General features: G+C 44.1%; 1 protein-coding gene across 1 annotated transcript; it reads right to left on the reverse strand.

Moving 5' to 3' along the window:
- Positions 1 to 9,698: 9,698 nt before the first annotated feature.
- On the reverse strand, positions 9,699 to 504,229 carry OPCML (opioid binding protein/cell adhesion molecule like). The gene is made up of 7 exons (XM_055306154.1): positions 504,063 to 504,229; positions 229,436 to 229,668; positions 114,398 to 114,523; positions 25,597 to 25,734; positions 25,062 to 25,182; positions 24,611 to 24,762; positions 9,699 to 9,899 (listed from the first exon to the last, which is right to left on the reverse strand). Exons 1-7 carry the CDS (start codon positions 504,227 to 504,229, stop codon positions 9,799 to 9,801), a joined length of 1,038 nt encoding a protein of 345 aa, XP_055162129.1. The 3' UTR covers positions 9,699 to 9,798.
- Between the last annotated feature and the right edge of the window lie 649,204 nt (positions 504,230 to 1,153,433).

Raw genomic sequence — 1,153,433 nt, forward strand, 5'->3', positions numbered from 1 at the left:
TAAAGAGGAAGGCACAGAAAGGAAATCAGGCATCCCTTGTTGATGATGGGTATGATTAGATGACTCAGGAAAATGCTGATGGTGCTTAAATCCCTCCACCTGGAAGTTCTAAGGATGCTTGAAAACGCGTGTATCAAAAACTGGTTGAGATATCTTCCTCCTCCTAAGTTTTAGAATCATCGAATAGGACCATTTTCTACCCAGTTGGCTAAGTTGGAAACCTGGAATATTCCCCATATTTCACATTCTCCATCACCTTATGTATCTAGTCCTTCTCACCCCCTAAAAATCATGCCAGCTTACCTGCTTTTCAATACTCCTCATGATTTTCCATCTGAATTATTTAAGTTGCCCCTACTATGCATCTTTCTTGCCAGATTGACCAATGTCCATTAATCCACCCTTCTGTCACAGTGATCTTTCCAAATCACAATCCGAACTAGCCACTCTTCTGATGAAATCCTTCTATGTTTCCCTTTCTCTTTTAGGACAAATCCCAACATCTCATTATTTCTTGTAGATTTTTTAAGGATCTCACCCCTGCATACCTATTCCACCTGTTTCCTGCCATTCTGCCTTTGCCCACACCTCTCTTGGGACAATCTACACTTGCAGTCTCTCGGCCTTGCTGTGCTTCTCATGCCTGCATGGGCTCATCTGCATGACTCACTTGTTCCCCTTCCCTCCCCTTTCTTAGCTAATTTCTTCTGCTTCTTCATGATTCACTTCTGAAAGCTTTCCTTCAGCCTTACTGTCTGGTCCTGAGCCCTCTGCTGGGCACCTCTAGCACTTGAACAACACCTACCATAGGATATAGTTTTAAATCCTCCACTGGACTGAGATCTTCTTGAAGATAGACACTGAATCCTCTGGATGTATCCTCAGTACTTGTCAGATATTAGCTACCCAATATACATTTATAGATTGGAATTTAAGTTTTACTCTTTTTGTTTTTTTCAAAATTCCTGTGGGATGTACCAAAAATCTCCCCACTTTCCAGGTTTGCATCCTTAAATAATCTAGACTCAGGGATTTATTTCTCCTCTTTAAACTTCTGTAAATAACATACAAATACATTTATTTTCATTTCTTGAAAGAAGCAAACACAGTTAAAATTATATTTTGTAGAAGCACAGGAAAGTGAAGGCTTGAAGGGCGGCTGAAGGAAGGATAGGAAACTATGTTTATTTTGCAACTAATATGTACTATATACTTTGTTAAATATCCTTACCTATTCACATCCAATAAGGTCATGGTCAGTGTTCGAGGTGGATATTATGACCACTGTTTTAATGACCACTTTACCTTCGTAAGACTGAGGTCCAGAGTGGGTAAGAAATTGGTCCATGGCAACATAACTTGTAACTTGTGATATTAGAGTGTAAAGATAAGTTTCCCCCAAACTATATCACAATATGTCTTCAAAGAGAAAATACGTGATTTGAGCACATGAACTAAACAAAAGAAAATATGTCTTATAGGATATAGCAAGTAATGAAGAGGTAAAAACTGTAAACTTACTTTTGAAATAAGAGATGTTGTTAAGCATTTAAATGCAAATGAGCCAGGTACTCCATCCTAAATCCTCTGAGTTCTAGGCAAGTCTGGCCTAGAGAGGAAACTCAGTTTAGAAGAAACTATTCAGCAAGTTCACACTTCTCTCCACCTCTTATTCTTCAAGTCTCTGCTATGTCCATACTCCCAGTCACTGTTTTTCTTCCCCTTATCAGAAAGTCTCCTGGAGCTCTGAGACCCAATAGAAGGTGTACTCACTAATCCCATGTGGAAATGAAACTTTATATTCTAACCAGAGTTGACATTCTGGGTGGTATGTCTCCCCCTCTGGGACATTTTGTATCAACTTTATTGCCAATTGGGAAGTGTGGCCCTTTGGACATTTATAGTTGAACTCCTTTCATGGTACTCATTCATTTCATCCAACGGATACCATTCACACTGTAAATAAATACTTGAAGGCTGAATATGCCCTGGTCCTGGTACCCCATTTACTTTTGTAGTAATAGTCTGCTCAGCATAACCGCCGCCTATATTAACTGTCTACCTTTCAGCTTTTCATCCTTAGGGGATAAAAGTAGCTTCATAATCATTTCCCAATATTTGCTTCCACTGCACTCATTTTCTCATACCTTTATCATAATACTTGCAATATTATACTGTAATTTTCTTTTTATATAGCTGTTTTCACATCTCAGATGTGAGCTCCTTTAGGGGAGTTCCTCACTAAATGCAACACATGAACAAATGAATAAATGGAAAAAAAATTAAGAAGAAAAAGGATTTCCTACTGATCAAATGAACATGTTCCATGAAGGTAGCATCATTTGTGGTCTGAAGGTTTTGCTTTTCAAAATAGAAAATTAAACATTGATATGTCTGCTCATCTGGTTGTTTCCACTCTGCTCCCAATTCTCCATCATTTTCCTACCATAACACATCCTGATAGGAACAAGTATGCCCATAATAGATTTCCTAAAGCCCTTCTCTCTATATATGTTTTTAATAGGGTGTGTTTTGGGTGAAGATAACAAAAATGTATCCAATCATTTAGCTGCTGTGCTTAAGAATAACTAGATAGAGCCTCCCTTGCAGAATGAAGAGATAACAGCTAAGACTTTCATTACCTTGAAGTGGCTTGGTAAATAGGTATGCCTGCCAAAGGCTAGTTGGAGGATGCTTGGTGGATGGATTGACAGGTAAGGGAAAGATGGATGGTTTAAATAAATAGATGGGAACAGTAATATGAGGGAGGTGCATGAGTATACAGATAGAATAAAGGTTAGATAAATGCGGAAATAATATGTGAATGAAGAGGTGAGTGGTTTGCTGATGGAAGAATAAATTGGTATACAGAAGACTGATGGAGCTGAGTAGCTGGATGGAAAAAAAAAAGACCAATGAATGTCTATGCTAGCAGGAGAGCCAATAGTTGGGTAAATGCTGTGGTATGAACAGAAGCAGGAGACTGTCCATCAGGTGTGGATGGGAAGAGGATGATTAAAAGGAAGAAGAAAACGGGGAGAGGAAAGGGGAGCACTAAATGTATTATGATGATAAGGGGAATCGGAATTTGTTCCCTTAATAAGTCATTAAGTTTATAATGAGTTTGAGGAAATTGAAAACTCTCAATCATTGATACCTTTTCCTTGGTACTTTAATTTTCAAAGAACATGACATAAGATATCAAGTTATCTGTGGTCCATCCTTTGTGGGAGAGACTGAGATTTAAAAGCTTGGGAATGAGCCCTTGTCTACCTGGGAGCCCATTAAGAAATAAGCCTCAGAGATCTCGCTCAGGATCTTGGCCAGAAGAGCTAGCCATGCTGTAAAGTCAACTAAAGAATTCTAATGCACTTTGTGCTGAATTCCAAAACCATAATTAACAATTGGCCTAGGCTTTATTTGGGAGTAGTCTTGTGAAATCTAATAGTTACAAGAGAAACAAAAACTGTCCTGAGAATTTTGAACTAGAACATACCAACAAGTATAAAATCAGAAATGATGCAGATGAAGAATCAAAGAAAAGCAAGGTCAAGTGTCCAGTACAAGATCACATATCTAGTTAATGGTAGAACTAAGAAGGGTTAGCTGATGCATAAAGAGAACTAGCTGAGTTGTAGGAAAGAGATTAATATCCATCCCTTCAGAAAAGCAGGTAGGAATATGATGAAGGTGTTGGTGTTTTCTTGAAAGAGACATCTGTTTCTCAAAAAGCAATCAGAAGAAAGGAGCTTCTTCACCAGGTCTCTTTCTTAGGCTATTTCCCATATGTATACCACAATTAACCTAAGGTGGAGAAACAATCCAATGGCATACACTTTTAAGAATAAATGTACAACATAATCACCATACTTCAGTTCTCATACTTACTCTTGTCAAAGTGTTTCTTAATTCAGTGGATTCAAGCCACAGGAACTGTTAAGGAGTGTCCAAACTGAGCAAAATCTGGTCAATATTTTTCTGAAACTTCTCCTGATTTCATTTTAGCTTAGGTCAATATGAAAGTTAGACTTTGAGGCTGCAGCTACATTTTATATTACTTGTAAATGGCATAGATATTTGATATATAGGTATAATACAGAAAATACCTAGACTGCCTTATACTCATTGTGTATGCATGTGTGTGTGCAAGAGAGACAGAGAGAGAGAGAGAAAGTCAGAGAGAAAGAGAGAGAGAGAGAGAGAGAGAGAGAGAGAGAGAGAGAGAGAGGAGGGAAACTCAGTTTTCTGACTGCATCTATTCCCCAAAGCCTAAAACACACATATGGGAGAAGCATATGGGAAAAGCATTGCTTACTTTTCTCCATTCCTGGATACCCAGTAAGATGTCCTAATAAGCAGCCCCCCAAAAGTTACAAATTTCTTCGAACTTTATTGATACACTGCACAATCACAACCATCTCGTATTCATCCTGAATTAGAAAAGGTTACAACTACAATGTAACATGCACAAAATTCAGGTAGTATATTCACCCTTAATACAATTATTGACAGAAATCAAGTCTTAATTGATTTTTGAAGGAAAAAATAAGAAAGAAAATAAACGAAAAGAACTCTAGAAGTTATACTCTTGTATCATGTGATAATTTTTTAAAGCATTTGAACATAGATTTGTTTTAAGGATAATTGTGAGAATGGGCACACCCATTGTCTGACACAGCTATAACGGCACCATTGATAAGTCATAATTTTTTTTAATCTAGAGGACTCTGAAATTGACAGATACATTTTCGTACACCCACACATTCCTCACAACTGCACTTTACATGTCACAAAAAATTTTGAATGATTAAAAATGCTCCCTTTAACTAACACAAGGGAGCTATTATTACTTATCATTGCTATTATTGATATCCTTATAAATCTGCCAATAATATAGAATGTGGCCCTAGAAGGATAGTAAAGGGTTCACAATCTTTCTTTCTCCACTCAGTGGCGTGGAACAACTATACTCCTTTAAAAGGGCACCATTGAAAGGAACAAAAAAGAAGCTATTTCAAAATACTGGAAATGAGGCTTAGCTGCTTACTTTCAGGATGAAGACAATGGTGCCTAATCAATTCCACTCCACATTCCTTTGGACTCCGAGGATCCCGCACCTGAAGGCTAAATTGCACTGGTTCAGCTCTGTCTTTCTACCCCATCTTTTAATTGCAAATCTATTTCATCCTCCTTTCATTTACTTCTCTTCTCTTAAGTAAGAAATGAGGGAAATGAGACTGGCATTTTTATTTGTTTGCTTTTAGTGATCATTAGGAGTTCTCATCATATGGTATCTTTTGAAAATGTTGCTTTCCTATTTACACACCTGTGAAGTTTTACTGCAACTACTGAAATGTATTTGTCTTAAAATCAAAAGGGAAGCTTTGGATAGAAGAAGAGGTGATTGGTTGTAAGTGTCTAGGAATAGAGCTTGTGTGAAAAACAAAACATTCTCACTGTTGAAGAAAAAAGATTAAAAGGTGAATTTACCAACAAGAAGAATTTTATGCTCCTTCGCCCAACTCAAATAGTTTAAACTTAAAAGAAATTTTGAGAGGGAAGATGGGAGGGGAAGTGGGCTAGTTCCAGGTGACAACTCAGGGTTAAATTGACCCCACCCCACCCCCCATATCCCACCTCATCATGAGTCATTCCTCCCTTCCTTCTACCGATGGGGCTTATGATATCCATACACAACTCCAGAGGGGAAAACATTCCCTTTGGTACCAGAAGTGCCAACCACAACTAGAGCTTTCCATTTACAGCTGCTCCTGATGCAATGGTAGCAATAAGTTTTCTCTGAGATTGACTTCGCACTTTGAGGTTCTCTGCTCTTTTCACATGAGTCCTTCCAACACAAGCAGAACTGGGTAATACCTCCGTGTTAAGATCAAGTTGACTGAATCCATGCAGAAACGGGTCCTTACATTTAGCCTTGGTGGTGGAGTTTCTGGAGTCCCAAAGCACACTTTCCTACCCAGCTTTTGAGAAGAAACTGCCCAACCTGTAGAATGTATCATCTAAGTATGAGGCACAAGTTTCAGGGGACAAAGACCAAAGCCTCTTTTTGATACAAAGTCTTACCTTTCCTTCTCTTCGACCTAGCACAACTGCAGCAGAACAGCCGTGTACCATGCCCTTTGCATAACACATGTGCATGTTTTGACCACTGCTCACCTATATGCCCCCTCTCCCCCCAGTTAAAACAAAAATAAGAAAAACTAAACACACTTGCTTAGACTTGCAGATGACTGTATCAGGCACTTGACATTAAACTACTGAAAAACAAGCTTGGCCAGAGCCTTAACACTAGCACTTTCATTGGCATTACTTTGGTGGAAATACATATTAATTGTGTTTGGGGAAGGGGGAAGTTTTCAGAGTAACTACATTGCTGAATTTCTCTCGCCTAATCTCCTGATAAGTCTTATTTGGTTTCCTTCCCATGTGGAAAACCTATGAAGAGTTGTAGGTTGCTCAGAGTTTTGTTTATCTTCTTTTTTGCCCATTACCCCCATGCCTACCATTGGCACCTTGAAAAAAACTATCCAGGAGGCTTTATCCATCCACCCTTCATATGGGAAGTTGGAAAAGCATGTGTGAGTGTAGATATTGTCTCTAGTAAGCATTTAATATTCTATATGCTTCAAATGTTGGGTAACAGCTACTGTTCTATGGAACCATCCCCACAAAAGTAACCCAAACAACACAGAAGCTGGAGTATATCTAAAGTGACGAAGAGCCATTTTCTTTCCCAGTGCCCAGTTTCCTTGGGTCTTATTTGCTTGGTCTTCTTTATCCCAGCTGAGGATTGACTGTAGGATTTTTTTTTTTCTTTCTGAAACATGGCTGGAATAGGCAATCACCAGAAATGCTTCCTGGTATCCAGTGGAAGGAGGCAGCACAGAGTTCCATGATAACTCTGAGACTCAGCCTCATTATTGTGTTCAAAAGGTTCTGATGATCTTCCCAGTCAAAGAAGGATGGGTCCCCCTTCCTCTAGAACAAGTCTTGGCACGAAGAATATGTATAGCTTGTCCATTTTAAGCACTATGTTCTCCAAGACCATCTACTCCCCAGAGCCTTCACATTTATTTTTACTCCCATGTAACACATTTATTATCAGTAGAACACTCAAATGACACATTTAATTCCCATACAATGTCTGACACCAACCCGACTCCAGGTGCTGAATGTGATGACAGATCTAAAACATTGATGTCCGACCTTTAATTCTGACTTTGCGTCTGCTCGTGATTGTCCCTGGAACTTGGAATCAATACACTGCTTTTGGCACATCATTTATGTTCCCAGAATCTGGCTCCTGGCAGCTCACTAGGAAATGCAGATGTCTGTTTACAGCTGGCAAATGTAATATTAATTCCACTCGCACCAGCTCCAACTATTATCAAAGTGCTGAGCTTTTTGTATGCCAAGACTACCTACCTTTGTATTTATGTATCTATTTATGCATGAATGTATATGTAAGTATATATTCCCCTACTGTGTATGTCATGTTCATGTGCCATTATGGACAAAACAAAGAGGCTATTTATATTGGAGGAAGAAGATCAATTAAGCATTAAGGGAATGGAGCTCTATAAAGCTCATATTTATTATTTTTTAGACTGTGGACCTGAACGTTTTCCAACTGAGGCAGGGCAGGTCTGTGAGATAGTCACCGTTGATACTTCTTTCTCATCCTCTCAGTAGGTCAGTCCTTGTGGCACAGGTAAAGAGGGGCACAACTTTGCATGGGTTTGAATGCCGTTCTTTTGGATTCCAGGCACCCTTGCTGGCTGAGTCCTTCTTGTTCCAAGAGATGATGCAGAAAAGTCCTGTCAGCTCTTATTTGTCTGCTGGATCTGCTTTGAACATGGAACACTGAGGACATTCTTCCCCAAAGCAACTGGAGAAGCAGCCTGTATCAGAGGAAATTGTGTGTCACTTACACGTTCCCCTCCTGTTTGCAGTGTTGTGTTAATCAAGTGCTTGGAAATTAAGTCAGTTGCTCAAGTGCCCTCAGCTCAGAAGAGCTTCCTGAAACAAATACCAGAGTTGTCAACATACCCGCCATGTAATTGGCTTCCATCAGCTTTTTACTGGATAGTTTTCAAACAGATTAAACCAAAACTGGAGCAAGGAGGAGACAATAGCTGAAGTCATTGTACTCAGACGGGTGGACCGCTCTCTTCACACCGCAGGGACAGATGAGTGTTTTCTCTCTATATTCTTGCTACTAAGAAAATCCAGCCATGGAGTAAGTCCCATAGATTTCTGACATACACTTGCCTGAAAGGCTGAGAGAAATATGAAGGTTGCCATCTTGGTCTTTCAAGTGTGAAAGGGAAAAAACCCACAGTATTGATCAAGGTTTTTCTAGGGCTGATCTGCTTCCCAAGAAGATGCTTTTAGAAACAGTCTCTTCTGGGAATAGTTAGTGACTGATCCTTAGATTGCTACTTTGGTCCATCTGTTAATAGCATCTACTTTGGGTGGATAGGATACCACATTCCAAAAAGTCCTTGACATATTGCTTTTCTATGTTGTTAGCCTGTGAGACCATTGGCTTTCATATGAAAGTTGATAAAGTATTTTTGAAGATGCCAATGTCTGCTGAAGGTAGAGTAGAAATGAATACAAAAGGAATAGACATGATATGATTAGAAATTAATATGGTGATGAATTGATGGTGAGTAGTAAGGAAAGAAATAGAAAGAAGCATTAGATAATTACATTGATAGATTGATAAGCAGAGTAAATAGATTGCTACAGAGGAAGATGGGTGGGTGGATAATTGGAGGGAAAGATAAATCAGACAATTGAGTAGATGGATAACCACATGATTACTTCAATAGCTTGATAAACTCTAAATAATCAGCCATCTATGGATCATTTTTTTTTATGACTTAGACAACATTTTTTAAAGAGAAGTACTAAATTCAAACTGCTTCCCCCTTTTTGGTCAAGTGACTTCTTAACGTTCTTTTGAGTTGTGTGTGCATAGCCCCAAACCTCTAACCCTTACAGCTGATGGAGAAAGTGGTTAGGGCAGAGTGGTTAGAGAAGGAGAAAAGAATATACATACATATATATATGTATATATATATATACACATATATGTATATATATGTTTATATACACACATACATATGTATATATGTACATGTATGTGTATGTGTATATATATATAGTATATATATATATATATATATATATATGGATATGGGTATGTTGAGATATCTTCCCAGAAAGAAAGGATGTGAACCCGAATGTAATTAGATAATAATAAGCATGGAGGGAGGGATATGTACATTATAATAAGGAAAATGGCCCAAAGCTTAAAAGACACAGATAATAGGACACTTGGATATAACTCTTGCTGTGCACTACATTATAAGTCAAGTTGTGTCTTCAGGGTGTTTCTCATGAGGCACGTTTTTGCCCAAATGGAGCTTATGGTTTGGTGGGGTTGGGGGGAGTTTGGTAGTGATGATGATGGGAAGAGGAGCAGAAGAAAGGGAAGGGCCAAGGTAGCAGGGACAGATTCCATTTTTGGACACACCAATGAATGATTATCCTACATATGGTAGAATCTTGCCCACCCCTCCTCCCAACCCCACTCATTCAAACTGGAGGAAAAAAAATCAAATAAATCAACCCCCCCCCCAAAAAAAAATCAAGAAGAAGAACAGAAACAAACAAAAAAAAAGCCCAAACTGGTTTGCCCTCCGCAGTGTAGAGTAAAGTCTGTGATATGGAGAAGCAGGCGTTGCTCAGAGGACCTATGATTTCTTATCAAAACTTGATGAAGAAGTGGGCAAAGAGGGTCCCTGATAGCCAGAGACACGCCAGTGCTCTAGAAGCCGAGTTTACACCATCAATGACTGCTCCAGGCCCTGTGTAGGGGAAAGAGAGACAGATCCATTAGCATGCACCCAAAGGGTACCATACTTATTCCCTGACAAGCATAAATATAGACATGCTTCTCTGTGAGCATTCCCCCATCTCCCACTTCCCACAATCGATCCTTCCAAAGCTGGATAAATGGAAAACACCCATTGGGAGTATTTAGAAACCCCAAAAAAGGGCGATTCACTGAAGTACCTTAACCACTATAGCCTGCTCTCAAAGACTGTGGTTTAAAAAACAAAAGGGGTAGAGGGAGGCATTGGCATTTAGTTAGGCCTATGGGCTGAAAAGTTAGGGCAGCAGACAGGGCTAAGTGGTAGTGGCAGGACCTGACTGTCACTTCAGAAGCAGTACCTCTAACTATAGGGATGGTGTCCAGGACAGACAGGGATAGGAGGGGGAAGGCGGGCATAGGGCATGGAGACAGTCCATAGCCAAGAGAAGCATGTAGGGGAAAGAAAGAGGAATGGAAATGTTTTGTGAGCAACAGGATGCTCGGTGTTGGTGTGGCCAACTTCTCATCCTGTGTAGCTGGGGTATTGCGGAGGTTCCCTCGGAAGTAGCTGAGGAAGAATCAATAATTAAACTCCAGAGTTTTAAAGACTATGATTGGGTTTGTCACAGCAGTCAGCAGGGCCTCTCTGAAGGCCACAAAGAAGACTCTGTGTTCTGTCCAAATTGCCACCTAATGGCAATTACCCTTTCTTCTGGCCTCTCTGGCCCTTTTACACACCCTAGTGAGTCACCCACACTCCATTGTTAAACGAGACCATCGAGTCACAAGTGTTGCTCCTTTCTCTTCACCTGCCACCCTTGAGAAGACAAACCATGTGAAGTGAGATGGTTCTAGCCTGTTCTGAGGACCCAGGGCAAATGTATCAGGGTCTACTTCACCTCTGCTTTCCTCCATCACCTTTATTTGCAAGCCATAGAAATTTGGAGTCATAAGCAAGGCCAGTGGGTAGCAAGCAGAGAGTATTCCAGGGAACACGGAATCAAGTATAAGACATTGGGTGAGAAGCCATCAAGAGGCATTCCTGAGATCCAGTGACAAAGAAAAGGAGTTACAGACAAGACGTGCATGCCTCTTTTGCCTTCCTAAGCCAGGAAGGGCTTCCCTGATGTTTTTAGACGCAAATTGGCTTATTGGAAATAAGCATGATTACTTTAAGAAGCATAGTTGGTGCAGGGTCTCCTCAAGACAGAACTGTAGTCATCTGGCTTGCTTGTCAGTGTGATGCTGTGGATCCATGTCCTGCCTAGGAAGGGACTTCCTAGCAAAAGGGATGCAAACGTTTTGCCTGGGGAAGTATAAGCCTCTCGCTTCAGCAATGAGCACATAACTCTTCCAAGTCCAGGAATTTTCACACGGATACCTTTCCTTCCTCTGATTTCCAATGTACACAATTCTTCTACTGACTAAAAATTCACATTTACTTGCTTGCTTGAGAGTCTGGCTCATGCTGCTCTGCATTTTTGTTAGACAGTATTCACAGACAAGGACAGGATCCAGGCACAAGCCCAGTGCTATCATCCTCATGAAGGCTCCATACATATTTATGAAAAGTAGCCTGACTCTGGGGCCTCCATCAGTCAAGACATAGATCTTAAGGAACCATACTGGCCTACAGAATGTACCGAGTTGAAAAATGCCCAAGTTGGAGCTCAAGGTAATTCTCTATATTGTCTTCTTCAAAAGATGAATGATTAAGATTTTTTAATGAGTTTATAAAGAAGTGAACAATGCAGATTTATAAGACATATGTTTCCTTGAAGATATCTATCAAATAGATGATATATAGAAAAAGAGATAAAGAGATCTATCTATAAGTAGATAAAGAGAGAGGATGTATATTAAACTAATCATATGTATGTGTGGGTGGGTGTGTCTTTGTCTACTTCATGATGCTGATATTAATTTAAGAAATAACTGAAGGCCTAATAAGCTCCACTCAAGGGAGAAAGAGATCTTCAGTAGGAATCACTTTATCCCAAGTTCTACCAGTAGATTTAAGCATTTCTGTGGCTGTCATGCTACCAGCACAAGGTTGGATGTAGCTAAAACAAAGCAGAAAAAAAGCAGTATATGAGGAAGGCAAAGCATGAAGGGTGAGGTACAAAGAGAAAAGGAGGAAGAATCATAAAGACAAATGAGGATCTCTGGTGGTGTGTGGCAGTTGCAATAAGATGTTCATTACCAATCAGGCAGAGGGTTTATAGCCACAGTTAAACTTCAGTTGAGTGTTCCAGAGAGTGGAAACTGTGAGGGTGACTTAGCAGACATAAGGGGTGCTCAGCTTGCTTAGGATGATGACGGTGACATGTATTTACATGGTGCTCTCTAGGTGGCAAGCGTGATTCTAAATGCTAAATGCATATTTACTCATTTAATCTCCACGAAGCACTATGAGCTGTGTGTACTACTGGCATCCCCATTTTATAAATGGAGAAACTAAAGAACAAAGCAGTTAAGTGCTTTGCTATGGCGACCCAGCTTATACACCCAGAGCCGGAGTAGAACTGAATCACTGTCTATACAGTCAGCACCCTTGATTGTTACAGCTCTACATCCTTTCTGTGGAAAACGACACTTTGTGCATCTTTTCCAAGGACCACAGCAACACGTAGTGAGAGGAATAACTGCCTAGGCGTCTGGAGACCCAATTTCTTTGTGTGCTTCTGCTGCTCCCTCGCTGACAGGTATCCCCTCTCGGGCCTTAGTTCTCCCATCTACAAAAGGAGAAGAGATTGGGATTGATACCTCGAAGGCTCTTCTCCTATTAGCATTTTGAGTTATTGTATGAATGGAAACCCTACATCTGGTACTAGAAGGGACAGCTGGTGAACAGCCAGATGGCCCTTTCCAGTTGGTACAACTGGGTTTTTGCCCCTTGGCATGTCACCTCCTAAGACAGCAAGTGGGCACCAAACATTCCCAGGTCCTCCAATTTCCTTTTCTGGGGTCACATTTTCTATGCAGCTTCAAGGAGCTTTATTCTTTACAGGTATGAGGAGCCCTGCTTTGTGTATCAGATAACACGGCAATTTAATGCCAAAGTGTCTTTAGTCCATCAATCTATGAGCAATGGCTATGAGCAATCTACAAGCCTGACCAATGAGTTAATGTAATCCAATATAAAAGAGATTAAAATTAGCATTGCTTCCCTCAAATAGATCCTGCCCACATTTGAGATTTGGCAGGTGGGCTAAATTCCAGGACCGCAAAGGACCTATAGGAGGGTTCTTGAACTTTATTGAGAGCAGGAAGGAGAGCTCACATCTGTGAACCACTCTGTAGGTTGGAGGAATGTGAGATGAAAGCCATCAGCTATGAACTGATTTTTTAATTGCATCATTGCAGTAACCCTGATTCTACTGCTAATGAGGAAAATAAAGCACTTAGTTTGGGTCTCTCCCGTAGGGTTTCTGTGTGGTAAGGACACTCACCTGATTAGTCATGTGCTTCTTTGTGCTTTAATATCGATTACCACTGTCCAGCTAATTGGTGTGGTTCCAGAACACTTGGGGCTCATTTTTGGTCCCTTAGGCTGGTAAGAGGCTTTTGCAAATGTTAGCTCAATGAATCTGTTAAGGGAAGGGCATGCTACTGGAGGAACTCAGGAACAGCTGAGCAGGGGTAGTACTAATGCCTGAACACATAGCTTCAGATGTCCAGTTGACTCTGTTTTTCCTATACCTTGGTTTCTTCAGGTAACAACAGCTACATGGACTTCTCCAAGTACTTGGCACACAAGATAATACTAGCTATAATTTCCATAAACATGGTCAGGAATTCAAGTGGTGCCTTCCTCATCATCATCCCCCTACTCTCCCCCCCCTCCCCTTTCCTCCTCCATTTTGGTGGAAATAGGGAGAAAGTTAGTTCTTATATCAAACTTAGAATCCAGAATTTGAAAACATAAGCTGAATCTTCAATTGTGTGTTCTTCTACAGAAAACTAACCCTGAAATGCATCTGGTCAAAGGACAAGAATTTGAAGAAAAGATGGGACCGAATGTCTAAGGAATGGTGTCCTCAAATGAACAAGTAGAGTATGTGTCTTCTATGAACCTTAGGAAAGGTTTTGGAGGCACTTGTACCCCTTGGCTTTATTGTCTTGTTCTTGTAGCCCTAAATGTCCTTTGGGGTAAAGTCACTGACCACCATAAAAGTGTACCAATCCTGGCAACTTTGGAGTCAGACCAGTTTGGGTTTAAATCCTGACTCTGTGGCATGCCAGCTATGTGATCTCGTACTAGGTACTGTCACTTTTCTTACTGAAAATAGAGGTGATAATATTGAGTTCACAGGATAAAGAGGCAGAGTGATTAGTGTAATAGCTGGTACAGTGTAGTTAGGTGATCATGGTAACCATTGCTGTGGAGCTTTCATATCGCCACCTCCACCCCCCACCTCACACTTCTTAGTTGAAGCTAATATTGGCTTATTTCAATTTTTCCCAAATAGTTGAAGTTTTTTTCAGGTGTGGTGAGGTTTTTCTGGTAACAGAATGAGGAGATGAGATCATGAGAAAGGGGGATGCTGAGAGAGGCTGTTGGCCGTGAGGTGAGCTTGGGAAGACACAGAGCATTGAGCAGGGTGATGGGAGACATCCAAAGCTATGCTCCATGCAAGGTCCAAGGGCAAAGGATCAGTCTCACGAGGGTAAGGGACCCCGCACTAGCCTCAAAGCCATCACCATTCACTCAGCGAGTATTGATTGGGAAGCTGCTGTGAGCCAGTCTCTGTTTTCAGAGAGAAAGTCAGTCTCTGCTTTCACAGAGCTTATACTTTAATAAGACCTGGGATATCCTTTCTTCTAGTGTAAATCAGTCAACAAACAATTGAAAGAAGAAGGGAAGGAAGAAAAGGAGAGAGGAAGGAAAGCAAGGAAAGGAAAGGAAAAGGAAGGGAGGAAAAAGTGAGGGAAGGAAGGAAGGAAGGAAGGAAGGAAGGAAGGAAGGAAGGAAGGAAAGTTTTTAAATGCCCCCAGAGTCTAAGAAGAAAGCCGTTTGGAACAAATAACCAGCATCCCTTTCATCTCAAGAACACCCTTCCTATTGGAGTCTTAGGAAAATTAAATTCAATAGAGAGGACTGAATTTGAATTCTGGCTCTGGGACTCACTAGCAGGATGACCTGGGACAAGACCGTCAACTTCTCTGAAACAGTTTCTTTCTTTTTTTTTTTAATTTTAATGTATAAAATGGGGAGGGGTAGTTTCATCCCCCCTTGTACAGTTGCTTTGAGGACTAGTTAAGATGATGTGTAAGATCACTGAGTAGAAGTAAAGGATGAATAAACACGAGGGGAATTAGAGCCAGGACAGTAACTGCTGATCCTTAAAATAGGATCTTTTGTGGGGATCTTGTTTTAAATAAAGAGACCTTGTGGAATACTAGGCTCTCAAGGACATTTGCCAAACACCAGCTGAAAGCAAACTTAGCTATGGCGAGCAAGCAAGTGACCTGGTCACTCCTTAAAAGACCTGATGTGGCTACTAACCACAGGCAAAAGCTTCCTAAGGAAGCAAATATATTTAGGGACCCAACTCTGGGCATTTGCCCCATTTCAGGAATCATTTTTTATGGTTAGCAGTGACTCAGTTCAATTAGAATGGCTGGTACAAATATCAGCTTTAATTAAATATTTGTCAGGGATAAATTGGAAGTGAGAATGTGTATTTTTGCCCTTCCCCCTGATCCAGTCCCTCCTCCACCCTTTCAGTGCTAAGCACTGTTTCCTTCATGCCGGAAGTGGAGCGTCCCTGAGAATAGAAGCTGAAATGATGACGCAAAGCCACAAAACAAACTGTGAATGACAACAACAAAATACCTTGGGGACAGATATGCAGACAAAAAAATACTTTAGTCTTTAGCATTTAGAAAGAAGAGGGAGATGAAGAGATAAATTCCAGAAATGGTAAGTGGCATGAAGGTCAATTGGCATGTGCAGTTCTCGGCCAGGGGGAAGATGTATGGCCAGATGTGAAGCACAGCAGGTTGGGAGAAGGAGACAAAGAAACAAACAAACAAATATAATAAAATCCACTGTGGAGAGACGACTTACGTTGCTAAATTAAATAGACTCAACATCAGATTTTTAAAAAGCAAATTTGATTGAGGGCTTAACCTAAAACCAGCCTGAGGCCCAGCTACCCTGCAAGTAAGAGTATGCCGCGGCATTTGAGGGGTGGCCCATTACCCTCTGCAGAAGTAGGTGTTGAAAACCAAAGTTCCCAAACCTAGCACAGAGCTCCCCGCCAAGTATATTTAGGCTTACGGAAGAGATTCGGAGCTTAAAAATGGCAATGAAGGTACTGAAATGTGTCAGGGCTTTTCCTTTCCATGACTGCCATGAAAATATGGCATGGTTCTTCAGCAACATTTAGAGTGTATCACTGTAATTCTACTAAAATAGCAGGTGGTAGGGTGATCACATTAAAAGAGAAAAGAAAGAAAAAAGCCCACAGGCAAGTTGAACTTGGTGATCGCACAGTGAGATCAATGAGGTATCTGAAGTGTAAGAAGATACAGTTTTGTTCTGAAATTTGGATAGGTTTTTGTAAGTATGAATATGAACTGTGTGACCTTCCTAATGAGGAACCAAAAGGATAATGATGTTCTTGGTGATTAAAAGAGGAGCAAGGAAATCTAATTAGAGGATGCGTGCGTTACACTTGTTGGTGAAACATAAACCTATTTTCAGCAGCGCTGGCTGATGAAGGCGCTTCATTTCCCTTCAAAGCGAACTCTTCCTCCATTGTCTTTAATTACAGTGGAAAACATGGCACTGTGTTGTTTCACAAGGAAGATGAACCCGGCTCTCCAGCGCCAAGACTTGCAGAGAAAGAGGCCAAGAAAGGCAGCCATCTTTGTTTTGTTCTCTCCAGCTCTCCCTGGCTTGTATGTACCACAAAGACAAAAGCTGCAGAAGTTGACATCAGAAGTTAATTCGAAACTGTCAGCTCATCACAAACTTGAAAGAGACAAGACTTTGGTCTATGCCGAACCACAAGCTCTTGTGTGTGTGCTTGTGTGCTGACATCAGCACACCCGAATGCTCAGTGTTAGATTCTAAATGCTTAGGCTAATAGCCAGATGTCAATGATTCAGATAGAGGAGGGTGGGGTGCGCGGGAACGACAAGGAACCTCATCAGGAATGAAATGTGAAATGTCTGCATTTTTTTTTTCTAATATGTTGACATTTTGCAGGTTGGGGAAAATACAAATGATTACGCTGCTGTCATCAGCCAAAAAAGCAATGGTATTTCTCTCTGACTCATTCCCTCCCACCTGGATTTAAATTGTGGATTTGGAAAATAAAAAAAAAAAATCATATACATTATCAGCAGGAAACGGACAAATATGTGCCGCTTTTGATGTCTCTGCAAGAAGAAATCATTTGATGAACGTCTTCATAAGCAGTGAATTGGAATGTCTGATAGAGCATCCCTCAGAAGGAAGACCCAGGGTGGGGGGGAAGGGGACCCTCCATTCCAAATAAGACATATGGAAGCTAGAATGCAAGGGAAAGTGTCAGAGAAATAGAAGTTTGGTTTCACTGTGGGGAGAAGACCACGAGTCCTTTTGAGTGTTTGGATTCTTTTGGTTATTGGAGAGTTTTGCGCTGTGTAACAATTTCCCTGATGCCCCCGATTGACTGGAAATTATATTTATTAATGCAACCAATGTTGCCTGGGCAAAAACCATTGCAAGATACAGAGCTACATCCTCTAAGTGCAGAAACAAATACAAACAAAATATAAGCTACCCTGAAAGCCCACCAGACGAGCACTTCTCCAGTGGGCTCAGAAACACGTTGTGGACAGGGCAACATTGAGTGGAACCTTAAGGGTTAAGTACAGTTTTATAAGACAGAGAAGGGGGTAAAAGCCTCCATCTGTGACCCTACAGACTATGGGGAGACCTAGGATACACGTGGGTTGGCAAGAAACACAAAGTGAAGATCAGAGAGACCCGGATGCAAAACCTGGTGCTGTCACTTCCTTCCAGGCTCCTCTTCTTTGAAGTGGGAATAATAACAGTACTGACCTCAAGTGTCTGGCTGACACTTAATAGCTAGTGGTTTTTCCATTTATTACATCCCATTATTTTACTGTTAACTGCCCACTGACCTGTTTGTACAGGGTTGGGAACTTTGCTCCCCTTTGTAACTCAATCTGAATGGATGGAGGAGGGATGGAAAGACCTGAAGCAGCATGATCAGAGGGTGACACGTGCCATGGCATTGGTGTTCTGGGTCTACCCTGGTGGGTGCACGGAAGGCAGTGGGAGGACCTGAAGGATAAGGGGATGTGGATAAGGGGACTCCTGGCCTCCAGCTCGAAGGGGTGGGCAGAGGAAGTCAGATGAATGGACAGATTCCAGTGAGAGTGCCTAGGCGAGAAGACAAGGTGTGCATTTGAGTGAGAAACATGCTTGAGAAAGAAAGTTAAGGAAGTCAGCACCTGGGTGTGTATCACAGAAGCCGAGAGCAGGTGCTGGGGGCCGGAGGGGGGTCTGGAGCTGAGACTCGGGTGGGTTTAGGAGGGAGACAGAGCATGGCAGACTGAGGTGTGATGGGGCCTGAGGAGGAGGAGATGGGAACATGGACTGTCCCTGTCAGAGGTTTGGAGGACAAAGCTAGAGGAGATGTAGGACGGTTGGCACAAGGCCTCAGGCCCACTCCTCGGGTGGCCCCTGGAGGCAGCTGGGAGAAGGTGTGCGCATTAGGACACCTTAATAAAGGAGTGGGGAAGGCCAGCAGAGATAGGGGGGTGTTGGGGTGGGGTGGGGGACAAAGCTCTGCCTACAGGTACCACGGGGCTGCGCAGTTGGCGGGGGCGCAGGGCGTCAGGCAGCAAAGGGTGGAGCCTGAGAGGAGTTGGCTGGCGCTGCCTGTGGCTGAAGGAAATCCAGTTTGAAGAGCAAAGGCATGGCCATTAGCAAAAGGAAATCTAGATTCTGCCCTTAAGGCTTGCGGGGGCCGTGGGGTAGGCCGAGCCCCAGCCCCTCTGGGGGGCTGGGGCACCGCCTGAGGAAAACCCAGAGCCAGATGTTGCCTTTACTCGCATGTTCTGCCCTCTCCAGTTGCAAGGACAAGGTTCCTACCAGTCGTCCCTCGTCCTGATGCTTAGCTCTTAACGTAACTCCTGTGCGTCGCTCCGATCTCGCAGATAGATGTGAGCAGCCTGTTTTGGGGTGTGCAGCAGCCCTCCCTTCCACGTGGTCTGCGCCCTTCGCCCCTCCCCACCAGTGCCAGGAGCCCAGGCCTGACCTGGCTCACTGGACACCTGGCACTCTGCAGTGCCCGTGTGACCAAGTCCCGAACCTGTGACCCGTGTGCTCTCAGGGCAGGGGCTGGGGCCTGTTGCTCGGGACCCGGTGGGGGCCAAGGGGGTCGGGCCGCCGGGAGCAGGGGGCAGCCTCCCGGAGGCCAGGGCCAGGCCTCTGCAGCACCCAGCCTGGCACACCCCGGGGTGCCCGCCGCCCCTGCCGCCTGCACCGGCTGCTGCCATCAGTTGCCCTTCCCTGTGCTCAGAGCAAGGGGCTTTCCCACAGAAGCAGCATTTTAGTGGCCACCATTTCCAAGGCTACGGGTGACAGTCCTAGAGACCTGTCACCAGCGCTGTCTCTCCACTGCCACTTCCCTCCAGAGCACTCCGCTGGGAGTCAGTCCATCCTGTTCTGTTCTCACATCTCACAAGCAACCAGGGAACAGAGAGCATCTCTTTGTTTGAAGCAGGGTCGGGACCAGAGCACTGTTTTCCTTGCTCCTGCTCTCGCAGAGTTCTGGTGCCTTCCCAGGACCGCGGGGGCCGGGCGCGAAGGCACACGAGCGGTCGCAAGTGACACTCTGAGCTGCACTCTGCCTCCCTGACCTGTGCTGTCGCTGTGGCTTTTGAAGGGGCGGCAACAGGCATGCCGGGAAGAAACACCTCATGTCAGCGCCAACCACTGATTTGTCTCTGCGTGTGGCCTACCCACCTGCGTGTCTCTCCCCGCCCGCCCCATCACACCCTGCCTCAACCTGCCCGCCAGCCCACTGGCTCACAGGCTTTGTCTTATGTGTTCTTTTGAAACTGCTTTCATCCCACTTCCCCTTGTTCTTTGCATGTTGGTAGGAAATAGATAAAGATGTGTTTGTGCAAGAGACCTGTTATGACTGTGTGTTGTGATGGGGTCACAGTGCAGAGTCAAAAGGGTCTCCAAAAACAATTCTATAGTCTTTGAGGGCAAACACCAAGGTATGCCTGAGGACATATGTAGGGGTGGGGGGCGTATAGGGGAAGTATGAGTATATGGGCTGTAAATGTAAAAAAATCATCCTTTAAAAGAATGGGCTCGGATTTCTTTTTTGTTTTTTTTTAAATTATTTTGAGGAACCTTCATGCACTGTTGTTGGGAATGCAAATCGGTGCAGCCACTGTGGAAAACAGCATGAGAGTTCCTCAAAAAAATAAAAAAAAAAAAAAAGAATTACCATATGATCCATTAATTCCATTACTGGGTATTTACCCAGCAAAAATGAAAACACTAATTCAAAAAGATTTATGTGCCCCTATGTTTACTACAGAATGGGTTCAGATTTTAGATGGAAGACAGGAGATGCTGGTGTGGGAAATGGGTCCAAGCAGGCTAATTGTTGACACGGGTATCCATCTGGAAGGACATCCACCAATGTCCATGTTGGGTTGCCAAGTATGGTGAGTTGGATCAAAATAGGAGAAAGAGCTCAGACACTGGAACCATAGTACATAGGTTTAAATCTCAGCTCAAACATGTGTAAGCCACTATGAGTTGAGTAACCTGCCTAATGTCTCAATTTCATCCTCTGTAAAATCGGGATAAATACAGTACTGACTTTCTAGAGTCAGTAAATGAGATAAAACACATAGAACACTTAGTCTAGTGGCTCTGCATGTAGTAAGTGGTTGGTAACACTAGTTAGCCATAATTATGGGAATACTGAGAACTAGAAGGAACACTCATGGTCAGCAGAAAGGGTGGGTCAACTGGACAATGTCATTTTGATCTTGTGTTAACCTATTTCCTGTCAGGCATAGTGTCAGATAATCATAGGACATCTTTTCTAAAATACTTGCACTGATGAAAGAAATAAGGCACTGAGATTGTCTCCCCCAGAGCCATTCAGCCAGTGAGCAGTACAGCCTGGCTTCAGAGAAGCTCTGAGTCTATAGACCCTACTCCATCCTGCCATACTTCATCCCTGGCATCTGAATTCCTGCTGCTGGCAACGCCAACACAACCCTCCGGTCTCTATATACATGTTCAGTCATTCAATAAGATTTTTCTGACCCATACTGTGTGCTGGGTTCTAAGGATCAAACCAGACATGGTCCCTACATTCATGGAGCACACAGGCTTGAAGGGAGGAAAGTCTTTAATCAAACAAACTGCATAATTGCAACTAGCAAGTGGAGCTCTAGGACAAGGACTGTAGCTGTTGGGGACTCTTGTGTCCTCCTCACTGAGAACGGTGCCGGTGCCCTATTTGCAGTAGGTACTGACACGTACTTGCTGAATGAATGCGAGTGAGTGCCCTTGGTAAGAGAGCCTTCAGAACCATCATGTGAGAGGGTGTACAACGGAGGACTGACCTACTCATAGAGGTCAGGGAAGGCTTCCCTCAGGAAGGGATGCTGGAAGGTCAGTGGGTACCAACCAGGTGAAGCAGGCTGGGTGGATTACAGGGATTGGTGGTGCTGCAGTAAAGGGCACAAAAGACTCTGGAAGAAAGGGATGCGCAGTCCAGTCAAGCGACATTCTTGGCAGCCGTACCACGGGAAGCAGTGATAAGACGGGCTGTGTCACAAGTGTGGGCAAGCAGCAGAAGTAACCGTGGTACCTTGCTTTTCTACAACAGTTCCAGTTTGTCATGCCTCCATGGTAAACATTGTCTTAGAGATAATTCACAATGACAGTCAGTAGGCCAGGAAGTATCACCCCAGTTTTAGCTGAGTCAGATGAGGCCCAAAGACTTTGTGTGTTCTCAAAGTCATGCATCTGAACACAGCACCTGTCAGGCTCTCTCTCTGTAAGACCTACACCGTCCTCTCACCAGCCTTCTAAAGAAGGTATCGCTATCCCAATAGCACACATGAGGATGGTAAGGCTCAGCAACATTAAGTGGTTGGCATGTGGCTGGCCGAATTGGGATATGAAGCTATGGCTTCCCTATAGACTGAATTATATCTCCCCACATTCATGTGTTGAAGACCTAACCCCCAATGTGTATTTGGAGATGGGGCCTACAAGGAAGTACTTAAGGTTACATGAGGTTAGGTGGTAGGGCTCTGATTTCATAGCATTAGGGTTCTAATAAGAAGACATGCGAGAAAGCCCTCTCTTTCCCCTCCCCTCTCTGCCATTTCTGTCTGTATCTCTCTATAGACGACACACACTCAGAAGAATGGCCAGGAGAGGACAAAGGGGTCATCTACAAGCCAGGAAGAGAGCCGCCATCAAAAAACAGATGATAGATCTTCCTGGCTAGATCCTGGATTCCTGGCCTCCAGAATTGTGAGGAAACACATTTCTGTTGTTTAAGCCTACCCAACCGACAAGACTTTGTCATGGCACGCCCAGCAGGCTAGCAGTCTTAGTATACCTTTTCTGTTGCTATCTGCTATGACACACCTTTCTTGTTAGTGGTAGGGAGGCACAAGAACCTAGATTACCTGGTTGTCAGTTCAAGATTCCTCTCTTGGCCACATTCAATACCCCGCATGACCCCACTGACAGGGTGATGGCGGAATGAGGGTCAGAGTATCATACTCATCCTAACCTTCCCTCAGTTTTATCAAGACCAAGAGATGGACATTCACAGATCTCAAGGCCTGGGCAGCACTAATGGCCTGTGGTTGTCCTAGATCCAGAGCTATGAAAAGTCACAGAGCTGACTCCAGGTATGGAAAATCCACTTTTTATGTGACTGAGATGGACTACAGGGAAGTAGGGCTGTGAGGCTGCTGCCTCTGGAAGCACAGTTTGGCACCTGCTGCTGCTTCATCTAATGGTACATGCAAGTATGTGAGTGTGCACGTGTGTCCATCACACCCTGTGCACCCAGGATCTGATGGAGGGCCCCATTCTGGGTTTCATTTAGCACCTACTCACGGGTACATGTACTTCAGTGCTACTTAACCTCACTAGTTTTCCTTTTACTTGTTGTTAAAATGGACTTAATATCCTATTTTGTACAGTACTAACATAATGCCTAGAAACCAGTAAATATTTGGGAAAATGGTGGATATTATTACTATTATTATGAATAATGACCCCCAATACTTCTATTTTAAAATGAATTTTGTAGAATTAACTCATTATCCCTTTTTGCCTTGAGCTAAAAGAATAGAACGCCCATACTAGGGTGACTTTCCCAAGGAGACCATCATTTGATAATCCATTTCATTTCTGGGCTGAGTTCCCCTTGGTGCTGCTATGTGCAAAAGTAGGAGAATACTCGTCTATTTTACAGGCCACCAAGTCAAAGTGTATCGATTTTGGGGAAAACCCCTTCCCCAAAATATGTATTGATATGAGTGTGTATGTGAAAGCCATCATATTCTACATGCTTATCACCTAATCTGTGCAAACCAAACCCCCTGAAGTCTATCTACTAAGGACAAATAAGTCGGGGAGGTGGAGCAGGCAAGCCTATCTTTGAAGTAGGCTTAGATTCAAAAGCAAAGGCATTCAGGCAGGCAGAGGAAGGAAGGAACATGCTGTACCCACCTGCCACTGCTGATGAGGGGCTTATTTCTAAGACACACACAGCACAATGCACACACAATGCAGAGAGAAAACAAAAGACATAGATCACACATTTCAGATGGTTGGTGGACAAAGTTTCGTTAATGTCAACGCTGAAAGCTCGTTCAGGGTCTGAGATACACACGGGAAAATGAATACCTTTTCATCCCGCTCACCTCTAACCAAACCTCAGCAAATAGACAAATACATATACACGCAAAATATCACAACGAGCTGGCCCTGGCACATGGTGTGAAGTGTTGCACAAGGACATGGACATAGCAAGGGGGATGGTGGAGGGAGGGGGAGATATGGGCTTCCAAGGGAGCCGGTCAGGGCTCTGGAGACCTCTCCATCCATACGGGAGGGAAAGACCTTCAGAGAAGGGTTTGATGCTCAGCTGTGGGCAGAACAGTTGTCTTGATGAGGACTCAGACTACTGCTCCATCCACTCCAATGAGGGAGAACATGACATGGCAGTCAACTGAGAATCATGATGGCAGGAGTTGAGTCGGTTGAAATCTACAACTATAACCCCCAGAATCACAGAGTCCTCCTAAGAAGGCATCTTAAAATTGTTTCTAGCTTAACCCCACAGACCTTTAGATACTACAGTTGAACTGTTCCATGGTTCTGTGTTCTTTGCGGCAACCACAGTTCAACTTGGTTCAGAATTGGGTTTACTCCTTTTGTAAGGTGCAAACCTTGCCTTTCAATGGACCAGGAGATATCAATCCCTTTGCAAACATCACTGTATCACATGCTTAGGAGAATGATAGGGAGAAGCATTCTGTATCAAAGGGGGGTAGGCTGAGCAGTATGGATGGACACAGGCCAAGCATATCGAGCCTTCCTCCCTCCACAGTCCCGGAGCTCTCCCTCCTGGCTGAGCCCACTGCATCCAGGCTTCCTGCACTCACCATACAGTGTGATGCTGGCGTTGGTATTTCCAAGCTTGTTTGTGGCCACACAAGTATAGTTCCCATAATCCTTTTCTGAAACATTGAAGAAAGTCAGAGTGGATATGCGGCCTTTGTTCTCAATCCTCACGCCGCCCAGGCCGGTGGCTAGCCTGCAATAAGAGAAGGTATTGCTGGTCTGGTTCTACCATTAGCGTGAAATAGTAGACAGAGATCCCTACAACTAATCTCAGATTCTGAAATGAGGTCAATTCATTTTCCCACTCGCCAGCATCCTTGATGTTTGTTTGTTTGTGTGTTTCTAGCTCTAAGAGGGAGACTCTTTTACAAAGGGGACTAATCCATTTTGGTTTTGTCATATCTTTCCCCTTTCCTTTATCATTCCCTTTCCATGTGGGGAATGACCCATCAGCTCTGCATCAGGTATGCTCTATTCCCATTTTCGAGGTACCTGGTATCTTCCTTGAACCACTGGAATTCAGCCATAGGCACTGCAGAAGCTTCACAGCTCAAGATACCCTTTTGACCAACGGACACACCAGTGTTCTTGGCTTTTGAGATATAGGGAGGGTCTGCAGGAGGAAAATGCAGAGTGATTTCATGAAACAGATGAAAGGCACATTGAGTCACCTGCTGTACAAATGGATTTCTTGTGCCACCCCCACCTTCCCAGTAAATAACTGTTTATTTTGGGAAAATAATTTCTGGGTTGAGGATATTGCATTTACTTCAGCATCTTCTCAAGCCTTCTAACCAATTCAAAGCAAACAATCCTCCCCATTAGCTAAAAGCTCTGATGGGCACAGGTAAACTCCAGGGGCAAAATGGCAAATGGGGACAGTCATGGTGCAAAGCAATCTGAGACAGTATTTTCCTGTTGGAAACAATTTGGGGCGATCAGAATATGGCATTGCCATGACCAGCTTGTTCCCTCAGTCCCTATGTTCTCCTTTTCCCTGAAACTTCCTGACAATGGGTCAACTCACAGTTTACAGTGATTTTTACTTTCCGCACATCAGGTGCGGCCACATCATTCAAGGCGCTGCATTCATACTCCCCAGACTGGTCACGTTTGATGTCAGAGATTTCCAGGTATTCATCCTCACTCACAAAACCCTGGCCTTCTGGGAGGAAAGAAAGAGACAGAAACAATCAAGAAACTGTGAAGCCAGGGACGGAACTATAGTCACATCTTGAGCTTGTAGGGGAAGGAATACAAAAAGCTGTAAAAATAGCGTTTGAACATTGAGTCAAAGGGTATAAGATACCATGTTGACCAAATAGTACAGCATTTGGGAAAAGAAATTCTCTGCTTGAGTCTTGGGTCATTGTGTTTTTGTCCAACTCACTTTAACTTTTCAGACCATTTAAAAAGAAAAGGTTTTCATTATGTTTCTGATATTATGAGGATTAACTAAGAGAATACATGTGAAATACCCAGCACATTACGAAACTTTGATATTTTAAAGAGGTTTGTTCTGATTGATAATATAATTTAAAATGTGGGAATAACCTTAGAATATATTAGTATGGGCATCTTAATTTTTTATTATGTAGAAATTCTTTTGCCGGGTGCCTGGGTGGCTCAGCCGGTTAAGCGTCCGGCTCTTGATTTTGGCTCAGGTCATGATCTCAGGGTCACAGGATCCAGCCTCTAGTTGGGAGCCACGCTGGGTGTAGAGCCTGCTTGAGATTATCCCTCCCACTCTGTCCACCTCCTTTGGCTACAGAACATACAAACTACTAACTACTTCTAGGATTAATGTCCATCTAATAGTTTAATACAGAGAGATACAAATTGGTTGGTTTGGTTTCAACATGTCCTGGAAAAGATGAACTGGAGAAAGAATGAATACAGAAGCATTTTATAACTGCTATGCATTAAGTGCTCAATGAATGTTTGCCAACATAAAATGAATGCTGTAGCCCCAAATGATGGATCCATGGTTACTAGAACAGCCTAGAGCCTAGAGCCTGGAGGCCCTATTCCTAGGCACTTGTGAAGCTTGGAATTCATAATCCAAAATATTGTGGGGGGATCCCTGGGTGGCGCAGTGGTTTAGCGTCTGTCTTTGACCCAGGGCGCGATCCTGGAGACCCTGGATCGAGTCCCACGTCGGGCTCCCGGTGCATGGAGCCTGCTTCTCCCTCTGCCTGTGTCTCTGCCTCTCTCTCTCTCTCTCTCTGTGACTATCATAAATTAATAAAAATTAAAAAAAAATAAGTATTAAAGAAAAAACCAAAATATTGTGGGGTCACAAAATGTACATTGTTTGCAAACACCATTATGTGTCTTACAACAACCTGGCCCCTCTGTCTTATCCCTTATCCTCCCACCCCACCCCTGCCACACCGTGTGGGGTTCAGTGCAAAGAGAACAGAGTCTGTGTCTTGAAACCCCAAATGTTTTCAGTTCTGTCAAAGCACCAGGCTCCAGTGAAAACTCAGCCAACACAAAGGCCAGGAAGGACAGTCATTTGCATTTCTTATAGGTCTGCTGCTTAACTTTTTTTTGTGCTCCAGGCTTTAGAGTGAAAATAGTTTTCAGGAGGATAAAAACTCTTTATAGCTTTCCTCACACCCCCATATAGGTATATTGCTCCCGAATGGGTGTTCCATCAATAAGTCTAGGTCCACTATGGATGTGGAACAGTGGGAAGGTGAAAGGTAGGGTGACGGGCAGGGGGTAGGGTGGCAGGAGCTTTAGCATCCTGATTTGGCTCCCAGTCTGAGCCTTGGGGAGTTTCCACCCACCCTGCCCATTTCCTCAGACCACTTGCCTCTCAGCTCCTGTTGCCTTCCTTGCTCCTATCTCCTACCCTAAGTCCCAACCACCCAGGCTCTGCCATCAGTTACCAAGTACATCCCAAGATGTACTTGGGATGGGTTTCCTGTACAATTGTGGGTTTCCTGGAAAAATATTTTTCAAGGGGCCGCTCTCTATATAAACAGTTGGAGTCATCCAATATCAGCACCATTGGGTAGCCCAATCTCATGCAATTACATGAAAGAAATCCTGCACTGCCAGGTGGAGGAATCCTTCGCCACCCTCATAGAACCTGGAACTGTGGACTAGGTCCCAGACCAGCACACAGATGTAAGTTTGGTGATCTTGGGAATCTGGCTGAATTCATATGAAGAATAGCTGAGGGTAGAAGTTGGAAACACACCCTGTGGGGGAAAATGGAGTCCAGGACAGGCCATACCCTCATCTAGAATGGGGGCATCCCTCCTGAATGGGATAGCTCGCCTAGACTGCTACCAGGAACCAGAGGAGGACTTAGAACATACTAAGGAAGGCGCTTCAGAACATGGCACCCCCGGAGCTGGGGCAGGGCCCTATTCACCAGGATCTTGGGGTGGTGATCCTGGGTGCAAGACCTCCACAACAGCAGACATTTAATCTTTCAGCCTGGTTCATATCCTAATTCCTCAAGATTTATTAGAGGAATAGAAACATCTTCTCATCTTTTCTTCCATATTTCTCTTAGACTTAACAGAACCTCACAGTCGAAGGAGATTCTAAGATCACTTGTTTCAGAAAGTCTATAAAGATAAAAATAACCTCAATTATTGAAATGATGTTGGTTAACCAATCTAAGTATTTTTTTTAAGATCTTATTTATTTATTTGAGAGAGAGAGATAGTAGCAGAGATAGTAAGAAAGAGCACAAGCAGCGAGGAGAGGGAGAAGCCAGCTTCCCGATGAGCAGGGAGCCGGATGTAGGGCTTGATCCCAGGACTCCGGGATCACGACCTGAGCCAAAGGCAGACACTTCGCTGACTGAGCCACCCAGGCGCCCCCTGTCTAAGTATTTTTAAGGATTGTTTAACAATGAAATCAAACACACCAAAACAATGTCCCAAGTGTACCTTTTCTGCAATGAGAAAGTGTGACAGGATCAAAATTCTGCCTTCCTCCTACTAAGAGGCCATGATTTTTTCAAAACATGCTAGAGTACATTTGCTGCAAGTAATTAAACCTCACTGCGTTTGGCCAAACAAAAAGCCACCAGCAGGAGGCCTGGCAGGAGCCTCAGGCAGGGTCACCGACCCCCTTTCCTTGGAGAGAATGAGATAGATCCGTATCGTGCTGCACAGTATACACCAGACACGTGTCTTAAGCCCCCGAGAAGGCAGATTTATGGATGCCCGTCAACCTAGAAGTGTTGGCTTTTGCAAGAGGAAGGAATCTCCTCAAAGAAGATGGAGGCCAGAGCGCCTGGACCCTGGGTAATTCTTTGCATTTGTATGAGCGGCCGGGGCCCGGGGCCTTCGTCCAGGAATTACAGGACAACACAGCAGCCCTCTGGAACGTGGGAATGTGTTTTCTGTAATGCTGGTTTTATGGGACAATTACATGACAGCAAAAAAGGGAAGAAGGAAGAGAATGTTCTGTGTAAAATGGGGATCCTTAGGACAATACTACCTCGTTAAGGGAGAAAATGAATTTTGTCAAGTTTGTACTATAAAGTGCCTCTCAGATTTTAATTTGCGTATAAATTCCTCTAGGATCTAAAAAAATACAGATTCTGACCTAGTAGGTCTAGAGCAGGACAGGACCTGGGGCTCTGCATCTCTCACCAGTGCCCAGGGGTCTCCTTGCTGCTGCTCTGAGGCCCACAGGCTGAGCGGGAACACCAGGCCCCACCGCCGGCTGTCCTCAGCTTCTCCTGTCACCGGCTCCTGTTACCTGCATCTGCCAGGTGGCCACCTGGCCAACAAAGCTTACTGAGGCCCCTCGCAGGGATGCTTGGGGCCGCAGCTCCACAGACACCCTCCTTGGAGTGGAGCCTGGGGACAGGTCTGGAGCCTGCGGCCCACGCCTCGCTGAGCGCTAGGTCTTCCTGCAGCACAAGCCTTCTCTGGCTGGTCTTGGCTCAGAAACCGGAGAGGACGTTGGAACTGCTCCCCCAGAACCACTGAAGGTGATGGAGATCTTGGCTGGTCACTGCTTTGGACTTCGGGTGAACACACCCAGGTCGCTAAGTACCTAGGGCCCCAGGAAACAGCGGATCTAATGCCTGCGCTGGTCTCTCCAGCTCCGTCCCCACGTCCCAATCCCACTCCCAGCGGCAGAAAGAGGAGCAGAAGGCGACTAACGGGCCAACCCTGTTCTCGGGCTGCCAGGAAGGCAGAGGACGGAGTGGGCGGGGGAGGGCACGGAGGGCAGCCGGGGAGGGCAGCCCGGGAGGGCACGGAGGGCAGCCAGGGAGGGCACCCAGGGAGGGTGCGGAGGGCAGTCGGGGATGGCACCCAGGGAGGGTGCAGAGGGCAGCTGGGGAGGGCACGGAGGATGCCCGTGGAGGGCAGGGAGGGCAGTTGAGGAGGGCACCTGGGGAGGGCACCCAGGGAGGGTGGGGAGGACAGCCAAGGAGGGTGCAGAGGGCAACCGGGGAGGGCGTGGAGGGCACTGGGGAGGGCGGGGAGGACAGCCCAAGAGGGCGCAGAGGGCCCCCGGGGAGGGCTGCAGGTGCAGCAGGGCGCAGAGGCGGGCGGCGGCCGGGAGCGTGTCCCGGTGCCGCTGGGAAGATTCCGAAGACACGTTCCAAAGGGATTAAAGAAGCCACCCGGGCTGGAGGACCACGCCGGTCTCTTCTCCGACCACACCTGGGAACAGACAGTCCACAGGGCTTCACAGCGTGTCCGCGGCAGTCGTCCCGGTCCCCGAGGCAGCCAATCCCCAGCGCATGGCTGCCACCCTCTGCGTTCAGACGCCCTGAGGCTGCAACTGGCAGCAAAAGGCAGGGGTTCTGAGTCGCTGGCACAAAGGCATTTTTTATTTTTATTTTTTTTATTTTTATTTGTTTATAATAGTCACAGAGAGAGAGAGAGAGGCAGAGACACAGGCAGAGGGAGAAGCAGGCTCCATGCACCGGGAGCCTGACGTGGGATTCGATCCCGGGTCTCCAGGAACGTGCCCTGGGCCAAACGCAGATGCTAAACTGCTGCGCCACCCAGGGATCCCCACAAAAGGCATTTTTTAAAGTGGGGGGGCACTTCTCTCTGCAGACGAGCCCGTGGGAGAAGGTAAGTGCCACTCAGGGCATTAGTGAGGTTAAGATGGACAAGAACCAAAGGGATGTAGAGGCCTCCAGGCCAGGCCCCCGGGTGCAGGCACCCAGTGAGCCTGTGGTCCTGTGGGTCCCGGGTCTGTCTACAGGGATGTGCTCTCACACAGGCTGAGAAGGACAACAGGCCCCCCAGCCAAGAGAGCCGGGTCCACCTGCTTAGACCTGGAGGTGCTGGCTGAAAAGGGGGGGGATTCCTGGTGGGACCTGCGGTGCCACCATCACCTGTTCCAGCGGGGAGAGGTCTGGGGGACAGCGCTGGTGCAGGGACGACAAACTGGACGGGTCCAGGCCTAGGGCGGTCTACACTGCACGGGCCCAGAACAGGGGCACTTTCTAGGCTTCTCTCCCTAAGCTCAGTTTGCAGTTTCTGATTGTATTTCCAGCCCTCTCCTCCAGCGGCGCGGTGGCTCAGGTATTTTAGAGCTGGAGGAAACCCGACCTTTGGGGAAGAAGAGATGGGATAGGAAATCCCAAGTACACTTGGGGTGCCCCCTGCTGTCCCCCTTCTCGCCCCGCCGACCCCTGCGACCTTCCAGCCAGGGGCAGCGCAGCCCCAGTCCTAGGCGCAAGGTGTCCTCCCTTTGCTCCCGCAATTCCTCAGAATGTTACAGCTCGAAGCACGAGGGGCCAACAATTTTAGTCTTCCATTTTTTTGGAGTATTGTCGCTGCCGGAAGAGCCTCCCCCACTCCGGGCAAGATCCCCAGGGGTGACTTCAGAGGGGGGCCTATTCCTGTGCCAGACTGCTCCCGTCATCCAAAGCAACCAGCCTCACAGGGAGGCAAACCCTGCCTGGCTCCTCCCTTTAAAATGATTTAAAAAGTCGCCTTCTGGGTGCCCGACCTCGCTGTCCCTACCCCTCCGCGGTGGAAAGCTGCCACTCTATCCCGGGAAACTGCTCTGTGAGGTTAGATGTCAGCCCCTGTCACAGCTTTTGCCATGAGGCCTGTCAGGAGGCGGCTCATGGTGGCACATGCCTGGGGCAGGTGCCTTGGGGTGAAAGAACAGGAGGAAGATGAGAGCATAGAGGAGGGGGCAGAATTTAAGGAGGCATTGACGCAGAGCAGATGGCTTCATGAAACCACGGCCAGGAGATACTTGCTCTGGTGGGCAAGAAAGGAGGCTACCGGGAGTGTGGAACATGGGGCTCCCCACGGTCCATCTGGCTCTCAGGGTAGGGCTTCTGGAAAAGCAAGAACGGACATTTCCCTGCTGCTCAGTAAGAGGAGCTGCTGTAGATGTTCCCTATTAATGCTGGACTTGGGAAGTGGGAATCCGATGTCCAGGTGATCCCGTGAATGCTTCCGAGCTGTTAGGCCACACCTCGGCTTTTTGATCCATCTTGGATAATAGCTTCTTGCCCACTCACCACCACTAGGCATTCATTCAAGCCCTCAAGGAACTGAGATTTGACTCCTGTGAGAAGTGCTTAGTACCATTCTTCAAAAAAAGGTGTGGGCTGGCTGACATGTTGAGTGTTTGCTGGAAATCCTACCCTAGAAATCTGGAGCAAGACAAGGCCAAGGAAAGGAGCTGTCTGGAGTACGCCCCTCCCAATGGTGTCTGTGCCCTTGAGGCGTGTAGGGCAAGGCAGATGTCAGAAGTGCACGCGGGGATGTATGCTGGGATCCTATCACTCATCCATCTCTCTCCAGGATTCTGGCCAGTAGAACATGATCATATAAAGTGAGCCACAAACAGATCAAAATACCAGCTATACTGCTGTCAGGCTGGTCTACAATCTGGGCTTGGCATCCAAAGCTGACACAGGTTCTTGCCTTTCTCCCTATGAACTAGAGACATCCAGACTTGTGCAATAGGAGGACTTGCCTTGGGTCTGTGCTATGGGCCAAACACTGGACCTGGGAATAAGGGCTATATTGGAATGGAGAGTCCAGGGTACGGAGAGCCCTTTGACCCAAGCCGAGGTGGATCGGGACAATGATGGAGAATCGGGACTGCTGGCTCACTTCTAGGCCATGGCCTTATCCTCATGAAGAGTCCAATGGACACCAGAGCAAATAACCTTACCAATGACCTTAGTCACCCATCACCCACAAAGGAGACAAAGGGAGACTGAGGCAAAAGAGGGGCCTATTCCTTCTAGGGAGTACAGGGGAAGCTGCGCTTTGGAAACCTATAGACTAGGGAGTGGGTCCCTCCCTCCTCCCCAGAGATCTCATGGCATCATTCCCAATTACATACCTCCCAACACAAGAGCCTCCCTCTTTTGAAGAACAGACACATTAGAAACATGCTTGAGTCAATAGAGTCTCAGCACTGGGGACAATTTGGCTCATGTGACCTTGGTCTCGTACTGTTTATGCTCACCTCCTATATGGTAGCGGTCTCACTGTCTGAATTGCAAGTGCACCGAGAAGGGACTACAACTTCTACCTCCTTGGACTCTGTATGCATCTCATGTAGGATGAACATACATCCAATGGCCAAGGGTTCGGAAACCGAATCCCCTCTAAATTCTCCCTCTTTGCTTAATTTTCTTTCTCTCTGCAGGGCCCTTCTCCACCTTCTCTGTCCTCCCTGACCCCGTGACTCTCCTTACAATGCTGTTGGCCGGGCACCTGGGTGTCTCTATTGGTTAAGCATCTGCCTTCAGGTCCAGTCATGATCCCAGAGTCCTGGGATTGAGCCCTGACATCGGGCTCTCTGCTCAGCTCAGTGGGGAGTCTGATTCTTCCTCTGCCTCTGCCCCTTCCCTGCTCAACCTCTCTCTCTTCTCTCCTCTCTCTCTCTCTCAAAATAAATAAAACCTTAAAAAAAAAAAAAAGAATGCTTTGGCAAAAAGCAACTCTGACTCCCCCTCCTTAATTAAACCAGGGAGTGTGGACAGCAGTATATTCCATCCTTGCTTGCTCCCAACTCCCAGATACATCCCTTCGCTGCATTGGAGTTAATGAAAAGTGTGATAAACCCACTGTTTCATTTTCCCTTAATTAATACAAGCAATTGAATTGTGTTAAAGTCATTCTGGTTTGGAGACTGAGCCTATGGGTCAACGTCTCACTTGCTGGTGGTGACATAAGCTCTTTGTCTTGGGCGTCCCTGGCTGTGGCCACCAGGACCCTGCCCAGGGGAGGGCTGGTTTGCCCCTGTCTGGGGCTGCCTTACTGGCTGCCTTCCCTGAGGCTGACAGTAAGTTGGCTAATGACAAGATCAATGTGTGACTGTGAAAGTCAGGTGAGCTTCTAGTGGGGGAAAGAGTACATTAATAATGATCCTGGGAACTGGGGGCTCAAAGGAATTGCCTAGCAGTGGTGAATTCCCTGAGTCTTTGCCATTTTCTGATGGGACTGCTGCAATGACACCAGAAGAGAAGGTTTCATGTGACTCATTCAATAGGACTGGTCAGAAAGATCAATTCTGGTACATGGGCCCTCATTAGCCAAAGACAGGGGATTTGAAGGGTTTCGTCTGGTAGGTGGGGACAGGAGACTCAATGTCAAGAAACTTCTCTGCCATGAGGCTTAGGAGGGAGGGCCTGGAGGTCTTGTCCCAGGTGACACACGGCATCATTCAAGGAGCACTGTAAAAACAGGCTCTCGTGCCCCTGCTTACACTCTGGTTGAGCTAACCCATCTCTGGCATCCTCTAAACACTGCCCAGGGGACTCCAGTGCACAACCAGGGATGACACCCCCTGTCTGTACATTGAGGGCTCCTGTGGCCTTCATTTCCCAGGTGCCAGTTCCACTTTGAGATTCCCAGGCATCCTCTGCCAAGAAGGCATTCAGGGCCTAGCAGTCATGAAGCTCTGTTCATTTCAGAGTATGCTCAGGCCTTCTGTGACTGTCCACTGGCCTCTACGAGAGATACACAGTTGGGATGCCAACAGGTGAGTCAGGGAAAGGGGACCTTGTGGTACTGCAAGATAATGGCCACCAGGCCAGGGCCTGACAGTGTCGATGCCTCTCATCAGCCCACAGTGGATAGCGATGCCCGGATCCACAAAGTGAGAGCAAGGCCAGAGCTGTTTCTCTCCAAAGCACAGTGAAGACACGTAGTTAGTTTAGTCTTCCTCGTGTTCTCTTCTCTGAGATGGGTTCATTAGCTATAAATAAAATCGGGACACGAGAGTTGTATCATCTAGATGATTCTGTTGACCCAGAGAGAGTAGTCCTGAGTGAGCAATACAGAAAGAGCCAGCTACTGGCAAGGATGCGGCACGCAGTCTTTCAACGGGAGTTCCAAGTGCATGCTAGATAAAGAAGAGAGGAGTCGAACGCGCGCACACACACACACACACACACACACACACACACACACAAGGAGATAGACACCATGAGGATGCAGAAGGGAGACAGCTGGAATTTCACATACGGACAGACAAATGGCCGAGGGCAGAATTTTAAATCCATCTGGAGAACAGAGTAGCTGACGTGGTTAAAAAAGTAGCTAACATTTATATTCTAGAAAGTATCCAAATATGAACAGAAATAAACCGTTCAGACCAAAAAGACACGGAGGTTGAAGAAAACAAAATCATGGCTTCTAGAAAGCACAGCTGACACAGAAGAGTCACTGAAAAAAAAATGTTGAGGATATTCAAAGAGTTTTTATTTATTACAGGGTTTCTTCCTTCGCTACTCTCATCTGCATTCTGAACCAACAAGGTTATCTCATCACCAACAACTAAAAAGTGAAGGAATTCTGTGCTTTAGTTGAAATAAGCTACCGCTTTAAAAAATAATAATTAAAAAAAAAGAATCATGGCACTGAATGAGATAATGCTTCTTTCATTTGACTTGACCTTGCTTGCATTGGCCTAAGCAGGAGTGAAATGACCCGTCATCTAGGCCCACGTTCTCAAAGGAAATAGTATTTTGGACATTTGGGCAGACATGCCCCGTGTCACCATGTGGCAATGAGCATCCAACACCAGGAAGTGCTCGAAAACTTGACTTCTTGAGCCCACAGCAAGTTGATTAGTCCGAATCTGTTGTGGACCAAGTGGTGCCCAAACTCTTCAAATTATTTCTAATTACAAAGCAACATCAGACCGCATGCTTTACCCCTTTGGTGCTTTGGTGCTTTGGGGGAAATTATCACTTGGCTTCCAATACCAACTGCACTTGCCTTATTTTCCCTGGGGATTAATGTTTTTAATTAAGCAACACCCAGGGAGTCTTTATTTTTGTATGTAGGGTGACCATATAGTCAAGTCTGACTGGTGCACTCTCAGCAGACACCTGCTTTCCACACCTCATCATTAACGGTCATTTCTGCTCTCAACAGTGTGCTGCTAGCCCAGGGAAAGCCTGGCCATCGGGACCCACCAGGGCTGCTGCTTGCACCTCACTCTGCCTGTGGGGCTATCTCAACACCCACACTTTTAAATACAATGAGAGACAGTGATCTATCCCCCAAAGAGATTGTAGATTCTCAGACGTAGGACTCTGCTAGACGAGGGTCCAGATGGACTCCGTGTGCTCTCTTCTCTCTTTCTGAGCTTGAGGCTCATGAGCTAGCTGCACTTTTCTGGGGGGTTACAGGCTACAGCAGCTGCTTGGAGCCTGAGCCAACTGGAGTGAGGGCATCAACACGGCAGCCTGCAGGATGGAAACCCAGTTGGGGTTCAAGAGATGCTGGCTCAAAGTTCTGGCAGGTCAGAGAGCAGACCAGACCTATAACTTCTGAAATGGTTAGGATGGTCCAGAGCACTCACGGAAGCAGCTGCAAGGCTCTTCAGGCTCCTGGGGAGAGGCCCTTCTGAGGAAGAATATAGCCCTGTGTCTGCAGATGAAACCTTGACGCAGCCTGACTCCTCCTGCTTTCCCTCTTTCTTCCTCTTCTCCTATTCTCTACCTTTCAGCCTCTCCCCAGAGTAGTTCCCAACAGCACAACGGCATGACAATGATGCTAATTATCAGCGTTCATTAATATTTTTGAAATCCTTGTATTTGCTTCCAGGCAAAATACCCACTAAGCCAAGCAGCGTACTTGGCATGCAGGCTGCGGCTGAGACATTCTGCACACTTCACCGAGCTGGAGGGCCTGAGCTCTGAAGCATCACGGGGAGATAGCTCTGCTCACGCGCTCGGCTATAGAGGCCGTTGAAAGGAAGAATTAGGAGCTGTGCACTCAATGGGCAATGTCTCCACCCTTGGGGCCGAGAGCCCTTGATGTGAGGCTGGGTCCCTCGGGAAACTTTCTCGTCAAGGGCCCTCTGTTATCTGCACCTTGTGCTATTCTAAGCAAGTCTGCGTGCCTCTTGTCATCCAACTTGGACTCTTACTAAGTTAATCTCTCACGAAAGACATCTATCTTCCTGGCCTCCCTTCTTAGCCTCATCCTCATAGAAGTCACGATACCCATGGTCTTCTACAACTCTGCCAAGAGCCGGAGTAAGTGGAGAAAAGTACCGAATTAGAGATCAGAAGACCTGGATCTAACCCCAGCTCTGCCACCAACGTGCTATGTGACTTCAAGTAGACGTTTTTAGCACCCCAAGCCTTACCTATTTTTTTCCTGTCAAATAGAAACGTGCACTAGATTATTTCTAAGGTCATTTCTAGTCTTTCATAACTTAGCAATACAGCGTATGACCAGGAATCCAACATAATTCCTTAAGTTCTGGAAATCTAATGACCGTGGTGCTGATGGGCAGAGTTCCAACCCAGAAACTCAGGGTCACTGACCTAGATGGAAACATAAGAAGTTCCCTGCAGTCAGGCACGCACACTGCAGCATTGACCTAGGCCACCCTTAGCTTTATGTAGGGTCTTGACAATGCAGGCACAAGAATAAAGACACCACGCAATTTCAAGGTGGCTCTCATATGTCATTGTGCTGTCGCTGCTCGGTGATGGGGACGAAAGAGGTTTTGACAATTATGAAGGACTGTGTGTGTCTGAGGGTAATGTCTTGTATTAATGGGGGAAATTAATTCTTTCCGTTCTCTTCTAAGAATCCTATTCATGCAGATTTTGACAAGTAGCTGTTCTTGTTTCCCTCCTCTCGATGGGTAGGTTGGAGTAATGTCTTATAGGTATAACTAATCATCCACTTATCTGATTTGTGACCCATCTTCATGGGTCTGAGGGTACACTCCAAATGCAGGAAAATGATGCTTCTCTCTGCTTTCTGTCCTCCCCTGCCTTTGCTAAAAAATATCCCTTCTTAGCTATGAGGCTCACCTCGCTAATCCTTCCCAACCAGAAGACAGACACTGAGACACAAGGAAAGGGGCCTTGATAGTAGTAAAGGCCCAACACTCAGACTTGCAACCCAACTCTCCCCTGCACCCCTCCCCCCATCAGAACTGATCTACAGCTACACTTGAACAGACCCAACAAGATCTGAGGGGCTTTGTGATGGTTACTCTTATGTGTCAACTTGACTGAACAAAGGGATGCCCAGATAGCTGGTAAATATGATTCTGGGGTGTGCCTGTGAAGTGTTTCTAGGAGAGACTAGCATTTGACTCAGTAGAGCGAATAAAGCAGATCGCCCACACTAACATCGGTAGGCATTGTCCCGTCCACTGAGCACCTGAAGGGAACAAAAAGATGGAGGACGGGCAAATTCTCTCTCTTTTCTTGAGCTGGGGTGTCTGTCTTCTCTTGCCCTTGAACACCAGAACTCCTGGTTCTCGGATCTTCAGCTTCTGGCACTTACATCAGTGGGTCCCCCCACGTGCCCCATCTAAAGCCTTTGGCCTCGGGACTGGAATTTACACCATTTGCTCACCTGGTTCTCCAACCTGTAGACTCTGACTGAATTGCCCCACCAGCTTTCCTGATTTTGCAGCTTGCAGATGGCAGAGCATGGGACTTCTTGCCTCCATAACCACTCAAGCCCATTCCTATAATAAATCTTGTCTTATCTGTCTCTCTCTAGATCCTCTTAGTTCTGCTTCTCTGGACAACCCTGGTGAACCCTAAGAAGCCTAGGAGTCTGGACAATCCACTTTGCATCATGCAGCCTCAGTTTCCTTATCTGCACAATGAGGGCACTGGCCCAGTTTATTTCTTAACTCCTTAGCCACTGCTCTTCTCTCGACCTAATTCACGGCAGTCCTTCTGGCCCAGGACATAGGGATGCTGTGCTCTTACCATCAGTCTCTGAATAGGAACCAGCGTTCGAGCAAGGCCTGAAGCCCCTGGGTAGGGGAGTGAGGAGGTGCGAATCCTGTTTCTACCCTTGAAAACCAGGGTTGGCTCTGGTTCTATAAAATGCCACACAGCTCAGCACATTGACGGGGGGACGATGTGGAGGTTCAAGCCAACAGTCTTGTCAGCCTCTGGAATCCCCCTCACCCTCTGCCATGGGCCCTCCTGCCTGCCTTTGTTTCCCTATGCTTAGTGGTCACATATGCCCTTGCAGGCCTCTGTCAATATTGACACAGCGGACCTGGAAAGGGAGAAAAGTTCTGAAAATTCCCAGATTTTTTTCCTATTTGCTCAGACTAGTTTGTCACTTTTGTCTTTGTTACTTTGGGATGCAGGGAGACTCTGCTTTCTTGGCAGACAACGTCAGTCTGGGAGAGGAAAGCGAGGAGGACCAAAGGAGTGACTGAGTTCCAACAAGTCAGGCTTGGATCGAAGGATCCCGGTTGAAAATGCTGAGGTTGGAAGGGGTTGCTGTATTCCATGCCACACAGGGCACATGCCAGAAGCCTGGTCGCTGGGCAGGGGGTGCCTGGGATTTCCAGGACTACCACACAGGGAGAAGAGAACGGGTCAGATGCATAGTGGCCTTGAGCTTCCTCTACTTACATCCAGCTCTAGGGGTTTTTTCAATTATAGAACATGAGCCCCTGCTGCTAAGTTGTGAGATAAGGTAAGTCACAGTATGGTATTTATTTCACGCTGCGTATGATACACATATGGTTATGTGCATAACGGTAGAGAAACAATAAAGAAAGTAAAATACAGAGACGCTGCAATTCTGACACCAGTTCTGTCCTGTGGGTTCTCCCCACACCCCCGACACTGAGTGTCCTTCAATTCTGACACCATCTACCTGGAGATAGCATAAGACCCCGCAGGGAAGGGCTCTGTCCTACAAGACACCCCTTATCCCCCCACACCAGATGCCATCTGCAAAACCAGGTTGTTCTTTGTGCTTCTCACCCACTGGCTGTAGGTCAGAGGTTCCTGTGACTCCTCCTTGGGTCTGACTGATTTGCTCGAAACTCAGGGAAATATTTTACATACTAGATTACCAGTTTATTATGAAAGGATGCAACTCACAAACAGCCAGATGGAAGAGATGCATAGGGCAGTGAATGGGGAAAGGGGCACATCGCCCTCCATGCACTGCAGGGACTCCCTTCTCCCTGAATCTCCACGGCGTCTCTCTGAACTCTGCCCTTATGAGGGTTTCTGGAGGCTTTATTACATGAGTGAGCAAATCGCTGGCCATTGGTGTTTGAACTCAATCCTCAGCCGCTGTCCCCTCCCCAAGGGTGATGGGGTACATTCCAACCTGGCTACCCTGGCAACCGTCCTCCATCCTTAGGTGCTTTCCAAATGTCACATCATTAACATAACAGAAGGTATATTTGCTGTCATCACAGGAAATTCCAAAGATTTTCAAAGCCCTGTGCCAGGAACTGGACAAAGATCAAATATGTATTTCTTATTATAAATCAAAGTCACAGCTATTCATTTTGAGCTCTCCTCATCATTTAGGAAATAGCACGATACTAGGTCACGAGCAGTATCTAACTCTCTGTGTACATTTGAACAAGTCACTTACTTACCCACCCAGGCCTCCTGTTTCTAAATTATTTCCAAAAAGCTTTAGGTCAAACATTCGATCATCAATAGCTGGTTGAAAAATAATGTCTTCCTTCCAATCATTGATTCAAAATGTGTAGTATGCGTGTGTGAGTGAGTGTGTGTAAAGAAAAAAAGAGCAAAGTAATGAATAAATCTCACCTATAACCTCATGAGAAGAGACAAAGACATAAGAAAGCCCAATGAGCCTTGAGCCTAGCAAATCAGAAGGTAATTCATCTTGAGAAGAAAACAAGTGGTATTTACATTATTAAATCACAATTACAAAGCCAATCAGCTGCAGAAGAGAAGAGACCATTTCCATCAATTATTACTGAACTGAACATAATTTTTCAATCACCAGCAGATTGTAAATGGGGGCTACAGCTCATCCAGGAACTCTTCTATCATAGGAGTTATTAATCAGGTATTAACTTTGTCGAATTAGCAAGGACAGCGATGGGATGGTGGGGAAGCGGGATACAGAGAAGACAGGAGGAGGCAGCCACGTTAATTCCTGAGATGGAAGCACAGAGCACTTGAGAAGGAGACCCGTGGTCAGCCGCCCCTGCAGCCAGCGCTCCTGCTGTGTTGAAGAAAACACTTGGCTCCTGTGTTTTCATTCCAAAGAGTCAACACCTGAGCAGGTAAAAAATAAGTGATTCATGCACAATTTATTGCTGTTTAGTTCTCGTGCAGGAGAGCTGTAAGGACTACGGTATGCATGGGACCCAACCACAAGGACGCTCTGGGTTTGGGTTACATGGCCGACACTGACTTTGGGGGGGTCCCTACCTACATCCCTACTATCTGAGTCCTTCAGTGTTGGTGCACAGTGTAGACTACCCATCTCATTAGAACCTCCTGTGCCTTTGTGGAGGATGAGAACGCACATAGGAGACTTTCCTGTGTGCCTCTTTGATATGCTGGGGTTACAGTATGGGTCTCAGTAAAAAGTCCTATCACTCTAGGGGCTTACTAGGTTCTCTGGGCCTCTATTTTCTATCTTCCTCTGCTTAGGCACTTTTAAAAACTCTGGTCTCCTGGATTTCTATGCCATAATGGATAGGCCTTGCCCCGCCCAAAACTACCATGGGTTCAATCCCCCACTTTGCAACACAGCAGGCTGGTAGGCTGGTCTGCTGAAAAACTAATGTGTTTTTGTTCTCAAAGCTATAGAAGGCTAGAAAAAAAATGAACGGGCTTCTCTCTTCCCCATCCCCGAAAGGTGCCAGGCTTCCTGAGCTCTTTATTATGAGCTTCTTACGTCAGAATTGTAAATGACTTTTGTGTCATGAGGTCTAAAGCAGTTGCTAGGCACCCAGAAGATGATTACCATCCAGGCTTTTGTTTTAAAGAACCAGGAAAACAATGAATGTTGGCTCAGGGAGGTGGGAGTAGGCCAGCCAGCTGGGGGGCCAGGTGGGGGTGGGGTGGGGGGGGTGGACAGCCAGGTGGCGGGGTTTATAGAAGTGTCTCCACCAACATGGATCACCTGTTCATTTCCTGTGTGAATGTGCAGTAAGTGACAGCACCTCAAACTGGATGATGTTGAGGATGAACCCAGAAGCTAAGACAGACTTGTCCCCCCTCCTTTCCTCCCTCTGTCCCTCTCTCCCTTTTATTTTATTTTATTTTATTTTATTTTATTTTATTTGTTGTTGTTCCTTTATTCAAGGAATGAACTATTCCTACCACCTAGGACTGAGGATTTCTACTAGTCAGGACTGAAAACTAGAGACGTCAGCATTCTAAAGGTTCTAGAGAGGTTGGTAGTCTCCCCCAACATCATTTGGACTGAATTTCTCACCTGCCAGGCTGACGAGGGCTCAAGAGACTAATTATAAATGTAATAATAATTCTTATAACTGAATTGTATGGGATAGAAATCACATGTGCTATCTCCTTTACCTTTCCACCAAATAACTCTGACTTATCTTTTGGGTCTCCACTTAGATTCAACTCTTTCAGGAAAGGCTGCTGCACGACATATTTCCTTTTCAACCATCTAGAAACACTTGCCCGCCTTCTTTGCCCTGCTTTCTTCTCTGAGTGCCTGATTGGTAAGGGCTACACCGACTGGTTCCCTTGCCATTGGTTTCTGGTTGGGGTGACCACTAGGAAGCCCAGCAGGTGATCAGAGGAAGGAAAGTGAGCTCAAATGTGAATTTTCCAGCAGACTCACTTCCCACAACTGAGTCACCTCACCAAAGAACATGGTTTCTCTTCAGTCAGCCTTCTCCTCATACCTTCCAGCCTTTAATTCAGCAACTGTCTGGCTTCACCCCTTGGCCTGGGGCAAGAACAAACCTGCTGTTGCTAGCCTTGGGTCTGGGTTTTATATATATATATATATATCCTTTCTATACCTTGTAAATAATCCCCTTATTAAATCTGTCTTGCATTCTTCACAATCCAAAGTACCATTTGATTCCTGTGGGGGGCCTTGGTTTTTTGACCCTTACAGTCTTAGATGCCTGTTCTCTAGGCTCCCATGGAACCCGTACTTATTACATTTATCCCTAGAGTGCAGTAACGCTCAGGCTGGTGACTTTACACCACAGAGAACACTGTGCAATGTCTGGAGACCGTACTGGTTGGCAAAGTGGGGGGGTCAGGACAGGGACGCTACTGATACCTAGAAGTTAGAGGTCAAGGTGGATTCCAAAAAAAAACAAACAAACAAACAGGTGGATTCCAAAGACCCCACAAGGCACAGGACAGTTTCCCACAACAAAGAATTGTCTGTTCCCAAATATCAGTGAAATCTGGTTAGCTGTCCAAACCTCCATCTGGATGGAAGCTCAGTGAATGCAAGGACCATTCATGCTGTGCACAGTGGCTTCCCCAAGGGCCTCGTGCCATTCCTGACACATTGCAGGACCTCATGAACAGTGACTGACAAATATTAAAAATCAATTAATTAATGCACTAATGAAACCCAGTTCTTATTTTCTGTCACCTAACTGGTCAATGCTGAGGATAAGACAGATTGACTCACACTCATACATAAACCTAGCAAGAGGGGCACCCGGGTGGCTTGGCAGTTGAGCACCTGCCTTCAGCTCAGGGCGTGATCCCAGAGTCCCGGGATCAAGTCCCACATCAGGGTCCCTGCAGGGAGCCTGCTTCTCCCTCTGCTTGTGTCTCTGCCTCTCTCTCTCTGTGTGTGTCTCTTATGCATAAATAAATAAAATCCTTAAATAATAAATAAATAAATGTAGCAAGAAATAACACAATAAATACATGTGGTGTGAACCCCTCATCAGGATTTAAAGGAAATATCGGGTCCTCTTTAGTTCGAGAGGGTGATGCCAAAAGGTGACAAGACAGCAGGTAGTCTTGAAGCAGGCTCTGACACCCTGCCATTTCAGCAGGCAGACCTGGGCCGTATGCAAGGCAGGGAGATGGCATGAGGAAGGGGACAATTCTGGAGAGTGAACTGCAAGTTATGTTATCACCCTGCTTTTCTGAGGACAACCACTGATGGCTCTTGGTTGGAGGATCCCGGTTCCAGGAGAAAATGCTGCCGTGTTAAATGACCTCAGGGGAATTGTGGTCAGGAGCCAATCACTATTTTCATGTTTTGCTTTCTCATCATACTTTCCCACGTTCAGATGATCAGCAAGAAAAGATGCCCACTATGTGCAAAGCACATGATGGGCAACATAGGTGGGGTTTTTACAGAGGTGGGGGCGGGTGGGGAGGTGGAGTGGGATTTGGAACACCAGGCCTGCGGAGCACCTGGGTGGTGCAGTCCATTGAGCATTCGACTCTTGGTTTCAGCTCAAGTCGTGATCTCAGGGTCGTGGGATGGAGCCCCGCCTCAAGCCCCACCTCAGTCTCTGTACTCAGCCTGGAATCTGCTCAAGAATCTCTCTCCCTCTGCCTCTGCCTCTAGTTCTCTCTCTCTCTCTCCTTCTCTCTCTCTCTCTCTCAAATAAATAAATAAATCTTTAAAAAAATAAAATAAAACACCAGGCCTGGCAAATAGAAATCAGTCAATAAACATCTACTGAATTGAGTCTTCCTGCATACGTCGTTTCATTCCGTTCTGATTTGTGTGGTCTCTAATTTTAGATTCCAAATGACGATAGGCTCACCTTTTACTTCTGTTTCTAGCTTTATACACCCAGCTTCTTCCAGGCCATAACCGGTTCTCAGAAAACGAGGTCTCAGTCAATCAGCATTTGTGCCCAAGAACTCAGAGAGGCCAGCAATAAGCGAAGTCATCTTAAAAGTTTGACTGTGGAAGTCTGATTGGGAAGGGCAAGGACCAATGCTCAGTGAGCCAGAAGGCACCTTTCTGAGGTCAGGCTTCAGTGGGCTAATCTCTAATCAGGAGCCACCAAGCACCTCATCATCCTGCCGGGCGGCCCTTCCACAGTGGGGATGCTCCACTGCCTTCTCCAAGAGCTGCTCATGGTGACAGGCCCTCAGAGTGGCTCTGGGCTGAGGACAGAGAACACATGGGATGGGGGAACCAGCACCCTTTGGCTTTGGGGGTGTGGCATCACCCTTGCCCCACTGGGGTGGAAGGGGCTGCGTGGTTTTGTGTAGCCAGTTCCAGGAGGCCTGCTGTAGAGAGGGGAGAGACACTGCTTCCACATCCAGTCAAGCTCTATGGGAAACAGGATGAACCAGCGCACCAGCACATCACCTGCTTCATGACTGCAGGGACATGCAATATCTGCGCACGGCCAGTGTGCATACCACCTGGCAACAACGTGATTTTCAGGCTAAAAATGTCAATTTATGTTTTTTTTTCCAGTGGGGTTTAATAATCATGCACTGACCCCAGATGGAATAAACATGTCAGGGGCATTGCCAGTATAACATCTGATTCACCCCCTTCCTGGGAGACATTTGTAATTTTATGAACAGAACGTAACACGATTATAATAGAACACATCACGCAAGCTTGGATATAGTACAGGTCAAAACTGTCTCCTAAATCCTAACAGGGACTTTCTGAAATGGCCTGATCTAAATTCCGGAGCCCTAATCCCACCACTGAAAAGGAGTTTCCCTGGGCATGCTCATCTCATTTCAACTTCATTGTGAGTGCCTTAAATTCCACACAGGACCACGTTTACAGCTCTATGTGCCGAATGATCACATGCTCCATCGTACACTCGTGAGGTGGATGCCCGGGAAACGCTGGAAAATAAGCACAGGGTATCCACTGAGCCCAGAGAACTCACGTGCTACAGCCAGGCATCCTCTAACTCAGGACCTCAATGCCCGAGGACAGTCCTTGTTAGCCCCTAGTCTGTCTTCTCACGTCTGGAATTGGCCCTAGAATAACTGACCCACTTTCATGGATAGGACTCAACAGGGCCTTGGGAGGGGAATAGTAGCAGAGATGGCCTGTAATAGCTACCCTCCCTCTCGGCTGGGAAGCAGATTCATTGCTGCCTTCCCTGTCCCAGAGAGACAGAAGCCCAGCCTGGCTGACAGCATATTTCATTCAGCCCCCAAAGGACCCTTCACCCTTCTGGTTGGGGCTCTGATCTTCAGACCCTCAAACATTGGGAGAAGTGAGTAATCTGCAACAAGACCAACACTGGGCTGATTCCTATAAGTAACAACAATTTCTAACAAGGCAGAAACAAATAGAACCTAAAATCCCCTTTGCCAAAGGTTGAATTTTAAAATTTGCCCTCAATCAAGATCCCCTTGAGATGTCATTTAAGAGAGCGAATTATGTCCCTACTCCGCCAGAGGCAGTTATCGTCTGCATCTGTTGACCTGTGTAATTGTGAATGTCACACCTCCCACCTTTAAAAGGGTTGCTGTGTAGACAATACACTATGTGGTAATGCTACATTTAAATCATCCCAAACTCAAAAGTTCTCTCGTGCTTAAATATGTTAAGCCAATCAGGTATCAATCAGCACCATCTCTGTATAATCCCTTCTTTGTCAAATTAATGTACTCCTTCATCCTGTATGTGAAAGATTTCCTACTATACTCACTATAGATCCTGCCCTCATAGAGCTTACACTTCAGTAGGGAAAGAACATACATCAGCTTACATAACAGATCATATATGTTAATGGTTAGTGGCTATGAAACCTGTCTTTTAAGGAGCAGAACCCTTATCTGCCAATGAAATCCCACAGAGGAAATTCAGTGAGTTATAAAAGCTGAGCTGCTCCTTTGGGATGGGAGTGGGGAGTGTGGAGGAACCCAGGACGTAGGCGCAGGGGTCATTTTCAGCCACTTGTACCTTCTCCGTTTCTCCCTCTTTCCTCTAACCTTCACAGAGGCACCTGTGGGTGTTCAGAGAACTCCTAGGCTTGTTATGAACTACAGTTAGTGATAAGCAGGTTCCCGTTGTTACGCCGAGCACAGTGCAATAGGGGAAACAACACGAAACAGATATAATATTAATTAACAGTGAAAGATTTAAGTAGCAAGTCAGAACAAAAGAAAGATGTCCAAGGCTCTCTGAATTAAACAGCCAAGAATTCTGATAACCCTTCAAGGAATTTTAAGGCAAGAGAGGTCACACCAGACCAGAGATTTTAAAATTTAGTTCTAGTCAATTATTTTAGGGTTTATGCATTTTAATTGAAAGAAAATTCCATGTATCTAGTCTAACAGCCTCGTGATGCATCTTGTTCGCTTCCAAGTAGGCTGTTGTCAGGAGCAATAGAAGAGAGCTGAAAAGACTTTAGGTCTTCCCAGTTAGCCCATAACTACATTATTCATCCATTTATTCAGTAAGTGATAAATGATTCTACCCGTGTTTCATGTAGAGGGTGGTGGAGGTGGAAGCCCCACCGACTTCCATCAAAAAGCAACATAATTCACCTAAGTCATCAAGTGTGGAGGACAGAACAAAAGTGAACATGCACAGTGCTTTGAACTTGTCAGGGGAAAGTTATCAAGGAAATTTGTGGTATTATCAGTGTATTGTCCAACATCGTCCAGTTAAAATTATTTGAAGATTTAAACAATACTTTTTATAATACTCTTTACAAGCCCCTGGTTATATAAAAATGTATTAATCATGTTGTTAGACCGACAATGCCTGTGTCAGGCGGTAGGAATATAGACAAATGAGACAATCCTCACTGGAGTCTTAGGGTCATAAAGATGATCGCAACGTGGAGTGTGGTAAGTTCATTGAAGGAGGAGAGGCCAAGGGCCAGGAGAGCAGACAGGAGGAACAGAACCAAACTGGTGTAGAAAGTTCCAGGAGGACCGGAGAGTAAGTGAAAGAGGAATTAGCACAGCCAAGAAGTTCAGAAATGGTGTTTCCAGCAGAACGGCGGCCCTTTTCAAGGTGCAGACATAGGAGGGGGTCCAACCTCTTAGTAAGCACAGGAGCAGAGGTGGGGCCAGATGGGAAGGGGCTTGAATGCCATCTAAGGAATGGGCCCTTCAATCAGGTAACAAGACAATAACAACAGGTGTAAGACACATACCCTGCTCTTAAAAAGCTTATACTCTAGTGGTTGATTAGGGACACACACGCATACTCGCAAATAGAATTAATCACAACACATCATCCCCTCAACGTGTATGCACTGAAAGCCTACTATGTTCCAGGGACTGATTAATGACTGACCATAATGCAGCGAATGATTTAAAATCCCTGTCTTCTAGCGAAGGGACAATTAGTAAATAGTAACCAATAAATAACAAATATACCGTCAGACAGTAATCAGGACTGTGCAGAAAGGCCAAAATAATAATAACAATAACTAAAATGTATCAAGGAATCACTGTCTGGCAAGCACTTGACATGAACTTTCTCATTTTATTTTCTATGGTGAAGGCTATGGTGCGCCCACCCAGCTTCCCTCCTCTGGACTGAAACACTCACTGCCCCAGCTGTAGGACGTCCCATCTGCTGAGTCCCCTCAGGAAATTGGGGTTGTGGGTGGCCCTGGCCAATGTCCCTTTCCTTGGCAGCATGCGTCCAACCACTGACTGCTCCAGAGGATGGGGTCCTGGCCTTGATCAAGGTCTTTTCAGCACCAAGGACTGTATAGGATGTGTCCAGCTTCTGTTACAACTGCTGTTCAGTTCAGCTTCTCCAAGCCACCCGACCTGCTTTCTCATGCCCTAACAGACTTGTTGACCGAACTCCCCATAAAACTCAAATCTCAGTATCAGAGACTGCTTCTTAAGGAAAGTAACCTAAGACACTGCAGTCATTCACAAAAGTCAAGCTCAGGTCGGTTGACCTGGGTCCCACAGTTAGAAAGGAGTGCTCTTAATCTCCACATTTTACTCCTTGCTAGGCAGGATAGACAATCACTGCTATTGTTGCTCAGAGAAGGGTGGTGACACAAGGACAACAGCCAATATAAGGTCACCCAGGACTTCTCTCAGAGAGCACTTATCCAACAAGATCACCGATTCTAAGAAAACATCCTGAACATCTCAAAACATCCATCCTCTCATTCAACAAATATTGAGCACCTCCTTTGTGCCAGGTGCAGTTCTATACATGGGGGTGTGCAGAGACCAGAACACACACACCTCAGAGCTTAGATTCCAGTGAGGAGAACTGGTCAACAAACCAACGTGCCAGCGGTGCACAGGGCATAAACACCGCCGACGGAAGTGGGTGGGCACCTACTGGAATGGAGAGTGGTCAGAGACAACCTCTCTGGTAAGGTAACATTTAAAGGAGACGTACAGGTATTCCCTCCAGGGTAGGTAAAGAATAGACAAGGATGTGGAGGTGGTGGTGGAGACAAAGGTATTTGAGCAGAAAAAAATAAATGACACTCAATCTATGCAGCCAAGAGCATGCACAACCTCTAAAAGAATACCTCCTCCGGAGCCCAGTCAGACCTGACTTACACTAGTATCAGGCAAACATTGCATAAATCTGGTTATGTCCCCTTCCCTGGGCTAACTGTAGCGTAACATATCCTGACCACGACCTAGAAAACGTGGATTCTAATCTAGACTTGCAATTTAATGACACCTCCATTGCTTCTGCAGCAAGTCAACAATGGCGATTCCGCACCAGCTTCCTTCGCATGATCATTGTCAAGCTCTAAGGAGGCAATAGCAGGTAAGGAGTAAGAGTTAATCTATCACCCAAATATACCAGGACCCAAACCTTTTGGTCTCAGGACCCACTGACATGTAGAAATTGATTAGAGACCCCAAGGAATGCGCTTTAGTATTATATTTCACCTGTTGATAGTTACCATATTAGACACTAAATTGAGGCAAAATTTAAAATATTTAATGATTTGCTTTAAAATGACAAGAATAAACTCATTACACTTTAATATCACTAACACATTTCTATGGAAAATAGATACTTTCCAAACTAAACACTTCTTGAGATGGGCTTTTACATTTGAGCAACTATCATCAAGGTCTGCCTTAACAGAAGACAGATTTTTGTATCTGCTTTTGCATTCAATGTGTTGTGATAGGTTGTAGCTGAAGTATGTGAGGAAAATGCCACCTTCCACAGAGATATAGATAGAAGAGACAGTATTTTAGTAGCCTTTTTAGATAATTGCAGATATTCCTTTTTGATATATCCCAAAACTCAACAAGTGGTAGTTTCTTAAGCAGTAATTTCTGTATGAAATCTGAAACCACATTGATAAGTGAACATTTTATACTCTGTTACTTTAAAATCCTCCTGTCTTATCTTTTCCTTTGGATGGCTTTTTTAGCTGTGCATCATTTTGGAACATTATCAGTTATTTAGAAAATCTTCATTCACTGATACATGTAGATCTTCCGAATGTTGACACACTTCATAATACAAAATTAAAAAAGAAAAATCACATCTGTTAATGTCACCACCAATTTTATCAGAAAATCCTTAGGCATTGAGAACCTACCCAGCTCATGATAGCAAATCCATGTTTTCCAAAATGCTAGTTTTAGCTTTAAAGTCCAAATTCTATTTTTGATGATTTTTGATAACAAATGCTGTCAGTTGTTTTCCTCCAAGTGACAGGCTCACATTATTCATTTCAAAACATTTGCCAGATCACCAAAACTAAGTCTGAACAACCACAAGTATCTATGAGTTGTTCTTCCAAGTAAAAATGCTCTTTTTGGGGGGCAGTGGGGGTGGAGGACAAAAGGGCTACTTCAGCTCACAACCCAAATCACCTGACAAGCAATCCCTCTTCTTTGAGAAGCCATCACACTTTGCGCTTTATGCATACATCTATTACATTCCAGGAATATTAAATTTAACAATTTTTGCTGCTTCAGTAAGAACATTCTTAGTTCTAAGTTAAACCTCTTTAAAAAAAAGAAAAAACTCTAAATAGGAATACAGTGAAGAGTAGCAGAATTTGATGGTGCTTAATTGATGAACATTAACATGCCAGCATGTATGCCCACCATTGCCTTTGCACCATTAGAGTAAATATCAACATGCTGGAAAAAGCAAATTATGCCTTAGTAATACTATGAAAGTAGTTTTGACCTCATAGACCCCCAGGAAGGGTCTTGGGGATCAATGAATCACAGGGTAAATAAATCACACTTTGAGAACTGTTGCCAAAATAGAAACTCCGATGCACTGAGGTAGGCAGGGCAGGGACTGTGGGAGGAAGAAATATATTGACTAAAGATAAATGAAATTTCAGCAGCAAAAAATGATGACTGGCATTCTGACGGGAAGGAAGAATAAGGAAAAAACTATAAAAAGTAGATGCATGAACTCAAAAGCATTGCAACTGGGATAAGGTTATCTTAGGAGCAAATAACCAGGCACCTCAATAGCTCTGGGGAGCAGCCTCAAAACTCAGCATTGTTCAGTAAGCACTGTTCACAACAATGACTGTGGGCCATGAAAACAATGTTAAAAAACATTAAACATGCTACGTTTAAGAAGCCAAGGAGATGCAAGAGATCTCTTAGAATTCCTCAAAAATATTTCCAGAGCAATCGCTGAAATTTTAAAAATTGCTTTGAGGTCTTATCAAGATATCTACTGTGTAGACTAGCTCATTTTGGGTGATGGAAAGACAAAGCATCTCCGTAATTAAGGGAACGTCCATGCATGAGGTGGGACTACTTATCTCACTGTATAGTCGGGCAGTAGGGCTGTATGAGATTAACGATGGCCTCATGGATATGGGATAAGCCACAGGAGACAGTGAGTCCCACATGTGAGCCACTGCCACCCCTGCCTCCCACACACTGTGGCATCACCCGTGAAATCAAAGCCTCAGCATCTAAAAATTGGTCCCCACCCAAGGAGGAACCAGGGAAGCTGGGTGTTCAGGAACACTGAACGTGGTTTCTGCCCATCAGTCATCTTGAGCTGGGAGCCCGCGCGGCACTGAAGGAGAGATGATGATTTATAACATCTAAATAATGCAGTCAGGTTTGCTTCCTGGCCAGGAGCTGCTTTGTCAGGGTCCCTGGGAGCAGGTTCCTCTGCCACGAGACGCACAAGAACACAACTTCAATTACCTTGCATCCCAACCTCCCTGCAAGGGAAGAAAGCACAGGCACCCGGCAGCCAGGACAATAGCGCTTCATCGGCCTGGCCCATCTCTTAGGCACACATGCAATTCATGGCCATGAAGTGCCATTTCCACAGAGACAGGGTGACCGGTGACCAGGCCTGGATAATTAGGTTTTGCTGGAAAGCACTGCTCAAGTGCGCAGCTGGAAGTGGTCCCTGAAGGTCACACGGGGAAGGGCCAGGGTAGCAAAGATGGCAAAATTCCTAGACCTCAGGAAAAGCGCGCCAACAGTGTCCACACGACCGCCAACGCTCTTCTCGCCCTCCGCCGCTGCACCGTCTGGTGGGGCAAGTATAGGAAGAGATTAACCGGAGGAGGGGCAGGATGGCGGAAGAGCAGGGTCCCCAAATCGCCTGTCCCCACCAAATTACCTAGATAACCTTCAAACCATCCTGAAAATCTACGAATTCGGCCTGAGATGTAAAGAGAGACCAGCTGGAACGCTACAGTGAGAAGAGTCCGCGCTTCTATCAAGGTAGGAAGACGGGGAAAGAGAAATAAAGGAACAAAAGGCCTCCGAGGGGGAGGGGCCCGCGAGGAGCCGGGCTGAGGCCGGGGCGAGTGTCCCCAGGACAGGAGAGCCCCGTCCCGGAGGAGCAGGAGCTGCACCAACCTTCCGGGCGGGCGGAAAGGGGCTCGCAGGGAGTTGGAGCAGGACCCAGGAGGGCGGGGATGCCCTCGGGCTCCCTGGGACACTAACAGACACCTGCGCCCCGGGAGAGTGCGCCGAGCTCCCTAAGGGCTGCAGCGCGCACGGCGGGACCGGAGCAGCTCGGAGGGGCTCGGGCGGCGGCTCCAGGGAGGGGGCTGTGGGGCGGGAGCGCGAATCCAACAGCGCAGGCCCCGGAGCACAGGGCGCCGGGACACAGCCCAGGATCCGGCCTCCCCCGGGACAGGCAGAGGCCGGGAGGGCCCAGGACAGCAAGGACGCTCCTGCCCCGAGCTGAGCAGATCAGCGGCCCCGCCCCGGAGCCTCCAGGCCCTGCGGACGGAGCGAGAGCCCCGAGCCCCGTAGTTCCTGCGGAGGCTGAATCCAGGCTTCCAGAGTTGCCATAGCAACTGCGGCTGTTCCTCCTGGGACCTCACGGGGTAAACAACCCCCGCTGAGCCCTGCAGCAGGCAGGGGCAGAGCAGCTCCCCCAAGTGCTAACACCTGAAAATCAGCACAGCAGGCCCCTCCCCCAGAAGACCAGCTGGACGGACCAGTTCCAGGGGAAGTCAAGGGACTTAAAGTCTACAGATTCAGAAGATACTCCCCCGTGTTTTTTGTTTTTTTTCTTTTTTCTTTTCTTTTTGATTTCTGATTGCTTCCACCACCACCCCTTTTTTTTCACCTTTCTTTCTTTTTCTTTCTCTTTTTTTCCTTTTCCTTTTCTTTTTCTTTTTTCTCTTTCTCTTTCCTTTCCTTCTCTCTCTTTCTCTCCTTTTCCCAATACAACTTGTTTTTGGCCACTCTGCACTGAGCAAAATGACTAGAAGGAAAACCTCACCTCAAAAGAAAGAATCAGAAACAATCCTCTCTCCCACAGAGTTACAAAATCTGGATTACAATTCAATGTCAGAAAGCCAATTCAGAAGCACTATTATACAGCTACTGGTGGCTCTAGAAAAAGCATTAAGGACTCACGAGACTTCATGACTGCAGAATTTAGATCCAATCAGGCAGAAATTAAAAATCAATTGAATGAGATGCAATCCAAACTAGAAGTGCTAACGACGAGGGTTAACGAGGTGGAAGAACAAGTGAGTGACATAGAAGACAAGTTAATGGCAAAGAGGGAAACTGAGGAAAAAAGAGACAAACAATTAAAGGACCATGAAGCCAGATTAAGGGAAATAAATGACAGCCTAAGGAAGAAAAACCTACGTTTAATTGGGGTTCCCGAGGGCGCCGAAAGGGCCAGAGGGCCAGAATATGTGTTTGAACAAATCCTAGCTGAAAACTTTCCCAATCTGGGAAGGGAAACAGGCATTCAGATCCAGGAAATAGAGAGATCCCCCCCTAAAATCAATAAAAACCGTTCAACACCTCGACATCTAATAGTGAAGCTTGCAAATTCCAAAGATAAAGAGAAGATCCTTAAAGCAGCAAGAGACAAGAAGTCCCTGACTTTCATGGGGAGGAATATTAGGGTAACAGCAGACCTCTCCACAGAGACCTGGCAGGCCAGAAAGGGCTGGCAGGATATATTCAGGGTCCTAAATGAGAAGAACATGCAACCAAGAATACTTTATCCAGCAAGGCTCTCATTCAAAATGGAAGGAGAGATAAAGAGCTTCCAAGACAGGAAGGGACTGAAAGAATATGTGACCTCCAAACCAGCTCTGCAAGAAATTTTAAGGGGGACTCTTAAAATTCCCCTTTAAGAAGAAGTTCAGTGGAACAATCCACAAAAACAAGGACTAAATAGATATCATGATGACACTAAACTCATATCTGTCAATAGTAACTCTGAACGTGAACGGGCTTAATGACCCCATCAAAAGGCACAGGGTTTCAGACTGGATAAAAAAGCAGGACCCATCTATTTGCTGTCTACAAGAGACTCATTTTAGACAGAAGGACACCTACAACCTGAAAATAAAAGGTTGGAGAACCATTTACCATTCAAATGGTTCTCAAAAGAAAGCAGGGGTAGCCATCCTTATATCAGATAAACTAAAATTTACCCCGAAGACAGTAGTGAGAGACGAAGAGGGACACTATATCATACTTAAAGGTTCTATCCAACAAGAGGACTTAACAATCCTCAATATATATGCCCCGAATGTGGGAGCTGCCAAATACTTAAACGAATTATTAACCAAAGTGAAGAAATACTTAGATAATAATACACTTATACTTGGTGACTTCAATCTAGCTCTTTCTACCCTCGATAGGTCTTCTAAGCACAACATCTCCAAAGAAACGAGAGCTTTAAATGATACACTGGACCAGATAGATTTCACAGATATCTACAGAACTTTACATCCAAACTCAACTGAATACACATTCTTCTCAAGTGCACATGGAACTTTCTCCAGAATAGACCACATACTGGGTCACAAATCGGGTCTGAACCAATACCGAAAGATTGGGATCGTCCCCTGCATATTCTCAGACCATAACGCCTTGAAATTAGAACTCAATCACAAGAAGAAGTTTGGAAGGACCTCAAACATGTGGAGGTTAAGGACCATCCTGCTAAAAGATAAAAGGGTCAACCAGGAAATTAAGGAAGAATTAAAAAGATTCATAGGAAACTAATGAGAATGAAGATACAACTGTTCAAAATCTTTGGGATGCAGCAAAAGCAGTCCTGAGGGGGAAATACATCGCAATACAAGCATCCATTCAGAAACTGGAAAGAACTCAAATACAAAAGCTAACCTTACACATAAAGGAGCTAGAGAAGAAGCAGCAAATCGACCCGACGCCCAGCAGAAGAAGAGAGTTAATTAAAATTCGAGCAGAACTCAACGAAATTGAGACCAGAAGAACTGTGGAACAGATCAATAGAACCAGGAGTTGGTTCTTTGAAAGAATTAATAAGATAGATAAACCATTAGCCAACCTTATTAAAAAGAAGAGAGAGAAGACTCAAATTAATAAAATCATGAATGAGAAAGGAGAGATCACTACCAACACCAAGGAAATACAAACAATTTTAAAAACATATTATGAACAGCTCTACGCCAATAAATTAGGCAATCTAGAAGAAATGGACGCATTCCTGGAAAGCCACAAACTACCAAAACTGGAGCAGGAAGAAATAGAAAACCTGAACAGGCCAATAACCAGGGAGGAAATTGAAGAAGTCATCAAAAACCTCCCAAGACACAAGAGTCCAGGGCCAGATGGCTTCCCAGGGGAATTCTATCAAACGTTTAAAGAAGAAATCATACCTATTCTACTAAAGCGGTTTGGAAAGATAGAAAGAGATGGAGTACTTCCAAATTCATTCTATGAGGCCAGCATCACCTTAATTCCAAAACCAGACAAAGACCCCACCAAAAAGGAGAATTACAGACCAATATCCCTGATGAACATGGATGCAAAAATTCTCAACAAGATACTAGCCAATAGGATCCAACAACACATTAAGAAAATTATTCACCATGACCAAGTAGGATTTATCCCCGGGACACAAGGCTGGTTCAACACTCGTAAAACAATCAATGTGATTCATCATATCAACAAGAGAAAAACCAAGAACCATATGATCCTCTCATTAGATGCAGAGAAAGCATTTGACAAAATACAGCATCCATTCCTGATCAAAACTCTTCAGAGTGTAGGGATAGAGGGAACTTTCCTCGACATCTTAAAAGCCATCTACGAAAAGCCCACAGCAAATATCATTCTCAATGGGGAAGCACTGGGAGCCTTTCCCCTAAGATCAGGAACAAGACAGGGATGTCCACTCTCACCACTGCTATTCAGCATAGTATTGGAAGTCCTAGCCTCAGCAATCAGACAACAAAAAGACATTAAAGGCATTCAAATTGGCAAAGAAGAAGTCAAACTCTCCCTCTTCACCGATGACATGATACTCTACATAGAAAACCCAAAAGCCTCCACCCCAAGATTGCTAGAAATCATACAGCAATTTGGTAGCGTGGCAGGATACAAAATCAATGCCCAGAAATCAATGGCATTCCTATACACTAACGATGAGACTGAAGAAAGAGAAATTAAGGAGTCAATCCCATTTACAATTGCACCCAAAAGCATAAGATACCTAGGAATAAACCTAACCAAAGAGGTAAAGGATCTATACCCTAAAAACTATAGAACACTTCTGAAAGAAATTGAGGAAGACACAAAGAGATGGAAAAATATTCCATGCTCATGGATTGGCAGAATTAATATTGTGAAAATGTCAATGTTACCCAGGGCAATTTACACGTTTAATGCAATCCCTATCAAAATACCATGGACTTTCTTCAGAGACTTAGAACAAATTATTTTAAGATTTGTGTGGAATCAGAAAAGACCCCGAATAGCCAGGGGAATTTTAAAAAAGAAAACCATAGCTGGGGGCATCACAATGCCAGATTTCAGGTTGTACTACAAAGCTGTGGTCATCAAGACAGTGTGGTACTGGCACAAAAACAGACACATAGATCAATGGAACAGAATAGAGAACCCAGAAGTGGACCCTGAACTTTATGGTCAACTAATATTCGATAAAGGAGGAAAGACGATCCACTGGAAGAAAGACAGTCTCTTCAATAAATGGTGCTGGGAAAATTGGACATCCACATGCAGAAGAATGAAACTAGACCACTCTCTTGCACCATACACAAAGATAAACTCAAAATGGATGAAAGATCTAAATGTGAGACAAGATTCCATCAAAATCCTAGAGGAGAACACAGGCAACACCCTTTTTGAACTTGGCCATAGTAACTTCTTGCAAGATAGATCCACGAAAGCAAAAGAAACAAAAGTAAAAATGAACTATTGGGACTTCAAGATAAGAAGCTTTTGCACAGCAAAGGATACAGTCAACAAAACTCAAAGACAACCTACAGAATGGGAGAAGATATTTGCAAATAACATATCAGATAAAGGGCTAGTTTCCAAAATCTATAAAGAACTTATTAAACTCAACAGCAAAGAAACAAACAATCCAATCATGAAATGGCAAAGGACATGAAGAGAAATCTCACAGAGGAAGACATGGACATGGCCAACATGCACATGAGAAAATGCTCTGCATCACTTGCCATCAGGGAAATACAAATCAAAACCACAATGAGGTACCACCTCACACCAGTGAGAATGGGGAAAATTAACAAGGCAGGAAACAACAAATGTTGGAGAGGATGCGGAGAAAAGGGAACCCTCTTACACTGTTGGTGGGAATGTGAACTGGTGCAGCCACTCTGGAAAACTGTGTGGAGGTTCCTCAAAGAGTTAAAAATAGACCTGCCCTACGACCCAGCAATTGCACTGTTAGGGATTTACCCCAAAGATTCAGATGCAATGAAACGCCGGGACACCTGCACCCCGATGTTTCTAGCAGCCATGTCCACAATAGCCAAACTGTGGAAGGAGCCTCGGTGCCCATCGAAAGATGAATGGATAAAGAAGATGTGGTTTATGTATACAATGGAATATTCCTCAGCCATTAGAAACGACAAATACCCACCATTTGCTTCAACGTGGATGGAACTGGAGGGTATTATGCTGAGTGAAGTAAGTCAATCGGAGAAGGACAAATAGTGTATGTTCTCATTCATTTGGGGAATATGAATAATAGTGAAAGGGAATATAAGGGAAGGGAGAAGAAATGTGTGGGAAATATCAGAAAGGGAGACAGAACATAAAGACTTCTAACTCTGGGAAACGAACTAGGGGTGGTGGAAGGGGAGGAGGGTGGGGGTGGGGGTGAATGGGTGACGGGCACGGAGGGGGACACTCGATGGGATGAGCACTGGGTGTTATTCTGTATGTTGGTAAATTGAACACCAATAAAAATCAATTTATTAAAAAAAAGAGATTAACCAACTTCCCTCACGCTAATTATCTGGATTAATCGGGTTAAAAAAATAACCACTTGTCCAGATCAATGAAGCAGGAACTTTGAGGCTCTGGCTTGGGTTTTGTGCACCATTGCCTCAACTTTCTCCTTGTAGCTTGTGTGTGACTATACCCTGGGAGCTGTGCTTCAGAGACCTCATTACGTCCTCCGCCCACATCAGGTCACCTCCTTCCCTTCTCATGTTGTCCCCTCACCATGTCTTTCCCCAACACCATCACATGCTTACACAAACACTATTTTCTATCACTGGGCTCAAAGGTAGTATTTGTCACACACTCGCATGAAAGTGTGAAGCTTCCTAATCTCTAACAGCCCTAACAGACTCCCCAGGAAAGGCAGGGCTCTGGCTGTTTGAAGTGTGGCCCCTGACCCGCAGCACGGGCATCCCTGAGAAGCCGGCTGAACCCGCAGTGCTCCAGGCCCCACTCTGAGTGTACCCAACAGCTTCTGGAATTTAAAAAGACCCCAGGTGATTCTTAGGCATCTTACCCTCTAAAGAGCCCTGGTCTTCTGCATCTCAAAATTTGAGAAACTCTGAAGGTCCAGTGGTCTGGGTCCAGGCCCAGGTCATGCTCTGCCACCCTGAGAAGTACCTCTGAGGCCATTCAACCTTTGAGGACATCCATTATCTCATCTGCAAGAGGGCAGGGCTTACAAAGGCTACCGTCTTGTTTATCTAATTTTTATTAAAAAAAAAAACAATTTAAAGACTTTATTTATTCATGAGAGATAGATAGAGAGAGAGAGAGAGAGAGAGAGAGAGAAAGGGAGAGGCAGAGACATAGGCAGAGAGAGAGAGCAGGATCCATCCAGGGAGTCCGATGTGGAACTCAATCCTGGGACTCCAGCATCATGCCCTGAGCCAAAGGTAGACACTCAACTGCTGAGCCACCCAGGTGTCCCTTTATCCAATTTTTAAAGTGGAGCATTGGCTAATTCGTTCAGTTCTTGGGAGCATATTCAATTCATGGCATTTATTATTCAATTATATATTTTTGACATTTTAGCATTGACAAATATTGTAATAAATGAACTCACATTTGGTGTCATGCAAAACATTGCCACTCTGGATTTAATTTTTAAATACAAGTTTGATAATATTACCAATGCCATCAAAGTACAGTTTGTAGTAGACTTGCTAATTCTGACCAGCTGACATTAAAATTTTGAAGTTATTTTTTCTCCAATAAAAATATAACTAATTTCTTGAAAAAAAAATAAGAGGGCAGGGCTTAGATGAGATACTTAGTTCCTAAACTCAGCAGATCAATCATCAGTATCATTAAGTAGATGCCTGAAAATCCAGACTATTGGGCCTTTCTCTCCGGGGAATTCTGATTCCTCAGTTTCTGAAATGCAGATAAGCTTGGGTCCAACTGTTGTACAACTAGGCATATTTTCCAAATTCAAAGAGATCATGGGCCAAATATAGCTGGGCCACATAATAAGAAAGGTCCAAGGGAGCCTTGGGCAAGTTACTTAACTGCTTTGGGTCTCAGTTTCTTCATCTTGAACATGGAAATATCAACTCCCTGGAGACTCAAAGATTAAGTAATTTATACAAATCACTTAGCACATAAACAAAGTGCATTTCATTATTTTCCCAGTCTCTCCCCCTCCTCCCCTTCCAGTTCTCTGACCTCCTACGGTTCTTCTTTTTCTGCATTTCTAACACATCAAGGAGGTTCCTTTTTCAAGCCCTCCCCAGCTGCTGTCCCTTGTTTGGAAAGTTCTTCTGGATGGAGCTTATTTCTTTCCTCAGGCCTCTGCTCAGAAGTGAGACCTTCACGGACTACCCCACATGAAAGCACAAGCCCTCCCTACGGCAGACCCCGGCCCCCTCCCTACAGCAGACCCCGGCCCCCCTCCCCAAGGGAGACCCTGGTCCCCTCCCAGCAGAACCCAGCCCCCTCACTTTGCCTCTGTTTCTTACCAGAGGTCACTATACCATGTGACATTCCATATGTACCTGTTTACCTATTTATTGTCTGACCTCCATGCCCACCCCCACAGCCTCCCCCTCCCCCAGGCCCTAGAGTTTAAGCTCCAGGAGGCCAAGAACTTTGTCTTGTTCACTGCTGTAACTCCAGTGCTCAGAAAGTTATTTTATATTCATTTGTCAAATTAATGAATGAGTATATAGTCCTCTCCATTAAGCAGATACCTCTATTTTCATTAGTCATTTCTTGTTTTGATGGCCCTTGCCATACCTTTTAGCTGGGAAAATAAACAGAGCATTGATGTTTTCTCAGGGCATTCTAAATTAACTCCATATAGAGTAAACTACTCGATTTATTAATGTTAACCATATGATCTGCATTTTTTTCTTTCTTTCCCTTTATGCAATTAATAGATGGGTAGATTCATTGGTAAAAGAACCAAACAATGGAGATGTATGTTGTATAAGATGTAAATTAGTCCCTATTCACACTCTCTCCCTGTTCCTTCCCCAGAGGAAAGCATGGTTCCTAACATTATAATTTTTGTGCATTTACACATATAGAAGGAAGTATACACACATTGATTTTATTTTTATTTCATATAAATGGGATAATAATATTCTTACTCTGCATCTTTTCCAAGACATAGCTTTCTGTGCCTCTATGGTTCTTTCTTATTCTTTTGTATTTTTTAAAATATTTTATTTATCTATTTATTTATTTATTTATTTATTTATTTGAGAGAGACAGAGCATGCGGGTGTACATATGAGCATGAAGGGAGGAGATGCATAGGGGGAGGGAGAAGTAGATCCCATGCTGAGCACAAAGCCCATCCTAAAGCTTGGTCCCATGATCCTGAGACCATGACCTGATCCAAAATCAAGAGTTGGACACATAACCAAGACACTCAGGTGTCCCTCTTCCTTATTATTTTTATTGGATGCATAAAAAGATATACCATAATTTATTTAAATGTTCCCCTCTTCATGGGCATTTAGATTGTTTCTTATTTCTATCAATTAGCTAGGCTGCCATGAACAACCGTCCCTAACTGGCCACGTTATAAGAATTTGTTCAGAGAAGATTCTCAGAAATGCTTAATTAGAATTTGATCAATCTCCCAAATCGGCCTACTTTGAGCTTCCAAATTCTTAACGTCAACTATGGCTGATGAGGACACCCATCCCCTGGTCCTCACCAAAATCAAATGTTACTTGTCTCCTAAGATGTTGCCAATCCCATTGCTTTAAATACTTCCAAGTCATAATTTGTAATGACTTGATTTCTAGTAAAGTAAATCATCTTTTTATATTTATTATTCACTTATTTCATTCTACTATATATTTCCTATATATTTCCTCATTTTTTTCTATCAAGTTGTCTTTTTTCCTTTTATTAGATTTATGAGAATTCTGTATACATTCTGTGTGTGCTTCCTTTTTTTCTTTCTATATTGAGGATAGTTTCTTCCAGATGGCCTTGTATCTTCTCATAACACTGATGAGTCTCTCTTCCATTGTAATATGTTCTAACATTCCAAATCTGTCAACCTTTTTATCACATCTGTAATTAGAGCCTTGCTTAAGTGGTTATTCCCAAACTCAGGTTTTTAAAAATATCCTATATATTTTTCTGGCACCTGGATGGCTCAGTCGATTAAGTGTCTGACTCTTGATTTCTGCTCAGGTTGTGATCTCGGGTCATGAGATAGTGCCCTGTTTGGGTCTCAGCACTCATCACAGGGTCTGCTTGAGATGCTCTCTTTGCACCTCCCCCCTTCATCTACATGCACATGTTCTCTCTTTAAGTGTTTTGCTTACTCCTTTTGAAATTGATTTTGAACTATTCCTAATGCTTCTCTTTTTAATGAAACAGTATCCTTTGCTTTTTACCACTAACATATACATGTCTTTAAAAATGGAAAAAGTAATAACAAGGTTGACTATAGAATAATTTTACATATTTGGGTTACTGCTTCACATTCCTGTCCTTTCCTTTCTTGCAAATTAGGAATGATTTTGACTTGGCCTCATCTATGCACACTAACCTAGAGAGAGAAATTCTGATCTTCTCAAGTATGTTAACTTCCCTTACCACCTAGGCTTTCATTCTCTTCAGACTCAGGAAGAATGCCTCATAGATACAAGACAATAGCAGGGGGAGAGGTCATGGGAGAAAGTCTGAGTAACTCTGCAGGAAAAAAGTCAACTTTTATCAGGCCTGGCCACCTTCTGTTGGAATAAGAAATGGCTTTTAAATGGGATAAATTGCAAGAACCAATTAATGTTTTGAACTGCATCAGCACTGTGGAAACAGTTGGCACCAGCAGCCCAGGATGTTATTTCTTACTAGGTCTCAGTAAACACGTTTAAGGGCTAGTGTGGGAAGGGCCTCCAACAGAGGATCCGTGAAGTTTGCCTAGATGTAGATTAACCCCTTGCCTGCTCAGAGATCATGACCCCAGTAAGCACCCAGGGCTAGCAACTTTGGTCTGTGTCATTAATATGCAGCAGATATGCATTTGGATATTTGGGCCATATTGAACAAAAGAAACTGAGGCAGGTAATTTTAATTATGCATGCACATATGTGTATTTTTATAGAGGCTTATTATAATGCTGTGGCTTCAAATTTGAAACAGGAAGGAAAGGAAAAAGGTCACCTAATATCTTTCCCTTTGTGGAGGGGGAGGGGCCCCACAGAACAACAAAAAGAGCAAAAGATAAGACTATTCTAGGCTGAGAAGTGTAAAACTAAAGGATAATACAATCGAGCTGATGCAGTTTAAAGACTACTCATTACCTGGCCTGAGATACGGTACCCATTGTTGCTAGTGGTTGGAGATTATTTCTCAGCCTGCCGCTGGCTGATAACAGACTCATCCACTGGCCTGAAGGCTTATTGTTCTGCAAGCAGAAATAGTGCCTCAGATAGAAGCAAAGTTGTTCTCAGCCGCAGCCATGTTGCTCTGGCCTTTCCTGTCCATGCAGTGGAATTACAAAGAAAATCAAGAGTTTGTATCACCTGAGAGGTGCTCTGGGACTTTCCCAGCCCTCCTCCCTCACACGTCCATGACCTAATTTGGATCAGGGTAATTCTGAAAATAAAATGCTGAAGTTTTCTTTTCCTTGAGAACAATGTCACATTAGTCAACTTAAAAAGACTTGCTCACAGCACAAATTGTCTGTACAACTCATTTTGCCCCTTAATTATATTCCACCTTGTTTTATTATTTAAAGGTATCATACGAGCTAAGTGTTTATAGATATATAAAATGTTAGAGATGAAGTTTAACACTCCCTTTAATAGGCTGGCACGTGGAAGCCCAGAAAGCCATGGAGACTATGCTCAGCCGAGAATACTGAAGAGGGAAATGAAGCTTCTCCTCCTCCCCCTCAAGGCAACACTGTGAGAAAGGGGTTTCTGGGTCAGGTGGAAAGGGAACCAAATGCTAAAACATGGAGGAGATCATAGCTTCTCTCAAATGTTAATAATGTTCTGTGCACCCAAACTCGGAGTTCACATTCTTCTATCCACTATTCAACCTGCTTCTAAAAGTTGGAGTGCTGACAACCTCAGAACAACAGAGTTAGCTTCAAGGTGCTTGCCAAGAGTGAGTAGACAAATTCTAGGAGTCAAGTAACATTCTCCACTTTCTGACCTCCCAGGTCAGGAGCTTATATTTTTACCTAATCTCATTACTTTTTGGCACAAACAAAGAAGTGCTCCTTCATCTTAGACTAAACTAATCTCTCCGTCTGGCCACCCAATCCATTCTCCCCCTCTTTGCTTGGACCCTGCTCATCCAATCAGCCTTCTTTAGTTTCTTAACTGTTCACTCTCTCTGGCTCTTGAAGAAATCTGTAGAGATGTCCAATACTTTTCCCTCATTAAAAACAAAGCAAAACAAGACAATAACACCCTTAAACTATAAATTCCCCCCTCACCCAAAGTACATACCTCTCTTCTCTCTGTAAGTCAAACCAATCATAAAATAATGTACATTTTATCTCTGTATTCCCCTCCTTCTATTCTTAACCTTTGACTTTATCATTCCATTGCAACTGCCCTAGCCAAGGTGATCCAGTAGTCTACTATGTAAATGCAATTAAGTCTTTCAGACTCTCCCTTCTCTTGACCTCTCCATGGAAAAGTCCAGGACACTAGACTTTTGGACCAGTGGTCCAATGGACTAATTTATTATATTATTATTAATTATTATTATTATTTATTATTATTATTATTATTATTATTATTATTAAAATCCCTTATTTTATATATGCTCTCTTCTCTTGGATTCAACATCATTACTTTTTCTTAATTTTCCTACCTGCTAAAATTCTCATTCCAATCAGTTCTCCTATACAGAACTCCTTTTACTTTTGTCTAACTCTTAGTGTTGGTGACCCCTAAGGCTCTATCCTCAGCCCTTTTGTTTTCTTGCCCCATGAAACCCTCTTGGTGTTTCAGTTATCCCCTACTGTACAAATCAGAATGAGATAACTCATTCTGATTATCAGGCAATTCTACATTTTTCAAATGAGGAGAACTGAAACAGACTTTTTACAATTTTTAGGAATGTAGATGATATAATGAAATGTTTAGGTACTCATATTTAATTATTTAAATTAAATGAATAGGCATGTTTAAAAAGACATATTATTTAAACCAATATACTAATTTAGAAATATTACTTTATTTCTCACATGGTCAATTCAACAATGCCCCATGGATCATGGTATCAGGCTCTTAGGTGTCCCTAGAGAAAGTAATGAGTCATCCAACACAGCTTTCCAAGGCATAGCATATTCATTCCAATATTTGAGCTAGAACACATTTTGACCTTTTGAATCTTCCAATGATGCCATAAATGGAAATTAAACTCTGAACCACTAGTGGACATTTGCATAAAATGTTGGTTGGTTTGTTTTCTTATAAAGTGTATACTTGTGATTCCCACGATGTTGCTTTTTAAAATGATCTCTAAAAATCTGTTTATAATACTACGTAACACTTGTAATTATTAGTTAACAGCTTCAAAAAAATTCTTAAATCATTAGACAACCTCCTAAACATCCCAAAGTAGCATTGATTGAGGTTAATGTGTCTGCCCAAACATTACTTTATTGTTCTACATAAGTAATTAAGAGTGCACTATGGATTATGGAATGTTCTATGTGGACTTTAAGGTAAAACAGCTCTCCCTTTTTCTGGGGACTAATAATAAGGGAAAATCTCACACTGAATTAGGTCATTTATGGTAAATGTGAATGGATCTCAAAACTATATATACCTCCCAGAACTATTCTGCACTACAGAATCATGGGTCTTACTGTATACTGAGCCAGTTACAACTAGACTTCACCCCCAAATTCAGATGTCCAGGATTATGCTCATTACTTTGCCTTCAGTTAACTTGTCATCTATATCTTATTGAAAATAATTACTATCAAAACCAGTTAGAAAGTCAGAATTCTGGAAATTTTTTTAGACTACTACTTTTGTCTTATTGGCATGTGTTCACCAAACAGACTTTTACTGAGCACCTACTCTGCTCTGAGCTCTATCTTAAGTGCTAAGGATACATCAATGAATCAGAGACATAAGACCCATGGTATTGTGATATGTATACTCTAGTAGGGGGAGTTATAAACAAAGAGAAAATGCCAGGACAAAAATGTAGAAGAATGAGAATAAAATATACAATGATGAAAATGTAGCTGATACTGTATAAAAAATGACTAGTTAATCTGATTAAGGGTGCAACTGTAGAAGACATGCTTAACTTTTATGCTAAATGCTCTCACACATGTTAGGATTTTTAACATATAAGTGATTTTATCTGATTTATGGTTTAAAAACATAACTGCTGTATTGAGAAAGTATTATTGGAAAAGGGACAAAAAAGTGGAAGCATGGAGACCAGGGTAGAGAACTTTTTTGTAATTCAGGCAGAAAATGCTAGTGGCTAGGATGAATGTAACAGAATGAATGATGGTGAGACATGGATAGATTTAGGATGTACTGTGGAGATAGGGACACTGGAGCTTCCTATTATATTGGTTATTTGAGATAAAGGAAATAGAAGAATTAAGAAAGACTCCCATTTTTTTTACATATGCAGTGACTAGAGGGATAGTTATGTCATTTGCTGAGGCAGAACAAGTAGGGAGAGATGCAGTTTGGGGTCCCTGGCAAATCAAACATTTCATTTTGAACCTAAATAGATTTAAGATATCTGCTAGATACCCAGCAGAGATGCCCAATAGCAAAAGTAATAGTAATAGTGGTAGTAGGGGCAGCTTATGTTTGAGAACCTTCTAAGTGTGATAATAGATACATACTATGCTTGTCCTAACTACAGAAATGAGAAAACTGAGATTAAATAATTTGTTCATGGTCACCCAATCATCAAGTGGCAGACCTAAGATTGAAACCCAGATTTTCTGGTTCCAAAGTTCATGTTCTTCACCAGTATACTGAACTTTATGAGTTTGGGAATCATCACCATCCTGTTGCTCTTTAAAGTCAGAAGACCAGTTGGGATTATTTATAAAAAGGTATAGATAGAGAAAGAAACTTGGCCCAAGACTTAGATCTCCAATATGCCAACAGTTAGCAATTGAACAGTAAAAGAAGAAACCCATACAGAATGGAAAAAGATCTTCTGGGAAGCTAGAAAGAAATCCATGAGAATTTGAAGGTCCTAAAGTTAAAAAAAGAGTGATTCAAAAAGAAGGTCATGGTCAACTGTTCCAAGTAAAATGAGAACTGGAAAATGATCAATGGATCTGGTAACACATTATTCAATGCTAACCTTGATAAGCATTTCAGCAGCATCATAATGTACTTGAGAAAACAAAGTGGGAGGAGGCCCAGAAAATGAAGCTGGGGGAGAAGGCTTTGATAGCAGGTGCAGCACCTTCTCTATGTAATGTCGAGATGCAAAGAGTCTGCATGTAGAGGTCATTTGGATGGTGAACCCTTTTAGTTGCCTGCTTATTAGCTAGTGTTCTGGTTTTCCTTATGTTTAAATATCTTTGGCTACATAACCCTAAGCTTAGTGGCTTAAAGCAATAATGATCCTTTATTATTACATGGTTTCTATGGGTCAGGGTTTTGAGAGTGTGTTGGTTGAGTGTTTCTGGCTCAGGAGTCTTTCATAAGGTTGCAATCAAATGTAAGTGGGGGCACAGTCATCTGAAGGTTTGCCTGTGGCTGGAAGATCCACTGCAAAGTGGCTCACTCATGTGATGACTGGAAATTGGATACTTTCTATATGAGTCTCTCCAAAGGGCTGCTTAATTGTCCTCATAACAAGAGATCAAGGTAGAAGCTGCAATGCCTTTTATGACTCAGTTTTGAAAAGCATACACCATCCCTACCACTATATCCTATTGGTCACACAACTCAGCCTTATTCAGGATGGGTGATCACAGTAGGGCATGAGTACCAGGATTGTTGGGGCCACCTGGGACCCATCTGATTACCAAGCCTCACTTACCAAACTGCAATTTTATTCAGAATATCCATGTGCTTAGTTGAAAATACTGACCTCATCTAGCTGTCTTGTGCTGGGTAGGTAATATCACTTCACAGGACTTCCGGGAAGGCCTGAGTGCAGATTCAGCTGACATAGGCCTCTTTAGCTTTTGCTTTCACCCATCCCTTCTTCCCATCTAGAACATGGACATGGATGTTCAGAGGAGCAGGACCTGTACAACATGAGGGCAAAACTTATGCGCTAAGGATTGGTCTAGACTGCTTTCCTCTTTCTAGTGAACAAATATTCCATATTTGAGACTCACTTCAAGGATGCCTCTTTCAGGATGTCTTCCTGACCAAACCCCCTGTTATGTGTGTGTGTGTGTGTGTGTGTGTGTGTGTGTGTATGAAATAGTGGTAGTAGGAGCTTAACATATAAGTGATGTGATCTAATTTATGCTTTAAAACATAATTCTGTTTTGATTCCCTCCCTTTTTTGGACTCTTTGCACTTGGACCTGATTCTATCGCAAGATGTGTTAATATATTTTTTTTTAATATTTGTTTGTTTGGAGTTCTATCTTCCTTTACTAGAGTATAAGATCTTTGAAGGCAGGGTGATATCTTAGTTGTCTCTGCACCCCAGGGCCTTGCACCTCATGAGCACTCCAGAAGAATCTATTGAATATAAATAGTTCTAGTTAATACATCTATCTAGTAGATAGCTGAGGGTTAACACAATCCATTCCTGGCAGGCTTATTCATCCCTGTAGCAGCCTACCGAGGGCTCATTATGAAGGACAATGCTCTGTAATGAAGTCTTCTTGCATATCTTTGGTAATAATCATCATAGAGGGAGAAAATGAGCATCTCTCTGTAATATTTATATTTCCTAGCAGCAAAGACATTCTCTTCTGTAATTCTGCTTGTAAAAGCAGCAAGGAAGCCAAGAATATACAAGTTCTCCATGGCAACTGGATCACAGCAGCACACAGCCTGGGCCAGGATTTCAGATAAATGGAGTAAGTGGAGGTGAGCTTCCTGCCACAGGAACCGTGCCTTGCTTTGGGCTTGTGCTGAACCATGTCTCCCTACTGGGACCACAGCCTACAGCCCTGGGACTCCATGCATCGTCACACCACAGGGCATGGAAGGCATGGCCACATGGCATCTGTCTCACTACCTCATTGAGAGCTCAATCTCAGCAAATCAACAGGCCACTGATGCAATCAAATATTCCCACACTCATTTATTATTTTTTTTTAAAGTGCCTCTTACTTTCTGAACGTTAACCCAAGAAGATTTCACCCCAAGCCACCAGGGAGTACTTTTCACATATCCTTAGGCGCTTAGATCATTCCTCTCAACTGCAAGCTAGTGAGCCTGCTCCGTTCACTCAGCTTGGAAGGGGAACCAGATTAAGCATCTGGTTAGAGCGAACAGCTGTTTAATGCACAGCCATGAAAAGCTCACATTCAAATCAGTCAACCCTTCCATCAAGGACAAGAGGTGCCAAACAGCAACCGCCAAATGAATGAATGACCTCTGGCAAAGCCCCTCGCAGGAGCAAGATCCCCAGCCAAAGCAAGGCACACAAAGGGTAAAAATCAGCCGAAGGGCAAGAAAGAGCCCTGGAGCAACTGAGGAGGCAAAGCCCACCTCTTGCAGGCCCTCCCTTAGAGGAAAGCCCCCCTCTGTAAGGGACGCAATCTCGCTGACCCACACAGATTAAAGAGCTGTCCCTAAAGGAACCCTAACTGTGCCAGTAACCGACTTCCCTCCCTATTGGTGCTGCTGGGGAAGACATGCCTGGGACCCCTGTTTTCTGGCACAGCCCAGGATATTGCATTTTGAGAGGAAGGAGTCTCCCAAAGGTGGAGTCGGTGCATCTCCACCATCACTGCAGTCAAGATTCATAATCTAGAACTACATGCAGGAATAACTTTGTAAGGGGCCCGAAAAGCACAAAAGAGGGGGAGATTCAAACTAGCCTCCCTTTTAGGAGACACGGAGAGCACTCTCTGCAACCTAAGGCCAATTCACTAGGAAGAGCCATCAGTGGCCCCCCACACACACACCAGGTGTCCTGTGCAGCTAATTTGTCCCTGGAACCAGCAGCAGGAAGGATGGGAGAGACGGATGACCTCAGGTGAAAGAGAGGAGCCTCTCTTGCTCTCCAGAGGGAAAAAAAGCGGTCTACATTTTCCAGGGGGCAGACCAAATGTGCGGCAGCAATCATATTCATAGAACCGTAATCACAGAGTCAGAAACATTAGAGATGGAAACAGACTGGCTGGGTCAGATAGCCCGCCTTCTGCTTTTGCAGCTTTGCTCCCCAGAGTAAATTCCTTGGCCCAGTATTTATCCTGTTTATAATTTGCAGTGAGAAGGCACCAGAACAGAATGCATTCTGGAACCTGCAGTCAAGGAGAGATCAAATTAAGAGGAACTGGACCTTTACACAGAGTAGAGAGAGAGAAAAAAAAAAAAAAAAAAAACAGGGAAATACAGGAAAGCAACAAGGTCAAACCCCATCCATATCTCAGTGTCCCTATGGCCCGTCCTTGTCAGTCCTTGCTTATCCCAGACCTGCTCAGGAGCAAAATGACCTACATCCTCTGACTTGACCCAGCCCAGCCCCATCCTGTCCCTGATCAAGGCTGACTCTGTACTCAAAGTCTTAGCCCCTGCTAATGGGCAGAACCACAGAATCTTTTGCAGTGACCACCAAATGGCTGGTAACCTCTAGATTCCCTTTCTAAGCTTAGTTCATGGGATGGGTCTTCTGCCTCAATCCTTTATGTATTTATTTTTTTAAATATTTTATTTATTTATTTATTTGAGAGAGAGAGCAGAATGAGAGAGAGAGAGAGAGAGAGAGCACAAGCAGGGGGAAGGGGCAGAGGCAGAGGGAGAAGCAGATCCCCTGCCAACCAGGGAGCTCTATGCTGGGCTCCATCCCAGGACCCTGGGATCATAACCAATTGAGCCACGCATGTGCCCCTCAATCCTTAATTTATGCTCATTACTCACCAGGTCAGGGTTCCACTCTAAACCTCAGGATGTCTTATTGGAACCAGGACGTCTACACAGCTCAGATCTCTCCTCCAAAGTCCTCTACTGTAGCCACTGTGGGTAATGTGAACAGCTATGGCTGCACCTCAACTTCGTGGGCCACCTGGCTAAGAGGAATGTGCTGCCCTGAGTGGACAGTAATTATGGACTTTGGGTCCCAGCACAAATCTGTCTGAGGCCAACGTGGCCTGCTGAGTCTCCTCCCTGATTGTGGTTGGAGGTCCTGCTCCTACTTGCCATATTACTGGCTTATTTCAGCAGCCCTAGACCAGTAGAGCTTTCTACTTTCCCGTCATTCCACCCACTCTTGGGGTCCTTGCATGAGTCACAGTAGAGCCCATGGGATAAGAACTCAGGATGGATTTGGCAGGGAGTCTGTGCAGAAGCTCAGAAGATCTTAGGACTGGCCTTAATCCCAGAGCTATGACGTGTTTGCTTCTCCTGTTTCTCCTATTGCATTCCGCTAAGTAGGTCACTGAGTTTATAGAAACAAAGGTGTTACTTGGAGGGATTTTAAAATTTGTCATATACATGTAGCTCTAAAGCACAAATTAACGTAATCTATTAACCCGTCTCCAGGGCTGAATTGTGTCCTCCGTACCCATCCTTGCCCCAAATTCACATGTTGAGACCCTAAACGCAGTACTTCAGGATATGACTTTATTTGGAGACAAGGCCCAGAATGAGGTGCCTAAGTTAAGATGAGGCCTCCAGAGTGAGCCCTCATCTAATCGGTCTGTTGTCCTTATAGGAGGAGACCAGGACACACGAAGAGACACCGGAAATGTAGGCAAACAGGGAAATGACCAGGTGGAGAGGCAGTAAGAGGGTGGCTATCCACAGACCAGAAGAGAGATCTCAAGGAAAACAACTCTGCTGGCACCTTGACCTTGGACTTCCAGCCTCCAGAAATCTGAGAAAATAAATTTTTGTTGTTAAAGCCACACAGCCTGTGGTATTTTGTCATGGCAGCCTGAGTGCCACCGCTTCAGCCCAGAAAACTTTGCACCGCGCAGTTCTGTTTCATATGCTGTATGGATGCTGAACCCAAGTCAAACCTCTCTGTCTCACACATAGACATGCTACGAGATGGGTGTACAGATCTGCCCAGCCACATACATTCACAATAGACAGACACATGGACAAACAGATCTATGTGGGCAAGTGTCCTAACCTCTCCCCGCTTCCTCTGCAAAATAAGGGTGATAAGAGTAACTACTTCAATGGTTGTTGTGCAGATGTGTAAAGACCTTAAAAATCTCTACAACTATCAGCATAAGCGATACAAATAATATACATGCATATTCATCCTTTTACCTCATACATTATATGTAAACTTCAAATCACAGAACCACACTCTTAAGGCTTAAAGGGACCTGAAAAACTATAGTTTTTCTCTATCTTCTCAGCATTCATCCTCCTTTCAAAAAGTATTCCCCCGTGGATCCTATTTTTTGAAATATTTAGTCTACTGAACAAATTGCATTAGTTTTTCCAACATTTAAAAAAAATAAATGTAGGCATCCTTTTAGTCTGAGTGTTCATTCTGCTTAATTGATATGATTTCAGTTCAAAATAGGTAAATTGACCATCTGTGGACTTTGACAAGCTTTTGAAACACTATAAATAATTCATGGACCCTCATGCTCCCCAAATGGCCCCCTGTGGCCCCATGTTTCCCAGGCTGAAGACCACTGATGGAGTTATCCACTTTGTTTTTCAGTGAGGATGCTGAGGGCCAGAGCGATAGCCCTACCTATGATGGCTCTTGAAGCCAAGTCTCCAGAGAGCACTCTGACTTCTGGCTACAGGACTTTCCCACCCCCCACACCCCAGCCAGCCTGCACTCCTCTGGCAGGCCCAGGTGGTAGCAGGCAGCACAACCAAAGAGGATCCATTCTTCTGCACAGAGCAACAGCAGAGACTCCCTTCCCTCTCAGACTAAAAGAGGTTGTAACACTCAGAGACAAGGACTTCAGGAAGAAATGAGATTAGTCCGGCTGAGCTGGGAGCTGGAGGTTGGTCTTAGGAAGGCCTGTGGGGGCTGGGGATGTTTTTTATGTGGAACACAACTTTGATTCTGGAAAACTAAGAAAGGCCAAGATGTGGCTTATGAGAAGTAGTCAAGGCTGTTATGTGTTATGTTCAGTGCAGGCTTAAGAGAAGGGGGGCTCTCATAACCTCCAACACAGGATATGGAGCAGGGGGTCAAGCCTGAAGCAAAACTCATCTGGAATGAAGAGCACACACTTTTTCTGGAGTATTTTTATTCTCAGAGTGTCTGGTATAGTGGGGGGCATGCAGAAAGACACGGCACACAGACTGGTATATTCGAGCAATCACTCACTTAAGGGAAGAGGATCCTACTTTTTTTTCTTTTAAACTGTGAACTCTCTTAGGATACCTAAAGTAATTCATTTGAAAAAGTTCTGATTGGGGCACCTGGGTGGCTCAATGATTGAGCATCTACTTTTGGCCCAGGGCATAATCCCAGGGTTCAGGGATCGAGTCCTGCATCGGTCTCCCTGCATGGGGCCTGCTTCTCCCTCTGCCTGTGTCTCTGCCTCTCTCTCTCTGTGTGTCTCTCATGAATAAATAAAATCTTCAAAAAGAGAGAGAGAGAGAAAGTTTTCATTTACAAAGGAGAATTCCCTGAAAACATTCCTAAAACACAAATACTGTATCAAATGAAGTTCACATTTATGTCTAAGCAAAAAAATAAAATTGGCTGAGAAATTGGTTTATTCCTTTTTAAATGTATGGAAGACTTTTAAGTAAAACAAAAACAAAAAACACACAAACATCAGAGTGGCAGGTATTTAAAGTTGAGGAAAGTTAGCCAGCTCAAAATCTAGCAACCATACAAAGTACATTCACATGCACACATTCAACCCATAACCTACACCAATGTGAAGGGCAACACGTGTAAAGTAAGAACTGGCTGGGAACACACAGACCTGGAAACAAACACCAACTTCTAAGTCTAAACTCTTCTTTCTCCAATAAACTACATGAGCTTTCTGATTTTCCACTTTTCACCTATAAAATGGATTAACAATACTTCCAACTACAAGCTAAGGAATAATTCAGTGAAAGAATACAAGGGAAAGTACAGAGTACCTGGTCCATAATAAGTGCTCAGTAAGTGTGGAGTGTGGTGATGGTGAGGTGGGGCCTAGATGAGCAGGGGAAAGAAGAGTAGTGGGAGAAAAGTCTAGAGACTGAGAAGCAGGATATCTGAAGATTTCCTTAATATGTGCTTCCCAGAGAGTCATTGGATCAAGGATTTCGTTGGTCCAGTAGAGAATCTAAGAGCAACACTGAGGGAATAACACTCTTAAAGAGAACCCAAACAGAATTATTCATCAATCCTAAATTTATGTGTGGACTGTGGTTGTGCTGAGTCTTCTTTTTTTTTTTTTTTTTTTTTTTTAAATAGTTTTTTTTATTTACTTATGATAGTCACACACAGAGAGAGAGAGAGAGGCAGAGACACAGGCAGAGGGAGAAGCAGGCTCCATGCACCGGGAGCCCGACGTGGGATTCGATCCCGGGTCTCCAGGATCGCGCCCTGGGCCAAAGGCAGGCGCTAAACCGCTGCGCCACCCAGGGATCCCTGTGCTGAGTCTTCTATTCTCAGTTTAACCACACGTTCAACAATAACCACTGACTGTTACCGTATCCTCAGAGTGATACCGGAAGATCTGGGGAAAGCTATTCATTGTGCTAGTGTTGACTCTTCAGTTTCTATGGTTAATTGGTGTTTCTCTTAATACTGATCAGCTGCTTTAAGAGTCCGACTATGGACAGCAGCCACCAGTGGATAAACAAAGTGCTACGCTGAGATAAAGAATATATAATGTGAGCTCAATGTAAGAGTCAGTGATGACCTTAAATAAAAAATAAATGTACTATACTCATCAAGGGACCATATATCAGAAATGGGTCCTTTCACAAGGAGACATGCTCAAGCACAAAGAAACAACATACATGGAACTGGTTCTTGTGATCACTCCTCAGGAGACTCGTCCAAGGTGATCCAAGAGTAAGGATATGGGAATTAACCATGTTCATCCCAAAAGATTAGAACGAGCACTGACCTCTCAGTCATGACAAAGGGATTACTTTGCATTTTCTGTATTTTTCACAGGCAAGTATTCATGTAATTCATGGGCCATTGTGCTGCCAGATATCACACAAAGCAGCTGCATGGGGCATGGGTTTCAATGAGTTTTGTTTCTTTGTTTTCATCGAGTTTTAATTTACAAACAATCAAATACACCGATCTCAAGTGTTTCATTTGATGAGTTTTGACAATCATAAGCACTCATGTAACCACGGCCCTAATCAAGAAATAGAGCATTTTCTTCACCTCATTGAATTCCCTGAAGGCCCTTCCAGTTTCTACTTATCTTGCCACCACCCCCTTTTAGCTGAGGCAAACACTGATTGATCTTTATCCCCGTGAATTACTTCTGACTTTTTGAGAATTTTATATTAATGGAATCAAACATCGTGTAATCTTTTGTATCTGGTTTCTTTTGCTTGCTTATTTATTTATTTATTTATTTATTTATTTATTTATTTATTTATTTATTTTAGCCATGCTGTTATGTAGGAAAGTCAGTTGTTTCTTGCTGTTGCTGACTAGTATTCCATTGATGAATGCAGGATAATTTGTGCATCCATTGTCTTCATGATAGACATTGATGCTGTTTCCACTTATGGAGTTTATAAATAATGTATTCTTTGGTAAGTACTATTGTGGACTTGTTACTCATTTCTCTTGATTTAGTACCTGGGTGTGGAATGAGTCTTACATAGGACAGCATGTAGCTTCCTAAGAAAGTGCCCAATGGTTTTCCAAAGAGTCTGCCCTTTCTCACACCCCTGTGATGAATCTCATGGTCTGAAGGTTTCAGTTACTCTCCATCCTCACCAACATTCCGTATCATCAGTCTTACTTATAGAACCACTGCAGTGTGTGTCAAGGATTCCACCCGTTTTAATACTCATGAAAGCATGGTCCTCGAATTATGCTGCAGTGGAAAAGATGTTCTCATTATCATGCAGTTTCCTCCATGTCCGCAGGGCTGTGGGGATTCCAAGGACCACTTCCTGGACTGAGCCATTACCCACAATGGCTCCTGGACTGTAATAAGAATGTGTCACCAATGTGTTGGTGAATTAAGAGAGCAATGGGGCCTGGGAAATAAAGTTATTTTGTTGTTAAAAAAAAAAAAGCATTCTGGGGCACTTGGGTGGCTTATTCAGTAAAGCCTCTGCCTTCAGCTTGGGTCAGGATCCCCACATCAGGCTCCCTGTTCAGCTGGGAGACTCCTTCTCCCTCTTCTCCTTGCTCATGGTCTCTCTTGCTATCTCTGTCTCAAATAAATAAATCTTTGGGCGAAAAAAAGCATTCTGAATTTTAGTATTCATTTTTAAAACTGCATGTTTATTATGGTCTTGGACAGAATGATTCCATGCCCAAATACGTTTAGGACATGTTAGGTATTTTTTCCTTTTCTTGGCACTTACAAAGCATGTTAGCCCATTTAAACCTCAGCAAATTTCTGCAGTAGTGAGTATATTTACTTTTATTCAAACTATTGTCTTCCAAATTTGTTTAGTTGGGCATCCTTTATCTGTTGATATAGATATAATCTATCAATGTCCTGTCCACAAAATATATTTTGGGAATGGTTAGTATAAACCACTGATGACAAGCTTAAAGTCAGCTTTCTTGGTTTTAGTCTGTTTAGCAAAGGAGTAACCAAGGGGAGCCTGTGAAGCCAATATATAAAACATGTTTGTTTTTCCTTATTTACCACAAGCCCACTGGACAGAGGCCAAGTCTAATTCAAAACTTACTGAATCCCATTGCATATTATTGGTAGTCAGTAAACATTAATTATTAGTGGTAGTTGAATAAGTGATTATGGTAATAATGATCATGATAATGTTGTATTTTCAACTTTGCCATAAACCAAAACATCTGAGAAAAATCTTGAGACAGCCTGTAAAACCCAAACACAGCTGGGCTCTCTTGTCTCCAATGGGGATTTTTCACCCTGAAACAAACAACAGTTGCTACACACAGAAAAACAGGTTGTCTTGGGTCACTAAGAGACTGTTGAGCAGCCCATCATATATTTAGAGACAAATCTAACTGGGGGATTTTCTAAAGTATGCTCATGATGGTCAATATCACAGCTTGCCTCTTTGGCAGTCCCCATGGTATGGGTCCTTCATTGACACAGTCCTCCATGATGGGGTCCTGTCAGACCTGGCACATCATCTGCCATTGTCTCCAGAAGACAGGGCTGTCCTTTCGTTTATTCGTCTGCACCGATAGTCATTCAACAGCATTTCTCCAGCACTGATTATTTATCAGGCCCCAGACCAGGAAGGTGCTGGGCAACTATGAACAAGAGATGTGGCCCCCGTCTCCATAGAGATGACTGTTTGCTACACAGACCACCTCATTCTTTCTCCTCATGATATATTCCTTGATGTATCCCCTTTCCCTTCTTTTTTGCTCATATAAGTTCTACTTCCCCCTGCAAGGCCAAATTTCGAGTTTATTACTTCCAGGAAACATTCCCTGACTGTATTAGCTCATCACATAGACTCATAGAAAAGTTTCTGAGTTGGAAGAGATCTCAGAAATCTTCCAGTTCGATCTTACCATATAACCAAGGACATGCACGATCAGGACCATTAAAGAGTGGGCCTAGGCACATCACCCCTGAATGGCCATGAGTCTCACCTAATACATACTAATACACATCAGTTTTCCAATCTGCATTTTAGTATAACCTTCTCTATTAGACTGCTATGCTTTGAGCACTTCCATACATATAGGTTTGTTTGTTTTACTCTTGTTCTCTCCTCATTGTTTCCAGGATAAAATCTCAGCTTAACTTGATGTGTAGGGGTCTTACAAATTGGCTCAAACTACTTCTTGGGCCTCACCTTCTGCTACATGACTTTCTGAATTTGATGCCCCAGCCACCCTAGAACTTCTCTTCCACGTGCCTTTGCACATTGTCAAGCTTCTCTCTCAAAAGGGAAGCCGAGGGCTTCGGCAATCCAGAAAATGTCTTCCCTTCCTGGGAGGTCTCACTGAAATATTACCCCTTATGTGAAACATCCTTTGATCACCTCCTACCCTAGAGGCAGAGTTAATCAAAGAACTGAGAATCCGCAGTACTTTCTTCTCATCTCTCTTGCAGTACTGTGCAAGAGTACATCCCTGGCTGTACTGTGACCCTTTCCACCAAGTCTGAGAGCACCTTGAGAAGAGGGACCCTGTCCCACTCATCACCATACCTCCTTGAAAGAACTTGTGTTCTGTGCTCTAAGGAAAATACTCTGGTTTTCATCCTATCTCACTGGGACAGCCATTTAGGTTTCTTTTGCTGGATCTACCAATCTCCCCAGCTTTTTGCTCTGCAGCTCACAACTCTGCCATCCCCCATGCTCTGCACCCATTTCTTAGGTGATCTTTATTAACCGGTGTCATGGCTTTAAATATGCTTTATACACAAATGACTTCCAAGCTTGTATCTTCAGCCCTGACCCTTCCCCTGAAATGTAGATTCATATATTCCAATTTTGACCATATTCCAATGTCTAGTAAGGGTCTTAAGTTTATCCTTTATGAACCAAAACCTTGGGTTTTCCCCACAAACCACTCCCTCACAGTTTCTTCTGCTTCAGGGAAAGTCCCCATCACCCAAGTAACTCAAGTCAAAAACCTCAGACACATCCATCCATCTCAGCTCATGCTGTGTTCCCCAAACTATGGTGTTTCCTCACCAGCTTCCTGGCTTCATCTTGTTCCCCTCAGTCTGTTCACCCCAGGCTCTGGAAACGGAGTCTTCTAAAGCAGAAGTCGGATTATGTCCTTCTCCTGCTCAAAACTCACCAAGAGATTCACATCGTGCTCTGAATAAGATCCAAATCCCTCACAAGGCAGAGCACTACATAACCTTCCCTTGGTTTACTCCCACCCCTTCACCTTGTTCACTGTTCTAGGCATAATGGTCTCCTTGCTGTTTGCCAAGCACACTCCTTGTTCATATTCCGCACGCTGTTCCCTTTGCTGGACTTGCTGTCTTCAGGTGCCCCGCTGCCTAGTTCACTGTCCCAGCTCGCTTGCATCTCTGCTCAAGGACCGCTTCCTCTGAGGGGCTTCCCTGACCACAGTATCTAAATTAGAATCCTACCCCTGCACTCCCTTTCTCCTCCCCTGTTCTAATTTTTTTCATGGCATCAATCTCCGCCTGAAACTACATTACATATTTAATTCATTCAATCAATCATTTATTCGATGAATATATGTTAAGCCCTGTTTTGAGTGAGGCATTGTTCTAGTGGCTGGATCTACAACAATGATCAAAACACTAAAGGGCCCTGTGTACAAGGAGCTTCCAATCTGCTAGAGGAAGACAGATCATAATTGACTGAGCAAGCAAATAAGTAATGTGCCAGGGACAGTAGGTGCTGGAAAACAATGATGCAGGGCAAAGGAGATACAGAATGTAGGGATGGATGGATGCTTTTAAAAATATCCAATGGTTTCACTCATACAAGGAATATAATAAATAGTGAAAGGGATTACAAGGGAAAGGAGGGGGAACTGAGTGGGAAAAATCAGAGATGGAGGCCAACCATGAGCAACCCCTAACTCTGGGAAACAAAGGGTAGTGGAGGGGGAGGTGGGCAGGCAGACTGGGTGGCGGGAACTGAGGAGGGCACTTGATGGGATGAGCACTGGATGTGACACTATATGTTGTCAAATCAAAGTTCAATAAAAACAAATGAAAAAAAAGGTAAAAAATAAAATATCCAATGGACAAGCTGGGCCTCATAGATAAAGTGATGACTGAGCAGAGGCAGTGAAGGAAGCAAGTGCAAGCATGAGACAAAGGCACAGCCAGGGAGAAAACCTAACAACCAGGGAAGACAACAAGAGGTCAGTGTTTTCAGGAAGCTCAAGATCAGCTGTGTCTAGAGAAGAGTAGGAGGAGGTGAAGGCAGAGAGTCTACCGCAGCCAGGTCAGGGGGATCTGATGCCCACTGTAAAGATTCTGGCCTTTTCTCCAAGGGGGAAGGGAGACTCTGGAGGGTCTTGCTCGGAAGGATGGCACGATCTAGACCCCCAATGTAGGGGGGCCTAGGAGAGGAAACAAGGGTGACGGTGAGTCAGCTGCTCTGACTGCCGAATGCCAGCCTCCTGGAGAGATGCTAAAGCTTCCACTGTGGTGATGGGCATGAACACAGTGAGGACGTCTCACGTTCTTGATATATTTTGAAGGAAAAATCAGCAGGAATTGTTGAACCACTGGGTGCAGCATGAGAGAGGGAGGAATCGAGGATCGCTCCTGGGTTTGTGGGTTTGTGGGGTTTCCTGTCTGTTTGCTTTTCAGTCTGAAAATCTAGAAAAATTTAGTTGCCTTTTTCTAAGATGGGGAAGAATGAGGGAGGAACAGGTTAAGGACGGGGCCGGAGAGTCAACAGTTTGATTGGAAATGTTAGTTAAGATGCTCAGTTTGACTTTCAAGTGGAAACACCCAGCGGGCCGTCGATGATATGATTCAGCAGGTTGAGGGAGAGAGTCAGACGTCCCCTGCGTATAAATAACATGACACTGGGTCCATGACACTGGGTCTACAGGTCATTTTCTTGTTTGCCTTTTGCTCCACCCTAAGGGCTGGGCCTTGTCTCGTGTGTTCCATCTCTCATTCCCATGTGCCTGGCACACGGTAGGTGCTCAGTAGGTTTTCTGAATGAACCAGTGTGCAACACCCTCCAGGGGGGCAAGTGCCAGGCACACAGGACCCGGGTGCTCAGGCCACTAACTGCCCCATTTGCACACGACGGAGGTCAATGGGCAGATTAGACGGGGCCCAGGGAAGAAGTTGCTTACCTGTTCCTGGGACCAGATTTGAGAAAAAGCAGCCACAAAATGCCACGATTCCTCTTTTTCATTGAGGCGATAGTGAGTCTGATGGTGGATTCCTTGAAACTGGGTGGACAAGAGGTTGGGTCACACTGGCAGTTGCAGCTTAGCTGTAGAGCATGAGGGCGACCGAGCTGCCCCAAGTGGCCCCGGGGAAGGTGGGCTCCGAGGCCAGGCTGGGACCCAGGAAGGCTCCAAACAGGTGCCAGGCCCTCCTCCCACCCAACTGCAGAGATTCTCTGCAGAGAATGGCATTGCCATTTCTACACCGCGTCCCCAGGGCACAAGATGAATATTCTGGGAGCATGTCGCGGCCTTGTCCTGGTCCTAGTCCCCTCTCTCTAGTTTTTCATGCCAACTGCTTTCACCTTCTGCTTCCCTATGTCCCTTTGCAGCTTTTATGTTTTCCTTTCCCTCTCTGCCTTGCAGCTTCCTTTCTGCCCCCTGCTTCCTGGATTCCCGTTTCTTTGTTCAGAAAGCTCCCCCCAAAAAGAGTAAAAGGGGAGAAAAGATGCACATAGCATCCCACTGAGAGAGAACTGAAGAAAAAGGATTGCCAATTTTGAAGAGCCTTTCCCCCTTTTATTGCAATGTTTTGAGCCTGCCGTATCAAATCTTTAGAAGAAACACTAACATTAATAATACATAGTTTGCTTTGTTCAATTCAATCTACCCTGATCCAAAGGACTTGGAATGCAAGGCATCTGAGCTTGTTTATCCCAAGCTTCACAAATAACAGGATGATTGCTCCTACCCTGTTCCTCTACGCTTCTTTTCTCCTCTGTTTTGTTTTCTGGGCGCAAAACAATTTCAGCTGGTTGTGGGAGCACTGGCATCCTGGGCTTGTGCTTCCTGAGAGCAGGGTTCCAGCTGTCGCCAGCTGTGCTCTCTACAGGGCCCTCCTCAGCCAGCTAGGCCGCGGCTGCCTGCCAGGACCCCTGACTTGCCAACCCACTTCCCTTTTGCTTGCCATGGTCACCTTGGACCCTAGGAGGGAGGGATGCCTGTTGCCAGCTTTTTTTTTTTTTTTTTCAAATCCAAGGAGTTGCTCTCAATAATATTTCTACAGATTCAAGAAGGAAGATGCCCCTGGTGTGGGTTTTGCCTTGCGTTCCAGCTGTGAAGCATGCCCACTCCCATGAGCTGCTATTTATAGTCCAACTGTAACAATTATCCCTTTAAAAATAGACATTTTCCCCTTGTTTTCTTTCAGTAGTTGTTCATGGTGTTGGGGATTTTGCAAAAGTATGAAATAAACTTTGTTTCTTTACACAGAGTGAGTTTGAGAGTAAAAACTGATCTTAGCATATTTCTTTTTCTTCTCTTTTTGACAGCAGAAGAAAAACAGGGATTTTTTTTTTTTCCCTCCCAGTCCCATGTTCTTTCTCTTCCTGCCTCTTTCTGGATCGATGTCAGCAAAACCCTAATCACTCTCTAAGAAGCTGGTTCTGCATGAGGATGGGAGACAAAAAGCTCAACAACTCTGGTGCCTTCAGTCAGCAGAAGGGAAGAAAAAAAAAAAAACCCTTTAGTATTTTCATTTTGGAAGATTTCCACGCCTCTTCTGACAAGTAATTTAAATCCGCTGTCGAGGACATGGCCATTTTATGAGAGCGTCCCAACGAATGACCAAATAATCTTGTTTTTTAAAAAAGCATTTGTTGCAGAAACATCCCTTCATCTACCTCCACACAAACACCAGACCAGGACGCGTCCCACGGGGAACAGAACAGGAGGCCCGGAAGGTACTTTCCTTCAAGGAGAAACAAAAGGAAGCTTCTAATTGGCTTACGCTCAATTTCAGACAACCCGTGCTTTGAGCATGGAACTGGGACTCTTTAGGGAACAGATTTCTACCAAAAAGGATTTCTTTCTCTCAACAACTGCGGGCTACTTCCTCCCCCCACCATCTACAGCACTTCTCTCAAAGTCCTACAACATCGTCACGTTTTTTTGGTAATTTATCTAGATACTCAATTTGCATTTAGGTTATTCCAATCCACTCTTATTTCTTCCATTCCTTTCGTTCTGTTCCATTTCTCTCAACACACATGTATTGAGCCTGCACCCAACAGGACTCCATCTCCGACTTTTAGGAGCTCTCAATTAAGTAGGAGTGACAGGGCAATAATAGGGATGTTATTGATAACTATCCTAAGGCAGCGACAACATCAAATAGAATATTAATGTTTTAAAAGAGATGTGCAAACCCTACTCCAGGGAGGAAGAGGAAGAAGCTGAAATAGCTGTGGATATGCTGTGCGAGGACAGGACGGTACATATTTCTGCTCAGAAATCAGACCTATAAAAGTGGATCTTTAATCCACGAGTGCATCCAATTAGAATCTGTTTCTCCACTCCCTCCGGGACAGTGCAGGGTGACTGCAGTCTCACTCACACACTGACACGTCACTCACGTCTGATGTTGAAGGGACGTATGGCCTCCATGGGATGGATACTGTATACAGTGGCTTGAAATAAGTGTGCTAAATGGTCAGTTAAGCAACGTGATCCAGCCTGTGTCTCCTTTTTTCTATCTATCTATCTATCTATCTATCTATCTATCTATTCATTCATTTATTTATTTATTTTCCTATGTCTCCTTTCATTGACTCCTTTCACAGAACTGTATTGACCCTTGCTGTGCCAGGTGCTGTGCCCGGGACAAGAGGTAGTCACGAAGACTCAAGGACAGTCCCCTCTGCCAAGGCATGCACACCTCAGCCCGGTCCTAGACGCAGGAGGCGGCTGTCACACTCCTCGGGGCCTCAATGCTGTGCAAGAGCAGCGAGGCCCTCCTCCTCCTCCTGGTTGTGGGATGGTGTGGACCAACAGACATGAAGGTCCCTGAAGGGTGAGGGTGTATTATAATCAGTCGTGGAAGCATTTCAGAGCTTGTGGTCATAGGCGTCACCTGTAAGATGTATTTTTATTCAGATGAATATTTCTGAGAAGGGTCAGCATTATAATGAATACATGTTTTACATTTTTCTGAAAATTTTCCCCAATGTTTCACGATACTTCTTATTGGAGAAAAAAATTGGCTCCCCCTGAGATCCTTGCCTTTTCCTCTTGAGCTGGGAAGAGAGTGAGCTGAGACACAACCCACTGGCCTACGAACACTCTGATCGGCCCGATGAGGTGTGCTCCCTTATCAACTTGGACCCCGTCGTTCCAAAACCAGACCCTATTCAGGCTCCCGGTGCATGGAACCTGCTTCTCTCTCTGCCTGTGTCTCTGCCTCTCTCTCTTTCTCTGTGACTATCATAAATAAATAAAAAAAAAAAAAAAAAAAAAGAAAGAAAGGGATCCCTGGGTGGCGCAGCGGTTTAGCGCCTGCCTTTGGCCCAGGGCGCGATCCTGGAGACCCCGGATAGAATCCCACGTCAGGCTCCCGGTGCATAGAGCCTGCTTCTCCCTCTGCCTGTGTCTCTGCCTCTCTCTCTCTCTCTGTGACTATAATAAATAAATAAATAAATAAATAAATAAATAAATAAATAAATAAAACAAAACCAGACCCTAGCAGAGTTTCGAATGTCTGAATGAGTCCAGAATCATGAAAACAAAGTCAAGAGAAGGATTGTGGATTTTGTTCCACTCGAGACTTACTAATATATAAAACCAATATTATACTTTCCATAATTCTGAGACTGAGAATAAAATTGTTGCCAAGATACTCTCAGATGGACAGAGAAAATCAAAAGTATTCCCCGTAGGGAAAAGCAAAGCAAAGACCTGGGTAGATTCAGTGGTATCTCCTAGAGCCTCCCAAGACAGTAACGAGCTGTCACTCCCCCAATGATCACTGCGTGCAGGTATCTTACATGCATTGGCTCATCTTAGCCTAACAATGCTGCTGTGCATGGTTTTGCTCAATATGCAACCTCAAATCCCTTCTCACAAATGCTGTTCCAAACAAGCTAACCACTTAATTTCCCAGCTTTTCTTGCCACCAGGCACGGTCACGTGTGCTCAGGGAGGCCTTCCCTTCATGAATAAAATGACAAGTCTCCCCAGGGGAAAATCCCCCTTTCCTTTGTTCCCCTTTCTCTATTTTCTTATCTTGAACGTGGGCATGATATCTGGAAGAGTCGTAGCCATCTTGCAACAACGAGGTAAAAAGCCAGGAAAAGGATGTTTTATGAGCTGCCTCCCTACTCCTGGGACTCTCTACTTTTCTTATGGTAAACAAATAAACCTCTATTTTTTAAGACACTGTCTGGTTGTCTGTTCCTTGCAGCCAAACACATCCATGTGCTCCTTTATTCATACAGGAAATATTTATGGAATGTCTGCTAGTTGCTTGGTGCTGCTCCAGAGCCTAGAGAGTAAGCCCAATAAACAAAATAGACTCTGCTCAACGTCTCAGATCCTCGTGTGGAGCAAACAGACAATATAAAGAACAGACTCAGGGGTGTGTGTGTGTGTACACATGAGATGGAGAAAACAAAGCAGGGAAAAGAGATGGGAAGTGCTGGGGAGGTGAGGGTGAGGTTGCTATTCCACAGAGGTGATCAGACAAGGTCTCACTGATTCAGACCAGAAAGAAATACTGGGGTAAGCCCTGTATATTTTTGGAGGAAGAACTTTGCAAGCAAAGGCGAGTCCCAGTGCACATATCCTGAAGTAGAGCATGCTTAGCAAACCGGAAGGAGCCTTTCTTCATTTTAGGGGAGTAAGGGGGAGTAACAGAAGGTGAGGTCAGGGGGCTAACCAGGACCCAGGGCATTTCCATCGTGAAGCCTTTGGCTTTTACCCTGTCATTCTTTGAAAAGCTACTACAGATATAGGCAAAAACTACATTATTCCAAAATGGGAGGCCAAACATTCTGTTCTTTTCTCTCCCTACACATGTATATGCACAGACACCTGTGTCTGACAGGTCAGTTTCCTTGTACATAGTCAACACATGTGAACAAATCTCTCTGAACATTTTCAAAGTAGGCTGACTAGGACTCCACCTCTCTAATCAAGTGGAAGCTAAAGTATGAAATCAGTGGTTTTAGGAACATAATGTATTGGTCCAAATACACTGTTTTCCTTACAGCTTTTATTTTAACCCTCTAACCTAGATAAAGTTACAAAAAACAAAGGAAAATGTTTTTATTTCAATAACCCCATTGCAAATCAAAAGATAAATATTGGCAGCATTAATGAAACAACGTTTTAAAGTGACATAACGCTGTTTAGAGGTTCAAAGAAAAATAAACTAAGACATTGTGCATGCAGATGTAATGAGATAACTGTAATTCTAGACATCAAGAACAAAGGCCACCAATCAGATTATATTCTTCATCTTGAGACTCACAGCCATAGTCTATATCCATGAGTGTCATATTTTCCATCCCATTTTAAATGGGCTCTAACCATGCATTTATTATATTCAAAGAACCACCAATCATGAAACAAATTTTTGCCATGCAGCTTCAGGTTCACAATTTGTCTATTCAATTTAAAACAGAAGAATTAGACGATTTTTTACCCAGGAGAGTGTCCAACAACAATCTCTGAGGACTCTGGAACCTGTCCAGATTACTTGGCTATATTCATACTACACAAAGGTTTGAATTTTCATTCTTAGTACTTTGGGAGAGAATCTGTATAGGGTCCTGATGTTTTAAAGTGATATGTACCAAGAAGCAATAGATTGCTCTATTGGTTAGGACACCCTGCAGATTTGAAGAGGAATGAAAATTCACATTGTGGGACCATTTGGTTGTTCCAAATCTTAGAAGAAATGAAAGCCAGCAAAGGTGGGTATGTGCTACACAAACAGATTTCAATTCAAATGTGGGTAGATTTTTTATGGAGATATTACTTTGGTCCTTCTGGAGTCATAAACAAAAACCATCTTTTCAGAATTCTGTGATTTGGCTTCCCTTGTGGGTAGTAGCATATCTTGAAACTTAGCCAGGGGCTTAGAGCAAGACAGGTCAGGAAAAAGAAGGACAAGAACCAGGGCCAACCTGGGTGGCTCAGTCACTTAAGCTTCCAACTTTTGATTTCAGTTCAGGGCATGGTCTCAGGGTCATTAGATCAAGCCCTGGGTCAGGCTCTGTGCTGGGCATGGAGTCTGCTTAAAAGTCTCTCTGTCTCCCTCTGCTCCTCCCACCTCCCTAAATAGATAATAGATGATAGATAGATAGATAGATAGATAATAGATAGATAGATAGATAGATAGATAGATAGATAGATAATAGGTAAGATAGATAAGGACAAGAACCAGAACTAGAAAAGACCACTTTGGGCTAAAGGCAATGATGGGACGTTTCCAGGTGTAAGGGGCTGAACGCCAGCTGTAATGTGGTGCAGAAGCAGAAGCAGTATCCAAGCAAAAAGCAGCTGGGCAGTTTGTAAAAGCAGTTAAAGTTCAATTGTGAGGGTGTGCCCACAACAGTCAGCAGGACTAGGTCTGGCTACTCAAGACCATCATCCTGACTAGCCTCGGGGAAGCTGAGATTGAGGGTTTGTCGGGGGCCAAGGACTTGCCTCGGTAGTCTACTGTAGTTACCCTGGCCAAGCCTGGCACATATGATGTCGCCTAGAGCAACTGTCCACCAGTCGTCTATGGGGAGTTGAAACACCTCAAACTGGAAACCATCCATCTTGCACAGGTGATGGGACATTGGGGTGAAGCAGAATTATTTCATGTCTAAAAGCTCCAACCCTGGAGCTTGAATACTTGGGTTGGAATCCTGTGGTGCCACTCACAGCCTGAGTGACCTCGTGCACTTAATCTACCTCTATGTACCTCAGCATCCTTAACTGAAGAACGGGGATACTGGTAGTAACTACACGAGAGGGTTATCTTGAAGATGAAATGGGTTGTTATGCTCAGGGACATGCCGGCACATAGGAAGAGCTCAGCTCCTGCCAGCTTTTAACTTCTGGCAGTTTGTACAAAGGTCTGCTCTGTCTACAGGTGGCAATATTCAAATACTAAGCCAACATTCAAGGACAGTGTTCTAATTTCTGGGAAGCAGAATGGAAATAATAAGGTAGGGTCTTAGGCTCAGGGGAATGAAAAGAACCAAAGCACAGGTTCATTTATTCTATCTTCAGCTTAAAGCCATGTTCGAAGCGACTATGAAGATGAAGGTAATAAGTTGTGAAATGTGAATCTAGAGCTGCTTAATTACCTCATGCATCAAATCAAGATTGAGTCAGGACACTGATGTTAAATTAATGTCTAAATAGGCAAAAACTAAGTTTGGGGAGGAAAATTAAGTTTTTTTTCATTAGGTAGGGCTTGAAAGTCTGTCTCATAATGCCCCCCACGCCTCCTCAATTGATATTGTTCATCTCCTCTAAGAATATGTATTTGCCAGTCTTTCCTGGTTGTTTACTAAATATATAGTCCTCAGGGCTCTCTCCTAGAAGATCAGGTTTGATAGGTCTGGGGTGGAGCCTGAAAAGTATATAATTTTACAAAAGCCTGAGAAATTCCTATGATCGAGCCATTTGGGAAATAGTACACCAGTCGGATAGGTGACCCCTGCAGTTAACCATGGGTCCTGAGGATTGCGTTGTAAACCACCCTCCAACAGAGACCAAAGGATTTTAAAGAAGTTGACCAAGTGTTCCTTTGGTTTTGTTGCCAAGTCCCTTTACAGACTAGATCTGCATGGTATTCTTTATCTAATTGGAATCCCGGTCCTGGTGTCATAATGCTAGGGCCTGTACTTCAATACTATAGTTTCTTCTTTACTTTTCCCTTTGGAATCTCTCATTTGCCAAGTGGTCTTGATTTAAAATCAAATCTCTGGGCTTACCTTACCTTACCTATCTACCCAAGAAGCAAGAGGTGGACAGTCTTGCATGTCAAGAGGCATGACTGTCATGACTAACTATAGTTGAAATGATCACAGTGCCAAAAAGTTGTACTAATTCTGACATGAGCCATGCTTCTTACCATATGCCATTACCAAAAACTTATTTTCTTCACAAATGTTATCATTTTAGAAACAAGTAATCTGCTTGTATGAATAGAGGAAGATAGAGACACATGATTTTAAAGAATGCTTTAACTGGTATGGTATTGGTGTTAAAGGGCAAAAAGAGAGAGGCACATATTTGATTATGTCATGAAGGTACACAACAATTTCAGAGGAATCTGTTTCTGAGCCTGTGTGAATTCTATGGAGGGAAAACAAAAAAAATATGGGATGAGAAATTTGCCTGCACTATTAAATGATCTCATAGATCCTTATGCAGGGGAGAAGACAAATATCCAAGTAAGATCAACAGATTTGCCTTTCTAGTATAATCTCTCCATGGTATAAAATGATAGACACTCTTCATGGAACAGTATAAGTGATTTCCCAAAGGATCCAAAGACCTTTTCCTATATTGCCTTTTGCTAGGCTGATTTTTTTTTAAGATTTTATTTTATTTATTTATTCATGAGAGACGCAGAGAGAGAGAGGCAGAGACACAGGCAGAGGGAGAAGCTGGCTCCCTGCAGGGAGCCCAATACAGGACTCCAGGATCACGACCTGGGCCGAAGGCAGACGGTCAACCGCTGAGCCACCCAGTCATCTTTGATACTGTTCTTCTGACCCCCTAAACTACTTTTGTTCTTCTGAGCCCCTTAACTACAATTGACCCTTAAAAAATGCAGACAGAGATTAGGGGCACTGAGCCCCTGCACAGTCAAAAGTCCCCAAATAACTTGTGCCTCCCCCAGAATGTAACTACTAAGAGCCTACTGTTGACCGGAAGCCTTGATGATAACATAAACAGTCGATGAACACAGGTTGTGTATGTTATATGTATCACATACTGTATTTTCACAATAAAGTAAGCTAGAGAGAACAAAATGTCATTAAGAAAACCATAAGGAAGAGAAAATATATTTACAGTACTATAGTGTACTTACTGAAAAGAAACCTGGGTCCATGTGGGCCATGTGGCTCACAGCCCTGTTGTTCAAGGGTCAAGGATACTTGCCCCTTCATAGCGGTCTCTCCTTCTCCCTTCACTTCAGAGGCCTCGCCACTCTGTGCTCGCCACTCCTCGCTCTTCTGTGCTCCTTTCTTTCTCCTTATATTCTTACCCTTTTGCTTCTTTATGATAAATTTCCACTTTTCACACACTCCTCTCCTCACCTTGCCCTCTTTTTGAGAATCAGTAGCCTCACCCAGCCAGTAGGCATGTGCTTTCCTTCTTCTGATCTTGCCCTCACCTCCCTTCAGAGCTCCCCATTGTCTTCCCCTCACCAGGCCCCTTCCAGCCTGCCCCACCCTCCTCTTGCTTCTCTTAAGCTCCTGCTCTCCTTGGTCCCCTTCTGGGTTGCTTTCCTCAGAGCACACAGGCCTGACAGAATGGGGACACGAATACAGTTGCAATAATGTCAGCAGCTCAGGGGAGAAAAAATGAAAAGGGGAAAAAGAAAAAAAAGTAGAAGGTTTTAATTAGATATCCGTGCCACTGACTCACACTTAATATGCAAATTTTTAGCCCTTCCATTGTTAAGTGAAATGAGAGTTTTATTTAAATGTAAAATGGCTAGGAGATGAGGAAGGGTAATTAAGTAGCTCTGAAATGTAAACTCAATGTTTCACAAAGCCTGTAATAACATATGGAAGCAAAAGGATCCTGCTCTAACACGGGGAGTGGTGAGCCTTGGCTTAATATCTCCCTTGCACGATGATGGTGATGGTGATGATGGTGATGACGGTCATGGTGAGCTGCTGCCCCACTTTTTTTGTGCGTGTGGTGCTCTGGTTCAAAAGTACTTCTCTCCCCTCATCATATCTCCTCCTCAGCAATAGTCCAAGAAATTCAGGGCCAATTGACTATCTCCTTTGTACAGATAAGAATGAGAGGCTCAAAAATTGTAGTGACTTATTCAAGATCTCCTAGGTGGTAAATAGAAGAGTCACCTGGGGCTCTTTCTCCTATTTTTCTCCTATTTTGCACAGCCAGAATTGGGATCTCAGCGCTAATGAAAAAGGTTTGATTACAGTGTGAAGAACCTGAGCTTTAAAAAATAATTTTTGTACCTCCATTTGCTGATGACATTTAATTGTAACTTTGGGGGATAAGCCTAGTGGCAGGAAAATTGCTACCTTACCTCAGAGGTTCTCCTTTGTTCCATTATTAGTGCTCTGAACTGATGCAGTACTTGAAGAACTATAATTCACAGCATCCACTGCAGTAGTAATTACCACTACTTCTATTGCTCGGATGTATTGATCATCTATGTATTGTCAGGCAATGAACATTTTCCTGTCTCCACTATTGCAAATAACACTTTAATTATAAGAATACAATTCTATTAGCAAATAGAATCTAACAATGCATTAAACAAACAAAATGTGTCTGAAATTAATTCCAAGAATATAAAGATGTGCCAGTATTATCAGCGTGAATCATTCTAAAAATCCCAAAAAAAGAGTGAATTAATAGAAATTAAGCATTTATTTATGATCTGTCAATAAGTGAAAATAAAAACTACCACTATACTTAATGGAAAGAACCAGTAGAGGCAATTGTATGAAAGCAGAAGTTAAAACAGGATGCTAGTTATAATTATTAATATCCAACATATTTTAGGGTATTCTAGCCAATGCAATGAGACAGGAAAAGGAATACAAAGAATACATAGAGAAGACAAAAGTCATCTAACTTAAAATTGATATAATTTTCTGCTTCAAGAACCCTAGGATATTTATACTATTTGAAAAATACATTATTATATATATTAATAAAATATATATTAATAAAAATACATTTTTATATATAGTATTATATATATTATATATAATGTATATATCTTTTAAAATAACCTGGTATATAAAAATAAATAAAATAAAATTATCTTCTATGTACCCTTGTTAAGAGCAAGGAAAGATATCTGCTTCAAAACAGTACTGAAGTTTAGGGGAATCTGGGTGGCTGAGTCAGTTAAGTGTTTGTCTTCAGCTCAGGTCATGATTTCAAAGTCCTGGGATTGAGCTGGGATTAAGCTGGGATCAAGCTGGGACTGAGATGGGATCAAACCCATTATTGGGCTTCCTGCTCAGAAAGGAATCTGCTTCTTTCTCTACCCTTCTACCCTCCCCCCAGGTTTGCTTGTTCTATCCCTATCTCAAATAAATAAATAATTGTTTAGTAATTATTTTAATAAATAAAAAAATATTTTTTACATTTTTAATTTAAAAAATTTATTTAAAATAAACTTAAAAAATCAGATTAAAAAAAATCAAAGTAAAAGACCCAAATGCATCTACCCTACCTAATATTTAGAAAAAATAATACTCATATTTTCAAGAAAACTAAGATTGAAGAATAATCTATTTCCTAAACTTAACCAGAACTGATAGTTCTTATAAGGGAAAAGGAATTGGGTTGAGTAAAGACATTTTAAAATCATGACATAACTTATCTTCATGAAACCAAGACTGCAAAGGGGGCAGGAAGGAAGTATACATCCCTAGTACTCTCTTTCTTCTTACAGATAATAAGGCTTTAAACAAGAGAGGACTGAGAAGCCATTAGTAATACAAGAGCTAACTTAAATGAATAGGTGCATTAGTTAGCTATCTATTACTCAATGACAAGTTCCCTTAAAACTTGGCGGTTGAAAATAAATATTTATTGTTTCATACCATTTCTGGAAGTCAGGGATTTGAGAAATACTCAGATGGGTGGTTCTGGCTGAGGGTTTTTCATAAAGGTACAGTCAAGGTATCCCTTGGGGCTACAATCTTCTGAAGGCTTATCTGGATCTGGAGGATTCACCTCCAAGATGGCTCACTCATATGTATATGGCATGTTAGTACTGGTTGTTGGTAGGAGGATTCAGCTTCTCATCTCAAGGCCTCTTTGTGTCCCTTGTGGTAACAGCTGTTTTCTCTCAGAGTGACTTGTTTAAGAACAAGGGCAAGGATATCTTTTATGGCTTTGCCTTAGGGGTGCATGCCATCACTTAGCTGTATGCTTTGGTCACACAGACCAACACTAATTCAATAAGGTAGAGAACTCCACAAGGACAGGATTATGAGGAAGTAGAGAACACTGTGGCATAGAGGAGCCTAACTATTATAATAGATTAATTAAAGAAACACAATGGTCTTGCAATACCAATGCAGCTTCAGACTAGATTAGCAAACAAGCATCCTAAGCCTTAATGTATTCAATATCTTCAACCACAACTCTGTATCAGAAATCTCAGAGGACAAAGAAAAAAGAACCATTTCAATAAAACAGGAGAAGTATAAGAGATTGGAGGCTAGCTAGAGGCTGGTAAATGAACCAGCAGTGCTACATCTCAATATAAATTTCAGGAAGAGAACTAAAAGGGGATTCCAGCATTATATAAAGAGTAGAGAGTAGGGGCAAAGAGGTATCCACTCACCACACAAGTCATACCATGTTTGAAAATATATATTGAGAAAATACTACAGAAAGAGAAAAAAAAAAAAGAAAGGAAAGAAAGAAAGAAAGAAAGAAAGAAAGAAAGAAAGAAAGAAAGAAAAGAAGACGACTCACAAAAACTCCAGGAAAAGGCTGAGTTAAAACATCACTTCCACTGAAGGACAATGTGAATTTACTTAATGCAACTGAATTATGCACTTAAAGAGGGTCAAAATGGTTAAGTGTTATGCTATGTATATTTTATCACATTAAAAATTTGACTTCCAGAACCCTAATAAAAATTTTAAAAGACTATCTGACAACCTCAAAAGAAGCAGGAAAAAGATGGTCTCTCTCTGAAAAAGGCTTAAGGAAGCAAAGCTAGAATAGAATGACGTAGATCTGAGAAGAAAAGGTAACAAGATGAGCTAAAGAGTCCAGTTAAGTAGAAAAAAAAGAGGAAGCAAGGGGTCTGAAATCAATATTACATTTTAAATCTACATCAAAAGTAAAGCTTATTAGATGTGAAGTTTCAAGAAATCAAATCAATATGAAAACCAAAGTTGCAAAACTCTCCCAGCATATGCAGGAAAAAACAAATCAAGGAATTTATTGAGAGAGAAATGACTGATACGAAGGAAGAAGAATGAAGAGCCAACACATGTACAATTAAGATTCCTCAGAAGAAACTACTCAGGGACACCTGGGTGGCTCAGTGATTGAGCATCTGCATTGGCTCAGGGTGTGATCCCAGAGTCTCAGGTTTGAGTCCCTTACCAGCTTCCTGCATGGAGCCTGCTTCTGTCTATGCCTCTGCCTCTCTCTCTATGTCTCTAATGAATAAATAAATAAAATCTTTTAAAAAATGAAGAAACTACTTAGAACCAACAGTCAGTGATTAATAGAGACTCACTTTCTTGTGCTCCAGAAAGGCTGATGGGTGTGTAATGATGCCATCATGACATGCCAGGGGAGAAGGTGGATCATGAGAGACAATCCCACACTTCTGGGAAGAGTTTAAACATAGAGATAAAGAAAGGAGTATCTTCATTCCTTTAAGAAGTAAATGAATGACTTATAAAGTTACAAAAATCAGAAAATCAGGCCTTGCAGTTCTCTGCTTCTTCACTAAATGCCAAATATAAGGGAGGAGTAACTGCAGGAGTTTTGAGGATAAAGATTGTGACCTTTGGATTTTATACTCAGGAAAGATGCCAGTCACATTTGGTGGCAGCAAATAGATCCTTGTAGATGTACACTCCCTGAGGGAATGGGTTATGTATTTCATTTATTACTGTACTTCTAGCACTTACCACAGCTATTGTTGTAAAACATGTTTCCAATAAATATTTATTGCACGAAAGAAGAAATATTTCAAAAATTGGAAAATACAGCATTCACCCATCTTTTTGGTAAACTTCCTGGAAAGTATGCCAAACAACTTAGATATGAAACAAAGGAAAAATCTGATGAAAGACACCTGCAAGGGATTTATGAAAGGCTTAAGTGGTGATTTGACTTAAAAGATGAGGCTCAGGAATTTTTATAAATCTAGCAAGCTCAATGAAAGTACAAATGTCTCAATACATAATCTTGGATTACAAGTTCAAAATGTGATTTTGATAAAGTCCAAGAAACACAAGTGGTAAGGTAGGAATGAGAATGGAGGGGAATCCACTGCAATTTTTGTCTCAAATAAGAGCACATCAAAAAACATTTTACCAGACTTGAGTAATTAGAGTCACACATGTTAAAAATACTTCTGGGAAACTTAAATGTAAGTACCAATATGAATAAACACAATATATTCATTTCAAAACACTATACAGAATAAAAGCAAAGAAAAGGTATTTCAAACAGCACAAGGTATAGAACATGAAGACTGCTAGACAGAACAAAAGCAAAAAACAAAAAGATGACAGGGAACAAACACCTCAGTTTTAATAATACCTACAAGTGGGTTACACTTCTCATTAAAAAGAAATAGGGGCTCAGATTGGATTTAAAAAAAGGAAAAGAAAACAGAATATATTTCTGCTCTGTTTACAAAAGATACACATAATCAGAATAATACAAGTATGATTTTTTTAAAGGATGGGCAAATGTATTTTTAGTACTAACAAAATCAAAGCAGGGAATACAATATTAATGTCAGGTAAAGTTAAATGCAAGACTAAAAACATTAAATGGCAAAAAAAAAAGTCATTTATATTGACAAAGGAAACAATTCATTGTGAATCTTTAATTATTTTTAAATTTTGTTCATGACATAAAGAAAAAGTATTAGAAATGCATGAAAATGCTTTATTAAACTCTGATATTATCTATTTTCAGTTTCATAATGCTTGAGGAAGCAAATGATTCAGAATGGCTATCAATCTGAATAATAATATTATCTTTCTGTGTGCTTATATATATGTATATAATATTTATCTTATACCATATATTGGATCTATGAAGTAGTTTATACCATATAAAGTATGCATAATTAAGTGTGCATGTGTGTATGAATCTTTATATACATATGCCCAATTATATACACATTGCATGTGTATTTATATAATATCTACTATTATGTACTCATATATTAATACAAATATTTATAAGCTTAACAGCTATGAAATGTTTATCAAAACCGATCATGGAAGTTTGTAAAATTAATTCAAGAGGTACAAATATTGTATCAGTAACAATAACATGTTAGAAAATAATGTCAAAGAACAACTTACAAACTAGGCCTGGATCTGAATGAATTTATAGCCAATTTTTATCAAATGACTGAGGAATACAGATTCTTTATTGTATTTAAAATTATCCAGAGTATAAAAAGATGGAAAGTTAACTTATACATTTAGCTATGGTATTAAAAATAATATTTACAGACAAGATTCTTAACTATTTGGTAAACTATAGACATTCCTTTGACTATTAATGTAAAAACAATAAATTAAATATTAACAAATGGAATGTTCTAATGTTATAAATCAATATATCATTATTTACATAAACATTAATTAAAGGAAAAATACATATAATTATTTCCATAACTTGTCAAAAAGATAATTTGATAAAACCTATCCTTTTCTGAACTAAATATTTTTATTGAAATAGAAAGAGTATTCCTTAATACAGTAAGGGCCTCTCTGGAGCCAGCACTATACCTAATAGAAAAGCACTAGAAAATTTCTTTACAAAGATGAAAAAGACACAGATCCTATTAGTCTTTAATATTATCAAATATTGCTTTGAAATACCACCAATACCAATTATACCCAAATTCTTTCTGAAAACAAATTAGGAAGAAACTTTTCCCAACTCATTATATATGGCTATATTATATAAATCAGACAGCTACATCACAGACCAACAGCTCTCATGAACACAGATGCAAAATTCTTAACAAAGTATTGGCAAATTCAATCCAGTAATACAAAAAAATATAGCATATCATGACCACATGAGGTCTATCCCAGAAATGCAAAATTGTTTTGGTATTAAAAAAGTCATTCAGTAGAGGGTCACCTCGGGGGCTTAGTCTGTTAAGTGTCTGCCTTTGCCTCAGGTCATGATCTCAGGGTCCTGGGATGGGCACCCACTCCATCAGGCTTCCTGCTCAGTGGTGAGTCTGCTTCTCCCTTTCTCTCTTCCCCCCTTACTTGGGCTCACTCTCTTTCTCTCTCAAATCAGTATATAAAATCTCTTAAAAAATCATTCAGTATAATTCATTATATGACCATCTCAATAGATGCCAAACAAATGATTTGAAAAAAATGAAACATCCCTTCACATATAATGAAAGCACAACAAAACAAAATCTGATAAAAGTCATTTGTGAAAAATCTACAGATAACATTATACTTAATGGGGGAAAATGAAATGTTTTTCTTCTAATCAGGAACAAGACAAGGATGCCAGGTATCATCATTTTTATTTAATCTTACATTGTTGGAGAATCTAGCTAGTGCAATAAGGTAAGAAAAGGAAATGGTAAGGCATTCCTTACTAAATTATTGGTATCCAAGAAATGAAAATGTCTTTATTCACAGAGGGCATAATCATTTGCATACAAAAATCTTAATCTAAAAAATCTAAATCTTAAATCTAAATCTTAATCTAAAAAAATGTACTAGAATTAATGAATAAACTTAGCAATGCCATAGATGTAAGATCAATATACAAGAGTCAATTGTATTTCTATATATTTTCAATGAGCAATCCAAATTTTAAAAAGACTCTTTACAATAGCATTCAAAAATATGAAATTTTTTGAAACTATATAATGAAAGCTATCAAATATTGTCGAGAAAAATTAAACAAGACATAAATAAATGTAAGAATAACACTTATGGATTGGAAAGTCAATGCTGTTAGGATGTCAATTATTTGCAAATTGATATACAATTTCAACTTATTTCCAATCAAAATCCTAGCAAATTTTTTTTTCTCAGTAAATACTGTCAAACTGATTCTAAAATTATTTGAAAATCCAAAGGGCACAGGCTGGACAATATCTTGAAAAAGAACAAAGTTGTATCTGATTTTAAGACTTTTTTAAAAAGATTTTATTTATTCATAGGAGACACACAGAGAGAGGCAGAGACACAGGCAGAGGGAGAAGCAGACTCCCTGTGGCGAGCCTGATGTGAGACTCAATCCCAGGACTCTGACCTGAGCCAAAGACAGATGCTCAACCACTGAGTCACCAGGTGCTCCTGATTTTAAGACTTAATATAAATCAACAGTGATAAAACAATATGGTGTTGGCATAAAGAGAAAATATACAGTAATAGAAAAAAGTAGAGAGTCTAGAAAGAGACCCATAATAGTCCATTGATTTTTGACAAAGAAACCAAGGAAATTCATTAGGAAAAGAATAGTGTTCTCCACAGATGGTATTGAATTAACTGGACAGTCATGTAGGAAAAAAAAAAAAGTCTAATTTTGGAGACCTGGCTTTCCACCATGCACATAAATGAACTCGTTGACCTTAAAACCAAAACAAAAATAATAAAATAAAATAAAATATAAAACAGAAGCTAAATTTCTGAGACTTCTAGAAAAAAACATAGGATATAATCTTGTAACTTATCATTGCATTCTATTTTTAGATTAAAAATAAAAAGCCAGATCTATATAATAAAATATTGATAAACTGGACTAAAAACTTTGGTTCTTTGAGAGGCACCGTTAAGAAAATGAGAAAGTAAGACATAGGCTAAGAGAATGTATTCTCAGTACGTGACATCAGACTTGTATCTAGAATACTTTAAGAGCTATTACAACACAATAATTAGAAGGTAGTCTAATTAAGAATCATCAAATATTTCAATCAACGATTCACAAGGAGAAGATATACAAATGGCCAAAAAGGACATGACAAGATTCTCAACATCATTAATCATCAGAGAAATGCAGCTTATAACCAGAATGTGGTTTACTCTCTCTACCTATTAGGAGAGGCAGCATGTAAAAGACAGTATCATATGCTGGCCAGTATGTGGAGCAACTGTAATTCTTATGCAACAGTGAAGGGAATGTATGATGGTAAAACCACTTTGGAAAACAGTTTGGCAATCTCTTGCAAAGTTAAGTATAAACTTACTATATGACTCACCAATTCCACCCCTAAGTATTCACCTAAGAGAAGATACATATCCATGAGGAGATCTGTACACAAATATTCATAACAACTTGATTGCAATAGTAAAAAAGTAGAAACAACCAAATGTCCATCAACTGACAAATGAGCAAACAGATACTGGTATATTCCTATAATGGAATACTAGTCAGCAATAAAAAGGAAAGAGCTGCATACAACGTGGATGACACTCGAAAGCTGACTTAACACAGCCAGAAACAAGAGTGCATATTCTAAGATCATATAAATGCTAAATATTTTTCTAGAGTATAAATATATTGTGTATATGGACATGAAACTCCAGAAAATGTCTAGTTTGTAGTATAGAAAACAGATCAGTGTTTGTCTCAAGTTGGGGGATAAGGTTTGAGTCTGAAAATAAGAGGATTTGCAGAATTGATGGTGATGTGCTAATGTGCTATGTCTTAATTAAGGTGGTGGCTTTAGAGATTATAAATTTGTCAAAGCTCACTAATCATGGATGGACCTTGAGGGCATTATGCTAAGTGAAATAAATCAGACAGAGAATGACAAATACCGCCGGATGATCTCCTATATAGGTGGAATCTAAAAAAAAAAAAAAAAAAAAAAAAAAGTTGAACTCATAGAAAAAAAAGATCAGAATTGTGGTTGCCAGAGACAGAGGTTTGGAGGTAGGGGAATTGGGTGAAGGTGGACAAAGGTACAAATTTCCAGCTATAAGACTAATAATAAGCACTAGGAGTATAATGCACAGCATGATGACTGCTCTATGATCTAACCAAAAACTGCTAAAAATCCTAAAACTTCTCATTAGAAAAACTACTTTTGTAGTTTTTTTAGTTAACTAAACTTATTGTGGTGATCATTTCACAACATATGTATGTCAAGTCATTATGGTGTATGGCTTGAATTTACACAGTGTGGTACAAATTTCAATTATATCTTAATAACATTGGAAGGAAAAAAAACACACCTCACCAGTCTACACTTAAAATGGGTGCATTTTTATTTTATGTAAATTATAACCAAACAAAAACTGATTTTATAAAATATCTGCTTTTAACCTTCTATTATTCACTGCTCTACTCAGCAGCCGGCGATTTGCTTTTCATACACTGCCTCAATGTCATCAATTTCATGGGGACAATAAAAAAGGTAAAACAAAGTATAGATCTTTTCTTGGTTCTTAGGTGTAATGTTGATCCAAATAATGAGGAAAGATGCAGAATGAAGAAGCTGAAAATCTACATTTATTGACCTGAGAAATCTGAGAAATTTACTACTGAAAGAAGAGACCAGATAGTTTAGGTAAGAAAGCAGAGATCTGGATCACCTTGTGTTTTCATGGAGTGAAGTGTAGAGAAAAGAGTAGTAAAACACATCATTCAACTATTTTATTACCTGTTGTATAACACATGTTGGGGCCACTTTGAAAGATTTTGGTAAAGATTTAGCTTACATTAGAATGCTTTTATTCCCCTCAATGAATGTGACCAAACTTATGTCCTTATAATGCAACCTCACAGTTGGACCTGCTACAAGCAATCCAACAACTTTATTTGGGTTACAGTAATTTCACTTTATGCTCCGGCAACACTAAACTGCTTATATATGTCCAACGACAGACACCATGCTAGTTCTCACTTCCCGTCTTTCATCGTGCTGTCCCCACTGCTCAGGAAACTCCTCTTCCCTTCCACCCCACTCATACTGTTCTGTTCTCTTTCCTTGGCTAACTCTAATTTTTAAGATTCAGGTTAATAGTCACCTCTTCCAGGAAGCGATCCCTGATTCCCAGATGATCCTCTCTTGGAAGGCACATTTTGAAAGTATTACTAATGCTCCTACCACACTGTGCTATAATTGTGTTACTCTGCCCGTGTCTCACTAGATGTGAGCTCCTTGAGGAAAAGCACAATGCTGTTTACCTTTCTTACCCTGGTGTCAAGCGCAATACCTGACATGTAATAGGCACCCACTAATTCTTTTCTTGGATGGTTGAATGAGGGCATGAATAAATAATTGAAAGAATATTGTTTCCAGCTGCAGTCATTTTAAACAGGCTTCTGTTTCCTCCTCTGTAAAACGCGTACTCCTAATCCCCTTCCGTTTGTATTTATCGTGCTCATGTTATATTATTTTATTTTTTATCATCTTATTTTATCATCTTATTTTATTTATCTATCTATTATCTAATCACTTCAATAACTGCTGGCGGTACATTCTCATTGGTTGAATGTGCGATAGAGGATCATAGTTGCTTTGGTGGATTTAACGTCTGAGTGATAGCTGGTAGTGGGGATGGGGGTCAGGCTGCAGAGTCTATCGTGGGACACATGTCTGCATGCGTATCTGTTCACGGGGGTTTGTTTATTGAGATTAAATTACAGTCATCTATAAGGAGCGGGAAGCGGGGTGAGATGAATGTAAATGCAAGGGGGGGAGAGTCTACTCTGATGTGTTGCGATACACGACTGATGAATATTTGTAAATGATAATGTATCGCGTGTCATGAGTAACACATAAAGGGGGTAGAATCTCTAGTATGATTTACAATATAGAAAGTAAATAGATCAATATTCACATTCTTATTAATATGCACATCTCTAATACGTGTGATGACGAAATCTGGAGTGAGAGGTGTAGGTTCTATAGCTGGACGCTGAGAGATATTGGTAAAGATTAATTGTTAACATGTGTTGAGATATGTTTAGTAAATCAAATGAACATTAAGTTAAGAGAAGGAAGGCGTAGATGTATAAAATTGGATTATGATTTATTTTTAGAAGAAGAATAGATCTTATAGAAAAAGTAATAATAGAATAAAAGTCTTATTAAAATATCAATATTTAGTATAGTTATTAATGGAAAGTGTTTAAATAGTGGAGTTTAATGTATATGTTAGTGTTTATAGAGTTTTGGTAGTCTTAGGTAGGATTTGATGTTAAGATTTGATGAGATTTAATTTGTGTGGGAGTGTTGTGAAGGGCTTGTTTTGATTGTCTATCTATATTGTGGTGTTTATTGGTGTGGGGAGGTGTATGTGATGTTTGTAGGTTCGCGAGTTTATTTAGAATTTTAGTATATATTTGGAGGGGTAATAAGATATATATGATATAGTAGATTGAGATGAGAGGTTTTTTTTTGGGTTTATTTGTTTGTTTATTTGAGAGAGAGATTGAGTGTGAGTTCTATAGTTTTGTTTCTATTATCTTAAGTTTTTATTTAAAGGATAATGTGTGTTGTTAATATGAAGGAATGTGAGTATATTTTAATTGATTGTTTAAATAAAATTAAACGTTAAAAATATAAATGCAATTTGATAATAATAATATATTCAGAAGAAGGGGAACTGGGGAGAGCAAGAGGCCTGCTCGTCGTCCTGAGTCTACTGGGTACTTTATAGACATTTCCGTTAGGAAGTAAAATCATCCAGAGTATCAATAAAAAATAACCCACTTCCAGTGCCCCAGGGGGGTAGGTCTCCCCAGTAAGCCATTCTGGAGTGGAGGGACTTGCTTATGGTATAAGAGAGAAACAAGGGGATGCAGGGGTGAAAGCAAAAAGAAAAGGCAGAAAAAGCTTCTGTGATGGTCTCCTTGACTAATGAGGCTTTGCAGGCCAGCAGGAAGGGCAGAGTGGGGCCCTTGGGCTACGCTTCAGGTGTTCCACGGGAGGTCAGATTCCCTCACCGCCTCACTCAACTCGTGTGCGAGTCAATCACCGCCTCCAGCTGGGAAGCCCAGATTCAAAGTGACAATCAACTACTTTTGCTTAATGAGATCAGTTCCCCTTGATCCTGCTCATGTCCAGTGGAGACTCCCTCTCAGAGGCTGGAATGTGCTCAAGACTTGGAGGGCCCCACTCCAGTCAACATCCACCAAGCGACTGCCTGTTTTCTTCTTTCCCTCCCTCCTCTGAATCTCACATGAAGAGAGGCAGCTACTTAAGCATGGTCACTACCTTTAAACAGGGTGGGGGAGGAAAGAATTTCCAACCACTACCACCGTTTCATACTTAGGTCTCCGCCATGCTGGAGAGAAAACCCAGCACAGTTGGAAGCCTGCGATGGCAGGCACTCTGAGAAAGGAGACAAGAGGAAGCACACCCTGTGACTGCTGGAATGCAATGGTGCCCTTGGGCGTGCTGAGGGTGGTAGTGGCCTCCTGGTGTTGATTGCTGCATAATTCACAGGCAGAGTCCGTGTGTCTGTTTCAGCCTGGTTCCAGCTGATGTGGATGTAGAATCAGTGGCAGCCCACCCAGAGCTCCTTGGTCAACTCCCAGGTTGGTCTCCTCCAACCCATGAGAAAGACTGGCCTAGCGATGCTTGGGTGGCTCAGCCGTTGAGTGTCTGCCTTCGGCTCAGGGCATGATCCCAGGGTCCTGGGATCAAGTCCCACATCAGGCTCCCCGGGGGGAGCCTGCTTCTCCCTCTGCCTGTGTCTCTGCCTCTGTCTCTCGTGAATAAATAAAATCTTTAAAAAATAAAAGAAAGAAAAAGAAAAGACAGTGGCCTTGTAAAGTTCATCGGAGCTGCAGGTAGCCTCATCCTCTCCTTCACATACAAGAGAGACTTTCTCAGACATGGTCTGGCCCCAACCATAGTGCACTGCACGGCAATGTTATGTGTACACATCTCTCCCACACCCCGATCTAGGCTTATAGCTGGGACCGTGCTCTAGTCACCTCCATAATGCACCATCTTACACAAACATGGTGGATTTAATTGGAGCTACTTTGGCTGTTAAGTGATAGAAACCCAACCTACAGTAGCTTGAGCGAGGAAAGGTTATTTGTAGGCACTTTTTCCCTAGAGACATGGAGGTTTTCAGAAGAAGATGTGAATGGCTGTGAAAAAAGAAATATCGAGGACTGAAAGTACACACAGTTGGCCCTACAAGTCCTCTGAATCTACTATCAAGGGTGCTCATCCAGGAGGTAAGGGAGAAACAAACTTCTCTGAGGTTCCATCAACATCTGGCCACATGAAGGAGTTCAGTATCTAAATTAAATACATTATCTCCGGAGGTGGCTGCAGCATGTTAGTGTGCAACCAGGCTGCTTATTATTTTCTATTGAAGCCTACGATTTTTATTCAGCAGCAAGAGTCAGTGCAGACCCACTGCTGAGGCCAATTAGATCTACAGAACTTGTAAAGCTGGTCTCAATTTTATCAGTGTCCGACTGATTTCAATAGCATAATTTGATATAGCAATTGCATAGAGAAGGCTTTACAACAGACGGCAGGCAGCATTGGATGCCTTTCCAATTCTAATTTTACTTTTGAGTTAGTTGGGCTTTTTACTTGCTATGACACATGTTAATATCCATTCTTATATTATAATCTAAAAAGTATTTGGAATAGATGCTATCAAATTCCATTCTCTCTTCCTCCGTAAGGGGAGCGTATTATTACTAACTCCTATCTGGTTTATAGGTGAGGAGATGGAGACAGAGCTTTAGTGGTTTGCCAGATTTACATGGAAAAATGAGTCAATCAGAAATGAAAGGTTTCTAGTTAAATCTGATACACGAACATCTCATTTCTTAGCTCTTTTACTTGCAACTTTCTTTGTATTCTCTAGTGCTCTTCGAATAAAGGCCAACCTTTAAAGGGCTCTGTGTGATCTGGCCCCTAAGTGCCTATTCTCAGGCCATTGTCTCTCCAGCTTTCTACACACTGGTGACACAGTTCCTTTGTTTCTCGAAAAGTCATGCTGCCTCTCACCTCAGGGCATTTGCACATGCTGTTCTGTCCCACCTGGAAAGTTTCCATCTAGCCGGGCCCCAACGCATATGCATTCCTGTCCTAGTTAACTTCCATTCATCTTTACATGTCGGCTCAAGCATCACTGTCTCAGAGGAGATCCAGCCTAGACTAGCTCACACCTCCCTGCTGCCCATTGTCACAGCAGTTACAACACTTTGAACTTACATATTCTTGATGATCTGATTAATGACTATCCCCAACTAGACTATAAGCTTCATAAGAGCTGGAATCACTCTATTTTACACAGCAGTGTAAATGCTATGAGAGCACATGAACATCCTTAATACATCAAATGAATGAATGAACTCATGAACAGAGATAAAAATAGCAACGGCCTTACAAAAGACATCCGACAGCATTTCCAATTCCATTTTTACATTTGAACGAATTGAGCATTCCACTTGGTCTGATGCATGTTAATATCCATTCTTATTTTTATAATCTGAAAAAGCCCGGCGAAGAGGCTAATCATTACTTTGCTGCAAAGCCGAATTTCCTGCTGCCCTATTTCTGATATAGTTTCTCAACTCCATGTGAAGAATGGGAGTCGTATCAAGCACAGTCACATCAAGAACTCACAACATCATGATTGTTTGCTCTAAGGTGAGTTATTTCACCCAAGGAAGAGAATCAACCCTAGGGAATTATTGTCTATTTCCTAGTGAGCGCTTTCCCTCACATGAAGGAAAACAGAGGGACGCCACCCGGGCATTATGATCCGTACTTCCTCGCACTCCAGGGTCAGTCTCTCCACTCTGAAGCCAGAGTCAGAGCCATCAGCTACATCAGCTACACGGCGATGTTGGCTGCCTGCATCTGTCTGCCAGGATAGGTTGTCATGCCCTCCTCTTGCTCACATAAAAGAACTTCAGCCTCCCAAGGAAGAGATTCTCAGGAATTTATGACTCAATCAACTCACCCAAAAGGAGCATAAATGGGATTAGTTTTAATATTGTTAAGTTGCAAAAATACAAGCATATGTGCATGCCAAAGCGAAAATGTACGCAAGCAAAAGGGGAAAACATATGGGTACCCATATGGTGAAAAGCGCATTGCTAGACCTTCATATACTTCTCATTTACAACAAGAACCAAAGTTAGTGAACATAAATTTTCTTTGCAAAAATGTGAGAGGAACAGCTTGTTTGCCCATAACTGTTCCACTGAGCAAGATATGTATAACCTTGATTTCTCATCTCAGACACCTCTTTCTCACACTCTGGGGATTAATTAGGCTCGAAACACGACTTAAGATTAGAAACAAGGATCCTGGCTGCCTTGGAGAGGGACAAAGAAGTAGTAGCATGACTGGATGATACAGAGGGTCAACTAATAGGCAATTTCTATTAGTGGCTGGAACTTGTACCCAGGATGGCTTAGAAGAAAAATGAGGTGGGTAGGTCTCAGCGGGTTGATTTTAATTGAGGCAGAGAAACAACAGGGACTTACAGCAGACATCGGCATGACTGTGGGTTTCATTCGGAGGCTGTGAGTTCCTCAGAACAATACTGAGTGGTAGCCAGAAAGTGCCTACATATAGGAAGGTAGGTGTGGAGTTAGGGAGGGAAATATAAGAGCATGGGTGATGCTCAGAGCTAGTGAGCACTCTGGGGTTCCTGAGAAAATAAGCAAAATTTGATAAAACATATGTTATATCGTATCTGTTCCCACTGCAAGCCATGGGCACCATCTTTGTACAGTCTTTATAAAGAACTCTAGACTTGTTCAACAGGAACTAGCTCCTTTTGTATATCCACCACCATCTTAGTCAGCTGAGAGCCGTTGCCATTACTTCAACCCTTCCGAGCCTTTTAGGTACCTGTGGAATATTCCTGCTGACCTGTATTGACCTGTATGAGAGAGTAGCTGTAAACTTATTTGAAGTGATGCAGGAGACAATATTTTATAAATCATAAATTCCTATATACAGATTCATTTTACTTTTCATTTCTATTGTTTTAATTTTTAATTTTGAAATAATTATTGATTTATAAGAAGTTGTGAAAATAATAGACAGAGGTCCTATGCGCTTGTGACCAGCTTCCCCAGTCATGGCATCTTATGTAAAAAAGTGCTTTATCCAAAGCAGGTTATTGATATGGGGATAATACAGTCAACTACACTATGGAACTTGCTTAGACTTCACCAGGTTTTACAGGCACTCACTGTTATTGTCTTTGAGTATAATTCTATGACATTTCATCATTGCAAAGCTACTCCCTCATGGTGCTCCTTCCCTTCCTTGCCCAAACCTCTGGCAACCACTCATCTGTTGTGTATCTTTATAAGTCTGCCATTTTGAGAATGTTCTAACAGTGGGATCACCAGGATGCAACCTTTTGAGACTGGGTTCTTTCATTTGGTGCAATACCCTTAAGGCCCATCCAAGTTTTTGAATATACTTCGAAGTCATCCCTTTTTATTGCTAAATAAATGCTGTTGCATCCCCATGGTGTGCATGTACCAGTTGAACTATTCACTCACTGAAGGATATTTGGGTTGTTTCTAGGTTTAGCTATGACAAAGAAAACTACAACATTCTGAATTTTTAGGTGGACCTGAGGGACTCTGAATCACCAACAAATGACCCAAGCCTGCCAAGGGATAAAAGGTAGGAATAGGCATAATAACAGGAATGACTATAAACAATAAAAAGGCATAGTAATAAATATGAGCATTTTCCTCTCAGGGCTGCTAGGGCCGTAAATGAGTTGAAATGGCCACATTTTGCAGTCTAGGAGATCAGATAGAGGAAGTAGCTTTCCTAAAGTAACTCAGACTGCTAACTGCTTGGGCCAGACTTAATCTCTGGTCTGTAAGAACCCGAAGTGCATGTTCAGTCTAAGGTAAAACCACCAGCCAAAGGGATCAACATCTACACAGCAGGCTAGTGCTCCTTTTATTTGGAATGTTAAGGACTTGACAATTTCTTCCGAGACATTCTTCTCAGGAATTTCTCACATGAAAACTAAGGGCTGTATTAGAAATAGTCTTGGGCTCATATATTTTGTGACCTCAGCATCCAGGAAAGTGAGAAGATAGAAAAGAGTTGCCCAATGAGGTCAGAACTGTGGGAAATGATTTCGAGAGTATTAGCGCTCTTAGCTTATGTGCAATTCACTCATCTAGGAGACTCCTATATCTGAAATGAAAGCCAGACATGATTTTCCCCAGAACAGCTATCTGCAACATCACTTATCACATTCAGGGAAGCTCGTGCCCTTTCCTCTGAGAACGTTCTCTCCCACCACTATGTTCTTATTTAGGACTAATCAAGTTGGTTATACAGATTCTATGCTCATGACAGATTAGAAGTAAATAATCAGAAGACACGTGGCTGCTGAGAGGCAGGTATGCTGACTTTAGGATGACTGACAATTAATAGTCATTTGGAGAGACAGAAGGAAAAATACAGGAATTATTTAAAACAAAACAGACAAAAGGATTTAAACAATATTTTAGGGCCCTTTTCCTGGTTATCCCTGTCTCCAAATGCTAAGATACAAACAATTGATATGCATGATGTTGATGTTACATTATAAAGATGAGGCCAAATAGCATTCAATGTATTCAAGGAAACAGAGGAGAACATAATACATTTTTAAAATGTTTCCATTAAAAATGACTCAAGTCAATGATAAAGGAGTCAGCTTCGGTTACCTGGAAAATTCACTTCTGTGAAATAACTCATTCACTTGCTCCCTGAGGTATTACTGTATATGAGTAGATTGTAGGAGCAACTCACTCACAGGTGAATAGCTGTCATCTTAAAATCTCCATGGAGAGGAAACAGAAAAGAAGACTTTATTATTTTCCCAGAACATCTGGCCTTTCCAAATATGTCATTGGAAATGGGGCCAGGTGTGCAACACATTCGAGTGGATTACAAAGGCATCGTAAGAGGGAACGACAAGACTCCTCAGAACACAGCAGCCTGTGTTGTCTCCTCTGTCACACCCATCTTTGCAACTTTGGTTTAATCATCAAAGAAACTTTGGTTTCACATTATTCAGGTGCAGCTTAGTTTCCACATTATTCATGGTTTTACATTCACGAGGCTTCCAGTGAGTGCTGGCCCAGTGCCCCTTCTCCTGTCCTTCCGGAGGCGAAAAGAAAGTCATCCTTGGATCCCACCTGTTTTGCAATGTCCTCCAAACACACTGGCCACTTGCCAATCCACTTCGCCTGCCTGTTTTGGGACCTGCCCACTCTTTTGGAGGGAAAATTCTTTGAGGAAACAGCCTGTGATTACAACATTATTTTAATTCCTAAACTGGAGGTCACTCCGTACAGATTTGTACGTGCAGGGAAGCTATTAAACAAGTGCTATATTCTCTAGCAAATCCACATAAGTGTATGTTTTTTTAAAGAACCCATTATCTGCTCCTGAAAATAAATTAAATATAACTTTATATCTGAAGCTGAATAAATACATGGTCAAATGTTCAGTGGTTTGCAAGTCAATTGCAAAACCCCCGAATATATGTTTATACAGCACTTTTTTTTTTTTGAGATGCTCACAATACTTAATAATCGCGATCCGGTAACAATCTCAAGTTTTCCTTAGAGGTGAGGCAGATGTCCTCTGGACAAATCTAGTTTCTGGGAATCCTAGCACATCTGCCAACATTGCAAACGAAACTGGAAGTCAAAAGATCTCCAGCTGGATGTCCAAGTCTGGAGAATGGAAATACTGGGGACACTTTGGACCCACATCTGAGATCTTTGTGCTTTTTTTCAAAAACCTTACTATGCTTTCATAGGAAGAAATGACTTTTGGTTTGTTTAAGTGAAAATGAGTCAAAAATACAGTCACTTCCAAAGGGTTCCCAGGAAAGTGGCAATGATGGGAATATTTACACTATGGAAACTGGCAAATGCCACCAGGGCTCCACTGCCTTCACCACCTCAGCCCCAGTCAATTTTAAACATTTACCAGTATACCGAGACCTAAAACCCTTCCTTCTTCAACCTATGTCATGTCAGTATAGATCATATTCCTGTATATCGAGCTGTTTTACTTTCTCTCTTCATTGCATCTTTACTTTTTATATTTCAGACATTCCGTATTGTTTCTGATCCATGCAGGCTTTCCATTATTATTCTCTAGTGTGATAATGGATTTTTTGGATCATGAGCTTTTACATTTTTCCTATAATTTCTAGGGATTGGTGGCATGTGTTTGGTCCCTTTTTAAACTATAAGCATTACCATTATTCTTAATCTTTAATAATTTGCTCTTTAAAATATTCTATTTCTAAATTAGTTTGTTTATTCATTTCTGTTATATAGATGCTTTAATTTAACCAAGAGATTTCAAACCTCGCATTATTAGTATTTTGGGAACAGAGCTGTCCGATGAGCTAAATAAGTTCTCCAGTGCAATCCTATTGGAATTCAAAGGAAATGTCATTGCGACTTTTATTTCCTATTCTTGCATGCTGAATTAACCAGCAAATTGTTCTAAAAATGCTATTTGATGTTCAAGTTTTATTGGCTGCTCTTCTAAACCTTTAAAACAACTTCCTAGAGCCTCCTCAACTCTAAGTGAGAAGGAATAGCCTTCTAAAAATAAATAATGGTAGTCACTCTGCAGAAGCACATTTTAAACTTGCAAATCTTCCAGGTTCCAAAGCCTTTCAAATTTGGAAAACAATGCTTTGAGTTTAAATGTTTAAATGTCATTGAGAGAGGAGGAGAAAGACAGTGGGGGAACAAAAGACAGCAAAGTGAAGGCCAAAGCTATGAAAAAGCAAAAGGCACTGAAAGTAGATCATAGCCTGAGAGATTTGAAGAGCAGAGGGATCACTTAAATGTAGGATTTTCTGAACTTCTTTGAGGCTGAATTGTGACTATTACGCTATATAAAAGATTGGGAATATGGATGAATTTCCCTTATTTTTAGAGAGAAAACATACCAGTGTACCATTATAAGGAATCACATCAAAACATTTACACAAAGTCAAATTGCCTTTCAAAAGATTTCTAGGCTCAGAGAACTATGCATTTAGGATCAAGTAAATGCATTTTGGGGTTTCAAGCATTTATAAAAAAAAAAATCTGAATTTACCGAATACATAGAAATTGGTCTGATGTCTAGATATAGTTTTCTATATAATATAAATCCAAAATTGCCCCACACTTCAAGCAAAATCCCCATGAGGCTTATGTCTTTGGGAACCTAAGCTACAGCTCTGTTTACCTTAAAGTTGGGCTTTGTGACGTCCCTCATGTCTATTTTAATATTCTTGTTAATTAACATTACTTTTATAATACAGACATTTTGTGTTTCAATAGCTGAGGTCTGTATGCAAAGAGTGTTCAGCAGCTCTGCTAGCATTATCCTTCCTTACAACACGGCTGGGGTTGACGTGTGTATCTCTATTCACATGGAGGACATGAGACAGGGAAAACTGAAATGGTGCTCCTACCAACAAATCCAGTCTCCTACCCCAGGGGAGTATTGCTTATGTAAATGATACTACAAATCAGGGGCAAACTTTCAGTTCATTATTTCCCATATCTCTATGTGTATATTTTTTAAAATTTCACTGAGATTTTCATTTACATACAATAACATGTTCCTGTTTTTACTGTATAGTTTGACATTTTGACCTATGTAAGCGGCAACAAAACCAGCAGCCCACTCAAGGTATAAAACATCTCCATCACCCAAAAACATTCCCTTGGGCCCCTTGGTAGTCACATCTCCCCAAACCCCTACTCCAGGTAACCACTGACTTGATTTTAGTCACTATCAATTAGTTTTGCCTCTTTCGAAAGTTTTGTATAGATGAAATCACGCAGTAGGTATTTTTGTGTCTTGCTTCTTTGGCTCAGCCTGATTTTTGAGAATCATCTGTTTTGTTACATTAGCAATGAGTTGTTCCTTTTACTTGCTGAAAAGTCATTTGTTCTCTGAATATATACACTTTATCTATTTAATTATTGGAAGTTTGAGGTTATTTCTAGTTTCAGGCTACTCTAAATGAAGCTGCTATGAATATTTATGCACAATGTATATTTGTAGACAGACATTTTCATTTATCTTTGGTGAACACCCAGCAGTGGAATTGCTGGGTCACATGTTAAGTGCATGTTTAACTCTAAAACTAAGTGCCAAACTGCTTTTCATAGTGTTTATAGCACTTTAGAGTTCCAGAGTTATGGTGTAACCAGCACTTGATATTGTCAAGTTTTTTTGTTTTGTTTTGTTTTTAAGTTTTGGCCATCTAATAGTTGTGTAGTGGTATTTTATTATGATTGAATTTTCATTTCTATGGTAAATATATTGAGCATATTTTCATGAGCTTATTCATGTGTCTTCTTTTGTGAATTATCTGTTCAAATTTTTCATTCATTTCAAGATACGTTGTTAGAATTGATGGGGAAACACACAGGTCAAGCTGAGGACAAGGCACGCGCTTAGGTAAGCACATTGACAAGTTCTTGAAACAGGCAAAGGGACATTCCTCTACGGACTCAACTGCCTCCATGTTGATATTTTGCTAAGGGCAAAAAGCAATCTTAGCCTGACCCCCAGGATCCTGTAAGTCTACTTTAACATATAAAAATTCCTTTAGAAATTTCCCTTTATCTCTATCCCCCAAGATACGTGTTAGCCATCACCCCCCAAGCACATGGCCCATAGATACACATCTGAAGGGTCTCATGACTCAGGTTTTATTAGAGGGTAATGAGCGACCTTTCCCCAACAATAGCTAGCCCCCTCTAGGTCCTGGAAACCTTGCTTCCAAAATTCCTTAGAGAGGACGCTATCCTCAAACCCCTCCCAACTCCCAGGTATATAATCAGCCACCCCTCACAGGCCGGGGGCAGCAGCTTTTCCTGCCCACGAGTCCTGTCCTAGTGCTTTAATAAAAACCACCATTGTGCACCAAAGACATCTCAAGAATTCTTTCTTGGTGGTCAGCTCCGGACCTCACCTATATTCCAAAACTTCATCAGAATCACGTAGTAAGAATTCTTCATACAGCCCAGATGAAGCCCAAACATAACCCAGACAAAGCCCAAATTCTGTGCCAGATATATGTATGGTAACTGTTTTCTCCCAGTATGTGGCTTCTCTTTTCATTTACACTCAATGGTGTTTTAAATTTTGATGAAACCATTATGAATTGAATTCCACCCCCTAGCTACCCCCCCCAAAAAAAAGATAATCTGAAGTTCTAACCCTAGTGCTGTAGAATGTGACCCTATTTTACTAAGTTTTTACAAGTTTACCAAGATCAGATGAGGTCATTAGTGTAGGCAGTATAGGCAGTAATCCAATATGTTGGTGTCCCTGTAAAAAGGGAAAATTTGACACAAAGGGGGCACACAGGGAGAAGGCCCTGTGAGCACGAAGCAGGAGTCAGGGTGACACATCTAAAAGCTACAAAACACTGAGCCTGCCAGCTGACCACCGGAAGCTAACGGACAGGCACTGGGCAGGTTCTCCCTCCCAGCCCTCGATAGGAACTGGCCCTACCTACACAGCATCCTGGACATATAACCTCCAGAACTATAAGAAACACACTGCTGTTGTTTAAGCCACACCATTTGTAGTACTTTGTTACAGCAACTGTGAGAAAATAATAAAAATCCAAATTTATTCATGTTTTCTTCTTTTATGGTAAGGGCCTTTGATGTGCTAGCAAATCTTTCTCCATCTCAAGGTTACTAAGATGTGTTCCCACGTTTTCCTCTAGATCTAGGTTATTTTTATATCACACACAGGCATACTCCATACATTCTCCTATTTCACTTAAGTTCATGTTTGGATTTTCTAATGCTTGAGGGAACATTTGCTCCTTGTATAATTTATAGAATTTATCATATTTTCTTTTTTCTTACATTTTTTAAAATTTGAATTCAATTTGCCAACGTATAGTATACCACCCAGTGCTCATCCTGTCAAGTGCCCTCCTCAGTGCTCCTCACCCAGTTACCCCCCCACACACACACACACCTATCATAGTTTCTAGTAATGTATAAATATACCAAGTGACTTTGTGCCTTCAAAGTTCAACTTGGAGTAAGTTTTAGTTCCAAAGGTATAAGGCTCACCGTTCTTGTGGTTCCCATCCCACTAAGGCGAAGATGACTATCACTGATATGTAATACCAATCAGTGCTCAGTACAAGATACTCAAGTGTTCTTCTCCTTTTCCATCATCCTTCTGTTCATGAGGACTAGTTATGTGTAGGTCAAATAGGTGTGGCTCTGGGGAAGTGTTCTGAAAGTCCTGAGCAAGGAGATCCTGTTTTTCAAGGCTAAACAGTAACAACCAACATTTACAATAAACAATCTAGCCTTCTATCGCTCTTCTTAAAGAAAAGCCCAGTAACCAACTGGTCTACACATCTCGACCTTGAGAAACTAGTATCTTTGAAGCCATTCTTATGGCACCTCTGTTCTTCCTGGTTTGGAAAACAGAAGTCTTCTAGGGTCATAGGAAGGACTGAGAATATAATTCAGTACATTTTCTCTTTATAAATCCTTTTGTTTGGAAATGGAATCCTCAGTGACTGATGCGTGCAGCCCATCTGCTTTTACATTACGACATTACGAACACAGCGTCGCTTTCTGATTCCCAAAGTTTTGTTGTGCTTTAGAACAAATTCTTCAATAAAATAATAGAATACCTCTAAGCTAAGGTACAGGCACTGGGCAGGTTCTCCCTCCCAGCCTGAACTCTGAAAAATAATTCTGAAAAATTCCCAAAGGTAAAGGCCTTACCCTTGACGGACAGGTGTCTCCATGTCACAGTTGGCTCTGGTCTGCCGATAGCAAGACACAGCAGGGTCACACTGCTCCCCTCATTTACAGTGATGTCTGAGGAGATATTCATGATCTGGGGAGGAACTGGGAGGAAACAAAGGAGAAAAGAAATGCATGAGAATGATTCTTTGCACTCAAAAGGAGGTATTAGCACATAAATATTTGCACAGATGCTTTTATGATAAGTATTATTCTCAATAATAATGTTCAGATGGCTTGATTTGCCAACCATGTGGCCATTAACACTGTGCACAGCTAGTGCTCAACCCCGGTTGTCCTCGGACAATGGCAAAAACCTAAGTACTTCCATCGTTTTGTTTTTCTCTTCTTTTCTTAATTTCTTACCTGAAAGACTATGACTCATTACTCAAGGGACCTCAAAGATCAACTCCCCTCTGCAGTTTTCCCACACTTCTCCCCAAATCCTGAGAAAATAATCACTTTTCTCTCCCACTTTTTTTTTCTGAACTTTCCATGTGGAGGGAACTGAGCGTGTGGTATCACAGCTGATTTTTCATGCCTGTCTTTACCTAGGGTTAGTTGCTTAAAGAAAAGGATGGAGTCACATACATCTCTTATTTCCTCAGTGTCTGGCACAAGGCTGTCAAGGGTCCCTGCTTCATTCCTCTTTGAAAGAAAGATCCAAAGAACGGATGGAACAAATCTGAAAACTACGGGGTGGGGCTGGGGGGGTGAGATCTAAGCTTTTAATGGAGGATTTCAAATACCTACACCTTTCTTCTCTGTTATATTTCACATTCTCTGAAGAAAGGCAAGAGAGGAGGCTCCAAGCCTACGGCTATGCTGATTTATTCAAACTGTCAGTTTAATTATGAATTATTAATTACCCAACAGGTAGAGTACTGGTAGGTTCCAAACCACCCAGAGTTAGTGGCAAAGGAGAATTACGACTGATGCTTGATTCAGACAACTCCGCAGCCCGGAGTTTTATGCTGCTGAGACCTTAGAGGTAAGTCTTTTCAAGGAGAAGCCATAAGTAACATGTAGAACGTTTGACTTCTTAAGGGAATCCACATTAGCAAATAAATAAAAATCACCTCGCTTATAAATCTGCCATATTTTGGATTATTTCTGCATTAGGATTTGGCCTGAAATTTCATTGCACATATTTTACCCAAATACACACTGGGAAAAAAAAATGGTGTGCATTCTAACACTGCATTCTCTTGAGAAAACTGTACTACCTGTTTTTCAGTATTTTCTAGCTTGTTAAAAAATAGTTCTGGGCTTAGAAATGTCAATACTTTTTTCACTTTTATAAAGCAACAACTTCAGTGCACCTTCCACAATATTCTCAGAATAATGCTTGCTTTAGCTAGATGTGTTGGGCCACCTGAAGTTCTTTCTCTAGACCCAGGAGGCTTCCTGGTGCTGGTGTTAAGGTAGACACAGCTCAGGGGACAGGGTTGAAGAGTGAGGTCAGTAGAGGATAATTTAGTACATCCGATGCCCGGAGATGGATCTCCCAACCCAACTCCTGGTTCAGAATCATCAGTTCTGTACATGCCATGTTTCGTCTCATAGTTCAAGGGGTCCTGGATTCATAGATATTGATAAAATTCCACGGATATTTAGCACCTCTTCATTCTCCAGGTGCTCAGTCAGAGTCACCCATTAGGAAGAAGGTTCCTGGAGTGGAATTGCAAAGGTTAATCCAAACAATCTCACAAAGCCCCGGGAAGTGCTACCATCCTGGCACTTCCCGAATGGCCCTGAGTACTTTCTCAAAGGAAGAAAGATAAGTAGAGCATCAAGAGTGTGGATGCCAGTAAGAAAGGAAGCACAGAGAGTGAATTGGGAGAAAGAAAAATTATTTTTCTCAATTGTGATATCCTTACAATTAATATGTACTATCAAGAATGTATATTAATACATAATGCTTGTCTTCAAATTGCTTGCATGTATATTATCTTACGGTTTCTTCACAAATTATGAAATGAATAGAATATTCTCACTATGAAAAATGGAAAAAGAAATGAGGCAAGGGGGAGGGTAAAGTAAATTTCCCCAAAGGACATGGGCAGTAAATGGTGGAATTCTTTCCATTAGGTTAAGCTGCTTCTTTGTTTAACATCTTATCGATGCCCCAAACACAATATTTATATTTGCATATTCTGTTTCCTCTGCTTTGAATGATCTCCCAGGGCATCTTCCCTCACAGCACTTAACCACGATGAACAAAACCACATCGTTCGAGCTGCTTCCCCAGCACGCTGCACAGGAGGGTAGGAGTCCATCTTAGTCATCTTTGTTTCTCCAGGGCATGTTACTGGCAAGCAGCACTTACCGAGGGAGGGTCTCAATGCTTTTCATTTAATTTTAAATCTGACTTGAATTTGGCAATACTACTATGGCCCTCCCCTTGTTAGCATGACAATTTTTTGAAGAAGGTAGCACTCGAAAATGAATAAATGCTTCTACCTATTTTGTCTAAGTGCAGACACTTATCTGTGGCAAAGGAACCTGTTTCTAAGTATCTATGAATCTGTGTCAATCTATGAATCTATATATCTATTTATCTCTCCATTTACCTCCCTATCTACAGCTAGTGTTTATGGGTATATAGGTCAACACAAAAATGCACAGCAATCTTAACCAAAGTATCAAAATTACTCACAGAAAATGACAGGATTCACACAAGTCCAATTAAAGCATTACAAATAGCACAGTGTGTTTTAGTCACATCTGCGGACACTTGGGGCCCCCGGCCCTGCCAAGAGTGCATGCATCAGTTATCACTGATGGTGGCGGTTTGCAACAGGGCCTTCATATGTGTGCACAGATTGTTCAGTGCACAGCTACAAGCACTTCAAATTGTAGTCATTTAAGATAAATAGAATAAAAAATAGTTCAATAGATAGACATGTATATATTGATATAAATAAAATATTGTCTGCCGCTGTATATATGTATATACGTGTATATGTATATATGTTATACATATATATTCAGATAATATTTTATCAGATAACAATCAGAAGAAGGGGCAGATTTCCAAAATATCTCAGGATCCTGGGTTACCATGAGGTATTTACACATTCTCTTTTTACCTTTGGCATGGCCAGCTCCTGCTAAAGATATCAGTATGTCTTGAACCCAGCACATCTTCTCCACTCACACTGTCATTGGAATAGTTGAGAAACTTGCTGTCTCTAGCTTGGAATATTACAAAAGTCTCTTCCTTTCTCTATCTGCCACCATTTTATCATTCAGACCCTATACACTTACCACAATCACTTGTTAAATATTTTTCTTCTGCCTAATATCCCCAATATCTGCCCCTTGCTAAGACTGGAAAGTCCAAACGTCTTTACAAAACCACTCACAGTCTGGCCGTAGCCTAACTACTAGCTCTTTCTCTGATAAGTAGCCCTCACATACTTCTCTGATGCTGCATCATTCTCTCAGCTTTGTGCCTTTACACATACTATTCCTTCTGCTGGGAAAGAACTTTCCCACTTCTGCGCCATATAAACTCCTCATCCTTCAACATCCAACTCAAACACAAGCTCCTTTATGAGGCCTTAGTTGCTCTCTCTTCTGTTCCCAAGGCATTCTTGTTTATGTCTTTATCATACAATTTATCTTTGCAACTGAACTATTCCATGGAAAGAATCTGCTATATTTATCCTTGTATTACTATTATATAAAACAAAACCTGATAGGTAGCAGCATCCCTTTCCCCACTAAATATAATACATGAATGCATATTTTTTAAAAAGATTTTTATTTATTTATTCATGAAAGAGAGAGAGAGAGAGAGAGAGAGAGAGAGAGAGAGAGAGGCAGAGACACAGCCAGAGGGAGAAGCAGGCTCCATGCAGGGAGCCTGATGTGGGACTCGATCCCAGGACCCCAGGATCACGCCCTGTGCCAAAGGCAGGTGCTAAACTGCTGAGACACTCAGAGATCCCCAAATGCATTGGTTTTTAAATTGGGTATCTTATTACCTATCAAGTGTTTTCCATCCTAGAGATCTGACATTGGCCCTTTCATCTCCCTGGAATACCCCACCACCTTAATCTTAAGTGTTTTTTGTTTTTCTTTCTTTCCAGGCTGTTTGGACATTAGCTCCTCAGAGAAGTCTTTGTTAGGACCCTAGTCTTCCCCTCAACCCATCTAATTCAGGTCCTTCTGTTACAACCTCTTATTAACCATAAATTTTCCTAAATGATTCTAATATAGTTTTGTGGGATGCCTGGGTGGCTCAGTGGTTTAGCACCTGCCTTTGACCCAGGGTGTGATCCCGGGGGTCTTGGGATCGAGTCCCATGTCTGGCTCCCTGCAAGGAGCCTGTTTCTCCCTCTGCCTATGTCTCTGCCTCTCTCTCTCTCTCTCTCTGTGTCTCTTATGAATAAATAAATAAAATCTTAAAAATATATAGTTTCGTGCTTTTATATTCATTTGTATGATTATTTGCTTAAAGTCTTTCTGATCCTAAACTATAGGCTTTATAAACCACTATATCCTCCGTACTTAGAACTATGCTTTGCACATAATGGGTGCTTAATAAAATTTTGTGGAATAAATAAATGTTTACTATATATACAGTTGAGCCTTGAACAACACATGTTTGAACTAAATGGGTATATTTATATGCATTTTTTTGCATTTTTTATAGTACAGTACTATCGATGTATTTTCTCTCCTTTGATTTTCTTAGTAACATTTTATTCTCTAGCTTACTTTATTATAACCACACAGTATAAAATACATACAGCATATAAAATATGTGCTATCAATTGTTATGTTATTAGCAAGATTTCTCATCAACAGTAGGATCTTAGCAGTTAAGGTTTTCGAGAGTTGAAAGGTATACATGGATATCCGACTGCATGGGGGGTGGATGCCTCTCCCATGTTCAAGTCCAACAACAATAGCTTGTTATACATATTATTGTGCATTTGTGAGAAAGCAAACTTGAGTTAATTAGGGGTTGAAATGCATGATTCTGGACATATTAACAGCATCTTCCGTAAAGTTGATATAATATTGCTGAAATAACACATGAGAAGGCCATGGACCATAACTTAGGTTTTGAGGTCCGACAGACCTTGGACAATCTCGGCTTGTCTCATCTGAGCCCCCATTTTTTCATCTATGACATGAAGACAATATTTCTCTCTCTAGCTACTTACTAGAATTGAGTGGAAATGTATATAGCACACTTGCACAGTGCCTGGAAATGAGTACTTAATAAATGTTAGTTGCTATTATTCATGTCTATATATTCATTTTTGACATTATCCATGCTATTTAGAATCAGGTAGCTTCATCTGTGCTTAATTACTCATTTTCTAAATCCCAGATCCTTCAGCGTTAAGTCAGGACTTATATACAGACGACGTCCCCCTTGGATAACTGGGGAGATTGCATTATATATGCTTCCAGGGCGAAAAGTAAATATTCAATAAATATGAATTTATTCTTCCTTAGCTGAATAATTGAGCCTAAGCAAATGTGTGCGGCAAATCAGACAGGTTTGTTTAAAGAAATTGCCTGGCTCTTCGTATTTCTTTTCCTTTAGGGGGTGTCTGTTTTTGCTTGTAGAATGAACAGGGTACAGGCTTTAGCGTCATGCATCATTATTTCAAGGGCAGTAATTTCACCCCTTTCAAACCTACCTGTCCCTGTCCCGCCACACTATTTGCTAATTAGGTTTTAAGAGTTTTGTTTACGACTGGATGGCAGTGTTTTTTTTTTTTAAATCTTATAATTTTAAATTGTAGAGGCTAAACTTTCAATCCTATTTTTTCTTTTCTTTTCTTTTCTTTTTTTTTTTTTGTGATAGTCATACAGAGAGAGAGAGTGTGAGTCAGAGAAATAGGCAGAGGGAGAAGCAGGCTCCATGCACCGGGAGCCCGACGTGGGGACTTGATCCCGGGTCTCCAGGATTGCGCCCTGGGCCAAAGGCAGGCGCCAAACCACTGCACCACCCAGGGATCCCCTCAATCCTATTTTTTCAAACTACTTTCCTTACGATTAAAAAAAAAATAGTTAAAGCCATGAAGCTTCAGCTTTCTCTACCATAAAATGGATGTGAAGATACATATCACCCAGGAGTGTGGAGATTAGATTAGAAAGTCTTTTTTTTTTTTTTTAAGATTTTATTTATTTATTTGTTTAAGAGAGGGAGAAGGAGAAAGAGAAAACCAAGCAGACCCCACGTCCAGCAAAGCCCAACATGGAACCTGATTCCATGACCCTGAGATCATGACCTGGGCCAAAACCAACAGTCAGATGCTTAACCATCTGAGCCACCCTAATGCCCCAGATAGACTGTTTCAAAGAGATTTAAATACCTATATTTTGTCCTTCCCCTTATTTCTCCCTTGTCCTCCATTCCTTCCTCCTATTCACCCTCCTTCTCCTTGTTATCCTCAGAGAATAACAAACTATGAAGAGACCATGTGAAAGCTAACATAAATGTGAAATGCTTTCCATTATACTCAAAACTAATTTATAAAAATAATACAGTAAAGCCTTTCAAAGGATCGGTATTTTATCCTTGCAGGGTTAATTTTATTATTTATTTATTTATTTATTTATTTATTTATTTATTTATTTATTTATTTTAACAAGGGAGCTTATTTCATAAACTAGAGATGAGACTAATTTGGGAATTACAGCATGCATGCTAGGCTAGGTCATGTCATATTTTGTATATGGCAGTAGTAGGATACATGCCAAAAGCAAGATATGAAGTGTGGGATAAGTGGATTCTGATCTTAGTTCATTCATAGCTGTATAATCTTTTGTAAATCACTTACCCTCTCTGGTTTAGGGACGTGTGTGTGTGTGTGTGTGTGTGTGTGTGTGTGATGGTGGTGGTGGTAGTGGTGTTTGTTTGTTGTGGTTAGTTTAAATGAAGAAACTTGATTGTGAATTCTCAGGTCTTTTCTGGTTTAAAATTCTGTGAACTGGTGATCTTCCAGCAACATTGCAAGTCCAGGGGGGCTGCTACTGGGAACAAAGTGGTAATAGCGCCAGCGGCAGTAACAAAACCACTGGTGTTTAGTCCTTTGAGCCTGGTATTAATTGCTCTGTATACATTATTTCCTTTAATCCTGAATATATTTCTAGGGAGCACTCTCTATTAAAAATCAGCATTAAAGGTACACATGTACATCAATGGAATGGAATTGAGAGTCCAGAAATATATCCATACTTTTATGGTTAATTGATTTTCAACAAGGTGCCAAGACAATTCAATGAGGAAAGAATAGTCTTTTCAACAAATGGTGCTGGGACAACTGGATATCCACAGGCAAAAGGATGAAGTTGGACTCCTACTTCACATTATACACAAAAAATTAACTCAAAATGGATCAAATACCTCAAAGTCAGAGCTAAAAGATGAAAACACAGGTGTGAATCTTTGTTACCTTGGATCAGACAATAGTTTCTTAGATATGACAGCAAAAGCACAAGCCACAAAAGAAAAAAATAGATAAATTGGACATCATCAAAATAGAAAAAAAGCTTTTAATTTTGTGTTTCAAAGAGTGCTATAGAAAAACTGAAAAAGAAAACTCACAGGAGATAAAGCTTCAGCAAATAATATAGCTGATAAAGGACTAGTATCCAAACTATATAAAAACTTTCACAACTTCACAATAAAAGATATAACCTAATTAAAAAATAGACAAAATATTCGAATAGACAATTCTCCAAAGAGGATATACAAATGGCTAGTATGCACACAAAAAGGTGTTTAGTAACATAAGTTACTATGGAAATGCAAACCAAAACCCCAATGAGGTCCTACTTTGCTTCCACTAGGACAGTTGTAATAATAATGATAAAAAAAGGCAGATACTAATGAAAGTTGGTGAGGACGTGGAGCAATTAGAGCTCCCACACACTGCTTGGGGAATTGTGAAGCGGTGCAGGTGCCTTCAAAACAGTCTGGCAATTCCTCGTCGGGTTAGGGAAAGTGTTACCATGTCTTCCACTCTTAGTTATATCCTGAAGAGGAATGAAAACACATGCCCCACAGCAACTTGTGCACAAGTGTGCATAACAGCATTATTCACAATAGACAAAAATTTGAAAAATGCAAATATTCATCAATAACTGAAAGGAAAAAAATAACTGAAAGGATAAACAAAATGCAATATATCCATACCACGGAGTATTATTCATCTATTAGAAGGAATGAAGTACTGATTCATGCTATTAGAAGGAATGAAGTACTGATTCATGCTACAACATGGGTGAACCTTGAAAACATGCTAAGTGGAAGAAGCCAACACAAAAGGCCACATATTGCATGATTCCCATCTACATAAAATGTTCAGAATAGTCAGATCCATCACGACAGAGAAAGTACATCTAAAAATTGCCCAGCGCTGGGGAGAGGGGGAGATAGGGAGTGACTGCTAATGGGTATAGAGTTTCTTTTTGGAATGACCAAGGTGTTCTAGAATTGGAGAGCAGTGATTGTTGCACAATCTTGTGCATTTATTGAAGATCATCCTGGTAAATAAATTACAACCCCATAAATATGATATTAAAGACAGAGCATTGGGACACCTGGATGGCCTTTGGCTCAGGGTGTGATCTCGGGGTCCTGGGATCGAGTCCATATCAGGCTCTCTGTGGGGAGCCTGCTTCTCTCCCTGCCTATGCCTCTCATGAATAAATAAATAAAATTTAAAAAATTAAAATAGAGTATGGCCTTATCAGCTCTGGAGAAGGAGAACCAGAGCTGTGCAATGAGAAGAGAAGCCAACCCCCTATGTGTGCGTTCTCAGAAAATATCTTTTGCATTTATTGCTAGTTCATTGTGTGATGCTCAATCTGCATCTGCTAATCTCTGCCTCTCGTTTACCTGCCCACTGTCTCCCTTTTCCTTTCTTTTCAAGGCAACAAATGCTAACCTACCCATGTCAGTGGGTCTGGCAACAGTCAAAACACCCCTGTTCATGTACATTCCACATTTTTGCATATGCTGTTCCTCTGCCCCACTTGTCTGCCGGCACAAGCCCTATTCAGACTTGAAAAGTGATTCTGAGATATAATCCCCTCTCCATTATTTCTCCCCATTCCAGAGATAAATGTAAGTGTGCTCCCCAGGGCTACCTGTGCACAATCATGTAACACATTCATTCTAAAACATTTATTTAGTGCCCACTGTATCCTGGCCATTGTCTTCAGGGAGAAGAGTAGACAGGAAGGTCTTTCTCTCATGTGAATTACTAGGTTAGTGTCTACAGGAGAACACTGACAATCAATGTGTGGGTGTACCGATGTGTGGGACATGAGGGTGCAAGGCACTGTGAGAGCCCATAGGAGGGGGTCTGTCCTCATCAGTGAGTTTGTGTGAAGTGTTTGTTCTGGGCAGAGCTGGGCAGAGGGGCCAACATATTTACAGGCTCTGCAGAGACAGAGATTATGGTTCACATGAGTGCCAGTGGCTGTGGTCAAAAGGGTAAAATCACACAGAGAGTGGATGGGCAGAGTCAGACCCCACACCCTACTGGAGGAAATGCTAAGGTTTGGGTCCTTTTTTAAAAAAAAATATTTATTTATTCATGAGAGACACACAGAGAGAGACAGAGACATAGGCAGAGGGAGAAGCAGGCTCCCTGCAGGGAGCCCAATATGGGACTCGATTACGGGACTCCAGGATCATGCCCTGGGCCAAAGGCAGGTGCTAAACCGCTGAGCTACCCAGGGATCCCCCATTTTGGGTCCTTTTTATAAGAGAAAAGGCAGAGGGCAATATAATGTGTAAAGATGATGATGATGATGGTGATGATGCTGATGATGATGTGGTGTATTTGAGGCCTGAGAGGTTTGCATCGCAGATAGGTTGCTGCTAGGTGCAGCGTGGGGAACAGACGGAGCAAAGTAGAAACAGGAGAAGTAGCCAGGATGTTGTTCAGCAGTGAGGAGGTGGCAGCTGGGACAAGCATTCAAGCAGGACTGAGGGGCAGAGAGGGACAGAGGGAAGAGGCACTTAAGAGGTAAGACGAACAAAGCTCAGGGTCGACAGCATATGAGTTCAGTTCAAAGCACTTCTCCTAGTATTCCAGGGTTCCCTCTGTCTCTCTTTCCCACCAGGCCAGGGGATCTGTGTGACCCAGGACTGCTATTTGTTCATCTCAGTATCCCTCAGGCTGCTCGATGCCTGGTATCTAGTAGGCGCTCAGTCTTTAACTGGGAGTGCAAGAGATTTTCCAGATAACACAACCTCTTGGGACCCAGTGGGGCAGCCAGAGAGTAGGGACTAGTCCGATGTGCATGAGGTCACACCCTAATGCTTGGGAAGCAGGAGCAGATCCATGTTTCTCGGTTTTAAAGACCCTGAGTGTGAACTTGGCCTCCCCAGATATCCTATTGTGATGCCATTTTATATTATGCTGGATAAGATTAGACCTGCTGTACTCTGATTGCTTTTCTCTTCTTGGTTCTATTGTGATGAGAGGAATGGTGAGGAATGAGAAGAAATGATTATGAATTACAGAAACATAAACACACACCAGGGACCAGGCGGCATCACAAACCACACAAGCTTTGCTGAGCTCGTTTGTCTCCACAGTGTCGCTTACAGAAATTATTTATAGACTTAGGCACACATCTCCTATTTTTAATTTGCACAATTCAAGCAACTGACCACGATCAGAGGAATTACATGCAGTCAAAGAGTCTTTCTCCTGGTCCCGCTCTTTCTAGGGCATGGAGATGCCCCCCTTCTGGGAGGCTCCTTTGTTCCTTTTGCTCTCCTGACTTGCTGCCCCTTCCTGAGATTTCTCACCACACACACACCACCCTTAGGATCACAGGGTTTAATTTACATCATAAAATTTCCAAGTCAAAAAGAGACTGTAGGGGTCATTTGGCACAACCTCCTCATTTGCAGCGAATAAAACCCTTTGGGTCTAGCCCCAAATCTGTCAAGTATTTGTTGTGAGGTAGAGAGAAGTCCCATGACCCCTTGTAACCCAGGTGTCTCTCATACCAGGGCCCCTTGCAATTGCAGGCGCTGGTTTCAGACCTCTCCCCTTCTTTACTCTCCCTCTTTAACTTTGCCATTGCTTCTTTCACTAATGCAACCTGGGCTCCCCCTCTGTTCATTCATAGCATGACCTTGAACAAGCGCCTAAATATTCCTAAACTCCAATTTTCAAACTGCAAAGCAGGGTAGTGATCATAGGTAACTCATGGGGCCCTGTGAGGAATAAAGGGCAAATGAATAGAAAAGGCTTTTCTCATAGTGCCTGGCGCACGGTAAATGTCAGTATGATGAGCTCTTTAATTCTACTTCTAGAAATTTTTTTTTTGTCAGCAACTCTCATTTTTTTTAATTTCTTTTTTTTTAAAGATTTATTTATTTATTTATGATAGAGAGAGAAAGAGAGGCAGAGACACAGGAGGAGGGAGAAGCAGGATCCATGCCGGGAGCCTGACGTGGGACTCAATCCCGGGACTCCAGGATCCCGCCCTGGGCCAAAGGCAGGTGCTAAACCATTGAGCCACCCAGGGATCCCCTAACTCTCATTTTTTGAGGACTTTGTGTCAGGAGGTACCATACAAATAATTTGTTGCACACCTTTTATTTTATCCTTGTAAAAATCTTATGAGGAAGAGTACTATTTCATATTTTAAGGATAAAGAAACAGAGGCAGAGAGAGGTAAATAAGCAGCCAGAAAAGGGAAAGGCTAAGATGTGTGTATCTGGTTCTGAATGACTTCACAACGCAAGGTCTCAGCCCCTATGCAGAAGCACCCACCATGTCATCCAAGTCAGCCTGATTCCAAGAGTTATGATCTCTGCACCCTCGCCCTTGGGCTTTTTTTGTAGTTAGACACAGTGTGGCAGATAATGGGGCATCCTTGGAGGGCTTGGGGAAGTGGTCCTCACTTGGATTATGTGAAAGGGCAGGTATTACCAAGAACCCCCGCCTCACGGAGTAGGTGGTAAAAGCAAATGAGGTAACACAGGTAATATTCCAAGATTGTCTTGATCACAGCCTCTCCTCATGTCCTGCCTCAAGTTCCTGGACCCCTTTCTGTCTCTGCTGCATCACAGAACACTGCCACAGAAAGACAAGATCACCTGGTATGTGCCGCTGGGATTCACCACCTGGATGCCCTCGTCCCCAGCCTCGGTCCTGTTGTATGTAGGCCCTGCTCTGCTGGGGCAGGTGGGGATAGGGGGATGGCTGGGCTGAGAGTTAGGCCAAACGTGTCCACACTCCGGGTTTCATGACCCCCACCCGCAACCCTGCCATCAACCCCTGTCCTTCTGGATAGCTCCTGTCAGCAGGTACTCTCTGATATTATTTTTATGTGTCCAACTTACCTCCCTGTCCCAAATCTGAAATGTCTTATTTTGAACAGGCCGGGGTGAGGAGAAATGGGTTTCCTCCATGCCTTTCTTCAAACTGCCCTGTAAGCCTTCCTAATACCCAGGCTCCACCCAGGTCTGGAGCACCTCTTGGGAAGGCCACATCTGCCCTCGAGCATGTTCACCCAACCTCTCCAAGCCTGCCCGACTTGCTTCATATTAACAACTGCACCTGGTGGCTCCCGCCCTGCTCGGTGCAGCCCACGCCCCACCACAGAGCTTCCTGATGACAGGGCTGGGCCTCATGATTCAGCCGTGCTCTGTTCCCCTCAATAGCAACCTCAGAGTGTGGGTGGTATCTCAACTGAGCCGGCTGCCCCTTCAGACACGGCATCAGGAATCAACCTCACACTCTCCCCAGTAGTCATCCCACCTGCCAACGGGTCGTTCCCTCTTCTCTTCTCTCCTCCACCTGTTCTGTGCTGCAAAGCGGGGTCATTGCACTCACTGTGCACCCAGCAGGTCTGAGAGAGAACTGAAGAAAGGAATTCCCTGGAATCAGACTCAGAAACTCTTCACCATGGGAAAAAGGTGGCACTTGGGAAAGCATGAAGAAATGGGCACTTGCCTGTAATCTCGTCCAGAGCTGGATGAGCTATGGAAGGAAGAGGGCAGGGAAGATTCAGGTCTCTCTCTTCCATTCAGTAGTTTTATGAAAATGGCAATTCCCTTACTCTCCATGACCTACCATTTCAGTCGTTCATGACATGAGGTGATAAAAGTCTCCTAAAAAGGTTCTAGTTATGAGTAAATGAGTTCATAAAAATAAGTACACTTTAAGACAAATATCGTATGATGTCACACACATGGAATTTAAGAAACAGAACAAATGAGCAAAGGAAAAACAGAAGAAGGAGGAAGGGTGAGAGGAGAGAGAGAGAGAGAGAGAGGAGAGAGAGATAAACCAAGAAACAGACTCTTAACTCCAGAGAACAAACTGGTGGTCACCAGAGGGGAGGTGGTGGTGGGATGGGTGAAACAGGTGATGGGGATGAAGGTGTGCACTTGTCATGATGTGCAAAGGCTGAGGTACGGAAGTGTTGAGTCACTATAGCATATACCTGAAACCAATATAGCACGTATGTTAACTAGCTGGACTCAAAAAAAGAAGAACATGTAAAATAGTACACTTTAAAACCCATAGAATGACATATACCTATAATTCAGCCCCCCCCCCCCAAAGGAAATAAGAGCTACAATCTTGGTTCTCAGGAATTCCATTGGCTCTAAACTTAATGAGTTAGACTGTGCTTTGCAAAACGGGTTGGCTATAGTAAGCACGGTAACGTGATCCATATCACATAGAGGATACACCACGGAAGGTTTCTGTAGGCCGTGGGAACCTTATATACCCCCTTTCTCTTATCCTCCCACATGCTAGATCCACGAAAGACAAGGTTTCTAATCTGAAAGAACATACTAGATTTCTCAGTGTGAGGAAGGCAGCCATGAGGCCCTCAGTATAATTGTCATCTGAGTCTTTCCCCAAATTTTTAAAACCTTTTCTCAATCCCGAATGAATTTGGAGAGTCTGGAAATAACGATTGCATCCACATTTTCTTACACTAGGAAAAGGGGGAGGGGGTCCATGACTGAATATCGCTGATAAAAACATGATAACTGAGTCTCATTACAGCCAAAGACAAGTCTCATATTTTAGCATTTTTATTAAAGCTTTTTAAATTACTGAGTGTCTGGTATATTCAATACCAGCCTAAGTGATTTATATTAGTCTATCCCTAGATACTCCATCTAATAAATAACTTGGCAATCTCCTATCCCATAAATATCCTTGGCCCCAGCAAAAAGCAATTAAAGCACGTTAGAAAAAAAAAAGTGGTTTTCCAGTACTTCAGACTGCAGTGTCATTGGATGCTTCCAATGGAATGATTCACACCATTTACCGAGGGGGTCAGATCTCCTGTGCTCACCACTCACCCACCAGGAATTTACATTCCTGTTCCCTTCGAAAACAAAACACATTGAAAACTACCTTTAAATGTTTAACATGTCATAATGATGCAGGTGTTTTATCACGGAAAATATTATTCCCAGCAACAAGTGTTCTATAGCATCAGAGGCTGAATATATTGTGCAAAGCCTTTTCAGAAAACAGTTGTGCCAAAATGTTTAAAACACATTAACTATTGAGGCAGCTGACTTAAAGGGTATTAGAGGCTCCGATGTCACTAGCCCAGGAAATATTTCAGGTTAATAAGGTTCAACCAGCATGCCAGGTGAAAAGGCATTGATATTTATGATGGTGGCTCCAAGTTCAGTCGGCCACTTTCCCTGAAAAACCTCTTTTCTGGCTTTCCCTGAACCTGCAGGGCTATGTAAAGGGGGGAGATCTGGGTCCTCACTTTCTGCTCATGTAAATCAGCATGCTCTACATTGTGACCAACGCATCAGCACTCAGGTAGGAGAGAAGAAAGTCAAGTGCCCGGGCATTTTCACTGTACTCAGGGAAGCTTGTAGGAAAAATTGCCTCGAGTAGGGAAGGATGGCTCCAGTCCAGGTTTTATAGGGATTCTCCAAATTACAATCCCAATGAGTCCATGGCACACTCACCATAAATTTCAGACTCTTGCAGCCTTTAAATCAGCTTAATTTGATGCACCTTCTAATAATATTTTCAATCCTTTTATTAACATTGTCTATTTTTATGCACTTCACTTCCCAGATAATGGTCACATATGTATGGTCGGGGGAAGGGAGCAATCACCTTCTATAATTTCACAGAAGCCTAATAACACACTATATTCACAAGTCTTCTTGCTCCAGGGCACATCAAGTAATGTCACTATACTTGAACTTGATTATAGGTCTGTGAAGTGGGGAGATTCGGAAAGAAAAATACTTCCCCTCCTCCATTGTTTCATTTATTGTGGAGAAGAATAAGGAGTAACTGAGCCTCATTTCCATAGCCTGGTGTCAGAAGATGTGGGTAACATGGGAAGGGGTTTGATGGAGAACATTTATTTTTGCCTACAGAAACATTCTCCCCTTTCCTTGCAAATGAGACATGTACCAATGTGATACTTAGCTCCCCGGCCCTTTACCAGCTACATAGCCTCCCTTTTTCAAATTATTTAACATGATCTTTTGAAATGTGAGCACATTACATGATCCAAACACCATCATACCTTAAAAAGCATACATGAAAAAGTCGGATGCCCACCTTTATCCCCTGTGTCCATTTATCCTGGCAACTCCTACAACTCATTTGTATTTTCTTCATCCATCCAATGTTTACTTGTAGAAAACAAGCAAATAAGAAGAATCATGTTATCACCCTTCCTGATACAAAAAGTAGCAGAGTATATATACTGCTGTCTCTGTATTTATAAAAATATACTTAATGCATTTGCAGATCTGCACTGAATTCCTTTGGATACATGTATTTTAGTTCATCTAACTGGCATCTTATTCACAGATGTGTGAGTTAGTCTGTTTCCATCTTTCGCTAGTACAATGCTAAAACCTTGTATTTGTGTGTGTGTGCACGCACATGTGCATGCGTTTTAGACGTGGGAAAATGTGTGTATGGAATAGAGACCTAGAAGAGGTGCAGGTTGGAAGTGTAGATGCATCTGTAGTTTTGATGATTGTTGATAGATTTCTTTCCATAGGGATTTTACCATCTTTCACATCCAAGAACAATCTACGAGACTACCTGTTTCCCCAACCATCTTGTCAGCAGCATGTATTACTAAACTTCTGGATTTTTGCCAGTACGATAAATGAGAGATGTTATTTCTGTATGGTTTTGATTTCATCATTTCACATGTGGAAGATGTTTTCTGTGAACTCTCTCCTTGGGTCCTTTGCCTAGGCTTGTTGGGCTTGCCAGTGTCCTTTTTAATAAATCATCTTTCTCTATATGTCAATTAGAGTTAATTTACTGTGTTAGAGCTTGGCCTCAGGAGACAGAGGGCCTGCTCTCTTTCCTGGTGCTACCATTTATTGGTTCTGCGACCCCGGGGAGTTCTTTGACCTATTTGTGCCTCAATATTTTTTTAATCCATAAATAGGCATACAATTAGCACTCAAATGGCACGAGTGTTGCAAGGATTAAATGAGTCCGTGCATATCAAGTAAGAAAGGTGCTGGTCATGTTACTGACACTACTGGGCACAGTTCTACTCATTCCACACGTCCCCAGGTGCTCTGTTCTGCCTCCTGCATCAGGTGCACGGGTTTATGTCCGTGTTGGGCAAAGGAATGGCCGGACATCCTACCTTCCAATTCCACGATGAGAGAGAGATGACTAGGGACCAGAGGCACTTGGTAAGAGGATAATAATTAGTGTGGATAATAACTAGTCTCTGCACACAAACACACCTGTGGACTAGCACCTCTTACAAACGTGGACACAAAAAATAAAGGCCACTTTAGATATACGTCTCCTGAGTAAATACCAGACTTTTATGTGACACAATAAGATGAGGGGGTTAGAAATCACATCTGGCATGTACTTAAGTGAGGCAGTGGGACCCTCATTTTATTTGAACTAACATTAATAAAATTCTTTTTTTTTTCTTCTTTGGAAAATACAAGAGAAGAAATACTACAATTTAACAGGGGAGATGTTATAACTAAGGGCAGAACTTGGTGGGGTGGTAGTACCAGACACACAGACGTTTATTGTGTCCCTAAGTATTCATCTGTCTATCAGACATGGCAAAGGGGTGCAAAAAGTCAGACAGTAGGTAGTCTGTAGGCATCTTATGCAAAGGGAATGGGGCAATCCTATGCCTTGACGTTAGGTATATTAAGATGGTAGGCAGAGGCAATGGCTATGGCCACAGATTCTTAGAAATAGCAGGAGCAGGCAATCTGGCAAAATGAACAGCTAGGTCCCCCACCCAACAGAGAAGACAACAGGCTGTTTCTTCAAGAGAATATAAAAATCTTCAAGCATAATAATGAGGCCTTCAGCAGATTTATTATCGTAGGAAAAAGATCAGTATAATAACAAGTCACCCACCTTTTGGGCAGGCATTTATTTTAATCTTTAAATTAGACATCTCCTAACTTTTTTTCAAGTGGGGGAGTTAAAACCCCCATGAAGAAAGCTTGCTGACCGTGCTATCAGTTCTAAAGGGCCACCGTTAGTGTTTATCCTCCGAACATGGAGAACCCTCCCACACTGTAGATGGTATCGAGCAATATGTATTGATGGAAGGAGGAGGAGGAGACCCGAAGTAGCCCTCAAACGATGGATGATTAATTTCCAATGGATTTCATTTCTCCTGCGGGTGTAAAAATGAGAGCTTAGACCTGGAACCTGCTGTGGTACTTCTCAAGGTGATAAAAACTCATTACAGTTGGAGACATTACTACTGAAAGTGCCAGAAGCAGAAACACAGAGCATTCGGGAGATGCAGAGCAGAGAGTCAGGCTTATAAATAGGCTGCATGTGCGCCCAGTAGACTCCCAACACTTATCCTGCCTTCTGCCTCTAACTCCGACCAGGGCCTTCCAACCGGCCAAGCTGGCCAGAGTGGGTTATAGGGACTGCATGGCGGGAGGTGGGGGGAGTCCAGGAAATAGTGGAATAAAGAGACTGGAAGAGGGAGAAGGTAGGCTTGGAAGGTAGGAGGGCAAAAATAAAAGTATAAAAGTGGGCATTTTCGAGAGTTGGTACCAGCTTAGAATCGGGTACAGAATTCCTGCTCCCATCAACACACACACACACACACACACACACACACACACCTGCCCCCAAAACAAAGGAGAGTGGAAATAATGGGAGGATGACTGTGACAGAGCATGATTAAGGCAGGGGTTTCAGTGGCCCCCTCCCCCAAAGGCATTTCCACTCATCTGCTCACATTTTCCCTGAATTAAACAGCACTTAAAGCTGGAAAAGACAACCAAGTAGTATTAATCGTAACGTATCAAATAACAACATTTACACAACGGCAACCAAATGGACCAGGCAAGAAAGAGACTCTTCTCCAGCCAATTCTCTTACAATATTAAACAACAACAACAACAACAACAACAAAATCAAGAGGTCTCGAGGTATCTCCTGGTTGAAGGGAAATATCTAACTCCTGAAGAAAGAAGTACAGCACTTTAAGACTTGAGTCACATTCAATTAAAAGCTGAAGTTCTTGCACAAGATTTTATCCCTTATCTGTTTCCCAGACTGTATCTCCAGCCACATCAGTTTTCTCTTTATCTTACATTTTCTTTCTCCTTCTTCAGCCTCCCATCATCATATCAGGGCTGGTGTAGCTGGAATACAGACATGTTAAATACATGTTGATTGCCGGTTGCATACAGAGGGACAGTCGCTTCTCTTCTCCCGTGAACTTGACTAATGACCGTCACCTGCAGCGGATCAGATCATGTGAATAGAAACGCGGCTCACGTGCACACAGGAGCTCCTGAACCCCACCTAATCTGTGATATTTGCATCTCTATGTCAGAAAGCACAGAGAAGAAGGCAGAGAGACAGGAGGGTGGCAGCTTTCATCCCGGCTGCCCAGGGAAGGGACTAGTAGGATCCACCTGTGTGGTTTCTGCGTCAGAAATAATTTCTATGAATCAGGTGGGTTGTGTAGAATAACCAGATCCCATAACATATTTGAACAGAAAAATTGTGCCCCTTCTGCCACTTTCTAATTTAATTATAGTTTCCCATTTAGCCTTCGTAGGCGAAGGAAAGTGACTAATGAGACATTTCTTGGGCTAGTCCATTCAGCAGGTTTGGCTCACTTGCCAATCAATAAAGTGGCATTTGAGTTTCCCTGTTTGTTTTTGGAAGAGCCTGTGAGCCATCCTGAGACAGGGCCTTTCTATAGTCCTTTCTCTTGTTAAAATTGGTTAATAGGGGCAGCCCGGGTGGCTCAGTGGTTTAGCGCCACCTTCAGCCCTGGGCATAATCCTGGAGACCCTGGATCGAGTCCTGCGTCGGGCTCCCTGCATGGAACCTGCTTCTCCCTCTGCCTGTATCTCTGCCTCTCCCTCTGTGTCTCTCATGAATAAATAAAATCTTTAAAAAAAATTGGTTGATAGGATACTACATGAGGCCACTTCCCCATTTGTATGAGAGATTTTGCCAATTTACGAGGAAATGGACATGTCCCTCCTTTGTGGACTTGATCTCTCTCTTTCTTCTTATCTCTAGTATCCCCCATATGTACCTGTAAGTTGGCACTAAAAGCAACTTCACTCACTTGATCTATTTTTTCTTCAGAAAACAGAGTAAAAAACAAAACAAAACAAAACAAAACACCCTGAATAGGATAAACAGTGCTATTATTCAACCCATGTGATTACTTCTGAGAGATCCAGAGTTAGACATTAGCATTCTCAAATTTATAAACATTGCACTTGTTCCTTTTGTCTAGAACATATTTCTCTATTTTTTTCTACATACAGAACTTCTACTCATCCAATAAAACCTTTTTTAGGTGTCAATTCCTTTCTCATACCTTCCTGGGCCTCCCCTAACCAAAATGAATTAAACAGTCTATTCTACTCTGTGCTTTCTTCTACTGATGCCCTTCACACAATGAATTCAACTTAAGGTCCTTACCTATTTGAAATCCCCGGAAAATGGGAGACATCTGCTTGCCTCCTCTAATGGATGGTAACCACTCAAGGGCACATTTATAATCCCCAGCACCACACACAGCATCCTCACTTAACGGACACAGAATAATTGTTGATCTGAACTGAATAGAAGATCTAGAATCATACAGAAAATAAAGTTGCTGATTTAACAGCCTTGGTTATTTGCCTTTCCCTGGGGACATCCATTTATTTCTAAATCACTGTGGACAAAAGATTTGAAGTAAGAAGGGGACAGAGTCCTAGAAGCTGATGCAGTGACAAGTGACACCCCACAGGGAAGAATGCAGCAGATTCACCAGTAAAAAGAGATTAAAAAAAAAAAAGTGCGGCCACAGAAGGGCATGCCTGGGTGGCACCTCAGCAAGGCAGAGAAATATAATTAATTTCTGTTTAAACTATGATGATAAGTAAGCAAGATATGGTTAAATTAGAATTAGGGTATTCTAGTTTGGGGCAGAGATGCTCATAGCACACTCTTAACAAAATACCTAAATATATTCTAAAATGTAAAGGAAGTTTTAATACTTAGAAAGGAAAATGCAGTTATCTAGAAGATTCACTCATTTGGAACATCTCATTATCTGATACTGTGGAATGAATAATGCATTCCTGTACATTTTCCCTGGATCCCCCATATTCTCTCCTTTCCAGCCTCTCTGTCGATCTGACTTCACAGATGAAAGTGCCTGAAGCAGAATTGGATCCACTGCGGTTGGTTTTGAATGCAGAATGAGAGGAGAAGAGACAGTAATTTGGAAAGGACCGTCCGCTGCCTTCCTCCACCCTCTCCCGCCATTTTTCCTCCGCGCCACCTTTGCCCAGTGCCCCGGGCTATGAGGAGCTGGCCTGTGGAAAGCAAGCCTGCAAGTGACCCTTGTGGGGATGATCTGCCCTGACGTAGCTTCCTGGGGCTGCAGATGTTAGAGCGAAGGAGAACATGCTGAGACCTGAAATTTATGTTTTTAGATTTAAAGATGAAAGTGTCTCCTCCCCAGCTCCGCTGACAAATATCAGCCAAATCCTGCTCTCCTTCTTTCTGTGTCCAACTGCTTCCACAGCCATCAAACTGTGTTTATAAAGTTTCCCTGGCTTTAATTTGAGCAAAAACTCTAGGCCAAAGCCACACAATCTTTTGTTGGTTCCTGCTTCACCCCAAAGGCAGCAGACCCTGGCATGAGCCTTGCATTCACTCTTCACTCTTCAACATGGAGTCAAACCAAAGTCTCTCGGGCATAGAGTGAGTCCCAAGGCAGAAGCCAAAGAGCCATTTCCAGCAATTTGGCAATGAAGAAGTCGAGAGCCAGCTCACTCTGGTCAACCACGGGCACACCCACGATGGAGAAGAGCAGGAGCTGGTCACACAGCGCTGGCCTGGCCGAGGTTTGCTGAGGACAAGTGGGCTCTCTCACTCAGCACCGCCAGCAGTGCCCTCAGGGGTCTGGGGGTCTCAGCCGGCAGGCCCCGGGTCCCTCTGAGCTTCCTAATTCACCAGAACTTCCAAATATGCGGCCTCAGCTGAGGAGTTTCCCCAGTAAAAAGGAAGACACTGAAGTCTCTTTCCATGTACTTACATTACTAAGTACCAGTTTCTCTTTGATTATAGTTTCCACTAAAAATAAGAAGTAAATAAAAATTAAAAAGTGTAATAAACATGGGGTACAGTATTCTTTTTAGCCTCAAGCTATACAACAGAGAGAGCTCTTGAGTTGGGATCTGCTGTTTTTACCTCTTTGGAAAGTTCTGTGAACTGTTTGGGGTGCACCTCGTAAAAACACTGCTCCTACTGCAGGAACCTCGGGGCCACACTCTGGTGAGTCCATGAATGTCAGCTGATCCCTGGAGGGATGGGAGGATCAATGCACAATTTAGGCCAGCATGACCCATTTGGGAGGGTAGAGAGCCAACACCAGAATGTAAAGAGAAATCACATTTGATAAATCAGCTATACTTTTTTGAGAGAAAAACATCATTTGCTAGTTAGGGGGAACCAGTTAATTTAAATTAATGTACATTTATCTTGTGGGGTGGTTTGATCTCCAGAAAGGCTTGGAAAACTCTGATGGCTGACAAATTCATGAGTCTGAAGAAGAGAGAAGAAGGATCAAGGTACGTAAACTTCTGAAGATAAAACAATGAGCAACCATGCCCCTGCCATCCATTTTGGTCATTGTTAATGAGAATTCTGGGCCCATGGGCACATCAGTCTGAACAAATTGCAGTTTCTATGATCTTCTTCACATCAACCTTGTATATGCCGTGTGTAGGGCCGCATACCAACTCTCGTAAAGTGAAATAAACAAAGATGCGTTCTTTCCAAAGTTCTTTCCATATAAAGAATCTTAAAGGACTCAATAAAAATTTTTCCTTATTCTAATAAAAGCCATAATTATCAATATGAAGGAAACCAGATCATATTCATTCAAAAATGAATTAAGATCATATACAAGAGGGATCCCTGGGTGGCGCAGCGGGTTGGCGCCTGCCTTTGGCCCAGGGCGCGATCCTGGAGACCCGGGACCAAATCCCACGTCGGGCTCCCTGAGTGGAGCCTGCTTCTCCCTCTGCCTGTGTCGCTGCCTCTCTCTCTCTCTCTCTCTCTCTCTGTGTGTGACTATCATGAATAAATAAATAAAATCTTAAAAAAATACAAAACAAAAAAAACTTCTTTATATAAAAAAAAAAGATCATATACAAGAAACACAATTCTGACTTGATCTTTCTCCTGGGATTACAGGAGTATATCTCTAAAGATCTTCAAAAGCATTTAGGACACTGTGGGATTTTCCTTCAATTGATGGAATCATGAAATTTTAGATTTGAAGGAAATATTGAAAATCTCCTAGTGATCCAACCCTCTTATCTTGCAAAGGAGGAACACCCACGGTGCGGAGAGAAAACACATGCCCATCTCAGGTCGTTTGGGCTGCTGTAATGAAATACCACCGAGGAGGTAGCTTATAAACAACAGACACTCATTTCGCACAGTTCTAGAGACTGCAAGTCCAAGATCAGGGTACCAGCATGGCTGGGTAAGGGCTTCCTCTAAGGGCAGACCTCTTGCTGTGTCATCTGTTGGCAAGGGTTGAGGGAGCCCTCTGTGACCTTTTACAAGGCCACTATTCCTATTCATGAGGGCTCCACACTCACAACCTAATTACCACCTGAAAGCCTTACCTCCTAATGCCATCCCCCTTGGAGGTCAGGATTTCAACACAGGAATTTTGGGAGTACACAAACATCCAGATAGAGCATTGGCCAAGGTCACATAAACCCAAGAGCATGTTGAATTCCATGTTATTAAGCAGCCTCTGGCAGCAGAAGCAAAACTTCCTAGGAAAGAAGGAAGTGATGGCTCTGTCGACCTTGCCAGCAAAACAGAGTTGATGGACGTACATCTCCCACTGTACCTTTCTCCATTCATCTGTCCTCCCCTCAGCTGGCCAGGTGCTCCTTGTCATCTTTGTGACAGTACCATGATTATACCTCCATTTCCTTTTCAAAGCTACTCTGGATGTTAGCTCTACCTGCACAAAGTATTGCAGGAAGGAGAAGCATGTTTGCGTCAGGCCCAGATTCTCCTCAGTGCATATTGGACTTTACTTTTCCCTCTAACCTGCCCTCAACTTGGAATTTTACCCACTTGAAACCCCATGAGGAGGAGAGTTCTGACTCCTTCTCACGAAATATATGCTTACTTAGGCCTCGGTACTCCCCAGGCTGGGGTTGAGTTCCTTATTTCTTGCATGAAGTTGATTTTATGGAAAAGAATATTATAAAAAATCCTAATCCTACCCTCCTTGATAAGGTGTCTGGGAAAAATAATGGAGACTAAATAATATTAAACAACACTATTTTTACCTTTTTTATTATCTCTATAGCTGTTTTTATTAAATGTAATATTCAGGGGAAGTGTCAGATTAGATCCATGGTAGCCAAAAAACCATTTAAATTCTGCACAAGAGGCCATGGTTGATAGTGGTGGATTCCAAGGTCTTTTTCCCTCAGTCAAGGAGAGAGAAGTATTGTATCCCATGGAGATAAGCTAAATAAGTATCTATATAAACTAAGCTGAACAAAATCAGGATTTGGGGACTCTGGATCTTCTTTCTTCTTTATTAAACCTGCAGATAAAGAGAAAAGACTCACTATTTCCCTGGGAAACCTGGTCAACAGGATGGTTTCTCTGGCTGCCATGCCCCCGGTTCTGAGGAAGGGGGATGACCATTATGTCTTTTGGTGGGCTGAGCAATTAGGGGAAGGGTCCCCAAAGCCTACTTCAATCCACATCCTATATCAAAAATCCAATTCAAAATTCAACTCTTCAAGAAAACCTTTCTTGGTTAACCTTGCCTAATTCGTGGCTCTCCTTAATTTGTGTCTACATTTAACAAACACTAACTGAGGGCTGTCCTATATCTTAGCACTGTGCCAGGCACCCAGGTAAGAAATGTCATAGATAAGGTTCAATTCCTGCGTTACAGTATTTGTAAGAGGATGATGTGAGAGGCACACAGGGCCTGACACATCGATGTGTAGGTAGCTGTGGAGTCAAGAAAGGCTTCACGGAAGAGCTGACACTGGCTTTTCTTGCAGGTATTTATAGATAACTAGCTTTGATTTATTGTGTAAAATCTCCACCCTTATTTCTCTTCTGATTTTGTCATTGTTGTTCTTTCTCTTGTGTAGAACAAATGAAACAAAAGGAAAACACATAGAGACCAGGGTTATGTAGTCCTACTCTGTGCTGGGCATGACAGTAGATAAAGGAATTTCTGTGAGGAGAGGCGTAGCTCCTGCCTGTCTCCCTTGTCCCTGAGCTGATATTTTTGCTCTTATCTGAGTTCTCTCTTTCTTTCCACATATTTAAACTCTCTTTATCTTTCCATTCCCAGCTTAAATTTCCCTATTGTTCATGAAGCCTTTTGTGACCATTTGCCCCATAATTATTTCTAATTTCTCTGATTTTTTTTAATGGTTGTTAAGCCAGTAACATCAACAGTAAGAACAACCTAAAATTGACCTCTGTGAGATACAAGGATATTTATAGGAATCATCTGGCTCCATCCTCGTAACACCTTTGTGGAATGTATAATCCTGCTTTCACAGATGAGAAACAGCAAATGCAGCTAATGATAAGTAAAAAGCTAACCGTAAGTGATTGTTCTAAATCTCACAGTAGTGGTGTAGCCAGAAGCTAAATTCTTGTCTTCAGATTCCTAATCCATTTTCCCCCATGATCCTGCGTGATTATTGTCTACTTGTTGAGTGTTCCATCTCTTCAACTGGAATCTTGATTTCTGTATGAATGATTGAGGCAAGGACAATCTTCTAGACTCTTGATATTATCCCATCCACACATCCCGGTCGCCCATCACAGACCCCGGCTCATGGTTCAGCCAAGGAGGCGTACAGTTCATACTCCCAACTGTTTGAGAATCACCAATTGAGTTGTAGCCAATGATTCATATAAATGAAGACTTCCATTTGTATTTAAAAGTTTGAGAGGTGGGAGAGAGAGAGAGATGAGAACAAAAAGATAAGGGGAAAGAGAAAGAGAAGAAACAACGCTGGAGAAGAAAGAAGTGAGGGGAAGAGAGAAGCAAGAGGAAAGAGAGAGGGAGGGCGAGAGAAGCCTTCTTGTCTCCCACTGCCAAATCCATCTTAGCCGTTAAAGGAAGCAGGTCTGCAGAAAACCAAGACAAGTGCTACAAGGTTATGGGTAATAATTGATGTTTTTGTGGGGCAAAGGGAAAAGGAGGGGTTGAAGATGAAAGAAGTCAGGAGGGAGATGGAAAAGTTTTCAGGGTCACAGGATACATTTATCAGAAGCTTTTAAAGAAGTGTTTAAGAGCAGCTAAGCTGTTGCTATGGAAATAGGTAAAAGCTAATCCATTATCTGCAACCTCTGGATGCCACCAGCTTGCCGCTGGGGGGCATTCTGCTTTTTATTATTATTTCTTTTTCTTTTTCGCTTCTATTTTTTTCCTCTATCTAAACACATCATGAGAATTATGAGAAACAAATTAATAAAAGCTGAAAGAAAGGGAATTTGACTTCTTCAGAGATTATATTAACACATGAGGGAAACTTCACCCCATGTGTCAACTCGTAAAGCGAGAGGAGATTATTTCGAGAAGATAAGGCGAAAAGAAAACAACAATATATGAACACCTGGAGGGATAAATGTCCTGTTCCTCCTAGAGCCACTCTTGTCCTTGGCTGCACGTCTGAAGTCTGTGCTAAAACCCATAGAAGGCAGCTTCTGTCTTCTGGTTTAAACCCAGACTGTGACCCTTGATTGGAGCCATTTACAGAGGCTTTGAAGCTTCAGGGAAGAAAGCCATTTCACAAGTATGCCTCACTTCACATTAGCCATAGTCTAATTCTGAAGCAAATTTATGTAAAGCTAGTGTCATTTCCCACAAATATACATGTTTAAAGTGTAGGTTGTTTTTTTTTTTTAAGTGTAGGTTTTAATCAGCTGATTTTTATAGGTGCATGGGAAGTGCTAAAGATGTTAATAATACCAATATACTATTATTCCATCAGCTTTCATCCCACACAGGCTTCCTCATCACCATTTCCTGGGTGATACAAATCTCTACTATGATATGGGATCACTGACTCCACCCAGACACCTTTCAGAACTCGGTCATCTTTTTTTCTTTTTGCCTGTAAAGTGGTATCTCTTAGTTATATCAAATTCTTGGTAATTACCAAAAATCAAACCCTAATATTTCTTTCTACTTACAGCAATGCCTAATCATCTATTTGTATCCCTGAAATGTGAGCCCTCCAGACTTCTCAATTGCAACAGCCAGTAGATGACCACATCCAGCAATATTCACTGTCATTTCTCCATTCCTCTTCTTTCCACTACTATAATCTTAACTGGGGCTCTTATCATTTCTTATCTGAACTACTCCAACCACCTCCTCAGTATTTTGTCTGCCTGCCCTCAAGATTCTTCTATTCTATCCTCTAAATTGTTGAGAAAGCACCATATATAAAATGCAAATCTGACCACTAGGCTCTGCTTCTTAAAATCTTTCATGGGCTCCTTCTCTCCTTTCTAAACTCTTTAGGACAATGAGGCTCTTGCCCCTCTAGCCCTTGCCTACATCTACCAATTCATCAACCGCTCTACTCTTGCATGAGCCCTGGGTTCCAGGACAAGATGCTCTGTTACCCCCATGTAGGTAAGAGTTCCTTGGTGGCAGGAGCTATATCCTGTTTGGCTGGGTCTTTTCAGGGATTGGGACGGTGCCTCGGAAAAACAGGCACTCAAGAAATGCTTTTTGATTGCCAGGAGCAAGGATTCATTACCTCACTGTGCTAATGGAAGCCATCACATAGCTTGTGCTCCAATCCACTGTGAAAATTATTCAAGGCTTCACTGTAAAATGAATTCATGTCTTTCTTAATCAGTTCTGTGAATTTAAATTCTGAATCATGAGCTCGCTTAAAAAGAGACATAACTACCAAACACCACATGTAACTCAGTGGCCAATGACAGCATGGGGGAGTAAGGCCACGAGCAGCCAAATACGTGTACCAATGCTAAAATCTGAAACAAATTATGGTTCATTTTGCAGCAGATTTCCCTTTCCAAGTGAAATTACTGGGCTGTAGAGTTACTAGTCTGGTGCCCACATAGCCACATCCCCAGCAATTCTTTGACAGAAAATGGAATTACAGAATGGCTGCACTTGGATTAGACAAAACTGAAGGCTTGTATTGTTAAAGAGAATTCTTGAAGGAGTTCCTAGTAAATTTCCTTCCCCTAGTCATGCATGAAAGAAAAACACTGGCTGGGAAGAGTCAGAGAAGAATGTATTTTGGTTACAATATGGGCTCTTGTTTGAGAACAGATGATTAACACTCCAAAACGAGGGCCACGCAACACAGGTCCCTCAGAATTAAAGAAGTGAAGCACCAGAAATTGATGTTTTCAGGGCAAGGCCTATAATTATTTAGCACTTCTAGAGAAATGATGGATTAAGAAAGTAGGGGCACAGAGATTCTGTGAAGCACTACTTGGAAACTAGGGCTCTCAGAAAAAAAGAAAGGCTAGAGTGAAAAAAAAAAATCAGAGGTAAACCCAAAGAGTGATTTTGTTGGAGTTCAGGTGGCTACAAGAAAGTATCTCTTGACATTTTTGTGACTGAGAGGGAATCTACAGCCCAAACTGACGAACTGTTCTTCCTCACAGTTCCGAGTGACTAAAGGCAAGAGCTGGGCAGATGTGAAAAACAGAACTGGAATTGATGGTAAAAACCAGAACTACTGCCCATATATATCTGATTGATGTATGGATTACTTCCAAGCTTCTCTTGTCTGTTTAATAGCCTGGTGTGCTTAAGGACATAATTAGGGAGAAATAATGAGGGCATGTGAGGAGGGGAAACCATAGTCCATAGAGCAGAAACTTTTGATCTGGATGAGTCCTGGCAGGAAGTTATCCAAGTAGGAGTGGTAGGAGACCTTCTGTTGGGGTTCTCATTTCATCATAGAGCTAATAACTTGACTCAGGCTGAGCAAATTTAAACAAATTGGCTAGCACTGGAACTGGAAACTGGCAAAACACAAATGTCATCCATGGTGGCCTCAGATACTCGAAATGTCTTCATATAGCTCAGTAAGTGGAGACGGAGGTCCCATAACACGTTAATAGGCAAGATTATCCTCTGAACCATGTTCTATGCTATATCCATTTGCTGCTTTTCACTAATACAGGAAATTTTTTCCTCAGTTGGAAACAGCTCTTGTTTCAAATATGACTATTTTTTAATTAACTAAAATAAATGATGACATGCATTGTTATATTAAGGCACAATACTCCTCTGAGATACAAAATTATTACCCCCAGGCTAGAGATGGGGCGTATGCAGACAGTCAGCAGCAAATGTAGGATTCGAAGCTGTGGAGTTTGGCCTCACAACATGTGCTTGTTAGCACTATTAGGCTGTGGGACAACACTATGCCATGATGCTTAAAGAATCTGTGTTAAATTTGTAGCCGTAAATGAGAATGAAGGAAGTGTGTGTGTGTGTGTGTGTGTGTGTGTGTGTGTGTGTGTTGGAGTGGTACCAATCCCAACTTCCACTGCCTCTGGGTTAGTTTTTGGCTCTTTCACATTGACCTTCTCCTAGAAGGAAATTGCTTAAGGGGCAAGGGGTTTTACATTGGGGTGATGGAAATGTCTTGGAACTTTAGTTGACCCTTGAACATTGTGGAGTCAGGGCACTGACCTCCTGCGTAGTCAAAAATCTGTGTATAACTTTTGATCCCCCCTCCCAAAAAAACAAGCTTAACCACTTATAGCTTATTGTTGACCAAAAGCCTGACAAATAACATAAACAGCTGATTAACACAGAGAAAAATATTATTAAGGAAATCATAAAAAAGAGAAGATGCGTTTACAGTACTGTACTGTATTTATTGGAAAAAAATGTGTATAAGTGGACCTGCACAATTCAAACCTGTAGTGTTTAAGAGTCCACTGTAGATAGAGATCTTGGTTATTCAACATTGTGAATGTGCTAAAATGTCATTGAATTGCTCACCTTAAAGTGCTTAGCTTTATGTTATATAAATTTCACTTCAATAATGTATTTTTTAATTCACCCTCTCCAAAGTCTTCCCATGATTAGATTCACTTGATTAAGGGTTTTTACTTTCAATGTCCATTTATCCCTTACAGAGGTAATTTGCAGAAGCCATTTTTACAAGTTTATTTTAAAATACAAAAGCGCTATTGTCAGCTTTTGCATTATGATAAAACTTTACTGATTCGTAGCTTTTAGATAGGTGAAAACTTGTGTGTGTGGGGGAGCAGGTTGGAGATATTTTGTAGATTCACCTCCAAAATTTTGATTGTAACCCAAAATGCTACAGCTTCCAGATAGCAATGCCCTAGGTGAGCAAGTTTAAATGACCACACTGTGGCCAACTACTACCATCTAAAGAGGTAGATTTACAACATCAAATTCTTGAGGAATATCAACTCACTGATTCTTTATATATGAGGAAACTGAGGCCAAGGGATATGAAGGAACCTGGCCAAAATCATATAGAAATTTCATGATGTTCCAGGTTGTTGAAGGCAGGTCTCCTGACTGAGCTCTATCTGAGGCTCTCTTGACCTAACCGTGATGTCATAGTCCTCAGTTGGTAAGAATAAAGTCTCCAAGAGCCCAAATGCTCTTCTTCTCATCCTTCATTCTCTAGTGAAGTAAATCTCTAAGCCACAGCCCTCACTGTCTTGGCACTTGTGAATGGCTGAAGATTGCTGACAGGTTCTTGAAGCACACTGAGAGGCCCAATTATGGAGTCCAGAGTCTGCTTTAGTGTCACCTCATAAAAGTGGGCATATTTTGATGATTCTCACCAGACTGTTCTCTGCATGCAAAGACCCAATCTCTTATTTCTTCTGAATCTCTCTGCAGTTTCTATGCAAAAGGACTTGGTAAATATAATTCACTGACTAACTAGTAGAGGCTGCCATTTCAGAAGCACAGTATAAACTGATTACACTCAGGAAATAATCCCGCCATACCCCTTACCCATGGTTCTCTAATGAGTGTGACAGGCACTTAGAAAGTAGGCTGCCTAAATGCTGTGATGTGAAGGAATTCATTTGCACTCCTCCTAAGGGATTTTTCCCCTGTGCACATGCATTTATACATTATGTATTCCATAGTGTTAAAAAGAAAAAAGAGTGGCAATTCTGGTCTTTGCATCTGTGTTTTATGTTCTGGGTTTTATACGCTATGGTAGCTCAGTAGGTTTCACAGTCCTGGTGACTCGACAAAGCCAGTGAGTGGGGTATAGCAGATAAGCAAGCAAGCAAAGAAACAAACATATAATTCAGAGACAAAAGACCAATCTCTATCCCCAGGTCCTCCACATTTAGTAATAGGGTCCTGGGCACACAACTTAATCTTGTAGAAACTCCTTCTTCATCTGTGAAAAGGAAATAATGACAGCACATCTCACTATGTAATGTTGTGGTGAGATTCCAACAAGATGTATGAGGAAGTGCTCTGAGTGCTGTAGAACTATTTTGTTATTAAGTGATTATAACACACCTCTATAATCTGTGGGGATTTACACCATTAAAAATCAGAAATAGGTAATCTACCACTAAACTTTTTGCTTCAGAGTGACCTCAGTAGGGTACCTTCTTCCTTACTTATCAGTTTCTACCTAAACCTAAGTATCCCTTTTTTCTATGTGGTCAATATTTCTAAAACATACATGCTTAAGGTCTGTTTCTCAACTCTGGCTTGTTTCTCTGATTTATGCCTTAATATCTGCTGTTGACTTTAAGTAATTACCACACATGGACCATGTTCAGGCTACTTATTGCTCTTGAATGTGAACTTAGGAACCATGTACACTTGCTCCTATCCCCAGATTTGACCTTCTCCCAACAGTTAGCCCTCATGTGATTCCACTAACTCTACAGGGGCTCACAAGAGTAAATATCTCCAATGCCCACTCACAAATATCTGTCATGGTTGGGTCCCTGTTCTGGGCTTCACCTCAATCAAAAATCAAGCTCAACAGGGACCACCAGAGAGCAGAATTTGGTGATGCTCCCAACAACCACCTCCATAGTTGTGATTGACATTTCCCAGTTACAACAAGCCATCCCTGCATTTAATTCTCTAGATAAGAGAGAAAATCAAGGTGCCTCCCACTTTTATTACTTTTATTAAATTGCCTGGACATGTTTCACTTCTCTGTTTCTTATCTATATTAACCCCCACAAATTTACAAAGCATGGTGCTCGGCACTGCAGGTGATATGATCTGGTAAGGGAGAAATGCAAAGATAAATGTGAATAATTTGGAGCAATAAACTAAAAAGCTTTTCTTTTTCTTTGTTTAATCCTTTGGTGAAAAACTTGGGTCCAAATTCAGACAATACCATTGTTAATGTATAATTAAGGAAACTAGAGCTGTCTAACGTAGGGTTTGAAATTTGAATTATGTTGTCTTTGTGAGCACAGCACAGACAAGGAAGGCATCTGAACACTTATCTTTTATGACCTCTATTCCCTCGGCATAGCTCTTTTTATAGGTGTTTGGCCCTGAATCACCCCAATAGTACATCAAAAGAGGCAGACAGCTAGAAAATGCTAGTTGTTAATAGACCAATTCACTGGGTTAAAATGTTCGAAATTATTACAGAGATCAAGATACATCTCTTGGAAATGTGTGAATAGTCACAAATGAGTTATTCAATTTACATCAACTATTTTTGTTGAGGGATCATTTTGTTCCAGGCACTGTGATGATGTTGGGTGAAACAATGGTGAGAAAGACAAACCACAAAAAGCTTATGTGCTACTGGACAATGCATCATGCTGCATTATCATTTTCCATTTATTGCTGTGCAAGGTGTTCTTACCAAGTTTGGCAGCAAGTGCTATGGAAGCACAGTGGAGAAAAGCCCAACCAACCTTGGAATGTCAAGGGAAAATGTCCTGGGAATAGAACCATGTTTGAGTCAAATGCAAAAATAAGTAGTCACTAATGGAGTAAAACTGGACTTGTGATGAAGGTATTGGATGGATATAGCATCCCAAGTACAGAGACTAGAATATGCAAAACCCAGAGGAAAAGGAGGGTGTAGTGCCTCTGGTGAGTGTATCAGCTAGGATTTGTTTGGTAGTAAGTGACTACTAGAGAAAGCTTCAGCAAGAGGAGAACATTTCAATGAGGATATAGATGGATATGATAGGTCCCAAGGGCGGAAACAGAATGGCTTCAGGAACGGAGTGGGATCAGGGACAAGGTAAGACCCAGGGAGTTTTCTCTCTTGCCCTTTCTTGCCTCTACTTCTCACCACATCATTCTCCTTCTCTCTAGTGGTAAGAAAAAAAAAAAAACTTTTACTGGGGCACCTAGGTGGCTCAGTGGGCTAAGCATCCGCCTCTTGATTTTGGTTCAGGTCACAGTTGCGGAATCAAGCCCTGCATGGAGCTCCATGATGGGCATGGAGCCTTTTTAAGATTCTCATGTGCACTCTCTCTCTCTCAAAAAAAAAAAAAAAAAAAAAAGTTACCACTTCTCAGCTCACCTGGTGAAAAATTGCCACTGCAAACAGCCACTGAGTTGCCATCACCATCACTGAGAACAACTGAAGTATATTATAGCTCTGATTTCAAATTCTTTGAGAAAAGAGGACATGAGCTTAACCCAGGTCAGGTGGTACCTGCTAAACTAGAATAAACTAGAATAGAGAGATAAGGTCCTGTTGAACAGACATGATTTCCCCATGACAACCTGTCACAGGGTGGGGTGATTGGGGAATGATGTGGAGGGGAGATGATTTTGTCACAAAAGTGGAAAATATTGTGAGGCAGAAAAATAACCAGGTGGATTTCCACTATAGGGAACTACAGGTTGTCATATGTGGTTATGATGTGTATTATGAAGTTTATTATATTACTAGAGGGGATGCCAGGTCATAAAAGCATTACAAATTATGTTTCAAAGAATGGATTTTTTTTTACCCTTGAGGCAATGAGAAACCACTGTGAGGTAGGAGGGAATGTTAGGTAAAGTTTTATTTTATTTGTCTTGGAGTTAGATTCAGAAGTAGGTAGGATCTGGTTTGTCCTTTAGAAAGATCACCCTTGCTGTAGTTCAGAGTATGGACTGGAGGCAATTAAAAAGTCTTGGTCCAGGATGACAGTACTGGCAGGGAGGCTGGTGTTGTATGTTGTTTTTTATTGGTCCTGTATGTGGGATCCACAGCCAGAAGCCTGGGAAAATGGAAGCATAATTAGGAAGTGAAGATGAAGGTAATTCAGCAGCTAACGTAACCCATGGAAATGGAGCCCCTGGCACAGAATAAAGGAGGGTCACTTCCTTTTGAAGTTTCTCCCTTCTCCGTCTCTTCTCTTCTTTCTTTCACTCTGTCTCATGTTTTGATTATTCAAGGGAAAAAAAAACTACTTTTCTATTCAGCACTAAAATGCATTGCATAGGTGCACAAATGCCAAGAGTTATAGATGGATATAAAAACAACAGCATGAATCGAGTAATTTCACTGCCAGGAATTTACCCTAAGGAAATAATCAGTCACATGCACAAAGTTCCTTGTGCAAGGTTGTTTATTGTCATATTATTAACAGAAGGAGAAAAGAAAAAACCCAAACCCTAGAACCAACCTATATTTCCAGCGGTTGGGGATTGGCTAAATGAATCATCTCTATAGCACAGAATACTATACAGCAGTACTGGGTTGAATAGTAGCCCCCAAAATTGATGTCTATCCCAGAACTTTAGTGGATGGCATTTGAAAATAAGAGTCTTTGAAGATTTACTTTTACTGGATTGGGGTGAGTCCTAATCCAGTGACTTGGTGGCCTTATAAAAAGAGGGAAATGTGGACACAGGGACACACTCAAGGAAAGTATGCCATGTGAAGGCAGAGGCAGAGATTGGAGTGATGTAGATATATGCCAAAAGAGACCAAAGATTGCCAGTAACCACTAGAAGCTACAAAGAAGCAAGGCAGGATTCTTCCCTAGACTCTTCAGAAAGAGCATGGTCTAGTCAACGCCTGTATTTCAGACTTCCAGCCTCCATAACTGTCAGAGAATACATTTATTTTGTTTAAACCTTGATGCTGTGTCCTCACACGACAGAAAGGACAGGGGAGCTCTCTGGAGTCACTTTCACAAGGGTATTAGTTACTTGTGAAGGCCCCACCTTCTAATACCAGGACATTGGGAATTAGCCTTCAGCATATGAATTCGGAAGAAAGTAAAAATTCATAATATAGCATGTAGATAAATAGAAAATCTTTAAAATTTCCAGAGAGAACTTAGGGTATGAGCAAAGAAATGACAAGGAGCCAATTTCTTAGCAGCAATGATAGACACCATAAGACAATGATCTATTGCAATCAAAGATTCAGGAAAGGATAACAGTTTACAATTATATATCTAGCTTTAATATCATCTGGGGGGAGTAGATATAATCAGTTGTAAACATTAAAGGAATAAACAAACTCAACACACCTCTGCCATCTACATGGTATTAGCAACGTCTTTATTATCCTCCAAGTTCCAAACTCCAGATCTGCCTGTGCAACTAGCTAATGGATGTCTCCAACTGCATGTTCTACAGACACTATGGACACTGCACATCCCCATAACTGGAAACATTCACACACAAACACATACACAGGTAAAGGGAATGATAGATTTTTACCACCCAGAGACCTTGGTCCTAAAGGATGTATTCAGTGAAGACAGCAAACAAAAATATAATGAACTGAAGTGAAAGAATGGGACTTAAGCAGAGGTGAAAAAAGAAACCAGTAAAATACAGGCAAATCTAATAGTATTTTTTTAAAAAAAGATTTTATTTATTTATTCATGAGACACACACACACACAGAGAAAGAGAGAGAGAGAGAGAGGCAGAGACATAGGTAGAGGGAGAAGCAGGCTCCATGCAGGGAGCCCGACGTGGGACTCGATCCTGGGTCTCCAGGATCACACCCCAGGCTGAAGGCAGGTGATAAACTGCTGAGCCACCCAGGGATCCCAAAATCTAATGGTATTAATGGTATTAATAATTTTAAATTTAAAATGTATGAATCTAAACTCCTAGATAAGGAGTCAGCAAATTATATCTTACAAGCTGAATCTCCCCCCCTTTTTTTGTTTTCATAAATAAAGTTTTATTGAAACACAGCCACACTCATTCCTTTACAAATTGCCTATGTCTCTGATCATGCTATAACAGCAGAGCTGAGTAGTTGCAATAGAAACTACATGGCCTTGAAAACCTCAACTATTTTCTGTTTGGCCCTTTATAAGAAAAGGTTGTGGATCCATGCTCTAGATCCTACTGCTGCAGAAATACTTAGGGGAGATGATAGGAGGTAATATTTTAAAGAGATATGATTGTTTACTGAGGTCCTCATCTTTGGAAGTAGGCATGACATGCTGATTTTCTTTTATTTTTTTAAATTTTATTTATTTATTCAGGAGAGACACAGAGAAAGAGCGAGAGAGAGACAGAGGCAGAGACACAGGCAGAGGAAGAAGCAGGGTCCATGCAGGGAGCCCGACATGGGACTTGATCCCGGGACTCTGGGATCCGGCCCTGGGCTGAAGACGGCGCTAAACCGCTGAGCCACCGGGGCTGCCCAACATGTTGATTTTCTTTAATGTCACTACCAACTACAAATTTAACTCTGCATATATATGAAAATCTTAAAGGTAACCATAAAAAAATAGGAATAAAGTCCATTATGTTTAAACTTGCAAATTCAAAAAAGCTGAGGAATTAAATTTTAAAAACTTTGTGAATTAGTAGAAAGTCAGGAATTTCTACTGACTTCAGGGAAAATAATAGTAAGTAGAAAATAAAACATAATGCATTTCATGGATATCTACTGAAAGGGTTGAGTGAAAGGGGTTGAGCATAAGTGAAGAAGTTGAGGAGGCTGTAATTTTTTAACATCTTTTTCTATAAAATATTGATAGTTTACTTTAGGAAAAGACTACTGTAAACAAAATGTCAACTGCTGTCAATTTTAGGTGTGAAGATTCAAGTTTTTGTTTTAAGGTTACCTTTAATCTTAATTTCTCAGGATAAAACAATGACCTCCAGTAAAGATTGCGGAGCAGCGCGACTGCAGTTCAGCAGAGACCTGCACGCCCACACACTCACACACATACACACAGCAGATCAGAAGCACATATATCAAATGTTAAAAGCAGTACTTCCTTGGCCCTAGAATATCAAACGCAGACACAGCAATGAATATTCTACCAAGAGGGAACAGAAATGCCCAGAAATGGGTCATTGTATTCCCTCTGAAAACTGTTGTGATAAAGTCAAGGAGCAGGACCAGAAATGAGACTGTCCCCACCTCTACCTCTCCAGCCTGGACAGCCCCATGGGTCTTTCAGTGAGAGTTCAGTAAATACCATCTCTGCTAGTCGGGTTGTAATTAATATGTAAGAGGCCATCTTGACTGCTCAGTAACCTATTCTACATGGAAACTATGAGAGCTGTTTCTTTCTCTTAAAAAAAAAAAAGGTTTATTTATTTATTAGAGAGAGAGCGTGCATAAGTTGGGGGGGAAGGGCAGTGAGAGAAGTGGACTCCTTGCTGAGCAGGGGGCCCACACAGGGCTTGATCCCAAGATCCCCGGGATCATGACTTGAGCCGAAGGTAGACTCTTAGCAGACTGAGCCACTGAGGCACCCTGAGTCCTGTTTCTTTTTCATACTTTTTTTCCCTTAAATTTCTGAGTTTAAGGCTTGACCATTTGGTCCCTTTCTTATTAAGGTGTAGGAAGGGGCATCCTTAGGTGCATGTGCTGTGTTCATGGTTATACTGATCCCAGTAGATGGCAGGTGATCAAACAGGTAATGTCCCCTGACAATCCAACAGACTTCTCTGTATGTAGAAGCTGGTATAAAAGACACATTGAGAAGATAAATATGTAACCTAACACTGGTATTTTATCCTGCCTTCTAAATGAGGATTTTACCTATTATCTAAGGTTTTTAAATATAAATATTTTTATGTTTATTTATTCATGAGAGACACAGAGAGAGAGAGAGAGGCAGAGACACAGGCAAAGAGAGAAGCAAGCTCCATGCAAGGAGCCCGATGTGGGACCCGATCCCAGGACCCCCGGGTCACGACCTGAGCCTAAGGCAGATGCTCAACCGCTGAGCCACCCTGATGCCCCCTACTATCTACGTTTTATGCGTCCATGAAAGCCTCTTTAGTTTGAATTTCTGGGCTTTTATAATAAATTACTACTCTGGATTCCACATATAAATGCCCAGCCCACTTAGCTTTTACTGTGATGTCTCGCATGTTTGTTTACAAGTGCAATTAGAGAATCTTATTTTCCAAATTGAGTTTGCTGAGTTAAAAGTATAGTGTTCAACCGATTCTTTGAGTCTGCAAATCACACTCCAAGAGAAAACAACAAAACAAAACAAAAAACCATAAAACAAATCATAGAGCTTGAAAGAAAATAAAAGTGGTAAATTCTACCAGAAGCGGAATGGTATATTACATATCCATCACGAAACAAAAAATTGAAAAACGTGGGGAGGGGGGAGAAAGCAACAAAAACAACTCCTGAATCATTCTTAAGTCCTAAAGGTAACTGGTTTGCATTCGGGGAGCTTCATAACAAAAAGCTTTTGTCCACACTTGTATTCATTTTGAGGTATGACAGTTCCAAAGCCTTGGTAATGTATAAGCCATCCTTGCTGAATGTAACATATTAAACAGTTCACTAGGCTTACAATGGTTCAGAATGTTAAAAATAAAATTGTACCAGTAGCTCTACCCGTCTTTGTGCCAAAGCAATACAGATGATTTTTGAATAAAGAAAACAACAGTGTTCATCTGAGCTTGCTAACAACACCCAATGACACATGCTGCTGTACAATATTCTGACTCTATCTCAAACACCCATTAGGGAGCATTATCATACACAACATTACATATTCAGGAACTGACAACAATTGATGCATGGCTGGGAAAAAACAAGATCGTGAAGTCACACTTGGATTTTACCCTGTGGAAATCACCCTGCAGGCTTCATTCCTGCTCCTGCCTGAATTAACAAGCCCCCACCTCACCACACAAGAAGAAGAAGAAAAAGCAAAATTCTAAGTAACACAGTTATCTACTTATTCCTATAAAGAGAGCAACAAACCAAATCTCCACCCTGACTTCATCTCTGCCTTTTTCTAGAGTAAACAGTAAGGGTTGAACAGGGGCCTATATTAAGCAAGTAAATCTGGTAACGTGAAGTAGAAATCAAGAGTCACGCGTGCCATCAAAGTTTCCAGGTTGCCTATACGTATCTGTCTCCCTTTCTCATCAAGAACTTCTGTGCACTTTCTACTATGTGCTAAGGACAGTGGTTTCTCCTACAAAGAGTGTTTTCCTTACACCCACCCATCAGCTACGAACTGGCCTATTTTCATGACTTGGGTGGGGTCTTGAGGCTACAAGCAGGTTAAAATGTGGTGTGTGTGTGTGTGTGTGTGTGTGTGTGTGTGTGTGTGTAGAGAGAGAGAGAGAGGGAGACAGAGAGAATGAGAGAGATGAGGAGGCTGGGGATGGTGAAATTAGTATTAGATCAGGTTTGATTCCCAGCTGTAGTGGTGATAGATTGTTTATGGGTAAGTGGCATATAACTAGGAGTGTCTGGAAACACCAGTCAAAACCCTTGACCGAATGCCCTTCAGAGGTCAAAGGCTTTGCCTACCCAGGGAGAGTGCATCTTCTTGTCCCCAAAGATCCCCGGGGCCTGAGGAATCCATCTGCACTCATCCCATTAAGAGCTTTGCTCAGCACGGTGGCACATGGGGACGAGCTGTTCTGAGAAAGGCGATCACGCTCTGATAGACGAAGACGCACTGAAGACAGAGTTGAGTCTCCTCAGTCTAATGGGCCCAGCGAGGCAGTAAATTTCACAGCAACTTGACACATTAATATAGAAGTACAGTCTGTTATATCAAAGGGAGATTGTCTCAGTCCTTAAGGGGAAACCAGCAATCCAAAAATGAAAAGTGCTCACTGGTGTCTTGTGAAAAATGTAGTTAACACTGCTAGCCGAAGTGTCGAAGCTCCATGCCTTCCCTGGTTGGAGTCCTTATCAAGGGCAGCCTCCAGCCCCTCCTGGAAACCACACGTCCCACAACATCCGCATCTCCTGGCCCAGGTCCCTCGGAATCGCACTGTCTGTGCAGCCGAGGAGGAGAGTCAGTGTGGAAGCTCTTATTTGGTCCTATGGGATCCTGCGGGCTCTGTCTTTGTGAAGATCTCTTTTCCCCTGTGTCTGTGTCCCACCACGGTTGCTAGAAGCATATTTCTGTATGACTCCACAGAAAACACTTTAATCATGCAAGAATAAGGAGATGGTTTGATACATTAACAAATGTCTGCATGATGAAACGTGATGAATCTACTACGATGATCATTATATGAACCAAATAATACATGGGAAATATTTACATTTAAGGTTCAAGGAAAATGTAGACAATGACGCCATCCGAATAGAGGGAAGACCACAGATTTATAGTGCTCAGGATTGGAAAGCCGTATATGTGCTTGGAATTAGTTCTGTTAGAAGAAAGACATTGTGTAGGATTTTTTTTTTCATTTTGCGAAGTCTTTTAGCATTGTTGTAACATTACATTCTTAAGGCATATACTTTTAATAAACCATAGGCAACAGGAGCTAACTTAATTTATTAACACCTTTTGCCTTTCTTGCTTAGTCATTATCTAACACTAATATTTTTAGCACACACACTTAATTTTATTCCAAAGCTACAGCCCCAGTACAACTGCGAGGGAAGGTGTTTTATTTCCTACACCCACGATTCAGTCACTTTCTCTATTACTTTGTTCACTTCTCAGCATCTTAAGAAATAAACCTGGCCCCGGCTTAATGCAAAGTTAATTAAGCAAGTCAATATGGACTGATCTAGCAGAAGTGCTTGCTCCATAGTGGTCCTTTCCATCATTCTATTTTATTTTGTTTGGGTTTGTTTCAAATAATTTTCTAAAAGGTATGTGGCACAAGGGTAAGGTTTTTTTTTTTTTTTTAAGGTAAGTTTTGATTGAGTGACACTGGTGGGTAGGAGTCTAGGGGTCCAGAGACTAGTCCAGGTAGCTCTGTATGTACTTTGGAAGAGGGTCTGGACTGACAATACATTTAGGGTGACATCATTTTGAGGCCCCAAGGAACAAGTCCTTTATTATAATACAGTTAGAGAAAGGAGACCAAGTATGACTTGCCCAAATTCAGGAAAATGCAATTCCCCATACCAAGAATTATTTATTGCTTCCTATGGTGAAAGAACAATCCCTCCTCTACAAGGTTGTGGAGTTACTTATTTTATTATTTCTGACCATCTATTTCTTCATATCAAAAACAGCCAAGCTTCAACAGAATTAAACAAATCAGCTGGGTTCACTGTATCTTGACCTTTTACCTACACTTGCTTTTAGTCCAGGCAAATGCAAAGGGTCTAGTCAGATCACAAAGACCGTGGGCTGCCCCTCTCCTGTGCTTTGGCTTATGTCTGATTATGTACGGATGACAATTTCCCAGAGGGAGAACTGTACCTCCCCTATTCTTTTCACACACAAGTACCAAAATTTATTTTGAAAAGTAAATTATTTTTGCTGGCCTCTGATGACTAAGCACTGAGGGTAGGGCAGACAAGTGAAGGAGAGGAGGGAGGCTCAGCTCCTATTGCTGTCCCCACCACCCCTTAAACCTGCACATGGGCCTGATGGACCTGAAGAATTCCAGTGATCTCTTATGAATAATCTTAACTACACTGGGAATTGAACTTGGACAGATAATTCCTTTTTCCTTTTGGAGGGGAGACTAGACGCAATGTCTACTAGGGCTACCTCTGATTCAGGTGAGGTCCAGGGCTGCACATGGCACCAAGAGATGCCCTAAAACCCCAGCATATTATCTCAAAGGAAAGGGATACCAGTCACAATTTGGTGCACTAATGGCTGAAAAATTCCAGATTTTCTTGTGCTCATGCTGAGGGCCATCCTATCTTCAACCCTAGCAACCTGACATAGCAGTAAGCAGTCACCCCATAAACTGCAGCTCTCAGTGAAATAGACTGGTCTCAGATTAAATAGGAATAAATCACATATACCTCCGTGCCCAGAGAGAGCTGTCTGGGTGTGAACAAAATGAAAAGAAATGGCATGACAACTACATCTACATATGTGTGTATGTGAGTGTGTGTGTATGTGTGACAGAGAGAGAGAGAGAGAAATTGCATGTAAATCCAGAGAATTCTATCTATAACTGGGAAGGAGAATTCTTATAATTTCTACTATAAAACAGCCTAAAAAGAATGTTCACTCATGAAATGGAAGCTCATACCAATATAATGACATTAAAAAGATTACAGACCTAAGTAAACAAGTTGAAGACCAAACAATATAACCACAGAAAATACACAAGAATTTTCAGGAAATAGAATAAGCAGTGCTAAAAATAAAAATTCTAGCATAGCAGAAAGGTTCCGCTAAGCCCAGTCATACAAACAACAGTGACAGCAAAAATAAATAGATTTTAAAGTAGTTGGAAAAGCAGTAATATATATGGGAGGCAGGCAATGATGATCTATGTAGTAAAGCTGATTTGGAATATTCAAGTAAGCAAATGAAACAGAAGAAATTTTAAAGATAAAACACAAGAAAAATTTCATCAAAATGAAGGAGAACCTGAATCTAAATACTGGAAGATCACTTGGGGTTCCAGAAAATTTTAATATGGAGTAGTCAATATTGAGACATCTATTTCATTTGAGCTAATGAAATTTAAAGATAGAAAAGTAATTATTTAGAGGCACCTATGTGGCTCAGCCAGTCAAGCATCTGGCTTCTGCTCAAGTCATGATCTCAGGGTTCTGGGAGCTAGGCCCGCATCTGGCTCCCTGCTCAGCAGACAGTCTGCTTGTCCCTCTGCCCCTCTCCCTGCTTGCAATCTCTCTCTCTCTCTCTCAAATAAGTAAAAAAAAATTAAATAATATATTTTTAATATTTATATTTTATAAAATAAATATCTATAAACATATAAATATAAAATAAAAATATAATATTTTACAATATTTTAAATAAGATTTTTTTTAAAAAAAGTAATTGCTCAATGAGGCAGCAAAGTAAATTACTATAAAAGGGAAATATTCAAAGTGACCTCAGACTTCTTCCATAGCAATATTCAATGCAAAAGAGAGTGGGGAATGTCTTTAAAGTTTTAAAAGAAAGTATGTTTGATCCAAAATTATTATACTTGGTCTGGTTTTTGTGATTCACCAATAAAGTATCCTGTAAGCACTTTTAGACAGGAAAAAACCTAGGGAATACAATATCTACAAATGCTTATGGGCAGGAGAGATCCCTACATCATAACAAAACTCAGTGAATTAATTAATAAATCAAAATGAATAGCTTGGCAACACAATAAAAAAAAAAACCAGAATGGTAAGGTAGGGTCACTTAAAATACTGTGGGAAATAATGGCTACAAAACAAAATAACTGTTTATATAGCTGAATATAAAAACAATAATTAACAGACATCAAATGATGGAAGGAGGGAAAATGGAAGGAAATGTAAATATGGTAGTGTCCTCACTTTCATTGGAGGAAGTCATTGATAATTACCTAAATATAAAACACATTTCTTTTTTTAAAAAGATTTTATGTATTTATTTGAGAGAGAGAGAAAGCAGATGCCAGGGAAAGGACAGAGGGAGAGGGAGAAGCAGACTCCTCACTGCGCAGGGAGCCCCATGTGGGGCTCGGTCCCAGGGCCCTCAGACCATGACCTAAGCCAAAGCAGATGCTTAACCAACTGAGCCACCCAGGGGCCCCAAAACATATTTCATTTACAAAAAAAGAAACCTAGATAGAGTGAACTTCAACTTCTCAATGATTTTCATAATCATATCTCCTTAACAATAGAGGGATAATTTAAGAACTAATATATTTATTTGAAGGTCAACTATTTCTTCATCGGCACTTAAATGTAGTTTTCTTTCTTTTTTTTTGGATAAATTCAAATGAGAAGTGCAGTAACACTTAAAAATATGGTTTCAATTCTCTAAAGTACAATAATCCATTAATCTATGGAACTAGCTTCTGTTTGTATGCAGATGCTGCTTTCTGTAGACCAGGGATAACTATATGTAATGTGGTTACAGAACTGGGCTCTCTGATAACCGTGGAGATCAGATCCTAAAACAGTGATTAGATGACAGCGTACCCAAGTAAAAGAAGCCAGGTAACAGTGAATAATCATCAAAAGACAAATGGGAATAATGATCATAAGTGACAAGATTTAAGTGGCTACGGGAGGAGGGGGTCCAATTTTCCAAGAGCTATGGAGATGTGAGCTAAAACATGATGTTTCCTAGAGGCGTAAGTAGAGAGGTTTTGCTTTATTTGTACAATCTAAAGAAATGAAGTACTGATGATCAGAAGTCTAAGGATGGCTCTGATAATATAAAGTCACTATCTTTTGCTCAGATTCTGGAACTTAAATCATTTTCAGACTCAGAACACATTGAAGGAAAGAGATCTGGTTTATCAGTGAGAAAGGACCCTGCAAAGTGGTAAGTGATAAGTATGCTCAACAGGAATTCCCTCAGTCCTTCCTAAAGGGACCTAGAGCCATTTGTTCAGACACCCGAGCATTTGGAGGAAAGTGAATTGCTGGACACAGGGTCTGAATTAACAATGGTATTCTGGATCCAAACCACCATTGTGCCTGCCTCTTAGAATGGAGGTTTAGGAGGTACAAATGGTCTCCCCTCTCATGTCCAGCTCTGAGTAGGTGCACTGAGTCCAAAACGCCACACCATCGCCACCTCACATGGCCCAAGTGTATAACAGGATGACCAACTGGTGAGCTCATAGAACCCTCACTTCAGTCCTTTAATCTAGTAAGCGCTACCATAGGAAAGGCCGAGAGAGAATCTCCATTCCTGCACCCAACCCGATTCCATCCAAAATAGCAAGTAAAAAACAAAACTGCATTCCAGGTGCTAATAAGAGAGACTCAGTTTCAGATATTAAAAAAATATATGAGTGTTCCCTGTCACATCCCCATTTACTCCAGAAGACTTCCCCTTACAAAAGCCAGATGGGTCACAGCCGATTACCATGGACTGCCACAGAACTAACCAAGTAGTAATCTCCAGCCCAGCTGCTATGCCAGATGTGGCGTCTTTGCTAGAGCAGATCAAAACAGAATGTGGGGCTTAGTATGCGGCTTGTGATCTAGTGACTGCATATTTCCCTTTTCCTATCAGAAAGGGGAATCTGGGGGCATTTTGTATTATTATTGTGAGATGGGCAAGAGTATGCATTTATGGTTTTCCCCAGGTCTGACATATTGTGAAAGGTCTTGGACCACCTGGATATAATGTAGAGTATCACATTCCCATCCACCACATCAATCACATCATGTTCATTAGAGTAGAGGTGCAAGGAGTGGCAAGTATTTTATAGGTCCTGGTAAGATGCATTTACTCCACAGAGGAGAAATGAGCCCTGAAAAGACTTGGAGGTCTACAACATTGCTGAAATTTTTAGCGACTCAGTAGTCTGGGAGATGCTGGGACATCCTCTAAAAAGTAAAGGGCAAATTGTTGCATTTCATAATTCTCACCATTAGTAAAGAAGCACAAGGTTTGGGAGACCTCTGTAGGTTCTGGAAGCAGCATACTCTGCATGCTAAACTGATTCATACACTGAGTGACATAGAAGGCGTTCTGCTTTGTCTGAGGCTCAGAATAGAGGGTGCTCTGCGGCAAGTTCAGACTGTAGAGCATAGACCATGAGGCCGATGGGTTCTCTGGTATTGGAGCTATCTGACATGAAGTATGACACTGTGAGGCTTATGGCACCCCCTAATAGGAGAATCACCACAAAGACATTTAGAGTTTTAGAAAAGACCATGCCATCTCCAACTCAAAATTATACACCATTCACAAAGCAACTTCATGAATACTATTTGGTCCTGGAAGAGACAGACCATCCACCCATAGGACATCACATGCATGTTGTCAGAGCTGTCCATTGTGATCTGAGTTCTGCAGACACACCAAGTCATAAGTTTGGGTGGACCAACAGCAACCTGTCATAAGACTAGCTAGGCACATCTATAATCAGGTGGCTTAGAGTCATGAGTTGTCCACCCTATTGCAATTGTGCCTTTCCCTTAGCTCACACCAATGGTGCTGAGGAGGTACCAGCTGCAGGAGGAGGAAAAAGGACATGCTTGGTTCATGGATGAATCTGAATATTTGGTCCACTGATGGGGATCCTGCACAATATTGTTTTGAACCAGAGAACCCGCTTTATAACAAAGATGGTGTAGCCATGGGCATAGGACCATGGGAATCCTATCATTCTATCACATTCTGGACTGTCCTGAAGCTCCCTATCTAACAGAATTGTGGATGATGTCTTAAAATTGAAGCTTAAATAGCAGCTTGGTGATCATACCCTCGTATTATCGTAAGAATACCATTGTCTGAGGTTGGTTTATCAAGAGATGGAATACATGGGCACGGAAACCAAGGAGTAGAAGTAGGAGTGACCCTGCTTATCATAACTCCCTGTGAGTCACTTGAAGAACCAGTTCTTCCCATTCTTATAACTTTAGATGTATAGACATGTACAGGTCCTGATTCCTGGAGGTAGTAGGGTGCTTCCATCTGAGAGTGTAAGAGTCCCACTATGGTTGCCACCAGATCATGTTAGGATCTTTATGCCAGGAGATCAGTAAACAAGAAAAGAAGTTACCTCATTGATAATGGGAATTGATTCTGATCACCAGGATTGGTAGGGCTGCTTCTACCCCACAGGGAGACCAAATAGGACTATGTCTGGAGTCAGTGGTCCACTGGGGCATCTCTTAGTGCTCCATGTCCAGTTTCAATGGTAAGTAGACAATAACAGCAGCCACAGCCTAAGAAGGTTATAGAAGCCAGGGTTCAGACCCTTCCCTGAGGCTCTGGGTCATCCCATAAGGCCAAGTGTCTGGACCAGCAAATGTGCTGGCTGAAATGGGAGGAATCTATAATGAGTGTTGGTGAAAGGGAATCATGAGTATCAATTATAGCCTCATATCACTACAGCAGTGCCTATTCAAATCCACCCCTTTAACCCAAGAAACAAGACCACCCCAAAACCTGGAATAGCTGTCCCCAGTAAATGCTATTACTCTAAGCAGCAAGTAGATAACTGCAGCACAAGGGTGGGCAGTTCCCTTCTTTAAGGAGGGTACACCTGTCACTTAGCTACTAGGAGTACCCACTGGGGGAACTCACTGGGGGCAGCTCAGAGCTGAATCTCTCACTGGGAACTGCCATCAGATGTGGCCTCCTGGCCTAAGGCCATGTCCACTCAAGAGGGAGCCTATGGCCAATGGCTAGCTGACTCGGGAAAACAAAAGTCTTACCGCAGACGGATAGAGGCAACCAAAGTGTAGATCAGCTCTCTTTCTGCCCAATCCTGTCTTCACATCTTTATTGATGTATCTCCCCAAAGGACTCTCCAGTTAACCCTCTGCATGCAACTCCATCTCAAAATCTGTTTCCAAGCAGCAGAATCTAAGGTAATCACCCCAGGCCCCCATAGATCTGTAATGCAAAGCTTGATAGACCTTGATAGTGAATATGACCTCCAACAGTAATCAAAGTTTGGTAATAAATGATAGTCTGAAGGGCATGTAGTCCATCCACTTTCCTGGGCCTTATAGGTTTTAAAATCAGCCAAACCAGAATGCATAGAGCCTACTCTTTTATATTCCAAGCTCCAAATCTCCTCTACAGTTTGTATCCCTACCTTGAGAGCACTTTAATAAAGCACACACTTGTATATGCCCTCAGTTTTCATGGAGATGTATAAAAAAAAAAAAAGTGACCGGCTGAACTTCTCTATTATTTTCGCATCCAACAAATATTTATTTACTGTTAGTTTTGTGATCAGCACTAGGCTAGACATTGGCTAATTAATTGTGGTCCTGTTCTCATTGAAAAATTAAGCAAACAAGTGAATGAGTGAGTAGGGGAATGAGTGAGAAATTTCAGATTCCAATAATTGCTACCATGGAAAAAATATTAATAAAAACAGGTTGTTATTTAAACTTTATTTTTCCTTGACCCAGATCTCTTCATCTTTAAAAAAATATCTGATTCATTTTATATCTTTCTCTAAGCTACTCCCAATATTTCTTGGAATTAAGTGGACATAAGTGAATGAATGAATGGGTGATTGGATAGTTCTAAGGCTAAAGCAAAAGTGCTTCTCTCCAGACAATGTCCACACCATATAGCAGGGATGCAAGGGAGATGAATGAGCATGTGAAGCAGACTGTTGAACCTTCTATTGTTTTATTTTGGTAATAACCGTAACAAGAACCACAGCAATCATCATCTGTCAGTACCCAGACAATGAGATAAATGTTTTACATGCATTGTCTCATTTAAACTCAATGGGAATCCCATGAGATAGGTAAAATTCATATTTTACAGTTGAAGAAAACAGCCCAGGAAGCTGACAGCACTGTGGTGGAACCTGTTTCTCCCGACCCCAAAGCTCCGCTCTTTAAGCACGACTCTACAGGAATTAGCTAGATGGCAGCTGTGTGTCTGTCGCGTCCCCTGCACATGCGATCTCAGCACAGACAATAGAGCACTTGAGTGCTGGCCAGGGCCAGGGTGTGGTCACTGTCCAAGACAGCATATTCCTTGTGTGCTCTGCTGGTGGGGTGCCCTTTCCTCCACTCTGGTTTCCTTGGTAATTCATCTGACAGCTTGCTGAACACTAAACACACTTTACAAAAAAAAAAAATTAAGTTTATAAGGCTAAGGTAATTATTTCCATGCTTTCCATAATTCGCTGGGAGAACCAATCTCTCCCAGAAACCTTTAAAAAAACAACCTATTTAAAACCAATTTCCCTTAGATCAGAGATTGCCTGCATTTCTCCTCCCTTCTCTCTCCTCTCCTATTCAGATTTGCACAAAGCAAGATTGTTCAGTAGGAATCCATCTCTTCCTGCTAGTTATCCCTGATCTGAGGTTACATAATCCCCTGTCGGTGGTTCCATAATCATTTCCACAGCAACTCCGAGGGGTGCATTTGGGAAGCAGAGAGGAGTAGCAAGAGGACAGGTGCTTTGGAGAGATGCAGGTCCTCCAGCCAGGCAATGCTCTTAATCCCAAAGTGTGGGAGTCCAGACACGAAATCATTCTCTCTCTCTTTTGAGAAATGTATTTCATATACTCAGTGGTTCTTAAACACTGAAAAATCTGCTTCATTACGTGTAGAGTAGAAGAGGACCCGCACTTTGTACCTTTTATGTTTGACCTTTCCATCAATTTCCTTTAGCAATATTAAGCACCTGATCTTCAAGTTCTAAAAGAGGTTTGATGCATCACATCATGGTCTGATGATCTAATCACAGGATTAGAGAGTTTGCCACTCTGAATTTTAATTTCCCAGGGTGTGGAGAGATTTCCATACCTTCTTGAACCGTTAGTGCATCTCCCTTTGTCTCAGTGTTTTCATCTTTAAAATGGGAACAAGGAGGGTCATGTCTTTATGGATATCAGTGAGGATTAATTACTTTAAATATATAAGATGCTTTCCATAACTGCAAGGTCTTATTTTCTGCATTAACAGGAAAATAAAAGGAAATACCGCTCTTGCATTACCGAGATATGTTGGCACACATACATTTCACCAGAGACACATTTATGTGTTCATGTGTGTATAAAGATAGGAAAAAAGATAGATGGGCAAACAGATTGATATTATATAGTGTGGGATAAAGCTGTGCAGAACTCTGTGGCATAGCAATCAAATGTGATATACTCAGGTGGGGAACAGGCAGCCAGAGGAGATGAACACTTGAAAAAAAAAACAGATTCTGTTTCTAGGCAAGTATCCTTAATAGTAAAAAATGAGAGCATAGAAATACAGAAAATGCGTGTTATATAAACAGAGTTGTTTCCAAATAGAAAGCTATACAAGGACCAATATCAACTCATCAAGCTAAAGTAAGAGCAAAGCCTCACTCTGCTTTGTCTAAGTAAGGGATATGTTCCAAATGCGGCAGGAGCCATAAGCTGCTTTTAATAACGTGCATTTTCTTTGGGCACATTAGCACACATGTGTGGAGGCATCATGAGAGAGAGAAAGCCACCTGGATCAGTGAGTTCTGCACAGTGGGGCCCGGGGGAGGGGAGGCAGCAAGCAATTGCCCAGATGGAGAAAGAACCCAGGCCAGGATGAGCCACAGGCCTGGCTGCACTGGCAGAGAAGACCGATATCCTTTGTGTATGAGACACAACAGAGAGGGGGCTATGGGTCCACCCTGCTGCAACACCTTTTATTGGCCAGGCTCCGGCCTTGCAGAGGCTCTGAGTTACCTGATATGTATAAACTATAGTTTTCCCTCAGTACGTGAGTCACTGCATTCTCAACCTACTGAGCATCTTGAAAGCAAGAGCTCTGCAAGGCTGGCTGGACATCTTGGGACCCTACTCCATGGTCCCCATGATGTGCTTGGCTGACACTTTCTGGCTGCAGCCTGGATTCCCAGACCAGAGGTTACATCCATCACACAGCAGCCTGTGTTCATTGTGTGGCTCTCAAAACAAAGGTGTTGTCCAGAGAGGGCAAAGACCAAGGGAAGACCGACCTAAATCACACATCGTTTATGACAGGCCATTTGACCCCAGACCCGGGAATTCTGATATGCCTGACATATAGCAGGCATACAAAATATCAGCTCATCCATTTACCTAATTGTTACTAATGACCTGCTCTGTTGAAGGTGCTGGGGATCCTGCATAGTATCTCCCCTCAAGGAGATAACCTGCTCATGTTTTTTTTTTTTTTTTTTTTTTTTTTTTCTGGAGAATGAGAGACACACAAGGAGCACATGAATAAATACATTAAAATGACAATAACTTTAGATAGTTATGCGGCAATTAAGAAAAGGGTCTAAAGGAGCAAGATGTATCTGAAATCTAGGTGGGAGAGTCGGGGAACTCCCAACAGCTTGGGTTGGTCAAGGGAAACGTCACTAAGAGTGGACATAGGAGGGAGGTGGTAGGATCTGAGATGCGGTTTAGAGGTACAGTCACAGGACCAACAACTGATTTCGTGTTGGGGGTTGGGGACTTGGGGAAGAGAGTCGAGATGGCTTTTAGGATTAGTTGAACAAAGAATGAATTAATTATTTAACGATTCAAATAACTAATTGATTCACTAATGTTGCTTGTCCTGGAACCATGCAAAATCAATTCTAGGAGAAAGAAAGCTTTATTAGATTAGGGGGGAAAAGATGATGATCACAATAGTTAACATTTTAAGAGGATTTGCCAGTGTTAAACAGTGTGCCAAGCATATAAATATATTGTCTCATCCAATTTTCTCATAACAGTAATGAAGAAAGTTGTATGTCACTCCACTCCGGCAAGCTTAGAGAGGTTAATGAACTTTACTGATGCTACACAAATAGTAAGGGAGAGAGCAAGGCTGGATGTCCCCAACCTGTATTCTTAACAATGACTCTACATTGTCTCCCACCAATATGTCCACCAAGCTGCTGACTGTCCAAATGGTGATACCTGCAAATGCATACTTGGCTGAGATTTAAGATTTTTTTTTTTACCTTTGACACAAAAAGTCATATTAAAAGAGGCAACGCATAGGCCATGAGGGCTCAAATAAATGAGAGTTAAATAATAGACTGAGGTAACATTTTTCACTTACTGATTTGTCAAAAAAAATTTATAATACCATCCCCTCTTGGCATGGACACGCGAATATTGCAACTGTTCTACGATAGTGGTAATTACTCTACTCCTTAAAAAAATTATGCATAAGAGGAAAGGATGAGAAGAATCACAGCAAATAGCAAGAGTTGTATTAGAGTCATGAGATGATTAGATAATGATATTTATGTTTTTAAAAATATATTGAGATGTTTTCAAAATTTAAAAACTGACATTTTATAAGACAGTCATAAAAAACTCTCATATCTATAAACTTCTAATTCAAATAATGTCTCTTTGTCAAGTCATGAGTATCCTACTTCTTTCAAACTTCCAGTAAAGCTAATGGATATAAGAGGTGGAATAGATATCACCTAGCTAGGACCAAGAGAAAAATAATGTAAGCCTCCAAAGGGATTGGCTGATTTGACCCAAGAGATTCTGTTAATTCTGGGTGAACACTGAATTGTGTCACCAACTCCAGAAAAGCTTTAGAAGTCTAAGCTGTTTGAGTCTGGAGAAAATAATGCACATTCTGGTGTCATGAACTAACCATCGTTTCAGAAGCATATCAACATACCTTCCAATGTGGTATTCTCTTTGACAATATTACTTGCACAACCATCACATGGTGGGGGTCATAAAAAGAATTGTCTTTTTTACTATTGTCACCATGTCATCAAAGACACCAAAGACTGGGTCTATTGCCATGGACAAATCTCATTTAAATAAATCTCAGCATAAGAAAAATAGCTCTATGTATTTTTGAACCATTCCACATATGAAACATAGGACCTTTGTACATATGTCAAACACTACAATTAGTGCATCCCTTTTGCAATTATCTGCTTCTTCCCTTCCTGAGTGAAATCCCTGAGAACACGACCCATAGCTTTTACTTTTATCACCTACTACTTAGCTCTGTGTGTGGGTCTTGGAAAGCCAAACATAAATATTTACTGAATGAATGAATGAATGAATGAGTCAATCAATCTAGTCCAATGCACTTATTCTACAGATACAGTCTATGTCCACACTGCTAGTTAATGGCACAGCCAGGACTACATGTAATGTTCTTATCTCTCAGATTTCCCAACCCCTAGTTTATAGCAATTGCTATATCTATCTCAAGATATGTACGCATAATACAAAATTAAATCAAAATCGAAAAAATTTACTTGAAATCACGGGGATAAATGTTGGCCGGCATCGGAAAAATACCATTTTCAACATATATAATCAGAGTTTCGTTTCTTAGTGAACCGAGGGACCGTTGTTGGTGATGGATTCTATTTGCAGCCTGTGCCGTGGTTTGTAGGAGGGTTGGAAAAGAAGACTGCATCAGGAAACGGGAGGAGGAGGTGGGGGAGGAAGGAGAAAAGCATATTGAGAACATGATCCAGGGAGAGGAGGATTTTAAAAAGTAAATTAAAAAATATAGCACGTTGTGCAAGTAATAATATTTCTACAAAAATGGTAGTGAAATGGAATGGGGCCCAGCATCACATAATAAATGTGTCCCCATCCTGCTGCATGAAAATCTGTGGGCAAGTTATTAACAAGCAGATGGTTCTCTCTAACACCTGTCTATATCACAACCCTTTTACTTCTTTTTTTTTTTTTTTTTTTTTTTTGCTGAATTGCAGGTTTCCATTAATGAAAACTCTGAAGATTCTGAAACCCATTTCAGCTCTGAGAGCTGCCTACAGACAAGCAACTACAGCATTTAAAAGGTAAAGGCATTTGGGGGAGATGGGCATGGGCTTATTGCATGGACTCCACAGAATTCTCTGAACCCCACAGAATTTGGATCCATGTATCCAGAGCAAAATTGAAATTTCCTTCCATGACATGTAAAGGTCTTGGAGTGAACCAGCACTAGCACTTAGGATGTGAAGACCTTGAACATCAATGGGACAGACCAGAAGAGTCAGTCATGGAATTGGGGCACTGGCTTGCTTTCTTGGGCTATGCCCACCCTGTGCTCATGCAGTGTCTCCCAGAGAATGACAAAGGTTGGAGCCATGGATAGTATATGCATCATTTGGTTTGGCTGTGAATTGAATACAGCTTTTCCTAATAGATACTTGCCCTCCATTGTCTTTGGCCAGAATTTCAATAAGTAGGCGGTACATTGTCATGATTAAAAGAAGTGGCCTTGGAATCGGTTGCATCTGTTTATGGTCCTGACTCAATCACTTGGCTATGTGACAATGGAGCAGGTGATTCAACCTCCCGAAGACTCGATTTTCATATATGTCACATCAGCATAATAATATTCTGCCTATAGTTTTTGTGCAGATTAAATGAGAAAATAATTAAAAGTGCTTATCCCAGTGCCTAAGACATAGTTAAGTGATCAATAAAGTTTGAGCATTATGATGATGATGATGATGATGATGATGATGATGATGCTTGGATAAAGTATCAATTGCAAAAATGCCTAAGAAACCAGATAGTTTTGAATAGACGAAGGTCTGCCTCTGTCTTTGTCTTTCTTTCCTTGTGTCTCTTTCTTGCTTCTGCTTCTTTGACAAAAACTACCAGTTCCCGTTCTGCGTGTCTATTCTTAAACAACAGCTATTCCATAAAAGCAAGCCATCCCTTAAGAGTAAGGAAGCAATCCGAAGGAGACAAAATGACAAGGAAGCCGAGTGACTTTACATACCCAATCCCTCCTGCAGGCCTCAGGGGGTGGAGCAACTGTCTCTTAGGGTCAAGGTTGTGGGTGTTGGAGAGATGGGTGAGCCAGGGTCCTTTGACAATATACCCAAGGTGGGAAGAAGGTTTCTTGCTTCTGTGACTGGAAGACGTGTCCCCCACATGGACCAGGGCTCCTAAGTCTTGGGGAAACTCTCTCCTTTACTCTTGAGTCCTAAGCACCCTACCCTGTCTTTCCCAAAGTATGTGGCTTCAAAAGCGTAACAAAATGAATCCACGGGAATTGGCTTCCCATTAAAATAAGCCACACTGCAAATGGACTAGATTTCCTCAGAGGAAAGGCAGGCTGTGCCCCGTCCGCCCAGCTAGCAGAGCCACAGCTGGGCACTCGTGCTCACACTGGTGTCCCCAGCCACCCTCCCCACCCCCCGCCCCCGGTATGGCTTGAACTGCCAGTAGCTGATCGCATCCCCTCCCCTCCACACTACCTCTGCTCCTTCTTTCAGATACAGAACCTATGTAGACAGCATTTAGCATTTACTGAGGTGCCATCCTTTTGGCTAAATATAGAACACAAGCAATGTCGACTCCAAGTGTTTGATAATATATAAGATCAAAGAAAGAACCGATATGCCATTTAGTATGTGAAGTCTAACCTGTTATTCCTTCTATTCTTCTAGTAACTTTTCCCCCAGCCACCCTAGGTTTTCAGCAGCTTGATTTAGACTTCTATTACTATTTCTTTTCATAACATGCCATATGCAAAGATATTTAATAACAGAAGCACTTTTTATTGTTGAATACGAATAAAGCTGAAATAAAAGAGGATGACATCGAGGCACTTAAAAGAGACTATATTTAACCTATCTCCAAGGGCTTTCAACATATGGCTCACATACCTCTGTTGGCCCTGTGATGATTCCAGGGCTCCTACAGGCCTCGAATGCTTGGTTCCTTCCTGCTAACAAGCTTCAGTATAGCCCCGAACTTTATCAGAACCAAGACAAAGAGAAGAAAAGATCACATTCCAATCAGGGCTTTGAGCTCCTAAAAGGTTCTTGTGGTTAATATCAACAGTGACTTTTAAAATAAATGATTAAGAGCGAGGGCTGAAGAGCGTGAGGTTTACATAGAACACAGTGACAACAGAGAAGGAAAATGCTGGGAGGCAGACGGCGTATGAGGCAGGGCCTGGCCACCGTGAATCACAGAGTGGATGTCTTCACAGCTGCAGAATTTTTGAGTTTGTATATATAAAATACAACATATTTGGATAAAACATACAAGGATAAAACAAATATGACATGAATATGCTTTATATATAGGCACATGTGTGTTTTATTTAGCATTTTAAGCATAGGCGTTTTAATGTTGCAGCATTTTCTTTTTTCTATTTATTTGTTGTGTGTGTGTGTGTGTGTGTTTTTAATAATATACTCAAGTTTCTACCTGGAATATCATCTTGTCCTTTTACCACTTTCCTTACTTCTCTTTCTTTTTTCAGACCAAACTTAAAGGTCATATCTTCCATGAAGCTTGCCCTGAAGGGTCTCATTCATTCATGGCTTTTCCCATTCTCTCATTCAACAAAGTAGTCATTACACATACACTGGGGACCAGGCGTTGTGCCAGGGGCTTGGGGATACTGGGGTGGAAAAGATCCTATCATCTTCTCTGCCCATGTGGAATGAATGCATAGTCTGACTCCCCTCTTCCCCCAAATCACTGTGTGCCGACCTCTTTTCATAACACCTATCACTTCTTATTGCTATTTTAGGTCTGTGTTTATTCCACCTACTAGACAATCAATTTCTTGATGGGTGGTACAGCTTCTCAAAAATTGTCCCTGCATTCTAATCCTTGCGTGCTACCCAGAACATAGTAGGTCTCAATAAATTAGTTGTAATAGAATAACATTTAAAAAAAAAAAAAGCTGAGGCATGGGAGGCATGTAGAAACTCAATATTTCTGACTATTAAAATAATTTCCTAGCACACCACTCTTATGAACATGAAATTGAATATGCAACTAATAGTCACCATGAAAACAAGTATCAACACATTTTATTTAAGAAAAAAAAAAACTCTTCTCATTTTAGCTCTAAGCAGTGCTTAGAAAATTTCATCAACACATTGTAATATTAATCAAGAATAAGTTGGTACATAATGTTTGGTGTGCCAAAAAATACATTTACACTATAATTTGTTTCTTAGAGAGGCCATGGAGAGAAGTGCAATGAGAACGGTCTGCCACTGAATTTAATACAAATAACTCCCTGATTGATCGACCTTTATAAATTGAAATTTTAGTCATTTAATATTCCTTCTCCCATAGTTTGGTCAATATCTGTGCGCATTTTCTAGTTTATGTTTCTTTTTTATACTAAAGTCAACCTTTTAAAAGATTTTCTTCAATATAACTTGGCTTATATTTAGGAGGTTGTTCTCTCTCCTTTCATTCAGAATCAAGTTTTTTTTTTTTTTTTTTTTTTTTTTTTTTTTTTTTTAGAATCAAGTTTTAAGCAAGGAGGGTTTGCTAATTCTGTGATCGATTTTTATTGCTGGTCAGCAAGATAAAAACCCGAGACAAGCACAAACCAATGGACTCTGACTTAGGACAAAAAAAAAAAAAAAAAAAAAGACAGGCTCACATTTCACTTTTCCAGACAGACTTTTGTGGGTTCCACTTATTTCATTACCAAAGCATTAACTTGAAGAAGCCACCAAATGCCTACACCAAGTTGTATTTAAAGAAGCCTGTAGTCAAAATGCCTGGGTAGCTCAGTGGTCAAGCATCTACCTTCGGCTCAGGTCTTGAGTCCCTGCATGGAGCCTGCTTCTCCCTCTGCCTGTGTCTCTGCCCGTCTCTCTGCATCTCTCATGAATAAATAAATAAAATCTTTAAAAAAAGAGTCTATAGTCCTTTTTTTTTATTTTTATGCTCTAGTCTTGATTTATATGGATTTTTACACAAATGGGATCATTCAATAAGTATTACTTAGCAAATTATCTTTTTATTACTTAACACTATTACTACCTCACCTTATATAGCAGCATATTCACCTGCGCTACCTTTTTCATCTGTTATAAAAGATCCACATTAGTACTGAATCATGACCTATTCAAACATTTCCCTTCAGGTGCACATTTGGGTTATTTTCAGAGATATTTATGATCATCTCAATTGATGGTTTCCAAATTTACAAAACTGAATAACCACTTTTTTTATTTTCAAATGAAATTGTATAGTCAGAGCTAAATTCAGGGAAGGAGTATGTGTAGAGTCTGGGCCCCACGGGCTCAGTTTTGGGGCTCTCCCCAAACAGCTCTGTCCCACGTGCTACTGTGGCAGCCTCCAGGGTACCCTGACCAATCCCTGCTGCTCCCACAACAAGGTTGGGACAAAAACTAACAATTCTCTGTTCTAAGCAATAAAGGTATCTGACCAGTTGGTCCAGAGATCAGTGAAGACACTAATGGGGCAGATGCCTTTAAGCCCCCAACTTGAGATATTTACAAACCCGAAGACTGTGGACGTGACAACGAGGATTCAGGAAGCAGTCTTCACCCATGTGCACGTGTGTGGAAGGACCCAAGGCCAAAGTACATCTTTCCAGCTTGTCCGTGTGGACTTTCCCTCTGTCATTAGTCAAGATGGTGAGTTGCCGTAGTTTATTTGGTATGAGGTGAACTGTAAGAAATTTTTTACTGCAACAGATTTGTCTCCCAAATTATGTTTTCCTTAGGCTAAAAATAAAGTGCATTTTCAACTATGCACAGCAGCTGAAAAGAAGAGCCAGTAACTCTGATATATGATGTATGACAGCAAGGAAACAATGTGGGACCAGATTCATCTTCTGTTAAATGAGTAATAATGGGTAGCTAAATACCTGGGCTATTGTTTCTTACAATGGGGAAATTCCTCCACATTTGAATGTATATCATACTCCACAATTCCCAGTGACTTATGTCATTTTTACACTTAATGGACACTTAGAAAATATCTGTTGAATCAAATAGCTGACTGTAATGAAATTTGGTTTTCAACTGTAGGTAATAGACATGCATGTTGTATATTATATATAATTGCATGTAATGCACACACGTGTTAAAGCAACAGGAGGGAATTAACCAATATTCAGATGGTTGATCAACAGGACGGATGGTAAAATGACCGCTTGAAATAAAAAATTAAAACAAAAAAATCTGTAGCAAGAACGGTCCATGAACCATTCCCCTGTGAGCAGGACTGGGAAATAAATAGTTCCTTCCGCTCTGACCCCCCAGCTCCCTTTTCTGCACCTTTACTCCTCCTGGGTCTCACGGTTCCCTCCCAGCATGCTCTGGGTGGCTCTCATCTGCACCCTGATGCATAAGAGCCCCCTGCTTGGACAATCCATCTAAGGCTTCTTAACAAGACGCCCTCGCCCCATAGTTACATGACCATACATCTCAGATTTTCAGGAACATCCCAATTTTAAAGTAATCAATCTTCCTTTCCCTAGCCATATACTCATTTGTCAAAACCTGTGTCCTGATTAGGAAACATGATCGCTATTTTCATGCTAGAAAGTTATCCCCCCTTCCTTTATTTCTGCTTACCTCTCATCAGATATCATTCATTCCAGAAAGAGGAGCAAAGAATATCTAATGGAATTAAATCTTACCAAGTGGGGAGTAACTTGAGCAAGAATGATAGTTGGTTTTTTTTAGGAGGAGGCATGCTACAAAGCCATTTGTCTCTAATTCCAGAAGATATGTCTTGGGCCATGAAGACTTTTCTACTATCCATTTAACTACACCTTAACTGACCATGAATACAAACCACTCATTATTTTTCCTGTTTCTTGTTTGTTTCCTCATATGCTTTTTCTCCAAATGAGGTGTGGGGAATGAATACCTGTTTACAGGTACATGCGAAAAAAAAAAAAAAAAAAGAAGAAAAAGAAAAGGAAACTACAAAAGACCATGGCATTTTGGTTGCAAACAATAGTTCCATTGTGGTATGTTGCTGTATCAATATTTTTCTATCTTCATTAATGCTCTTAATCATAAATATTCCATGCATTCTCTATTCCCTCCAGGCACTGTGAGTCATGTCTGCTCAGAAAGACACCGTTCTCACAGGCTGCCACTCATAGCCATTGTGAGAGACAGACACTTCAGCATTCACTATGCAAGTGTTTACTGAATTCACAAACACGAGACAGCTTCACAGAAACACACATCTCAGTGGAGCCTTCTGCACAGATGTCAGATTTCCGTAGAAGCCTCCCGGAGGCACACAGATCCCACAATGGACTATTTTTAGGCCTGATAATTAATATTGGAGGAGAAAGGGAGGAGGATGAAAATGTAGCTCCAGCAAAAAAGCAATTACCATCTATACCATATATTCTCACCTACAAGATGTGTTATTTTCAAAGAAATAACAAAGAGAAACCTTCCTCAAACCTATAGATTTTTATGCTACACCTCCCATGAAGTAGACATTTAATTCTTCCCCTTCCAAATTCTAGAAATAGCTTGATCTCATAGGTTAATATATGCAGCAAGTGCTATACCAGTGTGCATTCCACTACTACCAAAAAATATGTTTGTTTCTAAGTCCCAGAAAGCAAGAGTTCGCTTTCCTCACACAAAACAAATAATCATGATCAGTTGTTGTTACCACAGAGCCTCGGCAGTGCCTTCCTGCTTCTTCGCACAGGGTCCCTGATGTCTCAGTTTTGAGACATTTTCCCATCTACTGCAACTTCATGGAAATTGGTCTCGCCTGTGAAGACTTTTGCAGTGTCTGCGGATTCATCAGCATCTATTAAGTAAGGGCACTTCTGTGCCACCCAGTTAAAGCCACTCCATGATGAAATGTGGAACAATTGCCCATTGTCCAGACATTAACACAGAAACACAGTCAAAGAGGTGATAGGAGCCTCACCGTGGCTAGACGACGCTTCTGTACACAAGCGCACCCAGGCCCGGAGCCCATCAGTTAGGGCTGGGCCTGGAGAGGGGGCAGCTGCAACATGGAGAACCACCATTCTGATGTCTTACTTCAATTGTCTTTTTAGTGGGCCCCTCTGTTCTATTTGGGATAATTATCCTTTCCTTCTTCAAGTTCTATGCTCTCCTCACTTCTATGAAATTGGTACAAATGTTAGTTCTTTTCTGACCGCTTTTCCTTTATTTCCATCAAAGCCCCCCCTTTCTCTGGCTGCCACAGAAATGCTGATGTGGGACGAGGACCAGCGCTCTTCTTAAATCTATATGTTCAGTCTCAACTTTGTCAAGATTTACATTTGTGTATTCGCATACCTGCCAGGTATCTCCTCTTGATTTACCAGAAGAATCTCAGGTCCAGGGCCTCCCAATACCTAAATACCTTTCTCTCGAGGCCAATCTTCTGTCGCTGGTGCTACAATGCCCTCAATCACCTGAAATCGGCCTGCACATGTCTCCTGGGCCCTGGCTCTCAGCCACCCCACCCTGTGTATCACCAGTTCAAGCAATTTTGTTTCCAAAAGAAGTCCAGAAACCATACATCCATCTTTATCTCAGCCATCACTCCTGTGGTTCAAACCCTTATCATCAGTCGCCTGGACAACTAGAGCAGCTTCCCAAAGGGCCCCCCGGGTCCCACTTACTCCAAGTCATCCTCTGCCCACCAGAGAGGTCTCTCTAAAACATAATGGGTACTATGTGGCTGTTCAACTGAAAACCTTCCAGTGGTTTCCCATCATCTGAAGGATAAAATCAAACCTCCTGAAATGGTGTGCACCCCCGTCCTTGCTCATCATCGTCGTGACCTCACACACGCAGCCTAGAGACTGTCGTCATCCTGCCAGGTAAGCTGTATGTCAGCCAACTGAACTGTCTGAAGGTAATTTCGTAGATGCTTTTATTATCTCTTTAATTTGATCATACCTCCCTAATTAACTCAATCACGTCTTACATCCCAGACTTAGCAACTGTCTTTTACCCCATAAGATCCAGCTCCAAGATCCTTCCCCGACACAATTCCCCCCGTGATGCTGGGTGCCAGCTCGGCCACCAACCCCAGTGATGTTATTGCCAGTGGTACGATTCACTACAAAGCAGACTCCACCAGAGCAGAGACTTTGTCTTGCTCACCACTGTATACCCGGTGCCTGGAATGCTGGTCGATGCTCCACTTTTGTTAGTTGGTAATTCCAAATATTCATTTAAAAAGCAAGGTGCACAATGTGAAGGTAAGCATTAGCTCAGATTCATATCCTATGTTTGCCCCATGCCTCCATCCTCGTGCCTCTATCCTTGATAATTAAGAAAAGTTCTAAGAGTAATTAGGGCAAAGTAAAGAGCCCCACGTTGGTAACCAAACTATCCTCCTATTCTTCTTCCTATTGATTTTGCTACAAATGTTGGGAGGAATTTGTGCTTTTCCTTGACATTTTCCTCTCATTTACTCCAACGTCCATCTGTCCACCTGTAACCGTAACAGCCCCTGGGGCCTTGTGCAAGACTCAGTCTGCAGCTCCTTGTTCTCATCTCACTCCCTTCTTTGGAATCACTTCCTTCATATCCATAGCTGAACTTCGGGCCAATTTTCTAACTGGAGGACAGGCTGCCGTCCTGAAGGTTCTGCTGTCAACTCAAACAAGACACTAAAACAAGATTTATCTCCCCCCACCCCAAAGCACCCCTCCTCATGACTTTCCTGTTTTATTTGATGGCACCAGCATTCTGAATCACTCAGCCTTGAAAATGCAGAATCAACTTTGTCATCTTCTCCTTCTATGCCTCCCACATTTAATCAGTAACAACAGCCTTTTTAATTAATATGGATGTGGGGAAATTAACGAAGTTTTCAGACATGACAAGTAGTTTGGTTTAATTGATGTGGAGGGTACGTTAACATGCTGATGAAATGTAAAACCTGAATACGAGCACAGAACCAGGTGCTGCTTGGAGCCTGCTTCTCCCTCTGTGCCTGTTCTCTGCCTCTCTCTCTCATTCTGTGTGACTATCATAAATAAATAAAAAATAAAAAAAAAAAAATAAATTCTTAAAAAAATAAATAAATAAATAAATAAATTCAAAGCCAAGCCACGAGGAATCCTTTAAACAGGACCTTGGAAAGTGTGAATATACCATCATAAGAAATGAGTTTTAGGGGATCCCTGGATGGCTCAGCGGTTTAGCGCCTGCCTTCGGCCCAGGGCGTGATCCTGGAGACTCGGGATCGAATCCCACGTTGGTCTCCCTGCATGGAGCCTGCTTCTCTCTCTCCATGTCTCTCATGAATAAATAAATAAAATCTTAAAAAAAAAAAGAAAAAAGAAATGAGTTTTAGTAAAATTTAATATAGCTGTGGCGCTCAGAAGGATCAGAATGCTACTCAAGTTCAAGCATAAAGGATCGTGGCTCAGTTACACACCAGCTGTGCGACTTTGCTAAGGCACTCAACTTCTCTGAGCATAAATATCCTCTTCAGAAAGTAAGTGAATGATAGCTACCATAGGAAAATTCTGTGGGTTAGGGAGAGAGCACACAGAGGAGCCCACGAGAGCGCCAGCACCGTGTCTGTCGCCGTGGCTTTAAGAATTCTTACTACTCAGCAGAAGACTCCTTCATTTCTTCAGCCCTGGCTGCAATTCGCTCGGCACCAAAGAACGTTGCGGTTGTCCATGGACACCCTCAGCCTCCGTCAGTGTTCAAGAGGGACATCCTGTCTGCTCCCCTCCAGTGAGCTCACAAGCTCTCCAACAGCACAGCCACGGCTCCTTCATCTGGAGAGCTACAAAGCATGGCCGGCACCTAACACATCGGAAGACCTCAGTAGGCGTCCAGTGAATGAATGAATGAATGAGCCAAGCTTCGTAGCTTGGCTTTCTCTTGTAGTGACCGGCTTCCTTTCAATCCAGTTCGGTTTACAGCTATTTGAACAGCAGCACACTTCCCCAGTTCTAGGAACACTTTTGAGTTACCCTTGGCACTTGTAAGCAGATATTATCTGGTACGTGGGTCCTTTTTCTTCTTCCAAGTGCTCTCAAGTACACGACGAAGCTGTTCAAATTGGCAGAAGGAATTTCCTCTTATATCTTCAAGAAATAAGGTAATAAGAATGCTTCAGCCCTATTTACATTAAAAGTTAATGTCCTTATTTATTCATCTAGTTTTATGGATCTATTGTGCCTTCCTAAATCCATCTGCTGCTCTCTGGGTTTCTCTCTGGACAGAGTTGCCCTTGCTCAAGCCGGATATATAGAGAGAAATGGGCAATTAGCAGCCCTATAAACGGCCTGTTAGGGAGACACTCTTCCTGTTCCAACAATGGCAGTTGTCCCAGACTGCCCAGACCGACTCTGACTTCCCTGACCTCATGGGGCTCTCTTCAAACCTCTTCTGCCTGCCTCCCTTGCATTTGTCTGAGCATCTCCTTTCATAGGATAATGACTGGCTGATTTGGCTTTGTCATTTGGGGGATAAGTCAGAGCCTTTTCCTGGAAGGGCTAATCCCGGGAGGCCTGCCCCTGCCACCCCCACCACCTTCCCTTCTGTCTGTACATAGAGTAAAGCCACTCTATGAGGATCCTTGGGTCAGTCTCCAAGGCTTTCTCCTCTTTCCCATTTCTGAAACAACAGGACTATGTCTCCTTCCAGTAGCCAAGCAGGAGCTGCGCCTTAGCTGAGGAGTGGGATGGAAGAGAAATCTGCAGGTGAAGTAAGGAAAAATCCTTTGGAGTTGGACTTGACCTGTAAAGTGCAAGAACAGCACACCCTTTTCATTTAATTGCTTTTTGTTAATACTCATAGATCCCATTTGAAGAGACAGTGTGCAGAAATCATTTCCTAGGGGTTTAGTTCCACAAGTGAATGTGAGGTAACTTGGAAGAACAGGGTTACGATTTGACCTGCGGTGGGGTTTTGTTTTCAGGCAGGCTTGAATTTTAATTCCAATCATAAATTAAATATGTGACTAAAGTTACCAGCAGAGTGCTGGATTCACTGGTCGATGCCCAATGAATGCTACTTGTTATTATTTATAATATCATGCTGCTGTTAGTATTATTATTCTGGAGATTATAACATGACCAGGAGGGGAATACCTTAGAAGTCAATTAGACCCCTTATCTTTTTTCATTGTTGCCAGGGAGGAGTATGTTCTCTGGAATGGAGGGACACCCAGCTTGGAAAGCCTTCGTATCATGAGATTTGGGGGGTACTTCTAGGGCTTATTAGATTGTTAATGTACCAAGTCCTGGGGTCAAAATATTTCCCAATAAGCATCTCTCCTTGAATGGCCAAATACTGTCTGTACAAACAGTAAAAAGGACCAGTAAATACTGATTGGGTTGAATTGAATTGGGTCAGGTCTATAGCCTCTGCTCCTGTCTCTGATGTTCATTATAAGGAACTGGTAATAGAAGTTCACAAGTATGTGCCTTAATCACACAAAGACTGGGGGGCACCTGGGTGGCTCAGGGTTGAGCATCTGATTTTGGCTCAGGTTGTGATCCTGGGGTCCTGGAATCGAGTCCTGCATCAGGCTCCCTGCAGGGAGCCTGCTTCTCCCTCTGCCTGTGTCTCTGCCTCTCTCTCTATCTCTGGGTCTCTCATGAATAAATAAATAAAATCTTTAAAAAATAATCACACAAAGAATAAAGACACAGCCTGAAACCACTTGCTCTCCTAAAATGAGGACATGTTGCAAGTGAAGGACATGGATTCTAGAGTCATACCTGGCTTCCAGCTCCAACTCTATGATCTCATTAAGGTGTGTGATTGTAGGCAACTTATCTAATTTCTCTAAATTCTAGTTTCCTTCTATGTGAATCAATATGATTGATGGCATTACCAGAGGATTAGATAAAGACTTATCAAAATGGTTAATCAAACCAATTGTACATAAAACATGGACAACAGTGCCTGGCAGGAGGCCCTTGTCCAAGCGTAGTCTACTTTCTGACTTGAATTTGCCATTAGGGATCTATATGTGCTTTTAGCAGTACCAAGCCTCTTGCATCTTCAGATCGGCATCCTGCCCAGAGACACATTGCCACGTGTCTTTTTTTTATAATTCGGACCAGTCCAGAGATGAGGGACTGATATTTTTACTTCCTCCTAACATTGGAAGCTGTTCAAGTCCTGTCACTGCCGCTTGTTTTCTTGATTTTAATTAAGTAAGGCTTTACGGTACTTACTTCGGTAAAGCTCAAGTAATAGAGAGGAGGTTGGCTGGTTGAACCCAGACTCCAGGGTGTTAGTCCCAGCTTTGCTGATGCTGCTGGGCAATCTAGCTTGGCATCTTGTTGTGGAGGAGAATTAATAAAAAATGATTATGTCACTCTTCACAAATATGATTGCAGCAGAAATATCAATGATAATAATGCAGGACAGGAGCTTCTGGAGAGTGAACACCCTTTACCAGTGGTGTATTCCTGGAAACCAGACCCTCTTGGGCCCTCCTACAGACTGCCGGCTGTTCAGTAGGTGTCTGGGTATTCCAAATGAATGTGCAGGGAGTTCCTCTGACCACTGTTGAATAATCACATCATTCTCGATCCTTCCTGCTCCATCATAGATCTCTATTTGTAGTGACTTCTGACATGTCTGGAATCTTTTTCTTTCTTGTCATTATCCCTACTACTGCCTTTGTTCCAGCTTTTATTAGTTCTTCTCTAGAATATTGCAACAGGCTTCCAAAGGGTTTCCTTGTTTCCTGTCTCACTATATGGTAAGCCCCCTTTCATATTAGTGTGACACTGATATTTTTATGAGGCAAGAGCTAACGCTGTGACTTCTCTGATTCAGATTATTCCCTGTCTTCTTGCTACACATAGAATAAACTCCAATGTTTTATGTGGAAGGTATGCAAAAGAAAGGTGTCGAAGAGAACTACCATTCAGGCCTACCTACACAGGATCAAGAATTTAGTCCAGCAATGTAATAAAATAAATTGTATTTAGGTCCACTTTAAAGAAACTGAGAATCAGAAAGGTTTGGAAACTTCATCAGGTCTTTGAGGGAATATTTGAATGCATAGTGTCTAACTTCCAAAGCTGTACTCTTTCCACTAGATCTTCAAAACCATTTGTGACATTTCTAGCCTCATTTCTTCCTCTACCTGCCTTCTTCCTCCCTGTGGTGAAGTCACTCTAAACAACCCACAATTACTCACCAGGATATTAATATCCAGGCCTCTAAGCCTTTGCATAGACTGTTGTATGCCTTTCACACCATTACCCACCACTCTTTCCCTTTATGCCTCAATTCCCACTCCTCTTTTAAAGGATCAGTTGAAATGCCATCTCATCCAGGAAAGCTTCCTCTATGTGTTGGGCATATTAATTGCTCTTTCCTCTGCTACTTTACAGTAGCAATCACCCTTCCATTCATACATGCTACACCATCATTGTCTTTGTTTATATGTAGCCTGCCCTCATCAATTCAATGCCCGAGAGCCTGCTGATCTGTATCTGTATCTCTAATGGCTGGCCCAGTAAGAGACATATGGAAGGTACTCCAATCTACTTTGACTGGATGAGAATAGACAAAAAATAAAACATCGATCCCAGAAATTCTTCTGCTCCTTGTACTGACACTTGTCTGTCTTTGTAGCAACCATCTCAAAAATACAGTTTTCTCCTTGTGAATTCAGGTTAGGTTGAGTTAAAAATTTTCAAATAAATGTAACAAGAAAAAGGCTAAATCAGCTCTCTAGGAATCAAACAATCATGCATGCACAAGAGAATTAATTACTTGATATCCCAGTTTTGAAAAAAAAATCATAGTTTTGCTGGCATCCAGCTAAATTCTAAACTAGCTTAAACACACCTATGACCATATCCTTAAGCCCCGTCAATATTATAACAAAGTGCTAGCATCAAGGGGGATTTCTTAGCTATTTCTTAAGATCATGCTCTGCCAAAAGCATTGAAGGAGTCAAACTTCTATAATATAGACATCTGGTTGTAACTTCCTTGCCAGTTGGTTTTAGCTAAAGTCTTCCCAACATAAGGTGAGAGATGAAAGCTCTGTCAGTTTGACCCTTCCACTGCACATCTCCAGGCTTCCCATCCCCATTGATGTCATCATTTTTAACAAAGCACACTGAAAGTAAGAGGTTGGAACCATGGCAAAATGCAGGTATTCATATCACCCTATCTCACAGAATCGTGGACTACTGAAGAGTGTGTTTTTTTTTTTTTAATTTTTTTTGGAGGTCGGGTGGAAGATAAAAGAGGTAGGAGAATCTGCAGTGACCACCACTGAAAACTGTAGCTAGGGAAGGAGGACAGGTCGGGAGAGGCTCTGCTGCCTGTGTCAATACTCCCAGCCAAAGAACCCACATCATTATTTCTGAAGGAGGTTTTGGTCAGACATTTCATTTGAAAACCGTCATTTTACAAATGTTTAATTACTCCTCAAATGCAAAAGATGACTGCAAATTTGTGATCTGTCCTGTAAGAAGCTATCAACCTCAACCTCCTTGAGTCGCTGGAAAAGAAAACATTTTACATAGAAAATTAAAGTGGTTTGATCAGTTTGTATTTAAAATGATTTTTCCGTCTTTCCTATGGCTTTGTTCTCTGATCTCATCTATACCTCAGGGGAGATTTCCCATTCAAAGACCCCTGGCATAGCGAGAGACAATTTCTCTCTTCCTGCTGCTCTCATGCCAGGTCCTCAAGATTTACTTTGGTTCCTGCTGCATAGCTAAGAAATCACCTGAAAATTAGGTTCTGACTTTATTTTTTTTTTTATTTTTTTTTTTTTGTATTTTTCTTTTTTTTTTTTTATTTTATAAATTAATTTTTATTGGTGTTCAATTTACCAACATACAGAATAACACCCAGTGCTCATCCCGTCAAGTGTCCCCCTCCGTGCCCGTCACCCATTCACCCCCACCCCCCGCCCTCCTCCCCTTCCACCACCCCTAGTTCGTTTCCCAGAGTTAGGAGTCTTTATGTTCTGTGTCCCTTTCTGATATCTCCCACACATTTCTTCTCCCTTCCCTTATATTCCCCTTCACTATTGGTTCTGACTTTAATTAGGAGATCTCCATGGTGTTTCTCTGGGCTTTTTGAAAACCTAGTTCATTTTGTGTTTGCATGTAAAACTTGTGGCTATGATCATTTTTTAATGGGGGTGGTTGCTGTTTCTAACAATGTCATGTATTCATTTTAATTTGATAAGTATAATCTGAGTAATCTGGGGCCCTAGATTTAGCCCCAGAGGGGACACAAAAGTGAGTTTGGGAAAATTCTCACAAACTGACTCTGATGGTCTCTTCACCTAGAATGTATCCCTACCTATTTCCCTAACCAAAATCCACTGTGGTTGAACTCAAATCCTTTCCTATCTATGTAGCCTCCCATGATAACTGGAAATGATTGTGTCCTCCATTGAATTTCCTACAGCTATTTTCCCAGAATGTTCTTGTAACCTGGATGGCTAATAACCACGGGGCATAGATACTACTGTTTTCTTCTATTCCCATTAGACTTCCAGTTATTTGAGGATAAGATTTTATCTTATGATAAAGCATGAGATAGGCATTTGAAATCCAATCTTCTATTAATGACAGGAGAAGTTCACTAAAGTATGTACATTGTGATGGAGTTGTGTGCAGGGAGAGTGAGAAGACTACAATTTTAAGTGGAGAATGATCAGTATTATAAGAGTAAGGCTCTACAGATTCAAATGGGAAGAAGATAATGATGTAATTGGAGGAACCAGTAATATGTCAAGGCTCGGGTGACCAACTGTCTGGGACTGAAGGGTTTCCCAGGATGAGATACTTTCATGCTATAACTGAGAAAGGCCCTGGGGAAATCTAGATGGGTGGTGGCTGACCAACTCATGGAAGAAGTTTACTTATACTAGGGGTGGGAGGAAGTATCCCATCGGAAACACAGCCTGTACAAAATCAGAGAAGGATATCATATGGCTTCTCTGAAGATGCATGGAGTAGACTAGTTTCATAGGCATAAATTGTATTCAAGTATGTAGTGGGATGTAAGGCTAGAAAGGGAGGCAGAGTTTGTAGAGACAGGTCAGACTAAGAACTTGATAAATCCATTCACCAGAAATGGGAGACACTGCAAACAGGAGCAGGGACACTAGAAAACAGTTTATGTGGATTGGTGTGCAGCCTCTTCTTGACACTCACCTTCACTACTATCATAACTCCCAACTCCTGACCCTTCCCATAAACAGTTTCTAGAGAGAAACAGTGGTTCAGTGTCTCTTGGCCATGAAGGAAACTGGCTTTACTTCATGTTCAAAAAGTTTCAAGTTCACTAAGTAGATTTTTATGATGGGCAGGTAAGAGAAATTGAGGATGACAGTAGATCTTGTACAAAGCACATTGTCTGGAAGGCTAATGGCTTGGGGGCTGGCATAAACCACTCTTCTTCATCCTACTTGGCTGTCCTCCAAAGGGGCACCTCTGGACATCACCACAGGCACTTCTGTTTACCTGCTTACTAAGAGGCCGACACCCCCAAGTTAGGGGCCACTCACAGTGTCTGGGGACCAGCACAGGGAAGGAGGAGCACTGCTTATGCAGAATGAAGAGTCTCCTTTCAGGAAAGCAGAAAAGCTGCAGCCCAGAGTTGCTGACCTCACAATTTGATTATTTATACTGTCAAAAAAAGTATATAATTATTTCTTCTGAATTTCTCTATGGCTATTAAAGGCTATGGTAACCAGGAGTTTACTTGTTTACTGTTGTAATAAGAATTAATTGGATCAATGTATATTTTATCAAGAAGTATTTAGGAAGTGCAGGAAGAGCTTTCTGACATTAAATCATCTACAAAACAAAATGAGTCATCCACATCCCAAACTGTTTTTCTTGAAAAATCTTGGGGGTACTAACTTTCTACATGGCTTCATTATGCACTCAATAATGAAGATGCACTTATTAAGTGCAGGTCTGTGATATAAATAACTGATATTAGCCAGATAAGTTAATACAGCTTCCAGTTTTGTAGTCCAAGTGAAGTCGCAAGCTGAGCCAACCTACCTCATCTTACTTTTCTCGTGATTTATCTGAATAGCACAATCTTAAACCTGATTTATCCTGGGAATTTTTTTCAATGTACTAATTCAGTCATGCTCCATTCACCAGAACCGGGGATATGCGGGAGGGGAGAACATAACAGAGACTGGAAGCCGGGAGCTGCTAATAGTCAAGGGCAGAAGACAAATGCTGGCAAGATAAAACGAGTCACATTGGGAATGAGTGGTCACGCAAAAGCAGGGACTTCAGAAGCCAAACCGGGCACTGCCAGAAACAGAGGATCCTGGGAGGGCTGAGGGACTGTAGGCAATCAAGATGAGACGAAGCCCAGAGAAGTGTCTCACTCACAGCCAGAGGAAATGTGTTTATGTAGGTCCTACAGCAGTCCTGCCACCTGGTTGGATTCTGCTGTCTACTCTCTTATTCTTTGTTGTTTTTTTTGTATGGGAAACTCTGGCCCTGGAGAGCCATAAATGCTCTAGAAGTAGCTCCTTGCAGGTTTCAAGGCACAGGTTCAGCTTACACTAGACAGCTAAACGGAAGATGGCTAGAGGAAATCTATGACCAAGCAAGGCATTTGAAGCTTACTCCTGGACAATATCCCATTTCCAAAAGGGTCATTTAAAATTAGACAGGGTAGAACAGATGAAGAGAAATTGGAGAAAAATCATCCCTTTCTCTCGCAGAGGCAACAGCATGGGGTGAGCTGCTGTTCGGTGATGTTCCACTTTATGCACATCTAGGCCTCCTGAAGAGCCTCATAAGACCTGGCCAATTGCTATTATCCCAGGGAAAAGCAAAAGACTTCGTAATCCTGCACTTAAAAAAAAAAAAAAAAAAAAAGGAAAAACAAAAACAGTACATTGGGTAATCTTTTGCCAGTTTACCTACAGGATACATATTTTTTTTTATAAAAGGAGGAGCTCATTGTTCAAGAATCTAAATCAGGGCATATTCGCTGAACCTTGGATCGGTTCCAACAAACATCAAAGTCTGCTGTGTTTTCAGGGTGTCGCAAGAATTGCAGAAACTCAAAACATGCACACAAGACAAAACAAAACAAAACAGCTAATTGGTTGTATGTATTTAAGCGTTCTCCTAAAAGAGAACCCGTTTGGGAAATGTCTCTGCTGAACAGTTGAAACTGTTCCTAAACACCCTAAAGGAAGTCAGAGAAATAGATATTAGAATCTTGGGTGTTGGTCCCACCTCCCTGTTAGGAGTATGTGTAAATGTTGAAGGATAAACAAAAGATAAAAGGCTTTTTGTGGGGCTGGAGAAGAAGCATATAACACCTTGCTCTGAATTTGGAAAATAGACACAGTCTTCATTTTAGCAAAACAGAAATAGTATTATGAGGGCATGCAGAATGGCTGGACAAAGAAGAACCTGGGCAATGCAAATCGTGGTTTGGTGAGATTTCAGGTCACATACGGAATGCGGCGCCCTTGTGTGTAGTAATGTAAGGCCTGGCAGTGTCCTGAAGTCTCTTCCAGGAATATACTGATGTATTTGTTGGGTTCTTCTCTGTTGCTTAATTGCAAACATGAAGTGTGTTACCAAACCCAAGTTTTTTATCTAGAAACTGGATGACCAGTCAACAAAATCAACACACTTTAAAATACTTACTTTAAAATAGCCCTGATAAAAACTGAGGTGCGTTTGCACTACTGTGCGCAAGTGGAAAAAAAGGCCTTCAAACCCTCTCAGCTTTCCCATTCCTTACTTCCCGCTGCCCTCCTCAAAGACCCGCTGTTCAATCAGCCGCACTTATCTTCTTGTGCTTCCTGGACACAATTCTGTGTCTTTCTACCTGTTTGACTTGCTCCCTTCACATTTCTCTGCTCTGAACAATCCATGCTCTACATGCACCTCCCATCGGATCTTTCCGACACAAACTCTACTTACTAGATGAAACTCTGTCATCACCAAAGTCATACTGTTTCTGAGTCAAAGAATTCTGAGCGATCCCCTAGCCACACCTCTTATTTAATATCCTTTAAAACCCAATGACATTGGGCTTGTTCAAGACTCTGTAAGCAGCTGGCAGCAGTGAGATTTTCCTCTACTGGCCGTCCTTGGCCACTGGCAATGAGTGTTCTTAACACTACATTTCTTAATTTGTGCTATTATCTTCTTTCTGTCCCTTGTTCTCTTACCACAAATGCTGTGCTTCTTTAGGACAAGGTCTACCTGAATTTCCTGAAAAACCTAGAGGAAAACCTTTATACATACGAACCTATTTAATTGGCATAAATAGAGAACAAAAATCTTTCCTTCAAATACAGTCTGCAGTTAGAGGTAAAATCTTTAGAATGGCATCGATAACAGCAAAGGCATTTATTTCCCAAATCAAATCTGACTAGAGATATCCAAAGTCAGAGGTTAAAACTAAGAGAAACTAAGTATCTGGAAACTATTTGTTCATTCTCATAAACTGCAAAGTTCAACGGCATACTGGGATTTACATTTTTATGTTTTAAATCTGATTACTTTAACAAGCATTTCCTAACTTTTACCACGGCACTGAGTGTTTGACAGCTTTTTATTGCCAAGGGGCTGATTAGCCAGAGTGTTCAATTCAAATTAAAATATGACAAATTTATTGCACATATGAATAATGTACATATATTTTATTCAAAGGACAGCTAGATTCTACAAAGAATTTAAAAATGGGATAAGAGTCTTTGAGCTTCAAGGAGCTTACTTTTTTTTATTATTGTATTTATGGTGTGGGGTAGAACAGATGAGATAGGTTAAAAATAATGATTTAAAAAGAATAAGTGAACTACTGGTTTCTGCTAAGGTTCTGGGAAGTTGGTATTTGTGGACTGAGTGAATCATTACGACATAGGGGTAAAGGCCCAGGTGATAGGGCCCATCAGAACTTGCGTAAGTCCTTACTCTGGCATTCTACTGGTAGTGGAATCTTAGGAAAATTGCTTCACTCTCTAAGTTTTAGTTCATCTGCAAAATAGAGCTAATAATGGCATTGTCCTCAAAGAATTGATGTATGGATTAAATGAGGTAACACATGCAAAGTACTTCACAAAGTTCATTGCAAACACTTGACAAATGTAAGCTATTATTAGTTTTAGGAATAGAGTCTGTACAGAAAAGAACCTGAGGCAAATTCAGTGTTTTAGGAATGAGAAAAAGACAGCAGTGGAGAGGATGGAGGGGGATCTAGGGGTGGGGTGGGGTGGAGAGGAGGTAGAAAGTAGATTGTTGAGGACAAAAGCCACAATTGTAAGTGGTACAAAAGCAAGTCATATGAGGACAATGAGCCACTTAAAAAGTAGGTCTATTTTTAGCACCTTGTTTTCTAACACCTTGCTGGGTAGGAATAAAGAGAACACTTAGAATGTTTTTTCTAGAACACTGACCAACCCAGAGTAATTGTACTCACGCTTGCTACAACCAAAAATGTTTGGTTGTACTTACCATGTTGCTCTACCTTCATCCTTGAAGACATGACTTGCAGCATGTTTTAAAATGGGATATGAACTATTCTAGCTGAGGGAAGGCCTTGGGCAGCAAAAGGAAACCCATCCAATAGTCATACAGTCGGCCAGATTTTTATACATACATACTGGTTAAACTGATGTACAAACTGTTAGGAAAATCCATAGCTTACACTGCTGAAATACAGCTCTCTCCAGAAATAAAGCCATAGAACATGACTTCCTCTGTCGCCAGCCATGGCGATTTCTATTGTATCTATTAAATGGAGAGTTCTGAAAATAAAGTTACAAGTTCTACACTCATACACAGACTAGATCATCCTGGCTAATTAATATCTCTACAATATAAAAAAGTGGCGTACAACCTATTTATTTCTTATAGTCCCTTCACTTTAAAAAGCTTTCTATAGGGACAACTGGGTGGCTCAGTGAGTGAATGTCTCCCTTTGGCTCAGGTCATGATCCCGGGGTCTCGGGATCGAGTCCCACATCGGGCTCCCCACAGGGAGCCTGCTTCTCCTCTGCCTATGCCTCTGCCTCTGTGTGTGTATGTCTTTCATGAATAAAAAAGTAAAATCTTAAAAAAAACAAAAAAGTTTTGTACAGAGGCACTCACATGCATCCCAGACACACCTTCCTTCTGTAGGCCTTTAAACACAGTAGAATAATTAAAAATATGATACAACTACATTGCTAGTCACTCAAGGATAGAGTTTTTATTTTTACTGCTGTATCCCTAAGCACTTAGTCCAAGCCAAACCAATGGGATACACTACAAATATCTGCTGAGTTCTGAGCATTATCTACCCCATACCATACTTTGTATTGTATAACTACTTTGTTTTCTTAAGGAAAGTGGTCCCATTTGGTGTCTACTTCTGCATTACTGTGCTTATACCCCCTTACGGAAAATGAATGTAGAAATTCATGCTTCTTTATGTCACTGTTCACTTTAGGGTCCCATTTTATTACCACCTAAGACCTGTGCCCTTCTCCAGCATCATGTCCAATAACATGGGTGAGCCTGAAGTAGCTAGTCCAATAAAGTGAGCCCTCCCAATCTCCCAAACCAGATTGCAAATCCTCTGAAGTCATGGAATATCCTGAACAGATCTCAACTAATAGCACAATATGGCAGGGTGGGCCTATCAATCGGATTAACCCATGGCTCCTGGAAGTGGTTGAGCATCTTCAGTCAATGTGAATCTAGATGAAAACAAGTCCCACACAGGCAGAGCCTGTCTGTCCTGTGTACTGCTGGTGCCTAATAGTTGCCTGGAACATAAAAGTCATTTATTAAATATCTGTGGAATTGTGATGTAATTAATTAAGAGGGAAAATGTCAGGTAGAACTAAAATACCATAACAAAGATCCAAGGAAAGGCCAAAAGCTAAGATGTCAGTCTCAAAGTCTTAACAGGCTAAGATGATAAAATTCAGCATCAGAGAGAAGTGGCAGTAAGTCAGGGATGCAAATCTCTGTACACGTGTAACTAAGGCGACCAGCTAAATTATTTTACTTTTTTTTTTAATCAAAGTGTAAGTTAGGGAAAGACAAATATGATTTCACTTATCAGTGAAACCTAAAAAACAAAACAAATGAATAAACAACAACTAAAAAAGCAGGAACAGATCCTTGGATATTGAGGCTAAACTGATGGGCAAAACGGAGGAAGGGGAGTGGAAGATACAAGCTTCCCATTAGAAAGTGAGTAAGTCACGGGGATAAAAGGTACCGCACAGGGAATATAGTCAATGGTACTGTGACTGTGTTACGTGGTGACAGATGGGAGCTACTCTCAAAGCGAGCAGCATGGACCAACGTATAGACTTGGGGGGCTAAATTCTTCCTGGAGCTGAGGTTCAAGGGTGATGACTACAACCCCTGAAGGATGGGGGTTTCCAAGTGCTGGACTGCCTTCTCAGCAAGGCTGACTTGGTGTTGACTCAGAATAGCTGGCACACAATTCCAGACACTTCTCCCACTTAAGGATAGAATTGGGCATAAAATATGGAGGTGGACTGTTGTCAGTAATGAGGCTTAAGACGATCTTATCTGCTAGGATTAGAAAAAAGCAGAAATAGGAAGGAGAGAGCACATCATTAAAGGCACTATTGGGTACATCTCGGAGATGGAGATTTTCACTCTTTCAGAGTCACAGAAGAAATCCGCTTCCAAATGCAGCTGAAACAGATCTGGTTCCTTTTCTAGGTTTAATAATTACAGAGATAAGAAATACATAAATGTATAGCATGAGCCTGAGCTAGTCATCTAGCTCGGTGCTGAGAGGCTCGGCTAGTTAGTGGCGTGCTGATGAAGCCGGACTTACATAAATGATCGTCTTGCCAAGAAGGCAGCTGTAACTCAGCTACATTTTTCTATTAAGGTATCAGGACCTTCCAAAAGTGGGATTTTTTCCTTTCTTTTCTCTCTCTTTAAAAAAAAAAATCTTAAAGATTACAAAATTGTTTTTTTTTTTTTAGTTATTTTCAGGATAAGAGAAAATATTTATGAAGCTTATTAGTGAACAGACAGCACTTTACTTGATAAATATAAACTATTCCTGAACCTTCCAGTGTCTTCCTTACCATCTCCCAGAGGAACAGAGCAGGGTTTTTACACATTAAAATAAATCTTCAGTGCTTTATCACCATGGGTCCTGAAGGAGTTGAATGCAGTGTCAAGAAAATTATTCAGAAATTTTTCTCTCAACTCACAGTTTTGTAACCTAATTTAGTGTATCCTCACATTTGCCATTTCTTTTCTGAGAAAAGCTGGAATAAATGCAAGTCAGGATGCATTATATGGAAAGCTTATTTGCTTGGACATATGATCACTGTGGGGCAATGGATCCACTTCTCTGTGCCAGAACCTATTCTAGGAGGAGTCCGAAGCTCCTCACACACCAGGCCCTGATGGTGGTGTGGTTGGACTGGCTAAGTGAAGGACAAAGCCATACGCACAGCACGGTCTAGGGTCTCTCTTCTACCCAAAATTCCAGAATAATTTCCAAATATATGCATGGTGGTATGTTTACTCTGAATCACCCATATACCTGCTTTAATTCTGTATTTCACTTTACTAACACAGATCTATTCATTGTAAGGTTTCAGAGAGGCTTGTTTAAATCTGGATTTTATGGAAATAACAATTTTCCAAAGCATCATTCTTCCGCAATTTAAAACGATTTTATTAAAACAAAATAATAAAAGCACTTACATCGACCCTAAAAATATGAATACAGCAAACAGGTGACCGGGTGCACAGAACGCTCATTTGCATACACAATCAGACATTTCTGGAAGAAAATGCCCAATTGTGCATGCGAAGGCAGGTTTCATTTGCACTTGATTGCTTCAAACAATGGACATCCTGTATCCTGGGGGTCTATTTTCAACGTGTAGCTTTATACATTTACCATTTCAGCTTTCTTTCCCTTCAATGTGAGTGTGGTCTGCAAGCTGCTAGCTCAAGTTTAACCTCCTGCTGCTTGTTTCTGTTTGGGAGATTCTAAGTGATAACTTATGATCATAATTGTCTTACAACCTTCATTTTGGCTTCCAAGGACAGTGGAGTAGAGTGAATAGGAGAAATGTTAAGAGTTTCAAGAAAATGCTGCTTGTTGACAGCAAAGATTATCTTGTTTGATAAAATCAATTTTGATGAGACAACAATCTGAGATCTTCCTTGAAGTTGATTTTGTCAAGATAATAGATTAAATATGTCTGACAGCTAGATTTTGGTCAACAAAATTTTTATTTTTTGTCAAATTTGTCTGTGAGGCAGGGCATACATTATTAATCCTGGCTTTTATTCTTTTAAATAAAGCAGACTTTTAGAAAGAAAAAAAATCCATGACAAAATATCCTGGAAGAAAAACATGAGTCACTTTTCTTTTGGACTCCTATGCTTCAAAGAAGACTTTTATGTGAGCTGAGCCATCAAGCATTCCTGAACCTTATCAGGATTTGTCTAAAGTTGTTTCCTTCCCCCTCTCCTTCCATCCACAAGAACAAGGGATGCAAGAAATAGATTGGAAATAAATTAAGTGTTTTTAGCACTTTGCAAATCTATACCAGTTTTCGTTTTGCAGTGATGGGGAGTTTCATTATATTGGAAAATTTGGCAGATCCCATGGCTTTAAACAGGGGAATCTGGATTTTCACAGTGTTTATAGACATTTAGAGGAAGGAAAGCTCTTCCTCTAAATAATTGCTCGTCACTGTTCTATACCCAAAATTGATCTGAAGGACTGTTCCATATCTTAGTACTCATGCGTGGCGTTTCTCTCTCACGGTTAAAAATTCTACTGGATTGCCAAAGACAATTGAATGGATCCCAAACCACTGAGATCTCCAGGAAAATGTTCTTTGAACATAAGCTTCTCTGAAGAAGATCTTATATAAAAGTAAGGGAGTGTTAGATTCCTAACTTGCATGTAGAGCCAAGTTAGAGATTTGTGTTCTGGTCCTGAGTGTATCGGCCCAGTTAACCCTCACTGAGAAGCTGGTAACAATGGAAAAAAGTGATGTAACTTTCTGGAACCTTATGTGGACATCTTTAGAGATGAGGAAGCAGGATTAAATAATCTTCTAGGAATAGATCTAATACCATATCAATCCACTTAATGTACGATCCCACTCTTGCTGCAAGCAATAGGTCATGTGCCCAAGAACAGCAATAACATTTAAGTTGGGATCTCCTTGTGTTTTATTCTATTTTGGAAATGTCCTAGGAACTCAAAAACATATTTAGTTACTGGGAACTCTACATAGAGAGCTGTCATGCAGAACTTTTTATATTTGCAGATATTTTTTGATAACTTTTACACGTAATGAGGGCATAGTTTCTTACCTACTCAGTAACTGTTCCTACCACCACCATCAGCCACCTTCTTTCTGTATGACAGAGGTCATTTTCCTCTAAAAAGGTTCAAATACCCAAAACTCACTTGCTGAGCCTTCTCTGCATCTAGACAGGACACGGGAAGGTCACTAAATCTTAATTAGCAGGATCTGAGGTGAAGTTTAAGGGAAGATATCTGGAGAAACTTTCCCTCCTTAACAAAAAGAGATATAAGAGGAAAATTCCCATTCTTTTTCCTTCCCCAACATGTTACTGTGTATCCCCGCGTTTGTCTGCAATTAGTACCACCATCCTTTCACTGTGATGGCTCAAACCTGAGATCAGATCCACATGCTGACAAAAGGCAGAAAGAGTTTGGGCTGTAGTCCTGACTTCCACCCATCCTCTGACTTTACCTGAGACAACAAATGTCTTTATGGGTTGAATCCTTTTCAGCTGGTGTTGGGGAGGAAGCATTCCTTCACCACTACTGATGTTCCTTTCATCTGAGGGAAACCCTTGGCCTTTCCCATACACATCCCTCACCACCAGGGGACGAGGACTGACTTAATCTAATGACTGAGTTTGGAAAGGATAAAAACAGGAATTATCAGTTCTCTCTTTTTCTTTGGGAGCTGACATTTTCACAGAGATCCAGGGTTGTGTGGTCTGGTCCCAGTGGCCTGGAGTTTCCTAGCACTTCCCATGACTAGGGTTAGAGGTGTCTAATATTGAGATTTAGAACTGAAATGCCCATTTACCCAAAGATAAAAATCACATTATCTACTTTCAACTTTTATCAGAAATGAAGGTGCTATTTTTAGCTCTGTTTTCCCCTTGTCTTTTTTAATTAATTAATTAATTAATTAATTTAAAGATTTTATTTATTTATTCATGAGAGACATAGAGAGAGGCAGAGACACAGACAGAGGGAGAAGCAGGCTATCTGTGGGGAGCCCAATGGGGAACTTAATCCCAGGACCCCGGGATCACGACCTGAGCCAAAGGCAGATGCTCAACCACTGAGCCACCCAGGTGTCCCATCCCTTGTCTATTTTTTTTTATTATAAATTAATTTTTATTGGTGTTCAATTTACCAACATACAGAATAACACCCAGTGCTCATCCCGTCAAGTGTCCCCCTCCGTGCCCGTCACCCATTCACCCCCACCCCCCGCCCTCCTCCCCTTCCACCACCCCTAGTTCATTTCCCAGAGTTAGAAGTCTTTATGTTCTGTGTCCCTTTCTGATATCTCCCACACATTTCTTCTCCCTTCCCTTATATTCCCCTTCACTATTATTCATATTCCCCAAATGAGTGAGAACATACACTGTTTGTCCTTCTCCGATTGACTTACTTCACTCAGCATAATACCCTCCAGTTCCATCCACGTTGAAGCAAATGGTGGGTATTTGTCGTTTCTAATGGCTGAGTAATATTCCATTGTATACATAAACCACATCTTCTTTATCCATTCATCTTTCGATGGGCACCGAGGCTCCTTCCACAGTTTGGCTATTGTGGACATGGCTGCTAGAAACATCGGGGTGCAGGTGCCCCGGCGTTTCATTGCATCTGAATCTTCGGGGTAAATCCCTAACAGTGCAACTGCTGGGTCGTTGGACTTTTTTCAGAGACTTAGAACAAATTATTTTAAGATTTGTGTGGAATCAGAAAAGACCCCGAATAGCCAGGGGAATTTTAAAAAAGAAAACCATAGCTGGGGGCATCACAATGCCAGATTTCAGGTTGTACTACAAAGCTGTGGTCATCAAGACAGTGTGGTACTGGCACAAAAACAGACACATAGACCAATGGAACAGAATAGAGAATCCAGAAATGGACCCTGAACTTTATGGTCAACTAATATTCGACAAAGGAGGAAAGACGATCCACTGGAAGAAAGACAGTCTCTTCAATAAATGGTGCTGGGAAAATTGGTCATCCACATGCAGAAGAATGAAACTAGACCACTCTCTTGCACCATACACAAAGATAAACTCAAAATGGATGAAAGATTTAAATGTGAGACAAGACTCCATCAAAATCCTAGTGGAGAACACAGGAGAACACCCTTTTTGAACTTGGCCACAGTAACTTCTTGCAAGATACATCCACGAAAACAAAAGAAACAAAAGCAAAAATGAACTATTGGGACTTCATCAAGATAAGAAGCTTTTGCACAGCAAAGGATACAGTCAACAAAACTCAAAGACAACCTACAGAATGGGAGAAGATATTTGCAAATAACATATCAGATAAAGGGCTAGTTTCCAAAATCTATAAAGAACTTATTAAACTCAACAGCAAAGAAACAAACAATCCAATCATGAAATGGGCAAAAGACATGAAGAGAAATCTCACAGAGGAAGACATAGACATGGCCAACATGCACATGAGAAAATGCTCTGCATCACTTGCCATCAGGGAAATACAAATCAAAACCACAATGAGATACCACCTCACACCAGTGAGAATGGGGAAAATTAATAAGGCAGGAAACAACAAATGTTGGAGAGGATGTGGAGAAAAGGGAACCCTCTTGCACTGTTGGTGGGAATGTGAACTGGTGCAGCCACTCTGGAAAACTGTGTGGAGGTTCCTCAAAGAATTAAAAATAGACCTTGTCTATTTTTAAGTTGTTGTGAAGTAGCGCAGGGACAAGAGCTGTTACTAACAGCCCCCTTCGAACCCCAGGAGTTGGGTGTTTTGTTACATGCATCAGAAAACCTGTTGTTAATGTTGTTTGTACCAGTTTTGTAATTAGATGAGGACCATCTTTTAAGCTGAGACAAACGTCATTTCCATAGGTTCCCTCTGAGCTCAGAGCTCAGCATCCAGCTCACCCGTAATTCTGGCTGCTGATGAACTGACTTGCTTGTCAGGAAGGAACCTGAAATAAATTCGTCATCCTAGATTTTTTTCAATATGGCGAGAGCATCATTAGTTAGATATCCGGTAGGTGCATGAAAAAGGCTGAATAGTCATGTTTCTTTATATCCTCTGATGGTGAAACTCCTCCCTGCCCATCTGAACAGTTGGAAGGAGTCCAGAGTTGAACAACAGTGTTGCTGAAGGTAAGGGCTGTTGCAGAGGTGTAGAGACAGGGATTTGCATAGCTTGGCTAAGTGACAACTGAGAGGCGGATATGACAGAGTAGATATATGTTTCACATACTAAGAAGAATGATTACCTATCCTTGCTGAAGGTGGGGAAACAGAAAAAGACAGAAAGAAATAGATACTTCCAGGCTGAGGATCATGGAATCTTTCAGGAAGACACTTCTCCGAGGCAACGTGATATTGTCCTGGAGATAGATTGACACGGTGGAAATAATAGAGCCATCGGGAGAGGCAGACCTCAGTTTAAGTCCCAGCTCTATTACTTAAAATATATCTGACCTTACAAAAATTACTTTATCTTGCTGAATATCAATGTTCTCATCTTTAACACGGAAATAGTATTACCTGCTCTTCTTATGTCACAGAGTTGTGAAGGTCTAATGAGTTAATGAATGCAAAAGAACTTTTCAAACCATAAAGTATTATATAAATGTCAGATATTGCTTTGATGGCAGTTCCACAAATTTATGATCTCATTTTTGCCCCCCCCTTTGCCCCCTGCACGCACACACACACACACACACACACACACAAACTGCTCATATAGAATGTCGGAGGTTCCCTCAGGGCCCTAAAGGATACTGCCTAGATCCCTGCATGATGCACTCATGCCATGATTCTCTTCTCTTTTGTTTGTGTGGACCCAGACTCTCTAACCTATGGATATTTGCAGGAAGGACTCATTCAGGGTGGAATTGACTTTAACAGCCCCATCCAGGTCAGTAAGACCACCAGATGTCCGTTTCCAGTGACCTGGACTGGAAAGTAAAGGTTACTTTACCAAAGTAAACCTGGGTGAAAGTTACAATTCGGTAGACTTTTATAGACACATTCTTAACATTCAAAAATGACTTGACTGTACATAGAAAAAAAGAAAGTATTATTGGACTGGTGGTCTTAGCAAATACTCTGATACATCTCACTATGCTATATAATTTATAGATTAATCTATTTTATTTTTTAAAAGATTTTATTTATTAATTCATGAAAGACACAGAAAGAGAGAGAGAGAGAGAGAAGCAGGCTCCATGCAGGGAGCCTGACGTGGGACTGATCCCAGATCTCCAGGATCACGCCCTGGCTGACGTTGGCACTAAACCGCTGAGCCACTCGGGCTGCCCAATTAATCTGTTTTATAATTTTAAATATATTTCCTCCTATTGTTAGTCTATTCATTTTATAATACTTTGGCCATAGGATTTTTCTAATAAACAGTGCCGAACACACATACCTTTTCCTTTTTAAACTCATTTTTAGGCTTCTTGGCTTGGTTTGAAAAATATCCATCCTAAAACTCAGGATGCATATAGCATAGGTAAACACATACATAAATTTTCTTTTGAGGTTATTTTGTTTCTTTAATATTTAAGGATTTAACCCATTTTAAATTCATCTGGATTTCTTTGTTGAGATAAATTTATACACCATAGATCTTAAGTGTACAATTTGATGTGTTTTGAAAATTTATATACTCAAGTAATCACCATCTAAAACAAGCAAGCAATATTTCCATAGAAAATTTCCCTCATGACTTTCCTCCATTCTGTCACTATTTTGATTTTTTTAAAAGATTTTATTTATTTGAGAGAGAGAGAGAGAGAGAGAGAGAGAGAACGAACAAGTAGGAGGAGCAGCAGAGGCAGAGGCAAGTTCTCTGCTGAGCAGGGAGCCCGAGGCAGGACTTGATCCCAGGACCCTGAGGTCATGATTTGAGCTGAAGGCAGGTGCTTAAGCAACTGAGCCATCCAGGCACCCCACTATTTTGATTTCTATCGCCATAAATTAATCTTGCTTTTTTGAGTCATATATACAACCTCATATAGTATTTGCTTCTTGTGCCTGGCTTCTTTCATTTAACATAATATTTCTGAAAATTTTCTCAACGTTGTATATGCTGGTAGTTGATTCATATTTTTTTTGCTGAGTAATATTTCACTGTATGAATATGTTGCAATTTGTTTATCCATTCTCCAATGTACATCTGGGGTATTTCCAGTTTTTTGTTGTTTGTTGTTGTTGTTGTTGTTGTTGTTACAATGGATAAAGCTGTTATAAACATTTTTCTACTAATTTCTTGTGGATGTTTTTGTTTTCATTTCTCCTGGGTAAAAATGAAGCAGTAGAATTGCAGGGTCCTGGAAGAGATGCACATTGAAGCTTACAAGAAACTACTGAATGTTTTTAAAATCCGTGTACTCCTACCAGCAACCTACAAGAACTGCAATTGCTCTCCATCCTCATCAGCACTTGATATTGCCAGTCTTTTTAACTATTCTAGTAAGCGCCTACTTGGTATATTCTTTCAACTATGCGGACACACACACACACACCCATACATACACACAGATACATACAAATATACATTATCTGATTGTCCTGCATTTTCATTGTGACACACACATTCTCTCATATTACCAAATGTTCTCTATAAGCACAATGGCTGGATAGAATCCATCATTTTAAAAAAATAGAGTAACATTTTTTCACTAATCATAAATAACAGAGTGCTGAACATTTTTATACACTGTAATTTGGTGGTTAGTTATTTCTGTAGTAAAAATTAACAGGTGTGGCATCACTGGCTTAAGGGATAAGGATGTTTTAAGGGCTTTGGGGACATAATGCAAATTGCTTTCTACAAAGACTTGCACCCCACTAATAATGCATGGCATTTTTATCACAACCTCCCCACTACTGAGAGTACTAATATTGCTTCAATGCCAATATAGTAATTGAAGAATGACATTTGAATGTGTAACGTCTTCAAAATAAGTGAATTATTTTTGTGAACCTATTTGTATTAATATTTTTACATCCTCTTTTTGGAATATCTATTCTTGTTTTTTAATCTATTAGTACCTTTTTTATTTTCTTTAAATTAAATATTATTACCTATTTATAGAATTATGATGTTAACCCTCTGCTTGACCTGTTTGGAACCAATTAATGTTTCTAGTTTTCTTAACTGTTCAATTTTGTTTGAAGTAGAACAACTTCTCACAGAACAAAGATGACAGCGTGTCATAAACTGAAGAATATGATAAATTCAATGCTGTACCTGAGGCCAACTAGGAAAAAGCAAAATAAAGCAAAAAATCTTCTTTGGGTGTTTCTGACATTTTAAAAGGGAATTTTATTGGTATAAAATAGAATTGTGATGTAGCACTGTTTTGTAACTAAGTTTTGAAAGTATCCTTAGAGTTACCCCTAGTTTTAAAATACAATAAAGACATGCGTGCAGAGAAGAACACACTAAGGATTAAGTATAAGTTATTTGATCATATTTAAGGTCATAACTATATAGTCTAAGTGGAAATTGGAGGCAGTGCTTTAGATGTACACAATCCTCACAGGTATTTATGTTCTTCTTCTGATTGGTGAGGCTATATAAGCAAGCCCAGAGTTATCAACCGCATTCAATATGTTGTTTTAATCGGGTAACTGGGATTTGTTTTGATCAGGTATGTTAAGACGCACAGACATGGAAATGCCTGACTTAAAGGTAAAAAAAGTTTATTATATTCACAGGTCCCTAGAAGTTTATGATACCCACAGGTCCATAGGTCACAGCACAGCACACAAGGCCATATGGGGAAGCACCAGGGTCAGTCAGTATGCAGAGTGAGGGAAAACGTGGGCAAGAGCCTCTACTATGGCTTCCATGGGAAAAGAAAAGTTAAAGCAAGGGAAGCAGGTTTAGGATTGGCTAGCCTGAGTAATTCCTGCAGGACTAGGGTGCAGACCCTTTCTGGTACCTGGTCCTTGGGTTATCGGGACAGGTGGATGGTGGCCCTAAGTCTGGGAGCTTAGTAAAGGAGGTGGTGGGAGGTGTGGGCTCTGAATTGGTTGATTTGCACAGGAAAGGTGTGCTTGCTTGCAGACCAGTGGTTTCCTATCTCTAGGAATCGGCTAAGCCTGGGCAGGCAGGGTCAGCAAGTCCCCAGATGTCAGTGCATCCATATACAGAAAATAAAACCAGGGCTAATAAACATATTAACAGAGTCTCTCTCCTCAAATATCTTCATGTTGCAAACAGAACTTGAAAAACAGTGTTTTCCGCACAGTTTCCAAATGTTCTTCTAACTTCCTTATCCAGACAGTGGTCCATTCCAATCACTTTCTTTTTGAAATATATTCTGTATTTTTCTGTCCTCCGCCTTCTCTGTTCACCTCTTTTCCAACCTTCATTACTTCTGTCACCATTACTGCAAAGCCCTCCCATGAGATGGTCCTGACTCCTTCTTTGCTCCTTGCCAGCTCTTTTGCATATCTGGGACAGCCTAATCTTTAAGCAGTATTTTTCTCAGGCTACTCATCTGCTTGCAAATCTCTAAATGGCCCCCTATTTCCTTTCATATCAAGCCAAAGTCTGCAATTGAGATTAAAATATTCTTTCTCCATAATTCTTTTTTCTTAATTACCACCCTTTTTCCAAATACTATGCATTTTTCAAGGCCCAGTGCAAGCCCCATCTCCATTTCAAAGCATTATCTTATTCTCATCAAATTTCTCCTCCCACAGTTAGAGAAATTAACTCTGATTGGATTTGCTGCATTTTTGTTCACTGGGAAAGCAGCAGCCTTCTCTTCCAATTGGATGCTCTTTGAGGGCAAGCCTTGCATTTTCACCCACTGTTAGGCTAGGACAATACCTCACCACAACATTATGCAATATGTTAATTCTGCATATGTTCTTTTACAGAGAATATTGTTCCTAGGGTTTACACACCTGAAAATCAGCTATCATCTGAACCTCAGCTCATTAAAGATCTGCAGGACCATGCCAGAGAGTTAGTCATCCTCTCCTCTATAAAAAGCCATAATGTGGGGCACCTGGGTGACTCAGTCAGTTAAGTATCTGACTCGAGTTTAGCTCAGTCATGATCTCAGGGTCATGAGTTGAGCCCCACGTTGAGTCCGGCACTGGGCTCTGCACTTGGTACAGAGTCTGCTTGGGTTTCACTCTCCCTCTCCCTCTGCTCCTCCTGCTCACGCTCTCTCAATCTCTCTCTTCAACAAACAAATCTTTTTTATGAAGTCATATGTTTTCCTTGAACACAACTATATCTCAGCATTTGATTATAGTTACTACTTACTTCCCATGTCCGTCTCTTACTACCACAGTGTAAACTGTGGAAGGGCAGAAACCACAACTTATACGTGGCCACAGCTTCATAGCCTGATGGGATGTGAGCATGCAATAGGTATTCTATATCTGAAGCATGAGTAGCTGAGACTAGAAATCCTGAATATAACATCTACCTCCAATATTCCTGCTGCAAAGATTACTATAGTAATTTGGTTTGGATATATATATATATATATATATATATATATATATATATACACATTTACTCTAGGGAATGCTACATTTTGCCTACAAATTAATAAATCTAATCAATTTATTTGGGATTTTTGAGTTATTGGATAATTCACATCACCTCCGTAATAATTCTTTCAATAGATGTGTAGCTTTTCTAGTTATTCTATGTCTTATATTTTATGTTCTTACATTTTTAAGCAATTCAATAACCACTTCTCTTTAGTCTGCCATCAAAATACTCTGCTAATTGCAATTGATATATAATGGAGATGCTTATTTTTCTCTCTAGATTTATACTTCACTCTCTATTTATAGCCTTTCAGTCTTGGCAGGTGTGATGTTTCAATCATTTGAATATATCATAAAAAAGTTTTTTTTAAAAAAAGATATATGTATCTATATACGTGTGTGTAGAATAAGAGAGATAGAATGTTCCTTTAAAATGGTCTATACACAAGAGATATTTTCAGCAAAAGAACAAATGTGAAAGAGTCTATAATCCAAAACCCAGGCGGCTTGATTAGTAACTCTTTTTTTTTTTAATCTCATACCATATAGCAATAAACCAGTTTATTTGAATCCCAGGCCCACTCCTACTTCTTATGGTAGACTCATTTATTTAGGCCACGTCAGGATGCCCTTAGTGGATCATTATTTCTAAGAGGATAGCCTACTCATACAGATAAGCTGATTTTTCATTTTCTACCAGCCTTTCCCATATCTTCTGTACACCTTATCTGCATTCACGATAAGATACATATAGTTTTTAAATCAGAATCTGGTCACCTTAATCATAATTCTCTCCCGGCTTAAAATCCATCTGTGGTTTCCAATTTCCTTATCTTTGCATTTAGCTCGCCATTGCATCTGCATTGCCTTTTGTCCACCTTCATCTCTCTTGACATGTTCCAGCCACCCAAACCTCCTTAGGGTGTCTTGCATAGGCCATGTCATTCCATAGGTCCAAGCCTGTTCTCCCTTGTTAGTTGGGTTTATTCCTCATTGTCCTTCCAGAATCTCTTCAATGTCAAACTTTCTGTGAAATGTTTCTAGCTGTCGCTGTTAGGGAGACCATTTCCTCTTTTAGCCCTTTTATATCCTGTTCATACATCTCTTGCAGTGCCCAAGATGGGTTGTCTATTAGTATCTTGGTTTGTTTTATTTATATCAATGATTATAAACTCCCTGAACAAAGGGATTGCATAGGGCCTGGTGTCTACCCCATAGGAGCTCAATGAATGTTTCCTGAAAAAATAAATAAATGCAGACAGGTAAATTTATAAATAAAACACAAGACAATAAATACTACTCTGAGAATATGCCTAATATGCATAGAGAAAATAGCCTAGCACCTCTATTAGGGCATTTCAAATGGCTAGGAGCTGTGAGGACACCTAAAGACTTAACAGGGATTGTGAGAGATACTTGTAGACATGGACTTTGCCCTCCTTTATATTCATACCAGAAGCACAAGCTGGCAGCTCACTGATGCCAAGCACTTCACCAGCTGTTGGTATATGGAGACTAAAGACTATGTCTGAGTCCCAAATCAGACCACCTTATGGTCTGATTTTGAAAAGAGAATAGTAAGCAGACAATTACAATGCACACAAATTCCGCCACAGACGTAGTTATATATGATGTGGCATCACAGAAGAAAGGCACCTGACTTAACACTCAAATCTATAAAGTCTTTCCTGAAGAGATGGCATCTAATCTGTATTCTGAGGGCATGAGCAGAGATGTTTCTGCCAAAGTCACAAGTCACTGCGAAGGCCTGGAGATACGAAGATCATGGTGGTGATTTAGAGACTGTATAATAAATAGCACGGCTGATTTTAGAGTCTGTGGAAGAGGAAACATATGAGCTTATGTAAGTCCTCAAGCCCCACTCATATCATGGATGACTTCGTATCACTGCTCTGTAAAAGCCTATGTCAGATCTCCTGTGATGGTCACTGTTCATATAACTTAACATGACATTAAAAGGTCATTCTGATTGTCTTGTGGGGCATAGTCCAAAGGGAGGCAAGACAGGAGGAAGAGCAGCAGGAGAACACAGGGGAATCTGAGCAAGAAGTGATAAGAACTTGTATTAGGCTGCTGGTTTTGAATATAAAGAAAAGTAGGACTTAGAAAAGTGGACTTAAACCCACCTGTGATTGTCTTTGAAGGGAGAAGAGAGAGGGGAGTATTAAAGATAATTCTGTTGTTTCAGTCTTCGTAACTAGTGAGGGTTATCAGATAAAATACAAGACATCCAAGTAAATTTTATTTTAAACTTGACTGATGTTGGTCAAATCATCACATTTATACCCTAAATTTAGACAATTTTTATTTGTCAATTATATATCAATAAAGCCGGGAGAAACAAAATTTTAAAAAATGAAAATTGAAAAAAAAATGTTGAGTGGGACATACTAATACTAAAAAATGATCTGCTGCTTCTCTGAGATTCAAATTTAACAGAGTTTCCTGATTCTTCCTTGTTTGTCCTAAATCTGGCCACTCTCATGGAACCATGGATGAAAACAGAGACTAGGGTAGGAAGAGCAGAAGGAGTAGAGAAGGAGAACACAGAGCTTCATTTCGGACCTGTTGAGTAGAGGTGACTGACAGGGTGTGTGGTTGAACAGGTGGTTGCTTTAGGAGCTCAAGAGAAACGTCCAGACTGTCGAGCTAGAATGAAAATTTTGGACCAGTGAGGTCAATACAGGGGGAATACAGAGAACTCAGAGGAGGGCGCAAATGGAGTCTCAGTGAGCCCTGCCGCACAAGGTTACACGTGGAGGAGTCATCCTTGAAAGACACTGAGGAGTGGGTAGAGGCATACAGACAATGTGGAGTAACATCACCAAAACAAGAGAAGAGTATTTCTACAAGGAAAGGGTGGCAGACAGCTCCGACATGTATTGAGGGATGACACAGTGGCAATAAGGCCAGCTACGTGGGTGTTAATGTAACCTTGACGTGAGCAGTTTCAATAAGGTGGGGGTAGAAGCCAATTATACATGCTCTTCGCACCTGCTCTATGCTCATAAACACTTGAACCTAGTTGCTGAACTCATTTGCCTGTGGTTGTCTTTATGTAAATCATAAGGTTGTTATTTCCATGAGAGGATAGTTTTATTAATTGATACATTAAGCTCTGCAAATACATTACGATTCACAACTGCAACAGTACGGTGCAAATATTTATTGGGTCCCTGCAATGATCTAGCCAAAATGCTAAGGTGCTACAGATATGCTAAGCAAGGCTGCAGAGTTCCCAGCTTCATGTAGGGGCATTATGTGCAACAGGGCAATCTGTCCAACACAACTAATTGTCACCAAATACAAACTTTTCAGTGACCGGATGAACTCTGAGATTTGCTTGGTCTCTGGTAATGAAAACTTGTGACAGATCCTTCAGTGAAAGTGAAAGCTACTCTTAAATCTTACTTTTTTTAGGCAAAAGAGTAACCATAGAAAAACAATTTATTTTTACCGTCACCACCTTAATGTATTCTAACCAGTCACAACCATCTAGATTGACCCTGTGTGAGGGAAAAGAAACCCAGGGATACATGGGGAAGTGGCAGCCTCGGGCTATGCCTGCCCACCCACACATTTTCAGGGTTCATCAAGTGATATATAATACCCAGCCCTTCCAGATTTTCTCGTTAAAACAGTGTATATAATAAAATGAAAATAACGATGTTACACCTACTGTGTAACCACCTGTCAGTAAATTTATGAACAATTAGAAAATGAAAGTACTTTCCAGGGAGCAATTTGTAGAAGCGATAAAATGCTCATTTTTTCCAGAAATATAATAGGACAACAACTTTTCTCTTTTTTCCCTCTAAAACAGCTTTTGCCGTAATTAATCAGCTCTGTTTTGTTGTTGCTGTTTTTAATGTTTCAGTTCTTCAAAATGCACTAGATAGGCACAACTGGAGGCCATGAAGGAGCCATTTAAAATTTCCAGGCGAAGTGAAGCTTAGAGCCCAGGCTGTTTCACATTTCATAGGTAGTCACACTTCTCAATAAACTTGGGTTTATGCACGCTGTCTCAGGAGTTTTACCACTCAGAAACAGATGCCAGCTTTTTCCCTTGTGCAGCAACCATTAAACCCCAGACACCCCCACAGAATATATGTGCTTTTCCTGGGTAAGTTCATTAGCAAATGACCTAAGGTCTCCACCTACCATCTTTCAATACCAAAACTGGTAATGATAGCTACACACACACACACACACACACACACACAGACACACACATAAATATATACATATACATATATACATATACAATATATAACTACAATATGAATATAATGATATAAAAAATCTCAAATTTCCATAGCACTTTATGATGGATAATAAGTCTTTTTTCTATGCTTTCTCATTGGAACCATTGCCCAAATGACATTATCCCCAATCCACAGTTGAGAAAGTTGAGGCTCAAAGAGATAAAATCAATTGCCTGAGGCTCTACAGTAAGCAGAGACCTAGTTAGTAATAAGCCTGGGTTTCTGGCTCCTTTTCTCATTCCACTGAATGAAGATTTCCAACACTAACCCACTGAGATGAGTGCTTCCACCTTCGATAAACAGGGGCCAAGGACACCATCGCCTCCAAACCAAGGTGTGGTTCCTTGGAGAGAGAGCTGACTCTCTGATGGGCACCCTAGAACTTCATCCCCTGGCGGTGAAATCTAACAAGGACCATCCTGGCTCCCATCCCTGGGTTCTTCTCCATGGGGTCCCGAGCTCCAAACGCCAGGGCTGTCCAGGCACAGCAGAGCTGGGGGATGGTGCTCGGCCTCCTGACCCACATCAGGCTCAGCCCCTGCTGCTGCTGCAAACATCAATTTTCTAGCACAGCCATGTTTTTTCCTCAGAGCAATCGGTGAGTCCTTTTCCCTCTGCTATTTCACCCCTTCCTTTTAATCTGTTTTATTTTTATTTTTCATCTCAAGTCCTTCTTTTTTGCGCTTTTCACTTCTTCAGTGGCCTTTTTATAGATTTCTGCACCTCTCTCTCTCCTTTTCATGTTTGGTTCCTTTGTAAGAGGCCCTCTTTCTTCCTGTCTTTGTTTGTCTGACTCCTCTTTCTAGGATGCCTTTCCCCTCTATTCATTGTTATTCTCCCTGAGATTCTTCTCTTGCCGCTCTAGGGACTTGAATTTTGATCTTTACTGCTGGACTAAAGCTTTGTCATCCTTCTGTGTCTTCTTTGTGAGTCAATTTTTTTCCCTCATCATTTTTCTTGGAGCAAAAAGAAAATATCTTTTACCAGTTATATGATCCATTTGGTGGGTTGTGTTTTGACCTAAATGTTTGTTCTTCCTTTGATCATTTATTATTTTAATTGTAGCTGTCAAGGCTCTAGAGGTGGGAAAAGACAATGGATGCGCCCTTTCCCAGTAATTGAAAACAGTCCTTTTCTTGTAGAATCTACAAATTCCATGGAGGACAAACTTACTCCATGTCTCCTAAGCAAAAGGTTTTAATGAACAAATCCCAAAGCTGTGGGTTTTGATGTTCTTTATCCATATGTTTTCATAGTGATTGAGATTTGCTTCATAAAACCTCAGGAAGGGAGGTCTGGTGTGTGTGTGTGTGTGTGTGTGTGTGTGTGTGTGTGTGTAATTGAGACATAACTTAGATGCAACAAAGGATATAGATTTAAATGCATAGCTAGGTGAACGTGTGTATATGTATTCACTCATTTAACCACCATGCAGATCAAAATATAAAATAGTCCTCCTTTCAGAGGTTCCATCATGCCCTTTCCTATTCAATACCTCCCCAAGAGATAGCCACTAATATGAGTCTCTTGAATTTCATATAAATGAAATTCTATATATGAATTCATATAAATGAAAGACTATAAGAGGTCCTCTTCTGTATGTGGCTTCCTTCACTCACCATGATATCTGAGATCCTATGTGTCATCCATATTAGCAGTTTGTTCCTCACTTATGGCCAAGTAGTGTTTCATTGTATTTATTCCATGGGCTGTTAATCTATTATCTTGATAGGCATTGAGTGTCTCCCAGTTTTGGGTTATTATTTAAAAAAAGAATCCACTGTGAACAATTCTTCATGTCTTCTAATGTGTACCTATACGCATTTCTTTTGGGAAAATACCTATAAGTTGAATTTGGGGAGCATAAAACAGATGTATGTGTAGGTTTAATAGAAATTGCCAAATGACTTTTTAATGTAGATGAGGCAACTCCTAGCAGTAGTGTCTGATGTGTCAGTTGATACCCATCTTCACTAAGAGAATATTGTCAGTCTTTACATCTTCACCATCTGGCCAGTGTGAGAGAAGATTCAAATTGGAAAGCTCACTACACCAAATACTGCAGTCTTTCAAAAGCCTGCATATCAGACATCTTACATTGATCCTCAAATTCTCTTGGCCTCCTTGCCTCTCAAATCTTTGGCTGCTTGCTCAGTTTCCTCAGCCCCCATAGCTGGCCGGCTCTAGGAATGCCCTTGCAGTGCTGCCATCTGAAGCTGACCAGCTGAGCACCAAACTCTCTGGATCCTCTACTTCAGATGATCCTTCACTTCCAACTTCAGATGAAAATCCATCCTTCTGGGCATGGAACCGAGCTTCCCTAGTGGTCACTATAGGTCCCATGCAATGCAACCCAGAGGTTGGAGGCCTGAGGGGTTCACTCCCTATAAATTTACACAAAAGGAAGAGGGGAAATGAGGCAAAGAAGGAGTCAGATCATGTTAAGTCCTCTCTCCATGCTTCTTGATCATGGATAGGTCGAAGGCATAGTCTCTCTGGAGCTGATTTGTGGACTTCCTGCATGGCTGAGTGGAAACACCTGCCAAGTGGCCAACCGTGCTGATTCACTGCTCATCATCCACCTGCAGCCAGTATCGATAAGGCAACATCTATTGCTTCCCATCCTTCTCTTCCTCATTTCCCTTTGCCTTCACTCTCTTTGCCCTGGGAGTTCACCACAAAAATAAAACATCGGCATTTACTCAGGATCTGTTTTCTAGGGACCCAGAACTAAGAGCTTGGTTAGAACACTTCTTAAGATTTCAAATGGCTCTGATTGAGATTATTAATTCATCCAATTTCTAGAGAACTCAAATATGAGGATGTTAATAGGGGAAACTGGGACTAAGAAAGAGGAAAATCTATATGAGAATCTGAATGTCTAAGTTCTACTCTTGGCTTTCCTATTTGTGATCTCTATAGCTCTGAGACTCAGTTTCATTTCTTTTTAAAGCTCTCCAGGATGTAGTAGAAATGTCAAAGATACTCTATTAAAGGAACTTTAATATCAAATATAGTATCAGGTGAAATTGCTTGCTCAGTAGTTATCATTCAATAATACTGTTTTCTCTTTCTCTTCCTTTCAAAGAAAGGCATGCTCTAAAATTAAGAAATATTCTTCTTTTTCAATATTATTCTGATCATCATATCATTATCACTAAGATTTAAAAAGAAGGGATGTGCTAAAGAGACTTTATGGCAAATGAATAAATAATAACATTTAAAAAAAAACTAATTATGCTGTTTCATCCAGCAGGGAATGTCTTCTTCCTCGTTGTAGGCCAATTTAACCAATGTTTTCATGCTCCTTTCTTCCAAGTCATCTTCTGTGTCACTATGATTTCAACCCTTTCTGGTGCCGAAAGCATTCATCTGTTCCTTCATAATTTATTCATCAAGTGCCTATTATATGCTAGGCATTACTTTGGTACTAGAAATAAAACAGTGAACATGAAGAGTACAGTCTCCACCTTATGGAATTTAAGGTCTAGCGGGAAGAGATATATTTACTACAAAATTTTGAAAGTATGTGCTATAACGCAAGGAGTGCTCAGAAAAGAAAAAATGCCATGAAATTCTATGATAGGCAGGTTTGGCATAGTCAGGAGGTTGAGAGAATCCTGCTGAGGAAGTGACAGTGGAGATAAGATCTGGAAACTAATAGGAGTTGACAAGGCAAATGGGGAGGGGGTAAGACTTAGAGGAAATGCAGCCAACACAAAGACTCGGGGGTAAGAGGGGAATAGTGAGCCTAGAAGCTCTAAAGGAAGAGCACTGAGGGTGCCTGGAGCACAGAGTCTGAAGGGGGCAATGTGTTTACTTACACCAGGCTAGGAGGCAGCTGTGGATGGAGGGAATGGAGGCCACAGTAGGGACTTTTATAATTTCACTAGGCCCGATGCGAAGTCACTTAAGGGTCGAACCATTGTGTATGTGTGTGATTAGACTCTTTTAGGAGATCATTTGGGCTGCAGGAGTAATCCAAAGTGGTCCAGAGTAAAAGCAGAGAGGTTACCAGAAGTGGGGGAGAGAAAAGGATAAGGAGTTATTGTTTAATGGGTACCAAGTTTGGGATGAGGAGCACTTTCTGGAGATCAATAGTGGCGATGGTTGCACAACATTGTGAATATACTTATCGCCACCGAATCATACACTTTAAGATGGTCAAAACAGTAAATTTTGTGTATATTTTAGCATTTAAAAATTGTAAGAAAAATGTAAACAACTTAGTAGGATTTTGTAGTTGGAGTGACAACAGTATCTTGTTCTAGAGTGAGCGGTGGAGATGGAAAGAGGTGAATAGATTTAAGATGTGTTTTTGTAGAATGGTGAATTGGATTTAGTATGGCAGAGACAGGCTAGCTATTCACCCAACCTATTATTCTCTTCTTGGACATACAAGCTAGACTATATTTCTAGCTGTCACAGAGTTCTAGCTAAAGGAATGTGAGCAGAAGTTTTATGTATCACTTCCAAGAAGCCTGGACCATAATAAAAACCAAGGCAGATGAAAACAAGCCTCCCACACACACAAATCCACATCTTTTTATGCTCAATTTTTATCCTTCTCTCCAATCAGCATGCTAGATGTCTAAGACCAGAGTTGACCTTGTCACCATGTTTTCAATGGGCAGAACCTCAGTCAGGTTTTATTCCCTAATGATTGCATGGAACCTATGACTTTGACCTTTCCCAGATCCCAGATAATTGGAATATCTGAACAAACAAAACCATATTATTGCGTTAAACCACTAATAGCTTGAGCTGTAAGAAGCTAGAGTTATGCTACTTGGTACTTGTTTAGGAAAGAATTATGACCTCCCAAGTTTCATATGTTAAAGCCCTAACCCCCAGTGGTACTGTATTTGGAGACAGAACATTTAAGAAGTTAATTAAGACTAAGTGAGGTCACAAGCAAGGCACCCTAATCTGATAGAAGTAGCATCCTTACAAAAGGAAGGGACACCAGGGATCTCTCGCCCTCCACACATGCACAGAGAGAAATGGTCATGTCAGTACACAGATAGAAAGACATTTTCTTAAAGCCAGGAAGAGAGTTCTCCCTACAAACCAAACCTAATGGCCCCTTGATCTTGGAATTCTAACATCCAGAACTGTGAGAAAATGAATTTCTATTGTTTAAGTCACCCAGCCTGTGGTATTTTGTTATGTAGCTGGAGCTGGAGCCAACTAAGAGAGTACCAATGCTTAAAGGGCCTATGGGGAGAGGTATCCAAGGGAATGATCATCCTCCTGGTTCATGGAACTCAGTGTATGATGGTGCCCAACACTGAGGTGGAACACTGGTGTAGTGGAGTTTGATTCTGATCTTGACTTTGAGGTGTCCCCAAGGTTTCCAAGAGGAGATACCGAGTCGGTCTACTTGTAGGTAAACACTGATAGGCTAATGCTTAAACTAAATACATATTTTACCAAAATATATATTTACCTGTTGTTTAGTTTAAAGAATTTTCTCTAATTGTTTTATGTTCTATTTCCCTTCGGGAATGAAAACTTCCTTGGACTTTTCCCCCATATTCAATAAACGATTTGGAAGGTAACTTTATTTTTTAAGAAGTGACTGTTTGGTATCTAGGAGACAAGACTTACTCAGCCTATCTTGGAATGTTTTTTTTTTTTAAACTTTTTTTTTAAATTTTTTTATTTATTTATGATAGTCACAGAGAGGGGGGGGCAGAGACATAGGCAGAGGGAGAAGCAGGCTCCATGCACCGGGAGCCCGACGTGGGATTCGATCCCGGGTCTCCAGGATCGCGCCCTGGGCCAAAGGCAGGCGCCAAACCGCTGCGCCACCCAGGGATCCCCTATCTTGGAATGTTTAAGGTAAGATGAGATTGGTGGTTTAGTCACTTACCTGTCGTAACATATCCCCAAATATGCTTTTTAAAAAAGATTTTATTTATTTATTTATTTGAGAGAGAAAGAGAGAGATAGTGAGAGAGGGCATGAGAGAGGAAGGAGGCAGGGAGAGGGAGAAGCAGGATTCCCACTAAGAAGGGGACCCAATGCAGGGCTTAATCCCAGGACCCTGAGATCATAACCTGAGCTGAAGGCAGATGCTTGACTGAGCCCCCCAGGTGCCTCCTGCCAAAATACACTTTTAGTAAACACAAAAGAAGACTATAATTTAGTTGTGACTACTTTCTTCCTTGTCATTGCCCTCACTCCACACTAAAAATGTAAAATAAGGGCAAACTGTAGAATTCAAGTGGGGTTCAATTTAATTCTATTCAAGCCAACATTATCGAGTGCTATTAACCACATTGCACATTTTAGGTGTTGAGGCCGACACAATCAATCTCTTGTCCCTCAAGGACAGAGTGTAAAATAGTGGAAGGAGGTGTGGAAATCATCCTGCAAAAGGCAAGGCTGATGATTTACATTATTTTATCCTCAGGATTGTAGCAAAGCACTTAATGCAGAGATGATGCTTAGCATATTCACATTGATTATGCTTTCACTTAGTAGGTATTAAATATTTAGTGAACAAGCAGATGAAAACAATGGATAGACTACAATATAAGTCTGTCTGTGAAAGATTACAAAAAAATGTATTCTAAAATATGTAATCCCAGGCATAAAAATCTAGAATTTCAGAGCAGGAATGGATTTCAGAGACCATATACTTCTCCCTTATTTTTATATGGCAAGAAACAGATCTAAGAAACTTAACCCATATGCCTCAAACAGCACAAGCAGTGGACGCTGGAGTAGTTTCTAGGCCTTTTGACTCACCGTACTGTGTCCTTATAACCAAATGAGGTTTTTCCACAAACTGAGCACTAGACCCTTGCATTTAAAGGATGCTGGCACCATGGCTGTACTTAAAGCCCCTAGGTTACCCACAAGAAAGAAAATGAACCAGGGACCCAGTAAAGCTTTCAACACATGAAGAAAGAGTAGACTGGTGGTCTCAAAGCTGATTTCCGCAGAGATGTGCTGAATTTACTAGAAGAGAGGAGGAGAGCACTGAGAACACAGGCCCACGGAGAGACACTCAGGCAGCTTGCCAGAGGGCATGCTATCAAAACACGAGAGGCAGCCCCCTAACTCTTCACCTCACTATGGGCAAGATGACACTGGGGAGATGCGTATATGGAAGCGGGAGCCCAGCTGGGTGACTTTTGTGCTTGGAGCTGTCCCACTGACACCTGGGTCCAGCCTTCATTACCATCAATCACACTCAGGCACCCTTCCACGGAATAGCAATGACTACACTGCCTCTCTCACCTAGTTGTGTTCTATGGAACTGAGAGTTCCTGAATCCAAACAGAATCCTTTCCTGCTAGGAGCAGAACTTTGCATAATCATCATGTTTGCAGGCCAACTAAATGTAAATGTATGCAAATGTACTGGCAAAGTTGGCCTGGCCCTCAGGCCTTTGCAAAGAGGCTTTGCCCCGCTGCAAGAGGTAGGTGAGCACCACCCGCTTGGAGGGCAGAGGATTATGGGAGAGGCAGAGGGATTAAGGAGGCAGGAGAAGGAGGGAAGGAGAGGTAGGCCTCTTGTCAGCAGGCCCGAACGGACTGAGCCGCAAACCCCACTCACCCAGCACCGCGACTGCTTTGATTCACATTAGCTGCAGCCCAGGGAACATTTACTCTCTGAGACAGAAAATCACTGCAAGCCAATTGTTTTTGGGGAAAATGGAAGCATGTTCCAAATTGTATTATACCTAGGAATTATTTCCCCCTTTCCCAAAGTCAGAGGTCTACAAAACCCCTCTTGCTGCAGCCAGAATGGGCACTTTGTAGTTGATGTCATTTCTGCTAGAAACCTTAGAAGAACCTGTCCGCAGGGGCAGGGCTGTCCTGTAGGTTCTCCACAGACTTCTGTAGTGGCAAATGGGCATGGGAAAGGACTAGAGCAGGATCCGTGTAGTAGATGAACTCGGGAGTGTCAGGAAGGGAGGCTGAGCATTAGGACACACCGAAGCCCCTGCCATTAGCATGCTGTCTGCAGCCAGAGTGTGGAGTGGGGCAGTAAATCTCAGCCAGGGCTGGGGCTCTGTAGGATGGAAGAAGAATTAAGAGGCCCTGAATCAGCACAAGGTTAGAGACGGGCCTGGGCCGAGTGGAGATTAACAGTGTCTTAACCCGTCTTGAGGTGGGAATTCTCTCACAGCCTGTGGAGGAAGGAAGGATGGGCAGTTACCACCGGACACTGGGCATAGCCCTCCCTGACTCATACGGGGCTCGCAGATTATTTTCCCATGCACATACATGCCCAAATCAATTTGTTTCAGTTCCCCTCAACCAAGTATTTTCATCCATCTTATCATTAAATACTTATTGATTGCTCATTACACGCCAGACACATTTATTAAGCATTTGTGAGCATCTAATCTGTTAGGTCCTGTGCCATACATGGGAAGTACATATTGGTGTCCCCAGGGAGGTGAACACTTTGTCCCCATCTTCACGGTGCTTATAGCTTGGTGGGGAAATCAGGTGTGTAAGTCCCTGGTGACAGCCCCGTGTGACAGAGCCACAGCCTGGGGGGGCGGGGTGGGGTGAGGTCAAACTTGGAAGGCCTGGCCTCCTGGAACACCTGCGAGACCGCATCAGGGCAAGCCCCCAGCGAAGCAGGCACCCCGGGGCCCGGTGGGTGCTTGGGCTGGAGAGGGGGTAGGCGGCCAGGGCAGGGCACCGCCAGCCAGGCCCCTGAACCCGGACACTTCTCTTGACGCCACTTGTACGAAGCTTCTAAGGAGAAGCAAGCTCCTCGTTAAGGGGTTAGCAGCTCCGGGTCAGCAGGTACGACCCGGCCACGGATCGGGTCTGAGGGAGAAGAAGGGAGGTGGCAGGACCACGGCGATGCTCAAGGGACCTGTCCTTGAAATGCCATCAACTCCTGCTCCCTCGTGTCCCTTAGGAACACGTTGGCCAGAACAGGTGGGTGCAGAGCAAAGGCTTCCGATGATACAGGTGAGAACCTGTACATGTGGCCGGAGGGAAGGTTCTGGAGGCCCTGCATGCTCCCCTCTGGCCTTCTCTGCCACCCTCTCCCTGGGGGTGTATGAGGCCCAAGGAGCTCTTATCTCAGGGTGTCTCATGGGCGGTGCTTGCACCCTCTGCCTGGCACCTTCTCAGAGTTTCCCTTGCGCGTCGCCTGAGCACCTGCTGATTGACCCTCCGGTCTTTCTCAGAGCTACCCGTGGGCGCCTCCTTTTTTTTTTTTTTTTTTTCCGTGGGCGCCTCCTTAATGGCCTGAACTTAACTGCATTTTCCTGTTTGTGTGGCGTAGTCAGCATGCAGTTTAATAAAAGATTTTCAAGCTGCTGGGCCCATTCTTCCCTCTCCACCTACATCTTAGGTAGTGGAAGATTTTTAAGCCTTATTTTTAAGGTGATTGATTTGGTGTGTTTTCCACTTTCTTTCCTGCTGTGGGGACATTTTGCCTTTATGTGTGATAATTTTTTTTTTAAAGGAACTTTGATTTGCCTGTCCCCTAACTTTCCACCCTGCTGTTGTAGAACCAAGGACTCAGAAGCTTTACTCCTCAAGTACGCATTTTGCGTTTTCTGATTCTGTTATTAGTTGTTGGTACTTTGGATTAGCCATGGTCAGGGCTCAGGGCTCACATCAGTGGGGTGTTTAAAGTGGGCACTTCATGGGAGTGTGCTGTAGCCACAGGCTTTTTATTATTTATTTATTTATTTATTTATTTATTTATTTATTTATTTTAAGTCTAGAACATAGACTTTTATTTTATTTTACTTTGGATGTGATAGCAGTATGGGGACTTTGTTACAGAGAACTCTATGCCATTTGCTGTGTGGTAATGGCCCCTTAAAGAAGTAATCTTCAGCAAGTATCCAGATTTTGGACTTTTTTACATAAGTCATATTTATGCCAGGATGGAAAATTCTAAGGGAAAACAAAGACTTTGTTTTCCTTTAGAACATTTTGATGATGATTCAATGGTTATTTTTTATCTGCCTCAAAGTTATCTACTTCATCTCTTATTCCTGCTAAGTATAATTATATGTTATTTTCAGAAATACCTCTTGGACATGAGACTATAATATTATGACAATATCAAAAATAGTTAAGAATGTTTGAAAATAATAATGAGAATGACATAAAACCTTAGGGACAGGGGATCTAACATACATAGATTTATATATATATTCAGAAGATGGTATAGTTTGATCACTATCCACAAAATCCAATATAATTTATTAAAACACAGGAGGCCAGTGGCTATATTTTTATGTGTTAAAACTGTATTAGGATGAGTAGATGACAAATGCCCCTAAGTATTTCTGAATCGCCCTAACTTGATGCCTGTCATGAAAACTCAGAGCCATTTTCAGAAATTACCCCAACAGCCTAAAACAATGTTAATATTTTCTTTGCACGAGACCTAGTAAAGTATGTAGTAAAGTCCTTAATTCACAACAGTCTTAAGAGGGAGGTAGGGCAAGCTGTATTTCTGACTACTTACTGATGAAGATGCTGAAACTTAGGTTAAGTCCACATTCCAGGTCACAGAAGAAGAGCCCAAACCAGAAGCTACGTTGTACACGCCTCCTACGGAAGCAGCCTGGTGACTGGGTTTCTCTTCTGTGTAATTTGAATTAAGGTTTGGTCATCATTAACATTGCCTATTTTGTTGGATTGCCCTTGGTGTCAGCCCTGTGGAAACATAAACCCAAGCCTTAGGTGCCTGGGATGTGACCAGCTCTCACTGTAGGTGTCTGGGGACCAGGAAGATGGCAGAGGGTGGAACTCACAGGTCTTGCCTGCACCTGATGCTCCACATGAGTGACTGCTTGCCGAGGACACGCTGAGTGACGTGGATCAGGGTAGCAGGGAAGCAAGCGGAGGAGAGGCCGTTGTGGGGAGAACTGAGGGTGGCACTGGAGCCCACGTGGAAAGTCTCAGGACACAAGGGCAGCTGAGCTTGGCCTGTGGTTTTCCCACCTCCATCGGAGCAGGTGTCCTCAGTACAACAGGCCTGGGCTCCTCTGGCTTCTGGTTCCCTTTTTCTGCTTCCTGCACTTTCCTCCCTGCAGCTCTGTGGCCCTCCCCAAAGCACCTCTCAGTCCTTCCTCCCTCTCTTCCCCTGACTCCCTCCTCTTTCCTAAATCTTCTTGGTCCCAGCCCCACTCCCCCTGCTCTCCACTCCCCTGGGCTACTTGAACTCCTATCCAGCTCAACAACAGGTGTCACCCCTCTCCCCCAGGTCCCACTCTTCCAACAAGCTCAGTTTGATCTGTTTTGGAGAACTTTGTGCAAAGGACAGAAATTATGCGTGTGGGTGTTGTTAGTAGCAAATTAAGTTTAAAATCTATCTCCAGAACCAAAAATTGACTGTTAACTCTGTGTCTAAGGGAGACCACATTTCTTGTCCTGGAGCAACTTGTGCCTTGGAAATGACAAACGTCTGGACTGTTATTAGATCTCAGGCCACTGCAGGGGTTTATAAAGCACGCTCTGCTCCATCCAGGTTTCTCCTTTGGCATTTCTGGGACACAGAGAATCTCTCCTGCCAACCTTTTAATTCATTTAAAACCTGTGCTTTCCCCCTGAAAAACCCTGCTACCTAAAAGATCCAATAACAATATGATAATTAATGATTATCTCTATTTTAAGATAGACTTATTTATTTTCTAACACTGACCTCCATTAAGGTGATAATTCTGAATGCAGTATTTCTGTATGTCTGTTAATCACTATTCACAAACCAAATATAGGGAACTTCCCTGTGCTTTCAGTCTACAGTAATACAAGCATAAAACTCCAGGTCCTGTGGAATGCATGCTCCCTTACTTGGGGATTGGAGATCACCTGGGTACACAGTATATTGTTTTTGAGGGGGAACAGTCTATCTGAACAGAAATTAAGAAGGAATTAAGAAGATAAAAAGAGAACAGGAAGTGAAAAGAAGAATTGTAAGAGAGGATAAAATCTCTATTCCAACAATATCTTCCTCTAAAGCTGTTTATGATAAAAAGAGGATTAGGTAGCCAGTATTCCCGCTATATTAAATTAAATCCCAGGCCCCTTCGCTCAGACACACACAGCCGTGAGAGCATCAATCCCTATCACGACAAAATAGCCCTTGGGAACAGGAATCCTCCTGGCAGTGTGCCATTCAGCTCTTATAAACTGTTAACCATGGTAATGAACCAATCCAAGAGACATATTAATAATGACATGAAGAGACACATTTATTGTTGATTGTTGAGATGGTGGCAGATTTATTGCGAGCTTGCCAGGAGGGAGGGCTTGGCCCAGCAATGGTGCAATTAAAAACAAATTGAATACAGGGACAAAGAATCAATAATCTAACAGGGCAACTTTTAGTTTGCAAAATACAAATATAAATTAATTGACCTGAACACAGTTGCTAACTGGTCATTAATGTCTGCTTGCCGGCCAATCAGAAGGCATCACCCGTCCCATCATGTTATTGCAGCCGGCTGGGCGCAAGCACTTCCGGCTCTGCCTCCCCCGGGCTGCCCTCTGAGGCATCTTGTTTGGAGGTGATTTCCAACGCCCCTAAAAGAAAGTGGCTGTATCGGATCTTTCCCCAGGATCTCTAAATTCTGAAATTTAAAAAAAAAAAAAAAAGTTTCCCTAAGAAACATTTCTATTCAATAGAAATGTTTTCAATGCCTACAGTGGACAGCAATCCATTCTAAGCACTGGGAAACAAAGGTAAGAAATCCAAGGCAGATGTTGCTTTGTGTGATGTGGTCTCCAACAATCTCCAACTTAGGATATTTTGCTATCATTTTTATGGATTAGTAACATTCAATATAAATTTGTTAATTGGTCATGCCAATTCGGATCTAAACTGCACCCATATAAGAAGTTACGAAGCTAACTCTGGCTCTTGCCTTCAAGGAAATTATAATCTAGAAGAGGAAAAGAGTGAAATCCACCAATAGCTGAAATCTAAGAGAAAAAGTTTCAGTTGTCTTAAGAAGTGTAGGTAAAATGACATTAGAATTCCAAAGAAAGCCTTTGGCTTTGGATATTTAGAATCTGAAACTGTGCTGTCCTATATTATCACCGCTAGCCTGTGTGGTCATTTTAAATTATATTAATTATAACTAAATCATACTAAAACCTGAGTTCAACAGTCACACTAGCCACAACTCAAGTTCTCAATAGCCACTTGGGGCAAACGGCTACCATGCTGGACGGTGCAGATACAGAACACTTTCATCATCACCGAAAGGGCTGTTGAGCAGGGAGGAGCTCTATGGGACAGGGTTGCTCGAAAGGGTCTGCAGAATTTGGAAATCCAAAGAAAACCATATTCAAAATAGATGGATAAAGTAAGACATTAAAAAGTAAGGCATAAAAAGACCAAAAAATAGCAGGGCAGGGCCTTGTAGGTTGGGGTTTAGAAGGACGAGTCTGGCTGTGATGTGTGTATGTGTGTAGGATACACAGACGGAATGACAGAAAGCAAGAGTGGAAAGTAGGTTTAGCCTCGAATTACTCAGCACTTGGAAAAACGATCGAAGAGATTTGACTTTATCATCAATAGGGAGTCACTAAGGTTATGGGGGGGGGGAGCGACATGACCAGAGGTGTGCATCAGGAATGTTTAGACAATGGCATTAAATTGGATTGTAAGGGAGCAGACACTGAGGACTGGGTAGCAAGCAGGACGTGACTAAAAGGTCCCTGGGGAGTGGGATTCAGTACTATGAAGGGGGTGGCTGTGGGAACAGAGAGGAAAGGAAGAACTCGATTCAAAGCAGACACATCTGCTTTGACAGAGACGCAAGGAGAGAGGAGGGTCCAAACTGACGCAAGACCTTTATACAAGGACGGTGTGTGGCAAGTAGGAATGTGAACTAAAAGAAGAGGAATGGGTTTCTGGGTGAGGAAGGTCAAGGGCAGCGTGGTGCATAGAGACGCAACTACAGACGCCCAATTCGAAGGATCAGAGATTGGAGGCTGAAATTCTGGAAGCCGTTAAGGACCAGAAATGCCATTTTAGCAGGATGATATAAACCTGATATTAACTTCAACAAGGATGCTGTACTTCCTAAGATACAGAGATGGAGACAAAAAGGTTTCAAGGAAGAGAGAGCCTAATGGTAGAGATACTGGACTGCAATCCTTCCATCGGAAACAACCTGGCAGGGAGAGCTGGCACATCGGAGAGGAGCCACTGAGGCAGGCAGGCTGCCCCGCCGACAGAGCTTGGACGAGCCGGGGGGAGGCCCATGCGCGGTCAGTGCAGCCTCTGCCTCCGGACTCACGGCCCAGCACCCAGCAGCTGCGACAGCTCCCTCAGCCCTTCTGAGACCCAGCTTCCTCGGTCAAAAAAGAAGGAAAATCAGCCATCAGGAACGACTACTACCCACCAGTTGCTTCGACGTGGATGGACCTGGAGGGGATTATGCTGAGTGAAATAAGTCAATCGGAGAAGGACAAACATTATATGGTCTCATTCATTTGGGGAATATAAATAATAGTGAAAGGGAATAAAGGGGAAAGGAGAAAAAATGAGCGGGAAATATCAGAAAGGGAGACAGAACATGAAGACTCCTAACTCTGGGGAACAAACTGGGGGTGGTGGAAGGGGAGGAGGGCAGGGGGTGGGGGCGACTGGGTGATGGGCACTGAGAGGGGCACTAGGTGGGATGAGCACTGGGTGATATGCTATATGTTGGCAAATTGAACACCAATTAAAAAATTAAATAAATTAATAAATGATAAACAAAATAGAAAAAAAAAATAGGACAGTACATGCTCCTGGGATGCTAACTGGGAAACAGAACGGACTGCGTCTGTAAAACGACTGCCATCCCAGGTACTCGGTGCAGGACAGCCGTGGTTTATGGCGATTGGAAAACAAATCCCTGGCTGCTTTCCTTGCGATTGTTTTCCTTTCCTCCCACGACCCTTCAGCAGCTCTACCTATACAGGAGAACTACCGGTGAGCAAACGGTCAAAGGTTCTTTGATACCTTCAAGAGGAGCCCAACTAGTGCAAAGCGCGGTTATTTTGGCCAAGACGGTGTGTCTGAGGTAAGCCTGTTAACCAGGGACTCAACGCCAGGCTTCGGCCTACAAGTCAGACTCTCCAGATACGCACACATGCCACATATAGAAAAATGTCACTGTTCTGAATTCACAGATTACTCTGATGCTAAGCAATGACTAATCTTGTGGGTGGTGATGTTTGAAATCTTATGTAAGATCCTGACTATCCCAGGGTCATGATGAACTTTACTCTATCAGGGGAATTTATGAACGTTGAGTAATTTGCCTTCTGCTAAAATGTGATTGCTTCCTCTGCTCACAACAGGAAAGATCTCCTTGTAGTCACCCGAGCTATGGACAGACTAGAGTCTGAGGAAATGAGCTGAGATCACCATGCAAATTGAGTAGAACATAACAGGCATTTCATTTTCTCCTCCATCTTCACATCAGTGATGATTTTGGAAACAGAATTTATGACTGTTCCCGTTTATTTAAGTCTATCGAAAATGAGGCAGATGACAGCCCCAGGCCCTGCCACTTCCCTTCCTGGCTTCTGTATCTATCACCAAACTAGGTGCCAGTTCTGGCACCATCTTAGATCTTGTGGAAGTGGGTGCCTTTGCCTCAAAACAAGCTCATGCCCTTTTATTTATTTTTATTTTTTAAGGATTTTATTTATTTATTTGGGGGAGAGGAGGAGCAGAGGGAGAGGGAGACAAGCGGACTCCACACTGAGTGCGGAGCTCGAACCCACGACCCTGAGATCATGACCTGAGCTGAAACCAAGACTTGGATGCTTAACTGACTGAGCCACCCATGGGCCCCTAAACTTACCTAGTTTTGAGGCCAGGACTCTCAGATGAAGATGCTGCCCCTAGATGGACACGGTCAAACCACCTCCCGCCCTGACAATACATCCACCCAATGTCAAATTTTGCTTGGATCTCATTCATCTTGGAAAATCCAACTCTTCCTACTCCTACAACTAAAAAATTATCAGTGTTGCAAGAGGAATTGAGCATATATCCCCCATTCCCTTCTAGAGGGAGGCCCAGCCTATTTATCTAATGGAGGGTGGGAGGGAAATCCACAGGCCACAGGAGAAATAGCCATGAGACCTGGTGCACATATGTGTGCCTGTGTGTGTGCAGGTATGTTGTGTGCGTGTGTGATGATTTTAGCTTCTAAGCAGAGCAGAACAAAGCCCCATATTACTCCTCACAACCACAGAAGTAGGGACTTGATAAAAGGAGAAATAGGGAGGCCTGGGTGGCTCAGCGTTTGGGTGTCAGCCTTTGGCTCAGAGCCTGACCCCAGGGTCCCAGGATTGAGTCCCACATTGGGCTCCCCGCAGGGAGCCTGCTTCTCCCTCTGCCTGTGTCTCTGCCTCTCTCTCTCTGTGTCTCTCATGAATAAATGGATAAAATGTTTAAAAAATAAAATCAAAGGAGAAATATTCATTTCTACAAAATGTGTCTTGGACTGTGCTGTCACCAACGACACATGATGTCGCAAGGAGCGTGGCAACCTTGAGTAGAGTTGTGCTGTCAAATTCAGGTGAGAGCTGAGGGGCCCGCCCCGAGGAAGGGGTAGGATGGAGCAATGGAGAGCCAGCATGTGCCTCATTCTCACCCTGAGGCAGGAGGCTGGGTCCAGTGTGGAGGGAGCTGTGTGCGGAGGCCCTTCGTGTGCAATATGACTCTGGAGATACCTTCCTTTGTTGCATGCTCGGGGTATTCTGAGGGCAGCAGCTTCGACCCTGATCCTCTCTACGTCACAATGGCCTCCTCAGTTTACCCAATGCCCGAGTTAGGAATGTTAGCATATTTGACACTATTTGATAGGGGTCGTGGAGGCTATAGATGGCAGAGCGGAACAGGCAAGGAGAGGGGTCTTTGACTTCCCCCCCTCTCTAACGAAAAAGTCGGCCACTGCCAATGCGGGTGAGTCATGCTCAGAGTCACTACTGAAAAATGACGTTAGCAAAAGGACCTCAAGTCTTAGGGGCTCTGAAGAAAAATACGAGTGAGAGAGAGAGAGAGAGTTAAGAGCAAACCCTCTGGTTCCCCCATCCGTGGGTGAAGGAGGAAAAGTCGGGGAGTGGAGACATACCTGGCTATACGAAAATCCTCCAGAGAAAGGACATTAATAAACCATAAAATGTAATAACTGGGAAGGACTCCCTTACTATTTCTTCAGCTCTTCTGCTTTAAAACCAACAAAATGAAGCCCAGAGAAGGCGTGATGCTTATTTTGTACCCTTGCCCCTTTGGCCTGTGTGCTCTATTTGCACATATGCATAGAAGTTGCAGTTTATAGACCTTTTCTCAGAATCTTATTTTCAAACGCAAATATATATACACTTCAATAATATATAAGATCAAGGTATGTGTATGTGCACCTAAATAAAATCAAGTACACTGCATTTTGTTCTTCACCTCAGGGCAAGAAGCCAGGAAGGAAATATCCTACAAAAACAGTCCTGGATGTCAGGAGCTGAACTCAGGCTGGGGAGTGAGCTTCTGGATGCCCAGTCTTGTTCTTTTCCACTTTTCCACTCTGCCTCTGTGAGGAACAAGCGTGATTATAATTTAAAATAGAGGCTGAATAAATTAAATTTATTTCAGGTTGACTGCCTGCTTTTCTTTAGTCCCAAAATTACACATGTTAATTTAAATGACTGTAATATTTGGGAGAAGAGGAGAAAATAGCGGAAAAAAAGAGGTTAGTTACAAAGGAAGATCTGAAAATAGGTTGGCTTTGGCCAAACTGTGGCCTGTGGGCGGGCCTGCCTCCCCTGCCTGCTGGAAACGCCCCCCTGGGGCCCTGCCCACACCTGCTGCCCGGCCCTCGAGCCTCACCATCGTCAGCAACAGGCTCCTTGGTAGATGCTCCTCTTAGCAGCCCCTCAGAACTTTAGGTATTTTTCTCACAAATAGTAACATTTACTTGTCCTTTTGCTTAGCTAGGGGTTAGCAGTCTGGTGTAAGAACATTCCAGACCTGGAATCACAACACGGCAGTAAGTGGTGCTTTGCCACCTCCTGGCTGGTGTAACTTGGACAAATGCTTTCAACTCTGAATCTCAATTTCTTTTCTTAGAATGTGGTGATTTTCTTTCTTTCTTTTTCTTTTTCTTTTTTCTTTCAAGATTTATTTATTTGAGGGAGAGAGAGAGAGAATGCATGGGGGGAGGGTCAGAAGGAGAAGGAGAGAGAATCTCAAGCAGACTCCCTAGTGAGTGTGGAGCCTGAGGAACCAGGACCCTGGGGCTTGATCTCACGACCCTGAGATCATGACCTGAGCCAAAATCAAGAGTTGGACGCTCAATTGACTGAGCCACCCAAGTGCCCCAGAATGTGGTGACTTTCTGTTCTGTCCCCCAGGACTTTTGTGAAGAATAATCAAAAGAAATAATGCAAGTGCTTTCACAGTATTGTGATAGCTGTTTTCCAGAGACAAGTCCAGTGAAGGGAATTTAAAGCATTCAGTAGTGCCATCATCTCTGGGCAAAGTTTTAATCTATCTAAGTCTCAGCTTCCTTATTTTTATTTTTAAAAAATATTTTGTTTATTTATTCATGAGACACAGAGAGAGAGAGCGGCAGAGACCCAGGCAGAGGGAGAAACAGGATCCCTGCGGGGAGCCTGATGCGGAAATCGATCCCAGGCTCCCAGGATCAAGACCTGAGTCAAAGGCAGATGCTCAACTGCTGAGCCACACAGGGGCCCCCTCAGGTTCCTTATTTTTAAGATTTTTTAAATTATTATTTATTATAGACACAGAAAGAGAGAGAGAGAGGCAGAGACACAGGAGGAGGGAGAAGCAGGCTCCATGCCGGGAGCCCAACGTGGACTCGATCCCGGGGCCCCAGGATCGTGCCCCGCGCCAAAGGCAGGCACCAAACCGCTGAGCCACCCAGGGATCCCCAGGTTCCTTATTTTTAAAATGTGAATCTGATGTAGACTTTGTAGAGTTGACATGAGGATCAACTGAGCTAAGGTGTCCGCTTAATGCACCCAGTGCAGAAGTTGGCTGGCGCTCAGCAGAACCTAGGACTGGACCAGCTGGCAGATCTGACTTCTCCACCTCCTAACCTCAGTGTTGGGAACCAAACAGCCTCACCTGAACTGACTCCAGGCTCAAAGACTCAAAGTCTTTTGCAGACACAGAAATTGCACGAGCTTGCTGTGGAGCCTCAGCTATGAAAGATTCACATAATTCACCATTTCCAGCTTTTTGCATATGATTTGGCTGAGCAAGAGGAGTTCATTCTATGAAAAGAAATACCTGGTAGCAACCAGATTGGCGAGCTAGCCAAGAGAGCAGAGAAAGAATGCTAACGTCCAAGGAGCAAAGAGCCAGCCTGTCTGCTCGCCCATCCTTCCTGGACAAGGACAACCACCAGGGCCCCAGGAGGAGAGGAGCAAATCCATGGGGTTTTAGAGTGCTCGGGACTCCACGACAATTAGAATCGCAATTAGATACCGGATTCTCAGAGGGCCAGAGTTTTCAGTACTTACATAGGATAAAGAGGTAACATTTAAAACGTGGCTCCCCAGAGGGATGAGCTACTAGTAAATTAATTATCTTCTTCTTTGCCTCTCTCAGCCTCTCCACACCCATTTATTGTAGCCTTGGCATCCCACCCCCCTGCTAATTTTCTTCTTGAGCTTTGTCCTCGATTTCTGCTGCTACCATGCAATATCAGTAGCAGGGAAAAAACGTGGTGGGGAGAAGAAAGGATAAGTGAACATTTCCCTGGGATCTAAATTAGAGAACTAGCCTCAGACATGGTCGGCAGGAGAGGTGCTGGAGTAGGCTGGAGAGGCACTGATCTCGGAGTCCTAAGGCCATGGTTCAAGCCCCAGCCCTGCTCCGTACTCACAGGGGACCCTGGCCGCTCGCTTAGTCTCCGTGAGCTGTAGTTATCTAATTTGCAAAATGAAGAGAACAGTCACTGCACTGCAGCCTCCCAGGGCTTGTTGGAAGGGTCAAGTGAGACAAAGATTGTGACCGGTGCTGGAGAGTGCTAAATAAATGCATGTTATCCCTGGTGTATCTCTTAGCTTGTCACACTGAAGACCCTCATCCCTCCAGGGAACTGTTCCCAATTACTGTCCACTCCAAGTCATGTGGACAGTGTCTGACTCACTCTCCACCCCCAGATAGGAGCTTGAAGGGCCTTTGTGGTCACTGCCTTCACAAGCCATTTCATTTGCTGCATCAGTCTGTTCTTCCATTCATTTTACAGACATTTGCTGAATGTCAGGTATGCCTTACACAGCGCGCTGTGTGCTGGAGACAGATATAAATAAATTATGGTTCCCACTGTTCTGTAGGAATAGTTAATCTCAGAAATCTCACCTATCTTCCCACTAGTAGACTCATGACGAATCTCAAATATACCTCTTCTGTGGTTACACCTGAGTCCTACAGCACCTGTGTAACGTCTGTGCTCTCCTCATCCCTAGACGTAGCAAAACTAGTGCTTTCCAGTCCTAGTGGCGCAGGACCCCAAATCCACGATTACTAGCCAGGCCTTCAACATTTCCCCAATCTCAAAAACGTAGGTGATACCCTTTTAATTCTTCCTCTTTCAAGACGTTAAGATTGATCTTCCCAATCTCCTTTGGACAGTATCTCCTGGAGGAACCTCCTCCATTTCCACAGGTAGACCCACAGCCCACGCATGTCCCAGCGTTGGAGTGATGGCAATAACCTACTCCCTGTCACTCCAGCTTCTGTCCACTTCACCCTGTCCCGTACAGGGCTGCCAGGTTGATTTTCCTACCTGGCTAATCTGACTCCACGACGACACTCCCCTCTTGCTCTGGATTTTTTTTAATATCTAGGTACACAGTCTAGGTCACATTATCATACAAACTCACATGGTGCTTTAAAATTATCCTCTCAGTGGCCAAGATGTGTCCTGGGTATCAGTGATAAATTTTTTTTTTTTTTAACAAACACAGCTTCTTCTCTCAAAGAAGACTTGGAAATTAATCCCATCAGATATGTGGCAAAGGCCACTTTATAAAACAGCAAAGGACAGGCTCTGAAGTTAGTGATGGAGCATCTCTGAGATCCTGACATTGCAGCAGCAGGGAGCGACAAAGCCAGAACCCCACGGATTGCTCTCCTGCTAATGGCACTTGGTTGGCAGAGGTGATGAGACTCTAACATTCTCAAATGGACAGGATATAAATAAACACCTTTTTCCCTCCCCACCCCCTCTCTCTAAACAGACAAGTTGCAGCTCGGAAATTTTTCAGTTTTTCTCATTGCAAAATCAATACCCATCAGCAGTTTGAAATTAAAGGCAAGATTAGGCCTCAGTTTTATACATGCCTTATTGTATTCCAAAAGCTTTCTACTCAGTCAGATAAATCTTCTTTAAGAGGATTAGGAAACTTTCATTATCTTTATCTAACCTGAAGTAACACTAAGTCTGAAAAATTAATCTATAGACTGGACAAAAGCTGATAGGTGCTGAGAAGAAGGAGGACTCCTAGACTTCTTTCTAATTGAGCAGTGAGGTCTCTGCTTCCACCTACTAGAAATTCAACTGGTCTCCAAAGAAAGAACATGTTGCCCCATTGCTAATCAAGACAGGAGAGGATGCAGCTCCCTGAGTGCCTTCCTTTTACCTCTCAGTAAACAGAAAGATCCACCTGCTAAGTGTTCCAAGGGAAGGTCATCTCCTTCCACCTCCGCCCTCCCTCATCTTCTGCGTTGGATTTCACAGGCCACCAAGTCACTTGGCCTGAAATGTGGAGACTGTGAGGAACTGACCTCTGAAATTGAAGTCACTCCACTGTTCTTCTCTTGCCTGTTCTCAGACTCCTTCCGACCCAACCTAGGAGACCCATGGGGAGACACCACTGGCTTCCATATCCAGCCCAAGGAATTGCTCCAAAGGCCTTATGAAGCACATTATCCCTGAAGCTCTGCATCACTAGCCCTTTATGGCCTGTATTGACTTTGACATGCTTACACAATCTGTCTTATTTCCTGAAAAGTGATAGCCTTGTTCTGTTTGAGTCTGTTTCTGTACAGTGCCTGACAGTTCTTTTTTATTTCAGTGCTGCATTTCCTGAATTTGAAGATAACTTTGCTGTCAAGGCCACGAAGGTGCCACGGAGGCGTCACTTCCAATGCTGAGAATTTCAGCTCTTCTGGAGCCAAGCCCAGGTGGCAGGCGGGGTAGTGAGAACTCACACTCCCTTGTTTTCTGCACCCCCAGGAACTTTCAACAGACATTCCAGCTCATCTCAGATAACTGATCTCACCAAGTGCCTCCACCAGCCTCTGAGAAGAAGCATCAGACATGACAGTTGTCTTTATCTCCAGATGGCAGGCCGTCTTATAGCTCCAAAGCAGTGTTCATCACCAGGCCATACCCTGGGTGGGACATGTACGGGGAATGGAAACAGCAGAGTGTACAGACATCTGTCGTGTGCAGGCTGATGTGGGCGTCTGAAAGCACCCGGGGACGAGAGTAGGGCTTGAAGGCTGAACTGAGATTGGGCTTCGAGCAATATGGCAGCACCAGGACCTGCCGGGGCACAGAGCTGCAGCAGACTGATCTCTGGTCCAGCCCATGCTCCTGCTGTAACAAATGGTCCACAGGACTGGAGACTGGCTGCCATGCCAGCAAAGAGCTGTTCTAGTGAAAAGAAAGGGATGGCCACCCTGAGTTAGACAAGTGACTGAAGTGTGAAAAGACACCAACCTCCACTCAAACTCTCCATGAAGCCAACTTAAATGAGCAAAACTATATTTTTTAGTAGAGCATGAGGGCATCCACAGTAGCTCAACCAAGACACCACACACATTTCACACGCTGAAAAAAAAATAATTACTGAATCTACTGCAGATGGGATCTGGTAAGATAAGAGGCACTTATTAACGACGGAATCGTACCCAGGGACTCCTCCTGAGAGCTCCGTGTATGACTCCAACAGGTCAATACAGAAGACTCTGAGCAGGGTCCACCCCAGCCTCTCCTTTAGTGGAGGAAGGCTATGCCACTGGGGGATGAGAAGTACTCTCCTTAGCATTTAATTGACAGAAGCTGCCTACCTAGTGATGGGGGAATGGTGATGTCAGTTGGGGGCAGTTTAAAATAAGTTCATTTGTATTGCTACCTCATTCCAAATTCTCATAGCTGCTATTTGAATGCATTTTTTGGAATGCATTTTTAATTCTTAATATTTAATAGTTGGTATCTGGGAATCTGACATTTCTTCAGCCTTATTTGTATGCTACATTGTGAAATTCTACTGAAAAACTATTGAATAAAATGCTTGGGCATACTGACACAGATTTTTAAAGGGAGAATAAGGGAGGATGTTAGGGAACACTTCCCTTTAAAAAAAATTATATAGATGTATTTCTGACACAGACCTGGAGATAGCATTTTGACTAATATCCCTCTTAATTAATCTTGGCTCTCCTGTGAGACTAAAGTGATGCACAGACCCAGTCCCCATGCCAGGGAGGGCTTGAGTGCAGCACCCAGAACCCCTTCTGGAACACGCACACCCAACAACCATGCCAAAACCAGTCATCGGTCACATAACTTCACGTCAAGGTTATTAACTTCTTATTATGAAATAATCCTATGAAAGGTAACTAAAAGGCGCTGATAATAGTACTATCCCTATTTTTAAATATTTCTTGCCCAACTCCAGGGTACTAAGTAACTTAACAAAGTTCAACCAGTGCATGCCAAACAACTTATTAATAAGAACAGAAGGACCACAGATAAAATTGAGAAACTGAAGATATTCGGTATGTAGTCAAGAACCCAACAGATGGGAAGGAATCCAGAACATAAAACTCAATCTTGACGTTCAACAGAGGAAAATGCTTTTCATGTTTTCATACACAAGTAGAAGCAGAGACTGAGATTATGCGTCCCCTCCATCACTGGCAGGACCACTAACCCCCAAATCCAGCTGTGACTCACCTTGCACTATGAGGTGAACCCGGGAAGTTTTAGGGTGGTTGTCTGTCTGCACGGAGCAGGTGTACGGGCCCTCATCATACACATCCACGTTCTGGATCATGATGCTGTATTGGGTCGGTGTGTTGACCAGGATGATCACACGAGGGTCTATGGACCACTTGTCATTCCCAGCATAGAGGATGGTGCTGCGGTTTAGCCAGGCCACACGGGTGACTCGATCATCTATGGTACACCTGTGAGTGAGGGGGCGGGGGAGGAGAAGGAGGATGTGGGGAAAGGGAGGAGGAAAAGGGAGAGGGAAACATTGAGGAAGGCAGGTGGGGGAGGGAGGAAGAGAGGGTTGAGAGACTGCATTATAAATGTGGTTGCTGTATTTTAAGGACTAAATGAAACAACATAACCCAGTGCTAAAAGGAAACAATCAATAATTGATGAAACTTCCTAAATATAGGGTAACAGTGGCCTGAATCATCCTGAAGAACCGATGATACAAAATCATTTCTATTTGATTTAGGAGCGTATTATGTGAATATCTTTGCTGTATATTTGCTTTCCATCTTATTTTTCCCCCAGGCTTATATGAAAATTAGTTTATATTTCTTGAGCACATTTCCCACCTTGTGAGAGAAGTGGCCCAGGGGCATAGGGGCGAGAAAGTGGATCAGTATTTCAAATAGGTCACAGATAATCCACAAAGCAAATACCTAACTTGTTAGGTGAACATATTTTCAGCCAGCCCTCCCTGCTATTGATAATCTCCTTGTACCCCTAAGCTATCCAAAGACTGCAAATTACAATTTATAACACAGATTGATAAAATTCACCTTAAAATTCACCTTAAAAATTCAATTTTTGAGGGAGTCATGGCTACCTCTGAAGATGTCAGCAGAAGGGAGAAGAAAATGGTCAGGCCCAGTTCTTCCCTTTATGGCCAACCTCCCTCCTCCCTACTCCCCAAGAGAACAATGTGGCTGATATGACCTTGGTCATCATCTTGGTCAAGAGCTGACCTCTGCCCCTCAAACCCTACATCTACTCTTCCCTACAAGTGGAAGCTATGAAGGCAGGTGGAATTTGTTTTTTGGTGTGTATGACTTGCAATCTCTCAAGTTTAATGCAGAAATAAATATGCCTGTTGGTCAGAAAGAAAATTTGCGTATGTGGATCAGGATCTTATAATCTGTGGGAAAAAAATAGAAGAGGGGGGCACCTGGGTGGCTCAACAGGTTAAGCATCTGACTCTTGGTTACAGCTCAGGTCATGATCTCAGGGTTGTAAGATGGGGCCCCGAGTTGGGCTCCATGCTGGGCGTGGAGCTTGCTAAAGATTTGTTCTCTCTCTCTCTCTACCCTCCTTGGCCCATTCCAGCTGCTCGCATACTCTCTCTTGCTCTTAAAAAAAATTAAGAGGGGGACCTGGGACCTGGGTGGCTCAATTGGTTAAGCATCTGCCTTCCCCTCAGGTCATGATCCAGGGTCCTGAGATCGAATCCTGCATCAGCCTCTCTCTCTCTCTCTCTGTCTCTCTCCATCTTTCATGAATAAATAAATAAATAAAATCTTTTAAAAATTCAAGAAAATAGAGAGAAGATAATCACCTATAAATGTGGATTGCAAAGATGTAGTTGAATGGCCCCAGATATGCCCACCACTCACCACTCCAGTATGAACCTGAGTTGCAGTATCTGGGCAAATAAGAAGGTGCAATTATACCTGCATTGATTTCTCTCCTGAGCAAGAGGAATGAGGCCTACCTTCTGGGCACAAGGAACACAAATCCAGCATCTCCACATGAAAAAACAGAAAAATACATTGCCATATTTCATCAAATCCGATTCCATTTTGACCAAAATCAGAAATCCTTCTGACAAAGCTCAGGAGATGAGAACACAAAAGATGCTGGCAATGGAGGAGAGATCACACACATTTGGACCTGCTATCTTCCCCTTAGCAAAGTGGCCAGCCTGACCCAGCCTGAACGGTCATGGGAGCAGAACAATCCTGGAGCACTAAAATGACAGCTCCTGTTGAAAGGGGAAAGTGCTCAGCCTAGCAAAGTACTCTCTCTAGGGCACACAGAAATAATACTAGCTTCCAATCACACAAGTCTTCTTAGGTACAGGTCCTGGCAACCTTGGGTTGGGCTGATAATTAGATGCTTTCAAAGGACAGCAGGAAAGAAATGTCTCTCTTGTAAATTTTCTTTATTTGCTGTTTGTCAGACTACAAAAATGAAATAAGCATGTTTAAACATGTGAACAAATGAGGTCCTTAATTTGGTAATACTCTGGTTTCTTCCGCATCTCACTCCTTACATATTCACATACATAAAGGCTGTGTTGATTTATTTACCTGAAATAGACTTCTATTCTGATATTTCTAGAAGCAGGTTTTTGGAAGTTGAGCACAGACTTCTCTGAACACCAGTAGTTTTGGGGGGCCAAGCGCATTTACTATTAGATCCTGATAATTCAAGTGTCATGGAGTGATTGCCACCTTTACGGGTGTATCATGGTGATAAAAAACATAAAATAATTGAAGTCATGCTGTTTCCTCCATATCCCGGAACCTTAGCTTCACTCTCTGTGCAGTTTTTTCCTTCAATAGCAACTTTCCATTTCCCTTATGAAGACCAGAAAGCCCACTCTACACTTCAAAAAGCATTTATTAGGGGAGAAAAAAAAAAGATAAACACATTCATTCACTCTCAATTGCAAATGACTGATAAGGGTTAGTGTGCAATCTTTCTTTATGACAGCTGTGTTTTCATAAACACCAAATCCCTGTTTGAATAACTCCTAAAATGAAGTTCTAATTGTGCAATGCCAGGAACTGGCAAGCCTGGAAGTGGATGGTAAATTGGGACAGAGCAAAGGGAGTCACCTTCTAGTCCCTAGAACCACACAAACCCAGGTGACATAGTGCAAACAAATATTCTTGCTTTTTCATTTTGGTCAATTATGTAACCTCTTGCCTAATTTTAAGTTGATGTAATTTTTAAAATTTAAGTTAAAATGATGCATTGTTGCCCTGAGGAGAATATTCACATTCTAAACTTAAACTGCCAAAGTATTCAACAAAATTTAAATGCAACAGTAACTTGATTATCTAGTTTCAAAATTCATGGACAAGCTCTTTTTTATTAGTCATAAAATGTGCGTTGTTCCTTTTTAAAACTTGAATTTGTGTTTCAAATATATGTCCTCTGCAGGATTTTATCTTGATGTAATATTTCACGCTTAAAAATCTTTTATTGATCAGCTATCATATTTATTTGCAAATATAGAGAAAGATTGAAGTTGAGATTACTTTTATGTTCTGTGATCATAAAACTCTGAGTAATACTATCTTCCTTTAGAATGAGTTATCATTACAAGGCCAATATTGATAAAACAACATAAATATATTGTCCATGTTTTTTAAGTATAATTAAACATAAAATATAAACTTTTTTGGAAATATAGTGAGGTAGATAAGAATTTTAAAAATTATACCTTGAATAAATATCATTACTGCTAGAATGAGAGAGAGCTCAGGATTAATTCAATTCCTATTTTTGTTTGAGAGGAATCTAGTTCACATATTTTGTAGGGCAGTGCCACTCAATTCTTTGAACCACTTCCAAGATATGTGCCAACCATCACATAGTAATACACCTTCAAAAATTATTTTAATGATCTCACAGTGGACAATTCAATTAGTTCCTCCTTCAATTTCTTTCAAAGCAATGAATTGAAAAATACCTGACTTGCAAAGGGCTTTGTAACTCAGTATTAAGTTCATTCAATTTCACAATATCTGGACAGTATACTGCTAACATTTTACCAGATCTTATCAAATGACTCTTAAAGATGTGTTTCTCTTCACTTAGAAGCACCTTGTTTAACCCACTACACTTAGAAAGGTGGGTAAAATTGAGTGCTGTTTATTTTACGATGCCAAATCACATTGTCTTCTGCCAGAAAACACTTCTTCCTCCCTCTAATTCCAAGATAGAGAAGGCATCGCTTTGCCATGAATTTATTACTGATGAAGTGATGTACCATTACCTTTATTACGTCTCTGCTTACTTTGGTGAGGCTCCCCTTCAAAAGAGGTTCTTCTTCTTCTTCTTCTTTTTTTTTTTTTAATAATAGTTGGATGGTAAAAATGAAAGTAAAGGTTAATTCTTTCCTGGATGGTTTATAAAGTGGGGATAGTCAGAAAGGAGAACCAGAATTACAATTCCATCTCAGGCACTTTCTCAAGCAGACTGATTTAGGAAATCTGAGATCCTGAATATATTCTCTTAAAACTTTCATTGTGCTTGTATAAGACCTACAACTGCAGGTTGGAGTTCATGGAACTCAGAATTACCAGGGGGTTTTGCAGGGACTGACCCTAAAACAGGTTGGTCCAAATCTATCCTCCAGAGGTAAACATACTCTCAGCCCCTGGCTACGCAGCCCTTGGGAAGCCTTGTGTACTCCTTGGGTGGACATATCCAGACAGGGGCAGATGGATGTTCATGGCCCAATTTACCTGCTCTTAAACCTGGGCCACATTAGTGGGCATGCGGGGGAAACTGGATAAATCTATCTTTCTGAATGGAGGAGAGCTGGTTCATGGAATCAGTTCTAGAACCTAAAGAATGATAAAGACACTTGTGGGAGTAATGATATTGGTTGAAGGAAAAGAAGAAAACATAACAGGAAATAGTAGGAAGAAGGTTCAGAGAAGAACTTAAAAAAAAAATTAAGTGTACTTCCAAATCTGGCTCTTTTCCTGCTGTTTATGGCTATGTTGGACTCCCAGAAGCACACAGAGGAGAAATGTTTATGTTAAATAAGGGCATCCAGAAAAAAATAAATAAATAAATAAATAAAGGCATCCAGGAAGAATGTCAAGAAACATTAATGACAACTTTCTAATTTCTTGAAAACTCTTTAAGATCTCTAAAATTCTTACCTTTAAGTAAATCCTACCTACTGGTCCTCGATAAGATAGAACTCATTACAACTCTACAGTAATGTCTACAGTTACGTAGTGCTTACGGTTACCCAGGACAGTTTAAGAACTTTCCATATATGAAATCACTTGATCCTCTTAACCACCCTTTGAGTCACACTCTATTATTCTCACACTTTACAGATCAGGAAACTGAGATGCAGGAGGTTCAGGACTCAACAGCTGGTACAACGAGAGCAGGGAACTTACACCTATGAAGCCTAGAAGAATTCTTGCACTTAAGGACTGTGGTCTTCTCCTCAAGAAGAAAGTGCCTGTGGCTCAAAAATCTAACAATTGGATCAAGCATCCAAACCAATCTCTGTCATTATCTAATTGGTTTCCCACGAATTTATGGTACTCAGTATTTATTTCCTCATATGAGATGAAATAGCTTAGGAGAACAGGAAAGAAATTTGGAAATGACTTTAGTATATCCTTAAACCTCTAGCTATTTGTCAAGAGTGGAAATACTCAGAAAGGGCAAAGAAATGCCCGAAAGCTAATGGAGGAAACTTGCAGATCAAGTTGTCCTTTCTGACTCCACTAAATATGGAACTGGGGTTAAGATGCAAGGTCATTCTGTTTTATTTTGAGGAGGAGATGCTGCTAGAGGAAATCCATGCTTTCAAGGGGTGGTTCTCAAACTTCACTCTGCATCGGATTCACTCAGAGAGCACTTTGAAACACAGGTTGCTGAGCCCAGGTTCCAACTGCTTCTGATTCAGTGGGTTGGAAGTGGGCTGAGAGTTTGCTTTTTTTAAGTTCCCAGGTGAAGTCCTGTCCATGCTACTAGTCTGGGGACTCCTCTTTGAGAACCACTGCCTTTAAGAAACCAGACAAGAGAGAAGTTGGAATTTAATCAAAATAATAAAATCTTCCTAAAAAGTGAAATCATCCAGCTTTAAAGGTTTTGCTTGTGTTCTTTATGTTTCCTTTCATTTTTATAGTTTGCCTCTGAAAAAAAATAAAATAAAATAAAAAATTACCCTGATTTACATAACAGATATTTAATCAATATCTAATGTACACGAGACAATGTTGCAGGAGCTGAGAATGCTGGCTGGCAAACAGACAAAGGTTATGGCCCATGAAGCTATGTCCAGTGAGACAATGAAAGCATATAAGTAAATAAGCACCTTAGTTTCAGAGAATGGCAAGTGGTGAAAGCAAAGAAGGTTAAGGAATGATAAGTGCCATGGAGCCTGGGAGTATATTTGAGACAGAAGGGTCAGGAAATACCCTCTGGGGCCTGCACACTAGATGCTGAAGTTTTTACAATCTTAAATCTGAACACAATACAATGCATGTCAGAAAACCTTATCTAACTCAAAAATAAAAGTCACATCTCAATTATATACACAGATAGCTGTAGGAACATTTAGATAATATGGGTAACTAGAGAACAAGTAATTAATTAACTAATTAATTAATGAGAACAAGTATTGTATTTTATTTATTCATTTATTTAAGAGAGAGAAAGAGAAAGTGACAGAGAGAGAGAGAGAGAAGGAGAGAGAGAGAACACAGGCACACAAGTGCACAGGGGAGAGGCAGAAAGTCTTAAGCTCCACACTGAGCAGAAAGAAGCTTGACACAGAGCTCAGTCAAGAGACAGAGACCCAACCGACTGTGCCACTCAGGTGCCCTGAGAACAAGTATTTGAAACCAGCCTCACAAACAGTGTCTCTCCTGTATGGACACCTCTGTTGATGAGAGTGTCCAAAGAATTGAAAACTGGCATTTTGAGAAACTGAAGTTAATCAAAAAATTCCTTTATATTCCCACTCTTCTTTTTCTTAGGGATAACACCTAGAATACTTTGCATGCCTCTCTGCCTTAATGAGTAGACAGTAGTGAATAGGGTTTAACCTTTAATACACACTCATCATTCTAAACCTCTACTCTTTTTGTAATGCACTGTTACTTTAGAAGATCCTGGACTTCTTCATTGAAGAATATACGACACTGGATTTAATTATTTATGCACTTGGTCTGCACATACCACATGGATAAGAACTCTATCAATAGTCTTCATTTTATATCATCAGTGCCTTCGAGAGTACATCTGACATCTAGTAGGTGATTGGATCATATTTTATAACGATTAGAAGGCGTAAGACAATGCTTATCAAACTGATATCAAAAGAACCCTCAAAGATTACAGATAATGATACGGCATTATATATTTGAATGTTGCTATGAGAGTAGACCTTCAATGTTTTCACTATAATAAGACATGCAAATTATGTGATGGGATGGAGGTGTTAGCCTTTGCGAGGTGGTAATCGTTTGCAATGAATGAGTGCATCAAATCAACATGTTGTACACCTCGAGCTTAAAAATGTTATATACCAGTTGTATCTCAATAAAGATTGAGGAGAAAAAAAAAGAACCTACAGAAGGTGAAGTAGATGTCCTTGGAGATATTTGTGTGTGTGTGTGTGTGTGTGTCTATAAGTTTTGTACACACAGAACTTCCATAGGTTCTTTACTTATATTTTTTAATTTAGTGTTTTCATTTATTATATCAGAATATAGTATTCTGAAAAATATATATGTATATATTTTGCATGTGGTGACCACAATTTGATTTAAGTGTTCAGATTTAAATATCTATTATTATAATGGCATCAAAGAATACTTCTGTTGCCTCAGGCTAATGAGAAAATACAGAGGCAGACTTAGGGTTCAGTAGTACATTTCTGCCAAGGAAAGCTGAGGATGCCAGGGTCCACGATAGTAACAAAGGTTCTCAAAAGTTGGAATGAAACCATGGGCAGAGAGAACTCATATGGCACATACTGAAGTCAAAAGTGATGCTCTGGCAGTAGTCAGTTCCATATTCACATTGCAACGTGGAAATTAATTTTAATATTTTAATAAAACATCATCTGCTTTGTTAAATTAATGTTGTTAGTAGTTATGTATGTGTATGATTTATGATTTTAGATTTTAGAGTCATGTAAGTGTATAAAGGTTGAGGGATTTATACCTAATTTTATGATTTTATATATATATATACATATATATATATATATTTTTTTTTACATAATATTACTACTGGGAATCCCTGAAACCTTGTCTCTGTCCCCCCCTGTCCCCTGCCTTTAAAATGGCTTTCTCAAAAAAAAAATGGCTTTCTTAAAAATAATAAAATAAAATAAAATAAAATAAAATGGCTTTCTCGAGAGTACCCAATTTGAGAAATGCTGATAGGGTTGAATATGAAAGCTCCAATATGCATTTTTCTTTAAAATTTTTGTTTCTGCTTTTGAATATCTTTGCCTTTTACATAAATTGAGTTAATTGAATTTCAGTTAAGAACCTTTCGTATACCAAAACATATTAATAATATCAGTTTGAAAAATGGGAGGAAGAGGATCCTGCTTTAGAGAATTCAAAGACCAATAACAAATGACTTTTTTTAAAGGAGAGGAGAGGAGGCAAACCAAAATGAAATATTTGCACCTCAATTCCCAAGGTATTCTAAATTGCACAAAGCTGTTCTCCTGGGAAGCTTTAACTACTCGGTTATTTCCTGAGTTACAAATACAGCCAACTCTAGAGCATCAACAAGGACCCTAAATTATGTAAGGGAAACTTTATGATTCAGATAGTTGAAAATTCAACGATAATAATAACTCTGCTAGAGCTAATATTTGCCGATAAGGTATTGGCGGAGAATATACATATAAGAGCTTCTGCAGAAGAGTTGGTCGGGGTGGGGGGTTGGCTTAGAGCTCCTTAGAGAGGGTCTGGTATGGAAATATTTTAGTCCAGCACGAGATTGACTTTGAAGGCTGACAGATCCGTGACATCTGCAGATTGTTCCTAATTGGAAGGTGGTGCCACACTAATAGGAGCTGGAGTCAGGGAGTCACATTAATACACAGAGAGGGTGCATGTGTGCATGTGTGTATGTGTGTAAGTGGGGGAGGGGTAGCATCCAGAGAAAAGGAGAAAACAAATACAAATGCATGCAGGATGGGTCCCTCGAGAAAACAGGGCATTTCAAACCAAACTAAGGAAGGTGTGGGGTATCCTGAAAATGGTGTCACCTGAAGCAGAAAATCAGCTGCAGGATGATGATGTGTTGTGGTTTCAGCCATGACCGATGATATATGAGTCCATCAGAACAGTGCTCATTGTGTCCCCAAGCAAGCCAGGGGAACATCCCTTCCCCACAAGCACAGTGAGGGCTCTACCTGAATGCAGAGAGCAACTTCACACACCTCACCACCCAAGTGAGGCAGCCAGACAGAAGACAGTTCAGAACAGAGCATCTGATAGGATGAAGGGAAATGAAGGGAGTGATTTATGTGGAAAGATGGCTCTGCAGAGAGGTGAAATTGCTTACACCCACAAAAGGTGGTTGAACGGCAGGGCTGTGGGAGGAGAGAGGAAGAGAGTTCTTACCATGATAGCAGAAGGCAAAGCATAGGGTGGCTAAATGTAATTATGAAAAGAAAGGGTCGGCAGAAAGGCAAGAGAAAGCTCTTTGAACAAAATAATGAATGATTGGGGTGGCTTCTCCCCAGACTTCAAATTATTCTGGAAATTCACAGTGTATTGGGAAGATAAGTATACCGACTTCCCAACGAGACAGAGATAAGGCCAAAATAAAGATGGCAGCCAAAACCAGCAAAAAAGACCTGTGCTGCCTTCAAAATTCTTATGATCTTAGGTGAATGATTGAATACAAGAGCATTACAGAGATACTCTTCACATTCACGGACATAATAGAAAGTGTAAATTCACCCATTCATAAATATTTATTAAGTTCCTACTAAGTGGCAGACACTCTACTAGGCCCTGTCTCTGCCCTCATGGTATTTTCAAATGGTGGGAGAAATATGCAATCAATCAACTGCCAGGACACTGGTATAATTAATACAAACTGAACTGGGGTGGTGTCTGGGACAGTCAGGTACAGGGGACAGCATGGGAAACCCGCTCAGATACATAGTCTAGAGAAGGGCCCTCCTGAACAAGCAACAACTAACCTAAGGTTAAAAACTGAGACAGAACACCAGACACATGTGCTGGCTAGAGAGCATTTTAGGTGGAGGATAGTGCGGATGTGCAGGCCTTGAGAAAAAGGGTGATTCAGGTAAGACACAGAATGGATGCTACAGTGGCCCAAGCAAGGCAGATAGGAAAATTGGTAGATTCCACAAGACTGGGAGGTACACATCTCTACTGTCAAAGTCTGTATTTTGGGATGCCTGGGTGGCTCAGTGGTTGAGCGTCTGCCTTTGGCTCACTGCGTGATACCAGGATCCTGGGGATCAAGTCCCACATCGGACTCTCCGCATGGAGCCTGCTTCTCCCTCTGCCTGTGTCTCTGCCTCTCTCTCTGTTTCTCTCATACATAAATAAATAGGATTTTTTTTTAAGTCTGTATTTTACTCTAGCTGTCATGGGAAATGCTTGAATAGGTTTATGTGGAAGCATGCCATGATCTAAGTAACACCTTTTATATGAAAATGCTGGACTTCCATGGAACAATGAACTGTAGCAGGACAAGAAGCAGAAGGATTATTGTATCCCTGTTAGACATGAGAGAAGAATCATGGGACAAGAGGGTCCATAGCCTAAGGAAGGGGTGAAGAAGCCAGAAATGAAGGAAGAGCATAAGGCATGAATGGACAGTGAAGTATTGATGACAATGTTTGCATCCAACATTTTCAAAGAATGAAAACCCTTGGGAGACTCTCATGTCCTTGATGGCTCCATTTATCTTTTTTATTTTGTTTTTTTTTTGTTGTTGTTGTTGGTTGGTTTATTTCTTTTAAGACTAGAAACACTTGGGAACTTATTCATTCATTTTATAAATACTTGCTGAACACCTACTGGGTGCTAGGGCTTCAGATTTTTATATGCCCACAAATTACCTGTGCATCTCACTAGTTTACTAGGTCTGGGTGGGGACTAACATTCTGCATTTCCAAGTTCTGTAATTGTGCTGATGTGCTAGGGACCACATTCTGCACAGCCTCATTTTAGGTACTAGAGATGAAACTGTGAGCAGACAAGGACCTTCCTATATTCCAACACATAAGTATATACTGATAAGGCTGATCTTATTGAACGAGGACAACTGATGATGCTGGAGAAAGGGGAGAGCTCACAGAGAAAAATTACTATAAAGGTGAAAAACTATAGATCTAGAACCCATAAAAAAAAAGGGTGCTTCATCTGTTGATTCCTAAGAGAAAAAAAATAATGGAAACACAGGTATGTTTGTGGATCCAGTCATGAGAAAACAAGGAAGCTACTGAATGATGGTTTCTATTTTCTCCAAAGGAGAGGACCAAATTAACAGCTGAAGGTAAATGGGAGAGTAGGAGATAGGGGAAGGAGGATGCAAGACAAAGTGAAATAGCTTTTGCAGAAAATGAGGGTAAAATTACTGGGGAATTCTGCTAGGTTCACAGGCTGTGCTGAGCTCCATTTGTAGTTGATGGCCAAGGATTTATCACGACAATACTCTGCCAGCTTTGGAGATATTCCCCAGCACTGTCCTGCTGTAGGCATTGAGAAGGTGGACGGCGGGTTCATCCAGTGTTGGAGGATGCCAGAGGAGCAAAAGAGAAGAAGCTGAGGACTAAAAAAAATGAAAATAATTGAGTTAAAAAAAAAAAAGAGGAAGTTAGGAGGGGCTGATGGATAGAGAGAATGGGGTGGGTCTGATGCACTAGAAGACTTACTAAGGTCCTCAAGTAGATGAGCTGGAATGAAAGAGACTGCATATGAGAGAAAGTAGGAGTACCTGGTGACCTTGTCATTGTGACCCTTGTCAGTGAGGGACTAAACCAACTTTGAGGCCGGGTGGAAGATGTAGGTGGATATTGAGAATATCGAGAAGGATGGTGGTAGTCAAAAGCTTTCTATGTAAACTGAGCATCATAGAAATACTATATTATGAGGCTAAGGTGAGGGCCCTGGCATCAGGGAGATAAGGGCTCTGCTACTTACTGGCAGCGGAACCTAGAACAAGCATTTTGTTTAACCATTCAGAACCGCATTTCCCCGTCTATGAGGTAGGATGCACATATTTACTTCCCAGCATTATTCAATATTATGAGCCTGAATGAAGTAATGCCGGTGCAAGAGTCAGAATTGTACCTGGCAAATAGTAGGCATTCTTTAAACAGAGCAGGCTCTATTACTACTGTCAAAGAGCTCTGTTGCTTCATTTGGAAAATTATAATTCAACTTTTATTATCTGGAAGTGTGTGCTAATTTAAACAAGTGATACTAAATCCTTTTGTCTATCTTTCTAAGGCGTTCTGAAGCCTTCTTCTGTATTTTCAAATCTACAAAGAATGATGTTTGCTGTAGGGTTGTTTGAATCCAGTTTTAAGACAGGTTATTCTGCTGGCTAACAGATCGGAAATCAAACGAGATTTACATTTTTAGCATTACCTAGCAAATCAACCCAGTGCTTTTGCAGTTTACCTCTAGATTCTTTAACTTCTAATAAGATTTCCTTTTTTTTTTTTTTCCTGAAACTTTCTCAGTCTTTAGAAGCATTCTGTACTTGACTGATGCAGGGACCTACAATAGGATTTCATTTCCCTCTAAGGTTTATTTTCTCAGCTAAAGGCACTGAGACAACTTTAACTTTGTATTTTTATCAGGCCTAGTCCACAGTGTGTTGACACAGTGGTTGATGGGCTAGTTTCTAGATTGATGACCAGTGGTTGGTAAAATGCTGTATTTCTAAAAATACATAATTGAGAGATCAATCAATACAATTGTGCACACCTGCAAGAGAATTCCTTTGGCTCAGAGGCCCCCCAGTAGCTCACGTGGTGGTGTCCTTGTCTCGGGCAGCCTCACTGTGCAAATGGACAAACCCTCAGTCTGGAAGAACCAGACACTGGAGCAGACTGAGGCATGCAAGCTGTGGTGTTGCTTGAGTACAGGAGAGGGGTGGGGTACTGGGGGCAGGATCACAGTTGGATGGATTGTTTCAGGTCAGGAACTTCAGGGCATCACATTCAATTCTTTTAAGAGACATTTACTGCACAGATACTGTGGGACATTAAGAAATAGTGAATGATTATTCAAAAGGCTTCACTTGCAGTCCAAGGAGACACCATTAGCTGGTGTGGGAGTTTTTCAGAGTCAGTCGTAAGGATGTATCTTAGCATAGGTGAAGGACAAGTAAGGCACAGACTTTCACAAATGGTCTCTCCCCAGAGCTGGGCACTGGGCAAGTAATCGCTGCATGGCCATCTCCTAGTCAGAATCTCCCCGTGGCTCTGGGATGCCTTCTTTATTCACCTTCCTTGCAATTTCATTTTAAAAGTACATAAGGCATAAAGCATAAGGCAAAGCCATTTCAGAAGCTGAGAGCCCTTGGTTGAAGAAGAAAAGTGTCTTCGCGTCTCTCCTCTCCCATCACCCAGCCCCATGCCCCTTGCCCCTCTGGTCCTTGCCAATGGTGCGGAATTCCATGTGGAGTTGTAAAAGGCAATGAGGGCATTTGCTCTCACACCTGCCCACTTGTCGAAGACAGCTGTTTCAGAAGCTGCCCCGTGGCTGGTCAGGGATGCCTTGAGAAGCCACCCAGAACAATTCATGTTATTTATCTGTCACCTGGCTCCCACTCCGTTGTCCCTTCCTCCACATCCTGAGCAGCTTTAAAACGCAGCCTCCCAATTTGTTCATTATGGTCGGCAAAAGAAGTGAGTAAGATGAAATTAAAATGTTTCCCAAGCACACACCATTTTAATTCCATTCAATAGATTATCCTGACATATTTACTCACGGCCATGTCTGTCTCAGTATCATCCATGGAAAAGTATAAATTAAAATTTTAAATTAAAAGCAGAGAGTCTGGGGAGCTTGATATCTTTTTGAAGAATGGAGCAAGTCAGCCACAGGCTTCCAACATGAGTATCGTGGGAGCAAAGACTCTGGCAAGGCAGAAATTACAGCCCATGGATTTCCCTGCAAATACCTTCCCACATAAAATGTAAGGGATCATGGAATCCCAAAGACAGGCAAAACCTCAAAGGTCATTCTTCTTTCTCCAGAACTGTGCATAAACAAACTCTTACCCTTCTGGGTTCAGGTAAAACTTAACAGAAACCGTTGAAGGACTAACTTATTTATGAAACAAAAAAATATGCTGGAAATTGATGAGCTTTTATGCTATCCTACAGGATTTTGATGTAATATAGTGATTAAGAGAATAAATATTTAATAAGAGGTATATTAATTCCATCACAGAACTAGAATTTACCAAACTCCTGGCCCTTTGAGAGCAATTAGTTTTCTAATTAATAAAATGGAAATAATATTTAAAATCATAGATTGTGGTGAATATTAAATAAAGAATCCTTTTGCTATCATCGCTGTTCTGAGATCATAGTAGTTAATAAATGTTTGCTATTATATTTCTGTAATTACTCAAAACTAAAGAATAATGATACCCCAAATATAATAATTTTGACTTTCCCTTAGTGCTCATTTTCCAATGTACACATACATCAGTTATAAAGTTTGGAAAATTAAGTAGGGAATCCACCTTTTTGGATCTTGGCCCATAGACCATGCTGTCTCAAGTTTGGAAATAGAGATTGTGTGTTCAAGTGATTGTGGCTTCACGGCCAACTCGGAGGCCAAAAAGTTTGTTTGATTCATCTTGTGCCATCCTAAACAGACTACACATCTGAACAAAACCTTCTTCGAGTTTTTAAAAATAAAACCCTCATTAAACAGACAGATGGGCAGGGACAGATGGAGGAGGAGGGATGGGAACTGATATTTTTTCTAGTGCTTCTCCATTCTTACAAGTCTTCTCCTGTAGAATGTCAGCTCTGCCTACTTAAAAATATATATATCATATATTTTTAATAAGCCAATCATATCTTCCAGAATAGTGCATTATATATATATAGATAGATAGATAGATAGATAGATAGATAGATAGATAGATTATGAGAATGAGCTCCCCTTAAAAAAAATAAAATAGAAGGCAGTCAAGCTCTTTCCTTGGGCCATGAGAGGCCCAGAGAGAGCTGCTCCCTGAGGGCAATAAAGTCACAGGGTTAACTTTGGCAAATGGTTCCAGTGCAGACCCAGAGAGTGGTTGCTTTTAATTTATATCAACTTGAGTTCTGTGCCACAGGTTGCCAGTCGGGGATAGAGAGGGTAATTCTTCATTTCTGGGGCTCTCTGGATTGCTCAGAGGGAACTGAAAGAATAGGAGTCTGACCTGAAAGCAATCTGAATTTCTCTGACCCTCCTCCCTTTTACTCATGTGTTAAGTCAAGAGCAAAAACCTGTATGCAATAGTACTCCAAACACTTGTACAAAACATTAATAAGGGCTGCATTTATGTAGCTCAGGATAGAGGAGGATCTTCTCACTTTTTCCTTAGAGAATTTGAGAAGGTATGCCATGAAAACCCAATGTTTCACCATTATGTGGAAGGGCTGAAATTCCTTACCAAGGGTTTTAAATGAATAAATGGATAGAGAAAGAAAAGACAGGGGGAGGGGAAGGAAGGAGAAAAGAAGGAAGGGATAAAAAGAACAAAGAGAGAAAAAAGAATAAATCTGTAGCTTGGCTGAAAACATATATAATTAATTTACTTTATACTTTTTAGCCAATGTATGTGCCTTCTTAATTGTGTTCTATTCAGATGAATATGGAAAATAATTATGCACTCTCCGAGCACACGTTGACTAAGGATTCCAGTTATTTTTTTGACAACTCCTTTGTAACACTTCATTACGCAGCACCTAACCAATCTGCTCTTAAAACCCAACCTTCCACTGTCCTTGCCATCCTGGGCATCGCACTCTCCTCTTATCATACCCCTCACCTAGCACAAGTCTTAGATAGGCCACCTGTCCGAGGGGAGAGTTTTCTTCCACTCAAATTAACTGGGGGAAAGCAAGCAGAGTCTGGTTAAGTTAAGCCCTAGGGGATTCCAGCAGAGTGGAGAATTACTCCTGTCTCAGTTCATTATAATGAATAATAAAGAGATACTTACATGTGCTTTTTGGTAAATTATTCATCTTGTGCACTGAAGAATCAGGGCAGTAATACATAAGGGAGACAACTGGTGCATCTGGGCTCCTATAAATACTCAATCTAACACATTTCCAAAGGCCCATCTCTTCCCCCTCATAAAGGATTAGATAGTTGGGGATCTTGGAAATAAGAGGCTTAAACCAGACACTTCCACCTCCCTCTTTGCTCTGTGTGTACGTCTCCCCATAAAGCTGAGGCTGTTTATAGCATATTTGTTATTTTATTGTAGCTCCAAAGTTACTTAAAGCAACCTGAGGAGCCCAGCAGGACCTCCACTTTGCTTTGTGCAGCCATCCTCAGGAGGTAATTAGGAAAGTAAGAATTGTTTCCAAACCAATAAAGCTCTTCTAGGGCTCTGCACTCACCATGTTCACCAAAGCCCTGATTCTTATCTACTAAAGGTAGATCCAACCCATCCTGAAGAAGACAACATACTTAGCTTGGGTCTTCACTACTTCCTAGTAGATTTAACTATCACTATTATTAGTTCATGCTTAGAACAAAACAGGCTGAGACATTCTGAAAATGCTCACCAAGAGTTTTGCCATCACTCGTGTGCCAAATGGACAAGGGGAATGGATCAGAGTCTGAGGCCTTAGATTTCACTCCATCACAAAACAAAGTATTTTGCTCTTTTTATGCCTTCAAATGTCAAGTTTTAGAAATAAAAAGTCCTAATTGTCATTTGTCCTGTTGATGCTTCCAATTATTCATACTACTAATAATACAGTTAATGTTTTAAGCTTTTCAGTTGCATTTTGCTCCATAAAGACATTTGCTTTTATTCCCTAGTGAGTGGTTTCATCCTATCTTACAGGGTCAGTTAATTGTATACTCACACCTTTGGTATAACTTTAGAGGACATGGGCAGGCTCAGAATTTAGGCTCATAAAACAAAATAAAACAAAAAAAAATGGGTGATGGTGATGAGATAGTGAAGTGTATAGGGAGAAATAGACCAATGAGAGATGGGGGTAAGTAGAATGGACATCAAATATCAGAAAATATCTATATGACTGGTTTCAAAACCCAGGGAAGAAACCATCCAAGAGTAATTTGTAAGCAGAAAGAATCAAGGATCTGGGCAAGAGTTCCAGATGACACTGATGAACAAGAGACCATATTAAGTTGACCCAAATAAATCCAGGTTTATTAGGTTCATTCATGCTACAGTGGGGCCTAGGGAAAATAAGGGGAGTCTGCTATAAAAAGGGAAGGGTGTGCACAGGTGGAACTCACATTCTGCTTGACCATTAGATACTGGGAACTATGAAGAAGATAAGAAGTAACACTTCTCACTAACCATTTAGAAGAATTCTACAAGGGAGAATTTTTCCATCCATACTTTCTTATCTTGTGATGGCTTGTCAAAACAGAAATCTTAAATTTTCCCAGAAGCAGAGTTGGGACCAAAAACTGAACTAACCGCTAACTGTAAGTATGTGTCCAAAGGATAGTGGTCTCTGTACTTTTGTAAAGCTTCACTCTATTCCTCCCACCCTCCCCTTTCCTTCCTTCCTTCCTTCCTTCCTTCCTTCCTTCCTTCCTTCCTTCCTTCCTTCCTTCCTTTTCTCTCTCCCCTTCCTCCTCTCCCTCCTCCCCACCCCCTCGTTCCCTCCCTCCCTTTCAACCATTAGCAATTTATCCTAAGGCATTCCTTTAACTGTGCTACTTACTTCTACCCTTCTCCAATTGACCAGCATTATGAAAATCTATATTGTAAGGATACAGGCGGTATATGGGTAAAGAGAGTTCTTCAAAGTGTTTAGATAAAGCAGACAAGCTCTGACAAAGCTAGATAATAAACCAGGCCAGGAGGTTTTCCCTTGAAGGAATCTAATTAAGAACAAAGGCAAATGTACATTAACATTCTCCTCAAGGCATCACATTCACCTCTGAAGAAATTTTATTGTTGTAAATCCAAAAGAGAAACCTTAGTGTCAGAGCAAAGAGGGGGAGCAGAAGCAGAGATAGTGAGAGAGGCTTGTAATTTTGCTGTGGGTGGAAGGGCCATCTAGGGAAAGGAAATTCAAAAGCATCTGAAACATTTAAATTTGCAGGAAGCAAAGCCAGGCCCAACAGATGGCCTGGAGGAAACCTGGCATCATCATTCAAGGCTGAACTTTTTTGGCAGGGGGATAGCCCCAGTGAATAATCAGAGTTATTTTGTTTTGTATTTTTTAAATGGAAATAGGCCAGTTTAAGTTGCTGATCTCTTGACAAAGATGAAAAGTTGCCCCAAATCCATGTGTACACTCCAAGAGGCCCAAAGTGGCGTGGCCTTTGTCTTATAAAATTAAATTAATTTCAAAAACACTTCTTGATAACTTTGAGGGGTGATAATGGCTGCTTTTTTTTATTAAAGTTTATTACATTCTTAAGATCATAATACTTCTGAGTAAAATTTTTCACTTTATATAGATGATTCAGGAAGCTTATGAAAAGGAGTTTATTAAACCAACAAGGAGCTCATTCTAATGTGTACCAGCTGGGTTTTGAAAGACTTTCTACCGCTGAGTTGCAATCTACCTCTCTAATGCCTACCCACTGGTCCTAGCTCTCTCCCTTATAACACAGATAAATCTAGTGTTTCATGGTACTCCTTCATGAACATGAAAGAACTTATATTATTCACTCTAAGTTACATTTTGAGGTTAAGCTTTTTCTATTTAGATTTTAAAATAAGCTACTGCTCATATGTCAGTTCTTGTATGTAAATAAAACAATATTCTCCAAGAACAGAGACCAAAATGGCCCACTAACAATAGAAGGACCAAACCCTGCCCACAACAGGCAAAGAGAGCAACCACAGATGACTGGGCTGAAGGCCAAAGCAGCTCAGCCACAACAATATGATGCACGCAACACACATAGGAAACACCTTAAGTGTCAGATTCTGGTGAGCAGGAGGACATTGTGCTGCAGGGCACCACTACAGGACTTCTTCTTGGTAGGGCCACTGCTTTCAAGAACAGGAGACACAGCTGACTGTCCTAACATATAGAAGCAGACATGAAGAATTAGGCAAAATGAGAAAACACAGAAATATGTCCCAAATGAAAGAACAGGACAAAATCACAACAAGAGAGCTAAGTGAAACAGAAATAAGTAATATGCCTGATAGAGAATGTAAAGTACTGATCATAAAGATACCCACAGGACTTGAAAAAAGAGTGGACAACTTCAGTAAGATCCTCAACAGAGAGGAAGAAAACAAAAAAAAAAAGAACTAATCAGAGAAGAACTCAATAACTAAAATTGAAAATTCACTAGATGGAAGCACCTGGGTGGCTCAGTTGGTTAAACATCTGCCTTTGGCTCAGGTAATGACTCAGGGCACTGTGATCAAGCCCCACATTGGGCTCTCTGCTCAGTGGGGACCCTGCTTCTCCCTCTCCCTCTACCCCCTGCCTTGTTTATGCTCTCTCTCTCTCAAATAAATAAAATCTTCAAAAAACATGTACTAGATGAAATAAATAGTAGACTAGAGGAAGCAGAAGAATGCATCAGTAACCTGGAGGACAGAATAATGAATACTGACCAAGCTAAACAGGAAAGAGAAAAAATAATAATAAAAAAATGCAAATAGACTTAGGGAACACAGTGACACCATCAAGTGTGATAACATTTGCCTTATATTTGCCTTAGACAAATGAGACATGACCTGAGAAGGAGAAGAGAAAAAAAAAATTGAAGAAATAATAGCTGAGAACTTCCTTAACTGGAAGAAGGAAACAGAAATCCAGATTCACAGAGAACCCTCAACTAAATTAACCAAGGAGGTCCACATCAAGATACATAATAATTAAAATGGGAAAACTAGTGATAAATAGAGAATTTTAGAAGTAGCAAGAGAAAAGAAAATAGTTACATATGACGGAAACCCCATTAGGCTATTAGCTCATTTTTCAGAAAAAATCTGTGCAGGCCAGAGAAAGTGGCATGACATATTTAAAAATGTGGAAAACAAAACAAAAACAAAAAACAAAACCTTGAAGCCAAGAACACTCTGCAACAGTGCTGTCATTCAGAATAGAAGGAGAGATAAAGAGGTTCCCAGATAAACTTAAAAATATCCATGACCACTAAATGAGCCATACAAGAAATGTTAAAGGTGACTCTGAATGGAAAGGAAAGATCACAAGTAGGAGTAAGAAAAGTAGGAAGCACAAAAGCAGTAAAAGTAAGTATATCTATAAAAATCAGTCAAGGGATTCACAAAATAAAAATATAAAATATGACAACATAAACCTAAAACATGGGGGAGAGAAGAATAAAGAATGAATTCAAACTTAACCAACAATCACTTCAATATAGACTGTTATATGCATAAGATGTTACATACAAGCCTAATGCTAACCACAAGTCAAAAACTGGTAATAAATGTGAAGAAAAAAAAAAGACAAAGGAATCCAAGTATATCACTAAAGAAAGCCAACAAATTGTGAGAATAGAGAGCAAGAGAAGAAAGGAACAGAGAAGAACTATTAAACAATCATAAGACAAGTAAAAAATGTCAATAAGTGCATACCTATCAATAATTACTCTGAATGGAAATGGACTAAATGTTTGATCAATAGACAAAGGGTGGCAAATGGATAAAAAGCAAGACAGGTTTATATGCTGCCTAAAAGAAACTCATTTCAGACTTAAAGGCACAGGCAAATTGAAAATGAAGAAATGGTAAAGCATTTATCATGCAAATGGAAGAGAAAAGAAAGCCTAGGTAACAATACTTACATCAGAAACATAGACTGACTGTAAAAAGAGACAAGGTAGGACATTATATAATCATAAAAGGAGCAATCTAACAAGAAGATATAGCAACTGTAAATATTTATGCACCCAACCTGGGAGCCCTCACATACTTAAAGCAGCTAATAACAAACAAAGAAAATAATCAATAGTAATATAATAGTAGTAGGGGGATCCACTTATAGCAATGGATATTATCATCCAGATAGAAAATCAACAAGAAAACAGTGGCATTGAATCACACAGGTGATCAAATGGATCTAACAAATATATTCAGAAAACTCTGCCCTAAAAGAGCAGAATATACATCCTTTTCAAGTGCACATGGAACATTCTCCAGATGGGTCACCTATCAGGCAATAAAACAGATCTCCACAAATTCACAATGATTGAAGTCATGACATGCATCTTTTTTGACCGCAATGCTATGGAACTAGAAATCAACAATAAAAAAAAAATGTAGACAGAACACAAATACATGGAGGTTAAATAACATGCTACTAAATAATGAATGGCTCAACCAAGAAATAAAAGAGAAAATTTAAAAATATACATGAAGGAAAATGAAAATGAAAATACAATGGTCCAAAAACTTCGGGATGCAGCAAAAGGGGTTCTATGAGAGAAGTTTATAGCAATACAGGTCAATTTTAAGAAGTAATAAAAATCTCAAACAACTTAATCTTACATCTAAAGTAGCTAAAAAAAATAAATAAATAAACAAAACTAAAAGCCAGTAAAGGAAGAAATAATACAGAGCAGAAACAAACAGAATAGAAAAAAAAAAAAAAAAAGAACAGATCAATGAGACCCAAAGCCAGTTTTCTGAAAGATCAATTAAATTAATAAACCTTTGCCAGTCTCATAAAAAAAAAAAAACAGAGAGAGAGAGAGAGACACTCAAATAAACAAAATCAGATTAAAGAGGAGAAGTAACAATTGACACCAGAGAAATACAAAGGATTACAAGAGAATATTATAAAAAATTATATCTCAACAAATTGGACAACCCAGACGAAATGGATACATTCCTGGAAACATAACATTTCAAAACTGAATCAGGAAGAAATAGAAAATTTGAACAGACCAAGTACTAGCAATCAAAATACTCCCAACAAATGTCCAGTACCAGATGACTTCACACATGAATTCTACCAACATTTAAACAAAAGTTAACATGAAGTTTTTTCTCAAACTATTACAAAAATATAGAAGAGGAAGAAAAGCTTCCAATTTCATTCTATGAGACCAGCATTACCCAAGAACCAAAACCAAATAAGAATGCTTCAAAAACTGAGCACTATAGGCCAATATCTCAGGTGAACATAGATATAGAAATCCTCCACAAAATATTAGCAAAAGAAAAGGAATAAACCATTAAAAAAAAAAGCATTCACCATGATCAAGAGGTATTTATTTCTGGGTTGTAAGGTGGTTCAACCTTCACAAATCAATCAGTGTGATACATCACATCTATAAGAGAAAGGTTAAGAGCCATACAATTATTTAAAAAGATGAAGAAAGAGCATTTGACAAAGTACAACATCCATTCAGAATAAAACCCTCAGCTAAGTGGGTTTAAAGGAAACGTATCTCATCATAATAAGGGCCATATATGAAAACCCACAGCTAACATCATCCTCAATGTGGAAAAAACTGAGAGCTGTTACCCAAGGTCAGGAATAAGACAAGGTGTCCACTCTCATTACTTTTATTCAACATAGTACCAGAAGTCCTAGCCACGGCAATCAGACAAGAAAATAAAATAAAAGGCATACAAATCAATAAGGAAAAAGGAAAACATTATTTGCAGATGACATAATATGATATGTAGAAAACCCAAAAAACTCCACCAAAAAACTGCTAGATCTCATAAATTAATTCAGTAGAGTTGCAGAATACAAAATCAATATATAGAAACTTATCGCATTTCTTCTATATACCAATAATGACAGAGTAGAAAATAGAAATTAAGAAAACAGTCCCATTTTCAATTGCAACAAAAATAATAAAGCCTCCAGGGAATAAACCTAACCAAAGAGGTGAAAAGACCCAGATTCTGAAAATTATAAGACACGGATAAAATGAAGACAACACAAAGAAATGGAAATACAGTTCATGTTCATGAATTGAAAGAACAAATATTGTTCGAATGTCTGTATTACCCAAAGAAATCTACACATTCAATATAACTGTATTAAAATACCAACAGTATTTTTCACAGAATTAGGACAAATAATCCTAAAATGTATATGGAACCACAAATGACCCTGAATAGCCAAAGTAATCCTGAAAAAGAAAAGTGAAGCTGGAGCCTTCACATTCCAGACTTCAAGCTATATTACAGAGCTGTAGTGATCAAGACAGATACGGTACTAGGACAAAAACAGACACGTAGATCAATAGAACACAATAGAAAACCTAGAAATAAACCCACAATTATGTGGTCATTTAATCTTCAACAGAGCAGGAAAGAATATTCAATGGGAAAAAGACAGTCTCTTCAACAAATGGTTGGAAAAACTGGACATCCACATGGAAAAGAATGACATGAACTACATTCTTACACCTATACAGAAATAAATTAAAAATGTATTAGAGATCTAACATGAGACCTGAAACTATAAAAATTCTTCAAGAGGACACAGGTAGTAACTTCTCTGACATGGGTTGTAGCAACTTTCTTCTAGATCAGTCTTCTGACGCAAGGGAAACAAAAGAAAGAAATAAAGTATTGGGACTACATCAAAATAAAGAGCTTCTGCACAGTGAAGGAAACAATAAATAAAACTAAAAGGCAACATATGGAATAGAATCAGAATTTTGCAAATAACATATCCAATAAAGGATTAGTATCTATATAAAGAACTTATAAAACTCAACAACCAAAAAACAAATAATTCAATTAAAAATGGGCAGAAGGCATGAACAGACATTTCTCCAAGGGAGAGAGACATACAGATGGCCAACAGGCACATGATAAGATGCTCAACATCCGCCATCATTAGGGAAAGGCAAATCAAAATACAATGAGATGTCCCCTCGCACCTGTCACAATGACTAAAATCAAAAACACAAGAAACAATAAATGTTGGTGAGGATGTGGAGAGACGGAAACCCTTGTGCATTATTGGTGGGAACGCACACCGATGGAAATCCACACCTTTTGGAAAACAGTATGGGGTTTCCTCAAACAATTTAAAACAGAATTACCATATGATCCAGTAATTCCAGTCCTGGGTATTTATGCAAAGAAAACAAAAACACTAATATGAAAAGATACATTCATCCCCATGTTTATTGCAACATTGTTTACAACATCAAGCTATGGAAGCAGCCCAGGTGTCCATGGATAGATGAATAGATGTGAGATATATATATGTATATATTTGTCCACAAAAACCTTGTACAGGGATAGTCATGTAGCATTATTCACCATGGAGAAAGAGCAGAAACAATCTAAATGTCCATTAACTACTATACGATATAATATTATTCTACCATAAAAAAGAAGGGAATACTAAGATAGATAGATAGATAAAAATGAAGATGATGTGATATATACAATGGAATAATGCTTACCCATAAAAAAGAATGAAATCTTGCCATTTGTAACCACATGAATGTGCTAAGGGGTGTAATGCTAAGTGAAGTAAGTCAAAGAAAGAGAAATACCATGTAAGTTCCCTCATACATGGAATTTAAGAAACAAAACAAACAAAGAAAAAAAGAGACAAAAAAAAAACTAGACTCTTAGCTATAGAGACAAACTGATGACTACCAGAAGGGAGAGGGTGAGGGATGGGTAAAATAGGTGATGGGGATGAAGGAGTGCACTTGTTGTGATGTGATGAGCTCCAGGGGATGGACAGAAGTGTTGATATAACACTCTTTGTTAGCTATACTAGAATTTTTTTTTAAAAAAGGAATTTACAAAACTCTTAGGAGAAAAATAGGTGTAAAACCTTGGATTAGGCTTTTTCTTTTCTTTTCTTTCTTCTTTCTTTCTTTCTTTCTTTTTTTTTTTTTTTTTGAGAGAGAGAGAGAGACAGAGCATGAGTAGGAGTGGGGAAGTTGTGGGAGAGGCAAAGAGAAAGAGAGAATCCTAAGCAGGCTCATGCCCAGCAGAGCCGGACATGGGGCTCCATCTCATGACCCTGAGATCATGACCTGAGTTGAAATTTGGGATCCCTGGGTGGCTCAGCAGTTTAGTGCCTGCCTTCGGCCCAGGGTGTGATCCTGGAGACCCGGGATCGAGTCCCACATCAGGCTCCCTGCATGGAACCTGCTTCTCCCTCTGCCTGTGTCTCTGCCCCCCCCACCCCCAGAATAAATAAATAATATCTTAAAAAATATATTAAAAAAAAAGAAATCAAGAGTCAGATACTTAACCAACTAAGCTACCCAGGTGCCCTCAGGCAATTGCTTTTTTAAATGTGACACCAAAAGCACTAGCACACATTTTAAAAATAGTAATTTGGACTTAATTAAATCTAAAGAATTACGTACTTCAAATAACACAATCAAGAAAGTCAAAGAAAACCCACAGAATATGAGAAAATATTTGCAAGTAATATATATGTGACTTGTTTCTAGAATATAGCAAAAACTTACAAATGAACACAAAAAGACCAACTTTAAAAATGATCTGAATAAACATTGCTCCAAAGAAGATATACCACTAGCCAAAAGACACATAAAAAGAATGCAGGCATCCTTAGTCATCAGAGAAATCTAAATCAAATTTGTACTGAAATACCACTTCATACTCACTAATGTGACTATGGTGAAAGAGAGTGGCGGGGGGGATAAAGAAGAAAGAAAAAGAAGGAAATTAACAAGTTTTGGAGAGAATGCAGGGAAATTGGAACCCTCACCACTGGTGTGAGTGTAAAATGAGGCGGAAGCTTTGGAACACAGTGCAGCCGTTCCTCAGAAAGTGAAGCATGAGTTCCCCTATTACCCAGCAATTCCACTAAGCATCTACCCAGAGAAATGAAACACATTTGTCCACAAAGGCCTTGTGCTGGAATAGTCATGGAGCAGTACTCACCACAGAGAAAGAACAGGAACAATCTAAATGCCCACTAAATACAGTACGATGCAATGTCATTCCGCCATCAATATGGAATGCCAAGATACAATGTGACACGGATGGACCTTGAAAACATCAGCCAAGTGAAGGAATCTGGTCTCAAAAGACCCTCCCCCCCAACTGTGTGACTTCATTTATGTGCAGAATAGGCAAAGCTACAGGGACAGAGCATGATGTATTGGCTGCCCGGGGCTGGGGGAGAAGGTAGGCAGAAATGGAGAGGGACCACTGATAGATAGGGCGCTAATTTAGGAGGGTGATAAACATGCTCTACAGCGGATCGTGTAGATAGTCACACGGTTCTGCGAATATACTAAAAAGCATTGAAATGTACACTTTAAATGAATGGATTGTATGGTGTATAAACTATATTTCTATACAGTGGTTATTAGAAGGGGAGAACATGCTTTAAACCATGAAAGGTGATATTACTGGAAGAGCTATTCTTATCACTTTTCTGATTTGGTCTTTAGGTAATCAAAGCTCACGCTATGCATGGGAATGTTAGATGAGCGCTGTTAGGTGTTTATCCCAGGCAACTGCTTGGAGGAGCAGGGCGGACAATGTACATCCTCAAACACATATTATTTTTAGCAGACTCAACGGTAGGGGAGACTTTGTCTCAATTTCTTCTTCTTTCAATTATTCTTTTCCTTTGTGGATTCAAAATACTGTGCAAAACCATGCATTTTTAGGGATGTGTTCAGGTCCCCGAGCTGCAACTGTACGTGTGCGCGTGGTGATTTGGAAAGCTGTGACGCTCTCTGGTTTATCCCTCAGCTGCCTGGTCATGGTCAAGCCCTTTGGTAGTGGACCCACCTCTCACCCACCCCCTTAGGGCTGGTCTCCAAACACCTCAAGGACTGCAGCCCAGGCTAATGTGCAGCTTAACATGGGTCTCTCTCACCAACCCACATCCAGGTCCCCTGTTTATTTTAGTGATCATCTTCTTTAGGCAATTATCAGAATCATCTGGGGAAAAGGAATGACAACAAAGGGCAAGATCTCCTCCCAAACAGGAGGGGAAATCAGTCTTTTGCGAGTTTCTAAGATAGCCCACATAGAGACAGATCCGATACATCTTCCTGAGAGCAGAAGAATAAAAATCTCCAGTTCAGGAACCTTAGAGAGACCAGGGCCCTGGCTCCGAGTGCAGTCAAGTGAGAAGATACATGGAGCAGAGAGCTGGGGGCAGCCGGAGAGGCTCGATCGCTGCTGTAATTGTACGATCCTTCATTCTTAAGTACTAATTTTGAAGTTTTCCAAGGAATTATTTTACTTAGTGTCAACAATACAGATAACACTGTTGATAAGCTCTTTATATTCCGGTAGAGAAACTGGTCAGCGGCCGCTCTGGAGGCCTGTTAGCCGGGCCCTGCTTGAGTCACACCAGCCCATTAATGACAGCGACACACAGGACCCAGCAGCAGAGGTGTCCTCCCCGCCTGGGCCCTGGGGCTTCCGCTCGCGGGCAAGTGACCGACCGGGCACCAGTGAAGGGAGGGCATCGCTGAAGCTGCCAAGCCAGCGCCCCAGCCCAGGATTCTGTCGGCCACGATCGCCTGCATGTCAGGGCCCTTCCCGAGCCCCAAGGACAGGCAAGCAGAGGAGACCAGGGCTAAACAACTGTCCGCTATGTTGTGATGCTGAGCAACTTGCCCCCAAATCTCATTTGCAGGCGGCGCCTCTACCTGAGCTGTTAGGGCCCTAAACTACCTAAGAGGCCCTAACAAAAGCCAGTGAAGGCCACAGGACTTGGGTAATCCAGAGGCAGGCCATGAGGAGCTCGCCACATCCTGCTTCCATCTCACTCCATCTTTTTAAAAAATCATTTCCTCTTTGTCATTTTTTTTTAAATAATATTTGTAAGTTACAATCAAAGGGGCCAGTCTCTTTAAAACACTTGCTAAAAGGAGTGGAATCTGAGTAAAGAGAAAGCAATCAACTTTGGGATACTAATTAAGCACCTGCATATTGAGAAAGTGCGTTCAGAGCCAAGGTCTGCCCATGCAGTTGTGCTCACAGAGCTGTAAAGAGGTGCTAAGGAGGTAATTAACCTTTCCTCGAGAGAGCAACCAGGAAGAGAAGGGAATTTTCTGGGCCAGGACCTATGTAAAGGACCTAAATCAGCCATAAGTAAGGGCAAAAGACGTATCCCCGAGAAGATTGTCTTCCCATTATCAACAGAGCAAATGTTAGTACTAGTTTCTGTTCTAAAGGCCCTTCTGATGAGTGGGCCTCTTTCCTACTGGGCCCTGAAGGTGCCATGTACGTCTTCCACTTCTCATTGACACACACCACCCTTGCAACCCCTCTCCCCCCATCACACAGACTGGGAATAGAGGCCCGACGATGTCTTCAAGGTCACTCAAAAGACTCATACCTCACACTCATTCATTCTGATTCTAGGAGTGATTTTCCTGTCAGTTTAACACCCAACTTGAAGGAGCTTTTAGCTACATAGGCTGGGCTTTAATGGGGGCATCAAATCGACTGGTTTGAAATAGGGGGAAAAAAAGTGTAAGTTGATAGGTAGGAAATTTTCTTAGAGAAAGAAGTCTGTTGGTTTGTTTTTTTAAACCTGAGGATGATCCACACCTTTGAAAATACAGCTCTCATTCTGGAAAAAGTAGGCCATTTAGAGTGAGAAGAACAGAACCAGGGATCAAGCACAGGACCTGCTTCCCACCAGACATAGGACCTGGCTCTTCCCACTTGAACGTCCTTATCTTTAAAACAGTAGTGACCCCTCTTGGTCTGCCGTGGCGCAAAAATAAGGACTTTGTAAAAGGGGGTGTGAGCCAGAACTCGGGCACCCAGTTTGCTAATTACCACGGCCCGATGATGTCCCTGTCCTTGTTCTTCCATCTTTAGGAAGCAGAAAGTCTGGTCCCTCAGAGTGATATTAAACACATGCGTGCCAAGGCGAGGATTGTCAGCCACCCCGTGAAAATGTAAAGCAGATCCCTGAGGGCCCTTGTGCAAGGCGCTGTGTGATGGGACGGTTGTAGCCCGTGGTATCAAACATCCCTGCAGCTTTGACAGACTGTGATTCTAGGTTCTCTTCACCCTACTTCTTATTCGGTCTCCTTGTCTCTTTCTGAGTGTTTGTCTTTAGTTTTATACTAATAGTAAACCTTTTTTTGTTTTTAATATCCTGCTATTCTATTTCCACCAACCTTCATTAAGGAGCCAATAATACAATGCCGTGTAGCTCTATTTTCAAAAATTACTTTTTTTTTCAAAAATTACTTTTGTAAATAAATACATGTTCTGCAGCTATAGAATGCAGAGTAGTGACCAACCGAGAGATTAAAAATGAAGAACTTGACATATCTGTCCCTGATGAATAATAAGCGAGTGGAGGAAACCTGCTGTTTAATATTGATGATAATAAAAACCAAGTTAGCTACTTGTCAGGATTTGAGTGCTTAGTGTATCTGTGTTGGAAACTGTTCAGATCCTTTACATGCATACACCCAATAACTAGGAGATAGGTGACATTACTCCTATTTTACAGATTAGTAAACTGAGTCTCAGAAACGTCAGATGTGTTCCCCCATATGGTTACTAAGTGGTGGAGCTAGCCTGACTGTAAAACTCATGCTTTATCCCTCACTCATGTTACATCTCATGACTTAAAGCAGACTATATATATAGTCTTTATATTAGCAGAATATGTATGTATATATTCTTTTATTTTATAAAGCATAATATATTGACATTGCAAAAAGCCATTTCCATATGGCACAAAGATATTAAATCTAAATTAAATTTCCCGATTGGCTTCTATGAACTTTATATTTTTCTACCTCAATAGAAATAAGAAAAGGCCCTAGTCCTGTTATGAAAATAAAGATTATAAAACTAACGGAGTCTTTAGTCCAACAAATATTTCTTGAGTGCCTACTATGTGCTGAATAACGTCTATGCACAAAGAATCAGCAATGAAAAATGGGCAAAAGTCTTCTCACATGGAGTTTGGCTGTTGATATGTATTTCTCAAAAACCAACCAACAGCCAGACAAATAAATGACTCTGTGGTCACTCTTATAGGATGATGAATGTCTCCCCCAGCTTGATTTTTTTTTTTACTTGAATTTCTCATTTGTCTTAAAGATAGAGGAATAAAAAATAACAGTTTGAGCTGAAGATGAATACAACTATTAGATACTTAAAAGTCACAATCTCCCCTGTTCTCACTAATAGCTCTCTTATTAATCCATCTTAACCTTGTAAAAGATAATGGAATTACCTCTGTGATAGTTGTGTTTATATAGGGTTGATTTTTAATTTTATGTCAGGTTTAATGCCCAAACTCGATTAAATTACCTATTGTCAATGAAACTTTTAAGTGAGTATTTTTGGATTAGATTTGCTCCAAGAAACACCCATAATGAGGTTTCATCCTGCCCCACCACCCTTACACCAAGCCTACTGCAGTAGATGAGAACTGGATTTTCCCTTTCAGTTTCTGTGGTCATTGAAATGGCTCTTAAATACTTTTGAATGGTGTCAGTCTTAACTGAATTCAGAAGTACATATGACATTTCCCCCTTGCTTGTTTGACAGACCTTTAAAATTAGTCAACTTTGAGGGATTTGCTTTGGTTTTCTGTGTTCTTTGAAGATGAATCCGAACACTTCTTTATCAAATTTAAAGTCCAGGCTTTTTCTAGTTATTTCTAACCTACATTTCCCCTGGTTCTATCATTTTTCATGACACACCCGGTCATGACATCCTGGTTTGGAGTCACTGTTCCCTGTGGTGTAAGTTTTTCTTAGACAAGCTGCAAGAAACTACAAAGAAGAAGACAAATGCTTTAAAATGAAACGTAGCAACTATCCTCTTTGGGAAGAAAACATTAATTACATTTTTGAAGGAGTTATAATTGGATTTTTACTTCTCCTTTTCTTGATAGTTATTCTAGCTATGGATTTAACATACCCCCAACATCTTTTATTCAGTCAATTTGAGAAAAGGAAGAAAGATTTATTTGTAATTATCAGAAATAAACACAGTTCCTGCAAAATAAACACAAAGGAACAGAACCTGGCTTGGATCCCACCTCGTTAAAGATGCAAATTAGGAACAGACCATCGAAATGGGAAGTTTCACTAATCCCTTCTCAACAATGTAAATCATTAAATTAGCCTGAGGTTCACTGGCATCTGCAGGGTGTAACTCCGGGTTTGTACAAGGGATCCCGAAAGGAACAGCAACTTCCTTTGGGCCTCTCTCATCATTCTAGTCGGTATTTATTTTGAGTCATGGGCATGGGGCATGTTCACTTAATGCCCATCCCCGCCCGTTTTCATTTCGTGGTCTACCTCACCTATAGAGCCATCCATTCCTTGACTCTGGTCCATCTGTGATCTCTCTCCAAACCTTCTGGTCTATTTCCGGTTGATCAGCATCATGCTGTCCTTCAGGTGCTGGCCCCAGGTTCCCCGAAGCAGATGTGTGCAGATCATCAATTCTAACTCAGACCGTGCAACTTGCCTTTGGGGAACATGACAATTCCAAAAACAATAACACTGAAAAGACAGAAATTGCAATGCCTTGCATTGGAAAATGGATGATCTTCTAGGCTTTCAGCTGAAAGCCAGGACTAGCTGAATCAATGAAAGTCTGATCTATCTTCACCAAAGGAACTACTGAAGAAGGTGGAGAAAACACACTGTAGTCTATTGAAACTGACTCCATATTAAGTTGCAAATGGTGGAATCTGATGGACTTCACCGAACAAACACTTCTCCCTTCCTCAAACCCCTATCCTAAAAGTGAAGTTATTCCAGAAAACCAAACTCCCTATGCAAACAGTTTTGGTTTATAGCCAGCACATGAATTCTCTAGACCAACCGTGTAGACAGTTATCTCTTACTATTCCAATTCCTTTGGTACTCAGAATGCTTCAGGGGGAGGGGGAGCACTTTCTGTTCTTCTCCAGTATTTCAAAAAAGTTCCTTAAGCTGCCCATTTACCCTAAATTTCTAAGACTCTTGAAAATTTACATTTGTGTCATTACGTATTCAATACTCTAATATGGATGTTTGGGATGCTCTAGACTGGACACATCACACCCAAGTCCATCAAAGATGTATCCTTCCCTCTCAAACCTCATTTTGAGGGGGCAACACTCATTCTTGAAGATCAGAGACAAAACGCTGTAGTGCAGAAAATCAGACCTATCAGCAGATTTGCTGTCTGCTGGAAAACAGATACTCATTCTGGATGCCAGGGGGTATTTTCAACACTATTCATTTGTCCCCCAAGATAGTCCCAGCTAGCTGAAGTCTACTTCAGTTTCATCAGCCACACAAAAACATTATAGATTTGCAGGTCAGAGGCTCTAACTACAGTGGAGCCTTGAACAACTCGGGTGTTGGTAACCAACCCTGTACAAAAATTCCTATAAAGTTTTGACTCCCCCCAAAACTTAACTACCTAGCTATTGACTGAAAACCCTACTGGTAACCTAAATGGTTAATCAACACTTATTTTATATGTTCTTTGTATTCTATTCTATATTCTTAAAATAAGCTAGAGAAAGAAAATGTTATTAAGAAAATCACAAGGAAGAAAAACAGATTTCAGTACTCTACTGTATTTACTAAAAGAAGTCCACATCTACGGGGACCCACACAGTTCAAACCCATGTTGTTCAAAGGTCAACTGTAATTCTATTTTAAATAAGATCTATATGTTGTAGGCATATGAAGAATGACAATCCCCTCAGGGAATTATTTTACTGTCTCATATGTATCACTGCTAAGAAATTTCCCCCTTCCTATGAGACCAAATTTCCTTGATTTAGCTTTATCCTATTAAGGCGAGTTTTGCTGTACTAAATATTTTGTTGATTTGAATGCTCTGCTAAAGGCTTGGACTTCTACTTCTCAATCTATGTCATTCTTACAAACTACCCTCCCTTAAGCTACATCTATAGATATGTTTTTTCATCTAGATAGCAAGAAGTAGCGCAGCATTGATTTGCAATTTGAGATCCCTGACACAAATCCTATGTTCTTCTGCAAAACTTAAAACACAACCTTTCTTCAGCATAGAAAACTAATTCTTTTATTCCTTCTTTTCTATTTTTTTTTATTTTTAATCTCTCAAATACTCAGGGAATTAAAAGCCGAACTCATATTTAAATCAGCTTCTCCCATCTTAATCTCACCATTTTATGTCGTATCATGGTGTTTTCCATCTGAAAGCAACTCTCCTGTTTGTCACAAAATCAACTTCCAAATTGAAGTACTAAGTACCAAGTATTTAGAAAGTGATTTGGTTCTTGTAATATCTCTAGTCTAATTTACATCAGTCACTTTCTTTTGCAGGCAACTGCTTCCATTCACTCTGAAAAGCAGAGGGCTAGACTTTTTTAAGTTAAATGTTTGATATAAAACAGATATTCCACTAATTTGCTTTGCAAATTGAGCTCTCTGTGATTTCATGTGTAATGCATTCTAAGAGACTTTGCAAATCCAGAGATGGCTTGCTGGGCCATTCACACAAAGTCACTTAACCATCCTGGTTTTCAGTTTTCCTAGGATGATTCTACAGTCCATTTCTGTGGTAGAAGGGAAGTTTGTGAGGATTTCTTAAAAAAAAAATAAAAATAAAAAATAAAATAAATTGGCAAATGTTACCCTTTTTGGATAAAGAACATAGCTGACAATTACTATATTATTGCTTTAGAGCTAAGAAAACATGTGACTTTTTTTCATGATTCTTGTCAAAAACTAAATTTTAAAAACCCCTCCAGGATTGTAAAGCTACAACATGAACTTTTTTTACTCAGGGAAAAAAAAAAAAAAAAGCTGAATCGATAGACTTTTTTGCATTACTCATCCTCTTTGACCAGACATTAAATGAGAGAACAAGACCACTGAACTACTGAACTGATGGTCATATTCAGTCCTGACTTGGCCACAAACTAGATGTGTGCCTCTGGGAAAGCAAAGAGAGCTTCTAGGCCTCAGTTATCCAATGTGGAATACGAGGGTATTAGATTAATGATTGCCAAGACCTTTTGAATTGGAGGCTGTAATTTAGAATTTATCTTTTTAACCTCTTTTAAGGAATAATACTATATTTAAAGCAGCCTGGAAATAACGATGCTATCACTACTTTTGATGGACTTGGTACTAGATAACCTTACACTGAGTAAAACCAGGGTACAATTTCAACAGGGGAACATACTGCCTACTAGATCTGAAATGTAAAAAAAAAAAAAAAAAAAAAAATATCCTCTTTGTGTATTTGAGAAAGAAAGTTTTAGTAAAAGGGTTGACAGTTTTTTGAGGTCTTGAGCTGCTCCACGGATTATAAACAACATGCAATGAATCCTGAGACTGTCTCAGTCTGTAATGTAGGTCTCCATAATTATTTTTTAAATACATTTCTAGGCCTATTTTCTGAATATAAAAGAAAATGCTCGATAAAGCCATTTAAATTGTGAAGGGCAATTTGCCTATTACATTGGGATTTTCGCTGGATTATGTGGTGAGGTTTCCTCACTTAGAATAAGACCCTTCTTTGTTTTCTCATTGATTTGGACTGAAGAGTTTATGAAGAACAATGATTGTTTGGATGACTGACAGTCCAAATTTGGCAGTTAACAAAAATGGTTTTGTTCTGAAGACTATGGCAAAGACTCTCTGTGTATAGAGAAAATTGTGATTCTAGAAGCCAAACCAATCCCATTCCTAGCTAGGGGTACTGGAAGATAAATAATATATGCAGCTTTCCTTATTTGTTGGTTCAAAAGTAGACTCAGAATCAGAGATGGTTCAGAAGAAAATCTGAGTAGCTATATTTTTGACTGAGATGGTTCAATGTCATAAAATGATATTTAATGACCAGATTCTGATAGGCAGCAGAGAGGTGTCATGAGCCATGAAAAGCAGAATTATATAGAACTCGAGAATACATAGGTCTATGGGGTCAGAATATCTATATTCAAACCCAACTTGGTCATTTACTCATTACCTGTGAGATCTTGTGCAAGCTGCTGAACCTTAAAACACTTTTTATCGGGCAGCCCCGGTGGTGCAGTGGTTTAGCACTGCCTGCAGCCCAAGGGGTGATCCTGGAGACCCTCGATCGAGTCCCAGGTCAGGCTTTCTGGGTGGAGCCTGCTTCTCCCTCTGCCTGTGTCTCGGCCTCTCATTCTCTCTCTGTGTCTCTATGAGTAAATAAATAAAATCTTAAAAAAAAAAACAGCACTTTTGTGTTGTTGATAAGCTATGTAAAATATATCAATGGAATGGAGCGTTTTTCTTTTGCCAAGCTAACTTTATTAAGAAGTTGAAAAAAAAAAAAAGAAGTTGAGAGAATTAAAATTTGCAGAGTACCTTCAGTTAACATTTGAAGGGGAAAAAGTTATGGGAGTGTTCATAGAGAAAAGGATGTGTCCTGTGACATGTAAAAGGCACATCAACAGAAGTATCAGTCTAAGCAAGTTTCATGGACCTTATCCAATAGCACTAGACCATACTGCTCCAGGCTCAAAACATCAATCGAAATGTGGGGTTAGATTTCACTTAAGCCCGTGGTTCTCAAGACTCATTATGCATCAGAATCATCTGGAGGGTGGCTAAAAGAAGATTTCTTGGGCCCACTTTGGAGTTTTGGGATCAGTAGAACCAGAGTGGGACCGGACAGCTGGCATTTCTTCTCTCTCTTCTTTTTTTTTTTAAGATTTTACTTATTTATTTATTTATTTATTTATTTATTTATTTGAGAGAGTGTGTGTGTGTGTGTGTGTGTGTTGTGTGTGAGCAGAGAGAGGGGCAGAGGGAGAGCAAGAGAGAGAATCCCAAGCAGACTCCATGCTCAGTTCAACATGGGGCTCAATCTCACAGCTCTGAGATCACGACCTGAGCAGAAATCAATAGTTGGACAATTCACTGACTGAGCCACCCAGGTACCCCAAGAGAGAGCTGACATTTCTAGCTAGTTCCCAGGAAATGCTGATGCTGCTTGCATGATGAACACACCTTGAGGACCAGCAGTTTATATAATGCATTGAAATCTTCCAGTGCCTATTTGTGTAATAATATGACTATGGGAGTGTGTTAAAGAACAGTTAAGAGAGAGAGAGCCTAGTGCATGGAATGGATTGGCTTTCTTCTTCTTCCTTGAATACCAGTGCTTGAGGCAGAGGAAGAGAAATGTAGTGGCCAGTATAGCAAACTATTTTTTTTATTCCACTGCTAATGCATGTATCTATTCAATCATTTATTTAACTATTACATGTGCATGGCATGCTTGATTGTGTGCATGCATGCCTATGGGTGTGCAAATACCAGGCACAGTACTAGATTCTGACTTATAGCATAGAAGAGAGTCATGGCATTGGGGCAATGATAGTCTAGCTTCACCTCTAGCTTTCACAGCATGATTTTGGACTATGATGCAAGACTTAGCTGGAGAGCAACTGTTATGTTTAAAGGGAAACGTCATAGAAAATTATGAGACCTCCATGTAGACAAACGCATTTCTATAAAGACAACGTGGGATATAGTCATTACAGAACCTTTAGGGTTGATTCATTCTCTTTTCTAAGCACTAATGAGATCCAACATTTAATTGTTACTAGTGGCAGACACTGATCTACACACATTGGCCAATTTAGCCTCACAACAACCCCATGGGGTAAGGTGCTATCAGAATTGCCATTTAAAATTTAAAGAAACAGGGATCCCTGGGTGGTGCAGCGGTTCGGCGCCTGCCTTTGGCCAAGGGCGCGATCCTGGAGACCCAGGATCGAATCCCACATCGGGCTCCTGGTGCATGGAGCCTGCTTCTCCCTCTGCCTATGTCTCTGCGCCTCTCTCTCTCTGTGACTATCATAAATAAATAAAAATTAAAAAAAATAAAATTTAAAGAAACAGAGGAACAAATAATTTTGTCTTTACTGTTAAGATCATTTTATATGTTACACAATATATACTTGACGAAGAACATTTGAATAGAAGAAATATGAATGAATGAATGTCAAGCATACTTTCGATGGCGAGAAGGAATTCACTCATTGATAATACCTTGTGGTCTTCCATAGTGAGCCTGCTGCAGGTCCTCTGGGCCAATTTAAGAGCATGTGAAAGTCCCTGTGGAAAATGGTCTATTGGTTTTCACAGAATTATTTGAGCCTTCTTTGCAATTGCATCCACTTCTGCATTGTTTCTCCTAGCAACTAACTCCATTTCCTTTCCCAGCAGGATGGCCTCTAAAGTGTCCCAGAGCTTACACAAGGCACATTTTTAAAATGTGGGATAACGGTTATTGAGCATCTCTTGCACATCCGGTGCTGGCCTGACTGTCCCAGGGACAGCACCTGATGCACTCCCATGGGAGATTTCAAGCATTTTGTGCTAATGACTTATAGTGTTTTCATCCTGACAGCACATCGGATGCTGGGGAAGGGAGAATAAAGGCCCATGCCCATCCAGTGTCATTACCAAGTCTGATGAACATCTGATTATTTTCATGATCTAAATGTTCATCTAACTCAGCATGAGAAGAAAACAGAATCTGAAACCAACTCTACTCTTCGTCCCAGAGATCCCTTTCTGTGCCTGTGACCAGACTAAGGTGTTATTTCACAGAGTGGGCCAAGGAATCTAAACTCCAGTTGGCAGTATTGATAGAGCTGAGGGTGTTGATTAAGGAACATGAGATGGCAAAATAGCCTCCTGGTTGCAACCTAGTGTTTGCAGAATCATAAGCTTGCAGAACACGTGCTTCAATCAGCTGGCTGTGTAAGAATTCAATCATCGTTAATCTAACACAATGCAGCACCTGCTCCCCGACTGATTTCTAGTGTTCTTCAATCAAAAGCAGCAGAAGAAAAGCATCATTTACTGCAAGCAATGTTAGCAGACCTGAAAATTCAAGAACCTGAAGTTCAATAGGAAGATCAGGTTCGCCTTTTGCTCCTCTGTTTCTCATTGGGATGCTTCAGAAAGAGTAAGCTGCTGTTTGCAAAGAAAGTGGGAGGAGATTGGGCATGTCCAGTGTCGCATTTACTCTGTATAAAATGAGTGCGGTAATTAGGTGCTGGTCATTAGCATTCTTGGCCATCGAGCTCCTGCATCTATAGGATCAGTCATAGTTTGAGGCTTGGCTGGTTTCCCTCTAAGCTACAGCACAGAGCACACAGCACAGATGAGACTACTAGTTGTATCAAGAAGGGCTTGACCACATTGCCCTCTATTCAGGCTCAGACCAAGAGCCAGCTGGCCACTTTGCTGGAAAATTAACAAAGCATCCACCTAAACAAGGTATTTTCAGTGCTACTGGAAGGAAACATAGCAACATCATCCCTTCCCTCCCTCTCTCACCCCCAGCCTCTACATTTAAAGCTTCCTGAAGGCAGAGACTCATGAGTCTTACTCACCACTTGATCCTAGACAATTAGAATGGCCACTGGCTAATAATAGGTGCTCCATGAATGTTTGCTGAATAAATAATTAAACAAAGCAGTGAGCACCGATTTTTATGTGCAGAGATGCCTTCTATCATGCCTTCATGATTCAAGTTCATGTCATAATAATTTAAAAATACCCATTGACTAGTGCATTGAAATTGACAATGCACCAACTTTTCCCATTGAGTTTAAATGCCCCCCAAATGGAAATAATATAAATTTCCTAAAGCCAAGACACTTAACAACAATGGAAATTGTGCTCTGTAATTCAAACCCTTAACTTGAGAGAACAATTCAGAGTATTTGACTAAAGATAGAAAATATGTGACTTCTACAAGTAATGGAGAATTTGGTATCGCTGGAGAACATGTCCTCAGTCCCCAGCTTTTGCCCAGAAGGATTATTTTACAGCAAGTTGAACTCTCGACTAATTATCTTCAAAACAGCTGGACTACTAGATAAACTCTATCTTAATGCACAGTATAAGAGCAAATAAGGATAATTAAACTTTGATTTCAGACTAGGCTGACAAGGAGACTGAGTGGGGAGACTGTTAAAAATAGAAGGTGGAGGGAGACAGCAGAGTAGTTACCTCATAAAATCCCTCATTGAGACCAAAAGAAAGTATAATTTATTGTTAATATTTTGCAACTAATCTTGCTAAATTTCTTTCTCAACCCAATTATTTAGTATGCTTTGGAAACACCTAATCAATTCCACTGGGGCCCTGAATGATTTAAAACAAATTGTAAAAAAAAAAAAAAAACAACCACTTGATTTCATCAGAAACATGCAGCTAGCAGAATTAGCACCTAAACTTCCTGTGGGCAAAAGTAATAACATCCTCCAAACAAAGAATATATACAAAAAAGAAAATTCAGCTGAAAGATGATGAAGCCATACTTCATGGGAAGTGTTATGAAGCATTCTTGCCAAATGAGAAATCTGTAAATTACCTAGGTAAGCAATCAGCTCCAGATTATAATTGCCAATTTGAGAAAATTTCACCAACAATTAAGCAAAATCAAATAACCCATTTGAGGAAGTGGAGTGGTGACAGGCCACCACCTTCTCCTTCTTGTTAAGGTTTACTATAATTTGTTTTTATTTTCCTTTAGAAATTGAAATTCCATTCTCTTTTATTGGGTTAGAAATAATCAAGGGCCAGCAGGGAGGGAGGCAGACACATCTAAAGAGTAGTCTCTGAATGATTTGGTTTCAGCATGAAAATAGGAGTCATGCGGGTCTGGCTGGAGATTGTTGTGACCCAATAATAAGAATCTTAAACTCAAACTACAAAAGCCCACAGGATTCATTATTCTGGTTTATCATACCAGATTAGTTCCATAAATTAGAATGCAAAGTAAACTCACTGCAGGAAGCTTGCTAGAGGATCAGGTTTGATTTTGTTCCTAGAACTTCTCACAGTTCTCCCACATGTAATGATGGATCTTGGTGAGGTCATTTAAACTCTTTGGAGTTCAACTTCCCTTTGCTAAAGAATGAGGTTCCTTCTATGTCCTTTTTATTTTATTTTATTTTATTTTATTTTATTTTATTTTATTTTATTTTTATTTTTTCTTTGTTTTGTTTTTTTTCCTTCTATGTCCTTAAATCAACATCTTCTATAAATATTTAATGAGTGCCTGCTATGTGCCAGATACTATGCTAAGTAAAGAAGATATAAAAATAAGCAACCACTGTGTGCAAGATACTGCAAATAGCTTCCTAATACCCGGTCTCCCTTCCTTCCTTCCTAAGAGACTCCCAGTGTTGCCCAAGGTGGCAATGTGCCTAACTGAAACACTTGTCCTCCTAGACTTTTGTGTAGCCAAGGCTGACCATGTGATTCGGTTCTTCCAATCAGAAGTAGACAGAAGTTGGCTAAAGAATTTTGGCATTTTTACTGAATATATCTGAATTTTATATGAATTTTTACTTTCCAGATATGGACGCAGTTACTCTCTACTTTCTTCCTTATTTTTGTTCTGGTGTAGAGGGAAAGTAAAAAGTTAAATTTGGAGTAGGCCTCCTGACACCAAGAAATGACATGAGTTAGAATAAAAACCAGAGACTCAAGGTGGCATAGAGAAAAAAAGAAGAGCGCAAGAGAGAATATCTGGGACATTAATGACACAGAAAAGTCTCTGCCTACCTCCACAAAGCATAACTTCACAATTTTTTTGTCAAGAAAAATCAACTCCTATTTGGTTCAGCCACAGGATTCAGATTTTGTGACTTGCAGCTAAATACAACTTCAACTGATGTCATATGCCCATGCTGCGACGTGCTTAGGGGATTGCAAACACACAAATCAATTACAGTAAAATGTGAATGTTAGGAAAGATACAGAAAAAGATTAAGAGAGATCAAGAAAGATAAAGAGATAGCCAGAAAAAGAAATTGTTCTTTGGAAGCATAGCACTTTGGCGCATGTTGCCTGTCCTTTCTGTATGTGGTCATCACGTATATCTTCCTTAAATATACGCTCTGTGATCCATGAAGGATGATATTGTTGATTGGGTGAAGAAGGGAATAAAGATAAGGTATGGCCAGAGAGAGAGAGAGAGAGAGAGAGAGAATGAGAGAGAACATTATCAAAGACATAGAGGCATGAGTAGGATTATAAAACCATGCAATTCAAAGGGGGGCATGGATAATGAGAATGAGGCTGGGGACCAAGGCAGGTAAGGGGGCTCTAAGTACTAAGAGCTTGTATTACACAGAAAGAAGCATGGGTTATATTTGGTGAAGCTAGTGAGATGCTGGAGGGCTGTCATGATGGGGCCAAATGACTTCACTAGTCAAATCCAGGCTTAGTTGATGCATCAGAAAAAGCACTTGGCAGATCTGGGTGCAGAGTATATTTAGTCAATAGTACACTGAATGAGAGAAATCATTTCTTGGACAAGCTAGTAGGACCTGACCTAGTAGCTTCTAGAACTAGCTGACCTCACTAAGCACATACACCAGTTACTTTTCCTTCCTGACACCCCATTAAAATGATAGTAAAGAGAAAAAAAATAAAAGACATAGCCACATCGCATTAAAGAGAATAGGAGAGGGCTCGTCAGAAGACCAAGAATTTCAATCAGTCCCTGGAAGTATAGAAAAAGGGGAATGCAAGAGTAGGAGCAGCCACACCTCAAGAAGGCGCTTTTAGCAGATGCGTGAGCTTCTCAGGCAATTCCTGAGTGGCTTTTGATTGAAGGCAGAGGTATACAGGGCAGGAATGGGGAGCAGGGCTGAAAATAGAGGAAGAAGTTGCTTGCCTACAAAGCAATTGAACTAATGTGCTCCCCAACTTTTCCTTTACATCCTTGCACATACAGAATGCAGACTGTATTATCCCAGGCAAACAGAGCATGTGATCGCTCTTTAAAAAAATTAAACAAGCTGCCAGGGAGTTTGTCATATTCTGACATTTGGGAATATCTAACACTAAAGGTCAGTTCCATATCTGTATTAATAAATGTGTGACCTGCCAGTAAATAAGCTTAATCACATGCAGCAATTTTGGATCTTATGGCAGAAACTTAATGTGGGGGGCTAAAAAAAAAAAAAAAGGACTTCTATTTCCAAGAGCAGGAAAAATCCACACTGGTTATACTGTAATACCAGTCCAGTTCCTCATAAACATGTATGTCCGGTTACGTATATATGACAATGATAAAATGAAAGCCAATAAAAAAGAAGAAAGAAAGCCAAGAAAAACAAAGAGAACTGGCCTTAGAAGGAGCAAGAACAGAAGAGAATATTTTTAAAGTGTCTCTCATTTGTATTCTCAGAGATTTAAGATTTGAGATACTGGCCCAATAAAATAAAAATATGATAGTATGAAAAATAATCAGGAACAAATAGCAAATCCACAGGAATTAAAAATATTGTTGTATTAAATTTTTAAAAAATAAAATAAATAGTGTATAAGATAAAGTATAGATAATCTCTCAGAACATAGAGAAAAAAGAAGACAAAGAGAAAATTTGTGTGAAGGGGCAAAACCTGACATAATCAGAATAGCCTGGGGAGCAAGATCACCAGTTAGAAAACTGCCCATGTTGGGACACCTGGGTGGCTCAGTTGGTTAAGCATCTGACTTTTGACTTTGGCTCAGGTCATGATCTCAGGTCCTGGGATTTAACCACACATCTGGCTCTACACTCAGTGGGGAGTCTGCTTAAGATTCTCTCCCTCTCTCTGCCCCTCCCCACCAAAATAAATTAACAAATCTTAAAACAAAACAAAACAAAACTGTCCATCATTTCACAGCTGGGGTCTAGAATTTTCTTCATATTTTGTGCTTTAATTTTCTTATCTTTGAGTTAGGATGTTACTGCCTACCTATTAGGATTATCATAAAAATGAATGAGTTCATGTAAGTGGTTTGGTTAGAGCAGTTCCTGTCAGATAGTAAACACTATAAAATTTAGGGGATCCCTGGGTGGCGCAGCGGTTCAGCGCCTGCCTTTGGCCCAGGGCACAATCCTGGAGACCCGGGATCGAATCCCACGTCGGGCTCCCGGTGCATGGAGCCTGCTTCTCCCTCTGCCTATGTCTCTGCCTCTCTCTCTCTCTCTCTCTCTCTCTCTCTCTCTGTGGACTATCATAAATAAATAAAAATTAAAAAAAATTTACACACACACAAGCCCAAGATATCTAACACCGACCCATAAAAGTTGCAGAATTAAAAGTGGAAAAAGCGGAAAAGAGAAAATTATTATTGACAAAATAATAGAAGAAAAGCTACCCCCAAATTAGTTGGGAGGAGTGGACGAGGACCACGTAGGATGAATGAAAAATGACTCATAAATGAATTCATCACGTACACGAAAGCTAAAAACACTAAGAATAAAGCAACATCCTGAAGGCTTCCAAAGAAAAATAGATATATTTGTGTGCTCACAGGTATTGGGACTTTTTAAAGGATGAATCACCAGTCTAGGAGAAGTTTTCTTATTCTGAACTATGGAATGAACAAAGCTAAAGTGGCAAAACAATTTTTAAAACTAAATTCCCATAACTGCCTATAGGAAAACATCTGATATATATTTACAAAAAAACAGAAAATTTAACTCCCACTTTAGTTTTCTCAAGATGTTATTTGACTATGTACTAAAATGTAAAAAAAAGGATGAAAGTGAAGAAAGGGGATGATGGAGGATAAAATAACTGGTGGGACTAAACTAGGAACTAATGGAAATAAATACCAAATTAACAGTAGAATGATAGGCCTAGAAAACAAGTCATACAGTAAGAACCAGAAGCTAGTGGGCACCCAAAAATGCCTCTAAGAAGAATAAATGGATTGCAGCATTAGAATGGAATACTATATTATGAACAAAGACATTAGTTTGCATATTTTATATAGAGAGATGAACATATACTTATACATTTATATTTGTAATTTATACTTATATATTTTCTTAGAAAAAATAAAGTCATATAGAAACTCAAAAATGAGCAAACAAAAACAGCAAAAAAAGGGGAGGCTCAAATAAGGAGCAAACTGAAATGTTGAATAAATTTGGCAACTGATTAAGTAGGAAAAACAGCCCATTTGACCTGGATGGTAAGAATATTTCAAGTCAAATGGCCTAGAGACTGTCACACTCAAGCCACTGAGGAGGAAAGTCATCCTACAGAAAGCGCCATTTATAAGACTATAATGTAAATGGCTCTTTAAATCTTTAGGATCAACTTAGAGACAAAACATGTGAATTGAAATATGGTTACAAACAGAGGGCTAATGTTCACAGACAGAGGCCTAGAAATGCAAGGAGTGAAGGATGCTAAATGGACTGGTCCGGCCTCAGAACTCCATCTTGTAAGTGGTGAGTAAACAGATCTCACTGAAAGTTAGTAGCACAGATTACAGATCCAGAGATTGGTTGCTTTACCATGTGCTTGTATTGCTTTGATAAAAGGGGAAAAAAAGAAGATGAACACATTGTACAACTTGCTAGAGTCAATCACGTGACCTCTGTTGCGACTCCAAGCCTTCTGTCACCCACAACAAAAGTGATGGAAAGTATTGGCCTTCTCCACCCACTCCCACCAGACCAAGTGCCCTTTTCTTGCTTTCGGAGCAATTTTTTCATGCTACTTCTTTGCTTCTCCTTAGGTGTTCAAAATGATGCCTCCAAGAGAAGAGGTGCTGTATTTGAGAAGGCCAGCAGAAGTCAACCGTCTCATTAAGAAGTAAAAGATGCAAATCTACTTACAGGTGCATACCACATCGTAAAATTCCATCATGTGAGCCCCTGTACCACAACCTGGGAGTCCCCACTTCAACTTTTCTTTACCTTAGCACCTCCCTCTCAGAGGCCTCTGAATAAAGTGCATAGATTTGGGGTGCATGACCCTGGTAAACTGGCAGTGTGTCCATGCAACTGAACGAGTTCATCTAATTAGGAGTTTATTTGTTTGAGTTGTACATGAATATACCAAATTACATTATCAGATCATAGTCCTGCTTCTGATTTATTCCTTCTTTGTTCTTCAAGGCTTCGTACATCTAAGCAATTAACCTCTCAAAGAGCTGGAGAACACATAATTATCCTCATTTGTCTAAACGTCGCCAAGATGGCCGCCTTTCAATTAACCTTCTGGGGATGGAAGAAAGTTGGAGTGATATAGTGATCATTTTTAACCTTACTGTATGCTTTTTTAATGTAATTTAATTGAAATAGCCAGATGATAAAATAGTCAGATACTGTTTCCACAGGTAAAAGGATCAGGGGAGTTTTGAGGGAGAGATGACTGGAAAGTTGACAGAGCTAATGGAACAGATGATGCATTGTATGAGGGAGAACTTGAACACAGCAATACGTGGAGCTGTATCCATGAGCTTTGGAGCCAAGGCCCATTGGAATACCAGAACCAGATGATAACACATACATATGCTCTAGCTTTTTGTTGGCTCCCGCAGACTATGGAAGACCAAGGAATAAGTGATGTTATTGCACAAGGTGGAGAGATTGAGGAGGGGAAAGGAGCTAACGGTTATTTAATACCCAGCATCTGCCAGCTTCTTGTTAGGCACTTTAGGTACAGGATCTCATATAACAGATTTTAGTTGTACATGGATATACCAAATGATATCTCCACTGCTTGCAAACCGATGAGAGCAAAAATCAGGCATACCGATGAGGACTGTTGATGTACCTATATTATTACATTATTCAGGGATATGCCTGAGAAATGGCTCAAAGGGAGATTGTTTCAATCAATCTGCAGAGTTATCTAACAGACGGAGATCAATTGCCCTGATATAACCATCCATAGCATGCTTTATAGGCATTTTCTTTATCCGTGCTCCAAGTGTGTATGAATCTTTCAGTTCTGATATGTACAAACACTACTTAGTGATGATTCAGATTGTGTTCAGGTCTGCAGAGCCCTTTCAAAGAGGAATAGGAATAAACACTCATGTGTCTAGAAACCATGTTATGAAAGGAATCATGAAGGAACTGGAGATGTTGAGCCTGAACATAAAGGTGGGGCACTTCTCTTCAAACAGAAGTTCTGTTATGTAGAGAAAGAAGACTTATTTCCTCTAAATAAGTGAATCCAAAAGGGAGAATTTCCAGGATGATAGAAATGGCAAAATTATATTCAGCCTAAATTTAACTATTAAGACATACCGCGATGGAACGTGCCTCCTATTTTGAGGCATTATTATTTATAGTGTGCTCCTGTCACAATGAATATTTAAAGTGGGTGCCAAATAAGCATTTGTGTAAGAAATATTGGAAGATAGATTTTCTGTGCTGAATGGGTAGACTGAGGAACTTCTAACTAGCTCCTTCAGACTCTTCAGGTATGATTCTACGACGACCTCACAATCACAAGGCTAATTATGACTTCACTTACAGGAATTAGCATTTTTCTGGCTTCCCAAGCAAATCACCTTTTCTTTTTTTTCCCTTTGTAGTCCTGTAGTCCAAAATCCCTCAAACATAGTGACAGTATCTTATTTGCACAAGAGTGTCATGAAAAATAAAAACACTTTTAAAAGTCAATTATCACTTCCATAAGTGTAGATCTCGCTATTCGGGATATAATTTGAGATGCTAAAACAATCATTGTTATTTCCTCATACTCAGCGATGACCAAAGAGCAAAATTTACTATTAACTAAAGAACTAAAAATCAGACATAGCAGGTAACCGAACTAAAACTCACCTGGATCCCCCTTACTTTATTGGTGTTAGTGGAGTACAAATGATTTACTCAGACTCCATCAAAAGAAAAGGTCAGAGAAGATGAATATATTTTTTGCTCCTCAGGAAACATTTAAAGTTCATTAATTGAAAGGTAGAGTGAGGCCGGGAGATTTCCTCAATGAATCCGAATAAGGCAACTCCAGATAGCTCTAAAAATTAGATACAAAAAGTATCTTTTCTTTACACATACAATACAGCCATCAATATCACAAAATATAAAGAGCAAAGAAGACTCAACATGTTAATATTTCTTATTTTCTGAATTTCTTTCATTTCATATTGAATAGATTTAAATGGAGCAGCCCTTTGTCCCTTGATGTGAGTTTCTTATTTTTAGCCTCATAGGGCATATACTTTCCACTTTCCTTCAAATGAGAGACGCAGGTATTTAAGAAACATAAAGGGAACCTCAACAAGTTGTCACTTCCCTTCTCTGGAATTTTCTGACAAGCTGTGCTCTAACCCCCTACAGGGATATTCATCAATAATGCACAGGGGATAACCTGGTGTCTCCACCTGCATCTGTGGAGCGCCTTTCACTTGTCTGATAGAAACAGGTCAGCATCCAGCTTGGTTTGTGATAAAAGGTAAAGCCTTCCAAGCAGGCATTGTTTTTCTCAGGTTCTTAACAACAACAAAAACCCCAACTTTTTATTTTGAAACACTTTTAGATTTATAGACGAGTTGTAAAGATAATAGAGCTCCTGTTAATCCTTCTCTTAATATCCTACATAACCATGGTACAATAATCGAAACTAAGGCATTGACATTGGTGCAGTACTAGTAACCAAACTACAGACTGTTAGTCACATGTCCCCAGTTCTCCCACTGATGTCCAGGACCAGATCTGCTATCCCATGCTGCACTTAGTCGGCCTGTTTTAATTTAAGTCGGCTTCCATTTGTGACAGTAGCTTGGTCTTTCCCTTTCTTTTCTGACTTTGACTTTAAACAGTAGTGGCAGGTACATAGTAGAATGTCCCTGAATTTGGGCTTGTTTGATATCTTCTCATGATTACCCTGAGTAAGGAATACTGCAGAGTTGATGTTCTTTCTTATTGCATCATCTTGGGAAACCATGAAATCCACATGACATTACTCATGAAAGCAGTTTTGGTCACATGGGATGGTGGTATCTGTCAGGTTTCTCCACTGTAACATTACAGTTTTTCCCCTTCCACATTCTATTCATTAGAAGACAGTCACAAAACCCAGCCCCCTCACTTACTCCTTACTCCTAGGAAAGAATAGCACACACACACACACACACACACACACACACACACAAATGTGACTTGCTAAAATCAACATAATGAATAACTGGGGAAAGATACATTGAGGCTGTGAAAATATCCTGTTTCTCCTTAAAGTTTTGCCCACTAATTTGAGTTTTCATCAGTCCATCTTGCCTTGAACTGGCATTATTTTCAATATAAGTTTATTTAATCAGTTACATAAACATGTTTTAAATATCTTGTCATATTATCTCAATTAAGAAACAAATGTTGAGTGTTTACTAAATATCCGTAAAATAGCCAGTAATCTCATAAGCCTTCCCCACTTGTAAGCTAGGATGCATTGAATGCATTGTGTTGTGGTTTTCCAACTTCGGTGTACACTGGTGTCATATATGGAGCTTGTTAAAAATGTGGAGACCTTTTGATACATGTTCTACATGAACATGTATTTCATGTAGAACATATTTAAGTGGATTTGAGTCTGATGGAAGCCAAAAGGGTGACAGTTGTCTATTAGGAAGAGTCCAATTTAGTTTTTCTTTCAATTAAAACTAATCAATGACAGAGTATAAAATAGCATGGTACTTATAGGGTTTATGATACTCATTTGGATACAAACTTCCTGAAGGTAGGAGTTGTCCCACCAGTCACATAATCAATAAGTAAAGTACCTACACCACGGAGAGTGTGACAGCACACATTTTAAAAGAGACACAGAGATACGTATGAGACTTGGCTCTGCCCAAAGTTGCTCACAGTCTGCTTGGAAAAATAAAATCATGAGTCCATTAACCATTTAATAGTTGTCATATGGTCATTGTTGGAACTGACTTTAAAAGTAACTGAAGAATCAAGAAAGGAGAGATGGCCTAGTGAATCGGGAAAGGCTTCATGGAGAGGCCCAATTAAAGATGGACTTTAAATGTGGTAGAGGATGAGAAGGAAGAAGAAGATGGGGAGGGAAGAACCTGAATAAAAGGTTTGAGTCATGGTCACCACCAGGAGAGGTGGGTGAGTGAATAAGACCTGGACACTGAAAGTAAGGTTGCACATCTGAACTTGATGTGTATAAAACAAGAGAGCATGAAAAGGGTAGCCTAATGACCGTGGTTTTTTTTTAAAAAGGAAAAAAACCAATCCATCTTTTACTACTTTTATTTGTCAAAAGTCCCTCCAACATTTCTCTGCAGACCAGGACACTCAATTAATATGGATGATGAGCTGATGTGAAGGCTCAAAATGATCTCGACAAATGGAAAAAATGGAAAGAACCCAAAAGAATGCCATTTCTTTTGGAAATGAGCAGCGCAAATACAAGTGAGCACACTTAAAGGAGAGACAAGATTACCCCAAACATAAAATGGGGGTTAAATGCAGATGAGTATTAGAAAGGGTTCTTGAACTTGACACAGATCTCTTATCAATTTGAAATGGATTACTTGATTTAGATATATTCACAGCAGTCCCCTGAACTGGATATTATGTTCATTTTAACTCTGAAGAAACCTAGGCTCAGGGAATGTTAATGACTCATCCACGAAAACAGAGCTAACAGGTTGGCAAACTGAGGTCTTCAGATGTCACATCAAATGGGAATCATTGAACCCCGAACACGAAGCCCCACTGTGTGTGATGTGTATGTACATAGTGCGTACGTATACACGTATACCATTCCTGCGGTACACACACGTTCACAAGCAAAAAGCTCTTCCTTTCTGTTACCTACTCCTCCGTTTCACCATCTCTCCCTTAACATAACAAAATGCACATCTGTAATGGTATACACAGGGAGCAGCTTAAGGAGCACACATTCGACCAAAATATCAACAACCGTCTGCCTTAAATACAGAAGCTCTGGCTCTTACAAGTGACGGGGCCTATTTGAAAAAAATCTGGAGGACTTATCTTATTTATAATGCATCTATCCTTGCTATTCCCTCGCTCTTAAAGCTCCTGTGCCATAAGGTGGTAGCAGGTCGCTATTCCTGCCGGGGAAGGAAGGCTTGGTAGTACGGCTATATCTTGCAGAAATGTGCCGCGGAAAATGAGATTGGATGTTGTCTGCAATTGATTTTGTAGAGGCGAACGGGAGGATGAATGTAATTAATGGAGCTGCCGGCTACTCAGGACTTCAGGCTGGTTTTCTCAAAACGCATGAAATGTTCCACAGGTGCCCCCTCCCTTCCCCCACATCCCTCCTCCCCAACAAGTGTTCGGGCCCCAACGGGCCTGTCTCCATGGAGAGAAAATGAAGGTCACCACTTAATAAAGCTCCCCTTTGGTGGAAGAGCTGTCATAGTGGGATTGTCTGTATTTATTTTAATAAAAGAAAGGTTTGGTTGCAATAGTGTCTGACACTGGGCACACTCTTCTCTCTTTTTTAGGCAGTACAGTCTAATAAATATGTATCATTTCTAACAGAAAGTACTAGGTCAAACTCCCACCTCAAGAACACGGGATTAAGAAGACGCTGTGCCAGCTGCTATTGCCAGCTCCGCCGCCGCATGTCAATAAAATGTGAGGTTCATCGCATTTCATTTGCTGACAAGCGTGGCCTTCCAATTCATCTCTGAGCTACCGCTTCCCGCTCAGCATGAAATCGGGCCCACCAAAAAGCAATTTCAGGTCCCGCTTCTTGCAGGCTTTCCAGTTCTGATGTGGAGCCCTGGCACGGGGCAGCCTGGCGGTCAGGGGATCAGAGGGGAAATAACATGCAGTTTACAGAAAAAAAAAGTTATAAGATAAAATTCTGAACCCTACTAGCCTGAATCAGCTTAAAGCACCCGTTTGTTTGTTCATCTCCGGTGTAGGAGATGCTTGTCTCTCTAGCATTTGAACAAAGTTCGTCTCTGCTTCCGGGGCCAGGGTCTGTGTGTGCTCTCCCTACCTCCGTGTGTTCTCATTTAAAAAGGCATCTGCTTTTCCCTCCTCCTTTTCAACATTCTTATTCCCTTTGTTATCTGAAAAAGCTTGGGAGTTCCTTCAAGACTTTGAGAGAGCCAGTCATTATTTCATCCTGAAAATGTAATGTCACCCAGAACAAGATGCTTTATCATAAAATTATAATGACACTGAGCTTTGTAATTCATCATGTGCTTTATTTGCTGATTCATTAATGAATCCGTCCAAGATTCCGGGATAATGGCCTTTAATTCTACAGGTGCAATACTTTACGGTAATTGCTCTAAATTACAATTACCTTTTCCAATTTCCAGGAAGGTTTTGGTAAGGAATCATCCCGTTTATCAATAAGGTGAATATCTTTACACTCCTTTAACCAATATGCAATTAGAAACTCTAAGAACTTTGCAAAATAAACATGCCCTATCGCTATGAATACAAATTGCTTTCCTGGGACCTAATGTGCAGCATTTCCTCTGAAAAAATATTTAAAAAAATTTTAAATATTTATTTATTTATTTATTTATTCATGAGGGACACAGACAGAGGCAGAGACACAAGCAGAGGGAGAAGCAGGGTCCATGCAGGGAGCCCGATGTGGGACTCGACCCCGGGTCTCCCGGATCATGCCCTGGGCTGAAGGTGGCGCCAAACCACTGAGCCACCCAGGCTGCCCCAATATTTAAAATTATATATATAAATCAGCTCATAATAGACAACTTAAAACACAGAGGGGGAAAAAATTACTGCAAATCTTCTATCCAAAAGCATACTCCCATCGTTTGATAGTTTCAGACCTCAGATCTCAGACCCAAGATTGGCTCAGCTAGAAATCTGGAATTGGTCAGAGAACTGGTGTTCTGTCTCATTTCTTACAGCATTCAGGGTCAACAGCTAGGTCCCTAAACTACTGATATGAATATCGGGTAGGAAACCGGTTGTCCAGGTGCCATTTTGTTTATGTGCTTCACCTGTGGGAGGCCCCTTAGCAGACAGTCATCAGAAACAGTCCCAACGACTGACGACTGATGCAGTAATTTCACAGCAGGGGAGATTTCCTAGGAGATGACCCTCTCTCCTATCTGCCCTGCAAAGGTCTGATAGGAAAAAAAAAATCGTCATTAAGGCGTTAGTCACGGCAATGGAAACGAAGCAGACAGTAATAGGAGGAGACTTGTTAGTTAACTTATACTATGTCCTCATTTGAAAATCTTCACAAACACTATGAATTATATGTGAATAAGTTATAGCATAAAAACCAGTATTGTTCAGAACCTATGACAATGCAATGCTAGACTGAAAGAAGATACAGCAACACATTGCCCTCTCTCTAGCTGGTAGGATTAATGATGACATCTCTTTTTTCAATTTTTTTTTCTGTTCTCTTTTGAAGAAATCAAGACATGTCTAATGCAGATCTTTCTAATTTTTTAAAACAAACCTGAGTAAACCACATTGTGAAGCCATGGACGCAACAGCAATGCAACAGCCGTGGACACTGCATCTGCCTAAAATACTACCTGCCTGTGGATGAGTCTCAAGTAAATAATGTGCTATCCACACAGCAGTTTTCACACAGAAGACCTAGGAAGATGCTTCAAAACCCCATGTTCTACATTAGCTTCAAGGACAGGAGTAAGAAACCTGCAAAAGCTAGGGAAGTGTGGCCGAGCTCACAACGCAGTGACGTAATGAAAGCATAAAAGTTAAAGTCAAAATATCAATTGATAAATCTTGACTTTGGGCTCTGAAGCTTGACAGGAAACCTATAGTTGGCAATGTCGGTGCTGGAGTGGAAACAGGCCGAGAGCACTGGCTTATCGAAGACTGTTTTAATGTTTTATTTGAGTAATGGGCCTTGCAAATTAGCACCCCTGCGGCCTGAAATACATAACTTTTCAAGGACACACTGGTTTTCAGTTCGACAGGTGATACGGGAAAGAAATCCCCAAGGGGAGTTTTGATTTCTGTACTTCTCAGACACAGTTATATTTTATTCCAGCTAGGATGATGTGGAAGATAGTGGAGCGCTCTGAGGGTGAGCTGAGGGCTTGGAGAGGAAATGGAGCAGAAAACAGCTCACAGTACAAAGGAAGGGAGGGCTCCTGGAGAGAGTGGGAAGGGCTGCTCTGGTCCCAGTGACACCTAGTGGGGTCCTGTGCCATCTCCCTGCCTGTGGGTGGTCGTGCCACTTGCAGACACATCGCTGGGATCCCCAGGAGGAACTTCTACTCCCACTGCTCCTCCCCTCTCTTACTGACACCCCCCAACCACCCCCCAACCCCAACCAAGGGCTCTGGATCGCAAACCAGTCAGAGTCTAGCTTCACGGTGGCTTTTCACAGATGATAGTTCAACTCACCCACTCACTCATTCATTCAACACCTACTTCTTGTGCATCTACTATGCGCCAAGCACCATATCAAATGCTGCAGACAAGCAGAGGGATAATGCACAATTTCCACTCGTGAGCGTTCACGGAGTGACAGTATGCTAGGGTGTCCACAGGTGGATTTTGAGACTGGGGAGGCTGGGATTTCATTCCCGGCTCTGCCACTGCTAGCTCAGTGAGCTCCAACAGTTGGCCTCCCATTTTCTCATCTACAAAACTGGGATCATGAAAAATGCCTTACAAATAGTGGGGGCGTAGAGGTAAATATATGTAAGGTGGATAAGATATGGTTGATACTCAGTACAAGGCATTTTTTTTAATGACAGGATTTTCCACACAAGTTTATGTTTCTTAGAAGACAAGTCAGTGCCAATTAATTTTCAGAGATCTGTTCCCTATAGCAGTCAGCAAAAGTGTAGCTTGTAACACCAGATCTATCTATACGTGGAAAGAAAGGGCCACGGCATGCCAGGTGACAAGGCTGCTCCTAGAGCCAGTTGCAGGCCTGCACTCGTGCCCACACCTCCACGTACAGGTGGGTACTGACAGCGCAGTAGGATCTGCAGCCACATCCTGGACCCTCACTGTCGCTAACCCACTGAGGCTCACCAGCCCAGTCCAGGAAGTAGACTATACGGGCTTAGGTGACCTGTGCTTCAGTGAGGGTGCTCCCTGCCAGAAGACTGGGGACACAGAAGCTCCTGCTCTCTCCCTCTGGTATCTACCATCTACCGTCTGTCTGCCTTCCTATGGGTGATATCTAGCATCTGTCTACCTATCATCTGTGTATCTACCTTCCTACCTATCAACTGTCATCTACTTGTCTATCATATCTATTTACCCACCTATCAACCTATGATATTTGTCATTTATCACCTATCTATGACTTCTATCTATCTATCTATCTATCTATCTATCTATCCATCCATCCATCCATCCATCCATCTTCAATGGCCTTAAAAACAACTCTCAATGACCCTGGAAAAGCGAGCCCTATGAAGGGTTGTGTATGGATAAAACTTTATCAGGAAATTTTAATTTAAATCACTTCTCTAGGAAATCCAATTTAATAGAACTTCCCTACAAAATGTGCACTCTTCCTATTTGACATTTAATACCTAGTTTTTACAACACAGAGGTGTATGTAATTTCTATTTTTTTTAAATCCAGCACTCTGCAGTTTAATTCCACAATTTTAAATTAATTTTTCAGGTAAATCTAAAATTGAATGATCATTTATTAAGTACCTAGTACAGGCTTGACATTGGGAATTGCAAAGTAAGTCCCTGGCATAAACAACATTTAAAATGTCCCCAAGATATGAGATAAGAAAAGCTCTCTCTTATAAATATATTTTTAAACTACCCCAATAAAAAATGGATGAATGTCATGAAAAACTTCACAAGAAGAAGGACTTACAGTTAATAAACATACCTAAAAATGTTCAGCCTTACTCTCGAGCTAATAACTGCAATTAAAACATTAAGGTACCTTAGATCTTTCTCATGTTATAAAAATAATAATGAACAAATAATAAAATTGTTTAAATCAAATAAAAATCATAATACAGCACAATCTTGAGAAAGGCCCTGTGGAATTGAGGATTCATGGATGATGGACATATTGTAAACCTTATTGGATGCCTTTGATCCAAGGCTCTAATACTTGGGAATCTACTACAAGGAAATAACCAGAGAAGAGACTATAGATCTATATTCAAGTATAATATCAGAATATAATTTCTAATGGTGAAAAAAATGAAATAATCCCCTCTTCAACAAATAGGCACTGACTAAAGATTACATCACAGGGTGCCTCCGTGGCTCAGTCGGTTAAGCATCGGACTCTGACTTCGGCTCAGGTAATGACCTCAGGGTCTTCAGATCAAGCCCCACATCTGTGTCTGCACTGGGCCTGGGGCCTGCTTAGGATTCTCTCTCTCCCTCTCCCTCTGCCCCTCCCGCCAACCCCTTGTCTCTCTCTCTAAAAAATAAAAAAATATATATATATAAAATATAAAATATATATTTTATATATTATATATAATATAAAAATATAATATAATATAAAAATATATAATATAAAATATATAAAAATATATAATATATATATATATATATATATATATATATATATATATATACAGTTATTATTATCATTGGCACCATGCAAGAGAAATAAACATGCCTAAACTGAGATTGTCAGGGTATTTATCAAAATTTTAATACCTATTTCTCTCTGGGTTGGGGGAAATTATTGGAAATTTTTTTTCCTTCATGCTTTCCACATTTTTCAAATTCTCTAAAATTAACACGTGTTATATCATAAGAAAAGAAACAAGTTAAAGTCCTATAAATGCTCCCTCATCCAAAACAAATGGGCAAACTCAAAAAATAAAGAGACACGAGGAGGACTCCGAAAACAGTCTAACAGACGCAGCTCCATAAAATGGACTCTTCCCACCCAGTGTTTGCTTCCTTCTGTGCGAGGGACAGAAGGTTAAGTCTCTAAAGTTTGGAACTTTCGAGAGCGAGCCAACCAGCGGCAGCGGCAGGGCTGGCCCGTCCCAGGCTCCGGCTGGAACTGCAGGGAGACTCTCTCCCTTTGCAAAGTTTCCACAAGGTGGAGCGAGAGCAGATCTCGTCCTTCCAGCCTCACTGCTCAAAGACAATGAGACACAAAGATCACTTCAAGTCTGCAGATTTGGAGCGCTTCGCGGCCTCACTCTCATTCGGTGACATGATCCTTGTCCCCGAGGGCTTGGCGCCGAGTGTCTCACATCTCGGCCCGGTTCTCCTTCACCCCAAGGAGTGGAGCACACACGCTTGCTAACGGGGCTCTGTGATGTCTGGAATGTTTAAAACTGGAGAGAGTTCTTTCGGAAAAATAAAATGGAAAATTGTGAGTCTTTTTTTTTCCATTTTTTTTAAGATTTATTTATTTATTTGTTTGTTTGTTTGTTTATTTATTTATTTATTTATTTATTTATGATAGACATAGAGAGAGAGAGAGAGGCAAGACATAGGAGGAGGGAGAAGCAGGCTCCATGCAGGGAGCACGATGTGGGACTCGATCCCGGGACACCAGGGTCATGCCCTGGACCAAAGGCAGGTGCTAAACCGCTGAGCCACCCAGGGATCCCCGATTGTGAGTCTTTTAAGGGCAAAATGAGTGTTGAGAATCAGGATGGAATAGACTGCCACGTGTCGCCCGTTCTAAGACACCGGGGGCGCGTTTACCAGCGCGTGGGCTGCGTTTCGGTGCCTAATCCCAAAGGGGTGAAGGATCCCACTTGGACGAGCCATGGGCGGGCCCGGGATCCTGCCCTCGATGACCGCCCACGGCGACTGGGGGACTCCTCCAGACCGGCTGGCCTCACCTTCCCCCCGCGCACCTGCAGCCGGGCGGTCACAGGTGCAGGTGGCCGCAGCCCGGAGCTGGGGTGCCAGGCGGGGAGCCCCCGGACAGCATTGCCCCGACCCCGCTGTGCCTGAAGTCTACAGGGGCCACACATCCAGGTGCCTATTGAACTAAACCCCATTTCCGTCGCCCCGCTGCCCCTAACCTGACCCCGTTTGACGGTGTCTGGCTGGAAGGAGAGGCTGCGCCCAGAGCCCTGGAAGGTGACGCAGGTGATGCAGGTGATGCCACGGGGCACGGGGGTCCTCCCCCCTCTGAGATGGAGCGCAGGGCCATGTGCTGTTGGGGGGGCTGCCTGGGGGGCCCGGGGGGGGGCGGTGACTACCAGCCTCCAGCTGGCGCTGGGCCAGGCTGTGGGGCGGCCCTGGTGGGCTGCGCAGACACTGACCGTCGGGTGGGCACACCGAGGAGCGCCGCCTGCTACTTCCCTGGCAAGACGGAGAAGAGGCCCCACTCCACGGGCACAAGGGCACAAGCTACTGGTGGAGAAGGCTTCGTTTCTGTGTCGCCACTCGGTGTCCAGGGTCCGGAATGAGGACCGTCTTCATCTTCTGAGTCTGGAGTTGAGAGATAGACGGAGGGCCCGGGACAAAGGTGCTGACCGTGTCCCTGAGGTAAGAGGAGGCACAGGTGCACGGTGGCCCTGCTCCTCCCCCAGACCTGGAAGGACTTGGTCTGGGTCACGTGGGCCTGTGGGGCGGGCCTGTGGGGCAGGCCTGTGGGGCAGCCAGGCTGTTGCAAGGGGGCACCGGGAGCTGGGCTTCCACACAGACCCCTCCTCGCAGGTTGGCCTCCAACCCCAGTAGCCCCCTCTTCCGTGGGGAGAAGTAGGGAGGGCCTGGGAGCAGGGCAAGGAGTCGGGTTCTCGCAGAAATCCTTTTATACTGAAATAAAAAGCCAGAAAAACGGCTATCTTTTCCGAACAAAAGCTCGGAGGAGATGTCCATTAAACTTTGCTACGCGAACCGGACTAGCCAGGAACGGGCTTCCATCGGCTGCTTTCCAATGAGCCCATCTCCCAGGCGAGTTCGGGCCTGGCACCATCCTCTCCCACACGTGCAGTGCTAGGAAGGCTTCGCGTGGGCTCGCACAGCTGTGCCAGGCGGACACGGCTTGGGCCCGCTGGGGATGTCGTGCACGTCTCCAAGGACCGGTCCCAGCGCCGAAAGAGGTCAGCGAGGGACAAAACCTACTCTGCGCTGAAGCTGCCTGCAGAGCGGGGTGCTCATGCTGGAGAAAGAAATAGCCATGATAAAAAAATAAATGAATCAGCCCTTTGGGGGATTTAGAGCACATGAGAGAGACTGAATCACCCTGGGTGCGTTGTCAAGACCAGGTTTTAGCCCAGTAGGGTTGAAAGTCAGACCCTGAGCCAAGGTCCGTGGCCAAAATCCATGCGGGATCCTGGGCTTCGCCCTGAGGCCCGACCTGCTAGCCAGGCCCCGGCCACAGCCCATTCTGCAAAGGGCACCGCAGGCTGCCTTCCTGAAAGCTCTAGCGGGCCTTCTTCTGGCTGCCTTTGTTTTGCCGTTTTTACTTAATGCCAGGAAAAGATAAATGATCACCATTTTAAATGCCGGACGGATTTCTCCAAACATTCTTTATAAAATCTCTAGAAGAAGCTGCTCGCAGTTAAAAATTGGATTTGCCAAAAAGAGCTGTCAATTCAAACACTGACAGATCCAGGCATTTAAAAGTCCCCACTAGTTCACTGCTGTGGCTTTCAAAACCTCATCAGCACACATATATTTCCCTAATTGGCTCACTATTTACCCAAGAATTTATTCTGGATGGAATTATGGAGATACAATTTCCAAATGTCCATTTTATTGTCAACTCTTCTTACATGGCTAAAGACTGACCTAGGATCCAATTACCGAGATAACTAGCAAGAAAATTAGCTGGAGACACAGCGTAGTCAGAGGTGGCTTATTTATAAAATCCTTCATAAAATGTCACACAATGATATCATTACCTTGTGTTTATGGACTATCTCATAACTACGATTCAATACAGGTCTGGTGTTTTTTTTTTTCTTCCTAATGGCTTATATACAGTTTTTAAACATAAGGCAAAACTATAACACAGTTCTGGGTAAATCAATTAAAATTATCTTCATATATAATTCAATCAGCAATCATTTAAAATTAAATTTAAATTCCAAATCCTTCACATATAGTGCAGATGTCTTCTGACATTATCCCCACCCTGATTAACCCTTTAGGATCTAAAATGTGGTTTGATCGCTTATTCATTCACTCATCCATTCACCCACCCGTTCAACATTATAAGCCAGACACTTAGTTCAGCCCTGGAGACACAAAACTGGCAAATGGATATGATTTGGGACTGTGTGTGTGTGTGTGTGTGTGTCTGGCAAGACCCTTAGCACAAGGTGATGCACGTTGGGATACATGCATGTTCCAGTCACACATGACATGCGTGGAGAGTACCCTTGAGAAACCTTGTAGAAGACGTGAGGTTCAAGGCCTTACGTGCACCAGCAGACAAAGAGAAGCCATGCAGAATCAGCAGGCAGGGCAAAGCCTCGAAAGGGTGCAAAAGACCAGCTGCCAAAGGGAGTTACCACTGCCAAGGGGTCGGCACAGTGCGGCCAGGTGTGGAGGACGGGTTGGGGGGCCGTTGGAGAAGGGAGGCAGGGGCCTGGAATGCAGGGTGAAGAGCTGCAAATGCATCTCGGGGTGCCAGCCAGTCCAGACAGAACTTTCAGCCCATAACTATTACGATCCAACTTGCATTTTGGAAAGATTTCAGCGCTGCTAGGAAGGTGGATGGCTGCCCAGGAGAAACACGGGGAACGGAACAGGGCAGCACACCCCTGAGATGGCCCGGAGAAGTCCCCAGCAAGCCCGTCTGTGCCTAGCTCGTAGCGGAGGCGTGGGGAGCCCGGGTGGCAGGAGATGGAGCCCGAACAGAAAATAAAATAGGAAGTGGAGGCAACAAAAATAGCCCGGCTTTCAAGACATTTGGAGGTGAAGGGTAGGAGAGAGATCAGGGACAAAAAAACGGCCCCTGTTTGAAGCTATATGGGGATTTTTTTTTTTTTTTTTAAGTTGGGAGACATTTATGTGCCGGAGCAAAGAGAATGTATTTTCTCTTTCATCTTTCTTTCTAACAAGTATCTAAACTCTTATCACATCCATTTTATAAAGTTGTTTTTCAGAGGGGGACATCCTGGTGAAGAAACTTCCTGAATTTAAAGAAAAAAACAAAACAAAACAAAACATGCTAATCTAAAATGGTTGGGTTTTTTTCTTCTTTTATTAAAAAAAAAATAATAAAAAATCCTAAAAGATAAAAAAAAAAAAAAAAAACAGAAGCATGTCAAGAAATGATTCTAATCACCTACCATGTTCTCATGTATCTGAAATATAGGGAGAACCACAGAAATGACAGCAAAGCAGGTTAAAGACACACATGGCCTGGTCCTGCGAGGCCCAGACTCCTGGAGGAATATGCAGTTCCTGTGAAGAACTTGGGGCCTGAGGCAACGTCGTGTTTAATTGATAGGTTTGCCTTTTATGGCAGCTGTCCCTCTTGCCTCCGGCCTCTGCACCAGGGGTCAGGAGCAGTAAGAGGGAGACCTGCAGGGCTGCCAGTGCTCCAGGAGGCTGGCGCTAGAGCAGGGAGGGGAGGCGAGCTCCCGGGGCCCACCTCCCAGGCCTTCGCAGCCTCTAAAGCTTCAGCGCCTCCACACTCAAGTCCCTAAGATGTCCTATCGCTTTATTTGCTGCCTCTGCATTCAAGCCAATTCCACAGCCTCCCCTTGATAGCCTGCATTTAAATGAAAACCCATCAAGAGAACCCCGAGGAGTGGAAGCTGGTTGGAGCACATCCATCTGCCTCCAGGGATACCGTTCTGGAGCTGCCTCTACTAGATTAGAGGATGGAACATTCTAGACCAAAAAGAGAGCCTGAAAATTGCATCCTGGCTAAAGAGGATCTGATCTGCAAACTCTACTGAGCCAACGGCAGAACAAAGAACCAGGTAATTAGGAAATGGTTATTTGCACTTCAAAGGACTTCACCGCGGGATGCTTTGATGTAAAGAATGACCCTAGCACACTTAAAATATGCATTTATTTACCAAAAGTATGTATTAATGCCAACTTCTCAACAATGTTTTGAGAGCTTTCAGCTGGTTTCTTGCATAACGTCACACTCACTGGAGGAGACAGGAGGTACTCTAGCAGTGTGGTCAAGGCTTCTGGCCAAAAAGATTGGGGGGCAGGGCGGGGGGAGGGTGGTCCAGGCTCTGTCACTTACTACCGCTCACCTCAAGGCCAAGTAACCCCTCTGGAAGCCCTCAGTACTGTGCCGGGCCCGGGGGGGGGGGGGGGGGGGGTTGGGTAAAAGAGAGAGGAACTGATTGCAAAGGCACGTAGCGCTCATGGGCCTCTGGTCCACATTCGGTAACTGTACTGATGAGGACGGCGGGACAGTCCTGGCCCGTTTAGCAGTCCGTCATTCCCTAGTCGCCCTGCCACCTTGCCCTGTCCCCCCTTTCCTCGCTCTTCCTCGGGCAGCAAGGGCCCTTCGGGGTGGGGGGGGCATGCGCTGTTGGCGGAACTGCTAAGAGAAGTAGCTGCATCTGTGGCCTTGGAGCTCCTACGTGGATAGAGTGTTTGCAAGGCTACCTGTGGGACGAGGACTTGCCTCCAGCCCTGGGGAAATAAGAGTTGTGGTAGCTGCAGGGTGGCAGGTGGAAGCCGAGCAGGAATGGGGCAGCTGCTTCGCAGGCTGCGGGATGCTCGGCGGGCAGGCCTGGCCGTGTTTAGGGGGACGGGGCCTTGCAGAGTCGCACAGAATGTCCCAGAGCTGCCTGACTGTTCTGGCGTGTAAGCGGCTGCCGGAGGGCCTGTGGGATCCATGACCCAAGACCACAGTGGACCCTGCGGACATCCTGCGCATCCTTCCAGGAATTCCTCCCAGCACGGCGTATGGAGCAGGCACCCAGGACGGAAGAGTTCACCCTGGAATCCACTGTGCAGCCAAGATCCTGACCTGACCAAGGTGATTCTGAAGTGATGACGGTCATGCCTGGGCCACATGGAGGTTTGAGGTTCAGTTATTAAAATAATAATTATAACAAAGTTATGCTTTTGCAACTGTAGCCTGAGAGTGTGGCCTGTGAGATGCTTTCTGGTCACAAAAAGAACTATTGAGCCAATTCGCTGTAGAACTAAGGAGGTGGTTGGGTGGCTAAGGACACGAGTGGCTGCCAGGTAGGTTGGGGAGAGCAACCGGCATGGCCCAGAAGCAGGTCTGCGCAAGCGGAAGCAGAGACTCGGGCACCAGAATCTTCCGTGATAGAGAATGACTGGTGTGCTTTGCCTGCCTCTCTTCCTTTAGGTGACAGCTCATTCAACAATCCCCAGGCCATGGGTCCACGTGCCTGGAATGCCTCCCATCCCCACGTGCCGCCCAGTCATCCATCCTCCCCAACTTTTTGGTATAAAAGAATCCTATGTCAAACCAAGTTTCCTGCCCCTTATATATGGACCTTCTCGATGCCTCGCAGAACCCCCACCCCCACCCCAACCGGGCTCCTGAAGCACCTCTGGCCGCGCACGTTCATCAGCACTTAGCACTACACTGATCGCTCACGTTTATTGGGGACTTCCTTTATGTCAGACTCTGTCACGAGCACTGCATATGCACATCAGTCAACTCGTTCTCTCATCCTTTCAAGGTGGAGTCACTCTCTCAAGACCGGGCAGCTAGGCTGGCGGATTGCAAACCCAAGCAGCCTGTGTCCAGAGCCCACTCTCCACCACCGTGAAAGCCAACTTCCCTCCTGTACTTAGAGCTTTGTTACAGGAGGAGTTCCTACCCCGTTTTTCCTAGAAACCTTTGAGCTCCTTGACTTATCTGTTCATTTCCTCAACAAATAGGTATTGGGTTATTCTAAATTCCAGATGTGTATCCTCAGGAAAGAAGACCTCACTGGCCATCCCTGTAGGGTCAGGGGCTGTTAGGCTAATGCTGCATGGACAGGAGCCCCAGCTACTTCCCTGGATGCAAAGACAGGAGTGCCGGCTGCCCCATGGCTGCCCCATAGCAGTCGTTCCTCAACCTCACTTGCATGCTGGAATCACCTGAGAATCTTAAAAGAAAACAAAACAAAACACCCAGAAGTTATGATTCATCCAGGTGTGTCTTGGATGTTGGGGTTTTTTAAATCTCCCAGGAGACGAAACCTCTGCTCTAGAACATTCAATCTGGAAAATACCTCACAGAATGAGACATCATGTATAGCGCCTTAAAACAGTGCCTGAGGAGGGTTTAGTTCCCTATTTTTAAAAGCTTCACCCCTTAAAAAGACAGACGGGTATCCAGGAGTGCTGAGGCCTGAGAGCAGGTCCAGAGACAACCCCGAGCAGCCCTCACCTGCATGCGGCAGGGCCCCCAGCCCTTGTCCAGCCTATGAAAGAGGAAGAAACCTGTTTGCCACGTAGCTCACTTGGGATCTCCAAGAACAGCATCAAAGTTTGATTTACAAGGAAAAACGGTGAAACACTAAAGCATATGACCCTCCCTTCAACCCCTGGGCTCCCTCAGAACGCCCAGGCCGCAGCAGGCAATCTCCCCGGGCACCCCCCGCATTTCTGGCTCCCCTGGCCAGGCTCCCTGAGCCCTAGGCAGAAAGGGACCTGTGAATTATTTGAGAATATGCTGAGAATGTCCTGCCTGGGTGACAGAAGTCTCATAAATCATCCCTTCCCTGTACTTAATCTCTCTTTCAAGCGGAGTAATGTCAACCCACTGGGGAACCCATGCCCTAGAATCAAAGTGAAGACATCATATGGGGGAGCAGAGCTGCAAGGAAAAACAAATGGCTGAACTGGGAAGACGATAAAGGGACCAACCAACCAGTAGATAACCTGAAACAGCAACAACAGCAATAATAGTAACTAAAACATTAACAATGTTTCTCATTAGCATTTTTCATCAGCTGACAACATGACATTTATTGGTTTGTTTTGTTGAGTTGTCCTTTCGCTCTTGTGTAGCCTCCATGGTGACAGGGCACCGCTCACTCCTGCTGTAACCCCAGCACCTAGAACTGTACCAGACATTGAGTAGATGCTAATACATAACGGTTGAATTAATTAAAATGAAATACTACCCACATGCCGTGCATTTGGCCCACAGTAACTCACTGAATCCTCATAGCAACCCTTTCCGGTAGACATAACGAGCACCCTTTAGGGCTGAGGAAGCAGGCTCCGAATTACATAAGTTCCCCCCAAATATACAATACCCATATAGCAGAGTAAGGATTCCAGTTCCATTTTGTCAGCCACCCAGCCTGTGCTCTTCCATTATCACAATGCTGTCCCCGTGACATAACAAAAAAAGGAAGAAGGTAGAGGAGGTGGACGAGGGGGGGCAAGTAGGAGACTAAAGAGAACCGGAAGGAAAGTGAACAAGTTCAACATGAAGGAATTGCTGATGACGGAATTGAGGGCGGCCACTCTCCTCAAATGCCTGGTGAAAGAGACCTGAGCAGTTTTGGGGAAAACACCAATGAAGATCGAGGAGCTTTCCACACTCTTGAATTCCATGTCACTTCACACTGTCCATGGTGAGCTTTATATAACACATTCAGAGAACTCAGGTGAAGGCAACCACACTGTGAGCATGCCCAGGCACCTCTTCACAAATTCTTCAGGTTTGGACATTTGGCAAATCTAAAAATGGCAACGGTGTCTTCCACTGTGACATCTCATCATGTCCTGGAGCTGCAATAAGCCAAAAAGGAACACTCCCATTTTACAGGTTACACACACACACACACACACACACTTGCACAGGGTCATGCATCCACCCCCACCTCCACCCAAAGTCTGACAAAAGTTACACAATTTGACCAAGGTTGAGCCCGGGTCAGGACCAGAGTGTCAAAAGATTTTAATTGTTATCCCTTTATATTCTAGGTCTCTCTCCAGATGCGTTTTTCTCCCTTATTTTTCTACATTTTATTAGCCACAGATTAATCATGCTTTCCCATTGGAGAATGGAATCAACCTAAAAGGGTCCAGCATAAGGAAGGAATCAGGCTGGTTCTAGAAATTAGTCCATAAGGTTTGCATTCAATGCCTTCTAAATAACAGATAGTGGGTTTGTCAGAAAGCAGAAGACCACCTTTATCGGTTGATGAGTAGAGGCAGTTGTCAGAATCCAAGTAAAGGAAGAACCCAGGCCCTGATATACTACAAAGGGGGAAAAACAAACAAACAAAAAAAAAACAAAAACAAAAAACAAAAATATGGATATTCCCCTACAGAAAGCAAGTAGGACTTCTCTCATAGGTTGTTACGTAGATGCTTCTCCAAGACAGTCTATCCTGGGCCATCACCAAGAAAACACACAAACTGATTGTGAGCTCTGGAAGAAGAGTGTACATGTTGTATTTGCCATTGTGACTTCCATGCAGCCCATTCGGGCATATTGCAGTTGATTAACTTGATGAATGTTAATAAACAGCACAAATGCATCCATATAGGAGACATAATTTAGGACTATTTCTAATGTTAATTACCGCAACAGTGGTAGAGACAACAACAAATAAAACCAAAACTAATAATCTCTTCTTTATAAAATGGCACAGAGGGGCTAAAATGCTCTAAAAGCAAACGGAGTATAGCAGCTATGGGAAAATGACTCTGATTTTCCCTTGATAGATATTATGTCAATTACTTTCTTCCCTGTGAAATGTAATTTTGATAGTATAAAAAATGTGGTGATGGTACTCAGGAAAATCACTCCCTGGAGAAGCACCTGAGTGATGAATTGTCAACGAGAATCTGCGAAAGAGAGCTGATCTGATAAACTGGACCAGGGGACGGTGGAGTGTTTACTGGGATCACGAGTGGATGTTATCTCTGCTCCAAAAAATAAGCTGGAAATTACAGTGTCCCTCAGTCCAAACTCTAAGGCAGACACAATGTGTGAACACAAAGTGTCTGAAAATCTGTTCAAGCAACAAATGAGAGCTTCAGGAGCTAGACATCAAGACTCCAGTCAGCTGCTGGGAAGATAAAAACTAAAGCTGCCTTACAGCATCACACAGAGCCCACATTTGCTGTAAGAGAGAATCAACTGTGGAATATGAGTCTGGAAAACTCTACATGTCAAGAAAGAATTTGGGAGGATGTGCTCAGGACAATTGATATCTAGGGAAGGAGACTTTGGTGGAAGACAAAGGTGTGATTTTTTTTTTTTTTTTTGGTTTCATTTGCATGGCTGCTTTTGTTTACATCTAGAGCTGTGCTGCCCAGTAGAACTGTCTGTGATGATGAAATGCTCTATAATCTGCATTCTCCAGTAGGGAAACCACCATGTGGTACTGGGTACCTGAAACATGGATGGGGGGTCTAAAGAACTGAATTTTAAATTTGAATTAACTTCATTTAAATAGTCCTCCATATCTAGTGACTAACTGGATGAGCACAAATCAAGAGGCTCAAGGACCAACACAATATCCAAAAAACTCAGGACAACTAAAGGTTTGGAGATGAACATGGAACAAAAGCGAATAGACAAAAACAATTACTAGAAGAATCTAATAGTCCTAATCATCTGGCAGTGATACCAACCCCAGTCCATCTCACTCTCAAGATCTAAAAAGCTTTGTTTTCTTGGACACGACTTAGACAAAGACATGAACTACAACACATGGCTCTATATCCTACAAGAGACAAATCACTCTATGATTGACAGTCGAGCTATCTTTAAAATGTGAACTCATTTACTAAAATCAGCATGTTAATTGATGTATCTACTCTGTACTAGGCACAGGATGAGGCCATTCTAAGGTAGGTGTGCGTGTTTGAAGGAATAGTAGGTGCAGTAGTAGTACGGAGAAGGATCTCTAACACTGATAGGGATTAAGGAAAGATTTTTTTAAAAATGTGACTTTTGAGTTGATTCTTAAAGCTTAGTAGGTAGCTAAGAAGGTTGGGGATACTACGGTGGGGGGAGGCGGTTCTAGGAAGAGGAAACAATGTAAGCAATGGCCAAAAAGAATAAAATCATGAAACACATACAACAAGGTGGACCAGAGTGATTAAGTAGGGGTATAAGGGGTGGGATAAGAAGGAGGAATGGAGGGGAACCCTGGGTGGCTCAGTGGTTGAATGTCTGCCTTCAGCTCAGGGCGTGATCCTGGGGTCCTGGGATTGAGTCCCACATCAGGCTCCCCACAGGGAACCTGCTTCTCCCTCTGCCTGTCTCTGCCTCTCTCTGTGTGTCTCATGAATAAATAAAAGTAAAATCTTAAAAAAAAAAAAAAAGGAAGAGGAGGAATTGAAGGTGAGGACAGAAAAATCACCATGCATACTAAGTGTACCATGGGTACTATGAAAATGGATTTTAATTTGCTGGCAGCAGGGGAAGCTATGCGTGGTTTTATAATCATTATTTTAAGTGGATCACTCTGTATACAAAGAAAATGATAGGATATTTATCTGTGGGGAAAATAGGAATGTGTGGTGAAGTATGGCAGGGGATGGCAAGAGAATGTTTATAGGCAGATAGGCTAGTTCAGAAATTTTTTAACTTCAGATGAGACCTCAGATAAGGACCAAAATTAAGTTACTACTAGGGAACTCAGAGAAGAGGTGAGTGATTCAAAAAGTATTTGAGAACACAAATCTACTGTCTTCAATAACTCCCTGGGGATAGAGGACAGATGAAAGGAAAAACCATGGTCAAATCCCAGGGTCCTGGTATAAGTGACTGGGCTCAGTGGGTGTCATAAGGAGACATAGGGGTTATAGATGCAGCAGCAAATAGGGAGCATTTCATGAGTTTACGTTGAACATACTGAGTCTGACGTTCCTGTTTCAGACATGTCCAAACACACATCTCAGGACAGAGATACAGGGGCTATTCGGATAAAAATAGACTTGAATTCTGGAGGTAGACGGAGTGAGAACCATGAGGAGGCAAAGGTGGAACCTTGGGAGTGTGTGTGTGTGAAGGGCAGTTCTAGAAACATGAGTCTGTGGAGGTGCCAGGGAGGCTCAGTCAGTTAAACGTCCAACTCTTGATTTTGGCTCAGGTCATGATCTCAGGGTCATGAGGTCAAGCCCTGTGTCAGGCTCTGCCCTCAGTGCGGAGTTTCCTTAGGGTTCTCTCTCTTTTCTCCCTCTGTCCTCTCCCACCACCTCCGCTCACAAGCACTGTCCCTCAAATAAATAATTCAGATGAGTCTATGAAGAAGACACAGGAGAAATAAATGTCCAAAGTGGAAAGAAAACCACAAGAGACTGTTGAATTGTGAGAAAGAAGGAGAAGGGGAAAAACCAAACCACATGAAATAAAGCAAGCGAGTCTTGAATGATAAGGATTAAAATGTGTCCATCGGTTTCTGTATTTTGAGGGCAGTGACAATCTCTGCAGGAGCAGCACCAGAGGTATTTACATGAGGAACAGAAACCAAATAGTGTGGGGCTTAGGCGGCACAGAAAGTACAGAAGTAGAATTATGGCAGGTAACAGGGCTAGAAGGAGAAACACTAAATTACAAAAGGTAGTTTCTCTGGAAGATGAGACAGGGCAGGGGGAAGGTGGGGAATAGAAGCCTTTCATATTGTATAAATTTTTCACTCTTTTCCATACTATCTGAACCATACGTTTCACTTTATAATTAAAAACACAAATAAAGATAAGCACAAATAAAGATAAAAATCACCACCAAGATAAAATGGTTCTCAGAGCACACACTTAATGCGGATGGATGACTAGGAAAGAAAATTAAGGCCTCAGGTGGAGCCTGTTTTAGAGAGTTTTAAAGCCACAGGAGGCTCAGAACTGAGAGAAAGGAGAAAACAGAAAAAAGGTGGAGGGAGGGATAGAGAGAAGACAGAGGGAATAACTGACGGAGCAGTGACCCAGAGTAGATGGGCAGAGACAAGATTGAAGAGACAATCGAAAGTGCTCTCTTGTATAGTGAGATGTACATCATTTTTAGAGACTAGAGGAAAGAAGGTGGGTGCGATAAAGTCCTTGGCGTGTGTGTGTGTGTGTGTGTGTGTGTGTGTGTGTGTGTGTGGTTGATTTGGGAGATCACTCCACTTGTGGAGACTGGAGGTTCAAGGAGAGAGGTGAAAGTTTGGAATGGTAATCTGAAGGATGAAAAAGCATTCTAGCCAACGACAAGAGAAAGAATTGTGGTTCAGGCCTGAAGACCCAGCTAAGGCTGGAGGCAACAAATTTATAGTGGCATAAATCCAGCGTTAGGAGATTTTTCCTCGGCCGAGATCAGTAACTGGAATATAGAACCAAGAATCTGACGGTCATATTGAACCACTATGGTAAGTGTGGTAGGAGGACAAGGTTACAAAGGGAGGGAGCTATGTTGAGAAATAGCTCAGATAATCAATCACTGGATAAAAGCTGAGCAAGAAACGAAATGATTCCAGCAGAGGCTGATAGATTGGGAGAGAAGGCAGGCCTAGAATCTCTCGGATTAAAGACAGCATACTGGGGACACCTCGGGGGCTCAGTGGTTGAGCCTCTGCCTTTGGCTCAGGGTGTGACCCTGGGGTCCTGGGATCAAGTCCCATGTTGGGCTCCCCGCATGGAGCCTGCTTCTCTCTCTGACTGTGTCTCTGCCTCTCTCTGTGTCTCTCATGAATAAATAAATAAAATCTTTAAAAAATAAAAAATAAAGATAGCATACTGGGAAGAAGCTCAAAGTAAAGGAGTTTGTGGCCGTTGAGGAAAACAGTGTCAAATCAGAGTCAGAATCTCAGGATTTTGAACTAGATACAATTGGGGCTGAATTCCAGTTTTGCCATTATTGGACATATGCCCTGGACATTATTTAAGTTCTTTCTGCCTTAGTTTCCTTTTTTCATTTTTTTTATTTTTATTTTTTTAAAGATTTTGTTTATTTATTCATGAGAGACACACACAGAGAGAAAGAGAGGCAGAGATACAGGCAGAGGGAGAAGCAGGCTCCATGCAGGGAGCCCAATATGGGACTCGATCCCAGGACTCTGGGATCACGCCCTGAGCCAAAGGCAGACACTGAAACCGCTGAGCCACCCAGGTGTCCCCTGCCTTAGTTTTCTTATCTGTAAGAAAACATTTATCTCAGTGCTTTCTATGGTGACTGGATACAGCAACACACTTAAAGCACTTATTACATTTCTTGGTACCTGGTAAATACACAGTAAATGGCAGGAAACAAATACATACACACACAGTGGAGTTTCAGATTTAGAGAATCTTTCTGATGCCCAACTTCCAAAATGCCCTCAACAGTTGGGCATTGAGTATCCTTAGGCAGAACCCACCCACACTACATCATGGCTGCCCTACGTGTCCATTGGAACACTAACATGATTGCATCCGACTGGCAAGACTCAGCCGTAATAGACATTGCAGTTTCCATCTTGGACTCTCTTGGATCACTCACTCTGGAGGAAGCCAACTGCCATGTCATGAAATTATTCAAGTAGCATAAGAGGTTCACGTGACAAGGAACTGGGGCAACCCACACACAGGACCCACTTGCCAGCCACATGAGTGAACCACTGGAAGTTGGTCTAGAAGTCAGGGTCATGCCTTCAAATGCAGACATCTTGTCTGCAACTTCATTAGAAACTCAAGTCTACACTCAAAGATAACTTAAATTTCTGATTCACAGAAACTGTGTGAGATATAAATGTTAATTTTTGGTTTTATCCTCTAAGGGTCTGTAGTAATTTGCTGCATAGCAATAAATAATTAATGCATAACTTGGCACATAGAAAAGAGCTGCTATCAATAATAAAAACATATAATGCAGATAATGTAAAAGCTGAAAAAATATTGAGATGTGTGTTAGTGAAAGCCTGAAGAGCACAAGCCTATGGCTTTTGAGAAGACCATCATGAAATGTTAAAAAAGGTGAAGAAAATGTTATTGTCAATGGGAAGAGATGAAATTGTTCTTATGTGGGGAAGAAAGTTTAGCAACACTATTGCTTGCAAAAACAACAACAAAAAAAGTAGAAAATGTACCTAATGACCTAGGTGATCTAATTAAGACTTCAAAGGAGGCTGTTGAAGGTGCCATCTGATTTTTCATGTTGTTTATAGTAAAATGAGAGAGAACAGAGATACCCCAAAGCAAGGACTGTTAAAGATAATGGAGCCAAGGCTTACTGGTTTTAGATATTCCTAGAATCTCCAGATGGCAAGTAATGTTAAAAAATTCAAAAATAGCTTCTGGCAATAAATAAAGGCCAGGAAATTGTCAAGAAAACTTGGTATCAAAGATGAAACTGAGGGTGTGTCTACAAAATCCTTTGTTAAGTTCTCAGAAACATCTAGGTTGGTGCCTCAGAGAACCATTCAGTGAAAAAATAGGGTTCCTAAGAGGCTTTTATTCCTTAACAAAAGCCCAGGGAAGACAAAGGCTCACCTTGGAGAGATTTCTCAGGGCTGCTTTTGTCTAATATGATGAACTCAATAATATCAACAGGGGAATCCCTAAGTTTTTAAAATAATTGTATCGACAAGATTTCTGCCCAGAGGGGTGGAAAAGGACAGAGACAAGGTTCTTTGGATGCAAAAAAAAAAAAAAAAAAAAAAAAAAAAAAAGAAAAAAGAAAAAAAAGAAGAAAAAAACAAGCAAACAAACAACTCAGATGCAATCATAAGCTGCCTTTAGTGGAAAAAAGGAAGGATGACTCATAACTCATAAGGTAAAATCAGGAGCTTAGTGGGAAAAACCAAGAACCACAGAGAATTATTCCCAAGTCACGAGCCCAAATCAAGGAACTGTCAACAGTGCGCTGCTGAATTTCAGAATTGCTATGAACCAGCAAGTCGTATGTTTATTCTGTTTTCCCATTTTTGAGTGGAGCAATCTATACCAGTCACACTCTGTGTGTCCCACCACTGCACCTTGACTATACCAGAGAGTGTGTGTGGGATGGGGGCGGGGAGCAGACTGATAATTGTCTCTTTAGCTCACAGTTCTCCAGGTTGAGAGAAGCTGTACTCAAGGAGTTAAACTCCAGGAATCACACCAGAAGAGCATCGTCCTCACCATACCTTGCCTAGTGTAGATGAGGAGATTCTGAACCTCAAGCTAAGGCTTAGGTGACACTTCAGTGCTTTGGAAGGGGCTGAATATATTTTGCATCTTGAAAGGATGTAACTCATTAAGGGCCAGAGGGTGAACTGAGGTAGCCAATCCCTGAAAGGCCACCAACTGTCCTTGCCTCCTTGGAATTATGTAGAACTCTCCTAAACTGAATTATGGCTGGGATCCCTGGGTGGCTCAGAGGTTGAGCGTCTGCCTTTGGCTCAGGGTGTGACCCTGGGGTCCCGGAATTGAGTCTCACATCGGGCTCCCTGCATGCATGGAGCCTGCTTCTCCCTCTGCCTGTGTTTCTGCCTCTCTTTGTGTCTCTAATGAGTAAATAAACTCTTTAAAAAATTAAAAAGATAAACTGAATTATGGCCATCTTGTGTGTCCAAAGGAATGCAGCAGAAGCAAGAGTGTGTGACTCCTGAGGCAAGGTCATAAAAGACGCTGCAGTTTCCCCCATGATCTCCCTCTTGGATTACTGCCATGTTGTGAGGACAATGAGCCTCGTGAAGAGGGCTGCGTCCTAAGACAATGAGTCCTCCTGCCAACAGTGGACAGTGACTTACCAGGGTGCGGGTGAGCCGATCCTCCAGCTCCGGTCCACCTTTATGGCTCTCATTCCAGCCACTATCTTGATTGCAACCTTTTGAGAGACTCGGAGTAAGAACCACCCGGTGAAGCCCCTCCTGACTGCCTGACTCACAGAGTTTGACTAAATACTGTTTATTGTTATTTTAAGATGCTTATTTTCATAGCCACTTTTATATAATAATACATCATTATTACAATTCCCAAATGATGAAATATGCAGTTTGTGGCTAAAGGATCCGAATGATAAAAGTAAAATGGATTTGTTCCTTGGACTTAAAGGTAATATCTCAAAGCTGGAGTGTTGAACTGCTCCCGTGTGGACACTGGTATGTTTCCTGGGTAGTAAAACGACTTGGAACAAAAGAATACACTTTCCTGGTCTCCAAATTCTTCAAGGACTGTTGGTTGGTGGGTTGCAAGGAGGTTAAGGGTTATAAAAATGATGATACAAAGCCTAGTGAAATGAGGTTCCAAAAAGATTTCCCCTTATTTTGTTTTATAAGGACAAATGGTTAATTCCTAGGATGCAATTTTTTGCCCCATAATACTTATTCCTCTGCATTTTTATTGTTTCACAAATTCACTAGCAATTATAAAGACAAAAATGATGAAGAATCATACAATCCTACTTTTTACACACATCCTGTACCCTTTCAGATCTTATAGATGCTCATATTTGTGGATATGTCAATAATTGTTTAGTTTTTACATAAGTAAAATTTATTTTTTTTCCTTTTTTAACTGATTACTCTGCTATAATAATTTACAGAACACTGTGTTCTTCATAATTTCTATTTAAAATAATTCCTTCAATGAATATCGGATAAGTTGCTTAGTCCTTCTCATATTGCTGACTTTTACTTTCACTTTCTCCCCCCAATTAAAAATCATGCTGTGTAGAGACCTTCCTCTTACTTCTGAGTTATTTCTTCATGAAAATGTTTCTTGGCTGAAATTACTCGGGCAAAGGCCCTTGGCCACTTTAAATAGTAACAAAGCAAGTTTTTTTTTTTTTTTTCTTCTAGTCTAGACTTAGAATAAACTCTGAGATGCTATGGGGATTAACTCAAATGGGAAAGAAGAAAAGGAAAGTTAAGCTGCAGAAAATCACTACCTGCTTACCCACCATCCCACAGATCACAGGGAGAAACTGTGTGACATTTGTCAGACCAAAGCCATTAGCATCTCTACGCCCCGAATGTGGTCGGGAAGCTTTCCTACATTTCACCTCTATAAAATGTCCTCCACCTGAGGCATCTCCTACCTCGTACTTATGAAAAGAACGTTTCTAAGGATCAGAGATTTACAAGCTAATCCGATGAAATACAGAGCTTAGTCTGTGGACTAAGACATTCAAACTCTCACTCTCACCCTACACTAGGGTAATCTTCCTATGCCATCCTTCAGATTGAGGTGCTCAACGAGTGCTTTGAACTGAATGGCTAATTCTGTAGAGGATGTCCCTTAACTTAAAAGGAAGTGTACAAGGGGCACTGGGTGGTTCAGTCGGTTAAGGTCAGGATCCCAAGATCCTGGGATAGAGCCCCATGTCTGGCTCCCTGCTCAGCAAGGAGCCTGCTTCGCCCTCTCCCTCTGCCTGCCGCTCTGCCTACTTGTGCTCTGTCATATAAATAAATAAAATATCGAAGAAGAAGAAGAAGAAGAAGAAGAAGAAGAAGAAGAAGAAGAAGAAGAAGGAGGAGGAGGAGGAGGAGGAGGAGGAGGAGGAGGAGGAGGAGGACGACAGAAGAAGAAGAAGAAGAAGAAGAAGAAGAAGAAGAAGAAGAAGAAGAAGAAAGAAGAAAGAAGAAAGAAGAAAGAAGAAAGAAGAAAGAAGAAATGTACAGCTTGATGTGTGACCCATGGAGAGAAACCTAAAGCCTGTCCCCCACCAGCCTACAGGATCCCTCAGGTTGTGTCATGCTTTCCACTACAGCACAATGTAAGAAACCGGCCCCCTTCAGTACCTGTAATTATTTATTGCTTCCAGTGTTTTGAAAATACCAGATGTGTCTTTTATTGAAAGTAGTCTGTTTTTAAGTCCCTTAATTATTTTGCAGTAGGATCAACTATTTTACATTAATTTAAAAAAAAAGAAAAAGAAAAGCAACCATAGAGGCATGCAGTGTGTTCAACCTTGTACTGTCAACTCTCAGAAAGATGAAAATGCTGAGAAGGGTTACTGGTATTCTGGAATCAACTCCACAAACAGCTGTGATGGTCTGGAAAAGAACTTCCCACAGGCACTGATCCAGCAGCTGTACAGCCAAGGAAAGAGCTGTTGCAGATACAGAAAATGCCGGGAGTGGGACGTAATATCAACCTAACAACTGTCTCCTGGAAAAACCCACCAGCTTATAGCCAGATGACAAAGACGTTGTGCATTTGTGTACATTGGGGGCAGGGGAAGTTGCGTGATAACAAGACTGAAAAGGAAAGATGAGGATAAAAATATGTGCTCATCATATCATTTTCTGAATTCTTAAACGGCGTTCTCTCAAGCGTACCAGAGCCCGAAGCTAGCTCATCACCATCATCATCAACAGTACCACCGAGTGTCTACAAGCTGTGTGGTACGATCCACATCAAAGCTCCTCTCCACCCCGTCCGCTTAGCTACTCAGTTAGGATATAACCCAGTCACTTGGTCCCTGTCTTGCGTCTCTCACTTATTTCAACAAATACTGATTTGCTTCTACCATAGGGATACAATTATGACTAAGACAAAACATCTTTCTTTCTTTTCATTTGTTCCCTTCTCAAGAAACCACAGCCAGAATTTAAAAAAAAAAAACTCAGTCAGTATTTGAGTATGACCTTTTACTTCTACCTTTTAACAGGGCTTAGGAGAGTCAGATGTTTTAGAAAAAGAAGGGAAACCATGTGTCAAAGGACAACCAGGGAAAAGTGCTGAGTGGAACAGCCTTATTTGTAGTATCTGCTTTTTAACTGAAAAAGTAAAATGAGCAATAACATATCTATTATGTATCTATTTATGTGTTCACTTAATTAACGTCTGCTACTCCCCCGCCCTTTGACTACAGAGTCTGTGGGAGGAGGAGGATCAGAGGAGTTAGGTTCACCATTACCTTTCCAAACCCTTGCCCTGTGTCTGGTGCATCATAAACACACATATACCCCCCAGCACATATTTGCTTAATAAATTAATTTGATATTAAATAAAATAATTTGAATATAGGTGGGAAAAGCAGCATAAGGTGTTAAGTCTTTCTGCCCTGAGACATTATTCAATGTTTCTTCAGACTATTTCTGTACCATCTGCACTCGTACGAAAGAAAGGCCTAGGGAGCCCTCTCAGTATAATTTATTATATTTATGTAGCACCTATCACCTTGGTACTGTATCTAGGTCAGCAATTTCCTAAAGTTTGTTTCATAATATCCCAGAGTATCTCTGTGGGGCCATAATGTCTTTAAATAGTCTGAAAATAAAATTAATTTTCATTCCACTTAATTTTTTAAAATATACATGGTCCATGAAGGGAAGACATTACAAAACCAAGAACATAATTCTAAACCACGGTATTTCCAGGGAAGCTGGCAACCAGAGATCTACATTCATTCCAAAATAATTACTGATTCATGTATTTCTTTATTTTTTTCAACAAATATTTATTAAATGTTTAATTTGTGTCACACATCATGCCAAGTATTTGAGATACAATATTGTGGAGCACCCAGCACTTGCTCTAAAGGAGCTTATTATTTAAGGGGCGGTATGATCAGGTTATCATACAATATAAAAGCCAGTTTCAAATCCAACATCCGTTGAGTGTCAACACAAATTATATAGAGTGCATTATTCTACATTTCTTACATTTTCCTGATGTCTATATATCTTATAATTAATGCTACTTAAGGAACCCTCTAATACAAGCAAGCCAGTATATCCTGAGTCTTATAGAACGTCCTCTGATTCATGCATTCACTTCTGTGGCAGAGGCTAAAATTGAGATGACGAGACCTAGTCAACTTTCAGCTTGCTGTTTCTGGCTTCAGACATGGTGCATGCCCCGTACTCAGGCACCTCAGAGCCAAATGAAACATCCTCATCAGTAAACCCACTTCCTTACCCAAATGCTTGATTTCTTCCAAGCATATCTAGGTCATATTCTAATTATTTCACATTAGAAATAATGTGATCTTTAGAGTCACAGAGATATGGGTTCAAATCCCAGCTCTGTTGCTGGAGTATACTGAACAACATGATCAGATTTCTCCTTCAATCAAAAAAAAAAAGTGTAGTTGTAACCTCTTAGAACTGTTAGGAAAATTAAGTGAGGCTCTTAAAACAGTGCCAAAGGCAGTGAAGCTATTCAATAAATGTTCTTTATGCCATTCATATAGTAATGTAAGCCATTAATAATATAATACCATGATTTTGACTCTAATGACTAAAAGTATGCAAACAATGGCATTGTTCTAAATGTATTTTAAGATGATCATCCATTTAAAAAAAATCATGCTACTATAGTAATTAAAAATGACTTGCTTTAGTGAATGGTACAAGATAATGGTGTGATTCACCGGGCTGTGATGGCACCAGTGTGCTGCCCACAGGTACAAATCCTAACTGATCACCACAGAGACATGAGGTGATCTTAGTAGTAGTGTAAAAGCTGTCACAATTCTCAGTCACATGTTTCACATACATATACAGACTTGCATATGCTCACATATGCATATATATGTATATACACAAATAGGTAAGAACGCTTTAGAAATACCGAAGTACAATAATGCAGGAATATTATATATTAAGATGCCTTTTTCCATCGTTAATCCAAAATAAGTTAGGTCACAAATACTGGTCACAACAGGTATATTCCGAAATGACAAAAGGTCACAGTAAGAATTTTCTCTAAATTTGCCCTCTACCCACTTACCCTTATGCTTCTTTCTCGACTCCTTATGCACTTCCAAGACAAATGGAGTCATCAATGTGATTGATCATATTACAAAATCCTGACAGGGCCATATTCCTAAACAGACAGTGTTCTGGTTCATTAAAATGTCATGCACTTGGATGGGACTTTCTTCCACTTTATGTTCGGGAATTGGTAAGCTGAGCCAAGACCCTTTTCTTGGGCTCCCTTTCTCTCTGCTTGATAATGCTGGTTATTACTTCCAGTTGCTGAACCATATGGCAAATGGCAAATACTTAAGATTTAGGTTCAAAAGGAGGTAGGAGGTCCCATTAAGGACATGCTCACCCCAGCTTAACTCTACCAGATTTCTGCTTGGGATTCATCAGGAATTGGAACATCCAATAATAAAGTGATACACCCTACCCATCTCCTGCTATCAGTCCTTTGACATCTCCTTGGAGAGACAGGAGGGCAGAATTAGGCATTTCTGGGTTCATCCCATCTTACCCTACATTAACTTATGACAATACTGTGCATCTTAAATGTTTCTCTAACCTTTCAAATAGCAAAACTAGAGCAAAACTGGGCACCTGATAAAGCCAGAACCTATGGACAGAGCACTTATTTCACTAACAATGGAAGAGAACAGTCATCATTCAGTTTGCAATTTAAGATCATATTTCTGCCTGCAAATATTTTTAGAAATCACACAAAAATACTTAGTGAGATCATGGAATTTTCTTCCCAGAAAATTTAAAGAGAGAGAGAGAGAGAAATTACCCCTTACATCAATTTGAACTAGAGCAGAATATGCCACCCCCAAATAATGCATCTTTGACAAAAGTATTATTAAGAACTGATTATTTTTTTATAAATTTAATTTTTATTGGTGTTCAATTTGCCAACATATAGAATAACACCCGGTGCTCGTCCCATCATGTGCCCACCTCAGTGCCCGTCACCCAGTCACCCCCACCCCCTGCCCACCTCCCCTTCCACCACCCTCAAGAACTGATTAATTTAGAAAAATAATACTTCAACATAATATAGACCCTATATGAAAAATCCATAGCTAACATAATCCTAAATGGGAAAAAACTAAGAGCTTTTCCTCTATAGTCAAGCACAAGACAAGAATGTCCACTCTTACCACTTTTATTCAACATAGTAGTGGAAGTCCTAGCCACAGCAATCAGACAACAAAAAGAAATAAAAGGCATCCAAATCGGCAAGAAAGAAGTAAAAATTTCCCTATTTTCAGATGACATGATACTATTTATAGAAAAACGAAAAGATTCCACCAGAAAACTGCTAGAACTGATAAATGAATTCAGTAAAGTTGCAGAATACAAAAGTGATGTACAGAAATCTATTGCATTTCTATACACCAATCACCACGTAGCAGAAAGAGAAATTAAGAAAACAATCCCATCTACAACTGCACCAAAAATAGTAAGACACCCTGGCATAGACCTAACCAAAGTTGTGAAAGACTTAGACTCTGAAAACAATAAAACACTGAAGAAAGAAATTGAAGATGACACAGAGAAATGAAAAGACACTCCACTCCCATGAATTAGAAGAACAAATATTGTTAAAATGTCTGTACTACCCAAAGAAATCTACAGATTTAATGCAATCCCTATCAAAATGCCAACAGCATTTTTCACAGAACTAGAACAAACAATACTAAAATGTGTACAGAACCACAAAAGACCCTGAATAGTCAAAGCAATCCTGAAAAAGAAAAGCAAAGCTGGAGCCTTCACAATTCAGGACTTCAAGTTATATTACAGAGCTGTAGTAATCAAAACATTATGGTACTGGCACAAAAACAGACACATAGATCAATGGAACAGAATAGAAAACCCAGAAATAAACCCATAATTATTTGGTCAATTAATCTTCAACAATGCAGAAAGAACATCCAGTGGGAAAAAAAAAGTCTCTTCAGCAAATGGTATTGGGAAAACTGGACAGCTACGTGAACAAGAATGAAACTGGACCATTTTCTTACAGCATACACAAAATAAACTCAAAGTGGATTAAAAAACCTAATGTGAGACCTGAAATCATAAAGATCCTAGAAAACAACACAGGCAATAGCCTCTTTGACATCAGCCATAGCAAGTTTTTTCAAAATAGGTCTCCTGAGGCAAGGAAAAGAAAGCAAAAATAAACTTTTGGGACTAAATCAAAATAAAAAGCTTCTGCATAGTGAAGGAAACAATAAAACTAAAAAGGAACCTATGGAATTGGAGAAGATAATCACAAATAATGTATCGGATAAAGGGTTAGTATCCAAAAAATATGAAGAACTTATAAAATTCAACACCCCAAAAACAAATATTCCAATTAAAAATGGGCAGAAGACACGAATAGACATTTCTTCAAAAAAGGCATGCAAATAGCCAACAGACACATGAAAAGATGGTCTACATCACTGATCATCACGGAAATTCAAATCAAAACTACACTGAGGTACCACCGTACACCTGTCAGAAAAATCAACAACACAAGAAACAACAGGTGTTGGTGAGGATGTGGAAAAAGGAACACTCCTGCATTGTTGGTAGAAACACAAACTAGTGCAAACACAGAGGAAAACAGTATGGAGTTTCCTCAAAAAGTTAAAAATAGAAGTACCCCATGACCCAGCAATTGTACAACTTGGTATTTACCCAAAGAATACAAAAACACTAATGCAAAGGAATACGTGCACTTGTGTGTTTACTGCAGCAATATTTACAATAGCCAGGGAATGGGAGCAGCCCAAATGTCCACTGATGACTGAAGATGTGGTCTATATACAATGGGATATACTCAGCCATTAAAAAAAGAATGAAATCTTGCCATTTGCAACATGGATGCATAAAAAGTATAATGCGAAGTGAAATTAATCAAAGACAACCATGTGATTTCACTTACATGCGGAATTTAAGAAACAAATATTAAAAAAGAACAAAGGGAGAGAAAAGAGAAAGACAAATCAAGAAGCAAACTCTTTTTATTATTATTATTTATTTATTTATTTATTTATTATTATGATAGTCACTCAGAGAAAGAGAGAGAGGCAGAGACACAGGCAGAGGGAGAAGCAGGCTCCATGCACCGGGAGCCCGACGTGGGATTTGATCCCGGGTCTCCAGGATCACGCCCTGGGCCAAAGGCAGGCGCCAAACCGCTGCACCACCCAGGGATCCCCAAGAAGTAAACTCTTAATTATGGAGATCAAACTGATGTTACCCAAGGGGAGGTAGGTGAGGGATGGGCTAAAGAGGTGATTGGGTGCTCCTGTAATGAGCAGCAGGTGATATATGGGATTATTGTATATTGTATCCCTGAGACTAATATAGATTTCTGTACACTGGAATTGAAATAAAAACTTAAAGAAATAGAACCCATGTAGGAGAATGTCTGAAAACTGAGAATAAGTTGTCTTTTTTTGTGAGGAAATTTACATTCCTAAGGGGAATCTCCACTAGTAAGGGTGTCTCTCTGTACCAGGAATAGAAAGTTGACTAAACCTTTAAGAACTTCTTATTGATGGAGAAGGTCTGAACTTAAATCTGCATTAAAAACTATGCCTTGGGATCCCTGGGTGGCACAGCGGTTTGGCGCCTGCCTTTGACCCAGGGCGCGATCCTGGAGACCCGGGATCAAATCCCATGTCGGGCTCCCGGTGCATGGAGCCTGCTTCTCCCTCTGCCTGTGTCTCTGCCTCTCTCTCTCTCTCTCTGTCTGTGACTATCATAAATAAATAAAAATTAAAAAAAAAACTATGCCTTTATTTACTGTGCTTTGCTTGACAACCTTCCTTAACTGGCCTCCTCAATATCCCAAATCTTCCTTTGGTCTTTAGCTAAAAAATACTATTTAATTTGATAGTTTGAGGTATTTGGGGCGTTACTCAGTTTTCATGGGTTACTTCCATGTATACAGGAGGTATACACGTTATTAAACCTCTGCTCAGAAAAAAGAAGAATAGGGGGACGTGGAGGAAGGAGGAGGGGGAGGAGGAAGGCGGGGAAGAAGAGGAAGAGAAAGACCAAGAAAGTGAAGAAGGAGAAGTAGGAAAAGGAGAAGAAACAGAAGAATCAGAGAAGCAGAAGCAGAAAAGAAGAAGGAGGAGGAGAAGAGTAATTACCCTTCCCAGCTCCTTGATGAGGTTGGAAGGATATAAGTATTTCTCTTTCTGGAATTAAAAGGAAAACTTGAGTTTCTGTATTAGAAGACCGGATACAACATGAATTGGGGAAGCATGCCGGTTTAACATTCCATTCCACTTTCGTCCCAGGTCTGTCCTCCTAAGGTTAAATCCTAGTTACTTTTCACTGAGGTGTCCCTCCACGCTCATATTAAAAGCAACCTTAAACATTTCCCATTAGGCCACAGCAGCACCTACACAACATATAGGGACAAAAACTTTGTATGGTAGTTGCCCCTTATCCATGATCTTGCTTTCCACAGTCTCACCTACCCATGGTCAACTACACTGTGGAAGCACATGACCCCCCTCTGACCTAGCGTCAGGAGGTCAACAGTAGCCTAATGTCATGTCACAGAGCTTCTGACATTCACCTCACCTCATCTCAGCAGGTAGACATTTTACGACATTTTATCATCTCACATCATCACAAGAAGGGTGAACACAGTTCAGTAAAGTATCTTGAGAGAAAGACCACATTCACATAATTTTATTACAGTACGTTATTATAATTATTCTATTTTATTATTAGTTATTGTTGTTAAACTCTTACTGTGCCTAATTTATAAATTAAACTTTATCATAGGTTTGTATGTGTAGGAAAAAAAACCAGAGTATACATAGGGTTCGGTGCAATCTATGGTTTCAGGAATCCACCGGGTTCCTGGAAGCTATCCCTCAAGGATAAGGGGGGGGGGGGGGCTACTGTATGTCATTTTTACCTTTTGCCACAAACTCTTCTCATATTCCAGGACGGATGAGAAGATTCTCGACCTGCTTAGGCAGCAGGTCCTTGCAACATAGTATACTCTGTGTGTAAGGTTTTGTGTCAGGTGCACCCATTTTAACCACCTCACGCTACATGATCCTTGTCATTTAATAGTCGCTCTGGTCTGGGTACCAAAGCCTCATTTGGCCACTCTGTCTGTGGTTACCACCCACTACATTTATACATTTTATAACGTATTATGGCTTTTGCCGAGATAATAAGGCATAAACAAATATTTTAATGACAAGAAGACACGTGCCTGCGTTGCATTTCCTCTCCTGATTTTGGACCAGCTGACTTAACGTCTCTGTTCCAGCCTAAAGTGCTCCCAGCCCCTCTCTTAGGCACTTTCTTGTCCATAAAGACAATCCGTGAATTGTAGCTGGACTTTTCCGGTAGTCACGAAGGATGCCTCTTATTACTTTGGTTTCAATGCTTTTACCTCCCTGCTTTGAACTCATTCCAGCCCATCTGCAGCGTCTTCAACTAGTTCTTCCTAATATTTGGACTCAGCCCCCTCCTAAGAATTCAGTCTCTATCTCCCTGCTAGCCACAACGGATGCCTCCAGGCCTCCACAAGTACTCACATAAGGGGGTTGTAGGAGAGGTCCAATGCCAGCTGGTTAAGCAGAGTCTCTTGCCTGCAACTGAGAAATCAATGAGCATCGGAGGTATGTAGACACCATACAGTAAACACCAAGTGTGTGTTGCTCATGAACTCAGAGTTAGGCTGTGTTAGGCACTGCTGGGAGGCGTCACGCAGAAGACTCAGCTGGGAAACACACACAGAGGGTTAAGAAGCCAAGACAATAAATACCCATGTGCAAATTAATATAGTACAAATCGAGCAAATAAATGCTTAGGAGGATAGAGAGTGGGACAATACTCGATAAAGCAAGTGTTACAAATACTCACTAGAGGTCACAATGGCGGAACTCAGTTTGAACGAAAATTCACGAGCATGCTCACTGAAGTGAACGGGCTCTCATAAATATTCAGTACATGGAGGAGCAAGCGGTTCCCCGAGGAATCACCCCCAGGACAGAGGTTCTCCAGCAGACCAGCAGGGACACATACATATTGTTTCTTTCGACCAGTCATGTCCACACTTGTGCTCACATGACCACACATAAGGCTAACCAATTAACAGAGACTTCCGGGCATTTTGCTATATTTCAATGATCTCCCACTCACTTAGGGAGAAGGGCTGGAAATTTGGAGCCAAATTCTTTTAAGTCGAAGCCTGTGGACTCGTGGTCCAGCATGCCAGATACTTCATCTCAAGTACCCCATAACAGTTGACTCATAAGGCCATGCTCCATAAAATCCATCAGCACAAGTCTTTGATGGAGATGAATTATAGTTTACAAATGATTAAAATATTGTTAATGATGATATCAAGGCACTTGAGGCTCTGAAGGGGAACTTTGAAAATGAGATGTTACCAGAACCCCCAGAGTCTTAAGCACTTGTTAGTTCATGTTTTTAAAAAGTGCATTAGCTTTATCCAGTATCCATATAACCTTTCTCCTCTCCCTTGCTCTGTTTCCCTGGCAACCATTTAAAAGTGCTGCAAAAGGCACTGCTGTCTTGAAAAGAAAAGAAAAGATAGGACAATAGTCTTAAGCTTTCTTTCTTTCTTTAGGGTTTTTCTCCATCTTCCCAGCCACTTTTGTGACTCTTGGAGGTTTTGCAGTCTTCATTGCCAGCTCCCCTTGAATGAGCAAGTGTGGGGTAATTAAGGAGGTGGGTGCCAGGCCAGGTGGAAGCTGCTTCTTTGAGATGATGGCTAGGCATTCAAGGTCAGCGAAGAGGCCCTGAGACTGGGGAGGAACAGTACTCAAAGCAGAAAGATAGCAACAGAAGCTTTCAGTAAGGTTCCTATCCTGCCTTCAAACCTCTCATCTGTGGAAGAGACTTGTGTAAAAGGCAGTGATACTGGCTGTCAGCTGCCACTCCGAGGGAGCCAGCTCAGAGAGATGAAGGATGAGGAAGTTCTGCCCGGGGGACAGCTGCGTGGGTTGAGCAAGAGCGGCTGTTTTGAGGGACTGTGGAGGTCCGGCACCTTCATGTTTGCCCTCCCTCCCCAGACCTTTGGTAAAGTGTTTTTACTAACAGCAAATGTCCCTGTCTCACCAACCCCAAGAGTCCTGGCTCTAGGAAGCATACAAAGAGAAGTGTGATGTTTTACAGGACTCTCTCTGTCATATTCAGAACAAAGCTGCAGCTAACAAAGGTCATGACTTGAAGCTTTCATTTACCATTCTTGAACTATTTGTGAAAGACTCTTTTTTATGAGAGAAAGGGCAAATAAGGAGCACCAACAGTGTGTCAGGAGCCATGTGAAAGGATTTTCACATGTGCTCTCATGTAATCACACAAACTGTTCTGTGGGTAGATACTATTCATTTTTTTAAGATTTATTTATTTATTTATTTGAGAGATGGAGAGATTGAGAGAGTGAGCATGGGGCAGAGAGACAGATGGAGAGGGGGTGAGAATCCCGAGCAGACCCTCTGCTGAGTGTGGATCCTGACTCAGGGCTCCATCTCACGACCAGAGATCATGACTCAAGGAGAAATCAACTGACTGAGCCACCCAGGTGCCCCGGGAGATACCATTTTTACTTATATTTGCATTCAATCCTCCTCACCCACCCCCTGACTCTCAGAGGTGAAGTTGTTTTTGCCTGAGGTCCGACAGTGTCTCAGAGATGGCTTTCAAACCCAGGAAGTTCATGTTGTTTCCTTTTGGCCTTGCTGCCTCCCTGGCATCGCCTATCAAAGGCAAATAGGGCAAGAACGACTAGTGATTGGGACTAGGTCTTGAATGACAAGCAGATTTGGATAAGCCTTTTGGAACCCACCCATCTTACTACACTGACCAGAAAAAGAGAATCTCCCCTCCGACTGATATTATCTCAATAACCTAGCGTCACAGAAATAGGTTTTCTTTTTTTTTTTTAATTTATGAGTAGGTATGGAGGATTTCCTATATGCTTGGCACTCTAATACATACAAAGGAAGCATGAGAGCACTGTTCTTGAAGGACAAGTATGACTCAAGCCCTATAATAAGCACAGAACCCTGGGAATCTACAAATCAGGGAATGGTTATCTGCTCTGGGGTTCACTTGGCTGTGTGACCTTGGGTAAGTTCTCTGAGCTTCAGTTCTCTTATTTATAATGTGGGAATGACATTAAATCCTTCCTCAAAATTCTGTGAGGATTAAATGAGGTAATGTAAGCCACATATATATTGGATAATAATGATGGCTGCTTTTTAAAAATTTGCTTCCATGATATTTATAATGATAATAATGGACTAGAAAGACAAGATATAACAGGATGAGGTTCAAAAACAAGATGCTCATTTTGCAGAACTATCAATGAAAGAAATATGAATATAAGCTGGTGTTCCGGACAAATTCATCAAGGAATTAAGTTTGCCCTGGGATTTTTAGATGCACAAAAGAAAACTGCAAGAGATAGTCCAGGTAGCTATGGAACTCATGAACAATAGTGTGAAGTTGGCAGTAAGTTGGTTCAGAAAGGCCAGTTGTGTGAAAGAAGAATAACAGGTGCTTCTAGAACAGTGAGAAGAGAAGATGTCTTGAGATAATGGGCCTGACTACAGAAGTTCTTAAAGCTAGGACTTGTTCTCTAAAACAAAACCAGTCACTCTAGGTTTGTTTTGTTTGTCAAATAGATCCAAATAGGGAAGATCCTTGGTAATTCCAGGAACCTGAGGAAATCACTTCCTGTCACAGTAAACCTTGGGATCAAAGAGAACCTGGGAGATGATGTATGTATGTGCCATCAATTTGAGTTTCTTCTTCAGGCCTCAAGCCTTCCGTGTTTGCTGACACCTTCTACTCAATGACCACAGGTAAAAGACAACAGAACCTCAGAGGACAGAATTCTAGAAGGGAGGGGAAATTATAATGAGACAGAAGGATAACTAGCCCAACCTGGATAATAAAGAAGTATTAGCTCTGTCAAGAAGAATTCATTCTCTGAAGTAGATTTCAGACAGGTTAATCGAGGATACAATATGCTGTCTTGAGGACCTACTGAAATTATAATGGGATTAGCAAGCAAGTGCTCAAAAGAGTTTGTGTCATCCTACACCAACCTCATACTCCAATAGGTTCTATTATTGCCACCCTATTATTCTTTTTTTCCATCCAACTGCTTGTCTTTTTTGAAAAAAAAAAACAAAAAACAAAACAAAACAAAGCCAAAGAGATTGAAAGTAAAAGTGAAACTGAGATTATTGAACACCCATTCTTCCAAAAATGCTATCATAACGATTGGTTTTAGGATGCATATGAAGCATTAGAGGAGTGTCAAAACCCTAATACAAGATTTTGGAATTCTGTTCATTCTGGAATAGTTAGCCATGCCAATTCTGCTTCCAGCTGGCTTTATGGAATCCTATTTGGTTCATTGCATCTCCCTTTCTTTTTATACCTTCAATCATTCCCAAATATTTTTAATTGCCCACTATCTACAATCCAATAATGACTTCAACAAAGCTTTATGGAGTTTTTCTTCTAGTGGGGACCTAGGTTAAAAAGATAAGATAAAAATGTGTTTATAGTGCTAAGAAGAAAAATAAAGCAGGGTGACAGTTTAGAGAGTGATGTAAAGGACCTGAGCTTGGTGTGTGCTTGGGTAAAAGCAGAGACCATTGTGACTGAAGGAGAGTGAACATCAGAGGGAGTGAGAGAAGACACACCTGTGAGATAGGAGGCAGGGATTCTGAGGGTTTGGCAGCCCCATTGCTAAGTCTTTGGCTTTTATTCTGAGGGAAATGGAAAGTCACTGGAGGGGCTTGAATGATAAGGAGAAACATGAGCTGCTCTATATTTGGCAGGATTACTCTCCTGCTCTGCTGAGAGGATATGTGCTGAACAGAAGCTGGAGGGCCAGGTAGGAGACTGCCATTCACTCCAGGACAGAGACTGTGGGGGCTTGGACCAGGGAAGCTGTGATGAAGAAGCTAAGAAGTAACAAGATTCTGGATATATGTTGGAAGTGGAGCTGGTAGGACTTGTTGATGGATTAGATATTGAGTAAGAGATAAAAGAGGAGTCAATGAGAGAACTAGGCTCTTGGGTCCAAGGAATAAGAAGGATGAGGTTGATGTTCAGGGAGATAAGAAAGTGAAAGCAAAGCAGGTTGACAGTGTGTTTGAGTGAGTGGTGGCGAAATGACGATCTAGACACCCAAGAGGTTAGTTTTTGACCTCGTGTTAGACAAACGTGTTAGACATTCAAACAGAGAAGTTGAATACAAGTAGGCAGTTGAATATAAGCTTGGATTTCAGGAGGTTGTGAAATCAGGGCTAAAAATACAAATGTGGATATCCTCAGCATACATACGGTTTTTAAAATCATGAACCTGGATAAAGTCACCAAGGGAGTTCGCAGAGAGAAATAGTTTTAAACAATGAGTAGTGGAAGCTGTGTAAAACTGGACCAGAGATTTTGGTAAGTGAGAAATTATTAGTGTCATTGTCAACTGCATGCTGGTATGTTACAACTTATCGGTGTCTCCCCGCCCAACATTCATATGTTGAAATCCAGCCCCTCATGTGATAGTATTTGTAAGATGGGGTCTTTGGGAGTTACTTAGGGTTAAGAGAGATCATGAGGGTGGGGAGCCTCATGATGGGATCAGTGCTCTTCTTAAGAGGAAACAGGAAGGAACATGATCTGTCTCTCTAGGCCAGGTGAGGGCACCACAAGAGGTGGCTGTCTAGAAGCCACGGACAGGGCTCTCACCAGGAAGCTAATCAGCCAGCCCCTGCATGTGAGGCCTCCCAAGCAGATAGTCACAGGGTCCGGAAAGGTTTTTAAAAATGGAAAATATGAGCACATATGTGTCTGCTCATGGGAACCACCCAACAGAGAAGGGATATTCATGACACAGGAAGCAAAAACTTCAGGAGACAAGAGACAGGGCACAGGTAGAGGCTCAAGCCTATGATTAAAAAACAAAAACAAAACAAAAGACCCAGTGGTCATCCATTCCCAAAGAAAGGAAGGCAAAGTACTAGATTAATAGATTTGGTGGCAATGGTAGTGCACACGTGTGGCAGCAGCCATGTTCTCAGTGAAACAGCAACAAGCCAGGAATGAGGATGTGCAGGAAAGAGTCAAGATCCAAGGATCATTTTATTGAATTTCACTTATGCACACATACCTATTTGTCTAGCAATGGATTTGAATATCCTGTGCTAATCCATGTACGATGTTTTATTGAAAAAAGAAAAACAAGAGATGTTAACCTGCTGAAATAATAATCCTGACCTATAGACGAATGACTTCCTTGGCAACACAGAGCATTCTGTGTAAGGAAAGGTCTCAGGTCTCATTCGGCGCTCCCCAAGTCATTCCTGACCCACCCCAGGGCCGTTTACACAGCGCATTCTCTGCTTTTGATGGAAAATTCATATCCATTTGGGGGGCAGATGATCTGTCAACAGGCTTCAGTGGCTCACCAGTTGCTTAGAGGATGGAGCACATATGTTCTCACATGCTATCTCTTCACTAGGATCACAAGAGAAGAACAAGGCCCAAGAAAGCCTATGTGTCTAGTTTGGGCCCAAATTCAACCTCTGTTTGGGTCTTCCTTTACCAAACACAGCTTCTGCACCTCACTCGTTCTGCATCTCCTTATCGTCTTCCTTAGGACCCTGGGTTCTGTTTCAAGTTCCCTTTCTGGGAATGTACATGGGTACCCACTCACAGAGTGGCAATAAGACTCTGTTCCCGAGCTGCCAGAGTGTGTTCCATAAAGCACTTTGACACAAAACCCAGGATATCCATCTGCAAAAGGGCGTGCAGTGTAGATGAGAGTCAGAATTCTTGGTTGTGAGGACTGGGAGATGATGGGCTATAATAGAATCCACAGATCTTGAGGAGAGTTCAGTCAAATACCAGCTTCACTGTCTTAGTATCAGTGAACCAGAGGCTGGGGATCTGCTTATAGTAACGATTCCATTTACTGAGCTTTTTTTTTGGCGGAGGGGGGGAGGGGGAGCTAGGAAATCACTTTAAATCCATGATCTCATTTAATTCTCACTCCAAATTCAAGAAATAGAAATTATTAACCCCATTTTCCAAACGACGAAACAAACTTAAAAGAAGCGACATGACTTGGTCAAGGTCAGGCAGCTGCTATTAAGTGGCGGAGTTGGAATTGAACCAAATTCTGTCTGTATTTGAAACCCAATGCTCTTAATCATAGATTACTTTCTGAGTCTGTGTGCCTTCCCCTGAATTGTTGTTTATTTAAGCTCTGTGTGTGAAAGAAAAGCTGGTCAATACTTGCATCACTTGAGGTGGAAGGTCCAGTGGTGTTTCTCCTCCGCGTCTCCACTTACCCCCATGAACGAGGAGAAACCGGTCTTCACAAAAGCAAAGCCCAATAACAGTATCTTTGCATTTCAGTGGGCAGATTGGGAATTGGGCACACGGTCTAATCAACCCACGTGCAAGCACACTATTTAGAAGGCACACGATGTTATAGAACAATACTTCTCAAGAGACAGGATGTTGGCAATGAGTAAGAGGCTAAACAACTAAACCAAAGAGCCCACAGATTCAAAAGCAGCCTCCATGTGATCAAACATAATGTGTGCGTGGGGGAGGAGTGTTTAATGCAGTTTGAGAAATAGATTGGTTGTGTTAATTAATTGTGTATTTTGAAGTTTGTTACCACTTCACACCAAGCATCTCCTTAAAATAAAAAGAGAGAAAGAGAGAAAGAGAGAAAGAAGCAAAACAAAAAAACCTAATCTAATATTCAACAAACATTCTGCACCCAAACAGCACATCTTTGTCTGAAACCTTAGTTCCAAGAACCACTTACAGGCTTTCATCAACACATTATAATATTAATCAAGACTCATAATGCAGAGTGATTTGCATGCCAACAAATATATTTACAGTGTAAATTGTTTGTTGAGGAGCCTTGGAGAGAAATGCAATTCACTGCCACAGAACTGAATAGTAGGAAAAAATCCCCCACTAAAATCCAGAGAAAATAAAGAACGTGGGGAACTTGATCCTCCAGAGCCTTGAGTAAGAGATTCATTAGCATTCTATATAATTCCTTACAAAGAATTTAGCTCCCAATCTACTGGATGCATTTGAAAAAAAGAATCAGTTTCAGTGTAAGTTTGGGTAGGCTTTTCTCCTCTTGTTGGCATATTAAAGAGTTTATGCCATAATTGCAGCTTTCACAGGTAGACAGAGACTAGATACATGATAGATAGATGATAGGTAGGTAGGTAGGTAGATAGATAATCTACTTCCTGAGAAGTTCCTGAGGATTTGGTGAATTGTGCTTTGCTGACTCGACCTTCTCACCAATTTGTCTACTTGTCTCTCTTCTCATCACCATCTCTGTAATCAGAGCTACTAATCATCTCCTTCAGGGACTACTGTAATAGTTGCCTTCCTGTCTTCTGCTCCCTGAATCCACTCTTGACTTGTGGATCCACAGTAATAATTGACAGCACCCAAATTCCATCTATATGATCTGAGACCAGTTTGTATGATAACTTGCATGGTTGCCTTCCTTGAAGGCTCCACACATGTGTGAGCCACCTAGCTCGCCAGTTCCCCGCCCCCACTGTCTGACCTTCATGCAGCCCTGCGTGGAGGCCACCCTCTTTCCTGGGCTGCCAGTCTATCTCAGGGACCAGACTGATACGCTCTCCCAGCACTCAGTGCTTCTATTTCCGAGCACTTATCACAGTGCGTGATTAAATAATTATTTTTAATTCATTTAATTTAAAGTCTATCTCCCTCATTCCCATTCATTTCCATAATGTATTCCTGAATATTATGAAAGATGCAGAACAATATACTGGAGAGTGCTGTTGAAAATATAATTGTCTTCATTCATTTTCTTATTTGGCCAATATAAATTTAGTATCCACTGTATACAAATAGTGTGCAGCTATATATACACGCATTTAATAAACCTGTCTGGTACTTAATCTTGCCTCTACCCCTTTCTAAATGAATAATAATTTAGGGCAGGTTACTAATATCTTGTCTCTCCTCTTAATAGTCTCGTGTATAAAAATGTAGCTAATAATGGTGACTGATCCATAGGAAATATGAAGATTAAATAAACTTTATACAGTTATATTATATATCATATATATTGCATATATGTGTGTCATATATATTGTACATATATATGTATCATATATATTATAGATAATGTGTATATATGTATATACATATATATAAATTATATATATGTATATATATAAATTATATATATGTATATATATAAATTATATATATGTGTATATATATATATATATATATATATATATATATATAGTAACAAAGGTGCCTGGGGGCACCTGGGTGACTCAGTGGTTAAGCACCTACCTTCAGCTCAGGTCATGATCCTGGGGTCTTGGAATTAAGTCTCACATCAGGCTCCCAGGAGAGAGCCTGCTTCTCCCTCTGCCTAGGTCTCTGCCTCTCTGTGTCTCTCATGAAATAAATAAAATCTTAAAAAAAAAAAAAACACCAAGGTACCTGGTATATAGAAGTGCCATATAATGCTGTTGTAGCCTTTATTATTACTGTTTGAGAATAAACACTCTACAATGTACTGTGAGGAACACAATTTAGTGAATTATAATCCCCAGTCTCAAGGAGCTTGCAGTCTGGTCAGTAATAAAAAATGTAGATACCAATATTTAGCATATTAGTAAACTGAATCCTTGGCACACACAGCACTGGATCCCAAGACATAAAGCCTTGTTAGGTGGGGTTGATTAGTAAAAACTCCTAAGGGGGAAGTAGAACTTGAAGAACTCAAAGAATCCATTACTTAATCATCAAGCCACTAAGGTTACCTTCACCGAGTTACTGTAAGTCACAGGCAGAATGGGGAAAGATAAGCCTTTAATTCCCAAGTGCCTTTGATTCCATATTTACCTCTTAGTCATCCTGGGCTTTGACCCCATCATGACTGCTGATTTTAACCTTATTTTCTAGCAGAAGGAAAAAGCCATGTTCCATGGTGAGAAGACAGGAGACCTAACTGGAGTCAGAACCCAACCTCTGCACATTCACTCAACAAGCTGGCATCCATCAGGGTCTGATCCTGTTTTGCAGCTGCAGGGCACAGGACAGGTGGCAAGTCAACCCTTCGGCTTCAGCCTTCTGAATGTGGACATTCCATGATCTTTCCTGAAGATGCAAAGACTAGTAAGGTGGTGGACTTGCCTTTGAGACTTAGGCTATTGGGGAAAAGCCTTGAAAAACATTCCTGCAACGATAAGTAATGAGCACTAAGAAATCCTGTTGGGGCGGAGGCTGAGGGAACATAGGGTGCAAAAGAAGAAGAAACTGAGGGAGAGATGAGATCAGAAACTTGAAATTAGTGTGACCCATGAGCTGAGTTAGGGATGTAAGTAAGTGGAAGTGTTATGCTCAGGTAAAGGGAACACTTTACACAAAGGCACAGGAAAAGGCTGGGCTTGCTTAGGAAAATCAAGCAGTACCAAATAAGGTCTGACTAAAGCATTGTCCTCCTTGTGTTCTGACTGGAGGTAGGGAGCAGAGAGGGATGTTGGAGAAGCTGGGGTGGAGACCAGTCCATTGACTGTCTTTTGTGCCATACTAAAGTATCTGGAATTCTTCCTACAAACGTATAGTACTTTTAGCTGTTTTAACAACAACAATAACAAACAAATCAAATACACATAAAACTAGTGACCAAAAGGTAGAACCATATGGAATTCCACTTCAAGGTCAAACTGGTCTAATATAGGCAACTTCATATGCTTTACTCTACATACAATGAAGAGTCCTTTACCCATCATGTAGGTTTGGCAATTGCTGAGATATCACCATATTTGTCTCATTATTTTTCCCTTAAGTATTTTAAAACAATTCCAGCCATATGGCGTTCCTCCCATAAATATTTAGTATGTACCTCTAAAATATAGGTATGTTTCTACATAAACACAATATAGTATCATGCCCAATACAATCAACAAATGTCCATGTCACCTGATAATGCAGTTGACTCAAACATAATATTTACTCTTGATATAATCAAACTTGGATCTTCTCAGGAATCATGGATTATACTTGGTTATTATATTCCTTAAGTAAAAAGACTTTTAAAATAGTTGCTTCGGATAAAGCCTTTGGACTACTATGTTTTATTTATAAAATAGTGATCTTCATATGTTCTCAATGACAGAATAATTTGTATGACTCGTGAATTCATTCTTAAATCTTGAATTATACATAGTCTAATTCTACCCATTTTTTCAATTAGGTAAACTGAGATATGGTCATTAATGTGTTAATATTTTATAAATCCTCTGCACCGTTAAAATAAAACCACAACCACCAACAACAAAACAACAGTGGAGACATAAGATACTGTCAAATTATAGTTAGTCATATATCTCTGGAGCACAGGTACTCTGATGAGGAATGTACCACCCTTCAATTAGAGTGGGGTGTCTGTACAGCTGTGCCACAGTGGGTAGCAGACAGCATACAGAAGGAAGCCTCTCAGGCTGCTAGGCAAGTGCAGGGAGCATCTTGTCCCCAGGCTAACTACTCCATCTTCAGGATCCTACAAATGGGCTGTTTGGAGCCTTTGTAGGGGTGTTCAATTTCAGTCAGGTGCTATGGTCCAAATGCAAGTCACCAGCTATTCCCCATGACCATGTTGGAGAGGGCTATGTGGCTCAAGAATCAACTGCATGAAACAATTAAATAAATGCAGGGCCCTAGGAGCACTAATTGTATGTATGTAGGTGGGTGGAGATGTACCTTCCCATCTGGCTCTTGAAAAAAAAGTGATATGAGAGATGCTCCCCATATTAAAACATTCCGAGCAGGATAATTATAATAAGGACAAAGAAGAAACAGAAGTGATTAAAAGGTGAGAAATAACTGAGAAATCTGGAATGAAAGAGTTAGTGTTTTTCAATGCTGAATTGATCTGGGTTTCTTGGCAGCCCAGACAAAAAGACACACAATGAGCATATACATCTGCAGGCTTTCACTTCCTTCCATAATAAATTATCGACAGTACCATCGCCATCATCATCATCATCACCATCATCATCATCATCACTGTCATCACCACCAGACGCAAACTTGTCTAACACTCCCTGCTAAGGAGAATACCTACAAGATTAGCTCATTCACTTCAACACCTGTGTTCATTGTGTATCACACATGTGGTGTTGTGTTTGGCAGCATGAGAAATAAAATGATGAACATATCCATGGCTCTTATGAAGATCAAAACCACACCCCTAAAATGGGATAAGTGAGATACTAGGATTGCATAAATAATTGTATAAGTAATTAAAATAACTATAATTTACAGGGTACCGGACTAAGAACCCTACTCAAGGTCTTCACATCTACTACGTCTTCACATCTACTACCCCATTTAATCTACCCAATAACACTGAAAGGAAAGTATTATTCTCATTTCATGGAGGAGGCCTTTGAGATCCAGAGCAGTTTGGATAATTTCTGGAGCCTCACAGCTCAATAAGTAATGAAATCAGGCTTATGACTACCTCTGCTTAACCTGAAAAGCAATGCTCTTTCTACCATGCTCTATGGCTCCTTGTGATGAAAATACTCTTTTAAATAATAAATCCAAAAAGAATTAGATGGAGGAGGGGGCACCTCTGGGAAGATAGTGCCACATATAATGATCACATCTGATGTCATGAATTGTAAATGTCTGATTAATACAGAAAACAAGAGGGGAGGAAGAAAAGCAGACAGAAACCATGCTGCTCAAATATTCCAGGTGTCTGAGTGGTAAAGCCTTGGAGAGTGTCACTGGGTCATGTCATTAGCACTGCTTAGCTCAGTAGACGGGCTGTCATTGCTAGGAACATGGCCACCATAAGCTGGTGTCTCCCTGGCTCCTGCCAAGTCATTCGTTGTCCTCTCCCATCTCTCATCCTACAACAAAGAGAATTAATTTTGCTCACAAACACAGAAATCCAATGTTAAAGAAATCAGCCTGTGAATATCAAGCCAACAATCTTCAGTCTCAGAGGGCTTGCTTTGGCTGGAGACTACGAGGGCTTCAAATCTCTAGGACTCAAAGGGATGATGACAGTCACTATTATAAGGAAATTAAAATGAGTATTTTGAGATGTTCTTTAAGCTGCTGGATAACTGATTAGCAGGAGGCATTGCTCTCCCAGCACAGAGATGTTCTAAAGAGGGAGGGGAAAAATCATAAGGAAATGAAAGAAATACCTCTTAACAGCTTCTCTTTGGTGGTAAGCTCTGAATGAGGAGTAGTTACTAGTATCTGGGTGGCTCAGGGCCGCCCAGAAGTGAACGTACATGGACGGGGTGAAAATCTGTGTCTAATGCTTCTTATCTTGGGGCACTCTCAGCTGTCCCCTCTGCACTACTTTTCTCCCCCAACCCAACGAGTACATGCTCAGCCTATAATCCTTTCCTCACTGGTTTGCCTCATCCTACCTACTGGAGAACTAGTCTTCCCTAAAATTCATAACGTCAGGACCAAACACATGACTTTGAAGACAGAAGACCTCAGTTTGATATTTTCCATGTATGAGCCATGGCATATGGTTTAACCTCTGGGGCTCGGTTTCTCCATCTATCAAGTAGGGATATTAATTTATAGGAAAATACTCTGATAGATTATCATGAGAAATAGGCCAAATAACACATGAAAATCTCTCATCACCGAATTGGGCACATAGTAAGCATTTAGAAGAAATACTTACTCTCTAATTCCACCCCACTGTGTTTCCATAGAGAACTCTGTTCCATTTAGCAGAAGAAGGCAGGACTGGACAAGCACATCTGTTAGCTTTTTCCAACCTCTCATTCATTCCTCTCTAATGAAGGAGGAGTGACTTCACTGATTGGTAAGAGCCTGGCATTCCTCAGGCCACATTTAAGGGCAATTAAGCTCAAATGTGGCCTAGTATTTTCCCCCTTGCTCTGCCAAGTCCACATTCTAACAAGGCAGCCCTTCCTTTCCTCTACCAGGGCTTCTGCACAGCCAGCACTGCTGGGGCAAGGGCCACCACCTGACTTCTAAGGGGTCTGAAAGCCCCCTTTGCTTTCATTATCTTTTCTCCCATTGCACCTGACAGGGTATGACACAGGACACAACCTTCCACTCAGAGGCAGGAGTGAGGTGCCTAATCATTGCTTCACTGGCCCAGCCTCTCCTGAGGAGGCCTCAGATCTCGACATGATGGAGGTGGCACAAGGCGTAAGATGCATCTGTATGCCAGGAGCCCTGTGTTCCAGTGCTGTGGTTGTACTTTGATCTATAACCGCAGTCTTATTTCTGTTCTCTGTCGTCACAGGACTTCAAGAGAAGGGCTGATGTAATAAGTCAAATTGAATGCGATCGTTGAATACAACCTGCAATATCACATAATTAGGAATATCTAATAGTGATGCTTTTATTATCCAAAATATCCCCTAAGTGAGGAGTCCTCCCAGGAACTTTTGAACATCAATATGGGATCTTTGAAGGTGGGATACTGGATAAACCACAGGGATGATAATTGATTATGCTTAGAAATACTTTCTGTTGGACCTTCTGCCACCACATTCCTCATAATCGCTGACATGGGCACCCCCCTACCCTACATGATCCTGAGTTTATCCCTGGAAAGTCTTTATTTTCTTGTTATCAGAAGAACCAGAATAGCGGCATGGATATCTTTCTAGGCTAGATAGGAGCAGAGTCTGAATTTACAACAATCTTTCTCATCAAGGAGGAATGTAAGGGCAGGGCTCTAAAAGAAGAAAGACATCTTAGAGAGAGATTTTTATTTTGATATTTATTTATTTATTTATTTATTTATTATTTATTTGACAGAGAGAGAGAGAGAGAGCGAGCGCACAAGTCCAAGGAGGGACAGAAGAGAGGGAGAGAAGGAGAGACGGAGAGAGGGAGAGGGAAAGAGGGATAAAGGGAGAAAGAAAGAGAATGAATCTCAAGCAGACTCTGCACTAAGCACAGAGCCCAAGGCAGGGTTGTATTTCAAGACCCTAAGATCATGACCCTAGGCAAAATCAAGAGTCATATGCTTAAATGATTGAGCCACTCAAGTGCCCCCCCAACCCCACCCCGAGAGAGATTTTTAAAGACATCTCATATTTCCTTCTTTCTCCTTTCTAGAAACAATGATGCCCTGGTAGCATCAAGCACATCCGGAACCCAGCCTTGGTTTCTAAATGCACACCCTACTCAACAGAACATGCCTACCTTTAGGACTAGGGAAGGGAAAGCAGAAAATGAGTCCAAAGTATTGTGTTGTACCAGAAAGAAAGGATGTGTTCAAAGAATGATGAGGACATGTCAGAAGGACTGAGGAGTCAACCTGATGGAATGCAAACTGGCCAAATCAAGGGCAATTTGAACATGAAAACAAATAATCAACTGACTATAATCCAATTGAATAAAATAAAATTTCATGACCCCATAAAACTAACAAGAACACAACTAAAGAAACAGGGAAGAGAAAGCTCTTTCTTGCAGAACACCGGTGAATAAATGTAAAAGGAGTCATGGAATTAAAGAAAAAATTCACCACTGCAATCATACTAGTAACAATTCAGTTAAGTAGGAATCATCAATTGATGTGAAAAAGATGTAGGTAAATGTTTGATGAGGGCAAATTATTTATATAGCCTCAAAATATCTTGCCAAAAATAATTACTAATTTCAATGAGAAAAATAGTATTACAGTAGAAACTCCTGGAAGATAGAGCTTAACCAAGTGATTACTGTCATGAGCAATAATGAGACACACCAACATCATGTGCCTCCTAACATGAGAAGGACACATCATACGTATGATATTCCTGCCAAGAGTCATACAGTGTGAATCTGGGCTTAAGAACCTATCACACAAGCTCTAATTAAGAGAAAGTCTCCAAAATGTCAATGCCTTGAAAGAGAAAGATCGTAACAAGATTAAAAAGACATGACAACTAAATGTATTATGTGACCCCATAATGGATCTCTGACTGCACAAAAAAAAATTTTATAAGGGATATTACCAGGAACGTTGGAAATTTTTAAATAATAATCGTGTATTAGATAATAATATTAGATCAAGGTTAAATATCCTAATTCGATAATTGTATGAGAATGTTTTGTTCTTAGAAAATACACACTGAAGTGCTGGGGTAAAAAGGCATGGTGTCCGTAGCCTATTCAGAAAAATTTTAATACACACACATCCACACTCTTGTCCATCCATCTGTCTGTTCATAGAGAAGATGACAAAACAAATTTGACAAAATGCTAATAGTAGGCAAACTGTTTAGAGGTTAGTGGTTTTGTGCTATTCTTATGGTTTTTCATTAGAAGTTTTAAATCATTTCTAAGTAAAAAATTTAAAAGATTAGGTTTGTAGACTATTTATGGTTACCAGAATGACCATACATATTCATTTATTTGATCTTCTCAAACGAGCCCTTGGTGTTGCTAATTATACTCAAATAAAAATATAATTTTATTTTTAAAAAATATTTTATTTATTTATTCATGAGAGACACACAGAGAGAGGCAGAGACACAGGCAGAGGGAGAAGCAGTCTCCATGCAGGGAGCCCGATGCAGGACTCAATCTCAGGACCCCAGGGTCATGCCCTGGACTGAAGGCAGGTGCTAAACTGCTGGGCTACCCAGGTGTCCCTTAATTTCAATTTTTTTTAAAAGATCTTATTCACTTATTCATGAGAGACACATAGAGAGAAAGGCAGAGACACAGGCAGAGGGAGAAGCAGGCCCCACGCAAGGAGCCTGACGTGGGACTTGATCCCGGGTCTCCAGGGTCACGCCCTGGGCCGAAGGCAGGCACTAAACCGCTGAGACACCCAGGCGTCCCTAAGAATATAATTTTACAAAAGCCCTTGGTGGGAGCTGCGGTGGTGATGGTGTGTGTGTTTGTGCACATTGAATGCGTGTGCAGAATGTGTGTGTAACACCTGAATAAGCTGAAGCTCGGAGAGGTCACGTAATTTGTCTGAGGTCAATCGCTAATATGAGCACATGAGCTCAGAAACCTGGGATCCAAGTCAAGCAGGCACTAAAAGCTCTCTCGACTAATTTCTGCGTACCTTCCACTTAACCTGCGTGCTGAGTTAACTGGCACGCCCAATCCTCCACGTCAGTCATCCCGTGTGGCGTCCAGGGGACGCCGGGTTTCCCGGGTATCCCAGCCCTTCCCTCCGGAGGCCCCCGGCGCTAATGCACTCATTTGGTGAGCCGTATGCTTACCACGAGTCAGCTGCATCTTTCCCAAATCTGTTCTTACCAGATGTACTTTTTCATATAATTACATCATTTACCTAAATTCTTCATAAACTGATACAATAGGAGTGTGAAAAAAGAATTGCTGTTTCTATGAAAACTAAATAGCATATTCTGGAAAAGATTCAGCTACAGCCTCGGGGGTGGGTGGGTGGGGGAAGACCTGAATCAGTTGAATTAGATCAGGAACAAACTATAAGAGAGGAGGAGAAATCACAGAAGTCTAGAAGTGTTTTGTCCTCAGACCGCTCCACCTCTAGAACCCTCATGCCTCACTTCACAATAAACCCAACCTGGAAATCATGGCTGATGACTTATGAATGTTGTCTACACGAGAGGACGCCCATTTCCAGGCGGCTAGTTCATGCTCAGACAACAGACTTTGACTCGTTGGGAGTCCAGTGACGGTTCGTTTACAGACTTTGGTTAATTCACAGTGTTCCCATACGGTTGTTTATGAATCACCACGGAACAGAGCTGCTTCTGCTAACGTGTCACCTGTTCTTCCTATTTGAAACTTAAAAAGGACTAGACTGTTCCACTGCTTGCCTAGGCCTGGAGTCTATGACGGACCACCGACGGTGCAGAACGGGGGAGGACTGGGAGCCCCAACTCCATCCATCCACATATGACCCTACTGACTCATCAGTAGTAGGGCTTGGTGGGATCCATCCAACCCCTCCTCCCTCCCGCCCCCAGACCCCGAACCCAACCATTCCCCAAAGCTGTGAGTACAGTTAGCAGTTACAGCAAGATGGGAAGCATCAGGAGCGTCGACAACCCGGCGAATCTGTTAATTAAACTAATATAACTACACGGATCTATATCGAGACCCCTAGTTCTTCAACCTGGGAGCCGACCAGTGTGTTGCTGTTATGCATTCACTATTCAGGCCCTGAATGCTTGCCATACATTGGCTCTACGTGTCGGGCCGACCTGGCAACGTAGGAAATACCAATAAAAGCCGATGCATTTCGAGGTGGAAAGAGCATCATTATCGCCCCTCTTCCTCACTAACTGCTGCCTAAATGAGAGGAGGGGGAAGGATGCACACCCGCAGCTCTGGGCCACGGAGGGCCACCCCCCAGGCTGTTGACACCCTGCCCACGGTCACGCGGCGGCATCTCTTCCATGTGGCTCTGAGGAAGTTTTCAAGGGCAAAACAGGGGGAAAAGACTAGAATCAAAGCCCCCACCACCACCTCCCGGCAGTTGTGCTGTTCAGGGTGACTCTGGGAAGAAAGGAAATGACAGCAGTCTCAGATGATTTTGAAGCAGGATCTTTCAAGCATAATTTTTGAAAAATAGGAGAGAAAGAAAAAGGTTCAGAATCTCAATTTTTTTGTTACCAGACATGCTGCAGCCCTTCAGAGGTCGACAGATGTTGATCGAACCCTGTGTTCCCAGCACTTGCACGTGGGAGATGCTGCAGCACAAAACGGGTACAAACCCCTGCCTTCCTGGGGCTTCTATTTTAGTTGAGTGCCCACCGCCTCGTTAGAGCCTTGCTGAAAAGAGAGCGAGGATCTAATAAAGTCACTCGGCTTGGAGCTCAGAGTGAGGAAGAAAAGGAAGAAAGAAAATCGAGAAGTAATGCATACGAAAATAGTCTCTACTCTCTCCAGGGGTCTGACCCCAACTTCTAATGTTAGGGTTCAAGTACCCAGAAATGATAAGATTTCTACTGGGGAACTCAATCAAACCCGGTGCTCTTGCTGAGGGAGCCGAGGCCCGGTGTCCTTATCACCTGCTGCGACGTGAGGCTCAGTAAACCACCTCAGCCCCGACTACGCACCCTCGGAGCTCTCTCGGCTTCATCACACCACTCAACCCCGTGGCCGCCCGGAAACAAGTTCCCCAGGAGTCTGCTAGAAGCTGTGGCAGCTGGAAGGGACCAGCCGGCACAGAAAGAAGCCTGTTGGCAAAAATTAGTTGGAAGAAGGGCTTGGGGAAGGGGGCGCTCAGAGGACACGGCGACGGACGCGATAGGAAACAGAGAGGATGAGCGGTTCCGAGAGTTGATGTGCATTTCCCGGGGCTCCTGCGGCAGGGCCTTGATAGGCCATATGGCCTGGCCTTGACCCTTACATCTCGGCATGCCCTCCGAGCGGCAGCCCCTGCTGCGGCTGGCTTCCACTTCTTGTTATTCTTGGCACTAGGAGTTCTGATCACAGGGTGGTTCAATATCATAATCCAAAGCATTAGATAGGAACCATCTGGAAGAGCAACCAACTTTAACCTTGAGGGCTACTTGAAAATAATCTCCATCCACCGAGCACTGTGCTCACGTGGAAAAATAGGTTATTTAGAGCATATTTCAAAAAGCATCGGGGTCTTGGGAGCCATCTACCTCGAAAGAGATCGACATTTAGCCACTAAGCTTCCATATCTATAGAGTGCGTTTCCCCCATCTGCTTAGTGCCAAGTTTCCAGTTACTCGCACGATGGGGATGCAATAAACAGGGCCGAGAAGGTAACGAAACTCGCCGCAGGGTGCTCAGGAACGGAGAGCAGAAAGGCCATGCCTGCAGTAAATCAATTAGCCGATTATTCAGCAGAAGGAATACAGTTAAGCACCCCGGGCCTTCTTCCTGTGGCCTCTGAAGGCACAAGAAGGGATGAGGGAAAAGCGGAAGGTGCGCACTTGAGCATCCTTTCTGCTTCAGGCCCAGCTCCCACACGCCCCGCCTGGGGTTCCCGGGAGCACGTTAAGCCTCAGGGGTACAGGTGGTGTCCCAGCTTGAGAGGCCGGGCCCCTCGGCAATCACGGAGGAACGGAGCCCTCGCCCGAAGCCACAAGTAAGGGGTCGCTGGAAATGCAAGGATGATGCCCTCGGCCGTTCCAGGCCCCAATTTAGCTACGCAGCCGCACCTCCAGCCCCAGGTAACGCGGGCGGAGCGCCAGCTGTCGGAAGGAAGGGTTAGCCCCGCGGAGACTTAAAACCACAGGGGAAACTCACCAAGGCTGCCTGGGGACGGGCACAGCTCGCTGGGTTAGGCGGGGTGTCCAGGCAGCTCCCCCAGCCAGCCGGCGGTCCCCGCACCCCCCCAACCCCGTCCCCTCGGTTCGAGCTGCTCAACCCAAAGCCCAGAATCTGACTGGCTTTCTAAAGTCCTGGCTCTTAGATCAAAGAAATGCACCCTCGGTTTGCACTGCTGAGGGCTGGAACCGGGGCCAGGGTGACATGCTGCGGCAGGCTCACCTCCGCCACCTGACAAGTCGCAAGAGGAGGAATCGTCAGACCTCGCAGCTCCTAGCAGCCCCTTATCCAGAACGGTAACCTTCGGAGCTCTGAGACCACACGTCCTGCCCTCGTTATGACCTGTGTGCAGGTGCCTGCCACGGTGACTCGGATGCACGGGCTCCCGGAGAGGGAGCGGGGCCCACCCTCGAGCAGGGGAGGCCGAGGGGCCTCACGGACCAACCTCCTTTCAGGGAACAGACGAGGCCGTTCGTGGGGCACCCTTGTGCGAGTGCAGCGGGGCACCCCACCCCCCCCCGATAGGGTGTCCCAGCCAGGGCCCCAGAGCAGGGCCTGCTGACCCCACCACCTAGCGGGGCAGGCGTGCGCTGGCCCGAGGGTCCCGAGACAGGCTGGGCCCCCAGCCCCCCGCGTCCCCCTCCGCAGCCAGAGCCCATCCCCTTCCACTCTATATACCCATGTTCTAAACAGTGTCTCAGCTTCCAAAGCAGATGACTCCTGACGGCTTACAGGGGGGCACCGAAGGCTGGGGTGGGGGATGCTCCGCGGCTGCGTGGTCTCCACAGCCACCTCCCGGGGCAGCAGCTGATTCCCAAAGGACAGCACAGCCGGGCCTGAGGCTCACGCTGCAGGCCAGCACCGTCCAGGGCCAGGTTTCCCCCCCTTCAGTCACCTTGGCACCTGCCCTGAACCTGTGACCTGACTTGCCCCGGAGAGACGCAGAGGGACGCCTTTCGGGACCCTGTCCTCGGGGCCGCAGACGTCCTGCCCCATAAGAGATAAGGATTCAAGGCCCGGAAGCAAGTCACAGGGAAGCAGAAGGGAGGTAGAGGGCCTGGCAGGGAGGCGCAGGGCGACAGACAACAGCAGAGGCGCAGAGGTGCAGGTCAGGTGACACATGATGACACCTCCTCTCCGCTCCGCCTGCAGCTCCCTTCCAGGAAGGAGGCCAACCTAAATTCTTCCACTCAGCAGTGCCCAGATAGACCCGAAAGGAAACAAAAAGGGGATTAATCTCGGCATTGCAGGTGCCCCTCAGCCACTGGGCTAATACCCGCCTTCCGCGGAGGGTTTGATTCGAGGAGGGCTTTGCCAGTAGCTGGAACACCAACGGCCGGCTCCCCTCCCCCCGCTCCCCAACCACATTTCATTTTATTTCTATCAAGCAGTGCTTCTGATTGCCTCAGTCTGGAGGGTTGGCAGCGCTACATTAACCTGCCGGATCTCAGGGAGCGACGTGGGCTGCCAGCGTGGCTATCAAAAGACCTCTTCTGGGTTTGCAGGTTCCTGGAGATGCTGACAAAAAGCAGCAATAGAAAAGCCTCAGCCTCGTGGTGGCATTTCCTTGCCTCACAATTAACCTTCACGTTGGTAAACACGCAGTGAGCTTTGCATCCAAAACTGTGTCTCAGCCTGCTACCAGAAGTTTCTTGGCTTTGGACAACGGCCACCGTGCATGGGTCGGAGGCCCCACATCCGTCCCCTCTCATTCTCGTAGGTCATGTGGCCTTTGCTGCACTCTGTATCCTCCATTTATGCAATCGGCCTCCTCTGCTTTTTTCATTTTCCTTGCCTTTCTGTCCTTTCTCCTCTGGGCAGGCCCCACAATGGGTTAAGAGAGTCCACAGAGCCTAAACACACTTGGAAATGGCTCTATCCATCTCCGTGGGAGCTCTGAACGGGAGATCAGTGCACACGCACATTTTAATTGAGCTTTGTAAAGAGGAAGAGAGGAAAGGCTCTGTTCTTAGCCCCCACTAGTCCGCCGTCATGTAGAACGGTAGAGATTTGACTTTCAAAGATTTCTGGTTGGGAATCATGTCCTGCAACACGGCGTGTCTGGATAAATCTTGTGTCATGCCATCTAATTTACCTGCGGGGGTGGGGGGGGAGGCTGGGGGGGTCATTTTGAGACTGGACTCTACACGCTAAGCTCCATTAGGATCCCTTTTAAAAGCAGCACCTTCTAGAAGGTTACCTGGCACTGGCAAGTGTGGGGCTGACAGGTTCCCAATATGCAGCCTGGCCTACTCCTCCCTGCTCTCCTGGTCCACACGCTGAAATAATTCCCCACTCTTGTTAACTCTATTAATTTATTACTAATGCACTAAATGACACTCTAATGGTTTTAAAAGCACTGAATTCATGTCTTTTGCCCATTTCATGATTGGATTGTTTGTTTCTTTGGTGCTGAGTTTAATAAGTTCTTTATAGATTTTGGAAACTAGCCCTTTATCTGATATGTTATTTGCAAATATCTTCTCCCATTCTGTAGGTTGTCTTTGAGTTTTGTTGACTGTATCCTTTGCTGTGCAAAAGCTTCTTATCTTGATGAAGTCCCAATAGTTCATTTTTGCTTTTGTTTCTTTTGCTTTCGTGGATGTATCTTGCAAGAAGTTACTGTGGCCAAGTTCAAAAAGGGTGTTGCCTGTGTTCTCCTCTAGGATTTTGATGGAATCTTGTCTCACATTTAGATCTTTCATCCATTTTGAGTTTATCTTTGTGTATGGTGCAAGAGAGTGGTCTAGTTTCATTCTTCTGCATGTGGATGTCCAATTTTCCCAGCACCATTTATTGAAGAGACTGTCTTTCTTCCAGTGGATCGTCTTTCCTCCTTTGTCGAATATTAGTTGACCATAAAGTTCAGGATCCATTTCTGGGTTCTCTATTCTGTTCCATTGATCTATGTGTCTGTTTTTGTGCCAGCACCACACTGTCTTGATGACCACAGCTTTGTAGTACAACCTGAAATCTGGCATTGTGATGCCCCCAGCTATGGTTTTCCTTTTTAAAATTCCCCTGGCTATTCGGGGTCTTTTCTGATTCCACACAAATCTTAAAATAATTTGTTCTAAGTCTCTGAAGAGAAACCTCACAGAGGAAGACATAGACATGGCCAACATGCACATGAGAAAATGCTCTGCATCACTTGCCATCAGGGAAATACAAATCAAAACCACAATGAGATACCACCTCACACCAGTGAGAATGGGGAAAATTAACAAGGCAGGAAACAACAAATGTTGGAGAGGATGCGGAGAAAAGGGAACCCTCTTACACTGTTGGTGGGAATGTGAACTGGTGCAGCCACTCTGGAAAACTGTGTGGAGGTTCCTCAAAGAGTTAAAAATAGACCTGCCCTACGACCCAGCAATTGCACTGTTAGGGATTTACCCCAAAGATTCAGATGCAATGAAACGCCAGGACACCTGCACCCCGATGTTTCTAGCAGCAATGTCCACAATAGCCAAAATGTGGAAGGAGCCTCGGTGTCCATCGAAAGATGAATGGATAAAGAAGATGTGGTTTATGTATACAATGGAATATTACTCAGCCATTAGAAACGACAAATACCCACCATTTGCTTCAACGTGGATGGAACTGGAGGGTATTATGCTGAGTGAAGTAAGTCAATCGGAGAAGGACAAACAGTGTATGTTCTCATTCATTTGGGGAATATGAATAATAGTGAAGGGGAATATAAGGGAAGGGAGAAGAAATGTGTGGGAGATATCAGAAAGGGACACAGAACATAAAGACTTCTAACTCTGGGAAATGAACTAGGGGTGGTGGAAGGGGAGGAGGGCGGGGGGTGGGGGTGAATGGGTGACGGGCACAGAGGGGGACACTTGACGGGATGGGCACTGGGTGTTATTCTGTATGTTGGTAAATTGAACACCAATAAAAATTAATTTATTAAAAAAATTCTACATGCAAAAATAAAGCTTGTCCATTGTAGCCAACAGCTGCATGGAACCTCCTATCCCATGGAAAAAAAAATAAATAAAAAAAAAATAAAAGCACTGAATTACCAACCCAAATACCTTGCATCAACCTGCAGGGTGGCTTATTCATCCTGTGGGCTCTGACCAACAGGAACGGACCAACATGACCACTGTGAAGCACCTGTGCTGAAAACTGAAAGCCTAGTCCCTCTGCACCTCGTCTTACACTGCAGACATCCATACCCAGGCCTTGGGTGACGCTCACCCTCCGCTTGCAAAATGGTCTTATGTCTCACCTCCTACAACCCCACGGGGTAGGAAGATCATCGACAGAAATTTGTTGCACGGGCATATTGCACAAAACTTTAGGTCTCCAGAGATTTCCTCCCGGGATTCAGAATTAACTGGCTTCCCTTCGCCTGGACTTCACCTGATGTTTCCCTTCCCCGTAGTCTCACATGTTCCCCACTATTCTATCTCTCCAGGGCACTATGGGCTCCCTCAGGACGTGCTCCGTTGTTGTCTGTGTCCCCAGGACTGTGCACGGTGGGTGGTTAACAAATTTCTATTGATCAACATGTATAGCACCACTGTGTTTTTATCTGCTCTCAGCATGCCATCTACCCAACTCACTTCGGAGGGCAAGGACCACAGTGAGTATTGCTTCCTGTGTCTCCTAATCCAACCCCACTAACCGGGTGCTAGCACAGGTGAGCACCCGAGAAAGATCATTGTCAGGATGAATACGGGAGCAGTTCCCTTTATACAAACACCTGGATTTTTTTTTTCTTCTCACACATGATCTCAGAATATTACTAAACAGTTAATTTAATCAGCCAACTTGCTAGGCAAAGACCAATTGTTAACTGGAGCATCATCTTTGTGGGTGCTACATTATCCAGCTCGGCTTGGAAAGCACATCGAGGACTCCCGTCGCTGGAGCAGAAGGGGTAGAGAGCTGATTTAAGGCTCTCAGAGCTACTTGTCGTTGGAGTTTTGCTTGATGACATTGAAGGCTTGCTTGCTTATTGGGTTTGATTATTTGCATTGCGTGATTATAAGGTTTATCACTCCCAGAATTGATTTGATGTGTTGTGATTGCAACAGCTTTTTGTTATGTGACCTGATAACTGATTGGTTCAAGTGAACTTCTCTGCACAATGATCCATTCATCTTCCTTCAATAATCACCCAACACACACACACACACAAACTCAGTGAGAAGAACAATGACAAACTGTACACGCACATGACATCTATCACCCGAGCATCCCGGGCACCCTGGCATAGCACGTCCGCTCTCCGGAGCGGGCCACCAGCCAGGTGCCCCTGCAGAAACCCCGCCAGGGTGTGCGCAGACGTCCTACCACCGCGATTTCTGTCACCGTTCACGTTGCTGCTTCTCGGTCAGCATTTACGGAACTATCTCATGAGGCTGGGCCCTGGGTGTCCTGCAGGGGCCCCCGGGATACCGTACAGTGGCCAGGCCTCTTCCGGGGAGTGCCAGGACTCGGCTCCCCGGAAAGACGGAGAACGGGGCGTCGGTGGTACCACAGGTGGCAAAACGGTGCCCGCCATATGTGTCACCACCCAGTGCCACTCCTTGAGTGTGCACATTGATGCCGGCCACGCTGAAGGGACGGGCCAAGTCTCAGACCCTGAGGCTGTCAGGTGGCCGCTGTGTAGCCCATCGCTTCCAGGGACATCTCTTGCAGCGTTCTTTGACATTTGATGGCCTAGCCACTAACATCACAGTTAGGCATTTTATGTATACATATACCACCCGCCTAATAACCCCGTGGCATTGTTACTCCATTTTGCAGACAAGGACCTGTGTCTGCATATTTTACCCAAGTTGCCTGCCAGCTGTGGGTCCCAGGCAGGTGGCAGGAAGGTCACCGCTCCTTACTGTACTCTACAAGCCCTGCAGACCTGAGCTCTGTAAAGCGCCCCCATCACCAAAGGAACCTCAGGTCCAGGCGGATGACGTAACTTAGCCAGATAGAGCACCCATTAGTGACAAAGCTGGGGGGACGCCTCACACAACCCTTGCCCAAGCTCCTTGCTTCCCGACTAAATGAAAAGCTTCCTAAGGACCTCAAGTTAGTTTACTCACTTTGTTGTACTCACTAAGCATCTAGTGGAGTATATGCAAAAACCCTCCCAAACCAATCACAGGTTATTTAGATTCTAAGAAAAGGAGCCCTATTCTTTGGAACCCAGTCCCGAAAGTGTCCAATTGTCCTCAATCACCCATGCCCCACTTACGACACCTGCATGAGGGCTGTCTGGCTCAAGGGGCCCGCTCCCAAAGAGATCTACTAGAATGCAGACAGAGAGGCCTCGGTGAGCAAGCGTGACCTGTTGATGCCCACAGAGGTGACAGGCTGAGCTGTAAGGAGCAGGAAATAAAGCCAGCGGCCGTTTCCCTGGAGGGGCTAGAGCATGAAGCTTCTGGAGCTTAGAGTCCCCCCGGGGCACGTGCCGGCCCCCCGACTCGAGTTCTTAGTGACTGCCGGTCCACACTGCCTGCTGATTTTTATACTATGTTGCATAATTAATCTGTCAACATTCAGTGACAGGGTATAAATATTAATAATATGATCACACAGTTAGCTGTTCCCTTTAAAATTCAGCGCTGAGGAGATAAATCAGCCACTTAATCGTGCTGGATTCAGGAAAGGGGAGGAAAGAGTGGGAAGGGGTGGAGACCGGAAGGAGAGAGGGAGAGGCTGCAAGCTAATTGGGGGCAGGGTCTTCCTGACTGGGCTCTGGTCCCACACCTGTGGTTCCTGATGGGCCTTGAGAGACCCACCGCTCTGAAGCTACCTTAGTCCTTTTATCCCCAAGTAATGAGATAAACCCTCTCTCTCTCTCTCTCTCTCTCTCTCTCTTTTTTTTTCTTTTTTGCTCAAGGGACAGAAAGCTCTCATCTTTCCATCTGGCATTCCTCTCCTCTGGATGGGGATGAGCTGCAGTAACTTCCAGGAGAGACCTAGCCAAGCAGCCTCTTTGTTTCCTGAAAGAAGAGAGAGGTTTGTATTCTCCTGGAAAACTGAGCGACAATAATTTACGAGATTCACAGGACAGCAGCAGCATTGAAATGCAGATGTGATTAGATAAACCAGGGAGAGAATGCATGTTGTGCATTGTAGCTTCACATAAAGTGTCCTTTTCCACTGGGCTTGCCAAACGCTCCCTGTTTGCATTAATCAAACAGCTCCAGAAAACTTACCGTTTCCAAGAACTCTGCAGAGTTGGCCTCCTAGCATCCCTGTGTTGGCCCAGGGGGCTGCCCACACGGCCATGGGGCTCTCTCAACTCCCCTCCTACCTCTCACACTACACAACCACCTATTTAGCTACAAATATTTCTTGAGCATCCTCTTGGTGATACAAACCATACTAAGAAACAAAAAATAGTATTTTTTTTTTTTTTAAAGGAATGAGGGCAGCCCAGGTGTCTCAGCAGTTTAAGCACTATCTTCAGCCCAGGGCATGATCCTGGAGACCCGGGATCAAGTCCCACGTCGGGCTCCCTGCATGGAGCCTGCTTCTCCCTCTGCCTGTGTCTCTGCCTCTTTCTCTCTGTCTCTCATGAATAAATAAAATATTAAAAAAAATTTAAAAAAAATTAAAAAGGAATCAAATGCAAAGCATGACCTCAAGGAACTAAATAGCAGCAAGTATTATACAGATGGGCAAATTATTCACACCTCAAGAAAAACTGAGATGCATTTTACATCCTTGTTTTTCTGTAGAATTCTACAGTCTCATTCTGGTAATTATATTTTTTGTTGTGCCTTTTATTTATTTGCCCCTTTTATTGTCACTGTAATTCTCTCTCTGTAGCGCCACCAGCAAAAAAAAGGAAGGAGTAGAGAACTGAAACGGACCTCTTAGGTCACCCAGTTGCACCTTTTCACTCACAGATGAGAAAAATCAAGGCCCTGAGAAATTAAATTAGTTGTCCAGAGTCCTAGTCTCAGTTATTGGAAGAAGTAGAATTAGCTCTGGGCTTCCCAAGTCCCACACTTAATGCTTTTGGTATCAATGGACCTTTTGGGGGTGGGGGGGGGAAGAAAAAGAAAAAAAGGAAATGAATTTTAATTGAATCTTTTTTTCATCTAATTCTGATATGCAATTACCAACACTGTGACTGGCACTTAAGTGTGTTATTTCTGTAGGTTGAAATGTGCCACAATAGAAGTCCCATTGACCTGATTTGAAGATATAGATTCCCGGACAGCCCGGGGGGCTCAGTGGTTTAGCACTGCCTTCCGCCCAGGGCGTGATCCTGGAGAACAGATTGAACCCCAAATCGGTCTCCCTGCATGGAGCCTGCTCCTCCCTCTGCCTGTGTCTCTGCCTCTCTCTCTCTCTCTCTCTCTCTCTCTCTCTGCGCCTCTTATGAATAAATAAAAAAATAAAAATCTTTGAAGATAGATTCCTCAACATGTTAGTATGGATACTGAAATCATATTGGCTTTCCCCTGGCCTTTAATCTCAGAGTCAACAGATGGGCTTCGGGGGATCGCCACACTTTCTGAAATTGTGCTCAAAATTTGAAATGTAGAGCCTTAGATGGTTTTTTTGGGGGGGAAGCGGGGTGTAGAGCTCCTCGGAAATTGTATCCCATTCTCCAAGTCACGGGTGATGATAGATAAATAGATGACATCGGAGGAGGAAGAGGAAAACTCTCGGTGGTTTCTATCCAGCTGAGAGACCCAAGGGCCCCCCAGACTTTTCTAGTCCAGATTTCAGCCTGAATGTGTGGTCTTCGACGGCAGCGGAATGTTAATGAGGCCAGAACTCCAGTCTGTGTAATACAAATAAGGAGCAATGGCACATTCCGCCATCAACTCTCCATCACTTCGTTTTACAGGGTACAGAAATGAAAGAGATACTTTAGATTAAAAGATTTGTTTAATGGTCTGATTAATTCATTCCAAACAGACCGAAACTGTTCTACAATTCTCCTTTTGCTCTTAACCTTTCCAGCTTGTTTTCATGCATACCGACTTTCCTTTCTTCTTCGTCCTTTTTTTTTTTTTTTTTTTTGCGGTTTAATTTAATATTCAGTAACTGCTGCTCTGATTCTGGTGTAGATCACGTGATGAGTGAGAAAAATAGAATGTGTTGTGTGTGTGTGTGCGTGTGTTTCCCAAGAGAAGTCCAAATGCTTCTAAAATCCAAACCTGTCATCATGACACCCATCAAAAAAGCATTATCGGGCCCTAAACACTGTGGAGCTTGGTAAACGAAGAGGGGCATGTGCCTCTCCTGACCTTCTGTGCTGTGGACATGAGCCCATTGGCTCACTGGAGATTGCCACATTAATTAGTGGTGAAGATCTCTGCCCCACACTCTATGTAAGACTCTGAGAAGCATTTGCTGGCTCTAATGAATGCAGGGGGCTTTAAGTAGGATCAGCAGGTGCCAGAAGTAGGAAAACCAAGCACAGAAGCTTTTTGATGGGACAGTCAAGGGCTTTCACTCTAGTATATTAATAGTGGGTTGTTTCCTTCCCTTTCAGATTTTTTTTTTTTCCTAAATGCCCCTTTCACACCCTTTTCCAAGCTTGATCTCTGGAAAAATGCTATAACCAGTGCTTGATGCTGTGGGATTTTTTAAAAAAGTAAATGATAGGAAATATATGGATTAAAAATCATCAGTCTCTCTCACATATTCATTAGTTTTCAGATTCGAATGGACTCAGGATGGGTCTGAGAGATATCAGATGGTAAGCCAGATAGGATTTTCATGGAAATTGATAAGCAGTCCAGTTCCCCGTAGCAAAGGGATTGGGAGTCCGTGTACGTGTGGTTTGCCCCCATTATGGTTTTTACCGCATGCCAGCCAGTATGTGAGGGGCTGCACCATTTTATTTATTTAATTTTGGAAACCTTTAATAACTGAGTAATTACACATGCCACTCTCTCAGCTAGTAGACAAGGAAAGGCAAACCTGGTCAACGGCCTCTAAATTCCTGACTGAGGGGATAAAAATAGAAATAAATAAATAAATACTCACTGAGAAAACTTATATACACTAGTTATAAAAAAATACTGTAAAGGATAAAACGTTACCGATTTATTCATATGTTATATTTTTTTCCCACAATTTATTTGTGTTCTATCACTTCCCATCAAGGATTTGAGGCAGTTTATCAAAAACTATCTCCTAGTTAGGGCTATTTTAGACGTTAACACCCAAAAAGGTCCAAGAAGGACAGAGCAAGGAAGAAGGGATCTTCACCTCCAGGTCTGGGCAAGAGCGGCAGTGATTTCTTTACAACATAACACAGAAAGGCTTTACAGCAGAGAGGGCATTGGGGAAACTTTTTGAAACCTGCAGGAAAACAATCTTTAGGTTAAATAAACTTTTAAAACCGAGCTCCGTGCAAATTTAACACACCCCAGAGACCACAGACTTAAAGCGTTCAACGGTTTCTTCTATCAGTGACTTAAGTGACAGAAATAGTCAAGATAACTTACTGCTTCTGCTATTCTTTCTTTCTTTCTTTCTTTCTTTCTTTCTTTCTTTCTTTCTTTCTTTCTTTTTTTTTTAAGAGAGGGAACAGCCGGAATAATTAAGTTGTCCAATTCAGAAAGGGCTGCCACATTCTTAGTTTTATCTGCAGCAGCTCTGTACTCCTTGAAACCTCTGCAAATTTTTGAAATGAAAGTTTTATTTTTTTTCCCCTTAGATCTGAACCCTGGGCTGCTGTCTGAGAGAGTTGGTGGTGACGAATCAAGTCAGTTAATAAAAAGATGTGAATGAAGCAAGGGGGAGGAAGCCAATGTGCCGAGACTTAAGGACTGCAGGTGCATCTCCATGTAAAGTCATGGGTTTCCACGGAGACAGCTGGGCCGCCTGGTGGCCAGGCCTGTCCATCAGCCGGCGCAGGGCACCGGGGTACCTGCAAGCTCACCACTGGACGTGGATCATGTTCAGGAGGGCCGACTTTCCGCAGTTCTCACAGGTTCCAGCGTTCCTCTCTTTGCTGCAGGATGGATGTTCCTTAGCAAAGTGAGTGCTCAGCAATGAGCAGCCTGGGCCAGAGAAACGGCAGTTCTGGAGAAGCATTTAATTATACTAAGAAGGACATCACTTCCACAGGAGGACAAGGTGGTTCTGGATCCTCCACTCTTGTCTTTTGGTTGATTTTGTTTGGTTCCCTGGTGAGTTTTAGGAGTTACAAACATCAAATGGCTTGCCAAGGCCCACCCTGACTTCTCCTCTGAAGAATAAAAGCACCTTCTCTTGAAGATTCTTTCCCAAAAATGGGGAGGTGGGGGGCGCTAATCTTCTTCTCTTTGTAACAGGGAGCAAGCTGAAGCAAAGAGCCAAGGGGTAAGTTCACGTTTCAATAGGTGCACATATGTGTGTACAGCTATTTACTGCACGACGTTTATTCAGCTTCAACTAGAGTTTTGGAAGTTTTCCCTACAACCTCTTTCATTTTGAAATGTCTCAAAGTCCCTCATCTTATGTGAGGTGAGTTAGAGTAGAAGATCTTGCCTGGGGGACGCAGAGCCCAGCGGGTGCAGTAGGAAAACAGCCGACTAAGCCTTGCTTCTTCTCATGGTGACCAAAGAGGCATCAAGTTTCTTGCCATGTAACGCACATCTTCACTGCCTCAGTTTACCGAAACTTCTCCCTCGCTGGAGTTAGGTCATATGCATGACAGCCTAATGCCCCCAAAGACAATGAACCGTAAGACAAGAGGCCAGACTTCAACACGGCATCCTCACAGGGCTGCTGTGGGTCCTCATATTAAAACAATTAGCCCTTGATTATCCTGTGTGGCTTGCTCCTGGCCAAATGTTACCCCTAGACAAGTTAATCTCTGTCAACTAACACATTTTGGAATTTTCTTTCAGATTGTAAGCAATATTTCTGAGTTCCCCAGAAATATAATTCAATCGTGAAATTATCCTAAGCAAAAATGCACATGCATGCTAGGCCAAAACTCCAGGTGAAAACTAACTAAATAAATAACAGTACAATACTACTCAAGTAAATTACTTCCTAATAATATAGTCTTTTGATGATCTTATTGCCCCTCCCCCACTCTACGAGCATAGAATTGTTAGCTACATTCATTAAAAATCTAAGTGAATCTAAGTAAAACTTTACCCTAAGCCCAGTGGGAGAAAGACCATCATGCATTAAAATAAGCTCTGAAATCAATTCGATCCCAAATATTTATTCATCTAGCAACCGCTATGAGAATATTTCTAAAAAAAAAAATCAATACAACTTTATTACTTTTAAGTAGATATTTTTGACTTACAAAATGTCTAAATGGACGTTTTAGTGATTCTGAGTTAATGATCAGATAGTTCTGAGAAGCAATAATCTTTTGCATGCTAACCATGCATAGAGACCAAGTGTCCAGAACATATATAAAGGTAGACTTCTGACCCACCACCAAGAAACCCACCTATTATCTATAGTAACCAGCACAGGAATCCCACATGCTCGATGTCAGACTCATGGGAAGACAGCAGGCTGGCTCTACCAACAACCCAGGAAGACGAACAATGGCCCCTGTAACAATCGGCCCTCAACAGCCAGGAACACAGGAGTAAGTGGCAGCTCCCCTAATGTTTGTTCCTGCTTCCAACTTTGGACAAGGCAGAGAAAGTCAAGGATGCACCCCTACCCGGTCGCATAGGATGCCCTGCCTCCCACTCCCCAGGCCAGTAGCCTCCCATCAGTGCCCACCTGGCACCTTCCCTTTTATAAAACCTCCATAAAGCTTTCCCATTCCTCTTTGAGTCTCTGCCAAATGCAAGTGATAGTGGCTGACTCCCTTGCCATAGCAAGATCTGAATAAACAGCCTTTCTTTGTTCTCATTTGGTTGGTGTTTATTTCCACATGATGATTTCTTTTAAAAAGTTTATTTTCTTTTAAGTGGGTTACACGCTATCCTTAACATCATACACACATAATTGTTTTGCTTAGAAGATAACTTCTTATATTGTGCCAACAAATACACACACACACACAAAACAAAACAAAACAAACAAAAAAAAAAGAAACCAATCCTGAAGTTGAGTCCACAGAGCATTTTCAGAAATAATGATGATATGGATGCCAGTGTCATAGTGGTCACCACCACTCAGCAGCACATGACCCATTTTGATGCACTGGGTGCCAAGAACCGATGAGAGCACTTTATACATATGAATTCATTCCCTTCCCACAGCAGCCCTATGAGAGCGGGGCTGTCTTACTTAACACAGGAAGAGGGACGCCTGAGTGGCTCAGTGGTTGAGCACCTGCCTCTGGCCCAGGGAGTGACCCTAGAGTCCCAGGATCGAGTCCCGCATCGGGCTCCCTGCATGGAGCCTGCTTCTCCCACTCCCTGTGTCTCTGCCTCTCTCTCTGTGTCTCTCATGAATACATACATAAATAAAACCTTAAAAAAAAAAGAAAAGAAAAAAAAAAACCACACACACACACAAGAGTCTGAGAGGTCAAGCACATGCTCAGTCCCACCAGCTAGTAAGCGGCAGACCCAAGCTTCCCAAGTCAGACCCCCTCTGCCTCTGTGCTTTTCACCCCTACAGACATGGACCAAATCCATGAAGTGTGTCCTGGCTTGAAGAGGAGAAGACTAGAGGACAAGTTGCTTCGCAAAAATGTTTTCATAAAAAGCAACAAATACACCTTTTATTTTTCATCTAAAGAGAGAAAACAGTAACAAAAACAGGATGCAATGCAATATCCCCTATTAAATACATAACAAGGGATGCCTGGGTGGCTCAGTGCTTGAGCCTCTGCCTTCAGCTCAGGTCATGACCCCAGGGTCCTGGGATCGAGTCCTGCATTGGGCTCCCTGCATGGAGCCTGCTTCTCCCTCTGCCTGTGTCTCTGCCTCTCTGTGTCTGTCTCGAATAAATAAATAAGATCTTAAAAATAAATAAATACATAACAAGCAATCACAACTATCTATGGAATACAGGATATTTTTTAAGGGATAAAAATAAAAGTGACATCACTCTTCTGTGTAACCAACTACGCAGCAGAACCACACTGCTCCTTTGGAAGTGCGTGCTGAGGCCTTGGCCCGGATCTCCAGATCTGGGCTTTGTCTGTGGAGCATGAGGCAGGCAGATGCATCTTGTGGAAAGTTTCCACGGATGAGTCTGACAGTGTGCCTAGGATTGGGGGCCTCAAATCTAAAGTTTCCAAAGAGCCAGTTGTTCTGGTCATATAGACAAACCATACAGTGGGTTCGTAGAAACTTTTAAAATATTCCATCCAGGGCGTTTGGAGTTGTGCAAACGCAGGCCTTCATGCTCAAACCTCCACGTCTGTGGAGCTCTGCACTTAGGATGGCAATCACTGCTCACATGGACAGTGGAAGACGAAGTAAACGCTGGAAACAATATTAAACACAATTAAACACCCCACCCCCACAGCGTCACAACGCGGCCCATTTCAGCTCCATCTGCTCTCCTCAGAGACCAGGGGGCCTGTAGAATTTTCCCTTTATTGGATTTTTGCTCTAGCTTTGAAAGCTTTTGCTATGTGGTGGTCGTGGAAAGGAAGAGTAATGAAAATTGTCATTAATGAAAGTAAATACTGTTCATTAACTTCAGCTGTAACTCATCTAAAAGCTCAAATGACTTCATAATTAAAGCGCTAACCAAAATTAGTCATTAGAGTGTAATAATTAATTTAAAATTGCACACAATAGTACAAATCTAAGGTAATCACTAAAATGAAAAGAAATGAGATGATATTAAAGCCACAGATATCTTTTGGAGAACTCAAATAAAATAAGTGATTTTGCTGTCACTTCCAAGGAAAATGAATAGCTCTGATTCTGACATCTGGCATTTCCCAGTGTGATTCCCTTTACCTTTTCTTACCCACCTGGAAGGGAAAGATAATAACATTTACCTTTTGTGCCTCTCAGGAATATTAATATTTTAGAAGGACTTTGATATCAGTTTGAGAAAGCCACACCAGGGAGCAGACAATTATTACAACACAGAGTTAGGTTGCCGTAATTTGCGGACTTCGTTGTGACCTGCAGGAATTTCTTCTGCCAGGAACCGGACATGCATACAGTAGGTCTTAAGCAGTGTCTGCTGAACCAAATATGCTTCTCCGTCTTACACATAGACACTGCTTGTTTGTCACTTTTCAAAAGTGGCTCCCGCCACATGGAGTTGCACAAGATAAACGGTAAAGCTTTTGAAATTCTGGGTTCCTCACGGAGTATGTATGGGAGGGAGGGTGAGTTTATCAGGGGAGAGAAGAGCATGAAGCACACAGAGCAGAAGTTCATCTAGGCCAGACTAGCCAACCTGCAAGGCCGGAGAGCAGCAGCATCACTTGGAAGCCTCTCTGAACACAGGTGGCTGGGCCTCACCCCACAGCTTGTCCTCTGTGTGTCTGAGTCGAAGCCTGGGAATCTGCATCTCCAAGTTCTCAGATGAGGCTGCTGCTGCTCGTGGCCTAAGGACCGGACTTTAAGAACCAGGGGTCCAGACTAAATGAAAGCTCCAACATTCACTGGTAAGTAGGCATCCTTACTCTAGTGTGCACCATGACGTAAACAGCACCCACATTCGATATGAGCGTCAGTCACAAGAACTCCTTTTCTTTTAGATCTAAATTGTAATTAGTTAACATACAGTATAATATTAGTTCAGGTGGACAACTTAGTGACTCAACACACACAACACATGTGCCCTCCTGAATCCCCATTCACCTAATTTACCCACCCCCCACCTACCTCCTCTTTCGTAACCATCATTTTGTTCTCTATAGTTAAGAGCCTGTTTCTTGGTTTGCCTCTCTCTTTTTTCCCCCTTAAGATCATTTGTTTTGTTTCTTAAATTCCATATATGAGTGAAAACATATGGTCTTTGTCTTTCTCTGACATTTAATTTAACATTATACTCTCTAGCTCCATCCACATCATTGCAAATGGCAAGATTTCATTCTTTTTATGGCTGAGTAATATTCTATTTGTGTGTGTGCACCACCTCTTCTTTATCCATTCACCAGTTGAGGGACATTTAGGCTCCTTTCATAAATTGGCTATTGCTGATAATGCTGCTATAACCATGGGGGTGCATGTGTCCCTTTGAATTAGTACTTTTGTATCCTTTGGGCAATACCTAGTGGTGCAATTGCTGGGTTGTAGGGTAGTTCTATTTTTAACTTTTTGCGGAAACTCTATATTGGTTTTCCCAGAGTTGGCCATAAATACTCTTAATTGACTGACTATAGGAGTATGAGCAACTTCTCTGAGCCTAGATTTTTTTTGCACACAAAAATATGCACCTCCGTAATGAAAAGACATACAAAAACTATTGTATAATTCCTTTTTCTGCAAATAAAAAATACTTTATGAATGCTTTCTACAAACAATTCAAAGTCTTTCCTGAGATCAAGTGACACACCCTGATTCAGTTTTCACATCTGTAAAATGAGGAGAATAATCTTGACTGGTCTGACCGATGGGCCATTATGAAGATCAGGTCAGCTGCTGTTAAGACAAGAGTACTTTAAGAGAGAGAACACACGAGCAGGTGGCAGGGGGCTGAGGAAGAGGGAGAGAAAGAACCCCAGGCAAGGTCCATGCCCTGCGTGGAGCCCGACATGGGGCTTGATCTCATAACCCTGAGATCATGACCTGAGCCAAAACCAACAATGGGATGCTTGACCAACTGAGCCACCCAGACACCCCTCTTCTGATTATTCTCTTATCCTAAGTGAACTCAGTCAACCCAATATCTTTGCTAAGAACCCAAACGTGTTTCTCCAGCCCAGATCTCTGTGTGCTCCTGACCATACGTCCAACAAGCTACTTCACATCCCCACTTAAAGATTTCAAAGGCATCATTAACTTACAAGGTCCAAAACCCAAATCTTGCTTCTTTTTTTTTTTTCCTCTGAAGTATACTCTCCCTCCAGGAAATGGCACTTCCATCCATGCAGTTAATCTTGCCAGGAGCTTGGGAATCATCCAACACCTTCCTTAATCTAATCCATGGTCAAGTCCCAGATGTATTTCTAACCCATGCACTTCTCTTCATCCCATTATTGCCACCCTGACGTAGGATAACATCATGTCTCCTACACTGGTTAAAGGACCTCCCCTTAATTAGTCTATTTCTCCTCTTCCCTGACGCACCTGTCATTTCACCTCCACAACACAAACACTAGCATCTCTATGAAAGTTCATTGTCATCCCCATCACTGTCACTGTCCTCATTATCATGTACCATTTATAGAATCCTTTCTACAGGACAGAAGTCTTAGAAAAAAACATTTTCTCTACTAACTTAAGGTACTACAACAGTTGACGTATTCTCGTCTGGCTTTTTAGAGATGCAGAAATGAAAGAGAGGTTAAACATCTTGTCCAAGGTTGTGCAACTTGTAGGGGGCAGAGGTGTGATTGAAACCCAGACAGTCTGACAGAGTCCACATGGTAGGACACCGCCCCCCCCCCAACGCATTCCTGAATATGCCACTCCTTCCATGAAACTCAATAGCGGCTTCCCGCTGCCTTTGGGATCAGACTTGCCATCTCCACCAGGAATCTCAGGGCTTCATACAACTTGGCCTTGGCGTTACCTTCAACTCTGCTTGTTTTCTCCTCTGTGTGTGGTGAGTCAGCTGTGCTGGCTTAATTCATTTATGGCATGTGTCGAGTGCTCTTCTGCTTCAGTGTCTTTGAACATGATGTTCCTTCCACTGGATCTCACTGCTTTAGAGAGGCTTTCTCTGACCCTACACATCTAAATTAGGCTGCTCTTGTTGTGTTTATTATACCCTGTCTTTTCTTTGATAGCACTCAACCTGATGTCTAAGTATTCATTTGTGCAATGGCTTATTTCGTATCTAGCTTCAGGGGGGCAGGACCAAGACTGCCCGGTTCACTACTGTTTAGGCAACATCTAATAAGCCCAGTGAAATATGAATAGGAATGTCCTAGCAGAAAACAATGGGAAAGTGGAAAACAAGCTGCCAATATATTGTAAGTAAGGAGTTGGGAGAAGCAACGGATGCTTAGAGAAAGAGCTGGAAGTGAGAAGAGGCTGAACTGACAACAAAAGCCATTGAGTTGGTTTAGACAAAAGATGACAGGGACAGAATCTGATACTGACCTTGGCTGGGAGCCTAGGAAAGGGGACTAATGCAAACTGGTTCTGGACAAATGGACCAAGAAGAATGCAGTCATCCCACAGAGCACTCTAGGCCTGAACCCAGAGGTTGCACTTAGAAACACAAGCAGAAAAAAACATTTCCTGTGGGGAAGGGAGGCTGAGAAAGAGCTCAAAATAGCAGGAAGCAGGGAGTCTGGAACAATATACACAGAAGAAACCTGACGTGTACTCCTGTAAGTAAGACTGCCTGCTGCAGGCCACGGATCATTAGCCAATAGTGGCACCAGCCCTCCTGACCTGGCTGAGGGCCTGTGTGGCTGCAGGCACGGACTTCCCAAAGGCCCCTCTGAACACTGCTTCCTGCAGCTGCATTAGGAGCCTTGTCCTAGGGCATTATCCCCGATACCCTGGTGAGACATCTGAGAAGACTCACAAGGAATCAAGACCACGGAGTCTAAGATTCTTCATGAATGTGGAGAATAGGAAAGCAGTGAATCCCAACACCGTGGAACAAGAGGGGATGTGTTCCACGTCACTGGCACCCTCGCTGGTTCCCTTTGCAGTGCCGGGATCCTCTCTGATCCAGCAGGGTCTTACCAACTCTAAGAGCTGGTCCCGCCATGCAGGGCACCCCACGTGGCTTTCACTGAAATGAGTCTGGCATCCATCGGCGGCAACGTCGGGGGAAGAGGCCTGCTGCAAGCAGCAGATGCTAGGAAGGCTTTGTTTCTACCTCTCGAATCCAAGGCTTACACACACACACCTACATGCCATTCAGACAAAGACCAACTTGGATTGCTGATTGGAACAGCTCCCTTCCAATATTTTGGTTATCCTGGAGGAGTGAGAACAGTGTCATCCACCGGAGAATCACACAGAAACCAGGGCCAGGGAGAAGCGAGATTTAGATTCTGGCTCTGCTGTGAGGACCTCCTAAGAGCTGCGGCGGGAGCGCTAGCAGAGTGATTAGTACGGAACGAGCAGCAGCGGAGGCCACGGCCCTATGGTAACATTTCCTTAGGCCTGCTCGGCAGACCACCGTGTTCAAGACCCCATCCTTTCCTGGGATTGGCTGCGAGGTGTTGTAAAGCTCCGGCCCACAGGGACTGTCGCTGTCAGGGAGCCCCGCGCCTTGGCGGAGCCCGAGAAAACCATGGCATCTTATCGGCGAGAAGAGCAGGGCTCAGCGGGGCTTGGTTTCTCCAGGATCACAGGACGTGGCCAGAGATGTCACCTGCTACCTGGTGGCCGGGCCACTCTCCGAGCCCTCGCTCGCTGCTGTGCTCCCCATGGCCTGGGCTGAGAGCTCCCTGAGATACCAGATCTGCTGCTGGGGTGTGGGGGGTGAACCTCCCCAGGGCAGGCGACGGGTGCCTCATGGCCTGGGCCTTCACGCCCAAGACGGCCACGTGACACACGCACCCAGTTTGCTCAATAAGGGAATGGACGAGCAAGGAGCATGAGTAAGCGCCAGGCCTCTGATGGGAGCCTAGTGTCTCCCGGTGGAGAAGCTGCCTCTCTCCTCTCCCCGGACCCTATCGCTTGGCTCAACAGCCGACGGGAATCCTCTGCAGCTCCTGGCCTTGCTCTCCCTGCCTCAAAGCCGGGCTCTGTGGCTTTGGCCTCTCCCACCCTCACCACACAGAGATGAGGCCATTGCTTGGCGGAGAGGGCAGTGTCACTGCGGGGGCAAGCCCTGCTGCTTCCTGGGCTCTACTCACTCCGCGCTGGGTCTTCACTGCCGAAAACAACATGACATAAAACAGGGGGGCAGGGGCAGGGGCAGGACTTAAACCACACTGTGATCAGGGTGGTGACGGCAACGTGAGCCACCTCATTCAAAGCCAACTCAACGGCCAGAGACAGCGACGAATCTGAAGTCCGACGGCTTCAGCTTTGAGCGCCCCCAGCCTGGCTCTCCTCCGACCTCCATCCCCACCATCCCTTCCATTCTTACCCCACCAGAAAGGCTCTGGGGCATCCGCACAAATGTGCCACATGTCTCCACCGTCACATCTCCATAGGTGCCCTTAAGGTGACAGCTTTGCTGGGCAGAGGAAGTCTGAGAGGAAAGCAAATGGGGGCAGGGGGTCGGGAGGGTGGACAGGCCAGGTGCGGGGGTGCAGGTGAGGCGGGGGGGGTGAGGTGGTGGAGGGGGCCGGGAGGGTGGACGGGTGGGTAGGGGGGTGCAGAGGGCAGGGGGCGTTGTGGTGTCAGGGGGCTGCAGTGTCGGGGGCCTGCGGTGTGGGGGGCGGGGCTGCACCTGTGGGCGGGCCACAGACCAGGCTCCACGGGGACAGGGGGACACAGGCACACAGGGTCAGGCCACCGCCCGTCCGCAGCGGGTTCGTCCAAAGCCAGGTGCCCGCGCCACCTGGAAGTGCCAGGGCAGGAACTTCCCGGGGCATCTGATTCTGTCCCCCCATCTTTGGCGCCAGAGAGAAAGATCCCCCGTATCTGTGAACTGCTCCCCACCATTTGTGAAAGGGGCAGGACCAGCACCAGCAGAGGGGATCACATCAACTCTGATTAGCTGAGGGTGTTTGCTGCTCTTGGGGCTGATGCCAGTTCTATCTTTCCAACTTTAATTTAGCCTGAAAAGTGATGACCTCCGACAGCACGTGCGGGCGTCAGCCTGACTCAAGCACAGCCTCAGACGCCAGGCGGTCTCCTAAAGAGTTCCCAGCTCGGCCCCATCTCTCCGTAGCACTCCCACCCCAGGCCCGGCTTTCAGCGTCTCCTGGCCTCACATCTTGGCAGCCAAACACTGCTTCTGCAGCCTGGTGGCATCCCGGGGACACAGTGGCCCGGCCGCATGTCCAGCAGCCTCCAGGCCTGCCCGGGCCGCTCCCTACAGCCCCAGGGAGTCAGCGAGTGGAGCCAGCCCTCCAGAGCCCCTCAGGGGAACCAATGCCCACTCCAGCCTCTCCTTCTAGCTGGTTAATTCCAAATATTCATTCGTTCGCTCATTTGCCAGGACAGTGCAACTCCTCCCTAGCAGGGGCGGCCTTACTGTTTCCACCCCCATGCTGTTGTCCGTGCACCTGAGATACCGGCAGTCCCAGATCCCTCGTGTCCCCAGGCCAACCCCTTAACATGGAAGCTGCAGCTGAAGGAGTGTTCTCCCCCAAATCACCATCGTACTCCAAGTACTTCCACATGGCACTTAACACATTTTATTCTAATGCTCCCTTTAAGAATCTGTTTCTGATACTAGAACTGAATGCTGTGTGCTCCCAACATCTGCAGGGCCCGGGGCAAGAGTTCAAATGGAGGCCCACATGCCAGGCCTCAACATTTTAAAGTTGTAAATCAAGCCATCACATTATAATCAAGATATATTCTTGGGGTGCCTGGGTGGTACGGTCTGTCAAGCGTCGGACTCTTGGTTTCAGCTCAGATTGGGTGATCTCAGGGTCATGAGATCTAGCCCCTCGTCAGGCTCTGCACTCAGTACGGAGTCCGCTTAATTCTCTCCTCCTCTCTCTGTCCCTCCCCCTGCTCTCTCTCTTTCTGTCTCTCCAAAATAAATAAATCTTTAACAACAATGGAATATATACATACGTATGTATACATACTTTATGTTCCTACCTTGATAAATACTCCTTTATAATGGCCTGCAAAACCAGGCCCAGATTTAGCACCTCAGGACTCCCCAAGGCCATTTGCTGGACTATGGTGGAGGATAATGATCCTGGATCCTGATCCTCTTCTAATTCCCCTTTTCCCCTGGATCTGCCTAGCTCTGAGAAGGATCTATGTGTACACATGAGGATTCCCCAGGCCTCACCTCCAGGCCCTGCCACCACCTTTTGTAAACAGCCCTTGGGTGTCTGTCCAGGAAACATGGCCCTGAGAGAGCGGCTGGGAATGGTTTTGATGAGGAATCTCAGTACCCAGAGCACTTTGCAAAGGGACGGTGTGTATACTCTCCCCTTCAAGGGAAGAAACACAACCAGAAGGGCTAAGCTGGGGGAGTCCAGTCCCCATGTCACTCTTGCCTAGGTAAGGGTAATGCTATCCCTAACCCTAGCCCATTGCCAGCATCCATCAGAAGATCAGTGAATAAACAAATGAAGGAATAAATAAATCATTTTTTACAAGCATACACAAAGTTTCACTTTGTAACAATGGGTAATACAAAGCCTGGCTGCACCATTTAAGGACAATAAGAATTTGTCTCTGAATTTGGGAAAAAAGTATATTTTAACATTATCACCAACATTACCTGTTAAGTTTGTCAGAGAGTTAAATATTTTAGTGAGTGAGTGAATTCATTTTTGCATTAAGGGGATACAGAATAACATAAAGAGCTTAAACTCTAAAATCAGGCTTAATCTTTATGAGCCTTAGTTTTGCTACCTATTTGGTGAGAATAGTAATAATATGCACTGAAAATATAAGTAAAACATCCAGCACGGACCCTGGCAAGTCATTCTTTACTTATTCTTCTGTACCTTGGAGGACAATTTTATGAGTTGCAGGGCATAGGACTAGCTGAGTAGACACTCCAGTGTTTGTTGAACTTCAATAAGCATAAAATACAAGCAGTGGGAGGCCTACTGTTGAGCAACGTGGAAATGTCAGATATAAAATCATATAGGATGACAAAAATAATTAAATGTATATCTGATTTGAAAGGATAAATTAATTCCCTACTGCCAGGAAACTATAACAAGAGGGAACTTAAAACCAGAGCACTGCAGTGAGCTGATATTGCGGGAAGTTTTTAAACTTGGATAGGGACTCTGGGCCTGGAAGATGAGGTTTAAAAAATCCATATGGAAACAGATGCGGCCAAGATCCCTACACAATTGGAAGCTGGAGCTCAGAGACTTGCATGAAGATACCATCTCAAAGGCTTGTCCATGTCGTAAGAAACAAATTAAAGGAATCCAGGGACCTCACCTATCAAGCCGGAGAAGCAGATAATCTGTCTGCCCTGTGGTGGAAGGAAAAGTGCCTGGGAAATCCCGTTAAAACTTATGTCACACGTAGATGCAGTGTCTGAAATCACATGGTGCTAAAATCTCCCATAAGCTCTGGTCCAGGAACTTTGAAACACCCGAGGCTCCCATAAAACATCTTCAAAATATGCCCTTAGGGAATAGCCCCAAGCCACAGGTGAGCGTGTGCCTCCCGCAGGAAGGAGGGGAACAAGTAAACAAGCAGAGCCCAGAAAACCAAGAGCGCTGAGAAAACAAGCCACGGTGCCACGAGTCGAGTCGTTGAAGAAACAAAAAGCGTTCTGGCACACAGAACTCTGAGGTGAAAGACAACACAGTTATTATGTTTAAGATAATTAAACCAACAAAAGAAGGAATACAAAGAATGGGAAGTTATTTCAGAAAGCATGTAGACAACCTTGTTTAAAAAAAGACAAAAAAAAAGCAGAGGGTTTACTAAATGCTAGACACTGTGGTAAGCATTTTATCTGTATTACCTCATCCAATCTGCTCAATCTTGACAAGTCTTTTGAGATACAGACTATTTTTACTTCATTTTTAGAGATGAGGAAACGTGGATACATAGATATTAAACAGAGCTCAAGATCCTCCAGCTCTTGAGCAAGGATGCAAAAAAAAAAAAAAAAAAATTAAACCCAGGCTATCTTGTTCCAGAGAATGTTCTCTTTATCATTCAAAGCAACTATGGAATTTCAGGAAATGAAAAGAATCATCATTAAAATTAAAACTCAGTGGTTAGGGGTGCATAGGAGGCTCAGTCAGTTAAGTGTCCCACTCTTGATTTCAGCTCAGGTCATGATCTCAGGGTGGTGAGGTCGAGCCCCACGTCGGGCTCCAAGCTCAGTGGGGCGTCCGCTTGAGATTCTCTTTCTCCCTCTCCCTCTGCCACTTCCTCCCACTCGAATGTGATCTCTCTAAATAAATAAATAAATAAAGTCTTTAAAAAAAATCCAAAACTCAGTGGCTAAGAGAAGATTGGATACATTTGAAGAAAATAAAAAAAAAATAGAAAATACACATGAGGAAATTATACACACCACCTCATGGAGAGAAGATATAGAAAAACTACGAATGCAGGTGGAGGATATGAAAGACATAAAAATTAAAAGGCAAGGGTCCAATCTATCACTAATAAGAATTTCAGAAGTAAGGCAATGGAGCCTTAGACTTACAAAGGATACTTAATCTTCAGTAAAGTTAAAAAAAAAAAAAAAACCTAAACATGGATATGTCATAATGAAACCACATTACACCAAAGACAAAGTTTACCTTAAGAGTAACAAGAGAGAGAGAGAAAAAAAAAAAAAAACTACAGATTACCTTAGAAAGGGCAAAAATCAGACTGATAACAGCAGACTTTTTATCAGGAAAAGCACAGGGCAGAGAGCCCCCAAATAACCAAATCAGTGTGATAATTTAAAAACACAGCAAAATTTTCAGCCTAGAATTGGACACTCAAACAAGCTACACATGAGAAAAGCCTGAATAAAGTCTCCATCACCCAGTCAAATAATGAATTTGTAAAATTGTCAAGCTCGTTCTAAAATTCATATGGAATTGCACACAACATAGACCAAAGTGCAAAAGAAGAACAAAACAGGAGAATTCATGCTTCCCGATTTCAAAAGTTACCACAAAGCAACAGTAATCAAGAAAGTGTCGTACTGGCCAATGCAAACATATAGATAAGTCAAGCAGAATTCAAAGCACAGAAATAAATGCATACACCTGTGTTCAACTGACCTTTAATAACACCACCTAGACTGCTGCATGGAACAAGAACAGTCTTTTCAACAAATCATGCTGGGAAAACTGGAAAGCCACGTGCTAAAAATGCAGTTAACACCCGCTTCGCACCATACGCAAACATTAACTCAAAATAGATCATAGCCTTCAACATTAGAGCTAAAACTATAAAACTCTTAGAAGAAAATACAGGGGTAAATATACATAACCCTGATTTGGGTCCTTTTTAGATAGGACACTAGAAGGATGAACAACAAAAGAAAAAAATAGCTACGCTGGACTTTATCAAATTTAAAACGTTGTGTACACCCGGAAAGTGAAAAAGAAAACCCACAGGATGGGAGAAAATATTTATACATCATATTTCTGGTAATAGACTTATATCAGGAACATATAAAGAACATTTACAACCCAATAATAAAAAAGACAACCCAATTAATAAATGGGCACAGGACTGTAATACACATTCCTCCCACAAGGAAGAATAAATAAAGCAGCTGTACAGCTGGCCAGCAAGCAGCTTATGAAGAGATGCTAACCGTCTTTCTTCATCAAGGACATGCAAGTCAAAACCACAACGACATGCCACTTCACAATGACTGGGGTGGCTAGAATGAAAGAGATAATGACAAATGTTGCGGAATACATGGAAATTAGAGCGTGTGTATGCTGCTAATGAGAATGTAAACTGGTTCAACTTCTTTAGAAAACATCTGACAGTTTCTTAAAAAGGTAAAACACACTGTTAACATATAACCTAGAAATCCCACTTCGGGTTATATATCCAAGAGAAATAAAAACATGCCCCCCCCCAATTTTTACATGAATGTTCATAGCAGCATTATTCGTAAAATCCAAAACGCGGAAACAACTTAAATGTCCAACAAATGATGAATGGAGAAATAAAATTTTAAAGTCATACAATTATTTAGCCACAAAGAGGAATAAAGTACCGATATGTGCTCTAAGAAGCCAGTCACAAAAGACTACCTATGATATAGGATATATAATATAGAATCATAATATATGATTCTGCTCATACTAAGGTCTAGAACAGAGAAATCTATGGACATAGAATGTAAATTTAATGATTGCTTAGGGCTGGGGGCTGCAGGGGTGATGGTGGTAGTGGTGGTTGGATATTCCAAAATCAACTGTGGTGATGGCTGCCAAGATCTGTGGACCAACTAAGAAAAGCAATCAAAATGTATATTGTTAAGGGGATGAACTGTAGTTTAGACTACAGACTATTACTAAAGGCTATATTTCAAAAAGAAAAGAAAAGAAAAGAAAAGAAAAGAAAAGAAAAGAAAAGAAAAGAAAAGAAAAGGAAAAGAAAAGAAGGAAGAAATTGAACTCAGAATGAAAAATAGAATGCAGGAAACAATGGTCAAAAAGAATTCATGAATTTTCTGATATCTATTAGTAATAGCTAATTATTTAAAAAAAGGATGATAACAATCAAAATATTCTGTGGTCCTAATATTGTTTATGGAAAGAATGGAGATATCAACTAAATTTAAAATTTAAATTAGGGCAGCCCTGGTGGCCCAGCAGTTTAGCGCTGCCTTCAGCCTGAGGTGTGATCCTGGAGACCTGGGATCGAGTTCCACATCGGACTCCCTGCATGGAGCCTGCTTCTCCCTCTGCCTGTCTCTCTCTCTCTCTCTCTCTCTCTCTCTCTCTCTCTCTCTCGAATAAATAAATAAAATCTTTAAAAAAATAAATAAGATTTAAAGAGTCACATTACCATTTAATATTATTAAAAATAGTATTTGATATAGTATAATACTATATATCCACATTTACATATACTGACTTTATGGCCTAGAATGTGGTTAGTTTTTAAAAATGTGTTAGATATATGCTTGAAAAGAATATATATCCTCTACATTTGGGCTAAAATATTTTAAATATGTTCATTAGAAAAAGATTTGATATAACAGACACACATCCATCAATATGCTATTTACACAAAATGTACATGGAATAGAGATCTTAAGTTTAAAGAAAAAATATGTGAAGAGCCAAAAATTTGAAAGGATAATTGGCACAGCAACCAAAATATAATATACATAACTACAATAGGGTGGCTCAGTGGTGGAGCATCTGCCTTTGGCTCAGGTCGTGACCCTGGAGACCCGGGATCGAGTCCCACGTTGGGCTCCCTGCAGGGAGCCTGCTTCTCCCTCTGCCTCTGTGTGTCTCCCATGAATAAATAAATAAAATCTTTTTAAAAAGATAAATCAATAAAATAGCTAAAAACTAACATTTAAAATTTTTATTTTAATTCCAGGATAGTAGCTTACAGCGTTATATTAGTTTCAGGTGTATGATATGATGATTCAACAATTCTATTTATTTATTCATGAGAGATAGAGAGAGAGGCAGAGACACTGATTTATTTCCTGTACTCCTATTTTTATCCATCCATGCTGTTGCAAATGGCAAGATTTCACTCTTTTTCATGGCTGAGTAATACTCTATGGCAGATGTACATCTCACATCTTCTTTATCCATTCATCAATCAGTGGACACGGGCTGCTTCCACATCTTGGCTTATGTGGCTATAAACGTATGAGTGCATGAATCCCTTTGAATTAGTATTTTTGTGTTCTTTGGGGAGATGTCCTATGAACGATATCTATATCGTAGATAGAGCACGATTGCTGGATCCTAGGGTAGTTCTATTTTTAACTTCTTGAGGAACCTCCACACTGTTCTCCAGAGTGGCTGCACCAGTCTGCATTCCCGCTAACCGTGCATGAGGGTTCCCCTTTCTCCACATCCTCGCCAACATCTGTTGTTTCTTCTGTAGTTGATTTTAGCCATTCTGACAGGTTATGAGGTGATACCTCATGGTAGTTTTATCTGCATTTTCCTGATGACCACTGATGTTGAGAGCATCTTTCCAGGTGTCAATTGGCCATCTGTATGTTTTCCTTGGAGAAATATCCGTTTGTGTCTTCTGCCCATTTTTTAACTGAATTATTTGTTTTTACAGTGTTTTTTTTTAACGTTCTTTACATATTTTGGATACTAATGCTTTATCAGATTGTCATTTGCAAATAGCTTCTCTCATTGAGTAGACTGTCTTTTAGTTTTATTGATTGTATCATTTTCTGTGTGGAGGCTTTTATTTTGATTTAGTCCCAATAGGTTATTTTTGTTTTTATTTCCCTCATTTCAAGAGACACGTCTAGAAAAATGTTGCTATAGCCAATGCCAGAGAAATCACTGCCCATGTTCTCTGCTAGGATTTTTATGGGTTCAGGGTTCATTTATGTCTTTAATTCATTTTGAGTTTATTTTTGTGTACAGTGTAAGAAAGTGCTCCAGTTTCGTTCTTCTGCATGTAGCTGTCCAATATTCCCAATACCATTTGTTGAAGAGACTGCCTTTTTCCCATTGTATATTCTTGCTTCCTTTGTTAAAGACTAATTGGCCATATAATCATAGGTTTATTTCTAGGCACTCTATTCTAGTCTATTGATCTATGTATCTATTTTTGTGTTTTTATTTTTGTAGGATATTTTGAAATCTGGAACAGTGATACCTTTAGTTTTATTGCTTTTTTTCAAGATTTCTCTGGCTATTCAAGATTTCTCTGGCAAAGAGTCTTTGGTGACTCCATTAAAATCTTAGGATTATGTGTTCTAGTTCTGTGAAAAATGCTGTTGGTATTTTGATAGGGATTACATTACATCTGTAGATTGCTCTGGACATTATGGGCATTTTAACAATGCTTCTTCCAATCCATGAGTATGGAATATCTATTTCTTTGTTTCATCTTCAACTTCTTTTATCAGTATTTTATAGTTTTCAGAGTCCAGGACTTTCAATGCTTTGGTCAGGTTTATTCTTAGGTATCTTATTTTTGGTGCAGTTGTAAATGGGATTGTTTTCTTAATTTCTCTTTCTGCAACTTCATTGTTACTGCCTAGAATGTGATGAATTTCTGTATATTGATTTTGTATTCTGTGACCTTACTGAATTCATTTATTAGTTCAAGTTTGTGTGTGTGTATCTGTGTGTGGGGGGAGGGGGGCGTATGTGTGAGTGGAGTCTTTAGGGTTTATTATATATACTAGTTTGTCATCTGCAAATAGTGAAAGTTTTACTTCTTTACCAATTTGGATGTCTTTTGTATATTTTTGTTGCCTGATTGCTGTTGTTGAATCTTTCAGTATTATATTGAATAGAAGTGGTGAGAGTTGACATCCCTGTCTTGTATCTTAGGGGAAAAGCTCTCAGTTTTTCACCATTGAATATAATTTTAACTATGTGTTTTTCATTATATGGCCTTTATTATGTTTTGTATGTGCCCCATAAACCTATTTTGTTGAAGTATTTTTTTATCATGAATGGTTGTACTTTCTCAAATGCTTTTTCTGCATCTATAGAAATGATCATATGGTTTTTATCCTTTCACTTGCTGATGTAATATATCATGTTGATTGATTTGCAAATATTGAACTATCCTTGCATCCCAGGAATAAGTCCCACTTGATCATGATGAATGATTTTTTTAATGTATTGTTAGAATCGTTTTGCTAATATGTTGTTGAGTATTTTTGCATCTAGGTTCATCAGAGATACTGGCTTATAGTTCTCTTTTTTTTGTAGTGTCTTTATCTGGCTTTGATATCAGAATAATACTGGCTTCATAGAATAGAATTTGGAAGGCTTGCTTCCTCTTCTATTTTTTGGAATAGTTTGAGAAGAATATGTATTAATTATTTAAATATTGGTCAAGTTAACCTATGAAGTCATCTGGTCTTGGACTTTTGTTTGTTGAGAATTTTTTGATTACTGATACAATTTCATTGCTGGTAACAAATCTGTTCAAATTTTTTATCCTTTTTTAAAACACATTTTATTTATTTATGAGAGATACACAGAGAGAGAGGCCGAGACACCGGCAGTGGGAGAAGCAGGCTCCCTGTTGGGAGCCCGACGTGGGACTCGATCCTGGGTTTCCAGGATCATGCCCTGAGTCGAAGGCAGGCGCTAAACCACTGAGCCACCCGGGCTTCCCTTTTATTTATTCTTGATTTAGTTTTGGGAGATTATGTTGCTAGGAATTTATCCATTTCTTCTAGGTTGTCCAATTTGTTGGCATATAATTATCCATAATATTCTCTTATAATTCTTTGTATTTCTGTGGTGTCAGTTGTTATTTCTCCTCTTTCATTTCTTTCTTTTTTAAACATTTATTTATTTACTTATTTGAGAAAGTGAGCAAGAAGAGAGAGGCAGAGGGAGAAGCAGGCTCCCCACTGAGCAGGGAGCCTGATGTGGGGCTCAGTCCCAGGACCCTGATCCCGACCTGAACTAAAGGCAAAGGATTAATTGAAAGCATTTTTCATGCAAATGGAGGTGAGAAGAAAGCCTGGGTAGCAATACTAATATTGGATTAAATAGACTTTAAAACAAGGATTGTAACAAGAGACAAAGAAGGACACTACATAATTATAAGGGGAAAAAATCCAATAACAAGATATAACAATGGTAAATATTTATGCACCCGACATGAGAGCACCCAAGTACATAAAGCAGCTAATAACAAACATAAAGGAAGTAATCAATAGTAATACAATAATAGTAGGAGATCTTATCACCCATCTTACATCAATGGATAGATCATCCAAACAGAAAATCACAAGGAAACTGTGGCTTTGAATGACACATTGGACCAGATGGATATATGCAGAACAAATATATGCAGAACAATACATCCTAAAATACCAGAATACAAGTGCACATGGTACATTCTCTAGAATAGATCACAAATTAGGCCACAAAACAAGTCTCAGCAAATTCAAAAAGACTGAAGTCATACCGCATATTTCTCCTACCACACTATGAAACTAGAAATCAGCCACAAGAAAAAATATGGAAAGAACACAAATACATGGATATTAAATAACAGGCTATTAAACAATTAATGGCTCAACCAGGAAATCAAAGAGGAAATTAAAAAATACATGGATATAAATGAAAATGGAAACTTAAAAGTCATAGTGAAAAGGAATAAAGGGAAAAGGAGAGAAAATGAGTGGGAAATATCAGTGAGGGTGAGAGAACATGAGAGACTCCTAACTCTGGGAAATGAACAAGGGATGGTGGCAAGGGAGGTGGGTGGGGGAATGGGGTGACTGGGTGACGGGCATTAAGGGGGACACTTGACAGGATGAGCACTGGGTGTTATACTATATGTTGGCAAATTGAACTCCAATAAAAAAATATACAAAAAAAAAAGAAGAAAGAAACTTAAAATCTAAAATCTTTAGGAAGTAGCAAAGCTGTTTCAAGAGAAAAGTTTATAGCAATACAGGCCTACCTCAAGAATTAAGAAAAATCTCAAACAACCTAAACTTACAGTTAAAGTAAGTAGAAAGAGAACAACAAACAAAACCCTAAACCAGTAGAAGGAATGAAATAATAAAGATTTAAACAGAAATAAAATAAATGAAATAGAAACTAAAAAAAAAAAATCATTGCAACTAGAAGCAGGTTCTTTGAAGAGATCAACAAAATTGATAAACCCTTGGCCAGACTCACAGCTAATATTTTTGAGTGTTGGCTATCTGTCAGATATCATTCTAAGCCCAGTCACTAACTCACTAACTCAAGGCAATATTATGAGGTACATTCTACCAGAATTACAGGGTGCAACTGAAAAAATCCAAAATTGTAGCATACGTTTTTTAGTACATATCTCCCAGAAACCATGACGTCAACTAGACTAAATATAATGAGCAAGTTTGACCAAATAAACATATCTAAAACCATGCACTGCAAAATTTAAAGACTGCATATTATCTTCAAGCATGTCTCATATGCTTAAAAATACCACTTTCCAAGACTTAAACTTAATCTGAAAAAATTATCATAGAATCACTATCATAGAGAATATTTAGCATTAAAAAGTGAAATAAAATTATTAGTAGATCATTAAAAGCTGGCATGTAATATTAACCACAGACTAATGACCTATGGATCAAAAAGACTATTAAAAAAAGATTATAAAAATTATAAAATATATAGACCCAACAGAAATAGTAGTATATTACAACTATTACAACAGAAATAGTACATATAAAACTGAGTACTATATAAAAGGAAATGTGTAGCCTTGATTGTATACATTAGTAAAGAAAAAAGAAAATTAATAATCTAAATGTTCAATTCAAAATATTAGGAAATAAAAAAATTTTAAAAATGAATCTAAGGTAAGAATGTTTTCTATTTATGTTATTTATATTATGAATATATTTATTATGAATTTACTTGTATATTATATATCCTATAGCATATATTACATATTTAAAGACTTAATGCCTATGATATAAAACATATATGAAATAAGTAAATATTATTAAATAATAAATGATTAGTATTGACTCAAAGAGAACCAAAAAAAAAAAAAACATGATTAGACTTATGAGCAATAAAATGTTCAATCAAAAGGTTTTTTTGTTTTTTCCCCAAAAAGTAAAGCACCAGATGGTTTGACTGGTGGATTTCAGGAACTCTTCAAACATCAATAACTTCCATGTAATACAAGTTCTTGCAGCTGATGAGAAAGGACATACACATTGCATGTAGGTAGTTGTCATAACCAGCCTTTAAGACGAGCCAATGTTTCTCAACCCCTGGTGTTCAGGCCCCTCTTATGTTCAATCATGTTTGGTCTATGACCAATCAAAAGCTGTGGGAATATCACTCTATGACTTCTCAGGTAGGTCATAAAACACACTGCAGTTTCTGCTTTGAATTTTCTTCTGGTGGAAGCCAAAAGCTATACCAGGAGAACGCTCAAGCAATTCTGAGAGATACCCATAGTGAGAAGTACTGAAGTTTCCTGGCAACAGCCAGCACCAATTTGCCACCCATGAGAGTAGACTCTGCAATTGCATCCAAGTCTTCCTAGGACTGCAGCCCCAGCCAACATCTTCACTGCAACTTTGTAAGAGGCTGTGAAGGAGGCTAATATGGACAGCAGTGGTCAACTAATTCATTAGTATATACTTGATACCCACACTTATAAAGAACAATACAGAAAAATAAAATATGCAGGCCAATTTTACAAACAAAAGTGAAAGAATCCTGAGTATCAGCACATCGGATCCAGCAATCTATGTGTATGAACACGTGTGCGTGTATGTATAAATAAAATCAATCATAAATAAAATAGAGTTTATTTTAGGAGTGTAAGAATGAACAGTAGAAAATATCTGAATATCATGAAATATATTAAAACAACTATGGCAGAAAAAAACAATTTCAAGAGATATAGAAAAGAACTTAATATAAATATCAATTACTGATTAAAAAGAGAGAAATTCTTTAGCAATCTAAGTACACAAAGGTTCATCCTTAAGCAATTCTCCACTTCAAATAAAAGTATCTCTGAAAAGAATCTACCATAAGTATAGTACTTGGTGGTAAAAGATTAAAAGCATTTCTTCAAAGTAAGGCACAAGAAAACTATATTTATTGCCATTACTTCTTATGCAACATTTTACTTAAAGGCCTATACAATATAAGCACCCAAAGAAATGGATGTTTAACAATATTTTAAATGAAATTGTTATTTTTTATAGATATATGATTAATGACATGAAATATCTCAGAGAATATTTAAGACCATTAACTTTATGTGTTAGCTTGGCTAGGCTGTGATACCCAGATATTTCATCAAGTCATATTCTAGATTCTTCTGGGAAGCTAATTTTTTGAAGCAACTAACATTTAAATCCACAGATTTTGAATATAGCAGATTTCCCTCAGTAACAAGGTTGTGCTTCATCTAATCATTGAAGATCTTAAGAACAAGATGGATCTCCCCTGGAGAAGAGGAGCTGCTGACAGCACAGCCTTTGGACTCAAAATGGAACTGTTCCTTGTGTCTCCAGTTTCCCAGACCACCCTGAAGATTCTGGACCTCCTGTGAGGCAATTCTATAAAAGCAATCTCTTCTCTTTCTCTCTGGATGTGTGTGCGTATGTGTGTGTACATATTATCAGTTCTGTTTCTCTAAAGAACCCTAATATAACACACACACTATTAGACTTAATACAATTTAAAAGATTAAAGAATGCAAAATCAAGTGCACAAAATGATAGTCTTCCTATACACAGCAAAAAATGCATTAGAAATATAATTTCATTTAGATAATATGTGACACATATAAAATCTCCTTTTAAAATGGCCATAAAAACTAAATGGTGTTTAAGAATAATTCTACAAAAGATAAGGAAAACACTTTTGCTAAAAAATACTTCCTAATCTTTTTTAAAGATTTTACTTATTTATTTGAAAGAGAGAGAAAGAGAGAGGGCAAGCATGAGCAGAGGGAGTGGGAGAGGGAGACGGAGAAAGAGAAGGAGAGAATCCTAAGCACATTGAAGACTGACTGCAGAGCCCTACACAGGGCTCTATCCCAGGACCCTGAGATCATGACCTGAGCCAAAATCAGAGGTCAGATACTTAACTAATGACCCAGTTGCCCCTAAAAAAATTTTTTTGAATGATTATAAAAAAGAAAAGCTACATTATATTCATCCATTGGAAGATTTAATATCTCTAAGATATCATTTCTCCCAAAATGAATTTATAATATCATGGATTCTGGTTCACTAGAGAATTTAGTAAGCAGATTCTGAACTTCATATAGAAAATCAATGGACCAAAACTTTTCGAGGAAAATTTAAAGAAGAAAAAAGGGAGACTTCTGATGCCAGAACGTAGAATGACCTTACCTCTATAACTGTAAGAATAGCAAGATATGGCTGTAGTTATAGGAAAAAAAAAAAAAAAAAGACAAAAAACGTGATCAACCTACACCTCTATAAAAAATTGATGCAGACAGACGTGGCATTAAAAATTCGTGCAAGAAGGGATCCCTGGGTGGCGCAGCGGTTTGGCGCCTGCCTTTGGCCCAGGGCGTGATCCTGGAGACCCAGGATCGAATCCCATGTTGGGCTCCAGGTGCATGGAGCCTGCTTCTCCCTCTGCCTGTGTCTCTGCCTCTCTCTCTCTCTCTGTGTGTGACTATCAAAAATAAATAAAAAAAAATTCGTGCAAGAAGAATAGAGTTCAGTAAATAGTAATGGAGAAATTTATTTTCTATGTTACATAAATAAATTAGATGCTTCTCAGCTTTAACCATTGTGTGATGCATTAAAGGGTTCCAGCGGGTCCACAGGACAATGTAGAGGAATATTCAGGGAAGCACAGGTCAAAAGACCAGCCATAAACTTGGGAGAATATATTAATATGTAGATTATACATATTTACGAAATCTTCAGAATCTTAATACACATGGAAACAACCCAACGGGGAAAAAAATTGGGGTAAAGGATATGAAAAAGGCAACAAGCAGAATAAGCTTGATGAAGACTAAATATTCAGAAAGATGTTCAGTCTCACAAGAAGAGAATGTAAATTAAATAAAGATGAGTCCATATCTGCCAAATGCAAAACCAAACAATCTAAGCCAAGCACATGTACTATGTTTGCCAGTCAACTGGACTTAATAAAGAACATATATCACTGTTATGCTTCCCACCATTTATGTTACAATGAGTTTCTCCTCCTACGTGCACCCTTATGTTTATAGCAGCATTACTGACAATAGCCAAGCCTTGGAAGCAGCCCAAGTGTCCATCAGTTGATGAATGGACAAAGAAGATGTCACACACACACACCCACACACACACACACACACACACACACACACAGGAATATTATTCAGTCATAAAATAGAACGAAATCCTACCATTTACAGTGACATGGATGGAGCTACAGAGTACAAAGCTAAGTGAAATAAGTCAGACAAAGACAAATACCATATGAGTTCATTCATATGTGGAATTCAAGAACAAAACAAAGGGAAAAAATGAGAGAGAGAGAGAAAGCAAGAAACAGATTCTTAACTACAGGGAACAAACTGATGGTGAACAAACCAGAGTGGAGGGGGTTTGGGGGAGGGGTTAAATAAGTGATGGGGATTAAGGCATCTACTTGTCCTGGTGAGCACCAGGTAGTGTATGGAAGTGTTGAATCACTATAGTGAACACCTGAAACTATACCACATTATATGTAGGAGCACCTGCGGGGCTCAGTGGTTGAGCGTGTGCCTTCAGCTGAGGGCGTGATCCCTGCATGGAGCCTGCTTCTCTCTCTGCCTGTGTCTCTGCCTCTCTTTCTGTGTCTCTAATGAGTAAATAAAATATTTTGGAAAATATGTTAATTAACTGGAATTAAAATAAAAAAGTTTAAATTCCCTCCACTAAGGAACCCTAGGTAAAAACAAAAACAAAAAACCCATAACATATATATTCATACCTAGCAACCAGGGACTTGATGGACCCAGGGCAGAAAAGCCAGTAACCCTGGCACTGAGGGACACAAAAACATTAACAAAGAGAGATGAGAGGAGTCCATATTTTTCCAACTGGGGATAAAGGAAGGAAAGGGAAAAGGGAAAAGGGAAACGGGGAAGGGGAAGGGGAAGTAAAGGCAAGGCAAGGCAAAAGGAAAGGATAAACGAAAGGAAAAATGAAAGGAAAAACAAAAGGGAAAAGGAGAGGAAAAGATAGGAAAGGATGGAGGGAAGAGAGGAGGGAAAGGAAAAAAGAAGGAAAGGAGGGAGGAAGAAAATGCCTGACAGTTCCAGTTGTCACAAAAAGTATGCAGAAGAGGAAATCTTACACACTCCTGCTGAAAGAGCTTATTGGTTAAAAGAAAAAAATCACTTTGGAGAGGAATTTGACATTAACTAGTGGAAAATTCTCAAACAGTCGAACACGTCCACTTTTTGAATATGCCCCAGAGACTCCATCACACATACGCAGCAGTATCCTGCATATTCATAAGTATAAGATCTGTATAAAGATGGAAATTGCTGTATTCTTTTTAAGAGCAAAACATAGGAAGCATCCAAAAACGTCCATCAATAGAAGAATAAGTTTTTGCAGATTTTATACACTATAGTAACCTCTGGAAAGGGCCAGGGGAACAGAATGGGAGGGGGAAGGATGGAAAGGGCTTCACTGATGCCTATTCACTTTATTTTATATTCCAATGTATATGATAAAAATATCTCATTTCCATTATATGATATATATTTACATATATACGTGGTAGAAAATGCAAAAAAAATGTTAACATTTCAAATATCAAATACCTAGCTAATGAGTATGTGGGTTTTAGCTGCCATTTGTTTCATATATTTGAAATATCCTCTTCTTTAAAAAAAAAAAAAAAGAAAGAAATATCCTCTTCTTTCAAAGAGCCCGGAACTTTTAAAATTTAGTAATGATTAAACTTTGCATATTTAAATTAGATGAATCTTCAAATGAATGGAAATTCTGTTTTTTTGGTTGTTGCTGTCATTTACCGGATCCATTTTACTGTGATATAATTCGTCCACTTAAAGTGTAGAATTGATTGTTTTTAGTATATTCACAGAGTTGTACAGCCATCACAGAAAGTTCCAGAGCATTCCCATCTTCTCCAAAAGAAACCCCACACCACTGAGCAGTCAATTCCCATTTAATCCATCCCCCTCCACTCCCTGTCCTAGTAAACCACTTATCAACTTTCTAGATATTTGATGTAAATGGAGTCATATAAGATGTGATTTTGGGGAGGGGAGGGTGTGCGCGTGCGCGCGTGCACATGACTGGCTTCTTACACTCAGCATACTGGTTTCAAGGCTCATCCATGCCGTAGCATATGTCAGCCCTTCATTTCTTTTTACAGAGAAATACTATTAAGTTGGATCAGTATACAAAATACTATTTATCCCCTCACTATCTGATGACCAGTTAGGTTGTTTCCACTTTCTTGGCTATTATGAACGATGTTGTTATCAATGTTAGTGTATACATTTTTGTGTGGATATGTCTTCATTTGTCTTGAATACGTACCTAGAAGTACAATCGGTAGGCGATTCAGTGTGGCCTTTTCAGGAATAGCCAGACTGTTTTCCCATGAAGCTGAACCACTTTACATTACCTCGGGTATGTGTGGGGACGTTTCTCCCCATCCTCACCAACACTCATTGCTACCTGTCTTCTCGGTTGCGGTCATCCTGGGGAGTATGAAAGGATATCTCAATGTGGTTTTGACTTGTATTTCCCTGATGGTTAACTCCGGGATCTTTTGTGTGTTTATTCGTATATCTTCTTTGGAGAAATACCTATTCACGTTGTTTGCCCAATTTTTAGATTTTAAGATTACTTGTCTGATGATGTTAAGATTCCTTGTCTGATGATTATTGAGGGGTAAGAGTTCTTGTCTATTCTAGATGAATGTTCATTGACAGTCTATGACTTGCAAACATATTGTCCCATTCTGTCTTTTCTTTCTATTTTCTTGATGATACCCTTTGAAACACAAAAGTTTATTAATTTGACAAAATAGTTTTTCTTTTGTCAGTTTTGCTTTGGTATGATATATAGGAAGATTTCACTTAGCTCTGATATTGTGATATAATTTTTTTTCTTGGTACATGGCTCCTCCTAGCAAACAGCTTATAATGTCCTTATAATGTCCAAAGTGATGGGTGTAAATTGTAACTTAGTTTTTGTTGCCAGCTCCTGAAATAGCTTCAGAGGGATATAGGGTTTTTTGTTTTGTGTTGTGCTGTTTAATTCAAAACAACTCCCTTTCAACCACATGTAAATTTATAATTAAGGAGGTCATCTTTGGATACCCCCTAAATAACCACAGGGTGAAGGCTGGTCATCAGGAGAACCAGTTCTGTGATTAGAGGGTTGAAACTTTCATCCTCTCAATCCACACTCTCAGGGAAGGGAGTGAGGCTGAATTAATCCCCAATGGCCAATGATTTAATCAATCATTATACATAAGGAAGTCTTCATAAAAATCCCCAAAAGTATGGGGTTTAGAGGGCTTCTGGGTTGGTGAACTGGAACACTATCCATGTGCTGGTAGAGTGGTGCAATCCCAAAACTCCATGGTTCAGAAGCTCTGATGCTTGGGACCCTTCCTGACCTTACCCTTTACAGCTCTTCATCTGGCTATTCCTTTGTGTCCTTTAATAACCCAGTAATCTGGTAAGGAAACTTTTCTTATATTCTGCGAGTGGTTCTAGCAAATGACTGACCCTGCAGAGGTATTCATGGGAACCTCTGATTTGTAGCCAAGTTGGACAGTGGTTGTGGTTAACATGAGGACTGATTGCAATTCCTGCTGCAGAGGACAGAAATCTCATAGGACTGAGGGAGCCCCTAGCCTGTGGGGTCTATACTAACTCCAGGAAGTTCATGCCAGAATTGAGTTAAACTGTAGGACACCCAGCTGGTGTTGGAGAATTGGTGTCTGTGGGGAAAAACATCTGGCATCTGAAATGTTCTAGGAAATGCTGGGTGTGAGTAGAGTGGTCAGTAGAGGGAGAAATAAGTTTTCCTATACCCAAAGTCATGAAGATTTCCTCCTGCATCTTCTCTGAGGTTTCTAGTTTTTGCTAGTACATACAACCTATGATCCCTTTCAAGTTAACTTTTATGTATGATGCGAGAAAACGTTACAATTTCATTATTCACATATGCATATGCAGTGATCTCTGCCCGATTTGTTGTAAAGATTATTTTTCCCTCATGAATTGTCTTGGCAACCTTGTCAAAAACCAAATGACTGCAAATGTGAAGATTTATTTCTGGACTCTCGATTCTATTCCATTGATCGTTGTCTATCCTCAAGCTGGTATTACATTTTCTCAAGTACTGCAGCTTTGTAGTAAGTTCTGAAAATGGAAAGTGATTCCTCCAACTTTGTTACTTTTAAAGATTGTTTTGGCTATTCTGGGCACTCAGATTTCCCTATAAAGTTTGTCATCCAGTTATCCAATTCAGAAAAGAATCCACTGAGGTTTTCATAAGAATTGTGTTGAATCTGCTGATCAATTTGGAAAGCCTGGTCTTAACAATATTATGTTTTCTAGTCCATGGGCTTTGGGAACACTGGGCATCTCTCTATATAGGTCTTTCTTAATTTCTTCCAATAATATTTTATAGTTATCAGAGTATAAGTTTTACAATTATTTTGATAATGATTTTCTTAAGTATTTAATTCTTTTTAATGTTATTATGTATGGAATTGTTTTCTTAGCTTCATTTTTGAATTGTTCATTGATAGTGTACAGAAACAGGATTTTTTGGATAGTGATTTATCCTGCAATCTTCCTTAACTCTTTCAGTAGTTGTAATAGAATGGTTGTGGATTCCTTGGGCTTTTTAATATACAACATCGTGTTATATGTAAAAAAGATGTTGTTTTGCTTATTTCTTTCTAATCTGAATGACTTTGGTTTTCTTGACTAATTTACCTAACTGGAACTCACAGGAGAATGTTGACTAGAAGTGGTAAGAATGGATGTCCTTGCCTTGTTTATAATTTAGAGGAAAAGCCTTCTGCCTTTTGCCACTTAGTATGATGTGAACTGTGAGTTTTTCATAGATGACCTTATCACAGTAAGAAATTCCCTCTATTCTCATTTCTTGCTTGTTTTTACCAAAAAACTGGTGTTGGATTTTGTCAAATGTTTTTCTGTATCAACAGGATGATTATGTGTTTTTGTTGTTTTTTTTTGCCCATCATTAATATGATGGCTTTACATTCTTGGTCATGGTGTATCTTTTATTTATATAACACTGCATTTGGCTTGCTTATATTTTGGTGAGCGAACCTATAGTCAAGGAGACACTGTTCTACATTTTTTTCATGGTTTCTGTCTATTTTGGTATCATAGTGATAACATCGTAGAATAAATTTTAAAGTATTTTTATATTCCATTTTTGGGAAAAGTTTGTGAAGAACTGATGTCATTTCTTATTTGTTTGGTAAAATTTGTCAGTGAAGCCATCTGGACCTGGGCTTTTTCTCTGTGGGTAGTTTTTGATTACTAATTCCACTTATTTACTTGTTATGGGTTTAGTCAGATTTTCAATTTCTTCTTGAGTTAATTTTAGCAGTGTGCATCTTCCTTAGAGTTTGTCTATTTAATGTGAGTTCTCACATTGTAGATATAGTTGTTCTTCATATGCCCTTATCATCCTCTTTTATTTCTGTAAGGTGAGTGGTGATGTGCCCTCTTTCATTTCTGATTTTAGTAATGCAAGTCTTCTCTCTCTTTCTCTTAAGTAATCTAGTTAAAGGTTTGTCAATTTTATGATATATATGATACTGATCTATGGAGGGCACACGGTAGCTACACTTGTGGTGAACATAGCATAATGTATAAACTTGTCGAATCACTAAGTTGTACTCTTGAAATTAATGTAACATTGTGTGAGTTATACTCCAATTTAAAAAGAAAAAAAGATTTGTCAATTTCGTTGGCCTTGTGAAAGAACCAACTAGTAGTTCTGCTTTAGAATGATTTTTGACACGGACTTTCATTTGATCGTTTTTATACCACAAAGTTTCAAAGATTCATGCTTGTAGAGAGTATGGGGTCTTCCAGAATGAAAATAGCAGTTCTCTTTCACTGTCATTAGATACCAGGATAAGTTATCATCAGTTCCTAGTATAATCAAACGTGAGGAACACAAATTAAGTTGTTTTGTTCCATAATCCTAAGAAACTTTCCAATTCAAATAAATAAATTGCATTGAATATGAGCAGTTAGGAAAATTCTGAGATTATAATTTGATAATAGTTATTATCAAATAATAATTAATAGTTTAATAGTTAAATAATAACTAATAATAATTAATAGATTAATAGTTAAAATAGTTATTTTTAGAGACAAATAAGAACTTTCTCTTGTATTTTTTTTCTTTTTCTTGTGTTAAAAATAGATGCTATCACCTCTTATTTTTAAGTCTTAGCCTATCTTCTGAGTTCTAAACTCATTATTCAAGGAATATTTATTGTGAGCTATTATGTGCCACACATGATTCTATATGCTTGTTATACAGAACAGATGATGTTCCTACCCTCAGATAATTACATTTTGTACTGAATCAAATTTCCAACTTTGGAAACTCCCCATCAATGTTTCTAAGGCATTTCAAAACTAACATTCCTATCCCCCAAATCTAACATTTCCAAATGCCACTCTCTTGATTTCTCTCTCTGCAAATATGTCACCTCCCCATCACCATCCATGCCACCTTCAACCGAGTCTTTACCGTCTCTGTAAATAGCACCACCAATCACCAAATTCAAGCCAAATCTTAGAAGCCATTCTTGATTATGGTCTTTTCCTCATGAACAGCAGAAAATCTTTTGCTTCTGACTCAAATCTGTATCTGGAATCGGTCCACTCTGTCCACCCTCACTGAGTTCTTTTTCCCTCCTTTCCAATCTATTCTTTACCTAAAATCCAGAGTGATCTTTAGTTAATGTAAACAAGATCATGTCACCCCTTCCTCCTCTTAAAGCCTTTCCATGGTGTCCTATTATATGTAAAATTAAACCTAACATCCTTGATATGGTCTTGGGTGCCCAGTCCTTTTTTAACTTTCTGGCTTCATCATGAGCCACTCCCCTACTTACTCAGTATGAACTATGAGTAATTTCCTGGTTTCAGTGAACATTTGCTCAAGGAATGAATGAAGAATTGATCCTTAAGGATTTCTTACTAAAACCTTTTTGTGATCCAATTATTTCTTAATTAACTCCCTATTAGGGAGATTTTCTGAATTGTATATCCTGAACATAACAAAAACTAACAGCAGAAAATAAATATGAACTTAAAATATACTCCCAAATTAGATTTTTCTCAATATCAGATGTGGTTTCAGTTAAGGGTCTACTTTCCTACCCTAAGTACTAGCACAGAGCATTGAATCAAAGGCACTTCAGAGATTAAACCTTCTCCTGGTTCCAGAAACATATTAGAGCGAAGATGCTCAATTCCATTTAGAAATAAAGTCTTATTTCCATAGGTAGATGGGGAAATGGAGAAAGACCACTTAGTGGTCTTTGAAACAATATATTATCTCCCCCTCCACCCTCCACCCCTGCCTTCTTTTACTAGTTGTATGCTTTTTCTTCCTAGGACTTAGATTTGACTTAGAATTAAAGGGGGGAAATAAGAACTACTGCTTCTTTTTATTTATTTATGATAGTCACAGAGAGAGAGAGAGGCAGAGACACAGGCAGGCTCCATGCACCGGGAGCCCGACGTGGGATTCGATCCTGGGTCTCCAGGATCGTGCCCTGGGCCAAAGGCAGGCGCCAAACCACTGCGCCACCCAGGGATCCCCCTATTGCTTCTTTCTTCAAATGATCAGAACTGCTTGATAGAAGGTCTTTAACAAGCTCCCACTGTAACAAGCTGCTGTTGTTTTCATGTTTGGGAATGGCTTAATCCTATACATGATAGCATCCTCAAACAGCAAGTGCATTAAGCTGTGACAGCTTTCCACTGACCTAAGCAATTGCATTAGGAAGATGCCATTAGCAGCTCCTTCTCTTCATCTGTTCTCCCCTCCTCCCCCCTACCAGTAAAAGCTATGCTCAATACTACTATTAAATTACCCTTAGAAATGCGCTCCTCAAAAAAAAAAAAAATCAATGCACATGTGTTTTAACACTTGTCACAGATAGATCAAACGACCAATCTAACATATATTATTCCACCTAAAGTTTTACATTTTAAACTAGGTTCTTTGGGTGGAACATTTATGAGCTCACATCCAAACTAAGATAAAGAAAAGCAATGGGTGGGAGTGTGGAAGAGAATAAGAATGAATCTCACTATTATTCCGAGCACTTTTTCTGTATTTATGTAGTACTTAATAGTGAATACAGAACAACCTGGTGAGTAAAAGTGGTGGTACATGGCAGTGGGGAGCCAAAGCCCTAAGCCCAAACTTGCTATGATTATACTTATTATACTCATCCTTTCCTAATAAATTTAAATGTGCTTCTTATTCCTGATCATTTTCCCCTTGTTTAATCATGACCCACTTTCTATGAAAAGGCAGCGTGGTACAGTTCCTAAGGTGTAGGGGCGAAAACCACTGCATGACTCAGTAACTTTGTAGCTGTATGGATTTAGGCAGGTTACCTAATCTCTCTGTGCTTCAATTTCTTAATATACAAATAGGACAACATCAGTACCTCATTTAGTTGTTGTAAGGATTAAATTAGTTTAATAAGCAAGGCATTCAAAACAATGTCTGGCGTATTATAAGCCATGTTAACCATTATTTTTCACTATATTTATTAAGAAGAAAAATTACCATTCCTGATAAGGATATTTGATAACTGTTATGTAATTAATTTCCACTTCCAGCCATAGTGGAGTAAGTGCATTAGACCAACCCTATGGTAATAAACAGCTATAAAATATACGACACAGCTGTTTTCAGATAATGAGCAACAGGAAGCACAAGACAGCAAAAGCTGTGAGGTGAGTGCCCAGGTTTCAATCTCAATCACACTGCAGACAGTGTCACAGCAGAGTACAGTGTTCCTTGCTGAGCTCAAGTGGCAGAGATCATAGTCAGGAAGCTGAAGATGCTGGGGTCTGCAGGGTAGGAAACTGCAGAGGAGAAACTTACAGAAGATGCAGAAGAGCAGCATCAGAAGTGACTTGGGGAGATCCCTACAAATCTGTGGCTGAGGGGGTCACTAACTGGGCAAAATAGAGGTTTTCCAGGTGACAGCTGCTGTGGAATTAAGAACAGAGCATAGGTACCACAAGCACTGCTGGGTGAGGGGGCTAGGGGGAGGCAGGGAAGCAATACCCAGAGATTCTGGAGCTTGGACCCCACCAGAAGGGTGAGATCTACTCTTTAACACACTGGGTTCCAGCTGAAACATTGAAGGAGTGGCCCTGAGGAGTAAGAACCACAAATAGAGCAAGACCTTCTTTAGACTCTCTCAGCAAAGCCTAAAATGAAGCCCTAACAAGATCCAAAGTGGATAGAGTTTGGAGGCTGAGATTTGGCAAGTTAGGTCCATGCTATCAGGCTAGTGATTGAGCTGCCTGCTGAAATGAGAGTCAGTGGTATTCAGAGTAAGGTAACAGAATCTAGAGGCTCTACAATGTTATCCATACTTCCACTATTCAATCAAAAGTAAATATTTATAAAAAGAAATTGAAAAATATGACCTAGACTTAAGAATGCAAGTAACAAATAGAAACTGAGCCCAACATACCCAGATGTTGGGTTTAGCAGATATTCTTAACACAGCTATTATAAATACATTTAAAAAATTAAAGATATCCTCACAAAATTATAGGAAAATGTGGTCTAAATAAGTAAGGAGATAGAGAATAGAGAATCTCAACAAAGAAATGAAAACTATTGGGCAGCCCGGGTTGGCTCAGCGGTTAGCGCCGCCTTCAGCCCAGCCCAGGTGTGATCCTGGAGACCCGGAATCGAGTCCCACATCAGGCTCCCTGCATGGAGCCTGCTTCTCTCTCTCTCTCTCTCTCTCTCTCTCTCTCTCTCTCTTATCTCTCATGAATAAATAAATAAAATCTTAAAAAAAAAGAAATGAAAACTATTGAAAAAAAGAACCCAATGTAAATTCTAGAACTGAAAAGTATACCACTGAAATGAAAAATTCACAAGACGGACTCGATAGCAGATTCATGAAAAAAATCAGTGAATTTGAAATCAGATAAACAGAAGTTATCCATTTGAAGAACAGAAAGAGAAAAAAAATTTAATAAAAGCAAAGAGAGCCTCTGGGACACCATAAAATACTATCAAATTGGCTAATTTATGTGTAACTCGTGACCCTCAAAAGAGAATGATAGTGGACAGATGAATGTTTGAAAATATAATGGCAGAGAACTTCTCAAATTTTATTTTAAAAACCTCCACAAATCTATAGATCTATAGATCCAATAAGTTCAGCAAACATCAAACATGATAAATGTAAAAGTAGCCACACCTAGTCACACCATAGTCTCCTGCTGAAAATCAATGAAAAAGAACACCTTACATACAGGGAAAAAGAATAACAAGACTCTGACTTGACATCAGAGCAACAAACTGTGGAAGACAATGGGGTAGCTTCTCTAAATTGCCTAAAGGATAGGAAAAAGCTAACTCAGAATTTCATGACCAGTGAAAATTTTACAAGCAATAGTGAAATAAAGAACTTTTCTAAAAGTGAAAGCTTAGAAAATGTGTTGCCAGTGGTTTTGCATTACAAGAAATGTTAAAAGATATGTTTCTATTCAAAAGAAAATGATACCAGATGGAAACTCAAACCTATAGATAGGAATGAAGGGCACCAACAACAATAAGTAAGTAAATATAAATGACTACATTTGCTTGCTTCTCATATTTTACTTAAACACTGACTGCTTCAAGCAAAATAACAGTATAAGGTGGAGTTCAAAACATATGCAGAAATAAAAGATATGACAGTAATCACACAGAAACTAGGGGATAGGTAAATGAGGTAGACGATGAGAGGTGAGACTCAAGGAGTATCAGGTATGAAGTGTATAAGATTAAGGATGCATCTTGTTAGTTATAGGAAAGTCATTAAAAATAATCATAGTAAAAAGAGTTAAGGCTACGACATTAATAGAAGAAATAAACAGGAACTCTAAAAATACTAAATTAACATGAAAGAAGGCAAGGGAAAAATAGAAAAAAAGATACAAACTTCTTAAAAATAGCAATATGGTAGACTTAAGTTGAACCAATAATTATAGAAGATATAAACGGATTTAAATAAAATACAGAAATTATCAGAAGAAAATTGAAACCTAATGATAAGCTATCTACAAAAGATGCATTTTAAATTAAAAGATTTAGACAGTTTGTACATAAAAGGATGAAGAAGATACCCCAAGGAAACAGTGAGTGTAAGTAATTATTTTTTTAAAGATTTTATTTATTTATTCATGAGAGACACAGAGAGAGAGGCACAGACACAGGCAGAGGGAGAGGGAGAAGCAGGCTCCATGCAGGGAGCTGGACATGGGACTCGATCCCGGGTCTCCAGGATCAGGCCCTGGGCCGAAGGCAGCGCCAAACCCCTGAGCCACCAGGGCTGCCCAATATCAGACAAATTAACATCAGGAAAATATACATTATGTGTGTGTGTGTATGTGTGTGTGTGTGTGTACAGAGAAGATAATGAGAAGATACAATGAGAAATATTACATGATTAAAAAAATGTATCTGGAGGGCAAACAAATCATAAATATCTATTTATCCAATAATAGAGTACCAAAATCCATGAAGCAAAAATAAACATGAAATTGAAAGGAAAAACAGACAAATCCACAACAAAAGCTGGATTTTTAAATTTCACTCACTCAGTAGTTGTTAGAAAAAAGTAGACACAAAATACGAGGAAATAGAAGTTATTAAGCAACTTGATCTGACATTTATAAACGCTACACCCGACAGTGACAGAAAGAATACACACTTTTTTTTAAGCGTATATGCAATATTAACCAAGATAGACTGCATTCTTGGCTATAAAATAAGTCTGAACATTTCAAAACCTGAATTGGCAATTACATTTTTAAAAATTCCATATAACCCACAGGTCAAAGGAGGAATCATAGGGAAATCACAATATATTTTCAACTGAATATTAATTAATTATAATGTATCAAAACTTGAGAGATGCAGCTAAAGCAATACTCACAAGGAAATTTATAGCTTTTACATTTCTATACTAGGAAGTAAAACTTAAAATCAATAATCTATGCTCCTCACCCTTAAGAAGATAGAGAAAAAAAATCTTAAACCTAAGGATATTAACCCAAAATGTGAGTATTCAAAGAGATTAATAAAATTCACTAAAAAATCCCTAGCAAGAATGATTATGGAGAAAAGAGAGAAGAGCAAGTTATCAATATCAGGAATGAAATTAGAGATAATCACTAGAGATCCCACAGATATTGAAAGGATAATAGAGAAACAGCATTAACAACTTTATGGTTATGAATTTAACAACTTAGATCAAAGCAGCAGATTCCTTGAGCAAACACATTTTATTAAAAAAAAATCCAAAAGCCCCTTATCAACTAAAAAGATAAGAGTTCATAAATTTTTAAAAATCAACTTCCCATAAAGAAAACTCCAGGCTTAGTATTACTGGTAAATTCTATCATTCATTGAAGGAAGAATTAATACCGGTATCACACGCAAACACTTTCAGGAAAGGGGGAAAGAGGGAATGTTTCCCAACTCGTTTGTACAAACAGCAAAACTGTAATTCTTAAACCTGCAAAGGCAACATTACAATGAAAATATCTACAGATTATGGATATATATGGATTGCTCAGGCATTCATTCATGTGAGATATTTTACAGGATACTATGCCAGCAGGGTATTAAATTGATGCATGTGAAATTGCTGGATCATATCGCTGTAGGTTTAAAACACTGCCGAAAATCAGCAATTTCACTGATTTAACTTTATATTAGGCACTGGGAATACAGTAATGAACCAAATATAGTTAGTTCTCAACCTAGGAAGGCTCGTAATTTGGAGAAGGTGGACATACATCTACGTGGATGACTAGGAAAATGTGAAAAGTGCCTTTTTAACGGGCTGAGGCACCTGCTACGGCAGCCGGAGAGCGTGCCTGGGAAACCCCTGCCTTGTCTTGATAGGAAATATGGACACAAGTTCGGCGGGAAAACCACAAGGGAAGAAATTCCAGGCGGTGGGAACTGAATGTGCAGACGCCTACAGCTATGAGAAAGGTCAGGAAAATTTGAAAAGATTGTTAAATCTAAAAATTTAAGACTCCTAACTCTGGGAAACGAACTAGGGGTGGTGGAAGGGGAGGAGGGCAGGGGGTGAGGGTGACTGGGTGGTGGGCACTGAGGGGGGCACTTGACGGGATGAGCACTGGGTGTTATTCTGTATGTTGGCAAATTCAACACCAATAAAAAATAAATTTATTATTTAAAAAAATAAACATTTAAAAAGTACAATGGAAATGACCCGGGATAGTGATGGGATCATAGCATGTACAGTGAAGTCAAGAGCCTGGATCCACATTTTTTTTTTCTTCCAGAGAAATCTGATAATTTTGTGATCAGCTCTTCCTTTGGATAGAACCCGAGCAACGAAGTATCCAAGCCCCCAGTCAGTGGAACACAGACAGGACTGTGACGACACATGATGGTCTTCTGTCCTCACGCTATTTTGTCCTTCGGCATACTTGCTGCCAACAAATTATTGAAAGAAGTTGGAGGCCTTCTGGGATCACACAGAAGTCCTTTTGGCAAAATACGTGGAAATGCAGGCGAAGGGAACTGGAACGCACAGGAACACATCCTTGATCGACCTGTTCATATAGTTCCGAGCCTGCCCGGACAGGGTCCCTTGGTGAAAACCAGGGCCTCCGGCCCACCCGCTGCACTGCGCGGCCCACACGCACACGTCCAGTTATGCAGATAATTCAGATGCCAGTACCTTGTTTTCCTAAAAGTCCAGGGAGAACAGGTTTGCTGTATCTGCCCCCACTCCGGCCCGCCCGACAGCAGCGGCCTCTGGAAGGCTGCACTAAGGGCAGCTGTCTAGGCAACCTGAAGGGGAAGTGCCACTCACACTTGGGATTTAAAATGAGAAACAGAAGAAGCAGCAAAAAATTAATGAGAAAATGATTTTAGTCCATAATGCTAACCATCTTCCTGACTGAACCGTTCCCTGAAGCTGAGCAACAGCAAAAATAATTGGATTCCTTTCTCTCGTCCACTCCGGTCGTGGTGTTTACTATGCAGAAAAACAGCCCAATGAGGTAGGAAGAGGAGGGGGGCAGAGAGCACAAATGTGAGGGAACACCCCCACCCCAGCTCCACGATGGAGTGTGGACTTAGGGACCTCACTGCCTGCAATAATTAACACCCGCGGTACACCCACTGTGTGCTTTTACCAGGATTATTTCATTTACATTCCCATGAGCTTATTGAGTTTATTTTTTATGTTCTTTGCTACAGACTGTAAATCTTAACACCATTTTTAATATTATGTTTCTAAATGTTCCCTCGGGTTAATAAGAGACTGGAGTCTCCAATAAACATAATACACTGATCGCCCATTTATTTAAAATGTCATCTTAAAAAATAAAAACTTTAATTAAAAAAAAAGCCACCTCCAAGTATCTATTTATGATTTATAGCTAAGTTCTGGGAGAACTGGTATCTGAATCGCACATATTCATCCCCATTTAATGCACGATGAGTCTGAACAGAGCTGGCCAAGAAGCCAGATCATGAAGTACCAAGTTATTTCACCTGGTAAAAGGTACCAACAGGTTCTGTGCCCTCCCATTTTCTCCAACGGGCTTCCAGAGGCCATTTCTTCATGTAAGCTGCCAGATAGGAATGACGTGAAATCAAGGAATCATGGACGTAACATGACTACAAGTAATGTTTTGCCTTGGGAAGCTTTCTGTTGGGTATTCAGGATTCCCACTCCCGGATAAATGTTCCCTAGGTGGATACAAGTGTGGAAAGAAAGAAAGGGTTCTAGTAATGGAGACTTCCAAGCATCAGCATGTCTAGACTCCAATTTGAAGAAAGTACCAAAAAGCCATGTTGAATGTACAGTTTGGTTCAGAATGCGTGCTCCTGGTTCCTCAGATGCATGCCACCTGCCGGGAGAGGTTGGGAGAGGGTCAGCTCTCTTGAACCCTAAGGGCTGACCCTTTGCAGAGCCAATTCTCCATCTCAAGGCAGGCCAGCTCCTTATCCTCAGGTTGATGGATTTCTTTCTTGTTTTGAAAGATGTTCCGACAGGGAAGAAGACATGCAGCTTGCTAGGGAATTCACTCCAGCATTTAACAATCCTCAGGGTGTCTCCTAGAACCCCAACTAATGGGTTCACTGTCCATGTGAGGGTATAATATACGCATCACCTGGCACAGTCTAAGGTGACCCCCAAGAAATGTACACTACCAGCTGCCCCGCCCCCCCGCACCAGGAACCTTTAGTGTCTTGAAAAGACCCCTGAATTATTAACTAGCCAATCCCAGCTGTAATCTACACTCATTTCGTCTCTAGTTTGGGCAATGGAGAGTGTGGCCTTCATTCTCTCAGTCCTACCCAGACATAAAAATTATTATTAAATGTCTCTTCCTTCTCTTTTCAACACCAAGGAACTTCACTTCTTTTTACTCCTCCCTAGACTTGCTATTCATAGAATCCCAGATTCAGAAGGGACTTAACAATATAACCCAATTGATAATTATTTCCAGTGCTGATCTAGACCCCCCTCAGGTTCCCCCATGCTGTGCCATCACAGCCACACGCAGTTTTCCAGAAGAGCCTGATTATACCCCAGGAAAGCGAGAGGGAGGATAACACAGTGGTTGTTTTGGTTTAAAGATCTGCCCTGGACATGTCAACACCTCTTTCTCTTGGTTATGGTGTCATGTTTTTTTCTCATATGTCTGTATTTATAGCTGTGCTAGATATCAGAGTGAGGACAGGAACAATTCCTTTGCTGGCTAATTAGAGCCCCGCATGTTAATGAACTCCCACCACTCTACTACCTTAGAGTGCCAACATCCCTACAGGAAATTAATAAGAGCTTTAATCACTCAGAGATGGGTAAGGCCAGTGCCCACCACGGGTTCAAATGAAGAGATGGCAGCACAATCATATCCTATTTTAAACACATAACAACAGCCCAACAGTTTTAAGAGTATAGGCGGATGGACTGAAGATCAACCTGGTCATTGGACTAAAGGAACAAATCTCAGAACAATCAGTTGCTTATGCTCATAGGCATGCAGCGATTTGCCATCTTTTCTGTATCTTTGTTCACCCACTCCAACGCAGATGTAATGACTGGCAGCAAAAATATCTCCCCTAGGATGGATCCCCCAAATTTTAACCTAAAATTTCTCATTGCAAGCTATGCATCAGCTTCACAGGCCCTTTTAACCCAACCTTACAGATTCAGGATCTTAAGGAGTGAAGGGGATTGGGAAGAAGTGCATTCATCAGATTTAGACCGTTTCCCTGAGCAGTACCCGGGATTGAGGACCGCTGATCTACTCCACCTTCCGGAAGTCCAGCAGGACAGTCCTTCCACTAGTCATTACAAATTGTACATCAGTTTCCTCCATTTACTACATGCCTGACAGGTGAACCTGACCAACAGGAGGCAAGAAAAAGTAGGCAGCATATAATCTGCTGCATTAAATGGTCCTGACCCAGACCACAGGGGAAAGAAAACAAACCCAAGAACCAGCATTTCAATGGTACTCAGAAAATTCACATTACAGAAACCAGGGAGGACCAAGTTTTAAGGCTAAGTTCCACAAAAAAAGGATATGAACTGAAAGCTGAGGAAAGACTATGAGATAACAATTAGGTTATTGGAAATGGTTTAAAGTATAGTCTCAACAGTGTGATGAAGTAGAAAACCAAATGATCTTCTTCCTTTTCTCTGCCTATTAAAAGTGGACCCAAGATTTAAAACTCAACTAATATTCCACTTCCAGCTAAATTTAATTGCTCACTCCTCAGAACTACAATGATCTTGACTATCTTATCACTAATTCATTTCCTACTCTGTTATTACAAAGATTGTGTTATTAGTTCTCTAACTTAAATTTTCCTTGAGGATAGTAGTCTATTTTCACTAGTACTTTTCTATGTTTCCCGAGTACTTAATATGGTGATTTGCACATAGTATCTGCTCAAAAATATTTGTTGAAAGCAAAACAGACTAGATCGTCATGGAAACGCTATAATGAGAAGTTTGCCCATCCACGATGTAGTAAATGAGACCTCCCTGAAAATACTAATCTGTTCTATGCAAGATATAAACTCTCAAGTTAATGTAAAATGAAACTTTAATGAAAATCAATAAAATATTCCTTTTTGACTCAGATTTGTTCTTTTTTTATAATTTTATTTCTTTTGAATTTAATTTCTGTGCATTTGCTAAGTTTCTTTTTCGATAACTATACATTTTGATGATGTCTTAAGGAAACCTTGGTTTGGACTTTATATAGCACAAAGGTCATATAAATCTGTACATTTATCTAAAATATATTTTGAAACCCATCACATACCTAGAAACAATGCCTGAATTAATAATAAGGTAGCATTTTTGTAGTCCATTTTTAAAGGTTTTAATTAGAACTCTGAACATAACTTCCCAGAGAAAGAGTATGAAGAGACTTGATCCATTTAAGGTGAACCCACAAAAGCTTCTTTAATTCTGCAGAGTGATTGGTACAATGATAAATACTAACCACCTACATTGTCATTTTAATGTGTAATGTACGCTAAAAATCAAACCATCTTCATCAGAAACCCACCTCATAAGTACTGTGGTACCTGGTACCTGTAGTAGGATCTCTCTCATCTCTTCTGTATCCTTATCTTCTGTCTCCCTCTTATCTTAATTCTATCATGACTGGAGAGAACCTCTTTAAAGGTTCACCACGTCAGGGTGGGCAGTATAAATCCAAAAACCTTGCTATAGAAACTTTTTGTGATCTGCTTTTTTTCCAGCTTCATCTCTCCCTGTTGACCCTTTTAAAAAATATAAATATATATATATATATATTTTTTTTTTTTTGAGAGAGAGAGAGAGACAGAGAGACAGAGAGACAGAGTGGGGAGAACCAGAGGGAGCAGGAAAAGGAGAATCTTAAGCATTCTTAAGAAGCCCCACTTGGGGCTTGATCCCATGACCGGAGCCAAAAATCAAGGAGTCAGACCTTAACCAACTGAGCCACCCAGGGACTCATTACTGTTGATCCTTTAAAACACTTCTTCCCAGCAATGCCGAATTACCCCAGTTCACTAAACTCTTCATCCTCACCTTCATCTCTGTGGTTCCCCTATTGTATTACCCTCCTCTATACTTCCTTTCCTTAGCTAATTACTGTCTGCCCTCAGCTCAGTTTTAAACAGAAAATCATTCTGGAAGCCAGCTCCACTCCCTTCTCTGAGACAGGTACTCTTTATGTGCACCAATAATACCCTTTCAAGAACATGTCCGCTGTCTCAGTGGTAGTCTCCTCCACAAACTAGAACTTAAACCTGCTAAAAACATTAAGTTTGTCTTTGTCACACTCAGGTCCCAGTGTCTAGAACAGTTCTGAGTACAAAGCATGGCTTAAGTAGAAAATTAGTAAATGTTGGATAAATGACAACAGTCATTTCCAAGTTCACAAGTTCCTTCCTTGTTTGCTTCATTCATTTATTCAAAATACATTTGAATGCCTACTGTGTAGCTAGTGATACTAGGCCCTGGAATGATATGTAGTAGGCACTGGAGACTACATTGGATTCACTGCCTACCCTGATGGAGTTTGTTGCTGGAGGGCACTATGGGAAAATTAGGATTTTGGACTCTAGACTCCAGAAGAGAGGATCCTTGTGGTGGCGGCTCCACAAGAAACAAAGGTTCTCCTTGGTGTGATGAAAGAGATCCTAAAGACACTCCCCAGCACTGTTATACACTGTACAGTAGTACACAGCTGCTCATAAATATTCTGAACTAAGTAGAATATGACTCCTTTAGAAGTGAAAAGGTTGGGGTGCCTCGGGGGCTCAGTCAGCCAAGCGTCCAACTCTTGATTTGGACTCAGGTTAAAATCTCAAGGTCGTGAGACCGAGTCCTATGCCAAGCTCTGTGCTGAGCTTGGAGCCTGCTTAAGATTCTCTCTGTCTCAGACTCGCTTGCTCTCTCTCTCTCTCTCTCTTTCTCTCTCTCTCTCAAAAAAAAAAGTAGTGAAAGGTTATACTTAATCATTGCAACATTGCAAAGCCTTAATTATGAATTTAAAAAACATTTTTCTCCAAAGTATTCCACTATGTTTCTTACCTGATTTTAGTGACCCCCATAGAATCCCCTGCTATAAGTTGAAGCCTTTGGCCTGAGCCATCACTATTGCCCACCTGGCCTATTCTAATAATTTCTCAGCTTGTCTATTGCTTCCAGGTCAAGCAAATTAAATTCATGAGTGATTTTTCTAAAACATATATCAGATTATGTCTTTCCTTTTGATGACCCACCAGGATTGTCATGTCTTTCTAGGAGAATACAAAGCTCATCATCTTGACTTATTGGTCCACTGAGAATTTGCGGACTCCTATAATTCAGGTGGCTGGGAGTTATGAAGTGTATGAAGATGTGAGCAGGAATTTCACAAACATGTCAAGTATCAGAAAAAAATAAATAAATAGAATAGTAGGTAAGAGATAAAGCCTGAAGTATTTCAATGACTACCTTCACTCTTTGGATCAAGTTCAAAGTCCCCAGCCACTGAATTTAAGGTCCTTTTGGACCTGACTCGTCAGTCCCATTTTAGATTCTTTTGCCCCAAATACTTTATACTCTTTCATGTCTCTTTAAGATTTCTGTGGGTTGAGAAGTGAAGAAGATGGTTAAGAAGAATCCATATGGAGTACTCTTTCAGGTACGTTGATTGTGAGGAGAATGAGAGAGAAGACATTAGCTGACGGAGAACATGGGGGTAAGATTATTTTTAAAATTCTTATCCTTTAATTTTTTTTCTTAAAAACCCATATTTATATGTTGTAACATAAAAAGCCAGTTGAGGGTGGATATCTAGAGGAGTAAAAGGATATTTGTTGGAATAAAAACCTGGATGGGGAAGAAACCGATACAGATAGATAGGTCTTAAATGCTATTCTGAGATGTACAGAAGGGAGACTAGATGGGCACCAAATGCAAGTAAAAAAAGGTCAGGAAGAAGGAGCTTGAGATAGGTCACACCTGATGCCTTAATTTTCCTCCATGAGAAATTGCAAGTGAGTTCAGTTGATGAGATTCTGAAGGACAGCAGTAACGGTGCAACATGGAGGAGAATGAGAAGGCTTGGGATAGCTGCACTGTCAAATGAGAGAGGTGTTGGGCTAAGGACCCAGAGGGTTTCCAAGTATCATGAAAAATCATGTGAAGTGGTATTGATTCCAATTTCCAATATGATTTACGTGATCATAGATAAGCAGTCTCTCCTAGGACAGTTCTGCTTTAGAATAGGGCGTGGCAAACTATTTATGTAAGAGGCCATATAATAAATCTTTTGGATTTGTGGGCCATATGGTCTCTGTTGCAAATACTCAAGCCTGCTATTTGAAAGCATCCACAGACAATATGCAAATGATGAGCGTGTACCAATCAAACTTTATTTAAAGACACTGAGATTTGAATTTCATATGACTTTCATGTGTTATGAAATATTATTCTTCTTTTGATTTGTTTTCAATCATTTAAAAATGTAAAGATCATTTTTAACTCATGAGTGATAGCAAAACCAGAGACTGGGCTGGTTTGCAGACCATGGGTCATAGTTTGATGACCTTTCCCTAGAATATCTCAAATGCTCAAAAGCATAAATTCATGTAATTCTACTTTTACATCAATTTAGTGACTATGCATTCTATTTATCATTCAGTTCTCATGGCTGAACTTTCACACAAAAGACATATGCATTTACTTCCAACTTCAGAAAAGACTTCTTGTTTATAGCAAGAAGAGATACTCGATACCTGAATGTTCAGGGAGCAAGGCTACTACTCACAGGAAAGGAAGAGAACTGAGAATTCCAAAGCAAGTTCAAGAGCCTCGAGAAAGTTGTTGGTGTTTTGTGGGACTGCATTATAATATCTCTATGACCCAGATATAAACCAGATGTGCAGCCTGCATTTTTATTAATCCTAGGCTAGATTAGAGTCTCCTCTCCATAGCTATTCTACTCCTTTTCAAAATCAGTAGGACTAGGGGGAAAGAGATATAGTGAGTCAACAAATAAATGAGGAAGCCCTATTCTTTAGCCATGTCATAAAAATCACAGGTGAGCAGAGCATCAAGAGACTCCATTAAGAAATACCTAGGGTTAGAAAGGAAGTTTTGCCTCAGAAAAGCAATCCTGTGCTTCTGTCCTGCCTCAAAAAAGGGAATGTGACCCTTAAGTTGACTTGCAGACTCACTTTTGAAAGCAGGACTAAGTAGTAACAACGGATGAGGGCTCAGGTGGTACTGGATGTGGGTAGCACTTGTAAAGATGATGGATGCTGCCAAATGGTAATTCTCTCTGTGTGGTGGCTTTGATTGATCTGTGGCTTGATGTGATGGTTGAGGCTTTCATATTCAATCTTAAAGGAAGAAATATCATGTCATCACACAATAGGAGTTTTAGATGACTGGGGTGGGGTGGGGACGGGATACTGCTTTGCTTCTGAAGATGATTCACTGTGAAACGACAATGTTTCTTTAAAACTCAAATCCACCCAAGCAGTGGAGGCCAGTATATATACTCTCATTAATGTAGAGTTACTAACAAATTGGTTTTGCATCTCTATTGACCCTGTACTGTAGTCCTAGGTAGAAACTGAAGGATTTGGAGCCACAGGTACTGTTTTTATATCTTCTTCTTTTTTTTTCTTTTTGTATTTGGAAAATAAAATAGGATTTTTGAAGTAGACAGCTGGTGAGGTAGATGATACTAATGGAAAATAAGGTTTGCTTTTGCTATCACAGAGGTGACCCCATGACAAGGGCAGAGAACATTTCATAATTCCCCAAAGTAGAATAGTGAATTTGGCAGGAGACAACTTAGCTTTACCAGGAGGGCTCTGAATTTAAATTTCAGAGGCAACTGGGGGTGGGAGTAGAATTAGATAAAAGTACATTTTTAGAAGACAGCAAGGGCAATCCAACAAAAAACAATATAATGGAAGAAATGCCTAGTAATTATCCAGAGAAAATACTGCTACAGAAGTCTAGACATAATCAACGCAAGGAGTGCAGTATTTGCAATACGCAAAATGCGCTTTAAAGAGGTAAACTGAAGTGATTTAACTATCACCAAGACAGATGAAGCAGTGACCGTAATACAGCAACACCAGTGTGGTAGTCCTCTCAGAGACAAGGAGGGAGAAGGAGGCATTTTGTATTAGAGAGCATAACCCTGAGACTAGATATGTCACGACTGTTGGCGCCCACTAACAGTGTTGAGTCATGCCAAGAACTAGAAGAAGAGGGTCTGGGACCCTCAGTAACAGAGCAACTGTGGAAACTCTGAGCCTGGAAACAGAGAACTCTTAGGATGAATCTAAAGAATTGCACTGTCTGCAAAACCTTCTTTCTATTCCCTGCCCTCACCCATAAGTCAATACATCCTGGTCTCCTGCATTGCCCTGTTCCTAAACATCCAACCAATAGTTTTTAATACTCTCCTTTGTGATCACTTGTTAAACAGCCATCTCCCTAGCTTGGCTGAGTTACGCATCTTCTTATTATTTTATTTCCTTAAACCTATTGTCAGAGACATTTGTAAAAAAGTATTCAATACATGTTTGTTAGACAAATGGACAAGGGAAAGAAAGGGATCAAGAAATAGAGTGAAGTTGGAAATAAGAAAGCATCGATTTGTGCATCAGAATTGTGTGGAACATAAAGCATGGGTGAAATGCAAAAATAAATGAAATTTGGCTCCTTCCTTTATTGCTACAGCAGCCCACAGGATGTGAATATAGGCAGAGGGAGTAGGTAAGATAGGATGTGAATTTATCCATGAAGTGGATGCATATAGAGAAAAGTAGTAAGTCATTGGAAAGGTGATGTGTGGATTCTAATTCAGGTAGATGCAGTACGTGACCTGGACATTTCAGTTTTTGTAAGTTCATATACATGTATTTGATGAGCAGTCATAGTCTAGAATCACTGAATTATATGAATAAAAAATGCATAAAACTTATGTTTCTGGGTACAATAGAATAGTCATAAGAGACTAATGTGCTTCCTAATATAATTTTAAAAGCCGTATAAATTATATAAATAACATTTTTGAAGATAACCAGAATGCTGCAGACATAAAGATGAGTAAACTCAGTTCCAGAGAGGGAAGAACCATTCAGGGGATTGTCACCCTCTTTCTTCTCACCACCCCCACTTGACACTTGGGCTAGAAACTGGCTCTATTCAGGTAGAACAACTCCATGAAAAAGGGAAAAAGAAGCAAAGGGGAGAAAAGAGGAAAAAGAGAAGCAACAACAAAGCTTTTACCAGTAGTATGGGGATGGATAACACATTGAAATTTCTCCTAGACCGTGTGGTAGTTTCCACTATGAGCTCTCCTGTGTCCTAGGGCTGTGTAGAAACCTGGGGAGCTAGGGCAAAAACTTCTTCAAGACCTAGTGAAGTTAGGTGCAGTCTTGCAGTGCTTATGAAGGAAAGATTCTCCTCAAGGTCTTTGATTCATTTTATAGATTTTAATTTTCTGTTGCAATTTTCTATTTTGTCTACTTCTCTATTTCATAAATGTGAGGGTTAATTACATGTGTCAACTTAGCTGGACCACAGTTCCCAGATATCTGGTCAAACCTTCTGGATGTTTCTGCAAGGGTGTTTTTATTTGGGTAAGATTAATATGCAAAGTAATGGACTCTGAGTAAAGTAGATTGTTCTCCATTATGTAGGTGAGCCTCATCTAATCAGAGGAAGACCTAAGGAGAACAAAAAAAAAAAAAACTCATCCCCTCTGAGCAAGAGGGAATTCCACATTTGAACTGCAACACCAGCTCTTCCCTGGGTGTCCAGCCTTCCAGCCCACCCTGCAGATTTTGAACTAGCGAGACTCCAAAATCATGCAAACCAATTTCTTAAATATCTTTCTATACACACACCATATAGCTTCTGTTTTTCTGGAGAACACTGACTAATATACGTATTAATGATAGTTGTTTTAAAGTTTTTGTCTACTAAGCCTGATATAGGAATCATATATAAATCTATTTCGATTATCTTTTTTCTCTTGATTACCAGTCTTATGTTCTTATCTTTTCATTCGTCTAGCATCTTTTAATGGGAAATCTTTTCCGTATAACAGAGGGAATAGGAAACTTCTCAGGGAGGAGCGTGGAAATAACATCTGTACCCTCTATGACTCCTTCATATGCCATGTCTGGTATTCAGTGCAAAATCACTAGAGGCAAAAAAGTATGACTGCTAATCAGGAGAGGAAAGAAGCCACAGAAGCAGACCTATGGATGATTGCTTACATTGGAGCTAGCAAACAAAGACTTTCAATAACTAAGATTAGTAAACAAAATAGAGCAAAAAATGGAAGAAATAGATGAAAGATTTGGGAATTTTAACAAAATGCTTCAAACTGTTAGAGAACAATCACATGGAAATCCTAGAACTGGAAGGCACACTATCTAAAGTCATTAACATAAAGAGATTGAGTTAGTAGTGATTGGACGTGGAATTAGCAACCTGGAAGATAAGGCAATAGAAAATACCCATAAGAAAGAATAGTGTGATACAATACGCTACCATTTGGGCATTAAAGAGAAAGATATATTTTTTTTTCTACAACTAAATTATCTCTAGAAACATAGACCAGACCAAAAACTAGTAACATAGATGGTCTCCATGAACTGGGTTGCTGAAAAACAGAAGTGGGACAGAGTCTTTTCACTATTTTCACTGTGTTCATTTTGGATTTTTACTCTACTACCTGCTGAAAAAAACTGAAGAAGTTAAATTAAACAAAAAAGTATGTTGCGCTTCATTAGAGGAGGAAAGGGCCCTTACAGGAATTAAAGAGAGTGGGTCAATGAGAATGTTAGCAAAGAAAATCAAAGAGAAGTGATAGCTTTATGGATGGAGATTAGTGTCACCACATTGGCGCAGCAGGCGTATAATACTGTGCTCCACAAATTGTCAAACTGGCACTGGTTCACTCATTCATCCATTAATTCAATGAATTTACTAGGAGCCTACCATGTGTCAGGCACTATGCAGCATTAAAAAAGAGAAGGATGAAAAAGACAGGCAGGTTCCTGACCTCAAGTGAAGAAACAAGTATTAAAAAAGGAAGGATATGCATGACAAGCATTTAGAGACAGAGAGATATGCCACGGAACGATAAAAACACGAAAGACATTTACTTAAAGCTTTGTTGTATGAAAAAAAATCTGTAGGATACATTTTTGATTAACCTTAAAAACAGTTTTGTCCTTAGAAGAAAGAGAAAGTAATGGGAAACTTACATTTGGACAAAATGAAGGTATTAAGTGATTTGGAGGACTGCAAGCTACAAGAACGGGGATTTTGCCAGTCTACTTGTGCACAATATCCCCAGACCAATGGGGCAGCGGTAAGTACAAAATCAATATCTACAGAATAATCAATACGAAAGCCTTAAAATAGGCCTTGCACGAAAACCCCTTGCAATTTCATTGCAAATGCACATTTCTGCTACTTATGTATCGGGCGGGCTTCTAAACATGGGAAATGTGATTTGATGTTAGTTAGAAGGATATTTCTCGTTTACAAGGGCGAAAAATGATGCGGGAATTAAATGAAATACACTATAGCCATATGGGGAACTACTACGCGGCCACTGTGGATTATGTCATAGAAAGATATTTCAATGACACACAAATATCCGTATCCTAGAAAGTGAAAAAGCGGGTGACGAAGAGTAGTATACTCCTATTTTTGTGGAGAAGGCACCATTTATGTGTTCACGATACCAGTGTTTAGTTCCAGTTGTAGGATGAGTGAGCTTCCCTTTTCTTCTATCGTCTAGGCTTTCCTCAAGAAATATAATAAGGGATATTTCGTCAATGCAGTATTTTAAGCATCTGTGTAGTTCCAAATAACCAGCCAAGGAACTCACATAACAGAGCATGTTTGTATCTGGGGGTCGCTATGCTGTTCACTGTGGTCTGAGGGAACGTGATCAAACTTCCTTGGATGACATGGAGGTTGTTCCTAATGCTTATACTTCCCCTCTCGTTCCAACCTCTTCCAGGTACGCACCCCCCACCCCCACCTCTGGATGCCAGAGGGTCTTCCCCGTAGCCCACACACAGTAAGGTCCGAAGGAGAGACAGAGTGACCGGATGAGTCAAACAAAGGAGGAACTGGAGAAGGTGACGTGTGCCTGCCACCTTGAGTCTTAGGGACCAATATCAGGCAGGACCATTGAACTCTAGACGGTGAGGAGCCTACCTCCCCTGCGAGGCCTCGTAGCCCTACTGCTGCAAGTTCTTACTACTCGCCTCGCCATCATTCTGTAAACCATGGAAGCAGGGAAAGGAGTGGAGGCTCCTCATTCTCCACACATGAATGTTTGAGGTTGAATTAATTAGGTTACCCGGTGTCTTAGGGACATCCAGAGACACATTCAAGCTCCCACCTTAAGGAAGCAAAAGACAGGGATCCCTGGGTGGCTCAGCAGTTTAGCACCTGCCTTTGGCCCAGGGCGTGATCCTGGAGACCCAGGATCGAATCCCACGTCGGGCTCCTGGTGCATGGAGCCTGCTTCTCCCTCTGCCTATGTCTCTGCCTCTCTCTCTCTCTCTGTGTGACTATCATAAATAAATAAAAAAAATTTTAAAAAACTTTCATTTAAAAAAAAAAGGAAGCAAAAGACATAGACGATAAATAGAGAGAGAGAGACAATAGAGTCTGCTTTTGAAAATGCATCGTCCAGGGCTGGACCCTCCTGCGGCCCACGCGGATCCCCCGAGGAGGCGTGTGCTACTGGAACTCGGGGCCTGACAGGGTTTGGTGGGCTAGGGGTCAGGGCAGGGAGTCCAGAAACTCTGCCGAATTGACTATATCCATCGAGAGAGCTGAAGTTTCATCTTAGGCAGTTTGGTGACCGGAGGACACGCTAGCAATGGGACAATCGAAGTTCTCCCCAAGTTATAAAAAGGTCATCCTTAGGCCGCCCTTGCCTGGGCGAGACACGCGATCTGTGGCCAGGAACTGCTCCACCTCCTCGCCGGCTGCGTCCCTCCAAGGAGCCCCAGGACCTCGTATTTCTGCCCAGCCCGGCCACTTAGGTTTCTGGACCGGCGTCGTGGAGCGCTGAGCCGAAACCCTACCCTTGTCCTGTCGGTGTGGCACACAGAGTCCCTGGACGCCGGGCCACCCGCCGCCCTGGCTCATGCATCGGAGCTGACACGCACGTGCACCAGGGGCACCGGGCTCCCCAGCGGCCTCTGGGCTGTGGGCAGGCCCCGGGCGAGACAGGGGAGCCCCAGGATGTGGCTGCCCATGTTCCCGGGCCCAAGGGCCCAGCTGCCGCTCCCCCTTCACCGGGCCCCGTCCGCACCCCGCGGCCTCTGCAAGGGACAGCAGGGCAGCCCCTCCTGGAAGATGATGGGCTCCCAGGAGCCCGACCCAGCGAGAGCGCCGGGCAGGCGGAGCGGCCCATTTAGCGGGCTCCCATTCCCTCCTGGAAAGACGGGAAATTATCTGCTTGCCTCGAATATCTTCATTAAAAATGCATTTAAGCTGTGAAGCTCTACGAAGGAGAGACCTGTAATACATGAAAGATTAGCCCCAGATTGCTGATTGGGCTATTTTACATCATTATCGTAATTAAGCTAGCGAGGCTGTTGTGCTGACTTCAACACTTTCCTCCACTTGCCTTTGTCTCCAATTCAAGGTATTTTCCCCCTCTCTGCCCACGTCCCAGGCCTCTCCCTTTCCTCCCCTCCCCGCGGCCCCACACCCGAGCCTGGACTCGCCCTGCCTAGTGCATCTGCGTCGGCCTCCAGCAGCTTTGGCCTCCTGGGCCTCCAGGCGGCAGCGCGGGGAAGGGGAGGACTCGCGCCGATTACCTGGCGTGAGCAGACGGGGCAGCCCACTGCCCGAGGCCGGGAACCAAAAACAAATGCACCCTAATCAACCAATTGTTAAAACGCGGAGTAAAGGAACGCACACTTGCCTCAGGCCCCGTTCTTTGCTCGCCTTCCTCCCCAGCCCCGCGGGCCCGACTCGGGTGGGAGCACAGAGCCCCCAGGAGGGTGCCAGGCGCCTCCCCAGTTCCTCGGAGCTGCTCCTACTCAGACGGGGTGCAGAGCCGCCGGGCCCTAGCAGGAAGCTGGGGAGCCTGCTCAAAGCCGCGGGGCGCCTGGGAACGCTCAGCCCCCCGGGAGCCTTGGGGTCACCCCCAGCCCGGCCCCCACCTGCCAGCATCATCGCTTCGCCTCCATTTCCCCACCAGACAAAGCCCTTCCAGGCTGCTCCCTGACACCTGTGAACCCCTTGGACAACTTCCAGCCTCGGAGGGGAAGCCCCGCTTTCTAGGACACTGGGCAGATCTGGAACATTCCCCTGAAGTGCTGAATGGGAGACATAAGAGGAAGGCTTCCATCTGCTGCAGATGGCAAGAGAGCGGGCGTGCGTGAGGTGTGGGGGGGCTCCCCGCTGCCAGCGCAGCTCCCGTGGCCCAGACCGCCGGCCCCCCTGCCCCAGTGACCCGAGTCCCACATCCCAGGTCGCCTAACGAAGCCGACAAAACCCAGGAACAATAATAACAGGTGCGCAGGGCCGCTGAGGTCCTTGATAATAGCCAAGTAGCGCAGGTGTCCGTGGCCAGCCTCGTGCAGGTGGCCCGGGGGCAGCGCCGCTGGCCGCCTCTTGGTCACGCAGTAGACCGGCCTCCACCTCGCCTGCCTGGGAGCCCCAGGCTGCAGACCTCGGGTGGCCCACCGCACGTCTCCGGGCCTCAATTACCTCATTTGTAAATGAAGACTCTGGAAGCATCTGGCTCATGAAGTTGAGGGGATTAAATGAAATAATGCACGTCAAACACACTTAATGAATATTCATTATTATTATACTGCAATGTATGTAAATTGTCAGCTTTTGATCTCTGAACGTGTGTCCGTTGTAGGTGATGCGCCTGGCGATGCGCCCCGGGCGCGCCGTGTCATCCTCCCGCCTGAACGGCCGCCCCGGGCCACACTTGCTCCTTGGCTCCTCCATCTCCACCCACGTGGCCTCCTGGGTTCCTCGGCCCCTCTCCCCGCCACAGGCCCTGCCACCATCCCCTCCCATCCTAGCTTCCTTCCACGAACTCCTGGGAGCCCAGAAGCGCTCACGTGGGGACCCACGTTTTCTCCCGCCGGCAGGTTTGTGACCCTGGGCCCTGTCCGCACCCTCTTCCTCCCACCCGTTAATGAGACGCCCCTCTCGGCCGCCTCCGGGGCCAACAACTGTCCCCAGCCCGCTGCCTGGCGGCCCCAGGGATCTGCGACTCTGCCCAGGGGCTCTCTTCTGAAGCATCGGCACACGCCTCTCCATTGGGGGGCTCCCCTAAACATGGAAACAGTATCTGGGACATCTCACCTTGTCAAGAACCTGCAAAACAAACTGATGCCTTTCCTCGAACTCACAGTCTCTGCATGACCACTGTGCCCTGTCGCGCTCCAGAACATCACACCAAACTCTATGCACTCAGTGTCTCCACTACTGTCTTTGCATTATCCCTTGACCCCCTACCCCCAGCTTTCATCTCTACCACAGCATAGAAATAGCTCAACACCACCAACCACCTCCATGCCACTGAGAGCATCTGTTTCAGGATGGGCTAGCGTGCCCCACAGATGACCTCTCTCTTCTTCCTGAAACAACACAGCACTTGCTTCTTGTGACACACACTCTCCTGTCCCCCCCCCTCGACTGTCCTACTCCTGTCCTGGCTGCCTCGCCCCCTTCTGTTGGGCAGCTGACCTTTGATGGGCCTGAGAATTAAGCTCTTCTCTGTCTACATCCTTCCGTCTCTGCTCTTGTCAGTACAATTAGCAAAAGGTCCGAGCTCTGGAGACCTCCTCAATCCTGAGAGCTCACCACCTCCTGGACCTCCCTGTCTGAACGTCTAATACAAATCGCCACCCTCATCTAAAATCTTACTTTCTGCACCATCAAGCCACCGCCTCTCCAGAAATATCTAGTCCTTGTCTGGCTTTCACTCCCTCACCAAACCCGATGAGCATTCATGTAGCCGTTCCCAACAGAGCCTCCTCGCCACCTTGATGTCTCTCTTCCCTTTCATTCACCCCCCTTGCATCAGCTGCCCACTCCAGCGCCAACACGTTTCTAAAATCTGTCCACCTCTCTCCATCCCCTGCTGCTCTCCCAGGCCAAGCAAACCTCAGTTCTCGCTTGGCCTCTGCAATGCTATAGTCCGGCTCACTGCTTTGCCTCCAGACACAGAATCCCTACCCCGGTGCGACCTTTCTAGTCTGAGAAAGAGCATTGGTCTTCAACAAATCTTCCAATGGCCGTAAACTTCAACTATGGGGAAAAGGAGCCCCCTTCTACGTTTGCCAAGCCTCCCTCCCACACCTCTTGACCCTGTTCCGGGAGCTCCCCTTCCACTGGCCTTCGGCCAGTTCCATCTCCCTGAAGATACTTTCTCTCCCCTGTGTCTGGAAGGCTCTCCCTGTAGACCTTTGCTTAGGAGGATGGTTGTGTCGCTCAGGTCTTAGGTCAGACGGTGTTCCTCTGATACATAACCTAAAGGTGCAATTCACCTTACCTCCACGAGCCTCCACCACATTGCTGGGGTTTTCCCCATTCTTCACTTCCTTATCATTATGTGACACTACCTTTTAAATATGCATACACTTGGTTACCATCTGTCTCCCCTTATTACGCCATGAGCCCCATGACAGTAGTCACTGCCTGTACCACGCCCAAATCCCCAGCGCTTTTAAAAATTGGGGTGTCGTCTAATTTAAAACATATCGATTTCTTGGATGAATGGACTACTTTGAGTCTAACTCGATGACTGCGGATGGGCCTCCAGACCCATGGAAACCTACCAGAGCCTAAACCTCACCTCTGCCCCCCACCAAATATTTCAGCATCACCTCACCATCTCTCTGCATGACCAACACACACGGGGATTCCAGCCTCACCCTCTCTATTTGGCAGGTGTCCTTGGGCAAGTTTTTAAGCCCATCTATGCTTCTGAGTTCTCACTGGTAAATATGAGATAACAGCGACTTTGAGAAACTACTGCAAAGGTCAATGAAATACAGAATATAAAGTGACCAGGCCTGGCACATAATAGGCTCTCAATAAATGACAGTTCCTTTCCTCAGTGTAGAGGATTTCAGCTTGCCATCTGAAAAGGGGGTCGTGGAAAAACGACTCTAATTAGACGAATCTACACCGATGTGTGAATGACTCTTAGCCCTTTGGCCATCCCAGAGGAAGCTTATTAACCTAAATGCATTACTAATTGGTAGAATTTCTGTTGGTTTAACAGAGTGGAGGGGGAAAAACATGTTCAGACAGAGAAAGGACTATATTTCTGGGCTTGGACGTTGGGCCAAAGCGAAGAGATGCACCCATGGGGCCAACGGGGTCACCTCACATTAATTACTCTCGCTCTCTTTGTTGTTTGGGTTTTTTTTTTTCCTTTTTTTGTCCATATCTGACCCCACTACCTTCTGAATACCTCAGGGCTTTTTGTTTGTTTGTATATTATTTTGGGGGCATATCTTCAACCTCTCTCAGAAGGGTGCAGTCTCCACAAACATCCAGGCCTAGAGATATGGCGGCTGTTTGTGAGCAGAATCTCCACAGACTGTAAATCATGTGTGTGTCTCTGGGAAGAGTAGGTGTGGATATAGCTTATAGACAGGTAATCAGATGCACAGGTGTGCTTTCATGTGTGCCTGCACACACTTAAATATACGCTCATCTGTCACCCAGTTAGCCAACCATCTGAAATTTCAATACAAGACAAGCTCTTTTCGGCCTGGAAGCTATGAAAAATGCATTTGAAAGAACTGGTTTTTGATGGCAATTGTCATTAACAACTTTATTTTCAAACGCTTTTCACAGTGCATCTCACGCCAGGAAGGGCTTCTTATCTTCTGAACTTCCAGTCTGCTTGGATGTGGCGGATGGTGACAGTTTCCTTTGAACACAGGTAGTGAAAGAGCCCCCAGTGAATGGCAATGGCAAAGTCGGGGTGGAGGGGCGGGGGGGAGAATGCAAAAGGCATCTGTGTCTGCTTTTACAGACACGTCCAGCAGCCACGTGGTCTGTCCTTTTCCCTTTCTGTCTGTGCTAAGATTATTCCAGACAGCAGAAAAGCCTAGTTTATAAAGCCTGGCCCAAAATGGCCTCAGTTGTTTTAATGATCAACTGTCCACTTGTCTGTTAAGAGGATATTTCTCTTAACTTACCTCTTACTGCATTATTTCCACAGACTTTCTCCTTTTCAGTCCCGGTTTTTATGAGTCTTGGGAATAGATAAGAAAATGTGTAGCCACAGGGAAGGTGGTATTTGTGTTACTCTTTCTCTGATAAGAGGTAGGGTGGAACAAGATCCGTTTGTATGAACACACACAAAGAGGACTTGTCTGAATACTTTTAGTGACTATAAATAGCCTTTACGAGGCATCACCACTCTTGAAGCCAGAGCTCTTGAAAGAGAAGAAGGTAAAAAGAGCCGCTAAGAAAAAAAAAAGAGTAATAGGGCGGTAAGTCTCCAAATATCCATCCATTCGTCATCAGATTCCTCCTAGCAGTTTGTGACTTAGTTCAAGATAAAAAGTTTTCTTGTTCCACTTTTTTGTCTTCTTTATCAACAGAAAATTACTTTTTTAAAGTTCTAGGACCCATCAAGAGAATGAGAAGACAAGCCACCCACCAGGAGAAGAAAACACTTGCAAAAGGCCTGTCTCCTAAAGGGTTGCTTTCTGAAACTCCACAGTAGGAATGAACAACCCAACTAAAAAAAAAAAAAATGGGCCAAAGACCAGACATCTCCCCAAAGATGATCTAGAGATGGCAGTTACGACTCTGAAAAGCTGCTCAGCATCCTCCTCATGAGGACAATGAGATAATGCCACGCGCCCCTCAGCATGGCTAAAATCCAGAACACTGACGACAACGCGTCCTAACGAGGATGTAGAACAACCGGAACCATTACTCACGGTTGGGGGAAATGCAAAACGATACAGCCGCTCTGGAAGACAGTTTGGCAGCCTCTTACAAAACTAAGCTTACTCTTACTAAATGATTCAGTAATCACACTCCTTGGGATTTACCCAAATGAGCTGAAAAATTATGTTCACACAAAAACCTGCCCACAAATATTTACAGCAGCTTTATTCATAATTGCTCAAACTGGGAGGCAATCAAATGTTCTTCAGTAGGTGAATGGGTAAATAAACTGGTATATCCACAAAATGGAATATTATTCAGTGCGAAAAAGAAATGAGCTATGAAGCCTCATCTGAACGGGCTGTGTGATGTACAATTTCCACTTGAAGACATTCAAGGAAAAGGAAAACTATGGAGACAGTAAAAAGATCCGTGGTTGCCAGGGGCTGGGGGAGGAGACAGGGAGAGATAGGTGGACACAAAGGAGTTTTAGGACAATGGAACTATCCTATTCTGTAGGATATTGTAATAGTGGACACGTATTGTTATCCATGTGTTAAAACCCATGGAAGATACAACACACGGAGTGAACCCGAGTGTAAACTCTGAACTTTGGTTGGATAATGATGTGTCAATGGTGATTCGTATATTCTAGCAAATGTATTGCACTAATGCATGACCATGATCCTAAAGGTACAGAAGCCTCAGGGGGTAGGGAGGGAAAACTCTCAGTACTTTATACTGAATTTTCCTATGAGCTCTAATGTTGCTCTAAAATTAAAATCTATTAATTAACAGAAAAGGTTCCAGGAACAAGAAATGAAAATCATCCTACTGTTTACCAATAGAAAGAAAAAGGATTTTTTTTTTCTATTGTTTGCTAGTTTTGTCCTCATGCCACATACAAATGGCAAACTTTTGGATACCACATGTTGGCCAGAAAAACAATTTTGCCCCAAAGAAAGCCAAGGTTTACCCTGAAGTTATCTAGAACATTTGGCTGTTACTTAGCAATCCGAGGCTGCTCAATGAATTTCCTAACAAACAACTAAGCAGGCAGGCAGCAGAGGGTAGGAAACTAGAATTCAGTGGGTGACCATGTGCTGGGCCACAGGCAGGCATGGGACCAAGTAGATGGCCTCATTGTCCCCATAGAGCACCCCTCTGGAGGGTACCCTTCTTTGAGAGCACACGCAACAGAGGCACAGGGAGCTTAAACCACTTTTCCAGCAGCACAGTGAAGAACTGGAACAACTGACATTAAAAACCCAGATAACTCCAACTTTGAAACTCACCTCCTTTCATCAGATTTTACTCAAGATATTATTTCCTCCAGCATTAGAAGAATCAGGTCAAGCTATGCCTTTTCCTGCTAACCTAAGTATAATTTGGCATTTGCGGAGGGGCCAAATTAGCCCCAAGTGATTACAGTGAACTAATTCAAATGGAAATTTGATTTAAAAATAATAGCAGCTCAGAAATACTGGGTGCTCGCCCTGTGCTAAATGCCTCAGATGGATGAAGTCATTTAATCGTCACCGAGGTAGGTAATATGACTAACTCAGTTTGGCAGGTAAGGGAATGGAAGAGAGAAAGGATAACTTACTGAAGGCTATCCATCTAGTAAGGGCCAGAAATAATAAAGTTCAGTGACACCCTGTGGGCTGTTAATATGGATAAATGAACAAGTAACTATTACTGACTGAGTCAGTAAATGAATGCTGGAAAAACGGGACAGGCCCAGAAAAAAAAAAAAAAAAACACAAGCCCAGAAATTTCCAAAATAGTGACCATGTGCTCAAATAGTATTTGAGAAAAGCCTCCGATCTCCCTTATTCCTCGTCTCCTGAGGAGAAGCAAAAAGATCCGAGATCTCAATGCCCAGGACCCTTCCTCCGAACCTGGCGTCCACCGTTTGCCGACGTCCACACCACAGGCTTATACCTCGGATCTAGTGATAATCTCTACATCTGCCTGGGATAAACCACCCCGGTCTATAATTAAGAGTTTACAAACCATACTTTCCTGGCGCTCTCCTAAACGGTCTGAATCCCTGCATTTCAGGCCTCTGTCTGTCTACATCTGTTAATATTAACTGTGTATTGATGACACATCTTTAATACTAACTATACTATTAACTGTGTGCTGCTGATCCAGATTCAGCCCAGGAATAGATGTGTAGACATGTTCTACTGTAGAGAAATTAAAATATTCCCCATTAACATTTACAGCAGCTCAGTGACACTGGAGATGGCAGGGTGTATGTAACCCCTGGTTTGCAATAGCAGAATGGGGCACATACCAAATCCCCCCCCCAATCTGCACAATTTCCATATGCATATGTTGCATTTATACTGGCTCTTGCACTGCCCCTCCTCTCTACTCATCAATTGAGCCTGTGTAATGTGTTTCATCAATTGCCCATAAGGTTATTGCACATCTGCTGTTCCTTCCAATTACTCTAGGGAGCAAATCTGACTATGCCAGCTTCTCTGAGTTTTTAAGTCTTCCCCACGTAAGGTGTGTGATTCGTAATTTCATCTCAACATATTCATAAAGCTGTGTTGGGCTATATCTTCTAATTAATGGAGTACCCCCACCTTGACATGTAAGATTAGGGCTGGGAGGGGGTGTGAAGTACCTATCGGTGCCTTGATTTGATTAACTAGCCCATAGAGTGAGCATTGCCCTGTACTCACATTCTCTGTCCTGGAGTGTTGGTTCACTAGGATCCCTTCTGCAATTCTCACCTTCTCATCAAACCCTTTATTTGTGCTTTTCCCTCAAAGAATACCAGAATCCAAAATCATAATGCCCAATTACAGACAACCCCAGGAGGTGCTGGCTCAGAGATGGAACCCAGAGAGATTTTTCCAAGAAGATTCATTCGTGGAGTATAATCCATGGAAAGCAGAAAGGGGGTGCCCATCCTCTAACGACTTCTGCCTCTATCCTTTCCCTTAAGTTGCACATGTGTCTTACCTTTCTAAGGACAAGAAGTGTACATGGGCGGTAGCTCCTAAGTGAAAAATGGAAATATGTTTTAATTTAAAACTACAAGGGAATGCATCTCTTTACACCCAGCAATCCTGATATTCAGCAGTATTGGTGAAAGAAAATGCAGAGGAAGCATAACTAAATTCAATAGTTTTGATGTCATAGGATATATTTAAAATATGTCTGTGTGAGGCAAGGTCTCTTTAAGTTCAGAATCAAATTTTTTTCACCTGCAATTTTTTTTATAACTGAGCTACAGTCATAGACACAGATAATGAAGGCTTAATTTTGCTCACTGACTCGTATATCCCAGTATCATAAACCTGTCTCACTACATGTACATGAAAGCAATTGGGCAAATCACAGCAATTACACTTGGCATTAAAAAAAAAAGATTCACACAAAATACAAGAGAACATTTCAAAAGCATAAGGTTAATATACCTCACTATCACCCAATGAACAGAGGTCCAAACTCCAAACAACAAATTGGCATTTAAACACTCATTTAGCAGACAATGGAAGGCAGCGATTCCACACCCTTGGAGGAAACCAGATAGAAATGATTTTCAGTCAAAGGGGAATAATCTACATGCAGAAGCCCACAGGTGATGAGGCACTCTCCAGCACAGCTCCATCACGGGCAGACGAGAACTGCTATTTTCGGCCACATTAATGCAGCTGTGTAACTTTGCAGGTGAATCAGTCCTGCTTCATCAGACACATCAACAGCCAGGATCAGAACTGCCATTTTCCCTCTACTTAGACATATTTTCTTAATTGCCATCTTTAAATAGACACTGTTCCTCCTGCCTCTCCACAACCATCCATCAAAAGAGGTAATAGGGCCAGAAATGACCACGGTAGTCACCTTCTCTTGACCCCTCTCTCCTGATGCCTTCTCCCCACCAGGCAGCCTCTCCACACAAGAGCTGCCTCCCTGCTTTCCTCCCTTCAAGCTTTAAGCACTTCCAACTTAGGCTGTCACATTGGTGTAGGCACCGAACGCCCCGTACAAGCCTCGTGACAATGGAAACCTGTATTGCCATTTTAGGGGTTTTCTTTCTCATCCTGTCCTACAAAGTATGGTCATTAAATTAAGCAATTGTTTTGTCTTCCCAAGTGTACCTCCTGTCTGCTCTCTTCACTTCGCTTTCTCACGCCTGTTACCCCTCGGTCTTCAGTTCCCTCTTACTCTTCACTCAAGGGGAAGCAGGCATGCCCCAAGTCCTTCCCGCCGTGCTTACCTCTCCTGTGGGGTCTTTACAGCACGCCACCGTCTCAAAGAGTGACCATGAACCTGGTGGTCCTGTTGAACCACAGCCTTCTTCCGCAAGGCTTTAGGTAGCTAAAGAATCCCTAGTCACATGCCCTCACTCTACAACCCTCAGTCTCATCAAAAGGCAATTAAGCATCTAATTGCATGTTCATTCCCAACCTCTTTCTTTGCTTCTGATGGGGGGGAAAAACATGCTAGTTAAAGTTCCAGGAAAAAAAAAAGTCAAAAATAAAGGAAGAGGAGCTTGAACCAACATTCTTTAAAGGTGGAAGCTCACACTTCAAACCACAACTGGAAGAGACCAAGCCTATGGTGAAATTTAAGGTGTGATTCCTGTCTGGCTTTATCCCAACCAAAGGATAGATACCCTCTATTTGTGGACAATTATTCAGCCCATCTATGCCATGGATAGGCTTCAGACAATACTTGTTACCCCAAAATGGTATGCAACTCACACATACACACACACACACACAGTATATATATATATATATATATATATATATATATATATATATATATATATATCCATCCATATATCATAACTGCATATATTTAAATACTTAAGGCAATTCTAAAAAAGTATTCAGTAGAAATGACACTTTGCAGATGGGTCTAATGAGAAAAAGAAATGAAATATATAGATGCAAAAATGCCCATTTATCCCGGCACAATCAACAATTTAGAATAAACAAACAAAAAGAGTTGGTAACTTTTCACCTACTGGTATCCTGATTCCAAATAATTTTTAAGGAAAGCTTATGAGATTAAATGAACTGTTATTTGACAATTGCAGATCATTCATTTCCAGCTCATAGCTCTATTTTTCTGAGAAATTGTCTGATGCCAGATTATATTCGGCTCAATAAGGAATCAGCTTGCTTCATAAATGGGCAAAGGAAGAGAACATATTAAGAGTCACAGTAGATAGATCCAAAATGATGTTAGGGTCCTTGGGATTCCACTTTAACCTTTTCTCTTGAGGGAAGACACACTTAAGAAAAGTCCCTAAATCCGATTTGAAACCCTACATCCCCTCTGAATTCTTAGTGGACTCTTAAATCCAACTTGAAAGCTAACCATAACCTTTTGTATTAGTTTCCCAAGGCTGCTTAAGAAAGTACATAAACTGGGCGGCTTAAGACAAGTTGGCTAATGCACAGTTCTGAAGATGAGAGGCCCCAAGCCGAGGTTTTGGCAGGGCCCTGCTCCCTCCTAAGCATCTCGGAGAGGATCCTTCTTTGCCTCTTCCAGCTTCTGGCAGCCCCGTTCCTTCTCAGGTTTGTGGCAGCAAACCTCCAGGGTTTTCCCCTATCTTCACAGAGCTGACTTCCCTCTGTGTCTGTGTCTCCACACGATATTCCCTCTCTGTGCGTCGGTGTCCAAATTTCTCTCTTTTTATGAGGACATCAGTCATTCTGGATGAGGGGGCACCCCCATGAACTCATCCCAACTTGCTTACAAGGATCCTATTTCCAAATTAGGTCACATTTACAGGTAACAGCACATAGGACTTCAGCATATTTTGAGGGGGACACAATTCAACCCATCACAGCTTATGAGTCTGAAATTTTACCAGCACAACGACATTAATATTAAAAAGACAAATCTGGAGCTGGGCGTGTGCTGCGGGGACTCCGGTAATTACAAGAAGAGGTCAATTAGCCATTTCAGGCTGAGTCCCCTGGATGGCAACACTCGGAAATGGGGCAACTAACGGGTCACCACCTATCCAGAGCCAGGGCCTCCATTCTGCAGGATCATAAAATCAATTTAATCAGCTCACCCAAAGGTGGTCAAGCTGTGAAGGATTGATTCATGCCCACCTGACAGAAGACTGATTTATTAACTAGCATGACGGCATATTCATTACCAGTGAGGAACCTTCCTGGCTTGAGAGATGGGGAGTTCACACACACTGGCCATGCCCTTCTCATGAAGCAAATACTCTGGGGAGAACAAATCACAGACGACTAGACGACTAGTTAAGTGTGGGGGTTAGTACAAAAGGAAATAGTCATATCCCTAAAAAAAATAGAATTGAGCTGCAAAGTATCAAAAGTTGCCATTCTCCATGTCAGGAATGTTGTAGTTCACGAAGGAGGGGAGCGCGACGTACCCAAGGAGTTCTCAGAAATGTCCACTGGATAGCCTGAAGGACTGAGACCGATGGTCTAGTACCAAAAGTCTATTTCTCCCCAGACAGCACCAGGAACTGGGTGACAGGCTCCTACTCTAAGTTTACTCTTTTTAGATTCCAAGCAGGTTTTTCTATTTGTATTTGTTTGCACTGTAGCCAGAAAGATTATAAACACACCCTCCCTCCGTGAGATACCACGTGTTATTCTCGTTTGTCAATCCCCAGATCCTAAAAAAGATCTAGACACACAGAGAACATTTTTTGTCATCTTGCCTTTGTTTGTTTGTTTGTTTATTTATTTATTTATTTATTTTAAATTGGAGTTCAATTTGCCAACATACGGCATATTTGCAAATGACATATCAGATAAAGGGCTAGTATTTAAGATCTATAAAGAACTTATTAAACTCAACAGCAAGGAAACAAATAATCCAATCATGAAATGGGCAAAAGACATGAACAGAAAAATCATCTTGCCTTGGAAGGCCACATGCCACTCAAGTGCAATGTGTCCACATTCAAGTGAATCACTGTCCCCTTACACCACTTCTTTCTCCGTGCTCATTCTTTGATGAGGACACCCCTTAGATACTAAAATATGGGTCCTTAAAGAATTCAAGACATTATATTCTATCTCTCTTCTTTTCCTATCAAAAATCAGGTGGGCTCTGACCTGCACTGTCTATATGCAAATGTGCTTCTTTTTGTTCCATGTCCTCTGCCCTCTTTGGTTGGGAAGTGGAAGGTTGAAGGAATTTATTCTCTACAATTGTGTCCTAATAGGCTCACATACGGGTCTATATCCTGGCTCCTGGACCAGTGTTGAGTGGTGTATTTCAAAATACAAAATCGAACGAGAACCCTAGCCAACCTGTATTTTTTAATAGAGAACTTAGGCAGACATATCTAAAAGGCTTACTGCCGTATCCATGGTGTCTAATCCACAGATAAATATTATGTTGGCCTTTCCCAAATAATGAAAAATACACAAAGGAAAACACTATAGGATCTCATCGGCGTTAGAAGAACTAATGCTCCGCTTGCTCAGCGTTATCTATTAGGTTAGATTGAGTGTTCTGCCAAAAATTATTTGTACAGTATGAGCAGGCTTCAGTCACACCATGTGACTTCTGTCCCCTTAGGATTCTCTGAGAAATAACATACCGGTTTTGAGACTGAAGTTCAAGATGTATATGATGTGTGCATATGAGCTTTTAATGGCAGTAATTAAGATGTTATAACTTGTAGAGGAACCTCTGGTGTTATTTCGTCTATTTGAGAATAAATTTAGCCTCGTTGGATTATGACAGTTCAAGTCAAGAGTTTTACGAATATTACACCAAGCAGGAATCCTCTTTTCATCTTTTGGCCACCAATACATTATCTGCTAATATTTGTTCTCTATTAATACAGACATCAAAAGACAGATAGAGTCAACCACAGAGAGCTGAAAGCAGAGATGTGCATGACTTGAAATTTATTTAAGCCCTAGCAGGAAAATCAAAAATGAGTCAGGAAACTCTAGACCACAGTAAAGAAGGGAGCGGTGCAGAGCAGGGAGGTGTGTACTGGGGTGGGGGTGGGGGTGGGGAAGCACCAGAACAGCAGGAGGCCCAAGCGGGTTCCACGGCATGTTGGAATGTACTTGATGACAACCGCGGACCAGTCATCATACAGACAAATATAAAAGGAGCCAAAGAAAATAAAGTTAATGGTTATGGAAGCAAGGTTCCTGAGATGGGGAGAGGGTTGAGGGTAAGGTTTGCAAACAGGAATCATGAAAGCCTCCCTCAGGCCTTCCATTTCCTCCTCTTATATATTTATCCATGATTACGTGGACCAGCCTCACCTGGCACTGAACAAATAATCATCAAGAACCTGAAGTCCATGTCTGCGCTAAACTCTAGGTAAACGAAGGGGAATCATTATCGTCAACAGGGACCTGCTGTCCCACAGGCATCAAGAAGTACACGGGAACAAATGAGAGAAAGGAAAGGTCGGGTTACAGATGATCGTGGAAATATGCGCAGGGAACAGTGGTATAGATTGCCAGGGGACAGGGCTGGTTCTCCCTGGGGAGGATGGCACAGGGAAGACTGGCCAGAGGAAATGACACTTGCCGTGAGGCTGGAAAACAAGCGGGGATCCAACAGGCAGACAAGACGCAAAGTTCACGCCAGGCCCGGGGCCCCTGTGGACCACACCGCAGGGGCTACCGACCCCTTCACACCAGCACGAACCTACCGCCGTGCCCCCGCATGGGGCCGTGTGATGCTCAACGTCCTCTATCCGTCCTCCACCCGAGGCTGCACGCCTGGGGACGGTGCAAAGCCACTGCCACACCACTGTCCTCAGGCCTGTGTTGTGTTGTGTTGTGTTTCTGGTTCATTTCTCGTTTCTTCACTTAACCGATTGCATTGGGCCACCTTGGCCTACTAATCTGTACACATGATGAGAGAAGGAACCTCGTCTGTCATGTCCATGCCTGTATTTCCATGCCTGGAATATCCCACCAAACCGGGGGGTCTCTTGGAATGCCGACTGAATGACTACACAAATATTTATTAGAAGCCTCCTCGGAGTCAGGCCTGGGGATCTGGGCCCGGCCCTGCGGTACTAAGAGTCAAGAGGAGCAGCAGAGGTCATAAGCAAACAAAATGCATGGTTATTTTAAATAGTAATAAAATCTATGAAGAAAATGAAATGAATGAGCTAGAATAAAGGGGATGGGGCTGGGCTGGGCGTGGAGATTACGAAGTTACACAGGGTTGTTGGGGAAAGCAGCGCCGCGAGACTGTATGGATGCATGTCGTGGTGACACTCGGCCCGAGTGGACGACACAGATCCTGCTCACGGGCAATCTCCGGTAGCAGAGAAGGGACCCCCGTGGACCAGCCACGCTGGAGACGGAGCCAACAGTCGTGATAATAGACCAGTAACTATATTACACAGGACTCTCGAAAGTACTATTAGCATAATTTTATTTCTGATTGCATAAAACACAATCACGAGCTCCTATATTAAATTTGTTTTCAGGCAGCAGACTTGGTGGAATTCGTTTTTGCATTATGCAAGTGCCACATGAGCGCGTCCCCATGAGCACAAAAGATTCAGACGCCAGACAAGTACACAGAGCACGAGAGGGAATTTGGAGGTGAGACTCGCTGATGGCATGACCCCCCCCCCCGCCCCGTGACGAGGCCTGAGGAAGCTGCATTACCGGCCCGAGACCCCGGAGAGGCGATTCGGGCGCCAGGATGGGAAGAAGGCTATGGCCCGTGTGTGGCAGGGAGGGGTCCTTAAGAGTTTATTCCAAGACATTATCAACCACCTACCAACAGAGAAAAATGTTGCCGAGAGATGTGTCTGCAAGACACTATTCTGTGAACGGGAAACTGGTCTCCGGAGGAAACCAGGGGCGTGAGCTGCTTAGCCTCCCAAACACCACATTTTCCTCAAGAGAAAATTCACAGAGCTCCCCGCTTGCGTTTTCCCACGGGGAGAGCATTTTCATCAACTTCACAGCCTTGCGAAACCTGTTTGTCTTGTCAGAAAAAGAGAGATCTTGCAAAGTTATGATCAGGATCTCGGAATGGCCTCGGGAAATTGGGGGGCGGGGGGAGACACAGGTCGGCGCCCGCTGTGCGTGACACTTCATCTCAGCCGAGGATCTAGGAGAGGGAGCCAGAGCAGTGGGTGCCCAGGAATCCTGCGGGCTCCCCTAGCTGAGTGCAGGGCCCCAAGGACACATTCCTGACACCCCCCCGGATGCCTCACTTGACCCCCCCATATGCTCCGCACTTGACTGCAGTGGCTGCTTTTCCTGCTTCTCCAGCATGCTTGAATTAGAGCTGCTGGAGCTCTATAATAAGTTTGTGCAAGCTGCTAATGACATGCTTCTTGCCACCCATCCCATATTAATTCCACGTGAAATCAGGGCAAGGCTACAGAGGGCTGCTCACGCCGTCTCCGGGCTGACCCACCACGCGGCTCCTGTTGACACTGATTACTTAATCCAAAACTCTCCCCCCACCGAACATCCCTCCTCCCTCTCGCCCTCTGAATAAAATATGGATCAGATGCTACGAAATTGCTATTCTTAGGAGCGACAGATGCAAATATGGTTGCTTTTTCAATTATTTGGGAACCGATCCGATAGTTCCAAGACAGAAGCTAATTAAAGTCTAATTGCAATAAAATCATTTCCAATTCTGCGTCCCTTTGTCGACTGCCTGAGTAGAGGGTTCCTTGCTCTGTGGACAGAGCCTCCTTCGTCCTATTACCTCCTTCTGCTTTAGTAAACAGCCATTCGTGCTTCTATCACAGAGCATCTTAGCTGTTGGGAGGAGGTGCGGGCAGGGACCCAGGAGCCCCTGAGAAGGCTAGAGGGGCTGTTTACCATGAAAATGGTCAGCTAACAGGAGCAATGAGGATGGAAAGGAAGGGAAATGAGAAGAGTGGTCAAAGTGGCAACCAGACAATTTAAGATGAAACGGGAAAATCCCAGGGTCTGGTGAGCTAGCGGCCTCGGGAGAGCACTCATGTGGCACGTGTGGGCCTCCCCTGGAGTCTCCTCCAGGTACGTGGGGCTACTGACATTTAAAGAGCAGGACATTTTACCTAAGCATTCCGATTTTTGGCCTCCCTTGAGATACTGAAGGAATCCAGCAACCCCGTGTCCTCCTTCCCACATGGCCGCCATGGCCTGGGGCTGAGAGGCAGTCGCTCTCCAGTCCAGGCGAAAGGCACAGGTCCCCAGAGTGTCCACTTCCCACTGGGCGCCTTTGGCTCATCCTCATTAATGGTGCCACCACAGGGATTCAAGTTTGAAATTTTTGCCAGTACGTGGAAAGCCCTTCGCAGTCCAGAGATACGGGTTTCCATTTGGCATCTTCTGGTGCTGGGAGCTTTGGGGGCAGGGGTTTCATGCCCTAAACCTCACTTTCCTAGTCTATGAGGAAGGATGTGCTAAGATCTCTATCATGCAGTTGCTCGGAAGTAGGGATCTATCTTTAAATGCTCAAGAAGTTCTAAAATAGCATTCATGTTTTTGTTTTCATAACTTTATCTTTTCTTTTCCTAATAAACCATGAAAATTCTTTCTGAGGAAGAGAGAAAATCTGAAGAACATGGTAGGGTAGAGAGGACTGATGACAGGGGTGCTGAGGAGGGCAGGGGGAGAAGGAGTACAGGGCAGAAGGGAAGGAGGGGAGGAGCAGTGGAGGCAGGGCCCAGGTGGAGAGCGGCCTTAGGGCCCCGCAGGGTGAGCCCACGATGGGTCCTCACCCCACACCCCTCAGCGTCGGTGTAGGCCCAGCCACGTGCTGCCACGACACCATCTCAGACTCTTCCTCCTTCAAAATGGGAAATAATACCTACTCCATGGGGCTGCTGGAGCATCAAGGGAGGAAAATGCCTATCAATTACCTGGCACACATGAGGGCTTCCTAAGCCCTAGCCAGTAAACTAGCCGTTGACGAAGGCTGTGTGCAATCATCCTGCACTTCACCCTGTGTTAGGGGAAAGGCACTTGCTTTCTCCTCTGAACCAAAATGCCACATTTTCCTCCTTTTTTAAATATAATGCAGAAGTTCGAGATTCACTTACTTAGCACCCACTGACCCCATGGCCCTCCTCAATTGGCACCACTAACTATTATTATTTCTCTTCCCCAAAGAGAAAGGAAAGGGAAGGTCCCGTTCACTAAGAGAATGGAAAGGACCTCCAGGTCCTGGGAGTGTAAATAAAAGTGTGAACGCAAAGGATCTGCCGAGGACGGAGGAGGAGGCCGGCGAGGCGGACCACTGTGAATGTGGCCTGTGTGCGGGAGCTGCCAGGCCCACAGGCGTTCAGATGAGGATGAAGATTTCTTTGTGACTGTCCATGGGAAACACTCAGAACTTCCAAAGGCTGCGAGAGGGCATCAAGTACACCGGGAAAGGCTGTCCCTCAAAAACACAATACACCATAAGAGGAGGAGGAGCAGTTGACCTTAACAATTTATAAGTCTTTGTTTTATAAAATGATCCTCCACACAGGATAAGACATTGTCTTGGTTAGACCTGGGTCAACCTCTGCATCCTTGAGAAAGAGAGTAACATTCAAAATTATGTCCCAAGGGGAAAGTTTAAGGAGACAGCCTCTCTGTCATGCAGGTGGATTCAGGAGCCGTGGAAACGGGGTGAACCACAAGGAAGAAAGAACCAGCACCCGCGCTTTCCTACTCCCGGGTCTGTTCCCTCCATCCACCAGGGCCCCTCGGATGCAGTGTATTTATCTGTAGCCCTGTTTGTCACTTTTCTCTTTCCTCATTTTCTCCAGAATTCCAGTGTAGTCACTCCGAGCTCCCGCGAGGGCCTGCGGCTGAGTCTCCCTCAAGTGATTTATCCCCCATTATTAATCCTTGCAAGAGGTTGCAGAGGATCACACTGATGAAATGCTGTCTATATTAGCAGGCACTGAGGGAAGTTGCCACTGCATTCATTCCTCGGCTGCTCTGACCAATATTTCTGGCAATATTTGCAGTAGCTTAGGTGCTCAACAAACTTGGTTGAGGACCAAGGAACTGCAACCATTTGCCTCTGCGCTATTATTAGCCATAGGGTTTAGGAAGGCAGTAGCCTCTTTGGGCCTAAGGGGGAAACTGCTGATCCCAGGATTTGAGAAAGACTTCTTCAGCAATTTAATGTATGCTCGTCAGAGTTTTTCCACCTCTGGGCACTGTCTCCAACTCTTGGCCTTATAAATAGAAAAGATTCCTCCCACCAAACCCATTCAAGGGTTCAGGTCGAACCTGGTCACAGGTGTCCGTCTGCACACATGGCCAAGACCTCTTGGGAAAATGCAGATGTGCTTAAAGCTTGACCCTCTCATTTGACACATAAGACTTAGAAGCACCCTGAGATGTCAGCTGATGTCAAGACCTTGAGAGGTAGAAAAGTTCCATGACCTGTGTAAGCTCATGGGCCTAAGGCATTGGCGGCTTCCAGGCATACAGATTCCTCAACTACCCATGCTTGAATGTTTCTTGGCTTTTAACAATTTGTTAATCAATCCACCTCATTCTACTCGTTGGTAGGATTAAGTTGCCAATAACCAGATCTACTCTTCTATACTTGTGATGTTATAAAATGTGTGTCATGATCACAGGGAGGCATCAGACTCACCTGGGGATCTCTTCCCCAAAATAAGCAAGTTCTATCATCAACAGGACTACTACAGGGTAGTTCACAAAGCCAGAAACATACCCAGTAAACAGGAGGACCTCTGTTTAGGACAGACAGTATTGAAAGTGCATGTGTGTACGTGTGTGCGGGTAGAACACATGCGTTCTTGGTACCCAGAGCAGAGTTGGGGTCCAGCCTGTAGGGGGTTGCCATTCATTGGTGGAACAGACCAGTGAGCAGAGAAATGATAATAGAGTGTCATAAGCGATGAAGGCCACCAAGGAGATAAGCACAGGGCGCTAATAGGAACAGAAACAGTAAAAATATGGTGATTGGAAGATTTCCCTGGTGGACTTGTGTCTGCACTGGGTTCCACCTAAGGGGTGATCCAAGAAAAGGAAGAAGGAATCAGTCAGTATTTGTGATCGTACAGGTGCAGGAAAAGGGGGTATGGCCCATTTGAGGGGAGTAGAGAGTAGACTAGCAAGAAAGTGATGAGAAATGACGTTGGGAAGGCCACTGCGTGAGGGGGCTAGATTTGCATCATGGAAACAACGGGAAGGGGAGTGGCATAATCACTTTCAGGTTTTAAGAAGAACCCTACAAAAATAAGTCAGAAAGACTTGATATAAGACCAATTTGGGAATTTCTGTAATTAATCCAGATGAGCAATATGATGACAGGGTCTAGAGTCTAGCACAGGTATTGACAAATGCTTTCTTGGAAGGACAGGATAGCATGTATTTTAAGCTTCGCAGGACCCAGTCTCTAGCACAACTACTCAACTCTGCTGTTGTGGCCGGAGAGCACCCACAGAGAATATGTAACCAAATCAAGAAGGGTTTTATCCCCATGAAGCTGTGTTTGCAAACATACAAGAGTCAGATTTGGTCTGTGGGCCAACGTTTGCCACCCTTGGCCTAGACCAAGGGAATCATCCTTCCTGGGTCACTGTATACTACATCCTTCCCATGAGGGTCTATAGAGTTGATTAGTTGCTACCACATTAAAAGATACATAAGAAAGCTACGGGAAATAAAAGGGAGGTTTTTTTTTAAGTACATTATAGTTTTGGAAAGAAATTAAAAAGACTTATACCTGTATAGACAGCAGGGACTCATTTCCACATACCTCTCCAATTTCTTTGCTAGTAGTAAAAGACCAAGGCATGAGCTGGAGCTCCACAAAAATCATTGTTGAGAAACCACAAAGTAGGTCATTGTAACTTGAATCTAAAATCATTACTTGGCATGATTCCTGGTGGTTTTCTTTTAGTTGTCAGTACTTCACACTCATGCTAAATTCATTTGCATTTTTTTTTCTCCTAATAAAGTTAGAACTTGAGTTTCTGCAAGTAGAATGGCCCTTCACTGTCACTTGCCATGTGCTTGGGCCACCACAGTTATTTGTAACTGATGAAGGCAAACTTTTTTTTTTTAACAACAGCTTAAGAAAAGCATACTTCAGAAGGAAAATATGGAGCAAAACATCATATTTCAAACTCAAATACCATTTAAAAATGTACAGAATGCTACAGAGTGCAGTGTCACCACATTGAAGACTGGCCTACCAATAGGCTTAGGTGGGGGTTGCCATGCAGGTCCCCAAATGTTCCCCCAGGGTTGGGATCTTCAGGAGACAGATGATATTGATGCTCCCTAGTGGGGTCCTACATTCTCTCTCTAGGTCCTGACTCCCAAATTGCTATCTAGTCACACTCAAAGGAACCTTCTGGAAACTTCTCATATTCTATTCCATACAGATTCCTCTATATGTCATTAGTAGATAAATTGAAAGCCTGCCTCCTCTTCCCCTACTCTCCTTTCCCCCTTCACTCTCTTTTTCTCTGCCTTACTCTTTTCTCTAGGCCTAGGAATGAGTTCAGGTTCATATACTCTACTCCTTGCTCCATTCCAGGTGAAGACTTCTTTCACATGATTGGCTGGATACACCATGAGGCACTAGGCTGAGCCAAGCTACCTGGCTCAGTGTGGACACTGAACTTTAACCTCTCCTATATCATGCTTTAGACTGCTGAGAGCAATAGCTTTGCCATCATCATGCCTTCACAGTATCCTGCAAATTAAGAGTTAATTAAAGAAAAGGGCAGACACATTTCCATTAAGCATCATAACACTTTAGGGCAAATTCATTTACAGTACCTTTTACAGCTAGCGCTGATCTGGTTTTTCCGTCCAGGGTTTCAGTGAGCCCCCTGGAAACTGTGTCTAAGAGCCCAAGATTTACAGCCAAGGGTTCCACTGTCTTGATGGACTAAGATGTGGCCACACAAAAAGTAGCCAGCTGCAAAAGACAAACCCCCAAACATGGATGGTTCCCCAAGCCTTTTTCATTTCATCCTGGAAACACTAATATTAAAATGGTTCCTGAGGTCTACTAGTCAAATGAGTTGGCAATAAGGAAATAAAGTCAAAAGAGTTTAGGGGAAAAAAAGTCATTTTAGCTGGATAGCATGAAATATTTTCACTTCCTGCTCATAAATACCTGCTCATTCATAAACATTAGGAGGAAACAATAGTGTTTAAAATTTCCTCAAGTAGTCAAGAAGTAGAACAAGTCTAAGAGATAGCTAAATATCGCCACACCACTCACAGTGGGGGAAAAAAAAGTAAATTATACAATTTTAGGATGACATGAGCCTTAGGATTTATCTAGTTCAATAACATAGCACCTTCTCCTAACCTGCTAAACGATCATGTAGTCATCAGGAGATATTGATTATTGAGAAGCCACTATGTGCCAGAAGCCAGTTATAGAAGCAAGACTCTCAATAGTCCTTCCCCTCTATTTTGAAAACTTCTAGCAACAGAAAAATTACTATGTATACCACTCTTACTTGGGACAGCCCTGTGCATCTTAAGTATTTACTCAGGCGATTGGGATAGTTTCCATACATTGATCCTAATTCTATCCCTTGAGATCCACAAGGTATACTTTTTTTTTTTTAACTGGAGTATAAGGTCCAAGAAAATGGTACATAGAATATATAAATATGTTCCCCTAAAGCCAGTAAAAGCATGAGATGATGCCCTTCCTAATGGCACATGGGTATTGTGACCCATCTCAAAGAATTTGGCCTAAGCTGTCTCTCAGACCCCGAGGGTAAACCCTACAGAATGTCACGGACCCATGATGACAGCGGTGCATTGGTACTTTCTCATGGTTAAGCACAGGATGCTTCTGAGCTAGTGATCTGAACGCCTCATGCTTTTGTTAAATATTTATATTTTACGAAACTGTTTATTTTGTCAGTCAAATGTATATCCTGATATTAGAATAAGGGGCGTATCATCCTGTCAATATATATTAACAATGTTCTTAGAGTAAGATTGAGAATGGTGCTAATCTGTACATTGTTATTAGGATTAAGCGGCTAAAATAATCCACTTCACATTTCTTAGCGTGGACCTAACAGAATGTATGAGGCCTATCTTCTTTAGAAAATACAAAGTGTTAGTGTTGGTGATTTGTAATGCTTAATTTTTCTTCTACGTGCATCCATTGTTCTGGGTAAGCAGCTCTCCAAATCCCCACAGGGAGACAGGAGAGTAGAATAGAAAATTTATAATTTGGTCCTCATAACTCTTTTTTCAGGAATCTCAGATACCACTAAAAACACTGTTTTTTTTTTTTTTTGGTCAGGTATTTGAGCCTGAAATTAAACTTTCGAAGTATAGTCCTTGGAGGATTCTGTTTCTTTTCTTCTCCTTTAGTATTGATTTTTTTCTCTTTTCATTTGTTGATGCTACTTCTTTTCTTGTTGCTTGGGATTTGTTAGAGCCACATCTGTACATGATTTCTTATTTATGTTTGTTTTGTACATAAGCACCAGATGCTTCAACTTGCAGCTCCCCAATCAGCCAGAAAGAGTTCTGTAGTAGTCAGGGATATCACTTCGACAGAAAGAGGAACGCATCCATCTCCCTCAGTCCCAAAACAGGTTCATCAAGAAACAAGTCAGACTGCCCTACAGTGTGTCGATCAAACACTCACTGTGTTAGGAAGTAAAATGTATGAGCATACAGCACTCATCACCAACGCTAGGATCTGTGGGGATCGGGACGACTAACTAAATTTTATACGTTGACTTTAGGAAATTGGGGAAAAAATCGTAAATACTCCCATTTGAGATTATGTCTTTCAAGAGAAAACACTGGTTCTGGGGATTCCGTGACAGCGCCAGCATACACGGTTCTGTAACAAATGGTATTGCTGTTCTAAAGGTATGATGTCACCTTCAAGGAATAGCTTCCCTGTGGTAAACACGGTTCACACGATTCTGCAGAGGTGACAGGTGATGGTTTCCATTGTGGCATATTATATATTCACACACCTTTCCACTCACCTTGGAAAATAGCAAAGTCATCCCTTAAGACATTCCAAGCGAGCTCATCATCCGAGGTTCTCTGCTCTGCATGTGTGCGTGGAATACATGACATCTCCCTCAAGTCTTGAGCTCACTGTGTGTGCTCACGCTCTGACAGCAGTGTCTCTGAGGAGATGACGTGAGAACTACAAGCATTTCCTCGACCTACCCGTGATTTTTGTGAAGACCAGAAAGCGAGGAATTTGTGACCAGACCAGATTTGGACCGAGCACTGAGTTTTACGTATATGAAACAATGACGATCCCTACGTAAGTCCTTTCCTGATTCCAGGTAGTAAGAGACACTAAATAAAATAATGGAATTGGCTCAGAAGATGCAGATTCTGTTCCTTCCTATTCCTCTTCTCGGCTGTGCGATTTTGGGCAAATCCCTTAACTTCTCTGTGTTTCATTTCCTAGTATAAAACGGTAGTAATGACACCTCTTCCCTTTTGACAGAGTAATTGTGAAAACCAAATTGGGTCATGCCAACACAAACCTTCTAATGTCCTCCCCAAACATAAGACTCATCTGTTGCTGGGCAGAACTGTTGAAGGTAGTGACTGGCCCCCCTTCCTCCCTCCTTGTCTCGTCCTCACACACAATCACAGCACTGGGAAGCTACAACTGCCCCATAGAACCCCAACATCAAGGCAACAGAATCATATAGGCCCAGAAGTTTCTGAGCTTTGGTTTTCGCTTACTACAATAGAGTTTACCTGGTGCTCCATGGTTTGCAAAGCCCTCTAGCTTGCACCGTCTTAGCAATCTCAAGGCATGAATACTACTGTGTGCATTTTATAGACAAGGAAACAAATGTTGAGAGGGACTCTCAATTGCACCATGGCCTATTAGAGGACCTTAGGAATTCCAGAGTAAGATTTCACTTGGTCCTGGGGTCCCATATGAGGAAATCAAGTGTCTATTTGATTGACTTTTATGTATTTATTCAACTTACACTTATTGAGCTACTTACTGTATCCACTCTTCCGGGCACCAAAGAGGTACCAGTGGCTGATGTGGCAAAGCTTTTGCCTTCATGAAGCTGATCTCCTAGAGGAGGGTGGGGGCCATAAACACACACACATAGCTATGCAGTGTGCTCAAAACTGCTGAGTAGTGGGGGGGCAAACCGAAGAACATGCAAGGCTCGGAGGGGTAAGATGCTATTATTCCATATATCAGAGGAGTCCTATGTGAGGAGATGACCTGTGTGCAGAAACCTGATGGAGGTCAGACTGAAGGGAAGAGTGTTCTCAGCAGAGGGATGAGCAAGCACAAGGCAAATGCACGCCTCCTAAGTGGGACCACGTGGGCTTGTTCCGGGACCAGCAAGGAGGGTGGGCTGGATGAGCGGGTCGCCTTATCAAACAAAAGTATTGTATGGCACGAAACAGGCTGCACAACGGCAGGGAGATGGATGTCGTAGGTCCCGGTCAGCCTAAGACTTTATTCTGAACGAGCATGAAACAGGTTCATGGATCCCCGGAGTTATTTGTGTTTTCACTGGAACAGGAGAAATGCCAGTTCCAACCCATCTTAACAACTTTAACCTTGTATATTAATAATCTCCCCACATACTTTCATCTGTAGTCTTCCAGTGAGGATGAGGAGGACCATGTGTCCTGCCCCAACAAGGAAGTTCTAACTGGAGTGTGTGTGTTTCATCTCAGATTTTGTATTTAGCCCTCCCTCATACCCAAATAATCCTCCAAAGTGACATCCTCATGAAAAAGGTCTCAGGTCCCTCCTGAAAAACTCCGCTTTCCATCAGGATCTGCTTCTTGTGGAACGAAAGTAAGCGCTTCTTACCCACAATGGTTATGGATGACTGTTCTTACCTCATCCCAGTACACCAATCAGGTGCCACTTAACATATTCCCCAGACATCTTGAGAAATTAGATCAATTCCCCTTTGCCCATTAAAAGGCTCATAAACAGTTGCAGCATCGAATTAGTGCTGGTAGATTTCTCCAACTTGGAACATGTTAAAATGCACAGTTGGGTAAGAAGAATCAATTAGGGCCAGACAGGGTGTTGGAAGTTAAACAATTTGTCTATCTTACGATTCTACACTGTGTGGAAGGGGGGGGGAGGTGTATGTTTACATTTTAGTTCAGATTTAAAATCACTCATGTGTACAGTTTGTATAATTCAATCCGCGATTGGAGCAGAAACGACCCACAGAGTGAGAGGTTATTGTTTGAAGAGTCAGAAAAGCCTTGTAACTTTGTAAATTGTAATTAAGCATATTGTAGCTCTCCTAGCTCCTAAATCTTGGTCAACTGAGCTTAAATTTATACGGCAGGTGAAGAATCATGCAGCAGATAGATTCGCCGTCCACATGATCCTAATCCAGGTGAAAACCACCAGGCCTGGCTAGAGGCCTCTGCTCCCCAATTCATTAGACAGTTGACAGTTTTCCAGCATTTGTCCCTCCCTTTTACATACTTTCTAACTCTAGGCAAACAAGAATGTTAAAGGAGATAATATAGAGTGGAGGTTATCATCCTAGGGTCCAGGGCCCCCCCAACGGGACTGTGAATAGAATTCAGGGAGGTCTATCAATGTTAATGATGAGGAAACTTAAAACTTCATTCCCACTGTCCTCTAATTGCAATGCAGTTATGAATATAGGGAACTTATCACAGGACTGTCAGCAGTGCCTGTGGCTTTATCACTGTAGAAATCACAGTTATTTTCGTATCATAATATCCTTGTTGCCAATATCCCGTTTCACTCGGCACTTTTTCAAATTAATGTTGGACTCACTGTTAGACTGTATTTAATGCATTAATCATGAGGCCCGTGCAACATCACATTTTAAAATATTTTGATAACACAGATACAATTGGTTTCCTTTATAATCCCATGTATATGCCAAAGGTTGTCAAGAGCTTAAAAATGATGAATACTCCAAGTCTGGAGAAGAGCGGGACTGCCATCCTAAGGGCTCTGTTGGCGGGTCCAGTATGGATGGGCTACCTCCAAACAGACTTCTCTGCTTTCCCCTCACAGTGGCCAAAGTCAGCCAGCAAGAGAGTTCACTTTGAGTCTGATATTCCTTCATGCACATAATTAACAACACTCAGGAAATTAATTCATAATATGGGGAAAAAAAGAATATAATTGACAACAAAACAATTACTATCCCCAGTACTCTGCCAAATATTTTACTTAAAATCTCATTTAACCTTAAAAAAAAAGAGTGGGTTCTAATATTTTCAGCAATTTGATGGATGAGGAGATTGAGATTCGGGAAGTTTAAGTATCTTGCTCAATGACACCCACTAGACCCTTTGTCAACTAAAGTCAAATAGATTCTGGGAGTTATTTTTATGTGATTACTCTTGGGAAGATTCAATGGGAAGGAAGAATGAGAAAAGACATCTAGACGAGCAGTCTTCCAAGCATGATCTGCAGAGCCCTGGAGGTCTCTGAGATTTTTCAGAGGGTCTATAAGGTCAAAACTTCTGTGCTTTAGTGTGAATCAAAGCAGTGGCACCAAAGGGTCTTATTGGTTGGCATTGCATGCTTCACCACGATGCCTGCACAGGAGAGAGAGAGAGAAGAAAAAAAGAAAGAAGAAAGAAGAAAAGAAAGAAAGAAAGAAAGAAAGAAAGAAAGAAAGAAAGAAAGAAAGAAAGAAAGAAAAAAAGAAAGGAGGGAGAGAGGGAGGAAAGAAAGAAAAAGAAAGAAAGAAAGAAAGAAAGAAAGAAAGAAAGAAAGAAAGAAAGAAAGAAAGAAAGGAGGGAGGGAGGGAGGAAAGAAAGAAAGAAAGAAAGAAGAAGAAAGAAGAAAGAAAGAAAGAAAGAAAGAAGGAAGAAAGAAAGAAAGAAAGAAAGAAAGAAAGAAAAGAAAGAAAGAAAGAAAGAAAGAAAGGAGTCTGTTTCACTTACAAATGTCCTTGATAAAGCAATGAAAGTTAATACTTTTAATATATATCTTGACCCTTGACTGTACATACTTTAACACTCTGTATGACAAAATAGGAAAAGCATACGAATAGCACCTCTGCATTCCAAGGAACAATGCTTATCCAGAAGCAGGAGTTGGCAAGCTTTGGTCTGGGGCCGCATCGTCCTGACCTGTAGCCCATGAAGCCTAAAATATTTGCTCTCGGCCGTTACCTCAACCCCCACAAAACGCCAGCAGGAGAAAAGCAATTTCGTGATCACTTGAATTATGAGTTGCACTAGCTGCATTTTTCAAGACACACTATTTTTCCTTGAATGAATACAGACAAACTCTGGTTATTCGGAATCGGTATCTCAGACATTTTCTCAGAAATGAATGAAGTGTCACTTCAAGGAAAACAATTGATAGTATTTATTGCCAGTGGTACAATTTGAACTTTCAAGGGGAAAATAAGAATTCTGGAAAACCTGAGTTTGTCACCATGAGTTTGACAGCTTGCGAGTACTTACATGCTTTTAGGATGAGATGAGTGGTGTTATTAATATTATTTTTTAAAATTCTGTATAATGAGGTGTGTCCATACTGGGAAGATCTATATTACTCTGTGAATCAATACGTTCTAAAAGGTCACGTGATTCTACAAAGTCAGTTAAGGTAAAATATCCAAGTGCAAGATAGACCAGCAAATGACAGGGGAATAAAATTTACATATTTTGGATACTAACCCCTAATTGGGCCTCTCATTTATAAATAGCTTCTCTGATTCAGTAGGCTGCCTTTTGTTTTGTTGGTTTCCTTCACTGTGAAAAAGCTTTGTATTTTCATGTAGTGCCAAGAGTTTATTTTTGCTTTTGTTTCTCTTGCCTCGGGAGCCATATGGTAACTGATGGAAGCTTCACTTGTGGTAAGCACAGCATAACCTACAGAGAAGTTGAATCGCTGTGCTGTACACCTGAAGGTAACATAACATCGTGTGTCAGCTGCACTCGAATAACGAAATAAATATCAAAATTGGTACTTTGGATATTTTTGAACTTGACATATAAAATCCACCCTTTTTAAGTATACAATTCTATGAAGTGTACGTGCAGAATCGTGAACTGAGAACCTAATTTTAGAACATCCCTTGCAGCCCAAAAGGAATCCCTGTTCTTTTTACAGTGGCCTCCATTCCCACCCGGTGGGAAGCTGCCATTAGTCTGCTTTCTTTCTCTACGGCGTTGCCATCTCCGAATATTTCACATAAATAGAAATATAAAGTATGTATTCCTTTCTGACTTGTTTCTTTCATTTATCGTATTTCCAAGGTTCACACATGCTGTAGCACATACAAGCACTCCGTTTCCAATGTCATATAGTATTCCATTACATTGTGTGCGCGTCCATTCACTAGGCAAAGGACACGTGGGTCGTTCTCACTTTGGGGCCACTGTGAACGTGTGCATACACATCTTTGTACTGACACGTGCTTTCATTTCTCTGGAGTGACACACAGGAGTAGAACCGCCGGTCGTATGGTGAGTCTGTGTTTCACATTTTGGTAAACACCAAGGGGACCATGTCATGGCCTCCGTACAAGCAATAAACGAGGCTTCCGTTTGTCCACACCCTCCCCAGCACTTGCTCCTGTCCAAACGATCATAGTCATCACAGTGGATATGAAAATCCGACAGTGATTTTGATTTACCTCGCCCTCATGAGTAATGACGTTGAGCATGTTTCATGTGCTTATTCGCCATTTGTGTATCTGCTATGGAAGAAAATCTATTCAAATTCCTTTTTTTAAAAAGTTTTTATTTTACTTCTAGTTAACATACAGCATTATATTCGTTTCAGGTGAACAACATAGTGATTCAATACTTCCCTACAGCATCCGGTGCTCATCACTGCGCGCGCCCTCCCTCGCCCCCATTGCCTATTTCACCCATCCCTCCACGACCTGCCCTCTGTTCATCAGTTTAGTCTCTATTGTTGAGTCTGTTTCTTATGCTGTCTCTCTCTCTCTTTTCCCCCCTTTGCCAGATACGAGTAAAACCATATGGTATTTGTCTTTCTCTGACTTATTTCGCTTAGCATTATACTTTCTAGTTCCATCCATGTTGTTACAAATGACAAGATTTCTTTTCTTTTCTTTCTTTCTTTTTTTTTTTTTTACAAATGACAAGATTTCATTCTGGTTTTTTTTTTTCATTCTGTTTTGATGGCTGGATAATATTCCATTGCATATATACCACATCCTTATTGTCCATCCATCAATCAGTGGACACTTGGGCTGTTTCCATATCTTGGCTATTGTAAGCAATGCTGCTATAGACATAAAGGTGCATGTATCCCTCGGAATCAGTGGTTTTGTATTCTTTGGGTAAATACCTAGTAGTGTGATTCCTGGATCCTAGGATAGTCCTATTCTCAACTTTCTTTCTTTTTTCTTTTTTTTCTATTCTCAACTTTCTTGAGGAACCTCCATACTACTCTCCACAGTGGCTGCACCAGTCTGCATCCCCACCAACGGTGCACAGGGGTTCTTTTTTCTCGACATCCTCTCCAACACCTGTTGTTTCTTAAGTTGTTGATTTTATCCATTCTGAGAGGTGTGTATTCAAATTCTTCACCCACTTTGTAAGACCATTTATTCTGAAGTACTTCCAGACTCACACAAAGGTACAAGGACACTACAGCGACCGGTGGATTTTAATGCACAGAGTAAGACAATTTAGTCGGTATGGTTTCAGATTTCAGGTTGCAATTACTCTTTCAGAAATTACCACTTCCTGAGTTTGGGTATAGTATCAAAGAATAAATCCACAACTATCTTAAAAGTTTATTAAAGTATTCCCTACTTTTCCAAATACAATCTTTCTGAAGTCAGGTTGTCTTTATTCACTTCAAAGAAAATGATATTTTCCAACAACTGAATGTAGAAGCATTCAGAATGCAGCTGTTTGCTGAAAGATCTTCAAAACTTTAATGACACTCTTTTCATTAATTTATTGGGGGAAATGTGTTAATATGTAATGGGCTCTTATTTTGATTTTAAATGAATGAATCATCATTAATTTTTTCTCAGTTTTCTAATATGGAAGCATTGATATAACTTCTGATGAACAGAAGTTCTTTGGGATCTTCAATCATCTTAAACATGTAAAGGAGTCCTGAGACAAAAATTGGGATAATTGCTGATCTAAGGCCCTGTGTAGACGAAGTGGGCAGACACAGGGCCCCAGGAGATGAGGACAGCTCTGTCTTCCTTAGGGGAGACAGTGAGGTATCTGAAGGGAGACAGGGTCAGGGAAGACTTGAGAGTTCCTTATGGATCCAATATACATATATGAAAATAGCCACTTATGGGAGCTAGGAAGGAAGAAATCATGTGACCTAGTTCTCTGGGTACTAAGTGCAATGCTGCACATATGAAGAAAAGTTAGAGGGACACCCGGGGGCTCAGCGGTAGAGCGTCTGCCTTTGGCCCAGGGTGTGATCCCGGGGTCCTGGGATCGAGTCCCACATCAGGGTCCCCGCAGAGAGCCTGCTTCTCCCTCTACCATGTCTCTGCCTCTCTTTTTCTCTGTATTTCTCATGAATAAATAAATAAAATCTTAGAAAAGTTAGATCCACAGCTTATCACTGTACAACACTCAGGCCTTGGGCTCTTCACCAAGAGACTGCACTGGGACTCTTCTCTGGCTCTTCTGATGGCTTCTCCCAACTCCCAGGTGGCCTTCTCTTTAGCAGCCTTCCCAGCCACAGGGTCGACTCTCTCGAAACACCTGCACAACCCCCTCCCATCTGGCTGCAGGTGCATGCAGCCTCCTTAGGCATCCCCCTTCCTTATTCGGCATAAAAGGAGACACAGGTGTCCTTGACAATGATGGCTTACTGCTGATATTGCTGGGAAACATGGAAAGGCCCGTCCGTATAAGGGGCCCAGGAGGGAAGGCTGTAGCCTCCACTCAAGGCTGTTGGGCCCTGCTCCACACAGACAGAAAGATTTCTGCAGGCCTTTCTTTTACCACAACAGGAAGAGTATTGGCTTTGGCATCGGAAATCTAAATCCAAGTCTGGACGCTGCCAGCCTCATCTAGACTTTCAGATTCTCATTGTCTCAGCAGCAATCATGGGGGTTATGGATTCTTCTCATATTATTTCTTTAAAAAGATTTTATTTATTTATTCATGACAGAGAGAGAGGCAGAGACACAGGCAGAGGGAGAAGCAGGCTCCATGCAGGGAGCCCGATGTAAGACTCGATCCCGGGACCCCAGGGTCATGCCCTGGGCTGAAGGTGGTGCTGAACCGCTGGGCCACCCAGGGATCCCTTATTCTTCTCATATTAATTGAAGAAATACTTATGCAGGTGGTTTTCAATATAAAACTCTGACATCGGGGCAGCCCCATGGCTCAGCGATTTAGCACCACCTTCAGCCCAGGGACTGATCCTGGAGACCCAGGTTCGAGTCCCGCATCAGGCTCCCTGCATAGAGCCTGCTTCTCCCTCTGCCTGTGTCTCTGCCTCTCTCTGTGTGTGTGTCTCTCATGAATAAATAAATAAATAAATTCTTAAAAAAAAAAAAACCTCTTACATTGTAAGTTACTGCTTTTGACTCTAAAGGCACTTTTTCGAACCCAGCTCACTGAGTCGTTATGAGTGTTTCATAAACGACCAGGAACGTCTTTGACCGCAGGGCTAATGCGCATAGACATGTAAAAGATTCCAAGTATCATTGTTAATATACATACACTTGGAAATCAAAAGAGAACATTGTATACTCCATTCTCTGATCCAAGAAGACTTGACTTTGATTAATTTAAATATTAAATATGAAAATAAATAAATAAATATTAAATATGTTTCTTTTTTTTCCCCTGGAATGGGTGGGGCTTCCTCTCTGAAATACGGATATTTACTTTCATTTCATTTTCACTATTTGCTTAGAACCACAGTACAAACTTAAAACCTTAAATAAAGCAGCTGAAACTCTTGTGATTTAAAAGGATAGTGAGGATGATGATGATGAAGGAAGGTGCTTATCGCTTCGGGGGAGACTGAGAGGGCACACACCCCAGCGCAGGGGTTTGACGATTACAGACGGCGCCCTGCTTTGCCAGACAGAGCTTTCTGGAACGTCCCCCCTCCTCCTGCCCATGAAGCACTGATGTGAAGGGTCTGAAACAGGCTCGCTTTTGGTAAAACCTGATTACAAGAGAAAACAACAAAAACAGTATCATTTCCTAACTACACTTTACAGTTCAGAACCCGTTCCTGACATTTTATCTCTGGTGTAAGGGTTCGCTGTTCCCGGAGCGCCGATCCATCCCCCTCGTCTCAACCACTCTATGAGCCCGGCTGTACATAAATACGTATCTTGGTTTCCTAACCACTGGGGCTAACCCTTTTGTTTCCTTTCATTCCTTTCTTTTCTTTTTTCTTTCTTTCTTCTTTCTCTTTTTTCTTTCCTTCCTTCCTTCCTTCCTTCCTTCCTTCCTTCCTTCCTTCCTTCCTTCTTTCCTTCCTTCCTTCCTTCCTTTCCTTCCTTCCTTCTTCCTTCCTTTTCTTTCTCTCTTTCCTTACTTCCTTTCTTTCACTTTCCATTCATTAAAGAAATAAAGGAAAACTGCAATAAAACATTAAGGTAATTGCCCCGAAGCCCACACTGTACAATGGGAGGAAGTCCCTGGCCCCTAAACACCACCAAACAGTACTCCATACGGTCAAGGGCCCACAGTCCTTCAGAAAAGCCTGACTTCAGTGCAGGCGGACACACTTCAGGGCCACCAACACGTACTTATGGAACTCACTAGTTCTGAAAAGCGAGATACCTGGAAGTTGAAAGGACGGTGCCGGGATTGTCTAAGTGATGTCATTCTAACCCGGTGACCCGAATAGCTTAGGGACGGCCACAGAGTCCCTAACCGGGTGCAGGACACAGCCCACAGGGCCGGGCTGCCCACCGCCTTCCGGCCACCGGCCTGAGTCAGGAGCTGACTTTCAAGCGAACACCGTCTGCCTTGACCCTTTGGAAACGGTGTAGTCACTTTGGAGGAACTTTGGAGGCGGAATATGAGGACCTCACGCAGTCTCCCGCCGGCGGCCTGGGCAGGGGGCCGCACCTGTCCCCCGAGGTCTGGACAGGGACACCGCACCACCCGCCCAGCCGGCTGCAAGGTGAAGATGAAGCGGAAAAGCTCCCTGTCAAGGCCCTTGGAGGAGCGCGGCCTCATGGCGGGGTGGGCAGCAGGAGAGGCCTGGGTGCGGCCCGTCGTTAGCACCGCGGGCTTAACTTGAACACAACTGCAGTCTGAGCTCCTGAGGACGCGGGACGGCCGGTGGCCGGAGTAACTAGGGCCACTGTCACCGGCAGCGTCGGCCAACTTAGCAAGCGGACACGTCGCAGACTCGGAGAGTGACAGGAGGCCCCCAGTAGGCACGTCCTCCCTTCCTGGACGGGGTGGGACACTTGTTCCCCTCGCCAGCACACAGACGTCCCTCCGGCAAGCACGGCCAGGCCCGGGCCCCCCCGGGACCACGGGACAGCGTCCCACCCACTGTGCAGCCCGACCCCGCCAGCGGCCCCCCCTTCTACAGATACGGAAACCAGAGCTCAGGATGTTAAATGACCTGTGTAACTCACTGAAGCTAAATGTAATAGTCGAGAAACGGCAAGGCCCTCAGGCGGGAGCACGGGATACAATGTGGGAACGGGCATCCTCGGGACCAGGCACCCGCTGTCAATCCCAGGCCCCTTCATTTACTCGCGGAGTGGCAGCAGGTGAATCCTCTCTGAATTTCAGTTCCCTTACCTGAAACATCAGGGAACTCCCTCCTGCCTGGCACGGCGGTACCGAGGGCACCGGCCAGCTCTGCTGCCCTATGCGCTGCACGCAAGCAAGACCCCACACACGCTCCCACCCAAACGGACATACACATGTCTGTCTGCCTGCATCACACAATCTGGCCCGGAGCAGGAGGTCCACTGAGCAACACACGTTTTATCCATGTTACTCTGCCCTAAGTGAGCTCCATGGGTTCTGACAACGATCCCGAGTGAAGTTATATTACTCTGAACAGACTCGTAACCTGGATTGCTAACCATTCCCATTTCGTATGTTTACCAACTTTGCAACTTACAATGAAGAGGAAAGGCCGCCCAGAAACTAGAACAATCTGGCTTTTAAATAGCTGGCAAGGGAGCACTGTGATTTCAGAAAATAATGCCACGGATCTCAGAGATAACTTTTCCAATGTACTAATTATTACTTTTAATAATTAGTGTTTCTAAAGCACCCAAGTATTTTTAGCACTTATCCATTTAAGCCGTTTCTGCGTCTGGGTTTGCACCACAGATGGAAACTGAGGTCTGAGTAATCAGGGCTCATCCTCTGTTTCCAGTTTGGCTCTGTTTTGCAATATTCCATGGTGTTTGGGTTTGTCACCAGGGAAAGCAGATCCCTCGTCGGCGCACACAGGGCAGGGCTTAGAGCCCATCACCTCCAGCTCATTACGTGCACGTGAAGACACTGAGACCAGGGAATGCAATGGTGCTCCTGGGTCCGATGGCTGGGAGGAAGGAACTCAGGACCCGACAGGTGCCGAGGGCTCCTTCCACCGCCCGCGGCCTCGTATCTTAGCCGGGGCACACAGGGGGCTGGGGAAATACTCTGGACGTGGTGATACTATAACTTCAAAGCCCGTTAATAAGATTTTATTGGGGCCCATCCCTGCACTATGCTAACCTTCTCTTGCCTCCTCCTTGAGAGCTACAGAAAAAAAAAAATTCCCTGCCCCCTAAACACTTCCAAAAAGCTTTTCTCTTCGGATCAAAATATTTCAAATCCTTCGACACCGTGACCTAAAGTTTCCAGGCTATTCTTTCATAAAAAGCAGATTATAAATCATAAAGCTAACCCTTTATGCAAAGCCTTATCTTGCATGGTGACACTGAGATATCTCTTTGAGGTTAAGAACATACTTTCTCTCCAGAAAGCCTTCCTCTTACTGCTTTCAAGACGACTCTCCTCGTACAGCGTGTGCACTTCTGCTGGGGGCAGGATCAATATCGGCTTCACAGGGCAGCGACTACAGGTCAGACCTTTACTCTGCGTAGTTAGGCTGCAGGGGGTGTTACGTGGACTCAGATGTTTTTGCAGCAGGGAATCCTGAACCCACTGAGCTCTCTGGCCTCCAATCTTCCAGTTTGTGACCAGAAATAGACTTGCATAAATTAATATAGACTGGACACAGAGCAAATAAGCACATTCAGCAGAAAGTGGAGGTGCGCGGTGAGGCCATGGCATGGTGTGTGCCCGCATCCTCCCTGCTGAAGGGGTTCTGAGTCCCCACGGAGAGAAGGGTCCGATCGGAATGAGCCACGCTCTGAGAAACAGCCTAACGACCCACGCAGTGTGCTCTGGGGCCCAGGGCAAGAAGTGGGAGAAAAGCTCCTTCTGCCCCCAATTTTGCTTTCACAGCACAGCTTGGGGTTCAGAGCTCTCCCTTCCCAGTCAGGCACCAGTGGGCAGCGGCTGTGGCCACAGGGGCAGGTGGTGACATGCGGGACAGTTAATGAGACGGGTCAGGATGAGAAGAGGCCAGGATCGGCTCCAAGCACACGTGCTCAGCCCCCATGACGGCTACACGTGGGGTCCTCTGGGACGCATGTCACTGTGTCCCAAGGCCACGCCGACTTCACCTCCAGACACAGAGAATGGCCAATGGCACGTAGGCAACTCTTCCATACTAGACCACAGCAACAACAAGAGAAATGACTTCGATTCATTATGCTTGAGCCGTGTCTACATTTTAAGCTCAGCACAGGGATCCCTGGGTGGCGCAGCGGTTTGGCGCCTGTCTTTGGCCCGGGGCGCGATCCTGGAGACCCGGGATCGAGTCCCACGTCGGGCTCCCAGTGCATGGAGCCTGCTTCTCCCTCTGCCTGTGTCTCTGCCTCTCTCTCTCTCTCTCTCTCTCTCTCTCTCTGTGTGTGTGTGACTATCATAAATAAATAAATAAATAAATAAATAAATAAATAAATAAATAAATAAATAAATAAAAATTAAGCTCACCACAGCTCGTGGTCACACTCTTCCCGACAAGCAGAGCCTATGCTGGTGGTTTGTCTGGTGCGCTTGTGTAGAAGTGGCTCTAACCCATCCTGTGCTCTCGGCTTCTCCCCATCCACCTGAGGGTTCCCCACGTCCCCGTCACGTCCTCCTGCTGGTCCTCACGCCACCTGACTTCATTTCCCTTCTCCCTCCATCAGGTGTCCCTCCCTTTCCCTCCTCCATCTTCTCTTTCCTTACTCTCTTCTGTGCCCCATTCATGTTGTGTTTTTTTGTTTCCAGAGGCCACAGCTTTTGCAGCTTTAGATTTAAGCCCGCTGACCATCAGAGGCTCTCCTGACCTCCGAATTGTAGTCGGTGACCCAGGGACAGTAGCTCTGGCCCCAGGTAGGTCTTCAATGATGTTCCTGAGTTGGTTTGTTGGCTGCCAGGTAGTTTCACAGATTTTCAGCGGGGACACTTTCTAAGTCAGAGCAGTCCAGGATGGCAGGAACCTCAGGGGATGGTGAGCTTTCTGCTCCCCAGACACTGGCAGGCTGATGGCTCAGGTGGAAACACCGTGAGCAGCACCCAAGAGTCAGAAACTCCCTGGAGCACCCACCAGCAGCATCACAGAAACAGCACCGGATTTGTAGTCAGGACGTGCATTCAAGGCCCACAACTGTCCCCAACTCGCCGTGTAACTCCCGTCAACTCACTGCACGTCTCTGAGCCTCCGTTGCCTCATCTATAACATACGGGCCGTGAAGCCACTGCTTGCAACTCAAGCGGCCCATGTGACCCTGCAGATAAAGTGCAAACGGAAAGTACTTTAACTGCAAAGGATACTGTGCAGACGGGGTCAAAAAACTCTGTGCTGTCGGTAGTCTATAGGGCATCGGAGCCAACAGAAATTACAAGCTGGAATTCAGTGAACTTGGATCAAATGATGACCATGACACGGGACAGGAAAACGTACTTGGGATTAAAAAGAAAGAAACACGCATAAAATCTGGAGTCACGGGTAAGGACAGACTGCAGGTTTCACACCTCAATTCAACACAGTTCTCTAGGATAAATAAATAAATAAATAAATAAATAAATAAATAATAATAAATATTTAAAAAGGCAAAAAAAAAAAAAAAGCACACACACACACACAAAAAAAAACTCAACACCCTCACTGTAGTTTTTATAGAAGGCTGAGAGTCTTTCCTAGAATTTTTTTTTTTTTAGAATTTTTTTTTTTTAAATCAGGACAACAGGGTTGGAAAGGCCCTCAGAGCTGATTACCACCGACAATTATTGAGCATCCACTGTGTGCCAGGCAGTCGGCTGAGAGCCAGGAGTGCCAGGCTGCAGGAAGCCAGGCCCAGCTTCCAGAAGTCCTGCCGCGGCCGGACCCGGGCAGCCTGCCCCCCCGGCTGTTGCAGAAAGCGGACGGGGAAGTGGAAGAGGAGCATTTGCCTGGCCAGTCCCTACCTCCTTCCTGCATGCATCATCATTTTAGGTTTTGATTTATTGAAACAAGCATATTATTCTTAGAAAGTAAGAATTCTGAAAGTGAGATTTTCTCCTTTTTTTTTGGCAAGTCAAAGGAGAGGCTAGGATTCTAGAACACGGTATTCCTACCCCCACCCCACCAAAAGAAAAAAAAAAAGCTTTGGAGAGATTGCTAAAGTCTTTGAGGGCCCAGCTCAAAACTTAGTTTTAAAAAGAAAGAAAAAAATGTCAGACGTATATATTAATATATATCTTCTTACAAACCGAATTCACTAACAAATCACACACCTGTGAAAATCAAATGCGGTTTGTCTTGTGAGAAGTTCCTCATTTTTCCATAAGCTTTTTCGACTGAAAAAGTCTAATTTTTGAAAGCCGTGACAAAAAAGAAACCGTACATTTTTCCATTTTTGCCAAGGAGGCATTTTTTTGCAAACCTTGTAAAACGTCCGTGAAAAAATGTTTACTACAATTGAACAAATAGAAGAAGCTGAATTATATGCTTAACTCAGCAGACGATGTGCGGTCCCTGGTCAGCTCGCATCCCCGCATCCCCGCCTGGCCTCCGCACTGGCACCTAAGCAGCCTCCCGCTGTCACGGGGGTCGCGGAAGCTGCTGGAGTCCAGCCCAACGTGTAAGAGGCACAGACACTCGGGATGTCTGGGGGGGGGGTGCTCAGGGTTGAGCCTTTCTCTGTCTCTCTCTCTCTGTGTGTGTGTGTGTGTCTCTCATGAATAAATAAATAAAATATTTAAATAAATAAAGATAAAAAAAAAAAGAAGCACAGCCACTCAACATTATGAGATGCTGGTGTAGTGTAGACACTAACACCGCCCTTCGCAGACACAGATCCAGCTGCAAACTGACTGGAGAAGTCGCCAAAACCAGGGCCCCGTGGAGATGCCCTCCCTACCCGAGAACGTGGCCAGCCGGCACTGTGATGTGGCTACAAACCTAAACTTGAATGATTAGAGCGCGGTCGCCAATTTCAGCCGTTTTATTATTATTAGAAGAAACTCATCGATAACGTAGAAGGAAACGGCAGGTCATCTGGCCCCGGAGAGTACTTTATCCAGTTGAGCAGTAAATGTTTCCCCCGCTTCCGGAGAGAGGCAATTCCACGATCTCATAACGGCTCTGCCAGGAATCTGTTTATTCCTGGTGGCCGGCTGACATTTTTCTTTTTCTTTTTTTTTTTTTTTGGTTGATGGTAGTTTTAATAAGGAAAGGGAACTTAGATAGGAAGCTCATCTTAAGCAGCAGCAAGACTAATAAATCCCTGCACCACCTGCTCAATCTTAGACGTTTGTTTTTTTTTATTATAAATTAATTTTTATTGGTGTTCAATTTACCAACATACAGAATAACACCCAGTGCTCATCCCGTCAAGTGTACCCCTCAGTGCCCGTCACCCATTCACCCCCACCTCCCGCCCTCCTCCCCCTCCACCACCCCTAGTTCATTTCCCAGAGTTAGAAGTCTTTATGTTCTGTCTCCCTTTCTGATATTTCTCACACATTTCTTCTCCCTTCCCTTATATTCCCTTTCACTATTATTCATATTCCCCAAATGAATGAGAACATACACTGTTTGTCCTTCTCCGGTTACTGTGGCCAAGTTCAAAAAGGGTGTTGCCTGAGTTCTCCTCCGGGATCTCGATGGAATCCTGTCTCACATTTAGATCTTTCATCTATTTTGAGTTTATCTTTGTGTATGGTGCAAGAGAGTGGTCCAGCCTCATTCTTCTGCATGTGGACATCCAATATTCCCAGCACCATTCATCGAAGAGACTTTCATGGGGAGGAATATTAGGGTAACAGCAGACCTCTCCACAGAGACGTGGCAGGCCAGAAAGGGCTGGCAGGATGTATTCAGGGTCCTAAATGAGAAGAACATGCAACCAAGAATACTTTATCCAGCAAGGCTCTCATTCAAAATGGAAGGAGAGATAGAGAGCTTCCAAGACAGGCAGGAACTGAAAGAATATGTGACCTCCAAACCAGCTCTGCAAGAAATTTTAAGGGGGACTCTTAAAACTCCCCTTTAAGAAGAAGTTCAGTGGAACAATCCACAAAAACAAGGACTAAATAGCTATCATGATGACACTAAACTCATATCTGTCAATAGTAACTCTGAACGTGAATGGGCTTAATGACCCCATCAAAAGGCACAGGGTTTCAGACTGGATAAAAAAGCAGGACCCATCTATTTGCTGTCTACAAGAGACTCATTTTAGACAGAAAGACACCTACAACCTGAAAATAAAAGGTTGGAGAACCATTTACCATTCAAATGGTTCTCAAAATATACCCTAAAAACTACAGAACACTTCTGAAAGAAATTGAGGAAGACACAAAGAGATGGAAAAATATTCCATGCTCATGGATTGGCAGAATTAATATTGTGAAAATGTCAATGTTACCCAGGGCGGTTTGCACGTATAGTGCAATCCCTATCAAGGTACCATGGACTTTCTTCGGAGACTTGGAACGAATTATTTTGGGATTTGTGTGAAGTCAGGGGGGACCCCAAACGGCCAGGGGAATTTTAAAAAAGAAAACCATATCTGGGGGCATCACAATGCCAGATTTCAGGTTGTACTACGGAGCTGTGTTCATCGGGACAGTGTGGTGCTGGCACAAAAACAGACACATAGACCAATGGAACAGAACAGAGAACCCAGAAGTGGACCCTGAACTTTATGGTCAACTAATATACGATAAAGGAGGAAGGACGATCCACTGACATTTTTCATATTTCACTTCACCCCGCCGCTCTTAGCCATTGCCCTCGGAGCACTCCGCGGATGGGCTGTGCCGCCTTCTCTCCGCCCTGCAGGAAGACGGGAGCCCAGAACCAAGGCGCATAAAAAGCAAGACCCACCTTGATGAGATCCTCAATCCGAGGGGGCCTGTGCACCGACTCGCACGTGTGATCACTCTCGACGCTGATGGCATCACGGCAAAGGCACGAAAGGGTCTATATTGTTTTATTCATGAAGAAACTGAGGCAGGAAAAGGTGAAGTCATTTATCCAAGCGAAGGCATCGTGCAGCCGGGGATGCTGCAGGGCCGGGGTGTCTATACAGTCCATCAGCAACTTGTCAAACACTCATCCTAAGGGCATCCGGGGGTGGTTGCACCTGTGCTGACATCCTGAACCTTCACCCTAAGGGCACCGGGGGGTCGGCGCACCTGCACTGCTCCCGTGACGCCTTCACCCTAAGGTCATCGGGGGTGGACGCACCTTCACTGCTCCCACGACACCTTCACCCTAAGGGCATCCGGGGGTGGGTGCACCTTCACCACTACCCTGACGCCTTCACCCTAAGGGCATCGGGGGTGGGCGCACCTGCACTGCTCCCGTGACGCCTTCCTGCGCTGCGGGGATCTTTGCGAAAGCACGACGTCAGGAAGAGAGTCCTGATGAGTCACCTCCAGGTCTTACCTTTTCTTGCCAATCTCCTACTTTTTCTCCCCATATTGTGCCATAGTAAAGGAGTCACCGTAATGGACGAGGGACGACTGGGGATAGCAAATCGTCTTCTCTGTCCGTGTTTCCGGTGCACTGCATCTTTTTTGCTGTGGATTTTCCTTGTGAGGAAGTGTAGTTCCGGTCCATAATATTAATAGTGATGGGTAACCTGCCAGGAATTCTGGAATCTACACCAGAGTCTTAAATGCTCCCTCATGAGTACCACGGCTTCCTCACTGTGAGGCGGCTGGTCGGCTCCGTTACCCACAATTGGGAGGTGAGGACAACAGCAAGGCCTGGGGTCACCGGGCAGCTTCCTGCAGGTCACACAGCTCTGAACCCAAATCCGCCAGACCCCTTGCTCCTCCTGCCATGTCTGTCACCACCGATCAACCTGGAAAGGTCTGCGACGGCAGCCAACCACCAGGCACCCAGAGACACGAGCCCGGACCTGGCTATTTTCTTAACACGCGTCCCCTTTCCTTCCACTTACTTAGGTCCTTTGTGGTTTAAAGGCTATGTCGTAATTGGCGCTAATTTTGGTCCATTTGGGGGAAATCTGAAAAAGGTAGAGAGCAGAGCAGAGCAACGTCTCCCAGTGCCTCCAGCCACACACTTCGATAATAACCTGAATTGCCTTTTTGCACAGTACTATGCCGCAACCGGTTTTATTTTGCATCTGACATCTTGATGGCTATGGAAATGGTCCGTTGTTGGGAAGAGTGGCACCGCAAGAGAACCCCATTCATTAAAGTGACAGCATGCTGCCTCTGTCACGGACTCAGAGTCCCACGCACTAGGATGCAATCGCCAAAAGGTGCGGGGAACAAAGGCGAGCCAACGGGTGACTGTAGATTAGCTAGCACGGGAGCCTCACCAAGATAAATAGAAGTTGCTCTCATTGAGGATGAAATAAAACGGTTGTTGTGTTTCGGGGCTGAAGAAGATGATAGGAAGTTAAACCTTCTGCCAGCAGAGCTTCAGGAAAAGTAGACTGTCAGACAAATTGAATTGATTTCTTTATGGAAGTAGCTGAAAATAGAGCCTGCCCGTGAGTCCACTGCAATTGTCTTACACTTTAGAGAGGGCTTCCACGGGTGTGGGGGGGGGCTCAGGAGGACCCACGGAGCCGAGGGGGGATCCGTTTCTGGGGCAGGCACGTGAACCCGGCGAGCGGGGCTGGCTCGGGAAGTCGCCGCCGCTCCCTGCCCCTACCTCCCCGTCCCCGTGGCCCCTCTACCCACCCACCTGCTAAGCTTAATGGCACTCGTGACACCTCACCTATGTGTAAGGATCCTTGATTTAATCGTGCTAGCAGGGCATTTGGAGTCCCCCGAATGAAAGGCAGCGGAAAAGTAGAAAACAGTGTTATTATGTAGGTTAATGAGCAGGTTGTTGGCAGGCCCAGCGAGGAGGCTCGCAGAACTCGGCGCCCAATCTGCTGCGGGGGAGTAACGACGCTGTTCTCTCGGGCTCCGGGCTCGGGCCAAGCCTATTTATTAATAATCGGCACGGTAATACTTTGATATTCTTTAGTGAAATGTACTCTGGGAGTGCAAAGTGCTTTTCCTGCATTAACTTATTAAGCCTCCCTACTTCTGTGGGAAATGGGAGGTGTAAAGGGCTATTTTCTCAGTTTCATAACTGAAGCAACTGAGGCACCAACAGCTGGCTGTCCCTTCTCAATTTCTCCCAATTGAGCAATGAGGCCAAGGATTACAAATAGTAGAGGAAAGGCTATTTTGAGGGTATTTCCAGCTAACAAGATCATGCTTGTTTTCTAATTTCTTTCTTTCTTTCTTTCTTTCTTTCTTTCTTTCTTTCTTTCTTTCTTTCTTTCTTTCTTTCCTTCTTTTTTTTTGCTGCTACTATGATTTTTAAAAATAAGACCATGTCGTATATGCTTAGCATCATGGGATGCGTCAGATTCAGCGAAAGAAAAGTAGATGATAATCCGACTATCTGGATCACAAACCGCATCACTGCTGGAGGCATTATGTTGTTTTAGACGGGTGACTCGATTTGCCCATATATCAATGTACATGCCTTTGAAATAATTAGAATGGGGGATCCCTGGGTGGCGCAGCAGTTTGGCGCCTGCCTTTGGCCCAGGGCGCGATCCTGGAGGCCCGGGATCGAATCCCACATCGGGCTCCCGGTGCATGGAGTCTGCTTCTCTCTCTGCCTGTGTCTCTGCCTCTCTCTCTTTCTCTGTGTGACTATCATAAATAAATAAAAATTTTAAAAAATCCGTATTTTTTTTAAAAAAAGAAATAATTAGAATGAACTTCATTACCTCCTTTGATTGTGTCTCAAATAGGAATAAGCAGTCAGAGCGAAGTGGGACGGCCCAGCCTAAGATTCTGTTCTGGCCTAGGGGAAGGAAAACATACTGTCTTTGAGAATCGTTTGATTTTGAGAGTGGGCATATGCAGGTGTGTGCACAGGTGAGTGCATGTGTGTGTATGTGTGCATGCACAGGTGAGTGCACAGGTGTGTACAGGTGTTCATGCGCAGGTGTGTGCATGTGTGCGTGCACAGGTGTGTACACAGGTGTGTGCATGTGTGTGCAGAGGTTTGTTGCACAGGTGTGTATGCATAGGTGTGAACTTGATCTCAAATTTTCCCCCAGTGCAAGAGGGCAGGCAGGCTATGAGCATAGCCCTCCCCACTGCCCCAGAGGCAGATAGGGAAGGTGTGCTGCTCGGTCACGTGGTTTCTGCCAACATTTGCTGGAAGGGCATCTGCATCTGTAAACTTGGGAAGGGAGTTTTCATGGGCGTGGTGTTGTGATTCGCTGCAAGAACACCTGAAGGAAAGGCTCCTCTGAGGAACTCCAAACAGGAGGTGAGGCTGGAAACCTGAGCGTAAGGGGACGCGCCCCCGCCCCTGACACCCCAGGGAGTTTAAAATATTTTTTCCTATGGACTCTGGAATGATAGATAACTCATGGAAACATCCCCAGGTGCTCCGGTAAGTCTGTCCTCTGTTTCCAGCTTTGTGCTGTACACACGGCAGGAAATTAGGGAGGCAGGGAGGTGCAATCACGTGGTGGGACAAAGGCTTATCTCAGACTAGTTTCTGCTTTCCAGGGTGCACCCTGTGGTCACATGAAGGACACCCCATGCCGGGGAGCAGACCCCCAAGTCCTCAGGGGAGAGGGACAGAACACTGTAGCGTGCCTGACAGCAAGGTGCAAACAGCTTTGCCTGGTGTGTGTGTAAATACATGCATACGCACCTGTGTCTTAAAAATACCCTCTACCTGGGACGAATGACCCAGAAATGGTAAAAATGGGACAATGAGACAATAGGTCTTTAATCTTCAAACAAAATTTGGTAATTTGCTAGCATTAACTTTAAGAAAATAAAAGTTATTTTACCAGCAAAGAATGGGTTTATTTAGGAAAAGCAGAGAATCGCAACCCAGGACACGTATGCTACGGCAAACCTACAGGCAAGCCCAACAAAGAAAGGAAGAGAGCACTGCTTCGTGGAGAAGGAGGCGAGGGGAGGGGTAGTTTGAACGGAAGGCCGCTGGAGGGGAAGCAAGAGTCGGCAGCTTCGCCCTGGCTGCGGAGCTGGTCAGTGAGTCTGTAGGTGGAGGAGCAGCGCCCAGCTTCTCCCGCCAGGGCCTGACTGCTTCTCCCTTCCCGCCGAGGTTCTCCCACCAGGGCCTATCACAGACCACTCTGCCCATAAGTGGCACCGAGCGGCACAGCTCCCCCTTCCAGCCTCTGGACTCCGCCTTGGCGAGGGTACCTTCGATGATCCCCACACTAGCGATAGCACCTGTGTTACTACGAACGGACCAAGTTCCACAGCATCACCCAAACCCCTCATCTGACCCAAGGCATTGCCTTGCATCCATGGTCTCATGTACACCACCATCTCCTCGGCTAGATTCTGGAAGGAAACACATTGCCCAACCGTGCGTGTCCTTCTCAGTGCACCAAGCACATGGAGTCAGCCACACACATATGGGTAACCTGACTGTCTCAAAGATGCAGAAAAATACCCGATGTCATGGGATGTCTGAACACAGGTGACTTACCATATTTATGCCCACTGACAACTTTTGGCAAAAAAAAAAAAAAAAAAAAAAAGGGATCCCTGGGTGGCGCAGCAGTTTGGCGCCTGCCTTTGGCCCAGGGCGCGATCCTGGAGACCCGGGATCGAATCCCACATCGGGCTCCCGGGGCATGGAGCCTGCTTCTCCCTCTGCCTGTGTCTCTGCCTCTCTCTCTTTCTCTCTCTGTGACTATCATAAATAAATAAAAATTTTAAAAAAAATTTAAAAAAGTGATAAACGATGTCTGAGTTAAAACAATCAAACATTATGTATCTAAATTAGGTAGAAATTATTATTATTACCTACACTATTGTTCAAAATTATTCAGGGTAAATAATGACATTTATTTATTTATTTAACAGTAATTTGACTATTTTTTATCATAAAAGCATCTTCCATGTAAAAATCAATTTGCCATATAGCTGAGTTCGCTAAGATATCCAGAAATCTTCCAGTACATTTAAAAATGGATTTGGTTCATAAAAATTCAATCCACCCACATATAAACTCTTTAGAACTGATAGGATATATACCTATTGAATATTAACATCTATGTATCAGGAAACTTTTAAGGAGCCACTTATGAAATCCCCTCTTCATGGAAGTTGGTTGCCTGTAACAAAATGTCATTTACATTAGAAGTTTACTGTTATTTGATGCTGCCTAATTACTATGTGGTATATGAAGCTTACAGTTTAGGAAGAAATACAGATAGTAAACAATAAGTGTTTTATGCTGTGGGGTACCAATGACAGGAGCTCATGAAGAAATTATATCCAGTCTGACACTTGAAAAATGGGTATAATTTTGCTGCAGATCCAGCACACAAAGATTAGATTGTCATTATCAACAAGAGGAAAAACAAGAACCATATGATCCTCTCAATAGATGCAGAGAAAGCATTTGACAAAATACAGCATCCATTCCTGATCACAACTCTTCAGAGTGTAGGGATACAGGGAACATTCCTCAACATCTTAAAAGCCATCTACGAGGAGCCCACAGCAAATATCATTCTCAGTGGGGAAGCACTGGGAGCCTTTCCCCTAAGATCAGGAACAAGACAGGGCTGTCCACTCTCACCACTGCTATTCAACATAGTACTGGAAGTCCTAGCCTCAGCAATCAGACAACAAAAAGACATTAAAGGCATTCAAATTGGCAAAGAAGAAGTCAAACTCTCCCTCTTCACAGATGACATAGAAAACCCTAAGGACTCCACCCCAAGATTGCTAGAACTCATACAGCAATTTGGCAGTGTGGCAAGATATAAAATCAATGCCCAGAAATCAGCGGCATTTCTACACGCTAGCAATGAGACTGAAGAAAGAGAAACTAAGGAGTCAATCCCATTTACAATTGCACCCAAAACCATAAGATGCTTAGGAATAAACCTAACCAAAGAGGTAAGGAATAATGATATTTATGATCTACTCGAGCACTCTACTCTCTCCTATGTTCTGCACAAGAGATTCTTCGACTGCATGACAATAATTCAGCATCTACATGAGAGAGATCATCAATATCGTCTTAAAAATAGAAAACTCAACCTTGGAAGATCTTAAGCAATTTGATCCAAGATGGAAGGCTGGAAAGTAGCGACAAGGACATCCACCCGCTCTCAGAGCCCACGCTCTCTCCAACACATGTGGCATCACTGCCTCAAGACTGCCCTATTATTTGAGGGCAGTGATGTTAAGCCCGTGGACACTCCGTCACGGACTTACTTGCTAGGCCCATTGTTTATTGTCTGTCTCCATCGACAGGAGTGAGCACCACTCCTATGTCACCGGGTGACTGCAGTTTGGAGCCCCCCCGCCCCCGCCCGAGGCAGAGAGCTCAGAGCTCAGAGTACATACTCACCAGTGAAGACCTCCAGCTGCTATTGCCAGAATTGACTTCAGCTTTGTAGAACCTTCTGGAAGACTGAGGAGGACTCTCCTTACTCTGTGAATACATCTCATTCACATGGCTGTGACCATCTTTTGTTTTGCTGTTGAACCAGGCCTGTTCCACCCAAGGGGGATTATCAGGATCCTTTGCCAAACTTGGTTCTGGCTGACTTGCCCTCATTTCCAAATTCAGTCTCATCCCTACTAAGACTCCATCTCTTCCTTCCTGAACCTCCTACCCCCTTCAATCCTTGGTTTCTCCTGCGTTGGCATTGCTGCTAACATACCACATGGCTGTAAATTATTGACCTGTGTCCATCAAGGACAAGGATTTTGTTAGTTTGTTTGCTCTTTATGTTCAAGATTTTACATAGTTCGTGTGCAAAAGTTATTTCTTGAGAGGATGAACAAAAGGAAGCATTCTCGTCATTTTTCAAGATATTCAGATGAATGTTGCCTATACTCTATATGCATTTTAAGAGTGTATTGGTTGTTTTTTGTTTTTTGTTTTTGTTTTTGTTTTTGTTTTTTAATGTTCTGCTATGCCATTAAATCCGCCTCCTGACCATGAGTCTTTGGGAGACCTGCAGGCAGCGGGTGGCTTCAGATGTGGCATCGAGTAAGGGAGTGAGCGCGCTCGGTAAGGGAGAGGTAGGTAGGCAGGGAAGGGCGTGGCCAGGCTCACAGGCATCCCAGGTATAGAGAAGTGTCATAGACAAGATCATCTCATGATAGTTACAATTAAAACCAGAGATAAGGGGACATAACGAGACCACCTTGTTTGTCTTAAACAAGGCCAGATGTATTTATGAGAGTTACAAACTGACTCCCCAAATTCACCAAACTTTGAAGAAGTAAACTTGGTGCTATGCGTGGTGATGTCAAGTACCCTGGTCAGTTGTCTACAAGAGCCCTCAGTGGCAGCTCATTCGGAACCCTTTGCACTCTGGGAGCCTCTTTATCTTTCTTTTATATTTTTACCTTCACTTAAACGTTCATGTCCCTTCACCCTTTTGTGTCCGTGAGATTCATTCTTTGGCTCCGTGAGACAAGAGCCCCGCAGCAACCCTGCAACAGTGCGTTGGCAAACCCATTACAGGTGTAAGGGTCTTAGCAAGTATGTGATGACCCTAGGAGCCCCACACCTGCAAGCTGTGCAGAGGAGGGCAGGGTATGATGTCACCTCAGTCTACAGGGAAGGGGCTAAAGGCTGAGAAGGCCGATGGGGTCCAGTTTCCAAGCCAGCTTCTGGCAGGTGGAGACTGGCACTCTCATCACTTGATCCCATAATAAAGCCCTGAGGAGGCACCACACTCATTCCCAGTTTATGGCCTGGATCTGAGGCCCCAGAACTGTTAGGCACAGGCTACACCTCAGATGCAAAAGATCTGAGATCCCCAGTTTGTTTAACCTGCTCTTCTGAGACGTGGAGTTTCTATCTGCAAGATAGTGAATGGAGGAATGTTAGGAACAGGGCTCTGCATTCCCGAGATCATGCCATTGCCCTTCTCGCCACGCTCCTGTGCCTCCTGCGGCATCAGTGTCATTGGGCACGCCATAGCATGAGACCTCTCCAGTCCAGGAAGAGCTTCGATGTCTGGGAGGCCCTGTGGCCAGCAGTGCACAGGCAACTCACACACACACACACACACACACACACACACGCACACACACACACAAACACACACCCCTTCCTGCAAGGAAACACAAGTGCTGCTGGTCGTCCTCAAACCAAAGGCCGTGGTGCAGAGGGATCCACTCTATGTCCCTCTGCCTTATTGTCTTGTGAAAGCTGAGGCTCCCCCTAGGCTGGGGTTCTTCCTTTCTTGTCAAGAACAAGATTTACTCTTCCTTCCAGGAGTGGTCAGAAGTCCAATTGATAGATTCCCATGATCATTATGCAAGCGAGGCTGAATTTAGATTTCATGAAAACTTCATTTTAGCCACTTCATGATTCTACTTAATGGCAGAGAAACAGAAGCCTGTTTCTTCTCCTTCTGATCAATGCAGATTAAAACTAGGCATCCTAGTAAATCCGAATAATGTTTTAATGATGAGCCTGGAACCAAGTTAGAGGGCATGCATTCCTTTAAGTAAACCATTTTAGTTTCTTTCTGGGCCCAAGAACCCTGCAAGTGCTGCTATAAACATGCTCTCTGTGGGCCCTTTGCTCCATACCACAGTCTTCCTCCTGGGAGAGCAGAATGGGATACAAGTCCTAGCTTGTTTATTGGGATGGAAATCCTGGAACAAAGGCATCCTGATCACCCAGCGGAGTGGTCTGTGGCACTGGCAACGGGAAGGGGGTACGTGGTAGCAAAGCCAACGCAAAGGGGGAGGAGAAACAAATCAGAAGAGGGATAAAGAACAATAATGATAGAAGAAGAAAGACAAGAAATTACCCTGGAGGCTGGGGTGGGGTTGCGGGGGGGGGGGAGGAGAAAGGATAATATATCATTAAAAACACGTGAAAAATGATAGATGTGAAATGAGAGGAAAAGTAAAGCAAGTAAGAAATTTTAAGTCAAAGGAGAAGGTGAGGCAGAGATTAAAATAATTATATTAGAGAGCACTATATGTTTTAAAACTATTTGTTTTTAAAAATAAAATACTGCTCAGATACAAGAAAGTTACCTCTCTCCCTTGCTCCTCTGCTGTTTTAAAAATCATTTGCAAAAAAAAATTGTTTGCTAAAGAAATAAGTAATCATCCTGTTTCTCTCTGGATCAGGCCCTCACTTTTCCACACCAGCCCGGGGTCAGGTCTCCTATTCTTCTCCGTGAAAAGAGGTTTGTGTCCTTTCCTGGCACAGGTCCCCCTTCTTGAGTCCCTATCTATATTCAATGACTCCAATCAATGACATGCCCCCCTTTTCTCCCCATGACATTTTATCAATCATAATCAGGGTGGGTATGTTTACTATTATTATCATCATCATTCCTATCTCCAATGACAAACTATCAGAGCCTGGCTAGGTTGATAGAAAATCTATCTGTTTCCTGGATGTCAGGATGGCATTGCTTATTCCTCAGAAGAAACCTGCAGCACTTGAGAGAAAATAACCATTAAAATCCAAAGGAGTAAAGAAGGAACATTTTTTTCCCCTAAAGGACAAGCTATCTTCTTTGGGAAGACGTATTTCAACTGCAAGCTGTTTGAGAATACTCCAGAGAGACTTTTGTATTGCTCTTAGGAAACAGCCTCTTCTCGTTCTTGCCTTTGGGTCTAAGGGGAAAACAAAGCTGTTCCAAGACTCAGAACAGACAGGTAAACCCACTGGTAGTTGGGCTTTGGTTGAGCAACACTGGAACCAAAAAAGACCTTTTGAATGAAGCCCTAGAAGTGGATCAGTGGAAGAAAATCGCTTTGACAATCTGTGTCCGGGTGAGGTACCTGGTACCCGGCAGGTCTGGAAAGTGGGGGTAGGGGCAAAAATCTAAGATGCTTCCTCAAACAGTGAGTCCAAGTGGACACAAAGGTTGGGAAGTACGGGCTCAAGTCTTAACACAACTAAAAATGCCTTTCTTGGTTGAATTAGAACCATCTCCTTCTTCTCCAACTACCAGAAAAGATTTCAGATAAATAGCAGCCCAAGTAAATATATAAGGAAGAGCCTCAGATCCTAATGGAATGTTAGGATTGTCTGATATATAATCTACATAGGCTTTGAAGCATGCCACGTATTATGTTTGGAATATTCCCAGAGAAAAGGGGATATGCACTTCGGAATCCATGAAACTTCCCATTTTTGCAATAGTGTATAATTAATTACAGTAGAAAGTCAGATGTTCTCATGCTACCTACCCTTGAACCCCTCTTCTCTGTATTAGATTAAATAATGAAATAGTTTTGCATTTAAACCCTGTCCCCATCACCGTGGAAAAGTCACTGCTGAGTCTTGATCTTCTCAAGTGCACATTGGGAATCATGATATCAAAATGTACTCTGTTATGTAAATCAATTATTGGCACAGTATTATAGGTCGTCAAAAATGGTAGCATCCATCCATCCATCCATCCGTCCGTCCATCCATCCACTTATCCATTCATCTAATAAATACCGAAGCATCCATGGCAGGTGCCGTTCTGAGCAGTTGGGATTCTCCCTTTATGAAGACAGTCTGGGCTCCTCTGATCACTTTGCTGGAGAGATTCGGCTAAGCCTTCAAGCACCAAAAATCATACTGATGTATGTACAACATTATCGCAGCCCCAGTGTCAATGAATAATTGTTGGGAATTTCATAAATATAGATAGAATCATTCTAACAAGTAAAAAGAAAACTTGAGAAATGGTGGAACATTTCAAGTACTTTGTGTAAGATTCCTGCAAACAGGAAAAAAAAGGGGGGGAAGTAGAATTCTGGTACCCTGTGGTAGAGCACTGTTCTCAGGAGGTTTACTACTGCCTCGGTCCAAACCGAGTCCAATGTGAGGAAGGGAAAAATTCACACTGGTTTCACACAAGTCGGGAATCGATAATTCCTGACAATCACTTCTTCCTGAGAAAGCCTCGGGCCCAGCAGGTCCTCACGGCAAGGAGACTCCAGGCTCACAGAAGGAGGGGTGTTTTGAGGGCAGACCTACGGCTTTCAAAGCCTAACGTAATCCTAGCTACTCCTTGGCACAAGCCCTTGAAGATCTGAGTTCAGGGCCGTCCAGTTCTGTCTCTTTAACACCGTCAGTCAGGGCTACACGGGCAGCATCATTACTCAGAATTTCACCTTGCAAATAAATCGTTCTGAACCGCAGCCAGAAGCAATGGAATCTCTCAAAGACGTTATCTGGAAATAGTTGGTGGACAGCACCCTAGGTCCCATTCATCATTCTCATGCTTACAGTACTTCTTAATGGCTTTTATGGTTTATCCTTTGAACGCCAACAAAGTGAGATTTTTCCTGGCTTATTCTATTAAACAGAAATCAATATCTAATATAAATGTGCCGACGGTAGGATATTTGGAAAGGCTAGGAATGAGCCAGTGCCCCAGTTTCATCTTGCCCTGCCCAGAACGGAGGATGGGGATTGAAGATGAAAAGAAAAGGTAAATATGCCTGAAGCTTTCTAAGGAATCAGAACACAGTAGCTTCAGGAAGGGAGCATGCGCGTAACACCAATCTGGATCTCTGGGGCTAAAGGATGTGGTCTTTGCTTTTCAAGGCAGATACAGTTAGGGAGGGGCTGCAACCACAGGCTACTAAAGAAAGTAACCTGAAAAGATGCTCTTCTCCAGGGAGGGATCTTAGATCAGGAAGCATGACTGGCAGTGGTTGTCCTTGTGGGAGAAAAAGCTCAACGTTCTCTGACTACCACTTGCAACAGAAAGCTGGTGGAACTACCCAACCACATCTCCGTGTGCAGAGAGGCAGCAGTAGCCTTTTAAAAGTGATATGTGTCCCACAAAGTGAGAAGCAGCAGCCACATTCTGCAGAGACGGATGTGCAAAATGTGAGGCCTGTCTTTGCAACCCGCAGAGGAGGTTTGAACCATTCAGTTCTGAAATTCAGGGTCAGCATTTTTGATGGCAGTCATTGATGGCGTCAAAGCTGTCCAGGAAGAAGAAGGAAGAAGAAGGAAGAAGGAAGAAGGAAGAAGGAAGAAGGAGGAGGAGGAGGAGGAAGAAGAAGAAGAAGAAGAAGAAGAAGAAGAAGAAGAAGAAGAAGAAGAAAGGAGGAGAAGGAAGGAGGAGAAGGAAGGAGGAGGAGGAGGAGGAAGAGAAGGAGAAAGAGAAGAAGACAAAAAAAGAGAGAAAGGGAAAAACTGGTATAACAGAACACCTTCACTGAAGAGGTGGTTTTCCTAAATGGTGATGAAATCTTCACTTAAATAAGAGAGAAAGAAAATGTGAGGCCTTCAGATAATCAAGAATTCAAGCATGGTATCAAATAATGAACTGAGCATAGAGCAGCACCCAGCGCCAGGGACATTGGAGTCTCATCCTGGCATGACTGCAAATTAATTCTGTCACCTCAAGAATTCACTGACTTCTCAGTTCTTAATTCCGTATTTGTAGGAAAGGGTGGCAACTGTTGTTCTACTTACTCCATGCACTTGTTCTAAGAAGTCTTAACAGAGAATATGTAACATATGAAAAGCGAGGACCAAAAGCTCTCAGAGTTCCCTGGGGTTCTCCTAGCAGGCGACCTCCTGTCCTGTGGGGAGTTGGCTGGGATGGAGATGTGGCCTGCTTCCTTCATTACATCAGGTTGGCTCTTGTCAGCATCTCTGCTAATATTGTCTCCTACCCCAGACTTCACCCAGTCTCAGGTCGTCGGTCGAGCAAAGCATCTTTTCTTTCAAAATACTATTGACTAGACTAATGTGAATTGTTATCAAGTGTAGACATGTGGTCATAGGAATATTACCTAGAAGCTTCTACTTCTAATTATTTGTATTTTGTTTTATTCTTTTTTTCTCTCCTCTCTGACAAATATAAATAATGATACTAATTTGCCCACCCTAACTCCAGATCTGGAACATTCCAGCATCCTGTACAGGTGTGACTATGGTGAGTACAGCATACACTGCCGTATGAGTAAAATTCAAGGATCTCAGCAGTAAGTGCCTCAGATTTCATTTTACACACTCTGGTTAAAGGGTAAACTCATCAAAGTCTCAGAGGTGAACAAATGGTCCATGCACTAGGCTGAAGTCATTGCTCGATGTGGGTGACCAGAGTATTAGAATAACATTTTTTCAACACACATGGCTTCACATGACTCAGGGATAGGAACCTCATGTAAATGAGGTTAGGATAAGTGAGCCATTCTCCTTACTGGAGTCCGAAATCTAAAACAGAGCAAAAAGGAAATTGCTGAATCTGTTTCTATCACTGTTCTACAGAGATTTCAGAGCTTCCACTCACTGTATGTCAGACATTGTACTAGGCCCTAGATGAAAAAGACATGTGAAATATTAGTAGTAAAAATAGAGCCAATGCTGCAAAGTCTGAGAAAACCTCATAACTGTTAAGACAGAGGGTGAACGAACTGAAGGCCACTCTGACCTTCTCTACCTCTTAGCTTTTCAGAAATCAACAAATTAAGGATAGGCATAGAATCACAAAAGCTTCTGCAGATTTAAAAAAATAATGATAATAAATAAAGTGTTATTAGAAAGGAGGATTTAAAATAGAAGTCAGACTCTGCAAGTTATTAGTAGCTGCCCATGAACCAAATTACATTTTGCGAGAATTAAAGTGGGAAAGATACTGGAAAAGTGAGCTTCTGCCTTCAGAGTGACATTTCTGTGATAAAAATATGATGGGTGAGAATAACAAACTTCAGTGTGAAGTTGCACTGAGCATCTACTAAAACCCTCGTACGGAGGAACTAGAAAGTAACTCCCAGGTAACAGCTGTCCTCAGAAAGAGCATAATGGATTAACTGTAAGGCCAGTTCAGGGTCAGTAAATAGATTTTTCTTCTATCTGTATCTGTGATAATAATGGGATCTATTCTAACAGCTTATTTCATGCATGGATCATTTTGGGAAAACAAGCAGCAAAGCAATAAAAACATGCATTATCCCGTCATACCTTCTGTATGGTAACTCTGGCATTTGGGATATTCTGAGCCCTATTTCACAAAAAAAAAAAAAACAAACAAACAAAAAAAAACAAACATAAAGATTTCAGAGTTGTGCCAATTACATGTTTTCATCTCTCCAGAATGAATCTGAATCCCTAACCTGCAGAGTTATAATTGAGCTCATTCCCAGATAAACACTAAATACTTGTACTTTACCTTATTTCCAAATGGTAGCGTGCATCATCTGGTTAATATCCCTTCATCTTTTTTTATTTTTTCTTGACTTCTCTCTTTCAGGTCCCTGAGCTTTCTTTAGTCAATTTGTAAAGTCACTAAGAACATGAAATTAAATAATCGAAATCTGTGTTTGCACATGCACACAGACCACACACAGACTCCCTTTTGAGTGCCTCTCATCTATTGTTAAAACTCTTACAAATCTAAGTGTGTCTGTGCCTATCTATCTCTTCCAATTGCAAACCCAGTGGACCTTATCTTTTGATTAATGTGGTATCTTATTTTCCCCCATTATAATATCACAAAGATACTGAATGTTCAAAAAAGAAGAAGAGGAAGACGCCTTAGTTGATTATATAACCATAACCAAGACACACAGGGATTAATTTGAATTAATCAGCAACCATACTGCATACTGCATACATCAGCAACATCTATTCAGATGCTCAGAATAGAATGCAGAACACCGGCTTGCTGTTTCTGCCTCTCAGCCCTAGGTAAGGCCGTGCGATGCAAAATATTGTTAGCACATTTTACCAAAAAGTCAATTAAAATGTATGAAATAAAGTGAACACCCAAAAGGTAATGCGGTTCAGGAAATGAACTGGTTAGCATTTACAGTAATTACTAGAGATTACTACAAATTACTAATCAAATTACTAGTAGAATGGTCATATTATTCTACTCCTTATAATAACGTTGCATACCAATTGCAAGTAATTGTACATAATTTCCTTGACAGAGTCCAGAGAGTAATTCGACACCGACACCCATTCGGGACCTCCCTGTTTCCTCCCCTACCTTTGAAATAAAGTTTGACATTGCTTTAACCTGCGGACAACATTCCCACCCCCACTATCCATTCCCAGCCTCATGCCAATTTTGGCCAGAGTAATATTGGGGTGGCATACAAAGCTAAAAATAGTTGCTTTTTAAGTCTGACCTTACCACTGTGTGGTCATCCGCATGACACGATTTGAAAGGGGCTCAAATAAGCTGTCCTCGCCACTCTGGGGTCCTTACTGCCTGAAATTTCACCGTTTAAACCTTAGTTAGGATGAAGCACTGGAAAGCAATTTACCTGATCCACTTACAAGGGCATCTGGGAGGGGAGATCTAGCTCCAGAAAAAAGTTTTCTAAAATGGGGGGTTGGGTAGGGGGTGGGAATGGGCAAGGTAATGAAGGTCTGTGTAACAGATGTGGTTTCTGAAATCAGATGCCAAATTGAAATCTGAGGTTCGAGATGGTTTTTGTTGTTGTTGTTGTTGTTGTTGTTGTTGCTAGGAACCCACAGCTGGGAAAGGAGGAAGGAAGCAGAATCAGAAAGAAGGAAGTCAACCAGCAAAGCAGACTTAGCACGACTTTGGCCAACCTGGTGGGAACTCCAGAGAGGTAGATGCCCATCACACCTGCCTCCCCAAGTGCCACAACAGCCTGAGGTTTATAATCCTCCTGGCATGGTCACCGGCTATGAGCTGCCCTGGACACGGGCGCGGAGCCACACAGAAGCAGCTTCAGTGGAGCCGAGAGGATTCTGATGAAGGTGACAACTAGAGACTTGTCTGCTGGCCACAGTCCCTACATCTGGGCAGGAGTCTGGGAAGGGCTCATCTCTGCATAAACCAGTCAGGTTGAGGGAATTCCCAGTAAATTTTGACTGTTTTTTTTTTTTTTTTTTTTTTTCGTTAGGCCCAGACCTTGTACTAAAAGGATCTGGGCAGGATCCCAACTAAAAAAAAAAAGAAAAAAGAAAAAAAAATTATATCTTCAGAAAAGAAGAAATGGCACGACCAGTTCTATCATAAAGGATACACCAGTGATTGCAAAAATGTTGTTGTCTTTTCAAATCAGCCTAAACTGGATTTCCAAATTAGCAGCCCCAACTGTGACTGTGCAGTTGCTTGCATTTGTAGTGCTGAAAAGTTGTGTTCACAGATAAGAGGGAACCATCTAACATAAGGCTACCACATTTTCCCTTCTCTGAATCTGGGAAATGTGGCTGATTTGCATATTTAGCATACATTTGCATTCTGTGTTCAATAGCCCCTAACTCTAATTATGTAAAATAAGATAAATTAGTACATTTTACTGTCATTGCATTCTAGCCCTGTGGTTAGGGGCTAAGGAGACTTAACCCAACTTCTTCCTCGTCCTTCTGGCTGATTTCCTTTGGAGCCAGAAGTCATTTGCTATTCAGGCTGGGGACATTTCAAGAGAGACATTCCCTCTTATGGAGGGAGGGAGAGAGCAAGAAAGAGGAAAGATCAATAAGATCCAGAAATAGATTGTTGTGTGTTTCCTAACCTAACAAGGGAATTTAAAATGCCAAAGCAATAAAAGAGTAAATAAAAAATTAACCATGTAAATATTTTTATAAGTAAATGAAAGGCAAATTACTTTTAAATAAAACAAAAACAGTACAAAACCAAATCCAGGGTGTCGCGCTTTTAGTAACATGCAAATCCCTATCAAGATGGAAGTGAGTGGGTTTGCAGACAGGAAGGAGGTGTAGACACCAACAGGAAGCTTGAAAGAAGGCAGCAAATGGCCAGATGAAGGTTGTCTTTGCTTTTCCAGTCTTACATTTTCATCCCGTGCTCTGGTTTCAGGTAGCCTTCATATGTCTCTGGAGAGATGCTTGGTATTCCTAGATCATTCAGGAATCGTGACATTCATCGCATACTCTTGCCCATCATACTTCACTAAGTCCCCCCCACTCCACCCTCTTATCTCATCTAACGTATATTTATGAAGCACTTTCTATATGCTCGGAGGCCCACTGAGGTTGAGGGTCTGAGGATGAATAAGAAATACAGACCAAGACTGCCATGTGAAACCACCCGGAAAACTGAAAGAGAAAGTGACCACAGCACAGTCCATTCTGTAATAGAGGCATGTGAAGAATGTGATGAATGCCCACAAAACCAAATGTAAAAAAAAAAAAAAAAAAGAGGGTGAATAGGCCATTTAAGGTTCCCAAAAGGAGGGAATGTTTCACCTTGCTAAAATGAAAAGAATAAGGAATTCTCTAACTCTGTAAATGGCTGGAAGACTTTCCAGGTAGTGGGAATTATGCAAATGAAAGCATTTATACCCATGAATTTAAGTGCCCAATGAATGGATCCAAAAAGTATATAACACATTTATGGGAATAAAGGGAAAGGAGCCTTAGCAGTGATAACTGGGAAAGAGTTCACAGAGGAGGGAAGAATCTCCTGTTATGGCCAAAGTGGTCAGATCTGAGGACAAGACACCTCCAGAAGGAGGAGCCCGCACAAGAGGCATGACGGTGGGTTGCTTGCGTCTTATGCAAGAAATTAATATATTGATTTCACTAAAGCCACGGGAAGCCAGCAGTAAAATACAGAGCAGGGTGCCTAAGAACAATTTCTCAGGCATGAGGGAGGCCATTTAAGTTTGTATGTTGGTTGGGTTTTTTTTTTTTTAATAAAGGAGAGGGAACAATCTAAATAACTTCTAGGTCAAGCAGTGCACATGGCACACATGCTTGGTCATCCTCTGTGGAAAGCACAGACAGGTAAATTAGGAAGATACTGGAAAGGAGTACAGGATTAGTTGGCCACCTAAGCTGAAAGCCGTTGTAGAAGGCTGTAGGGAGCGGCTGTAACACCCCAGGCGTGAAGGGAGGCAGCTCTTGGCTAGGCGGACTTCAAAGGGAATAAATACAAAGGACAGGTATCAATGGCATTTTGAAGAGGGACTTATAAAACTTGATTTGATTTAAGTTGGGCTTATACCCAAGAACATTGTTTATGTCTAGGGTCTGGGTCACTAAGAGAATGACAAGGGCAAGGAGATCCGGAAGACGGGGGAACACAAGGGGAAGAAAACCGAAATTTATTACGTGCTGACTAATATTTCTAGTATTCATCTATGAATTTTACAACCTTTAGCTCATTTAATACTTAGAAAACCCCTAGAATATTAAAAAAAAAGTATTCTTCCAGATGAAGAAACTACAAATCAAGGTAGTTGTACAAATTGCCCAAATAAATTGGAGACCCCAAAACTGGATCCTAGACCTGCTGAGCCTCTCTCAGTTCCTTTCAATATGCCTCCTATATTCTGAAGAGAAACATGATGTGTTTAGACTTGGACATGGTGAGTTAGAGATGAGAGTGGAACATCCAAGAGGAAATATCTAGTGAGCAGTTAGACATAATAGGATCATAGATTTATAGGGCTAGAAGGAATCTTAAAATTATATAATCATAGAAGCAAAGTTCCAAAAAAGAGATTAAAGCTGGGGCTGTCCATATGGGGAAATTAACACATTAGGACATGAATGAAATCACCATATGAGAGAAAATATATATTAGAAGCCTAACTGCCATCCTTTATGTATGTCTCCCTTTCTAGGATGGGGAAGGAATGAGCCTCACCATAGGGCATGGGCTTCGCATGAAGAGGAGGAGATGGTGAGGTGCCTCTCACACCAGGGTCAGCAGATGGCTAGGAATGCGTAATCAAAAATGTTGAATGGCTTTGAGAAGCCAAAAAAAGAAGGTAATTGTCTATGGCTGTTAGTAGTGCATTGGTTGGTTGCCTTGGAACTTGGTCAAGGAAACAAGGCAAATAATACAGACAAATACTGAGGTTGAGAAATATTCCCTGGAGTTTCTTTATTGGATGAGATTTTGGAAGAGAAAATATAATATATGGGAAGCATGTAAAGTGGGAATTTTGTGAAGATATACTTGGTTTGCTGTTCAGTTGTTTGCTGTTTGGTTTGGTTTAAAGAGTGGATATCACAAGTTACAAAATTGCATAGAGTTTTGGTTTGTCGAGATGAAAACTGTTGACAGCTACATACAAATTCAGAGCAATCCTCCTATTTTTATGTAAGATTTCAATAGTGGCTACAACTAAAAATCTACTATATTTCACACACACACACACACAGAAGAATTCAGAAACATGACAAAACTGTCTCTATTAAAATATATAGTGAATACACCCAAAGGTGCCATTTTGCTGAAATGGGACATGGCTGCTCAGATGGGTGACACATACTTAAGAAACTGTGGGTTCTAATAAGAGATTGCTTAAAGGGAAAAGGCTCAATTAGAGAACACTGTACCCAACTAAATGTTGGCCAAAGGCTCCAGGGGCCCAAGCTTGTTCCAAACCATGCAACCCTAGCTTGGACGTTCACCATGGGCGGTAGACAACTCCCAGGGTCATACACTCCCCTCTTCTCCTCCACCTCCTCTTTCCATCTATAAATCAACTTACCAATGAGGCACAAATGCAGCCCACCGCCAAATGCCAGGGACCTCCATGCGAGTTATGGCATCAGATCACTTCCTAAGTGGACTGTGGCGTGATCTGCGAGCACTATTGTGGGTGCCACTTGAAAGAGACGTCTACAATGTGGGTAACTGGTAAGGTCTGCATTCCAATGGCTGCAGAACACAATGCGGACACCTACGTGCAAAGAGCTGGCGTGTCCCATCATCTAAAACCACATCTTGGGATCCCTGGGTGGCGCAGTGGTTTAGCGCCTGCCTTTGGCCCAGGGCGCGATCCTGGAGACCGGGGATCGAATCCCGCGTCGGGCTCACGGTGCATGGAGCCTGCTTCTCCCCCTGCCTGTGTCTCTGCCTCTCTCTCTCTCTCTCTCTGTGACTGTCATAAATAAATAAATAAAAATAAAAAAAACATTTATAAAAAAAAATAAAATAAAACCACATCTTGCTAATTACCATTCTCCTTGGGTGACTGAGTTAATTTCTGCCCGTGGTTAAACATGCTGTTTATATTGCTTTGGTTTGGGGGTCAGGAGGTGCAGAAAGAAAATATAATTAATACTCTAATAATATCATCTGTTTCACATGACATCACAGTTTACATTATTTTGTGTGTGACACCTAGGACCGAGCCGTAGAGATACTGAAGCTGGTGTTAGGGGTAAAAGGGCTTCCTCAAATATTTTTTTTTAAATCTTTTTCACTGGCTTTGTGCTGTAGTTGAAATACACAATTTCAGTAGGCATCTGCAATAGAGAAAATGTTTTCTCTGGTGGTCATATGTAGAATTTTCACTGCCTTAGAATTTGGGGAAGTGCTAATCTCGGAACACAAACTCATTGTAAAATATCAAACAGTAGGGAAGGAGGTAACATGAAAAGAAAATTTATCTAGTCAATTAATACTTCCCTGAATATCGACTTCTCATTCCCAGTAGCCAGAATTAAAACTTAAGAGCTTCTTGTGTATATATGCACCAGGATTTTCTTGTGCATATATAATCCCCCTCCCCCGCCCCGCACACACACATGCACACACTCATACATGCACACAATTTCCTTTCCCTTCCATATACCATGTTATAGCGCACAGGCTGCTTTTTAACTTTGTGCTTTACGTAACCCATAAACCCTATATTAGCAGGACTTTTTTTCCTTAAAGATCTTATTTATAAAAATCAAAAAAAATCAAAAAAAGATCTTATTTATTTGAGACAGAGAGAGAGAGAGAGAGAGCACAAGCTGGGGATTGGGGCAGAAGGAAAGGTACATGCAGACCACCCCCTACGCAGGGAGCCTGATGCGTTGCTCGATGCCGGGACCCTGAGCTCATGACCTGAGACAAAGGAAGACACTGAACTTACTGAGCCACCCAGTCATCCCCATTGACGGAACTTTTAAAGATTATTTTTGTTTGAGACGCCTGGGTGGCTCAGCGGTTGGGCTTCTGTCTTGGGCTCAGGGCATGACCCCGGGGTGATGGGATCTAGTCTCACATCAGGGTCTCCACAGGAAGCCTGCTTCTCCCTCTGCCTGTGTCTCTGCCTCTCTCTCTCTCTCTGGGTCTCTCATGAATAAATAAATAAAATCTTTAAAAAATATAATGTCCCTTTGCCTCTGTCCTTTGCAAAACCCCTCCTGCCATCTCAAATAAGCTCTCTCTCTCGAGAGGTTTCCTGATGTCCCGTGAATGCATCCCAGAATGTTGTCATGCTCCACTTAGAGACAGTAGAGAGGGTGCTATGATGGGACGAGCACCAGCTCCTTGGTGAGCAGACATGAACTCATGTCACTGAAACTCTCAGAAACCTCAGTTTCACATTAGAAGGAAGTGATGGAACTAAATGAGGTCCAAGCCCTCCTCTCCCCAAATTACAAAGCTATTTTGTTCTAGGACCCAATCCATATATTTCCTCTTCCAATTCCTTATTTCGAGCACGAGAAACCAAAGATAGAATGAGCGGAACCCAGCTCCAGTGTCCCGGTCTTTGTTGAGTTATCCCAAAGGCGAGGCCTAACCATACAGAATAAACTTCAAAGTCCATCACACAACCCGGGCCTGACTCCAACCACCAGGAGGCAGCCATGTAAGATGAAATGAGTATTGCAATGTCTGTAAGCTGCAAGTGAGGATGATGGTGCCCATGTTGGCCTCTCCAAAAGGGAAAGTGGGGGTAGCAGATTTCGTTTCTTCTTCTCAGAGCAAAGCCCTCACTTTTCCTCTCAGGGTAAAATATGGGAACATGAGAGAAAATGGATAGCGCTTGTGTGATAAGAAATGCTTTCCAGCTCAGAAAGAGTGTCAAAAACATGAGGAAATGCTCTTTAAAAGGCCTCTGCCCACACTGCAGCACCTCTGCCACATTTTCCACTATGCTTTAGCTTTGTACTTCCCCTGACTAAATTGTGTCATCTACGATGTATTTCCAACCACACAATTTTTCTTAGGGATTTATATTTAGCATATGAAGGTCAAGGCCAGGCCAGAGGCTATGTCTTGTTGTTTCTAAGACCAAGATGGAAGAAGGTCTCCATCCCACATAAGAGTAAGATTTGGGGAAAGCCTGGAGGAAAATGTAGCCTTTCCATGGCACCACTGAAAGGAATTACTGGCAAAAATCGAAGAGTGGATAAAGAAAAGAGGGAAGCAACAAGGGAAAGCGAAGTGTAGGAGCTGATGGGTCCAAGTACAGGCACAGGGGATCCAGCTCTCTTCCCGTCAACTGATACCACTGTAAAGGCCACACCCATAAGACCAAGACCAAGACAGCTGGGCCAGACCAGGGACCCTCGGGCCAGATGGGAAAAATTCCAGGCTTCCTTTATTTTCCTGGCCCAGTATGAATTTATTATTTAGGTCAGACTAAATGGGATGGATAATATTCTCTGGAGATCAAAGGCTATGCACCATCTCTGACGTGTGACAAATAGAAGGAAGCACAGCCATGCCTTCAACTGGCTCCGTGAAGGATGGACACTGAGAAGGAATGGGAAGGAGTCTACCAATGCCTTTCTTTCCATTTATTTCAGTTTATCCCCCCACCCATCTGCTGTCCTTGCAAAGCAGGGGAAGGAAAAGGAAATGTCATTTCTCTGGAGATACGACAAAAGGTTATTTGCTTCGGAAAAAGGCTCTGTCTTAAATAAATGAAAGTTGTCTGTATCGTTCGTTTGTTTGTTTGGTGCTCCTTTTTTTTTTTTGGCTCCTTCTCAGTCACCCCATAAATCACTGAAAATCACCTTACCATTCCCTGAATTTGTAGGAGCTTCTTGCTGCTACACAAAGGCATAACAATGGGCCAAGGCAAACATCTCTAATGTCTTCTTTCAAAACCAAAATGCATTTTAATAATTTAAAGCTGCAGTTCTTTCAGTCACTTGATAAATTATTCACAAATTTTACAAGAAAAAAAAAGAAAAAATCTGTTCCCTTTACAAGTTCTGGAACATTAAATCATGTCAGAATAGATGAAAAGGACAAATCAGTCCTAAACTCTTAGAAATCATATGTTTTACTTCTTCATCTGCAAGCAGTGCCATGGTTTATAGGGCTGCTGGCAGCTGGAGATGCTTTCTCGGGACTTATGTTTAGGCACAAAGGGAGGATGACAGTATAAGAATGAAGGACGGCTTCCAGGGGGTCTATAGAGAACATCTACCTGTGTGCCTCCCAACTCCAACTTTAAATACCTTTTCAAAGAAATCCTCAAGGATAGGCACATGAAGAAAGCTGATTTGCTCAAGACAGTTCACATTAAGCACGGGAAGAAGTCAAAACGATGCTGGTTCCTGCTGCTCTTGAGACACCCTCTTACATCCTCCTTCCAAGCACGGTCAAGAACTAGGCTGGGAATTTACCCCAAAGATACAGATGCAGTGAAATGCCGGGACACCTGCACCCCGATGTTCACAGCAGCAATGTCCACAATAGCCAAACTGTGGAAGGAGCCTCGGTGTCCATCGAAAGATGACGGATAAAGAAGATGTGGTCTACGTATATGATAGAATATGACTCAGCCATTAGAAATGACAAATACCCACCATTTGCTTCGACGTGGATGGAACTGGAGGGGATTATGCTGAGTGAAATAAGTCAACCGGAGAAGGACAAACATCATATGGTCTCATCCATTTGGGGAATATTAAAAATAGTGAAAGGGAATAAAAGGGAAAGGAAAAAAAATGAGTGGGAAATATCAGAGAGGGAGACAGAACATGAGAGACTCCTAACTCTGGGAAAGGAACTAGGGGTGGTGGAAGGGGAAGTGGGCGGGGGGTGGGGGTGACTGGGTGATGGGCACTGAGGGGGGCACTTGACGGAATGAGCACTGGGTGTTATTCTATATGTTGACAAATTGAACACCAATAAAAAATTTATTAAAAATAAAAGAACTAGGAGGTTGCAAACTATTCAAATGTTCATCAGGAATAACCTGTAGATGCTTAGCCAACAGGTGCTTCTGCCTCTCAGATGGAGAATCTTCACTTAGCAGAGACTTCTAATCTGCGTAAAGGACGACAACGATGCACTACTATTATAGACACCTTCCAGCTGAGGACCTGGGAATCTTTGCCAGCACCTCCCATCTCATTAGAAAAATATGGTCACTGGATGGTTAAAGTGATACACAGCCAAGAGCAAAGCTGAACTAGTAAGTTTTCCTTCTAGATGCTTCCCTCCTATAGCCAGTACCCAGACTATTATTGGCATTAGTACATTTTGTCATGGATATTTTTGTCCTCCGCATCCATGGCTTTGTGTCGTCCTGCTGGAGCTTGGAGGGGTGGAGGTCTCGTAGAAGAACTCATTAAAACATCATACTTCAATTAGGATGGGGATGGAGTTTCTCTGAATAAATTCTGCCCATATGGCCAGATACAATGGTGATAGAAACCACAGATGTAAGCCAAAAGTCCAACCTCATGTGTGGAAAATGGGAGTAGACATCACTTAGTTATGTACCATTTTGGTAGGAACTAACAAGATTATTTTTTAATTGGTCAAAACCTGAAACTTCATATGTGGCAAGAGATTCTAGATGAAGCTTCCATCTTCATTAGCAATGCAACTTTGTATTTGAGGGGATTTTGTAATTTTTTCTATCTTTCGCCTCTTATTCCTTTTATAATCTGATTTTTAATGCCCCATTATTTATTTTAAGGGAATTCTGATGTTGGGGGGTATTCTTGATTAAAATATCATATATTCTACAAAGGTTAGAATCATCTCTACTGACAATACCTTTCTTCACCCTTCAAATTCCATGCTGAGCTTCTGGGGGAGTCAAGGTGAAAAAGAGCCAACCTTTAAAAAATCCAGGGTTCTTTAATTTTAATTCAGCAAGATAGATGCAGACCTCCAGATCAGTATTTGGAAATCAGCAAAGTAAAGAAGCAGGAGAGAAAAGCAGTTGAGTTTCAAGAATATGCTATTTATTTATTTATCAACACATCTCTTTACCCTAAAGAATTTAAGGGGAATAGCAAAGATGCATACAAAAGAGCAAGATAAAATAAATTAAAAATAAGGAAGAAAAATCACCCTAGGAAAAGATGTAGGAAGTACAGAGTCAGAATTCGGCAATCTCAACATAATACTAACATTCCTTACATCTCCACCCCTTTTTCTCTCCCCTAATGTATGTCAGCGTAACCGTACCCTGTTTTTGTCTTCTTTGGTGGCATTATGCAACTTGTAAGCAACACTCAGATATTTGCTTTAAAGAGAAATCAGCATACATAATTTAGGACATTGAAATAAATTAGGTAAGGTACTTCTTTCTAAGTGTCTGTTGGTTCCTTTTTTTTTTTTTTTTGCAAATCTACATTACAAAAATTATTTTAGATTCCCAAAAGTGTCTCTCTCTCTCGGTTCAATTATCAACTTCATTGACAATCATCTGTACATTTTTGGAACACAGCATTTGTGAATATTCTTCTACTTCTGATCTGAGCTCAGGACGATATTCTCTAACACTGTAGCTCAAGTAACTGCTCTCAGTTCCGTTGGCTTCTTCTTCCCCATTGCCTTGTATTATGTTCCCTAAAACACTTACCAATATTGAAATCGAGTTTGTTTTAGGGATTATAGTCTCCTCTGACCCCACATTTACTAGAATATAAGCTCTATGAGAATAATGATTTTATCTTTGTTGTTGACTCTTATGCCCCAATTGCCAAGATGTGACCTGGAATAGAGTAGGTGCTCAATGAAAGGTTGCTGAATGAATGAATGAATGAATGACTATTTGGGTTAAAATCTTGTCTTCAGTAATTTGGTTCAAATACTGTCTTCACCATTTTTATTAGCTGGATGAGGAAATCAGCCTCATGGAAGAAATTCCCTTAACATCCAGACTTCTTTTACTTCAACTTTTACCTGCAAGGATGTTCTCTGTATCCCTCTCATCCCCTCCAACCCCATCCCTGCTGCAACAAAGGAAGGATCCTCCTTCTGTCCCTCCCTTCACTTGCGTTCTGGCCTCACCCTTCTTTCTTCCTAAAGACTGCTCTACCAACCTGCCAGCTCCATTTCCTCTGGCTCTTTTCAAGCAACATATAAGAATAATTGTATCAAAGCAAAGCTAAAATATTGAAACATGAATTTTCAAGGTGCTTTTTTCCATCCCTCTAAAAGTTAGAAGTGTTTGTTCTTTAGATCATTACCCAGAAAGGCTCTATCATTCTGTTGAGTAGTAATGGGCCAAAAGGGGGTTGGAGGGATGGAAAGGTCAGAATTAATATTATATGGTCTCATTCATTTGGGGAATATAAAAAAATAGTGAAAGGGAATAAAGGGGAAAGAAGAAAAAAATGAGTGGGAAATATCAGAAAGGGAGACAGAACATGAGAGATTCCTAACTCTGGGAAATGAACTAGGGGTGGTGGAAGGGGAGGAGGGCGGGAGGTGGGGGTGACTGGGTGACGGGCACTGAGGTGGGCGCTTGATGAGATGAGCACTGGGTGTTATTCTGTATGTTGGCAAATTGAACACCAATAAAAAATAAATTTATAAATAAATAAGTAAATAAATAAATAAAATTAAAAGAAAGAAATAACTAAATTTATAGTGAAAAAGGCAGAGTTCCCCTTGTAAAAGAAAAGAATAGCTCCTAAAGGTAAATCTAAGAGAATGAAGAAGAATCATGAACTTATTCCAACAGGGTTCAGAAGAGACTTTGGTTGGTTGAGAAGGAGAAGAAAGTTCTTTGGGATGGGATAATGATGCTAGGCATACAAGACTAAGAGAAATATGGGGGATGGGGCACCTGGGGGGCTCAGCCAGTTAAGCATCTGTCTTTGGCTCAGGTCATGAGCTCAAGGTCCTGGGATCTAGTGTATTATTGGGCTCCCTGCTCAGAGGGGAGTCTGCTTCTCCTTCTCCCTTGTCCTTCTTTCTGCTGCTTAGGCTCTCTCTCTCTCAAACAAATAAATGGAATCTTTAAAAAAGAGAGAGAGAGAGAAATAAATATGGGGGGAAAGCATTTTAAAATGCTTTAAAGTGTGTTATAAAGAGACAAAGAGACTCTTTCTGGTTTTCAAAAGTAAATATTATTTTGCTCTCCAATAATATTTGTTGCTGTTTGGAGGATTGCTATTTATCTGAATGATTCATAATATAGAATCAGGTCATAAACTGGGAGCAAGAAAGCCCAGCTTTCTCTGGGTTACACTCTGAGGTTAGCATTCTTGAAATCAAACTAAACCAAATCAAAACCCTTCCTATGACTGATGTCCTTGTACCTGTCTCCTTGGCCCAACTTCAATAAAGAGTTGTCTTCATTTACTGCATATATTTCAATTCCAGTTCAAATATGACCCTTCTGTCATCAACCTTCTGCCCCACTAATCACTCTCCCTAAGATCACCTATCATCCTGGCTAACTCCAGTGGACACCTTTTGACTCTATTGTTCTACCCTACTGAATCATTTGGCCATTCCCTCCAACAAGGTCTACAAAAACCCAAGGCCTGAGCTTTTAGCATGGCTCATATCTCACCCTCAGGAAACTCAAGTCTTTGTACCGCCATTGTTAGGGGCAGTTAGTTCCCAAAGGCAACCCCATTCTCTGTTGCCACAAGGCTCTCCCAGCCCAGCACCCGTGCTCTTGCATTTGGTCCCCTGGGGCCATTAAGCTCTGCACATGGCCTACTTGTAGATCTTCCATCTGGTCTCGAGGTGAGACAGTACTTTCTACAGCCCCTCTCCCAGGGAAGGGCACAACTCAAAGACCATCATAAGCCATCTGTGAGAGAAGCCTCAACACCTCTCTCTAATTTCCAACTCTCATTTCACCAACAACCTCTAGCCTTCAGAAGCTAGAAGTTAGCAGTTGGTGAGATTGTAAAACCACCTTTACAATTGTTTAGTCAACTCTTCTACAAGTACTAACACTGGTCCAGCACCTTGCTTTACAGTGTGGACACAACTGGCACCCACTGCTTTGGGGCCCCAAAATCAAAACTGAAAAAGAATCCCATATTAAACCAGTTCCCAAAGATTGTGTGTCCTGTCTCCTATGTCCTGGCTCCATACATTCAAGACAGAGCTAGAGTCTGTCTTTACATGTTCCCATTCATCAAAGCATTATATAATTGTTTCTCTGTCTGGCTTCTCCATTAAATTGTCAGTGTCTAGAAGGTAAGGTCTTTCTCCCCACCCCCCACACACATACACATACACACAGCAGCAACAACAATGACTGACCCCACTTCTCATTCCTTCATGCTTTTACCCCTTTCTCCTCTAAACAGCCAAGTGTCTCACAAGAATGGTCTGTGTTTACCGTCTCCATTAGTCTACCCACTCAGGCCTCAGCATACTCAAATCTGAGCTCTGGTCTCATCCTTTACTGCAAGCCTTTCCATTAATGCCACCAATTACTTTTTTTATTAAATCCATTAGGTCTTTGTACTCGACTTACCAGCAAGCATTTGGTTCTTTGTACAATTCTCTCCTTCTTGAAACAGTCTTCCTGGGGCTTCTCATATTTTAAGAGTCTTGTTTTCCTGTTAACTTTCTGGCTGATCCTGGCCTTTCTTTCATCCAGGCTCGAGCCACCAAATACCTAAGCTCTCCAAGGCTTGGTCAAAGGCATTCCTGAGTAGGTCTTGCATGCTTTTTAGCAGCAGTTCAAAATGGCCAGGTCCAAAGAGGCTCATGACAGGCTCATGATGTACTCCCCACCTGGGTCTTATTTCTGTACTTTCTATTTCAGCATAAGGCCCAACAGCCATTCAATAAGGCAAGCTGAAACAATGGTGTCATCCCAGATAGCTCTCTTTCCATCTTCTCTGGTACCCAGGCGACCACCAAGTCTTACTGATTTGATCTCTGAAGTGCTCAGATCTGTGCACTTTCCCCATCTCCACCCATCACTCTACCTCGGCCACCCTCATCTCTCAACTGAAGTACTGCATTGCTTCCCAAAGGCATCCTCAAGTGCACTCAGGTACCCTCATAGTCATTCTCCCACACTGCAGCCTGAATGATCTTTAAACAAACAAACAAAAAATCATTCATGTCATCATTCCCTCCTCCCCCACTCCTTCTCCTGTCTTCTATTGGATTAATAAAAATGAAGCTCTGAAATGTGCCTTACCAGACTCTGGGTTATCTTCTTGTTCTCTGCTCCAGCTGTATGGGTCTGCTTTATGACCTCCTGCCCTAGGGCCTTTGCACATTCTATTCCTTTTTCAGGAAACCAGCTCCAACTCACTCAGCTCTGTGTTGAGGGGAGCGTGTCCCAGCATTCCTAACTGGGCAAGTCCTCCTCTCAAATCTCCCCCCTAGTGCCAGGGGCCTCTTCACTGGATCTCCCTGCACTGCTGCAATCACACCTTGGTTTGTGTGATTACTTAATATGCCACCCCTTTCCCTGGTTTTGCTCCTGACCCCAGTCCTAGTAGACAATACAGTACCTGCCACACAAAAAAAGCTAAATAAAATGTAAACCTCAGTTAAATAATTAAAATATCACCAAAATGAATAATCAAGAACAATACAGTATCTTGTTAAACTAAATAAATGATTGAATAAAATCATCTTGCTCCTTTTAGCTTCAGTTTCCTGAAAGGAAACAATGGGACAGTAACTATTTCACAAAACTCTTCGAAGGATTAAATAAAATCGTATAACCAAGTAACACTGCTTAGTATTTGTCATGTAACAGATTCTCAATAAAGGTTTGCTCTCTGGGCCACCTGCGTGGCTCAGTGGTTAAGCATCTGGTCTGCCTTTAGCCCAGGGCGTGGTCCTGGGGTCCTGGGATCAAGTCCCACATCGGGCTCCCCACAGGGAGCCTGTTTCTCCCTCTGCCTGTGTCTCTGCTTCCCTCTCTGTGTCTCTCATGAATAAATAAATAAAATGTTAAAAAAAAAGTTAGCTTTCTTTATTTCTTTGCAACATATACACACTTAATGATACGGAGCTGGGTGGTGAAATACAACTAGCCATGATGTAAAGTAAGGACAACAAATATAGGGTAGGATTGCCCACTACTCCACATGGCCCTCCATTTCTCAATAATGCGTGCTGGGCATCCTCAGATTTTACCCTGCCTTTCTACTTCTCTGTGACAGAAGAGTCACCAGGAGGTAAAGAAAAAGAAAAGATAAAGAGACATAAAAGAAAGAGAAATGACAGTTTTCAGGATGGCAAGTGGATTATTCCAACGCATCTTGACTTACACATGACAGATGTGTTCCTGAAAGATATGCGTAAACCGAATCATACCTTGAATTCACAAGGGAATCTTGGTATTTAAAGGGATCGTTTATTGAGTTCTTTTGGAAAAAGAATCACCAGCATGATGACTAGCCTCTCCCTCTAGTGCATGTACCAGGGGTATTATGTAATCCCTTTTTACTTCGGTCTGGGGCAAACTGACGCATGGTTTATGTAAATGAAGAGACTTTTAAATGTTAATTTTTGATGGAAAGCCATCAACTGGGAGGCCAGCTCAGAGGAAGCATTCAATAAATCAAAGCTTCAGGCCCAAGCATCTATAGATGATAGCTCTTTGGAGCTTCCCCGCCTTCCCTTGGAGACCTTCAAATTGAACATTCTTCATTTACAAGCCCAGACTCAAGGAGCTGAGGGGCCTTGCTAGTAAGTCACATGCAAAGTTGTTATCCTAGCAAGAATCCGGCTCAAGAAGTCAGGGCTCTGCAATGAGTTGGTTAATAGCTCAATTAGCCTGGAGAAAGTAAAAATAAAAGACTTCTTCAGGAGAGTTTGGGTGAGTAAAAGGCTCAGTGCTACACGCTTAGCAGAGTGCTAAGTCCGGCACGTGGTGGGTGTGCACCAGGGTCACTCCTGTGACTCAGCTGCTCAACCGCTTTAGGTGCAGTTTACCCAGAACCAAGGGACAAAGACCAGAGGACCAGACCACGGCTCTCACCTGGGGCAGAGGGAAGGCAGGAGGAAGTCAGATAATGATAACATGTTGTTTTTTACGGGGCTAAGAAGAGAAGACCGGTGTCAGGGCTGCCCACGTGTGACCAGAGAACAGGAGATGTTGAGAAAATATTTATGCTGTGAACTCCGCCGGGCTGAGCTCTAGAACTACACTGGCCGGCCCTCATTTAGTTCCCTGTTTCCATTTATTCAATAGCTTGAGAAGCCGGATTGCAGTCAAATGATGGTGGCTTCTAACAGGCAGGGGCAATGATGGGAAGAGGAAGAGGCTGGGAAGCAGCCTGGGCCACAGGTGGAACCTGCCCTGAGGACCACAGTGCCCTTGCCCTGTCCCAAGGCCCCCTGAGCCACTGCTGTCTCCACCTGGACCACGGGCTCCAATATGCCAGAGTACGCATGCATGAGCTTTAATGCATCTTCCAGCCCTAAGCACATTAGAAATTTCTGGCATCAGACACAGTGCCTGGCACCACAGAAATTCTTTCAAAATGACGCATGACTTCTAACTGTAGAGGAAAAAAAGAAAAGAAAGAAAGAAAAGAAAAGAAAAGAAAGAAAAGAAAAGAAAAGAAAAGAAAAGAAAAGAAAAGAAAAGAAAAGAAAGGAAAGGAAAGGAAAATAAAGGAAAAGAAAAGAAAAGGAGAGGGCAAGCAGGTAAGGGATAAACTGGGGCTTTGAGGTCAGTCCATCCCGGCTTTCCCGCTGAGACTGAACTAGTGGGAGACTACACCTGTGACAAGGAACCATCTCGGGGAACACTCTCCCCCAACTTCTCCACTCGCCACTGTTCTACCGTCTGCCCTGCAGGGGAGAAGGCAGGGTGTGCATGCGTGGGTGTGCAGGATTTATCAGTAGTGGTTCACGGAAGGTTCCTGAAGTGCAGCTCCAAGACCTGTCTTTGATAGATGGCACGCGCTACCTGAAATTAGAAATTGGCTATGTGGCTTCAGGAAACATATTATCTTCTATAACACTTGAATGTCGATATATTCTCCCAGGGGACGGGGTCAGGGCAGTGTTCCTTGTGAGCCTCGCAAGTTTTGCCCACGACTGGCACACACAGAGGAGTTCTCCTCTGAGGTGTGGGGAGGGAGGACAGAAGAGATGGCCTGACCCACAGCTGGAAGAAATCGTGGACACCCCTTTTGGAGCTAGCAGCTATTTATCCATCCGGCCAGGAGACACTCTTCACCTGTTTTGGCCATTAATACAGCATAACACTAAAAACAGGAAATGCATTTCTATCTGATCGAGTGACAAATGCCTTGAGCTGCCCAGCACTCAGCCACGGCCAGCTTCCTTACTCCCAACAAATCGTAAAATAATAATACAAAACCTAAATAACAGGAGCAGCAGCTAAATTGTTTCTCCATCCCAACTCATTTTTTAGATGGAATGTCATCTTGACAGATCTCTTCTGATCGAAGTGTCTAATTGAATAGAGTCCTCATTGCTCTTGAATTTGTGACCTCAGAACGCTGTGAAATAAATGCAATCTGGAGAATTATTTCCAAATAACAACTGCTACTCCTCCGGGAAAGTACTATTGCTTCCAGCTTCTGAAATTGTTGGTGAACCACCTACTGACTAAGCTATTAAAACTAGGTGTTTTGTTTGGATTCCAGACTAATGCTTCTATAAATTCAAAAGCAAGACATACTGCAGACGCCTGCAGAAGGCCCCTTGCTCAGGCGGGAACACCCCCGGGAGACTGCGGCCCCGCGCACAGCTGGCCAGGCCGACCCCGCAGGTCCTGACTCAGTTAGCAGGCTGCTCCCCCGGGGCCCTGTGAGTGGGAGCAATTAGAGCCTCCCGTGGGAAACTTGCCTAATAAAACCCCTTCAGAGGTGGCGCATTTGTTTGAATTCGGGGATTTTCCATGGACCTAACGATTTAGACAGTTTGCCAAGATGTTCCACCCAAAGCAAAATTTTTTGGAGACCCAGCAGAGTTCCGGGTGCATTTAGGAATGCAGCAAACATGCATTAGGAGGCTAGGCTCCCTTCCTTTTAAGCACGTTAGCTTCCTTTGGGGAGGGCATTTGGCCAGCCTTGGAGCCTTGCATCGGGTGAGTCCCAGGTGGACCGTCTCCCGTAGCATTAACCACACCGCTGGAGGCGGTGGCAAGGCCGCACCTGTGGTGTTCTGATCCCTAAGGCTCAGAGACCTAGAACCTACCCAATGTCCCACAGACACAGGGGCACAGCTGGGGCTGGAAAACTCTTCTCACTCCAGACCCCAAGGCTTGACCGCCATGCTAAGTCAATCATTCACAGACATGAAGATCCGTGGTGCAAATGATGCAAGACTATGCAACTGATCTCATCTTAGGAAGACTTCAATAGAGTTAAGATAGCTTCATATTAAAAAAGAAAAAAAAAGTGGGCCCTGGGGTCGAAATGACGTCTTATAAGTCCTAGTTGTAGTCCTTTCTTATAAGCTTTCATTCCCATTATACAGGTGTGAACTATCACATGCTTCTAAGCCTTGTCTTTTACTTCTGTGTAATGAGAGCAAAATCGTGGCTGTCTTGGGAATTAGAGGGACTGAGGTATGTACAAGCAGGAAGTCCCCACCTGCTACAGGGTCAACGCTCCATAAGTGGGAACCATGACTTGATTAATGGCGCATGTCTTCGCGTTCACAGCCTTCAACGTCTCAAACGCACACGTATTCTAAACCACAAGGAATGTTTCCGACTGTGAGCGTGAAGCCTCTGTATTTTGGAAACGTTTCTTGAAATGCAGCCTGAAACGTGACTTTTATCCACCATGGCTCTCTCCTTCTTTCTTCTCCCTGCTGCCTTTCTCCATTCTCTTTCCCCCTGCCCCTACCAGAACGGGGGCACCTTTCATCAATGGATTAGTCCATGGCTAAAATATGACTCATGCTAGGAATGAAAAGGAATATTCCGTCTGTGTAGCCGGCAAGGGCCCGTGGGGCAGATTCTCATTAGAATGCTTTACAATAATATCAATCAGTATTAAAAATGTATGTTCTACTCAATTTTTAAAACATCTTAAATAAATCTTTAAATAAAGCTATTTTGTTTTATCTTCAGGGCTCTGTGAACAGTCAGCCCTAAGGGGCCCTTGTTTCCCCAAGTACAACCCCAAAAGCGTCTTCTACCAAAGCTTTATCTTTCTGGGGGGTCTCTATGCTCGTGGAGTCAAGTCTTAGGGGCAATACTAATTCTTTGTTTGGTGGCAGCATAATAACAGGGGAAAGGAATATTACTCCATTAGGCTCGTTTGCCATTCGAGATTGCTTCCCAGGAAGCGGCTAGTTAATCCATACCCTTGAGGTGCAAGCAGTGTTCACCCAATGCCATGAAAAAGGTCAGTGAGTCCACAGGAAAGGAAAAAAGGCAGTGCCCTTGTTACAGGGCCGGGAAAACTCAGGGGAAGGCTAAAAATGGAACTAGATATTTCCAGAAAGGCGCGTGTGCTGCCTCTTTTATAAATACCTCTTTGGGCTGGCAAAGACTGCTCTCCTTCGTTGAAGCCTGAACTCTACAGTAGCCGGGATGAAACTGGCTGAGGTGTCAGCAATAGAGAAGAGTGAGGACATAAGCAAAATGGAGGATGCAGAATGGTCAAAGGTATTCATACTTGTTTAAGCAGGAACAGCAACAGTTGTCTACGTGATGACTCAAGTGTGTCTATTTCTCAGAACTGACGACCATTTCCTACCCTAACTACTGAGGTCCACCCAGAGCATCCAATCAGCTCCTGCTAGCTGGACCTTCCTGCTCACCACCTGCCACTCCTAGATCCTACACCTGCCCACCCACTTTTACGTGAAACACTCATGTAATTGATGACTCATGTCACTAGCTCCCAAAGGGAACACATTCCCTTCTGCTACAGGGCCCCTACCCACTTTCTCAGCCTCATTTTCTACTACTGTCTCCAACACTTCCCATTCCCTGGTCACTCCTTGCGTGGCCCTTGCCGTATGCATTTCCTTATGCTGTTCCCTCCTCCTGCAATGCTTTTCCTTCCACTTCACTCCTTGTCTCCAATGAGAAACAACTTCTTGTAAATGAGGCTCTATCTATGTGATTCCCCACCCCCTTACCTCTTCTCTTGACCTTGCCCCAACTCTGGTAGAATAAACCACTTGATCACCCACACTCTGGTTGCTCTTTGCCCATTTTTGGGTTATACCAGCAGCATACTGTGACCTTACTAGCAGTTTATGTGACTTCCTCCGCCATTAAATGGCAACATCCTTGCAAGCAGAGGCCTTGTCTAATGGGCTTCAGTAGTCCCATACCCCGTACATCTTCTGAACCATGGTAGACGACTAAGAGATGTTCAATGAATCAGTGAGAAACAAAAGTCTGAGTAAATGAGTTCCAAAAACATATAGTGCTTCTAGAAGCTATTTCATGGGGAACTTTATGTGTGTCACTTGAAATCTTTTGTGGTCAGGGGTCTGATATCAGGATTAGCTATTTCCAAAAAGAAGCTGCTGATTACCATCATCAATAGTGGAGCGCACCTCTAGGAGACAAAAAGGACCCGCATGGTAGTAAAAGTAAGAGGACTTCTAGAAAGAGGATGGAGTCCTATCAAGTGTAGGAGATTGACAAAAGGGCCATGATGTTGGTTTTTTTAATTTTTTTATTTTTTTAAAGATTTTATGTATGTATGCATTTATTTATTTATTTGAGAGAGAGAGAGAGAGAGAGAGAGAGAGAGAGACAGGCAGAGGGAGAAGCAGGCTCCATGAAGGGAGCCTGACACAGGACTCAATCCCAGCTCTCCAGGATCCTACTCTGGGCTCAAGGTGGTGCTAAATCGCTGAGCCACCCAGGCCGCCCAGGACCATGATGTTAAAAACATAAAAGAAAGAAAGAAATGAACCCTCTCCCAACAAATGTGAGGTCACGGTCACACACACACACACACACACACACACACACAGTTTGAAGCCAGAAGCCCCATACTCAGATTCTCTTCCCCTTCCCCAATTAGTTATTTAATCTTGGGAAAATCACTCAATTTCTCTAGGCCCTGGTATATTCATTATCTTAAAATTTTAAAAAAGTAGTATATGTGACCTCTAAGGTTTGCTCCTGCTCTAAAAGTCTATGCACGTCCTCTCCCAGGGTTTCCCATTACCTTCTAGAGTCTTCAATGAGAGCTCCTGTGCTTGTTCACGTTGTGTAGCTTAATGGATCCACAGAGCCTAGTTAGGGTGCTTGCCATCTCTCATTTCACCACACTCCTATCAGTTCTCACCAGCCAGGGTGGCTCAGCAGTTGAGCGTCTGCCTTCGACTCAGGTCGTGATCCCGGGGTCCTGGGATCAAATGCCCCATTGGGCTCCCTGCATGGAGCCTGCTTCTCCCTCTGCCTGTGTCTCTGCCTTTCTCTGTGTGTCTCATGAAAAAATAAAATAAAATAAAATCTTTCAAAAAAATTCTCACCAGCCACTTTGGTTCCTTTAGTGCAAACACAGAGACAAGATGTTTCTTGGTTTGAAAGACTTAACTAATTGATTTGTATATGCAGTAAAATTGCATCAAATTTTGCCCATTCATATTAATAAATGAAGACAGAGGAGTCTCTTAGAATCTACTTGGACTCTTTAGACATTGTGTTTTGGGGATCACAGCCAAGAGTGCTGAGCCTCAGAACCCTCAGAATGTAAAAGGCTTGCTACCCCAGAGCCCACCGTGGGAGCCAGCTTAAGGAGTCCCACCACGTGAATCACAGGCTTCCCAATCCCTGGCAGCCCCAATTACAATATCATTCTGGTGTCACTGCTCAATTGTTCTTCTTCGAAAGGGCAAACACACCTCAGAGACAGAAATGTCAGCGCAGGACACCCGCCAGCCATGCGGAGTTGTAGGCGGGCAGCCCCGGTGGCTGCAATCCTTCGGGCTCCCTCCTAGCTACACAGTGGGAACAGTCACCTGCAGGGAGGCTACACTGAGGGGTACATTTTTTTTACATCTCACACACCTACGCTTGAAAAAAGAAATAGCCAGTCTAATGGTGTTTTAATGATTCCACAAGCAACCATAAGACCTCAAGTGTTGAGTGTCATAGAAATTTCATGTAGGTCACAACACTTTTATGTGTCTTTTAGATCCAAAAATAGAAGTGAGGTTCAGGTTTAGCTAAAAATCCAGGAGGAGGCATTTCTTGTGAAAGACATGCGTCGAGCCAGGAAAGCTTTGGGATCCTGTGTCAAAGGTCCCGGGAGACGGCCACACACCTACAACCCACGGGACATCAAGTGACAAGACCCCCCCCGCCCCCGTCCCTCCTGCGGTTGCCGTCTGCGGTTTGTTCCATAGAATTTGCAAGAAGCACCTCCCTACCGACCATGAAGGCAGATTTCAGTCCCTTGTGGAGGAGTGAGGGGGTGAGCACGCGAGGGGAAATGCTTCACAGGGCATTTCTTTCAACTGTCAGCCTGTCATATCAGTGTCGACCGTTGTCACTCGCAGCAAGAAAGCTTTGGGGCCCCAAGAAATGCCAAGAAAATGGCAGCCAGTGGGCAGGACGATCGCCAGCCTGCTCCTGCTAATATATGCAGCGGATGTGGCATTTCTGACAATATTGCTTCTGCCTCACTTGCCATTTAATGTTAAGAGGCTTCTAGAGTCTACTGCATTTAAAGAGTAATGACTGTTTTCAGGGTAAATGCTCTGTTAAATAACCCTGGATTATTGTGTCGTGTTATTACATTTATAAAATGGCATTTCAAAAAATAATAATTGTTTTAGAGTTAATTGATGTTTTTAACCATCACTGTGTAGAGAATTTTTATTCAGCAGACAGGGAGTGAGCCAGAGAAAGAGATTTCCATCGAGAGAGTCGGTACTGAAAATAGAAATCTCTCCCGCATGTGAAATCCTGGTAGAGGAGGCCCTCCTCCTCCGAGGACTGCCTTCAATAAACTCTTTCTACTGCAATTAAAGCAACCACAGGACCAAGGTAAGCCTCAGCCACGCTCCCCAGTGCACTCCGCAAGCGTTGGGCCTGGCAGTGGCCCAGGGGGTGAGGGAGGCCTTGGCACATATTTCTCGGCCATTATACCCCCATGTGGGCAGGCTTGGCCCCCGAGCAGCCCGAAGCAACGGCAAGGACCTGGAGCTCCGCACAGCAGTGACTTTTCAAATGTGAAGTTAATTACACGGCCGAGAGTCTCAGGATTTCATATGGCCAGAGGCAGAGTTGAAAGCAGGGATATTACAGAATAAAACTTGGAAATTCTAAAATCTCCACACTGGGAGGGTGCAAAGAGTGGGTGCCCTGAACATTCCCCTAGCGTGGTGGGGATGGTGTCACTTTCTTTCTTTTTACCAAAATTCTTCCAACACAACTCTTCAGGCAGGTGAACAGGGGACCACTGCCTACCGTGGGAGAGAGAAATGATCTTTTCATCCCATGGTTTCTTTCTACAAGTATTCCTACGAAGAAGGAATTGGGTATTATTATTAGTAATAGTATGAGAGCTTTAGATATAAAGTTATATGTACACACAAGATAAGTTCATTTTCACTCTGACAGAACTTAATGGAGAATCAAAATCTTTGTATTTGCAGGTCATTTCTCTTCCCCTTATATGTTCCATCATCCAGTGTGTTACTGTGATTTGTCGTAAGAAATACATGTTTAGTCTTTGTCCATGGCTCACAGCTCCCAAAGCCCTTGGAATTTCTTCAATAAGGAGCGCAAATCAGTATGTTAACGATGTGACTTTTGGGACCCCACAGAAGGATGGGTGCTGGACAAAGAACTTATCTTTGTCCTGTGGTTGCTTTAATGACATGAATAGTGAAGCCTCCATAAAATCCCAAAAAGATGGAGTTCTTTTTTTTTTCTTTTTTTTTTTTATGATAGGCACACAGTGAGAGAGAGAGGCAGAGACACAGGCAGAGGGAGAAGCAGGCTCCATACACCAGAAGCCCGACGTGGGATTCGATCCTGGGTCTCCAGGATCGGCCCTGGGCCAAAGGCAGGCGCTAAACCGCTGTGCCACCCAGGGATCCCAAAAGATGGAGTTCTTAGAGCTTCCAGGTTGAGGGAACCAGAATGCTTCCATGTGCCACTGCGTCAGGTCCAAAGCACCACAAAAATACATGCTCACCCTATGTTTCTCTTTACCGGGCTCTTGATTTGTATCCTTCAGTATCCTTTGTAATACATCAGTAATCCACGGGGTTTGTGGGTTCTGTGAGCTGTTCTAGCAAATCAGTTGAACCCAAGGAGGGGATTGTGGAAACCTCTGATTTATATCCAGTTGGTTAGAAGCTCAGGTAACAATCTGACTCTGTGCCTGGCATCTGAGGTGGAGGGCAGACTTGAGCGACTAAACCCTTATTAAACAGATTTACCTGTAAATCTGATGTTATCTCTGGGTAGATAGTGTCAGAATCTCTTGTAAGTGTGGGGAAGCCTACACACACACACACACACACACACACACACACACACATGCACTGGAATTGGGTCTAGGAACCTAAAAGATTCAGTACCTACATATACCATCAGGACCATCATAGCTGCATGCCAGTAGCTAGATAACAGTAGTAAGTGGACAAAAAGCCAGGCTAAATTGGAGAAAGGTGGAAAGATGCTTAAATGTAAAGGTGGGAAGGATGATGAGGATCACCTAGCATGAACCCCCAATCTTAAAGATGAGATTGAAGCAAAAAATGTTAAGCAACTATCCAAGATTATAGATCTGGATATTAGAGCTACAGTAAACCTGCATCTCTGACTCCAGAAATCCCCACAGTTCTCCCTAATACTTCTGCTACTTCTTACAAGAATCCGCATGTAAACAGTATAATCACTTCTGTTCTCATTCCTAACCACCACCATTGACAACGAGCAAGATCAACCTTTGTGAAAAATTACCAGGGAATTTTGACTACCTCAACAGCTGGAAACCAGCCATATGAGCAACAAAGACGTGTCCCAGTCTCTCAGCTGCCAAATAGCCAGAAGATGAAGCACAAATTCTGTGAAGCTAGGATGACTCCTCAAATAATCATTCTATGGTATAGGAAGGGACTGAACAGAAGAAGTTGGAATGTATAATTTCCTATCAAAGCACAATTGGCAAAATGTCCTGACTTTTCACAGATTCATTCACATATCCCAAGGAGAGCTGTCCTGATCATTTTGGTAATTCTCCTAAGAGAATTAGATTAAGTGGGTTGACATAATAAGCAAAAGAAAGTCAAAGCCAGATAACTGTGGGCACCACCAAACAGCAAAGACCAGGTAAGTGACTCTCCAGCCATACAATGTACCCCAACCCACACAACCATGGGACCTTTACCTCTGTCTTCGCATTCCATGGCCTCTTTCACCACAAGGACATCCAAAGGGCAAAAGTACAGCTCAAAGACTTTGCAGAAAGTCTCCCCTCTCTATATTTAGAGTGTAAAAATGATAAGGCTGAAGTTTTCTGTTTATTTAAATAAAGCACTTGCAACATTGTTAAGAAGGTAAACAGAGACAAAGATATCTGGTGAGTTATCTTTTGGCCTTCCTCAGAACAGAGCAAATGGAGGAGGTAGACCTTAATCAGCCTGAAAAAAATGGAATGAATTGAGATACACCAGTTAGATATTGTGTATTAGGCTCAGAGGATTATTAGAACTTTGAGTCTTTCCCACGATACAAAGTCATGGAATAAAATGGAATGAATCTCTCTCACATAGAGAAGGAACAGATCCCCTAAAACTCCAATTAAAAAAGGAAACACATACACACACAAATAGTAAAACTATAAAAAAGTAAAAATAGCTACAATATTAGAATCTTGACTTTATCTTTCTTAAGGCTAAAAATTAAAAGGGTGAAATATCATAAAAATATTTATATAATATAGTAAGTCATGAACTCAGTAAGTAAGATAGCTTTGAATAATAATGAAATCGTTACATTTGGACGGATATACATAAGTAACCAGGGTATAATGAACTCCTTTCCACCTCTTGGTGATGAGATCAGAAAACCACATTTGCAATCATTACACCTTCATCAGTGTCATTATTATAAAATGTATATTTTCATAAAGCACTTATGCAAAACAAGTTAAATCTTTGGAAACTAGTTATCAATATAATCATTTAAAAATGAAAAAAACATTAAAATTCATTTTAAAATAATTCAAAGAATGACTTGGCTTGATTAGTATTTTCAGGTACTGCCATTAAAAAATATAGCCTTATTCCATCATTTTTAAACTATTTGGGTCATGCAAAATTCAGTGAAGCCTATATTTCTTCATTGTAATCTTGCCTGGGATGTTTATTTGTCTCTGCCACCTTCCTCCCTACTTACCTCCTTGCATTACCTCCTCCACCCCATCCCTCTTCATTTATTTTAATAACCTCCATTGCATGTATCATTCGTAAAGCTCAAATATAAGGAATCAATTTCTGGGAATAGTGAAGGAGACGGAGTTAACAACCGAGGGAAGAAGAAGCTCTACTGAACTGTATTTTGGTTGCTTATGTAGGTTAAGTATCAGAACCAGTTGCCCATCAGTTGTTAAAAGATAGACAGGATTCTCTCTTTACCAGCAGATCCAATATGGTACCCACGTTTGGTGAATCAACCCCCAGAGTAGCTCGCAAAACAATCACCTTTACTTATGCACACCCACAAGTTTCTCAAGTTTTAGGCTTTATCTCTTGCATCAACTATTTTGAAAAATATCCTAACTGGAATTGTTTGCTTGTTTTTATTTTTGGCTCTCATCTTAGCCCACATCATTCCATCTTCCATCTACTGTTGCCAGAATGACCTATTAAAACATCACGACCTTGCTCAAAACCTTTCAGTGACTCCCCATAGGATAAAATCCATTGCTATATGAAACGCCGGGACACCTGCACCCCGATGTTCACAGCAGCAATGTCCACAATAGCCACACTGTGGAAGGAGCCTCAGTGTCCATGGAAAGATGATGGATAAAGAAGATGTGGTCTATGTATACAGTGAAATATTACTCAGCCCTTAGAAACGACAAATACCCACCATTTGCTTCGACGTGGATGGACCTGGAGGGCATGATGCTGAGTGAAGTAAGTCAATCGGAGAAGGACAAACATTATATGGTCTCATTCATTTGGGGAATATAAAAAATAGTGGAAGGGAATAAAGGGGAAAGGAGAAAGAATGAGTGGGGAATATCAGGGAGGGAGACAGGCCATGAGAGACTCCTAACTCTGGGAAACAAACTAGGGGTGGTGGAAGGGGAGGAGAGCAGGAGGAGAGGGTGACTGGGTGACACTGAGGGGGGCACCTGATGGGATGAGCACTGGGTGTTATTCTATATGTTGGCTAATTGAACACCAATAAAAAATAAATTTATAATAAAAAATCCATTGCTATACCTTCCTAGGGCCTTCTGAAAACAAATGAACAAATCAGTACACAACTTTTTACCATAGCCTAAATATATGTCAGGAACCATTTGATGTTTTCATATTAATAATCTTAACTGATCTTTAAAATAACCCTTTAAGGAGGTTTCAATACAGTCAGAATTGCCTGGAGACATAATTTGGAAAATGTTATCTGCAACCGAGAAAATAGTTTACCTATTACGGTAATCTTTTTTTTTTATATTCCCTTTTTGATTAATATTTAAAACTAAAACATAAACAAGTTACAAATTGTCATAGCTACATTGATTGAAATTGATACATGGCAACATTATGAGATTTTATGCACTGGCATTAGCAAAAGTAACTTAAAATCAATGATTTGGAGAGTAATTATTCAGGAAATCCTAATGACTTATTATAGTAAAAACACTTATAAGAGTGCATCCATTAATGGAGGACAATTACTGGAAAATAAATTTATTATTCAGGAAACCAATTAACTAGTATTTAATTACTTAAAATTATGATCCGATAGTAAACACGGGTACATTTTGCTTACAAATATCACTTCTGATTATGGTTCATCAGGAAACAAAATGACTAATGTTACTTCATTGAAGGTAATTTGATTCACTTCACTTTCCCCTTTTCGGTCCTTCTCTGTGAATTACTATCGTAAAGAAGCGGAGACCATTAGAGCCGAAAGATGAGCTGAGGTTAGCGGATTTCCCCTCCTTGGCTTAAAAGGAGGACGTTCAGCTCAGTGCAGTAAATCGGGCTCCCCGAGAAGGCTCAGCTGATCGCAGGTGGTCTTGGGACTGGAATCCCAGAACTCCTGGCTTTCAAAATAGTCCCTCTTGAAATCACCTACCACCTTCCAGAAGACTGAAGGGCATACAGGCTCTTTCTTTCTTCTGTTCTCTTTCTTTTTTTCTTTTTTTTCTTTTCTTTTCTCTTTCTTCCTTCCTTCTTTCCTGCCTGCCTTTTTTTCCCCTCCCTTTCTTTGTTGTTGGAGTTAAACACCCACATCTGCTTGAGAAAGTCATGGGACCTAAGGCATTCTCTAAGCCACACAAGAGAGGGTGAGTCACCTCACACACTTGGCTAACTCACTCCCCCCTTCTTCATTTCATTAGGCATCCTTTTGACTCATTTTCCGCTGTTTTCCGTGTTGCTATTGGCATAACATCCTATCAGTGCAGTTAATTACATCCACTCCGAGTGTGAAGGACAACTTGATTGTCTCAAAGAGCCACAGGCCATATAATCCATCTCACTGCTCTCACAAAGCAAGTTCCCAATTGTCTCCACTGCAAAGTGGAGGCGATGCCCCTTGGCAATGTGCTGGCACCCTACACCCCTGCCTCAGATCCGCGCTGGGGCCCCTCAACACCTCCACGGTCCTGGTGTCCTCCCAGCTTTAAGGTAACATTTTATCCATTCTGGGCTGGCGACGGCTCAGTGTGGCTAAGTGTGCACATCTGATTGCACATCTTCATTATTTTTTAAATAAAGAGTGTGGCTATTTATCTTACTATGTAATGTGGTCAATCCATTGTGACCATAAGTTTCCTATTCCAGTATGACGTTTATGTAATTGCTGAAATTTACTGAATGCTATCCAATCTCTTGCTTCTGTGTATGGAAGAGCGAACAAAAATTCAACTTAGTCACTACTACGGCCTCAATATCTTTATCCCTTTGCCCTTAATCTTTGAGTTTGAGAACAGGCTGAGAAACCAAAGGATTCCCACAGAGGGGTGAGCTGCTGTTCCGGAAGGCAGGCTCCCTACGGCAGCTCCGCCACATGGAGGCTGCCTGCCAGGTTTTACCTCACTCAAGCTTCTTGTAAGACCAGGACATCCAAGTGCCTACGGTTCAGCTGATTACAGCGAGAGCCCAGAGCAGCCACCGAGTCCTGAACAAAACGGGCAGACGGGATGGGGATCCGTGTGAAATCAGTCCCCCGCGGAGCTGGTTAAGCATGCAGAGGACAGAAGACTACACAGTATCACACATCACAAGGCCCGTGTGACTCTCAGAAACGCTTTGCTATGGTCTTGGTTTGGGAGACAGTCATGCTTCTCCCCAGCAAGTAATTTACCTTCATGAGACCGACACTGCGGATGATTGAGCGGGTCACATGGCGCTCCGGTCTTGGACACGAGGTCCACATGGTCCCGCACACCAGCCATGCTCCTTTTTTTTTTTTTCTCTTATCTCCTCTTTACTCCTCATTTTCCTTCCTTTCTAAGAACACTTTTTAAATGACATCAATTCATTATATCTGGGAGATTCGTGTCACAGAGAAGCACACAAAACACAGGCTCTCTGCCTTTTCCTTTCCACCGCATCCCCATTCACCTTTTCAGAGATCCTAGATCCACCTGCTTTTCAGACATCACATATGGGGACGCGCATACACATGTATCTGTCTTGCAAACATGTCATATGTGTTATCATGCAATCTGCTTGTTGACCTCCCGGTGAGATGTGCACATTTCTGACATCCATGTGCACGTTTCTGAGCTGCCCTACTTCGTTCTCTTGAAGACCTGCAAGGCACATCGTAGAAAAGTTGGCAAAGCTTCACACGAAGTACTCACTTTCTGTGTCCAAATTTTTGCCCAGCCACCATTCTGTCTGGGGTTGGATCACCAGGAGTACCTCTCAAAGATTTGTCTAAATCCAGAAGTCAATTGGTATTTAAATTTCTAATTTTCGTAGGCTGAATCACCAATGGCCTTTTCCAAAAATGAACAAATTAACATTTTCGCCAACAGTGCCCAAGAATTGCATAATCTTTGAGTCCTCACTGACACAAACTGATATTTTTAAATTAGTTTTTGAGAGGTAATTTGTGTTTTCTGTTTTAATTTGTATTTTCCTGATTACTCCTGAGGTTCGGCATCTTTTCACATACTTATGCGGTATTTTATTTCAGTGAACTGCTGATCCACTGTCTAATGGATTATTTGTCTTTTTGTGGGTGATTTGTAGCTGTTCTTTATATAATCCAGATACTAATGTTATAAATATTGCTAATCATTTTCCCCAGTCTACTACTTGCCTTTTAACTGCTTATGTTATCTATTTCTGTTTAGATCTTTTGTATTTAATGAGGCCAATTATCAATATATCAATTTTTCCTTCATTGCTTTTGAGTTTCTCATCTTAATTACAAAACGTTTTTCCCACTCCCAAGATTATGTGCACATGGATGTATAAAATTCTTTACTTTCTTGATGCTGTCAAAATTTTTATATTTATATTAATACTCAGCTCCCCAATCCATCTGCCATTTATATTTTACTGTATTATGAGGAATAGCCTTACCAACCTTTGATTCATACTAACGTATGACATATTTGTATCCTTATAAGATTACTTACACTCTTTTGAAAAAAAAAGACACTATAAATAGGTAATTAAAAATCACCTTTACAATGTCATCATCACCAGGAGATACAATCCCTTATCAGAGGCTCCTGCTGACATCCCAAGACCCAGCGCCCTTTCCTCCATGACTTTGAGTTTCCACAGCCCACCAAATCCTTGGCACCATGAAACATGACAACCAGGGTCATGCAGCTACTCTTCCACCATTCATACGCTAGCACTCTAGACAGCTCTGGACATCGCTGAATTCCTGTGTCTAATCGCCAAGATAGAAAAAAGCAAATAAAATTCATGGTTCCTGAACGTGAACATACAATCCAAACATCCAAGACAACAGATATTAAAAGAAAGCACACAAAAGATGCCCCACGAGGATGAGAAAATGCACACAAATGTGTATACTTAGGCTTCCAGGAGCCGAAGGAAAGTGATGAGCCGAAGAGGTACGAAATGATAGGAGAGAAGGCCAATATGCCACGTGAGGGCTGAGGCCCGGAGAACGTCACAGAAGGGTGTCCATGACTGCGGGGGGTGTCTGAGGACAGCACGCAGAAAGCCTCTGCCTCTGCCTTCATGTGGGGGCCGCAGGAGACCCCTGGGGTGGGCAGGGCGTGGTGGTAGGCAGAGCAGACGAGAGACTACGCCCTTCCAATAAGTGGGACACTAACCTGTAATTAAGGAATAGCATCCTTCTCTTTCATACTTTATTGTGAAATGCGATATGAGCTTCACATCAGGCCCTGAGTTTGTTTTACCAACTCTGGACTCTGGAGATGAGCCCCCCAGTGCGCAGAGAATGTACCCCTCCCATAATCAAGTCCAAGCTACCATAACGAATCCATCATCTGCATCCAGCAAGGCTGGCTCCTGACTGTCGATGTGGAGTTAATTAGACAAATATCGTATGCCAAAGTCCAATTGATTATTAAGACACCATAACGAGGACGGAACATCACAGCGTGTACTGGAAATGCCGTATTATACCTTGAATGTGCCTGCTGCCCCTCAGAAGCTTGGAGAGCCATCAACCGACAATTAGCATTCAGCAGCAGCAATGGCCTGTTTTTATCACCGCTGATTTAATAAGACAGTTATTGTTCTCCCTGTTAATTAATATCTATCGATTAAAGTTTAAGTCTGGGCATCGGGCATATATGTTCTTGGTTAACTAGAGAGTAGTTAGCATGTCTCCCTGTTGAGCCTGACTTGCCCCTCCCCACCTCTGGTCCTTGTGCGTCCTGCAGGGCAGCGCTGCGAGCGGACGGGGCGGCTGCCTGGGACCCGGGGAGGACAGAGCCACAGGACGGCATCCGGAGCCCTCGAGACCGTCTGAGTCTAGAAGCTGTAGATTTTCGGGTCCTTGTGGTCCTTGGGACCAGGTTAGCCACGAACCCTCCCCAGAGTCTGAATGGGGAGCTCACCACCCTGCCCGTTCCCTACGCTGCAGGGGACAGTGGGGCACACCTCGACCTGTCGCTCTGGCCCAGGGTTTCTGCGGTCATGGTGGCAACGGGTAAGGAGGTTCACGGCCTGCACGATGGCTCTCAATTGCCCTACCTTCACGCTGAAAGGAGATAAATGAGACTTTGGAGCCAACGGTTCTTTATGTGTAAAACAAGCTTTTAATCCACGACTTTTGAGAGAAGTTACATCTTCATCCCCCTGGGAGTGGGCGTTTTTGTTGTTGTTTCAGTGTTTCCTTATGTTATGAGAGTGGTTTCCTGCCACTGGTCTTTTTTTTTTTTTTTTTCTTGCCGCTGGTCTTTAAAACAATTTCACAAGAGGGTAAAAGCACAACATCACCTTTAATTTAGTAATTTAATTAAATGAATAAAATTTTGTTACCTTTCCTCTAATGCTACTTTTAACATTCATTTTTAAGCCGTTTTGCATCACTTTTTTTTAGTGTTCTATTCATTGAGATATAATGCTGAAAAAGTAAAGTGCGTAGAGGGCACTGATCTTAAGAGCACAGCTCAATGATTTTTTAGCATCTACACCTGTGTAACATAGAGCATTCCCAGATAAGAGAGAGCATTCCCACCACGCTCCAAATTGTTTTATGCCAGTTTTTAGGCATTAACTCTCAAAACTCTTCCTCCAATGACTAGAAATAACCATACCGACCTCTAACATCATTGAGTTGTTTTGCCTGTTTTTGAACTTCATAAAACTGGAATCATCCTTGGTATCTGAGATACATTCATTTATAAAAATAAAAATAAGTACGTCCAAATCAGGGGTTTTGATTTTTTTTTCAAGTCAGTTAACTCCAATAATGCAATTCCATTTTCTAATTTGTTTAGCTGAAGTTTGGCCCTTTCTTAAATTCCTAAGAACCAAGACATTCTTTTTCATGACTCTGCAATCACCACCAAGCTTACAGGTGGATTCATATGAGAAAATCTAAACCACAAAGGTAACGCGATGTCTACTGCACATCCTCCTTCTCAATTTGGATTTGCCAGCATAAAGTGCCAGAGGTGAGAAAAATGTCATCTTTGTCATGTATCCATCTTATGAAATCAGGAAGTTGGGAACAGGAAATTTGACAATGACATCTTGAATTCGCTGGTGCTTTATCTTTGGGCATTGTTGCCAATTAACTGCAGTGGGGAAATCCGAGTGGGTTAGGCCTAGTGGAGGCAACTGTGTATGGATTTTGGTAAAATATACAATAGACAGAACTCGAAATACATAAAAATTGTCCAGAATCAATATATTAGCTGGCATCAGAAAAGACCATCAGCCCAGGTCAATACACAGTGTTCGGGAACGTAAGCAAGTCGGTAGGAATCTGGGCCTTAAGCCTTGAGCTGAGACATAATCGCAGGTCCAGGGTCTGTGATGAGAAACCAGTAAGAGAAAAGAAAAGCCTCAGTTCTGGAGGGATATATCTACTTAGCAGGCTATAGGACAGGGACCAACAAGTGAACAGGCATATTCTAAGAGAGTGGCTCTCGAAATGTGGTCCTTGGACGAGTGACACCAGCATGGCCAGGAAATCCGTAAGACATGCAATTTCTCAGCCCTTTCCCCGGATGTGCTAAATCAGGAGCCCAGGGTTGAGGCCCAGGACGCTGCTGCAACAGACTCTCCAGGTGATCCCAAAGGTGGCTGGCTCCGTGGCGGGCACCAGAGGTCTCGGAAGTAAGGACCAGACGCTGAGGAGAGCCCGCCTCTCGGGCAGCAATGTCAGAGCTGGCCTGGCATCCCGAGCCCCGGGAGAGAGGCCTCGGCGGGGTCCGAGTCCCAGACCCAGAAAACCGAGCAGACCCTGGCCAGGCCTGTGGCTCTTCCGGGGCCCTGACAGCTTGCTTCATCTTGCCCACCTCACACCTACGTGCTTTTGCAAAGTAAGAACCACACGCGTTCGTGTCCACCCGCAGTGCCTAACGGAGTGCTTGGACTCCAGGGGCTCAAAACACACGTGGGATGAAGGAGGGAGGGAGTGGATGAAAGATGGAATAAGGGGGAGGGGAAAGCAGAGCACGTGTGTTAGATGGTCTACGCAGGAAACATCCAGAACGGGCAAATTCCCTGAGGCGCGAGGGCCGGGCAGGTGCCGGGCCTCAGCCGTCGGGGCGAGGAGGGCGTGCCACCGGCCCAGGTCTCCTGGTGGCACCGAGACATCCTGGAATTGGGAAGTGGCAATGGTTGCACAACCTTGGGAATACACTAAAAGCTACTGAATTGTACACTTTTAAAGGGTGAATTTTATGATATGTGAATTATATCTCAATAAAAATAATTACTTTTTTTTTTAAAGCCAAATGTGTGAATATCAAGCGAGGCATTTTGAAAGAAACATTTCACGAGCCAAAAGCTATTCTGGGACGACACTGGCAGTCTTATGTAACGCAACTTCAGACAAAGCTGCAAATACTGAGATGAGGCTAGAACATTCCAGTGGCCACCCCTCCCCTTAGCAGGTTTCGCTGAACCAACTGGTCAATGGCTGCCGGGCTCCAAGGAGGTTATAGCAGGCGGCACCACACGCATCATTGTTTTAAGTCAGAGCTTCCAAAAATGGTTCCCCTAAAAGCAGCTTAAGAAAGAGCAGAGAGTATCAGGAGAGAGAAGCAGGTTCCAGAAGTAGAACCTCATCACTCAGGCTCCTCTCCCGTGGAGGCAGGAGAGTGACAATTGTCAAACCCGCCCCAGGAGTTAGGAGGGCAGGTCCTGGGGGAACGATCCCTTAAATCTGTAACCTGAACATGAGAGACTCCTAACTCTGGGAAACAAACAAGGGGTGGTGGAAGGGGAGATGGGCAGGGGGACGGGGTGACTGGGTGACGGGCACTGAGGGGGGCACTCGAGGGGATGAGCACTGGGGGTTATGCTGTATGTTGGCAAATCGAACTACAATAAAAAAATATACAAAAAAAAAAGATATCTGTAACCTGAGCAACCAAAGTCCTCGTTTGGGGGCTACAGCCTAGGACCCGATGCTGCCCCCACCCAGCGTGGGTTCTGGCGCTGCTGGAGAAGGCAGGTGGGCCTTGGGCGTCCCTGGTGGGCAGGGGGCGGGGGGGGAAGCTGGGTGCAGGCCTTGGGGGTGGGTGGGTGGAGGCCACAAGGGGCCGTGCAGGCCACAAAGAGGGGCGTGCAGGACTTGGGGAGGGCACAGGCTGTGGGCTGCATGGGGGGGGCGGGGGGGAGGGGGTGGGTGCAGGCCCCGGGGAGGGTGCAGGCCGCAGAGGGTGGGTGCAGGCCACGGGGGTTGGGTGGAGGCCCTGGGGTGTGTGCAGGCCATGGGGGGTTTGCAGGCCGCGGGGAGAGGGGGTACAAGCCGCGGGGGGTGGGTGGAGGCTGCAAGGGGTGGTGCAGGCTGCAAGGAGGGGCATGCAGGCCAGGAGGAGGGTGCAGGCTGGGGGGGTGTAGGCTATGGGCGGGGTGCAGGCCACAGGGGTGGTGCAGGCCTCGGGGTTCGGGGTTGCAGGCCGGGGGTGGGGTGGGGGGTGCAGGCCTGGGAGGGGTGAGGCCTGGGCGTTGCAGGTCAGGGGTGGGGTGGGGGGTGCAGGCCTGGGAGGGGTGAGGCCTGGGCGTTGCAGGTCAGGGGTGGGGTGGGGGGTGCAGGCCTGGGGAGGGATGCAGGCTGGGCCCAGCTCAGCCAGCTTCCCGGGGCCTTCCCGGTACGAGCGTCATTTACGATCCTCCCTGTTATCACCACCTATTTCTTTTTATGCTGCTGCCAAAACACCGCCATTAATCTTTCGCACTCCCTGAAGGCAAAACACGGGTAATTGGATTTATCTGGTTCTAGAATTTGTTAGGTTCCGTTACAAAATAAATAAATAACTGACCTCCAAAGAGAGGGGAGCGGCCGGCTGCGTGGGAGCCCGACCCTGGCCTCCTCAGGCTCCGACCCCCTCCCCGCACCCCTTCCCCCTCCCCGCACCCCAGCCCCCCACCTGCCTCCCCCCCACCCCCCTCCGGGGCTGTGTGCCCCCCACCCCGAGTATCCCAGGGGGCCGTCTACAACTTCCTTTCATTGGCTGCGACCCTTCCTGCTTCTCATGTCCTGTGGCCTCCGTCTGTCTAAACACCACTGACCGGGGGCGGTGACCCTGGCAAGGGGCCCCCGTGTCCGCTCTCGTCGGGTGGGACCACAGGGAGCAAGGGAGACGTGCATCTTTCCCGTTTGCCCCTTCAGGGCCTGCGGGGCCACAGCCTACCATCCCGGGATTCCCAGCACCCCTCCCTACCAGCCCCTACCCGGGGCCTGAGCACCTTGCTGTGCCAACCCACCAGCAACGGCCCGCCAGCTCGCCGATGGGGCCTGTCTCCCCCGTAGGAGCTGGAAACCCAGAACGTCTACTTCCCAGCCCACTCTCTCGGCTGGAGCTGGACACTGACGCAGTCCTGCCAAGCACGCCACAGGGAAGCCTGCGGAGAGGTAGCTTCCGCGGCGTGCTTTGCAAAGAAGTACCCACAAAACCTTAATGGCTATTTGTAGACTTTCTTGGATAAGAACGTGATGCCCGGAGCTGCTGCAGTCATATCGTGGCCATGAAGGGCAGTGACCTCAGCACTCCACCCCGGAGCGGCCTCCTGCTGGCATTCTCATTAAGTGGGGGATTATAAATATTGCCATTATTCACATCACCTTCACCATTCTGTTTTTATTGCTTGGAGCTACCAGTATCCAACCTGGTACATGATTGTTCTCCCCTCTGGCCGTAGGCATGCCTGGACTAGGGGTGCACACTCAACACAAGCTGAGATCGTCAGTTGTATCTTCTGGAAATTTGACATTGGGAAGGAGAGATTCCAATCAGTGTTGAGTAGCTTAAAACGAGAACCTATGAACTGAGGAAGAGGTAGGATGATCATCACACATCCCGTGGAAACAAGAAAGGTAATAAAGGGATGAAGAAAACAGACGCGTAGGAAAAGCAGGAATAAGAGACCAACTGACCGCATGCAAAGGGGCAGATGACAAACTGGTTGTCTTTTCAGAAGCCGATGTCCTTCACCCCTCGTGGTTCCCCGGTCCTTACTACGCTGCCTACTTCTTTGTTTAAGCAGCTGGAGTGGGTTTTTATGTTTTACCAACAAGAGTAAGGCAAAAATTATATACTCAGAACTGTAGATATGGAGATGAATGAGAGATTTTCCCTGACTTCTAGGAACCTAAGTCCTGCAAGTGGGAGACACAGATGAATGCTAGCGGAGAACCTGACATTTCGCGTTAGAATCATAGGTATAGATGTGATGCGAGAGTGAGAAGAGGGCGAGTGTACACAGAGAAGGTCCGACACGATGCCTCCCAACAACAGCACACAGACCTAGCTTTGGTTGTATGAGGTTCCGATTCTTCAATACACGTCTCGGCATTTTAAAATCTGTAAGTCTACAGCTGGGCACGGGAATAGAGTATCCTAAAATCCTTTCCTGGGTCGCTAGGATGCCTAGCCAGCCTTGGGAGTCCTGGAAACACAGGGATAAAGGGGACTCCAGAAAATCAGGAAAGGCTGACATGGGGACTAACACTTCGGGGCCTACACGATGAGCAGGACCTGCCATATGTCGAAAGAGGCAGGAAAGGAACTTCTCAAGAAGAGAAAGGGCAAACTGCAAATCATTATCTAAGTAAGAGCTGCTTATGTTTATCACTTTGTCATTTTTGTGTGGTCACAGAAATATCAATGTCTGATTACTGCTACTTATGCAGAGATAGATGCTCCCTACCCGCCTCTTGTCACACGGACGTTATTAACAAGCTCTCTTTGCAGAGCCCTGGAAGACGTATTGGAGACAACCACGGTGAAATCCCATTCCGGGGCACCCGGGTGGCTCCACGGTGGAGCGTCTGCCTCGGCTTAGGGTGTGACCCCAGGGTCCCGGGATCAAGTCCCGCATCGGGCTCCCCACATGGAGCCTGCTTCTCCCTCTGCCTGTGTCTCTGCCTCCCTCTCTGTGTCTCCCATGAATAAATAAATAAATTTTTAAAAAATCCCATTCCTGTCCTCAAGGTACTAACATGCAATTGAAGAAAAAAAGAAGTGTGTGTGGTGCGCGTGCACGAGAGAGAGAGAGAATGAACAAATAATTTGATTGCCCGGGAGTCAGCAGTATCTATAAATCCTCCTGGACAGAGTTAATGTTTCATTCTGCTGTCTTCTTGCTTGCATGGTTTCTGAAGAGAAGTCTGAGGTGACTCTTACCCTCGCTGTACGGTAAGTATGTCTCTCTCTGCCACCCTCAGCCCCACCTGGCTTCTTTCAAGAACCTTTTGTTTGCCTTTGGATTTCCTCAGTTTGAATGTAATAGGTCTAGTGGTAATTTTTTGTTTTTTGGTTGTTTTGTGTGTGTGTGTGTGTGTTTCAATCTATCCTTTTAATTTATCCTATTTTTATTTATCCTTTTAATTTATTCTTTTAATTTATAAATTTAATTTATCCTTTTAATGTCTTCCAAGCTCCCTGGATCTGTGTTTTGATGCCTGACGTTAATCTTGAAAAATTCTCAGTCATTATTCTTTCAAATATTTCTTCTGTTCCTCTCTCTCTTTTCCTTCTGCTATTCCCGTTACGTGGATATGACACCTTTTGTAATTTTTTCCCCCACAGCTCTTGAACATTCTGTCCTGTGTGGGTTTTTCCCCCTCAGTCTTTTTTCTCTTTGCCTTTTTAGTTTAGAAGCCTTCTAATGACATTATCTTCGAGCTCACTGACTCCCTCCTTAGCCATGCCCCATCTACTAATGAGCCCTTCAAAGGCATTCTTCATTTCTGTAACAACTTTTATAGCATTTCTTTTTTATTCTGTCTTAGAATTTCCATTTCTTAGCTTACATTACCCATCTGTTCTTGCATGTTCTCCATTTTTTCCCAATAGAATCCTTACCATATTAATCATAGTTATTTTAAATTTCTGGTCTGATAATTCCAACATCCTTGCCGTATCTGAGCCTGGTTCTGATGCTTGCTCTTTCTTTTCAAACTGTTCTTTGCATTTTAGCTAGAGGGGCCTGGGGTGGTTATTCCCCATCTCCCAGGAGTTTGGGCTGTAGCAAAACCCGAGGTAGGTAAGCTCTGGTTAACTAGTTTCCCTGAGGGCAGGCTTCTGTGAAAGAAAACAGAAGGCTCTGGGTGTATTTCAAATGGTTACCTCCTCCTGCCATTCTCCCATTTTCACTTTCAGAACTGCTAGGGCCTCTGGAAGAAAGACTCTCAGAAGTGTGAGGGCCTCCCACCAAGGCTGAGCCATCTGGAGTTTCCTCAAGGTAGTCCACACTCAATCTCCCCCATTTAGTCAATTATTTGTATGTGTTCCTAGGAGCATCTGACTAAAACATTGGTTTCCATTCAGAATAAGCTGCGATTCTCTGTATTTCCTGTCGCCAGTTTTCAGGGTGGTGGTTTATTCTGTGGCCTCAATTCTCTGACGGGTCTAAGTGAAGAGCTATTGATTTTCAGTTTGCTCAGGTTTTCTCTTCTTTTGAGGATGGAAGCCATGCTTTCCAGACTCCTGTGTTCTACCAGAAACTTGAAGTCTCAGGCCACAACTCCCCAGTGTTCCTTCCCACTCAGTCTCTGGCTTCCTGGGCTCCAGCCCTTCCTTACTTCATAGAACAGGTTTATTAGCATAACGTTGCCAGGACCCTCTGCCTCTGCTGGTCCTCCTCTCTGGAACCCTCCCCACCCCCCAGACATCTGCCTGGCTCGCTGCTGTACCTTGGCCAGTTTTCCGCTCAAATGTTACCTCATCAAACAAGTAGCTCCTAACCTGAAATAGAGTTACCTGTTTCAATTAACTTACTTTACTACGTTTTTCTTCAGTGCATACATCACTATATTTTATTTTATATTCATTTTAATGTGTTTATCACGTATCTAGTTTCCCTAGGATGTAAGCTCTATAATGTGAGAGGCTTAGTCTCTTTTGTTCATCGTTGTAAACACCCTAGAAAACAGTACATGCCATAGAGTGTTCAATACATATTTGTTAAAGGAATGGACAAACACATCAATTGCTCTTGGCCCATGGGAAGATACATGAATGAGCGTTATGAATCGGAAAGGTATTGAATGTCATTATGAATCCTTCTGAAAATGCAAATTAAACTTTTACAATGGTATGCTAGTCCACACACACACACACACACACTAAAATTGCTAAAGATACAAAAATTTAAAAACCTACAAGCCAAGTGTTGAGACTGTGGAGCATCCGGAGCTCCCACACATTACTGGTGGGAATATAAATTGGTATAATAACTTTGGAAAATCGTCTGTCTGTTTCCTTAGACGTTAAAGCTCCATATATCATATGACTCAACAATTCTATTTCCTTAGAAAAATAAAAATATATTTCCTCATAAAGACTTATATCCAAATACTCATTGTACCTGAATTCATAAGAACCAGAAACCACATCAGCAAGTAAACAGGGGAAAATTGTGGTATATCCATACAGTGGGATGCTACAGAACAATCAAAGAGGAATGAATGATAAGCAAGAACATATATGAATAACAGATACATTATACTGAAAAAAGAAATCAGATATAAAAGAGTTCTGTATAACATAGTATCATCCAATTTATAAGAAATTCTAGAACAGACAAAATTAATGTATGGGCTTTGGAAATGTATGTCTTCCCAGTGCTGGAGGATTGACTTCAAAAGGGCATGGAAGGAGTGTCAGCCAGATGGCAGACTAGGAAGCCTCAAGCCTCTGTTTTCCCCCCAGAAACACTGAATAAGCAACTAGAAACAGAACAGAATGACTTTATAGGGGCTGTGAAAATCAGTCAAAGATCTATGGCAACCAAGCAATGCAATCCCTATTAACATTCCAGTGTGGTGTTGTTTTGTTTTGTTCTACAGAAATAGAAAAACCCATCCAAAATACATATGGAATCTCAGAAAGATCTGAAATAGCTACAACAATCTTGAAAAAGAAAAAAGTGGGATGCCTGGGTGACTCAGTGGTTGAGCGTCTGCCTTCAGCTCAGGGCATGACCCCGGGGTCCTGGGATCGAGTCCTGCATCAGGCTCCCTCCATGGAGCCTGCTTCTCCCTCTGCCTGTGTCTTTGCCTCTCTCTGTGCCTCTCATGAATAAATAAATAAAACCTTAAAAAAAAAAAGAACAAGAACAAAGTTGAGGTCTCACACTTCCTAATTTCAAAAGCTTCCACAAAGCTACGGTATTCAAAACAGTATGGTATTGACATAATGAAATAGAATGGAAAGCCCAGAAATTAACCCTTCATACATGTTCAAATGATTTTCAACAAGAGTGTGAAGATACCCAGGGGAAAAATAGTCTTTTCAAGAAATGTTAACAAGAGTGTGAAGATACCCAGGGGAAAAATAGTCTTTTCAAGAAATGTTAGTGAGAAAATCACATATCCACATGCAAAAAAAATAATAATAATAATTTGGACCCTCAGTTCACATCATATACAAAAACTAACTAGAAATGGACTAAAGACCTAATTGTAAGAGCAAAAACTATGAAACTCTTAAAACATACAGGAAAATTTATCACATTGTATTTGACAGTGATGTCTTGCTTATGACACCAAAAGTATAAGCAGTAAAGCAAAGACAGGTAAAATGCACTGCTTCAAAATTAAAAACATTTGTGCATTAAAAGACACCTTCAACAGGGTGAAAAGGCAATCCACAGATGGAAGAACACATAAAAACTGCATATATACTAGAGAATTAATATCCAGACTACATAAAGAATTCCTACAACTTAAGAACAACAACAACAAAAAATAACCTGATTAAAAATGGGCAATCAACGTAATAGAGATCTCTCCTAAGAAGATACATAAATGGCCAGTAAGCACACAGCATCATTAATCCATAGGGAAATGCAAATCAAAAACACAATAAATAACACTTCATTTATCCATTAAAATGGCCATTATCAAAAAATAGTAAATAAATGTTGGCTAGGATGCAGATAAATTGGAACCTTTATGCACTGCTGAAAGGAATGTAAAATGGGGCAGCCACTATGGGAAATGGTGCAGGGGTTCCTCAAAAACTGAACAGAATTACCATACCATCCAGATTCATGCATATACAATTCTACTTCTGGGTATACACCAAAAGAATTGAAAACAAGGACTTAAATAGATATTTGTACGCCCGTGTTTGCAGCAGAATTATTCACAACAGCTAAGAGATGGAAGAGACCCAAGTGTCCATCAATAAATAAATGGATAAACAAAATATGAATACGCATGCGATCGAATAGTATTCATCCTTAAGAAGAAAAGAAATCCTGACACATGCTACAACCTTGATGAATCTTTAAGACCCTGTGCAAAGTGAAACAGGCCACTTACAAAATGGCAAATACTGCATGAGACGAGGTGCATGAGGGACCAGAGTAGGCAAATTCAGAGACAGAACGTGGAATGGCGGTTTCCAGAGGCTATGGGAAGTGGAGGATGGAGAGTTAGTGTTTAATGGGTGTAGGGTTTCAGTTTGGAAAGGTGAGAAAAGTTCTGGAGATCGATGGTAGTGAATGTTGCATATAATGTGAATATTTTTGGCACAGAGCCGTATACTTAAAATCGGTGAACCTGGGTGGCCCCGTCAAACAACCAACTTTTTTTTTTTTCCCCGACTCTTGATTTTGGCTCAGGTCATGATCTCTGGGTTATGAGGTCAAGCCTGCCCAGGGCTCTGCACTGGGTATGGATCCTGCTTCAGATTCTTTCTCTCCTTCTCTTTCTATACCTCTCCCCATGGCGTGCATGCATGCACTTTCTCTCTCTCTCTCTCTCTCTCTCTCTCTCTCTCTCTCTCCAAAAAAAAAAAAAGGTAAACGTCATGTTATGTAAATTTTACCATAATAAAGAAAAGAGGGCATTGAAAGGGTGATAAAAATGTTCTGTACCCTTTGGAGTGGTGGTTATGTGGGTGAATATGGATGTGCAAGTTTGAGCAAGTGGACAGTTAATATGGTGCATTTTAAGTAAACTCTCTTTCGGGGGATCTCTGGGTGGTTCAGTGGTTTGGCACCTGTCTTTGGCCCAGGGCGTGATCCTGGAGTCCCGCATCGGGCTCCCGGGCATGGAGCCTGCTTCTCCCTCTGCCAGTGTTTCTCTGCCTCTCTCTCTATGTCTATCATGAACAAATAAATAAAATCTTTAAAAAAATAAAAAGTAAACTCTCTTTCCCTCCTCCCTTCTTCTCCTGGTCTTTTCCTCCCTTACTTCCTGATCTGTGGGCCCTTCATCCTGCTAATACATTCACTGGATGTAAGTGTTTAAAGAGGGGAGTCTAGGATTGATTCACCTTTATAATATTCACACTGCCCAGCATAGTTACTGGCATATAAGCGGTTAATACAAGCTTCCTTTTTAAGTTGGTAATTCAGTAATTTACTTTTTTTATATACATTTATTTTTATTGGTGTTCAATTTGCCAACATATGAATAACACCCAGTGCTCATCCCATCAAGTGCCCCCCTCAGTGCCCATCACCCATTTACTTTTTTAATGTAATGTTACTGTTTATTGAGAACTTACTACCTATCAGACTTTAAGTTCTTACAAACCTGATGCCATGCATTCCTCCCCAATGACTCAACAAAGTGGCTACAGAGTCCCCCTTTTTTTAATCATGAAATTGAGTCTTAGAGAATCCTACCCATTTGTCCTACTGTATAGAGCCAATACGTATGAGAGCTGGGATTAGAAATGAGCTTTTTTGACTTTCAAGTGTGTGTTTCTTAACCTCTTGAAAGGGGTTATGGCTTTACCTTATATTTCACTAAGTGTCCCCCGACTAGCCAATTGTAAACAGAATATATAATCAAGAACATCCTGTGAAGTGGTCCCACTGCTCAGGTATGGCGGGATATGGGCTGCTGAGACATAATCACAACTGTCACAGTGAGACCTTGTCACAGAAACAGCTGCACTTCAAATGGCCAAGGAAATGGGTACATAAGCCCCTTCATTCAGAAATGCTTCCTGCAATTTTAGGAGATTATTCACATTGGCATTTCCATCCCCTAAAGTTTGCAGATATGCTTCCAGAATGTGCCGTCATTTCTTTTGTAACCTTGATAAAAACGGAGGAGGGAGGCTCACCTCCCTTGCAAATGATCAGAATTTCCTGCCAGTAGCTTTAAGAATATTGTGAAATTCGTGAATACAGCAATTATAACAAGCAGGAGGAGACAGGACAAGTTAAATACCAACTATCTAGGGAGAGATCATTATCTCAACCAGGATTCAAATGTCAGAATCTCTGGTTGTAATTTCAGTGACTTCCCAATTACCTCAAAATGGGTGAGAACATCTTTATTAGAAAAAGTAGATAGGCGACTATGTGTGCGCACACGCGCATGCGCACGTGCGTGTGTGTGTGTGTGTGTGTGTGTGCACGCAGGTGGGGAGAGAGAGACAAAGGGATAGAAATAAAGGACAATATGCATCTTTTTGACAAATGTGGAGCAACTACTACATGTGAGGTATTGCACCGGACACTGGGGATAAAAAGACCAAGAGTAGACACTAACGTATTTAACAAAAGACACCGAAGAAGCATGAAAACAACAACCAATGGAGAGAGGACTATGTTCCGAGACGGCCCAGAAAGCAGCGCAAAGTGCAGAGATGAACACCATTGCTCCCCTCTCTTTCTTATGGTGTCTCCCATTGAGGCGGCATCTCAACGGGAGCACGGCCACTCCCATAAAGCACCTGACTGATTGAATTCTGTGTCACAGATGCTGGCTCTGCCTTTTGTCCATCATGGAAAGTTCCACACAGTGACTAGGAGACCCTACGTTGTGATGGCATCATTCACAACCCATCGCAGCCACAAGCGTCTGATACAGCAATCCACGTACCTGAGAATAAATGGTTTAATGGCCCAGGAGCAAGTGCGACTTGGCCTGCCCCTCACGCGCTCCCCGCGCTGAGGTGGTCTCCCGAACGGACACTGGGTGGGCAGGCAAATGGTGAGCATTGGAAAGTGCATGAAACCCTAGACTTGCAGGGGTGGGGTCAAGCATGGACCCGGTCTCTTGGAGAAGAGGTCCGGGCAGTCACCCAGGGCCTAGGGCAGGTCCCACACAGAGTAATGAGACATGGACTAGGAAGTCAGTGACAAGAAGGGGATTGACAGGTGTGGGACAGGTGGGAAGCGAGGTTCAGAAAGAGCGGACTCTAGGGGCAAGAGTGAATCTGAGCCCTGCGTGGCTCTGCGTTGACTCAGCATAGGCGCTGGGCCCCGGGGTGCCTGGTCCTATGCTCTGGACAGGGGGACTAGGGCCCTCCTCACAGCAGGTACCGTGGGACACGGTTAATTCTTCTCCACCACTTTCTTCCTTTTCTTGACCTTGGACTACCAGGTAATTCCACGTCAGGCTACTTGCTTCTCTCCTGTGTACACACCTGCCCTTCCTCTTTACCTCTGTGTCTTCCTTCACCTCTCAGCTGACGCCTCGGGAAAATCTCCCTCGAGTGCTCTTCTCCCCACTTTTGTCTTTCGTTTCCTTTATCCATCTTCCTTTCTTCATCTATATTTATGGAAAAAAATCCAATCATCAGGGAAGCGGCAAATGCATACGTGTACTTGAATCCAATAGCACGAAAGCTATACGTCTTAAAATTGAATTTGGCACAAGAGAAACAAGGCAAACTCTTAAACTTTTGAAAGTATTCAGAAATATCTTCAGGAGAATGTTTCCATGTTATCTTCCTCTTGCTAGGCCTACTTTTCTTCAGCATTGGCAGTCGTGATAAATAGAAAATTATCATATCCATTTTTCTCTCACTTCTGTGTAATCACTTCTACGACAACGTTGCTCCTTATTATTCTTCATTGCTGCTGCGTTGCATTTTGGATAATTATGAGTTAAATTATCTTCCGTGGGCTGGCCAGAAAACTTAACAACCACTTAGAACAATCTTTGTTCCTATTATGCAGCAGAAACTTGGTTAATCGAGATGCCGGGGATCCCTGGGTGGCGCAGCAGTTTGGCGCCTGCCTTTGGCCCAGGGCGCGATCCTGGAGACCCGGGATCGAATCCCACATCGGGCTCCCGGTGCATGGAGCCTGCTTCTCCCTCTGCCTATGTCTCTGCCTCTCTCTCTCTCTGACTATCATAAATAAATAAATTAAAAAAAATCGAGATGCCGTAAATTTTCAGACCCACTGAAAATGGTTAATATTCAAAACTAATTTTTAAAACATTTTATTGATCAGCACTTTTATGGGAAGCCAGGTCAAGTCCTTCAGCATCTCTTTGATTTAAGCAACATGTGCGGTCTCCAGGGAAGAGGAGGCCAAAAGGGGTCGCACGGTTTCCTCCAGGGTATGAATCAGAGGCAAGGTGAGTACAAAGCTTGTGGTTCTCTGTTTTCACAGCCGAATGGTTTAAACTAAAATACAAATATAAGGATGGGGACAGGGGATCATGAAATGACATATATTTTAGTATCTAAAAAAAAAATCACTTCCCTTCATTCTACACTTCCATACAGATCACTCATTTCCTCACAGTTGTCAAGGAAATGCTCTGGCACAGGCGGGCTCTTGTCAAGAGGCACCTGTCCACTCTGGCTTGGTTTGCAGGGTCCTTGGAGATACGGGCACACGCGGGGAGGTCATGCAGGAGGGGAGTGCAGAACCGCGCAGGGCCGGCTCACAGCTAAGAGTGCCCGCCACGGCTTGACAGTACCCTGGGCCCTCCCTGCAGCCATCGCATTGCATGCTGCTTGCAGGTGCATCACTTCCAGGACCAGATGACACCCTCTACTCCTATGTGGGGGGGGGGCAGCAGAAAGCAAAGGGGACAGCTAAGGTCCATCAGCCCAGCCACAGCCCTTAATTGCGACGCAGATTTCCTGACCTTTACTCAGGTGCAGGTCCGGGGCACAGAAAGGGTGCTTTTGTTTTTTTTTCTGCTGGCAGCACAGGGATGCTCCCCCCCACACCCGTCTCTGTGCCTGGGCTCGGGGAGGGGGCTGCAGCCGGGGGAGGGGGCGTCCCATGAAACTGAGAAGAGAAAGGTCTTCCTGGAGCAAATCCAGACACAAGATAACCACGTAACCAAAGGTAAGTGACTTAACCGTCCTCGACCTCAATCTCTGAGGCTGTTATTTAGGGATAATAATACTCGGAAAATCACACGAAACAATAATTGGCCTGGCCTCTGACACACACTTCATCATGGATAATAGAGCGTGTTTATTTTAAAAGCTCCCCCGCCTCACCGATGTTATTAAAGGGTCTGTGGTATGATCCTGCAGGGACAGTGACATAAGGCTCAAACGTGTCCCATCCCTAACCTTCTCTACCAAGGAAATGACACCCAGATCGAGGCACGGGAACTGCTGAGCTGCAGAGACATTACGACTTCAATTTTCACATCTTAAGAAAAGATACACCAGGGTACAAGAAGCTGCGGGAAGGTGTCATTTGCTGGGAGGAGGGCAGGGATTGATGATGCAGCCTGTCCCCAGGCCCGCCCAGGCCGCTCTCTCCCTTTCCACTGGGGGCGCCGGCGCCAGCCCCACCTGCACGGGAATTGGGAACATCAGATGGATCTGAAGTGGTCTGGGGCTGTCTGGTCTGGGTTTAAAAAAACAAACAAACCCCGCCCCCCCCAAAAAAAAATCAAGCAGGGCTAAGGCTCGGGTAGGAGACAAGTGCATTTCCAGCCCTCCCCACCCCGGGGTGTCTCAGTCCATCACTCCCTCGTCTTGGGACCCTGAGGATGCTTCCTGCTGGTAAGTCACTCTCGGTGTCCTGCCCTGGGAAGGTCAAATGGGGCCTGGCTCCTCCTCTCGCTGCGTCTCCCTGCCCGACCCCACCCCGTCTTCGGGTGGCACCTGCGGGCCAGTGGGCCCCACCGCCCTCAGGCGGCCACACGCCCCTTCTGAGCACCTTCTCAGAGGCTGCAGGAGGCGCGGAGTTTTCCAGGGCAGCTCAGAAAGCCACGGGGCATGGATCACGGGGCCTCAGAATCCCGCGCGGGCCTTGCCCTTGGCACCCACGAACGTGCTGGGGGGCAGATGTTCTCGAGGAACCGGGGATGCCGAGAGGCTGGCTCCCTCAGCCCGCCGGCGGGCACGCCAAGCCCCAGGGGGATTCGCCACGCGCAGCCCCACTCATGACTGTATGACCGCGTTGCCGCCTGGAACACGGCTCGGTCCCACTGACGTGCCCAGCGTCTGGCCCACGGGGACCATAGGGCCTCCCGCACATTTTCAGATCGGACCGTCCCCACCCGTGTTTCCAAAGTCCCCCAGGCCTCCAAGATCTCTAGCCCGGCGCTGAGTGTCCCTGTGTCAGATCCCGAAGGGGACGGAAGTCCCCCGTGTCAGCACTTCGTGGCTGTTGAGGTGATAGCACGCGATAACAGGTGGGGTTCTGTTAAAAGGGATTAAAGCATCGGACCGATCCCTAGTTTTGAAGCCCCTGGTCCATCCCGCCGTCTGTACTCAGCCCACAAGGCGGCGTCCCTAAGCTGCAGCAGCACCTGTCTAACCACCGGCTCCCGTAGGGCTGGGGCCGCGGCGTTAGTGGGGCTCAGCGCGGGTCATCCCAGCCTCAAGGATGCTGCCGGGAAAGCGGGAAGCAATCAGCTTATTGCCAGGTGGGGTGGGGGTGAAGGGGGAAGAGGCAGGGCCCGCAAGCCAGGAAGGGAGTGGGAGTATCATGGGCTGTTACTGAGGAATTGCACGCGCACCAGTGACAACTCGCGTGTACGTGCTCCGTAGTTAGCCTGGGGCCACATACTTCATCCCCCGATGTCTTAGACTGAGCATTTACCTCTTCTCGGTGTGCTCAGGTGGGCCGACATGACGTACTGAGTCAGGAAAGAATCAAATCCAGGTGCTGGGGCTGCGGGAGCCCGGGCCCCTTCTAGAGCCCAAGGCAGCCTGTGCGTGGTGAGGTGCAAGCACGCATCAGGGGGACACCTGAGCTGAGGTAGGCTCATGGGAGACCTGCTTGCTCAGATGCTCCGGGGGCAGGAAAAGGCTTTAGAGAGGTGGTTCTTGGCTCTGGTTCCAGCTCAGAAATACTGGAGGAGATTTTTCTAAGTCTCACAAGCCGATCTCTATGCTCACCTACCTCCGGGGATTCTGATTTCATTGGTCTGGGAGGCTGGGAGCAGAATTTTTTAAAAGCATCTTGGGGAGGGGGTGGTGCAGTGTGCAGCCCAGGTCAGCATCACTGCGTGAGGGGTCCCGCATGGGCCCATCCTTGCCTCCGTGTCCCCTTACGTCTTCATCTTCCCAGACTAAGAGTGAAGCTAGGCCCTCACCCACGACCTCATTCCGCAGAAGCAGCTTAAACACCGCAATATGCAAACCTGGAGCACCTGTTCCCAAGAACCTAGCGGCCACTCTGCATTTTCTGATGTTCACAAACAGAGAAGCTGGTAAGGGTGAGCGCAAAACAGAGAAAAACACCCAGGCGAACGGCAGTATGTTGTCCCCAGGAGCCTGACTGGTTGCTTGGGCAAAAATCCTGCTGCTCAGATTATTCCTTAGAAGTAGTCAACCCTAAACTTGGTTCCAAATGGATTAGCTCAGAACTCCAAATGAAAATGCAGGGACATTTTAGAAAAGAGTATTTAAGCATAACTCCCCAAACATGAGAGACTCCTAACTCTGGGAAACGAACAAGGGGTACTGGAAGGGGAGGAGGGCGGGGGGATGGGGTGACTGGTGATGGGCACTGACGGGATGAGCACTGGATGTTACGCTGTATGTTGGCAAATTGGACTCCAATAAAAAATATACAATAAATAAATAAATAAATAAATAAGCAAACAAACAAACGAATATCCCAGGTCAGCAAGCCTGGAGCAGCAAAACTGATTATCCTGCCATAATTAATACATAAATGCATACATACGTACATACACACAGCAGGTGGTGGGAACATTTCCCATCCAGTGGACCAGTCCCTTAGAGCAACAACCCCTACCCCATCCCACTGCAGCCCTGTGTGCAGTGTCCACGTACACAGATGACAGGTAACTAACCTGTATTTAGAGGAGACTGAGGCCCAGGAGGAAAGCACACACCCGGCTATCACCCGCACAACAGAAATGGCTTGATGGGACCCAACTGACCTCACTGGGCAGCCTGGGCTCCTTCCCGGACGTGGGCACCGATTCAGACATAGGACTTCTAGAGACTTGTCATATCTAATCTAATGGAAAGGCACAGAACATTTTTAACCCAACAGCAGATAATTGTAATGAAATGATTCTGGCCAAGAGGGCCCATTTGTAATAATGAATTCAAATCAGATTCATAGAAGCTATAATTCAGCCATAGTGAACACCACCTTCATTTCCCATATCATCTCTCTTCCAAGAAGGCAAAATTACTCAATATTCAGATAATTATTTTTACTTTTCAAGTAGCCCTGTGAAGTAGTTATGAGGAAGATAATATTGCCTCACTTATATAAAATGAGTTTTATCCACGTTCGAGACTTCAGTGTCATCTCCGGCACATCACTTCCTAACGTCCCTCAATGCAATCAAAGACCTATCAAAACAAAACTGATATCTCCAAGGAAGGACACCATCCTTCTCTAAGCCCTGCAATTTCTCACTGGAAAACTCAAACCAGGACCCGGCTTCCTCCACTCCTTTGCTTTTTCTACGAGGTCTCGGGCCTCCTGTGTGACTTCATTCAGGATTTAGAGACAGACTTGAGAGATTTTGATCCGAGGCAGCCACACATTCGAAAAGACTTTCTGCGGCTGGTGGGCCTGGGAAGCATTCAATTTTTTTGGCACACCCTGCACACTTGATGCATTTAGAACACTAAATTTCCAAACACTGGATTCCCAGGGGAATATCTTTAAGGAGACTGAAGTGTGACCATCCTTAAGAATCACAGTCTTTGAAAAAAAAAAGAAAAATACAACGCAGAATAAAACATGATATATTTATCTGGGGGTTAAGGCTAAGGATTTCCCGAGAAGCCAAGACTCTCCCTCTGAGTCCTGACAAATAAGTTTTTCATTGTCAGAGGCACACAGCTGTCAGTCAACAAACCAGAGATGCACACAAAACTAGAGAGACTGGAACCCCCAGAAAGCTGCGGGACATTCGTATGCTGTTCTAGGAAACCCTGTGACAGGAGTGAAAGCTAAACCTTAAGAAAACCAGAAATTACCAGGAATTCCATGATAAAGGCAAAAAAAAGGGAGAACAAATTACAGGCAAAAGCACCTACAATGGAATCACCTGATAAAAACAAAGACTCAACTAGTAAGAGAGAAGAACACAAGAGGTTAAAAAAAAAGGAGGGGAGGAATATAAAGAGATTAAAATGTGGACAATGTGCTGAATCCCTCTATTTCAGAGCAAATTCTACAAAGGAGCAGAGGCAAAACCAGCACAGACCGTGTTTACTTTTTTAAAAATAAAAGCGTGCAATCAGGTAACAGATAACAGTTATCCTCGCACATGTAAGGATTTTTTTCCCCCACAAAGCACAAAAAGCAACTATTCAGCTTTTCCCGTTTTTATTCCCATTCCCATTACCAAGCCCAGCTGCTGAACATTTGAATTGAAGATCATGAAACCAGGCCAGCAGCTAATAAAAAAAAAAAAAAAAAAAAGGTAGAGCAGAGCTGGCCCTCTGCTGGTGGCATTGTCCCACTGCAGAAAGCAGAAAGCAGAAAGCTGGAGTTTTTTAAGTTTCTGCTTTAACTTTCGGGGTCGGGCATGGGACAGAAGGTTTGGAAGGTTAGGCAAGGAGGCCTTATCTGGTGCTGGGCCTCTCTGCCCCCAGGACGAGGTTAGGAGATAAAGACAGGTGTGTGCAGCCTCTCACACCTGCCAGCGTTCACCAGCATTTCCTTGGTGAACCTGCGCCGCAGCCCGGGACCGCATCTAACTTGGAGCCCACGGGTCTGCTGCTGATGTGCATCCCGTAAGTCGGACCTCGGGGAGTGGGCTCCAGAAACTTCCTGAGGCAGCGAGTTAGACGTATGGCACCCGAGTCTGGGACAGGCTGAGGAGTGCCCATAGGACCGGGAGAGAGGGTCTCCCCTCCCGCCGTCCCTAGCGCTCCTTGTACCCTCTCCTTCCCGGGCCCCTGAGCACCAGCAGACACATCTGTTGAAACCTGTCCTCTTTCTCAAAAGCAGCAGCAGCCAAGAATCTCCCAAAGTGCCCAGAATCCCACCTTAGCTTGGGAAAGAACAGCCAGTGTGTCCCAAAAGGCCCTTCTTTCCTTCCCCAGGACGTGGCTCGTCCAGATAACAGAGAGTCCAACCAGAGGAGCCGAAAGAACAGGAAGGAAGCCCCATCCCCAGCCGTTCCTCGGAGAAGCCGGGCTTCTTGGCTGCAGAATCTGGGACAGCATGTTTTATTTTCCCCATAACCATCAAAGTCATAGACAGGGCAAACGCATTCAGCCTGTGTACACTGCGAGCCAGAGTTAAGCTGGGACGTCCCTGAATCTGTCTCCTAGGACCAGAACTGCCTCATTAAAGGGATAAAAGATGATATCTGCTGAGCTGGTGGAAAGTGGTGGCTGCATTCTTATTAAAGTCTCTGCTGCAGCGGGCCCAGTCCCCAAAGGTTCATATTCCAAGAATCTCCACCCCTCTTCCTGGAGCCTGTAAGTGATTCTCTGTAACTCATTAAGGTAAAACAAAACGCTTTCTCTTGTGCCTTTTTCCACACAGGAGTGATGTCCTGGTGGCAAAAGCTTGGCCCGCGCCTGCAAAGACGAAACTGCCCTCATCATTCGAAAGAGGGGTCCCAGGAGCACCGGGCGCCGGACAGGGCCGGCTGGGTCTTGAGCAGACTCACAAGGGGGGGACCCGGCACTTGCAGGGCCTCCCTGGCTGGAGCAAAAGCCACCCCCACGGGGAAGACGGACGACCTGGCCTCCTCTGGACCTTCGGGCCTGCAGGGGGGGCCCCTCCCGGAGCGCCCCGTGGAGGCAGGTGAGCGAGCCCAGGCTGCAATCACAGGGCACTGGAGCTGTCACCTGGGAGCCAGGGCAAGAGTGAATCTCGCCGTGTCATCACCGCCCCCCCACCCCGCCCGGGGGATGCGCGAGCCCCAAGCATGGGCCTGGGTGTCCCGCATCGGAGCCCGGGCCTCCCTGGCCACAGCCAGGGACGAGCCCTGGAGGGGGCAGCTGTGCGGCCCCAGGTCACCCCCAGGTCACCCCCCCGAAGTGCAGCTCCCTACCTGAGGGTGGCGCTCTCCCCCTGCCGGACCGTCACGTTGTCCATGGCTTTGGGGAAGGTGGCATCTCCGCTGCGCACGGGCACTCCTGTGGGCACAAGGAACAGCAGCCTGAGAGACACGACCACGAGGCACTTCCAGGGCAGGAGCAGGTGCCCACAGACCCCCATCCTCGACGGCCGCGGCTTCCCGGGGCTCCGGCGGCGGCGGCGGCGCGGTCCTCGCCCCCCACCCGGGCGGGCGCGCGGCGGGAGGCGCGGGGCGCGGGGGGCGCGCGGGGCGCGGGGGGAGCCCCAGGCCGACCCGGGCGGCGCGGAGGCGAGTCCGGGCTGTGCGCAGCCTCCGGGTCCTCCCGAGATCCTGCCCCAGCTCTGCAGCCCGGCGGAGCCAGGTGCCCCTCCTGCCTCCGAAAGGAGGTTTCCCGGCGCTCCCCTGGGGCGCGGGCGGGGGCGGGCGCGGGGGCGCGGGGAGGGGGGTCAGCGGCCGCCGCCCCTCCTCTGCCTCTGCCTCTGCCTCTGCCTCCGCCTCTGCCTCTGCCTCCGAGGCGCGGCTGGGAGACGCGGCGGGGCGCGTCCTGCGGAGGTCTCGGCACCAAAAGTTTGCAGCCCGGAGGGAGGCGCGAGGCAGGTGTCTGGGCGGCAGAGGTGCCCGCCGGCTGCCGCTCCGCCGACGGGAGGGGGCGTTCCGGAGCCCGCGCGCGCACGGACGGGTCGGGGCCGGCCCGGGGCTCGAACCCGCCGCCCCGAGGCGCCCGAAGTTCCGGCGCCCGCCGGCGCCCTGCGTCCTCACCGCAGCGCGGGCGGCCACTGCCGGCCTCCCCGCCCCGCGCCAGCCCGCCCAGCGCCGCCCGGCCCAGGCTGCGGCCGCACGGGGAGCGGAGCGCGCCCCCCCCCGCCTCCGGGGACGCGGGCGGGACGCGGGGACGCGCGGATGGCTCGGCGGCCGCCCCCGGGCTGCGCTCCCCCTCCCGGAGCCGCCCCGACGCGCGGGCCCGGCCCCGGGTTGTCATGGCAGCGGCGGGGCGGTCAGCGCCGCTCTCCCCTCTCCCCGGGCCGCGGCGGGCGGGGCTCCCGGGGCGCTCCTGGGGCGCGGGGCGCGCCTTAACCCCTGCGGCGCCGCGGCCACCGGGCTGCTCCGCCGAGGTGGGGGGGAGCCCGCGCCACCCCCACCCCCACCCCCACCCCCACCCCGGCAGCCGGGAGGATGCCCCGCCCCTCCGGGTGGGGGGGGCGCAGATGGCAAAGGGGCGCCCGCACCTGTCCTCCTGTCCTCCCGCACACGTCCTCCCGCACCTGTCCTCCCGCATCTGTCCTCCTGCACCTCACCTCTGCACCTGTCCTCCTGCACCTCACTTCTAGCACTTGTCCCCCCGCACCTGACCTCCGCACCTGACCTCCTGCACTCCTCCTCCTGCGCCCGTCCTCCTGAACCTGTCCCCCTGCACCTCACCTCCGCACCTGAGTTCCGCACCTGTCCTCCTGCACCCGTCCTCCTGCACCTCACTTCCGCACCTGTCCTCCGCACCTGACCTCCGCACCTGACCTCCTGCACTCGTCCTCCTGCGCCCGTCCTCCTGAACCTGTCCCCCTGCACCTCACCTCCGCACCTCACCTCCGCACCTGAGTTCCGCACCTGTCCTCCGCACCTGTCCTCCTGCACCCGTCCTCCTGCACCTCACTTCCGCACCTGTCCTCCCGCAACTGTCCTCCGCACCTGTCCCCCGCACCGGACCTCCTGCACCTGTCCTCCTGCACCTGACCTCCGCACCTGCCCTCCACATCTGTTCTCCTGTACCTGACCTCCACACCAGTCCTCTGCACCTGTCCTCCCGGTGTCCCTCGCAGGTCGCCAGGCCCCGCCTGTAAAGCTGAACTTCCCCCCCCCCCCAGGCACCTGAGCCGCGCACACGCGCGTCCCTTTGGCACCTGCCCAGCGACGGCCCCATGGCCAGGCTCCCCCCAGGGCTCTGGAGGAAAGAAGCAGGGCGCTCTCTGCCCCGGGTGCCCCACCTTGGAGCTGCTGGGCGGTGGACACTTTGTGTCTCCCCCCAACACTGGCAAATCTGGGTTTCCTCCTACCGCACCACATACAGAATAGTCCCCAACCGACTCCGTGCGAGTCCTGAGTATCCTTTTTATTAAAAAAAAAAAAAAAAAAAAAAGCAAGAGGTTGGACAAACAAAACACTTGGAGAACCTAAAAAATGTTAGGGTTGATTTGCCCAGACTCCACCCATGGCTTCATGCCCAGAGCACCACGAAGGGGCACCACAGGGCGCGGGGAGGGGGCCTGGGCCCCGGGGGTCCCCCCAAGGCCGGCCCATCGGGTTCTCCCGGTTCTCAGCACGGAGCCCCGCCTCTCCTTGGGCCCTTCCTGTGGCTTCTCTCCTGTCCCTTCTGCCACAAGCCACCCCACACCTGGCCAAAGCACGGCTTATCCCCCTACATCATGATTTAATGGTCACTCTGCAATTTCCTTCACTGTATTCTTTCTCAGTTCCTCTTGTTAAATTAGGCTGGGCTCTGAACAATGAAATTTAATTCAAAAATAAGCTTTAACTTCTTATTCATTACTTCAGTCGCTTTAAGGCTACAAAGGCACCCTCCCCGCTCTCCCTCATGGGAGACTGAGCGCTCGTACACACGGCCCCGTCTTCTCCCATAAAATGGGGAGTCCACGTGTGTGGTTAGGTCTAAAGTTTTTAATGAGAGCATCACACCTCAGGAAGAAAGAATATTTGTCACTAGTCATGCCATGTGTGCTTTATCTCTTTTAATATAGGAAAAAACATGCATCGCCCCTTTCCAGAAGAGAGAGATTAACAAAGACAGGCCCTGGGCAGCACGCGCATCCTGAGCTCATGGGCTACGAGGACGGGAGGAGAGAAATGCCTGGAAGAGAGGCTCAGGCCTCAGAGAGCAGCCCAACTACTTATTTTGGAACCACCTGCCAGTTTTAATGACACACATCTTTCCTTAAGATGTGAGTGGACCTGGGTTTTCTGTATACACGTTGTGCCTGATCCTCTAAACTCTGAGATGCTTTTATCCATCATCACCAGCCTGGAAAGGCTTTTTTTTTTTTTTTCCAGTGTTTTAACCTGAGTGAAGCTGAGAATGTGAGGCTGTGCTGGTGATTTCCTTCAGTTACAGGGGTTTGTGTCTTGAGCCCTGGGCGATGGTGGCATGGGGTTGGGTCAGCCTGCCCCATGAGTTACATAGCCCCCGTCCCTTGGTTGCCATGGGCTCAGATGACATTCCCTCCTCCTCGTGCACCTCGTGCACCTCAGGAGATGCACATGGAGCAGCTGCAAAGTGCTAACTCAGTCTATAAAGGATTGCTTGAAATGGGAAAAGTTACTGGGGTAGAAGTCCAACTGGGAGAAGAACAGAAGGGACAAGAAAATAAGAGTAGCAGAGGTGGGTTGAAGCAACACATTATATATTCTAGATAATAAGTAATAAATCTTTCTTTTGAGGAAGGGATAAGTATCTATTTTGGGGGGGGGGGGCTGATGCCCCTCAGGTATAAGTATCTGGAGTCCAGAAAACAGAGCCTATTGTGTGTATTTTCTTCTAGTAAGCTGGCTTCCTAGTTCAATATTTGTGAGCAACTAAATGACTGAACTCAAGGACTGGCAAGTCAGAGAAATAGCTGCAGAAGTCTAACTTTTACGTTAATCTTTGCCAGCCTATGGTTTTGTGGGGGAGACGTCATTCATGTGTAAGGCTAGGGACCAGTATCCCATTTATAGACTAGAAATCCAAACCAGTTTGGAATGGCAAAGAGAACCGGGGGCGAGGTTCACAATGAGCCAGGACTGAAATGGTTTATACTGGGGATTTTCTAAGGAATGTTTGGTTGAGAACCATGATGGGGAGACTCCCAGTTTAACCCCTTTGGGGCATATATCCACACATATAAAGACAAATTATCTGAGGACAAAGTAAGAGAGCTAAGAACATTGGTTCCAAAGTTGGATTGTCTCTTCGGATCCTGACTCTTCAACCCTTCAGCTGGGTGACTGGTACCTAACAATACCTATCTCAGGGGGGTTTGGGGGTGTCTTGAAATGTCCCCAAGATTTTGTTTTGAGGTCTGATATGTGGACAGACACAGAGACAGCTTCCGTGAAAGAAGAGTTGGTTACTTCCTCCCAAGAGGAAGTGCCCTGCAGAGCCACAGGGGGAAGCGGGGGCAGGGGTAGGGGGTCAAGAAGCAGAAGAAGCAAGCAAGGTGAGGCTGGGTAGGCAAACTTGAGCAAGCTTAGGATCAGATTGTTTGAGTGATTTTGGCAGGTCCTGGGCTGCGTGGTGGTCTCTAGTGCTCCTGGGGTGAGTTGGGGCAGAGGAAATAGCTTGTGTGTGACCCTTGGATAAAGGAGGCGGTTGGGGGATGTGAGCTCTTGATTGGTTTGCCTGCGAAACGCATGCTAAAGACAAGTTGCTTGCCAACTCTAGGAATTAGCTTACCTTGGGGGAGGGGGCAATCCCTCCAGAATTAGAAGCCTCTGAGATGTCAAAACATCATAAAATACAGAAAAATTTTAAGACATGATTAATACAAGGTGGCAATTAATGAGGCGATGTGTTACACACATCGCCAAAGAACTCTGCACATTGGAAGCATTTCATAATCATAGATTATGATTATATAACAGAAGTCCCTGTGATAACAACTTGTGACGTGTAAAAAGATATGAGTGAAAGACTGTAAATGCCCCATGTCCAAACTCGAGCTTTGATTCAGATCTACAGACATCTTGATATTTGGTGTGATTTATAATAGAAAAGGCATAGGTGGATTCAATGCAGTGTAATAACTTCAGAAAACTTAGAGCAGGGAGGTGACATGAACTGACTGAGACTTATAAAATGTGGTCGTCATGTAAAGGGTGGTTTGCAAGGGTACGGCGGGAAACGGAGATTTTCAAGAGTGGAACAGGAAAGAATTGGTGACGGTAGCAATGATGATGGCGAAAAATAGAAACGTAAGGGGCGTGTCTTGGATGTACAGCGTTTAGGACTCTCTGGAAGTTTGGGTGTTAGAATCGAGGAAGATAAAGGGGCTGAGGATGACTCCTGAGTTTGGCTGGTAACCGGGTGGTACCATTACCTGTGATGGTCATGTCTCCAGGAGGACTAGATTTTGAGAAGCAGAAGTCGGAAGAGTGAAGAAAAAGCTCCATGAGACAGCTAGCCGGGTGGAGATGTTAGGGTGGCAGTGGGAGAAAGGAGTCTGAGGCTTGCCGTATGGGCTGAGGGCAACACTAGCATCTCATTGAAAACCTGCTTCCAAGCTTACTGTTAAGGAAAAAAAAAAGATGGTGAAAGACTTTTGGGGTGGGGGGCCCATTGTCCCTGGGATCCTCATCCCCGATCTAGCCCCCTCTGCCTTGTACAGTCAAAGTAGTTCCCCTTATCTTTGACTTCGGAACCTACAGCGACTCCACCAATGTCCATTTGTCTCTGGGTGTATTTCCTCCGCTCAGCTCCATCTCAGCTTCTGAGAGTAGATTGTAGGATTGATTTAGAATGAGGCCATGAAGTTATCAGTACATTTTGGAAAAACTGCTGCTCACTTACCCTTAATAATAGTGAAATGATCCAGGTTTTTTTTTTTTTTTTAAGTTATGGGTCTACCTAGATCACTTACCAGCTGTGATCTAGGTCAAGTGAAAGCCCCTGTTATACGGTGTAGGGGCACTAGGACAGGGACACTGGAATCCCATCCCAATACCTCTGTGTGACTTTTCACAATCTCCTTAACTTTTTCATCCTCCGTTCCCCCATCGGTAAACAGAGGCACAGACAGTAACGAGTACACACAGTATGGGTGAGTGTTAAATGAAATACTGCATGTAAAGCAGTCGGCATCCTGCCTGGCACTCAGTAAGCACTCAAGGAATGTCAGTTCCTATTACCTATTGGAAGTCCCTAATTCCCCCAGTGCCACAGGTTTCTTCCCCGAAGTGGTGCTCTGGACAGATAAGCTGTATGGCACCAGGCAGGCAAATTCCCAAGGTGCCTGAAGGTTTTGTACGTGTGTAATATGGGGAAGCAGGACGGGTTATCTCTTTGATTTTAAAGAAGAGCCAATTTTAGAGTTAGAAGTCACCTAAAGATCACCTAAGAAGGGATCAAAAGTGGTTATTAATGAGGTTCTGTTTTACCTAGGTGAGGATGGCCATTGGGGAATTGTGGATTCAACAGAAATATCTGAATTTACCTAATGAAATCTGTAACCAGTTGTAAAAGCAATTTCAAACTGTGTGTTATTCATAAATAAAGAAAACTTACAGCTTGTGTTTATCTGGGAAAAGATTGTACCCAGCTGCTCTGTGTGTGCACTAGGAACAAACATAAAGTAAGAAGCCTGTGCACAATGCGGATTTACATTACAGAGCCTGCCTCCATCAGAAAGGACCCAGTGGGGTGCAACAACTGAAGAGGCCTTGTAGCTCGGGGCCCTCGGACAAGCGGTGTAGTACGCTAGGGATGTTTGCTGGTGATGAGAGAGGTCCTAGAAGGTCCCAGAAACGGGGCCATCAGTTTCTAGAATTCAGGAAGTTCCAAGGAATGGCAACAGATGCCAGAATGCAGTCATATGCACGAGACACAGTGGCGCCTTCGGTAAAACCTAGGGCCCTTCTCCCGTGAGCGCTGCCTGTGCGATCAGTGCCAGGGCCTTTGCTGCCCCTCGTCCCTTTGCACTCTTGCAAATGAGGCACATTATGTCAGATGGTTTTATTCGTAGGGCCGCTAAGCTGAGGCCAGGATGCTGGTCCCTTGAATCCTACTCTGGTCTCCTCTCATCATAGAGCACTTCGCACCCTTTCCCACATGGCCCCCTCTGCGTGAGCTAGTGAGAGGAACCGACAGCGGGCATGAGTTAAGATGCATGCTCCATAGCCCTGCTCGGCCACTTCTGAGCTCCGTGACCTTGGGCACATGACTTATCATCCCTGAGTTCGTATCTCCGCATCTGTAAACAGGGTTAATAAGAGTGTCTTCGAAGGCCTGCTGCGAGAATTAAGACAGATGACACACGTGGAAGCGCCTGTCACAGTGCCTGGCACAGTGGCAGCCGTTAGTGACAGCGAGTGCTCAAGCCCTCTTCTCTTTTCTCGGCCAACATGACTGAAACTGACCGAAACAAATAAGACAACAAAAACCGCCCAAGGAATGCACAAAAATAATAAAAGCTAAAATAAGCAAAGCCAACAGGAAGCCATAAGGCATACAAGATTTGCATTATAAAAACATAGGTGAGGTGTTCCCCAGGACTTAGGGAGTGATTTGTTGATATCTATAAAGCCAATTAATGTATCATCTGCCTTCTTTTACTGTCTTTTTAAAATGTGTGTGTGTGTGTGTGTGTGTGTGTGTGCAGGCATGTGCACACACGTATAACTACCTTTCTCCCATTAGAGTCGCAAGATCCCGGGACGCCTGGGTAGTTCAGGGGCTGAGCATCTGCCTTTGGTTCAGGGCATGACCCCAAGGTCCAGGGATCCAGTCCCCCACCAGGCTCCCTGCGTGGAGCCTGCTTCTCCCTTTGCCTGTGTCCCTGCCTCTCTCTGTGTCTCTCATGAATAAATAAATAAAATCTTAAAAAAAAAAGATTTGCAAAGTCCCCAAGAGCAGGATGTTTGTCTTGCTCATCCCAGATTCCTCTACTATGGACTAGACCTTGGCACAGAGTAAATACCAGCAAATGTCTTCTCATAAGAGAACTGCGTCCACTATCCATAGTTTGTAGAAAGTCAGGGAGGCAGACATCAGAGGCTCCAACCCCGTCACCTCAAGGGACTCTCTTTACCCCACACTCAATTCTTCCCTGGTCCCCAAACTATTCTAGTCAAGGGCGGGACATGGTAGGGCATGAAACACATTAAACTACCTCCTTCTAGAAAGGATGGAGACTCCTGTGAAGGGACCAATTTCCACAAGACATACAATAAAATCAGCCTCATTACTTAATAGTCACACCTCATATAGTTCTAGAAACCAAATAACAAAAAGCATTATATTGAGAACTACAAGCCATAAAACATGTTTTTTAAATGCTCAGGAGGAGTTATGATGGTCTTACTCCACCCTGGTCTCACTCTTGCCTCCGCTGCGATAGGTGGAAAATGGATCATTCCACTCAGAATGGAACCGAGGTGTGAAGAAGACAATGCCTGTCAGGGGTCAGTCTGCCTGGCTCTAAATCCAGATCCACCACCCAGGAGCTTGGGACCTTGAGCAACGGGCCAGACTTCTCCGAGGCCAAGTTTCCTCAATGGTTAGGTGAGTAACATTAATGCTATTTTCTATTTTTGAAGAACTGAACAAGTTTTATGTGAAATACCCAGGGGAGGGCTTGGCACGTAGAATGCTCAGTAAGCAGGATGCTACTTCACCTGGGCTCCATTCTCTTCCTATCAAAACGAATTTGATCTGTTGGTCTTACAGAGGAACTAGAACTTATGCTTTGCATTACACCCTGGTTACTCACAATCTTGTCTCATTGGCCAATTTATTACATATTGCTCATTTTGTGGACAAGTTCATTCAATCACTCATTATTGTGCTGTGGTTTGGGGCATCCTCTGACCAGTATCAGCAGAACATCTAGGCACTTTGCTGGGCCTGGGGATACAAACCACAAATACTACCTACCCTTGGGTAGTTTATAGTCTAGTAAGGCAAATATCAGATATTGTAGTATACAATATAAGACTTAAAATACAATATGCAAGGATGTCTCACTGTCTCAGAGTTGGACAATCTAGATTTGGGGTGTTGGGAACGACATGAGTCCTAAATTCAGTCCTAAAATCTCAAGTTTTAGGGTTTAGGCTTCCACTTGGTTTCTGATGTCGGCAGCTGAGCAGATAATATTACCAATCAGAGAAACAGCAAGAAGAGTTGATACTGGGGGGAGTGTGATCAATGTAAATGCAGAATGGAAAGTACTGGTGAAACATCCAAGTAAAAATTTATGTTGGCATTGGGATATTTAGGTTTGGAGCCTCAGAAAGAGACAATGTTTACAGTTATAGATTTTGGAATCATCTCTGTAAAAGTGGGAGCTGAAGCCTTGGGTACTAATGAGGTCTGTCAACAAGAGTAGTTGAGTGAGAAGGAATAAAGCATTAGTGTGGATTCTGGGCAACACAAACATTTAAGGGATGAGTGGAAGGACCCATGAAGGCATCTGCCAAGTAACTAGAAAAATAGAAGGGAAATCAGGCCTCAATAGCATCATAGAAATCAAGGAGGAGGCTGATCGGTAAGAAAGGAATAGTTTACAGTGACAAATACTAGAGACTTCAGGTTGCTGAAGGACCAGTCAGGCTCTTGGTCCTGCACCGTGAAAGATGGTGGGATGCCGTGGAAACAGTTCCCCACCGGGGCCTTGGCAGTTGGGTGCTGAGCTCGGGTAGGACGGAGGAATACAAGGAGTGGAGAAAGCAGATGTGGCCAGGCTCTCATGCCCACCTGCAAGCAAACGAGAAAAGAGAAAGGGTGGCTCTAACTGGGCAGAGATGTGGGTCTGGGGGAAGCTAGTGTTGTGTTTCGTTTTATTTCGCTTCAGCATGAGAGACTGGAATACGAATATGTGGCGTCTCAATACTCAGTTCCCCAGAGCTGCCAGAGGCCTATGCTCATCACAACACTTTGTACGTGGCTCATGATTAATAGATGTGTTAGGGTGAATTGTTTCAGGTTAGAAGTTCCATCTATGGACCCACTCAGGGTCGGATCAACCAGCCACTTAAAAATGAACAGTGAAAAAAATAATAAAAATAAAAATAAACAGTGGCCTTCATCATCATCATCATCATCATCATCATCATCATCATCATCCTGCTGTGTGTCCATCACCAGAGTACACGCCTCACAATTTAATATAATTATTTTAACACCTCTATCAGGAAGGTATTATTATTAGGTTAAGAAATCGATGCATAGTGAAGAAAGATTATTCCTAGTCATTTCTAGAAATTCAAAGTAGAGTCTTTACCAGGCCCCCTCATGGTTCCCTGCTCTATCACTAGTGCCCATACCGGTTCCTGGGAGAGAGCAGGTTTTCAGTAAATACTTATTCAATAAATAATAAAAAGTAGTCACGTATCTCCAACTCTTAGCCTGCAGTCTCACAGATATTATAGCTACCCAAGAATCACATACTAAATATTACATAATTAAATATATTTGTACTTGTTTAGATTTTGGATATGACTTTATTGGTAGCTATATAGCTTGAGGTAAAGAAAAAGAATTAGAATTATATGCCTTGTGCTCAAAAACTACTGAGGCTGCACCACACTATTATTTATATTGTAAAAAGCTCTTCATGGGAGGGAAATGGTGGCTGTACCACATGGATAACAAGCTATGTGGATGGGCTTCAGATATTAATATCCTAATTAATAAAACATAACCATATTAATCAGAAGCATATCTTGTGATTTACATAATCATTGTGATATATGGTCACTTGGCATAAAGAGTAAGCCTCTCATAAAGTATTATGACATCACCGAGTTCAGACTTTATCATTTATTTGTTCGAGTTCTCGGGCTCTCGTGGGGGCACTTGTGCGGTGATATTTTACAATATATTTTTATTGTGGGTTTTGGCCAAAAGAGTCTGAGTTGCATTGGCCTGGACCCTGTCTAAAATTCTGCTGGTCTATAAGCATCCTCGCCACCACAACTGCATGAGATCTGGGATTGGTCTCCAAACAGCTCCCTTACATCACCAGGAATGCTCCCCCACCCACCTCTTCACTTGGCGCTAAAATTTTTCTCAGACTGTAATTCCCAAATCTCATTGCCTCCCAGCTGCTCTAGCTCCAGGTCATGTTGCTGCATGGATTTGGTGTCACAAAGCCTGAGATCTGGAAAAGAAAGAAAAAGAAAGAAAGAAAGAAAGAAAGAAGAAAGAAAGAAAGAAAGAAAGAAAGAAAGAAAGAAAGAAAGAAAGAAAGAGGGAGGAGGGAAGGAGGGAAATAGAAAGAAAGAGAGAGAGAAAGAGAAATAAATGATAAATAAATAAAGATAGAAAGCAAGCAAGCAAGCAATTTGTTGTTCCCTTTCGGGAGGGGAGGAGACCCTAAAGCAGGGTGGTACTCAAACGAGGACCCAGAAGCCACAGAGAAAAAGGAAGAAAATGGAGCAGAGTGAGGTGAAAATAACTCTGTGAGGGACATACGTGTGCGTGCGGCCTCAGTGTACCCGGGTGAACTTCGGGGAAAACTCAGAGTCTGCATACACTGGGACTACCTGCTGGACAGATTGCGAAGCCCTATGGTGAATGTGAGGAGGCAGAGGGGAAGTTTGGAGTAGATACTTCAAGGCCGACTCTGGGGGTGCAAGGGCAGGAATGAACCCAGCCCCATTCCATCCTGCACCCAGTGATCTCTTTGTCCCTTCAAACTGAAATTGGGTGGCTGCCGGCATTGTGCTCCAGGACAGAACACCATCCAACAGACTTACCGGCAGGTGGCAAAAGTCCAACCATCAATTAAGGAGCAGAAATAGGGAAACGTGTCCGTTTGGGCTCTAAAACAGCTTAAATACACTGCGTGGACCTCACGACTTGTCTGAGAAAGACTGGACTTCTAGGTATAAACTGTCAGGGAGAGGATTTAGAAGCTAGCGCTCCTGCTGCTATCAATGGTAATAGTAGTGAGTAGTGGTGATGGTGATGGTGTTGGTGGCGGTGATGGTGTTGGTGACAGTGTTGGTGATGGTGACGGTGTTGGTGACGGTGTTGGTGATGGTGATGGTGTTGGTGGCAGTGATGGTGTTGGTGGCGGTGATGGTGTTGGTGACGGTGTTGGTGATGGTGTTGTTGATGGTGATGGTGTTGGTGATAGTGATGGTGATGGTGATATGCACTAAATGTACACAGCCTCCCGCCTTATAAGATGAATGGCGCCTCACGGCCTCCAGCCCGCACCTGCCGGCAGGAAAGCTGCTCTGGAGGAGCAGGCCTGAGCTGGAGGCCAGTGCTCTCAGCCTCGCCAGAGCCCCCTTTCCAGGAACCCGGGAAAACTGCACGTGCAAAAAGCATAAGTGTGGTGGATGTGGGAGGCTGGAGAGAGGCCGGGAGCAGGGGCTGTGGTGGAGGCTGGCAGAGGCTAAGGGGGGCAGAAGGAGGCTGAGGGAGGAACCCAAGACGGAAGGCAGGGACCGGCGCATGGCCTCAGCTGTGGGGACAGCAAGCCGGTGAATAAAGCTGGGTCTTCTGCTCCATTTCCCCCATCTCCCCCCTCGCCATCTGTCTCTCTTCCCTTCTCTCTTCCTCTGTCTCTGCTCCCTTGCAAATCTTCATCTGCTCATTTCCATCCAACACGCTTAGGAATTGATCCCAACACTTTTCTCTCTCTGCCAAGATACTCTGCTGCCCCCTTCTCGCACTGAGTAAGCTTCCCTCCGTGCCTGGTTCCCCGACAGCCCCCGATGCGCTCTTTGGCTCTGACAGCATCACCTGTGTGGCCAGCCCGTGTCACTGCAGGTCCACAGAGGACAGAGACCAGGCCTACCGCGTGGCCAGGCTGGGTGGGAGCGAGGTTGGGGGCCCAGGGGTGACAGCAACAGTGCGCAGCTGAGCTCCCAGAGCCCAGAACACGGCGAAGGCGACTGTCCCCTACAGGTGGGGCAAGGCCTCGTCAGAAGTGAATCCTCCTCACTCTCATCTTAATTAACGCAGACTAATGGCGCTGGGCAGGGGACCTAAAAATAGAAACGTAGAAGCTAGGAAACACGTAAGCAGCACGCAGAACTGTATCCCAGTGTCCTTTCAGCTCTGAAATACCGGAGCTGCTCGGCATGTTGAGACACTGAAGCAGAGATTCGGGTTTTCACATCTTCTCTCACTCATTCTGAATAAATGCATTTTAAGGATAAGCGACACAACAAAATGGGAAGTTCTAAAGAGCATAAGAAATGAACAAATAGTGTATAGAGCGCCGGGCAGGGTAGTTTCTATATACGTTTTTGATAAAGAGACTGAGTGACCGGTGAAGGGACGGATGGGTTTATGGTGGAAGAGCTAAGACAATGCTCTCTGTAGACTTGGCAAGGGGATGAAAGCCAGGGCAAAGCCCCCTCGCATGAGATGTAAGTGGCTCCACCCATTGCATGAATATGGCCAAAGAAGGGTAGATGCAAATACACTGAGAGAGCAGGTGTGCAGGGGCTGAGCCGACCGCCCGCCCGCCCGCCGTCACACTTCGGAGAAGTCAGTTCGGCTCTCCTGACTGTGGTTTCTGCGACTGTAAAATAAACCATTGAACCAGATCATTTGCAAACCCCCTTTCAGATGGAGGGTAGGCCAGGAGGCTTGGGACCCAGGGAAGAGTCAAATGTGTAGGGTAGGCCAGCAGGCTTGAGACCCGGGAAGAGTTAATGCTACAGCTCAAATCAGAAGGCTGTCTCCTTGTGGAATTCCCTGTTTCTCAAGGGAGTTGGCTTTTTTCTAGAATAATGTTTGACTATCAGGGTAGCGTGGTCTTACCAAGATGACATATAAAATTATTAACTATCACACAACACAGTGTCCCTTTGAAGCATTCAGCCTACAGATACGTGACCATCGTTGGACCACAGCCCTTCCAGAGTAATGTTTGCATTTGCATCTCTCTCTCTACGTTAGCGCATGATGCCTCCCCTAACCGAAATGCCCTCCTCTGCGGATCAAATTCCAAAACTCATCTTTAAAACTCAGTTCCAGGGGCCCCTGGGTGGCTCAGTGGTTGAGCGTCTGCCTTTGGCTCAGAGTGTGATCCTGGGGTCCTGAGATCAAGACCTGCATTGGGATCCCTGCTCGACTGGGAGTCTGCTTCATCCCCTGCCCCTGCCTTGTTTTCTCTCCCTGTCTCTCTCAAGTAAATAAATAAAATCTTAAAAGAAAAAAAAAAGACTCAGCTCCAATGTTATCTTGCCTGGGCACTTTCCCACTTCCCTAAACATGAGTGACCCCTGCCTCCTCAGAATTTTACCCATCTTCACTATACCTTATACTGTATTTACCCAGTTGAGTACAGGACACTGTCTTTGCTAGGTTACTGAGAATCACACCTGTCCCTATGCTCAGCACCAAGCCAAATGCTTCACAAAAAGTGGGTGCTCAGTAAAGGTTTGCTAAGCAAGTAAGTGTGACATTTTTCCACGGGAGACCCATTTTCATAGTGGCGTTGGCTTTCAACGGGATGCCTACAGCACAGCATAGTAGAGGGCCAAGGAGGCCTCTTGATGAATCATCCCAAGAAGGAAACTGCACGGGAGGAAAGCAAAGCACAGAAACCAGTCCAATTATCGTACCCAGTCCAGCCTGGGCTCTTCCGGCCTGCACACGCTCCCTTGTCATGGCAAAGACAGCATCTCACAAAGGACAGTGTGCCTGGGAACTCACGTGTCTTTGCAATTAGCAGGCTCCCACGTGGTAAACAGGCTAATTTTGCTCGTACATCAGCAGTTTGCCTAATCAGTGATTTCCACTCAGGGCTTGAGGAGAAGATTTGAAGTCTAGACCATAACGTGAAAACATGGAAAACTGTGGTCCAACGGTAACCCCCGGCTATGATTCCTACATGTATCATAGAGGGGGCCCCAAATTCGGGATGCGGTCATTTATGTCTTTAGAGATGCTCCTTCCGTGTGCAAATCCATCTTTAAAACCACTATTGTAGGGCAGCCTGGGTGGCTCAGCAGTTTAGTGCTGTCTTCAGTCCAGGGCGTGATCCTGGAGACCTGGGATCGAGTCCCACGTCGGGCTCCCTGCATGGAGCCTGCTTCTCCCTCTGCCTGTGTTTCTGCCTCTCTCTCTCTCTGTGTCTCTCATGAATAAATAAATAAAATCTTAAAAAAAAAAACACTATTGTACCGTTCCAACGTCAAAGACAGCCCACCTTCCAGGCGAGGAGGCCCTGACAAAGACTGGGGGAAGATCCCTTGGATCTGTTCACACGGAGCCACTTACTCGTGTTCGATTTTTCGATCTTTGCCTTGTTTTGTACCATGTATACTTTAAAACAGGAGCTCTCCACCCATTTAGGTTTTTGCTTCAGCACCTTCAACCTCAAGAGCATCATCTGTCCTCCAGGACGCCTTCCCCGGGTGGATGAGAAGTTCACACAGAGACTGTTTTATCTGTTACAACAACCACATTGCTTGGCAGAGCTTCTGGGGACCCATACATGCGGCCCTACAACCCCGACACTTGACGCTGCCCCTGGGCCTCAAGACACAGGAATTGGCATGACATTGTCCACCCCACACTTAGGTCCTCAAAGGCAAGACAGGGCAGCTTCAGGTTGGGAAATCGATACTTAGGAAATCACCGTATCATAGAATTTTGGATTACGGAGGGGCCTTAGGCATCATCTTTGCTACCCCGAAGTTAACGCTATAAGCTCCCGTGTGTGATACCCGGCCACTGGTCACCAGGTTTCATCTGGGCATTCCCACGGACACAGGGATCACCGGACCACACGTGGTCTCAGTATTGACAGAATGTTCTTCCTATCTCCATTTGTTCTACTATTCTGACCTAGCAGAAGGGAAAAGCGAAGCGTCAAGGATGCCAAGGTCTGGGTTGTCAGTAATTATCAGTTCTTCCTATCATCGTTACAATATTATTATGATTATTGGTTGCATGGTGGTTGTTGTAGTTTCATCATTATTCGTACTATTTTATATTTGAACATTGTCTCCGTCCTACCTACGTGTTAGAGTTAGAGCCTAGAGATTTCAAGGCCACCTGCTGTCTGGATGCCACCCCATCCCGTGACCCCCTGCCTCTGGCTTTACATACTTGGAATTGAGTTGAGGTCTGTTTGTTTGATTTAGATGTTATTTATTTATTCACGAGAGACACAGAGACAGAGCAGAGACACAGGCAGAGGGAGAAGCGGGATCCCCAAGGGGAGCCCGGTGTGGGACTCGATCCCAGGACCCCAGGACCAAGCCCTGGGCTGAAGGCAGACGCTCAACCACTAAGCCACCCAGGTGTCCCTTGAGTTGAGTTTTTTGTGTGTTGGATGTGGGTTCAGCTCAGTGAATGTACCTCACAGCATCAAGCCTGTGCCCCCTCTGCAAGCAGCCGTCGTGTGCGGGACGGAGGCCTCCAAAGGCTGGCAGATAAACCAGTCTGTGCTGACCCCAGAGGGCGAGACGTGCACATCGCTATGAGAGGAAAGGTACGGTCCAGGGTGGGGAAGCAGACAGCAGATGAAACTAGGAAGAAGGATACACGGAGAAAAGGAAAGGCTTCCTTCTGCAGAGACCCTGTCGGGACAGTGCCGAATCCAAACACGCATGGAAATGCTACTTGAGAAGAGAGACTCACCAGCTGGGGACTGCACTCACTGTCTCCCCAGCAGCGCTGCTTTTCCTAACAGACATGCTGTGGACAGAGGTGGACCACATGTTAGCAGGACAGTAGGGGAAGGGCAGCAACTTTGGAACCCTCCAGATCTGGGTTCAGATCCTGCTTCTACCACCAATGGAGGGCGTATCTCATAAGCTCTCAAGCCCTGGTCTTCTTATCTGAAAATGGAGGATGGGAGCACCTATCCCACTGGCCATGAGGTGACTTCATGAGGCAGCACATGGAATGAGCTTTGTCAACAAGGTCATTGTTTTTTCTCAACCTCTGAAATTTCTCACCAGTCCCTCCTGTTTCTCTTTCTCCTTCTTCCTTCCCCAGCACTGCTCTCAAAGCCCAGCCCAACGCCCCTTCATCCATGGTCCTCCCGTCCTCACTGAGCTCCTCTGAGTGCCTCCAGACTGTAGTGTGGAAGGCACACTTCAACACGTCCTGTTGTGGGACATCACTACCTGCCGTGCAGATGCTATGACCCTTTTCGAAGTCCAGGGAAGCCTATTTTGACAATGAGACAGATGAGGCTCGGTGAGTGTGTGTGACTTGCTCAAGGCCACACAGCCAGAAGATGATGGACTCGAACTCAAGTCATTTGACTTCTAATCCCTGCTCTCTATATTGCAACATGCCATATTTTGCACTCTTGCTTATCAAGGATGTTATTCTTATCTGTCTTCTTAGAGTTTTTTTTTTCCTTCAGGATATTAATGGTTCCCTTTACTTTTCTGTAGCTCTCATGGCATGAGTGATTCACTGCCAGAAAATAATCTTAGATCACCAGAATTCAAATCTGGACGCTATCACTTCTCAGCTGTGCAACCCAGGCCAATTTGCTTACCCTCCTAAGTCTTATTTTCCTCACTTGAAAAAAAAAAGGGGGGAGGGAGTAATACTCCTACCTTACTGGGTTGCTATTAGGATTAAATTGATTAAGCTTTCTTAAGCATTTAGTACATTTTAATTCCTAAACTGTGGTGGACATCGAGGCAAGCTTGTCAGTTCTTCAAGGAAACACTTACCGGCCCAGCTATTGGTAGTGCTATCAGAAGACAGACTTCGGGGATTTCCTTTTCTGCAAGGAAATCCTTCCCCAAGTGTATGCCCTTTCCAGTGGCCCCGCTCCAATGACTGATCGATGGACAGAATAAAGGCCTGGGGACCCCCTGGGTGGCTTAGCGGTTGAGCATCTACCTTCGGCTCAAGTCATGATCCTGGGGTCCTAGGATCGAGTCCCACACTGGGCTCCCTGTAGGGAGCCTGCTTCTCCCTCTGCCTGTGTCTCTGCCTCTCTCTCTGTGTCTCTCATGAATAAATAAATAAAATCTGTTAAAAAGAGAGAGAATAAAGGTCTGGTTATTTCCACCCAACAAGAGACCACCCAGATAGGATTGGACTGTGTCACACAACCTCTGCTCATCCTATTCCCGCCCCACCCACCAAAACTGGGAATTTCTTAATAAACACTCTGTGGACTAAACACCATCTCAGAGAACCCAGCTTGGGACCATTGAGAACCCATCAAGTTGGGACCCAGCTTTATCACCATTGAGATCATTATCAGTTCCCTCCAAGCCTGTCACCCTCAGAGGGTTGCAGTGAGCATTCAATGAAATACGATGTCTTGGTGCCCAGGACAGCCCCCGCCTCCCTGCTCCTGGTAGACGTTCAGTCTCAAGGCTGGGACAGCCATGGACCCTACCTAGCAGAGAGTTCTATGTATATTTGACAGTTGATTGACCTTAAGTACAATCGGCCAGAGATAGCAGAGTACAGAGGTGAGGTCTGTGAGGAGGGAACCACATGATCCCCAGGCTTTCCCGACAGAAGACGGAGTCGTCATCCTGGGAATCCCTCCTCTTACACCTGCATGCTACAGCGGCCCTCTGCTCTCACTGCACCGGATTAGTTTGTAGATACTCATAAATGTCCTGAAATCATTTCATATGCATGGGTTTTATATCTTTACTATGCACTATTAATTTAATCATGGCTGAGATTTTTATTTTTTTAACTGTTATTATTATATTGTGATACTAAGAACAATATTTAAACCCTTGACCAAAATCTTTTGTCCAAAGAAGCATAATACTTTATATATATATAATCATTTTCATTTATGGTATATATATATATATATATATATATATAGTTCATGTATATATTAGATGAAATTATACATATATATGATGAAAATGAATGATTTGGCCATATTAGGTCCTCAGTTTGGGTTACAGATGTCACATGTGCCTACCCCATTCTCCCACTGCCAGTACTCTTTAACTCCATGTGCTCAAAGGAAAAACAATTGTCATCTCTGAAACATTCATTTCCCAGAGTGCATACCCTACCCAAAATTCATCTCCCTTAGCTGACAGCTTTTCAGTTTGTCTCAACCCTCCTTCCTTCCCTTGGTAGAAATGTAGGATCTTGAAGTTCTGCTCACCTTCCTCATGAAGAGAAAAGCAAACAAAACAAAACAAAAACAAACCTTTGCCAGACCAAGCACAAACCCTGAGCTGACCCTGAGCTCTGCCTGAAGAAAATGAGTCCCAAACCCATTGCTGAAGGCCGAGCAGGCCTGACTGAAGCCCAATCGGCTCCAACCACATAAACTCAGTCAATATACGATGGGCCCTGGTCAAAAACTGTGGGAATTGGTGGAAAGGCTTGAGTCCAGAGACAAGTTTCCAAGACAAATCAACGTATAGTCAACAAGGGTGAGAAAAAGAGAGAAGTCAGTGAGACCACCCAGTCTTTCAATATTTAAGACTAACGATGCCGCTGTCAAACAAGAGTGTAGGTGTCCTAACGGTGTGAGATGATTGAAAGAGTTTAGTCGATTGTCCATGGCATGTGGAATGGAACTGTCTTCAACAGGAGTGAAGTGAAGATGATGAAGAGGTGGTCTGGGGAGATCCAGGAATACAACTAGCTGTTAATGAATGACACAGTTGGCTAGTAAATGCAGGGACACAGAAGGCAGAAACAGAACCTGGAAGAACAGCGGCATCCGTGAAGAGAGGTCAAGAAAATGAACCTATGAGGGAGACAGAGAACATAGCTGCAGAAGTTGAGCCTAAAAACTAAGGGAGCATCAGAGAAACTAGAAGGAAGAAAAAGGCAAAAATGCACGGGCAGTTCTGTCCTGTGATGTGGACTCCAGGGTAAAGGACACGCATTAGCCTCTATCGTCGGCAATCAGCAGGCCAGATTTCTGACCTTGGAAGGAGGAGGTAACAGTGCTGAGGAGACCAGATTCATATGGGTCAAAAAAAAAAAAAAAAGCTGAGGGTAGACAGAGTATAGAAGAACATATAGACTCTACTTTCAAAAGGTTTATAATAAAGACAGTAACAGACAAGGAACGAGAAGGTGAGGGAGCACCGGGAGAAGTTGGTTATCGCCGTCCTGCTGTGTGCTGGGCTTTTAATTGTCTTGGAATTTGATTGTGTTTGTAGATGACGAAGAAGGAACCAGCAGCAAAGGCATTACAAAAAAGATGAAACAATAAATAAGTCAAGGTTCCAGATGGGCTGAGAGAGAGGGGGAAGGAAACTAGGAAGAACGAGTTGGAGAACATCAGGGGGCTGCCTTCTTACAAGGAGACGTTGACCCCACAGTCCCCCCGAGGGCAGCTCAGCTTCGCCATCTCACCTGATAGTCATGCTGGGACGCAGTGGGGAAGGAAGAAATGCATGTGGAACCCAGGTGATTCACTTGGTTACCTCTTGGCACCCCCTTGCCCAGGTGTGATAACAAATGGATAAGTGGAGTAGCCTTGGGCCAAGAAAGCTCAGAATGCTGAGTGTCTGGGTCACACGGCCAGGCGAGCCCTGGAGAGGCAGCAGAGGCACTAGCTGAAGAGTGACAGTGAGACTATCTAGGATGAAGAGTGGAGGAACAAGAGACGAGTATGAGTGGTGACCTCAAGACCAGCTGGAGATGTGCGTGGGGACGTTCATCTCATTAACATTGATCTTCTAAGTTTCCTTCAGGAAGAAAGTCCGATGGAACCCTGGAGATCCTGCTCCCTCATCACATCTGAGGAAATGGATCTGAGCGGCACAAGGGTGAGCTCTGAAGGTTGGAGAAAAGTGCCGTGTGGACCCACCATTAAAGGAAGGTTTATTTGGTAGGTTGCTCTGCTGTGGGGAGTATCATCAACCCTTTCAGGGATCTCTTCCACTGCTCCTCCGCAGCAGAAAACCGCCTGCGCTCAGTCGTGGCCTCCTGGAGAGGCCCTCAGCCAATGACTGACGGAGGAAGGGGTTAAAGGCCGGGCCACTGTGGCCAACCTGCTGCCAGGCCGTGTTAGGTCCAGAGCTGCTCGTAGGGTTGGCTGAAGCTGTTGGTTCTACGCTGTCGCTCGGTCTTTACTGCTTCCTTTTCTTTTGTGCCCTCTAAACGGCACGCTCCGAAGACACCCTACAACTTGACTCTGGTGTTAAGTGAGATATTAAATAGACAGATGGAAATTGAAATAATTTTCATGTGGTGGTTTCCAATTTCTTGAAATTATTGGGATCAAGATCGTTGTTGAATAACGTGAGGAAAGGCTGGGGGCTTGAGAAGCAAAGTACATGTTTGGAGGACTCACGATGGGGAATAAAAATGCGAGCTATTCACACGACGGGGATGAGGGTTTGTGCTTCATAGTTGTTTATATTTTCATTTAAGTGAAGTTGCCAATGATATTAAAAGGTCAGCAGAAGAAGAAATCTCTAAACAGCCACCATGGAGCTCACTAGGACTTTACCAATTTTATGAAATGCTTACACCAAAAGCTCTGTGTTCTCAATACATGGTCCAAACCAAGGTAAAAGAAATCCATGGATTGATTATTTTATGTCCTCAGCTTTCATCTCACCCATGGGGGAAACTGTTGGTGCCCCACCCACATACCTTGGACCCCACCATTTCCGTGTGCCCCGGACAATTTCCCGCTCCTGGTCTCAGCCTCTCTGTGTCTGAGGGCCTCTGCGGAGCCACGGAAAGGGATCCTCCCTCACATTGTACGTACGTAACAGGTCAAAAGTGCCAAGGGCAGCCCTCAATCAATGATTGATGGATATAACTATAAACTAACCTTAGCTGGGAATAATTCAGAAGCCTCTATTCCACACCATCTCCCAGCATGCTCTGGGGGACTAATCATCAGCTATATACTCTGGCGTCCCGTCCGATTAATACCCCGTTCTCTGTTGGGTGCCTTCCCTTCTCTAATCCCTTCTTCACTTCCCTGAGGCTGTTTCTCGTTTCCCATCCCCACCACATTCCTTTGCTCTGTCTCTCTTTGTCTCACTCCACACACATGCATTGCTTTATTGAGATATAATGCACATACCCTACAACTCAAAGGTTATTGGCACAAACAGTTGTGTAACTATGGCTACGATAAATTTCAGAATATTTGCATTGTCCCCCAGAGAAAGGCCCTACCACCCACCTGTTATATCCAAGAAGGCTTTGCCTAAACTAAGATCTCACAAAGATTTACTCCTACATTTTCTTGTATGAATTTCATTATATTACCTCTTCTATTTAGGCCTCTGATCCGTTTTGAAGTTATTTCTCTGTATCGTGTGAGTAAGGGACCAACTTTATTATTTTGCATGTAGATATCCAGCTTTCCTAGTACCATTTTTGGGGGATAAAGAATATTTTTGTACCCTTATCAAAATCACATTTAGGAGAAGATGAAGGTTTTATTTCTGGATGCTTAATTCTATCCCGTTGATTTATATGTCTCTCTTTATGCCAGTACCACATTGTCTTTATTACTATAACTTTATAGTAAGTTTGAAAATGGGAAGTGTGAGTCCTCCAACTTTGTTCTTCTTAAAGATAGTGTTGTTTATTTCATGTCCCTTAAATTTCCATATAAATTTTAAGAACAGCTTCTGCAAAGAAGCCAGCTGAGATTTTTATGTGAATTGCATTGAAACTGTAAATCAATTTGGGGAGTATTGCCGTATTAACAATATTAAATCTTCCAAACCATGAACATGGGCTGTCTTTCTGTTTATATAGCTCTTCTTTAATTTCTTCTAACAATGTTTTGTAGTTCTGAGAGTAAAAATTTTATGGTTCATTTGTTAAATTTATTCCCAAGTTTTTACTATTCTGCTTTTATAAATGAAATTATTGTTTTAATTTCACTTTTGGATTGTTCACTGGTACTGTATAGAAATATTAATGATTTTTTGTACTGTTCTTGCATCCTACAACTTTGCTAAACTTTTTTATTAGTTCTTTAGTTTTTTAGCAAATTCCTTAGGATGTTCTCTATGCACTTGCAAATAGATAGTCCTACTACTTTCTTTGCAATATGTATACCTCTTATTTATTTTTCTAGACTAATTTCCTTGACTAGAACCTCCAGTACATCGTTGAATAAAAGTGGTAAAAGTGTGCATCCTTCTCTTGTTCCTGACCTTAGGGAGAAAGCATTCAGCCTTTAGCATTAAGTATGATGTTAGCTCTGGATTTTTCTTAACAAGTTGAGGAAACTTCCTTTTATTTATAATTCATTTTGTGTTTTTATCATGAAGTTATTGGATTTTGTCAAATGGTTTTTCTGCCTCTATTATAATATTCTGTATTCTGTCTTTTATTCTATCGATATGATGTCTTACATGAATTGATTTTGGAATGTTAAACCAACATTGCTTTCCTGGTATAAATCCCACTTGGTCATAGCGTATCATCCATTTTATATATTGCTTGAGTCAACTTGGTAGTATTTTAAAAAGATTTTTGCATGTTTATTCACAGCTAATATTGGTCTGTAGTTATATCTCTTGTGATGTCTTTGTCTACTTTTGGAGTCAGAATAATACCGGTCTAATGGGATGAGTTTGGAAGTGTTCTCCCTTTTTTATTTTTTTGGGAGAGTTTGTAAAGAAGTAGTATGAATTCTTCTTTAAACGTTTTGAAGAATTCACCAGTGAAGTCATCCAGTCCTAGGTTTTCCTTTGTGGGAAGTTTTTGAATTACTAATTCAATCTCTTTACTGTCCACTTACATTTTTTATTTCCTTTTGAGTCAATGTTAGTAGTTTGTATGTTACTAGGCATTCCTCTATCTCATCTAAGTTATCTAATTTTCTAATAATACCCCTTTGGTATTCTTATTTCTGTGAGATCATTGGTAATGGCTCTTCTCTTATTTCTGCTTTTAGCAATTAGTGTTCTCTATTTTTTTTCCTTGTCTGATCCAGCTAAAGTTTGGTCAATTTTGGTGATATTTTCAAAGAACCAACTTTTACTTGTGTTGGCTTTTCTCTATTATTTTTTATTCTTTATTTCTCTGTCTCATCTGTAATTATTATTATTGCCTTTTTCTATTTGCTTAAGGTTCAGTTTAATTTACTATTCTTTTCCATTTTCTTAAGGTGAGAAGTTAGATTATTGACTTGATGTTTCTCTTTTTTAAAAAAAATATATCTTTTTACAACTATAAATTTATCTCTAAGCAATGCATTAGCTGCATCCCATCTGTTTTTCTGTGTTGTGTCTTCATTTTCATTCCTCTCAGCGTATTTTCTAATTTCCCTTGTGATTACTTCTTTGATCCACTGGTTATTTAAGAGTGTGTACCTTCCCATATTTTTGTGGCTTTCTCAAATTAACTTCTGTTATCGATTTCTATCCTTATTTCATTGTGGTGAGATATTACACTTTGTTGACTTTAATCCTTTAAGGTTGATGGAGGCTTGTTTTGTGGCTAAACATATGATCTATTCTGGGGAATATTCATGTATATTTGAGAATAATCCGTATCTGCTGTGGTTGAGTGGAGCATTTCAAAGATGTCTGTTGGTTCTAGTTAATTTATATGTCTTCTCTTTCTTCGTTTTTCTTCAGCCTGGTTCCACATCTATCACTGAGAGCAGATTATTAAAGTCAATAGCTATTATTGTTGAATCGTTTATTTCTTCATACATTTATGTCAGCTTTTGCTTCATATCTTTTGTGGCTCTGTTGTTAGGTGCATACATGTTTATAATTTTTACTTCTTCCTGATAGTTTGACCCTTTTATCATTCTAAAATGTCCCTCAATCTGTAGTCAATTTTTCTGTCTTAAAATCTATTTTCTGGAATATTTACTCCATCTTTTTTATTCCTGTTTGCATGGCAAACATATTTTTACTTTCAACACATTTATCTAACATATGTCTCCCGTTGATAAAACATTGTTACATCTTATTGCCATCCAGTCTATCTTGCCTTTTGATTGGATTATTTAATATATTCACATTTAATGTTACTATTAATATAATTAGATTTATGTTTTCTATGTCACATGTTTTTTTTGTTCTTCTATTTCTCCTTTACTGCTTCCTTTTGCAGTAAGTTAATATTTTCTACTGTAACATTTTAATTTTTTAACAATTTACACTTTACTTTTTGAGATATCTTATTAGTGATCACACTAAGGCTTACCATACGCATCTTAATTTATCAGAATCTACTTTGGATTTATACTAATTTAATTCCAATAGATAGAGAAATGTTACTCCTATATAGCTCTATTCCTTCTTCCTACTATTTGTGCTATTTTTCTTACACATATTACATTCTTACACTTGTATTTTAACCCAACAATACTTTGTTATAAATTATTTTAATTAACTTTATGACTTTTATGGAAACTGAAAGAGGAGGGGCACCTGGGTGGCTCAGTGGTTAAGCATCTACCTTCAGCTCAGATCGTGATCCCAGCGTCCTGGGATCAAGTCCTGCATCAGGCTCCCTTTGGGGATCCTGCTTTTTCCTCTGCCCAAGTCTCTGCCTCTCTCTGTGTGCTTCTCATGAATAAATAACTAAATCTTAAAACAAACCAAAAAAAGACACTAAAAAAAAAAAAAACCCTGAGAGAGGAAAGGAGAGCATGCATGTACCTATAGAGTTTGTCATGTTAACCATTTTATTTACTATTTCTGGTTGTTTTATTTGATGTTATGGATTTGAGTTATTGTGGTGTCATATCCTTACTCCAATACAGCTTTGCTTCCATCCACTTCTTGCACTGTTGTTGTCAAATATATTACATTCCCATATGTTACAGGCACAAAAATCTAAATATATATACATATATACTATTTTATGTAATTTTTAATATCATTTAATAGAAGAAAGAAGGAATAAGCATCTATACCCTTTTATAATTACACAATTAACTTTATCTGTAATATTTGTTTATGTGTATGTATGGATTTGCTCACTATCTAGAGTCACTTCCCTTCAGTCTAAAGAATATCCTTTAGTATTCGTAGTAAGACAATCTGCAAGCAGCAGACCGCCCCAGTTTTTGTTTATATTGGGATGTCTTTATTTCACCTTCATCTTTAAATGTTAATTTTGCTGGATATAAGATTTTTAGTTGACTTTAAAGAATATTTTGTATATGTCATTCTATTGCCTTCTGGCCTTCACTATTTTTAGTGAAAAGTCATCTGTTAATTTTATGGGGGTTTTCTTGTATGTGATGAATCATTTTTCTCCCTCTGCTTTCAAGATTTTCTCTTTGGCTTTCAACATTTTTACTATGATGTGTATGGGTGTTGATCTCTGTATTTATCCTAGTTTGAGTTGTTGAGCTTATTGGATATGCAGATTAATGTTTTCATCAAGTTTTTGAAATTTTCACTCACTGTTCTGTCCAATAATTTTTCTGCTTCTTTCTCCTTTTCCTCTCCTTATGGGACTCCTACTTCACATACATTGATGTGCTTAATGGTTTCCCATATTTCTTGAAGACTCTGTTCATTTTTTAAAAATTATTTTTCCTGGGCAGCCCGGATGGCTCAACGGTTTAGCGCCACCCAGGGAGTGATCCTGGAAACCCGGGATCGAGTCCCACATCAGGTTCCCTGCATGGAGCCTGCTTCTCCCTCTGCCTGTGTCTCTGCCTCTCTCTCTCTCTCCTCTCTGTGTTTCAAATAAATAAATAAATAAATAAATAAATAAATAAATAAATAAATAAATAAAATCTTTAAAAATAAATAAATCTACAGAATTAACATTTTATTCTTGTTTATAATTTTATATCTTTATTTATTTTCTCTCTTTGATAAGACACTGTCATAATACCTTCATTTACTTCTTTTAACATGGTTTCCTTTAGTTCTTTGAACATGTTTATAATGGCTGCTTTAAAATCTTTGTTAAATATGACATCTGGGCCCTTATAGGCAGTTTCTGTTGCCTGAACTTTTTCTTTGTGTGGGCCACACTGCTTCTCTTCATGTCTTATAATTTTTTGTTTAAAAGAAGATAGTTTAGATAATATATTGTGGCAACTTTAGATGATGATTCTCCCCATACCCTCTCTGGGACTTGTTGCATTTGCTTGCTTATATGTTTAGTGAGTTGATCATTACTCTCTTTACGGGTCTCCAATTCTTTGTGCCTTTTTAACTTCTATCGTGAAGGGGCCATTTGTACCAAGATAGCTTCTCTTCACACATCCCTTTCATGGTTTCAAAGCACACTTTTTCCCTTTCAAAATTATCTTATCTTTAAAAATCCTCAAGACAGGAGCCCTGAGTAGTGCCTCGGCTTAACCTCAAGCCTCTGACTCTTGGTTTTGGCTCAGGCCATGATCTCAGGGTCCTGAGATTGAGCCAGACATTGGGCTCTGCACTCAGCCACAGAGTTTGCCTGAGACTCTCTCTCCCTCTCCCCCCCCCTCTGCTGCCCTCTTCCCTCCCCTGCTCTCTCGTTATCTCTCTCAAATAAATTAGTCTTTAAGAAAAAAATCCTCAGGACTTATATTTACAGAGGCATATACAAAATATTCTATTTATATTTGTTGATATTTTGATTAAAAATAAACACTCTTTGGGGATGTGTGTTTTAATATAAACATACAGATAAAAATACAAAAGATAGAAAGATTTATTAACCCTAATTCTTGCTTCAATTCAAAAGGAAATCAAACTGCTATACGGTCCACCAATTCCAAAATCACATACATGTGATTGATTCTGGACAGCAACAAATGGATCTCCTTTGGAATATCAATATTACCAGTGTCGACAGCACATATTCAAAATTATTTCTCTTGGCATTCATGGCTCTTTATGGTAAGAGTCTTATTTTACCCAGCTATTAATAGTTTTGCTTTTAATGAAATCATTTTTTTCCATGAGTATAAACTCTCTTTTCAGTCAAATGTCACACACTGTCTCCCATATATGTTTTTCCTTGTGGTATTTTCCTTACTCAGGATAATCTTACTTTTCATTTTTATCAGAGCAAGTTTCTCCCTTCTTTCAAAATTCAGCTTAAATTTGTCCTCCAATCTGGAAACTCTTTCAGCACTCCAAACTGAAATGATATTTAATTTCTCTTATCTACTATTGCATTTACTCTATATACCTTCCCTTTGGCAGTTAGAAATTCTATCACTTTTTTTCCTTTGTTTTACTAAGTCTTCAATGATTAAAATGTGTAGTGCTTGTTTCCTGGTGTGTTCAAGCTCCTGAAATAGACTATTACCTGCTTGGGTATAGTAATAGAGTCTTTTCTTTCCTTTATATTCCTCACAGCAGAGTGCTATAGGGCTTTTAACCCTTTACAAATAATGAATAGCTATAATAAAGAAGTATTATCTTCTAGATGCTGAGAAAGAACACAGGCTGATATACCATATCCTTTAAATTTCTCCATGTAATGGCTCTGTCAAGATCAATGAATGTCTTAACTCCCTGACACACAGACAAAATATTATTTTGAGCATTATAATTACTTGCACACAGTAGGTTTGGTAAATATTGAGTAAAACTCCCCAATGGCTGACTCCCCAATACTTTGCTGTGCCATTTTTCCCCCTATTTTGTTCTTTTCCACTAACTATTGCTCATGCTTCCAATGTGCTAGAACAAACAAGGGGAGACCTTCATGGCCTTATCAGTGTCACAAGCAAGTCCTCAAGTCCCCTGCAAACATGACCTTTCTTCCCATGATTCCAACTAGGGGTGTATATTCAACCTCAACCCTTTCCTGGTTCTTTTGCACTGTTGATGTGTGTTGCTACAGTAGCTTTTCTTCACTTCCTACATCTAACCCTGAACAGTGCCTTGGAATGGCATGTTTGTGGAACTTTCAATGGCTAAGGGCTTCCTCGCTTGTGTGACTGCACAGAAGTAACAAGACAGTAAGTGAAGTATGAAGATGCATGGCTATTCGAATCCCAGGAGTCCCTGTCCACTGCAGTCCTGGGCTGAGAACAGGCTGCTTTTCCCTGCACTCACTTTCCCACCCTTTTATTCCCTCTCTATTCTTCTTCCTCTAAACTACACCAATACTGGATTTATTAATATCAAATCTGGATTTGTAGAGTCCTAAGACTACCAAACCCTGCCACCCCGGCTTAGCCCCCACACCTCCACTGTAACTTAATGCACTTCAATTACCTGTACAAGAGTCATCATGCTGTCAGTGCTGCTGCTGCTGCTGCTACTCCTCTTGGAAAACACTACCCCTGCCTTTTCTGGGCAATACTGGCAGCAGTTCACAGGCTCAAGTTTTTGCTGTTTCAGGTACCCAGAGACAGGGAAAGGGCCATCCATGTTGGTGCTGGTCACCCAGGCAGGCCTGGCTTCCTGCTCAAGGAAGCTTCTTAGAGGTAGTAGTTTCCTGATAGTAGTAGCTTCAGGATTTTGGTGGCTTTACTGGGAGTCGTGGCAGCTTCTAGGTTGTAAAACAGGATTTGTTGGTGTGGCTTTCTGAAAGCTCAACCTATTTTGTCAACCCCACCCTCCCAATGGCTGAGCAGGCCATCTAATGCCACACACCATAAACCTCTGTGCGAACACCGGTTGCACTGTATTCTGCTTTCTGCAAGTGAAACCAACTGACACGGGGCCAACCACCTACCAAGGGTTGTCTGAAAGCAACAGGCAACACACAGTTCCCAAGGTCCTATTCATTGCTGAGTGAATATGCTCCACAACATGTCAGGATAGAAAGCTCCATTATTCATTTTCTTGTGCTGCATCTCCTTGTGCATTTTTATTAAAGCCATCGTTTGTCATGTTAAGCAGCTGTTGCAACATAAAGAGGAACTGTCAAATAATATGGCATTTGGAAATGGTGACATTTTCTTTTTAATGTCTTTTTCCTCCATCTCCCTCTACCCTCTTTCAAACTATTGCTGCAGTGGCAATGGACAAGGACCATCAGCCTGACAAGTGGCTCTGTTTGCTGTTGAATAAAAACAGAATGGGGAACAGGCTTTTCCTTGTTCTCAATGAGTTCTGCAATCTTCACGGGAAACTGTAGCCCTCTGCTCCCTCCGGGGGTGGTACGGAGTACTCATATCACAGGTCAGAGGTTGGTCACCTTTGACACGTAATTTTGGTGATGAGAAAGAGCATTATTGAAGAGTGCTTCAGAGCCGCTTGCCACCTGACCGCAGGTTAGGCAGCACGGGTGTCCCCAGTCTAAGGGGACTCTTCACAAAGCCCATGCCTAGCCCTCAACCTCCAGCTATCTCTCTGCCTCAAACAATAAAAGTAAGTATGATAGTTTTGCATTTGTTGCTATTTGTTTTTGATCAACTTGTTTACTAGTATCAGAGCCTATCTTAGCAAATTCATGATGAGGTCCCTTCATTCCCATTTTGAGTTCAGTCCTGGACTAGATTTTAAGGTAAATGTTGTCCTTATTTTGAGGGATTTAAGGGAGTGCATGATGCCAGACTGGCTCTGAGCAAATGGGCCTTGTCAGAAAATACAATCACCTACCTTCCTCAAAATTACAAATTCAAATATTCCATGCTTACGCTTCAGTTCCCTCTCCTACTGGGTGTTCGTCCAACCATTCTCACTGGGATGCATCTTTGACTACTTTGAGACTTCCTAACCATTGACTCTATTTTCTTTTGAATTCTAAGACCTCATTCTCTATGCTTCCCTCTTCAGTAGCTTGGATATCATGGTCCTTTATTCCAACTGATTCAATACCCTAAAACTCCCTTGCTCATTACTCTTTCTGTCACAAACTTTTTACCAAATCCTAACCCTGGATGAACTCAGCTTTCTGGGCATGGTTAAGGACAAAACAAGGCAGAATGGTTCCTCTATTAGCTCATGCTTACCATAGTCAAGTGGCTCCGCACACTTATCCTACAATTTTTCTACTCTTCATTGGTCAACTCATACTGCTACTTTCCACAATGTGTTTTTCACCTTGTCCATCCATCTCCATCATTTGAATTCCCATTCATATCCTATTGCTCCCAATAGATGATCACCTTCTGCTTTAGGGAATAGAGAAAACACTAAATAGGAATGCCCTAACCTTTCCTTACCAAGCACATAAAATTGTCTGCATTTGGATTCTGCTTCCCTGTGGTTACTGAAGAGGTGCTGTCTCTCCTCATGTATTAACTAATAACTGTACCCATGCTGCGGATTTCATCTTTCTTGATTTCTCAGGAAAATAATTCTAAGGAACACTCCCCATATCTATTGTATATTCAGCCTACCATGTTAAGTTTATCCTTCCCGTTGGCTTTTAAATATATGAAAAATTAAATGAACATAAGAAAACCTTACTTAGACCTTTATCTTCTTGCACCTATTTCTCTATTACTGTCCTCCATTTCAGAGAAGTATCTCAAAAAGTTTTTCAAGGATGCTCTTTCCCATTTCCCATCTCCTCATCACACTCGCACACACACCAGCATAACCCTTAATGCATTATTCCACCAAAATAGTTCTTCCTGTGGTCACTGGTGACCTCAATAATACTATTTCCACTGAATATTCTTAAATCTTCATTGTCTTATTTTCTCTGTCTTTTTCAATATTTTATCCTCCTACTAACACTACTTTTCTTTGTTTTCATTGCAAGTTTGTCATCTTACACCTGGCTTTCAATTGCTGAAGTTCTTCAAGGCCTGCTTCTTTTTATTCTATACTTTCTCTAGAGCCTATGGTTTCAGCTATTATTTATAGGAAGATAAGTCACCAATTGGTCTCATAGCCTAGAGCCCTCTACATATCTATATCTATCTATCTGTGTATATAGATAGAGATATGTAGATATACAATTGCCATTCTGACATTACTTCTGGGACTTACTTGTTCATTCTCTTAATAGTTACTGAGCACCTATCATGAGCCAGGTACTGTTCTAGGCACTGGTAATACAGAAGTAAACAAAATACACACTGTCAATGCCAGATCAAACTTAATGTAGCCTGCAGTGAGATGATAATCAATCAATAAATAAAATATAAAAATAAAATATAATAATAGGAAACATTAAGTCCTCTGAAGAAAACTAAAGCAGGCTAATAAAATAACAAAAAAGAAGCAGGGTTATAGAAGTCCTCTCTCATGAAGTGATAGTTGATCAAACACTCAAAGTAAGGGAATGAGGGGCAACTGGGTGACTCAGTCAGGTAAGTGTCCACCTTCAGCTCAGGTCATGATCCCAGGGTACCCAGGCTGAGCAGGGAGCCTGCCTCTCCCTCTGCCCTTTACCTGGCCAACAAATTCCTGAACCATAAAGCCTAAATTGTATTCAAGGATGTAGTGACATCTGACTTTTGTCACTTGCCCAGCAGTAGTTGTTACTTTTCTGGTCATAGAAGAATGAGTCCTTGGAGATATATTCCATTGTAAAAATCAGAATGAAGGGTAATAATGCTAGCAGTTTCCAGTTCAGTTTGCATATAGTTGTTTATTTATACCGAGTGGACAGCTGCTGGATTTGGGTATAAGACTGGATAGAATGAGGCTGAGGGAGGGGCTCAAATTCAGGACACAAGATTTGATGTTATCTGAGATCCTTCCACTTAATGAGGTGGTATTTGCTGAAGGAATCTATTTCTTTCATCAGAAATATCTCTTATAAAAAGTAGACATTTGATTATTAATCCCTAACACTTGATGTGACCAATATCATGCCACCTCCAACTTGTGTTTGTTTGTTTGTTTGTTTTCTTTTTTGGAGGCCAAGGATGAGGTTAGCACATATAGTAACAAACAGCTCCAAATTTCCATCAGGTGTTCAAGCTGATTTGCAGAAAAATGGGATGATGATTTTATAATAGCTAATAGAGTTTCTGATTTAATGCAGCTGCTAGAAATTAGCAAGGACTCCATTGAAAGCTTCCCAGTCACTTATAATAACAGGATAATAAATCATTCCCAGCACTTTCTGACATTTATGATTCTATTAGAAACGTAAGACCTAGTCCAGCTACTCTTCTCAGTTTGTTTCACATTTATTTATTAAATTACCTTTTAAAGCTTAAAAAAACCCACATGGCTCTTGCATTGCTGCCAAATATATGAATGACTGATAGTGTCTCCATAGAATTTCTTATTTTGAAAGGAAATAAGCAGAATCTTTAGATGAAACCATCTAAATTTTTTGAAAGTTGCCTTGTTTTGGGATCAATGTACAACACTGCAAAAAGCACTGGGCATTGACCCTGAAGACCCTTGTGCCATACACTTGCTCATCTGCTCCCTGCCTGGGTGACCCTGACAAGTCTCTCAGTAACTAAGGGCTTTAATTCTCTGATTTAGAGAAATGGAGACGATCATCTCATCGTCTAGGTAGTTGGTTTGTCTAATAAAATAATAAATATGAAAGTGTTTTGTTAATTGTCAAGCTCAATGGATGTTAGTTATTTTTGTTTATAATAAAGGGCTTTGTTTTTTTGCTTGTTGGAAACACTTATTCAAACATGAAGCACTGATTGCTAAGCTATTTACAGCTGCTTTGTTCCCCCTGCCCTAGGCTCCTGAGAAAGATCTCTCTCTCTTTCTCTGTTGGATCTCTGAGCTGAATTCTCAACTATGTCAATAATAACTAAATAATACCCCAAAATACCCAGAATGTGGAACTGAGCCAGCTTCCTCCTAGATTTAGCTCATAGATAGCGATCTATTTATACTGCATTTCCCAAATCACAAGAAATCATGTATCACACTCACTACACATGAAGCCACAAATTCAGGCTCATGTGGCCATTGTTTTACATATTCTTATAAATACACTTTGGCAGAATCTGTGTCATTGAGTCCATGAATTGTAAATATGAGGAAGAGATATTTAGGAGCAGTGGGAGCTGCTGTGCCTAACAACAGCTGGTAGACGGAATTATATAGAGCATGTGTAGAAGTCTTTGGTGACCCGCCTAATCTATGAACTTGTTAAAATAGGAAGCAGGTTCAATATATTTAATTCAATTCAAAACTGTGTTTATTAAAATGCCTCTCTGCTGCTTGGTGCTATGGTGAATAGAAAGAAATATGGTACAGTTTCTTACCCTAAAGGAGCTTAAAATCTCATTGGAGAGATGAGATACGCACACAGGAAATCATTGGAGGACTTCATGAGATGATGAGTGATTGATTAAGAAGTGAAATGGGCTGGAGTACACGTGGAAGTCCTGGTGGAAGATGTAGGAGCCAAACTGAAAATGTTTTGTGCACGTGGAGAGACTCAGAGGAAAGAATAGGAATGGAGAAATGCCTTTGTCAGATCGGTAGAGGCAACTATAAACACTGGATGCAGGAGCGACAGCGGCAGTCCTATCTGGCAGATAGGGACATCGCATTCTGAGCACAGGAGGTACAAAGAAATGCCAGTAGTTGATAAACAATGAATGGTCAGGTAGGAGATAAAGGTGCGGAAATACTTTGCACCAAGCTCGAGAAGGCTTTAAAAGAACATCTTTAACCTCAAACAAGCAAGAAGATACAAAGGATTTTAAGAAATCAGTGGTGTGATCAGAATTTGGTTAAAGTAGTTACTCTGCTGTCAAGTGGGAGGAAGAGACTGATAGCACAGAGACCAATCCGGACGGCTTTGCCATGGAGGGGGCTTAAACTACACTGTCTTAGAGCAGAGTCAGCACTGGTGCAAAACAGGTAGTCTTCGTATCGTAAACGTGTTCCAGAGAGGTTCCTGTAAACAGCTTATGAGAGGCTCCTCCTGGAGGTATATAGATTGTGGCTCTGAAGAGGGTGTTAATAAAAGGTATTTCTGGGGTCAGATTGTCAAAGCTTTCTAACTAAGGTAGTATTTAGGATAAAAGAGAAGGTGCCAATCCTTGAATCTCTTCTCTCTCTCTACACGCTCCTTCCTGGAGACCTCATCTAGTCCTATGGCTTTAGAGATCATTGCTATCTATGTTCACGATATCTCTATATTTATCTACCTATATCTATATCTATATCTATATCTATATCTATATCTATATCATCTATATCTATCTTTCTCTGAATTCCAGAATTGAATTCTCTTCTGTTTGCTTACCCTCTCCACTTGGGTTTCGAGCAGACATCTCAAAGTTGAGACGTCCAAACCCAAACTCCCTATGTTCTCCCCTTTCAAACCTACATCTGCAAGCTTTGCATCTCAACAAATGTTTCTTGATCTCTTGAGGTGTTCAGGATCAAAACTTTGGAATCATCCTTGACCCCAGTTCCCATCTCATACCTCACACCTGATCCACCAGCAAATCCTTCCAGATCTACCTTCCACGTACATTCAGAATTCCATCCCTTCGGACCACCTCCGCTGATCTCATCCTGCTCTAGAGCCTCTTCCTCTCTCATCTAGATCATCACGATAGCTTCTTGGTGATCTCCTGCTTCTACACCGTCTGCCACACAGTGGATTTTCAGAACAGCTGTAGAAGTAGTCCATTTAAAACAAGTCAGATCCCTGCATTCCTCTGGCCCAAAGCCTCCACCGACACCACCTCCCTGCAGTGCTGAGCCTTGGATAATCTGGCTCCTCGTTCCTTCCCACCTCTACCACCTTCCCTCTACCCCTACTTCCTTATTTTGCACCCAGGCCAGGCATGCTCCTGCCCTGAGGCATGTGAGGTTGCAGCTCTACCTTCAGGAGAAGCTCTTCCCCCAAACATCCACATGTTTGGCACTGTCCCAAGCCTTCCACTCCAATGTCAGCTCCTCAGGGTCATCCTCTCTGGCTGTGAGGCCCCCGTCTGACATTCTCCTACCCCTTCCCGGCCTCCATGTTCTAGTATATATTGCTATTCAGTACTGTATTTTCCTTTCTGTATTTATGAACTTCCTTTCTGTTTTATTGTCTCTTCCCCTGGAACAAAAGCTTGCTCAATAGCGCTAGCACTCAAGAAAAACATGGCAGCTGGACATGCAGACTTGATAGACATCAGAATGTAAATGACATTTGAGGCCGGGGAAATAGATGTGTTTAGTCAGGGAAAGCTTAAAGAGGGAGAAATCAAGATTTTAAGAGAAGTGGGGGGGAAGGGAAGCTAATGGAGAAGGAGACAGGAGAATTATAAAGTTAGCAAGAAATCTGGTTATTCACAATGAAAGAATAGAGGGTTTTAAAACACAAGATTTAGCCATTTTGTCAAATGTCATTAAGAGGCTAAGTAAGGGGGTGTCTGGGTGGCTCAGTTGGTTGGGCATCTGCCTTTGGCTCAGGTCATGATCCCAGAGTCCTGGGATCAAGTCCTGACTCAGGCTCTCTGCTTGGCCAGGAGTAGGATTTTCACTCTCCTTCTGCCTGCCACTCCCCCCTGATTGTGCTCGCTTCTCTCTCTCTCTCTCTCTCTCTCTCTCTCTCTCTCTCTCTCTCTCTTTCTGTCAATAAATAAATAAAATCTTTTTTTTTTTTAAGAAGCTAAGTAAGATAAAAACTGAACACTGAAACTTGAGTCTGGACTTTGGGAAGATGTTGACAGCCTTTAGGAAATCACTTTCAGCTGAGCAAAGCCACAGTATGAGGCTTGAAAGGAGAATGGGAGATAAAAACATGCGGATGTCAAATGTAGCTCTTCCCTTTTATGAACGCTCTGGAAGGATGAGGGAAGGCAGGGTGGATGCTGAGTAGAGGACAGGTCTACGAGCAGACAGGGTGTTTCTTGAGGTCTCACCAACCTCTAGCTATGATCTGGAGTTAAGGGGAAAAAAAGCCAGAGAGAGGTCTTATGTGGATAATCAAAAACTGACACACGATGTCAGCAAGAAACTCCCCCTTACTTTCTTAATTACCAGTTTATATTAAATTCCTGCAAAAGGAATTAAAGAAAAGTTTGGCATTTTGTGTTATTATTAAAAATGCTATATTAATAATAGGCTGACATTTTTAATCCATTCAGCTAGAAATTACTTGTTTCCCCTAGAACAAAAATAGTTCTAGGAGTGGGAACAAAGAAAGATGTTTTTATTTGTTCCAAGTATTTCTTATTTTCTTAAAAAAACCATAGGCCCTGTGGATTTATTACTGATAAGTACCTTATAATGAAGTGTTAGCATGGAAGGCACTTGAAATGCCTTTAGCAAATTTAATTTTTAAGTGCATAATATAGTCAGAAAATTGACTCTAAAAACAAGTGTGTACATTTCCATCTTTAGTCTCTCTCAATGGTGTCTGGGCCATCTCAGCTCAGTTCATAAGCAAGAGATAATTTGGAAAATGAAACATCTTCAAACTCTGTCTACAACTAGGAAAACAGGCCCAAGGGTTTTCCTTCAATATGCTATATCTCTGTGGGCAGGAAAGAAAAGTCTTCTGTCAATTTGGAGCCTATGGTGTCTTTATTTATCTCACAAGCTTTTATGAGACATTATTTCTTGCCTTACACGGGGCAAGGCTCAAACAAGGATACGCAGAGAATTTGAAGGGTATTACTCTTTAAAGTATGTTCAGTGCCACAGCAGCCGTAAGACAGATAAGAGTGTAGTGGAATGATTGAGAGATGGTTTGCTATACCCGACGGTGTAACAACGAGATGCACAGGCCACGTTGTGGTTATGAGATGTCAAAGATGGCAGAGGTGGGCCTGTATTCAAAGATGAGCACTGAATGGCCAAGTCCTGTCTGGGTTAGTAGATGAAGGGGGAAAGCTGTGGCCATAATAGATTCCCATGTGTTCACTGGATCTGAGGACAAACCCTAAGGTGGCCTGACATAAATACAGAGGAGGCATTGGGTCAATCTAGGAGGGGTATGGTGGGCTGGTAGCTAAGAGCCCTGGCTGCCCGCGGGAGGAATGTGAATTTGATATAATAGGATACAAACAGGAACCCCTGTACATTTATAAACAGTTAACAATTGACTATTGACTGGAAGAGTGTTTAAGGAAAAGTAATCTGACATTACAGGTAAGAATAATTGCAGGAGAGAATTAAAAAAAAATGAAAACACGGTGATTATTGCAGTCTTGGTTTAAGAAGTAAACTTAGACTTAGCTAATTCTATAAAGAGGGTTAAAGGTGAAAGTAAGTGCTGCCAGCGAATAAGAAACAACAGGTGGGATCCCTGGGTGGCTCAGTGGTTTCGCGCCTGCCTTCAGCTCAGGTCATGATCCTGGAGACCAGGGATCGAGTCCTGCATCAGGCTCCCCACATGGAGCCTGCTTCTCTCTCTCTCTCTCTCTCTCTCTCTCTCTCTCTCTCTCTGCCTTTCATGAATAAATAAATAAAAATATTATTTTAAAAAAATAAGAACCAACAGAAAATCATGATAGCTAAGTCAGGGTTCAATGATAATTCTCAGTTTTCAAACCAAGCTAATGAAGAAACCAAAAGGAAACCCTTTTTTTTTTTTAATTTAGCTCACATCAGGTGCTATGTACTGTGTTAGGCATTTCACATTTTTAATCTTCACAACACCTTTGTAAGAGGGATTTGAGTTATTTGTGCAAGGTCACATATCTGGGCATTGGTGGAGGTGAGACCTAAACCCAAGCCACTTGACCCCTAAGCCCAGGGCTCTTTCCACTCGTATAGGATCTGCCGAGACTCAGCCTTGATTTCTCTGCTCTGATCCTGTTCTTAAACTACCCACCTGGGCTCTACTGCAGCTCTCCCACACTCCAGGCCAATGTAGCTACTGTTGTGCCTCCTGCAAGCCTCAGCTTCCTCTGCCTCTGCTGCTGTGCCCACCAGTCCCTGTCTCTTCCTCTCCTTCCTTTCTTGTCTCCGTTAAGATGTAAGGGCTCATTCCTGATACCATCTACCCTATGAAGTTTTCTCATGTTTCCCAGACGTATGTGATCACTGTCTCCTTTGAGCAACCTCTACCTTTCTCTGCCTCCTCTCTACCTTTCTCTATTCATCTTGCAGTTACTGTGTGTTTGTCTCATCTATAATATTAGGTTGCATCCTCTTGAGAATAAGTTAAGATTTCTTAACTATCTTGTGATCTTCATAATTCCTTTATAATAGGGATTTATAATAGGATTTCTTGTTGGACAAGAAATGGAGAAGGTAAAAAAAAGAAAGGAGGAAAGAAAAGGTCTTGGGCCCACGGAACAACACCATTCGGGACTCCGTTCCTCTTCCAAAATATAAGGGGTTTCGACACCCAGCAATCACTAAAACCATGTCCCATTTTAATATTGTTTCTGATATTCACAGGCAGAAAGAAAAAAATCCAGGCCTTGATCAACTTATTAAATTCAAACATTTTCACTTTTTAAGGAGTCAGCTTCAGTCCAATGGTAAGAAACTAGTTCACTCTAAGCCCAGCATCAAGACAGCTCGGCTGACCTCCCCAGGGTGGGACACATGCCAGAGTTCTTCTAGGCCCCTGGGCCCCTTGTAAATCACAGAGCTGATATTCCTGTTCCCAGCCTGGGTAATGTGCTGTGGCTGATTTGCATAACAATTACACGCATTAGGAAGGCTACTGATTGGAGCACTCCTTGCCAAATTATGATGGCTTTTTGAATGAAGCTGCCTTTCTTGTCTCTGAACAGCTGCTGGTGGTATGCTCAGTCTTCAATCACCACAGGCAGAATGGCACCCACTCCCTCCAGCTTCAAAAGTTGCTTTTCCAAGAAAGATAGTCATCCAGGCATCTCTCCCTGTCAAAATCTCTATTAAGCATTGCCAAGTGACCTTTTCCAAGCGGGGCAGCAAAGACTCTCGTACACCACAGTTTTGGAGGAAAAACAGAGAAATGCCACCCAACAAAAACGCTGGGTAGATGCCTTCTGGGGTTGGTGTCTGGCCCCTGTTTTCCCATAGTGTGCTTGCAAACTCTAACCTGGCATTTAGCATTTTGAATAATCACTAACTTACATCTCTGTCACTGTAGCTTGATTCCTTCAGATATAGGAAGTACCTTCCTTCATATTAAAAAAATATATCCCCTACTTCAGGACTTCCTATATGAATATGAATAAACCCTATATGAATGAAAGCATAATAATCTTTTTACAGGTGAAGAAACAGGATAATTAAAGTTAAGTATGTCACTGACTATCACACACTCAGTAAAAGTCAGAAGAGGAGATCGGAAGCACAACTCCAGCAGACGTGGACATGTGACATGACCCTAAGCCCAGGGCTCTTTCTACTCGTATAGGATCTGCCGAGACTATTACCAAAGCCAACCCTCCAAATTGGAAGAGATATCTGGCATTTTGCCTGGATCATAAATGGACTACTTGATAAAAGTTTTGGAATGAAATCAAGGATTGTTCAAACAAATAAATAATTTAAATTAGGAAACCATATAGGGAATTGAGATTTTAAAGGTTTTGGGTCTTTGTAGCTTTAGAAAGATTTTCTCCTATTAAATGGAAATTGAATCTTGGTTTAGGGTTTGGAATACCAAAACAAGAACGGGTAATGGAGAGTTAATTATGATGGGGGTGGGGGGGAGAAAAGTCTCAGAAAACTAAAATCGGAAGTTCTCTATAGAGTCCATGATCCTCTGGAGGCAAATTAAGTAAATTATTGAAGATGCAGAAAGAACTCCAATAATGAGTCTTGTAAAATGTGAACTTCTTAAGCTCCATCTAATGAATAATTTTACAGGTTATCCAAACCAGCACCCTAAAAGTAATGAACCCAAATGAGCCAAAGGGAAACCATGTGAATACTAGAAAGAGCAAAAGATTTCAAGAGAGGTTTCTAAATCTTCCTTCAGGGGTTACATCATGGTGAACAAGAACTGACCCCTTCTCTCTAGGAATTTAGTGCCTTATGTAGGATTAGTAAATATAAGCTTTAATAAATGAGAAGTTTTAGCTCTAGCACATGAGAGGGCTATGAGGAGAAAATTTGGGAGTTCTTTGAAAACAGTTTTGTGGAGGAAAAGGGCAAAGGAGGGCATTTGGGAAAAGAGACTTCTATACTGACACCTTGAGGAGCCTGGTGACTGAGCCTGAGGGAAGAGGGCTTTGGAGATAGAAGTGAAAACATAAAACCCCAGAGGTCCTTGCACTTGCGTTTGGAATAGCAAGTCAGTTCCCAGTGGTTGGGCTTCGATAAAATGGAAGGCGACAGTGGGGCTGGCCTGAACTTTCCCCACCTAGGCAAGAGCTTGTGTGCTTGAAAGTTTGGGTCAAATCTGAAAGCAAAGTTGAACTACTCAAATGTTTGTATCTGGGGTGGGGGGAACACAGAGTTGTGATTTCAAGTGATTTCTTAAGCCATGGTTTGGCGAACGAATTCTAGGGAACAAGAGTAGAGATCAGGATGGTGGCCAAAGCTAAAGCAGTGATCGTGGAATAGGTATGGAGGAAAAAGAATGATCTGAAGACATGTGGGCAAATTATTAAGCTAAGAACAGGAAAATACTAACAATTTACCAATGTTTGTTGTAACAATTTACCAGGTATGTTTGTTGTAAACCAGGTATGTAAATGGTGTTGAAACTGCCATCTGAACAATCATGTGCTGTGAGTTATTATTATCAACAGGATGGGACATGGGGAATTTTCTTTCAAAACAGCCCAAATAATAAAGCAAAGAGAGCTCACCTATGCCCTTGGAATATTTCTCTCTCTTTGTTAGGAAAAAAAATTGATAACAGAAAAGGAACAAGATTCTCCAGGACAGACAAGCGTGGTCAGTGCTCCAGCAAGCAACCGTGTTGACAGTCCACCCAGTGGTCAGGTCTGTGTTATCCTCCTTATCTGGTTTAACCTCGGGGTAAAATGGCAGTTTTATTAATATTAATACACTTTATGCAAGTGCTAATTTACTCCATCATTTTCCTAATTAGCTCTATTGAATTGTGAGACTCATCTGCATGAATAATGAATCCCTATATGTGCCTTTTCCAATGTCTGTCTCATCTCTGCCAAGGGAAGTACAGAAAGTGAGAACTACTCATTTGTAATTCTTTGATCATTTTGGAGAAAAATGGTCTGCTTTCTGAGACGATAGTACAGGCATCAAGAAGCCCTATTAATTACACCCGGACTGAATTTGGGAGGACCACTCTACCTTTCTTTTAAAATAAATAAAACAAAGCTTTGCATTAGGTTTTACCAATGCTGTCATTTCCTCTTGGAATGTACTCATGAACATAGTCTTCTAGTCTTCGTAGTCTTTCTAGTTCTGACATAATTCTGTTCGTATGCTAGTGTCACTGGATAGAAGATTAAAAGTGATGAGGTGAGGTCAAGAATAGTGGGTTTATTTGATCGGAGAATAAAACAAACCCACACTTCCTTTATTCCATGGACTGATTACTCAATTGGATTGAAAACGGAGCTGTTCATAAAACTGACAAAAATCAATGTCAAGAATATCTAAAGATGGGATCCCTGGGTGGTGCAGCGGTTTGGCGCCTGCCTTTGGCCCAGGGCGCGATCCTGGAGACCCGGGATCGAATCCCACGTCGGGCTCCCTGCATGGAGCCTGCTTCTCCCTCTGCCTGTGTCTCTGCCTCTCTCTCTCTCTCTGTGACTATCATGAATAAATAAATAAAATCTTTAAAAAAATTAAAAAAAAGAATATCTAAAGAATTCCTAACACTAAGTCAATGAGAAGAGCACCGCAAGCCAATAGAAAAATAGCAAATACAGTGAACAGGCACCGCGGAGAGGAGGAAGCACATATGAGGAGATGTCCTACAACTGTAAATTAAGACTATAATTAACACTATAATTACATAGCATTTTATGTCATTTGAATCAATCTGTAAAAATTAAAATGTCTGATACCACTAAGTGTTGGAGACAATGTGATTCCTCTGTATCGTTATACATCGTCAGTGAGAGTATCAACCGGCGCTTTGGTAAGCATTTTGGCAATACCTTTCATATTTAAAAAATCCCAAACTCTGTGAGTCAGAAATTTCACTCCTTCGTATGTATGTTTATAACAAACTTGTTCATAAAAGGAAAAAATCCTGGATTCAACATCAGCCTATCAGTGGACAAACCAACTGAGGTATATTGACAAATCAGAATATATACAGCAGTCGAAGCAAATGAACTACAGCAAGACACAAAAATGCAAATGATCTTAGAAATAGAAGAAGTGAAAATCCCCAACATTACCTATCTCAGAATGCATGCCTTCCTCATGAAGATGAAAATCAACAACACAAAAAAATTTACTTGTAGAGAATCATATATATGTAATGAAATTGTCTAACAAGGAAAGCATGAGATGAACCCAGAATTCTGGATGATGGTTTCCTCGGGGTAGGAAGGAGGCAAGAGGAGGGATTGGTGGAGCGGCCATTTGGTTGAGACGTAGATTGATGCCACGGACTTAGCCCTTGTGGTTTTTGGAGAAGTTGTGGATCTATGTTTACTTATTATTTTTTGAAAATTAAAAACTAAAGGGCCCCATGCACAGGATACTGAAGAACGTGTACCCTTGACCAAGGGTTATAAATAATCCAAGTCTGTCCACCTAAGTTTCACTTACAAAGGGAAAAACTTCAACGTCTTTCACCCTTACGATGGTTGGTCTTTAAAGAAAGATATCCTTCCAATTCCATCATTAATTTAGGTAATTCCCTAACAAAAGCATTGATTTTATCACCCCTGGATGTTTTTCCTGATTTACCAAAGTTGTAGCGAGAATAGAAAGGCAGAGCAGCAGTGTGAGAGGTTACCTATGGGTTAGAATGGCTGAGGTTAGCTAATCTTGACATGCAGGCCCTAAAAGTAATGAACCCAAATGTAGCTTTTGTGGTAACACAACAGCTGTTGAAGAGGAAAACCCAGGTCAAGTGGATCTCCATACCAGCTAGAGGGCCATAGATTGGGTGATTCCAGAAAGATGTCCTCCATAAGGACAGAATTTCAGGCACAGCTTGCTGGGGTGGGTGCTTAAAGAGGGAGCAGAGTGTTTACCTTTAAGCCCAAACTCACTGCAAAGAAATGCAGGCATCTCCCCTCCCCGCGCTCCTGTCTGTGCACCCGGCCACAGAATCCACCGTCACCTGTCACCTGCGCTGACAGCAGCACTCCTGGACCCTGTCCAACTGGTTCTCGCAACAACCTCAGCAAGAAGGGTAGGTGGTCTGGCTTTCTATCATCCTGGGCAAGAGCTGAGGTCTGCGGAGACTTCATGTGGGCCACCCAGAAGTGAGGACTCTAGTCCCCTGCCTGCCACGCCCATTCCATGATGCCATCAGGAAAGGAAGGAACCAGGTGGAGACAAGGACTTCGGAGGAAGATTTGTTGAATATCTGTATCACGGTCATTTAGTATTTACAATATCGGGCTCCTGGGTGGCTCCATGGTTGAGTGTCTGCCTTTGGCTCAGGGTATGTTCCCCGGGTCCTGGGATCAAATCCCGCATCAGGCTCCCTACACGGAGCCTGCTTCTCCCTCTGCCTGTGTCTCTGCCTCTCTCTCTCTCTCTCTCTCTCATGAATAAATAAATGAAATATTTTAAAAAATAATATTTACAATATCCCCAGGAGGTAGGCAATGCCATCGTGTCCCTTCTAAGAAGAAGAAAATGGAAACTTCAGAGAACTTAGGTTATTAGCTGCGTGACCTAGAGCAGCTCACTCCACACTCTAAAGCTCCGCTTCCTTCTCTGTATAATAGAGACGGTAGTGTTAGCTAACCTCGCGGAGGTATTGGCAGGAGGAGTGAGGCAGCTAATGCGTTTCCTTTGCTTTAAAAAACTAAGTAGCACGAAGTTTACAAATGGTGTTGTAGGTATTGAGCTCGTGGTACGCGACTCCAGGTCCTGTGCTTTCTACCAAGGCCATGTTGCGCAAGAGCGGACCGGGAGCACGTAGTATAGACGAGTCAGGTGTAACCAGATAAGCAGCGCGCCACTGCAGCTCCACTCTGAGACCCGCTGCCCCACAGATTGCCATAAGAAAAAAGCCCACGATTAATTCTCACCACATACCCCTCTTCACGCCTGCCAGAGCTCTGCGTAAGGCATCTCTCCACTACTTGGCTATTATTAGAATGACAAACTAAAAATCTTTTGACTGGCAAGAGACCAGGGCATCAATTTTCATCCTGCATCTGCTTTAAAGAGTAGGAGTGAAGTTAGATTACCAGTGACATTTTCTCAGTGGAAAGATTGCCTGGATCATATTTGTATTCATTTTCATAAATGCAATATACAAGCCACTAATAGAACAAAATCTACTAATTAAATTTCATTCAATAATGCATTTTTCACCTTAGCTTATCGGTGTCCTTGTACGTTTCTACCATTATTGTGCTAATAATATCTTATTTAGCTTATAAATGGTGCTTATCATTAAATTTGAAATATTAACAAGCATCAATGAGCCCAAAGTGACAGCATAGTAAATAATTTGAAAGGGCTCTACACTGTAGACCTATTTTTGCTTAATTTAATTTATTTATTAAAAATTAAACATATGGATGTAGAAAGATGCTAGCTCGGCTGCCATGGCAGCCCAAGCCTTCCATATAAGCCTAAAATAGGCGATACATTAGCAGCAGCAAACCTGAGGCTCTTTCTACAATCTCTTCATTTTTGGGGAGTGGACAAACGGTTCATTGTCCAACCCAACACTGATCTGTGATGCCTGTTTTCAATGAGGTTTAGTTGGAGAGTTAAGATCTTCGAGTCAAGTGATTTATTTCAGAAAGGTTTAGAAATCCCACATTCATCTTTGGAAAAGGATTATAATATTTATATTGTCAACACCACATGTACGGGCTCGGTGTTTACAGCACGTGTGTGGGTGTTTGGGGAGGATCTGGCACCTATTAGGCAAGGAAAAGCATTTTGTAGTAACACTGTGACATTTGATCTCATAAAACCTTACAGGGTAGGTGGGGCCACTATTTTCATGATTGTCCCACTGTATTGACAAGGAAGCTAAGGTTCAGGGAACATCTGCCGTCTTCCCAAGTGAACAAAACAAAGTAGAAGCAGAATTTGTGATTAATTGAGATGAAGCCCCAAAGGCTGGCCTTGAAGTCTCTTCCGAGCCTGATGTTCTGTGACTTTCGGCACCTGCCCTTTCCCTAGCCAGTCAAGTCTCTTCCAGAAAAGGAAAGGGAACCTCTGTCAGTATTGGAATAAAGTCTCTGTTGCATTTGCATTTAGTCGTCAAATTTCATTAATTCCTTCAGGGGTTATTTATTTGAAATGAATATTTATCTAACACCGACCTCAGGCCAAGCAGTGTGTTAAGCATCAGCAACAAAGGATTACAGAACAAAGAAAACCACTCCCCTGTCCTCATGGGATTTATGCTCTAGATGGGGCGGGGGGTGGGGGGGGAGGTGAGGGGAGGCAGGCACTAAGCAAAATAAACGAGAATATCTTAAGGCATGTTAGGAAGTGCTAGTCGTAGGGAGTAAAATAAAGTCAGGAAAAGGGAATTGGGAGTGCTGGGGAAAGTATGGTACTTGTGATGAAAGGGAAGCAGGACTAATTTAAAACTGGATAATCTTCCCTTTTGGACATGATCAGAGGATGGGTCCATTCCTCCTCGTCCCGGGGTGCTCATAACATCCACGCTTTGCCATTGCCTGAAGCTCAACCCCCTTTCCCTCCAGAAGGAGGATGTGGGGATTTCTGTTTGTTCTCTAATTGGCCAGGGCAACGTTGACATCCAGTGGTGACTTAGATTCATCACAGGTGGCACGCTTGGAAGGAAGGCAGGGTTGAGGACCAGCTCCTCAGGGTCCAGGTCCAGCAGGAGGCCCTCTGCCCATCACCTCCCTCCCCAGCCGCAGCTTCCCCTCTCCCTCCTCTCCCCCATCACCCCGCATCCTTGCTACGTGGGCTGGATTCAGCTTCTCCAGCTTGCACGCCCCCCATAGAGATCCCCCACTCGCTGTGGGGTGGCGGGGTAGGTAGGCCGCGTGATGCTGCGCTGTGCTCCCTTCTGTGCCCTTCCTTCTGTCCTCAGGGGCGCAGAGGGGTCACAGCGCGCATCCTGACGCGGTCCTTCTCCATCTGGCCGGTGTGGGCCTCCTTGTTGGGGGGCTGGCTGGTCCCTGTCCACCGAGGGCGCCCCTGCCCCCTCGAAGCCTGGAGGTCAGCATCACAGCAGGGCAGGAGAGACCAAGGAGGCGGGCCGCACCCCCCTCGGTCCTGGGGGCCTCCCTCAGAACCACAGGCCGCACCTGTGCGCCAGGGCTGATGTGCTCAGAGCATCTCCATTCAGGATTGACCACGCAGTCTTCCCACTGGAGCCCGACGCTGGGGCCACCGCGCGAGGCTCTATTTCGAGACCCTTTTTTTTGCCTCCGGGTAAGGGGAAAGCGAAGAAAAAAAAAAAGGCAAAAAAAAAAAAAAAAAAAGAGGCCCTCTAACGAGTTTAACACACTGCACAATTAAATATTGATTGGAAGTTCTCCCCGAGTAGTTTCCCTCCATCTCCCGGCCTCCACTGGGAGGTGTCTCCGTGTGATTCCCAAGCTGTCCCCATCCAGTGATTACGTTCATTAGGACACCAGCCTTGTGGTTGAAGCACTTTCCTTGCTGCTGCACGTTTAATTAGACAACTCTTCCCCAGAAATTATTTATAGCCCGGCTCCAGAGCTATTGTTGAGGGAATGTAAATAAGATTCAGGGCGGGAGTCCCGGCGCTGCAGGCTGGGGCTGGGGCTGGGGCTGGGGCGCTCCTGCGGGCCCTCGGGGCAGACGGGCCAGGGCGGCGCGCCTCGGGCTTAGGGACCCGCGCCAGGGGCTCTGACCCCGCCGCTCCCGCAGCCCCGCTCAGGCCTGCACCCGGCGGTGGGCGCGGGGCCAGGAGCAGCAGGGGGGGGGAGGGGGGAGGGGAGGAGGACGGGGGAGGGAGGGGAGGGGGCCGGCGGGACCCGGTGGGAGGTGGGAGGGAAGAGAGGGCGGGGCTGCGTTCCGAGGAGGGAGGGGCAGGATGGAGGCGGGGCAGGGGCGGGGGCGGGAGGGGAGACAGGCAGGACCAGAACGGAGGTGGGAGGGAAGAGAGGGTGGGGGTGTGTCCCGAGGAGGGAGGGGCAAGATGGGGAGGGGGACGGGCCTGGGGTTGGGAGGGGAGAGGGGAGGGGAGGGGCGGGGGGCTGGTTGGGGCGGGACTGGGGGGTACGGAGAGGGGAGGGGAGGGGCGGGGGGCGGGGGCGGGGCGGGGGCGGGGACGAGAGGGGCGGGACGGGGCGGGGCTGCGTCGGGAGGGGTGGGGCGGGGGCGGGGCGCGGGGCGGGGCTAGGCCAGGAGCGGGGAGGGGAGGGATGGGGAGGGGGGGGAGGGGAGACAGCAGGACCAGGATGTAGGTGGGAGGGAGGAGAGGGCGGGGGTGTGTCCCGAGGAGGGAGGGGCAAGATGGGGCGGGGGACGGGGCTGGGGGCGTGGCCGGGGTGGGGCGGGGAAAGGGGAGGGGCGGAGAGATGGGCAGGACCAGGACGGAGGAGGGAGGGGAGGGGGTGGGGCTGGGGTTGGGAGCCCCCCGTTGTCTGCAGGCCCCGATGGCGCAGGGACCTGGGCAGCCCTGCCTTCAACCCGGGTTCTCGGTGCTGGGTTTGTACCAGTCGAGGGGAGCGTGGCCCAGCCCTCAAGACCCTCCTCTTCTTGTGAACAATACAGACCTGTAATCAGACTAATGCAGACGTTATCAGGAAGAATTCTAAGAACATCGACAACCGCTATTTATTGAGCATTTAATAGACACAGGCCTTTTATATGCTTTGTCTCTTTTGGTGAGCCCACCCCCTAGCATGCGAGTACTCCCGTTACAGTACCCACTGCCGGCTGAGAAAATTGAGATTTTAAAAAGACAACTTTCTGGGCAGCCCGGGTGGCTCCGCAGTTTAGCGCCGCCTTCAGCCCAGGGCGTGACCCCGGGGTCCTGGAATCGAGTCCCACGTCCGGCTCCCTGCATGGAGCCTGCTTCTCCCTCTGCCTGTGGCTCTGCCTCTCTCTCTCTCTCTCTCTCTCTCTCTCTCTCTCTGTGTGTGTGTCTCTCATGAATAAATAAATAAAATCTTTAAAAAATAATAAAAAATAAAAAGACAACTTTCCATAGCTGGTAAATAGCTGACTTTGAAACCCAAGCCCCTGAGGACTCACCGCCTTCCACCAGCCTAGGAGTGCACCTGGCGTGGCCTAGGCCAGAGGGTAAAAGGTGGCTGCGGTGGATGGGGGGTGGGAAGTCACTAGATGGAGGCCTCTGGGGGCCGGAGAGGAGCTGGCCACGGGGCCCATGGACAGGCTGGGCCGTGAAGAATAAGTAGAAGTTTCCTGGGCAGGCAGGAGGGGAGCAGATTACTGTGGGATTGTGTAACCACCGCAGTGACCTGCGACTGCTGCCACTTACGGAGACAGAACTTGGATCCAGGGACTGAGGCTCCTCCTAAATAGTAGCAACAACGGCAATAGTAGCAGCAACAACAATAATAGAATATTATAAAAGAAAATGTGGAAAGTTGGGATTGGAATCCAAAATGCCAAAGAAGTGTAGAAACTCTTGATTTTTCTTTCTTTTCTTTTTTTCTTTCCCAAGCATTGGCTGCGCCCAGCGGGTTGAAGAAGGCGGTAGGGCAGGAGCCGGAGAAGGCTTTAAGGAGTAGAATTAGATCCCTTCCACCAGCTCCCCAAATCTACCTTTTACTGCTGTGTATTCCTTTGGGACCAAGAGTCCACGTAGAATGCTCTAGAGACGTTAGCATATTTTTAACAGATGTCACTCTCCATCATAGATTAGGCTGTTAAGCACGTTGTATGCCTGGAAAACTTGGAAGGCACAGAGCAAATGCCTGGCCTGCGACCCTGCTCCAGTTGCTCATCAGGTGGCTCAGCCCCAGCACACGGGACGACAGCAAATCGACCCACGGGAGGCGGCAGGCACGAGACGGGCTCTGAACAGCACTCTCTGGTCCCGCAGAGCACAGCCCGGCCGGGCAGGTCCCCTCCATAGTACTTCCACCCACCTGGTCCACAGGCCCTCGCCCTGCCCCCGCGGCCCCGCAAAACCCTGGCGCTTCCAGGAGGGGGGTCAGCGATGTCTATTATCTTAAGCATATAATTGATTCTAATTCATCCCTTATCGCCCGGTGACAGATTTTTATATAGTTTCTTATCTCCGTGGCAGCCCGGGCCCTAAGGGGCCGGCTCCAACTGTTGCCCATTTCCCGGTGAGGCCTCAGCCACGGCTGCTCTGTTACCCGTCTGATTAAGTTAGGGAATCTGGTGTCTCTGGGTCCCCAGATGACCATCAGCAGCGCACGTCCCCCCATCACAGGACTAAAGGAGCCTGTCGCCCCTCTCCTCCTTGAACTGTCTGTCGCGGTCACTCTTCTGGTTTGCTGATTGATTTGGGACTCTGGGTTCCTAGGACCTGGGAGTTCGCCGTCACCCCTGTCCCCTCACCCCCACACACACAGTCACAGGAGAGCTTCCCAAGCCGGGGGAAGGAGGCAGACGCACGAGACTAGATAGGGCAGGCTTCTGGTCTTTGCTATCAGCCCAAGCCACCAAACATCCCACCAGGTTTTCCTTCCCGCGTAAACCTTTTTGTCCTGTCTGGGTGAATCGTGTTCATGGGCCTCCAAGAACGCCGATGAGCCGCCGGCCTGCCGCTGTTCTTCCCGGCCGTGCCCTTCGTTTCATTTGCCTCTGCTTTGCACAGACCGGGCTTGACAGGGATGCACGTGGCATCCACACAGCACTGATCCCACCTGTCTGGCTCCTCCGGAAGCAGGGAGCCAAGGAGGACAGGTGGATGTCAGTGGGAGCGAGCGAGAGGACTCTCATCACTCTTTCACCTCGGAAGGCTCCTGGCTGGGGCCGGCCCATGCGAGCCACAGTCGGAGTCATCTTATTTTTCATTGTATTTGCCTCAAAGAGCCCATTTGCTTCCTACAAATTTTGGAAGTAACCTGTTTCTCCCATTCCTGAAATCTTGACCTATCCTCACCACATCCTGGAGCTGATACTTTTTGCAGGGTGATCCTGCACCCAAATGTTGTCTCCAGATTCGCAAAACCCAACCCTTCTCCATGGTCCTTGGAAATCCAGCTGGTACTGGTTTTAGCCACACCAGAGGGTCATGTTCTGTTCAGGTTGGGACCAACAACTTGCCTGACCCCCAGAAACCCTTCCTTCCTGCTTCCCTGTCAGAGCCTATGCATGTGTGAGCGTACGTCCACTCCCTCATCTAATCTGAATGTCCAGTGGCCACCTCTCCATCCTTCAAGAATCAGGTAAAATACTTATTCTTTTTGGTGATCCTCTCTGAGTTCTACAAGACGTGTGCCACATCTGTGCCCTGTCACATTCTGTTCCTCGTAAAACATACCACATAGTTGTGCCACGATCTGCTTCTGTCTTCACCCGTAGGGTGTGAGCGAGGTGGGGCTTGCCGAATCTACCTGAGTGATTGGATGGCACTCACCCAATGGCTTCCTTAGACCCAGGTGGGCCATTTTCTTCATCTTATCTCCGGGAGGGAGCCTGTGTTTACTTGTTGCCATGCCGGCCAGGGACCTGTTCACCACCCCCGGTGAGGAGCGTTTCTGTAGACTCTCAATCTCTGTCAATCTCCATAGGTACTAGTGACCAACAGGGTAAAACAACAGTCCCCCAACAGGTGGCATTATGGTGAGGAGTGGAGAAAGCATTATCTGGAGAGATCACAGACCTCTAATGTGCATACAAGTTTAATATAGACAAGAGCTGTTCCCCCCACACACACACACCTTCCACAGATGAGGAAACTAAAGGTCAGACAATGAGAAACTTGTCCCAAGTCTACCAGTTGCCACTTGGCAATAACAGAAGTCCGTATTTCTTTAAAACGCAGTTGGGATAGCTCCTTGCTCCCAGCAATCGTGCCCTTTCTGGCCCTAGCTCTTCTCAGCTCATCACAGGGATGAGCTTTGCCTCTGGAGAAGGAATTCGTGCTTCCAAGCCTACTATCATTTCTCTTCCAGATTGCACCCTTCCCAGGTGGGGAGTCTCCCTCTTGTCCCCGTGCCCCCACCCCTAGAAATGACACTGCTGTTTTCTCCAGCAAGTGTAAAGCACATACAGACTCAGTTTAGGGACAGTTAATTTCCAATTCTTTCCAGATGGGTTGGAATAATATCCCCAGGTGGTAAATACATTATTAAGAAGGCAGTTTGGTGTGAAATTGGCTATTAAAATATAGATAAAGTTTAATATATTGAGCTCCTTGTCAGAAAAATCACTTTAGAGGGAGCTTATTATTTGTTTGATATTAAAAGAGTCACAGCTCCGCTCCAAGTGACAAATGGAGGGTGGGGGGGAAATGCCACTGGTAATGAACAAAAGCTTTTTAACATTTAAATTTAGGTTTTTCTTGTAGCTCTGCATGCTGCCATGAGCATGCCCGTGTGGTGCAGCCAGAAGCGGGTGTCAGAAATGTCAGGAACTCAGGTGCCAAGGAGGCTGCCAACATGGCTTTAAACAACTTGAGTCTCCCCCAAAGAAAAGCTACCAGACAGCAAAAATGGAATTTTAGGGTGGTTCCCTTGGCAACACACTGGAAAGGAGATAGGGGTCTATCTCAGGCAGGAAGTCTGAGCCCCTCCCTTCTTTGGCCAAAGTATCCCAACCTCCTACCACAGAACCCTCCAAATGCAACCTGTTTCAGGAAGCCTGCCTTGATTCAGCCCACCAGACTTGGGGAACCCTCTTTCCCATACAGATACTTCACTAGGGCACATCAATAAAAATTAGAGTTGACACAAGAGAAAGGGGTGCTCGAACTTCAGAATCCAAACCTGGAGATATATATATATTATAAAATACCCTTGACCAAGCCAAATACTTAACAGACAGTAATCTGTGTTTAACAGTGTCAGCTCTCAAGGTTCTCCACTGGGGGATGTCCACAATCTATAATTACAGCTGGTTTTATCATTCCTCATACGAGCAAAATCCTCCAGGAAATATGCAAAACTCCGCAATAGGAGGATAAATCATAAAGGATACATAAAGCCCATAATCCCATGGGATTCAAAGGATAAACCCATGGCCTGCAAGTTAAAAAAAAAAGTTCTTGGAGAAAGAAGATGGAATGGTTAGGCAGGGTCTTTAAAAAGAAAATAATAATAATACCCAAGGCCTACATTCAATAGACGGGAAGTCCCGATTTCAGTATTTTGCACACCTGCGCCGGCCTTCACACACCGACCTGAGATGGCATGGCTCCTGCCTTCCTTCCTCAGGGGGAACCTTATAACCAGAAAAGCAGTCCCTGATTTTCAGGCTGAATTTGCAGAAGGAAGTTTCAGCACAAAATAAGGAGGGCTGCGTTTGTCGCCTAGACTGGCTTGTTGTGTGAATGAAACTTCGGTATTTCCCTCATGCCCCCTCCTTGGGTGCAGTGGAGCCCCGGGGCAGCTGTCCCCACAGAGCCTTTCCTCCTAGCTAACACCTGGCCACTACGTGAGCACGAGGTGGTGCTTGCTTGGAGGGTGGAAGACACATCGCGTCACAGGCTTAGATCAAGGAAAAATAGGTTGCCAGGGTCATCTTGAGCATCAGCCTCCCATGGGGACTTTGCTCAAACACGGTGCAAGTAGAGGCCACTGGGGGTATCGAGACCAGCACCTGCCGGCCTCTAGGTCCTCTCAGCCTCAGGGCACTTAAGCATGGACCCCGGTCTCACCTGAGATGTTGGCACGAGAAGGATGTGCTCCGACTCTCACCATTTGCCAAGGGCGTTCCATGCTTCAAATATGGTATAATTGGGGATCCCTGGGTGGCGCAGCGGTTTAGCGCCTGCCTTTGGCCCAGGGCACGATCCTGGAGACCCGGGATCGAATCCCACATCAGGCTCCCGGTGCATGGAGCCTGCTTCTCCCTCTGCCTATGTCTCTGCCTCTCTCTCTCTCACTGTGTGCCTATCATAAATAAATAAAATAAAATAAAAATTTAAAAAAAAACAAATATGGTATAATTATTGCAATAGGTCTTTTTAGTTATAATTAACAAATCTTACCCTTTAAGTAACAAATGGCTGGGATTGTAACTTTACCTTAGATGAACAGAATGAGAGGAAAGTCGAACACAGATGGTTTGAAAGGGATGAAATAAATAGGTCAGGTGCTAAGACTGGGATTGAATGTTTGGGGTCTGGATAGAAGTTCAAAACAAAACAAAACAAAACCCTATAATTTTGGAAGGACAGTTCTTCAGATCAGGAATGGATCCAGGGGTCTCCCCTTCACTTATTCTGTTGAATATTCACTCAGCCTGACAAAATATGCAGTATTATCACCGTTTGATGGATGGAGAAGATGTCACGGAGGTTAGATAACTAACCAAAGTTACAGAGCTACTAAGGGCAAGGCTCGGATCGCATTCCGGGTCTGGATGAATGTAAAGCACCTGCTTAGTTGTAACTGAATTAAGCATACAAGAAAGCCCTTTCAGTTCTTCACCCATTCATTCATAAAATCTGTCTTTGAGCCTTGGCTCAGCACCTATATCCATGCTACCCCGAGTAAGTCTCAACACTGTCTACCTAGGTGGGGGGGGGGCTTTGCTCTCTTCACCTGTAAGTGGGAATGACGATGCCAGTTCTGTGTGCCCATAGGGGTGCCCTGGGGACGGACAAGGTGGTACATGTACAAGTTCTCGGTAAACTCCTAACATGTTATTTGGGGTAAGCCACACTTGTGATGCCATCGTTCACCTCAATATAGAATTCTCTACACAAGTCACGTGTTTGTGTCTAGAGAGAAACAGAGAGAGAGAGAGAGAGAGGATACTTGTGAGTTATTCTAGAATTAATCACTCTGCTAAAACTTTCTACTCAAAGTTTGCATGCAAACTTTGGAGAGTTTCAAGACCACATGCCAACGCGGATCTCGTTGAAACCTTGTGACTTGAGGGGATTAGCAGCCTTACACCGATGGGAGAAAATGAGGCCTGGAAGCCCACGCCTTTGGGTGATGCCATAAAATCTCCAGGACACTTTCCTCATTCACCTGTGATTGCTAGCATATGCCAACAATTTGAGAAGGGAACTGCAGTGGAAAACAAAGAAAATGTTCTCCATTAATTCATTTTTCTTCTTTAAGTTGAGAAAATGTCACAATTGGCACTTGAATTAGCTCCTCGTGGCCGCTGTAACAAATCACCACTCAGCGAGTGGCTTAAAACAGTGGAGACGCGTTGTCTCCCGGCCGGAGGTTGGAAATCGGCATCTGTGGGCCTGTATCACGCCCCCCCCCCATCCTGGGCCCTGGGGCACAATCCTTTGGTCGCCTTCCTTCCGTTTCTGCTGGCTGCTGCCGTTCCTTGCCGCGGGGCCCCACCGCTGGCGGCCAGCTCGCCGCGCTCATCGTCACAGCACTGGCCTCTCTCTGCCTCACTCTTAGAAGGATGTAGGTGACTGTGTTTAGTGCCCTCCCACGTAATCCAGGATGATCTTCTGGGATATCTCAAGATCCTTAGCTTACACACATCTGTGAAAATCTCTGCCGCAGAAGCCGACACCCACGGGTTCCCAGATGAGAATGTACACACCTCAGGGGGCCGCTTTTCAACCTCCCACGGAAGTCCGTTACTTTACCTCACATGCTAGTGCTTCTTGTAATGAATTAAGGTCCCCAGCTTTTGAACATCTACCTCGGAACAGAGTGAAACATCTCCCCGAGATGGGTACATGAGCAAGGCCAACCTTTACACGCATCCTGCGGCCCCCCCCCCCCCCCGAGCCCTGCACCTCTGACCTGGGCAGAGTTGCCCCACACTCCCGGTGGGCGCCCTGGATTCCCGGGGGGGCCTCTGTTATCCCGCCCCCCACCGATGGCCCTGCTGAATCTCCTCACCTTCCACCGACGCTAGCGCACGTCTCTCAACTCTCCAAAACTGGGCAGAAAGACCAGCTGGGAAAGAGGAGGCGAAAGGGAAAAGAGCAGGGCCGCTGGCAGCCGGGATCCATTTGGAGGGAAGTGGGGCCCCCGCGATCCCGCAGCAGGAGCAGGCCTCCCGCTCGCTCGCCCCGGCTTTCTAACCTGAGGCACCCCGTCCTTGCCTGAAGATCATTTCCCATATTCAAGGCCCCCCGGCACATCACTGTCTCCTTAGAGACTCCAGGGAGGAAAGAGAGTGTGACTTCGCTGTAGCTCTGACTTATTATTTTTTTTATTTTTTATTTTCTGGCTCCTTTGGATTCCTGTGGTGTTGATGTTTTATTAATGGTTCCCTTCTCTCCTCGGAGGCGGCTGGAGTCCTGTCTGTCACCAGCGATTGGCGGTCCAGCGCGGGCAGGGTAGGAGGGGGAGCGCGGCTGTGGCCCGACGGGGCGGCCGGGCGGGAAGGGCCCTCGGCAGCTCTCCCAACGCCTGCCGTGTGGGCCGCGGGGCCCACTTCAGGGGAAGGGCTCGGCTCAGCTGCGCCCATTGCAGGTGAGACCTGTGCTCCTGCCTCACCTCACGGTCCCCTTGATGCTCCTTGACATGGGCCCTCCATGGATTTGTCTACACCACACCTTTGGGTGGCTCCTTACACTGTTCCTCCCTGCGCTGAGGGGGTGGATCAAGTACCATCCTCCCGATGGCAGTCGGTGGGCTTTGATGGCTTTGATGCAGTGTCCTTTAGCCGGTCACCAAGTTTGGTGGCATCTCCTCCTTGCCCTTTCCTCCCCCCGCTGCATCCGATGCCCTGAGCTGCTCTCCCTCTGCCCCCAGCTCCCATCCTCGCTACCCTGTGCTTCCCTCCATCACCTCCTTCTGTCCTGCCCGTGGCCCGAGCTCCCCCTGCACCCGGAGCTGTCTCACCGGCCCGTCCCCCTCCCCCACTTAGGCTCCCAACGGGACCCCCATTAAGCTGCAGTGAAAGCCAAGCCTCGATGGAGCCCTGCATTCAGGTGCTCCCTCTGCTCCACCAGGACCCTGGGCCCCGCTCCACCCCATCCCTCCTGCAGCCACGGGCCCGGGGCTTCTAGGCAGATGGACCTTCTAGGCAAATGGGGGAATGAATGGTCACGGCCTCACCCCCAGATTGCTCGGAAACAGGGGCAGCAAGCATGACGTGGGTACCTGGGACCAACGCGGTTTCTGCCTACAGGACGTTTCTCCACGGCCACTACCGTCCTGGAGGACGCACTTCTGAGGGGGTAGGTGGCAGCTCAGTGTGACACCGGCATGGCCGGGCTCCTCTGCATCTCCAGAGGCAAGGCACGCTTTACAAGATTTTAGACACACACACGTGCACCTGCGTGTGTCTGTGTGTGTGTGTGAGATGCTTTCCCTGAGGACGACAGATGGATCCAGACCTTCACACCGTCCCCTTCTGCGGGCTCAGTGGCCCAAGAAGAAACTGTTCGGTGTAGAGCTACTTTGCAATACCTTAAACACATCTGAGATTTCCCCCAGTGAATCTCTCTGTAATGCCATCTTTTCTTAAACCCTGTTCTCTTTCCAGTTTCCCTTATTTTATAAACTCCTTCATTTCAGCAGAAGGGCTTTCCCCCAGCCCCAGGAGACACAGACTGCCCGTCGTCATTCAAGACCCACATTTCTCTTCACCCATAACCACAGAATGTTGGAATTTATCAGAATCCGTTGGGTAGCTGTGAACCTGTCACTAAAATTCTGGCAAGTGGGACATGTGCAGCTTCCAGGACAGGTTCCTAACGTGAGGGCACCACCTTTCCTCTGCTTCTCCCTTCTTTCTGTCTGGAACGTGGACTTCATGGCCCCAGTAAAATTAGTCACTCAGTTACCCCAAGGTGACCTTGGGAATGCAGAGCACACAGCAGAACCACAAGACCCAGCTCTTTCTCCGACTTTGAGTCACTCTAAGGCCTTGACCAAGTTATTTCTTTGCTTTTAAGTGAGCAAGAAAGTCTTATCTTGCTTAATCGTCATAACTTTTTCTGTCACCGATTAACCCGATTGGAATTAATGAACTCAGATTTTGCACCTGTCTGGTACAGGGACGTGTGGAACGTGGCTGGCTGGCTGCCATGCCTGGCTGGCCAGAACCGTGTGAAACGCACACCCTCCAGAAGGTGGCTAGTGCTCTTTTGTGGTTTGACGTGTCTGCCATTTCCACGGTTTCTACTACAATTGTTCCTGCACCTTTTGCGCTGTGAGGTGTAAGCATCGCTGTGTTGGCCTGACCACATCAGCCCTACGTGTGCCCCCCAGGTCCTTCCTTCCACGCAGGTATGGACGATGACCTGGGGGTGGCCAGGCCCAAAGTAGGGGCCGTGACGACTATGTCAGAATGCAGCAAAACCTCCCTGGACGGAGGTGGAGGACACCAGGCACCTGCGTGTGTCTGTCAAGGGGCCGGCTAAGAAGGAGTAGTGCTTGCAGTCTGAGCTGGAGACCTGCCTAATAATTGTCAGCAAAATACCGGAGCTATTAATCCTTCACTCTCGAAAGCAATCATAGTCACTTAATTTAAAACAGGAGGGGGGAAGGCAGAGGAAGAGAAGCCCGTCTTCTTTCTGACTTTCAGATCAGATGTCAAACCAGTTCAAGAGCAGACATATCCCAAAAGCATTTTTCCCCCCAGACGTATTGGGCACCTCTATGGGTGCAACCCCACAGACTGTGGTGTTGGGGATTTTGCTTTGCGCAGCTATCACGGCTCACTGTAGAGTATCATTTTGTCTGCCCTGCCCCCTTTCCTGCTTTAGCAGTTCCCTGTTATCATATTCAAAAATGCCTGAGTTTCTGCTGGCTGGTGCAAGAGTACAGCCCCATCTATAAATGACCTCAGCAGAACTCTGGATTGATTTAACCTCCGTTATCTGTGTGATTAGCTCAGCCACAGAGCAGATACTTGGTGCTTATCAGCCCATTAAAGAGTCAAAGAATGCTGTTACCAGTTTTTTATCTCCAAAATGCACACAAAGCCCTGCTGATTATTCTATTAATTTGTTAATGAACCTGTCCAGTAGACAGATTCTCTGTTCCTTTGGAAGGCAGGGTGCGAAATTGAGCATTTAAAGGGGTTTGAGCCCTCAGAGCTGAAGCTTGAAACTTGCGAAGTACTTGTGGAAACTGAGATACATATGCTTGTTTTCATTTTGTGTTTTTGTTCTCTTTTAATCTTTTACTGAAGTAACGAGCATATGGAAAGACAAAGAAATTAAGCTGAAAAAAAAATTCAGTGTCTAATAGAAACAGACCCAAGCCCAGGGAGACTGGAGCAAAGGCTAGCCTTTGAGATTGCAAGTGGTATAGCACATGTAGCAGGTCTTCTTGGGCTGGATCTTCTTTCTGCTTTTTATTATTATTATTATTACTATTATTATTATTATTATTATCTTATTGCAACATGGATGACGATTCTATCCCAAGAACAAAGGATGCTGGGGAAAAAATGGCTTATATTTTTCTTGCATATATTGTCCTGTACTTGGGAGCTATTGCAATTATATGTTTATCCTCCTAAAATGCAGACAATTCTGTGAGGACAGACACATGTATACATATACTCAAGTGCGCCGAGGGTGCCTTATCAACACAGTTTTCATGTCAGTGGGATCCTGTGGTACAGCTACATATTCTCTGGTTCTCCAAGGAGCTCACCAGCTATTAGAGCTCTTTAGTTTTCCAAGTATCTTGTATAGAAAGATGCCTTCAACGTAGAATCAGTGGCCAAGAATTCATGGGCTATGCCATTGGCTGTAGAATTAGGGTCAGGTCATAGATTAGCCATTTGTGAGTTACAGTAAGAGAATGAGCGGATCGGTTGATCACTACACATCCCAGCAGACTGGTAAGCAGTCAAAATGGAAATCAAAATTAGGTGATGAAGAAAAAAAAAAAACAGATTCCCATCAAAATCAGAGCCAAACTTCTGGAAAGATCCAAGATTATGCTGAAACTATCCCTTTCCTGCATTTTTTTTTCTGGTGTTGTGGATGCTATGGTGTGTTACTGAATCCTTGAGACAGAGGCACCCATCTCCCAGATGCCAGAAGCGTTCACTGTGGAAGCTTTCTCCAGGGCTGACCCTGTCTCTAGGATCTGCCCTCATCAGAGGCCACCTCACTTCACCCAAGGTAATTTTGCTTGTCTGGGATCAGGCTGTCTCATCTGAGATCATCTCACTTCTAGGGCCCAAGTTGTGTGGGAAGACAAAGATCTGGTGCCCTTCCCTCCTCATTTGGGGCAACTCTACAGGGTTACCTCAGCTCCAGAGTCTCCGCAGGATTGATGGAGGCCTCTGGTACAACTGCAACAAAATCCATCCTTCCCTTTGGCCAATCCTGATTCCTTCTCCTCTTACACATACAATTCTAAGCACACTAGAATAAACTTCCTGCACAAAATTCTCCAGTTGAGTCTCTTCCCACAGAACTTACCCTAAGGTATCTGGGAATATGAGCAAACTCTTCATAAACATGCCTGATTAAGGAGTCACAGCAAGAAGACTAGGTACATTTTCCACATTGCTAAAGGCATTAGTATGGATTATGTACTGATGTGGAATGATCACTATTTGGACAAATATATTAAAAGTTTTGATTATTGAACCAGAGGCAGCATGTATAGAAGTTTCTGGTGGGATTAAAAGCATTCTTTGATGCTGTCCTATTGAACATAAAACAATAACTTAGATTAGCATTTATTTACTCTATTCTTTCAAGAAAAAGGCACGTTGTGTCTGCCATATATAGATACAATCTCTGATATCATAAAATTTCAAATTTTGTAAGCCAACCGACATAAAAGACCTGCTTGTCAAAAATGTAATGGTACACATTGAGAAGAGCTGGCTAATGTGAGAAACAACAGAATCTAGAATAAAGAAGATGCTCACAGTCTGTCCAAATATAACAAGTTGATATTACTAGGAGCACATTAAGGATTAAGTTCCTAAAATCAACTGTACTGATATGAGATTGGCAAATCTGACTTAACAATCAATGTATTAAAAACCCAGATGATTGGATTCAGCTGAATAGTATCCAGACTGGGAGAGGTATCGTTTCACCATGTTCTGCACCAGATGGACAGTATGAAGTGCTGGGTTCAGTGCTAGATGCCAGCATCAGAGGGCATTCAGCGGATGTTGCCCAGAAAGGCAAAAAGATCTGGAAATTCTCTTATTTGAAGACTAATTCTTACTGGTGCCTATTTATAATCTGCAGTTAAAGCCAAAGAGCATCACAGAGCCATGTTCCCATTTCAGTGCCTTTGCATTTTAGTCCCCACTGTCCTTTGCACCTGAAATAGTCCTTTCCAGGCTTCAAGAGATGGTTTGAAAGCTCCCTTGTCAGTGAAACCCACTCCTCCACACCTGGGGAGTCAGCAGCCAGAAGGGAGTGCCCTTCTCTGTGCAACAAAGGAACCACGTGTCCATACGTCTATTACTGCATTCGTCATGATTCATCTTCCTGTGGGTACGGTAGTCGACACAAGGGCTGCCGGCATAGCCTAGAATCGTAGTTCTAGCTTCTGGCACAGCGTCTGATATACAAAAAGTATTTATCACCATTTGATAACTGAATGAGATGTGTGAATAAATAGATGAATGATGAACAAATGAAGAAAGAAACAAACCCGAAATGCAAGAGGAGACAGCCTGGAAGTAAGCAGACTTAGAAGAGGTGGAAGAGTCTTCAAGTATTTAAAGAGTTACTAAAGCATCCTTGTAGCACAATAAAGAAATATGGACTGGATCATGGTTTAATGGAGTGAATCTGTGATTAATTTAATAACTGTGACCCAAAAGTTCTGATTAATGAATTTCTGGTAATCTGGAAGAAGGTTTCTAGTGATGACTCTGTCTCTAGCCTTATCCTATTCAGTATTTTTTTTATCGATGTCTTGAATAAAGATACAAAAATCATACTGTCAAAATTTATGGATGACATGAAGCCAAGTGGAATAGTAAATAAATTGGAAGACAAAAACGGGATCCAGAAATATCTCAAGAGGCTGGAATTATGAGCTGAGTTTACCAAGTTGACATTAAAAAGAGAGAAATAGAAAGTCATGCCATCAGATCCCGAAACAACTGTAAAATAGAAGATGAGAAATATGTGTAGCTAAGCTGCAGCATTTGTGAAAATCCACAGGGAGTTCAGTTAAGGGTAAGTTCATAATGAGTTCATATCATGAGTCGACTTTTAAAAAAAGTTAATGCAAACTTAGGAAACATGATTGGTAGTGCAATATCTAGAAGTGTTCTAGAAGGATGTAGGTGAACTGCTGCAAGATGTGTTCAGAGCAGAACAACCAAACATGGCTAGAGTTGTTGAAACCATGTTGTTTAAGGAAATAAGAGTCTGGCAGGGTAAATATGGAGATAAGTACAGTCAATGAAGGTCCTATTGTTAAAGTAATAAGAGTTCTACGATTTTCTCCTAGCACCTAGGATTACACTCTTGTTGTTGATTTTGATTGGTAGGAATGATGTTTAATGGTAGCAGGTATAGGGAAACTTATTGCAACTTAATAGAAGGACAATGAATTCTTGAAGTTGCAGTTGTACAACCTTGATGTTGACCATTGTGGGAAAAGTGAGCTCTTCTATTACTAGTGTCTAAAGGTGTTGAGACTAACACCCAGTGGGGACCCTGGGGTGTATATTCATATATGGCATGGGTAATTGGAGTCCATGATCTTTGGGGTTCCTGAGACTCTAATTCTGCCTGAAGGAGACATGCTACAAACTCCAAAAATTATGACTAGGATTAATTCGAGAGCAAACCTTCTTAAAATTAAAGTTATTTAAAAATTGAATGAACAGTGATTTCTTTTTCCCTCTGGACATATTGTTATAGGAGGACCTTATATTTGATAGGAAGCTGGAATAGATGATCTTTCAAATCCATTCAACATCAAGGATTCTGAATTAAAATGGAAAGACTTGGAACAATCAGAAGCATTGGTTTATAGTCTAAGTTATGACAGAACGTGACAAGTCATTTAGTCACTCTTAGTCCAATGTGCTCATCTGCAAAATGGGGCTAGCATCACTTCATTTGCATATCCTACAGGGTTGTTAAAAAGTCAAAGTAGTGTGCCCTGAAAGCTGCTAGAAAAGTACGCTAAGTATAAAGCAGGATTGATGAGCTCTTGGCATCATTGTGAGTGCTGACACTATGACATTATTTGGATCTTCTTGCTCTTTCATTCACCTACATCCCCCGCATCAATCATTCTCGTCTAAGGAGCTGTAATTTATTCTTGCCTGGGAGGGAAAGCACCTGCCTCACTCTTTGTATTGGCCTAGAGCAAAGGCTGGCAAGCTTTTCTATAAAGGGCTAGATTGTAAATATTTAGGTTGTGTGGGTTATATGACCTCTATTACAACTACTCAACTCTGTTGATGTAACATAAAAACAGCTGCAGACAATATGTAAACACACGGGCATGACTATGTTCCAATACAGCTTAATCTACAAAGCAGGTGGCCGGCCAGATTTGGACCACAAGCTAGATAGTCTGCTGGCTCCTGGTCTAGACAAATGGTTCTCTATGGGGGTAATTTTGCCCAATACTGGCATTGTGCAACATCTGGAGACGTGTTTAGTTACCACAACTGGGAGTGGCGGTGTTCTTTTACTGGGATCTGGGGGGAGAAGAGTGGGGATGACACTGTTAAACATCCCACAATACATAGGATGATTCTCCTCAACAAAGAATTATCAATAAAATGTCAATTGTGTCAAGATTGAGAAACGCTGGTCTAGACAAAAGAAATAATCCCTTTTGCTTATCAGGGCTCCTCGGCATCAAACTTAACCTCCTGCTTGACTTCAGGAGCCCTGGAAGTTAGGGGTTCGAACTGTTTGGAAAACAAAGAGGGGAACTGTGAATCTATAGTTAATTCAAGTGAACTGCAAGGGAATTCATCGTTCACCAAAGAAGCATTTTTTTAATAACAATGTATGCTGCACATAAACTCATAGTTGAAATTGGTTAGATTAAAAACAAAGGTAGAATCGAGAACATGTAATGCTGAACAAAAATAGGTTTTCAGTTGGACTTTCTCAAAGCTTTTTGGATATTTTAGCATTTGGATCATGACTCCCAGATGGCTCACTTCCTGTTGGCTTGATGCTTATCTGCATGCGAGTTGGGCTGGCATCTCCTCCAGAAATTAGCACCCCCATTATCTAATCCACCCCCTCATTCTACAAACAAGGAAACAGGCACAGAGATGTCAGGTACCTGGCTCTTGGTCACATCACTATTTAGTGGAAGGACTGATTCTAGAACAACTTTTCTCTGTGAAGCCTCACTGCACTCCCCCACACCATGTAGGCCCTGCTGTACAAAGAAAATGGCAGCTAATTTTCACAATATAAAACCTCTCTTAGATATAAAAAATACAAGCACTTTCCCTTTATTCCTGGCCTAAATCCCTTTTTGGTTAGTGTACAATATCTCAAAAATAAAATGTTTAAAATAATACAACAAATTAGGAAAAAATGAGTTTAAATGATGTACACATCCAATTTATACCAGCCCCATAAGAAGGCCAAATTTCATTACAGTGGAATTAAGTATAGCTTATTATATTGAAGTATTCTAACAAAGGTTTATTTAAACATTTTCTTTTGAAGATGAAGTATTTTAGGAAGATAAAGATAATTACTCATTGTAAGCATAATGGTCCATTTGACAGAAAGAATTAAATGTAAGGATAATTTCTAATAAAAATTAAAAATCTCTCTTCTAGCACCCTACTTTGTAATATATTTTAAACTCAGGGCAGTAAGCGAAGAAAGGCCCTGCATCCTGTCGGAACGGCAGGGGGATACTCACACCTACAGCAAGTGGTGATTTGGTCTGGAACAAATGTCAGAAAAACATAGCGCTATACCCCGCTCCAAGTCTCGCTTTGTAGGCTGCAGGATGTTCTCTTCCTGCTGCTTCTCCATCTCAAGATGGTGAAACAACATGGCTTTTTCCATGGAGGAAAAATGGGGCAGCCCTAAAGTCCTCGTAGTTCACTCACATACTACTATCCCTCTACCAGAGGATCCAGAGGGCTGCTGCCCACATCTGTATTTCTGTACAGGAAAAGACCCATTGCTTTTCTTCCATAATGCACAGAAAGCCCTGGCACTTTGAGGTTCCTGATTTACTCTGTTCTCTTGGATCAAGGGGCTCAGCCAAATGAGCTCATGGCCTTTTGTGTGGGGCATTGGAGTTCAGTGGGGGAAGGAGGAAGAAGAAATACAGGATTTTAATGTCAGTTGAACACAACTATTTCATATGCTAGCCATTTTGAACACCGAACATGCCCAACCTGTCTCAAAGTTTCTAGACTGTCCTCTCTTCTTCAACCTGCATCTACTGCCCTAGTTCTGGTGCCATATTTTCTGTTAAGAGAACTCTTGCATAAACCTCCCAAACTCCCAGAGCTGGAAGTTTGGAAGAACAGATCAATTCATTTCAGTGTAAGCACTCAATGGAATAATGTACAGCAATCAAAATGAATGAAGTATAGCTCCAGGCGACATATGGAATGAAACTTTAGTAATGCAATTACAAATACAAAAGATTGTGAACAGCATGGTGCCCTCTTATAAATTAAAAAGAAAATACCTTAATGGTATACAGTTAAGAAATGTGCATAGATATGAGAAAAACAGATAGGTAGGTTGGAAGATAGATCAACTGATAAAGTTATTGATTAATCAATCAATCAATAGATAATAGATAGGAGGATAGGGAAAGATACACACTAAAAGACAGAATCCGATTTCTGTGTTGGGTGGAGCGTTCCAAAGAATGCATTCCATCGGAAGGGGAAAAGAGGGAAGGAAGGGAGAAGAAAGGAAGGATGAGAAAAAACAAAACAAAACAAAAAAACAACCAAAAAAGGCCATGTAGACCACAGTTGTGAGAGTGTGGCGGGACCTGGTAATTGCAATTAATCCCATTCTGTGTGCCGGAGTTCCAAGTAGAAAGGAAAATCCCTGATCAAGCCGCTCTTACAAGCTCACCACCTTCCAGGGCTCCCCCATCACAAACACAAGATCTGAAGCATCCTCCCCCCACCCCGATTGCTGCCTCACTTCCGGCATCATCTACGGCCATTGTCCAGACTAGCTCCAGGTTCACTTGACTCTGAGCTTCCTTCCCCATCCTGGTAAGTATGTTCAGACCACTCTGCTGTTGGTTCTGCTGCTTCCTCAGCCCACGCCCTCTCTCGCTTCTCTACCTCATGACATGACATGCCATCCTGTGCATCTTCCAAGACCAGCCCCTAGGTCACTTTCCCTGTAAAAACTTTGCTGGCTTCCCTTCACTCCTAGCGCACTGAGCAGGAATGGTCCTGTTCTGGTTTCCATAGTCTATGTGGTCATCTCTTTAATAAAGGCTTAGTGCTCACATTTTAATTGATTGAGTGTTGTCGGCCTCTCTTGTGTTATGAGATCCTGAAGGATGGGGTTATATGTTACCCATTTGATGCCTCCTTCTGTCACCAGCTAGAGAAATTCTCTGCTGTTAGGGATTCTTATGACAGCGTTGGGCCCATATGGAAAAATCTAGGATACTCTTCCTATCTTAAGGTCAACGGCACCATAAACATAACAGAATCACTGGAGTGATAGATATCTCATCATATTCACAAGTACCTGGAATTAGGGTGAAACATCTTTAGGAGGCTATTTTAGAAATTATCCCCATCACATTCAGTAACTACTGCAGCAAATAAAAAGAAAAGAGAAAAGAGAGAAAAAAAAAGTCTCTAAAACTTATTTCAGCAGATCCCACTTGCCCCGTACACATACACACAAGCACCCTCACATATAATTCCAGGCATTGGGACATGCTGGGAAGCACCGTCCACCTTGTTCCTTTATGACCAGGCCTATGTCCTTGGTCCAAAGAAGTGTTGGACCAACGTCCACAGAGAAGACAAAGAGTGAGGATACATTGCTGACTTTCACTAATGTCTGTTCATAGGAAGCGTGGAAACCACATACAAAAAAATTCACCCCAAGGTCCTTGTAAAGATGCAGAGGTCTGAGCCCCATTTCAGGTCTAATAAATCACAATGTCTGAGAGTGGTACCTTGCAATATGCATTTTAAGGTGATCCTTAGGTGATTCTTAGGTGATCTAATATTTGAGAACCACCACTCTGGGTCCCTCTCTTCCTTAGATGGCATTTTACCTCTCATGCTTAATTATGATACCAGCCAGTGTTTGCTGGGTAGTTGATAGCCAACTTTTCTTTGAAGTCTGGCAGCTCGTGACTCTACTCCTGTCTCACCACTTGCCAGCAGAGGGAGGAATCATAACATACACATTCTCGGAGTGATCAATGAATAACTGACCAGGAGTTATTCTGAATGACTGTTCTGGTTTTATAGGAACTAAAAACGGGTCCAAAGACAATGAGAGAAAGGCACCAGACACGTGACAATGGTGGCTGTGATAGGAAGGCAGCACCTGGCAGGGAGCTCTCTGTCTGCTGAAGAGCTGGGATGCTCCTCGGTGTGACATGCAGTAGGCCTGCTATAACTGTCCTTTCCTTAAAATAATTACTCTCTTATTTAAAAGTCCAGTAACTAGGGTTGTTTTGGGCTTTTGAAAAAAAAAATGCTGGAAGGGAGGAACAGGTCCACCATTAAGATGTGGACTGAATAGAGAAACTTCCAAGACCGAAAGTGGGTGAAGGAAATAACAGGGGAAAAAAATGTGAATTTATAGTTTCCTTCTCTTCTTTCCGTTTTATCTTCCTTTCTTTTCTTGCCTTGTCTCTCCCGTTTTTTTTTTTCTTTCCTTTTTTTTTCCTTTTAAATGTGGTCAGCCAAGACAGACAAGGCAGAGCTAGAAATACTACCATCACCCTCCAAAATACATGTCAACTCAGATATGCCCTTTTGCAGGTCAGGAGAGCCTGACCCTCTTTTAAAACCAGGTTGCCAGTGAGACAGGAGGAAAAGAGACATGAATTGTGCTCTGAGTTGTATTTAGAGGTCAGGCAGTCTATTGTGCGGCTGCTGGTTTCACACCAGCCCTTGAGAAGCTGTACAGTAAAGAGCTCCAGCGGTGCGTGGGCTGGGAAGCAGCCCCACCTGATCCCAGAGGGCAGAGAAGTCTGGGGACACAGTGCATCCCCCGGCTCCGTATGCCGTGAGGCGTACTTTGTGTCGTCCCCCAGCAACATGTCTCAAAGACAGTGCAGCGGATGTGGCTGCACCAGGGTCAGTCTTTAAACGAGGACTGACACAATCAAAGCTGTGTCCAGCTCCCATGAGCCACACGATGCTGCTGAGACATGGGCTGCTCCTGCCTTTTCAGTGTGTTGAGTGAGTTTGAGCAGAGTCCCAAATTCCGTGTTCACCTGCAGTTCTCACGTTTGCTGTCCTTTGTTCTCAAAGGGGATGTTATTGTGAGTGATCATGATCTCCATGGTGAGATGAAAACGACCAGAGCAGGGACTGTCATGATTTGTTTTCCGGGCAAATAATATCTGGCCTGTGGGCTGTGTCTTTGGGTTGCCTTTTGAAAGGCCTGGCTAAGAAGATCCCAAGTCTTGGGCTCCCATTTGCAGGCATTGTCACTCCAGGCCATAGACCAGGCTGCAATAGCACAAGCACCTGTCAGACATTCTCACGTCCTGGAAGATCTGAGAAGAAACTCTGGGAATTTGAATTCCCAGAGGAATGGGGATGGATGGGTAGGAATGGGGATGGATGGTCAAGGTTTGGGCCATCCCCAAGGTGACCTCTGAACCAGCCCCTCAGTAAGCGGAGAGAAGTGTGGTCAGACGGCTCCTTCCCCAAGTCTCTCCATGCAGACACCACTTGATATTTGAATCTAAAGGTTAATTAAGTGCAGCTGCCAGGCAGAAAGGCCACAATCAATTATCATGTCTTCTTGTCCATTTCAGCCTATTTTTAATTATCTTCATTGGGTTTGGGGAAGGAGGTATTTGAGCCAAGTTTTAGAAAAAGGGAGCTACTTTGTTTGGAATGGACAGATCTGCTCTCCTAGCCCATAACATTCATCTTCATCGTCCCATGTGTCCCATGGCCGTCTCAGAGGAAAGGGGCACTGGAGAGGCTCTGGATAGAATGTACTGGAAAGAAATTATTATGGGCATGGAGTGAAGGGCACATCATCAAGTGTTTCCCTTAAGGGATTTCCCTGATGGCAGGGCCACTCTTGTTCCAACCACCAGTGGCTTGGTGCTGTTCTCTGGCATCACCTTCCCTGGACGGGCTGTGAGGCTCCAGGCCCAGGCGCTGGCTGAGCGCCTGCCTACCATCTGTATGTCAACTTTCTCACACACACACGCTCCCCGGTGCACACATGTGCACACACCGAACTCTGTGTCATAATCAACTATTTAAAATTCCACTGCTGCTAATCAAAGCAGCATGGGCTGTGTTCTCATTAAGGAGATCCATTCCTGTTGAATATTCACCTCCAAGGGTGGATGTGGTTGGAATGAGCTGATGGTTTCTGTCTGGCTCACCAGAGCTAACGCGTGGCTGCTGCCATTGCAACAAAGCCACTCTGCTGTAATCAGTCAAAATAACAAGCAACAGCTCCTTGCAGGGATGCTGGGTGTTCTACATAAATATACATAGAGAGACAGTTTCGAAAAACGGCTTGCCCATCTCAATGAGCCTGGCCTGAGGTGTGGCCTCCCGGGGTTAGAAATGGATTTGCCAGTTCACCTCGGTCTTGGATCTCACCTTCATCCGTCTTTCCATCCCTCCTTACCAAACACTCGGTAAGGCCGTCTGCCAAGGCCCACTGCACGCCCTGTGGCTGCCTCTGACCGACTTGTGTCTACTCTGTGGTAGCCACGTCAAGAGGATCGCCCCAGTGGAAGTGTCCCGAGGGGAGAGGGTGTTAGTGGCCCTTCTGGCAGTGGTCTCATCTGCCCAGAACTGCCGACACTGCCAGCCAAGCAGCTGCGATTCTTTCTCCTCCTTTCCTTCTCTGGGCTAGAGGAGTGGGCAAAGAGGTGACGTTCCAGATGGATAAAAATAAGCCCGCTCCTAAAGCTCTTGGCTGGCACCTAGGGACATTGGAGGGTAATTTTTCTGAGCTACAGGTATGAGAACAAACAACTTTAGAGTCTAAAAATTACATCATGGTATGGACAAGCAAGGCTTTCCTTTTAAGATCTGAGTCCATGCACACCGATTGCCATGTATCCCATTAAGAAATTTTCTTCCCCCCACCCCATGTTTTTTTGGAAAACTTTGTATCAGTGACCTGTGCTAGGAATGGATTTGAATCCTTTGCCCCAAAATCCTCCCAACTTGCATGCAGAGTCCCTTGCGTATATTGTTCTGAACAACATCATAGGACAGTTAGCCAAAAATGCAAATATATCCTCGCTCCTTCACCGATGTATTCATTCCTTTGTCTAATGCAGAACTCACTCCTTCTTTTATTCCTCTAGTCATTTCATAAACATTCATCAAGCACCTGTCACGGATGAGACATTAGGAATTGAGAATACATGGTCCTCGCGGGGCTTACAGTGTAGTAAGAGGATACATCGATGTAAATGAATGAACGCAATGGAGTGTAGAGGTCACTGACTTCCAATAGGGAAATATTTTTCCTGAAATTTTAGGCCAGACCTCTTCTTAGGAATAATTATAAATTCCGAGACAAAAGAGACTATCTTTATTAACAGCCTCAGAAGGCAAATGGTGACTCTAAATGACAGCCCTCAGTGTATGTCTCCAGTGAAGAGGATCCGTTGCACAGTCCAGCATTTCTGTAAAACATCCTGGTTCCCGAGCTGAGAACTCAGTTGTCCCGCGTGGTCAGCTCAGTTGTAGATAAGATTTACTCAACAGCAATTAGGTTTCTGCATCTCAGCTGGAGAGAGGATAATCAAGTGAGCAGGGAGTACGGAGCTTTCTCCCTTTGCCACATGCAGGAGGCAGAGACTCTCACTCACTTAAGGTATGAGCCACATGTGATTGGAGAAAAAGTGGCGATAAGTGGATGTCATTTCTAATCTTGCCTTTCATGGACAAGGCTGGAGACAGTAAGGAAATGGGAAATGGCAGCTGGTGCCACTCAGCATTCCTGCTCACCCATCCTTTGATCCTTATCAGCCATTAGGAAAGGTAATTAAGCCAGTGTCTTGCTCACACAGCCACTACTGAGCTGGTCAAAATAATCTGTATCCAGTGCACACAGCAAAATAGCACCACCTGAATCATTGGCATCAGGGGACATTTAAGCATCCACTTGCCCATGACATGGCAATGTGCTGGGCCCCTTGCTGGAGAAAGGAGCGGACCAAATGCTTACTCTCTAAGAGTCTGCTTTCTAAGCACGAGCAGTGATCTGAATGCACATGGATAGGTCAAACCACAGTGAAGCAAAACCACTAAACTAAGCCATACATGAGAGAAAGGGACTGGGATCCTTCGTAGGTGTTAGTCAACGGATCGCGTGGGGGTGGGAAGAATCTGTGTTGCTAATCGGCTTGAGGACCTGGGAAACTCATCATGTGATCTCTTGTATTGGGCTGGAAGGGGTGGGTGATTTCCTTGCTGATTGAGATGACAAGTTTTCCTGGAGGAGGTGGGTTTCAAGACATGTGGGTTTCAAGACATGTCCAAATGATCAGAAAAAATGGCTTCGTACAACAAACACTTGAAAGAAATCACCCATAAATCCTGATGGCAAACTCCTCTGAAGGGAAACTTAATGGATGAACTTATTCTTGCCTACGCATGCCTTTTCTCTTTTCTTATTTGGCTTTTTAACCAACTGACATATTTTTAATATTTATCTTGTGCTATCTACCAAGGTGGAGGAAAATATCTAGATAAAGATTAATCATAAGGGGTTTAAAGATGAATCACAAATTTTTGGATGGGGTTTTGACTTTATCTGTGGAATAATAATGCTAATACTAACTGACATTTAGTGCTTACCATGGGGCAGGTGCTATGATAAGCACTGCACGTAGGCTATCTCATTCAGTCTTCAAAGAACCCTAAGAGATAGATGCTATTGTGTTACTCTCTTCTTTCAGATGAGGAAACTGAGGCACAGGGGTTAAGCCACCTGCCTAAGGTTCCACAATCAATAAATGACAAAGTGAACTGATGTAACCTAAATCTCCTCTTTGAAGTTTACCCATTAAGCCCAGACAGTCATTCTCCCACGTTTGGCTTTTTGCAGTTAAGAGAGACGGAAGCAAGAGCTTTGAAGAGGAAATGCTTACAAGCTGGGATCATCACAGCAAAACATAAGATGCTATTACCGCTCAACCTGCCTGTGGATGAAGGGCAGGAGCACATTTGTACACATATTATAGCTCATCAGACTTGTCTAGGTAATTTTGTCCTTCCTTTTTTTTTTTTTTTTTTTTGGAGCAGGGGTGGTGGTGGGCAAAATGGGACGTTGCTTCTTAAATGGGCTTTTTGAAATAATCTTCCCAATTGCCACCCTGACCCGGGCACAGTGGTTGAGGACTCAGTGCCATTAGCAGGTGCAGAGCCCTTCGTTACACTGGTGGTTGTTAGGTCTAAGCGCTTAGCCCCACTCCCATCTAGGCACCTGTAACTATCTTCTTAAAATAGCTTTGGCTGGATGTTCACTTCTTCCTGTTGTCCTGAGCCGTGGTTCAGCAGAGCTGTGTAGCTAGACAGCTGCTGTGTCTCGCCTCCAGGCTAGGTGATGGATTTCTCCATGCAGCATTATTACATCTGCAAGGCACTTCTCGATGCTCGGGGATGAAAGGAGTTATAAATGAAAGATATTATTATTAATAAGAATGTAGATGAACAAAGGGAAAATGTACTCGCCCTCACTATCCATCACCTCACCACACTTCACCTAAAGACCATGATCTGCTGGAGCCTCAAGGAAAGCCTATTTGCAGAAATCAATAACTGGTTTTAAAAAATAGATCTAGGCTCCACTGGAGCTGACTATTCAGGGGTTTCTCATAATTCTATGCAACAGTCAATATTAACTATCACTACCTCAAATAAAGATTGAATTCGAATTTAGTTAAGACTAGTTTTGTATGCTAATCTACCAACTGATTATTAAATGTATTTACCAAAAGTTTTGAAAAATAGGCTGTGAGGGGAAAAAAGAAAAGGGAAGAAAAAAGAAAGCCTGCATGAGTTTACTTGATCTGAGCTATGGAGCTAACTCCTAGTGATGGGCTCATATTAGCTTGGTTCTCCTGGTTTTGTAAAATTAATACTCGGGGAAATCAAATTTCGTTTTGTGGGTAGCAGAAAGCATTGCCATTCTAAGCATCATAAGGTGAAGGAAGAGTAACCGCCACTGAGTCAGTCAGTTGGCAGGCATTGATTGAGCACTCACTGTGCACAGAGGCCCGGAGCTAATTGTGCAGAATGTGGAGTTGGGTATCATTAGGTATGACAGGGGAAGGAGCAAACACCTGCATCCCTTGGGATCATTACGATCCATGAGGAAGGAAAGACAAATGCCAGTTCATGTGAGTAGGTGTAACAGAAACCTGTGGTATACAAGCTGGGTACATCCCGTGCTGTTTTATAGGGAACAGAAGGTAGGAAGGGTGGGAGGATTTACCAGAGAACTCAGCCAGTTGGTAGCAAGGAGGAGAAAGTAAGAGAAGGCTATGGGAGGAAGTGTGCTGATGGGTTTTGTAGAAGTTAGGAGTGTGCTTTGGGAGAGAAATATTCCTACCAGGTGAAACAGTGTACACGTCCACTCCCCTTGCCTTCTGGCGAGGTGTAAATATGCGAGAAGTGCAGGTAGAGCACACACACAGAGAAGAAGGGAAGTCACAGGCCAGAGTGGGTGGGTTGACTGTGAAATCACAGTCAATAAGATGTACAATTTAAGAACTGTTACTCGCCTACTGTAATATACCCTTTGCACGTAATTCATGTACAACAAAGAGCTACATATGACTTTTTGCTCTGTGAATATTTAATTGCAACTTGCAAAACATGTCAAGCAAGTCTCATACTTTCCCCCGGACAATTCTGGTAGTGGTGAAGACATTTTATCAATAAAAGATTGGGGTGTGTGTGGGGTAATTCTGATGCTGTGCATTTTTGCCAGCCCTCCAACATTTGAAGCTGGGTTAGCAAGGCCATTTTGTCAAAGCTCTGGAGTGCAAAATCACCCTCCAGGACCCAGTTCTATCACCACCATGGGTGACCCGTGGAGAAAAAGAGCCTGCTTTCATGTACCACCTATGCCAGTGATTCTTCAGACAAGAGGGAATAAGGGTCAAGTAGAGAACAGATTTTAGATATTTGGATTCCTGAGCATATGCTCTGTTCAGGTCCTGTGTATTTTCACTTTCTCACATAACCCTGATGATTATGAAGCAAGCAATCCTCAAACTCTACTGTAAGACACACTTGTAGGCTGATATGCTGAGCTCTCTGTGCAGAATATGCATAGATAAGCCTATAGCTCATTTCCCTCCATAGAGAGAAAAATGGGATTGATTTGGAAGTAATTAGAATATTAGGCTGCCATATACAACCCAGCAAGCAGCAAGCTTAAATATATAGATAGGGAGTGGATCATTCTATAGTTCGCAGAAATGTAAATTATTGTTGCTTGAGAAGATGTATGCAGTCCCTTTCCACTTGGGAATTGCACTTCCAAGCACAGGGACTGTTTTCAGTGTTGGCATTTCTGTGGGTGATTACAGCTGTGATGAAGTTCTTGATTACACAGCTTGGTGTCTGTTGACTTAAAACCAATGCTGGGCAAAGGTACCCCCAAAATGAAGGGTTCAAATGGAGCTTGGACAACTGTATTTGAGAATTTGGGGACCTTAACTATTGGCTACGTCAGTCAATAGGGTCTCTCAGGAGCATTGGATTCTTCTATTCAAGGTAAGGCTGGAAACTGGGAAAGAGTGGGTTTGGGGGTATTTTTGTGCCATTTAATTTCATTTTTTAATATAATATTGTTTCCTTCATTGCAGGTCAAATAGTTTGGGCAAATGTTACAGTTTTCTGTTGTACATAATAACTCCCAGGAGGTACTGCCTATCTGAATTTTTTGTTTGTTTTAGTAGCTTTCATAATGATGAAAAACTATAATCTATAAAGCTTTGAGCTAGGTTATAGAAGTGGACTACAGAACCCCACCCCACACTCAAATAATACATGTAAAAAAAGTCAAAATGGATTTGGAGTTTTGGTTTATTCAAGGGGTAAAGTATTTTATCAGCTTTTTGGAGAATGATCCACTGTAATACCATGGTTTGTGGTCATCTGAGCAATGAATGCGGATGGTTGTCCTGCCTCTTCTTTGGAAAATCCTGTTTGTACCCTCCTTTCTCATCCTCATTCCCTACTAGCTCTCAACCTCATCCTGGGCATCTGGACATGGTTTTGTCTTGCCCGCATGCTTTTCCCCTTGTTTTTCCACCTAGAAATGTCTCCTTTCTCAATATCTAAACCTGGTGTAGGCAAAACCTTGGAGTTTGGGTCCCACATTCTGCCGTGCTTTCTCTGATGACCTGCCTCTCACTGCTTTGTCTGTTTTCTGGATACCTATGTTTTTTAGTAGTAATTAATTTTAAATAGTTCAGTTGGTTTTTATCTTTCTTAAAAAATATTTTAGTTGTTTATTTGAGAGAGAGAGAGAGAATGAGCACAAGCAGGGGGAGGGATGGAAGGAGAGAGAAAAGCTCCCTCAGCACAGAGACCAATGCAGGGCTCGATCCCAGGACCCCAGGGATCATGACCTGAGTGGAAGGCAGACACTTAACCAACTGAATCCCCAGGAGCCCCAGTTTTTATCATTTTAGGACTGCATAGTATGCTGGTATATGTCTATTTGTGCTTTGTAATAAAAAAATTAGATTTCTAATACATCGATTTTTCCTCTTCTTACTTAATATGTAGTTGGGACAAATATATTAGAGTGTCCTGATGCCCACAATAATTTAGGAGATAATCATTAACTTTGATAAATTTTCATTTTCATTTTCATTGACCTTAAGAATTTCTTCCCACGGTGGGAAATGGTGAGAACTGAGCCAGGTCATGGAGGGTAATGGGAACTTAAGGGACCTAGATCTGGAATATTCGGGAAGCACGGAATCCCAGCTCTGCTGCTTACCGGTGTGTGACCCAGGAACGTGCCATTGTCTCTCTGTGCCTCAGTTTTACGGCGGCCACTTGTCCCAGTTCTCCCAGGACTTCATCTTAACCCTGAGAGTGCCTTGTTCCTGGATGTCCTTCAGTCCCAGGTAAACAGAAATGGTTGGGTGCCCGGCCAGTCCCACCCCCGAATTTCACAAAGGAGGGAACAGTAATGCTACGCACCCCACGGCGTGCTTAAGTAATTCAGGGGGGGCGCTAGAGTTCTCTCTTGGCTCCACATGGGTCAGAAGAAAGCACTTGCTGAGGACTTGCTTGTGGAAGCGAGGGAAGCACTGAGGGCCGCCTTAGCTCGCGGGGAGGACACCCCACAGCCCAGCCGCAGCCGGGAGGCCTGGCCACCCCACCCGTCAGCCTCGGCCTGGTTGATAGGGGCTGGCAGCCGGGGCCGGGATGGCGGCCTGCGGGAGGCTGGGTGGCCGGGTGAGGAGTGTGGCCGCCGAGGGCCTGGGGCTCCGCGTGCTACACGCACTAGGCCGCGGCCGGTCCTCGGGCCTCCTCCCTGCTCAGGGGCTCGGCGTCGGCACACAGCAAGGACTGACGAGGTGGGGGTTAAGATGCACCGATTCTGGGCTATTTTCTGCCCAGACTGAATGAATGAGTGATGGAATTAGGACAGGGTAATTATCTGAGGAAGTTTCCAGTGGGAAGATGAGACAAGAACTGGCTTCTGACAACTACCCGGAGGAGAGCGTGGTCCGCAAATTCACAAATTCACTGTGTGTACGAGTGTGCGGTGGCGTATGGACCACCTGTATTTGTGTGGTCGTGTGTGTGAAGGGGTGGGGCGTGTAGATGTGTGCTGTGTGGCATGTGTTGGGATGCGTGTGGATGGCTTGTGTGCTATGCACGCAGTGTGTGCTGTGTAGTGTTGGAGACATGTGCGCACATGTGGAGTGTGGGGTGTGTAGTAGAGGGTCTGTGGTTCACGTGTGATGTGTGCATGACCTGTGTGCATTTACAAATTCCTCGTGTAGTGAAGGATTTGAAAACAAATAAACAAAAGAGAAAAAGGCAAAAAGGAAAAGCTACTTTCTAGCTACCTGAGGACTTAGCCCCTCCTTCAGGTACAAAAGTGAAGTTTGAAGAATTTATTTTTTTTTAAGATTTTACTTATTTATTCCTGAGAGACACAGAGAGAGAGAGAGGCAGAGACACAGGCAGAGGGAGAAGCAGGCTCCATGCAGGGAGCCCGACCCGGGACTCGATCCCAGGACCCCAGGGTCACGACCTGGGCTGAAGGCAGACGCTCGACCACTGAGCCACCCAGGGGTCCAGTTGGAAGAATTTATGTGTGATCTGTAAAATCTCCCACATCTCTCCTCAACCAGTGATTTTTTTTTCCTACTTGTGTCCCTTCAAAGTTAGGCCCATTTATTGTTATACCTGTGGAGAACCTAGATTCTTAGAAGCATTGTACTTCCAGTGTCCTTTAGAGAACAAAGAAAATTCTAAGACCCAAGGAATAATTTACGAAAGGCAGAACTTCATGACTAGTGACAGGCTGCGAAGGACGTATCTGGGAAGGGTGAATTTGCGGACCACGCTCTCCTCCGGGTAGTTGTCAGAAGCCAGTTCCTGTCTCATCTTCCCACTGGAAGCTTCCTCAGATAATTACCCTGTCCAAATTCCATCACTCATTCATTCTGACAAGAAATACATACTTCACATAACTTCTTCTGAGATGCACAAGTTTGTAGCCTGTTAGTAACACGTGAGCAAGTGTGTTATTGGCTGTGTGAGAGGCAGAGAGGGAGAGAGATGCCTGAACGAGCACCATGAACGCCTAGCTCCCCATGCAGCTGGCAATGCTCACTGACTGCCCGCCATCTAAGTAGCACACGTGACTATCTTAATGGTGGATGCAGCACAAAGAGGTGAAGTAGCTCAGTCAGGGTCCCCATCATCTTAAAATGGGACGCCAGGATTTGGCACTGGCCAACTGGTTCCTGAGACCTGTTCCTGGCATCTGCTCTCACGGCCCCTTAGCGCCGGGGGGGGGGGGGGGCGGGGCGGGGTGTTTGGAGATCGAGGTCCTCCAAAGTCCTCCCGGGTGGATGAACTCCCGGTTCTAACAACAGATGCAACACCAGCTGACGCCCTCATCGAGGTCTCGAGGCTAAAAAGACCTTAGATGCGACTAATGGTCGGTTCCAAAGGCAAAGCCCTTGAAACTCTAGGCTACAGCAGTAACACTCCAAGGTCTACCAAGCGTGTGAACACGTGTGCCTCACATTTCATCTTCCCGGTCTCTGAGCTTCATTTCCTGATTTGTGACGTGAGGATAAGGCACCCTGCCCCGTCCACTTGACAGAACCATCACGAAGCTCTGGGAAAAGAACTCATGTTGAGACCACGACGGTAAAGTGCAAAATAGTATTAATATTCACAACAGCCATAAAGTAATGCAGCATATAAAATTCAGTCTGCTGCTTCATAAATTTTACCTAAAATTGATATGCTAGCTATGATATTCATTAAATGTTTAATTAGCAAGACTGTTCTTTTTAGATTTAAAAGGGTTATTTGGGAGATGATTTCGATAGTCCAGGCCTCTTAAAAAGCTATCCAGGAAAGTTTGAACTCCTGCCTCTTTTTTCCATAATAAATTTCTCTCTGCAAAGCAGGAGTATCCAAAAACATTCCATTAACCTTTGCACTGTGCTCAAAGTTTGGGCTTTTCTTCTTTTCAAAGGAAGCATTATAGTAACTACACATTGAAAGTTTTGCTAGCTCCTATCACGGAAGGTCCTTTGTCTGCTTCCCCCACCCCTGTATCAGTCTACAGGATAATTGGATATCGATTCTGAAAGGTGGCCTCAAAGGTATCTCCATAAAGCAGGGGCTTTGTTTAAAGCAGGCCTACATGGTCAGTACTTAACACAGTGTCTGGCATTGAGTAGGTGTTTAAATATATCTCTTGAAGGAATGGATGGGCGAACTGATGGATGGATATGGAAGGATGGATGAGAAGTTTCCAAAGAGCCTGTACGGTAAAGCATAGACATGGCTTTTGCTTCGTGATGATTACTGAGAGGTACAGGGACGTTATGGGATCATCTGGTCTTGTATGGGGCAGTATGGCGGGAAAAAACTTTCTCCTATTTGTTTCTTCCCTGAATCACAGCCCAGCCAGGAACATTAGAACCAAGCTTTCAAATTACCACTTCAAGACCTCTTAAAAAATATTAAAATACAGGTATCTATTTAGGACCAAAGGAATGAACATTTATTGAGTGCCTACTCTATGCCAAACACAGTACTTTGTTTTCTATGTCCGTTAACTCATTTACTCTTCAACCTTATGAGGGTAAGATTATGATCATCATTTATCTTGAGCTAAAAGAGATTATATTCTCTGCCCAAGATCACACAGTGAGATGGTGAGAGTGGGTATCTACTAGTTTTATTTTCCCAACAACCTTTCTTTTAATCTGCTCTGAAAATGGACATTTCCTCTTGTCCCCTCCTGCTCATTGGGTTTTGGTGGGACTAGTCCTCTTCTAGATAGAATAGGGGTCATGCAACCCAGATGCAGTTAGTCAGGCTATTGTTCTCTCTGGCCCAGATGATATGACCCAAGTCTGACTGATGAGACAAGTCCCTCCCTCCCTTCCACAATGGCCCAGCCTGCCGGTGGCACCTGCACCAGGACGGTGAGGTCCAAGTCAGTGCATCCATCCTGGGACACGGCCTTCACTGGTGGACCCAGTCATCGCGCAGATTGTGAGGTTGAACCCGGCTCAGCATACACATCCCCCTTGAAAATCAAAACAGGCCTCAAAAAAGGACTGAAATTGTCATGTACTCCTGTTGGCCTTGGCTGGAAGAGCTTGGGGACATTATTTGGTGGCAGAACCCTCAGGTCTGTGTGAGAATATGGGGCAGCCAGTCCAGCATTTGCAGCAATAAACGGCCAAAAATTCTACTTAAGTATCTTCTTTTTCCAGCAACAATCCCCCCTCCCATGTACAAGGTGGCTGTAGAACTTCACTGTCTTTTTGAACCAAGAACCTAATGTGAGATGAGAATTAAAAGCGGCTCCCCTTGGACTCTCACAGCAGCGGGGATCTCACAGTTATCACCTGGTGCAGGCTCCTTAGCGACCAGCGCTACTCTGACCAGCACTTGGTGTAAGTCAAAAGGCTCAAATGCAGACATTTCTTCTACTTTCAAACAGCTGGAATTTCTGAAACATCCACCTAAGTACCCCACTGCTTCTCTGACTTCACCAATTCCCTCCTGAAAAGAATTTTATCTCAGAACTGCAGTGAGGATACTGAACATAAATATATATAATTACTCTACATTAATATAATTAGTCTGTCTCTCTCCTGATCCAGAAATGGTTGTCCATTTTTAGCTGCTAATGGTTGGAATTATTTATGTCCATTTGTTCAAGGACTAAAACTGGAGTCATAAAAAAAAAAAGAATGCGGAGATATTACCACAGAAAGGTCCCTTTCATCTTTTCCATCCCAGGGCTTCCGTCTGGGTTCCATCTCCTGCCTTCTTGGGGATTAAGTCTGGTAGGTTAGGGGAGATTAGATTCACACAAGATACTCTTTCCATTTATTCTTCTTTGATGAATTACCAGCAAGCTGACAAGACAAAGCACTGTGGTTGTTATAAAGCTGACAACTCCATCCCCACAGCAGAACCAGTACACCGGTCTTTCTGTACATGAGCAGGGTCACATTCCAGAATAAATGCATGCCCACTTAGGACGAGGTGTTCATTACGTCTTCTCTCCCAGTCTAGCTCCTTTGGCTACTTGGAATCTCAGACACTCCAAAAATTACACACATCATCGTATCCATACATTCTGAAATCAAAAAGTAGAAGCATATGCATATATTCTGAAATCAAAAACAAAAGTAGATGCGAGAAGATAATCCCGTATAAATATCTTCTTATTTACAACTCGCAGGGAATAAAGCTTTTCTTGCAGCGCCTACGGATCTTTCTCCAATGGTCACCACATTGAACCCACTGAGCCCAATGCTGCATTTTTTTTGTACATACATCATTTCATTATCACAAATCAATGACGTGAGAATGAGTACGCCCACTTTATAAAAGGGAACACTGAGTCTAAAGAAAGTCTTAAAAACCTGTGCTGCTAGTGATGAAGGATTTGGAATCAGACAAACCTGGATTTGAATCCTATCTCTGCAACTTACTAGCTGGTCATGGGCATCAACCTCACAGCAAGACTGTGGTAGGTGTGTGTTCACTGTCAGATCAGGAAACTGCCCTTCAGAAAACAATCAAATTATCTAATTTACATAGGACCAACTCTCCACTGCAAGCAAGATGCAGCATGGCTAAATCCCCTTGTCTCCTAAAATAGGAGTCTTAAACTGTCATCTTTTATTGCCTCCTTGATGCAAAGAAAAAAAATAATGACTTAGTGGTGATTGAAGTAAGTATGGCAATTAATTTGGGCAGAGTTCCCATCCAATAAGCGTGAACGAGTGTGCTTGCCAATGTATGATTACAACAGTGCTATTTTGAGGAAGGGGGTGGAAAGGATGTTGTTCCAGGAGGTAGGCCTGCCCGGGTCTGTCCTGAAAGCCTAGCCTGTCTCTGTCACTCATCCTCAGCCTAGGCTCTCTTTGGAGGAGTAGATCCTGAGCAGCTAACCCAAGACCAGTGGCTCGATTCCAACTAGAGGAGGTCCCATGTCCGTGTGTAAGACAGTGAGAGTAAGGCAGGGAGAGAAAAGCATGCACGTGACACCAGAAAGCAATGACTAGTTGTATGACCTTAGATCAGGGCTTGCCACACATCTAGTGCTTAATAAATGTAGGGTTTTTATATATAAGGAGGGAGCATTTTAAGAGCGTGGGTCTGGAGTTAGGTTGCCTGGGGCTGAATGCCAGCTTTCTTCCCTTCCAACTCTGCAACCCCGAACAAGGTGTTGACACACCTCGTGTGTCTCCATATTCCCCCGTGAAGAACACATGTATCAAGCATGGTGAGGACTAAAGGAGATATAAAAAGCATTGTGAAGTGTGACTGAGATATAGTAAGTGCTTAATAAAGCTAGTTTTAAAATAATTGTTACCAAAGTATAAGAACCAAGAAGAGGTACATATAGCCTGAATGTTAGCTTGGAAAAACTTGCCATGGGACCTTGGGCCCTGTTTTATCTTGCACCTGTCGTGCCCACTCGGACAGAACCTGGTCTCACAGGTACCAGCAAAGGCAGGTTCTTAACCCTCGCATGATGAAGCCAGACCCCTCTGCAAGGATTATCATCCCTTCCTGCCTCCCCTGCGTGGCCCCCGTCCTCACCACTGTCAGATGTGACCTTCAGCACCAGATGGATAACGGCCCAGATGGGAAGTAGAGACGCACTGGGAGTGTTGCTTACCATGAGCTCTGTGCCCCTTCTGATTTATAGGGAGGGAGAGTGGTACTGACATGCACTCTTGCTCACAGGTTATCTTTCTCATGGCCCAGTCAGCCCGGCAGGTGAGAAGTACACAGGGCAGCCTGGCACCCTTTCTCTCATGCTATCAGAGGTGGCAGCACAGGTTCCTCTTCCTAGAGACACTTTCTACTCCATCCACTACAAAAATAATATTGCAGGTGCATGGTGATGGCTCTCTCCGGCAAATCCCATTTACAGGCTTGGGCCTTGGATGATTGGCACACACTAGAGAGATGCCCGGGGCACACACAGAAGAGAGACCATGTGAGGACACAGCAAGAAGACAGCCATCTGCAAGCCAAGGGGCAAAGCCTCAGGAGAAACCAACCCTGCTGACATCTTGGTCTTGGGCTTCCAGCCTCCAGAACTGTGAGAAATACATTTCTGTTGTTTAAGCCACCCAGTCTGTGGTATTTTGTTAAGGTAGCCTGAGAAGACTTACTCATCTGTGACGAAATATGGATTTTCTCAAGGTAGTTGGGACCTTGAAAAACTAAAAATTCAAAATCCACAGATAGGATGTGAGTAACAGAAGAGAGGCAGACACCAGAGGCCATTGGAGGATCATGAATCGTGGTTGCTTCGCATGGTCCCTGCCTAAATGAGAGAAATAGAACTGAGGACCTCCCTAATTCCCATTCTTTCCCAGAATGATGTGAAAGAGTGCTATGCGTTCATTCAAAAAAAAAAAAAAAGCATGGAGTAAATTTGTATTATGTACCAGGCACTGCTTAGCTGCCAAGATTACAAAGATCAATAAAATGTTCTCCATGGTCTAGTAAGAGAAATGTTAAATTTTATTGTTCGTATTTGTTTACATGCCGACACGCTGTAATTAGATGGTCTGATATTTCTTTTACATTGTTATTTTCCCTGTAACCCATATTCACTCACCAGATATTACAACAGGCATATTTCAGCGGGTCTAATACACGCTAATCACAGGGATGTGGTTCAGGGTTCTGCACGTGGCCCTGTCTTATCGGACATTTAATGTAAGCATTGACCTGAGGAAAGACATGGAATGCACCCTAATGTCTCCTATGGACTACGTGAAGCTGAGGGAAATAACGAACACCCAGGGAAACAGAATCAGGATTGAAAAAGATCTTGATTTCTTGGGAAAATGGTCCAAGACCAATTTGGTGAGCTTGATTTGGGATAATGTCCTGTATTTGGGGAAAGAACCAGCAGCTTTGATTTCCAGTGAGGTGGGGAGTGGGAGGGAGCCTGGTTTGTCCTTATGAGAAGGAACCTAGATCTTTGAGCCACCCTGCGTCTACTTCTCCGCCTCTTTCTGTCCATTGGCTGTACTTCTTCCCTCACGTTTCCAGGCTTGCTTCATTGGTGGGACTCGTGCTATGAGTCATCTTCATGACCTCAGCCTTGGTTTTCCCTTCCCACATGCGAGCTTTCTTCCCAGTCAGCTGGATGACCCCCTCTGCCTGGCTCCATTGGAAAGCATTCATACAAGGTTCACCCAGTGCCTTAGCGGAAGGCACTTGGGATAAACAATGAATGGTGGAAAATCATAATAAATGACTAAATCAAAGAACAAAAGTAGAAAGACAGAACTTATTTGGGTCAACAGAGCTAACTTCAAAACAACTCAGGACAACACCGAGAGGATAAAGACTCTATTCATCCTGGAAGAGACCCAACAGGTAGTCATAGGAAAGCAAAGATGGGATTCAATGCAAGCAACAACAAGAAAGAAAGAAAGAAAGAAAGAAAGAAAGAAAGAAAGAAAGAAAGAAAGAAAAGAAAAGGGAAAAAATGTGCTCAAAATTGAATTTTATTATCTTGCCAAGCACTGAACTCTCTATTATTGAAGGTATTCAAGTTGAGGCTGCAAGAAAGACCATGTGCAGGGGCCTCCAAAGAGAATTCTTATATTGGATTGGATAGGAGGCAGGTCTGAATGACCTCCAATGTCGCTTCTAAACTTGGGGTTCTCTTCTAACCTAGTTGGATCCTATTTAATTTGGAGCTGGGCTGGAGTGGAAAGTGTAAGCTCCTAAATATGGGCTCATTTTGCCACCTTTTTAGAGAGCTGGTGAAATTTATACATAGCCCAAATGTCAATTTTAGGCACCCACAGCTGCTGGGTGGGAAACTCAGATCCTGCTGAAGAAAACGAGAACCCAGCTGCCTAGACTCATCACCCTTTCATGTGCCAAGGTCATGATCACCTTGCAATTAGTGCTGACCTTCAAGGAAGAGCAACCTCTCTCTCCTGTGCTATGTTGCTTAGAGCTCTCAGTGGGTAGAAAAAGGGCCAACAATTTGTTTGAATCAAGATGACCTTGGATCATAAGGGGTGAGGATCTATGCCCGTTTTGCTGCTTGAAGGCAAATCCTCGAGGGAAGGCCCCACTTAAGCACCAGATCAATGCAAACTATGAGGATGAGGATGTGACATTTTTCTCCATATCAAATTTCATATTTCAACAGAAGGATTTTAGATACACTACAATATGGGGCCATGTCCCTGCTACCAGGGACAGTGGCTGCCTCTCAGTTTCACCCTGGATACTTGCCTGGGTAGTGGCAAAGGGACAGAGTGAAGGGAAGAGCTCCAGGTGGAGAGTAGGGAACCTGAGCACCTGCTGAGTCTCCTGACATACCCAGCTCACAGCCTTAATCCTCTCTCCTGCCTGGGCATTCCCTCCAGGGGTTGTTTATGGCTCAGGAGGGACACATGTCCACTTAGCCTTCTCTCATCCATCCTTGGGCTTTGGTTTCTTTAGCTATAAAATGTGGGGAGAAAGAATAACTTCCCTACTTCAAGGCTGTTGTTTAACCAACATGGATTATTACCGGTAGACAGTGGCAGTCAACATATACCATTTTGCCTATATAAAAGGATTTGCAATTTTTAAATATTTTTTCTAAGTAATAGCAACAAAAATTGAGCTATTCTGCATTGCCAGCCTTTTGGCCAAAGTTATATCTAACTTGAATTTCTCAAAAAACCCTGTGTGGGAGGTGTTATTACTCTCATTGTGGATGAAGCAACTGTAGCCCGGAGAGGTCAAGTGTGAATCCCCAGGTCACACACCTAGCAAATGGCAGAGCTGGGGTAAGATCCCACCACCCTTCACTGTTTGGAGAAGTGAGTGCAAGGCCACATTTAAAAAAAAAAACAAAACAAAAAACAAAACAGCACAAAAAAACCACTTGGTTGTAATAGGGTTAGCTCCCCTCTTATCCTTTTGATTCATGCCGCCTCTAAGTTGCCAAAAAAAAACCAAAAGAAAAACAAAAACAAAAAGCCCCCAAGAACCTGCTGTTGAAGCAGCTCCTCCCCCAGGTCTCTGTGATCTTGCGAGGGTGCCAGACTGCGATCTACAAAGCTGTCCTGCCATTTCCTGCTGCTTCTCATCTGTGACAGTTTCGGGAATCAGCAGGACCCACACCTGTCTTTTTCCTCTCAAAGCTGTTAGCTGCAGAGTGGCAAGTGCTCCCATCTCCACTTCCTCGGCTGGCCAGGACCTGTTTTCTCGTCCAAGTGCTTAGCGATTCCCAACTCCAAGGGCTTTGCGCTGCCTTCGGTGTGAATTCCACAGGCCCAGGGTGAGAAGCAGAGATGCCAGGAGGGAAAGGAGAATAGACGTGATGCTGCCCACAGCTTAGGGGCACAGGGCTGGCCGGCAGGTGCCATCCTCCTGCCTGCTGCAACCACCATGTCCAAGGCCTCTTTCACAGGCCTTGGGAGGGGCGTAGGAATCAGGGAAGAGTTTCACATTCCTTACATGTCCCCCAGTTCCTCCTTTTTATGCCTTCTGGAGCCCTCCAGCACTTGCCAGAGGCATTGGGGTTAGGTGAACTCTCAATTCACTGTCCTGTCCCCCAGAGCTTTAAAAGTGGGACTCTACTGCCCTGGGCGGGGTGACAGGCCAGGAGCATGGGGCAGGTAGATGGCCGGCTCTCAGGACACAGAAGAGCTCAGGGCCCTGGGCTGGGCCCTACAGCCAGTGCGGCACGTGCGGGAGCCAGAACTCGTGGAGCCCGGAGCGTGAGCCGCACTGCCTTCCTGGCAATCAGGGCCAGCAAGCCTGAACCGCCCATCAGTCAGCAGATGACAGAGCGGAAGGAAGGCTTGTCAGTCATGTGAGGGCCTGGGAAGGAAGAGCTTCCTTTGTCTCACCTCCTCAAATGGCCAAATGAAACATATCCGAAATTATGGGCATCCTCAGGTCAACTCCTTAGCCCTGAATGGTGGACTGAAAAGTGTTGCGTTTCAGTTTGTTTTCTTAACGGTGCTATTTGACCCCCAGAGTAAGAACATCCTCCCGTGTGAGGGGGCCTCACATCCCCTCCTCCCATCACATGCCCCTCATCTGACCTGGTTCTCCCTAAAGCCCTTCCTAATACTCATCCACCTGCCCAGGGCTCTCTCCCTGAATGTTGCTCCCTTCCCCAAATGCCCTCTACCACTTCCTACTGCCTGTTGTCCCAAGGCCAAGCGCTTTTGTCTGTCTGTCGAAGCCCTCTCCTGCCTGACCCCACCTGTCTTCCCAGTTTGATTTTCTGCTCCTTTCCTATAGAAAGGTTTTATTGTAATTCCTATGTGTGCGTGGGAGGAAAAGGCATGTGGTGTCTGGAAAAGGCCTCCCGGAGGAGCCGGCTTCAGAGTGAATGCGGCAAGATGAGTGGCGTTGACTTCCAGAAGGACAGGCAGCCCTGCTCCTGCCTGGAAGACCCTCTGTGTGAAAGGGGGCCCCTTGCTTGCTTGGGGATGCAGGGAGGCGTCCAGAGCACTGCCCTATGGTGGTCTCTCCCTCCAGGCACTCTAGGGACTCCTAGATGTTCTCCTATTAACAGAGGAATGAAGGCCACCAGGACGGGGAAGGAGAAGGGGAGAGTGAAGGGGGGAGGAGCGTGTGGAGCGCTCTGGGGAGTGATTTGCAGAGTCCAAACACAATACTTGTGGATTCCATTATACAAAGAGCAGGACGTAGAGCTGGACACAATATCTTCTTACCTGGTAGAGATCAGCGGGGAAGGAATTAGAAAGCTTTGTGGGGACTTTGGTTATAAAAGGCTGAAGAATACTGCAAGTTATCCAGAAAAGAGCTAGATGAAAGGATTAACTACGGAGATAGTTCGAGTTCAAATCCCAGCTTCTTGCTTAAACCCCGAGCGGTTTTCCGCTGGTGACCTTGGGAAATTCCTGAGACTTTCCACATTTCAGTTACTTATTCGTGTGTGTGCGTGTGTGTGTGTGTGTGTGTGTGTGTGTGCTGTCTTTAAAATCTGCATGTGGGGAAATAACGGTAGCAACCATTTCTTAGGGTAGTTGTGAGGCTACGATTGGCTAATGCACACGAAGTGCTTGGCGTAAGTTCCTGGCACCGAGTTAAGTGTTGGTAGATCAGTAACCCTTGGGTGATGGCACCACGCGACTGTAGTTGACTGCATGCGTTAGCTTTCGACGGAAGGGGAGGCTCATGGTTCGGATCCACCCCTTATTGTGTCCGTTTCTCTTTCCCCTGCAGTGGTTACTGCTTCCAAGGGCTCCAACCACCTCTCTCACCCTCGGTAGTTTCTCTCTGCACTTGGCAATGGCTTTTAAACCCACCGTCAGAAAGCAGCCAAGGAACAACTCCTAGGAAGGGAGAAGGACAGCACGTCCCGTCTCCCCAAGTGTTGTAGCCTGCCCTCTTGTAGCCAAGGGGTCACATATACGTTCTGCTCTTGACTTTAGGAAGACGTCTTTGATTCAGAGGAACTGCTGGATGGACGTGCTCTTCCAGCACCCCAGTGGGGGAGCATCTCCTGGGAATACAGCCAGTGCATTTGAATTAAGAATGGAAAAAGAGGGAAGAATGTATTAAAAAGACAAATCACCCTGGAATTCATGGCAGCTCTGATGTTACTCTATATAATTAGGCTGCTTTGAGTTTAGAAAGGGGTTCTCTTGGGGCCCTTCCAACTCCAAAGGGCAGTGGCCTTCCTGCCCCTCTGGGTGCTCAGAGCCCTCCGAAAAGACATAGCTGCATATTTTCCACAAGAAGGAGCTGTGACTTGCCTCCAAATCCCAGGATCTCACTCCCGGATCAATATCCAGGCCTGTTGGCTAATGACCCTTCCGTCCCCTCATTGAATGCATCACTCAGCACGCTGAGCGGAAGTGGGGGGCAGAGGGAGCCCAGCCGTTCCCTCCCCGGACACTGACTAATCACCACCATTAGGCCCACATCCACATGTGACAGGGAAGCAGCGAGGCCCCCAGGCCAGTCGAACGAAGGCCGGCTCGCAGGGCACGGCAGGGCCGCGGTGCTCAGGGATTGCCGACGGCCACGCCGATCAGCCATCCCTCTCACGCCTTCACCGCTCGCCTTGCACCAAAGCAGCCTTTTGCTGTATGAACCAGCGAGGGCCCCGGGGGCCTGATGGACAGCGATGGCCTCACGTGTGCCAAAGCAGAGAAAAAGTAAATAAACACGCAGCCCTTGTGTGCTGAGCACCGGGCACCTTATAAACCCCTTGGCGGACGCGTACTCAACCTTCCGAAAATTCAGCTACGTGGGGGAATAGTGCTCACCACTATGCACGTGGGGCAGTAGAGCTTCTAGAAATCACCCAGTAAGTAAATGCAAGTGCCAGGGCTTCGCTCCCAGAAATCCACTGCTGCTTTCTGCCTCACGACTGCCCTCATGGTCTGCTTCAGGCCTTCCGTTCCCAAGTGCTGTCCCCACACTGGTGGGGTGATGCTCAAAGACCACCGTTCGTGGGCTGTCCCTTTCTGTAACTGTGGCCCTGCTCCTTCGGTATTTTGCCCGCGGCTGGCGCTGCTGTTAGATTCCCGGGGGGAACCAAGGGGGAAGACCCTGGCTCGCCTCCCAAAGGGTCAGGGGGCGCCGTTAACTGCGGGGCTTGAGGCTGGAGCCCTCAGCTCCCCGCTGAAGCAGAAAGGCTCAGCAGAGCCAAATCATATTTCTGTCACAGGATGAATTTAATTTTGAAGACATTCAAGCCGCCCCCTCTATTTTTGGTGTCAACCTGTTACTGTAATTTAATTATCAAGGGAGAAAATTAGGGGATGAGATTCAGAGAGAAAGAAAGTGCCTCTCAAGCACCGTTCCACACAGAAAAGGCTTCTTGCGAAGACTTGCGGGAGCCCTGCCTCTTGTCTGTGAAGAAGCCGCCCCGTTCCCTCAGCCGTCACTCCCGACTTGCCCAGTGCGCACGAGTGCAGGCCCCTGCATGTCCGAGACGGCGCGAGCAAATCCCAGATGTATTCCCTTTCATCTCCAACCTCATCAACTCTCTTCTCATTTGAGAATCTTCATTACCAGGGAGGATGCAAGAGGCGGAGAGAGCCCAGCTGGGATCGTGGGTTCAGGTGCAGCTTTCTGCTCTGGCTGTTAGAGAAATCCTATTTTGACTTGAAACCTGCCTAAATTTCCCCTGGAATTGATCGTGAGAGAACACATATGAACCCCCACCAAGCATCCTTAAGGAGACATTCTTCTCATTACCTCCTTCCTTAAGGAAGCCGGGCTGACCAAGGGCCTCCACCTCACCAGGCCACTCTGCTCCTCGGCTCCTAAATTAACCAGCCTTCCCTTTCTGCCTTCTTCATGAACCACCTGCTGCTCCCCAAAGTGCTAGGAGACAGCTGTGCACACCCAGGAAAATAGATTTCCGGCTTCACCCTGATATTGCTTTAGGAGGATCCGTGCTCCAGTCCACAGCGTTGGTGTGTGTGGGATTTGACAATATGCGTTCTGACAAACAGGATCAGTCTTTGTCCATGCCGAGCATTTTTTTTTCCTCATGCATTCTAGTCCATCCGCTGATGCTCCCAATTGTGAGTGATTGTGTGAGGTTGTTTGTATCATGCATTACAAAAAGGATGGGGAAAAAAAGAGCCAGAAAAATAATGGGAGAAATCCAAATAGTTCATAGTACATAGATCTCAATAATTGCGAGCCAGTAAACACTGTCCTTGAAAGGAGTATATCCAAGAGAAAACTCATCTTTGATGTCTTCATTCAAACATGCATGCATTGAGTTAATAAATAAACACTTATCAGTCCCCTTGCAGAGGCTGGGCACTGTGCTCCTGGGGGTCGCAATGACTGTTCCCATCAAGCTTTCCTTCCTGGGGGGAAATACAGATATAGAACTAGATGTTTATAATAGGGTGTTACATGCCATGCTGGAGAAGTCCAAGATTTCTTCTCTCACATGGAGAGGATCAGGAAAGGCTTTCACAAGGAAGCCAGTCTAAGCTGAAGCCAAAGATTGGTAGAGGGGGGCCAGGTCAAGGGTGGCTATGTGTACTTGCGTGTGCACATACTTGTGTGGATGGGGATGGGCGGGTGTATGTTCATATGCATCCTCCTCCTTGAGATGGGAGCTGGAGAAAATGGGGTAGAAATACGTGTAGAGGGACTCCTGGGTGACTCAGCCATTGAGCATCTGCCTTTGGCCCAGGGCAAGATCCTAGAGTCCCAGGATCGAGTCCCACATCGGGCTCCCTGCATGGGGCCTGCTTCTCTCTTTGCCTGTGTCTCTGCCTCTCTCTCTGTGTCTCTCATGAATAAATAAATGAAATCTTAAAAAAAAAAAAAGAAAAAGAAAATAAATACGTGTAGAAGCAAAAAAATATGTGTAGGAAGCCAGCAAGAAATAAGATAAACAGTGGCCAGATCATGCAATGCTCTATAAGCTATAACTGGGTTTGTAAAAAAATTATTTACTTCTAACAAGTACTTGAGGAATCACTGGGGGAGGAGCACTAGGCAAGGAATGACATGCTTCCATGTGTGGTTTTTAAGACATTACACTAGCTGCAGCTGTAGCATTGATTAAAGGTAGGTTAGCCGGGAGGCAGGAAGAGCTTTTTTTGAGACTGATAATGTCAAGCTGGAAATAAATGGTGGTGTCTTGAACTAGGGTAGGGGCAGTGGAGGGAGAGAAGAAGAAATATATTATCAGAATCAATAGGACTTTTGGCTGATAGGATGTAGGAAGTATGGGAGACAGAAGAGCCTGGATGACTCTCAGGTTTCTATATGAACAAGTGGGTGCTATTTTCTCGGAAGTGAATCAAAGGAGAAGCAGAGAAAGAAAACAAATAAATTAGGACTAAGTATCCTGAGCTAAAAGAATCCATGGAGCAGCTTAGTGGACACGTCCTTCAAGCATTTGAGATTTATGGGCGTGAGACTCTAGGGATGCAGGCTGGGGCAGAGGCCTGCTGGTAGATGTAGCAACCGGTTCTCTGAAGGAAGAAGAGAAGTCCTGATTCTTGGTGTCAGCCTACGTCCTTGGTGTATGTCCTCCGGCCTCGATAATTCCAAGCTACCTTGATGTGATGTCACTGAGCACCGTGCTGGGAAGGGCTGTACAGGTGAGTCTCATGAGCCCACCCAGCACACCACTCATTGGCTGCAGGTCAAGTTTTGGGACTGTCTAGCATGGGGAACAAACTGAGAACGTGAGAGTAGATAAAATCACATGCACTCCCTCATTCACCTGCTAGACTGGGGCCCCTCAAGAAATGATGTCATCAGTTCTGTGCTGTCTTATTTTGTACCTGCTTACGGGCTGGATACTGAGTCATTTCCTACATATATATGTAGTTGGTCTCCCATACTTGATGGTTGGTTCTTCCCATGTTCAGAAAAGCAGTTTTGTAAGGTTGTCCGTGTTTCTGTGGTCTTGCATCCCGCTAGGCAATGGACAAAGTGTTTGTTGAGTGAACAAAGGACCCACCCATCTCAGAGGGACAGTCACAGATGGCTTCATCTTTTTCCTTCCTAAAATACAACGGCTGCTGAACTGGATCCCTGAAACGGAGTGGCAGCTGCTCAGTGAAGCAGCACGGTCACTATAAAGGGAAAAATGGGGAATTTAGTCTCTGTAATATCTGTGGTGGGAGATAAGGAGTCAAGGTTCTACCATTAGTCAAGGTGCAGCAAAGCCTCTCCTCTAGAGGTGAGGTGAGGTGAGACTCACCAGGTGAGTCCAACTCTGTGGTTCCCTCCTCCTCTCCAGTCACAAGTGTCACCCATATTCAGGCACCACAGTCACTGAACAAGGTACATCATCCAGTGATGTCTGCAGGTTAGAGATCTATTCTAGAATGTCAAAGACATTTACTCAGGGCTTTTCTTTTTTTTTTTTTTTTTAATTTTTATTTATTTATGATAGTCACACAGAGAGAGAGAGAGAGGCAGAGACACAGGCAGAGGGAGAAGCAGGCTCCATGCACCGGGAGCCCGACGTGGGATTCGATCCCGGGTCTCCAGGATCGCGCCCTGGGCCAAAGACCGGCGCTAAACCGCTGCGCCACCCAGGGATCCCTACTCAGGGCTTTTCTAAATTAGCTGGAAGACGTGCACAAGACTGCCTACTGGTAGACAGCTTCATAATGGCTAGACAGCCTGCCAAGGGGAAGCATCTTTGCAAAGTGACTTGCAAATTAGGGCAGAGTAATGGCTCAATAGTCACCTGCTTCAGATGGCCCCTGTAGCCAAGAAGGAAGAGAGCCAAATCCCTGACAGGCAGTGGGAGTTTCTCCTCTAACATACAAGGCGTCAAGACGCTGGCCAGAAAGAGGGTTATGCAAAGGGAAGAAAGCCCATTCTCTGCTCTGCTCCAGTCGTGATACTAAGAGCCAAGTTTTTTGTAGCCATCACACTGTGGAGACACCGGCCTGAGGGTGGGCCCAAAGATGACTGTGGGGATCAGCATGCCCTTGGGTTCTTCGTTTGCTGTGTGTTCTCAAGTGATTCATTCAGATTTTCTGGGGTCACCAAGAGGAGAGCATGGTAACCTACTCTTTATCAGGTAAACACCTCTGAAACTTTTCCAGAAATGTAAATGCGTAGGTTCCTTGGAAGGAGGCAGTGTTTATGTGGAGGCAAGTAACAGCGGTAGTTAATATTTGACAGCCTGAAAATGACTGATCATTACATTTCCAAGTAGCCAGTCGATTAAAGAACATATCCCAGTGCAACCCTCCGATGACCGCTTCCTGCCTCTTACACTCTGCTCTTGCATAAATGAGCCACGGCCTCCCTCCTCCCGTCCTCTGCGAGGAGATTCCAAGGCCAGGAATTTTTCTCCAATGTCAGAAAGCATCAGACTCATCATATGAGAGAACAAAGCTGAGGGATCTCAACACAACTGCACAACACACCTCACCCGTGTCCTCCTCCCTCGTATCTGTTGGCATGTGGGTATCTATGTAGCGTAGGCTTTGGGGCGCACATAGCGGCCTGTCCTTTATTTTCCTTTGCATTCTTCCCTCCGCCTATCTGTGGCTTATAGCATTTAATGACACGAGAGAAGATTTACAGAATTAAAAAAAAAATCTACTTAACAGCAGTCTCCTTTTGGAGATGTAAATATTCATAAACATATCAACTCTTCCAGCCCCGTCACAAATAGAACTGCCAATGACACCCCTGCTGCCTTAGGCGTTGTTCTAATAAGTTAGGAGCAGGAAAGTGGAAGGGGCTATTTTTAACTTTAGAATTTTTTTTTTTCAAAAGCCATTTTGAAGTGCCCCGCTGGGAATGGAGCTGGAAAGAAGCTGTTTTCTAGAAGCTGAGAATGCCTCAAACAGAGCTATAGGACAGATCTGAAATGGTGATTGAGACAAGGTGATCATATGTTACGTTTCCATCACACAGGCCTCACGGTGGATTTTCAGGAGAACAAAACCCGATCACAGCTTCACTTGGCCCCGTGTGAAGATACGTGTCCACCTTCTCAGCGCAAGGAGCTCCCTCAGCCTCGACAAGTCATGCCGCTTCTTGGGGGAGCGCAGAGGGTTGGCAGGACAAGGTGCAGCCCTGAGTGTTCCTCTGGGTTTATGCTCACAATCGTTGGGAGATCTTTTCACAGGGACGCAGCTCTTAATATTATGGTTTCTCAACGGGAAGAGCCACAATTGCATTATCTGGGCATACCTCCTTGATAAATATGTTCCCTTGATTCGGTTGTTATTTATTATTCAATAACTGTCCTATTAAACTTAAATGAATGGGGTATTTGGGAGACATCCCTGGATGCCTCTTCCACTTGTTCCTGTCAAGGGAACTTTGCCAGACCTTTAACAACACCCAGCTTGCCGACCACGGTGCAGCCCACGGCTTCCCTCGGGAGGCTGGGGGGGGGCTCGCAGTTGTAAACAGAGTCAGGGACCCCGGCCCCCGGTCACAAGCCATCCGTCACGTGACTACACGTGGCCACCCTTGCTCCCCTTCCTCGCTGCGTCCCCTCCGCAGGGAGCGCCTTGAAAGATTACAGCCCAGCAGCAGCCGGGGTGGGAAAGCGGGAGGGATTAGAGAGAAAATAGATTCATGAGAAGACAGATAACAGAGTTGTTGGGGCTCCGTTAATTAAAAAGCAGCAATTTGTCTGAATTCTGAATGTGGAGACGCCCCTGGGAGACCTTAGCCGGGCTTCCTCCGAGGACCGGATGAGCCCGTTCTCTGGGTGTGCCTCGCTGCGGCTGGGCAACCATGGGGGGCTTCCCGCCCCGGCCGGCTGTCCTTGTGTGCAACCCCAAACGCCCTCTGGAGCAAGGCCATGGCCTGTCTCCCCACATTGGCGCGGGGCTGGAAACCCCAGGCTTCCTGACGAGCCTCTGCCTGCCTCACTTCCGCTCCCAATCTTGAGACCTGACAAGTCTAAGGCTGCCAACCACTAGCCAACAGCACCAGCGATATGGAGAACGTAGCCAGGCCAGGCCCCCTTCTGGGTGCTTTCCATGATTAACTCGTTTTAATGCTCGCGATTCTGAGAGGCAAATACTCTTATGATCCCCATTTTACCAGAGAAGTGAACTAACTTAGAAATTAGTACTCAGAGGCACCTGAGTGGCGCATTCGGTTAAGGGGCCAACCCTTGATTTCAGCTCAGGTCATGATGCCGGGGCCCTGAGATGGAGCCCTGCACCGGGCTCTACACTCAGCAGGCAGTCTGCTTGAGACTGTCTCCTTCTGCCCTCACCCCTGTTCTCTCTCTCTCTCTCTCAAGATAAATAGACACATCTTTAAAAAGAAATGAGTGTTCGAAGGCAAGCAGAGCGATGGCCGAGCAGCGCCCGTCCACCTCTGCTCTCTACTGGCCATCTCAAGGACTGTTTGCCACTTGTGAGAGGTTGCTAAGGTCCCATAAAGGAAAGCAGTGAACACATACCACGTGGAGCCAAAAACCACATACTCTAAACAGACGGAAAGTGCCTGTTGGATGAAAGCAGTTCTTTTTTTTTTTTTTTTTTGAAAGCAGTTCTTAGTTTATGGCAGGTTAATTGATCTTGTGACTTCGCGTTGCCTTCAGAAGAAGTAAAATTTCTCTTTGTAGCATATACTTATTTCGGAAAAAAAAATCATTTTTCTTAAGGGCTCCTGGTTGGTTCCTACCAACAAGATACTCCAGAAAAAAAGGATTATTGGGTCCTAGGATATGCAGCTGACACCAAGAGAGGCTTTGCTGTTGTGCCCCAAACAGACATTGTCTTTCAAGATTAAAATAGGGAGCTCTGGATGACTGGATGACTCTAGGACCTGGCTCTTTGAAGACATCTGGAACTCAGGCCCCATCATGCCCAGCATACGAGGGGTGCGTTCTGACCATGAAGCGACACGTTAAGTTAGTACTGTTAACTAACACAGTATATTAAAAGTCCGGATGATCCTACTTTACAAAAACTCTATAACACATAAATATTCCCCATCGATTCAGGATTCATAGCTTCATAAACATTAATCTTTGTTCAAAAATATTCACTGGAAGTCTGGTGCATGACAGTCTTTGCTCTGAGTTCAGTGGGTACAACAGTGAATGGCACAGGTAAGATGGCTGGCCCTATGGGGTGTACGATCTAACGGCCGTACTTGGGTTATGGGGTTTCCTAGGAGCATAACATAGGATTCTGTGTGGGCTTTACTCTTCGGAGATTATCCGTTACCTAACGTGGGGCTGATCCATAGGCAAGGATCGCCCAGAGTTATTATTTGGACCTTCGATCCATCTCAGACCATCTCCTATTCTTTTAAAGACTCAAAGAGTAATGGAAAGTATTGTCCACATTGATCAATGGAGCAGAATAGAGAATCCAGAAGTGGATCCTCAACTTTATGGTCAACTAATATTCAACAAAGGAGGAAAGACAATCCACTGGAAAAAAAAAAGGCTCTTCAATAAATGGTGCTGGGAAAATTGGACATCCGCATGCAGAAGAATGAAACTAGACCACTCTCTTACACCAGACACAAAGATAAACTCAAAATGGATGAAAGATCTAAATGTGAGACAAGATTCCATCAAAATCCTAGAGGAGAACACAGGCAACACCCTTTTTGAACTCGGCCACAGTAACTTCTTGCAAGATTCATCCATGAAAGCAAGAGAAACAAAAGCAAAAATGAACTATTGGGACTTCATCAAGATAAGAAGCTTTTGCACAACAAAAGAAACAGTCAACAAAACTAAAAGACAACCTACAGAATGGGAGAAGATATTCACAAATGACGTATCAAATAAAGGGCTAGTTTCCAAGATCTATAAAGAACTTATTAAACTCAACACCAAAGAAACAAACAATCCAGTCATGAAATGGGCAAAAGACATGAAGAGAAATCTCACAGAGGAAGACCTAGACATGGCCAACAAGCACATGAGAAAATGCTCCGCATCACTTGCCATCAGGGAAATACAAATCAAAACCACAATGAGATCCCACCTCACACCAGTGAGAATGGGGAAAATTAACAAGGCAGGAAACCACAAATGTTGGAGAGGATGCGGAGAAAAGGGAACCCTCTTACACTGTTGGTGGGAATGTGCACTGGTGCAGCCACTCTGGAAAACTGTGTGGAGGTTCCTCAAAGAGTTAAAAATAGACCTGCCCTACGACCCAGCAATTGCACTGCTGGGGATTTACCCCAAAGATTCAGAGGCAGTGAAATGCCGGGGCACCTGCACCCCGATGTTTCTAGCAGCCATGTCCACAATAGCCAAACTGTGGAAGGAGCCTCGGTGTCCATCAAAAGATGAATGGATAAAGAAGATGTGGTTTATGTATACAATGGAATATAACTCAGCCATTAGAAACGACAAATACCCACCATTTGCTTTGATGTGGATGGACCTGGAGGGTATGATGCTGAGTGAAATAAGTCAATCGGAGAAGGACAAACATTATATGGTCTCATTCATTTGGGGAATATAAAAAATAGTGAAAGGGAATAAAAGGGAAAGCAGAAAAAATGAGTGGAAATATCAGAAAGGGAGACAGAACATGAGAGACTCCTAACTCTGGGAAACGAACTAGGGGTGGTGGAAGGGGAGGAGGGTGGAGGGTGGGGGTGACTGAGTGACAGGCACTGAGGGGGGCACTTGACGGGATGAGCACTGGGTGTTATTCTATATGTTGGCAAATTGAACGCCAATAAAAAAGAAATTTATAAAAAAAAAAAAAAAAAGAAAAAAAAGAAAGTGTTGTCCGGAGAGAGAGAGTGCTCAAGATACCAGGGGTGTCCAAAGCGCAAAGCCAAACATAGTATGTGGAGATGGATTGCCGACGGGAGCAAGTCGGGATCTGCGGGGTGGCACAGACATGAGGTGTCGCCATCCACACAACAACACATAAACAGGGTGAACGCGGCCTCAGAACCTGATCCGCTTCCTCCCCAGCGCGCAGGTCAAAGTTCCCTTCGGGGCTGCTTTCACCCCGGTCCTTCGTGTTAGCTTCTTGATCTGTTGGCTTGGAGAGGCTGCACTCCAGCCCCCGGAATTCTCTTCCCCGTGTGTTTCCCATCAGCTGGGACGTCGGGAGGACAGAGGGGAGCAGCTGCCATCTTGCAGCACCCATCCATCTTCTCCACACAGTAATCTGGGTGCCACCGTGGAGGGATTTGAAGTCCTTAGTTGGTGACTTTAAGTCAATCAAAGGAAGAATATGCTCTATGGGCCCAGCTTGTCCACTGGAAGGCTCAGACCCTCCGTGAGGGAGACCGGACACCTGCATCAGCAGCTGTCCTTCCTTCCCCTAGACCTCCCTTCCTGATTGTCCCCTGGGGACAATCATGTCGCCCTACAGCTCATGCCAGTAAAGTTCTAGCCTGTTCACGATTTTCCTTTCCTGGCCGTCCACCCAAGACCTTTGGATGCACTTAACCCACATTTATGTGCAGGTATGTGTCTCCCTGGCCCCACTGCTCTGGTTGGACCCTGACGGAAGCACAGTCCTCCTGCGCTTAGCTGGTGGTCCGCCTGTAACGGTGACACCCACTCTCCCCGTGAATGTTCTTACGCTCAAAGCAAAGCTGGCGTCAGTGAGCCTGGGAGTCACATTGTGGGTGCCTTATACGCTGGAGGATTGGGCTGAGCACCTAAACCTGACTTCACACAAACACCAATAAAGCATAAGATGAAAACTATAAATGACTTGCTTGGAAATCTTTACGGCTCAAAATCATCCCATAGGCTCACGAGTTCCTGGGTGTAGCACCCCCTTCCTACACTCTTGGGGTTTTCAGTATGAAATTAGGTGGTCTAAAAAAATAATAATAAAAAAATAATACAAATAAAGAAAAGAAATTAGGTGGCCTACCATTTTTTTAAATTTATTTTTTATTTATTTTGTTGCCGGTGCAGTTGTTTCCGGGCAATCAAGATAGATGGCCAGTTCAGGTAAGTTTGTGCAACAATCCCAGCAGGAGAAACACTAAATCAATCTATTGAGGAAATATTAATATTCTCATTAGGAGGCTTAATTATTCACATCAGCCTCTGGTTCTTTCCATGACATTAATTCCATTTCTGACTTCAGAGCAATTGCTCTTAAACTTGTGAAACACCCAACAGGTGCTTGCAGTTTCTAGAAGGTTGAAATATTTTGCCAACAGCTAGATGAGATCAGTCTCAAAATGAGCCTATTCTCCTCCTCCTCCTCCTCTTCCTCCTCCTCTTCCTCCTCCTCCTCCACACGTGCACACACACACACACACACACACATACACACTTGGACCAAAGCTCATAGTTTCTTTTATGCACACTCTTATTTAAATTCCTATCTTTTCACCATTCAAAATAATGAAAGTAGAAACAGACCCACATATATTGACTTCTAGGGGCCCAGCACTGCTTTAAATGCCTCAAAGAGTTAAAAATAGACCTGCCCTATAACCTAGCAATTGCACTGCTGGGGATTTACTCCAAAGATACAGATGTCATGAAACGCCGGGACACCTGCACCCCGATGTTTCTAGCAGCAATGTCCACAATAGCCAAACTGTGGAAGGAGCCTCGGTGGCCTCAGACAGATGATGGATAAAGAAGCTGTGGTCTCTGTATACAATGGGATATCACTCAGCCATTAGAAACGACAAATACCCACCATTTGCTTCGATGTGGATGGAACTGGAGGGTATTATGCTGAGTGAAATAAGTCAATTGGAGAAGGACAAACATTATATGGTCTCATTCATTTGGGGAATATAAAAAATAGTGAAATAGAGGGGAAGGGAGAAGAAATGAAATATCAGAGAGGGAGACAGACCATGAGAGACTCCTAACTCTGGGAAATGAACTAGGGGTGGTGGAAGGGGAGGTGGGCAGGGGGTGGAGGTGACTGGGTGATGGGCACTGGGGGGGCACTTGACGGGATGAGCACTGGGTGTTATTCTATATGCTGGCAAATTGAACACCAATAAAAAATAAATTTACAAAAAAAAAGAAGAAAAAAAAAGAAATGCTTTAAATATGTTAACTGATGTCTAGCATCTCTGAGGTGGCACTTTTTTTATCATCCGTATCTTACCAATAGGGGAACTGAGATGCAGAGGATTAGCATCTGGCCGGAAGTCAGCTAATTAAAGAAAAAGGGAGTCAGCTTTTGAAGCGGGGCAGTCGCTCTGGAGCCCGTGCCCTCTATCTTCAAGCTAAATTGTCCCTTCCTGTCCCTTCCTGCCCTGCTTCTCTTCCAAATACCTCCCCATAGCTTTCGCTATGGGGAGAAAGAGTCTCGAATGTCCTAGAAGAAAGCACCTGGCTTATGTAGGACAGGATCAACCTTCCTGATTTTTTATTATAAGCTCCCCATCCCCCCAGTCACTACACAAAATTCAAATTTCTTTTTCTATGATTAGAGGGACTTCAGCATCCTCACACTGACACTCCACACAATGCAAAACTTCACACCACCTACGAGGATAGTGCCGCGTTCGCCTCTCTGCCCACTTGAGAGGTTTCCAGATGGATAGTTCTGCCACAGGCATTCCAGTGTCAGGAGCAAATACACCCAAACAAGCTTTTTGTCATGTTCCTGTCTTTCCCTAGAGCTCCGCCTCACCTTACGGAGTCAGGGGGGAGGAAATAAACCCCCAGGGGTGACACAAAGCACAGCTTCATTAGAATTTGTGGGGGATTTCAAGTCTGGCTAAGCCTTTGGGTTCTCACCTTCAGGGGACATCACAGTGAGAACTGGGGGTTTTGCACCCAGTTTTGCATAAAATAACATCAAAAGCACTGTTCTGAAGACTAGGATATTAACTGAATATAAAATTTCCAAATCAACTAAGGGTTTTGGAAAGTTGGAAGACTTCAGGTAGGAAAAACAATAATGTGTTTCCAATACGTGATGAGCTGCCCACCTAGAGGTAAGTAAACAGCTCCCGTGAAACGGGCGGCATAGTGGGAAAATCACTCGAGATCACGCATCCATTACAAAGTACACGTTTCAGCCTGAGCCGGGACGTGCCATTCAGGTGCCGAGAGACTATTCCTGGTAAGTAAGACTGGAAGGGCTTCTGTCCTCTTGGAATTTATATTTCAGGAATCTTTGTAAGAGAGGAAATACCTGAATGCATGGTGTCTAGCGGGCATCTGCCCCCTTTGTGCTGCCCCGGAGTCCCTTTTGGGTTAATAGTGCCTGGATCTTTCCTTCGGAGAGCAACCTCTGCATGCCCATCAGCCCTGTGGCCCTGGAGGCAGGCCCGGGCTCCAGCCATCCCAGGAGGCCGTACTGTGCCCCTGGGGTGAGCAACTGGTTCAGCAGAGAGGAGGTGACCCAAGCCCTGTCCCCCCACCACCGCAGGGATTCTGACCCCGGGGTTTCCGAGGGGTTGGAAGTAGCCCCGGAGCAGCGAGAGACCACCGCATGGGGAGAGCGTCCCTGGAACAAGGGCAGCCGCGTACAAAGCAGAGCCCAGTGGGGCAGAGATAGACACTAAATCCTAATGACACTGTTTGAGCCCAGGAACCCTGTTATACCTGAAATCAGATCTACTTCTGGATTTTTGAGATACATGAATTACATTTCTCTCACTTTTTTTTTTTTCTTAAGCCAGTCTGAGCTGGGATTCTATCCCTTGCAACCAAAATAGGTCTCGACCAAGTGCAGTGAGGGATCTCACTCATTTTCAGCCAGCTGCTCTTTTAAAGGGACCATGTCCATCTGCTACGTTTAAGAGACCGATTAACCTGGGTTGAGCGCCCAGTTCTATCACCTGCCAGGTTTAGGACCCCGGGTCCTCGGCTCTCACACCTCTAACCTGGTAACGTCAGAGCCTTCTTTCTAGGTTTGCTGCAAGGTGCAATGAGATCATGTATGGAGAGTGCCTGGCACGGTGCCTGGCACACGGTAAGCCACTCAATAAATGGTAGTCGTTACGACTGTGATGACAATGGTTATTATGATAATATTCATCATCAACATTAAATCCTTTCCTTGGCTCCATGCCCTCCCCTCCAACAACTGCCCTGTTTCCCTGCCCCCCCCCAATAAAACTCTTTTTAAAAAATCACGTATGTTCTCTGTTTTGCACTTTTCACTTTTTATCCCCTGATTTCCATCCACTCCAATCAGGCTTTGTTCCCATTATGCTATTGAAATTGCTATTGTCAAGGTCGCCTGTGAACTCTTTCCTGCCAAAAACAATGATTAAAATTTCTCTCATTGTGCTCAGCCCTCCAGTGGCATTGATCACAGCGGATGCATTCTTTCCCCGGAAGCATTTTCCTTACTTGATTCTGGGAAACCGCTCACTTGGCTTTTCTTCTTTCTGTCCACCTCCTCTCTCGTTCTTGGCTGACTCATCGCCCCTTTTCCGACCACCTCTCTCTACACCCAGTCCTGGGTCTTCTCATTGAGGCCGTGGCTAGGCCCCCTCTTCATCTCGCCATCGGGACAGGCCCGCTCGGGTGGCCAGGAGGGCTGGACCTTCTCCTTCCACCAAGTCTGCTCCTCCTCGTGCAGTTTCCAACTTGGAAAACGGCACCACTGTTCCTACCTTCTCAGGCCAAACCCTAAACGTCACCTTTGGTTTCTTCCTTCTTCCTCTTTGTCATGTCTGATCCATCAGCAGGCTGAGGTTCTAAGTGAATTTTCTCGACTCTGATTCCCTCCCATTTGCTCCACTCCTTCCCCAGCCCAAGCACGGAGTCCGCAGCAGCCTTCCGCTCCTCCCCGTGCCTCAATCTGCCACCTAGTGCCAATAGGTCAGATCCTGCCTCTGCTGCCTCAAAACCTCCAGTGGCTTCCTGTTACCCCCATTATAAAACCCAAACATCTTAAAAATGCCTCCTAGGCCCTGTACTGCCTGGCCACGCAGGCTGCCCTCACCCCTCTTGCCTACTTCTACCTGCTTGCGCCATGTGGTGTGGCCACGTGAGGCCCCAGGTGTCCTCACCAACCACTTCCAGGTCTCCTCCCAGCTGGCTTCTGATGATCCAGTTCTTTGTTCCAAGTCCACCACCCCAGAGAGGCCTTGCCTGACCAAGGCACCCAGAAAAAGTCTCTTTCCCATCTCCACCCACTGTCTTTCTTGTGTTCTCTTCTACTTTCTTCAGATTATTTATTATTCATTTTCACCTATTTGTTGGCCACCTTCCTTGGTTGGGCTCACGTAAGCATAGATGAAAGACACGCAAGGGTTTTTGAGATCACCTGGCAAGGCCTGTTCTGATCTATCAGTGAGCAGCAGGGGACCATCTGAGTCTTCTCTCTACTCACAATACCACGGAGAGCTGAGCTGCCTCCTTTTAGCCTACTCTGCAAACTTGGAGTTGAGAAACACACTTTCAAGTGGTGACTTACCCCCTGGGTGAGCTGCCTTTGTTGTAAAAGAAATAATAATTTTAAAAACTTAACACTCAAAGTACTCAATGAGACCAACCATGGACTGGTGGTGGGGGGCGGGGGGATGTGGGAGGTGAGGGGAACAGAGAATAAGTTATAAATGATTTTCATGCCATATTTAGCATCTACTAGAAAGTCATCGGTGGTCATTCCTGAACACCTGATATAAAATTGATTGCAATTTCATAAACTATCTCATACTCTAATAGGAAAAAAGATGGGCCCAGGGAACATGAGTACAGAATGATTAGCTGCATAAACATCCCAATCAATAACTGTTTAGAGTCTCTGGGGAATTGGAAATCTATAAGGTAAGCCAGATCAATGCTAAGTCTCTCCCAAGATTCAGTAAATCAGTAAAGAGAATGTCTCTATGAAAATGGAAGTAAACCAGGACACATGAAGGAACAGATCTACTATGAAAATAACCGGTAATTGCAAGGTTCCCCCACATTAAATGTCTGGAGAAAATGTCTGTTCCTACAGCTGGGGCAGCATTCCTTAAACTCAGTGTGACTGGACGTTATCCTAACCTCCTGAGCCATTGTTGCCTGATTATTTCAACCTGATTCTGATCACGCTGAATCTCCGCCAAGCCCTCAAGCAGGTGCAGTGTTCAGATGATTCTATATTAATGTTTAATTGTTATATATGGCTTCGTAAGAGTGAAATCTCGTTCATGGACATTGTTTTCTTCATAAAACAGATTGGCAACTCCTCCAGGGGAGAGGTATTACTACGCCTCTCAGTCTCTATCCTCCATAATTTTACCCAAGCAGGGTCTGTATCCTGTGCACAGGCAGCCAGAATCCTACGTCAAGTGCTCGGCTCCAGAGCCTACGGCGATACCCCCTATAGAAACTCCATCGCCAGGTGGGGCAGTGTAGACCTCAGGTTGGCGTGGAGTGTGATTCAGATCAGTACGAGGCTGAAAGCGCGATGCAAACGCGCTTGATCATGTGTGCTGGTTCCTCAGCTTCTGGGTGGGTTGCTTTTCCAGTCCTGTTTCCCACCCTTGCTGCCCTGTCCTGTGCCCTGGGAGACTGACTCCAGGCACCATCAGCCAGGCTCCCTTGCCCTCAGCTTGTGGTTGGCTTTGGCCCATGGTTTCCTCCAGCGGGAGATGGCGGGTGGGGGGAGAGAGGAGTCGAGGACGGGTAGTCCAGTGCTGCAGGACAACGTCTTGCTCAAAGCCCACACCAGCACTTCCCCATCACATCGGCTTCCTAAATTCTGTCCACACCTCTGTCACAGTCCCTTTACTACGCATCCTTCCACAGACCTGCCAACTTCCCTACAGAGTCCTCTCTGGTCTTCGTGTGCCCATCAAGGGTGTACTCACGGCCAAAAATACGTTGAACTTCTACAACACATGACATTCTAAGGGTCTGTAATACACAGAACTAATAAAACACTCTACCTTCTCCAGTACTCTATGCCTATTTTCAAAATATAATATATCACACTATACTTTATCTCTGCTGGGTTGTTGTCTGCCTTCCTCACCAGACTGGGAATATCTGGAATCCAACCACCCCATGCCTAGCCAGCACTTGCCTCTCGGCTCATTTACATTTGTGAGCACTCAAAAATTTTAACCTGATGAGTAGAGCTTGGTGAAAACATAACCATAACATAGCAAATGTTTAAATGTAGCATGACTGGGGATCCCTGGGTGGCGCAGCGGTTTAGCGCCTGCCTTTGGCCCAGGGCGCGATCCTGGAGACCCGGGATCGAGTCCTGAGTCGGGCTCCCGGTGCATGGAGCCTGCTTCTCCCTCTGCCTGTGTCTCTGCTTCTCTCTCTCTCACTGTGTGCCTATCATAAATAAATAAAACAAAAAAAAATTAAATGTAGCATGACTGAAGTTATCAAGACCTACAGGAGGCAGAGCTTGATTCTGACCGGTCAGAATCGAAACATGAGAACAGAGATCTTGGGGAGAATGTGGCATGAGATTTAAAGAATGAATAGAAGCTTCTTGGAAAGAAAGGGGACCACGGGGGAGTGTTCCCGACGGAGGAAACAGATGGAACACAGGGCAATGAGACGCGGAGAAGCACAATGTACGTGGGGGGTGCCGGTGAGCATCCCGGTCACCTGATACACTGAAACATGAGGGTTCCTGGGAGGAGTAGAGGCAATGCAACGAGACACGTGACCCTGAGAATGCAGGACGGCAGGGAATCGGTTAGAGCATCTCCTCTTGCTGCAGTTTCTACATTATGGTACCATTTCAGCAAAAAGAAGCAACATCTCCCACCATGTGGCATCATCTTGAAAGGATTCTACTGCAGAGGTCAAGGGCCTTGTCTACTGGTAACACCCCAACCGCCCCCACGCCTCCTTTGCGCTTCTCAGCACCTCCCAGGAGGGGTCAGCTTTTCACCTATGTTTCTGCTGATTGCAGAGAGTCTACATATAACCTAAGTATTTTAAAGATAAAGACAAATATAAAACACCAAGATGTTTCTGCATTCGAGATACAGAAGTAATAATTGCGCCTCAGGAGACAAAAGAGGCCCAGGTTCTGGAGATACCCACACAGGAGGCTCTGTGTCAGTTGTGGCCTCCGGAACCGAAGTCAGCTCCGGTGGGGCCAAGGCTAAACCAGGAAACGACAGGGCCAGGGAAACGCACGTCACTGTCCTCTTCAGACTAACTTTGCAAAGACCTGTAGTGCTGGTCATCGGAACGAACCAGATTTTCCTCCAAGAAAATTGTGGATTTCTGGCCTAGAGACACAATTTTAGGAATTGTTGATTCTATTTTATATCATTCAGAGATCAATGCAGCGATGTCACAGATCAACATTATGGACCCGTCTGGAAGTCGTATCCTCCCCGCCCTTGATACTTTTTATCTCACAGATCAAATGCGCCTACAAAGTTTTTGGGCCCAGGGCCTTACTATTCAAAGGACCTGCTGTTTCTTTAATTTAATGGTTCCCAAAGTATTATCCATAGATATTTGAGGGTCTCCAAGACCTTTCAGGGTGTTGGGGAGGGCAGAGTTATTTTCACAAAAATATTAAGACATTATTTACCTTTCTATTGCATTGATATTTGCACTCATTTTGCAAAGACCAATTTGCTTTCCGCAAAAGCAAGACCGCCAGAGCCCTTTTGCACCAACCAAAGGATCAGCAGCAAACTGTGCTGGCTGTCGTTGTGTTCTTCACCGCCACCCACCGCAACACCCCCAAGCCGGTTTTGCTTATGAATGTCCTTCACTAAACAGTAAAAATAATAATAATAATAATAATAATAATAATAATTTTATTAGATCTCAGCTTTTGAGTATAAATGGTTTTAATATTCTATGTGATGAAATGGGAAGTTCACACAAAGCACGCGTGCTGCACACTGAAATGCTATGTGGTCTCAAGGCAATGCATGCGTGTTTGAGTTGCAAGCTGAACTAGCTGCTGTTTTCACAGAGTATGATATTTACCTGAAAAAAGGACAGCCAGTCCTTTTTTGGACTGAAAACATCCTTTCAGTCCATGGGTATTTAGACTTGGGTACTTGCCAGCCTTTTTTTTTTTTTTTTCAAAAGTGAAGGAAGGAGGCCAATCACTTCATGGAAAAAAACAAACCATACCAAACAACAACAACAACAAAAACCCCTTCCAGTATCTATTGTCAATTCTAAAATGTCCAGGTGATAATCAGAATTTTGGAAGACTTTCATCAGCTGCCACTGTGTTTACAGCTCCCAACACTCAGACCTCATGAATGTGATCTGTAGTCATAGTCACAGTCAAGGGACATGATTCTGATTTCTAGATTTGCCACCAACTATCTATACAAGCTCTTTCATTGCACTCCCCTCTCTGGCTCTCACATTCTAAATTCAAAAAAAAAATATTAAGAGGATAAAGCATTTTTTGAAGTTCCTTGTAATTCTTACATTTGTATTCTCTCCTTCTCTGACCTGTCCTGTCCTTTCTTTCTTCCTTCTCTCCTGCTCAGGTTTCACAGCTTCTAAGCTTCTCAGAAAGAAGAAAAGACGTTTGCTACCAAGGGTCAAGAGAGGGACCACAAGGCTTCTAGAGGGGCATCCTCTCTCTCCCTCATTATCCCTGGACCCTGCACCATCAGGGTCTGGAAACAAAGATTCCGACCCTCCACGGTACCCGCATGCTAATCTACAGCCAGCCACGTGCAGGACGGCAGTTCTCATCCACTCTGGAAATAGAATTTAGCACCTGCGTGCAGGTTTGTGTTCAGACCTGTCTGCTCCCTGCTGAGGGCAGAGTCACACCAAGGGCTAGAGGGAGATGTTAGGCAAGAGCAGGTGTGGAGGGGAGGAGAGGGCCCCGCGTCTTAGGTGTGCCAGGCCCATGAGGCCAAGACACCTGCAGCCACCCCATAGCGCAGCCTGACAGGACCTGCCCGGTGAGAAAAACAAGCATCCTGCTGGGGAGGAAGTCTCACCATTCAAGAGTTTGCGTGAAGGACGCTGCTGATGCCGGCCCACATTTCAAATGCACCTGGAGGTCTGGAGAGGCTGCGGCCCCGGGGTTCCCCACTAAACGCGTGCTGAGTGCGGGAGCGCCCGCATGCGGGGATGATGGCCTTGCCCATCTCTGCCTGCACCCGCATTTGCATCAGCCAGGGGACCGCTGCCTCCAGGGGCTGCAGAGGCTGCGTTCACCAAGCTAGTTCTCCCCTCAGGGCCAGCCTTGCCCCCACTCCTCCTTCAGGGCTGAATTCCCTCAAAGCGTGCGCACGCGGGATAAAAGCGGAGGGAAGAGAGGAGGAAGAGCTTGCTTGGGGCCGGGCTCTTTGGTTGACTGTCTACGAGGAAACATGTCTTCTCTGTATCGATTTCTCCTCTGTTGAAAATGGTCTGATCAAGTCTCGGTGAGCCTAGAGGATGGTCTGCGACGTCCTAGCATCCTGCCTTCTCCTCCTCTTCCTCTTCCTCCTCCTCCTCCTCCTCCTCCTCCTCCTCCTCCTCCTCCTCCTCCTCCGGCAGCCAAGGTGCACGGGTCCTCCTTCCTCATATGTGGATACGGGGAGAAAGGGAGGCAACAAGTGGGGACGGCTTAGGGCAGGGATGGGGAGAGTCCGAGGGACGGCAAGCACACAGCCTTGTGGAGTGAAAGGCATCAACACAACAAACCATCGTCTCAGCATGAGTGTTCCGATTGAGTTCTGATGTAAACACGACTATGCCCCGCGCGCTCCGCCCGCCCGGCAGCCTCATGTGTATTTCCCCGCGTGTCCCTCCTACTATTACACTCATACATCAAAGCATCTGAGGACAAGGAACCTGATTTGGAAAACATTATTCTTTTAAAGATTTATCCTCTCATCTTGACCACCTCCTTAGCCGGAAGGGAGAGGGTCTCCATAAATTATTTTAATGCACCACGCGGAAGGGAGCTTCTCACCTACTCTTCCGATAACTTCTCTGCAAGTATAATTAGGCAGGGCCCTTGATTTCATTCCTTTTCTTCTTTCCATCCATGAACATCAGGCACATCCATAAACGGCACCAAAAAAAATAATAAAGCAAAAGGGAAGGTGGGGATTTAAAAATGAGAATTTCAATGAAACTTTAGAGGAAGACCCATGGAAGGAGGGCATGGGGTCTCACTATTTAGCTTCAAGAAGGGACGCTAACGATAGTTTCACACACGAAAAATCTTACTAATAGGCATCGAGAACCCCTTTGGAAGGGGTCTCTAGTCTGGCCATGGTCAAGGTCATTTCCAAGGTTACGTTGGGCTAATCCCAGCAGTGCCTGAGTCCCAGATGTCCACCAACAATGGGACGCAGGCAGCTTCTCACACCTGCCCGTACCTCAAGCAGGTGTGTTTCCGCACGTGTCACCCCCACTGGCAGTCTCCTGCTCCTCCGCCTGAGTGCAGAGAGGCTCATGACGACCAGCTGAACCCCAATCTCTCACGCTTCACGGGTCCTGGCCATCCACGCACGGGTGAAACCCGCACCAGTGCCTTCTCCTTACACCCTGAATGGCGCACCTCAAATTGCACACAGGCTTGGGACATTTTCCCAGAAATGTTTAATTTGCAAATAATAGGATCTAACAAAATGGGGGCTCAGAATCTTCCTTTCTTGTAACGTATTGCTTTCCAGTCTAGGCTTTCCATGTCAACGATTCGCATAAAACCCCTGGCCCCCAAAACAGGCCTGGCCTGGTACCCGGTGCCTGGTGCCCCCACTGCTCTCCTGACCCTTCTTATGCAGTCGGCGTATGTAGAGGGACCGGCTGAGCCGCCTCCTGGGGACACAGGAGGACACACATCAGTCCCAGCTCTACCTGGGGCGTGACCTCCCCTCGCGGTCCCCCTGGGGCCGTCTCGGCAGCCCTGCCATTGGTGTGAATTCGGATCCATGTACAGCAGCAGCATTCCTGAGCCTTGGGTGTTGCTGTGTAGACTGGGTCCACCCGGGTCTCTCTACAAGCGGGTCCCGACCTGCTTGTGTCAGCGCGGTGCAGCCAGCCGCAGGGAGGCCACCCTGGTGGGGCGACTCCCGATGCCCCCGCAGGACCCCAGCGTCTGGGGAACTCTCGCCCCGACCTTGCATCAGCCAAGTGTCTGTCGCCACGGTGAACCCACCTGGGTCCCTTCCAGACCCTGCTGTCCTCTGGCTACAGCCCGTTGCTCTGGCACCACACGCCGGACAAGTCCTTCTGTCTGTCCAGACCCAGCGAGGCCATGTGGCAGGTGCAGCCGCCCTCCTGCCCCTTTCACCAACGTGGGGGGCCCTGACTTAGAGCTTGTGGTTGGTGTCACCCAAGGGGCGAGAAAGGCCCAGCGGCTGGTCCTCGGGGCGCTGGGCACTCTCCGCAGGTCCCTTTTCTACAGCCAGCCCCTTTCTGTGGAGCCCGGCAGGGCCAGGCTGGCCCTCGGGGACACGCGCGCCACCCGCTGTGCAGCAGGTCTGGGCTAGCGCTCGTTTGAGTAGGATTTGAATGATGACTCTGGGTCCTATTTATATGCTGTAAGGTTTTCATCAGCCTCATTCTCAAGAAAGGTCATTTACAGAGCAGTTTGTGATCATTAATATGAGACAGATCTTCAAAGCAGCTTCTGAATTGAGAAAAATTTCCTGGATGTTTTTGTCAAACGGGCCCACCGTGAGTGGGACGCGATCACTTGAACGTGTCAGCGTGTCAGTGGTCGACGGGCCAGGAGGATGCGCTGGAGCTTTAGTCACAAAATGGTTTCCCGAAGCCCCTTTATTTTGGCCTATTTGTAGAGAAGGGGCTGGAGGCAAAAAATGTAAGAGGCCCTGATCCAAAAGAGGGGAAGAATGCTGGAGAGACTCAGGGCGCGGGGTGGGGGGGCAGGGAGGGGCAGGTGAGGGTCACACAGGGCACGGGGGGACAGGGAGGGAACAGGTGAGGGTCACACAGGGCAGGGGGCAGGGAGGGGACAAGTGAGGGTCACACAGGGTGGGGGGGCAGGGGGTACAGGCACGGGGGCAGGAGGACAGGTGAGGGTCACACAGGGCACAGTGAGGACAGGGAGGGAACAGGTGAGGGTCACACAGGGCACAGGGGCAGGGAGGGCTCAGGTGAAGGGTCACACAGGGCATGGGGTGGGGGACAAGGAGGGGACAGGTGGGGGGTCACACAGGGCACGGGGGCGGGGGAAGGCCAGCAGGGAGCGGGAGAGCAGGTGCCCCGCAGTGCGAAGGCCGAGGAGCAGCAAGGAGCAGCGAGGCGGGGCAGCGCTGGGAGCTGGGCGTCCCACGCTTTCCTGGAGGTTTGTCTCCACTTGGTGGCCAGGCCGCGGCACTGCACGTCCTCCCTGCCTCCCTCCCTGGCCGCGTGGCCAAGGCCCAGCTGGAAGGGGTCACCCTTCCCCTCAGGACAGCCAGGTGGGGGCGGCCTGGGGGCGCAGGGTCCCATCTGCGGCCCTGGGGGACGGGGATGGGGATGCGCTCGTGGCAGTGGCTGCGCAGAGGCCAGGGGCGGAGGGCACGCCGGGAGGCTGCCTCCACCGGAGCCCAGGGCCTGCAGACTCTGGGGGGGGGGGCGGTGGGAGCCCGGGGCCTGCAGACTCAGAGGGGGGGAGCCCAGGGCTGCAGGTCCAGGAGCGCTGCCGCGGGCCCCAGGGGCAGGTGCACCTGCAGGGTCGGCAGGGGTGCGGCAATGTGGCCAGGTGGCTAGAGGCGGGCTCCTGAGCTGCTGGGGACCCGCCACCTACCCCCAGCCAAGCCCCCACCCTGAAGCGGCCGGCTCCCAGCACATGGGCCTGAGAGCCAAGGGGAAAACCCAGGGTGGAGGGGCCTACGTGGCCTCGTGCACTGTCTCCAGTCCCGAAACACCTCTCAAAGGCCCTCAGTCGGCCTCCCCCGCCCCGGGGGGGGGCCCCTTGGGGTGCACAGGGGCCTCCAGTGGACGCAGGCAGGATGCACACAGTTATGGAGCTGAAACTCAGACACCGCTTGGGCCGTGTAGACCTGGCTCCCGGGGCGCCCCGGGTCCTGCAGGCTCACTGCGGCCAGGGTGCTCCCCATGAGCTCAGCCCCTGAGCAGCCACGGCCCGGCGCCCTCCCCCCACCCCCTAAGCCCTCCCTCCCTCCTTCCTTGAGCTTCCCCTTCCCACTGGCTCACAGGGGCACCGCACCCACAGCCCGGCGCTGTCCTGTCTCAGCACCCTCCGCACACCGGGTGCAGCCTGGTCGTGGGTCCTCAGCCCCCACAGGAGGCCAGCATCCCCTGGAGGCAAGAGCAGAGCGGGTGCCCCGTCCTTCCAGGACCCGGTGCCTCAGCCCCCCGTCCCCTGGGCACCACTCATCAAGGCCGGGAGGTGTCCCCAAGGTGGGGACCGTGTCCCGGGGAAATGGGACCGTGAGTGAGACCCTGGCTCATCTCACCTCCATGCGTCCCTTGGAGAGAAACCAGCTTTACAGCCCACGAGCAAACTGAAACTTTGACCCCTGGCCATTCCCCAAACACTAGAAATGCTCTGTGAACGCTCGAGATAACGGGGAACAGTTCTGGAAAGAGCCTGTACAGATGGCCGGTACCCACCCCAGCCCGGCCTTCCACGGAAGCTGTCACCTGGCTCAGGGAGGGTCCGGGATCTGATAGAGGTTCCTTGGTGGTTCAAGGAACCAGCCTTGAGCGACTGACTTATGTGCCACCATCCCTCAGTGCGTGGGGCTGGATCCCGCCAGGGCCTGGCGACGTCCGGCCCCAAGGAGGCTGCTGCGTGTCCAGGGCACCAGGCTCCATCCACCCGTCAGGCCGTGCTGCTGCCCCAGCCCCGGGTCTCCCCCACACCCTTGTGAAGCTGGATTGAGAAAGTACAGACAAAAGTCTATCTGAAAAGTAAAACCATTAAACCTATAAAATCGGAAAAAAAAAAAAAAAAAAAACTGTCGGTGACGAACCACATGACTCGTTCTCCAGAGTCACCCAGAGGCTGCTGAGCGCTCAGTGGGACCAGGTTAAGACTCCGGCTCAGAGCGATCCAAGGCCGTGGCTGCCATGGGCGGACCGACGGGAAAGGATAGAGCTTGAACCCGAAGGCAGACTTCCGGACCCAGATTCCAGGAAGGTCACTGCTGGCTGCCCCCCCCTCCCGCGAGCCCCCCCCCCCCCCCCCCCCCCCCCCCCCCCCCCCGACCCAGGAGCTCTGATGCTGGGCTCCGCCTGCAGCCTCCGGAGAGCTGGGGTCAGCAGAGCTGCAGGTCCCCCTGCCGGTGAGCAGACCCAAGGAGAGCATCAGAGCTGAGCTGGTCCTACTTTCTTATCTCAGCCAGGAGCTCCGTGAGCCAGAGATGCAGGCGGACCTGAGCCAGCTGCACGCCCACGTGCACCTTGGCAAAAATGGTGCGGTGGCCGGAGGTGTGTTTTGCAGCCTCCCGCTGCGCCCTCTGTCCTGCTGTCCTGTCCTCCTGCCCCCAGGGACCTGCAGGCTCAGGCCCTCAGGTATGAGGTGGTTCATACCCAGGTCTGCCCATTTCCGGGGTGAGGGGCCACCTGTCCTTGCCCCTCAAGATCTGCTCTTCTTTGGGAAAACGCTCGTGATACATTTATACAGTGTCTTAGCGACTTTCGTCCGGTGGTCCACAGAGAGCTTTGAGAGATGGCTATTTTTGAGGGTGGAGTTGTAGATAATTATTACCCTCTTCTCTATGTTGTTCACTATTTTCACTGTCGGGAGGACTTTTACTAAAGAAAATGCCTTTGCTTTCTAAACGGGAAATAATACGCGTCTTTTTAAAGCCTTTTCTCAGCACAGTGTTGCAGCCAAAATTGATCTGATAAACTTATTTATATTAAAGAAGCAAAGATTGATGCTGACAGCCTCTGTTTTGATTCTAAGTTGGTATTAGAGCCTAGTGTAGTTCCTGAAGTTCCTGAAGCCAAACTGGAACTCTAGTGTGGATTCAAGACATCCTGGTTTATTGGGAAAAGAATAATAAGAATATTGGGTTGGGGCAGGATGTGCATGGGTATGGGAAGGTGAAGAAGCTCTTAAAACGCTACTTGGGTTATTTGCCCAAAATGACCACAACAAAATGATTTTTTTCCTTAATAGATCTGAGGAAAAAAATCTGATTAGTTGGATTTTTTTTTAAAGATTCCATTTATTTACTCATGAGAGACACAAAGAGAGAGAAAGAGAGGCAGAGGGAGAAGCAGGCTCCATGTGGGGAGCCCAATGCAGGACTTGATCACGGGTCTCCAAGATCATGCCCTAGGCCGAAGGCAGTTGCTCAAACGCTGAACCACCCAGGGATCCCCTGATTAGTTGGATTTTTATTTACAGAGGAAAGATTTATACCAGCAATAGTCTTGCTTCATGTTGAAACACTCATGGAGAAAGCCAATTCTCAGTCCGTTTCTTCACCAAAATTCCCGTCTCTGTGCTCTCAGCGCTTCCTATCCTGGTTCTGATGTCTGATGAACACGTGCTCACGGATTACCTGGCAACAAACAGTAGTTATGTTGTCCCCGCATGTCGTGTGGGTCTACGTGCTCCCGAGGGGGCCTGCAGGCTAGCTTCATTCAGAGGAGTGACGATGACGAAGAAAATGCCGGGCACCTGACACCCAGGTGCTAGAGACGGTTCCCAGCAGGTGGATACTCGGCATTCTCTGAATATATGTGCACATAAATGAACACATCTGGTTGACATCTGACTAGGTTGGTTCATCCAGATTCCTTATAGGCTTATTTCCCATGCAGGTGTCAGAACACCTGCAGGTCAAGGTGCCCTAGAAGAAGCCTCCACGTCCGTAAAGAGGAGGCCGACAGCCGTCCAGAATCTTTAAAGCAAGTAACCGGCTTACACGTAGGTCGCGATGAAAGAAGAGGAGAGCTGATCAGAATGAGGAGAGAATTACTCACATTATCAGAGGATAGCATCTCTGGGAACCAGAGGGATCAAAGGACTTTTGAGATCATCAAATCCAATCTTAAATTGTGGACGGAGGTGAAGCCTAACCGTACGGGGATGTTAGCTGAGACACCGAATGGTGCAGTGACAAGAACGTGAGCTTTGGAGCCGGACAACGAATGTGAGGTCGAGTCTACCCTCCGTGGGGAGCCTTGCGAAGGTTACTTAGACCCACGGAGCCTCGTCTTCCCACCTCCAAGACGGGCATCCTAACAGCTAAGTGAAAGGTCACTGTACGGCACGAATACGTCACAGGGAGGAAAGGTAGGGCGCAGAGACCGTGGCCCAGGGGACTCTAACTGCGCACCCCGGGGACCCAGCTAGCTGGCCCGAGGGGACGGAGCTGCCCGGGACCCATCCGCTCACCCCGCTGCGCACCTGAAACTACTGTGCCACTCTCTGTCAACTGTAGTCCGGTTTTTTTTTTTAAAAAAAAACCTACTGTAAGGGAAAATGCCAGTAAAACGTCTGACACTATGAGCGACACATGGTAACCACCTGATATTTTAAAAAGGGAGAGAGAAAAAAAAATAAAAAATAAAAATAAAAATAAAAAGGGACAGAAGCGGAAGTCAAGGAGAGTTACTCTGGGGGTAGCGCTCTTTCTTCGCCCAGCCACGGGGTTCACGCCAGAATTACTTGTGGGAGCTCCTCCAAGCCTATGTGCCGCCCCCCAACTGCTAACCATCGGGGCGGCCCTCCCACGGCCACAGCTGATGGTGCACGGTGATGGGTGATGGGTGTTGGACCCGGTGTAGACACCAAGGGAGCATGTGCACGAGACTATCAGAAAGGGGTACAGGAGCAGAAGTGAGCACGCACAGGGGAATGGGGGGCTAACAGGTAGAGAGGAGCATGCGTGTGTGCGTGTGTGAATGCATGTGCGTGTCCGACACGCGCGTGAGCTTCTGAAGGGGACAGATGTTGCCTCCACCACACTCCCTTTCCGGGGCAGGAGCAGGTGGAACTGCAAACACAGAGGTAGAGGAGCAAAGACTAACAACTCACAGGCACGCCCTGTAATAATTAGCAATACGGGCCGCTGGCTCCAGGCAGGGCCTGGTGACAGGGCCCGGTGACAGGGCCCAGTGACAGCGCCCGGTGACAGCAAGCTCAGAGGAGGACGCAGCATGGGACGGACCACTGGCTCAGCGGAGGCGAAGCTGGACGCACCACCGAGCTGACTCTGGGGCCCCGGCTCCTGCTGGGGACGGAAAACCCAACCACCTCCTGATGAACAAGTGCCAATCCCCAGCTTTCTGCTAAATTCCACTTCTAACAAGTAGTGGGGGCTGTTCAGTTGGTGTCCTTAGTACATATTAACAATAAATAAAGCTTCAATAAATATGCAAAGCAAAAACTAATTTAAATTGACATTTGTGTCTGGCGGGGTGAGGGGGGGTAGTCCGTTACACCGTAAAGTGATTTAGGATATATTACCTCGGGCATCTGCATTACAAATTTACCTCTCATTACGGCTATGTTAACGGGAAAAGGCAGCTTCTCAACAACATTCAAGGCAGAGTTTATTAGCATACATTTGCATAATAATTAGCTCTGCAGCAAGCGAAGGCTGTCGTGTCTTTCAAACAGGCAACTTTCAATGTCAATTTTCTGTGCTTCGGTGCTCTCCCCTGTTCTGACTAAAGCCCCCGGAACCCCTTGGTCCTGCTTCTGCCAGTTGCTAAATTCTCTCCTATTGGTCAATTTGGGCTCACGATTTCACAATCTCTGCCCAAGCCCTGGCTGTCCTCAACCTGGGGACGTGGGTGACCAGCAGCCCAGCCCAAGTTCTCCTGCAGGTGCACAAAGGGACATAGTTACACATGCTCAGTCTCCACCCCCAGATGTTAGGACGCTACAGAGAGAGCTAGCCATGTGGTTAATTCCTAAAGAGGGTACAACCCAAGGTAATATTCAGTTGATTTTTGGGACACATAAATCCGTGTTGTTTGTCGCAGTTTCCTTTATAATTATGTTGTGTCTAAGCTGATGTTATAATTAGCTCCCATCGCCTCGGCTCATGCTGGCTGGGTGGTCAGGGCAGGCAGCGGAAAGCACGAGGATGAAGCTGTGCCAGGCATAACTCAGAGGGCACGAGCTCAGGGTTGATTGGTGTTGGGCCTCAGGACTCCGTCGGGACCCGGAGGTAGGCAGGCGAAGTCACGCCTGAGCTCCCATCTGTTTCTGCAAAAACTGTGGCAGCCACCAATCTCCTGAGAGGCAGCACTACGCATCCTCCCCAACAAGCCAGGCTCCTTTCTCCCCAACCAGGTGAATCTGGACGCTCGCTGCAAAGGGAAGGAGGAGAGAACAGTGGTTCTGTGGGCGCACGCTCTCAAAAGGCCAAACGGAGAGGATGTTTTTAGACTTACCCAGATATGTTTCGCCAGCAAAAAGAAAATATTTCACTCTGGCGTGTGTGAAGTACTAGGCAAGACAGGCAGCAGGTTCATCGCTCCTCAGATCCTACCAGAGAGGATGGCTTTGCCCCATCCAAGCACAGCGAGATGGACTGAGACAATCAAAAGTTTTACTGTGCTTCAAGGGAACCAACGCAGAGCTTAGACTTCCAGGCATTTCCACAACTCAGCCAGGAAAAGAAAAAAGAAAATATATATATGTAACCATATGTATTTATGGTTCTTAGTAGCTCAGAAAAGGATTTTGCAATGTGCGTGTATGTGTGTTGCAGGGGTATTTTGTAAAACACGTAGCCATGATCCTTTCTCCCTGCGGAATGAGAATAAAATGTGATTTATTGAGTGTTTACTACATTGAGAAGCTCTTTTGTAAAATCCTCATATTGTCTCTACGAGGGGCACCTGTAGCTACTCCTGGTAGATGAGTAGTATTAGTTGCATATTCCGATGTATAAAGAGAGACCTGGAGACCTTTCTGATTCTGAAGCACAAAGTTTATCAAAGGAATAGCAAGGGCCTCAAGGAATTCCTGGCCCGGGCCTCGGCTGTGTGCCGTGCGCCCGTGTTCCCCGCCGTGTAACGTGGGCGAGTCACCCCCTGGAACTCCACTTTCTGAAATGTACACTGCAGACAGTCCTGAGGTCTTGGGGTTGCAACAGGTGCTTTATTGACAAGTCCATTAGCTGTTCATTTAAGTGGTGGTGAGGGTGCCAGACGCTTTCAGAGTTTTGCTTCACGTCTAGATTCCAGAAAAATGCATCTGTCAACATTTATTAAAAATTCTGGAGACTTTGAGCTCACCGGGCTCCTATAAAACCATCTATTCTTGAGATCCTGCAAATCCAAAAGCAAATCTTCATTATAAAACCCAATCCTCTCCTCTTATAAGTGGGAAATGGGCTCAGAAAGGATAAAACACTTGTCCAAAGTCGCAGAGTTAGTAAGAAGTTAGGTCAAGATCGTGCATCCAGTCCAGCTCTCTGTCACCGATCACTCTGCATTCCTAAAACAACATTGTGCACTGATTCATGATGCTCCTTCTGGAACGCGCAAAATAAAGTTACGTGCTGGGGAGACAGAGACCCTCTGGCGGGGTGTGTGTGACTGTGAACGTGCATGGGTTTTTATATGAAGACAGGAACCTTCTAGAATCAACTAATGGTAATGGGTGTATAGCCTTGTGAATATGCTAAAAACTGCCAAACTGTATAAACTTCATAACGGTAAATTTTATTTTTGGAGGGGTGTGTGAATTGATCTTAATTTTTAAGAACCTACTATGACAATCATTCAAAATGCTATTAAAAAAATCTGTATTTAAGGAAATATGTGTGCTGCTGAAGCGAGCACAGTATTTAAGGAAATACCTGGGAGACAAAACATGTCGTGTAATTGAAAAGCTAAGTCAGCATTATGCTCCTGTCGACTTTAGGGAAGAGCGAAAACATGTAGGAAAGGAAAGTAGAAAAAGTGGGTGCGATTCACTACACCCAAAGGACCGTACGGTGAGCTCTACCTGCGGGATGTTCCCCAAAAGAGAATTAATTCTTGGACTTCCTCTACTTATGTCTAGGAACTGCTTAGTGGTCAAAGATGGGACAACTTCATCATAAACTCTATTTTGGAACCGCTATATTATTATGAATTAGGAAAGCCGAAAAACTGCACATTAGAGAAGAATTAAATGCTAAGTTAAGTGCTAAGGGAGTGAGATAACTCTGAGCATAGTACTGGTACTTTTTTTTTTTTTTAGGTTTTTTGTGTTTTTGTTTTTAAAGTGAGGCTCCATGGGGGATCCCCGGGTGGCTCAGCGGTTTAGCACCTGCCTTTGGCCCAGGGCACAATCCTGGAGACCCGGGATCGAGTCCTGCATCGGGCTCCCGGCACGGAGCCTACTTATTTCTCTGCCTGTGTCACTGCCCCCGCCCCCTCTCTCTAGGTCTATCATAAATAAATTAATCTCTAAAAAAATTTTAAAAAATAAAAAATAAATTAAAAAATAAAAAAAAATAAAGTGAGGCTCCGTCAAGTCTCCCCCCAACCCCAACAATTCTTTTGAATTCCCCTCCCTCCCAAACATGGTAGACCTAAGGACGGAAACTCACCCAGTGCAAACAAAGTTAAAAAGCTATTTTTTTTTCAGTATATATGTTTCTTAGCAACAACTTCCATATAACATGAAAAAAGTGAAAAACTAGAAACTAATTTTTTTTTTATTTTTTTGTGTTTAAATTTAAATGGTATGTGTACTTGCTTCACATTGTCTTTCTAGGTTGGCATTCATGATTCAAGTATTTCAAGAGTGATACATTCTCTTTTTGGATTCATATTCCAAATGAAAAAACTGAAGTTATAAGGGAGGCAACTATATGCTCAGTCTGTCAATGACCCACCTTTTTTTTTTCTCTCTCCGTTTTCCTTTTAAAAATGTATTTATTGCAAAAAAAAATGTATTTATTGCAAGTTCTAAAAAAAAAAATGAAAAGGTCAAGTTAGTGCTGCTGCTGTTCCAAAAAAAGGCCAGAGTCGAAAGTTCTAAGTTCAGATTGAATACGACCGTCCTCCCAGAAGGTCACCAGGTAGTAAGGGAGCAGGGCTGCCCATCCTATGGGGGTCTTCCACAGCTGGGACTCTCCACAAGCTAGAAGAATTGTTTGGGGGCCCCCACAACGAAGCACCAGCCAGATCGGCACCACTGCTGCCACCAGCACTGCTGCTCCATTGCCCGAGCCCTGTGGACCCACTGGGCTCGAATAATCCGACGAGTCTCCACGGTGGGCCTCCAGGGCTGCACGCTATGACACACCCTTGCCCTCAGCAAACATTTGGGTTCTAAGTACCAAAGAAGCGTATTTATTTTTATTATTTTTTAGTAATCTCTACGTCCACCATGAGGCTTGAACTCATAACCCCAAGGTCAAGAGTCACAGGCTCTTCTGACTGAGCCAGCCAGGCGCCCCAAAGAGTGAGTTACAGAGATTTCATGGACACCTTGACTTCGTGTTGAGATCCGGACCTCACCGACTCGGGAGAGCAGGGGCGGGGACAAGGGTTTGTGTGAGGACAGATTGTGGAAGCCACCCCAGGTGAGAGGTCAGGCGACTGGGAAGGGCCAAACTCAGAAGGAGAAGATGCCAACGCAGAAGAGAGATCTTGACTTAGTCTCTACATGTAAACTGAGGATCCGGTGAGGTTCAGTCCTGCAGAATTGCTCTAAGGAGCCATGGGAACGCAGCTCAGGGTTACCGGTGCGAGGGCTGGAGAGGAAGAACCCGGCCTCCACCTGCGCCTCCTTCTTTGTCACGGGCTGCTCCGTGGCTCCTTAACTTGCTTGCCTTCATGCTACGGAGGGTCTAGAAGGTTCCTGAAGGCACCACTGAGCCCTGGGGCAGAAAAGCAAGATGCGGCTGAAGTTGACATCTGTGGGACGCTTCTTGCTGCAGCACTGGCTGAAATAAAAGGTGGACGGGAAGAAGGGGACGCGGGTGGCAGCCTGTGTCAGGTATAGTCTGCAGAGACTGGAGCCAAAGAGGAGCAATGTCAAGTGACTTCCTCAGCAAGATTCTAACAAGGGGACCCCAAGACGTCACAGGAAGCTATGAGGTGAGGGGGGGCTCTCAGCACCAGTCACAGCATTGCCCCCAGAACTGCAGCGGGCACTCCTCCTGCCACGCACGCCCACAAGCCACCGCTGAACCCGGATCGCGCGCTCCGCGAGGCGGACGATCAAACCAACGTCAGGGACCCAGGGCGCTCAGCGTGTGTCTCCTGGTGCCATCCATGCAACAAATGCTCAACCAACGGCTAGTGGGAGTGAAATCCTAGATTGGGAGGGAAGTGAACTCTCTTCTGGTCTTGGCGGCCAAACCCCCAACCGTGGTTTTGCCAGCCAATTATAAACAATAGCAATAAAAAGTCACTGTTTATCGATCCAAGTACGATGCTACGTCCTTTATATATGGCGTTTCATTGAAAACTCACAAAACCCCTTAAAAGAAGAGCAACGAATAACCATGCCGGCTTTGTGGATAAAGGAACAGGCTCAGAATAGTGGCTCAAGGTCACACAGACCGTATCTAGCACAGCCGGAATTCAAAACCAGTTTGACTTATTCCAAAACGTATATTCTTAAATATTAATCTATCCTCCATCCCATGCCATCTATTCTCTACATGAATGACTCCAGTAATGGGAATCTCATTCATTATTTGCCGAGATAGCTTGTTCAATCTTTACAGAGCCCTCGGGGCCCTACAGAGTAAGTCAATCCACATTCTTTCTCTCAATATGCAAATCCACTTGAAACGTCTATATCTTTCTAGAACTCATTCCAAATGATAATCTTTCATTTTTCTAAGACCACCGAGTAACAGATCTACACGGCTTCCCTGACATCCAGCCTCAGATGTTACCTGAGGGATTTGTGCATCATGTTTGAGCTAGACTACAGGACCTCTGAATTTCTTCCTGACTCAGACATCTCCTCCTGGTGTTAGTATGATGGTCGTCCCTGTCTTACTTCTGCTAGATGGAGGCTCAGAGATCTAGAAACTCTACCTAAACATATTTCCGGCATTAGGACTAGTCCAATAGAATAGGTTGCTTTGTGTTCCATTTCCTTTTAGGTGGAAAAGAAACGTGAGCCCTTACTTAGCTCCAGGGGGTCATAACAGACTGCACACCTAGCCCACGAGACACTCTAGTAAAGCTCCCAGGAGCGGGAAGCTGAGGGCTGGGGAGAGAAGTCCTAACCAACACTGAGTGGGGCTCGAGCCCAGGATGCCTGATAAAGCTGGCCAGGTCAGGGGGTGAGGGATAGAACACTCCTGTGGCCTATTTTGTTTATTTACTCTTAGAAAAATACGAGTAAAGGGAATCTGGCTATATCCATCCCAGATCGTTCATCATTATCCAACCTCCTTGCAACCGAAGTGTCTAAGTGCTTTAAATGCTGATGCAAAAATAAGTAAGTAAGTAAATAAATAAATAAATATAAATAAACAAACAAACAAATGCTGTTGCAGTTGGAAAGAGAGCTATTGGAAGCCGTATCTCTCAGTCCCTTTTCAAACATTATCACAGTGAAGGACAGAGTTAATAATCACACACAGAACCAGCCTCATCCCCGGGCACCGGGCTACACCTTCTCACAGCCATATGGTGTCTGATAACTACGTGAAGCGAATCCTTTAAGCGAATACTTGGGACAAGAGAGTCGAGAGAGAGGGGAAGAGAGCAGAGACGGGACCTCCCAAATTCTCCAGCTCCTTCCTGCCAGCCTCCGAAGCATTTTGTCAGACAGAAGAGAGGAAGGCAGCATGCATCCCCCCCCCTCTCTTTCTCCAAGTAGACCAAAGGATGCAAAATGTGGACACTGACAGATATCAGAGGTGACTGTAGGATCAATATTTCTATGACACTGTCAGGATTGGTTTGGCAATCTGCTGTGTGCTCATCAGACTTTTATTACTAGGTCATAGAAAAGCCAACTTCCTCCAAAGACTGGGCCTGAGAACAGGTTCGCTGGGTCTCAGAGCTTTGCCTTAATAGAAACACAGAAGTGGGCAAGGCTGTGTGGCAGGCGAAGCCTTTCATTCCTTCTAGGCCCTTCTAAAGAACGGATAACATTTCTAAAAGGTGCTGGGAAGGGGGGATTTAGAGAAAACCACAGGGGTATCGTTGAATCGTATTGGGGTGCAAGGTTCCATGGAAGGCCTGGGTTTGCACTATTTGCTGCAGGCGGTTCTGCTCCAAAGCTGACACCTTCACCTGCTTTGGGGGCCGTGCTGCCTCGCACACCTGAGGCCCTAAAAGGCTTGGCCAAGGGAAAACACGACCCAATTTCTCTGGAGATTCTGAGCACTTAATCAGGAGGAGGAGATTCTTTAGGGCAAGTCCAGGACGCAGAAGACTCATCTCCTCTTGACTTGGAGGAGCAACAGAAAGTAGGAGATAAGGCCCAGGAGAGCGGAGCCCTCTCAAGGCATGGTTCCTCCGGGATGTGGAAATCCCTGTGGGAACTGGAAGGAGGTGACAGCAATCGAATCTGCCTTCAAAATCCAACCATCCTGTAGCTCCTTTTGTTACTTGAATTAAAACCTAATGCATTTTCATTGAAATACTCTAAAAACTATGATCAATCTAATGTAAACTCCATAATCTCTGCCTCTCCCATCTATACTGATATTACTATTTTTTTAGAATTTTAGAAAAATGTTGTGTATTCTTCCCATAATTTATTCTTTGCGTGTAAAAACGGATTTAAAAGTCTGTGCACCTTTCTCTAAATATATATATATGTAAATATATATATTCCTTAAATATATAGATAATATATATATAATTAATATAATATATTTATAGATATATAGATATGTTATCTATATATTAAGAAAGAGAGAGACAGGGGAATGGAATACTACAGTATTTTATGCTTTATTTATCTAATATTTTGTGGCTGTCCTTTCAAGTCAATACATGTATATCTTTGGAGAACAGATGGGCTACTTCTACCTAATTCTACATTTAGTTATCCAAATAGCTTGCCCCAGTCCCCTAATCCATAACCATTTCCACCTTGATGACTCAGGTTTTCGAGCAGAGGGTGTTTCTGGGACTAATCACGGGGCCTCTCCACCTCTCTGCCCCCCAAAGCCACCCCCTTCCCCGGCTCACCCCCAGTAAAGCAGGCGTGAGGACAAGCTCACTGCGGTCGCCAACATGAAAACACTGACGCCCGGGGGCACCGCGCGGCCTGGCGTCAGTGCTCAGGTGGGTAACGGTGGGATGAAGGCTGGACCTCCCGCCTCCCGCCTCCTAATCTGTTCTGAAACACAAATTTCACCCAGTTCTCTTCCTTCAAGCAGGTGAAACCCAAACAAAATAGATTTCAAGTCTCAGGTCAGCTCTGAATGGTCACTAGCCACACAATATGTAAAAAATACATGGGGAGGGGCGCCTGGGGGGCTCTTGGGTGGAGCGGCTGCCTTCTGCTCAAGTCCTGATCCTGGGGTCCTGGGATCGAGCCCCACATTGGGCTCCCTCACTGGGGAGCCTGCCGCTCCCCCGGCTTGTGCTCGCTCTCCCTCTTCCTGTCCCTCTCGATCTCTGACAAATAAATAAATAAATAAATAAATAAATAAATAAATAAATAAATTCTTGAAAAAAAATATATACATAAGAGAGTGTAGTGTAGGGAGATACCTGGTGTGACAGTGATGGTCGCCGGGCGCCCATGGGAGGTGGCCCACGCAGCTTATTCTGCTCTTCCCTAGGGACCCACCTACCATGGTCCTGTGAGGACCCGAGAACCCTGCAACAGGCAGATCCAGGGTTCCGAGGCCAAGGAGCCAGTCTCTGCACTGGGTTCCCTGGGGTGACGGTGAGATCAGACCTGGTCAACTCCTGAGCTTCTCCTACAGCAACATGAGCCTGAGGGACGCGCCCCCATCTGAGTGCGGGGGAGCCTGGGAATGCCTGGGGGCGTCTCCAGGGGATCCCGGCTTCTGCTCAACTTGCCCCAAACCTTCTGGAATTGCTTCGTCCTTGTAGGGAGCTGAGCACCCAGAAGGGGTGGAAGCCTGCGATCCCCCCGGGGTCTCCTCGTGGCCTCGGGGCCCTACCGCGTGTAAGGGGGGAGAGGTGGGAAGCGCTGTGAAATCAAGCGTGAGCCGAGCAGGACCTCTCTCTACCTGCTGCCACCTGCAGAGCTGGATCCTGTGTTACGTAAAAACTGAAACGTGAAGTGAAATTATGTAATCAATAGCGGGAAATGTTGGAGCCCGTCTTTACGAGCGAGGACTGGGGGACAGTCCTCTGAATTTCTATAAATAACTTCAAAAGCAGGTGTGTCAGAATTGAGGATTTCTGGTCAATGAAGGAAATGTCTTAAAAATAGTCGACTTATTAGAAGATATTTGTAATGAATTGGAGAAACCCGGGGAATTTTTACTTTTTTCTACAAAGAAATTGTGCAAATCATTAATTAAAAAAAAGGAAAAAATAAGAAAAAAAATTTAAAAAAGGACAGAATTATAATGGAATACAGGCAAAAGACGTGAACAATTTAAAGATGAAATCCACTGGCTGTCGTTGCAGGAAGCGATCTTCCCCTCGTTGGTGATCAGATAGAGATTAAAATGATGAGCAAAGAAATGAAATCAGTTTACACGTAACTGACCGGCAAGACTGGGAGGCTGGATGATGTCAAGTGTTGTAGCGAAAGGGGACCTTATGGAGCCCGTTATTCTGAAGAGAGACCCAGAAGCGCTTGGATTAAATAAGCGATATGCTGTGGCCCCCAACGTCCCGTCTGGGTGCGTGTCCCTAAGGGGGGTGCCCACGGCGTGCTGGCGGGGCGGGGGGCAGCCAGCTGGGAAGAGGCCGGAGGTGCGCACAGCCTGGAAGCAATGAAGTCATACACGCAGCGCAACCGCCGAACGCTGGTGGCAATGCGGAGACCAGAGGCCCAGCAGCGCCTGTCCCCTAATCGCCAACAGCGGACGGCCTCCCTGCGTTTTTACCCTGAAGGTGCGAGCAGAAGCAACGTGCATGCAGTGATTGGAGTGGAGGGTGAGGACCAGGGGACACGGAGGGAGGGCGGGAATGAGAGGGCCCCCGGCAAGGCCCCCAGCACCCACCCTGGTGGACGCGGTCACGATCCTGTACTGGTCTGTGCCCGAGTCAAGAAGAGAGGCTGTGAATGAGAGGCGCCAGGGTTCGGAAGCTTGCAGACCTCCGCTACGTCTGTGCCCTGCCCCCTGCCCCTGCCCACCGGCGTTCCCTTTCCGCACACCCTGGCAGTGCCCGGGTCCACCTTCCCACTTCGTGGAGCCCTCAGCACTGTGGCCTCCAGTATTGATTCCCACGCGACACAAGAGGGCGCTCCCTGCCCGCGGTCCCGGCTGTCACTCCGCATCCAAGCTATAAAACCAGAAATCACAGATTCAACCCTCATTCTGTGCCACCCTTTCCCTGCGGGCAAATGCAAAGTGCACACTTACGACGGGGTAGTGAATGACACGTCCTGAGAAGCCCTGAGCCCCGAAAGCCTGGGGACGGGGTGGGCCACTCGCCCTGGGTTCCCCAGAGGGGCCCCGCTGGCTCTCCGGCTTGTCACCCTGGCTCGTCCCCGCCGCAGCGGACCTGCCAGCTGCCCTCAGTTCCCAGCTCGCCTCCTCCTCGTGTTCTGCATCCCCACCTGCCTCGATTGCTCTCCTGGCCCAGCCTCACCATGAAGACTCTGGTCGCTGGCAAGGCTACTAGCCACGTCATTGCCGGCACTGCGGGTACACGTTGTGTTGGTGTAAGTCGAGAGAGACACGCTTCAGCTCAAAAGAAGGAAAAAGTGACAGCAATGGGGCAGGAATGCGTGGGGAGCGCCCGTGTTTCCGATGGGCAGCTGGGCACGTGGCGTTCATCGTTCTTTCCAGCCATTAATTTGTTCTTGGTCTTAGTGGAAACGACGTACGATCCCCAGTCTGATTTCACTTAAAATAGATTTAAATCCTCTCCGTGAAGAGGGAGAAAGTAAAAAATGTTCCCGAAGTGCGCTGAACTTGTCCTCGGGTGGAGGGAAGGTGAAAACCCTCCAAAGAGCACAGGCAGGGGAGGCCGTGCGGCCCCGCTCCCTTCCCACGCAGCCCCGTGCCCCGCTCACCCAGGGAGCAGACCGGTTACTTAAACACCCTCCGTTTGGAATAAAGGGCGACGTCTCCCAGCTGCCGTGGGCCCCTCGCATCCCGCCCTCCTCCGGGAGGGGGCCACGGCAGGCTGCAAGGCTCTGCTGTTCCTGCACCGGGACGCCCTCTGCCCAGCAACCACGCTAGCAAACCACCTTCAGGGGATGAACTGGCGTGAAGGCGGCATCGCACCAGCAGCTGCAGAGCCCGGGCCTGGTGAGGGGGCAGCGGCCCGCCGCGGGCCATGTGGGGGTCCCCACGCACTGGGGCCCACCGACCCACCTGCAGGTAGAGCTGCAGCAGCCCAGCTGGGCGCACAGACAGTGGGACGCCAGAAGGGGCCCTGGGTCAACAGGAGGGGCCCATGGCGCCGTGACTCCCGCGCCGCAGGTGCACACGGTTGCCCACCCGGCAGGCCGGGCCTCTGGAGGCCTGGGTGGGGCCAGACCTTCATCCCCGAGGCCCCAGGGAGGCTACTGCAGCTGCTGGGTGGCCACGACGGAAGATGGAATTGTTGTGTGCAGTGGACCCACGTGTCATTTCCATTTCCTTGTGGAAACGGGTTTCCCCAAAACAGACCGTCCTCTCCTCTGCGGAAGGTTTTAGCAGTGACACTGCTGACACCCCCAGGGTTCGGCTAGGAGGACACCCGCAGGCCAGCCGGGGTCCCTATGCGTGCATCTCATCAAACGAGCTCCGACCTGCCCCGAAGGCAGCAAAGTCCCCGGGCCCACGGGGCTCCCGTCTTTTCAGGTGGGAGAGCCACCGGGTGCCTCGACGGTGGAGAGGAGCTCGCCTAGTCCGAGGGAGCTGGGCGGCCTCGGGGCTCCTGTCCTTGGGACCCCTCGCCCGAGTCTGGGTCTTCGCGGGCTTTCTGTTCGGAACTTGCTCTTCTGGGGCTCGTGCGGGGGCCGGGCTCGGGCCCAGTTGCTGGGGCTTCAGCCCGTTGTTCACGGGCCTCACCAGCCGGTGGAGCTGGGCGAGCAGCACGGACGGCGGGTGCCCAGGGCGCGGGGAGATGGGGCGCAAGCGAGGCCCCTGGCCTTGGGTGCCAGGGGTTGGCAGCCGTGGACTTGACAACGTAAACCGGGAGGCCCGGAATCGGAGAGGCCCCCGCGTACTCAGGCCCTTCCCAGCTCATCAGCCTGCAACGTGGTGGCACTTGGAGCTGGGCCTCCGGGCGGTGGTTTAGATGAGGCCTCGGGCGAGGGTGCGGGGGCCTCGCGCCTGGGAACGTGCCCACGGACCCCCCGGAGCTCCCGACCCGGGCCTGTGAGAAACAACCGCATGTTTAACCACCCCCCGCCTCCAACAGACCCAGGGACCTAAGTCCAGATGGGACGGCCCGGGCCCCGGGCTGTGTCAGGAGAGCCGCTGTCCCCGGGTGGGGGGGCATGGGGGGCACACTAGTGCTCCTGTCGGCAAATGGGCCTACCCGGTGATCTTTCCTTAGATGGAAGCTTCTCTCCGCGCCCACATCTGGTGGAGAGTGATCCTTCCCGCTTCCTCGGGAATGTCCCGACCCGCATAGATGGCGCTCAGGCGGCTCCCTGGCCGCTGCGTCCCACCACCTCCAGGAAGCGAAGGGCTCCGAGGATCGCAGGTGCCGAGACCTCGCAGCCGAGTCCGCGTCCCTCATCCCTCAGATGCACCTGTGCTGTGAGGCGAGGTCCCCTGAGCTCAGTGAGCGAACTACAGAAGGCAGTGCGCTGCCCGCAGGGACGCACTCGGGGCTCACAGCCCGTCGCCTGACTTTTACACGCCGGTGGGCGCACATTTACTTCTTGAGGTGACACATGGCAGCTTCTGTCAGAATCTCCCAGTGAGACTGTGAAAGGATCTTGCTGTGGGTGCTGCTGTGGGTCCTGCTGTGGGTCCTGTTGTGGATCCTGCTGTGGGTCCTGCTGTAGGTCCTGCTGTGGGTGCTGCTGTGGGTGCTGCTGTGGGTCCTGCTGTGGGTCCTGCTGTGGATCCTGCTGTGGGTCCTGCTGAGGGTCCTGCTGTGGGTCCTGCTTTGGGTCCTGCTGTGGATCCTCTTGTGTGGTCCTGCTGTGGATCCTGCTGTGGGTCCCGCTGTGGGTCCTGCTGTGGATCCTGCTGTGAGGTCCTGCTGTGGATCCTCTTGTGGGGTCCTGCTGTGGATCCTCTTGTGTGGTCCTGCTGTGGATCCTGCTGTGGGTCCTGCTATGGGTCCTGCTGTGGATCCTGCTGTGGGTCCTGCTGTGGGTCCTGCTGTGGGTCCTGCTGTGGGATCCTGCTGTGGATCTGCTGTAGGGTCCTGCTGTGGATCCTGCTGTGGATCCTGCTGTGGATTTGCTGTAGGGTCCTGCTATGGAATCTTGCTGTGGATCCTGCTGTGAATCCTGCTGTGGGGCCCTGCTTTGAGCTCTGCTGTGGGGCCCTGCTTTGAGCTCTGCTGTAGGGTCATCTGTAGGTCCCTGCCACGGGATTCCTGCTGTGAGGTCCCACTGTGGGGCTCTGTTGGGGATTCCTGCCGTGGGGCCTCTCTAGGAACCCTCTCAGCCTCAAAGGGAGGCTGAGAAATTTGGACGGCCCAGGTTTTGAAGCATATTTTAATGGTGCTTATCACCCAGTCAAGAATCTCACTTCTAGGAAGAGAAGCTGAGGTTGAAGGATGAGTCTGGATCCAGCCATTAGCATAGCGTGTGAAGTCCCAGACAGTCTCTTACACTCCCACTCACGTCTGAGTCCTTCCCCTGCACATGTCCTACCTACCATCCAGCTGAGCCCACCGCTCACCAGCCTCGGACAGCCTTCTGTGCCTTTGCAGACGTCATTCTCTCGGGCTGGAATGTTCTGCTCTGTCCAGCAAAAGTCCTCCCATCGTTCAAGCACCACCCCCCCCCCCCCGGCAGTACAACATCCCCTGGGAGGCACCCCTTAGGGGCCCCAAGGAGTTTGGCTCCGTCCTCTAGGGTATGCACATGTGCTTCCGTTTTACTCCTACCACACTGTGCTCAGCTGTTTGCTGGAGCTCATCCCTCTGCTGAGAGCTCCTTGGAACTCAGGGTTATGCCCGTTTGGTTCCGGAAAGGCCAGCACCCGGCACCCGGCACCCGGCACCCGGCACCCAGCACCCAGCACAGTTGCCTTCTGCTTCAGTCCCCAACGCAGCCCCTGGAGGGAGCCCTGCAACTAAATGAGCTCCGCCTGCAGCTTCCCGAGTTGCTTCAGCCCCCAGGAAGCAACCGGGTTCTTGGGGCAGGCGGACAGGGCCCCGCGGAGCCAGGGAAGCAGCCGGCAGGCGGGCTCTCGGCCTGTGGGGTTGAGAGGAGGATCCGTGATGCGGCACTGCCTAGAAAGCCCTTCCTCCCTCAGTGCCAGCTCATTCCCTTGGAAGGCGTTTCCAAGTGCGGGGCCCTTGCAGCCTCCTGCCCGCCCTCCTGCCCCAGGCTGGCAGCTGCGCAGCTCACCTTCCCAGAGAGCTACGGCTAATCCAGCCAGGCGGGCGGGGGCGGGGGCCGCCTTGCACCTGCGAGCCCCTCGGGGTGCGGGCCCCCCAGCAGCTCTGCACCCCGGGGCTGGGACCCACCACGGGCTGAGCCCGCCACCCATGTCGCCGCCCCCTGCCGGCCCTGCTCCCGGGGCCTCACTTGCCTGCCCAGGCCCAGCCCACTGACCCAGAAAGCCGTTAAGCCCGCCTGGAGCTGCGCAGCTCATTACAGACCAGGGCTTCCATTTTAAAAACAAGGGCTCCAGCCAAAAGCAAAACAGGACCGTGGCCAAGGAATTTAACGACAGCGTGGCCTGGACAGACACCAGCAAGTCAATCGAGCAGATGCCCAAGGGCTGAGCATGGCACGGGGCAGGGACAGCCCGCTCCCTCCACGGCTCTGCTGGTGTCGCCTGGGGATCTGCTACGCTGGCCGGGGCCTAATGGACACTTAGGAATCCATAGTGACCTCTCCTGGGCCTGGGGAGGTTCAAGCTTGGCATTTCCTGGCCACACGGCCGGGGAGCAGAGAAACGATAGGAGGACATGGCAGTGGCTTTATGGCATCCTTCCCCCTTCAGGACTTGGAGCCCGAGGTGAGCCTTGTGTGAAGGGGCAGGTCGAGCAGCCCGTCAGCCCGCCACCTGCTGCCTGCCACGCACCCTGGCACACACGCTCATACGCACCGGCGGGGTGGCATGCACGCTCATCAGTGCAGGACTTTCTTTGAGGCTCCTCTTCCACCTCTAATGACAAGGAAAATACAGACAAGCGTAGACTTTACCACCAATTAGCCTTGTACCACTATATTTTGCCAGCTCTGAAGCTCCTCCTTTGAAAAGCACCCTTCTCCACGACTCTGAAGGAATGGTGTTTGCATGTCCCTGTGCACCCTGTCACACTGTCCTGGAGGGGCTGGGTCCTGAGCCTGGAGCGACAGCTGGTGCTCTTTTCTCTGTGGCTAACAGCTGTTAGGACGATGGGCATGAGGGTCCCTCTGCTTCGTGGAGAGAGCCTGCCTGGGGGGCAGCTACCCTCTCCCCATTCCCGTTCTGTGCAGGGCAGGCCAAAGGGATGCAGAGAGGCAGGGTCCGGATGAGGACACCCGGCACCACGGGTCCACTGCAGCTAGGGGTTGCACCCTCTATTTTGTCAGCCGCTGAGCCAATAAACTCACATTTTAAAAAGCTGGATTGACTTACTTGTATTTTTGCCACTTGCAATCCCAAAAGACCTGGTAATGCATTATTAATGGGGTCTCTCATGTTCCGGGTGCCCTAGGGAAAATCAGCAGGAACGGGGGCTTGGCATTAGGTGAGATGAGGTCATGTACCCAACTCAGGGCAAGACCAGGCCAGGTGCTCTGGAGATCAGGCTAGAGTCCCACACGGGCTCTGAGTAGCCAGGGCCGTTCATGCCGAGCATGGGAACATCCCACCCACCCGGCCCCCCAACAGCAAGAGTAGTGAAGGAGGGGTTGATGAAATTGGTAGACTTCCTAATCTTAAATGATTCACTCTTTCTTTGGATTCTTATTGTATAAAAGATTCATTTGGCAATTAATCTTGTACAGCCTTGTGACATCTTTCCCATTGTTGTCTGGTACTGTTATTTTAATCTTTTGTTGCTAATTAACTTTTTGCATGCTCCAGCCTTGTCTCCCTAACTAGAGGCAAATTCTCCGAGTGTGGAGACCTGTCTTGGCTATTTTTAACTGGCTAGCAAAGACCAAATTCCATACTGCATCTAATCACAGAAGAGACCTGGGAAGCAGGCTTTATATTCTCCTGCTACAGACAAGGAGAGTGACACACGACAAGCGCTATGTCAGAGCAGCTAGTAAGTGTCAGAACCAGGGTCTGTACCTGGAAGGTTCCAGTCCGGCCCACCCCACAGATCCTGGCACGCTGCCTGGCTCGGGCGATGCGCTCCATAAACACTGTTTGACTCGTATTCTTGACCATTAATGTTTTAAGATGTAAAATTAAAGTTTGATGAAGGTCAGTTTTCAAATTCAAGTTTTAGTTTCTCATAAATTGGTCTTAAGCTTCAGCAGCGAGACACGGCTGAGACCTAGAGAGCTTCATACCTGGGAGGCAAATATTGACCCGGGCACCTCTTGAGGGCGGCTGAGTTTGAAACTTGAAGCACTCCATGGTTTCAAATGGAATCGGAGGAGATGGAGCTCTGCTCAGAAGCCCCTGTGGGTGTGGGTAGTTCCCTTTGGGAGCCTAAGGCCGCGGGAGGAAGGCGGTTGGCCTGGAGGAAGAAGACCTGGGTGTGAGGGGAGCACTCGCCGAGGCTCCCGGGGCTCCCGCGGCCTTCTCTACAGTGACCGTGAGATCACCTCCGAGACCAGCGTATTCCTTATAAACGTGACCCCCTCATTTTCCGTTTAAAACGTTGCTATTTCTTTATTAGAACTCGAAACAATAATTCAAGCATCAGTGAGCACCTACCGTGCGATATGCACTTATCATAAGAATCCTAATATAAGAGCAGGTAAGTTCAGGAACACGTATCAGTCCTCTGGCATACACGTCAGTCCTCTGCTCCAAGCCCACCTGTCTTTTCACTACATTCGGAATGAGAGTAAACCACAGATGGTGCAGGCGAGCAGGCCAAGGCCTTGCTGCTCTCCACGTTCCCAGTGCATCTCCTTTACCTTCGCTTCGTGCGACAGCCAGTAAAACAGACTCCTTTTACCCAATGTTCATGTGTGTCCTTCCTGTTAAAACTCGTTCCCTCCTGTCTTCCCTCATCCCTGCAACCAAACGTACTTCCTGAGTGTGTGGTATGCGCCAGGCATTGTGGCGCATAGTAGGGCTGTTAATCTGCCCGCCTGCCTGCTGTTTCCCCTCATTTCCTCCCAGAAAATGCCTCCTGCACCCAGGTCCCGGCTACTCAGTGTTCTGAGCGGCAGCCCGCTTGCCACTCCCTACCTGACGCGCAGCTCCTTGAGCTCCGGGACTGGGCTTTCAGGATCTCTGAGATCCCATCAGTACCCAGCACAGGAGCAGACGTGTTGAAGGGATCTGCAAGGCGTTCAGTACATTGGGCAAGACAAGCTGCACGGAGCAATCGCTAATCATGCGTCGGTGTGCGGCCCACCTACCACGGGCACGCACCCCTACAGTTGAGGGCCAGAGCTTGAGTTCTTGAGGAGGAGAGGAAACAGCCACACGCAGTGGAGTGGCACATGAGCAAAGAACCACCTCTATGAACACACACACACAAAAAAAAGCCAAAACAAAAAACAAAACAAAAAAAAAACCCAAAACCCCAAAACCAAAAACAGAAAGCTCTGCATGTATCTCAAAGAATTATCAGTAGTTGGGCAAAGACTTAATAGTTATTCCAGGTTGGGAAGGAAGTAGAAGAGTAAAAAGCCTCTCTGGGTCCTCTTGCAAACCCTACCTGAGAGTGAATTATAGACGTAGAAGGCAACCTAGAGCATGCTCATGTTTATCTAGTTGCATCATTTAATCAGCCTGTTGGTTCATCCAATATCTAGCTCAGCTCCTCCCTGCTGCTGTTAAAATCTCTCCTTCTTTTATTCAGTTCTCAGAGAAAATAGAGGACAGTTAATGATCTCCCCCCCACATCCCGTACATTTCAGAACATGGTATAAAACAGCACTGGAGAAAGGCTTTTAATAATATATTTCAAATACGCAGATCCAAAGGTGATAATTCAAGTGCAGCTTTAAGGCTTTTCAAATACCTTATTCCATCTGCCTTGCTCTGATGGTTCCTATGAACACATTTTCATTTTCTAAATCTGGAATTAGTAGACTCTACTTGAAAAGAGATATTACAGTCAAACAATGTTCTCAATTCGAGGTGTAATTATTTTTTCCCCATTTTAAAAGCCTAACATAAAATGCGATGTGATTTTTTTTTAACTTTGCAAGGGACATCAACTTTTTTTATGTTATTCTATTTTTTTTTAGCCCCCTCTGAGCTTCCTACAACTTGGAGACCATTACAAATAGGAAGAGAAATACGGATAAGTCCAATTTCCAATTTGCAATAAAAAAGCCCATTTATTATCTGACAGATACCCTCCTCTTGACTCCATCTGCTTCTTGCAATCGAAACCTCTGCCACAGGACGTGTGCTTGCCTCTTCATTCGGAAGAGGGAAGATTCTGTGCCGCTCCTTGCACCACTTCTTCCCTCTTCCCCACTCCTGTCCCATAACTGGGCCATGATAGGCTTCCTGTGTGTCTTTGAAGTGCCGCCCTAATGTATCTTGATGAATTAGAACTTTACTATTTTGAGCTTATTCCTGAATCAAAACTCCTCTGGATGCTACACTCAACCCTCAAACCTAAGTATACACTTGAACCTGCCTCAGATGAGATTGCACTTGGAGTCAGGCATCAAAAATGTTAGCACTGAGAGGCACATTCGAGGGCATCTGGTTCAAACGTATAATTTAACACAGGATGATCTTACGACCTAAGGAGGTTAAGTGACTGAATGAAGGTCGCACTGCTGGTTAGCAGAGAGCTCCGCCTAACATCTAGTTGCTGCTTATATTTCTCTTTGACATTTTTATTCCATTTACCAACATTTTCCAAGCTGTGTTTTAAAAATAGCAATTCCCAGAAAGATGTTAATAGAAATTTTAAATGAAAAGGAAAAAAAAAGGTTCTGGGCTAAATAAACTTTAAAAATACCAGTTTGACCCAGTAGTCTATAAATTTACTTACTGATTTATTTATTACTGGGCTTCATAGAAAATTTAAAATGTTATTTTTTCCTTTTTTGCAACCCCCCAAGAGAGGGATGGTATACACATTCTGCCCAATGTATTTGATCACAGGCCTTTCGAAAATTATTTTTGATAAGCATCTATTGCTACATCTCAGACCCTAGTGGCAGAGAACAGTGTTGGGGAGATACTCCCCTTTACCCCAATGCTGCCGGAGTAAGGCCAGCTTTGTCAGGGGCTCTTCCCCATACTTTATAGCTGAGTGATCTTGCGTGTGCGGATTCTACTCTAGGAACCTGAATTCCCATCTGTAAAATGGGAAATCCCCTATCTTACTAGATCGCTACATGGTACAGGGGAGTAAAATACGTAAACTGTGATCATCACATTGGATCTGTGACCATGCGCAAAGGTATCTACTATATAGCACAACGAAATGAATATATGAAAAAAATGTGTGTGAAGAGAAGATAAGGGGAATAAAGAAAATACAAGTATACCGGAAGTCGGCCCAAAAATATATTTTAGAGTCTTACACACATCTGAACAGTGGGTGGCAAATTTGACTCTGTGCTATCAAGCTCAGAAAAGAGAAACACACTCTTACTATATTGACAAGTGGTTGGTAAAGTAAAAGTGAACTCATTTCTCAGAAGAAATACAGCTTTTTTTTTTTTTCTTTTTCCCTCCAGTACTGAACCCATCAGAACACTCCATGGTCATCAACTCTTCAGAACACAGACTCCAAAGTCATGTAGACTCGGGCGTGAGCTCCCTCGGCCTCTTCCTCGGTGACATTAGCAAGATCTTCCATCCAGTGGGAAGATGCAAGTGCCCACGGATGGAGCCCCCCGCCCACCAAGTGGGAGAATGTGTGCATTGACAACACCGAGTGAAAGTCACAGCAGGCACATTCCTCCACAACACCCTTCGTGGGAAAACAACTTTTATCATCTGTTTCTTTTGCCCTTGGTCTGCAGTGAGTTAGATAATAGTATCAGAGAGGATTACAGTAAGAATAATTCGATAATAAGCTAAAACATGTTGTTGTCTTAATTTAATTCGACGAATGGATTCATTACACAACCTGGAGAAAGAACCCTTTCTGCAACTGAATTTCAATGGGAGTGGAACAGTAATTAAAAAAAAAAAAAAAAAGACAAGGTAGGTTTACTGCCAAACACTAGAAGGCAGGTGGCTCTGTTACGGACACAGAGTGATCCAGATGCTTGAACCACCATTTGAGTGAAGGATAAGGTTGGAACTTTCAGAAAACAGGGATATTAGGTGTTCAGGTCCCTGTGTTTTAATATACAAAGCTGAGTGACTATAATTTTATCCCAGAAAGATTTCAAAGCAAGTTATATCAATCATCCATCACAGCAATAAAAAACATCTCCAAAAGTTCTCACAGGAAGGCCAGTCTTAAGTAATGTAGTTTCTGGGTGAACCTGCTGATGTACACTGATCGCCAAATGTATTCAAATGTAATAGAAGGATTGGACCCACTATCAAGAGTTGTTGGATGTAAGCCAATTAGATTTTGAAGGACAAGTGCCAAGAAAAAAAAGTGAACAGCTGATCTTGAGCCATTCTTTCTGATAATAGTACATGAACAGGACCAACTGCCTTGCTGTGATCATTGCTACCATGTGACAAGCATAGATACACACGTAGCATCTGGAAATATGTCAAACAGGCATACGTTATGCCAAAAAAGGAATTCTGAGTACATTCTGAGCAACGAATATATTTTAACAACAGTGGTATTATCTCCTAAGGTGGTTTCTTTGAAGGCAGATTTACCTAATGAGACAAATAAGCTATATTTTTTGTAGGAAAAATGATAAGTATTTATCCCATGCTCCTTATTAATTATAAACTTCTTTAGGGCTAAGCATTAATTGTGTTAATTAATGAAGTCACTTAGTTGTTTGGAGATAGTGACTGAGCACAACCAGGTGATAGCAACATTCTCCGTGCTAAAGTTAAAGCAAAAGCCTTCTGACAAGTCTCTGACTCTAAGGGCACATAATCTAGTTGCAAGATTCACAGCTGAATTCATTAAGAAATGAGGAAGAACATGATTAAGCGTTTGATAAATGAAATAAACAATAAGGACTCATTGAAGTTCATACAAATAGGATATAATCGAACTAAAGCGGGGGCTTCAACTAAACCCTAAAAAAAGCCTGATGTGTTATGATTGGGTACAGACTCTGGATGGGGGTGGAGTGGGGTGGGGTGACTGAAGCAGAAGGAATAGTGTAGAAAGCTGTGAGTGAGACCTAAAATTTGACATCTACTTTTCATGATTTAATAAAAAGATATTTATTAAGCACATGCCAAGGGCCAGACCTTGTTCTAAGGGTTGGGAATAAAATAATGAGCAGAAGTTGACGAGATCTCTATTCTTATGGAGTTTAACATTCTTTTTTCTTTTTCTTAAGATTTTATTTATTTATTCATGATAGACACAGAGAGAGGCAGAGGGAGAAGCAGGCTCCCTGTGGGGAGCCCGATGCAGGACTGGATCCCAGGACCCCGGGGTCACGCCCTGAGCAGAAGGCAGAGGTTCAACCACTGAGCCACCCAGGCATCCCCTGTGGAGCTTACATTCTAATGGGAAATACAATAGCCCTCAAAACAATCACCCATATAAATTGGCAAGAGCTCCCTCTTTGACTAAAATTTTATTGGATTTCTCTGCGATGTCTTCTTGACTAGGTCTTATCCCTGGCCCTGTCCTTGGCCTGCTGAGCCAGTTTGTCAAGAACTCCCCAACCCTGATATCTAATTTGCCTCCTCTTCCTCTAACCTTATACCTTCACCAAGTTCCTCGCAGTCATTTTCAATCTACTTGTTGGCCGCAAAACTCCACTCGTTCTGGTCAGAGGTGAGTTCGGTCTCCCCCCTCTGCTTTAATAGTATTGACTCTCACTGCAATCCTCTTGAAAGAAGTATTCTTTGCTATTTTCTAACAAATATCTGGTATAATATTTCTCTCCAGCAAAATGTAAAACTATAACCATGACCATCTTGTGAAGAAGAGATACCCGAGGCCGTGATACCATAGGAGGAGAACCAAGAAAGGACACACAGAGAAAATAAATATTCAATTGCATGTGGCGATGGGTTGTACTTAGGTTGGTGAGAAACTGTGGGAAGAGCACTGCAGTCAGAGGAAGCAGTGGAAGTACCGGTCCTGTGTTGAAGTCTGGAGAACCGGGAGAGAGACGGCGCTGGTGACAGCAAGGTAAGTGGTGGGCGGGTGGAAGCCATAAGCACCTCAGACTCGGTGTATCCAAATAGGAGCTCAGTGTCTTTCTGTCCTAAATCTGGCCTCTCCTTTCCATTTGCTATTCTATGCATCCCATGCGTATAGGACCCACACCTCTCTCCTTCTTCTCCGTGGAGTTTGATGGGTCAACAGGCCTTATCACGTCTGCCTCACTACTATCTCTCTTCATCGCTATTGCTTTTCATAGTTCAGATTACCATTGTATTACATGAGTTATAAGATTCTCCTAGGCCACTCTGCGTGCTCCTCCCTATCCTTTATACTCTCACTTTTTAAGTAACTTTGATTATATCATTTTCCTGATTTAAATCCTTGAACGGAGCCCACCACCTATAACCATCATCCAACCAGGTCACACCTCATAACAGGCATTTCAAGGGGTGCATTCTCCTGCTAAGATTCCTTCATGTCCACTGGGCCTAACTGGCCCTATACATAGCCCTAATAAACTGCCCGGAAGTTTCCAAAGACAGAAAGCTCACTCAGGTTTATGTACTTTCGTAAATGATGCTCATTTTGCTTGGGATATCGTCACTCACAACACCTCCTTCCTGTCCAGGTGTTTGTACTCCCATGTGTGCACATACATGCACACACCATAGATTTTAGCATTCAGCTCACTTCCCACATAAATCATGACCCTCCCTACCTCCTCATGCACCCCCCCCAAGTTAGGCGCTCTTGTCTATACGTTCATCTTTTTGCTTTTCTCTAATATAACTCTCAACACACAACTTTAACTAATTTGAGAATAGGGATTTAATTTTGCTATCTTTACATGCCCAGATTCTAAAATAATTATAATGGATAATCCTTAGCATTTCTCATTTGACAACAATCCTTTGCGCTCCGGGATCGACCTCGGATACACAGTTGTATGATCCTTGTGCCCAGGTGTGTACTATGTGAGTCTGCCAGCTAGCCCTGTTAACTGGTGCAGGGGTGGACATCTACAACCAGGTGGACAAAACCGAAACCTTCCCTGAAACTTTTGGACTGAGAACCACAGAGAATGGGAGTTAATTTTATCCTTTCCATGCAGAGGAGTTTAGTCTACAACATAAAATTTAAAAAGAAATCTACTTATAGGAAGGAGCAAAGGGAAGAGAAAGTGAGAGAGTGAAGGTGAAAGAGAGAGAGAGAGAGAAAGAGGAGAGAAGATGAATTATGGAAACCTCACTTGAATTCGTAATGGCCATTATCTCTGAGTCCTAGCTCCACACTTTCCAAGCCCACAGATTGCTTATCAGAGATATCTGGTGTTCTTCTAATAAATCCCATTATTTTCCTAAGATAGTTTGACTGGATTCTGTAACCTGCAACCAAAATCTTTGATGAATGCATAGTAACTGTAATGACTATAATTTATTAATCACCTGTTATGCATCCAGCACAACCTTCAGTAATTTACGGTTTGAATCCTATTTAATTTTCACAATGATCTATGAGATTGTTATTATTCTCAGGAAATGATGAGCCTGAATTCAAACACAATTCCATCTGTCTTAAAAGCCAATAACAAGCAAGTAGTATCCATGCATTAAAAATAGCTTTTAAAAAATACAGATTTACTGGAGTAGAGGGCTTATTTCCAGGAAAAGTGGCAGACCAATACTGACTAGGGTCTTTTATGCCAAAGTTAGGAATCTACACTTAACTTTCTTAACAACCACCATTAGAGTTCTTGAATGTGGTGGTCAAAGGACTCAATGAAAATGCTATCTTGCATTAACTTCACTCAGTTCAATTCACCTAAAAAAAATAGACAAATCTTAATTTTTCTCTTACAGGAAATATAAAAATAAGTCAAAGTCAAGAATAGAGTGGATAAATAAGTCCAGGGGCTACACTGGCCAGGTGATCTTCATTTCTGCAAGTTGTGATCTTCCGAGTGCTAGAAATTGGGAGCCCTTGTGTGCTTAGATATCAGCCTTATTTTAATAACATTATTCTACTTGCCTGGATCTGCGCTAAACTATTTCTGAAAAAAAAAAAAAAATATATATATATATATATATATATATATATATATATATATATATGTGTGTGTGGCTATAATTACCTACCTGTACTGAGAGATATGAGAATAGCTGCTAATTACTTTGCCTTTGAGGCTTTTAGATCAAAGTTTCTTTAGACAGAGAAGTGGTTTTTGTTTCCATCTAGAAGGCTAGTTACAAGAGAACAGAAAGCACCCATGCAAGAATGAATGCATTTGGTCAAAGTCTGTTTGCTTATAGGTCAGATTTACCAGAGAATGTTTAGGATGCTGAAAACTCCAGAAAAAAAAATTGCAAGGCTAGGGGCAAATGTTCAGACATTACTTTCAAGTCTCCAACCCATGATAATTCCCTGAAAGAGCCCAAGGCAACCTCTACAAATCACTGTCCTTTGTTAGCTCTTTGCAATACTCCCCTTAGAATGACCTACAGCAGGTGACACAGGACGTTATTAACGCTTCTACACACTCAAGTCACTCAGAAGAACATTTTGAGTTTTTATCTTATTAGTAAACAATGATCTGCTACTTCTGTAAAGATGCAAGGGTCTGGATGAATGCTCAAATCACCAGAACTAAGGGCAATTTCTTGTTTATTCAAGGAATAGCAGGAGAGAGCAAGACGGTACCAAATGACAACTTATTAGGGACTCAATGTCTGGAATGAACTATAGCTTAGACATTAAAACACCTGCCTTAAATTTCTCTTGAGATGCTGGAAATGAGTTAGCAGCAGCAGGGTCCTGAAGCATGTATCTAGCAGATGTTTGAGCCTGGGAAGGAGATTTCATGAAAACATGAATATAAAGAGAGTACTGGGATATAACATTAAATTTTCACCTTAGTGATGCTGGGCATTCAAATACCAGCAGCTTTGTGCAGATATTTCATCTGGTCGCTGGTATTTAGTACAAAGCTCAATTATGTATGTACCAACTCCAATGCAGCCTGTCATATACTATATCTCCAAGGGAGAATCAACGTTGTTATTAGATATTGGAGATCTACACGTTACGGTTGTGTCAAAGTTCAACGTTGGGACACAGTCTATCTAGGTGTTCTATTGGTGCCAAGCAGTATCTCACTGTATCAATATATAATGAGCTGTATGCATTTCCTCATCTGGTGAGTAAGAGGTTTTCTAGCCATATATTCTCCTAAAACAACTCTCTTGGCCTGATTTGCTGAGGCTAAAGTGATTTTAATGCAAATGCTTTTTGTGCCTGCACATCTGTTTCTGGCCAGGGGAAATAGGACAGAAGAAAGACCATGGGACCTAAGAAGGCAAAGAGAAGGAGGGAGATCGTCTCAGAACTGACTCATGGGGAGGAATTAGAGGGAACCCATGATATTTATATCATTAATGTCTTGAAAATCACCTAATAACTAGTAGGCATTTTTAGGGCAATAATAAGTGAACAGTTGTGTGGTGAAGGAAGGACTTAATAGTTTCAGAGCAGAATTCAGAAAGCTTATCTGTTTATGGATCTGACCCTTACCCTGAGTCTTCTAAGGTAGAGACAAGTTCACAGTTTACTTTCTAGATCCAAGTGAGAAGAGAAAATAAATGTATGTGGCATGGGAATGAAAAAGGTTTAATTAGTAACTACTGATGCAGTGGCCTTGAGTCATAGTCACAAAGGCTAGCCCATTCCATCAAAGCTCAGAGAATTGTTCAGAGCAGGAGAAAACTCTGAAGTATGCATTATATGGAGAAGTACATGCCCCATGACGAAACCAACTTTGATTTTGAATATCCAAGGTGAACGCCTTCATGATGGAAAATCTGAAATCTCACTAAATGAGATAGGTGTATGAGCCATGAACTATGAAGCTGGAGTAAAGCCCAGGTGCCATATCAAGTTCTAAGCAGACAGCCAGCATCCCCTCTCTGGGGGTTAGGAGAGAGTTTGGTCAGTGGCTACTGGGGAAAGCGTCCCTGTAAAATTGCCTTAATCACTGTCATGAACTTTTCATCCTAGATACAAAAATAAGGACATAACGCAAATCATCGTTATGTCTAAAATTAATAATAAAACTACAACACTACTTTATTCTAATAGTGATCTGAGGATTTCTATTTTGAGGCAGACATTTTTTATTTATGCTTCTGTTTATGCTATTATCAGGTAATTGTGAAACTATAGTTTTATGACCTATTCCACTTTGATCAAACTTTAACATCTATTGTTTTTCACTCAGATTTCTCAAGAAAACGGAAGGTCTTTTGTTTATAGAAGGGAAAATGTGGTCAACAAAATCCACATTGTATTTTGAGATTGAGTCAAAAACACGTGTTTCTACATAAAAAATTGCACCCTATACGGGGAAACCTAAAGATCAATGGCCTTTGCAATGTTTGCATTCAATTTCCCCGACTTGCAGCAGACTTTGTGCAAGTGGGGCTCAAAGGAGAAGAGCCAGGTAGGGAGGTGTGGATTAGAATAAAACAAAATGTGATGGGGAAAAATTACAAGATGAAAAAGCCTTTCATTCATACAATGGGACATAATTTTGTGGTAGATGTTTTTTAAGCTTGTATTGTATCACGCAGTGTTCCTTTGCAAGATTTCATGTGTTGTTGTGCTAAAATGAATTTCATTTTGTCCCAATCAATGAATCTCCCCACTTGCTATTACCTACAGCCTTCTCTAGCAGCCAGGGTTCTGGCTATCCTCCAGTAATAGGCTGGCATTAAAGTAAGTAAAGTTACTGGTGTCTGTCCAAATGTTCAATTGAGGTAGCTGGAAAATGTCACCTAGACCCAGATAATTTTTAAATTTCTTTTTCTCTTTTCTCTCTCTGTCTCTCTCTCTTTCTCTCTCCCCATGCTCTGAAATTACCTCCAGTTTATTTGTCTGGCTAGAGGTTAATGGAACACTAATGATGTTAATGAGCCTTTCACAGTGCAAGTTTTTTCAAGAAAGAGATATAATAGCTGTTTTCCTTCCCTTTTAATCTTTTTCATCATTCAAGAGTTACAGGCTGAGACAATTAGCAACTTGTGCAGCTCTGTCTTCCTGCTCAGTCACAGCCCAGTGGGGCAAAAAGCAGGAGCCCATTAGATAGCTTCACATGTCCACAGGTGAGATCTTGTGGATGGATGCAACATGCTGCTTCTTGCCAGAAGGCATAATGCTATTCAGGGAGAAAGGAGGGAAATTAGCAATCTGTTGATGAAGCTTTTCCATGGCAGGCTGGCAGCAGGAGCTGTCCAACGTACTGAAGAGTCATCATAAATTCTTTCCCTTTCCCTTCATTAGACAGGGGGCTGGGCCTGCCTGAGAGCCACAAACCTCAAGGAGCTCACAGTCTAGCTCACCAAAGCCTCTAAATGTTTCGTTACTTAGTGTAAATGTATTCGAACCTCATAGGATCCTGGCAAAAGGGAGAAATGTTCATAAAACAAATTCTTTAGCAATACTCACCAATTTCTCGGGCATTTGTCCATTTGGTGGCAGTTTGGCATTCTCCCTCCCTATGCTTTGGAAAGTATACATCCTAGATACATATGGTAATTAAAATATGTTCTCATAATGCTGCTAAGATGGAAAAACATTGAAATTAAAACATGTCCAAGATTTGAACTAATCTTGATTCTGACTCAGCTGGTGTTAGGTTTTATTTCTGGTGAAAAGGGCCTATAAATGCCTTCAGCAAATGCTTCAAGAAAAAATTCAGAGCACTCAAGGGAGAGGGTTGAAGAATGTGACATTTCACTTTTCTTCAGATTGTTGATTTCTTTTGTATCTAAAAGTGGATTTTAATTAAATGAAACATGGTTCACAACCAAGCTATAGAGAAAAATATTAAAGACCCAAATCAAAATCAGGAACTGTGGGAATAATTTTCCTATAAAGGTCAACCTCAGTCAGAATTCAGCCATTAATGCCAGCTAACCCAAGATGTAATGTAAAGCAAAATATTAATAGGCCAAAACAATTTTGAACAAATTATATGCTATAGGTATATAATGGGTTGTTAGACACATTAAGAATTTTCTATGTGTCTTTAAACTTTATGGTTTAGAGATATGGCTTAGAGATATGGTTTAGGAAAAACAATCAAGGTTGCCTGTCCACCTACTACATGTGTTCAATCAACTTTGTGCTTCATGAGGTGGTAACTAAAAGTGAAATGTAGGACCTACAGCTAAAATATAGGGGGAAATGCATACGTGAAATCTTTAGGAAAGCAATTAACCATGTAACTGTGGTTCTGACTAAAAGCACAAATTTCAAGGCAGAGAGAAAGTTTTACTCAGACTAAACATAGATACTGAGAGTTTCATTGATGAGGTCATGAAGGATAAGTAAGATTTGTGTAACTCAGTGGTACAAAAAAGGGATTTCCAGGCCCAGGAAATGAAGAAAAGATGTGGATATGTATAATCATTGGTGATGCATGCATGTCAGAGCCATTGTTTAGTGTCAGTGGGCAGATATATTGAAATGAGCAGAAACCAAGAGTAAGGAGATCTCCTGAGGGATAGCTGCCAAAATTCAGGAATAGATCTAAAATAGAGACGGAAACAATGTGAATGTTAAGACACATTCTGAATGAAAAGACTTGATGACAGATTTGATTTAGTAGAAGAAAAAGAAGAACGACTCAAAGAGGATTTGGAGCTTTTTTAGCCAGGGCAACCGGAATTATTGGGTCATAAATAGAAAAAGAATGGTTTTGTAGAAAAATCATGCCCAGTGGCACTATTTTCAAATAACAATATTTTATCTAGATCCAACATGGCTCTTGCTAAACTGAGCTATTTTAATGTTTTAAATTCCTCATTTTCTCAAACAGTTGCTCCACTTGCTAAATAGCACATGTACCCTCTTACACCAGTTTAACGATAGTTTTACCAACTTACATCAGACAAAAAAAACTCACTGGTGAAAAAGACGTTTTGTGCACTGTGTAGCTGGGTATCTTTACCGACATTTGCTCATACCGTCTTTTCGAGGCTGCAGGTTTCTGGAAGACAAGCATTGCGCCCATTTTGCAAAATCTGCCATAGTCTGTAGAGCACCATGCAGATACATAAATGCAGACTTTCTGCAAGAAATGATGATGGCAACTAGAAATAGTCTCAAAGAATTTATCAAATGCTTTAGATGATAAAATCAGAGCTAAAGCTTTTATGCACATCACATCCTTGTTTTCTAAAGAAATAACGAACCCCCCAGCAGTGTAAGGAACTACATAATTGTGTATATGGGGCTGCAGTGCTTATAGCAATGTGCTCCATCCAGATGGCAAATGGGATGATGGTAAAGCCAGGATGAGGAAGCAACTAATGATACTTCAAATAGCAAACCGCAAAGCAAATGTAAGCACAAATGACATATCCAGGACCAGACAATGGAGCACATGTCAAAGTCAGCTGCTTGGGATGGGGGAGGAGGAGACAAAAATAAAAAGTAAATATACACTACATAAACATAAATACAAATGCATGATACTACTTCAAAAGTACTCTGTGCTTTTCAGATCGGTCATCGTTCCCCACCCTTGCCTCCAAGCCTCCTTTGGCCTAACTTCACTCAACACGAAAGAGACTATCAACCACCTACTGCACTAGAGGAAGAGATGGGCTCTTTATCAAATTGCCCCACAGAGAAGACTCTCCCCAAAGCAGTTACCTTTAACTCAGGTAATGAAATCGTCGGTGATATATTCCAGTCCTAGGCATCCGGCATCCGCCTTTTGGAAATGGTGGGAAACAAGGCCAAGGGTCTGTAGGTAAATATTGCCTGGATCAAGACTGAAAACTCTCTCTGACACCAAGAGATGTTTCCTCCGGTCAAGAGGAGGCGTGCAAAGGGCATCTACCCCATGGTAAAATTGTGGCCACTTTTGGTGTGGTACACAAATGACCCTATAGCTATATAGGAATGCCGACGTATGTGTGAGTAAGTTATTAACCAGAATTTGCAAGGATTGAAGACTTCTGCTTGTGTTTTTATTAGACGGTGTGTATCTGCATTTAAAGCTGTTGCTCTCTGATAAGAGGGAGGGAGGGAGCCTTTCAAAATTGCCCAGATGGATGCTGAAATAATACTTTTGAAAAAGACAAAATGCCCTCCCTGATTTATAGACCCATTGCTGTCCTTGTCAGTGCCTCTGGAACTCCCAATACAGGCTGTAAGAAGAAACTTCTCATCACAAATGAATACTTCTGGCTCCAACCTATTTATCCAGACAACCTGTCAGCCTAACAGAACCAGATTTTTTTGTTGACACGGACAAGACAGCAATACAATAATGAGAACTTCTTTTCTTCGTCGTTTTTGTTCACCTTTCCCTCTTCATAGTCACAGATGCTTTGTCTTAATGGTAATAAAGAGCCTCGGTGACTCAGTTTCCAGTTCCCTGTTATCACGTCTTTCACTGACTGCTTATTTACGACTGACTGCCACGAGGTGCTTTCAGGAAAAGATGCCATTATAGCAGAATGATGCTCTCTTGACACTGAAGATTGGAATCTACACAAATGTTCTGTAACAACTCATTTTAATGTTTGCCTACTTGTCTTAATTTATTTTTTATTTCTGATCCTCAATGTACTTGAGACAGAGGGAGGTTTGCTTCAGCTCAGGGAGACATGCCACAAATCTAGCTGAGACCACAGATGGTGTGGGTTGGGTTGACTACCTCTTTTTCAGGCTTGGAGTGGCTATTGGTATGCAGCACACAACCCCACATGCTCATCAAGATTGTTAAAGGAAAGGGTTCAGGACTCACAAAGCACAGCAGCCAAATTATTCTTGTTTATAGCAGGAGAGGGTTCACTTTAGATCAAGACAGGAGTATATTAACAAAGAAATAAGCCTTGAAAAGTACTTTTTTTTTTCCTTTTAATTTCAGAGTAAAGGCTGGCATACATTTGCTGATCAGTGTCAAGGTATATTTTCAGATTGGGCCAAGAGACAAATTTGCTCTGAATTAGAATGCAACTCTATTTCTAGACTCAGTCCTTAGAAAGTTGTTGGTCTTCTAAGTGGCCATATATTACTAAGTTATAGAATTAAAGGTACACAGACAGTTGGCTACCTATTTACTTGGTGGAGCTATTGTTAGATCTTTGGTTTAAGAAGACGTATTAAAAATTGAGTCCTTCCTAATAAAATTACAGTCAACAATTCATTATATTTCAAGGAAGAAAGATCCTTGTAGCCTACTATCAATGCACAAAACCCCCTCTACTCTACTATGTAGAGGGAGTTAAAATGTTCTGCACTAGAGCTTTCCAGTAGAGTAACTGGGTTTTTTTGTTTGTTTGTTTGTTTGTTTTTGTTTTTGTTTTTTGGAGAAAGAGAAAGAGCATATAACCTGGGGTGGGGGACTCAGTGGAGGGGGCTGGAGCAGAGGGAGAGAGAGAATCTCAAGCAAGTTCCATGCTCAGCACAGAGCGAACATGGGGCTCAATTTCACAACCCTGAGATCATGACCTGAACCAAAATTGAGAGTCAGACTCTTAACTGGCTGAGCCAGCCAGGCACCCCAATCCAGTGGGGTAAAATGGAAATGTTGGTGTTATAGCAAAGAAGTCACTTTATACATATGACTGGCTCTTCCATAATGAGCCTATACTGAGCGTCTGCCTGCTTTCCTCTGATTACCATCTTCTATGTATTGAATACAAATGTACCCACTTCACTAGATTTTAAGTCCATTGAGACAAAGAGCAAATTTAATTAATCTCCATATTCTCTTGTTATCAAAGGCAGCACTTTGCAAGCTATAGGTGATCAAAAATATGTGTTAAGTACACAACGAAACACATTCCACTAAATATACCAGACGGGGAAAGTTTCACTGAGTGTTTCCTACATGTGTATCTTTGCATGCAGGAAGTCTTGTGGTTTTACTGCTTTAGGCCCTTTTCAAGTTTCCAGGCCTCAGGAAGACTCACATCCAAGCCGACTGCTTTAGAAAGCTGCAACTTGCCTGCTCTTTTCTCTGACTTCTGGTTGCTCTTCCTATCTTCTATCTGGGTTAATTGGTTTTCTTTAGCTCACAAAATTTCCCTTCTGTGTTCTCTAGTCAAATCCTTATCACTCACCTTTGAGCCCCTAAAGAGTGCTCTTTGTTAGTACAACTGGTAAATTGACCTTGGCATTGCCCCAAAACTTACCCGTGACTTTGCCCCACCAGGAAGCATTGTTGAATGCTAGATGATCACATCTCAAGAGAGATGAATCATTGTGTTTGAAAATGGGAAAGTAAGTTAGAATTTATCTCATCCAATCCAATTTTGCAATTGAAGAAAGTGAAACAGAAATAGAAAGCAAATAGAATGCATGGAACTTAACCTCAGGAAGCCTGTGGCCCAGTGGTTCTCAACCAAGGGTGTTTTTGCCCTCCACAGAGCATGTGGCAATGTCTGGAGATACCTCTGATTGGCACAACTTAGGCAGGAGGTACTGCTGCCCTCTAGTAAGTAGAGGCTGGAGAGGCAAAAAAATTCTGTAGCGCACAGGATAGCCCACACATGTAAAGAATTATTAGGTTCAAAAAGTCAATAGTTCAAAGGTGGAAAAATCCTGTTCTAGTCTCTTAAGGTACAGAAGGCCCACAGACAAGGATACAATGAAAAAGGTACAATTTACATTTTGGGTTCCGGAGTGCATTCTCCCCAAAGCAGGAACTTCAAGATAATGGGTGTCCTACGCGGTGAAGATTATGTGACTGCTTCAATAGTAATGAGTCAATGTGATACCAAAAAACCTCATATTCATCAGGTCCAGAAAAGACATGGCCTCCGGAGTCTTGTCTCAGCCTGGTGTTCCCACAGAATGAGTTTTGTGCATTGTTAGGTCACTCGGGTCCTGAATAAGTAGCAGATGTGGCAGGTCTTTGTGAGTGATCTTACATTTGCTTTGAGACCATGAACTGAGTTCCCATATCAGGGAAGGAAGTATAGTGTTTGGTGTTTTGAAACGAGTTTCAACCTAAAAGTCAAGGGGTGTGGCTCCTCAGCTCTGCTGTAGGATTTTGTTTGTTTGTTTTTTTACATTACCTAGAGCAACCTATGTCTTCTGCATTCTAGGATTCAGATTCCTCTTCATCTGCTCCATGTGATGGTGACCTTGCACTTCAAGGGTAGAAGTTTCCAGCTCCGATAATCTATAGGACTATTTTTCCTCTCCCAACACCTCTCTCTTACCTCTCAGAGCCAGATGGGAAGTAAGCTGTGTAACAGTATTTCCCTTTACGAACTGGGAACTAGCAGCAGTACTAAGTGAGGAGAGCAGAGGTGGTGTGGAACACAGAAACCAACTGGGGAAAATCTGGTGCAGCAGTTCAGATCATGGACTCTGCAGTCATATTAGGACAACGTTTTGACTCTTGCCATTTATTATTAACTCTATGCTCTCAAGCTGTTATTTAACTTTTCTACATCCCAGTTCCCTCATGTATGAGGTGGGAATAATAATAATAACACCAACTCACATGGTTCTTGGTAGGAAAATCTGATATATATGCAATAAGTGTTTAAGACATCCCCACCTGGGGCACCTGGGTGACTCGGTAGGTTAAGTGTCTGCCTTTGGCTCAGGTCGTGATCTCAGGGTCCTGAGACTGAGCCCTTCATCAGGCTCCCTGCTTCGCAAGGAGTCTGCTTCTCTCTCTCCCTCTGCCCCTCCCCTTGTGACTTCTCTTTCCCTCTCTCTCAAATAAATAGGTAAAATCTGAAAAAAAAAGAAAGAAAGAAAAGAAAAGAAAGAAAGAAAAAGATAAAAAACACAGCCCCAAGTAAGGAGCTAAGTAAATGAGACTAGCCATTGTGATTTGGTTTCTGAGTCAATGTTTAGGAATATTATTTTCATCCTCTAAGTCAATCTGATATGTGCAAAAAAGAGTACGCTGAACATGGTTTTGGGTAACATATTTAATTCCATGTGAGGAAGGAAAAAACACACAAATGTATAATCCCAGCAGAAGACTCTTGGGCCATTTACAATATAATAGTAAAAGCAAATCCTTTACTGGCGCTAGCTGGTTCCTCTGTCTATTCTGGTTGCATATGTCCCTTCATGGCGATGTAGATGGAAGCTCGAGTGTCCCTGAGCAAATAGTGATCCCTTTCTTTTGCTTATGGCTGGGGAGAGAGGCTTTCCAAGGTCATACTCCCTCTGCCTCCATCGTCCATGAGCTCGCTGGGTGCGCTTCTCAGTGCTAGTTGGTGCAAACCTTCTTGGATACCAGCTCTGTCGTCAGCCCTATTGGGTTTCAAAGCTCCGTGACACAGTCAATGCACTATTTAACACCCAGGAGGGATGTGTTTCACTTGGTTGATTCTTTCATCATCTCTGCCCATCTGGAGCCCCCTTTAAACTCATGGAGCACCACCTGTCTAGGCAAACAATGAACTTGGGTGACTTTTCTTTCCTAAACGGGCAGGGCTCCCACAAAATACAGTTAGTGCCAGGAAAGGGTTTTTTTTTCTTTTTTTTTTTTCGTTTGTTCTGTTTCTTTCTTTCTTTTTCTTTTTTTTTTTTTTTGGAAGGGGGCTGGTGGATGAGCTGATCCTTCATAGTTGATATTGGTCCTATCATTGCCTAGGGAATTACATTGATATTTGATTAGATTCCCACCTGTGATTGACACCTGCTAATAACCTGCAAGACGGGTAGAGGATGCTTATATTGTCAGCCAGAGTTATCTATGACTTTATTTTTCATCAGCTTTGTCACTCAAGGGCAGCAGTGAAGGATATTATTTTTTTTCTTAAGATGTTGTTATAGATCTACAGACACTGGACTGGGGAAATTGTCCTGTACACCCACCTTCATGCTGGTTCTTAGGAAATATATTGCCAAGCTTCTGCATAATATTCAAATAATGCATTTATGAACTTTCATTACCCTGGTTTTGATATGGTGATAGACAGCTTGGTGACAAACCTATTTATTCCTTATATTAATCCTGACAGTATGGGTTCATCCAAGTCTTTTTTTTTTTAATTAGATCTTGTACTTTATAAGAATTTTGAATAGGACTCAGACTTTTTGAAGTTCAAGTTTATTTACTTTTGGTCAAAAGAGGAAAATAAGTTGTTAAAAGAAACAAGGTATCTTGGAAGTCCTAGTCGAATATAAATACATAAAAATGAATGTCGATCTTAAAAATCAGTTACTGTGATACTGAGTATATAACAGCAAGTTAAGAAGTAATTAATAGAAAGTACAACTAGATTAATCTTGTTTTTCCCCATATCAGAATATCTTCAAACAATTTTCTGGACTTGGGTAAAAAAAGCTGGCCTTTCCTTTTTTTACTTTTTCAGAGGAAAAAAATGACATTGGATTTTTTTTTTTTTAGAATGTCAAGTGTCCTAATAGCAGACCTGAAATGACAGGTATTTGCCTCATTTTTTGGATAGGTCCACGTCCCCAGGTTTAGCAAGTCTTGGCTGAGGGAGAGATAAATTGCATCTTTCTCTTCAGTAGCATCTCGCATCCCCGTCTGTGAAACAGAGTCAGGAAAAGTGTAAGGATCTCTGTGAGCCTGGGGCAAGCCAGTGAAAGGACACTTAGGAGCTCATTTATTACCCAAGATTCAAGAAGAGATGGTCACCCTCCTGCCCTTTGGGGGATGTCACTAGGTCTGCTCAGCCAGCAGCCTCCGAAGGAAGACGTGGAGACGTATGTTGTCCCTCGCTCCACCCAAATCTGGGCAGTTCCTGGTATTTATAATTCCCACCTGTGATGGATCTGCAATTACGATATATATGTGCCCCTTCCACCTTCTAGCTCTCGCAGCTAACTTGAAAATACACCAAATGTATTTTTAAATGCCTTATCAAAAGTCCAATGACAGTGGTGAGTCTGCTCCCTGTCACCACGTGGAAACAAAGGCTTTTTTTACTCTATATGCTTAGAGCTAAACTGCATGGGTATAAAACAATTATTTTCCCAGCTCTTTCCCTTTGCTTTATTTTGTTGTCTGTTTTGCCATTTTTCTATGGTTTGGTTTTGTCTTTTTGAATTACTCTTTAAGGGGAATGGAGATTTTTTCAGAAATGCAATTCATTAAAACAAAACAAAACAAAACACTTCCAAATCAATCAAAGTGGTCGCTCTCTCTTTTATTTGCCTAGAGCACGGTTTCAGACCTGAGGATCTTGAAACTTGAACAAGAGAGGGAGCAACAAGGAAGAAGAAGAGAAAAATACCAGAATTGCTTTCATTCTTATACTAGTTTCATGCATGGAGAGAAGTATTCAATTCTTTCCAAACCATTAAGGGATACGTACGTCAGATTTTATCGTACCCAGGAAAATAATGCTCAGAGGTCACACAGAGCCAGACAGACATACACCTAGCTTTTTTGATTCAAAGTCCACTGCTCTTTCCACAATAGAATGGAAACATAGCTCAAGAAGAATCAGGAAACTTGATGCTGAAGCCACATGCTGGCAAGAGCTAACTGATTTCCTGTTCTGTGAAAGGATAAGGCAATTTTACTAATGACTAAGGCCTGAAGAATAAACCAGTCCTAAAGAAATTTTAGGATTTTTCTTAGTTGCCCCTCCATAGATAAGGAAGCCTTTATGCCTCTCTCCCCAAGAGCGTGAAGAAGGCAGCTCATTTTTATTATCCAGTTCAGTGCTCTGACTTCTGAGCTTCAAGCACAAATTGGATTCTTTCCTCATTAGCATAAAACTAAACGCATTGTCCCTTACTGAAAGACTCATTTTTATAAAAACCAGGGTGAGCATTTAGACCAAATTTTGATCTTTGTGGGATTGTGGACCATGCTTGGGAAGAGGCCGTGATACACACCAGTGTCTATATAAGCTTCCGTCTGTCTTCATCAGAAATGGGACATAAGCATAAGATTTTTTAAAAAGAATAACTGATATTTACCGTTGTTAAAGGATTTCCCCCTGCTTTATCATCTTGTTCACAAAAGGCTTATGTGACAGACTTACCGTGCTTATGCACACAGTGACACCTCCAGCACCAACTACGCCCCTGAGCCGCTTTCTCAGTGTGTGTGTCTATCTAGGAGGGGCCCAGGATGAACTCTGAGCGTCTCCCACACGCTCCTCTCACTATCTTCCCAGCCTCCGGAAGTGCTAATAGCATCTTTCCAGTTGCAAAGGCCAAAACCTTGTGGTCATTCGTACGACTTTTCTTTTCACATCCCATTCCCTATCCTGCCAAATACTGCAAGCTCCACCTTCAAGACCCAGACCCCTATCATCACATTAGCTTCACTGCTAGCATCCCGGACCAAACCCTGGTCTCCCGTTCCCCTCTTCCATCGCCTTGAAGCCTGTTATTTACCCACAGCCAGAGAGATATCTTAGAGGTCTAAGCCAGAGCATGTTCAGAACTTGCAACAGTTCCTCATTTAATTCTCGGTAATACATGGTCTTCCTTATCACTACCTAGTGCCTGTCTTTTTATCAGACGCCAAATCCGCAAAGACAGAAAATTATATCTATTTCTATTTCTTTTGCTACTGTACCTCCATGGCAAGGAATCAAACTTTGCAAAAAAAAAAGGTGCTAAGTAAACACTTGTTGGATGAAGAATAAGGAGGCCGACTTAAGAGCCTCAAAGCCTCGATTGGGAGTTGCAGAGAGAGTGGTGGTTAGGGGTCAAGGATGCTTAAGGTGTTTTGTTGTACGTTAAAAAGACACTCCCTCCCTTTTCATGTTTTCTTAAAACCGAATGAAACTTGAAATTGCTTTCAGTTCTACTTTTTTTCTGTCGGTATTCTATGCCTTTGACTTGACACTCTTCAAAGGCTAGATCGTGTAGAGTCCCAGTTAAATTCGGTTTACAAATTATTTGTATATGGCCGAGTGGGAGGTTGAAGAACATAATAGCACAAGCTGACGCTGACATTTGCCTGCATACCAGTCACTTCCTTGTTTGCAGCTCTTCAGTCTACACTCCAGTTCTGAGGCCCCCCGACGTGGGTCCTTACCGTCCTGACACTATTCACAAAGGGTGAATTGGTCTACGCGCATGGAAGCACATTGCCGGCCAGGTTACAGGGCTGGGAGGGCAGGTGCACACTTGCCTGCCTTCCAGCAGGGCATGCAAATTATTTTTCTAAGTGTATTTTTATATAATTTTGAATTTAGAGAAAAAAAATCACAAAATCTCTCATATATGTTTGCCCCGATTCACCAGTTGAGATTTTGCCTAATTTTCTTTAGTATTTGTGCTCACATGTTTGCTTTCTTACATTTTTATTGACAATAAACCATACATTTGAGCCATCACGCCCACTTGTCCCTGAAATACTTGTGTTTATTTCTTAAAATTCAGAATATTCTTTACATAACCTTAGCACAAGTTTCAAAATCAGGGAATTTGAGCATTAACAGAGTTCTATATCCAATGCATCATTTATACACAAATTTTAATCCGTGTTCTCAGTTTTCTCTCCTCCTGGTCCAGAAGCCAGTCTGAAAAGATGCATAACATCCAACTGTCCAGTGTCTGTAGTCTGCTGTGGTCTGGAACTGTTCGGCAAACTTTCCTTCTTTCAAACCTTCCCAGTTTTGAACATGCTGGCCAGGAAACTTTTGGAATTGTCCCGAATGTAGGTGTGCTGCATATTTTCTCATTTTAGATCCCGGTTATATATTTTTGACAGGAACACACAGAAGTAATAGCATTTTCTTCTTAATGCCTCTCATTATGAAGCTATGTGAGACAGGTCTGACCCCTTCCTGGTAATAACATTCTGATTACTTGGTGAGGGTTGTGTCTGGCAGGCTTCTATTATGTCGGATGAGTGTTCTTTTTCTTAAATTATAAGTAAATTATAAGTAATTCTGGGAGGATGCTTTAAAACTATATCCGTATCTTGTTCCTCATCAAACTTTCATCTGCTAGTTTTAGTACCACTGTTGATTACTACCTGTATCAATTATTTCTGTGGATGTTGCAAATGGTGCTGTTCTAATTTCTTCTTTTATTCTGCATGATGAGTTGGAATTATACTGTCAGAAAGATAGTTCTCATTCATTCACTCATGCATGCATGCACTCATTCCTCTATTTAAATCCATACAGATTCTTTGATTCTGTTTTATCCAGTGGATTAAAATCTTTTATTTATGTTATAATCTGGTAAACACCATTTGGGGGTTTGTTCTGTTTTGGGTTTTTTGCTCCAATTGCCTCTTGTGTCCTTTTAAATGTTCCAATTGTTTTTTGAGCATTTCTTTATGTTGTGGTCCATGAAAATGTTCTAGACTCATTTTATAGAACCTTTTCCTCAGCCCTGGATCCATCCACAACAGCAAGGAGTTTAGACCACTCCTGAGTAGACTGTATAGATTTTTCCCCACCTCATATATCTCATTAACTTGAAAGTTTTAGAGTTTTGGCTACTTTTAAAAAGAGCCTGTGATGAATCAGAGCTTTCACTGATCTTTATCATTAACCATGGTCCTAGAGGATTCCTACAGACTTTTGAAAGACAAGTATTGACTGTTGGGATCTCAAGGACCAAAGAGAATTGGCCCTATCACAGATGGCAGGCCCTGTCTTTCTCTCTCCCTGTTTCTTTCTTTCTTTCTTTTTCTTTCTTTCTTTCTTTCTTTCTTTCTTTCTTTCTTTCTTTCTTTCTTTTTCTTTCTTTCTTTCTTTCTTTCTTTCTTTCTTTCTTCTTTTCTTTCTTCTTTCTTCTTTCTTCTCCTTCTAAAAATTAGAGCATAGTCTGCTTCTGATCTAAGCAATTTCTCTAGCTTAGTATCCCATTGCAGCTGTTCATCACCTCTCTTTTTATGTTTTTCCTTTTTCCTCCCCTCTCCCTCTATGACTCCCTTTCTCCTTCCATTTCTTCCTCCCTGCCTCCCTTCCTCCCTACACCTATTTCTAACACAGATTGCTTTTTGATGATATGCTCACATGAGAAGTTGTTTAACCAGACAATTGTTCAGGTGAGAACCTAATTTTATACCTAGTTTGTTGGCATTTACCTTGTCTTGGGGCTCAGAGTGACCAGTCTGATAATCACTTTCAAAGTAAAAAGCGACTATTATCAACTGCAGAAGATAAAAATGAAAGTAAGACACAACTGCAATGGAAGATGAAGCTGGAGAAATCACGTAGATCACAAGCAGACTATGCTCTAACGCCTGAGTGATTGCAATAATAGCAATACCAATGGATTGTAAGAGCATCACTGGAACATTCTCCAGGACCTTCTCAAGTCTTCAGTAATATGCAAACAGGTATTTCCAGGAGAGAATTGGTGCTAAGACCCCCTGTCCTTAGAGAACTGGAGGTGGAGGGATCATCAAATAACAGCCTTTGTTTTCTACTCAAGCCTATAAGGGCACACGATTTCTCCAGCAGGTAAAAACAGTCCTCAGGAGAAAACAAAAACCAAAAACCAAGACATGTCACAGTGTGAGTCCCAACTCCCCTGTTAACTAACTGTAACGCAAGCAAAATCCTGAACTACACTAACTGCCTTTGAATATGTCTCTCTACATGGTGGTGAGGCATCTGTCTCCATAGATTAGATGCTTCATTCTTTGGGACACTACATCTGACATACCTGAGACATGTCTATGTCCTGGGCTGTGCTCACACCATCAAAGCTGTCGGGAGGCCTTTCTGAAGGAAAGTTTATCCTTTCAGAGCTCGGGGCCCAGTGCTGGACTAATGACATTTAATTTGCTTAATAGCGAAAGTAATAAACTAGAGTGTTTATCAGCATCAGGGGTGGCTTTCTTTTCATGATGTTTACCCAATGGCCCTGATTAAAGTGGACAGGGAACTGGAAAGGAGATTGAAAGGGTTTCCCTTTATATCATCTTTTGGTCAAAGAGACGGAATGAAGAGAGACGAGCTCAGTAGCAAGAATCACAAAGGCATGAAAAGCAAGGGGGATGCAAGGTGGAGAAGTGGCCTCCTAGAGGCTGCCTTCATGACCATCTGTCTTCACAAGAAAATCTCTTCTCACATAAAATGTAATTTTATCATATCAAAAATACAATTCTTCATCTCCATTCCACTCACAGTATCTGTGCATGGAACTCCTACTCGCCTGAGCAAGCAGGGTCTGCTGCTGGAGAGACGAGGTGGGGGGAAGCAGGCAGCTAGCTAGCTGGCAGTCTTCCTGGCTTTGCCTCTTCTCTCCACAAAGTGCTCTCTGGCAACCAGGAAAATAGCAAAGTGCCCTTCTGCACAGACCCCAGGCATGGATATGGTCCAGTAAGACCTCCCACTGAGCAAATGGCTGGTCTTGTTTTTAATTCAAGTATTAAAATAGCAGTAATTTGGCACTGATTAGCAATGTTAGCCCCGAAGGCCAGAGGAAGACTGGAATTCAGTGTGAGACTCTAAGCAATTCCTTCCTTTAGATAATCACTTTTTTAGAGGCCAACTGGGCATATAAATATCACACTATGCCATGGCTTGGCGAGTTTTTATCGGGATCAACTCAGACAACCTCACACCATTATGCCCTGGGCACTGGGCTGGATTGTCACTCCAGCCAACCCTGAGATGAACGAACTGGACAGGAGACCACCAGAGAAGAGGCGCAGGTGGCTCAGGTATGGCCTCTCCTTGGAAATCCATATTCCTATACTCAGCTGCCAGGGGTCAAAATCTCTGTATCTGTTTCCCCTTAAAGAAACATTTGCAATTGTATACTATGCCGGATGGGTCCTTTGCCCCGATCTGCAGGAAACTATGCCAGGAACTCCTGAGTGGCCAGTGGGACCAGGAGGGCAATCACTCCTTCACTCAAACGTTCCTTCAGCAAAGCTGCACCGAGTACTTCTCGGTACCAAACCCAGCATGAAGCATCAGAATGGCCAGGTCAGTAATATACTTGAACATATGTGAGAAACTCGTGTGAACCTGGAAACAGATAGAGCTCAAAATACCATAGGGCACTTTAAAAGTATAGATAGAATCTTGCAGGACACTTTCGAAGATGGAATTCACACCAAGGATGGGAGGGGAGGAAAATGTAAGCAAGCAATGGAGTTGGATCGCAAATGGGGAGGAATTTGCCTGCAGACGCAGAGAAGGAGAGGAACACCTTGCTCAAGGGCCAGGAGTCAGGCGGGAGAAGCTGAGTCCACCTTCACCTCACACATCACACGAGGTGCGTGGGGGCAGAGAGGGCAGTGGGGAGGTGAGCTGGGCAGGTAGGCAGGGCTGGAGGGGAGGGCAGTGGGTGCTGTCCTGGGGGATGCAGACTTCAGTGGGAAACCAGGGGAGGTGCGTCAACAATCCTGTGGCACCCTAAGAAATGACAGCTCTGGGCCTCGCTCAGGCCGTTCGTTCATGACTTTGGACTTAACCTGGGTGTTGTGTTTCTTGAAATAGGGCCTGCTCAAACGCTTAATTCGAAGATCCATAGTGTCAAGGTTCCTTAAATCCTCATATTTATCCGTATAACATTTGTGAAAGCAATTTGGGAATAGCAAACCTACTACTCCTGTTAATGGCAGAGATAATCCTTATGGATTACAGGGTGGTCTCCTGCTCATTGCAATGCACTTTTGAAAAGAGCATGTATGGTGGTATCGTAGAAGCGTGAATGGAGCTGGAGCATCCTGAGCTCTAGTTCCAGTTCGGCTAACTGGGTGTCTGACCTTGAGAGGTAGCAGATGAAGGAGTGGGGAATCCTCTTGGGACTTCAGTTTCCTTGAAATGGGTTTTTGCAACATCATCCTGCTGGTTATTAAGAATATGGTACTAAACAATAGGTGCCCTGACTTCTGGTTCACTTCCAAAGTATTTAAACTGAGTTCACCCTACATTTCTGGGCAGGAAGCCTCTTATTCTTATTGACTTATTAGGTTTATCACATGCCTGTGCATTTAGCATAATTTAGTTCCTCAGAGTCCAGGTGGGATGTGCAGAGAGCACATCAGAATCGCCCAAGGATCTTTCAGTCAACATACACTTGCCCTCCTACCACTTTTCCCCTTTTCTCCATCATCTCAGCCTTGATTCACCCCACTAGCTGGTCACCTAACCAGTTTTCAGGTGATTTGGGCATGCACCTCAATCACACCTGGAAGAAGCCCAGCTAGGCCATTCAACATACCTGCTTCCAAAGGTACATTGGAGCCTATAGTGTCTTTCTCAATAACAGTTTGGCAAAAGGCTCACTGATGCTACCACGGCATTTTATCCAAGGACCAGCATGTAATTCTTCCCTTCTCCAGCTGCTTTCTTCCCTATAAGGTATTTAAAGCATCTTTTCATTTGTAAATCACTACCAAAGTGTGTCTAAAATGCTGTGAAGAAGATGTTCTACAGTTTTATCAGAGGCTTCTTAGAGCAAAAATTATGTTTCTCTATGACTTCTCCCTAAGAAGTCACCTGGAAAAAAATATTTCAATCCATAGAATCAATTCCCTCTCAAGCCAGTATATGCACCATGACAACCAACCCCAAGGACATGGGTGTGAAGAACCGTCACCTATGACATCACTCGGTAAGAAAATTCCCTCAATTCCAGACACTATTGATTATATGGTTTTGGATCAGCTAGCCCGTTTAGGTGACAGCTAATTCTCGCCCTTGTATTGCCCTTGTATTTCACAGGCTTAAACTATTTTGAAAAGATCATGCATTTTAAACAGAAGCCCTGAGTGGAAAAATTCTCATGATGGAGACCATGTCCTTGTTTTTTTAGGATCTGATTGTGTTTTACTCAGATGTGTATTTCCTGGGCAGTCTTTTAATTGTTTGCCCTGGCGGAAATGACAACATATACGAGCAAAACAAACAAGCAAACACACAACCTTTGCTTTTAAGATGTATTTTTAAAATTTATTTTATTTATATTTTGGCTTTTAAGATTTAAACAAGGGATATGCCTGAGCCAAGGACAGCATGCCTTGAGAATGACAAGCTCTTCTGGATGGGTTCCCTGCCTCCCTCTCCCGTAGCCGCTTTATCAAGGGCCATCTGGTCAGCTCTGCATGCTTGGAGGAGCAGCACAGGGGTCCAGATGGATGGGTTCTTAGAGAGTTCTTTAAAAACCAATGCACCCAACCCCTGAGTCACCATATGCCAAAAGGTCACCTCGACCGAAGTAGCATCCTTCCTGTTTCTCTCTGTGGTTTTTCATTTGGAGTCAGCACCCTGGTGATTTCGGGGGTTGTGGGGTTTTAATTAATGCATTATTATGATTATCTTAAGTACTAACATCATTGATATAAACCTTGCTACCTCATCTAAGGCTTCAGAAAACAAATCTGGAGGGAGAACATGGAGTACGCTGAGTGGTCTTTGCCAGAGGAAAGCAGAGAAGCTCTCAATGCAAGCACACGCCGTTCAGGCTGGAGCTCCTCAGTGTGGTTGCTGTCCCTCCACAGTGATGGAGCAGGGGCTAGCACGCCTTCGAGGCACAGAGAGGGTCTTATCTCCGTTCTGCAGGTGGGTAGCCTAAAGGCTTACCGGTCTCAGAGGGAAGAAAATGCAGAAGAGTGCCAATGAGAGGGAGATTGGTCCATTTCTCCCCAGAACTTAAGTCATGCCCTCAAGGAATAAAAAAGACATGCTAAGGAAGTGCATGCATTCTCTGATTCTCTTAAAGTACAGCATTTCTTGAAGGTAGGAGGCAAAGCCGTGTGACATTTCTCCGTTCTCTCTGCCCCAGAGTTCCCCATCCCTGGGCTCCGTGCAAAGCATTCAGCAGACTCAGGGACAGCCTAAGATGGAAGCATAGAGTCCTGGACATCTCTGCCCAGGGGCCCTGGGCCCCTCTCTATGGCTTATCTGCTTCATCACAGGTTCAGTGGACCTTTCCCAGAGTGGCAGGTCGATGTAACCTCCGGCTGGTGACTTGCTGTGAGTGGCACACACTTCACAAGAGCCCCTCGACAGAGTGGGAAATCTCATTAAAGCCTGACATTTGCTGAGCATCCCCGGAGGCCAAAGGTTCCCGTTCCAATCACAGAGCCCCACCACAGGGCCCAGCAGGCAGCGTGGTGGCGTTGAAACTGAGCTGTCATCTTCAGTGTCCACCGGCCCCACCCCTGCAGCCCTGAAGAGCTCGTGTACCTCTGAGGAACCCTTCCCATGTGGGACCCTAAAATACTCTCTGCACCTCTATCTTTCCCATCAATCTCCTTGCAAACAGTAACTTTGCCTGAGGTCTGTTCCAAACTAGCATGGAAACCTGAGTAATCCTTACTCATTCCTTTTGATCTAGGCTTTTGCAGGAGACAGGAGAGATCAGAAGGAGCAAGGTCTTCCCTGAGGGCACCCAGCGAAGGCCGTTTCACACCTGTGCACATCAGCACGTTCTGGTCAGTGGGCTGTAGGCTGGGAGTTGACACAAATAAGAACAAAAGGGCCCAATGCTCTGAGTTCTCTGTTGTCTAAGCAACCTCTTCAACTGGAAGGTGCAACCACTGGGGATGCACCCATTGGTTTTATTCATGGTTACTAGGAGCACAGTTGGGGAGCGGCTCCTTTCTTGATGTGAAGGATGCATATAGGGAGTAGCTAACTCCAGGGTGTCTAAGGGCCCACCCCTGAACAACGTTGATATACAAACATATATATTTTTTTTAAATCCATGACAGATTTATTTTCCATAAACAAAATAATCCCTTCCCTGGATTAATCTGTGGTTAATGGATCAAGGCCATTCCCAGTGTCTACCTTCAAGTTCTACCTCCCTGACCTCTGTAACTTTCTCTCTCTCTCCCTTACCACCCACCTTCGCTGTGTCAGCTATGTATTCATGTTTTACATACAGAATCCCTAATTTCCCCCCATACTCCGCAAGATACTTATATTATCATCCTATTGCCACCCCCTTAATGCTTTTATGTGAACTACATACAGAAAACACAGAGGACGATGGACAAATACCCACGTACCCACCACGGAAAACTAAGAAGTATTACATTTTGCCACTTTCATCTCATAATTTTTTAAGAATGAAAAAATCTTACAGATGGGGTTGAAATCTCCTTTGAATCTCACTCAACCCCTGATCTTACAGAGACAGCCACTCTCCTGAAGGTGCCACTTCTCCTTCTTCTCCATGTTTTTATAATTTCTCTGTGGAGAACAATGAGGCTGAGGGAGGCTGAGTAAATTGTTCACTGCTACCCAACTAAGTGGGGGAACTGGGACCGGACGCCAGCTCCCTTCTGGATTTCTGCACCCTGGGCATGCGCATGCAGGAGGTTGACAGAAGGGTAGGGATGGAAAAGATGCAAAATCAGAAAAGAGAGCACCTGGAAGAGTGGCTGGTGAGGAAAGATGTGGTTCTTTTGAAGTCAGTGCTCTGAAAAAGTGCCTGGATTAGTGCTTTGGGGCGGCTTCTATGTTTCCACTGTACTTCCGACTCTAGTGGCATGTTCCCTTTTCTGTCTTCAAACTTTCAAATGAATATGGTAATATCTGTGAAACTAGAAAGGAAGGGTGACCCTGAGCTGTCCTTACATGTGGCTCCTTTCTCTCTTTTGATTCATCATCTTGTACCTCTAAGTTCAAAGGGGTCTTGCCATGGTCTGGGGTGAACATTCTTCAAGATCCTTAGGAATTTGAAATGTTATTATTCTAAGGTTTTAAGACCCAACTATTTTGGGCCTCGTTTGCATATCTGTCAAGCGATGATAATTACAGGTCTTCCTCCTATCTCATAGATTCACTTGAAGGGGAGAAAATGAGTCAACACTCATTTATTCAAGGAATATTTACCAACTATCTGCCATGTGCACAGACTTGTGCTAGCAGTGGGGCTACAGCTATGAACTAGACAAATTGCTGCTTCCTGAAGCTTATAATTTATTTGGGGGAAAAATGAATAGGGAAACATTAAAGTGTATTTTCCTACAGAGGAAATATAAGGATCTCTGCAAGCATCAAGGGCAGGCACCTAAGTTAGACATAAGAGACAGGAGAAGCTTCCAGACAGTCCTCAGAGACAGGTGGAGTCAGCCAAAGGAAGAGAGGGGTGACCATGTGCCTTGCTCCATACCTGAAGACACTGTGATGTTTAGGACATGCTGGTTCTGCAGTGTAAATGACCACCAGTCCATATTCACACATCAAGAGTAACTCGGCTTGAATTTTCCCAACAACTCCATAAACCCTTCCTTTGTGCCACAATTCCTGACATTTCCCTTTACACTGGACTTTCCCATTCATTTATCTCCAGTATCTCACCGTGGCTGGCGCATGTAAAGGCACAGCACAAATTAACAGAAGGAAGGAATTAATGAAGAATGCCAACTGGCACCCCCCCAATTTGTGCACAATGGATTCTCCAGACACCCCTCTGGAGGTGGAATCCAGATTTATTGCAGCTTTTACACACAGCCCACTCTGGCTTTGCAGAATCAGCTGGAAGGATCTGGCAGGTAGGTTCTCAGCCTACCCAACCCTTTCAAATGTAAAAAGTAGAAGAGAGAAAAGGGGAGGGACATAATCCTTGGAGAATGGTTCCTTTTGTTCCCTTTAAAGTCATTTTTTTTTAATGTATAGTTCTCTAAACTAAACTCTTTGCTCCACAAAATGAGGTTCCCCCCCTGTGGAGGGGAAGGCTCTGACTTTTAAATGGGGTAATCCCCGGCAGTGAAAAGAACCACCGGAGGTATCTCAGAAAAGTAAATCAGAGGAAGAGCCTCACTACAGCTCAGGCTTCAAGGCAGGCTTCCCATGGGTGGGGGGCTTTTTGCTGACTGACTACAAACTCCGGGGTGGGGAACGTCTATCAGCACAGCTCCTTAGAGAATCTGCATTTTGGAAACAGCTTTTCTTTTCGGGGACCCTAGGAGAGGGAGGGCCATTCTGAGGGCCAAGAGGGTGCAAAAGCAATGCCAGCCAGAATGAAAAGGTACAGCCCTCTTTCTCTCGAGGGCCCTGGGAAGTCTTCTCTGTATCAAAGGGCTCTGCTTCGGTCACATGGAGTAACAGGGACCAGTTTTTCCTTCCTGACTGAAACAACCACAACACAGAACATATGAAACAATGATTTCCAAGACCCCGAACATCAGACAGTAAGAGACACTGATCCATGGGAGATCGAAAATAAAGTAACCCCCACAGGGACTTAGAAGGGTATGCAGGCTATGGAAATAGCTGGAGCCTTGAGATGTCTCTGACATGAAGAGACTACGTTGAGATTCTGGGGAGACCAAAGTGGCTAAAGTTTGCAGAACAGAGTGCTGGAGAGGAGAGAGGGATTTCAGAGACCTTCAAAGAGGTCCCCCCAAGTTCCTCACTGAGTACACCAAGGCTAGGAAAAAGATTACTCAAAGGGATCAGCAGTAGCAGCACAGACGGGAAAAGCACAGGATTCCCAGGACTTTGCGTAGAGCACACGGAACCATCTTCAGTAGTAGGAAGAAGTTACCCGCAGAGGGCGCATGACTCCCGTTCAGCCTAACACATTTTGAAAGCAAGATTGGACCAAATTCCAATTGATCAGAGAATAACAGGAGAGAGAGACAACACAAATCATAAGAAGTGACATCACTACAGTTTCTACAGAGACTTAAAGGATAGTAAGGACATATTATTCACAAGTTTTAATATAACAAGTATTAATAAATCTGACAACTTGAAAAATATTTAAAAGAGGCAAACTGTAGTAAGTCATTCATGAATAGGTAACTTGAATACTATTTTATCTTTTATAGAAATTAAAATTTTGTAGTCAAAGATGTCTCCACAAAAAAAAAAAAAACTCTCCACAAAGAAAATTCCAGTCCCAGATTACTTCAGTGGTAAATTCTATCAAATACTCGACAAAGAAATAATACCAATGCATCACAAATTCTTTCAGAAATTAGAAAAAGAGAGAATAATTCCCAAGTCAATTTATGAGATAAGCCTAACACTAACAGTAATCGAAGATGCCAATTCACCCCAAATTGTTTTATAAATTCCATGCATTTTCAATGAAAATCCCAGCAGATGGTTCGGTTGTTGTTTTTTTTTGTTTTGTTTTATTTTATTTTATTTTTTTCTTAGAAACCGACAAACTGATTTTACAATGTGTGTGGAAATGTTAGACCTAGCATGAACAAGTGATGTGGGAAACAAAGGCAGAGGAGAAATTATTAAATTTCCTTATTACTCACTTGCCCATTGACAAGTCCCTGAAACAGACAGAGGGACCTTCCTCTAGTTGCTCCACTGCCTCGATGTCCATACTTTGCTGGGGGCAGAAGGCAATCCTTGCCCGCCCCCGCCCCCCCCCAACCTGGGAGTCTACTTTAGCATATAAAATTCCTTTGGAAACTTCCTTTATCTCTAACCCCCCAAGATCGGTGTTGGCCATCATCCTTCAAGCACATGGCCCACCAATGCACCTCTGAAGAGTCTCGTGACTCAGGTCTTATTAGATGGTAATAAATGACCTTTTCCCAACAACAGAAACCCCTCAAGGTCCTGGGAACCTTGCTTCCAAATTCCTTAGAGAGTCGCGTTATCCCTAACCCCCTCCCCACTTCAAAGTATATAATCAGCCGCTCCTCAGAACCAGGTGCAGCTCTTCCTGCCCTCGGGTCCTGTCCCCGTGCTTTAATAAAATCACCTTTTTTGCACCAAAGACAAAAAAAGTATACGTGCTCCACAATTCCATCTATTAAACTAAATGAAATATTTTAACATATTGAAAATGTAAACTAATTTAGTGTGATCAGGGGTTCTCTAGGGGGGAGAAGGGGGTTACAAAGGAAATGACTAAAGTTGTGGGGCCTCTGAGGGCATCATCTTGATGGTGATGGTTTCATGGATATGTGTATATATATTTGCTGTAGCTAATCAAATTGTACTTTTTAATATATACATGTTTCTTGTATGTCAATTATAATCTCAATAAAACTTATTTGTTTATTAAAGATTTTATTTATTTATTCACGAGAGACACACAGAGAGAGGCAGAGACACAGGCAGAGGGAGAAGCAGGCTTCCTGTGGGGAGCCCGATGTGGGACCCAATCCCTGGATCCCAGGATCATGCCCTGAGCCGAAGCCACCCAGGCATCCCTAAAACTGTTTTTTAAAGATTTATTTATTCACTTATAAAAGGTTTATTTATTCACTTTAGAGAGGGGGGGGGAGAGCACATGCAGGGGAGAGGGTCAGAGGGAGAGGGAGAGAGAGAATCTTTGAGCAGACTCTCCGCAGAGCGAGGAGCCCAACGTGGGGCTCCATCCCAGGACCCTGAGATCATAACCCAGGCGGAAACCAAGAGTCAGCTGCTGAACCGACTGTGCCACCCAGGTGCCCCTCAATAAAACTGTTAAAAACCACCACCAACAAACAAACAGCAAACAGACCATGAAGCAAGTCTGTGGATTTTACGCTAGGCTACATGTGCCGGGATGGGACAGGGGAGGAAGGAAAGGTGGCCCAATACAATCAGACTCCGGGGTCCTCAGTAGGTCAAGGATATGAGGGAGTGGGGCCAGTGGCTTTAGGGCCAGCACAAAGCATAGTTGACCCTTGAGCAACATGAGGGTTGGGCACACAGACCCTCCGCGTAGTCGAAACTTTGCGCATAACTTTTGACGTCCCCAATAGTCTGCTATTGACCAGAAGCCTTTCCGATAACATAGACAGTCGATCGGGACATTTTGTATATGTATTATATATATATATATATATATATATATTTGCTATAAAGCCAGTTAGAGAAAAGAAACGCTATTAAGAAAATCCTAAGGAAGGAGCCCCTGGCTGGCTCAGTCAGTGCAGTGGAGCATGATCTTGATATCAGGGCTTGAGCCCCACATTGGGTGTGGAATTACTTAAAAATAAAATCTTAAAAAAAAAAGAAAAAGAAAATCATAAGGAAGAGAAAATACATTTGTAGTACCGTAAAAGACCCGCTTATAAGTGAGCCTGCGCATTTCAAAACTGCGTTGTTTAAGGGACCCCTGTACCGCACCTCCGAGGAGGCTCTGAGGGCTTAGGACAAAAAGTCAGGGAAATCAGAACATTTATTTTGGATTGTTCGGTGGCTAACGACTCAGAAATTGAAAATCTGCCAACAAAGTCATTGTGAGAACTGCCAGGAAATTCTCTGCTTTGTTAGAACTCAGGAGGCATGGCCCCCAAATGTCGCCTAGTGCTAATCCAGGCTTAAGGAAATAGGATGGAGCAGTTCCTGGGATCTGACATCATTCTCAGGTGGCCCCAGGCCCCTGGGTGGCGGTGGGGCTAGCGCCTGGCTGGAAGCAGGGTCCTGATTGTGCAATCAGAGATAATTGGTTTCTAACTCTGATCCCATTTATTCTTTCCATCCCCAGCCAGGAAAAGCTGCCTTGGCTCCTTTGTTTTTAGCTTCCAAATTTTCTTACTGTCAGCTGCTAAAGCATTTTGGTCTCTTTCTTCCGTCCTCTGGAGACTCCACCCCTCCCATCCCATAGTCCTTCCTTTACCTTAGGGCTGCTCGCCACTCCGCGTCTGCACCTTGGCCTCCCTCTGGAGGGCCCCTGGTCGCCCTCAGCCAACAGGCGTCCTTCTCTGCTGTCCTCTGGGCGGTGCGGTGGCTGCCCTTCCATTGCCCTTGAGGGGCAGCTCCAGAACATCTGCTCCATGCTCCCGCTTCAAAAATCTCTCTACCTGTTGTCTCCTGCACCAGACTGCCGGCTTCCCGGGGGGCCTGCCCTACAGCATCCCTCTCTGGTCCACAAGATCCTTGAACCATGGGGAGTGTCACTTAGGCTTTCTGCAAAACCTGGAGTAAAGTCGAATTCACTCATTCAGGGGGAAAAATAAAAAAAGAAAGCAAGCAAGAAAAAAAAAAGCCTCGGTTGCAATGACTTTACACATCAATAAGACATATGTATGAAGCTGTTCAGGTTGCTAATGATTCAGCATGAGACATCCCCCAGCCCCCGGGACAAAGCACCTTACCAAGTGCTAATGAACAGGCACCCGCACCCTGTGAGATCGCTGCGGCAGCCTTTCAGCTCCTGAGATAGCACCGGCCGGAGAACGCGGAGCTAGCTCAGCCTGAAGGGGATCTGGGCAGATGCCTGCAGCTGCGGGCGAGCTCGCGCCTCATAACCCATCCGCTGGGACAACAGGCAGGGAGCCCGCTATCGCCCCGTCCACTAACCGCCCCTCAGGCCCCCGTTGCTCCCACTGCCCTGGCCGCTCCCGGGCACCTCGAAGCCCGCCTAACGCCCCACCTGCAGACTCGACTGGAGACAGGTGTGCGGCTGGACCGCAGGCTCTACACAGCGAAACACACAGGAAACCGAGAAGCAGGCTCTGGGGACAGAGGGACACCCGAGAGGCGCCGGGTGGGGGGCCCTTGCTTCTGGGGCCGAGGAGGCGGAGGCCAGGGCTGGATGGAGACCACCCAAGCCGTCTCCCCCTGTCCCGTCCTAGCAGCCCAGAAGCTCCTGTGCAGACACTGTGTCCCCCACGCGTTGCCACCCTAGTCCTCCCGTCGGGCGGCTCCCCTGGTCACCTGCAGGATGTCCCTGCCCGCGAAGGTGGCACAGGTGAGGCTGCACGGGGCTCGGCAGCAGGTGCTCCCCTCCCTGCAGCCGGCAGCTCAGGCCAGGCAGCAGGTGCTTCCTCAAGCTTCCTCCTTAGCTGTAGTCACCTTGCTCTTCCTGTATTTTCTGGATTGTTTGTTCTCTGTTTCCAGATCTGCCTCTCTTTGTGTCTCAACTAACAGTCTCCTGCTCAATTCTCTTTCCCAAATTTACTGATTCCTTTTTTTTTTTATTGGGCAGCAGCCTCACGTTCATTTAAAATCTAGCAGAGTACACAGAAAGGTACAACCGCCAAGAAACTTCTGGAAAAAATGCCCTGAAAGGGATGGCGCTGGCCAGTTGCCTAACGTGCTAAGGCTGGCCTTCCTCTGCTCAGGGGCCACACGGGACTGAGGTGTGACAGTCATTCACACACCTCCATGGGTGCCTCTGGCCCTCACGACATTCCCACTGCGAGGAACACTGCAGTGTGACTCAGCCCCGCTTGTCAGGGAGGAACCCGAAGGGCTTGTGGCCCCTGGGTGGTGATCTGCCCCCACGATGTGCTGCTGTGTGAGCCCCGCCGCCACCGCCACCACCACCGGCCGAGCACAGGGACTGCTGCAGTGAACTGCCCTGCCCACCGCGGGCATGCTCTGCTGAACCTTGGTACGGACAGGATGCAAATTTCAGACCAAAGGAGGATCTCCTCACCTTCAGGACATGCCCTGCTCACCCCCTTCCTACCACGTCCGAGCCTCCTCAAGCTGGCCGCTTGCTTTATCCTTGGGAGTCCGGGCAACACCCCGGGAAAGAACAAGATGCCCAGAGTACGGACGCCAGGCCGAGGCTCTGCAGCCCGGGGCTCATGGGCACGCATGGTGGGGCCTGTGTCCCCGACCACAAGGTGCTTCTCTTCTCCGTTCTGCACCTCTCTCGGCCCCGCTGCCCTGCAAATAGCACCACCGCAAGGAGGCTTCTTTGTTTTATTGAGGCAAGGACATGAAAAATAAGTTATCTTTGAACCACAAGAGAAACAGAGGCAAGCAGAATGTAATTACCCAAGCTGGAAACTTGCTATGTACCACAGCTGCAGAAATCCACGGTGGGACAAAAAAGCAATATTGACCAAGAAATATCATATTACCCTTCATGGATCCATCCTGAGGGTTTGCTCCTCACCCACCTTTATTCAGGGGACCTACGGGTCTCTCTGCTTAGGTTGAGAAACTCATTACTGGCACTTGCAGATGCTCGGGGGTGTAGACAAGTAAGAAAAATTCATAAAGCATACAGGAAAGCCCATCTGGTCTCTGTCTGTGAAGAGGGGCTCTTGTGAGGCCACGTAGGGTGGTAAGAGTTTGGGAGGGTTGTGCATGTGAGGAAGGGGGAAGCACGTGGCTGCGAGCGTGAAGCCTCTAAGGCCAGACCCTAAGTCACCACCATCCAAGGAGGCGGGAGGACCTCCCCTGGGCAAGCCTGGGGCGCTTTCCCAAAGGCCTTGAGGATGGGGAGTGGGGAGTCTGTGGGCACTGCAGAGGTGGACTGGGATAAAGGCCCCAGAAACTTCCAGATCAATATGGAAACCTTGACAGCACGCCAGGAGGTGATGATGGCAGCAGAGAATCTTCCATCGCTAAGAATAGAGCGGTTTCCTTGTGGGTTGGATGGGCTTCCGAGGGGTGGAGGTAGAAGGAAGGTCCTGCCAGGGAGAGGGGCTGCAGTCTGGGAGAGCTGGAGCTCTGAGGGGTCGGGGTGGAGAGTAGGGAGGGACAGGGTTGGGGGGGGCATGCTGCACTGAAGAATAACCCAGAAATTTAGGATGTGACTGGATTTTAAAGGACCTGGAATGTGTGTGTCTTTTATTTGTACATTAAAGAAAGCCGCTGAGGGTGTGGGTATGTGCAAGTGTTTGCTGCAGAGGGTTAATATGTTCTTGGGGTGTTTTAGAGGATATTTTTATGCAAAAGAGAATGGTTATCAGAAACCTGCCTTTAAAAACGTAAACTGCTTTGGAGAAACAATTATGACCAATGTCCTCAAAAGAATTTGCAAATTTCAGGACCAAAAAGGCCAAAAGTACCATTAACGTGAAGGATGGTTTTGTCATCACTAGTTTAGGGCCCATTTAACAACAGGAAGCTTTAGGTATTTGTGGAAATGTTCCAAAAAGAGAGAGAGAGAGAGAGAGAGAGAGAGAAATATTTTTACAGAATATTAGGATGAACCTCACTAGGAAAACTTTTCTAATCCTGGCTCTTCCTAAGAATTCAAGCTTGATCAATTATTTTGCCAAGAAAAGGCATTTACCCTCTTGGGAAGATATGGAATCTTCTTGGATACCTACAAATAAATGGTGTTCTTAATATGTTTATTAATTTATTTTTTAAACTCTGCTTAAAATCAAGGTTCAGGGGATCCCTGCGTAGCTCAGCAGTTTAGCGCCTGCCTTCGGCCCAGGGCGTGACCCCGGGGTCACGGGATGGAGTCCCACATCGGGCTCCCTACAGGGAGCCTGCTTCTCCCTCTGCCTGTGTCTCTGCCTCTCTGTGTGTGTGTCTCTCATGAATAAATAAATAAAAATCTTTAAAAAATATAAATAAAAATAAATAAATAAAATTGAGGTTCGTATTACTCTGGAATTTTACTTAACCATAAAGGACAATATAGATCCAACAATTTTACTCCTAACCACATTGATATTCTTTGCTTTTTGGTTTTGTTTTGTTTTGTTTTAAATTGGGAGAACAGGGGCATGTGGGTGGCTCAGTGGTTGAGCATCTGCCTTGGGCCCAGGGCATGACTCTGGGATCCCGGGATCGAGTCCCGCATCGGGCTCCCTGCATGGAGCCTGCTTCTCCCTCTGCCTGTGTCTCTGCCTCTCTCTCTGTCTCTCATGAATAAATAAATAAAAATCTTTTAAAAATAAATAAATAAATAAATTAGGATTACTGACTGACGAGAAAAGGAACGTCAGAGACTTCAGGACGGCGCGCACCCATTCGATGCTTCCTAGGACCTCATGCGACGCCGGCCGTATTGCTTCTATCTGGCAGACTCCTAGCGCGGAGTGCGGTGTATCCTCACGATCACGTCACGCTGCTCTTGTAAACCCACTCGGAATGTCAAGAGTACATGAAACAGGCCAGTGTCCTGGTCTGCAGGGAGGCTCACGGCAGCTTAACATTCTATCTCCGGCCTGAGAAAGAGAACCTAAATGTTGGGGTCGTTTCATATTCCTCCCCTTTCCATTTTAGCAGCAAATGACACTTTCTAGCAATAGCAGGGGCTCATGAGCATGCCGAAAAATCAACCTCTCGGTAAGGGAGGTTTGCAAATAGCAAATTATATGCACCAAGAAGCTAAAACACAGTTCTTTTTAAGAGTCCTTTGTAGGAAAGGAAGGATGCCTCGGCTCCATCATGGTAGCCACGTAGGGGAAGGAGAATCTTTGTAAGCTTATTGTCTGTCCCTCCCCCAAACGCAGATCTTTTCTATGGTGGCCCGACAGCCAGGATTTGCTTCTCATTTGAAGAGACGTTCCTAACTTCTTAAAATCAAGTTCCTTCATCCGAAAAGTAGGGCAACATGCTCAGGTCTCTGCTTTTGGCACACACTGTGTTCCATGATAGACAATTCACAGCCACTCCCCTGCCCTAGACTACAAGATCCTATGTATGCCTTAAAGAGGGCCTTCCCCCCTCAATGGGAAGAACGTCGTCCAGTCCCCCAAGCCCCCACCCCCATAGACGCTATAGGTTGTGATGACTCAACAGCCACATCTTAGAGGGAATCCCTGAGGCCTCCTCCCAGACAGCATTCCCAGAGATGACTATGTGATGACTTGCTTTTCCACAGGAAATTGCCAGGGATGCTTGAAAGCTAAGCAAGCCTCTTCCCATTCACAAACCCACAAGGAGAGTCACTCTGACATAGGAGTCTCCTCTCTGGCCAAAGGAACAGACCCCAACGTACAATAGGATGAGCCCTGTAGGTACTTGTACCTTGGTTGTCCGAGTCCAGTATGCACTTGTCTAGATACAACGCTGCGAGTGATGGTCAGGCTCTTCCACTGGCTCAACAAAAATGGTTTTAATTCTTAACGTTGCTGAAATACTCTCATTATGGCCCGGCTACACTAATCACTAAGCAAAATGTGAAAATGAACTAAAGAAGTCGGCCTTCTTTCTCTGGGAGTTCATCGGGGATAGAAACCACATCATATGCATCTCCACATAGTTCAACAGCAGCAGTAATTGCTAGCACTGATGTGCTGCTTCCTGCTTTCCTTAGTCTTCTAAGTGTTTAAATATATTAATCAATACAATCCTTACAGCAACCTAATGAGGTAGACTCTCTTATCCCCACCATACAGCTGAAGAAACCAAGACCAGAAAGATTACTCTGTGTTAACTAGTTAGTAAATGGTGGAGCTGGAATTTGAGCTCAATCTGTCGCCTCCAGATCGTATGTTCTTCTGTAGGAGGCAACAAAGGGGTCCCTAGTGAATATATAGATGAGAGGAATAGCTTTTTATTATTTTGGGGTCTGATGCTTGGACATTGGGATGCTTAATTAGAAGAAGTGAGGCAGGTTAGACTGTACTCTTTAATGGGAACGTCTTATACTTTGGAGGCTATGGGAACTGGGAACACCACCGCCATTGTGTCTAATTTTCCAACTGGATTCAGGGTTTGAGATTTATTTTATTTATTTATTTTTTTTTTTTTGCTGCAGTAGATGCAACACAGAGGCTCTTCACACTTGGATCAGCCATGCCTAGTCTTTTGCATTTTCCCTTCACCAATGAAAGTAAAAGAGAGCAAGTGTGATTTTCCTGAGGTGATTGGGGAGTCTTTAGCAAGAAGTAGGGAAGGAAGAAAAAAAAATGAGTTGAAAGCGAGAGTGTGTGAACTTGGGAGAGATGGCCTCATGAAGTAGCACTACCCAACCTCGGAGTGTGGAGATGGAGGGGCAGCGGGGAGAGCACGCGTGCGCCTCGTCTGCGTGCCCGCTCGGGCCTTGCTCTTAAGTCTCACCCATCCCTGGCACGTCTCTCCAGTGGCATCCTTCGCTCTCGCTCCTAGACCGTCCCCCCATATGCGCACATTTCTCTCTCCGTCTCTCAGTCTGCCTCTCCCTGTGACCTAGACTCCTGTATGTTCAGAGCTGGTTTCAGCAAGTATCTGAATGTCACTGGACAAAATACCTTTCGTCTCTGTGGGTTCACTAGCTTTTCCAACCCTTCTGAAGCCCTAATCCTCTCTCTCCCACATGATCCCTGGAGATCACTGGACTTTGTAACTGTCACCTGCACACAAATGACTCCCATAGTTCTACTGATCCCACATTTCCATGGCCTCCTGGGCACCGTACTTGAGTGTTCCCAGCCAAGAGCTGTTTTTTTGTGTTTGTTTGTTTGTTTTGTTTTGTTTTGTTTTCCTGGACGAGGATCAATTATTGCACGGAACCGCCAACACTGCTATGATCCACATCCACTCCCATCTGAAGCTCAACATACCTAAAGCTTAAATTGCCTTCTCCTTCCCTCTCAAAATGCTTTCCTCCTTGTTGCCTTCATACTTTTTGTTCTCCTGGACTCATCCAGGATGAAAATGTGGATAAATGTAAACCTTTCCTGTATCCCCTAAATCCAGTCTATCCGCACATCTGATCCACTCTTCCGTTACAATCTCTGCCTCATTCATCTTTCCTTGTGTTCTCATTACCACCACCTCGACTTTCAAGCTGTCCTGATTACTCTGCCAAGTTCCTAGCATTTAGGAGCATGAACTAGCTGGGCTAGAGCCCAAACTCTGACTTTGTTGGGCTATTAAATAAAATAACAATAAAGTGGTTGATGGGATTCAACAGTCATATGTTGAATGAATTCTTAGTAAGTAGTTATTTTATTATTTACCTTTCCTTAGTCTTGCCTCTATTCCAAGCATCATGTTCCTTACCAAAAGAATAATCTTCTTAACACGGTGTTCTGACAATGCAACTTCACTAATCTAAAACCCCAGAAGGTTCCCAAATGCATAATAAATAAAATTGAAACTCTGTAGCTTGACCCTCAGTGTCTTCCTCAGCAGTTCGGTAGAAGTCTGACTACCTTTATTCTACTCTGGTCAGAGGGATTGATTTACAATCTTGGCTGTTTGAGAGTCTATACGGCTTCTGATTGGAGCCAAAACCCCACTTAAAACATTGCACCGATAGCCTGCTTGTCACTTCCTAAACTTCCTCTGACCCTGTTTTGAATTTTCGTCGATATTAATGACTCAATACTATTACATACTGTCTTGTGTTTATTGTTTTTATTCCTAAACTGTGAGGCCACAGATGTCTGAAATCTGATCTTACATCTGTAGTCCCGGCAGTAATGTGGCACACGGTAGATTGTCAATGGTTATTTATTTATTTATTTATTTACTTATTCTCAATGATTTAAAAAAATGAATGTAAATAAGGTGTCTATCTCTACTGAAACACTAAGGGGGTGATAAATAAGGCAAAGATGTGAGGAGACATGAAAGAGAGAAAGCAGGGGCGTTCACATGAGCGGGTGAGCATGGTGTGGAGATAGCTGTTGATAATGGGAATCCAATGGCTTCAGGACAAGGTCCACGCCTTTTGTCCACAGCTGCCTGTATGACACACTCTGGACAGAGGGCCCTTGTCACACTCCTGAGCCATATACCCTTCGATATGAACGTATCCAGCTCCGCCAGAGGCCATGTTGCTGCTGGTGTTATCCTCAGATGTAGTCAGAGTGCACCTGTCCCACGAGTAGTCAGCCGCAGCAGGTACCGAGTGTCTGCTCCATGCGAGTGGCCCTGGGGAATCTGACCGCAGAGCACAGTTGATCTTGGATGGATGCCGTGAGGAGGAGGCGCTTAAATCATAGCCTATCCACCTGTAATGGCGAGCACTGGGTATTGTATGTAAGTGATGGATCACTAAATTCTACTCCTGAAACTAATAGTACACCACAGGTTAACTAACTGGAATTTAAATTAAAAATTAATTAGAAATAATAATTAACAAGTAAGTAAGTAAATAAATAAAAAAATCCTGGAAAAAAAAAAGAACCTATAGCTATTGGGCCAGGGACTGGGCAGGATGGTCACCAAACCCATTTTTCCTTCTGGGGCCTCACACAAACTATCTCATAGAGGCCTTGCACTTAGCTAGAACACTAGCATCTGTCTTCCTAAATGAAATGGGAGGAGAGTGTGGCAATTTCCGGCCAAGGGCATGCCGTCTCTCCCATCCTGCAGTGGGAACGGCCAGCGTGGTGTTGAGGTGCGGTATCACCTCACGTGAGGGAGCCCGAGGCCCAGGCTGACCACATGCAGCAGAGCTCCCTCACTGACTCCCAAGGTACTGTGACATTATTATTTTGTTTTATATAAATTTATTTTTTATTGGTGTTCAATGTGCCAACATATGGAATAACACCCAGTGCTCATCCCATCAAGTGCACCCCTCAGTGCCTGTCACCCAGTCACCCATTCACCCCCACCCCCCGCCTACCTCCCCTTCCACCATCCCTACTTCGTTTCCCAGAGTTAGGAGTCTCTCATGTTCTGTCTCTCTTTCTGATGTGACATTATTTCGTATGAAGTACTAAGGTCTGTGGGTTATTTACTGTAGCACTCAGAATGAGACTAAGTCTCTTCAAAGCACCTTCCCATTTCTTATCTCAACCAAACCCAAGAGCAAACCTGAGATAAAGGAAAGAGAAGTCTGATCATGTCATTTTCTTTGTGGGGTTCTGTTTACTCAGCCTGTCCCGAATCCCTCATTTAGGAGCCAGCTGCCTACTTCTCTCTGTACTTGACTTCCCTATGTGTCCTAAGTATAAAAACTATTGTTCGATGCCACTGTTTTCTCCCTCAGACCGACACATTCTATTTCTGTGGTAGGAACTGCAATCCAGGTTTATAACCACATCGCTCTTTTTAGAGGCAGGAAGAAGGAGGAGAGAAGGAAGGCAGAGGGCTCTTGAGATCTGCTACATGAAGGTGGAGGAGAGCTCGTGCTGGCCCTTGAGCACACGCTGTTTTGTCTGGTTCTTGTTTTATATCTGAACGTTAAGAAATGCCACTTAGTCAGAGTCTGCTTGCCTCCTTGTACCCTGCCCTCCTCTCTCTCTCTCTTGTGATGAGAGGAGTTCGAGGAGAATTTCAAGAAGGGAGTGTAAGGAGGGGTAACTTCCCTTTCCCTACACGGTGGATATTTCAGTGGCTGAAGAAAAGGGCAAGAGCAGCAGCCCTTCTCTGCTTCTCTGTGCCCTCCTCCCTGGGCTGACTGCCAGGGATTAATGGGGAACGTAGCCCCCACCCCTGACCATCTCTCTCCCTGCCACCTGCCTGCCACAAATCCGCAGTAGAACCTGGCGCATGCCCGACGGGAGGACCATGGCGGTGCCATCAAGCAACATGGGGTCCTTCTTTCTTGGTGGGTTACCTTTTTACTTTTCTCAGCGATTATGATTTTTCTACTTCTGCTGGCTAGCATGTCCATTTCAAATACCTCGAAATCCAAAAGTGATGGCAAGTAGGAAGAGATTTGATATGAGTGGACTTGCCAGGAGTATCCTACCTATTAGCTCAGGGAAGCTCTCAGCTGTGCTTTCCTACACCCGAATAGCACTTAACACAGTGACTGGCACATAGTCAGAGCTTAATAAATGTCTGTTGTGTGAAAAAGTGAATGCGTGATTTTGACTACAGTCTTCCCTTCTATAGTGCATGTATACTTATCCATTGATAGACAATCCTATTTCAGGTGGATTGAGACAAACGATCAAATGTCTATATCCTAACGGCTACAGCTAATTTTTACATGTTCCCTGTTAATAGGTAGGGAAGAGATATGTCTGTCATTTTCTAGCAGGGAAAAATAGGAGTTGTGGATTCAAATTCAAGCAATAAATCAAAAACAATACCCAGACATCTGGGTGGGAGACAAAAGGAAGTTAGCAAAACAGAGAAGTGAATTAATTCAAGTTTCTGAGAAGCAAGAAACAGCTACTTCTTGGGTATCCAGGCAAGAAAAATCCTGAGCTCTTAGCAACCACAGGGGACCAGATGGGAACTGAATCTTCAGGTGGCCTATGGGAATTGGCAGGAAATAGAGGTGAGGCTAGGTGAGGACTCATGTCAGCAAATATGCTTTGGGCTCCTAAACTATGCTTGCCTAATTCTTTGGGGGAAACAGAGAGAACTTAGTTCACCAGAGTCTGTGAAAGAAACAAAAAAGATAGGGATCTACTGCTAATTAATCTAAGGCTGACCATGATTGATGATAAGTAGTATACTAGAATCACAAAGTGCTATGGGAATGGAAGCAAAAGACATATTTTGTCAAGGTCAGAGGTGGTGGACGCTTAAGAGAAATGAAATTTGCTTAAGCTTTGTCAGTTAGATTCGATGTTGGCTGGCAATTATAGAAGGAGAAGACAGGAAAGGAGATTATGGCAAGAAGGATTGTCTTAGGTAATTATTAAATTGGTCAGCAGGAAAATTAGGTATAGGAGTGGGGAGAAAAAGTTTTGTTGGAAAGAAGACTGGAAAAGCTTGGTAGATCCACAAAGTTGAGTGTTTTAAACGTGAAGCTTACGCACTTATGCTTTGTTCTGAATGTAGTAAGGAGCCATTGAACGCTTGTTAGCATAAGAGTGATGGACAAAAACTGTATTTTAGGAAGGTTGCTCTGAAGCAATGCCCAAGATACACTGCATATGGAAGGGACTGGAAGTAGGAGGACTAATTTGAAAGTGGAAGTGTGGCCATGAGGCTGTGAGCTGGTGCAGTGCTGTTGGCAGGATATTGGAAGGGGGTTGAGCTCAAAGGCAGTACCAGATGGGCAGGCCGTGATTGTTGACTGAATGTGGGGATGAAAGAAAAGAAGAAGTACATGGAGATTCTAGGATGTGGAACCACAGTGACCAGGAGGGGAAAGATGCCATTAAGAAAGTGGGGGGTTGGGGGGTAGATGGGGCAAAGACAGTAAGTCGATCCTGATGGATTCAGTTTTTTTCCTCTTGCGTAATGGCAGGGGTCTTGAGCTGGAAAGGGGGGACAGAGATGGATTTGGGAGTTTTAAGGAATGGCAAATATTTAAAGGAGCTATTATGGATTAATTAGGGGATTATAGAAGACAAAATAATTAGTTTTCCTCTATTCTAAATACCTGGTTAAGTCTGAATGCTACTAATTGACAGTAATCCACACGTGTTGAAGAACTTTCCCTTCAAGGGTTCCCTTCAAGGGTTAGAGAAGGCTCCCGTCTTCCCTGGAGATATGCCCTGGTCTCCTCTGCCATCTGTGCACATCGTAGCCCATTGGCCAACTGGACTAGGAAGAAACTCTCGCGGGGTACAACGCCCCAGATTTAACAGCTTCCCATATAACTCCTTGCTACAAAGCGCTAGGTTTGGGATACCGATGACCGAAAGGAACCAATGGAGTCAGTACTAAGTTCAACACTGAAAGTTCTGACCATTACAAATATCAACACTTCGGTTTTCCCAGATTCCGAGAAGTCAGAGGCCTCTGCCCTGAACCTCAGTATATATTAAAAACCTAAACACAACACAACAACCAAGAACCCCCGAGCCCCTGCGACAAGTGTGACATTAGCAAATACCTTACGAATTTAAGGATATTCATACACAATTCCAATAATGGCAGCTCTGCGAGACTATTTCAGAGGCTACTCTCATTTCAAGATGCTGGCAGGGACCCATGACTGAAGCAGTGAAGTGGATTCTCCGAATGGGCACTTTTGCTCCTGGCTGACCACTCACTGCTGCGTCCCACCAGAGACATCACTCAGCTTTGCTGGGACTCCGGCTGCATGACGGAGAAATGGGGCTAATGATGCCCAATCATGGCCTGCTTGATAAGGCCGAGGGGATGATGAATGGCCAGACCTCTAGATAAGATGCTCTGAGCTCTGGGAGCAAGAAGCCGTGATCAATTAGCTTGCAGAGATGTTCACTGCTGAAGCTCTGTCTCCCTGCTTGTCCGTCTCCTGCAAAACCCGACGACTCGCTGCCCGGCCTAGTAACATGACAGGGCTAGAGCAAGTGTTCAGTGTAGACAAGGGGGGAAAAAATCACATTTGAGATTAAACTTCTAAAAAGAGCTGTCCAATTTGTCAGCCGTTCCCCTCCTGACCCCCGCTGAGCGCTGAGGAGCAGCGGTGCCTGCCCCAGCGGGTTTCTCCTCTGTAGGAGCTCGATGGACGGAGCATCCTTAAATAAACGTCTCCAAGGCAGCCCCATCAAATAAGAGAAGACGGGAACTGCCGCAGTCGGCAGTAGGGCAGGGGACCCAATCCCCGAGTGTCGGGGCTCCTGGCTCCCTGCCCCCCTGAATGGTAAGTATTGGCCACCTGGGCAGTAAGTATTGGCTTCAATGAGGAGCACTGCACCTTCTGCCCCTGAGAATGGAGGTGCCCTGGCATCAGGGAGCTGCCAATGGTGACAGCTGGAGAGAGGAGGAGCCCACACAGGGAGCACCCCCGGGCTGCAGGAGTTAGGGTCCTGACTCACCAAGCACCCCAGTGCCTTACGTCTTGGGACGGAGCTGGGGTCCTGCGGGCGGGCCGGGGGAGGAGAAAATTCCCTCACCCACCGGCAGCCTCTTCTGCTCCTTCCCCAAACACCACAGTTCACCTGTTCTCTGAACTGGGAAAAGCCATAAACCCGGGCAGCCTCCTCTACTCTGTTTAGCACCTTAAGAATCTAAATTGATGGTTCGCCCCTTCTCCTCTGAAGGTCTGTCACTTGGGCCTTTGTGCTTTGTGCTCCTGTGTCATGCACCGTGATCCTTGCACATGGGGCAATGTAAACTAAGAATTGGTGACGATGCTTGGAGCAGATCCCTCGGGGGACACGGGGTGAACCCTGACTTGGGGATGCGAGAAAATCTTCCAGTTCGTCACCGCAGAATGAACCGCATACATTCGCCCCAAGAATGCCATTTCTGCACCGTCCCAGCCTCCTCCCTGAGGCGGGCACTGCTGCCCTCCCCGCTTCAGGGGCAGCCGCGTCAATTTGGTTGCCAAAAATAGACATAAAATTTGTGTCCTCTCTTTCATCTTCTCTGCTCCTCGGGTAGCAAACCCGTAAGCCACCTGCCCCCTCAAACCGCCTCGGCCCTCACCCCACATTTGCTCCTACCTCGAGGAACTAACTCCCAGTTTTCAGTCTAATGATCAGCGGTGCCCACCTTGCCCAGGTAGCTCTGAGGGCTTCTCGCAGGTGCGCCTGGTGCTGGGCTCACGGCTGCCCCTGCCTGCTGCCCCCTGCCCGTTGACCCTCTGCCTGTTGCCCCCTGACCCCCCCCTGCTGCCCCGGGGCTGTGCAGGGCCCTCCCACCTGCCGAGCACACACCCCGCCAGCCGGTTGTCCCTCAGTCTGAATAGCAGACATCCAATCCGGATTCCAAGCCTGAGTATTGGAGAGGGGGCTTGTCTGGTGATCCAGGTAGAACCACCTGGCGGGGGGGGTTAACCCCTCGACACCCCAGGTTACCCCACCCCCAGGCTAACCCCACCCCCGTTTAATGGGGCTCTAAGGGTGCGGCCCCCTGCGCTGCGGGCCCCTGCGCCGAGCCCCCCAGGAGGTACAAGGGCGGCAGGAGGCTGCGGCCACGGCGGGGCCCCAGGTCCACGCGGCCGGCTCCCGCCCGACCTGCGGTGCGCTGCTTGCGGAATTCTCCTCGGGACGCGGCCGGGGCGTCGGACCCCCCAGTCCCGCATGCACCCCCGCAGAGGCTCCCTCGGATGCCGCCGGCCCCCGCTCAGCCCGCTCACCCCTGCTCACCCCCTCACCCCCCCCCCCCGCTCAGCCCGCTCACCCCCACTCACCCCTGCTCACTCCTGCTCACCCCCCTCACCCCTGCTCACCTCTGCTCACCCCCCTCACTCCTGCTCACCCGCCTCACCCCCCTCACCCCCGCTCACCCCCGCTCACCCCTGCTCACCCCCCTCACCCCCCCTCACCCCTGCTCACCCCCCTCACTCCTGCTCACCCCTGCTCACCCCCCTCACTCCCGCTCACCCCGCTTAACCCCACTCACCCCCTCACCCCTGCTCACCCCCACTCACCTCGCTCACCCCTGCCGGCCTGCAAGCCTCCGAGACGTCAGCCCTGCGGGAACCCCAACCGTGCCGGTCCTCGAGGGGACGCGGGTGCCCCGGGCATCTCGGAAGCTGCCAGGCCGCCCTGCCTGCGGCCTTTTGGGGGGGGCAGGGGCTTCCCAGACTATTTCCAAGACGTGAATAATTCATCAACCCCAGACGGGAAAGAAACATATTTTATTTTATTTATTTATTTTAAACATTTTTTAAAATTTTCTTTTATTTATTTATGATAGTCACACACACACAGAGAGAGAGAGGCAGAGACATAGGCAGAGGGAGAAGCAGGCTCCATGCACCGGGAGCCCGACGTGGGATTCGATCCCGGGTCTCCAGGATCGCGCCCTGGGCCAAAGGCAGGCGCTAAACCGCTGCGCCACCCAGGGATCCCAAGAAACATATTTTAAAAGACGAAAACGATCCAATGGGCCTCAGAGACCCCCACGCAATTGGCAAAGGCTATTTTCGGATTCAGCCCCGGAGAACAGGCAGGTGGGGGTAGAGGAGTTAGGAAGGGGGGCATTTGCTTAAAAAAAAAAAAAGCACACTGTTTAAGGCGTCTACTAAGGAGGCCTTGAACCTGTGTGGCTCCTGGGACTTCACGGGAAGGTTTCACACACACAGGTGGCTCCTTAAAACAGAGTGAGAAGGATGTGATTTGATTAACCTGGTGTTTTGAGATGAGAGCCAAAGGGTGGGCTGAGCACCAGCCTGGGCCTGCGGAAACCAGGCGCCCGGGGAGCTAGGCTCAGAGAAGGGGCTGGGGGCCAGCGGGGACTCTGGCCTGGAGTCGGGGTCGCGGCCTGACCCCAGCCTGGCTCCCAGGGCCAAGACCCCATACCCCGTGGGCCACGTTCCCCACCCAGCACCTGCACCCGGTGCCCAGGGGACACAGCCCTCCACCCCGACCTTCTGGAAGGTGCCAGCAATTCCTGTGTGCAGCAAAATGCCACCCTTGTTCTGGGTTGTGACAAGCGGAGACAATGATTTGAAGCCTAACCCGCAAGCCAGCTGACTTCCTCCCCACGGGCTGCCTCCACCTTGGTGTCCACGACCTGACGGCCCGGAACTTTCTGCAGGCTCCACTGCCACCCACCAAATCGAGGCACTGCTTAAAGGGGAGGGGGGCTCAGACACCCTCTCTAATTCCCTTCCGGATCTTCTGGGGAGCCTCCCCCACATCCCTCACCACTCAGCGTCTCAGAGCAAGAGGAAGCTGGACGTTTGTCTTTCTGTCTGGTTCTTCCTGGGTCCTTCACGGCGCCAGCGACCCTACCTCCACTGAGTGGCCCTGCATCGCCACCTGCGGACACCTACTCGGTCATTGGAGAGCATGGGGCTGTGGCACAGGTTGCTCCATCCTAGGTCCCCCGGGGAGGCCTCGGCATCAACAGGTGCCAGAAAGATGCTAACTGGCCGCATCCCTACTCGTCTGTGCCTCCCCACCCCTGGGCTCTGGCTGTGGACCCAGGCTCACCCCTTCCCTCCCGACCCCCTGCTCCCCAGAATGCTCTGTTTTGACTCCCTTCCCAGTGCAGAGACATTCCTTCAGTAATCCGGGAGTGCTCCTGTGCTAATGCACGTAAATTGTAATTAATTTCTCTCTAATTGATGCGTGGGACTACCTAGGCCCTTCATTTTCTTCCCTTCAAACCTTTATAAATATATGATTTGACAGGTTAATTTGAAAGCAAAAGTTAGATTCTTTACAGCCATCTAAGCAGAAGCCCCAGAACGCAACTTGCTGTCTAGTTGTGTGAAGCATAATAAAAGGGTTGAAGTCGGGTTATCCTTTTTTTTTATCGTCATTTTGCTAATTTAATCTTTTTCCCCTTCATAAGGTAATAAAATATTCATTTCACAGCCCGAAAGCCTTGGCAGCGACGGGCGAGGGGGCAGTGTCCTGCAGTGTCCCACCCGAGGGGCCCGGCCAGGGCTGGGTGGGTGGGTGCCCCCCACCCCCGACCCCGCTTTGGCATTCCAATCCGGACTGAGGCTGGCCTCCTTCATCCTGCTGCAGCCCAGGGAAAAGCACTAGAAACTCCTGGGGCTTCTGGGGCCACGGAGGGAGTGAGAGAGCCACAGCCAGGTACCCGGAGCCCCTTTCTGAAGGGGGGCGGGGAAAGGCCACTTCCGTCACCTGGGCAGCTGCCTCAGGGGGCCTTGGGGAGCCAGAGCCGCAGTCCCAGGCCTCTCCACAGGGGAGCCGGCCCCCAGAGGGGACGAGGGAGCCCGGCCGCCCGGATGGAGGCTCCAGCATCCCCAGTTCTTGGCAACCACACCGAAGCCAGGGCGGGGGCTCCCCGTCAGTGAGCCGGCATCGCTTGAGCTCAGATCACATTCTAAATGCCCAGTGGTGGTGGTTCCTGTGTGAGAGAGGGTTGCTCAAAAGCCCTCCACCCCCAGGCCCGGTGGCTTGAAGAGTCTTTTCCTCCCTACAGAGCCAGCCCCCTCCCACTAGCCCAGTTATTTGAGGGATCAAGCCTCCCTGACTCACTTTTTCTTCCCAAAGATGGGGTTTAACAGCAGAGGGCAGAGCATGATGAGAGCACCTCCAGCCTGAGCCCAGGTAGTGTTCCCCATAGGCTTTCGTGTCTCCTCTTACCGTCCAGGTTAAAAGCAGGAAGGAAAGGAAAGAAGGTTGCCTTACCCTATAGGGTGGGTAGGGTGACTGCCCCGTGCGCATCCAGCCCACGCACCTGCTTGCCTCTAGATACTGAAGTTTTACGGTCCCTTAAATTAGACACTCATGTAAGAAAGTCTTCTCGACACATTTCCACCAGCTGACACCTCTTCCTGCTCTTTGAAGAAACAGTGGAAGGGCCTCCTTTGGTCAGGGGACCCCAGGGGAGAAGGAGCAAGTCAAGGGGGGCAGGGGGACTGGATTGTGGGGGTCCCGTAGTCACCATGCTGGCCCTACAGAGATGACGCCTAGAGTCACCTCGTCCAGAGAGTTCAACCCCGACGCATCTGTCAGGTTCCTCAGGTCACACGGACCCGAAAGGACACGGCTGCCAGGGTCACCATCTTCACAAATGTGTTCGTGCCCCATAGAGTTTGTTTTAACTTTCTTTAAAGAAGATGTTGTCATGAACGTGTTGCAAAAAAATCTGACAAAATAAGTGGTCTGATGCATGCTTCCTAATCATTTTTTTCTCTAAATTTTATAAAAGTGTGTGTTTCAGTGGCTTTAGCCCTTCTCCACTTTCTCATGTCACTGGGAACTTTTATTTTTATAACACATTATGCAGTTATGACTATTCTTCTTCATAGAATTGAGTCTCATTTTTGTCTGTCCAAATATTTGGGAAACCTCATTCACTGGGGAAAAGGTGTCTTTCACCTACTGTTATTTTTAATTATCAGCATTAAAATCTCTTAAAAGGCTGCCTGAAAATTAAAGAGAAAAACCATTCATCGGAGAAACAACTCCAGCGCATCAGAAGAAAAATACTACTGAAAATGTAATGAGTGGATTGATGGGACGTTAGAATTGGGAATGAATCTAGACTGAAAGGTGGCCAATGGTTACAAAAAAAAAAAAAAAGAAGAAGAAGAAGAAGAAGAAGAAGAAGAAGAAGAAGAAGAAGAAGAAGAAGAAGAAGAAAGAAAGAAAAGAAAAGAGAAAGAAAAAAAGAGAAAAGAGAAAAGAAGAAAAGAAAAGAAAAGAAAAGAAAAGAAAAAGAAAAGAAAAGAAAGAAAAGAAAAGAAAAGAAAAGAAAAGAAAAGAAAAGAAAAGAAAAGAAAAGAAAAGAAAAGCAGGTAAGTGTGAAGAATAGTAAGAAAAATAGTAAATGCTAAATTTGGGAGTGGAAGTATCTAGGCTTCTGGAAGCGGAAGACATAGACGTTGCATTGTCTTGAATTGCCATCTTTTTGGTGCACAGAACTTTGCATTAGGGCTGTTTCCTGTGTCTTTCTAGAAGAGTGACACAAGAGAGGATCAGATTTTACTCTGTATCTCATTATTTGGTAATATAGGTTGCTAAGGGTTTCCGCCAAAAAAGGCACGTTGTGAATGTGCACTTAAGGGAAATTTGCCTCTGACGCTCCCGGAAAGACCACTCATAGCCAGAGGAGAGAGCTGGAGGAGAATGAGGAAATCCGGACTCCTGCAGGAAAGACTGAGAGACTGAGAGGGGCAGGACTCTGATGGGCTCCAACCCTGCTCCTGCCCTCCGCGGGCACGTGCCATAAGGGTGCTCTGTACCCAGTGTCATATTTCCATACTTCCTCACCTCCCTTCATCCTTCATTCCATCCCACTGTCGATCGGTGTCCATTCTGACACAACATGAACCTCTGAGGAGCTCCGGGTTACAAAGTGTCAAGGACACATCTTTACAGCCCGTCTTCCTCTCACTGGTCATTTTGACCACTCCGTCCTCGAAACACTTCCCTCCTTCGGTTTCCAGGAAATCATCTCCTAGAACCTCCCATTTCTTGGCCAGAGCCTTCCCTCCGTCTTTCTGGGACTTCTCCAGTCCTTGCTGGGTGTGCTTCCCGGCACTCTACCTGCAGCTCTTGAACGTGACCCGTGTGGTTCATCCTCCACTGCACACCCCGGGCCTCCCTACGGGCATCAGTCTACTATGCATAACCTATACGTCTGCACGTCTGTATCCATATCTATATCCAGGCCAGAATTCTTTTCTGGACGCAAATTTATTCAAGTGCCTGCTATTCATCTCTACAGATCCAAATTTAAACCCATGTCTTCCCCCATGCCTGCTCTCAGCTTGTTCCTCCTACTCCAGTCCCCATTTTCAACACGGCTCTTCATCTTCCCAGTTTCTAGAATGACAACCCTGGGGACCATCTCTGCCTGCTTCTCCCCCTCATCACCCAAGTGTCCAGAACAACAGATCCCAACTTTTCTACCTACCGAGTATCTCTTGAACCTCCTTCTCCTGTAATCCCATGGCCTTTGTCCAAGGTCTGCATTCCCTACTTAATCTACCAGCATGTCTACTTAACCAGACACTGTGCCTCCAGCGTTAATTTTTTTTTTTGCCAGTCCCTTTTCTCGGCTGTCAGAGCATCGTTACAAAATGCAAATCTGATCATATCACTTCCCTGCTTAAATTATTTTAAAGTCTCCTTTTGTTCTTGAGGATAAAACTACACTCCCTTAGTATGGTGGACAGAGCTTTCATTTTTTATATGATCCTCACCTCAAGGCCGTCCTCCTCTTTGAGCCCCTCTGTCCTACACCCTTCACTCTACCCCTCTCAGGATTCCAGCGGTCACCAGAAGACATGCATTCCCAGGGGAACTCCCTTCTCTACCCAGCGGTCTATTCCTCAGCCTGCACGAGTCTGCTCTCTCATCGCTGTCCGCAGAAAGGGTCAGCTCCTTGGGTGCTCCTCCTCCACATTCCTATCAGTCTCTGGATGGGAGTCTACCTCTAGGAGAACACTTCTTGTATGCATTCAAGGCATCTCTCTTTGCTCATCTCATTGTCCCACTGCGTTGACAGGAGCATGACCACATTTCTGTATCACCTCTTAGTAGAGTGTCTGTCGCTTTATAGGAATAGTGAAAAGTTGTTGAATTGTTTATAAAACTAATAAATATTAATATATACAATATATACTTGTAAATAAAATTTATAGATATATACATATATAATTTACCATAAGGCTACCTACAAAGAATTATGAAGAAAAACCAAAGTTTATTTAAAAAGATGTCTTCCAGGGTGCCTGGGTGGCTCAGTGGATTAAGCATCTGCCTTCGGCTCAGGTCATGATCCCAGGGCCCTGGGATTGAGCCCCAATTCGGGCTCTGGGATCAGCAGGAAGTCTGTTTCTCCCTCTCCGACCTGCTCATGCTCTCTCTCTTGCGATCTCTCTCAAATAACTAAATAAAATCTTTAAAAAAGATATCTTCCAAACAATGTCCCTTCGGTAAATGGTTTTAATTCCTAAGGCAGGAAAACCTACTTTCTAATTAGCGCACACACACACACCCCCACACACACACACAGACTGCAGAACAAAACCAAAACTAGAGTGAGCTTTACTTTGTCATCGTTATAAATATTTTGCTCAAAAAAAAAAAAATCTGACATAGACACCGAAAACGTGTATCTCCTGCTGGATCCCAGAGTCAGTAGATGGGGAAGCCTGGTGGTCCCAGGGCCTCCCAGCAGGGCTCCGGTCAGCCCGCCCCCCTCCCACTGCGGGTCTCAGGCTGTGAACTGACCTAGCGCCGGCCTAGCACCAGGTAGAGGCTGGTCTCAGATGTGTGGACTATGGTCTGTGGCTATATCTGTGCATTTGCCTTCTGCTCATCACGTCGCCCAATGGCAGCATCTTAAGAGGGAGCCTGCAATTCCTCCCTCATCCCAAAGCTAATGAGCAAAATAGCTCTTGCTGAAGGACAAGAGTCCCAGTGCGCGGGGCCCAGCAGACACATGGGCAGGCTGGCACAGTTGTGAGAAACCACCACAGACCCTACACGTTCAAAGGCACGGAGAAAACTTTCACCCTATCAGGCTCATGGGGAAGCATCTGGCAGTACTTCGGGGCTGGGCAACCGGCAACCAGGAGCCTCCCACAGGTGCCCACAGGTGCCCACCGGGGACACAACACCAGCTGTCAATTTCTCCACAAAGGGAGCTTGTTCTCTACCGGCGCAAGGCCCTTGCTTCATTTCCAGGCGGCCTCGCAGAGCTGACATCTATCCCCAGGTCAATCACCAGCAGGCTCAGCTGGACAGCAGCAAGTCACACCCCGAACCTCTCACTTTTCCCTGACCCCTTCTCCGGGTCCCCCCTCACTGTCCCCGTCCCTTCTCCTAAGCAGACCTCCTTTGGCTGCTGCTGGATGCTCCTTCTCAACCCGCTCACGCAGAGAATGAAGGAAGCTCATTTCAGAGCCAGTAATCAACTCCTCCTTTGGATCAAACTGCAAACTAAAATTGTACCAATCTGTCTAAACAACCCAAGGAAAATGGGACCTAAATTGTCCAATTTTGGTTTGTCCACCTAGCTTGCTAATTTAATTTTACTTTCCAAAAACCTGAGGCCCAGTACTGCCTCTTCCTCTGCGTTGATCCAAGAAAATGAGAAAGGAGAAAAAGCACATCTCCAAAAACAAATCATCCTGCCAGCCCCGTGGGACCCTGGCGATGCAAGAGGCTCCACCTCCACGTGGAGGCGGGTCTGTGTTCAGGTCCCCAGCAAGGGCCAGCAGGAAGTGCAGGGCCACGGCAAATTGGAAAATAATGGGGGAAAGGTGGAACGAACATTTCAGCTTTGTCTTGAATGTGCATTTGGAACTTGGCTCTGGAGGAAAATAAAGGTTGAGACAAGTGTTGTCAAGCAGGGCCAGGGTGCTTGGCCTGAAGTGGGGACGTAGCAGCGGATCTGGATTACCAGGTCCTTGGGTCCCACGCCCTTAGTTCAGAATGGTGGGCAAGTCTCTTCTCACGTTTCAAAGTCTTGATTCCTGAAACAGAGCCTATCCCCGATACCCGGAGATGATCCGTGTTTCAAAACAAAATATAAACGAGAGGCTTAGATGAGGCGCCAAAAACCAAAACCAAAACCTCATCAGCATATGATGATTATGAGGAAGGTGTCAAGAATACGAGTACTGCCTTCCTAAGTGTCTCTCGTTTATTTCCCCAGGGTAATAACTGGGAGGTGCAGAAGCCCCTCGTTATGAAGGGGGGAAAAGTCTAAGGAACGCTGCACAGGCAGGGCTGCCTGTCCACTGTTGCCTGGAAGGCAAGCCCTCCCTACCCGAGAGTGGGCCACAGCCAATACTCCATCTCCTGCCCCTGATTCGCACCAGGCGAGATGGTGACACCACATTGCACACTCAGGCGTCACGGTCCATGGATTTGTTAAGAAGAGTTGTGTTATCCCCAATTTCTGGAGGGCTCCAGGAAGTCTCCTTGCCTTTTCCTCTCTCTCTCTCTCTCTCTCTCTCTCTCTCTCTCTCTCCTGCAAACACTCCCAGGCTAACTGAAAGTGAATTTAGGTTAATTCTGATCCTGATCCTGATTGAGACTGATGCCACAGGGGATATTAAAAAAAAAAAAAAACTCATCACGCATCCAGGCATTTGGAAACAAACCCAGCACATTCATTGTGTTCTGAATGTGAGGCTTTATTCCCGTGAATGCTCCCAACCGTGGAACTGGGAGAGGCCAGAGGTCACTCGGGTACGCTGTATACCTCCGTCAGGACAGGCTACGTTATGCAGCGATAACAAATGAGCCTGAATCTTAGACAATGTTGTAAGCAGCTTGGTTATTTTTGCTCATGAGTACACAGGTGCTCACTCTGGACCAAGGCTGCTTGGCCTCTAGATGGTCTGTGGCCAGGGCCATGTTAGAGAAGGCGGAAGGCCCCAGGAGCCCCGAGGCTCCCCTGGAGCCCAGCACGCTTTATCTCACTGTGTCTCTCCCGTTCTGATCCTTGTTAGGGACCTGGGCTTCATGCTGCCTTGGTCTCCCAACTTGGTGGGCAGCTCTACCTTATACTGCGTCTCCTGGTCTTCCCTGATCACCAGCCTTCCAGTCTCCTGTTCTGCGACAGCGTCTCCAGGGCCAACAGACTCGTATAGAAAGATGCCTTCCCAGAATTGGCTTAGGACTGCACGAGCTTGCATGGCCTTGACTGGACTCATCGCTCCTTGGCAGATTGCACTGAGACAATGGAAAGTAGGCCTTGCCTTCACTCCTGGAAGGGTCTGGAGAGGTCAGATGAAGTACTAGAAGCAGACAGAGCCAGGGAGCATATGGAGTGCTCTGGTGCCACATGGCTCGGCTCACTAAGCCGGCAGTCTGCCGTGTTCTGCACTGCACGGGGCCTGCCCTGAAAACACCCCGGCCCAGGTACATCAAGCCTAACAGAAATTAGGCAGCAGGCCCAACAAGGAGCAGGCTGTGGGCTGAATGGAAATATCATAGCCCCATCTTACATTCCCCTTCATTTTTTTTTTTCAATTTAACTAAAGGGAATCCACAGGAGGAGATTTAGACAAGCACGGGCACACCTTTTACCGGGTTTCTCCAGGTCTCTGTGGCCTCCAGATACGGAGGAAGTCAGGGGCAGAAAGCCTGGCCAATTGCACAGGCAAGACATAAAATACGAAGAAAAAAAATCAAATAATTTATTTTAAAATAGAGGTTCAAGGATTCAGTAGAAAAGTTATCAAATGGCATGCCTGTTGTTGGAATTTGGAGGGAGACATGTTTTTTTTTTTTTTTTCTCAAATGGCCACTGAAAAGATTCACAGTGGAGGTGAAGCTAAGTCCCAGAGGATGAGAATCATCTCGCACATAAAAAAATAAAATAATAAAATAAAAGGTTAAAAAAAAAAAGAATCATCTCGCACAGAGAGGAGTGGGACACTGAGCGCCGGTGTGGGCAGCGGGAATAGCTGCCCTGGACGGCCCGTGTGCCCAAAGTGGGAAGCGAGGCTGGTAAGACAACCTAGGGGATGTTACAGAGGATCGCCAGCAGTTCTCTGCCACTTAAAACATAAGGGGGGCACCTGGGTGGCTCAGTCAGTTAAGCCCCCAAATCTTGATCTCAACTCAAGCCCCCATTGGGCTCCACACTGGGTGTGGAGTCAAAACTAAAACAGTTCTCTGCTTACCCAAACTTGAGAGTTCACCACGTAACAGGAATAGCATTTCACATAAGTGGTACCCAACTAAGAGGCTCGACGTGTACGCTGTATCGCAATTTAATTTTTATTGACGTAATGAGGATGTTCTATATGCAGCTTGTTTTGAAGGAAGGAATCTCATCCTTCTTTGTAGCCTCCACCCTCGATAAGCCCACGTCGATGCATACCGTGGGATTTCAGCAGGTGCACAGCAAATGCCAAGGATATCTACAAATACCGTCTCAACAGAAAAGGACATAGAGCTGAAAAACAGGACCACCAAAACTCGAAAAACATTTTCCAAACCCAGCACAGCGCCCGCCTGGCCCTCCAGCGACACGTTTTTCTAGCCCCATCGGGGAAAACAACAAATAGACAAGCATGGCTATTTTCAGCCCCAGGACAGGGGGTCTCTCTGTGTTTTTGGCATAGAATTGCACTACATGCATATCCGATGCGTCCATACATTGGGCTTTCTCTAAATCGTCGAGCATCCACATTTTACCAGCTTTTTTTTTTTTTTCTACCACTTTAAACTTCAATTCCCTTCAGGATGCATTTTACTTAGATCTTGCCAGAGGAGGAGGAGGAGGAGGGAAACTGCATGCAAACCAGCTCAACTGAGGGACTAAGCAGAAGGAGAGCACAGAGACCCCGTCCTGTAGCGTGAGGCCTGAGAGGGGAGCAGCTGGCCAGTCCAACCAGGAGCTAGCCCTGACCACCTGAGGACCACAGGCGCTGGCCACGTCCCATAAGGAAGCACTCCCAGGGGGGTGAGCTGGCCCCTGACTTTGCCCTCTACTACTGGAGCGTTTTCCTGCAAGATTATTGATACAAAGACAAAATAGAACATTGCTGAGGTATATAGAGCAGCTCTGGTTCATGTTTGCCAAAAAAAAAAAAAAAAAAAGCAAGAAAAAAAAGAAAAAAACAAGCCCCTGTCTTAATCCATCTTGCATTGGCTGGAAGACTGAAGGCACCCCTCATTAATCAGTGCTGGTGGGGTCTAGCCAGAGAGTCTGCGGATCTGGGGACCGCCACTGCAGCTTATTTAGGAACTCACCCGCTATGAGCTGTACCAAACCGGATTTGATGGTAAATAAACAGCTGTGACATTCATTTCAACAGTATTCACGTGTGGGGAATTTTATAGTTAACAGCCAAAAGGGAAGAGGGAGAAAGAATCGTGGTCAGGACAGCTGGAAAGATGTCCCAGAGGCTGGCGTATCTTTCCAAATCTGCCCTGGACTTAATTTGCTTAATGCGCATGTCCTTGTTTCCTTTCTGAAAATCAGGAATCAGTCTATTTCACTGACATGTATACTGAAAGCCAAGAAGCATCTCACAGTAGTGGAAGCATTTTATTTATTTTATTTATTTATTTATTTATTTATTTATTTATTTATTTATTTATTTATTTTGTGGAAGCATTTTAGACTCAGAAAAAGAAAGCTTGAGTTTGCATCTGGACCCACAGGAACCAGTGTTACTTACTTCACTCCGTTGAATCTCAGTTTACGGTTCTATAAAATGGGTTGTGTTAGCGAAGAAGGATCTCCTAAATCACGAGATCTTTGTGAAGACAAAAGGATTACATGAGCTACGGAGATGAAAACTCCTCAAAAATTGCTCTCCAAATGTGACGTGAACTTGGTGCCGTAATAGTAATTATTTTTATTTGTGTACTGGTACTTGGCCTGTTCCTTGTGTTCCCTTTTATTTTGTGTGTCTTGCTACTCTGGTTACTATTTTAGACGGCAAGCAACCTGGCCCAAAGCCACCCTTTCTTTAATGTGGGGGTCAGGTCATCATTTTGTGACACGGGAAACACACGTCAGTACACGTTCCTAGACTGGTTGATCAGCTACCCCGGGACCATTAGGTCATGACTAAGGTTAAGTGTGTTCTGTGATGACAACGGGGTAAATGTTGGGTAGATAGAAAAATGTAATAAACCCCAAAGTTACTGTTCCTGGAGCACATGGGATAGGACGTGGGGCTCAGGAGTGAAAATCCTCTCTTCGGTCCCATGAGGGAAGCCAAAGGCTCACAAGGCAGGTGCGATTCTGGAATAATAGTTTGAAGGTCACAGACCATTGCAATTTCTCTCAAATGAACTTCTTCCCCTGGATTTCAATATGCGGGGCTCGCGGCCTCCGCATCTCCTTGGCCGTTTGGACGGCACCCTCTAGTGGCTACAGTTCCCCCAAACAGGGAGGCCCGGGTGTTGAAGGAGAGACTCCATTTACTGCCAGAGCGCTCTTCCACCCATTTTTTTTTCATCCTTGCTGGTACAGAGATGGGCCCTGGTTTCCTCTAACGCTGCTCTGATTATAGTAGATAAATGACAACTCCAGTTCCAACGAGTAGGCACTGTTACCTCCTCCCAAATTTCATTTTGCTTTTGCTGTCACAGCCACCCCGGCCAGACTTTCAATTAAGACCCTGCCATGCGGCCTGCAACGTAGTGTCTGTGTGATGCGAATAATGAGCCCGGCAAGGCTGCTCTCCCCCTTGTAGAGGTAAGGGATCGATGTCCTAGCCCCACCAGTTCTATTTAAAACACAGCAGCCATTCCACCCGTCGCCACGAAGGGCAGGGCTTTGAGGCCACCCAGCAGAAGCCCCCCTTTATCAGGTGACTTCACACCAACGGGTTACTAAGAAGAGGCCGTCCAAATCGGAGCAGCTATAGTGTGGCAACATCACGTGACCTTTCACCTGAGATACCTCTGTCTTTTCTTTCTTTTTTAAGATTTTATTTATGTGTGTGTGAGAGAGAGAGCATGAGCGGGGAGGAGAGGGAGAAGCAGGCTGTCTGCTGAGCAGGGAGCCTGGCTGGGCTCCACCCCAGGACCCTGGGATGAGGACCCAGCGCAAGGCAGATGCTTCACTCACTGAGCCCCCAGGCGCCCCGAGACACATCTGTCTTAAAAAAGGCAGTGGCACAGAGTGACAAAGGATTTTCAGGTTCGACAGGTGGCGTTGGACAAGCCACTGACCCTGAGCCTTGTTTCCCATGCCTTTAAGCCCCCTTCTCCATTTGTGCAGTGGGAACCGTAGTGCCTAGGTCGCAGGTTACCCTAAGGATTAACCTAGTGTCGGGAACTGAGTGAGGCCTGTAACAAGTACTTCTAGAACAAATACCGATCCAATGGGTTGTTGGGTAAATTTAAGGGCTTTTGGGAAGGTGGATCTCAGGGCCAGCAGCTTGAGGTCTCAGGCAACAGAATCCGTTTTTCTCCGTCTCCTCTGAATAATGGGGGCGGCTTGCTCCTTGCGGTGCTGCCGGGTGAGGGACACCCAGGCTCACAGCCCAGGGGCGCCCGTAGTCATGCTCGGGGATCCTTATCACCTGTCGGGCTTCTTCCCAAGAATTCCAGGGGGTAAACAGAAGACTCCCCTAGACTCGCTGGTTGGTGGAAGCAGCAGAACTATTTTTGTTCCCTCCCTTTCTTGAGAGGAGGTGGCTTTCCCCTGGCTTGGGGCCCTGGCCTTACACATGACACTGACTCTGGATTCCAAAGCAAACTTGCATCCAAGTGCATTTGCTCCGGGGAAGCCGCGGCTGAGGCGCGAAGGGGAAGAGTCTTTCCGATGCTCGCTGGGATGGCTCGCAAAGCTCCTCGGATGCCTAATGTTCTTAAACGGCATTTTAATGATTTAAGGGTAAATGAACTAGAAACCCACGGATTTAATTTCCCTTGAAATACATATGCATTCAAAAATTAGAGGGGAGCACACTCAGAGCAAAACCTATCTGCGGTTTGGTGGCAGCGGGACCACTCACCGTGAACTGGGCCACGGGCCTGCAGACCCACTGCCCCGCGCGGGCCTGGGTCTCCGCAGAGCTGGTGGCAGCTGCGGCCACAGGCAGTCCATTCTCCAGCCGCTGGACCACAGTGATTTCCTGCCCCACAGCCGTGGCGTTGAAGCTCTGAGGGAGGGTGTCCTGGGGGTAATCTGCTGGTGTGAGCCGCAAGGACGAGGGCCATGAGCCCCGGAGAGGCCCTGCCCTGTGCCCCAAACCTCCAACTTCCAGGCCAGGAGCCTGCGCGGGGAGCCTCCTTCCACCGAACTTGGGCCAACGCAGCTCCCGGGGCTCACTTGGGTTTTGAGACGTACTCATTCCTTCTTGGTCTCAGAACCTACAGCTTCATACTTATTTGCATTTTAAAATGCTTTCTTATTTTTCATTTTTGAAGAGTCCAGTGGAATAAATTTCTTTCGTTCCCATCTAATGGATACAATGGTCTTTCCCCTGAGGGTGCAGATTGTGCCTTCAGGTGTTTGTTTCTTGTGTTTCATGCTTGTTGTACCTCCCAGCACCAAGCAAGAGAGCATGGAAGCTGCCCATTCTGGTGGCCCCTCCCATCCTGCTATTCTCTAATACTTGTCTCTTCCTCAAGGATCACCTTAAGAATTTTCTCCAGGATGCATCTTTGATAGCTGTAGACCTTCCTGTCTCCAGTGCCCGAAATCCAACACCACTGGAGTCCTCTGACCCAGGATACCCCGGCTTGTGCTATCTAAAGAAACCAGTTGGGAGACTTCAGGGAACCCATCCAAAGAGTGGGTAGATGCCTTCCTTGGTGATGGAAATAAAAATGTACCGAATGCCCACTCTGCCATCAGCTTTCATTCCAAAGATTTTATGTTCATCCATTCATCATCCCCCCAACTCAATCCACTAATCAGACACCGCTTTAGCTACTCTAACTTGAGAGCCATTTGTTCTCCTTTTCCAGCCAGTAGTAACTGAACATCTTCTCTATTTCAGATGATGCAATGGGGGAAACTATAAAATAATTAAGAAATGACCATTGCCTATAGTTTCATAGAACAGGTAGTGTTAAAAGAAACTAATAATACTGACTACCGTTTATTTTGTATTATTTTTAATTTTTTAAAAAGATTTTATTTATTTAGTCATGAGAGACACAGAGAGAGGCAGAGACACAGGGAGTGGGAGAAGCAGGATCCCTGCAGGAGCCCGATGCAGGACTAGATCCTGGGACTCCGGGGTCACACCCTGAGCCAAAGGCAGACGCTCAACCACTGAGCCGCTACCCAGGTGCCCTAATGACTAATGTTTAAATAGTAATTCCTAGGTCCTAGGATCTCTCCCGTGCTCCTTACATGTATTAACTCATTTCATCCACACTAGACCTATATTCCATTTTACGAATAATGGAGCTGGGACAGAAAGACTATATGACCTACCCAAGCCATACAGCTAATAATGGCTGATCTGGGTCACACTCAGGAAGTGTTTATACTCTTAACACTCCTGTGTGTGATCCAGTTAGTGTTAGAATGTTGGCGCATGCAGGAGGAACACACGGGAAGGAACAATTACTTCTGCTGCCGTAGAGATGGCGTGGCAGGGGATTTGCAGAGAAAAATCATATCTGAGTTATGTGGCTAGGTGTGCAATATGTATCGGCTGGATGAGCGGGCTGGCTCCAAGCCATGCTCTGCTCTTCATCAGACCTCCTTCTCCCTTGACAGAGGAGAGTGTGCAGGAGATCGACCTGACAAACTTGAGAAGCAAGCCAATTTGGATACTAAGCCCAGGATAATTCAGATGTGAAACAGATTAAACTCATTTGCAATTACCAGACCTGTCCTCTTTGGGGGGAGCATTGAAACCTCTTAGCAATTCCATTCAGAGAGTATTGGCATTGTTTTGGATCACTGCCTCTGCGTCTCTTGCATGTTATCTAGAAGAAAAGTGTGTGATTACTGGCAAATAGGCTGGCCTTTTTCTCCCTAGTGTTTTGTTGTCCCCATCCTCTCATTATCAGTCTAGGGTTCTTATCAGAATAGTAAAATATTAGCACATAAAAGCAAAAGGTAAAAAGAGTTAGACTAAAGAGCCACAAAATGATTTCAGAAGAGTAGGTCCTGTAAAACCATAAAATTGCACAGTGTTTTCTTTAAAAATGATAGGATTGAGAGTGGGCTGGTTAGGGCTGGCAGCAAGCTCTGGCACTAACTTGGTGTGTCACTTGGGCATGTGTCCTCACCCACTGAGTTTTCATTTGTTTGTTTCCCTTATCTCCAATAATTGATGAGTAATACCTAAATTGTACAATTGCTGAGAAACACCAAGTAAGTAATGAAACCACTGGAACCATATTGGTTATTATGGGTAAACACAATCTTGTCTAACTCAGTTGAATTCCAAGCAGATCTAAAAGCCGGTGGCCTTTGAATTTGGACCAAAGGGCTGACTACAGTGGACCTGGTAGAATGCCCATCCGTCAGGTGAGCAATGTCTGGGAGTTTCTTACAAGTTTCTCTGCTGTTTTCCTCAGGTTATCCATATGCCCAGGTTTTTTCATTCCTGAAGAGATCCCAGTTCAATGTTAGCATTTTCCTAGATTTCACTTTGAGTGCTTTATCTCCTCCTTTATAATCTGCAGGATGATGGTATCCAGTTTTGGGTTTTCAACCATCACCCACATGCTAGAGATTCCCAAACCTTTCTGCACAGACTTCTCTGCAACAGTTAACTCAAATGCAATGTGTTTATCATATAACCCCTGGTACTGTGACTTTTCCAGTTTTCTCTATCTTGGTTACTGTCTACACCATGCATCTAGTCACCTCAACCAGAAGCTTGCATGTGTTTTGACCCATCCTTTTCCTTCACACCCCATCAGTGTGTCAGTTCACTCATCCACTCATTTTTCTCTTCTTCCTTCTCTCAAGGGAACTGAAGAAAACAGTTTGCCCCTGGCATATTAGGTTCACTTATCTTTCTGTGTTTTTAAAAGAATCTATTAAAACAAAAGGCATGTTAACAAATTCCCATGGAAAATTCCGTGGACAAAAGGCAAGCTAGACTGGCTGTCCCAATAAGAAAAATAGGAAGAGATTTCAGTTGACTCTGGGTGGGAGCCAGAACATTCTGTCTCACTTTCCATGTGCTTGGGCCAGCCAGGTGACATCTTTCCTGACCTGTGTAACAGCAGCAATGACCTCAGGGAGAAATGACAGGATATCTTTCCTCTCACACCAGAAATGCTTTGCTGTTGGAGAAAAAGGTGTCAGTGAAACAGCCTCCAAAAGGTCAGAGGCAGGGCAACTGGGAGTGGAAGAGGCTCTAAGTGAAGAGGAAAGTGGGAGAGATGGTTCTGGCGATAGAGTCCTCCCTTTTCTGACAAGATGATTAAGAAGAGGATAGATTCCTGCCTTTTCTGACAAGATGATTAAGAAGAACCAGACAAGAATAATCGCATGAGGGCCAAACCCCTAGAACATGGTGTCTGGGTAGGTAGTGGTCAACAATGAGTGACCAAAAATGGTATCCTGAGAACAAAGAAAGCTGAAAGCCTAGGGAACAACACTGAAGTCAAGCTGACAGAAGACTTGAAGCAATAAAACAAGCAATATGAAATATTGCACAATGTAGAAAATGTATGGTGAATTGCTTGACAGCAAGCTTTGGTTTGCTCTATCTTGCACAAGAGCACATGTGCCATGCGTTACTAGAGGCCCCGAGAAACCAACAGCTCTTCCAGAAGTAAAAATGCTTCAGAAAAGAGCTGGGCTGTGTAGACCAGTACGCCCTCATCACATACAGCATGCTCATCATTGTGTCCTAGGAGTTGTGTGATTTCCTTATACAGGTTAATCCACCTACTGTTGCCAGAACCCCACGAGAAACTACTTATTCCTAACCCATCTTTATAGATAAGAAACTGAGGCTTAGAGACTACTTTTCCCAAGTTGTCCAGCTAGAAAGTGATAGAATCTAAGCTTGAACCTAATCAGTCTGCGTCCAAGTCTGGGTTCAGATGCTAATTTTCCACCCACTCTGTCATAACCATTCATAAAAACTACATGAGGAAGGAGTAGTCTTTTCCAATCCATGCTCTTTTTCCAATTTTAAAACTTGAAGAAAGTAATATGACAACCACAGATGAAAGAAACACAGCTATTTGACACTAATTTCTGACAATTTTCAGTCAAAAATTGAACATTGGAGAGCTGATTGTTTTTCACTTGGGATACAAGTTTTGTTGTTCTAATATCACTCTTCTTGATTCTTGTAATCATTTACTAGTAAGGTCATTGAACACATATATTTGTTGAATTTGCAAAGGGCTGGGACTATAGAAGTGAAACAAAAAAATTCTGTCGTGAGCACCTCAGTGTTCAATGGGTACACAAATACACAGGCAAAGTGTTCAATAGGGATTGATGGGTGGATCAGAAGGGGCACTCTGGCCCAGAGGAGGGAGTAATGAACTCTCCCTGAGAGAGCCCAGGAGGGTTTCTTGGAGAAGGGCAGTTATGATTCATTTTAAAGAAAATATTCGAGACTCATCTTGTTAGAAGAAATATAGATATTTGAAGAAAAATATGTCTTATCATAAATTTATATTTGAAAAGAAAAACAGCCATTATTTTTATATGAGCACCAAACATTAAAACTAACGGAAATATCTATTACTTTATTTACCCTTTATGAAGAAGATCAAGAGACATCATGTGAGTTTTTCTGTTTATAAAGGAGGGAAAGGGTTATATATTTTGAGAAACACTTTTTTTTTAAATGAAGCAGACTTCTCATCAAAGTGGTACAATGAATATATGCTGTGGCCACTACTCTATTTTTTAAAACCAGCAGTAATAAATTATATATGTATGTATATACTATTATATTATTATACATATATAATATGTAATATTATACATATAATATACACATATAAATATATTATATATAGTATATATACATATATAATAATATATGCATATATAATATATAATATGTAATATACATGTATATACATTATGTAATGTATATACATGTATGTATACTCTTAAATTATATATATACACAGATATATATGTATATATACAAATACATACAGAATAAAAGGATATAGCCTCTCTTGAAAGCAAAGCAAATATCTCATGGATCAGAAAAGGAATACAAACACACCAGTGAATAGGGAGCAGGGACTCCCAGCATTGCAAATGAAAATATAGAACATACAGTTAAACTTGAGTTTCAGATTAAATGCATGGTACATAGTACACTAAAAAAAATGATCCATTTTCTATCTAAAATTCAATTTTAAATAGGTGTTCTGTATTTTACCTTGCAGCTCTAAAGAAGGTAAAAGCTGCAGGCCTATGAGGTTGTGAGACTGGAAACAGGGGCAACCTGTAGCCATAAGCTCCCTGCATCTAGCAGGAGCTAGATCCTGGGGAAAACCTGGAGGTTTAGGCTGCCAGCTTAGCCCCAAAAGAGCAACAATTAGCTGCCTCCTCATGAGCATTGACTGTTGACAAGGAGAAATCTGGATGCAGACTCTCCTTGGTGTGATCCCGGTACCGTCACTGGATAGCTGAGTGACCCTGGATAATTAGCTCAACATCTCTCTGCTCAGTGTCTTCATCCTCATCTGTACCTACTACCTTTAGGCATTGGGCTTACGAAGTGCTCAGCCAGGCTGATGAAGCCCCGGTTCCCTTGGAGCCTACATTTCAATGGAAAGAGGTAGTTCAAAAATAAATAACTAAACAAGATATTTTCAGGAAGAAATACACTCTAAAAAGAAAATAAAATAGGGTGCTGTGAACGAGGGCAAAACAAAGATACCAGTTAGGAGGTTACTTGAGCAGTCCGGGTCATATCGATAGTTGGGTTCAGACTATAGCAGTGAAGATGGCTAGAAGTGGACAGTTTCTAGGTATAGTCAGGTGGAGAATCCAGAGGATTTGCTGATGGATTAGATGTGGGAGAGAGGGGTATTTTTTAAAAAGGAGGAATTAAAGCTAACATGAGAATTTGGCTCTAAGCACCAAGGTGATGCCATCTGCTAAGATGGGAGAAGACCATGAGGACTGCAGACTCCTATTGGGGTCAGGCAGCAAGTGTTCTGCTTTGAGTATATTAAGTTTGAGATGCCTGTTAGATAGATAGACAAGTCAGGTATGGAGCATCAAAGGAGACACACACACTCACATACAGTATTTTTCATTGTGTTTTGAATCTCACCAAAATATGGGTAGTACTTAAAGCTGTAGGATTAGATGAGCTTGCTCATGCAGGGAGAATGCATAGATAGGAGTAGAGAACCTAGGGGATGGGTCATGAAGGGACGAGTTGACGTCTTAAGTTTCTGGCTTGAGTCAAGTGGACAGGTGGTGATTTCATGAACCGAAAGAGGATAGAAAAGGAGAAGCTGATTTTGAAGGACAGTGATATGTTCAGGCTTGCCAAACACTGAGTTAGAGCTACCCATAATAGAGGCAGGTAGAGATGTACACTGGACAGTTTAAAATGTAGATCAGAAGATAATACACAGGTCTTTTATGTAACTAGACTAAAGGATCAGTTTGAAAAGCAGAGAAGACAAGTGTCAAATGTCTAGGCACAGGGCATGAGCCGTTAATTACAGTGAGGAGAGCAATAAAATCTAAGATTAAATCCTTCCACTAAAGGGATCCAGTACTAGCTGGGCGTCTGGTATAACATGAAGACAAAGTATCTAAGGAACAAAACTGCAAAAAAAGTAGTTGGCTTAGGCATGTCGTAGGCAGCGTGGTTGGGGGGAAAAAAAGACTCCAAGAAGTAATAAAAAAAATTCAACCAATAGAGAGAATTCACAACCCTTAGGGATGTAGAAACTAGGAGGGAACTAAGGTATTAGGAAAGGTGTTAATACAGGGAATTCAGCTGCCAAAAGAAAGAACTCGATTTAGTATTCCGAGCTGGAGGGCAAGGTGAGAAACAGATATCTGGAACAAGCATTCCCCTTGTTAATTGAACGTGGGCGCTAAATTAAAGCCAGTTAGGCAGCAAGTGCGATTGAAAATAGAATTCCTGAGCATGAGGCAAGAGCCTCTCGGGTCTTTCCTTCTGTAAGAAAGGATTCAGCACAGACTGTGGGAATGGGGCTGACCCACAGGCACAGTCGGTTAGCCTTGTAGAGGCTAGTAGGACCCCCAGGAGACTCACCAGTGGGAGAGCTGAGGGGGACCCAGCGACAGAGTTGAACTGGTGGTGAGATTTTCAGGGAACAAGGTGGCCATCTACCTCAGAGTCTTACTTAAGAATCAGTCATCCAGACTCCCATTTTCCACCTAGTCTGTTGCTACCAGAGGAACTCGAGAAGGCATTTCCTGTTTGCTTTGTGAGGCCATTACCTCTGTCTTCCATTATCTCCTCAGATTTGCTTCTTGATGCTCTTCTAGCCCACTTTTCCAAAAGGCTTTTATCTTGCCATTCCTAATACCTATTATTTATCTCAATCTTCTCCCCGGTCTAAAAGTCCCCTCGATGACCCCTGAAGGGCAGTAGTGTGCTCCATCAGTCCCCTCGCAGCTGGAATTCTCACGTATCCCTTGATGCCAGAATAACCTGTCACTTTCAGTATTTTTAGTTTTTCAAATCTCATGTTTCATTTTTGCAGAGGATGCCAAGAGGATGAGGAAAATGCTGTAGCAGAGAGGGAAAATCAATATCCCACAGGAAGCCAGAAGCCCTAACTGTTTGTCTTCTGTGTGATGCCAGGTTGTGTAGGGAAAAATTTGCAAAGTCTAAGACTGTTTATCTTTTCCCTCAGGTTTAGTGAAGAATCCTTCTGAAGACCTGGTCTCCCCGGAGAAGAGGTCAAAACTTTGAAAGTGCTCTTTAACACTGAAATTCTTGAACAATGTTGAAGAAATTGCAAAGGTTGGGGAACTTGGGAGGATCTTTGCTTTTTTTCCCCAGGATATAAGAACCACCCCCGGGAAGAAAAGAGGTGCAGAAAGTGTAATTTTGAGAAGGCCAATGGCTAGAATCTAGTTACTACAAGTGTAGTTGGCTTATCTTCTAGTTCTTCGAAAAATTCATGGAAATTGATTTAGTATTGATCTGTTCCTGCTGTAAAATGTGAATCCTGGTACTTATTTGAATGCATTGCATAAGCCCCCTGTGTGAGTATGCAGATGCTTTAAACTCAATTGGAAGATTACCTCTCCTTTAATTTAAAATGCCCTTTAAATTATTTTTGAGACTCCTCCATATTGGAATTGACTTCGAACATAGACTCATTCATTCAGTCGTACAGTATCAAGCACCTACTCCTCGATGTATGAATGCGGATAAAGGTGATGCCTATGGCTGTTACTGACTAATGATCATGGATCAGTAACAAAAAATAAAGGGTTATTTTTTCATATAACAAGTTAAGTGCTATCATAAGATTGTACAAGATTCCATGGAATACTTAGAAGGCGTCCATAATAGGTAGGAAGGGTTAAGAAAGCTTCTTGGAAGAAGTGACTTCTACTTGAAACCTGAAGGATGCATAGTAGATACGTAGTTGAAATGAAGGAAGACAGAGTGTTTCAGGAAGAGGGAACTATAAGGGTAAAGACCCAGAGGAAGAAAAGTGGCAGAGTGGAGGAAATGAAAGAGTTGAGTGTGGCTAGAACCTTGCCTCTGGGTATGGTGTGAGTGTAAGACTGCACCAGACTTCTGACGTGAGCATCCATGTTTTTGGTGACGGCTGTTCATCGATCTAAGGCAAGTAGAGGGCTACCAGGTTTGAATGAGAAGACGATCACTCCAATTTTTTTTTTATTCTAAATTTGAAGTTTCTATAGGATATCCAGTTGGTGATATCCAATAAACAATAGGTAACTTTAAGAATTATGTAGGAGAAATATTTGTGCTAGAAAAAATAAACCAATAAAATAATAATAGACATTTGTCAAATATCTACTAGATGCCAGTACTGTTGTGCTAAGTGTATTAAACAAGCTATCTTGTTTCATCTTAATAACAACTTTATGAGGCAGATACTATTTAGAGATGAGAAAAATGAGTTTTAGAGATGTTGACTGTTTTGCCTGGGATATAGATTTGGAAATTATAATCATGCCACTTAAGGACTAATAACAAGAAAGAATCTCACGCCTTGGTAATGATACATCATTTAGATAATTCTGAACTGAAGTTAATATTAGTGAACTTGATCTTTCACCTTTTCAATAAGGCTTGTTTTCAAGTAACTTGAGCCATTTCCAACAACTAAATCTGTATTTAGAAAAACAAAAATAAAAACAGCACCACCTACTCTTAATATATTTAAAAGAATATTTCATATGAATTCCAAAGATGTTAACTTTCCATGTTCACTTAAAAAATTAGAAATACTCGGGATCCCTGGGTGACACAGTGGTTTGCCGCCTGCCTTTGGCCCAGGGCGCGATCCTGGAGACCCGGGATCGAATCCCACATCGGGCTCCCGGTGCATTGAGCCTGCTTCTCCCTCTGCCTGTGTCTCTGCCCCCCTCTCTCTCTGTGACTATCATAAATAAATAAAAATTTTTTTTTAAAATTAGAAATACTCTGTATAACTTTGAATTCACTTATCAGAATTATTATCATTAGCATTATGCATCTACAATCATCAGAATTATTTATTTAATAATAATATATTTTATACCTACCTCCCCCTGTAGCCCATAAAATCCTTGAAGACTAGGACTCAGAGAATACAAACAAGAGTAGGGAAATCAGTATATGGCACATAGCAAGGTCTTTGAAAGAAAATGAGCAAATGAATGAATGAATATCCACTAAGCTACTGACAGATTTCTAGAATGAGCAGCAATGTGCTCCCAATAATTTTTTTTTCCTATAAAGAAGTGCTGCAGTGGTAAATCGATTCCCTGAAGGGAAAAGCCCCCAGCGTCCAACCCACATCATCTTACAAATCACCCCCCAGGTGCTTCTCATTACAAAAATTAGCAATACCTTAAGGAGGCTAACAACATGCGAGCAACTCCCTGCAGGTAATAACATGAAACATCGGCATGGACTTAGCTTTAATCCTGTCCAGGTTTAAGAATCGAAGAACACAGAAGTCAAAAAGAAAAAAAAAAAAGAGAGAGAATTTTTTTCCCTTTATCACCATCCTGGCTTCCATGGCAATATAACAGAGCCTAAAGATGCAGACACCGAGTTTATGAGGCAAATAATGAAGTTGATAGATGGGCTGCACTCTGAGGGTGGAATGAAGATTGGACCAGGGATGGCCAGTATTGGAGCAGCCCTCTCCCTTCCATCCATCCTGCAAGGGTCCCTAGTCAGCCAATGCACTGAGACTCCGACATAAATCAGAGGCAACAACGGATGAGCATGAAGAAACGGCCTGGCAGCCGCAGCACTGCAACCATAAATCAGGAACTAATTCAATCCTGTGAGATGCCTCGTTTGATTAATTTATGTCAGCATTTTCTGTGTTGTCAGGCTGTCCCTTGTGTCTTCCCTTATCCCCCCTTTCCCGCCTTCTCTGGCACAAAGAGAAGTGCCGCTCCCCACCACCATGAGAGGAAGAAGGAAGTGGAGCATCAGAGTAGATTCTAGAAGGCTGACAGGATTAGCACCATTTCTTCCCAAACTTAGAGACATGAAGAAAAAGATGGGCCCTCACAGTGAATCCAGGTTCCAGGTTGGATGAAATTACTAGCTTCGAGTTTCTCAAAAGCACCATTCTCTGTACTTCATAGTGAAAGAAGGTCACCAGGCCCCTACCTCCAACTATAGAAGACAAAATAATTTTCTTGGCGGAATTTAAATTCTCTCTAAAGTTTAATTCTCTTGATGCAAAGGTGATTGTGATCATTACCATTTATACTAGTGGAGACCTAGAAACAACCCAGGTAAGATATGCAACAATAGCAAAAGTAATTGTGCTATTTCTTTATAGTGAATATATATAAATTTACTTGTATGCAAAATAATTCATTTGTGTGGAAAGATCCTCCTGGAATTCTGTTTAGTGGGGAAAAAAGGAGAGCTAAATAACGTATAGCGTGGTGTTGTTTTCTGGGAAAAAAAATATATGTCTGTCTGTATTTCTATTTTGTTAACCTATTCAACTCTGTGTTCTACTCCTTGTGATGACTGTCTATTTCTTGTGCACTAGAAAAAAGTACCTTAAGAGTAGTCTTTGGGTGCCTGGGTGGTCCAGTCGGTTAAGCATCTGCTTTTGGCTCAGGTCATGATCTAAGGGTCCTGGGAATGAGCCCCACATGAGGCTCTCTGCTCAGTGGGGAGTCTGCTTCTCCCTCTCCTTCTGCCCCTCCTCCCCACTCATTCTCTCTCTCCCTCTTAAATAAATAAATAAATTCTTAAAAAAAAAAGAATAGTCTTAGCAAAGACTAGAAAATAGAATTCCTAAATCCTGGAAGAGAATATAGATCTGTTTGTCATGAGCTTGCTAGCATTATACAAGATTTACTTGGTGTTAGAGGAGCAGCCTGAGCAGATGTAAAAAAGGAGACTATGTTGTATTTGAAAGGACCATGATATATATGGGCAGACGGAAGACCACAGCTCGATTCAAATGGAAGACGCAACGATCAGAAAGGATGTGGCTAAGAGGAAGGACTTAGAGCTGCTAAGAGTCTGCTGGAGTCATGAGCAGTAACAGCGCATTCTATTTTAGGCCTGATAGTGACAAAGTTCACTCAAAGTCATCTCCTCTGTTGCATATTTATTCTTGTTATTAGACATGTTTATACCTTACTTACTATGGTATAGGCTTACAAGTATAACAGAAGGAGAAAAAAAAAAAGAACAACTAGGTTTTCCATTATGGACTACAACCCATGACAGGTTACATCTATCAAGAACACAGTTTCTCTGTTCACACATCTAATTAAGAAACTTGAAATTGAAAAGAAAGTACAGGAAAGGATGATGAGCCCTAAAATGAAATACTCTAATTCACTGACTATGTGTCTCTCTCTCTCTCTCTTTTTTTTAAGACAGTCTGGATTTAAAGTGTCCCTAGATGATCAGCATTAGGTAAGACCAACCCACCCTGGGCAGGGATGCATGGTGTAAATGGTTATACTCAGAATCTAAATTCTCTTCCTTCATAGATGAGGGCCATGCACCTACATGGAAGGCAACGAGTATGTGCATTTAATGAGACCTGTATATTGGGAGCCTGGTTTTTAGGTTACAAAAAAAATGTCCAATTAACCTAAAAGAGTTAGCTACCAGCTAAAGATTGTAAGAGATGAGTATTCCTCAAATGAGGCTATCCATCAGTGGTACCCATGAAGCTTAATAAAAATAAGGATCTCCTGGGCCACTACTGAGCAGAATTATGGGGGCTGGAGTCTTTGAGTCCATACGTTAGAGTGGGTTCCCATAGGATTCAGTGTACAGCAGTTTTGGTAAACAACGAGTTTGATGTGTTTATTTCTATTCCAAAAACAAAACATAAACACTTGAGCGGAAGTTATAGAGAGCTAGATTTTAGGTTGGCATAAGCAAATATTTTTAATATAGACTGTACAAAACTGAAGCTGAACAAAACTAGAATAGACTGCTTTATGAGGTAATGAGCCTCCATCGTGAAAAGGGAGCAGTGCGGGAGTCTTGAATCATTCTGTATTCATGGCACTATTTTAACACGAAATCTTCTCAGCAAGTCAGCAATAATTGCCTCACAATCTTTCCCATTGTCTAAAAATAAGTCGCCCTGTTCACAAGAGCCTGCACTGTTGTCCCACAACCCTTTGGCCAACTTTGAGCACCACCCTGCAGCGTGAACAGAGACATCTGCCTCCAGCCCGCCGCCCACAGAACACACATCTTCCCAGGTGAGGTTCCCAGGTGAGGCACGCAACTGTGTTTAGCACCAGCTTCCGCTTCCCCTGTGCCATCACTCCAACAAACCCTGATCCTCTCAATGGCAGGTCACATGACATCAAGTGTCAGGCATCACCGTAACACTGCATGTGTTAATTTCATAAAAATAAAGTTTAGTCCTTCATTAATATTTAGGAGCACACCTGTGAAGGGCTCAAGGAACACAGATGTATCTCCAGGCACCTGTTGAGAGCCACTGATCCAAGCAGCGGCTGGATGCATGCCTAATAGAGATCTAATAAGGGGTGGGGAGTGGGGCTGCGTGACTTCCAAAGCCTCTTTAAGATTTTATAATTTGAAAGAAGGAAGTGAAGATGGCTATAAATCCTGCCAGAACCCTGAGGAAATCAGTTTTCTTGAATCACTGATGCTAATTTATGATTTTGGACAGGTTGCTTGAACTTTATTAAGCTTAGCTAATCCACTGAAATGATTGAGCAAATAAATAAACAAATCAAAATCCTGCTACCCCCTGGACATGAAAGATCGCACCAGGCCAAGTTTTCCCAGAGAGAGAAACTACAGAAGCTACTTAGTGAGGCGGTAAAGGAAACCGTGAATACAACTCCGGTGCTGTCCCTGCCCCTGCCCTGCCCTCCCCACCACTTGCTTCCCACGGAGCACGCGACTTCTCTGAACTGTCGCTTGAAATCCCAACAGTGGTGCTACCCTGACGTCCACAGATTTTTCCAGCTGCTGCAGCAAATGCAAGATCTCATTATGGAATCGGTGCCACACATTCACAGAAATGGCTCCAAATTTTGATATCAAAGCATCGAATTAAACATTCAGAATCACTTACTGCAGACTTTCATTTACTTTGTGAGGAAGAAAGAGAGAAAGGGAGACTGACACATGGGGCCATCTGGCCATTTTCAAGATGCCTCTGTTCTTTGAGCCACACTGAATAAATGAGGGCTCACAGGAGGCGATTCTAAGGTTTAAGGCCAATTTAAGATAGCTTTTGATACATATATTTTAGGATTCATTTGGATCAGCCAATGGGTATTATTTTCCAAGGACAATAAACGAACAAATTTGTTAGTACTTCAAAGCCAGGAGCTCTCACCATGACGAATCCTAATACTAATCCACTGAGGCCATGAGATGTCCCTGGGCCTTATTGACCTCAGGCATAAAATGGGAATTACAGCCTGGATTGTGAGAAACCACCTAGTTTCTCTGTTTTTTGTTCAGGCAGAGGATGGGGGGTGTCAACACTAGTATGTTGTGTGCTAGTCCTCAGATGTGAAGACAGACCCATGACTCACCATCTGCAGCCACCTGCTCTGAGTGCCCGGGTCCTGGCAACCTTTCCAAATGACCTGACCAGCCTCTGGGACCTTCTGCAACTGGAAGGCTGTTCTTTTACCACAAATATGTATTCTTATCCATTCATATGAGCATGTATTTATATATATTTACATGCATATATAATATATGTTGAAAATATTGAAATGTACCATAATATTCATAGATGATGAATATGACTATATATACACATATATATTTAGATACTTGCTAGTGCAAAGTACATAGTAGAATCATATTTTTTTTTATCTTCTAGAGACTGTGCACGAGTTGAGGGAAATAAGATATGCTCACCTGAAAGCAAGGAAAAAGATTGAAAGAGATAATGTTTTGGAATGGAGACAACCACTATGTGGCAAAATTCATAAACACAGAACAGCATGTGCTCTGAGCAAAAGCCTGAGTGTACAAATGAGCAAGGAGAAGGCAAAGAGGTCAAGAGTTTCAGAGAGAGATCAAGTAAGAGAATAGTCAACCAAGGTAGATTTTTCCACAGAGTCTTTAATTAATAATTTGGGGGAGCTTAATAAGCATAATTGGCATAATTATTACTCAAATTCTGTGACAAGGAGACTAATTTAGACATGCAAGGCTCACACAAACACACGTACAGTATGCAGATACGTCAGAGAAAAATTACTTCTATTTTGGATTTTTAAATTATTTCTCCTCACTGTCTCTAAAGAGGGGTAAAAACTCTGACTTAAAAAACTCTTAGGTAGGCAGAGGGTGTGTTTCTAAATGACTGTCCAATCTACTTCTGCCTCTTTTCCTCTGGACCATAACCATTTTATTTATCAACCTTTTGGTGATCGGGTGTAAGGCTCCTCTGTCCTTCACATAGACAGAAACCCAGGAGGAAATGTCTGATTTCTGTCTTGGGAATGTGTTTGGGAAATACATAGGCACCTGAAGGATACAAATGAGAGGTTAAGATAAATAATAAATAAGATCATTAATTAAAAAAGCAGAGGGAGGCAGAGTAATGTTTCCTAAAGGCATTCCCAGAAAGGGAAATCATTTTACTAACACTACTCCTAACAGACACTACAGAACTCGATTGGAACTTCAGGGGTGGGTGGGTGCCAGTGAATTTATTCCCACGGGATGGGACAAAGACTCTTCCAGACCGATGCCCAAGGATACTGCACAGTACTTGAGGGGAAGGGGACTCCCTGCTGCTGTACAGAGGGAGGGAAATGGTGAGCAGCCGGAGCAGCTGAGTCCAAGGAGTCACCAGGTGGACATTGCCCTCCTTCTCTTCCATCCCTCATGCAGCAGACATGTATTTGGTGGCTATAACCTACCGGATGCCATGAGGTCAAAGGAGAATACAATTCAGTCATCAAAGAGCTTGGAGTCCACGGGGATTTAGAAACACAAAGATGCTGTGATTACTGATATATGCCAAAAGCAGAGGGTGTGGGCAAGTCAGGAAACGGGATGCTGGAACCGTGCCTTGGAAGTGAATTAGAGATTTGCTAGGAAGAGTAGAGTAAAGGATATTCCAGGTGAGAAGAACAGTAAGGTGTGATGAAATGATTGTGGGAAGTTCAGTGGCTGGAGAACAAGGTGGTTCCTGGTAGCAGTGGGGGCAGAGGAGCAGTGAGAAGGTGATGGAGGGCCTTGGACAACAGGACCTCTGTTTGAGGCCAACAGAAGCCCACAGAAGGTAAGCAGAGGACCAAAACATGGTCTGTGTCCCTGTTTAGGAAAGAGGCTAAAAGCCTAGGATGGCAGTGATGAGCAACCTAACCCCATGCTTATCAGAGAGTGGGACTAAGCACGGCCCCTCACACATACGTCCCTTACCTTCCCACCACTACCTTTAGCAAGAAGGGGTTGGATGAACCAGGGGCCCAGTGCCAGGGTTATTGTAGCCTCTGCCCAGGTGGGTCCTCACAGGGTTCATTCAGACCTAGGCTACCCGTTAGTGAGTGACTAAAATGCCTTTTGGCCACTGATGGGAGTGAGAAAAAGATAGTTCCTGTCCTGTGGAGATGAGCATATAACCTCAGAAGGTGATTACAAATGCATAGTAATCAATGAACTGCTGTTGCTTCTTCCCAGAATCTCCCTCCCTTTCACCGCTCCACATCCCTGCTCAGTGTCAGCCCAATTAAAATCACAACAAATGTGGGCTTCATGCAAATCATCTGCAAGTGGGGCAAGGTCATTGCAAGGACATGAGAACCACAACTCCTCTGCTTTCTCTGCAGGGTTTGTTCCTTTCAACCTGAGGTAAGGGAAATGAGAGGGACCTTGAAAGGAGGGCAGGGGTCTTCTAAGAAAGACGGAGCTCGGGCTAGAGGTGATGACCATGGGTCAGGAGGAGAGGCTGTGAGCCCATGCACTTCTTGCCTCAGTTTCCCACTTATACCATAGGCATGACCTTGCTCACTGCCATTATTGCAGGAAAGTGGCGAAGACCCCATGATATCCATGCATTATGCATAATCTAGGAAGATGCATGTGCTGTGCCCATGAGCTATAATTATGGAGACAGGTAGTAAAGGAAAAGCAAAAATGTGTGAGGGAAATTGGGATTTAAAAATCTTTCTTTCTCAGAGGTTACCAAATCCACACAATCCATGCATGAATATTTATACCAGCTGTATTCATGTTACCCAAACTGGAAACGACCCAGATGTCCTTCCATAGGTAAATGGTGAATAAACTGTGTCACATCTACATCAAGGAATATTACTCAGCAAGAGAAGGAATAAACTATTAATGTCCACAGCAACCTGGGTGAATCCAGATAAACTGTGCTGTGAGAAAAATCCAATCTCAAAAGATTACATATTGTATGATTTCATTCTCAAGATGACAAAATTATAGAATTGGAGTAGTGACTGGCAGGGATTACGGATGGAGGATGGGGAGTTGGGATGGTTATGAAAAGCACCCAGGGTGGTCCGTAAGGTGTTGGAACTGTTCAGTATCTTGGCTGTCATGGTGGATACAGGGACCTACAGGTATAATAAAAATACATAAAAATAAACACACACACGCACCTGTGCACACACACACAAATAACAGGATGCAAGTAAAACTTGGAGAAATCTGAATAGGATGGTGGATTAAATGTTTGACCCTGGTCGTGACATTGTACTAAAGTTTCATAAAATGTTAGCTACCACCGGGAGAAACTAAGTAAAAGCCACACAGGGTATCTATATTATCTCTTAGAACAGCATTTGAATTTATAATTAACTCAAAAAAAGTTTTAATTAAAAAATGATACAGGGGAAAAAAGCAAACTTTACCCATCATTTATACCATTGTCCTGGAGAAGAAGTGTTCATTTGTGTCTTCAATCATGAGTCCCTAAACTAAACCCTAGGGTGGTCCTTTCTCCTCAGGAATCACTCAGTTCTGGATTGGGTATCAGCTGCTGACACTGGATCTCCCTCCGCTGGTCAATGTGTCTCGAATACTCAGTCTGGACAACAGATATGACTGGCAAAAAGCTGCCATCAGGCATTTCCCTAAGCCATGTGCTCAGGTGTATGGTGAGGATTTACATAAATCAGTCATATTTTGTACTCTCATTACTGGCCAGTTTCTCAAAGCCCCATCTTCAAAAAGCAACAGGCTGGTGCTGATCCCTCGGCAAAGTAATTGGAGGGCAGCCTTCATGCTGACTCTCCCCTTCATTTCTGGCACTACACTCTCCCTTACAATATCCCCCTCCATGGCATGGCTTTTCTTCCAATCTACCTTCAATAGGGCCTGGCATGAGGAAACACGTTTTCCCAGTGGAGAAGCTCTAAATACATCCTCTTTGAAAAGTGCTGTTATTGCTGTTCTGTTTCTTCCCTTTAGGTGTTTAACACTTTGAGACTTTCAAGACAAAATGTGATGCCACCTCTAATGCTAAATAATTTCACTGCTTTCAGCTGATGGCACATCTTCAATGTTTCACAGAGGAAAATCCATGTAACAGGAATAAAAGAAATCTTCCTTTGCAAGATGTCTATCTTCTGAGAGATGGCTCATCTCCTGTAGCTGAAATCCATGCTAAAGCGGGACCAAAAGATTAGCCATTCCCTTGATTTCTTATTATTTTGGCACTAGAAAAACATCTTAACCTTTTTAAAATGTTGAGAAAAGATGCAGCAACGCATTTTGTGTGGTTATCTAAGCTGAACAGATTTCTTATTCTTTATTATTAATATCAACCCAAGGCTTGCACAGCTGCCAGCTGACTACCATCATGCCCTGCAAGGATGACACAGCAAGGAAAGAAAGGAAGAGGCACTCTTCTTGCAAAAGAAGGCCACCAACCAGCTGCTCAACTTAGAAGAATATTCCTTCATCCTACCTCTGAAGGGGTGTCATAAACCTCCAGCAAGAGGTGCCAGGTGTTAGGAATCTCCCAGGACTGCCAAGAGTGGTAAGACCACCTGTCAGAAAGTGAGGAAGCCAGAGCCAAGAAGCCAAAGTATGGCTCACCTTCAGGAAAAGCAACATGAAATGAAAAACTGAGTTCCTGTTTAAGTGGGTATAAAACTGTGTAGTTAATAAAGGTTTATGCTACAAGAGTGTCAAGGAACTTGGCAGAACTGAAGTAAAAGAATGTGCATATGGTGCATATTGAGAATGGTCATAAATCCCTGTCCTCTCAAAGAAGAAAGAAACTCTTTCTTCCTAGATAGCCATGCGGGAGCCTACCCCAAATCAATTGACTAGTCTACAATGCTAGCCCAAAAACAACCAAGGTGATTACCCAAGTGTGCCAAGGAAATTGAAAAGATGCTAATTTTGTCAACACCACTGTATAAGGTGGGCTGGCAAAGAGGCTGTATGGTGCCATTTTTAGCTCACAATAAAATCTCATTATTATAACATTTTGTGGGTCCATGTCTCTGATTATAAGTATCTATCGAAAAGAAATTTTCATGAATCTCAATCTCATAGGAACAGTAGGTGGACAGGAAACTCGAGGAAATAAAATCTGTTTTCAGCTAAATCCGTTTGGACTCTGACAAAAGTAAATAGGAAATATGCACTGGCTGTACCGTGTCTACTGGATAAAGCAGAGAGAGGAAAAACTGTTAATAATCTCAAACCACGAGAATCCAATCTCATTCTGCAAAGTCACATCTCACCATCTAGGATGAACTTTTACTCCACACAGGAGTCCCTAAACCCATAGAATTTCCTAAAGTAAAAACATTCTGGTTGGTGGCAGACTTCTGAGTTGAGAAATAAGATAGTATAAATAAATTGCATTGCTGAATCATAATCTCATGACTGTAAAATAATTTCTTCTAACTGCCATGAGATAGGTATCAGCCCCATTAAAACATCTCCTCCAACCACTTCCACTCAGTTACTAACACTCCACTAACCAGGCAAAATCCTACCTAAACTCCTAAACTCTTGAGAATGTGTGATGTGTGATACCATGGCTATATTATTTTAAGAGATGCAAAGAATTGTCAGGCGTGAGTTTTTGCCTTCCAGGTGCTCATAATGTATTTGGAGATGTTAGGCAAACACTCAAAATACATAAGTAGAAGTAAAAGGCAGCGTATGAGTTAGGGCCAAACCAAGTATTCAGCTCATGAGCCTGAAAGAAACCCATACCCTGACAGAAAACCAACTCGTACAGAATTCCAAAGAGTTGCAGGGTACTTCCTGCGTATCCACTCTCTATACACACGCTTTGCTTTTCAATTATGCTCAAGCCTACACTCATTCACATTGAGATATGATTAACCGGTTCTCACCAGAGTCCCACTTAACTTATGCAGCACAAACCCATCTCTGTGTTTGATAAAATTCACTCTAGTTGTAAAGCCCGTCAGAGATGATCTGAGATTGAATAAATAAGGGGAAGAACTGAGGCCTCAGCTCTGGACCCTGACACTAGAGCAGAAAAAGAGGTCATTTCAGGTCAAGTGACCAGACTCTCCAGTCTGAGATTCATTCATTAAGGTGTTTGCTTACTCACTCAACCCTTACTTCACTGAGTGCTACTCTGTAATAAGACACCACTAGGTGTTTGGGGAGATGCTCTAATGGATATGATGCAAAAATGGAAAGAAGTGATGGCTGCTGTAACAAAGGAAAAAGAGAAGAGAAAGAAAAAAAAAGAAGAGAAGAGAAGAGAAGGAAGAGAAGAGAAGAGAAGAGAAGAGAAGAGAAGAGAAAGAAGAGAAGAGAGAGAGAAGAGAAGAGAAGAGAGAAGAAGAGAAGAGAAAGAAGAGAAGAGAAGAGAAGAGAAGAGAAGAGAAGAGAAGAGAAGAGAAGAGAAAGAAGAGAAGAGAAGAGAAGAGAAGAGAAGAGAAGAGAAGAGAAGAGAAGAGAAGAGAGAGAAGAGAAAAGAAGAGGGAATTGACTTCTTATAAAGATTAGAGGAGGCTTCCTAGATGAGGGGGCCTTTGGGCTCTCAGCCTTTTAGGATAAGGAGGTTGTGGGTGAGATATAGCCTAAAAGGGCTGGGGAAGGGGATAGCTGAAGGAGAAAGAGGACTTTCTGTGAGGAGGTTAAGAAAATGAGCAAAGGCATCATGGCTGAGTAGGAAGATTGGACTTGGCAGTTAACACCTGTCCCTTAGATGGAAATGTAAGTCTGTTGGCCCTTTATTATGTACACATAAAAATCACCATTGGCAGATCTATAAAACCCAGGTCCATTAAATTAACTATCTAGTTAAAATAATTAAGACAGGGAGCTTCACTTCAGTTCAGTAGGACAGTAGATCTTTGTTACCAACTAGGCAGCTGTTCACAGAAGACATTGATTGCAGGATTATTAAATCTCAACAAATATGTTTTAACTGTATGTTATTTAACGTAGAGCAATGACATTTTCCAGGGCGAGTGGAAATCTTTTTCTAGGCAGGTAAATTATTGTCTACTGACAAACAGTAGAGAATTGTTTCCCACAGGACATTTGTGTTTCATCCTACACATTTCCTCCCTTCATTTGTCTTGGGAGGTCAGCGAGTGATGAACACACTTTGTATAGAGAAACTTTGTTTGATAACCACCTTGACTCCCCCCCCCATCTTGATTCTGTCATATTTCATTGCTAAAAATTTCTAGAAATTTCTACAAAACCAATACTACAGAGCCATCAAAATTCATCCTTGAAAAATTCTTAGCTACAGAGAAGCCAAATGTAAGAAATGCAGCATATTAATGATCAACTCCACACCTTTCAGAGTGTCAATCTATCAATCACTAGATTAGCCCTACAATACCTTAAAAAAGCCAAGAACTGACACCCGTAATCAGAGTTCATTCTCCAATTACATTAGGATAATCATTGTCCAGACCCACTTATGTTTGTAAAAGATTATTTGATTTCCCACACTAAAAGGTCTTTTATTACCAACCATCAACATCATAATAGCAGTCCCAAATGTGAAGAAAAGCCACTTAAATTAATGCAGCTTTCTGACTTTATTTCACGGTGTCAGCAGGGCCTCTCTGAGAGCTGCTGCAGGCTCTAGCCAATCGCAGGGAAGGCAGACGGCCATCTACAATGGATTCCAACAGGAAGGACAAAATGGTGGCACAGTGGGGATGTGGTGGGTGTGGGGAATTAGAGAACAATTGTGCATAGGGAATAATCCAAAAGGATAAAGCTACTAAGAAAACTCAATGACAGAGGAGGTGGGGGGATGGACAGAAAAATGAAAAGCAAGAAAAATAGTGCATTTTTGTTCTCCGGCTTCATAACTATTTTATTTCAGGATAAAAAACAATGATTCATGGTTGACATGGTTACCTTTCTTTGGTGGAACTATGACAGGTATACCTTCTGTTCCTCATACTCCCATTTTCCTAGCATGATGTGGAAAGAAATTTTTCTTCCCATTCCACAAATGCGGAAACTTAAATTCAGATGGCTTGTGAATTCTATAAAATGCAGAAGTTATGATGGTACAATAATGATTTTTTTTTTGAAATTCAATTCTCAGAAGACAGCCCTGAGTACCGTTTGTCAAAGTAGTCACCTTAAGAGCATATGTACTTATTCCAGTGATGGCACAACCACAGTTCTGGGCATCTATAGCTCCCTTTGAGTATTGCCACAGTAGGCTTCAGACCAGAAATCTAGCCTCAAGCCTTTATAGTTATTTCAGCTCTGATCCAAATAGGTCTTATCAGCTTGATCCTTTAGCTTGTGCATCAGACTTGAATTTCTTGACATTTAACTGCTTCTCAAAAGTGGTCCCACTCTGAAGGAAATCAGATTTGTTACTTCTGATGATGTGCTAAAGGATGAGCTGCAGGCTGTGCATGTAATTCCAAAAAGTTAAGTTTTCTGCAAGTGGTGCAATAGGGAGGAATGGACACCATAGGGGAGAAGCACCTGGTCTCCTGAAGTGTAGATTTCGAGGGCACATGACTCATTTGCTTGTGCCATTTTGGGATGTGCATTTATTTGTGAGCATATCTGTGACCTAACAGTGAAAAGTCACTCCAGTTCGGGCCCCTTGCCTGCTTCAGCAGGCCTCTGAGGTGGATGCTCACACCAGGTGGGGCGAAGCTGGCCACAGGAGAGGTGAGAGGGAGCCGAGAAAAGAGGGAAAGAGGAAATAGGGAAAATGGAGATTGGGGAAGGGAACAATAAAGGAAAAAGTCCTTGCCTGTCATATACCTCTTCACTATCCTTAGGTCGCTCCTGGGTTACTCTGTGGCCTCTGCTCTCCATCATTCAACAAATGATAGTTTATTGTGTTTACAATGTCCAGGTGTTCTAAATGCCTTGGGTACACCCATGAACAAAACAGGCAAATATCTTTGTCCTCATAAATTCTGTTTTAGAAGGTGCAGGCAAGCCACAATCGATGACATAATAAATAAGCCAATCAGACAGCCTTTTAAATGGCATTAAATATTATAGAAAACTTTTCAACTAGAGAAAGGTAAGGGGACAGGGGCTGGAGGGAAGTCCATAATTTTAAATGTGATCATCAGGGTAGACTTCATTGAGAAGGTGAATATTGAACAAAGATTTAAGGCAGCTGTAGAGGCTATCCATGCACATATTTAGGGGAAAAGTATTCTAGAAAAAAGGCATAGCATACGCCTGAGACCAGAGTATGCCTGGGGTACCCATAGGATACCAAGGCGATCAGTGTGACTGGGACAGTGAAGAAAGGGGGACTACAGAGAGAAGTAAGGAGGAATTAGTTGTGTGGGGGTGGAGGTGGGGGGATTCTAGGAGATACAGAGCCCATTAGGATTTGGGCATTTACGGAGTGGAATGGGGAGCCATTGCAACACTATCAGCGGGGAAACCATACAATCTGATTGTTATCACAAAGGATGCTATATTGAGAACAGATTGTAGGGGACAGGGGTAGCAGCAAGGAGGACAGTCAGGAAGCAACTGCGGAAATCCCCGCCTGACAGAGGGGTTATAGCGGAGGCGGGGAGTGCTGCTCAGGTACTGCCCTCCCCCTTGTCACTAAAACCACATTTACATACTGGTGCTCATGCTCTCACCTAAAATACACTTCCCTGATCTCCCCACTTGGGTTTAGCTCTCCTCAAGGCTTCCCCTGCTCAGATATCAGCTCCGGGTCTGGCAGGAATCCATAATAAATTCCTGGCTAGACCAGAGCCCAGCTTCAAGAATCAGCTCTGCAGTTCATTGGCTTCAGCCCTGAGGATTTGTATGGAGAGTTCTACTAGCCAGACGCTGGACCAGCGAGCTGTCTGCCCCAAACCCACATGCCCACCCAGTCTCTAATCTGTGTCTGATCTGTTTCTCTCTCTTCAGATTCTCCTCCAAACCACACCCTCCCTTCTGCTCACCAGGAGAGAGGTATGAGCAGATGCCAAGAGCAGCAAACAGAGTTAAGATAAATTGGGACTTTAAGCTCTTTCACAAAAATGGGCCATTGGCAGCTGCACAATGTAGTCTACTATAGCTAGCGTGTTTAGATAGCATGATAGCTCATCTCCTTCCCCAGTGCCAGGTATACTGTTAGGCATATATTGCATAGAACCTTCTCTAAGGGTTAGCATATCCTTTATTTCTCATGATCTTTCTAGTATCCCTGTGGTGCAAGTCACACAGATGCAACTGTCACGTAGGTTTTTGTATTTCCCAACTGATAAAGAGGTAAAACTGGAGATAGGATGGGTAAAATAAACTGCCCCAGGCCACGTAGCTGACAAGTGATGGAGTCAAGACACACTTCCAAGTCATTTTACTTCTGAGGCACGAAATGCTCCAGAAAACTGAGTCCGCTCTGAGTGACAAAAGGAAACGGGTTTTGAAAATGTCTGTCCCAGTTGAAGGCCCAGGAATATTTTCCCTAGCTTCCAACCTTTAAAATCTTACTAGGCTTTTGCTCTCAAGAGGAAATGACACCAGTCAACAAAGAGGTTCATTTCTGGCCAGGATGAGCTGAATGGCACAGAATGAAATTATGTCCTATGACACGGACATCACAATTACCATTAGGAACTGACTGAGCTCTCGTCAGGGTACCTTCGTACGGAGAAGGGCTTCCCTACCTTCAGGAGAAGATATTTGGGCAAGTCTCTTCACTTTTGTGCTTACCATTGATTCTTTGTGTGAAAGTCATTATTCAGGATAAAATAACGTCTGTGAGGAACAGTGGGAAAAGACATCTATGTCTGCCTTCCTATTATCAAGTCTATAACTATCCACATCGCCACAAGGTTAATTTGGGAAGAAAGAAAGAAACAAAAAGAAGAATAGGGGAAAACCTTTATTTCTTCTTCATAGACAATAAGAGATTGAATTAAAAAAAGAGATAGCTCGAGATTTGTCTTGGGTATAAGATAAGAGGAAAGTGTCATAGAAACGGGATAGAAAAAAATGTTTAATATTTTAAAATGTGCTTATATGAAAACATTTTTTAAATACAGGAGGCTCAGCATCCAGATGTTGGGCAAGAAATTTAATAATTGGAAATTGATGAGAATCTTCCCTTCTACTATTTTTAACCATAGGTACTCTCCGTTCCCCAAAATTATAGGTCGAGGGTGTCTAAATGATGCCCACTAGTGAGGTCCTGCTGCTGAGTACACTGCCTTTTCACCTCTCACTCCTTGTCCAGGCCAGATTTCGGTGCTTTGACAGAGTCAAAAGCCACTTCAGCAGTGGGCTTGCGTGTATATCTGATGGTTACCCTGCACAAGCTTAGTACGTCCAAGCCAAACTCTTGGCCTTTGTCCTCCACCTGTCCCCAACCTTCAGAAATGCTTTTCCCAGCTCTTCTCCGTCTGGCCAATGGTACCAGCCATCTACCCACATGCTCAGCCTTTCTTCCTTCTATTCCCTCACCCCAACTTCCCATCCATCACCACATTTTATTTATTCTCCTTCCAACATGCCTTTAATATTTGCCTCCTTTTCTCCAGCTCTGCTATTGCCCCGTTGTCCAAGCCGCCACCCCCTGTCACCTTGATGAGTGCAATAGCCTCCTGGCTGGCCTCTCTGCTTCTGGTTTCACCTCCCAAATTCATCTTCCACAAAATAGCTAGTGATCATTCTTAAATGTAAGTCCGGTTAAAAATATCTATTCTCCTAGAATAAATATTAATCTGCCTGCTATGGTTTCCAAGGCCTTCCACAGTCTAACAACTGCCTACATCTCCAGCCTCCCTTCACCCTCTCTGACTTGGTGACCAGACTCCCATCCCATGTCTTCTGTCTCTTCCTCTGAGGGCCTGTGAACTTGCTGCCCTCCACCTTTGGGGCTCTCAAAGCTTCGAATGACTGACATATTTCCTCTTTCCAGCCCTCAGTCAGGTATCACCTCCCCAGAGAAGCCTTCCCTTACAAGCCCATCCTAAAGTAAAGCTTGACCTACATCTCTTTTCCCCTCCGTCATATCACCTGCTTATTCCCGTTGGTATAATCAGGAGACTCTATACATTGTGTATTTGCTTGCTTATTTTCTTGTCCCCACTCCATGAAGGCAGGGACTTGACCTCCGTGGTCCCAGGTCTTGGCATTGTGGCCAACATATAACAAGTGCTCGCTGAGTACTGCTATATAATGAATAAATCAAGTCTTGGATAAAGAAATAAAACACTGGGCAGCCCCGGTGGTGGAGCAGTTTAGCGCCGCCTGCATCCCGGGGTGTGATCCTGGAGACCCAGGATAGAGTCCCACACTGGGCTTCCTGCATGGAGCCTGCTTCTCCCTCTGCCTGTGTCTCTGCCTCTCTTCGTTCTCTCTGAATGAATAAATAAATAAATCTTTAAAAAAAAAAGAAACAAAACACTATGGTTTCTCATGGACTTACATAACTTCTGAATATTAGGCATGTAATTGCCCTTAAAGCTCATCTGGCCTAAATACTCACTTTTTAATAGATGAGAAAACCGAAGATTAAGGCAGAGAGCTCTAGAGTATATCCGTACTGGCAATGTTTTGGCATTTAATGTTCCCTTCAATACACATCTCCTATATTTTCAACACTTACTGAAAAGTGACTCTTAATTGGGAAGTTTTGTATATATTATATTAGCTAAATTTTACCTGATAAGTAAACACAGAATGCATTATTACCAATACTGAAATATTGGGGAGCCCTGTGGTCCCATTCTCTTCTGGCTTACAAACAGAAGTCCTTTACAATATCCCAGCCTATCAGGTGTCTGGGCTACTCTGAGGCTGCACAGAGTCTCACAATCCCATGCCTTATCCCCTTCCCTACCCATTATTTCCTTTTGCCATTTTATTATACAGAGTACTATCAACTTCTTAATATAAATCAGAGGATACCCATCAGGTATGGGTGCAATCAATTCATGGTTGATTCCCAAATGAACCAGTTGTCTAAGCAACTGGGAGAAAGCCATATTTATCCCGGGGGGGGGGGCTGCTTACAGCTAAGACCACTGAACATTTTTCTAATTGAACAGGGAAAACAAGGAATAGCTGTTGTCTTATATTGAACAGACTCCACACAGATGCTTCATCCTCCCCTAGTGGGACTTGGTTATGTTTTCACCAGATTCTGAATTTTCTTTCCAAAGGGCTTTATCATTTCCACATAGTTCCCATTGGTCACAGACAGGCAGGATCAATAAAGATATAATCCTACAGACAGCACCAAACACAAAAGTTCCTGATGAATTCCAATCCTGAAAGCCAGAGTCCAAACATGCTGTGACCAGCTGGGAATTTGCTCTAAGCTATTATCAGTCCCCAACATCTAAAATTTCCCCATGGAGACAAGAGATGAAAAACCCATATATAAGCTTGCTCCCATCTTGCACGGGAGCATGTACAAACATAATTGTTGCCTTTTCCGAGTCAGTCTAAGGGATTAATGAAAGAGGAAGGAAGAAGGGAACCAATACGCATCACAAATGTTTTGGTGATCTCTTAGGATGACCATTGTCCATGAATTCCAGTTGCTCTCTGGTTGTTTTGTATATTCATATAATATATTCATCCATTTAAAGCGTATAATTCAATGGATTTTAGTATGTTCACAAAGTTGCACAACCATCACCACAATCCATTAGAACATTATAATCACCCGAAAAAGAAACGCTGTGTCTTTTAGCAATGATCCCCAATCTCCCAACCTATCCTTTAACCCTAGGGAATCACTAATCTACTTTTTTTTTCTTAGAGATATGCCTATTCTGAACATTTCATATAGATGAAATCGTACAGTATGTGGTCTTTTGTAACTGTCTCCGTTCATTTGGCTTTCCTTTCTAAGGCTCATCCATGTTGTAAGACGTATCAGTAGTTCATTTCTTTTTATTGCTGAATAATATTCCTCTATAGGGTATTATTATTATTATTATTATTATATTATTAAATTTTGCCACATTTTACCTATCAGTTCATCCACTTACCCATGTATCCCTTCATCAATTGTACATTTGGGCAGTTTCCACTTTTTTAGACATTATGCAAAATTTTTCTATAAACTGACATTTAAGTGTGGGTGTGTATGTATGTTTTTATTACTCTTGGGCATGTGAACAGAGGTGAAACCGCTAGTTCATAAAGTAATTAAACCTTTGAGGACCTACCAAGCTTTTTTTTGAAAGTGGCTGCACCATTTTACATTTACATAAGGGCTCCGATGTCTCTACTTCCTCCTCAACATTTGTTATTATCTCTCCTTTTTATGATAGCCATGCTAGTGGGTGTAAAGTGGTATCTCATTATGGTTTGGGTTTGTATTTCCCTAATGATTAGTGATGCTGAGCATTTTTCATATGCTTATTTGCCACTTGTATATCTTCTTTGGAGAAATGTGTATTCAGATACTCTGGTCCTTTTAAAATTGGGTTATTGGCCTTTTTATTAGTGAGCTGTAAGAGCTTTTCCCTGTTGCTTTCTTGCTAATGATTTTCAATGCCAATTTAGAAAGTTAAATGTATATTTCGCAACACTGGAAATCATTAGAACAAAATAAATTCTGATTTCTACCAAAGAATGAACGTATTTCTGTAAAACTCTTCTCATGTCCTAAATTCTCACAGATTCTCACTGACATGCCCGTGGGTATTGCATGTTGAAACTTGAGTACGGTTACTGGTAGAAAACCTTAGAGCTACACAGAAACACCTGAATTGCCCACTATTTAATCCTGAGGCAAATTAGAAGTCACATTCATTTGAGACAGCTGGAGTAAAAAAGAACAATGCAACATCAATGCACAGAGTAAGTGCTCATTAAATGTCGGTTGGACGGATGCAATGCACATAAGGTCCCTCTAAAGCATTTGGTTTTAAATGTTCACTCTTTTAGAAAAGCAGATGAAAGGGCAGGATTATTTCCTTCTTGGTCAGAGAGTTGTTGCTTTTCCAAAGCCAGAGCCAATAATGCTAATGTCTTGAGGATCCTGAACGCTTTTCCAAATTTCAATAGGGAGAGAAGCTCATTTGCAGATGGATGGCCCTATCTACAGACAGGGCCATTTCCCGGTGTCGGTCACCATATAAAGAGGAGACGGTTTATATCTAGTTCTGGGAAGATAAACAGATCTAAGTCATATGTGATTATCAGACCAACGGCTTACTCATAGACCCAGGAAGATGTTGAAAAGTCATTAATTAAGCATTTCCATAGTCCTTAGCCTTAACATGTACTCTCTGAAGATCAACTACAAATTCCTTGTATTTCCCTTGTTTCTCCTCCTGGTTGCCTGTTCTTTGGTCCTTATTTGGTCATATTTGATTATAATTAATAAAAAGGGATAGGACTTCCATTTCTGCAACATATTAGCTATTTAACTGGAGGCAAGTCACTTAACTTCTCTGAGTCTCAGTTTCCTCTTCTATGGATTTGAGATGATTAATTATCACATGGTTTACTCTCCCTTCCAGGACGTTGTGAATATAAGTTGAGGTAATAAGGGAGAGTAACTTGCCAGATGCCAAACTCATGACAAATGTTAGCCGTGCTTGCTATTAGGTCTGGCAATCTCAGATCCACCCATTAGTTGATTCTGCTTTTTCCTTTTCTTTTTTTATTTTACAGCTTTGTTCATATTACATTTGGAAATAGTTAAAAACAAATGACTAAAATAAAAATTAGAGATAAAAGGCTAATTTTTGTGGCCTTGCATTTCTTTCTGCTAACACAGATCATAAGGGAGTTTGAGGGAAAATGGCTCAATGGACACATAGCTACTGCATAAATCTGACCCAACAGAATGACAAGAAATGTTCTTGATTGTGGTCCTTGAGGTGGTGGCAAGAGAAGGGGGGGGATACTACAGGATTATTCTAGGTTGTAAATGACAGAACTTGTCTCTTTCCAACTCACAGTGGAATCAGAAGAATTCTGGATCTGTATGACCCTGTATCGCCCAGGCTGTAATCCCTCCTCTTGTTAACCATCATGAATGGCATAAAAGAAGACAACTCCTGGACAGGCTTCCTTTTCACTAGCCAAGGGGAGAAAGCGAATGTGTAAGTGAAAGCTTCTCCCCTGAAGAGGTGAGCTGGGCTTTGTTTAAGTCGCTAATGAAGAGAAAATCTTAGAAGGTATCAAGCCAAAACTAATCCAATTAAATTAAGGATGACTTTCAAAAAGCAAGAGGTAATTCCCAACTTGGCAATGAGCCAGAATTGAGAGATTGCCCCCATTTATTCTACTTGAAATGCCACAGGAGTTGAATGACCACAAAAACAATATTTTCCAGGAAATGAAAACCACTAATGGACATTATTTTGGTAATTCAAATACTTTTTTTTACATGATAAACACCTGCTCCTTTTGGAAACAAATTTAATGATGATGTTTATCCATTTATATTTGTATACTGCTGAGCTCACTGACAGCACTCAATAAATAATAAATAATGATAATAATAATCCTGATCCAAAAGTCTTCAGGAGGAAAAAACAAGGCCCAAAGATTTATTGTTGGCATATCCTGTAAAAATCGATCTGGCTCTTTAAATAGACGAAGTGCCTTGAGGGAAGATAATCCATTGATTTATGATTCAAAGAAAATGTAATTTTAAGAATTATAATAATAACAACAATAATCAATGTCTTGTGTGGACCATAATAATACAAAAATAAAGGAAAAGAAAACAACACCCAGAATAATACAAGTTATCATTTTAGAAAAAGAGGAAGAGTTTACAAGCACTTTTAAATTACTGGATTCAGGAACAAGATCTGTCCCAGATATAAATGCACTTTTGTTTGCTCCTTAAGGAGGTAGGCTGCCTAGCTGGAGGGAGGGGTGAGCCAGTATAGCTCCAAGGGCCTCTTTCAGCCTCGCCAGACTTCACTTACTCACAGGTGAAGCTCATGTCCATCGTTTCAGTCATCAAGAGTGACCACCCTTGCTGTGCTTCAGGCCATATCTTCTCAGAATGATGAGGTTACAATGACCTATCCTAACTACCCCCATGCCCAGGCTCTTCCACACCAGCCTTCTTCTTGCCTCTAGGAGGACATTCATAAAACACAGAAGGACCCTTTCTCAACATCCTAAATGATTACGTACTGAAGGAATGAAATTCAACATCTGTGCTGATGGCCTGTCCTCACCTTAGCTCTTCAGCCCCGCATCCCACCATATTCTCTCTTCAGAACCTTCTTCTACTGGCATTGTCGTAATGACCCTCCTACTTGATGCACTTACCTGTGACTAAGGATTTATTCAGGTTGATTCCTACATGGAATTCACTTCACTGTTTGCTGAGAGTCTTCTGTAAGGTGTAGCTCAAATGTCAACACTTTCATGTAGCCTTTCAGGGTCCTTTCTTTTTTTAGTGTTGATCTTTGACTCCCTGTACTCCAGTGGAATTATAATTGTAGCATTTTTATAACATTCCTTTGGTTCTTCTTCATATAAAATTAAATGTATACACAATTCTCCCCTAGGTTGTAGGATTTCAGAGTACATGAGTTTTGCATGTAGTAGTTGTTTAATATATACTTAGAATTCTATTGCTATAGTGGGGAGGACATCCATGGGGAAAATATCCATATCCCAAAATTTTATGATCTATGACTTTTAGAAAAACCATGTCCATGTCTTTATTTAGCTGCATCCTAATATTGACAACCATTTCTCTAATATGTAAAAATCTCATCAGGTGTTGTGTGTGGTACACAGTAGGCATCCAATAAATGCTCATTGACCATCCATTGCCAAAGTAGGGTGAAAACTCATGGGGAAAAATGCTGGTATCTTCAACATGTATAATATGTGCTTTTCTTTTTTCTTCTTTTTTAAAGATTTTATTTTTTCATGAGAGACAGAGAGAGAGAGAGAGGCAGAGACACAGGCAGAAGGAGAAGTGGGTTCCCTGAGGGGATCCCGATGAGGGACTCGATCTCAGGACCCCAGAGTCATGCCCTGAGCCGAAGGCAGACGCTCAACCACTGAGCCCTCTAGGCGCCCAATCTGTGCCTTTCTGTAAAATTCCAACTTGCTCTTGCTGACTTTGATAAACATTTCTTTGACACACTGAAGTTCTTTTGGATTGTATTTCCAGCATTCATTATGATACCCAATCAAGTGCCATTAACAAGAATGAATGATTATGTTCTGTCCTCAGTCACATCATGCTATCTGTACAGAATTAAATTAGCATAAGAAGGAGAAGTATGAGATTAAAAGTTATCATGAAAAGGGTCTTTATCTCCAAAAGGATCACATCTACTATTACATATTAAAATTCCCTGCTTATTTGTCTTTGCCTTCCTATTAGATTATAAACTCTATAAAAACAGGGATCACATCTGTCTTTTTCATGGTCATGATCTTTAGCACCAAATCAAGTATTTACTTATTAATTTGAGAGAGAGAGAGAGAGAGAGAGAGAGAGAGAGAACAAGTGGGGGAAGAGGCAAAGGAGGAGAGAAAGAGAAGAATCAAAGCAGTCTCTTCCCTAAGCACCAAGCCAGATGTGGTGCTCCATTGTGGGGCTCAACTTGGGGCTCGATCTCATGATCCTGAGATCATGACCTGAACTGAGACCAAGAGTTGGATGCTCAACAGACTGAGCCACTCAGAGATTAAAAGATAGTATACACTTAATAAACAAATATCTATGACATGGATGAACTCTATTGTCATAGTAAATCAGCAATGGCCCTGAGGAGGAACATAATTATGGACCAGAATATGTCTACCTTTTCTCTCTCTAAATTGAAGCAATCCCAAAGGCTTCCTTGAGCTTAAGTGATCAGACAATACAAATTTAAGGCAGTGATTTGGGACAAGAAAGTTTAGTTTTCAAATATTCATGGGCTGCTGAGATCAGTGTACACCTGCGTCTTAGCAAATTGAAGAAAGAACTAAATAGGATCAAGGAAAATAAACGTGTAAGGAACAAGGGGGCTTAACTAATTCTTCATAATGACTTTGGGGTTTACTGCACCAAGCCAGGTGTGGAATTTCCTGAACTCCCTAAGTCGATTCTGCCCGTGAGCCTTGCAAGGTGTTATTAGTGGATTTCTTAACTACTTTGGTGATTTTAATATCAGCTTAATGCATCCATTCATGCAGCTGCTCACTCTGACTTCTTATCTCTTCTCCATGGGGACAACAATGACTGGGTTTCCATCCTTTATCCAACAATTATTCCATAGAATCTTGGGAAATACTCATGCATATTAATCTTTGCAAAGATGACAAAGCAAAATCTAATCTCCTTGGTGAAGGTTATTTTCTGACTTTCTTACCAGGCAGACTGCTTCTTGACACCAGAGGGGATAGCTTGGTAATCTAAGCACCAATTCTGAAATGTCTTCGTTGCCTGGAACCAGACTTCTAAGTAAAAATACTCTGCCCCTTAATAGCACTGCACACTGAGAGATTTATTGACGATCAAATATATTTCTTCCATTTTATGCAAAGGCCAGAAGAGAATAATGGGAGAAAGGGCAATGTTAGGAAGGAGAGTGGGGAACAATTGGAACTCTATCAGGGCTAGAGCAAATAAAAGAAAAACCAGTCTGTGAGCCAAGACACATGGTCAATTGCCCAGTTGCACTGGAGTGGGACATTTATAAATTGATGAGCAACTGAAATACTAACGGACTATTTATTTACATGTCTGAGGCATACGGACTTGTTCCTGTAACTGTGGTGACCCCAAAGGCTTACCGGAAGCAGTTGTGATTCTGTGTACAAGTTGACATTACTCAAAAGAGAGGGCACTCGCCATTTCCGATAAAGACAGGGCGCAGGGACCACACAGCTAAGGAAGCCAGTCAACTGGGAATGACTTGCCTTGAGTATGTCATCTTGATCCAAATAAGCATCTATTTGCTGTCTACAAGAGACTCATTTTAGACAGAAGGACACCTACAACCTGAAAATAAAAGGTTGGAGAACCATTTACCATTCAAATGGTTCTCAAAATATACCCTAAAAACTACAGAACACTTCTGAAAGAAATTGAGGAAGACACAAAGAGATGGAAAAATATTCCATGCTCATGGATTGGCAGAATTAATATTGTGAAAATGTCAATGTTACCCAGGGCAATTTACACGTATAATGCAATCCCTATCAAAATACCATGGACTTTCTTCAGAGACTTAGAACAAATTATTTTAAGATTTGTGTGGAATCAGAAAAGACCCCAAACAGCCAGGGGAATTTTAAAAAAAGAAAACCATATCTGGGGGGCATCACAATGCCAGATTTCAGGTTGTACTACAAAGCTGTGTTCATCAAGACAGTGTGGTACTGGCACAAAAACAGACATATAGATCAATGGAACAGAACAGAGAACCCAGAAGTGGACCCTGAACTTTATGCTCAACTAATATACAATAAAGGAGGAAAGACGATCCACTAGAAGAAAGACAGTCTCTTCAATAAATGGTGCTGGGAAAATTGGACATCCACATGCAGAAGAATGAAACTGGACCACTCTCATGCACCATACACAAAGATAAACTCAAAATGGATGAAAGATCTAAATGTGAGACAAGATTCCATCAAAATCCCAGAGAAGAACTCAGGAAACACCCTTTTTGAACTTGGCCACAGTAACCGGAGAAGGACAAACAGTGTATGTTCTCATTCATTTGGGGAATATGAATAATAGCGAAAGGGAATATAAGGGAAGGGAGAAGAAATGTGTGAGAAATATCAGAAAGGGAGACAGAACATAAAGACTTCTAACTCTGGGAAATGAACTAGGGGTGGTGGAGGGGGAGGAGGGCGGGGGGTGGGGGTGAATGGGTGACGGGCACTGAGGGGTACACTTGACGGGATGAGCACTGGGTGTTATTCTGTATGTTGGTAAATTGAACACCAATAAAAATTAATTTATAAAAAAAAATAAAATAAGTATGCTACCAGAAACGGGCTGTCTTAAATTAAATTGAGTTACATTTTCCCATGCTGGAATATGGAATTCATCATCTCTACAATATTTTATACTCACTTCAAACAATACAGAAAGATTAGCAGAAAGATTTTCCACCACTAGATTCTTCTTTCCCTTTTAGCATCTTAAGTGATGCCATAGGGTATAATGGATTTTGCTCTACGATATCTTAAAGGGTTTGATAGGTGTAAATAAAGTATAATTTCACATCTAGAATAATATACCGCCCTTCATCCACAAAAGGATCAGTGTTTTGGTAAAAGATCATTAAAACTTAATAGGTTCCCTCAATAAAGGCAGAAGCCATGCCATTTCAAAGTTCTGTACCAAATGAAGCTCATAGACAAGTGTCTAAAGCATGTGACAATAGCAGAACTGCCACAATCCCAAGCACACTTCTGTAGACTCATTTCCACACCTGTTTCTCACAAGTGAGTAAGGTCTGGAAATGCTGAGATAATCAGCCATTCACTGCAATTAGGGGGGAATGACTAATCGCAGGAGTGAGCCAGTCTTTAGGTTCATCATGGAACTCTTCTTTCTGGAAGGCTGACAAACTGCGTTTATGGCCATGAATTTCGAGTCAATAGCCGCACTACTGCAGTGGGTATTGATCCAGCAAGAGTGGGATCATGAGAGTCTGAGCTATCAGCTCTTTCACAAGTGCCTGTGTGTGATCGACTTTACTGATCCCTTGCTTAACTGGGGCAGGCATGATCTGACTGGAACATCTCCCACATCAGCTTTTAGTCAAAGAGCAGGTGAGTAAGGGAGAAAACAGGTATCTTTTCTGGGAAGCTTAGGCCTTGGCATAGCCTGAAAAGGAGTGCCAGACACTGAAATTATTTCTTCCAGGAGGCTCCACTGCACAACCGCCAGGACCACCTCAAAAACAGTCATCAATCCAGACAGACGACCTATTTTTAAGTTACTCATTCCCAACATAAGGTAGCCACACTTTTTATACTAGTAGAAAAATGAATGAAATTGTCATTTTTCAGCTGTCCTGGAACACTCACTTGTGTATCCTTCCAAAATCAGTTCAAAAGATTTCTGTCCCATCTAATGATTTGTATATGGATGACGACAAGACTATATGCAAAACCCTATTCCATTTTGATTCTTACAGGTTCTTGTATGATCATTTAAAAATTCAGTGAGGAGGTGTGTTTTAACAGCAATATGTGTGAAAGATTCTCACGAGCTTTGTAGTATTCTTAAAGCCCTGAGTGGAAAAGCAAAATGATGAAATGACTATTTAAAATGCAAATTTTATCATAGATTTTCTTGTGGTTTTCAGTAAGCATATTAAACAAGTAAAGAATAAAAATGAAAGAAATAAGACCCTTGCCCCATCGATCAGACTGTATCTGGTAACACCACATAATAAAGGCCTGTACAAACCTACAAACCAAGAACCCTTCCTGAAGACAAGCAGAACTGAGAAGGGCCCCACATCAGGCTCTCGATAGGGATGAGGAAGGACAATGTCAAGAGAGACAACATAGGTCCCTGGGAATAGGTGGAGAGTTGCTGTGGATCACATTTATTTTATATGTTCCCAGGGGTTGAACAAATAGCAGTGGGAGGAATTTACTGGGAGACCATGACTTTGCAATGGGAAGAGGCCCCATCTAAAAGCCATGGCTATGTGGAGTAGCAAGATTGTAAGTAGCAGAGATGTTCAAGAACAGGGATGTTCAAAAGAGTACTCAACGGGCGGATTGTAAAAGGCATGCGTATTAGATGGAGGGCATATCAAAAGATGAGCTGTAAGCTTTATTCTTATAATAGCACTATGTGAATCTGTGAAATCAATCTTTTTGTATCTCATAATAGTTTATATGGGAAGGTACATCGCACAAAGCACTTAAACAAAGAACATACTCCCCCATACACAAAGTACAAACAACATGATGGATAAGAGAACAATAAGATTTCTTTCTCAGAGAGAAAAATGTACATAAAAAAAAAAGAGAAGAAAAGTCTTAAACTGGTTAATTGAAAAGAACAGAAAACTCTAGTTTATAGAGAGTTTTTGGGCACACTCAGTCCTCAAGAGCTGAAGAATTTCAGGAAAAGAATGAGATTAGCCTGACCTTATGCAGAAGTGGGGGAGAGGGTGAGCAGGGTTATTCAAAGTGAAGATCTTTAGAGGATCTGAGAACAGTTTCTTGCTTTAAATTAGCTTTAGGGGAAAACAGAGAAAATATTTCTTTGGAAATTATCTTTGCTTTTACTACTGCTTTACTAGTAATCAAGTTTTCCTTTTCTGTTTTTCTGTCTTTTTTTTTTTTAGTTATGAGAGAATTCTTTAGAAAAAATAAGGTTCACAGTTTAGTGAGCCAACATAGAACCCATGCATCTCTAGTCACCTAGTGATGAAAATACAATAACACGGAGAGGGAAATAACCAGCTAGAAAGATGAGCTAAACAAATTGTCTCTCTATTCTCAAGACAACTGAGAGAAGAATAAATGCTGCAGCTATTTCAATTTTTTTTAAAATTCCATTTCGTTAACATAGTGTTGTGTTAGTCTCGGGTGTACAGCATACTGATTCAACACTTCCATTCATCACTCAGTGCTCATCACAACAAGTGCGTCCCCATCACCTGTTTCACTCATTCCCCCACCCACCTCCCCTCTGGCAACCATCAGTTTGTTCTCTTTAGTTAAGAATCTGTTTCTTGGTTTCTCTCTTTTTCCCCCTTTGGTCAATTGTTTTGTTTCTGAAATTCCACATATGAGTGAAATCATATGGTATTTGTCTTTCTCTGACTTATTTTGCTTAGCATTATACTCTCTAGCTCCATCCATATGGTTGCAATTGGCAAGATCACATTCTTTTTATGGCTGAATAACATTCCACTGTATAGATATACCACGTCTTTTTTATTCATTCATCTATCATGGACACTTGGGCTGCTTCCACATCTTGGCTATTGCAAATAATGCTGCTGTAAACATAAGGGTGCATGTACCCCTTTGAATTTGTGTCCTGGTATTCTTTGTGTAAATACCTAGGAGTGGGATTATTGGATCATGGTGCACTTCTATTTTTAATTTGAGTAACCTCCATACTGTTTTCCACAACAGTGTAAAGGGTTCCTTTTTCTCCACATCCTTGCCAACATCTGTTGTTTCTTGTGTTGTTGATTTTAGACATTCTAACAAATATGAGGTGATAGCTCATTGTAATTTGGGCTTGCATGTCCTTGATGACAAGTGACATTGAGCATCTTTTCATGTGACTGTTGGCCATCTGGATGACTTCTTTGGAGAAATGTCTGTTCATGTCTTCTGCCCATTTTTAATTAGATTATTTGGGTTTCTTTGGATATTGAGTTGTATAAATTATTTTTATATTTTGGATACTAGCCTTTTATCAGTTATGTCATTTGCAAATACCTTCTCCCATTCAGTAGGTTGCCTTTTAGCTTTTTTAAATCATTGTTTCCTTTGCTGTGGAGAAGTTGTAATTTTGATATAGTCCCAATAGTTCATTTTTGCTCTTATTTCTCTGCCTCAGGAGACATATCTAGAAAGAAGTAGTTATGGTTGATGTCAAAGAAGTTACTACTTATGTTCTTCTGTAGGATTTTTATGGTTTAAGGTCTCACATTTAGGTCTTTAATCCATTTTGAATTTATTTTGTGTATGGTGTAAGAAAACGGTTCAGTTTCATTCTTTTGCACGTTGCTGTCCAGTTTTCCCAACACTATCTGTTGAAGAGATGTCTTTTTTTTCCCCACTGGATATTCTTTCCTGGTTTGTCAGATTATTGACCATACAAATGTGGTTTTTTTTAAAATTTTTTTTAAATTTTTATGATAGAGAGAGAGAGAGAGAGAGGCAGAGACACAGGCAGAGGGAGAAGTAGGCTCCAAGCACCAGGAGCCCGATGTGGGATTCAATCCCGGGTCTCCAGGATCGCGCCCTGGGCCAAAGGCAGGCGCCAAACTGCTGTGCCACCCAGGGATCCCTATAAATGTGGTTTTATTTCTGAGTTTCCTATTCTGTTTCATTTTGATGTTGAGTTCAAGAGACATTGGCTCTATCTATATATTTTCTTCCTTCTAAAGTATTCTCCAAAATATGGAATGTCCAAGCTGCTCTTAACTGTAGATTTGAATCACTGGTCCTTTAGCAATACTTGATTTCACTAATTCTTAATTAATGCTAGCTACCTACAAATCATACTATAGTTTATCTCTTGTTTTTCTTGGGAAGAAAGAAAAATATTCTCTAAGACTACTAGAATCAAGCCTCCAAAAAGGCAAGGTCTCTTTATTTCTTGTTTATTAATAAATCTCCACACTTAGTAAAAACCTTAAACCCAGTGGATACTCAAAAAATATTTCTGAAATTCAAGAATAAAGCAAATCAGTCTCTGCACTGACTTCAGGGAGCTCTCTGAATAGGTAAATCTTTAACAGTCTGGACTCAGCCTATCTTGTTGGCCTTCTTCAAGCTCTTGCCTAGTCACACCCTGCCATCCATCCATATTGAATTACTTCTTATTGCTCAGAAAAACTCCACCCCCACTCCCACCCCCAGCCTATATGCATATGCATGCTTCCTTCTGTGTGGAAAGCCCTTTGTGCCTGCAGAACTCCTACTTAGGCCTTAAGAACCAGCTCAAGAATCATCTGAGAAACCATCCATGACTGCTGCCAAAACAGCTCCCCCCTCCTTTGTAATCCCATATGATCTTATGCACCTCAGATATGCAGTGGTTTGCACACTGGCTTACAATTATTTATATGTGTCTGTCTCCCTTAAGAAGAGTCCATGGCTTATCTGGGGAGATATAAGGGAGCAGTTTTATAGACACTGATTGTACAACCATTTTTGTTGTTGTTACCTCTTGTTTTAAAATTATAAATGTTATTCTTATTACATAAAAAAGACTGGAAACATACCAAAGTGCCTAAAGCAAAACTCTACTATCATCAATCCCATTATTTTAGAGGTGGCTACTAGTATCAAATTGTTGTGCTGTTTTAGAGGTATTTTTCTGTAGATATTATCACTAAAAAATCTCTGGATATATATCTAATCTATAGATGTAGATGAGATATGGACATGGGCATAGACATACAGATATGGAAATAGATTCACTGTGATATTTTAAAAACAAGTTCTTAATGTATGTACACCAAATTGCAATTTATTTTATCCAACTCAACAATATGTCCTGGATATCACCCATGTCAATACATATGGAAAGTAAAGCATGTTTTTTTTTTACAGTTGAATATTATTCCATAGCATGGAAGTATATTGTATATCATTTAATCTACTGTAGATTCCTAGGATTTTGCATGATGCTCGATATCTCATAAGTGATCAGGTCCTATCTACAATTCAAGGTGGTCAAACATTTTGATGGATATTTTCTCTTCATATACTCTAAGTCTTTTTTTTTTTTTTAGATAAAAAGTAGCTTGCTCCAGACCTCAAAGCTGGGGGTGGGTGGGAGAGGGGGGCAGATGGCTGGTGGAGTTGGAATTCAAACCAAGAACTCCAACTTCAAATCCAAAGCTTTCCATTACACACCTTTGGAGCAAGTTACTCAGTCTTTTTGGACTTCAGTTTCCTTATCTGTAGAGCAGGATAATGATACCTTGTAGTACTGTTCCCTTTGCTACTGTGTCCTCCCTGGGCCACTGCCTTGGAGTATCTACATGGCCAAGAGTGAGCATCGTTGCCTTCCGGGTAAAAGCCACAAGTGACCTGGAAGGCTAGCTAGGAAGAAGGATGTTAGTGCTCAGTTCAGAGCCTTTCCATGAATGACTTTTCTGTCTCAAAATAAAGCCAATAGGTAGCTGTGAGTTATTTATATAAAGATGTGGAACTAGGAAATGAATTATCAGGAAAGGTAAGTAGTTTCCAATCTCTGGTCAGTCCATCTGTGACTTATTATAAAATTCTGAATTTATGGAGGCCAAGTTAATAAGGCTCTACTGTATCTTTAGTCAGATGATTCTAAGTGTTTTTGAACAACAATTTCTCTTCGTTGCAAGATCATTTTAAAAAGATGCAATGGAAAGGGACTTCTCTTATCTTTTTAATAAAGATTGATTGATTGATTGATTGATTGATTTAGAGAAAGAGCATGAGCAGGAGGGACAAAGGGAGGAGAGAGAATCCTAGGCAGACTTCAAGCTGAGGGCAGAGCCTGATGTGTGGCTCAATCTCACAACCCTGACATCGTGACTTGACTAAAACCAAAAGTCTAAAGCTTACCTGACTGTGCCACCCAGGTGCCCCAGGACTCCTTTCACCTTAACAGGTAACTGGCATTATGAGTTAGGAAGTATTTAAACTATGTGAAATACACATTCTGATAATAAAAAGGCAAGAGAGAATTAAGGCAAAATTATTATATGCCAAATTAGAAGAGAAACACTAAACTGGTCATTTGACGTATCATGAAAATTATTTGTAAACCCAAATTTGACATTTCTATTTTGATATTCACATGACTGGTTGGTTTCTCCCTGACCTCTTAAGCCTACCCTTACTCTCCATTCTCTGTTACTCTAAACATGAAAAAGGATTGGATTATATGGCATTCATCATGTATGAACAGAAAACCTTTCTATAGAAGGACATTATGATAGCGGGCCACCAAGGAAGATGTAAAGACTGTCAACGGGCTACTTCATGACTCCTCTGGGGCCTGACCCACACCCTACAGCAGGGCCTTCACCAAACATCCCAAACCCACCCACAAACACGAAACAGAACCAAGCAAATAGGAAGTTTTATATATGTTTGTTTGTTTGTTTGTTTTAGGGGGGTCATGTTGAGAGGTGGGAGTACAATGGTATAGCTACCTGATTCTTCAGGATTATATGCACTTCATGAAAAAAAAGCAATTTTAGTTTTCCAAAGGGCAGGAAAGTGACAGGTTAGGACAGAGAGAATGTTTGATTCCCTGTAGCTGTAGTTTCTCAGAAGTGTGAAGATCAGAGTTCATCAGTTGGTACTGTCCTTAAATTAGTTTGCGATAAATGATTACTGTTTGAATTACCCCTTGTCACTAAGAATCTCAAGAAGATACCATTTGGTGTAAGTTGTAGTTTGTGTTTATAAACTTAGAAAGAATAAAAGCACAGTGAGAAAGAGCAAAGGTTCTGGATTCTGACAGATGCAGATTCACATCCTGTTTCATGAAGATGTAATGGTGTGGAGAGAGATTTAGTGAGGGCTCCAGTACAGATCTCGCCTCCAAATACTTGCTAGCTAGGGGCCCCTGGGTGGCTCAGTGTGAGCATCTGCCTTCAGCTCAGGGCGTGACCCCGGGGTCCTGGGATCGAGTCCCACATCAGGCTCCATGCGGGGAGCCTGCTTCTTCCTCTGCCTGTGTCTCTGCCTCTCTGTGTGTCTCATGAATAAATAAATAAAATCTTTAAAAAATACAAGCTAGTTTTATGATTTTGGACACCTTTGCACCTTTGCTCTGCCTCACTTTCCTATCTGTGAGATGGGGATTTCTAGCAGTACTGTTACGAATACTGCAAGAGCTAATGCACATAAAGGATTTTGAGCAGTGTCCAGTGTCCACAGCAAGCACTTAATAACTATTAACTCTTACTCTGTAAAACAGGGATGATGATGATGATGATGACACTTGTAATACTTCATAACATTATTTTAAGGCTTAAAAGAGACAATAGACAAAAAAAAATGCTTCACGTAGTGCCTAACACAACATAAATACTCAATGAAAGGGAGCTTTTGCTGTTAAAAAAGATTAATTAGACAGTGAGTAAAACTTACCGTATTTATGTCTGTGTGCGCTATCCTTTCTTAGAGACATTGATACACTCAGTTCTATGTTACCACTAGCTAGGGAACTTTCAGGAAATTGTGTAGCTTCTGGGTCCTCAGTTTCCTGAGCTATAAAATATAAAAACTAGATAATCAAAGGCTCTTTCAGCTGTAAAACTGCTGGATTCCATGATTCCTCAGTAAGAGTACAAAGAATGTGTTAGAGAGGAAGGGAACAAAGCGAATCACTGTTCTCTATCACTCCGTCTGTAACATCCTGTGCTCCTGGAAACATTTGCAATTCTAAGACATTAAGTACATAAAGGCCAGTGGGTTTGAAAGGCCATTTATAGGCTAACCCAATAAGCAAGTGCCCAGTATTATGCTGAGAGATTACTGGGGCCGACCAAAGATTGCATTGTCTCACCTTATGCACCTTCTGTTCCTGTATTACAGGTAGGCTTGTTTGCCAACCGTTATCCCTGGGGCAAAAATGAAAACAAGAAGAGCCCTAATTCAGCAAATACCTTCTGGTCAGCAAATTTGTGAATGAATAGAGCACAAATTTTTGCCTTCTCTGCTCCCACTTATGTACTTGGAGCTGCAGCAACTCATTGACAGAGTCTTAAGACTGGAAGGTTAGACCCAAAGTAGAGGGGTGCTGAGTGAAGCTCAGACCAAGCAGTGCATTCACGTGACCTTCCAGAGGAATGCGGTAAGAAAATTTCAGCTGAACAGATGAAGTCTTTAAAGTCAGAATATTAACAGAATATTAACCAGAGTTTATAGACACTTCTCCTAACACTGAATAATGATAATGATAACCCAGTGTAAAGGCTTTGGACTGTACAATCTCGAGTGTAACTTTAGACGTACCTGTAGCTCTGTGACCTTGGACAGTTCACCATCTATCCCTAGACCTCATTTTTTTTTTTCATCAGCAGGAGTTGGGGTAGGGTCAGTAGAACTAAAGAGCTTCTGAGATTTCTTCAAATTCTATTTTTGATCGTATATTCATTCAAGAAAACCTACTGCTGAGGTGGACATTGACCACTAGATGCTAAGGCACCGTAAGGCTGTAGACACTCAGAAAACAATCTCAACTGAGGAAGAAGGCAGACTGTCACCTGTAATTTTCAGACCCAGGCTTCTGGATGCATTGCTGTCACTATGATTATCTTTTAATATGAGAAAACCAGACGACCCTTATGACGTCCTTACCTCTTGCCACTCTCCCCTTCTTGCTTTACTGCAGCCATATTGGACCCTGCAACACGGTCTGTTCTAGCCAGCATGGTATCGCCACTCAGGCTGTCCTTTCACTTTGGAAAACATTTCCTTCCCTTTTCCCTGCATCTGCTTAGCACCTCTAAGCCATGCAATTAACACTTAAGACTGCATTTAACCACCTGGGCAAGGTGAAGTGTCCCCCACTCTGAGTTACCATGGCATCTTATACTTTCTCTATGTAGGGGGTACCTGTCACCCTTTATTGAAGAGTTATTGCTTTTCCTAACTTGATTATAAACTCTATTGGGGCAAGAATCCCATTCAGCCTGCTCCCTATTGTATCCCAAGTGCTTGGCACATTGTTGGGCACCTAGGAAGTACTCATCAAGACTTACTGTATTGTATTGTTGTGTTGTATTGTGTTGTGTAGCATTGTGTTGCATGATGTCATGTTGTGTTGTATTGTTTTGCACCATATGGTGTTTTTTTGTCGAATATAAATACCTGAGTGGGTGAATTGATGCAGGGAAGAAGTCTGTGCTGCATGTGTTTTGCTATAGTCAGAATCATTGTGGAGAAGCTATTAAAATAAAAAATAACAGAAACTAGCCTTGAAATTCCCTAAGTGGATAAAATGAGTTTACAAACAAAACTTAATTTAGTTTATCTTGTAAGACTTAACCTGTCAGTTCTTGCTTACGCCTCTGGGAATCGCAAGCAAAACTTTAGCTGTTTCCCAAGGTTGATACAATATAACTACTAATCAATTCTCTATCATTTAAGAAAAGTCTAATATCGTAACCAATCACTGTGGAGAATAGTCACTGCCTTCTCACAATATATGCTGCTTTATGACAACACAACCCTGATCTTCATTCCATGTTTTGCTTTGAGTGGTCCCAGTTTGCAAACTGTCTTTTTTGGCATGTGCACAATAAACTTTTACTAATTCCTACTTCAGTGATTCACTGTTTTGGCTTCAGCCATTTATGAACTCATGACAGGGCAACTGGGCCAGAGTTGAAAGAACACTAGATCGGAACTTTGAATCTCTTGAGTGAACTCTGGGCACAGAATGTGGCACAGAGTAACTCATTAAATTACTCAATTTTTGCATGAATAGTTTGAGCTGATAAACTTAAATGAAGTACGTTGGTAGGGCATCATAAAGATGACACCAGCACTGGCCACCCATATATTGATACTAACGAACACAGGGCAGGAAAAGGTGGTCTTTGTTACACATTTGACACACATCTCATCCACTATTTACCTTTTCTCTGCCGTTAAGCCTCATATACCTTTTATTCTTTTACTGCAAGAATTTACAAATTGTGGCTATCCCAGAAGAACGCCCATGTTGAATAAAGGATGCTCGAAGACTGAAAAAAATTTTGTCTACATCAGTGGTCTTCAGGACCAGAGGAATATACTAAGGGCTAGAGCAGGTTACAGCTCAGGATATGGGGCTTCTCCTTCCCAAGGCATCCTGCCAGATCATGGCTCCCTGTTCTAACTGCTCCCAAGGTAGCCCTACTTTCACATCCTCCACCGATGTCTCAGAACCAAACCCACCTACTCCTGGAAAAAAGACATACTTATATGGGAACAACAATAAAAGAAATTGGCCTGAAAAGATGTAGTATGTCCTCTCCATGTGACCAACTCATATAATAGATTGCATTTATCATGAATGCATTTCTTGAACTCTGCTTCTCTTCCCTCAAACTATGTCAGGTCCTCATTATACATTCTTAAAGCATCTGTCCTTTTCCATCATATCACTTAATTACAGCTGTAATTAAATAATTATGGTGCAATTATTTGTTTAATATCTATTTCCCTTGATAGATTAAGAACTACATAAGGGTAGGGACTGCATGAGCCATGTTTGCTTCTAGGATCCCAGATTCTAGTATGATACCTGGAGTGGAAGAGACACCCAATAATTATTTGTTGAGTAGATGATAAAGAAATGACTTTTTTTTCAGTATTAAGAAGTTTATGAATGAAAGACTCTGATCACACATAGGAAAAGGCAAACTTGTCAGCTGTCCTATTGCCAAAGTTAGAGTTGAAAATAGAAATGCAAGTGTGTATACTCTGAGACAATTTGACAAATAGCATACCCATCATAATAAATATATAGGAGCGAGTACTACCAGTCTGAATTTCAAAGACACTATATCATTCCTCAAAGAAAATATTCTATCATAATATATCACACATTATAATTTAGATATTTGGTTTTTGATGCGTCTGTCTCCCTTCCCAGTTAAGACATTCTTATAGAGAAATATTGTTTAATCAACTTTGTAGTCACCCTGCACCTGTTACAGTCACGGCAGACAGGAGACTTCCATAAAGTGGCTGTTGAATGAATAAATGAATGAATGAATGAATGAACCAAAAATATCTAGAGGTATAACTAAAAAAAAAATGAGGCCAGACTATAAGGTAGAAGTAAGTTACCCATTATTGCTTTCACACTCGTTATGGGGAAACAAAATATTTCTGTTTCTGAGTTTCACCTCTATTTATTATTCATAAATGACTTCCATAATAAACATGACTTTTCTCAGAAACTTATTAGATTTTCAAGAGGGAGCAACTGCTATGATGAATTGGGAAGAAAAAAATAGCAGCTCTCCCAGGAGCAGGTGCCTTTCAATTTAGTTTTACGTATGCATGTGTACACACCACACACACACACACACACACACACACAGGTGTGCTGCTGCCCCAACAATCCGTAAAGTCTCTGCCTGTGCCTGACAGATGAAGCCAGAGCTGGGACGTGCCTCATTTGGCCAGGCTGTCACTCACTATTTTGTTCATTACAGGGAAATGAAGTCCATTTCCAAGCAACAGGGGGACACAGAGTAATTCGGCTCTCCAAAGCCTTTTCACTTAATTTGCTCAAGTTGTATTTATTTTTTAGAGAATTAGGTGTTAGCAACTGACGGACAGAACATCAGGAAAATGAATGCAAATAGATAGGATAATAAAGAAAATGATGTGGCTCTCCCTCCCTCTGCTCCCCTGTCTCTCTGTCCAGGTTTGCCCCACCGTGGGATTCCGCAGCTCTACCATTACTGACACAACAGAGTCCCATGCATGAGATTCCTTCTGCTGGCCTGTGTTCTCTCTGATGAGCTTCCCTTTGAGCTTCACATTAAGAAAGCCCATATGCCTTGTATGCTTCTTTCACTGAACCTCGTTTCCTTTTGACTAGCGAAGCCATGGAAACTAAGCTCAAAGGGACGAATCCTCTTTGTTGCCTTCTTCATCCCTAGTTCTTCTGTAGTGGAAGTGACTGAGGAAATGGTGTTAGAGGGGTTGGGGGCTCCTGTGTATATTACAATTTATTTTTCTTTGGGGGGAAATGTTGGACGGAATGAAGCTGTTTTTTAGTGAAAATCAACCTGGATCCTAATTCAGAAAGACACAAACTCCAATTCCCCTTCTATTTCCTAATAGATGTATGATCTTGGGAAGTTCACCTAACGTCTCTGAATCTGCTTTATTGAGCACGTTATTTTTATGAGACTACCAAGGATTCCCTGCGGTGCTAGGTCCTGAACACATGTGCAGTAAGAATGACTTGGGTCTCTTGCACCCATTGGTGCCCTCTGGTAACATGTCCCTATCTCAGGCTTCCAATCACTGCCATGATCCCCGGACTCTCCCAAGAGGAGAGAATCTAGCAAAATAGAAGAAGATATACAGGGAAATATCTCTATGAACTACAACTACCTACTAATAGAGATAAAATGAAGCATCATTCCAAATGGAGCCTTGCCCCCTGCAACCTCAGCTTTCCGATCATCATCTGGTTGATGAGCCTCTAGAGGACTCAAATATTTCTGTACATTTGGTGAAGATTCCTTCAAATTCTGCCTTCTGATGATGCTTTTCTGGAGCCCAGGGAGCAGGTGGGTTGTTATTCATCATTTTGAGGGCTTCTAAATAAGACCACAGCCCCAGTGCCCCAAACTCCACTCTCCAAGCAAAGTGCCCTTTTGATTTCTTCAGTGATTTAGCCCTTGGAAGTCCCGAGTCCTCTCTGTCACGCACCTGGAACAATGTGACTTCAAAGCTTTGCACCTGTGATAAATGTGTTTGCCATATTGTAATGGGACATTATCAATAAACAGCCTTGATCCCCTAGAGATTTTTTTCTATACACAATCTGCATATAAGCCAGAGGTGATGGGAGTATATGTATGTGTCAGAGGCTGTGAAAATCTTGAACTCTTTCAAGGATTTTGTGAACATTCTCTGATTGGGCATCAATAGAGTGAGGAGTTTCTCAGGAGGAAACCAAGAGACTTAGAAGGCTTTTCTACAGCTACAACTACAAATCTTATAGCAGAAGACATTCCCAGGACAGAGAACCACCCAGCTTTGTGGCAAAACAGTATATGGATTAAATCATCACCGTCATCATCCTCAGCAGCAGCAGCATTTCATGCTCTTCACACAATATCTCTCTTAAGTCTCACAAAACCCCTACAAAGTAGACAAATCTAAGGCTTTAAAAAAAAGATTTTATTTATTCATGAGAGACACACAGAGAGAGGCAGTGACACAGAGAGAGGGAGAAGCAGGCTCCATGCAGGGAGCCCGATGCAGGACTCGATCCCAGGACCCCAGGATCACGCTCTGAACCAAAGGCAGGCGCTAAACAACTGAACCACAAGCATTTGACCCAAACTCACTGACCTATGGAGTGAAAGAATGCAGAATGGAAGCAATGATATTGACTCTGGGACTTGTGATCACAAGTACTATGAAGTAGTCTACGACCTCAAACAGAGCCATGTACTCCAGTGACACCAGCCTGGCCATGCCCGCTGTCACCTGAACTATTAATATTTTTCACTGTGAGCAGAGCCTTTCTAAGGTGTACAGTGTACTAAGATAGTGATACAGGGAGTCAGGATTTTTCACGTGTGTGAACCTGAACATGAAAACACCCACATACCCCCCATTCACAATAAGATGACAACCACCCATCCAACTGACCAAACTAGCAAGGACAACAGTAAAACCAATCTGAGAGCTGAGTAAAGTTCTTCCAGCAGCCTATAAGGCTGGATAATAATCCTCCCGTCATGTTCTGGGTCTGGCCTCCAACAACACTCCTTCATTGCTCCTTCATCCCAGTCACACTGACTGCTTTTGCCGTTCATCAAATACGCCGGGTGCATTTCTGTATCAAGACTTTTGCGCCCTCTGCTTCCTTTCCCTGGAAAGCTTCACTCACTCTTAGCCAATCCCTTACCTTTGAGTCTTTGCTCATCTGTCTCCTTCTCCAGGAAGCCTACCCTGCACACCCTATTAAAATTGCAATCTACTTTCCCCATTCCAATGCACTCTTGATTCCACTTACTCTATTCTATTTGTTTAGTTTTCCCCAAACATTTGTCATCTAACAATCTCTATCATTTACTTCATTGCTAAGAGTGTTGTTATTCTCTGTCTCCTTCTAGTCCAGTCGCTCCATGACTGTATGGCTCTGTGCTTATGTTACTCAGGTGTCTAGAATAGTATTTGTGTGAATGACTGAACTAAATAATCTTGCTTAACCTTTTTCTTTTTTTTTTGGAAACACTCAGGGCTCTAAATAATAAAATGAAATATCCAGCTACAGCTTGGAATGAGTCAGATTGTGGCTAAGAAAGCATTTTAATGTTTTAATAAATAGAGACAGATGACAAGGAGGAGCTTGGAAAGAATTAGGTTCTTAGAATCTATAGTCTAGAGAGCATCCAGGTCTTGATTTAATTGTGTGCATCTTCTAAAGCACACCTCTCAAAAGAAAAGCAAGCTTAATTTTTATAGTTAATTTGCAAAGGATGGCTGGAAAATAAAACACCTTAGAAAGTAAGAAGACAAAGTTCCTTTTCCAAAAAGATATTTAATTTTCATTTGGGTTGAGAGAAAATCTAAAATTGAAAAAAATCCCATAATAATAAAAGTATCAAGAACAATACAGTACTTTAGGTATAATTTCAGGACATGGTTACAGCCCAGCCTTATCCTCTAGCGAGGGCAGTGGGATCTGATTACCTCTCTGATGACTCCTTGATTCTCTGTATCTGTCGTTCCTGGCTCTAGTTCTTCTCATCAGATTTCTTAAACTCAAAGAGCTTCCATCTGTCCTCCAAAATCTCATGCACAGGTCATCAACTCTGCAAAGTCTTCCTTAATACATCAACTCTGATTCCTTTTTTTAGCTCCTTATACCGATTTCTACTCTGGTTATGATAAAAGATGTATTATGTGGTAATGTGATGTGGTCCATTACAGAAGTGGCCACAAGTTCCTCACATTCTTGTATGAAAACAACTTTGTGATGTGACTTTGCTGCCACTCCTGTCAAAAGGTGTAGTCATTTCTTTTTCCCCTGAAGCTGAGCTTGACCATGGGACTTGGTTTAGCCAACAAGGCAAACTTGCCCTAAGAGACACTTCCATAACACTGACTCATTCTAACTGCCCTTGGAACACCTGTGACTACCACCATGGGGATAAGCCTGTTAACCCATGGGATGAAGACAGATGGAGGGCCAAGCCTCCCAGTTACTCCAGCTGACATCAAGCCAGTGTCACAAGCGAGATCGTCCAGCCCCACTGAGCCTCCAGTGGACCTCAGAGATCAGCCGGGCTAGCCGACATTAGAACCAGCTCTCAGTTCACCCATCCATTCCTTGAGAAACAAAATATTTGCTTGAGAAACAAAATATTTGCTTGAAACCAGTAAGATTTGGAGGTGATGTGTCATGCAGCAAAAGTGATGCATAAGATGTGTGTTTCTATCAGAATATAAGGAATCAATGAGCATCTCAAATACAGGAAATTGGTATTTTTCACCCTTGAATCCCAAAGGCTACCGAGATCTTGGCACACAGCAGGCCAATGTCTGTTGAATGTAATTGGATTTAATCAAAGATATTCCATCAGGCCAATTGGCTAGACCAGTGTTTCAGAAATTAGGGGGTGCACATCATGCACAGTGGGTTTAGATGGTATTTGGGTGGAAATGTGAACAAAATCATATACTGAGTATTTTTAAAGGGGTAATTTTTAAATTAAATCTGTGATTTTACAGAAATTATGATTTAGAGTCGGGTTTCAATTACTGCCATGGTAATTGAGGTCGGCCACGTTAGCCATTGGTGTGAAATTCAAGGAGACTCTAGCATGTGTCAGATCCTTTGGGACCGAACCTGGCCTCATAACTGTTAAGAGATTGAGGGATCTTATGACACAGCATTGTCATTGTGGATTTCCAGATGCTAAAATTCCCGGTATGTATCTGTACCATTCTTCTGAGCCCTACATCATCAAACTGTTACTCCAATGGCACTTCAAAAACTCTAAAAATCACATCAATGGTACTGGGCTAGTCACCTTAAATTTCTGTTGTATCCTGCGATGGGACCCTGGAAATTGAAAGAACGGTAAATCCTTCATTAGCCTAATACCTCCACTGGCTGCACGGTAACCTAGGGCAAGGTCACGGCATTTCTGTGCCCCAATTTTCTCATCTCTCAAGCTGGGGTCCCTTCCTTGTGAACTCACAACACCCTGATGAGTTAAGAAGAGAGAAAAGGCAACGTGTTCCAAAAAAAAACCAGGGCAATAGAGAGTGCAGGATATGTGAAATGGAATTTTTGCCAAATGTTGCACCTAATATTTAAATCCTAAAGAAAACCATGTTAGAATTAAGCAAAAGTATGGCCTTAATAGAACAACAATGATAATAATGATGAGGAATAATTAAAAAGATGTTTTTTCATGAATAATTTCATTGCATAAGGCACAGTATAGAAAGACAGCTCTGCAGGTTACAACTAAAGTTGAAAACTTGTATTTTAGGGTAACATTATTTCAAATGTGACTATTCTTGGCAGGAAGCACAGAAATTCTTCATATATTATTTTCGCATAAATGAGATACCTTAGTAATAAGTTGGGGGCAAAATATATAATGAAGGTATGATTTTCCAATTTTAATAATAATAATAATAATAATGAGAGTACCCAAAAGGATGAAATAAACAACTATATTAAATTGTAAAGGTTTTTCTAATCAACATTTTCAGATTTGCAGGCTAAACTTTTCTATGTATGTATGTGAGTGTGTGTGTGTATATGTATACATATATACATACATATATATATATTTATGATAGAAAAGGTTTTAAAAGCTTAGCCTAAATTCATACACTTTATGTGGTGTGTGTATAAACACATGTACTTATTTTAATGTGGGTATAATTATTACTGAATTGTAGCTTTTAATGGGGAGATCATTAGGGACAGTTAAATCTGACTGCATTTAAGCTTTCATTGAGACTCTGAAATTATTTTTTCAAAGCATTCGGGTTTTCAAAAAAGGCAAACTGTGTTTGTCTCAAATAGTCTTTCTTTAATTTTTCAGACGGCATTTTAAGGCAAATTTAATCCATATAGTTCATACTCATTTACACCTAAATTATCCAACTAGAGCTTTTAACAGCTATTTAATGTCCCAGACACCTTTTGAGCTTTTAAAGTGAGCTCCTAAAAGCCTTTTCCATCTCTCTACCCTCCGCTCATCAGCTTAAGAGGTTGCATTTTGCTCAGAGTAAACAAATTGAATACTGAAACTTTTGGTTATTTTTCCTCTTGGTTTATGACCTATGAATGTAAAGTGGCTTTCAGATGTGACATAACTAATTTCCCCATCCCTGTGAACAAATATGGGGTGTGTGTCACATTACACTTACTTATGAACAGCTATATAGCCAGCAAATGAGGCAATCTCTGGACTCCTCATTGGGCATCCATAGCATATAAATAGATAATTACGGAATCTCAAACTTCTATGACATTTTTCATCTGAAAATTGCCGAGGCTGCCTTTGGAATGGCATGAGCATATATCTTTGAACACGCCATAGACACAAAAATACCTAGTTCTATCTTTAAATATTTTTACCTTTTTACAGACAGGAAAGGCTTAAGCAGCTATAAACCAGGGAACCAAAGGTCCTCCTCCCAGGCTTAGGGTCCTGTAAATCACAAAGGAGTCCAGGGAAAAGTGGTATCTTGAGCAAGTGTGTGTGACGGAGAGATCCAGAGAGAGAGCGGGGCAGAGGACTAGACAGAGACAGAGAGGTAGAGCGCGAGAGGAGAGCCCAAGGATTAAAAGAAATGCAGATACATCCATCTTTGGGGGCTTGGGAGCTTACTAAGAACCGGGGTGGGAATCCTATGAACCCCATTCATCCTTTTTAGCAAGATGAACCTGCGTGGCTGCTAGCCTGAGTGGTGACCTCGTGTCCTCAGTCGCTGCCTGTCCTCTGGGGCCCAGGCTGCCTTCACCACTATTCCAAATGTACTTCACACCCTATTTTCTAGTTTCCCTTCCTGACTGCCGCGATCGCCATACCCTGCGTGGCCTACGTCCTGTCCCCAGGGGCCACTGCAACGTGTCATGCACCTGCACACTGCTGGAGAGAAACGGGCACCAGAGATGGCCCGGGCCCAGGCAGCGAGGGAAGAGATGCCCCTGGCGGGAGCTCGCGGGGAGCAGGCAGGGCAGGGGGGCCGAACCCCATCCACTCGGAGCCCAGGACAGCTGACCTGGCGGGGAGCCAGCAGACAGGGCCAGAGCTGCTGTTCTGGATCGCTGCATTTTCCTAATAGGACTGCACTCGCCGCTAAATGAAGCTGGCTGCCCGGTTGAGTTCAATCCCAGCCCCATTTCAGTTTACCCATTTCCTCAGAATGTAATCTCACCTCCTCGCTATTGAATTCCTTCAGGGCCTTGTAACTGATGAACAGAGGCCACCAGGAGGGAGGGGGGTGGGTGTCGGGGTGCAGGTAATACAGAAATCACAGCACACCGCCTTCAGAAGGCACCGTCTAAAAAGCCAGGGGATACGCGGAGTTCTTGTTCCAAAGGGCCCTCAAAAAATATGGGGTGCAACCCTCATCTGATATTTAAATTCCCACATAGATTGCTCTGCCTCCGCTGAGGCATCTTATACGACACGCAACTCCCTCCCTCCAGAAGCAACTTTCTTAGAAAGTTCTCCTTTGCGTGGAGTTGACATTTACCTCCCTGAAACTGGATTTACAAGCTGTCACCTGCACCCTTGTGTTTTATAAACCCCAAAAGGGAACTCCTCTAATAAATCTCCTAGTTATAAAATAGAAATGAGTCATTCTTGCAATAGAGGCAACTTGATTAAAAAAGAAGAAGAAGAAGAAGAAAGAAGAAGAAGAGAAGAAGAAGAAGAAGAAGAAGAAGAAGAAGAAGAAGAAGAAGAAGAAGAAAGAAGAAGAAGAAGAAGAAGATGTCCCCTAGGAGCCCTCTGTATGGTACATAATGGATGAATTTGTTTGGAACACCTCACACAGAAATGCCACCAACCCTGCCCTATTTTCACTACCCACCCAAGAGAATAAGAGAGTCATCCTTCAGCCGGATGCTGTAGCGGGAAAGGTGGGAGCGTAGCTACATCAACCATTCGTCATCGGCTCCGTATGTTTCTTATTCATTGTATTATTCCTTATAACATCTGTATGAAATTTATATGTGCCATTACGCCTACTTTCAGAACAGGAAATTAGGCTCAATTAAATAATCCACCCAAGGGAACACCTTCCCTAAGTGACAGAACTAGGACTCAAAATTGAAGCTTTCTGAATGCAAAGACTATGCCTTTTTGATTATCGTGTCATAATTTGCACATATGCTCATTTATATGAACAAATATGTAAATACATACACATTTTGCAGTCAAACCTTTTTATTGTGGTGCATATATATGTATTCTGGTGCATGTATCTGTGGTGCAGGGATAAGTACTGTGCTGCAGGGATATGTGTTGTGGTGCAGGGATATGTACTATGGTACAGGGATATGTGTTGTGATGCAGGGATATGTGTTGTGGTGCACGTGTCTCTACTGTGGTGCAGGGATATGTATCGTGGTGCATGGATATGTGTCGTGGTGCATGGATATGTGTTGTGGTGCATGGATATGCACTGTGGTGCAGGGATAAGTACTGTGCTGCAGGGATATGTGTTGTGGTGCAGGGATATGTGTTGTGGTGCAGGGATACGTGCTGTGGTGCAGGAATATGTACTGTGGTGCAGGGATATGTACTATGGTACAGGGATATGTGTTGTGATGCAGGGATATGTGTTGTGGTGCACGTGTCTCTACTGTGGTGCAGGGATAAGTACTGTGGTGCAGGGATATGTGTTGTGGTGCAGGGATATGTACTGTGGTGCATATATATATATTTATATGTATATGTATTTATACGTACATGTACAGATAAGTATATGTGTTCCTATAGATGTATGTGTATATAGGTAATTTCTATACAAACAACATACATAGTCTATGTATCAATACATATGGTACAAATCAATAATTATATAAATACGTATGCAGCCATAAGCAAATACTGTTTGTGTGTGTCTCAGAAATAGAGCTCATCAGAGCACGCAGCTGGGCCTGGTGCAATTTGTAGCTTGTATTCAAGAATTCGATTTTCATCCGTCAACTGACTACACTCATCTCTCTTTGTAGGAACTTGATCATTCCCTTGCAGAGAATGGGGACAGCCCCTCACCTTCAGATCTGTGGCCCATTTCCAGCAGGCATACCTGTCCCTCTGGTTTCCAGTCACCCTTCCCCAGCACCATGGTCGGCCACTGCAGCCCCTTTGCTGTCCCCCAGCGCTCCTCCCCCAGCAGATCGCCAGGGATGAACCCTCACCAGTCTTGCCCCTCCCCATGGGTAGAACTGGAGGCCTGCTGTCTTGTTTAGCTCTTGGATTCTTGGGGCTCCCGGAAAAGGAACATACCCAGGAGCTCACTTCCTGTTTTTATGCTTTAAAGTATTTCTGATGTAAGCACGGGGGGGGGGGGCAGGCGTGGGGTCCAGAAGAGGACACTTTCACGGGATCACGGCACTCAAGACTATGACCAGAGGAGTGAGCCAGCCAGAGAGCCGATGGCAGCGGGAGAAACCGCCAGCCTAGGTGGCAGGTGCTTGGCCGCCGTAGCCAGGCCGAGGGGGTCAGTGCCTTTTACATTTTCTTGTTCAGTGAAGCCCTTTCCCGGCCCGTCTCGGGGGGAGCTGAGGGAGGCTGGAGACAAACAACACTGGGCCCACCGGGCTGTCTGGCGGAGGTTTAAGAGCTTTTCCTCACCGAGCAGATTTCACTCAAGACTGGGTTCCTGGGGAGAAGGTCTTGCTGAAACTGTTGCAGACTGAGCTGGGAATGTCCTCTGCAATTTTTATAGGACTTATTTTATTTCATTTATAGTTGAGAATAAATCGTAGAGCACTCGGGGCTTGGTATAACCCAAACTGGAATCAACCAGCCCCACAGTACCTTGGCTGTGGACTTATATCCGGGCAGCTGTGGTGGTGGTGGGGGCAGCCTTCTGTGGGACAAGGAGTCACAGTCTGTGCTGAAGTACACGGTGTGTCCCCAGAGAAGGCCTGAGCGCCTAACCACTAAGTGGCTGCCTTCTAGAAGCCAAGAGACGCATCCCTGGTCACTGAAGGAGAAAGGCAGTGGAGCACCCTCTGGGGCAGGCCAGTTGTGTTCGGGTTTTCCAAACGGAAAGGAAAGCAAATAAGAGTGTGATGTACAGGACAATCCTGGGACCCGGCAGTGTCCTGTGTGGGCCGCGTGGATGGGGAGGGGTGCCCGAGCTCCAGCTCCCGGGCCGCGCAGGCCTTGCCCACAGCTTGGTGCCAGGAGAGTCAGGGAGCCTCACCCCCAGCTCGCTGGGCTCCCCTTATGGGTCTGCTAGTCGGGGTGCACACCACTATCTGCGAAACCTCGGGAGCTCATCAGCCGTCCGTGGGTCCACGGTAGAGGCACAGGAGGACCTCGCCCGTCATCCCGCCATAAAGCCCCAGCAAAGGCCAAGGCCATTTACCGGTATCCTTTGTTATTCAGGTAGTAGTTGAATTTCTCATTGTTCTTATCACACACCGCCCCCCCCCGCCCCCCCCCCCCCCGCCCCAGGGTGTCTGCCTCAAGGTAAGGTTCAGGGCTGCTCTGCATTATGTAGCTCACCCCGAGCTTTAGTCCAGCGGCCAGCTGCCTTGACCAGCACCACGGACAGGCCCGCTCTACCCATCTTCTGTGCAAATACAGGGATGGAGGAAACGTGCCTTCTCTGGGCGCTTCTCCACCCGTGTGGTGCCCCCCCACTCCGCCAAAGCCCAGCCCATAGCAAAAGCGACAGTCTGATGGTTCTCCATGGTTCTCGGTGGATGGTTCTCGGAGGCATCCACGTTCTGGCAGCAATTTCCTTAGGGTGGAGAACAGTGCACTGCAATAGAACTTCCTGCAGTGATGAAAATGTCCCATAACCATCCTCTCCAGGTTCGGAGGCCACCAGTTGCATGTGACTGCTGAGCATCTGAAATGTGGTTGGAGCAACTGAGAAACTGACTTTTGAGTTCTAGTTAATTTAATTAAAACAATTCCAACAGCCACAGATCGCAGGTGGCTACCTTGCAGCACTATTTCTCCAATTTTTCACAAGTAAGAATTACCTGGAAGGCTTGTTGAGAGTAAACCCCTGAGTCCCAGAGCCAGAATTTCCGATATGGGAGGTCTGGGTGTGATGTGAAAATCTGCATTTCTGACGCGCCCACTGCTCCATGGCCCAGGACCTCATTCCGTCGGGCTCTGATGGAGAGGCCTGAGGCTGAGCCCCCCGGTTCCCAACCAGGGACGGCTTTGCTTCCTGGAGGGCATCTGACCATGTCTGGAGACGCTCTGGGCTCTAACGGCTGGGGGCAGGAGGTGATGCGGGCATCTGCCGGGCAGACACCAGGGGCGACAGTAAGTACCCCGCCGGGGGTTGCACAGCCCCAAAGGTCAGCCGTGCCCAAGTGAGAAGTCCCATAAGTGCCCCCGCGGCTCAGATTCTGACTCCAGAGTGGCCACAGTAACCCCACGTCTACTCGGCCCTGCCCTGTAGCCTTTACAGCACCGTCTGCTCCAGCAGCCCTGAGACTCCTCCGAACCTGGGGTTCAGCGTGGAGCCGAGCATGTGAGGTTTTCCCCAGGCTCTGCCATGCAGAGGGACACGCACGCCCTAGGCCACCGGGTCCCAGCAGGAGCCTGGGTTGACAGATGAGACGCAGCCAGACAAGAGGGGCAAATGGTTCCCTCACCCTGTCTGGGAGCAGCGTGGTACCCGGGTGTCTAATTTGTGCGTGTGAATCACGGGAGACTTAGTCACCCTCTGGGAGGGGTGTGGTACCACCCCCCAAACCCCCCCACCCCCACCCTCACTCCCCACCCGCGACTAATTTGTGCCTGTGAATCATAGGAGACTCAGTCACCGCCCGAGGCATTAACCTGGGAGGCGCTGGGAAATCCAAGGGGAGTGATGGTCACAGGAATGCGGGGGGGGGGGGGGGGGTCAGCCCAGGTTGCCCTTGCCGTCCTGGGGCTGGTGGGGTCAGACAGGAGGGTGCTGCCTGGGATGCGGAGTCACAGCAGGAGGGGCTCCCCTTGGCCATAGGCCTTCCAGAGTCCCTGAGCCTCAGGCCCTTCAAGTCGGTGGGGGGTGGGGGTGGGGGATGGGAGTGTGGGTGGGGGGTGTGGATGGGGTTGTGGGGGGGATGGGGGTGTGGGTGGGGGGTGTGGGTGTGGGATGGGAATGGGGGTGGGGGGATGTGGGTGTGAGTGTGGGTTGTGAGTGGGGGATGGGAATGGGGGTGTGGGGTGTCGGTGAGGGGATGGGGGTGTGGATGGGGTTGGGGGGGATGGGGGTATGGGTGTGGGATGGGAATGGGGGTGGGGGATGGAGGTGTGGGATGGGAATGGGGGTGGGGGTGGGGGGCGGCAGCGAGCCCTTAGGGGTCCGGGAAGCCGAGTCCCCATCCACCCCATCCCCCCATCCTTCCCATCCCCCCATCCCGGGCCAGCCGCGTGGGGCACTCATGGGGTGGGGGGGTCACACGTGCTGGGGCTGCGGACCGCTCGGTAATGTGCTCTGGCCCGGGGGGATGCGCTCCGCCAGGGGCCCCAGAGGCAGTGGCCCAGGCCACCCCGCAGGCCTCAGGGGTCAGCGGCAGGTGTGCGGGGCCGAAGGACACCTGTCCTGCCACCGGGCAGCCGCAGCCACGTCCTGGGTCGCGCCCGCATCTCCGGGGGGCGCACGAGCAGGGAGCACATTCCCCGCAGCCCTGGGTCAGCAGGTGCCGCGGGGACCCGGGCTCGCCCCCGACAGAGAAGACGGCACCTGGGGAAGTGCAGAGGCCCCCCAGTGACCCCACTGCATGCAAGGGTGAGTGCAAGGGCGCATGAGAGGCAGAGATGGCACGGAGGCCGGGGAGACGAGGTCCCAGGGATGGGGGCACAGGTGCAGGGGTAGTGCCAGGTCAGGAGGGCACCCCTGAGAGGCCCGGGGGGCTGGGAGAGCCAGGCTGAGGGGCTGGGCGGTGGCACCCGCTCTTTCTAGGAGTGCGCAGGGCCAGACACACCGTCCAGGAGGGTCTGCACCCCAGGCTGCGGACCCCCCCCAAGCAGCTGAGGAGGGGGGCCACCCAGCACAGCCTGCCCCGTCTGGCCTCTAGCCTTGTAAATGATGTGGCGTCTTCACCTATTATTCAGCATGATCTATTTCGGACATCTGCATCAGCGGCTTATATGCAAAATAAACCTGATGCCAAGGGAAGGAGGAGAGGATTAAAACAGACGTGCGTGGGAGCATACAGGGTGGCGTTAGGGCCCCAGGGCCCCAGCACCATCACACATGGGCTGCGCGGGGACACGAGGAGCCCAAGGGGCAGGTGGGAAAGCACCTGGCAAAGCAAGCGCACCTGCTCAGCCCTCCCCGGGCCTCAGATTCAGGTACGTCGGCCGTCGGGGTTTGCTTGGAGGAACGCCGAATCTTGGGGCCACAAGCATGGGAGCCAAGGGCTGCATCCTGCCAAGAGCTGGGCCATCAGGCCCTGAACGGTCCAGGCCGCAGCAGCAGTGCCTCCCGGGCCGAGGGCGTCTGTGTGCGCTCCTCCTGGAGCCCAGACCAGGCCCGGAGTCTGGAAGCCCTCCTGGACTTCCGGAGCAGCCCCCTAGGGAGTTCAGTGTCCCCAACCACCCCCCCCCCCCGGCCCACTGCCTGGTGTGGGGTTTCAGCAGTGGAAACGGCTTCCAGCTGGGAGGAGGGAAGGGAGGACAAAACATTCTTTCTGGGTCCCAAGCAATTGTAGTATTTGGTAGAGATGATCAAACACGTACAGTGTTTTTGTTCTGTTTTTCTCATTTCTTTTTCCTGTTCAAAGCCTCTGATCCCCCCACCACCAACAACCCCCCCCACACACACACACAGACATTCATATCTTGTAGCAGGGTAAAAACTGGAAGGGAGGCAGAGGCAGAGTCGGGCAAACTACGGAGACAGGGGTCACAGGGAAGAAACTGCATCGGGGGATCACTTAGAGAAAGAAACTACGCTTATTTTTCGGCAGAATCAATAAAAGGTTTTGTTTTGTGTTTCTGAAACCTGCAGGGTACGATTGCAGACAGTTATGAAGTACAAGTTTTTCTGTAGCAGAAAGAAAGATGTTTCCACTGTTTATAAAAAAGATGCATCCCCACCGTACCTTACTTATGGATCCATGAGCTAGTTTAAAACTGAGGCTCCATGACGCGCAGCTCTTGCCATTTTGATTTCGAGGCCTATCCCTCCGCCGCCTCTGATCTACTAGCTCCTGTCGTCAGCATCCAAGTGTTAAGCCAGAGGAGCTCAATCTGGGAACATCACCAATGTAGCCAGTAAGCTGCAATTTAGTTAATGTGCTCCACTTGTAGGTCCTGGTTTTGGCCGCGGCATATTTGCGTGGAGTGTGGAGTGGAGGTGGTGGGGGGGGGGGGGTTAGAGAGGAAGGGAGGCTGAAGAGCTCATTTGCAAGAACTGCCCAGCTGAGATAACATTTAAAATGAAAACGAGAAGGTCCAGTGCTTTGTAATCCTCCAGCAGCTGCTCACTTTGGGTCGAGATCGGGAGGCAGCATGGTGCCATCAGTCCCCGAGCCAAGAGTGGCCGGAGGTGGTTTCTCATCTCCCTAAGCCACCTCCAAGGGGGCCACTCGTCTGTGTCCTAGGGAAGCTGAACAAGAGAAAAAGAACCAGAGGGCTTGTAGGCTCCATCCATGTGTGTGGCCCCTGGGATGCCCCGCAGATGGGCCTGGCTGGAGGCAGTGATATTTTGGACTGGCTCACTGTAGCTCGGTGCCCGGGAAGGGCAGCTGGTGGGCTTGTTCTGCTGCTCAACCTGTCATTGAGCAACTCTTACCAAGTTATCCACATTGCAGAGATACAGATTATCCCTCAGCTCAGAGCACCTTCCTCCCTCCAAATGATCAAGCTGGAGTCAAAAAGCTGCCAGGACCTCCAAACCTGCCCAGATCCCACCCAGAGGGAACCCAAGGAGCCTCTTCATCCATCACTGTTCCAGCCAAGGCCACACCCGTGTCGGCCACCTTCCTCCCCAGGCCTGTGGTTTCCCCCACTTGAGGAAGAGTGAGCTTTTTCTTTTGCTGTAAAATTACAAATAAAACTAAACTGACTTTGAGCATATTAATGATACCAGATGGTTTCATAAAATGCAAATAGAGCAATAAAAATACAAATGGGGTCCTCCCAGTAATTAACTTTTGATTTACGCAGCCCAAAGGGAATTGGATCAAGTATCGCATTTCTAACATATTAGGTCGGATCCTTATCTGTCATTCTTCGGGGCTCAGCCTCGCTGGCTCTCCCATACCTCTTCCCCCACCCTCCACCCTAAGCTGAGAGGTACTTCTAAGTTTCCTGGCACCGAAGCATTGAAATAAACGTTTGCAGACATCTCCTGGGAACGTGTCAACAGGCTGCCTAATTAGGACGGCCATGAAGTACGTGGGGGACATAAAGTGTTCCATAAATGCACATTATTCTTGTTATAATCATGACACAGTAGTAATAACTCAGCTTGTTGGGACATTTTCACAGTAGCAAATATTCTCTCGTTTATTTGGCAACGATGTGCTTTGCTATTTATGGATGGAAAATATTCTTTGATGCCAATCCAAGGTCAGGTCACTGTATAAAGCCAACAGAGTAGAGAGATTCTGATTTCTAGATTCTTCCGGAGTTGAGGAAGATTCACAAAACCATAGTAACAGAAAACCCTAGAAGCACTGATTCTATTACATACGCTCACTGACTCTCATCCTTGATCTGAATTTTGGCTCCTCCGCGTACCGTCTGGGGGACCGTGGCAACCTAGGTGACCTCTCTGTGCCTCAGCTCTCCTCCCACGTCTTTAGGATGAAGATACAGTTTGAAATTCCTTAGTGGGATTGTTGTATGAATTAAATGAGCTAATGCAAGGACAGCGCTTACGGCAGTGCCCAGGTACATGGTTGAAGTGTAGCTGCTGCTCCGACGGCCTAGAATCCCTGCAGTGCAGCTGGAGGAGGCCTCCGGGGACTACCTAGCTTGGCCTTCACATCATACAAGGCAAAGCAAAACGGAGGCCCACAGAGACCAGGGCCTTCTCCACGGTCACCCAGGTAGCTTTGATGGAGTATTTGCATTACCTCTGTGAGCCCAGTGTAAGACAGAGAGCCTTAAGTCATAGCGAAATGGATCGAAAAAAAATTCCAACAAGTTGGAGTCTCCTATCTTAATTAGGCATAAGGACAGATGAACGAAAAGCACGTTGGAAGCACCACGTAGTAATAATAGCAGTTGACGCGAACATGATTCTCAGGGGCACTAACGAAGTGTTTTAATCCGCAAAAAGACCTATGCCGTGTGTGTGTCCACAGGAAAGGCATTTTACAGATGAGGAAACTGCACGGAGAGGTTGGGGGACTCGCAGCAGGATGCACGGCACTTATGTGGCAAAGCTGGGATTTGGAAGGAGTCAGATTGGCGGCAGAGCCCTCTACGGGTAGAAGATTCTTTTTTTTTTTTTTTTTTTTTTACATAAAACTGGCATGATTTATTTTATTTTTTAAAGATTTTATTTATTTATTCATGAGAGATACACAGAGAGAGAGAGAGAGAGAGAGGCAGAGACACAGGCAGAGGGAGAAGCAGGCTCCATGCAGGGAGCCCGATGCAGGACTCGATCCCAGGACTCCCGGATCACGCCCTGGGCTGAAGGTGGCACTAAACTGCTGAGCCACCATAGCCAAACTGTGGAAGGAGCCTCGGTGTCCATTGAAAGATGATGGATAAAGAAGCTGTGGTCTCTGTATACAGGGGGATATGCCTCAGCCATTAGAAACGACAAATACCCACCATTTGCTTCGACGTGGATGGACCTGGAGGGTATTATGCTGAGTGAACTAAGTCAATCGGAGAAGGACAAATATTATATAATCTCATTCATTTGGGGAATATAAAAAATAGTGAAAGGGAATAAAGGGGAAAGGAGAAAAAAATGAGTGGGAAATATCAGAAAGGGAGACAGAACATGAGAGACTCCTAACTCTGGGAAACAAACAAGGGGTAGGGGAAGGGAGGTGGGTGGGGTGACGGGGTGACGGGCACTGAGGGGGGCACCTGATGGGATGAGCACTGGGTGTTATGCTGTATGTTGACAAATTGAACTCCAATAAAAAAAAGAAAAAAGAGGGATCCCTGGGTGGCGCAGCGGTTTGGCGCCTGCCTTTGGCCCAGGGCGCGATCCTGGAGACCCGGGATCGAATCCCACATCGGGCTCCCGGTGCATGGAGCCTGCTTCTCCCTCTGCCTGTGTCTCTGCCTCTCTCTCTCTGTGTGTGTGACTATCATAAATAAATAAAAATTAAAAAAAAAAAAAGAAAAAAGATTCAGCTGAGGACTTGGTCGTTGGATGTACCCCAAATTATCTACCAACCCTGTGGTTCCCTCAACAAATACGTCCCAAATCTCCACACCCCTGCCCCCTCTGGCCCACGCCCACCCCACTCAAGCTCAGGACAGGCCTTGCGGCCGTGGCAGCAAACTGCCAGCACGGTTCCCGCCTTCACGGAGCTGTGGTCCACGGTTCTGAAATCCTGCAGTTTGTGCGTGAGTTGGGGGGGGGAGCGGGGTGCTTTGCTCTATTCCCACCAGGACAGAGCCTGCTTCTTTTCCACCCACTTCAGATGGTGCTGGTGGAGATGACGAGCGCCAGCGATGACCAGTTCTCTCCCCAACATCCTTCCTTAATCCCCGAGGGGGTTCAATTTGGTGACCATCTTCGCTTAATTAACTGGATATTTCGCAAATGGGGTCACTGATGACCTACGAGGGCTGACGATACCGCCTCCTGCGCGCTTCCGACGCTCTACGCTCTACAGCCGGGTGGCCACGGTGATGTATCTGGGTCAATCACATGCGAGATTTTAACATCTAAATTAAATGGCAAGCGAGCCTGGAATCCATTACCTTCTCCATGGCTACTAAAATCAAGCTAATGGGACCAATTCAATTTTTCTCTTACGGATGGAGCTTGCGAGGGCATAAAAGCCAATAAAGATCTAGGGAACTCTCTGCTCTGGGGGAAGAGGGAGGGAGAATGGGTTGGATAAACAGTCAACACAGCCACGGGAGCCGAAATCAGGCGATTAATAGCAGCGAGGCCCATGTCCAATGGGCGGCGGGAGAGAGTCCCTCGGCGGCCACATGTAGACATCCGTGACTCAATACATTCTTGTCATGATCCAGTCTCACGGGGGGAGTGATCCCAAAATATATTTCATTTTATCAATTCCAGTTAAATTATTACATCCGAGGAGGAGAAACCTACCTTGGCTCATCTGCCTGTGGCAGCTCCAACCGGTTTCAAGGAGACGGGCACACGAGCGACGGGCGCTGAGCTCACACGCTGCCCCCCACCCCGGGGTGGGGACGCCCCAAGGTTCCAAGTGTCCCGAAGGGGCCCCGTGCCACGACGATGGGAACCCTGCACCCCCGGCCGCCTCTCCTCAAGGGCCCCTTTGGGGACACACTCTACAGCCTCGTGATGTCTGAGTGCATAAATCATCTGTCAGCTATACACCCAAATATCTCCATTCTGATTTTGTCAGATGATCACCGCTAATAGGATGTTGAAATTCATAAATGCATCTATTTCCAGTAACAGGCCCGTGCCCTGCCATCTCCTAGTTTGAAGAGAGAGAGGTTTCTGCTGGGGACACGAGTCACACACGACTCCGGGGGGCACCTAGCTTACTTGAACCGGGGAGGTGATTTCCTGGGAGAGGCTTCTGAGATCCGCAATCCTGAACGTTTAAATATATCGCGGCTGAGCAGCTCAGCTGGCAAGCCAAGAATTGCTCAGAAAAATCACAAGATTTTAAAGTGAGGGGAGAAAGAAAGGCAGTTCATCCCTCCCCACGCCTTAGGCTGGTTTCCCGTGGCTGTCGGGCAGCACAGCCCGCCCGCACCGAGGGCATCTGCGAGCCCAGCCCCAGGGTGGCCCGGGGCGCCCGCCGCCCCCAGACGGCTTTCTTCGTGGCCCAGGATGCGTGGGGGGAGCTCCATGGGATCCCGGCAAATGAGAACTGGACTTGGCGCCTCCATCTGACACCCCCTGGGGTCGGGAGCTGGGCTCAGGGCCGCTCGCACAGGGGACGCTGCTCAGGCTCTGACCCAGAGGGCACGGCCCCGAGGGCAGTGGCGGGCCCGGCTCGGGGACCCTGCCTGGGCAGCTGGGGCTGCGGCTGCTCCCGGGCGGCGAGGCTGGGCGGGCAGCAGTGCTCCCGAGAGGCCGGCGCTCGCCTGGATGCCTGGAAGGCCCAGCGTTTGGCAGGTGCTCCAGGCCCGCCCATTCCCGGGAGGAGCCCGAGGGAGGCGAGTGTGACAGGTGTCGTCACCCCCAATGCACAGCTGACCCCCCCTCCCCCAGATCTGGAAGCTGCAGTTTAGAAAGGTTAGATCCTGCCGCAGGTCAACACAGCCTAAGCCCTTCAACACAGGGCTCGGTGCCAAGCTTTCTGCTTTGAATTCCGGCTCCAGCCCTGGGAGCAGACGAGGCTCAAATCCATGCACCCAGTCCACCCGCACCTCGGCTGGGCCACCCTGAGCCACCCCGGGGCACCCGCAGGGCCCCCCATGGTGTTGCGCACGGAGGCCCGAGGCCCAGGGCCCTGCTGCCTTGGGCAGCGCCTCCCCACCCCCCCTGCAGCTCGAGGGGGATCCGATCCGATCCGCAGGCCCCTCAGCAGGAGCCCAGGAGGCTGCTCCTGACAAATGATTGCACCGCACCCATGGTGGCTGTTTAAACCTGTCACTTTAAAATATCCCTTCGCCTCTGCCTCAGGCTGGGCCAGGGGAGCGGGCCCAGGGAGAGGAAATCCGTTTAAAGTGACAGTCCTTAATTTCTGAAGCCAAACCTCTGTGTTTGCAGCCGACTTTCCATGGGCTGAGGTCTCAATTTAAGACCAAAGCGTCCCGACGGCACCCCATAATTCTCGGTAAGTTTTCGCACCTCGTCCCCAGATTTCTCCGGATAAGAAAAAAAAAAAATCCAGAAAGCCAGGAGGAGGCTGCACCTAGGGGCCGGGCTTGGAGCAGGCCAGCACAGAGGCAGGTGCAGGGCCTGCAAGGGACAGCAAAGGACTGGCCAGGAAGCCCAGTGGGGCTGCTTCGCGGCTCTTCTCTGTTACAGTCGCTGTTACCGGGACGCCTGGGGCAAGGACAGGAGGCTCAGCACTCGGTTCCAGTGTATTTCATTATTGGAGGACAGTTCTAAACCCGAAGCCTGGACAAGGTGAATACAAGTTTCTAGCACCTCCCAGTCTCTCCCTTGTTCTCGCCTCTTCCATGAAGGCCTTCCAGCCCAACCCACCTAGGATTCTCAGTCATTTCAATAAATCCCCTCAGCCCTTTGCGGAGAGCGGGCGACGATGGTTTCATGATGTGACTGTACGATCCCCTCACCTCCTAAACCCTACTACGTGCGTGTGTTCTCACCTGTGTGCCTAAGGCAGTGCCTTGATTGCATCGGATGTTTCATTCAATGCCCTGCTAAGATTTTTGTCCAGAATGGGAAAAAGTGATCAATGCATAGGATTCGAAAAATGCCTCCTAACGCATCTCACGTGCAGTTCTGTCCACCACGATTCTAGGGCCTTAAGGTATTGCTAAGCACACAGTCAGCTGCTTGCAGGGATGTGCATGCATTTTAGCAGAAGTACAGAAACCCCGACTTTCCAAATTGAGTGGAAAGGCAACCTCTCCTCCTGGTGTAGTGGCGGCATGGTGGGGGGATTGCGGGCAGTCGGATGAACCAGAAGTGGTCTCCCTGCCTGAGATGTCGGCGATGCAAAGGCCTTCACGCTCCACGCCAGCCGATGGTCAGGGCAAGGCGCTGGAGAGCCAGCAGCTGTCCTACCTCCTTCCTCCCCCCCGCCCATTGACCTCCCTGTAGACACAGAGGGAGGGATGCTGAGCTAAGGAACAAAACACAGGCCTTGAACCAGAACTGGAGCGAGAAGCTTTCCCAAGGGGCCTTCCCTGTGGGCACCCACCACACACAAACCTGCTTAGTTTATGAGATTATTACTTTTAACAAGCCCTTATCCAGCACTTTGCTTTTCTAGAATGTTTGGCAATCATAACTCCGCCAATTAATTCCATACAATCAAGGGCATCCTGAAAGGAGACAGTATGTACACAGTCACCCCGTCGTAGCCCATCTGGGGTGAGGTGGAGCCTGCTGCACTGAAGGGTGAGCCTTTCTCACCCAGCTGTCCACTTCTTCCAAGTGCTGTGTCCCTATGTTGCCGGCTGCTGCCCGATGGCTCTGACGGCCCGCCATTATTACCATTACTGTTTCTGAAATGTTGACAATCTGACTTAAGGAAAGGGAGAAGGCAAGTGCTTCTAGGAGCCTATGATTCATATCCACGACCTGCCACCACTCATAACGAGGGTGGGTGTGCAGGGCACTTTCCACACATTTGCAAACAGATTTAATAATAAGGGGCTGTCTGACTCAATGTGTCAAACTCCCTGCTAGCTGCACAAGAGCGTACCAGGGAAGGCGACAAAATACAAAGCAATGCAAGGTCATGAGTTCTTCTCTTCACTGTTCTAACACATGATACAATTTTCCTTCAAATGGAGATTTCATAGAAGTATAATCAACCACCTAAAGAGCAGCTAGGCTTGAAACATTTGAGAATAAAAATTAAGCTCTGGGGAGATGGGTACCGCAGGCTGTTCTCCTCTCCTGCCCCTCGGTGAGGTGCAGGAAAGTGGACAGAGGACCCCGAACCTGGGATCGATCCCTGCACTGCCACCAACCACCAACCGACACACAAATCAAAGCTGCTTAACCTTTATGGGCTTCAAGGACTAAAGAAGGTATGAGAGCGGCTCAGAACACTCCACGCTCAGGCTGAGCTGGGTGGATCCTCCGAGGTGAAAACGTGTGACGCCTCAACATATAGGCGTTAAATACTAATTTAGAGAAATGTCCTCCTTGTGGGATCCCAGGTCAAGAGTTGTGGGCTATTGCTCCTACGGTGCCTCTCACAGCCTCGGACTCGGCGTAAAGCATGTCGGATTCCTGCTGGCAAGGCACTGATTCGCAGAGGCACCAACGGAGACCTCAGGCAATGACGTCACCCTGGCAGCCCCTGCACCACCTGCTCTGTGACCTCGGGCAAGATGACCTCGGGCAAGATGACCTCGGGAGGTGGTGCTGCGGCGACCTTACATGTAGACCGAGTGAGCTGACACATGTAGAAAACACACAAGGACAAGAGGAGTCAGGAGAGGGGAGCGGACGCGGTAGCTCAAGGGGGCTTCTCGATGGATGCCTGAGACTCCAGATCCTGAGTGGAGGAGACCGGCCTGCACCCTCAGGAAGGATGGGACGGACAAGGGCGGGAGGGAAGAGAGGCAAAGCAGGGTTTCTGTGGGCTCCTGGGTCTACCCGGAAGCCTGGACTTGCGGCTCTCTTAAACATGACCCTAGGCATCCACAGCAAGAAATGGGATCCAGAAGGTCCAGAATCGTGACTGTGCCCAGCCACTGGCTCCCCGGGTGTCCTCTAGCAACCATTACCAGTGTGGATCAGCCTCAGTTTTCATCTTCAATGAAAAAAGAGAAAACCATTCCTTGGAGAGAAGCATATGGTGTGGCCGAGAAAGCCTGGGACAGGTTTAGAATTCCTGATTTACTGACTGGGTCCCCGAGACAGGTGCTAGCATCTCTGACTTGCTTCTCCTTCTTCGGAGGCACAACCATCTCATGGGTTTATTGCAAGAGGAAAATGAAATAAAAGAACATGGGATCAATTTGTAAAATGTGATGCGCCATGAAGTTATGTCAATTATTTGGACGTCAAGTGAAGAGAATGTTAGGCTGGAAAAGAAGAGATTCCAGGTATGGACCCCAATGGGAAATCAGAAAAATCACACTTCAGTTTACCCTGTTACCTACCAGGCAAACACACACACACACACACACACACACACACACACACACAGGCTAGTGCTGAGGAGACATTGTGACTTTGCTTTGTAGGTTTATTTATTTACTTATCAGATAGTTTTGGACATCCCAACTTTTTTTTTTTTAAATGAGTTAAACCATTTCTTTTTTTTTTTTTTAATTTTTATGATAGTCACACAGAGAGAGAGAGAGAGAGATAGAGGCAGAGACACAGGCAGAGGGAGAAGCAGGCTCCATGCACTGGGAGCCCGACGTGGGATTCGATCCGGGGTCTCCAGGATCGCGCCCTGGGCCAAAGGCAGGCGCCAAACCGCTGCGCCACCCAGGGATCCCTGGACATCCCAACTTTATAAAAGTTTTGAACAGGAGAGAAAAGGTGGAGGAAGAGGAGGGGAAAGAGACCCAAACAGGTCTGGCTGCCACCAAGTGAATAAAATTACCTTCTAGTCAAATGCATCATTAAAAGTACAGACATTAGAGCCCAGTACTGGCAGGTTTACGAGCAACGCATTTGCAGTTAATTAGGATATACTGCTTTTGTAGTTGGGATTGTGTCCGGGGTGTTGTTGACTCCTGCTAAACAACACCTGCCTCCAGGGCCACGGCACATGGCTCTTGGGCCATCCTTTGGGTCTCCTCTCAGCCCGATCTTGCAGGTAACCATGGGCCAACCTGCGTTGGATGCCTAACAGATGAGCTTCTTTTACAGAGGTCAACGGCCACTTTTGTGGAAACATATCCAGAGAAATTATGGGCCACTAAAGGTGCTGAGCTCCCTTTTGGACTGGAGAGAAGGGTCACGGAGGATAAAGATGCAGCTGCATTTCCCAGCTGCTGCACCATCCTTTGTAGGAAGGATGTGAAGGGGTTCAGAACATGCCACCCCAAAATATACCACTTTGTCATATTGATTATTTTGGGCCGAAGGCCCTTGAGAAACAGCAGGTGCACCGAGGGCTCTCGGCCGTCCCCTGTTCTACCTAAAAGCAGGACATGAAATTTCCCATTAGAAAATGTCTCTGTACTAGAAAGAGAAGAACATTCCTATCACCAGAGACCAAAATGGATCTGCACAAAATCTACTAAAATAACCCTGATTTCTTTCATTAGTTTCCCTGGTGTCTTAGTGACCATGTGCGTAGTCACCATGGGAAAATTCACCGTCCTTCACCTAAGCCCATCTTTGCTGGGTCTTGTCCTGTGTCCACAACGTATCACTCTTTGTTAAAGTGGTCTATTAGCCGCCACCACCACTCCCGGCCCCAGTCTAACCACATTTTTGAGATTTTAGCTTCTTTCTCTGAAGCCCCCAGGGTCATGTAAACATATTGACATCACAGGAAACTTGCATGTTTTTCTCCAATCGAGCTGTATCTTGTCAGCTCGAGTCATAGGTCCGAGTCCTAGAACTCGAGAGGGGAAAGAAAAAAGTTGTTCCTCCTCAGACCCAGCTCTTCTTCAAAAGAGTCCAATCCCTCAATCTCCTCAAAAATACCCCAGTTTCCATTTTTTAAATAACTAACGAAACTCATTGAAAATTGCCTTAAAGACCTCTTGAAGGGTTACTTAGCAGGTTCTTTTGTTTCTGGGCCGTACTCTATCAGCCACTGAAAACTTGCCATTTTTCAATCTAACCACTATTTTAACCTAATGACTCATAGAATCATGAAAAATGCAGGAAATAAAGCAGGCCATCTAGCGTGAAGCCCGGAAAGCGAAGGGACATACCCAAAGTCACAAAGATGACTTCTAATGGAAGGGACAGGACAGGGAATAGGTCTCCCGACCGTCCAACCCAACGCTTGTCTGCCGTGCTCCGTAAGGACTCAATTCCTCTTATTTTGGCTTCGGGATATGGTTCAGAGCAGCCCGTGGCCTCCCAAATCGTGAGCCTTTTCTGCACGTTTGAAGATAACGAATCACCCTCAGCCTCTCTCCACCACGTTAAATGATGCTAGTTCTTTAGCCTTTCTCTGGAGGCTTTTCATCCTCCAAACTCCCTAACCACCTTGGAATCTCTCCAGACCACGCTAAAGTATTGGAGCAGAGGAGGGAGTCCGCAAAGCCTTAAAAAGCAGAAGAAAGCAATCATTTGGTAGACGTGCTTCGGAGTGACCGTGTCAGGCCCGCGCCATCCCTGGCTCGCCCGTTTCCAAGGGGCGGATGGTGTCCTGCCCCTTCAGAGGCGGGCGGGCCCACGCGGGGAAGGTGGCCTGGGCCCCCCAACGCCTATCACCCGCCGCCGCAGAGGTTTGTTGGATAATTGAACGGCTGACGGCAGTTATCAGGAGCTGGGCCCCGAGATAAGAGTAATCAAATTTCATGCTTCGGGGGCTCCGCAGCTTTAGCTGGCCACCTCAGGGGTCGCAAAGAATTCCTTTCCCCACCCAACCACACTATCTTTCCCTCCAAATAGTTCTGCACAGTTGGTCAGTTGTGTTTTGTGCTTTTGTGTCTTGCTCTGAAGAGCCCCCCCCCCATGCGCCCCCTGAGGAAATTCCTGGAAGCAAGGAACCCACCATAAGACACGGACTTGGGCCAGCTGGTCTCCCGAGTGGATTATTCAGAGAGCCCCAGCACCAGACATCTACGTGGGGGGCAGGTGCGAGGGAAACCAGAACGAAGGCGGGGAGATAAAGTGCAAGGGAGGAAAAAGAGGGGAAGGGAGGGCAAGGAAAAGGCCAGGAGGAAGGAGCCAAGCCTACGCAGCCCAGACACGGGGCGGAGCAAGGGAGCCTGTGTTGGCTCCAGCCGTCCAGCCACTTTGCAGGGCGCGGCCGCCTGTCAGTGCCGGGGGGGGGGGGACAGGCCCGTGAGCAAACGGAACCCCAGCCCATCGGCCCCACAAAGCGACCCCGCTGGCCCTGCACAGATAGAGACACCGTTAGGGACCTGAGAGGAACATCTTCCCTCATTGACGGCGACTGGATGCTGGGGTCACGTTCAGTTTACCGACCCAGGGCTCTGGGGACGGGGGGCCCGGGGTTCAGTCACCAGCTCCGACTGCAGGCAGCCGAGTGGCCACCTCCTCGTTTGTCGGGGGGCCGGGGGGGGCAGACAAGGCTCACGCGAAGGCATGTCCTGTATGAGGACATCCAGGACCGCGAGCAAGGGAGCCAGTTCCCAAGACGAGAAGCCTTGGGAGATGCTGTAGAGAGCGAGAGCTTCCCGCTGAAGCGATGTCTCTGGAAGGGACGCGTTCAGAAACAGGACAGCTCGTCCCTGCGTCGCCGTTTCTTATCTTAAAGCGGTTTAAACCCAAGGCAGTGTCGGTTACACAAGGTTGGGCCCACAGGGTGAGGCTGAGAGCACGGAGTGCCCCCGGCACAGCAGCCGCAGCACGGGGTGGAGGCCAGGTGCCCTGGCGCTGTGTCCCCTGCCTCCAGGTGCCATCTCTGCGACCCAGCAGAGGCTGAGGAGAAGCGAGAAGCTCCGCGCTCCAGCTGCGCCGTGGACACGGTCGGCACCGGGATTAAATTAACACAAGATCTGCCGGGCCAGGTGCAAGGACTGTTCTAGACAGAAGGGGTGCAGGGAACAGAGGCAAGGAGAAGCAAGCCTGCTGACATGCGGGGGGGGGGGCCGCCCGTGGGACGGGGATGGGCACGCTAACCGTGGGCAAGAGTCCGGGAGGAACTGCATTTCTCCTTAGGAGGCAGAGAGCGGGAAGGACGGGAGGTGCCTAGACACTTGCAGAGATGTCCTTCGGGTCCCAGCCCCATGGGTCTTTCCTCTCTTTGAGTCCCGTGCCCCAACTAGGGCTCCTCGCCCTGGCCGTGCAGGGTGTGAGTGTACATCCACGCGGAGCCCGATGACATGTGGGTTGAGGCTGAGGGAGCGCACCTGCCTGCCCCGGGCGCTGGGCGGCAACGGGGCGCGTCCACCACCAGAGGGGAAGGGCACAGGGGCAGGGCCTGCAAGGAGGAGCTTGCGGGGTTCAGAAGGCGACAGCTACCGCCCGTCGCACATTACGCCGCGCTAGTTACCGCACCACGTGTTTGACGACAACGGTCTCATTTAACCCTAACAAACACCGTGACATCGGATGTGCTACCGCTCTTAGGTCGGACCTCAGGAAGCTCAAGCTCGGCGTCGCACAGCCAATAGGGGCGAGATCTGGGGTCTGTCCGACTGCGGCCCGCCCTTGACCCCGCGGTGTGACGTGCGGCCCTGGATGACCCGGCCAGGCATTCCGGGCTTTCCATCTCTGGCCCTACACGGGAGCCGCCGTGCACGTGGCACCTGGGCTCGGGAGATGTCAGACCCACGCGGGCCTCCAGCACAGCGCGCCCAAACGCAAGGGAGCTCGCCCCTAGATCTGTGGTGTTAAGGTCACAGCCTCACGGACGTGTCCTGTGCTACGACTCCCAAGGCCAGCTCCACCGCTTTACTGTACTAGGAGAATCGGGCCTAGACAATCGGGATCGCACGCGTGGCTCACGTGGCGCGGGTCCGGGTGGCGCCGGTGGGGCGAGCGCTCGGTGCCAGACATAGCGAAGACGCCCATGGTAGGTGGGTACCAGCAGGGCTCCCCGTGCCATCCTGGGGGAAGGACCATCCTCTGCCTTCAGCAGTTAGTGTCGGCCAGGGCTTTGCAGGAGCCCTGGGGACAGCCAGTGCTCGGGCCTCTGCGTGGGCCTTCCAGCTGCAGGTTTCAAGGTCCCGCTCGGGCCGCCGCTACTGTTCCGTTCCTCGGCATCGATTGGGGCTGCTGGGGGGCGGTGCGCTCATCTTCCTGGCCCCCGGGGCTGGCCGAAGCTGGCCAGGGACACAGTGCCGGCAGCTGGCGACAGCCCCTGGGCCGGGCTCGGGGGACGCGTGTGGGGGGCCCGGACTCACAGGCGCAGGAAGGACCCCTGAGCTCTCAGGCTGAGCAGTCGCCCCTGGTGGTCTCTGCTGTCCCTGCGCGGTTTCAGAGAGCGCAGCACCCCCCCCCCCGCACGTGAGACTGCTCACCAGCCCACGGAGCTGTTGGGGGGTGCTCACAGCCGGAGCAGGTACATCACGCGGTGTCCAATCCGATCCGGACCAGCCTCTCCGGGCCCCCTCCCGTCCCCTGCACCCATGGCAGGGGGACACGAGGGACGCGACCTCTGATGCTGCACTTAAGCAGGCAGGGCAGGATGCCCACAAAACCAGAAAGGGGGCAAACTGGGTGCTCGCCCCGCAGCCCAGCCCCAGCCCTCAAGGGGACAGGTGAGCCGCACCTGAGCCACAGCCAGGGCCCCCCGGGCGGCCTGCAGCGGACACCCCAGCCCTGCCTGCCAAGCGTCACCCACCCGAGCGCAGGGCTGCCCACCAGGCGCGGAGCCACCATGCAACATCCCCTCCTTTAAGAGGCTCCTTTATGCTAATGAGAGCCACCAGGAAGGCAAACCGCGGGAGAGGACACAGCTGGATCCCCCACCAGGGCAGGAAGAGCTGCCAGAGAGGCCTAATCTCTCACCAAGGGAGGAAGTCGGTGAAGGGGGGAACGCAAGAGGGACAAGTACTCGGCCACCAGGCGGGGGCTGGGTGCGGGCACGCAAGCTTTTATGAAAAGGAATAAACCTCGAGAGGCTGAACATCTCTAATTAAGAAATTGCTTAATTATGGAGAAGAAAATAAAAGGAAGGTATTTTGCCCTTGATGGGGGAACAAAATCTTTGCTTTGCTAAATCAAGGAAATGATTAGATTCAGACAGAACCTAATTGGAAATGGCTCCAACAAACACCTGAGATGAGGGGCAGCCCGGGGGGCTCAGCGATTTAGCATCGCCTTCAGCCCAGGGCGTGATCCTGGAGATCCAGGATCGAGTCCCACATGGGGCTCCCTGCATGGAGCCTGCTTCTCCCTCTGCCTGTGTCTCTGCCTTCTGCCTCTCTCTGTGTCTCTCATGAATAAATAAATAAAAATCTTAAAAAAAAAAAAACACCCGAGATGTGCATGCAGTCAGGCTGCAGTCAGGCCTCCCGAGAAGCCCTGCCTCCCCTGCGGATGCTCCAGCTCCCACACTCCCTTCCTGTCCACCAAGACCTGACCCTCCTCCTCCTCTAGGCGGGGCAGGCGACCTGCCTCATGCTCGGGGAATCTGTACACAGTGTGTTATGCATCATCCCTCCACTGATCCTGACTCCTGCCCATCAGGTGCAGGCTTTCCCCACGGCCCGACCAATGCCTTTCTTCCCACCCACTTTCTGTAGCGCGGAGATGACCCAGCCTGACCTGGTGGCCCCCGGGCCCTCTGCCCGCCCGCCCTCGGCCTGCCCCGCAGGCCTTCCTCCTGCAGCCAGAAGTCCCGTCACAGAGCAAAGCAGGGCAGCCAGCCCGCTGGGCTTCGTGTTGCAGACACGCCACTCCGGGGCTCCAGCATCTCTTTATCTAAACACGGCCCTGCTCGCAGACCTCACCTTTATCCTGCTGATCCCTTTGTCTCTGGTGGAGCCCAACCTGTGTCAGCTGCGTCCACCGTCTGTTGGTAGACCACTGTCACCGCCCTCCCTTCTCCTCAGCCCACAAAGTGTTTCTCGTCGCACCGTGACTCTTAGTTGCAGAGAATTCGGAAATATCCCAAACCTTTCATTGCTCCAGGTTGAAAACTACAGCCTGCTTTGCCCATGCCGTTTCCGTTCCACCATATGCAACCAGCCACGAGGATCTGCCAATTATTTCCTGAAAGCGTAGGACCCTATACTGACTTAGCCTTCGGAGCTTCTGAATATTTCCTACACGTTCATCTTACTTGTACTCGTAGGAAACTGATGAAACATGGGCATAAGACCCTCCCTCCCTCCTCTTCGTCTTCACTTGGTAGGGGACTGGGGGCCCATGACATCACTTTCCTAGGAAGCCTTAATCTCACCTCCTTGAACCTGGAAGACTAGTTTTGTGCCTCTGTTAACCCCTTTATCTAATACCTCTTCCATCACTGAGCCCAGCTGCTGCTTGGATGTGAGCACCCCACTTCATCCTTCAGCAGCGTGCCTGGAAGATGGAAAAGCACGTACAGAATCATTCCCCAGTGAGTCAACTGCATACATGAAAATAAAATAAGCGAATGAAATCATATTCCTAGCATCACTCAGGTAGTAAATGGGAGAGCCAGAGGCAAGAGTGGCTCTCCATGCTGCTGTGTGGCGGACAGGCCCCCTCGCAGATGCTTCCAGCACACCGTCAGGTGGATTCCTAGAGCACGTTTTATCATCACAGACCAGATCATAACACAAGAAATTCTTTACTTGCTTCCAATCACCTAATAGTAAAGTCTATCAATGTATCAAACTAGCCCTCACTAACTATTCAGCCGTTTTAGGGAATTTCAGGGTCGCAGGAAGTCACAGACAGCGTAAGAACGACTTCTTTCCCAACGGAAGACTCTCTTCTGGGGCCCACTTCTCCCAAAGTCTAAAGAGAAGATTGTGGCTCTCCCCACTGGCCTTCGGGAGCACGCCTTCATCTCCCAGGGGCTGGATGCAGACCTGCAGACCCCCTCACTGCCCAGCTTACTCGCCTCCACACATGCATTTCCCGCCATATGGTTCTCCAATCCCACCTATGGCACGGGGTCAAGCTCATGGCTCATCCTCAGGAAGTCTTTCCCTGCTGCCCAGGGAACATCCTACACCAGCATCCCTTCTTGCAATCTTTTAAGATCTATTTATCTCCACGTTCACACATAAGCCATATATTTCAGTTAGCCCTCATAAATGTTTGTGACTTATGTGGCAGCTAAGTCGTAAAAAAAAAAAAAAAAAATTGGATCCTGTCTCCTCCTCCGACACCCAGAAAATAAATCACTAAATATGTATTAAGCACCCATGTGAAAACCCTGTGTGCTGGGTAGGTACCTTCAGACACGTTTTGTAAATATGTCATTCCACCAAGCTTTAGAGAATAATATAATTACATTATCAGAGGGAGAAGCCGAGCTGGGGAGAGACAAAGCGATATTCTAAAGATCAAAGAGTGAGTTTGATGACACAGCTGTGATTCTAATCCAGGTGCCCCGATTCACAATAGAGGATTTATATTATTTTGCTGGGGCTGCCATAATAAAATACCATGGACTGAGCGGCTTGAACAACAGAGATTTATTCCCTCCCGGGTCTGGAGTCTGGAAGTCCAAAGTTAGAGGTTTGCTTTCTTCGGAGGCCTGTCTCGTTGGTTTGGGGACGGCTGCTCTCTCCCTGTGGCAACACACGGTCTTTCCTCGGTGTGCATCCCCGGTGTTTCTCCCTCTTCATCTGAGGGCATCAGTGAGATTGGATGAGGCCTGCCCCAAAGACCTCCTTTCAACTCACCCACCTCCTTACAGGCCCTATAACCAACCCAGTCACATTCTGAGGTACCGGAGCCTAGGGCTGCAGCACAGGCCTTGCGGAGGGGACAGTCTGCTTCTAACATGATTCTTACTGTGCTTTGTACATGATCGCTCTACATGTACAGCAAATGCCAGCTGAGCATAGTTGAGAAGCTGACCTAAAATATAAAAAAAAAGAAAAAGAAAAAAAGAAGCTGACCTATTACTTTCAGACAGGGAATATCGTTCGCACGTTTGTGATGTGCTCTCTATTTTTGTTTGTTTTCATCTTTTTTGCTCAAGCTTAACGTGATGACAGGCATTTGAACTTCTCCCAATCTCCAGATTCAAAAGAAGTAAGGGTACATTTTTTTTTTTTTAGAGTAAAACAGAAGTCCAACAAAACCCAGCTGTACAATCAAAACAAGTTTCGGTCCGTTGCCTCTGCTTTCTTTTCTCTTGGTTTTTATTTGTCCCCGGACTCTCTGTGCCAGGGGGATGGGGAGCACATCTTGTGTTGGCTGCAGGTGATTGCTTGGAGCAAGGAGATTCTTGTGAAATTCCAGAATCTAGTAAAAACTTTCAGGAGACCTGGGCTCGGGGCAAACAAGATCTTCTTGAGAGCAACTGTTTTCGAACACAAGGTACAAGCCTGAGAGAGTGTCTGGTACAGTTCCCAAAACCCAGAGGCGCTCAGTCACTCTGCTAAATGAGGTGAATTGAGCAGGGTTTCTGCTGTGGGGATGCAGAGAGCTTTTCCTGGAAATGTGTGGGCTGGGCCTCCAGGCGAGCTGCACCGAGCAGAGCTGGGCTGGTTTGCCACTTTCACCTGCAGTTATATTTGTTGCAATAACCAGCCGCCAAATAACTTGATCCAGGGGACAAGAGGTGAGAACCATTTATCCTTCCAGGTGCAATGGAGCGAGGTGCAGTGGCTTATTGCAAATGTGTTCACAGCAAGGTGAGGAGGCCCTGTAGAGGGACCAGACAGCTGCTTTGAGAAAGGGAGAAAAGTAGATAATGTTGAGAGGCAGAGAAAGGCAGAGCCAGGGCTCTGGATAGACAGAGAAGCCAGACACTCCCACAGGCTTCAAAGGCCCCGTGTCAGTGTCTGCTTTGCTCTATTTAGGGCATTGAGAGGCCTTGCGGGGGACCTGGGAGTGGTTAACACAGCAAGTCATTTGCTTTGGTTTGGATTCTCCTAGAAGCAGACACTGAGATAAGGGCGTAAGGACAGACTGCTTATTTGAGAGGTCAAGGAAAACACCTGTGGGGGAGCAGGGCTATGAGACAAGGAAAGGAAGGTGACCACTGCCAGCCGAAGAGGCTTCAGCCCATTTGGGGAACTTGAGGGCCAGTGTAAAACCCACACCTCAGGTATCCCACCGAAGGCAGGGGAGGGCTGCAGTGATGAGTACACACCCATGGTGGCTATCATCAGTATGTGTGTGTGGGGGTCATCACATTAGCTCCCAGCCCTTCTGACCTGCCTCCTGGGGACAGAGTGGGCTCCATCAGTGAAAGGGTGGGCTTCATATTTAGGCAGAGACACCCAGGTGCTGACAGTAGGAATTCAGAGGACACAGGTGGGGTACACACAGCACCTGGAGAGTGAAGACAGACTTTGGAATCAGACTGCTTGGCTTGGAGTTCCAGCTCACCATTTAGCCGTGGAGTGCCCTCAGCCAAGCTACTTAGTCTTTTTATATCTCAATTTATCCATTTGAAAAAGCAGAAATAACAATGCACGGACATGCTTGAAAGGGCTCAGGTAGGACAGAAGGAGAGCATTTATGCATTGCTCTGCGTATTTGCCAAGCACTCAGCAATGTTAGTTATCGGTACCGTTAACCACCAACACAATCACAGCCAATGAGTTAACCTACCAAAATAGCAAAGAAGGTGTTTCTGAACGCATGAGGCCCAGAGCAGGAAAGTTCTGGGGTAAATATAGATTGTGAGGCTGTCAGGGAGATGAGTGTTTCCCAGAGACCCTGCAGCCTGTCAGGCAACAGACAATCAGGGTCCCACTGTCTGGGAACTCTGTGCTTTTGCAGTAACTCAGGAGGACGTGAGGCACTGCCTTGGGTGCATCTCTTCCTTACGATTTTACTTAGTTGATACTAAAGTAAGTCCATCATTGTAGAAGATGTGACTTTCTGAAAAGTTGTGGTCAGATCTTAGGTTCATGCCCCTCCTCTAGTTCTCTGGAGTATGTGGCTGTACAGAACAAGGTGTCACTTTAATGATAGCCTGTGCTCAACTGTCTGCATGACTGAGAAAGATTAAAGTTAGGAATGTGCAATTTCTGGATAGTTCAGAATTCTTGAGGGTTATTTCTTAGGTACTTTTAGGCACAGCAGATTTTCTTAAAGCAGTATTAAAATGGGTCTCTATTCCCTAAGCACACACCAGCTGGCTGTTGGAGAAGGCAAGTCAATGCCTTCCAAAGCTTGAATGGTAAGAGAAACCAGCTGAGAATTACACTTGGCCATTAATGTAGAAGATCACATGGACACCCAATGTGGCTTGTGGGTCCCCGGAAAGAATAAGAGTCTTGGAGTCTCTGAGTTAAAACCTTGACACCAATGTATTGGAATTTCCAACACATTTTTCCCACAGCCCAATCGTGATAGAGCATGCATTCTTTCTGTTGCCCCAAACAACTACAGTTCTTTCCCCCCAAATAAAGAGGCTTGATGGGAAAATGGCCCAATTATTTCACACAAATATGGAACAAATATGAAGAATTTAAAATTCATTTAATGTATATTTATTAAACTCTTATTATATAATGGATACCATGTATGTTAGGCATGGGGGGGCATGTAGTCTCTGCCTTCAAATTGTTCACAGTCTAGTAGAAGAATAGAGAGGTAAACACAGGTTACATAGAAAATAACATGATAATCACTAAAATAGTAGGGGAGGAAGGAATCTATGGAAGTACAAAGGAGGGCTCTTTCAGAAAAGTCTTTCCTGAGGTGATGATGTGCATAAAGCAAATTATGAAGCAAGAGAAATTTTCTAGGAAGGAAGCTGGTGGAGGGCAGTAGTGAAGGAAAGCATGAGAGTACATGAAGGCCTTCAGCAGTCCCGCACGGGGTGAGGACAGGGCATCGATTCTGGTGGAGGCGAATTTATGCTGGACTTGAATGCTATCAAGGGTTTGGTATTTCTCACAGGAAGTACTCAGAAGTCTTTCAATTTTTTTTTCAATCTTTCAAAGCAAGGAATTATAGAATTATAATTTTATTACAGAAAAAAAATCACATTTGATGGCACTATAGACAAGAGATTGACAGTAGCAAGTTTGGAGACCAATTAGGAAACCATCTTCCAGCCAAGAAATCCTAACAATGAAAAGAAAATGGAGCACTGGGAGTGGTGAAGAGAGGACAAATTTAAAATCTAAGTAGGTAGATTTTCCAGGGTGTGGTGGTAGTCGTAGGAGCAGCAGTAGTAGTCGTCGTAGTGACATGGAGGACAAGAATAGGTAGTAATCTAAAGTGACTGCCAGGCCTCTTGGGCTGTGGCATTGCCCATTATGTCAACAGCCATGATCTGGACTATAAGACTGGAATGAAAATAGAGGGAGATGAAGACATCAAGTTTGGTGGAGATCCAGTTAATGTATCTACGGAAATTCAAATGAAATATCTAGTAGGAAGACAGTTCTCTAAGGTTAAAGCTCAGGAGAGAGTGAGCACTTCCAACCATGGCCACAGAATACATTGTTTAAACATTTGATCAGGAGTAAGAAAGGGTAGGCTGAATGATACCCTTAAAAACACTAACATACAAAAGGTGTGCTAGGAAGGAAATTGAGAAGGAGAGCCCAGAAAAGCAAGAGAAACACTAGGAAAAAGAATGATGGTACATCTTCCATGAAAGCATCCAGTCCATCAATTAAACATAAATTATAAATCTAATATGTGTGCTCAGCAGTAGGTTCAAATTGTATAGCAAGAAAGACATGATGTCTCCCTCCACAGAGTACACACTACAATTGGGGAGATGGATATTTATCCAGAAATGTACAATTTTTCGAAAACAGTGTCAAAAGAATCTTAAAGGAGACTGAGTTTTGAAGAGAAAAGAGAAGGAATAGTTGATCACATTAATGCCAGAGAAACACATAAAATCAGAGGAGTATGAGCTTGGGCATTGGAAGACCATTCTGATTTTCGTGAAAGGAACGTGAGCAGACAAGGACATAGGGAAGTTAAACTTCTGTAGCCTGAGGAGTATCCAGGAAGTGAGAAAACAGAAATAATGAATGTAGTTTCATCCAGTCAAAGAGCAAGAGAAGTACAGTTGAGGGAGATGTCTGCAAAGATGGGAGAGACTTGAGCATACCGTTGTTTTGTTTTTTAAGACAATGGCTAAATAAATGACTTTGAAAATAAAAATAGAGCATATGCGTTCATTAATGGAGCAGGGTCCACATGAAGTAGGGCTTACCTGTAAGCAGAACAAGTGCTACCCCTTCAACCAAGGTGGAAGGGAAGAAGGCAGTGGGGTGGGGATAAGGATGCAGATACATTTTTCAATGGGAGGCAGGTGCAAAACTTGAGAGGAGTGATACATGATTGCTTCATCAGTGAACTTGGGGCAAGGCCATCTGCTGAGAGTGGAAAAAAGTGTGTAGGAACCTGGAGGGGACCGGTAGAGATGAAATAGTCAAGGTAGAGGAGTACCAAGAAATGCCAAGGGCACAGCTTAGCCTCCAGCCATAACTTCATAAGGATACCAGTCTACACAGCTAAATAATTTCCCTGCAGCAGTACTTAGGATCCTCAAGGTAAAGAAGATAGGGTGGTGTAAGGGCTCAGCAATGCAGTTGTTTGAGGCACTTGTGGCAAAAGGAAATGGTGGTAGGTAAGTTGAGTGTGTCCTAAGATGGATAAAGAAGTGAGGTGGAACAAAGAGGAAGCCAGTAGATTTGGACAAAAGGGAATAATCAGAGGACTTTTAGATCTGATAGAAGAGTTGTACATAGGATAGAAGATCAAGGGCCTTGGAAAGATGGAATGACAGTGTCCGAGGGTGGAGTTTGAAGTTACAGAAGTTTCAAGTAGTTTCCAATTCCAGGAGGTGGCCAGCAGAGCGGCCTAATGAAAGGGACTACTGAAGGGGCATGAAGGTGAAGGTCTGTACAATTCAAGAGAAATTATGGGATTAAGGTGCTATAATGTGTCATCTCCCCGGATGTGAACATGTTTTGGGAAAATGGCAGGATTTCATTACCCAACACTGTAGAGACGTTTGGGCTGATCATAAAATCAATGATCCCTTCTAGCTCCTTTCTCCAAACCACCCAGAGCCTATGCAAGCAAAACCGCAACAGGAATAGCTAGTGACCTGTCCCCACTTGACTCTTGAACAGACTTTCTGATGCATTCTCTACTCTAGAAGAGATTTTACAATAGGGTTGAGGCAATCCAGACAAAGGCAATGGAGGGAAAGCTGACAATGTCACCACCCATTTTTGATCTTTTTGACAGTTCATATATTTTAAACCTCACCTACCAAAACTGTCAATTCAATCTAGACTCCCTCTGAAGATGTGATTGGAACCAGACAGCTCTATGGTAATTCTATCATCATTAAGCAGTTCTATAGCACTTTAGAATGTCAAAGCACTTTATGACTGCGCTTATTAATTTTTCCGCATAACAATGCCAGAAGGCAGTCCAACAGTCTGAGCAAGACTGTCTGAAGCGTGATGAAGAGAAAATGGACCCTGAGGAGAAGCTAGATCAGGACTTAGCCAAGAAGAAGCAACACAGGTCAGATTACCAACCCTGAGCTTGGGAAATAGCATCCTATAACTCCCAGAGATGCAACTTCCCTGGCCAGGGGCAGTGAAGGAAGTCAACCAAGTCACCAACTCAGCTTTAGCCTCATACAGCACACGTCATCGACGCTCAAAATGTAATAAAGTAAACACATACATGCCACCCCGAGCTCCTCTTTGGTCATAATATAGTTATGTCTAGCTTTAAATTTTTTCTTTAAGTTTAATATTTATAATCTGTGTCCTCTTGTACACTTAGGACATAATTCAATAAACCACTTACTTTAAAAAGGAAGAGGTTTACAAAAGAGTGAATCTTTCATTATTTTTTGAACAATGACTATAATTCTATATTAGTCAAACTACCAATCCAGGGTTTGGGTGAAATAGGTTTTCAGTCCGTAAAAGTAGGAAAGAAGAAAGTAACGGAATGGAAAGGAAAGGGAACGGAAGGGAAGGAAAGGAAGCAGTAAGGAGAGAAGGAGAAAAGAAAAGAACAAGGAAATCAAACAAAAAGTCTTTTGGAAAACGTGATTTTTAACATAGTTCATTGTGACAGTAAACGGAGAGAGTAAACAAAAACATCGCCCTAGTCCTATCTCGATTAGACTGAAAGAATACAGTGTTTACTAAGAACCAAATCAGGAGAGATTTCCTTAATTACAATTTTTTTTGAGCTCATAAATAGGGCACCTGGAAGGGAAGAAAACATTTTCTTTTTTTAAAGAGCAAAGAAAGAACTGTAGTTGACAGCTCTTCTTTAATTTAATCACCGTGACTGTCATTAGCAATGGACCTCTAGAATTCAACATGATTGCCGGTCCTGCAATTACTCCCTTTCCACTTCTCATCTCTGCTGCACCTGCCAGCACTATACTGCATGAGCAGGAGAGGACTGGCTTCCTGCAACACACCTACTGGGGCTGAAGGGCCCTAGCATGCCTTTGGGGAAAAGGTAGGTGTCCACTGGAAATAAGGGATGCCTTTGTCCTTTGAGTAAAGAACCCACGTTAGAGACTCTATCAGTTCTTTCTGGGAAATTCCATACTCACGTGCTTATTGTTAACAGATTATTGGAAAAGGAAATTCCTCACCAAAGACAGGAAACCTCAAGGATGCTCAATAAAAGATGCTCCTGGAAAGTGGGCTTCAACGAAAGAATCTGTATAGAGATCATTTAAAACATGTTGGCTTTGAACATGGACCATTTTACAGGACAAAATAAAAGAGGATTGGAAGGCAGGACTGGGGCTGGAGCAGAGGGCGTGCCACCCCACACAGACAAGAATCTATAGGGACGGAAATAGAGCCAATTGTGCGCCCCAGTGGCAGATGACATGGCATTCTTGTCACCAGCTCTCTCCTGGCACTTATTAGAAGAACTGAGAAGAGCAAGGCCTCTCTGAATCTGTTAGAAAACACCAGGACAGTCTTGATGAGGCTAAAATAGCCAGATACCCTCTCTGTGAGATGGAAAGTGACAGGTGAAGCTGAGGGACTCCCAACTTTGTTCCTTCACCTTCTGCTCTTCAAGTGCCCATGCGAACCAGCTCTTCTCTTGTATTTTTGGAAACCCCGGAAGAGTTTTCTCAGGTTTGTGTAAAGGGGGAAATATGATTGCTGGAATCACCATTTCTCAGAAAAGTCAGCATCAAAGAGTTTGCTAGAACCATTTCTCAGAGAACCAAGATGCATTAGGCTTTAGGAGGAGCTAGGTTCTTGGTCCTGTGAGCCATCCTTAACAGGGAGGCTGATGTTTGTCTGTCTTTCTAGAATACCAAAATGGCTCTTGGTTGCCCAGGGAGGGTGGGCAGCGAAGGTGTGCAAAGGCTCATGTTATTAAAAAAAAAACAAGTTATTTCAGACTGCTCAAAATGCTCATGTAGTCGTGAGTCCCATCTTTTGTCTGAGAGTGATTCTATTGAGAAGTACTGGTCGGATTTCACAGCTGTTGTGCAGGCGAGCTTCCACTGGAATCTGCAGGGAGGGAGCCTTTTAGGAAAACTGCAGCCTCGGGCAGGGAGATTTCTGGAAGGATACCAAAAAAGCCTACCCATTAAAACCTTTGCAGTGGTAGAAATTCCATTTTTTAAAATAAATTATACTAGATACCAGCAAGGTTAATCTTTTTTAAGACATCAGAAACAATTCCTAATGGAAATTCTAAAGTACATACACACATCCACGCACAGATATTCTCTACTAATGTAAGAGAGACAAGTTAGACCAGAAATATAAATAGGGGTATAGCACAATCTCCAATAAATTTCTCATAATATTTAATATGAACGTTTCATCCAGTTTAGGTATCATCTAATTATAAGGTTGGTAAAGCTTCAGGGAAACTATGAGATGGAGTTCAGAATCACATTTCCTTTTCCTTATAAAGTGTGTATTTGGTTTATTTTCAAATTTGCTGTTGCTCGGCATTCTTGTAAATTAAGCTGTCACCCATCAGCAACTGAAGTCATCTGATAGGTGCTGTAATGCTTAGCTGGGAGATGGGCAAACCTCTGGAGGTCCCATTTCTGATTAACTCTCTTAGTTCAGGCAGTTCTCAGCATTGCCCTAAATATTTTTTAATTCTGGCTATCTTCCCTAGGAATCTCATTAGTATTAGCTATCGGGCTTTGCTCCATGAAACCTGTCTGGCCTCTGCCCATTCCCCTGTGCTCCTCATCAAAAGTGCCAGCATCATTGCCTTTTCTTCTTTCCCTGTTTGCTGAGTAGGGGAGTGGGGAGAAGGGATAGGGATCAGGTTTTTTTTTTTTTTTTTTTTTAAGATTTCATTTATTTATTCATGAGAGACACAGAGAGAGAGGCAGAAACACAGGCAGAGGGAGAAGCAGGCTCCCTATGGGGAGCCCCATGCGGGACTCGATCCCAGGACCCCAGGGTCACGCCCTGAGCTGAAGGCAGACGCTCCACCGCTGAGCCCCCAGGTGTCCCAGGGACCAGTTTCTTAATAAGCTACAGCAAAGCACACACAGACCACAGTAACCCAGGGTTCCATGCAAAAACCCTTCTTTGCTCTTACACTTAGTATGCATTAGAATCAGAACTGGAATTACTAAAAATCGAAATGATCGTGTGATTAGTGATGAAGATAATGATAAGCAACCTTTTACTTTTACAAATAGTACCATGTTCGATACAGTGCAAAGTCACTTTTAACATCCTCACAACAAGCAAAACTTGAATTTCCACAGTTAGTAGTGCTCATTTTATCAATTTAAATAAATAAGAAAATAAAGAAGTAAAACAAAGCAAGCAAGCAAGAAGCAAACAAGCTATGTGTAGTCCAGGGAAGTATTTGTGTAAGGATAAATGCATTCCTTCCTTGCTTTTCTTCTCTTCCTCTCTCACTCCTTCCACATACTTGTATTGAGGAACAACTACACTCGATGGTGCTATGGGCGAAATCTGCAGAGATGACCGTGGTGTTGACTCTCCCTTCAAAGATGTGCAATCAGTTGAGTGACAATAACGCCTCAGCGCACCAAGATACAACACATGATGCTAGCATAAGGGTATTAGAAATTGTCAAGGAGCACCAAAGGAGGGGGACTTCATTTTCACTGGGGTATTGGGAAAGCTTCAGAGAGGAGGTGACACTTGAGTTGGGCTTTAAACGCCAACTAGAATTTAACCTCCCAGAGAAAAAGAAAAGGACATTCCAGGCAGCAGGAAAAGCAAGAGCAGCCCCGTTAAGAAATCACAATAGGTGTGGATTTGCTGTTTCACACCTCAATCTACACTCATCATACCAGGGATTTGTTTACAGGACAGTCAACGAGGGTGAGATGGCTTAGGTTAAGTTGGGATCAGATCAGGTTAGCATTTGATAACAGCACCAAGGAACTTGGCTTCTATCCTCCACGCACCTCTAGGTTCTTCAAAGAAGCATGGCAAAAGATGCGCTCTCTAGAAGGCCAGCTCTGGCAGCGGATGGAGACTGGCACGGTGCACTGGCTGAGCGCTGATGTTATTATGCTAGCCCAGGCCCGGGAAGCCGAGGGTTAGCCCAAGAGAACCTGACCAGAGAAGAGAGGAGAGGAGCCAGCGAGAACACAGGTCTCCGTAGACTGCATTGGACTCCTACATGGTTGAGGTAAAGGAAGGGGAGTCAGGTGAACCCATGGCTTCAAGCTTGGGCATGTGTTTGTGCAGGGATAGCTGGAGGGAGACTGAGCTGCGCGGAGGTGTACTGGAGATGGCAAAAGCAGAGGGGGGGGCAGAGAACCACCGATCTTCCCACCGCTTCATAAGGCCCCAGAGAATCTTCATAGGGAACACTAGATTAACTCTATGTTTGATGAGCCCATTAAATACAGCACCAAGTTCAAAAAGTAGGAAGAATCTGGCAAGCAGACAAAATAATAGGCGAGGAAGCCAAATTAAGAATCTACCTTGATTCAAAGCCATGTTGGATTTTTAAAAATCCACAATAGTAATAGGATATAATGAAGATTTAAGCTTTAAATATAACCTAATACCCAACTAATTAGGGTAATAAAACACAAGGAGTGCTGTGCCATCAATATGCTAATGTAACTCAACCTACCACCTTCCTTTCTCATGCTGTTTGGAAGCTTGTCCAGTGATGGGGCAGGCTGGTGCAGAGACCAGAATGGAAGTGCACAGCTGGGGCATGAGAATGCTTAAGTCGGAACATTGTCACCCCTCTTGCCGGCGAAGGGGATTTGATGGTGTTTTATAGGGCGGGTTAGAGTATGGCACAGAAAGGGGATTCCTTCATTCCTTCCTGGTCTTGTTAGGAAAGAGAGGCTCCCTCCAGCCAAGGTTTCATTTGCGTCTCTTTGATTATCCTTTTCCCTACTTTTAACCTGAGATGGAAAACATTAAAAAAAAAAAAAAAGAAGATAAACAGGTGGGACTAGATGAAAATCTGAAACTTTTGTAACAAAGTCAAAAGACAAAAGATCTGTTGGAAAAAGAGAGAGACTTACAAAGAAGAGGCCATACATAAAAAAAAAAAAGAGAGAGAGAGAGAGAGAGAGAATAGAACTCTTGCAACTCAAAAAAGAAGTGATTAATAAACAAAAAAAATGTGCGACCGATTATTCACAGAACAAGTACAAATGGCGAGGTGACAGGAAACCGTGTTCATACTCAGCAGTGGTGGGAAACAGAAATCGCACAGCTTGCTGCTCCCCGCTTAGCGACGGGTGGACACTTTCAAGGCGGAGACCACCTAGGGCCACAGGGAAAGAACACTCCCAATGTGTATTTTATAAAACTGAGATCCCCGTACAGTTTTTGTTTACATCCTGCTTTCCTTATTCCGTGGTGCCCCTTGGAAATCCCTCCAAATTATCTGGCCTAGTTTGAGCTTATTCTCTTAGAAGCTGCATACGTTCTAGGCTGTAAGTATAACCTAATTCATCCTTCCGCTTCCTGTTGGGCAGGAGGCTGGGCACGGGTGACAGGAGGATGGACCTCAGCCGTCCCGAGGGGGAGCCACCCCCGGGGACCACCCCACGCCCCCCATCCAGCAGTGGGTCAGCGCGTACGGCACCCCCAGCAGAGGATGAGCTCGGTTTGTTGCGTTTGTTACACGTGTGTAGAAAGCAGAGTGTGTTTTTATTTGCCCCGTGTCTACAAGAGAAATGATGGTGTGGTTTCCTACCCCCTGCAGGTATTTTGAATCCATCTTGGGAAGCAACATGTCTAGTTGGCTAATTATTGAATAATCCAGGCCTGTCACTCGAATGCTGTGATCCTAGGCCCCACCAGGCAGAACAACTGATGTAAGCCCACAGTCCAGAGTTTCCAGGGCTGCTGTCTCTCTGGACCGGCCTGCCCTCCCTCGGAGGACACCTTAATAAGGCTTTGCTCTGCTTCGCTTTCATGTCGCTGCCCTGTAATTCTTCACAGTGAAAAGAACAGAGGCTTCTCTCCGTTTCCATCTCACTTTCCATAACATACCTACTGGTGGACATTATTCTTATTCTTTTGCTAGCAAAGCTATAAAAGCCTAAATCATAAATACATATTGTTAATCATATTGCTTTTATTTTTAATGGGACAGCTTTCTCGGTCTTCCAAGATTCAGGATTACTGGAGCAATCCTAGTATTATACATGTATTTTCAGATTTATTTATTTATTTATTTATTTATTTATTTATTTATTTATTGTATTTTCAGTTTTAAAAGAAGTTGCTGAGTACAGCACGAGGTGAAAAGCACAAGCCAAAGAGCTCGGCTGCCCGGGCTTCATCCTGGCTTAGCCATGAACTTCAGGCAAGTTATTGAAACTCTCCGTGGTCAGCTTCCTCATCTGTAACTCTGGAGTATGACAATACTGTCCTCATAGAATTGTTTACAATGATTAAGCGAGTTCATATCTACAACTAATGCACTTGGACTAACGTATATTTAACTATAGGTGCATAATGTATATATAATATCCATTAACATATGTACCGTGACCTTAGCCATGATCATTCCTTAGAGAAAAGACACTGGAGACTATAATAGAAACTCATTTTACGATCTTATTTTTCATTGTGTACACCTCTGGTGGCGTGTGGGATGATTTTACGTGGTATATATCTGAGATTATATCCTTTTGCTTTTCTATGAGGTTGTCTTAGTGTCATTCATTTATTACAATTAGAACACAGATACTGTTTTGTTCGCTTACAGCAGTAAGAAAAATTCCTTTAAAAATAAATGTTCAAAAAAATAATAAAAAAATAAATGTTCAAAAAAATAAAAATAAATGTGAAAAAAATTGAAAAATGTGAAAAAATTAATAGCTCTCAATTAGCGAATAGCAAGCATGTTGATAAAGGTCACGTATCGATATGGAAGAGTGGGAGGCTCGGGAATGGCTGAGGTTTGGGAACGACTGGTATTCTATAGGATTAGTTTGCGTTGCTTCAACTCTTCCCCATACCTTGATTGTGAAATAGTCCTGTGGGTAAATCCTATTAACTAGCACCTACATGAAGTGGGTTCTATCCAGTGGTAGGCTGGTAAACCAGTGCTCTGAAAAAAGGAAAAAAAGAAAAAGAAAAAGGGAAGGTAGCTCTGATTTGTACTGTTTGCTGATTTTTCTCCGAGTAAATACTCCCACTAGGGCCAATTTGAAGTTGCCAAAGATTTAAACCAGGCCACACAATCCCTGAATATCTAACAATCAGCTCTTCGCACGACGGCTCGGAACCACCACCGTCCTACTTAACTCCTCAAGTGGAGATTTTGGTAACCGCAGTGGACAGAGCCAGGCACTAAAATAGCATCCGACGTTGTGTCCCTGTGGGTTGTATTTCTGTGTCGAGGATGGACGATCTGAAACGTGTGCGAGAGGCGGCGGGTCTGAGCGGGGCCCAGCGGCCTAGGAACAAGCCAGGTGCCCAGAGGGACGGGCACGAGCCCCGGGACAGGAAGCGGGGGTGACGGGCTGTGGCCGCTGAGGGGCATCTCTCTGCTGTGTGGCACCTGCGACCTGCCCCGTGCACACGCTCTGGTCCCCGGAGCCCCACCCCCACCCCACTGCCCCCGGGCCAGGCTGGAGCTCCCTCCATGTCTACCGGCCTCCCTGCTTATGCCCAGGCTAGGAGCGCCGCCCGCCCCCACCATCGGGGAATGGGCGACTGCACAAGCAACTTCTAGAACGAGCAGGATTAAGGTCCCCTCTTGTTTGAGGACAGAGCAGAAACTGCAGTTCTGTTGCCGTGAGTGCTTTTCCCAGAGGCCACCCCCCGCCGCCCAGACGGCAGGAGAACTGGGCTTGGAACCCGGGTCCCTCTCGGGGTCCCCTCTTCCCCAGGACCACCCTCTGCTGGTGACTGTGCCTCCCACCCCTCACGGCCCGGAGGCTGTCGCGGAGCGCAAACTCGGGGCGGGGGCTCCTCCTCCTGTCTTCTTCCTACCTGCCTCACTCTTTCCTCCTTCCCGTTGCTCCAGGAGATCGGTGCCGCCGAACACCTCTGGGGTAACTTCTGGAACATACGAGGCCGGGCCCCTCCAGCCCACTGATCCCTGGACGAGCCCACTGGCCCTCAGGGTCGCTCCAGGTGTGAATCGGGGATGACTGAGAAAGCCCGCGGTTGAAAGCCGCTGGTGGCCCAGGTGGCTCAGCTGGCCCCACCGCCCTGGTGTCTCGGGGGCAGGACCGCCACCAGCAGCCTCTCCCCGGGTCCTCGTGCCTTAGCTCACACTAGCAGGGACCCGGCACCCAGGGTAAAGATGACGAGAGCCTGGCGCGGCCTGCTGGCTCCGGACCCTGCCGTTTGAACAACATCCAGCTTTGAAAGGCCACACACGTCACAGTCCGTATAGAACGACAAAGATCCTCTTATTTCTGTGAATGGGGCCTGGAGGAAATGAGTGAGCGAGCGATCTGAGGAGGGGAACTGGCTCCCTATGGCGGGCCCTACACACAGGCATCTTGTTCCAGGCCTTGAGAACCGGCGGCTCCGGGGTGAGGGTGGGAACTGGGGTTCTCGCCTGCGGGCCTACGAGTCACAGGCACAACTCCCTTTTCTTCACGGCTGGCAGCGACAGTTAACTCATTGTCCCTTTTTTTTTTTTTTTTAAAGATTTTATTTATTATTAGAGAGAGAGCGAGAGAGCACAGGCGAGAAGAGCGCACAGGAGAGGGAGAAGCAGACAGCCAGACGTGGGGCTCGACCCGAGGACCCTGGGGCCATGACCCGAGCGCATGGCAGACGCGTCCCCGACCGAGCCACCCTGGCGCCCCCATCATTGCCACTTGGGGTGAGAAGGCCCAGAAGGTGCACAAGGATCTGGCTTCTGCAGGCCGTCCCGAGAAGGTAACAGGGGCCCAGTGAGCACGAACCTTGGGGTGTAGTTGCTTTGTCACCCCCGTCAGAGATTAGGGTTGCCGGACACTGCTCTGGAGATGCGCTGGGCAGGGTGGGTGGAGACTTCTGGAAAGATTTCCAACGAGTCCTGAGGTACACGCACCCTCTCGCCCAGCCCACGCCCCTCACACACACAGTTCTGGGGATCTGGGGTCCGCCCGATGCGGCCCGGCGATGCTAGGAGCCCCAGCAGCAGAGGGGCCCCCATGCCGCGAGACCCCGTGGCCCTGCCCAGCCAGCCCGGCTCCCCAGGGGCTTCCGGGAATGCTCACTAGGCATCTGCTCTGCATGTCAGGAAAAAGCTGCCGGGGAACCAGGAGGGCCTGCCAGGCTTTGGATTTGAAATCAGGCTAATCCATTGGAAACCTCAAGGCCTGGGCAGAAGTAATGTAAAAATTAAATTAAAATAGCACAAAATCTGTCTCCCTGGCTCTCAGACAACCTCACCTTGGGCTTCAAATGTTAGAGCGGATAAAATCACAGTTAGACATGATCCAATCTTTCCCATCCCTCTCTACTTTATCAGTAGGGAAACTGAGTCCCAGTGTGATGGGAAAACCCGTTCAGGGTCCCAGGGACAGGAAAAGGAAGCGCCCTGTTATGTCTCTGCTCTTTAAACAGTCTTGTACACTAGACCCGGTTCCAAGTCCTTTTCAAGTACTCCCATATTTAATTCTCAATGCAGATTTGTGGGATCACATAATTAATGTCATCATCACCTTCTCTAAGTTTCCAAAAGTAGAAACTGACACAGAGAGGAGAGAGATGCAGGCGTTTCCTCAAGGTCACAGAGGGTGTGACTGAAACAGGCTTGGAGCTGAACCCCAGGGGCTTCCGCCTGGAGGGGCTCCCCCGGCTGCTGGCTGGACGAGGCTACAGAGCCGGGGTTTCTCACCACGACCAGGCTGCCAGGCCGGAACTCCGAATTTCCGCCTAGGATACCCTACCGTTCAGCCAAGGTGAACTTTTGGGGTCTGAGACGCGAGAACACCGAAGGGAATAAAAACCCATGCATTTCCGTCCCAGCGCAAGTGTCTCTCTCTGTCGTTGACCTCTGAGCAGCACGGGGCTGGGGCACTGGCGCATCCCCACCCCCCGTCCAAACCTTGCCCTCCCCAGGAACCTAAGTATGAGAGCCTCCCATCGACTGGAGGCCTTGCTGATGAGAGATGCCACCGAGTAACAGGATTAACACCTACTTTGTAGTCTTTTTTTTTTTTTAAGATTTTATTTATTTATTCATGAGAGACACACGGAGAGAGGCAGAGACATAGGCAGAGGGAGAAGCAGGCTCCATGCAGGGAGCCCGACGTGGGACTCGATCCCAGGACCCCGGGGTCACACCCTGGGCTGAAGGCAGGCACTCCCCTCCACACTCTAGTCTTACAACAAAGTAAATTACTGAAAAGAAAATGTTATTAGGAAAATCGTAAGAGAGCAGAGCCGGGGTTAAGCGTCTGCCTGCAGCTCAGGTCAGGTCCTGGGATCCAGCCCTGCATCCAGCTCCTGCTCATCAGGGCGTCTGCTTCTCCCTCATCCTGGCCCCTCCTGCTGTGGGCTCGCTCTCTCTTGCTCTCTCTCTCTTTCAAATTAATAAATAGAATCTTCAGAAAAAGAAGATCATAAGAGAAAACACATTTATAGCACTCTACTGCATTTTTTGAAAAAAAAAAAAACCCGTGTACAAGTGAATCTGCACAGTACAAACCTGTGTTGCTCAAGGGTCAATTGTATTTGGTAGAAACACACTGATTCGCCTCAATCGTGGATGTAGAAGCGAGATAAGAAAGTACAAAGGGAATAATGCTTTTTTTTTTAAATGAGAATTACATTTAAAAATTAGAATATTAATTATTAAGCCACATTTATGTTGCCTGAGAGGAAACCGTAATATAAGGGCAATTGGGGACGAGATGGCCAAGTCAATTCTTTATGCCCTGGGAATTTTCCCTGAATGCATACTAATAAATTAGTTATTAGTCACTTATTAAAGATTTAATCAACTTATTATTTATTAAGCACCTTCTTAGTTCTATTAAGACAGTTGTGAACCTAACAAAGTCCCTATCTTCATAGAGCTTACATTTTAATTAAAAAGATAACAGCCAACGAGCAAAAAGGAAATAGAGCAGAAGAGGTCATATGTTGGCCAACGACAGATCCAGGGAAAGGCCACGGGGCGGAGGGTACGGATCCACCAGGTGCGCCGGCGGCGGGAGCCCGGGCCGTCTGCAGGAGAGGGTCCAGGGCAGGACTGCCGAGGCCCAGCGTGGACGCGCACGAGCCCGGCCGCAGGAGGCCAGCGGGGCCGGGGCCGCATGGGTGAAGGCGCAGGCGAAGGCACAGGCGGCCCCGCAGGAAAGCTCGTGCGGACAGAGCTACGGCCCGGAGCTCGCGTCTCAGGCTTTTGCTCAGGCTGACATGGAAGGCCGAGGATTGGGATGGCCCAGCTTCCACCTGGACGGGCTGGAGGCTGGGGACGGGCGGGGGCAACCGAGGCGCGGGAGGCCTGGGCCAGGTGGTCACAGTGGGGACAGTGACAAGGGATCACTGTCGAAAGAGGCGCTGCCACTGGGCCACGAGGGTCTGCTGCAGGAGCAGCATGGGGTCGGACTGAGCCAGAGGTGGGGCGACTGAGAGCAGGGTCTGCGGCCACTCGGGCCCAGATCCAGGTGCCAAGAGCGTACCTGGAGCGGGGATGTTCTGCTCCCCTCAACTCCCCTGCCTCACCGACCGGAAGGTTTCCTTGCTCCTCCACGATTCAGTGCGCGGTCTCTTCCACGACAGACTAAGAAGGGAAGAGGAGGAATAGAGAAGACGGAGCGCAGAGTCGGGAGGCCTTCCTGCAAGGTGACTTGTTACCCTTCACAGCTGACACTCAGCCACAGGGGCCCTGGCGCCCAGCACACTCGGCTTAGCGTTAGGCCCTTGAGCCGCTCTCACCTGCTGCCGGCCAAGTCAAGGGCGCCGACAGGTCACCGGCGGGGGGGGGGGGGGAGCCGCAGGCCGGAGCGGCTAAATGTGCTGCAGGACGCGGGGCCCCGCTCTAGGGTGAGGTCAGTCCTGCTCTGACCGCCCGTGGCCCTCTGAACGCGAAAGGAATGTTCCTTCCCATTCCTGAAACGCCCTCCCTGGGCCCCTCGATGGTGGGTGCTTCCCGCAGCTCTCCCTTGCTTGACAATCTGCAAGGTCTGACCCCGCCCTACGTCTTCTGCACTGTTTTCTTGTTGGAAACATTTCGGCGACTGGATACGAGCTCGAAGCGTGGCATCTCGGTCTGTGCTCAGGCTAGTAGCATCCCCGCAAAAAGTCACGGGGGCTACGGCATGGGCTGCATCAGTCTCCACCTGTTCGGAAGCACCTAGGCACAAGCACTGCCTCCCCGGTGGTGCCTTCTGGGAGGGCTGCACTCTCACTGCTTGTGCACTGTCACATCTTCAATGCTGGAGAGTAGGCTGCAACAGGTGCACAATACATGAGAGGGATGATGAAGGAGGGACGGACGGGAAGGGGGGAGAAACAGCAGGAGAGAATACGTTTTTCTGGGTCTCGTCTGTAGCAATCGTTGTATACCCCCAGCAGCCCCATGAAGTCCCGGGACCCCAGGATCACGCCCTGAGCCAAAGGCAGACGCTCCACCACTGAGCCACCTGGTCCCCCACGGTCACGCATTTTAAATGCTTAGAAACATTCTTGGGCATGGATGCACCTACCAAGCATTAGCAATCATTCTCAGCTTGCAGAGCGCGGCATCGTGGCTAGTATAGGGGAGAAAAGGAACAGGAAACCTGGAGATGCCCGGAAACCTGGTGAGATACACTTAGCATCTCGCAGGCACTCCTTTGACACCCGTCACGCATGGAAATCAGATACTAGGTCCATTCTACAGAGGGAAGAACTGAGGCTCCATGAGGCAAGTCGTCCTGCCTGAAATCACACACCTGCCGAGCGGGCATGGATGTACACCTGGAAATCCTTTCACCGTGGGCACCGCCTCATTTGCCAACTTCTGAATATCTTTACAAATGTTCCGGGGATTCCCATCCAGTTCTTAGCAGCACGCTCCCTTGATGTACTTCCAGCTGAGGATTATATGGGGATATCTTGACTACAGAGTAGCAACACGGTCATTCCAGCCAAGGGACCCTACTGCGAAGCCCCTGAGAAGCACAGTTCATGCTCAAAGGCAGACTTGCCCCAAAGGAGGGTGTCTAGCAGCAGAAAATGGCTCGTCATTACCCGACACCACCCGTAGTTCAACGACGTCTCGGAGAAATGCCTCGATACAGACCTGGGGAGGACACCTTGAGATCCTAGCGTAAGAGAGAGAGGGAATGCCCGGTTTATAGTTCCCCCAAACCAATAATCCAACCGGGGAGGTGGTCACATGGTGCAAGACGCATGGAGTCTGAAATGAAGGGGGCACCTTGTTGGGTCTTAGGAATGTCCCCCGATGTAAGTGACTCCACCCCGAAAAGGGATTTCTTGGAAATGTAAATGTTAGGAGACAAAGCCACCTACTTGACAGAGACCTCTGCAGGGATTTAAAGATTTATATAAAGCAGAAGACACTCCCGTCGTTACTGCCGCCCTGGATCATGACCCGTATTTCTGTGAGGGGCGGGGGTGGAGGCTCTATGTCTAATGACCGATGAGGCTCATGTCGCTAATGCACAAGGAGCCGACAACGCGCTTGAGGACAGAATAGGGGCTTTCGGGTCTTCTTGAGGCACAAGAGGGAAAGATCTCCCCGGGGAAGAGAAGCCAGAAATACATAAAAGCGCATATTTCCTTTTTATTTCTCACACGGATACCAAAATCGGACTTTTCTAGACTTGGTGCTCCCCAAAGTGCACGTGGAGTCACTTTGTGAAAGTTCTACACGATTCGGCCTGGGCGGATGCGGCCACAATTCCATCACACGGCTGTCCTCGAACACGCGAGATGCCCTGACACAGAACAGAGATACTGTCTTATCTCGTTTTCTCCCCCAGAATCTGAAGGCAACAACAGTAAAAGAAAAATTCCGCTGAAAATTAGTATTTTTTTATACTGAAGAATACAGTGAAAAATTCACGGCTGGGGCCGTTGAGAATGGAAGGTGGGGGGCGCCGGAAGTTAGGGCAGTAAGAGGAATAGGGATCAATGTAAAGACCACGGCCAGGCGACAGCTGAAGGGAAGTAGCCCCCCAAGGAAGCACCGAGGCTGAGGAAGAAGAACTCCCCAGGGATGGAAACACCCGCCTTGCAAATGGTCGCACGCGGGACGACGGGAGGCTATCATTTCACGAACAAAGGCGCATTCTCACCTCCCGGACTTGATGAGGCTGACAAACACAATCAGAACCATTCTCAGTGAATTCTCAGGAGGGGGGTGTTCTGAAGGCTCCGATGTCTCCTAGGCGAGCACCTGAGAACCCCCCCCACACACACACACCCCCGGCGTGCCCAGCACAGGTGTGTGGGTCCCCGGCACAGGGGGCCTTCCCCTGCTCGGTGACGACCGAACCAAGAGCTACCCCCTGACGCCCCCAACGCCCCTCCTGCCCCAGCCCACCCGTAGCCCCTCCGTCCCCCTGCCCCGGTCACTGCAGGTGAACCTCCACGCTAGAGCCGACCACTAACCAAGGCCCGGACGGCAAGCGTGGAACCACACTCGGGGACAAGTGCCGGCCTCAGATTTCCCGACTCTGAAATCAAGGTGATAGGAACACCTTCCTGACCTAATTCACAGGCCCTTTGCAAATCAACAGAAAAAAAGAAAAGATGCAGGCGGCAGCTCTTTATAAACATGTGCGCGACTCTACCACTGTCATCCATACATCATGATTAATTATTAAAGAGTGCATAGAAATTCAGTGACCGGAGAACTCTGAGGAGGTAGGATTCCAATGTTCCCTTCGAGTAATAGACCCTTTAGGCTAATTAGACGTCAGAATGCTTTTGCTTCCTTTGTAGGCTTAAGCGCTTATCTTCGTTTCACGCAGGAGGGGAGTAGAGCTTGGGGATATGCACCTGCCCGGGATCCCAGGGCCCCCGCCCCCCGGAGCTCCGAGGCTCCATCCCAGGCCTGCTCTTTGCCACCATCCGCTGGAGGAAGCCCACGAGGGCAATACAGCGGCAGACGAGTGACGGGACATCAGAGAACTCTCTGGAAGAGATACGGAGCACGGGTGGTCCTGGAGCCGGGAGTAGCGAAGGTAGAGAGGATGCTCCTGAGGTGGAGGAAAGGAGGGCGGCCCAGCTCCCCAACGGCCTCATCTTGCTGCTGCTGCTACCCAACCTCTCACCCGGGTCGCAGGCTGCAGTAGGCCTGGGCGTCCGATCGCCCTTCTCCATCTCTGCCACCGCTGCCTTCTGTCTCCTGTCTTTCTAGAAAATGCAACATCAGGGGACAGGGCTGGATATTTACTGTTACTTTCTTCTCTGAAAACAAGCAGGGGGAGCAAAGCCCTCACCATTAATTGCTTCTGACAAGTACTGAGGTTGTCAGAGCCTGGAGAGCTGGCGACAGCAGGGCCTGATCACCCAAGGAACCCAGGTGGGGAGGAGGGAAGCTGCCTCCGGTCCTGCACAGGAACCCAACTGCCAGGCAGTGGGGTGAGCGCCCCTCCTCTGCGGGAGGGAAGCAGGTTGCACACCGGGGAGCTGCCGGCACCCAGCTTGGAGGGCAGAGGGTGTGCGAGGGCCAGACTGTGGGCCGGGCACCGGGACAAGCTGCTGCTGCAGAGCCACAGAGCCGGGGGGGAATGTGCCGGAAGCAATCAGGGCTGTTGAGAAGCAACGAGACTTGGTGGCACATCCCTCCGCCAATCGGCTCGCAGGGCTTCGCAGGCATCAGATAATTAGTCCCAACAAGTTCGCTGTGAATAAAGTATTAATAGACCTCCACTTACGAGCCGGGTAGGGAGTGGGGCAGCATGAGGCGGCCTGGCCAGGGATCAAAATAGCAACCTCACAGCAGCGCCAGAAAGAAAAAGAGAGCCAAGAAATGAGACATCAAATCCCAAGTGGGAGTAACCAGTTCAAAGCCTTTCAGTCCAAACCAACAGAACCAACATACAAACAGATGTACGAACCTTCATGCAAGCCCTACAGGGCTTAGGGGGGCAGCCATGGGCCCCCAGCGATCCCCGACTGCTGCACCCCGGCCCCCCGGCCCCACTCACCTAAACTGAGCTTCCAACTATTTGAAGGCCTCGTTCTCTTACTCAGTTCACTCCTTCAAACCAACAGCTCCTTCCGGGATGAGCCCTCACCAACCTCCAGGACCCTAAGTTTCCATGACTGATTTTGGCCTATCCTCTGGGGCTTCCCTTGGATGCTCCCTCCATCTGGGTCACAGGCGCCCCCCCAACACGCTGCTCTTTCCCACCACGCTCTGTCTCACCATGTTGCTGCCACTGTCTACTGGTACCTCCCACTAAAATGGGCGAGCAGAAGCCCTCGTCTGTGGGGCCCAATAGTTTATCCTGAGAACAATGCCTGGCCCATACCGGGATCTCGATAAATGTGTGTCGAGTATCTCACTGGAGACACACTCCTTGCCTTAAGGAAGCCTTCAGCGGAGTGAGACAGACACACATAGTCCAAGGGAAGGAGAAGGGGTTGAGCATCAAGTAGGGACAGAGTCAGCAAGCTCTGACACTGCAAACCCAGGCGTTGTGGTGAAGGCCCCGCACATGTCACCGCTTCGGAGTTGAGTCCAGTTCCAACAGATTTTTTCGTGCTGGAGAGCTTCCCCAGGTGTCAGGGTGGGCGACATGCGTCCATGGGGAGCCCCCTTTCCACCCCCATCCCAGAGACTTGCTTGTCTGTTTGGGGCAGATAAAGACCGTCCAGATTCATCTACCCCGTCCTCTGTCTTGAAGGCGGAACTATGACTCTGCACCTCGTGCAGATAAAGAATGGTTTGTTTCCCCGGAGAGACTGCTCCATGTGACGGAGAGGACGTCTGCGGCGATGGAATGCAGTATGCTGGAGAGAGCATACATTTTGGAATGAAAATGACCTTGGCTCCAGTCCCAGCTCTGCGATTTCCTAGCGGTGTGATTTGGACCAAGCTGGAGTCTCTCTGAGCCCTACCCTTAGCATCGCTGGCGAGCTGTGTAGACAGTATTGCATTGTAGGCTTGGTCCTCAGTGATTCTTGTCCGTGGCATATGAAGAAGGATTCCATACCCTGTGTCCACCACCTTCTAGCTGTGCGCTCCTAAGAAGGTTGTCTGGTCACTCTGAGCGTCAGGTCACTCTGCCGTCATCTGTAAGATGGGACCATCGAATCTCCTTGCGCACACGGCGTAGAGACTCAATGAGGTCATATACTAAGGTTAGTTGGTATGTGCATCATAACAGAAGAGAAGCAGAAGCCTTTACCGTTTCGTTGTTATATTGGTTATAGAAAATTGTCAGATATTTTTTGGCCCTGATCACGGTAAAATGTAACTTTTTTTTAAGAGAGATTTTATTTATTTATTCATGAGAGACAGAGATAGAGGCAGAGACACAGGCAGAGGGAGAAGTAGGCTCCATGCAGGGAGCCCGATGCAGGCCTCGATCCCAGGACCCCGGGGTCACGCCCTGGGCTGAAGGCAGACGCTCAACTGCTGAGCCACCCAGGCGTCCCAAAACATAACTGTTTCCTGCCTTTTATCTTCCTCTCTAGTCCATCTGATAGATATATTTTCTTTTGTACAATCTGCAGCATCTACACGCACGAACTCAATAATGCTGTGGCATTTCCCTTGATTATGTCCCATCCTGCCTCTCTTTCCTAGTCCAACCAAGAATTTTCAACAAACCCTTTAGGCTGTAGTAGGGCTCTGGCCTAAAGACCTCCTATATTTAAGGGCACTTCTTAAACTGATTTTTCTGTCTTGAAATTAAGTTAGAAATGCAATCACCAAGCAGTTCGATAAAAACACTTCTCTTTCCAGTCAACCGATTGTGTTCTGATGCAGAACCTCTCATAAACTGAAAGGGGCATTTCCCTAAACATTCAGACTTTGTTCCGTACGAGAATATTAGGTCGTTAACATAAAATTGGTCTATTCAGGCTTCTGAGGCTTCTTTACAGAGAAGACGGCTGATTTCCTTTTTTTAGATCCAAGTACATTAAAGTTCACAATTAATTTAGATAACACCATATGAGCTGATAGTAAAATGTCTAGCAATTAAATAATGAATGTGAGGCAGCCACAGTCATCAGAGATATCAGAATACACCTTTATTATAATGATGTAAAATCAGTGTGTTTTCAGATGATTTAATTATAGATCGACAGGAAAAAGTGCAAAACCGTAGATTAACAATTTTTAGGTACCGCATATATTAAAAACTGTTTCCAAAACTATGATTAGTATTGAGGTTGAATTCACCATCTCTGTAAAAGAGGATTTGTAGATTCCAAATATAATAACTTAGCATGAATAGAGATAGAGGAGCTAGGAGTACGATATGGGTAGATAATCGCTCCTTTTGCATGAAATGAGGTGAAGCTGGCTAAGCAGTGCATGCATTTCTCGAAAGGCAGATTTTGCCACCAAGCTGTTTAGGCCTTGGGGTAGAAAATGTTGGTCCCAAGGACTTGCATCGAATGAAAATGCAGAATCAACTGCCACCGTGTTTTGTTCGTACAGTCTAGGGGGCACCCCTTAGGCACCTCTCATGTGTGCTCTGGGCCAGCTGGCAGCTCCCAGGAACCCACAACGTCCTGCCTTTTCCTAGAGACACTGAGATCCACAGGCTCAGATGCAAGTCTGAAACCAATAAAGACCCATGAGTTCCTCGGCTTGGAAACTCCTCTTTGTGTCTCTCAGGGTGATGGTTCATTTACCGGGGAAGAGAGACATCGCTGAACAAGAACACTCACGCACGTGGCATTTTCAGTGATCCCATAAAATCCCATGGGGATTGGTCCGATCCAAAACTGGAATTCCCTGGGTGGGAGGAGAGGGAGGTGGGATGAAACTGGGACACACACATTCTGCAGACAGTAGCTGTACGTGGTTCTCAACAGGGAGGAGAGACGGTTTGCAGAAAACGTCAGAGCCACAGGCGTCTTCGCCCAGAGGAAGATCGTGCAGTTGGCTTGGGAGCTCCTGGCCTTCATGCTCACCGACGTGCTAACACTCCATTTCCCACAGGCCAGTGCGGTTTGTCACATTGCTATCAACGGGATTCTCTTTAATATTTTTTTTCCCTTAATGATAGTTTAAAAATTTAAAAAAAAAAACACAAAGAAACTGAATTTCCTGTAAGCCCACCTGCTATCAGTTTTAGGCAGTGGCAAAAAGTTACATGAACAGGCTAAACATGGAGCACGTGGGGCCTGAATTCCGTATCAGAAGTAGACGCCACCGTCCATATGCACAAAGAACAGCAAACCATCCCTCTAACGAGGGAAGCTTGGTTGGTGAGATTACCTCTTTGTGAGAGGAAGAAGAATATCCTATCATCTACCAAGGAGGAGAGCATTGTACAAGGGTCTGGGTAAACCTTAGCACCCCTGCAGGAAAGTTCTGCATGAGAATGAAAGGAACGAACAAAAGGAAAATACCTCCAAGAGGTGTGATCTTATACATTCTATTTTGGTAGCTAGATAACGAGGAGGCATAACAAAAATACGGGAAAGCTTAAGTAAAAGGTGAGGCTCGGGAGCTCCTGCATGCAGACATTCAAATCTAATTCTCACATCTTAGTCTGTGGTCCTTTCAATGTAGAGGCGCTAAGAATGACAGCAAAGACAGCAAGAACAGAATTCTTGTTACCTTGTGATTTTTGCGCTTAATTTCAGGGTTTTTTTGTTTGTTTGGTTGGTTTTGTTTTTTGGTGAGATCTTTTGGTCGGATTGATTAATTGATCAGCAGAAAATAGAAAGCAAACCGGTTCTCTTAGACCCGTTTGGCGTGTTGTGGGAAATGTGATGTTCTCAAGGCGTTTTCCACACGGCCTCGCACTATGAGCATTAGCTAGATAGGGATTTGGGCCACTGGAGAACTTAAAAATATTACATAGTCAATGAAAAGAAAAGAATTTTTCCTTATCTTAAAAATGAGAGGCCTAGACCAATGTTACCGCAAGTCCCTCCAGGGTCTGAAACTCTGTCTCTCTGATTCCCGGAGACAGATTGTAAGGAGCATTTCAGGAGGGAAATACCAAATACCAATGACATACTTTTGTCTCCCATTTAGCACAGACACCTGGTATTTGTTTATTGTGTGCATTTCCACAACACTTTCTGATTTAATTCAATACGGAGTTTTCCTGGCTGAGAGGCTGAGGACACTCCAAGCAGCTAGTTTAATGGTTCGTATTTCATCGAGGAGGGGCAGGGGCGCACAGAATTTCAGAAAGCCAAGAAAAGGAAGGAGAACACCGCCCCCAATTCAAAGGGTCCCGTTTATCCTGATGTTGTCACAAGTGTGATGCATTCCAAGTGTGGGGTCATAGGTCTGAGGTTGTGTCCAGGACGCCCCGAGTGCCCTTGGCACAGGACCCGTGGTGCCACCACCTTCGCAGGGGAAGCTGAGGAGGCCCAGATTGATCACCAGAGGCTCCAGCTTGAGGAAGACATGGAGGAAGCGCCGGGCCTGCGGTATCCTAGGGCACATCCGTGTGTTCGAGGCCGGGCTACCTGTTGAAGCTGACGCCCCGATGTGGCGCGCAGCCCAGGTCTGGAAGGGGGGTGCCCTGCTCCAACGTGGTAGATAGGGAACGGCGCTTGCAGCCTGCAATGCCACTTTCTTACCATGAAACTTTAAACGAGTCGAATACGTTTTCTGTGTTGAAACTTCCTACCATGTGAAACAAGGGAGTGATGATGGGCACCTCAAGATGTTTTGGGGAGACTAGAGAGGATGATAGATATAAGGTCACTTGGCGTCCCTGAGACTGGGACAGAGTCTGAGCTCCCGGTGAACAGCAATCCTCTCAAACCATCCTTAATGACACAGACAGACACACACACACACATGCACACGCACACGCACATGCACACGCACATACAGGGCAGATTCTGCAGGTCTCAACACCTGGAGCTTCCACGCTGACGGCCACTGCCTGCATGTGAACTGAAAACACGAAGGTCGGTGGGCCCTCTACATGCTAGAGAAAAAATTTTAGGAGGACTGGATGGTAGGCAGATAGGATGTCATCAGAGCTTCAATAGTAATCATGACCCCACTCAGCTGTCCCTGGGAGCACGTCCTGGAGGTGCGGCGCCACACTGAGGGCACGCACTGCTCCGCTGAGCACACACAGGTGCAGCACACCGAGGGAGCCCCCTTCCACAGAAGCAGAAACTGAACCTTTGGGGTTGTCGCCGCTAGGACTCACATTCTCCGCCTTGTGCAGTATGACCACACTACGGAAACGTTCCAGAAACTCTTAGGGATGTAAGATGGCCATCGGGGCTACACCTCACGTGAGGCGAGTGCACACGGATACACTTTCTGGAATCCGGAATGGCTTCCTCAGTCATTGGCTTGTGTATGATCCACTCTACTGAACTAGGTGAGCGCTCCTCATGCACTGGGCAGCCCCCTGCCCGCGGGGGATGTCGGGAGGAAAGCACAAACCTAGCCCCACAGTGCGACATGTTTGGGTTGGACCCCCCCCACTGCCCCGCCCCGTGCACCCCCAGCTGCCTGCACACTGTGATGTTCATCTGGGGACAGGGTCTTTGAGCCCAGGGCCCTCCCAAGGGCAGAGGGATGCTTCCTAGCGAGTCCCTCCCTGCATTAACACTCCCATCTATTGCTTCACCTCTTCTTAGACGCTCTCGTCTCTCAGCTCTTACACCGCTTGCTGGGATATTTAGGATCAGTGATAAATGGCAAGTTGAAGTGCTCTATAAAGCAGCTGTAGGGCATCTGAACTGAAAAAGAAAAGGTGGAAGATAAAGCAATTTGCTAGTAGAGTAACAAGAAAAGATCTAACAGCCCAGAACATCATGCAAATTGCAGTTATTTCTTATCAGACAGTATTGTATAGGATTATTGACTAACTGAAATATGTCGCTTCCAGCTCCACGAAGCGGTATAGTGATGAGGCGTACATCAGAATGTGGGTTTTCCATATACAGAACTCTGCTTTTATCCAAAACTCCCAGGGGCACCCGGGAGGCCCTGTTGATTGAGCGTCCGACTCTTGATTTTGGCTCAGGTCATGATCTCAGGGTCGTGGGATCCAGCCCTGCGCCTGGCTTGGTGCTCAGTGCAGAGGTTGCTTGAGAAATTCTCTCTCCCTCTCCCTCTGCCCCTCCCCGCTGTGCGTTCTCTCTCTCTCTCTCTCTCAAGAAAAGAAAAGAAAATAAAAAGAAAGAAAAAAGGAAAGTCTTTAAACAGTACTCCCTGTCGTGGAATTGTCTGTGTGCTTCTGACTCCGCCCCCAGGGTCACATGACAGGCTGGGCCATCTCTCTTCAGCCAAGCAGGGAAATGCTGGGGTGCAGAGTGGAAGTCAAGAGAAAGGGAGCCGGGAGCTGGGGGTGGCTTGCAGGAGTGGCAGGTGAGTCAGGTCTGAACATGCAGGATCACACGCCCAGAACACGCATTTCTTATTCTACCAAACTCACAAATATACATCGATTTGTTCCCTTCCACGGCCTCAATGCATTTCTTGTTAAAAAACAAAACAAAACAAAATAAAACATCTCCTCGTGAAAGCCTTTGACAAAATAGCCAGGCACAAAGGAACGAGTGGGACATGGAGAAGTCAAGTCTCGATAAAGGGGTGAGTCGGCAGGGGGTGGAGGAAATGTTATCGCTTCCACTCCTTGTTGGAAAATTAAGGGCCTTCCTTTAAATCAAAATTTCCCTTTGCTCTTAATACGACGACAGTCTAGAACACTCGGTCTGCTGCTGAGATAGTGGCTTCTCGCTGGGCTTGGATTATTCAAGAGCCCTGCGTTTAAGCTCAGACAGCTGCCAGGGGTTTCAAGGAGGGCTCGACGGAGCAAGAGCTGCAAGCGGCTGTTGCCACGCAAGGAAATCAAGTTTGTTGACTTTCGTGACCATCCTTTTTATGTTACTCTAGGTGTTGTCACCGAGCAGACTCAAGCCAGCACCTTCTCTCAGGCAACTAAGTGAACAGGAAGATTGGGGAGGGGCTTAAAGGGAAGAAAGAGTCCTAAGAACAAGCTGGAAAAACGAACAGGCCTCTGGACTCCGGAGGGACTTGGAAGGTGGTACGAGTGGTGCAGGTGAGCAAGCGTGGACACCCGAGAGCAAGCCTGGGCGGCGGGGGCCTGCGGGTCAGCCCCCCACCTACCAAACCCGACCTGCAGGTCCTTCCAAGGCCTCAGGAGCTGAGAACTGCTCCTCACACGCGCCTCAGTGTTCCCTCTGTCTCATGAAGCCTCTCCATGCAAGGCCGAGATTGTAGTAACATGAGGACTTACGTTTTTTCTCTTGCAGACCTGGAGTTCAGGAGACAAAATTGGGGTCTGTGTGTGTGCGTCTGTGTGTGTGTATTTTGCAGAAACTTAAAAAAAAAATAATTAGTAAAAGTTCTTCTTGGGCTTTAAATAATTCCTCGAGGGAGCTGCTAAGGCAGAAGCCAGAGAGAGATGGTCTCCCTCCTTCTGTAGGAAGAGGGATCCCGTTTCCATAAAAATAGGACCACTCAACCTTCCTGGAGGCCCTGTCAGCCTCAGGAGTACTGGGTTGTGTCGGGGGAAATGGGCAGTCCCACTGCAAGCTGAGCTTTCTCAGCATAAATGGAATCTTCCGAGAAGGGATAATCTCATGAGTGTGAAATTGTAAGACTACGGGCGAGATCCACAATACGCGTAAGTACCATCTTTACTTCTTCCACGTATCAGGTCTTCAAAAAGCACACACTAAAATTAGTAGGATTTTAACTGCTACCTACGTGATATCCAAACACCTATAAGACACTCTTATACGCAGAAAGACACACTCAAAGCCATATTCAGATCCAAAGAAAGTTTATGCTCCCCTATGTGCTATCTGCGATGTCCACAGCCACAGGCCTAGCTGGTAAGAGCTCCCAGAATCATCCGTTCATATGTTCATTGCTGGGCAATTTTCATGGGTTGAAGTGTATCTTCCAAAAAGGTCTGTTAAAGCCTTAGCCCCCAGTACCTGTGAATGTGACCTTATTTGGCTTTTGGGTTGTGGCAGATACAGTTAGTCCAGATGAGGCCATTTGGGAGTAGGGCGGGTCCCCAATACGAGCAGCCTGGTGCCCTTAGAAGAAGAGGAGAAACGCAGAGACAGAGTTGCAGAGATTGAAGTGAAGCATCTGTGAGCCCGGAAACACCAAAAATCTTTGATCAAACACCAGGAAACTAGATACAGACAGGGAAAAGGATCCACCCTACAGGTTTCAGAGGCAGCAGGGCCTCGCCAACACCATGATTCTGAATTTCTAGCCTCCAAAACTGTGAGATAATAAAGGTGTGTGGTTTTAAGGCACACAGCTAGTGGCGCTTTGTTATGGCAGACGGAGGAAACGGATCCAACCCAGAAATGCCTGTTTGATTAAGGTGAGTAGCCCCCGTGTTCCAGAAGCGCGGACTCCAGCTGACGGTGGCCCCCACACTGCCGCTCCATATGGAGTCACGGAGCTTCTGAAAAGAATTAGTCAAGTTGAACCCCAACCTTAAGGTTTCTCTTGGAATTCCCACCTCAAATCCTACACAATACAGCTGGAGAGATAAAAAGGAAAACATGATTCAGCTGGAAAGCTTAAGACCTCCTCTTTGGCAGAAGCTCTGGGCGACATTTATTTTAATTCGCCTTGGGACACCTGACTTAGATTTTTGTCTTTCAGAGTTATATCTCCTGCCCCAATGGTCAGAGAGGCAGCTATGATTTTAGTTGTCCCAAGACCATGTCTGGGTCGGGCCATGGTGGGTAATTAAATTGATTTCCTGACAAAGCACCCTTCAGCCTCAGAGCAAGCTCCTTGACATAATCCGCAGCCTGTCCAGGCAAGGAGGCCCAGGGAAATTGGACCAACTCTCAGCAGTCAACCTGGATTTTCGCAACTGAGGAGTTCTTTCTTTCTTTTTTATTCTCAAAAAATATACATTCCTTGCACAACCGGGATCATTTGGAACAGAAGTTCTCAGACTTTGGGATTCAATAGGCCAGTAAAATTTAAAAGGAACAAAAAAGGTAGAATTAGGCAGCGAATCTCTTATTTCACCGAGTAAAATGTCTATGATCTCTTATCATTAATCCTTAAAAATAAAGGGAGCATTTCTTTACATCACAACGATGCGGGGGGTAAAACCTCAGTTTGAAGGAGAGTTGTTCACATGATGGGACGTCGGGGCTATTCCTCTACAGGCTGGGGCTTCGTTAGGGACCAGCAGCAGGGCCTGCATCGGCATTTAGAAACCAGTGACCTCGAGAACGTTACCACTACCCATTTGCTCTGCCCACACGAACACCGATAGGAGCTCCAGCCCCACCAGGAGAACAACAACTTGAGATTAATAAACCACGGTCGAAAACATTTTTTCTCTCTCCTGGACATCAGTGTGTTGGGAGCTGAAGATGTGCTCATTCACCAAGTATGACTTGCACCAAGCAAAGCGCCCAGCACAGGGTGATTAATATATATCTCTTGATCAAAAGAAGAAAGGAACTGTGTGAATAACTGTTGACTGTGTTCTCATTTCCTACCTTGACACCCATGTCATTAAACTACCCAAGCTATTACTTTTTTTTTTTTAATCTCTCGGTCACATCTGTCATTCTGAGATGTGTAGGTTGTCCACATCCCCGCTAAAGTACGGCCAAACAGAAAACAAAAAAGAAGAGTTATGGTTAGAGAATGAATAGTGGCCAAAGGCTCAAAGATAAGATTAAGCCCAAAATTCAGTGTAAAGAATGACTCCCAAAAATGAGAAACAATTTTTTGGAAGAATACACATCTTGGAATCAAGAATCTGTTACAGCAGAAGTGTTATAAATGACAATTATGTTAGAAAACTTACCCAGAAACGTCAACATGATTAGGAGGGTATTTATTAATAAAATATAGGTGGCTCTTGATGCCTACCACAGTGCAGCCCTGAAGAACAAATTCTGACCCTGGCAAGTCTAACATGCTACACAAATAAAATGAAGCGATGAGGGGAAATAAGAACTTGGCGGTGATGTTTGCTGTGTTTCCAGCGTCAGCTGAGAGCTCACTGCTGGAGTTCCCTCTACAGTTTGCAGGAAATTCCTACTGCGTGCCGCTCATGGCTGTTGCAAACCTTACCCTTCATCATCTATCCTGCCCACGTCTTACTAGTAAGAGTAAAGTCATTTCAGGGGACCTCATTCCAACTCTGTCCCCATGGGCCCTCCTCCATTCCTCCCTCGCTCATGGCCCATCCTTCTAGATCTTACAGGATCTTGGTCCTTCCCCATTTGTAGACCTTCAGTTTCTCCCACTCGCCTTTATTTCTACCTCTAAACATGCTCATGTCCAATTCCTTCTTTACAAAGAAAAAACAACAGATAAAGAACACCAGAGACTTTCTTTCCTTCATTTTTATACCTTAGTTTTCTTAAAAGAATATTAATGCCTTTACCCTCACTCCCATCCACCCCTTAATCCCTAGCATCCTGGCCTGTGGAACCATTCTAAATCCGTGAGGACTTCCTAATTATCAAATCAAGAAATTCTACTTCCTGGCATCCTTAATTCTGTTCATTGCAACATGCTCCAGAACTATCTTCTCCTTGCCCCAGGCCAAGCCACACAGACTAAAAGCGTATTACCTGGTCATCTTTGAGTCCTCTCTATGCTTGGCTGCTTCTCATCTTCAAATTCTTGTCAAGTCCAGTCATCAACTTATATCCCATTATTCTTAATCCCTACATTGCCTGACCTTGATCATTCTCTTTCTTGAGATACTCTTCTCCCAAGATACTGAGGCCATTAGACCACCCAGTTTATTTATTTTTCCGGCTTCTTTAACACATCTCTCCATCCACCTCTTCCCAGTTGTCATTGATTTTAGCCATAACCCAAGATTTTTGAATGATCCCATTTCAGTAGCTTTACTTACTTCCTTTGTACAGAATTCAAATCTCATGTTTTAGATGTTTCCAATTCTATCATCTATCTACCTACCTATCATCTTCTATTTATATATTTATCATCTGTCATCTCCTGTAGGTATTTTAAATTCATCCACTCCTTTACTTAATCAGAAACAAATTCTACTTCCTGGCATCCTTAATTCTGTTCATTGCAACATGCTCCAGAACCATCTTCTCCTTGCCCCAGGCCAAGCCACACAGACTAAAAGCATATTACCTGGTCATCTTTGAGTCCTCTCTATGCTTGGCTGCTTCTCATCTTCAAATTCTTGTCAAGTCCAGCCATCAGCTTTAACTCGCTACTAACTCCCTAACCAGGCCTGCACAGTTGCAAGCAACTTGCTCCCCCGTCCAAAAGTCCCACTTTCATACTACTTTGCTTATTTTAAAAGAAATAAAATGTTCAGATAGATCAACAGGAGGAATGGACAGTCATACATTTTTATAGCCAATAAAATGTCATTTTTTTCTGATATAAAAGGACAAAAAATTCTCTTTCCTTTAAAAAGTGTTTAATGAATCCATTTCTTTAGAGAGGAGGGAAAAGCTACAACAACAAAATACTACTACTATAAATATGAGGGGCCAGTGATTATTGGATTTACCTTTCTCAGTGTCAGTCTGGACTCGTATTCTCTTCTCTCTGTCCCTATGGGGAACCTCTGCTTCCTGCTGTGTGTGCATGTGTGTGCACATGTGTGTGCACGTGTGTATGCATGTGTGTGTGCACGTGCATGTGTGTGCACAAAGAAGAGAGTACAGAGATGGGGGCCTGCCTTCCTGGACACGTGAGTTCCTTCTGAGATTATTAGAAAGCCCCGATTTTAGTGGTGGATCCAAGCCTGCTCTCTAATGTATCCCTCGTAGCAAGAAACATAATCTTTTTGTTTGTTTCTTAAAAAAATCCTGCCTATCTTCTGCTTGACTGATCCCCTAATTCAGCGGTGGAGAATAAAGGGGCACGTTGACTTTCACGTCCCAAACCCACCACTCACAGCGATTCCCTGAGGTCTGTATTATCTTCATTTCACAGATGAGAAAACCGAGACTCACAGCCTTTAGGTAACTTTGTGGCCCACCTGGTCAACAGCAGACGGGGCATCACAATCCAAGCGTGCTGGGCCCCGACGCCTGCGCACTCGCCCACTGAACTCCAGCAAGGGCGCTCAACCCTGGCTGACTCCACAGGACCCCGGTCCTGATCTTCTGACCCTGCCCCTGGCAGCCCAGGGCTGGAGGAAGGGACTGAAGCGAGAACCCCCCCAACCCCCAACCTGAGCCCCCAGTTGTTGGGCAGGGAATAAGCAAGCAACAGTGTCCCTCCTTAAATCCGTTCACCTAGAGCATTGCCGTGCCATGAGAGTACGGTGTGACCCACTGGGAGCGGGTCCTTCCTCCTTGGGACTAAGTTCTTGCCCCCGAATGCCTGACGCAGCTCTCTGCATGCATGGAGGGGCGGCCAGGGCCCAGGGCCTGTGAGCTTCTCCTAAGCAACCGTGGGCGGTTTAGCACAAACGACCCTCCAATCCAGCATTAATTTCCTGTCTTCTAGTCTGAGGGCTCCTGATAAGCAGTTGTCTGGCTAAGGAGCCGAAGGAAAAGCAGGTTCCGGTCCTAGCAGAGTCCCTACTTGGTTCCCCACCACCGCTGCAGCCCAGAGTTTAGGAGGAGGCTGCAGGCAGGCTGGGGGGTGGGGGGGTTAGGGGGGCAGACCCTCCTTCCTCTTCACCCCCAGCCCGCTTTCTGCTGGTGCCTCCGCCTGCCTGGCCAGACCCCACTTCAGAGAATCTCAACCATGATTGAAAAATGTCTTTCCACAGCAGGCAGAGAAATGAAATTTTCCCCTATTTCAATTATTTCCCCTTCTCAAGTAAAGAAATGAAAAACAACTCGGCTCATAAAGAATGAAAAAGAAATCCAGGTTTTTTTTTAATTAGGTTTTTCTCTCAAGACTTGGAGAAGCCAAAGGTATCTGTGCCAATACTGGTACACAAGGAGTTAATTGCTTCTTTGTCTTTTCTTTTCTTTTTCTTTCTTTTTTTTTTTTTTTTGGAGGGAACAGCAGCAGTCAGATAGGCATTGTCCCTGCCTCTGCCTCTCCTCCAGACACTCTCGCCATCCCTCAATCCAGATGCAATAAAAAAGGCAGGACTGGAAGGGAGCGACCAGAACAAGAAGTGGGTTGTGACACGGTAGGTATACTGAGTGACCCTCAGGAGTTGACAAGCACTGGGGACGCAGGACAAAGACAGACTACAGCCTCTGTTTTCAGGGAGTTTATACTTAATCGGGCAAACAGTTTGAGGCGCCTGCATTTGCCTATGAACCACTCACTCCTGTGCATCACGGTGTCTTTCCGTTTACTGAGGCCTTGCAACTAAATTTCATCGTTTTTCCCCAGTCTCTTCTTTTCCCTTCCTAGAAATAGCATGTTCAGGACTTTGCATGATTTTAGGAGTATCCAGGGCAGGGATTTAAAGAATACAGATTTCATCTGATGTCGCAGGAGAAAAAAAAAATGTTGAGCAGCAACTGGTCTGAAACACTCTTCACCTGTGGGAAGCGAGAGAGCGGCTTCAATGAACTAACAGATCTTGTTAGCTCAGCTAAAATATGAATTACCAGATGGCTTTGGAGGAGCACTTCATTTGGGAAGTCTGCTCGGCTCCCTCTTCCCACTACATCCCAGACAAAATTAGATCCCCTGATGTTTATGCCTTCCTCTAGAATAGCACTTCGCAGTTGCTCCGATGACCAACCGTTGCTCTAAGACCCACGTTGGCATAACGGCAATCTCTGTCCCTTGCACGTAGTAAGGAACGGATTTGTATCTCAGGAAGGAGAAAGGGGTGCAGCGAGGATGCAGTGCCCTTGGGGGTGGTTGTTGGCTACGTTGTCAGCCTCGCTGCATGAAAACAACGAGGCCTCCGAGATTATTCGTGAACCACTTCATGTGCCGGTGATGCGGTGCTGAGAGTGTCAAGTATTTCAAGAGAGTGAGGAATGCCTGTGACGAGGGATCCACTGCTAATCAGAACGGCAGTGGGTGAAAAAGCAAGGGTTCTCATCAAGAGCATCGAGGGAGCAGGGGTTAGGCCCTGCCCCCCCCCCGCCGCCCCAAATTCCACTCCCTATCGTAAACATCTTGGGCCCTGTTCTAATGCCTTAGGGAAGACTATCCCGGCCTCGCAGCTGAAGAGTTTCCACAGACGCAGTAGAGCAATTGTCAGAAGAAGACCATTCCACAGTGGGCTCATTTCTCCTGTAGACCCTGCCCCTTACTGGGGCTTGGTCCCAGCTCCCCAGACATCTCCCAGAAGGCGTGGGGTGGGGGACATCCTACACAGAAAGATAAGGTCATCATCCCAGCTCTTCCTGGGACCAGGGGATTTTGAACTTTAGTATAGATCAAAGGAGAGCACTGAGCCCCGGGCCTCAAGTAGCTCCACCTAATACATTCTAAAACTCTAAAAGTGAGTGGGAAATATCAGGGAGGGAGATAGAACATGAGAGGCTCCTAGCTCTGGGAAAGGAACTAGGGGTGCTGGAAAGGGAGCTGGGCGGGGGGTGGGGGTGACTGGGTGAGGGGCACTGAGGGGGGCACTTGACGGGATGAGCACTGGGTGTTATGCTATATGTTGGCAAATTGAACTCCAATTTAAAAAAATTTAAAAAATAATAAAACTCTAAAAGGACAAAACTACCATGGATGAGGTTCATTTTGCTCGGGGCAGAGGTTTGGGCAGAGGTTTGGGATAGCGCCCTGAATGCTGCCCCCGCCTTAGGAATTCCATCCTGATCTGAGCTCAGCTCTAAATCCTGGGGGCCCTGAGAAATCTCACCGGCGTCACAGAGCGCTTAGGTTCACCTCCGAAGTGAGGAGTCGGGCCTGACACTTGGGCAGACCCCTCCTACCTTCTCATCCCCAGAAGTCAATGTCAAAAGAAACTTCTCACTGCTTTGCCTCCTGCCATTAGTAATCAGCAAAACTCTTTTACCAAAACGAAAAATCACTGGAAATATTAACAGGAGAGGTCAATATATTGAGCTGTGTGGCCTTTTCCTGTTCTGAAAATATTTCATGTCTTTATGTTCTTACACTGAGAAAAACCTGGTCTGTGCCAATCAACATCGAATGGCAAGGGGAGGCCACAAGGGAGAGGGAACCAAACAGAACCTGTGCTGCAGGACTTTCAAATGGCAAACTCATTACGCCCCAGCGTCCTGGCGGGCGTAGTGACGGCATGTCCTGTCAGAGGCCCTTCTGGCTGTCTCACGCTCACACACACACCACACACAGCTACGTGTCACAGGGATCACAGCGGGTCCTGGCAACAGATGCTGGAAATGGAAGACAGCAAAGGGGGTGTATGGGGGACGGCACTGAGGGCTGGGGGAGTAGTTGTAGCCTCCACAGGACGAACGGAACAAACAACCCACTGGAAAGTGGCCCTCGTGCTTAGCAAGATGGAGGCAGGGTTGGGGGGAGCAGAAGGAGGGAAGAAGACAAGCAAGAGTAGAACAAGGACAAGTCGGGAGTCAGACCTCCCGTCAAGGGCCACGGGACCTGGAAATCTGTCCTCATTCATTAGCTGTCGTTCTATGTACTACCAGCTGTGGACCAGGAATCACGTGAGGCATGGATGGACAACTGCCAGTTAGGAAAGCTAACAACCGCCGGGTGAGAGTCATTGGCTTTAGTGTAGACGCACCTGGATTCAAATCCCACCTTCACTCATGATTTGGGGAAATGACAAAAATCTCAGAGCTTTGGTTTGATAGTGTCTAAGGATAATAATGTGACACAATAAGTTTAAGATTTACATGAGACATTAAGAGTAAAACACCCGCCACAGAGCTGGCGCACAGCTAGCAGGAGCTAGTAGGCAGGCCCTCTGCCCCAGGAGCGAGGAGTCTCTGGGGAGGCAGGCGAGAACCACGGTGACCTGTAAGTCCATGTGCTCGAAGCTCCGTGAACAGATGGGTCAGAACACGAGGAGTGGCGCAACTAATTCTACTTGGAGTCGTGAGAAATACGTAATGAGCAACGAGTGGAATAAGGAGGGAGTTCCAGAGGAGGATCTAGGAAACAGAAGAGTGAGTTTGACGTCAGAGAGGCAAGTCAAGGGAGATGCGTTTGTCCAACTGAGATGTTTGTGGCTGAGCAGGGTGTGTGTGGGGAGGACGGACAGGCAGCAGGAAGGACACAGGGTCAGCTGTGCTCATTTGCATTGTCTGGGTATCCCCTCACACAGGCAGGACATGAGGGACCACTGATGTCTTTCTACACCTTGGAGTGACTTTAGAAATATCACCGTGCTGGTAGTTTGAGGACCAATCTGAGGGAGGGAAGGAGGGCTTGGGAGACTCGTGAGCATGAGATCCTCATCACACAGGAGCACTATAGTTGCTGTCAGCTGTGAGAATGCTTCCTGTGGAATAGAGTCAGAAGGAAGGGACAGGGACGGTGACAGGAGAGGAGAGTCTTCAGCTGCTAAAGGGAGTCAGCTAGAGGAGAGGACGCTATTTCTGCTCAGTCAGGTCCATTTGTGATACCACTTTTCACAAACCTACCTTTATTTGCCTAATTAATTTTATCCAGTTTATAAACTTTAAGAAACTTTGGCATAGTTGGCTAAGGATTTGACTCCTTACCGAAGGTGTATGAAATTATGGCACTTCCCAAATCTCTCTTAATATACGTAAGCCTATCGCCAGGCCACAGTCTCACTCCTCACAGGCCCGCACCTGTGCAGGTCTGCGTGCAAAGATGTGGACGGCATGCCACAGCAACTCCACCCTGTAGGAGTTGACCGCCTCACTGGGGAAACACAGCACACACCGCCTGAACAGAGCAGATCAAAAGATGCTGACCACTCAAAATAATAGTATAAATAGCACCCAAGACATATATTTGTCAAATGAGTGTATCACAGGACTCTGTGGCAGAGAAAGGACGTGGGGGGCATGGAAAGGGTAGGCTTCCCTGAGGGGGAGATGGTAGGAAGGGAAACATGGGTATATTCATCTACTTGAAGAGCATATCTGCCCTGCCCCAAGCACCCAGTTTCTAAATCCATATCCTCAAAGGAACCTGAGAATCAGATACTTTATCCAAGACAATCTCCGTTTCATTTGACTTTCTTTTTTTTTTTTTTAAGATTTTGTTTATTTGACAGAGGGAGAAACAGCAAGAGAGAGAGCACAAGCAGCGGGAACAGAGGGAGAAGAAGCAGGCTGCCTGTCAAGAGCCCAATGTGGGGCCTGATCCCATGACCCCAGGACCACGACCTCAACCGACTGAACCACCCAGGTGCCCCTTCACTTGACTTTTCAGTGATTAGTTTCCAAATATTAGATATTTTGTCCACCAACTAAACAAGGCAGTGCATTGTAATGTAAGGATCTGTAGCAGATCCCAGCACCAGCTAACTTGTTCTCAGGATGATTCAATTGCCCACCAATAAAATCAGCCTATCCACCCCTCCCCTAACCTTGAGGGTGTTGAGGAGATAAATGCATGTATAAATGAAATAAATGAGAAAGACTGTAAACTCCATGAAAAAAGGGACCATTCAAATTATAAAAGAGCTGGGCAGCCTGGGTGTCTCAGCCATTTGGCACAGCCTTCAGCCCAGGGCCTGATCCTGGAGACCTGGGATCAAGTCCCACATTGGGCTCCCTGCATGGAGCCTGCTTCTCCCTCTGCCTGAGTCTCTGCCTCTCTCTCTCGCTCTGTGTCTCTCATAAATAAATAATCTTTAAAAATAAATACATACATACATACATACATACATACATACATAAATTCTAAAAGAGCTACATAAAAGCATGGTTGATAATTTTGGATAAAATAACAATTTTTTGAATGAACTGACCAGTAACTTCCTGTTGAGCACCCACTCTAGTGTAGGCACAATGCAGAGGATGTTCAGAGGATTTGTAAAAAGTAAAATATGTCTCTGTGAAAAATAATAGGTTCAGGGCAAGGTCTTATTCCTCTTTTTATCTCCAAGTCGCTGCCTGGAAGGAGGAGGAGGTTAGTGGATGAGGATGAAGGATAAGATAAGACAGAAACAGAAAGAGTGTGAAGAGCAACGGCTGACATTTTATTTCATACTATAGACCAAAGCTATCCAATAGAAATAGAAATAGAACATGAGCCACATATACAATTTTTTTTGCCACAAATATGATTGAAAATATTCTAGTAGCACATAGTAAAAAGCAAAAAAAAAAAAAAAAAAAAAGATACAGTGAAGAACACCTGGCTGGCTCAGGGGTAGGGCACGCAACTCCTGATCTTGAGATTGTGAGTTCAAGCCCCACACTGCACAAAGGTTACTTAGAAAAAAATAAAATTAAATAAATTTTTTTTAAAAAAGATGCAGTGAGGGATCCCTGGGTGGCGCAGAGGTTTGGCGCCTGCCTTTGGCCCAGGGCGCGATCCTGGAGACCCGGAATCGAATCCCACGTCGGGCTCCCGGTGCATGGAGCTGCTTCTCCCTCTGCCTGTGTTTCTGCCTCTCTCTCTCTCTGTATGACTATCATAAATAAATAAAAAAAAATTTAAAAAAAAAATAAAAAAATAAAAAAGATGCAGTGAAATTATTCTACCATAGTTTACTTAACTCAGCATATTCAGAATATTGCCTTTCCGGCATGGACACTAGCCATACTCTGAGCGTTCGAGAGCCACGTGAGGCTAGTGGGCACCACGCTGGCCAGCATAGCTGTAGCGACAGTCGGAAGGGTGAGTAAGAAAAGCAACAAAGAAGCGGACAGAGTTGGAAGTGAGATTTCCCGGGGACGGAGTGCCCACGGGGAGCTGAGGGAACCCGGTGGGGGGCCGAGGGGGCTCTGCAGGCTGGAGGGCCAGCAGGGCCCTTCTGAGGGAGAACAGCGAGCAGACCCCAGGTCAGGGCCCTGGGGAAGGGAGCAGAAGGTGGCGGGTCTGCAGGACATGTGGTGGGAGGTGGCGCAGGGGCAGCCTCGGCATGCGGGGGGCAGAGGCCACGGACTCCGGCACCCCAAGGACCCACCGGCAGCCCAGGGCCCTATGCACAGGCCGGGATTCAGGCTGCACCCGCGCAGGGGGTGAGGCCTCCACTAGTTTACGGGCCCTCCAGGACAGGCGTGCGGCCTGCAGGCCGTCCTTCTGTCGGGCTGACTTCTGGAAGCCGCGTGCCCTTTCCTGAGTGAGTTCCCTCTGCTGGCGGCCGGCGTCCTGAGCGCCAGGGGAGCAGCTTCCCCATGCTCTGCTCCCTGCCTTCTTCCCTGGCCACTGCTGGCGTGGGAAGGGGTGCGCTCAGAAGGTTCCGGAAGGCTCTGGCCAGGCTCCTGTTCTCTCTCCAGACTCTTTCTTCCTAGGGCTGGCGAGGCTCAGAGGCCGGGAAATGGCCGAGCTGGGGCGCTCCTGCCAGGACACCCCAAGTCCAGCAACTGTCACCTCTCCCGAGCATGGGGCAGCCTCCGCGGCCTGCGAGCCTCCGAGCACCTCAGTGTCGTGCCCCCCGAGCGCTGGTCTCCTCTCGGGGCAAGCGCTTAGAGGAGGTGCCCAGACACGGCTGCTGGTGACCCAGGCTGTGCGGCCCAGCCAGGCCGTGTCCCCACAGACGCCCCCCCCCCACTCTTCTCCCCCACAGCTCAGCCCTCACCCGGAGACTCCTAAGGCGCCGATTCCCAGGCTTTGGCAGGGCCACTTAACCCCGGATCCTGTGACAAGGGCCCTGAGCGCCACGGCCCTCCTTTGTCTTCGATGTCCAAGTCTCCCAGGTGGTCCCCGGGGACACCAAAGGGGAGGCTCTGCCCCGACCACCAGCCGCAGGGCCTCCCTGAGCCGAGCCTGCTCCCCCGCCCGGCCTTCCCCAGCCGCTTCCCTCGGGACGTCAGAGGGGGGCCGCCGGGGCTGAGGCCCACACAGCCTGCAGGCGTCCTGCACCCAGAGGACGCAGCTCCCACAGGCGGGCCCGACACTGTGCCGGCCTCCCCCTGACTCCTGGGCTTCTGGAGTCGCTAACCAGCCTCATCCCCGGCGTGGGCCATGCTCCGAAGGCTGGGGATGAGCCAGGGCACCAGGGACCAGGGTGGCCCCCGATGCTGTTTGCTTCTGCTGAAATGACGGCGTCGTCAATAATGGATTAAGTTGATTCTATTTGTTTGTTTGTTTGTTTTGGGTGATAAACACTGACTTAGAGAACTTCCCCATGAGGGATGAGACAAATCTTTATGGTTCTAGTTTCCTTCTTTATATATATTTTTAAAGATTTTATTTATTTATTCATGAGACACAGAGAGAGAGAAAGCAGAGACCCAGGCAGAGGGAGGAGCAGGCCCCATTCAGGGAGCCCGACGTGGGACTCGATCTCGGGTCCCAGGATCACACCCCAGGCTGCAGGCGGCGCTAAACCGATGGGCCACCCGGGCTGCCCCTTCTTTATATTTTGATGGCGATTTAATTCGGTTCTGCTCGGCGATATTTATCCACAGGTCTTTACCATGAGTTGAGTGCCGGTGGGGGAGGGGTCCTTGCTAGTCCCTCTGCACGGTTCAAGGGGGACGCCTGTGGTGGCGACTGAGGTTGCACAGTCAGTTAAGGGGTGAGCGGACGAGGCTCTCATTGCTGCCTCCCCTCCGTGGTCCTTCCAAACCTCCAGGGCTGCTGAGTGCTGTGAAGAGGCCGGGCCCTCGCAGGCTGTGGGTCGGCCTCCCACGGCCACTCTGCCTGGCTGCCAGGGGCTGGAGGCTGTGGGGCAACCAGGGCCAACACAGAGCCCCTCCCCGGGGCCCAGCTTCCAGAGCCTGCCCTTTCCAAGCTACTGAGAGATGCACTCACTCACCCATCCCAGGGCCCCGGGCTGCACCTGGAAAGGCTCCCCCCGTCGCCCCCCCCCCCCGGGAGCCCTCAGGAAAGCCTGCTGCCCACAGCCTCCCGGGGTCCCCGCGGGTGGATGTCCCGCGTTGGGGCCTCCCTGAGCCCCTCGGGGGACCCCGAGAGCCAGGCACCATGGGCGGGGTGCTGGGTCACACCCTGGGCTGCAACAGGAACCTGGGGTCGCAGCTGCGTCCACCAAAAATGGTGCCAGCAGTCCAGGGGGCTGATGTCTGGGCCTGGGCCCCCCACGCCCTGTGGCTTCGTGGGGGAACACGGGGAACCGGGGTGAGCAGCTTCCCGTGCTGTGAAGACCCAGCAACCCGGGAGGGCCCAGCGGCGGCAGCGCAGCTGCAGCCCTGCTGGGTGCAGGAGGTACACGAGGCCCCGGCGCCCGCACCCAGGGGCCCTTCCCAGGTCCCGGTGCCGGGACTCGCGGCCTCACGGGGGGGCACCAGGGAGCCCCGTGGCCCAGGACTCTGGGGAGGGCCTTCCAGGAGCTTCCATTCCCACGGTGGGGTGGAGGGGTAGGGTCAGTGGAGACTCATGCACCGTCCTGCTCCCTGGGGCCACGCAGGAGGCGGACAACGATCAGCTGCTCATGCTCTGTCCTGGGGCCGCGGGAACCTCAGGACGTCGGGAGTCCTCCAGCAACAGGCGTGTTTCCTGATGGGTCCCCTGACGCCGGACTGGGGCCGGCGCAGCTCCCAATCCTCAGGCAGCGTGTACGCCCCGAGCCGCTTGCGCACCGGGAGCATCGGGCGGGGCTCAGGAGGGCTGCGGGTGGCATGGTGAGTCGGGTAGGTGGCGATGCGGCAGGCTTGGGCAGGTAGGTGGCACGGCCGGTTGGGCCGGCGCGCGCGTCATGTACGGTCGCAGGGTGTGCTCAGACAGATGCGGGCTACGTTTTGATGGTTCTTTGCCCTGTGCCTCCGCTGCGTCTTGAGTGTCTGTCGCGGACCCCCTGCCTGCTGTGTGTCCCCGTCGGCTGCGCACCATAGTCCGGCACAGTCCTTGCGGGCAGGTCACCCGCAGCTCCTACACACCTGCCTTCACCTTGCACTCCACCCCTGACTGACTGACCTCAACACTGTCCACTTCCCCCCGCACCCGCACCTGGCCCCGCCTTGCACACTGCCTCGCTCACCCTCCGCTACACCCCCGGCACGGGGCGAGTCACGTCCTCCTCCACCCTCGCATGGCCCCCAGCTCCCTCCTGGTTTGGGGGCAAAGACCGAGATCATGAGGCCTCGGGCAGCTGGGCAGGATTTCTGCTTCCCCGTGGCCACAACTCAGAAGCTCGGAGCAAGCAACACCCACGCACACCCCCTGCATATGCCCCACCCGCCGCCCTCCTGAAGTGCTTGCAGGGAGCTGAGGCCGCGTTGGCAGGCAGGTGCATGTGCCGCACTCCCCAATCCCCGATCCCCGCTGCGGCCAATGCCGCCAGGAGCCAGCCAGCTGGGCCCTGAGGTCGCAGGGTGACCGGGTGGGTCACCCAGGAGAACGGCTCCCACGCAGTGTATCAGGCCCGGCGGCCGGGGAGCTGCCCCGATGGGGCGGGGGCGAAGCAGAGCAGGGGCTATAAAAATACCATCTATCCCAAACCAGCTCGGTAATCAAACAGCCCGGCGGTGCCGGCGGGACAGGCTTACGTGCTGACACAGAAGGGCCCTTTCCATCTTTAAAACAGACCATTAAAACACCACAACGCCTCGCGGCACAAAAACCTAAATCAAAAGGGAGGGGAAAAAAGAGCGCTCTCTTCTCCAGGAGTCCTACTGCCGTTTCCAGCCCCTAGACAAGCTCGTTGCGATATAGATGCAGTATTGCTTTTTTGATCGTGGCTTTTTAGATTCTTTCCAACACCCAGGAAATTTCCTAGAGGTTCCAGAAATGGCCCTTTTCTCTCCTGCAGGAATCTTTCTTTTGTTCCACTCTAACGCAGCGCCTGTGCTATGATCGCTGCAATATTATTTTGTTGTTTGCCCAATAAGTAGAAAGACACAGGAAAATACGTATGCCAGAAAGGAGCCATAATCCTAATTATAACCTGAATTGGAATGACACTGTCTGGGCGCCCTGTTCCCACTCCCCAAGGCAGAGGAGAACAGCAAGCAGGTCCATGTACCAGTGGTTACTAAGTGTGATTAACACTTCCAGCCGGTGCCCCTCCAACTGGCTCCGAAACATGTCTTAATAAAGTGCATTCCAAATACCCCGTATTTCTGCCTTATTGCATCTGCTAGAGTGAGATAATATGTGGACTTGAGAAATAGTGACATTCGGTGACTGAGCTGCAGAGGGTTATATAAGGAAGCTAGATCACACTCCCCTCCACCTGGCATATTGCTTGTGGCGTCGCATCATGATTCTAGAAATCAATCTGCAATGAAAATTCGCACATGGGGCTGCTCTTCTCTGGACTGCCGGATGGGGCAGGAGGGGTATGAGACCATCCTGAGAGAACTAAAGGGAAAGAAAGAGAAGCCACAGGGGGATGGTCACTCAGACTTGTGCTCCAATGACTGTTTGCTCTGTAAAGAAGGGTGAGAACACAGATATGCACAGCTCACCAGGCCACAGCCACCCTGCCTCTCTCAATATGCCAGAAGTCCTCCTTGAAGTCTCAGACGTGTTTAGATCCAGGGAGAGTTTGTGAATGGGGACGGGGAAGGGAGGACACAGCAGGCCACGCAAACCTGCACAAAAGACACGTCCCCACACCCCAGGCCTTTGGTCTTTTGCACTTTTACTTTTAACCTCTCTTCCTTCCTATCATCCTGGAGACACATCCCTTCTGTGACTTCTGTGGGCACCTAGGGGGTGACATCATATGTTTGTTTACTTACAAAACACATTTGTTCTTTAGGAGTTAAAGCCAGAAGAAGGATTAACTCAGAACCCCATGAGCCGTTAGGAAAAGTGAATAGATTTCAGGCTGATGGGTAGCCTTATCCTGAGGATATGTCTGATAGGTAATTTGTAGAGATCCAGGGGCCCTTCGTGAAACTGGCAGTAAAAATCAGCCACTGAACAATAAAAACTCAACGTTTAGACTCTACCCTTCACATCACACATGCCGTGGAGAATCAAAGAAATAACAAAGAGTTAACAGATTGGAGTTCTGGACTCCGTTGCGCCAACGGCCATCTTTATTGCCTTAATCAAGTCAAAACTTCTGTTTCCAATTTACTCCAAAAAATCAAAGTTCGAGGCTGAGATATTTCATGGCGGTTGATCTTGAGCACTCTAAGAGGAATCTATACAGTAAATCCAGTAGCACATAGGTTCCCATCCGAGTTTGATCAAATCAGTGGGAAGTCTTGGCTGAGAAGTCTGTTCTCTTTGGGAGCTTCCTCTTTATACCCTTAAAAAAAGAACCTCAGAAGGGGAAAAAAAAAAAACCCATCCAGATGGTTTATGAGGAAGAAAAATACTGAAACAGGTCTTTCACTTTCACTTCTCTCAGCAGCACAGCTGGATCTTCTATGTGAGAGGAGTCAGGGAAATCTCAGCAAGAGCTGCTAACAGTGAAAATGATATGATTTTCTGGGAACTGGTAGAAGGAAGCGCCGCCTCTCCTGAAAAAGTCATCACGGTGGGTCCATGTGGCACCATAGCCTTAGCCCACTGAGAGGGATTTTCATCAGTGACAACAGCGTGAGGCAGAGTTCTGCAGAGGCAAATGGGCATGCATAGCAACAACTCCCGCACATCTGCTGGGAGGCAATCACACCCACAGCCTAGAGCAGACCCACAGACTCCCCTGCTGCATGAGATTAGGAGCTGAAATCACAATGCTACCCCACGGGACTTCCTACCATGCCTCCACGATGCCCACTTTTGCCTCCCCTTCAGCACGGGCCGCCTCTGTCCTCTCTGGTTCGTACTCACTGGGGAAGTGGCCTCAGATTGGTGAATGAGACATCTTGATGCACAACCACATTTGAAAAAGAGCCATCAAAAACGAAGATCTATGCTATAGCCATATCATAATCTCCCTGATATGAAATAGACATGAGATCTGCAAAATGCCACCCCATTCAGGAAGATGAATTAAGAGGAACAAAATGTATTCAAGGGCAAAGGTACTGCAAACAGAAGATTTCAAATCCAACTTTTTCCAACGGAGGGATACTTTAATAATGCCACTTAATAAATAACCAAAGAATAAAGACCATCTAGCTAATGCAGAGCCTTAGAGTTTTCATTCATTGAACAAACATTTCTTAAGCATTTATACTTTCTCAGTGAAATACCAAGAACTTCTTTTATAACAGCAGTAAAACCAGGCATTCCAGAAAACTAAGGCATAAATGTTTACAAAATCAAAAGAAGTCTGTACTACCTGAAGTCCCACACTTGGCACAGAGCTAAACTTTAAAAAAATAGGAACACGGATCATTGGAATCTGAAAATATGGTAGATGGTGACTTCCTATTTTAAAACTGACACTCGTGAGTATGTAAGAGAATTCAAAACAAGCAAATGAGATTACCGGGTGTCTGATGGAAAATGGCGCATTGTTTAGAGCACACCCTACTGGCTCTCATTCTAGCCTTTCATTGCCTTTGAGCTATTTTACAACAATATAAATTATAGATAATTGATAGCAATGCAAAACAACTCTGTCTGCCGAAATGGAAATAGATTCTGTCTTGTGCAGGTTCAAACAACTTCTTTTCCTTCCTTGGAAAAAGCCAGTTTCATGTCCATCAGCAAATTGATTTCCATATTCCTTTATTCCCCACACATTTGTACTTCTTTGACTTCTCTCTTGGAACATATATGCCAATTGCCTGGTTTCCCCATTCATAACAGTTTGAAAAACATATTGTTCATTTTTTTATCTGTATGTGAATCATCATTTTACCTTTCCTGAAAATTATCTTTTAACAAGAAGATAGGGATGCTCCTTGTATTTAGCCTAATAAAGGAAATAACATAGACTATGATAGGACGTATGTTAAGCATCAGTGAATGACATAGAACCACACTGATGAAGGAAGAGTACATCTTCCACCTGAATCAGAGTGAGAAATTTCCTTTAGCCACACCCGGTTAAAGTTTCCATCAACTTAGCCGACAGAGGAGATTTCTAGTAGAAATACTCCCACTACATTAGAATCCCATCTGTGTTTTATCTAGATTGAGGTCTGCAGTTAACTGTTTATTACACCATCATGATTTGGTCTTGCTACAGATGTCTGTCATTGTCACTTAGCTCACCTTCGACTTCCACAACCTCCTGAATTAGAAGACACTCTTCGGGTGCTGTGGGGTGAGATTCATGAATCTGATGGTCCTCTCGGCAATTCCATTACAGATTCTGATCCGAGAGTTGATAGAACAGCTCTGCAGCAAATTTTATGGGACGATGACTCAACGTGCTCCAAGTGAGAGACATAAGGTATATGCACAATTCTAGCCCTTGGGACTGACTCCTCCATCTCTCTGTACTTGCATTTTCCTAATGTTTTTGATTGTCCAAGCATACTGGACTTCGTCATCTGGGAATAAGGCATTACTTGACTTTTCTCAGACTGACATGTACCAACTGGTATATAAGCAAAATATATTTAAACATGTTTTTTCCTTTTAAAAAGAGGCAAAAATTATGTGTGAAATCCTTGGAAGGAACGAAATTGTTATAGTTCACTTAGCTGTTTCACCAAATTGTTTTCATTGTTAGACTCACCTAGAATTCATGAGAATCCATGCAATCGGTTGATGGGCAGATATAAAATGACTGTCTTCTGGCACTCGGTTCTTAGCAATTTCTTTTAATTGTATAATTGACACCAATCCAACACTCACATTCATTTTACCACGAACAGATGCAAAACCATTAACAGTGAACAGCCATACCTCCATGTGCCCAGCCGTGCTGGAGGAGCCAAGAGATGTAATGGAACCACTGAGCAGAATAAATAGCAACTGGCCAAAGACTTCCTTCCAAAAGGACTGAGAACTGGGCAGGCCTCTGAGCCGACTCTTGAAGAAGCTCAAAACAATAATCAAATAGCACTTACCTAGGGAAAGACAAAAGAGAAGAGGCAAAGAAAAGAAGGGTTAGAGTTTACCACAACGACGTATGTTCAGTAGACATGATCTATTTTAAGATAATCTATTGTTTAATGCAATTCAAGTTCTCCACAAGCTCCAAGCAAAATTCAAGTTTTAAATACACCCAAGTAAAGGTCAAGTGGGGAAAATGGCATATTGTTGCAAAGGCCATACAGCTCACTGTTTTTCTTTTCCGGTCTGGCGTTCTTATACAGGTGCATTTAGCTACCAGAACATGGGCCTAGTAACAAGAGACTGGCTGGGGACTCTGCTATGTGCCAAAAAAAGGGGAAAAATGCATACGACCCAGCTGCCTTAATGATTATGGAGGTTCTGTAGCTATGTGGTTCAGATGCTGAGAAGATTGAACTAATAAAAAAGAAATGAGGGAACTGTCATCACAGATTACATGGTATTTATTCCAAAATCTGTTCATTATAGAAATTTGCAAGACAAATGGCTTTTTAGCAAGGAATGGCAGCATTTTCCTCCTGGTAAGTGCATAACGAGGCACCCAATTTGTCTAGAGCATGGTCTGTCTTTTTTTTTCCCCCCCCAAATATGCCTGGCTCTAAATCCTAGCAAAGATTCCTGAAAATATTTATTAGGAGGTTAGCAAAAAACAAGTGGATTTTGTAGAATTCTATACAATTTACAGAGGGCTTTCATAAATACTATTTCTTGATTTTCATGGCAACCTTTTATTGTAGGTACAACAATGTCCCCTCCTTCTCTTGATCCCTCCTCTCCTTCTTCTTCTTCTTCTCCCTCCTTTTTTGAAGTAAGTGACCTGGGACTCCATATGACTGGTCAGCTTGCCTAAAGTCACACTCAGGGAGAACGATAGTTCTAGAACTTGAAAATAGTTCTCCTGGTTTCCCATTGTTCATTCTTGATCATATCTCAGACATGCTATAAAGCTAGCCAGGAAGGAACCCGGAGAAGGAGAGCAAGAGGAAGGAGAAGGGAGAGATGGGCAAACTGAGGACGAGAGAGATAGTAAAAGGGATAAAGAAGCAGGAGAGGCAGAAAGAGATAAAGTTAACGAAATATTGTGCTGCAAGTTCTTCACTGAATACATTTGTACAATTTGAGAGAATAGAAAAGTAACCGACATTAGGAACCCCCAGAAAGCTAGCTGTTATCATTCATTCCTTTATGTCTATTGATTCAAGGAAAATTTGACTAGAATAGAGGCTATCAGCCCAACATGGCTGTTGTTGATGTATCTGCCTGAATGTCTAAATAACATTGGTCAGAGGAGTAAATGTGTCAGAGAAATGACATTTTACAGGGGAAAAAATAAAACTCTCTAAAAGGAATATTTTCTGGTTATGCTTTAATCCCAGGCATTGATGAATGGTTAATTCCTGGCCTGCTCACAACCAAAAAAGCACTCAGCATTTTGTTGTATCCCGGTATTTCTAATGACATCTTGGCTTTCTTCCCAGATAATTCCAAGAGTCTAAAGCTTACCCGACATCTGCAGTGCATGTCTGACTACTTGTGTGATAACAAATGCAGCCATAATAAATGGTATAAAACAAGCTATGCATTGGAGGTTCAGAAAGGCCATGACATATTAGAGAGAGGAAGCTGTCAACTCTCATGCGTGTCTACAAGTTTCACAGCACCATAGCTAGCATTTGACTAGGGACAGGAATTCTCAGACCCACATCAGCAGAAAAAAATGAAAGGAGACCTTGGGGTAGTATCATGGGATCATCATGTTTGTAGCTTTTTACTGGAAGGTAATTATAGCCTTACTCAATTTATGACCCAGAATGCACCTAATCCCCTTATAAATGCTTCTTATTCACCACCCAGCACTTTTTGATGCTGCTGGCCAAATAAATGGTGGCTGTTTCTACCTGGGTGATGGCAAGGCTGTTAATTGTAACACTCCATGAAACTTAATTATGCAAAGCAGAGAGGCAACTCTGGAGCTATTAATCAGAGGTTTGGTTCAGAAGTAATTTGTTGTTGGGACCCAAGGAGCTGTTCTTCTAGTCTCTTCCATTGTGCTGCACCAATAGTTAATCCCCTGCTTTAATGGAAAGCTGTTGGGGTTGGATTTAGGAGCTTGACGGTGGCAAAGCAGCTTATGAATATAATCTTGCTTATTAATGAGCAGATTCCTAATTTCTTCTACTTAAGTCACCTTTAATTACAGCGACCGGAAACCAATATCATTTGTGGGTTATCAAGGACAGGTAGCCAATCACTTATTTCCTAACTGCCTGAGGGCAGAGCAAGACAACCCATGTAGATCATGAAAGTGGGTAACATGAAGAAGGAAGTGAGATAAAACACACTTGAAATTGACAGAAGAACATCCTTGGCATCACCTCCAGATATCTGTAGAAAGGACATACTGTATATAGCATCTAAGAAGGATGATGTGGTATTTGCCTCTAAGTAGATTAAGGGTGAAATTATTGGGCTGACCCAGATGGTGCCTAAGTAGTTCTAAACTCATTTTTGGTGGGAAGGAAGGGATCACTACCTGACAACAAATACCACCACCACCACCACTATTACAATGAAGACCTTCAACGGAGTCACAGTTCCTTGGTATGAATCTGTATATCCATTGACTCAGAAAGCCTTCATTGAGCACCTCCTATAAATTAGCCCCTGTGCTAATTAAGCGCTGGAGAGACCGAGGCACACATGGCACGGCCCAGTCCCAGACAGAAGGTTTGCAACGCAAAGTAGTAAGAACAGTGGGGCTGAGGTGTAGAAATCATCCTGGCCGGCAGACCAGGGTGAGGGGGACTCAGGAAGTTACAAAAATCATGAAAGAGGAAAGAAAAGATGAATCATGGAGATTCTAAAGAGGATGAGATGACTGGGAGGCTAAAGAGGAGTGCCAAAATAAATAAGGGAGGAGGATGTGGGGGACTTGCTTGGCACGGGCTCTCAAACTCGATCTTGCTGCTCCTAACTTGACCTCTGCTTTTAAGGCATGTCTCCCAAATCTCTCTGCTCCTCTCTGCTCAGGCGGTGTCTGCCTGCAATTGTTCTCCCACATTTTCCAAATCCTGTCCATTCTTTAAGGGTGAGACTACCCTGTTTCTGTTTTTCCTACAGCACAACGCCATCCACACCATTCATGTGGCGATGAATCCTGAGGACTCTCCGATATGTTTCCTAATTCCTTAAGTGTGTACTTTTATTCTTGGTGACGCCAGAAACACTTCAAGGGCAGAGATGATGTAGTAAGCAGACTAATGGCTTCCAGAGTTGTCAGGTCCAGATCCCTGCAATTTATAAACATGTCTTTCTTTATAAGGAAGAACTGTCTTCACAGGTGTGATGAAGGATGTTGAGATGGAATGATAATCTTGAATTATCCTGGTGGGCCCTAACTGCCCTCCCAAGTTTCCTGTGAAGGGGAGATTTCATAAAGATGGAAGAGGAGGAAGCTGTGTGACTCCAGAGGCAGAGAGTGAAGCGATACAGTCACAAGCCCTGGGCTGCTGGCAGTCACCAGAAGCTGGAGAAGGCAACAAACAGACCTTCCCCTAGAGTCTCTGGAGAGCACAGCCCCGCCAACATGAAGATCTCAGCTCAGCATTACCCATCTTGGACATCTCTTCTCTGGAATTATGAAAGAATACATTTCTGTTGTTTCAGTCCACCAGGTTTATGGTAATTTTTTACAGCAGCCGTAAGAAATACAGAGCATCAGGTGACCAAAGAGCAAAATCTTTTGGATGGCCCCAATTTATGCCTATCATCCTGGTGTAATTATAATAACTCCTCTTTCACTCCCCAAACTGTTCTAGTTTGGAGATAAATTATATGATCGCCCCGGACACAGTCAGTGCTTTTAGTCTTTTTTTGCATCATCTGCAGTACATGTAACACAATGCCATGCAGAGAGTCGGCAGGCAGGGTATAGTTTTTGAAGTAAGGAAGACAAATGCTCTGTCATTTTAGAAATAATTTGCTCACAAATTTTTTTCTATAGGAATTTTAGAAACAAGGAACTATTTTGGTTGATTGAGGTAGAGAACATGCTCATAGATATTTGTTGCTTAAAGATGAGGTTTTCAAGTTGGCCTCACTCAAAACCAGAGGTTTGTTCTGAAAACGACTAACAATCTTAACCCCAGACTAGATTTTCAAAATTGGTAAGTTCTGATAGGTCTCAGGGGTCTGTTCTATATGTTTAGGTAAATGTGGTTTTTAGTCTTTTTTGAGTTTATTTCAGGGGAAATATCCGCATAAACTTATTTGATGAGAATGGAAGAGGGAAGTTGGAAAGTCCACTTAAAATTAACGTTGACACATTGCTAAGATAATGTACATGGACTCCTTCGGAGTAAATATCTGCTTGTTTGTGCATATTTATGTGTGTGTGCTGGGGGGGGGGCAATCAATCAGGCAGCAGTTTAATCTGGGCACTGAGTATATACAAAATAACATGAGTATGCATTTTTTAAAGAAATAAGTTAATATAATTCCAGCCAATAAAATCCTTAGTATCCACAGCCAGCAGTTGCATGAATCAAGTAACAAATATGCATGAGTATAAATCACGACATACTAAGCACTAGAACAAAGCAAAAAGCATAAAATCTATTCTGCACTTTTAGATCTATATACAATTTTGTTTGGGGACATGGAAGGCTTGGAAACACATGGAAGACTTTAACCCATCAAAGGGCAATGCCAGGTTTCATTGTGCTAAATTATATGACATTGACAATAAGGATCAGAAGCATTAAGAAAAAAGACAGTTCACTGTGTGCTAAGATAATTATTAATAGCTTTGTAAAGAGTCAGGCTTTGTGCTGGAGTCTGGATACAGTATGGGATTCACGTAGGTATTAAAAGGTACAGGATGGGAGGATACGCCAGGCTAATCTGGGTGATCAGGAATTTCACGTGTCACATGGAAAAAAGTCACATGTCACCTTTGTCTTACTCAATATTAAGTGCTAAATTTGGTCTAAAAATATGTGTTATAATATTTCTGAAATTCCATGGAATGTAGAGCCACTTACTCTCTAGTCCTCAGGCTAATATGAAGATCTCAACCTATCCTCTGAATCTAAATTCTTGTGAATTGAGCTGATTAGATGATATTCTCAAAAGCTGAAGGGATGCAATGTTACACATTGGAATGAAGAAATAAAAATTCACTTATATAAATTTAATTAGGAAAGATCACCCAAAGCACTTTATGTCTCTAATACTACTGAACCATAAGCAGCTTAGGAATGATTAGATAATTTGCCAGCATACTAGAATTTCCAGCTCTTCCACTGAATGACACCTCTCATGAAAGGGGGAATGTTTGGATATTGATTACTGTTGGTGGAGAGGCCTAGATATTAGATGGCCTGGTCTGATTTTGGTTATGAAGCATTCACAAATAAATAAATACTTAGAAGTTAGCAAAAGAAAAAGAAGGAAGGAAAATGCAACCGAAAAGTAAATACACCGACGTCTGTTTTTGGATAATGAAATTGAAGCAAAAGAGGGAAAATGTGAGGCCCTCCGGTGCACAGGAAAGACAATTAAGACACAGAAATGGAAGTTGGCATAAGGGGAAAGCGGCACTTGGAAAGTATTTAAGCATGTAGAACCAATTTTGTTACCAGGAGGCAATCATACATATGGCACGAGAAGAGAAAACTCTAACAAAAATGTGCCTTATCACACGGTCTCCACCTTCAACTACCTACTGCACAACAGAATGCAAATGATAAGCTGGATGGTTTCATGATTGCTGATTGCTGAGTCTGCTATTCATTGCAGTTAGCCTGTTGGTTCTTTAGTGTTTCACTAAATAATAGAACTAGAAAGTCTAGCAAGAAAACAATGAACACTTGGATCCTATTAATAACTGGCATCACAATGGATATTTGAATCCTGCATGGTATTGAATGAGGCTCCTAGGAAATGTGCCACCCCCTGTGTTCCGAGATTGACCTTGATGTGTTATTGACAGCATGTTATCAATAAGCTGACATACAGTTTGGCATAAATTATTGAGATCAGATTGAGATACACAGAAGAGAACTCTAGAAAAAAATGCAGAAACAAAAACAAAAACAAAACAAAACAACAACAACAAAAAAAAACAAAAGAAAGAAAAGGAAGAGAACACTGCTGAGATGGAGAAAAGTTGCAGAATAGAGTCACCGGAGAAAATAATGCTCGCAGCAAGTTTCTTTGTGCTATCTTTGTAACCAGAATGAGCAATGGGAGACTGCAAACTTTATAGCTCTCGTCCTATATTCTTGGTCGTGGATTGAAATTTTAAGAAGTACCAGAAAAACTTAGTGTGAAGATGACTCTTTTTCAGTCAGGTTTCTGTATAAAATTTTTCACTGATAGAGTTGCTCAATGTTTGAGTACCGTCATTTCTAGGTTACGAAGCTCTTTGAACATTAGACATGTCCACACGAAGAAGCACAGCGTGCTGAGGGGAGGAATCCACGAGCGAGGGGAGTCTGCAGCCCCAGGTGCACCATGTGGAGACTTGGGAACACAGCAGGGCCTGTTGTGAAGTAGAGCTTGTGTTCACTACAGTCCAACCCCTCAACCAGTGAGATGGCAAGAGGAAGGAAGCAGAGCACCTGAACAATAAGTGATAGTCACCAACTCTGTCTTATGGCCCTCTCCTCAGAAGAATATCAAAGACCTGATGGGCCACTAAATTAATAGAATAAACTCCACAAACAACTAATATTAGACTAAGCCCTTTATGAGAGGCCGTGCACCTCAAACTGGGGTGATTCCTGTTTTCCGGATGCAGAAACAATGCCTGGAGAGCTAAGTTCCACAACTGGCCCTTGGATTCCAGAACATTCACTTAGCTGAGGCTTTCTTGAAGGAGGAATTGTGAAAACATTGGTTCTCGGAGACTCCAGGCTGAGATGAGGCAAGGCCGGCTAAGGGCCCCGAACCCAACAGCAGAATGATTAAGGGTCACACATGTTGCCACAGAGAGAGGAAGACGGATAAACAGCCTGCGGCATGTAGCTGACCACGGTCCAACTCCTTCCTCACCAAAAATACCTTTGAGGAGATTTTCCTAATCTAAATGAATCTCAAATTACGTAACAAGAATTGATAGAAAATAGCATTCATTTATGGCAATTTGCTTTTAGCCAGATTTCCTGAGCTGTCTTCTGCACAAGGAGACCCACTTGCGCCAGGATCCAGGCTGTAAATTGCCAGGCAGACACCACCTCAGGGCTCTGCGGCTCAGGCGTAAGCGCCCTCCACCCCCACCCCAGGATCTGCGCAGAGAGATGAGCAGGGTCTGATGCCTAATTCTGTTCTCGCTTATCACAATCATTGTCTTTCCCATCAAAAGAGAAAAGTCCCCCTTCTCTTCGTACGTGTCTCACAGACGCTGAGGGGTCCGTGAAAGCCACAGAGCAAGGGGCACAGTGACAGTCTTAGAAGAACTCAAGGGGAGCTCGGTGTTCGGGCCTTCTCCAGCCTGTGGGCTCCCCACTCTCCCCCCACGGACGGCCACAGCAACCCGAGGTGCCAAACTTGGAAAAGGAGGATTGGCCCACACGCACTTCCATCGCGTGTGGAAATGGGCAAAGCCTGTGGGAGACCGAGAGCCTTCCCTCCGGCTAAGGAGGCAGAGAACTCAAATAGAAAGACCATGGTGTAGGAGGTCCGCCCACAAGAATCATTTACGTGCCCTGCACACAGGTATGTAGTTACTTTTAATTAAATCAATAGTTTTAAGTGATTGTACAGTACAGCCACGCGCATCATTTTCCCTAATGCCCCCTCGAAGGCCAGATCTCACCGCTCTCTCTGCTCAGATTTCCTGAGGGACAGGACCTCGTGGTCCCTCTGCCCCACGCAGGTGCACAGGCGGCTGCCTCCCCTACTCTCTGAATGGCTGGCACCCACGCGTGTCCACAGGGCATCCTTGGGGACTCCGACTGCAGGCCTTCCCCTCAGAGTGGCAGTCTTTTTCTGTTCATCATAAGCAGTTCATCTCAGAATTACACGAGCGGGAGCCGAGATCAATGGCAACCTGATTTATGGCAGCTCTTACCAACAGCTTGTGGAAATTAGAAATAAATATGGGGTCATACGATTCACCAGTAATTTGACATTGGTAAATCTGGCTTATTTAAAAGTCTTAAATAATAAGGACCTTCACATCTTCATTTCAACTGAGAGAGCATCGGTGCATTGCCTGAAGAGCCTTTTAGAGCTGAAAAGGTGCTTTAAAGTGTATCACCATTAGTAGCATTTTTCCACTCTCTTAAATACTGCAACATAACTGAATTGGCAGCACAATGGTGTAGGCCGTTCACAGCCTTAACTGGCGTATAGCAGTGGAGCAATCCAGAGGCGGACTGCTCTTGGTGCTAAAATCATGTCTGCGTGTTCACTTGCAGGCTCTATTATGAGTCAATAAAACAGGTATCTGTACGTCTGAGTACACTGGGAAGGCTTTGAATACCACAATGACATAACTCAGAAGTTTCACGATCTAGATGAAATAGAAGCATTAGCAAAACACCAAAAGCAATGACAACTGCATAACTGTACATACTTATTTTAAGAAAATGATCATGCTTAAGTCTTAATGATGATTTGATTCATTTAGTCCACAGTTGACTTTGGCTTCAGTTTACAAGGGACAATTTCTTGTCATGGAATTGCTAAGAAATATGTTTTGAGTGCACAGAACAGCTTACCAGAAGCAGTAATGTATACCTGTGAGCTGTAGGCCCCGTCTTCTGGGAACATTGTAAGAGATTTTATTAACAGACAATGGCAAAAATGCAAATGTCATGTAACTGTAGAAAAATCTGATATTATGAATGGGGTAACGGGCCTCAAGGGGGTGATCTGGTCCGTCTTACTTCTCAGCAGTTCAGCTAAATGTGAAAGGTAAAAAAGGAAAGGACATTCTACAACTGGATGCTTGTTCATGATTTGCCTGACACCAGGATTTCTCCTCAGGGCTAGCATGAATTTTTCATGCTGTAATTTCATTCCATTTCTTCTGTTTTTATCCTTAATAGGGACACATACAACTGGCTACATAATAGGCTGTCCTACAATGCAAAATTGTCTGGTCAACTTTGGGGCAATCCTTTTGTGGTCAGCGGATAACCCTGCATCACTCATACAGTGGACACACTGGGGAATCTTTAAGAACACTTGATAGCTTGGGAATGATACAGACTTGGAGCTGGGGACTGTCGGTTGCGGTCACCTAGTGGCTACAACTCTTCTGCCTCCTAACTCTTGCCACCGCCCTTTACCTCCTCTAGCTCTTAAATTCACAGGCACAGCATCTCACAGCATTTATAAGTCCATTTTGCAAGTAAAGATACATGAGTGTCAGAGGCAGCAAAGCAGGATGAGCAGAGGTAGTTAAGACTAGGGGAATGAGTAATATTCTAAAAGCAGAGAGAAGGAAGGGGTGTGAGAGGCCATAAATCCAAGTCGTAGGATTTCAGATGGGAAGAATTTGAGATCCAAGGAGATGCAGTGGCATGATGGAGATCACACAGCTCGTCAGGGATACAGAATGGAACTTCCGATTTTGACTTCTCTTATCCTTTCCACTACTTTATGCTGCAGAGCCTCACTTCCACAGTGAGCATGTGTGTAACACAGACACAAAAGAGTAGCCAGGGAGAAGACTGAAATACACAGGTGGTTGTTTTAGGTAATCGTTTGCCCTTTCTCAAGCATTTCTTTTGGCTGCTCATATGCCCAGGGGGAATGCTGTGCTCTCCTCCCTGATTCATGCCAAACGTCACCTCCCCTGACCCTCCATCTCAACCCCTTCAGAGAAAGAGCATGGTGTCGGGGCAACAGCACCAAATCCGGTTCCAGGTGGGGTTAGCAAGTGGCAAACTGGGGTTGAACTCAGGTCTGTTTGGTTCCTAGTACCTGCACCTCTCAACTGTGCCACATCCAGAGTGACAGAGAGGGCTAAGGGAGATGACCTTTCTAACGTGCTGGATCCACCATCTTATTTCTCTCTTCTCTCATTTCCAAGTTCCCTTTTCTATTTTTACCTCCCAGAAAAACTATCATGGACTTATTGCTCTCAGAACATTTTTATAAATCAAAAGACTTGATATTTTCTCTTTTTCAGTCAGGGAACATGCAGAGAGTTTTGAATCAGATTCAGTGCAAGGAGCTAGAGAACTAATAACCAAATGATGAGATAAGAGCCATATTGGGAAGGGCTTTATATGCAATACTCAAACCTTGAGCCTTTATCTTATGGGCTAAAGGGAGATATTGGAAAATTTTAAGCAGAAGAGTAAGTTAATCTGATTTTTATTTTAGCTGAATCAATCTGATTGCCATGTGGAGAATGGATCAGAGATGGAAAAAAACTCACTAGGAATTCCAGTTCCAGTGGGCTAGCCACAGAGAAATGAGGAAAGCTTAATGTAGGCAGTAAGCTATTGTAAGAATAAAAACAAAAACAAAACCAAACACTGTACTCTAGCAGCTAGATTTTTTTTTCTCATAGGGGCATGGATTAGCAATTCTGAAAGAAGTTTATTTGCATACTAGGGTTAAACAAATAAGCCAATATATTGTAGATAATGAGAGCCAGGTTTCTCACTATTGGAGAAAGAAATTTCAAATAAGGAAAGAAAGACACCAAGATAAACCCTATGGTGCTCATTAGAGTTAGAGGTATCAATGTAGAGTCAGGGGATTTAAATATATCTAAAGATACACAGAGAGACAGATGGGGGGGGGGCTTTGCTTAGTACACATTCCTATATTCCCCAACCCCACCCACTGAGACAGGCTCCAAGCAGTCACCCCATAGCAGCAACGAGCACTGGCCTGAGACCTTGGTTTCTAAATACCATTGTCCAGTAAAAAGTAACCAGGACTCCTTAGAAAACTGGTAGATTCAGGGAGGGAGGAGAAAAAATATAATAGGAGGCTGGAGCATTTTCTAGCACCAGAAAATAAGAAAGTACTTAAAAGGAGAGAAAGGAATGTGTCCATAGTGAAAAGCTACAGCAGCCAACTTGAAAGAGCTCCCAATGACTAAAGTTGGAACAACTTGAGAAACAAAATAAATAACAAAGATTAAAATAAATAGCCATGAGTCTCTACTGACATAAATAACTAGCCAAATATATACATAAATAGAGGAGGAGACCGCTCTTTCTTGCAGAAGGATTCCAATTAACAAATGTAGAAAGTAAATGAGAGAAACAGAAAATCAACATTAAAAGCCTACAGTAATAATTGCTTCCACAAGAACCACCAATCAATGCTAAAATTAATGGGCAAAAGTTTAAGCAAAAATAGGAGATATTTCTCCCCTCAAATATTTATAAAGAGAACAAAGCAACTTTACACTAGAGATTTCTGGCAGACGCTACCTTAACACCCTCAGGAATAGCATCAATGACGAGTGATGTTATATCAATATTATGTACCTACTGATATTGTGGATTGTGAGCAGCACATAAATGCTGTGGCACCTTTCCCAGTAATTCATAACCTCATACTAATCATGAGAAAATATCAGTGAAACCTAAGTTGTAGCATATTGTACAAAGTCCTGAACAGTGCTCTTTGAAAGTGTTGATGTTGCAAAAGACAAGGAAAGACTGAAAACCTGTCACAGGGTGGAGGAGATTAAGAAGATAACTAAGTGCATCGGATCCTGGATTGAATCCTGGAACAGGAAAATGACATTAGTGGGGAAATTACTGAAATGTGAGGATGTTCTGTGTATTAGTTAATAGATTTGTACCAAGCTTAATTTCTTATCTAATAATTTGATAACCACCCTATGATTATGCAGGAAGTTCGCATAAGGTGAAACTAGGTAAGGAGTCCCTGGGGCCTCCTACACCACTTTTGTGACTTTTCTGCATGTCTAACTTTCTTTCAAAAAGAAAAGTTAAGTAACTCTGTAGTCAGTGGAACTAGAGATCAATGGACGAGTAGCAGAATCTATAAGACCACTGATCAGTTAGATGTAGAGTATTGAAGAAAACGGTGGCCACTCCATGGGGAAGTCAGTCAGGCGGCAGTGCAGGCGTGGGAGGGCAATGAGGGCATGATGAATTTGGGGTGCTTCTGGAACCTCAGATGGACACGTGATTTAGGCAGTTTGATTCATGTCTCTAGAGTCCATGAGAGAGGGATGATAAATAAACATAGTGAAAATGTCAGCATCTAGAAGTTGGAGGCGTGAGAAGGGATGGAATCATAGAGAAAGAACATGAATGATGAAGAGAAGGAGTCTCAAAGATGAAACTCAAATTTAACTCTTGTTCACATTCACTTTGTTTTACAAGTCTTTGTGGAACTGGGGATACAGCTTATTCATTCATATTCATTCAGTTTTACCACTTCCTGTGGTGTCTGGCAAATAACATATGCCCACAACATGTTTGCATACATGCGTGGAGGAAGAAATAAACCCATCTTCTTGGACACCTGGGTCACATAGATGTTTAAATCTGTTCTTAAGCATATTTCATTCTGTGAGTTCATCATCCCTGCATCCTGGATTTTATTCCACAGGCATTTTCTAGAGTGCCGGGGTGGCTCAGTCGGTTAAGCGTCTGCCTTCGGCTCAGGTTATGATCCCAGGGTCCTGAGATCGAGCCCTGTGTTGCACTCCCTGCTCATTCTCTCTCTCCTCCTTGTTTGTGCGCGCTCTCTCATAAATAAATAAATAAATGAAATGTTTTTAAAAATAAAAGGCATTTTCCCTAAATTTAAAAAAAATGTAGGTAATAGAGCTGATACCTCAAAGCAAATTGTACTGTAAAAATATAATATCAGATTATATGTGACCTATTTATTCCTCTCACCACTTCTAAGAGAATGGTAAAACAATCAACAAGTAGTTTTAGAACTAAAAACAAAATGCAGGAAATGATTTGCCTGGGACCCCGCACGCTGTCAATGGGCCTTGTCTATAACAGGAGAGCTGGCTTCATCCCTCCTGCTCCTGTTGATGCCCAAAAGTCATTCTTCCCTGAGAAGACTGTTTCCAGCCAGGATTCAGGTAAATGAGTCAACCCATCTCCTATGAGAATTCTCAACCTAAACTCTTGGCTCAGACAGCAAACAGAACACCTCGTTTTATGCAGGAGTCCTCTCTACATGGAGACACTGCCTAGAGTTCCCCAGTTATGCTTTGACATAACTCTGCGTGCTACGCAAATATCCTGCTAACATGGTTTGTTTTGTTCTGGAAAACAGTAAAATATAATGATATTTAAAAAGACAAGTGGCCGCTGAAATCCCCATAACACCACTCTATTTGGGAAAATAGAGCTTACCTGAATATTTTAGGCTTAAGAATTGCTGACCAGATGGCAGGCAGCAATATAAAAGGTATTACAAAGCTCCATCTCCTTCTGTGTGTCATTTAGGAGGATACTGTGTTCAGAATCCTGTACTGTCACTGTTGGATTAGTTATCCACCCTCCCCTTCCAGTTTTATTTTCTCATGTTAACACTTTAAGAAAAAAAAATTTTTAAGTATCGCTGTGAATTATTAATTTATAGTGTTTGTACTTCCTGGCATTTCCCTTGAAGCACTTCTAGGGGTAAACATTGAAAGGGAAGGGTGGTTAACTGGGAGGAGGAAAGACACAAAACTAGAAGAAGGGATACAGGACATGGTTTGGTTCTTCCTGTTATATAATATGCTGCTTTTCCTTCAATTCATTGGAAGCATGGAGAATTTGGCCCAGACTTTCTAGAAATTTTAAGCAAGAACACTGCATCATTAGTGGTGGAGCCTTAGGATTCTAAAAGCAAAAGGCCCAGCTGGTGTTCAAATGGAAGCTCAGGGATGGTGGGATGGGGTGTTTGGGCCAAACCCAGCTGTATGAGATGAAATAAGCTCTAAGCAGGAAGACAGAACATGGTGTTAAAAAACAAAAACAACCCCCCCTCCCCATGATTCAGAAGGGTCCAGAAAGAGAAATTTCACAGCTTAGTAGGCTAAGATGAGATTTGGAACATGGCCTGGCAATACGGCCTGGAATGTGGCCACACCGTGGACACCAGAGTCCAGCGTCTGGGAGCAAGTAAAAGCATAGACCAAATTCTAGATCAATTGAGGCATAAGAGAAATGATGAGGGTGGGCACGCAGGCCTCCCAGTAAGGCGGTGACAGATTACAGCTGGATGGTATGAGAGAAGCATCCCAGTGCCTCTCCCCCGAGAGCTGGGCAGAAGATAGAGCAGAAGTGACTCAGAGGTAGACTTTATGCTGAGATGTGTATTCACCGCAGGGGGATTCATTAACTCCCTCGCCCAGAACTGGTCTCGGTGCTCACAGCCAGACCTGGCAAAGGGAACTCTGTTCAGGTTGGTAAAGGCAGAGAGTTCAGGATTATATTCTGTTACATTATGTTATAACATGTCATATTATATACGTATCATCACCTTATAGGAGGAGATATATTAAAGAAGGAAGGCAGTTGGAGACTAAATACCTTCCTCTATAAAGCGGACATGGAAAATGCATTTATAGCCAAGTTCTTGCAAAAATAGTTTATGGCAAATGTGTTCAATCAATACATATATGTAGCTCATAAGCACACCCAATTAAGCAAGGGAAGAAAATCCTCCCCCAAGCATGCGCACCACCACCACCACCACCACCACCTCCACCACCACCGACCTCAACAGCAAAACACCTCGTGAAAACCTCTCATCATGTGCATGCAATGTCTCCTCTCTCTCCTCTCCCTCATTTCACCCAATCTGTGTGTACTCAGCAGCTGTGTCTGAGCAGAGAATGCAATAATAGAGGATGAGCTGAAGCCCTGAATAGGCTGTTTAGATTAGTTCCAAGGCATGGGTAATTGTCTTACTCTTCCCTTTTCCCCGGCCTGTGTAAACACAGATTTAAATGATTGATCAAAGATAGAATAGTCACATAATGATCAAAAGGAAATTAGGGGAAGCTCAAAGAAATCATATTATCTCAGGTTTGGAGGCAAATAAAGCATTTCACATGCCAGCCCAGGCTCTCCTCTCCCAACTACAATCTATAAGGGGGTCGTTCCTTGCTTAGGTAGAGAACAACAGAATCAACACAAACACACTTTAAGCTTGGTTCATCACATTGCTCTACCACAGGATAAAAAGTCACTTAGTGGGCAGCCCGGTGGCTTAGTGGTTTAGCGCCACCTTCAGCCCAGGGCCTGATCCTGGAGACCTGGGATCGAGTCCCACATCAGGCTCCCTGCATGGAGCCTGCTTCTCCCTCTGCCTGTGTCTCTGCCTCTCTCTCTCTCTCTCTCTCTGTCTCTCTTGAATAAATAAAATCTTTTAAAAAAGTCACTTAGCTTCATTGGCCCTCAGTTTTTTCCATCAACTAAGTCAGAAAATACCAACAACCTCCCAGGTTTATCTTGCATATAAAAAAGTGAAATGTGCACTAAAACTCCTGTCTGATGCCTAATACAGTGACTCCATGAAAAGTCTGAGGGCGACGTAAATGAATGAAGGGACATGTGACTATAGTCACTGAGTGCTTTTTATACATGAACAGCATAAGCCTCTTTCACTATGTACAGTACGTATCACTATCTGACATTAAATGATGTTTTTTTTATTTTTTACTTATTTACGATCCACAATCCCTACTACAGTACAAACACATCATGGCCAGCAAATTCGTCTTATTCACTGCTACATCCCCAGTAACCAGAACAAAGCTTGGCATTTAGTAGACATTCAGTAAAATGCATTGAATGAATGAATGTGTCAAGTGTGAATGCGGACCCACCTGACTCCAAAGCCTGTGCCCTTGACCAATAAGCTAGGCTAACTCTTCATAAATGAATGAACTCTACGCACGATGGACGCCGGCTTTACCTGACACCATGTTGGTTTTGCCCACATAGCTTTGGAAGGTAGAAGAATGTCCTCCAAACAGGTCTACACTCTAATTCCCAGAACCTATGCCTGTGTTACTTTACGTGGCAAAACGGGTTTTGCAGAGGCAACTGAGTTAAGGGAGACTATCCTGACTTATCAGTGGGCCCAACTTGTTGACACGGATCCTTAGAAGTGGAGGACTTTTCCAGGCCGTGGCCAGGGAGACCCGAGAGGGGAGATTGTATGATGCTTGCTTTGAAGAGGGAGGAAGGGGACCACGAGCCAGGGAACGTAGGTGGCCTCAAGGAGCTGGAAGAGACAAGGAAATGGATTCTCTTCCAGGACCCAGGAGGAGAGGCAGCCCCGCGCGTGCCCTGATTTCAGCCGAGTGAGACCCAAGTCCTGGCTCTCGTGTACTAAAACCGTACGATAAAAATTTGTGTTGTGTTGAGCCATGACTTCCATGATAAGCCCAGTGCTTAATTGCTACCAGAATGGGATTTTAGACATCATCAGTAAGTTTCACTCTCATTTAAAAAAATAATGAATGGATTCAATAAACTACCTTATAAACAGCACACCAAACTTAGGGCCAACATGAGACAATTTAAAACTTGGGGGCAACTGTGAAAGTTGTTTCTCTCTAGGTGAGCTTTGAAGGAAACCTTGAAACCTCCCCTGATTTCTTTGTTCCAGAAATGCGGGCTGGCTTCCGTGCAGGTGGCGCAGTAGGTCTCGAGCCGAAACCCTCCATTGCCCCAACCCTCTGGCTCCCCGGCCCCCCTGATCCCCCATCCCCAATCCCCCAGGCCCCCCGACCCACCGGCCCCTGACCCCCCCACCCCCCGGCCCTCCCGCCCCCTGATCCCCAATCCCCCAGGCCCCCCGACCCCCCCTCCCCCCCCCCCGCCCTCCGGCCCAGTAAGGGCCTCCCTGCGGGCCTCGCGAGCATCGGCTGGTCGCTGCGGCCGGCGGAGCAGGCTGCAGTCCCAGCTCCTGTCCCCGGGCAGCTGGCTCGCTGCGATCCTGGCAATCAGCGAGACACATGGACATATCGTTTCACGCGAAATATTTGCTAAACACGACAGGACCTTGACAACCACACCTCAGCGTGAGTCTGTGTGCGCATGTCTGTGTGAGCATGTGTGTGTATTGAAACAAAGACCGTGGCCGCAGAGTGGTGTGTGGAATTAAAAAGTGAACCAGGCAAAAACGAACTGAATAAGGTAAAATAGGGAACCTTGAACGTGCATTAAAAATCAATCAGACGCAGGGCACCTGGGGGGCTCAGGAGGCTAAGCCACTGCCGCTGGGCTCCGGCTCAGGTGGCGGCCCCAGGGTGGTGAGATGGGCCCACACGGGTCTCCGTGCTGCTCAGTCTGCTCCTGATTCTTTGCCCTCTCCCCCTCCCCGGCCGCTTCTCCTCCTACCTACACTTGAACGTGCATGTTCTCTCATTCGCTCCTTCTCCCAGATAAATAAAATCTTTAAAAAAATAAATGATAAATAGATGCTGGTCTCCTAGCCCTTTTTAGCACCGTTAACTTATGTATGAAGGCTTCTGGGATGCCCGGGGGCTCAGCGGTTGAGTGTCTGCCTTGGGCCCAGGTCGTGACCCCAGGGTCCCGGGATGGAGTCCCTCATCTGGCTCCCCGCAGGGAGCCTGTTTCTCCCTCTGCCTGTGTCTCTGCCTCTCTCTCTGTGTCTCTCATGAATAAATACATAAAATCTTTAAAAAAAAAATGAAGACTTCAAATAGGTCCAGAAAAGCCATGTATCTACTTTTCCTTTTAAATATGAAAGTTAATGCATGCACAGTTTCTAAAATAGAATCTAACGCCAATTCAAAGTCAGTTGGACACATTCCCCTCGTGATACCATGTTAACGCGGGTGCTGGGACACTCATTTGCTTAAAAAGTGGTCCTGACCACTGAAAGGACTCCTCATCTTCAGAGTGAACACACTGGCTACATGTTGGCTTGATACTTGAGCAAACCCCCACCAACACTGAACTAGCAGAACTCTCTTTCTCCCCCAAAGTCATCCCAAGGTGAAACTCACAGCCCTGGCCATGGCAAGAGCAGAGACCCCAAAACCATTTCATGTCTCACCTCTCGTTCCTCTGTAAGTAGCCTCAGCATCAATATCTCCATCCTCAATGAACTAATCCAACAAGCATTTGTTGAGTTTCTACTACGCACTTGGAACTGTCTTGGATTTGGAGGAGACAGCAAGAGCAAGGTAGTCAAACTCTCTTGCTTTCATTTCAGCCCTCCTCTGAGAGGGGAGCCTAATGAGCAGAGTTAATATGGTGTTCCAAACGGCAATAAATGCTAAATGGGAAAAATGAAGTGGGGATGGGATGGGGTGAGGGTCATGAAAGATGGAGATGGGAAGCATAGGGCGAGAGTGAAAACTTGACTGTCTGGACAAAAGCCTTCTAGGAAGGGGAACCAAACACAAGGTTGTGAGCAGGGCCATATCCCGTGTGCTTGGAGAGGAGCAAGAAGACCAGGAGGCTGGAGGGGAGAGAAAGAACAGGTAAGAGACAGTCAGAGAGGCAACAAGGGTGTTGTTCAATGTACAAGCCCTCAAGCATGAGCAATATACAGGCTCACGGAAAGAATACAGGCGTCAGCCCTTTTTATTTTGATCAAAGAATAAAAGAACAGGAATTAGAAACTGCGTTTTATGATCTTTACACTTTGGTCTTAAACACCTCGCTTTCTGGGATTCCTGGGTGGCGCAGCGGTTTGGCGCCTGCCTTTGGCCCAGGGCGCGATCCTGGAGACCCGGGATCGAATCCCACGTCGGGCTCCCGGTGCATGGAGCCTGCTTCTCCCTCTGCCTGTGTCTCTGCCTCTCTCTCTCTCTCTGTGGCTATCATAAAACAAACAAACAAACAAAAAAAAAAAAACACCTCGCTTTCTGTTTGTGCTTATATCAATATGTGTGGGCACGTGATATAGTAACACAGTGTGTATGTGTTACAAACACGAGGATATGAGTCCTAGTAGAATGTGACACGTGTTAAAGGAATTCTCTCTTCATCAAACCCCATGTGGACATTTTTCAACGTTCAATGACAACCCATCCCAAACCCAGTTCAATCGCTATATTTAATTGAATCTATAATGTCATTATTTATAAGGACACCCTTGGTTTATGATCCTTCTTAGGGAAGAACAAAAGAGAGGTCCAATTAAGCGACAACACACTACCAAAGGCAGAGATTTGGAAAGCTATATATTGAAGAACGAACGTGTTCCGTGAACATGTATATTGTCTATGCTTGAGGGCTTGTACATTGAACAACACCCTTGTTGCCTCTCTGACTATCTCTGACCCGTTCTTTCCCTCCCCTCCAAGCCCACAACGCCCCAACGCAGAGATCTGGAAAGCTATATATCAAAGAACAAATGAAATAAAGTATATGCACCCCTATCCTGACCGCAAAAATGCATACATTTTTACTTATTTTGATGTACAAGTTTTGCAAACCAGCTTTCTTAACCTGGACTTAAAGCAGGAAATTGTATTTCCTTTGCTTTGGACCTACTTGCTGGGAGAGGAAAACCTTTCCTCCCAGGGCATAGTTCAGTCTCTGTTGTCTTTATTATCATCAGCAGAAGGAGTATTTGCAGGAGTGGCAATGAGCTAGAAATGAGCATCATGGTGATATTCTCCGTCACAGATTTATGGGGTGTTCATGGAGTACGGGCTGCCGTGTCTTCGCCTCGTACTTCTGCCGACCACACTCCACGAGTAAATTTAAAACGGGATGAGAGAGATTGGCACCAATCGGTCTGCTAAGCGATGTACCTACACCGTCGCCTTTATTTTATATCCACACTAGCAGCTTCTAGCCGTAGGTCCCAGTCCTTCTTAAGTTTCTCTTGAGGGTGCTGTGGGTCCAAACTCAAGCTCACAGTGATGCCAGAGAGTTCTATATGGCTTGTAGTTATGATGACAATTGCTAATGCTTATTGTGTGCTTATTGTTCTCATGGGCAGTTATGCTTCAGAGCTAGCCCATGTGGCAGAGAGTAGTACTGTCATTATTATTATTATTTCCAGTGACAGAGGGGATGAGGAAATGGAAGCACAGACAGGTTAGGTTATTTGTCAACAGCCAAAAACCCAAAGAAGCAGCCTGCGTGTCGTGGTGGTCGGCAGTTCCAAAGCTTCACACTAGCCGCTCCGGGACGCTCCAAGGGCTGCTCTGGGACACACCCACGTCCCGCGTGCTGGGCCGCCCCGTGCCATCCAGAGCGGTCATGACCATGATCGCGTTTGTGTTCCGTCCCAGCCAAGCCCAAAAGCTCCAAAGACTCGGAAAGCTGAGCCCAAGATGATGTCGATATCCAGACTTGCTTTGCTCACAGCCTCCCTGCTTCCGTCGGTCTAAGAGGCTGAGCCTTCTTTACTTCCAACCTGATCTCTGCAACCAGGACAGTAATTACTCTGTCCTTCTCAGGGCCTTCTCTTTAAAATTCAGGTCACATCATGTTGACAAGTCAAGACATTCCAGCAGCCTGGTCTGCGCACCCAGGTGAGATGCATGTGAATGGAAAGTCAGAGCAGGGTCCTCACCGTCCCTGCATCAGAATGGACTGCACGGGGCTCCATCACAGCGCCCCAGCTGCTCCAAACCCCTCCCTTAACTACAGCAAGAGGCTTCCTTCCAGCTCCAGACACGGTGAGGTGAAATCCTTTGCTCAAATTCTTTGCTCAGAGCTGCTTGGAATTTGCTGCATTTGGTGGTGACCCCACTGTGATCCCCCAAATGGGATGATTACCCATTGAATTAAAACATCACCAGCAGCTGATATCACCCCCAAAGCTTATTGCTTATTTCCTGGCTCCTCGAAGTCACCTGAGCAAAACCAACCAAACAAACAAAAAACAAAACAACCAGGAAAGAAAAGATTTGTGTTTGGCTTTCACTCCTGACGCTGCCACATCTTCCATGGCTCTAAGTCTGAGGCTGCCTGAACACAGCCGCCACCTCCCCAGCGAGCTCAAAATCACGGTGCACGGTAAGAAACGCAGAGATGCTGGGGTCAGAAGGGTCCCCAGACCAGGGGACGGCCCGGAGGAAGGCCTGGGACCAATGCACCAGACAGGACCTCGACCTCTGTGCTGATAAACGTCTTCCACCAAATGTACTTAAGGGAGTAATTCAGAGAAAACTGCATTTTCTGAAATTTCCAAGGCATTTCCCAAGGAACCATATTCTTTTACATGCAAAGCTTTTCCAGGAAATATCCCAGAAAAATTGGTTTGGGTTTGGCTTGGCCTTGACACGGAGTGAAGGTCGGAGGTGAGGCAGCTTGTGCTCCTCGCGGGCCGTGCTGAAGGGACGCATCCCTCACACCAGCTTCCCATTTCACCAGCTTCTTGTCTTGTCTTTAACACTATACACTTCGTGTTGCCTCCTAACGTGTCCCGAAACTCACTGGGTTACACCCTAGATTTTTACAACCTGACCAATTATGTGATTAACCTAATCAATAGAGAAAATCTACTTGAAAAGAGAATTGGGGCTATTTCCTTTATTCTCTCCTCTCCCCCTCCCTTCCCCCTCCTCACCCCCTCTTCCTCCTCTTTCTTTCTTTCTTTTCTTTGGTTAGAGCTATCTTTCTTCATCCCATGAACTTGGAGTCAGGTTGATGGAACTGGGTTAGAGTCCTGGTTTTGCCTCTCATTCTACATGAAAATTTTTGAGACATTCTCCAACTATCTAATCCTTTGACATAAAATGAGAATAATAACCCCACCCAGGGGCACATGGGTAGCATAGCTGGCAAGGCATTGGACTCTTGGTTTCCGCCTCGATCTCAGGGTCCTGAGATCCAGCTCCCAGTGGGCTCCACGCTGAGCACTGAGGAGCCTACTTAAGACTCTCTCTCTCTCCCTGCTCCTCCCTCATCATCCCCACCCCCACCACTGTGCATGCGCACGCGCGCTCTCTCTCTCTCTCTCTCTCTCTCTCTCTCAAATAAATGAATTCCTAAAAAAAATAACCCCACCCAACTCAGTTTCTCACTTTAATAAATGAGATAATTTGCATGAAGCACATAATAAGCATCCAATAAATGTGAGTTCTCATCAGCTTCTCCCTTTACAAAGTAAAAATTATGTATTTTCACCAATTTCAGAATGCTAACATCTTATAAATATCTTTTTGTTTGCTTATGAAGTATTGATTTGGTAACTTAAAAGCTCTGAAAAAATTATGCTCTTCTCCAGAAAACAATCAATTAACTTTGCCAATGTGTAAATAAAGGGCATCAGCCAGCCTGAGACTTAGGATCGGATGCTCAGACCCCGTGCCATCTCTTCCTTTCCCGCTGGGCATCAAGTGAGCAAAGCTGAGCATTTTAGGGAACCCACCAGTCTGCCCAGATACACAGAATACTGGGACAGACGTGCTAGGCTGGCTCGGGACTGGGGAGGAGAAAACATTTCATAAAAAATGAAACCTAATTGATTCCATTTCTGCCCATCCCCTAATTATTCTGCAGCTCCTGACACGGAGGTGCTGGGCCACCTGACCCGGGAGGATTCCATGGGCGCCTGCAGCCATCAAAAGCTCAGTAAGTGCTGCATTTACGGAGGGAAGGCAGCTTCAAAGGTTTCACTTCCACTTAGATTTTAGGCAGCTCTACAAAAGAACATTGATTTTGGTTAAATTGATTTTATTCATAGTTGGTTTGGATGGTGTATTCAAAAGATAGATTGTATCAGGCTGTCAGCACATAGGAGACGGGGAGCAGACCCCCTCCTCAGTGTGTGTGGACCTAAATATTTCCTCCGTGATGGTCTGGTGGGATTTAGGGGCTGAAAAGACATTTTCGCAGTATGGGCCACTCTGGATGGAAGTAGTCTACTGTGATCTTGGTTGTGTCCGAAACATAAAACCAGGTTTCTCAGCAATGTTTCGGATTTTTCTTGCACAGCAAATACCCATTTGTCTCATTAGGATAAATCAATGCCGATAAGCTGTTGACTATAATGTAGTGAAATATATAACGATAGGCATACGTACTACGTGCCAACCAGTTATTAGAAACTCAAGCTTGATGCCATGGATTCAGCGTGATGTCTATTGTGGAAAAATACCTGTGTTACTATTTTAAACATGGGAAGAGACATGAGCTTTCATGACCACTTCTGAGTGCAAACCCCAAGCAGCATGGCCTTTAGAAAGCACAAGGTCTTAAAAAGTGTGGCACCAAACAGAAGGCTTCTGCTGAAAAATAGTAAAAATTATGCATGCGATTTACATTAACACATGTCATCAACTTTCAATTATTTATTCAAATGCGAGGCAGAGATTAATTAAAGACAGGTATTTGGAGAACTCAGTCTGAGATTAAAAACATATCATAGTCGGATTATACAGATTCATGTGAACACCGATACACAAACACATAATTCCCACGTGTGTTTGTGAGGACGCTTTTCAGCAATAACTTTTTAAACCAGAGATATGCAAACAATCATCTAGGGACCTTTTTCAAACACAGATGCTTAGGTCCCACCATCTAAATAATCTGATTCAATAGGGCTGGGGTAGGTCCCATTCAGTTATATTAAAAACAAAACAAAACAAAACAACCAACCTTAACAGTTAATTTTGGTATGCCCTGATTAAGCTACTGTATTAAAGACGTTTTAGGATGTCAGCTGTTTGGGCACTTGATAGGTGTCGTCGGTCTTTCCCCAAACCTCCCGGGTGTGTCCGTGGGTACCACCATTGGCTTACTCGCTACCACCGACACTACAGAAATGGTCCTTGATCACCCACTGTCCTCATCCAGCTCACCAGTCCGTGCCCCTGGCTCCATCTCGAAAACACTCTCAGAGGGGCCCATGTTCCAGCAACTTCACAGATGCCAGAATCGTCCAAGCCGTCATCTCCCCACCCACCCACCGCTCTGTTCCTGGAGATTAGCACAGCGCCAGCCCCATACCACCTGAACAAACAATTTGGTAAGAGAATAACTAGACAATTGAGCCATTATAAATGATGCATTTTTCAACAACTACTTGCACAAGACCTAGTATATGTAAAATTGAATTACTACCAATAGACGCTGAATGAAAAGAAGGTGGATAACATGTCTAAGGATAGGACCCACCACAAGGGTTGGACTAAATAGGAGGGAAGAGCAACACCCTAATGGCATAGTGACCCCCAGGAGCACCCGTGGGCCGAGCCAGACAGGCTCCTGTTTCATTTTACCCACAATGACCAGCTGGGAATGGAGGCACCACACCTCCACCAGCTTCACGGTCCATGCAGGGGGGCATCTGGTGGCAAGATATCAATTAGCACCTCCTCATCTGAGAAGCACGAGACTGGATTTCCAGAGGGGCCCCCCCGGCCCACGGGTGCTTCATCTAATCCAAATGCTTTCGCAAATACCCTTGGCTCCTCACAGAGGGCAAAGGTGGCCCAGTCACTGCTTGAAATGAAATACTTAGAAACCTAAATGGAAAGATAATATGGTCTCGATGGAAAAGGCAGACACTGCGTAAATGGGCACCTCAAGTTTACATGCCCCCAAGGGGCACCCCAAGAAAAGCAACCTTCGTAACCACTACAGAAGGAGAATGTCCTGGGGCTGAGGATGAACCTTTGGAGAGGAGCTCACAGAAAGAACTTCCCCAAATGGGCTGGGATACCAGCAGGCCATGAACACCCTATTCCAGATATTCCTGGGTTATTACGGGTGGATACCTCCTCTATCTAACTGCCAGGCCTGTGGGTGGGAAACACACAGAGACACCAAGGAAGGAAGGAGAGGGTGAGCGGCCCCCTAAGAGTGGGCCTGACCCAGCAGGTGGCGGCCCACACTCCCGGCTTTGTCCCCCACCCCTACAGGGACCCAAATTCTAACCCAAACTGGCGTGGATCTCTCCAATTCAGTTAAAATGTGTGCTGCTCGTTGTCCAGGATTCTAAATCACTCAGAAGGGAGTTTATTTGTTCTCTCAAGTTCTCCATTACCCCTGTGGGGGCCTGGGAGATTGCTTTGAACTGAGGAAAACCCTGGCAGTAATTAAATACAAAAGGCCTCCCAGCGCCTTCCTTGTGCCTGGGTTTTGGCAGACGGCTCTAGCGGAGCAGAAGGGGGAAGATTTGATTTTAATCACACAGATTTCATATTTTATTTTGCTCATTAAAATTCCTGATAAGGATTTACTTCAGCATTTTGTGGCTCTCCCTGAATATTTAAAGAGGTTGTTTTTTTTTCCCCCTTCCTTTCTGCTGCAAATATTGTCTGATCCCTGCCTGTTCCACTGTCTGAAGAGATTGCCTCCACATTGCTCAAATCCAAGGTGTGAGCCATTTCTGGGAGAATTAAAAAAAAAGAATTTAGGGATGGCATGCCACTACTCTGTAATTATAGCCATGCTGCCTCTGCTCAGCCAAAGTGAAAAAATCAATTATCTAAGAATGCAAGGCTGGAATCAAGATGAAGAAAAAGTTTGCTGTCTGAAGTTACCTAGAACTTCTAAGAAAATGAAAAATTCCGGGTCTGTACAAATCACTCTTGCTAGGGAAAGGAAAGAAATCATTTCTGGAAGGAGCTGCTCAGAAGGCTCCACCATCTGACGGCCCCTCTCTGCAGGCTTCTCAGCTACTCTACTCAGCACACCGCTCGCTCGGCAGGTGCTGGTCTTGCTCCCCGGCTTCTGCGATGTTAAATTGTCACCAAGCGGGCCCAAAATAGAGCAAAGCCCAGATTGCTTTATTCTTCATCAGGGCACTGGATGCTAACCCTTTCTTGCCCACAGACAATTAAATTTTAGTTTAGACACATATTTGCGCACATTTGCATATTTATATCTGTATATGAGTGCATATTCATATGTTCAAGGCACATGGAATTATGTCTGTCGTATAATGGATGTATAGAGAAGAGAATATAGTATCGCAGACACGGTTTTCTCTATGGATAATCCACACATAGTATTAGACACACTCTCCAGCTCCACTTCGACACACCCTAGAATTTCTGTTGCTGCATCTATGATGAAGATTTGCGATACTTCATTCTCCATTCCAGACCCTTGACACTGTGCACGCGTCCTCTGCGTGAGCCTGTCCTCCCAGAGAGCTAGGGACAGTCGTGGAGAGCAGGGGAGGCTCCCGGCCTAAGCGGCAGAGGGCTGGGAGCATCGAGCCACAGGGCTCCAGACTCACTGCCTCATCAAGGCTCTAGTAGTGAAAGCCCCATTAATTTCCCACCATATACTGCTGCAGGAGCACTGTGCTCCGATGGGAAATATGAGAAGGGCTGGTTTAACATAAATACAGACCAAGGCATCCTTTTAGATTATATGACATTGCGAGGGTGCATTATTTTGGGGAAATCATTCCTAACCCCCCCACCCGTCTTTCACTAATCAATTCTGCTGAAACATCTACAAAGGTAATTACTCTGCTTATTGTTCACTTGAACTAGCAAGTGGAGAAAAATGTGCCTTTTTGTCTTTTACGCCGACAAAACTTCCTTCCCACTGAAGTCATTTTAGCACCTATCAAAATGCAGAAATAGCCCCCAAAGAGTGATATATGTGATGATATGTATATATCCTACTTTTATTATATTAGAATATATAAGTTTACATGTATGAATTTTTAATTCTATTAATAGGCAATAAATGGTAATGAGATTTTTGAGATATCCCAGCAGCCCATAATTGGGAAATCTGATCAAGTTTCTCTAGGGAAGAGAGACAAATCCTCGCCAAGATATGCAGCATCTTTTGCATGTTCAAAGCACTCGTACGGAGAAAAAATAGGAATTACAGAGTGAGAAAGGCATATCCTTAATCGACCTCCACAGAGCTCTCATCTGGGAAGAAAGTGGGCCCCTCCGTGCCTGCATTGCAGACGTCTGTTCTGTGCTCTCCACCCAGCATTTTCTGTTTTCCGTCTTTTGTGTGCTAAGGCTGCTTCTTCGAGAACAAAATCGTGTCCGTCACAATAGAACGCAAGGCCCTGCTCTCCTCTGAGGCCCATGCACCGCCACTTCCTGCAATCTCTTTACTTAGCAGCAAATTTCCCTTCATTAAAATTAAATCTCATTTCTTGCTCATCTTTTCCTGTTTTCCTCAGCAGAACTGAGTGCAGTACTGAACCTATTTTTCTCGCTGCTTTATTTCCCTGTCACTTCATAACGCTCCATAGCTTGTCACTCCATAAATCTTTTCCCTCTAAAAACAATCAAGAAAGTTTATTCCACCCAACTTTGTAGAGGAAATAGAAGAGAAGAAATTGGGGTGTGTGTGTGTGGGGGGGGTGTTGGCGGAAGAGAGAATGGAGTGTGTTTTTACTTCACTAAGTCCCCACTTTGTACTAGAAGGGTCCATTTGGTCTATTTTGGCAGGAGGGCTTTGCCCAGACTCTGGGATTAATAGCTATGCTCCAGTTTATGCTAAGTGCAGGGATAAAATGGCCTTATGTTTCCATCTGGAGTGGTGACAGCGCAAACTAATTCTTCAGGGTCAGACTCCCAGTGAGAGAGGTGAGAAATCCTTGCGGGGTGAGCGCTGGACCTGGACCGCCGCACACGGAGCCCTCGGCCCTGATACAGCCGCCCCTCCTCCGACTCATTAGCTGATGCTCACTTTCTCTTCTAACTCTCTCGTTCAGTTTATTAATTTCTCCTTCAGGATCAAGTGGCTATGGGGAAGTCTAGGGACCCAAATTTCCTGGCTCCAGACCCTCTGAGCAACATTGAGGCCCCAGTACTGGCCTGTAGGGTGCGGCCAAGACCCAAGGCACAGCGCCCACACGGAGGCCCGTGGGGTCTCCCTGAGGCAGGATTAACACACCCACGGGGCCCGTCAGAGCGACAGGACATGGGGCTCCCCCGAGATGCTCAGGGATTTCTCCGGGGGAATCAGGAAGACACTTTGAAGTACCAGGGCCAAGCGCTGGAGAGCACTGTCTACGGTCAGAGTGGGCTAGCTTCTAGCTCTCCTGCAGACCCCGCTTCACCGGTCTCAACCCCTGTGCTTACCAGAAACCTGGATACTCATTACATTGCGGTTAAAAACTCAAAACCAGCTGGACCTTGGGCAAGTTATTTAACTTCTGGGCCCAATCCGTAGAAAGGGATAGTGAAATTATCAACCTCGTGTCTGTATGTTATAAAGATTAATTAATATAATCAGAGTAGAATACATAATCGTAATTCCTGGCACGGAGTAATACATGACTTTAAAAAAATGGGCTTTTATTATTGTCAGAGGAGGAGCACTGAACACTTAACATATACGGGGCACTTGGCTAAGTACTGAGGACGTGAATGAAGGCAAATAAATAGGTCACAGCCTTGCCTAGCTCACAATCTAGAAGATACTTCACCTCCATAACTAAGAGAGGTAGACTTTTTTATTATCCCTCTTTTTTACATGAAGCAACTGAATTTCAAAGAAGTAAATAAAATTGTTTAAAAGTCACATAGCTGTTAATGGACACAGCACAACTTGAACCCAAGGGCAAGTTATCACAAAGGGTATCCCTCTACCTACTTCCCATAGCAGTTCATATAGAGGGATCCAAGAATATAATTGAAAGAGAAAGGAGATTTGGTTACTCATGAGCCTACTATGTTGTCTTATTCCTAAAGAAGTTTCAAGAACGAACAAGACAGATGAGAGGAGTAGACTTCATGGGATCAGAACACCGGAAATCCTATTCACTATATTGTCCTTTAGGAAGCTAGTGAATTTCATCAGAGGAGGTGGCTGTGGGGTCTGGTTTTCCCCATCTGCCCAGGGTCCCCCGTGTTTCAGATCTGTAGCAGTGGGGCCAACAGGGGTAAGTGACCTGGAGCACGCCGCTGCAGGCATGCATGTGGGAGCTGGGGCGTGCACGGCCTCCACCCTGGGTCTCTCCGCCCAGGAGTGATGCTGCCCCGCCTACCAGACTCCATGGGGGATTCAGAGATGCCTAGGACCTCACTCAGGGCATTGGCCTCCTGTCTGCTTCTAAACTAAAGCTTTTTGTTTTGTTTTTCCTTCTCATTCTCTATAATTTTCAAATACTAGCTTACTTCCTCAAAAACAAAAAAGGTGGGAACTAAAACAAACAAAACCAAAAGGTTCTTTTTTAAAAAAGGACTACAATATCTTCTATCTATTTTTTAGAGGGGGGAAGGGGCAGAGGGTGAGGAAGAGAGAGAATCTCAAGTAGGCTCCATGCCCAGTATGGAGCCAGATGTGGGGCTCAGTCTCATAATCCTGAGATCATGACCTGAGCCAAAATCAAGGGTCAGACGTTGAACCAACTGAGCCACCCAGGCACCCCAGTTTCAAAAAATTTTCAATTTTATTTCTTCCTTAGTTGTTTCCTCCTCTTAAATCCCATACACTTCTTTGTTTTTGACTTTCTAAATTATGGGTTTAGCCTTCTGCCTTAATCTTTTAATCTCACATTTTATTGGGTTTTAAAGGCTTTTTATCTTATATATCTTCAAATCTCATACATTGCATGTTACTTTGTAACTTTAACCTTCTATCTTTCTTGTGATGTCACCCCTGTTATTTTTAAATTCTGCTTTATTTCTATTTGCAATTTTAGCAATTGTAAAGAATCCCTTCCTATCCTCCTATTTTTACTATAGTTCATATATATGTATATGTATGTGTAAAATAGCTTCCCATTATTTCCTGAACTTATCCAATATTTTATTTGTATTTATAATAACCAATAAAAAGTATGATCATAGCAGTAAAATTTTCAATTAAAAGTTTTGATCAGGCTCTTTTCAGATGTCTGGGTCCAGAGCAGAGTGAGCTCTGCTCTTATGGAGTCTACCAGGAGCAAAGGGCAGAGAGTGAGCTCCATGACCAACAGAATTGTTCTCTCTCAGGGTCCACCCCACGGCCACCCCAAGCCAGTGAAGAGCAATCCCCACAAACCTCTGCCATGGATACTTGGAGATCCACAAATTAATCCTTACATAAGGTCTGAGCCTCTATAGAGGGCATTCTTAATTTACTGAACATGTGACCTCAGACCACCCACAAATTAAATAAACTGATAAGCATGAAGTAATTTAATCTATAAAGCACTGTACACATGAACTATCTTGTTAGTAAATGATGGTAATCACCAGCTACTAAGACGGACTCGAGCTTACAAATGACAGATGCTCAAGACCTCTTATTCTACTTTGATCTGCTCATGTTTTCCTCTAGTGACAGGAAGCTGCCAGGAGGAGCCACACGCAGAATGGGTCTTCCTAAAATCTTGCCGAGGAAGGAGGCAGCCATCCTAGACTATCTGCTAAAGACAATAATACAGAACAAGTCCACGAGTTTGAATAGACCTCTACCCTGCCTGTTTCCAATTGCCTAGAGAACATTCAGTACCATCCGTGTCCGCAGCAAGGTTAGGTCAAGGATATTGTGTAAAACCATAGGTTTTCAATTCTGGTTACTTATTAGAATTACCTGGGAGCTTTGCTAGAAAAGCAAAAACAACCCATATGTAGGCCTGTCCTCCAGAGAAATCAAGTGAGTGGGCACGGGGTGGGGTCCAAGCATCAATATTTTTACTTTATCTATTTTTCTATCTATCTATCTATCTATCTATCTATCATCATCTATCTATCTATCATCTATCTACTTGGCTCCATGCCTAGCATGGAGCCCAATGCAAGGCCTGAATCCATGACCTTGAGATTGAGACCTGAGCCAAGATTAAGAGTCAGACACTTAAGGTACTCAACCACCCAGGCACCCCTAACCTTCAACACTTTTAACAAGATATTCAGTTGACTAGTAGCTGCCCAAGGCGGAGAATCACTGGGATGTAAGGTCTTCCTTCAAGCAGGTGAAAACATCTCAGTCACGGCACATCAATAAAAATACTGATATTAGTATTACCAACATTAATGATAATAATATAATCAATGACTGCAACAGCAACTACTACTACTATCATTCAGCTCTCAGTTTATCTGGAATCATGCTAAGTAAGTGATCTTCTGAGTTACCAGTCAGAACTATAAGCCTCAAACAAATCAATGTGTCCACATTCAGTTAGTTAAGTGGCATAACCGGGGCTCAGGCTCAAGTCTGAGGGGTTCTAAATCTAACCTTTTCACCACCAGTGAAAGGCACTTTCTCCCAATCCAGTGGTTATGGGAGTCAGAGACCAGGGGTGGTCTGCAGTCTCATGCTCCAGTAGGTCAAAAGTGCCTGCTGTACAGAGGCTCAGTGCTCTGGTAGGGATCCACCTGTAGCCTTCGAGTCTTCATGGCAGAGATCTGGGAAGGCCAGTCTTCGGTCATTTGGAGGTGGCCTTTCAGTAGAGCCTGGAGGGCGCAGTGGGAAGAAGGCCTATTCGTTATACGGCACTCTCTGCTCTCACATCCTTGTAGGCTCCATGGGAGTTAGGAGTGGTTATGGAATATGACATCTGAAACATCAGCTTGAACTCTTGACATGTTGGGATAGATACTTCTTTGCTGTGGGAGGCTCTCCTATACCTGTGTTTATAGCAGTCCCGACCTCTACCCTCTAGAGATGCCAGTAGCGACTCCTGAGTCCAGCTGTGACAACCACACATGTCTCCTTTAGACATTGTGAAATGTCCCTTGGGCAGTAAAATCACCCCTGTTGAGAAACACTGGTTTATTTAATCTACGGCCACTTTCATGATAGACAGGACTGCTATTATCACTCTTCATTTCATCAAAAAAGATGCTTAGGCCAAGAGGCTGTGAACTCCTCAAAGTCACACTGAGTGGCAGAGTGGGACCTCGATTTCCTGATTCCACATCCAGCGCTCTATCTGGTGCTTTATGCCAAGATACTCATACCTGACAGGCGACCAGGACTTCACCTCAAAGCAAGAATAGGCAGATTGTTCTCTGCACTATTCACCGCAGCACCAGTTAGAGGCTTTCCAATGCGGTAAAAGCCTCTGTCTGAGAGGCTGCTGCTGGGCTTGACCCATTGAGCTGGGCCACGGTGTCCTGTGACTACAGGAGGCTACAGGTCCACATCTAGTTTTCAATGATGGCCCCTGGACTGGAGGACAAGTTGACTTCCAATCAATAAAGCAGCTAATTCAACCTCCAAGGAGTATCCTGTAAGTCTGTAAGGTTCTCTCCTTTCTCGCTTCCGAACCTCCTCAAGACAGAGCACCTTGGACAGTTACCCAGGCCAGGCTACAGCGAAGCTGGTCCTCTGGCAGCAGCCAGCAGTAGAGGCTCATGGTAATGGCAAGTGCACCTCCCAGGAATCAATCTAAGGAGGTGCTGACATCCCAGCAGAAAATTGAAGGCTGGAGGTGTTGAATAAAGATGCAGATGTCCTATCAAGTGAAGAGAACGACACGGAAACCCTGAAAGAAAGGCGTCTCCATCTAGGGGCTCTGTTTAAAAGTAGAGGACCCAGCCAGGGAGAGCTCCCAGTTCTTGGAGGGGACGCCTAAGACGCCAGACCCAGAATGGGATGAGGCGCCAGCTGGGGAAGTGGAGACAATATTGTCACGGAAACGGACTTCAGAACGGAAAGGAGACCCGTGAGCAGGACCAAGTTATCATTCAAAGTCAGATAAAAAGCAACGGTCATTTGTCCCTTGATGGAGAGCCCACACAGTGCGGGGCCAGAGTGAGCATATCTCCTACGTCAGAGCGGTGTGGACCATGGGGACGAGGGGGTGGGGGAGGCGAGGAGGCCCGTCAGCTGTGAGATGCAGAGGCCAGGAGGCCCAGCCGACTTTGGGCAAGTGTTTTAGCCTCTTTGGGTCTCACAGAATTTTTAATTCTTCCTGATGGAACAATAGCAGCAACAACAACAGACCCCCACGAAGTAGGACCTGGTGGCTAAGAATGTGGGACCAGGCAAAGCTGAGCCAAAGTCTGAAGGCCAAGCAACTGGATGGCCTTGGAAAGTCACGTGGTATCACTAGCACGTGGTGTCCTCGCTTCTAAGGTGGGAGTCAATGCAGAATGTATCTCATAGAATTGAGAAAGCCCCAGAGCCTGGAACACGGGGAAATTTCAGCAACAGAATCTGAAAAAACAATTTGTTTCTCAGCCTCAACTTGATATTCTACTTGGAGTGGGAGGAGAAGGTGTGTCCCTGTTGCTGTCAGAGGTTCTAAGTTTAGTGACTCTGAGCATCTCTCCCTTCTCCCTTCCGCATCCCCACATATGTTATTAAAAGGCAGAAAGGCTTCCCCCCCCCCTTTTTTTGTGACATCCAAGGATTTCCTACACCCAGAGATATTTAATATTCTCCAGATGCTCAAGGCCAGGCTGCGAGTCAGCACAGCTACACCTGGATTTGGATCTGGAGACAAATTGCTACTTCATTATAGAACCGGAGAGAAGCATCCAATTTTTAAGGTTGTTAAACTTGCAAGGGCAACAGAGAACCAAATGAATGTATAATGAAGAATTGCCCGACGCGGGCCGCGGCATTGTGGGGGCAGAAGAGAAGCAAGCGCGTGCGCACACACCCCTCACGCCTCAGAAAGCTATTTTATGACGACAGAAATAGATGGTTGGGCAGGACTATCCTTTTTAGGTACGATGAGCAAGACGCGTCATGCCAATAAGGCCTGCGCTTGCCCGTCGGCCGGGGTGCCAAGGAGCGCGCCCTGTGGAGAGTGCCTTTTCCTGCACCTGCCGCCCAGGCGGGCCCCTCTGCAAGGCTGGGAGGAACAGACCCCTTAGTTTCTAGGCACTGTCCTCGCCTGGCCGCTCACCCGTTGTGCTGCTGCTGATCAGCACCCACTCGGAACCCGTCTGGGCTTACGAGGCCCCAGAAACAATAACCCAGTTGCCTGGGGAACCGGGGATTTGCGCGGGAGGCTTGCGGGGTCCGCCTCCGGGCCAGGGCGCCGCCAGGAATGGAAAGCTCCGTTGCCCTAAGCCTCTGACACCCGTCGTGGATTCCTGAGCTATTTGGGGAAATCAGCAGCCACTTTAGTGCCTTTATCTGCTCCGGGAAGGAGCTGTACATGCTGCACAGTGGACGGACTTCTGAGAAAGGGAATCCACCCCCGGTTTCTGGCAGCCCTCGGCCCCGCCTCCCCAAGCCGCAGTCACTGCCACTCTTCGTCAACATCCATGTCAAAGTGGCTCCGTGGTGAATGGAAGGGACCCCCACCCCCGGGGGAAAACCTGGGACCCAGAAATCCCGAAAGTTGCTTGGGAATTTTGCAAACATCAAGCTTAAATAGAAAGGGAAGGACGTTACATCGGGGTAAGGTGGTTCTTCTGAAATCTCCGTCCTGCAGATGTTCCCCGCGAGTCGCTCCCGGGCACTCAGCTGTCTGGGGTCCTCTGTTCCCAGGGGCGAGGCTGCTGCTCCCTCGCCGGGCCCTGCCCCTGCCCACCACGCAGCAGCCATCAGTTGCAGGGGGGAAGCTTGAAGCCCGTCCATGAGCCCAGCTGCTGTTTCTACGGAACCCCGAGGTGACGGCCAGTGGATGGGGGGGTGGGGGTCCCTCCTCTGAAGGCCGCTGCTTAGGTGGCAGCTCGTGACAGCTGCAGTTGTGCAGACACTTAATTCATCTGAGACGTCATATGGGAAACAGCACAGCAGGCACTTGCCCGCCACCAGCCTCTTCTAATAAGGCCCCTGTGCCGGCCAGCCCGGGCCCTGGAGACTAACCGGCTGCGAGGTGCCTCACCCACTGGGCGGGAGGGCAGGGGCCGTGATCGTGGGGGTTTCGTGCCATAGAGGGGTAAGATTCGGGGCTAGGGGCGTTGGCGCCCTCCGGCCACCCCAGTCCCTGACCTCGGTTTGCTCTTCTTCCGTAACGAGGGCCGGCAGTGCCACCTGTCACCCGCCAGCCCCTCGGCCCCCAACCTGCTACAGGGCTGCTCTGTCCTGAGCTTGCAGAGGGAACGCATCTGTGGTGACATCCACCGTCGGGTTAGGGCTAAAGTAGGTGACACGGGTCAAACATCAGCGAGAAGCTCAAAATGGTGCCGCGCTGGTGTCTTCTCACCTCCAGCCTTCCCTATGATCTTCAGGTTGATGGAAACAGCTGCAGAAAAGGGCACCGCGTGCGCATGGGTGGGGCGGCCACCCCGTGATGAGCGCCCGCCGCCCGGCCGGCCCCTGCCTCTGGCCACCGGCAGGTGTTCAGGAAAGTGACTTCACAGGACAAGCATTGCCCGTGCCCTCCTCACGTGCGGCAGGGCTCGTCCCCCTCCGCCTGACCTTGCCCCAGCTGAGCGCGCCGGCCTCCACCCCCAACCGGGGGCCACCTCCCCCCTCACCCCCTGCTAAGCTACAACTCCGCCCAACCATCTGTGGTGCCCGGCCGCCCGGCCGTCGTCACCAAACCAAAGCAGGACATTTTATGAACGTCCAGGACCCTTTGTCGAGGACCCTTTATCGAGCGCTTACGAGACGCTAGGGAGTCTCCTATAGCTTTCCACGTATCAATTTATCTAGTTCCCCCAGTAGCCCCCTAACTCGGTCGTATTACCCTCTGCCCTCTAAAAGGGAAGGAAACCAGTTCTCCGAGAGGTTCCGGAACTTGGCAAGACCGTCCAGCTTGTACGTCGGGAGTCGGGGTCTAAACCAGGTGGTCGGGATCCCTGGGTGGCGCAGTGGTTTAGCGCCTGCCTTTGGCCCAGGGCGTGATCCTGGAGATCCAGGATCGAGTCCCACGTCAGGCTCCTGGTGCATGGAGCCTGCTTCTCCCTCTGCCTATGTCTCTGCCTCTCTCCCTCTCTCTCTCTCTGTGACTATCATAAATAAATAAAAATTAAAAAAATTAAAAAAAAATAAATAAACCAGGTGGTCGATTCCGTAGCTCACATTCTTCACCGCTAAGCTCTCTCCTTGGCCTGGAAGGACCGGGCCTGCCCCCCGGTTCTCTCCCCCTGTGCCAGAGAGAGCCTCTGCTCAGCCCTTCGCCGTCTATACCATGAGTGTGCACACCTCCCCCTTCTCCCATCGGGCCCGCCCTCCCTCCCCTGATTTGGGTCTTAGGATTTCTCACAACCTGGCTCAAGTCCCCGGCTCCGCAACATTCCCTAAGGGACCCCCGCCCCCATCCCCGGGACCGCAGGCCTTGGGCCCGGCATGAGGCGCGGCCTTGTGATCACACTGAGCCACCGGAGAGAAAGAAAACCGTCGTGTATTATTTTGTAGCCCTTGTAAAACCTTGCCAACACAGACACATCACAAACACTCAACTGAATTAGATCAGCATGGTCTGGGCTCCAGAGAACCTTCCAAACCTCAAGTCTTACAAAAACTCTGGAAGGGAAAGCGAACGGGTCAGCCTCTGGGCGCCCTGAAGGCCGCGCCCAGGCCAACCCCAGGCCCGGCTCCCCAGGACCCCAGGCTTGGCTGCGCACGGAGGCTGCTCCCCTCCCTACACCAAAGAATCCCCGGCGCCCGCTGACGTTGCCTTTGGTTACGTGACACCCAGGACTCTGTGACTTGAAATGGGACATTGGCCCCTGTGTGCTGGCTCCGGTCTCTCGGCGTATGAGAAACAGCAGATGAGAACCACCAGCCAAGCCCCAAAGAGCTTTACTCGTGGATAATCCAGATGCTGGCAGAGTGCTCCGGGCCACTCGAGCTCTCGGAACGCATGTCTCGGGCTCCCTACCAGCCCTTGCACAGACCTGGGGGAGGCTAAGCCATAGGGGCAGGAGTCAGCTTCCCCGGGGCCATCGACAGTCTCCAGATGGAACCTCTCCCCCTACCCCCCGTCATTTTTTTCTTTTTCTTAAAGAAATCTTAACATCTCATTTTTTTTAAGATTTATTTATTTATTTATTCATGAGAGACAGAGAGAGAGAGAGAGAGAGAGAGGCAGAGACACTGGCAGAGGGAGAAGCAGGCTCCATGCAGGGAGCCCGACCTGGGACTCGATCCCGTGACCCTGGGGTCACGCCCTGGGCTGAGCCACCCCGGGCGTCCCCACCTTTGTCTTTTTTTCACTTCTCTCCTCTCCTTTCCCCTCCCCTCCTCCCCTCTCTTCTCTTCTTTCTCTTTCCTTACAGCTGAACTCTGTGTAACCCCCGTAGCCCACTAATGTGTGTGCAGGAGGGAAGAGAGGGGCTGAACTGTATGTAGACAAAGATATAAATTAATACCAAGTTCTGTGATGAAGGGTAAACCTTAAAAATGATGAATCCAGGACTTGTGCAACTGCCGTCCCCTCTATCTAGAGTGGACCCTCTCCAGGGGCCACACCACTGCTCCCTACCCCCCACGTCTCTCTGCATGTACTGCTGGAGGCGACTCCCTAATGCGTCCTATGCAGGGGTCCCCCCAGTACTTCAATCCCCCACCCCCATTTTTTCATGGCACTGAGGCTGCTTAAACTCTGCATCCACCTCCCTGTCTGCCTTCATACACCCCGGGGGCAGGGGGTGCTCCATGACAGCAGGAGTCCTCTCTAGTCCATTCATTTCTGGATCCCCAGGACCCAGAAGCCTGCCTGCTGGGCATATCATGGGAGCTTAATAGTCAATTAAAAATGGTTAGATAGGGACACCTGGGGGCTCAATGGTTTAGCGCCTGCCTTTGGCCCAGGGCGTGACCCTGGAGACCCGGGATCGAGTCCCGTGTCCCGCTCCCTGCATGGAGCCTGCTTCTCCCTCTGCCTGGGTCTCTGCCTCTCTCTCTGTGTCTCTCATGAATAAATAAATAAAATCCTTAAAAAAATAATAAAAATAAGAATGGTTAGATAAACACGAGTGAATCCTTCTAACAAGTAAATTTCAAAGAAAAGAAAAGGTCTTGAATCTAATTCTAATTTAATCCTAACCAAGTCTGGAACCTCAATATATGGCTTCATCTCTGTGCATCTCACCCTTCTCATCTGGAAAATGAGATCCTAGACACGATCAGCAACGTGTTACCGCCTGTTTCCGTTTCCAAGTCTCCCTGAATCCCCGGGATGTGAATAAGTGAGGCAAGGCGGGGGGGGGGGGGTGGCTATCTCTAAATGACTTTCAGGTGACCTTGGTGATGCTCTTTCCTTTCCATCCACAGAGCGTGGTAAAAGACCCTGCCTTCGGTGGGGCATCAGTAGGAAGGCCCGCTGGACCCTCGCTCACAGACAATCCCAAACCGCATCCTCTGCTTTGCAGGAGAAGGAGGACTGAGCTTCCCTTACAATCCCTCTGCAAAGTCATTCCTGTGATTAGAGCTGGGGATTAGTGCGTGAAGCCAAAGCCGCGCCCTTTACTGGGTCCCTATGAGGAGAACCACGACAAGTCGCCCAAGTTGTGTCTAAAGAGGGAGAGCGTGTTTCCAGGGGAGGCAGGAGGACAGCGCGGCCCCGTATGACACGTCCTAGCTAAGCACGAGCCTCCTGACGTATGGGAACTACTGAGGGCAGCTCCGCGGTTGCCTTTTTAACCAGCCCTAGAGGCCCTCTGTATTCCAGGGCCCCCGGAGGGAAGAGGGGAACTAATAACACTCTAGCAACGGCCGTGCCTTGGCCACGACGCACACGAGCAGACAGGGCTGGGGGGGCGCAGCGCCGCTCGGGTGGAGCGCCCGCGGGGCGTGGGCACCACAGCACCTGCCTGGCGCCGCGCAGGGTGGAAGCCGTCCACTCCCACCTGCACGGACAGCACGGAAGACCACTGCCAGCTCACGGACAGGCTTCGACAGCAGGGTTGACCGAGCCCTGCGGACCAAACGCCTCTGCTGCCTGCTGATGCCAGACTCATCAGCAAGGCTGCCCCCGGACAAGCGGGTACCGGGGCCGGGGAGGAGGTGTGGCCCTCAGGGAGCAGGGCAGGGACGCAGGGTGGCCACCGAGGGGCAGAGGGCAGCTCAGGGGCCCAGGACCAGGCCTACAAGGCAACTGGCATTGAGAGAGAGCAAGAGCTTAGGCCCGAGTTGTCGAGGCTGGGAGAGGGGCCACTCGGTGCCTTAGGCTTTTGTGGAGCTTCTGCTGAGCATCACCATTCTGGGGACCGTCGAGGAGGAAGCAATGGGCTTCTGAACTCTGGTATCACAGGGAATATCAGACCCTGAGCCCCCTTCCATGAGGGTTGCAAAAAGCCCTAAGAACGGGAGGCTCGGCTTGCTTAGCGGTGTAGCGGCCTGACTATTCTTAAGAACGCCTACGTATCATCCCCTTAGCTTTTCACAGGGTCTAGGTCATCCTCACTCCCCCCCCCCTTTAAGCCATGGGCCCAGCGCTTGTCATCTTGCCATCTACCCACGTCACACCCAAGTCTCCCTCATTAGATAAAAAATTGAATTTTGTTAATTAAAGTAATGGAAATCAATTACCCTTATCAGGCCACAAGGCCTACTGAAACAGAGCCAGGCCCTCATTCGGAGGGAGAGGGCTGCAGAGTGGGCTCTCCGAGGCGGAGGGGGCGGGGGGGGGGTTCTGTCCTGGGAGCAGAGGGGCTTTCTCCCCTAGAGCCAGAGCAGGTTCCAAACTGTCGACAACCAGGTTATTCCCCTCAAAACGATGAGTGGGTTAAATTTCACTCACATGCAAAGACTCCATTTCTTCTCAGCTCTCTGCCTAGCACCGGCCTGGATTTAACAAAAGTCATGCACATTTAAAACAAAAGTCAAACACTTTTGGAAGGGAATGCAGGACTGATGCAGGGCGGTCGTTGGGGTTTTCTCGCCCTTCCCTTCTCCTGTACTACATGTCCTCAGAACAGCTTGAAAATTCATCACTCTTCTAAATATCGCTGTACAATTTAAACACAGTCATTATTTCACTTTTAAAAAAAAAAATGCTGTAAATGCAAAGCCTCCTCAGCAATGCCCCTGCAGTTTTCTCAGTTTATTCTGAGCTAATTGCCGAAGCAGCATGTGATGAGATCCCTAATAGCCTTCACAATAAAAGATTAAATCCCGTAAGGAAGCACATTTAAAAGGTGAGCTGCAGACCCTGAGATCCCACCCACCACCTCGGCAACATATGATGAAGGTGCTCTCTGTCAGTCGGCAGCAAGCCCGCTCCCTAGCTCGGGTCACTCACAGCCCCCAAGGGCGGCCGGGCTCAGGGCCACGGAGAGGGACGGGGTCTGGTGGTCCAGCCTACACTGCTCCCGCTGACTCACTGTTGAAAACATGAATCCCCTGACATCCCTCCGAGCTTCGCCCCTGGAGCCAGTTTCTTCTTAAGAAGGAGTGCGTGACTCCGCGCAATGCTCCTGCTTGCAACTCGTTCTTGACCTCATCTTGTCTACCTGATGCCTGGGATGAGCTTCCCCACTGTACTTTGAACGTTTCATTCCAGTGCCCTCTCCTAAAACGATAGGACAAATCCTAAACAAATAGGACAATCTGCATCGCCCAAAGTCACTATCCACAATCCCCATTATGCTTCAGAAACCAGACTGCTCAAATGGAGCAAACGCATCCGTCGCCCTCACGGGGAGCATGCTAGCCCTCACCCTGGACTGAATCAACTCAAGAATGTTGACTTCTCCACCTCTCTCTTCTTGAAAACCTCCTTCTGTCTCTGACCGTAGCAAAAGGCGAAATTCTGCAAATCAGGACCAATTACAAAATAGGTAGTTTTCTTGTCATTTGCTTTATTCAAAGTATGGAGGGTCTAGCTAAGAGAAAAGCCACAAAATGACACCGCCGCCATTCATGAGAGTCAGATAAAAGTCTTCAGTTGCAAACCTCAGCGCCTGGAGACTTGCACTCTGTGCTCTTTGCTTTGCTTCTCTGGGAATTGTAAAACCTCAAAGAAGTGGGGTAACAAGTGAGTGAACTTGAGTGAACTCGCCCATGATGCCCCCTACAGGAACTTCCTCCAGCAAATAGATTGCTGCCGCAGCCTTCCATTCTTCCTCACCATCACAATCTGCATGGCTCCCATTATCTCCCTTTAGCATTAATCTAGGCAATCACATTTATCTCACAGAACATAAACAAGCTGACCCTACATCAATCACAGAGCCCCAGAATAACACTCTCGTCACTGGAAATAGCAGAGTGTCTACAAGTGCTGCCATTCCATCAAAGTCATGACTGTTTTAAGGAATTTGGAATTTCTCAATATATAAAATCTCAGAGTAGGGAGAGAACTTATAGGGAGCTATTTTTCAATGTACAAAGGGTAAAAATAAGCATTACATAAAAACAGGCAGTCACAATGGCCAAATGCATTTGGGAAAACCTACATTAAGCTAATGTAAACAAATTTATTTACCGCTTTTTAGAAGATATTTATTTATTTGAGAGAGAGAAAGAGACAGCACAAGTGGGAAGGAGAGGGAGAGAGAATCCCAAGCAGACTTTGCACTGAGTGTGGGGCCTAACGTGGGGCTTAATCCCAACTCCCTGAGATCATGACCTGAGCCAAAACCAAGAGTTGGATGCTCAATTGACTGCCATCCAGGCACCTCTAATCACTGCTTTTGCTTATTTTATTTTATTTTATTTTAAGATTTTACTCATTTATTTGAAAGAGAGAAAGAGCACGAGTGGGAGGGAGGGCAAGAGAGAGAAGGAGAAGCAAACTCCTCATTTAGCAGGGAGCCCAATGTGGAATTCAATCTCTCATGGGATCTCTCATGGGATCATGACTTGAGCCGAAGGCAGATGCTTGACTGAGTCACCCAGGTGTCCCTATTTAATGTTTTTAATATTAATGATGTGTCTCCAGAAATCCAGTGTATTTATTCCCCAAACATATTTACCTTGCCATCTACTCTCTGTAGTGAGTGACCTCCTCATAGTAATGTCCCATGAAACACACTGCTCTACGACCCGGGCCGATCCTTCATTAAATGAACCCTTCACTCCCTTCTACATCACTCCTGGGCTCATAATTGATTTGAGAACTTACTGCTTGTGCCACTTCCCTACCACAACATTCTTTGTGGCATTGAACCAAAGTGTGATTCTTTAAAGCTTCCTTCTTGTACTTTCAGATTTGACCTCTAGGGCTATATGGAGCAGCCTAATCAATCTTCAAATACATGAAGAAAGTTCTCATGGTTCTTCTGATTACATCCTGCAGGCTAAAATCCATGTGAGCCTCCAATGATTACTCTGGTGACATTTCACATTATAGTAACAGCCTGGTCCCTTCGGCTTGATTCTCTTCAATTATCAATATACCTCATAAAGTAAGGTGGCTGCAGGGAACACAGACGCTCTGCATCTGGTCAAACCAATTTAAAGTAAGACTTTGACTTTTGTAGTTCTGGACACTGGTATGCCAGTAAGAAGCCAGGAGATTTTACTGGAATAATCGAGAATTTTATTAACTTGAAAGTAGCTCTGTGACTCAACACTGAGGTTATGAAGGCTCATCCAGATAGATAAAATGTGGTTATTTCCATGAGAATGATGACCTGTGTTGAGAGTTTGGATAACTCGGTATAGGCCCTGACAGGGAACTAGACTATGATTTAGGCTCCCCTGGCTGCAATGGACTTCAGTTATCAACAATACCATTGTTGTGGGCAGGAAGTCAGAGTCCCTAAGTGGGGATGACAAGCCTGGCTCAGGCTGATTCCTCCTCCAACCCCTCAGCAGGTACAGCATCCCCAAATGCCAAGCAGGATGCTCGTGAGTCAGCCAAATTCCTGCTGAAAAGTAAGCCTCAGCATGTGAGAGGCAATTCTTATTCTTTTGCTGGGTAATTCTTGCTTCCAAAAGCAGAAGAGAGAACAGAGGCCAATATTTAGAGATGTGAATGGTACTAGAGGGCTGCAGAAGAATAGAAATGCAAATGCAATTTTTGGAATGCACCCTACTGAACAATTCACTGAAAATATGAAGGCATGTAGAAGGAAATGCAGCCACCAGGGTATCTAGCCTCTGCAGGACCATATCAGCTTCTGGAATGGTCCACATGGATTAGACAGGTACTTTAGCCATATCCATTTTCAAGCGGGCTTTAAAGAAAATTCAAAACAAAATGGTGGCAATAGAAAGAACACGGAATTGTACATCAGAAAACCTGGCTTCAGGCTGTGTTTTGCCACTTACAAGCTGTATGAGGTCTGGTTATTTACTTAACCTCTCTAAAAACTCATCCATAAAATCAAAGTTCTGAACTAGACTGCTAGCTGTGGTCTTTTTGGTGCAAATCTTCTACTATTATAATAGAATTATTATATAATTATAATTATTATATTATTATAATAGGTCCTACATAAGACCATCTTTCCCGACTTCTGGAAGTCCTCCAGAAAATGGTTTCACATTATTTTAGAAGGAAATGGGGTGCATAGTATTTGGAAGTGAGGGAGAGAACAAATGTATTCAAATTTCTATATAAGGTTGAGCACAAAGTTGTGTTCTTGTTTATTTACTTTTGTTATTACTGTTGCCAGAGAACTAATTACTTATACCATTTTGTTTGTCCTTCAGAAATTAGTTGCTGATTTGTGCTTTAGCTTTGGTTTTAAGCCACTTGGAAAGAACCCGTGGCCAGAGAATGGCATGCTGTTGCTATATCTCTCCATGTCTGCTCTAATTATTTCCTCACCCTGGAGGGCAGCCCAATACAACTGCAATAATTCTCTTGGGAGTTGCACCTACTTTGTTCTGACATGCAAGAATTATAAAGATGGTTTTTTGGAGGTCATTGAAACTGGTGGCATTTCCTTGGACACATCCTTGGAAGATCACAGAACCAACAGGATCCCCAGTTGAGATTATGGTAATTGGAAACCAAAAGTAGGTATGATTAAGAGCAGCAAAACAATATAAAGACATTCAATTGCTTTTATGAAAATTATGTTCTATATCCAATATGTGACTCACTATCATCTACTGAAGCAGCATGTAGCATCTTTAGCCTCTGAAATTAAGACTAAAGATGGAACCAGGAACACCTAGCAGGTGAAGGTCTCATTTGCATTTGGACACCGCAAAAGGCTATTAATTTCATTTCCAGATAAATAGAGAGAGATTATCTTGACCTGGAAAGGAAGCTCCTGCTAGCCAAATTTCTCTTTGCCTGATGGGACTGGAGTTGCATATCATTCACTTCAACATTAAATGTACCTGGGGGAGAAATCCAGGATAACGCAAGAAAGAATGACCCTCAAATCACCTGAATTATTATAATCCCAGTATGTGTGGGTAGCCATAAAAGACAATGTTGAGCTGAGAGGAAAGGCAGAAAGAGGAGAGCCCTGAGAAATACAGTGGAGGATGAAGGACAGGGAAATTTATTTTAAAAGCCAAATGCATGGAGCTTGATAACACACAAAGAAATGTTACTCCACCGCATTTGACCCAGTAGCCAGTTGTACATGTGCTCTATTGCCCAGTGGACAAAAGCTGTCTTTTTGCTCTGGAAGGGAGAAAGGGCTCAGGGCACGAAGAGCCATAGAATTTGTCTTCTTTGATTCATCATTTTGACTAAAGCCTCTGTTGCTGAAATGGGTGTGCTCAATGACCATTTACTAAATGTTCCATGATTGTGATGAATAAGATCTACTGCAGATGAGAGCCATTGATTCACCAGAGCCCAGATGCCCACTGAATCCCATCTAGCACATCTCAGCCGTGAGCTGCTCGGGGGCAAGGACTATGCCTTATTCCCCTGAGTCCGACACACCCAGGACGATGCCTTCCATAGGTGCTGGTAACTGATAGGAGACTGCTTTCATAAATGAAGAGCAATGTTTGACAATATAACCTATGAGGTAAGTACAGGGAAACATTTAGAAGGGATTTTTCAGGAGGTGCTCAATCCCTTGGAGAGGCGTCTACTTCCCCCAGTCCCCTCACTGCTGCTATTCAGAGAAGCCATTCACAAACAGATGGGCACACGGTTTCTGAGAGTCCTTTGAACCTCAGTACCGAGTTTGATTAAGCATTAATAGCAACAACAACTGACAGAAAATGCTATTTAAAATCTGATATCAGAAAGGGACACAGAACATAAAGACTTCTAACTCTGGGAAATGAACTAGGGGTGGTGGAAGGGGAGGAGGGCGGGGGGTGGGGGTGAATGGGTGACGGGCACGGAGGGGGACACTTGACGGGATGAGCACTGGGTGTTATTCTGTATGTTGGTAAATTGAACACCAATAAAAATTAATTTATAAAAAAAAATAATAAAATCTGATCTATGTGCACATTCCAGATAAAGAAATCATGAATTCATTTTAGTTAGTATAAAAACCCTGATACAAGGGTATAAGTCAAACCATGTCAAGGGGAAGTGGACCATGTGGGACAGATTCAATCAAGGTTGAAACCATAATTAGAAAGCGCCTACCATGAGCTAGTTGCAAAGTTGAAGAAGCCATGGCCTTGACCTTCAAAGAATTCATAGTCTAGTGGGAGAGAGTAGGCACCACGAGCTGAGACACCAGGGAGCAGAAAGAATTGACATGTGGACCTTGACAGCAAATGGCTCAGGTTCGAATCCCTGGCTGTGTGGCTCGGTAACTCAGACACTTTGGCAAGTGGCCTGGCTTTTCTAAGTCTCACTTTGTAAATAGCATTAATCGTATCCACTTCTGTGCCCTTATGCAGTGGATGTATATGGTTACCACCCAATAAATGTAAGCTCCCACTTTTATGAGAGGATAAGAACATCACAAAAGGGCAGGACGGAGACCATCCCCTCAGCCAAAATTAAGTATTAAATAGTTCCTCCTCCACTTGACGGGATGAGCACTGGGTGTTATTCTGTATGTTGGTAAATTGAACACCAATAAAAATTTATTAAAAAAAATAGTTCCTCCTCGAGTATGGGTTGGAAATGAACAACATTATATCTGCAAATTGTTCTATAAATCTGTATTTGTTATCTACTTAACTGTCTTCAGTTTTGAGGGGAAATGTTAATGGTTTAGGTGCTAGTTCCTTCTGTGGCGTTGTATACATTCTCCGCTCTCGGTTCTGAAGAAGGAACCCCTTCAGATACTGCAATGGAAGGTACTTAAACCAGGTGGTTCTGTTTCAAAAACTGCAAATGGTATTCAGAGGTGTAGGCAAACAGAACTCATCACAAAAATGGGCTCTGCTAGGTCTACCCTGAGTGAGAATCCCCCTTCTTACAAACGGAGAGTTGGTGCCAGCCAGAGGTACACGAGTAATCCCTTCTTATTCAGAGACTGACCTAGATCTCCATGACCTTTATAGGATCTATTTTAAATGCCTGGGCAACCACAAACATGGTACCTTTCTTCCCTACAGATTTTGTGCGGTCTGTGGCCACATTCCCTTTGGAGGATTTTCTTTCTGAAGGTGAGGTGTGAGACAGGAAGAACACAGCTGTGCTTTAGATCCCAGATGGAAATAGTGGAACATGCTAAGCAGTCAAAAAAATATTTTGACTTATGTACAGAGCAAGCTTTCTCGAGAAGCTATCAGATAGAAAGAACAATTTTCTGCGTGAAATCCATGCCTTCCTTATCCCCTGGCCTTCTTGTACAAACCAACTTTTCATGGAAACATGAGTGGTGCCCAAATGGTGGGCTAGAAAAATGTGAGATGACCGGTCTGCTCAGTTCTGGAACAGATGTGAGGCCACTAACACCACGGCAAGACTGTAGTGCAGCCACAGAATTCCATGATGATCCGGATGGAAAAGCCAACCCTGCTGTCTTGATGCCTTCTTTCTTTTCCTCAGTCACTGCAGCAATGACGCTTCTAAAAAGGGGCCGCCTCCCTCCTCTGTGGAACCAACTGCATTGGAATTCTACTGAATGGCACTAAATGTCTTCAAAATCAAAGGGAGAATATAATTTAAGTGCCACTCGTATCTTCCCACAGTTTCTCTGTACCCACACGCGAGAACGCTGCCTGGTGACAGGTCTATAGTTTAGGGTAACATACAGTGGGGGGGAAATGATGGTTTTGCAACCATGTAGTTCAGGAAATTGACAATTTTAATAGCACACTTCTAATGGGGAATCATCCAGATTTGTGTCCCTCCCCCACTCTTAGACCGAAAACATCAGTAGGATGTGAGAAAGCAAAGTATTAGTAAAGAAATTCACATCTATCTTCTTTCCAGAAATGGAGAATCACAATGTGAAGGTAGAACAAATAATAGCATGAGAGTATTACTCCACCGGAATAAGAGCTGAGTTAAGAAATTTTGGATGGAAATGGGGAGAAAACTTACACTCTCCACCTCAAACTACTGTTTTTATAGGAAATATCTCATACTCCATATATAGTGAGTGGCCTAAGGTGCCATTATTCTAACTTAAGAAGAACCAGGAGATAGATGTAGATTTTAAACCTTACTAGAAAACAGTTCTTTATCCAAAAAAGAAAAGAAAAAAAAGTGAGTATCTACTATGTAGCAGGTATGCACGTTTGCTAGCAGGCACTTCTTCATTCTGGGAACTCACATGTCAGTGAAACGGTTCGACATACAAATGAATACGCCCAGCACAATCTGGAAACTGTAAGGAGCTCAGGTGGAGCTATCAGTCATGAAGAGCTGGGGGCAGCCCAGTGGAGAAAGGTGGAAAGCTGTGGAAACATGGGTGTAAGGCAGTACGTGAATGTATTACTCAGTATATCTCTATCTCCGTAAAATCAAATGGATACAACTCTCTGAGGTCAACAGACGGAATAACTTGCTGATGGTGAGAGTTGTTTAAAAATGGACTTGAGTTACGAAGAGGTACCACAAAAGCGGCTTTCCCCTATTTGCCATGGTTATTTTAGGAGCAGCAAATGGCCTTTCAAAGTTTTGTCAATATCTAGCTTTTGTGGTATGGAACTAGGTGTAATTAGGAGTGGATTGAGGACAGTGTTGTCTATATTCTCGATCTCTCCCCTTTCTCACCTTCCATTCCCTTCTCAACCCACTACAATTGAGCTTTCAGATCCATGCATTCCAACAAAACAGCTGTTATCAAGGTCATCAACAACTCCATCTTCCCAAATTGCCAAGACTCACTTCAGTCTCCCCACTGTACTTCTCTCTTCTCAGCAACCTTTAAAGGAAATACTTTCCAACTTCTGTGACACCACACTCTCCTGTTTGTTTGTCCATGTACTTCTTATCTACTAGGTAGTTGTTCCTTCTTGGTCATCCTTGCCTCTCCTCCTCTTCCTGAGCTCTAAAAAGAATACCCTAGGGTTCCATCCTCAGTTTCCAATTCTCCTGTCTCTACACTCTCTGCTAGGATGGCCTCATGCCAGCCCATGGTTTTAAATGCGATCTATATCCCACTCACTCCCAAGCCTAACATCCGCAATCCAGTCCATTTTCCAGAGAACAAAGTTCATAAATCTAAAGGCGCACTTGACTCCAACAGGCTTCCCAAACTTAATGTGCACACACAGCGGAATTTCAAGGCGTGCCACACCCTGTCACATGTACATTTCCTTCCTTGAGATGCTTCCATCTTAGCAAATGGCACCACCATCTACCAATTTCTTTATACTAAAACAAGGAATCATCTTTAATTTCTTTCTTTCCTTCTTACTTTATATTTAATCCACTGGTCAGTCTTCTCTGTTCCACTTCCAATGAATATCTCGGCTTTTCATTTCCTTCTTTTTCCATTGTTACCACCCTAGTTTATACAACTGTCTTTCACCTGGATTATCGAGATAGCCTTCTAATCCATTTCCCTCTTTCTCTCCTGGAGTCCCTTCTCTATCAGTCAGGGTAATTTTAACATTCAGATCAGATCACTTCACTCCAATGAGTGGAAGCTTTAATGCCTTACTACTGAACGGAGAATAAACTTCAAATTTCTTACCATTCCGAGGAGGCCATAGGGTATCTGAGTCAGGTAAATTTTGTGACCCCATTTTCTGAAATGTTCCCATTGTCACTATGCTTCCACCACAACAGTCCATGTTCACTGCTACCGTTGCCTTTTGTGCCTGCCTTCTTCTCTATCAAGAATGCCCTTCTCATAGATAATGAAGTAGTTGTCCTATTCTAATGGTAGCCTTCACTGAGCCTGCACTGACTTCCTGAGCTGAAGTACCTCACACCCATTACCAGTGAGTTTTTCTACCACTGTCTATGTCATAGAAGAAATCTACTTATGGATTCTACATGTTTATTCTGTATTATGTATGAATAAAATTGGAGAATCTCTGGGAGGGTAAGGACTTTGTCTCCTGCATTTTATATCCTTATATAAAAGGATATAAATATTATATCCTTATATGTAGTATACCCATGGAATAGAAGATAAAAAAAAACTATTGGATGAATAAATTAATGAAAGAATGGATGAGCGAGGTTTCCCTGGACACAAGAATACTTAGAGCTGAAGGAATACTTAAAGCTGAAAAGTCAGTTTCCATTTCTATTTCTCAAAAGTCACATTTGCAAGGGCTTAGACACATATCACTGAAGCAGTGGACTTGGAATCAGTGAATCCAATTTCCTGTCCAACTGTTTGTCTTGAGGAAATTATGGGCTTCAGTTTCCTCATCTACTAAGTGAGAATAATAATCCCTATAGTTACCATAAAAATTAAGTAATCATCGCCACAGTCTCTAAGTTACCTTTGGTGCTTAATAATTTTTGTCTCATTTATGGGCCGGATGTCTAAATATCTATCCCCATATTGAAACAACTCCAATGATGGAGTCCTCATCCTCTTCCCTAAGATCTGCCTCAGAGTCATATCTATCCAAAAGATTTTGTCTTTTTACTGTAAGCCCCCATTTTGGCCAGTTCTCATTAGAGATGGAAGGGAGCATCTGGTTTGATTGCATATTTTAAGTGCTTAGTCTTCATGCTGATGGGGGCTGAAAAAACAGACGATGGGAAGAAATCAGTCTGTGCAAATCCTCTGGTCCCTTTTCTCTGAGGAAATCAGCGAGCTCACTGTCATCTGCTTTGCCACCACCGCCTAACTGGTAAGATCCTCACTTGGCAGGCAGGAGCCTGCTCTCTGTTTCCAGCCACTCTACCGCCAGGCCAGATTCTTTCTAGATTGACTCTATCCCAGGGTATCACAGGGATTCAGAGTTTTGGATGATGTAGATAAAACAAAATTAGAGGTTTCATGCCTGCTGTTTCCTCAACTTTCCAGGAAGAAGCCTGATCAGGGCTTAAGCTATAGGAAGTGTACCCTTCTGATGGGCCTGGCTAACCTAGATGATGTTCTTCATCCCTACCCCAGTCCAAAAAAAGAAAAAGAAAAAAAATACACTTTTTTTTTCACATCTCTGTGCATTTACTGTAGGCTGTGGAACCAGATTATCTTTTTTTCCCCCTAGTGTTAAGCAAAGGCTCTTCCTACTGCAGCCCAAAACATGTTTTTAAGATCTGCATCTGCTTTGTCTTTTTGGTCCTGGATTTAAGTTTGCAAGACTCATGGGCCATTTTCCCAAAATGTAAATAGTTATATATATGGTAGTGATGGTGGTCCTGATGGTGGTGGTAGTAGTGGCGGAAATGATGATGGTGATGATGGGAGGAGGTGGCAGTGGTGGTAGTGATGGTGATAAAGGGAAGAAGAAAACAAGAATGAACATATACAGAATGCTCACTATAAAATGTTATTCTTATAACACCGCTCTGAGGAAGGGATTGTTATCCCCATTTTAGAAACACAATACGGGGTCCACAGAAATGTTGTTCTATAACTTGATTGTCTAGAAAGCAGCAGAACTGGGTTCCAGTTCTAGTTGATTCTGATCCAAGCAGTCTAACTCCAGAACACCAGCTCTTGATGAACAGACTATTTTAACTTTAGTGAACTTTTAAAAGTACCTTTATTTTGCCATTTGTTAACTGGGAGATGCAATCATTGTCACCTCCTATTTGCAATATCTTGCTGTTCGAGAGCTATTGGAGACAGACGGCTAGTGTAGTGAAGAGTTATTAGAGTTCAACATACTTTTCTAACCCCAGGACCATGGTTGCAGAGCGACACAGCATGTGTATTCACAAAAAGAACGGTATTCCATTCAAGAGCTTGGCTTTGCAAATGCCTCAGCAATCAGAACGACAAGACAGGCATGTGGAACGTGAAATTATGGAAAGATAACTTCTCCTCGAATTAATTTGTTAAAAAAGTGGATAATCTTCTAGGCATTCTTGAACAGAACTAAAAACAACCCCAATGTGAGTTAGAAAAGGACAGTAATGGGATGGAGTTGGGAGAGAATGACCAGCTACTAAATTGCACAAATATCTTACCCGTCTCTTGATCCCATTTACCTATAAGGGAAAGGTCATCAGGTCTGCCTTGCCTAACAAAGGTAATAAGTGCTTAACAAGGTTAAGAAGCTTGAGTTAACTGACTGAGCAGAGTTCTACAAATTCAAAGTCGATGCCAATGACTTTTCAAATGAGGTCTAATAGCAGCTGCCCACATGGAATAGATTTGGAAACTTCAAGTCTGTTTTCTAATTGACCGAACAAAATGAGGTCTCTGTTGCAGTGCATCCTCCTAGCACGTTCTATTTCTCTGTTCCACAAAAACTGTTGCTGGAGTCAACCAATCTTAACAACGTATACTGAGCCACACATACTCCAAGTCTATCTTGTAGAATGCACAGAGCATTGAGTTAGGAGTCAGAAACCCAGGATTCTAAATCCAAGTCGTCCATAAACTACGTTGGTGACCATGGACTAGAGTTACGGAAACAATGTAGAGTTGGAAAGAAAATTCTAGGTCATTTAGAGCAAAGCCAACACTTAGATGAAGGGCTGACATTTTGAGAAAGTATTTAGCCTAAGGACCTATTGCTAAATAAGTGGCACAGTTGAGTCTGGGATGTCCAGTGCTCTTCACGCCACACCATATGATTTCTGTGGTTACTCTCAGCTCCAGGAGTCTCAGAAATACTTGAAGTGACTCAATCTAACTCCTAAAAACAAGATGGCAATGAATAAAATAATCTTAAGAGGTTATATCTTCTGTCATTTAAGGTAGATTTCAGTCAAATCCACACAGGTCCTTAAAGGTTATAGACATTTGCTGCAGAAGTAAGTCTGTAATTTACATAATCCCGGGTTGTGCAGATAGGCCCTGTGTTTCTCACGGCCACGCTAACCGGCTTTCCTATCTCTTAGTATTAAAAGAAAGCCCACAGGGATTTAAATAGAGTGGGCATTCAGTATAACCTAGTTTACTTTGCCAACAAATAAAGAAAATCTCTGAAGGCTTCCAAAAGCTAGTGGGGTGGGGGGTGGCGGGTACAGTTGTAGAACTAGGCAAAAAACAAGCAATTAGTAATGACAGATTTGATTGGGAGCAAGCTGGAATTTCTGCTCTCGCCAGTATCTTAAAAATATTTTATAGCCCGACTCTTTAGGGAGCTGTCTCTGTCTCTATCATCACCATTAAGTTTATTTTCCCAAGAAACATAATTGGACACCTTCAAATGCTGGGGTTGGGACATGGAACTAACATCCAATTATAGGTGAAGGGTGTTTTGTATTTTGTGGTTACATTCCACAGTTCATATTCTAAGCTTCCAAGTTTCAGAATCTTAACAAAAAGTTGTGTTTCAGCAGGGCTGGATCACACACTGAAACAAAGTAAATGTATTGCAATGACTGTCCGCTGTCATGTCTCCGCACCCAGATTCACGCCTGCCTCCCTGGTCCTCTGCTCATGTGGGGAAGTAGACCACAATGGGCTTTCAGGGGACTTGTCACCATGTGGACAGAGGGTCCTGTCAGCTTATGCTCTCCCTCGATTGCTTTTTCCTTGTTTAACTCGAGCCAATTAAGCCCTGCGCTATCATTAATCGTCAAACTAGCACTTTTAGACTTGAGAAAACCCATCTGGCAATCACCTTTAAATTAGCCTTCAGCCCCTCCAAATAGCTTTAATTAAAGTCACGGCTGGCATGGAATCTGTCCAGGTTTTGTTTGTGGTTACAAATTCACAGTGTCACAGGTGTGGCAGGAACAGGACATATATTAATTCCGGAACCTCAAGGTCTCATCCAGGTCAGGTCCAGATTTTTTTTTTTTTTAATAAATGCTCATGCAAACAGTCTGCTGGCCAAGCTTGGCAGACACTTCATTTCAAAGGACCTCCCTGCAAAGGAATCAACAAACTTCCCTGTAATCTTAGAAGCTGATTTTATCAGCACTAGACCACCCACTAATCCAACGTAAGACAAAGGGCACCCTGTTGTCATACAGAGATGTATTGAGAAATCCAGGTTTGTGCTCCAATTGTCATCGGACAGTTTGCTCTATGAGAGGGATACAAACTTGTGGCCATTTCTTAAAATGTTCCTAAAACAGGCTCAGACTTGGGGACCCTAAACAATACCTATGTACTATACACTATCCCAGATGAGGCCATTGCGAGGAAAACAACCGTCTCAGATGGGGCCCTTCGGAGAAAGCGTAACCTAATAAGTTGGATGCACTGATGTGTGCTTTGATCTGTATTCAAACCTGGCTCTTTTTAGTAGCTGTCTAACTCTGATAAAGTTACTCTCAGATTTCTTTGTCCACCCGTCGAATGTAGATAATAACCCTTATCTCCATTGGGTCGTGGTGAGAATTACCGGCAATAATACATCGAAAGTCCATGGTAGATGCCTGGCATAAGGAAGTGGATGATAAACCACAGCTTTTTAAAGAACTGTGTGTGGAGTTGCAAGAGGTTTTCTCCCTGGCTGGGCTCACTTCAGCTGCTCACCTGTGGTCTTAAGAACCCTGCTGGATCTACTGCCCGGCCTCAAGTACCACCTCTAGATTTCTCTTCAAATCCAATCTTCTGAAATCTCATCTTCCAACCTTTGACAAGAGGAAGACTGAGAATATCTCACAAAAGCCCATAACTTCTCCAAATCAAAATGTGTCCACTACTGAAATCATCTTCTGTTTTGATTCTGAGAAATACTTTTCCTCCTCCTTTGGAAAGAGGAAATACTTTTCTTCCTCCTCCTCTGCTCTTAACCCTTCACCTGTTCTGTCTCCTCCATGATCTTCCTCCATCAAGTCTAGTGACTCGCTGGGACCTTCTTTATGTTCACTCCTCTCCTGCCAAATTACAAACACGTTCAATCCCCCCAAATAACAAACTACCAAATTCAAGCTAAGCCAAAACCTCCCCGCTGGGATGGCTCTTCTTCATTCTCCATGCCCTCACACTGCCAACCTCTTAGAAAAGAAATCTACACCCACTACTTCTTCTCACGTCCAGCCCACCCACTGCACACCATCGACACTTGAAGCTAGGACCCTTCCCTCTAGTCCCTGCCTCCCCCTGCATCATTCTCATTCAGATAATGCAATAGCCCCTTCATAGTCAACCCAAGTGGAAGCAGATTTGAGTTGCTCTTCTTCATTGCCCGATTGGTGGATTCAATGATTAAACTATGAATGAACTGATGAAAATGCTTACTATGTTAATCTATCCTGTACTCTAACACCCCCCAAATTCTCCAAATCTCTTATTGTACATTCTTGTAATCACCTATTCGATTGCTTTTGTCTTCCCTAGGGAACTCTAAGTTCAGGGAAGGCAAAGATCCCATCTATCTTGTATTCTCAAGACTTACTATAGGGCTTTGACTAGATACTCAGTATCATAAATTTAATGTCTACTAATCAACACATTTACTGCTTTTCTTTCCCATCATTGCCTTGGTTGGGCCTCATTGTTTCTCATCTGTACTACTTGGTAAAACTCTTATTTATTCATCATTATTTAGGTGATTCATTTATTCAACAAATATTGAGCATCTTGCTTTGTTGGGCTCTGTTCTGGTCTCATGTGGCTTCTAATTTAGGGAAGTAAAAGCCAGGTAAGATCCAATTATGCATGAGGTGTTGATAAGGGCTGAGGATGGTAACGTAGGTGAGCATGCACAAATTGCTGGGCAGTGCTATTTACACAATGGATTGGGAGAGGCCTTCCTGGTTCATTGGCTTTTGAGCAGAGATCTGACTGGAGGAAATGTGCCATCTAGAATCCTCCTGGGAAAGCACCCTGTGTGGAAGGAATGAAAGGGGCAAAGGCTCTAAGGCTGAGGCTTGATAGGCCTCTGGAAAGCAAGGAGACCAGTATGGCAGGGGTACAGAGGTGCGGGGGACCAGGAAGTGATACGACAGGGGGGGTGATATGGGGAGGCAGGCCTGGTAGGCCATGGCAAGGATGTTGGAATTTGTTCTGAATTATATGGGAAGCCATCAGAAGAATTTGAATAGGGACCTTAACTTATGGTCCCTAAACAACAGCTCTGATCACATTTCTCCTATATTAAATTTTTTATTTGCTTGTTATTTCCTATAAAATAAATTCCAAATGCCTTTGCTTGACCTTTAAGTTCCTCTATGATCCAGACTTATGTTTTCTTCCCCATCACTTTCTCATCTCCTTGCTTTTTTCTCAAGATGAATTTTTTGGTGTCTCTGCCTGTAGCTGCTGAACTGATGTAGATACTTCCATCATCAGGAATATCTTTTCTTTTCCTTCTTAATTGTTCATGACTCATTAGGACTCCATACACCGAGTGATACCTTCTTGAAATTCGAGCTCCTAGAACATGGTACTGATGAGTATATCTAGCTTTCATCATATCAGTTATTGTTTATTTAGCATCTACAATGGGCCAGGCACTCTGCTGGGCACATCTCATTAAAAAATTGAATATATCTCTACCTCAGTCTTGCAGACAAGAGAACAAAGGCTTAGTCAGATATGTGAGTAAGCTCCCAAGATTGCACTGCAAGTAACAGCAAAAATTAGAGCCCGTTCTCCCAGACGCCTGTGCTCTTTCAAATACTTGCAGGATAGTTGTTTTTGAACATCTCCTCCATTTCACTGTAAGCTCCTTCAGGGCATAGAACCTATGTAATTCATCTTGTTATCCTCAGTATTTATCAGAATAGTTCCTTAATAAATACTTGCTAAAGTAAGTACAACTTTGAGAATGATCACAAGGTGAAGATCTCAGAGGCTTCATCCATGAAAAAACTTTCCAGTTACTCATTTTTAAAAAAATTTATTCACTAATTTCTGTATCTACTTATTTCACAGAACTATGTGAGTCCAGTATGTAGAGGTAGATACTTGCACTGTGGAAGATTCAAAGCTAAACGCAATGGGCACTGATCTCAAGAAGCTTAAAATCCAATCAGAAAAGAGAAATGGGGATTAACATTTCTGGTACACCCATAATGTGCCAGGTACTGTGCTAGAAGCTTGATGTCTACTTTCTTATTTATTTACCCATCAGAATGAATTTTCAACACTAGAAAACTGAATCTCAAAAAAGATAAATATATTTTTTGAAATCATATGGTAGTTATGTATCAGAGCTGAGATGCCATTCTATATCTGGCCAATTCTAAACCTCTTCTCTTTCCAGATCCATCAAACCAGGACCTAATATTATCATTATACCTACATAATCATAACAGAAGCCTCAAAAAAGTGCTTGCACAAGGTTCCATGCAGTTACTCTGCCTGTGGGGCACACAAAAACTCCACCGAATGCCCACTATCACAGGGCTTAGGAATAAAGATGATTTTAGCACTGAGCATAGAAGCAGAGAGAAAGCTGAGGCAGCTTTGATGCTATGAGTTAGAGAGATGAGCCTCTATACCTAGGAGCACATGATTTTTGACAGTAATTGTGGAACACATACAGGTAGAAGGCTTTTAATAAATGTTGATGGAGAGGAAGAAAAGAAGGAAGGAATGAGCGAACTCATGATGCTTAATTTTGATTAACAATGTCTGTCCAGCCCAGATGTCTTTGTTCCTGTTATTCATTGTATTTGTTTTATCCACACTCTTTATAGGGGAATATTTAAGGACAGGAGCATTGTAATCAGACTCACCTTGGTTCGAATACCATATCCAGCTCCTATCTAACTTGGTCAAGACGCTGAACATCTCTGTGCCCTCATTTCTTCCTCTGTAGAATGGGGATCATAATAGTCCACTCTGAAGGGCTATTGTGAAGGTCAAATGGTTTGCCACAGAGTCTGCAACAAGGAAAGTGCTCAAACAATGATGGCCTTGAAATCATATAGCTCTGACTGAAGAGCTGCCACTCCAATGCTCTTCCTTTTCTGTCCTGATTGATTTTATTCCATTTACCTTGCTAGCCTCAGTGGGTATTCTTTATGGCCAATGCTTATCAGGGGGCTGGAGCCTGTGGCTTCTAGCCATCTGGTCCAGCATGCTGCTGGCACCTATGAGCTCCCCCAGATGGATGGTCTTATCTCAGCCTGGAAATGCTGGGGGGTTGCCTGAGCCAGGCAGGGCATGGTGCCCCTTGGGTGATGGTTATTCAGAAGAGAAGCCCTTTCAGGGTGAAGCCCCATGACTGGAGGTGGCTTTGGCAGCACAAGGCTCATTGGCTCACTGGAACCAAGGGTGATGTGGTTCCAGACAAAGCAGGAAGAGAGCAGGCTGGTGGGTATTCCAGGGCTGTAATCATCATGCTGGCACTCACTCCAGTTCGGACCCTGAATGAGGCATGGGGGATTTGGTGAAAGAGGGATGAGGAGCCAAGAACAAGTCCCCTGACTACCCATTGTTTGTGACTAGAAGAGAAAGGACTGATATGTTAGAGGCTTAAGACCTTGAGTCAATATACACATGGGTGTGTTCTTATGGGGAAAAGGCACATATGCTGTGAACAGAGAAGGATGTCAGGCTAGGATTAGACCAAGTCGGTCCAATAAGTCATTCAGGGCTCCTTTGCACACCCGGATCAACGTGCACATTCCATTTCCTTGGGGTGACATTATTCATGAGCATGTTCAGCTCCTTCATTGACCAAACATCTGGAGAGGGATCACCATGTCTTACTCACTTTTGCAGTCCGATGGCACCTTGCACAGAGCTCTGACATAGTTGTTGCTCCACAGAAGGCCACCGGGTGTATTTTATTCATCTTGCGAGGCCTTCACCATTGTCAAAATGAATTCAGCGCAAGAAGGTATGCTCCATGTAGGAGACAGGAGGCTCAGCCCTGACTCTCAGGGAGCCCATAAGATAGCCCCAGAGGCCCCCACAAGGCAGTCATCTCTGTGAGGGCTGGGGTACTGCTGTGGTAACAGTCCTCTGAGCAGTGTAGAGAAGGCGCTTTCACACAAGGCCTAAGTGGGATGGTGTCATTTCTCTGGTGGTTTTAGGCATTAAACAAGGCACGGGCACGGGAGCTGAGTCTTGCACTTAGATCATCCAGTCACTACTAAGTGCATTTTTCTCTCACTGTTGCACAAATATCTCCCCCCCCCCCCCAGTAAAGCCCATCTAACAGGCTTTCTTGAAGAAAGCCGAGTTTCTTGGGATTTTGAAAAGGACGGTGATTCACGGAGAGAAAGGGATGTGGTGTGAAGAATGAACGTGAAATGGCCTGGGCTCCGTAAGCCAACGACCGCTTTGCCATAAGACTGTGCTGCAAACAGGCACAGAGCTGGAAGAAAGAGCCCCCAGCTCCCTCCCCACTAGAAATGTGCCTCCCCCCCAGGCTGTCCCCTCCCTTCCCAGGTCCCCTCAGAGGCCTCCTGTCATCAGACGGGACCAGATTCCCATTCACATCAAGGAAGGTTCAGACTTGGGGGCTTGTCTTCTGGGATTATTCGCTCAGAAAAACAGAACCTTGTCAAGCTGCCCTAATCACAAGGAAAGATTTTGTCTCTCTCTGATGGAAATAAATGTAACAGGAGATGAGGGGCCGGAGCCCAAAGGCTGGCTGAAGGGAATGAGGTGAGAAACATCTTGGGTGGATATGATATTAGTCACACATGTTAGCCCTGCCTTGGGCTGGGGATCCAGAAATGAGAAATAAAGTAGGCCAAGAAATAAGGATTACAGGAGCACAGTTCCAAACTCCCACAGGTTCCAACGGCATTAAACCTGAGGACCCAAGGTGAAACAATCAGCCCTTCATCCCACCCTGTAATTCCTCCGTTTACCTTCCACCTCACCCAGGGCCCGTCCACAAGGCAAAGCCATTTATCCTAAGAAGGAGAGTGAAACAATGCTACAGCACCCCCCCCCCGACCCCGTGCTCTCAAGCTGCTCGGAAGAAGAGAGAAGACAGGCGTGCTCTTGCGTCTTTATGTGAGACTGAATTATCGAGCGGCAGCTTCATCACCCAGGGAGGATTCTGAGGCTGCTCCCCCAGGCCAGTCGGGCATCCTGAGATGGATGCCACACGGAGGGACCACTCGGGGAGACACTCTGGGGAAAGCCTTGAGCAACGCCTTTCTCTAGGGCTGACAGGGGACAGGGGGGACCCAAGGGCCACAGAGAATCCTGTCATGGGAATGGGAATGAGCACAAGGCGAGACCGCTCTTCTCGCATATAGTTTGGGAGGCCTTCTGGGCTGGACAGAACATGCTAATGGAGAACAGACGTCCCTAAACAGCATGAAGGGTCAAGAGTTGGGGATGAATGACGGCATACTGGGAAGTTTTATCATTAAATGGTTCCAGGTGTTTGGGATAAATTCTCCTTGTAGGAGAGGATAGCGCCCGCCTCCAACCAGAGACGTAGGGTATTGACTCCTCTTCTCTCTGCCTTTTTATTCCTTCTAAGTGAGGCCTCTGTCCATGACTGTGGTAGAGATGCTGCCGAGCCAGCGCCCTCCTCGGGGACACCCCTGGAGAGGGGGGCGCAGGGGCAAGGCCTCCCCCCACCGGGCTGTTCCCGCGCTCCCTGGAAGGGCAGGGGCACTGCACATGGGCGGTGAGGGGCGAGGTGGCAGCGAGGAGGGCAGGGAGGAGAAGGACACGGCCCTCACCACCCCGAGTGCCACCCTCCTGATTCCCCAGCCTCGCCATCTGGCCGCCGGCACCTGGGCACCGTGGTCTAGGCCAAGCAGAAGAAGGCTCTCGTCCTCCCTTAGGGACAAGCTGATCCCCAGGCTCAGCGTCTCGGCCTAGCAAGGCACCGGGAACCTTCAAGGCTGACCTTGAGCACATTTTTCTAACCGCACTTCCCTGTCTCCCCCTCCTTGGGCCACCCCACGGTCTCCCACACGCCGTGACTCTCACACAGGACACGTATCTCCTGCCCAGCTTTGTGCCCAGGCTCTCTGCTCAGAGGGCCTCCCGTCCCAGCTCTCGCTGCTCCAACTAGAGAGATGTGCTCATCCCGTATCCCGCGCAAACGTCCCCAGGAAAGCTGCGATGTTGTCGTTGATTTGCCTTAGTTAGTGGGTACCTATTTCTCCCTGTAGATGCCAGGGCTTTAGAAACGCAGGTAAGACGGCTCTCACGCTGTCCTTCAGTCATGGGAAGCTGTTTCTCTCCCTCCCTCCCCCACACCAGACACGCCATACACACACCCTATATCACTGGCTATCACATATTCAGTATGTGATCAACACTTACCAAATTCTGGCCATTAGTATTTCCCATTTTCCATATCAAAGAGCAAAGACTACACTATGCTAATACACATAACTAGATAGCAGTGGAGCTGGACTCCAAGGCTGTTCCCTTTGACTCCAGAGCCGTGCTCCCCACTAGCATATCTCCTATGGTCTCCACCCCATTGGACTGGCGGTGGGGGGGGCCCTGAAAGGCAGAAATTCATAGCTCAGCACAAAGCAAGTGGACTCTGCACTTAGATATGGTTGCAAATGCTGCCTACGGCAGTGACCCACACTGTGTGACCTGAGGGGAGTTACTTAACCTCAAACTAAGCCTCAGTTTTTCCATCTGTAAAATGGTGGGGGAAAAGCTCTACTTAATTCACTATATTATCCTAGGCATTAAGTAGAATTCCGTATGTGCAATATTGCCAAATAAACGGGCCCGGCCAAGAAGTGAGCTCTAGCCCTTGTCTGTATGTTTGTCTCCTCAATCCTTAGATTGAGTGAGTTCACCGAGTGGGGACTCTGTATGTCCGTAGAACACATTTTTTTTTTAAAAGTATATCAGGCCTCCTGAAAGGGGAATAGGGCTGACAGAGAGCTGAGCTGAGGGTTGGGAGGGTAGATTCTACTGCATCTGGGTAGCTACTCCCAGGACTGGACTCCTTCCTCACTGTGATGCTGCTGCCCCCCACCTGCCCCCCGCCCGTTCTCCTCCCACCCACCCCCCGCCTCCCTCACACACACTCACACCCTCACCCCCAGGAAGCACATCTGTGCGTCCGCTGGCCGCGTCCAGGTGCGAAGTCAGCAGGATCCATGCAGGCCCCAGGGGCCCCTCGGAGGGTCTCACCGGATGACGGCTGATTGGGGACTTTTGTCATCAAATGGTACCAGACGAGCAGGCTTCCAATTGGAAGTAAGTGCCCGGGGCCAGTGGGGTCAAGGAGCAGAGCCCCTCCGGCTGGGACATGTGTCTGGAGCGGGCAGCTATAGCGTAGGGACACTCGGTGGGGCCCTCTGGGGGCCGGGCCCCCCCTTCCAGCCCTCTGCCCCCGGCGTGTGGGCTGTGGCCTTCGCGCTCGTCTCCTCGACCCACCAAGTGGCCGCCGACACTAAGGGCAAGAGCAGGGGGAAAGGCTGGTGCCAGGGCGGCGGAGCTTTTGTTGCTTATGGAGAAGCCTTCCTGGAAGCCCAGTCGTCTTGCACCCCGTGGCATGCACAGCGGCTCGGGAGGGGGCCGTCGGCGAAGCACTGGGCCCCTGGCTCAGGGCCGGGGTGCCGAGGAGTAAGGGTCCTGGGCGCCCCACACGCCCTCTACCTTTCCCTCTCGCCTTGGAGCGGGCTGGTCTTTGAGACACGGAGGCTAATGGCCGGGGAAACACGCCACCACCTTCCTCACCTTCCCCTTCTCAGCAAATGCTTCCCAATTGTTGACAGGAAGAAAAAATAGAGTGTGGACCAGTGTGGGGAGGGGCAGGAGGGGCGGGAGGGACGGGAGTCCAGCCCCGGGGCTGTCCACTGTCGCCGGGAGGGGAGCGGCCCCAGCCGAGGCTGCATGACTAAGTGCCACCAGCTGCGAGCGTCGCGACTCTTCAGGAGACCAGAGAAAGGAAGGGCAGGCGACCTGAGCCGAGGCTGAACTTTTCACCCCTTCCCTATGGGGAAGAACAGAACTCAGTGCGCCTGCAGAACATGACAGAGAGAGGCAAGACAGAGGCTGAAATTGCATGGAGCTGGGCCTTGAGGTCTGGAAGCAAACTGGCGGTTCCTTCCCCTCCTTCATCCTCACAGTCACACCTGTACGGGCGGGAGAAGGAGCCAGGGAGGCATCAGGGCGCATGACGCACGGTAACTCCAGAATGGGTGTCACGTCGTCCAGTCCAAGTCTGGAATAAGATTACCGCCCCCCACCCCGCAAGGAAGACCCAGATTCCTATTCCTTAGCATTAGTGACAACGGGTTCTGTGCTCATATTTGCGATGTTTAATTTCTAGAGTGATTTGATATTGAGACCTACTTAGTCCTTTCACCATTCACATGTAAGAGCGCTGCATTTACAAGAGGAGCGTAAAGCTATGATCCTGTGTCCTAAATTCCACCCACTACACGTCAACGCCTAACACCCAGGGTGTGCCAGCTGAAGGCACAGAGGAGCAGTGCAGAGGATCCCCAACGCGGTGAGCGAGCTCTTCATTCACGCACCTCTTTGCATCATCCACATCGCGAAATGCACCTTCCAAGGGAGGAGTAAAGGTCTTCATGTAGCTACACATACATGCTACCCTATTCTCTGGCTCCATTCCCTGCTCCCCATCCCAACACGCACACACCATCAGCTCCTCAAGGGAAGCTGAGGGTGGAGATGATTCTTCAAGAGCCAGAAATCCATTGACTCGAACTGTAAATGAAAACGAAAAAAATCCCCACTGCCAGCGTCCACTTCTGTCTCTTTGAGGATGGCACCTCTTTCAGCAGCTGACATAAGGGAGAAAAAGACAATTAAATTTCGACATCTTTGCTCATTCAGTTTACCTTTGCCAAAAACCACAGAAACACAATCAGGGCTTTTTGAGTAAATCGGTAATTGGGGGGAAGGTGGCACAGTTAAGAGTGGTACAAATTTAGCATCTAATAATAGCTCAATTAAGACTTAGATCCCATCTGTTTCTACTTGAGTTTCACAAAACCCAAAGACTAGTTATTTTCTTTTCCTTTTCTTTTAACTTGTGTACACCGACCCTTCTTCCACCACCCTCACAAACACCCACGGAGAACTTGCTGTTCCCTTCAGGAAGCTGACCTCTGCTCCCTGATTTAGCTCCCCATTAGCCACTTCTCTGGCACAGAGCAGCCCAGCGTCCAAGCACAAACGTGGGGATGTTTGAGTGCAAACTGGACCTGTTTCCTGACTCAGTACAATCCTCTACGGTGCCTGCAACTTGTGTCTCTGTCTAGCTACAAAGATGGGAAATTGCACTGTCTGTTTCTCACGCCCTCCAAAAACTGGTGAGAAATGCTGCAAACGGCCTTGGGAGTCCTTGGAGGAAGGCGCCCCTCCAGGGCTGTTCACTGAGCTTCTGGGATGTTACTGCAGGTCCTGAATTGGTGTTACAAGCCCTCACACTTTCACTCCCTTTGGTTCTTATTAGTCCAACGTGAAAGCAGGAAAGGAAGGAGGAGGGAGAGAAACATCTGTGGGTTTTCTGTGTGAGTGTGTTGAGGGATGGCCACGGCGAGGACGGGGGCGGGGGGAGATCAGATTCAAGTGCTCAGTTCAGAGGGAGCCTAGTGCAATAGTAGTGTAACAAGATTTGTTGCCCAGCCTCTTTGGCCCAAGGTAAGTATACCCCTGTCTCCCCAAGCCTGCAATAGAGTAGAAACAAATGATCCTTAGAGTTTACTAACCATGTCAAACACTTTGAGCAGACCACGAAGAGCAATTTATTCTCCCTACGATAGCACCACGGGGCTTCTCGCTGGACTGTTTCTCTTCTCTACCCATTTGTTCCAATAAACATCCCATTTCTATCAAAGCAAATGATTGTCTTCCCAAATGTCCTGTGACCCTGCATCCAGATTCTAGGTTCTTGCCTTGGCAGTTGTGTTCTCACTCTCCCGGAGTCATGGGAGCAGGAGGGTCTCTACCAATAGATTTTATCACATGGACTCCAAGCTGCTGTTCTCTGGTTTCAAAGAGAAGAAGTAAGTGAGGCCTAAGAAACTGAGACCTGGGAATTGAACTCATTCATTGTCTCTCAGTCGACACCAATAGCCTCTGATTATTTACTGTCATATTTATTTTTGGTGTTGGTTTTAAGGCCACATTCAGGCTGCTGACAAGCTCTGATTAATGATGAATGAGTACTAATAAAAATTGCCATTATTTTTTTTTAAAAGCCAAGTAAGACAATGGACAAACTGAGACTACCCAATTACTAGACCCCACCATTATCTCCAAAGGGTATTTAAGTAAGCACAAGAGAGAGGAGGGCTACAAGATAAAGTCAGATGATGTCTATAATCTTTTAAATATCCTGAACTTTTATGATACTCACTTAAAAACTCAATGTTCAGATATAGAAACAGTAATGAGGTACCCACTTTGGAGGTGACTCATGCCCTTAGAAAGATGCTGTTACTACCCAGCTTATTACGCAGCTTAGCAGAGTAAAGGACAGGATTCAAAGTCTCAAGACTTTGTCCTAGATACTCGATTCCTCACTTGACTTCTCTATGTCAGATAAACATAGCTATACAATTAAATGAATTTAAAACTTCTGTAAGAATGCCTTCTAGATTTTCAAAAGGATGGTGATGCTAAAAATTAAAAGCATTCTTGATCTTGGGCAAAGGGCCAGGAAATCCCATCAACCAACATTCAGACCAATCAGATCTGGTGCAACCAAGTCTCAATTGATTGGAAAAGCTAAATCAACCCCAAGGGCATTAGTCTGCCCTCTTGTTTCCAAGAAAAGGAAAGGCTTGGGTCCTGACTTAGTTTGCAACAAACGTAATAATTTGTTATGCGATAACTGAAATGAACTATCATATTAGCATAGAGATTTCTGGTCCTTATTAAAAAAACACATAGGAGCAAAAACACACGAGAAATGTATTACTAAACGATGTTAAACCAATCATTTCCCTCTGAGTAGGCAATGCTACGATGAATATCATCCTCAAACTCGTCCATGTGGAGAAGCTTTCCACCCCCCACAAAAAATTTTTTTTTTCAAAAGAAGAGGCCAAGACATTAGCTTTATTGAGAAATGCTACAGAAGAAGAAAGCTTTTTAGCAGGATAAGAGTAGTAGCAGTAAATAATTGAATCAAAGCACAGGGCCAGTTGGCATATCTGCACTTTCCTAACCACACACACCATATTTCATCATGACATAAGATATTGTCACAAAGTACAGGGAGTCATGAGCTGTAATGGAACAATATATCATTCTGCAACCCCATGCCATGCACTCCATGGGTTTGAAAAGAATCCCTAATTCTATACCATTCAACACACACACACACACACACACAATCAACTTCTTCAACTTTCTATTGTGGTAAACAGAACAATAACGAGAGGTAAAGAACACATATGCTAAAACCTACCTGACCATGCAGTATTCGATAAGAAGCATTAAATGCAGTCAGAAGACTGAAGTTCAGCCTTAGCTCCATTATTTACCAGCTTGTGATCTTGTGATTTCAGGTACGTCATGGTTAGAGAGCAAATGAGAGAACATTGGCTTTGGAACCCAAGTCTAGAGTTGAAATCTTTTATCAAACAGCCCACCATGTAGGCCTTCATTCAAGTTATAATTTAGCTCAATTTCTTCATCCGAGAAATGAGGTGGGGGAGAAAGCCACACATTTACTTCCTCCTGAGGAGCCATGAGGATTAAATGAGGAAGTGCAAATGGAAGCTCTTGGCAAGTCTTCAAGGAGCTATCCCAACATCTGTTACTATACTTACGTTCTGTGCACCCTACTCTTCTCCTTTATCTAATGGGGGTTAAAATGCAAGCCCTCTCCTGCTTCCTTCCAGGATTTTCACAGGACTAAGCAAGCTCATGTATATGGATGTATTTGTGAAATAATAAACCGCTTCGTAAATGATTGTCATTATATTCGGTTAACCTTGAAATTCCCAGTATCCTCCTATACTGCAACAAGCTGGGCCCTCTCAGAGCTCAATGTCCTTCATTCCTCATTATGGTGGCCTTGTACCAGAGAACTTGCCTGACATATTAACAATCCAGCAAATATTGCCATTCTCTCGTATTCCATCCTTCCTTTCCCAATTTAAATAATTGTTTGCATAGATCTGCATAAGTTATACATCAGTTGTTACTTTACTTAGGCATTTGAGTTGAAAATAATCAAGCTATTATTAACACTCATTCCTTTTTTTTCTTCCTGTATACTGAAAAGTAAAATGTTCTTTTCTTTCAGAGAGAAGCATACAGTTCATAATAAAAAGTAAAGAACAAAAACAAAACCCCAAAAGACCAAAAACAAAAACCATACAAAGTGGTTATGGTTCATTTCCCATCCCACAAGCTCCCACATTCCAAAAACTGCCATTACTACGTACGACCATTTAGTTAGTTGAAGCTATCGAAGCTTTTTTTCCATTTCCAATGTTAGAATAGCCTTATTAGATTTTTTTGCAGATTGTAAACATGTTTTATTATAAAAACAATTAAATAATACCTAAAAGTACATGCACATCTTACATATGTATATATTCACCAAAATATAGACAAAAGAGTCTATAACCTGTCATATTTCCCATCATGTTTCTGCCAAATACAAATCCATAAGCATTTTTAAGGTCTTCATAGTTTTCCATCATATGTATGTATCATAATATACTTAACCACTTAATTTAAATTGCTTCTGATTTCCACTAATATGAAAGGCTGTGAAGGTAACGTAAAAAACTGAACATACGCCCACTATACAATGCAGCCATTCTACTCTAGGTCAATAACCCAGAGAAATGAAGGTGTATGTCTACTAAAAGACAGATGTGTGGAGCAACTTTATTTATTATGTCCCAAACTGTCAGCAACCCAACAGTCCCTCCACAGGTGAATGGATGAACAAATTGTGGTACACCCATACAATAGAATGAAAAATAATGGGCACAGTAATATGAATGAATCTCACAATAATTAAGTTCAGCCATAAAAGTCAAAGAAGAATGTGTACTGTAGAATTCCACTTATATAAAAGTCAAGAAAATGTAATCTAATCTAGAGAAATAGAAATAAGATGAGTGGTTGCCCTAGAATGAGGGAGTAGGGAGGGCCAGAAGGGAGGCATTACCAAAGGACATGAGACATTTGGGATGAGGGATAGGTTTACTATATTAACTGTGGTGATTGTGTCCATATATCAAAACTTATCATCTTGTACAGTTTAAATGTGTGTAGGTATTGTGTGTCAATTATATCGCAGTAAAGCCATTAAAAATGGTGAGACGTGTCTCTGTGAACTGCTGGAATTGCCTCCGTGGAGTCTTTTTGCCTTGGGCACCAGTTATAGACATAACTTCTTAACAGATTGCCCTGCTACCAATCCGACCTTCCATCAGACCATTTCTCTCGCTGGGTTAATCTTCCTCAAGCTCAGTTCTGATCAAAACTTTTCATTTGCTCCTCATTTTTCATTGAATGGATTCTCCATACAAACTGCTTATTTTGGCATCCAAGGGCCACCAGCACTCGGACCCCATCTCCCTCTCTACACTCCTTCTCCCACTACCCACTTTCATGGAAGCCATGTACCAAACGGAGTGACCAACTGGTAATGGTGAAGTGAGACACTCCATGTAGAAGACTCGATTTCCTCACCTGCCAAATGCGATAGTAATTATAACTGGACTAAAATGTTGTCATGAAAATATTTTTGAAAAAGAATATTAAACTGTTAACACCACATTACACTGTCCAGACATCCATGCTCTCACCCTCAACCTTTGTACACGCGGTCCTTCAACATCTTTAAATCTCCCAATTCTTCCCACCCTTCGTGACCATTTCCTCCATATGGTCTTCCTCTAAAATCACATGATCTAAAATAATAAAAATTAAAAAAATAGAATAAAATTGCATGATCTGTAAGATGTTCCTGCCTCAAGACAGTTAATAATCAGCTTGTCTGCTTGTCACATACTTGGGTTTGTATGCTTGCCATATCAACACGTAACTCCCTTCTCCCCCCACGTGCTTTGGTTAGTTGCTCAAAGACAGGACTGCCTGATTCACCTTTGTCTTCTTGGCCGTCTCCACAGCAGACACTGTGCCACAAAAACCTGCTCTCAGGTGAAGGCAAAGAAGAATCCCAGGCACCTGCCCTCTGGCATGAGTCATTATGATTTAGGCGTCATTTCTCAGCTTCCAAGAAGAAAATAACTCTGGAACTATTTTCAGAGGTGACCTGAGAACTGAATTAAAAACTCGATGTCCAAATGGCAGTATCCGGGGTCTGGTTCCAAGCCCTGACATGACCACCCCGCGTGGCCTGGCTAAGGAGCCTGAACACGGGGTCTCCTGATTACCTTCCATAAGCTCCAACTCATCCTTAGTCGAGCTGCTCTGGGGCCTTCACTTCTACTAAAATCATAACACTTTCTGATAGTCGCTCGCCTGGTTGTCCTCCACGGAGCTGTCAGCTATCTTAGGACAGACGCTCATCTCTGCTCTCGGCAGCAGCCAACACGGTGCTGGGCACATAGTGTCATTAAATACAGTGCCTCAGGAGTCTGAAGATCAAAGTCTTGGCTCCTCATTGTTCTTCATCTCCAGGTCTTTTATTTTTTTATTTATTTATTTTATGATAGTCACACACACACAGAGAGAGAGAGAGAGAGAGAGAGAGGCAGAGACACAGGCAGAGGGAGAAGCAGGCTCCATGCACCGGGAGCCCGACGTGGGATTCGATCCCGGGTCTCCAGGATCGCGCCCTGGGCCAAAGGCAGGCGCCAAACCACTGCGCCACCCAGGGATCCCCTCCAGGTCTTTTATAATGAAATGATGCGTACAGATTTTGGCAATGAAGAAGTAATAAATTCTTTAACTAGAAAGAGGGCATGCAATAAAGAATTTCTTCCCTAATGATCATTGAGAACATGCCCGATATTTATGACAGCAACTAATTCTAAGCAACTGAATGCCCAGTGATAGAGGATTGGTTAAATAAATTATGATCCAGGGACACCTGAGTGACTCAGCAGTTGAGTGTCTGCCTTTGGCTCAGGTCGTGATCCCGGGGTCTGGGGATTGAGTCCCACATCCGGTTCCCTGTGAAGAGCCTGCTTCTCCCCCTGCCTAGGTCTCTGCCTCTCTCTGTGTGTCTTTCGTGAATAAATAAAGAAAATCTTTAAAAATATGTAAAAACATAAACAATGATCAAGCCATATGCTACAGTACTGTACAGACATTAAAAATAGTATATGGTATGGATGATTTGTAAAACAAAGATGCCCACTTCCATTAAAAAAAATTACCAAAAAATCACTGGAAAGATTATGAAACCATTTGCAGTGAATGATAAAATATCTATATCTATACAGAATTTGTGAGTATGGAAACCTGACTAGAAGGACATTTACCAACAGTTGAACAGTGATGACATCTTGGAGTTGAGGTTATATTATGAGCCATTTCTAGTCTTCTTGTTTGTCTGTACTAAGTTTTGTCCGTTATATATGAGCCATTTGATAAGGAGAGTAGTTGGGTGTAGCTATGCATGTAAATCAGCGGGTGCAGATAGATGTCTAGGGGCACAGAGAAACTAACGCGGTGAAACTAGTTAATACAGAATCACAATAGAGTAATAACCTGTTTATACTGAAACTGAACGTTTTTGCATTGAAGAAGCATGAAAAAACTATCTTGGCCTAACCTCTCCCTCACTCCAGGGACCCCTTCCACGACAGCCCTCTAGGTGTTTTGAAGGGCAACTGAAAAGAAGGAGGAAGGGAGGGGACTAAAGGAAGTTTGTTCCTTTTATGTGTTCCCATCTGCCTTGGTGGTTTCACGCCCATCAGTAAATGTTGGCGCGACACAACAGTGAGTCAGTAAACGCAGGACATGCTTTCAGGAATGAGGATTTAAGTCATCCCACCAGACAGGAAATCCTACCAGGCCGAAGTGCTGCCCGAGGGCAACAGGCACATACCGCGGGCAGTGCATGAAAGCACGAAGGCTTACTTGAAGTATGGAGTCGCGGGGCCTCCACACGTATGTAGGGGGGCGGTGTGGGGGCTCGGAGTAGCCAATGGGTCAGCTGGGCTGGATATCATCTTTTAGCTCCAAGTTTAACCTCCCAGACTTTGCCCTAAACCTGGAAGGCTGAGAACTACATTTTCTGGTCAGCTCGTGACACCTGCCAATTGAGAATACAAGTTGCATCTGAAAGGTGGGGTATGGGAAGGGTGCCTCTCTCCTCTTCTCCTGTGCTCCTGTCCAGTGGACCCAGAAGTGGCAGAAGGCCCCCAAGGGCAGCAGTTGGCTTCAACCTCTAGCTTCTGTATAGAAATCCCAGAGCTAGTCCCATCACGTTCTCCCAGAGGTGCCCCGTTTTCAGAAATCTGAGCACTAAATCCATGGGGTCTGTCTTCGGAGCTGCTACATCCTGTGAGCTCCACTCCTCTCCTTTCCCTCCATTTCCATGAGCGGTAGCTACTGCCCGTGGTTGTCTTGGGGGTACTCATTCATTTCTGTGGGCTCTTTTAGTCTCCCAACACCGGTGTAACTAATTCTCTTCATTGAATTCTCTCTATTAGAAATACCTAGTGTGGTTTCCCATTTCCTCACCGGACACAGATGAATACAGAGAGAGGGAAAAAATGACTGTGAAGCAAGTGTTTCCCCTGTGTCAGGAACTATGCTCAGTACTGCTAGCACAGTACTTCATTTTAATGACAGGCAGTTCATTTGAGACCTTCAGGGTGAATCAGTTCTCTGCTGAAGAGTACCGGTTGTTAAAAAGTTTAATATACCACACTGAGCTGAAATCTGCCTCCCTGTAATCCTAGGCATTACTCTTTATTCTGACACCAGAAGCCATCCAGTTGATCCAATTTTTCTTTTTATGCTTCAGATGTTTGGAAGAAGCTATGTCTCCCCAAAGTCTTTTCTTTTCCAAATTAAATATCTCCACTCCTTCCAACCATTTTTCTTCAGATACGAATTTTATCTCTTCTCTTCACTTTCCTCGGCCACCTCCCTTGAACCAGTTTTGTGTCAAGATCTCTCTCCAATCTTGCCCAAAAGAGAACAAAATCTTTCATGTTTTGCATGGCCTCTCAGGGGAACTTGTAAAATCACTACCTCCTTTACCCAAACATCACACCTGTGTTAGATTCAACATTTGTGCGTAGGTATTGGCAGTGGGTGGGGCAGCTGGCTTTCTTCTCATGTTGTGCCAATACCCCCCGTAAGGGTCGCCTTTCCACACACAATCAAGTCACATCCCACACCCCTGAAAACGAGTAAGTAATTGCAAATATTCACCTATGCTTCTCCTGGCTTTCGTTTTGTAATTGTTTTGATCAATTATTCTCAGCAGTTGAGAGGTTTTTAATCTTCATTTTCAACATTGTTGACGATCCAGATTTTTGCTGTATGCAAATTCGATAATCATGCCTTTTATTTCACCATGTAAGTCTTTGAAAAAGGCAGAACCAAAAACAGGCCTACCATGCATAAGGATTTTCCAAATCAGCCACCCAAAACAGGTTGCTGTATGTACATTGAAGGAACCCGTGTGCCTTCTAATTAGTTCACATGCTAAATGATTTTTTTTTTCTCAGATTGGCATCCCGTGCCCCAGGTCATCACCATCTTGCGTCTTGATCCCCTACTCTGCTGCATTCCTGAATGTCCTACCTCCTGTATTTCTTTAATTTTTTTTTAAATTATTTATTTATTTATTTATTTATTTATTTATTTATTTATTTATTTATGATAGTCACACAGAATGAGAGAGAGAGGCAGAGACACAGGCAGAGGGAGAAGCAGGCTCCATGCACCGGGAGCCCGACATGGGATTCGATCCTGGGTCTCCAGGATCGCGCCCTGGGCCAAAGGCAGGCGCCAAACCGTTGCGCCACCCAGGGATCCCCTACCTCCTGTATTTCTGTCTCCACTTCCAGCCTCTGGGCTGAGCTCCTCAGACACCTCCTTCTGTGGTCACATCCATCTCCACTTATTTTCTCATTATCAGGAAATTCTGTGAGTCTGTATTCAGAGTGTTCTCATCTTTTTTGGCCATTCTCAAGGCTAACTTTTCTATCAACTTTTAAATATATATTTGCTTGAAGTCTCCGGCATGTGTCTTAGTGTCTCCTTCCTTACAAGGAGAGTTCCCATATTCTTACCCCTACCCTGTTAATTTCTGGCCCTTCCAGAAAGACAGGTTGTACGCCTTCCCTAAAGGTTAGACTTAATTCAGCATTTCTCAAACTGTGGTCCACTAAATGTCAAATGGTGTTACATAAAAGTTGTGTTCTATAGTTAAATGATTTTGGTAGATCCTGCACATAATAGCCATCTGTTGGTGATTCACAGTGTGCATTAACATATTAAAGACTCCGAATTGTCCTGTAGTAAAGAAACCAGCTTCACCTTAATTAACCTAACACCTCCCCTACTTAATTGACTATAGAACTCATTCTGGAATATGCATTAATAGCTGTGAGACTGGGCTTCTCTAAGTACTTTCACAGCACACCTAGGACAACAGTTTGAGTAATATTGGTTTAAAAGACAATATTGTCTCTGTATAGAAGTCTGTTCAACTTTTACTAATTATGTGCTAGATCCTGAGATATAAAATTGAGTCTGACATGGCTTAAAACTTGGTGGCAGAGGACTGAACCACAGATGGCCGGCTGGAATCTAAGTAGAAGACCGGGCAAAGTGCAATGGCATCATGAAAGAAGATGGTGGTCAATTCACAGGAAGTGTCCTGGGGAGGGTTTAGTAACCTGTCATTTAGATCGAAAGATTTCAAAGGGCCTCAGAGCGTGCGGGGGACGGAGACTCCTTTACACAGTTTCAGTTTTAGAAGGGAAATTGAGGCAAACAATCCCTTCAAACATTCATTTATGCGTTTTCAAGGTTTTTTCAAATTAATCTTCATTAAACATGTCCTTTCGTCTTTTTCCTCAAAAGTACGGTACTCTGAAGGTGGTATGCCTACATGGGATAAATGAAGACTGTTTCCATCTTTCTGGTAAAATATTTCAGTATCGCCTGAAATCCCGTTTTCCTTTTTTTTTTTTTTTTGATGACTTAGACTATATCATCTTAAATTATGCTTACTGTCAGTAGAAATTTTCTTAATTGGTGCCTTAGCTAAACCACACTTCTCCTATCCTGGATCTTTATAAAGATTGTTTTTTTAACCCAAAAGTGTGACTTTATATTTATTCCTGTTCAATTCAATACGGTTACATTCAGTTTGCCGTCTGTCAGTTTCGTTTTTGATTCTGAGTTTGTCATCCAACATATTTAGTCTCTCCCCCAGCTTCCTGTCATTTCGGATCTTGTAGGCAGGCCTTCTCTTGTCATTACGTGTCCCTCCGGTTGAATCATCTAGGACGTCCTTTCCCAGGCCAGGCCTAGGACAGAGACCCGAGGTCCCACAGACTCACATCAAGACACCACCACGCACAGGCCGCAGGGGTCCACGTGCGGCCTGCATCCTTGAGAAAGGCCCTCTGCCCGCGCATGAAGGGGAGAAGAGCGGCCAAGGGGATTCGGTATCAGCTACACCCCGAGTTTAAAGGGTCCTGCATGCCATGACGGGGCCTGGTGAGTGAGGGGAGCAGGGGGCCACGGGACCAGGCTCCTAAAGAAGAGTCCCCAAAATGCTGAGATGTAAGGAAACCAGAGAGAAGGAAAACCAGACCACCCTGCCCTGGGCACGGGTGGAGAAGATCTTTTTTAGGACGGTCGCCTGTGACCAACAAAGAACAGCCAGGCCCTGGAGGAAAAGGAAGCCCTTCAAGATGGAATCACCTGTCCTTACTCAGCCCACGACACCCCAGCCTGCAGTAAGGGTGTCAGGGGGGCCCTCCCTGCCGGGAGCGCTCCCTGTGCCACTACTTGATAGACTCCTATCGCTTTGCTCACTCCCCTGTGGCCTCAGATCCAGCCCCAGACTCCGCGACAGAAGGACTAGCTCTGGGGGCACCGGCCCCACGCATGACAGAGGCCCCAGCGAGACCAAAGCGGGGGAGCCCGACGGCAGCCCTGGCACCCCAGCAGCGAGCACGGCGGCCCGGGACCCTCCGGAACCCGCACCAGGCCTCACCTCCACCGGCTTCGGGGCCCAAGGACCCTCCGCCCAGAGGAGGCAGGAGGCGGGCAAAGCAGAGGACGACGGCGACAGCAACTGCTGCCAGGGAGCCTCTGGGCTCGTGGGCCAAGGCGGGAGGAGGAACGGGAGGGACGGAGGGGCTCAGGGGCCACAGTCGCTTGCACCTGCCAGGCGGGGCCACACTGCCCAGGAGCCCCCTCAGGGTTCGTGTGGGCAAGTTCCTCAGTCTGTGTTTGGACACAAACACTTTATGGGGACACATTTGTGGGGGTCATCACCACTCACCCGTAGGGGTTTTAGGGTCCTCGCCAGAGCCGCTCGGCCGCAGCGGCGGGCAGCTCCCAGGGTGGGCCCGGGCCAGGCACCTACTGTCCCCGCGGGGGCTGCTGCTGCTGGGGGGCATGAGCCAGGGCAAGTGCCGGCTGCGACATGCTGGCCACCTCCTCAGGATGCGTCCAGCTGCCAACTCATCGGGGGTGCGTAGGGATGGGAGGTGGTGTTACTGCTTCTGACTTGGCTTCCCGTTCTGGCCCTTCGCACATCGGCTGCCCCCTGACCCGCTATTAGCATAATGCTCATTAATCAAGCTCCGGCCTCCAATTAATGGCCAGCTGTGTGGACGCCGTGTATTTAATAGCTTCTGAATCAGCTGGGCGAAAGGGCAGGCCACGATCGGGGCAGGAGGGGTGGGGAACCCCTAGGTCCCAGGGGCCCAGGGCCTCTGGTGCAGCAGGCACGCTGGCTCCAGGCTGCAGGCACCCGGCCTTCCCGGCCTTCCCGGCCTCCCCCACCTCCCCGTCCTCCCCCGGCCCAGATGGGCTGGAGACAACACTCCCTTCCATCCTTCTGGCCTGGGGTTATGCACCCCCACGTCGCTGCCCGGGCAGCCAGCCAGTGAAGAAAGCCTTGATTTATTGCTTTTGGCAGTGTCTAAGCGGGCATTTCTATAAACCCGGGGCCGTGGCTGACTAATAAAACATACACTCAGATTCGCCCCTCAATAAATGTCTTTCAACCTTTAATCCTGTTTGTTGCAGTCTTTAAGGGAGCATTGATTCAGCGGGCCACGAGGTCTTCTCCTCCCATCTGTCTCGCACCGATCAATGTTGTCACCCCACTCCATCCAGCCCGACAGAGGAGAAGCCTCGGAGGGGAGATGAGGGCATCTCTCCAGATCTAGCTCACGGCTTCTGAAAGGAGTTTCCAGAAGGGCCACCGGAATCCTGGGCCTGCATGGCGCTCCTGAGCCACAGCCAGGTCGTGGGCCTCCTCGGATCTGGAGCCCAGAGCCCAGGGCATCGTCACGGCACGGACACCCAGGGCGCCGGGCAACTCACCCTGAACACAGGTGCTCGGTCTCTTCCCTTTGCCACATTCCCATCTTTTGTTGCCCACCCCGGTTTGTAACACCAGAGGGCCCTGCCCCCCAACCCCCTTCTTCAGGTCCAAACCACTGCCACGTCCCAAATGCACATCGCTCTCATCCCAAGTCACCTCAGGCCGGACTCCAGACACCTGTGACCCTGAGCAGCACACAGCTCATTAGCTCCCAGCCGTCACTCCTGCGCTGCCCTGGCAATTCCCTTGCTGCACTTGCCACGAGGACACTCTTTCCCAAACACAAATCTGATCACATCATTTCTGATCCTAAAAGCTTGGGTAACCTGCCCAAGGCCACCCAGCTGGCAGGTGTCTCAGTGAAGACCTACAGCGAGTCGGGCCATCAGTGACCCACTGCTCCCCCACCTGAGGTCCTCACCCCCTCTTCGTGTCAGCAGTTCGAGGGCAGGGATCAGATCGTGTCTGTGTGGCCCCCAGGCATTTCCCAGCATCACACAGTATGGGGCATATTAGTGCATTTGGGGTTAATATTTGCTCACTGATCATATAGCAACCTCCAGCCTGAGATCACGTGAAGTGGGAATGTCGCTCTTCAGAACACTTCCGGGGCACTTATTTGGGAGCCAGCTCAGAGATTAGCACCAGCGGAGGGTCTCGGAAGGTGATTTATAAGCTAGACTAGACTCAGAATCAGCTGCTCCTTGTTGAGCTGTAAAGCAGCTCATGGTTCAATCTGTTGCCTGCGACTCTCCATTCCCGAGTCTCACAGGAGACTAAGTCCACCTGTTGGCATGCCCTGGCAACTAAGGTCTACACGCACAGAGAGTGGAGCCAGGCATGCAGCACGGCACCAGGGCACACTAGCTGCTCTCCCAGGCACCCCAGGGACACACGGGTGGTGCCCCGACGAGCACCTGCCCCCCTGAGGTTGATGCCCTGAGGAGCACCTGCCGCCCTGAAGGTGATGCCCCGGATAAGCACCTGCTGCCCTGACGGTGATGCCCCCCACCCCGACGAGCACCCGCCCCCTGAGGGTGATGCCCCAGATGAGCACCTGCCACCCTGAGTGTGATGCCCCAACGAGCACCGGGCCCCCGAGGGTGGCGCCCCCCAGGAGCACCCCCCCTGACCTGTTGGGAATGCCCCCCCTTGTGCCCGTTCCACGCCCCCCTCGGTGCCAGCCCGCCTGAGTGTCCCCAGCGTCCAGCAGCCCTAGGAGGTGCGCCCGCGGCCCAGGAGGCAGGAGCTGCGACATGCGCCTGGACCGAGGCCTCGGGTCAGGGCGCGGGCATCTCGGCTGCTGGCGAGTGGCTGATGGAGGGAGACGCCCGCGCCACCAGAGGAGTTAGGAGAGGCCAAGGGGTGCGCCGCCCTCGCCCCCTTCCCGGCAGGAGATCTGGTGGAGAGGCGGGTCCGTGCGCTCCTCAGCTCCTGTCCGGGTCTCAGCTGTCCCCCTGCCCCGCACAGAGGCCTCGTGGCCCCGCGGCCTCGCTGCTCCCCGGGGCGCCCAGGCGGCCGCAAGTGCAGACCCCGTGCCCCACGTCACCGTGGGCTCTCCAGAGACCCTTCGTGCAGGCCTCCTCCCTGTCGGTCCCCTGGGGGCGCCCCGGACAGCCGGCTCCCAGGGGGCTCTGAACCCAGGGGCCCAAGCTGCCGGGGGCGTCGGGGAGGGGCCGGCCTGGCGGGGGAGGGGACGGGGAGGGAGCGAAGGTGGGGAGGGGGTTGGGGAGGGAGAGAGGGAGGGCACGGGGGCGAGGGAGGGAGGGAGGAGGAGGGAGTGAGGGATGGGAACGGGGAGGGGAAGAGGACGGGAAGGGGGAGGGGGGAGGGAGGAGGAGGGGGTGAAGGTGGAGTGGCGGCGGGGAGGGAGAGAGGGAGGGCGCGGGGAGGGGCTGGGGGGTGGAGGTGAAGGCAGGGGGGGAGGGGTGAAGGTGGGGAAGGAGGGGGAGGGGGCGCAGGTGGGGAGGGCGCTGGGGAGGGAGAGAGGAGGGGAGGGGACGGGATTGGTAGGAGGAGGGGAAGGGGGATAGGGAGAGGGATAGGGAAGCTGCGGGGTAGAGGGTGAGGAGGGGGTGTCCGGGGGCGGAAGGGAGTGGCCAGAAGGCAGAGCAGCCTCCAGGCGCCCCCGCGGCCCCCCTCCCCTCCCCCTCTTACCCCTCCCCCTCCAGGTGAGGCCCCTCCCCGCTGCTTGGGCCAGGACCCAGCTACCGGCAGGAGCAGGGGGTGGAGGTAGGCTAGGCTGGGAGCCCCCCCCCCCCCCCCCCCGCCCATGCGGAGCCCGCGGCGGGGGGGGGGGGGGGTTTACCCCAGCTCCTGGAGCCGAGGCAGCTGCGCCTCTGCAACTCCCGCCCTGGAGGGGGGCCCCGTGTGGCGCCTTCACCTGCTCGGCTGAGGGGCCCTATGTTGGGCAGCGAGAGGAGACTAACGCCCCGGGCCCAGGGGCCTTAACTGGAGGCACCTGTGAGCGCCCAGGTCACGCGGAGAAAGCGCCCCCGTGTCCCGTGTCCCAGGCGGGTGCTGGGGAAGCGGGGCGCCCGCCACGTGCCGGTGCGGGGCACGGGACACACCAGCAGCCTGCGCGGCGCCCAGCGGGGGCTGAGGTCAGCTGGGCCGCACGCGGGGCCCAGCTGGGGAGCATCCCGGGTCAGCGGGGCCGCCCAGCCAGGCCCTGGCCCAGGAAAGGCCCCGGGGCTCCTGCCCCCCCAGGCTCGCCTTGTCCTCGGGGACACGTCCAGGCCTCCAGACCCGCACGAGAAGCTGGGGCGGCAGCAACTTGGCTCCAGAAACTGGGTACGAAGCAGAAATCCAGATGTTTTCTTTCCGTCTCTCTCTACACATCAAATCAGGCGGCAGCTTGCGACGCTCTGTGTGGCCCAGCTGAAGAAATTCTAAACATTGCTTCAAGGATCCAACTCACAACTCATCTTAAACCATCACGAGAAGACTCCCATTAGAGACGGAGAGGGAAGTGTGTGCTAATGAGCTGAAGTGAGAGAGTGGGGATGAATAAGCAGAAGCGTGAGTACAGCACGCGAGGCAAATGAAATAATCACCCCGCTTCCCATTGTTACGACGCAATAAATTTAATGTAATTCCTAAAGGCCAACCCAGTTTTTTCTTTTTTTTTTGAGTCCTTTTTACATTTCCAGAATTATACTTTAATTAGCATAACATTTAAATTAGCGAATGGAATCTTAATTAGCGGAAGAAATAGACTTTTGTTGGAGTGGTAACTAAAACAAATAAATCCACTTCCTCTTTCAAGAGCAGTTTGCTTATGGCGCATTTAATAGCCTAGTGTACCATAAACAATTTGAGGGAAAGATAAGTAATTAAATTAGAAGACACACTGGCCAGCTCCCAGCTCTAAGGAACTATTTTTTCTCTCCTCCTCTCCTCAGGGCCCCCCCCCCCACTCCTCCTCCTGGGGGTCTGTGCACTCCCAGAACAGGCACAAGAAGGCTGTGCTGGGTGCCTCCCCCAGTGACAAGGTCTGGATAATTGGCAGGGCAAAAATATGGCTTAGGCCCCCCTGCTTAGGTTTTCCTGCTGAGACGGCCTTTTTTAATTCGCTGGTCAAGAGTCAAGCAAATCAGGTTAAGCAGTGACTGGTTAAGAGGTGACACTCCTTCCCACTCTGCTCACTCATTTGCACTCTCTCTCTCTCTCTCTCTGCCCCTTAGTCTTGGCAGGGCGACCAGGCTTCCTGCCACCCCGGCGTGACCTGGTCTGTCCCGGCAAGTACAGTGTCACGCGGCGACAGGAGCAGAACAAGGTGGACACTCGGAAGTGTCCCTCGGGGCTGGCAGGCCTCTTGGGGACCACAGATTGCCCCCCTGCCCATTGTATCTCAGTTGAGGGAACAGGTTGAGCGGGAGATGAAGGACTTCTAGGTTGGCTTCAGTTCAGACAGGCTGGTCACAGTCTACGCCCTTTGCACCACCTGCTGAACAAGGGTCCTTCGAACACGTGGCCGGAGCTCCCGAGACCGGTCCTGCGAAGGGGCTAACCTTGGCTTAAAGTTGAGGCAGGATTCGGGCTTGGGGCTCAGGGGGCTCCTCCCTGCTCTCTACTCACTCTCCACTCGGGATCCTGCAAATCACTTGCCGGATGAAGAGGCAAGATGCCTCGAGTGTGACTGATGGCACCAGCATCTGTCCGCTTGGATATGTTAAGGATGAGCGGGAATCTACGGTGGCCTGTGTCCTACCCCGACCGACGGGCCTGGGCCTGACTCCCTCCCTGTGTCAGTAAGCGGACAGGACGGGCCAGCCTCCCAGCGCAGCAGCTGGGTCCTCTCCCGAGAAGTTACCGACAGACTCACCAAAGGCATGAACTCGGCAAGTTAATTCCTTTACGTTATTAATTCAGTGTTTATGTTTATTCAATAAATATTTATTCAGTGCTTGCTACATTCCGAGTGTTTCCCTAGATAGAAATGCAGGGTGAGCAAGACAGACAAAATCCCCGTCTGCACAGGCTTGTGATTCTAACGACAAGTTAGACTAGCAAACGTATGGCATGATCTCTATATAGCGAGGAGCGCTATAAATAAGCCCAGAGGCGGGGGGATTAATGCAGAATGTGGGATTCCTGCCTCAGTAACGAGAATGAGACCCAAATCTCAAAAGGAAGTGAGACATCGGATGGCTGGGCAGAAATTTTCTGGGAAGAAGGATACCAAATGCAGAGACCGTGAAGCAGGAACTAGCTCTGTATGTTTGGGGAGAGCAAGAGGAAGGTGGCGAGAGGGTGAACGAGGCTGGAGCGACGAAGGGACACATACACACGTGGTCTTGGGGTCTGGGCATAGGTTCTACTCTGCATCTTAAGGAAAGCTCTGCTGCAGGTGTATTTGCCTTGTAAGACGGTTGCAAGGCTTCACATCTTCGCCCAGCCTGCCTTGTGCTACGATGCATGCAAAGAAATGCCCAATAAAATCATCATCATCATCATCATCATCATCATCATCATCATCATAATACATAACTACAGTTATCATATTGTAACAATGGCTAAAAATGAGGTGGGCTTGTTTGGCACGTGGAGATACACCTGGTACAACTGCTACCTCCTTTAAGTTCCCCACTTGTTTCATTTTGCCCGTTTACCCCTCATCTGTCAACCTGGAGACTAAAAGTTTCAGAACTATTTGGAAAGGGTTGGTATTCCACTGTTGATCTTGCCTTTGGGATCTGGGAGGGGAAAGAGGATGAACAGGGCGCCAGAGACAGACCAGACATCATAGCAACCAGGCTGAGGCCAGAGTAGGTGACTAGGAAAATCAAGTGTCTCTTTCAAGAGAATTGGTAAAATACCCAAATGCTACATTTTAAATTCTGTTCCCAAACTAGAAGCGGTGCCAAGCGAGGAATGGTGGCCGTATCTGCAGCAATGAAAAGACGGCTTCTTCTAGAGAGAGACTGTATTGAGGAATTTGAAATTCTCTGCTCGGCCTTGGGTTCCTTACAATGAATTCCTGTGAACACGTGTCTTCCTTATTGTCTAAAAATGCCTCCTTAATTTAAGTGATCGTTTAATGACAGCTTTTATCCCAGATTACGAGGCTAAATGTAGCAATAATATGAATGACTTTAGACACATGAAAAAAGAGATAACAAAAATCATATTTAATTGAGAATTTATTATGTGCTTTGCATGCATCGGCTTTCACTCGGCTCTCATATTAAGCATGAGCAGTAGATTCTCTTATCGTCCCCATGGTACAGATGAAGAAACTGAGGCCCAGAGAAGATTAAGATCACCTTGCTGACAGTAGGTGACAATGTCAAGAATCGAGCCCTGGAGCTCTGACCTCAGCACTTGCTCTCAAGCACCTTGTGGTATGGCTGTCAATGCCCAATAAAAATGGAGTATCCTTGGTGGCCATGATTATTGGGGTGACAGCCGATGGAGCAGGCCTCTCAGGGAGTGACTTCATACAAAGCACTCATGTCAAAATTCCTTCCCGATGATAAAATCTATATCCCGTCTAGAACATTCATTCTTAAAAGTGCAAATATGTAAGGATGGGAGAATGGCAACTCAACATCCCACTGAGGGCTTGAGGACTCAAACCTTCCCGAGGCTGACAGGTTTGCCGCGAGACCCGAGACACAGTGCAGGGATGAATGGGGCCTCACTCTGGCGCCGAGGCCCAGCTCCACCACCTGCTGGTTGTACCACCTTGGGGCCGTCACCACATCCTTCTACAGATCTGGCTTCCTTTTAGGTCACATGTAACTAAAATTTATCTCGGGAATTTTTATTAGAATAAAAATTAAATGATGGAGGTGTGCAGTGCAGTGCAGTGCCTGAATAAAACAGGTGCCCAGAAATGGTCTGTATTGTCATCAACGTGCACTGGATCTTACTATATTGAAGATCTATTTTGATAGAGGCCTGGCTCTCACGGCTGCATAAATGATCACAAGACCCAGCCCTATCCTCTCGTTCCAGGGGCCGTTCACAAGACATTAAGACACCTTCGATATATGACCTGAGTGTCTGTTGTCTCAGGACTCTGCGGGGTGCTCGGCCCCTGCAATAACCATTATGAATCAACAGCGAGTGAGGGTGTCTTCCTCCCATGAAAATCAAGCCACGCCTACGTATTGTATAGTATCGTCCAGTGAGAGCACGGGAGACAGTTGAAGTCATCACTAAAGTACTTGTCCCTTTTTTAACCTGGCATAAGAATGTACCTTGTCAAGACATCCCCCCAAGGACGGGGATCAGAATACCTCAACTGCTATGTGAACTTGAGTAATTTAATTCAGTGTTTAGGCTGAGCTGAAGAATTTCTAATACCTCTTCCAGGTTTAAGATCCTACAACCTTAGGATTCATGTACATTGGTCCCATAATAAAAAGCTTCAAGTCAGAAGGAAAATAGGTATCAAAATCTCAGATGAAAAACAATGAAATGAAAAAGCTTGTGGTCCCACCAAGAGAGGTAGAGGGAATTTCAGAGAAACCCTTGTCCTTCATTTGGTCAACACAAGAAGACTTCCTGGAAGAAGTGGGACCTTAGGTCTTGACAGAGGGAGAAGGCTTAGCGTGCAGTGCAAATTCTATTAGGGCTCATCCTCAAAGAATTGGGACCAAAATGGGGAGACCAAATCAAAGAAGCATTGCTTCTATTCCCTGCCCCCCAATATTCCCTGTGAATAAGCCAATAGAAGAAAAAGCTTTTCCATCTGCAGGCCCCCTCAATTCCACTCTGGCCAGGCAACTGCAGAGAGCAATAAAACCTTAATGGCTCCCAGTGGGTCGATTCGGCAAGAAGGAAAGTGCTATAAATCTCACCCGATGCTTATGTGCAGCTTAAAAACAAACGGCTCCAATCACACTTAGCAGAGCCAGCCAATTTCCCCAGCATGGGGATGTAGCATAGGAAGATTTACCCACCTACAGGACTTGTGGAAGGAGAAGTTTGGGGAGGAGAGAGGGGGGACAGAAAGGTCAACTGCAGAATGAATGTCAATAGTTTTGCAACGGGTGGTGTAATGCAAAGACGTGGCTTGCGTGTGGCTGTCCTGCTGAGCAGCCATGGACAGGAAGCCTGGATGAACCATCCCCGTAGTGAGATGGACCCTTGGAGACATATTTCTGGCTGCAAAGTGACCAACTGGCTCTCTGACTTGCTCCTCCAGGCCCAGGAGGAGACTCACTTGTCCTTTTGAGGACTCCTGGACCTGTGGTTGGTGTCCCAGCAGCTCCGAACGTCTTACTAACCAGTGCAGGTCCATGATGTATAAACATGGATCCCTGCTCAATAAATCTCCCTGAGGATGAGCCTCATCATGTGTAAGAGCCAGTGCTACAGTTCTCCAATGGTTCTATACTGTTTAACATTCAAAACAATCCGAGACTTAGACTTTATTCCCCTGTTTGTCAAATAGGGAAGGTGAGATTCAAGGAAGTCCCATAATTTGTCCAAAGTTATACAGATAGAGGAAGGAGAAGACAGGAGTAGAGCTGAGGGGATCTTACTCCAAAGCCCATTTGTGATCATTAGACTGTCGAAGGGAAAAAAATCATAATTTTTTGGAAATGCATATAAAAATTGTAAAAGCAAATGCTTACTGTTCGTCATATTGCAGGTATCATGCTAAGCTCCTTGCACGAATTAATGCATTTAATCTTCACTAAAAATCAAAGACGTAAATAAGCTATTCTCATTTTGCAGATGAGGAAACCAAGATTTAAAAGGATTGAAATATTTATATAAAACCATGCAGTGGATTAAGGGTCAGAACAACCAGGAATAAACATATCTCTGACTCTAGAACCTTCAACTTAACCTGTAATATTCTGTAACATACCAAAACCACCTATTTGAATATGGATGTTGGTGTTAGAATAACTGCTATAATTGTCATTGCTGCAAGCCCAGAAGAGATCAAGAAAGGGTAAGTAAGGGCCCAGAATCCACAGGAGGGAGGTTGGAGGGTCCAGCCTACGGGCCCCGCAGCACCTGCTAAGTCATCATGCCCTTCCCATGGGGGCCTTCAGGAGGACTTGGGTCCTAGCCTGACACCTCTGCTGAGGGCCACGTGGTCTCCCTCCATGGCTCACCTCGGGGCTTACAACCTACCCACAAGGAGCTGCTCTTTACATTCAGGAGGCAGGGAAATGACACGTCCTAGGCTGACGGAGACAAGGAGAAGAGCAAGCAAAACATATCATGGTCACCTCTCCCTAGGTTTCTCTCAGAAGCGCATCAACTGCAAGAAACGTGCCCAGCCTGCGACACAGTGGCGTCTCAGTACTCAAAGATTTTGCATGTGCTAATTTGCCCACTTGTCAAAATGTATTTTAATCCCAACACCAATAATTCTGGCTCGTTCACGGACATTTGCAGACATTGGCAGGCTGGTAAAAAATTTGAGTCACCAACGTGCATGTGCCCAGCAGAAGTGGAACAAGGTATCACTCTGCCTTCTTGTCTCAGTTCTCCACGATAAACAGTATCCCATTCCAAGTCCAGTCAGTGCCATGTGTTTTGCATTGTTGTCCTTTTTGGTGGTAGTTTCCCTTTGTAAAGTGGCCCCCCCCAGGGAGGGCAGGCACTCTCTAGCACTAAGAGCAAGACCGCTGTGATGTGCCTTCCAGAGAAATATGTGCGGTAGCCAAGCTGCACTCGGCATAAGTTACAGTGCTGCTGGCCGAGCTCTATGCTCATGAATGAAAAATATGTATCAAATAAGGTTTCTTTAAATGGAAAGACAACAGCATGTATTGATTGCTTGACAAAAATGTGACCAGCGGCTCAGAGGGCCCCAACACTTTATTTCCCTCAGGACCAATGCTTCAGGGTTGGCTAACTGAGAGGACTTTAAACTACCACCAACAATGGGAACTGACCGTACTGGGCCTCCACACCTCAGAGGAGGCCTGGCTCTTGCTTATTCACTTGGGTAGCTGGATGGCCTTGAGCTATCCACCTACGCTCGTTTTCTCATTTATACAATGACAGTGGTCATAGAACCCGCCTCATCAGTTGTTGTAACTGGACAGACAACAAGGTAAAGTGGGTAGCATGACAGTTGGCATGCAGGAGGCAAGCCGCTCAGTGGACCCAGCTGCTGTGAATTTATTGTCACCAGTAGCCTTCATTGGAATGAGGAGGGCAGTCTCAGGAAAGCCAGTCACGGACTTCCTCCATCCTCTTCAGGCTGTGTGTCCTTTTGGACACAATGTCAGGCTAATACCAGAAACAACCCAAGCTCTGGAGGATTGTCCTCTGTTGGTTAACACAGAAGGTGCCATGACCATTGGCTTTGTCAGGACCTCTTCCCTAACAGCTGACTCAGGAGTTTGAAGAACTTTTTTTAAAGCATTATTACGAAGAGAGAGAGAGAGAGAGAGAGAGAGAGAACCAGTGGGGGAAGGGGCAGAGGGAGAGAATCCTTAAGCAGACTCCCCACTGACGCCAAGCCTGACACAAGGCTCCATCCACAGCCCCGAGATCATGACCTGAGCCAAAACCAAGAGTTGGGTGCTCAACTGACTGACCCACCCAGGCATCCCAGGACGAAGAACTTTTAATCACCTACCTAGGAAGGATCTCCACCTCCTCCGTTTCTCCCCTGCTGAGTGACCCAGTGCTCAGGAAATAGAACATCCTTTCTCCATGATGCCCCCACTTTTCCCATACAGCTCAGCAGGCCTCCCTACTGCACTTTATCCTTATGGCACTTCTCAGCAGCTCCTCACCTACAACATGTCCCATTGGCTTTCCTCCATCTCCCATCTATGCCCTCTCAATACACTTCTATTCCCCGACCCCCATCACTCCTCGTGGATGGCATCAGTAGGCTTGGGGTCACCCAGTCCCAGGCCTTCTCAGCCTGCAGCTAGTACTTGTACATTACTCCACATAGTATCAGTTGCCAAGTTATGTTGCCAACTCTCTTTCCCACATTTGCATCATCCATTCTCATCTTTTCTCATTCCCATTAACAATTCCTGATGAAGGAGTAGAGCATTATCTGGAGGCATGTTACCATAATAAACTTTTTTTCTGGACTCTCAATTGCCAGTATTTCTTTACCCCAGTACTCAAATCCACCACCCTGATGCACAATTCTAGTGATATCGCTTCTGTTCAAAGACATTCAATAGCTACATTAAATATGAACTAAGCGACACAGTGATATATTCCTAACTTTTCATTCATTTTTCTTACTCCCCCACAGATAACTACTACACAAATGGTTCCACTACCTTGAACACACTCAGAACTTGCTCTTCTTTACATCTTTGCTCAACCTAGATTGTCCTTCTGTCCAGTATCACCCCCTTTATAAAGCTTTTCCTGATTTTCCAACAACAACAAAGAATGAGGCTTTGCTCTTCTGGGTTGAACTGTGTTCCCACTTCTACTGAGGAACTTAAATTCTGCCATAGTATAGAAATCCATGGCATTGATTTAACATCTACTTAGACTACCAGATCCTAAGAACAATAACTGAGTGTGATTCATGGTCTTCGCCCCTCAATGCCTTGCACATATTAGGGCTTAATGTCCACGTGTTGAAGGAAGTGGTTCTGGAGGTTTTTCTTGTTCATTAAAGGGTTGCTATAATTGATGCTTATTTTTAGCCAGCCGTTGTTCCCGAGTCACTTCCAAGTGAAGGTGATGGAGAGGAAATGGAAGTAGAGGTGGTCCTCCCCACTTGGATTGGTTATTTTCCAAGTGAAAAGTCTATTTCTTTCTCTCTTCTTTCTTTCAGTATCCAGTTGTAGGGAGGTGAGGTCATCTATATTCAAAAAATTCTCCATTTCTCTATCATGTTTATCCTCAAGTACCAGTAAGATGCCATCTTTTTGGTCAATTGCTCAAGAAGGACTGATTTCACTTTGGTGTATGCTGCTCTTCAGATAGAAATATCTACAGGTAAACCTGCATATCTTTCTAACTAAATAAACATCATGACCGTTAGATTTTTGCCCTACCTATTGAATGGACTTCCAATGGCCCTGCCAAGTAAAGCAAGTCTTTTAAAGGTAAGTCGAAGGAGGAATCATCTGGAAGGAATAGAAGGAGTGCTCCAAGTACCTGAGTTGAGAAGATAACACTTGGGTCATGCATTTGGCTCTGAGTTTGTGCCAGCTAACCCAAATGGAAAGGACATTGGCTTATGTCATTTGTTCTCTAAAAACAGAGAGTGGACAAATTCATCAGTCCAGATAGCATTTTCCTTGGAACGAAACTTAAGCAGAAATTAACTGTGAGAAATAGTGTGGGTTGTAATCGACAGGATTTATAAAAAGGACTTTGAGTGACATAGTGGAAAAACACTTTCAACCCCATTTTTATAGGAGACAGAGAAATGCCGTTCAATTGCCACATCTCATATTGATCCTACATAAAGGTAGAGGGCATTACATTAAGTCCTGGTGCGGGAGAGGCATTTCTTCAAGGAAGATGACACCATTTAACCGTCATTAGTATGGCATGCTTTCTGAAGTATTTTTCTAGGCATTGTGATGAATGTGAGCTTATCCAACCCTGCACTCTTACCTAGCCCCTTGTGTTGCTCTGCAGACACTGGTTTGCAATGAGAAACCCCATCTGCTGCCACTGAAACAAAGGAAGCCTGACCTATTGGTCTGGGGAACTGAGGCTAGAAAACACAGACACCTAATAAAATTATATTGGTTAGGGGCAACCTGGGTAGCTCAGTTAAGCAGCTGCCTTCAGCTCAGGTCATGATGCCAGGGGCCTGGGATGCAGCCCCGAGTCGGGTTCCTTGCTCAGTGAGGAGCCTGCTGTCCCTCTCCTCTGGTGTTCCTGCTGCTTGAGCTCTCATGCTTGCACACTCTCTCTAAAATAAATAAATAAAATCTTAAAAAGAATCGCATTGGTTAGCCCAAAACTCTGACCTTGCTCATGGCAAGATTTATTTCACTGACATTCCTAAGTTTGTCTCTGATCTTTAGTTTTGATGGAGTCTCTCACGTGTCCTTATAAGGAGTGTCCACTGTGGCCCTTCTAGAAACCTACTCTCTTGGCAGGTCCATGTTAACCATTTCTTTCCTGGCTTAGGACATGTGATCTCTCAAAGAATCACTTTACTATACACTCCTCACAGACAGTGAGAACATCTGTCTCCTTGACACTCTGTGTCTATTGCAATGTCTGGTCCAGAGTAAAGAATTAATATTAGTTGAATGAGTAAGATATGTCTTCTGTGTTCCTCCAGGAGTAAATAAAAGGACCCCTTACTAATATGGCACCTTAAGATACACATATACTTTCTCTCTATCTGAGAGGAAGGACAAGACTAGAAATATCTGAAATAAAGCAACCCAAAGAGATGCAAACAGAAAAGATGAAATGTTCAAAAATAAGTCTTAAACAATCTAAATACCTTTGTTAACCACGTTCTAAGATATTTAGGCACTTTAAAGAGTATTAATTTTTCCCCAGACCCTCACCTAAAATACTTCTCAATCCAGGCCCCTCCATCTATATGCAACCACATAAAATACAAATACCAACCAATCCCTTCTCATCAGCCACCCTTCAACGAGCCTGTCTCTATTAGCCCTATTTTTCCCATGTGAGTTGGGAATCACCTTTCTGAAAACTCCCAGAGAGTGTAGAGCTTAAGTCCCTTCTGCAAGACTTCTTTACACTAAAGCACTTACTGCTGCCAAAGACAAAGAAATACCAGATTCATTATTATATGCATCAACCTTGGGACGAGGATACAGATGGATCTGCAATTGTGTTGGTTTACTCTTCCTTACGCTGCGAATCTTGGTATTTATTACAAAATTCTTTACCTCTTTTTGATATCGGAAATTATTTCAGATATACTTTTTAAAAAGATCGCTCTTCCTTGTATAAAGAGGTTGAAGGGAAGAAATGTTAGTATAAAAAGAAAGAGACAGAAGGGAACTTGCCCTGTTCTTTATTTAAACTTGAGATTTTTCTCGCCTGCCACTTCCATTGATGCTGTATGGTGGCATTTGGGTCTAGGAGTAAGTGGAGCCTGGGCTGGAGCCCAGCTCTGCCCCTTTTTGTTGTGTGACCTTGAGCAGTTTCCTTAACCTCTTTAAGCTTCAACGAACCCAATAATTAAGGAGCAAAAAACAGCTAACATGTTTAGCAAAGTGGTGGGTATATAGTAAGCTCATAAAAGTGTCTGTCGCCATCTTCATCATCACTTTCACCATCTTCTCCTGCCCTCCCACGGTGTGTTTGCAGACCAACTTCATTGACACCCACAGCCGTGTTATGAATCCTCAGCGTAATGGGAGTCCAATGAACAACATATCTGCATACACCCTCCCTCTACTCCACTCTTCTAGATGAGTAAAGGACATAGACAGCTGGATACAAGTGGCCATTATCCCTATTCTCTCCACAAATTTAATTTCACAAGAAAATGACAGTTCCCAAAATAACACAAGCACAACACCCCCAGACAGAGGGGTGTGTCATGGGATGCCACCCAGTTGCTACTCCCCTAAGCAGCATGTAATTTCTAGATTTATCTTTTCTTTAATCCAATTTCCTAAATTTAACCAGATTAGGGAAGTACATATATTGTTGAATGAATAAAATGCTTTTATGTATTTATCTACTAATAAATGCAAAGGTCTGCTCCAGTTTGCATTTGGAAAGCTAGAAAAGCATTCTTGTGAATTTAGGATGAAAAAACTGGTTTGGATAAAGTTAGAAGGCCACTCCTCATCTATAAGAACATCAAAACTTTGCATTTTATGGAGTTCTTTTCCCCAGTTGTTCCTAGACCTATTAGGCATCATGCTCTCCTCCCATTGCTGCCCCAGCTTATCTGACGCATAGGTTCCAAATGTCCTGTATAGGGGAAATGACTTCTTCTGAGACTTGAGAAGTGATTGCTGTGAATTTATAGAAAGTCCGAGTTGGACATGACTTCAGTGGATTACGTACAGGTAATCCACTTCCTGCCCTTGGCAGCAAATTGTCCACATGATCCTGACCTTAAGGGCATCTCCACTCATGTGAATCCTTCCAAAAAGATAGTTTACTCAATCTCCTTGAACCAGTTAGAAGTTAAATAATGCTTTTAACCTCGTCTTTGCCCCTTCTGCCAAACTGTTGGGCAGAAAGAGTCAATAATATTTTGCATTCAGACCATGCCTTATGCTCTCCTAAGGGCTTTTACAGAAATGATTTCAGTTACACAAAAGAAACTTTTTGCAGTGCTGGAGATGGCTGGTGGTGATGGTTGCACAACAGTGTGAATGTACTTAATGCCACTGAAATGTACATGTAAAAACGGTCAAAATGGTAATTTTATGTTATGTATATTTTACCACAATAAAAAAATTAATTAAAAATACAACAGCTTATGGGGTGCCTGGGTGATTCAGTCAGTTAGGTGTCTGACTCTTGATCTCAGCTCAGGTCTTAATCTCAGGGTTGTGAGTTTAGGCCAGCATTGGATTCCACACTGGGCATGGGGTCTACTCTAATAATATAAATAAAACAGCTTTTGAGGTAGATGGGCAATATTGTAAAGGGAAGTGACATGCTTAAGGCAAGCAATCCATCTAGGAATGACCCGCCATCAACAGCCACCCTCATCTGATCCTCAGTTCCATGCTCTTCCCATTGAACCATGCGGCCTCTGGACCCCGTGTTGTTCCAGGTCATGAAGCCTGGTTCCAGCTGTACCAGAACTCATCGTGGGCCCCTAAACCAGTCAGTTCCTGAGAAGCCTGCTTGACAAGGATGCTAGTCTTACACTCCTGAAAATGCCAACATATTCAGAGAAAAACAATCACTGGCCATGTGAGACACTGGGACTCTTTTCTTTCCAGCACCCAACTGCATTCAGAATCTAAAGAAAAGGGGATTTCTTAAGTCTGTTCACTGTGATAAGTAACATTCCAAATATCCACCTAAAAATTTCCCCAAGTTCACATCGGAAAGGTAACTAATAAATACGAAGAGGCTTAGATGTCACAGCCCAACTTATTTTATATATTAGACAACTCAGTCACATTCCATATTTTGTAGGTAAAATAGACGTGGTGTGAAAATAAAATGAAATAATTGATGTGAGAGTATAGAGAGCTCCCAGGAAGTAAGATAAAAATCAAATACCCAATTGTTCAGGCCACTAGAAAGAGATAGAAAATGAATAATTCAAAAGGGCAGAAAATCCATATGTATTTTCTGTAAAAATAACTAAGCTTTGTACAATATTTTGCAATTTGCAAAACACTCTCACACATTATTTCATTTGACTTTTCCCAAAACCCTGTGAAATAAACTATTATTATTGTTATTATTCTCATTTTATGATGGAAGAAATAGGCATAGAGGGTTTGCATTTTGGCCCAGGGTCACAGAGTCTATAAGTCGGCAGAGCTGGGTCCCACACCAGGTCTTCTATTGTTAAATATTGTTAAATATTGTTAAATATTACTGTTATTTAACTCTCTTTGTGCAAGTTGAGTTTTGATGGGATTGGTTTTAACACGACTGAGGTTTGGGGGATACACTCCAAACAGTAGACTATTAAAAAAAAAAAGACTTAAGAGTAGCGGGGAAGATGCTAGGTTCCCTCAGGCTAGCTCTCCCACTAATAATCTCTTTACAACTGACTCCTTACTAAAAATAGCTATTCTTTTTCAGAATGTCCTCTTTCAAGCCTTCAGTGAGTGGGAAATGGTTGAGTGTGAAATTTTTAAAGGCAACTTCTGGGAAGTCCACTGAGGCTGGAGACAATGCTCACAGCAGTGAGTTCTCAGTGCAGCAGCCAAGTAAATTCTATAATAGTTAGTGGTGATTATCAACCTCTAAATCAACTGGGCCTCTGGCGAGTCAAATGCAAAGACTCCATGAAGATTGAAAAAAGATTCTTGAAATAGTGCATTCTAAGGATCTCAGCTGAAACCTGCTGCAAGGAAGGCAGCTATGCCATGTGGATGATCAGTCTCTCCTAAAAGCACACAGTTTCTCATCTTGGATCACCAGCTCTTTGCAAGGACAAGAAATTCTTTTCAATTTACCGTAAAAAGTGGGCTTGCCTGGAGTCACATTAGCATCAGATCTTCTGGATCTAACAAGACGACGAGACCCAGAGAGTAAGCAGCTGGAACCCGGGATGAGCTGGCTCAGGCCCCTGCTCCTTGCTTCTGCTCTTAACTACAAACTGCTGAGAAGCCTGGCCTTCTGGCTCCCGCCCTGCAGGCATCTACAGAAACTCTAACCCTAACCCACGAAAGCCCCTCTGGTAGGCTGGACCCCAGAGGTCAAACCAGGACTGTAATGACTGGAGGATTTGTAATGATCCATCACCCAGCCCCAGCATGGCTCCCCTCTCTCTGCTCAAGCTGGATGTAGTTTGAATTCAGGAAAATCCCACGTTAGGGTCTCTGCGGCTAGTATTCTTATCCCTGCTCTTTTTTTTTTTTTTAATAATTTATTTATTCCAGAGAGAGGGTGAGAGAGAGAGAGAGAGAGAGAGAGAGAGAACAAGCCAGCACGTGTGAGCACATGCAAGTGAGGGGAGGGGCAGGGAGAGAGAATCTTCAAGCAGACTCCTCACTGAGTGCAGAGGTGGAGCTGGATCTCACGACCCAGGAGATCACAACCTGAGCGGAAACCAAGAGTCTGTCATTAACTGATGAGCCCCCCAGGTACTCCCCTTACCCATTTTCTTACCCGTGACTCTTTGCTTGCCTTCTTTACTATTACACCCTGAGCTCCATGAGGATAAGAGGTATAATTTCTGTGCAGTGATTGAAAACTCTGGAGTCAGACTGCTGAGCTATAAAACCGGACCTCTATATCATTTACCGTGTGACCTTGGGCAAGTGTCTAAATCTCACGAAGCATGTTTTATTATCTATGAAATGGACTTACCTAACCAGACAGTTATTGAAAGGATCACATAAGATAGTGCGTTTAGTATGCCGCCTGGCACATTATAAAGATTTCATAAAATGTTAATCACTGTTGTTTTCACTCTGTCTTCTTCTCCTGTCCTAGCACAGTATCGGGCACACAGTAAGCCAACTGATAAATGTTTATGAATGAAATTCTGCTCAAGACCAACGTAATCTTAAACATACACCCCTTGCTTTGTTTTAATTTTTTTTTCTATTTGGAATTACCAGTTATCATTTAAGAAGTTCCTAGGGTCACAGGAAGGAATCGGCATCTGCAGGAGGCAGAGCTGGATGGAATGAGCCAAGGATAGGTACCCACAGGAGGCTATTATGGCAACCTCTTTCCTTTTGTTCTTACATTTGAAGGGAATTTTATATGTGACATCATCCACCAATAACAAGTTCAATTGGACAAATATGTCGCTTTGTTTAGTATCAAATAGGTGATGCATAGAATAAAACTGGTAAAGTCTACTTCCTCTAAAACTGTTCTATAATTTTGGATTCCCATTAATGATCACCTGGCTGATTCTATCCATTTCAGCAAATGTTCTTTGGCCAAGGTCTTCTGTCTTCCAAGCATTCTACTAGGTGCTGTGTTGGATAAATACACAGAAGATAAAGCTTGCTCAGTCTATAAATGATCACATACTGGGTGGCTGAAAAAAAAACATTTATTCTCTCATAGTTCTGGAAGCCAGAAGTCTGTAGCCCAATTGCTGGCAGAGCTGGTTCCTTGTGGAGGCTCTGAGGGACAGAACCTCTTCCATGCTTCTCTTCTAGCTTCCAGTGGTTGCTTGCAATCCCTGGCTTCTTTGGTTTGTAGACATATTGCTCCAGTCTCTGTTTGTATCTTCTCATGGTGCTCTCTCAGTGTGTTTGTCTGTGGCTCTACATCTTCCCTTTGTATGTGTCCCTGTGTCCAAATTTCTCTCTTCTTAGAAGGACACCAATCATTGGATTAGGGCCCATCCTAATCCATCATGACCTCATTCTAACTTGATTGCATCTGCAAAGACCCTATTTCCAAATAAGGTCACATACACAGGTACTGGGAATTAGCACTTGAACATATCATTCCAGAGGACACAATCCAACCCATAATAAGCACCCTTTAGGCTTTTAATAATAAGAAAGCTAACACTTATGCAATACTCACCATGTAGGGAGCATTGCTGCTACAGTTCATGTGTTACCCAGGTAATCCCCATGTATGAGTCTATAAAGTAACTATTAAAATCATCCTATTCATTTTGTAGACAAGGAAGACCCGAGAGATGAAGTAATTTATCCAAGGTCACACAACCTGGTTTTGATGTTTGACCTCTTAACCCTCTAATATACTATCTCTTACAACCAGTAGATGAGATGAGTCTGATTCCATAATAATGATAAATGAACATAAGCAAAATGTCCTAGAGGCGGCTGATACTGCTCGGGTTGGGAGCACTCAAACTAGACTTTCACTTTATTCAATTCAAAGGTAAACAAATATTGCCAAATGCCCAAGGAAGTACTGATTTGGGGAGATACAAAAAAACCAAACCAAACCAAAACACAAAGACACAAACCTTACCCTGATAAAGTTTAGTCTAGAGCAGAATAATAAAATATAAGCAAATAATAGCAATACACAGTGTTAAGATGAATTGTAAGCATATGCTGAGATTATGGGAATCATCATGGAAAAAATGGAACTTGACATTTTAGAGTTCTTGTATGAATGTATATTTTCTACATCCCGATCATATTACAAATACCTTGAGCAGATCTTCCATTTCCCTTGTAACTTCCCAAACAGGATTTTGCAATGCTTCCTGCACAGAGGACACTCAGAAATAGTCCTTATTAAGCATGTTTGCTCAGCTAAGGATGTAAAAAAAGATGATAGTTATAGCATAAGCCTTGTGGTCCCCTGAAGACTGCTCTCCCAACTGCTTGGCATCCCCAGGAGAGATTAGTGACACCTGTGGATGCCGAGCACAGGGACACAATGTCCCCTTCCCTGGAGTTTCACATACTCAACAGCGCTGTCTAGGCAAGCCCACTTCCTCTGAGCAGTGTGGGCTGTGTTACATGAAATGCCAGGCAGTCTGTCTGGAAGCCATGGGCTTCAGATAGCAGCTTCCTATCCTTTGCCCACGCTTCTTTCTCCTGCTTTGCTTTTCCCTGCCTACTGGGTTGTGAGTGGATTAGGAAGTTCTTGTGATCTACATGTTTTGTTTCCATCGCCATCAACAACACGGGATACGAGACAAATCCAGTCCACATAAAGAAAGGAAACCCTCAGCCACAAGACCTAGAGCTCCTGTCTCTGCACAAATCCACTGAACTCTACTTCTAGCCTTTCTCCTGACTTGTGTCTGCTCCGTGTGGTCTGGCCCTTGTGCCTGGGGAAGCAGGGTGATGATGTTGCCCATGGGCTACTTTGGGCTCCGGACAGGAACAACAGTGTCTGTTCTATACTCCTACCCAAATAAGGCTCTCCCAGACCAGAATGGCTCCTTCCCTGCCCAGGTGCAAAGATCCAGTTTCCTGCCTCTGAGCCGAATGCTGCTCTTCTTCTTACAAATCCTCCAGTCCTAGTCCCAACCTGCCATTTAGGTGAAGAGCTTCATACCTAAAGGAAAACTCTGCAGAAAGTGCCATCTAAGCAAATAGCCCAGGCAAGATAGACCTGGCCTCCAGTGATGGGAAGAAATCATATTTCCTCCCTTCCCAACTCCCCCTTCAGTTTGTTTCTACTGCTCCCTTTGTTTGGGTTTTGCCTTGCTTCCTATTTATGTAACAGGCCCACTGGGTAGGGACTGCGTCTAATCTGAGCTGTTTGCACTGTCTGGCACATTACAGTGCTCAGTAAACACATATTATTATGATTATTGTTGTGATAGATCATAACGATAATCTCAATTCATTGCACATTCTTTTAAACTTTGAGCAGCACAGAGAGCAAGAAGCGTACGTATACCCAGTCCCTTGTATACTCCTAAGGGCTATGTGTAAGGATCTAAATTTAAGGGGTGCATCTCTGAGCTGCACCTCTGAACCTGCAGAGATTGGAGGGTAATTATCTTCTAGCCCCAGAGGCAGCAAAACATGAGGCCATTCTTTTTCCATGCAGGCTGAATAAGAGCTGGATAGAGATTAGAAAAGATCGGGAAGAGAAATAGTATTAAAACTAGTTGCTTCAGAGACAGCAAAGACCACAGCTAGGGCTGACCCAATGGCAAAAAACCTGTTCAAGCAATGATAAGAAAAATCATTTACTGGGCACATTAATTTCAGTTGTGGGAGCCGAGCTCTCCCCGAGTTGTCCATTGGATAAATGCTGTCAGGATATGCTGTGAGCTGTTCCAATGAGATGTAATAATTGAATTTGTTTTCATTTAATTTGGAGGGCCTTTAATTAAAAGCCAGGCTTGTGTGTGCAGAGAGATAAAGCCAGGCACATGGAGGCTGGGGGTAATTTGGGTGCCGAATGCAATAATTAATTGTAAATTCAGAGGTCAGAAGACTGGCACTATCTTTGTGAAATCAGCACAGTGAGCCGGCCATCCAACTGGAATAGACTCAGAAGTGGAGGAAACGTACGCTTAAGTGATTTTTTGAAACCTTAATCGCAATTACAGAGTAGCGTGGAGGTTAATTTGCAAAGTTCATTAATCAGAGAAATAAATACATCAGTGATCACCCCATGAAAGACAACCTGGAAAAAGTCTGGTTTTCTAGCCACAGTTTTCCAAACCCTCCACCCAACTCTGTAGTGGGTAGGGAAGCCCCATTGTGGTTTTGTCTTGATGACCTTCATTCATCTTTGAACTGCTAAGCAGTCTGTTTCTCCCTTCTAGGTCTGAGGTCAAACTCTTCCACCTTATGCTTCAAGATAATACAAATCCATCTTAGAATGATGGGTGTCAAACTGAGAATTAGCCACAGGATACATTCTAGGATGCAAGGTTTCTATTAGCATTCAAGAAATCAGCATCCAGAATTAGTATCAGAAGACAGAGTTTGAATTAGTGCTCAGTATTTATCTAACGAACTAGGATTAGAGGGTTAACTAGAAACATCAATCTTCAGACGTAGTTGTATTTCATGATGTAAGGAAATAAAGTAAAGCTTTGATGCTTACATGTGAATTTGCTGCCCTGAAAAACGATATTCCATTAGATGCACATTTTGTGCTTGAGAGAGCTTGATTATGGAAATGCATCCCAGCATGCAGTGGTGGGGCTGGTAAAAGGATGCTTCCTTGCAACCCTCGATGCCGTGTGCAATGATGGGGTCTACGTTCACTTCGTTTCACCCTCATATCCAAGAATTCCCAGTATGGGTTGCCACCTAATAGAAATGTGGACACGGGTCTATTGCCCAGACAGATTCTGGAAGTTTACCACTTTCAGATTCTTTTTCTCTCAGTTATAATTGCTTTCTAGAGAAATAAAAATGTTACAGGTTGGAGGCTCTCCTCAGAGAAGGGGAAAGTGGACTAGGTCAGAGGGTGTGAACAGAATTACCTGGGGCACTTAAAAAAATACGTGAGGGGCGTCTGGGTGGCTCAATCTGTTAATCATCTGATTTTGGCTCAGGTCGTGATCTCAGGGTCCTGGAATCGAGCCCCGTGTCAGGCTTCCTGCTCAGCAGTGAGTCTGCTTGTCCCTCCCTCTGCCTCTGTCCTTCTCCCCTGCTCACATGCTCTCTGTCTTCACTCAGATAAATAAAATCCTTTCTTAAAAAATGTGAGCTTTATCCTTTCCCTAGGCCTCCTGAACCAGGATTTCAAGGGACTGGTTAATTCTAAATCACCCTTTGCTTAGGAACCACTGGAGCAGATAAACTCTAAGATCTCTCCCACATATAAAGTCATGTTATTCTGGGCCCTATTTCTAGGAGCTGGGCACTTGCTGTGTGTCTAGCAATTTTCTGTCCTAGAATATAATCATGGGGCCTGAGAACTGGAAAGTTTACTTCACTCATCTGTCTGGTGATCAAATAGCATCTATTATATCTCTACCAACCATCACCCATTGTCTGTTGATGCCTTGCTGTTTTGCCAAATTTAGCTACTAGGTCTCCTGCATGTCCCTGGAACACCTGGAAAAAAGCAGCCACTCATATGCACCTGAGTTAAGAACAGGAAGTTTTAAGGACAAATGCGGACTGTTGATGGAAGGAAGTGGCAACTCTGCAGAGCACAGGCGTCTTCCCAGAACAACCAATCATTATATCATGGTACCCACTTCACAGATAAGGACACTGAGGCACAGAGAAACATGACAGCTTGCCAGAACTCAATTCCAGGGGGTGTGACTCTAGAGTCTGAGCTCTGAATTTCTAATTCTTACCTTGGAGCTATTTTGAGGCTAAGTTGTAAGTTCATAAAACTTGATAGAGGAAATAATGATATGATTAGAGTATTTAGGAAAATATTTGGGGTGAGGTGTTAAGAGGTTTGATCTTTCTGGTGAAAATATTTACTCTGTAAATTGAAACTAAAAGCATCTAGTTTCCCATGAGGTATGAAGAATTCAAACAACATCAACAAAAATTTCTTTAACATTAGATCTAAGCATCATAATGATTATTACCATTGAGGGTCTATTATGTGCCAGATACTAGGTGTCTTGTGTATTTTTTACCCTTAGGTTTTTCTCCCAATCATAAAAGATATTACTATCCCTACTTTACAGCTGATAAAACTGAGACCTGGACAGTTGCCTGAGGCCCAATAGACAATAGTAAGTCTGAATGATTCCTTAACCTATTCAAAACAAGGAATTTAGTTTCTGGAATTAGCTCCTTAATCAAACTATAATTAAGTAATAGTCAAATGCCTACAAGGCAGCATGAGGCACCACGCTAGGACCGCAGAACAGAGATGGAGAAACTAATAAAGTGTCTGCCTTTGTGGATCTTCTAGTCTGGGGAGTGGGGAGAGACAAACACAAAATTCAGAATCATGACTAAGTCCTACAAAGACAAGTACTATATGCTGTGAAAATACACAAGGAGGACAGACATCTACCTGCAGAATTGGGCCACGTGATAGACAAGGGAAAGATGCACTGGACAGCAAAAACGAGAAAGGAGAAAAGAATAAAGCAGGTGGAGGGGATGGCACATGCGAAGCCTCAAGGACAAAAATGAGAACAGTAGAGGTCAGAAACCTACATTAGTCGAATATGACTGGGGTGCACCCTGCAACATAGAGGAAAGTGATGAAAGCTCAAACTGGAGTGTTTATTAAATCACTGAGAGAGATTTCCAATCACATCAGCAGGGCCTAGCACAGTCCCACCTATTGAATCAGCTCTCACTGCCCTATTGGGTGGTTGTGTGAGTCGTGGATGTTGGAGTACATCAAGATTCCAGCTTCGTGATTGTCTAAAATTCTTCCAACAGGTCTAATACTAAAATCTTTTTAGGGTCCCGGTAAATATAGTTTTTTGGACAAGCGTGGCTTTTGCTGTGATGTACGCCTGTGTCTCGTGGGAGACAGGAGAGGTAGATGCCTCTGTACTAGGTTCTGTTTCTAGGAGCTGTGCACTCACGGTGTCTTTTTCTCCAGGTTATAATTGTTCCCTCAAGAAGTGTTTGCTTTGGCTTCTCTTTCTTTTTGGGTCTATTTTGGGAACTGGTTCAGAAGTTGCAAGGTTTTTGTTGCCTTTTTTTTCCCCTTGACTGAAAGCACATGTTAAGAAAAAAAATGTCATTCCTATCGGCTTTTTTGACGTTGCTGGGAGACAAAGCAAGCAATAGCAAGTCTCCAAGTGGGCTTTAAAGAAGAAATATATTTTAAATAAACCCTAAAGCAGAAAGCATCATTTGGAGATGTGTTATACATTCTGATCCTCTTTTTTGCAAGGAAGAACTTTCCTGGGCCTGTAAACAAGTCATTTAGAAGAGTCGCATTTAACTCTTAGAACTCTAGAACCACCTACCCCAGTGATCTATACTGAAAGAGAGGCACCAAAACCAGGCACAGTCCCCAAAAGTCATCACAATGCTTTTCATTCTTTCCCCAAATATCCTTGCATTTTTAGCTTTCTCGGTTTACGACAAGCCACAAGCAGAAAACAATTGTGGCAAAAATGTTTCACAGTACTATTCCCCATTTTTTCTTACCTGTTTTCCAAGAAGGAAACCTACTTGCTTAAGGGGGAGGTTTATGTGTTGGGCCAAAAGATTCAAGGAGAATCTCTTTGTCTTTCCTTTCTGAAGGCCTAAGCTCATGGAGCCTCAAGAAGAGAAAAGGGAGCAGGAAAGGAGGTACCGGATCTCCTCAAGTCGACAAAGAGAACAGATAGATGTCTTTGAATTTCTCAGTTAGTTAGACCTGTGGCCAAGAGGAGTCCCATTATGAGAACATGTGGAATTAGATGGATATCAGAGAGGAAGTGGATGAAGGCCGGGAAGGCCAAAGAGGTGCTGGAGTCTAGGCAAAGCACCACCACTCAGGCTAGTAAACACAGACAAGCCATTGACCTTCATTAGAGGTAGAGTCCTGAGAAAACGACAAAAAAGACGGGCAAGTCTGAGGCAGGACATGGACAGCACAGTGATGCTGGAGAAAATTAGAGAACATGTAATATCGTATAGAATCGATGAGATGCTGTAGGGGGCTTTGAAGAACAGCAGAAAGCCCGGAGACCTATCCCTGGGGGTGAGGCTTGCAGAAAGTAGGCAGAGAAGAATACTGAAGCCAAAAGTCATCTCTTCCTACTTTGACCTGAAACCAGTCTAACGTAGAAAAACAACCGTCTCTCCTCACTTCATCATGGCGTATTTTTTTAGCTGATGGAAAACTGTAAAGGTTTCTGTTGCACCTCTTCCATTCTCTTGTTCCTCCTTCAACTCCAAGCCTGAGGACTTCACCAGGATGCGAGCTAACTTTCTGCTACTAGAACTGTGCTTAATTAAACGTTTTAATTAAAACCTACAAGAGTGATTGTGCCTGTCAGGGTGTGAAGGGAAAGCTAATAAAGTTCCTTTCATCCAGTCCAATGGGCGGCCCAAGGACACCCTGCTGGAAAGAGCAGAGAGCCCCAGGAAGAGCGGGATGGAGCTCGGAAGCCAGACTGCAGCGTGTGAAGATACTTCTTGGCAAGCCAATGTAAAGGAGCGAGGGAAGTGCTCCCTCTCCTTCTCCTACGCCCTGAGGCTACTTAAATGTATGTGTTTCCTTAGAAGCACGGTTGCTTCAATACAGAAGAAATATAATAGTTCACAGTCATTTGTGTATTTTTCTTTCAACAGTTCCTTACCTAGAGCTTACGCCATACTGTGCTCCTTGCAGTGGGTATGGACAACCTAGCTTATCAGCATTCTCCATCACCAACGCAATCGGGTCAAGCCTGTAAAAGCCTCCGTTCTTACAATGGGAACTTTCACCTTAAAATATCAATTTTTAAGAAATTCTTGGCAACCGTGACCTTCCTAGGGATTTAGCAAAAATCACTTTCATGACTTTTTTGAGTTGTGCCCCACATTCTCAGGAATTTTGATATGCCGTTCTGTGGTTAGCAGAATAGTAGGCCTAGAGGAGTGGACGAAATGCATGTAAGGAAAAATCCCAGCATCACTACATCATTTTGCATTCAGTCGTGATTTCATCCACAGACCAAACTGAGACCAATGGGCTGTTGTTAGTTATAGACGTCTGTCTGGGTCCTCGAGTGTGGTAGTGACAGAAATAAATGTAAAATACTGCTCTAAAATAAAGTCTGCTTTACGTAGAACCTCCAACAAGTCAATCTGGCCCTGTGAATTCAGGAATGCATCTAACCCCACAGACTTTCAGACGAAGCCAATTCTCCAGGCTTTGACAACTCCCCATGAAACTCAGTTAACAGCCTGGATTTACAAATTCCTAATTCTCTGCTCTTTCCTGCCTCATCAGCACAGTGATTTGAACAGACGGTGCCACTTAAAAACACTTCCTTTTCCTCCTTTCCACCCCAGGATTCTCTGTACCTTCTACCCCTTGCAGGCAGTGACATCTTGACCTTGGAGATTCTGTGATTCTAGAAATGCAGACAAAAATGAAGGTCCAAAGAACAGCATCAGTTATTGGGAATGATGAGAAGACAAAAAGAAAAGCTGGTGCCCAACACAAGGGATTTGCTTGACCAAATCTCCTCTCAACAACTCAATTCAACAAGACAATGAGGGTTTAAATGTTCTAAGTATAGAGGGGGATGAGAACATGTGAGTTATTTAGAGCAGTGCTTCCCAAATTTTAGCATCCATATGAATAACCTGGATGTAGCTAAAACGCAGATTTTCATTCTGTAGATTTAGGGTGGGGTCCAAGGTTCCACATTTCCAATCACACTTCAAGTGGCAGGGATTTAGAGAGAGCAATTAAGATACAGGCATCAAGAACCAAGACACTGTTGCAGGCAATGAGAGTCAACAGGAAGAAGAAGGTCACCACCACCTGTAGCTGACAAAACAACGGCTCCTCACAAATAATCCCCGGGAACCGATAAATATGTTACCTTACACGGTAAAAAAGACCTTGCAGATGTGATTTAGTTAAAGATCTTAAGATGGGGAGACTGTTCTGGGCAGGCTCCATGTAATCACATGAATCCTTAATATCAGAGAAACTTTTCTGGTTAAATCAGAAAGAAGGCATAGTGAGAAGGATTTGACAGCCCTTTGCTGCTCCGAGACGTAAAGAGAGGAGCCTCTAGGAGCTAATGGTGGCCCCTGGCTGGTACAGAGACTTCAGTCTTAAAAATGTGTGACCACACTTACAACAGTAACCCAGACAATGCTTGAATGAGCAATGACGTGGTTCTCTCTGAAAGCCTCCAGATAAGAATAGTCCGTCTATACCTTACTAAGACCCACACCAGGCTCCTGACCTACAGAAATGTAAAATAATAAGTTTGTGCTGTTTTAAGCCACTAATTTTGGGGTAATTTGCAGTAGTAGTAAACTAACACACTACCATGCAAATGACTGCCATGGAAATATAAGAAATCTAAGAAAGTTCTCCTTTATTTTCAAGATAAAATGAAAACTGATCTCTGATCTTCCTGCTTCTAGTCTCTTTCTGTAATTGATCCATTATACCCAGTAGCTACAGAGAGCTTTGTAAAATTTCATTCTGAACATAACAATCTCCTACCCCCCTTTAAAACTCTTTAGAGACTTAAATCTCTTTATAGGGATAAAAGTTTCTTTATAATTTGCCTGTGCTTAGTTACCTACTTCATCTCTACCAGTACAACCTTTTCTCTAGTCCAACCAAACTTGAGTGTGACTCCCTCCTCAAGAGTGTCCTCTGTAGACCTCACCTTCTCTGAGTTGCTTTTAATGTGAGTCAGGGGCCTGACACACTGTTCTTTATACTGTCGTTTTAGCACCCGATGCCCTATTGTCATTGTCTCCTTGACAATGAGCTCGTTGAGAACAGGCTCCTTCTTTTTCCCGGTATCCCCAGCTCCTATAACAGTATCCCAACAAATGTTAACTGAATGATCACCTACACTTTCATGTGACTACAATTTCAAAATGAGTTCTTTCTCCCAAACTCTGTAAACAAGAAATAGGAAGGAGACTCTCAAAGCCCAGCCCTGGTGAATTCATCTTACATTTGTCTGATGGCACCAATGGCAGCCAACTCTGGGGCAAAATTCTTGATTCAGAGAGGTGGCAGGAGACAAGAGGGCAGAGATAAAGAAACAACAAACTCCACCCTCAGTGGTTTTATAGCCTGGATTGTCTGGTAGGAGCAGCAGGGAAGGAGGAAGAAGAGGGTACATTGGAACGACAATAGGAAACAATAAATCAGCCAAAAATGTTGATTTTCTATTCCATTAAAGAACATATAAAGCATTAAAAGCATATGTCAAGGCATAATGCAATATCAAGATTAAGTTCTTCTGGTGATTGAGGCATAAACCAAATATAGTCTTAGCCAGAAAATATGTACAAAGCACTCACTACATGTCAAATGTTGTTTTTGGCTCTAGATCTATAAATATACCTAAAACTGACCCCATCCATCAGGAGCTCATGACTAGCTGGGAGACAGACCCATAGACTACGGACTTTGGCAAAGTCAATACCAAGGGTAACGAGGGAACAAGCTATCCTATAAGGAAGATTGACAGGGGCATGCAAAACGCTAGGCAGGCATCCGAAAGAAGGCAAAACAATGGGTGGCAAGAGAGGGAGGAGCATAATGTGGGAGGGTGTCAGGAAGAACATGGAACCTACTGAAAGGGACCTGGGAGGGTCACAGTCCTCCAGTTGGGTTTGCTATGGTGTAAGTCCTAAATGCTGACCACTAAATCCCACTGTTTCATGGGTTCTTCTCATAGTTCCTCTGCAGTGAACCTCAGATTCACGTCTTGCATTCCTACTGCTGTTCACCTTGCCCAGTGTGTTAGTCTGTTTGATCTGCCATAACAAGAGTCAGAGTGGATTGAACAACATAAATTTCATTTTCTCAGGATGCCTGGGTGACTCAGTGGTTGAGCATCTGCCTTCAGCCCAGGGCATGATCCTGGAGTCCCAGGATCAAGTCCCACATCGGGCTCCCTGCATGGAGCCTGCTTCTCCCTCTGCCTGCGTCTCTGCCTCTCTCTCTCTGTGTGTCTCTCATGAATAAATAAATAAAATCTTTAAAAATTTTAATTTTTCTCATAGTTCTGGAGGCTGGAAGTCCAAGATCAAAGTGTTCAACTGGGCTGGCGTACAGATGACCACCCTCTCAGTGTCCTCATGGGATCTTCCCTCAGCCTGCACTGTGTGTGCCCTGATCTCTTCTTCTTAGGAGGATACCAGGCATATGGACTAGGGGCCACTCATTAGACATCAGTTTACCTACCTCTTTAAAGACCTTATCTCCAATACAACCACATTCTGAGGTACTGAGGTTATAATTTCAACATATGAATTTTGAGGCACATAATTCAGCTTGCAACAGTTTTGTTTTTTTTTTCAATGAAAACTTGCTCTCAAATGGCTACTTCCTTCAGACTTGTACAGAACTTGGACATGTTAATTTGTTTAATGAATTTTCATTATGTCATATTGTTGTTCAAGAACCATCAAGATCTGTTTCAGATGTATTCACTTTTACCTATGCGAAAATCCTACCTTTTCCACTAAGCCTGAAAGTGCTTGTCCACCGTAGAAACTTCCTATCTCTTATATTATGCTGGATATTCTGTTCATAGTGAAGAACTCACACATGAAAGATATTACCAAGTATTTTTCATCATATTGTCTAAAGTTTCATACAGAGATATCTTATTTCCCAATTTATACCATAAACTCACTTAAAACAATAACTATGTTTTAGGTTTCTTTCATATACTGCCCATAGTAGATGCCTACTTACTACTTGGTGGTTGGTTCATTTCATGAACTCGAGGTATCCTCAGATTCCTAGATTGCTCATGCTAAAATCTAGTCACGATAGGGAAATCTAAGACATACCTGCCTTTATTCATCTCATAGTCATGGAAATTGCACCATGCTTCAAGGATTATGCTAGGTCAGTGTGAAGCACAGAAAATTAAGTAAGAATGGTCTCAGCATCCAAGAAAACTCACAGTCTTATAAGAAAGAGGCACATGAGCACAACGAATTAACGTATAGAATGAAAAACTGGGGTTGGAAAGAAAGAGAACTGACATGTATTGGGTACTTAAAATGGAACTGATGCTTTTTCAACATTATCTGATTTATTTCAGATATTTATATCTGTGGCCTTAAAAGAGAGCATTGTTATTTCCATTTTACAGATGAAGAAAGTGAAACATAAAGAGGTTGTATAATTTATCCAAGATCACAGAGCTAGCAAAGTTAAGGGGACCCGAATTCTAAAATTCATGCCCTTGCCACTAGGCAATTGGAGGAGAGATCACTAACTGATTATTCATTACATGCTGTGTATTGTGTAAAGTGTGTTATATACATTATTTAAGAAAAAAATGTAAACAAATGGTAACAGAAGTCCAGAGGAGGGAATAAGTAATTCTTTTTCAGAAAGAAATGTAATTTCTTTATATTCAGAAATGTAAAATTTTACATTTGAGTTGCTCCCTGAAAAACAAATAGAGAAGAATGAGTAGAACATACTAGGCAGAGAACTACTTGAATTAAAAGCACTACCTCTGGAATATGCCATTAGAGGTGTGGAGTGAGGAATAGAGGAACATGGGTGAGGTGGCAAATGGCAAGAGATGAACAAGAAAGATAAGAAATACACTTGACTGCCTGCCACAGCAGAGTAATAAGGTAGTCACCTAATGATGACGTTGATCTGTACCCGTTCTGAAGCTGGCCAACGACAAGGTCAACACTGTTCTACAATTACATGGGAGATTTACAAAGCAGGGGGCTGGTCTAGCAATAATTTAGACTAGATGACAGAAATAGGAAAGACAAAAATTCAGGAGCTATTTCGGAAGCAACATACATAGGACTTGGTGATTGATGATGTTTGGAGCTGAGGAAGATGGGGTATTAAAGTTTTCCATGTTTCTAGCTAGTTGGGTAGATGAGGGAATAAAAGCCATCGTTGGCAGAAAGTAGATGAGTTTCATTTTGAACACGCTGAATTTGTGAATCCTATAATTTCCAGCACATGCTAGACATTAGGCCTGAGTCTCAGGAGTAAAGGCACTGAGTGGGATGTGCTGGAGCCTGTTCATACTGCCTGGTGAGTCAGCTGTTAAAGTTTCAGAAATTTTATGAGCCAGCTATTAAACAGAGCTCTTATTAAAAATTAAATTGTATAAACTTTCAAGTAAATAATGTTTTAAAAGGCAATGAATACACAAAAGCCATAACTTTCAACATTTTACTACATTTTTCTATTATCTATGCTCTAAAAGTTATTTATAACAATTTTCTCTATATGGCAAAAACCCTATATAATGGTTTGTTGCTGTATACCTCTTCCCAAGTCCATATTCAATGACAGCAGGTTCATAGCTTGAAATCGCCCATAGTGAGAGTATAACCATAGAAATCATAAACACTACAAATCAAGGCTTGATTAATTGCTTTGTTATTGTCTAGACTTAAGAAAGTGATGGAAAAGAGTACAGATTAAACTTAAAAGTCTGTTATGTCTGCAACCATCATATTGTGAATAGCACAAAAAAATGGAGGAAATACTCTTTAGGTATTCAGAGTATTATTTGATTCGGCAAAAAAAAAAACGTTGCTTAAGTCATTGACAGACAAAAGAAATTCTGACATCTTTGCTATTTTACTTTTCATCCTATTAAGTGTAAATGAAAATATCAACCAACATCAGTGTTGGAACTATTCTTGCTTGTATATGGGCCATGGGTATAAGAATTAGGCAAAAATCCAAGGAAGTATTCTATGAGAATAAATCATTTATATCAGATTTACCGCATGAAAAGTATTACATATTCATTATTTGTATTGATTTTAAGGATTTTTTTACTTATTTACCTATTTTGCAGAGAGCAAGTGAGTGAGCAGGGGGAGAGGCAGAGAGAGAGGCTGAGAGACTCTCAAGCAGATTCCACATTGAGCAGGGAACCCGATGCAGGGCTTGATCTCATGACCCTGAGATCACGACCCAAGCTGAAATGAAGAATTAGATGCTTAAAGGACTGAGCCCCCCAGGTACCTCACATATATATTCATTATTTGTAAATAGTTCCCTATACATCCTTTATGTCAGCAAATGTTATAATAATCGTGTGCGCACACACGTTTTTTGGTTTTTTTTTGTTTTGTTTTGTTTTGTTTTGTTGTTTGTTTTTTGTTTTTTGTTTTTTTTTGCCAGAGGTCCACTTGCAGGACAACAGTGGTCAGAGAAGTAAGGACACTTTCTATAAAATCCTTGGAATTAATGCCAGCCATAGGTAAAATCCTCTTTGTATAGCCTTTGTTATTCCTTTCTTTCTTCAGGTCTCCGTGACAGTAGTTGGTTCTTTTCCATTTGCTCTTTGTTCATCATAAGAATATGTTTTATGGTAGTTGAATCTCAGCTTGTTTTCATGTTTATTTTTTCCTCTGTGTGCTTCTACTTCTTTAGAACTTTCAGTATTTTCTTTCTGGCCTCATTGGTATTAACAACTTCTTCTAATTTAGATACATTTGCAAACGTCATTAACATGCTATTTACTCCCTCATTAACACTGAAACATTATCATTTATCATTATCTTTGGAAATGATCATGGGATTAAGGGTGTAGGAGCCTTAGAAAATTTTGGTTCTAATCAGCAGTTTGAAAAAGGATGACTCAAGGTAGATCAAGAACTGTTCAGGGGCATGCTAAGAGCTTGGCAACTAGATTTATAAGGTAATTGAATTCAGCATCCAGATTGAAATTCGAGATTTCTCAGTGTGGTACTAGTTGAAAACCAGAAGAACTTAGGAGGGAGATTCCACACTAAGATAAAATTGGTTTGTCCTGGTAGTGAAAACAAATTTCTATTTATGAGTGTCCCATGAGCCTTCACACAAAATAGTGGAAAAGGATCACAGTAGCTGATAACTGGTCTTGAAAATGAGACCTTTGAACCAATAAACGCATGAGCAGGAAAAAAGTTGCATGACACAAGAATCTCACTAAAGTAGGAGAAAATCAGGACATCTGCATTTCTGTCTTAAGATCTTGGCTGACTGTCTTAGGGTAAGCATACTTTTGGGTCACACTGTTGCACAAATGTTCTTCGACCCAACTCTATGAATTCTCCCCAGATTCTGATGAAAGACAAACTGTTGAGAAAACATGTAATGATAATCCCTATTCCCAAGGTTAAAAGCAATGTGCTTCAAGACAAGGTCCAGGTCCCACTGCACAAGGTCGGCCCACATTGCTGACTGTGTGTGAAGAAACATCATTTGCAGAATGTGGCTAGCCCAAGGGCGTCAATTTAAAGGAATATATATAAGAAATGATCACAAGCATCAAGGTGGAGAACAAAATGCCTCCTGGGGACCGTAAGAAGGAAAAGTGAAGACTTGGTTGTGTCTGTTTCCCACCAGTTGTTCTTTTTTGGTGATCGGAGATGAAACTAAAATTATCATTTTTATAGTCACCTACACACTTTGATTGTTTTTTGTCCTCAGTCTTTGAACAAACTGTTTCAAACTCTAGAGATGGGATTGTTGGTTCAGCTACTTTATGTTAGATAGAAAGACAATTTGAGAACTGGGAGTTTTAACCTCAATAACCATTGAATGTAAGAACCCAGCCGTTCACTCTTACTTTATTCCTCTTAGCTCTAAATGAACCATTTATTTATTGAAACTTGCCTTCCTTCTTGTGAGTTAGGAGTAACTAAGATAAACATCCAAGCAAACAGACCACCGCAATGACAACAACAGCCCTTAATGCTCTAGATATCAATTGATTTTAAGTCTTCCAGCTGAGTCCCTAGGCACTGTGGAGCAGAAGCCAGCCATCCTCGCTGTAATCTGTCAGAATTTCTGACCCACAGAAACTGGGACAAATAATTATTATTGGTTTAAACCTCAAACTTTGGGTGTAGTTTCTATGCTGCAATAGGTAAGTAACACAACTCTAGCTAACTGAAGATATACTAGGTCTGCACCAGGATGGACTGCAGTACAGTTAGGCAGAGGACACTCATAATTGACTGAGAAAATAAGACGGTTATTTCTAATTATATAGGAAGGGCCATGAACCTAGAACCCAGAACCAAAGACAAGAAATTTACAGTAATCTGTGTGTAATTACATGGTAGACCCCATGCCCTTACCTTGCATCATCCAAGGAAACCACATCCCAGATTCCACATTAATCATCCCATTGCTCTCTTTTTGGGATTATAAGACATATATGATGCAGAGCACCTGGGTGGCTCAGTGGCTGAGCATCTGCCTTTGGCTCAGGTCGTGATCCCAGGTTCCTGGGATCACATAGGGGTCCCCGCAGGGAGCCTGCTTCTCCCTCTGCCTGTGTCTCTCATGAACAAATAACTTTTTAAAAAAAATACATATCATGCTATATGTCATAATTTGGAATTTTTTTTCACTTGATATTTATTGCTAAAATTCATCCACGTTCTCTACTACATTTGTTGAGATCAATGTATATTGCATTGTGTGAATAAACAATGGTTTGCTTTGCTATTGTCCTGATGATACACATTTGAGGTGTTTCCAGCTTTTTCCATTGTGAACAGTGCTATTCTAAACACTTTTAAACCTTTCCTGTATTGTGCTTGCGTCTGAGTTTTGCTTGAGTATAGGCTGAGGGAGTAGAATCACGAGGTCGATTCAACAATGCTTTGTGGTATTTTGTTTTTAAGAATTTTTAAATTTATTTTAGAGAGAGATATGAGTAGAGCAGGGGGTGGGGGCAGAGGAAAAAGGAGAGAGAGAGAATCTCAAGCAGACTCCAAGCTGAGCATGGAGCCCGACCCAGGGCTTGATCTCCTGACCCTGAAATCATGACCCGAGCTGAAACCAAGAGTCCAATGCTTAACTGACTGAGCCATCCAGGCACCCCACCAATGTTTTCCAAAAATGTTTTCTATGTTTAAAAAAAAATACTTCCTGTGGTCCAAAACATATTCACTCATATTTTCTACAAAGAGCTTCAAGGTTTTATTTTGTATATATTGAAGTGCTTAATCACTCTGAAGTTGTTTTTATGTGAGATAGTGATCTAATTTTACATTTGTTTTTATCAAGTATTTTAACTGAAAAAATTTTTAATGTTTTGACACAACATCTGTCTAATATCAAAGTTCCATGTATGCCTGGATCTATCCCTGGACTTTCTATTCAATTCTGTCGATACTGTAACCATCTTAATTATCACTCACACTTTCTAAATAAATGATATTATGTAGGGCAAGTCTTCGATTACAGTTCATCTCCTCAATCATATCCTTGTATCAAACATACAGATTTTTAGAAAATTCTTATCAAGATCCATTAAATACCCTGACATTTTAATTGAATTGTATTGAATCTCTAGGTGAGTTTGAGAATTGATACCACATAGTATTGCCTTTTTACCTATGGATATGGTATATTTTTCCAATTATTTAGATCTTCTTTAATATTTCTAAATAAAGCTTATATTTTTTCAGAGATCTTGCACATTTTTAATAGGTTTATTTGTAGGTACTTGGTATTTCCTAATGCTATTGTAAATGATATATCCTTTTAAGGTATGTTTTCTGGGTTTTAGCCACTGATGTATAAAAAGGCAGTTGACTTTGTGTACTTTGCTTTTATACCCAACTACTTTTCCAATCCTCCCCACTCGTAATAATTCACCTATTGATTACTTTGTTTTTTTTCAATGTAAATAAATATATCACCTGCAAGTAATGACACTTTTATTTCCTCACCTTTTTAAATATTTATTTATATTTTAGCAAAAGAGGAGAGAGAGAGAGAGAGAGAGAAGCAAAGGGAGAGAATCTCAAGCAGAATGGACCCTGGATCATGACCTGAGCTGAAATCAAGAGTCAGACACCCAACCAACTGAGCCAGCCAGGCGCCCCTATTTCCTCATTTCTAAAGTATATACCTCTAATTTCTTCACTCTTGTTTCATTGGACTGGCAAGGACTGTCAATATAGTTTTGAATATATGTGTTAATAGTCAGCTTTTTGATTGCATATGAATTTTAAATGCTTCTAACCTTTTCCATATACTATCATGTTTGTTCTGGTCTTTTTGTTTGTTATATATTTTAGATATTCTTTGTGATGGTTAATTCTATGTGTCAGTTTGGCTGGGCCAAAAGGAGCCCAGATATTTTTTTTTTTTTTGGAGCCCAGATATTTGATCAAACATTATTCTGTATGTTACTGTGAGGGTGTTTCAGAGAACATGAACATTTAAATAAATGGATTTTGAATAAAGCAGATTGCCCTCTACATGTGGGAGGGCCTTATCCAATCAGCTGAAGACCTGACTAGAACAAGAAGACCAGCATCCTCTGAGTAAAAGAGAATTCCCAGCATATTTCCATTGGACTCATTTCCAACATCAGCACCTTCTTATTCTCCAGACTGTCAGCTCAAACTGCAGATTTTGGACTCTCAAGCTTCCACAATCTCATAAGCTGATTCCTTATAATAAATATGCATATATATATATATATACACATATATATACATTTTATTGGTACTGCTTATATATATATACACACATATATATACATTTTATTGGTACTGCTTATCTGTAGAACTCTTACTAACTCACACTTTATTAGGTTTTAGAAGTTCCCATATACTTCTAATTTCCTAATGGTATGTTTTTTCTTAATTAACAATGAGTACCAAGTTGTATTAAACACTTTGCATCTACTGAGATGTTCATAGTTCATGTTTTTTGTCTTTTTCTCTTTTAGTGTCTTTTACCCAATTATATTTTAATACAAATTATATTTTTAATATAATTTGATTTTTAATAATTTTTATTAATAAATAATTAATTTTTTATAATAAATAATTCTTAGGATGCCTGGGTAGCTAAATTGATTAAGTGTCTGACTCTTGGTTTTGGCTCAGGTCATGATCCCAGGGTCATAAGATCGAGCTCCACATTGGGTTCCACACTCCACACAGAGTCTATTTGACATTCTCTCTCTCCTTCCCCTTCTCATCCTCTCTGTCCCTCCCCCACTCATTCTCTCTTTCTCTCTAATAATCAAATAAAATCTTTAAAAATAATAATAGTAAATAATTCTTGAATACCTAGGATAAACACAATTTGATCATGGGTTAGTAGGATGTTTTTTAAGTACATCAATTTTGGTAATATATTTGTTAGCAATTTTGCTTCTATATTCAAGAGTAAAACAAATCCACAATTTTTCTTTCTATTTTTAGAGGAAAAATATTTTAGTTTTTTATGAGTATAGTTTTGGTAACAAAGAAATGCTGCCCTTTTAAAGTGAGCTAGAGAGTATTTCACTTATATTTTCAGAAAGACATTTAAAATTGGAATAAATTCTTTTGTAAGTTCTTTGTAGAACTTGTCCACACAACTGTATAAGTATACTATTTTTTCTGAAAATATTCTTAATCTATTCCTCAATTTTTTTACAAGTTATAAGTTGTATAGTTATTGATCTCTTTTGGATGAATTTTTTTTATATTTTATTTATTTATTCATGATCCTTTTTACTTTTTTTTAAAGACTTTATTTATTTATCTATTAATGAGATACATAGAGAGAGAGAGAGAGAGAGAGAGAGAAGCAGAGACACAGGCAGAGGGAGAAGCAGGCTCCATGCAGGGAGCCCGACATGGGACTTGATCCTGGGACCCTGGAATCACAACCTGAGCCAAAGGCAGACGCTCAACCACAGAGCCACCAGGCATTCCTGAATTGATTTTAGTAAGATTTTTTTTTAAGGAATTTGTCTGTTTTGTCTAAGTTTTCAAAGAGTCCAATATATGATTGTTGATAAGATTCTCTCATCTTTTAAATCTTTTGTCATTATGTCCTCCTAATTCAATATATTTTTATCTTTTCTCTAGATTACTTTTGCCAGAAGTTTATCTATTTTAACAGTATTTATATTTCAAAGAATAACTTATATGCTGTTGATATTATAACATATTTTTCTATCCATTTATTTCTAACATTTATATTTATTATCTCTTTTGCTTTTCTTTAGGTTTATCCTATCACTTTTTAACATTTCTAAGCTAAAAATTTTGCTCATTGTTTTTGAATATTTCTTCCTTTCTATTTTAAATATCTCAGATGATATTGTTTTTGAAGCATCACTTTTGCTAATCCTACAAGTTTTGCTATGTAGATTTTTGTTATTCAGTTTTATGTATTATTTAATTTTTTCATAATTCTTTCATGACCCATGATATATTTATCAGTATTTTTAAGTTTCTGCATGTGTGGGGATTTTTAAATTTATATTTTTATTATTAACCTCTAAATTAATGATGTAGTGAAAGATTATAGTCTATATTATTACAACAAGATTTGTTATTGAGATTGTTGTTATTAAGATTTGAGGCTTTTTTTAAAGACCAATATATAGGCTTCTTTTTTTTTAATTTCATTCATTCTTGAGAAAAATTTGCCCTAGTTTCTATTTATTGGGTATAGAACTCTATATGAGATTGCTAGATCAGTCTTCTTATATCACTTTCTTTGCTTTAACCTGAATGTTAGAGCTGTCAGTCATTAAGAGATATGTGTTGATATCTCCCAATATGATGGTGGATTTTCTTTGTAGTTATATCGGTTATTTTCTGTATGTATTTTGTGCTTAAAACTATTATATTGCCTGAGTAAACTGACCATGTACCATTATGTAATGTTCTATTCCATGTCTACTACTGATTTTTTTTGGTGTTAAATTCAATTTCACCTGATATTAATATAAGCATACCAGTTTTATTTAGTTAGTATTTGCCTAATTCGTCTGTTTTTTCACCCTTTTCCTTTTAACTTTTCCATGTCTTTATTCTTTGAGTGTATCTCTTATAAAGAATATATTTTATCTGCATATATGTAATCCAATTAATCAATGTTTATGCTCAAATATAAAATTAATCCATTTATTTTTGTTGTAATTCTTTATTTTTTGCTTCTATCATATTAATTTGTTTTCTTTTTCTATAGATATATTTCTTATTCTTACTTCTTTTTATCTTGAGACCTATAAGACTAGATTTGATAAGACTAGAACTTTTGTTTCCCTTTTCTCTAACTCCTATCATGTTGACATTATCTATATCAGTATAGTGTAATTAAAATGTAATTTAGGCTACAAATGCAAGTCATATGTAAAAATTTAAATTTTCTAGTGGACACATAAAATCTTTTTTTACAAGATAAATTAATTTTAATTACATAATTGTATTTAGCTCAATATATTCAAAATATCATTTCAAATTGGAATTAATATAAAAATATTAATGAGACTTTCCATTCCTTTTTCATAATAAGCCTTTGAAACCCTATGTATAATTTCATTCAGAATGGCTGCATTTCATGTAGCTAGTGACTATTATTTTAGCACAAACCTAGACTTTTAATTCCTTTTTTGTTTCACTTACTATTTTGTAATAAAATTTAAAAAGTATTTGATCACCTTTATTTTACATAGTTACTATGACAACTTCTTGAGTTGTCTAGCCTTTTATAGTTTATAAAACCTATTTTAATCCAATTGATTGTGAAATTCTAATAAATTTTCTGAGATTTCTTTAATTGTAAGAATATTTTTATCACATCCTTATAGTTCAGTGAAAGTTTGACTATTAAGTGCTTCTAGGTTTTAATTTTGTTTCTTGTATTCAGTGTTTTGGTTGAAAAATTTGTTGTTAATGTGAATTTTATTCTTTTACTCTATAAGCTTTCAGAATTTTCTCTCACTTTCATGTTCTTAAATTTCATTTTGTTTTAATGAGTGGATCATTCCTTCTCTCCCTCCTGTGACAGACATTCCCTGAATGCTCTCCATCTATAATTCTCTACTTTAATTTTTAAATATGCATTATTTCAAATATTTTCTCATCTCCATTGTAAAAATTCCATTTTTCTGGCATCTCTGTTTTCCAAACATTAGTTTGACTATCCGTATTCTTCATATTTTATAGCTTTTTAAGAATATATTCCATATTTGCCTTTTCTTTTTCATATTGAAGATCTGCTTAATATGGTCTCCAAAGACTTAATTGATTCCTTAGCTATTTATTAATCTACTGTTTGTTTTTAAAATATGACTATTACATTGTTTATGCTAATATTCTTCTTCGTTCTTTTTATGTTTCTTGTTCATAGTTCAAACTGCTAATCTTTTATCCTTTTTGTTTGTCTTTCAAATTAATTTAAAATTTTTGGTGTAGCTACTCCATTATTTTTGCTTCTGATGGAATCTATAATCTGATATCTATATATATTTTTTGAAATAGTCATGCTTCTCAAATATCTTTAAGCACATTTTCCTCTGGGGGTTTAACTCAATTCTGAGGGAACTCTCACTATAAATAAAGATCATAATTTAGCCTTTAGCCTCAATGGCTCTGGGCATAAAAGGAGGTAGAGACTAGGAACCAGGGAAGTGGTCAGCTATTTACCACAGGATAACTCTTGAGTCAGAATCTCACCCTTTGGGGATCCCTGGGTGGTGCAGCGGTTTAGCGCCTGCCTTTGGCCCAGGGCGCGATCCTGGAGACCCGGGATCGAGTCCCGCGTCGGGCTCCCGGTGCATGGAGCCTGCTTCTCCCTCTGCCTGTGTCTCTGCCTCTCTCTCTCTCTCTCTCTGTGACTATCGTAAATAAATTAATTAATTAATTAAAAAAAAAGAATCTCACCCTTTGGTCCTAGAAAGCAGCAGCATTAATTGTAGATACTTGTTTAGATTGTAATTCATACCCTTGGTGGTGGGACTGGGCATTATTGTAGCAACCTACAAGTTAAAGTCTTCAGTCCTTCACTGATTTTACATCTGAGGGCTGCAAAGATCAAGGATCTGGGTTGCTGCAAGTAACAAGGATCTGGGTTGCTGCAAGTGTGTTGTGAGAATCACTGTTCAGCACAAAGACATGGGGTAAGAGGAGTAAACAGAATTCCATAATGCTTTTTCCATTTTTTCCTTCCAAAGCCATACTAGGTTCCACTTCCTCTCAGACCAAAGACATTGCACACACAAACACTGTATCCTAATCTGTGTCCCATTCACTTATCGTTGCCTGGGGACTGATCTTGGGAGAGGAAGTCTGCAGCCATGTTAGTTTAGGGTCTTGTTAGGAGCCACTAATTTGCTTTTAATAATTATAATGTCACCAGCAACCTCAGACATTTACAAACACTTCCCAGGTCTTTTCACATGTCCAGTATCTATAATGTATTTTGAGAATAACAAATACTTAATGGAATATTTATCACTTCTTTTATATTACAAAATTAAAAAATCTTTTTGAATCAGAAAGTATTCTCAAGCCCAACTAATTCTATTTCTGATTCTATACAAAGCAAGAAAGTGAAGATCATGTGAATGGCTGGTGGCAAAGTTGGGATTATAACAAAGCGATTTGACAGTTTGTCTTATAATGAGAGAATGTGTACAAAATATCTTTGCTTTTACTTTCTTCTTCATTGCCCCATCCAAAGATATTTTATTCTTCATTTTACAACTTTTAGATTTCAAGTTATACCCTCAAATGCGTGCTCCAGAATTGAGAACTGGGTTTATATTTGCCTTGCATAATCTTATAGACATTCATCTTTCTCAGCATTTATATTTCCATTCTGAAAAAATTGTATCTTTCTCTTTAGTACCCCTAATCATCCCCTTGGTCATTTTAATTCCTTTATTCTGGTGTTTTTCTACCTTATTGTTTCTTTTTTTCATTTCAGCTATTAGCATTTTAGGTAAAAAAATAATAATAATAATACACGTCTGATGGACTTCCAGCTAACATTCAGCATCTGTTGGCCATTTGGGCTGCAGCTGCATATAAATGATAGTGGATCATAACTCCAAGACTCTTTTTCTATGTGGCAACTGACCCAGAGAATCAGTTTACCTTGTATTTGTAGGCAAATCATTTAAAATTCTCTGGATTCTATTACTCTCCTGACAACAAAGGGTAACAGAAGCTCCCAAAGTGGAGAAAAGGATTACTAGTGAGAAATCCTCAAGGAATTTCAATTCCTTTAAAAAAGCAGATCTGATAAGGATGATAACGGATGGGGAAACAAGGAGGAATAAACACATTTGCTAAGCAGTTTGTGGAATTTTAATGTTATTTATAGCTGAAGGGCACTGATTAATAGTGTTTCTGAGAGCAAGAGTCATATCCTATAACATGCTAATCTGTATTAACACAGGTAACAATCCCTTATCCAGAACCATTTTGAATCCCTTACCAATCTCCCTTTCTGGAGTGTTTTTCACTTAGACTTTCCTGTCTCTACTGCATCATTTACTTTATGAACAGTGACAGACCAACTCATTTTCTTTTTGAAAGCACTTAGGCCACCCCTTCAACCACTTTACTTTTATTATTTTTATTATTTGAATAGTGTTTATTTTCTGATAAAACGAGGTTTATTTTAAATGTTTGTAGAAAATAGAGAAAACTATAAAGAAGAAGATGAAATCTGTCATCTTGAAACCCTAAGATAGATGCTGATAAAATGTTGGTGTATTTCCATTCAGTCATATATATTATAATTTTATTTGGTTTTATATCCTGGTTTCACCGAGTTTGGAGAGGATTTTCCTACCTCATTACTGAAAAGCATGATTTGCCCTGGTTATATACAGTGTCCCTTTCTGTGGCTAACTCATCATCTGTCTTCTGTCTCCCTATTTAGGATCATTTTGTTTATTTTATATTTTCTGTTCTAAGAGTATAATGATAAACATCTTTGTTCACAATTTCTGTCCATATCTTTGATGATTTGGAATCACTGCTTCCTAAAACTACTCAAAGATTATTTTAAGACCTTTTATACATGTTGTTAAGTGAATGATAAGCTTCATCAAATTTTACCAAACAATGCACACATCTGCTGTGAAGGCAGCAATACGCCACAAATACTAAAATCTAATAGAAACATTCCATACCATAATATCCCCTGTAAACTGAAACTGTCTACAGCCACACAGCTTACTATCAACACAACATGACATTAATATTATGTATTTAAAATTAGCTTTATGAACTTTACCTCAGCATGTAATAACTTCATCTATAACTTCCATAGTTAACAGTACTTCCCTTCTTGATCCTGGGCGTCTATTCCTACATTTCCACAGGCCCCTACACATTGTCCTCTGGAGTAGAGGGCTCCCCTAGCACTCTAAGACCGTATGCCCCAAACTAGGTCACTCTTCTCCCTTCCTTTTTTCTTCATGCTTTTTATTTTGAAAATGTTCTCTACATACAGAGAATTAAAAATAGTAAAATAAACATGAATATACCCTTTTCTTTGATTTAAACCATTTTAATCAAATTTTCATCTTTTATTGCATCTATTTTTTCCACAGCATGGCGTTTTACTTCTTCCCTATGCGTCTCCTTATAAAATAAAATAAAATCCTACATAATTAATTCTTTTCCTTTCAAAATCATTTTTCCTTTGACAGCATGCCAAAAATTCTTCCCATTAGTCCGTGTTGTAAAGTTTGTCACCATTGTGAGTTCTTCCCCATTTGTTCTTCACGATCATACACATACATGTGAACTTCTCTATTTTCCACATTATAGGTTCCGCCTCCCTAATGCACCTGTCCACCTACTGCTTGCTGCACACTCACAACCAGGGCTTAGGGCTCCTCGGGAGGGTGGCAGTGTCTGCCAGGTCAGCCTTCTGTTGCACTCTGATCAGGTGAGAGCTCCTAAAATACAGTGCTGATGGAATAGAATATCCCACATCCCTGTAGAAACACTTCCAGGGGCAGCACTTTTTGCTTTGTTTTATTTGATTTGATTTATTTTTACCAGGTCAACTTCTCCTGACATCTCTATCAACTGTCCTCAAAAATGCCTATTAAGATACTGGAAGGAAAAGGAAGAAAAAGAAAAGATAACAAATCCCTAAAAGCAGACAGACAGATACTCCATTCAGTGTGGGAATGGGAGGCCACTCCCACAGGTTGTCGGGCTGGAGAAGCATACATGATGCAACCGTGAAGGTGCCACCAACGGCCATGAGAGGAAACAGGAGCCACACTCCTCCCTGCTTCGGGGACCTGGTGACCACGTGAGGCAGCCACAGTGTCCCCACCACAATGTGTGCAGAAAATGCTGTTATGGGAAAGGAAACAAAGAGCGAGAGGAGAAAGATTGCCCCAGGGGGACTTTGCCTCTGAGATGTGTAGGCAGTCACTTCAGATGTCGCAGGAGGGGAAGGCTCCCCAAATCAGTATGTGCTGGGGCTGCTTTTCACATTTCCCAAAAAGCAAAGGTAGAAAGGGTTAGAAATATTACTATCAATGAAGGAAGAATTCAACATATAAGGGAGCTTCACATGGGCTACATAGCACAGGGAACATAGTTCATTTCTAAATAAACCAAAGTTTGATGAATGTGTATGCAAAAAATACAAGAATCTCCATATAAAGTGTAACAGATAAATGGTTGGCATTATGAGGCAAAGTTAGCAGAAGTACCATTGGAGGACATTGTAACACCTGAAGACATAAAATAGCCCCTCCCCAAATAAAAAAATAGAGAATATGATCATAAAATTCAAGAGGTTGAAATAATACAATTTTCTTCACTACAGCTAGAAAAGCACCTTATTTTGGTGTGACCGTGGACCGTTACAAGACTTAATCTACTGAATCACAAAAAGCACCAATAAATTCTCAGTAGCAGAAATTCCATGGGCCACATTCATTGACCACACTAAAATAAGAAGACAAAATAAGAACAATAATTTTAATAAATGAACAAAAATGTAACCAATGGGAAATTAAAAATCCCTCTCTTACATAAATCTAAGATCTAAGGCAAAATAAAATTGAAGCAAGTTTTTGAGACAAAAAAGAACCGATGTCAAAACTTATCAAAATATTGGCTTACAGATTTTAAATGCTTTGCCATTAGAAAGGAAAATTTAATGAGTAAGGTGAGCCTCTTGAAAAACTAAGAAAAATGGAGAGAAAAATAAGCATAAATAGAAATGAAAGTGGGTCACAACAACAGATTAGAAAAAGAAAATTTTTGGGATCCCTGGGTGGCACAGCGGTTTGGCGCCTGCCTTTGGCCCAGGGCACGATCCTGGAGACCCGGGATCGAATCCCACGTCGGGCTTCCGGTGCATGGAGCCTGCTTCTCCCTCTGCCTGTGTCTCTGCCTCTCTCTCTCTCTCTCTCTGTGACTATCATAAATAAATAAAAAATTAAAAAAAAAGAAAAAGAAAATTTTTAAGATTCTTTTTAAATTTATTTGAGAGAGAGAGAGAGCAAGGGAGAGGGAGAGAGAAACCTAAGCAGAAGCAGCCTCCCGGCTGAGCATGGAGCCTGACATGGGGATCAATCTCATAACCCTGACAGCACGACCGGAGCCAAAACCAAGAGCTGGCCACCTAATTGTGCCACCCAGGTGCTCCTAGAAAATATACTCTTTTTTAACTTTTAACTATAAAAAGATGCTTCATACAATTCTACAATTATAATTTGAAAATTCAGTTAAAATAGACTATTTATTGGGAAAGCAACAACTATCAAGTTTCCCTTTTTAAAACAGTAGAACATTGGAATATAGCAATAACCGTAGGGGAAAAAAAATCATTAAGTTAACCAAAAGGGCTTCAGGGCTTTGAGACCAAGTAGTTTTGAACAATAAATTCTGTCAAATTTCCTAGAAGCAGATACTCTCCATAAAAATATTTATGTATGTTTATGTGTGCATATATACATGCACACACAAAGCACAAGACAAACGTTTTGACTGTTCCTTATTTTTTTTTCCAAAAAGCTTTTAGTAAAATGAGACATAAAAGTATTTCCTTGGGATGCCTGGGTGCCTCAGTGGTTGAGCATCTGCCTTTGGCTCAGGTCGTGACCCTGGTCCTGGGATCGAATCCCACATCGGGCTCCCCACATGGAGCCTGCTTCTCCCTCTGCCTGTGTCTCTGCCCCTCTGTGTTTCTCATGAATAAATAAATAAGATCTTTTTAAAATAAAGTATTTCCTTGACATGATAGAAGATATGCATCTCAAACCAATAGCCACCACCAGACTTAAGAGGGAAGAGAGTGAAGAGGAGAAGAAAACAAACAGGCTGGTTATACGTACAATTATTTACAATTAATTATTGTGGATGCCCAGCCAAGGCACTACCACACGAGACAAAACATGAGGAAGAGAAGAAACAGAATTAACATTATGTCTCCTTAGAAAACCCAAGAAAATAAATTGAAAACCTACTGCAACTAATAAGATATTTGAACTGTCTTTGGATACAAATTTGAAAAAAAAAAACATCTATCTGGAAATATCATTCCAATATATAATGGAAAAAAAGTAGCAACAATAGAAATGTATCAAGGGGAAAACATTGACTAAAATAAATGACTTAAGAAATATGTAAGAACCATAACAAATACAGAATTATAAAACTCTGATACCAAAAAGAAAACAGATCTGAATAAATAGAGGAGCACACCACATTCCTGGAAAGGAAGAATGAATAATGTAAAGATGTTAATCCTTTCCCAATGAATGTGCATGTATGATGAAATTCCAATAAAAAACTCAACTTGATTTTTCTTCTTTTAGAACATGACAAAGTACTTTTAAGGTTAAGCTGGCATGAAAGCTAAGAATAACCAAGAGAATTTTGTTAAAGAACAATAATAAGGAAGACTTGCCTCACCAGACATGAAATACATTTTATAAAATCACGCTGATTAAATCAGATGCTACAGATTCAATAATTGACAGAAAGATAAGTGAAAGAAATGAAGTTCTTAGAATTAGACTCTAATGCATATAACAGTGTGTTAGATGGCAAGGGTAATGCAGTGGTGGGAAGGGGAATGGTGGTGTGGTGAGATTTAAATTTTAACAGGATGATGGGGGAGGGCTCACTGAGAAGGGAAATTCAGCGAAGATTTGGAGAAGATGAAGGAGTAAGGAACGACTCACCCCTATATCTTGGGGGAGAATGTCGAGGAGGGGAAAGCACCTACAAAGCCTCTGAGCTGGGAGTGAGCCTGATGTGTTTAAGGAAGAACTAAGATACCAAGGCATCCTTCCTACTAAAGTTAGAAAGCAGAGAATTAGTAATAGGAAATGGAGTAGAGATGCACAGATTGTCTGGGATCTGTTAGGCCCTCATAAGATCCTAACTTTCACTCCAAGTGAGACAGCAGGTCATTGGGAGGTACAGGACAGGAGCATGGCATGACTTCACTGTCATTTTATTGTTTTTATTTTTTTAAGATTTTATGTATTTATTCATGAGAGAGAGAGAGAGAGAGAGAGAGAGGGAGAGGGAGAGACACAGGCAGAGGGAGAAGCAGGCTCCACGCAGGGAGCCCGACATGGGACTCGATCCCGGGACTCTAGAATCACGTCCTGGGCCGAAGGCAGGCGCTAAACCACTGAGCCCCCCAGGGATCTCCTCACTGTCATTTTTAAATGATCATTCTGGCTGATTTGTTAATAGACTATAAAGAAACAAGTGGGAAGATCAGTTGAAGACCATCACAATGATCCAGCCAAGATAGGATGAACAAAGTACAGGCACAATCAACAGGATTTACTGAAGAAATGAAAGTCAGATATGGAGAGAGAGAGTGGTCAAAGGTGGCTCTAAAGCATGCGGCCTGAGCACTGGAAAGATGGAGTTTCCATTAGCTGAGTTGGGGTGACCTCACAGATCGTAGCTTGGAGATGGAAGGTTAGGAATTCGCAACCAGTTAGAAATGTTGAGAAACCTATTGTATACACACTAGAGTTCAGAGGAGAGATTCAAGTTACAGGTATAAATTTAGGAATATATAGAGTTTATTTAAAACCATGCATCTGGGGCACCTGGGTGGCTCAGTCACTTAAGTGTCGGCCGGCCGTCAGCTCAGGTCATGATCCCAGAGTCCTTGGGCTCCCGGCACAGCAGGGAATCTGCTTCCCACTCTCCCTCTGCCCCTCCCCCAACCCCACTCACTTGTGTGCTCGCTCTCTCTCTCAAATAAATAAGTAAAATCTTTTTTTTTTTTTAAAGCATGCATCCGGATGAAACCATGATGGGAATGAGTGAAGAGAGAAGTTCATGGACTGAGCTCTAGGGCCTGTCACCATTAAACATCAGGATCACACGTAGGAATGACAAAAGACACACGGCGAAGGAACACTCAGTGAGGTAGGAGGTTGTAGAGACTGATGGGAATGGGTTGCCGGAGGAGGCTGTGGCCAACAGTGCACATGCCCCCGGCAGATCAGGTGCACGAAGACTAGAAATTGACAAGTGGAGCTCATTGGTGACTCTGATAAGAGACGTTTGGGTGGAAACGTGGGATCTACTAGCCAACTGCCATGGGCTCAAGGGGGATAAAAAGAAGAGAAAATGAAGCCTCTCAGTAGAGACAACTCTTTTTAAGAGTCTTGCTTTAAAGAGGAACAGGGAAATAGGGAATAAAGTGGAGCCACCGGGAGGGTTAAACATTTGGGAAATAGAATTAAAACACATCTTTGCATTAGTACATACTGCAAAGAATATTCCAGATGTCTTAAAGAATTAAATATAAAATAATAATACATTAAAGCAATCACAAAACAATATAGGTCAATTATAATCTAATGTTGTATGTTTAGTTTGGAATATTGCTAAAAAGGGAGAAGCAATCATTAAATTTCCTTATTGAGAACAGGTTATCTTTGTTTTTTTTTAATCTTTTTTTATTTATTTATGATAGTCACACACAGAGAGAGAGAGAGGCAGACATAGGCAGAGGGAGAAGCAGGCTCCATGCACCGGGAGCCCGACGTGGGATTCGATCCCGGGTCTCCAGGATCGCGCCCTGGGCCAAAGGCAGGCGCCAAACCGCTGCGCCACCCAGGGATCCCGAGAACAGGTTATCTTTGTAACTAGATGGGAACACTACTCATGTTCCTAGTGTACCCGCTCTATCTCCTCACCTATATGACTTTGCTCATCCCATTCCTCTACTTAAAATGCTTCATACCTGACACATTTCTAAGTTTTAAACTGTACTCAAAGTCCAAGGCAAATTCTGCCTCCTCCATGAAATGCTCCTCAATTTTTCTTACAGCTCTGAATTTTAGAGTTTTATCTGTACCTTTCCTTTGGAAAATCATCCTTTTCTGTCCTATGTGGATTATCTAAATATGGCAGACATTGTTCATTCGTGATTATAGAAGTTAAGGCTTTGACCATTTGCAAAGCCTTCACAGTGTCATCATTGATATTATATTTTATTTTGCCAAAGCCCAAATTTAAATCTAATATTTCAAGGCTAGTGTTACAAGTGATTACGGTAGCTCCTGAAAGCAGCTGGGAAGGCCCTGGGCATCCATCTCTAAATTAATCTAAGTTTTTTTTTTTCCCTACAAGTTAATCTATGTTTATCTCCATACATATGCGAGTAAGATGGTAAAACTCTGATTCTCTCAAGGGAAGGGGAAAAAAAAAACAACAACCCAACTTCTAATAAGAAAATTATCTTCTACTGTTGGTAATGAACATGATGAGAAAATGAAGAGATCCAATCAAGTGATGGCTATGGCCAGAAAATAGATTTTTTTTAAATAAATTTAAGATTTCAGAAGATTCAGATTCTGCAGTTGCTCAGACATGAATGATTCTACCACACGTTCTGTGTGGAAACTGAGAAAAGCAATTCATGAAACTATTTTAGCAAGCACTCTAGATAGTGCAAAAACCGCTCAAGTGAGAGATACCTGGTATAGAGTTTATGTTAATGGCAAAATTTATTTTAATGTTTTTATAAATTACTTGAATCCTTTATTTATAGAATCATTAAGGGTCCAAAGGGGTCACTTAAATTTTTCAGTTATATTTTATTGCATTTTATATAGGAAATTATATTCTATAGTAAGATTTATGAATATGGGCATTCTGGAAGGTCTCAGGGTGTATCCCTTGCGAATGTCAAGGATTTTATGAATGTTTATTAGGTCCTAGCAGACATTTAACTCCTCATTTTACCTAACAGAGCTTTCCCTGAAGTAACCACACATCAGAATTTGTTGAAAGAAGGAAAGAAAGAGGAGAAAAAAGGAAGGTGTTCTCATTTTTATGTTGCTTCTCCACATTCTTGCATTTCTCCTGAGGTGAGCTTACTTAAGTAATGTCAGAATAAGTGAGGAATATAGAATCTTTCTTCAGTTTCCATTTGTGGAATTATAACAAATAAATAACATCCTCATTCATTATTAATAGACTTTCTAGAGATCAAAAAACTGGATTCCAATTTCCAATGAATAATTCTACTGGCAATTATTTGCAGTCTAAATAAAAGAAAAGGCATTTTATGTGACGACACAAACAGTGGATAATTAAAATTAAGTAACTGATTTTCATAAATAATGAAGATGGGAAATTATCTCTGTCTTCATTTGCAAAGCTCCCATTCCCAATTCATCCCCTGCAAAAAGGATTAACCACTTCTACTCTCCATGGATGGGGGGAGGACAGCCACTATGCTGCACAGTTTTGTTACAAAAAAGGTGTAAGAAGGAGCTAATTTCAGCTGCTCACATTAGAAAACAAAATACTGAACCTGTATAGTTCTTTTAAAAAATTATAATTAAGAGCTATAAATAACATTTTCTGAGATACACATGCATATACACACTCACTTGTACAACCACATACAAACATACACACAAAATACCTAACTGAAAATTGAGTAGTGGATGAGTTTTAGAACTGGCAATAAATTGTTCATTTTTTGTAATTAAAAAAAACTAATCTATCTATTGCAGCAAGAACAATAACAAAATGGTCCATTGCTTATATTGTCATTTTCCAAAGAAGAAATAAAGAAAATGAGTAAGAAAGGGCTAGGCTCAGTTAGTGACATTAAGAGAATGCTAGGGACGCTTCTCCCTCTGCCTGTGTCTCTGCCTCTCGCTCTGTGTCTCTCATGAATAAATAAATAAAATATTTTTTAAAAAAGAGAGAATGCTAAAAGATGAAAAGTTTTGGAAATTCCATTTAATTTATTTCTGAGTTGGCACAAAGCAAGATGGAATATAGTGAGGCAGTGAGTAGGGAATTGCATGGCCATCTCTTGTCCTTTGTTCCCCTAACTCCAAGATTCTTCTTTAAAAAAAAAAAGAAAAGAAAAGAAAAGAAAAGATTTTACTTATTTATTCATGACAGACGCAGAAAGAGAGAGAGAGAGAGAGACAGAGACACAGGCAGAGGGAGAAGCAGGCTCTATGTAGGGAAAGCCTGAAGTGGGACTCAATCCCAGTCTCCAGGATCAAGCCCTGGACCAAAGGTGGCGCTAAAGAGCTGGACCACTGGGGCTGCCCACAAGATTCTTCTTTAAATAGAATTCCCCTGTCCTGAAAAAAGTCTCTAAGTGCATTAAAGTCAGCATTCCCAAATTGAGTGAGCTCGCAAATTGGATCTTGAATTCCATCACCACATAGGAAGAGTTCCCACAGTTACGTGCGTGATTACCAGGACAAGATATGTCCGGTGGAAGGAATCCTTGTAAAAATGAAAGAGCATAGTTACAGAAGTATGGATGTAGGGCCGAGTTCCACCATTTACCAGCTGTGTGACCTTAAAGGAGTTACTAAAATTTTCAGTTCAGTTTCGGTGTGGAGTGAGGATAATAATAGAACCTAACTCACACAGTTCTTCTGAAGACCAAGTGTAATACTTTATGCGAAATCCCTGGCGTGACTAAATGGTCCTAAATCCTTCCCCTTGTTATCACCCAGCAGTGTGTTGGAATGCTTTTCTATTTTGGTTCATTAATAAATACTCATGGCTTTATTTCCTTTCATCTAAGTCTAATGATTGTTCAAGTTTTTATCAAGTCTATTTAATTTATATGATGTTATATTTCTCTGATAGTAAGTCAATATTTATATACTGTTGACTAATAATATTGCTTAATGACCAGGGACCAAATCATAGCATATTATGTATTATCCAAGCCTAACACTGCCATGAGATAGATATGGGCAATGGTGCAGCCTGCATACCTGCCATAGAAGCCATGACCAAGAATGTCACAGAGGCTGTGGTGAGAAGAAAAGCAAAAGACACTTCTTCTACCTTCTTTCTGGGCACCCCCTTTTAGCTCCTTTCCAGGAAATCAATAGTTATTGGGGTCCACAGTGTAAATGACTCAATATCACACACTCTTGGGAAATTGTGGGTCCATCAAAGAGAAATCCTGTGGGATACAATTAGTGCCTGGTATATATTTCATTTGGATATTTATCTATCACCCTTCAACCAAGTGGTTTCCTTCTTCCCTCTTTTTCAAATATCCAAGTTAAACCGAACAGATCACTTAGCATTTGTTAAATATACCATGCACTTCAATATCTCTCAACTATTCACTCTTGCCTGGAATGCCTTCATACTCTACACTTCTGACACCTACCCACATTCTCTGACTGCAAACTTCCACTTACTCTTTTTTTTTTTTCTTCCACTTACTCTTAAAGAAACAATTCAAAAGTCATCTTATCTATAAAATAATTCCCTATATCTTCCCTAATAGAAGATTTAGTCATTCTATCACCTTTTTACCCATGATTCTTTCTCCAATATTATTTTTTTTAATAGACACCAAGTGATCTTGACTCTAGAGAGAAAGGATCCAAATCTTACATACTCTTTTAAAACCCATATTCCTTCCCAGGAAGGTGTCAATTACATAACAGGTACTCAGTAAAGATTGATGAATGGATATAGGAAAGACTTTCTACTTTGAAAAAGTTAGAAAATTTAAGCCCTCGCTCCTCATAGGAAAACTATTTCCAACGGAGGACACTGAAGTTTGATCAAGAAGATAAGCCTGAACCCTTTAACCCATTCCCGTGGGATTCCAAAATCCCATGGATTGACAAGAAACATATATGGAAGTGGAGAAAGCCCATAAGAATACTGAGAAGAGTTGTAGCAGTAAGCCACAGATTTTGATGATTTTCTAACCAATGGAAAGCAGATAGAATCAGAGTTATAAAAAAAGTGAAGTCCGGTAAAACAAGTAGCCCAAAATACAAGACTTGTGAAGAGAAGATTTGTGAAATGAGAAATGCAAGAAGTTCTGAGTGCATAATTTGTAGAAAAAGTGTGCAGACGGTGAATAACATATGTGCATAAAGTCACTAAGGCTCTTGGTCTCTCTACCTGTGTCCACTTCCACTTCTACTCAGCAGAGCTACCTGGCATTTGTATCACAGAAAAGCAGTTCATGTGGGCATTGAGCCAAAGAGGCACTGAGAAATTGAGACCTAGGGGATGGGTTTCCCTGGGATGGGAGGATTGTACCCAACACCAAACCCTATCTGTCCTGTCACACTCAACAGCACAGCTAATGCCTTCCCTCCCAGTCACATCAACCAAAACAATCAAGAAAACATTGTAATGGACAAAAGAAGAGAAGCAATAATAAAAAGAAAAACATAAAATCAGTACTTACACACCATTTGAAGGAGACCAAGACTTTAAAAATAAAGCCCTTAATAAAACAAAAATGAAGTTTTTAAATTATGTTAATACCCCTACAGTTACTTTAGAAAATATGAAATCTGTAAGCAGAAACAACTAGATCTGGGACAAAAAAAAAATACGATCTTCAAAGTAAAATAAATACTAGAACATGTAGCTGAGTAATTTAGTAAGCTGGAAAACCAAGCTAAGAATTTCTCCTAGAAAACATCAGAAATAAGAAAGAAAAAAATAGCATATGAGAATTAGAAAGAAATGGAGAAGAGTTTTAGAAACGAGGAATTAACAGAAAGATCACTAATCATTGAAGAAGTTTACCCTGAGCTGAATAAATACCCAGCTCTTCTGATTGAGACGACCTACCTTGCGCCAGAAGGATGCATTTTAACAGCTCTACCACTTTAAACATCATCGTTAAATGTCAGAATATTATACATAAAGAAAAATCCTAAAAGTTCTCAAGTGAAAATAATGGATTTCTTACAAAGATATGGGGATTTGCCGTTTCTCAACAGCAACACTGGATGCTAAAAGAAAATGGGCCCCATGTTGTTACTTGGAACCCAGACAAAATGGGGACAAAATAAAAATAAAATAAAAATTTTGGATCTGCAAAGACTTGGGAATTTTGCCACCCACACATATGTCTGAGAAAAACTGATGATGGGATCCCTGGGTGGCTCAGTGGTTGAGCGTCTGCCTTCGGCTCAGGGCGCTACCCCAGGGTCCCGGGATTGAGTCCCATGTCAGGCTCCCTGCCTGGAGCCTGCTTCTCCCTCTGCCTGTGTCCCTGCCTCTCTCTCTGTCTCTCATGAATAAATAAATAAAATCTTTTTTTTAAAAAAAAGAAAAATTGATGAAAGGATAACCAATAAAATAAATAACAAAATCAAGAAAAGAATACCAGAAAGAATAATGATTAAAAAAAAAAACACTAAAAGTTACAGTTAGGTTAAATCACTGTTGATGCTTGATGTTTTAAAAATGTATAAAATAACCATCTGGAACTAACATCCCAGATGTTCTCAACATGGAGTCTGCCAGAGAGGGTAGTGGGAAGTGCAAGAATACTAAAATTTTTCCTCTTATGTAAGAGGAAGATACAAGTACTATGCTATTGACAGATTGTTAAAATTGTTAAAAATATGCATAATCCTAGAAAAATAGACATACAAATTTCAAATTACTAGGGAGGAAATTTTATGGAACAAAATATATATATATATAATCGATTCAGCAAAGGGCATGATAGAAAGAAAAAAAGCACATTAAAATCAAAGTATATTAGCAGTCACAAAAAATACCATTTTAAGCTCTGGAAAGAAAAATAGCTACATGGAGACTATGATAGGTCCACGAAATTACAAGACAGAATGGAGTTTTTTTAAGGGTGTAAAAATATTTAGTAGGTAAACAGCAATAAAAATTACCATAAATGGTATAGTATAGCAAAATTAACATCAGAAATGGAATACAGTCGAAAGTATTTACTAGGATAAAGTGTATACCTAGAATTAATAAAACGTAATCTAATAAAACAACATAGTCATAAACTTTTATCCACCTAGCTGCAGGACTAAATATGCACAAATCACGTGTGTGTGTGTGTACAGCAAAATCTAATGAAATCACAAAGAGAAACTGAAAAATCTTCAAACATAAAAGGAATTTTAACCATGTCCCCTTCAGTAACTGGGAGATCAAGTAGAAGTGAAAGAGGAATGGACACAGGAGAGGGAGAAAGAGAAGGGAGAGATTGAGGGCAGAAGAGAGGGAAAAAGAATATGTTCTAAGAAAAGACAATTTATCCAAGTCACTTAAGAAGTTTTAGAGAGCCGAATATACAAATAATAGTAGAAAAATGTTTATGGCTTTCTCAAAAGTCTTTTTTCTCTAAAATAATAGCAGATAATAGAAGATATCTTCTACCAAACAAAAATAAAAATGAATTAAAAAAAACTGAGATGAGTTTATAAAAACATTCTGTTTCAGAAATTAGGAAAGTCCTATGAGACCAGCCTAACTCCAAATCCAAGCAAAAACTACAAAGAAGAAATCAAAGGGGCAATTTCATTTTTCTAGGACTCCTAAATAAAATATGAGCGAATTAAATTCAGTTACGAATTAACAGACTACGAGATCATGACAAGCCACGTTTAACTCCGGAATACCAAAATGGTTTAACATCAGGAAAGCTATTAATATAATTAGGTATGATAATAGATTTAAAGAGAAAACCCAATACGATTATCTTAATAAAAACTGAAAACCATTCGATAGCATCTAACAGCCTTGTTTGAGCAAACAAACTTTTTGGCAAGCTGGAAATAGATGGGAATGTCTTCAATGTTACAAAGGCAATTTACAGAAACCTCCAGCAATTATATGTAAGATGACTCACTAGAGAGTTGGGGGGGAAGAAAGATTCTCTTCAACAGTATACTGCAGGGCTAGACACAAAAATGTCAAAGTAAATATGTAAATGGTGTGAAGGGCATAAAGCCATCTATAAAACTGTCATAATTTTCTACAGTTCATCTTCTACCTCTAAAAGAATCAAGGGAATCTACAGACAAGAACTATTAGAATAAGGAAATCCCATTAGATGACACACAAACCATCACATAGATAATAAGTCAATAACAATCTTATATGTTAGCATATAGTCTAAACTAGAAAACATAATTTCAAAAAATCCTGATTATAGACACATACACAAAAACACACACTATTAAATCATTTGAGGGAAAAATGCCCAAGAGTAGCATGGAAATTTTGAAAGGAAAAAATTAGAAGTCATTTGCTCTATCAATTTACCATCTATAATATTAAAAAAAAACTATTGTAGTAGAAACAATTAGACTACTGATAAAAAAAATAGAACAGAACTTTAGAATTGAGAAACAGCTCTACTGATACATAGGCATTCATTTTATGATAATGTATAAAGGGGTCATTTCAAGTAAGTACAGAAACACACTATCCATGCAAATGTATCTAAGAAAATAAATAAAAGTAGAATTTTTTATACTATATGCAAACATAAATTTCAAAACTTCAAAAGGATTAAGGAGCTAAATATTATGTATCTATGCTATGCCTTTATGACGTTTTTCCCAAAAATCTTGGCTGGGGAGGTTTCCCTGGGTAGACATTAACAGTGTAAGTCACATCGGATAAGGCAGATAAAATAAGTAAAACCGTAACTTCTATAATGTTATAAAATAGTATGGCAACCTTCCAGGACATACGAATATCTCTGAAAAATATATTCAACATAAAATCAAACAATAGTTTAATATTTAATATCATACATAAATGTATGAAGAGTTGACATTTTTAAGAAAAAGTTAAAGCACCCCCTAGAACACCAATTATGTTGCAAAGTATTTCTTAGAAGAGTTTTCAAATGGCCCATAAATATATAAACATGGTAAAGCCCTACTAGAACCAATAAAATGCAAATAATAGCAATGAGGACACCTAACTGTGGAGGGCTTGCTGCACCCCCCCTCGGTGGGCTTGACCTGTCCGGATGATGGAAGCCTCGCACCAGGCCCCGCGGGCGGGTGTGTGGCCTCCTGAGAGACATAGAGAGGTGCAGAGGCCTGACGGCTCTTCCCCACAGCACGTGGTCAGTTGTGGGGTAGTTTGGACTTGAACCAAAGCCAGTCTGGCTCCCAAACCAGTTCACTCCTTTGCCATGTTTTTCCCCCTTCCATTTATCAAATTGGTACGATTTTCTTGTAAAAAGATCAGTAATGTTCAGCGTTGGTAAGAATGGGGAAAAACTTTTATTCTTCAATGTTCTTGGTGCAGGTGTAAATTGATAAAGCCTTTTTGAAGAGCAAGGTGGCAGGCTCTTTGAAAGCATTTTAAAGCAAACCATTTGACTCAAGAATTCCACTTTTAGGAAATTATCACTAAGAAAGAGTTGACATATGCAAAAAAAAGTTTGAAAAAGAATGTTATGGCAGCATTAGTGGTAGGAGTGAAAACTTAGAACCAACGTATCCGCCGGTAAATATGCTCCCGGTGATATAGTTTGGCGACTCGGTGTAGCAAAATAGCACTCAGCTTCGAAGAATGAGGTAGGCTTATGAGAACTGATAGGAAATGACTGCCAAACTTATTGACCTATTGCTCCCTGAGAAAAGCAAATTGCAGAAACAAACCTATTCAATTTTTTTAAAATAAAGAAGGAAGGATAGAAGAGAGGGAAACAGTGGGAGAGGGGTGGATTTGTGTGTGTGTGTGTGTGTGTGTGTGTGTGTGTGTAATTGCTTAGAAAAGGAATTAAAAACACACCAACAGCTTCCACTATGACCAGTGCTTCCTGCCAGAGCAAGAAACGGAAGCATGTGGGGCTGGAAGACAGTGAGATGAAGACGATAAACATCGACGCACGCTGACTATCAACAGCTATCCCTTGAATCTTTTACAACGAGAAGATGCTCCTGTCATGGAAACAACAAAACTACAAAGAAAAATAAATAATGGGACGTGATGAAATTGAAACTGAACCCACAGAAAACACAAACAATAAGGTAAAAGCCTTGGGACGCATATTATTGACATACATCACCCCCACGTCAGGGTCAGGGCGAGGATATGCGAGATCTGGGACGTAAATGTGATCCATTGCCCTAGAGGCCCAGGGCTAACTATTTAAGAAAAAGAGCCCAGATCAATCTATTATACAAACTTCACAACGTCTTCCCATTTTAGGAGAGAGATGGGTTCTGTGCTGAGTGGTTTTTACGTCGCGTCAAATCATTTTGCTAAGATCTGTTGGCAATTCAGCCTAGAGATTTCAGATTCCCTCTCATTTCACCACATGAAGCTGCGCCCTTAACACAAGATTGATCCTGAATTAATTCCACACACAGATGCAGAGGTAGCTGCGGCAGAAATAACTTTAGACGTCTATTCTCTTTGCCTTGTTAAAACATGCGCGGCATTGCTCATTACAGTTAATCAGACTCCCAACACTTCATCCTGGGTGAAAATAATAGGCCCCATTGTACATTAGTAACCAGGTTACACTGCCTTTCATTGCTGCAGTTAACACCTATTATCTCTCCCGGCACCAATATTCCGAATCAGGATCATTCAGTTCTGAAGTGGGTTAAGCGTCTGTGTGTGCGGCGCTTCTTTTGTGAGAAGCAGGGGTTCAAGGCTGCCCAGCCGCCGTCCCAGCTGATGAGCTGCCTGCAAAAGTATCGGTGTGGGTACCCACAGCGGGCACCCTGTATTTGGGAAAGAAGCCTTGGGTGTCTTATTAAAATGTTGTTATTGTGCAACATGTCCAGGACTCAGAGAACAGAAGGACAGGGCACCCAGATACCAGCTTTCCTGTCTGCTTGTAGGAGGAACCGCTGGGAAGGAGGGAGACGCCAAGCCTCCTCCAAATGCTCCCACACGCTTCAAGGAGGCAGCAGAGAGGGGTGCGGTGAGCAGCAGCGCCCGCCCGCCTGCTGCCTCGAAGTATGTGCACGCAGAAGAAGAGTGGGGAATTAAAAGTGCAGGATTTAATATGCTTTTTGGAGAAATCAATATACTAGTCACCCGGTGACCTAGAAAGAAAAATAGTCTTCCTGCTTTTAACACATTTAAAGCTATCAGAGTATAATTTTCAAAAAGTTAAACATGTCTCTACAAATATTAAGCGAGCACATGTCAAAGTTTTATTTAACTCGTTGATGAGAGAATCAGGAGAATGGCAAAGCTAGTTCAAGGGGGGCTTGAGAGAGGGGATCCCTGGGCGGCGCAGTGGTTTGGCGCCTGCCTTTGGCCCAGGGCCTGATCCTAGAGACCCGGGATCGAGTCCCACGTCGGGCTCCCTGCATGGAGCCTCCTTCTCCCTCTGCCTGTGTCTCTGCCTCTCTCTCTCTCTGTGTGTGTGTGTGTGTGTGTGTGTGTGTGTGTGTGTGTGTGTGACTATCATAAATAAATAAAATTAAAAAAAATAAAAAAAATATAAAAAAGGAGGGCTTGAGAGACCGAGTCAGTACAGGCTCTGAGAAAAGGCTCGGCAGGGTTGCTCAATTACATACACAACTGGGCCCCACAGGGTAACGAAGCTGTCACTTCTAGGGCTAGCTCTTCTTGCTTTGGACCAAAGTAATTTGTATTAATATCAGTTTTATAAAAGTTCATATTTACCTTTACGGAGTGATAAGATATCCTTATCAATAATAAGCAGTAGATCAGAGAATCATCCTCCTAGAGAACTAGATTAGCTTTGGACAACCTGAGAGGTGATACCCAGTCATGACACTGAAAAGCACGCAGTCACCGCTTCATCTATTTCTGGCTTCAGGACTGTGTTTCTGACACAGCCGTACTCTTCAGTCTTTGGGTGGTGAACAGAGGTCGCTTTACGCCTCTATAGCATTACCAGGTGCCTAAATGTCTGTCTCTCCCCCACGATTCCTCTGTGGAAGGAAGCCCTGACTCCCAGTGTGATGGTATTTGGGGGCGGGGGCTTTGGGAGGTAACTAGATATAGATGAGTTTATGAGGGTGGAGCCCTCAAGATGGGATTAGGGCGCCTACATGAAGAGACATGAGAAAGATCTTCATCTCTCTCTCTCTCCCACTCCCTGCATGGGGCCATGTAAAAATAACAGCAAGATGACCATCTGCAAACCAGAAAGAGGACTTCACCAGACACCAAATCTGCTGGCACCTTGATCTTGACTTCCGAGCCTCCAGAACTGTGAGAAATAAATGTTTCTTGCTTAAACCACCCAGTCTATGACATTTGTTGTAGCAGCTGAAGCCGAATAGACCAAAACAAAGAGTAAGAAAAGTCACCAAGAGACGATGATGTCCAAGGCTCTCTCCCTACACATGTGCAGGTCAAGTGACAAGCTCAGTCTTGTGTAAGCACGCAGGGCAAGAGCTTAGAACCCTGAACACTGGGGTTAAGTGTCCATTCTTCCACTTTTTAGCTAAATATAATCTAAGACCCAGTTTTCTCATCTGTAAACGGAAATAATAGCACCTGTCTCAGAGAATAGGAGTGAGGAGTAAATGCAATAATCCAAGCAAAATTTGTCCTAGGTTGCCTAGAACTTACTAAATAGTTTTTAAAATGTTGTAGCTGTTGTCCTACCTTGTAATCAAGTTCTATCACCACTCATAGTCTGGCGAATGTGGTCAAATTTAATTTAAACCAGATTCAACTCGGGTAAAAGAGGGAAACTCACAAAATAATAATTTTGCAAAGGGTAATTTACCTCCTGGCTAAAAGACTGTCCTGGAATTTGCTTTCTATGCATTCCAGGGTAGATTTTACACAGATTGGCTCTGGGATTATAGTCTTTTTTTTATTTTTTTTTTTATGATAGAGAGAGAGAGAGAGAGAGGCAGAGACACAGGCAGAGGGAGAAGCAGGCTCCATGTACCGGGAGCCCGACATGGGACTCGATCCCGGGTCTCCAGGATCGCACCCTGGGCCAAAGGCAGGCACCAAACCACTGAGCCACCCAGGGATCCCGGGATTATAGTCTTACACTTCTTTCCATGAGGTTAAAAGGAGAAGTGAGAAATAAAGTAGTTAAACGTAATGCTGGTACAAGATATATTGATTAGGATGGTGGAAAGATGGAGTTGAGTGAGAAAAGTAGGGTGGACTTCCCAAGACTGTTTAAAAAGTCAGATATGACTATATCTTAGTGATACATCCATGACTTTATGATCTAAAAGGGGCTGAAAATATCTATTCACCCAACCTCACAGGATGGTTTAAAGATAAAAGAAATAAAGAGAGGAAAGCTATAAAAGTATGTTCTGCTCATTCAGCTAATAGGATTCTTACCTTTTTACCCTGCTTACTGGGTCAGTGGGAGGCCAGAAAACTCAGGCATTCCACTCTGAGCTACACAATGGTTATGAGATTTAAGCATCTCTTTGACAAGAACAAGAATCCCCAATCTCCCTTCGGCCTTTTTATAGTCCATTTTCTGGGTAAGATAGCAATGGACACAGTCTACAAACTTTGCTAGTTTGCATCAATGTGTCCTACTGCACAAAGGTTAGGTATGTGCAGATTTTTAAAAATGTGCAGATTTTTATATTTTTAAACAATTTCATTCAAGTCTAAATCACATGCCATAAATTGACCCACTTTAAGTATCCTGTAAAATTTTTTAGTAAGTGTCTAGAGTTGTGCAACTATCACCATAATTCAGTTTTACAACCTTTAAAACACCCAAAAAGATCTCCTGTTCCCAGTTGTTATGCCCGATTTCTTCTCTCAGCTGCAGACAACCCCAATCTACTTTTTCTCTATAGATATGCCCTTCCTGGGCATTTCATAAAAATGGAATCAACACAACATTTTGCCATTTGTGTCTGAGGTCTATTTTTTTCCTTTCAAAGTAATCTCTACACACAACGTGGGGCTCCATTTCATGACCCCAGGATCAAGAGTCACATGCTCTACTGACTGAGACAGCCAGGCCAACCCTCTGGTACCTTTTATATATTATAATTTTTCCAAGTTTATTCATGTTTGAGCATGTTTCAATAGTTTATTCCTTTTTACTGTTGAATAGAACAGTGTACAGAATACCACATTCTCTTTGTCCATTCATCAATTGATGGACACTTGCACTGTTTCCAATTGTTTAGAATGAATGACGCTTCTACGAACTTCTGTGTACAGGTCTTTTTATGGACATCTGTTTTCATTTCTTTTGGGTGAGGCATAGAAGTAGAATTGCTGGATTGTATGGTAAGTTGATGTTGAATTTTCTATTAAACTGCCAAATTCTCAAAGTAGTCACACCATTTCACATTTCCACCAGAAATGTATGAAAATTCCAGTCTCTCTACATCCTTTCCAACTTTTGCTATTATCTTTTTTGATTGAAATAGTATCTCACTCTGTTTAATTTGCATTTTCCTAATGAGTAGTAATGTTAAACATCTTTGCATGTGCTTCTATGCCATTCACATATTTTCTTGGAGAAATACTATTTGAATCATTTGTATGTTTTTAAATTGGGTTGTCTGTCTTTTTATAATTAAGTCATAACTGTTCTTTATTTACTCTGTGTATCAGTGTTTTATTGGATATATAATTTGTAAATATTGTCTCCCTAACTGTGGCTAGACTTCTCATTTTCTTAATGGTGTCACCTGAGCCTTAAAAGTTTCAAATTTTGAATAGCTCAATTTATTATTCTTTTTTGAAAATGAATACTGTTTTTTGATATCCTATCTAAGAACTGTTTTCCTAAGCCAAGTTCACGAAGATTTTCTTCTGTATTTCATGCTATTTTTAAAATTTGAACTCTTACATTTATGTCTATAGTTTATTTGTGTATAGTATGAGGTGAAGGTCAAAATTAATCTTTTTTATATGTGGATATCCAATGGACCCAACACCATTTGTTGAAAAGATTATCCATTACATATTAAATTACCTTGGCACCTTCACTGATAATCAATACAACAATACAACATACTCTAAGGATTTTTTTTCCTGGGTTCTATATTCTAGTCTCTGAGCTACATGTCTAAGGTTACACAAGCATTACCCTTTCTTGCTTATTGCAGAAATTTTCAGTGTTTTTAACTTCACATCTTGAATATGATCATTGAGAAATCCAAAAATATAAGAAGGAATGTTTATTACCTGTAATTTGTATACACAATCCATAATAGCAAGATGATCACTACGAATATTTATACTTCCAAATTTATATTAACACACAATATATAGTACTATTGACAATTGTATTAGCAATAAAAATCACCTGGGAGTCCATGCTTTTGATGAATTTACTAGATTAAAACTACAAGTGTGGGGCAGCCCGGGTGGCTCAGTGGTTTAGCGCCACCTTCAGCCCAGGGTGTGATCCTGGAGTCCCATGTTGGGCTCCCTGCAGGGAGCCTGCTTCTCCCTCTGCCTGTGTCTCTGCCTCTCTCTCTCTCTCTCTCTCTCTCTCTCTCTCTCTCTCGAATAAATAAATAAAATCTTAAAAAAAAACTACAAGTGTGGACAATTAACTATTAGCTTATTATCATGTATAATTCATCTATAAAGACCTTATTTCTAAATAAGATCACAATATGAGATTCCAGGTGAATATGAATTTGTTGGGGAGGGGAGATGTTCAACCCAGTCCAGGCAGGTGATGATAGTCCCATCGTCCCCACCTATTAATTATCTAGCCGAGAGCACATGACTCACTTTTGGCCGGTGAGACTAGAAAGGCCATCTGTTGGGAGATAGGGGAAAAATGTGTTCTATTTGATTTTTTATGCTTTCTTGTCTCTGAATGTTGTCACATGAAGATGTAATGCTGAGTTGAGGCAACCATCTGTGGCTATAAGGGGAAAGCCAGGAGCAGTGCAGGGTGGCTGATAGAAGTCTCTTCATCATGGAGATGCTGAATTAACTAACTTTGCAGATTCCTAACTCTGGGATTCTTGTTAGGAGAAGCAATAAAATCCCTATTGATTAAGCCATTGAATTCAGGTTTACTATCATTTGCAGTCAAATCATCCCAACTACTCCACAATACTTTTTCAGAAGATAGCAACTGGAAGCCAGAGCGGCTCAGGAAGCTGTTGATCTGCCCTCCAGCAATAGAAGACACACCAGTACAAATCCATTTTCTTTTCAAATTTTCTCACTTTGAGACTGACTCGCTGAGCAAAAAGCCTATAACCAACCTTTCAAATTTAATGCTGGAATATAATATGGAGACTGGGCAGAAAGAGCACTGGAATATCCTAGGGGAATGACAACAGTTGTCTTAGAAAAATTGGACCAGCCAGGAAGAAAAGAAGGAAAATAAAATTGGAATTATTAAAAAAAAGAGAGAGAGAATGAAATTACTTCCTTCTCTCTGATAAGTTAGGAGACTAGCGTGTATAGGTAGTAATTCCTCTGTATCCTGCAACTCCCACAGGTGAAAAGAGAAAGAGATCACAGCTCAAGCTGTGATGGAGAGTACATAGGCAAAGGAGAGAGATGATGGTCAGACTAGAGGTAAAATAATTGTCCGGGATGATTCTGGTGATATAATGAGGCAGGGAGGATGCTGACAAGGGAGCATGCAGACCAAAGGTCTGGTATGTCAGTCCAGGTAACAAAACAAAGCATTGAATATGCAGCACATATTTTTTAAAAGTATGTCACATAGCATGTGTTCCCCATACTTAATGAATATACACAGTGTAAATGTTAAATATACTGCATATGTTTATATAATCTATGAAATAAAAATGTGTGTTATATAAAATTTTCTATAATTTCTATACATAGACTGTTTATTTTGTATGTAATTAGGGAGGACAAAGGACCATACAACTCAAAAATAATTTATGAAATTGACTCCTAAGATAAATTTCTTTTAAAAAACTACTTCTTTATTTTGGTAATGAGAGGAATTGCTTCTACTGTATTTACCTTTACACAGGTAATAGCTATCAAATCTGGACAAACAGACATACACATATACATGCAATCAATTAAGGGGGGGGGACACACGTTGCCTGAAAGCAATGATAAGCAAACAAAAGTAAGGAAAAGCTGAGAAGAATTTACACTTAAAAGGGAATGGGATGGTGCCAGGTAAATTTCCAGTATTTAATGAACTTTTGCCTGAAGGCAGTTCCAGTCAGCACCAAATGGAGTTACCTCAAAAGAATACCTACAATTTTACCAATAGAATTTGAAGTGACCACAGCAGGTACAAATTGAGAAAAGAAATCCCATAAAAGAGATATCCACAGAGAGTCCTAAATTCTACACTAAAAAAAAAAATTGTTTAAATCTCTCACTGATCCATGAACTCCTCATGAACAGGGAAGACTATAAGCAACCCAGCTAGGCTAAAAAGACTACACAATGATTTTTTATTGCTGCTCACTACAGGGGAGACAGTTTGGAGTTTGAATCTTGCCAACTGGACTACTTGGTAAAACAAAAAATCAATACATTCAGAGGAGCACAACAAAATCTAGAGTTTTGCATTAGTCACAATGTACAGAATATGATAAAAATTACTAGACTACAAAGAAACTGGAAAATGTGACCCATAATGAAGAGGAAAGGTAATCGATGAAGACCAAACCTATGACAACCCAAGTGACAAGGACATGAAAAGCAGCTATTACAACTATGCTCAAGAATAGAAAGGAAAATGCATCAACCATGAAGAAATATCAGCAGAGAAATAAAAAAAAAACTATAAAAATGCACAAACAATGGTATCATTTTAATAATATGCTTTATATTTTTAAAATAATTCCACATCTATTTTCCTTCTAAATAAAACATAATGAAAATCTGGTCACCATGTATTAACTTGGAGCTTAAGTAGCTTAAATAGTATGGTAGCAGATGGTCTGATAAAAAAGACAGACTATTGCACACTGAATCAAAAAAATCAAATCTTAACTACAAAAATCTCGTTATGACATCAAGTGGGACATTAAATTTCCATGGACCTTGTGTTTATCAAATGTGGGGTTGGATCTAAATAATCTCCAACCTTTTGCTAAATATCTAGGGGTGATTTGGTAGCAGCCCCCAAACTAATTAGAATAAAGGTGAAGACCAATATATGGGTCTTCTACCCACGCAAACACCTGAACTGAAAGAAACCAGGAAGTCTTAATCAAACATATATCATCTGCAGTAATTTCTCTGTAGGTTAATACAAGATAGTTCCAGTCCAGATCCCAGTGTGCCCCACAAAGACCCCATATGTGCTTCATGGAAAGGGTTCAAAGAGCATTGGACTGGATACTGTCATTGAGAGTGAACATATATATTACTTCCCTCCCAATCAATGCTAGCAGAATTGCATCTGGAAGTCAAAACTCATATCACACCAAGTTCCAACAATTCTTGAAGCACCACATTTTCTTTATAAAGTTTCTCCTGTGAAACCCATCAAAAATAAAGTGGGTGGTGACTGAATTGAAAATTTAATCAGAATGAGGTTCTGTTGTGAGTGTATGCATTTTAAAAGCCTATTTATCTAATGTACTGTAAGCACAGAAAAGGAATTTTAAAACTTTTGATCAGATACTGGAATGTTAAACTCTGACAGGGGGAAAGTATTTATAATTTATTGCTTTGCTTTTCCCTTTTATAGAGAATAATTATTTATTTAATTTCCATAGAAGTTTGTTTTTTCTCCTCTGACAAACAAGTGCCAAAAATGAAGACGAGCCAAATATATAGATTGCTTAAAAACGGATGTGTATTTTAAAACTTCACTGTTTTTCATTTCACTGAGCTGAGCTGACAGCCCTGGCTATCCTCAGGGAATCTGTGGGCTGGTGTTGGGTGCACCAGCTTTCCAAACACAGCTCAGCCACAACTTCTCACTTCAGTCCAGGGCACTGCTCACTAGCCCTGAATCCTCAAAATGTTCTTTTGATGACTGTTTTCAAACATGGCATAAGCTTTGCCATAGATAAGAGACCTATATGTCCACAAGTAACACAGAAATACATTGTACAGATGGAGATGAAAGAGCGGCAAAATAAATATGAATGTTTGGGGACAAGAGCCTACATGTGAATTCAAACACACAGGTTGTCTAGAGTGATGATATTAATGAGATATGTGGATGTAGATGAAAGGAAAGCCATCCACACAAGAATCTAGTGAAAGGAAAAAAGAATTTATATCCAGTGCGGTCTCACAGAGTCACATAATCTTAGGTTTGGAAGGAACTTTAGAGGCCGTCTAATCCAACTACGTTCCCCAAGCAAGAATCCTGAAAATTGGCAATTCTCCTTAGCATTTTAGGAATTCATACCAGAAGAGCCAAATTAAGGCTCACCAGTTATAAGGATAATAAAAATTGTAGAGCTTTAGAAATCAAATTTTATTTTGTTTTTATCCTAATTGCCTCAGGGTTCTGAATTCTGGGTTCTTAAGATTTATCTTGAACATATTTATACATGTCTCAGATATGAATTACTAAAAATGTGGTGTTAATCCATTAGGCTCATTGAAGGCAAAATATTATAGGTCAGTATGTTCTTAGCCTTGTGCTATTGTTGTTGAGAGGTTTTAAAAGACATGGGTGGTTTCTGCCTTGAAGGGATTCATAATCTTAGTTCAACAACAAAATAAATATTGTCAAATACAGAAATGCTGTTGATTTTTTACCCAGTCAAAGTTGCTTAAAATATTGGAAAATGGGATCAATATTTATTGAGCATTGACTGAATGATGGAAAAGGTTAAAGAGTTTTAGAACTATTTAGCTGGGTGAATGCAAGCCCAAGGTAAAATTCAATTATTTTCTAATATGTTAAAATTGTCTGAAATAAGATGCTGATCAATTATTATTAACTTAATTCCAGAAGATAGAATAAAAGTAACCAAAAGAGGTAGCAGGGAAGAAAGCAAAACTGTATCCTGATTATAAATGTGATAGAGAAAAAAAATAAATGTGATAGAAGAGATTATTTATGATCTATATCATGATCTTTTGAAGAACTCTTTTAATAAGTCAAACATTTATTTATCTTGAGTGAACTGAGAAAAACACATCCTAATGACAAAGATGTCACTTGTCAATGATCAACATCTCCTTCCTTGATGTTATAAAAAGAGCTACAGTGGACCACTGTGAGGTAAAGGAGTGAATGACCCTTAGGGTTCATATGTTTTCATCACTTATGTGGAGAGAGGGAGAAAACAAGTATGAGATCAATCTTTTTTTTTCTTCCCTATTGGGATTATTTATTTTCACCCTTGGAAGTTTGCATTACTAACTGACAAAATAGTCTCATATGACTTAACAGACACAGTCTGAGAGCCAGAGCTCCTTCATCAAAACCCAAAGATTGTCTAGTATCCTTTGTTAAGCTAAAAAAAACACTATTTTCTCATCAAGAGACAAAGTTAACTACTGATTTTAGAAAGTTTAGAATAAAATATTCTTCTCAGTGATGATCTTGAAATATGTCTCACATTACTACCAGACCACTCTGCTAGGACATCAGCCTTAGGACAGGAAATACCAAAAAAGGACAGTGTGGATTCTTATATTCTTTACTTAAATCCAGCTTTCTTTTGAGAGTTATCTATGTTTTCAGAAGTTCCCATTTTATTATTGTGATTCCTGCATATTCAACTTCTGGGTTATATACTAGATGCAACTTGGGAGTTGCCTTCACATCGAGTGAATCTTCTCATTTACGAAAATCTAACTCCAACAAGTTTTTTGGCAAGTATGTACATGGTACAATTTAAGGATGTCACAAAACTGATTTCCTCTCTGTACAGTTGCTTAAAATAATTCTCCAGTTTGCGCTCAGTGTTGTTTCTCTTTCTAACTGCCCCCAGAAAACAGTTGGAATTAGTTATATAATTGGAAAACATAATAAACAACAATAATTAATAACTGCTTTCTATATGCCAGGTACTATGCAAAAGTGCCTTATAGGAATGGTATAAGCAAGATGATAGACTAGGGAAGATTTGTACCCTTATTTCCACACTGAAAATTGATTTAAAAAAAAAAAAACAACTATAGGCTGATTAAAATAACTTTATACCAGCTCCAGAAACTAGTCAAAGATCTACAGCAACCAAGTGAATGTCTAATCAAGAAAGAGCCACTTTCAAATATTGTGAATTTCATGGTATTTTTTTTTACTCATCTTTGCTCCATCCCCTTTCCTGGTTAGTGCAGTTTGGAAGTGGTTCAATTCCTGGTTTCCTCCCTGGGTCTGGTAGGGACAGAGTAGAACATAACTACAATGTTCTATTCTGTCTGTGGGCTGTCCAAGGAAATGATGACATAGTTTAAATCTTAGGCTGGTGGAAGCCATGGAAAGCAGTGGCAGGTGCTGCATTAGGTAAAAATGATGGGGGGGTATACATCAGCAGACACTGGGGCAAGAGATTAAAGGTAGAGGAATAGGGGGATCCCTGGGTGGCACAGTGGTTTAGCGCCTGCCTTTGGCCCAGGGCGCGATCCTGGAGACCCAGGATCAAATCCCACGTCGGGCTCCCGGTGCATGGAGCCTGCTTCTCCCTCTGCCTATCTCTCTCTCTCTCTCTCTCTCTCTCTCTCTCTCTCTCTCTCTCATAAATAAATAAAAATTTAATAAAAATAAAGGTAGAGGAATATGACAGAACATCTAATAGCCCTAGAAGTAGCTAGGATGAGATTATTTGAGGAATTAAGGCACTTAAAAGTAGCCATTTATTCAAGGGAAATCTAAAATCAGAAATTTATATAAGCCCAGAAAAGACTTCAGAAGATCTTCAATCTTAAGGCTTCACACCAGGCTGATCCTAATGCTCAGAGGTCCACTATTTAATAATGATCTTCCTTTTTTAAGATTTTATTATTTATTTATTCATGAGAGACAGAGAGAGGGAGAGAGAGAGAGAGAGAGAGAGAGAGGCAGAGACATAGGCAGCGGGAGAAGCAGGCTCCCTGCAGGGAGCCCGATGCAGGACTCGATCCTGGGACTCCAGGATCACACCCTGGGCCAAGGGCAGGTGCCAAACTGCTGAGCCACCCAGGAATCCCCCTAATAAATATCTTTCATGCAATATGCTAAAATAAGAAGGTAATTATGGGATCCCTGGGTGGCGCAGCGGTTTGGCGCCTGCCTTTGGCCCAGGGCACGATCCTGGAGACCCGGGATCGAATCCCACGTCAGGTTCCCAGTGCATGGAGCCTGCTTCTCCCTCTGCCTGTTTCTCTGCCTCTCTCTCTCTCTCTCTGTGACTATCATAAATAAATAAAAAATTAAAAAAATTAAAAAAATTTAAAAAAGAAGGTAATTGTATTTTCGAATGCCCAATTGCCAAGAAAATCTTATGAGACATATGATGACACAGGAAAATGTGGACTAATTGAAGGAATAAAATGATCTCCAAAAACTGTCCCTGGACAAGCACAGGCATCAGACTTACTAGACAAGGACTTTAATACAACTATCTTGCATATTCTCAAAGAGCTAAGGGAAAATGTGGACAAAAAGTTAAACGAAATCATGAAAATAATGCATAAACAAAATGAAAATATCAACAAATAGAAATTTTGCCAAAGGGGAAAAAAAACAGAAATTCTAGAACTTAAATATACAATTAAATTGAAAATTTACTAGAAAGTTGAATATAAGATTTCAACTGATAGAAGAAAAAAATCAGTAAACTTGAAGATGGGTGAGTTAAAATTATGGAGTCAGAGGAGCAAAAAAGGAAAAAAATGGAGAAAAATGAACAGAACCTAAGAGATTTATGAGATACCATCAAGTGGACCAATATATGTATTATAGGAGTGACAAAAGGAGAAAGGGAAGAGAATGGAACATGTTTGTTTTTTTTTTTTTAATAATGGTTGAAAAATTCCCCAAATTAAGAAAATACTGGATATACAAATACAAAAATAAATCCAAGTAGGACAGACTTAAAGAAATCCATACCAATGTACATTATAATCTAACTATCAAAAGATAATCAAACACAGAGTTTCTTGAAAAGAAAAAGATAACACGACTGCACAAATGGCCCACAATAGACTATATAACCAGAAACCTCACAGAAGAAATGGTGTGATATATTTAAAAAACTGCTTCCAACATGAGAGAGAAATTAAGATATTACCAGGCACACAATAGCAGAGGGAGTTCATTATCACTACACTTACCCTAGAAGATATTCTAAAGGGAGTCCTTCAAGTTGAAATAAAAGGACACTAAATAGTAATTCAAAATCATATGAAAATATAAAGTTCTCCAATAAGGTAAATACACAGACAATAATTTTAAAATAGTATCGTTGTAATTTTGGTTTGTAATTCCACTTTTAAACATAAAACATTTAAAAAACTACAAATCTATTTGTTCACAATATAAAGATGTAATTTAAAACATCAACCAGGGATCCCTGGGTGGCGCAGTGGTTTGGCGCCTGCCTTTGGCCCAGGGCGCGATCCTGGAGACCCAGGATCGAATCCCACGTCGGGCTCCCGGTGCATGGAGCCTGCTTCTCCCTCTGCCTATGTCTCTGCCTCTCTCTCTCTCTCTCTCTCTCTCTCTCTCTCTCTGTGTGTGTGTGTGTGTGTGTGTAACTATCATAAATAAAAAAAAATAAAAAAAATTTAAAACATCAACCACATAAAGTGGGAAGAAGAAGATCTATAAAAAATTTAAAGTTTTGTATGAAATTGAAGTTAAGTTGGCATCAACCTAAGATGACTGTCAAGGGGCACCTGGATGGCTCAGTCAGTTATCTGCCTTCAGCTCAGGTCATGATCCTGGAATTTTGGGATCAAGCTCTGTATCAGGCTTCTCACTCAATAGGGAGTCTGCTTCTCCATCTGACTCCCTCCTCTCATGGTTTCTCTTTCTCTTTCTTTCATTCTCTCTCTCTCAAGTAAATAAATAAAATCTTTTTAAAAAAGAAGAAATATTATAACTCTAGGATGATATATGTAACCCCCTTGGTAACCACAAAGAAAATATATAGACACTATCAACAAAAAGAAATTAGAAAATAATTAAAATGTGTCCCTATGAAAGAAGATTCAGATAAACACAATAGAAAAAGTAATGAAGGAAATGAGGAAGAAAAATATCTGTAAAATATACAGAAAACAAGTAACAAATAAAACGAGTATATGTTTTGTGTAAGTAATTATTTTAAATGGAAATGAATTAAACTCCCAACCCAAAGACACAGATTGTCATAATGGATTAGAAAATATTATCTAACTATATGCTGTCTATAAAAGACTCACTTAAGATGTAGGAACATACATATGCTGAAAATGAAAGAATGGAAAAAGAGAGTAGATATATTAAAAATCAGACAAAATAAACTTTAAGTAAAAAATTATTAGAAGAAACAAATAAGAATGTTAATAATGATAAAATGGATCAATTCATCAGAAAGATAAAACAATGATATTGTTGAGAGGGTAGATCACATGTTGTGTTCTTACCAGTATAAAATTTAAAGATAAAATACAACAAAACAAAACAAAAAACCAAACAACAATTATACATGTGCACTGGACATCCAAAATAAATGAAGCAACCATTGACAGAATTGGAGGGAGAAATAGTTCTACAATAATAGGAGATTTCAATACCCACTTTTCAACAATGGATAGTAAAACCCCACAGAGACCAGTATGAAAACAGAGGGCTTGAACAACACTATCGGTCTGTTGGGCCTAATGCACATGTATAGAACTCCCTACTCAGCAACAGCAGAACACAAATTTTTCTAGAGTAAACATGAAACATTTTTCATGATAAACCATACATTATTAAGTCATATGTTAAGTCACCAAACAAGTTTTAAGAAATCTTTAAAAGACTGAAATCATACAGCATCTTTTGCAATCACAATATTAAAAATTTAGAGATCAGAGCAGAAGGAAAACTAGAAAGTTCACAAATATGTGAAAATGAAGTAGTATAAAGAAATTACAATGAAAATTGTAAAATACCTCGAGAAAAATAAAAATGGAAACACAAAGCACAAAACATGGGATGCAGCAAAAGCAGCATTAAGAGGGGAATTTGTAGCTATAAAAGCTAACATTAAATTAGAAGGTCTCAAATCAAAAACCTAAATCTAGAAGTGATGAAACTAGAAAAAGAAGACCAAACTAATACCAAAGGTAGCAGAAGGAAAGAAATAATAACAGAGCAAAAAAACAGTAGGTAGGACTATTAGTGAAATAAAGAGTTGGTTCTTCTAAAAGATCAAAATTGACAAGGCTTTAACTAGATTGGCAAAAAAGAGAAAAGACTCAAATAAGAAGTGAAAGAGGGGACATTACCACCAATTTTACAGTTATTTCAGTAAAATTAGTAACCAAAAGATATAATAAAGCATAAAAGGAAATAGAAAACTTATAAAAGAAGATCATAAGGGAGCATTATGGACACATACTTGCCAACATACTGGAGAGCCTACATGAACAAATTTCTAGAAATACACAACCTATCAAGACTGATTCAGGAAGAAATAGAAAATCTGAATAGACCTATAACTAGAAGGAGCTTAAATCAGTAATCAAAAAACTCCCAAAAAAAGAAAATCCCAGGACCAGATGGCTCCACTGGTAATTTTCTTAAACATTTAAAGAGAAATGAATGCCAATCTTCCTCAAACTCTTCCAAAAAAAATCAAGAGGAGGGAATGCTTCCTAACTTATTCTATAGGGCCAGTGTTACCCTGATACCAAAGGCAGGCAAAGACACTGCAAGAAAAGAAAACTACAGGCCCATATCCCTCGTTGACATTGATGTAAAAATTGTCAACAAAATACTAACACACAGAATCCAATAGCATATTAACCATCCTTTACATTATGATATAGTATGATTTATTCCTGGAATACAAGGATAGGCCAATATATGAAAATCAATTAATGATACAAACCACAAATAGATTCAAGAGGAAAAAACACAATGATCATCTCAATTGATGCATAAAAAACATTTGACAAAATTTAACACGATTTTGTGATAAAAATACTCAACAACCTAGAAGGGAACCAGCTCAACATAAGAAAGGCCACGTATGAGAATCCCAGACCTAAAGTCATATTCCATGATAAAAGATTGAAAAATTTTCATCTAAGATCAAGAACAACACAAAGATGGCCACTTTTACCACTTCTATCCAACACAGTACTGAAAGCACCAGAGCAAATTAGAAAAGAAAAAGAAATAAAAGGCGTTCAAATTAAAAAGAAGCAAAATTATCTGTGTTCACAGATGACATGATATTTTTTTTTAATTTTTATTTTATTTATGATAGTCACAGATTGAGAGAGAGAGGCAGAGACACAGGCAGGATGCTCGTCATTAGGGAAATGCAAATCAAAACTACACTGAGGCACCACTTTGCACCCACTAAAATGGCTGTAATGAAAGAAATAGAAAATAAGAAGCAATAGTGAGGATGTGGAAAAACTGGACTCTTTGCGCATTTACTGGAAGACATGTAAACCTGTAAAGCTACTGTGGAAAACACTGTTGTGATTCTTCAAACAATTAAATATAGAATTAGATAAAGTCTGGCAATTTCACTCCTGAGTGTATATAATACCCAAAAGAAGTGAAAGTGGACATGAAAGGGACATGAACACATAGTTATACACCCGTGTTCAAGCAGGGGTAGTCACAATAGCTGAAACGTGGAGGCAGTCCAAGTGTCCATAAGTAGCTGAATGGGTTAAGAAAATGAAATGTTATTCATCATTAAAAAGGAAGAAAATCCTGTCGCACGTGACATGATAAGTAAACCTTAAAGACATGATGATGATGAGATAAGCTAGTCACGAGAGGACGGACACTATATGGTTCCACTCATATAGGATACCCAAGGCAGCCAGGTTCATAGAAGCAGAAAGTAAAATGGTGATCGCAAGGTATAGGGGAAAGGGGAAGTGGAAAATTATCATTTAATGGGTACTATGTTTCAGTTTGGGATCATCATAAAAGTTCTGAAGACGCAAGTGGTGATGGTGGTGCAACATGAATGCACTTAATGCCACTGAATGAACTATACATTTAAAAAATGGCTAAAATGATCAATTTTATGTTATGTATTTTTACCAGAAAAGAAATGGTTTTAAAATTTTTAGACATTATTTTAAAACCTTTTCATATATATTTTACTTCCAAAATTATTTTCTACCTCTACTCCTACCAACAATGTAAGAATTCCACCTCACAGTGTTGAAAAGCATTAAAAATACCATTTAGTTAAATAATTTTAAAAGTAAAGCCATGCAGATATCATCTCTGGACAGGGCACAAGTACCTATGCTGAATTCTCAGTAAACACAGTAAATCGGTTAACATACCAAATACCTTACTATGTGCCCAATAGAGAACCCAGGACGTAGCAGATGAGGTTAGTGGGGCAAAGAACTCTTCTAGATCTTGGTTCTCTATCCTCCAAGAGAAGTAAGAGAAATCAAATCATCAGCTATGTGATTTGGACGATAAGAAAACATAGAAATTAGATAAAAATATGCAAGAGAATCTAAACATTCAAAAAAGGCTTCCTGCAAGCCAACAGAACGGGGCGCCGTCTTCCCCCACACTGCTACATTGTGCCTGTCATTAAGTTTCTTTTTTTTTTAATAAATTTATTTTTTATTGGTGTTCAATTTACCAACATACAGAATAACACCCAGTGCTCATCCCGTCAAGTGCCCCCCTCAGTGCCCGTCACCCATTCACCCCCACCCCCCGCCCTCCTCCCCTTCCACCACCCCTAGTTCGTTTCCCAGAGTTAGGAGTCTTTATGTTCTGTCTCCCTTTCTGATATTTCCCACACATTTCTTCTCCCTTCCCTTATATTCCCTTTCACTATTATTTATATTCCCCAAATGAATGAGAGCAGAAGAATGAAACTAGACCACTCTCATACACCAGACACAAAGATAAACTCAAAATGGATGAAAGATCTAAATGTGAGACAAGATTCCATCAAAATCCTAGAGGAGAACACAGGCAACACCCTTTTTGAACTCGGCCACAGTAACTTCTTGCAAGATACATCCACGAAGGCAAAAGAAACAAAAGCAAAAATGAACTATTGGGACTTCATCAAGATAAGAAGCTTTTGCACAGCAAAGGATACAGTCAACAAAACTAAAAGACAACCTACAGAATGGGAGAAGATATTCGCAAATGACGTATCAGATAAAGGTCTAGTTTCCAAGATCTATAAAGAACTTATTAAACTCAACAGCAAAGAAACAAACAATCCAATCATGAAATGGGCAAAAGACATGAAGAGAAATCTCACAGAGAAAGACATAGACATGGCCAACATGCACATGAGAAAATGCTCTGCATCACTTGCCATCAGGGAAATACAAATCAAAACCACAATGAGATACCACCTCACACCAGTGAGAATGGGGAAAATTAACAAGGCAGGAAACAACAAATGTTGGAGAGGATGCGGAGAAAAGGGAACCCTCTTACACTGTTGGTGGGAATGTGAACTGGTGCAGCCACTCTGGAAAACTGTGTGGAGGTTCCTCAAAGAGTTAAAAATAGACCTGCCCTACGACCCAGCAATTGCACTGTTGGGGATTTACCCCAAAGATACAGATGCAGTGAGACGCCGGGACACCTGCACCCCGGTGTTTCTAGCAGCAATGTCCACAATAGCCAAACTGTGGAAGGAGCCTCGGTGTCCATCGAAAGATGAATGGATAAAGAAGATGTGGTCTATGTATACAATGGAATATTCCTCAGCCATTAGAAACGACAAATACCCACCATTGCTTCAACGTGGATGGACCTGGAGGGTATTATGCTGAGTGAAGTAAGTCAATTGGAGAAGGACAAACATTAAGTTTCATTAATTCCTTTTTTCCATGAAATCCTACGTGGCCCACGGCCTGGTCGCTGCTTCCAAGGCCACGGTGCGGCCTCCCGGCGCGACCACCTGCCACGAGGAAGTGCTGGCTCAATCCATCCCGCACTCAACTGCAGGTTCATTTACCTGAGTCCACGCGCTCATACCCATCACTCCCCTGCTTGAGCACGTGCAATTCCTCTCTTATTCCTGGAATCCCTATTATTCAAAGGCATCCACTGCAGCCTTCCCATTTTCCAGGGTTTGTTCTGAAGTGTCCGTATCCATTGCCCCGCGTGTGCATCCGCTCTTTCTCCTAACGGACACTCAGGGATGTCAAGCACTGTTCTCCCCCGGGGCTGCGACGGTCAGCGAGCCAGAGCCAAGGGTCACAACACTGGTAACAAGTAAGCAGTGACCGGAAAGCAGAACAGGTGTGAAAGGATAGATGGGGGAGGGGGGGGCTACGCGGCAGAGGACCCTCCCCTGATGTGGAGGATTTGGAGAAGTTTCCTTTCAAAGGTGGCATTTAGCCCGAAGCCTAAAGCATGGGCAAGGACAGGAGGCCTTGCCAGCGGGGAGCCGAGCAGGAGGTCTGGGAACCTGAGACAGTCCCAGCGCGGCAGAGGGCGATACAAGGGGACAACAGGTTTCACCGGGAAGCCTGGGGCCAGGGGGGTCTGTTAGCATGTTTTCCGAAGTCTAAGTTAAGAGAAAAAACTGGCGTAAACTAGGATGGTGGCGTGGGGATGGAGATTAGCTCGTCAGAGACCTTTAGAAGGGCCTGGCGTTTGGCTGAATGAGGGGAATGCGGTGAGGACAAGCCTTGATCTCAGCAGGACTCGGCCCCCCCGACTCTTCTCCGGGGATGCTCGGATGGGGTGGGGCGGACGGTGCGGGGTGGACGGTGCAGGGCGGATGGTGTGGTGTGGACAGTGCGGTGTGCACGGTGCAGTGCGGACAGTGCAGGGCGGACGGTGCAGTGTGGACGAGGCGCAAGATGGAGTCAAGAGCAGAGCACAGAGCAGGATCCGTGTATGGGCTTCTTGCGGCCGCTGTAACAAATCCCCACAAATGTGGCGTAAGCAACCTATTCTTCATGGTTTGCGAGGACAGGTACATAACATTAAAGTGGCCGCAGAACTTGACTTCTTTTGCAGGCCGCAGGAGAGACTCTCTTTCTTCATTGTTTTCTCTAGTTTCCAGAGGCCATTGCGTGCCTCAGCTCACGGCATCTCCCTCAGATCCCTCCAACCCCTTGCTTCTGTCTTCACATCCCCTAGGACCAACTTTGACCTTCCTGCCTCTCTCTCATGAGGATCCTTTTAACTACTGTGCCTCCCCAGGTAAACCAGGATCATCTCCCCATCTCATGATCCTTAACTTGATCACATTTTTTTAAAGATTTTATTTATTTATTCATGAGAGACACACAGAGATGTAGAGGCACAGGCAGAGGGAGAAGCAGGCTCCATGCAGGGAGCCCAGTGGGGGACTCAATCCCGGGTCTCCAGGGTCATGCCCTGGGCTGAAGGCAGTGCTGAGTCACCCGGGCTGCCCAACTTGATCACATTTTAAAGTCCTTTTTGCTGCGTGAGGTAAACTATTCACAGATTCTGGGAAGCTGGATTTGGACGTCTTTGGAGCACGATCATTCTGTCTATCAGCATACATGCAGGAGATTTTTTAGTTCATTTGCCCAACAAGCACTTTATGTATTTGAGCATCTTAAGCATCAGCTCTATGTGGGGCACTGTCCTGGGGTCATAACAGCAAGGTTTCTGCTTTTGTGGCATTCACGGGGTCATAGGTTAATAAGTGCATGTAAATCGTATCATAAGTTTCATGATGGCATATCTGAGAGGGAGTGAGTTTGATGGTTCAGAGTCTGGGCTCTGGAATCAGACAAAAAAGCTCAAATCCAGGGCAGAGGCTCAGCGGTTGAGCATCTGACTTTGGCCCAGGTCGTGATCTCAGGGTCCAGGATCAAATCCCACGTCGGGCTCCTTGCAGGAAGCCCTTGCAGCTTCTCCTTCTGCCTGTGTCTCTGCCTCTCTCTCTGTGTCTCTCATGAAAAAATAAATAAAATCATAGAAAGAAAGAAGAAAGAAGAAAAAAAAGAAAAAGAAAGAAAGAGAAAGAAAAAGAAAGAAAGAAGAAAGAAAGAAAAGAAGAAAGAAAGAAAGAAAGAAAGAAAGAAAGAAAGAAAGAAAGAAAGAAAGAAAGAAAGAAAAAGAAAGAAAGACTCAAATCCCAGCTCCTCCATTTCCAGGTTGACCTTTACAAAATGATGTAGCCTCCCAGAGCCTCAGTTTCCTCTGCTGTAAAAGGGACATAATAACATCGTGGGCCTCACAGGGATACTGGGAGGATGAAGGCGATAGTCCCTGAAGCATATGTAGTGGAATCCAGCATATGGCAGTCATCAAACTGTCATATTTACTTTTCCGTCTTGCTGTTTGGTTAGTAATGTGCGTATGTATTCCCTGAGTTCAAGTATAAATGTTTCCAGAAGCTAAAAATGTGTCTCAGGCAATTGTCTATCTATGGCGCCTTGTAAAATAAAGTATTCGCTGAAATTAATCTAATCAATGGATTGAACATCAAGCTTGGCATCCCAAATCATACCTTGACATATCACTTGATTTGATCAATCACTGCATCCCAGAGTAAATGATTCGGCACCGCTGTCCCCCCCTTTCACCTACAACAATGGCACCATTCTTGGGGATCAAAACATAAATAACAAAAAGACTTTCAAGAGGCACAGAATTCTGCGTTGTATGTTGGAGGAAGGAGCAGGGAGTTCTGAGAGAGAGAGCTTGGAAGGAGATCTCCAGGTTCTGGCAGAGAGAAATCTGCTGGAGGACAAGACGGACGCTTAGAAGGTTGGACTACAGTCTGAGACCAAAGTAAAAGAGGAGCCACAAGACCATTCAGGATCAGTAATTGCAACAGGCTGAATCTGCTTTCAAGGAAGGTGAGGCCTTTGTGGCGGTGCTGATCTCTTCCGGAAAAATTAGAATCTGAGCCAGGACCTTAGCAAATGAGTGGGATTCATAAGCAGGAGGCCGGTGACGGCACAAGAGGAGGAGAAAATGAAACTAGTTTTGTAGAAACAGAGACCATTCTGGGGAAGAGTGGGAAATAAAGCCAAGATACTTCCCAATTAAGCTACAAGAACATTCAGTATCGAGCCAAAGAATTTTAACTCATCCTTATAGTACAAATACTAACGTCTTTTTTTTTTCACTTCAGAAAACATACTTTTTCATACATAATGTAAACTTAGATGAATTTCTATGTTACGCACTAATCCTTCAGATTCACGGACTTGGGTGACAAGAAGGTGGGGGACAGGAGGAAGGGAGGAAACAATGGGGTATCCTAGCTGATGCCTAACAGAGAAGACAGATGGTATCAAGACTCCCAAAGGAGCATTTCATCCCATGCAGCCTACAAAAGAAAATGGAAACCCACTGCTTCAAACACTTCTGTCTTATTTTCTATTATAGTTTTTTTAAAAAACATGTATTTATATTTAGTTTGCATTAAAAAAAAGTCAACTACTGTTTCTTACCCTTTCCCAAAAAATTCATTTGTGGAAGCTTTGAAATTTGCATCTGTGATGCAGCTGAACGCCTGTGAACAGGGAATTAATCCACGGCTGTCTTGACAACGATGTCTAAGGCCACTAGGGATGCTGAAAGGCTCTTCCCAGCACTCCAAAGACAGCGGCTTCCCACCGCTGATGGCCAGGCCCCATGTTGAGCAAGACGCACACAAGACCCCTGCTCTTCGAGAGCCTACAGTTCCATCCTCGCTCTTCCTTTTCGAGTACAAAATACGATAAAATTCATGATATGGATGGAAGATTCCACGAATTCTGTGAGCACTTCCAGGCTACTGACACCTGGTTTCACAAATCGCTTCCCCTACTCCTGTCAGTGGCCGGTCTGAGAAGCCTCAACAACAGTTCTCAGGCAGGTTGGATGAAATTGCACATATTTCTTTACACTTATTCGTTACTTCGGCAGTTATGCATTGAACAGCCACAACAGCCCAAACATTGGATTAATACTTTTAAAAAGGGGAAGAGAATCCTCAAAAAAGAAGAAAAAAAAGGGCCAGAGAGGGAGCTAGGAATTATTCAGCGCTCCCCTTCTCACAGAGCCGGTGCCTCGGATACTTATTTGATCAGTATTTACAACACATCTGTAGGTCAGGAGGTCCTTTTCACTCCACCAAACCAAGGAAACATTAAGGGCTCTGCCTAGGGCCCCATGTCCCGAAGGGCAGGGCAGGTGCCACAGCCACGGCCTCTGACTTCCAGCCATTTCCTGGTGTGCCAGCCGCTCGTGGTGCCCTGCCTCCCTGGCAGCTGTTCTGTGCTCACTCCCCAGGCGGAAAACAGACAACAGCAAATTCCATGTAAAAAAGCAATCCAGCGTCTGACCCTCGGGAAGCAGTGTGGTCTGGAGAAAGAAGGGAAACTTCATTTATATATTATTATTTGTATAATAAGAGACGTAGGGCCTCCTCCCCTTAGCCGCGTACTACCCCTGCCCTTGGCAATTTGGCCGGCCTGGGCTGCGACCTTCTCGCCCTGCGGCGGGGATGGAACATCTCAGCCAGGATGCCTGGTGCCCGGCGCCCGGTAGACGTGCCCGATAGACGGCTGCACACGCTGGCACTGCAGTTTGAAATGTAGTAGGACTTTTAAAACAAATGTCAGAACTCAAGGGGTTTCCCTCACCTCTCACTGGAGGAGTCAAGACAAGGGGACCCTCTGGCACCCTGTCCACGTCCCGTGGGACGGTCCAACCACAGCCCTGGGCTGAGCGCCCTCCTGCGTGACGCTGCAGGGTGCCCCGACCTCTGCCCCCCGAGTCCTTCCTCGGAGGAGGAAAGCAGATCCGGTTTGCAGGCAATGCAGGCCGAGGGTTGGGAAGCAGACAGCCGATGGCAGAGATGGCGTCCCCCCACCGTCCCTTGCACACTCAGAGCTTCCTGCAGCACGTGACGTGGGCGGCCACAGCCCTGGACGGGAAGTGTGAGCTCCTGCTGTTGCTGGGGGCAGGGACAGAGGCGCCCAAACCTTCCAGGATGGAGCCCATGGTGCACTGGCTGCAGGGCCCAGGTCGCCCCAGCTGGATGGTTGCCTCCGACGGGCTCCCAGACTGGGCTTGTGAGGGCCAGCACAGCCTGGAGGAAACGTCCCAAGCAGATGGGCTTAGACTGCAAAAGCGGGTTTGGCCTGGAGCCCTTCTGGGCACCATGGCCCCGGGGATCATGGGTTCCACTGAGAAGTCCGGGAGAAAAATGTCCCTTGACAAGCATTCCTGAGGATATGCACTAGTGCTCCGTTCATTCCTCCCCAGCCCCCTTTTCCACCTTTTGAAGTTATCTGCATCCCCTCCTTTAGGGTGCAGGAGACGGTGAGGATCCAATACATCCAGCAACTCCGCTCTCCACAGGAGGGCCAAGGATATTATGGGAAATATAAAATTCATGATATCATAAAAATATATAATTCTTGACAACTGAGGACGTGCATCAGAAGCCCCCCTTACGGGACAAAGGGCAAGACCGACACCAGGGAGAGAAGGCCCGGATCCAGGGTGCGGGCATCCTGAGCCCACCAGGGCTGGCAGCTGTATTGCCTCTCGGGGTGAAGTCTTGGAGCAGCTGCTTTGCGTTAATGTATGAATTACCAAATGAGTCCTGTTTCCTTCGGAAATCTTTGTATCTTAATACCTTCCCTGGATGTTGACAAGTCACCTGAAATCGTGACGCAAATGCCTGTCACCTCGTTTGCTCTCTCCTGCTTCATCCGGCCCCAGATGCGGCCACTTCAACTCGCTGGGCGCGGTCACCGCTCTGCTTCCTGAATGCTTGGGTCCCGCGTCTTACCTCTCCATGATGAGCCCTAAGGAGTCCTTCCCTGCTTTCAGGAAGAAGTCCCAATTCTAAATTTGACCTCCACGCTCCTCAGTCTGAGCCTAATTGCCTTTTGAAGCTTGTCAACGCCCTCACCCCTGACACAAAGGTTCCACGACGCTAGACTGCTCCCCTCGCTGCTCTGTGATAAGACCTGAGGCTTTCATGGGTCCTGCCCTGCACATGTGCTCCTTCCCCTCCTTCCTCCTTTCTTCTTTCATGGGGTCCTACTCATTCTGCAGGGGTCTTCCAAGTCCTGCACTCCAGGGAAACATTTCTGGAACCATCTCCATGCACGATAATCTATCCCACCTCCTGGCAACTAAGACACTTCCTGTCTGTGACACTCAGACCCTATTGCCTTATATTAGTCATCTTTTTATTTGTGCGTGCTCAGTCTTCCTAAGTTAACCACAATGAGCCCTTTGACACCACAAGCTGATTTAGTCCGTGAGTCCTGCAATCCCAGGGCAGCAATAGCAAGGCAGCTTTCATTGGAGCATATTGACTCTGTGCTTCCAGACTGAGACTCTTGACACTCCACGAAAATGGACATTTTTTTTTTTAAGTCCCAGAAGCCAAGTGTGGGTTTCCAGTTTGAAAGAAAACATGATTTTCTCACAAAAGAAACACTCTTCACAGCTTTTGACCACCGCTCCCTTGAGAGTGAGCTCTAAGACTGAACTAATGAGTCTATTAGAATTAATTAGACTAATGTGAAATTATTTACTTAATCTGGGGACAATCTCATAGTGGAGAAATTCCTCAGGGAGGAGCTGACCAGAGCGTGGAAAGGAAAGGTAGCTTTTCCCACTTCTGTGATCAACACAGGTGCGTACAGCTGGTCCCAGACACCCAGCAGATCCTGGCAAGGAGGGCCGGTGAGGAAGCTGGCAAAATGTGACATCCTACCTTGCCCTTGTTTCTGTGGCCCTGAACAGCAGTGCGGTTTCTGGAGACCTAGAGGAGTGCCATGCTTCTGCCAGTCATCCTGAAGCGGGCTTGACCCCGAGAACACCTGACCAAGAGAGCTGATCTTTCCCTTCTGCACTTTGTGCTTTGGCACACCCTACCCACTGGCTGACTTTTGGAGGAAAAAAAAAATAGAAAGAGCAACTGACTGTTGAAGGAAAACAAGCATGGAAATGCCCTTTATGCCTTGCTCAGGACAAGCACACATTTGCATTCCCAGAGAAGCTTAAAAAGGTGTTTTTTTTGTTTTTGTTTTTGTTTTTGTTTTTGTTTTTGTTTTTTTTGGCTGGAGAGATCATTCAGGGTCAATGCAAACAAACCTGGTCCCTGACATAGACTCTCTGACAAGGCAGAGAATTGGCCCATTCTGCTCTTTGAGCTCTCTGTCAAATCAACAAACCAATTGTATCCCTACTAAGCACAAGGCCCCCTATCAGATGGGGTAATGTAGGAGGAGGCACATGGAGGATAAGCCATGGCCCCTGTCCTTAAGGACCTCACCGTCTATCAAGGACACTGTGGCCAAGCATGCTAAAGACCGCCAACAATACAGAGAATGAGCAGTTTAGAAAACAAACAACAAACTTGGCTCAGCATCGTGAGAGACACTGGATGCCGGAGTGACCAGAAAACACTTCCTCAAACAAGTAGCCTTGAGGTCGGGATTTGCAAAAGGATTTTAGAGAAACAGAAGAATGAAATGTAGAAGCAATCAAAAGGATATGTTAAAAAAAAAGTGAAGAAGCTCTTTATATACTGACACGGAGTGACATCCAAGAAATATCGTCGAATGAAAGGTCACGATGCAGAACAGCGTGTCTTGTACGCCACCATCTGTGCATCTGTGTATGTAAGAGAGAGACGGAGACACCCAGAGAGACAGAGAGAAAAGCTATTTGCTTGTGTGTGCATAGGAGACTTGAAGCTGATGACCTCAACTGCCTTGAGAAAGAAGAACTGGTTGGCCGGGGCACGGGGAGAAAGGACATTTCACAGGTATTTCCTATCCCTTCTCCACCTTTTGAATTTTGAAACATCTGATTCTGAGAAGAAGAGAGAGAGAAAATGGAATGTGTGAGGCAAGATCACAGCGTGTTTTGCATACTACTCGAGCCAGAATGGAAAGATCTGGGAGGGAGAGTTGAGTAGTGACATGGAAAGAGATCACGGGTGCCCTTGAAGGTGGGCTGAGATCGCATCGTTTTAGGAACACAGGTACAGATGTGGAAGGTGTGCTGGAGTAGGAGGTGTTGACGCGGAAGGCCCGGTAGCACACCATGCATGTTGCTTCCGGATCAGGATGGAAGTGAGAATGCAAAGTCACATGTGATTTTTTTTTTTTTTTGCTATTGGCAAAAAGACAAGTGAACCCTCTTAACACACTGTTTCAGAAATGAGGGTCTTTTCGTAGCTTTTCTTTTCTACACACACCACTCAGCACTAATCCCTAAATCCTCTGCAAATGCCAGAAGCCAGGCCAACTCTTGCCTTGGTGAAACGGTGAATGGCACAATGGCCTCTTCGATAGAAACACATCTCTCTCGTGATTGCGAAGGAGAGGAGATAGGCCATGACTTTGGGAGGAAGCAGCCCTACCCAAGATGGCCTGAGTCGGACACAACACAGCCCTGACTGTGTTGGGGGAACAACAGCCTAAAGAGTCATTGCCGTCCAGGCAAAGCTGGAGAGCAGGCTCTCTCTACCATGAACCATGTCACTCTTCCTGCCATGATGATGTGACCCAGGTGGGTCACATTCCAATCCCAGGCCTGGAACCACAGCTTTGACACACAGCTTACTGCTGTTGCAGGGGCAGGTGGGCTAAGGAGCCCGCTCAGGGCTGAACCACCCTGGCTCAGTGGGTATTGCGTTGGGTTTTAATGCTGAGAAAGCCAGCAGAGCCCCAGAGTGTGCCTGCATCCATCTAGAAACAGCCAGGGGCGATTATATTTTGTCTTCCTACTGCAAGGAATGCTTTCATTTTTCTCATCTGTGAGTACAAATTCTCCACTGCTTCTGGCAAATGCAAGCCCAAGATTGCCTGAAGATATATGTGAGCAGACCCCGCAGCGATGGGCAGCACCCTCCCTCCTCCTGGGTGGAACTGGAGCACTGCCTGCAACCACCCTCCCTGCCCACCCTCGCCCCCACCCACCTCTCCCCACACAAATGTCCCACAGCTCACTGAGGCCAAAGCTGATGTTTTCTCTGTGCCTGGGACTGTCTCTCCCTCTGTTCCATCCCAGGCCACAGAAGCTAGGACTTTGGATCACATCCTCGGGGAAGATGAGTGCTACCTAGACCACCTGTAGGATCTTGAATTTAGCCTTCTTTAATGGATGAGCTCTCTCCCTGTGGCACAGGAGGGCATCCAGGAGGACTGGTAGCAGAGAATAGCACAGACACCTAACCCAGTCTCAAACTTTAAATCCAGATATGGGGGGCAGAGAATAAGGAGGTGTCCTCCATGGAAAACAAAGCCCTTTGTGTCTGTTCCTCCAGCAGCATCAAAGTTGCATGAAAATCTTTGTTCGTTCTTATTTTAAAATGTTGTGGACTTTAGAGTTGTCTGTATTTTTAATGACTTGAACCTCTTTATAAGTTGGTTTGGGCCAGGCTTTTTTCTTTTGCTTCTTTTTTATTTCCACCACGCCCCCACCCCTCAACTTTTTATTTTGAAAAATTCCAAACCTACAAAATAATTGAAAGAATATTACCATGAAGATTCCCTTATATTTCGCTCAGATTCCCCAATGGCTAATTTTGGTCATGTGTGCCTGCTTTCTCCGTTCCCCCCTCCTCCCTCCGTCCACCAACCATTTGGAAGCACACTGCAGATATCATGATTGGGATTTATCCTCGAATACTATAGCAAGCCACCCCTAAAAGCACCATGACAATTCTCACAAAAGTGAACAGCAACACAAGACTGTTTTCTGATCTATCGCCCATATTCAATCTGCAATGCTCTCAATAAAGTCTCACATAGCTTTTTCCCTTTGCTTGATCCAGAATCCAAAGATCATGCATTGCATTGAGTTGATATATCTTCATAACCTTTATCAAGAACAGTCTCCTACTCAATTTTTTAAAATCTTGTATAATATTGGTATTTTGAAAGGCCTGGGCCAGTTATTTTGTATATTACCCCATACTTTAGATTTATATGCCTGTGTTCCTAGGATCGGATTCAGGTTAAACATTTTTAACTAAGAGTACTACACGGGTGATGTTGTGACCTTTATTAAATCAGGAGACACAGAATGTCAGTTTGTCCCATTATTGGTGATGCTGTTACATTCAGCTGGAGAAGCAGCACCTTCTGATTTCTCCACTGCGAAGCGTCATATATATTTTTATTTGTAATTAATACATAATCTGTGGGATGATACTTTGAGACTATGTGAATGTCCTGCCACAATAACATTCGCCCAATGGTTTACATCATCCATTGATGATACTTGCCTAAATTATTTTGTGATTATAAAATGGTCACAATTTCATTCTATCTTTACTTCTATATCTATTTGTTGGCATTGTTTCATAAAAAGAGACTGTGTATTTTCTATAGTGATTTTTTTTGGGACTCAAGGATTCCTTGTTTTATCAATCACATTGTTATAATCCATCATCATTATCATTCTTTCTGATGCTCAAATGTCACCAAATTTTAGCCACTATCACCTTCTTCAAAGTGCCTCCTCTGTATACTTTTAACACACTCCTACCAGTTTTTGAGTACTTTCTGGTACAAGATACTCCAGGATCACTTTGAACTTTGCATGCCCCAGACCTGGAATCAGCCAACCATTACGTCCTGGTGCCCTGGCTCCTCTCCGTAGAGACTGTTTAGTCTTACAAGTACTCAAGACTAATGAATAAAAGTTTATACGTGTATACATACATGCCATCAGTTAGTCTAATGCCACTTTTAATGGTAGTTTTGAGGCCATAACTTTCTGGGGAGTTGGACTTCACACTGGGGATTCTTCTGGTGTTTGCTTACATGGCATTTTTTCCTGCCTGGTGCATATCTAAGAGAATGTGGAACAAGAGGCTCGGGGTCTCTATTTCTGAGCAGGTCATTTCAGAGAAGGGGCGAGGGCCACCCTGGGTCACTGGCCCATGTCTGGAACCAGGCTTGTTGCAGTGCATTCAAGCTACACAGGCTAAACCCACTTCCTAAGACCCTCTGACAACCAGAAGAGGGAAGAGACACTGTGCAAGTTCACAAAACAAATGTCCACTCTATTTAGTGCAATATTTTAGAAAGTAACACTTTAGCAAGAGTACAATCATTGCAATTGCAATGGACTAAAGTAGGTGAAGATGGGCTGAGCTAGAAGTGATTAAAGCAAAGCTATTACTGACCAGTTAAGCAAAGGAGGAGGATATCTTCTTGGTATACACAAGACTCTGCCTTTCTTACATTCTGCTGTCTGTTCTACTTGCTCTCATTTATTTTTTATATTTTTATTGATAAGTAAATTAGCTTATGTCTTGCCACTATAACAGGGATATTCCTTATGTAAACACTGATTTAATATTTCTTGAAAGCTCTGAGTTTGCCAGTCCCCGCCTGAACCAGAGTACACAGTATGTGGGTTCAAGCCAAGGATATCATTACAGTCTCCTCGAAAAAAGAGCAGCATCCAGATAAGAAAATACAGACTCTTTCAGCACAGATTGTGAAATCACAGGCTGTCACTCATTTTCTCCCATTTTTATCAGATCTCTACCTTCTAAAGTGAGCAACTAAACATGCCATTTATTTATGAATTAGAAAGCTTGTGTTAGTCAACAACTGTTTGCCTACGATTGTTCTAGATAGGCATGGCTATCCTCCATGACAGTATAGTCTAATATAGAAGAAGAAGAAGGACTGGAAAAGTATCCTGCACTAAGTTTAAATATGAGTAAAATCACAGGGTGCTATGGCGGTGTAGAGAAGGTGCTTCAAACCCAGACTGAGGCTAGAGGCATGGGGCAAGGTAATAAGTATTCCTGGAGAGGAAGAGCCCAAAAGATGAGAAGTGTTGGTAGAAGCACAGAGGAACAATCCAAAGAGAAGGAGAAGCATATGCAGCATATGGGGGAGCAACAGGTGTCCCATCTACTTATTTATAGCGATAGTGGGTGGGTGGGCGGTCAGGGAGGCTGATGATATATGAGGCTGCGGAGGTGAGTAGGGACCAGCTCTCAGATTCTATGCTGTGGAGTTCAGATTTTCTCCTGAAGGCTCCAGGAGTCCTCAAAGGATGGCAGCAGGGGAGAGGCACCCTCAGCTGGGCCTCACAGGCAAGCCACTCCTACACGGTGAGGAGCACACGGGTCTGGGCTGTGCTGACCTGAACCAGGCAAGGACTATGAGGACCCCCTGGGATACTAGCGGTGTAGAGGAGAGGAGTGGGAAAAGCCTGGGGATGTTCCAGACACTGAATTAATCGTATTTAAGGACAGAAGAAATGGGGGTGCAGAGCCAGAGGAAATGGCCTTCACGCTTAGTTCTTCATCTTAAGGTCTCATCACCGCTACCGAGGATTCCAGCGTTGACTTTTCCAACTGTGCAGCCGAACGACTCCGTGAACAGTTCCAGACCCACGCGGCCATGGATTCCTTCCACATCAAAGTCGAGAAGCCAACAGGGTGAACAGGCCGGGACCCAGCTCCCTCCGGCGACCCTGAGACTCGGCCCGAACTCACGCATTTCAAGATTCATTCTCTGCAGGAAAGGACAGATGGCAGGGGGTTGGCAGGGAGACTACGGGACAAGAGGGCAGGGGCCTCGGACGTGCCCAGCAGGTCGGCCACTTCCTTCAAAGACGACGGCAAGGAGGATGGCCGCCGAGTTGTGGGAGGACTCCAGCAGAGGGACAGCTGCCTGCCAAGGCGCACATGGGGCTCCCGGGGGCCACCGACGCCCCGGGACACCCCGCTCTCCCTCCCCAGCCCCGTGCCTGGTGCACGACCCGAGCCTGATGCTGCCCCGGGGCGTGTTGGCGACGCTGCGGGTATTGGATACTACTGCTACACAGCCAGATGTTTCAGACGCGCTTGTTACTAGTCATGTGTGTGCAGGCGAGCGTGCTCCCTCCCTTGTCCCGCCTGGTAGCGCATCCAAGAGCCAGCGGCTGCCTCGGGCCACCTGGGGTGCAGGTGCATCCCGTTCAGCCCCACCCCCCCCCGTCCACCCTGGCTCCCTCCGTGCAAAACCACCGCGGCCACCTGGTCCGTAGGCGCCAGAGCGAGGAGTGCCCACCGAGACCCGTCGCTCCATCCCCCCCACCGTGACCCGCAGGAGAAGATGCGACTTTCGACTCCGCTCTTTGCCGACCAAGGTTCTGGCCCCGACAGCTGCGGACATCTGCACCCCCCCATGGTAAGCCCGTGGCTCTCACGCTCTCTCCTGGGCTCAGAAAATAACAGAGACATCAGCAGGACAGTTGACTGCTAAATCCAGTCTTAACCTTTAAAGATATAATTTATTCAAACGCAGTGTATTGCAGAAAGCCCAGCGTGGGCGGGGGATTAGGTGGCCAAGGCAGCGTCAGTCAAAGGAACAGGATCAACGGAGTGTCTCCCCTGAGATCATTCCTACAGGATGAAACTGCCTTCCACCAAGATACTGAAATTTTTTAAAAAGCTCTTGCCGGGTGGGGGAGAGGATGAGAGAGGTTGGCTGGCCGCAAAGCCCTCCTACGGGCCACGGGTGGGGAGGAGCAAGCTGTGTTCACTTACAGGCTCCCTGGGATTGGCAAGGGGATGAAAGACAAAGGCTTCAAAAGCTTCTAAGGGCCACCAGCAAAACCCTGGCCCCGATAGAGGTCTCCCTGTACTCACAGCTGTCACCACCCAACTGACTTGGCAAAGTAAACAGGAGCCCAAGGTACAAGGAGGGAGATGGCGATGGGGCCCAAAACCATTAAGGTAATTTTCACCCTACAAGAGCATCCTCTAAGGCATTCGCAGCTACCTCCTTGGCGGGAGAGGCACAGATGCGCGGCTCACACCGTGTCACTCTCCCAAAATCAGTTTAAACTGCTAACGATCAACCCACTAGTCAGACGGTTTGACCGGAGAAAGAAGTAGGTGGATAGATACAAATACCAAGACGAGTCATAAACGGACCTTTTCCCCCTCTCATTATTGATGGGTGGTTAATCTTTCCTGATCCAAAATGGGCCTCACAGGAGAAATTCAGTAGCAATGAAAATGTCATCAATCTCACAGTTCAGATTTCAAATATTTGTCCCATGCAGCAATAATTGGTTGTGAATTTGCCTTTTTTTTTCTACTGAAAAAAATATCACAAGATATTAATTTATTTATTAACAGGAAGATGTTGGACATTTAGTAGACGCCAGATGCTACGCGGAGGTGGTGGGGAACACCACCGTGAACAGGCAACCCCAGGTGCTGCCTTTATGAAATGTATGATTTAGTGGGAAGGATGGAATTTGCACCGTAATGATTGACAACAGGAGTCTCATGGAGAAAAGCGACCAGGGGAAAGCACCCAGAAGGGTAGTTGGCTCTGGTACCTCCACAAGCGCCACACCTCAAGCTGACTCTCCCAGGCATTGCTCTGAATTCTCAAAAGTGAGTATAAATGCATCCGCCCCCTAGGTATCAATACAGGAACTATTTATTAATCTCCTTCCAATTTCTGGCTCCAAACTAGGCACAAAGCAGAGCGAGACAAATAAGACGTAAGTGGCAGAAGGTCCCCAGGAAATGCAGCAGCATCGTGCACAAATCTCCCCACGGTTTGCAAACCAAGTCAAGGACAAGCTCAGCACGGCCGCTGTGCCAACCAAAGGGCTGCTTCCGCTGGACAAAGTTTTGTCCCTTTTCTATCCAGTTGTTCTTCTCCTCCTGTCTTTTCCGTCTTCTGCTTTCGGCACATGAAGCGTGGCCATGGCTCTCGGCCTTCTGGTTGGGACGGCACTAACTCGTACGGACATGAAACAACAACCATCTCTGGTCCTCTTTAACCTGTTCTCTGAACTCGTCTCTGAGGAATGGGTGGCTGGCAATCTCACGAAGAATAGAGTCCTTTCACTTTCAAGATGTTGAATACTCTGCCTTCTAATCCCAGCGAGGACCCCCACGGGAATGTAAGATCAGACACCTGTGATCCTCAGCCTCTCCAGAGATGGAAGTGGGTGAAAAAATACAGATCACAGCCATTTAGAACTTCAAAAAAGCTTTGAATCACACTCATTTTCAAAAATTTTTGCTAGGATTTTTGGTGGAAGTTTGATAGGGATTTTTTTTTTTTGTTTTTTTTTTCCCCCAGGTTAGATGTGGACAGGAACTTTTCAGCACTCTCCACAGTGAGACAGGTGTAAAGAAATCTATGTTGGGAGCTCAAATTTCCCTGGTATGAAGGGTGAATCAGTTGTGTGGCCACCATGGACCAGGCCTTTCTCCGTACAGGGGAGGCACTTCAAGAGACAGGAAAGACAAGAGACTTTCGTCGGTCCCCCTGGGCAGTGATGGGGGAAGGGGGGCATTTATAACTTTTGAAATAAAAAAATCAGCAGAAGTATCCACAGTGCACCCCAGATCTCTCAGTGGACTGCAAGAAAAGAAACTGGGTGTTTGAAATCCTTATGGAGGGGTAAGCAAAGAGGAATTTTTATCTTCTGCTGTTATGAACCCAATTAGATGTATTTTGAGGAAAGGGTGTATGTATATTAGATTTTAATTAAGTAGTGTTAATTATAATCTATGAGATGTGCTTACTGCTTATCAGATAATTATGAGAAAGCCAATTTGGCTGCTGGCTTGTGACTAATTAAGTGGAATTAGTAATGATAATTATAGATTTAATTTTGGTTTGCCTTTATTGGAAAAGGGGCAAATCTGCTTAGGATGGGGTGGATTGGGGTAGAAGGGCAGAGTCCGTAATCCACCCTGAGATCATCCTGGGCTTAGAGAAGCTGGAAAGGCTGGAGGGCGGAGCCAGCGCCCCCTGCCCTGACCTCCCCCTGCCCCTCCCCACCTCCCGTCCTGGAGTCCCACCCAACCCTTCCGGCTTCAGAGAGAAGTTGTAGGGTTTGTGTGGGAAAGGAGGAAGTTCAAGTGCGATGCCAGCAGGGAGCAGACCCAGGGCCCTCCAGCTGGCACGGGCAGGACCCAGCGCTGCTGCATCCTTGGTGGCCTGCGACACCTGGCGGGGGAGCAGCAGCCGGGCCATCTCACTCCCCAACCCGCCATCCGTCTGCGCTGCTCCAGGACGCAGAGCACACGCATCTTGTAAAGTGATAACCAAGCCGCTTGTCCCCCCTTTCCCCTGTAAGTCACACAGGACGAGTGACGGCCTGGAACTGGAGTCCAGGATCCCCAGGTGATGGCACAGGAACTGCCTCCTCCAAAGGCCATGGGATGAACCTGAACTATAGACAAATCAAGAAAAGTAGTTTCTGCCCCGTTTCCACGTGATGCACTATTTTAACATTTCAGTTACCTGTTTCTTCATTTAACATTTGCATCTGCCTGTCTCCAATAGCAGGCTCTGAATTCCCTGAAAGCTGATACTATATCCATTTTTCATTTTTTAACTTTGTTCCCTGCTCTCTGATAGACCCCCCCCCACCGCGGCCGCGGGGCCAACGGAGGTAGGCTTAGTGAGGGAAAGTTGCATCCTCATCTGTCCACGCTGATCCCAGGCCATGACCTCGTGGCTCTGTTCTCTTAGGCAAACTGCTGAACCTACCTAACCCGCAGGGCTGCTTTGTTGTTGTTGTTGTTGTTGTTGTTGTTGTTGTTTGCGATCTGTAAAATAGAGATAACAACAGTGTGCATCTTAAAGGATGCAGAAGGATTCAATAAGATCATTTATTTAGAGTTTAGTGCAGTCCTTGGCCTATAGCAAGTGCTCAGTAAATCAACCTTCCTCAGATGGCCCATGAACACCTATATCTGAACTCCATGCCGTGAATGTAACAGGTGCACCTGAATCAGAGCTCCACCCCAGACCCACTGAATCAGAAACCTGGACCACGGCACAGGGGTCACAGCGCCAACAAGCACCCCCAGGTGATTCTCATGCACAGTGACCATTCAGGGCCACTACAAGAAACGCCAGTCCCCTTTAGATTCCTGGGATTGGTAACCTCATTACGCCAAACATACGGAGTGTTCTTGGGTGGGCTCTTAAGAGGGAGTTAAGCCAGGTAAATGAACAACCTGGAAATTTCCATTGTTTAGGTATAGTCATTGTTATGGGAAATACAGGCCCAGCCTAGTGCCCCCACTGTATACACTGGGGTAGAAATGCAGCCGGGCCAGAAATGCTTCACGAGGGAGTTCAGAGGTAAGGAGGCACACTCCCCATATATCCTATATGACTCAGCTTAGGTGTAACAGCACGGATGCCACCACAGCTCAAGATGCCAAGTGGTATTCACCCATTTGGGCCCCAACCAATTCACACACTCCCAGTGAGACAGGTGCTGGGAACCAGCCCCGCCCCACAGCGGCTTGTGCACGTCCATCAAGGAATGTCAGCCCGTGGCTGACTTACATTTCTTAATCCGAGCCACTCTCATGCAGTATCCCCTGAAGCCATCAGCACCGGCCCTGAACTCTGAATCTTGCCCTTCAGACACCCTCCAAGGGCCCAGCCCAGGATACCTGTCACTTCATAATCAAGAAAAGGAAAAAGGATTCAAAAGTGGCCTTTTGCTGACTGAAGCATGATTTCTGTATGCTTGCTCTCTGAACTTAGACCCATGACCATGCCCTGGGCTCCCCACTCATCTTTAGTGCCCATATGGTTTCCTTCATAAGGCAGGTATCCCAACCTCCCTTCCCTCGGGCTGGTTGCCTGTATCTATAGCTAGCCAAAGCTTATCCAGTGACTACTCTGGGCCAGGCAGTAATCTCTTGACTTGGGTTAGCTCTCCCATACGTCTCACATCGTGTGAAGTGACTACAAATATCATCATCTTTATCTTAGAGATGAGAAGACTGTGGTCACCTAACTTATCCTATTCACATTCAGGAGTAGTAGAATCAGGCTTTGAACCTTGGCAGCAGCCTCCAGAATCATCATCCTGAAGTATTCCCTTTTGTTTTCTACTTTTTCTGAGCTCCAGGTCACCATGTGTTTGGTTCCATCCTTACCTGACAGGTGTTGTAACTAAGGTGCCTTTGGAGATCTGCTGCCTCCTACTGGTTTGGTTAGTCTCACCCGCCCTCCATGAGTCCCCAGACTGGGTACTGCTCCCTTGTTGAGGCAGTTATACCCTCGGGTGGCATTGTTCGGTCTCTTTTCCTAACTGTAAATTCCTAGCCCTTCTCCCCAAGGTCTAGACTGAGACTCACATCATTCATGAAGTTCTTGATGACCACTCTTCCTTAGAACACTATCTCCTTCCTCTGAAATCATTTTTGTACTAACTCACTATCCTGCATTATTATTATGTCTATGTCAGGGTCACCCCCATATCTGACTCTCCTAGGTTAATTGCAGACTCCTTACAGATGATCATACTATATGCGTCTTTTTAAGCTCAGTGGTATCTTCACTCATAGCTGGCACAACCGGAATGAGATGATTGAATAATTTTGATCTAAATGAACTGTATAGTCTGAGGGTATCAACAAAAAGTCTTACCATCTTGTCTTACTGGGATTATCAAGAATGCAAGGGCTTGTGCTCACTCTGAGGGCAGGGGTGGGGGCAGGCACTTGTGGTGCTGTAGCCAGGCTGATGCATACAAAGGTGACAAGGAGAATTGAGTTTATTACCAACATAATATGACCCAATGATGCTAAAGAGCTTTACTGAGATTAAGCATATATGGATGTGAAAGCATTGCACAAATATGAGGCCAGAATTTTATCATGAAGCTGATTCAGTTCAAGAGACACTCGTTGGACAGCTTCTGTATGCAAAAATGGACAAGGCTGCCTCTGTCCCAAAAGGGCTTACACTAATCAAATATAACATTAGAGCTTAACGAGTCCTTGGAGAATAAGAATCTAATCACCTCATTTGCAACAGAGAACAGTGAGGCCCAGAGAGGGAGGCTATTGACAATGGCCACACAGCTCTCTAGGGGCACTTCCAGTATTAGAACCCGAGTCTGCTTCATTGTACCACAACCCTTCTCCCCAGAATTACAAACCTAATGTAACTGTGGCTACAATTTCAGTTAGTGAAGAAGAAAAGCATTCAGGCCATCGAGGGGAATTATTTTTAACAGAAGTCCATAGAAGATCATGTCTCTAAGTCCCTGCTGAAATCATTGTTTATTTAAAATTCTGTCCTCGAATGAGAAGTGAGGACTATAATAAGTGCTATTTTAGAATTAGATCTGAGTTGAGCCTTGAGAAAAAGTGGAAGTTTCAACAGACTGAAATAGGAAACAAGAAAAAACAAAGGGGAAGCATTACATGAAATCATACACAGAATGGTGTTCATAACCTTCAACCAAACAAAGCAAATGCAATTTGGATGGTATTAACCATCCAAAGGGAAGGGAAGAGCACAAAGGAAGGCGGAGGGGAGCTTCAGGGCCTTCTACTCAGAGACAGACAGTGCAATAGACCATCTAGAATTCATATTTCTAGAGGGAGCTGAGGGAGAAGGCTGAAGTCAGGACATGATGGGCTTGGAGTACCACCTGGAAGAGTCTGTCCCGGAGAGACTATATAGTATGGTCTGTGCAATGTTCTCTAAATTCAGACTTTGGCACTTGGAGGCACCATGACCAGAGTAGAACGGATAAGGCAATCATTAAATTGTGCAGGTGAGGGAAGCAGTGAAGTCAGAGTAAGTGCTGTAACTAAGAAGAACTGCAGGACACTTTGATGCAGAACTGTCAGTTCCCCGAAGCTGATGGGGCCTACATGCCCGGTGGTGAGACAGCACAGATATGTGGGATGATGACAATGTCAGCAGTGATATCAGCAACATGAAAGAAGAACATCTGAGAGGAAATGTGAGTTTGAAACTAGACATCCCGAATCGGAGGCGGTAAATGACACGTAGTAAAGGGTGTTCAACAAGGTGTTCCTCGTCAAACTAGCGAGCCTGCTTGGACTTCTGACTCTTTCACCTAAAACCAACCATGGGGAAAGTAGAACAGAGAGGACAGCATGGGTTTTATAAAGTCATGACAACAAAAATATCAATAACATCCATGAGAAATCCCTAGAGAGTCTGGACACTGCCTTAAACTTAAGTGGCTCAGTTGTAGGAGCTCGGAGCAGGGGCGATGGCCCTGCCTGGGATGGAGGACGGTGGGGACACGGAGTGAGAGGGTCAGTTGGAGGAAGGCTTTCAAGTTCTCTTATTTCCTCTGCTCCACATTGTCTTTTGGCAAAATTCACTTGTCCCAGCACCACTGAAAACAGCTGCTAGAGCTTTCAGATACAATAAGGATGGCATCATAAACAATTGAGGAAAGGGAAAATGATGTTACAAAAAACAGCTTAGCGAATGTAGAAAAATAAAACTTGTTATCCACTTAACGCTATATTCAAAGATAGGTGCAGCATAAATTAAAGACTGAAATGAGAAAGTAAAACTGAAATTTAACAGAAGAAAACATGGGAAGATCTCTGTAACCTAGAGGTAGATAACAACGGCTTAAACAAAAGCCCAAAATATTATGCAAGTTTTACAAATTTGATGACATCAAACTAAGAATGTGCTTCAACAGAGGACATGATAGATAGAATTAACAGACGATGGTAGATTGGGAAAAGACCTGAGGTGTGTGAAACTTTCGTACAGAGAATGACAACAACCCTGGGAGAAAATATGGGCAAAAAATTTGAATGATAAAATTTAAAAAGGGGATAAGTATACCCAAAATGCTGAAATTGGTTGGTAATTAGACAAATTAATTGGTAATCAGCAAGTTTTCAAAGTGAAACAAAAATGAGATATCAATTAGTAACCTGTTTGACAGGCAGGATTTAGAAAGTTGGATAAAGCCAAGTATTGAAGAAAGTGGAGAGAAAAACACCCCACAACACCGCAGGTAGGAGTGCAGACTAGAGCTGCCACAGTGTAGGGCACTCAGATGAAGCAGAACCATCCATTCCACTCCGGAGTATATAAACCTATAGGATTCTTACGCAGGTCTCTTTCAGACCAAGCTTTAAAATGCTCATCTTAGCACTTATGCTAAAAGCAACCAGTATTAATTGTTGGGATAGTGGATAAGAAAAGTTTGATAGATCTGACCCACTGAAAGTTAAGAGTAGTAAGAAGTTATTATAAATACATAAAAATATTGTGCTTTAAACAGTGCTGAAATAAGTAAGAAACATATATAATCTGTAACCCATCACCATTTATGTGAAGTAAAAAAATATATACATATATACATAAGAGCCTAAAAGGATACACGTTATAGGCATTTGAATGGTTCTTAATGGGGGCATAAGTATGGGAAATGAGAATAAGATGGAATAACTACATACATAAAACAAGAAAGGGGGCTTTAATGCATGTCCAATGATGATAATGTCCCATGAATATGAGACCCATTTGTCTACATCTAAGATTCTAAATGAAAGGAAAGAAGATCCTACATCTGAAACTAATGATGTACTATATGTTGGCTAATTGCATTTAAATAAAAAGGAAAGAAAGAAAAGAGAACCAACCAGCAGTTGAAAATAGGAGTTGGCAACTCAGAGAACTGAGATAGAGAGGAGGGATTGGCAAAGACACATCCCAAGTGATAGCTAAATCCGTGGCTAGGCAGTGACTACATTGCCAAAGAACAGAGCCAAGAAATGAAGGCAGGAGGGACAGAGAACACAGAAGAGGTGTGAAAACCACAGGAAAAAACAATAGAAACTTTCTCAATTCATTTAATAAGGATACACCCACCCTAATACAACAACCAGCTAGAGAAAACAAACAAAATAATTTTAGCCCAATTACTAAATAATAGGACATAAAACAGTCATAACATAAAATTCTGCAGCCTACTAAAAATTGTACCAAATTCGTAGGGTTCATGCCAGGCACGCCAGATTTCAACTATATAAGATCTATCAACAATAAGGCATCACATCAAAATATAGAGGAAAAAATGTGAATAATATCATTAGATGCCAAGTAAGTTTTGTTAAAATTAACAACTACTCACAATGGGGGGGGAAGAGAATGAAAACTTTAGGCAAAATAGAAAAAGGAAAACTTCCTAAAGCTCATTAAGTTTTACAACAAAAAGTAGCAGCAAACCTCATATTAAATTTTGAAACACGGAAGACAATTCCATAAAATCATGAACAAGAAAAGAATACCCATCTAGAGATTTTAAATAAACATGGGGGTTGTGGGGTTGGGGAGAGGGAGAAAAGATAAATTTATTCTTATCTAACAATAGTAAAATTGCCTTCTTAGAAATAAATGCAAACAACTTACCTAAAAATTATTAGAATTTTTTTAAATAAATAAAAACAAAACATAAAAGAGTCATTAAAAATTACTAAAAAGTTCAATAAAGTGACTGGATATAAAAAGAATATTCAAAAAATAAACAATGAGAAATCAATAGATTTCCTTTATGCCAGGAGCTATAAGTACAATCATAAAAATAAATTCAAACCAACATCAAAAATTACAACTTGCATAGGATTAATGTTATAAGAAATGTACAATATGAATGAAAATCACAAAGAATTTATGAAAGAACGTTTTAAAAAGCCCTGAATAGGGACACCTGGGTGGCTCAATGTTTGAGCATCTGCCTTCAGCTCGGGGAGTGACCCTGGGGTACCGGGATCGAGTCCCACATCGGGCTCCCCGCAGGGAGCCTGCGTCTCCCTCTGCCTGTGTCTCTGCCTCTCTCTGTGTCTCTCATGAATGAATACATAAAATTAAAAAATAAATAAAGCCCTGAATGATAAAATCACCAACGATGAACTGTGACTGTTCTGATCAGAGTCACCTCGCGCACCGATGATCTGATTGCACTTCACCCCATCTAAGTTGGTCTGTGGTTCTCCCTTTTGCATTGTCAGGTCTCTGTCTGTACTCTCACTATAGAGTCCTCTCATTATAAAAAAAGTGACACATGTGGTATCATCCATATTATTAAAAGCAAAATAGAGAAGACCTGCATTGTCGTACGAAACCTTGCAGTAATACATCTCCAAAGAGTTGCCTATCGTTAGTCCAGCCAATCTTCATGATTCGCAGATTCTATATACACATAACTGCCTCTTTGCTGAAATCTTTGTGCCATCCCAAAATCAGTACCCAAGGCACTTTCGCAGTCATTCGTGGACATGCGCACAGCAGCACAAAAAGTGAGTCACCTGACACACATGCTCCCAGCTGAGGTTGAACAAGATAATGCTCTGCCTTCCTCTTCCAGCTTTCTTACTCTAAATAAGTGTCCTTTCCTTGGTCTATCGAGTGCCGTGTTTTTCCCATTTTTGTGCTTTTTGTGGGTGATTTTGCTGTTTAAAATAGCACCCAAGAGCAGTGCGGAGGTGCTTTCTAATGCCCTTAAGAGCAAAAAAGTTCTGATGTGCCTTATGGAGAAAATAGACGCCGTGTTCAGGCATCAGGTACAGCGCTCTTTGCCATGAGCTCAATGTTAATGAATCAACAATACGGAACAAGGAGGCGTCTTCAAACAGAAAGGCGCACAGTTCACGTACTGATTGGCGGATGAGAACGCTGTAACCAGAGGCTCCTTCCCAGAAGCCTAGGAACCTCGGAGTGGTGGTCCCATGATCACTAGGATGGTGTCTGCAGTGATTTACAGAACAGAACTACCGCAGATAATGCATGTTGACCATATTTCAGTTTCTTCACATCCTATTCTTCAAGTCCAGGCAAGCTTTTGAACTCATCGCTCCATTGTGATTACTCTGGCTGAGGCCACCGGTTGGTTACCAGATCCGAGGGCCTGGCATGTCTGTGCTCTGCCCTCATGACACCTGACGATCCATAACATTCAGGACAATAGCCACAGCTTCTTTCTGGGTGTTTCTCAGAACTGTACTATCTTCACCATTGCTCCCCCACAGCCTCCTTTACGGAGTCTTCCTTTCCTCAACCTCGTGTAGGAGTTCCTCCGAACTCTCTTAACCTGCTTCTCTTATCAGCCTTCTCCCTGGGAACCTCTCCCAAACCAACAGCTTCAATGGACCACTATATGCTGGTGATTCTCAGGCATCTCTAGGCAGCAGAACTCTCCCCAAGACTCGGGACCCTTTCTTGACATCTGTACATGGATGATCCTTAGGGTCATGAAAAACTCTAGAGGGGGCCCCACGTGTTTAGCCTCTCCAAACTTCTCAGTCACTCAAACCCGAAGTCTTTGTGGCCATTTATTGTTCTCTGTCTGTCTGTCTCTCTCTCTCTCTCTCATTCCACACAACCAACGCATCAAAAAATTCCCTGACTCTACTTTGAAAATACATGCTAAGTCCACTCGCATTTCTCTACTCCACTGTTTCTGCCATAATCCCGAGCCCTTTCATCTTTTATCTTGATTACGGCAACTATTTTCTAAACAACTCCCACCTCCTCTGTTTTCTCCCCCCAAAACACACACACACACACACCATCTGTTCTTGTCACAGAAACTGGAATGGGCTGGCAAATTACAAATCGAATTATTCCACTTTATTCGGGACTCTCCAAAGGCTTCGTATTGTATCTAGACTGATATCCAAATCTCTTACCGTGACTCTACATGATCTAATCTTTGTCTGTCTCTGATCACTGAGAAAATACCTCATCTTGCACCATGTTGGTCTTTTTCGATCTCTTGAAAGGGACAAGGTGGTTCCCACCTTGGGCCCTCTGTACTGGATCAGCCCTCTGGGATCCTCTTCTCTCATTTTTCTCCTTAGTTGACTCCTCCTTATCAGGTATTAGCTAAAATATCACTCCCTCAGAGAGCATTCCCTGAATATACAATTCCAAAAAAAACCCCACTCCCTCTTAGTCATGTTCTATTTTATCAACCTGTTATTTTTCTTTTCATAGTCTTTACACCACCTGAAATGGTCTTTATATTTTTCTCTTGTTCACCTGCTCATCATGAGACGTCCCCACTTCATCCTCTATAATGTAAGTTCTGTAAGAGCAAGAACTTTGGCAACCTTGTCTATCTCAGAGCCAGCCAGCCATCCATCCATCAATGCTAGATTCTTGCATTAATAGATTTTAACATTTATTGAAGGAATGTGCCCGTTTTATTGGAAAGTCTCAATAGCACAGAGATGCTAAATGTGTATGTGTGTGTGTGTGTGTGTGTGTGTGTAAATTAAAGTAACCCCAATCAAAATTCCAGTAAGGCTGGTACTTGACTAATCAGCAAGACTCGATCTGGAGCATTTATTAAGCTAACCACCTGTGATTCCTATGATCACTCTGAGTAGAATGGTTAAGTCACAGGGATAGACAAATAGATCAACAGTGTCAAAGTGAAAGTAAAGAGAAAAAGGTACATATGGGAACTTAGCAGACAGTAAAAGTGGTCATTTCATATTAGTGGGTACTCAGGTACCTCACACCACATTCCTTGGTAGCTTGAAATAATCATAGTTGGAGTATTTATACCCTGGAATCAGCAAATGTTATGAATCAGGGCTTTTTGAAAAAGATCTGATTTTTAAATTTTTTTTTTAAAGATTGTATTTATTTATTCATGAGAGACACAGAGAGAGAGGCAGAGACACAGGCAGAGGGAGAAGCAGGCTCCATGCAGGGAGCCCGATGTGGGACTCAATCCTGGGACTCCAGGATCAAGACCGGAGCAAAGGCAGACGCTCAACTACTGAGCCACCCAGGTGCCCCAGATTTGATTTTTTAAAAGAAGCTTTAGGTTCAGAACAAAACCAAGAGGAAGATTCCGAGATTTCACATAGCTGTACCCCTACATGCAGTCTCCCCCAATATCAACACCCCCGACAGAGTGGCATATCAGTTATAACTGAACCCTACCCTGACATCACGCCCACCCAAAGCCCATAGTTTCCATTAGGGTTCACTCTTGGTGTTAAACATTCTGTGGGTTTCAACAAATGTATAAGAACACGTATCCATCATTATAGCATTGCACAGAGTTACTTTTACTGCTGTAAGAATCCTCTGTGCTCCACCTGTTTATTCCTTCTCCCCGACACCTGGTAGCCTCTGGTATTTTTATTGTGCTCAGAGTTTGCCTTTTCCAGAACGTCATATGGTTGGAATTATACAGCATGTGGCCTTTCCTGACCGGCTTCCCTCACTTAGTATTATGCATTGATAGCTAGCCCCTGTCTTTTTAGAGCTAATAACTCATTTCATCTTAGTGCTGAATAATATTCCGTAGGATAGGTGTGCCACGGCTTATTTATCCATGCACCTAGTTTTGGCAATTATGAAAAAGGGCTTATTTTGTCTCCTTCAGAAAGCTGGTTCTTACCAGTATGCCTCTGCACTAAGGACCCACGTGAGACACAACTTTTGGGGGTGAGAGTGGAAGTTAAGGTGATAGGATGTTGCAACTCTCAGCACGAACACACTGCTCTGAGATTCCCATTGGAGACCTGCATGTGAACGATGAGGAAACACCAGAGGACCTGCTTTGCTTTAATCGTTCAGTATTTTACTCATACTGTGAGTTCTCTGTGTTTACAGGCCGGTGTGTCTGGGTAGTTTATATTTCTATCTTTCCTTGTCTTCTGTGCCTCATATTCTAGAAGAAATGTTTACAAAGGTACCAGCGAAATAAAGTTGGAGGATAGGATGGCAGGCGGGTCGATGAAGGAAAATGAGACTCCAGACAGCAGTTCCTGGACCTGGTAGAAAAGAAAACCCCTAATAAGAAGGATCTGTCTGCGCCAGACACACCCGGCTCCACCTGTGTTGTTTCTCTGACTCCAGTGGCCTCCCCTCTCAATCCTTTCATCTCAACCAGAATAAAAACCAACATCTGTGCAGACGTCCGCCCTTGCTAGCTGCTTTCCAGGCATCCGGGAGTCCTCCCAATGTTCCAGCCATGCCCACACGCACCAGCCAGGCTGCTGCCCACATATCTTCACGGCTTGCTATCTAATCCCCCTTATATCCTAGTTAAACACTGTCTTCGTTCACCCTCCACCTCCTTTAACTTGTTCCCCCGTAGCTCTTACCATGTGATCTATGTGTTTTTCATGGTCTATCTCTGGCCACTAGAATGCAAGCTCCGTGAAGGCCAGAATTTGGATCTGTGGGGGACGCTGCAGATCCCCAGCGCCCAGCAGAGAGCCTGGCACAGAACAAGCAGGCGCCCAGTGAATGCTAGTGGACCGTCTGGCTGCATACGTAAAGTCATCAGTGCAAAAGTCTGTAAGAAACTTGAGCAAAGGTTGAGCGCGGCGAGCGGTGATGACAGCAGCTGGGGGCTGGCGCACCAAGGGGGCCGTGGAGGCGCAGAAGGCAGCAGATGCCAGGCTGCCCCGGGGGTAACTGCCCCGCCGTGTGGAGTCTGCTGCCGTCTGCCCATCCCAGTCATTTCACCACCATGCCCTCGACATCACTCAGCCTTGAAAAGGGCCTCTTTCCACTCATTTTTGGAAGGCATCACCACACTCTTGGTGAGGGGAGGGAAAACACCTCGTTTGATCCATTTCAACGTAATGAGCCTCTTGGGAAAAGAACAGGCAGGAAAATATCTGCTAACTGGTCTTAGCTTAGCTCCTGCTCATAAACAAGATTTCCTTTATCATGTCTACATGCAGTGGCCCCATGAGTCCTCCCCCTCTCTGTTCACGGAACCCATGAGAGAGGACCGGGAGGCGCGTGGAGACCCATCGGCTCGGGGACACTCTCGTGGTTCCCCCCATACACGCGGGAGCCTCCACCAGGCCACAGGGTCCCGGAGGGAGCTGCTTCCAGTACAGCAAGAAGAGGGTGATGTATTTCAAAGAAAGGGGAAGCACTGAGCTGAGCGCTTACAATTCGGTGAGCCCAACAAAGACGCCGGAGGGCAAATGGGGCCGGAAAAGTGAAAGGATCAGGAGCCCAAATCGGGGCCAGCCCAGAAATAGCAGAGGGATGGTGCTTCTCACTCCCGGCTCCTTTCTATCCTGGGATCTCACAGCGAGCTTTACACGCTCATCCAACTCCTAGGAGCCTGGGGCAGGCGGCAGAGAGACGAGGCAAGCGCATTTAGGACAGTGCACTAGACTCACGCGCGGGGCGGAACCCACAGAAAGAATCCCGGGGATGCCCCTGTCCCTTCGGGGTACCCTAGTTCCATACTGGGTGGATCTCAGGAGTCCTCTGCCCTGCTCGAAGCAAAAACCCGGCCTGGCCAATTTTGTGCAATGCGTGGACGTAGAGAGAAGAGGAGCCGCGGCAGAGCTGTGGGCACGGCTGGTGGCCGCCTACCCCGGGGCCAGTCCGCGGCGCTCGCCTGCTCGCTCACTCGCTCAGGGACAGGTTCCATTTCAGAAATGCGTGTTGTGTCCTGAAGGCCTGCTTTGTATGGGTGCATTCGGCCTTTTTTTTTTTTCTTTTCCTTTTCGTACTTAGTCCCCTAGGAGACAAACTCTCATTCCAAATCAGCTTCTCACCCTTCTGCTACCCTTGATAACAGCTAGCACACAAGAGCAAGAGAGGAACAACGAGAACATCGTCAAGATGTGAAGCTACAATCAGTGGTAAAAAGCTGCTCGGAAGAATTTTTTTTTTTTAATGGCAAACTAAGTCATGGTCGTAGGGATAGAGAGAGAAGTCGTTAGAGACTAAGACACATCCCAGCGTCACAGAAGAGTTACGTTGGAGACGAGGATGCCAAACTATCAAAGGGAAAAAATAAAAAAGTCAGCCTGGTATTAATATCAGAGAGAGGAGCCAAGCGGGCAATTACTGTCGAAAAAGTCCAAATTCAGTGCCCACTAAAAATTTGGAATGAATTTTAAGGGGAAAATGTATAAGCACTTAGCGGCTAATGGAAACTAGAGGGAAAACTGTCCTAACCGTGAGGGCCATTAGCACAACGGTCCGCCAGCCTCAGAGCAGACTCCTTGGGGAAAAGGCTGCGTCACCCAGAAGGGAGTCATTGCCAACAGGCCTGGAAACGCACCCTGGAGGATACAGCGTAGGAAGCAAGGGGGCCCCTCCTCGAGGGCCGCGCAGAGGGACTCGATGAAAATTGCTCCCTTTGGGAGAGGTCACTGTGTGGGGGGTCCCGGTATCTGTGTCTCGGGTGAGGCCCTGGGAGGGGATCCCCGGGACCAGCCAGGACAAGCGCGACCTTGACCAGGTCACGACGGCCACCCAGAGAGCCACCTCACATCCCTGGGGTGGGCGATGGGGACGCTTCCCTGAGATGGAGGTGAGCGGGCAAGCAGCAGCCCTGACCTGAGCCTCCCGGGCCTGGAGAGGACACAGGGGCGCCCCCGGCCCTCCGGGGGACCCCACTCAGGTCTCGCCTGCCGCTACTACACACGCGACGCGGGATTCTGGAAATCACTAGAAAGTGAGGATACGGAAAACCAAACACCAAAACAAAATCCCTCTCAATCTCATCGTTCAGCCATTTGGAACCCACCCCTTACCTCTCCGCACATTTGTTTCTGTTTCTGTTCTTTTACCAAAAACAGGTTAACTACACCTAATGCTTCAGAACCTACGGATGCATTTCAAGTCAATAAAAATATTCTACAGCAGATTCTCTCAATGGCCGTTACTCCACTGCATAAATGGAGCACAACACATCTAACGAAGTCCCGAGGGTCACACATCTCTTGATCTCCATCCTTCTTCCTTTTTTTTTTTTTAATAAATATCTCTGTGATGGGCATCTTTGCAAGAATCCTTAATTATACCATGACATAAAATTCATGAAAATAAAATTGCTGTGTGAAAGGGTATATGTAATATTTTTAAGGGTTTCCATGCTTGTGGCGATGCGCTTTGGAGCAGCAGAGGCCCGGCCCGGCCCGCAGCACGGACGGGGTCCCCCTCTGTGGCTGGCTGCCGCTCCCATGAGCAGGGACGCCCTCATGCCTGCGGTTTGGGGCACGCGTCAAGGACACGGGGCCACCTTGGCCCAACCAGCTGCAGAGGGAAGGGAGAGGAGGCCCCTTGAAGCAGGCAGCGCGAGTTATCTCCCCAAAGAGAAGGAAGCGCACGCGAGCCTGCGAACTGTCTTAGAGGAAGAGGCTATCTGCCTGGAACAGCCAGGACCTTTAGCTCAAATCCATTAATCCTCTTTATTAAACCCGGGTCACCTCTGAGCCTTGAGAAATTAAGCGGCAACCCCCCCCCCGCCCCGCCCCGCCGTAGTCCGCGTCCTGCACAGCGCCTGCATTTTCACGGACCAAGGTCCGGGCTCAGAGGCCTCCCGGCCCATCCTCTGCTTTTGTCGATTTAAAAGAGAACATGGGCCGCGCTTGTCTAAGCTTCCGGCCGGGCCGCGCAGGGGGGATGGGGCCGCGCAGCATCCAGGGGGGCGCGGAGGCGAGGAAGGGACCCCCCGACTGCCTGGGCGCTTACGGAGTGGGGGCCCGTGTCCTGCTCACACAGCTCCCCCGGGACCCGTGCCAAGCCCACCGGGAGGAAGTGAGATTCCGCGCTGCCTAGGACACAAGTAGAGACGCTGCCCGAGCCAAGGGCAAAAGGGCCAGAGACCAAGAAGGAGGCAGGGCCCCAGGCCGCGAAAACCCCGCAGAGGGACCAAGAAAAATCAGAGAGAGAGCAGGGCCCAGAGCGACGTGAGGACAAATGCACGGAGGCCCACGGGTCCCCTTCCTGGCGGCCGGGCCTCCCGGGACGGACTGAGACGCCTTCGCGTGGAAAATACCGTGAATCCTTCTCTCCACCCGTTGACACAAATCTGCCTGGGTCGGTGACTCAGACACCAGGGTCAGGATGACAGGCTCAGGCCCGGGGGCAGCTGGAGTCCCACAGTCGCACATCTAGTTTTCGGCTCCCCTCGATGTGAAGGATGGAAAGTACCCAGCGAGGAACCCGAGAGAACTACCGAGAGGAGGCACCCATCAGAAATGAGCCCATAAGGAGGAGACGGCATGGAGGGCTGACCTCGTGGCCACTTTATTTATCCTTTCAGAGACCTTAGTTCTTTATAATTAATAAAATTATTTTCTAAAATTATTAGAGCGAGGCGGAGACCGGGAGCAGGGGAGGGGCGGAGAGAGCCTCTCCAGCAGACGCCAAGCTAAGCGCGTGGGAGCCCAGCGCAGGGCTTGATCCCATCACCCTGAGGTCATGACCTGATCCGGATCTGAGGGTCGGACACTGACCGAGCCACCCAGGTGCCCTGACCTTGGGGTAACCTTAAATGTGACAATAACTGCCATGAAGGGCATGGGGGGGGGAGCTGACTCATCTAAGATCGACTGAAATATCGGAGTTGCACAAGAACCCAACGCGGCAAAGTAGTAGCATTGTTCCCATTTGACAGGTGAGGAAATTGAGGCCCAGGGAGGTTCAGATGTGTGTCCACGGCCGGAAACTCCAGGCCGAGAAGTGAGCGGACCAGCACTGGTCCCCAGACACCTAACCGCCCCGTTCGCCACTGAAGGAAGGACCGTGTCCACCGAGGACCCACGATAGGACAATCCAGTTCCTCCAGGCCCCATCCTTCCCGGGGCATTGGAACCACAGCCCTTCCAGTAAGTGACATGTGGGAGGGAAAGGGGCTGCCAGCCGCCCCGCCCCGCCCCAGCCGCACCCCCATCGCGGGGGGCAGGAGGCAGGAACCCGAGGCCACAGCACAGCAAGGCTCCTTCCAGGCAGTCTCTGTCCGCCCTGACCGTTAAAGACAGCTAACTTCTATTTTTCCCGTATTTTCCCTCTGCCACCCCAATGTTGTACCATTAGCGAGTGACAGTCCTCACGGGGGGCAGGGGGGAGCGTGCATTTTCCGGGCCCTCCCCCTGCCCTGCGCGGTGGGGCTCTGGTCGCCACGACGGAAGTTCATCGTTCTGACCTTCTCTCAGCCCCGAAGGAAGCTCGTTCCTTGGGATTGTGAGATTCTTCATGAATCACACCCAAAGTTCATCCCTGTCCTGGAGGCAGCCCCGCTGATGGATGTGGGTGAGAATAAATATGTCACAACTCTGAAGAAGGGCCACGCACCTGTTGCCTGCAAGTAGGGGCGTTATTTCCAATAATTGAAAAATCTCCCGGGAGACCAAAAAACAAATGATCAACGACCCTGGCGGAAAAGAAGGAAATTTTTCTTTTAAATCTAAGGATTCGGCGCATTCATTCTTAGCATCAAAGGAGGAATCATAAAGGCCAGTGCTACTTCCCACGCGGGCACCGCGCAGCACCTGTGAGCCCGAGGTGGGCTGCGGCGCTCCGGCCCGTATGCGGGGCTCTGCGTCCTTAGCAGCTCCAAGGTCATTTCGCGGACACCACGCTTTCTGCTGCGTGTGCCTCCTGGGTCCCCAGTGTCGCTCCCCGGGCTCAGAGTGTGCCCGGCCGGGCGTCTCCGGCCCTCCTGCCACTGCCCCAAGTGAAGGGAACAAAGGGCCGCTCTGAAGCAGGTGCCGGTGGCGCAGCGGCCTGGAGGAGAGGTGTCACTCTGGCCACCTCTGCCTCCTGCCTCCAGCCAATCTCTACTCTTTTTAATTCAATTCAGCTCCCTGTGACCCCGCAGGCTGGAGTTCCAGGGTTACTTTCAACGGATAGCACCAATTACCGGGGTGTGAAAATAGAAACCTCCGAATTCCGAGAACAAACCTAGAGACAGGGGACGGACGCACTGGGCCGGGAAGGCAGGCTGGCGGGGGGGGGGGGGGGGGGGGGGGCGAGCGGGAGTCGGGACGGGACTGGGGAGGCTGGGGGGTGTGTGCCTGGGCGTCAGGAACCCTGCGGAGGATGAGGAGCAGCTGGGGCCTGGGGGCGCCCAGGGGCGGGGCGGGGCCTTGAGCCGTTGTCCCCTCAGGGCCTGCCTTTGGGGGGAGCCCCTTGCCCACCGACGGACCTGGCGATCGAGGCGGACAAGGAGAAGCGCCTGCTCCCCAGACCTCCCTGAGGCCTCCTCCGCTGCTGACTCTCGAGGGCAGCTCCCCACCACCAGGCCCGTCAGGTCCGAGGAGCACTTGGAGAATTGAGCAGAGCGTTGGCTCACGCCTTGGGGACCCAAATTAGCTCATTGCATGACTTTTATATCCGTCCGCTCTCCCCTATAGCATTTAAGGGAAGCAGGTACCCAACAAATACCTGAAATAATGTTGTAACGAAACGTGCTCTGATGTCCTCAAAGCCAGTCTTGTCACACAACAGGAAGACCTGTTCCCGTGGAATTCACCCAGAATACAGAGCCAGTGAGTGAGACCACACTTCCTGCCACCCCCACCAGCTACATAGAGAACCACTTGGGGAGACCACTCCCCACCCTGCACCCCCCCTTACTGAAAGGGGAGCTTCCTTTGCAGGAAGGAGGGGAGTAGAGCTGCAAACCACCCTGTGACTAAGATCCCTCAGAAGCCGTGGAAAACCGTCAGTGCAGCCCGCCAGGCGCCCGAGGCCCCCCAGGCTAAGCCGCTGGGGTCTGCACTCTGCCCCCCACGCCCCCACCCTACTCTGATATCCTATCTGTCCACCCACACTCCTTGCTCATTCTCACCTTCCCTTTGCGCAGTGAGCCTCCCCCACCCTCCGCCACGTCCACAGCCGCCACCCTCAAGAACCAGCTGTCACCCCTTCTTTGCAGCAACCAACTATCCCTTCTCGCCCAACGTCTCCTTGGATGATTCACCCCTGCTAAATTCCCTCCATACGCGCCGCATCTATCTGGCCGGGGAAGACAGCTACGCTTTTTGGCAGACGTGTGACATAACAGAAAAAGCGAGAAGAAACTGCCCCCTCGAGGATTGAGACGTAGGTTTGAACCCAGCCGACTTGGGAATCTCTTAAACTTTTCTCCCAGTCTGTTTCCTCGTCTGTAAAGCGAAGGGACTGATGCCACGGGGCGAAGGCTCTTCTGTTCCCACCTTGCAGAAGGTGCAGGCGGGTGGGGGTGGCTGGCCAGTGCCCGGGCCAGCGCAGTGCGCCCTGCTGGCTGTCTCCCCAGCGAGGGGACCAGCTCCCTGGGTAAGGAGGAGGGCAGCTCGGAAGGGGTGCTGGGGGCGCACGGGCACAGCAGCCTCAGGCCCGATGGAGGGCGGCTCCGTGGGTGCGGCCTGAATCCACCCACACACCCCCAAGACATATAAGCCAATGGGACCGGGGGAGCATAAATGTCTCTTTCGCCCTCTGAGGGTCAAAGGCACGTCACCTTTAGGGAAGAAGTGGATCTCAGGTCCCCTGACGTGGAGTCCAGAGGCTTCACTGCTGGACCCAGTGGCCCCCAGCCTGTCAAGGGGCTGCACCCTTCCCAGGTGCCCAGACCCAGCTGTGAGTCGTGTGCAGGGAATGCGTGCTGCCCGGACCCCTGACTTGTGCGTGGTCAGCACCTGAGCCCATCACCCAGGCAAGCCGGGGCCACCATCCTGTCCCCCCACCCCTCCCAGAGCTGTAGCACTCCAGATGCGGTGCTTTCTACCTTCAGGCCTGGGTGGCTCCGGCTCAGACACCTGGGCTGGGCCCAGCCTCAACCTCGGACACCTGGGTTGGACCCGGCCTCGACCTCAGACACCTGGGCTGGACCTCGGACACCTGGACTGGGTCCGGCCTCAACCTCAGACACCTGGGCTGGGCCCGGCCTTGACCTCAGACACCTGGGCTGCGGACACCAATGCTCTGCAGGGACTGTCACTCTGTCCCCGCAGCCCAGTCCAGGGCGGAGCGCGAGGCCGGCCTTCCAGAAGCTTCTCAGCAGGCAGGTGGGTGGCTGGCCCTGCAGCCGTGGTTGCAGCAGTGGGACAGCCTGGCAGCCTGCAGACCCCGCCGCGGCCCCCACCACCCACAGCTGCCCCACAGGGTGTGCAACAGGCAACAGCCGATGGGGCGGGGCAGGGGCAGGTGCATGCTGCCGCAGGGTCGCAAGATGCCCCAGGTCCCCCGCGGGGAAGCTGCAAAGGGTCGTTCTCCGGGCCAGGCCATGACCTCCCCAACCTCCCGGCAAGGCCCCCCCCCCCCACTACCCAGGCTCTCCCCTCCGCTGGCTCCACCGGCTGGTGCCCCCTCCCAGCTCAGCCTCAGCAGGCCTCAGCAGCAGGGCTGCTGGGCTGCTGGCGGGGCTGCTGGTGGGGCTGAGCGGGGCCCTGCGCCACCAGGACACTGTGCACGTCCTCCCCTCCCCTTCCCTCTCCCCCTCCTTTTCTTTCCCCTTTTTTCCTTCTCCTTCCCCTCTTCCCCCTTTTCCCCTTCCTCACTCCCCCTTCCCCTTTCCATTCCCCCTTCCTCCCTTCACCCCCTTCCCCTTCCTCACTCCCTCCCTCCCCTTCCCCTCTTCCGCCTTCTCCCCTCCCTCTTTCCCCTTTCCCCTTCCCCCCTTCCCCCTTGCCCCCTTCTCCCCTCTCCCCTTGCCCCCTTCTGCTTTCCCCCTTCCCTCCGAGGCAGTGCCCAGAGGCAGTGCTGGCACCCCAGGCTGGAGGAGGGGCCACGAGTCCAGAGCCAGGGGCCTCCAAATGCAGATCCGGGCACAAACTAGTTGTTTTTGGACAAACGTGGGACATCATGGGCTTCCGAGGAGAGTCCCTCAAGCCCTGAACCCTACATTTCCAACAAACCTAACATGGCCCCTGTCTGTGGAGCCGAGCTAGCTACTCGCGCCATCAGAGAACTTACCACCTTGGCTCAGGCAACTCTCAGGGCTGTTTTACAGGCTGATCTCGAATTAACCCCACGCTGGAAAGGACCTGTGTTCAAGTCCTCATCCCAATACCCCTAAAACTTTCCCTAAGCACCCCAAAATCCAAGATTACCTGACAACTCATGCGGCTTGTAAGCTAAGAACGGTTTTTACCCATGTAAGGGGTTGTAAAAAGAGGAAGAAGCGTATGAAGTAAAGGCCTTATGAGGCCCACAAAGCCCAAGCTATGTAGTCACGAAAAGACATCAGCCAACCGCATCCTGAAGGAAAGATCTGGAAAGCCAGGAGAGATGACCGTAGGGAGGCTCAAGAGAAAGCTGAGACAGACGGACGCAAAGTAGCAATACGAGTGCGGCACCAGGAGAACCGGGGCCGCTTCCTGCCCTCATGCAGACAACACGGGCGCCCAGACCTGACTCCCCGCCTCAGCTGTGCTTGCCGCAAAGTGTGTTGGGGGGAGCCCGCACCCCTTGCCCCTGCCCGCGGCGGGGGTGCGGCCCATGGGATAGGGGTGGGGGGCCCAGAGCTAGGCCACAGCAAGGGCAATGGAGTGGTGGAGAGAACAGTCTATTGTCCCTGCCACGTTGCGTGTTTTTGAGATACCAAATTGCCCGATCGCTTTGACATTTCCGAGACCAAATTAAAATGCGCCACCATGGAGACGAAATGTCATTAGCCTCATTATAAGTGATTGTGTTAAAATAAATACAAAAATAAAGTGGAAATTAGTCCAAACCATTAAAATACAGAAGCAAAAATGGCCAACAGGGACCTTACATGTGACAGACTAAGAAAGGTTGAGACCCCCCTAAGGAGGAGGAAAGATAAATGTAAGGAGCACGGTGACTGAGCCACGGGCCCGGTAAGCACGGCCGAGCCCGGCATGGCCTGGGGAAGGGCACTTACCCTCCCCGGACCCCTGAATTCCATCTCTAGGAAAATGAGAAAGTAACAGCATCATCTTGGGGATCTGCTAAGAGCTTCCCTTCTAGTAGGAAGGAATAAAGAAATGGTCTTTTGGGGACGCATACTGTCTTAAGATGGCCCTTGAAGAGAAGGGGGCAGCAAACCCCTCCGGGCAGAGGAGTAACTGCTCTTGACCAGGGACAGAAAGGTCTTCGCAGAGCAGCTCCTGGTTTTCTCCAGAGCGTGAGCCTGAGCCAGAGAGCAGATCTTCCATAAGGAAGGGCCCCAGGGGTGGGACACAGAGACTCTGATCACAACTACATCCTACTGAAGCTCAGCGCCTACCCCAGGAGCCTCCTACCATCCACACGGGCTCATCTCCCAACGCACTTACTCTGCCACTTTACCCCAGCTGCCCTCTGACCCCTCACTCTTCTCTGTTTATTTCACCAGCCCTCAGTTCCTGCTGACACCATGAACTTGATACCAGAAATCTGGTTCCAGTCGCATACCGTCTACCTACTGAGTTTCTCATTCCCACCGATGGAAATTTGCCTTTAATGTCCTCCCTAGTCTTACACACATTAACCCTAACAAGTAATGATGTACTGATCCCCAAAAAGGAAGAGAACAAAATCCTTCTCTTGCGTCCTTGGAAAAGGGACATTAATCCGAACTGCCATCATCACTCCCCTCCCCCGCCTCCCCCATGAGAGCCACACGGAGCCTGCCCCTTTGGGAATGGCGACCCAGCGTGTTGAATTCCTACTGGGCTTCCTCTCCACACACCCTCCACAGGCATTGCTAACCAACCATGGGCCTCCTTCCCACTGAGCAGAGTGGACCATGGGACCACTACCTATTGATTAGAAATTGGCACCATTTTCTGCCTCTTTGAGATTAGGGACCATTGTTTTCACCGAACACAAAATAAGCCTCTCTAATGAGTATGAACCAACCCAACTGGAAGCACAATGATAGAATAATAACATCTTAGATTAGCATATTCCTTCCCATGCTCTAAATTCTCTCTCCATCCATAGCACTCAGGACCCACATAAAAATCCCACGGATTACAAAAGCAGAAATCGCCGCTTCTTCCTACAATCTGAAGGAACCGAGACCCCAGCAAAGAAAGTGTCTTGTCTAATTTCCCACAATCCATAGCAAAGAGGGACAAACAGCCACGTATCTTAACTTCTTAACTGTAAGTTTACTTCAAATTTGGAATCACTTTAAGTCTTAAAGAGCAGAGCCAAGCACTCCGTTAGAGCTGTGAGAGGGTTAATTCCCAAATGTCTGCAAATAGCTTGGTACATAAGAAGAGCCTCAGTAATGAGCAATAGCTCAGAGGGCTTTGCTGACATGAGCTCACTACTTCCCAAAGCTTCCAGCACCATCTGCAGCAGGAGTTGGTCTTTCTACCTTTGACTTCCTGTTCCTTTACCTGCTCTGTCATCACGATCCCCCAGGAAATGTGTGAACGGGTTAGCAATACTTTTTTTTTTAATTTCAGATAAGCCGGAGATAAGGATCGTAGGAGGACCTCGTGGGAAGGCAGGAATGGGAAGGAAGCATTGGCTAGCAGAAGCCACAGTACGGTGGTACCACCATCTCTGATTAACTGAGACAACAGCTCCTGCAAGAGGCATTGTCCTAACCATATAAACAGAAAAAAATTTTATTCTGGAATCCACAGAGTAGTTACTGTTTAATCAGCATGTGCAAATGCCACCATCCATGTGTTTTGCGCTGGAGCCGGGGGCCAGAGAATGAATTTTGTGCATGTCTCCGAAGGTGACAGGGCTAGGGAGTGGGGCCGTCCTCTGGATGGAGCAGGTTTCTCCACTCGCGTCTATAGTTCCCAGAGTGTCTCCACGCACCCACTTGCTTCCCTCCAAACCCAGCAGGCATCTGACTTCTCCGATTCTTTTTTTTTTTTTTTTTTTTTGGTCCCTGCATCTATGGGTCCCCTTCTCCCACTTCCCTTCTTTAACCTGTGAATGTTGATTTAAATACCGTGCCTATTTTCCCTTTGCTCCGCAGTGTGGGAGTGGGGACAGAGGAGATCTCTTCCTACTGCCATCCTAGTCCACTCTGAGGGCCTGATCGATTGTTCACTGCAGTGCAGACTGAGCAATACCACGGACTGGAACAAGGCTTAGTAGAAGTGACCTCATGAAAGGTCCAATATCCAGCTGAGAAGACACATCTCCAAAGGTGAAAAGCACCAGCATCTTACCCCTGTGGAGCCGGAGGAAGGCAACAACCTGCTAAAATGGGTCAAACACCAGGCTCCAAGGCAGTGGGCTGGCTGCAATCAATCCCCATTTTCGGAGTGCTCATTAGAATTACAAAACATCAGAGCCAGCAAGCACCTTAAGGGATCATCTAGTGCAACCTTCTTTTGTCCATGATTTGAGGCTAAGTCCAGTGCCCCCTGCCCCCCCAAGGTCACACAGCCAGGCACCACCAGGAAAGTAGAGTTCAGAGATCCTCATTCTTATTGCTCCTTGCACGGCACCAAGGGTGTATTCACTCTGGGAAAACAGGAGAGGATCCCTGTTCCCAAGTAGCCGACTCTCTAATTATAGAGACAAGATAAAGAGATTTTTAAAAGAGATTGTCAAGAGAGTAAATCATTAAAATCCCAAATGAGTCAGGGCTGATAATGTATGCTCTAACACAGTTTTTCCCAACTGGTGATATTAGGATCACCAGGGGAGCTTTTAAAAAATACTAAGATCTGATGTCCTACCCTGACCAATCACATCAAAATCTTGGGGAGCAGGGCTTTGGTGGGCCTCTAGGTGGTCTTCACGTTCCCCCAGGTGATTCTGATGTACAGCTACGGTGAGAACCATTGCTCTGGGAGGTCAGATGGAAGGAGGTTCTTACCGGGTAAAGTGGCCACAAAAGGCTGCTGGGAAGAAAATGTATTTGGGCTGGGCTTTGGGTTGATATTGGAGAGGTGGGGTAGGCCTGGAGTGAACTCAAGATTCTTCACTTCTATGCTGCTGGTCAGGGAAGCATACTTTGAGGAGCAAGATCCATTCAATCCATTGGCATCGTCTGGGAGCCTTTGTGTCCACTTTCTGCATAATGATCTAGGGGAACTTCTGCCCCCAGTTTCCTATAGGAAGTGGGTGAGGCCATTTTAAAAAAAGGTCTCATGCTCTTGGAGAGAGATGCCTGCAAGCTCAGCAGACCTGACCCTGACTAATCTGACTCCACACTGCAAATTCGATCCACAGGAATCAGCTCATGGGGCTGGGGTTGAAGTGATCCTCTGTCTGGCTTAGTAAGGATCTGGCCCCAGACTCCTAATCACAGCGAAGAATGGGAAGAAGGGATATAATTGTGGAGAGAGCTGTCAAATGACATCTCTCCTGTGGCTTTACACCACAGATCTCATCTGCCTGTGTCAGCAGCCTCTTCCCTCCTTGCTGGATGCAACTGGGCACAAACCCAACGGCAAGGAAAGAGCTAAGGGCTTCTAAAGTGGGAGGCGGAGGCTTGGTGGGCTTTCCACCTCTTGCTTGGCATCACCCCACCACCACGCAGTCAGGAGGACAGGACAGACACAAGGAGGCTGTGCTGCCCCACGCTTCCTTCCTGACTTACCCAAAGCCCCTTTCTTCAATTTGGCAGCAGGAACAATGCCGTTCAGCGTTTAGAGATTGTCTTGAAATCCTCTTCTATGCTTTCTATGACTGCTTTCAATTAACCTTCTCCCATTGATCTAAGTCAGCAGCTCCAATCTCATTTCTAGGCAGAAACACTAAGCCACAAAGAGGTTAAGAAGGTGCCCAGGGGCGTACGGGTAATCGGCAACACTGCCGATTTCCTCCTCCCGTTAACCTGCTTACCTAAGATGTTTCTCCTAGATGGAGCTACCCGTTAGGACATTTATTCAGTAAGTGTCCACTGAGTGCCCTTTATATGTGGGGCACCACCTCTTGGGTGCTCCTCTTGAAGGCTGTTGGGACCTACCTCATGTCCACATGCATTCTCCAGACCAGACACCCTGGCCACACCCCCGACTACAGGAAAAGCGCTGGAGCTACATGGAGAAGTTCTTACATAAGGAATTCTGGCAAAGGTTGCTTATAATTTTACACCTTGAAAAAACAGGTATGGATCTGTGCAGTCATCCAACCTGCTCTAAGCTGGTCACTGAGCAGGAATTCACATCTGCAAGATGCAAGGTTGCATAGCCCAAGACCAACAGCCTAGAAGACCCTCATTTGTGTTTGTGGTTCAAAGCCTGGCTGCTCCAGGTGGAGAAAAAAGACTTTCAGAATTTCACAATATTATTTCTTGGGGATGATCTATAGTAGACTCTCAGTGAGTGGGAAGATGGTGGGGAGGAAAGTGTTCTGAACAATTAGACCTCATTTCTGCACCTGATTGTCCTGCAGGTTGCTGTGTGAACCTGGTTAGATAAGCTTACCTGAGACATGAGTCCCCTCATTTGTTTGGCTTCAGTGATCTTAACATCCTTTGTGATGTTCAATATTTGTGGATATAGGCTTCCCATCCCCTAGTATCAGGCTTCCCTTCATGCCCTAGTATTAAATACTTATGACAGCATTATGGATGGGGCCTGTACCTGAATAACGTCACTGTACACTGCAGTGATTTGGAATGACATGTGATCAAGAATTTTGTGCCTAACGGGGCTTGCATGTCACTTATCTATTGGGTGTTGCCTTGACCCATTTACTAGCCTACCCACATGTTATCAGAGATGAACTCTTCATGTTTCTTTGTAATCACTTCCTCGACCTCTTATAATTTTGAAGTTTCCCAGAGCTTAGTGTCTGGAACTCTTCTCTTCTCTCTCTCTCTGTTCCTTCCCTGGATGATCATTTAGCCTTGTGACTTGTGACATCATCTACATGCCAAATGTAGACCTCTGGCCCCAGATAGGTTGTGCATGCCCTTCCCATGCATCCCAAACTCATTATACCCAACTGCCTTCTCTCCATGTTACATAGACATGCAAGGTTCAACGTGTCCTAAATAAACTCCTGGTCCTTCCCCCAAATCCTGTTCCACCCATACATTTCCATCACAGTTGATGTCAACTTTATCCTTCCAGCTGTTCAGTTAAAAGAATTTAGTGTGCCCCTTGGATCTACTCTGTCTTACATCATATTCAGTATGCCAGCCTGGAAGCTTTGCCTTCAACATAGAGCCAGAATCTGCTTCTGTTGCCTCACCTGCTATCACCCTAGCTCAAAACACCGTTATCCTTTGCTTTGATTACGTCCATAGCCCCTGACTGGTCTGCCTACATCTACCCTTCAGCATTCAGAATTATCCTTTTAAACAAATTAAGGTCATGGTACTCCCCTGCTCAAAAATCTGGAAAATCTCTTCACCTAACTCAGAGAAAAAGCCAAACTCCTTAGAGAGAAGTACAAGGTTCATATAATTGGGTCCCCCATTATTGCTCCAGCTGCCATCTCCTACTACTTTCCATTTGCTTACTCCACATTGCTTACTCCACCTGCCTTCTTGCTGTTTCTTGAATAGGCCCAGTAAGACTCCACTTGCGTGGTAGGGGCTTTGCAATAAACAGTGCTTCCACCTGGAAGGCTCTTTCCTTCAAGGTATCCTCATGGCAAACTCCCTCCCCTGCTCCAGTCTCTGCTGACTTAGGCCCTTGTCAATGAACCCTACCCTGCTGCCCTGTTTAAAACCACAACTCTCTTCCCAGTATTCCAAGCTGGTCTCCATACTCTGCTGTACTTTTCTTTTTTCTACATTATTTCCAGTCTTCTAACATACTATAACATGCACCTAAGTCCAACATCTATTGTTCATTATCTGATTCCCCCACCAGTATATAAGCTTCACAGAAGCGGGAGTCTCTGTTTTATTCGCTGATGAATCCCAAAGTCTTAGAACAGTGCTTGACTCTTGCTAGGTCCCCACAATATTTGTGAATGTTGTTAAAGAGCAATAACCATGTAAATTCATTTCCGAGAATTCAATGAGCAATCAAATATACCTTTATCCTGAAATTTGAGCATACCTTGCAATTAAAACAAACCCTTCAAGGCATAAAGAAGAATTGAATATTACTTGTCCTGCTTTCTGGAATGTATAAACCTAGAGGCTGCAAGTCTACCTTGAAGGAAACAAAATAGAAGAATCTGAGGAGAAATGCACCACGCCTCTGATAATGTGTGAAGTCCAGGACATTAAAAAAAGGTGAGGGGAGGAGGTTGTTTACACCTTTGACTCTATTCATAACATGGACATTTAGAAACTTGTGGAGTTATTAAAAGTTGAGGTTTCACCAGCACCATCATGCATTTTTTTTGACATTTAAATCATACAAACTAAATCCACAACACAGTGAGGACATTATTGCTTGGATTACAAAGCCCTGCCATTTTCTTAACACTGCACTTTGGAGGAGGGCTTAGATTATTCCCCTACCTCTCTCTCACCGCTTCACCTCCTCCTTCCTATTTCCCAGTCAATTCCCAGACATCAATGCATACGGTTAATGGAACTTTTGGTCAGCTTCTCCACAAAGTAATTCTCCACTCCTTTAAAACCTCATCTCGAACATCCCCAACTCTGGGAAGCCTCCCTGAGGAAACAGAGAGACCAGGTTTCTTCCTTCTTTAAATGCTTTCATAAGTTGGTTTATGCAGAAGACTGCAGAGGTACCACACTGCAATGTGTTTGTTTACAGGACTGCCTCTTCTGAGTGGAGCACTCAAGGACCGTGACCTTGGCTTAGTCATCTTGCTATACTGAGCCACTAGTGCCTGATAGAGAGTAAGTAAGGGCTCAACCAGTGCCAGTTACCCAAATGACCTTGTAGAATCACTAATTGTGTGTGGAGTTTCACAAGGAATAGCTTTTACCTAAACCAAATCTGACATTTATAATGGTTCTTGAAAAGATCCTAATCGCTAAGCTCGATCCCAGAAATTAACAGTTTAGCTTCTAAAATTATTGTTGTCAACAACATAGTAGCAGAGAAATCAGGCCAGCAGGGCCAGCTGAATATAGAAAGAAAGATGTGATTCAGAATCCCAAAGGGTCAGTCCTTCCACAACAAATCCTGCTAGGGCTGTAAAGGATTCTGCAACAGGGAATTGGAGAGCACATCCTGCAAGATAGAGATGCCTCAAGACTGGTCAAGACCATAAGAAAGATATCCCAGAGCTGTAGTAATAGATCACATCATTTGGCATCTGCAACAATCTTAAGCGCTCCAGCATTGCCGGCGTTTGCAAATAGGGGTCATAAGAGGCTTGCATGCAAATGAGAAACCAGTACAGGGAAGGTTAAATAATTGTCACATATACTTCCTGCAATAGTTACTTAAAAGGGAGGCATTTGGGCTGCTCTTTAGGTTTGGAGCCCTAAGACAAATGACCTCTTAAATATGGGTTCAATGCTTTGGGCTACAGGTCATTCCCAAAGGGGAAAACGAGAGAGGGATCCATCAAACATCCCTACTTCGTTTCTGTCAGTTCCATTCCACCCTACCTGTGTCTCCTCCTCACCTGGAGCTCTTGACATTCCCTGTTACCAAAATTATTGTGGGCAGGACTGTCCATATTCTGCCAAAGACCCCTCCTTTCCATTAAGTAACCCAGAAATTCTAGTCAAGGGTTTTTTGGTTGTGGTTTTTTTTAATATCTAGCATCCTTCTCCCTTCTTAATTTGTAGGCGATTCCTTTATTTTCAGATTGACACAATACTTTTAATTGATCTCAAAACTCCACTGCCACAACTGTACGCAGGTCTACCCATCATCTACATACACTAATTTCTAGATATTGTGTTTCATTTTAGTTTTAAGTCTCTGTGTACAGGAACCGTATCTGTGCTGTTGCTCTCACTCCTGACCACCCTCAAGCTAATAGCCTAAAACCTGATTCTGCCCTAAAGAAAAGTTCCTGGGACAGTTTGGCTAATAAAAATTGTGTGCTCCATGAGAGAGTCGGTCCAGCTAAATTGACCAATAATATAGTTATGGCTTAGATTGTTCAAATCTGTTTTAATCCATAAGGACCATCCCAGAGAACAAGCCTACTATTATGTCTAACAGTATTATCATCAAATATCTTCCTTTTGTTAACCATTCCTGTAAAGTATTCTCAGAGAGCACGTGGCACAGATGAAGTTGGTAACCAGATTTACAGGTTCTGGAGGGATAAAACTTTCAGTGAAACAAAAACTGATAACTAGAAGCTTCTCATGTATTTGAAACCAGAATAGGTCTGAGGTGCAGGCCTATGAAATAAGAAGAGAAGTCCATCTTTCATTAACTGTAGGAAAGATAACTGACATAAGTTAGAGGGGTTGCTAGGATACTGCACTGACCACTTAAAATCACAGAACAGTGATTCCCAGTAATTCAACTGGGATCAACTTTGTTCCCCAAGGGACCTTAGTCTATGTCCAGAGACATTTTTGATTGTCACAAATCAAGAGGTGCTACTGGCATCTGGTGGATAGAGGTGGGCAGGGATGCTGCTACAGGTCCCACAACGCATGGACAGTCTCACAACAAAGAAGTATCCTGCCTAAAATGTCAATAGTGCCAACATTAAAAAAACAGGCAATGGGGTCATTAAGAAAACCAACTTTGAGAAGCTAAGACAAAACCATAACAATTACAAACTGAAGCATTACTGGAAGGTTGAACCAGCTTTATGAGTTGCATAGTCAATGCATTCCAGATAATAAAACAGGAAAATGAGGAATGGATGTAAGGTGTGGGTTGGATTTCCAAATGGACTTAAACTATGTCAAGGGAGAAAGGAAACATCTTTATTATCAGTTCAGAAAAGCCAGGAACCCAGGTGATAAATTTTCAGAGACACGTTTAAAAAAATGTCCTATTTACTCGAGTCAGAGTAGGGCCTCCAAGGAGAAGGGCTCCTGGATTCTGCCGAGGAGAGTCCCCCAAAAAGCAAGTTTCTACTGGTATTGAAAACTGCACAGATCTCACAGTGCTGCCCATGCGTCCTAGCTCAGCTCCACAGAGTGGGATGGATGGTATAACATCAAACTAGGAAGGTTTAGAATGTGGAGCAAAACATTGGCTTGCACACGGAGCAAAACATTGGCTTGCACACCTAGTTAGCTCTGTCAGCCCAGCGTTAGCCTGGGTCCTCCAAGAACCAGACAACAAGGCAGGACTAAATGTGCAAGACATTTATTAGGGGAAACACATGTGAGAGAAAATGGAAATGGAAGTGGGCGAGCCTGGGAGAGCCAGCAGACTACAGCGCCAGTCTGATCCCTAGTGAGCTGTTCGTGGGGTGGCAGTGGGGTGGGAGGGGGTAGGCAGCAAGTCTGGTGGAAGCAGAGAATGCCATGTGGGTCTAAGAAAATGTTGGCAAGGCCCTTGGAGAGCCTCACGTCAAAGCTGACCAGCAGGACCAAGAATGGACCTGACCTAGTACCTCTACGCCACTTCGCCACCGGCTGAGGGCACCGCCTGGAGAAACATGGCCTCAAAGGCAACCTAGCAATTGGCTTAAGAGAGCAGAGGCTGGGATACTTGGTCAATCATATTTACTGTAGCCAAAGATCTGAAAGACACGTTCTCATGGCTGCCACCCACGCCGAGACAAGACTTCAGTTGCCTGAGGATAAAAACTACGCTCAGGAAAGAGTGTCCTTTCCAATTCTCCTTATCGTTAGTCCTTTCTGTATATGTGCATTAGTATGGCTAAAAATATCTCTTTTAACTCTACCTCTGCTGGATTTTTCCTCAGAGGAAGAGGTACTTCTCAAGTTAAGTCAGGAAAGCTAGGACCCCAGTGTCTCTACAGTAGGTGGTCCTTGCAGAAGAGCTGGCACAGAGGGATTCAGCGAGAACTCTGGAAATACAGAAGCATGAGCACTTGGAATGGCTGGTCCTTGTCTTCAGCTTTTTCTCTTTCTAAAGATTATTTTGCATTTATTTCCCTTCAATAGCATTTTTGGATAAACAAGAGAATATTCCTGATAGTGGTCTGTATCCACTGACATGTAACTAATTTTTTTTACCACAATAGCATTGTTGAAGAACATCGCAGTTGCTCCAGGATGGGGTCTTCCATAGCAACCGTATTGTACCAATATCCAGAGTGATCTGTGGCCAAGGACACATCCCCATTCTAAGTCCGAGAGAGAAGCAACTAGAGCTGAGCCATTAGAAGCATTTTTGCCAAGGGCGATTTGACGTTTCTGTCTGGATTCTAACCCCAAGGACATAGTACGACCTAGTGCAGTGGGCTTCAACGTGGTGCTCGCCCTCATGGAGGGTCTGAATGTTACAATGATGTGAAGGAAAGGAATATTAGAATTCCTGTCTTCATTCTTTTTTGTCTAATGTTTTTAGTCATCCTATATGAGCAGCAACATATTCTCATTTCTACATAAACAAATGCATTGTGTGTACATGCTTTAAAACAAAGAAGTTCAGAGACCACTGATAATACAGTGGGTCTTAATTTTTTTTTTAATAGCAAAAAGGGATGGTACAAAACACGTGAAGGTGAAGCTACTCTGGTTGCTAAGGGCAGCTGCAGTCAGGGAGTAGGGAATAGACTCCCACCCACTTAGCTGCTGCAGAACCTTAGGGCTCCGAACAACACAAATAGAACACCATAGGCAGCAGGATATGGAGCTGCAGGACGTGATCGGAGAGGCATCATCTTGGGGAAAGAAAACTAATTAGAGCTGAGCAAGCTCCTGAGCAAAGCCATCAGCGTGAAGAGTCCAAACAGCTATGAGAGAGCCAGGCAATAGAACTGAGCAGGGGAAGCATCCTAGGCAAGAGTAAAGTATTTCTGAAGAGGGGATTGGAGATTGGAGGATTTTCCTAGCAGAACTGAGTAGATGAATAACGATGGCAGCTTTTAAAAGGACACTTGTAGCCATAGGTGAGTCAGGGAGGGAACAAGCAAGGGTGTCCCCCGGGGGAAGCGTCACCTACCAGATTAGCAAGGAAGACTACAGAGTTCTTAAATCCCCTTCTATTTCTAACATCCTAGGCTGTTAGAAGACCACAGGTCCAGGAAGCAATACTTTCCTCTCACGCTCCAAAGTGGAGTCCCATGACATTTCTGCTTCTGATGTTATACAGAGACACAACCTTCAAAAGCAAAAAGAGATTACTTTTTTTTTTTTCAGAGAATGGGGGATAGAGTCCCACCTACTTAGCTACAACCAAACCTGTAGGCTTTGGACAAAAGAATAAAGCTTAACCAAGAAGAGGAGGGTGGTTAACTTCCTAGCAGAAACGATTAATCCGGAGGAGGTATGGAGTGAGGTGCGCTTCTGGGTGGCGGTAAGCCGGGCAGGCTGGCAGGCAGGCAGCTGTTGCACGTCACCCAAATGCCCTGTGCTTATCCCTTCGGGTCTTTGATGTTATTGAGCTGCACAGCTTGCCCTCTGATGCCTCTGGCAGGAGTCTGCCCAGAGAGGTGTCTCCCCCAGTGGCTGAAAGTCACCCTACAGCACCTCGACATGGGGAAGGAAGGCTCTGTGCTCTGAGGCACCAGCGTCCTCGGGGCAGATTTCCTTCTCCCGGAGGCATTATCAGCTCCACTGGCTGGGTGGCTGTCTCCTCCTCTGCCTCTGCCTCTGTCGCTGCACCCTCTGGTTTGAGTGGGTCTGGGGCTTCCATCTTTATCCCTCCTTGTCTTTGACTTTCAACAATGCCTAGATCCGCTTTCTTCTAACTCTCCTTCTAGCTCTGACACTTGCTCCCTGGCTTCACACTGGCCCTGCCATCTACCCCCAAATGTTCAATGCAATACAAAGGAGGAATCCTTGAAGACTTTTGAGAGAGTACCTGAAAGATTTCTGGTGTCTCCATGTCTGAGCAAAATGAAGTCCAATCACAGGCCCGAGAGATCTGCCATAGCTAAGCAAACCCTGTGACCAACGTCTGGGAGCTACAACAGACAGATAAGCTACACTGGAGGGCTTTCTTTTCATTGAAAAAATCTATCACAGTCACCCTCTTCTCAGGTGCCATCATCAAAAGACAGTAGAAAAATGTCGTCATGGAGAATTGAAAATGAAAAGGAATAGAGGGGATCCCTGGGTGGCACAGCAGTTTGGCGCCTGCCTTTGACCCAGGGCGCGATCCTGGAGACCCGGGATCGAATCCCACGTCGGGTTCCCGGTGCATGGAGCCTGCTTCTCCCTCTGCCTGTGTCTCTGCCTCTCTGCGTCTGTGTGTGTGTGGTGTGTGTGTGTGTGTGTGTGACTATCATAAATAAATAAAAATTTAAAAAAAAGGAATAGAGAACGTATGATTCATGTACAGGGGGAAAAATTATGCATCTCTGACTTCCCCCCCATTCCCCTGAACTCTCTTCCATGACTTTTACTCTTCAACCACAGCATAAAATCTGATTTTGCTCCCTTTTTTGGTACGTGTGGCCCTCACAGGCACGTGGAGTTTAATGGCGCATCTGGAAGTCTAACCTGTGAAAATGTCAATGGTTCTCTGTACCTCCAATCTGTAAGCAGATATGCCTGACTTTCATGCTCTGCCCTGGCTGACTGGCTTCTAAAGGGGCATCCAGTGTTTCTGTGGAACTTGACCACATCAATACAGCTTCGGATGAACATGAGGGAGACCCAGGGCTGGGAGCTGGGAACTGAACGGTCCAAAATCAAAGCTAAAGGGTGCAGCCCCACCTCTCTGAGTCTGCCCATCCAAAGCTGCTCCATAGATTTTTATAGATATTAAAATCCAATGAAAAATGATTTTTTTCTAGTTCCAAAAGGGAGCCAGAGCAGTGCCCTACCTCACCCCAGATGAGACAAAGACTCAGAATGTGGTTAAGGTTTGGGCAAGCTCTACTCTACTCCAGGGGCCTAGCTTCTCATCAAGGTCCACAGGCTGTAGCTACTCAGAAGACAGTCCAGCACACAGACAGGAAGACTTATCAAGCACAGTGTACTTAGGGGATTCTTGGTCTCAAGAGCCCTTTTCAGAACTGTGGGCCACTCTACCACCTCCGCTCAAGCTGGGTCTTTTTCTTTTTCTGAGGCTACTTAAGCTGAGCACGTCAGGTTAGGGCAGGGTTTTAAGACAGGTGTGTGACTCAGGAGATTACCCCCTTTCTGTCACCCAAACAACACTAGTGAATCAATGGATCTCATTCTGGATTCAGCCCAGCATAGGCTGCATGGGTCTTTGGGGACCTGAGATGCTGTGTAGTTTCCCCTCAGGCCCGGGCAAAGAGGAATCTAATTTCTAGGGATTTACTAATCAGCCCATCTGAGGAAGAACAGTCAATCCCCTCTCCAGTATGTGTTTAGAGGAGCCAAAGAGGATCCCCTCTTCCCACAAAAGTATTCTCTTCATTAATGCACTGCTCCCTGAAATCCTAGTGTAAGTTGTGATAGCATGTCTAGGAGGTGGGGGTCATCACCCCAGGCCTGGCACTCACAGGGCTTAAGAGCACTTTTTTTTTTTTTTGCCTGACTTTGGGCTCCATGCTAGAGCTCTTCTCAACCCCATCTGGGTCTCTTTCATCCCAACACAAAAAGCAGACTTCATGTTCTCAGCAGGGCCAGAGTAACTCAGCTGGGGAAACACAAAGCACTGACCAGTGGTCTCCATGGCAAAAAGGAAAAGCCAACCAAACATTACTTCAAGACTAGAGAAGTGAATGCAGGAGTTCCCTGAAATAGGTCTCCTTCTCCAAAACAAATGTTACAGGCAATTTGGTATGTGCTCCACTGCCGATTATAACCATAACCCGTGACAGTCAGAGCAAGACAGAAAATCAGGAGTAAGGACATTGACACAGAAAAAGAAGAGTGAAATGCCCAGAACAGAAATGGCCAACCCAAGTGATGCAATAAGACCTGGCAACCTGGAGCTGTAGAGCATTTCTGAGAGAGCACATCTATCAGGCATTTCTTACCACCCTTCCAGCCACCCTGGGAAGTAAGAAAAGCCGTTCTTTTTTCCTGTTTTACTAGAGGATTAAGAGTCTTGGGGAGGTTGAACCACTTGCCCAAGGCCATCCAGTTCATAAATGCAAGGACAAGGCCATGTCTTTTGCTTCCTAGGTCAGTGCTTTTATGAGCTCCCATAAGGTAATGGTAGAGAACTGCCTACTTCAGAAACAAATAATTTAGAAGAAACAAGGAAAGAAACAGTCATCCAAGTCATAATAAAGAAGCTGTCCAGTCTTCATGGACACCACAGGGGCTAAATTGGTAGCAATTGTAAGGCAGTTCCCTTTTACTTCCAAGACTCTGCCCCAAACAAAAAGAGGGTAAGGCCCATCAGGAAAAGATACAGAATCCTGATAGTGGTTTTCATCGTCCCTTCCCATCTGGGCCTCACCCAAAGAGGCATCTACCCCGGTGCCAAGTAAGACTGGGCATTCTCTCCTCCATGGGATAAAGCCAGGGGGACTCCCAAGGAAACTCCAACTTCCCTTGGAGCCCGTAGGCTGACGGGCTATTTCCATCTGCCACATTCTCTCTTCCAACATTTTCCTTTCTTTGAGGAGAGCAGGAAATCCCTTGGCACTGGGTTGTTCAAAAGAACAAGATTGGCTTGTTCAGAGAAGCCAAAGGCTTCTTTAGTCCTATCTCCCTAGAAACAGAAATGCCCATCGGTGCTTGGCCCTACCACCCTCATGTTTTAGCAATCCTACCATCTTCCATACATCATTGCACTCAACCTTGGCCATATCTGGCATATCTTTGAACTCTTGCTTTCCATTCTCCATTTGTCTCCAGCTGTTTTGAGCCTATTGTTTTGATTGCATCCATGCCCATGTTGTCCATTGCGAAGGCAGTGTGATAGTATAGGGGTGGGGAAGCAAAGAGAACGGGATATTTTGGCTCTTTCATTCACTAGCATACAGGATAGTTAGGATGTACATGATGTGCTTTGTACGCTGCAAGTCACCATTTAAACATGAATCATTAATATAGAGACTCAGGCATTCTCAGTATGGAGTTTCTTTTGCTTAGTTCAGAGCCAAGACCAAATAGATAAGTTTAAAATAGATATTTTGATGGTATAGTAATGATCAAGGCAGTCGCTTTTCATAGTGTCTAGGCCAAGCAAGTCAGGTGGACACATATCTGAAATTTGATAATGTACTACCCTCAGCAGATATCATTCTGCATATCAAGAAACGACTGAGTGTAAGACATTTCCCAGTTCAGTTACAAAGGTCCTTCAAAGTATGAGAAAGCCTCTGAAAAGGACAAGGCTTCTCTTTTGTTTCTTGACCCCTCACCTTAATCGTTGGGCAAAAGATACTGTGGAGTTGCCCTGTTCCACGATGTTCTTTGTGCACTAAGATGAGAGAGCTTCAGGGAAACAGAGTATTGGCCAAGGTTACAAGTTCATTTTCCAATAATGTATGAGCAGGGGGGACAAAGTTCAGCTTGGCCCTTCACTCTCACACTGAAACGACACCGGGCAGGCTATGAACACAGGTTATTGAAAACTCTGTGTTCAAACATTGGCTCAGTCACCATCTGGTAATGTGACCTTGAATAAGGTACTTGGACTCCCTTTGCCTCAGTGTCCTCATCTATAAGATGAAAGGAATGAATTAGGCCACCTCCAGAGGCCCTCTCAGTGCCAATGACCTATTCTTTTCAAAATAGATTATTGTAATTTATCCAGGTGGTTGATCTTGGGGAGAGGTCATGCATTCTTTCCTATCATCATGATAATATTTGGAAAATGGTTGTATCTTCGTGCCCAAAAATCACTCAAGTCCAATCAAAATTCCTCTAAAATGCCTGATTTCTTCCCGGAGGAAATAATCAGGGGCAGAATCTAGCAGTTAACATAACTAGAGCTCTTCACAATCCTTCTGATGGATTGGGGAGTTGAGTGATACAATCTTAAGCTTCCCCATTAAACCCTTGAGAGGATACCAGTTAAGGAGCTGAAATTATTAGACTTCCAGAAATGAAGGAATTTCCAAAAAGAGTCTATTCTTTATCTTGCAGCAAGATTACACCTAAACAGAAGGAGATGGCGTGCAAGCAGGAATTCGAGGACTGGTACTCTTCTCAATGCTCCTCCAAGGGCTGTCAGTGCTTACTGTGGGTTTACTTTTAGATTCGATTCTTCAAACATATAAGACACACCTATGACATTCCCTTAAAGTCCTCAAGTCATCTGCGTCTCCCCGTTCCATCCACCGCCAGCCATTTACCATCTGACCTACTGTGGTGGCCTCGCACTGGCCTCCCTCCTTCCGTGTTTGCTCACCTCTAATCCATTTGTGATCTTCACTCCCACCACATGAGTCAATCAGTGATATTCCATCACTTCTAGAGCAAAGACCAAAACGATGAACATGACCTTTGGGTTGGGAGGCGGGGTTGCACCTTCTGACCCCTTCCCAGCTCTCTCACCTTACCTTGCACCACCCTCACTCCCTCTCCACCCCAGCCGAGTAGAATGTCCTTTGATTCTTTCCGCTGTGTTGTCTCTGCATGTCTGGTTCACTCTGCCCCCTCCCTTGGGTCTGGATACTTTCCACTCTTCATCCTTCAGATCTCAGCCCAGTTGTCTCTTTCATGGGAAAGCCTTCCCTGGCCTCCCTGGCAAGATTAGGCCTCCTTACTGGCAATTGTAGCAGCATACGCTTTCCACCTTCCAAAGCCTTATTATCTCAGTTGTGATTTACAACCCTACGGGTATTTATTTGATGCATGTCTGCCTCACTCACTAGACTGTCAAGTTCACAAGAACAGGGACCATAAAAATCCTTGTTCAGGTATCGCACTCCCAGTGCCTAGCAGAGTGCTTGCCACATGGTAATCACTCAATAAATAACACGTCAAATAAGCTAACGTGCTAGGCACTTAGAGCACTCCAAGATGAACAACACAGGATCCTTGCTGTTCCCAATCCCACAGTCATGAAATGGTGGGTCTGAAATCGGCAAGGCTACAAAAAAGGACCGGGTGCAAGAACTGAGAAAGATCTTGGTCAATTTCTTCAGATCCATTGAGTCCCTTTATACCTTTTCCATACGAACATCGACCCATTTGATGGCTATCACTTGCTCAAACAACTCACTCCTACACTAATAGCATCTTCCTACCCATGACCCAACATTTTACTTTTTGTGAACAACCCAATTCCTCCTTCTATCAGTACAGTGCACACTTCTTGGCACCGCGGGCATGACTCTACATTTCAAATAATTGGGGCCATGTCAACAGACATCCTGATTAGATCTGCTAAGTAATCTGGGTCTGCATTAAACGAATAGCCCACATCAGAGCCCACATCTGTGTTTATGGAACAACTCTCACTGTCAGTCGTGTCTGTCGCAACATGTGATGTGAGATCTGGAAACATGCAGCTCCACTTCTGAGCTGCTGTGTGTGTTTGGTAGCTCGGAGCTGGTGTTTATTGACAAGCATGAACACTGGAGTGAGTAATCATTATAAGCATTCTTTGCACATTTCCATCTCCCATTAGCAGAGCGCATCTCCATGCTTCTCTGTCCTCTCTCTGCAGATGGGGAAGCGGATGGGCAGGCTGAGACCCAGGGTCCCAGATGCCTTTGAGCATTCAGTGGGATGGAACAGAATGATTGAGTAGATAAGCTGACACTTGGTATTTGTGTGACCTTGGCTGATTACCTGCTCATTTGTCCATTCAATTCATGCACTCACTCATCCAATCAACAAATACTTTTGGAGCACCTGTTTAATAAGTGCCACTGTGCTAGGCACAGAGGATATGCTGGACGACAAGCAGATGTGTTCCCTACCCCTATTGGCCATGGTCTAGGGAGGAAAAGAGAAGTAAAAAAAAAAAAAAGATTTACTTTAAAATATACAGACTCACAGTGTTGGAAGAAACCTGGTGTCATGGACTTGCATAATAAAGAGGGAGATCTAACCTAGTTTAGAGCATGGAGAATGCTCTGCTCTCCTGGGAAGCAATATTTAAGCTGAGCCCTGAAGGATGGAATGAAAGTTTAGCCAGAAACAGCATGATAAGAGGATCAGAGTTTTTCCAGGCTCAGGTAACCTCACAGATGCAGCCCTTGAAGAAAGAAAGAACATGGTGCATTTGGGGAACTGAGCAAGTCCAGAGCGGTTATTAGAGCCACGAGCTGGGAGGGGAGAGAGGTGTGAGGGGAGTATATGAGACCAGGGGCTGCTCATGGCCGGTGGACCATGCTGAATGCTTTGGACTCTATTCTAAAGGCAACCAGAAGTCTACCTCGAGTTTTAAGCAAAGATCAGATCGGAATTGGGCAGTATGTGCCTGACCTACGTCACTGTGACTTTGAGGAACAAAGGAGGCCAAATTCTCCGGGTACACCGTAAAGCTTGGGACCGTTATTCTTAGTATGAGCACTAAGCAAACGCCCGTGAATGGTAAAACCTGTGAAAAGTCCCTGGGAATAAAGGCTCAAAAATGGCCACTCGGGCCATTTCAGAGACTCTGTGCCTTGAAATGCCAAACGTGCTGGTTTTCTCCACGTTGGATTGGAGTTTGTCGTCCGACTGTCACTCATCATCTCCCACAAACATACAGGCAGCCATTCCAATCAATGGCCTGTGTCCTAATGCATCGATTCATCTTGGCCTTTCCAGGGGTCTCTCTGCACAGCATCTCTGCTCATTAAAGGGAATGTGCCTGCATCATAATGATAATGCTCCGCACTTACCCAGCACATTGCCCAGGGGTGTCTCAGAGCATTTTGCAAACATTTAATTAAGTTCGTCTAGTGACTAGAGGGGAGTCCCTAGTGTCTCAGCACCAAGGGGTCTGGGTGGGAGGGAGATGATAGCAAACAAGCGCAGACCTGCCTCCAGCATGGGCTCTGGGGCACAGGGGCGGGCGGGACCCTGTGCAGGTCCCTGTGTCACTAGGGGAAGCACTCACACACGCCTGGTCATGGCTCTGTGTCCTGCCCCCAGTACCCCCCACCTCCGGGGTCAGCGCCGGGCCTGGAGGCCATGGCGGAGTGGGGGGGACCTGAAAGGGCGGTGATGGACGAGGAGAGGAAGGGGCTTGCCTCCTTTCCCAAGTTAATTCGTGATTCCCAGGTAGTGAACGCTCCTCTGCAAGTGAGTGTGTGTGTGTGTGTCGCTGACATGAGGAAAGGAGGGTGGGAGAGCAGGGGATGTGTATTTGCACCGACAGGAAGGCAGCAGTAAGCAAATGGTCTTAAAGTTTGTCTTGGCTTATAGGATCTCATTTGGCTCCGTCCTCGGAAGTTCTCTGGATTTCGCCCCAAGGCCTACCTGCACCACGGCCTCCAGTGCAGAGCTGAGGGTACGGGAACCTGCCAAGCAGCGTGGGACCCGTGCCCGGCCTCGCCTTCAGGCCCAAGTCTCAGCCTCCCACCAGCGGCACAAAGAGGCAAAAGGGACAAATGTCCTCAGGAGCTGGTGTCTAGCGCAGGGCCGGACCGAGTGGGAGGGCAGAGCAAGCCGCCCGCGGCAATGCCAACCTGTCTCCTCCCCGGCACCCGCGCAGCCCCTGCGTCTGGAGGGGGCCGATCCGCATCCAGAGGCACGAGCACGCACGGCTCCTGCCAGCCTGGCTGGTCAGCAGCCGCAGGCCATCTGCGGGCTGACGCTGGAGCTCACTGACAGGAATAGCCAGGCCTGCTCCCCCTCTGTCCTCTGTCCCCGGCCCAGGCAGCTGCAAGCAGGTGGCAACAGGCCACGGGCCCCCCGCAGCAAGGCAGGCACAGGAAGGCCACGACACCCGGGCCACGGGGACGGGCCCCCCAGCACAGCCTGGGGCGGATCAACAGGTGCGTGTGCACAGCAGCCCCTAGGCCGCGCAGCAACATTCCGGGGACCCCGGGGCCACATCTCCCGGCGCGGGGGACACCAAGGCCCCTGAGCTCCACAGAGGGCGCCACACGTGTCTCACTGCGAGTCGGAAAGGCAGATGCGGAACAACTCCCTGTTTTACTGGATCTATGTTTCTTGGGGCAAGAAAGTATCTTACTTAATAAATTTTGTTTAATTAGAACCTGTCTTCCCGGATAAATGAGTGGATGAACTGTATTAGGCTGATTTTCATCACTGTGGTAAAGACAGGGACACAGGTGAGCTGGTCCAGCCCTGGGGGCCCTTCTCGCCCCCTCCTCTGAGCAGGCCTCTCTTTGCCCTCTTGCCAAGCGACCGCAATGAGGCACTTTGGGTTGGGTTTCGAATGACAAGAACTCAGAAACGTTCGACTTGTTTTCACGCCATTCGCACCGTGGGCCACTCTGGTCTACCTGGAAGCGAGCGGCGGGTATCGCCAGGACCCGTTCTACAGACTGGTGGGCTGAGAGTCAAGAGAGCATCTTGGGCCAGCCAGAGAACCTCGAGGAGCTCCTGAGCCTCAGCCCCCCACTGCTCCCGCTCTCGGAGGCTTACGGGGAGTCCCACGTCCAGGGACTGTCGCTCTGCCCCATGACGTGGGTTTGGGACACGGACGAGCACGGGTGCAGCTGTCAGCAGCTGCCACATGAGGCCCAGGCCCAGAGCTGCTACATCACAAACCCAGGCCAGTGCCAACGGCCTCAAGAGCCTCCTTCTGTGATTTCCCAGGCTACAGGGACACGCAGAAGGTCCTCAGAATGACAGACAGCACAGAGCAGACAGGTCTGAAGCCACACACGGGGACCTCAAGCTATCCGGGAGCTCCGATTAACCTCAGGTTGGGCAACGCCGCCTGGCTCCGGGCCACCAAGAAAGCCACTTTAGGAGGCCACCGACAGGTCTCCTTCCCAGGCCTGCTGTTGCCATGGGGCTGGTGCCGAGCGCCGACAGCGTGCAGTCCGACCTTATTAACGTGTCCATCATGTATAAGGGACTGAGGGCCACAGGGGCAACTGGCCAAAGGGTGACCAGGCCTTGATCACAGCTGATGCTCAGTCCTTGTCCGCACCTCGCCTGTAACCTACGGTGGGGCTGCGGGCTGGGAGTCTCCGTGCCCCGGGCTCTCCTCCTGGGCCCCCAGCTCGCCAGGCAGCCTTAGGCAGTTCCTCAGCCCCCCTCGGGTGACGGGCTCCAGGATGGGAAAGGCTTCATAGAAGCTGCGCTGCAGAGTCCCCCCAGGGCTCACCCCAAAGCTAAGCAGTCCAGCCCGGAAGAGCCCAAGGCCCAGGGCTCGTCCCTCCAGGCAGACGGAGAAGGCGCATGCGGGGCAGGAGCCGCGTGCCTTGCGGAGCTGTCCACGCGAGTCCAGGGCCTTCAGACCAGGCCTGATGGAGGTACGGAAGACGTGGCCGTGAGTGCGCGCCCACACACCCGTGCATGGGACCCAACTCGGTCCAGGCAGGTAGACGGGGACACGCGTGGCCAACTGCCCTGCTTAGGGTCACGCACCAAGGGGCAAGCAGGGCGGCCAAGGGGAAGGGGGCGGGGGGGGCACCATCTGAACTTGAAGAAAGAAAGGAGGGGCATGCTGAGCTCCAGGGAGCGGAGCCTAGGCCGCCACGCACAGTGACACCTCCCACCCCAGCCCAGGGCCATCCGGCCCGGGCTCAGACGGAGAGGAAAAGGCAGGCCGAGGCGGGCTACAGGCCTGGACGCTTAGGCCTTACCGCGCTTTGGACGGTTCTGGCACGTGGGCAGGGATTCCAGGAGGTTCAATCTGGTTCCCCTGCCCTGTGCCCAACCGGCCCCCAACCGACCTGGGATTAGGGATTGAGATGCAAATGTCCTTTCCTCCAGGCTTCTCAGGGCTCACTCCCCCAAGTAACTCATCTTTCCACAAAGCGTGCCTGGCCCCAGATCAGCAAGGCCCCCGGCACAGACCCATCTGTCCTCCTACCCACGACCCCCAAAGCTCCCGGGCCCCCGGCCCAGGCGCCCAAGGCTCCTGGGCTCAGCAAGGTCTTGAGCCGGGGCGTGACCCTTACACTGTCAACCTAGGCCCTCTCCCCGTCTTGGGTGGGGGTCGGGGGTCGGGGGGGGTGTCATTCTAGTTTCCCCTTGTGACCGCCTTTCCCATCCTCGAGATGCAGGCTAGAAAAGCAATTTACGGCCATCGGTCTCCCCCTGGAAGGCGCCAAGACACAACATCAGCCTTAGAATTATCCTGGGATGCGACGCGGTTGCCAAGCCATAGAAAGCGGCAGAGTCAAGGGGCATCGGGGCTTCACCGTGACCTTAGCCTCCGCCTTTAGACACGACGAAAAGCAGGTGCAGGTGGCTAACGAGCCGGCATTAACCCCGGTGGGAGAAAAAGCATCCTTTGAAACAAAGAGTCTAAGAACCTGAGGAAGGAAGTGCAAGAGTGCGAGAGGCGGGAAGGAGTCCAGGGAGCAGCGCTGCTCGAGCTCCAGGGCCTGGCTCAGCTCCCCGGGGCCCTGCCACACGCCTTCCCCGCTCCCTGGGCGGCCTTGCAGGCGCCCTCGGGCACCCTTAGCACCGGAGCGGCCCAGGCTCCCGGGCTCTGCCCCAGCCTCCACAGCCCACGCAGGCAGGTGCGACGGCCAAGGCCGGAGGCTTCTCCAGGGCCAGGTCCACACCCCCAGGCAAGCGGTGGGTGGCAGGTGCAGGTGCCGCGGGACCTCCAGAGGGAGGCGGCACCCTGACTCCTCCGGGGTGCACTGCAATGCAGCTTCAGCTGGCCGGGCTCGCCACCCCCTCCCGAGGCGGGATTTTCTGAGTCCTTCCCCAAGAAGAGCGAGCCCACAGCCGAGAGCCCTTGGGGTGGGGGCCCTGCCCGCCTTGGCCCCGCACAGGGAGGGAGCCCCCAGCACAGGGAGGCCCCGCGGCCACCTGGCACTCAGGGGACTTGCACGCACAGGAAAGTTTGTCTTGCCACACAGTGCACCCAAAGCGCCCACCTGGCTCCCCCTACCAGGCTGCAGCGGGTACTGAGCGCCCCGGCCTGCCCTGCCTCGCCCCCCTGAACCCGCCGACCCTCCACCCGCCTGGCATCCGGAAGGAGAAAGCCGACGCCCGCTCTCTGAACTTCTCAGCCTACAGAACAGCCGGCGACACGGCAATTCGGAGCCCAACTCTGCCACAGGGAAAACACGATTTTAAAAAAGCGTCAGAAAAAAAAAACATCATGCGAGGAATTTCTTCTCTTTTTTTTTTAAAGTCACTTCTCTCTTCTTTCTCCCCGGCAAACTTTCATTTTTCTATTTTTCCCCTCTGGTAGCTTTAGGGATACTCAGTGTTCTCATTTCCTGAGAATAATAATAATAATAATAAACCAGAGCTGAGTGATCCTCAATATAGAAATATAAAATTGTGTGTTCTGCCTAATATCAGGACACGGAAGGTTTCAGAATCCCAAGATTGTGTGTGTGTGTGTGTGTGTGTGTGTGTGTGTGTGTGCATACGTGTGGGGTTGCGCATCCAAGCTAGTGTTTACCCAAATGCATGTACCTGGATGTGGGGGAAAGAAGGGAAAAAGGGAATCCCAGGGGGTGGGGGTTTTGCACGGAAACCCCGCAGACCCTTTGATGCTGCCCAAAACCCCGGCCCGCGGAGCCAGACCCTCAGCATTGTTTGAAGGAAGCCTGCAGGCGTTCAGGCGTCTGCTCGCCAGCGGCGCGCGTGCAATCACCAAATCTAGGAAAACGTGTTGGGTTTTGCAACACTTCCACTAAGCTCATTCGGGGAGGATTGCAGCATCTTACCTGTGTGTCGCCGCAGATTTGTTTTCCCCAAGCAAGTCACCGCCGCGCTAGGTGGGACCACATCTAAATCACTGGGGGGTGGGGGGTGCAGGCAAGGTGCGGAGGAGACGCAGGTAGACCCGGACCCCCCAGCCCTCCCCGGGGGGCGCAGTCCCAGTTCCCAGGTGGGGCTCGCACAGACGCGGAGACCCTGGGCTCCAGCGGCACCATCTGCCCATTTGGTGGAAGGGTAAGGAGAGGAGGGGAGGCCAGGAAGGACGCGGCCCCGCAGGGAAGTCGCGGACACAGCGGCCCGCGGCTGGGGGGGTCTCGGCGGGTCAGGTGAGCCCCCACCCCGCCTCCCGCCCGGAGGCCCCGCGGGTTCAGGGCTCGGGCCGCGCGGCGGCTACGGCGGCGGCGGGGGCAGCTCTCGAACCCAGCTCCCGTGGCGGGCGGGGCGCGCGCAGTCCGTCCGTGGGTCCGCGGTCCGCGGTCCGTGGGTCCGTCCCCCCCCGCGCCCCCCTCCCGGCACCTGGGATGAAGAGCAGCGCGGTGGTGGCGGAGAAGACGACCCAGCAGGCGGGGCGGCACATCTCGGGGCTGCGGCGGCGGCCGGCTCGGGCGGCTGGTGCTGCTGCTGCCGCGGCTGCCTCGCTCTGCGCTGACTCCCGAGCAGGTCGGGATCCGCCGTTTGCAGAGGGAGGGAGGAGGAGGGAGGGGGAGGGAGGGAGGGAGCGCGCGGGGGGCGCGGGCGCGGGGAGCGCGGGGAGCGCGCGGGCGGGCGGGCGCGGGGACGGGGACGGGGGGGCGCGGGCGGAGCGCAGGGCGGCCCCCGGCCCGGGCGCGCACAAGGGCCCCTCCGCCCTCCCCTCCCCTCCCCTCCCGCCTGCGCGCCAGGGGCCCGCGGCCACCGCCCCACCCCTAGTCCCCACCCCGAGCTCCGGGGGCGCCGTGCGTGCGCCCTGGGGGACTGCGGCGAGGCGCGGGGGCTGTGACCGCGGCTCCCCCCCTCCCGGCCTCGGGGGCCAGGAGCCCGAGCCCCAGGGGCGCCCCCCCCACGACGGGGCCCTCCGGAGCGCCTGGAGCCCCAGTCTTCCCGCCGGGAGGATGGGCGCATGGGCCCCCGCCGCACCGCCGGGTGCCCTGCCCGGGAGCGACACCCTGGGGCTCGACCTCAGGGACGCTGAGGCCATCGGGAGCCTCCACGGAGCAGGCCCTGGGGTCTGCCCCCCGCGCCCCCGCCCGCCCCGGCGGCCCAGGGCTGTGCGCTCTGCCCCTGAAGGAGTCCTGCCCCTGGCAGGGCCCCGACAGCTCTGGCTGTTACCCAAGGGACTGCGCAGCTGTATAGACACGACTCCCATCCCGGGGGGCCCCCGACGAGCCCCAGGGCGCGGGCTCCTCCTCAGCTCCAGGTGTGCGCACGCCGCCCCCCCCCCCCAGAGCGGCCTTCCTCCCTCCTCCACTGCTCACTGGGGCACAGGTGTCACCGGTCACCTCAGTCCTGCCACACGGGCATTCCCACCCCCGGATGCTAAACAGCTAGATCTGAGGTTCGGAGAGGATGGGCAACTTGCTGAAGGCCCGGCAGCTAATGGGAGTCCGGGCTCACACCCTGGCCTGTCCCACAGCAAAAGCCACAGGGTCTACCAAGCGGCCGTGCCCACCACCAATTACCAGCAAGCCATTTCAGCCTAACGGAGCTCCTCCCTTTCTGCAAAACGAAGCCCATTTGCTTTTAAAGAAATAAGATGGGATCCCTGGGTGGCTCAGTGGTTTAGCACCTGCCTTCAGCCCAGGGCGTGATCCCAGAGTCCTGGGATCAAATCCCACATCAGGCTCCCTGCAGGGAGCCTGCTTCTCCCTCTGCCTGTGTCTCTGCCTCTCCCTCTCTCTTTCTGTATCTCTCATGAATAAATAAAATTTTAAAAAAGAAATAAGACAATTAATTACTTGCCTCCTTATGAACAAGTCTGAAACTTCGCAAGTCAAGTGGAAAACATATGATGAATATATATAATCATCACCTGCCACTTATGGAGTAGGTACTTAATATAAAGTCCCTTTTTAAGGCTATACACATATAAAGAATAGGATTTCCTCTTGTTTGAAGAGGGTGTACAATATGTTAGGAAGAGACCAGATAAAAATAAACATACCTTTTGACTCTACAGAGAAGATAACGGGACACACACCACATAATAAAGTCAAAATCTACACACCAAAGTTGCAGACAAAGAACGGGCCTGTGAGTCCTTGGAACAATGCTGGAGTCCTACAGAAGTTTGTACGGATTATAACCAGTGGCCGAATCCGCTGGAGAACAGAACTGGCTTGAAAAGGCTGGGACGGGTCAGTAGACCAGAGAAATGAGACAGATATTCCAAGGTGAAGAAACAGAGCAAACACAGGCAGAAACACTTTAAGGAAAGACTGGGGAAGGACTTCAGGCAGTAGATGGAAGACAGAGTGAAACAGGCCTTGCATTCTAGATTAATGATATTAGAAAGCCACTAGAAGAAGAAGAAGAAAAAAAAAGAAAAAGTTGACTTCTTTTTGAACAGGGAAGCTCTATGAATAAGAGGAAGTGTATTTCTGGAAATTAATCTGGGAAAAGTTCGCAGGGTCTGTTGAGGCACAGGTACTTGTTCTAGGCCTGGTCCAGATCTTCCGGGACTAGGTGGTAGCAATGGAAGGGGGAAAGCAGGGGGTTGAGCGTGAAACAGAAAAATTAGTCAGGTTTGGCAACCGATGGCCTCCTACAAATCACAGACATCACTTCTGCACCCTCTGTGTTTAAAAATGACATCACATGTCATCCAAAGCCTTGTCTTCCAAGACAGTGTTATTATAACTTTTTGAGAGATGAGGAAATGGAGATTCAGAGAGGTTAGGTCACTTGTCCAAGGTCACACAGTGACTTAGGGACACAGCCAAGATACAAACCCAGGTTTTTCTGTTTCCAAAGCCTCCTTTAAAAAAAATAAAATCATAATATTGAGAACTCTCATTTGATTGAATATGTGTGCCAGGTCCGCTGTTATTGGCTTCACATTTCCCCTATTTATCTTCTCAACAAGCTAGTGAGGTAGCCATACTAATGGCTTATTCCCAGAGCGCTCAAAGAGTTTAAATAACTTCCACAAAGTCGTAGAGATGTTTAGGCATAGAGCCAGGGTTTGAGGCCAGGCTGCCTTCACCAACAGGGCTTCAACCACGAGGAGGGGAGAGAAGGAGTTCGATGCGCTCAACAGGCACTCCCTGGTGACAACGGTGTGCTAAGTGTCACTTTAGGCTCTGAGGCTCCTGAGATGCACAGGGCACAGACTCGAACCCCTCACTCGGGAAAGGACACACCCGCTACCCCTCTGTAAGCTACTGGGTGGCTCAGTGGTTGAGCATCTGCCTTTAGCTCAGGTCATGATCCCGGGGTCCTGGGCTCGAGTCTGCATCAGGCACCCCGTGGGGAGCCTGCTTTTGTCTCCCCCAGGTCTTACTATCAGGGTTATGACACGGAGCCCCGCTTTGGGCCCTGTGCTGGACATGGAGCCTGCTTAAGAGTCTCTCTCTCTTTCCCTCTGCCCACCCCCCACCCAAAATCCCATTTATTCAACCAAACTATTTCCTAATAAACACATGCCTGCACACACACACACACCCTGTACCTTTAATTAAATTCATATTTAGCAAACATCAATATATATCAAAAAATATTTTAGTTTCAGAATGCATATGCCTAATAAAATCTTCCTTAAGGAAACACATAAATATGTATTTTTACTGATCAATTCTTCTAAGTCTACTATATGATTAAAATATGTCTCTTTTATTTAAAAAAAAGAAGAAGAAGAAATGTATAAATACATATTTAATCAATAGATGGCACCAACTCTGAAAAGAGAGATTACGGTCTACTGGGTCTATTTAAACACCTTAAAAAATACAAATACAAATAAAAATGCTTCAATGCATATTTACTAGGGGGACTGTTCTCCTCTCTGGGGTAAATAATATGCAATTTTATACCTTCTATGGGTCTTTTTTTTCCTTCCTCTAAAGCAAACAAAATCATCAAAACTGTATTTAAATAGCAATAAGGTAGGGGAACAAACCAACCGAAACCAGGCCATTGTGCAATGAGGCTGACTGTCACACTTTTACTCCGGCCTCTGCTTCTTTCCTCTGAACCAGGGACAGTTGTCAGGCAAACCTCTTCATATGCAGTGGCTGACTTCCTAGAGCTAGGTGGGGCCTGGGGCAGGATGGGTCACTGCTGGGTCCTTGTCCTGTGAGAGCCAAACCTGGGTCCCCATCTCACCTCTTTCCCTAATAGCTCTCTGACTTTGGGGAAAGGATATAAGGACTCCCTGTGATCCACATTTAAAAAAAAGAAAAAAATTGTACACTACCTTTGGTCCTTCATATTCATTCACCGCTCATTCATTCATTCGTGGAATAAATATTCATCATGTACCTGCTACGGGCCAGGTACATGTACGGGCTGTACATAGGGGATGTATTGGACGTGTAAGGTAAAGCAAGATAAGACTGTCCTCACCCACCTAAAATTCAGAGTAGTAGAGGAGACAAATATTAATCTACAAATTAAATCATTGATCACATCTGTGATAAGTGATTGTAGAAAACATATAGGTCGTAGGAAAGCTCAAAACAAAGCGGAGATGGAGAGTGTGGGAGGACACCCTAAGAAGGGACTTGTAAACCGGGATTACAGGAAGAACTGGCCAGGAGGAAAGAAGCCGAGATTATTGCTGGCAGAAAGCACAGCCGGTGCACAAACCCCAAGGCAGGGCCCTGACTCAGGGAGACACTAAAGGCTCTTTCTTGCAATTCACATTTAGCAATTTTGTACTGAGATCAACCCTGTAAGTAGCATTAGGATGATGGATAACTGCCTTTGCAGCCTGACTAAGGGATTCTAGATATTGTAACATTGAGGGGTTTTTTCCTTGTAAATAATAAAAAAGGTACAGATGGTAAAACACTACAGATTAAAATCTGACTCTGTCATTTTAGCTTTTGAATATTCCAAAATGAACTAGAGCCTCCTCAGAGCAAGTTAAAGACTCTGAAAGGAACACTACTTCCTATAAAACCACAAAGGTACCCTTTAGTTCAAAGGAGCAAGAATTGATTGAGTGACCGGCTTATGCCTGGAAGAGTAAAACCTTCCTCCAGAGTCACAGGGACCGTGAAGGGCGTGTCACCTCTGGTCTTTTAACATATTCACAAAATATCTCAGCCACGTCTGCGATAATCTTAACAATAAATACCATTTACGAAACACCCACTATGTGTCAGGTTCCCTGCTAGATGGCTAATCTGCGTGGTATCTACTTTTCATACCAATCCCTCCCACAAAAGAGGCCTATGACACACATTTTCCAGACCTGTCAACTAGGTCCTCCCCCAGGCCCAACAGAGAACTGGCAGCTAAAATCTGTACTCAGAGCTGTCGGACTCCAAAGACTGACATTTTTCCACCCTACCTGAAGAATCTCTGATGCGCTTACATTGAAAAGATCTTCTTCTACATGGCTGCCAGCATCACACTTTTTTTTTCATTTGAAAAACTTTAACAAAAGAATATATTACATTATTCACCAAGTTACTAGTACTTAAGGCTTATGTTCAAAACAGCATTCTAAATTCCACTCCTCAGAAGCAACCACTTCTATCTCTTTGACTTGTTCTTTTAACAAACCCGCTTATTCTGTTATTTCTTGATGTAACAATTCTTTTAATTATCTATTGAATTTTTACTGCAGGAGATAAGAATTTAGTCCTGTTCACCACCAACCCCTACAACTGTCCTCCAGCCATCAACTCTATCTAAATGTTACAATTTTTAATTACATCAATATCTAGCGTTTTACATTGTTATGATCATTCAACTGTTGTCATTCTTGTGCAGCTTTTTACTTTTCCCAGAGATGATAATTGCCTTTTTGTTTCATTTGCCGATTTTTTTATGGACCTATAATTAAATCTCTCCAACCCTCCTGTAGAATCCTAAAATTCCTCTCAGTGTAGTTAAAAACATCTAGAAATCTGTCAGTATCATGTTTTGAAGGAATTCTTTCCAAAGGTTTCCATCCCCCTCGTCCTCAGCTGTCTGGGACTTCCCTTTACTAAGGGCATTCAATGCCCTATGTCTCTCTCATGTTTTCTGGATGTAGGTTTTCTTCTTTCTTAGTGTTCTTCCTTGTTTTTAATGCAACACATCTTTTAATAGTTTGCAGAGAAATCATTCATAGGTGGTCATTTGGGGGGACGTTAAGTATTCAAAAATACTGTATTTATTCTTTATTCTAATCTCACTCAACTTAAGTATAGTTGGGTCAGCTGCAAATAGAATTCTAGGTTGAAAATTAATATCCTCTCCAAATGTTGAAGCCATTTCTTGATTTTCCTCTAAGTTTAACTACTGTTGAAAAGTCTGATTTATGTCAATTTGCATTTCTTTCTATGTGAAATGTCTTTCAGTAAACTCTTAGAGTATTCTCCTTATCCATGGCTTTCCAAAATTTCACAAAGATGAAATTCTTCATGTGGATCCATTTTCTTACATTGTGTCAGGCACTCAGTACGCTCCTTCAATAGAGAAATTCTATGTTCTTCAACTCTGGGAATTTAATTTTTTTTTTGTATTATGGCTTTGAAATTTTTCTCTCCTGATATTCATTCTTTGTGGAATTTCTATTAGGTGACTATTAGTCTTCAGAATTAGTTCCTTAATTTTCTTATATTTTTTCTTTCTTTTTCATCATGATATTCTTAATTTTAATTTCCATTTATCTCACTGATTTTTAAAAGTTTTTTATTATCATATTATTAATTCCAAACTGCCCTCCTTGTTTTTCTGATTCTGACAGTGCCCTATTCTTGTTCCATAGTTACAATATCTTCTCTAAGGATATGTATCAACATTTGGTGATGTTTCCTTTTGCTTTTCCATTTCCTTTTTTTTAATTTTATTTTTTAAATTTTCTTTTATTCTGTAAATTTGTTTTAGTATTTATCTTTCATGTAAGAAAGCTTCTTCAACTATCTAGCGATCTTTGGTCTTCCTTACATATTTAAGAGTAAAGCAATCATAGATTGGCTGGGATCTGTGTTTATCACCGGAATTTATTTACTAGGGGACCTTCCAAAGATTATCAGGCAAGGAATGGCCTTGGGACCATTTTCCTCCAAATGTCAGTAGTTGTAGGTCTGTTTGTCTTGAGTCATTCAAGTTTCTCCAAATGAGGCCTCCATTCACCTACTAGAATGATAAAATCCATTTTGGTTCCCAACATTCTGACGTTTCACCATTCAGGATGGAGACCCTCAACCTCTCTGTTTTCACCAGGTTACCTCAGCTGTCTCCTGTGGTGGAGCTTGAAGCCTTTCTTCTTCAATTCTTTAAAAAAAAAAAATTTTCCCCATTCATAGGAAATAGGAGAAGCAGAGCAGTCTGGGGGTGGGGTTGTGTCTAATACAGCCTTTCAACTCAACCCTCCCCATTTCTGCCTTCCAAGGTACTCTGTAGCTGTCATTCCTGGGCTGCTCTAAGCCCACATAGTTCTTTCTATCACAGCGTCTGCAAATCCTTACAGCTCAGATTTTTTTTTCCCCTCTAAATCAGTTGCACTGATTCCTTTTCTTCCTCAAAGAAAAATTCATTTTTTTTATCCATTTTCATTTCTTCTTCCAACTTTTTTGTCCTTGGGATTTGCACCTTTATCCCTTTGTTATCGTTTTTGTGGGATTTGAGAAAACACCGCAGGTCAAAATGGAAGCCAGCCTTCCATGATTAACTACATAGCAGTTCAGACATTTCGTTCCATAAAGGATAAAGGAGATTACAAACAAAAATCTCAAAACACCTGGAATAAAAAAAAGGCTCTTCTCCAATATAAAGCTAAAATCTTACATAAATTGGAGTAATTGAAATAGGAGCTAATGTTGCTGATGTGTACATCAAAGACTTGGACACATATAATCTCAGTTATTTGTTTCACCCCATGTCAAGTAACATAGAGGAGGGCTTAATGAGCCCCATTTTCCAGAGAGAGAAATAAGGAGGCACTGCAATTTTGTAATGTTTTAATTTATTCATTCATTTTAAGTAATTTCTACATCCAAAGTATGGGTCAACCTCATGACCCTGAGATCAAGAGTCACATTCTCTTCCAACTGAGCCAGCCAGGAGCCCCTGCAATTTAAATACATGCGCCACACGACCCAGAAGTCAAGGAAGAAGCGGGGACTACAATCCACATATTCTAACAATTAGAGGTCTTTCTGATCAGTCAATTCCAACAATGAATACTCCATTCATTCATTATTGTTATTGTTGTTGTTGTTACTAATCACATAAGCATCACCCTGGTTCACTTACAGCCCAGAAACTAGCTAGACTTGTTCAAGACAATATATTATCCAACCTCACAGTATCATAAAGCCTTCCACCTTGATACACCTGATCAAATTTTAGCTAGGTATTGAAGGAAATGGCATCCGACTTCTACCTATGTATGCTTTTTTTTTTTTCCAGAACAACTTTAAAGCAAGAACAGAAATATTCTAGAACAGAAATACCTGCTGACTGCTATTATTCTTGGGGAATAAAGTCATTACCCCTTTTCCAAGGTGAAGTGCAGAAAGATGAAAGGATGTCCACCCCACGTGGAAGTAAGAAGGCCTTGCCAAACGGCCATGCCTTCCCAGAGCGCCATCCACCATCTTCTCCCCAGATTTGGTCTCCTTTTCTCCTCTGTCCTCTCTCTCCCTCTCCCCCTCTCATTTCCTGTCTTCCTCTCCTCCCTGTGCGGAGGGGCTGCTCCCTGCACTCTTCTCTGGATGAAAAGGCTACTCTTCTCTCCTTGACATCGTGCTAGTCTGTGAATGCACATCTTTTGATTTGCATTTGGGGGAGGAAACAAGAGAAAGGCCCGGAGGGGGGTGGAGAAAAAGAAAAACACACAGTTACACATTCCCTGACTACATGGCTACCGAGGGGACATGGTCAGGCGATGGCAGAGAATTTTAACTGTGTCTCTTTCTCTTTCTGCCTCCCGACCCCTCCAGCCTCTCCATCACACCAGCTGCTGCTTACGCCCCACCCAGCCCAGGCCCACTTGCTCAGAGGCTTCTAGCACAGAGACAACATCTCAGTCTTCCCCCTCCCCCACTCGTGTGCTTAGACATTGCTGACACTGACCCTTTGTGTGGGGCTCAAGACCCAAAGAAGAGTTCTTGCAGGATGGAAGCTCAGTAGAGGCAGGAGGCCTTGTTAGCAAAGGCGGGCCCCAGAGACCGCGTGACAGTGACGTGAGGGTTGTGCCTGCTACTCTAACCAATTTTAAAATAAAGCTCAGGTAATTAAAAAGTGTACAACTAGGAATCATACACTTAGATTACAATCTAGTTTCTGACATTTTCTAGCCACGAGGCACTTAATTCCACGTTCACCTCTTTCCAGAGACCGGCAGTCAGTGCGCAGGCAATGCACACGTTCTTTGAAGGATTATACTTGGAATCCATGCCAAAGCTTCTCAGAGAGTCAGGGATGAGTTTGTCTCCCATCTCTAGGGGTGGGGAGTGTCACATACTCTACGTGGTAAAGTGGCTGACGAGCCTACGAGGTATCATTTCAACTCAATATATGTCTTTTTTTTTTCAATATATGTCTTTCTACATGGAAATAAAACCAGCATCTAGCTTTGGGTCATGTCAGCTTATTTTCAAGTCACATTTACCAAGCATTTAATTGCCGAGCCCCTACTACACATAATGAGAAGCTGGATCTGAAGAGAAGACTGGATCGCTATGGAAGACATCGTGGCCCTGCCAGCCTGCTCTGTATTTCCCCAGAACAGAGGGAACAAATCAAGGAACAAATGGGAAAACCTTTGGAAAACAATAACTGGTCCTACAAATGCCCCCATGTTATTGTTATTGCGGCAGAAATTAAATTCTCTAGGCCTGGCCAAATCTGTGTGTTTTACTAAAAATGCACCTACTATTAGCCAAAGATATTGGGGCCATTTAAATGAAATCAGCAGGCACGGTATTATAAATAATCCCGGTTTTGGTTCAGTCCACATGCACACCTTTTAAAATGGAAACACTGGACCGAGTAGTAATGACAGGGAAAAAAACAAACTCAAGCTCCATCTATTTGGACGGGAAATTGTGGATAGCTCAAGACCGAAATGAATCTGATTTCCTTCCTCAGCAGAGGGTTGACTTACTTTACAGCAGAACCGCAGCATTTATATGAAGATGCCTTCCTGCAAAATTAGATTCTTCAAGCTTCACTAGGTACCTGTGTTTGACACACTTGCCTCTGCTTTCAATATTTCCTTGAAGGATGTAAGAGCCTCCGAGGCTCCAAAGTTCAGTGAAACTAAAGACTCACAGGTTCGGCTGCGCAGAAGGCTATGCTATTAAAGCGCATTGTCAGGAGGGGAAGTTGTGAACAAAGCTTTGTTTCTCCCTCTCTCTTTCTCTCTATCTCTTTTTTTTTTTCCTGAGGGGTATGCTGGGGACTTACTCCCTGGAATGAGCAATTCTCCCCCAAATCTTTGTCTTGCCTGGAACACAGAAGTTGATATAAAATGAGAGATCAGAGTCTGAAGACGAGGTTCCGTGGACTTCATTCACGTAGAGCGGAGTTTGGGGTATACTTGGACTCCTCTTGTTACCTTTAACAAGACCATGTGTGTCTCTCATTACTTCCACCACACAGGTTTTGAACTCTCCAGGAAAAGTGGCCCTGTGGCCCTAACAACCCTGGAGCAAGGAGGATGACCAAGTCAATATATTTCAATGAACTTTGGCCTCCTTTCCAGATGAATCTCTTGTTGCTTGACACATACTTCCAGAGCCTCCACAAATGTATATATTCTTAGCATAAATTGTGACCAGAGAAAAATAACGTCATTAATATTGTGGCAAAACATCATGATGGGAACTGAGGGAGGCCGTTTGTTGCAGCTCAACCCATGTGCATGATGGCCCCTGCACAGTATCCCCATGTTCCCGAGAAGCTACCCTGGACTCCTCAGTGTCACGTAGGGACTAACCCCCTGACTGCTATTACCGCTTGCCTCTTTAGGGGCTACCTGACATGACAGCCTGGTCCTCAGAGTTTCCAAAGTCCTAAAACGAGAGTTTCCTCCCACCATGTGATGGCATTTTAGATGGAACTCCACTGAAGGGGACTTTGGCCAGGAACTGCCAGTGACAGGATGTGGACCTGAGGGCTACAGACCTGGACACAGCAGGCAGCAAAGGTCCAGCTGTGCCAAAGGGCCCTCTTGCCCCCACGTATTCCAGCTACCACCTCTTGGCCACTACCTCAGAGTATCAGGGCCTCTAATGCCAATGCTTTGATCTCTGACAACAAAGAGGAAATATTTCTTCCACTGGCATTTTCATTAAAGGTTTGGTAACCTCTCTAACTGCCTCCCATGAAGAAGGCCCAGGCCCTGATCCACAGTTTCCAACACCTTTCTTTTGGAATAGCATATGGCAGCCTGAGGGCTGGATGTGACCCTCAGACACATTTTCTATGTCCAGCAGTACTTTTTAAATGGAATATGTTGCCAGTATTTAAACATCTGCTCATGCAGATTTTCAGTTACTCTTGAAAAATAAGAAGACCTGGTCATGCTGATTCTTCATTCTATATGAATAAAAATCATCTGATGCTCTAGCTGCCCCTTTATAAAAGGACGCACCTTCCACTCTGCTGCAAGCCCCACCAGGCCCCCTGCACTTATCTATATGACTTCCCCGTGCCCACAGGCCCCAGGCCTCATCTGCTCCTATGGGATAAATTCCCAATCTCTCTCTCTCTCCTCTTTCTCTCTCTCACCCTCCTTCTATAATTATTACAAGCTAACAACCAGCAAATGCCTTTATCCTGACCCAAGAAAACACCACTAGAGGCTTAGAAATGATCAAACTTTCCCCCCAAGTAAGATAAATAGTAAAGAGCTCATTTTGCAAGGGCTCAACATTACCCATCTGGATATCTCAGTATGCTGCTCATGATGCTTTCATTACATTTCTATAATAAGTTGCAGATAATACTGTCCTCCCAAGAGGGATGTTCATGTTCCAGGAAACTTGGAAAACGAGACAGGGGAGGTGAAAAGTCATGTGTGACCTTCACAGGCACACGCAGAAAGAGAAACCAACAGAAAATGAAAAGAACAGCTTCCATCACTCGTTCAGGGCAGGTCAGCTGGGCTTTAATAACAGCCAGGGGAAGGAAGAAGTCCCCAGGAAGGGTCTGCTTGGTGATACTCAGATCATTTTCCAGCACACAGATGCAAAAATTAAAGAGGAAAATTCTTCAATGGTGTATTCAGGCAAGAGAGAAACTGTTCAAAATACCACACACACACACACACACACACACACACACACACACATTAGCTTATTTTCTATGATGCTTCATCTCATTTCTTAAGCAGAAATGTTGTCAGAGGGAATCTCAAATTTGAATGATAGTATAAGGAAACATCCCTGTTGCCCCCGGGGACAGAAATAAATAAGAGGGGGGGCACTGTGAGGGGAGTGAAGCAGCTGGTTCGACAGAATGAAAGCAAGCATGGCTGGGTGCAGATTTTAGCTTTGAGAGAACAGGGCATTTGGAAGCAAGCAGTCAAGCTGGGAGAGCACTTCCCTCCTCCCAGTTGAGGCCAGGGAGCACTTGATGGGCAAGGAACTACTAGATGAGTCAAGAGTCCTTGGAAAGTCCTATGTAGCACAGACATGGAAATAGTCATCTTGGGGTTCTCTGAACTTTGGAGGGCGAAAGGGACCACAAGCAGCTTCCTCGCTCTGGGCAACCTCCTTGCTTTGTGCCACTTTCATTGGAAAAAAGTATCCTATCCCAGCTTGTGATGCCACACCTGGAATGCCAGGAAACCCACACTTGGTGCCATGATCACCACTTTTGCTTCTTGTGTCTCTGGGGTAAGGGCCTTCTCAATACCGCGTTCTGAACCCCAGCCGTCCTCTTCAGAGGAGTTCAGTAGATGTGTATGGAATGAATGCATGAATGCAAACATGAATGAGTGAGCGTGCTCGGCTTCCTACAAAATCACATTTGCATCGTAAGTCACAGACCATACTCAGGCCAAATGCAGATGGCAAAGACACTTTGGGATCAGACAGTCCTGTTGGAATCTAGCTGCGTGTCCTTAAACAGACATCTTTCTCTCTCTGAGTCTCTACTCCCTTACCTGATGAGCTAAGACCACAATGGCCATCTGGCAGGGTGGCCATGAGGAGTAAGTGAGAGAAAGTCTGTAAAGCACTTAGCCCAATGCTTAAGAACTCAAATGGCAGCCATTGTCATTACTGGCTCTGCGACAACCTGGCGTATTGATTTCCAGCAAGTCTCAATCTCAGGCTGATCCTGTAGATTCCCAGTTGGAAATTTCTTGGCTCACATGCCAGATGGAAACGACTCCTCTACACCCCCACAGTGACCTTGAGCAGATTGCTTCCCAGGACTTCACTTCTGGAACTCTTCATCAAACTCTTTCTCTGACCTATCATGCTGATGAGAAGTTTCTCCTCTGGAGCCTGGGCTTGAATAAAATCACAAGGTGAGTGTTCTCCTAGCTCTTTTGACTGAGCTTTAGATTCTTCCCTCCTTTATGTCTTGATTTGTCTTTTTCTAGCCTCCTTCCTACCTGCCTCCCTGAGTCCCCGTGCTCTTGTCCTAGAGTGTTCCCTGTGGCATGCCCTAGGGCACTTTATACTTGGCTCTGTGTTGTCTGGTTTTTCTCATTGTCCTGTTTCTGTCATTAAAAAGTCAGAAACAAGGAAATTCATGTTTAACACAGTCACAAATAACTTTTGTTTCAGTCAAGGAAAATTACACTTAAAATATATATGTAGTAGAGGAGTGGGCTGTTTCATGCATAACTAAGGGTTTGACTTCTCCTTTCAAGCTCTCCGATAAAGAGATGGCCCAGCAATCAGCATTGCAGAGGTAGCAGATCCTCATATAAACAAACGAGCCACCTGGATTCAGGATCTGGCTCTGGCATGTGGTGTCCCAGGCAAGATGCCAAGCCTCTTCCCCCTGCAGTTTCCTCGTCTGTGAAGTGGAGACACGCAAAGTAGCTATCTACCTACACCACAGCGAGAATAAATAACAAAATGTGTTCAGCACTGAGGACAGTGCCTGGCATATAGAAAATACCTGACTGATGCTACCATCGTTATAAGTGGATCTGCACACCATTCATTGAGCAACTCTCTTGTGTTAGGCCCTGTTCTAGGCACTTGACACAATGGAAAGCACCACCAGGCAACAGATTCTGGCCTCCTGAGTTTGAAATCTAGAGGGAGGCAAAGACTTTTGTCAAAGAAGCACATACATCAATATCAGTTATAATTGTGAAGATTGCCTTGAAATGAAGATATGTTGCATTAAGAGAGGAGAAATGGACAGTGTGACCTGGATGAACAGGTCAGGGAAGGCTTCCTGGGGATGGAGGGCGGGGATGTGTCATCTGAGATCTGAAGAAGGAGAAATTCATTAGGTCTGGGCAGAGAGGAGTATCCCAAGCAGAGGAAATGGCACATGTGGGAAATGACGGTGAACATTTAAGGCACTACAAGAAGGTGCAGATGGCTAGAGGATAGAAAATGAGTGGACCAGTGGGACAGATGAGGCTGGAGGACGAGAGGAAGGCTGGAACACAGAGAGTACAGCAGACTCTTCAAGGCGGCTGTGGCTATGAAAGATGTCTTGGGCAGGGGAAGGGAACATGCCTGGCCATTCTGCAGGCAGCATGCAGAGTGGACTGCAAGGGAGCCAGCGTGGGGTGGCCACTTGGAAGTGCATCCTAGCCATCCAGGGATGTGGATGCCTCTGGATGAGGCAGAGATTTTTAGGGTATATGATTCATAGGATTTAGTGAAGGGGAGTGGGAGTAGGGGAGTTTTTAAGTGATATTTTGTTTCCTAGTTGAGTTTCTGGATGGATATAAAGTCAATAATTAAGTAAAGAGTCACTGGATTCAGACCCAATTTAGGGGAGCAGTTATGGGCTCAGTTGGGGAAGTAGTGACGCTGCTAATAGTTGTAGAGTCAGATACCTGGGTTCTAATCTCTTAGCTACTACTTGCAGATCTGAAACTCTCTGAGCTTAATTTCCTTAATGATAAGGAATTTCCTTTTTTGTAGAGTTGATATGAAAATCAAATGAGATAATCCACAGAGCGTTTTTAGCAGTGCCTGGCACACAGTAATAACTCAGTACTTGGTCACTAGTAGCATCATTTGGGGACATGTTGAGTTGCGATTGCACTTGAGACATCCAAGTGGTATTTGAGACATACCAAGTCAGAAATTAAATATACAAATCCGCAGCTAAGAGGAGTTTTTGACTAAGGATAAAGATTTGTGAGCTATCTCAGTGTAGGTGGTGATTAGAGTCATCTTTCCCTCTCTCTGGGTTTCTTCAGGTTCGTCTAATAGAAGCGGCTGCCTCTTCAGGAAAAGCTTTGGAGAAGAAGCTACTGTCTTTGCTTCACCTCTCACTGTTTTGTTTTTTCCCCCACAAGAATAAGATTGACTTGTCTGACTTATCTGATTAGAGAGATGACAAAGTTCTGACACGTCTGTGTCCTTGATTCTTTACCGGGCAGGATTAAAGTGCTACCAGGCTCTGTATATTCATTCATATCTCTCTCTCCTTCTCTCTCTCCCTCTCTCTTCCCCCTTTCTTCCCTTCTCCATTTGTCTGCTTCCCTTTTTCCCCTTAAAAGACTATCTGTAGTTCATGTGTGTTTTCCTTTCTGTTCCACCCGCCTCTATATGGTAAACTCCCTGGCAGGTCCTGTCTCCGCAGGGGGAGGCCTATAGCTACAGTTGACAAATTATCCTGCCTGTGGCTGAGTGAATAAAACCAATTGGGAGAAAGAAGGGTATTAAGTGAGAAGCTCATTTTGGACTTGAATCAAGACCGCATTCTGCAATTCAGCTTCCCTCATAATCAAATTGATAGTTTGATGCCTGCTTGACTTTGTATTTCTCAGTTGGTTCAGACCTTGGTAGGGGGAGAGAAATTCTCATTGTGCCTTTTAAATCCCAACAGTAATTGAGGCAACCACGGATATCAGTGAGATAATCTTAGGAAAAATGTACAGGAATAAGAAGAACTAGAACTGGTCTTAAAGAACCCTTTTTAATGTTCTGGCTAAAGATGGACTAGTCAAGGAAAAGGGAAGGGGAGTTACAGAGACTGAAGAAAGAATTTGAGAAAGGCAGGAATGATCAACAATGCAGGAGGTTACTAACAAGTTGGGTAAACTGAATGTTAACATTTTTTCTACTAGATTATTGTCAGGGAGGTCATTAATTCCCTTGGTAAAAATTCTTTTTCAAGAAAGAGGGATGGAAGCTGAGATGCTATAGGTCAGGTGAGGAAAACGAAGAAGTTCAGAAAGCAACTTGTCAAGAAATTAAGCTCTGGAAAAACAGAGAAAGATAGAGTGGTAATTTATCTGTCTAAGACCCTAATTTAGATCTTGGCCCTAAGGAATCCCAAGCATGCATTTCACAGCTGGCTTGGAAAAGCTTGCTCTGTGTATTAATTCCCCCACCCCCACACCTCACTCTCTATTTAATCATGGGTGCATAGGAACACTACTCACAGACATTTTTTTTTCCCTTCAGAACTGTGTTGAAACGCATCTCTTACATAAATTGAACATCCCAATTCAATTGATACATTTGACCATGAGGTCCATCCCAATGAGCCCTCTACCAGAAAATAGGAATTGGATCACTGTGTTTTCCCAGCAAGGATCATCAGCAGTCATCTCCTCTTTTCAGGGATATTAAAGCACCTGGAGTATTTTGTTTTGTTAGACTACCTATCACAGGGTACAGTAATTCTTTCTTTATCTATACATAACCACCCTCAGCTGGTAAACTTCTTTAGGGCAGGGATTTAATCATTTTTACTTGTGTCACATAGTAGGAACTCAATAAGTGATTGTAAAATAACTGAGAAACAGGCAGCATCCTTCCCCATGCCCGTGGTGATGTCTGTTGACAAAATTGGATTTCTGTGTTGGAGACAGACCAGAGGAGACTGAGGAGACATAATGACTAAATGCAATATGGTATCCTGGATGGGATCCTGGAACAGAAGAAGGAAATTAGTGGGAAAACTGGTAAATGCCCTCAGAACAGTCAGCCTGAGGCACTGAACCCTACCGCTTGCACCCAAGCTTCTTGCTTCTTAGAAAAAGTTGAGAAAAAAAAAGAAAAAGTTGAGAGATGTGCAATCCCATCCTCCAAAATAGTCCAACAGAAGAGTGTAGAAAAGTCAAATGAGAACTGAGACTCTCTTACATCTCTTTACTAAACCAGTTAGCCTCCTAAAAAAAAAAAATTCTTTTTTTCTTTCTTTTTTCTTTTCTTTTCTTTTCTTTTCTTTTCTTTTTTTTTTTTTTTTTTTTTTTTTTTTAGAGAAATGTGGTAACCTCCTTCGTAGGACCTCCATTCAGTTTTCCTTCACACACAGGATTGTTTAAATGCAGAAAGAGTTCTGCTTGCAGGATATGTAAGGAGCTTGATTGCAACTTATTCCACTTAGTTCCATCTGTAGTATTTTGTTCTCATGCCTGAAGGCTTCCTGGAGAGCATATTAACAATCACATGGCAATGAATATTAAATAAAATACCTCTAACGTTGTCCCTTTCTTATAAGGGAGTGTAGCTCTTCCCTAACCCTATAAAAATGAAGGTTTTCCAAGAAACTACTTGCATCTGCAAAAGAACGGTGAAGTCTGTAGCAAGAGCACACAACCCAATCAGAGGGAATGACAGATTCAGAAATATCTAGGTGATACTAAGAAGTCATAAAATGGTCTGTGACATTCTGAGGCTACTAAGTGTATGATTATAGTCTAATGGAAGTTTAAATAGCTTCGGTAACCCACCATAGAAGCCAAAAATAACAACAATGGCAATGACAAGAGCATTTAGCATTTGCTTACCACTAAAGAGCGAGGCACTGTGCAAAGCACAGGATGTTATGTCATTTCATCCCCCCAACAACCCTGTGGGTTGGTCCTCCTACTTCATTTTACAGATGAAGACACAGAGGGTTAAAGGAGTTGAGTAACTTGCCCAAGGCTATTACTCAACTAATAAGAGACATAGCCAGGATTTGAACACAAATATTCTGGCTCTAGAGCTTGCGATCATAGTTACTTCATGATATCATATTTGGATTCATAAACACTGACACAAATTCCAGTTCTAGAGTCCAGTTTGGGGACCACAAGGAGTATAAATGCAGTGGGAGCACATTCTTCATGTAACTCACTAAGATTCTATGCAGACATTGTCGATTCAAATCTTCTCTGCAGTTTTACCATCTAATTATTTCCTGTTTCTCAAGGAATAATCACGTTTATAAAATTATTTTTAACTAAAAAGTATTTCAAATGTACAGAAAAACATAAAAATTATAAGATGCACTCTTGTATAACTTTTTTAAATCTGTGCATGTCAATGTGGAGACTCTTCTCCATGACTCCCCTTGTCTCCCTCTTTGATACCATGCATGGTTGACCACACCTCTCTGGACCTTATCTTCAGAAATTCCACTGTGAAAAATCCTTGTATCCACCTGACCCTTGACTTATTCCTACAGAGTCTGAACCATCCCAGTTCAACATGTATTTGTTGGTTCAGGTAATGCTGCCCCAAATCCTTTTTTTGGAAAGAGCTATTGTAGAACATAAATTATATATTAATATTTGTCAGGCAACATGCTAACTAATGGAAATACAAAGATGATCAACCCTGCTCTCTGATAGCAAATTGATGTACTAATTAACATTAATGACTTAATTGGTAATAATGGCTTACAGCATTACCTCATCTAATTTAGACATAATCAACTTCATGGGGTCCTTCAATGTTCAAACTCAAAGAAATAACTTCTGGTGTGAATTTCAGCACACATGGTAGATTAGAGCAGAGTGGAGGACAGAAGATGGGGAGGAAAACTCTAAGTCCAATACATTAAAAATATGTGTGAATGAGTCTTTGGGATCTTCTTACATCCTCCTTTTATATGGTTTCTCTAATGGAGGGGGTGCTGGGTGCCAAAGTAAGTCATATGTTCTTGGTAAAACCCATGCATCTCACATAGTTTACTTAGAAACATGCCTGAGCCTTAGAAGGAATCCTATGCAACAGGGCTTCTCAGACTCTACTGTGCATACAAATCACTGGGAGCATCTTGCAAAATGCAAATTCTGATTCAGTTAAGTCTTGGGTGGGCCCTGGGAGTCTGCATTTGTAATAAGCTTCCGGGTGATACTGATACATTTGGTTCTAGGACCATACTCTAGAGTTCTTTCTACTGTATCACCACCCAGTGGCCACCCAGATTTAACTTGGATTCCTCCATCAGTGGGGAATTTACTACCTCCTAAAGTAGTGTTTTTTCAATCTTAGTCTACTTAAATCTGTTATCCTTACCCATTAAACATTTTTCTACCCACGAGAGCCATAGAAACAAGTTTAGTCCTTGTCTCAGGTAACGCTTGTGACAGTGACCATACCAGGTCAAAGATCAATGATTTCTTGACATGGTAACTCCCAAGTATGTGTGATGGGCAGGAGATATAGGAAATAATTCCATCCAGAAAGGTAAATCATACCCCAAAGTCATGCCCAGTGATTATTTTTCTCTTTGGGGTAACTTGGCGTTTCCCCAGATAAATACAGACAAATCATAAACCTTTGCCATGGCCTCCACCTGCTTGTATCAAACAGAAGTCAGCTCACTCCTTTCCTAGAGCTCCATTGGGCCATCACACATCCTTTTCTGTCCTCCCCAGCTGTTAACAATGCAAACATTCTAGCACTATCACCGATAAAGAGATTTCTGTTTTCATTGTATATTATCATAGCACAACAGGATACACTCATTTTTCCAACATTGATTGGAAGGACTGGTAGAGGAGAAAATTCGGGAACAGAATGATACATCTCAATCTATAGCAAGAAGACAATTTAAGGCTAATTTGGACTTCATAAGTTTTTTCTCTGAAAAGAAACAGGAAAAATGAAATGCCTTTACCTTTCTGACTCTCTTCAGGCTATTAATTTAATGGTAGCATTACAAACACTTGCAACTTCTCCAGCAGATTTTTGGTATCTTGTTCTAAGTAAAGACTGGGACAAGGAAAGAATGATCAGATACACAGAAGCCATCCCAGAAGCACAAGTGGGGCTTATTCTCTTGTCCTCTGATTCAACAAAGGCTGTTATGAAAGACTTCACATTCCGACTGGGAGCACCAACAACAGGCATTCATGGTTTCTTAGCCTGTATTGTTCATCAACAATTTAGGAGTGTAAAACGTTATTGCTAAATTTTACAGTTTCTTCAGTGAGATGGGAAGAGCAATTGAGATGACAAACAAAAAGCAGGAGCCAAATGCTACCACTTGGAGAATCTGGTTGTATCGAAGCATTTATATGAATCCTTATCTCTGAATCAATGAGCCATTTGGTTTAGCCTGAGATCTGAGCAGCAGAGGTGGTGCAGGTGTCTCTTACTCTGACCTTCCTCCTAGATAAGCCGGTGCCTTTGAGAGCTTAATAAATTTCCCACTTAAACCCCAGCACCCCACAGGCCTCTTGAGGATCAGTGAGACTTCAGATTATGTTGGCTTTGGGTGAATGTGAAGAACAAGCAATGGAGTCGAAACAAAGCAGGTATCAGCACATCCATGCTGTACAACCCACAACACAAGATCATCCAGTGGAACTGCTGCCGAAAATGGAGAATATCCAAAGATTTTGAATTTGAACAACTTCTTGGTGGATAAGTAAAAATGGAAAACTATCAGAGGCCAATAACACCTGAGTTTAGAAATCCCACTTCCTACTTGCCAGCTAAATACCGAATTGATAGATTGACAAGACCCAAGCTTGAGATTGCTGGGAATGTAGAGCTTCATAACTCCACTTTCCCTGAAAAGCTGAGAGAGGACAAAGAAGGGGAACCACGCCACCCCCTAAATCCCAGCACATACATGCTCGTCACCACCCTGTACCAAATGGGAACATTTTCAGGCCCGAGTTATGATTTAAATGAAGCGCACCACACCAATATTGTGTGGTGCCATCTGTTATTTTATATTTCACGAAATTTGGCCAGTTTTGAAATATTATAATTATATCTCCTCCATTACGTATGCAACGCAGACATTTTCTGAAACATAAATACAGTATGTGGGAAATGTGACTGTATTTATAGCCATTGGCTGGTGGAAAGCAAAAGGGCAGCTGGCACCCATTGACAGTCTGGAGAACATAGCCTGCCAAAGGAGCAGGGCCCCCAGGTCAGAAGCTTGCCTCTCCATACCACATCCTGTTCCCTAGGGAGGGAGGGAAGCTCCACGGTGCACAGCGGCTCATGCCCCACTCATCTTTCAAGGAAGATCAGTCACATCAGCGGTATTTCAAACAGTCCGAGATCAAAGGTGTCTTCTTGACTTGGGCTGTAGGCCTAGGGTCAAGGAGTGGGAAGGAAAGGGGCACAGTCCTAAAGACAGACCCTCCACCCCAAATGCTTGCCCCAGTAGTGCTACAGAGGAGAGGATAACATAGGAAGAAGCCAGAGTCCACAGAATCGAAGGACCAGGAGTTGGGTGGACCTGCTGTCAGAAGGGAACCCTATCCCAGGACGGCCCATACCCCTTAGCCCTCAGCCCTTCTGCTTTCTTCTATAAAGGTGAATTTGGACTTTAATGGCTCACTAAGTGTGGGTGTCAGGAGATGCAGGAAAATGGTCATATTTAGTCAAAACCTCCAGGGGATGTGCTCTGGAACTTCTTTCATCTTCAGAAGAAAAATAGTGTTGTTTAGTTGAGTTGTTTTTCTTCACATACTGCAAAGTGCTTTGCAATAACAAAGGGAAGAAAGCAAATGACAAGTATTTGAGTTTCCTTTTCTGTCTCTCCAAAACAAAGACATTATTCAGTGATGGGAGCTATTGGATAACTCCAGGCAATTGTGCCCCAGTCTTCACACCCTTCTTGAGGACTTAGTACAAGCCTTTCTCTGACCACACTAACTGCTACTGCTCTGGACAGTACAGCCCAAGAAGACGTTCACTGGCACTGCATCCTTTTTTTATTGGAGTTAGTTGCTAACATTTAAAAATCAGATTTCACATAAAACCCAGTTTCTCTTGAAAAATCATGAGAGTTGGCATCATCGGATGTGTATTTCTGCCCGGCAACAATCTGCCTGTTCTGAGTAGCAGCTGCCCCCATTGCAAAAGCACCCCTCAGTTTACCCTAGTCTCTATCCCTCCTGTGAAGCCCCTCCATTCACTCATGTCACCTGCTTGGCCCTCTAAGACATGTGTGTGTTTGTGACTCTTGAACTAGGCAACTGACTCTTACAGAGAAATATAGACTAGGAGATTAAGGTAAGGTTGTTTTTTTTTTTCCTGGTGTAGTGTTGGTGGAGCATTAAAATATATCTGTAAACTCTCTAACAGGAAATTAAAGTAAAATTTATAGGCCTCTCTGGATTTTTTTTAAACTTTCTAAAAGTGAAAAGATAAATCTCCACCACAGCTCTTATTTTACTGTATTTTAGTCATCTGTTTATTTATCTTTTGTTACCAACAAACTATGAGCAATTTCAGGGCAGGAGCCAATTCTTCTTTGCACACCAGTGTCTATAACAATGTTTGGCACATAGTAGACCATAATCTATGGAAGAAAAGAAAGTAGGAGAGACTGAGCAAAGCCAGAAGTTATGAGCCAGATTGAGTCTCCAAGAGTTTCCATTCTCGAAGTTCCCAGTTTAAGAGTCTCCTGATTCTGCTGGATCCCAGATATAAGGCAATACGTGCCCTGGCCAGCCTTAGAAATGAGACAAAATTCTTCCTTCCCCCCACTTTGCTTGGCTGATCTGTAATGGTGATGGGGAAGGGAGAAGGATGCCCACCTACGACACCAAACCCTGGGCCGTAGGTGACAGGTAGCAGCAGCTCAGTGACAGCTGCTTTTCCACCATGAGCTGGACCACTGAACACCCGTAAATCACTGTCCTCGTGCTCCAACTGTGGCTTCGATGAGAGGAAACAGGGTTCTGAATGAAGTATCTCTGACTCCAAGAGGATAGAACACTGTAGAGTGATTTGATCAGATGCTAGATTCTACTGCCTTAGGGATGCAGGAAACCCAGAGAGGCAGTAATAAAAAGGAGAGTATTTATGAAGTTCCTGTCCTCTCATGGAATTCCTGTTAGGAACCAACAAGCAATGAGAGGGCAAACCGAGAACCAAAAACCCTTGAGCCTTATAGGATACCCACCTCAGACAGAGATATGGGGGAGGAATTTCCAAAATTAAATAAATCAAATCTATTTTTAAACTATCACTGAATGTACTAATATATTGAAGGCTTCACAAACTATCCATTGAGAAAAAAAAGTTATCTCCACTCTCCTGGAATATATTGTCCCATAAGAGTTTTCAATAAATGCTGTAAATATGATGATACCATCGGCCCAATTCTCTCTGTACGCAGGGGATGCCTAATGCTGACATCAGAGAGAACAACAAACTGCACCTCCTCCCCATCTGTCTTGAGTGCTCCAGCCTAGCCCTCAGCATCTCTCATCTGGATTTCTTTTTTATGATTTTTCTTATTTGAGAGAAAGAGAGCAAGAGCTGGGGGAGGTGCAGAGGGACAAGCAGACTCCCCGCTGAGCGCAGAGTCTCCACAGGAGGCCCCATCCCAGGACCCCAGGATCATGACCTGAGCCAAAGTCAGATGCTGAGCCACCCAGGTGCCCCTCGTATGGGGATTTCTGGAATAGCACGCCGACCAGTATTCCTGACTCCACTCTTGCCGCCACTTCCAACAATGTCTCCATCTTGGCACGGGATTAGACTTTCTTATAACACAAATCTGATCACATCTGCACCCTCCCACTTCAACCTGTTTAGTGTTTCCTGGGGCCTTACGGTTGTATGGAGCCAACAAATATTTGCGTCTAGCACGGGGTAGGCATTAGTGTTAGAGTCCTACTTTTTTGGCATGGTGCACAAGGCACTCTGCTGGCTGGCCCTCACCTACCTCTTCAACATCACCTCTCACTTTTCCCCTACTTGGCTTTCCACACTCCTGCCAAACTGAGCTACCTGAACACTCCATGGAGTAACTAATTCATATGTAGTCATTTCTAAAGAAAATCTCCCACTTTTTCAAAAATTTTCCATCTGACCTAATCAAAGACACTGCCATAAATGCCCCCGCCCCCTTCCAGAGCACCAAACTCTGGCTTCCCTCCCTCCACTGAGATACAAAGAGTATTTTCTGGTCTCGGCTCATGAACCATTTGGCTCCTGACTCCTCCGTCTAGATTAGTAGGCACCCAGTCTTGTTCATCTCTAACCGTTCACCCTGTCTCACTGCTCATCACAGCATTTATCAGTACCTGGCATAATGCTACGTATCTGTTTATCGATTGTGTGTCTTCCTCACTAGCATATAGGTGGGCACTTTGTCTTACTTGTTGTGCATCCTCAGTGCCTAGAACTGGGCTTGGTGAATAGCAGATGCCCAGTGAATATCTGCTGAGTACATGAGAATAGATATAAAGGTGAGGTGCTGACAGTCTGACAAAGCCACTACGATCAGGAACCCTTCCCTGATGACATTTATAGAATTTTCACCATAATAAGAATTCTTTTCATTAAGAGCAATACATCCACTCTCATTTAAGGGATTTAAATGACAGGTAGCTAGGATGGTTATTTATGCTTTCAGCAAATACTTAATGGGAAAGAGGAAACCACAAAATCTACAGGGGAGAAAGTTAGTCAAAGGCTAAAACTTGATCTGAAGATTTCCTCAAAATGGTCTTTATACCTCTTTTCAGGAAGTCTTCCCTGATTCCTTGGGGTCTAGGATGTGAACCTCTCCTGGCTGCTCCCACAGGCCAGTGGAAATACGTCCATATGGCACATTACATTTTCATTTTGCCTTCCCTTCGCCATCTCCCCCACTGGTCTAAACCCGAAGGAGGGAGAGTGTGGCCTCCTTCTCCACAGGGTCAGCACCTACAGTTACCCCATGTGCAAGTGCACCTGAGTGGGATGACATAGGGCAAAATGTGAAGTTGTGCAATAGAAAGAACACTAGACTTAGAACCAGATGTTCACATCTTCTGTGTCATTTTGCCTATCCAGCTCCTGAACCTCACCTTCTTTTGGGGATGCCGGGATAGGCCCTCCCTCCCCTACAAAGGGTAAATTGGAGTGATAGTCCCTCTCTCTGCACCTCGGCCGTACAGTGAAGCAGTGTGACTTAAGCAGAACTTAGAACTTTGAGTCTTAAAAAGGTGTAACAAAATATAGTGACAGATGTTGATCACAGAGGCAGTAGTCTCATTAAGACCCTAAGGAATTGACCCCAAGCATCCAGGGTCGGCAACACCTGCAGTGGCAGTGTGGAGGGTACTGGACATGGGGGTACCGGTGGCAAAATCGGCTGTGTTCTCAGCCTCCACATCCCCCTGACTTCCTCTTTGTGCTCTAACCTTCCTGTTGATTCTGTCTGGTATCCTAAAATAAACACCTTGGCTTCAAAATAGTCAGGGTTGATTTCTAGTGCTTGGAACCCAAAGCCCTGACTGGTACACTCAACCTCTCTGGAACTCAACTTCTTTACATGATGGATAGGGACAATTCCTGAATTGATGTCAGCGTTAAATGACATGTAGGGTTCACAGGGTGTTCGACAGCCCTGGGGAATACACAGCAGACACTCAGTAAATATGACTTCCCTTCCTGGAGCACCAGGGCAGCTCAGTCGTTTCGTATCTGCCTTTGGCTCAGGTCTTGATTCCAGAGTCCCAGGATCGAGCCCCTCACCCCCACCCTGCGTCAGGCTCCCTGCTCATGAGGGAGTCTCCTTCTCCCTCTCCCTCTGCTCTTCCCCCTTCCCTGCCCCCGCTCATGCTTTCTCATAAATAGATAGATAGATGATAGATGATAGATAGATAGATGATAGGTAGATAGATGATAGATAGATGTAGATAGATAATTCCCCTTAATCCTTAAAAGTGCTCTAGAGTCAACCAGTGGGAGGAAAGTGTTACATCCATTACACCAATGCAGGGCCCCCCAAAGCAGCTTTCCTGAAATGTTTGCCGGAGCCGTAAAACAATGTTTCACCGATCTGCACAGGCTTAGTTAGTGTGTGCGTATGCTCGACAGACAGTCTTGAAAGCAACGTGCCACCCCAACACAGCCCATTACAATCAACTGGTGCCACACAAGCCTGAAACACGAAATCCAGGAGTGTCTGAGATGGGAAAGATGACATAGAGTCCCACGTGACACTAAGGTCTTTAAAAAAAAACAAATTTATTGAGATATAATCCATTTACTGTAGAACGCACTCACTCAAATTGTGGATTTCAGTGGTCTAAGTACATTCCCAGCTATGAGCCACCACGGTTTTTGCCCATTTTAGAGCATTTTCCTCACTACAGAGAGAATGTGCCTTTTAGCTACCACTTCCTCTCCCCCCCATCGTCCCCAACCTTAAGTAACCACGAATGTCCCATCTGTCTCTATAGACTTGCCTATTCTGGACCGTTCATAGGAGTAGGATCGTATAATAGGTGGTCTTTCGTGGCTCCTTACACTTAGCTTGATGTCTTGAAGGCTTACGTCTGCTTTAGCCTGTGTCAGTGCTTTATACCTTGTGGTAGCCCAATAATATTTTATTACATGACATCCATTGGACATATTTACCACATTCTGTTTATCCGTTCCTCTGCTGATAGACATGAGTTGTCTCCACCTTTTTGCTACTGTGAATAGAGCTGTTCCAAACATTCACATACAAGCCTTTATCTGAACATCCATTTTTTTAATTCTTCAGGGTACATACCTGAGAGTGGAGCTGGGTCTTGTGGGAATGCTATAGTTAACTTTTTGAGGAACCACCAGATTGTTTTCCACAGTGACTGCATCATTTTAAGTTCCTACCAGACTAACATCTTTCTAATTTCATAAAGATGAAGGCAACTCTTTACATTTGAAAATATTTATGTAAGAACCCTTTAAGAAAGCTTTTCTCCTTATTCAGAATATTATATACATTTGTTCTACCGTCTTAAGTATGGCTGTGTGTCCTTAGCTGCCAAAGCTTGTCCAAATTCTGGCAGGTCAACCAATATCACATCATATCCCTGCATCAGATTGGAGGACGCAGCTGGACTTCATCCGTCCTGAACCTGGGCACTGACTTTATGACTCACGAGCTTGGCGTGACATATCTGATCTGTAAGTTGGCTTACATCACACTGAGTCTTATAACATTTTCCCAATACTTCAGGTTTCATTGTTCTGGGGCTAAATTTATTTTTTTAAATAATAAATTTATTTTTTATTGGTGTTGAATTTGCCAACATACAGAATAACACCCAGTGCTCATCCCGTCAAGTGCCCCCCTCAGTACCCATTCATCCCCCACCCCCCTCCCTCCTCCCCTTCCACCACCCCTAGTTCGTTTCTTCTGGGACTAAATTGAAAAAAAAAAAAAAAAAAGCCTTCTCTGACTTGGTCCCAGAAAGTTCATGCTCGTACAAGGCCCAGGTCTTTTTAACACATACGATGAAAATAACACGTGATAATTCTGTATATTCATTAGTGGAAAAGTGAGGTTTTTGAAGAATAAACTGAAATTTTATTTAACCACACGGTGTTTAGGCAAGTGCTAACTTTGCTGTCATTAGCAGGGCAGGACGATCCAGTCCCCTGCAAACTCTATGTCTTCTTAGATCTTTTACTCAGCCCTATTCACATATTTTTATTTCCTGTCTGGATGCTGGAGGCTATATAAGGGATCACTGAGAACGTGTTTCACCTCCTGTGAGAACACAATATACCCAAACGTGGCCAGGCTCTATGGAAGCATTAATTTAAGCCCATTTTATACATTTATTGCAAATATTTCTTGAGGGACCTTGTCATTGAATAGACAGGGCCATGTGGTGAGCATTCAAATAGCATTTGAATCCTTAACCTCATCCCCACGAACCATGTGATCTCAGAAGGTTACTTGATATCTTTGAGCATCAGCTCCTTTACCTGTAATATTGGAATAATAATAGCTACCTCATTGGGTTCTTGTGACAATAACTTCTATGACCTCCATTTCAGTTAATTATTATTTTTTAGTACCTTTCTTCCCCTAAGAATCCTTATTGGTTGACTCGTGGCCATATACATTTCAGAGCAATGGTTTTTTCATTTGGGATAAATGTGAGGTATCCGTGCCGACTCCTCACTAAACAATGAAATGCCTCTCCTGCCCTGTTCTGATACTTCACCCTTCTGTGTCTCTGTCTTCCTTCCATTGTAGGAGCTGACATGTTCATATTACACAGAATGTCAGCTCTAGGATAATTTGAATCATGGCAAAGGAAAAGAAAAGCTGGGAGGTCCCACTGGCAGACTTGGTGTTGTTCAAGAACAGTATCTCATACGCCAGCCCGTGCCCTGCCACACACCCTGGCTGTCCCAGCCACTTGTATCAGCTGAGATGCAAACTATTATTTATTTGGGTGGCCTTGTATCAACATTTCTCAGAAAATAAGAGAGAGGCTGATACTCTGCACCAGCAGGTAACATCTCCCAACAACTACTGCTTGAATCAATTTTTCCTGTTAATGGCATTTCTTTTTTAAAAATGTATTTTAGAATTCAGATGTCCCATTAATTCATACTGGTGTTTACCACAGTTGGTAGATGTTTAGAGAATTTTATTTATTTAGAGGTACTTAGAAAATAAAAAGTATCACAGAATTGAAATGTAATATTCTCAATAGTAGTAAGAGTAATAAAAATAATGATGACATGTTTCTTTTGCATAAAATCTGTAAAAGGCTTATGACGGGGGAATTCATATTTCTTGTCTTGAATAATGAAAGTGGAATCCTGCAGTCTTCACTTGTAAAGTTATTTCACAAAGGGAGAGCACAGGGGTCCATCCCCTGGTGAGAAACAGACCTCTCGGAATGGCTAGTGGGGAGGAATGGTTTGATGGAGTTACAGATGTAATTTCCTGCTAGAGAAAATGCCAAACTTCCATTTTCTGAGATAAATAATGTCAATGTAAGTGTAGAAATTAGTTTTTGACAGATAGATGGTGGACCTTGAGCCGTGCAAACCAAAGATATATCTGATGAACTCCAGCTTGCTTCATAAAAGAGAAAGAAAGAGCTGGTGAAACCTTGTCTCACAAATGCTTCTACCTTCTCTGTGAATCACCCAGAATATACGCTTTCAAGAAAGAGATACAAGAGATACTCTATTAGTATCCTGTGAGCTCCCTTTTTTGGTTCTTCTCTTTCCAGTACCTTTATTTCTAACAGTTTACCACTCAGGTTACATTTCCCAAAAGTTTGTTTTCGTCAGTTGACTTCTTTGCTAGAAAGAGCAGTTTCATTAATCCTTTCTCCTTACTCTAAAGGCGCCCCAGAACTGAACCTCAACTGATATTCCTACCTTATTTCCCTTACGCCCCTATACACACTCTGCAGCACTCAGGCCTTAATCAAGCCTACCAGCTCCAACACGCATTCATCACGTCATGATCACCAAGCACTTCTGAACTCATCATTGCTTCTCCTCTACACGCAGCCCTTGCTCCATCTTCTCTCTGGTATCTACTTTGATTGCCCAGTCATCTGCCTCCAGTGTCTTCTGAAAATATTATTCTGTGCTAATCATTTGCTACTTTATATCTGTCATGGTTTTTCTGTAAGACCATCAAAACATTAAATGCAGGGTCCATTTTGCTCCTATTTTTATTCCTAACAACTAGAATGGTTCCCTGTCCCTGGAAAAAATGCCAGAAATGTTCACTGAAAAGAATATCAGCAAAATGCTTTACCAAGGCCCTATAGAATCTTCTCCTTGTAGAGACCAGATAATTCCCTACTTTTTTCCTAATTCTTTTCTCAACTGCCATAGCCAGGAAGCTTCTGGCCTTCTCCACACTCCCCAGAGGGAGGATGTGGGTTGAAGATGGGCTCAAACAAGGAATCAGAAGCTCTCATGTAGATGATGTTCCTGAGAGAAGGGACCATGCCAAATCCAGCTTTCCTTTTCAATGCACTTGGCTAGAGTCACATATCTAGTGGTTGAGGCTCATCTGAGAAGAAACAAATTCAAGCAAGGTCCAGCTCTCTGAGAGGGGAACTTGGCAAACCGAAGTTGCCACAGTAACTGGGCTCCCAACTTCGACTTTTCCTACTTATGTTTTTTAGTTTGGGGTTTATGTTTTGGAGAGTTTTTCCCCCTTCCTTTTAACCTCCAAGTGTGTGAGAAAATGTCTGCCAGGAGAATTAAAAGAACACAGTGCATATAAGCAACTAGGAACCATGGGGATTTAAAGGTCTCTGAGACTGAAAAAAATAACATACAGGCCTTGGAATCTAAGCAACAGGATATTAGGACTGTGGGTTGTAGTTGGCTTCCCAAGTCTCCTGTGTAGCCCCCGCTTCTTTATACAACCAATTTTTCATATGTCATAAATACCACATTCCGTTTTTTAAAAGCATCAAGAATCTTACATTTTTTGGGTCTGGTAGTATTTTTTAGAGAAATAGAGCTTAAAACATGTTCAGAAGGGCCATTTTCCATTTAGATTGTCCCCAGTTCACTCCACCTGTATTCATGCCAGCCTGGAAATATCATCAATCTTTCAATATACCAACTGGACAAAGATATGGGCATAATTCTTGGAGACAGAAAAAGAGATAATGATCAAGAGAACCTGAAGACCAAGGAACATTTGTGGAAGGTTATTCCAACCCTGTCATTTTCCAGTTGGTAGCTCCAACCCTGAATGGCTAGTCTAGGCTTTCCGTGAAAGAGATGAAAGACAAAGCTTGTGGTTCAGATGAAATCCTTCCTGATAATGTTTTGTCCTGCGTTTCTGTGCCAGCACAGTAGTTTTGGCAGTTTCAGAGTCATAATGAAAATGTAGTACCCTAACTTTGCCAATTACAGAAGGAATGCTGCTTATCTCTCCTGTAAGCTGCTAAGATGCCTTAAGGGTTTAGATTAGAAGACACAGACGGAAGGAGAAAAGAGTTATTAAATTTTAACCTGACACAGAAAAAAAATTAGAAATAAGCAGATGAGAAATAGGACATCTTAGATCTCCGCTAAGAGATCAAGTTGATGAGATAATCACTAACTTTAAGCTATATAAAAAAAGCAAATTCAATACACACTTATTATTGTACATATTTTGCATTTATACATATAAAACCATATATAATACATACAAGACTCTGTCTATACATATGTAGTCTCAGCATATGCTACCATGTATTTAAGTGGTCTTTAACGCAAGATGCAATTGCCAGTAAATGATGCAGATGAAGATTTCAAAAAATGTTTTTTCTTCTGGCATATAGCTTTACATGTGTGGCATGCATCATTTCCAGAGGACATGATAATAATCTATCAGTTTTAGGAGCTAAACTGAGCCCATAGAGATAATTAGCTTAGGCATGCGATGATAAACATGTCAAGATAAGAGAAGCATTTATTTTCTTAAACAAGAAATGACGAAGTGATGGGAAATGTTATTCTACAGTAGGTGAACAATATGCCCATAATCAATCTTCCATAGTAAACTGTCATAATTTGTGCTAATCTATATTGGTCAGAAGATATCTAGTGATAGGAGGAATTAAAATCATGACTTTGGGAATAGAATTCTAGGGTTCAAAACAAGCCCCTTATGGGCCTTCAGATCAATTTTCCTATTCCCAGGTAAGACCCCACTTAATCCACCATCATTCATCATCATCACCTTCCTTAACATGTTTTGTTCTAAATGTAGTGAAACCTAAAACAGGTTTTTAAGAACTTTTTTATCTACAGATACATTTCAACACCTTAGAGCCATGTTGGAGTCAGGATATTTCTCCTAATTTTTTCCTTGAATCCACTGCTGCTTAAAAAAAAAAAATCAATTTCCTATTGTTTTATCTTCTATGAAGAAAGAGGCAATTTCTACAGAAACTATATGGGAAAGTACTTGAAAATTTGGAGCCAAATAAAATAGCAACTGGAGTACAAATTACTCGATGCCAACAAACATCTTTTCTTGAATATAAATTTCATTGGTTTTAAGACAAATCATCAGTTTTATTTTAGCTTTTTATGACATAAAAAAATTTTAACTTCTATTGCCAGATACATTAACATTTCAGAGTCATTAAAATGTGGGTAATGTGCACCTCAGAATCAAGAAAATACTGTTTCATTTGTTTTTGTTTATTTCATTGTTTTATCATGCTAATATTCTCATGAAACTATCTGTGCAGTGACTATATAGAATATGACACCCAGAGCTTATTCCTGGGTTCATGCAACACTAGGATGAACTTTACATATATTCATAAGTATCACCAAAAATTTTTTCTCAGTCTTAATGTCATATCAATAGAGAAAAAGTCAGACTGAGTAGAAAATGAATGACAAAGTGTCAGAAGCTCTCATGCAGATAATGTTTCAGGGACCAGGATTGTGCCAAATTAGTTTTCTTTTTCCACGCACTTGGCCTCTGACTTTTAGGCAATGATCAATTCAAAACGGAATGTGAGACTGCCACTCTGAATAGGACCTATTAATGGGCAGGGTATTAACCCTACCCACCTTAAATAACCATAGAAACTGAATGAAATACATTAGGCAATTGTTTTCAGGCATTGCACAATAGGCAGCCCCAAACCCCAATCTTTGAGAGAGGGAAAACTCATGAGATGAACCACATAATCACCATTCATGTGCTTGCAGATAATTTCCTGACATTAGCACCACAAGTTGGAATCCAAACATGACACAGTAGCTCTACTAGCCTAAAAATACAGAGTGCAAACTGGAGTAGTCTAAGAGGCTAGGATTCTTAAAGACAGAAAAAAACAGAGAAGAGGAAGAAACTCCTCTCTGTTGCCTTGGGCCTCACACCCACAGCCAAAGTCTGAGTTCCAGGTGCCCAGGGTGTGACTACACAAGGCTTACCAGAGACTGAATTCTACAGGCTGAAAAAAAAGAATGGTTTTAAAGTTCAAGCAGTTCTTGGGGGGAGCATTGGAAGTTTGCCCCATTTGAATGGATAAACCTCATTAACATCTTGCTACTCCCTCAGGAATCTAGCTGAGACACCTGAGAGATCATTCTTTAGGATTAAGGACCAAGCCCTAGAGTAAAGCACCTAACAAAGTCTAAAGGCAAGCACTGCCTAAGTCTTTATCCAAGAGAGTTTAAAGGTCAAGTATTGCTATTAGAGGAACTTTGGAAACATTTTGGGCTTTCCACCGGACATCCCAATAAAACATACATTCAAATCTATGTAAGTTCAAGGCCACAAGAAAGCAACTGAACTACCTTCCAAGTAAAAAATATCACTTTTCACATATACACAACAATCAGCCCAGTCTCTTCTGTGTACCATCAACAAAGTCCATTAAAGTATAATCACTAGATATGCAAAGAATGGGAAAATATGACCCATAATAATGAAAAAAGAGAGTTAATTGAAACATATCCTCAATTGACCCAGATTGCCTTTTGCAATGATTTTTAAAATAGTTTTTATAAATATGTTGCAAGATTTATTTTAATTTAAGGAAAATATGGTATTAATGAGAAAGCAGAGACTACCAGAAGAAAAAAGAACATTTTAAGTGGCAATAACAACAAAGAACCAAAGGAAAATTCTATTTTAAAAAAAGGACAATAGTTAAAATTTCCAAAATTTCTAGACTAGTCTTAACAGAAGATTGGAGGTAACAGAGTAGTCAGTAAACATGACAAGTTATCAATAAAAACTATCCAATCTCATCACAAGGGAAAAAAAATTGTAACTGTGAGGTGATGGATGTTAACTAAACATTTTGTGGTAATCATTTTTTAATATATGTATGTCAAGTCATTATGCTGTACACCTTAAACTTACATAGTGTTGTATGTCAATTACATTTCAATTTAAAAAATAAATTAAATAACCCCCAAAAAGCATCTAATTTTATTCAAAGAAAAAAAATTTTTTAAAACTAGCGCTTTATTTTTTTTTTATTTTTATTTATTTATGATAGTCACAGAGAGAGAGAGAGAGAGAGGCAGAGACACAGGCAGAGGGAGAAGCAGGCTCCATGCACCGGGAGCCTGACGTGGGATTCGATCCCGGGTCTCCAGGATCACGCCCTGGGCCAAAGGCAGGTGCCAAACCGCTGCGCCACCCAGGGATCCCCAAAGAAAAATTTCTGAAGAAAAATGAATATAGCCTTAGGGACCCATGTGGAAAATTTAAACAGTTTAATATGTATATAATAGGTACTAGAGAAAAGGATGAAAATGCAACAGAAAACATATTTGGAGAAGTATAATAGCTGAATATTTGCCAAATTTGGTGAAAAATAGCAATTTTCAAATTCAAAGAAGTTCAACAAACCCACACAGGAGAAATACAAGAAAAATCATAGCTAGTCACAACATATGCAACCTGCTAAAAAAAAAAGAGGAAAAAAAGACAATATCTTGAGATATTGTGTGCCTGTTGTGATAGTAAGGAGGTGAATATTACATATAGGGAAACAGCCACATTGACTTTCAGATTTATTTCCAACTTAGAAAAAATTGTCATCAGAAGACAATGTAAATAAAATCATTAAGTATTCAAAGAAAATCTTCTCTTAATCTAGTACTCTGTATCCAGTAAAAATATCCCTCAAAAATGAGGATGAAATACAGACATATTTTTAAAAACTAAAGCTGAAATAATTTTTCAACAGCAGACATATAATGCAAAGAGTGTAGAAGAATGATACCAGATGGATCCTCAGTTCTATAGGGAGGCAAGAAGAGCAACAGAAATGGTGAATAAGTAAGTAAATAGAATATACTATATTTTTCCTGTTTATTATTGCTTTAAAAAAATCATCCAACTCAAAGTAGTTCTTACTTTTCATGGAAATGTGGGATTATAAAAATGACTAAGCACTTTGAAACCATACAAACTGATGTTAATAACTGATGAGAAAATTATGATGGCTCCACAATCTTTAAAGTTCTTTGTCAAAATATTAACTTTCTTACTGTTGATTATGTAAATGAATAGGAAAGTCAGGGGGGAATAAAATTAGTATTTATTTAGTACACTGTAATTGAGAACATTAGAAACATTGAGAATTGAAACATTTTTATTATAAAAATAAATTATCAAAAGTAGCTTGAAGAGTGCTTCCCTTCTCTTCGTATAACTTATGATAGAGAATGAACATTTTCTTCTAGGCCTTGGAAAATTTTTAATTCCTTTTTAAAGTTTGGATCAGTTCCTAACAGATTACATTTTTAACTGATTAAGGCTTTGCACTTTCAATGTCATGAAGTATCTCTGAGAGCTTTAAAATGTGATTCGTTTATTTTTGGGGTGGCATTATTTCTTTGAAGATATCATCATCCTTTTTAAATCATAACTACTTTCTTCATTTGTGGCTGTAATTTTGCCTTCACTAAGTCCTTTGACTGAATATCTAGAGCCTCTCAAATGGTAGAAGTGTCAAAATTCCCACATGGTCAATAACTCTTCTGAAATTCCAGTGAAGTTTCACTTATCACATTAATACTTTTCATTTGTTTGCTGCACTTTCATCTTGTTGGCCAATTCCCTCATCTGATTATCCATTTTTGTACAATGTTACCTGGGTCTCTCACTAGGAGACAGAGAAGTGGCACATCTACATGCTTTGCTGTCTGTGTATTAACTAAATAAAAAATGCAAGGTGACATAGTCATGAACAGACTTAGCAAAATGTGCCATGCTTGGTTACTAACTGTGATATGCCCTTATTTATGCTGTGATTCATTGACTAAAAAGCTAGCAGCAAAATTTGTATTTTATATAATTACTCACTGTGGTAGCTGAAATATAAGTCCTATTTTTAGAGGACTGGCATTAATTAAATACATGTGATAATTGAAATTTGTATTTATCAAAACTGTACAAAGCTAGGACTACCCATATTTAAAACAAATATAACACTGTAGGATAAAGTTTATAATGTATGCAAAAGAGAACAAAAACAAAAATCCTAGAGTTGAAAAATTCAGTGACTAAACTGAAGAATTCAATAGAGTTCCAAAAGCCGACTTGACCATGCAGAAGAAAGAATCCGTGACCTGATGGTTAGAATGTTGGAAATTACCCAGAGTAGAAAAAAAGAAAAAGGAATGAAAAAGAGTGAATGTCTATGGGAACTATGGGACACAATGGAAAGAAATAATATTTACATTATGCAATATGGTAATAGTAGTACCTAATTCATTTAAAACTAGTTTAAAAAATACTAAAAACCATAACAACGACAATCTGTTATTAGTTATACAATACAAAGAACATGCAAATTGTAACAATTATTTAAAATGTGAAGGGAAAGAAAAGTAAAAATGCAAAGTTATGAATTCTATTGAAGCTAAGTTGTTATCAGTTTAAAATAGGTTGTTATAATTTTAAGATATTTCATGTAAGTGTCATAGCAACGACACGGGAAAATCCTGTAGTAATTATGCAAAAGGAACATGATAAAGAACTCAAAGCATACTGATACCAAAACATATCATAACATACACAAAAAAGGACAGCAAGATAAGAAACAAGAAAAAATAGATCTACAAAACTAGAAAACAATAATAAAATGGCAATTATAGGTTCTTATATATCAATAATTAGTTTAAACATAAAAGGATTAAATTCTTTAATTAAAAGACTTACAATGATTAAATGGATTAAAAAACAGGATTCAACAATATGCTGCTCACTTTGGCCTTAAAGACATACATAGACTGAGAATGAAGGAATGGAAAAAGACCTCTCAACAGAATGATAATAAAAAACCAAAGCCTTGGGGTGCCTGGGTGGCTAGGGGTTAAGCGTCTGCCTTTAGCCCAGGGCATGACCCAGGGATCCTAGGATTGAGTCCCACATCAGACTTTCTGCATGGAGCCCGCTTCTCCATCTGCCTGTGTCTCTGTCTCTCTCTTTGTGCCTCTCATTAATAAATACATAAATAAAATCTTTAAAAAACAAAAACAAAGCAGGAGTGGCCATACTTCATGTCTGACAAGATAGGCCTTCAACTAAATACTATAAAAAAAAGAAGAAGGTTATTATGTAATGATAAAGAGGTCAATACTTCAAGATGTAACAGTTAGGGGTGCCTGAGTGGCTCAGTCAGTTAAGCATCTGCCTTTGGCTCAGGTCATGATCCCAGGGTCTGGGGATCAAGCCCATGTCCTGGATCCCTGCTCGGTGAAGAGCTTGCTTCTCCCTCTCCGATTGCTCACCCCCTTCTTGTGCTCTCTCTCTTGCATGCTCTCTCAAATGAATAAATAAAATCATTTTTTTAAAAAAGAGATGTAACAAACATAAATATTTATGTGTCCAACTTTGAATCACCTAAATATAAAAGGCAAAACCTAAAAGGATTAAAAGAAGAAATAAATGGTAATACAATAGTAGATAGGAACTTTAATATGCCACTCTTAACAATGGATAGACTATCCATAGAAATCAATAAAGAAACAGCAGATTTGGACAACAATATAGATGAAATGGATCTAACGGACATATACAGAACATTCTATCCATAAACAGCAAAATATACATACTTCTTAAGTGTACATGAAAAATTTTCTAGGAAAGACCATATATCAGGCCATAAAACAAGTCTCAGCAAATTCAGAAAGACTGAAATCATACCAAGTACCTTCTTTGACCACAATGCCGAAAAGCTGGAAATAAATAACAAGGAAAAAAACCTGGAAAATTCATAAACACATGCAAATTAAACAACATTCTTCTGAACAACCAATGGATCAAAAAATAAATTAATAGAGAAATTAAAAAGTTTCTTGAGACAAATGAAAATGGGAACACAATGTATCAGAAGTTATGGGATGCACCAAAAGCAGGTCTAACAGGGACGCCCATACTAATAAATACCTACAGTAAGAAGACAGATACCAAATTAACAACCTAACTCTATGCCTTAAGGAACTAGAAAAAAGAAAAGCAAAGTGAGTCTAAAGTTAACAGAATAAAGGAAATAAAGATTAGAGCAGAAATAAATGAAATAGAAAACATAAGAAAATATATTTTTAAAAGATTTTATTTATTTATTCATGACAGACACACAGAGAGAGAGGCAGAGACACAGGCAGAGGGAGAAGCAGGCTCCATGCAGGGAGCCCAATGCAAGACTCAATCCCAGGACCCCAGGATCATGCCCTGGGCCAAGTGCAGACGCTTAACCGCTAGCCACCCAGGTGTCCCTATAAAAATATTTTTAAAGAAAGACTAACCATACTAAGAGTTGGTTCTTCGAAAAGATAAAATTGACAAACTCTTAGCAAGACTAACCAAGTAAAAAAGAGAAAGGATCCAAATTAACAAAATTATAAATGAAAAAGGAGACATTTTAACTGATAACAGAAATTCAAAAGATTATAGTAAGATGAACAACTAATACACCGATGAATTAAACAACATAGAGAAAATGGGAAAAAAATTTCTTAGAAACATACAACTTACCAAGACTGAATCTGAATGGACCAATTATTAATAAAGAGATTGGATCAATATGGAAAAAAATTTCCCAATGAATATAGCTTAGGACCAGATGGCTTCACTGGTGAATTTTACCAAACATTTAAAGAAGAATTAACATTAATCATCCTCAAACCCTTCCAAAAATTTCAAGAGGAGGGAGCACTTTCCAACTCATTTTATGAGGCCAGCATTATCCTGATTCTAAAACCAGAAAAGGACACTAGTAGAAAAGAAAACTATAAGCCAATATCCCTGGTGAATATAGATGCAAAATTCTCGATAAAATACTAGCAAACCAAATTCATCAGCACATTAAAATGATCATTCACCATGATTAAGTGGTATTTATCCCTGGGATGCAAGGATGATTCAACATATGCAAATTAATCAATACGATAAATTACATTAATAGAATGGAAAAAAGAACCATATGATTGTCTCAATAGACAAAGATAAAGCATTTGACAAAATTCAACATCCATTCCTGATAAAAACTCTTTAACAAGATAGGAGGAACATACCTCAACGTAATAAAGGCCAATATGACAGGCCCACAGTTAACAGCATATTCAACAGTGAAAGGTTGATAGCTTTTCCTCTAAGATCAAGCATAAGACAGGGGTGTCTCCTCTCAATCTGCTCCTATTCAGCATAGTACTAGAAGTGCAGCTACAGCAGTCTGGCAAGTAAAAGAAATAAAAGATACCAGAATTTGAAAAGAAGTAAGGTTGTCTCTATATGCAGACAACATGATTTTATACATAGAAAATCCTGAAAACTCAACCAGAGAACTGTGACATCTAATCAATGAATTCAGTAAAGTTGCAAGATATAAAATTAACATACAAAAATCAATAGCATTTCTATATACCAACAATGAATTTTTTTGAGGAAAAAAAGAAATTGATTCCATTTCAATAGTATCAAAAAAATATAATATGGCACCTAGCTGGCTCAGATCAACAGCATGCAACTCTTGACCTTGTGGTTGTGAGTCCAATCCCCACACTGGGTGTACAGATTACTTTAAAAAAATAAAATTTTAAATATATATATATATATATATATAATATATATATATATATAATTTTAGGAATAAATATAAGTAGGTTAAAGATCTCTACTCAGAAAACTACAAGACATTGATGAAAAAAAATCAAAGAAGACACAAATAACTGGAAAGCCAATGTTCCTGGCTTGGAAGAATTAATATTGTTAAAACGTCAATACTATGAATTGCTATGTATAGATTCAATGCAATCCCTATCAAAATTCCAAAGGCATTTTTTTTTACAGAAGCAGAAAAAAAAGCACTTCTAAAATTTACACAGAACCACAATAGACCCAAAATAGTAAAAGAAATCCTGAGAAAGAAGACCAAAGCAAGAGGCATCACACTTCCTGAATTCAAGCTATACTAAAGCTACAGTCATCAAATCAGTATGGCACTGCCATAAAAACAAATGTACCAATGGAACAGAATTGAGAACCCAGAAATAAGCCCAAGCATATACGAATCAACTAATATTTGACAAGAGAGCCAAGAATGGTCAATGGAGAAAACAACAAACTTTTTAATAAATAGTGCTGGGATAATTGAATATTTATATATAGAAGAATGAAGCAATGAAACTAGACCCATATCTTACACCATTCACAAAAATTAACTCAAGATGAAATAAAGACTTAAATGTAAGACCTGAAACCATGAAATCCCTAGAAGAAAACAAGGATAACATGTTTTGACATGGAACTTGATAATGATTTTTTGGATATGATACCTTGCTCTTTAGAGCAAGCAACACAATAAAAAAATAAGTGGGACTATTCTAAAAAGCTTCTGCACAGCCAAAGAAACCATCAGCAAAGTGAAAAGATGGTCTTTACAAAAACTGGGAAAAAAATGTTCGTTACTATATACCTGATAAAAGGTTAATATCTAAAATACATATATAACTCATAAACTCAGTATCAAATAATAATGATCAAATTTTAAGAATGGGCAAAGGACCTGATTAGTCATTTCTCCAAAGAAGATATACCAAAGGCCAACAGGTACATGAAAAGATGCTCAATATCACTATTCATTAGTGAAATGAACATTAAAACCACAATGAGATATCACCTTGTGCCTGTTAGATTGGGGAACCTTTGTGCACAGTTGGGGTTGTAACCTGGTGTAGCCACTATGGAAAACAGTATGGAGGAGACTCAAAAAAAATAAAAATAGAACAACCACATGATCCAGCAGGTCCACTTCTAGGAATATAGCCATTGGGGGGAAAAAAAAACCACTAACTCATAAAGATATCCGTACTTTCATATTCATGGCAGCATTATTTACAATAACTGAGGCATGAAGACAACCTAGGAGTCCACTGATAGATGAATGGACAAGGAAGTTGTGTTGTATACACAGAGTGGAATATTATTCAGGCATAAAGCATGATGAAATTTGTGGCAAGATGGACCTTGAAGACATTAGTAAGAAAAGTCAGAGAAAGATACTGTATGATTTCACTTATATGTGGAATCTAAAAAAGAAAAATCATATGAAAAGAGACCAGATTCATGTTTACCAGGAGTGGAAGGAGAACTAGAGGAAGGTGGTCAAAAGATAAAAAATTTCCAATTCTAAGATAAATAAGTACTAGGGCTGTTCCGTACAATATAATGACTATAGTTAATGCTGCTGTAAGCTATATAGAAAAGTAAGGGAGTAAAATCTAAGAGTTCTCATCACAAGGCGATTTTTTCCCATCTTTTTTTTTGTATCCGTATGAGAAGATGGGTGTCAGCTGAACCTATTTTAGTAATCATTTTACAACATATGGAAAGCAATCATAATTTTAACTTATACTGTGATGGATGTCAATTATTTTTCAATAAAACTGGGGGAAATATTCAATATGTGATAGCTATTATGGTGCGCATGGTATCCGAACTCAAACTGGAATACATCCATTGACGAAGGATGGTATTTCTTTTCCCTACTTGAATCTATCAACAAGGGAAATCATAGAAAAGTACAATAAAATCGCTTAATTATTTAATAAATCACTTTATAAGAATATAATTTTTTTAACTTTTATTTATTTATGATAGCCACAGAGAGAGAGAGAGAGAGAGAGAGAGGCCGAGACACAGGCAGAGGGAGAAGCAGGCTCCATGCACCGGGAGCCCAACGTGGGATTCGATCCCGGGTCTCCAGGATCGCGCCCTGGGCCAAAGGCAGGCGCCAAACCGCTGCGCCACCCAGGGATCCCCAAGAATATAATTTTTTAAAATGAGATTATCTACACCTCCACAAAAATTCTGGACATATTATTGCTATAATAGATAGCATATTAATATGCATATATGTATATAATCTAATATATATACGAAAGTTCATGTCTTCGCTGAAGCTGGGCTTTGAGCCTGAAAACTGCGCAGCACTTCTATCCCAACCAATTCCCAACTTTTGACTGGCACCCTCTTACTCATCCTACCAAGCTCGCGTGTTATCTGCTGCAGAACATCTCCCCCATCTCTCCTCCTTAGTCATCTTCTTCACGTCCCTATTGCTGAAGCTACCACCCTGTTTTACAAGCATCCAGGTATCCTTCTTTCACACTTGATACTGGGGTTCTTCAAGATAGGGACAGTGCCTCACTTGCCTCACTCTTTGCTCTTCCTCTCCACATACCCTTCCCAAACACAGGTAACTCAGAACCTTGCACACAATAGGTTCTTAATGCAGGTGCTTAGTAGCTTAAGCTAGCTTCTTCTGTGCCTCTTCTTGTCTATCAATATTCCCATAAGTGACTGTGTGCATGTCTTCCAGCTACGTTATTCAAGTGTAAACATCTCAGTCCCATTCAGAAATCAGATTACAGCTGATTCCTCTGATTGAGGTTCCTCCTGGGAACTATGGCTTTGGAACAGTGAAGCATATCCTATTTAGGAGGCCTGGAGAAGGCACCTGGAACCTATTAGCAATGGATAAGATGTCATTACTATAATCTATTGGGGACTTTCATCTTACATAATTTAGAATTGATCAAACTATAGAAACAGTGAATGTAGCACAAAGTATAGTTTTGCTATGGCTTGCTTTACTCTTCGATCTCTCTTCAGCCAACGTAAATTGTTTTGCATCACTGCTTAGGGAACCAAGACAAATCCAAGTTTCACCATGAAAGGAGAATTGACCTCTGCAGGTTAATCACTATAGCTGCCATATTCAAGTCAAAACCGAATCCAGATTCAGGAGCACCAAAATCAGCACAACTAAGTTTACTCATCTATGTCAGGTTGCTAGGGTATAATAGAAAATAGTGTAGATTGGGAACTAGAAAAAGTAAGCAGACTATGTAAATGAGAGTTCTGAATCCAGTTTTCAAACCAAAGTCGAGAATTCAAGATACTCGACTCTGAATCAAGCCAGCAAACTAACATCAGAAGCATCAGAATCAGTCAAGATCTTCCTAAGAATAGGCCCAGATCTCATTCATCCTTGTATCTCCCTTCTTCTACTCTGAGTACTTTCCTTAGGCATTAGTAGGAGGGAGAAGACAAACAAAAACAAGAACCTTTCGAGCAATCTTTAAAAGTTGCAATAATTAATCCATTTAGGCCTGAAGCGCTCAGAGAGCAATTTGGTTTTATTTACACTAAAAAATAGAAGGGAACAGGCTTCTTCTTCATAACACAGCACAACTGTATGCTCAATATCACTATTCTGATTATTTCTGATATGCTATGACAAGCTCTCAAATCTCAGTGGAGTTCATTTCTTATCACATAAAGTAGTAAACACATGTTCCTGCTCAGTTTGAGGCTCTTCAAGTGGGGAGTCAGGGCCCCACATTTCTATTAGCTAGTGGCTCTCTGTTTCCCAACTCATGATTCCAAAGCCACCATATTGATTAACATCAAGTCAGATGGGGAACAAAGAAACGTGGAAGACTGAGTACGAAATTTTTTTTAAGATCTATTTATTTATTTGAGGGAAAGAGAGAGAGAGAGAGAGAGAGAGAGAGCAAGGGAAGGGGCAGAGGGAGAGGGAGAGAGAATCCCAAGCAGACTCCACACTGAGTGTGGACACTCACCTGAGTGTGATCCCAGGACCTTGAGACCATGACCTAAGCTGAAACCCAGAGCCAGACACTTACATGGCTGAGCCACTCAGGTACCCATTAAATTCTTTTTCTTTAAGTGAAGTTGTCCTGAAAGTGGTGTAAATTATTTCCATTCATATTCTATATCCAGACCTGAGTTACCTAGCTGCCCTAACCGCAGAGAAGGCTGGGAAACATAGCTGTATCCCGGAAGAGACCAGGGGGCTGTTTATCAGCTCGCAGACTCTATCACAATCTTCTTTGTGTTCCTTTATTTCTCAGAGGGATAAAGGGGTGTGGACAAATACTTCCAAACTGATATTATTAAACCTGAGTTTAATTCACCACTTCCATCATATCCTTCCTCTAAAAATATACTCCTACCCTGAAAGAAACCCTTCAGAGATTTGACAATATCTCAGCTGAGTCAGGTAGGTAGCCAGAATTAGAATTATCCCCTTTACCTGTCTTTAATATGCAAGCAACTCAAGTTCCCTATGTTTCTATTTATTTGTTCATTCATTAAGCATTAAATATTTATTCAGCGTCTACTCTATGGAAAGCACTGTGCTGGCTAGACAGGAGGGATAAACAGTATGGTTCCAGGATGCAGAGGTGATTTTTCAGGTGAACTGGGCTTTAACAAAGTTTGATAATCAAGTTAGAGCAGCCAGGTCATGTTCTGGCTCACCTTAGATTTGAGGATTGGGTGCTAAACGGGGCGAATGGCTTCCCCAAGCAATGGCATCCAAGTGTGTGTTGCTATCACTTCTCTCCTCTGGATCCCTACTATTCTACTGACCCTGGTTCCTGCACCCAGCCCACCCAAACTGTATTCTCTGTATATCCCTTTCTGCTTATTCACATCTTAATTATTTGATCACACCATTTCCACATTTTATTGTATATCAATAAAGTTAACATCTCTCAGGATGGCCAAAATGCAAAACTCTTGGTGCCAAAATATGTACAAAAAGATGCTGAAAAAGTTTTTCTTCGACTAGAAAAGCTGCTGATAGTAGTTTCTCCAACAAGAAAGGACAGTGAAAGTAGGGCAGAGGGACAGCAAGGAGAATGATCTGCTCCTGACCCTCAGGCCCCTCCTTTCTTCTGTAGCTCCAGCAGACAGCTCAGCCTCATAGTTATGCATCTCATGCAGAAACTGCCAAATCAATGGCTCCTCCATGAGCTGCTACAATCATGGCACTGGACCCTTCTCATCTCCCCTCCAGGAAGTGCTGGCACAGGTGCTGAGGCAGAGGTCTCAGCCCATGTTCTTTTTAGTGTCTAGTCACAGAAGGGTAGGTGGGTGAGTTTGACAGGACAGTAAAAATGCAGAAAAAGGCCCCGGGTTGAGGTAAGATTTCCTCTGCATCTTGTTTATTATTTGAGAACCTAATCATCCCAGTATCTAGGTTTGAACAGGTACTTATTTATGAACACGTTTCAGGGGAAAATGAAAACAATCAGTTAACAAATGCCCCTCTTGGTCTGAACTCACATCCTGGACAATCAAGGTCTAGAATTACTATCACCAGGGCTGACCCATGAAGAAGTCAGCCAACTGCAAGTGTAAAGGTATTAAAAAGAGATGCACAAGTTTGGCTGTTTCCAAGAGGCATGAAGAAGGCTGAATCCAAGGATGTTGGGCAGAGAGAAAAAATTCAAGAGTGAAATAGAGAGATAGAGATGGGGGACCCCAGAGTATGGCCTGCAGACTAGGTGAGGAAGGGAGAAACAAGAGTTTCCTGTCACTTCCCAAGGAGCAGAATGCAGCCAGGTGCTTCCTCAGAGCACCTGGGCTCCTTCCAGATGGAGGCCAGTCTCAGAAAGGCCCTAGACTACCTCAGGAATCTTCCTCCCTAGAGACCGTCTATGAGATCCACTTTCCAAGCCAGGAAAGAGAGATCTTAATCTCTTTTTTTTCTTTCTATATAGATTAACTGAAATAAAATCATTTTGCAGCTTCTGCTAGAAATCTCACTCATTCAGCAAGGGAGGCATTCTTATTTTTTAACTATTTAAACAGGTGCTAAATTACATGAAGGGTTTGCCACTTCCTCCTTCCATTCTCCCCCTTTGCCATGTGTGACATACGTGAATGCGCCTAGCATTTGAAGGTCTGCGATGGTGAGGATCACAGTGATCATAGTAGATATTAAGACAGCAGGAAAAACAGCCTCTTGTTTCTTAAATGCTCGATAGCATGAAAATGCAAAGATTAACCTTACACTTTGGGATGGAAGAGCTCGATGGGTCCTAACACCCACAGCCTTGGAAACTCTGCTTCTCACCAAATTAGAGAGTTGAGACTAGAGAATGAATTTATTTGCAAAGAGGTGTGCCAATATCACTGTGAGTAAAAGGTTTCTGCGTGCTAGCCATCTCAAACACAAAAAAAGTGCTAGCACCTTATGTGTGCATCATACTGTGCGATTACACAAAAGAAATTTAAGACATAGTCCCTTCCCTACAGGATCCAACAATAGAGCTTAATGAAGCCATTGAATAACAATTCAAGGCAACATGTGACTGAGTGTTACAGGAGTGATCCAGATGGTCTGTGCAGGAAGATATCAGAGTCAGAGAAAATGAAGGCTAGAGTGATGGAGAAGACCTCAACAAGGAACCAGGGCGACAGCTGGATGCAGATGGACAGTGGCACTTAAGTAGCAGAGGACAGGAAGAAAGAACGGAGGCCAGGAAGGCAGCGTGAGCCAAGTCTTAGAACGAGGAAGGAGTAGGTTTCTGTGTCAAGGACAGGTGGCTACAGCTGACTGGAACAAAGGTGTTGGAAGAAAGACAGAAAGAGCCCAAGTTCGTGATAGAACCAGGTCATGAGGGGAATAAAAAGAAAGTACCAGAAGAAAATGGGGGATCACTGAAAGCTTTCGAAGCTTTAAGACGGTGATTTGTAATCTATTACAGTGGTGCAGGCATGAGCGATCATACTTAGGTGGGACAGTGGCTGTTGGAACCGTGATGATCTGTATTTATATTTGAGAAGATGGGATCCTGTAAGAAACCCGAAGTTTAAGGGAACAGAGGGAAATTCAAGCAGTGATGTCTCTGAAGCAATTGGTGAGGCACGCCTTGAACTCATATGAGAATTGAGATGTAGACAGCAAATGGGAACAGTCACCAGGATATGGACAACAGTGAAAATAGTTCAAACTGGTTCAAACAGAACTGGCTCAGAACGGGGGAAAACAGATTGTAAGGAAAGGTATGACAAAAATAAAGTCACAAGCAGAAAATAAGGACTTTAAAAGGTAAGTCCCATCTTAGAAAAAGTTACTGCATCACTCCCTAACAGGCAAAGCATTGATATCCAAGCTATAAAAATAATTTCTGAAAGAGACAGACAGACACACACACACACACACAGAGAGAGAGAGAGAGAGAGAGAGAATGAGAAAGGAAGGCAGGCAGGCAGACAAGCACTAATTGCCTAATTAAAAACTAGCTACGGACATAATTAGGGAACTCGATAGAAGAGAAACTACAAATGACCCAAAGCACATGAAGGATACTCGGCCTCAGCAGAATGTGGGACCCAGGGCGACAGGGTGGTAAAGGATGCGGGCTGGGGCCAAGCTGGAGTCCCTTTGCCACTCCTCGTGGGCTGCGAAAGCTTGGGCACGACATTAAAACTCATTTGGTTATCTGTAAAATGAGAATGAGAACAATAGAAACCATCTGAAAGGGTTGTGGTGAAGATGAAGTTAATATATGTAAACTGCGTAGAATAATGTCTGGCACAGAGTAAGTGCTATGTAATTGTTAGCTATTATTAATAATAGAGAAATACAAATTAAAATAACAATGAGACATAATTTGTCACCCACAGATTGTCAAAAAATTTTAAGTGTGACAATATCAAGTGTTGACAAGGATTTGGGTGAAATGATACTCATAAACTGTGAGTGGGAATGTAAATTAGTATATCTACTTTGGAGGGAAAAAAATGGCATATTTTCTAAAATTGAAAATAGGCCTACTTGATAACCTAGCAGTTCTACAGCTGCGTAGACACCTTGAAGAAACTCCTGCCAGCGTGTACGAGGAAACGTGTGCAAGGATGTTGAGTGAAGCATTTTTGTTGGTGGCAGTTAGCAAAACCCTGGAAAGGAAGTAAACGCCTATAGGTCGGGGGAACGTATCACAGAGTCATCCAATGTTTAATATATTTGACAATAGAATGTCCTACAGCAACTGAAAGGCATAAACACGGATCTCTGCGAATACAATCAAATGGGCCACAACGCTTCCCTCTGGGGACCACCGGACAGGAACAGGAAAGGGGATGTTGGGTGAAGGGAACTCTAACTGGAATTCTCTGTGATGCTCTATTTCTTCCAAGAGGAAAAAAGAGCACCAGATACCGAGGGGACAACACGCTAATAGCCGTTGATTTTGAACAGTGAACCTACACATGAGAGTTACAGTATTCATTGTACTTTTCTGTATTTTTAAATCTTGAAAAAAATATAAATGCTCTTTGAACAGATGTTCTGGATGTCATCTAAAATACTTCATGAGAAAAAGAAGAAAAGCAGTAAGAGGAGGGTAGAGAACTGGGCCTCAGAATAGCCCAGACAGAGGGAGGAGCCTGTGAGGGACCCTACGGAGCCGGGAGAGTTCAGGCCCCTGGAGGCCGCGGAACCTCAGGAGGAGGCAGGTGCAGGAAAGAGGGGTTTGATCACTTGGAATGGGGATCAAGGAAGGAAATGCCTCAGGGGGAGACTGAGGGCTCACGAGGCAATGAGGGCATGTTTTGCAGGAGGGGGGCCCCATCCAAGGGCAAGCATGGGGTACCCACTGGGGCAGTGTAGACCAGCAGGCTAGGGGTTCAGACGGTCTGCTATGAAGGAAAGGAGCAGCGATACGGGAAGGTGAGGGTTCCTGAGGGACAGAGTCTGGGTCAGGGTCTATACTGGTTCAAGATCCCAAACTGATGCTATTGTTAGAAGAGAGAGAAAGGGACCATGGGCATGGCGGTTGGGGGCAGGCGCTGACAACACTAGAGACTGTGGGTAAGCAGTGGGGTAAGGGCCCCCCGAGGCTGACAGGGCTGGAAGCCGGGCCCTGGCCGGGGAGCAAGTACAAGCCCCAGAGAAACCATTCCCCGGGGCCGCCCCCCTCCCTGCCAGAGTGAGTCCCAGTGCCTCTGATGTGCCGGGGACGCCTGGGAGAAGGAGTCTGTGTTTAGGCCCGGCTTACTACAGCCACCCACAGGAGGGCTGGCAGCGTTCCCCAGGGTGGGGGCCGCACAGCAGATGCACACTTTCTCATTAAGTGACTTGCATATGGAGTGAAGACACCTCTCCCCCTCGCCCACCCTGGCTCCCACCCCTCACGTGCGTGGTGAGTTGCCAGCTTCCCCAGCTTGTGCACAGCCAGCCAAGGCTGCTGGGCCCTGGCAGCACGAGGCTGGGGCTGCAGCTCGGGGCAGGAGCAGGGCAGAGGCAGGGGAGGCTCTGGGGCTCACTCAGCACATCTTTTTGCTTCCGGAGACGACGGCAGGTCTCTCTCAGATGCAACAGAAACAGTCACAGACAAGGGGACTCATTTTTGCTTTCACTGCTCAGTGATCTCTGCTTCCACCTGGAATCCTCCTGGGAGGCAGCTTCCAGCCTGTAGGAGAGAGGAGGAGGGTGGCGGGAGGGAAGAAAAGAAGAATCCTGGCCCTACTCAAAGACAAGGCTATCCTCTGAGTCCCTCCCTAGGTCCATGTCCTTCCAGCCTTGGGTTTGATGGTTTCCTGTAAGAGGTCTCTATCCCCAGGGAAAACATAAAGCCACCCTCAGTCTTCTCACCTTCATACCAGGTTGGGATTGAGACCTGTGAAGGCTCTAAGCACGGAGAAGATGAGGGTGGCCCTTGATATGAAATCACAAATATAATACTAAACTATAAAAGAAAAGTTGAATGTGTGTTACAATTAAAATAGCTTTGCTCTGAGTTTTATAAATCGCAAAATTTTGGAGGAGGTCATCAAAGATGACTTTTTTTCTTTTTTTGGTCTCCCTGCTCTGCATGTGGCCCGTACTCATTGAGAGTGTGCGTCTTAGGTAATCCTGACACAGATGTGTGTGTGTGGACATATATGCGCACGGTGTCCTCATTCATGGACAGGAACCAACCACACACATACATACATATGACTTGCTTATTCCTGTCTCTGTTCCTTATTTCTTCTTTGCTGTCAGTTCGGACAAAAACTTGCTTCCCCCTATGTCTTTGTCTTGGTTAGTCTGGGTCTTCCAAAAAGCCAGATGCCAAGAAGATGTTGCAAGGGAAAGAGATGTCCTGGGAGAGATGCCTTAGGGAATACAGGGAGGGGAGCCATAGATGGCTAATGGGGCTGTCAGAGCACAGTGCAGTTCTGACCCCGTGCAGGAGAGAAGGGAGGAATGGAAAAGGTCGCCGGCTGCAATGAAGCGCAAGGAGTTTCAGCCCCAAGAAAGGCCTTCTGATCAGTTACCTGTCAAAGAGGCTTATCGGTGACGCAGAGAAGCAAGAGCTCACTGGCGTAGGACACTTTCTCAGGATATGGGACTTAAAACTCACAAGTATCCAGAAATGGAGCAAACTCAGCCCTGGGTTGGTTCTTAGAAGCCTGGAAAAGAGATGGCTGGGTCTCAATGAGGTGGGAATGCCCAAGTTGTTCTGGCGTATGCTGGAAGAGGGAAAAAGAAGCTGAAGGAAGTGGGCATGCTGGAATGGATGACTTATATGAGGCCAGAAGACCAACTAGAGATTCTTGTGCCTCAAGAGGGCTGAGGACAACCATTCACTAAGAGCTGTTAGGAATGTGCTAGCGAGAAGGGCACTTAGCATCACCAAGACGGTCAGTGCTGGTCCACCTCTGCAGGTCAAAGTCAACGGTAGGAGTGATGTTCACAGAACTGAGCAGGTTAATTTCCCCAAGGGTAATGGGCCCAGAGCACTAGAGGTCACGTGGTGGCACTTAACTGCCAGAAAGCCAGGAGGCAACAACTGCTATACATCTGCAAAGGTCAGTGGACCCGCCAAGGGGTCTTGACTCACAGGGAGTCATGGAGATGGTTAACAGATTATGGTGTGCCAAGGGTCAAAATAGATAAGCAGCCAACAGTGTGCTGCCTAAGGTACAACAGCAACAACAAAAAAGGCAAGAATGGGGCAGCCCGGGTGGCTCAGTGGTTTAGCGCCACCTTCAGCCCAGGGCCTGATTCTGGAGACCTGGGATCAAGTCCCATATCAGGCTCCCTGCGTGGAGTCTGCTTCTCCTTCTGCCTGTGTCTCTGCCGCTCGGCGCTCTCTTTCTGTGTCTCTCATTAATAAATAAATAAAATCTTAAAAAAAAAAAAAAAGGCAAGAATGAAAGAGCAGGAGACTGACTGGGACAACACCAGAACAGCCACATGTCCTTGCTCAGTTACCAACCTTACTTCAAGTCAATTTTCAGATCCAGAGCTCACTAAATAGAGTCAGCTGGATGGTCAGGAGGTGGGATCTGAGGGTGCCTGCCTCAATGCTATGGCAGGCACAGGAATTCCCAATGAAGATCCCCCCAGTCCTTCCCCAAAGAGACTTGTAACAATTTAATCAGATGATTATGATCTAGGGAAAGAGAAATATCCAGGCATATTGAGGACTGGTGGACACAGGGTCTAGGTTGACATGGATATTCAGAGACCCAAAGTGTCATCATGCCTGTTAGACTGGCTGAAATCTGGCTTACAGTGGGCCCTGTGCGTCCACAAATCCATCCAATGACCATTTTCTCAGCCCCAAAATATACAATCAGAATTTTTTATGTGTTTGACAATTGCATTAAGCCCATTTTTGTTGTAACTTATGTTAATTTGGGTTGCCCCAGAAACAGGGACAAAGATGGGATTAGAAGCCAAAAAAATTTACTGGGGAATGGCTGTGCAGAAAAATGAGGAAGGATATGAAGGAGCCTGGAGGACTTGTCAGACCTTGATACAGGTCTCCTGTGACAGACACAGGGGAACAAAGGAAGAAGAGAAGAAAGGTCATGTAGGCTACACAGCAGTTCTAACAAAGTTTTAACAAGATGAATAGGGAGTCCTTGAGTCAAAGTCACATGTCTAAAGACTCTTGTCTCTTCCAGGAACAGGCCTGCCTTAGTTTCCCTGTTGTACCCACTCACTGGCTAGAGCAGCATGGAAAGCGTGCCTGAGCACAAATTGGTAATGAGTTTCAGAGCACAGTAGCGGGAACCATCAGTTACTGCTCCTTCCCAAAGAGGAGATATGATGGAGCCACTTTCATGCCCACCACAGGGCCCCCACTCAAGTACAAGATCCTTTCTTCCCTCTCTTCCCAGACTTTATACAGCCATCATTTGCATTTGGCTAGTTTCTGTTGATTTTTACATTTTTGGCACACATTTGGGATTAGTAATTCTACCAACATTTACTGAGCATTTACTAAGTGCCAAGTTGTATGCTGTGCACTAAAAGTGAGAAAAAAAGTTAGAGGCTGTCCTTGATCATATGGAATTTGCAGTCTGGTAGGAGGAAGCAAATATGTAAACAAATAGGGTGAGGGGGTGTTTAATGTGACAAAGCCTTCATAGGATAGAGTGGACTTTGTGGCAGAGGTGTTTGCCATGTGATTTGGGGAGGGACAGGTGCCAAGGAACAGCTTTATCATCAAGGATTTGGTGCTGAAGCAGAGGCTGGGAAGGTGAGGAGGCATTTCCCAAGTGAGCAGGTCACTGAGGATTGGGCAGCCCTGAGGTCAGGGCACAGCCCTGGAAGCATGAATGCCAGGGAATGCTTTGAAACCTGAAAATTGAGTATGTCTAGAGTTTAGGATGCCAGGAACAGAATAGCAAGAGGCAAGACTGACCTCGATGCCAGATCATGAATGTGGATTATTTGGAACTTCCTATGGGACAGGATCCTGTCCTGTCAGCTGTGAGGACTTACTGACACTTTACGGGTAACGACATGGCCAGACCCCTTCTTAAGATAAAACATCCTGGTATTTTGTCAGAGGTTGGATTTGAAGGAGGAAGATGGGTTTGGAGAGGCCATTCTGATCATTCTGAAAAGACAAGGGTCTATCATACCCAAGAGGCAAGTGAGATGGAAATGCAGCAATGGATAAGAGACGTTGTGATTACAGAACCTAATGGATTTGGTCAGACTTGAAAACATTTCAGCTGTGCCACCGGGGGACATGATGACACACAGTAGGGAGTGAACACAGTGATGAGATCAGTCATGGACATGCAGTTTGAAAGGCCCTTAGGCCTTTGGTTCCTCAAACTGGAGCCATCCATCCAATAGGCATTTGGGCAAGAAAGTAAGGAAAATAAGAACAAGTGCTGGACCAGATATGAAAATGAGGATGCTTTTCAATCATTGAACAATAATTAATTATCTTCTATGTACCAGGCTCTGTGCTGGTATTAAAGAGAAGGAGGTTGAGCAGGACAGTGTAACAGGGAAGGGAGATTCTCAAGCAATTGCCACAACCATGTAAAACGTGCTGGAGTCAAGGGAGGCTCCTGGAAGGAAGTTGCCTTTAGGCTGAGGCTTTAGACTGAGACTGAGATTATTGGAGGTAGTCAGGTCAAGAGGGATCTGGAAGGGAAATGGAAAAGGAGGGGGGAGTACTCCAGACTAAGGGAGTAGCAATGTTCAAAAAACGGAAGGAAAAAATAAATAAATAAATAAAAATAAAATAATAATAATAATAATAAACGAACTGAAGGAGTACATGCTGATCTTTGGAAAACCTTTCTCACCTTCCATCGTTTGGAGGGTAAGAGAATCTGGTGCAAGAGGCAGGGAGAAGTGAGTCATTTTTTCTTTGTAGAGGGATTCTGTTTGGTGCATCTTCTGCTCATCCAAAGAGCCTCTTTTCTCAATAGCTTCCCCTTCTGCCATCAGTTTACTCCATGGGTCCCTCTTTATTCTAGTTCCATATTGCGTGAACCTTGAGTAAAACTTTGAGTTGTACAGAGTTGCTTCTTCGGGGAACACAGCTTCTGGACGGTGAGTTGAGGGAGCATGCTAGCAGCGGGGGGGGGGGGGCTATGCACCAAGCCCACCATTGCCGCAGTGCTTCGTGGAGAGAAGATCCAGTGGGATGATATACAACCCACTCATTCAAACCAAAGAGCAATAATGGCGAAAGACAAACATGCCATTTGGAGGGTGCCCTGCAAACCACAAGCATTATTCACATTATATATTTTTTTATTCACATTATTTTTTTACTTGAGAAAAATGAACCTCAGGGTGATGTGGGAAAGACCCTAAGCAGAAATGGAACTTGGGTTCTCTGGTTTCAAATCCTGTGCTTTTTTTTTTTTTTTTTCACTACGTTAGAGAAAATGGATGAGTGTGGTCTTCTGGGCCAGAGAGAAACCAATTCTCCGGTAAAATATCTACTCCAGTTTGTTCACTTGTTAAAAATCAGAGCAGTAACAGCATCAATATCATAATGTGACCCTAAGTATTTAAAGAGTTACTAGAAGAAAGGTATCCACATGGGAGCCTGGCATTAGCAAGTGGCCCCAGCAACCAGAAGTGAGATAGGATTTTACAGAGCCTTCTAAAACAAAGATTCCCAGACCTCACCCCTAGAAAGACTCACTAAGTAGAAGGCACTGAGGTTTAGGAGCCAACCTGTGTTTTTACAGAGCTTTCCCAGTGATTTAAATACACATCCCAGGTGGAGCAGGACTGTACCTCTCCAAGAATTTGGGAGGCTGAGTTCAAGGCTGAGTTCTACTCTTATTAAGAGGTCTTATTAAGACCTCACACATCAAGTGAGGTCATCTCAGATCCCAATTCTTTTTTCCTTAGGGTCAACAAATTTTAGAGGTAGAAAAATGGGGACTGCAAAGTGGGAGTTAGCTGACTGTGGTGGCCACCCTCCTCCCTTCCCTTTCTCTTTCTCCCTTTTGCTCTGATCTGAATGTAGAGTCTTTGATGGCACATCTGCAAGCAGCTCATGGTCAGTCCATTGCCCCAGGATGAGAGCCTTTCCGTGCTGCAGCTGATGCCTCCCTCAGCTTTGATCTCCTTGGGTCTGTAGTGAGACTGTGGACAAGAAGGGTGGAGACAGCTAACGGGACTTCATAAAGGCTGTCACACTTACTTTTAGCCCAAAAGAATGGGCTGGTTTGGGGCTACTATCAAGGGAAAAGAAAATAAAGGATAATCCTAGGCATTCAATCCAACAGCAGCCACAGCCCATGATCACTTTACAGAAAGAACCAGTGCTCTCTAGCAAGAAAAGTGCTGCTAGACTTGCTCATTTACTTAAACAATATTTGTAGAACAGACTAGGTGCCAGTGATTAGAGTAAGTGTTGGGAATAAAGACATAAACAATGAAAAATGTTTCTCTCTTCGTGAAGCTTTTTTTATACCAGAGAGGGAGAAGGAAATGTCTATATTCATACTATTTTCATGGCATTTGAGTTTCTTGTTCTGTAGGGGAACAATAGAGTATAAGTCAATGTAAGTACGGCTAGCTGCTGTAACAAACAACCTTATAACCTCAGTGGTTCATTTCTCACTTGTTTCATGATCCCAGGGCCCAAGATCCTTCTTATTTGGGGCTCAGTTATTTCCTAGGGTCTCCTCAGAATCCTCTGCATTTAGTCAACCAGTGGGGCAGAGGGAGGGAGAAAGAGACAGAGAAAGAGAGAATGGAGGGGGGAGGTAGTAAAAGGGAGGGAGAGGGAAAGAGAGGGAGGGGGCGGGAGAGAGGAGGGAGGCAGAGATGTGCATTGTTTTAGAGACCCGGTCTGAAGTTAATGTACTTGCTTCCTTCTAAGCACACTGGTCAGGACCGAACACAATAAAAAGGGAGGTTGAGAAAAAAGGAGAAACCCACGAATATTGTTGAGTGCCAAGAATTTCTGCCACAAAAAGGTAAATAAAAAGAATGGGGAGGTGAGACGAATCTTTCATGGATGTGAGTGAGCCAGTCGGAACTACGGGGAGAAGAAAGGAGAAAGGAAGAAGAACGCTCTTTCCAATTACCCTAAATCCCTGAAGGGATCACTTTTTCCTTATTTTCACTCAGGGATAATGTTTATAAACAGAACTTCTGGTTCTTTCTGACCCACAGAAACCATTTTTCTCCCTAGGGTAGAGAATTACCAGGTCTTAGTAATATACAGACAAGCATCCTTCCAAGGCTGGCGAATTACCCCCAAGCCGTCTGCGGCTGAGGGCAGGAAGCTTGGATCACCCAGATTTCAAGCATCAAGGACACTCCACTGGGTCGCACACGTCCCTTTGGTCTCAGGCGTGGAATTCCAGAGAAAACAGTATATCCAAATCTCTATCATATAAAATGCCATTCAGGGGGGATGAAGAATCAGAAAGAAAAAGGGACTGGAGGAAGAAAAGGAGAGGAACCTTGAGAAAGAAAACATTCCACAGCTGGGCCTACCTCCAGAAAGAAGTGAGATCCAGTTCATTCTGTAAATGCACAAATAATGGTAGATGCTGGGGGTGGTTCCTATTCTGAATGGAGACATCCGATGTTGGCATCCCGCAATTTTGGAGAAGCTCCATTGCTTGCCTGGTTTCTCATCACCACTCTGAAGATGATTCCAAACACTGAAGTAGGACACGAAGTACTGCTGCTGCAGTCGAGCCTCAGGAGAAGCATTTCCCAGGGCCTGGCCCGGTGCCCTGGCTTGAGGCGGAGCACCCCGAGTGCCGCCTGGCCCGCCCGGCTCCTGAGGCCTCCGGCCCTGCCCGGCCCGGCCCTTCCTCGATGCTGCCTCGGCCCCGGGCTCCAACCCTGCGACTCTTGAAGACAGGGACAACTGCGACGATGAGGACGGTAATGCCGAGGTGACAGCCGTGGGTGTCAGTGCTCTTTGTCAGACACTGTGCTCTGCACTCACCATCTATCTCATTGCATCCTCCAAATACCCAGGGAAGGGGCGGCGGGGGCGGGGGGGGGGGGTGTTCCACTACTGTCTCCGCTTTAGAAGTAGAAAGAAATTGAGGCTCCATTATGGCTAAGACCCCTGGTGAGGTGCAGAGTGTGGCTGAGGGCCTCAGGCCTCTCTGGCTCCAAGCCCCATTCTTGCCGCCCCTGCAGGCCCACCCGCTCACCTCCGGAGGGCCTGGACCCCGGCCCCTATCATCATGTCACCCTGGGGGTACGTTCTGAGACCCAGGAGCTACAGGGGAAGGAGAGACCGGGAAACCCGTAGCCTCCCCCTCATCGTGCTGTCCGGCAAAGGAGCAATCTGAAAGGTCAAATCTCCCAGCAGACCGAGGCCAAGGCCTGTGTGCACGCGGCCCATTGTTCCAACAGGTTTATCAGCAGCCCGGGGCCTGCGGTGAGATGTAAAACACTTTTGTTTCTGGAGGAAAAGCTGCTGCTAAAAGGCTGTTAGATACTTTATCTGAAAGCCCTGGGGCAGGGATTTCGGGAGAAGTTCCCACAGGGGCGACCCTACTCCGGATATTGTCTTCTCTATTTATTCTTCATCTCCAGCCTTCCCAAACACCTCCAGAGACTTCCGTTTGCCTGGGGCTGTCCGACGGTCCGCCACGTCTGAGCAGCCCTGATGATAACCGCCCCCCCCCCCCGCCCCCGCAACAAGAGGTTGAGTCGTGGAGGTCAGGACATCCAGGCACCTGACACCTGCGATGGGGAACATAAGGTACAAAGAATCCTGGAGACTCCATCCTCTGCCCTGAGGATCGAGTTGCAGGGGTGACGAGGAATCATAGCTCTATCCGCAGTGATGTTCCAGTTTGAGAAAAGGGCAAGATTCTTCCCAGAACAAATCTGGAATCATAAAGTATCCCAAGAAACCCAAGAAAGATTATAAAGACTAAGGCAACTTCCTAAGTTGTCACGTGTGGTGACTGTCACCAATGCTGAGTGGATGACTTGCTCTCGAGATCGCATAGATCTGAAGCTTTATCTAAGCTACACTTTCTCTTCGCACTTGACTAGCTCCTATTGACCTTTCAGGCCAAGTTCAAGGGTAATGACTTCTGGCTCCCTGATACCTCTGGCCTCTGGCTACATTTGGGTCCTTCCTTGCTATCACGCCCGTCACCATGCTAGACTTGTCACCATGTTATACTTACCGTAACCATGGCCTAGCAGCCACCTCCTTCATGAATCTCCCTTCCCTCTGGGCAGGGATCATGGATCCTTTCTCTCCATTTCCTTTGCATCTAGCACAGCACATGACATTAGGTGAAAGTCTGATAGAAACAGGAGCATTCAAACTTTCAAACCAAGTCTTCCCACTCCTCTTCCAGTTCTGCCCCCCAATATGTCAGGTGGCCTGTCCACCGCTGAGATGGAACTTCCACGCAGCGTGGAACGAGCGATGGGTCTGATGCGTTCCACGTCTCCGCTTTTAGTACTTTAATTAAAATGTGAGTGATTTAAATGGGTTTTCTTGCTGCTGTCTTCATCTTCCAGAGTCTAGCATCATCTGGGGGAGAGCTGGGGTCCCTCTGAAGGTCATGTTTCAGACCCTCACTCGGACACTCACAGCCCACTGTGCAAAGCAGACACAGGGCAGTTACCCTGAGTTTCTGCTCTTGCAGTGAAGAAGGTGACAGTCATTGCCATGGTGGCTGAGCAGAAAAAGGATAGAACGAGGAGAGGAAAACCCATACCTATTTGGCACCTATTATGTACCAGCTCCCACTCTCATATTTTCATGTTTTCTGATTAAACATTAACAACAAGCGATGAGGGTCCATATTATCTCCACTCTATGCACAAGGACACCAAGATGAGCAGGTTGCCTGTGGACACACAGCCACTGTGTAGCTCAGCTCTATAGAACCCAGGTCAGCCTGGCCCATACCCCTGCTCCTTCCACCATTCTCTGCTGCTTCCCCAAAAACTGATGTCCCCCTTATCTACGTTCTCTTGCCCTAATACTTCCCTGCCTTCTGAAGACTACCCGCTTCCCCCAGCATCTTCCTTCTCATTTTCCTCTTAAACTTAAATGAGCTATGTTCTTCCTAGGAGATAGCATAGTCTTACCCTGACAATTTGGCCACTTTGTTAGGATCACTGGAAACAAATAAGTTACCTAAAAATTAAAAAAAAAAAAGACATTTTACCTGATGAGCATATGCAGAGGAAGAAGATAAATGCATTGGCCCTAAGTCACTAAATACTAGACAACCTTCTACCACATTGTCCTCATTCCATTGGTTTCCTCCAAAACAACACAGGACCCTGGTTACATTCAGGATAATAACATCAAAATTGTTTCTACAAAAAACATCCCGCGGGTTATCTTTCCTCAGAACTAGCTCATGGCACCAAGTCTCAGCCTTTATGCAACACAGCAGTTCTGTGGCCTCGACCATGTGGCCTGTTTTGAGAGTGGCATCCTTTCAGGACACACAATGATGTGCCTACAATACGCTCTATGGTGTTCGCAGAGTGGTATGGAGTCCCCTGCTTTTAAGAGCCAGAAAAGAAATGATTGCCAGTGGCATCCTGACTAATCCGGGGCACTCACACATTATGGGCTACACTTTTAAGTGAGATTTGTGAGACTTGTTCATCTCCCCATCTTCCAGGTGGGAGAAATGGCCTATAGCAGTGAGAAGGCTTCTTTGAAGGCAACGCTGTCGTGGGTGGAGGGGCAAACCAGTAGTGGTCCCGACATTGGCAGCTCTCAAGCTCACGTCCCCTGCATTGGCTGTGCTGTTGCTTCACATCTCTCTAAAAAAGCAGGGATATTGGGTTTCTGTAAAAAGCAATGACTGTTGCAGTTTACAGTCATTTGGGACATTAAACTTGAGGTTTTTCCAAACTTGCACAAGACTCTTAGTGCGGCTCTCCGCAGCTGCCAGTGCAAGCCAGGACTAACGAGGGCCTGAACCCGTAAGTCATCACGGAGGTAGGCAGCCTCGGTAAGTTATGCACTCGGAGCAGTTATATTATCCCACTGCAACCCATTACAGCATCATTAGCAAGAAAATAGCATTCTAGATATTAATATGTGTAATAATTTCCCTAATAAACCTGTTTTCCAAAATGAAAAATCCCTCCATGGATCATTTTAAAGGTGCCAACTGGCCAGAGTTTGCTGCTCTAGGGAATAAAGTATCTTGAACGGCTTCTAGCCCTGAACATCCTCTCAGCCACGCCCACCTGCAGAAGCTTTGCTTTTTGCATGAATTTTTTTGTCCTTCAGAAGCCTAGGACTTCCATTGAATTTATAGCCATAAAGTTATATTAAATATATATATATATATATATATATTTTATATATATAGACAAACTTTCAGTTTGAAACAACATCACTGAAGAGGTGGATTTTGCTTATGAGCTATGGCTTCCGCATTAAAAAAAATCATGTTAAGTTTCAAAGAAGATAAATGATCACTTGTATTGAACTCTCAGGCACTGAGAACCTCAATAAGACTGTATAGGCAGAGACGCCAGAGCCTCGGGCCTCGAGTCACTTACAATCTGGTGACAGAGGCAGCCAGTGCATTAGAAACCCTAGTCTAATATGGTAAGTGCTGCGGCAGAGGTTTGCACAGGGTGCTAAGGGGTTGCTTTGAGGGTGGAGAGACCAGGAAAAGGATCCTTAAAGAGGGGACACTAGAGCTAAGTTTTGGGGGGTTTTTCTGCTGTTCTTCATTTTGAATATTGTAACAGCTTCGTTGAGACAGACTTGACATGAACAGAACGTGAAGTGCACATTTTGACATGTTCTGATAATGTGTATACTCATGAAACTGCACCACGATCCAAATAATGAACATAGTCGTTAACCCAAAGTGTCTCCATCATGCCCCTTTGTAACCTTTCCTTGTCCCCCCTTTAACCTTCCCTCCCCAGGCAGACTCTGATCTGCTTAATGTCGCTATACTTTACTTTCCATTTCCTAGAATTTTGAATAAATGGAATCATACGGCACATGCTCCTTTTGTCTGTCTTCTTTCAGCAGCATAATTACTCTGAGATTCCTGTGTTGTAGCACGCACGAATAGTTCATGCCTATTTGTCACTGGTAGCATTCCATTGGAGGACTACCCGAAGGTGGGCATCTGGTAGTGTTTTTAGGTTTTGGCTACTACAAGCAAATCATATGAATATTCATGTGTAAGTCTTTGTGTGAATGTAAGTTTTCATTTCTCTTGATTGCCTAGCAGTGTAATGGCTGGATCCTATGGTAGAGATACGGTTCAGTTTTGTTTTAAAAAACTGCCAAGCTATTTTTTTAAGATTTTATTTATTTATTAATGAGAGACACACAGAGAGAGAGAGCGACTGCCAAGCTATTTTCAAGGTGGTCATAGTGGTCATAGCATTTTGTATTCCCAGGAGAAACATGAGAGAGTTCCAGCTGTTCAGCATCCTCACTGACACTTGATGTGGTCAGTCTTCTTAATTTGAACCATTTTGATTGATGTGTAGTGATATCTCATTGTGGTGTTAACTTGTATTTCACTGTTGACTAACCATGCTGAGCAACTTTTCATACGTTTGCCATCTGCATATCTTCTTGGTGAAGTGTCCATTCAAATCTCGTGTCCATTTTTTCTGTTGTGTCTTCTTACTTTTGAGTTTTGAGAGCCCTTTAATATAATCTAGATACAAGTCCTTTATCAGCTATATGGTTGGCAAATATTTTCTCCATCTGAGGCTTGTCCTTTCACTTACAGCTAAGTTTTGGAAGATAAGTAGAAGTAAATTGAGTTGTTGAAGTATGTTGGAAGTCATTCCAAGACTTTCAAAATAACACAGAGGAAAGGGAAGAAGGTGTGAAAGAGGCTGAAGTGTTCTGAAAACTGCACAGTTTCAGGTGGCCTGGGTGTGGAGGACCTGGAGGGCAGTGGTGGGAGATGGCCGGAGGAGCTATTATTCTCAAAGTGACAGTGGGCCAACCGAGGATTTTATTTATTTATTTATTTATTTATTTATTTATTTATTTATTTATTTATGGGAACCCTGGGTGGCGCAGCGGTTTAGCACCTGCCTTTGGCCCAGGGCACGATCCTGGAGACCCGGGATCGAATCCCACGTCAGGCTCCTGGTGCATGGAGCCTGCTTCTCCCTCTGCCTGTGTCTCTGCCTCTCTCTCTCTCTCTCTGTGTGACTATCATAAATAAATAAAAAATTTTTTTAAAGTTTATTTATTTATTTTCCAACCAAGGATTTTAAAAGGGGAGGACCACAATCAGATCTGCATTTAGAAAGATCACTAATGTAGTAACATGGAGAGAATAGGCAACTGGGAACTGAAGAGACCATTGGGGGGGGGAGAGAGAATAGAATTGAAACAAGTTCAAACTATCATTTTTTGGTAAGGAAAGAAAACCTCTAAACAGACATAAAGGAGCTGGAACAGGTTGAGGTACATAAATGGAAAAATATGCCTCATCCACCCAGACAGCAGTGTTGCTGAGCCTCCAGTGGGTAGGTGATATGGCTTGAAATGTGTTTTTCCTAACTTGGAAATGGATTGACATTGACCAATCACAATCAGATCCAAATTTAAGAAACTGTGTAACATGACCGCTATGCTTCAGGCTCTGTCCTAGGCCTCTACAGACATGGGATTTTGCTCTAGCCTCTCAGTAACCCAAAGATGAAAGGGTTGATACTGATTTTATAAATGAGGAAAGCAAGAGTTGGAGAAATAAAGTGATTTGCCCAAGGTTCCAGCTCTAGTGAACAGCAAAGCAGATTCTTTATCCAAATCTAAATTTCTTTATGGTCCTCTTCTGCATATGCCAGAAACTGGTTAGATTTAACAAGGCAGCCTGAGGCTTAAAGGTCCTGGTCCATATAGTGACAAACTCCCAGTCCTTGACTTCATGAACACCCCAAAGGCACCGTCAGGGGGGATGACGACCATCTGTTCCCCACACTCACCTGAAGCACCGCAGGAGAAAATTGGCATAAAGTAAAGCTGTAAGAATGTCAGTTCATAAATTATTAATACAACAAATTTTCACGTGAAGTGTAGTAAGGCACTAGGACAAATTTCTAATAAAATATCTAATATTTATTGAATTTTTCTTCCAAGTATTAGGGGTTTTACATGGGATATTTTATTGTATTCTTATGGTAACCTTATGGGCACAGGCTGTATTATCGTGCCCAGTTTGCAAATGAAGATTACAAACCCTTACTGATTCCAAGTAATCAGCCATGCCCAGGTTATACAATTAGGACATGGCTGGGTGGGAATTTGAATCTGACTGTTTGACTCCAGCCATGTAACAACTGCTGCCCCTTGGGCAGACCTGTGGTTTCTACTCTGTGGAAAATGTGTAAGGGCAGGGCAGATACACGTCCATGTGTGCTGGAGGCAAAGCCGTGGAGAATATGGCCCTTCTTGGGGTGAAAGCCCCGACTGTCCCATAGCAACGGGTGGTCATAAAATAAATGCATGATCCCACGCACCAACCTCTGTCACCAGTGATGGCCCAGAGTGGAAGTCTGCAGAACAGATGGTACTTTGCACAGAACATCCACACATGGCAGCTACCTCTTGGAGGTGACAAAGACCTCCTCCCAATCTCATTAGGTTCAGGGGACATCTTACAGTGGCAGGGCCATCTGAAACCCCCTTCCTACTCCCACAGGCCATGGCTTTGCCGGAGTCCTCTGAGCACAGGAGCTACCTCTGCAAGTGCTCCCCCAAGCAGCCCCACCAGCATCCCCACTGGCACCAACTTCTCTGCCGTGGCTCTGGCCAAACCTGCTCGGCGCGGTGAGGCACTACCCAACGGGCCCCAGCGACCGGGCGGCCTCATTCACTCACTGCTGACTCTGCTTCCTGCCAAGCTTTCCCATTCATCCTTCTTCCTCCCTGATTTCTATTCCACCTTCATTTTGTTATAGTGATTGAGGATAAACTATTGGGCTAAACCTGGATCAGACACTGGAGGCTCCTGGGGAATAATCTTCTCCAGAAGCCTTTAGACTAGTTTTGGGGACAGACATAAAACAAATAATTGCACAAACAATTCATTATAACTGCAATGAGTGCTCCAAAGCTCCAAAGAGGAACCCTGGGAATAAGAGCACATGTAATGAGGTACTGGGAGTTATAGAGCAGAGGCTTTAGTGAGAAAATGATATTGATGATGAAACATGAGAGACCAGGAGAAATTCATTAGGAGCAAGAGAGGCTAGGAGAGCAAGGTGGTGGAGGGAACCACATGCACACAATTCTCAAGCACTGAAGGAGCTTCACAGGTTAGTTCAAGGATCTGAGAGGCCAACGTGGCTGGAGAAGAATGAGTTGCAAAGACAAGCAGGATCTTCTAAACTGTGGAAGATTCTGGACTTCAGAAGAATTTGGGAGGAAGAAATATGTTTTGAAATGGAGAATTTCCAGGTCAGGCTTGCATTTTTAAATGCTCTCTTTGATCAGAGATTGAAGTACAGACTTGGAAGGGGTGGTAGTTGAGGTGGGAGTGAAGGTGTATAGGATACAGGCGAACAGTTAAGGAGGTCACTATGGTCACTCAGGGGAAAGAGGATGGTGAAGATGTTCCTGATGAGGAAGGAGGCGGATGGCAGTCCGAGTAGCACTAGTGAAGACGGAGAGAAGCAGACATTCGGTGGTAGATCGATCACACAATCTGGCAGCTGGTTAGACTCTGGAGGGCAGGAGAGAGGGAGGTGTCAGGGATGATTCCCAGGTTTCTGGCAAGAGCGACTCCTCCTCCACATCTCCCCAATATGCTGTCTCCATCTCTCTTCCTAGCTCATCAAATAAGAGTGCAGGCAACCCAGAGGATAGAATATTGCAGCATTAATGCTATTTTTGTACAGTAAAACCTGGAGATAAAAACCTCCCAACTTGTTATATAAGAAGCAGAAAATGTCAGGAGATAGATTTCCTACAACATTAGGGTTTACAATTTGTTCCTGGTTACACCCAACCCCTGTGCTTTGCCTCCCATGGAAGAGGGGAGAGCATCCCTTTGGCCAACTTGCTAGACTGTGTCCTTTGGAGATACAAGAGTTTTTATGTGGGGCCTGCAGGGAGAAATAACCCTGCAGAATTTATTTTGAATTTTAGGTAAAAAAAAAAAAGTCGCACTGATTTGTTTGAATATTAAAAAAAATTGAGACACAATCCACATGCCATACAATTCACCCACTTAAAATATGCAATTCGTTTTTAGTGTGTTCACAGAGTCATACACTCCTCACCACAGAGAGTGTTAGGTTATGTTCATCACCCCCCAAAGAAACTCCATATTCATTGTCTGTCACTCTGCGTTTATCCGCAGTCCCTCCCATCACTGGCTCTGGGGGCAATTACTAACATACTTTTTGTGTTTATAGACCTGCACATTCTGGATATTTTATGTAAATGAAAACATACATCATGTTGGTATTTTATGTCTGGCTTCTTTCATCTAATATAATGCTTTCAAAGCTAACCTATCTTACATCACGTATCAGTACTTCATTTTTTTAGTGGCCAAATAATATTGCATTATGTGGGTATAACTACATTTAAATTAATCATTCATCAGTATTATGCTAAGTGAAATAAATCAGTCAGAGAAAGACAAACACCATATGATTTCACTCCTTTGTGGAATTTAAGAAACAAAACAAATGAATGTAAGGGGATGAAAAGAAAAAAGAAAAAAAGAAACAGACTCTCAACTATAGACAACAAATAGGGGAGAAGGGAGTGGGCAGGGGAATGGGCTAAATAGATGATGGGGATGAAGGAGTGCACTTGCTGTGGTGAGCGCTGGGGGTTGTATAGAAGTGATGAATCACTAAACTCTACACCTGCATCTAATACTGCACTGTACGTTAACTAACTGGAATTTAAATAAAAACTTGGGAATATATCAATTAATTACCCATTCATCAGTTCACAGATATTTGGATTGTTTCTACTCATTGATAATTATGAATAAAGCTGCCTTTAAATATTCTTGCACAAGTTTTTTTTGGACATATGTCTTTATTTCTCTTAAGAATATGCCTAGGGGGTGTCTGGATGACTCAAACTCTTGATTTTGGCTCAGGTCACAATCTCAGGGTGGTGAGACCGAGCCTCGAGATAAACTCTATACTGGGCACGGAATCAACTTACGACTCTCTTTCTCCCTCTCTCTCCACCCGTCCCCCCTTCTCCCATGCTCACTTGTACTCTCTCTTTCTCTCTTAAAGGAAAAAATGAATTTGCCTAGCAGTGGAGTTTCTGGATGCTTGAATGTTTCTTAAAGGTAAAGATCATACCTGCTTTAATTCATGGTCCTTTGAACAAATATGCTGGACATATCTTCAGTAAAAGATCAAAAAGTACTGCTAGGGAGGGGTGCCTGGGTGGAGTCAGTTAAGTGTCCACCTCTTGATCTCTCCTCAGGTCTTGATCTCATGGTCATGAGTTCCAGCCCCACATTGGGCTCCACTCTGGGAATGAAGCCTACTATATACACATATATTTAGTATATATTTTACATTTATAGCTAGGGAATCTGCAACTGAGCATGCAAACTGAAAGATAATACCTGGAAATATGCTTGCTTTTACGTGTGAAAATGTGCTAGATAGTAACAGCCATAATACTAAAGGAAAGTTTAAGAAGGCAAACCTGTAAACAAATGCTTATTAGCATAGGGTGAACTAAGAGTCGAAGGATGGAAGTAAAAAAAAAAAAATTATTAAGAGGTCCTGGGATTGAGATAAATCAAGGCCTTGAGCTCAACTCCACTGGGTTCACTTCCATCACTAATTACTGGCTTAATACACTGGAAGAGCTAATGCAACTTCAACTACCTCCTGTTACTAGCGGGTCCGAGCAGGGATTTGGGAAAGACTAATCAGCTGTTTAAATGTCACGTAGCTCCTAAGGTGCTAGATCCACTTACGTTCTGCCCACAGCTGTTGGCAGATGACAGATCAATAGGCAAACATCGACTCTATGTGCACCAGACACACTGCACAGGAGCCAACTGAGCACGCCAGGGCAAGAGATGCAGCAGAGTAACAGCACGCAGCCAACGAGCAAGGGTAGATCCAGAAACCTCTGCATGAACAAAACAGCTTTCTCCCTTCTGAAGGGATAAAGGCTAGGGACTTCAGAATAAACCCAGGGCAGATGCCTGGACCCTCAGTGTTAGAGGGAAAAGAAGACCAGCAAGGATGCCACAGAAGTCTTGCCCTCTTATGTGAGCAAGATCAGGGCAGGAAGGCAGGACTCCTCTCAGAACAAGAGGGTGCCTGGGCTGCACACCCTCAAGAGCCTTTGAGAACGGAAGATGTGGCAATGATCCCTTGACCAAGCAGCACCCCTTCGCCGTGTGGAGTGAGGACCCAAAATGGGCAGAGGCCCTCACAGCTCCTGCCACTCAGTAACGGTGTAATGGTGGACACTTTGGGCTCTGAGATCCGAATTTGGAAGGTTTCAGGGGAAGGAGACGTTAACTTCCTCCGGTTTACAGTGATCATCTTGCCCAATCACATATCCAAACACCTTGGATTACTTTTCCATCCAGAAAAAGATCCAGGGGGAGTCTGCGTGATCTCTCCTCTAAGTGTCTGCTACACTCCCACGCCCGTCCTCTTGCTTTTGCTCCATATTTGATACACCTAGTGAAAAATTAAAATTAGACGGTGGGTTCAGGACTGAAGGCCGTTAAGCTCCCCTCTACAGGAATGTGATTGGAGACCTTGACATATTCAGGGTCAGGAACAGTAGATGGTGAAATTCTTCAGATCCCAGAACAGGGGCTGGAATCCAGTCACCAGGCACTGTCAGAAACACAAGTGCTCAGGGATGAAAGCAAATACCCTGTGGCCAATGATCAGTTAGTAGGCTTCTGACCGCCTCAAACAACCATGGGCCAACTGGCTGCCTTCTATGAAGGTTGGTTCAGGCCTCCTCAGGCTTGTCAAGGAGTAAGGGGAACCTTGATACCAGGCTCAAGAAGAACAGAAGAGTGTTCAGTCCCACCTCATCGTGCCCTTGACTCCTGGGATTTCAGTTCATTTCCCAGGAAGTCAGTTGGCACCTGTGAATTTCAAATCGCAGAGGAGGTACAGCAGGACAGACAGCGGTGCAGGGGTTTCTGGCAGACCTGCTGAGTCTGGGGCCATAGGACAGCATCTGAATCACTGGCTGGCAAGCAAGGCGCTGACCCCCCAAGCCTTGTGGAGTTGGGGGATGTAAACAGGAGGAAGCCTCTGATACTCCATAGCCCTTTAGAGTTTGTTTTTCCCTCTTTTCTACCACATTTTTACCTTTCTCCGAAGTACTGCCTCTCAGCAAAGCCATGAGCTTTTTTCGCAAGTTTTGAATCACCATAGGTTGTTTTGCAGCAAGTGGATGAAGGGAGGAGGAAAAAAAATCTGTTACCAGCTCAAGTACATTTTGCTCTGTTAATCAGCATTTTAAAAAATTATCTTTTCCATTTCTTAGAGAAGTTGGCAGAGGCTCCCAACTGTTTTGAGAAAATGTAACCATCAGACCATCTGGGGCTGACATTTTCAACATGGCAGTCAGGAGAGCTCATCTGAAGAGCTCCATAGATGTTCAGGAGCGCGTCGCCTCTGCAGCATCCCCCTAGGAGGGGAAGGGGCAGAGAGAAGCCACCGATAGACAGCGGCACGTGAACGGAGCCCTCCACCTTCCCCGCTCCCCTTGGGCCCCTGCCCTGCTCCCCCTCCCAGAGATGCTGGCTGTCGGAGATCGTACCTTGTAACATTAGTAATGGATGTTGACTCTGAGAATATCAAAACACCCTCCAAGTTTGAAGATCCACTCTTGTTAAATAAAACTTGGGACCACAAGAGACTGAGATGAAAGCATATATATATATATATATATATATATATATATATATATATATATATATATGTTTACATGTGAAGGAAGAGTGATTGTTTAGCTAACAAGACTGGGGAATTAAGATTTCTTAATAACCAGGTCAGCCGAGGGCAGTTGAGGGAATTACAAAGAACGGCTTAGAATCACTGGTGTGTCCCTCCAGGCCTCCTAAACACTTGCAGAGCCAAAGTCCACCGAATAGTTATTACTGCTGCTGAAGTCAGATGTCCCAGTGCTACAGACCTCATCCTATTAACCACACGCAGCCCACATGGCTGCCAGCTGGCCCATGCCAAGACGCAGATGACTGACTACCCACCTTAATTACTTTTCAGGCAAACTGCTGCACCTGAATCGCTTAGGCTCATACCACATACTCACACCAGGTTACACATACTTTAACCGGCCACATTTTCCAAACATCAAGGACTTCCCTTGTATTTATTTCTGTCACTAGCATTCATCTGTCCCACCCCAAAATTAATACAATTGGGAAAGAAGAGGATGATGGCTGCAAAAAAGTGCCTGTACGTGCGCCTACACCTCACTCACTGTCCCTGCCTCAGTTCTCGTTCATAAGCTACTGGCTGCAAACATAGGAGGAAAGACCAGAATAAGTCAAGCAAAGACAAAGCAAGTCAAATTAGAACACATGTATCATATATACACGTTTCCATGACAAAGAAGCCACAAAAGTAAACACCAGGAAATATATATTTTATATATATATATATATATATATATATATATATATATATATATATATATAATAGAGACTTAACTCTAAGGCAACCACTGCTGTTTATAATTAGAGATTCTGTTCAATGTATTGTGTGCCTGTCCGATGCCCAAGACGGTGTCGGGGCTTAGGGGATCTGAGACATGGTCCCCATCTTCAAGAATTTACCATCTACAGAGGTGCCGGGGCGGCTCACTTGGTTAAGTGTCAGACTCTTGATCTCAGCTTAGATCTTGATCACAGGGTTATCATCGGTTCAAGCTCCGCATTGGGCTCCATGCTGGGCAAGGAACCTATTTAAAATAACAACAACAACAACAACAACAACGGTAATAAAAAGAATTCACTGTCTAGGCGGACCAACTCCAAGAAAGTCCACGTATCGGTTTGATGAAAGTGTGAAACGAGCATATGCAGTGAACACCAGATGACTTCCTAGAGTAGGTGACACTCCAGCTGGCTTTTGAAGGAGGGGTAGGAGCTGCTTAGGCCAAGAAATAAAGGAGGAGAAATCCAAACAAAGGGAAGACCATGGGAGGTGTCTCAGGGGTGTTAAATAGCCTACACTTCAAGTACTTCTGAAGAACTAAAGGAAAGACTTTGTGGAGGCAGGAAGGGACAGGAAGGCAGGGAGGAGGCGGCTTGCAGGACAAGCTTGGGAGGGGCCTCGTGCCCTAAGAGCTGAGGCATTGAACCATGTCTACCGAGGTGTCTGAATATTAAAAGCAATTGTGGGCGGGAGGGTGGGGGTGACTGGGTGACGGGCACTGAGGGGGGGGGGCTTGACGGGATGAGCACTGGGTGTTATTCTGTATGTTGACAAATTGAACAGCAATAAAAAATAAATTTAAATAAATAAATAAATAAAATAAAAGCGATTGCGAGCCATCGAGACTTCTCAACACCAGAGCCCTAAGACCGGTTTGTATTTACAAAGGTCACACTAGCAGCCTGGAGGAGGTGAAACTCCAAGGGGGCAGAGAACGGAAGCAGGAGGCTCTGTGATGAGACTACGGGGGAAGTTATGTGACAGTCCCACAGCCCTGGGGTTAATCCTCCCGTGCAGACGCTCACCCCTGGACGTGGCTCACTTGTTTTCCATCCCTACAGTGTTGTCTTTTCCAGAAACTCATGTAAATGAAATTATACAGTCACAGACTTTTTTTTTTTTTGAGCTTGACTTCTCCCATAGCCTAATGCATCTGCGATTCGTCCACGTTGCTATGTGCATCAGTAGCTCTTTCCTTTTTGTTGCTGAGTAGCACTCCGTTGTATGGATAGAACACCGTTTATTCATTCCCTGGCTGAAGGACATTTGGGTTGTTTCCAATATTTTGGAGATTGTCAGTGAAGCAACTATAAATATTCACATACAGTTTTTATGTGAACATAGCTTTCTTTCTAACTTGGGCAAATACCTAGGAGTGGGATTGCCAGGTTGCATGGTAAATGTACATTTCATTTTATAAAAAAAACTGCCAAACTCTTTTCCAAAGCGACTGCACTATTTTCCATTCCCACCAACAATGTATGACAGTTCCAGTTGCTCTGCATCCTTGCCAGACTTGGAATTAACAGTTGGTTGTTGTTGTTTTTCGGCAAAGTAATAAGGACACAGTTATATCTCATTGTGGTTTTACTTTGCATCTTCCTGATGACTGACGGTGTTTTACGGAGTATCGGCTATTTTTTGACTGCAAACATTGGCTTGGCACATAAGGGGTGCTCAGTCAATATTTGTGGCATAAATACATCAATGTCACCATTAGCATCCTCTTTATCATCCTCATTTCTGCAAGAAGAGATGAGAAACTGAACCAAAGCAGTAGCAATTGAGAGGAGAAATATTACGGAGAAAGAAGCAGCAGTCTTCCTGATTAAATGTGGGGTGGACGAGAACGGGTCTAAGGCGCTTCTCGGTTCCTGGGTTGAGCCATCGGTCGACGTGATGCCCGTCTGCAAGTTGGAGAATTCGGGAGGAGGAGCAAGGTTGGAGGAAGGTGTTCCTTCCAGTTGTGGACATGGTGAGCTTGAGGTGGTCACAGGGACATCGAGTGGGCACGTCCCGGAGGCCGCCAGGAGGCCTTCGTCTTGCTCCCCGCTGACCTCCCAGGGCCCACAGCAGAGCCCGACACGGAGACGGAAATGTGAATTGGGGAGCTGACAACGTATCTCGTCTGGTGTGTATCTTTTCCTATTTCTCGCGACATCCCTGTCACATGCCTTTCAGAAGACTGACTTTCTCAGGTCCACAGTGTTAGCTAGTCATTTGCCAGGACTTGAACTCATACTTGCTAAGGGCCATTTTTAGCATTTACAGCAAATTAGGAAAAAAATGCCAATGAGACACAGGCACCTCTGGCAGGCAGATGGCTCTTCTGTGGCTGATGGGTGCCGAGCCAGCTGGGCCCCGGCTCCTCCTTCCCACACCTCCCACCCTCTCCACCAAAGGCCCCAGTGCAGGGCACAACCACACCGGAGCACCTTTCCTCTCACGCCAGCCCTGTGCCTCTTCAACTACACCATGATGCCAATTCCACTGGTCAACAAACATGAGCTGCCTCTACGGAGCCAGGCCTCACGTACATGGTAACGCAGCTTGTTAAGTTACGCAGAAGGAAGCTCCAGCTTACACACTTCCCCGGGTATAAATACATCCACTCTTAAGTTATGTGTGACTTACTTCCGAGGCGTTTGATGATTATTATCCGTTTCGTGATGCCTTTCTAGTGCAAAAATAGTAAGCATATTGAATATGGTACTAAAAAGAGGCAAGTGGATACTAAGAAATGAAATTTAGGTTTACACTGATGGACAGGCACTCATTACTTCTAAATATCCCATTGGATTCATATACTAAACTGTCATTCAATAGAGGAGCTTTTGCACCTGCATATGTAAACTAAGATTATATCATATCTCCAGCAAACCTGTATATAAAGGTCTCGTCAGACTTGGACGGGCTTCCCCTTTTCCTTCTTGTTCTCTCACTTCAGGGAAGGAGGCAGTTAACAAAGCTAGGGCAGCGCAAGAGTGGGGGGTAGTCGAAGACAAGGCCAAATACAGATGTGCCCTTGTGAGAAGGCCTGACTGCCCGTACCCAGGAATCCTGGCTCAAGAGGGGTGGGTCAAGCGCACAGAGTCCCGAGCGCTGGGAAATTCATCAAAGAACGTGCCTCGGTTTGTGCGATGCCAACAGTTCCTGCATTAAAGCTCGAGTGTGTGTGGAGTAAAGGAAGAGGTGACAATAAAATAGTAATAGCTAACATACAGAATTTATCTATGCCATGTGCAGTCCTACAAGCTTTGTATGTATTAACTCGCTTAATGTCCACAACAGCACAATGAGGTCTGTATTATTAGTTATCCCACTTCATAGATGGCTAAACTGAGACACCAAGAGCTAAGGATTGCACAGAGCTAGTAAGTGGTAAAATCAGTATTCAAACCAGATAGTCTGTGCTGGAAGCTACGTCAACAGCCCCTGCATCACTGTACCTCTAGAGAGGAGGTATTTGTGTCCACGTGTGTACGTTTGTTCACATATACCTTGAAAGCTGAAGAGATCTATGAACAAACCTTGCCCCCTCACTGTGCCTTGAAGAAAGGGAAAAAAGTCTTCATTTCATCTGCGGCATGCAAGAGAACCTTGTGATCTTGGATATCAAAGTTGGCCCTGACACGAGGCGGAACACTTCAAGGAATCAAATGAAGGCCATCCTCCAGTCCGACAGAACACATACAAGTGCAAATTCCAGTGGCCTCAGCGACAAAGAGAAAATTAATTCACCCACTGCCAGCTTGCGGATCCTTGACCAGGGACCCACGGTGGTGGGGTAGAGACACACGTCCTTGAGTCCCTGCCTTTGACACACTCCAGCGTGGACTTGGGCTCTTTCTGGAGTCAAAGACTGGCCCTTTCCTCCAGCCATTCCCTCCCTCTCCCTTTCATCAGAATGTCCCACTGTTGCAGCCTCCGTGATTCAAGGAGGGATGTCCTGGGCTTTATTAATATGACCTAGCAGATGGACCTCATTCTTGGGATACAGAAGAATAAAGACTCCCCAGCAAGAGGCCCTTTATGGGCAAACACAGAGGGTGTGGATGGGCAGACGATCGGCAGCCTCCCCTTTAACACTGTGCTGCGTGGATGGTCCAGCCACTGGGCTGCCCCTTCCGCTTGCCTGACCCTCCTCAACAGGCGCAGACGTTCCGTCCAGGCCCTTGATGCGCAGTCCAGGAGCTGGGAGAGCAGGATCCAGGCTTCCAGAACAGCCCTGCATCTCACCTTCAGACTCAGGTGGTGCCCAGCTGGCCTGAGGGCCAGGAGTCCCTCCACCTGCTCCCTCCTGGGTCATCATCCTGCCAACAATGCTGGGCCACGTTAAGAAGCTTCTCAGCATGAAGAGCTGTACAATCCAAGGGCTTGCGGACACAGGAAGCACGGGCCTGTGTCTGCTGAGTGCTCTCGTCCTGGTGTGCAGCATTAGAAGTTGACCCCTTCTCCGAGGGTCCTTCTTATCCGACTCCGCCTCCAACTGAAACACTGTGCAAGCCAGCTTGCTGCTAGGACTCGCTCAAAAACTCAGCAGCCTTGGGGGGCAAATGGTAGAATTCCCATTTCCGTCAAAGCGAGACATGCGGCCTGGACGGTGAGTCTCCTACGGTCGCTGCCCTGGAGCAGCTCACCGAGCACAGCGAAGGGCAGGACAAACAGACGGGGTATCGCCATCACGGAATAAACATCTTTCTGGAAGGCAGGTTAGCACCGTGTTCACCAAATGGACCAGTCTGGTCACCTGCTTCCAGACAGGATCCTGTATCACAAAAGTCATAAAATATTTAAGGGATCCGCACGACCCCCAAATACTTCCAGGAATGAAGAGCCCTTGGCCACTTATGTTGGTGGTTTCTCCAAGGATACTCTGACGCTCCTTCCACGTCAGGAAGGTGTAGTCACCCCGATGTTCTGCTTTCTGACATTTATGGAACTTGATGGCTTTTGTAGCCTACTCAGTCATAAGGGAGAGAGAGAAAGAGAAGCAACCTGACCTGAACATTCCAGAGGGTTAGCAGATTAGGGAAATGGTAGCTGGATTGCATCCAGTATAGCTTTTTGGGTTTTCTTCTTTTCTTTTGTTTTACCTTTCAGCCGCCCTCCCCGCTTCGTGGGACACTTTATGGGATGCCAACTCATTTAATGCTGCCATAAAGAAACCCATGAAATCCTGACACCCCAATAAAGCCCTTACAACAACTCATATCTGAAGCTCCTTTATTTCTTCCAGATGGCACAGCACACGTGAGGTCAACCAACCCTTCAGAAGGTCAAGCCCTGCATTGCTTTTCTTTAGCAGAAGGTCAGAGCCTGCTAAACAATGAAAATGCACAGTTACAGGTTGAAAGAGGCTAAGAAACTAAAGCAACTAAACTAAAGAAATAGTGTTTATGTGTGACTCTGCATATATGTATGTGTATCTTGAAATAGGGCCTTTCTGGAGGTTAAAAAGAAGCAGTAATAAAAAAAATAAAAATAAAGAATCAGTAAATTTGAGAAGATTTCTCCCATGCACAGTGATGATTCTTGGTGTTCTGGATCCTACTGACAGTTCCAAAATTTCCCTCACCTCCTCCTTTTCCCGCTTTCTGTAAAATGGATATAATTCTTCAAAAGGATCCAAGATCAGAGTGATGTCAATCAAAAGCTATCATTCTCAACTTAGCACTAAAAAATGTAGACGTTTGTGTCACCTGCCTGCCCTCTGAATTTCTTCTTGTCTAGGCTCGTGTTCTCCCATAGAAAAGAAAGTGTAAAATTCACCTCTCCTATCACGTGGTCCAGCTTTTACTTCGGTCAGACGAAAAGATGTCTGTGCATTGAGTTTCCCTCCAAGTGTCCTAAACACTCCACGATTTGTCACTATCATCCTTCAATCCTTGTCGGTTGCAGGGCTTTATGGGGACAAATAAGCTTGTTAACAGAGACAAATAACAACAGAGGGAAGAGACCCACGGAGAAGTATGAGGCTGAGATATGAAGGAAGGCGGTGAGCCAATGAGGTAGAAATACACAAAAGGTGAGAGCAGGTGGCAAAAATGACCAAGAAGGCTCTGGTTTCAACACTGAATCGAGAATTTCAGCCCCTGAAAGTAATCAGGTAAGCTCACCGGAGGAAGACACCAAAAGTTAGGATACTCGGGTTCTCTCAGGTCTTGACTACAAGATGATAACGTGGGAGGGTGAGTGAGGGCATGGGCATCAGACAAGCCCCAGTTTGAGCACAAACCCTACTGCTTGCCTGCTGTGTGCGTTAAGTCCCTTTGCCACCCTGCTCTATGCTTCCAGAACACCCAAGCTGGCATCAGGGTGCAGGAAAAGATTAGCTCACAGCAGGTGAGGCCAATTTTCAGATTTATGTCTTTGCACTGAGTATGATTTATGGAATGAGAGACTTCATAAAACTGTAGTGCCAGAAGTCAGAAGATACAGGGAAGGTGGCAAATTCACCCGCGTCACCACGTCTCTTTCAATTCCGCTTTGCCTACTGACTTTTCCCTTTGGCTTTATGACATTGTGATGGTGCCACAGTTTCTTTCTTTCTCGCCTCTTAGCAACCTTCCTTTTCTTTTATTTTGCACACTCTATGCTTTTGCGGTACCTGCCTCTGAGATGGCCCTACCTACTATCATTACCCTTATGTACTGTTTTTCCCTTCCAAAAAGATTAGGGTGGACCCATGTAAACCAATAGGATATTGCAGGCATCATGATGTGTGGTTTCTGAGGTTGGGTCATGAAAGCTGGGAGGCTCCCACTTTGTTCTGTCTCAGATCACTTACTTGGGGGAATCCAGCTGACGTGCTGTGAGTACATCCATGAAGCAGCGCTGTGGGGAGGTCCATGTGGCAAGGAACTGAGCCTTCCTACGAACAGTTTGTGGGACTAAGCCAACTTGGAAATGGATCTCTAGCCTTGATCAAGTCTAGGACTGCAGCCCTAGTCTACAGCTTGACTACAATCTACTGAAGAGGTTCCAAGCCAGGATCCCCTAGCCAAGCCCCACACTTAGATTCCTGACTTGGAAAAATTGTGTGGTAAGGACACATTATTTTAAACCATTAAGTTTTGGGGGAATGTGTTACACAGAAATAGAAAATTAATACAATCTCCTATCATATGTTTTGGACTCTTACGACCATTCTCTATTGATCTGTCAGCCGTATCACATTTCAGTCCCAAAGTCTGTACGTTTAACTCTGCTACAGACTTTTCCAAACTTATACCATGGCTTCCACTGACTGACCATTTTTTTCCCCATTCAAACTGGATATTCCACCAAGACCAAATTTCTTTCCTACAAAAAGGCTCACTTCAGAGGCCCTTACATTTGATTAATGACATGCTCTATAGCTTTTTAGGAATTTTCATATTCAGTACCTACTTCAAGTCTTAGAATAGTTTTGTGAAGTAGGAAAGAAAAAAAACGTTAGTCCCATTTTATAGATGAGGAAATTTGAGACTCCATGTATTTAAATACTGACTTGCACAAAACCACAACTATTTAGTGGTAGAACTAGGATTAGAAACCTGGCCTTTTTTCACTGCTGTGTTTCTTCAAAATAGGCAAATCAAATGCACGGTGATCCAGCTTTATGAAGTGATGTCTAAGCCACTCAATATGGACTCAGCCACTACAGATTTTTGTAAAAGCGGAGCCTGCATAGATATGCCTAGGTTAAAAATGAAATGCTACCTACCAATTATTCCAGTTACGTGATGCTGCATCAGAAAGCATCACAAAATTTAGTGCCTTAAAACAACAATACATTTTATATATTGAGGAGCTGATCTTGGTAGTTCTCACTTGGGATCCATTTTGACATTGCAGTCCTATGGTGCTGAGGCTGCAGGCATCTGAAGACCTCTTCCCTCGCAAGTGTGCTGCCTGGACTGGGATGGCTGTAAGTGCTGGCAATGGGTTAAGTGTAACTCTTTCTCTTCACATGGACTCTCCATGTGGCTAGCTTTTGCTTCTTTACAGCAAAAAAAAAAAATAGTCTTAGTGAAATCAAACTTATGAGGAAATTGAATTCTTCTGTGCATTCCAAGAGCAGAAGCTGCAAGTCTTCTGATCTAACCTCAGAAGTCCCAGAATGCCACTTTTACCACATTCTACTGGGTAAGCAAGTTACTAAGGCCAGTAGGGTAGGGTAACAACAGACTCCTCCTCAATGCAGGTAATGCATACAGGGAGGGAAAGAAAAGATGGTGGCCTTCTTGGAGGCACGCCATCACAGTCTACCCTCTGGCTCTGAAAGTGTATGATCCTCCTTCATGCAAAACACACTCACTCTCTTCCAGGGCCAACAAAGTTTCATCCCATGAGAGAAACAGCTCAAAATCCAGAACTGTATCATCTAAGTTAGATTGCATTCAGTGCAAATGAGCCTCCTTTGGAACAGCTCCTTGAGTACACTTTCTTTTGATCTGAAAACCTATGAAACAAACAGTCCTCTGCCCACTCACCCACCCAAAACATATAATGATGAGACAGGCACAGAAAAACTACAATGTACTCTACTGTTGTAAAAGAATAGAAATAAGTGATTCCTAGCAGTCACTGTGTCAAAACAATTCTATGGGGCACATATTGCTAGCTCATTGGTGAGGGCCCACCCTTGCTCCCAGAAAATAATTCTTCATTCTTTCCTCTGGGCTCACATTTCTATCTTCTAAATTTTCTTTTCTTTTCCATGAGAAATGGCCCTTTTTGACGCCGAGCAGCCTCCTCATTTATTTCCTGCTCATATAAGATTGGGGCTCTAAATGCCTTCTCTATACTGTATCTGTCCTTTTGAGGGCAAGCTGAGATAATTCCTTTAGAAAAATGTGCAGTCTTCCTTATACCAAATTATAATCCATTCACTGACAGAAAGGCCATAGTCCTTTTCTCTTTCCAAGACAGCCCTTTTTCCCTTTTCTCCATTGGCCTGAGATTAGGAATACTGTGGAATAGTGCTTCTGAAGGTTCACAGATGCCTTTTGTCAAGTTTAAAGTGTCTATAACATATTTCCTTAACATCCTTTTTTAGTGAAGGAAGTCTGAGAGGCAGAGACTTAATATTCTTAGAAGGCCTACTAAGCATGTCCTTAACTCTTTATGAGGTCTCAAAAAAAGGTCTCCTAGCTTTGAGACTTTTACTATGAAACCATAACTTAGAATGCCCTGGATTTTCTCTCTCGCCTGGGGGTATTTCTAGTTTGAAAGATTTTTACTGGGAGAGAATGAGAATGAGAAATAATTTTATTTTTGAACCCATTAAGGCAGGATTCATTTACATTTCCTCTAAATTCTGCTTGAAACTAAGTCATTCCTTCTTTAGTTCATCTCCACTCACATTTTATAACAGACAGATAGAAGAAGCCATTTGGCACCTTTTACATTTTGCCTGTAAATCTCTCTGGCCAGATCTATAAGATTATTTGGTATTTTTTTTTTTCCACATTAGCACCGGCAGCAATGCCATCCAAATTTCCATCCTATCAATAACAGGGGCTCCCTTTTTTCTAACCTCCAGCAACATTTTCTTTTCTGTCTTTCAAGCCCTCATCAACAGTCCCTTTGAGGCCTTTCCAGATTTCTCTACCAGAATCTTTGTGGATATTCCAACTCCATTCAATGCCCAATCTAAAAAAAATGCCACATGCTCTAAGTTTAATCTATAGCAGCACTTCACTTAGGGGTACCCAAATTTTATGCTAGTTATCAACTTTTGCTTTAAAAACTATCACAAAACTTATTTGACTTCAAGATCCACTATAAAGCTACAGTAATTAAGACAGTGTGGTATTGGTGAGAGAATAGAAAAATCAATCAATGGAACAGAATAGATATCCCAGAATAGACCCATATAAAGATAATCAACTGACCTTTGACAAAGGAGCAAAGGCAACACAGTGGAGCAAAGATAGTCTTTCATCAAATAGTGCTAGAACAACTGGCCATCCACAGGTAAAAAAAAAAAATGGAACTGGACACAGACTGTACACCCTTCACAAAAACCAACTCAAAATGGATCATAGATCTAAATGTGAAACAAAAACCTACACTCCTAGAAGGTAGAATAGGTGAAAATTTAGGTATAGAGTGGATATAGCTGGGATTCTCAGATACAACACCAAAGATAATCCATGAAAAAAGTAGTTGATAAGCAGAACTTCACTAAAAATAAAATCTTCTGCTCTCTAAAAGACATTGCCAAGAGAATGAGAAGACAAGTCACAAACTGGGAGAAAATATTTGCAAAAACCACATCTAATAAAGAACTGTTGTCAAAAACACACAAACAATTCTTAATATTCAACAATTTAAAAAGCAACTCAATTTAAAAGTGCGCCAAAGTCAACAAAACGTCTCCTAGCTTTGAGACTTTTACTCTGAAACCATAACTTAAAATGCCCTGGATTTTTCTCCCTCGCCTGTGGGTATTTCTAGTTTGAAAGATTTTTACTGGGAGAGAATGAGAATGAGAAATAATTTTATTTTTGAACCCAACCAATACCTCAGCAAAGAAAATATACAAATGGCAAGTAAGCATATGAAAAATGCTCCACATTGTATGTCATCAGAGAAATGCGGGTTAAAACAACGAGATACCATTACACACCTATCAGAAAGGGCCCAAATCTGGAACATTGGCAATACCATATGCTAGTGAGGGTGTGGAGAAACAGGAACTCTCATTCGTGTTGGTGGTACAGCCTCTTTGGAAGACAGTTTGGAAGTTTCTCATAAAACTTATCATACTCTTACCATAAGACCCAACAATTATGCTTCTTAGTATTTACCCAAAGGAGTTGAGAACATATGTCCACACAAAAACCTGCATACTAATGTTTACAACAGCTTTGTTCATAATTACCAAGACTAGGGAGTAACCAAGATATCTTTCAGTAGGTGAATGGATAAATAAAGTCTGGTAAACCAGACAATGGAATGGATTCAGTGCTCAAAAGAAATAAGCCATCAAGCCATGGAAAGACATGAAGAGACCTCAGATGCATATTACTAAGTGAAAGAAATCAATCTGAACAAGGTAAAAACTGTGATCCAACTGTATGACATTCTAGAAAAGGCAAAACTATGGAGACAGTAAAAAGATCGGTGGTTGACAGTGCTTTGGGGGAGAGAAGGGATGAATGGGCAGAGCAAAGAGGATTTTTTAGGGCAGTGAAAATGATACCATAAAGATGAATGATATCATAATGATACATGTCATTACACATTTATCCAAACACTGATCCGTCTTATGTCTGTTCAACCCTACACGGTGTACAACACCACGAGTAACTGTGATACAAATTATGGACTTGAGGTGATTATGAGGTGTCAGTGTAGTTTCACCAATTGTGACAAAGGTAGCACTCTAGGTGGATGTTGATAAGGGAGGAAGGTTGGGATTGATTGGGAGTAGGGATAAGTGGGAATTGGTCTTCCTTCTCAATTTTGCTGTGAGCCTCACATTGCCCTAAAACATAAAGTCAATGAAAAAAATCCCCCAACTTTAGTGACTTAAAATAACAATATATCATTAGCTTTCATGGTTCTGAGAATTGATGGATTCATCTTGGTAGTTGCCAACTGCAGGTTAGATGGCTGGGATCAGATGGCAGCTGAAACTGGAGTTACCTGGAAGTTTCTCCACTCTTGTCCTTAGCATAAACACCTGGAAGGGCTGGTTTCTTGGGCATTTCAGTCCGTCCATGAAGCTTTTCCACATGACTCTATTGGATTTCCTCAAATCATGGCAGTCTCAGGGTAGCTGGGCTCCTAACCTGGTGGCGGGCTTCTCCCAGAGTGACATTCTCAGGGCCCCACACAGATTTCCATACCAGAGGTTCCTGCACTTTCTCAGTCCCCAGCACTGACGGTGGCTCAGTATCATTTTTACAACGTCCCTCAGCCAGAACAAATCACAGAAAACAAAGGAAAAGGAACCGAATGGCTCATTTATTAAGTAATTACATCAGACAACTTGATAAGCTTTTATTTCCTAATAACTTTTTAGTTACTATTTTTAAACATAAATTGAAATAACATAAATTGAAATTGAATATACTTTTATTCAATTCTTAAACAAGTACAATTACTTGTACACATACACCTGTCCCAACACTATGCGACTTCTCGAAACCTCCAATCAAATAGGAAGTATTGGATATTATCGCAAGTGTTTCCTGTTCCTCAGTAATTTTTGTGCAATACTTGTCTTATCTCATCATATGAATCACCAAAAACCAAGACTTGCGAAGCTATTAAATCATTAATTAAATGTAACACACTATTAAAATTGTGAACTATGTTGAGCTAGCAGTTTTTACTGTGTCTGATAGACGTCCATGTGTTTTCCTCAAAATTTAAAAGTAAATCACAGGGTCCCTGTGAGTTTGCTATGTCATCCAAGGAGCCTGAGTACACTTTGGAAACCACTGCACCATACCAATCAAATCCTGAAATTAGATGAGAAATTTAAGGAAATTATTTTCACTGAGTCTCATCTTTAACTTCCTGTCCTTATCTATCTTTTAAGATGGCCAGGCAGGACCAAATACTATAGATTTGGCTCTAGTTTGGCCAACATCAGTAAGACATATAAGCAAAATTGAGGTCAGGTTTTAGTTTCTGTCTCATCCACAAGAGTTCCTAAAACATGTTAAGGAAGTCATTATTTATTTGCACACCATCTACAAATAGCATTAAGGTCTTACATCTCCGAGTTTGTGTTCCCAGTTTACTAACAAACTGCCTAAATTAGTGGTAGATATTCAACACCTAATGAATTATTAATTATTAATTAATTAATAATAAATCAATAAATAATTAATAAATTAACAAATAATAAATGAATAATAATTAATTAATTAATAATAGATACAGACACCTGTCTGGAAAATGGGAAGGCAACTCCCATGGGAAGTCTATTCATTTGCAGTACTTTGCTTACCTCAGCTAAACATAGGTCATTAATTACAGTTTCTACTTTCCACAAAAATATTAGAAAACAATCTGGCCCAATGTATCCACCACTTTACAGCAAAAATTACCTTTCCTCCAATTTCCAATGAAATGTTCTCATTTCCATCTGGGGCCACATCAAAGCCATCTTTAATGTCCATATTTCTACCAACAATCTCTTGAAGGCATTATCAGGTTTTTCTAACAAGTGCCTCTACGCTTTTCCAGCCTCTACTTATTAGCCACTTCCATACTTTCAGGCATTTGTTACAGCAGGACCCCACCTCTAGTTACCAAAATCTGCCCTAGTCCACGAGGGCTGCCGTAACAGATTACCATGGCCTTGATGGTTTGAACAACAGAAATTCATTTTCTCACATATCCAGAGGCTGGAAATCCAGGGTCAGAGTGCCAACAGGTTTTCTCTCTCCTGAGGCTCTTCTATTTGGCCTACACTTCTCACTTCCCACCTTATCCTCACATGGTCTTTTGGGGGGTCTGCACATCCTTGGTATCTTTTCCTCTTCTTATAAGAATACTAGAGTCCCACACTTAAGACTTTATCTAACCTCAGTTACCTCTTTAAAGTCCCAATCTCCAAATAAATACAGTCATATCGAGTGTTAGGGCTTCAATATATGAAGATTAGGGGGAAACAATTCATTCCATAACAGGAATACATGGGGAAGTTGTGCCCTGTGTCATTTCCTTAAGGGATTTTTCTTTTGAAGTGTTGGTTCTTATATTTTTATTTATTTTATTATTATTAGTTTTTAAAGATTTTATTTATTCATGAGAGACAGAGAGAGAGAGAGAGAGACAGGCAGAGGGAGAAGCAGGCTCCATGCAGGGAGCCTGATGCAGGATTCGATTCCAGGACTCCAGGATCACGCCCTGGGCTGAAGGCAGGCGCTAAACCACTGAACCACTCAGGGATCCCATCTTATATTTTTATGTATTAGTTTCCGGTGATCCTTGTTACCCTAGAAATTGCATGCAAAAATATGTGTATGAACTTTTCTGGAAAGAGGGCCTATATTTTCTGTTCCAAACTTTGTATCCACCATGGAAAGATTTTTTAAGGATGGCAAGTTCCAAGCTCAGAGATTCTTATTTAATTCCTGTTGGGTGAATGTCAGGCATGGATCAACATTCTCTATTTGATGATAATCTGCAGCCAAGTTGGAGAATCACTAGTCTAAAGCCTTTTTATTTAAATTGCAACCTGAATGCCAGTAGCATTTACATTAGCTGGAAACTTATTACAAACTCTGAACCTCAATGCATGCCCAGACCTACAGAATCTGCAGAATTTGCATTTTTGTAAGTTGCACAAGTAATTTGTTTGTTTTGCCCATTAAAGTTTGAGGAGCCTTTGTTTATAGTTTTCCTCAGATTGTAACCACAAAATTTTCAAAACCACTAAGAAATTTTATTTTCAATATGTGATTTTAGGATGGCTTACATAGCAGTGCTTGTTCTTTTGTTTACTATTGGGTCTATTTTAGAGACAAGGTCATGTCGGGGTCAGTTGCAAACAAGTAATCCATGAAGTAGCAGCACAGTGAATTACACAGATTACCTATTATTATCTATTATTCATCACTGCAAACATTATGCATGAGTGCTCAACGATCAACTGTAGCTGGTCTACACAGCATTTACCCTGAAGATACAAAGAGCTCTTAATAAAGAAAACAGTAGCTGGGTTGTGTTAATACTGAAACAAAATAAAAAGAGAAGAAGGTCTGGAAAGAAAAAAACTAAGGGGGTAAGATGGGAGAAAATGGGAGGGTGAAAGAGAGGCGCGGTATTTCAGTGTCTGAATATTAGAATCTCAATCTTAATACCTGGGGCTTTCAATGGGTAATTCTTGACCTCTACCAAATCACGTCCCATCATTCCTATGGTTATTTTGAATAAATAGGATGGAACCAGATTGGGATTGAGGAACAGGAACAAGAAAAAATTCCTGTGAAGAGGGAAAGATTATCAGATAAATTTCTCTAGGTAAATTACTGGATGAATTTCATTGGATGAATTGTTTTTTTTTTAAGAGAGATTTTATGTATCTATTTTAGAAAGAGAGAGTTCATGAGCAGGGGGAGGAGCAGAGAGAGTGGTTGATAGAATCCCAAGCAGACTGCCCGCTGGGCTCAGCACCTTGAGATTCAACCTGAGTTGAAATCAAGAGTCTTCTATTTAAGCTTGAGAAGTTAGGGTGAGCAGGATCCTGTGTGGGGGCAGAGGGGCAAAGGGGAGGAAAGCAAAGAGCTGGTCTTGGAGAGAGCAGTCCCGAGTCCCCATCATTAAGGGGCACCCAGCACTTTGCGTACAATCCTCGGCTCGGCCGGCCCAGCCATGAGCCCGGGGTGGGGGGAGAACCAGCCAGCCCCTTTCGTGTTTACTTTCGTCAAAAAGGTTTTTGCTTTTGTTGTTTTATTTTTGGTTTGGCTTGTTTGTATTTTAAGGGAAGAAAATAGTTTGTAATTATTTCATCCAAAGCTCCCATTATATATCTGTGAATAGTAAGGAAGATATTTTATATTAGCAAGAAAATGATGTATATTTGAGGTCATCGTGAAACAAGTCATCACGACAGAGAAGGATACTGAGGAAGCCAGAAGTCAGAACCCTGGTTTTTGTGAATGTTTTTGTTTTGTTTTTGTTTGTTTTGAAACATATGTTTGGTTTGGTTTGGTTTGGTTTTGCACTGCATGAGGCAGGAGGGGAGGTGGGCCAGGGGCAGGCTGGGCAGTGGGTGGCTTTGGCAGGAGTTGGGAGGCCTTCTGGAGGGGCTTTGGACTGGGGCCTGAGATTAGCTGTGAACACTTAGGAGCCCGATGCATGCGGGTCAGGGATCTGGGGGTCCCACAGCTGGTGACGACCCCAAATGGAATACAAACTGTACATTTGCCAAGAGGTTTTTTTCAGACCATAGTTTCTATTGCAAATAAACCTAAGTTCTTTTCTGCAAAAAAAAAAAAAAAAAAGAGTCTTCTATTTAATGCACTGAGCCACCCAGGCGCCCTCGGATGAATCACTCTTAATGATAACAGGAAAAATCGTAATTTTCGGCCTTTTTAAAAATTAATTTCAAAAGTCAATCAATTCAGCAAATGACTAAATTTTCAAGTCTATGTTTAAACTACTATTAAATTTTTGTATGATACTACAGATAGAGGAATTTTACTTGAACATTATATATTTGCAGATTCCAAAAAACATTTACACTTCCAGGCCACCTGGGCATGCAATCGCTCCTTCAGTTTCCTCATTCATTCTTACTTCCTGTGTGTCTACATCCTCCTCACTACAACTCCTGGATTGGCCCTAGGTGAGCAATAGAAGGTCCTTGGAACTAGCGTGAACCCAATTCCTGCCTTCAGAGCTAATAACCAAGCAGAAATACCAGGTGGACCAGAAGTGATAATAAACAAATAAATTAACTTCTCTAACAGCTAAATATGTAGACAATATAATCCTGTGAATATCAAAAAGACTTTGTTTCACTACGAACTTTAAAAATATCTGCATTAGGATGTTCCTCTCTGAACCAATACAGTGGATAAACACTATTTTTAAAATCAAATGTCTTTTTATAAGACTATATACAATACTTGAGATTATTGGCTAACATCAATATTTGGACAAAGTTCATGTTATCCAGCAATTATTTGAGTGTTTAATATGAGCCAATAATTATTTTATCTTCTGTTTGTATGTCTCGTCCTTTTACATTCTTTTACCTTCAGACTTTCTGATCTTATATTTGAAGCACATCGTTTATAGTACCATATATTCAGTCTGACAATTTTAGTATTTTACTTGGAACATTTAGTCGATTGACAGTGAACATAATTACTAAAAGATGTAAATTACTATCTAACTAGATTACTGTTTATTTCTATTTGGCCCATCTATTTACGTTCTTATACTCTTATTTATTACTTTTTTCTTTTAAATTAATATTTGATTATTTAATACATTTTTATTATTTCACACTCACCTTCTACTAGCTTATTTGTTACACTTTTTTTGCAAGTAATTTTAGAAACTACAATCTAGGGATCCCTGGGTGGCTCAGCAGTTTAGCGCCTGCCTTTGGCCCGGGATGTGATCCTGGAGTCCCAGGAGCAAGTCCCACGTCGGGCTCTCTGTGTGGAGCCTGCTTCTCCCTCTGCCTGTCTCTCTCTCTCTCTCTCTCTCTCTCTCTCTCTGTGTGTGTGTGTGTGTGTCTCTCGTGATTTTAAAAATTTTAAATAAAATCTTAAAAAAAAAAAAGAAACCACAATCTACGTTTAAAAAAAAAAAGAAACTACAATCTACATCTTTAATTACATTCTAATGGCAATCATTAGCTCTGACATCTCCCTTCACTGCTAGAACCTTAGAATATTTAAGATCTATTATCTCCCCTCCCAGATTTTATTTTTAATTGATATACATTTTAATTCTATACTATTTTAAAACCCACAAGAGGGGTGCCTGAGTGACTCAGTTGGTAAAATGCCTGCCTCCAGCTCAGGTCATGATCTCAGGGTCCTGGAATTAAGCCTTGTGTTGGGCTTCTAGCTCAGCAGGGAGTCTTCTTGTCCTTGTCCTTCTCCCTCTCCCTTTGCCCCTCCCTCCTCTCATGCTTCTTAAAAAATATATATATATTTATTCCTGAGAGACACAGAGAGAGAGGCAGAGACACAGGCAGACAGAGAAGCAGGCTCCCTACGGGGAGCCCAATGTGGGACTCGATCCCAGGACCCAGGATCACACACTGGGCCAAAGGCAGATGCAACTGCAGAGCCACCCAGGCACCGCCCCCTACCATGCTTTCTCTCTCTCTCTCTCTCTCTCTGACTCTCTCTCAAATAAACAAAATATTTTTAAAAATAAAAATAAAACCCACAAGTGAAAACATTATTATTCCTTTGTCCAAGTAATATTTGTTTGTATTTACCCACATATTAACACTTTCTATTTTTGTTCTTTTTTTTATATTTGCCTATTTATATCTGGGGTTATTTTTCCTCTGTATGAAGAAATTCTTTCAATATACCATTACTGTTAACACATTTTCTTAGATTTTGTTTATTACTGTCTTTAGTTAAGCTTTCAAGAGTAATTTTGCTAGATATATCATTCTAGGTTAACAGGGTTATTTGGGAACCTATTATTTTGGCATATTAAAATGTTCTATTGTTTTCTAACTTTCATTTTCATGTTAAAAAGTTAGCTGTTAGTCTTCTGCTGCTCCTTTACAGGTAATATGTAATTTGCCTTTGGTTTTAAGATTTTCGTTTCTTTTTAATTTTATGTAGTTTTACTATGATGACCCCAGGTTTCTTTATACATATATACTTCATTTTCTTGCACTTTGCCTTATGGTGCTTCAAAGATATTGTTCTACAAATTGAAGTATTGTGGTAGCCCAGGATTTAGCAGATTCTATGGGCACCATTTTTCCAACATCATTTGCTTATATTTATCTCCATGTTACATTTTGACGTCAAACATTTTCATTATTATTACATTTTTTATGGTGATCTATGATCAATGATCTTTGATATTACTATTTTCATTGTGTTGGGATTCTATGAACTGCATCCATATAAAAGGGTGAATTTATTCAATAAATATGTGTGTTCTGACTGTTCCACTGAGTGATTGTTGCCCCATCTCTCCCTTTTTTTCCAACCTCCCTATTCTCTGAAACAGAACAATATTGAAATTAAGCCAATTAATAACCTTACCATGGCCTCCAAGTGTTCAAGTGAAAGGAAGAGTCAGACATCTCTCCCTTTAAATCAAAAGCTTAGTGGGAGGCATGTCAAAAGCTGAGACAGGCTGAAAGCTAGGCCTCTTACACCAAAGAGTTGTAAATGCAAAGGGAAAGTTCTTAAAGGAAATTTACAGTGCTACTCCACAGAACCCATGAATGATAAGAAAGTGGGCATGTAGGTGGCTCAGTCAATTAAGCATCTGACTTCGGCTCAGGTCATGATTTTGGGGTCCTGGGATCAAGCCCTGCATTGACCCCATATCTGGCTCCCTGCTTACTGGGGAGTCTGCTTCTCCCTCTCCCTCTGCCCCTTCCCCCACTCATTCCCTCTCTTTCTTTCTCTCTCTCAATCTCTCTCTCTCTCTGTCAAATAAATAAGTAAAATCTTTAAAAAAAAAAAAAGTATAACAGTCTTAATGTTGATGAGGAGAAATTTTAGTGGTCTGGATAAAAGATCAAACCAGCTACAACATTCCCGTAAGCCAAAGTCTAACCCAAAGCAAAGCCCTAATTCTCTTCATTCTGTGAATTCTAAGGCTGAGAGAAGTGAGGAAGCTGCAGATGAAAAGTTAGCAAACGGCAGAGGGTGGTTCATCAGGTTCAAGGACAGAAGCCTTCTCTATAACATAAAAGTAGAAGGTGGAAGCTGTAGCAAGTTACCCAAAAGGTCTAGCTAAGATAATTATTGCAGGTGGCTACACTAAACAACAGATTTCCAAACAGACAAATAGCCTTCCATTGGAAGAAGATGCCTTCTGGGCTTTCATAGAGTCAATGTCTGGCTTTGAAGATTCAAAGGACACGTTGACTCTCTTGTTAGGGGCTCATGCAGCTGTTAGCTTTAAGTTGAAGCCAATTCTTGTTTACTATTTTGAAAATCCTAAAAGCCTTAAGAATTATGCTGTCTACTGTGCTGTGCTCTATGAATGGAACAATAAAGCCTGAATGACAGCACATCTGTTTACAACATGGTTTACTGAATATTTTAAGCCCACTGTTGAGATCTACTGCTCAGAAAAAAAAATATATATATATGTATATATATATATTCTTTTTGAATATTACTGCTCATTGGCAATGTAACCGGTCACTCAAGAGTTCTGATGGAGATGCAAATAAGATTAACACTGTTTTCATGCCTATTAACACAACATCCATTCTGCAGCTCATAAATCAAAAATTAATTTTTGCTTTCTGGGACGCCTGGGTGGCTCTGCGATTGAGTGCCTCCCTTCGGCCCAGGGCACGATCCTGGAGTCCCAGGACCGAGTCCCACATCAGGCTCCCTGCATGGAGCCTGCTTCTCTCTCAGCCTGTGTCTCTCATGAATAAATAAATAAAATCTTTAAAAAAATTTTTTACTTTCAAGTTTTATTATTTAAGAAGTACATTTCCTAAGCCTACAGTTGCCATCGATAATGATTCCTCTGGTGGATCTGAGCAAAGTAAATTGAAAGCCTTCTGGAAAGGATTCACTATTCTAGTTGCCATTAAGAACATTTGTGATTTGTGGAAGAGGTCAAAATATCAACATTAACAGGATTGTGGGGAAAAAAAGTTGACTCCACCCCTCACGGATGACATTGAGGGTTTCAAGACTCCAGTGGAGGAAGTAACTACAGATGTCGTGGAAATAGCAAGAGAACTAAAATTAGAAGTAGAGTCTGATAATGTGACTGAATTGCTGAAATCTCATGATAAAACTAATGGATGAGGAGTTGCTTCTTATGAATAAGGAAAGAAAGTGGTTCTTGAGAGGAACCTACCCCTGGTGAAGACACTATGCAGATCACTGAAATGCCAACAAAGGATTTATAATATTACATAAACTCAGTTGATAATGCAGTAGAAGGGTTTAAAAAGATTGAGTCCAGTTTTTAAAGAGGTTCTACTATGGATAAAATGCTAGCAAACGACATCACATGTTGTAGAGAAATTCATTCATGACAGAAAGAGTCAGTTGATGTGGTAAAGAGAGGTAGCATTTTTTAGCAATAAAATATTGTAAGGTATAATTAAGGTATGTACACTGTTTCTTTTTTAGACATAATGCTATTGCACACTTAATAGCCTCCAATATAGTGTAAACATAACTTTTACATGCACTGGGAAATCAAAAAAATCATTTGACTTGTTTTATTACAATATTTGCTATATTGCAGTGGTCTGGAACTGAGATTGCAATATTTCTGAGATGTGCCTGTATTTATCCTGCTGGGGTTTATAGAGATTCTTGAGTTTGTGCTTTGCTGCTTTTTATCAGCTTATAAAAATTACCAAATATTCAAATATTTTTATAACTCATTCTAGTGTTCTTCTACTTCTGGGACTACAATTACATTATTTGAGATTTACTGTGTCCAATATGTTCCTTAATCTCTTTTCTGTATTTTCATAATTGTCCCTCTGTGCTTCAGTCTGGATATTTCCTGTTGACCTCTAGCCTCCTCTTCTACTGTGCTAAATCTAACATTAAACCTCTCTATTGAGTTCTTAATTTCACCAATTGTATTTTTTAGTTCTAGAATTTACATGTGATTTTGTTCAGTCATTTTATATCATAGTGTCTTATTCGAAAAGAGTTTAACATTCACAAGAGATTGCAAGAATAGTACAGAGTTCCTATACACCTATTAATAATATCTTACCTACCCAAACACATTATCAAAGCCAGACAACAATGTTGGCACAATATTATTAACTATTAATAAAGTAAAGTAAAAAAATTATTCAGATTGTGTGTGTCTGAGTCTGTGTGTTTCTGGGAAATTTTATCACATGTGTCAATTTAAATGCCTAGCACCACAGCATTTGATTTTAAGACTAAGTTCCAAGTTCTCTGTGAAATATTATTTTTGTCCCTCTTTTCCTCTATTTTCTTGAGTATTTTAATCATAGTTATTTTGAAGTTCTTGCCTGATAAAGACCTCGAGGTGATTTGAATACTGGAATTAAGTATTGTCTACTTTTTTTCTCAGTTTCGGTCCTGTTTCTTGGCATGCCCGACAATATTCTACTGACTGCATGACACCAAAAATAGTAAGTTGTAGCAGCCCTAAATGATGTTTTCTTCTTCCTGAGAGGGTTTACTCTTTCCTCTGTGATGCAGAATATGGAGCTGGTACCTTAACACAAGCCCTTTAAGGAAGAATTACAATTTGAGTAAGGCTCTATTTTGTTTTGGTTGCTCTTTAAAAGTCCCAGCTGAGGGGATCCCTGGGTGGCACAGCGGTTTGGCGCCTGCCTTTGGCCCAGGGCGCGATCCTGAAGACCTGGGATCGAATCCCACGTCAGGCTCCCGGTGCATGGAACCTGCTTCTCCCTCTGCCTATGTCTCTGCCTCTCTCTCTCTCTCTCACTGTGTGACTATCATAAATAAATAAAAATTTAAAAAAATTTAAAAAAAAAAGTCCCAGCTGAGGGGATCCCTGGGTGGCTCAGCGATTTAGCACCTGCCTTCAGCCCAGGGCATGATCCTGGAGTCCCGGGATCGAGTCCTACATCGGGCTCCCTACATGGAGCCTCCTTCTCCCTCTGCCTGTGTCTCTGCCTCTCTCTGTGTCTCTCATGAATAAATAAATAAAATCTTTAAAAAAAAAAAAAAAAAGTCCCAGCTGAGGGCCTGGGGTTTTCACTGGGTACCTTTCACATGTGTACAACCTGAACACCAATTCTCTCCTTTATAAGAGGATCAGCGTTTGTACTCTGTGTTTCAAAGACTTTCTGCTGAGGTCTTTGCCTCCCATCCCTGGAATATCAGACTTTGGCAAATGTCTTGATCAAACTGGCCAAGTTTTAGGCTCGATTCTCTAGCCTTTCCTTCTGATCCAGGTTCCTGAAATTTCTATTTTTTAGTCTCTTCATTTCCAGAAGAATCCTAAAAGGAAGGTCTGTTTGTTTGTGTGCATCTTAGCAATGGTCTTCTGCCTGCCATCTTCATCTGAAATCTCAGCCCCTTGTCTCAAGCCCAGAATCAGCAAATGCCCTAAGAGAAAAAAAGAGCTGCAGCCTGTTGACTCACATCCCTAAGGTCTACCCTTTTTGGGGATTTTAGACCTCTGGTCCTACATGCTCCAGTACATTTCTGCCTCAAGTAAATGTTTTTTACTTGACATTTTTAGTTGTTCTCAGAGAGAGCATGGGTTTACTACAACCTAATCTATCACAGTCAGAATCTGGAAATCCAGAATTGCCTGACTCTAGACTTAACATTTTGATTGGTGTTGGGAAAAGAAAGGCAGACAATAAACAACAAACAAAATTTGAGCAAGATAATTTCAGAGGATGATAAATGCTATGATGAAAATAAACAAGATGATGGGAACATCCCGAGGTAGCAAACTGCCTTATATCTTGGATCTGAGAAAATACAGCTTACAACATGCCTTGACTTATCATTATGGACTGAAGGTTTGTGCCCTCCCAATTCATATGTTGAAATCCCAATCCTGATGTGATGGTGTTTGGAGGTGGTGCCTTCGGGAAGTGATTAGGTCAGACCTGGGCTTAGTGCCCTTATAAAATAGAGCCCAGAGAGCTCCTTTGCCCTCTACCACGTGAGGACACAGAGACAAGAACCAGGAAGCAGATCTGCTGGCAACGTGATCTTGGGTTCTGGCTGCCAGAGCTGTGAGAAATAAATTGGTGTTGCTTATAAGCACCCAGTCTATGGTATTCTGTTGTAACAGCCCAAAGGGACTAAGACACTTACCTGATTAAAGACCAGTGAAGAAAAGCTCTTATTATCCCCATTTTGTAGATGAGAACACCTTAATCTTTGAGGCGCAATTGTTCTTCACTCTTCAGCAGTCAGACTGGGCTGGAGAACGTCCGGTAATAAGATAGCGGGGAAGTAGCACTAAATCCGACCCATACGCACTTCAGCACAAAGACCCCTGACTACTCCAGATCAAAAAAGAGAGAAAATCTTCCCGGACTCCACCATTCTATACACTTAGTGCCTGCTAGGAAAGAGGCCACTGGAGGGCACTTTGGTAAATGGAGCTTTCTAGGTCTGCCTCTAGCAATTGAGGGAGCCATCTATTCTGAAGCCTGCTTAGCAGCCATAACTCACAGGTCTTCCTAATTCGGATGGGTTTGGGATGCTGGACCCTGGAAATAAGCTTTCCCCACCACTGCACTTCACTCAGCTCTCAGCCTTACATCATTTCCAAAGCATTAAGCAGTCTGCAACTTGAGAATCCTGCCGCTGGGTGACATCTGTAACATCTGACATCATTTAGAAGACACTGCAAGGGTAAAAGAGCACTTTTTTTTTTTATCAGGGACATAAATAATTCTGAGGAAGAAATTAAGTTAAAAGGCTTTTCTTTCCCTAAATGGATTTGCAAGATTTGGCTTCCCAGCCAGGGCTTCTGTGAGATCTGTTTCAGGGAGCCGAGGGAGTAACTTTGAGCGTTTGACCCCCCGGGCATGCTATGTTCTGCAGAACAAAGGACACAAAGGGAATTCCCAGGCTGTAAGGAGGCCCTGGTAATGGCTGAGGAAGAGGAGATGACGGTGTGGCTTCCGTATGCTTCTGGGTGCCCTAGTCAACAGCAGACAGAAGAGGGACCCAGGCTGGATGTCTGTTCAGGAAAGAAACCCTTTAATCCCCAGAAATGTTCATCAAGATCTTGGGAAGTTGCAAATGGCCATGTCCTGCCAAGAGATTCCCAGACCTTCTTCTCCATCTCATCCCCACTCTGCAGAATTAAGAAAGACTGTGCTTCCTGTTTTGTCTTTCGAAGCTCAGCATCCATATCAGGAAAAGAAAAAAGAACTAAGAGTCTAAACTTCTTATAAAACTTACTGAAATTGCTACCAGATCTTTGACAATAACGAGAATATCCATTCCATCTCACCCCTGGCTCCTAGCACAGGGTAATGCTAAGAGCAGGCATTCCATCCTCCCAGGTCTACCATCGAAGGCTGCCCGGATTTAGGGGCTGCTAAGAGGGACTGCATGTGAGCAACATGTGAGGACCTAGCCTCTTACCCACAACCCACAAACCAGTCTCCGTTACATGAATGGAGCGGAAGCTGCAATGCAGAGTAGAGAGCGAGCATTCCAAAACCTTTCATTCCATAACCGTCTCAACATGAACAGGATGCAAACTAGGCTGAGGGTTAGAGTTCTAGAATCCTGATACTGGAAGAGCCATTAAGCTTTTAGGATCAACTGCAGAATACTCATTTTACAGATGAGGATGCTGTTTCTTCACACTACGCAGCTAATTAACAACAGGGATATAAACTCTGTAAAGACTAGAGCATAAGGACTCGATCGTGTTGGTACCTCTCATGCTTAACAAGAACTAGCAGGCAGTGGGTGCCTACTACAGTCCAGAAACTGTATTAAGTTCCACGTGGTAAACCGAGATGGCTACAATGCGGTCCCAGTCAATGCGGAACACACCACCTAGTGGGGGACATGGGCACATAACCGAAAATTACAAAGCAAGGCTGTTCATACTTTCATAAATACGTAAGTAAGGTGCCCAGTGGAAAATCCAGGGGAAATAATAAGTATTGTCACCTGTGGCCTTCCAATAACTAAGCACCTAATATACCAGAATAAGTGCTGACAATAAAATAATAGTGAAGGAGATGCAGTCTCTGCCCTAAAAGAGTATGAAGAGAGGTGATACCAATGTATTATAGTAAATGGTGATGTAAGTGTAGGGCCCTTTGGGAACACATGGGAAGGGTGTATGACTCAGACTAGGGAAGGCAGAAAAAAAATCTCCAGTGGACATGGCATATAAGCTGAAATGAGCAGAGTAGAACTTAGCCCAGTGAAGAAGAGGGAGGAATGGGGCAGGCAACAAGACATCGTAGGAAGAAGACAGTGCATGATTTAACCTTGATGTATTTATGGTGGAGCACAAATTTGCAAGGAAAGGAGAGTCAGATATTTTCAAAGGTAAGGGAATTCTGACTGTAAGCCAAATTTTATCCAAAAGCTGCTAAGTAGTTTGATCTTGAGAACAGTCTGAACCCACTGAAAATTTTCAAACAAAGGAATAAAATGATTAGGTTTTCATTTAGATCATTTCAACATGAACTGAAGGAGTACAAAGAGGCAAAACTGGAGGCAGTTTTCCTCATTAGGAGGTTGCTGGAAAAATTCAGACAAAAAGTGATAATGTGTATGAACTCCCTAACAGTCTCCTGAATTCTGAAGTTTCTACTTCTGTAATTAAAAATTTTGCCAAGATGATGGTGGTGTAAAGGAATATTGTGAAAGTAGAAATACAAAAATAATGAGCGATGCTAAATGGAAATGGTCAGCAGAATCTGCTGATTAAATGTAGGACGTAAAGAAGGAAAGAACCAAAGTTGACTCCCAGGTTTTCTGGCTTGAGCAACTGAGTTGTGCCATTTACTGTTGTTGAGGTAGAAAAGGAGGAGCCAGCAGAAACTGAGGTGTGTTATAAAGGTGATAACATTAGGGTTGGGTCTAGAGGTTAAATTGAGATTCTTCAGAAAGAGAAGGAAACAAGAAAATAGCTATAAAACTAGTTCATATCATTCTCATATGAGACAATGGCTACAGTCTTTATTCTCTTTTGTCATACCCATGAAGAAGGAAAGACAGACTAAGAGAAAGACAGGGAGAGGGAGAGAGAAAGGGGGAGGGAGAGAGGGAGAAGGCGGGGAGGGAAAGAGGCTAATTAAGTTCATTACTGAAGAATCATCCTGGGAAATGTCTGGCATCTACATGTTTAGTGGACAGTCCTCCTTGTTCTGCTCAAGTCGGAGATGATGAAGGTAGAGGGCGGGTTGGGAGTGGACAACAATCAGTAGAAAAGGAACATACGCATAGAGGACGTCCCCGCTGTTATGACGGTCCTAGGAGGATCCTTCTGCAGATCCGTTCCCAGCTGCCTTCAATGTAAAGTAAAGAAAGAAAAGAGAGTGAAGGCGAGTCTGGCAAATCCGATAAAGATGGATGGAAGGGATTGAGACAAAGGCACCTGCCGGCATTGTGTCAGCTCCAACTCACCAGCTCAAAAACAAACTCATTAATTATCCGGCAGCCTGGGCTGAAATGGCCCCAGCGTAAGCGCTCCCACACACCCGGCTCGCAGTGAGACAAACAGCCCCGAGGTAGACACACCACGGGCTCCGCTGCTGATGGAATGCACAACCGGCTCCGCCTGGCCCAGGACGAGCTCCTGCAAAGGACACAGACTTTAGACGGTACGGCTTCGCCCAGGACCCTCACTATTTCACATTTTGTGTAGGATTGTCAAACAAAGCAGATCCTCAGCTTTCTTCTCAAGCATTTTGTGGCATTCTTTCCATGCAAGGTCTCCAAGCAGAACAAAGATGTCAACTTCCATCACCCCCAGACATGCACACACGCGTGTGCACGTACACACACACACACACACACACACACAGACTGTGCTTGCTTTGATACTCTTCAGTGCTTTTATATTGTAAGCTCATAGAGGGCCCAGGCCTAGTTGGCCAGCAATTCGAGTAAACACATTATTTCACCCAAATCTAGCCATTCCCCTGTGCTCCCAGCCTCAGAGCACGCCCCTACCTTCCTCCTGGACGCTCACTTACTCAGCCTCAACCCTGCTGTCCCAATGACCACTCTGTCCTCTGTGTTCTAGATCTTACTGCCTCTCCAGTCATCCTTTCTCCACTCCTGCCCTGGCGCCAGCCCCTGCCACACCGAGTCCAGATTTCTGCGGCAGTCCTGCCCCCTCCAAAACATTCTCCATGCGATAGCAGAAGTGTCACTCTAGAACACAAAGTTAAAAATGCCATTTCATTGTTCTAAATTCTTTAGTGTTTCCCCCATGACTTCAAGTAAGCAGATACTCTTTAACAGGACCCACAAGATCTTCCATAATCTGTTGTTTTCCTTTTATCTTCAACCTGATTCATCCTCAGCCCCACTGTGTTCTACCCTCTACCCAGGATAGTGCTTTTGGTTCCCCTGTGTATCTGCTCTCTCTGCCCTCAGGGCCTCCACAGACCCTCTCCATTAGCTGAGAACATACTTTCTCCACCTCTTCACCTGCCAGCTCTTACTTATCCTTCTGAGTTGAGCATATAATTCATTTCTTCCAGGAAACATCATTTGATTGAACTTCCTGACAGGTTTTCACCTTCCGTAAAGTACAATTGGACCCTTGGTATGAGAAATTATAACTGCTTGTTTCTCTCCCCCCTTTCATACTAGACTGTGGGTCTTTGGAGAGCAGCTACAACAACGATGGTTGTAAGTAGGTGTAGTGTCAGTCCCTGTCACAGTACCTGGGACACAGCAGACCCTAAATAAATATTGAGTAAATGAATGAACAAGGGGCTGGCAACCAGGAAAAGAATCAGTTAAGCCTCTTTGGTTGCAAGTGAGGGAAACCACAACTGGCCAATTTAAGCACCGGGGAATTCTAGGGTAGGATTTTGGGTTAGACATTTTAATCTCTTCTTTACTCAGACATTTTAATCTCTTTTTTACTCAGCTTAAGATTCAAATTTAATAGAGGAGATAAAAGATGAGCCTTTGTGTCGTGTACATCTACTTGGTGAGAGGATGGCGGAGCACCTGCTTAACAGCTTCGAGGTACTGTTTGTAATGGGGAAGAAGGAAATCACAGTTCTGCAAAGAAAGAGGATGGATGTTAGATGCCAAAGCTAACAAGCGCCATGAACTCACAATCCTAAATTCTCTTTAATATTTTAGAGACCACAGCTTTTGGCTCTTAGATTCTGAGTTGAGGGTTTGAACGGGAGGGGAGAGAGGCAAGGCCAATGTGACACCAAGACTGAGCTCGAAGAATGGTGGACTCATTTCTCCAACGGTACGTATCACCGATTCCCTGTGCAAGTCACTCAGGAGCTATACCATGTAAGACATCAGTAGGAGCTTAGGAAAACAATAATAGTTGATAATTTACCAAAAGATTATAGAATGGTTCTTTAATCATCAAAGCTGAGTTCGTAATTAAAGATTAAGATTATACAAAGAATTGTTTTCTTTTCCTCTTTTCTAAGATTTAAAGCTAATCAGTAGGTTTAAATAAAGTGTGAAGAATTCAGAATCCATAACACGATGTGTGCACGGAAAATAAGGACTGTGTCTTATACTTTTAAGCCTATCTTTGTGTCTGGTGCTGTATGCAGTGGCGAGTGGCAGTCGGAAGCCTGAACTTGGGTCAGAGAAATTAGGGCTTGGCCACTTGCTGACCTTATGACCTTGAATAAGTAATCTCTCTAAGCCTCAGTTTCTTACCTGTACATGAAATCTAGTATCACTTCCTTTTTGAAGTAATCACAAATATTGTTTGGCTTTGCCAGAAACCCGAATGTAAAGCCATGAGAAGAGTTCCTGGTGTATGATAGGTGCTCAATAAATGACAACTACGATTCAGTAAACATTTGTTAATATTGATAATGATTTTCTTAATGCAAAAGTTATTAGGCAATAAAATCCTTTTTTTTTCCATAGCACATTACAGAAACTGGCCTTTTGTTAGTATTTGAATAAGAAAAAGAACTCCTACCTTCCTGCTGTGATTTAATTGAAGTTCCTGCCTGAAGGCAGGAGCATTAGTTAAATAGCATCTTCTGCTCCCCCTTCCTCTCGTTGCACCCCCCCCATTCTTGGGAAAACAGCTTCCTGCCTACTTTCTGAAGCACCTCTCTCTCTCTCTCTCTCTCTCTCTCTTTTTTTTTAGATGGGAAATTAGACAATTAGCTCAGCAATATTTGGTAGCTGCTTCAGAAAGGAGGCGTTTGCCAGATTCCTGCATCTTTTTCTTTCTGACCTACTGTGTTCCCCAGATATAGGTCGGCTGCTCTTTGGTCTCGGGTATCCATTGGGAGCATAACAATAAACAAATATGACCTGTGACAATGGGAGGAAATTGAAACCAAAAGCAAGTAAAGTAAGGAGGCAATGGACAGAGATCAAAATTCTAGTTAAGTCCCTCACTGTCTGACAGGATCCATCATTTGCTGACTTGGCAGGAGATTTAGCCAACATTCTAAGCCCCAATTTTCTTGAAACTCAGAAAGCTTCCAGATAAGCAACTACAGCACTATTTGCAAACTTGCTGCTCAGCAGACTGCAAGTGCCCCTTCACACATCCTGCTAACTTTCAAGGGGTTCCTCAAATCTTGATTTTTGATAGTATCATTACCGTCATTATCCTCACCCTGAAATCTCACCCTGTCAGTCAAGAGTCCCTATTAGGTCCTTGCCCTCAGCCACCCCCCTTCATCTTCCTCAGAGACTGACATCCTTGAAAGAAGTTAATAACTGAGAAAAGAATAAGTCAGTGCCTGAGATGACCTAGCTGTTTTTTAAGGGAAAAGTGGATTCTGTCCACAGCAGTCAAAAACAATAAATAAAAGGTTTGCAACACAACTATTGAACAAGGCAACGAGGGAGACCATCGATACTTCCAGCATTAGTATTTTCTCTTGATCTACTTAGAGTAACTTCTCAAACCAATCACTCTACTGTTTGACTAGTTCATGACATATGGCTTTTACTATTATTCCCTTACCCAGGACTTGATGTCATGAACGCAGAATCTATACTACCTGATGTGAGGCGATCACTCTCTCACTCCCACATGCCCTTCCAGCTACTGACTTAGTCCAATTCTTTGCTTGACAGCCTAGATTTCTGAACGAGTTTTCTCCATATCCTCACCTCCCAAAGATTACCTGTGGTCTCCAGTTTTTAAAAGTCAATGGTTATTTTTCATCTATCTTTTACAACCTTTGCATAGCCCTTAATACTGCAGGCAACTCCATCTTTAAAGGTCTAGCCCCCCTGACTTCTATGACCTATTCTTCACCTTTGTTCTCTAGTGGCTCAGTGATAGTGCGCCTCATGACTTCATCTTAATCTGCCCATCTACTAAATGCCCACATCCTCTAAGATCTCCCCTACTGAACCTGCTCTCCCTGGAATATCTCACCTGCTCACACTGTTTCAATTGCTTATATCTTCCAAGTCTGAATCTTTAGACTATTTCTCTCTTGGGCTCCAGATCAATGTAACCAACTTTTTCCTCGCTATCTCCACTTAGATGATGCCCAGGACCATCAGGTTCCATAGATCCAAGAAATAAATTTTGCTCTTCATTCCTCAAACTCTTTCTCCTCATCACACCAGTGACTTAGAAATTATTCTTTCATCCCTTCATCTTCTCTTGCATGCAACTCATCTTTTGGTCTTGTCAATTCTGCTTTCTTAAATATGTCTGGAATTGGCCTCCTCTTCCCTACCTGCTCTGCCACTGTCTACTCAAACCTAACATTGTCTTGCCCTTTTCCAATTCATTCTCTGTGATTTTTCTAAAATGTAAATAAATCAAGGTCTTCTACTGCTTAAAATATTGCCATGATATTCCGCTGTTTGGGGATAACCTCCTACCCTGGAGTGGCATTGTAGGCTAGGAAGTTCATAATCTGGTCCCTACCTTTCTCCCCCTACACTAACCTTTCACCAGTCCTGTCTGACACACAGACACCCCCCCCCCCGCAGTAATCAAATCAAACTGCTTGCAAGACACCATTCTCTTTTATGAACCTTTAAAAATACTCTCTCAAGTTAAACTGCACTGTCCATCCTCATTTCTTCATCTTGCTAATTTACGTTCCTTATTTTAAATATTAACCCAAATGTTACCTCTTCCAGGAAGCTCTCTCTAATTCCTTGTCCATCCCTGGAGGAAGTTAGAAGTCTCTTCTCTTTAGTTGTATATGATTTCTTCTCTGTATAATAGTATATATGATGGCCTTTGTCTCTCTCACTGGACTATGAGGTCCTTGAGAGGTCAGTTTAGAAATTATGTTTCCTCTATATTCCCAGCAATTAGCACAGCACTTGGTACATAGAAGGCATTCAGTATGGATCGAATGAATGAATGAATGAAGAAATGATATAACAAAGAGAAGCATGTGGCTATAGCTTCCATAGTAGGAAATACTGTGCTTGGCACTCAGGTTTCTACATCATCTACAGTTGCTAGTATAGCACAATGCAGAGCTATTTACTTTCCCCTAAAAATATAAACTCTCTCCAAAGCTGTGTTTGTGCAAAGGCTGCAATGAAAGAAGCACTTGTTTAAATAGAAAAGTCTCTGGCAATTAGCAAACATGGGACAAATCCAAGATCCACTAACTTTCCTGGGGCTTTTGTGTTTGCAGTTAGATGTATGGAAAAGCTTATACAGAATAAGAGTTCTTTTTTGCATAAACAGAACATGATGCCTTTCATCATCAAGGCTGTAATCTAGAAAATCAGAGTTTGGATTCATCTCAAAAAATAATCTTGCTGGGTTAAGAACAGGGGCAGGGATCCTTTGGATGTCCATTCACTCCCAAAAGAAAGCATTCCACCTACCCCAGATAGAACAGAAGACAAAGATCCGGGTTTGCAGGTAAGCGATCTTACTGATAGGACAGAGGAGCAAAAAATATATGACATAAACAGGACAGGTTGCCTTTGGGGTCTGTGTGCCCCTGTCCATGGATGAAGCAGCAGATGTGAAGATACACACTCCTCGGCCTTTCCCCCTTATCTTCACCAGGTGAGAAAGAACGGACTGTGGGCACCCTGAAATGCTCACCTCCCTACCTCGCTGCAAAATGGAAGGGCAAGACATTTCTTTTACTGCCCTGGGCTAGTTCTTCTCTCTGTAAAAGTCAGGAGTTAGATTAGGCCACTTTGTAGGACTATTTCAGTTTTAACTCTCTGTTATTCTTCTAAAACTTAGTTATTTTAATATTCTACCTTTATGCTAAAGAGTCTGAAGGGGAGAAACATAGGTTGTCATCACGTTAAAATTAAATTAAATCTTTGGAATGAGAAGACCTGAATCCAAATTCTAACTATACTATTTACTTGCCAAGTGACCTTTGGATAATTGCTCGACTATTGTGAGGCCCCAACTTTAAGGTAAAATTAAACTTACCTACTTCAAAGGGGTTTTTGTGAAAATTAAGTTATAGCTCAAGAGCGATGTCTTATTCATTTCTGTATCTATAGTGCCTAAGTGACTGGATGAGTCAATAAAAGAGGCCTTTATAATCAAACACATCTTTATTTCAGCAGAGATAAATAACAGCCTACAGAACAAGACAGAAATGTGCCTAAATGGCAATCATACATCCCCCTGAGTGCTGCCTAGAAATCACTTCCATTTCAGACAAGTCTCTGTGGAGTGAATTCCCAGCACTGCCATCTGTGTGGCTTTGCATCTGAGTATGTCAATGGGCCTCTCTTTTGGAGGCGAGCCCCCTGGGCCAGCCCTTGGAACTGCCAGGCTCCTGGGGCAGTTGGGGAGCAGGATTCCTTGAGGAGGGATTTGAAGAAGACAAGGAACACCTGTAAGAGGTGGGTATGGGAAGCCAGGACAGTGAGGAGGCATCGATCACCTCACCAGATGGGCAGAGTCCCTCGTTTGTTCTCATCTGCTTCCCTCTAAGAGCCAGCAATCTGTCAGGCACCAGCTTCATTTGTAGGTGAGGGTCATTAATATGAATTAATAGCACTGCACTGCTCTGGGCTTTATTTTGCTTTGTGTCCCTCCTGTGGACACTGCAGACTTTTTTTGTTGTCTGGTTCTGTGAGTGGGGAGGTACTGTGAACAAGTGTCCAATTAACCAGGAAAACAAAATCTGCCTGGATTCCTGCTCCAGCCAGAAGGCATCTTCCTCCAAAGCCCAAAGACCACACACTATACAATCTGGTTGTTCCTGTTCAAATCACTCCTTTGGGAATGTCCTTGCTACCCCCTGACCTCCTAAGTCTGTGCAATAATCCTTATTCCCTAGGGATATTAGTATCTCCCACTCACCCCACTCTCTTCCTGCCCAAGCTACTACAGAAATAATACCCACTCTAGAGGGACACAGTGAGGATCAAAGATAATTTATGCAAAAGCCCTGGCTTAGTGTCTGGCCCTTGGTAGACCTTCAATAAATGTGACCACATCTTTCAGGAATGTGCAGGGCATGTCTCATTCTCCTTGCTCCATGGAAGCATATACATGTTTGAGGGATAAGACAGTCAAGAACAATGGCATCCTCGGGATCTTCAGCAAGACCAACGCCTCAGCAGCCCTGTAGGGCCAAGCACAGAACTTGGAGGCTAAGAAAGGCTCTGAGCTTAGTCATCAGAATCAGCAAGTGTGCATGATCCATTCTCCCCACTACAACATCTCTCTCCCTCCGGGGTTGGCCATGGCACCTGTGTTTGCTGTTCTTGCCTGGTATTTATAAACAAGGCATCCTTTTTGCCAGCTGATAAAGAGAGACAGGCTCAGAGAGCTGGTCGACAAGCTGTTCTCAGGCCCAGCAGCTCTCACAAGAGAACTCTTCTAATCCCAAGCATGACTGTATTCAAACAGAGGGCCACCATGGGGAGACAGGAGCTTTTAGACACCACGGAGGCTTTCAAGAAATTGTGCTGTCACCTTCAATAATTAACAAAGACAGTTTTAGACAGCCCATCTCAATCTTCCTGCTCTGGACAAAGCTCATCTGCCTGGCTTGCAATGGTTGAACTTTATGAAGACCTAGAGGTTGTTGCCAGACACGTTCTGGGTATGAATCAATGGGATGAAAGGCTGTCCACCAAGGAAATAGCTAAAGGAAGGCTGGGGCCTTGGAGGATCCCTTACAAGGACTCTTAGCTCCCAAGAACTTCAGCCTTCTAAAAAGATATGTACCTCCTGTCACCTTGATGAAGCACAAGAAAGATCTCAGACATCTGCAGTAAGAGAGGCCACTGTGGGAATCCTAGAACATCAATAATTCAAATGTATCCTTATACAACCATCTCTCAATGCCAGTGCATCTGCTGCAGTATATGAAAGGGGTTGCCAACCTGTGAAAGCCCATTATAATTTACTGACAAAGCTGAATGCCTCCAGATTCTCCTCCTTATCTACTACCTCCCCCTTCACCTCCCCTCCTCACCAATGCCACCAAACTGCAAAAAGACCAAGAATGGGGGCTCTAGAGCCAACTGGAAGGATATCACTTGTAGCAGGTGGCACCACCTGTCCTTGTCTAGTTCCAGCCAAAACAATCCACTTTCCATCATTCCAAACTGCAGAGAATGGTTCACCAGTTCAGCATGAGCTCAGCTTCATCCAGGCACTGGGAGAGGAAGAAGAAGAGCCTCGGTGTCTGCCATGAGGCAGTTAGGAGAGAGAATATTCGGCAGCATGGTTTGCCATCTTCCACTTTTGCCCTTGGGAATCTAGTGTGAGTGATCCTCCTAGCATCTTACTTAGCCTCCAAATGGCAGCTGAATGCCTGTATGCCTACAATGCCCATTGAATCAGCATCTGGCTATGAGATCTACCACCTGCCTAGAGGACTCTCATAGCACAGGCTGGATGAGCAATATGTTTGAAATATGCACCTCTATGCTGGACTACGCAATCCGCTTTCTTCCTCAAAAATCATCACTTTCGGATGAGCACTGGGTGTTATTCTGTATGTTGGTAAATTGAACACCAATAAAAATTAATTTATTAAAAAAAATCATCACTTTCTGTCTTCATTACAGTGTCCCTAAACTTCTAGCCTTGGTAAAAATTTCTGAAGTAGGATCTTCCACCCTCCCCACTCCCAAATTAATTTCCTTCTCTGCATCATTTGTTCCATAGCTCACTGAATCACAGTACTTTCTATGTAATGAACTTCTGATATTTCAGACTTTCCAGGACACCAATCAGACCACTTATCAGCACTAATTTGCCTCCTGCTCCAGATTCTATTTCTCACTAGTCCCTCTGGAACCCTCTGCACTTCAACTAAAAATGCTTTTAATGCATTTTTAAATGCTTTCTTTTAAATGCTTTCTTCCTGTGGAAGAAGAAAACTTAAAGTAGCCATGCAACTAAATAACTAGAGTTATTATAACTATATTAAGATGGCCCTAAAATGACTGAGGTCTAAATGGTAGGCTAATTGTCTTGATAGATAGATAGATAGATAGATACCCTGAAAGTTCAAATATCATGCTTTTCCTCCAAATCCTAAGTGTATACTGGCTCCGTGAGGTTCATACATGAGACACATCAGTATTGTATCTTCCAGAAATCCTGGGCACATCTCCTCATTCCCCAGAGAGAATCAATAATAGCATTAAGTTACCTCCAGAAGTGCATGCCTATCACATCTCTGAAGTTTGATCTTGGGGTCTGTAATGTAGGCGTGTGCCTTTTAAAACTGGTAAGCTACTGAAAAGTCTTAACGGTGTTGTCTATCACTCAAGTGACAAGAAAGAGTGTCATGAGCTATATTTAGCATAGACTTGGCCCTTATTAAAGTGTTATGCTCAGTTTGGGGATTCTAATTTTCCAAAAGGTACAAAAAAATTGGAGAGTATCCAAGACAGAGCAGTGAAAATGATTAAAGGGGTTGAGAATGGAAACTCAGGAAAAAGGTTAAATGAATGTGGATGATTTATCAAAGCCAAAGAAAAATGAGTATAGACCAAATATCTTGAAGTAAAGGAGACATTGTTTTAAGGAAACCAGGGGCCATTGCTCTCTGATATAAGGATTTTTTTTTTTAAAAAAGGTGATCTTAGATGGTGTTTGAGTATTAGGCATATCAATTTCTATATTTTGTTTATTAACTTTTGAAATCATTGAAATCAAATAATGAGATTATAAATTTTTCTTGAACACTTAAGAAAAAAATTATATCAATTCACATCAATTTACTTAATCCTCACAATAATCACAAGATAAAGGGATAGAAGCTCTCAGAGGTCTATTGCCCAAGGTCAGTTAGCTATTAACTTGGATCCAGAATTCGGAATGGCAATTCACCATTGATGCTTCATCCAGTTCTCACACCCCCCAATATTTAGGAGGTAGAGTAGTAGACTACAAGCTGGGGGTAAGGTGATTATAAGTCTTTTATTTTGGTTATTGTGAAAAATCAGTTGATAATTTTGAAAGAAAGAAAGAAAGAAAGAAAGAAAGAAAGAAAGAAAGAAAGAAAGAAAGAAAAGAAAAGAAAGAAAGAAAAATTTCTCCCTAAGCTATGAATCACAATTACCTCCAGATTGTTATATTTTCTTAGACTCAAGTAAAACTATCAACCCAAGTTTGCCACTGGGCAAATGGTGAGGCCATGAAATGTGCTAGAAAATATCTATAGATGAGGTGGTTTAAGGACAAAAGGGAAGAGAGAGCTTTGGATATTTTGAGTTTGGGAGCCCTATGGGATGTCAGGGTGGAACAGTCTATCATGAAGCTGGTTAGAGCAACTTGGATAAATGTCTACACTTGAGTTTTAAATATGAGTATTAGGGATCCCTGAGTGGCGCAGTGGTTTAGTGCCTGCCTTTGGCCCAGGGCGCGATCCTGGAGACCCGGGATCGAATCCCACGTCGGGTTTCCGGTGCATGGAGCCTGCTTCTCCCTCTGTCTGTGTCTCTGCCTCTCTCTCTCTCTCTGTGACTATCATAAATAAATAAAAATTTAAATAAATAAATAAATAAATAAATAAATATGAGTATTATTGCAGATGTGTGTCATCTGACACCTAAGAGCAGAGGTGTCTTCTCAAGGTATATGGCTAACATAAGAAAGCAGGAGCAAGAGTAGAACCTTGTGGACCTTCTTTTGAAGAAGGTAGAAGGGAAGACGTCAGCATAGAGAAGGAAAATTTGCAATAGGAATAGTTTATAGAAAGAAAATACAATTCCCTAAGGAGATATAATAGTAATAAACACCTATACATCAACTAACATAGCATTGAAATATCCACCCAAAAATATTTCAAGTAAATGGAGGAGGAGATTTTAATGAAACTTTCATACACGGACAAGTCAAATACACAAAAAATAAGCAATGTTAGAAACTATGACTAACAAACAATATTAGTCTGCACACACGTATATAGATATACAGAAAAGAATATATTTTCAAATGCCCATCAAACACTGATTAAAACATGCTCAAGGTTTGACTACAAAAAAAAATCTTAGCATGTTCCAAAATATACAGGACATTCTCTGACCTTAAAGTAATAAACAACAAAAATGTATCTACAACAAAAAGGATGGAAAATAAGGAAATAAACATCTATTCTTTTGAAATTGAGAAACATTTTTCCAAAGAATTCTTAGATACAAAGTTAAATTTAAAATAATGTTAGAGGGGCACTGGGTGGCTCAGTAGGTTGAGTGACTCTTGATTTTGGCTCAGGTCATGATCTCAAAGTCATGAGGCTGAACCCTGTGTCAGGCTCTATACTCAGTGCAGAGTCTGTTAGAGATTCTCTCTCTCTTCTTCTCCCTCCTCCCACTCAAGCTCTCTCTCTTTCTCTCCAAAATAAATAAATAGATAAAATATTTTTTAAAAAATAAAAAATAAAGTTAAAATACTATTAGAGACTAGTTGTAAAGAAGCAATACTGAAAACACTATCGCTAAAGCAATTTTTAAAGAATAAGAAAAAAACTAGTGCCATGAAAACTGAAAGAATAAAGGTTTTCAAGGAAAGAACGAACAATGGTAGCAATCATCACAAAGAGATCCACTATAAGGTAAAAATTAAAAATTTCCATTAGATTTGGCAATAAGAATGTCATTGGTGACTTTGCTAGAATAATTTCAATAGACCAGAGGGCCTTCCATATCTCAATAGAATAATTAAGATGCTAAATAGTAGATAAATAAATAACTAAATAAATGGTAAATGACTAAGATGTGAGGAAATAGAGATATAAAGTCTAGAACACTCTTCTGAAATGTTTAGATCAGAATGAGAGAGAAAATGCAAATGTAACTAGAGTAAGATTCAAGATCAACAGAAACGTGTTTGATTTGCTTTTTTTTTTTTTTTTGAATTGGAGAGACTTGGATATAGGCAGAGTAAGGATCTAGGAAAAGGAAAAAAAAAAAAAAAAAACCCTGACAAGAGAGAACAGTGAGAATGGAGTACATGAAGCCAGACCCAGAAAAATATAGAGGGAAGAGGGTGAGGGTCACAGGCAGAGGCCAATCTTGAATAGCAGAAGATACACTTCCTCCTCTGCGACTGAAAGAAAATAAGTGAGTGGACGTGGGTGCATGTAATTCAGAGTGACGTGCAGGCCATTGCTTTATCAGTGAAGGAAAACATAGGCTCGTCTTCTGAAACTAAATGGAATTGAGGTGGACCAGACAATAAGAGCGACACCTATAATAATAACTACTAAAATTATTAAATACTAACTTATAAATATTAACTAACTTAATCCTATGAAGAATTTTATGAAGAAGGAATTGAATTTGCTGTTATTATTATCGTCATTTTTATAAAAGTGAGGAAGAGGTGCCTCGGTGGCTCAGTCGGCTGAGCAACCAGCTTTTGGTTTTGGCTCAGGTCACAATCTCAGGGTTGTGAGATCAGCCGTGTGACCAGCTCCACGCTCAGTGCAGAGTCTGCTTGGGATTCTTTCTCTCCCTCTCCCTCCTCATCCGCCCCTCCACGTTCTCTCTTTCTCTCTCTCTCAAATAAATAAATAAAATCTTTTTTTTTTTTAAGTGAGGAATCTCAGACACAAGGAAGTTAATGAAGCAAACCACCAGGTCAGACAACTAGTAAGTGAAGGCGGCGTTCTCGTTCAGGAGGCCGTGCCCTTTAGCCCTGTAGTGCACTACATCTGGATGTTAAATTAAGTCCAGCGTTTTGGGGGTTTTTTGTTTTCTTTTGGTTTTTGGTTTCTGGGTTTTTTGGATGGAGGTTTTCAGCTTGGGCACAAAATCTATGGATTTATAAAAGCAAGCACAGCTGATGACATGAGGTTGGAGCGCATCACCAACTATCTCATTGGAGTTGTGTTGTTTCTATTCACCACAGCCTATTGATCTCTGCTGGAGAAGTCCCCGAAACCTGGCCCAACACGCCATCCCTCCATCAGGGGTAATTTATAAGCCTGTTGAGAGAGGCTGCGAGACTGATGAACCCAGCCGACTGGTGGAGCAGGTCTCATGATTGATTCACTTGCAGTTCTCCTGCTCAGCCATTTCACCCTGATCAGGCCACACTGCCTGGTTCACCATATTCATCCATCATCCGGTAAACATCATCAACACTGTGGACCACGGGCACCATCTTTTGTATTTTGTTTTCTTTTTACGTGGGATCCTTAAAGCTTGCTGTAGCTTCTCTCTACCTGTCCCTGCCACGACAACTCACATAGACATACCTGTAAGAGAGCAGCTGACCAGAAACACAGGTGGGACCAGATACTCCACATGAAGGGAAGCAGAGATTCCTAATCCACTCTCAGATGAACCTTTCTAAACAAACAAAAATGGTTTAGATGGAGAGAAATAACTTCTCAAATATGATTTATTAACACTGCAACCATTGGTAAGCGTTTGTAAGATTGCCTTCCCTCAGTGTTTGCTGTCTGAGATTCCCTGAAAGGAAGACCACTGGCTCTTTTCTCCTTGTTTTATCAGGCCTTACAAATGACTCTGGTATCTGCCTCCATCTAAGAATGCCGAGAGAAAAGAAAGAAGATAGAGGAAGAGGAGAAGTTTTAGGGAAGAGAACAGGAGAAGGAGGAAAGGTGGGTGATAGGAAATAGTCTGTTGAGGAGGAAGGATAAAAGACGTCAATCCCATGTGAAGGTCCCTAGAAGATGTGCTACCCCTCTCCTCCTGGGCCAGGAAGCCAGATGGCCTCTACAACCAAAGGTACATCTGTGTGGAAGCACGTGGCCACCAACTATCACAAATTAGCTGCCGTTGGAACAAGCTGGAGCTCTCTGAGCATTCTGGAACCATTTGGGTTTGCACATAAACACTAAAAAAAGTCCTTCAAACTAGACAGGTGCTAAACTTGTTGCTGGTGAGAGCCCCTGAACACTAACCAAGGGGTATTACTGTGCTTGTTTCTGTCAAATGCCTGCCCCCTCAGGCCTTCCAGTTTGCCACATCTTTTCGGTTGACCTTGACAGCTTTCCAAGTACCAGATTCCATCTTTTCAAGCAGCTGCCATATTTTTTTTTCAATTTGAAAACTTTGTTTTATTTTTTTCTTATAAATTAATTTTTATTGGTGTTCAATTTACCAACATACAGAATAACACCCAGTGCTCATCCCGTCAAGTGTCCCCCTCAGTGCCCGTCACCCATTCACCCCCACCCCCCACCCCCCTCCCCCTCCACCACCCCTAGTTCATTTCCCAGAGTTAGAAGTCTTTATGTTCTGTCTCCCTTTCTGATATTTCTCACACATTTCTTCTCCCTTCCCTTATATTCCCTTTCACTATTATTCATATTCCCCAAATGAATGAGAACATACACTGTTTGTCCTTCTCCAATTGACTTACTTCACTCAGCATAATACCCTCCAGTTCCATCCACGTTGAAGCAAATGGTGGGTATTTGTCATTTCTAACGGCTGAGTAATATTCCATTGTATACATAAACCACATCTTCTTTATCCATTCATCTGCCATATTGATTCAATTCTTCTGATCCAGCTCAGTGGTACAAGAAACAGAAGAAAGTGTCAGAAGGCAAGTCTCACACAGTAACCTTCTCCGGAGAAGGTGGCACCTTTGACAATAGAGAAACAGGAAAGAATGGGGAAGGAAGGTTAAATCAACTCACAATCTAAAAAAGAATATGAGGAAGTAGAAGGCTCTTGGAGGCGGTCAAAGTCACTGGGGATCTGGTCAGCCTCTATGAACTGAAGGGCAAAGAAATAATTTCTACATCTCCTTGGAAAATCTCAGTTGCCAAGAATTTGCTCTTCTCCACGAAGCAGCTCGGTACTGCAGAAATAACTTCATTCTTTCTTTCTGCTTCCAGGGGTTCTCAGGAGCCACTGCCATTTGGACAAATGAGAAAACTAGCCAGCCCTATTCAGTCCTCATGCAGGATTTCAGTTTCTTTGCTCTCTCTCTTCCCAATGAGGTCCTTATTATACTTGAACCGGAGTAAGATTCTTGGGAGATAGGACTTGAGTTAAGAAATCATTTTCCCTTGGTTTTAATGTAAAATTGACTGCTTATGTGTCATGTTCTGAGGCTAAAATTCCCATCCTCCGTGTTGCTTTGTCTTCCACGTTTACAGATGTATTCTCCACCAGTAAAACTTAAGCTTAATACATCATTTACAAGTGAATTCTGTTCAATTTCCCAAATCCATTCTCCTCAGTGTAATTGTAAAAAGACAGCTGATAGTTGACATACAGTCTGGGGATGATGGAGAAAATGAAATCCAGGACAAGTACACTGAAAATCACAAAATTTTGCCCATTCTGCCCTTCCCCACCTCAGTCTCAGTCTCCCCTCCATCCTAATCATAAAACGCCCAGCGATGACCACAGAATTGCTTACCAAAAATCAGACACAAACAATGCAGAATTCACAAAGCCAGCATATCTCCCTAGTGGTCAAGTTCCTACCTGGAGTCTCCCATCGTTTCACCCCCACTGACCACCATGCCTGGTTCACTCACATAGCTCCTAGGTCCCTCAGTTTCTCAAATGTCCAATGGAGGTAATATAAAAAAGCAGATAAATTAAGTAATATGGGACTAGTCCCTGTGCAATTACGAGAAAACATCTTGCTGTTTAAAAGGGCAAAGTACTGCTATCCATATAATGATTATTTCTGAGATGACTACATTCTTAATACATTACATTAGAATGCTAATTTGGGGGGGATTTCTTAAAACTTTAGTTTGTATGTAAATATTGCAGCTGCCTTCTGTAGGGAAGAAAAGAGTGTGTTCCTACCAGAAGAATGAAGACGATCTTAGCCAAGGGGGACAGCGTAGGTAAGCTGATTGATCACAGGACGAAGAGAAGACTTAGGGAGCAAGATGAGGCAGGTGCACAGCAACCTGACAGGCCCTGGGTTAACCTGGAGCAGCAAAGAAACCACCAGACCCTAGCTGTGCCCCAGAGGGGGCCTGGAGGGAGTTGGGGGCCACCATGTACCACGGGCATATTTATCCAAGGGAAAGGGAAGAGAAGTAAAAGCTGCTACTTGCTTCGGCACGTCAGGCCTACCCCGCTGGCATGCAGCTTTGCCCTCCTGACTGGGCGGTATGCTCTCCAAATGCGACAAGGTCGTCAGTCCTAGGGGCACGGAGCCCCTCGATACACAGCGTCACCTTCCCATTGGGAAAGGTACCTTGCAGGCAGGAGTCCAGGAGCAATAATAACGTATTGCCAAAATAAAACCGTCCAGGCTCCATGGTAGGCACCTGGAAACCTCCCCTGGGCTGTGCAGCTTCCTTGAGATGTGCAGCAACCCCGACACCAAAATGAACACAACTGACTTGGCCGTTCCCCAACCTCCATGCCTAGTTCAGCTCTGTCACCAGCGTCACACTCTTGATTACATCCCTCCTGCCTTGCTTCTGCTCATGCGTCTGCTAAATGGAACAGTTAATTCAATAAACCTCACTTCGTTATCAATATTTTTTTTCTCAAATCATTCCGTTGGCCAAGATTTTTAGCTTATATTATGGCTGCATTCCTTTTGTTATTAGAATCACTATTATTAGTGTTAGTCATATGACTAGTGAGGCTGTGTGTCATAGCAGAAAGTGCCACAGTAATCAGCTGGCAGAGAAGCCATCTTATCACAATGTTCCATGTCTCCAAACATCAAATCCTGGCAGGAAACCATTAAAAGAACAGAAAAAGGTTATTTTGCTACTTGTCACCCTTTGGACTTAATTTGTCAGGAAACAGCATTTACTGAGAAACCCAAGGGTACAGAGCGCTCTGTGCTAAGGATGGAGAATGTTCGGGGCTTGCTCTGTGGAGACCCTGGCTGGCCCCGACCACCCTCAGGCACCTCCACCCAGGAAAGCTGGGCCACTGAACAGGGGAAGAGCCGGGAGCGGACTTTCCAAAACCAAGCTGCCGACAGGTATGGCTCCGCACACAAAAAAGTATTTTTTAAGTCTTTCAGATAAACACCAGACTGAACTAAATCTTCTGAGCTGAAGAAGCTGGGGTGGAAAGAACCATCCTATATCACAGGGGCTTTGCGAAGAAGGACACCAGGCATCTTCCCCTCCGTAGATCTGAGCCAAGCAAAGTGTCCTGGAAGTTCAGGTGTGATCGTAGAGTCCAGAGCCTCTGGGATGGAGGAGGCTGGAGGAGGGTGAAAGGGCAGGGCACCGCCGAGAGTAGAAACTCGTGGGCGGAAGAAACTAACTCCGGGTTGGGCAGCTCTGCTGGGCCGAGCCGGGGCGCAGGGAGGGGACCTCGGTTCCGGGGCCCTAAGTGCCACTTGCGCAAGTTCCGCCTGTCTCCTGTCGACGCTGTCAGTTCAAGTCTTCAATGGGCAGGTTTGTTATCAGCAAGTGGTTTACAGCCCCTGGGCTGCGCATTAATTAAAACGGCTTTGTGCAGAGCCTTGTTCATTAGCACGCTGCTTCTTTAATCACCGCCTCTTCAGCCACCAGGACAATCTATAAATCTCCTCAAATATGAAATAATGAAGTGGAATGGTTCAATTTATTACAACGTAATAAGTCAGGATGCTGTGGGGGTGGCCAGGGCGGCACTAAGGCTAGCCGGCTCCCGGCCCAGCGCCTTCCCTCCTGGTTAGAGAGGGCCCGGGCCTTGCTGCAGCAGGTGCAGGAACAGGGGCAGCAGCAGGGGCAACAGCAGAGGCAGCAGCAGAGGCAGCAGCAGAGGCAGCAGGGGCAGCAGCAGGGGCAGCAGCAGGGGCAGCAGCAGAGGCAGCAGCAGGGGCAGCAGGGGCAGCAGCAGTTGCACCAGCAGGGGCAGCAGCAGGGGCAGCAGGGGCAGCAGGGGCAGCAGCAGTTGCACCAGCAGGGGCAGCAGCAGGGGCAGCAGCAGAGGCAGCAGCAGGTACAGCAACAGGGGCAGCAGCAGGGGCAGCAGCAGGTGTACCAGCAGGGGCAGCAGCAGTTGCACCAGCAGGGGCAGCAGGGCAGCAGCAGTTGCACCAGCAGGGGCAGCAGGGCAGCAGCAGTTGCACCAGCAGGGGCAGCAGCAGGGGCAGCAGCAGGTACAGCAGCAGGGGCAGCAGGGGCAGCAGCAGAGGCAGCAGCAGGAGCATCAGCAGGTGCACCAGCAGGGGCAGCAGCAGGGGCAGCAGCAGAGGCAGCAGCAGGTACAGCAGCAGGGGCAGCAGCAGGGGCAGCAGCAGGGGCAGCGGCTTGGCCTCCAGGGAGCACCAGCCCCTGGCGCCCTCTGCATCTCTCACCCACCCAGGCCACAGACCGAGAACGGCAGCACAGGTGCAGTGCTGGGCCCGGTGGGATTGAGCGCGGGCGGCGGCGGCAGACACAGGGCAGGGCCCTCACCTCCACCGGCCGGCAACATCCCCAGGGACCGGGATGGGGCTGGGCAGGGATGTCCCTGCCTGTCCCTCCGTGAGATCCGGTGGCTCAGCAGGCAGGAGGCCCCCCCTCGGGGTCACAGCGAGGAAGGCCCTCTAGCCTGCTCTTCTCCCCAGAAGCCCCACTGCTCGCCACCTACGAGAATCACCTGCAGGGCTTCGCACCCTTGCAGCTCTCCTTCAGCCCCACAGGGGGGCTGAGCCTCCGGGTGGGCCCTGAGTACCCCCATTGTCACAGGTTTCCGGGCTAATTCTGCTGCGGAGGCCGGCAGGGGACCATGGGCTCCGCCTTGGAGAATCCCTGGGGTGCTGGCTAAAGCGGAGCCCCCGCTCCCCGCCCCCCGGATCTTGACTGATTACTTCAAGGCCATGAAGCTCAAGAATCAGTATTTTTCTCAAGTTCCCCCAAAGATTCTTATGATAAGACACCTGTGGATAATACTGAGCTGCCCCTAGAAAAGTTAGGCCATCCCATTGCCTCCTTCCTGGGCAGCGATCCTCACCTGTCCCCGATGGTGCCCCATTTGGGCGACTGACATACTTCCGCCAGGAAAGCCAAATTTTTTTTTTCCTGAGACTGTGCTAAATATAATGAACTACGTGATTCTGTGATTTTCTCTGTGCTAACTATAAACTCCTTTCTTCCTCCGTTCACTGATTTTTAACAACCACTGGTCCACAAAGCTCTGCCTCAAGTGGCCCTGGAGGCTTACCAGGGTGGGGGTTCCCGGGTGCTGCCCAGGGACCCCTGCTCTCCCGCGGCGAGGGTGCCCTGCGACACCCGACTCCCAGAAACCCAGCCTGACTCTTAGGTGAGATCAGAGATGCTGCAGACTGGACAAGGGCCCCAAGCAGAATCCACAAAATGCCCCCAGGGAAGCAGACAGTCCTGCATCTGACCTCCCAGAAGCTCCTGCCACTCAGGGACGAGGCCCCTGGTTTTCTCTTTGCATCCAGAAAGAAGCCAAAGCCAGACTGAG

The sequence above is a fragment of the Nyctereutes procyonoides genome, unplaced genomic scaffold, assembly GCF_905146905.1.
Source record: "Nyctereutes procyonoides isolate TBG_1078 unplaced genomic scaffold, NYPRO_anot_genome, whole genome shotgun sequence".
Lineage (NCBI taxonomy): Eukaryota > Metazoa > Chordata > Mammalia > Carnivora > Canidae > Nyctereutes > Nyctereutes procyonoides.

What these genes read in the sequence shown, in the direction of transcription:
- OPCML (XM_055306154.1), bottom strand. Translation starts at nt 504,229, where the DNA reads ATGGGGGTCTGTGGGCACCTGCTCCTGCCCTGGAAGTGCCTCGTGGTC. An exon ending in GGGGAGAGCGCCACCCTCAG is followed by an intron (nt 229,669 to 504,062) that starts GTAGGGAGCTGC and finishes CCTCACTCACAG; the next exon opens with GTGTACCATAGATGATCGAG. An exon ending in GAGACACCTGTCCGTCAAGG is followed by an intron (nt 25,735 to 114,397) that starts GTAAGGCCTTTA and finishes CTTTCCTCCCAG; the next exon opens with AAGGCCAGGGTTTTGTGAGT.